General features: G+C 37.1%; 3 protein-coding genes and 1 pseudogene across 4 annotated transcripts; 3 read left to right on the top strand and 1 right to left on the bottom strand.

The window, feature by feature from the left end:
* The first annotated feature begins 6,177 nt into the window (after positions 1–6,177).
* On the top strand, positions 6,178–24,557 carry LOC125101621 (uncharacterized). The gene is made up of 3 exons (XM_047732005.1): positions 6,178–6,337; positions 11,612–12,077; positions 24,485–24,557. Exons 1-3 carry the CDS (start codon positions 6,178–6,180, stop codon positions 24,555–24,557), a joined length of 699 nt encoding a protein of 232 aa, XP_047587961.1.
* Positions 24,558–73,538: 48,981 nt separating this feature from the next.
* On the top strand, positions 73,539–205,227 carry ARHGAP18 (Rho GTPase activating protein 18). Of its 2 annotated transcripts, XM_047732991.1 has the most exons (15): positions 73,540–73,729; positions 145,073–145,266; positions 149,263–149,498; positions 153,180–153,243; positions 158,216–158,394; positions 168,057–168,222; positions 170,386–170,477; positions 174,834–174,911; positions 178,266–178,425; positions 180,541–180,623; positions 185,192–185,398; positions 186,199–186,339; positions 198,118–198,242; positions 202,325–202,386; positions 203,721–205,227. In XM_047732991.1, the coding sequence occupies exons 1-15, from the start codon at positions 73,617–73,619 to the stop codon at positions 203,810–203,812; spliced, it is 1,992 nt and encodes a 663-aa protein (XP_047588947.1). In that variant the 5' UTR covers positions 73,540–73,616; the 3' UTR covers positions 203,813–205,227. The 2 variants fall into 2 exon arrangements, with proteins under 2 accessions (XP_047588948.1, XP_047588947.1); XM_047732992.1 differs by lacking the exon at positions 198,118–198,242 and having other exon boundaries at positions 73,539–73,729.
* Positions 205,228–267,555: 62,328 nt separating this feature from the next.
* On the bottom strand, positions 267,556–940,460 carry LAMA2 (laminin subunit alpha 2). The gene is given in 67 exon segments (XM_047732179.1): positions 267,556–267,920; positions 275,281–275,503; positions 277,376–277,506; positions 279,879–280,032; positions 287,030–287,185; positions 289,142–289,331; positions 289,666–289,778; positions 300,136–300,304; positions 300,495–300,671; positions 305,878–306,026; positions 309,443–309,619; positions 312,252–312,372; positions 315,197–315,208; positions 317,273–317,411; positions 325,359–325,503; positions 326,188–326,350; positions 331,775–331,899; positions 334,886–335,045; positions 336,954–337,087; positions 338,087–338,230; positions 344,770–344,924; positions 348,060–348,065; positions 349,648–349,830; positions 351,763–351,879; positions 361,048–361,150; positions 381,720–381,858; positions 383,150–383,313; positions 384,023–384,139; positions 391,167–391,377; positions 392,883–393,045; positions 405,250–405,361; positions 427,642–427,740; positions 431,599–431,741; positions 456,769–456,962; positions 459,690–459,776; positions 466,458–466,582; positions 480,745–480,800; positions 480,803–480,878; positions 488,452–488,569; positions 492,146–492,167; positions 492,170–492,278; positions 492,359–492,547; positions 492,656–492,835; positions 493,561–493,704; positions 494,932–495,168; positions 514,273–514,409; positions 517,681–517,861; positions 522,977–523,083; positions 528,534–528,745; positions 536,851–536,937; positions 546,737–546,864; positions 551,057–551,170; positions 556,776–556,887; positions 566,125–566,336; positions 567,760–567,861; positions 630,111–630,284; positions 632,650–632,790; positions 645,318–645,478; positions 658,101–658,200; positions 663,293–663,471; positions 669,580–669,697; positions 671,102–671,191; positions 674,086–674,265; positions 718,181–718,423; positions 765,764–765,876; positions 773,177–773,347; positions 940,216–940,460. Coding segments are annotated over 67 exon segments (9,381 nt in total). The 5' UTR covers positions 940,346–940,460; the 3' UTR covers positions 267,556–267,762.
* A 112,507-nt stretch (positions 940,461–1,052,967) lies between these two features.
* On the top strand, positions 1,052,968–1,053,121 carry LOC125103458 (uncharacterized; annotated as a pseudogene).
* The last annotated feature ends 100,312 nt before the right edge of the window (positions 1,053,122–1,153,433 follow it).

Genomic DNA, 1,153,433 nt, shown 5'->3' with positions numbered 1-1,153,433 from the left:
TACCCTTTATACTCTTGATAAACTAGAGGCTTGGAAATTAACTGAGCATAAATCCATACTGAAATAGCATGTAGGGAATTGGTCCTACAGAATGATAAGGAGTTAGAACTCATATACGCATATGGGAAAGAGTGGACTAAAAATTACCCATTCCCATCACAGGTAGGTGACAAGAAAAACTCAACTAAGACTCTAGTTGAAAAAAATGGACAATCCCTTGAAAATTTATAATCATGAACTTGATCACACAAGTTTGAGATGTGAATTACCACCATCTCTGTTGCCTGGTAACTATATACCAATAAATCAACATAAATTTTCATTTTAGACTAGTTATAATCCCGAGATACCTCAAATCAAGTCACAAGGATTACCATCCATAAAGTCCTGGGAAGATAAGCTCACAATCTAAAATTGTAAAACACACATGGACACAATCTACCATGAAAGACATTAGCAGAGAAAAAGATGACTGGACCCTACCCCCAAGAATAGGATTATCGGGTACATAGCATAAATTAGGTATGTTTGAATAATTAAGATATTATAAACTAAACGAACAAGAACATGAGAAAACTATACAAGTCACTATGAAAATTGCCAAGCAAATTTTATAAAGAAAAAAACCAAGTTTGTAGAAAAGAAATAGTCACTGGAATTTAACAATGACCAAATAGATTAAGCATAAGATTTATGAGTATAGAAAGAGATTTGGCAAGTTGGTAGATTCTGCTGAGAAAACTATCCCAAAAGGAACACAATTAAAAAAGAGATGCTGTGAAAGAGTAGTGAATAGACAGAGAGAAGAGAATGAGAATGTTTAACATATGCGTAGCTGGTATTCCATGAGAAGTCACTATAGAGAATATAAGAGAGGCAAGATTTTAAATAATGTATATAAGGAAGTTTTCCAAATTTAACGTACATAGGAATCCACCCTTTGTAAGTCAAACAAGTAATCAGTTAAGGTCAGAAACAAAAAGAAGATGTTAAGCACTGAGGCACCAAAAACCGACTTACAAACAGCATCATTAGGAGCAAAAAGATGGTGGAATAATATATTCAAAATGTTCAGAGAAAAATAACTGAGAAGCTAGATTCAGTCTATTATTCAAATGTAACGTCAAAATGAAGGGCTATTAAGATAAATAAAACCTGAGGGAATTCACTGTTAACAAAAGTTGTTGAATGAATTATTTAAGGAAAGTATTCAGAAGAACAGAAATTGCAGAAGGCAATGAGATGTGAGAAGGAAAAAAACCACTTTTTACATTTTGGTAAACCATTAAAAAACGGGATTGAGTATATAAAACACTAAATACAGTGACCAGTTTGTAGCTGTAAAAACAATGTGATATGAACATTCTGGACAATATTAGCATGTAAGATAGGTGGGATCATTACAGTTAAATTATTCTTTGGATAGAGAAAACAGAGCAATTTTTAAAAAATATTTTGAATATTTTTTTTAATATAAAAAGTGTGAACTCACACAATTTGCTGTCTAGTTCTGAGCTTTGGCAAATGCATAGAGTCATGGAGTCACACAGAACAGTTCCATCTCTCAAAAAATTCCATTGTGCCCCTCTCTTGTGGAGGATCCCTCTCCCTACTGATGACCACTGACAATAACTGATCTGTTCACCATCCCTGTAGGTTTGCATTTCCAGACTGCCGTATAAATGGGATCACACAGATCCCACTCTGTTGAGTCTGGCTTATTTCACTTAACATATGCAGTTGAAATTCATCACATTGTTGCATACTTCACTATGCTTGTCTGTTTTATTCCTGAGTAGTAGTCTTTGTCCATTAATTCCAATATCTCATTGTCTTGGGGTTGGCATCTGATGATTATCTTTTTTTTTTTTTTTTTAATTTTGTTTATTTGTCAGAGAGAGAGAGAGGGAGAGAGAGCTCAGGCAGGGGGAGCAGCAGGCAGAGGGAGAAACAGGCTCCCTGCTGAGCAAGGAGCCTGATGTGGGACTCAATACCAGGATTCTAGGATCATGACCTGAGCCGAAGGCACTTAACCTTCTGAGCTACCCAGGCATCCCTGATGATTATCTTTTATGTATCTTTTCCTTATGTGTCTTTTACATATTATCCTTTACGTATCTTTTCCTGGTACCCTTTATAAATTTGTGTTGGATCATGGGTATTTTGAACATTATGCTGTGAGACTCTGGGTCCTCTTAAAATCCTGTGGACAATGTTGACTGGAATTGGTCAATGTCAGATTGAAAGCTCTATTGCAATCCGTGGGCTGTGGTTCTACTGTCAGTTCAGTTTTCAAATCTAAGTGATGCTATATGGTCTGCCCTATGCACACAACACTCATGGGCCAGCCTGGAAATTGGGTGCTATTTTATATCATCATAGCCCTTGCTGTGCTTCTTTTTATCTGTTTTGCACATAGATCATGTGTGACCTTGGTTTGTATTAAACTAGACACATAATTAGGGAGTCTCATTTTCCAGCTCTGTCATTTCAGGGATTCCCCAATATTCTCAGGCACCTAAGACCCCCCTTTCTGTTTTGTCGCCAGAAAAAAATAGTCCTACTAAGCTTTTATTAAGATCATCATGTTTGTTTTCTTTTTATCCTTTGACCTATAAATGGGATTAAATATATTTTCTATTTTTGATCTGTTTTTGCATTCATTCAATGAACTCCACTTGGTTATATTATTTTACACCATTAATGTTCTCTTAAATTCTATATATTAATATTTTGTGTAGGATTTTGGCATTAACATTTTCTCTCTCTCTCCTCTCTCACCCCCTCTCCATGTACATTGCTATGCACTGAATTGTATGCCCCACCCAACCCTCCCAAGCCCTCACTATGATGATATTTGGAGATGAGACTTTTGGGAAGTAACAGGGTTTAGATTAAGGTCATGAGGGTGGGGCCATCATGATGAGATTAGCGGCCTTAAGGAAGGAACACCAAAAAGCTTACTCTCTCCATCATTGTTCTCCATAGTAAAAGAACACAGCAAGATGGCAGCTATCTGTAAGTCAAGAAGAGGGCTCTTACCAGAGCCTGACTATGCTGGGACCCTGATTTCTGATTTCCGGCTCTAGTTAAATCATCAAATCATCTAGTCTATGGTATCTAATTATGGCAGCCTGAGCTGACTAATACATACATCCTGTTGATTCTATTTCTCTGGAGAACCTTGAATAATGCAGAGGACTTCCTTCTTTCTCTGTATCTGAGACAATTTAAATAACGCTGAAATTCTTTGCACACTAAAAGTTTGAAACATATTATCCATGGGACCATTTTTTGTTTGGAGTTTATCTGATTAATTTCTGAGTTTCTAGTGTGGTTGTTCATCTGTTAGGTCTTCTCTCTTTTCTGGGGTCATTTATTATTGTTTTTTAACCATTCTAGAAAATCATCTATTTCAAGTTTTCACATTTGTTTGCATAGTTCTCTAAACTATCATCATATAATATTTTATGCTGCTTTTTCAATTGTGGTTATTCCTGTCATTACTTTTTCACTCAAACTAACTGTATCAGAGTGAGATTTTAAAACAATTTTACATTGTATCTTTGTTCCTATTAGTTCTTAATATCTTCGGTTTTCCCCTGGATGACAATTTTCAAACATTAGTGAATGATGTTATAGCCCACTCCTCCATATTGGTGTACTTTTTGCTGTTGTTAAATAACTTTTGTCTTTCAAGTTAAATTTTGTACTTCTGCTCCTAGTCTGCTATATTTCTTTAGAAATCTCCAATTTTTAAAAATTTATTTTTTTAATGTGCTTGTTTATTTCCTGGCACATTACTACAATTTATTCTGTAAAGGTGAATGATTTATATTTTTTAGTGGACTATATGTATTAATTTAATGAAACATGGTAATAGGAACTATAAAGGCTGACCTCAATTCTCTAGCCATTTAACATATTCAGAATACCTAATATTACAGAAGTATTCAACATGTTTCTAAAATGAGAAGTATTTAAAACTAAGCAACAATTTTAATATTATCACAATAAAGATTTTTGTGTAGTAGAGACTGCTAAATTTCTTTCTCTCTTCTGCCCTCCCTTTTAAGACAAACCCCAATCATCTAGAGGCTACATTTCCCATCCTGCCTTGAAGAGTTAGGACCATGTGAGTCCCTAGTCAAGGGAATTGAGTGGAAGTATAACATCAACATCATTTCTCTCCAAGGGAATTATAAATTATTATATTATAATATATATAATATATAAATTATTATCCTCTACTTTCTTTTCTGTTTTAGGTGGGCTAGAACCAAGAGACACTGCTCAAGACAATATAAACACAGCATATTTTTGTTCAAATTTTTAAAAAGTTACCGCTCTGGGAAAATGAAGATGCCCTTGCTTTGTCATTGAACTGAATAAAAACACTCACCTTGCAGAGATGATTTACAAAATCATCTTTTTGGATGGACTCATGATAAACAGCTGCTGTGTCTCTCATTTAATCCCTAAGCCAGTGTGATAGCAAAGCATGGTCTAACTTTTGCCACTGATCCATTTTCTACCATGGGGACAAGACCATACTCTAAGGAATGGTCAAACAACAAGAAAGAAGCAACCTGAGTCCTGGAAGGCTTTATGGAACAGAGTCTACCCCATGAACACCAGAAAGAAATTGATTTATATCTTTCCTGAGTCATGGTATTTTTTGGGTTCCATTACTACAATAGCTAAGTCTATACCTTAGTTATATTTTGGTCCCTGTTTTATAGGAGGCATTGATTTACTACTTGATATTGACTAAGTAAATTCATCTCTCAATTCAAGTCCCAGATTCATTGAGTACAGGTACTATTTTCAACATAAGACGAAATTAGTCTTTTAATTAGAACATCACCAAAAATGGATCTTGTTGATGCATACCTAAGCACAATGAACTTCTGTTATATATTTGAATCATTTTATTTTTATTTTTCCATGTTACTAGTGTCTATGTAAGGTGGACATCATGTAGCTTATAAGTATAATTATTTTTCTCATTTTCTCAGTAAGTTTCTGCATAGAATAATCTGCCTATGAAGAGGAGAGGTTTCTTTCTCTCTAATGATTCATGGAGGAGGATTTCCAGTCAGTAAATCCCAACCAAAATTCCTAGGGACTACAAAAATCCCATTTTTAGAAAATGGTGACTTTACAGGTGAGCAATGTGTCAATTGACACTATTGCATTATTCCAAATAATGAAAGTAATGGCATTCCCTCATGGCAATTAAATTTGGGTAGACCCAATGCTTGTCAGACCAAGTGAGTCTTTTAGTGTAGGATGTAATATTTATATATGCAGTATTACATTTTGACAAATGTTTGTTAAACACACAATATGTGCCAGGCACAATGCTACACATAAAATATAAAAATTATCCTTACCTTTGAGACATCCATCAGCTGCCTGTGGAAGAGATAAATGAATAAAGAGATAATCTCAATATAAAGTAGTGATTTTGACAAAAGCACCGTGCCAGTCAGTTATTAATTTATTATCTCTCAGCTCCCAATCCATCCTTCATTGCCTGCTTGTGACACTGGAACATTTGTTTCTTGCTATCTGTTAAGCTTTGTCAGTAGAGGGTGCTGGAGGGACACTGCAGGAGGTAGGGAGGTCCCTTCTTGGGTTGTGGATTTCTGGAAGCATGCGTACCAGGGTTCTTGCTCTCCAGTGTTAGGCTGGCATGCGGAGCATTTAAGGGGAGCTCATGGGTTTCAGCAACATTCCCATAAAAACCTTTGCAGTACGTTCCCAAAGTGTCTCACTAGGCTTTCCAGCAGTAAGTACAGCGGTACTTCCCAGGCAGTTAGCAGGTGAGTTCTGCGTTCATAGGAGCAGGCTCTCCATCATCCAGGGGCAGCTCGCCATCTCCAGGCAACATCTCCTGGATGAGTTCTGCAGTCGCTCCAGCTAGCCTGAGATCAGGAAGTTCAGTGGCACACCCTCACCCTGTGGATTTAGTTGGGTTGTGTGGGTGGTAAGAGAGTTCAACCGTACCTCTGACAGGTGACTTTTCTGGTAAGTCCAGCTGGTATCTGTCTCATTTTGTTCAACAGCAGCGTCTGGACGCAGCCTCCCAGCAAGTGTCAGTATCCCAGTGCGCAATGCTGAGATCCTTATCGTAGGCTTAGCCCATTGGCACTGCTGCAGGAAGCTTCCAGCATGGGAATCCCAGCCCCTACGGTTCATGCCCGTCAGCCTCAGCTCGCTGGTGTGGACCAACTGTGGCCTGGGAAGAGCAGCAAATTCCTCTACCATCCAATGGGCAACAGCTATCCTAAAAAGGCTGGGTCCCAGTCTCGGGGAGGGCCTCCTTCCTTGGGTACCGCCTCAGCCTAGGGGTTGTCAGGGTGGAAAATTTTCCTCTGACCTATGGTCCGTCTAGGTGGACTTAGAATCAAATTGACATGAGACAGATTAAAAGGAGAAAATCACATTTAATGGGTGTACATATGGGGAATCCACACAGACATGAAGTTCCAAAGACAAAGAGGCAACAGGAAGCTTATATGAGCTAAGCGGGGGTGGGTGGTTTGAGGATACAAAAAGGAGAAATCTCATTAGCAGGAGGGTGAAAGGAGGTATTTGGAAAAATAAGTTGTCCTGTTATGCAGATAAGTTTCTTGTTAAAGGGAAGTCTCTGTTAATAGCTCCTGGTGCAAACTCTCCTTTTCTACGTAAATTTAGACAGTTATGGGGAGGCAAGAGAGCTTTTCCTGCATTTGAAGGGTTTTGATTACTTTTAATTCCAAATAATCTTTGTTCCAGAGCAGCCTGCCCTAGTCTCCTACAGGATATTCTTTAAAGGGCTCTTTATTCCATTTTAATAGTTTTCCTTGAAAATCAATAATAATTCTTTATAGTAAGCTCTCTCTTTTCAAATTATTGAGGTTTCTGCCTCCTTACTGAACCCTGACTTATAAGTATTATTATTATTATTATCTTAACCATAAGTAAGTTGGTTGACCCTAAATTAACAATGATACATAGGACACTATTTACATGGAGTGTAATGCTATGCCAAAATACCTATATTTACATGTTTTTCCTCTTTGCTTAATAATAATACTTAATTACCTTAAGTAATCACAGATTTTTCTAATCTTCCCCCCCCTTAGTGAATCACTTTTAATGTATTTTTATCTAGAAAAGGTACCTGAAAGATCCATTCTCATATCACCTAAAAATGAATGCTGAGGAAATAGTACAAAGTGTAACTTGGCAGAGGAATTTATTTTCCCAGTCAAGAACCCAAGCGCATTACAAATTTAACCCAAAAGTTCAGGAATCTACGGGCCTTGGGGATTGAGCTTGTGAAAAATGGGGCATTAGTCAGCAGGTACTCAACTTCCCTGCCTCGTGGCCCTTAAGTTTCAGAGTAGGACTTCTGTGTGGAGACTTGTGGACCTGCAGGGTTTAGTAGCCAGGGGACTGAGACTGTTCATTCTTTTAAAAAGTATTAATCATGGAATAGTATTTAATATCTTCTGGAAGCAAATTCTCATGGACTTTAGGGGAGCACTCTCCCTATTATTTTTTTATTTCATTTGAGAGAGAGCACCAGGGGAGGCAGAGGCAGAAGGAGAAGGAGAAGCAGGCTCCCCGCTGAGCAGGGAGCCTGACACTGAACTGGATCCCAGGACCCCGAGACCATGATCTGATCCAAGGGCAGATGCTTACTGACTGAGCCACCCAAGCACCCCATTCCCTATTACTTTTGTAAGGAGTTATTATTACAGAATTTTGAGGCCACATATTTTAGAATTCAGCTTGAGTAACAGAGTAACAACCTGCTGGGATCCTACTATGTGAAACATATAATGGGACAAAGATAGGCCCAATTCATGCCCTTAAATTTATAATCTAGTGAAGAGACTCATCTATATGACAGATAGAATGTAGGTCAAGATCGAATGAGCGATAAATGAGAAGCATGGCAGCCATGGGAAAGTGCCTTCTACCCTTCCAGACACAGAGAGCATAGCTGACTAAGGCCACAGCTCCTATGCCCTGACAGTCACACAGCTCTTTTGTTGAAGCACCATATCCCACAGGCTTCTCCTAGGCAACCACTGATGGTGGCAATGATATTGAAGCAGCTCATTTCTGGGAGAAGCTGGACCCCTCCAATGGAAGACTTTGGCTTGAGGATTCATCAACAGCCTTGCTGAACTTTCCACAGAACTACACCGCAGCCAGCTTCCTCCCTTCCTTCTCTCTCCTTCATTCAGGGTCAGACTTGATTCTAGTCTGAGGACTCCCAGTCTTGTCCAGCTCTCTTCCCATTTTGTTTTTTCAGGTATTTTCCTTAATAAAGTTGTTGCACATTTAATCTCATCTTGGCTCGGCTTCTTGAAGGACCCACAGTTACACACAGAGTTACACATGCCATGTATGAAAATATAGAAGGTTGAAATATTAATTCTGAAAACCCACTTCAGATAAAGCATCTTTTAATCTGGACCTTGAAGGAAGAGTTGGTTACTGGTAGGAGAAAATGGAGGACGAACACAGGCTGTGCTATGGGACAGCAAATGACATGGTTAGAGCAAGTAGTCCAGTATGGCTAAAATGTAAAATGCCTAGCCGAAAATAATGGGAAACAAATGTACAAATGTGAAAGGGACCAGGAGAACATTCTCCAAATGCTATGCTAAGAAATTTAATTATTTCTTAACATTTTAGTATTTTGAATAAGAAATTTAAAAAAAAAGTTTATCTCAGGCAGGAGGCTTTTGACTATTTAAAGTGCCTTTCAACAGATTTTATTGGCTCACATTCCAAGAGGTGAGGTAAGGAAGACATTTGTGTAGGTGGATCATTTAATGATATTCATCAAGGACCTGGGTATTTCATCTCTGCCTTTTGCTTTGTACAACATTTGTTCCTTTTTTTTGTTTGTTTTTAAGATTTTATTTATGTATTTGACAGAGATCACAAGTAGGCAGAGAGGCAGACAGAGAGAGAGGGGGAAGCAGGCTCCCCGCCAAGCAGAGAGCCCAATGCGGGGCTCGATCCCAGGACCCTGAGATCATGACCTGAGCCGAAGGCAGAGGCTCAACCCACTGAGCCACCCAGGCGCTCCCAGCATTGGTTCTTTACAAGTATGATCTTCTCAAGGTAGAAGAATGGTTCCTAGTAACATTAAGGGCTGCATGCTTACCTGTTTGAAAATGAGACATTAGTGTTTTTCACAATTCTCACTTATGAGAAAAGAAGAACACTTCTGACATCTTTTGCAAACTTTCTTAGCCTCTTTATGGCTTAAAATTGGCCACATACCCATCCCTTATCCAATGAATGGTGAAGGTGTGGGAAATTAGACCAGTTAGACCAGTCAAGGTATTACTGGGCAAATGGACTATTTAATGAATGAATGAATAATCATAATTGGGGATCTACTAGGAGAAACCTGGGAGGACTTACCAAGACACCTAACAAAATTCACTGTAATGATAAAGGAATTTTAGGAAGAGAATTTAGGAAGTATGGAAAAAGAATTGAAGAGTAAGGGACTAAAACAGAGGGGCTGGTTGGGTAGCTTTTGAGAACCAGATTCACTGCAAAATGATGAATAGCAAAAAGAAAAAAAAATGTAGGGCATTAATGAGGGAGATGGTATAAGGAGTCTTTGCTATGAAATAAAATGTGTGTATCCATAGGACCCATGGTAAGGATAGATATGTCTCCATCTCATTAATATTTGGGGTAGAGAAGCAGGAATTAAAGACCAAACTACTCTACCCTAGTTATCTATATTTATCGAGTCTGCACAAATAGGCCTACATCGGCTTTCCCAGCTATGAAGTCTTTGACTTGATTGAAAAAATTATTTTTCCTTCTGGAATCACTTTTGGGAAATGTCCCTAAATTAACTCCACCAATTTTGTAATTGATCAGTACAATTAGAAGGACTCCCTAGGGTGCCTCAACTAATCTGAAAACATGTAAAACCAGTAATTGTGCAAATGTAGACAACTGTATAGATGCGAATAGCCAGCATTGTTTCAGTCCTTAAAGAATTCACTGCTGGGGGCTTCTGGGTGGCTCAGTGGGTTAAGCCTCTACCTTCGGCTCAGGTCATGATCTCAGGGTCCTAGGATCGACTCCTACATCAGGCTCTCTGCTTAGCGGGGAGCCTGCTTCCTCCTCTCTCTCTGCCTACTTGTGATCTCTCTCTGTCAAATAAATAAATAAAATCTTTAAAAAATTCTCCACTGGTGGTGGGTGAGGCATGATTTACCTGAGGACAATCCAGGAAGCCTGGTTATAAAAGTTTGCACTGGAGAGACATAGGAGAGGGGAGCTAGGAAAGGTTCTGGACTCAAGAAGCACTCAGGAGACACGGACTCTTAACTTGAGAAGAAAAGGTGGTCAAAGGATAGAGGAATGGGGAGTAACGAGAGAGGGAATTTTCCTGCCTAAGGGATTGTATCAATGGGCCGAGATAACACCTGGTAAGGATTCCAGAAACACCTGACTCTCAGCTCACCCATGTGTTCTGTATGGATTTTCACAGGCCCAGCTTTCAGCCATGAGTGCCTCTTGGTCTCACCCTCCACAGACTTGGCAGGAATGACTGGCTTAAAGTTTTTCAAAATGAAATAATTCTGTTATCTGCAAACCACGGAGAGTAAATGTCCCTGGTTTCAACAGTAGCAGAGAGAACATGCTCTGGGTTTGGCTCAGCGGCCAAAGAGTTATCTTAGAGGGCTGGAAAGAGAAGAAAAGGGGACACACACACAAAACAATAACATGAAAATGAAAATCATTTTTAAAACTAATTTGCTTATGTGTTGGACACTTACACAACAAACGTTAAGTGTATTCCTATTTTCAAATACTTGCTCTGCCCAAAACACGAAGCTGAGAAGGTTAAGAGTTCATATCAAATTCAAGGATGTCAGCCTGCCTGTGCCATTCACAGATTAACCCACAACTCATCTTCTAGCAAGCATTTATGGAGTACTTGTCATTTACCCACCCTGATAAAGGATTTGTGTTTACAGTCGTGAATAAGCAACGTTCCCTGGTATCTGAAGCTTGCCATCTGAAAGGTTTAAACTTCAAAATGTAAGTTATTATGGTATAAATTAACATTTAAATCTCAAAAATTGCTCACCTTATCAAATGTTTTTCTTAAGGTGGTCATTGTCTTTAGGCAGATTTCATTGTGTACTTATCAACTGATTTATGACACATTGCTTACTCAGACTTTCAAATACAGGCAATTTCATTCCAAACCTTTGAGTGATAGTGATTTTCTAGGTTTAAAATCCTTTCACTGCCTACACTACATACTTGACCCCAGAGACAGCTTAACTGTGCAGAAAGACTAAACAGTACTGATAGCTTTCAAACATCTTTATCAATCTAATCGATAATATTTGCTAATTGCAATGCAATATATCTCTTTTGGGGGGGTGGGGTTGGGAGCAGGTCATCTCCACGTCGACGAAATCACCTCCACTCAATCTCACCCCTGCACGCTTCTGCATTCTCCCCTTCTCAAATCAGGAAGAGAAGTCACCGGTTGAAAGGCCCTCGCCGCTCCGGGGCCAGCCGAGCATGCTCAGTAGCCGGGCGGCTTCCTGAGCTCCCCGCCTGCTGGGGCTTGCCCTGGGCTCCGGGAAGCGCTGGGGCTGTGCTGCAGCTGGTTCTCGTTCCTGGAAAGCTGCTCTCTGCCCAGTAACATGCGGTTTTAGGATCGTCAGCTGCGGCCGCGCAGTCCTGGGCTCTCCGGGGCGGCACTCCGCCTGCTCCGCGCGGGGCTCCTCTCAGCACCCCGGCGTGCACGCTGCAGCCCGGTGCTTCCAGCAGCTGCTGGATGATGGAGCAGAAGCGACGGGCTTGTGGTTAACCGTGAAGGGCGAGCGAGAGCCGCTTGTCTTCGGAGCCAGAGAGGGGAGGTGTGTCCCGGGAGAAAGGACCCTGGCAAGATTCCTGCAGCCGCTCCAACCCTCGCGTCCTTCTTCACTTCTTGTCACTCTGGCATTGCCGGCTCTTGACTTGGGAAAGATGGTCACAGTAGTCACCAAGCTGGTGTACTGCTTTCACTTCAGGTAAGGGGGGTTCCTTTGCATGCTTTTCTCTTTTCAGTGCTTTTGCTAGCTCTGAAATCCGCAGCTGGGGAGGGTTTTGTAACTGTTAGCCTGGTTCTCACATTGCAGGTTTGCTTTTAACGAAGACTGAGAAACAGGACTTTTTTGTGTGATTTAAAAAATCTTTACAGGATGAAGTTGAAATAAGCATCAGTGTTCTTTATTACCTCTGTTATTTTTATCCCTGTCCCCCACTTGCTTGGTAAAATTTGGGTCTCTGTTTACAAAATGAGGTTAAAAGTAAAAAAAAAAATCCTGGCATATTCCAGGCAAAGGTACTTTTTGCCATATAGGCAAGTGGATGTTGTCATTGGCAGCCTTTTTAAAATGAAAATGTACGTGAAATTTCTAAATTTCATTTATAGCCGAGGGAGAATCATATTAAAATTCAACATCAACCTTGCTCAGCATTGAACTTCAGCTGACTGGAAAGGAAACGTTCATACTACAGGTATCAGGTTATTTGTAAAAACAAAATGTTCAGGGTTTTACTCCTGAGAGATCAATAGGAGTCCACAAGTTTAAAGAAAAAAAAAAAATTAGCACCCCGCAAGTCCTTTGGGTGTTGAGCAGGATAGCTTCTCCACAGAGGCATCAGCTAAAGAGTAAAAAACATGTAAATCAACTTCGTGGTTGCAAATTATATTTTTGGTGAAAGCTGGAGTCGACATCTTTAGATGGATCTTCATGTAAAAGAAAAAAGTTTTCAGAACATAAACAGAGCATTCAAATAAATGTAAGACCTTCCCTACCAAAGAAACTGTCTAAAATGTCATGGAATAGTGGCTACAGTTTCCATTACTATTAATTAAACTGGAGGTTTTGAGAGAAAGGGTCACTTATCTCAATTAACCCCAACCTACTAAGCAAAAGGAGGTCCACAAGTATTCCATAACATAGAGTGATGGAAATCAAATGGGGCAGAAAAATGTTTTCTTTCTAATCAGCTATTAAATTTACTTCCTCAATTTAGAGATAAATTTATTAATAACTCACTTAAAAACAGTATGCTGTTTCTCTAAGACAGCAAAGGACCCAAACATAGAGGAAGGAAAAAGATAAGGAAATACTTGATGGAAATATTTGGAAAAAAAAAAAAGAATTTCTGGACAGATTATTGCTTTTAAGGCCTTCTTTATTTGGGGGGGTTGATGTTTAGTCAGTAATTTTTAATTAAGCTTTTACGTTCAAGTATGATTAACATACAGTGTTAGTTTCAGGTGTACAGTATAGTGATTCAACACTTCTATAAAGGGCTCAGTGCTCATCACGATGAGTGCCTTAATTTCCTGCACCTATTTCATCCTCCCCGAAAGCCACCTTCCGTTTTAACAACAGGTGTGTGTGATGCATTCCCTCGTGGGCCCATTTAACTCTGAACAAGTGAACAACCTCTAGTACGAAAGCGTGAGGGAGCAAGGCCGCCCAGACCTACACATTCCTATTTGTAGCTTATTGTGTAGGGACTGGAACCAACTGCCTTGAGTTAACTTTGTTCTACAGAAGGCACCGAGTTCTATAAAGTCACATTACTAGCTTGGGAACTGGGAGAAATCCATCTCTTCTTCCCTTTTCTGGTGTAAACTTCCCGGCTCTATACAGTCCTGACACCCCGAAGTTCTGAACTCACAGCTGACCTGTGGCAAGACAAAAGCTGCCCAGGGACTCTGAGGGTAATAGTCTGGCCTCCCATGTTTGTAGATTCACACTAGCTGAGCACCAATCCAGGTGTCCGTCCGTGGAATTGACGTAAGAAGCGCCCTTTTCAGAAGCTCCAAAAGACCCGGGATTTTACTGAGAGAAAACTGTCATCTGAGGCCCGCCTCTTCTCGTTCTTGGTGTCTTTCTGTGGGATGGTTTCTGAGAGGTGTTTTTGTCCCTTACCTAATTAGCAGTGATCATTCTGGTTCTAGTTAGAAAGTTTGTTCTAATACTAAGGACTACTGTCAGCCATCGCCTGGAACAGTGTCTTAATGACCAGTTGGAAGAAGAAACAGGAAACAAAGTTATTCTACATTTAGATATTAGGTAGGCCATTCGGTTTCTTCTCCTCTCTCCCCTGTGGATTCCAGTGCAAGTCATTATGTTCCCCTTTAGAAGAGTTGAGAATGGTGGTGGGGCCATCCCGCCCTTTTATTATCTGCTACTACCCTGTCCCAGTCTCACTACCCACTGTTCATGGCTCTTCCATATCAGATAGAAAACAGGTGGGCTCTCCCAAACTCCCTCAGTCTGTGAAGGAAGCACTTGAAATGTAATGAATTTCATTTTTCCTCTTAACAATCGAATAGTGCTAGTACTTCAGTCCTAGTAGGTATGTGTTCCAGTCTTTTCCTTCATTAAATAAGAACTTCTATCTGCTTCTCCATTTCTGCCACTGTTTTGGAGACAGGCTCAAGTAGTGTTTAGGATTCGAACGCACTTCAGCTGCAACATGTTGATTCTCAAAACCTAGATCAGGATAAATCCCACATATTTTCAATAGAGGAGCCACATGATCAGAAATGTTTTCATTTTAATAATTTTATGGAACTTTCTCAGCTATCCCTCCTGTCAGATTTTCTGTTGCAGTTTAAAAAGAGCTCATCAACTATCTTTGTAGGCCATGAAAGGGGTCAGTCACTGATTGCTTTTGATTTGATAAATGTGTTTTCCATTATTTAGGACAACTTTTAGCTTGGGTTTCAGCAACTTAAGGAGAAGATAACTGTACCCATACAGAACTAGAATTTCTCAAGTATTAACTGGAATCCAGACAAGAAGCCAGACATCAAATTAGTTCTAGAATTCATATATTTATGTATCAAATCCCAGGGATTCTGGGCCTTTTTCAAGGGCATAGTTAGCTTTTAGGCCTGCCAGCAACTTTAAGATTGTCCCTGCCAGGAACTTAATTTGGGAATACAAAGACATCCTAAGGTGTGAGGATAGGCCTGGTTTTGTTTCTCTGTGACATTGTTTTCTGCTGAGTAGCTCAGCAATGGGAAGATAAGAGTACAAATCCAGTTTTTATCTGAATGTCTGCATTTTTGGGAATATAGGAGGTATCTACATTCCACCCCCTCCTTTATCTTGAAGTTTCTTGCGCTATTGTGTTTGAATGTCTTGGTTAGATCACATATTAAAAAAAAAAAAATTGTAAGCCATTGCAGAGTTAACCTGGCGAATCTCTTAGTTCAGTTCCAAGTAGCCCCCAGGAAAAGCATAGGAAAGAAGAATGATAACTCAACTCTCATTTTCTGCTTCTACTTCCGTATATCACACAGTCTGGCAATGGTGATGTCATGGTGTGCTGAGAAAGAAAATGTGCCATCTTAATCACTTCCTCAAATACAGCATAAAATAAACTTGAAGGCAACGTGCAGGTAAAATCTTGCCAGCTGATAACCCCTACCCCCTTACCAAAGTTCATTGTGCATCTATAGGACGAGCTCTGTGGAGATATTCAGGACAGATGTTTGAACAAGATGAATAAGGTTCCAGTTCTCAAGGGGCTTATGGCAGGAGAGGATGGTGGTTCAAATGGGGAGGGAGACCATAAATAAAATAATACCAGGTCCTTGTAAGTGCTGTGAAGAGCAGAACAAGAAATAGTATGGAATGTGTCTCCCGGGAGGGCACTCAGGGAAGCCCTCTCTGAAGACAGCCTTGGATTTGGGACGAGTATGGAGGTGAAGTCTGAGGACCTGTTCCTGGTTGCTTGGTTTGTTCTAGAGACAGATGTAAAACAGTATGGCTGGGAGGAGAAAGGCATTGGGGAGGGAGAGGTTTAGGGGAAAGGTGTGGTGGTGGATGCGGGGGGGGGGGGGGGGGGGGGTAGGAGTGGATAGGAATTAGGGACAGGTGTGGGGGGAGGAGTAAATTAGGAGATAAAATCAGAGGGAGGGATAGGCCAGGGCCCAGTGGATGGGTCTTGCAGAGAATGAATTTTCTGTGCAGGTGAACCTACTGGAGGACTCTACATTTTAAAGGAGCACTATGGTTGCTAAATGGAGAAGGTACCGTAGGGCCAGAGAGAAAGCTGGAATTTATGTCACAGACAGGAGTGTCATAAGTAGCTTGAACTAAGGAGGCGTGGAGGTGGAAGCCAGCATGAATGACTTTCTTTCCTCTGCAAATTATGTTTTATTTCTGATTACAGAAGTGATGTATTTTTGCCATAGAAAACCTAAAAAATACACAGAAATGTCCCCAAAGGTATGAAACCATAATCCTACCACCCAAGCTTAATCCCTGTAATATATTTGGTAGGTGTCCTATAGAAAACTTAGGAAATACAGGGACCTGCTCCCAAAAGAAATGAATATTCCAAAATCTTACCACTCAATTTGACATGGAATATTTTTGTTATCTATCGCCTGAATCCTTTTCGAAGCCAGTATATTATTTTTAGGAAACTAGTTTATTCTGGGTATTCTGATAAAACAGCTGTAGGTTTAAATAAACTAGAAAATGTCTAGTCTAAGTCTGAATGAAACAATCAGTTTCTATGCCATAGAGTCAGTTCCTTCTTTTTTCATTAAATATTTCACTGTACCCCAGATGCTGGGGCTCTATGATCTGCAGTGAATGCTGTCTTAATAAACCATCCCCTCCCAGGGTGCCAGGGTGGCTCGGTTGTTTAAGTGTCCCACTCCTGGTTTCATCTCAAATGGTGATCTCAGGGTTATGAGATCAAGCCCAGTGTTGGGCTCCAAGCTCAGGGGAGAGTCTGTAGGAGAATCAATCTCTCTCTCTCTCTCCACCCCCCTCACGCCCTACCTCCCCCTCTCCTCTCTTTGCCCCTCCCCCTTGTTCAATAAATAATCTTAAAAAATAAACCATCCCCTCCCTTGTCTCAAATCAATTCCTTGACATCCCTTGGGATTAGGAAAGCCGAATTTGACCCTTTGAACTTCGATGTAAATCGTGCTGTTTACTGTCCTTGCTTTTGAGAAGATGGTACTAGAACTTTCTGGCTGTTTCTGGACTATTTTCACTAACATTAGTCCAGTGATTTTGGGAGGGAGGCCTGGCCTGCCATGGCCTGGGCCAAGAGTAATCTTGCAGCTGAGAGGACCAGGCATTTATTTTCCTAGGTATATGTTGATAGGCCTTCACTTCCCCAAGGTACTTATTGGTAAGGGGGCAATCTGGCAGTCGTCTTCTGTGGCTCCCTAAAAATGTGACCATTTCACCCCTACTCTGGTTTTGACATGCATTACCTTTTACAGGTGCATCACATATTGGTTACTGTTAAAAATATTAGTAGTTCGCATTGTGTTTTCAAGTTTTCAGAGTGGTTTCATGTAAGTTACACTGTTAAACAAACATTTGAGACTACACTTTATCTTTCCCCAAATGTCTGAAGTTCAACAAATCCACAGCAGAATAGGGTCTTATTCCAAGCTTGCTTGCTTCTCCTGCTCTGTCTCCTGACTCAGGTAAGGATCTTACCTGTTCTAAAGTTTCCCAAGTGAGAAAGGGGAGAAATCTTCCTTAGCTCTTTCTTCCCCATCTAATAAGAAAGAATAGCTATGCAAAATCAGAAAAGCCTCTCAATTTTTTTTTTTTCTGCTACCCCTTCCACTGGTCACTGTTTTGTGGTCAACTTCTTTCATTGGGTCCATTAAGCATACTCCAGCAATAACCCCTGATTTGGACCTCTGTGCTACAGCGAGAGTGATTTATTGGGGCTTTTTACTTTCAAGTATTTGATCATAACAGTTTCCGGATTATACGGTATGATGCCGTGTGTTTGGATAATCTCGGAATTTCTCAGACATAAGGTACATCTCAATTTGCCTTCATCTTTTTTTTTTTTTTTAATCTCCTTTTCCTCACTGGTTTACCCTGTGGTCCAGCTATATTGATTTTCTCTTCATTTCCTCAGTGTTTAGTCTTGAGCTTTTTGCCTCTGCGCTTGCCGTTCCCTCTCCCTGGAATATGTTTCTCCTTGTTCTCCAAGTGGCATAATCCTGTTCCTTCCCAGAGGTCCAGACCTGCTACTGTCTGTTTCGTAGCTCCTTCAGGGATTGTCAGTCATCCCTTATATATTCCCAGAGCAATGTGATCCATTTTAAAGCATTTTTTAATGGCCACTCAATAAACGGCAATTTCCTGTTATAGTACAGTATTTATTGTGTGCCTTCCATGTGCCTGATACATTAGTTCTTGGAGACACAAGGATGAATAAAGTATGGACTTGTCCTCTATGAATGTACAGCCTAATGGCAAGATACCTACAAAGAGAGAGGCCATGATGGGAGAAAAGAGGGATGCTGGTTGGGGTCATTATTACTGTTATTAAACAGTTTGGGGGGTCTTTGAACCAGGCTTCTTCAGCCTTGTGCACTCGTTATGCAGTTAGTACACTGAGCCCTGAAACCATGAGCTGAGGTCCATGGATTAATGGGTCAGGTTGTGACTTAATGGAATCAAACCGTCATGATTAGAACAACACTATCATATCAGATGTCTGACTGGCGTTATTTTTACATTCTACTATCCCTCTACTGATATTCCGATCAGATCTCTTTTTCATTCTATGGTAGAGAATATTGCTTTTTAATGGACTTCTTAAAAAATTTTTGGCACTTCTAAATACAAAACAAAGTCAAGACATTTCCCAGGTACTCTCTGCTCCCACACAGGCATAGCCTCTCCCATTAGCTACCATCCCTCACAGAGGAGGACATCTGTTACAATTGTTGAACCTCCATTGACACATCGTCATCACCCAGAGTCCATGGTTTACTTTAGGGTTCACTCTGGGTTTCCTACATTCTGTGGGTTTGGACAAATCTATACTATCTTACACAGTAGTTTCACTGCCCTTAAAGTGCACTGTGCTCTGTTGATTCATCTGCCCCCTGCCCTAATCCCTGGCAACACTCATCTTTTTACTGTCTCCATCGTTTGCCTTTTTCACAATGTCCTATGGTTAGAATCCTACAGTATGTAGTCTTTCCAAAGTGGCTTCATTCAGGTAGTAATATGTATTTGTTTTCCTGTTGCCTTTTCATGACACAATAGCTCATTCTTTGGAACGCTGAATAATATTTCATTGTGTGGCTATCTCACATGGCATTGTTTCCAATTTCTATTTTTTCTTCTGTTGGACTTGGGTTTATGGGGGTAGGGCTTTGATGTTTGGTTCCAGGCACATAGAATGCACCTAATTAGTATTTCTGTGAGAATAAGTTATAAATGAACAAATGAGACACACCACTTTTTCTTTCTAGCCTGTTCTCCTTCACCTGGAAGCAGCTTCCAGATTGGATAAGTTTGTGCTCATGGGAGAATATGCATTCTTGGGTGAGGGAAGGTATATTTCATTCCTCTCCACAGTCCAGTCCCCCAACTAGTCTGCCATTATTTCTTAAACTCAGGGGTCAGCAAACTATAGCCTTTGGGCCAAATCTGACCTGACAGCTGTTTTTGTAAATAAAGTTTTATTGGAACACAGCCACACCCGTCATTTATGCATTGTGAATGGCAGAGCTGAGTGGCTATGATAGAGACCATATGGCCTGCTGGGCTGAAAACCTTTACTCTTTGGGTCTTTACAGCAAAAGTTTGCTGACCTCTGTCCTAACCCAGGGAAGGAGCTGGAGGCTGAGCTCAAGGTGGTCAGAGTGATTGCTTATAGAAACATGTCCAAAGTAGCAGCTGTTAGGTTCTTTTAGGGAGAAATACATTTCTGAGATTTATTTTGATTTGTGTGTTGAATAAAGAAACTAAAAGAAAATCTGCTGAAAGGTCTGGTTGCTTTGTTTTAGGCATTAAAAGACAAATGATATGGCCTCATTTTTTAATTAAACAGCAATTTTCAAACTTGAACATGAATCAGAATCACCTAGAGGGCTTGCTAAGCTGCAGTGTGTGCCCCTCCCCCAGTGAGTTTCTAATTCAGTAGGTCTGGGTGGTGATCCAGAAGGGGCCTTACCGACAAGCTCCCAGATGTTGCTGATGCTGCTGGTCTGGAGGCCAGACTTTGAGAGCCATTGGTTTAGAACAAGAGTCCTGAGACTTAGCTCTCTGTTTCAGAATCATCTAGTAAATTTAAAAATATTTTATTAAAAAAAAAAAAAAAAGCTTGAGTCTCACCCTAGACTTACCAAGTCAGAATCCCCAGCATTGGTCTATATTTTAAAATCTGAATGATTTTGAAGAAAACTTATTTAGTCAACATGCTTTTGAAACTGTCCTATGGGCTTTGCTGATTAAGGTGTATCTAAGAGGTTTTGACTAAAAAGCTTGAAATAACAGTGAGATACAGATTTAATTATATTCTCAGTATTAAAAACTCTAAACTGGAATCTGGTTTTGTGTATCTATGTTACATTTATCAGTGGACTTAAAGTCCAAAAAGTACACTATGTTCAAATTTAGTAGATAATTTTTTCTTTTCCTTAGCAAACTTGATGTGTTAGTTTGTAAATTTTCTTTCACCGAGTAAAATTAACTTTAAATCAGTATTTGATGATTCCCTTTACCTTTTTTCTTGAAAGTGAGTTTTCATTTTGAATAGGGGCATGAACAACTCCTATTCCATGACCTAAGGGTTCACGATAGCAAGTTGAAGTGTACAAGTGCCTGCTGGAAATGGCATGGAAAGTCTCCTTTCCTGACTCTTCCTCTTCCTCCTCTGTGTGCAGGGGGAACACATTCTTTAACATCTGGGTAGGTGTCTTTAAAACAACACAGAGCCCCATTCCTCCATATGTGCTTTTGCTCAGAGAACTTCTTCCCCCTTAGCCACAATTTCAGCATGCTATAAAGCTGTGTTCATTTTAATTTTGTTGATTGCTATTTGTAATGTTCTGAAGCTGAGTATTATGTCAGAATACAAATAAAGCAAAGCAACCATGAAATAGTAAATGTAGAAGAACCGAGTCTTTGGCACTTTGACAGCTAATGTAGTAACCTCGACCGTCGTGAGCCGTACAAAGACCTTTGAAGTACTGTGTTTATGAAGGGACAGGCATTTTTGGTCATGCTTTTGGTCTGCACTTTTTTCTGCCCTCTCTCTGACCTTTAAAAGGATAAGAATAAAACTACCTAGATTTGGGTTTATAGATCCCCAAATCCTTACAACAAAATGGTCGTCAGTGTCTTAAACTACATAATTCTATATTATGAAATCATGATGGTTACTCACGTGAAATGTCAGAATATGAGTTTGACAAATGACTTAACAATGCTAATGTTCTAAAGTATGGAAGAGCTCATTTATTTAGTGCATTTGAATTAAATCAAGTTTCAAACTGGCTGTCTTGAATGAAAATTCTCACTTCTTTTTTTTTTTTTTGTCTTTTGGGTTTTTTTTTGGCATTTCCTTTGAAGATTAGAAAGGATATTGGGAAGATATTGTGAGCTAAGTAGAAATGAAGACTTGTAATTTTTTTCCTTTTCATGAACTCATGAATATCACTTACTTATGCCTCTGTCAGCTCTACAAAGAGGGGCCTTTAGGACCCTAAAGGGCACGTGGGTGACTCAGTCATTAAGCATCTGCCTTCGGCTCAGGTCATGGTCCCAGGGTCCTGGGATTGAGTCCCACATTGGGCTCCCTGTTTGCGGGAAGGCTGCTTCTCTGTCTCCCACTCCCCCTGCTTGTGTTCCCTCTCTTGCTGTGTCTCTCTGTCAAATAAATAAATAAAATCTTAAAAAAAAAAAAAAAGAGGGGCCTTTATTCCTAACTACTAATTTTTATAGCTTCTAGAAAACAGCAGCACCCAGGAAAACCTGAAAGTAATGGAGAATAATAATTCATTATTCTGTGGTTATTTTAAGCTCCTTCATTGGAAGTGTTAGGGCTACTTATTCAACTACAAGAATTTATTGAAATGGAGACTCTTTCATGATGATAAGTGTTTTTCAGTTATCTCATCACTTTTTGTCTGTTTGAATGTCATTTCTCAGGTGGGAATGTTCCAGATTCCTGCCTTACACACAGACAAGGCCAGTGTCCTAGGCAGAGCTCAGAGCTCTCGTTTTGAGAGCAAAATGAGTACTTCCTGTTGTTTTCTGCACTGCTGTTAGGAAGGCCCTTTATGTCCAGGGGTTCCCAACATGAATATGCTTTGTGCACATTCAGATGAGACCTATGCTTGATTTAATGCTCTGCTGTCCCTGTCTTGAAATGCTTACTACTTTCTGAACAAGGGACCCTGCATTTTGTCCTGGACCCCACAGTAGTGAAGTTAGCCCTGCACCCCAGGAACTGTATCTTATTCATCTTTATTTCCCTGCATATTTTTAGCCTGGTGCCTGATGTGTAAATGAGTGAGTGAAAGAGTGAGCGCTCCCCTTGTTCTGAGGGCAAAATGACTTAGTGTTGCTTTTCGAATTGCTCATAGGAGTGCAGTCTAGGTCAGTCAGTGGGTGTCCAAAATGAGTGTTTTTCAGAAACCCTGAGGCTGGTGCTTGAGTGGTAGGGTAGAAGTAGGGGGTAGTGATTAAATTTTGAAAGAGTACAGATTCTCTGGCTTGACCTCAATTTTCCTGAATCAAAATTTTCTATATGAAGATAGACCAGGGATCTGTGATTCAAAAAGCTTCTTAGATACTCTTGTGCCTGTGCATGGAGTATGGTCTTCTCCCATAGAGCTCTGGAAGGTCTGTAGGTCTGTTCTGCTGGGGACATGGGCTTCGGGCTTGTCTGGCTTGTCAGAATAAAAAAGGTCCTGATTCAAGTGACAACAAGTGCAGTTTAGAAGACAACAGGGCATGGCCGGGCTTAAAATTAGTGTAACAGACCCAGGTCCCTGATGATACTTCTGTGATACCAACAAGGTTACCATTTGTCTGATTGCTTATGCCTCCATTGGAAGGGATCTGATGCTTTGTGCAGTTTATGCTTACCAACTCCCAAAGCATGAGGTGAAGATTGGCCTTACAACCATGTTAGAGCACCTGCTGCAGTTACTGCCCTCTCCCCAGGCTTGGCCATATGAGGCCTACTTCCAAGTGGAAGTAACTAGACGGGAAAGGAATATGGAAGGCCTGATGGTAAGCCTGGTGCCTTCATGTGCAGTTTGCATGGGGGCCTTGCCAGAACTACTACAGATTTGCGGAGGCTTGGGGTGGATCAGAGATGTCTACATGTAGCTGTGGGTTGGATGTCAGCTTGTCTGTTGGATGTTGGCTTGTGATTTAGAAAGCAACCATCCCATGTAGGAGGACATCTTACCCAAGTCATGGGTCAGAATGGTGGCTACAATATACATCCCTTCATGAAAGATGGTGCTTCTAAGAGGCAAGTCTCTTCATATGTATAGAATCTTGTAACTCTGGACATGCTGGAGAGTGCAAAGTTAACATTATTCAGTGAAAGCATCTAGTCTACGAAAAACACCTCAGAAGTTTCACAAAGAGAGGTGGAACCGTTCTCAAGTGTCTCTCACCCAGAAGGAAAGTTGTGTTGTTCAAGTGCAGACATCCTCAGAACTCAGGCGCAGGAGGAGTTCTCATAGCTCAACTCCAAACAATCCCTGGCTATCCTTGGCTGGGAAGAGTGTTGAGACGAAGGCATAGTTGTTAACCAAGGCAAGAGGAAATTTCCATGGTGGAGCCATGGAAAGGACAACAACTAATAGCAAGGGATAAAAAAGAATGTGGAGAAACAGAAGGTCATTGTTTAACCACTTGCTTGCTTTCATTCATTACTTAGTAACTGTGTTTTGAGCATCTTTAATGTGTCAGGTGCTCCTGGAGACACTAGGACACGGGAGTGAGAAGACAGGATATTTCCTGATGTCCAGAAACCAGAATTTTGGTGGGAAAGAGACATCCTGTATAAACATGTCAGAGTTATGAGTGCTGTGAAGAGGATGCAAAGAGTATTATGTGAAAGACTGTAGAGCTCACAGTTGATGGTCAGGGATGGGGAGAGTCCCCCTTTCCTTCCTTCTACACCAAATATAATTACTGCAATAACCTGTTAATTTGTCATGGGCTCAGTTCCTTTTTCTTATGAACCACTACTGATTTTACATGCTTGGCCAGGCCACTGAATAGGCTTGGCTGTATGGGACGATTTATGGGGGCTTAGTCTGAGATTAGTGCTGTCTATTACATCAGTACACTAAGAGCAAGTAGCTCCTTTCCAATTAGTGAACATATACCGAGTGTTAAAGAATGTCAGGTTTCAGGGCACCTGGCTGGCCCAGTAGGTAGAGCATGGGACTCTTGAGCTTGGGGCTGTGAGTTCAAGCTGCACATTGGGTGTAGAGCTTACTTAAAAAAAATTTTTTTTAAATAAATGAAAAGAAGAATGTAGGTTTCACTAATTAAGTATTTTTTCTTTCTATTATAAATGTTTGGCTGACTTGAAAATAAAAACAAAATGCCAGCAGGTAATGTTTTCTTCTGCTAATATTCAGGTTGGCTTGTGGCAGATTTCCCCATTGTTTTGTGTTTACCAAAATACAGAGATTGAGGCTGGCCAATGATTAAAGAAGTGACATGTTTACTATTAAATATTTAAATACTATAAAATGAGAGAAGATGTGAAATAAGTCAACAAACCAGTTTCATCATATTTTATATCTTTCAGACCGATTTAATACATTGAGGATTTTAACAAGTCAGATCATGTGGGATAATTGGTGTTTTAAAATTCTGGGCTTATAGAAAATTTGGGTATTATCAAAATGACTAAATACAGAGTTAATATGCCCTATGCATAAGAACAGATATACTTTTTGAATTCTGAATTAGATAATATCAAATTTAAACTTCTGTTGAACCGATATTGATAATTGTTAAATTTTAGAATACCAATTAATTAGACAATACAACAGAAAAATTATGAGTAGATGTATTTTTAAATTTTAAAAATACATTTCTAGATTCATCAGCGAGATGTATTAAGTAAAAATATGTGCTTCAAATTCTGGTGTTTCCAGTATTTTGGACCACTTCATATAATCATTGTCATCCTATGGGAGGGAAACAGGGACTTGGAGAAGTAAAACAGGGGATCAGGGGATTATTTCACTTTGAAGTATTAACGGAAACCGGTTTCAACCATTTCTAAGTAGAAAGGCCGTTTTACATAGTCGTTATAAACATTCCTGGATCAGGATTCTGGCTGGGTTTTTTTCATTTGTTTCATTTGTTTTGTTACACCAGCTCTGTAAACTTGGGTTAAGTTACTAAATTTCTCTAAAGGCTTTAGTTCCTCATCAGTACAGTCTGGAAAATGGTCATGCCCTTCCCCTGGAAGCACTGTCCTGGGGATTGAGTAACACAATAACACAATAGCCATAAGCATTCGGCGTACTTATATTGCATAGAGGAAGAAATTGGGGGAAATTACTATTTTTAAAGATTTGTTTATTTATTTATTCGGGAGAGCGAGACAACGAGAGAGGGAATACTAGCAAGGGGAGTGAGAGAGGGAGAAGCAGGCTTCCCTCCGAGCAGGGAGCCTGACACAGGGCTCAATCCCAGGACCCTGGGATCATGACCTGAGCCTAAGGCAGCAATTAACAACTGGGCCAACCAGGTGCCCTGGGAAATTATTATTATATAAGACACATCCTTCAAAACCAACCAAAAAAAAAAAAAAAAAAAAACCAACCCAGAAATCCTTTTATCAAACAGATTTTTTTTTTTTTTCAAACAGATTTTTCAAGAGGACATATTTAAACAATATTGGAAGCACTTAGAATATAGAAATGTTCCTAGTTATTTCAGATGAAGGAAATCAACCTCTATATTAATCTTTTTTTGAAAATTTAGGTTTAGTTAAATATCAGTTCTACAACAGTGTTATAGCAGTTGTACCAATTAAATGACTTGTTTTAAGTTATAGCTAATTATTAACAAATTATAAAGCACTTGCTATGTGTCAGGTACATATAGCAACACATTTTATCCTCACAAAAAAAACCAATGAGATAGGTAGTATCATCATCCCTATATGACATGTGTTAAAACATTACCACAGAGAAGTCAAGTGGAAAGTCTGAGGTCACTTGGCCAATAGGTGAAGGTGGGGTTTAGACCTACCTGAGCACTAGACCACTAATCTCACACATTACGCTATACGGAGTATATCACCAGAGGCAGTTTGCTAGTAGAAATGATGCTCTAGTTATTCTACAGATCCAAATTTGATTTGCCAGGATGGGAGCTGATCCAACAAAATATTGGCTTCTGAGAAGCCCATTTTGTAGGGATACTCATACAATATTAAAAATGGCTGCCACTGGGGCACCAGGGTGGCTCAGTGGGTTGGGCCTCTGCCTTCGGCTCAGGTCATGATCTCGGGGTTCTGGGATCAAGCCCTGTGTTGGGCTCTCTGCTCCCCAGGGAGCCTGCCCCCCGCCCACCTCCTGCTACCTACTTGTGATATCTCTCTCTCTGTCAAATAAATGAATAAAATATTTAAAAAATGGCTGCCACTTGGGGGCACCTGGGTGGTTCAGTTAATCCTCCAACTCTTGATTTCAGCTCAGGTTATGATCTCAGGGCAGTGAGATTGAACCCTCACCAGGCTCTGTATTTAGCACAGAGTCTGCTTGTCCCTCTTTCTTGGTTCCTCTTTCTCTCTCTCATAAATACAATCTTAAAAAAAATGGCTGCCACTAACTGACTACGTCCATGAATCATAAACTCTACTAGGGATTGCACCCATTTTTCTTTCTCTATAATAGCCCCCTGAGATAGATGTGATGATAGATATAATGATGTATATTTTACAGGTGATGGAACGGAGTCTGAATGAAGTGTATGACCTTCCCCAAATCAGAGTTATTTGTCTCCAAACCCACTGTAATGCCTAAGTTTCTATTCCGAATATTGTGTAATCTCAGTTGTGTGCCATTGAAACTGTTCATGTGATTATGAACAATAAAGTCAGTCAACAGGGTACTATGTCCCTCACTATTCTAGAATAAAATTGAATCCCATATATATCAGCAATTATCTGCATTTCACTTCCATAGAGCAGGCTGAATGCCTCATGCAGAAAACGAAGGCAGGGCTTTGGACTACATGGTCTCTTTCCACACTAAGGCTTTCATTTTCCCAGCAACGATGAAAATTTAGCTGAATATTCCCTTAAACAACACTAGATGGCGCACGAGAACAAAAGAGATAGAAGACATTTATAGGACACATGCAACCCGTATTTCTAATTGCGGTAGAATTCATTTTCTGAAGTGAATCATTGCGGATTTCAGACTACCGAGAACTAACAGAAGGAACACCTGACCTGATATCTTGCCAGTATAAAACTCTGCCTTGTCTCCAATTTGGACTAGAATTTTGATAAATCTAACAGAAAACCAGTTCTCTATTTTTGGCAGAACATTAACCAAACCAATCTGGCATTATTTCGATAAAGTAACTCTGGCTCTACTGTAGCAAAATTAAATTAAACTGAATATCTGAAAAAGTAGGTATAGTCATGAACTACTCCTGGGAACTCTATAAAATGAATTTCTATGCTATTTTGGACATTACAATATATGTTACCAGGAACACAGGTTTGTGACATTATGCAAGGCACAAGAAAATAGCCAGAAAGGGTACGCATTTATTTCTAGAGATCTTTTGTGGGGTCATGAAGCTTCTAGACTTTGACCTCTATTCAGTTCATATTTTTAACTAGTACTAAATTATTAGCCTGAATATTAATATTACCAAATTTATTTTGTTTCTCTTTTGATCATCTATGCTTTCTTTGAGGAGTTGCAGAGCCTCATGAAATAGAATAAAGCACAAGGTAGAAAACAAAGGAAAGAAATTACAAGACAAAGAATGAACTATTCAGGTTAGATGCTCTTACGTGACCCAGGTCAATACCATTTCACCACATTTTCTGGATTTCTCTGAAGAAATGAGAAATAATGGTGGACAGAAATATGAGTTTCAGTCTTGTACCTTCAAATAAAACATTGGGAAGGGGTACACTAGCGTATGTTAATTTTAAAAACAGCTTCCCTAGAGGGGCGCCCAGGTGGCTCAGTCAGTTAAACAACCAACTCTTTATTTCATCTTGGCTCATGATCTCAAGGTCATGGAGTCAAGCCTCATGTTGTTCTCTATGCTCAGCCCATTCTGCTTGACTTTCCCACCACCCCACCCCCAACCTGCTTGCTTACTCTCTTTCTCAAATCTAATAAATTAATTCCAACTAGTCCACAACATGGCATAAGTCTGGCACTCAAATGGCACACTTACCTCAAAGAAGACCACATGGACATTCAAAGCTGGATGTTAAGACTCAGACCCAACTCCTCCAATTCAGTAACCATGTGACCCTGTGCTTGATACTCTATCTCATTAAGCTACAGTTTTCTCATCTGTGAAGTGGGGATAATAACTGAATCCCCCCCCCACAGAACTGTTGGGAGAATTAAATGAGCTAATACAAATGGTAGTAAATGTTAGGCACATGGTAAGTACTCAATAAGGTAATTCTTTTTTTTTTTTTTTTAAAGATTTTATTTGTTTATTTGACAGAGAGAGATCACAAGTAGACAGAGAGGCAGGCAGAGAAAGAGAGAGAGAGAGGGAAGCAGTCTCCCTGCTGAGCGAAGAGCCCGATGCGGGACTCGATCCCAGGACCCTGAGATCATGACCTGAGCTGAAGGCAGTGGCTTAACCCACTGAGCCACCCAGGCACCCCTCAATAAGGTAATTCTTAAACGCTTCAAAATAACTGGACTATCTTTGCCCCAAGCCCTCAGCCCTTACTGGTTTATGCAATTGTGAAGAGCAAAGACACTCATGAGGCATGCCTTTAATTCTACTATTTTTCTTCTCTCCAGGAAAGCATTTTTGTTGTTGTTTTTAAGATTTTATTTATGTGAGAGAGGACAGCGGGGAAGGGGGTAAACAGAGTGAGAGGAAGAGGGAAGGAGTCTCAAGCAGACTCTGCACTGAGCAGAGCTGGATGTGGGGCTCAAGTTCAGACCCTAAGGTCATGACCCTGAGGTATGACCTGAGCCGGAACCTAGAGTTGGTCACTTAACCAATTAAGCCACCTGAGGGCCCCATTAATTGGAATAGTTTTTAGATATGCTTTAAGTGATGCCCTATTTCTCTCTCAGTTATACTCTCGTGTCCTTACCTCCCACCCCACTGGCCTTTTCTTCCCAGAGAACCTTGGGGACTATAGGTCACTTTAAAAAAAAAACAATACCAAATCTACTTCACCAGTTATCATGACCCTGAACAGGTAGCCTAATGCTTGAACCCCGTTGTTATGTTACCAGCCAGATCAAGCAGACTTTTTGATGTTTGGAGGCTGCTTTCTTGGACTCAAACATAATTTATCTCCTCTGACTCCAAAATTATATGCAACTCATCACACGGAGATAATTGACCTCATGGTAATTATCTTCATTTTGAAAAGGTAAGACAAATATCAAACATTTCAGGAAAGAAAAATATGTTTAGGCTCCCAGACCATTCCCACCTCCATGCTGGCCTTTTCTCTAAGAAAGTTATCTGGAAGGTAATTTTTTTAGTAACTCAGGTGAATGGGTAAAAAATTAGTATGAAGTATGTTATTGTGGCACAAGCTCAAGTGAGGCCTCGGAGAAGAGGATGTGGTTTATTGTATGCTGAGTCTGCTTCGTGGCTAGCAAGGTGAAATCCGGCATGCCCCTTAACTTCTGTAATCTTAGAACCTCATCTATAAACATGAAGTGGGGCCCGATGGGTGTTAACATCTGTCCAAGCTCTAACCTTCTAAGATTTTTTTTTTGTAAGCTTCACCTGAAGAGAGTAACCAAATGTAGGGCACGTAATTTTAATCACAGCCCCAAATTATTTCAGGACACTGTTGGTATAATTAATATTCAAAAGTTCTTAGAGATACTTAGATGAAAGCTCAAAAGGAAAGATGATCACGGCTTAGAAAATTCAATGAGTAATTAATTGCAAATGACTAAGGCTCTTCCTCCTGCTTTAAGAGCGCAGGAATAGGAAAAGCAATAAAAGCGACTCACATTCTTCCTGGCATGCCTTGCAGATCCCAAGGAAATTTCTGATGTGATTTAGCATGCTTCGTTTTCCCCTTGTTAATTATTGTGAAATAGAATCTGTTTCATATCAAATAGTACTTCTAACCTCATTTGTAATTCTGAAAAGTCTAATAACATCCTTTGTCAACTATATCAACGAACCACAAATTTCACTGCACCCAGAAGTTGGTCATTCTCCATCTCTCCTTCCTCAGTTCTCTATTTCTTCAAAGTGCCTGTATGATCTCCCTTATGTGAGAATTCTTTAAAAAAAAAAAAAAAATTTTTTTTTTAAGTACTTCAGAGGTGATTGCTGGGGATGGAGAAAATGGGTGAAAGTGGTCAAAAGGTACAAACATCCAAGCATAAGATAAATTAGTCTTCGGATGTGTAGTATAGCACGGTGACTATACGGAACAGTACTGTGTGGTCTACTGGGAAGCTGCTAAGAGAGTAAATCTTGAAGTTCTCATCGCAAGAAAAAATATAACTGTGAGGTGATGGATGTTAACTCAATTTGTGGTAATGATTTCACAATGTATACATCTATCAGATCATTATACTGTGTGCCTTACACTAATATGATACTGTATATTGATTATGTGAGTAAAACTGGGGGGAAGAAAGTAAGAGTAGATGTTTGGTCAGTCCTGTAACAGAGTGGCCTTCCTCCCCCAGCCTCTCTAATGAGGATGCTGGACAATGTTAACAAAAATTCCAAATAAAAGTGTCAAATAAGAAAAACGAAGTTTAAAGTAGGGAAGTATTATTATAGGTTGGGTCATGGGCTTCAACACAGACGCTAGAATTGGAGGGGGTTAGACTGGAAGAGGTTTTAGAAGTTCTTGGTTCATCTTTCTTCCCTTTCCCCTTGTAAGGAAAGTAAGGAGAGAAATTAAGGCACGTCTCTGTGGTCCTCTGACAGGTTAATATTAGAGCCAGGACTAGAATCCAGGACTCCTGGTGCCCAAGTTCAGAATTCCTTCCCTCCCCCACCCTGTTGCCGGTCTTTGCAGTCACTTGATATGGGGAAGAAAAATGGAAAGCAGAGGATTTGCGAACTGTGTAATCCTGCTGTATTAGTTATTTTTGTGTTTGACTTCTACTTTTGACACTGAGACTGAAAGTTCTGGTTTCATGCATTACAGACTGTGTGGCGTCTGAATAATCTCATTATTACTTCCAGGAGAAAAGGTATGTGGAGTTAACCATATTTTCTTCCCAGTGAGAAATAATTGTATTTTTTGTTGGGCTTAGAATACATACTCTTGATGTTAATATTAAATATAGGAGTGACGTTTAATAATATACTTGTGTGGTGTGTGTTTTTGTGTAAGTGAAAGTAAAACCAAATGAATTATTAAGACAGGCTGAGGAGAGCCATGCCTGATCAGCGTCTGTCAAGACTCTTGCATAAGCCAAGCAGCAGCACTGAGAGACACTCCAGTTTCTACCGCCAGAAGCCTCTTAATGAAATGGCTTCCATTACAGTCTGGTGTGAGTGGAAGCACCCTATCAGGAAGGTTTCTTCTCAGTTGTGATCCTTTTAACTCCAAGTGCCTGGATGTGTTTTTGCAGTGGACTAGGAAAATTAATGTCAGTCCAGCATTGCCCAAGAATACTCTATTTTTATTTCTCAGATGCCCTTGGGGGAAATTTAGATTCAAACAGCTCTAGATCACAACCAAGGTGATGGAACTCCAGCCCAGTAAACCTGAACTTGCAGAATCTGTTCGTAAGTAAGATTTTGATTAATTGAGCTATTAGTAAAAACAGAGGATTGGAGGACTCATCTCCCTATCTTGGACCTATTGCACCTGCTCTCATGTAGAATCCAGGGGGTTCCAGATATGTCCAAATTCCTGTTTGACCACTTATATCTGTAACATAGAAACATAAGTTTGATAGTTCCCTGTGAGCCTGAATTCCCCCTGTATATAGGTTAATCTTAGATATAGGATTTGATACACATCATATGTGTAAATGGGAACTGCTAGGTTACCTGCCTAAGAAATAATTAGAGAAGAAAAAATACTGTGAAAAATGTGTGGTTTTGTATTTTTTGTTTGTTTGTTTTTAAGCAGCACTGAAATCTAAGGATTGAGATTTATTGGAAAAGGGAAAATGTTAGAAAAAAGTGTTCAAGAATACATGAATGGTCACTTCCCAAGAACTCCAAAGAGTTGCTAGAACATAACATAGTAAGAGGAGCTGGGTTCTTCTCTCTGGTCCCAGATCTTGCTGAATTATTAGTTTGCATTATAATAAAGTATTGATTTTTTAAAAAAAATTCTTTTATTTGACATAGTGTTACATTAGTTTCAGGTGTACAATATAGTGACTCAACAATTCTATGCATTTCTCCGTGCTCATAAAGATAGGTGCACTCTTATTAGTCCCCTTTATTTCCTCCTTAGCTCTCCCACTTCCCTTCTGACAACCACCAGTTCTCTGTATTTAAAGAAACTGTTTTTGTTGTTGTTGTTGTTGTTTTTTTTGCAGGGGGGGGGTTGTCTCTTTTTTTCCTTTGTTCATCTGTAAATTTCACATATGAGTGAAATCATATGGTATTTGTCTTTCTTTACAAAATTATAGTTTTTCTTTGAGAATTTGTTCCCTATTAGCTTTTTCTTTTAGGTGAACTTTAAAAAAAAATAAGATTTGCTAAGGTGGGGTGCCTGGGTGACTTTGTTGGTTAAACGTCTGCCTTCTGCTTGGGTCATGTTCATAGGGTCCTAGGATCAAAGCCCTGCATTGGGCTCCCAGCTCAGCAGGAAACCTGCTTCTCCCTCTCCGTCTGTCTCCATGCCCCCCATCCCTGCAGTGCTCTCTCATGCGTGTTCTCTCAAATAAATAAAATTTTTAAAAAAATAAGATTTGCCTAGGATTTTTTTCTCTTATGTATGTGGGAATTCATCATTGGAATTTAATGTCCCCTAACCCTTGCAATTAACACCTTCCTATGTGATGTTCCCTATCTATTGGGTTGTCAGAGGCTTACAAATAAACTGTAATATCTAATACAGGTTGCTTGAATGAAACACTGTCTCGAGGTTAAATACTGAAAATCCATCAGAGGGCAAGCCGACTTGGAAATTACAAGTAGGGCTCTGAGAGATCTACACACAAACACATATATATTAGAAAATGTGGAGCTGAGGCCAAGTGTTGCCAACTGAGAATGTAAGAGGTTTAAAACATCACTTGGTTCCTTGAAGAATGAATTTTGGGTGATGGGAAGTGGGTGGTAGAGGTGTGGTCCCTTCTCTCTGCTATAAGAAGAGGTCAGCAAGGACCAAAAGTAATTTTCATGCAATGTGTCGTTATTGATTTTTTTCCCCCTAAAATTAGTCTTATGGTCTCTTCTCTTTTTTTGATAGTAAAAAAACCAAAAAACCAAAAATTCCAAAATGAAAAATAGCCTCTTTTTTCTTGTGATTATGTAAAGCTCTCATAAAATATTTAAAAACATAAATGTTTGGAAGCTAAAATTGTTCCAAGATAACTACTATTAATAGTTTAAGGACCATCCTTTCGTGATTCTTTTTATACATAGTGTTGTTTATTGTGTAACTTTTTTTCTCATAGCCTTTTTTCTCTCCTCTTGCTCCCAAGACTGCTTTCAAAATACTACAAAAACAGGAAATCCCTATTTACAACCCGGTGTGTAATCGTATAGAAACATATGGGTGTTGTGTATTTTGAGGTGTGTTTTATAAAACTAAGAATCTTATGATACTAGAGCTTAGAATCTCTTCTTAATGTAGAATCTAGAATTCTAGATTTCTATCCATTTCCCTCTATTTCTTTTTCTTTTTAATAGCTTTCTCCCTCTCACCTAATACACCAGCATTTTTCTTGGCATGCTGCCTTGGTAAAGGATTCCCAAGGCATTGGGCTTGGTTTTTAATAGAAGCCATTCTTTCTGAACTTCTATTTCACCAGTTTGAATAATATGTAGTTCAATTCCTTAATTAAAATAACAAGTCCAACTAGTCTGAATAGCTTACTAGCTCTTGGTCATATCATATGTAACTCAGATGGTAAAAAGGGAGCTTCACCAACCTAGACAGAAGCCTGCAGGTTTCCAGCATTCTGGTTCTGCCAGTGGGCTGTATGTGGGGTTGGGAGAAGTGTCGTATACATGTTTGGCATGAAATGGTAGAGACTATCCATGCCATTTGGTGATGTCTCCACCATTACTCTGTGATATTCAGAGATTCTTTTAAATCTGTGATTGTATGAAGAAAACAAAAAGCTTTGTTGAGAACTACCAAACTTGCACCCAATTTACTAATTTTGTATGTTTTTTTTTTTAAAGATTTATTTTTTAGCGTAGGGGAGAGGGAGAGGGAAACAAGCAGACTCCCTGCTGAGCAGGGATTCCCAACTACTTGGGGCTCGATCCCAGGACCGTGAGGTCAAGACCTGAACTGAAATCAAAAGTCTGATGCTTAAGCGACTGCGCCAGCCAGGTGCCCTAATTTTGTGTACTTTAAATAATATACAGTGTTCTGATACCAGTTCCTGTTTGCCTTTACTGATATTTTGATGATCAACCTCATTCAGTATGTCAAATATTAGAGTTCTATCGAATCTCCTGCATGGTTCACATTTTGCTAAGAAGGTGTAGTCTTCCCCTTGGTATATGTCACTTCTGGAAATCGGAGTCCTTATCACGATGCCTCCTTGGTTCCTCCTTCTCCCACCTGCCAAAGCAGCGTGGAGCATTACCGCAAAATAAATGCACGCTCATTATTTTATGGGTTATCCTGTCTAGAAGTCACAATGAGAGTGACAGGCTGGGGGCGCCAGCGTCAGGAATCGAGTCAGCTAGAAAATAGGCTGATTGGTATTGGGTGTCTGGCATGTCAGGAGTCAAAGCTCGGGGCAAGTTGACCAAACTGGGAGGGATGGGCCAGGACCACAGTCCAAAACAAACTGTCAACTCCAAGAAATCGACAGAGAGATGAGTCAAAAACTCAAGTTTAGAATGCTATGGAGAGAAGGTCATGGCACCAGACAGAGAAATGAACAGGGAGGAGGAGGAAGATGTATTTGAGGAGTCCATGTGTCAGCATCTCAACACGAGGCTTTAGGAGCAGATCACGTAGCAGCAATAAAATGGCACTTGATCCTGGAGTCATTTGAGCAAAGTTATGTCCCCATGATGAGGGAAAGAGCATGAAAGGTCATGCAGAATTGATAAATACTCCTCTCATTATTTATTTAGATACCTGCAAAGTTTATGTCTCTGGAGAGCCTTAGAGAGGTCAGAGCAAGAAACAGAAATGAGAGGTGGTGATTTCAGATAGTGTCCGTGGAGCTCAGCTGCTCATTAATTGCTCAGTGGAGCAAAGAGGAAGCAGCTGATGGCCACTTGGCTGTCCTTACTTTTTCTAGATGAACTGGTTTCTCCTCATTTATAAACCTGGATTATCAATCTGCAAAAAGTAAGGGAAAAGATAAATCCATTAATACACTGTAGCCTATAGCAGATTGTGGGGGAATGACTACAAAGTACATAAATTCTTGGCCTTGGTTTCAATAAAAAAAGGTGACAGAATATACTAAACTTACTGTTTCCTGCGAAATCATGAAAGTAAATAGATTATCATTTTTCTTTGTCTTTTCACATTTAAGAAAATAGCTACAAAATATGAACAGAAAATTTTAGAATTGTTTGTGTTCTACAAAGTGGTTGTTAATACTGTTTACCTGCAAAGCTTTAACTGTTTCTGGGAAAGCGTCTAGTGGTGTTGGTACATTGTATGGGACGAATTGTATTTCTTCATTGATCACTTTTCATTATAGTTACATGTTACCTTCTTATAGGGGAAACCTGGAAAGTCTTAGTTAAGCCCATTTCAAAAGTCCTTTATTTTTAGGGATAGCAAAAGTAAAAGTACCAGAGTGTGTCTGATCTGTGTGTTTATAAGTCATGTGAATAAGTCATGTGAATAAGGATTAAAGTTTAAATGTAGTGGATTTTTCTGCATATCTTATAAATACTGGAGATTTTGATTAAGATTCTAGAATAAAGAAGCAGCTTGCCTATAAAGTTACCATAGATTATTCTAAAACAAACCAGAAGTGTTGTCCCCTTTGAAGAAAAGTTATGAGAAAATGCCTTGGGGTCCTGTTATTACAAGCATGTCCTGGATCAAAGTCTGCTAGCAACCTCTCTACAGGAATATCCTTTGGAATAGGCTTATGAGCCACATAAAAATCTCTCGCATAGACAGTTCTTCTGGGGTATCAGAATGTGTTTTATCGTAAAGCCAGTGGACTTACTTTATAGTCACTTGTGAGCTGTAAGCTGTCCCTGGCAATTTAAGTGGGACTAATGGGGTTGTCATTTGTAGAAGTGATAACTTTGTTTTCTCTAGTTAATGGGCTCTTTGTGTTTTAATTACATAATAAAAATTTGTATCTTTGCTTATATGACCTTTTCACTTCTGGTTTTGTTTGTTGTTACCCTCAGTTTTGTTTTCAATGTCAGCTCAACACATCTTAAAATTTCTGGTTTCTCCAAAGAAATTGGGTTTTTTGTTTTTGCTTTTTTTTTTTTTTTTTTTAATGTAGTTAATGGTGTTCCTCGCCCAACAATCGGGGGCGGGGGAAATATAAATACTTCGTATTTCCATTTGCTTTTTAAAAATTGTGGCAAATTATATGGAATATAAAATTGATTGCTTTTTTTAAAAACCATTTTTAAGCATATACTTTAGTGCCATTAAAACCATTTGCATTCACACTGGATGAAAAATGGAGGAATCTGGAGCCATTCCGAAGGATACTTTTTGTAGGAATTCTGCCTCCACAAATCAGTTGCTGAAATAAGAATATAGGTACCTTAATCTAACAGTTATTTCATTTTGATTCCCTTCTGTGAAAAGAGCTGGTGTCGTAATCTACTATTCAATTACCATTCGTTGAGCTAATATTTGTGAAGAACCCATCTGCCCATCTCCCTTAACAAAAGACAAAATATAATCTATTGTGGAAAGGTCTGTGATGATGTCAATTATACCAGAAGATGGAAGTCTAAAGGAAGGTTTGGCCCTGGCTCCTTCACTAGGCAGAGAGCTGAGCAGCGTGAAGGATGAAAATGCGTTTACCAGCTAGGATTCTGAAGGAGAATAGCATGTCCCCACTCTGGAAATGGCGTGTTCCAAGGTGTGGCTTTCGTGGGACACCAAGGTGTCTACAGGGAGTGGCAGTGGCCTTGCTGTGGTGGAAGGCTGGGATACCTAGGAGAATGTAGAGGTGGGGGTGGAAAGCTAATGGGGATCATCATGATGAACAGATAATGCTAGTGTTTCCAAGGTGTGGCCTTACTCTGACATTCTTAGTTGTTGAGAGTGGGAAAGAGTGGCTTAGGTAGGCAAATACGTTTGGAAATGTTTAACAAAAAGAAGGTTTTTGTTTCCCATGGTAGGACATCTGAGAGTGTCACTCTACTGTGTAAATTTTCCTAGGGTAAGAAATGACATAGCCTGTTTCCTATTTTTTATTTATTTTTTAAAAATTAATTTTGGGGAGGGGAAGGGAGAGAGAGAATCTTAAGCAGGCTCCACAACCAGAATGGATTCCAAAGCATGGTTTGATCTCAACCCTGAGATCATGACCTGAGCCAAAATCAAGGGTTGGATCCTTAACTGACTGAGCCACCCAGGTGACTCTAGCTTGTTTTCTAAATACACTGACCAGAGAATGCCTAACCTTTTCCCCACTCCTGACTGGGAAATGCTGCTGCTGCATGCCATGGGGACCTATGGAAACACTTTGTTCTTAAGACTGACTCTGTTTTTGCCCCATTGTCTCTATAAGGCTGGGTACGAGCCCTTAACGTACTGAAAATTTCCAAAACCAGTGACAAAAATCAAGGATCCTCAAAGCCAAGAATGTTTCATCCAACTTAGTGTATTTTTTAATGTGATTGAAATTTATTTTGTAAATGTGCATAGATCCTTATTTCCTTTATTTATTGTGAAAAGCTATACATAATATCTGTCTCAGTTGAGTTTCTTGTTTTGTTGTTTGTTTCTTTAATGAGAGATGAATTGATCAGAATGGAAAATTTCAGTGTTAAAGGGATCCTGGAATTTATGGTTAGAAACTCCTTGTTAACTTGCACGTAGCCCACAGTAGAATAAATAATTTATTTAGCCATTATAAAAAGAGAATAATCTCTGTGGTGGGATTATGGGTAAATAATATTCTTTATGCTTATTTGGAATTTCTATATTTTCTGAAATGAGCATTTACTACTTGCATATTAAGAAAATGTACTAATAAAGACATTAAGCTGTAATAAAAATAGGAAACCAACAAGGACTCCTTTCGAAAGGTTGTCATTCAAGTTACATTAGCTGTGTATTTTACTCTGGTCAAAGAAGTTTAAAATCACAATGTATTCATTTGTTCTTTATCACACAGTTTTGTTTATTGCTCTATTGTCAGTGCATGGACTAGTGCCTAGTACATTATCTTACAATACTGCAGATAGTTTTTTTTTTAATATTTTATTTATTTATTTGACAGAGAGAGATCACAAGTAGGCAGAGAGGCAGACAGAGAGAGAGAGAGGAGAAAGCAGGCTCCCTGCCAAGCAGAGAGCCCAATTCGGGACTCGATCCCAGGACCCTGAGATCATGACCGGAGCCGAAGGCAGAGGCTTATTAACCCACTGAGCCACCCAGGCGCCCCAGATAGTTTTTACTTTAACTTTTGAGGTATAATTTACCAATGGCAAATGGAAGCATATTAAGTATGCAGCTTGATGAATGAGTACAGATGTATGCACCTGTGTAACCATCCGCTCAGATTAAGGTAAAGTCAAACCCATCATCCCAAAAGGTGTCCTATGCTCTTTTCAGTCAGATCCTGCCACTACACTCCCACTATTCTGATTTCGATCAGCATGGATTATTTTGTCCATTAATGAACTTGATTTAAAATGAAATGCATACATGCCTTTGTGTCTGGCTATCTTTTTGGGTATCTGGTTTTTTTTCTTAATATGATGCTTTTGAAAGGCACTTAGGTTGTTTCGTATATCAAAAACTAATTTTAAAAATGTTGATTGTATGACAATACCATAGTTTGTCCATTTTTCTATAAATGGGCATTTAGGTGGTTTCCACTTAAAATTTAGATATCCATCTAAATTAGATAATATGCATAAAATCAGGATCTCATCTAGATTTAGGTAATTCAAGAAAGAAATAGGACAATAAAAAGGAAATGTCAGAGGCAGTGTTTTCCCCCTAAAATAAAAAATTTTAGAAGGTAAGGCTCTTTGGCTACAAAGTATACAAACATTTATTGAACACATATTCATACTGCATTAAATACAACGCTGAGTAAAGCTTTATACTAACTTATCATTTAATAATGTAGGTCAGACTAGTACACCGATATCCATAAGGCCAAACATAATATGATAAATGCAATAATAGAAATACATTGCTATACGGATTGAGGAAGGAAAACAGTCCTATTTCTTAAAAAAATATTACATAATTTACTAAAATAGTGAAGTTGGGGAAAAAGATGCTTGAGGGATGGGGAAGATTATGCATTTGTTTTTATTATAAACTGAAGAATGAGAACTAGCAAGAATGAGGAAAAGGGGGAGAAAATACAAGAATGAGAATTGCATAAGCAGGAATTAGTGACCTACAAGTGAGAACACCATTAAAGCACCTTCTGAAACGTCCACCTTTGATGTGACAATCTGAAGCAGAGGTTCTAAGCTTATGGTCCAGAAATATGAACCTCTTAAGAGAATTCAGTGTCCCTGTGAATTGGAGCAGAAAAAATATTGCAAATTTGTTTTCACTAATGTCTCATTGATCTTGAACATTTCCTTTCGGTAAGAGTATAGGCAGTAAAGCACTATAGCATTAACAGAACCTTACCTTTTCACGAATATCACAGATATTTCATATCCCGTAACAGTTGCAGAGATCTTGAAGAACTGCTTGTGCTTGTCATTAGCCTGAGATTTTGGAGGTGATAAAAACCACCATTAGGTCTTATTATTGAAAGCATCAGTAAAGAAAGAGTTGTGTTACAGTATCACAATTTTTTTTAACACTTGAAATTATTGTTGGAGTGTAGTGGACATACAACATATTAGTTTCAGTTGTACAATGTAGTAATTGGACAATTCTATACATTATGTGATGTTCAACACCATAAACTTTGTTACCATAACACATTATTACAATAGCATTAACTTTTTCCCCACGCTGTATTTTCATCTCTGTGACTTATTTTGTAACTGAAAGTTTGTACAAATTAATTTCTTTTGCTTATTTTGTCAGTTCCAACCCCCACTCCCTGCAACCACCTGCTTGTTCTCTCCATTTATGAATCCATTTCTGTTTTTTTAGATTTCACATGTAAGTGAAATCATACGGTATTTGTCTTTCTCTGTCTTGTTTCCCTTAGCACAACACCTTCTAGGTCCATCCATGTTGTTGCAAAGGGCAAGAGCTCTTTCTTTCTTTATGGCTGAATAATATTCCTGTGTGTGTGTGTGTGTGTGTGTGTGTGTGTGTGTGTGTGTGTGTGTACACACACACCATTTATCTCCCAAGGGACACTTAGGTTGCTTCTATAGTCTGGTTATTTTAAATATGCTGCAGTAAACATAGGGAGGCAGATGTCTTTTTGAATTAGTGTTTTTGCTTTCTTTGGGTAAATATTCAGTAGTGGAATTGCTGGTTGGTAGGTATTTCTATTTTCAGTTTTTTGAGGAGGACTCTCCAGACTATTTCAACAGTGGTTGCACCGATTTACATTCCCGCCGATAGTGCACATGGCTTCCCTTTTCTCTACATTCTCGCCAACACTTGTTATTTCCGGTCCTTTTGACACTAGCCATTCTGACCAGTATGAGGTAATATTGTGGTTTTGATTTGCATTTCTCTGATGATGAGTGACATGGAGCATCTTTTTATGTGTCTGTTTGCCATCTGTACATCCTCTTTGGAAAAATATTAGGGTCCTCTGCTCATTCTTCAATTAGAGTATTTGTTTTGGTTTTGCCTTTTTATGTTGAGTTGTATAAGTTCTTTGTATTAATACCAGATTGGATAGGCCACTTGCAAATATCTATTTGCAAATACCTATTTGCAAATATATAACCTCCTATTCAGTAGGTTGTCTTTTCATTTTGTTGACTGTTTCCTTTGCTGTGCAAAAGTCTTTTATTTTGGTAGAGTCCCCATAGTTTATTTTTGCTTTTGTTTCCCTTTTCTGAGGAGACCTATCCATAAAAATTTTGCCAAGACCAGTGTCTAAGAGATTACTGCCTATGTTTTCTTCTTGGAGTTTTATGGTTTCAGGTGTCATATTTAGATCTTTAACCCATTTTGAGGTAATTTTTGTGTATGATGTAAGAAAGTGGTTTGGCTTCATTTTTGGCATGTAGCTGTCCAGGTTTCCCAGCACCATTTGTAAGGGAGACCATCTTTTCCCCATAATATATTCTGCCCCCTTTGTCAGAGATTAATTGTCTGTATAAGCATGGGTTTATTTCTGGGCTATCTACCCTGTTTCATTGATCAGTCTATTTTTGTACTGGTTATACAGTATTTTGGTTGCTATAGCTTTGAAGGATATTTTAATAGCTGAGATTGTGGGGCACCTGGGTGTCTCAGTGGGTTAAAGCGTCTGCCTTCAGCTCAGGTCAGGGTCCTGGGATCGAGCCCCGCGTCGGGCTCTCTGCTTAGTGGGGAGCCTGCTTCCTCCTCTCTCTCTCTCTCTCTCTCTACCTACTTGTGATCTCTGTCTGTCAAATGAATAAATAAAATCTTAAAAAAAAAAAAAAAGCTGAGATTGTGATACCTCCAGCTTTGTTCTTCTTTTTCAAGATTGCTTTGGCTGTTCTGAGTCTTCTGGGGTTCTACCCAAATTCTAGGGTTATTTCTTCTAGTTTTGTGAATACTACTATTGGTATTTTATAGGAATTCTGTAGATTGCTTTAGATATTTTAGATATTTGTTTTGGATATTTCACAATGTTAATTTTTCCAGTTCACGAGCATGGCATGTCTTTCCATTTGTGTTGTCTTCAATTTACTTCATCAGTGTCTTATAGTTTTCAGAGTACAGATCTTTCACCTCCTTGGTTAAATTTATTTCTAGGTATTTTATTCTTTCGGGTGTAACTGTAAATGGGATTGTTCCTTAATTCTCTTTCTGGCAGTTCACTATCTGTGTATAGAAGTACAACAGATTTCTTTAAAATTTTTTTTTTGCTATGCATTTATTTTTAAATTTCTAGTATCATTAGCATACAGAGTTATATTAGTTTCCGATGTACTATAACAGTGATTCTGCAATTCTATACAATACTCTGTGCTCATCACAATAAATGTGCTCTTAATCCCCTTTCCCTATTCCACTTCCTCTCCCATTCACCTACCCTCTGGTCATCACCTGTTTGTTTTCTATATTTATGAGTCTGGGGGGTTTTGGACTCTTTTTTCTTTGTTTTGTTTCTTAAATTCCAAATATGAGTGAAATCATGGTATTTGTCTTTCTCTGACTTATTTCATTTAACATTATATTGTCTAGATCCATCCATGATGTTATCCAGTCATCTATCAAAAGACACTTGGGTTGTTTCCATACTTTGGCTATTATAAATAGGGCTGCAATAAACATAGGGGTACATAGATCTTTTTGAATTAGTGCTTTCATGTTCTTTTGGCAAATGCCCATTAGTAGAATTACTGGATCATATGGTAACTCTATTTTTAATTTACTGAGGTGCCTCCATGCTGTTTTCCACAGTGGCTATACCAATAGCACATGAGTGTTCTTTTTTCTCCACATCCTTGCCAACACTGGTTGTTTATTTGTTTTTGGTCTTAACGATTCGGACAAGGTGTGAGGTGACATCTCACTGTGGTTTTGATTTGCAGTTCCATGATGATTATTGATATTGAGTATATTTTCATGTGTCTGCTGGCCATCTATGTCTTTGGAGAAATGTCTGCTCATGTATTCTCATTTTTACTTGGGTTATTTGTTTTGTTTGGCATTGAGTTGTAGAAGTTTTTTATATATCTTGTTGGAGACTAACCCTGTATCAAATATATCATTTAAATATGTTCTCCCATTCAGTAGATTGTCTTTTTAAAAATTGTTTCCTTTGCTGTTCAGAAGTTTTTTGTATTGTATTTCTATTTGTATAAATTTTAATTTTGTATTTGTATAAATTTTGATATTTGATACAAACTAATTCCCATTAGTTTGTATCATCTTCAGTTTCTTTCTTCAATGTTTTATGATTTTCAGAGTACAGGTCATTCACTACCTTGGTTAAGTTTATTCCTAGGTATTTATTATTTTTGGTGCAATTGTAATGAAAAAAAATTTTTTTATTTCTCTGTTACTTTGTTTTTAGTATATAGGAATGCAACTGATTTCTGTATATTCATGTTGGATCCTGCAACCTTACTAAATTCCTTTATCAGTTCTAGCAGTTTTTTGGCAGAGTCTTTAGTTTTTCCTATATGTGGTACCATGTCATCTATGAATGGTGAAAGTTTAACTTCTTCCTTACCAGTTTGTATGCCTTTTATTTCTTTTTCTTGTCTGACTGCTGTGGCTAGGATGTCTAGTACTGTGTTAAATAAAGATGACACCTTGTTTCTGGTCTTAGTGGTCTAAGACTTTAGATGGTCTCACTTTTTCACCATTGGGTATGATGTGAGTTGTGGATTTTTCATATACAGCCTTTATTATGTTGAGGTATGTTCCCTCTAAGCAATTTGGTTGAGGGTTATTATGAATGGATGTTGTACTTTGTGAAATGCTATTTTTTGCATCTATTGAAATGATCATATGGTGTTTACCTTTTCCCTTATTGATGTGATATATCACACTAATTGATTGGCAAATATTGAACCAAACTTGCATCCCAAGAATAAATTCCACTTCATTGTGGTCAACATTTTTTTTTAATGTATCATTGGACTTGGTTAGCTAATATTTTATTTAGGATTTTTTTTATCTATGTTCATCAGAGATATAGTTTTCTTTTTTGTGGTTTCTTTATCTGGTTTTGGTATCCAGGTAATGCTGGCCTCATAGAATGAATTTGGAAGCTCTCCTTCTGTTTTTTGGAATAGTTTGAGAATAATAAGTATTAACCCTTTAAATACTTGGCAGAATTCACCTGTGGAGCCATCTGGTCTTGGACTTTAGTTTGTTGGAAGTTTTTTGTTTACTAATTCAATTTCATTGCTGGTAATTGTCTGTATAAATTTTTTTCCTGTTTCAGTTTTGGGAGGTTATATGTTTCTGGGGATTTAACCATTTTTGGGGGGTTGTCCAATTTTTTGCTGTATAATTTTTGATAATATTCTCTTTCAATTCTTTGTATTTCTGTAGTGAGAGTTGTTATTTTTCCTCTTTAATTTCTGATATTTGAGTTTCTCTCTCACTTTTTTTTTCTTTTTGATGAGTCTGGATAAAGGATTATCAATTTTGTTAATCTTTTCAAATAACCAGCTCCTGGTTTCACTGATCTGTTTTACTGTTTGGTGTTTTTTGTTTTTTTCTTTTTTAAGTTTCTATTTCCAGTACTTCTGCTCTAATCTTTATTATTTCCTTCTGTCTACTGGCTTTAGGTTTTGCTTATTCTTCTTTTTCTAGCCTCCTTGGGGTATAAAGTTAGGGTTTTTATTTGAGATTTTTTTCCTGCTTCTTGAGGTAGACTTATACTGCGATAAGTCTTAGTACTTATCTTAGTACTGCTTTTGCTGCTTCTCCAAGATTCTAGACCATTGGGTTTTTATTTTCATCTATTTCCATGTATTTTTTTATTTCCTGTTTGATTTCTTAATTGATCCATTCACTGTTTAGTAACATGTTAATTAACCTTTATGTATTTGTGGTCTTTTTATGTTTTTACTTATTGATTTCTAAGTTCATGGTATTGTGGCTGGAAAAGATGCATGAAATGATTTCAATCTTGAATTTAATGAGGCCTGTTTTGTGGCCCAACATAATGTATTCTGGAGAAAGTTCCATGTGTTCTTGAAACGAATATATAATCCAAGCATACGTGAAAAAAGAAGGGATGTTTGGAATACACGTGTTAGATCCATCTGGTCCAATATTATTCAAAGCTACCGTTTCCTTCTTGATTTTCTGTGTGTATGATCTATCCATTGATATAACTGGGGTGTTAGAGTTCCCTACCATCCTTGTATTACTATCGAATACTTCTTTTATGTTTATTATTAACTGCTTTATGTATTTGGGTGTTCCCATGTTGGGTGCATAAATATTTATAGTTATATCTTCTTTATGTTTTCTTTATGAATATGTGTGTTCTACTTTGTCCCTTGTTACAGTCTTTATTTTAAAGTCTTTTTTTAGCTGATACAGGTATTGCTACCCAAGCTTTCTTTTCACTGTCATTTGTATGATAAATGCTTTCTCATGTCTTTATTTTCAATCATCTGCATGTGTTACGTCTGAAGCGAGTCCCTTGTAGGCAGCGTATAGGTAGATCTTGCTTTTTAAAAAAATTTTTTAACTAATATCTACACCCAGCCTGGGCCTCCAACTCATGACTGCGAGATCAAGAGTCACATGCTCTACCAACTGAGCTAGCTAGGCACCCTAAGTCGTGCTTTTTTATCCATTTCATCACTTTATGTTTTTTGATTAGAGTGTTTAGTCCATTTACATTAGAAGTGATTATTGGTAGGTATGTACTTACTGCTGTTTTGTTGTATGGTTGTTTATGTTGTTTGCTGTTCTTTTCTTGCTCTCTTCTTTCATAGTTTGGTGGTTTTCTTGAGTAATACATGTGGATTCTTTTCTCCTTATTTTTTGTGTATCTATTACTGGCTTTTAAATTGTGGTTACTACTAGGTTTATATGTAACATCTTGTGCATATAGCAGTCTATATGAAGTTGATGGTCGCCTAAGTTTGAGCCCATTCTAAAAGAATTAAATTTTTACTCCTCTCCCTCTACCCCACATCTTCAGTAGATGCTGTTACACTTTACGTGTGTGTGTGTGTGTGTGTGTGTGTGTGTGCGTATCTTTTGATTTTTATAGAAAATTTTACTGCTTTTGTGCTTCTTATTTTTCTGCTGCTTTTGGTCTTTCCTTTCCTTCCCCTTTAACATTTCCTATGAGATTCATTTAGTGGTGATGAATTCCTTTAAGTTTTGTTTGTCTGGGAAACACTATCTCTCCTATTCTGAATGATAGCCTTGCTCTATAGAGTATTCTTGGTTGCAGGCTTTTCCTTTCAGCACTTCAGATATATTCTGCCACTTTCCCCTGGCCTGGAAAGTTTCTGGTGAAAAATCTGCTGATAACCTTATGGGATTTCTCTTGTATGTACCTGTTTTTCTTTACTCATTCTGCTTTTAAAATTCTTTATCAGTACTTTTTGTCATTTTAATTGCTATGTATCTTTTTCTTTTAACTTTTTTTTTAAAGATTTTATTTATTTATTTGATAGAGATCACAAGTAGGCAGAAAGGCAGGCAGGGTGGGGCGGGGAGCAGGCTCCCTGCTGAGCCGAGAGCCTGATGCGGGGCTCCATCCCAGGATCCTGGGATCATGACCTAAACTGAGGGCAGAGGCTTTAACACACTGAGCCACCCAGGCACCCTGCTATGTTTCTTTTTTTTTAACATTTCTTTTAACTTAATTTTTTCAGTGTTCCAAGATTCATTGTTTATGCACCACACCCAGTGCTCTATGCAATACATGCCCTCCTTAATGCCCACCACCTATCTCAGTGTGGACCTCTTTGTGTTGTTTGTGTTGGGGGTTCTCTGTGCATCCTATATCTGGCTTTCTGTTTCCTTCCCCAAATTTGGGATGTTTTCAGCTATTATTTCTTTTTTTTTTAATTTTTATTTATTTATTTGACAGGCAGAGAGGCAGGCAGAGAGAGTAGAAGGGAAGCAGGCTCCCTGCTGAGCAGAGAGCCCAGTGCAGGCTCAATCCCAGGACCCTGGGATCATGACCTGAGCCGAAGGCAGAGGCCCTAACCCACTGAGCCACCCAGGTGCCCCTTCAACTATTATTTCTTCAAATATATTTTGTGCCCCCTTTTCTCTCTCTTCTCGTGAGATCTCTATAATGTGACTGTTATTACACTCGATGTTGTTTCTGAGTTCTGTTAATCTATTCTCATTTTGTATTTTTTTTTTCTTTCTCCTGTTTAGCTTGATTGCTTTCCCTCACTCTCTATTCCAGGTCTTGTCTCCATTCTTCTGCTTCCTCTAGTCTGCAATTTATTCTATCTTGTGTATTTTTAATTTCAGTGATTGAGTTCTTCATCCCTGATTGGTTGTTTTTTGTTTTCTATTGCTTTGTTGAAGATCTCACTGAAGTCCTCCACTCTTTTCTCAACTCCATTGAGTATCTTTATGACCATTACTTTGAATTTTCTATTAGGCATATTACTTATCTCCATTTCATTTAGCTCTCCTGCTGTGATTTTGTTCTATTCCTTCATTTGAGGCATACTGTTCTGTCTCCTCATTTTTTCTCTCTGTGTCTGTTTCTATATGTCAGGAAAGTCAGCTACATCACCTACTCTTAAAAGTAATGGCCTTATGAAGAAGAGGTCCTGTAGTGCCTGTGGTGGAATGTCCCCTGTTCATCAGAACCTGGAGCTTCACAGGTATCTCCTGTGTATGTGTGTGTTGTGTGCCCTACTGTTGTGGTGCTCCCACATGTGCCTTCAATCTACTTGTTTGCGATGGCTCTCATTACCTGTTATGGGCAGCGTTTTGTCCCCGTGTTGTAAGTGGGCCAGTCTGGGACACCTTGGGCTGGAGTTGTGTCAGACCAGCTGTTTGCCAGAGATGCAGTAACACTGAACTGCAGGGCACTCTCCCTGTGTTGTTGCCTGAGAAGCTTTTATTGGCGGGCAAACCCTGTAGTCAGAGCAGATGTCTGCCCCAGCCCACTGCTGGGACTGCAGTCTAACTGGTGTATGTGGTTATCTTTCTTTGTTCCTGAGGCAGGAGTCATTTTGGGGTGGTGCTGACGCCAGTCAGGGCTGCATGTACCCTGCCACATTTGCGGCACTGCTTCAGATGGACTCTTGCCAATTCCACAGGAGAATGTGGGTGTGCACTGTGTTAGCAAGGTTTGTGCCAGTCTGCTGTGGGAGGAGGCCAATTGGGAGGAAATGGTTCATATGAGAGCATGGGATGGGGCACATGGCATTAGCAAGTTTTGCACAGGTCTGCTGTCAGAGGGAACTTGGAGCTGATGCTGGTTCGGAGGGGACAGCTCTGCTGAATTGTGTGGGGGTTAGCAAGAGTTAGCATGCTGTTAACAAGGTATATGGGAGTGTTCACACTGTGCTGCTTCCCACAGGTGTCTGTGTATCAATGCTGGGACACAGGGGAGGGAAATGGTACCCACCAGCTCATTTGTTCTTGAAGTCTTCCAAAGATCCCCATCCCTCCAGCACAGACACTGAGATTAGCAGACAAATCTCCCTCCTGTACACCCCAGGCATCTTTCAAACTGTTGCTTCTGTACTATATCTCAGTGGTAGTGTTTGTTGTGCCATCTCTTCAGGGGTAAGGACTCAGTTTCCCGTTGCCCTCTGGATCTCCCATAGCCAAGCTCAATGATTTTTAAAATTCCAGGTGGTGGGGCATCTGGGTGGTAAAATCAGTTAAGCATCTTTCTTCGGCTCAGGTCATGATCTCTGTGTCCTTGGATCAAGCCCCATGTTGGGCTTCTTGCTCAGTGGGGAGTCTGCTTCATTCTCTCTCCCTCTGTCCCTCCCCACCACTTGTTTGTTCTATCAGTGTTTGGGTCATTTTCTGGGTTATTTACACTGATGTGGGTATCATCTAGGTGTATCTGTGGTATGATTCTAAGCCAGGATCCTCCTCTTCCACCATCTTCCCTTGAAGTCCAGATTTCTGTATACTAATTGTGTATCCTGCAAATTCATTGAATTTACTTATTCAAAATTTTTTCATGGAGTCTTTAGGGTTTTCCATATATATTCAGTATATCATCTGAAAGCAGTGACAATTTTACTTCTTCCTTAAAAAAAATTTTTTTTAAAGATTTTACTCAGAGTGTGAGTGGAGGGAGGAACAGAGCAATCAGGCTCTGCACTGAGTGTGATCCTGATGTGGGACTTGCTCCCACAACCCTGAGATCATGACCTGAGCTGAAATCAAGAGTTGGATGCTTAACCAACTGAGGCACCCAGGCATTCTTCCTCCTTATCATTTTGAATGCCTCTCAGGTCTTGTTTGATTGCTGTGAGTGGGAAGTCCAGTACTTAGTCAAATAAAAGTGGTGAGAGTGTACATCCTGTCTTGTTCTTAGAGGAAAAGTTCTCAGTTTTTCACCATTGAGTATGATGTTTGATTTGGGTTTTTCATATATGGCCTTTTATTATGTTGAAGTATATTCCCTCTAAACCTACTTTGTTGAGAGTTGTTTTGTGTTTTTTTTTTTTTTTATCGCAAATGGATGTAGAATTATGTCATGTGTTTTCTGTATCTATTAAGATGTTCATATGGTTCTTATTATTTATTTTGTTAATGTGATGTATCATGTTGATTGATTTGTGTATATTGGCTTGATGATCCTTGCATCCCTGGAATAAATTCTGCTTGATCATAGTGAATCATCCTTTTAATATATTTTTGAATTCCATTTGCTAATTTTTTGTTGAGAATTTTCACTTCTTTTTCATCAGGGATATTGGCCTGTAGTTTTTTGTTTTTTTTTTAAATTATTTTAATTTTTTGTTTTTGTTTGTTTTTTGAAGTGTCTTTATCTGATTTTGGTATCATGGTAATGCTGGCCTTGTAGAATGGATTTAGAAGTTTTCCTCCTTTTTCTATGTTTTGGAATGATTTGAGAAGAATTGGTACTGCTTCTTCTTTAAGGAAGAATGGTAGAATTTACCCGTGAAGCTACTTGGTCCTGTACTTCTATTTGTTGGTAATTTTTTGATTACTGATTCAATTTTATTGCTACTTATCAGTCTGTTTAAATTTTCTATCTCTTCCTGCTTTAGTTTTGGTAGGTTATATGTTTCTAGAAACTTATCCATGTCCTCTAGTTTGCCCATTTTGTTGGCATATAATTTTTTGTAGTAGTATCCTTTAGTCCTTTATTTTTCTGTGGTGTTGGTTATTCTTCTCTTTTCTGGTTTTATTTATTTGAGTGTTCTTTTTTATTGATGAGTCTGGCTAAAGGTTTATGAATTTTGTCTTCATAGAACCAGTTCTTAGTCTCATTGGTCTTTTTTAATTGTTTTTTATTTTCATTTTTGGTTTTTGTTTTGTTTTGTTTTAGTCTGTTTCTTCTCTAATCTTTATTATTTCCTACCTCTACTAACTTTAGGCTTTGTTCCTTTTTTTCCCCTAGTTCTTTAGTTGTAAGGTTGTATTTTTAGTGACTTCTTGCTTCTTAAGATAGAGCTATACTGCTGTAAACTTTCCCCTTAGAACTGGTTTTGGTATGTCCTCCAAATTTATTTTTTTAGCACTTAGTCAACTACATTTTAAAGTAATTTCACTTGTTTTTGTATTTATTTAATGCATTTAAAAACATTGTCCTGAAAAAATGCTCACAGATTTCACTAGAGTCACAATGGGACCCAGGACACAATGTTTGAGAACCTCTGACTCTTGTGGATACTTGGGCCATTTAGGAGCCTGATTCACTCTATCCAAATAACACTCACAGAAGGCTGAAGTAAAGATCAAAATGCCAATCCATTAATTTGCAATAAGAAGTAACTGCCACATAAAATTTATAGAACTGCAATGAGAAATGCACAAATCCAGAACGAAAGGGGGGATTTTAACATTCTTTCTGAATAACTACTAGAATAAGCAGGGAAATTAAAACACACACACACCATAAATGTGTAGAAAATGTGAACAATATGATCATCAAAACTGATTAAAAAGAATATATGGATCCCAACAAATGCAGCATAGACCTTCTTTTCAGTATATGTAAAACATTAAAATTGACTGTATGCTGAATCAAGGACAGTTCCCTAAATTTTCAGAGGATTCAAATCCTACTCAGTATGTTCTCTGATCACAATATAAATAAGCTGGAAATGAATAGCAACAACAACAAATACTAGAAAAAGCTCTTATGTTTGGAAATAAATACACTAAGTAATATTTGGACCTAATCTAAAATTAGATAAGATTTTACAATGATAATAAAAATATAATACTATGTATTGTTTATTTGTGAGATACAGGCAAACTTAAGTCCTATTTAGAAGGAAATGGATAGCTTGATATGTATATGCTAGAATAGAAGAAATGCTGAAAATCAGTGAGCTAGGCATCTAAGGTGAGAAACTAGAAAAAGACTAGAAAATTTAGCCAAAAAATAGAAGAAAAAATAAAGCTAATAATATAAATTTAATGACACAAAAAATAACATACAGTAAAGAACAATTACAGATCCTAAAGTAGATTCTTTGAAGGGACAAATGAGATGTAGTAACTTCTTTGCAATACTAAGATTAAGAAAAGAGCACAAAAGGGATGCCTGGGTGGCTCAGTTGGTTAAGCAGCTGCCTTCAGCTCAGGTCATGATCCCAGTGTCCTGGGATCGAGTCCCACATCGGGCTCCTTGCTTGGCAGGGAGCCTGCTTCTCCCTCTGCCTCTGCCTGTCACTCTGTCTGCCTGTGCTCACTTTCACTCCTCTCTCTCTGACAAATAAATAAATAAAATCTTAAAAAAAAAAAAAAGAGCACAAAAAACAGTATCAAGAAAAAGAAATGACATAACCATAAATTGTAAGGACATTAGATAAAGGGATATCATGAACAACTTAATATAAATGTATTTGAAAATTATTTGAAATAAGTTTCTAAAAATATAACCTAAGAATTTTTTAAGCCAATTCTTAGGTTGAGAGTTCGAACCCTTTGTTAGGTGTATAGCTTACCTAAAAAAACAAAACAAACAAAAACTTCACACAAAGAACACCCTTGGCCCAGATAGCTTCAGTGATGAATTTTACAAAACACTTAAGAAAAAATAAGTATTTTTCAAATTCTTTGAGATAGGAGAAAAAGAGGGAATGGTCAACATTTTGTTTGAGATCACAAGAACCTTGATATCAAACACTGAGAAGGTTATTATAAGAAACTAATACGATAATATGATTATTTGCTTTTCTTTGTGGAATTCCACCTAAGCTCATGTAATAGTTTTCTATTGAGCTGTAGCAGATTACAATAAAGTTGGTGGCTTAAAACAAATGAACTTACAGACTTTAGATTAGAAATCCAATTCTGTTCTCACTGGTCTAAAATTGTGTTAGTAAGGTTGCATTTCTTTTTAGAAGTTCTGGGGAGAATCTTTGCATTTACTAGCTTCTAGAAGACTGCCAGCATGCCTTGGCTCTTGGTCCCCTCTCCCATCTTTAGAGTCAACAATAACAGTTGAATTCGTATCCTATTGCATCATTCTGACCTCCTATTATGCCTTCTTCTTTCACTTTTAAGGACCTTTATGATTCCAGTGGGCCCACCTAGAATTGAGGATATACTCCCTATTTTAAGGTCAGCTGATTAGCAACCTTAATTCTACCCATGGCTTTAATATCCCTTCCCTGTGTAATGTAACATATTCACAGATTCCAAGGACTAGACTTTGGACATCTTTGGGAGGAGGGTATTATTCTGTCTACTACAGCATATTTTCCTATTTTACTTGTGAAACTAGATGCAAAAGTCTTTAACAAAGTGCTAGCACACCAAATTTGGTAATATATGAAAAGGATGATACGTAAAAACAAAGTTGAGCCTAAGAAAAGAAAGACACTGCCTTGGGACTCCTGACTGATTCGGTCTATGGAGTATTAACTATTGTGACTAATTCAAGCCTCATGTTGGATGTAAAGATTACTTAAAAATAAAATCTTAAAAAGAAAAGACACTACCTTGAATAGAGTAAAAATATAGAATAATAGAAATATACATAGAAATATAGAATAAATAGAATAGTAAATTCTATTTAAATAAATAATTAAATTATAAATAAGTAAATAAATAGAAAATACTAAATATAATTTTAGAATTTTATAATAGTTGAATTCCAGGTCTACTTGTGGTTCTACTTTACCATTGTTAGGAAAGAAAATACTGTACTGCTATAGTGTGGATGTATTCAACACTGAGTAAGTTTGAGATTTGTATTTTCATTTACATATTCTCTAATGCTGAGATTCTCCATTTTATTCTTTTTTTTTTTTAAGATTTTATTTATTTATTTGACAGAGAGAGATCACAAGTAGACGGAGAGGCAGGCAGAGAGAGAGAGGGAAGCAGGCTTCTTGACGAGCAGAGAGCCCGATGCGGGACTCGATCCCAGGACCCTGAGATCATGACCTGAGCCGAAGGCAGCGGCTCAACCCACTGAGCCACCCAGGCGCCCTCTCCATTTTATTCTTGAGGTATAGCAGAAACACCCATATATTCTAGACAGTCACTGAGTCATCCCATTCATTCTAGTTCTGCCATTTAGACTAATACAAAATACATTCTCTGTTCAATATATTTTCCAATATTTCAGGTTACAGAATTTGAGCTATAGATTTTAGCAAATCACCCAAACTCCCGTAGATGACAACAGTCATGTTTTGAGGTGATAATTTACCTAAAGTCATATTTCCCAGGTGATGGCCACAGTGGTACAAGAACAACATCCTCTAAAAGAGAGGCTGGGACATTGTCTCTTAAATTGTAGTCACTATAGCAGATTGAACTAGATGTTAGGTTTTAAGTAAGGCAGACCTAGAGAGAGGTTTTACCTTCTCCATTTGTCAGCTTGTGATCTTGGGTGAATGTTTCTAATTCTTGGTTTCCTTGTAAAATAATATCTAGTAGGGTAGTTTTAAGAAATAAATGAGATAATGCATGTAAACTCTTTAGCACAATGCCTGGTCTATAATACACATTCAGTAAAAAAAAAATGTTTGCTATTATTGTTTCTGCATATTTTTTTCCTTTTGAGGACTAGCATCCCTACTTCCTTTTTCTCATACATTTGGGATTTTTATACCATCCCAATCGTCATCTCTAGGTACACATTTTTCTTGAAATGTGGCATTAGTGCTTAAAACAAATACAGTTTATTTAGCTTAGGGACAGAGTATGATATATCTACCTTCAAGCTATTGGCAATGATTATAAAGATTTTTAGGACAATGAAAATGATAACTCACTTGTAAAATTCTCTATGGAATCACCTACATTTACCAGAGTATATTGTTCTTTTCTCCACTTGCATTTTTCTTCCCCCACCCTCCCTCATAGCCTTCATAAAGGCAGGGAGTGGAAGAAGACATGGAGCTTTATAAATATTAATTCCCTGAGAAATTGAATAAAATGAATCAAAGAGGAGGGGTGCCTGGCTGACTTAGTAGAGCATGTGACTCTTGATCTCGGGGTCATGGGTTCAAGCCCCATGTTGAGCATGGAGCCTACTTAAAAAGGAAAAAAAAAAGAAGAAGAAGAAACAAATTCCTTTAGGTCTACTTGTCAGTGACCATTAGCCATGGCTTTGCCTTTCTAATTCTGTACAGGTTATTTTCCGAATTTGTGTATCTTGTTATACACATACTGCTTTCAGTGTCAGCATTTTGGTTGGTGGTAAATACTAGTTATAACTGTATTTTCTAATAAAAGCAGTATTAGATGAATGTGAAAAATGGTTATTAAATAATGTTATTCCTTCCAAAACTTGTAAGTAATATTTCATCCGAGAATAATGATTTTTGTGTACGTGTTATTTCTGGAGTGATGTTTGGAGTAGATTGTAATTCTTGTATTTTCCCAATTGATTCCAGAATGTAAAGCTGCCTTTTAAATTTGCCCCCAAAGTTGGTGATCAGCTGATGATCATTCTAGTTTGATAAACCATGTAATGGGAATTCACATGCTTCCTCAAAGCATAGGGTCTATCTGAGATGTCTAGTTAATCGTTTCTCCCCACAGAATGTTACTTTGGGTCAGGCCCTTTAAAGCTACCAAGATAGAGGAGGAGTTCACAGCCTAGTGGGAAATCACTCATGGCCTCCAAGCAGCCTCACTTGGAATAGGCCCACTCCATAGTCATCACCGTTACCAATTCTGTTCCCAAAACCTGACCTTGAACTACTCTAGTTGATGTGGATGAATCTTCTCCATGCTTGTTGTATCCTTATTCCTGTTTTCAGGAGAACAGGATGGTAGTAGTTGAGAACTGGACCAATGGTTGGAGAGCAAGTTCCATTTCTGACTGCTTACCTGTATGACATCTGATAAGTTGCCTGAATTTTATGTTCCTATTCTTGAAACCAGGACGATCCTACATCTCTTAGAGGCTGTATAGCCTTGTCTTTATAAACTATGGAGCAAAGTGCCTGGGTTTGAACACTGTTGTGTTACTTAAGAGATCTCTGTGATTTTAGGCCAGTTGTCCCCTTGCATCAGTAAAAGGTCAAAGATAGCAGTTATCACATGCTATTATAGGAAGATTAAGTTGGCTAACGTTTGTGAAGTTAGAGCACTGCCTAGAACCAGCACTCAAAACACTCCCATTGTTGTTTTCAAAGATAGTGCCTAGTGCTTCTCAGAAAGGAATGAGATGGTAGATGAAAAAGGGGCTCGAGAAAGCGGCTTGGAGTACAGAAGTTCTCTTTATATTGGTGTTCGGCCAACTGGATCGTGAGTTCCTTGAGGCTGGGAGGTAGGCTGTATGTGTGTCCCACTGGCACCCAGCACAGGTGGTACCAAGGAGATGGATGTGTTGATGACTGTTTCCTAAATGGATGAATGAAAAATACCCAACCCTTCTTTTTCTCAAAAAAAATTGTTTTGGCTGAAGGATTGAATATTTGAAATTATAATTTCCAATTCATTGTTTTTGGGGGCGCCCAGCTGGCTTAGTTGGTAGAGTGTGTGACTCTTGATCTCTGGATTATGAGTTCAAGCTCTACACTGGGGATAGAGATTACTTAAAAATAAAATCTTTTTTAAAAAAGTAAAAATAGAATCCACTATTTTTTCTGATCCCCTGAAGTTGCTTTTATTGATGGCTCTCACAGTATAGTCATTCTCCCTTACTTGGACTAATCATTGTTGGGTCTCCCTGCCAAGTTTACAAAATGTTTATCTGGGTTGTCTCTTCTCAAACTGTGAAACAGCACAAAGGTTTTGTGACTCTAGGCAGTGAGTTGTAGCTCTGTTTCTAAGCATCAACTCATCAGAATTTTCTTTGTCTATAGTATGGGATTCCTTGGAGGCAGCCCTGTAGAGGAGAATCACAGCATAATGGAAAGATCGTGGGTTGATGAAGAAAAGCTGATGTCTGAGCGAGACCTGGCTTTGAATTCATTACCACTCCTTGGTTGTGCAGTCCAGAGTCTGCTGTTTTCTCTAAAAGAGTGGCATTGATACTTAGACCAGCCACATGGTTGGGGGCTGTTTAAATGTAATAATAGATCTCTAGCGTCTCATGCACCGTGAACACTAAATACTAGTTTCCCTTTAGAAAATAACCTGATGTCACCCAGACTTGCTTGGCAGTTGATAGAGAGTTTGTTTATTACACTTGTCCTCAGTTACCAAGCTGGTTTTGTTGTAGAGGGAGGATTTTTGTCTTTTAGCCAGCAGGTGGCAACCAAATTAAAGCTAAAAGTTCACCTCATTATGATAACTGGTAAAAATATTGCCTTTTCATATTAATGCATGATGGAAATGACAGGTAGATGAGAAACCTTTCCCTCTGAAGCGGAGTCATCCCTGGCTAAGGCATTTTTCACACAGAGCCCCACATACAGATTAGTTTCCTTATGGCTGCTTCTGATTCTAATACCATTGCATCCCAGCCGTACATCTTTTTAGAAGTTTGTCAGGGGAATCATCAAGATTTATGCAACGTTGTGTTTAAAATAATGAATCCATTCACTTGATTTGGCAGTTTAAAAAGCAGAGTAAAAAGTGAAGCCATCAGTTGATAAAATAGAGCGCTTATAAAAATACTATCTCATTTTCTTTTCAGTCTGGTTGTATAGGATTTTGTTTGGTTCGCCCTCTATGAATTTGTGTAAAATTTTTAAACAGGTACACGTTTTAACTAAAAAGACTTTCAAAGGCATAAGCAAGACAGAACTTTTGTAAACCTGCCTTCGAGTCTTAGTTGTTTTTTTTTTAATCCATAAAGTGGAATGATATCATGCACTGTTATAAAAAATAAAGTAGGTGAGGGGCGCCTGGGTGGCTCAGTGGGTTAAGCCTCTGCCTTCAGCTCGGGTCGTGATCTCAGGGTTCTGGGATCGAGCCCCGCATCGGGCTCTCTGCTCAGCGGGGAGCCTGATTCCGCCCCCCCCCCTGTCTGCCTCTCTTCCTACTTGTGATCTCTGTCTCTCAAATAAATAAATAAAATCTTAAAAAAAATAAGGTAGGTGAGCTGTGAAGAGCACTTAGTGTGGTGCCTAGCACACAGTAAGCAGACATAATAAATAGTGCTATATAGAGGATTTATATTATCACAGAATCACTAGAGGTGGAAGGGTTCTGGGGGCCTACGTTCTCTAACCCCTTCATCATACCAGATCCCCCGAAGCCACTGTTCTTTTTAACACGGATACCCCCAGATTAATCCTTCGCTCTGGCTGGAGGTGGATGGTAGAGAGCAGGGCTGCCCAGGATTGGCTACCCCTTTTCTAGGAGCTGGGGGCAATGTGGCGGGAATGGCAGGTGCTGTGATAGCTGCATTTACAAGAGACGTCAGGATCAAGTCACAGCCACACGATACATGCTCCTGCTCTGCTTTGAGAAAAGTTAACTTTAAATAGTAAATAGGAAGATGAACCCCTGTTACTAGTGTGGTTTTTTTCCCCCAAAGCAAGTCCCCGCTGTGCCACCTTTCTCTCAACAGCAAGACCATCTAGCCATTGTACTTGATATATGCATCCTGTTCAGCGTCCTGGGATTGTCAGGAGTGGCTAATAGCACCATCACCACCCACGTTCTAGAAAAAAGAGTTAGCGGCACTCGCTTTGCTAAAGCTGCTATTTTGCAGCTCCCTTTAATGATCCACATTTTCTTCCAAAGGCCTTTGCAGGAGTAGGAGGCCACAGAAGCAAACCGTTCCGGCTGCTTGTCACTCTCGCCATCCAGTAGCTCTAGAGGTCGGGGATTTGGGGGACACTGCCTTGAATCAGTTGATAAGGCACCATCGTTTCGGCCTAACCTGCCAGTGTGGGAGTGCCAGCTGACACATGGTCAGGGGAAGTCCTGCACTGACAAACCACAGACCTGAGAGGTTGGGGCCGGAAGGAGAACAGAGGTCCCCATGTGCCATGTAACCCTTCCTTTTCCAAGTCCAAAAACTCATCGGGACATCACTGGGCTGTCCTATCCTGAATACCTGCCATGGTTTCTCCTTCCTCTCTTACCCCAGTACTTTTACCTGGCAAAGATACAACTTTAGCTGTCTCAGTTCTAATTAGAAGTGTTCAAACCCAGCCAAAATACAAGTGGTAGTGGTTCAAAGCTAGGAGCAAGGGGCTTACATCTATTCGGGACTCTGCCATGCACTTAGGTATGGTCTGCAACAGGCTTGTCTCCTCCTTTTCTGACACTTTTCTCATGTCAGGGTCCTCCCTTTGTCAGCTCTTTGTTAAACTGATAGGGCTTGGATTTACCACATTTCCTGGGACTATTCGTACCAAAAATCAGGGGCTCAAGATTATTAAAAGGTAATCCAAAATGGGATGCCTGGGTGGCTCATTCAGTTAAGCATCTGCCTTCGGCTCAGGTCATGATCCTGGGGTCCTAGGATCAAATCTCATGTAAGGCTCCCTGCTCAGCAAGGAGCTTGCTTCTCCCTCTGTCTGCTATTCTCCCTGCTTGTGAGGTCACTCTCTCTCTCTCTGACAAATAAATAAATAAAATCTTAAAAAAAAAATCTAAAATCCAAAGGGATGTTTCAGGTGTAAGAGGAAGCGAGATCTGGGTAGTAGCATACAGGTAGCTTCTCAGAGATGCTCCAGTCTTTTTTTTTTTTTTTTTAAAGATTTTATTTATTTATTTGACAGAGAGAGATCACAAGTAGACAGAGAGGCAGGCAGAGAGAGAGAGAGAGAGAGGGAAGCAGGCTCCCCGCCGAGCAGAGAGCCCGATGCGGGACTCGATCCCCGGACCCTGAGATCATGACCTGAGCCGAAGGCAGCGGCTTAACCCACTGAGCCACCCAGGCGCCCAGAGATGCTCCAGTCTTACCGAATGGTCACTGCTGCTGACCCCTGGAAGCCCGAGGTAAAGGATGCCAGTTGGTTCTAGACCAGATACGTGAGGCAAGAATGCACGACCGTTTTCTGGCCCTGGAATCGTTTCAAGTAGCTAAGTTAATAACATCTCTAATGTCTAGGATTTATAAAGCAAAGGTCTTCTAAAATTAGATACTTGTAATTTATAATTAGGCTTAATTATGGTTGTTGATTAGTGACGCTGGTGGTGGTTTAATGCTGTGCTGTGGGGAATTACGGACTTTGTTCTCTCCCTGCGTTTTTATCACACATCCCAAAGCTCAGGAAGATAAAGACTGGTTGAGACTATTGACAAATTAGTCAATTCTAGTGTGATAGTGATTCTGCTTTCTTTGGGAAAAGGAAGGTAAAAGGATACAGCGAAATGATGATTTTTTTTTTTCCCCTTCCCATTTCACAATGCATAGTTGGCATGGCTTCATGGGTGATATAGGGTTGTATTAACAATGACTGATTCAATACAAGAGCTTATTTTTACCACAGACTTCCAGCATTTATTTTATCAGCCAAGCAACTGTTGTAGCAGGGATCAAAATCTATAGCATGTGGTTAGAATGCCATTCTCAGCCTTCATACTGATGCCTCCAGCCCGTATGTGGGGAAGCCGGACTGCTGAAGCTTTTACTCATGTCCTTGGCCGGGTCAGTGGCTTTAACTGGGGTACTTCAGCATATCCAGTTAGTAAATACTAATGAGTGTCTCTGTCCAAATTTTGAGAGTATCCTATATATATATTTTTAAGATTTTATTTATTTATTTGACAGAGATCACAAGTAGGCAGAGAGGCAGGCAGAGAGAGAGGAGGAAGCAGGCTCCCCGATGAGCAGAGAGCCTGATGCGGGGCTTGATCCCAGGACCCTGAGATCATAACCTGAGCCAAAGGCAGAGGCTTTAATCCACAGAGCCACCCAGGCGCCCCGAGAGTATCATATATTGAGAGTACTTCAAGAACCTATAAGTGTATAGGACATGTGTGTGTGTGTGTGTGTGTGTGTAGGGGAGGGAGTTGTCAGGAAAATAAATAACTTCAGTGTTAAGAGGATGAGTGGCAGACTCAAGGGCTAGACATCCTTTTTGGGAGCATGTTCTAGCTGAAATTACCATATACCACTGCGCTAGTCCTATTTCAGTAATTCAGCCTTTCTACCGACTGTCCAAAAGAGATCTACATTAATACCTCCTAGTACTTCCCTGTGAGAAATGAAGCTTTTACTTTTTAATATGCTAGGCTATGTTTATGTCTTACAGTACACACTTAACTAAAATGTCTGGAAAAACAGCCTCCACTCTGCCTTAGAGTAGGACGGGGTACAGAAAGGAAAGGAAAGTAAGCAAGTAATCAGGGTTTTGCTACAGAGCTGACTCTAATCCAAGGGGGTTTAGTGATTGGAACTATTATCTGTGTCAGTGTAAGTCACCTTTGGAACAATCCTTTGTTATGAACCAGGATTCATTGTTACGAGGTTCCAAGGACTATAGTATAACTTTACATATAGACAAAGTCTGAGAAATATTAATAAATTCACTTTCCATGGAAAGGATAAGATTAGCTCACACTTGTGTGATTAAAATATGGATCCATGGTATTTCTTTTGTCAAGTGAAAATAAATATAAGAGCTGAATGACATCATAGTCTTCCGAGTATTATTATAGCTCTAGTACTGTGCTCAGCTGCTAGTAATTTGTGCTCTCAGTTTCCACTAATGATGCAGCAATGCTCAAACCAACAAAATGCAAATCTGCTTGAGATGAGAACTTCTAACAGCACCCAAATATTCCTTTCGCCAGATGCCGTGAGCAACATGCCTTAGTAAAAAGACTGGATGATTGATTTGAAGTCAGGAGACCTGGGTTCAGATGTGAACCCCACTAGTTCTCTCTCTCATAAAACTGCTTAATCTTTCTGACTCATCTTTCTGTTTTCTCATTTGTCAAAGAGAAGCAAAGAAATGAGGCTATCTGAGATCGTACAAATGAAATAGAGCAGAATAGCATATAATTGGCATTTAATAAATGTTTTTTTTTTTTCCAATTGGTGGATCTAAGAATTGGGGCCCATAGCTTTTCACAAGTTCATTATCTCATTCTTCAGTTTATTACCATCTACATTTATGGTAGCTGACCCTAGTAGGTGCGGCCCATAGTATTTGCTGAACGAATAAACTGATGAGTAGCCAAGGAACACATCCTCATAGAACACTAAACAAATGAACGGACATTATTTATGCCATGAGTGATATTCTGGGGCCAAGCTAGTGACCCTCACATGAATCCAGGAAGTGGAGAATTAAGAGGGAATTTCACAACTCTACTCAACAGGTATTTAGGAAATTTCCTTTTTTACTAATGAATGTAAAGTTTACAGTACCAATCAGTGGGACAGGTAAGTGGCTTTGCTGTTGAAAAATGAATGTTTATTTCTGAAATCTCTCAGGCTACAGTAAGTTCAGTCTTTAGCATAAACCAGAAATCTAAAAGGAAGTGAGCCATGTCCTTGCCAAGTGATCCCAGGGCACATCAGACGGTTTCTAGGACTTCCCTGGGAGGCTCATGTGCACTCCTAGAGAACCCAGAAGCTCTTCCAGTAGGACTGGCTTGCAAAAATGCTGAAGTAGAAGTCAGCCAAAGGATAGTCCCAGAGTCTTTCCAGGAGCCCATCAAACCAACCTGGGAATATAATAGGTACAGGTGGGGACATGTGAAGTCTGGAAGAATCCAGGCCTGGGCAGGTTCCAATGAAACCATGCACCACTGCTGGGACTTCTGTGTCACTCTGGAAGGCCATGAGCCTTTTTAAAGATGAAGAAAGATAAACAATGACCACATACATCCAGAGAGGGATTTTCATACTAAAGATGAGAACTTTGCCTCTGAAGCCAGCTATTTTCAGAGAGATGAGAAGGTAACTGCTTGTGAGTAACTTAGCCTTCGTGCTCCCCATGAAGAGACTGAGGACTTGTTTCATCCCCGAAAGAGCTGGCGTCTCTCGTGCTTTGTGTTCCTGCCCACCTTTGCAATCTTCTACTCCCATACCCTGAGCACTTTCTCGATTGCTATTTTAGGTAACATTGCTATTTTCGGATAACATGTTTAGCAACCTGATTGTTATATTTTGGTAATATGTCTTTGAGGGTTGAGACAGTGTTAAGCACAACTATGTAGTTAAATAAATATATAAATTCATGACTAAATGTATCAGAATCATTTATTAAAAATTTGAAATACCTGATCAATCTTTAAAGAACCAAATTTGTGAACTTTTGGTGAAATTAAAAAAAAATTGGTTCTACTTGATTATTCTATTTCTGTATTTTATTGATTCTAAAATGTGTATTTCATGAACATTTAAACATCTCTGAAATTCGGATGCAACTTAGAGTTAGTGGTGTTTATAATATTTTTAGTAGCATTTGTTTTAACCAGTGCTTTGCAAACTAATGAATGGTGAATCAAAAACAGATAGATTTCTTAGATATGATAAACTATAATATATATATATAAATGTATGTATCTTACCTTCATAATGCATATGTTGCTTTTTACAAGGATAGGATAATGGGGAAAGCATGGCTTTTATATCTGAGGAATTTTATTGTGAATCCCGGTTCTGCCTTTTTTTCCTTTTATTTATTTATTTTTAAACCTGAGCAAAGAGTTTGGCCTGACATTAATCTTTAGGTTGCAGTGTTCTCATTTGTATGATGGGAATAAAGTATTCATATTAAGGTTTTGCACTAAAGGCATTCAATGAAGAAATTTAGTTGAATGCCTTTCCTTTTTTCTCTCTACCTTTTCCATCAGCCTATTTGTACCTCGGGACAGCTCTGTCAGGTAAGAATGTGTAATTTCCATTTTACAGGTTTAGAAATAGAGGTTTAGCAGCATGAGTGAGTTAAGAGAAAGACCTCCCTGGAGCCTTTGATTTTTCCATTATTCCCTTAGCTCTATTAGGCTTCTCACAGGTAACTATTGACGTATGCGAGAGCTTAGCTACTTTTTTGTTAATAAATTTCTGGAGGCAGCACGTGTAACAATTTTACACAATACCTTAATAACAATGTCGCACAACTACATCCTTTTTGGAAAGGAGTTTACCTCTTGCCCTCATCCTGTAAACAAGGATGGGCTTCTATTTAAAGAAGAGGAAAAGGAAGAGGGAAAAGGATATTATATCACCTGGCCTAACATTTTTGGGAGCAGATGTTTTCCTTGTCTCATTGTTCACAGAAAATTGGTTCAAGATGGTATAAACCAAATGTTGAAAAATACTGTGATCCATAAATCAATTCATATTTTTCTTTTGTTTGGCTAGAATGAAATGATGCATTGAAATTAAAGATCAATCCTAAAACCTCAGGGCTTGGTACAAAACCAAAAGCAAGTTATCATTTCTGTCCTGTGATAGACCAACCAGACAGTGGATATTAGACCTCCAGGCCTAATCCAGGCTGGAATCACAGAGGAGCTGTGGAAATTGCTTTTATGCTTTCTCAGTTTTGCCTGAGAATTTTCAATTACAGGGTTTTCTTTTCTTCGCCTCAGCATTTCTCTTTCCTATTTGGCAATCACATTTTTAATTAGGTTGCAAATGGATCAAATAACAAGGAAATAGTCTTATTTCAGGAATAAAATATCAAACTTAAATGAAGAGGAGATGACTGGGTGCCTATTGTTTGAAATTGCAGTTGGGTTTCTGAATGAGCCTGGTCTGCTTCCAGACTGTTCCAGGGCTGGCTGGCTGGCCGGTGTGGGCATTGCACTGATGGATCTTAAAAGCTTGGAGACCCTGTATGGAAAATGGGGGACTGAGAGAGAGAAGCAAATTTAAAGAGTTGAGCCAGTAGAGTCTGGAACTTGACATGTGCTCAATAAATTCACCTTTCTCATCTTTCTTCTTCCTTTCCTTTTCAGTCCTTTATCCTGATTAAAAATATTTATTGTCTGAAACAGTTCTCAAGCTTAAGTATTCTAAGTGGACGCCCAGGGCCACTGTGAAATGAGTAAAGGCTACACTCCACAAGGAGGCAGACACAGGAAGAAACTCTGGGAGCTACTAGTTCTCTTGGGGAGGGCTGGCTAGGGATCCCAAACTTTAAGTACGGAAACAAAGTTTCCATCATTTTTTTCTTGACCCACCTGCTATCTCCAGGTGCTTTATGGCCAAATGTTGCTTTTGGCTTTCCTCTTGTGGGAACACAGGAGAGCCTGTCTTTGAGTTTTGTTTTGTTTTGTTTTGTATTTGTTTTAGATTTCTTTCTCTTTTTTCTTTTTTCTTTTTTTTCTTTTTTCTTTTTTTTTTTTTTTTAAGAGAGAAAGCAGGCACTCATGAGCACAAGTGTGAGGAGGGAAAGGAACAAGCCAATTCCAGGCTGAGTGCAGAGACTTGCACTGGGCTATCCCATGACCCTGAGATCATGACCTGTGCCAAATCAAGAGCCAGAGGCTCAATCCCCAAGCCACCCAGGTGCTCCTAGTTATTTTTAACCATTTGTTAGATCTCTTGATTCACCAGGGTTAGCGATGGCGGGTAAGTTTGGACTCCTCCCTTCTCTGCTCCTGCCTCCACACATCTACCAGGTTCTTGAAGATTCTATTGTCCCATCTTGGGCATTGCCACTGCTGTGTTCCAGTATGGGCTATGAGTGTAGATGAAGAACACACAGGGCTGCCACCACTGTAATTCTATAGGAATATTACAGCACCTCCTCACTGATAGGGTCTGAGCACAGATCTCTGTTCATCTTTTTCCTGCCTTCCATGCTATTTACAGCCACTGGAGTGTTCTTTCTCCTGGTAGAGCTGATTATGTTACTATCTCGCTCAGTAGTCTGATTATCCCTTGCTGTTTGTGGAATAGAGACTACATACTTGCAAGGCGCTAGAAGTCCTTAAACATCTGGCACGGATTTATATTTTTGTAGGTTCCTTCCCCCTCTCCTGTCTACCCTTCCCTGATTTGCATTCCTCCTAGCGCTGGTGCTGTGAACACGCCTTGACTTGGGGAAGCAGTCAGAGGGATTCTGAGCCTTCGCTGCTTTTGTTCTCCCTCCCCTGTGGGACGTCCTGCTTTACCCTGCCAGACTCCAGACCTAACGGGTGGCTATTACTCGATGGCTACTTACTAGCAAGTTCTCTAGTTGTAAAATAATAAATGTTTAATAGTGAAAGCTTGGGGGGAAAAATCACATACATATTACTTGGGTCACGCCCTCTTCCTTGAAATCTTCATAGATCTCAGAATTGTATACCTCCTTTTAGTTGTTCTAGCCGTTACCTTGGCATTTGTGTGTGTGTGTGTATTTACTTTTGCAGTTATTATGTAATGCTTTCTATTACAAATACATACGTATTTGTCCATCCTAACTAAAAATACCCTCCTGGGGCTGGGTTGTGTCTGACTGACCTGAACCTCCCTCAGGTTATCTGTTTGAAGTGAGCCAGTGGCCATGCAGTATGACCCCACATGTGACTTCAGTGGTGAAACCACAGGCTTTTGGAAAACTTTGCTCTTTGAGAGGCAACCTACTAGTGTCCTTTAAAGGGCCCAGCAGGCCGTATATGTGCTCTTGGGACATTCAAGGAATCTCCAGAGGGCTCCTTTTGTGCCTGGAGATCACATCAAGGTGCTAGAATGTTTGCTCTGGATTGAAAATCTTTGCAAGTATTTTTGTTATGTTTGATGGCAACTCTATCAAGCTTCTCTCTATATCCCTCCAATATGTGAGTGCTCAGAGTGCAGGCAATACTGTGAACATAGTCTCTCTTGAAAGAAATCAATTCCTAGAGGGCTCTGCCCTTGTCCCTGTGTTTTCTCTAAGCGACTTAGTCATTGCTTCACCATAGTTTTATTTTGATGATCTTTGCAGGAAAGACAAGCATTCGTTTTCTCAGGGGTAGACACACAGTAAGGGATATGCTGATATAGGTCTCATTTTCATGACCAAAAATGGGGATCTACTGCTTTGATTCCAATCCTTGATCATTTATAGTGTTATAAATTTCCAGAACATCAGAGTGGGATTTAAACTATAAAACTCAGCAAGTTATATTCACCGTCAGAAACATTTTTAAGAACTAATTTCGTTTAAGAGGAAGAGGCAGTGTGATAGACTGTGTGTGTGTGGAAACGCTGAAAAAATAATCTAACATTGTCACACGGAGGCATTTCTCTTCCTGCTTTTCTTCTGTCTCATGCCAATTTGTGATAAAAGCTGTTCCTTGCAAATATTTCTACTCTACACTGTGGTTATTTTGATGTGGAAGAACGATGACTGAAAGAACTTTTATGGTGTTTGTTGTTACTTAACCTTACCTGTAGGAATTTGACATCTGATATTAAACATATAACTTTATTATCGGGAAAAGAAAATAGGTATCTTACGTATTTTTAAAGAAATGTTAAAAAATGAAGCATAGTGGGAAGATAGGTTGATGGAAAAGAATGTATTTTCTACCCTAAGTAGTGAAATTCAAATTTTTTCACTAAAATTGAATGGTAGAGAACTTTATGGGGGTTTTGGGGGGGGGATGGGTAAGGTAGGCATTTTGGAGACATTATTTAGAAGCGATTCAAAAGAGCTAGACATCAGTTCTTACAATAGACACTTTGAGCCAGGGACTGTGTGTTGAGGCGCTCTCTGAACTTGAGCCATTTGGACTGCAAGGAAGTATCCTGGTGCCAGGATTTGTTGTCTTCCTCAAATCTTTGAGTCCTGGCTCTGTTGCCATCTGCCTGACCAGCTTTTGTGTAACCTTCCTTTCCTTAGAGCAGCTGTTTCTACAAAATGATGATCTCCTCCAGTAGTATGTGTACTAAGTGGTGCTCCCCCAGTAATTTGACATGAAAAAGAAGCTTCAGAATGCCAGAAAGGAAACTATTGTCTGTGCCTATCTGAATGTAAATTTCCATCGCATTGCTATTCTATTACATATACTATTCTATTTGGTTAAACAGTTTAGATATACTGTAGCTTATTTTACCTCATTAATTATTCATGTGTTTTTTTCATAAGCCAAAGACAGTCAGTTCCAGGACCGCTGTAACCTTTACAATGTTTAAGAGTTCAGGCTTGATGATTATGTACACCCTGGTTTACCTGACTATTGGCTACATGACCTCACATTCCTTATCTCTAAAGTGGGCATAATTATAAGCCATCTTTTTTTTTTTTTTAAAGATTTTAATTTATTTATTTGACAGCTAGAGATCACAAGGAGGCAGAGAGGCAGGCAGAGAGAGAGAGGAAGGAGGAAGCAGGCTCCCTGCAGAGCAGAGAGCCCAAAGCGGGGCTAGATCCCAGGACCCTGGGATCATGACCTGAGCCGAAGGCAGAGGCTTTAACCTACTGAGCCACCCAGGCACCCCTCCATCTTTGTTTTTTGATACAATTGAATGAGACTATGTATGGCCTGTCTAGTAAAGAATAGGCACTCAAACATTAGCTCTTATTATTTGTTGGTCATAAACTCTTTAACTGTGAGAGTGATCTTCTCTAGATGTTCACCAAGAAGCCTAAATTAGCCTCTGGCAATAGCAGTTACAAATTATCCCAGGCATGGCTAGTATTTTCTCCCAGGAGGAGCAGTTATGAAAATAACTTTGAGAGTAGAGAAAGTTTTAGAGCTGTCCGGAGAGAAGCATAAAGGATTTTTTTTTTTTTTACCCTTTATTGTTCCAGAGGCAGAATTAGTAAAAATGAATGCAATTTCCAAGGAGTAGGTTTAGATTCTGTCTATGCAATGATTTTCAGTAACAGTTCCCCATTACAGAATTGGCTTTCCTCCTTCTTCTTTTTTTTTTTTTTTAAGATTTTATTTATTTGACAGACAGAGATCACAAGTAGGCACTCTCTGCCTACTCTGCAGGCAGAGAGAGAGAGAGAAGGAAGCAGGCTCCCCACTGAGCAGAGAGTCCGATGTGGGGCTCGGTCCCAGGACCCTGAGATCATGACCTGAGCCGAAGGCAGAGGCTTTAACACACTGAGCCACCCAGGCGCCCCCAGAATTGGCTTTCTTGTAAGCTCACAAGAACTATTCATACAAAGGCTTAATAAAACATCAGGCAGGGGAGATTGGAACACTCTCTTAATTAGTCTGTGCTAGCGTGTAAATCTGATTTTTATCACTTACATAAAACTTTAACTTCACAGTTGATTAATTTATCCAAGTTCTTATTATATTATTGTAAATTGAGTTTTACTTGTCCAATTGAAAGGTCAGTTTTTACATGGCCTTGTGTCTGTTTATAGGCTTTCAATAATCTGACAGTGTTTGAGGGTACACATTCTCCTTAGTTAATTCCATTTAAAGCAATAGAAATGACTGAGAAAATTTTGATAATTATGTTGATTCTTTTTAAAAATCTTTTAAAAATTTTTATTTATTTATTTGACAAACAGAGAGAGCACAAGCAGGCAGAGTGGCAGGCAGAGGGAGAGAAAGAAGTAGACTCCCTGCCAAGAAAGGAGACCGATGCAGGACTGATTCCAGGACCCTGGGATCATGACCCTAGCTGAAGGCAGCCGATTAACTGACTGAGCCACCCAGGTGTTCCAAATATGTTGATTCTATTTCAGTTTTAATTCCATACTACTAAAAATGCCCCTAAATCAAAATATGAAAACCAGTTAGTAAACTTTTTCATATTACAATCACTGAATATAATAACTTTTCTTCCCATTATTTTTTAACATAACTGTCAAATTGTCAGAGGCTACGGTACTATCTCTACCCTATTTTTAACAACCTATTTGGTTTGAAAAGTCACAGCTTCCTTCTTCCTCCTTATGCCATCTAGTATGTCCCATTTAAAGAGAATGAATGAAATGAATGTTTAAACTGTCTTGATGTTATTAATTACTTGGTAAGATGTTTCATAACAGGAAAGTGTTTGGCATGCAGTCAATAGCCTGGAATATTAACATCTTCAAGGACATTAGGTTCTCAGTGTTTGTTTAAAGTGATTGCGGAAGGGAGGAAAATAGTATTTTTTTTTTTTTCCATAAAATCTGCTTCTAGCAGGAAGGGTGATGGGGTATACGGGAGGACTCTGGTTAAAACTTGGAAGGGCTTAAGATATGAAATAAGAAAAGCATTTTCAAGGGGACATATTGGTAGTGAGTTTTGCTTCTGTGATGGTCATAAGAAAATCTGAAAATCATGTTTTATCTACTTGAGCCTGTATTTGAGGCCATGTGCACTAGGGCATGGTATGCGTGTGTGTGTTTTTGTGTGTGCGCACACGCGCACAACCCTACCACTGTCTGCATGTGAAGAGCAATATCCTTAGACTAGTAATGACAGGGCTTAGTGGGATAAAAAAAAGAGCCAAGAGGATTTATATGTACCTGGCAGCTAAATTAATAGGATTCAATCTTATGCACGAAACTATGTAAATCAACTTGTGCCATGTTTTCTGCCTCATAAAAATTTAAAAAGCCATGGTTATTAGTAACCCAAGTATTATTCTGAACTTATGAAATAGTTATATGTTAATGTGCATATTGTGATTTGTTTGTAATTAAACCTGTGAAGAGAATGTTATTAGACAAAGACACAACTTAATCATCATTTTGGTTAAAACTGGGCAAAGATTCTATCATGAATTGTTTCTTGAGAAATGGTAATGCTCATGGCTATCAGTGAGTATGTGTGACTGACAGCTTGATGATATAGCAAAGGAAGAAAGAAAAATAGAAAAAATAAAGGAAGAAGATAAAAAGGAGGTCCAGGGAATTAAGGGCAAGGAAGGAATGGGGTGGCAAGAAAAACAGATAAGAAAAGTATTTCTAAAGATAGAATGTACAGCCTACTACCAGTAATTGTAGAAGGTGATGATTTGTCCATTTTTGTATTTGAGGGAAGACAGATTAAAAAAAGAATGGTGACTGTGGGGGTATTAATCATTATTATATATTATATTTCATGTTATATTTTACATACATAAGGACATTAAAAAAACAAAACTCATATGTTCTAATTGACTTACCTTTCACCTCTCTTCCTGCAGTTTTCTTTTTGCCTTAACTCTTCAATATTTCATCATAGGTTCACTCTGTTTAGTATTCCCAATCAACTGTTTAATATTACCATTTTTTCAACTAGGCTCCACACTCAGTGTGAAGACCAACATAGGGCTTGAACTCATGACCCGGAGATCAAGACCTGAGCTGAGATCAAGAGTTGGATGCTTAACTGACTGAGGCACCCAGGTGCCTCAGTATTACCAATTTTGACTAAAATGTTTAGTAATCTTTCTTTTTAAAAAAAATTTTGAGAGAGCGAGAGCAAGTGAGCATCGGGGGAGGGGCAGAGGAAGAGGGTGAGGGAGAGAGAGAGAGAATGCAAAGCGGACTTCCCACTATGTCGGAGCCCTGTGCGTGGTTCAGTCCCACAACCCTGAGACCATGATCTGAGCTTAAACCAAGAGTCAGATGCTCAACCAACTAAGCCACCAAGGAGTTCTAGTAATCTTCTTAAGGACACAAGAAATTCAGTTTTTTATTCAGTCAACATTCATTAAATACCTACTATGGGGCACCTTGGTGGCCCAGTGGGTTAAGCTGCTGCCTTCAACTCAGGTCATGGTCTCAGGGTCCTGGTATTGAGCCCCGCATCAGGCTCTCTGTCCAGCAGGGAGTCTGCTTCCCCTTCTCTCTCTGCCTACTTGTGATCTCTCTCACTGTCAAATAAATGAATAAAATCTTTAAAAAAAAAAAAGGCCTACTATGTGGAAGGATTCTGTTAGGTGTGGAAGAGAAAAAAAATGACAGTGGGAACAGAGGTAATGGTGTCAGACAGATGAGATGGAGATATGTATGTGGATAAGGTAGCAAGAATTTCTGTTCAGTGGTGTGCTCAAAAAGTTTGGAACTGGTTCTGTTAGCCAAGGGGAGCCAGTGAAAGCTCTTAAGCAAGGAGAGACACCATCAGGGCTGTGCTTGGATGTGATAATACAGTTGAGCCTTGAACAACGTGGGGGTGGGTGGCTGTTAGGGGCACTGATCCCACACCCTCATCCTTGCAATCGGAGACTCCCATATAACTTTGACTCCTCTAAAACGTAACTACTACGAGCTTACCGTTGACTTGGATCCTTACCAATAACATAGTTGATTAACTCATACTTTATGTTCTATGCATTATATACTATATTCTTACAATAAAGTAAGCCAGGGAAAATAAAATTAAGAGAATTATGAGGAAAGGGCACCTGCTTGGGTCAGTCAGTTAAGCATCCATCTCTTGGTTTCAGCTCAGGTTATGATCTCAGGGTCATGAAATCAAGCCCCTGCTGGGCTCTGCTTTGGGTGTGGAGCCTGCTTAAGAGTGTTCATTTCCTTCTCCTTCTGCCCCCCACCCGTACTCTTGCTCACTCTCACTCACTTGCTCTCTCTCTTAAAAAAAAAAAAACAAAAAACAAAACAAAACAAAAAAACAAACATAGGGAAGAGCCAACTCTATTTGAATAAAAAAGACTAAAAATATCATAAGAAAGAGAAAATACATTTACTGTATTTATAGAAAAGATTTCACTTATAGGTAGACCTTTGCAGTTCAAATCCATATCATTCAAGGGTCAACTGTAATGTGCAAAATAATTTAGAAGAGAAGGCAAAGAAGTTGCTAAAAGGGCTGTTGTAATATTAGAACTAAGACCTAACTATAAGGGCCCAGAAGGGACTCAGGCAATGAAGACAGAAAAAAGACCGCAGGTAGAGCCTTTGGAGGTGGAAATGCAAAGGTTGTGGAGGGGGAGGGATGCAGATATACTCTGTCTCCCCCCTCCTCCCCCTTTTTAGGAAGACTTCTGTAAGTAAGAGTTCACTGTAGACCGGGAAGTGAGGGTTTAAAAATTTTTTTAAAATACTTTAAGACTGTATAAGTACGAATAAAGTACTTATTTCTCACGATGATTTTAAATAATGAAAAAAGTGTAAACAGAACATTTATGGAATGATGATGTTGAGAACTTGCTTATGAGGAAATCTTAGATACACTGACTAAGAGATCATCAAGATCAACAACAATCCCGTTCAGGCTCCTGGGTATAGAGAGGAGAGTAGCCATATTTTTGAGGGGGAGAAAGAACAGGAACATCCCTTGTATGTTTCATAACTTTTGAGCTTGTTTCCTAATCTACAAGATAAAGAACAGCATGCTGGATAAAAAGAAGGGAATTTAGTCTAGAGTTCTGTTCAAAGATATCCTGTGGCACAGAACAAACGTGTTTTCTTAGCCAAGGGAACTTACTTAACCTGACCCCTCAGCTTTACTTTTCTTAGGTGATAGGGTGTGTGTGTGTGTGTGTGTGTGAGAGAGAGAGAGAGAGAGAGAGAGAATTGAAATGAATTGAACGGATAGGACTCGTGAATCACGTGTCACAGAGTAAGAACGGCTGCTGTTCTCAGCCGTAACATTTAACAGAGTATTGGTAGATGTTTCTTTCTAGCCTTGAAGGGTCTGTTGACAAAAGCAAGGGGTAAAGTTGGCATTGGCTTTTTAGGTGAAAGAAGATGACATTCCAGGATACACAGTCATTCCACGTGGACATTTTAAACCAGACGCAGAGGTAAAGCTTTGCTTGTTACCTGTATTGTACACTTCTGCTCCTGGCTCATTGGATTTTGCTTGGGTTCATTTTGACACTGAACGTGAAGGGGTTAAGAAATGCCCTTACTCATGTTACATGAAGTGGCAGAAATTATCAGATGGAAACAGAAATTGGGAAGAGGGGGCGGATGGCTCTATAGTAACTCATTGTTGTCTGACCAAGAAGGCTTGTACTTGCATCGATGAGCGGAGTCCACAACCCGGGAGTTTCATCGGAATGATTCAGGGCTGGGGGCGAATTTAATACACACACACACACCCGACCCCCCCCCCCCCCCCCCCCCCCCCCCCCCCCCCCCCCGCGCGCCCCAACCACGCCCCCACCCTTCCTCAACTAAAGCCGCCCGGACTGGAATTGCCCCGGGTTGAAACAATACTCTGAGTCACAGCTCCTCTCATTGGACAGCCAGCCAGCCCGCCCTTCGCCGGCGAGGCCCCGCCCCTCCCCTGCCAGTCACCGGCCTCGGGAGGCGGAGCCGGCCAATGCTAATGAGCGGAGCAGCCCGGAGGAACTTCATTCCCCGTCTCCGTGTCAGGATCGCAGAAATTATGCCCCTTCTGTCACCATGAACTGGCTCTCCAGTTCCCAGGGAGTTGTCCTCACTGCCTACCACCCCAGCGGCAAGGACCAGGCCGTGGGGGGGGACCATGGCAAGGGAGGGGAGGAAGCCACCGCAAGGTAAGCCCTGGCGTTGGAAAGCTCCGGTGCAAAACAAAACATCCTACCTGCTCCAGGAAAAAAGTGACAGGGAAGTTGGTGCCGGGAGAACGGAAAGGCATCGCACTTCGAGCCTAACGTCCTGCTGCGGAAGAAGTGTTTGGCCTGGGGGGCGGGTTGTGTACTTTGCGTCTCTCTAGTCCACGCCTCAAGTAGCCCCTATGACTCCTGGTGAAGATGGATGGGAAGGAACTGGGGCTATGGCTGTCAGGCTTGCTGCTTAGCAGGTGCATTTGCAAATGTTGAAAGATCAAATGACTGTGTTTGAAACACTTCTATGACATGGAATTTTCGAATGGGCTCAAGGCATTGGAATTGCTAGTTGGGGAAGTGTGCCAACAAGTAACGAGGCTGTTCATTGTAGAGTCTGTTCTTAGAGTGCGCCCCCCCCCCCCCCCCCCCCCACTTCTCGCTGAAAGCAAACTTCTTAGGCAAAAAGCCCAAGACACTGGCCTGTGGCAGTGTGTTTCACATTCTTTTGTGTATGTATGAGCATGGGGCAGAGCTTTCAAAAAGGAGGGTTTTTCGTTTGTTTGTTTGTTTTAATCGGGAGGTAGTTCGCTGGGGCCAGAGTGAAATGTGGTTAATGTTGACTCACTTTAGACGCAGAAGGGCAGGTGTTCTATAGACCACTGAAGCAAAAAGAGTATCTTTCTCTCTGTGTACTTTGTTCTGATTTTTCAAGGGCTTTTTTTTCTTCTTAATGACCTTCTTCCTAGCTGAACATTTAACCTCCAGACTTAGATATAAATAGTAAATATTGGCTTAGAAGCTTGCAAACAGTGAATGCTTAACCTAGTAATGTAGCATAACCTCAATTAGTTGTCGGTAAGCATATTTCCTCCTTGATGTTAAGTGTGATAATAAAACCTTCTTTGTTCTTATATGACTTATGCTTATGCCTCCAGCTGAAATAATGCCTTCTTTCATTTGTTTAAAAACCCTCAGAAGTGGGGGAGGGGAATAAAAATCAAAGGAATGGCTGTAGTACTCTATTAGATTCTCAGGCTGACCAGAACTTTTCCTCACATAGCTGCCACAGTATGTATTCCATTGACTGAATTCATTTTTGGAGATAAAAGGGAATTGCTACTTGTGCTTTAGATGTGTTCCCATTTTATTTTCTGTCACTTTTAGTGTTTTGTGTGAGATCATTGAGTACTTTCATTTTTTTCTGTGGTTCACCAGTGTATTAGTGATCTTTTAGCAGTAAGCAGCCCGTAACACCAGCCTTGTGTCTTCTCTAACTGGGAGTCCACATCAGAGTCATAATTGCCCGAATAGTACAAACCTAGTTCATTCTGCATTGACTTTACTCTGGAGTGGCCTGGGTATTTGAGCCAAATTTTGGATCTTGGTTTTGAGAGTAGGAAGAAACTTCGGGACATAGAGTCCAAACCTCTCATTTTCCCCTTGAGTCCTCAAGCCCCAGGAATTATTAGGGTGTTGCAAGGCCCATGGTTCTAGGCCTTTGCCAGGGGACTGCATATTCAGTTCTGGAGGCTTTATTCTATATTTGGAGTTTTGTAGTCTGTTGTTGTGGTCTGTAGTTGAGTGGGTTGAGAGGACAAAGACAGGACAGAGTACTCTCAGACTATGCTGAAGCAGAATCTGGAGGTGCTAAGGCAGCGGGGTAGCAGCTGAAGGTGCTGTGAGTGCTCCCCCTGGGGCCACAGCACCAGGTCCGTTCCCACCTTCTTCCCCTGTGGGCTGCCATATTGCTTGTCCATACTGGCCCCAAACCATCACCACTGAATTAGATTTGTGGGGACTTTTTTTTTTTCTTTTTCTTCTTTTTCTTCTTTAGTAGTCTCCATGCCCAGTGTGGAGCTTGAATTCACAACCCTGAAATCAAGAGTCACAAACACTACTGAGCCAGCCAGCCAGCCAGCCAGCCAGTTCTTTATATTGGCTGAAGAAGATGGGAGGCCTGGTTTGAGGGCTGGGAGGAAAGGCAGGAAGGAGGGGGAAGGGACAGTCTTTAATGGAATTTATCATTAGGTATGGAATAATTTAGCTCAGTGTTATTTTGGGCCTGGAAGGGTTGAGATACTACTAGTGGAGGAGGAGGGGGTTGGATGGAGGCAGGGAGCGATTCAAGGATGGGATGGGGTCAGGAGTGACCCCTGAAAAAGGGGAGCCAGGCCCACAGGGGTTTCACTCTGATCAGATTGGTCACCTGGTGCCTTAAGCACTGGGAAGCTGCTCTGAGGGGCAGGGTTGATGGTTGATGCCTATTTTAAAAAGCTCTTCAAATGCAAACCAAACCAAAGCAAACAAAACTCAAAAAGAGGCCAAGTTAGACTCTGTTCTCTCCCACCCATTCAACAGTTGGTGAAGGGGGCTTGGGAGTCTAATTTGGCTTATTGCAAGATTATGTCTTTTCTAAATAACAGGCACTTTGAACTATTTAATCGAATGTTTTGTTCAATAAGATGAACTCATACATGTCACTTGAAAAGTATAAAGGGCTATGTATATGATTTAGGATATTTATAGAATGTGTTTGATTTTTAGCTTTGCCTAATCAAGTCTTTTTTACTTTTATTTTGGTCTTTGGAGAAGTTGGGGTAGTAGGGAATTAGTATTTTTGTAAGTAATCTCTTAGTCTAAAATTCCTTCCATTCCATTCCGTTCCATTATCCCTCTTTATCAGGATACATTCACTGGATGACTGATTAAGGAATTCCTCCTCCTCCTGGTTAGAGTCTCTCAAATATTTACAGAATCCTGTTTTCAGTTTTTTGTTCTACTTCTTCCTTAAAACATTAGGATTTGAAGAAATATGCTACGTTAGTTGTTCTAACTTACACACAGATATTTCCAAAGGAGGCCACTTTTTATGACTAGCTGTATTTATGAGTATTTACTTGTTAATTTTCAAGCAGGTTTCTTACTGTTTGCTTTAGCAAAGCAGTTTTTAAAACTGCATTTTGTCTACTTTTATTATTCTCCTTTGACTTTTAAAAAAATATATTTATTTATTTGACAGGGAGAGAGAGAGATCACAGTAGGCAGAGAAAGAGGGGGAAGCAGGCTCCCTGCTGAGCAGAGAGTCTGATGTGGCGCTTGATCCCAGAACCCTGGGATCATGACCTGAGCCGAAGGCAGAGGCTTAACCCACTGAGCCACCCAGGTGCCCCTCCTTTGACTTTTTTTTTTTTGTTTTAAAGATTTTATTTATTTATTTGACAGAGAGAGTAAGAGCACAAGCCGGGAGAGAGGAGAGGGAGAAGCAGGCTCCCCACCCAGCAGGGAGCCTGACTTGTGCGGTTGGATCCCAGGACCAACCATGGGATCATGACCTGAGCTGAAAACAGCTGCTTAATTGACTGAACCACCCAGGCACACCCTCTTTTGACCTTTTTTTTTTTTTTTTTTAAAGATTTTATTTATTTATTTGACAGAGATCACAAGTAGGTGGGGGGCGGGTGGGCACGGAGAGAGCAGGCTCCCTGCTGAGCAGAGAGCCTGATGTGGGATTTATTCCAGGACCCTGAGATCATGACCTGAGCTGAAGCCTAACCCACTGACCCACTCAGCTCACTGACCTGAGCCTAACCCACTGAGCCACCCAGGCAGCCCTGCCCTGACTTTTTGAGAAAAACTTACTTGCTTTATCTCAGGTTTTCATCAATATTTGATAACTATTAATGTCAGATGATATTTTCTTATTGAAACTCTTAACTCCAGTTGACATTCCAGGTATTTTATGTCTTCTGTGGACAAAGGTATGGCATTCATCATGTAAGGTCTTGTTTTGTTGACTCCATTTGCAGACCATTGGAATTGGGCAGAACCAAGGGGCAGTGTGTCATGGTGAATAGGCTCTGAAACCCCGGGCTGGGGGCCAACCCTCCTGGGTTCATATCCCAGCTCTCTAGCTCATTAGAAGTATGGCCCCAGAGGGGTTCTTTAACTCTCTACCTGTAAACTGAAATTAATAGTACTCGCTTCATTGGAGGACCACGTGGGCTGTTCCCTGTAAACCGCACAGAACAGTGTCTGCTTTATAGCTAGGCGCTACTCTCTTTAACATTAGGTAAAGTAACGATGGAGCTTTGTGGCATATGAAGCATTCTTCCTCATTTCAGGAGCATTTTCACGAGTATCGTTTTGTAATGGGTTCTGAAACATGGGCATGATTTATGTGCTTAACTGAAATTGGCATAACTGAAATTATGTTAATTACATTAACCATAATGTAGAAGTTCAGGCCTCTGATGTTTGAAAGACCTTGGAAATGTCCTTTTGATGTGTAGCAATATTGAGAATTGGAACTAGTGACAGCGGCTTTGAGTGAACCTGCCTTGGGGCATTGATGGGCCCCACAGAGATCTGTAAACACTGACTTTTATGGCAACCTGGAATGTGGGCGGGTCTTCTTTAGGCAGCTGGACTCCTTGCTGTCCCAAACTTCCTTCCTCCTCCTCTAAGAACTACTGCCCAGTGTGCCCAGTGGAAGAGGGTAGCCATCTTCACATGCTTTAATTCTAGACTTTTTCAAATTCTACCCATTTCATGGTTCTATAAAATTATGTCATAACGTAAGTATTTGGTCACTCAGTGTTTCCACATATAATTACTAAGCTCTTACTGTGTGTCAGGCAGTTGTCCAAGAGCTGGGGCTGTAATGGGGGAAAAAAACAGACAAACATCTGTTTGTGATGGTGGAGTGGGGCATAGAGTAAGAAAGTGAAGGCTTTAGCAGCAGGGGAGCCTTGCCAGATATCTGGGGACAAGAGTTGGGGGAAGAGCTTTTAAGGTAGAGCCATGGAGGAGGTATAGAAGCGATGAGCCTGGAGTGAGCCCTAGAGCAAGCCCCCAGAGGAGCAAAGAGCTTTGCTTAGCTGGAATGTTGGGGGTCAGTGGCTCTGAGTAGGAGAAAACTTGGTGGGGCAGGTAGATTTATCTGATGGTTTTGTAGACCACTTGCGGATTTTAATTTTTGCAAAAAGTGAGATGGGGAGCCAGCGATCAGGGAGGCTAGTGATCACCGGAGGGAGAGAGCATGTTTTGGTTTTGAAGAGTGTCTCTGGCTGTTGTGTAGACTGTAGACTATAGAAGTAGGCACATGACTCAGGAGGGTAAGGTGATGGTAGCCTTGACCAAGGTTTCAGTTTGGGTAGTAGGTCTGGTGGGTGGTGAAATATTCTGAAGGTAGAGCTTTTGGGATTTCCTGCTGGTTTTGGTACATGAGCCAATGGGAATAAAAGTTGTAGCAAGGTTTGGCCTTATGCAACTCCATTTTATTTAGATGGGGAAGGCTTCTATAGTGGAAAGAGGATGGGCTGGTAAGACATGAAGCTCAGCTTTGGACTTACAACTTGGAAATTTATTTATTTTTTTCCTCAAAGAAGTGTTAAGGGAAGAACATGGTTGTCTTTCTTGATACATTCCGAGTTTTTATGTGAGTACACGGCACTCAAAAAAATTATGTACTGTATCATAAATGAAGTTTTTCTCCTCTATGTTTGTGAACTATCTGAAATTATGTGTATTTTTTGGTGGAGAAAAAGATGGTCAAGAATTTTGATAGTGCAGTTATGTAGTAAGTGAAATAACATTTCTTATTATTTTTCTCACTTTAGCTTTTAGGGCATTCCAATTGCATTTTTTAAAAAATTATTTATTTGACTGAGAGAGAGTGAGAGAGCACAAGTAGGGGGAGCCGCAGAGGCAGAGGGAGAAGAGTGCTCCCTGCCGAGCAGGGAGCCTGATGGGGGACTCAATCCCAGGACCCTAGGACCATGACCTTAGCTGAAGGCTTAACTGACTGAGCCACCTAGGTGCCCCCAAATGCATTTTCTACCTGACCATATGGATAACTGCTTCTAGATCAATCTAGTCATCCATTTCATGACATTAGAGTACTTTCTGAAAACTTATTTACTGTGTAGTTTAGAAGCCTTATGTGTAATTTTCTCTTGAATTGTTAGAGGACACACCTCATACTCCAAAGGGCTGGTCTCACCTTTATTTAAAGTTATGTGATAGTTTCCTTTTAAAGTTTTTTTTTTTTTTTAAATATTTATTTGTTTGACAGACAGATCACAAGTAGGCAGAGTGGCAGGCAGAGAGAGAGAGAGGAGGAAGCAGGCTCCCTGCTGAGCAGAGAGCCCGATTTGGGGCTCGATCCCAGGACCCTGGGATCATGACCTGAACTAAAGGCAGAGGCTTTAACCCACTGAACCACCCAGGCGCCCCGATAGTTGCCTTTAAATTGCCCTCATTTGTGAAGTTTGTGATTTCTGTGGTCCTGTCCAAAGTGATCTTCGTGGAACTTATATTAGGTTTATGTCTTTCAAATATGAGAATTTAAAAATCTCAAGAACCTCTCCCCTAACCACTTGCAAAACAAAAACCAAGACAAACAAAACCAAACAAAAAACCCAAGCTCTGCCAAAAACCTTTTGTTTTCCATGAGACACTTATTTCACTGTCCACCTGCACCATCTACTCTTGTCTCTCTTTTCTGAGTGGGACTTGTGCTTATTGAAAGTTTTATGTTCTTGGGGCCCCTGGGTGGCTCAGTTGGTTAAGCGACTAACTCTTGATTACAGCTCAGGTCATGATATCAGAGGGTCCTGGCATCCAGCCCCCTACGTCGTGTCAGGCTCTGCACTCAGCGGGGAGTTTGCTTGTCCCTCTCCTGCTCTTCCCTTGCTCTCTCTTTCTCAAATAAAATAAATAAAATCTTTTAAAAAATAAAGACTTACGTTCTTTTTATGTTTTAAGTTCTTGGTATTTGTCTTGCTTTCAGGAGTATTGCCCCAAAACGACCTCACAAAAATTGATGTGATTAATGATGTACTTAATTGCTACCAGATGGCATGCCCATTAGGCTTTAGTTGTTTTAGCAATTGGACCTCCAAAATGAATTTTCTTTTCCTCTTTAAATTCCTTGTCATCTGCACACATGAGTAGCATTCACACATGAGAAAAAAGACCCGCATCTTAGAGGCTGAGCCTGCATTGTCAAAAATGGGGGGCTCTCTGTGCTCTGTGGTCATGGATTCGTGATGTCTTACTTCCTTTTGCTGCCTTCTCTCATGTTTCTCTCCTGCCTTTCTTTCATCCAGATCTGCCCAAGCATCCTGAGAAGCCTTTCTGCTTGTCACCCTAGTGGTGTCCCTGGGAGAAAGCTTGGAACAGCAGAAACTTGAGGCCTCCAGGCTGTGAGGGTGGTGGGGCAGGGGTAGGGTGAGGGGAGATCAACAGCACCTTCTCCATGCTTGGTTTGGGGACATGGGGGCACTAGATTAGGTGTGATGCAATTCTCTCCTGAACTCTCTCCTCTAGATGACTTCTGATCTAGATGCTTCCTTTCAAACAAATACTCTGAGAAGAAGTTGCTGTAAGGTTTTAGTGGGTATTGGTATTTCTTAACTTCTTTGCTCTTTCAATAGGAGATCAAGCATGAATCTCCTTACTTGCGGAGAGTGGGGACGGATAAAGGTGTTGTGAATGAATTAGGGTAGATGGAGCAGAAGGGATGATGTCTGGATAATCTGGAAGACACATTCTTTTGACTGCTCTGTTTGTTGCTGTGAGCCTGCCAAGTTTGTCACACTTTTTGCAAGAAGTAAACAGAAACCATGGAGACCGGTGTGGCCAGTTACTACATCTGGAATCTCTTCCAAACTCAAGTGCACGAAGTATCTGAATTTCTGTGCTGAGAGAGAATGTGAGATGTCATCTCCTTTGCTCATGCTGTTTGGTGGTTGGCAGAGAACCCTTCAGTGTCCTTAGGGAAATGAGGTTTATTACAGGCAGCTGGGTCCTGGGGAGAGGAGGCTTTGCCTGTCTTTTTCTCTCACTGAGGGGTCATGTGGTATGTCTGCTCGCTCTCTCTGGGCATTCTCTTGTTCTGTCTGCTGTCTGTCTGCTGGCTTTATAATCTCATCATTTTAAACTCAAGCTCAGATCTTAATGGATGCCCAGCCTTGTTGCCCTCTATCAACTTGTATCTCATGGCAAACTGATCATCTCTCTATTTCCTAGTTTCAAAGTTTTGAAAGGGGACTCGAATTGCGGGGTTAATTTTCTTGAGCTGCCTCAGGAAGCCTATGATTCTTATGGTTTCACCCCCTGAGGGTCTTTTTAGTGTAGCAGGTTCTGTGGGGAGGGCAGATCCTCAGAAGGGATGCGGCATCTTTACAAAGCTGTTGAGGGCATCCTACCTTTCACTGTCTCCTCCTCTGTGAAATGGGTGTAATAATGTTATGTCTTCTTCACAGGGTTAATTATAAAGATCAACTATGAGGCTTTTGAGAGTTTAAAAAAATAGATGAGGAATATTACTTTAATCCTTCTTAAAACAATATCTTATAATTTCCCTAAACATTTCACTTAATTAGAATTGTCATACTGAACTTTTTGACTTAATTTGCTTTTTACTTCTGCTGTGTACTAAAATGTAAGTTCTTTGAAGTTGGAGACCTTGCCTTTTTTTTTTTTTTTTCTTTCTTTTTTGGTCTCTTTATGCCTAGGCCTTAGCAAAGTGCCTCAGGCAGGTAATAAAAGTTTTAATGAATGAATGAGTGTAAGAGCAAATAAGGTGTAGTGATTATACACACAGACTTTGGAGCTAGATGGTCTGGCTTGGAATCCTGGCTCTGTTATTTAAAAGCTGGGAGACCTTGGACAAGTTGTTAAATGTCACAGGACCTCAGTTTTTTCTTTTCCTTCTGCAAACAGGAGAAAAAAATACTGTTTGGATGTTTGGATGAGTTAATATATGTAATGTACTTAGAAGAGTGCTTGACTAAATGCACAACAATTTTTCTATGATGATGTAGGACAGTCAGATTATCTGTTGGTGAATTAATTTGGAAATTCTCTTAGAAAGCATTTTTGAGATTGATTTGTAAATGACTTGGGGAAAGTATGTTTGCTTTGGTAGACAGTGTAACTTCTTGATTTTAAAAATAATTACGGAAAAAATTAAAAATAATTGTGGAATGAGTTATGAAAATATCTCAGATTATAATTATTTTAATGACTCCTAAGAATACAAAAAATATCTTAAGGGTTTAAAGGTATTGACCCCTTTTTGGGCTCAGGTGACTGTTTTGAGTAGTTTTTTATAGTTTGGGCAGATGTATATTTCTAAATCATTTATTACTCTTAATATGTGAAATCATCTCATATAGAGGAAGGAAGACTTGTTTGCTTATGTTCCTCAAAGAGCAAATTGACTTCACATTATTTGAATACTTACAGGTAAATATATTGATATGTTACTATTAGCTAAAGCAAAGTATTTGAGGAAAGAATACTTTTTACTTTTTTCCCCCTTAACGTTATATGTATGTGCTTTATGAACAACTGATGATTTCATAACAGATGGGGGCACCTGGGTGGCACAGTCGGTTAAGCCTCTGACTCTTGGTGTCCGTTCCAGTCATGATCTCAGAGTCATGAGATCTAGCCCCACATCAGCCTCCACGCTCAGCACGGAGTCTGAGTTTCTCTCTCCATCTCCCTCTGTCCCTCTCCACCATGTGCTTGCTTTCTCTCTCTTTCTCAAACAAATGCCTATATTTTTTAAAGATTTTAATTATTTATTTGACAGAGAGAGACACAGTGAGAGAGAGAGAGAGAACACAAGCAGGGGGAGAAGTAGAAACAGGCTTCCCATTGAGCAGGGATCTTGACGAGGGGCTTGATCCTAGGATCCTGGGATCATAACTGAGCTGAAGGCAGATGCTTAATGACCAAGCCACTGGGCACCCCCAAATAAATAAATAAATCTTTAAAAAAAAAAAAGGAAGTGATGTTTCATGGAGCAGGTCTCTTGAGGGTATGATATCCATGGCACAGATCTGGGGGTGAGGAATGTGTTCCCCCCACCTCAATTCCCCCTGAGTCCTGAGCCCCATCCCCTTTCCCATTTAGCACACAAATTTGAAAGCTGTTCTGCTGGTTCTTCTCTTCATCTGTGTCATACATAATAAATTTACTTTAAATGCCTACTGGGCCTTGGGCCCTAGGCCAGAAACTGTCTTCTTCAGCAGTTCTCCAGTCCCTCCCTGCACCTGCATTTCAAATTGCTAAAAACTTGACAGCTCCTGCTTACCCAAGGCTCACAAGTGCAGATGGTTTTGGTTCCACCTCTAAGAGACTGGGGACTTTTTGGTGGAAGTAGAGATATTAAAGGAGAAATGGGAGGGTGAAGGGGGAGGGGAGAGACGGATACCTGTTAGAAAGGCAGAAGCTGTTTTCCATGGGGAAACGATAGCATAAATGATGTTTAAATTCCACAGGCTGCAAATTCTCCAATTGTGGCATTTCATAGTTTAGTAGATTTCTTTTCACTAGCCACACAACTCAACGGACTATTTATTTGTAGCATTGTTGCCATGGGGAAAATGTGTTCTGAGCTTCCAACAACAGGTTCCCAAATACATTTTTCAAACTCAAAATCTTCAACTAAGTTGGTGGTTATTGTGCAATATTTCCTTTGGTGCCTCTCAGGACCTTTATGAATTGAGAAGGGAGACTTGCCTTTTTAAATTTATTTATTTATTTATTTTCTGCCTGTAGGTGTGTCTTAGTCTAGTACAGTGTGCTTGCAAGGCCCACAGGAGCTTCACACATCCCTGCAAAAAAAAAACTTTCCACATCTCCTATGCATGTGCCTGTCTTCTGTTAGGGATTATGCTCTTGTTTCCATTTGTCATTTATTTTAGAAGAGTTAGGAAGGTGGAAATTGATATATGTTCTTGTGATCCTAGTTGAATCAGGTGAGAAGAAAATATGATTAAGTGGGAAATGGATTAATGTCATGCTGCTATGAAACTGGAATTACGTGGGAGGATATTGGATTCTTATTAACATGTATGTTTTGGTTTGGGTGGTTGGGCTGTAGGGATCTGGTTTATCTCTGCATGCTACTGTCTATCAGATATCATCTGAGGAAAGTCATAGGAATGATACTGATAAGCATAAATTTGAAATCTTACCTAGAAAGATTCAGGTAACTTAGAAAGCTATTAGGATATGTTAATATGTTATATGTTAGTATGTTAACATGTTAAATTTTGAATTATTTTATACATTTTAATAGATATTTTAGCTAAGCTGTGAAGGTCTTTTTTGGGTGTAAATGATAAGCCTGGAATAAAATAAATGTAAGAATTCCTTCTCTGGTGGCTCAGTGGGTTGGGCCTCTGCCTTTGGCTCAGGTCATGATATCAGGGTTCTGGGATCGAGTCCTGCATCGGGCTCTCTGCTCAGCAGGGAGCCTGCTTACCCCTCTCTCTGCCTACTTGTGATCTCTCTCTGTCAAATAAATAAAATCTTAAAAAAAAAAAAAAGAATTCCTGCTTTAGAATCAAATGGATTCTAAAATAATTGTTTTCAGTATCCTATTTAGGAAGTTCTGGTGTGAAGTATAAAACTTTAAAATAATTTGTCGTTGAATAATTGAGATTTGGTTTGAGTAAGAAAAGGTAAATTGGCAACTGAAAGTTGAAAGGAACTTGGGCTATTTATAGGTGGTCTAGAAACATGTAACTCGATCAACTTAGTCTATAATTAATGTTTCTACTAGAGTTACTAAGTGTGTGTCTGTTATTTCTCTCTGATCCAAATAATATGGTCAAGGATGCAATCCACCATCTGATAGAAGTTATTTGGGTCAAGGTAGAAGTAAATTTATATAGTGTTCTATTTTTTTTTAAAACAACCACTGTTAACTGTTACAATTTATTGAAAATGAGTATATATGTATATTTTAATATTTGCAGACTAAAATTCTTTTGACTTATAACAGTTTGAGTCATTCTATGTTATAGTTTAATCACACAGTGTTACCACCTTGGACGTGTTTAGGTGATCATGTAAGTGTGTTAATGCTTTGCTCTGGATTTTTAAGATGAGATTTATATACTTAAGAATTAATGGGGGGAGAGCCCTGGGTGATACAGTTGGTTAAGCATCTGACTCTTGATTTTGGCTCAGGCCATGATCTCAGTGTTGTAGGATCGAGCTCCGCATTGGGAAATGCCCTCAACTCAGAGTCTACTTGCCCCCCTGCCTGCTCTCCCCTGCCTAATAAATAAATACATAAATAAAATCTTAAAAAAAGAAAAAAAGAATAGAGGGTTGGCCGGTTATATAATAATCGAATGAAGAGGATGACTAGCAAGTACAGGCCTCAGAAAAATGTGGGTTTGGGTAGAAAATTTAATTAGAAATAAAAAAAATACTGAGCCCCCCAAAAATCCTGCTGGTAGGTTGGATCTGACTCCGGCACCGCTGGTTTGTGACCTCTCTCCTAAAAATCAAGGTGGTTGTTTCAGTTGTCTGTTGCTCTGTAATATACCACCCCAAAATTTAGTGGCTTAAAATAAATTCAATAGGCATCTGAAGTTTACTAAGCAAGTTGGGCTGAGGGTGGACGTCACCAGAGGTTTCTTCACATACAGATTTGGTACCTGGGCTGGTGGGTAATTTCTTTGTGAGCCTCTCCTCTGCATGACTAGCGTGGGTTTCCTCTCCTGGCAGGAGTAGTAGCGAATCTGACTTCCTACACTCTTGCCGGCTTACCCAGAGTGAGCCTTCCAAGACATGAAGGGGGAACCTGCCGGGCTTCTTAGAGCCTAGTCTCGGAAATCACTCAGTGCCACATGGCCATATGCTATTGGCTGGTTAATCCTAGGCCAGCTGTGGTCCAAGAGCATGGAGGAATAAGCGTTACCTCTTAGTGGGGCCATGGCTTGCATGCAGGAAGGCCATCTTTGAGAGTAAACCACTCCGATAACATCCCAGTCTGTGCCTGGCCCTCCCTGCCTTTTGGTCTTATTGCCTACTACTCTTACACAGAAATCTCTGTCCCCTGGAGCTTGACTTTTTATAATTCTTCACTAGTATATACACATTCTTTGTGTATTTATCCTTCTGCCTTGCCTTGTTAGGTAAGTTTATTTTAGAGAATCTTTTTATATTCATAGACTATGAATGCCTTAAGGGGAAACTTAATTTTTCTTATAGTAAGCACTAGATGGATCCAGTGGTCTGTATGTGATAGGCATTCAACTATATTTGTGAATTGACTGATATTTGATATTTTGGGAGGGTTAGATTTTATTGTGTGGGGGACAATTTATTATAATAGGCTTTTCTTCTTTACACAAGAACAAAAACAAAACTCGATTCTCAAAAACTGATTTTCAAAATAGGATCCAAATTTGAATTTGATTTTAGGCACAAATGAATTTGAATTTGAGAGGAATATAGTGCTGAGAAATGAGCTACTCCTTGTAAAGAATGTGTTTTCTCTCTTCCATATTGCCAGAGTTGCCAAAGGCCCTTGTTTACATCCAATGGTATTTTCTCCAAGGGGCTGTTGGGCTCAGATGTAGTGTTTTGGAGTACATAATATTTTTGAGATCACATCGTATGTACGGAAAACCTCCCAGAGGCGCTATTGAAATTAATTGCTAGTGTTGGAGCCACTTGTTTTTTCTAGTCCCAGTATGTTAGTTACATTTGGCTGTCCAATAACTCCGAACATCTAGACTTAACATAGGATTTCTTTTCCTATTTAGAGACTTTTGCTTTACTAATGTATTACTGTATTACTGTAGGATTTCTTTTCCTATTTAGAGACTTTTGCTTTACTAATGTATTACTAAACTTTCTTGGCCTCTGGCCACACTTTCTTCAAAGCAAGGAGGAAGATAAGTAAGTGGCCAGGACACCTTATGAACTCAGGGTGTGGAGTGTGTTTCTCTTAAGGAAAAAGATTTTTTAAACAGTGCTTTAAGATTAGACAATGTTTCTCTTTCTTTAAAAATACTTCATATCTTCCACTTCGGGCTGCTCCTGTTTTTGTGAGAACCTACTGCATACATTCAAATCAGTCTATGCAACTGATGATAATGCTTTATTTGTCAGGTCACTGAATTCCCAAGATTTTAGGATTGTTTTGGAGAAATACATTTTCACCCACTTTCCCGTCCCTAGATGATGGATTGAAATTGTATCATTTCCATTTTTTCAGGCGAAAGAAAGAGACTAATCCCTTTTCAGCTTACTTTGCAGCTTGAAACTTGAAAGCAGAGTCCGTGTTAGGTGTCCTTAAAATGAAAAGCCCGTTCTAATAGCTTTTACACATTTCAGTAGAGACTAATACTTCGTTAATCTGCGTAAAGCAGATTTCTTCAATAAATAAGCCAAAGTGTTAGCTCTCTGTTTCTGAAATTGTGTACGGAATCTAGACACTAGGTGTTCCATTTAGAAAAGGTTTGTGTAGGGACGCCTGTGTGGCTGAGTCGGTTGGGCATCTGGCTCTTGATTTCAGCTCAGGTCCTGGTCTCAGGGATGTGGGATTGAGCCCTGAGTCAGGCTCCCTGCTCAGTGGGGAGTCAGTTTAGAATTCTCTCTCTCCCACCTCCCCTTCCCCCCACTCATGCATGCACGCTCTCTCTCTCTAAATAAATGAATGAATAAATAAAAACTTAGAAAAAATAAGAAGAGTTTGTGGTGGTAATATTTTGGCGTAAGCCATGTTTGGCTATGGAATGTCTTATAGCATGTAATATCTTAGCATGTATATTGTGAATTCCTAAAACATTTGTAGCAAGAAGCGTAGTCCAAATTTATTTGACCTAGAAGTTCTTTCTCTTTTGGACAACACTTATTACCAATGTTCTAGGGAACACAAATTGTGAAATCTCAAAATATTGCTATCTCTTTATATGTAGAAAAATGTTAAAAATTGTATATTTTGTAGGAGGGGGAAAAAGGAGGGAGAAGAGGAGGAGAAGGAGACTTCTTTAAATCACGCTTCTGCTGGACACAATTCATTTTACCAACACAGTCATACCCTGTAGAATCTCTCCTTGGTGAACATGTTTCCATAGTAAGATGGTTTCTTGTTTCTTTTCTTTTCTTTTTTTTTTTTAAATTTATTTATTTGACAGAGAGAGAGATATCACAAGTAGGCAGAGAGGCAGGCAGAGAAGCAGGCTCCCCGCCGAGCAGAGAGCCCGATGTGGGGCTCGATCCCAGGACACTGGGATCATGACCTGAGCCAAAGGCAGAGGCTTTAACCCACTGAGCCACCCAGACACCCTGGTTTCTTGTTTCTTAATATACAAACTTTACAGAATGCAAGTTTTTTAATACATTTTTTAGTTTATGTGTTGATGGGGAAAATGTGTATGTATGCCTCCAAACCCAATATGTCATTTTAAACACATATGTTGGGGAAATATCTTTGAGTTACATTTGTAGTATGATGTGGCCATCTTGGAAAACATACCCAGTGTCACTGCAGGGGGTAGGTGTCGTGTCACTGCCTAGAAACAGCACTTAACCCTACTAATCATTTGATTTTCGTTGAACAGCATTTTAAGCATTTTCCACGCAACATGGTTTGTTAATTATGTATTGGAGGTTTACTGCATGTTACATTTTAGAAAACCGGTTGCGGGTCTTGGATAGACCCTCATATATTGCTTTTTCCATTCCAAGTAATAGGACCATCTCCATGTTTTCTTGCAGAGCATTGGTTTTCTTCATGTCAGGATTACTACCGGTAAGTTAGAGAGGCTAGCTTAATTCATTGACTCCTCATAACAACCCAAGCAGTAGGTGGGATTAGCCCCAGTTTACAAGTGATACGGTAACTTACTTTGGGTCCTGTAGCTGGTAAGCGGCAGAGCTGGGATTTGGACGTTTGGACGTAGGCAGGCTGGCGCTGGCATCTTCACCACTCGGCCATTCAGAGAGATGACTTGTCTCCAACTTTTGTACACAGAATATGGTTTCTAGAAGCATGGAGAGGGGAAGTTAAATTCTAGTAGAACACTTGATTAGTAGTTTGTGTGCATGTTTATAGCAAAAACTCTTTCCTTTTTGGTGTTGAGATAAGGTTATGCCAATCTGGAGTCAAAGCCATTCACTGACAATAAAATAGGTACTTCGGGAGATCATTGAAACTACTTTCAGGCCCTCAGATACCCTCTGCTGCAATGAAGGAGTAAATAAATAGTTTTACTAAATTCTTCCATTTAGTAAATAATTTTGTGTGGCCTTGAGGTGTCTCTTGGCATTTTGTGGTTAGCTATTCATGTAACTGGGGCAAATTAAATCACAGAGGAAAAGAAAAGCAAATATTTATTGAGTACTCTATGTGCAGAGCCCTTTAAAATGGAATTTGTTTAATCCTCATAAGGTGAGAATTATTATCCTTTTCTTACAAAAGGCAGCTCATGTATGTAGAATAACTAGTCTCAGATCACACAGTTGGTACGCAGACCAGTTCCGAGGTGAAGCCTAGTCATTGTCTTTCTACTGAGAGGCGTAGAGTAAGTGCATTTCTCATTTTTCTCTCTTAAGGCATGTGTGTCTGAATGACTGTGAGGCCTTCATTCTCGGGAAGGATTTCTTCTGTGGCAGACATGATCTGGGTCTTTTAAAGCAGCAGCCTGGGCATGCCAGGGATGTAGTAGGAGCCACAGGGGCTCACGGGGAAAGGAAGGTTCCTGTAGATAGAATAGAGGAGAAAGGCCTTGGTGGGGAAGCCAGTGGGGAGGGGGAAGGGGGGGGGCTCTTTTCTCTCTCTCTCAGCGGGTGTTTATAAATCTGAAACCGTCTTCAGGTGCTCTGAGAATCTCCCAGAGGCAGGATGACACCATAACAAGACATGCCTCTGTTAAAACACCACTACCACCACCACCATGGTCTTTGCCATTAGGTAGTTGTACTTTTTTTTTTTTTTAGATTATTTATTTGTTTATTTATTTGAGAGAGAGCGAGAGAACATGCACAGAGCTAGAGGGAGACGCTGGCTCAACAAGGAACCAGATGTGGGGCTTGATCCCAGGACCCTGAGATCATGACCTGAGTCAAAGGCTGATGCTTAACCGACTGAGCCTCCTAAGTGCTCCTAGGTGGCTGTAGTTTTCTAGAAAAGCAGAATAATCAGTTTTTCCTTTGCCTCAGAAATAGGACAGTGAGACAGCTTAGGAGTCCATGTTGTCTGTCAGTATCCCCAGCCATCTAGATGGTCTTAGGATCATTTCTATTGCATGAGAAATTTCCTCTGAAATCTGAATGAGCATTCTCTCTAGCTGTGAAAGTGTGGAATTTCTCACAGTTGCTAAGAAACAATTCAAGGCATTCAAATACTTCAAGGGGCTACAAGGACATTAAAGCCTTGACCTACCACAGACTCAAAAGTCTCCAAATAAAATGTCCTATTTGGTGTTTCAAAAGCACTTTTGATTCAATTACTGAAGATATTTAAGACGGTGGTGAGTGAGGTTGGCTGGCTGGGGAACATATGCTTATAACTATCTCTTAGCCATGGGTATTTTTCATAGCAAACAGGTTTTCTCAGCTTATAACTATTAACCAAATGATCACTTCCCCACAGCCCTGTCTGGAGCTTCTCCTTTGTAGGCAAAGTAATTTGAAACTTGCCAGAAAGCTGCAGGTTTGGGACTGCCTAATCCTTGGTCCTAAACCTAGACCTGTTTTATAAATAGCTGATTTCCAGGCCAAGGTGTCCCTGCATGACATGTTCCTGTAAATGTCCCGCTGCCACAAATCGCTAATCTTAGCAAAAACAGAATTCTGTGTCCTCTCAAAGTGCTCACACTTTCCTAGGATGCCATCCCCGGGTCGCTTGACCAGGGAGAGTTCTTTGGGGGACGTCTGCCTGCTTTCCTATTTGTCTATGAGCGGTCTGTGCCTTTTTGAGCAACTTGACATCACATTCTCTCTCTGCACCCGGGCAAATGGTTTGCACAGAATGGTCTTACCTAAGTGCCCAGTGTGCAGATCAAGTGTGGGAGGGACAGAGAGGGAAAGAAGATGGGAATTGTGTGCTGCTGAGGAGCCCAAGCATGATGGAGTGCTTTTGAGAAGGAGGCCTCCTGAGGCCAGCTTCACCCCCTCCTAACCTGCCACCCTGGGAGAAGGAGGGAAGGGAGCCTGCATTTTGTAAAGAGTAAACCTTTCAGGATATACAAACAAAATTGACAAAAAAGCCGGGGCAGCCCAGCCCTCCTGTGAGTCTGGTGGGCCCAGTGGTCTCAGTCTAGGGAAGAGAGGTAGGCCTTCAGGGTCTTCAAAGTCAAGAACAACAAAGTAGGCCTAGAGCCTGGAAGAGGATAGCAGTTGTGGAAGTGAAGGACAGTGGCTCTTGTCACCTTATAGGGTGTCAGCTAGTGTCAGCTCCGAGGCTGTGCCTGGGGCCCCCGAGGCACTGGAGGTGGGCTGTAGGACTGGCCAAGGACCCAGGAAGGTGGCTGTAGGCTGACCAGCAGCAGGTGCTCATAGAAGTTACTAGAGCTCTTGGCTACAGGGAGGTATGTATGTGGCCACTTGGCAGCCTTCTGGGCCTGAAAGCAGACTATGGCGGGGCGGGGGGGAGATTACCTGGATGAGCTGTTCGCCAGAGACCATTTGTTTGCTGCTGTTGTATGTGGCGGGTAGTTGACACCCCCTCCATTATGCTTCCTGGGTATGTGGCCAGGGAAGCACACGCTCTGATGTACTTTCTTTTGTTTTTTAATTGATAGCACTGAGATGAAAAATGTCTCTTATTAGATTTTGTCCTGGGAACCCTTGGCCAGTGAGTTTGAAAGGCTGGAGAAAGCCAGTCTTCCAGTTTCCACCAGATAGCCCAATAATCCAAGCATCTTGAAGGAATTATTGAAAGGGTGAATTTCATAGGAAAAGCCAGCTTACTGAGCAAACTGGGAAGTTCACAGAACTCATTGTAGGGTGGAGAGAGATCATCGCAAAGTGATGGCTAAAGCAAGGGGTCTGCTTTGTTCAGGGTCTCCCTGCCCCCATCCCCATCTGCTGGCTCTTTGAGTGGAATCGCCAGGGTTCCTAGGGCCTCAGCTGATAAGGGCTGGGGCCAAAATCTGGGCAGTCCTTTATCAGCCAGCGTAGGGAAAGTGTTGGTATCTTTGTACCGTAGGCGACCATTTCTGGGTCATTCACTGCCTTGCCTCCACCTCACGTTCTCCCTACTTCTTCCCCCACCTTGTTTTTTTCTTAGTGAACTAAAGTCATGATTGAACAGCCTGTTAAATTGTGAGGGTTTTGTGTAGTAATAGACCATGTCTTACATAACTCATCAAAGAACAGCTTGCGTGGCGTCCAATACACAGATGTTGAAAGTGCAAAGTGATTTTTCCACTGTGTTTTTGCGTATCACTGGCATCTTTTTTTCCAGTAACTCAAAAGTAGTTTACATTGAATAAATGATAAGTGAATTTACAGTTTTGGAAATTTTAAGAAAACTTCCAAATGTTGTGAAAGCATATAAGATTGATCTGATCCCTAATTAATCTTCTAAATTGTGACATGTATGAAATCATAGGAGGAAATGTTTTCCTTCTTTTGGAGAGGAGTAGTAAATGCTACAAATCTACCTAGTGCTTAACTGTAGATATGTATCCTCTTTCCCATGCCTCAATATTTTCAAGGTGAATTTATGCTATTTAATATTTTATTTGCGTTACATCTCCGATAACAAGTGAACAAGGATAGTATTAACTTGTTTGAAAATGAGCCTTCTCTACAGATTCTAAAATTGTCCTTGAGAACAATGTAAACAATCAACTGTTTCTTTACGGTCTGATTTGTCGTCATGTTTTATTGTAATTGAAACGTGAATCATTTTCTATTTGGGGAATTTACATATTGTATGTAGGGATAGATTACTTGACACGAAGGTAAAAATATCCCATTTTGGCATCAGCCATGTCAGATATTTAAGACTTTTTTATTTTAAGTATGTATCACCTTTGTAGGACTATATCTGGTAAGCATGTATTTAGTTCAGCAGTGGTTTTATTCATTTTAACAGCATGTGCCACTTTAGAAACTGCACATATGTGAGGATGATATTTGTACCTTATGAATAAGTCATTTGGCTTATTTTCATTTATAATTTCCATGCAAATTATTTTGTATACACATGTACATGTGGATTTACATGCACAGGAAATTGTATTGATTTCATGATGAATAAAATGTTACAAATGGACTGTTTGGGTAAAGCAATCATGTTTTCTGGTTACTAGCATTAGATTCATAATTTAAATTTCTGTTAGTCGGTTGGTTTGCTTATAGTAAACTCTAGGCCCAATGTGGAGCTTGAACTCAGGACCCTGAGATCAAGAGTCCCACTCTCTACCAACTGAGCCAGACAGGTGCCCCAATTTATGTAATCATTTTAAAAACAGACACTAACTAGTCCCCTTTTAAACTTAAATGACAAGTTGACTTAAATAGTCGAACCTCTGCTAGTTCCAGAATTCAGAATGGAAATTTGAAGGCTGGGACACCGGGAGTGAGGGAGGTCTGGCAAGAATTTTTTCCAGGGATTCGGTTTTCTTAAGTCCCCATGAGAAGCAAATGGAAACGTGTGATTTTTCTGAGGGATGACACAGAGGACCAGAAAGATGTCTATATGTATGTGCTTTGTTTGCCTTCACACTTGCAGTGATTTCTGAAACTGTGCCAAAAGAGGGCATCTCTGGCAAAATAATGTGCACCATCCTCTGGCTTGCCTCCAAGTCTTATGGTGATGTTTTTCAAATGCAAAAACATGATCTCCCCATGTCTGCTTCCTGGGGGCCACTCTCCTCTTCATCAGAGAGGAGAATCCTTGAGTTTCAGCTGTCAGATTTCTCCTGTTTCGTTCATTCCCAACCTGCTGAAGAGGCCTTGGAGGCTCGGCTGGGAAGGGGGCAACAGTGGGAAACGTAGCATCAGCCGCTCTGGTTCTGCTTGCTCTGTAAATTCCAGACATAGAAGAACAGCACATATGTTTTTGGATGTTAAGGAAGTGCTGAGAATCTACCTCTTTTTGGTCTTATGACATTGAGATCCTCAAGGAGGTAGAAAGAAAAAAAGATTTTTATATCAGACGGTATTTTTTTTTAAGATTTTATTTATTTATTTGACAGACAGAGATCACAAGTAGGCAGAGAGGCAGGAAGGGAAGGAGGCTCCCTGCTGAGCAGAGAGCCGGATGCAGGGCTCCATCCTAGGACCCTGGGATCATGACTTGAGCCAAAGGCAGAGGCTTGAACCCACTGAGCCACCCAGGCACCCCATATCAGAAAGTATCGAGATGCTGTGCACTTTGCCTTAGTCTCCCAAATCTCCGCAAGATGGGATCCTCATCAGCGGTAGTGGTACGTTTGTTTTCATTACCTAGTGCAGCGGTTGTTAACAAGGGGACATCTTTAAAATACAAGCAAACAAGCAAGCAAATGGTGTTGTCCTAACTCCTTGAAGTTGATCAAATGGGTGCTTTGCGTTCTGTCTTACGCTACATGCACACTTTGCTACTCAGAGCTAACCCCCTGCAGGGAGTTTGCAAATCTCTACTAAGGATGACATGCCCTATCACATATCTGTGCTACAGGGCAGGAAGTCCCGGTCACTGTAGTAGAGGTTATGAAAACCCAGCCTTGTTATGGGTACTTTCAGAGGAAGGACATCTTACATTCAACTAAGAGGATCAGAGCAAGTTTCAAGTTTCAAGTTTCACCTTGTTAGAGTGGTTTAGGTAGGATTTGGTTTCGGGGAAAGAGCATTCTGAGGCGAAGGAAGTTCCTGTAGGGATCGAGGGCAACTAACCTTAAGATGGGACACTTTGGCATAGATTATTTTGAATTAAAAGTAACCCAAACCCTGTAGATGCAGGAAAAGTTTTCTACCTCCCCTTTGGCTGCCTAAATTTACTTTGGAAAGAAGAGCCTGTACCAGGGAGAGAGCAATTATCAGACTCCCCTTTACCTAAGGAACTCATCTCTTTTCACCTTCTTGCTAATGAGCTTTCTCCCTTTGTATCCTCAGGTCCCTACTCCTCTCCTTAGCTCCTATAAGCTTCCTGTTGCCTCGTTGTCTTCAGACTTTCAGGCCTGTGTAGACTCCCTATATACACACCTATTAAATTTGATTTTCTCCTGTTAATCTGTCTCCTGTCAATTTGATTCTAAGTCCAGCTAAAAGGACTGTAGGTTAGAGGAAAGTTTCCGCTTTGGTACTCAGATGGGTGTTGATTGTATGAGGCTTATAATTTGGCTAGAGAACAGGGTGCTGGAAAGAGGTGGAAGGGATGGCTGGAAGGGGAGCTTGAGGCCAATTTGTGGCAAGCCTCAAGGCTCAATCTTGACTGAAGAACTGGGATTTCTTTTGACCAGTGTTAGCTTGTGACCTTCCCACTTTGCAGAATACCCAACTAGCCATGGATCTTTGGATCTACTGAGCTGAGACTGGTATAATGTAATGGCACTGTGGTGAAACGAGGGAGCTCTGGATTGTGTGACAGCATGGTTTCATGTGTTGAATCTTTCACTTCCTACTTATATGACCTTGGGCAAGTTGTGACCTCTGTGCCTCAGTGGTGGTATGAAGAGTAAATTAGGTAAAACAAATAAACTCACTGCAACTAAAGAAACACGTTTGGTCCCTGCTGAACTTCTTCTGCTATCTGAGAGAGCCTTCTCCATCTGTCCTAGCGTGAATGTAGCACTGTGAGCTACGTGACCACACATGAGATGGTCAGCACAGGTAAAGATGGAGGTTAGAAGGAAGGGTGGTTTTTCCAATGAATGTCAGTACCTACCTACAAGTTCATTTCCTATAGTGAAGTTTGCCTTCCCCGCACAAAATGCTTGTCTACCTCCTTCCCGAGCTCAGAAAAGAGAACGAAAGAAACATCCTTAGGCCTGGCCTACTCTGGTGGGCTTTGAGCCTGTGCCTGGGGTGTCCTGAGGAACACTGCCCGATATTTGAGGAAAGAGAGTAGGGCTTGTCAGTGCCCGACAGGCAGGAAGCACTTTCTTAACTCCCTGGGAGTGAGGTTTCAGCCGCAAACTCTGTCAGTAGATGCTCAGACCTTTGCATATCCAGAGTTGGCATTTGTAGTTTCTACCATTCCCAGTAGTAGGGAAGGTGGGGAACTGTGGTAGTTTACAGTTTCTCCAAGACCTGTGAACTAGAGTTGCAAGTCCTGAGGGTGTGATATAGAGAAGCCGATGCCAAACAATTGAGCATAATATGCCCTTAGCACTTGCATCTTGAAGTGATGAAACAGTGTGCTTAGAAAGAATGTTTTTTGGGGGCACCTGGGGTGGCTCGGTCAGTTAAGCACCTGCCTTCAGCTTAGGTCATGATCCCAGGGTCCTGGGATCTGTTTCTTTTGCTTCTTCTGACCCTTCCATGCCCCCCATTCATGTTCCTCTTTCTCAAGTAAATAAATATAATCTTAAAAGTCTTTTTTTTTTTTTTTAAAGGGAGATGATTCAGTGAAAGTTGACAAGGCAACTCCCCTGACTTATGAAAGAAATGGGAATCTAGAGAAAACCAGAAGTTTGTTATAAATACTTAAGGGTTGAAAATCTGAGAATTTGGGAAGTTTTCAGGCCATATTTTGCTGGAATATCCAGGTGGTTGGCTTTCTTGGTATCCCAGAGAAAAGGCTGAGCTTGAAAGAAATTAGTTTTATATGAGGAGCCAAGAGAATTCTGGATACGCCTCTGGCATGTGCCAGCTTACCCAATGGGGGAAACTTTGGCCTGGCATCTTACTGTTAGTGTGCTAGGGTAGAAGCTAAAGTCATTGCCCAGACTGGGGGGTGGGCTTTCTAGGGCTCCCTAATAATAAAAAGTAGAATTCTCAGAAAGCTTGTGTGAATGACCGGGAAAAGACAAACTCCCCAGGAGATGAGCAGCCCAGTCTCTAGAGGGCAAATATAGGTGACACCGTGGTCCAGGAAGATAGCAGTTACCACTGTGTGTGTGTGTGTGTGTGTGTGTGTGTGTGTATGTGTGTGTCTGTGTGTCCGTGCGTGCGTGCGCATGGCTGGGGGTTGGGGGGAGTTGGCTCTCATGGAAGTATGTATTTCAGTTTGTGCTGACACTTCATCCATAAGTGGATGGCCCTGCTGAGAAAAGATTTTTTATCCCAAGAGGTGACTTGAGGAAATAATCAGAGTGTGGGCTCCTAGAGACTGGGTTGCACGACGGGAGATCTAGTTATTAGAGCCTTTTGTGAAATATACATTTATTTAATTTTCCTTTACTATAGACTTTTTTCTTTTACAGTGAGTCAACTTGCTTTTGATTTTAAAAGTCGTTGTCAACACATTGGGTTTTTGAGTAAACAATTTTCCTTGGTGTCCTAGGGGAGGGCTTGAGCAGGGAGGAGCATGATATAGCTGGAGGAAAAAAAAACAAACCCATCCAGGCCTCTTACTCTTGGGATGCCGTTAATTTTGCGGAACTCCAGTATCAGATGTGTTCATCTCTGTATGTAGGTCAGGAGGGAAAATAAGAGGAAGTGGGAAGGAAAAAAGTAACTTTGTATTTTTGGATATAGCAAAACTGTCCAATGATTTCCAACATCATTTGCACAGTCTTTGGTTGCATCTAAGTATACGTTTTGAGAAAGTTAAGGCTTTTTCAGCACCTCACTCTAGGGTGAAAAGATACTGGTTAACTTCTGTACAGTGTCCTGTCATTGCCTAGTACTGTAGTGTGTGCTTCACAATGTCCTGTATATGAATTTTGACTCCTGTATATTTCACAATATCATGAAGGTGGGTATCATCATGGTCTCTGTTTACAGTTGAGGATACTGGGGCATGGAGGTTAGGAGATTTGCTCAAGGCAACACACTAAGAAGGTCGTAGAGTTAGGCTCAGAATGCTGGCACTCTGGTTTCCAGAGCCTGTTGTCTTAATCACTGTTGCATGGCCATAGTCCATGGGCGGGGTTTGGGGGAGGAATAATGACCGTTGTCTGTTTCAGTGACCCTGCATATTGGATTTGCCCAATTTTCTTTGGAAATACCCATTCCACTTCTTTATCACCATGGGGTGCCTTATTTAATACTAGAAAATCTTAAGGGCTGATATCTTAACATAATTCTAGAAGGATTTTTTTTTTTACAGATCTCAGTGAAAAATTCTTTATGAGATTGGTCCTTGGGAGTGTCAGGCTTTAGGTTAAATAACTCACATAGTGGGCAGAAATCTCTTGGCTTTAGTGATTCGTGTGGCTGAAGTATGGTGAATCAGCATACTTCTGATACCTGTGGCATATGTGAGAGTCACCAGATGGCAGACCATTAACGTCTGTGGGTGTATTCGTGCTGTTTTTGAAGTGCTCCCAGTGTGCTAAAAGCTCTATGATACCTAAAGTAGGTGGACAGGTCGTGGGTGTGTGTGTGTGTATCCAAGAAACTTACAAATGAACACACAGCGTTCTAACCTATTTAGTTATGAAGTTCCAAAAATTCTACCAGCAAAATAGCGTTCCCATTAGAGGAAATTTGGAGAAATAAAAGCGCAAAGAAGAAAATGAAAGGTCCTTTATACCACTGCTCCACGGCTAGGCACTACTGAGCTTAACTTTCCCTTGGTATTTTCTTTTTCCCCCTACAGGCACATTCCTAGACATCCATGCTAAAGCAACAGTTTGTGAAAAGCAACAGTTTGTGTCATTAATAGGTTGTTATTTTCCCAGTTAAATTTTAACCAAGGTGTAGAATGCAGACTGTTTTACACATGACTTCTTGCTGGAGAGACCACAGACATGGAGCTATTTATAGTGGTTCTTAGCTATCTTATGCATCATTTCCTCCTCTCTTACTTCCTCTGTGCTACTGGCAGTCCTGTTGCTGGCCTGCATCTTCTCCACTTGTCACATCTGAGTCATCACTGTCATCTCCCTCCGCAGGCCTGCTCAAGGAACCCCTTACTGAGCTTTGTTATGCCCCCACCCCACAAACTTTCTCAGATAGGCACTTTATTTATTAGCTGCTCCCGCCCTAATCTGTACTTCAACCATCTCACTTTGTCAATGCCTGTTTCTTGGCCTCTAGCTCCTGCACTTTCCAATCCACACTCTAAAAAGTCATTTTCTCACTGGTGTTTTCTCAGCCTTGCATTCTGAGCAAAACCCCTCCCACGGTAACACCTCTGTATTACTTCCCAATTCTCCCAGCATCGTTTTTAAGATTCTTGGTGCTGTCCTCCTTCCCCTCATCCACTCCCGGTTTCGCAGAGATAACGCCTTGCTTCTTGCGTTGTGTTGTTAAACGTAAACCAGGCTGGCCCTGGTGAGAACCTGAAGCAGGGAGCGGCTTTGTCATCCCCAGCCTGGTCTTTGTTACTTTTTTGATCCCTTAGAGTCTCTCTCTCCAGTTTGTTATGTGGTGTCTTCCTCGCGCTGTAATGTACACTTCTTCTTATGTATTTCTTTTTAAGATTGATTGATTTATTTGAGGGGGAGGGGCTGAGGGGGAAGGGTGAGAGAGTCTTCCGCAGACTCTGTGCTGAGCGCAGAGCCCCGGGCAGGCTCAATCCCATGACCCTGAGATAACGACCTGGGCTGAAACCAAGAGCTGGACGCTTAACCAACTGCACCACTCAGACGCCCCTATGATTCACACTTCTTACCAAATATGAAAGGCTCTGATATTGGTGGCTTATACTGAAATGAATGCGATCACCTTCTTTTATGTGATCAACTGTCTTTGCTGGCGTGCAGCTAGTGAAAGCGTTTCTGAAAATGCTGTTCTTTGGCAAATAAAAAGTTTGCAACTCTTGTGTTGATTCCCTTCACCCCAAAGTGATTTTTTTCTTTTTCCTGGAGTATGCAAGACTAGAAATAACTACTTTAAACTATAGGAAGAAGGAAAAAAAAGGAAAGGAGATGCAGAGGCAGGAGAGAGAGAAATAGAACAGCCAATGGGAAATAGTAATATTACCGAGTTATGTCCTTTGATAAAAATGTGTTATTATGAGTTTTTCTTTGATAAAATGCTTTATGTGAGCAAGGTCTTCAAGAACACCACATTCTCTTTTGTATTTTATTGTGTAGTCCCTTGTGTTCTCAGCCTCAGGTTTACATTTCTTGTATGTGTCTAGAATGTTAACCATAAAAGCATTGGGCGTGATGTTTTCTCTATCCCCACATCTCCACATCTCGCTAATGTGAGACATGCCCTGTACACGCTGTACAATCAGTCCGCGATTGCTGGTTATGTGACAGTGTTTACGGGCACAGTCATCTTTCTTTGTGTCCCTAAGGTGTCAGCCTAATGTGTTACCCAAATATGAAAGAATCTGACTCTCAAACACCGGCATCAGTGATCCGTATTTCCACTGCTATCCACACATAACGACATGCGGTTGTCCAGATTTCATTTGCACCCCGTGTTGGTGCAAATTGACTCCTCTTGTGCTGCTGTTTGGTTCCTAGACCTCCTCTGTTGCTTTGGGGACTGGGCCAGAAAGGGAAGTAGCCCAAGGCCAAAGGGAAGTAGCCCAAGGCCACATGGAAATGAGACAAGTGTGCATCAGTAGTCCTGTTACCGTATTCTGGCTCAGCAAAGAGAAATTGGACAGGTTGCTTCATATTCCAAAGCTGGGGTTCTCTTGTTGGTGATCTGACATGCCTTCATACTTACACCAACATTGTCCTTGCCTTGCTTCAACCAAAACTGCGGAGGGGAGAGGAGGGACGGAAGGACTTTGGTCCAGAAAATATGATAGGGATTGATGCAGTGTCTGCTTTCATATAATCTCCAGAAGCCCTGCCTTTTAAAAATTCTGTAATTCTGTAATTTCAGTGTGTTCTACGGGCACAATTGTTGCATTTTAAATTTAGTAAGTTACACCGAGTTCTGTAAGAGAATGCAGGTTTTTCACTGCTGTGGAAAGATACTGCATGATGAGATAATGGAGGAGACACAGTACCCATTAGGTAGCTAGCTGCCTGTCACATTGGCTATCTGAGGCAAGCTGATAAATGATCATCTATTATCATATATAGATTATGTAACCCATGAGATTGCTCACCATACTCTTATAGCACAAGAGAGTGAAATTTAAATTTTTTAATGTCTTTAGACTGTCCCATGGTGCTTGCCCTACATGAGGTAACCCTTGAGTAAACTGTGGGTTTTAGTTTATTATTCATTTTGCGTTTGCTTTCTTGTGGCTGTATTTTAAGTCAATGCAACAGTGAAATGTTTTGTTTATTCTTTTTATGAAAGCAAAAAATGTTATTAGTTTAAATAAAGTGGAAATACATTTGTAATGGTGTCCTAGGATATGAGGTGTGTCTTTATTCCTGCTTGAAAGGCTAAGCATTTATGTATGGGTGCAGGTCTGGAGTGGGAAGAAAGGAGATGGGGCTTGTATACACGCTATTATTGATTCATGTGAAATATTTTACATCAAAATGTTTTCTTTTTTCGGGTTCGACCTTATGTATTAACAATCTTAAATACTTCTGAATAAGAATTTTAGCTAAGGATCACTGGCTTAGTGGATTCTAGAATAACAATTTTTCCGTATCTGGGTGACCAGATAAAGAGGCAGGCAGGATTAAATTGCTCTGTGCTATTGTCCTAGTCAAATGGCTTGGTCAGGAAAGCAAAGATTTGGCCTAGCCTCCAAGCAGTGGAATTGCTAAAGTACAAAAGGCATAATACCTCCTCGGTGATTTGACTGAAATCTTTTTTTTTTTTTTTTCTTTTCCTGGAAATCTGGAGGTTTCCTCTCTTCCACTCTTCTTGTCCATATGATTTTGGTCTTAGACTTTTTTTCCTTTTTAAAGTAATCTCTACCCCCCCAGCATGGGACTCAAACTCAACAACCCTGAGATCAAGAGTTTTGTGTTCTACCAACTGAGCCAGCCAGGCACCCCTGACCTTAGACTTAAGTATCTTCAGCCAAGACTTCTGTAGTTATAAAAGAGTGGCTATAACCGAATGTCCCCAGCATGAATGCCCATGTCACTTTTCTTATTCTAGAGACTAGGTAAGTTCTGGCTGCAGAGTTCCACAAGAACTATGCTTCTAAAGATTCCAAAGAACCAGCTCTGTGTTGGGCTGCCTTGCTGAACATTTTTGGGCTCTTTCTCCCCATACTGAATATAGTAAAGAAACAAGCCAGAGTCCTGAAATGGGTAAGTGAAACTTAAAGGAGCTGTTTTGCCAAGATATTTGAGGTTATGACTAAGGCGGCAGAAGAGAGAAAAATGGTAAATATTACTTTTAGTGTGTATGGTCCTTTCCCATCTCATTTAACTAAATTATCCCTATAAATACACGGATGTAGCAGAGGAGCAAACAGCCTTGCATTTCGGGACCTGTATAGAAGCCTGAGAACTCTTCAGATGTGTTTGGAGCAGAGCACACTGTAAATGCTCTGTTTTAGTCAAGCTGGCTTTTCTCCCCTTGTCCTTTTTCTCTCTTTGTCTTTCTATGTGGGTTGTGGCCCTGTGATAAAGATTCCTAAAGATTTAAGGCCCTAATTCTCAGAATCTGCGAATGTTACCTCATTTGGAAAAAGGGTCTTCGGAGATGCAATTCATTTAAGGATTTTGAGATGGAAGGATGCTCTGGGTTATCCAGGCGGGCCCCAAATGCAATCACCATCATCCTTAGAAAAGACAGAAGAGGGCAACTTCACAGACACGCCCAGAAGGCACGTGAAAATGCAGGTCCCAACTGAAGTCATGCATCCTGAGCCAAGAGCCAGGGAATGCTGCTACCAACAGATGCTGGGAGAAGGCAAGGAATGGATCTGGAGGGAGTACAGCTTCATTGTCACCTTGGTGCCAGTGATCCCGAGTTTGAATGCCTCGCTTCCAGAATTATGAAAGAATAGATCTTAAGCCACTAGGTTGTAGTAATTTACAGTCCCATGGAACTAGGACAGTAGGGAGAAGAAAAGTGAAATGGAAAGCAGCTGGGCCAGCAGGACTATACTATTAAATTTAGTTTCCAGAAAGAATCTCCTTTTATTCTGTACGTACTACACTTTTGATGCAAGCCTAGTCTAGTTTATTTTAATTCTGATCATCCTATTAACTTTTCAGAAGCAACATTCTTTTTTTTTTTTTAAGATTTTATTTATTCATTTGACAGAGATCACAAGTAAGTAGAGGCAGGCAGAGAGAGAGGAAGGGAAGCAGGCTCCCTGCTGAGCAGAGAGCCCGATGCGATGCGGGGCTCCATCCCAGGACCCTGAGACCATGACCTGAGCTGAAGGCAGAGGCTTTAACCCACTGAGCCACCCAGGCGCCCCGAAGCAACATTCTTAACTGTGTCATGCATGCTTGTCTGTATTCCCAGCATGACCACATTGGGGATCCTGTTTGGCTTGTTCCTGATGCTATCTACATGGCTGGGTGCATAGTAGGTTCTTAGTAGGCACTTTACAGATGAGCACATGCTTAAGTGTGGCTGTCTCTTAATCAGGGCTCCGGGCTGCTTTTCCAGCATTATTTCTCACTATTCCTTTTTATGTTCTTGCCAAGAAAAAAAATCAAGTTGGTAAGATATAAATAATGAATTATAACTACAGTTTCCCTTATGAATAATAGCTGTCCAGATGACAGATGGCGTGAGAATGGACTGATTCTATAATATTAATTGGAACATTTCGTTACATCTTTAGGAGAAAGAGGCAAATTAGGGCAGATTAAATGTAAAGATTTGTTTAAAAATGTACTTTGAAGTGTGTTTTTTGGATCAGTATAGATAAAATCCAAATGTATTCTGTGCCTCCAGCCTTCTACAGAAGCAGTTGATACTCAGAATAACATCAGTGAGGCACTGTTCCTTCGAAGATGGGATGGTTTTGAACTAAAACTTTTAAAAACATTATAAAACAAGTGCTGAAACAAAAGGAGTTTATAGTAAAATGGTTGTAGGAAGCTCAAATGAACAATTCACTTGGTGAATTCTGGACCGTTCCTGGCCTCTGGAAGTAGTTTTCTGCTTGGGAACTGCTGAATCTTGTACTCAGGAACAATAGCTTCTCTAAGATAATCTAGTGAACACGATGACTGATTCTGTTTCCCCCACTTTTCTGGTGAAATATGTCAGCACTTAGAAATGTTTTAAAGTGGCAAATGAACACACATAAATCTGACATCTGGATTCAGAGGTTTAATTTAAAGAAGTTTAAAATTCCAAAACCCAAGCCATACTCCAGACTAATTAAATTCCAATTCTAGGATAGGTCAGTGGCATCCGGATTGACTGATTGACTGGTTGAATCTCCCAGCACATTTCAACGTGCAGACAAGTTTGGAAACCACTATACTAGACTATGGTCACACCAGCGATAATTATGGTCTACTACGCAATGCATATTAAAGTTTACACGGTGTTTCCCCAGGTTCCTTTTTATAGGTGTTTCGTTTTCCAAACTGCAGTGTATTTGCTACACAAGGACAGGGATTTTTGTCTGTTGTGTTCACTGCTGTATCCCCAGTGCCTAGAAAAGACACTAGTGCAGAGCAGGTGATCAGAAGGTAGGTTGCAGGAGTTTCATCAGTGACTCCTGCCTCTTGCTGGGCATCTGTTGAGTACGTTGGATGTATGTGAGCAACATCTTTACCTGTGCAGTTTCTTTTTTCTTTTTTTTTTTTTTTAAGATTTTATTTATTTATTTGACAGAGATCACAAGTAGACAGAGAGGCAGGCAGAGAGAGAGAGGGAAGCAGGCTCCCTGCCGAGCAGAGAGCCTGATGTGGGACTCGATCCCAGGACCCTGAGATCATGACCTGAGCCGAAGGCAGCAGCTTAACCCACTGAGCTACCCAGGCTCCCCACCTGTGCAGTTTCTTTTCAGCACACATGTGTCACCCTGGATTTAGAAGAAAGATTCATGGAGAACTGCAGCTTTTCAGCCAATGATACATTTAGGTTCAAATACATGCCCAGAGAAGTAAGGTGGAATTTTATTTCGTGCTTTGTGTAAACATTGCTGGAGAGATGGGAAAGGGCCCACCTATATGGATCCCGGGGGTTCAGTGGGGCATAGTTTGATTCTGCCTTCTTCCACCCTTGGGAATCCCCTCCCTCCCCCATGGGGAGCCTAGTGTTCTTGTATACACAGAATACCTTTTCATTTTCTTATCTCCATGGGCTTAATTCTACTTTGTGGAAATGTGAAACATAATTGGTAAACAAAATATGGATAGTACTTCTACACAAGTTTTTGTTTTGTTTTTATTTATTTCAGAGAGAGTGCATGCACAAGTGTGAGTGGGAGGGGAAAGGGCAGAGCACCCGCTGAGCAGAGAGCCCTGGGTGGGGCCTCAATCCCAGGGACCTGCGATCATGATCTGAGCCAAAGACGGCTTGACTGAGCCACTCAGGCGCTCCACGTACAGAAGTTTTATGTTTTATCCTTAAGTTACTGCTATCTTGTATTCCTTTTTCCCTTCTCACATTAAAATTACTCCTAGCTTTGATGGAGTTTTGGATTTTGGGAGCAAAGGTTTTTGCGGGGACAAAGAATCATGGTCCTAGGAAGAAGCAAATCCTTTGAATGGCATTGGGAAGAGACAAGATGGGGAATATGTGTCCAGGGAAGGAACCAGAGAGCCTCTCTCTCTCATTAGTAACAAGATTCTGAACAGTGTTTTCATCATTGCTGTTTTTTTGTCTGTCAACGAATACTCCCCAAGCACTCAACATTTGATTTTAGGCTGGCTCTAGGAGTTTGAAGAATAGCCATGTACGTCTAATCTAACGAAGAGGTAGGCTCTAAGTGCTTTAAAACAGCGCCTTATTTCTCTTAGAGCCAGAATTTTTAAGTTGTTATGCTTAGTGAAAGTAAGAGTTCACCAGAACAGCTAAAACTAGCTACTCATAATTAAAAGTATCACTTTTATGAATAAAAAAAGGTGATGAATATATTGGCTAATGAAAGTAACTATTTAAATTCAACCTTTGGCACTAGGACCTTGACAATCTCTTAATAGAGTTTCAGATCTGGCCTTGTGATTTACTTATTTGGTTCAGAGATATAAAAATTCAATGGTATTATTGCCTCTGAATATTCTATTTTCCGTTTTTAAAAATTTTTAAAGTACGCTCCATGCTCAGTGTGGAGCCCAACACAGGGCCCAAACTCATGACCCTGAGTTCAACACTTGAGCTAAGCTCAAGAGTTGGATGCCCAACTGACTGAGCCACCAGGTACTCCCCCCAACCCCCTCCACTTTTGAATTAAGAAAATGCACAAGTAGTTCTTCATCTGTTTTCAGATAAATCACTGTTTCTTAAAATGATTTTCAAGGATGATGCTTTTACGTTTTAATCCTGGGGACTTCAAATGTCATTTGGCTTAACTCTTTTCCACATGAGCAGACAGAGGTTGGGAGAGCTAAAATGGTGGTCGGAGGGAACCCACAGCCAGCTGGTAATGGAACCAAGAACAGAACCTACAGTCACTGTTGAATGTTTATTTTATTTTTTATTTTATTTTTTAAAGATTTTATTTATTTATTTGACAGAGAGGGAGAGACAGCAAGAGAAGGAACATAAACAGGGGGAGTGGGAGAGGGAGAAGTAGGCCTCCTGCTGAACAGGGAGCCCGATTCGGGGCTCGATCTTAGGACCCTGGGATCATGACATGAGCCGAAGGCAGACGCTTAATGACTGAGCCACCCAGGCACCCCAAGTGATGAGTGTTTAATGGCGGTCAAGGTTACTCACACACAGCTGGTGATGGAAGAAACAGAACCTGGAATCCCTGATGAGTGTTTTTAAGTAAAGTGCCTGCTGCATGCCTTTTATTTATTTATTTATTTATTTATTTTTTAAAGGCATTCTGAAAAGTATTACTGCAACAGGGGCACCTGGGTGGCTCAGTTAAATGTCTGACTTCAGCTCAGGTTATGATCTCAGGGTCCTGGGATTGAGCCCCATGTCAGGCTCCCTGCTCTGCAGGGAGTCTGCTTGTCCCTCTGCCCTTGCTCCTGCTCATTCTCTCTTTCTCTGTCTCAAATAAGTAAATAAAATCTTATTTTAAAAAAAAGGAATATTAATGCAACAGTCTAATATTAAAATTCTACAAAGTATAGTACCTATTTGGAACCCCACAGATGAGTCCATCTTCATAAAAGATCGTAAAGGACTGTGTTTAACATGAGCTCTGACTTGGGAGATGGCAAGGGCATGATAAGCAGGTTCATGGCATGCACACAATTTTTTATTTTTTTATTTTATTTTTTTTGAGTCGCTGGTTGATTTGGGATAGTTTGGTGGTTTCACACACTTGTGAAGATTCAAGGAGTACCTTAAGCTGTATTTAATGGATGACTCCATGCTGTAGTTTCTAGAGGTAGTATTTGACCTGTTGGTCCCGCTGCAGCTCATGGTGCGAGGTGTGTGTGTGTGTGTGTGTGTGTGTGTGTGTGTGTGATTGAACACTTATAGAATGAACAGTACTTACCACTTTCATGTGTAAGCAAACATTGACTACAATTGCCATAGCTGTATTTCCCGTCTGCTACAGAAACACTGACCGACCATGTCAGGTGTGAGGAAGCTTGGCCTCATCTGCTCTCCATTCTCTCCCATGTTTCTCACCATTCAACAACACCCTCTGGAGTGTATCCAGGAGAGAATCAGAGCCTTACGCTTGATATACCACATCAAGTGCCCGACCTCAATGGTACCAACCAGGGTTTTTTGGGTCTATCTGTTTTATACTTGTATCAGAAATGAGAGCTGCCATTAAAAATGGTCTCTGTCAGGACGCTGGGGTGGCTCAGTTGGTTAAACATCTATTACTCTTGATTTTGGCTCAGGTCATGATCTCAGGGTTATGAGATTGATTCCCATGTTGGGCTCCATGCTGGGTGTGGAGTCTCTCTCCTTCCTCCCATCCCTTCCCTCCCCCACTTGCTTGTGCATGTGCTCAAGTGTGTTCTCTCTCTCTCAAAAAAAAAAAAAAAATCTCTGGCCCCCTTATTGGTCAGTCCTTAGATGGGATCTGATTGCTCCTTCAGTGGTAGGGCAAGCACAAGCAGAGTGGAGTGGCATAGGGTGGTGTGGGTAGCTGTTGGTTGAACTTGGAGTGGGAGTTGGACGGGCATTGAGAGCAATTGATTGGCAGTACAAGTAGTCCTCAGGACATAGGGAAGGGGATTGATCATAAAAGAAACAAGAGGTATGGAAAAAACAAGTCTCTGTTTCTCATTCCTTCTGAAATACTTTCTCATATCTCTTGGGTCTGGGAACCAAGGCTGCTTCCTTGATTATAGATCCATTTGTATAAATTAAGGAAAAGAGCAGCAGGTAGCTGTGCTGGGAGAGAAGCTCCTGAGAGAAATGCCAATCTTTTTGGATGTCTGTGGTAAATACTTACATGGAGTTGTCCAGATTACAACACCAGGTAGTGGAGTGCTAAAGCTGTTCCAACATCCATTCTCATTGTAGATGTGGACGTTGAGTTCCAGGGACCCGTAGCCCGTGTCAGACTGAACTAACCTTCATATTGTCACTCAGCCTCTTTAATTCGAGGTTGGAAGGTGAGGGGTTTCACCACCTGCGTGAGCGGAAGATGCATGGCCAGATCCAGGTCTTCTGCAGAGGGTATAACCTTGTTCAGTTCCTTAACCACTTTGTCCCTCTGTTCCTCAACTGGAAAATCAGAAGAGTAAGGTTGTTGTGAGAAGGAAATGCAAAAACACCATGCAAATGCTGAACCGAGTTCAGTTGACGAGTTCAGCGGACAGTGAGAGCTCAGTAAGGGCAAACTACTGGCGTCATTGTGATTGTTATTCCCTCTTGGCTATTTTGCTCTTTTACTAGCAATTTTGTCAACATTTAAAAAATGAAAAGTAGAAGTGACACCTTATGAAAATGAAAGGGATTATATATAGATTCAATTGACCACATTTAATATGCAATGATGTGCTGATATTCTACATAAAAGAGAGTCCTAGTTTAGCTCTCAGGAGAGGCCAACTGTGTGTGTGTTTATTTAAGAAAAATACATTTTCTTCATTTAGGCATGTAACAGAAAAATGTCGATTTCTTTGGTAATTTCCTAGCACCGTAGGGTTTGGAAACTTATATAAATACGATGTTCATATTCGCTACTCCCTTGACTTATAAGGAAAGAAGTAGGTCAGAGAGGTAAGTGACATATTCAAGATTACACTTAATAATAGAGCTAGGCAGGCAGCTTGTGGCCTTACTGCTTTGTGTCAGAGACATGTTTTACAGATTTTCATGAGTATCACCTGCTTAGTTAGCATCTGACACTAGTTTGCTTCCATATCAGATGGCTGTAATGAGAATTCCACTGAACACTTCTCATGCAGATAAAAATAGGTAATTGAAAATTTTTAGACAGTTTATAAAATACTTCAATAAGGTGCTTTTCCTTAATGATGGAGAGATGAAAAGCTTGAAGCAGGGTTGAGAAGAAGCTAAAAACAGATCAGTGACTAAAAACCTCTTTCAAAGAGAGGAGTGAATGTGAATTACTCTGTGGGTCTGGAGATTAAGAAAATGAAATTTGAGCCAGTATCTTTGAAACCTTTTCCTATTTTGTCATTCAGTTGAGTGGCTTCGGGAGACTATCACTTTCTCTTTCCACATTTTGATTGTGTTTAAAATAGAGCATAAAATAACTTTGAAGGATAGAAGTTCTTCAAAGGATCGAAACATCAGATTTTTAAGGCTGACGAAGTGCACTCAGGAGAGTGATATTTACCGGCACATCTGAAATGGGTTGTTCTTCTGGGTTTTGGCTGTGGTTGTCTTCAGATACCATTAAAATGAATCCACAGATGGCACATTAATTTTAAAAAAAAAAACAAATAGTGAAAAGAAGTTTTTGGAAAGAATGGAAGTAATCCAGTCATTTAAGGCATTTATCACCCAAATGACTGAGGGCTGAGAAATTGCAAGGAGACAGCTATCCTGAGCTGTGTGAATCATTGCTGACTAATTAATAGTGGTTAAGGCAAGAAGGCCACGCCACGGAACCTTAAGAAATGATTTCAGATTCAATATTGTGATTTTCTGTACTTCATCCTTCCTATATAGTTATAAAATAGAGGAAAAACAAATGTAAAATAAACCTGGTTGGAAACCAAAATGTTATAAAACTTAAAAAAAAAAAAGCTTTATTTGAGATACTCATTTGGTTGCTCCATTTAAGATCACTTGGCATGGCTAGATTATCCTTGATAGCAAACTGGAGGTGGTTTTGACTTAAAAAACAACAACAACAAAAAAACGAAATGAACGAGGGAAAATAGAAACTGGATATTTGCATGCAATTTCCATGTAGTATGAAAATATGTAACAAATAAAAACATTTCCATTTTAAGTACTGAATGACAGTATGAAGCAAAGTAAAATAAATCTCAAATTTATCCAAAAGCATGTTTGTAACAAAAAAAGTTTTTTATTTTTTTGGGGGGGATGTGGAGGGAAGATGGGGAAAGTGGCATAAATGTTACTCATAGGTGTATTTGAAAGAAAGTGGGCAGGAAGGGACAGAATGGAGCTGCAACCTGTCTGAAAACCACCAGCTCTAGGACAGGAGACTGTTTCCTTACCTCCATGGATCCCAGTTCCTTCATCTGAACAATACAATGATTTGACTAGGTCATCTAAAGAGGGTGTTCATCTCTGCAAATAATCTGTCATTATCAGTAATTGGAGAATTCTGAGATCAATATGGGCTGGAGCTTGAAAGCTTCCTTGAGGATATTAACAGGAACCAGATTCTGAAGGAAATCTAAAACTCCTTTTTCCTCAAGAGGGCATTTCTCTTGGACATAGGGCATGAACAGAGACATCGGCAGGGGGCATCCTTGTAACTTATTGCCTGATTATTGGACAAACAGTAGTCATTGACTCTGTAGGGGGATTAGATCAGGGATTACAGCAGATCTGGGGCAGCCATTGAAATTTTCAAGCCATCAGTAAGAAAACCCTGCTTTGAATAGAGGTATATTGAAGTTGATGAATATGAAGGATCACAGATCTGCTTAGGTGTGGACTTTAACATACTTCCCATTTTTATGAAGTAAGGACTAAGGAAAAAGCCCACGGGGTGAGTGGGGCATTAAAATAAGACTGAAGGTACATCTGCCCAGCTGGGCAGAGGGAGCACCATGGAATGGGTTCTCCTGGGCGCTGAGAGGGAGATAGGGGAGGAGAGGAGCTGACATAATGAGCTGGCTTCCCAGCTCTGGAAGGTCCCAGAGACTGTCAGGAGGTTGGCTCTGCTTCAAGATGGGGAACGCTGAATTAGAAATCTTTGTGATCTGAGTTAGTAAAGCTTAGGCTGTGACCACGTGAACGAGACGTGATGTGCAATGGGGACAAGTCAGCATACAGAATTTGGGGATGGGCTGGGATGTGTGAGGTGTGGGGGCAGAGTGACACAGTTGTTGAAATGCTAAGGCTGATGACTGCAGAGTGTAGGGGTGAAAAATCTGAGCCAGCAGCAGGAGAAGGAGGGGAGGGGAACAAGTGCGGATGCCTTGATTGTGATACTAGTTTCTGAAACCGGCTGTGTCATTATGAGTAACCTGCTGTGAGTGTAATCACTTAGCCTCAGAGGGCCTCTGTGTTCTCCAAGACGAAATGAGGGTGAAGAGAGCTGAACTGTGTCTGTGCTTCTCAGTGGGGGCAGTATTGCCCTCTAAAGGGCATTTGGGAAATTGGTGGAACTGTTTATACCATCTCATTCTTTGTAAGGCACGCTGCCCTTGTGGTAGATATCCTGCGGTTTCAGGACAGTCCTGCCAAACACAGAATTGTCTGGTGGCCTTCATGCCTTTAGAATGACCCAGTTGGCATTCCTGAAGAATGTCCTGTAAAAATGTTTCATTTCTGCTTGTCTTTTTTTTTTTTTTTAAAGATTTTATTTATCCATTTGAGAGAGAGAGGAGAGGAGCAGGGGAGAGGGTCAAGAAGGCTTTGCACCGAGTGCGGATCCCCACGTGGGGCTCAGTCTCACAACCCTGAGATCATGACCTGAGTCAAAATCAAGATTCAGATGCTTAACTGACTGAGCCACCCGGGCCCCCCTCATTTATGCTTATCTTAACTCAGGTGCTTAATTCCATGTGCCACTGATCCTTTTGAACTCTTATTTTCTGTCTTGTTTTTTTTTTAAGGAGAATTTCTTCTGATCTTGTTTCCCCTCACCCCCAATCTAAACCTACTCATTATCAGCAGATCTAAGCAGTTGACTACTTCCTTATGTCTTTTAATATCTGGACATCCACTTACTGAAATACATCATGTTTAAATTTATTTTTCCTTAATATTATGATAAAAGGGCATATGCACATACACATATGTCTTATTAATTTTATGATCAAAATTTCTCTCTCGTACGGTAAAGGCAGAGATGATAAAATATGTATTCTCTTAAGAGCAAGTCTGTTAAATTTGAGAACCACTTAACTAGAGCGGTTTCTAACTTCTGACATCTCTGAAATACTGTGGCTCTGTGAATGTTATGATTTGAAGAGGTAGATTTTCTGTACTGGGAAATCTTGAAAAGTGACAGCATCAGGATTGGAATTGAGTGGAAAGCAGCCACTCCATGTGAATCCAGGAAGTCCTGAAGAGGTTGAGATCTATCTGGAGGGGAAGCACACGATGGGTCCTTGGGGAGAGAGTGTTTCCTGCTGCTGTAGGCAGATGGGGTGAGGGGGGAGGAGTGTGTGTTGGTTTGGCAGCCTACAGCAGAGGAGAGGGGGAGGGGAGAGCATTAAAAAATAGGAGTTACGACTTCACACTCATTTTTTTAGCTTCATCTGGATGATTCTTTTAATATGAAGTACATGGTGTAAGAAGTTTTTCAGATAATTTAGCTACCCTCCAGTGTGTATCCCTTTTTTCTGGAAGTTTATTTTTTTACATTATGACATGGTACCATCACTCATTATCGTGAAGGTCCTCTACTGGAAGGCAGGAAGAAAGTTACCCATGATATGCAATCTTCATTTCTATTTCAGTAGGCCCACTATTGCCACTTCAGTTTGAAAAGGAGAATTTCTCTATCTTCCACTTGTAAACTTGAATAATATATGAAAGAATACATAAAATAGTAAAACTACAAGTGACTATAGATACCTGCCATAAGAAAAAATATAAATGTCAAAATAATGAGACCTCCTTTAAAATACAGTGTGGGATTTCTTGGGTTTATTTCCTTTTCTTTAAAATTTATTTCTTTTTTAAGGATTTTATTTAAGGGAGAGAGAAAGTGAACAGTGGGAGGGGCAGAAGGAGAGGAGGAAAGAAAATCTCAAGCAGACTGCTCTGAGCACAGAGCCCAATGTGGGGCTTGATCCCATAACCCCGAGATCATGACCTGAGCCGAAATCAACAGTTGGACACTTAACTGAGCCCCTCAGGTGGCCCTTTAGTTTATATTTTTAATTTTAATTCCAGTATTGGTAACATACAACGTTATATTATTTTCAAGTATACAATGTAGTGATTCAGGAATTCCATGTATTACTCAGCGCTTATCAAGATAAGTGTACTCTCCATCCCTGTCACGTAGTTTACCCATCCCCCAACCCACCTCCTCTCAGTTTGTTCTGTGTAGTTCAGCGTCTGGGTTTTTGTTTTTGTTTCTTGGTATGTCCCCCCCGCCCCTTGTTCACTTGTTTTTTAAATTCCACATATGAATGACATCATATGGTATTTGTCTTTCTCCGACTGACTTATTTTGCTTAGCATTTATACTGTCTCGAGCTATCCATGTTGTTGCAATGGCAGGATTTTATTTTATTTTTTTAAAAATTTATTTATTTATTTATTTATTTATTTTGGACGCAGAACTTAGTTTTGGTTTTTTTTTTTTTTTATAAACATATATTTTTATCCCCAGGGGTACACGTCTGCGAATCGCCAGGTTTACACACTTCACAGCACTCACCATAGCACATACCCTCCCCAATATCCATAACCCACCCCCCCCTCCCAGCCCCCCTCCCCCCATCAACCCTCAGTTTGTTTTGTGAGATTAAGAGTCACTTATGGTTTGTCTCCCTCCCAATCCCATCTTGTTTCATTTACTCTTCTCCTACCCCCTCAACCCCCCATGTTGCATCTCCTCTCCCTCATATCAGGGAGATCATATGATAGTTGTCTTTCTCCGATTGACTTATTTCGCTAAGCATGATACCCTCTAGTTCCATCCACGTCGTCGCAAATGGCAAGATTTCATTTCTTTTGATGGCTGCATAGTATTCCATTGTGTATATATACCACATCTTCTTTATCCATTCGTCTGTTGATGGACATCTAGGTTCTTTCCATAGTTTGGCTATTGTAGACATTGCTGCTATAAACATTCGGGTGCACGTGCCCCTTCGGATCACTACGTTTGTATCTTTAGGGTAAATACCCAGCAGTGCAATTGCTGGGTCATAGGGTAGTTCTATTTTCAGCATTTTGAGGAACCTCCATGCTGTTTTCCAGAGTGGTTGCACCAGCCTGCATTCCCACCAACAGTGTAGGAGGGTTCCCCTTTCTCCGCATCCTCGCCAGCATCTGTCATTTCCTGACTTGTGAATTTTAGCCATTCTGACTGGTGTGAGGTGATATCTCATGGTGGTTTTGATTTGTATTTCCCTGATGCCGAGTGATATGGAGCACTTTTTCATGTGTCTGCTGGCCATGTGGATGTCTTCTTTGCAGAAATGTCTGTTCATGTCCTCTGCCCATTTCTTGATTGGATTATTTGTTCTTTGGGTGTTGAGTTTGTTCTTTATAGATTTTGGACACTAGCCCTTTATCTGATATGTCATTTGCAAATATCTTCTCCCATTCTGTCAGTTGTCTTTTGGTTTTGTTCAGTGTTTCCTTTGCTGTGCAAAAGCTTTTGATCTTGATAAAATCCCAAAAGTTCATTTTTGCCCTTGCTTCCCTTGCCTTTGGTGATGTTCCTAGGAAGATGTTGCTGCGGCTGAGGTCGAAGAGGTTGCTGCCTGTGTTCTCAAGGATTTTGATGGATCCCTTTCTCACATTGAGATCCTTCATCCATTTTGAGTCTATTTTCGTGTGTGGTGTAAGGAAATGATCCAATTTCATTTTTCTGCATGTGGCTGTCCAATTTTCCCAACACCACTTATTGAAGAGGCTGTCTTTTTTCCATTGGACATTCTTTCCTGCTTTGTCGAAGATGAGTTGACCATAGAGTTGAGGGTCTATTTCTGGGCTCTCTATTCTGTTCCATTGATCTATGTGTCTGTTTTTGTGCCAGTACCATGCTGTCTTGATGATGACAGCTTTGTAATAGAGCTTGAAGTCCGGAATTGTGATGCCACCAACTTTGGCTTTCTTTTTCAATATTGCTTTGGCTATTCGAGGTCTTTTCTGGTTCCATATAAATTTTAGGATTATTTTTTCCATTTCTTTGAAAAAAATGGATGGTACTTTGATAGGAATTGCATTAAATGTGTAGATTGCTTTAGGTAGCATAGACATTTTCACAATATTTATTCTTCCAATCCAGGAGCACGGAACATTTTTCCATTTTTTTTTAATAAAGATTTTTATTTATTTTTATTTGAGAGAGAGACAGTGAGAGAGAGCATGAGCGAGGAGAAGGTCAGAGGGAGAAGCAGACTCCCCATGGAGCTGGGAGCCCGATGTGGGACTCGATCCCAGGACTCCAGGATCATGACCTGAGCCGAAGGCAGTCGTCCAACCAACTGAGCCACCCAGGCGTCCCCATTTTTCCATTTCTTTGTGTCTTCCTCAATTTCTTTCATGAGTACTTTATAGTTTTCTGTGTATAGATTCTTAGTCTCTTTGGTTAGGTTTATTCCTAGGTATCTTATAGTTTTGGGTGCAATTGTAAATGGGACAGACTCCTTAATTTCTATTTCTCCTGTCTTGTTGTTGGTTGTAAAGAAATGCAACTGATTTCTGTGCATTGATTTTATATCCTGACACTTTACTGAATTCTTGTACAAGTTCTAGCAGTTTTGGAGTGGAGTCTTTTGGGTTTTCCACATATAGTATCATATCATCTGCGAAGAGTGATAGTTTGACTTCTTCTTTGCCGATTTGGATGCCTTTAATTTCCTTTTGTTGTCTGATTGCTGAGGCTAGGACTTCTAGTACTATGTTGAATAGTAGTGGTGATAACGGACATCCCTGTCGTGTTCCTGACCTTAGCGGAAAAGCTTTCAGTTTTTCTCCATTGAGAATGATATTTGCTGTGGGTTTTTCATAGATGGCTTTGATAATATTGAGGTATGTGCCGTCTATCCCTACACTTTGAAGAGTTTTGATCAGGAAGGGATGCTGTACTTTGTCAAATGCTTTTTCAGCATCTATGGAGAGTATCATATGGTTCTTGTTCTTTCTTTTATTAATGTGTTGTATCACATTGATTGATTTGCGGATGTTGAACCAGCCTTGCAGCCCTGGAATAAATCCCACTTGGTCCTGGTGAATAATCCTTTTAATGTACTGTTGAATCCTATTGGCTAGTATTTTGGCGAGAATTTTTGCATCTGTGTTCATCAAGGATATTGGTCTGTAGTTCTCTTTTTTGATGGGATCCTTGTCTGGTTTTGGGAGGATTTTATTTTTTATGGCTGAATAAGATTCCCTTGTGTATGTAGACCACAGCTTCTTTATTCATCCATCTCTCACTGGACACTGGGACTGCTTCCATAGTTTGGCTACTGTAGATAACACTGCTATAAACAGAGCAATGCACATATCCTTTGGGATTACTGTTTTCTTATTCTTTGGGAAGATACCCAATAGTGAGATCACTAGATTATAGGGTAGTTCCATTTGTAAATTTTTATTTATTTATTTATTTTAAAAAATATTTTATTTATTTATTTGACAGAGAGAGAGCACAAGGAGGCAGAGAGGCAGGTAGAGAGAGAGGAGGAAGCAGGCTCCCCACTGAGCAGAGAGCCTGATGTGGGACTCGATCCCAGGACCCTGAGATCATGACCTGTGCTGGAAGGCAGAGGCTTTAACCCACTGAGCCACCCAGGTGCCCCTCAATTTGTAAATTTTTGAGGAATCTCCATATAGTGTTTCACAGTGGCTGCACCAATTTGCATTCCCAGCAACAGTGCACAAGTGTTCAGGTTTATAATATAGTGATTCAGCACTTCCTTAGACACCCAGTGCTCATCACAGCAAGTGCCCTTCTTCATCTCCATCACCCATTTCCCCCAGCTCCTCTGCCCCCGACCCTCCTCCTCTCTGGTAAAAACCATCCGTTTGTTCCCTGTAGTTAGGAGTCTGTTTTTTGGGTTGTCTCTTTCTGTTTTGTTTCTTTAATCTCACATACGAGTGAAATCATGGCATTTGTCTTTCTCTGGCTTATTTCATTTAGCATTATAATCTCTAGATCTGTCCATGTTGAAAATGGCAAGATTTCATTATTTTTTTTGGCTAAGTAGTATTCTATTCTTTGCATATATATAAACCACATATTTTTTTTACCCATTCATCTATTGAGGGACCATGGGCTTTTTTTTTTTTTTTTTTTAACTTGGTTTGAAACTAGAGAAAGTTTGAACTTGATACCCTATGCTCGCTGTGATCACAAGTGAAATTCTGAGGGGATATTTTAGACTCAAAATTTTTTAAAGATTTTATTTATTTGAAAGAGATAAAGAGCATGAGCAGGGAAGGGGCAGAGGGAGAGGAGGAAGCAGGCTCCCCACTGAGCAGGTAGCCCCATGGGGGGCTGGATGCCAGGACCCCGAGATCATGACCTGAGCAGAAGGGAGATGCTTAACTGACTGAGCCACCCAGGCACTCCTGGAGTCAAATTTAATAACAACTATTTGAGTCCAGTTTTTTAATGTAGGTGCTTGAGGAGAAAAATTAGATGAAGTTTGAAAGGATAGATAGATTTAAAATCAAGTGAAAATGGAAACAATTGATACAACTTCTGTATGCGATGTGTAATGGGGTTGGGGCTCCAAATTTATGGTGAGATACTGAATACAGTGAGCATGGGTTTTGTAATATTGCTCACTCTAGAAAACTGAGTTAATAGGGGAAAGCACAAATTTAAAAAATGAGTAAATAAATTGCCTCTAACGCCAGCGCCTGAGGATAGTTATGTTAATGTTTTGGTGCATATTATTTTAGTCATATTTTTCTGTTGCTCTTTAAAAAAGTGCCATTAAATGTGAAGCACAGTGGGGGCACCTGGATGGCTCAGGCAGTTAAGCATCTGCCTCTTGGTTTAGGCTCAGGTCATGTTCCAAGGTCCTGGGATGGAGCTCCGCATCCAGCTCTCTGCTCAGTGGGGAGCCGCCTTCTCCCTCTCCTGCTCCCCTGCTTGTGTTCTCTCTCTCCCTGTCAAATAAATAAATTTTAAAAAATGTGAAGCACAGTGGATGGTACCCTAAGTTCACGGAGGGAGAGAAGGGCACTGCCCCTGCTCCCTAAGGACTGAGAGCTGGTACCGCAGCCTCTCTTGTGATGGCTGTATTTCTCTGCACTTGAGGCCCTCAGTGTTGTTTCCTTTTTGAATCATGATCCTGGTTGAATGAGTATCTTTTTTTCCCCCAAAGATTTATTTATTTATTTATTTATTTAATTTATTTCTTTAATAAAGAGAGCAAGCACAACTGGGAGGGGCTGCAGGAGAGAGAGACAGAATCTCAAGCACAGAGCCCAGTGTGGGCTTCATCTCATGACCGTGAGATCATGACCTGAGCTGAAACCTGGAGTCGGATGCTTAACCGACTACACCACCCAGGCGCCCCTTGGGTCTCTACTGTGTAATATTTGGCCCTTTGCATATATTATTTCTGGTCCTCAAAAGCCATGCAAGGTAGATATTAGTGCTTAATTTTACAGGTAAGGGAAGGGATGCTCCAAGAGGTGAGACAGTTTGCCCAAGGCTCTCTGTGCAGCAAGTGATAGGGTTGTCGGATTCAAGGCTGCGCTTGTCCCCATACCACTGGACTGTCTCAGGACAGGACTCCTATCAGAATCTGGGATTATATCATGTATTCGTGGTGGATGTCAGGGAATGTAGGGAGTGTGAGATAGGATGAGGAGCGTGCAGACGAGGCACTTGGGAAAGGAAAGGTGCCTGAGTCAGATGGGCTTGGCAAGTGCTGTTGAACAGAATAAGGTCTTTGAAGGAAGACGTTGGTTGAGTCCAGAGTGGGGAGAGAAGCTGGGGCAGAGCTCGCAGGGTGTCAACTCCCAACTCCTGAATGGCAGACCAAAGGGTCTGGAGACTAGGGTCTGGAGACTGAATAAAAGCCAGATCGCTCCCGTACTGACTGTTCTTAGGGTTTCCAAAGAGCGTTAGAAGAGAATTTGGAGATGACAAAACCTGTTGAAACTGTAAAATGTTTTTCTGTAGTTTAGGGTGAATATTTGGATAAACCGACGGTTTGAGGTTGAATGGTTGAGGCTGCTACATTGATAGTGCCCACCTGCTCTATCCTGCAGCGATGACTTTGTTCAATAACAAAAAGGTTGTTCTCAAATAGATGATGGTGAAAAGCAGTGTGTTGCAATCGTGTCTTGGCCTGAAAAGCACAATTCCCTCTACCTCGAGAAAAGGACTACTTGAATGAGGAAAAATGAATGTAACAACACCAAATAAACTTGTTGTATGATAATTCCAAAAGGATGGTATGTAGTGACTAGGGGACTTCCAATGTCTGTGGTGTCTGCATGTTGCCTCCGTGCTCAAATTCCCAGGGGTGGATGTGAAAGCCAGCAAGAGAAGAGAGATGGGAACTGTTCTTCGCCTCTTTTCTCATTCTCTGTTTGTACTTCTTTTTTAACAGATGTGCATGTCCTTTTTTCCCCTGGAAGAAAGGATACCAATGATACTTCCTCCTCTTGCTTTTCCAGTGTTCCATTGTCTCTCTACCCGCCTCTCCCTTCTTGTTTTTGGCCTCTTCTGCACACACATATTTCAGGATGCCTGGTGACCTTCCTCCTCTTGGAGCCTGGGCAGACATGATTAGTCTCCAGTCCTTGGCCAGCAGCCTGCTGGGAACCACTGGGTTCTTGTCAGTTTCTCTTTGCCCTTCACATATATATTGCCTTCTACTTGGCAGACCCTGACCTGATGATAATAGCCAATACTGTGCAAACCACTCTGGATCTCAAGAGATGTTTCCTGAATGTGTTTGTGACTCACTGGAAGAAGAGACCCCTTTCACGGGAAGACTTCCTCCTTAGGTGTCTGTGGATCTAAATACATATTTCTTTTTCTGTAGACCTGGTTGATGCCTGACTTGGTATTGCAGGTTTTTAGTTATTTTAAATTTATGAGTGCTCTGTACAGAAAGCATTTATTAAAGTCTTAGGGAACATCTGGTTTATAGATCAAATAGGGGCTGTAGTTTAATTTTATTTGCCCCTGAAAACTATAGAGATGTCACAGCTCTGAAGATGTCACCATGATTTTTGAAAACATTAAACAATAGTGCCACAAGATGGGGATGTTATTCTATGAGGGGGAAAAACTGCTTTTCTTTTTTCCTTGGTAAAATTGGGACAGTGTGGGATTCCCCATTTTTCAGAATGGGAGATAGTGTTTTTTTAAAATATGAAACGGGGGCACCTGAGTGGCTCAGTGGGTTAAAGCCTCTGCTTTAGGCTCAGGTCATGGTCTCGGGGTCCTGGGATCGAGCCCTTCATCGGGCTCTCTGCTCAGCAGGGAGCCTGCTTCCTCCTCTCTCTGCCTGCCTCTCTGCCTACTTGTGATCTCTCTCTCTGTCAAATAAATAAAATCTTTAAAAAAAATTAAAAAATAAAATCTGAAACTAAGGAGTAAAAATGATTTTTTAAAAATGATTATTATAATTTTTGAGTGTTTCATTATTTTCTGAAATTTATTGATACTGGTTGATTTCTCCATTCTGTATGGGAGTTTGAATCTGTTTCTCTTTTTTCTTTTTAAAGATTTTATTTATTTGTGGGGGGGCAGGGAGCTCACAAGCACAAGGAAGAGGAGTGGAAGGGAGAGGGAGAAGCAGGCTCCCTGATGAGCAGGGAGCCTTTTGCAGGACGGATCCCAGGACCTGGGATCATGACTTGAATGAAGGCAGAGGCTTAACCCACTGAGCCACCCACGAGTCCCTTGAATCTATGTTTCTTAACAAAAGAATATTTGTATGTAAATTAGGTTTTTGACCCTCAGAATAAAAACTGTGCTTCCTCTCAGACTTAAGGGAGGAAATATTCAGCATGGCAAAGAACAGGAAATAAGACTTCCAACAGAACAGGTACAGGAGGAAAGGATGGTGTTTCCTGTCAACAAGGAGTTATAACCTCTTTTGTGCATTGAGATACACACACACACACACACACACACACACACACACACACACACACACACACACACGAAATGACTAGTGCAGAGCTAGTGTTATTTATAACTGCATGTGCATTTGTTTTTAATCTCTACCCTGTGCACTCCCAAAAGGATTTGTGTCTGTTTGTATATGAGTATTTATAGTCCAGGTGTAAATCAGTTTATAATGAGGTACCTTGTAAGAGAATTAGCTGGGGAAGAGAGGAAGCAGGTAGCGAAGTCGGGTTGGAAGGCTTCCCAGAGCAGCGAGCCTCCAGGGTAGGGGTGCTGGGGGCTTTCTTGGTGAGGGAAGCCGAGTGAACAAACTAGTGGGTGCTCCAAAGGGGTTCAGTGAGAATGTAATAGTGGTGTACTTGAACACCTGCCATTCTTTTGGCTGCTCAACATGGGAGCATCCATTCTGATTTAGGGAACTCCTTTCTGAGCTCTGCCAGGTGGGAGGCAGGGCTCTCCTTTCACTGAAATGTGGGACAGGGTCTAGTGGATCTTGGCAGTGTGAGCTGTGTCACCTACTCATCCACAGTGTCCTTGGACCAGTCTATGGCCTGATTTGGGGGCATGATTCTTGGCTGCAGGATGTTCCAGTAGGTTTTTCATAAAATTGTCTTGGACTTAATCAGAGCTGACGTCGGTAGCTTATAATCAAAAACTCTGTTAGAAATAGATACACATTATTGAGCCCTGTTCTTTAAGCCGAGAAAGTTTCATGTGTTTTGTGGACATAAGCTCATTCAAGTCTCACTCTGACTTTGAAAGGAGGTAATGATGTGGGGCCCCAGTTTACAGTGAAAAAATTGAGATTTAGGGAGGCTAAGTAACTTGAGCAAGGTCATACAGGTAGCAAACAGGGAGCTGGGATGTGATCCAGGCTTTTCTGACAAGGAGACTGTGCACTTAACCTCTGTACTATGCCACCCACCCTTTAAGGAGAGCAGATCTTAAATATTTACTACCTGCATGTATTTGGGAATATACTTTATTATGAAAGGATTTTCCGCAAAACGCAGTTGAACGATTTGGCTCTCTGACTTGGCTGGCAAAAAACAGGCTTTAACAGGCATAGGTTGTCAGTGGTTAAACATGGAATTAGAGGGGAGGCTTTCTCGTCCTTGACCTGCTTTGCTTTCATATGTTTGGTGCTGATACAAAGGACGGCAACAGGTCCTGAAGACTATGCCCCTTTAGAAGGGGAAGAATGGAGAAGAAAGGCGCTTATCACTGCTCTGTTAAGAGTTCTGCTTGTCACATCATTACATTTTAGTAACCCCTGTGTGTTTTATCTGGAACAATCTATCCCCAAATATCTATTATGGCTAATCATCCCCTACCCCAACTCCATTCAAGTCTCTGGTCACATGTCTCATCAGAGAAGTCTTCTCTTCCCATCTCTAACATGCACCCTCCCCTCCCCCACCCTCTTAACCCACTTAATTTATTTGCATAGCATTCCCTCCCCACCATCCCTCGCTGATAGGTTATAAATATTTTTGTTTCTTTTCTATCTCCTTAACACCAGAATGTAAGTTTTGTGAGAGTGGAGACTTGATTTTGTTCACCATGGAATTCCCAGCATTTAGAAGGTACCTAATATGTAGTTGATGCTTAATAAATCACTTTGAGTAGATGAATGAAGGGGAGGAAACCGAGGCTCTCAGAGTTTTAGATAATTTGCCTAAGATCACATGGAAAATGATATAACATATCAAACTCTAGTTTATGTGGCTCCTAAAATCTTTCATGGTGCCCCTTTTATTAATATCCCCCCTTCTGGGAAAAATTCATTTATTTGTACACGATCAGAGTCAGAGACCTCTCACAGGATGTTTTTAGAGGGGTGTGGAAATCTTAAGTAGCCATTCCAACTTTCCGATTTTACAAATGAGGAAATAACCATGATCTGTCGAGGTTAGGTGCATTGATCAAAGCGATACTGTACTGTACTGATGGAGGAAGGACCAAAATCATGATACCCAATCTCCAGTTCATCTCCCCCCTCACCCTGCTGTGGTCCCTTTCTTCTTGATAGAAGGAGCCCCATTTTGATGCAGAATTCGTATATCCGTCACCTGTGATGGCTTTGAAATAATGGGGTCCTGTTATTTCAGTGCCTTAATATTAATGCAGTAAAATGGAGACCTCGAACCAGATAACCACAGGGACCAGCAGAAAGCGTAACATCCTGGTAGCACTAGTGGGAACTCCGTCAAGCTGGAAGCATATCCCTTGATCAAAGGGGCCAGCCTCACAGCACCTGCTGCCTACCCGAGAAACGTGCTGCAAAAGAAAGATGTGGTAAATGAATCTAACAATGTTGGAAACACCTTGCTGACCAAACAAAATACCTCCACCAGCCAGGTCTAGCCTGTGGGCTCCCAGTGTGGAACTGCTGAAGTTTTAGTGTGAACAACTTTTTTTTTCCTTTTCAGACGAGTATGTTTCAGTAAGTGGGAAGATGTTGGAGATTATATGTGAAGTACTATCACTGTAGTTAGTTGGTCTTTAGACCAGCCAGAGGATCAGTGGGTTGGGCTGTCAAAGTTCACAGAGGGAAAATAAGTATCAATAAAAGAGTATTTATTGCCCGTCTTGATTGCCCTGGTGATAAAGTTGAAGAGTAATGTGTTTTCTCTGTCATAATACCATCTGTCCTAATGGAAGGTACTTGGTTATGCTATTTACTTACTGACTGAGAATCAAGAAACCTTCTTAGAGATTTGGCACGGCTATTAACCACCCGTATGCCACTGGATACATCACCCAGTTTTTCTGCTCTGCCATATTCATGTTTGAATCCTTAAGGGCTGGACCTACGAGGCCTAGGAAGCAAAGGATGTGAACTCAATTCTTTGTCTCTTAACAGAGCCTCTGTTGAGGCGGTTGAGTGGCTCAGTCAGTTAAGCATCTGCCTTCCGCTCAGGTCAGGATCCCGGGACCCTGGGATGGAGTCCCGCAACAGGCTCCCTGCTGAGCAAGGAGCCTGCTTTTCCCTCTCCCCTCTGCTTATTCTCTGTCTCAAATAAATAAATAAAATGTTTAAAATATTTAAAAAAAAAGAAATCCCATGTTAGACAGGGAATGGGTCATTTTTATATTGTATAGGTCTGTAAGGACATTGATAATTATAGGGGATTTGCTGCTGTTCCTCCCCTGTGCTGATCCCGAGGCTTGACAGGTTTGAGAATGATTTGACCTAGTGATTGCTAGGGTCATTCCTGCTCCAAATTCCACTATAATTTGAATTGCCCTTTTTGAGGACAGGTTTGAGAGGCTTTTATCATGTAGAGACTTAGAGCCTAAGAGCACGGGTGGGTCCTGGGGCCCTAAGAGGGTTGTAGCCTGGCTTTCTTGGTCAAGTTGACCGATTTCACTAAGCTCCAGTTTCCCCAACCCTGAGATGGGGATGATGATACTAGTGACCACCTCATAGTCTTACTGTTGAGATCATTGCTCCTGGCAAATTATCAAACACTCCTTTTTTATTCTTCTCATGGAGCGACTGTTCAGGACGGGTAGAGAATGTTTAATATTACATTTGAAATATAGCGTGAGAATTATCCCCCCTTTCCCAGCAGATTTGGACCCTTTAAGTGTCTTTGTAGGAGCCGAGATGTGTTGGAATTCAAAGTCAGCAGTTAAAAGTGCTTCTCGTGCCCCTTGGGATTGGAAGAACGCAGATGGATGAAGGCTGGAGGTAGAGACACATGAGTCTTGTATCAGTGTGGGTGTCGGGTGTGGGTGTCCTGACATTAACCAAACCAGCTGCGTTTGGGACCTGTGGCCGGGCGGGTGTGCCCGTGAACCCCTGTGCTGTGAAACCCAAGACTTTCCGTGTGGATTCGGTGTTAGCCGAAGGAGACCCGCTGAGGCCACCGGGCTGCTGGAGAAGACCTTCCTACACGACGAGATGCTGCGGTGGTTTTCTGGTTCTCATGGGAAGGGTATTTGCACTGGAGCAACAAAACATGTCTTCAGATCGATCCTGGGGCCTAATCGAAGGCAAGAGGATGACAGAAGACAAATTGCGCCCACTCCAAAAGGAGAGGTCGGGTTTACAGTGAGTGTTTGTTCCGAGTTGCCCAGGAGCAGGCGTTGTGCCCTCTTGGGCCCTTCAGACGGGGGCTGCTGTTGCTGCTTGGAAGAGCAGCCCGTCTGTGTCTGCTGCACTTTCATCTTCTGCCGTATTTGTATTCATGGGCACTGGCTCCCACATAAAAGCACAGCTTGCTGTTCCTGGCTTTGCTTCTGTGACCTGCAGGAAAACCAAATTAAAAAAATATATATATATTTATTTATATATATATTTCTATATAAAATATAGAAATATATAATTATTATATATTCTATAAAAATATAATAAATTATAAATATATAAAATATATATTATATATAATAAATATATATGTGTGTGTATATATATAAAAGTTAAGGCTTTATATACATGGGATGGTAATTGCGCACAGTGGTTTTTTTTTTTTTAAAGATTTTATTTATTTATTTGACAGATAGAGATCACAAGTAGGCAGAGAGGCAGGCAGAGAGAGAGAGGAGGAGGCAGGATCCCTGCTGAGCAGAGAGCCGATGTGGGGCTCGATCCCAGGACACTGGGCGCACAGTGGTTTTTAATCATTTGGCCATAGCGAGACACTGAGAGGAGCAGGGGCTGGCACGGGTCTTGGGAGGGGCTCTTGGCTGCAAGGCCTTAGCATTCTGGGTGTGTGTCTGTGGCAACACTGGGCAGCGACGTCAGTGTCACCTGGGAAACAAGACACAGAAGAGCGCTGGGTAGACTTGAAATCAGCTCTGCACAGCTGCTGGAGTCTGGACAAAACTTCAGGAAAGTTGTTCGCTGGGTGAGATGGTGAAATGAGGTAGTTCGGACGGGCTGAGGGCGGGGAATGGAATATTCTTCATGCTCTTGTTAGGGAGTGTTTGGAGGACATAAACAAGTCTCACCTTCCTACCAGTTTAAGTAATAGGCAGTCGCAGCCGGAAATCTCTTTAGAGGAGAAGGTTTTGTTCTCAGTCCCCCTCATTATCAGGCTGAGGAGACAGGCATGTGGGGTGGGGAGGGGGGGCGGGGCAGGGCAGGTGTTTGGGGGTGAGATGTTTGCCTGGTGTGGTGGGATCAAGTGAACCCTGCCCGGAATCCCGGCCTTCTGATTCTGTCACTCTCTCCAGTCACCTCTATCCCAGCAAAAGTTGACCCCAAAGTTTCCATTGAATTCTGCCTCCACTCACATCAGATTTGTTTTTCAACAAATTTGTCCAGTATTTTTGAATATTAAGGAATATTAATATGATTTCTTCTTAATCATAAATAGAAGTTCTTCATAGCTTTAATGGGGATTCACCATTGTGGTTCTTTCATTATTTTAAATGGTTTTGTTTCCTTTTTCTCTTCTTCCTCTTCCTCGTGAAGGATCAGTTTTTATTAAATGGACTGAAGAAGAGAGCATCATTGTTTTCCTTTATGTTGATTGTTTTCATTCCAAACATGTGGCCTCCTCCTCAGCACACAGCTTCTGTCCTATTTAAAGTTCTCTGTTTTCTGTGCACTCCCTTTCACCCCCGTGGTTCAACTCAGGTATGTGCTGCTGACTTCTAAAATGATCCTCCCTTCGGTCAGTGGTCAGTCCCTCTTTCATGAGCTCCTGATCTCAATTTTTCATATATTCCAGCAGTTTTTCTCTAACTTGATATGCATGGAAATTGCCTGGCAGTTTTGGTAAAATGCAGATTGGGATTCAGCAGGTCTGGAGTGGGGTCTGAGAGTCTGCCTTCCTGACAAGCTTGCTGCCAGTGCTGCTGGTTCTGGGAACATGCTTTGTACCAAAGGACCAGTGAGTAAGACTGTGAAGGCAAGTAAAACTCCTAGAACATGGGTGTGAGCCATACGTATCCTGAGGTCGCCAAAGCGTCTCTAACATTTCAAATCCAGCACAACCAACTGAACACATGTTCTGCCTGGCCTGCCCTTTGCTCTGTCATCCCTCTCCCAGTGAGTGACAGCTGTCCACTGCATGTCAGAGAACAAACTATATGATCATCTTGATGTCTTCTGTCTCCTTCATCCACTTATGTTAACTTTGAGTCTCCTTGGAAAAAACTTCTCAACTTTGTCCTTTCACTTCTCTTTCTACCCATACCGCTAGAATCCTTTACCATCTCCCAGGGACCCCTGGACTCCAGAGCATTGTAACATCAGGCTGTCCCTGTGTATTTTACTTATTAAACTTTGTTTTCTAAGCATTAATTTGGTAGAGACATTTGCTTGTTTAAAAACCTTCTACCATTGCATTCCACGTGTCTCTAGAGGACAGCACAATTTGTCTCTACAGCACAATTTGGCTGTAGCCTTTTTGCCCCCCAGTGCCTAACACACACCCCCAACTCTTCCAACGAGTTGCAACTCCCTGCATGTCAGTGTGTCTGTCTGCATCGGTCTATTCAGTTTCCCAGCCTCACTGGATAGTCTTCTCTTGCTTTGCTGATGTGGTTACCACTGCCTTGAATGTCTTTCTTGTCATGTTCTACCTAGTAAAGTCCCATTTAGTCTTCAGGATCCAGCTCTCATCACTCTGGCATGAAGCATTTACTAAGTCACTAACCTAGGGCTTAAGACTTTGGCAATCTGTGTTTCCGTAGCAGTTAACACTTGCAATTGTTTCTGGAGATCCCATTGCTCAGGTCTTTGTTGCCTACTAAATTCTAGATCTACTGTGTCTGAGATACTGTGTCTGAACTCTAATATTTTAGCATAGTGTGGAGTAAAGTAGTTTTTCACTAAATATTCTCTGGGTCCATGAAAAAATGAATGTTCTATAGACAAACAGACATTGACTTTTACATGTGGGAAAGAGGGGGAATTACATCATTTGTATATATTGGGCTATACAAAGAGGACCTGCCTGCTGTCTCATTCGTTCTGCAGCCTCGATGTCAAGAAGCTCGCCACCAGCCACCTGTGACTGTTGAGCTCTTGAAATATGGCTAGTTCAAATTGAATGCAAATGGAAGTTACAGGATTTTGAAGACTTGGAATGAAAAAAGAATAAAAGATCTCATTAATAATTTTAATATTGATTACCTGTTGTAGTGATAATATTTAGGGTATATTTTGTTAAATTAAGTATACTATTACACTTGCCTGATTCTTTTTACTTTTTGTTTTTAAAGATTTTGTTTATTTTAGAGAGAGTGAGGGAGAGAGTGAGTAGGCAGGGGGAGGGGCAGAGGGAGAGGGACAAGCAGAGTCCTCTCTGAACACAGAGCCTGTTGTGGGGCTCTGTCCCATGACCCTGAGATCAGGACCTGAGCTGAAATTGAGTCAGATGCCTAACCAACTGAGCCACCCAGGTGCCCCTCTCTTTTCCTTTTTTAATGTGGCCACTAGAAAATTTTAAAATTAATTTTGTGGCTTGCCTTTATTTTAGCTGGGTAGCAATGCTTGTATAAGAATTTGTGACATTTAAAATAATACAAGAAGGTTTCCTACCACCCTCCAACTGTGCTTCCTAAGATTCAGTCAAGTATTTAATGTTTAGGATCAAAATTTCAATCATTATGAGTTATTTAGTTAAAAATAAAATCATGGTTACCTTGCTGGCTCAGCTGGTAGGATATGGGATGCTTGATCTTGGGGGTTGTGAGTTCAAGCCACGTGTTGGGCATAGAGCTTATGTTAAAAAAAAAAAAAACATTTAAATATACTACTACTGAATTCAGTTTTTAAGTTGTAATGTCTTTTAAGAGTGTTCTCTTGATTCTTTACTGAATTGCCAAACTAAATCTCAGGGACTTTACCATATTTCATATGTATATTAGTGTCACCTATCCATGAAAACTCAGTGTTTATTTTTTTACCATTGTCTGTGGAGTAATAAATGGAAAGTGATAAATTTTATTATAAAACTTGCAATCCATGTCCTCACCTCTACTGCCTACATAGTTTCTCACTACTTGTGCTGGATCAAAATCACATATGTTGCATACCATCATTAAAAACTTCTGCCTAATTAATTTTTCAGTGTTTTTAAAGCTTAAGGATTCTATAAAAGTGTTTTTAAGACTTGAGATGCCTAAAGCAGTTGTTTTTCTCATTTTCTGTAGTCATAAAATACTTTTTCTAGTGCATTCTTAAATGGATCTCAAATCAAAGAGAGGCCTCTGTGGCTGATGGGTAAGTGGGGGACCCAGAGAGGCCCTTCCCCACCACCTCATTTTGCCCTGGTTTGGAAAATGAAACACTAAGGCAAAGTGGCAGGTTCAATTAAGGCTTTAAATGTGGAAAATCAGTGTGAACAGATTAGAGTTATCTAATTTTTAAAATTGGAAGAGATGTGAGATATTATTCTTCACGTTGTAGAGTGAGTTATCTGTCATGCTCACACAAAGAACAGCTGAGCTGGAGATAGGCCAACTTCTGTCTGCTGGTAGAATCTTCTTTCCTAAATTGTCCTGTGATAATAACCTAAGAAATATTCTTTCTTGGGACATTAATATGGCCTAGGAGTGATGACAGCTCTTCAGGAGAGAGTGAGAACCTACTGGGCATAAGGTGAAGTACACACACACACACACACACGCACGCACGCACGCACGCACACACCCCGGATCACGGAGCTGTATCCCGAAGTGAGGACTGGCAAATGCTTAGGAAGTAGCCAGTGAATGTGTTTGTCTTCTCTCCTCTCTCCATAGCTTATTGCAAGTCCCTGATTAGGGTTTAAAATGGCGCAATGAATTATGCAAAAGCCGTTTCTGCCGTAGGGGCCGTCTTGCAGCCTAATGCAGTGCAGATGGAAAGATCTTCTTTGAATCATTGTTCTCACGATACTTGGGAGCTTTTTGAGGAATAAGCAGTCAGAAGTGGAAGTGAATGTCCTTCAACAGTAAATGAATTCCTTCTGCAGAGAGGAACTGAAATGTATTTATGATGCAGATGGTTGCCCTGTGTTTGAAGGCTCATCCTTGTCATCTGATAGTCAAGCAGAATGTATCCTGAAATACTTGGGTTTTCAATGGTTCCACTGGAGAAATTACTCCTGCTCAGGCTGGCCCTACATGTATTATTATTTCTCTTCAAAAATGGTTATGAGTATTTAAATGCCAATTCGCTCCAATCATGAAAATATGCAAATTACCTTTCTCTCTCTCTGATCTTTAGTTATTACTAAAGAGACTGAATTAGTTAGCATTCCCTTACTTTTATTAGCATAATATTAATGCAAATGATCAGCAAAGGCTTTTTTAAAAAAAGCAGAACCATGGAACACAATTAATAACAGTGCTCACTTGCCTCGGTGAGGAGAAAACATTTATGATTAGGTTTTTAACTTTGGTATCTGTGCCAAGGACCACCCACATGGGCCTAAAAAGGTTCTTGTTCCGAAAATTAACATCAGTTTGGAGGTTTCATTTGCAGGGCAAAAGCCAAATCCACAAAAGGCCCAACGGGAAATTTTTATGATGAAACCGAGTTATCTGTGGGTAGTTCTTCACCGTTCAGATGCTCTCAAATATGCGTGCGATAGGGTATATTTCTAAGACATGGATGTTTAAACTGTAGGCAGAAAAAGTAAAGGAATGCTATTCGGTGGTATCATCAATGTATATAGTAAGGACTGAAAATTATTCCCAGCAAAGGGGTTAATACAGAGAGGACACTGATTAATCCTTTATTTGCTCAGAGGAAATGGGCTTAAATTAGAGGGAAGTAAATTTGAATCAAATAACAGGAAGACATGGTTGGCTCTGGGGAGAGCTTTATAAAATTAGAATGAGGTATAGCAAGAGATTGCAATCTTCCTGCTTACCTACGCTCACTGTGCTGCAAAGATTTCTTACACTTTCTGGTATCTGGGACTTTGTTTCACCAGAAGTGAGCACCACAAAGCAACCTACTAGCAACACCACTCATAGCACGAGGCCAGTGCTGCCTTGTCTTATTTGGCTATGCGATTTATGTCCACTGTCAGAATGCGTGTCTCTCGAGGATCGGAGGGGAAGTCCTGCGTTTCTTTGGTACCCACATGAATAGTGCCTTGCAGTCAATGGGCAGTTGGTATTTGTTGAGCGAATGTGTGAATCATAATGTTGCGATCGGTTTATTATTAATAAGCAGGAACCCAAGCTCTGGAGTATCATTCCACCAAAACACTGAAGTACGGACTTCGTTCCTGTTGCACTGTTCTTCTTAGTATTACTTTACTACTTGAAATGGAAAATAGACTTCATCCTGTGGATTGGTATCATTATTAAGTTATAGTCACAGTGATTTTTTTTTTAAAGAATTTACTTATTTATTTGATGGAGAGAGAGATCACAGGTAGGCAGAGAGGCAGGCAAAGAGAGAGGGGGAAGCAGGTTTTCTGCTGAGCAGAGAGCCTGATGTGGGGCTCGATCCCAGGACCCTGGGATCATGACCTGAGCCAAAGGCAGAGGCTTAACCCACTGAGCCACCCAGGCGCCCAGTCAAAGGGATTTTTAAAAATAAAACTTAAGTGCAGAATTCTGATATCCGTAATGAAGGAAGATCAATTAATAAATGTAAGCATTGTTGTTCAGGGAAACTTTTTATTCATAAAGCTATTGGATTAAGAAATTAACATTCTTTATTTTTAAGATTTTATTTATTTGAGAGAGAGAACATGAGCAGTAGGGGAGGGGAGAGCAGCAGAGGGAAAGAGAGAAACAGACTCTCCGCTGAGTAGAGAGTTCAATATGGATCTCCATCCCAGGACCCCAGGATCATGACCTGAACCGAAGGCAGACGCTTAACTGACTGAACCACCCCGGGTGCCCCTGAAATTAATGTTCTTGTATTAGGATGGTTGGCATATGCATAGTGCTTCACAAGTGTTTCTTATAAAAACCTATGCATTTTACTTTATAGAACTTGCTTCAGCAAATAACTGAAGGTGTTTATGAAGTGGGAACCTGTTTGTTGTTGTTGTTGTTGTTTTTAATAAAATTTATTTATTTTTAGAGAGAGCGAGAGCGTATGTAGGAGTGGGAGGGGGAGAGGAAGAGAGAATCTCAAGCAGACTCCACACTGAGTGTAGAGCTCAACATAGGGCCCAGTCTCACAACCCTGAGATCATGACCTGAGCCGAAACCAAGAGTCAGGTGTTTAACTGACTGTGCCGCCAAGGCACCTGGAGATGGGAACCTTGAATAGTTGCCCTCAAACACCTGACTGGAAAAAAAAAAAAGTAAAAGAAACAACAGAAAACAGTTCTTAGTCTTGGTTCTTTAATATAAATTATCTGACAACTTAAGTCTTTCTGGAGGCCTAACCTGGCCGATACTAAAGGAAGTTCATCTTTGATGCCATCATTCATCCTGAGTGTTTTGGTGTTCACTGTACAAATACTGCCTTCTGCTCTGGTGGGAACAACACTCCCTTAATCCTTTCATATTCTCCTTCTAGAATCTTACTCAGACTCTGTTCTGGTGTCTAGAGGCTCTATTCTTTGTTCAGTAGCTCATTGGCTAATCTCTTCTACGGTGTTAGCTTCCTGAGACAAGAGTTCTATCTTCTACCACTCTTTTCTGGCAACGGGCATCCTTGGTACAAGACCAGTTGGGATGTGAGGTCCTGGAAGCCTTGGGTAGTGCAGAATGCAGGGTTCACAGAGGTGGTCCAGCAGGTGGCCTTTTGGGAAAAAAAAAAAAAAAGAAATCAGTCAACCTGGATTGTTTCTTTGTAGGAAATATGCAGAAAGGATAACCCAGGGCTAGAGCAATGGGGAAGGTAGAAGAGAGCAAGAGGGATGGCAGTGGAAGACTAGAGGTGGGAGTCCTCGAGCTGAGCATTGATTTAGTATCAGTTTCTACAGAGTGCCAGTAGCCTTGGTTGTGTCCAGGGAGGGAACTCTCAAGGGCATTAACTTCTTGTGGACTTCTTGGCCTGTTTCAAATTCCTGCATGAAATGGCATTTTGGAACCAGATGCCATTTTGCTTTTGGTTAAGTGGGAATTTTGCTGCCCCACACAAGCAATAAGTAAAAAGTAGGCTAGCCTTAGCCTGGTGATGAGCAGGAGACTCAGATTCCTTTCGAGACAGCAATTAAATTAGGCTAGATTCATATACTTGCAGTTTGGAGGATTTAACCCTCTGAGAATTTGATGTGCCTCTGGGTGGCATTTACCGGAGCTCACTGGGTCCATAGCTCTGCTGGAGGATGAGGTAATGTTAAGGAATAGCTTTTGTTATGTTTTCATATTAAATTTTTTTTTTCTTTACCTTCTGCATTTCCTCTGCTCACCCCCTGAAGGTTCCCTTAATTTCTTCTCGTAAAACCCTTACCCATCCCTCATGGTCACATTAGGTCTCACTGCCCCCTGAGCTCTGTTCCTGACCTGCAAACAGAGCTCAGTTGCTTTTACTGAAAATACTTAATGTTTGTTAGTGGGATTTTTATTTTGTTTTGTTTTTCTTCAGATGTTAGGCTGAAAGTGCCCCTCCGCAAGCACTATTTAACAATTTGAATTGCCTTTTAGTTCCCTATGTTCTTATTTCTCATGTATCTTTCAGGTTCCCTGCACTCACATGCCTTGTGTTGGGTCAGCTGAGATTCCAAAACCTACTAGGAAAAAAGGGGTCTTAGATAATCTCATTTAAAGAGGAAAAAATTGCCCCTTAATATTCACATACTCTACTTAGTAACTGATTGCAGAAGACCTGTAGTGAAAACAGTATGGATGGAATGTTTCTAAGCTTGGCTAAATTACTTGATTAGCTGGAAATTATTTCTCTACCCCTCCATCTCCTAAGCAGAGCTGACTTTTAGCACCTGGCTTATAAAAATACTTCCTGGCCTTCAGTACTTATCTGCAGAACATTATGGCATTTGAAGGTCATTCGGAACTCTCCGTAAAATTGCACGTTGTAGCCTACGTGAAGCAGATTTCTTTTCTCTTACCCAAGTATTTGCCATACTCTTGCTGCTGTTTTCAGTTGTTTCATTACTACTCATTAATGTTCTTTTGAAATAATGTATAAATATCCTCTTCCTGTTTATCGTATGTAGCATAAACACAGAGAGATCCTTTCACTTTTAACATTTTCTTCCAGTGTCTGTGGCCTTTCTTCTGCCAGCTAGGGAGGGTTGGTTTTATATTTTTATAGCCTCACTGAAATATGAGATGATTTCTCTATCTTATTTCAATAAATGATCACAAAGAGGGGAGCCTGGTGGCTCAGTTGCTGAAGCGTCTAACTCTTGATTTCTGCTCAGGTCATGATCTCAGGGTCATGACATTGAGTCCTGTGTAGGGCTGTGTACAGGGTGTGGAGTCTACTTAAGGTTCTCTCTCCTCCCCCTCCCTCTGTACGCCACCCCAGCTCATGTGACCTTGTGTTTTTTCTCTCTCTCTCCCTCAAAAATAAATAAATAAAATCAGAAAGAAGCAAGAAGAGTTTAATAATAATGCCCACATTTCTTCCAGAATATGCCCCTGTATTTGTCTTTAGTTATTATCAAAAGGTGCTTTTTTTTTTTTTTAACTCCAGCTATGCCTTGTCCAACAGGTTTTTTTCTTTTTCTAAATCCTACTATGCCTTGTGCCCATGTTTTTATTAGCATAGGAAGTTGATGTTAATATGAATATAAAAGTCTTATGAAAGGCAAGAGGTTTGCCCTTAGGCAGTAAGTAAAACCAATATTATATTCCGTACTATTCCAACATTAAATTAAAACTACTAAAGTTCATAGTTCGGCATTATAGCAACAAGTACTTTGTTAGTACCTGTGTGATGATAGGCACTGTATATCAAGAACAGCCTACTCTATGAAGTGGAGGGAGATATTGGGAAATTGTAGTCTGTCAACTGGCCAACAGTTGAATATCACTCCCAGATCCAAGATTCCGAAGTACATTGTTAAGTTTCATATATGACCGTTGCGCATTGGTGTAAGTTTGTCTGAGTATGTTAATGTATGTTTAAGGCACATTGGTACAGCGTAATGATGAGATTCTAGTCCAATACAAGGCTTGCTAGGGAGCTTTTGAATGACAAGTTCAAGAGTATCAGGGAGGATGAGAGGACTGTTCACCTTTGTCAGTGAATCCTCTTCTTCATTTCACCTCTGGAAATGTGTTGAGAGCTTGAAGGATTCTTCAGAAAGAGAAGAGGAGCACAACTTTGAGGCAGAAAAGGCAAAAACTTTGATTTGTTAAGAGTCATAAAAATAAATGGATAAAAGTCTGACAAAAACTTGGGGATGCTGATAACTACCGTTGAAATCAATGACTGTTGTACGGTAAGAACCAGGTATTAGTAGCGAGGAGGAAGCTGGGCTCCATCTCAGGAACAGACAGCCTTACAGACAGGCTGGTGAGTGGGTTTTCAGGAAACCCACGAGGACTGTGAGGGACAGAGCAGGAGAGAGAGGGAGGGATACCCAGGATGGGCTATGGAGGTGACCTCAAATTATTGGTTTCTACAGAAATGTTTGTTTGGGGAGTAGTGGGGGACATGAGATGGAGGTAAGCTGATAGCAGTGACTGAGAGGAAGTGAGTTTCTGTCTGAGGAAGGAATGGTGAACCACGCGACCTGAGGCGTGTTCAGTACCGGGCTAAAGCCGAGGTCATGACCCAGAAGCTCATGCTGGAGAGTTGTCTGGGCCACAAGCTTAGTGAGGAACTGGAAAATTCCACCCTTACTTGGTGTTGGTATCATTTATAATCTATCTCATGACAAATGTTTGAGTAGCTTGCTTGAACAGACATCTCTGATAAAGTACCTGACATATACTAGGCATTCAACAAATATTTTAAAACTTGTTTGAGAGATCGAGTTGACAGGATAGAAGTAGGGGGTGTGAGCTTAATAAAATGTAAACCAGTGCTTATTTATGATTTGATATCAGGTACAGTTTAATATGAAATCAGCTCTTTATTTCGTAACCTCTGTTCCCTCATAAGGAAGCCTCCTTTCTAACAAAACACTCAAGAACTACAGAGGCATAGAATAATTACTTATTAATTGCCTTTTAGGGTTTCCTAATGAGTAGTTTCTTCACCGTCTACCTTTCATGTTCCTGTCTTGCTCCTCTGTAGTTTTGCACAATTAAATAAAAACCACCTTAGAAATTAAAAGGAGCTGATGGTTTTAGAGGCAGCAGCAGTAACTGAACAATTAATTAATAATTAAACAATTTATAAGCCTCTACTAGGGCAAGCAGTTTGCAGAATTTAGGGATACTCAGGTGAACAAAACAAAACAAAACAGAGATTATTGCCCTAAGGACCCCACGGTGTAGTGGTAGACATGTGAGGAATGAGCATCATAGTGCAGGATGTGGTAAGGGCTGTGGGGCGACTGAAGAAGCAGGGAAATGCTTTCATTCCAACCCTCAGGGAGAAAGGTACCGAGATAGGACATTGAGAAACAACAAGTGGAAAAAAGACCAGAGTGAGAGTAGATTCTTGGGACGAATCTCCAGGTGGCTCTACTGCTAACTAGAACAGGAAAAGGAAAGCGTCCTGGAGTAGAAATGTTGTGGGTAAATGGAAGCCATGCGGGTAGATAACTGAATGAAGTGTAGACATGAAACTCAGTTTGCTGTGCTGTGCGCCATTGTTCCAAGTTCTTGACGTTTTATGTCCCAGCCCCACGGCAAATCTCTCTACCCTTGTCTGGGAAAATGATTTTGACATTTGAGATTCTGCGCCTCCCATTTGGTTACTTGTTGAGCTGTCCCTCTGAGTGAGGAAGAGGACGTGCCTCCTGAAAGACACTTGGGGAACTCAGGAACCCAGGGGATCTCACTTTCACATAGAACCAGATCTGAAAGAGGAAAGGCCTGTGTCTGTAACCACGGCCTGTGAGTTCCTCTTTGTGTACCCTGCCTGTGTCTGTACGGAGAAACCAAAGGGGTTTTTCCTATATGCCTTGGCTGACCCCTGACCTTCCCACAAGCCTTTCGCTCCTGTGTCTTCACTCCTTTCCACCAGACGGGCTGGTGGCAGCCGCCTGTATCCCTGTTCCTTTAGCATGGTTCGCACATGAGTTGGTTTTGCCCTAGTTTTCTGTAAAAGTGATAAAGCCAAGTTCTGAAAACTAGCTCTTCACAGGGTGCCTGAGGGGGCTTCTCTCCTCAGCAATGCTTAGGCAACCTTGTGTCAATAGAGGGTAATCCGTGCCTTTCACTCCTTGTTTTGCTGTGTCTCGGAATGTGGAGGACACTCTGTGGAGACTGAAATGTGCTGTACAGATACCGACTCCTATGTTGAAAGAAAAAGAATGCTGAAAGAAATAATGATGAATTTTAACTCCACCCCCTTCCAAAGGAAAGGGGTAATATATACAAAGGGGAAAAGTAAATTTACTTGAAATCTGAAATTTGACTTCAATAGATTATTAAAACTATAGCAGTTGGGATGGGTAGAAGAGATGTGGGATCCCTTGGGTTCTGAAGGCTGCCTGGGTGTGGGGAAAGGCCATGGGGTAGTGCTTTCTAATCAACTTGTTACTGCCTTTGGGCATCCTCAGTGTTCTTTCTCCCTGGATGTCAGCACCACTTCTAATAAATACTGCTTCAGCTAAACAGTAGTAAGCATTCACTTCCTAGGGTAAAAAATGGCTGCAGCTCTTCATAGTCATTCAAATTCAGTGTATTCTGATGGACACGGCCATTACAAAGTATTAATAGCTTCACCATCTCCTGATGGCAGTGACTTATTTAATGCCACTGGCCCCTTGAAAGAAAAATCCACACAGTAGAAACAGGGTTTTCATTTTCTTTTCTTTGTTTTTTTTTTTTTTTTTTTTTAACCCAGAGATAATATAAATGGAGAAGCACAGTGAGTTAAATATTTTTGAAAAATTTCCAACTTCTTCAAAAACAAAGTGTTTTAAAAACAGGTATACTTGAAGTCACATCCCAGAGTGACACAAAGCATATTCTAGCAAGTGCCTTGGCCAAGATGTCTCTTGGTTTTAAAGAGAGATGGTTTGATTGTTAAATGCTTTTTTCTCTAGATAAGTACACTGGTTGTTTAAAAATGTTAATTATAGACTGTGGCAACATGATCACTTTTGGGTTTTGCTGTATGCTGTACAAAGAGAAAGATTGGAGCGCCTGATGCAAAAAAAAAGTAAATTCTCTGTTCTATTTGGCTATAATAAAATGACTACCGAAGAAGAAGTAAGGACACTAATCTTGGTTCTACTGTCACTTTACTTGGTGACTTTGGGGATAATTTTACCCTGGGGCCTCATTACCTCATCTAGAAAATGATGGGATAGGTTTAAATCCCTAGGGTCCGTTATCATTCTAGAGTTTATGCTTCAATAAATATGGCTTTATCTAAAATATCTTGGTCATTATGGTTAATGGTAATGTAATGGTAAGTTATGGCAGAAGAACTTTTGTTGTTGTTGTTTTGGTGCATTCAGAACAGAACAAGAAATGGAACAAAAATAAACCTTACTCTTCTGTTTTGTGTCTCCCAATGCAGTCACTTCTTTCTGTGCATTGGAAATGAATGTTGGGATAGGGAACATGAAAGAAAGTGTAGTTCTTTTAGAGAGGATCTTGTAAGAAAGTAAAACAAACACAACTGAATCCTAGCATCAAAGGACTTGAAGAAAGCAGACTTTGGGCCATAAAAATGTCTCTAGAAGGGTCAGAACAGGACACAGACGGATGAGTGTAGCAACAGGACTCTTGATGGGGCAGCAGGGGAGGGTGGGGGTAGTGGTGGTACGGAAAGTAGAGGTTGGACCACGTAGTTAAATATGAGTTCAAAGAAACATCCTAGTTTCAAATAAATTTGCCTTGAGATGGTTGAGGAAGATGTATGGATGACAAAGGAGTGTTAAGGTAAATGCACATTTTCAAATGCACTGGCGCAGAGGGAAGCTTAGAGAGAATTTCTGCCCCTTATACATGATAAATAAAAGCAAATGATGAAAGACTTTGGCAAGGCAGGGGTTTTTAAATGATGTTCTATTTTTTGTCATTGAAATATAAATTAAATATGGTTATATCATTGGACTAAGTCCCAGTTTTGATGAAAGACTGTAAAACTAAACTAAAATAAACAAAGAGGTAGGTCAAGAGTCACCAGGAAAGCATGGCTCTTTCTTTCGGTAAGGCTTTCTGGAGCATTGCCCATAGAATTGAAAAGTGCTTTTTGAGATCCATTAGGTGTTGTTTTTGAGAAATCCTAGAACGGTGGTTTTCAAAGTGTGGTCCTGGAACACCTGGGGGTTTCAAGACCCTTTTAGGGGTCTAGGAGATCAGAACTGCTTTCATAATAACACAAAGACTTTATTGGCCTTTTTCAATCTCATTCTCTCGTGAGAACACAGTGGAGTTTCCCAGAGACTACATGATGCGCAGTATCACAAAAGATTGAATGCAGGAGCAGATGTGAGAATCCAGATGTCTTCTATTAAGCCTGACATTAAAGACAGTTTTAAAAAATATAAAACAATGCCACTCATCTCACTTTTTTTTTTTTTTTTTGGTATGGAAAATAGGTTTCTTCCCCCACCTCGCAAAAATTATTTATGTTAAGATGTTGATTATTCTCATTAAATGAATTAGTATTTTGCTTATTCTTTCCAACTTTAATAGCTAATAGTGTACACCTCATTAGACATAACCTATAAAAACAAAAGCTCCTTGGAGGTCCTCAAAAATTTTTAAGTGTATAAAAGAGTCCTGAGACCAGGACTGTTCAAGAATGTCTGTCCTAAAGGTTAAGTAATTTTTCTGAACCTTAGAAGAGGGCAAAGGTGACCTTATTAAACTATGGGAGGGGTGGTTATTTATAGTTAGCGGTTTTACATGTTAACAGTGGTACTAGGTTGCAAGCCCTCTTTATGGTTACCCAGGAGGCATTTCGGGAGGAATTCTCACTCGGTAACTCACGACACACAGCAGTCAAGGCTACTGGTGTTCTTCCCATTCTATGGGTAGGAAAAGTCTGGGTTAGAGAAGTCCCGTGATTTTCCAAAATCATAGAGATAGTTAAGTAGAACCTGAGTCATTGGTACTTAAGATTCCCAGCCCCATAGAACTGCGTGTCATTTCCCTGCATTGGTCCTAGGATTAATCATCAATCAGCTTGTTTTTTTTTCCAGCAGACCACAGTCTAATGGATGGCACTGTCTACCTCCCCGAAAAGAATGAACTGCGTCAGACCAATTTAACAGTCTCTATGACAAAATAAAAAAGAGGCAGGAATAGTAGCGCTATGTTTGAAATTCACTGACCGGGGGAAAAAAATATCACAGAAAAATATACCTCAGGAAAATAGAACAAAACCCCACTTTTTATAAACCCAGTGTAAGAACATGGGAGCAAGAGGAAAAAGAGGGGACATTCGTTCTGCGCAGGCCCGTAAGTGTCAGTTAGCTAATAATGTTAGTACCCAGGAAAAAAAGACATGGCGAAAATACTGTGACTTGTGGGAATGCTCGCAGCACGGGGCACGAGTCTGCAGCCTGCCGGAAGTCACTTATTTCAGATGACGGTGTCTAGTTCTATGGTTAGAGCTGTCAAAGGTGAGAAATGTGAGAGTCTCTGAAGAGTGGCCGTAGGATGATTGGCACGTGGGATTCTGGAGGGCAAGTAAGGAAGACTAACATAGGACAGTTGTTTGCCAGTAAGTCAGGAGAGGGTAATTGGTAGTTGCCTGTGGTACAAACTGCGTGTTTCTTTGATTTCAGCACCACGTGTTGGCTTGGGTCTTTTGGAAATGTAAAAATATTTCTGCTCTGCACTTCATTATGTCTGCAGATGTTACTTTATGATCTTGAACCCAGTTTGGAGAATGAATGTGGTATCAGATAACGTAGTCCTAGAAACAGAAGAAAGGAATGAGTTAACGGGCTTGGAATCAGGACAGTTTTAAGAAGGGCCACACTTTTAGCCATTGCCTGTCTGGAGTTCAAAAGTAGAGTACATTCTAAGAAAAGAAGTGACACAACCAGTTTATTGATGTAAACTGTAATTTTAAAACGTTCAGCTACATTTTTAGAGAAAATGTAACATCTATGGCACGCTAAGGAGGGCAGTCTACCACTGAATGCTTGCCTCCTCTCTCCTCCCCATACTCTAATGTTTAAAAAAGAAAACATTTTCTTCCAACATTTACCAATGATCCAAAAAAGAAAAAAAAAAAAATCCTCCATTCCATGACTCTGTATCATCAGGTTATTATAAAAAACCTTTTCAGCTTTGAATCTTATTAAAGTAAAAATATTGAGTCTATTCATTAGCACTAGGCGATTAGGTTTTTGCTTTCTGCCTGTTTTGAAAGCAGGGCTTGATATAGAAGGTATATTTACGTAACAATGTTGTTGCTCAATGCCCTTGCGTTTTTCTGCACATGCTATCTTAATGGAAATTTACTGGAAAATTCTTGCCAGAATAAACACATTCCTTCAGAAGTGAGAAGCTTAATGTACTTTTAGTTCAACTGCACCTCTTTTCTGTGAGCAGATAAATCAAATTATTTGGCATTGGTCATTACACTTCACACATGCCACAGTATTTATTGTGGTCTCCCACGGAATTAAGGGTTGCAGGGGATAGGAATTAGGTTGACCGCAATCTTATAATGGGAGAGAAGACAAAAACAAGGATGGGGCATCTACATATTTGACACGAAATAAACCAAAAATGAATCTGGTAGACATTCTGTCAATTAATTTAACGATCCTGGTAAAGCAGGATTAAGGAATAGAATGTGTGGATAGGTTGAGCTGCTGATCACAGGAATAAAAATAAAATTTATGTTCTTTTTTTAAAATTTTTTTTTAAGATTTTATTTATTTATTTGACAGACAGAGATCACAAGTAGGCAGAGAGGCAGGCAGAGAGAGAGAGGAGGAAGCAGGCTCACTGCTGAGCAGAGAGCCCAAAGCGGGGCTCGATCCCAGGACCCTGAGATCATGACCTGAGTTGAAGGCAGAGGCTTTAACCCACCGAGCCACTCAGGCACCCCTGAAGTTTTTGTTTTTAAGAGAGAGATAGCTTTCATATTCACATTTTAATTTAAGAGTCTAAATTTAAGAGTCTAATTTATTAAGTCTGATAAATTAAGAGTCTAATTTAAGAGTCACTAAAATGACAATGCTGAAGGGGTGGCCAGTGGGGCAAGGCCAAAGGACCAGGATGGGATACAGGGATGTAAACAGGACGGTTTGGGTAGGGAGGGAGGAAGTGTCCCTTGAATTAAGGGATGGGGGAGGCAAACAATGGACAATGGAGACTGAAGGAAAGAGAAACACACTAATATGTTTAGACTTCCTCCTGCTGGCCCTGCTCCTTACGCCAACCCATCACCACCCCAGACTTGCTACTGGGGAGATAGAGCGATTGTTCACTCATGCAACCTGCATTATTAAAGTCCGTAAGTAAGGCAGAGAGAACCATCTTCAAAGGAACAAAACTGGCCTGTTAGCTTGTTACAGTTCAGTAGTCAGTTATATTGTATTTATTTGTAGCAACAAGCAAGTGTTTTGACTTTTTCTAAGAAACCAGTTGGAATTAAACAGGTAGAAATGACCAAAGTTTAGTGACCCTCTCCGTTATGTAGTATTAAATCCTTCTGTTTTAAATAATTATGGGAAAGGCCAGTTTAAATGTGGAAAATGTTCACATAGTATTAAAGAATGTTGTTTTATGGTATTTTTTATTTTCATATGTGTAGTAGGAAAACCAGTGTAGCAGAGTATTATTTCCTAACATCCTCCTGGGAAATAAAAGAGCAATTTGAAATTAGAATAACAAAACTCTAGATCCCTGATTATTGTCCCCACTCAAATTATATTTTCTTTTTAAAAAATATTTATATATTTGAGAGGGAGAGAACATGAGCAGGGAGGGCAGAGAGAGAGGGAAGAGACTTTCCTGGTGAGCAGGGAGCCCAAAATGGGCCTTAGTCTCAGGACCCTGGGATCATGACCTGAACTGAAGGCAGATGCTTAACTGAGCTACCCAGATGCCTTTCAAATTATATTTAAAAAAAAGGGGGGGGGGTGCCTGTGTGGCTCAGTGGATTAAAGTCTCTGTCTAGGGCTCACTCAGGTTATGATCCCAGGGTCCTGGGATAGAGCCCCACATCAGGCTCTGTGCTCAGCAGGGAGCCTCCTTCCTCGTCTCTCTGCCTGCTTCTCTGCCTACTTGTGATCTCCGTCTGTCAAATAAATAAATAAAATCTTTAAAAAAAAATTGAATACAAAGAGGAAGTGCCATACTCAAAATTTTCTTTTTTTAAATAGGCTCCCCATCTCAATATAAAAAAAGATGAGAATAAAAATTTAGTATTTCTATTGTAAATGGGATTCTGTGTATACACACACACACACACACACACACACACACACATATAAGCTTATTTATTATAAGCATCTTTTAATTCACTTTAGTATTTGGGATATGACTTATAAAAAACATAGTTAACTTCAAGTCATAAAAATACTTTCACTTACGCAATTTATCCTTTTCTTCACAGATAGTATTTGAGATCAGTATTTAAGAGGTAATTCCTCGCTATTTATTCAGAATTGCCTTAAATGTTTTCTCCCGATAACATTTTGCCATATTTTAAAATACATATCAGCAATGGGCACATTTAAAAATAAAGGTTAAGAGTTGCTTTCTATAGTAGGATGTAACAGCAAATGTAATGTGACATTCTCCTATTTATGTTTTGGTTCCAAAAATAAAAAGAAATTCAAATAGTATTTCACTTACTGATTGCAGATATTTGTTCTATAAGGGCTCACTGAGTTTTGTTTGTAGACATAAATGACAACTATGAAATGCTGTATTAAAAAAACTCAACTAATGGCCTCTAATCAAGATTTAACCTGTTGCTTTCTAAGAACAGTTATAGGTTTAAAGAAATCTTAAAATAATTTACATGAAATGGAAAGGAAAAATGGTTTATCACACTGCTTTTTTTTTTTTTTTTGGCCAGTGAAAATTTTTGTTCATTCTGCAAGTATATTATAATTACTAGTATCTCTAGGTAAATAGCTTCAAAATACATATCTCTTTGGTTTTATTAAGGGGAACTTATGGAGTTTCCAAATTGTTCAGTCAGTACTCTGATGTCTTAGAATTTGTACTACTTCCTCATATAGTAAAATGAACCATGTCTCCTTTTGAATTGATAGCCGCAAATATGGTCAGTACACCATGAACCAGGAAATCACCAAAGTTCCCGAAAAACCGCCATTTGACCGATCAAGCTCTCAGGATTCTTTGGATGAACTATCTATGGAGCCCTATTGGATGGAAATAGAAAATATCGAGAAATCAAGTGAGAACAGACAAGCTCAAGAAGTGGTCGTTGTCAAAGAACCTGATGGTAATAACTAAATAAAACTTCTGTTTGTGTGCATGTTTCTGGGAGCTGATACATGGGGATAAAGAGGACGGCAGCCTCAACAAAAATTAAAGAAAGGACAACCAAAATAAGATAATGCTAGTTGTTTCAGCTTGAAAATTACTTGTTTGCAACAGATCTATGGATGCAGCGGCCACGTTTATGTAGCATGAGTAAATAAATTCACTTGGTCTGAGAGATGGCTAGAATCTTGTTGTCTAGACTTACCGTTTCATAGACCCCCTAGGATTTGACTTGGTCTTTGAAGTGATCTAACCTTCATTCTGTGGTATTGTAGCCACAAGGTCGATTGTTCTCTAGTGAGTATAAATGTGACTGGAAAGCTCACTACTTTGCAGTGATGCTGTTTTTCCATTGGTCAGTCAGCTTGAGTTGTCTTGATATACTTTATCTCATTGATTCACAATCTGTCGTCCTCTACCTTGGACATTTTGGCTTTTGGAAGATCAGAACAAGCCTGTTCTGTTTTTATGGGATAACCTTTCAAATGTTTGAAGATGCTTATCGTGTTCCTCACCATGTCCTTCCAGAAGGAAAAGAAGATTTGCCTACCAGTCTCTCTGGTGGTTTTTGGACCTTTCTCAGCCCTGGTCATTTTGTACCCCTGACTGGATATAATGCTGCAGGTTTAGCCACCTAGCCTGTGGGTATAGATTTGGACAGTGTATGCCATTAGCATTTTCAGCCTCCATATTTGCTTTTTTCTTTTGTTTGGTCCATAATTTGTCTCCAGTTTCTTTCTAGCTATATTTCCTACAATCTCTATTACTATATTTGGTATTATAGAAGAAACATATAAAACATTTTTTCCCCTTAAAATTTATACTTTTTTTTCAATCTCGTAAATTCAAGCAGTCTCTAAATTTTTGATGACCAATTCTGGCATCTATTATATTAGCTTTCTTTAAAAAAAAAAAAATTTTTTTTTAAATTTTTATTTTAAGTAGGCTCCATGCTCAGCATGGGGCTTGAACTCATGACCCTGAGATCAAGGGTTGCCTGCTCTACTGACTGAGCCAACTAGGCATCCCATTTTATCTTTCTTTCTCTGCCTTGTGCCACCCATATGTTTGTAAGTATGTTTTTGGGGTGTCAGTTGATCAGCATGCCAAAAAAAAAAAAAGAGAAGTGCCTATTAACCCACTAATACTGATCTCCTTTTCAGCAGAGGACTTCTTATGTAAATGACCTAGCACTGGGCTGTTAAAGAGAATCTACATATATAGATTTTTTTCCCCTTGCTGTGACATTTCTTTGAAAAAAATACTAATAATACTTTAAAAAGAAAAATTGGAGATGTTTCTTAATTTAATGTTTCTTTTTTTTCCCTCAATTTTATTTCATTTTTTCAGTGTTCCAAGATTTATTGTTTATGCAGCACACCCAGTGCTCTGTGCAATCCGTGCCCTCCTTAATACCCACCACCATGGTCACCCATCTCCCCACCTCCCTCCCTTCCAAAACCGTCAGTTTGTTTCTCAGAGTCCACCATCTCTCCTGGTTCATCTCCCCCTCTGATTTTCCCTAATTCACTTTTCCTTTCCTTCTCCTAATGTCCTCCATGTTATTCCTTATGCTCCACAAATAAGTGAAACCATATGATAATTGACTTTCTCTGCTTGATTTATTTCACTCAGCATAATCTCCTTCAGACCCGTGCATGTTGATACAAAAGTTGGGTATTCATCTTTTCTGATGGAGGCGTAATATTCCCTTGTATATATGAACCATATCTTTTCTATCCATTGTCTGTTGAAGGGCATCTTGGCTCTTTCCACAGTTTGGCAATTGTGGCCATTGCTGCTATGAACATTGGGGTACATATGGCCTTTCTTTTCACTGCATCTGTATGTTTGAGGTAAATACCTGGTAGTACAATAGCAGGGTCATAGGGTAGCTCTATTTTGAATTTCTTAAGGAATCTCCACGCTGTTTTCCAAAGTGGCTGCACCAACTTGCATTCCCACCAACAGTGTAAGAGGGTTTCCCCTTTCTCCACATCCTCTCCAACACTTGTTGTTTCTTGTCTTATTAATTTTGGCCATTCTAACTGGTGTAAGGTGGTATGTCTATGTGGTTTTGATTTGAATCTCCCTGGTAGTTAGTGATGATGAACATTTTTTCATGTGTCTGTTAGCCATTTGCATGTCTTCTTTGGAGAAGTGTCTGCTCATGTCTTCTGCCCATTTTTTGATGTGATTATGTGTTTTTTGGGTGTGAGTTTGAGGAGTTCTGTATAGATCTTGGATATCAGCCCTTTGTCTGTAGCGTCATTTGCAAATGTCTTCTCCCATTCCATGGGTTGTCTCTGACACAAAAGCGAAAATGAACTTTTGGGATTTTATCAAGATAATTTAATGTCTCTCAGATTTATAAAATTATAGTCAAATCATTCTTTTGTTTGGGTTATTCTTTATTTTACTCTCAGTCTTTCTAATTTTCCAGTAAAGTTGAGCTTACTTGTGATAATCAGTGCATGGCCCAAATGCTCTGTCTCAGAGTTTTAGGATGGAAGCAGTGTAGCTGTGGTCTGCTGGATAGGGAGAAAATATTCCCCAGAAAATAGCATTCAGGTCTGATACATAACCATGTGTCATTATCTATTTCGTAATTTTCCAAGAATAAAATGAATTTATAGATTGTTGTTCATAATGTGATTATAAAGAAGGCCCGTGCCTTTTGTTTGACTTTCAATGGTTTGAGTTTTACCTCTACTTTTTAATGGGTCAAGTGACTCTATATTTAGATCTTGTTTTCTTTACCTAGCATGTCCATATCTGCTTTTTCTCTCCCCCCGCCCCAGCAGGTTGTTTTCATACACGTATACGGCATTCTGCCTTAATCGTATTCATAATAATGGCTGGCTTTTTATTGTCCATAAACAGCTTTTATTACCCAGCGTGCAGAATGCCTGGCACTACCTTATGTTTCTTAAAACTGAGGATATACTAGACTTCTGCCCTCAAGGAGTTTATACAATGTGGAAGGATACACAGGCTGTAATAGAGCTCCGCAAAGCTCTTCCCATGGAACGTTCTCTTGTTCAAGGTTACACGGCAGCCAGGATAGTTATTCTTTATGTTGCAGATGGGAGAACAGAGTAGGCTTGAGGCTGAGTGACTTGTCCAAAGTCACGTGGCTATCAATGTGGAGAAGTGGTGTGTAGATGAAGGTCTTTGAGGTCTCAGGTCATTGGTGTTTCACTTTACTTAGTGCTTGGAGGGAATCTATTCTTGTTATCTTTCTGTTTTTCTGTAATTTTCGTAGATCTTATACAATATTTGCTTTACTGTTTACTTTCTGCTTTCAGTGTTTTGAATTATTATGTAATTAGCTTCCTATAATAAGCTATATTTTTTGGTTTAAAATAGTGTGCTTTTCTTTTTTAATTTGTAAAAAATGTGAATCTGATGTGCTTACTATGGGCATTAAAAACTTAATTTGAAATTGATTAGTTCCTGATGTCTAGAGGCTCTTTACTTCTTTGCAATAGTCCATGTCAGCTACAGTGAACAGAAAAAACAGGCCTTTCCATCAATTACTGTTGGACTCTAGGGCAGTGCTGAATTTAAGCCAAGAAACAGGGCTTTAATGGATATCTCCAGCATTGACTTCCTTCTGTAACTTGATAGAAGTAAGTTATCTTTTCATTGCTTGCTCATCTCTAGAAAGGGAGCAGTACTCTCTTGCCCTACTTAATCTGCAGGGATGTTATAGAGGTTAATCACATGTGAAGTCATTTAAAACTTTTAATTGAGTATACACGAAATGGATCTAAAATTTGATATCTTTGTGGCTGGAGTTGATGGCTGTTGTCCAAGTTTCAGATAATGATTCTTAGCACTGCATTTCCACTTCAGTAGAAGAATGTCAGCAAGCATGTTTGGAAAGCTTAAAAAATGTGAAAGTTTTCATATCTTGTGATTTTTAAACCCTATTTTCCTCTACTGCCTTTAGAGGGAGAACTGGAAGAAGAGTGGCTTAAGGAGGCTGGTTTGTCCAATCTCTTCGGAGAGTCTGCTGGAGATTCCCAAGAAAGCATGGTGTTTTTGTCAACACTGACCCGGACCCAAGCAGCTGCTGTTCAGAAACGAGTAGAGACAGTCTCCCAGACCTTGAGGAAAAAAAACAAACAGTACCAGATTCCTGACGTCAGAGACATATTTGCTCAACAGAGAGAGTCAAAAGAAAAAGTAGGTGGTTTTTTTTGTTGTTGTTGTTTTTTATGTTAAAGCAAAGGAATAAATGCTTTGAACAGGTTAGACCAATCCAGTTTAATTCAGATAATTAAAAACTTAATGAGCACTCGTATACCAGGCACTAAAGCTCCGTGCTGGCAGGGATCGAGAGAGACCTAGTCCCTGGGTCTCCTAGAAGTTACACTGTTGGGGCAGAAAATTAAACAAGTTAAAATTCAGTGTGATAATACTTGTGTTAGTCGTCCTGACTACTGACTGTTACTTACAGAAAAGTAGGAGGTAAGGGATTCTTCCTTAGTTATTAACTCCTATTTGAATATTTGCCTTTCCTGAGACTTATTTAGGGATGAACTGAAGTATGTGTGCATGTGTATGTGTGTGTGTGGGGGGGGGGTTGGTGAGGGAGCTAACTGCAGTATAATTAGAAAGCAGGAACCCTAAAATGTGAAATAACTTCCCCTTTGTGTCGAGTCCTTAACACAGTGCCAGCATGTAGAAGATTTGAGTAAATATTTGTCAAGATGATTAATTTATAATGGAAGCTGTTGGAATCGGTGGGGAGACTGTGGGGCTGATGGATGAAGAGATAACAGGGCAGGCATGGTGAAAGTGAGAGACCTCAGTTGCTTAGAACAACCCCTTGGTGGGCTGTTTTGTACTCGTCTATGAGGATGCAAGGAGCTTACACAACATGTAAATTAATATCATCTCTTCCTTTATCAGGAAAATCTTGCTTCTAAAAAAAAAAGTTAGCTGAATTAAATGGTATTCTTAGGGTTAAGTTGGATTTACATTCTGGATTATTCTCAGGTGTACTGAATAGTCCTGGCCTGGAAGACCCAGGAGGGTTTTTGAATGAGAACAAACAAAAGGGATCTTGAACGGTGACGATAGCAGCGCTAATTCCTGCCACCACAACTGAACACTTACTGTGCTAACTGCTTTGTTTGCTTACTTCATTTAATCCTTACAGCTGTCCTGCGAGGGAGGTATTACCATCTCCAGTCTACGGCTGAGGCTCATAGATTTTAAGTAACTTGCTCAATGTCCCGTAGATAGAAAACCCAAATCTGTGTGACTTTGAAGTAGGCTCCTTTAACCATTGCGTGTCCTGTTGTATTTGGGTTTCCCTATATGATTCTGATATTAAGTTATCTGAACAGGATATCCTATTTATACTACAAATGAAGGGTACCAAAAATCATATGATTCTTAAAAAAGAAAAATGCCTTGTATTTAAAGTATCTTTCTGCCATGTAGAGGTTTTCTTTCTGTAAACATTTTATTCTTCCGAGAAATCCTTAATGGCTTCAGATTGCTACTCTGTTTGCATGGGCAATTTTGGATCAACTCCAGTCTATTTGATAGGAGTTTTGGGGTCGCTGGATGGCTCGAGGCAGGTCTCTTGCTGCTGTGAGGCAGTTAAACACTTGCATACCACCCAGTGGTTATTTGGGACAGTCACTAGGGTTGAAGGACTGGACTAGGTTTCCAGATGTAGGAAAATGAATGGTAAGGAAATAGAGTATTATGACATTTCCTTCCCAATTAAAGAACCCTCCCTAAGGGAGTTAAGAGGAAGTAAAGAGGGGGAAGGGGAGAGAACTGAGTCTAAGTAAAATGTCTGCTGTGGGATTCCCGCCAGTCTCCAAGAGGATGTTGCTACTCACGGCTAGTAGCAGCAGTTTTCAGCAAATTCTCGGTAATATCTAAGCCACATGGTTTGATTCCTAGGTAATGGGCGGATTGTATCATCTGATGGCACCATTAAGAGAGAAACAGCACAAGTAAATTAAAATCATGTTAATTTGTGTATGCTGCATGCCTTTAATCAGAACACTGCCACCCATTAGAAATATGTCTCCCATTCCTCAAGGAAACGGGCCAAACATCTTCACTTGCAGTTCTTCTGTTCTCAAAGAAGTACATATTTGGCTCTTCCATTTTAAAATGCTTCCTCATGAAGCCCTTGCTGACATGAGGAAATATTATACAGAAATGAATACTGTCGGCACTGGTATCTTCACTTGCTAAGGAAAACAGTTCTGACCACATGCTCCAAAATACGTGTTCGTATGGAAGATTAGCTCTGCTCACTGTGTTCATTGTGAACACAGCCCTGTGGAGGGCTGGCCTTCCGCAGGCTTGTGGGCAGAGAGAGGAGGACGGTATTTGCTCTGTCTTGAGGGGAGCTGAAGTAGCATCACGACCCTCATGCCACTTTTGTGATTGAGTAGTCACTATACACTGTCCTCTATGAGCTGCACCAGTGGGCTCATGCTTTTCTAGACTCTTCATAGGCTGCCGGTGAAGGGGAGAGTCCTTCCTGGTCAACGGCATGACGTGAAATGAAGGCTTTTGTCATCCTTTCAAACGCTTCATTTGACTGGAGATGAAAATCCAGTAGAGTGATTATTTAAAAAATAATTCTTTCAAACTCATCTCTGTGTATGATTGAACTAGACTGCCCTTCCTGATTCCTGAATTCCTTCTGAAGACTTAACTTGGAAGGAGGAAGTATTACCTGGCCTATTCCTGGTGAGGGGAGCCAGCCATGTTCTCCTGTGTCTATAAACCCTTGGAGGTCTACAGTTTTATTTTCAGGTGTCACTGCCCGAACCCCTTCAAAAAAGAGTTTCTTTGACTATCTGAGCTCATATTACCTGCTTGGTAATTTAGTTTTAATTTAGTTCACATTTATTACTGGCTTTTTTTTTTTTAATTTGAAGAATTTTGATTTTATTTCCTACATGTCAACTTGTAATTTTGTTTTATAACAGCATTATCAAAATATAATCCAAATACCATCTAATTCACCCATTTAAAATCTATAGTTCAGCAATTTTTGGTATATTCAGATTTATAACCATCACCTCAGTCAGTTTTAGCACTTTTTCATTATTCCCCAAAGAAACCCTTTAGCAGTCATTCCTGTATTCTCCTCCTCACCCCTAAGCAACCACAAGTCTACTTTGTATCCCTATCTCAGTAGCTTATCCTGGACATTCTGTAGATAAGGAATCCTGTCTTGTGATTGGTTCCTTTTACTTAGTCTAGTGTTTTCAAGGTTCATCCACATTACAGTTTGTATCAGTACTTCAGTTCTTTTTATTGCTGAATAATATTTCATTGTATGGATAGACCACAGTTTCTTTATCTACTCTGTTACTAGATATTACCAGTTTTTTTAAGTTTGTCGTTACCACTCAACTAAATAGTGGTGTGCTTGATGGCAAGGACATTTTTTTTTTAAAGACTTATTTATTAGAGTGTGGGGAGAGGGGTGGAGGGAGAGTGAGAATCCCCAATGAGCACAGAGTCTGACAGCCTGAGGTTGGGCTCGACCCCAGGACCCTGAGATATGATGTGAGCTGAAATCAAGAGTCAGCCAGTTAACCCACTGAGCCACTCAGACACACCAATGGCAAAGACTCTTAGTGTTTTTCATGTTCCTTACAGGGATTAGTATTGTGTCTTTACAAATTGGGGGCAACCTAATATTTGTTGGATGATTGCTTATTGATTATAAATACAGTACTTTTTTTTTTTTTCCTGTGGTGGTTACAATTCTGAGTGTGTTTCTTGTACTCTGAAGGTTGGTAATGGAATTATGTACAATACCATTTCTCTGGTTGTGAGTTGGAGATGACTCACTGGCCCACTTTCTATCTTTAGGTTCCAGAAGGCATCGACTCACAGTCAGTCAGAACAAATGAAAATAAATATCAAGGAAAAGATGGTATGTTGGACCTGTTCTCTTGTATTTTCCTGTTTATTAGCATAACAAGCAGATACAACCTTTTAAAACATTCACCTTCGATTCTAGGAAGCAAATTTTATTAAAATGCTAATAGAGTTCCCAAGTAGATAATTACATAAGGCTGGAAATATAGTGGGCCTTTGATTTTTTTTTAAAATGTTTGTGCATCTCTGTATAAACATCTCTATGCATAATTAGTTTTCCCAACTGTTTACCATGTGCCAGGTACTTTGTGAAGATGTTTATTTTACCTAATATAATTTACTCAAGAACTCCACATAGTAGATACTGTTCTGAACCCATTTTACAGATGAGGATATGGAGGTTTAGAGATATTAAGTGCCCTTCCCAAGGCCATACAGCTACGGAGTGGAGCCAAAGAATTTGGAGTTTCATTCTGAAATCGTTAAGTTCTTAATTCATAAGTGGATTCCTTTTTAGAAAGTTTATAAAAACTTAAAAAATAATTTTGGGAGCAATTCCTTATCATTCTTATCGTACTTTTTCTCTTCTATACCTTTTATTTCTGAAACAAATTAGAAATTCATGCATGGGTGAAAACAAGTATTAAGACTTCATTAGCACTTAATCAAGAAAGAATTTGTAGCTTTCTCCCTTATTTGCAAAAAGAAAAAACTATTCCAAATGAAGCTTAAAAATTTAATCTGTACTGTGTTATTTAAAAACTGTTAACAGAGGAGGTCTGTGATTGCCAGATGCTGGCTCGGGGACTTGTCCTTTTGTTTTGTTTATGATCTTCAGACCTGCCACCTGGAGTGCCCACGCCATTCATAGTGTTGTATTGGGATTAGAGGTAGTAGGGGAGGAGTGTCAGGCAGGTAGTAGGGGAGGACTGGGAAGTGTTTCCTGCCTTCTCCTCACAATCGGGTTAGTCCAAGATTACATGGGATGTCTTGGAGTCTTGTAACATCAATATCTCTATTTTTCCTACCATGCTTTTCTCAGAACTTCTCTCCTGTACCCTTGCCTTTAGAAATAAGTAAATAATTGCGTTTATGTGTATGGACGCAGACATGGCTATGTGTTTCTGTCTTTAAAAGCACTTGCTATTATGTGGAGGTTTCTTTAGTTGTATGTATTATATATATATATACACATGCAAATATATATCTATAATACATATTATAGATATTATATATACGTATATATTACATTTCTATCAGAATGAAATTGCTGGGTGTTTCCCCAGGTCTGTGAGCCAGCAAACCCTGAAGTGGCAAGCCAGCTAGAAGGGTCAGTGCTGGCCTGCTGGAAGCTAGGTAATTGAGAGAGACGCACGACCTTTGTGTGCCAATGGCAGTATGCTTTGGGGAAGGGTGCCTGGCAATTGGTAAATGAATACTGGGGAAAGCATTGTCCTTTTTTGATGTTTCCCTCTTTTGGGCAAGGTGGGGATGTAGGCTCTATACCCCAAAATTCTGGAAGGCAGGTTCATTATAGGAGTACTTTGAAGTGTCGCTTGCAGCCACTGAGGAGAACATGACAAACTTGCTTGATTTACATCTGCTTTAGCCAGAGTGCTATGAGGCAGGCATAGAGTCTCCGATCAGAATCATAAGAGATCTGAGTCACTGAGGTTTTACCACTTCACCTGTTGTAGGCCATAGTCTTTCCATGGTCAGCAAAATAGCCAGGGCCATGTACACAGTGAAAGGTTCAGAACGAAGGACATGGAAACACATTGTCTGGAGTTCAAAAGTGGAGCTCTTTGTATTTGAAATCGGAAGGTGTGGGTGACCTTGTCCATTTTAAATGTTTTCCTACACTTGGGTTTTTATATATGTTCAATGAAAGAGATTGATTCTAAATGAAAAAGTCACAGAAGTCTTAATGTTGAAAGGGTTGTCCCATTTCAAATTAATTAATTGGCTATGTACTATTCTTTTCATTAAATTATAAAACTCTATACAAATGGCCCACCATTTTTATACATACACTTAGAAACATTAATAATGCCCAAATAATTTTTCAAATTTTCATCTTAGTATGTATATTTACTTATTTTCTCTTGATTTCAGTGAAAGAGGGGTAATTCTTTTTAAAAATAAAGGCACTAAAAAAATAAAATAAAAATAAAGGCACTTTGGAATATTTTGAACAGTTGAAAAACTCTAAGGAGTTGTGCAAAATATTTATAACCCAGGGTTATTGTTCACTTCAAAACCAAAGGAGAATAAAGAAATTATACTATTTACACTTTAGGACTTTAAGAATCGAAATGTTTATGTCAGAATTCTCTGTTAACTTTTCTCTATGAGAGTAGATCATTGATTCATAAATATTTTTATTAGTCAATTCACCATCTGTTTCTTGCAGCAGTGCCTACAAACGAAACTATTTTTCCTACTGTCTACCTTTACTTGATCTACCATTTGAACTCAGGCTTTTATACTCCAGGTTTTTTGATTTTTGTTTTAAATTTTTGCCACAGTTGGGAGGAAATTCATATATTGTAAATATATTTTACCTTAATTATAATTTCTCTACTCAGCTTTGAAATTAGCACAGGGCATTTCTTTTTTTTTTTTTTTTTTTTAACAGGGTTACAGGTCTGTGATTCATCAGTCTTCTATGATATCCAGTCCTCATTACAGCACATACCATCCCCAGTGTCCATCACCCAGTTACCCACCCCTCTACCCCTCCCCTCCAGCAACCAACACAGGATATTTTCTATGTGGAGCAGTGGTGATATGGCAGTATTGAGGGAGAAAAAAGAGTAGTTTTAAAATTCTTGTCCATAGGGGCGCCTGGGTGGCTCAGTGGGTTAAGCCGCTGCCTTCGGCTCAGGTCATGATCTCAGGGTCCTGGGATCGAGTCCCGCATCGGGCTCTCTGCTCAGCGGGGAGCCTGCTTCCCTCTCTCTCTCTCTGCCTGCCTCTCCGTCTACTTTTGATCTCTCTCTGTCAAATAAATAAATAAAATCTTTAAAAAAAAAATTCTTGTCCATAAACACACTACTTCTGGAAAGGTAGTTTCTAATTTAAGGAAATGGCTAATCATTTTTTTCCCCCTCTCAGACTGGTTTCCTAGGAAACCGACATACATATTCACAGTAAAACATACAGCAGTGGAAGCTGGTGGAGAAGGAAAACTAAAATTGTGCTTTGACATTTAAGTTAATACTTTAAAAATTAATTATAAAATGGTTTAGTTATTCTAATTAAAAGAAATGTCACAGCCTACTGGAATAGCAACATAAATAATATACAAATGTGCCAAAGATGGCAGCAGTCGGTAACTACCATCAAGGAGCATCACATTTATTCTTATTTTTGGAATTGGCATTGGTTTGTGTTTACTTACTCTTAACTGGGAGATGCTACCAGGCCACTGAAGTAGTCTGCAGGGCCCAGTGCAAACTGAAAATGTGGGACTTCTTGCTCAGATTCCAAGGTGGCAACAGCAGAGTGTTAAACCCAGGAGGGTTGAGGCCTGAGACTGCACAAGTCACATGCCCAGAAGCCTGCCCTGCTTATCAAACAGAATTAATGAGGCTAGAGTAATGTTTATTCCTAATTTTCTATTGGGTGAAACAGAAACATATTTTTAAAATTTAAATGAGTATAAACAGATTTTTCTGAAGGAAGCAGTGTTAATCTCTCTCACACACACACACACACACACACACACACACACACACACATAATGGCATGCCTTTATTGAATTTTTAAATTACCTTCTAGCGCCTTGCTGTGTTAGTGTAGAAGTGTGTAAATGCACTATGTAAGTTTATTTTGTAATTCAGAGCTGCTCAACATGAATTAAAAGTCTTCAATGAGAAAAAAAAAAAAAAGTAATCCTGTCATTCGTTCCAAGGTTTTTCTAATGTGAGTTATGTTTAAACCAAAAACCTATTAACAAATTGTGTCCATTAGAACTATTTTCTCCAAAGCTCTAAAGCTAATGTTTTGGGCAACAAGGATTTCCAGTGTTAATTCTTTCCTAGAAGATTAACAACAGACAAAAAATGTTGAACTTATGGGGCACCTGGGTGGCTCAGTGGGTTAAAGCCTCTGCCTTTGGCTCAGGTCATGGTCCCAGGGTCCTGGGATCGAGCCCCACATCGGGCTCTGTGCTCAGCAGGGAGCCTGCTTCCTCCTCTCTCTCTCTGCCTGCCTCTCTGCCTACTTGTGATCTCTATCTGTCAAATAAATAAATAAAAATCTTTAAAAAAAAAGTTGAACTTATTATATACCCTTGAAATGTTGTTGTAAATATCCAGAATTTATTTGACTAGGTTTATAGTTGTGAGAACCTCAATAGTCTTTGATATAATTGGGTACAAAACCTATTGGTTCCTGTACCAGGTACTTCCAGACCCGACTCCCTCTGTGGCAAGTGTTTGGCGCTAACTCTTATTTTGGAATTCTTCCTCTGATAGGTAAATTACATTCCAGAAAAGAAACACCAGGTGTGGAAGAAGTCTATTCCAGTAATGTATTTCCCTGTGAGAAAATGAAATGGTGTATCACTAGTTCTAAGAGAGAGTAAAACTAACTTCTTTGAACTCCCCTCCCCCCACCTTTTTTTTTTTTTTTTGCTTTTGCTTTTAATCTCCCATTGTAAAATAAAACAACAATTAAGTCTACTAAATTTTTGTGAGGCTTCTCATTCAGAGTTTGAGATCATCTACCGATGTTGGACTTCGATCCAGTCTAAGCACTTTGACCTCACAGACAGATTCCATAATTGAACTATGGCTTCTCGTCTCCACCTTCCCTTCTATACCCTCCATCCACCATTGGTAGGATTTTTGGAGTAAATGTTTGTCTTTAAAATAACCATTAATTATTGACCATAGTAAATAATATTTTCCCCAAAGGTTTTTATGTAGTTGATTTAAAGAAGTAAAGAAGTAAAAAAAGAAATAAAGAAAATATATTAATTGAACCTTTTTGTTTTTGTTTTTTGTTTTTTGTTTTCCCAGACCAGGCATCTAGCCTAGTTGTGGGTGGAAAAGAGCTGATTCCCCTGGTTCCTGAAGAGGCACCTGCCTCTGAAACCAATATCAACCTGGATGTATCGTTTGCAGAGCAAGCCGTCAATCAGAAAGAGAGCTCCAAGGAGAAGGCCCAGAAGAGCAAAGACTGTGATGCTCCGTTATCTGTACGTAGTACACTATTCAGATTTCACTCATCAGCTTTTTATTTTGGAAATTTCAGATCCACAAAGAAGCTGGAAGAAGAGTACAGCAGACACCCCTGCAGGGGTCACGTAGACCCATTTAACAATGAATATTTTACAACCTTTTGCTTTTCTCCTTCTGCATCTGTCTGTTTATATGTTGTTTTATCAGCTACGTACTCACTTTTTTTTTTTTAAGACTGATTGATTTATTAGAGTGTGGGAGGGAAGGCAGAGGGAGAGGGAGGAGAGAGAAACTCAAGCAGATTCCCTGCTGAGCTCAGAGCCGCGGGTGGGGCTCCATTTCCCAGTCCTGAAATCATGACAGCTGAAACCAAAAGTTGGGTGCTCAACCAACTGAGTCACCCAGGCACCACTCACTTTTTTTTTTTTTTTTTTTTTTTTTTTTTTAAGTAAGCCTTATGCCCAATGTGGGGTTTGAACTCATGACCTGCTAGAGTCCCATGGTCTACCCACTGAGCCAGCCAGGCATGCCCTCCCAACTTTTTCTATTATTATTTTTTTTAAGCTTAGTAAAGACATATGAACATTGCTATAATACTTAAGAAATTGAACACCAAAACAATAATTATATTTTACATATGGTCTATTAAAATGTTCCCAATTACCACAATATTGTCGTGGATAGCTTCCATCTTCTCCAACCCCATCTGGAATTCAAATTGGGGTCTGATGTTGCATTTGAGTTCGTATCTTTCTGGTTTCCTTGAATTTAGATCACATCCCCTGCTTTTTCTTTAATATTTTGAAGGGTGGAGATCAAATTTCTGACTTTGTTCCTCATGACTGGATTCAAACTACACATTTTTGGCCAAACTACTGCATAGATAAGGTTGATGGCTGACTGCATCATCAGAAGAGGGTCATGCAGTCACACGGTCCCTTTATTGGTGATGGAAATTTGACCTCTCGGTTAGGGAGATGTTCACCAGATATCCCTGTTACAAAGATAACTTTGCCTCTGTGCAGTTAATACTGATTTGTGATCCGTAGGACTGGGCGGATATTCTAATCGTCAGTAACAACCCATTGCTCACTAGTGTCACTGTACATTTGTGATCCTTGCCTGAAATAGTAATTAAACTCATGTTTGAGAAATGGTGACTAATTTTCTTATTCCTTCTGTTTTGAGTGGTTGGCAATCTTCTGTAATTGTTGATTGCCCTTCCTTTTCTCTTTTTGTTTTTGAATATCACTGTGGACGGAGGGCTACCTTTTTCAGTGTTTTATAAATCATTATTGTTTTTCTTTAAAATTTGTCTAAATTTAACCCGTGGGAGCCCTTCAGGCTGGTTCCGGTATCATTTTAACATGCCTTCATTCTTTTACTTCTTTGCTTTCTTGTATAAGAAACATCTTGTATAAGATGTTCCCAGGCTCACTTTGTACTTTTCTTCTCTCTGACTTGAGGGAATCCACTTCTTCAAGGAGCCCTGGTTTCTTTTAGTAGCAGATAGTATTTAGAAACCAAGCTCTGTGTACTGAGTGTTCTTGTTACTACAAAACATGTCTTACATTTTTAAAAAATACATGTATTTAGGGGTGCTTGGGGTGGCTCAGTTGTTGGGCTTCTGCCTTCGACTCAGGTCATGATCCCAGGGTTCTGGGATGGAGCCCCGCATTGGGCTCCCTGCTCAGTGGGAGTCCACTCTCCCTGCTTGTATTCCTGCTCTCCTTGTATTTCTGTCAAATAAATAAATAAAGTCTTCTAAAAAATTCCATGTATTTATTTTGTAGAAATTCACACCCTGCAAAAACAAAACAAAATTGTGTAATGAACTTTCCAGGACTTTCCCACTTGCCCCAATATTCATTAATCCATGGCTAGTCCTCACCTCTCCGTACCCCCAAACAGTGCTCCATTCTGTGTTATTTTGAAACACATCTCTGAATTATGTATTGTCATCTATAAATACTTCAGTATGTAGTTCTGAAAGAGGGGTTTTTAAAAATATGCCCAGATTCCCCTTACTGTACCTAAAAAATGCTAACAAATCTTAACTTTCAGTATCCAGTCAGTGTTTAAATTTCAAATTGTATCACAAATTTCATTTTTTTTTCAGATTTGTTTGAATCCAGATCCAAATAAGGTTTATGCATTGCAGTTGGTTGATATGTCTTTTGAGACTTTCAATCTCTCCCTCCTTCCCTCTCTCTCTCCATCTGTTACTCTCCCTCTTTGTCCCTCAAAATTTATTTGTTGAAGAAACCTGATTATTGAGTTGTAGAGAATCTTCCCCTATAATTCCTCACGTTCTTCTGTTTCTTTTACATTGTTTGACTATAGATTTATCAGGTTCAGTGTGTTTTCTTTCTTTCTTTTTAATCAGGATTACTTCATATGTGATCATGTATCAAGAGACACAGAATATCTGATCATCTTTCTCTTTTTGTGAAATTAGCAGCCACTGCTAATTAATGCTTGATCCATTCATTTATTAATGTTGACAAGATGATGTTTTCATTTCTTCTTTTATTCATTTATTAACTTGAATACTTCTTTTAAGAAAAAGTTTCTCAAAACTGTGTTTATTTTTCAGTGTTAATTGTTTTGGTTCCTTAGCGTCTTTCGCTAGTGAACAGTTAGTATTGTTGTATTTTAATTTTCTTGCAAAAATAGAATTTAGCTCATAGATGTAGCCCTATTTGATGTGACCCTAGACACAATTTCCCATGTGTATCTGCTACAATTTCTGCTCTAGATCTAGAATCATCTGTCTCTCCAAGAGACCGTGGTCCCATTTAGTAAAAGCATACTTTTGTAACTATGATCAGGAATCTAGGACTGTTCCTTTTCCATTGGTTGGTCATTGCTGAAAGCCTTTCCTGAGGCAAGAAGTACATCTGTATGTTCTTTCTTCCATGCTGAGAATAGTCATTCTCCGGATACCCCAGGTGATATAATTAGAACACATGTAATTACTTGTGTGTTATATCCTCAGTTAATGCCCAGTATTCTCCAAATAACAATACTACCCCTGCTATCAACAGTATCCTTACTAGAAAAACAGCTTAAACTTGTTTTTCTTTTCATCAGTTGTTTGTGTCCTTGAGATATATCCCAAAAGGACTGTAAGAATAAAATTACTGTGCTTGAGCTTGCATAGGATAGTTCTTCTCCATATGGTTAAGCTACCAACTGAATACTGGGTTGGCTTAATGGTTTCATTTTATTTTCAATTTTTAGGTATTGCTTTTTTTTTTTTTTTAAAGATTTTATTTATTTATTTGACAGCGAGAAATCACAAGTAAGCAGAGAGGCAGGCAGAGAGAGAGGAGGAAGCAGGCTCCCTGCTGAGCAGAAAGCCCGATGTGGGGCTCGAACCCAGGACCTGGGATCATGACCTGAGCCGAAGGCAGCGGCTTAACCCACTGAGCCACCCAGGCGCCCCACTTTTTTGAAATTCAATTTTGTTTGTAAACATGTAAAATATTTTTGTGGTTCAGAAGTCAGATTTAAAACCAAGATGTATTAAACGTCTGGCTTCTGTCTTTGAGCACTCACTCTCTGTTCTCTCCCTCCCCTCACAGGTAAATTTACCTTCTAGGTAAACTCCTTTCCATTTGAATCTTATGGTTTATCCTTCCATTCTTAGATAAATGGTAGCCCACTATACATACTTTTCTCAACCTAGAATTTTATTTTTTGACTTAGTATATTCTGGAGATCACTCCATAGTAATATATAGAACTATTTCTCATTCTTTTTTATAGATACGTCATACTCCATTGTGAAGATGCATCAAAATTTATTAAACCATTTCTCTAATGGTAGACATCTAGGTTGTTTCCAAGTTTTACCATATATTATTAGCAATCTATTAATATACCTAATGGGAAAAGTAAAGGAATACATACCATTTGACTTGAAGAGATGACCTACAGTCCCAGACTCTCAGAATAGTGACAGTCTGTATCTCAACAGATGGAAGGGGTTGTAAGGAAAGGACAGGAGAGTCTAATTAAAAAAAAAAAAATGAAGACTTTATTGACTTTTAAGTTGTTAATTCAAAAGTGGAATGAAGTATAAGTTCATATCTATTTCAGAGACTTAAGACTTACTCTCTTATTTCATTCTCTGCTTAACATTTATGCTGACCTCTCTTCTAGACTTTATTCATGTTGTACCCCAAGCTTGAAATGACCTTACCATTTTTACCTCTCTGTTGTTCTCTGTTTACCAAGGAATCTTACCCCATCTTTTGGGGTCTCGTTCAGTATCTAAGTTTATTATTAGGTTTTCCCTGGCTGTGAATTTACATCACATACAATATATATTATAATACTTTAAGCTGTTAGGATGCCATGCTTTCGATAATTATTGTCCATGTATTCTTGTATTTATTTCTGCATATATGCATCTGTTCATCTATACAACCATTTATCCATATGTCTTCTGGAAGGCATGGGCGTGTAAGCTTTTCACAAGTCCTCAGCATGGTTGATGGAATGAATATTTATATTCATCGCTCTGAGGCAGGTGTCTAAGCGGATAAACCTTAAATTCCATTTCTACTCTATGCTCCCCTGCTTCTGTAAATAAGCAGTAAGCTTTATGAAATACATTGTTCTCTGTTGACTTCATTTTTTCATTCATTTCCTTTTTTCTTACAGCATCGGGTAGTTTTTGTTAATTCTTTACGATCTCTCACTGCAGATTCAAATTTCTCTTAAATGTGGAGCTCAGGTTTCATAACCTTTAATGGGCTTCAGTTTGAAACCATAGCCACTACTTACTGTGTTTTTGTACCCACTGTATCTCAGAAAATATGCTCTGTATTTATTTATCAAATGATCCCTATGAGGTAGATATTTCAATTCCTATTTCTCATACAGGGAAATAGGTTAGGCTCTATATGGGATGCTAAGGCTTGGCTTAGGTGACTCAGGTGACTCAGCTTTTGGATCTGGAGTTTTTTCTGGAAGACCATGTTGACTCCACTTAATGTGCCCTGAAGGCATAAATGAATTTAATTTAGGTGTGAGATTAGTGACTCTGTATTGATGCTGCTGACAACTTGCTCAGGATAGCTTGAGATATTATATAAATAAGATTCTGCATTGTTGGGTCCATCATATACAAGAGAAATTTAATAATACTCTTTCATCCTGCTTTGGAGACTGAACATTAAGGGTTTAATGCAGAAATTTTTAAGATCATAGTTTTAAAATAACTGGTTAAGTCTATATCCTAGATGCACACCTATATTTAATTCTTAAGTCTTCATTTAGTATCTTTTGGATTCTTACTGAATTATATTTAATTCAAATAAATTCTTGTTCTATAATGACTTTGGTTTTCTGGTAACACCGTTTCATGGATACTAAAGGCCAAAAACTAGGCATGCGGACCCATGTTGGCAGTTTGCTAGAGAACAGAACACCTCTGGAGGAAGCTGAAGGACAGTGGAAGAGGTGTTGTTTCAGGATTGAATGAAGACACTGAAAATCGATAGCAAATACACAGTTGTACACAATACCAAAATAGATGTTTAGGCTATGGTCCTGAGTTGTCAAGAAAAGATTAAACTATGGCTCTTTGCTCTCCATTTAAAAAAAAAAAAAATGCAAGAAATATAAAAAGGTAAATTCAAAAGTTCATTTGTCTAGAAAAGTATTCATCCTCTGGAAATAACAATGAATGAAATACTGTCAAAAAATCATGTTTTACACGTAGAAAAATCTTAGGTAAGAAATGCATTTTCTAGCAGATCAGAAAAAAAAAAGTCATCTGTGGAAATTGATCAGGTGAGAATAGATTCTCTTGCTTTCCAAGTTGAGGCTAGAAGTGATTTAACATATTAAAGTCAAGTCCATCAGGGTCCATCACTACTGATGAAGTACCTAAGGGGCCCTTTGTATTGTGAGATCCACAAAAGAGGGGTGCAGTCTGAGAGAGCTACCTGATTAATTTATGGTAACACATGGGAACTGATGACCTTATAATTTCTGAAAAATTTTATTCCACTTCGTTCTTGAAGCACATTTTTCAAAAGGCAAAGAACCTTTCTTTTGCTGAAATTGCATTGCCTTCTCTTAGCCAATGAACTGAACCATCTAGTCTATTAACTAAACAAAAATGACAGGAAACTTCATAAATATTTAAAAGCTGCTGCTATGAATTAAACATTGGGATAAAGAACTAACTCCTTTCATTAAAGCACAATGTTAAATAAATAAATAAATAAAGCTCATGACATAGATGGCTAGGGAAATCAAATGTTTGAACTAATAATATTTTACGTTTCTCTAAACATTTACCTTGGCTAATGCTTTAAAGAATTATATTACATGTTTGGCTTATGAGATCAATAGCAACTGATTTTAATGAAACATTTAGAACTTAAAAAAAAAAGTTGGTAAATAAGATTGGTTCAGCCATTTAGAAAACAATGTGATGGGCAGAACTCGGGGGCCAGACCTGAAGAAAATGTGAAAGGTCTTGTGTGATTTTGAACGCGAGGCTCAGTGGGGAACCATCCAGCCAGTGGCTCCATACCTCACTGAGCTTGATTCTGTGCTTTCCTCCCTGTAGGGTGTGTGTCTTTGCTCACTGAGTAGCCTGGGACAAACACCTGCAGTGCACCAGGCCTGTGGTCCAGTAGGGCTACGGAAATGATTAAGACCTGGCTCTTCTCTTTGAGGGGCTCCTGTTCCTCTGTCACTACTGACCAATCCAGATTCCTCCCTGTGTGCTGTGGTGGATAGAGAAAATGGAGCAGAGCTGAATGGTTATTGCTGAATTTAGCATCTAGAATATCTGAATTTGCATCCTTATTTTGTCACTGGCTGTGTGGCCATATTTAGTCTATTAGTAAGTCTCAATTCCCCACTGAGAATGTGCTATAATAATTCTCATCTGTGGGGACTTTTGCAGGATATGACAAAAGACCATTTATCAAATAAGAGTATTATTAACCTTGCTGTTTTTTTCCTTACCTTACAGTAATATTTAGGAGAAGAGGAAAGGCATGAGGTCTTGAAATTATTGAAAAGCTCTGTGAAAGAAAGGTAGTAGTAACACTTAACCCTTTCTGAATGGGTTCTGTTGTTATTCCCATTTTACAGGTAAAGTGGCTGAGGCGGCACAGGGGTGATGTAATTTGCCAAAGGCCACATAGCTCATAAGTGATGGAGACAGGATGGGCCACCTGCGCTCTGGCTCCATGTTCTCAACCCCATGCGCTGCCCCATTAACACACCGGAAATTCACTTAGACTAGATGTTTAATGTTTATTGCTGTTTTATTTCATATTCTCATCAGGAAAAAAACGTATTGCAAAAAGTTAAGAAAGACCTATTTTCTCCTATAGTGAACTCTTTTTGAAGCTATAGCAGATTCTATAGAAGAAGTTTCTGTAAAGAACTATGTAAAGAGGTTCTCTCTTTGAGTGGAGTTTGCTGGAAAAGATTTAGCTGCTCAGTTACCAAAAGTTGTAGGCTTTAGGAAATGCTCTAAAACAATGATATTTAAACAATTTGGTCTCAAAACCCTGTTAGCTTCTTAAAAAGCTTAAAAAGCTTTTGTTTCACCAATCAGGAAGGATGTTGGTATTGAGGGCAGTAACTACCACGGCTTCCAGCACTTTGACAAAACCCTGGATACGCAGCGTTCTGGCCAAGAATCTGATTTCCTGCTGTTGGGGCCTCTGTTGTCTCCCTGGTCTTCCAGCTCTGTGGAAGTGTTTTGTAGCTGAACCAAGAAAGAAAGCATACTCATAGTTCTATAGAAATTAGGATTTCATGAACGATTTTGAGGAGATGAGGAAGACTGCTTTCTGTGATTTTGGAATGTGAAGAATTTCTTTGGATTGAGTTCCATGGAAGTTTGTCACTGGCCTGTGTTCTTGAACTATGGAACATGAAAATGTAGACTAAGGAATTATTTCTCATGATAAGTAAACAACGGAGATAGTGGGAGTAGAGGTTTTGTTTACATCAGTTATACCTATGGGTATTTACCATATTGGAAATTGAAATTGAGAAATTAAAAAATTATTAATTCACTTCAAGTACAGTATTACAGTTAGCATAAATAACATTTTTTAATGAAAAATAGCCCTATTTTCTAAAACAAATTATTAATATGCCATGGTTTTTACATTTCAACATTCCTAGCATCTCACTTTAGTAGAAGTCAGTTGGATTCTCACATCTACGTCTGTATTCAATCTGTTGGAAAAGCACCTATCTTATACCTTTGGAAAACTCCAGTGTGCAATCATGAGAGAATGGGAGTGAAAAAGGCAAATAATGTCTTAGGATTAATTATTAATAGTTTTGACCTCATAGGCTCCTTGAAAGGGTATTATGTAACTTCTTGGTTCCCTGGATCTGACTTTGAGAAAGGCTGCTTGAAGACATATCTTTTGTACTAGATTTTAGACCAGGAAGTGTTAATCATATGGTGAAAAAAATGAGCAAAGTAAAGGGAGTAAAAGGGAACCAGTTAAACATCCTTGACCATTAAATGAGGAAGTCAAGGGTAAACCCAAAAGATATAGCCTTTAAACCCTTTTTTAATCAAACCATTAGAGAATGATCACAATTTTAGTAACCAGTAAATACAGTGGGACTGTAATTTGTATTTAATGTCTTAGCGAATTTCATGTTTTTACTTTGTGGTTTGTTTCTTTATATTTAATGTATTTAATATTAAAAGTGGCTGAATAGGTAGTAGATAATATTGGTGAAAAAAATAAATTGGCAGAAATATTGGCAAATATTGGCAGAAAACAACAAAATACCACTTTACTTGCCTGTGGTAGTAGTATCTCTAAATCTCTTTATTTAGCAGTGAAAGTAAAAATAATAGCAACCCTATAAAGATACTGGGGAAGTGCCAGGCATTAAACCCCACAACAGCCCTCTGAATTAGATGGCCTTCTTCCCCACCTTCTCCCTGTTCCCCACCATCTGTTCTGCCCTCATTCTTCTCCCCTCTGTTTATGCCCGGCTCCTTCTTCCTCACCCCACCCCTTCTGCCATTTTGTAGAAAGAGTAGTTAATCAGTTACCAGATTGTTAGTAACTGGTTGGTAGCGAGATGACTGGTAGGCATTCTGGCTTTAAAGTCCATGCTGTTACTATTCCTTCCATTCTCCCTGCCACCCCAATGCTATACAGACCTTCTGGGTTTTATGATAATGTTATAATATATATGATGTTATAAATAATCAATATTTCATATCATATTATACATATTTGTGACAGTAGCATAGGTAAAGTGTACCTTGCACATTCTAAGTACTCACTCATGGCTACTATTCCTCTTCCTCTTCCTCCTCATGGTTTCTCTTGACTCCTAATCTTCCTTTATTGTCAAAGGTCAGTAAGGAGTTCTTTTTCTCCTTCAGTTTTACTGTCTCTGTTGTGCTCTCAGCCACTGGGATTAGTATGCCTGGTCCACAGCTGGTCCCTTTGTCTGTTGGACTTCATGTACTGACTCCCCTCAGCCTTAAGGATCATCATCATGACAAGATGGCTCCTCATTTGGATTTGCCATGGCTTTCATAGTCACTACTCTGAATACAGCTTCTTTCTATAGTAACGGTTTTGTTTTCTTTCACTAAAAATGGGGTTAGACCCTAGAAACCCTTACTCTATTAATGGTACTTATTTTAGAATTTCAGATGCCCAAAAGACAAAACAGGCATCACCAGGATTGGTGACCTAGCACCCCAGGACATGAAGAAAGTTTGCCGTTTAGCCCTCATTGAGCTGACTGCCCTCTATGATGTTTTGGGTATTGAATTGAAGCAACAAAGAGCTGTGAAAATCAAAACAAAAGGTAATTTTGAAATGAAAAACCATTGGATTTACTTCAAAAGAAGCAAAGATGAACTTGGCTTCTGATCAGTATTCTTGGCAGGGGGGAATACCTACAAAATAAACCAACACTTGAATACTTCTAAAATTCAGAATTTAAAACATTGCCTTCAAAAATTTTGTAACTTGATAAACATGCACTGTTCTCTTAGACTATAAAAAATAAAGAGATAATAAAATATTTAATTACCTTGGAAGGAAATTCTGAATTAAAGATTCCTTTTTCTTTTTTTTTTTTTTTTGGATTGAGGAATCTTAAATGCACTCTCCTTTGAAAACTACATGTAAAAGATACTTTTGGTACATAAACTTCTTTATTTCCAAAATCAGATCTTGAAAAATGACTTTAAGATAGTTGATCCTAGTTCATTGCTTTTGCTTATTTATTTGATGGGAAGTACATAGAGTAGTTAGTAGCCTGTCCCTTTGCTCATTTACATTCTACTTATAACTATTTTTCAAAAACCTTCTTCAGTCTATTAAGAAAATAATGCCATTGTGGCACATAATACCACCAAATTGTACTCCTCATGGATATATGTAGTTTTTCTTTTGTAAGCAACTTGCTATACCCATTACATAAACAGACTTTATTTTTTATAATCTTACAGAAAACAGACACCTCTTATTTTTTATCCAAGGTTTTATTGGTCTAGAAATCCAGATAATTATTAATTTAACAAAGTTTAACTCTTTAGGAATCTCTGGCCTCTTATTTAACTTTTAAGTTCTCTCCTAAAGAGATACCAAGAATGAGGATTACTGAGTTGCTATGGTAACATTAATAAAGACACATATTCACCTGATTTAAGTTATAGAGGCAAAATCTCTGTAGGACTGACGTATACCTTCCCTCAAGGTCCTCTCTCCCATGCTGGGCCCCAGAAGACCTCATTCTCTGCTCAGCTCCTCTTGAGTATTATAGCTTAAGGCATGGGATGGTGAATTTCTGAGTTAAATGGTGCTTCTGATTTTCCACAAGGCCATTATGGATAATGAAAGACTTTAGATGTTTTTTCAGAAGCTTGTCACAAAGCCTTTTCCAAATATAAAATAGAAATATAATTTAAATAGCTGTGACTCAGTGCTTAGGACTTTTAAAATGGCTTAGAGAGGCTTTTTGTGTTTTAGAATTGCTTCCTAGCAGAGAGAGAAGTATTAAGCCATTCTCATTTAGAGTATAACTATTAACAGAATAGATTTTCTTTCAATTTCTTAAATATTTTTATAGCTCCTCTAATATATTCATCTCATAAACTAGACTCTTGACATTTTTGAAGATTACATTTTTTTGGACAATTCTTAAGCTACAAATTATTAGGTTACTGGTATTCTCTTGAATGGCATCTCTATTGAGTGTCAGTTTTCAAGGTCCTCATTCCACAATATAAAGCCCCGTTTCCTATTCACAAATGATTTACATCTCCCCTGATGACGTGTGTTACACTTCTGTGCTAATTGTTCATTCATTGATGGGGGTGGGGTAGGAGGTACTAAGCAGAAGCTATGTTCACACCAGACTGCAGGCATATGATTTTAATTTGGAAAAATTTTAAGTTATTACCTTTCAGTTCTTCTGGAGTTATTCCCAAATATATGAAACTATAAATCATAATTTAAGAACTACCAAGTTGTCTGTAGTTTCTAAAGACAAACTCTTGTAAAACAAGATCATGAGGTTGACTGATTTCTCGAAGAGCAAACATATCTGTTTTGCTGTATTGTAGAATGTTAAATGTCAGTTACGTATAAAAGAGATGAGTAAGTAATATTTGCTTTAGCCAAAACTTTTAATTTGTTACCTTTAGTAAGTTATTTGTATATTTCACATACTCCCATGGTATTATTTCTCTTACATGACAGTATAACTTCTCTCATTATTTTGGTGATTCGTTGCAATCATTTACTTAGCTGTCTTTCCTTGCTAGATTGCTATATAAGACAGGGTCAAGATTTTCCTATGGCGATGTATGCACCTAATGGCTAGACAGTGTCATTCACTTAGTAGGTGCTCAATAAATAGTTATTTGTTTGAATGACAGCATCAGAAATCTGATGCCTTAATATTTTTGCATTAATATTTTATAGATGGATGGAAGTTAAGAAGTTTTATGTTTTGTTGCAGATTCCGGCCTTTTTTGTATTCCGTTGACAGTGTTGTTAGAACAAGATCAGAGGAAAGTACCAGGAACTCGAATACCCTTGATATTTCAAAAAGTAAGTAGGCCTAAATCGGTCAGCACAGAGAGAACATACTTGAACTAATAGAAGTTTTTTCTTTTTTGGCATTCATAATATTATAATATAGTTTTCCAATTGATGTGCTCTTTTATTTTGTACTTTGATTTTCTATTCAGGAAACAAATTTGTTTCAAGGGCTCATAATTTTTATTTTATGGTGGTGTTTTCTGTGTTATTACTATAACTGTGATTACCTGGCATCGTTTTCCTGTCTTATATTAGCTAGCTTTGTATAATTGAGATTTCAGTTCTATAATACACGGGAGCGGGAACTGCTTATAAATTTCTAGGGAATTGAATCCTCATGAATATTTCATGCCTGCGTGTGTTTCCCAAGCTTTCCTATTTACAGTGAGGATGTCCAATTTAATTTACCAATGCCTACTTCCAAAGTAGGCAAAGAAACCATAAAGTAGAATAAGAAAGTGATTGCTAAACTATCAAGTCACTGGTGTCATCAACACTCAGCTATTCATAAGGGGATTATCTACGGCAATATAAAAATTTCAGTCTAATCTCTGAGCCATCCTTGTTCAGAAACACAGATTACACATGACAAAAGCCAGGAATGCGCAGTGAGGAAGGTAGGCAGATCAGTTATGAACTACCCGAGCTATAGATTTTTTTGTAGCAGCCCCAGCACATCACATTGTCTGGAAGCTCTGGGGATAGTAAGAGTGGCAGTGGGAACTTTCCCATCAACCAGCTCAACAAACTCATTCAATACAAAGCCCAAGCTCTTTGGGACTGATTCTTCCACTATTCCAAACCAACGCTCAGCTGTCTTACCTATTAACCTCGGGTCCTGTTATTTCTCATGATCACCACTGCTTCCAAACATGTATCTCATTGTTTCTCCTGATGAACTTCATTCTGCTGAGTTTGTTCTTCTCACCAGCTTCTGCCGGCCACTGCCTATAGAACTTCTGTCTGTATGGATAGTTGTCAGCCGTGCCTGTGATGAGCTGGGAAGTGCTGACAAATGTGGGTCAGATATTCATATTAATTTAAGTAAATTAAGTAAAATGTAAATGTAATTTACTTAAGTAAATTAAGTAAAATGTACACCACCACAGATGACTGTGCAAGGCAAGGATCTCACCAGCATCTTTTCCAAGTGGGTAAAGATTCTCCAAAGAAACAGTAAGGGGAGTGTGTGTGTGTGCGCGTGCGTGCGTGCGCGTGTGCGCACATACACACTCACACATGTTCATAGAAAGAGATTCATTCTAAAGAATTGGCTTATGTGATGTGGGGGCTGGCAAGTCTGAAATAGAGCAGTCCAGAGGCTGGAAACTTGGGCAAGAGTTGATATTGCAGTATTGAGTCCAAAATCTGTAGGTTGGAAACTCCTGTGGGTTTTCTGTGTTGCAGTCTTGAAGCAGAATTGCCACTTTTTTTTGGGAAACCTCAGTCTTTGCTGCTGAGGCCGCCAACCCACTGGATGAAACCCGCCCACATCATGTAGAGTAATTTGCTTTACTCAAAATGTACTGATTTAAATGTTAATTACATCTAAAAAAAAAAAATACCTTCACAGCAATATCTAGACTGGCGTTTGACCAAAAACCAATGATGTGTCATGCTTGACTTTATCAAATTCACCATCACAAAAATTCAGAGATGTCTCCTGGTCAGGCTGAGGGCTGCATGCAGTCCTGTGTCATTTTCTCTTGAAATTGTTTTATTTATGTAGTTATTTTACCTTTCTGGTCTCTTCAATATTCAGGAGACTTGGGCTTCCAACTAGTTTGAAGTTGTTTGGTAACAGCCTTAAAGACTCTAGTTAACACAAAAATAAAAGAGGGTATAAAGAGTTTACTATCAGATAACACTCATCTATATGCATCCCCTCTGAATTATAAGCAAAAAATGATAATGATCTAGCATTGAAAAATACTTTTTCGATGAGCAACTGTCACCTCAGTTAGGTATTTCTTAGTTTTGTACAAAACAAAGAACTGGAAATCGCTCGTTTGCAAAAAGGTTTATCACCAGTTTTTAGAGGATTATACTTTCTCATTTATTAAGAATTATACCCAAAAAAGGGCTTTAACAAAGCTTATCTCAGTTGTGTGAATTGTATCTGTTGTTTTCTTGTTTGTTTTGTTTTTGCTCAGAGGCACATTGTTTAAACCATATTCTTAGAAAACGTCAGGAAAATAAAGTACTTTTAATTTCTATCTATAGAAAATTTCTGACAAATTAGCAAATTCTATTCTTACTGTCAGACTAATCAGCCAAATCAAAGATACTTTGTGTCAAAAACTTCTGACTTCATTTTCAGTTCATAAATTCATATAAGCATATAATCCCTCTTAGGAGATGCTGTGAACATTACTGATACATTATGCAATGTCTCTTGTAAGATAAATTACTAAAAAGGAGCATGATTAAAATATATAGAACAATATAGTTATTTTCCATTTTTAAGTCTTGAAAATAAAAGAGCTACAAAGTATTTCTTACTTATATTTTAATAATGAAATATAATGTGGTAGCCAAAAATATTATTTTTAAAGTGAGAAATATGAAAATCCACATGACAGTCTTTCAGGCATTATATGTACATTTCTCTATTGGATGCTAGTATTCCACATTCGAGAGGAATAAAAAGAACTTCAATATAAAGACTCAGATCTTACTCTCATTCAGTTGTTTAGAAATCTCCATTTATCCTTTGTATTTGATGAAAATGAAAGGCATGTACTATTGTGAAAAACTAATTTGCTCTAGCAGCCAGCAAAGAATTTTATTTTTTGCTAATAGAACATTTTAAACATTTTATAAGATGAAATAAAAATGAAAATTGCTAACATTGAATAAATTTTGCATGGTATTTTTTGTTAAGTTTAGTTTTAAATCCTTTATTGAGTAATGCCCATCTAATCTAAAATAACTTTTGTAAGGTTTTTAGCTGTGGGTTCATTATCTAGTGTACCTTGAAAAATGGAGTCTTGGAAAACATTCCAGTTGAATTTTTAAAAATCATGCACTGCTTTGACTGGTCAGAGATGGTTCTTACTTTATCTAATAATAAATCCTCAGGAGAATTTTGATACTACTCTTCGCTTTACTCTTACCTGACTCCCTAAAGATCTGTGCATTCTTTGGCCTTAATCCGGGGATAGGAGAGATGAGGTCATTAGAGAAAAATTGCCTCTCTTCCAGTGTCTACACGCTACAATATATCTGATTTCAGAACATCTAGACAAAGGTCAAAAGACCTCATTTTATGATACCTTGCTTTGCTCCTAATAGACACTTTTATAAGCATGGAAGAAACAGCTTTATGTAGTTTATAGAGCCTTGGTAAATCATTAAAGGAGGTTTCCCTGAAAAAAAAAATAAATAAAATTTTATATCCTTTGGCACTCTGGAAGATTTTATGTTTTAGGGTGTGCAGAGAGATTATAGTAAGTTTGGGGATGAGTGAAGAGTAGGTCTGTCTTTTATAAAGTAGAAGGCTATGGTGAAAGGGGTTGGGTAGTAGGAAGGAAAACCTATGTGATGCTAGTAATTGCCTTATATTTAGCCTGAGGACAAAGAAATTGATTTCCTTAAAATAGCAGAGTACCCCCTATAAAGCCTGTGTGCATTTCCCAGGGAATACATATTTCAATTGGAAGATCACTCTGCCAAGAAACTAACCACTTTTTTTTTTATCATCTTCCTAGCTTCCGACAGTATGTCATTGTAATTTCTTCATTTGCCCATTTTTGTGGGTTTCTGCATTATTAAAAAAAAAATCTTTGTTATTTTAGTGGAGTTCTAGAGATAGATCTGTGTATATTCATTGGGTATCAGAAATGATTTAGAATCCCTCAACAAAAACTATTTATTGTCTTGGTTTACCACTAAAAGCTGCAAAGCTTAAAAATGAATATTTACAAATAGTTGTTTTTTTCTCCTTCGTACCATAAACAAGTCTTTCAAACAAACTAAAAAATGAGATGTAAATGTGCAAATAATCGAATTTCATAAGATTTATTTGATTGCAGAATGTCTATTTCTGGAAAAGCAGAAGACACGGATGGTCTTAGTTGCAACTTCACTGCTTAAACTTAAGTCTGCTGGAGTACAGCAGCTGTTGTGTGAAATGATTAAACTTCTGTAACAAAGGAGAATAAGACCCCACTTCTTCTCAATTAGAAGTAAAGTTTTGAGACTTTCTGGTTGAAAGGATAGTGCTAGTGCAGTAGCATTCAAAACTTCATGAAAGCCCGCTTACCCATCATTGTAATCATTTATTTCTATGTGAAGCAGATGTTCAATTTGGAATTGTACCTGTTAGGAATCCCCAAGTCAGAATGTTCTTCTGTTTATACACAGCTGATTTCCCGAATTGAAGAGGGAGGTTTGGAAACCGAAGGCCTCTTGAGAATACCTGGAGCTGCTGGTAGAATCAAGGTAATCTCTTGGTTCTACTCATGTCACCCTTTATTGTTCAGTTATGCTTTTGCATTTTAAAAGCTAACTTCTCTTCCCCACCCCCTTCTTCCCCCACTGTTAGTCAAGTAGATACAATATAAAGATAAAACCTCTGAACCTTCAGTTTATATTTAGTTTTTTTGGAGTCTTTGCTGATGGTTGTAAGTTTTCATTTTTCTTCAAAATCACCGTATTAGCTTTAATACTATTATGATGGAGAAGCAAATGATTTTAATCTCTCTGCTGTGCAGAGGTAAAACAGGAACAAAAGTCAACAAGCAAAAGCCAAGAGTAGTTCCATCCTTCTGGTGAAAAGAGAACACGATGAGTCAAAATATTGATAGGGGACTCGTGATAGATTTAGTCAGTGTGATTAATAGCAATTGAATTTTTAAAAAATGTGGACGAGAAACTCCACCAGGTGAGCAGAAGAAGAGGATGTGACTGTCGTCTCCATACACCAGTCTATGGGAACTGAGGAAATGAGACTTTGCCTCAATTCCTTTCCTGATTTTCACAGTTCCTGTCACACCCACTGCAGGGTAGCCCAAGTCTGGCTTGTGAAAGAGGCAAGGCGATGCCCAGACTTCCTGTTCTCTCTCCCGCTGCCGCCTTTTCTGGCAAGCTGGCATTTTGTTACCACTGTCTTGGGATGCTGGTATCTTCCTCCTTTCTCCCTGGCGCCCAGCTCCTGCTCTGGGGAATAAAGCATCCAGTAAATGCATGGCAAAGGTAGAATTACCCTACAGAGGATGCATAATACATAAGCGTCCTGGGGGATTTGCATTTTACAGGGGCCTCACGCGTGGAACTGTAGCTCTATCTGGAGAACGTATCTAGAAGAAGGCTTTGGTTTGCTGCCATTTACAGCCTCCGGAGCCTCTAAATTCAGCTTCTGACCCTCTAAACTCAACTGAGGTGGCGCAAATGATTGCCCTCGTCCAACCTATTGTCTTCTTGAATTTGCAAATCCACTCGAAAATAGGACAGGGCAAAGAGATTTTTTTCTGTTCATTTCCTTAAGACCTATTCTGTATGATATTTTTAGAGCTGGATCAGAGAGAACAGACTGTTGGTGGGTGCACACACTCCGGGCTTGTGACTGTGGCCCTGGGGCTGCCAGGATTGGAATTCCTATTGAGACCTTGCACGGTTTACAGCACCTGCTTATTTTGATGAGTTTCCTCATTGTGGAATGCTAGTTCCCGCCTGCTAGGCTCTCACTGCATGGAGCAACTGCTCACAGAGTTCATTCAGCTTGTGTCCCCTGGGTTCGGTGTCCAGTTCACAGAGGTCCCTGAAAACCTTTTGGGGCCCACGTGAATTTGATAAGCTGTCATTGTCTCACTCCACTTGTTAACATTTAGGGCGATTTTACCAACAGTCAAACATAGGCATTGTGTGGGATTCTGAGGTAAGTCCTGTTGAGAGGCACATTCGAGAACGAATCCCTCAGAAGCTGGTCATGTAACTTCGTAGTACCCACCTGGGCAAGAGTACCCCTTCTGAGTCCACTGGTCACAGCACTGATTAGCAGACTGTAAGGGCCAACGCCTAAGAGTCATAAACACGTTTACTTGAGTACACAGTGGTGAACAGAAAGCATATTTTAGGGGCTCCTGGGTGGCTTAGTGGGTTAAAGCCTCTGCCTTCAGCTCAGGTTATGATCTCAGGGTCCTGGGATCGGGCCCTACATCGGGCTCTCTCTGCTTGGCCAGGAGCCTGCTTCCCTCTCTCTCTGCCTGCCTCTCTGCCTACTTGTGATCTCTGTCTGTCAAATAAATAAATAAAATCTTAAAAAAAAAAAAAAAAAGCATATTTTACACTTTTGACTGGATAGCTGGCAGAAGCTTGAGTTCAACTAAATGTAATTTCTAAGAAGGTCAATTAAGTGGATTCTGTTGGCTCAACTCTTCAACCTGGCCTGTTGTCACATCCCAAATTATGCAGCAGCTGGTCCATTATACATAATTTAAAGATAATTTGCAAAATTTTTGGTTGTCTTTCTCCTCTGCCCCACCAAATTTTTTGTACTCTTTTCTCTCCTTCCCCCTCTCTCCCTTTCCTTTTTTTCCCCTCTCCCCCACCCTTCCTTCCCCCCCTCCCTTGTTCCCTCTCCCTCTCCTGTCTCCTCTTTCTCCCTCTTCCCATTCCTCTTCCTCTTCCCTTCCTCCCCTCTCTCCTTTCTTTCATTCCTCTCTCCCTTCACCTCTCTTTCCCCTACCCCCCTTTATGTATTTCACCAATTACAGAAATAACTGGAGGAGAGGGATGGAGTTGTGTAGGGAAGAGAAAGTGTAATAAATTCATCTCACAAGAAAAACAAAGAACATTCTTTGGGAGAAGAGTTCAACATAAGGAAGTGACAGAAACTTGAAAGGATTTCTCACCTAATAGGGTTTAAGCCACAGTGAAAAGGTCCCTGGAAAATAGTAATTGTGAAACTAAATTAATTACTAATAATTTGTCTGGCAGATCTTATAGAGTCCTTGAGGTAGACAAACTAGGGATTTCTGATTCTGCGTGGACTCACACTGTTCTCTGCAGCTGGTGGCCTGATGGCTGTGCCACTTATGGCTCAGGCACCCAAGACAGGGGTACTGATGTATTTTCAGGCCTCATTTGCTTTAGAATTTGGTTTTCCATTTCCCAGAGGTGACTAATCAAGAGGTAGCCCCCTACTTTAGGCCCAGAGATTGATTATGTATTTTGTTATGTAATATACTTCTAAATAATTTAAAAGAGACTTTTTAAAAGATGATTTTTATTTTTTAAAAGATTTTATTTATTTATTTGATAGACAGAGATCACAAATAGGCAGAGAGGCAAGCAGAAAGGGAGAGGGGGAAGCAGGCTCCCCGCCAAGCAGAGAGCCCAATGCGGGGCTCGATCCCAGGACCCTGGGATCATGACCTGAGCCAAAGGCAGAGGCTTTAACCCACTGAGCCACCCAGGCGCCCTGAAAAGATGATTTTTAAAATCAAAGGAAAACTTACAGCATCTGAAGTAAAGCCCCCACACAGAATGACGATTTTAACTAATTTTTTCCTGATTAAACCTTGACCGCTTAAGGTCTGTTGCAGATGCAGGAAAATGTATGCAGTTTTTGAATTTTGTGGCCTTGGCTATCGTTTGTCACGGAAAAAGTGTACTTGGCCAAGTAGTATTTTTCTGAGTGACAGAGAAGTGTTGGCCTTTAGTACTTTCGGATTCTTTTCTAAAGAGTAGAATCTCTTGGAAAGTGGGAAGTGTATCACACTCTCAGCAGGGAAAAAAAATGCACTTACTGGTAGCTTTTATTTCTTGCCTTTTTTTTTTTCTTCTGCCTTTCAGAATCTTTGCCAAGAACTGGAAGCAAAGTTTTATGAAGGGACTTTTAATTGGGAAAGTGTCAAACAGCATGATGCCGCCAGCCTGTTGAAGCTCTTCATCCGGGAGCTGCCCCAGCCGCTGCTCAGTGTAGAATATCTCAAAGCCTTTCAGGCCGTCCAGAGTAAGTGCAGTCTCTCTTTGAGGCAGCCCATGTGCTGGTGCCATCCCTGTTAATTGTTTTAATGACACTTTGCCTCACAGAAAGTATAACTGGATATATTCGGAGAGACATATTGACTCTCTGTCAACAGCAGCTCAAATGCCATACATTGTTGTCCTTTTCCTCTACAAATATACATCTCTGAGTAAACAGATGACAGGATGTTCTCCTCAGGGACAGATTAATTGCATGGCCATTGAGCCCTGCACTATATTTTCATGTTAAAACCTGGAACTTCGCATTTCTTGTATAATAGAATGAGTCACGTAAGATCTGATACATTTTTCTTGCCAAGTGTTAAATCAACACTTACTGGAGAAGCTGTGGATTAACAGTTAACATAAACGCACAAGGAGATGAGCAGAGTCTGTGATTATTTCCTGAAAAATGAAGTTCTGAAATTGTCATGCAGAAACGTGGAACAAATTATTTGGCTGCCTCGTTGGAGGAAGGTTACAGACTTCTACCTTGCCATTTTGTGGTATTGCGCAAGCTCCAATTTAATGTATCGGATAGTTCTTGATTCTTTTCCAGTGAACACAGAGATCTTATAAGGTTTGCATACTGGTGTAATTATTCCTTTTAGTCCCAGAGGCCATCAAAAAAGGAAAAATGCCATCGCTACATTCTAATGACCATATCTTTAACTTCCCAACTGGGACAACTTGAGAGGGAAAAGGTGCCACTATTGATGATTACGGTGAGCTACAGTGTCCACCAGAACTCTTCTGGGTCATTCCAAATTTTTTTTTATTGAGATATAATTGACCTACAACATTTTGTACAACATAATGGTTCAATATTTTTATGTATTCGAAGTGATCATCACCGTAAGTCTGGTTAACATCCATCACAACATATAGTTACAGAATTTTTTTCTCTTGTGATGAGAATTTTTAAGATCTACTCTCTTAGCAACTTTCAAATATGCAATATATTGTCAACTGTAGTCGCCATGGTGTACCTTATGTCCCCATGACTTCACTATTTTATAACTGGAAATTTGTACCTTTTGACGCCCTTCACCTATTTTGCCCACACCCTTCCCAACCGTAGCTTCCATTAATTTTCCTGTATCTATAAGCTGATTTTTGTTGTTGTTGTTTTTCTACAATCCCACATATAAGTGAAATCATATATTTTTCTTTGTCTTCTTTTACTTAGTATAATGCTCAAGATCCATTCGTGTTGTCGCAAATGGCAAGATTTCTATTTTTATGACTTAGTAATATTCCATTATTTCCAGCATATTCTGAGTAATACTCCATTGTTTATCTTAAAGCATGTAATATTAAGATGATTCTCATGTGTCTTCTCATATCATAACATTTCTTCAGAATTTTTAGGGGAGACATGACTAAAATCATCTTGTGTTTAAAATATTTATAATGGTTAAGTTATGCTCTTTTGCATACATTCTTTGGATATGGATTCAAGGACAAATCCACTCCTTAGGAACAAAGTACCAGAACGATTCCAAATATCCATGAGTATTACTTACATGGGTCGAGGGTTACTAAAAGTGATAACTATCAATGATCATCGTGTACCTCTTTGACTCAGTCATCACTGGTTGGTTTTCTGATTCATTCCATAGACATTTATCTACCACTTACTGTGTTCCAGGCTCCATTTTACTTCTTCCTGTTGGAATCAGTGGACTCTTAGCATGTGATTTATCCACTCACCAGTGAAGAAACAACCTTCACTGTTACAGAGGGACCCTCACACCATACCGTGGAAGGGCTAACTTTCTGTGTCTCTTCATTGGGGAATAATTATCACGCAGAAGTTAAAATTATTTCCAAAGCACTGTTGTGTGTCTGCAAACATAAGGCCGCTCATCATATGATCACAGTTGGAAGTGAGCATTCTGAGAGGAAGCTCTAACGCAGCAGCTGCTTCTCCTGATCTCTCTTAAACACACTCTCAAGAATGCTCGCTGCTCAGTTGTTGTGTCTTAAATTTCACAGGGATGTTTATGCCAAATAACTTTTTTCTTACAAAATGAAAAAAGGAAGTAAAAAAAAATGTTTGGTAAAGAAAAGAGTTCCGATTTATTTAATCTGTCTGCAGATCTTCCAACCAGGAAGCAACAACTACAGGCTTTGAACCTTCTTGTCATCCTCCTGCCTGATGCAAACAGAGACACACTTAAGGTCAGCGGATTCATTTATGTTAAATATCCCTCAGAACTCAGAGGAGTAATTTCTCATTATTTGTGGTAAAACAGGGTGAAGTTTTCATGGAAATGTTCCTAGTTAAGTCTCTAAAGGAAAGACCAACTTTTAAAGATAAAGTGGAAGTTTTTAACTTTTCACTAGTGTATGTACTAGACTAGTCATGTTAATAGTATTATCAGGTGTTTAATTTTTGCTGTAACGCCTCTACTGAAACCAATGAGTGAGGTTCATTTTTTTTTTTTTTTTGGATGGAAATTTGGGTGCTTTTGGTTTCTTCCTTTTATTTTTCTGTGTCTTCCAAATTTAATTTAATGAACATGTAGTTAGTTAGAAATGGATGTTTAAAAAGAAAGTTGTAAGGCTCATCAAATAAAACCTACTGTTGCCTAAAGATGTTACATTTGTAGTGCTAAGCAGTAGAGTTTGAAATAAGTCATAATGATGATTTTTGAAATGTTTGGTTAGCCAAAAGATAGACTGACTCAAACAAATTCTAGTACTTTCTCTAATGGCTTACCCTGAGGTTTTTTTTTTTTTTTTTAAAGATTTTATTTATTTATTTGACAGAGAGATCACAAGTAGACAGAGAGACAGGCAGAGAGGGAGGGAAGCAGGCTCCCTGCCGAGCAGAGAGCCCAATGTGGGGCTCGATCCCAGGACCCTGGGATCATAACCTGAGCTGAAGGCAGAGGCTTCAACCCACTGAGCCACCCAGGCACCCCATTACCCTGAGTTTTTGATTTACATCAGCATTTCAAAGTGATTTGGTCTATATGATTTAATACCATTTATTATAAGCATTGTTGGAGGCTTTTATAATAATCAGTGGATTGTTCCATATTGATTTATTTTCTTAACAGCAAAAGTTTACTGAGTAGTTGTAAAGGTTTAGTTATAAACTTACAAAAGAAAAAGGAAACTTCTAAAATATAATTTAGAAAGAGTAGTTACCTTAAGTTTTATCATTGCCTCAAAAAATTGTTTTTATATAGCCAAAGGCAGAACCCTTGCCCCTCTACCCTCTGTATTTCTTTCTATTTAAAATGAGAACTCATGCCAAGAAATTTCATGTCGAGAAAACAAAGCCAGTTGATAAATCTTGGAAGTTTTTCCTATACCTCATTAAGACTCCTTGAACTGAAACTAGGTGATAGTTCTTTCGTGCCCAAGGAATTGAATGTTAATACTGAACTTTTCTGGATGAAAGAGTATTTATGAGGATTACTGGAGTAAAATCCCTACATTTCTACAGGAGAACTTCCAAAGAGTTATTCCCTTTACTAAGCCAGGGGAAAAAAAGGTCTTTTGCTTCACGGATTGTTACATGCTGAGAAGGCTGTGCATTAGGTGGAGGTGTTTTGAAGAGAGAGGCCAGCACCAGAAAGGGTTACATTTGAACATTGTGTGACCAGAGTTGGCTGTGTAAGGGTAGATTGTGGCTGAAATAGGACAGCGTGGGGACTGATTTCCAGTCTTCTTGTCAACTCTGCCCTGACACAGAGCCCTGAAAGAGAAATTTAATCCATCTTTTTCTTATTCACATAGAGGTACCTGTCTGTGATGGCTCTATGAATGACCGTATAAGGCAGGCATTGAAAGACACATGATTTACTTAAAACGTGTCTGCATTCAAATGAGTTCAAGTATTTGTGAGAGGAAACACCTATTCCAATATGGTTTCTAATGGGGCAAGGCTGGTCTACAACTCAGTTTTGGAATTTGCCTTCAGAGTCCCCGGCACACTCTTTTGAAAATTCTGTTGAAAGAGATACTTTTAAAAATTTTAGAATAGCTTTACTTTTTTTCATATAAGGTTGCTAGGACTATAATTGTATGCATCAAGAGGGAAATACTCTTTTAGAATAAAATATTGGAAAATGCAAAAAAAGTAAATTTAATAATTAAGCTTTATTTAAGAGCTTAATTAGCTAGCCTTGATGGATGTTTCAAACAAGAACTCTAATAATAGAAACATTGAAACAAGAATGCCATATGTACAAGAAAATAAACCACTTACATTTAGTTCAAAGTGAAGGAAAACACTGTCACAAGATAATTTCAGGAAGCTTAATGCAAACTTCTCCAGTTTTTTACCAGCCTAGTGCCACTCTCGCATTTGCTGTTTGGAGGAACGGGATCAGGTGTATAAATTTTGTAGACTGTAACTACGGCACACTGAAGGGTTAGGAGGCACCAGGTCCTACTTTAAGCCTAAAGAGACAGATGTCTAGACAAACTGCTTGGGAGGGATCTTTTTGACCTTGGATTATTGTATATTGGGATACTTTTTACTTGGAGGAACAACGAAGACCAGTATCAGCAGGAGATCTGCGTTAATTATTGGTATTTGTTTATTTATTTATTTATTTATATTTTTAGGAAGATAGCTGTACACATTGTCTTGCTCAGTCCTAGCAGGCTGGAAGATTAGTATTCCTGTTTTATGAGTAGGAAGAATTTAAAGGACAGAGATGTCAGAAGTTTACCCTAAGATCTCACCTAGCTAATAAATGACTGTGTTGGGAATCAAACTGGTTTTCAGGGAATAGGTCCAGTGAGACTTATGTAATAGCAGACTAGTGATACTTTTTTTTTTTTTAAGAGGGAGAGAGAGAATCATAAACTAGGCTCCATGCCCCCTTGTGGAGCCCAATGTGGGGCTCAATCTCATAACCTTGAGCTGAAGTTAGGAGTCGGACACTTAACTGAGCTCCCACGTACCCGGATATTTTTTGAAAAAGGTCAGTTCTTCTATTTCAGGTAAAGAGAAAATATATCTGAAGATGAAGTGCTGTCATTAAGGGCAAGGTTAACATTTTTTAAATTTCATAATCTACATACACAGAAATACATACATTTGAATATTCTGATGGTAATGGTTTAAATAATCTTACTGTATATGTGCACCACAATTAAGGTGGTTTATTACCTAATCTCTATAATTTATGCTTTGTAAAGAAAGAGATACACTGCTCCCTGAATAATTATTCTGGTCTCTGGAACAAAATTAAATTTTTTTCCCCAACCCTCACCAATTAATCTTTTGTCCTCATTTGAGAAGGTATTGTTACTGTATAACCTTATGCTTGGATTACAGTGTAACTTTCTGAGAGCTGTACCAGATATTAGATACATAAATCTTATGGTTAGATATTGAGGTTGTGCCTTTAGTTTGTTTCAAATTTTTGAAGTCTATATAGCAGGTAAACTTGATTTAAAGATCCACCTGTTAACATAGGAATTTCCACCACCACCCCCAAATCTTGGGAGAGATTTTTGTTCCTTTCTTTTTCCACTTCGGTATCTTTTATTTGACCTCTTTCTGATTGGGATTTTAAGCTAAATATGAAAACATGATTCTTTTTGTAGGTTTTTTTTTTTAAGATTTTATTTATTTGACAGAGATCACAAGTAGGCAGAGAGGCAAGCAGAGAGAGAGGGGGAAGCAGACTCCCTCATCAGCAGAGACCCTGATGCGGGACTTGATTCCGGGACCCTGAGATCATGGCCTGAGCTGAAGACAGAGGCTTAACCCACTGAGCCACCCAGGAGCCCCGATTCTTTTTGTAGTTAAGAGTTCAGAAGCAAAAGCCAGAGAGACCTTCTCCACCATTTGCCAGCCCTATGATCTCTGGTACATTACTTAAATTCACTTACACCTTGTTTCCTCATCTGTAAAAGGGAGATAATTATAGCTTCTCTCTCCAGTAAGGATTAAGTGAGATGATGTCTATGATATGCTTAAAACCATGCCTCACCCATAGGGAACATTGAATACTTGTATTGTTGTTGTTACTGGTCTAGACCAAAGTTAATTCAAGGAAGAAGGCAAAGGAAGAACTTAAAGCCCTAAGTCCTGTCAGGAGGATGGTGATCTAAGTTGCCTGTGGCTATTACGGAGGGCAGGCTCAGAGGACCCAGGAGTGTTGGCAATAGAGGTGGGAGGTGGGTGGTATCAAAATGAGCATTAAGCAGCCTGTTCTGGTGAAAAGTTCCCTTTTATTTACACATTCAGTTTTTTAAAAACTCTTCCTTGGTCTCTGTTCACTCCCTTATCCCTCCACATGACAGTCTCCATTCTTTTTAGATTTCTTGTCAGCTAGCTATTGAGTACCTTAAAGCAAATGAAACTGAGGTTAAATGAGCCTTTCTAAGGGGATTTTTTTAACCCCTAAAGATAAAAGTGAAGCACTTCCTGAAGCAAGTGAATATTTGTAGGATATTTGAAACTGCTTTTCAGTGCTCCGTGGCTCCCGGTAGGCCCTATGTTTGACGCTTCTCCACTCCTCTCCCCACTGTCTAGTTCAGATGGGTGTCCTGTCTGCCTCATTCCCCTGTGCCATAGCCCTTCACAGAACAAAACACCACCTCAGGGTGCTAACTGAGAAGCTTTGATGCTGAGGCCCATTGAACATAGCTAGCCGACTGTGGTTATTATGCACAACTTACTTGGTTTTAACTAAGTAAAAAATCCCATACACTACAGTGTTTCAATCTCTTATCTTCATGAAAACACAAATCTAGAAGAGTCATTTCTGTTTCAGGCCCTGCTTGAATTTCTCCAAAGAGTAATAGACAATAGAGAGAAAAATAAGATGACAACCATGAATGTAGCCATGGTCATGGCCCCGAATCTCTTCATGTGTCACACACTGGGTTTGAAGTCCAACGAACAGCGAGAATTTGTCATGGCAGCTGGGACAGCTAATATCATGCACTTATTGATTAAGTGTCAACAAGTTCTGTGGACAGTAAGTATATATTTTTAAGTTCTGTTAATGAGTGATGATATCTAGTTTCTAAAGTCATTTTAGGTTTAGATTTTCTAAAAAAGCAAGCCAATAGAGGTGATTTCAAGTGTCATTAAAAAAAAAAAAAAAAAGTCCATGTACCGGAAATGAATGTAACACTGTAAGTTAGTGACATTGGAATTAAAATAAAATAATGTCCACTTATTAAATCTCAGTTTTTAAAATAACAGTATTATTTCATTGTTTCAATTTGCTAACTCCTAAAATATTTTGTTTTTGCTAACGTAATTTCTGAGGATCAATTTTTCCTAGATTATTGCTAGAACCCCGTTGGCTTTTATTGGTGAGTTTTTCTTTCTCTTTTGAGGTGAGGCTAGCTGGTTTGTAGAAGGGACTGCAGGCTAGCTAAAAGCTGGGTTGTTGCCAGGTGGCTGCTAAAGGGACCAGCCGCCAAGGTGGTGGTCCCTAATGCCAGTCACCTCAGGCAGTCTCTAATCTTGGCATATAAGGAATAGAAGGTGGCCACTACGTCCTTGAACTTTACCAAGCCTCTTTTTAAACCTCACTTACACAATGGGAGGTAAATTACTTCATGTATATGCTCTGTACTCATAGTGAATGAATAATACGATGCATTTTTTTGCATATTTTATGAATAGTGCATGTAAAATAGCCTAGTCTTATGATCTGGACAAAACCTTGACTTCTCTCCACATTTAAAACATAAAGATAATTATTTCCGTAGTTCATAATGGAACCACTTCTCTTTTCTCCCCAAACTTAATTTTATTTCTCCGTAGATTCCCAAGTTTATTGTCAACCAAGTGAGGAAGCAAAACAGTGAAAATCATAGAAAAGACAAAAAAGCCATGAAGAAATTGCTGAAGAAAATGGCTTATGACCGAGAGAAATACGAAAAGCAAGATAAGAATACAAGCGATGTAAGAAAAACTTGAAGATATGTATTTATGCAGATTTCAGTATTGTTTTTACGATCATGTGCACGAGAAAGAGTTTCGTATGTTTCTGTAGTAGGAGGACTTTCTACACACTTATTGGGCCCTTTGCTAACGCTAAGTTAAAGGCCTCAATAAGGGTAACTGTGCTCCTATGAACAATCAGTAGTAACAGTTGCTCAGGTATTGGTGACTCAGCATAAGAGCTGTTAATGGGGAACAAAGGAAAATAACAAGACCAGAGTATCTCAACACACCCCCCCCCACACACACAAAGGACTCTGTGGAGACTCCAGCTACCCACCGAATCTGTAATCTCTACGCAGTAAAGAGTCCCTGTGTGAACCACTGATCTTTTTTCTTCCATTTTCTCATCTGTAAAATGGGGAAAAATAACAAACTCAGATCAGCATATAGGTCAGTGGTTGGTTATGCCTAGCATCTTTCGTGGGTTTCAGTAAGTATGGAAACGGTTCCTTATCGGATCATGTGAAGAATTTGGTGAGATTTATGTTGGAATGAAGAAAATTAAGATGTTTTAAAAAGAAATACCTAAATCCACCATTTACAACCTGCTGTAAGAATATAAGGAATAGGTTTAAAATAATAAAATATGTGTGAAAACACATATATGGAACACATTTATCAAAGCTCTAACTTAAGATCCTGAAATGAAAGGGTTTCTATTGTTCTGTTTATGGTGGAGACAACCCCCTCTAGCCGCACCACCATTGAGGTTATTCGGTTACATGCTGACATCTTGTGGAATAATGTGGAAGTGCAATTATCAGCTTCTGGTTTTTGTTTTTTGTTTTTTGGGTTTTTTTGGCTTTGGCCTACTTAGAAAACTAGTAATTGTAAAAAAAAAAATATATATATATATATATATATATATATATATATATAATTTATAACAAAAATATATACATTCTATAAATAGAATATAAATTTAAATATATCTATATATCTATATCTATAAATACATATTCTATAAATATGGATAGATATGTATCTTATATATATACATATTCTATATTATGGCTCTCACCATTACAAAATAATGTATTTTTGGCATGAATATTTTTGGTTCATTTTAAGTATCTTTAAGAACATAAAGTTTAATAAACGGGAATTGTAAATTGTGTTATATTTTTTTGAGAAAGGGCTTGGTATTGTCATGGGTTAGAAAGGATTTTTGGTGTACCACTTTTGTTTAAGAACACTTTATTTCCTCTAAAACCATTATAAATATGTGTCATCTTGCTTTGTAGCTCTGCTTATTCATATTAACTTAGGTGACTTTATAGCCCTGTCTTTTATAACATGATTCTCTGAGGTACATTATCTATCTGAGGAAACATTTATGCTGCTGTACTTTTAAATAATGAGACCGTAGACAAAATAATTTAAAAGTTGTATTTTGGAGATAAGATGTTGACATGATTTTGTTATTTACAGAGAATTTGTGTTAACTTGGATTTCATTAGTTTGTACTTCGAGTTAATTAGATGAGACTTGGTCTGAGAATTATTTCTGTACTAGTTAGAAGCCACATTGCCATTTTAAGGCCTGGAATTTAAACCTGGATTTACTCATGTATTAAGTATTACTCGGAGTAAATCCTGTAGCCCGGGGTACCCTAGACTACAAAACAGGAAGTGGGCATGAGAGAGGATTCCCTGGGAAGTAGAACTGAGATGTGAAGAACATGTAGGTATTATGTAGGCAGCAAATTGAATAGAGAAGTCTCACTGGCCCGAGGAGGCCTCCTGACAGAATGGTATCCCCTAGGTAATCATGACCCGTGATGGTGGTTCATTGGACCTGTCCTTTTGGTTGAAAAATTTTAGTCACTTGCCAGAATTTTGTTCAAGGTACTGTCATTTTATTAGGGAGAATAACAATGCACAGAAAGCGATTATAGAACAACGATGTTATTGGATGGAACATGGGCCATCTACTGTGTTGATTAGCTGCCCAGTCCCATTCTGTCTTGGTAGTTTGTGTTTCCTTACTCCCACTACCCCCCAAATCCTTTGAATGTGTAGCATGAGAATATGGAGCACAAGACTTCTTGGGATATTTTATTCGTTTGGTAAACAACTATTTAGTGTATGGCTATCATGTGCCAGGCACTGCTCTAGGCACCTGAAAGATGTTATTAAACTAAATAGATGAATATTGCTGTTCTTGTGCAGCTTAAATTCTGTAACTAAGAATTAATGAGTAAATTACCTAGTATGTTAGTATGTGGTAAGTGTTCTAAAATAATAAAGATAGCACAAAGAGGATTGAGAGAAGGAGCCCCTTGCAATATTCAGTTGGGTGGTCTAGGTATCATTTGTATGAAGACATGAAGGAGGGACAGAGAGCTGTGCTAGATGTTTTTCTCAGGAAGCACAGAAGGAGTAGTCTGTCAAAAGCCTTTTGGCAGAAACTTGCTTGGGGTATTTGAGGGCCAGCAAGGAGTGCTCTGTGACCCGAGTGGAGCTGGCAAGGGGGACAGGAGTATGAGATGAAATCACAGGGACCATGGACCAATAAATTACATAGGGATGTAGTGTTTTTAGGGCATCTTTTAGGAATTTGAATTTCTCCTGAGCGAAGTGGGACCATTGCAAGATTTGAGCAAAGGCTTGAAAATCTATGTTTTAAAATGCTCCCTTGGACTACTGGGTTGAAAATAGACTCTAGGAGAGCCAGCATAGATGGGGAGACCATAAAAGAGGAGAGACCAGGATATTCTTAATGTCTTAAACCAAGTGAGACACCAGGATATTAGCAGTGGAGGCAACGTGTTCAGGTTCTGTGTCTTTTGAAGTTAGAGCCATTGGAATTCCTTCAAGTCGAAATGATACGAGTTGTAAGAGAAAGAAGTAAAAAGTGGCTCCAAGGTTTTTGGCTCAAGAAATTGGAAGGACAGAGTTGCTCCTTCAATGGGGAAGATCACGGTTTTCAATTAGGGTGTGTTGAGTGTGAGATTTGTGTTAGAAAAGAAAGTAGGGATGTTTGAGGGTGTTTGGTGGGAAAATGAGGTCATAGGGGCCATTGAGGTTCATGGAGGGGCAGGGACAGAAGGAAGGCCAGAGTGGGTCTCTAGGGGGATGGCAGGCTTTTAGGCTGAGGAAAGTCTTGACCCTAGGAGCTACAGGATTATTTCTGCATTTTTAAGGGTTTTATTTATTTATTTGTCAGAGAGAGAGAGAGAGAGAGCGCGCGCAAGCAAGCACAGAAGCAGGGGGAACAGCAGGCAGGGGGAGAAACAGGCTCCTCCTGAGCAGGGCACCTGATGCAGGACTCAATCCCCGGACCTCGGGTCATGACATGAGCCGAAGGCAGGCGCTTAACCGACTGAGCCATCCAGGCGCCCCATATACGCATTTTAAAATTTAAAAATCGCTGTGCTGTCAGATGAAGGAAAGTTTGGAGCAGTGAAAAATAGGAGGTTACATGGGAGATGCCAGCTAATTTCATTGCTGATGGGAGTGCATAAATTGGTAGGATCCCTCCGGAGAGCAGTTAGCATGTGGCCAAGGCCTGAAAACCGTGCTCCTTGTTGTATTCAAAAATCCCTTCGAAGGGAATAACACGATGTGCAAAGAGTTATGCTTAAGTTCACTGCCATATTCTTTATTCCGGCCAGAATTAGAAATAGTCCCAGAAGGATACGATCAGTTACATATTTTATAGCATGTCTGTGTAGTGAAATATCACAGAAATATAAATGTATATATTGACATTGGAAGATATTCCTAGTATGTTAAAGAAAAGCTACAAATCCATGAATATTGCCATATTCGTAAGGGGTAATAATTGTCATGAGGTCAGGCACAGTGCTAAGCATTTTGCAAACATCGTCTCATTTAATATTTACAGCAGTTTAATTGAAGTATACGGTATTATTGTCTCATTTTTTATAGATGAGGAAAGTGAGGGTCAGCAATCTTAAATAACTTACTGAAGGTTATCTGAATAAGAAGTGGGGGGTTGGAATTTGAAACCGAATCTGGAGGACCTTAAATCTGGTCTCTTTACTCTTATCCTCTATTTCCTTATGGGGGACAGAAAAACTCTGAAAAGGGTATATACCCCAGTCCTGGGCTAGTGTGGAGTAATAGACTGAACATGTATCCTGCCATTACTAACATATGTTTAACAGATAGCTTGAAACAATCCAGGGCCCTGCCAACACCCAGCAATGGCACCGGAAGGCAGTGTTAAATGCGAGCCACGAGGACCCACCAGATGTAGAAACGAATTGGATATGAAAATGTAGAATGGGGAGAAATCTAGAATGACTCGCTGATTTTTACCTTGGGTGATTTTATCCTTGAGAGAAAGCATTAAGGAAAAGGAACAGGCTTTGATGAGAAAGTAAGTTTTGGACATTTGTAATTGACTTGCCTGCGTGAAAGTACTTTGGCTACATGGGCCTGAAGCTCAGAAGGCAGCCAGAGCTGGAGGTGTGCTTTTGGGGCTTAACAGAGAAATTGTCCTTGAAGCCACAGACACCAATATTTTAGTGGTGGGCCATGGGAGAGGAGCTGGTAAAAGAGGCAAGACATAATAGGAAGTCAGAGGAAGTGGAAGATTTTAGCGTCTTTAGAAGCCCAGGGTGGGAGACCGGGGAGGTAAATGAGTTTGATTAGTAGCACCCCATGCCAGAGAGAGGTTGGAGGAAGGTAAACACTGGACAGAGGTCCAGTGAATTTTGCATTTGAAAGGTCACTTCTGACTTTCTCCAAAGCATTGTAAGTAACTATTGATGGAAGAAGCCAGATTGCCAGGCATTGAAGACAAGAGACTGTAGATCATGAAAATTCACGAAGGTAGTATTTTTTAAAGCATTCTGCATGCTGTTATTCCTAACTATATGTAATCAGGATTCATGCTTTTGAGACATGCTTGACTAGATAAAAATTAACAGTTTGAACCAGGTTGAAAGGGATATAATCTACTTAATAAGACAAATGTTTTTAATGACTACAGTGTGTTAATTGCTTGATACACATGTGACTTTCTTGAGTACTAAAGACACATCAATTGCAGCAGGAGGAAACACTTGGTGAAAACAACAAAAAAATAACCATTTTGTGATAGCCTTTGACTTGCAGTTGGGATTGCTATTACACACACAAACATGCAAGCCCATGTACCCATGCATACACACCATATCATCTACCAGAAGTCATGTGGCTTGAGGCTCTGGTTCTAGCTCTGCCATCAGTGAGACATTAATGACAAATCATTTTATCTCTCTGGGCCTTTCTTTCCTCTATAAAATGAGGGGTAAGACCAGATTAATGCTGTCTCATCCAAAGTTTGCTATAGAGTCATCGGTAGAAGTATTTTTTATAAAACATGACTGGGCCACTCCCTGAACCCATTGAGTCAGAATCTCTCAGAGCAGGACCTTATATAAAAACTGTATGTATGATCCCCCACCATTTGGTATGTATGTGTGTATAAACATATATTTAATTGTATCATGGAATTTTTCTCACCTATACATGAAAACAGAGTAGTATATGATCCCCATAAACCCATCACCAATGATCAAACCTGTTTTTCTAATCTCATCCCATTCTGTCTCCCATAACTTGTTTCCTTTTAGTATTTTTAAGGAAATCACAGACATTCCATCATTTCCCCCATAATTACCTCAAACCACATCTCTGCCCAATAAGGGTCTAGGGCAGCTTTGATGAGCATCTGGTTATAAATTGTTGAATCATGCAGGTTTCACGTTCATTGTGGACTTCGATCTGTATGATTTTTCTATTGTCATTCCATCATTCAGGCTCACCTTTCAAAGTAAAGGGAAGTGGTACCTTTTTAAAGGTTCATTTATTTATTTGAGAGAGAGAGAGAGCATGACCAGGAGAGTCAGAGGGAGAGGAAGAGAGAATCCCAAGCAGACTGCACCCAGCACAGAGTAGGACATGGGGCTTGATCTCACCACCATGAGATCAAGATCGTGACCTGAGCCCAAACCAAGAGCTGGGCACTCAACTGATGTACCACCCAGGCACCCTGGGAAGCTGTGCATTTATGAGAAAGAGATTTTACAAAATAAACCGAGTTTCTCACATTTTCCTTCATTTGTGGAGGGAATGTTCCCTCTGTGGTCAACTTCAGTTTTAACCCAGGATGATCTCATGTCACACCCTTAATTTACTGTTGAGGAACTCAATTTTTAGAGAGCTTACATGACTTCCTAAAAGGTCCAAGAGGATCTTATAACATTTTAACATTTAGGGCTTCGGGCATGGAAAAGAAATCTGTTGCTGTTGCTTTCTGCCATTCTTCTCCAGAAGAATCCCAGAGTTGGCAGCCGTGTAATGTTGAGTCTGTGTTGTTTATAGCTAGAGGTGCATGGCTTTGGTCACAACTCTGTCTAGGATTCCATCTCTGGTTTCACTTAACAGCTCTGACCCAGAGCATCATTGTAGGTATTGTTTAAAGCATCTGCTTTAGGTCTGGAAACAGTGTCTGGATCTCCTTGGGGACTCATATGGAAAATCAAATTATAATATCAAGCATAAAATCTTGTTTCTTTTTAAGACATTCTGTGATTTTTTTTTAAATAGTGCAAAAAATACCAGTTAAAAGAGAAAAATATCAACTGAATTTCGTTGTAAATTAAATGCATCTTACTATAAAAGTTATTTCAGGTTCTTCTTTAAAAGTCTTTGAATCTGACTTGGATAAAAGTTTAAGCATTTGAATGATAAAGGGCCAGTTATAATCAGGACTTAGGCAGTTCAAGATAGTGGAGAATGCCTTCGATATTTCCATCTCCAATCAGACTAAGGTGATGAATATGCCATTTTAGTTTAAGATACCTTGCTAAAATGTCCTTGTTTAATTTCCTAAAATATGTGTTATATTCTTTTTCTTAAGAAAGTTGTATTTCCAGTTGGCCCTTTTGATGATAAAAGATTTTTCTGTAGCGTTAAAAATGTCAGCTTTACATTTAACTTAGCTTTTAATGACAAAAAGAAGAAATAATATCACTTTTAAAGGTCTGACCTTGAATTTCTAATCTAGAGTGCAAAAATACAAGCAACGTGGTATTTCATCTACATGTTACAAAGAAATACTAAAATCATTTTCTATTTTACCAAATAATAAGAAATAAAATCTCATTTTAAAAATATACTTTAGTTCAGTATATAAAACATTGGAGGACCCTATGAGATTATTTTTTCCATTATAACAGTTTTTGTATGCATAAGAGATTATTATTTTGCAAGTTGTAAAATCCTTTGTGACTAATTTTGATGGTGTGTTAGTGAAATATTTCTCTTCTCCAGTCTTGCTGTATATCACTTAACTTCAGCTCACCAGCACACCAAAAATAAATACATTTAAAAAATAAGAGTCACAGCTGTTAAGTAAAAAAAAAAAAAAAAAAAAAAAAGGAAGGTTACAAAGATTATACTACTCACAGAGTCCGTTATTACTATAGCTCAAGTTAAGAACAGAGTGGCTTAATGATCAAGCATGTTGTTTCTCTTCAAAGCTTGGCAGCTCAGTGTAATCAGTATACTAATAGCTAGAGTATTTGATACAGCATGATTCTGATACTTAATGGTGGTTGTCATACACCATTTAAATTGGAGCTTTGGCATCATTTCTTGTTTATTGTCTTTAGCAAATATCATTTGGCCACCCTTGTCAAGATTTCTGGAAAATTTTCCAGAAACAACTTCTAAACTCTCCATCTTTAATCATCCTATCTGTCAGTTAGACACAGTTCTCCAACAGTGAAGGGCATGGCAGATTCAAAGTGAGTTACACCCTTCTATGTGTGCACTATTGGGAGAATTTGGATAGGATAGCGTTACCACAGAAATGAACACTCAAGAATCATTCCTGTCTGTAAGCTCACATGAACCCACATACACACATAATCGTACACACACACCTTCCCCACTAGAACTGTCTCCTTAGTCATCAGGGAATGTGGCCAGTCAACCTGGAAAGGCACTCTGCCATTGTTGGCCCAGAGGGAAGGTTTCCACAGGCACTGATACTTCAGTTCTATGGGAAAGGAGTCAAAATAGCAGTATAGTTAATAGTTCTGGAAGGGCTAAAGCTGATCCAGAACTGGCCTAGATTCACCCCCTACTCACTGAGGGGAAGGTGTGAGAAAGTGTAGTTTCACAGCCAGAAGGAACTTGGCCCCCATGCCTGTCCCCATCTGCTGGCAAGAGCCACGACACAGTGATCTCGTGACACATCACACACCCATGAGAACTCTTGAGTGTCCTCAGAAGCTTGTCCCTGAACCTCTTCCTTCCAAACCCTATCAGAGAGACTCTGGATTCCTGGGTCACGTGGACTGCGTGTGGGTATAACCCCCAACACTATGCTGACCTCAGTGTGGTGTTTTAGGGAGAAGCATGGCCGTGCTCCCTCAAGCACGATCTCTGAACTCATGTAGAAGCTGTAGGCCACGGCCACAGTCCTGGAGGCCTTCAGTTCTTCATGGGGGCCTTGTGGGAAAAGTGGTGGCATCCTCAAGCAGGTGACTGGTGACTCCCCGCGGGTGGGAGTACGTGACTGAAGTATTTCTTGTAACACCTTTAATTCCTTCCTTCCTCTCTTTTCTCAGTAGGAGAGGAAATACCATGCGATAGATGGAGGCTACTTGTTTCTTTTAGAAAATGTTCCTAAGGTGGCCTTTTTTGCTGTTTAGGAGATACACATTGGTGTATGTTATTTTATTCTAGAGAAATAACTACCGTGTTAGCATCGCCATCTTAGAGGTATTCTTGAGAAATACATCTAATTGATAAATGTTGCTGGCTGGCTCCGACTGTGACTCAGCTGTGTGGTGTGTAACTAGCATGCAGGTGTCGTGTAGTAGAATCCCATCATAAGCGAGTTTCAGGGGAAGGAGGAAATTCTTTTTGACTCCGTGGATCGTGGCAGGTTCTACGGAGTTTGATATATTTGAGTTGGGCCAGAAGATATCACAGGAGAGGAGTAGAACATACATAAAGATAGGAAAGCCTGGGTGTTTGTAGCAAATTTCAGTTGACCTTTTTAACCCAAACCATGGAACGTAGCGCAGGAACAGTGTGGTGTGGGGGTAGGCAGGGAGCAGAGATAGGTTATCATGTCCCTGAACTCTCTGGCAGTGTATTTTTTCCAGATCAGTTGGGTTTTGTAACTCATTTCTTGGGAACCTTCTAAATGTAAAAACTTAATTATTATCCTCTTACTTCACTTTATTTTTTTTTAAGATTTTTAAAATTTTTATTTATTTGACAGAGAGAAAGACAGAGAAAGAACGCAAGCAGGGGAAGTGGGAGAGGGAGAGGCAGGCTTCCCACTGAGCAGAAAGCCGGATGCAGGGCTCCATCCCAGGATCCTGGCATCATGACCTGAGCTGAAGGCAGATGCTTAATGACTGAACCACCCAGGCGCTCCAACGCTTACTTCACTTTAAATGTCAACCTAGAGTTGCCTGCCTTTTTGATATTTTAGGACTGGAGAAGATGTAATTATGGGAGACAGTTTTGGTCACTTTTTTTTTTTTTTTTTTTTGCCAAAGAAAACGTGTATGTAAGGATACCTGGTTCTATGACTTGAGTAGTTCTCATTCTTAAATGATTGTGAAGTACTTGGGTGTCTGGAAACCCTAGCCTGCCATTCAGGGCCCTCCATAATGTAATAATAGACTAATAGGATCCAAAATACAATAATTGTATCTTAATTGAGTGGACAAGGTGGATTAGGGTTTTATGGACACAGACTTGGTGCTTCAACTGTTGGTATTACAATTCTACTCCAACATTCGTGTTTTCTGCCAGCTTATTGTTTTCTACCTCCTAGGAGGAAACAGACAGGTGAGACCAGGCCAGCAGGTAGAATGAGCACAGTGGGATCTAGGTTAGTGATGGAACCCAAAGCAACAGGGCATGGAGTGTGATCCCCGAGTTAGAAGATACACCATTGATTTAATATTGGCTTGTGAAAGAAAAGAAAAAGGCACACGACCACCTGAAAGTGCCCCATCCATTGTAAGAAACAGCTAATTTTTCAGTGTTAGAAATGAAAATAAATTGTCACAGAATCAAAGAAAAAGGGAAGTTAGATTTGCATCTTAGGGGAGAGGCAGAGGTGAGAGACTAGATTGTTATCAGACCAAGATATATGCCCCCAAAATGGAAAGTCAGCAAAGCAAGCCCAGGGGCCGGGCTGAATGGGAGGGAAACAGGTGTTGAGGGGTCTGGGAATGGGCTGGGATTGGGACGTCCTTCAGGGATAGGGTTGAGCACGTAACCCCCAGGAAGGGAAGTTAAAGGACATTAGGAGCACGGTCCCTCTTCCACCAGGATTGCCAGCGGGCATCCCTGGAAGCAATTGTCGGTCTTTGGCTTGAGGTAATACTCCTGTGGCCCTTCCCTGAGGGCTCAGGTGAGGACAGCAGAGTCTCACACATGGGTGTGAGGCCCTCTGCCATGTCTCCACAGATTTAAGAGGTGCTTGTGCATTTTGGGGAGCAAAGCCATGGTTTTACATGATCCCACGCTTCCTTGTGTGATCTTGGATGAGTATCACTTCTTTGTTACTCTTGCACTACATTCCACAGGTTACTGAGAAGAAAGTGTAACTCTTTCTAGTCTGATTTTTAGACTAGATTTCTAGTCTAATTAGATTCTAATCTAGTCTATTAGATTTCTAGTCTAATTTTATTCTGATTCTAAAGCCATGTTATTCTTATTGAACTTCGAGAGAAATCACCTTAATTCCATTCATGGTATATCCATGCTTTATGTCGGGGTGCGGATAAAAGCAATTCAAGATCATGTACATTACAAAAAAAAATGATATTGTGAGCACAAAAAAATAGTGGGTACTAAAAGACTTCTGTCTTACTTATCTCTCAGGTAAGTAGACCTAGCCCAGTGCTTGGTTCTCAGTCAATACTTGGTAAATTTCAGTTTAATGAAACAGAGTTTTATAGTATTATTCACTTTAGGCAGAATTTGTGCATGCTCTTTGTCCTGAGGTCTGTTCATGACATATAGTTGTAAATAATAAATTACTATATATTGTAGTGGAATGATTAGGAATTAATTAAACCTGGTATTTCAAATGCCCTAGATGATATTTTGATATTGCAGTCCTCAAAGTCTTTCATGGACATCTCACCAAATACCTCAACAGTTCTTAACATCTATAGGCACAAGATTTGGAATTGGTCATCTGAAGTTCAAAGTGTGTGGTCACAGTGTAATCCTCACAGCCAAGCCAGAAGCAGACATGCTACAGATGGATAGAAAAGCATGTTATGTTTTTTTCAAGGACGCTCAGGAACAAAAATTTCTGTGAGACTTGGTCAGTGCATGGGAAGATTTTTTTTTTTTAATGCATACATTGTAGTAGCACACAAAGTAACTTCTTTCTGATTCAATTTCATAAATTGCTACATGAAGAAGCACTCTCTAGTAGATAATACTCAGAAATCAGCACTTAATATGGCAGTAATGGTTATTGCTGTCATTCTTTACATCTTTAAAAATAATTAAGCATTACTGCATAGGCATTATAAAGTTCCCCTATCACCATTAAGAGGATATTTGAGGTTTGATGTAATTTAGCAAATTGCATTATACAGTAGTTAAGGTTTTTATGTAGTGAAGTAAAATGCGTAGCAGTTAAGCACACTTCCCATATAATGCCTTGTACGGACCTACATGTCCCAGCTGCTGCCAGCTTTGTTCCAGTGTCATCATTGCTTTGCAGGCTGACGTTCCTGAGGGAGTGATTCGAGTGCAAGCTCCCCATCTTTCGAAAGTTTCCATGGCAATACAGCTAACAGAAGAACTGAAAGCCAGTGATGTACTTGCCAGGTTTCTCAGCCAAGAAAGGTAGAGGCCTGTTTTGTTTTAATCATTGCATAGTATAACTCACATGCTCACACGCGCGGTCTCCCTTCCTCCTCTAACACACACGTGCACATGCACACGCGCGTGCACACACACACACACAACTAGGGGTGATGGGAGGTGCTTCACCGTTTTGTCTTCCCCACAGAAAAGAAGAACAGACTTAGTAATTAGACAGTTGGAATGAGCTGGGTTCATGTGAGGTAGTTGGTGGGCAAGTTGAGCCTGTTGGGGGCAGGCTGTCCAAGCTTGCCTTCCCTGTGCCTGCAATGGGCTCGGCACACGAGAGCACTCGATATTCTTTCCAGAATGTGTGGACTGGAGGTTAAGTACTCTGTGGGGACTGTTAGGCAAATCACTAAATAAGATACAGTGGGATTAAAACAAACAAACAAAATACAACTTTTTCTGAAATATAATGAATAGAAAGAGATGCTGAAATTGAAAAGCAAGGTCTGAAGAATTGAGAGAGGACAGGCAGTCCCTGGAGCTTTGAGGTCTTCTGGACACAGAGCACACGGTCCCTGTTAGGGACAACCGAGCCTTCTCATCTGTTCTGGTGCTGCTGGGGTAGGAGGAGTCTTCTGGTAGCCTTTGGCATCCCTCTGATGATATTAGAGCATATGCTTTCTTTGACATCTTACAATAGCTTTTCTTAAATTTTAGAGGTTTAACAAGTATATTGGGTTTTCAGTTTTTATCCTTCTAATTCTTATTTTTTAATTTTTTCTTATCATGTTATGTTAGTCTCCATACAGTGCATATTGCATGGAGCACTGAGTGTTATGCTACATCGGAAACTAGTAATTCTTATTTTTTTAAACTGAAGTTATTATTTTAATGATTTCTTCCCTCATTTCTGCTCATTGAAAATTAAACTTTTCAAAAGGGATATCTGGGGCACTGGCCTCTTAGCTTATGAATTCTCCATCTTAGTCTTTGATAGAATGTCATGTCTGCATTGTAACGTTCAAGGGCATCAGTGAAGTTTTCTGCCAAAACCTCTCCAGTGTGAATACAGTACCACGAGTATTTAATATGCCTCTGCTCTGTTTAAGGCCCTCTGCTCGATGTCAGAAGGGGTATAGAGATGTATTTTAAAGTCTCTTCCCTCAGGGTTTATAAATTGGGAGAAGAGATGAGCCTGAGCAGTAACAGATGGTGGGGAAATAGAAGAGAAGCTTATCGGTCGTATCTGTGCTTTCGGTAAGCCTGCACCAACTCCCCTCTCAACAGTACTGCGAAGTAAGCACTAGTACTACTCCTGTTTTACGGAGAAGAAAACCGAGACTTTGCAAGGTCATGCATTTGATAGGTGGTGGTCCTAAATTCCAAATGTGTGGTGGTTTCCATTACCAAAGGCTGCCCTTTGAACACCCTTCTTACAAGCTAGGGTCTAACAACTGTCACAGATCTGGGGCCATTGGAGCAGAGTCTCAGAGGAGATGGAATTTTAGGAAATTAAGCCCTGAAGCAGTTATGTGTCTTTGCTCCCTAAAGGGTGTCTCTGCTTCATGAAATCAATCCACTTCCTCTCTGCTTCCTGCTGTGACCTAGTAGATACCAACTCTTGCCAATATGCTCACCAGGGATGACTGCCCATCTTCTCCCAGATCTTCTTACCTGAAGATCGTCTGGCCAGACTTCAGATGCCTAAGCAGGTCTTTCAGCCTAGATATAGTTAATTTACACAGTATTTACTCTAAGGACCCAAGTGTTCAGTTGAGTCTACATTTGTTGCTGTCCTTGCGGATGATGGAAGAGGTGACTATGGAGTCAACTGTGACTATAATATTTAGGGTATGACATGATTGCTGTAGAAAGCACCGATTTGTGACAATTGTCCTCTGCATATTTAGATTTTCTGCTCAAGGTGCTGTTATTAAGTAAGCATTTGCTGCCCCCTGGAATGGAGTCTGTTTCTATACCTCTTCCCTTTGCCCTATCCTGCTCTACCCAGAGGGACATCTGGTAAACCTCTCTGTCCATTGCTTACCCCCCCCCACCCCCAAACATTCCTCAGCTCCTTTCTCTATGCTTGAGGATGCTGAAGGCAGAGGATCTGGATCCAGTTTTTCTAGATGTCAGCTTTTCCTGTTTCTTTCTTTCTTTCTTTCTTTTTTTTTAAAGATTTTCTTTATTATTTATTTGACAGACAGAGATCACAAGTAGGCAGAGAGGCAGGCAGAGAGAGAGGAAGGGAAGCAGGCTCGCTTCTGAGCAGAGAGCCCGATGCGGGGCTCGATCCCAGGACTCTGGGATCGTGACCTGAGCTGAAGGCAGAGGCTTAACCCACTGAGCCACCCAGGCGCCCCAGCTTTTTCTGGTTCTTTTTAAGCTAGATTTATAATCTCTTTAAGTCTCAAGTTTTTTATTTGTAAGAGTAGACCATAACAGGACTTGCATTATAATCTTGTGATAATGAACCAGGAAAATGACCATGAAGCACATTAGCACTATCTATTTGGGCCATATAAGTGAAGTTCTCCATAAGTGTTTATATATATGTTCTCTTCCACCACGTTCTCCTCTTCCCCCCCCACTTGCATTCCATCAGCCCAGGGGCAGTTGGAAACCCTCCCTCCCCCATCCTTTCCCTCCCCTTTCTCCACCAAAGACAAGAACACATGAATGACATAAAGTGAATATACAATAAATTTCACATTTACTCACCAGTTTTGATAAAGGCTATTGCCATTTCTTTAATTATGGATTTATTCATTAGCATTATGCAAAGCTTGTATTTCCCAGGAAATCCAGTTTTGTGTGTGTGCGTGCGTGCGTGTGTGTGTGTGTGTGTGTTTAAAGTAGAACAAGAGCACAGATACTGGAGAAACCATCTGAGAGCAATATCTAATTCATTCCGACCCCCCACACAAGTCTCCCAAAACATTCAGCTTACTTTTCATAGAAATAATGACTCTTTTTATACTCAAAGTTTATTGCATTATGTGCTATATTACAAATAAAATAATTATTATTTAATTTTAAAAACAAGCATACACCGGTTTGGAATAAAGTGAGCTGTCTCTTGGTTAGCATACAACTCGGCAGGTGGCTTTTAACTATGGGGGCGTATGTAGCCCCAAGTGTCTATCATGTTCCAGACAGCAGAGTAGTTGAGTTGGATAACCCGGATGAGTCATGGGATTGGCGGGTTAGGAGAGCTTCTACTGTGCCATATGTAATGGTTTGAATAAAAGTCAGATCTGCTTTTCCTTTCACAGTTCCAGGGAGCATGTCTTCAGGGCCTTACAGAAGTGGTTCACAAACCCTTCTGTGCATCACAGTCTACCTGGGAGCATTTGAAAAACTGATTCTTTGGCTTGATCTAGACATACAAAATCAGTTTCTAGAGCTCTGGGTCTGAATTTTTAGCAGGTTTCTCAGGTAATTTGTATACAGCATTTTGAAAACCACTGAATTTTACTGATTTTTATTATTTGAACCCAAAGTTCTAGAAGAGTTTATTCTTTGAAGATCGTAACTCTGTAAATGCATCTCTTCCTTGTGAAACCTTCAAAATGACTATTTGCTTCCTACTTTGAGTGTGTGTAACCCCTGTATTTGAATGGCCAGCACAGGAAGGGTTATGAAGCATGTCCTATTCTTTACGTTCATCTTGTATACTGGGGCAGTTGTCAACAAACACATGATAAATACTTATTGAATAAATGCAGTGTGAAAACCGAAGTGGAAATATTTCTTTTTGTAGTTTTAGGAGGCTCTTTCTGGCCCCTATGCAAAGTAGTTGATCAAAATGATAATTTTATTGGCAGCTACAACATTATGTTACTTTTCTTTTTGATTTTACAAATTTAGATGCTGATGTATTATTTTGCCCTCAGATGTATGAGTCCATTTGTTTATTTTAATTTACAGGTGTGACATTTTTATTACCTATTTGGCACACTTAACAGATGGGAAAATACAAACGTTAGATAATTACAATGTGTCTAAGTTATGAATTTCCCATACAAGCCAGAATTCCCCAAGCACATTAAAGTGATTTACTTGCAAGCTGTTTGATGATACAACTAATCAGTTTGTTTTGTCCCTAATAGTGGGATTGCCCAGACTCTTAAGAAAGGAGAAGTTTTTTTGTATGAAATTGGAGGAAATATTGGTAAGCACATTTTGTTTCTCTCTGTGTTACATATGCTGATTTGACATTGCCAATGGTTATTATTTATATCTTTGAAGAGAAAAAAAATCAGAAGTTAAATATAGCATGCTTTAGATTGTTGATGAATTTTGTGGATTTGTTCAGTGGTCTGACTTTTCAGACTCTATTTGAGCTCCTCATACAAATGCCCATCTGTGTTAAACCTCAGCAAGGGCAAATTGCCTTAAAATAGTAGCAGCTTCTAGAATGGTAATGAACTTTTTCAAAACTTCTTTCTTTTTTATATGCTTACATCACATCTTAATAAAGGAAGTAGCTGAGCTTATTTAAGGCTAGGATTACATTTTTATTATGGCTCAGTACTAGATATTTTTAGTGAAAGCAGAAGTTATTTTTGCCACTGTTGATTGCCTTCTAAATAATGCACACTCGCACACACAAAGACCAACACAGATACACACACATACGAATACAAGCACATTGGTAATTTAGGGAATAGAAATAGAATGAATGGATTGATTCTTACCATGCCTTATATTTTAGATGCCCATTTCCAGTTACCAGTCTGTTGTACTCACCTCTATTAAAATTTAAAGTAATATTTTCTCTTTATTTTGGGACTCGAAAATGGTACAGGTGAAACAAATAAATGAAATAGTGTTTAATTTAAAATAATAATTGAAAATATTTTTAAGATTTTAAGTTTTGTGGAGTTGTTTCCTGGGACACAAAAGTGTTAGTAAATACTGAAACTTGAACACGGGCATATGAGGGCTTACTCTTAAAATAAACTGCTGGTGAGTGCTGTGAAGTGTGTAAACCTGGCAATTCACAGACCTGCACCCCTGGGGCTAATAATACATTATATGTTAATAAAAAAATAAATAAACTGCAACTCTGTTAGAAGCCTGGAAATGTCAACTCTGTTAGCAAAGTTTATTTAAATATATATATATATATATATATATATATATATATATATTTGATCTTGCATTTTACTCTTAGATATTGGGAATGAAGTATTGTTTCTTACTTAGACCCCAGACTGTTGCCGCTCTTAATAAAAGTGCATAAGCGTTTAATGAGCCATTGCAGAGCCCTTCACACAAAGTATTTTCAACTTCCTAAATTAATTCGAAACCCATTCCTTTAGAGAAGGCCTACGAAACTGACTTTTGCAGTATTTTGGCCAAGTCTTATAATGTTCTGGGAGATGGGAAAGGATGAGACCTATTTTGAAGTCTAAGATTTCAGAGTTAAGCCATGAGGAGTAAGTTTAATATTGCATCCGAGCCTCTGCACCGTTTCTGCCTCATCCAGTGTCTCTTTGATAGGAGAACGCTGCCTTGACGACGACACTTACATGAAGGACTTGTATCAGCTCAACCCCAATGCCGAGTGGGTCATCAAGTCTAAGCTGTCATAGGAGACTGAAGCTGCAGAGAACCCTGAGGACCTCCGGAGGCTCCTTGCTGGAGCAAGAGAGCAAATAAAAGAAACGGCAGGACTCTTCTATTGTTCACATGTACACAACTTATGAATAGTCACACTCTGAAGCCTTAAAAAGTTACAGATTTGTGCTGCTGCCAGAATTATGTTCATTAATAATACGATGAGCAAACAAAAGATCTCTAGAGTCAGAGGAAAAAAGGTTAATTAGCTTGGCGGCTCTTAGACTCTGTGAGAGGTGCCCGGATGTGACAGTTTGTTTTATGTGAAAATATACTCTCTTCCTCTCACTTTTTTTTTCCCTAAAATCATATATATGGTAATACGTGCTTCCTCTCCGTTTTCTCCTCATGTCTGCCTTTCCCCAACTAGGTTTGCTTTTTAACCGAAAAGATCACAAATACCAGTTATTTGGCAAGTCGTGAAGACAATGCATCTTAAAATAGACTGAATTCAACAGTATTCCTGTCACCATCGAATATTAATATTCCTCCCTTTGAATCATTTGTTCAAACAATAACATCCCACTTCTCCCCGCTGTATCACATGAAGTGATTTGCATTGTTTTCAGTTCATCTGACATATGTGTGCAGAACCGTATCTGCGATTAAGCAAATAAAACTGTCAGAAACCGCCCATTATTACTGAACTCTTAAATACTTATATATTAAGAATAAATAAAATATATCCATGTGGAATAACTGGATTATGGGTAACAAAAGAGTGAAAGCCAAATCACTTCATGTATGCTGTATTCTCCTAAGTGAAATTTATGAAGACTTAGCTGGCTTTACCTATGGTCATATTAGTATAAATATGCATGATAGTATAATCCGGTAATGATTAAGAATGCATTCTACTGAAAGAGGGATTATTTTTTCTTTTTAATTCCTAAAGAAGGCTGCAGGAAGCATTATTTTTTTCTGGGTATGACACAGTCATATGAACAAGTTTTTGTTTGTGTACTTTAGATAATCAGAGTAAATTTATTAAAATGCTGTGGAAAGTACTATTCCCAGGGAGTTTAATGCACAAACCATATTGTGACAAGAGATGAGCCTCTGAACCGTAAATAAGAGAAAAGAAGTGAGAAATGTTCAATATTTTATGGGTTTAGCGTGTAGTAAATAAAAGGTGATGTAAATGAGTGTTGCACACACTGTGTTTATGATACTTTTAGTAGTATTTTAGGGAAAATTACACATTCTCGGAAGCTCTTGATGTCATTCCAGTTAGGAGGGAAAATGCTGTTAATGAGAACAGTCGTAAATTTTTAGCCTGTAATTATAGGAGCAGCCTGTGGATATGATCACTTAAATAACATTGTTGTGATTTGTGCCATTGCTTTTTTATTTAAAAAATTTTTATAATTAAATGCATTTTTCTAAAGTATCTTCTCTTGGAATTATTACTTTTAATCCTCTGTGTTTATGAATGTACTACATTTTTGTTTGTATTTGTGTTTTTGTTAAAAGCCACTTCTTTTATTGTTCCTGTTGCTCCTGTGTAATGTTTAAATTGGGAAGACATGTGCAAGATAAAAAACTGTTTCCCTCCTTAGTTTTTTCCTTAGGCAAACTTATGTTCTTTAGGATTTTTCAAAAACACATTGTCTTCTGTTTTTGATTTTGACAATATATATTAATTTCCTAAAATGTTTTAGTAATAGTTTAAGTTAATGAAAGCAATTAATGATATAAACTTGAAATTGACTGCTTAATACATTGTTGCACAACTTCAAAAAAAGATGAGTGAATATAATGATTTAGATAAATGGCTTTTTAAAGCATATGTCAACTAACTTTTTACCGAACATTTACTATTCCCCCAGTATGTGTGTTGGTGGTGGCAGTGGTGTGGTGGGGGCAGACACGAGGCTTTTGATGATGAAAAGAATGCCAGATCTTGGTAAATAAATACAAAGATGCCATTGCATTTCGAGTCCCTAGACCTCATGACCCATAATCCTTGATCTTGAACAATATTGCTTTTACACAATCAAGAAAGAGGTCTCTCTACACTTCTAAAGAGGAGAAACTTATTAGCGTAGAGCCTCAAATATAAATGGCCTGGAATTAACCCAAATGTTTTTTCTGTAATTTTTTTTTTCTTAATGAACTTTAAATCTTGTGGTGGATTAACTTTTGTTTATATGTGAGGGACCATAAAAGCAACAAATATATTTGTTAAGAGTTTCAGACATCTTAATTCTTAAGAGAGTTACTGTTGAAAAGTTGAAGAGCTCGTTTATGATAGAAGACGTGTTGCCCTGTTAATACCTCAAAGATGTTTCCTCTTTTCTGAAATGGGTTATAATTATTTGCAATCTTTATTCACTGTAGAGTTCAACATAGACTCCCTGCTAGCACTCTTTGGGAAAAGCAATTTATTTTACTGACTTCATGAACTTTTTCATTATTTTCTTTTCCTAATTTTTGTTAAACTGGATTTCATTTTCTCTCTCATACTGATTGCTCATCCTCTTGATCGGTAGGTGGCAGTATTAGTCAGGGATTCCTTTGCGTCTAAACTATGGGAAGTTTAAAAGTGAACCTGAGTTCAGAGGTAAGTGGTTGAGAGACTCATTGCCAGGCATTTAAAGGCAGTTCGGTAAGAACACCACGGATCTCTCACTTTAATCACTGTTTTTGGAAAATTGTAAGTAATAATTAATTTCAGAGTTTCTTTGTTTCATTTATTAGTCTGCTTCTATTCTTAACCTGTGAATGGGGAGGGAGAGAGGTGAGGGGGTTTTTTTGAACCAAAGATGAGACATTTTGATGTCTATCTCAAGCAGAAGGATCAAGACAAGAGGAAAGACAGTGAACCAGGAAAGAAAAAAGGACTGTCTAGGAAGGCATAATGACATCTGTCGTTAGTGTATATGTGGTTGTTTCTTCATTCAACAAGCATTTGCTGGCCATTTACAGATATATGCCAGGTATGTTCTACCCTTGAGATACATCAGTGAACAAAATAATAAGTAAAAATGAATTAATAGGTAGAATTATCTAATATGTTAGAAGGATATAAGCGGAGTAGATCCAGACAAGAGATGAACAGATGAAAACAAACTGGTTTGAGATGCAGAGAGATTCCAAGTGGAGGGAAAGGTTCCCTGTTGGAGTAAACAGTCTCTCATTGAACCTCTAATAAAGTCTTGAAGGAAGTGAGAAAATTGTCATGTGGCGATCTGGGAGAAGAGCATTCCAGACAGAGGGAATAACCAGAACAAAGGCCCCAAAGCAGTCATCTGCTTGGCTTACCGAAGGTTAACAAGGGTACCAGTATGGCTGGAGTGGAGCGAAGCAAGGAAGATTAATGGATGAGATCAGAGAGGTAACACTGGGATAGGATGGATGATGAGATCAAGGCCTTGTACTAGGACAACTATAATTCATTGTTTAAGACATTGTTGAGAATGAAGCCGGGCACCATTGGTAAGCGTAGTAGCTATGGAGTGATAAGAAGTGGTCAGATTCTGGATATAGTTTTAAAGATCGAGTCCGTAGGGTTTCTGGTATGAGAGAAAGAAAATGCATTGTTAATCAAGACAAATCACTTTTTTTACTTGAGCAATTGGAAGTATGGAGCTTCCAACAACAGAAATAGGGAAGATGAAGGCAAATTGGGTATTCTGAGGGAGTCAGGATTCAGGAGTTCCATGGTGGGTGTGTTGAATTTGAGGTGCCAATTGGGCATCCAAGTGGCAATGTTGAATAAGCAGTTATTTGTGCAGATGGTAGGAAAGTGGTCTGGGCTGGGGTCAGTGGCATCTTCATGGACTTTTAACTTTAACCATGAGCCTGCCTGAGATCACCAAGGGAGAGAATGTGGATATAGTAGAGAAAATCACCAAGAGGTGAGCCTTGGAGATGTCCGATGTTAGAGGTTAGGAAGAGGAGAAGGAACCAGCAAAGACACTGAAAAGAAACGACCTTTGAGATGATGAAGAGATTGTGAGGTTCCAGTGACCAAGAGAAGAAAGGCAACCAAACAGAGGAGAGAAATTGTCACGTCAGATCCTACTTACAACTGACCTGAGCAGATGGCTGGGAATTGACGCCCTGGATTTACTATGTGGAGGTCATTGCCAACTTTATGAGCAGTTTCAGTAAAGTGATAGGGTGGAAGACAGATTATAGCCAGGTTGAGAGAGAAGGAGAGAGAAATCCCAAGTGTGAGTATTGGACAAATCTTAAAATTCTGCGATGCAAGGGAGCAAACAAATGAGACATTAGCTAGCAGAGGAAGTAGGAGGTGTACTGAGGGCCTTGAATGCTGGGCTAAATAGTTTTTGGAATTTATGCAATTATATGATACAGTAAGAGGTGACATGGGTACTGGAGCCAGACCACCTGGGTTAGCTAATGTGACCTAAGATAAGTCACTTAGGTCTCATTTTCTACTTTGTATAATGAGAATAATAGGAGTATTTACTTCTTGGCAGCTTACAGAATCAGTTCATAAAAAGGGCCCAGTGGGCTCAGCAGCATATCTGCCTAATGGTATTCAATAAACTTGACTAGTTTTATTAGGAGTATAGCAATCAGTATTATCAGATACAATATAATTTGCTATCTCATTTGGGGATGTTGGCTTCAAAGCCATATTACTTTTCCACCTAGAAATCACTGGCTGTAATACTTTGTCAGGGTATCTGTGATACTGTAAAGGGCAAAGAAATAATTCCATAATAAGTTTTCTCTAGTTCAAGGTGAAAGCAATTTTAAACAGGACTTGTTTCATTTAAAGTAACCTGGTGTGGGAGACAGAATTCTCTCTGCATCTCAGACCAGGAAGTCCAAGAGGAAAACAAACTGGTTTGAGATGCAGAGAGAATCCTGTCCCCTTAGGCCAGGTCCCAGAAGAAAACACATTCTTACCCAGTTTCTTTTCTTACCTGATACCTTGCTTGCCGAAAGGATAATCCTGGGCCTCTGCGGTTGGTGTTAGCTGCTCCTGCTGACAGAGGTCCCACTCCACTGTCTTGCTTTTTCTGGGTTTGTGATTTCTCAAATTTTATTTTTAATAAATCTAGCAATAGTAATTTTCCTTCCATTTCACTTGGCCTGACATCTTAGAATCTGGACTTGGCATCCAGCTTCTTTTTCACTTCTAACCTGAAGCATTACATGGGGTAACTTGTCTCTGATACAAAGGGTATTATATAAAACATTAGAATTCCCCTCCCTCCATGTATCTATTTCTTAAACTCCTTAAGATTTCTGAGAAGGGTTTCATGAGCTATTTTCACACATAGCTGCATACGGTAATGAGAAAAACAGACTGGTTGCCAGAAAAGCCACTTCTCTGGTATTTCCAGCGAAAGCCAGTACTCACTGACTTTGTCAAAAGCGAGCTTTTTATCTTGAGATTTCAAGTCTTGATTTCTCAACCAAAGGAACTCCGATAAGCTTCAGAGAAAGCAGTCTACTCTCCACTGTCTTTACTCTTTTGATGTTCACCCCTTGTTGCATGTGAACATCTCTGTTCTTGTGGCATCTCTGATAGCTTTTACAAAATGGTGACTTTCGTGTAATCTCTACCTTAAGTCCCATTCCTCTTCAGCCAGGGCCAAAGTGAACAAAGAACTTAACCCTGGACTGAAGGGCATAAGGACAGTCGCAGAGAGTGGCCCAGTTCTGAACAGATCAGTTAATGTTTTCTATCCTTCACCTGACAGTAGTCTTTCACAAAAAAGAAGTGATTTAATCATTGCACGTGTCTTTAAAACTCTCATTTCAATATGAGAACTCTTAGGGCATCTTAGCTTTGGTTGCTTGTATCACCCAGTTTATATTAGGCAAGAGAAAATTCTGAGAATAGGAAGAATTAACTATTGAGAGATTATACATCACCCTTTGTCCATGAACCTGGAAACACATTCCAGGACATGCCTCTTTCATCTTCAAGCTTGTCTTCAGGTTAAAAATGGGGAAGGGATTAACATTCTTTATTCTTAAATTATGAGGCGTTATTAGATAATGCCTTAAAATATACTGTGAGTTCCTTAGAAAATGTTATTATAAGGAATATTTCAAAGGTTCAGAAAAAAAAATGGTTCTCCATTGGTTCCCCATTTCCTCCTTTTCTTTCCAAACATATCAGTGCTTGCTATCTGCTACACTGTGGTTTATATTTCAGTGATGTAAAAATCAATCATCTGATGCATGACCACAGAACACCAGATTTAGATTTGTGGATACCATTAATATGGGCTGGTGATAGGGAATGTATTTTCAGCAAATGGACTCCCTGTTCCATGGGGAGTCTGCTGCTGCTTCTTCCTCAGCCTCTCTCCCTGCTTGTACTCTCATGTTCTTTCTCTCTCTCAAATGAATAAAATCTTTAAAAGAAAAAAAAAAAAAGACTCTTGGGAGAAGATGATAGTGTTTTGCATTGTACCCCAGAATGGGAAGTATTGGTTTGGAATGAAGGGATTGGGGCAAGAGAGAAAGGAGTATTATGAGTGTGGTAGGGAGAGACAATGAGGAAATGTTGAACTTGAGATGTATGAAAAGCTTAAAGAGAAATGAGCTTAAAAAGAAGCTTAAAAAGAAATTTCTTTTAAGAAATATTTCTCTGAGAGATATATATTTAAAACATATTTGCTTGGAGGTGATGGTTAAAGCCATTGGAGCAGAACGAATCATCCCCTGAACATGTAGGGCCATGAGAGGGCTAAGAACAACTTTGAAGTATCCTACCACTTCAGGGATGCTAAATAGAAGAGATGACTTAGAAGGGATGGTTCAATCCAGAAGAGGAGAAATTAGAAGTCAGGGAAGACAACAGATTTAACAAGTAGGAGAAATGGTCAGTTATGTCAAATAATTAAGAGAAGTGAACCAGATGAAGACCAATTAGAAACCATTAAAGCTGAAGTTTACACGTGCAGGGCTGGCTGACCTTCTAGAAAGCAAGTTGTTTTGGAATGATGGGAAGACAGAAGCCCATTGCAATAGGCCAAGATGTACATAGGAACCAGAAGCTATGAATTTAGTTGGGACTGTTGGGGAAGGACCCAAACAATAAGGTTTATTGCGGTTTTCTTTTCTTTTTTTTTTTTCTTTCATATTTTGTCTGGGCGGAGTGGAGGGGAGGGCCTTGATCATAAAATAGTTTTCACACATAATTCCTGATACCTGATATTACCCATATTTCTTTCTATAGTTAATTCAAGAACATCTTGCCTCCTATTATCTAAAATAATACTCAAAATAATTGAGTAACTTTTGAAGAAAACTGACCATGATAAATGTGAAAAAATCCCCAAGAATGTTGTTTGTCCTTAAGAGATGCCATTAATATTGTTTTTGTGATTTTTAAATTTAAGGCTCTTTCCTAAATTGGAAGGCAATGATTGTTTTAACGTTACTTCATTTTTTCCATATAGTTGATACGTAATGTTACATTTGTTGCATGTGTACAACATAGGGATTCCACATCCCTACACCTTATGCTATGCTTACCATAGCTGTCGCTGTCGCTAACATCTGTCACCACTGAATGCTGTTATTGTATCACTGACCATATTCTCTATGCTGTACCTTTTATTCCCATGAGTTATTCATTTCAACAGTGGAAGCCTGGGTCTCCCACTCACCCTCCCCCATTGTGTCCCTCTCTCACCTCCACCACGCCCCCCCCGCCCCCGGCAGCCAACAGTTTGTTTTCTGTATCTATAGGTCTGATTCTTTAAAGCAGATGCTTTTAAAATAAGCTTGTTTGGAAGCTGGTGTCCAAGAAGCTAATGATTTGATATACTGAGTTTGTCCCAAGTTAGCAGCTCTTTGAAAATACCCTTGGTTGGAAGAGATCATTCTCTCTCTCACTGCTTTTCTGCATTGCTGCATGTAATAAGAGTCATTGCTCTGCCCACTATAATCTGTAGAGCAAAACCTAGGAAATATGTTAGATAAATTGGAAAACATGATGCTATCTGAAATAAGATGAAGACAAGTGTTAAAAGCTTCATTTCCAAATCTTAATTTTTGAGAAACAGAATGTGTTGAAGTGATATATAACTCTGTTCAAGTTTTTACTCACCCTCTAAAATGATTTTTACAAAGTACTACATATTTTTACATAGGAAGCTAAAATTTTTATCATAAGCTTAAATAACTGTGAAGGAATTCTAATACTTTAACATGTTTCAGGTAAAATTTAGTGCTGTAGTGATTTGATACAGTTATCTGTTTTTAAAAAAAAATACATAAAAGCTCTTCATTAATAGCAAGAAATTCTGCATCATCACTTTTTTCCTATTTCCATTGTACTTCCTCCTTAGAAATTTATCCTAATGCAATATATTCAGTGGCATAGGTTAATTACATTTCTCTGCAGCACAGTAAGTATATATTGAAGTAATAGTTGATCAAATAAAATTATTACAAATCTTGATAGAGTTAATAAATACAAAATTTCAATTTTATTGAAAATGGGGTTCTTAGTGAGAAAAGGTTCTTATTTTTTCTTAACTGTCAATAGGTAGATATAACTTACTCCGAATAAATTTAGCTCAATTCTATTTTTAAATTTTATTTATGTGTATATATATGGCATATATAAATATGTAGGCATTGAGAAAGTTAACATATACATGTAAATCAGAATTTTAAAACTTAGTTATAGCAGTGATAGTTTTTTAAACTCCTTTAAAGTTCATTACATGCTAAAAAATCACTGTAATCTTTACCAAAATTATTTGTGATCTACCAGCTAATTGGTCCTTCTTCATAATTGTTGAAAGCAAACGATTTGGAACAATTTGACTCATATACAGATTTATTAGCTCAGTTGTTACAGTAATTCATTTTGTCAATTTCTGAGAAGTATGCCGGAAAATGATTACTGAGAAAAGAGTATAAAAATATTTGAGGTTCTGAGGGAGGAGTCAAGATGGCGGAGAAGTAGCAGGCTGAGACTACTTCGGGTAGCGGGAGATCAGCTAAATAGCTTATCTAAAGATTGCAAACACCTACAAATCCAACGGGAGATTGAAGAGAAGAAGAACAGCAATTCCAGAAACAGAAAATCAACCACTTTCTGCAAGGTAGGACTGGCGGAGAAGTGAATCCAAAGCGACGGGAAGATAGACCGCGGGGGGAGGGGCCGGCTCCCGGCGAGCGGCGGAGCAACGGAGCAAAATCAGGACTTTTAAAAGTCTGTTCCGCTGAGGGACATCGCTCCAGAGGCTTAACTGGGGTGAAGCCCAGGCGGGGTCAGCGCGGCCTCAGGTCCCGCAGGGTCGCAGAAGGATCGGGGGTGTCTGAGTGTCGCAGAGCTTACCGGTATTAGAACGGGGAAGCCGGCTGCAGAGACAGAGCCGAGGAGTGACTCTCAGCTCGGGGTTGCCTTGAACCGGTCGCAGGCTCGGTCAGCTCGGAGCGCGGCCGGAGGCCAGGGTGACAGGAGTCATTGGGCGCTGTTCTCTGAGGGCGCACTGAGGAGTGGGGCCCCGGGCTCTCAGCTCCTCCGGGACGGAGAACGGGAGGCCGCCATCTTTATTCCCGTCCTCCGGACTCTATGGAAAGCACTCAGGGAACAAAAGCTCCCGAAAGCAAACCCGAGCGCATGACTCAGCGCGGCCCCAGGTAAGGGCGGTGCAACTCCGCCTGGGGCAAAGACGCTTGAGAATCACTACAACAGGCCCCTCCCCCAGAAGATCAACGGGAAACCCAGCCAGGACCAAGTTCACCTACCAAGGAGAGCGGCGGAATTCCAGAGGAGAAGAAAGCAAAGCACGGAACTCATGGCTTTCTCCCCATGATTTTTTAGCCTTGCAGTTAATTTAATTTTTTTTTTCTTTTTCAATTTTTTTTTCTTTTTCTCTTCTTCTGCTAAATTTTTTTTAACTTTTACCGTTTTCTTTTTTTAACGTTTTTTAAATAGTTTATCTAATATATATATTTTTTCCTCTTTTTATATTTTTTCTTTATCGGCTTTCTTTTTTTTAATAGTTTTTTTTTTCTTTCTTTCTGAACCCCTTTTTATCCCCTTTCTCCCCCCCTCACAATTCGGGATCTCTTCTGATTTGGCTAAAGCATATTTTCCTGGGGTTGTTGCCACCCTTTTAGTATTTTACTTGCTCCTTCATAAACTCTTATCTGGACAAAATGACAAGGCGGAAAAATTCACAACAAAAAAAAGAACAAGAGGCAGTACCAAAGGCTAGGGACCTAATCAATACAGACATTGGTAATATGTCAGATATAGAGTTCAGAATGATGATTCTCAAGGTTCTAGCCGGGCTTGAAAAAGGCATGGAAGATATTAAAGCAACCCTCTCGGGAGATATGAAAGCCCTTTCTGGAGAAATAAAAGAACTAAAATCTAACCAAGTTGAAATCAAAAAAGCTATTAATGAGGTGCAATCAAAAATGAAGGCTCTCACTGCTAGGATAAATGAGGCAGAAGAAAGAATTAGCGATATAGAAGACCAAATGACAGAGAATAAAGAAGCTGAGCAAAAGAGGGACAAACAGCTACTGACCATGAGGGGAGAATTCGAGAGATAAGTGACACCATAAGACGAAACAACATTAGAATAATTGGGATTCCAGAAGAAGAGGAAACAGAGAGGGGAGCAGAAGGTATATTGGAGAGAATTATTGGAGAGAATTTCCCCAATATGGCAAAGGGAACAAGCATCAAAATCCAGGAGGTTCAGAGAACCCCCCTCAAAATCAATAAGAATAGGTCCACACCCCGTCACCTAATAGTAAAATTGACAAGTCTTAGTGACAAAGAAAAGATCCTGAAAGCAGCCCGGGAAAAGAAGTCTGTAACGTACAATGGTAAAAATATTAGATTGGCAGCAGACTTATCCACAGAGACCTGGCAGGCCAGAAAGAGCTGGCATGATATATTCAGAGTACTAAATGAGAAAAACATGCAGCCAAGAATACTATATCCAGCTAGGCTATCATTGAAAATAGAAGGAGAGATTAAAAGCTTCCAGGACAAACAAAAACTGAAAGAATTTGCAAATACCAAACCAGCTCTACAGGAAATATTGAAAGGGGTCTCTAAGCAAAGACCCTAAAAGTAGTAGATCAGAAAGAAACAGAGACAATATACAATAACAGTCACCTTACAGGCAATACAATGGCACTAAATTCATATCTCTCAATACTTACCCTGAATGTTAATGGGCTAAATGCCCCAATCAAAAGACACAGGGTATCAGAATGGATAAAAAAACAAAACCCATCTATATGTTGCCTACAAGAAACTCATCTTAAACCCGAAGACACCTACAGGTTTAAAGTGAGGGGGTGGAAAAGAATTTACCATGCTAATGGACATCAGAAGAAAGCAGGAGTGGCAATCCTTATATCAGATCAATTAGATTTTAAGCCAAAGATTATAATAAGAGATGAGGAAGGACACTATATCATACTCAAAGGAACTGTCCAACAAGAAGATCTAACAATTTTAAATATCTATGCCCCTAACGTGGGAGCAGCCAACTATATAAACCAGTTAATAACAAAATCAAAGAAACACATCGACAAGAATACAATAATAGTAGGGGATTTTAACACTCCCCTCACTGAAATGGACAGATCATCCAAGCAAAAGATCAACAAGGAAATCAAGGCCTTAAATGACACACTGGACCAGATGGACATCACAGATATATTCAGAACATTTCATCCCAAAGCAACAGAATACACATTCTTCTCTAGTGCACATGGAACATTCTCCAGAATAGATCACATTCTTGGTCCTAAATCAAGTCTCAACCGGTATCAAAAGATTGGGATCATTCCCTGCATATTTTCAGACCACAATGCTCTAAAGCTAGAACTCAATAACAAGAGGAAATTTCAAAAGAACCCAAATACATGGAGACTAAACAGCATCCTTCTAAAGAATGAATGGGTCAACCAGGAAATTAAAGAATTGAAAAAATTTATGGAAACAAATGATAATGAAAACACAACAGTTCAGAATCTGTGGGACACAACAAAGGCAGTCCTGAGAGGAAAATATATAGCGGGACAAGCCTTTCTCAAGAAACAAGAAAGGTCTCAGGTACACAACCTAACCCTACACCTAAAGGAGCTGGAGAAAGAACAAGAAAGAAACCCTAAACCCAGCAGGAGAAGAGAAATCATAAAGATCAGAGCAGAAATCAATGAAATAGAAACCAAAAAAACAATAGAACAAATCAACGAAACTAGGATCTGGTTCTTTGAAAGAATTAATAAGATTGATAAACCCCTGGCCAGACTTATCAAAAAGAAAAGAGAAAGGACCCAAATAAATAAAATCATGAATGAAAGAGGAGAGATCACAACGAACACCAAAGAAATACAGACAATTATAAGAACATACTATGAGCAACTCTACGCCAACAAATTTGACAATCTGGAAGAAATGGATGCATTCCTAGAGACATATAAACTACCACAACTGAACCAGGAAGAAATAGAAAGCCTGAACAGACCCATCACCAGTAAGGAGATTGAAACAGTCATCAAAAATCTCCAAACAAACAAAAGCCCAGGGCCAGACGGCTTCCCGGGGAATTCTACCAAACATTTAAAGAAGAACTAATTCCTATTCTCCTGAAACTGTTCTAAAAAATAGCAATAGAAGGAAAACTTCCAAACTCATTTTATGAGGCCAGCATCACCTTGATCCCAAAACCAGACAAGGATCCCAACAAAAAAGAGAACTACAGACCAATATCCTTGATGAACACAGATGCAAAAATTCTCGCCAAAATACTAGCCAATAGGATTCAACAGTACATTAAAAGGATTATTCACCACGACCAAGTGGGATTTATTCCAGGGCTGCAAGGCTGGTTCAACATCCGCAAATCAATCAATGTGATACAACACATTAATAAAAGAAAGAACAAGAACCATATGATACTCTCCATAGATGCTGAAAAAGCATTTGACAAAGTACAGCATCCCTTCCTGATCAAAACTCTTCAAAGTGTAGGGATAGACGGCACATACCTCAATATTATCAAAGCCATCTATGAAAAACCCACCGCAAATATCATTCTCAATGGAGAAAAACTGAAAGCTTTTCCGCTAAGGTCAGGAACACGGCAGGGATGTCCGTTATCACCACTGCTATTCAACATAGTACTAGAAGTCCTAGCCTCAGCAATCAGACAACAAAAGGAAATTAAAGGCATCCAAATCGGCAAAGAAGAAGTCAAACTATCACTCTTCGCAGATGATATGATACTCTATGTGGAAAACCCAAAAGACTCCACTCCAAAACTGCTAGAACTTGTACAGGAATTCAGTAAAGTGTCAGGATATAAAATCAATGCACAGAAATCAGTTGCATTTCTCTACACCAACAACAAGACAGAAGAAAGAGAAATTAAGGAGTCCATCCCATTTACAATTGCACCCAAAACTATAAGATACCTAGGAATAAACCTAACCAAAGAGACTAAGAATCTATACTCAGAAAACTATAAAGTACTCATGAAAGAAATTGAGGAAGACACAAAGAAATGGAAAAATGTTCCATGCTCCTGGATTGGAAGAATAAATATTGTGAAAATGTCTATGCTACCTAAAGCAATCTACACATTTAATGCAATTCCTATCAAAGTAACATCCATTTTTTTCAAAGAAATGGAACAAATAATCCTAAAATTTATATGGAACCAGAAAAGACCTCGAATAGCCAAAGCAATATTGAAAAAGAAAGCCAAAGTTGGTGGCATCACAATTCCGGACTTCAAGCTCTATTACAAAGCTGTCATCATCAAGACAGCATGGTACTGGCACAAAAACAGACACATAGATCAATGGAACAGAATAGAGAGCCCAGAAATAGACCCTCAACTCTATGGTCAACTCATCTTCGACAAAGCAGGAAAGAATGTCCAATGGAAAAAAGACAGCCTCTTCAATAAATGGTGTTGGGAAAATTGGACAGCCACATGCAGAAAAATGAAATTGGATCATTTCCTTACACCACACACGAAAATAGACTCAAAATGGATGAAGGATCTCAATGTGTGAAAGGGATCCATCAAAATCCTCGAGGAGAACACAGGCAGCAACCTCTTCGACCTCAGCCGCAGCAACATCTTCCTAGGAACATCACCAAAGGCAAGGGAAGCAAGGGCAAAAATGAACTATTGGGATTTTATCAAGATCAAAAGCTTTTGCACAGCAAAGGAAACAGTTAATAAAACCAAAAGACAAGTGACAGAATGGGAGAAGATATTTGCAAATGACATATCAGATAAAGGGCTAGTGTCCAAAATCTATAAAGAACTTAGCAAACTCAACACCCAAAGAACAAATAATCCAATCAAGAAATGGGCAGAGGACATGAACAGACATTTCTGCAAAGAAGACATCCAGATGGCCAACAGACACATGAAAAAGTGCTCCATATCACTCGGCATCAGGGAAATACAAATCAAAACCACCATGAGATATCACCTCACACCAGTCAGAATGGCTAAAATTCACAAGTCAGGAAATGACAGATGCTGGCGAGGATGCGGAGAAAGGGGAACCCTCCTACACTGTTGGTGGGAATGCAAGCTGGTGCAACCACTCTGGAAAACAGCATGGAGGTTCCTCAAAATGTTGAAAATAGAACTACCCTATGACCCTGCAATTGCACTGCTGGGTATTTACCCTAAAGATACAAACATAGTGATCCGAAGGGGCACGTGCACCCGAATGTTTATAGCAGCAATGTCTACAATAGCCAAACTATGGAAAGAACCTAGATGTCCATCAACAGACGAATGGATAAAGAAGATGTGGTATATATACACAATGGAATACTATGCAGCCATCAAAAGAAATGAAATCTTGCCATTTGCGACGACGTGGATGGAACTAGAGGGTATCATGCTTAGCGAAATAAGTCAATCGGAGAAAGACAACTATCATATGATCTCCCTGATATGAGGGAGAGGAGATGCAACATGGGGGGTTGAGGGGGTAGGAGAAGAGTAAATGAAACAAGATGGGATTGGGAGGGAGACAAACCATAAGTGACTCTTAATCTCACAAAACAAACTGAGGGTTGATGGGGGGAGGGGGTTGGGAGAGGGGGTGGGGTTATGGATATTGGGGAGGGTATGTGCTATGGTGAGTGCTGTGAAGTGTGTAAACCTGGCGATTCGCAGACCTGTACCCCTGGGGATAAAAATATATGTTTATAAAGCTGTAAAAAAAAAAAAAAAGAAAGAAAAAAGAAAGGATGAATACCCAAGTTTTGTAGCAACATGGACGGGACTGAAAGAGATTATGCTGAGTGAAATAAGTCAAGCAGAGAGAGTCAATTATCATATGGTTTCACTTATTTGTGGAGCATAACAAATAGCATGGAGGACAAGGGGAGATGGAGAGGAGAAGGGAGTTGAGGGAAATTGGAAGGGGAGGTGAACCATGAGAGACTATGGACTCTGAAAAACGATCTGAGAATTTTGAAGGGGTGGAGGGGTGGGAGGTTGGGGGCACCAGGTGGTGGGTATTGTAGAGGGCACGGATTGCATGGAGTACTGGGTGTGGTGCAAAAATGAATACTGTTATGCTGAAAAAATAAAAAAATTAAAAATTAAAAAAAAAAAAAAGAATAGATTGTTGAATGAAAGTCATCAGATAGAGATTATCAGAGCGAATATTTTCATTATATAAACTAATAAAACCCTATCCTAATAAAAGATTTGATAAAATAAAAAAAAAATTAAAAAAAAATTTGAGGTTCTTGTATTTATTGTCAAATAGATTTTTAGGAAAGTTGTACTTATTTATATACTTCTATCAATGGCAGTCAAGTGATAATCTCAATGTCTTCTCCCTACCACTATTTTCTTTAACTTTCATTAATTTCATGGTTGAAGAAGTTGTATTTCACGGCTTCAATTTACATTTTGTGGGTAATTTATCTGATTATGTGTCATATATTAGGAATTCACAAAATCAGGAAAGGTAGCTCTGTATAGTCTTTGTTCCTCTATTATAGAAATAGGTATGTGTATCTATAATATTTAACCTATTTACATAGGATACTTAGATTTATCATATTTTTGTATTAAATGAAAATAAATGTGTAGTAAATATTTAATGTAAATATTATAGAAGGGCACCTGATCCATAGTAAGTAATACAAATGTCATTGGCATCAGCGTCATCATTATCACCAGTGGGAAACGTTTTCCTTAGTTTTGGTTTGAATAATTTGATTTTTTTAAAACAAGAAATCTTCCTGTTTTTTTCATATTGTTTATCGAGGTGTTCTTGAGTTCTTTGAACTGTGAGGCCATTATCTAATAAAGATGGCTTCCTTAGAAATGTAGATTGTCCATCCTTGGGAAGATAGTGTTTAGAATAATGATGATCCTCTCCATCTCCTTTAACTCGTTGATTTGAGTGTAGGAATTGCTAAAGAGGATTTCCTTTTTTAGGAATTCCTTTTCAGCTATTTTGCATTCAACTTGAGGTTTCCTGACTATCTGTCATTTTCTATAAAGTTACACAATATTTAAAACTGGGACATCCTATATCAAAAATACATACAAATAGACTCATGGGCATAGGAGCGATTCTCAAATTTTAATCACCAGTGTGGCATGGGCACTGACACAGCAGAATGGATATGGCATTTCACTGCAGACCTGATTTTGCACTGGACTGGTGTATATCACCTGACAATTAGGCCAAATGTGGGTTAAGAAGCACTTGAGTATTTGGAGAGTAGTATATATATTTGAGATGTAAATGTGGTTTCTCAAACTTATAAAAAACAACATGTATTTAAATGTGGGGTATATCTGAATGCAATTTTTATGGAACTGTCCTTCATTTGGTTAGGGAATTGTGGAGGTAATAATAAAGAATAAGGAAAATGAGCTTTTCTAGGTAGAGAAATAAAATGACTAAGATTCCAGAGATATGTGGTTAGTAAATAAAAAAATAGTAAAACAAACAAAAAGCACCAAAAAACCTCTCAGCCTAAGGACAATATACGAATACGATCATTCCAGATTGAGGATCCTTTGGCATCTGACCTCAAACCGTAAGAAGAACTTGCATATCTCTGAATGGGTGCAAAGGTAGCAGATGACCTCCAAGGATGGTAAGTACAAAGACAAAGATTTAGGAGAAACGTTAATTCACATTTAAAAAGTAAAATATATTGCTCTGGGTCTGAACCCACAGTAGAAACTTGGCAGACACTCTGAAGATTATTCCGTGAAGACAAAGACCCAGGGATCTTTTTGTGGCCAAAAAGCAAACTGAGCAAAAGGTAGGCTTATCAAATACAGAAAAAACCCCCAAACCCAGCAGAGACTATACTCCATGGAGCTTTGGTAAACCGACTCTTAGATGAAGTCCAGGTACAGTAAGTGTGACCATTTCTGTGAAAGCACTGTGTAAATTGTACACATTATCTAGTGAACATCAGCTATGTTGATGGCAGTGGGGAAGATGCTATTTTAATGTAAGCAGAGCAAGTCTGTACTTGGGTGTGTAGTGGTAGCATCCCCCGTGGAAGAGATCATGATTCTCCAGCTCGAGAATGTGAAGACCAAGAGGTGAAAACCTTACAAGTCATTATGTTGTATGAGTTGTGGATTGGTGAACGTGCGGCAAGCATTAAGCTAAGTGTTAAAGTAAATAATGCATCCAGGAATGAGACTGTCAGCACGTTAGAACACAGGCTTCTTTTGCTCATCTGGTATCTGCAGTGTTTAATGCAGTAATTGGCAAATGGCAGGTGATCAGTGAATGTTGGGGGCTCATAAACACCTCGAGTTTATGCACATGTAACGTAGGTAGGATACTGAAAAGGCTTCAAAGAAGACAGGGAGGTTTAGCCACAACCAAGGCATAATTAGCTTAAAGGAGCTGGTATCTTTGTCGTGTTTAAAGTTGTCTTCAGGGAAGAGGTCCGTGTCACCCCATTAGGCATTTGGCAGGATTCTGGGTCAGGTGATGGGAGGCATTGTCCTCATGTAGCCATTTTTCTATTTAATTCATTTATTTTTTTTTTAATTTTATTTTTTATAAACATACAATATATTTTTATCCCCAGGGGTACAGGTCTGTGAATTGCCAGGTTTACACACTTCACAGCACTCACCATAGCACATACCCTCCCCAATGTCCATAATCCCACCCCCCTCCCCCCATCAACCCTCAGTTGTTTTGTGAGATTAAGAGTCACTTATGGTTTGTCTCCCTCCCAATTCCATCTTGTTCATTTATTGTTTTTGTACACAGATACAGACAACATACTCAAATGTCAATAACATACAGACTGCTCCTGCAAGAAATAACGATGTGATTAGCATTTGTTGGGTACTTCCTTCATACCAGGCCATGTGTCAGGTGTTTTATATACATTGCTGTTTAATTTTCACAGTACCTCTAAGAGGGTGATATTTTTGTCCCCAGTCTTGTCAGTGAGGAGCTTTCTCCAGCAAGTTCAGTGAAGCAGCTGCATTGGGATTGAAACTGATGACAGAGCATATACCACTCAACGTAGGGCATAATGTTTACAAACCAATCTGGGAGGTAAAACCAGAGTGTTTAAGTCCTATGTCACTTCAGAGGAGAGAGAAGAGACATCCTCATGAGATGGTGCCTGGCAGGCCAAGACTGTCATGCTTAGTACCTTCAAGGGCTTATAGCTCTGGAGATAAGAGATCGTTCACAGGGGCGCCTGGGTGGCTCAGTGGGTTGAGCCGCTGCCTTCGGCTCGGGTCGTGATCTCAGGGTCCTGGGATCGAGCCCCGCATTGGGCTCTCTGCTCAGCGGGGAGCCTGCTTCCTCCTCTCTCTCTACCTGCCTCTCTGCCTGCTTGTGATCTCTCTCTGTCAAATAAATAAATAAAATCTTAAAAAAAAAAAAAGATCGTTCACAGCCAGCGAGCATTCTGTGACTCTATTTATGAGATATTATGTCAGCTGGGACTAATTCAACAATATAGCACTGGCCATCTTTTTAAGGCAGTAATGCTATGATTTCCAAATGCCTGGCTGGGATTTAAAAGACTCAAACTACCCTAATGCCAGGCTTCCATGACACATATGTCAACGTCCACATGTGTTTTCTGGTAAGGAACCAACACATACCAGAGAAGCCCTGCTCTGAACATCCCCAAGCGGACATCATCTTGTAACCTTTACTAAGATCCATGTCCTTTCAGCTTCCCATACTAAAATCTAATTTAAGATCTGGGAGTCTGAGCATGTATTCTGACCAGTTCCCAAATCAAGTTCTTGAGGCCTGTGTCTGATTTCTTTTTCCAACAGGTAGATCTTAGAAAAAGGGCATTCCATTCTGAGGAAATCATGAGGAAGCCCAGAGAAAGGAAGCAGAATGAATAGCAAGTGGTGTGTTGTGGCCGCAGGTAGGGAACAAGAGAGAGAGAGAAGGAAAAGGTAAGTTGGACACACTTTAGGATCCCTATTGAATCTTCAGTTTCCCTTCCCTGAGGCATGTTTGTGGTATGAGACTTACCATGTCTAATTGGACCAAGAGTGGACACTTGATTTGAGATGGACAGTTTTGTTTTGTTTTGTTTTGTTTTTTCTTGGGACTTTAGAATTTAGAGCAAGCATCCTCTTGTTAGTCTCCACACCTAACTGGGATTGTATTTGGGACACTTAGGGTTTCCTTATCCCATCATGGGGACTGAGCAGAGAAAGGGGAGGTTTTTCAAAATCAGGGTGGGTAATGGGGAGGTAAAATCTTTTTGGTATGAGGGTGGCACGTAATGAATCTTGTCTAGTCTGCCAAAGACATCTAATCCTTCTTAGTTCTGAAAATTGCTAAATTCATCTTATGTCAGCCATTCTAAGTGCCTCCTTTAATGTACTTTGCTGAGATGAAACGAAAGTACTTCTTTTCCATAGGATTAAATGCACTCAGCTCAGCCTGAGTTTATGGGGCATCAAAAAGAAAGAATGTCAGGTAAGTGATTCTTCAGTTCCCCTCCATTCCAACGAGGCTTGGTCATGTAGACCTGTTTCTTTTTCCTATCCTTGACTTACACTTACCCTTTGCTTTTGGAGAATTAGATTATCTTTTATTTTGTTTTATTTATTTTTTTGAGGGGGTCTAATCATGTGTGACTTAAAAGCTGTGGCAGTCCAAATCTGTTGGAAAGCTCTGAAACCTGGGCTTTCTGGGTCTTGATAATATCTAATGAGATTATCTGCAGAATTTCATTTGTTGACAATGGCGGTCTTGTTATTTTTAAGTGGTTCTTTTTCATACTCCAACAATGCCCTCAGGAGAAGGCTGCAGACAGCTTCTTCCCATGTTTCATTTAAGGAGGGTGAATGTGCCTATGTTTTCACAGAGAGGGCAGCTGCAGCCCCAAGAGTATGACCAGTGTTCCCTTTTATCCTCCTCCTCGTGTGCTGTCAGATTCCTGGTGACAGGGAGCCAGACACTCTAGGAGATGAGCTGCTCTCAGCACATCAATACTGTCATTCTCCCCTTGGCTCCTGCCTTCATCTACCCTTGCCTGCTTTCAGTCTGCTCTTTGCTAACGCACGTTGACTGCAACACAATTCTTCCATCCTTGCTTGAGTCACAGGCCAGTATGTTCTGTCTTTGATAAAGATGACTTGGTATTGACCCTAACATTCCCTGTGCTGCTTCCTTGATGGCCTCTTATCTGCCTCCCTTACCTTTCAGGGTGCTCTTTGCAATTCCTTGAAAGGTATCAAACTGATAAACATATAAGAAAAAAAAAAAGGACATGGGGCGCCTGGATGGCTCAGTGGGTTAAAGCCTCTGCCTTCAGCTCAGGTCATGATCTCAGGGTCCTGAGATCGAGCCCCGCTTCGCTTTGGGCTCTCTGCTCGGCGGGGAGCCTGCTCCCCCCCACCACCCCGCCTGCCTCTCTGCCTACTTGTGATCTCTGTCTGTCAAATAAATAAAAAAAGAAAAAAAAAGAGCAATAAATAACATGAGTAATAACAGTAGCCCTTTGGGTATTTATTCTAGTTCATTTACCATGTTAGCCCTTGGTAAGCATTTTCTCCTTAAATTCTGAAACCATGGTGAGGTATTTCTATAATTATCTCAATTTTCAGAAAGAGTCACTGAGACTCAAGAGTTCACATGACTTTCTTACTGGTAAACCTAGTAAGTGACAGAGACAGGACCTGAAGCCATGTGTCCTGCCCATATCGATGCTTTCACACACAGTACTGTGATAGCTCACTGCTTGGGGACATGAAGAAAAACACTTCGGAGAGTGATCTACGTTGTTCATTTTCGTAGTATTTGGTCTTCGGCAGCCAAGAGTCCCAGTGGCGATTTTGTTTCTTGTTTCACTGTCACTGAAATCCAGGAGTCAACATTCTCTCTGAGCTCGTAATCATGTGTTATCTCCTTTAGCAAGAGGTATTGGACAGATGTGTCTTCCGGACCTCATAAGATGGTGCAGAGGCTAGCTACTATCTCACCGTGCTTGTGTCAATATTTTATTGTTTTTTAAATATGTTGTGTTAGATATAATCAGTACCTTTCCTTCCTTTGAAGCAGTCTCTTTGTAATTTTGTGATGGGAACAGGCAGCTGAAGTCTGACTCAGTGTTACAACGCCAGGAGCCAGCACGGTCTGCACGGCCAGCTCACTGCTTTAGATGTGTGCTTAGTGGATCACTGCAAGACACAGGAGAGGCTGGTCATAATACTATCTTCATTTTCAGAGAAGAGACTACAGCTTAGAATAATAGCAAACCTCTGTCACCTGTTATTGTACGTTCTCCCAACTGGTCTTTTCGCACGTCCTCACACTCTCACTTTCTTTTTCCACATTATTACAAGAGTGATAGGCTTTAAAATGTAAATCTGATCAGGCCACTTCCTTGTGTAAGTCCCCTGAGGGGTCTCCAGTTTCCCTTGGAACCAGGTCCAGAAACCTGAATGTGGTTTAGGAGAGTTGTTATGTCTCACCCCTGTCTAAGTTCTCAGCCTCGTGTGTTACCTCTTAACTCAAAACTTCTCTAGCCCTCTTCTGCTGGGTTGCCTTCCCATCTCTAGAATATGCCTATTCTTTTTTTTTTTTAAAGATTTTATTTATTTGACAGACAGTAAGAGAGGGAACATAAGCAGGGGGAGTGGCAGAGAGAGAGGAAGAAGCAAGGAGCCAATGGGGCTCGATCCCAGGACCCTGGATCATGACCTGAGTAGAAGGCAGACACTTAATGACTGAGACATGCAGGCATCCTTAGCATATGCCTATTCAAGTAGAAATCATATTGTCTGGCTTTCAAGTTATCTGAAAACAAGCCTGAGCTTCTGTTTGGCTATCCCTTATTGTGCCTGATACATTGGAGATACAGCAGTTTTATCATGTCTCTTCAGCTGTTGGCTGGTAATGCTCTGCTTCACATACCAACCCAGAAAAGCATCTTCCTCATGGGCTAGGTTGAAGTATGACCTGATGTCCAATCCCAATCCTCAGGATTTGTGAATGTTCCTTTATATAGCAAAAAAGACTTTGCAGAAGTGATTAAATTAAGGATCTTGAGATGGGGAGATTATCCTGGATAATCTGGGTTGCCCTAAGGTATCACAAGAGTCTTTATGAGAGGAGGCAAGAGATGGAAGCAAGTGGTAGATGTGACAACAGAAGCAAGATGTTGGAGTGATAAGGAAGGGGCTAGGAGCCAAAGATTATAGGCAACATCAAGAAGCCAGAAAAAAGGCATGGAACCAGCTTCTCCCTAAACCCTCCAGAAGAACACATCTGTGCTGACAACTTGATTTTAGACTTCTGACTAAGAGAATAAATGTGTGTTGTCTTCTGCAGCTAAGTTTATGGTAATTTGTTAGAGTAGCAGTAAGAAACTAACACAGTACACACTCAACTTTCAAGAGTCTTCATAACCAAGAAACAGAAGTCATTCATTCAACAAATACCTATTGAGTACTGGGCACCCTACTTTGGACATTGCCCTTAATGGTCTTTATATTCTAATAGAGGGAGATAGAAAATAAATAATAAATAGCATGTTGGAATTATAAGTGCTTTGTATTTAGAGAGAGGAAAAAAGGAATGGGAGAATTATAATTTTAAATAAGGTGGTCAATATGAGAGTCAGTGAAAAAATGAGTAATGTGAAGGAGTTAGACATACGGACATATGAAAGGGCATTCTCCAGGCAGATAGACAAACCATTATAAAGACCATGAAAAGGGATGTACGGGGCATGTTTGTGGAATGCCAAGAAGCCAGTACGGCTGAGGCAAAGTAGGCCAGAGCAGAGTAGTAGGATAATGAGGTCAGAGACATAAGAGTGGAGCCAATTTTATAAGGTATTTCTTTGGATAAAGAGGGTGGGTCTTGAAGGGTTTTGAGCAAAGGCATAAGATGTACTAAAGGGGCACTTGGGTGGCTAGTTGGTTGGGTGACTGGCTCTTGATTTCACCTTGGGATCTCAGCTCAGGTCTTGATCTCAGTGTTGTGAGTTCAAGTCCCACATTAAGTTCCATACCAGATATGGAGACTACTTTTAAAAAATGCACTGAAGCAGGTTTTTGAAAGAATCACTCTGTTGCTGTTTTGAAAATAAATCCAGAGTTAGGGTGGGGATAGGGATAACAAGGATGAAAGTAGAGACACAAGTGAGAAGGCTGTTGTAACAACCTAGGCAAGAGATATTGTTGGCTCAAATCAAAATGGTACCTGTGGGATTGGTGAGCAGTGGTAAGATTCTGGATATGCTTTAAAAGGTGGGGGCAATAAGGACTTCCTGCTGAATGGATATGGAAGTGCAACTCCAATATGTTTTGTGTAATTGGAGGGGGAATGGAATAGTCTTTAGCAAAGATGGGGAAAACTGAGTAAGTAGGACTGAGGGCAAAGATCGGGACATGTTAAGTTTGAGTCCTGTTAGACATCCAAGTGGGGATCATGAGTGGCAGTTGGATAATAAAGTCCATCAAGAGAGATCTGGACTGGACCTGACAGCATGTGGATGGCATTTAAATGATCAAGCAAATGGAAAGCGTAGAGGGTGGAAGCAGGCTGGGGACATGCAGAGGCTCCCCCATGCAGATTAAAATACAAAAAATGACGGGTGATTGGGAACTCTAGGTTAGAAATGATTGCAACATGTGTAGGAAAATATAATATAGTTTACCTCAGAAAATTAGTTGTCTAGGGGCTCCTGGGTGGCGCAGTCACTTAAGCATCTGACTCTTGGTTTTTGCTCAGGTTGTGATCTCAGGGTCATGAGATCAAACCCCGGGATCTTCACTCAGCATAGAGTCTGCTTCAGATTCCCTCCCTCTCCCTATGCCCCTCTCCCCTCTAAAATAAAATAAATCAATCTTTAAAAAAAAGAAAATTAGTTACCTATTTTTACATAGAGGAAGATGTTAATTTTCTGTAAAAACCCCACATTTTTACATCAAATTTTCTGTTTTTTTTTCTTTAGTTAACTCTAACAAAATGCAATATAAGGAGTCCACTTAAGTGTCAGCATTTGCATTTATTTTTCTTATACTTACGGCAGTAGTGTCATCTTCCAGAGCCCCATAAATCTCCACAGATTATCTTTGAAGATCTCTCTTCCTTAAGAAGTGAAAAATCAGGGGCGCCTGCCTGGGTCAGTCAGTAGAGCATGTGGCTTTTGATCTTGGTTTGAACTCATTGAGTGTAGAGCTTACTTTAAAAAAAAAAAAAAGTGAAAAGTCAGTATGGTGACTAGAAACAAGAATAAATTTGCCATTTGGGAAATGGGTTTCCCAAGTGTATGTGTTGTTGTCTCCTCCCTCATCTGACAGGTTGTTCTACTCTGCTCTTTTGCTGGAATTGATTGATAACATTTATCAGATGTTTGCCCCTTCATATTTCTTGAAATCCTTTCATGTATGATTTCATTAATTCCTCACAATAGTCTGAGGAAACAGATAATGTTATTCTCATTTATAGATAAGGAAATTTAGGCTTAAAGAGGCAAAGTAATTTATTCACGGTCACTAGTAAATTTTGGACTTGACAAAAACTTAGAACCACCAGCTCTTTTCCTACTTCATTAAGATACATGAGAATCTTTAAATTATTAAGTTAAAAAATATATATATCAGTTCATGTTAAGAAAGAAGGTAAAAGACATTTTCTGGGCTTATTAGATGTGGTCTACTATCTGTTAAAAAGCAGTCTAAGATTATATAAAATCTAAAGAAAATTAAGGTATTATAAATTTCTTCTTAGAAATTACACTTTCTTAGTTCTTGTGTGCTTTTCTCTTGCAAAGATGACTTAACCTGTAGAGCATAACTGTTCCTTGATTATTCCAAAGCTGCCTTTAGATTGGTCATAATCAGAAAACATCATATAATGGCCACTGAAGACCAGTTCTGTGCCCTGGCTCCCTAAAGTGGGGCTTGCTAATCATCCTCATTATCCCATTTTGTCTGAAATTTCCTGTCACTCTTCTCTTATGTTTCCTAAAGTCTGTACCATGTGACTGTGAATTAAAAAGCAGTATTTTAGGTATTCTTGGATAGATTTTATGAGTACTGTGAGAAGGAGAAGTAACAGTATTAAAAGTGGGTGATACCACTGTTCTAAACAAGTTGGCATGGGGGTAGGTTTCTAACTTAAATATTTGCTGCCATTGAGAGGTTTGGCTTTATGAAGATGAAGAGTGAGACTGCCTTAGAGTACTGAAAGAAAGGGGAGGCTTTGGGGAGCAAAATGGACAGGCCTGGTGGCTGGGAACTCAATACGTAGAAGACATCAGAGGGAGCTGGGGATCTGGAAATGATGCTTATCAACAAGATACATATGTAATTGGAGAGGAAATATCATACCCCACAGCATCTAGATATATTTAGTTAGATGCTTCCATGTGAATGAAACAAGATATCAGAGTTTGGTGACGGGGTGACTCAGGAGTAACCATTAAAGAGAATAATTTGGTAGAAGTGAGCTAGTTGGTTGGGGGAGCATTTGGAAACTCAGAGTTAACATTGTTATATGATTCCTATTCTAACTCCTACTCCCCAAATAGATAGTTATATACAGAGTATTTATGTTTTCAGAGAATACTATCGCTTTAGCATAATCAATATGCCCAACCTAAATAAAGTAGGATATTCCTGAGAGCAGTAAATGGACACTTTATGACTCTTTGAGTCACCAAGGAGCCTATACCTGTATTATTGTTTTCTTAGGTTTATCTGTGACTGAAAATAATAGAAAACTGATATTTACTTAGATTAAGCTGGAAGGTAGTAAAAGAACATAATACTAGGCAATTAAAAATCCTATTAAAAGTTTATTCTGAAAAAAAGTTTATTCTGTTATAAAGAACAGGAAACCAAAATTCTAAGAAACTTTAAATCTAATATTTGGAAGAACACTGATTTAGGAATTAGAAGACTGCTCATTAGTTCCATGATATTGAGCAAGTCATCGGATCTTATTTTTTTCATCTGTGACATGAGGATAATTGGCCCATGTCAATGAGTCCACCCACTCAACAGACATTTCCTGGGCAACCACCCTGTGCCAGGCCCTGTGCTAGCCTTCGTGGGTACAAAGTGGTCTCTGCCCACAAGGACTTCAGGGCTGACTGAATGATAACGGTTGTTGTAAAAAGTAAACAGGTTTATGAGATGCATATAACAGCACTGCACATGGTAAGGCACTATATGAATATAAGAGAGTATTATTTGTGTCAGTGAACATTCATTAAACACTGAATGTGATAGACTCCGTACAGAACACAGTATTCAACCGTTGTATAAGATCTGTTGTTTTACTCTGCTTCTAATTTTTCTTTCTATTACGTGTTTGTGTTTCTAAGCATAACTTCCTTGAAAACAAAGACATTCTAAGAAGCAATTAGAATTTCACACCCACACCATGCCCTTTTATTTATTAGCTTTCTTTCTTTTTCTATTATTTGAAAATACTGAAGCTGAAGGAGAGAAACTGCCAAGAGGAAGTGCCAGGCAAGTGTTACAGCTGTCACATACAGAATGGCAGAAATTCACAAGCGAAATGCAACTGTGGGTATATTTATGAAGGTGGAACAAACAGGATTTTCTGATGGGTTGAATATGAAGCATGAGAGAAATAAAAGATTTAAGAATGCTTCCAAAGATTATGGCTTGGGAATCTGGGGATGATACATTTGCCATCATTTAACACAGGGAAGCCTTCAGGGAGAGAAAGTAGGGGAATAAAATGGTAGAAATCATGTTTGAGTTTGGAATATGTTATATTCAAGACTTCTGTTATCTTCCAAGTGGAGATGTTAGGCAGTTAAGACATGTGAATCTGAAATTCAGGAGCGAGGTCTGGCCTGAAGGTGTAAATTTGAGTCATCAGCATCTTTATAGCCAGGAGACTGAGTGTGATCACCAAAAGAATTGAGTATGGTTGAAAAGAGATGAGAGCCAAAAATAGACTCAGAACACTTCAGCTTTTAAGAAGTCAAGGAAAAATGAAACAGATGGAAGAAATTCAGGGAGAGGCACCCTAAAGCCATATGAAAAAGTGTAACAACTATGTTACCTTATCAGATGTAACCTATTAAATGTTAACAGGAGAACGGACAGTTTATCATTGAACTTATCAACATGGAGATCGTTGGTGATCTTGACAAGAGATTTAATAGCATGGCAGGGAGAAAAGCTGGGTTGAAGAGGGTTTAAGAGAGATGAAGAGGAGAAGAATTAGAGGAGATATGTGAAAATACTTTCAGAGAGTTTTGCTTGTAAAGAAGATAAGAGACATGGGGTGATAGCTGGAAAGAGAAGTGGGCCAAGAGAAAGTATTTTTTTCTTTTGTTTTTTAAACATGGGAGAAATAACAGAAAGGAAATGACCTAGTAAAGGAGAAATTGATGTTGCAGGTAGGGGGAGAATTGTTGGAGACATATTTTCCACCAATGAACTGAGAAGTTTTGGTCATAAGACCAAGGCAACTTTACTACCTTGGTAGCCTATGTAAGCAAGCCAAAACCTAAACCAGAGTCACTTCCTATAAATGCCTCAGGGTGAATAACAACCACTCACAAGCAGCTAACCAGGCTTTCCCAAATAATGTTGTAGTTTAAACTATAATCAATCAAATAATTTCCTTGCTTTGATTGTGTTCTCTATAAAATCTTTGCCCCGGCTCTCCTCAAGAGTGCTTTTCCACTGCCAGTGTGACACTGCTCAGCTAGAATCAATGTTTGCTCAAAAATTCCTAAAATTTTTAATGTGCTTTGGTTTATCTTCTAACAGAAAGAATGGGATATAGTTCACAAAACGGCTAGATGGGAAGGAATGGGATGTAGTTGGAGAGGGACTGGCTATGGAGAAGTTCATGGATGGAGGAACAAGTGTTCCTTGGGAGTACTAGGAGGGAAGTTAATGGATGTGAGTGCAGATGCCGGCCAGTGGGAAGGTGGTGGTAGTAGGAATCTGGGAAGTTCTTTCCTGGATGGTAGGTTCTTTCCTAGAACCTAGGAAATGTTCTAGTGAAGCAGTGGGAATCCAGATCATCAGTTGAAAGTGAGCAGAGAGAGGAAGAGTTGGAGGTTTAGGCAGTGTGAGTGTGTAGTTGTGAAATAGTTAACAGCAGAGCAGGAGAATGAATGGACGAGAGAAGTGCTGTGGGATCGCAAGGTCCCTAATGAGCCCCTTTCTGGTTGGATGACCCACTGTCCCGGTGTGCCCAGGTCTCAGGGGATTCCTGGGACCTAGACTGTCAGTGCTAAAACTGGGATAGTCCTGAGCAAACCATGATGGTTATTCATGCTAGTGTTTTGTCATGAATTGAGAGACATTGATGGGATTATTTTTCGGCAATCAGGAACAGCTGCATGAGTGCAGGATTAAATTAGGAAGTGAAAGAAGATTGAGATTTCATCATAATTATTGTTTTGCCAAAGAATACAACAAACACTATGAAGCACCAGTGCCACTTGGAGACATATACCCCAAAGAATCGAAAACAGAGTGGTGAAGAGAGATCTGTGCTCCCGTGTTCGCAGTGGCATTGTTGACAAGAGCCAAAAGGTGGAAGCAACCAACATGTCCATGAATAGATAAATGGATGAACAAAATATGGTACATATATGAAAGGGAATATTATTCAGCCTTAAAAACAGAGGAGATTCTGACACGTGACACAACATGGATGAGCCTGAAGGCACTGTGGTAAGACAGCCACAAAAATACCAGCACTCGGGACGCCTGGGTGGCTCAATTGGTTAAGCAGCTGCCTTCAGCTCAGGTCATGATCCCAGCGTCCTGGGATCGAGTCCCGCATCGGGCTCCTTGCTTGGCAGGGAGCCTGCTTGTCCCTCTGCCTCTGCCTGCCACTCTGTCTGCCTGTGCTCGCTCTCGCTTCTCTCTCTATGACAAATAAATAAATAAAAAATCTAAAAAAAAAAAAAAATACCAGCACTCACTGACTCCCTCCCCCTGTATGAGGTGGAATCTGAAAGAGTTAAAAGCCCTAGAATAGTCAGATGTATTGAGCAAAAGAGAATGGTGCTTGCCGGGGACTGGGGAGAGGAGGAAATGGGAAGTTACTCTTTAAGGGGTTGTTTGGACCAGAGGGCCAGCAAGCTGTGGTATGAAGGACAGCAGATTTTTGAGAAAGCAGGGAGAAGGAACAAAGACAGGAACGGGTACTCCTTTGCTCAGGGGCTGTTGTTTTTGTGAGTTGCTGCCCCCGTTCACACAGTTTTTTCCTTCTCCCTTCTGGTAGAAATGGTTTCTGCTGGGAGGATGACAGAATGGCTGCTTCTCAATACTGCTGTCTGGAAGGAGAGGGGATTAGATTTGCCAACTGAACAGCCCTATTCAAAGGGATTTGTAGAAATGAAGTCCTAGATATAGGGAAGTAGATGGTTAATAGGAGGAGGAACCTGTCCCCTTCCATGGAAATATGTATCTGAATGGGTAATTTCCAGATTGTCCTCCTTTGCCTTCCATTACCATTATCCCCTCTGTGAGACTGCTTTAGTCCCTCTGCCAACCCAGGGGCACTCAAGTGTATCTTCTATAAATGGTGCCCTTGGCAATTGTGTCAGGTGGGATGCCTCCCTGTGGGCCCTTGGGCAGGGAGAGAAGTGTGAAGAGCCTGATGTGCCTGAGGTTAATTGAATTGAGGATCAATAAGAATATAACAGACATAAAGATGAAACTTGTATTTCTAAACACTATCAAGGCCAAGCCTCAGTACAGTATCTGTGTAGACTTCAGGAACCAGATCTTGTACCATACTCTTAAATGAATGAATTTCAAATATAAAAACCCAGCTCTACTCTGCACCTTTTGTGGCATGCTTGGAGAACAGAATCTGGTCATGTATTTCTGCTTTTGGACAAAAATCCATTGTTTACTTCGTATTTTATGCTTAGATTTTAATTTTTCAGATGAATTTCTTTTTTAGCTAAGATTAAAGTGACCTGAAATATGAAGTGTACATGCACCCCCCACGTTTATTGCAGCATTACTTACAATAGCCTAGATATGGGAGTAACATAAGTGTATATTGGTGGATGAATGGATAAAGAGATGGTACAGCATATACCATGGAATATTACTCAGCCATAAAAAAGAATGAAATCTTGTTATCTGTGACAACATAAATGGACCTGGAGGGTACTTTGCTAAGTGAAATAAGTGAGACATAGAAAGACAAATACTTTATTATTTCACTTAAATGTGAAAATTAAAAAAAAAAAAAAAAGAAAAAAGAGACAGACTCATAGATACAAGCAACTAACTACCGGTTGCCCAAGTAGAGAGGGGTTGGGAGGCAGACAAAATGGGTAAAGGAGATGAAGAGCTACAAACTTCATAAAATAAATAAGTCATAGGGATGTTATGTACAGCATGGGGAATATAGTCAATAACAATGCAATAACTACGTATGGTGACAGATGGTAATTAGACTTATTGTGGGAATCATTTTGTAATGTATAAAAATATCAAATCACGGTGATGTACACCTGAACCCAAAAAAAACGTTACCTACAACTATAGGAATAATCAGAGCATATTTTTATTTGGGCCAAGAAGATAAAGGCCACTAGAGGTATCAGACCAAAGACATAATCGTAGTATTTTTTTCCCAGAACCTCTAACTGTAATGTCTTACTTATCTCTAGACTATTAGACTAGAGTTTTACTGTGCATTTCTTTTATTTATAGTAATCATGGGAAGTCAATTTGTCACTGCTCTGGTCATACAGTGGAAAATGACATAATGAGCACTGATTTTCTGTGTGCTAGGGCAGAGATGGATTACAGTGTCAAGATCAGGCTACTGTGATTGTGATACTGTCCAATGCAATTCAGAAATTCTTGACTGACCTTCACATTATGAACAGATTTCTGCTGTTTCTCAGCATGATTTCCCAGGACTTTCACTAACTTGGCAATTTGCAATATTGATCAAGTCAGAGTTCTATTCAAGTATCTGCTATAAAATATCAAGTTGTGAATTTTTTAAAGGTCAGTGTACATGTTTTACCTTAGTACATTTCATGTAGAAATTAAAGTGATTCTTCTTACCCACCTTAGATATGTCTAAGATGGCAGAGATGTGGGGAAACTTGGAGTGAGGGAGGTTAGGAGTCTCTAGGAGGCTAGCATTCAATGGGTATAGGCCAGTTATCACCATTTGCTGAGGGCAGCCAATGGAAGCAAGGGTGTTGTTAGGAAGATGGGTACATGGGACAGAAATGCCAGGGGTGAAGCTACTCTTCTTTCTATGATACACTGAGAGCCCCTCTGAGGGACCGTATCAGCCAGTGTCCAACAGGAAACAGAAAACAAATTGAATAGAGAAAATTCAACATAAAGAATTAACAGGACATTTCAGTAATGGGGGATTGGCAAACCCGAGCCAAGAGAATGCTAAGAAATACAAGAATAGCAGATGGTAGCAGTAGCATCACCCCTGGCATTGAGGTGGAGCACCCCAGGGGAATGCCATGTTTCCCAGGGCGGAAATGCAGACATTCCTGGAGAGGGCGCTGTTGTGGCTCAGTGGGTATGTGAAGTTCATTAGACATATTCTCTCTAGAGTGCTGGGAGAAGCCGTCCTCATGGCGGTGGTGCTGTGCCTCAGAACTCTGTAGACTGTAGTGGTCTGGGAAAAGCCATGTCTGCCAACCCTCTTCTGTGAAGTCTATCCAGGGGTATGTGCGGGGAAACTGTTCTTGGAGAGATGCTAAGCAGTGGCTCTCCCCTAGGAAACTGCCTGGGTGGGGCAGGGGGAAGTGCTGAAAATCCAGCCTCAGTGAGACCGACTATCATGGACATGTCTGAGGGATTGTGCCAGTAAAGGGGTCACTTGCTGCTGGCCTACAGGCGTTGCTGAGAAAATCACACACACTGCAGGAGCCCTACAAACTCAATACTGTAAACCAGGCAGAGAAGCTTCTGCCTCATCCAGCATCACTCTCTTGACAAATGCTGGGCCAGCTGGCAATGGAGAGAGATTTGCAGAAATCGTCTCTGTTATTGCAGAGCATGGAAGGACGTGTGGATTTGGAGCTGAGAGGTAATATATTGATAACTCACACTGTGCTCTAGATGTCTCCCTACCAGCTCTCCTTCTCTGAATGAGGGTGACCCTGTGCTCCCTGCTTTCTGGAGAAAATTCTATTTAAACTAAAATGTTTGCTGCAAGGTGCCCTCTTTTGTGCTTAAAGCCAACTATGAGATTCAAAGTCTCTTAATGAAGAAAAAGACTTAGTGCATAGCCTAACATGCCCTGCACATAAAACAATTACAGCTCTGTGCCAGGTGACATTACTTTGGACAAGCCCTCACAACAATACCCAGAGATTGATCTGAGGCTCTGGTAGAGAACAGCAAGAAAGCAATTTAGAAAAGCAATAATAAAATGGATGGTGCCGGCCAAAGTCTATTCACAGGGAATTACCTTAAATATATTTGCCATTTTAGCTTTCTGGAGTGTTTCCTTTGTAATTACACGGGGGCCTCTAAGGGACTCTAGTTTCTTTATCAGCTCCTTCAAATTACATCTGTAGAAGACGAGGCAAATAGTTATTTAGGTCAGCACAGTTTTCGTATTTATTTGTCTTCTGCGTATATTTCTTAACAATACAAAAGAAAAAGGCACTTAGTCTTAACACAGGAAAACTGAAATCTAGTCTTTTTAATAGGACTCTAGTCAATTGAAATATAATTAGAACCTATACTTCATCATCTACTGAGGAAAGAAACCTCTTCTTTGGCAGATGTGGTAGATTGGCTGGTCTGTCATTTTCTGAGCTAAAGATCCCCCCTCCATGTACCCTGCTCTGATACATTCCCATGCCCACAAAACAGTGCAGCTATAGTCGTTACTACCCTGATAAGAAACCTGCAGGTGCAGATGTTTGCCACAGCAGGAGGTTCCATGGCTCAGGCACCATGTTCTCACTGTGTAACACAGCACCCTGGGAGGGATGGCAAGAAGGCCATCAGAACTGAAGCTTCAAGTTCTATTTGATTTGGGCTCCTCTGATCTGCACATAAGGATTGAATTTTTCAGCTTCTTTGCTTTCACTACTCTTAAAGATGATGAAGAACATAATCCAGAATGAAGTCAAAAGAAGTGATTTCCTTTTTGCTTAGAAGAGAATTTAATTCGACTAGCATCTTTCAGACATGAACTAGGAACCATGAGGGAGTTGGTCAGTGTGTAGCAATAGACAAATAGACAATAGACAAATGGTCAATTTTAAGTTATACATAGATTTTATGAAAGAAAAAGGCAATCAAATGAAGAAAACTGGAGGGTATGTGCTATGGTGAGTGCTGTGAAGTGTGTAAACCTGGATATTCACAGACCTGTACCCCTGGGGGTACATTTATTTATTTATTTATAAAATTTATTATTTATTTATAAAAAATAAAATAAAATAAATTGACTTGTAAAATAAATAAATAAATAAGAAATCAAGTATTAAAAAAAATGAAGAAAACTAAAAAAGAAATGATAACCTTATTGCCAGTTAATAATAATGTTGTATTCTTTACAACATTTGGTTTTGTGAGCATTTTTTAAATCTGTAGTGATTTCTTTTCTCATTCTGAATGTTCACTTTATTAAGAGAAAGTATGGAATAAATATCACCAGAAAGCTAACAAACAGATTTTCATTATATGAAAAAGTAAACATGAAATGAAAAGAAAATGAAAGGAAAATTTGGAGTAGGAAGGTTTTGGAGAAATGGACGGGACATCCATAGGAGTAAAGACAACAAAAAGAGAACTCTAGTAGGTTTTATAGCTAATTTTTATTTAGGGCAATTATATAAAGGGAAATATAACTAATTTTAGAGTTTCAGTACAAACACAAGAGACCTTAAAGTTTCGAGAAAACATCATTGAATAAAAAAATGAAGTCTTTAGCACCTGTTAAACCCATCTCTAGGGAGATAATTAATTTAATAGAAACTGGTCTTAGATACCCAACAGAATAACACTAATCCCTCAAGAGCTTCTGAGTGATGAGTAATCTGATACTGTATCCCTTATCACATTTTATTTTTCTAGGAATTAGAGTGTACCAATTTTTTAAGAGCTTACTGCATGCAAGACTTGAAATTATTATTATTATTACTATTACTATTTAACCTAGAATGATAGGATGGGTTCAGGGACTAATAATCAACTGAATTACTTTTAAGATTGCCTGGTACACATATTCCCAGGCTGGTAGTGACCAAAGTCCATTACTGTTGGACAGCTGTACAATAGACCATTGTATTTATGTTTCCCTAGACTCAAGCCTGAAACAGGAAGAATTTTCTGCCTTAGGAACTCTCTCTGAACCTTAACTTTCCATAATTGTTTGCTTTCCCTAGCTACCTCTAATATTTGTTGTTTGCTCAGGTCCTGCTGTGATATCATTACATGTTCCATGAAACTTGATCCCTTAGCAGAGTTGGTTATAGCACACCCTGTAACAGGAGAGGATGCAGAATCAAAAATGCATTGAATCAGCTTCTCCTACTGCATATGCTGCTGCCCCAAAGGGAGGTAGGCTCCCTGGGAGTCTGTAATAATCCAGGCCACTAGGGCACCACTTCATAAATTACTATTTCTTCATGGTAGGCTTTTCTCTTCATTGCAATTTTCTTGGCTACTTGTGGTGACTACTTTTAATATCCAAAAAGAGAGAAAGTGGGGCAATGACAGGGAAATAATAGAAGCAGGATCCAGAGCTTGAAATAATTTTAGGACAGCATTGCTGACTGTAAAACATGGTCTACTGAGTGGAGTAATGTTGGATGTTTTATCCATCCATCCATCTGTTCACCCAGATGGCAGAATGAATATTCTAAAAAAAAAAAAAAAAGCCAAAACTCCATGGATATTATGTAGGGAAAGTTGTAAGATTAAATGTAAAAAGAATACATGAAACCTGGAATTTAGGTATGAAAGATGAATCATAGAAGTACAGTATGGAGGAAGCCTACCTCGAGCACTGTGCACATGTGTAAGAACCCAATGGGTGATTAAAATGTTAACATCAACCAAATAGCTGCTGAAAATCTTTGCAATCATGTAAACAGAATTAGAATGTCTATCTCTGTGCTTTAAGAGTCATGTTTTCCTTGATTATGTTTGCCTTACACCAGGTTACTTGGTACTTTACACCACATTTAAGAGGAGTGTTGAACATTGGAATTCTCAAGCTGAAAGTGGTCAGGGTGCTCTTGGAATGTGATCATAGGAGCTGCTGATGACCATTTCCAGGTACTATTCTGCAATATGAAGACTGAAGTCAACAAATACAGAGATGGGTAAGGCTTGTCCGTATTTGAAGTACCTTCATCAAGAATCCGTACTGTTACCTGTGGGTGCTTAGCATTTCAAATATTATCAAATTATTTACCAGAAGGGTTATTAGTTTAAGCGGTGTTAGAAATGATTTCTTAATTGTTAAAATGAGCCATGTTCAAGACTGATGTGTTTGATTAGGAACATTGTGAAGGTTCAAAGTATAAAACTTCAGATAGCTCAGGAGACTTCTACAATTACTGTAGTCCTTGAGGTCTACAGCCCATCAGTTTAAGTTCCAACAGTTCATGGGATCTAGTCGTCTCATCTGACTATAAGTCTAGGTGGTTTTGCCATGAAAATGTTTTTTCTCTATTAAAGCAAGCTTTTTATGCAAGGTGCTACAAAGCAAAGACCACAAGCATATAACTATTTTTGTACTTCCTAGCTAATAAATGTTTTCCTTCTTTTTTTGTGGGTGGGCTGGTGAGCAGAATTTGGTTCAGGACTTGCTTTCTTGGAGATACACCATCGGTTATTGAGGTTACATACATGTGGTATGTTAGCGGTCATGTGTGGTATCAGCTTCTACCTACCTCCATCTACAGGAAGATAGCAGCATTTACCCCCCAAATCTGCTATTTGCTGAAATGATCAAATTGTGCCGTATCTATTTGCAACAAGGAGAGTGGGTTTCAATACCAGCACAGAGATGGCCTGAGGCTTCAGGCAGCATATGTGGTAGAGTGAGCTCTGAGCTCTGTTCACAAAGGTAAACAGAACTGGCTCATGGGGATGCCTCCATAAGCCAGGGCACATCAGACTCTCATGATGGGCACATAGTCCAAAACTAAAAACACTTAAGGTACTTTACCATCCTGAAGTTGTTAAGTGGCACAGAAGTTGGGAGCATTCCCACTCAAGGAATTATAGATAATAGGGAAACTTGGAATAAATTAAAATATAAATATCTTTAAATGCTTAGAAATACAGAAGAAGAAATTGAATGTATAAGATGACCATAGGATACTGTTTTTTAAAAATTAAGGGAATGGGGTGCCTGGGTGACTTAGTTAAGCATATGACTCATGGTTTTGACTCAGTTCATGATCTTGGGGTCCTGAGAGCAACCCCATGAACTTGGAGTCAGCTTGGGATTCTCTTTCTCTCTCTCCCTGTTCCCCTTTCCCTGCTCTCATGTTCTCTCTTCTCTCTCTCTCTCTCTCAAATAAATAAATAAATAAAATCCTTAAAAGGTAAATAAAAATTAGGAGAAAGTATGAGAACAACAAAATGGAAATTTTAGAAATGAAAAAATTAAAAAAAACTGAAATGAAAAATTGAAGTGAAAAATTGAAATGAAAAAGTGAAGTGATGGGATAAATGGTACCTTAACTCCAACAAAAAGAAAACTGATGAAATGCAAACGAGAAGTGAAGAAATTAGAATATGATGGAAGGAGATAAAGAAATGGGAAATACATAGACTCTAATTTACGAAAATTATCATGAAATAACGGTACTGTAGGCTCTCTCCTTGCGTGGGAGAAATATGTCTCTTCTTAGCTATGTGTTCGCATTGTGACAGGTTTATATAAAATTAGCAAAAGTGGGATTTTAAACTACAATTGGCTAAGACTGTTGTGTCTTTCTGTTCCTCTGCGTCCCTGTCCCGTATTCTGCACATTGGGTAGCACTGGGACGGCTATGTATATCTGTGGGAAAGTTGACTTGGTTTGTGTTTGGTTTGTATTTGGTTTGTGTTTGGTGGGATGTATTTATGTGGTGTACAGTAACTTCTCTGTGTTGCTATGTTACTGTGAGGATCTTAAGGAAGGAACAGCTTCTAGGAATACTTTACTACCACTAGGACAAAATACCAGGCATCGTGTCACAGAAAGGCAAGGCTAGTGGTTGTTTTATGATAGGAAAATGTCCTATAACCCCTGTCACTGAGGCACTAAAACAAGGTTCCCGTTGCTTGTATTCTTATTCAAGCATAATTAACATACCATGTTTTATTAGTTTCAGATGTATATTGTATAATGATGTACTAATTCTATACATTACTCAGGGCTCATCAACCCTGTTCACCTACTTCACCTATTCCCCACCCCCCACCTTCCCCTGAAAACCATTTTTCTGTATTTAAGGTCTGGGTTCTTTTTTGTTTTTTTCTCTTTTTGCTTTGTTAGTTTCTTAAATTCTACATGAGTGAAATCATATGGTATTCATCTTTCTCTGACTTTTAGTTACTGAAGCTTTGTATGTCTGGAATTGTGATACCTCCAGTTTTATGTTTCTTTTTCAAGATTGCTTTGGCTATTCAGGGTATTTTGTGGTTTCATATGAATTTTAGAATTGTTTGTTCAGAGTTCTGTGGAAATGCTGTTGGTATTTTGATAAGGATTGCTTTAACTCTGTAGATTGCTCTGGATAATATAGACATTTAAACAGTATTTTTTTTTCCCAACCCATGAGCATGGAACATCTTTCCATTTCTTTGTTTTATAGTTTTTGGAATACAGGTCTTTCACCTTCTTGGGTTAAGTTTATTCCTAGATATTTTACTATTTTTGGTGCAGTTGTAAGTGGGGTTGTTTTCTTACTTTTTCTTTTGGCTGCTTCATTATTAGTGCGGAAATGCAATGTATATTGATTTTGTATCCTGCAACTTTACTGGATTCTTTTATCAGTTCCAGCTGCTTTTTGTTGGTCTTTAGGATTTTCTTTACTTTTTTTTTTTTTAAGGATTATCTATATGAAGTATCATGTCATCTACATATAGTGAAAGTTTGACATTTTCCTTATAAACTTGGATATCTTTTATTCCTCTTTTCTGTCTGATTATTGTGGCTAGGACTTCCAGTAGTATGTTGAATAGAAGTGGTGAGAATGGACATCCTTCTTCCAGACCTTAGTGGGAAAGTTCTCAGTTTCTCACCACTGAGTATGTTGTTAGGTATGGGTTTTTCATATATGGCCTTTATTATGTTGAGGTATGTTTGCTCTAAACCTACTTTGTTGAGAATTTTTATCATAAATGGAGTTGTACTTTGTCAAATGCTTTTTCTGCATCTGTTGAAATGATCATATGGTTTTTATCTTTTCTCTTGGATGAGATGTACCATGTTAATTGATTTGGGAATATTGAACCACCCTGCATCCTGGTGACAAATCCCTCTTGATTGTGGTGAATGATTTTTTTAAATGTTTTTTGGGTTTTGGCTTGCTAATATTTTGTTGAGGATTTTTATATCTACATTCATCAGAGGTATTGGCCTATAGTTCTCTTTTCTTGTGGTGTCTTTATCTGGTTTTGGTATCAGTGTAATGCTGGCCTCATAGAATGAATTTAGAAGTTTTCCTTCCTTTTTTATTTTTAGAATAGTTTGAGAACAAGAGTATTAACTCTTCTTTAAATGTTTGGTACAATTCACCTGTGAAGCCATCTGATCCTGAGCCTTTGTTTTGTTGGGAGTTTTTTGATTACTGATTCAATTTCTTTGCTTGTAATCAGTCTTTAAATTTCTATTTCTTCCAGCTTCAGTTTTGGTAGGCTCTATGTTTCTAGGAGTTTATCCATTTTTTTCTAGGTTGTCCAATTTGTTGTCATATAATTTTTCATACCTGATTGCTATAAACTTCTCTCTTAGAACTGCCTTTGCTGCATCCAAATATTTTGGACAATTGTATTTTATTTTTCATTTGTCTCCATCTATTTTTTGATTTCCTGTTTGATTTCTTGGTTGATCCATTCATTGTTTGGTAGCATGTTATTTAACCTCCATGTATTGGTGCTATTTCCAGATTTTTGCCTTGTGATTGATTTCTAGTTTCATTATCAGTGTGGTTGGAAAAGGTGTATGCCATAATTTCAGTCTGTTTGAATTTGTTGAGACTTATGTTGTGGCCTAACATGTGATCTATTTTGGAGACTGTTCCATGTGCCCTTGAAAAGAATGTGTATTCTAATATATTGGGATGAAATGTTCTGAATATATTTCTTAGATCCATCTGGTCCAATGTGTCATTCAAAGTCACTGTTTCCTTGTTGATTTTCTAACTAGATGACCTATCCATTGATGTAAATGGATTGTTAACGTCCTCTAGTATTATTGTATTACTGCTGATTTCATCCTTTATGTCTATTAATAGTTGCACTATGTATTTGGGTGTTTATATGTCGGGTGCATAAACATTTATAATTGCTATATTTTCTTGTTGGGTTGTTCCCTTTATGATTGTGTAGTTTACTTCTTTGTCTCTTGTTAACAATCTTTGTTTTAGTATCTATTTTTTTCTGATGTAAATATTGCTAACCCAGCTTTCTTTACATTTCCATTTGCATGATAAATGTCTCTCCATCCCTTCACTTTCAATCTCCAGGCATCTTTAGGTCTGAAATGAATCTTTTCTAGGCAGCATATAAACGAGTTTTGGGGCTTCTGGGTGGCTCAGTCAGTTAAGTGTCTGCCTTTGACTTAGCTCATGATCTGAGGTCCTAGGATTGAGCACTGCGTCTGCGTCGGGCTCCTTGCCCAGCAGGGAGTCTCCTTCTCCTTCTCTCTTTGCCCCTCTCCCAGCTCATGCTCGCTTTCTCTCTCAAATAAATAAACAACATCTTAAAAACAAAACAAAACACATGGATCTTGCTTTTTAGCCAGTCAGTCACCCTATGTCTTTTGATTGAAGAATTTAGCCCATTTACATTCAAATTAATTATTGGTAGGTATATAGTTATTGCCATTTTGTTGTTTGTTTCCTTATCTGTTTCTTTCTTCTCTTGCTCTCTTCCCTTGTGGTTTGATGGCTTTCTTTAGCAATGTGCTTAGATTCCTTTCTATTTATTGCTTGCATCCCTATTAAAGGTTTTTGTTTTGTGGTTAACATTAAGCTTATATGTAACATTCCATGCATATAGCAGTCTATATTAGGATGATGGGTGCTTAAGTTTGAACCAATTCCAAAAGTGCTAAATATTTACTCCTTCCTCCATACTGTATGCAATGATGTCATATTTTATATCCATTTATTTTGTGAATTCCTTGAATATTATAATTGATTTTCCTGCTTTTGTGCTTTAACCACCTTACCAATTTTTTTGTTTTGTTTTGTTTTTTAGAGCACGCGCATTGGTGGGGAGCAGAGGGAGAGGAAGAGAAAGAATCTTAAGCAGGCTCCACACCCAGCAGGGAACCCAACACAGGGCTCAATCTATGACCTTGAGATCACTACCTGAGCCAAAGTCAAGAGTCAGATGGTTAACTGACTGAACCATCCAGATGCCTCTCCATACCAGTTTTATAAGTGATTTATCTACTACTTTTATGATGTTTGTATGTACCTGTGAATTATTTTCCTTTCTTAATTTTTTTTGCTTTTCTTAATTTTTTATGCTCCTGATTATGACCTTTTATTTTCATCCGAAGAGTCCGCTTTAATGTTTCATATAAGCCTGGTTTGGTAGTGATAAATCCAACTTTTCTTTGTCTGGAAAATTCCTTATCTCTCCTGCTATTCTGAATGATAGTCTTGCTGGATATAGCATTGTTGGTTGGAGGTTTTTTCCTTTCAGCACATTGAAAATATCATGCCATTCCCTCCTAGCCTACAATGTTGCTGCTGGAAATCAGCTGATAGCCTAGGGAGTTTCTGTTGTAACTATTTTCTCCTACTGCTTTTAAAATTCTCTCCTTTTCACTACTTTTTGACATTTAAATTACTCTATGTCTTGGTGTGAATCTCCTTGGGTTAATTTTGTTGAACACTCTCTGTGCTTCTTGGATTTGGGTGTTTGCTTTTTTCCCCTCACATTAAGGAAGTTTTCAGCTATTACTTGCTCAAATAAATTTTCTGTCACCTTTTCTCTTTTCTTTCTGGATTCCCTATGATGCAAATGTTATTATGCCTGGTGATGTCTCTGAGTTCCCATAACCTATTCTATTATTCCTTTTTCTTTTTGCAGCTCATCGTAGTGGCTTTCTTTTCTTTTCTTTTTTTAAAAGACTTTATTTATTTATTTGACAGACAGAGATCACAAGTAGGCAGAGAGGCAGACAGAGCCAGGGCAGGGGGAGCAGTCTCCCTGCTGAGCAGAGAGTCTGATGCAGGGGTTGATCCCAGGACCCTGAGATCATGACCTGAGCCGAAGGTAGAGGCTTAACCCACTGAGCCACCCAGGTGCCCCTCTTAGTTCTTTCTATTACTCTGTCTTCCCAGTTAGCTCGTCCATTTTTCTGCTTCCTCTAGTCTACTGTTTATTCCCTTTACTGTATTTTTAATTTCAGTTATTGAATTCTTTATCTCTGATTGGTTCTTTTTAATATTTTCTATCTCTTTGTTGAAGGTTTCACTGAGATCCTCCAATATTTTCTCAAGCCCAGTATCTTTATGACCATTACTTTGAATTATTCTGTATCAGGCATATGGTTTATTTCCACTTCATTTAGCTCTAGTATGATTTTTGTCTTTTTTTTTTTTTTTCTTCAGTTGGGAATAATTCCTCTGTCTCCTTATTTTGTCCAGCTCACTGTGTTTGTTTCTGTGTATTGGGAAAGTCAGCTATGTTTCCTGGTCTTGATAGTAGTGGCCTTATGAAGAAGAGCTCCTGTAGTGCAATGTTCCCTGTTCACTAGACCCTGGAGCTTGAGGGGTATCTCCTGCATGTGTTGCATATGCACTATTGTTGTGGTTGACCTGCACTTGCCTTTAGTCCAGTCAGCTGCAATGGCCCTCTTTGCTTCTTATGGGCAAGGTTTGGTTTTTGTGCTGTTAAGGGGTCAGTCTGGGGCCACCTTCGTTTTTTATTGGGTCAGACCAGATGCCTGCCCTCAGTCTCTTTGTTGGAAATGCAGTTATACTCAACTGCAAGGCACTCTTGCTGTATTGTTCTTTGAGAGGCCTTCATTGGTGGGGAGGGCCCACAGTTAGATCCAATGTCTGTCCTCAGTCTGTCTGTGAATCCAAACTACAGGGATCTTTATTCTTTCCCCTGTGAGGTTTTTGTTGGTGGGTGGGACTGGCAGTCAAATCATATACATGCCCCCAGACCACTGTTAGGGCTAGAGTTGAGCCAGTGTGTGTGGTTATCTTCCTCTTTCCCCGAGGTGAGAGTCACTTTTGGAGTGGTGCTGGCCACTACTGGGGCTGCTTACAGAATGAAACACATCAGACACCACTTTGGAGGTACTCCTGAACAGTGGGTCAGGTTGGATGAGGTAAATCCATAGGAGAGTGTTTGAGCAGGGGATGTGGTGTTAGTAAGCTAGGTGGGAAGTATTCGCTGGTTTCTGTAGGTGTCCTAGTATCTAGGCTAGGGATGGGGAGTTGGGGGTTGGGGGAAGAGACATGTCGACCATCAACTCTGTTGTTCTTGGAAAGGTCTCCTAAAGATCATTGCCCCTCCAGTGCATATTCTGAGATTAATAAATAAACTTTCTGGTTTACCCCAGGCACTTCTCAAACTGGGTTTCTATGCTATATCTCAGTGAGGTTGTTTGTTATGCTACCTCTTTAATGGCAAGGACTCAGTTTCCTATCACCCTCCAGTCTCCCAGAGCCCATCCTGATGATTTTCAAAGTACCCAGATTTAAGCCCCACTGATTGTAAAAACTCACGACTTTAAGGCCCACTGGTTTGCAAAGCCAAAGTTATGGGAACTTGTCTTCCCAGTGCAGGTTCTTATTGTCTTGGGTGCCTGGTATGGTGTCTGTTTCCCTCCCTTCTCCATGTTGTGGCGTTCCTCCTATTTGTGGTTAATCTTACAGGGAGTTTGATTCCTGAGCTTCTGCCTTTCCTATCATTTTCCATGTGGCCTCCTCTCTAGGTTTAAATGTGGAGAGTCTCTTCTGCCATTTTTTGGGTATTTCCTGGGTTAGTTGCATTGTTGTGGAAGTTATCTAGGTATGAGACAAGATGCACTTAGTGTCCTCCTATTCCGGCATCTTCTCAGGCCCCAAACCAAGAAAAAAGGTTTTATACATCTAGAGTCAGAAAGTGTCCTTATAGTTTATATATGAAAGTAACTTCCTAGAGGTTTTCCCCAAATTTGATAGTAATCTTAAACACAGATATTACCAATGATGAGTTGTGGCCCTTAAAGGATACCTTTTTAAAGACAAATTATCAATAATAAGACTCAAACTAAAGAACAAACAGTAGGAACAAAATCTTCTCTTCTAGGTTCTTTGGCCAGTCTAATAATTAAATTGACATAAAAATAGAGTAATGGGAAAAAACCCAAATTTAATTGCATACATACAGGAGCCTATAAAAATACAAGACTCCCCAAAGTGACCAAAGCAGGCAGCTTTCATACTTGTTGGACAAAGAAACAATACATTTACGAAAAATTGACAAAACAATGGGGATTGGGCTTAGGGTAGCAAACTAGTGATGCAACAGTTCTGTTTATACATTTTTCAGCCGTGGATTCCCTCTCTCTGGTGATAAGAATGCCCTTTACCCTGGTGGTATAGGGAGGGTACCCTCACATGGGAGATTTATTTCCTGCTTTTAAGGAAACAAAGGAGAGTCAGAGTATCAGTTCTTACACTGGCTATTTCTTAAATAACTTTAATTCAGAATAATGAACGTACTGAAGTGGCCTATTTTGGGGTGGAATATATTGCTGTCTTTCAAGCCCAAAATATCTATTTCCTCAACTGAAAAAAATATTATATAATTATTGTCATAAAAGAATATGCACCCAAAAATGAAGGAGAAAACAGGTATTATGGAAGTACTCCATCAGTTAATATACAAAGTATATATTTTTAGAGTATGTTTTATTTATAGCATTTATTTCAACATACTTGTTTCAATTTGTAATTTGTGTTTTATCTTTCTCATTCAAAAAATTCATTTCATGTCTAATTTTCTATTCATATTTTGTATTCTTCCTTTATTACTCTTTTAAAGATCTATTTATTTATTTGAGAGAGAAAGTGCAAGGAGGGGAGGGGACAGAAGGAGAGAATCTTAGAGCAGACTCCCTGCTGAGCACAGAGCCAATGTGGGCCTCTAGCCCATCACCCTGAGATCATGGCCTAAGCCAAAACCAAGAGTCAGATGCTTAACTCACTGAGCCACCCAGACATCCCTTATAACCATCCTTTAAAAAACTCCCAGATTTTTTAAGTTGTAGGTTCTCAAAAGCCTGGATATTTACATAGAAGTAGGAAAGACAGGTTGAGCTATGGGAAATAAAATGAAAGATTATAGTTTAATAAGTAAAATTCAAATGGAGAGAATAGAAGAATTTGGAAAAGGCAATAAAGATACGTGTTAGAGAATTTCTCCAAATTGCAAGAAAATTTTCCAATACCTTAACAGTACTTTGAGTTAGGAACAGCACAAGGAAAACCAAAACCTTCACTAAATACACTGTAGTGAAACTACAGATTATTATAAAAAAAAAGAAACAATTTTAAAAACTACCAGAGAAAAAAGAGAAAATTTATAAGGATTCCAATCAGAATAAAAGTAGACTTGGAATCAGTGACAATTGATAAAGGAAGATGGTGAAACTATATCTTCAAAGTGCTGAGGAAAAAATGTTAACCTAGACTTCTAGCATTCAATGTTAAAAGGGAAGCAAACTTAAAAACAAAGAGGTTGACTCTCACTGAATGAGCTACTTAAATAATATTGCTCAACAAGAAAAACCAAAGAAATCATAAAGAAGAGGTAGAATCCAGGAAGAAGTGGTAAGCAAAGAAAAGTTTTTAAACTTAAGTATTTACAAAACAAAACAAAACAAAACAAAACAAACAAACAGCCCAGGTGCCTGGGTGTTTCAGTTGGTTGAGAGTGGGACTCTTGGTTTCACTCAGGTCCTGATCTGCTGGGGCAGGGGATCCAGCCCCAAGTTGGACTTCACATTCAGTGTGGATTCTGCTTGGGATGCCTTCTGCCCCTCCCCCAACTCATATACATGTGTGTTTGCTCTCTCCTCTCTAAAATAAATTAAAATAAATAAATAAATAAAAGATTAAAAAAAACCCAAAACAACAATTTTTTAAAAAAACACCCCAAACCCAATTTTGGTGAGTTTGGAAGCAAAGTAGAACTGACACACTATTTTGTTTTGTTTTGTTTTGTTTTGTTTTTTGAACTAACACACTATTAAAAAAAACCCAAACATATAAGATGGAAAAGATGTGGGTGCTTAGGTGGCTCAGTTGGTTAAGCGTCTCTCAGGTCGTGATCCCAGGGTCCTGGTATCCAGTTGCGCATCTCATCGGGCTCCCTGCTCAGTGGGGAGCCTGTTTCTCCTGCTCCCATTCCTCCTGCTTGTGCATGCTCACTCTCTGTCAAGTAAATAAATATAATCTTTAAAAAAAGAAAAAAAGGATGGAAAAGATAATGATGAGGCATTCTAAGTTCATTCAGATTTTTTTTTTAACAAATTAAATTTAGACTTGAGGCTGAATATCTTTAAGGTTAAATAATTAACTTTAATCAGGATTGTGAGATCAAGCCCTGTATTGGGCTCTGCACTAGGTATGGAACCTGCTTAAGATTCTCTCTTCTTCTCCCTCTGGTCCTCCCAACCCTGTTCACATGGGCATTTTCTCTCTCTCTCTCTTAAAGAAAAAAAAAAAAAGTTTTTTTTAAAAAGAATCTTAAAAAAAAAAAAGAATAAAAATAAGAAGTATAATTGAAGAACTAGGGAAAAGTATTTGTTCAATATAATATAAGTATTTGTTCAATATAATATAAGAAAAGTATTTGTTCAATATAATATAAGAAAAGAAGAGGGAAAGGGTGAAAAAAAACCTCTGGGTCAAGCACAGAAGAGAGGTATTATTATTTGTGAATGAGGCAAATGAGGCTCAAAGAGTTTAAATGATTTACCTAAAATCAAACATCTAAGTGGTGAAAAGCCAACTCTGGTCTTCAGCATTTTAGGTAGGTTACTTTTCTATCTCACCAAGCTGTAATGTTTCCTTCACTTCTAAAAGAAACTCTGAAATATCTCTGACATATGGTTATATTTGAATAATTCCAACTGACCTCACATACTGGAGCTGTACCTCTCTGAGAACCAGTGCCTTTTATGGAGTGGTATAAGCTTGTTCAGTGTGCCAGCATCTTTTATCAGAATTGTGTCAACATACATATGTTGACATAATTTAATGTTCTTATTTCATTTTACTCCTTTGGTGAGTGGGACAAATTTATATGCAAGACACAGGGCTGATACATAATAATCTCTTTGCAGAAAAATAGGAAAAAATTGACTAGAATTCTCTCTTTAATTTGTTTTCAATTCACTGTTCAAACCTGTTCTTCCTCCACCATTCTACGGAAGCAACACTTGTCAAGGTCACCATGTTGTCTACTCAGTTTATCTTTGAAAAACACATCAGCCCTACCTGTATCTTGAAATACTCTCCTATCTTGTCTCTTCTGACATCACATTTTCCTGAGAATCTCGTTTTCTGTTCCTTCTCATTCTCCTTTGTTGATATCAGCTCCTATATGTCCAACCTCTAAATGTGGTGGATTCTTTAAACCTGGTCATAGGAACCCTCTCTCTCTCCTTAGATCTTACTAATCTCCATGGATTCTTGAGTTCTTGCCTCCCAGGTTCATATAATTCACTCAGATCTCTTTCATTGTCAGATTCATGCATCCAACTGTCTACTTAACATATTCATGTGATGTTTCCCATCTCAAATTCAATATGTATGAAAAGGAACAGGAGTTCTTTCCCTCCTCCATTATAGACACTATTAGCCACCTGTGCAACTCTGCTCATCCTATATTTGTTGCTGGCAAAACTCCGATTTTATTTTACTTCACTAGATGATTTTTCAAGTAATTTAAGGTTTTGTGAAAGACTAAGCAGGTACAGAGAGTTCCCATACAGTCCTCCTTTGGCCTTCCACTTACCCACAGTATTTCCCTACAATTAAGATCTTGCATTAGTGTGGTACATTTATAATAATTGGACCAAAAGTGATAAGTTATTATTAATGGAAGTCCATAATTTGCATTAATGTTTGCATTTGTGCAGTACATGGTTGGCTTTAGCCAACGGATAATGTCATGTAACCACCATTATGGTATCAAATGATAGATTTACTGCATAAAAATCCCTAGCATGCCACCTATTCATCTCTCCCTCCCTGACCCCCTGACAACCACTGAGGTTTTTTTTTTTTTAAGTTTTTATTTAAATTCCAGTTAGTTAATATACAGTGTAATATTATTTTCAGGTGAATGATATAGTGATTTGACACTTCCATACAATACCCAGTGCTCATCACAGCGTGTTTTGTCCCTTAATCCCCAGCACCTATTTAACCCATCCCTCCCCACCTCCTCTCTAGTAACCACTAGTTTGTTCTCTATAGTTAAGAGTGTGTTTCTTGGTTTGCCTCTCTCTCTTTTTTCCCTTTGCTCATTTGCTTTGTTTCTTAAATTCCACATATGAGTGAAATCATATGGTGTCTGTCTTTCCCTGACTAACTTATTTCATTTAGCTCCATGTCATTGCAAATGACAAGATTTCATTCTATTTTATTCCAGTGTGTGTGTGTGTGCATGTGTGTATTGCTTTGACAAAGCAAGAAAGTATATCCAGTGGGGAAAAGACAGTCTCTTTGATAAATGGTGTTGGGAAAACTGGACAGCAACATGCAAAAAAAACAAAAACAAAAACAAAAAAAACCTCCACAAAACCGGACCACTTTATTACACCATACACAAAAATAAATTCAAAATGGATTAAAGGCTTAAATGGGAGACCTGAAACCATAAAAATACTAAAATAGAACCCAGGCAGTAATCTTGTTGAAATTGGCCATAGCAATTTTTAGATCGGTCTCCTTTGGCAAGGGAAACAAAAGCAAAAATAAACTATTGAGACTTCATCAAAATAAAAAGTTTCTGTGTAGTGAAGGAAACAATAAAACTAAAAGGCAATCTACAGAATGGGAAAAGATATTTGCAAATGACATATCCGATAAAGAGTTAGTATCCAAAATAAATAAAAAGTTTACAAAACTTAACACTTGAACAAAAAATAACCCAATTTAAAAATGGGCAGAAGACACAAATAGACATTTTTCCAAAGAAGGCATACTGATAGTCAATAAACACGTGAGAAGATGCTCAACATCACTGATCATCAGGGAAATACGAATCAAAACTACTATCACATATCACCACATACCCGACAGAATGGCAGAAATCAACAACACAAGAAGCAACAGGTGTTGAAAGGGTGTGGGGAAAGGGGAAGGCTCTTGCACTGTTGGTGGGAATGCAGACTGGTGCAGCCACTGTGGAAGACAATATGGAGGTTCCTCAAAAACCTAAAAATAGAACCACCGATCTATTTAATGTCTATATAGTTTTACCTTTTCCAGAATGTCACATAGTTAGGATCCCATACTCAGACTGGCTTCTTTCACTAAGAAATGTTAACCGTTTACATTCCTTCCTGTCTTTCCATAGCTTGAGATCCCATTTCCTTCCTTGACAAATAGTATTTCATTATATGACTATGCCACAGTTTTTTGGTTCATCAAAAGATATCTTGATTGCTTGTAATTTTTGACAATTATGGATAAAGCTGGTATAAACATTCTTATGTAGGTTTTGGGTGAACATACATTTGCAACACATTTAGGTAAATTACTAGGTTCTGATTTTATTTTATTATTTGCACCTTCTTCACTTAATTTGGAGACAGGATTCTGTCCTCAGTCTCAGGGAAATATCCTGATCAATACAAAACAATACGGAGATCACTTTCTCCTTGCATACAGCTGGGTTCGGGTAGTCATATTCTGCTGATAACACCTGCGTAGGGACTTCTGTAAGACTCCCAGAAAACTCTTTCTTCACTGCTAGGAAGGAGACAATGTTTGAGATGGCCACTCCCATCTCTATAAATGCTGATGCCTAAAACTGCTACAGATTTTGTGGCTGAAGATAGATCCTATGTAAGGAACAGGAGAGAGCTAAGAGGACCGCAGAGAAGTAAACTTGGAGCTTTAAAGGACAGTACCTGTATCCTGCCCAGCTTACTTCTTGGTTATATCAGATAACACATTTTCATAAGATTTAAAGCAAATTACTGGGTTTTCTTTAGCCAACAGCAATCTAATTGTTACCCTCCCTAGTCTTCCTTATTCTAGGAAATGACATCATGGTTGTCTACATGGTCATTCAAATCAGAAACCTAAAAGCTGTCTTTAGATACTTCCTCCCTTCCTATTCCCTCAGACACCTTCCATGTACCCAGTCTATCTGTAAGACCAACTGCTTCTTCAGAACTTTTTGGAGTTTATCCTCATCTCTGTTTCTATAAACAAACTTTACTTCAAACCACCGTTGTCTTTTTGCCAGAGTTATTGCAACATCCTCTTTCGTCTACTCCAGGGCCCCTCTAATCGTATCTCCAGAGAGCAGCAGCAGAAATAGAATCAGACCCTATGTTTAATGTCCTCAGTGACTTTGCATCATTCCTAAACCAGTATCCAAATTCATAACCATGGCCTATAACACCCTGCTTGATGTGGCTCTGTCACTGTCTGAACTCAGTTCATGCTACCATTCTACTGGCTTGCTATCTTCTCACCATACTGATTTGCTTCCCAGTCCTAGAAGATATCTGACCTACCTCAGGATCTTTGCACTTTCTAGTCCTTCTGCTTGGACTGCCTTCCAACATGATGCTCTGCCTCCTCATACATTTGCATATGCAGTTTACATAATTCTCTCTTCACATTTTTAGATATCAGCATAAGGATCACCTGCTCAAAAGAGCCTTCCCTGAATACCTATTGTTTCCTTTTCAGCACTTATTGCAAGGTTTGTTTGTTTATTTATTTATTTTACTGCCCTACTTACCTCTCTCTCCCATAAGAATGGAAGAGATAAAGGATTCCCTTTGTCTTGTTCCGCATGTCTCCAGCACCTAGCCAATGTATTCCATATGTATTCCATATAAGTGCTAGATGAAAGAGGAATAATAATAAACTTTTCTTTTATTTAGTTCCAGTCTAATTAACATAAAACATATATTAGTTTCAGGCATATAACATAGTGATTCGACAGTTTTTTACATTACTCAGTGCTCATCACTTAAAGTGTACTCTTCACCTATTTTACCCATTCCCCCCCATCTCCCAACTGGTAACCATTAGTTTGTTCTTTATGAGTATGCTTTTTGTCCATTTTGTTGTTGTTTTTCATTTGTTTCTTTTTCTTATTTTTAATAGGCATGTCTATTGATCTTAATCTGGCATTCATTAAGCTTTGATTTTTTTTTTTTTTTGAGGAGAGTGAGCATAGAAAGGCAGAGAAAATGGGAAAAGAGTTAAAAATAAAAAGGAATGAGGTATTTTATGACTTAATAGGCTATGAATATTAGTATCTCACTTTAGAATTTGAAAATTCTCACTTCTGAGATATTGGATTTAGAGAGAATAAATAAAAGTCATTATATAAGTTTTACAACTTTTATTTCATTTGAGAAGGAAAACAATCTAGTTTAGTTCAATAGAGATGACTGTGAATCCGGTGTCTTGTGTGAGTTTATAAAGGGCTTGCAGATAACGAGAAAGAGGTCACTGGGATTACTATTCGCTCTTGAGAAACATTTTTATTTAATGTCTGTGGTTATTGCCATGAAAAAAAGTACCTTTATTAATCTTTCAGAAATGCATTAGGTGAGTCAATTATAGCCCTTCCATTAAGAAAATTAGATTTTTTTCATATTTGCACTATGTGGGCTACAATAAACACAGAAACCAAACATTTTGAGTAGACACTAGGCCTTTAAATTATGGAGCAATTTAGATTGATTTATCAAGCAGATGAGGTTGTTTAGAAGCAGGGGAAGAAAGAAGAAGGATTTAAAAAACTCATTATCATTTAATCAATGACTAAATATTTTTTAGTTGCAGTGATAAAACTTTCATTTCAAAACCAGTACCTAGTTTAGAAATTCATTTATCAGCTGTCCTTCTGGAAAGATTCTAAGAAACATCACATAATTCTTAAAAATCTCTTTGGGAATATCAGAGAAACTCTAGTTTCAACATGACAATTCATTTCTTTTCAATGTAGCTTCTGTTGATAAATATTTTATTAAAATGTGATATAGGTTTCAGGTTTCCCTATTAGTATTACTTTTCTTTCTCCATCCCAAATCCCTCATGGCCAAGTTCAAATCTGTGATATTGTGATTTATAAGAAGAAATATACATTTGGTGTTCCTCTGATTTCTGGTGCGGAACTCCTGAAACTATTGGAATTTCCTAAGTGATAAGTACAGGAAAGGTGTCCTTTATTATGTTAATGAGGTGACTTTTCAAAGCACTTAGGTAACCTAATGAGGGGTTGTTTGCCAAGAGACCAAACCAAACCTTGTGCTTAGAAGATTGGAAGTTTCTGTCCCCCAACCCCACCCATCCCCACCCCTGGACTTCCAGAAAGGTGTGAGGGGCTGGATGGTGAATCAGTCACGGATGACTGATGATTAATCATCCGTGCCTATGTAATGTCATGTTCAGAGAGCTTCCGGGTTGGCAATCACTTGGAGACTGGGGGAGAGTGGCCCACTTAGAGAAGACATAAAACCTCCACAACCTTACCCCATACCTTGTCCCATGTATCTCTTCCATCTGGATATTCTTGAGTCACATCTTCTCATAATAAAAAAGTAATCTAGTAAGCAAAATGTTCCTAAGTTCTCTGAGTGACTCTAGCATGTTAACCAAACCTAAGGAGAGGGTCATTGGAACCTCTGATCTATAGCCAGTTGGTCAGAAGCACAGGTGACATCCTGTACTTACGATTGGCACCTAAAGTTGGAGGGACAGGTTGCTGTCTAAGGACTGAGCCCTTAGCCTGTGGTATCTCCAGGTAGACAAAGTCAAAATTGCATAAAATCATAGGAGAACCAGCTGGTCTCTGAGAATTGTTAGCTGGTGTGGAAAAAATCCTTACACACTGAAATTGGGTGTGGAATCATAGTTGATGATCAGAAATGGGATGAGAGAATCTTAAAATCCTGTCAGGGGCTCAAAGTCTCTCCTGATAGCCCCACAGAGTCCCTTCTTTCCTGAACTTCTGTGTACCCAAAATTTAGCACTGACATTTTCTGGTTTTGTCTTGCTTCTGTACTATATTGGAACAGATTTTGGGGTTTCTGGTGTAATCCTACGCTCCATAATTGCTCCTACCCCTGGGCCACTAAGGAGTGTCGTTACTACACAGATATGTTTGTACTAACCAATCCTTTCCATAGTCATATTGATTTGATCACAAGAGGTCAACACTTTATTCCTGACCAGCCCATCATGCTTTCTTTTTAGGAATTTAACATTTGGATGAGAACAGCTAGTCTTTTTCTGTGGGTTCCTTGAAAATAACTTTGTAATTGGAAGTTGTCTATTTACATGCCGTCCTAACAGGGGATTCCATTTAGAGAGAGAAGACTGGAGCAGCAACATGATGGGAAACAGATGCAGGTGAAAGAGCTGGGGTAGAACCTGATGGTTGTCTGTCCTTGGTACATGTCCTTACGAGGTCAGTCTTTTGTTCTTACGTTCCATGAAAAACCCTGATATTGCGGTAATAAATACCCTTGTTCTGATTTGGCTGGCTTGACAGTCTTAATATACTACAGAAAGCTGGAAAAAATATATGTTTCTCATCTCAATAGTGACTGTATATTCTAGGATTTTAAAATATTTGTGGGAAGAAATTCAGGAATGATAGCTTTACCTCTCCTCTCAAGAGAACAGCACTGGGCTCACAATAACTACTTCTTTTTTTTTTTTTTTTTTTTTTAAGATTTTATTTATTTATTTGACAGACAGAGATCACAAGTAGGTAGAGAGGCAGGCAGAGAGAGAGGAAGGGAAGCAGGCTCCCTGCTGAGCAGAGAGCCCGATGCGGGACTCGATCCCAGGACCCTGAGATCATGACCTGAGCCGAAGGCAGCGGCTTAACCCACTGAGCCACCCAGGCACCCCACAATAACTACTTCTTAAACTTAATCTTCAAATTCCACTTATTAAAAATAATATAAGTGTAAGAAAAATAATAATCTAGGACTTTCCTTTCAGAAAGTATTGAGCCTTATGTGAATGTTTTCAAGTTTAAAATTCATGGTTCCAGACTTCCTGCCTGGGTGACTTGGGGCAAGTCCCTTAATTGTTTAAAGCCTCTGTTTTTTCATCTATAAAATGGGGATGATAACAGTGATGCCAGAAAAGCTGTTGAGAGGATTAACTTGGAGAATGTGTATATAGGGTAGCATATAGTTAGCATGTCTGTCAGTAAGACTTGAATGTTCCAAGTGAGAGAAAAACTCTAATATTGGCTTTAACAATAATAAGAAAAAAATTAACCTAGTGCACGCAACTGAATAGGCCAGAGTTGTGACAGCCTTCAGCTGAAGTTAACTCCCCGAAGACACGATTTCTCTACTCTGTCTTTTGCAATACTAGCTTCATCCTTGGGTTCCATCCTGAGGTCCCTTGGCAGATGTGGACGCTCTCCACTTAGTAGCAAATTGAACGCAACCATCCCAGCTGTCACATCCTTATGCACACTATGCATTAACTTGGAAGAGGGGTATATCTTTTCACACAAGCCTCACAGAAAACTCACTGGTTCTAATTGGATCCCTTAGTATGCCAGTCACTGTAGGTCAGAGGATGTGATTGGATTTCCTGATTGAATTGTTGGCACCCGTTTCTGATGCAGAGGTAGTGGAGGGGATAGGCCCCCAAAGGAAATGTAGGGACTTCTTTTCAGAATCAAGGGGAATAAATCTGGAATACATGTCTTTTACAGCTCCATAAGTTCAATAAATGTACTTTCCTTTTACCTTTGGAAGGACTTTAAAAACCTACACAAAATAGAATATTATTTTCCCCAATATTTTGTTACGTATGAGCTTTTACAGTTGTTGCATAAACTTTCATTAGTTTGTCTCAGTGTGTGAAATGGATGCTAAGAAATAACTTACTCTTTTTAAAAATTTATTTTAAAAAGTTTTTTTTTTCAGATTTTTATTTATTTGATGGAGAGAGAGAGAGAGAGAAAGAGAGAGTACATGCAGGGGGAGCAGCAGAGGGAGAGGGAGAAGCAGATTCCCCGCTAAGCAGGGAGCCTGATGTGGGGCTTGATACCAGGACCCAAGGATCATGATCTGAGCTGAAGACAGATACTTAATTGACTGAGCCACCCAGATGCCCCTAACATTTCTTTTTTATAAAAGTATAGTTAAGACATAATGTTACATTAGTTTCAGGTGCACTACATAGTGAATGGACAATTCTGTGTTACGCTCACCACAACTGTAGAATCATCTGTCATCATCTGTCACCATACAATGTTCTTATAATACCATTGACTATATTCTCTCTGCTGTGCCTTTTATCCCTATGACTTAGTCATTCCATAACTGGAAACCTGCATCTCCCACTCTCTTCCCACCCCTCCACCCCCTGACAACGAGCAGTTTGTTCTCTGTATTTGGATCTGTTTCTGCTCTTTATTTGTTTTTTCATTTTGTATTTTAGGTTCCACATATAAGTGAAATCATATAGTATTTGTCTTTCTCTGACTTATTTCAGTTAACATAATACTCTCTAGGTCCATCCATATTGTCACAGATGGCAAGATCTCATTCTTTTTAATGGCTGAGTAATATCCCATTGTATATATATATATACGCCATAAGTTCTTTATCCATTCTTCTATCAATGGCCGGTTGGGCTGTTACCATATCTTGGTTATTATAAAAAATGTTGCAGTGAACATAGAAGTACATATATCTTTTCTAATTAGTTCTTTCTTTTTCTTTGGGTAAATACCCAGTAGTGGAATTACTGGATCATATGATAGTTCTATTTTTAATTTCTTAAGGAATGTCCATACTAATTTCCAGAGTGGCTGCACAAATTTACATTCCCACCAACAGCGCGCAAGGGTTCCTTTTTCTCCACATTCTCACCAATACTTGTTATTTCTTGTCTTTTTGATTATAGCCATTCTGATGGGTATAATGTGATATCTCACTGTGATTTTAATTTGTATTTCCCTGGTGATTAGTGGTGCTGAGAATCTTTCCATTTGTCTGTTGGCCATCTGTATGGCTTTTTTGGAAGAGTGTCTATTCGGGTCCTCTGACCATTTTTTAATTGGGTTATTTGGGGTTTTATTTGGTGTCAAGTTGTAGAAGTTCTTGATATATCTAGGATAGTAACCCTTTGCTGATATGTCATTTGCAAATATTTTCTCTGATTCAGTAGGTTGCCTTTTTTTTTTTTTTCCTTGGTGGTTTCCTTCACTGTGCAAAAGCTTTTATTTTGGTGTAGTCCCAGTAGTTATTTTCTTTTATTTCCCTTGCCTGAGGAAATATAACTAGAAAAATGTTGCCAAAGAAATTACTGCCTATGTTTTCTTCTAGGAGTTTTATGATCTCAGGACTCACCTTTATTTTTGTGTATTGTGTAAGCTGTCCAGTTTCATTCTTTTGCATGTAGCCATCCAGTTTTCCCAGTACCACTTATTAAGAAATTGTCTTTTCCCCATTGTATATTCTTACCTTCTTTGTCATAGATTAATTGACCATGTAAGAGTGGATTTATTTCTGGGTTTTCTGTTCTATTCCATTGATCTATTTTTGTGTTGGTACCACGCTGTTTTGATTACTACAGCTTTATAGTGTATCTTGAAATCTGAGAACTTCCAGCTTTGTTCTTTCTCAAGATAACTTGGCTATTTGGGCTTTTTTTGTGGTTCCATACAGTAATTTTTAGGACTGTTTGTTCTATTTCTGTGAAAAATGATGTTGATAACTTCATAGAGATTGCTTTAAATCTGTAGGTTGCTTTGGATAGAACAGACATTTTAACAATATTACTTCTTCCAATCCATGGGCATAAGAATAATTTATTCTTAGTTGAAAGGTTGATTTAAACAAATAGTTCTTTGTCTTTTTATTTTATAGGGGTCTACTCTCCATAGTCTTCTAAGGAAAAGGGATTTTGGCAATGTTAAATTTAAAGAGACTCCTTTGATTTTAATATCTGGATCCTGATATCTCTGGTTCCTGTTGCATTTTTGTTCAGTTATTTCTTCAAGAACTTTGTTCTCTCATGACTCTTCTTTATTATTACCGTAACTTTTTAGAGAGAGCTTCTGGACACACTTGAGCACATTGGTACCTAGTAGAGTCAGAACAATCACATTTGTGAAGCTATTTATTATCCTATACTTTTAAATATAATATTCTGGCATGGTTTAGGAATTCAGTGCAATTACATACATTACATTGGTTTAAACCAATATTATTTAGATTATTACATAATTTTTAATAAATTTATTTTAATCTCCCTGAAAAAAATTCTGTATTAATCCCCTTTCTTTTATCCTCACATTATTGTTTCTGATAATACCTACTTCAAGTTTTCAATTATTCAGTAGGTTTACTACCTAATAAAGAGATGCTGGGCACCTTGATGTTGTGACTGTAATGAAATTTATTTGTGCAAAATTTCCTCATCAGATTCTTAACTTATGTCATCTGATAAAAAATTATATATGGTACATCATAATTATCTCTAATACATTAGAAACCAATTTGTAAGAAAAAATAAATTGTTAAATTGTGTCTAGTTAACTATTTACCTACCGGCACAAAATTATTTGCAGTAATAATATTTTTAAACTTTTAAGAAGTGACTGCATGTAGTAGTGGAAAACTTTCTTAAATTGTAATTGAGAAATAAAGAAATGAAAAATGTTAAAATGAACCAATTGATGTTTTATACTACAAAAATATAAAAATTGCAAATATTAGAGCATATGGTTTTGATCCATTTTTGATAACAAAACACTGTTGAAATTTTAATCAAAATATTAATATGAATCCTGCACATTAAGATCCAACAAAAGGAATTTACCAATAAATTTACTTTTACTATATATTTAAAGTGGGCATTGCCTTCAAAATGAGAAAAGTCTCAGTCCTTCTCTTTTTCTCTCCTTCTCTTCTTCCATCTCCATCTGTTTATATAGAAAGGCTGGTTGGATTTATTTGATACCTCTTAGAAGACTCATGACCATCATTTATTTAATTACATAAATCCTGACAGTTTTAACCCTGAAAATACTCTATAGAGATTCCAATGCAAAATACAGCTCAATGAAATACTGTCACCTGAAATTTGTAGCATTGTTTGGTCAGTTTTGATTTGGGGTTCATACTTGATATTATGTGTTTTTCTTGGGGCGCCTGGGTGGCTTAGTGGGTTAAGCCGCTGCCTTCGGCTCAGGTCATGATCCCAGGTCCTGGGTTCAAGCCCCACATCGGGCTTTCTGCTCAGCAGGGAGCCTGCTTCCTCCTCTCTCTCTGCCTGCCTCTCTGCTTACTTGTGATTTCTCTCTGTCAAATAAATAAATAAAATCTTTAAAAAAAAATAAAAAATAAAAGATTATATGCATGTTTTTATGATTAGGTGTTATATACAAGAGTTTGAGTGTCAAAAGTTTGGGCCACACTTCTAGAAAGGAATTTTATTTTATTTTTTTAAGATTTTATTTATTTATTTGACTGAGACAGATCACAAGTAGGTAGAGAGGCAGGCAGAGTGAGAGGGGGGGAAGCAGGCTCGCTGCTGAGCAGAGAGCCTCTATAAAGGAATTTTAAAGTCAATAGTGTATCTGGCCACAAAGAATCTCTTCCTGGCTCCAACATTATTAAATAGGTAAGACTGGATGTGTGTGTGTGTGTGTGTGTGTGTGTGTGTGTGTAAAAATCAGAGGCTGAACTAGCAGGAGAGAGAAATTATCAATAAAAAGTGAAATAAGAAGATGTTAACTGTTTTTTTTTTTTTTAAGATTTTATTTATTTATTTGACAGAGAGAGTGAGAGAGAGCGCCAGACAGCAAAGAGCCAGAGAGCCAGAGGAAATGCAGGGGGAGAAGCAGAGAACCGGAGGTGGGGCTCGATCCCTGGACCCTGGGATCAGAGCCGAAGGCAGATGCTTAACCAACTGAGCCATGTAGGTACCCCTGTAATTCTTTTCTTAAGCTTTTTTTCTCTGTTAATATTATTTAAGTTTCTAAAGTAATTACTTCCCAAGAAATGTAGCAATGAAAACATAGGGTTAGGGAATTGAGAAAATTCACTTATAAGTGAACAAATTGTGTGACTTGATTTTTGGTTTTGATTTAAGCAGGGCATATTCAGCTGGTTCCTCCTCCTCCCCTTCTGCCCTGCTAAAGTTTTCAAAAGGTTAAATATTTATGACTCTCAGGCAAATATAATGTGAACACATGTCAAAGATTTTATTTAACTCAATGAGGGAAGAAATAAGATGATGAACATGTCTGAAGAGCATTTGAGAATTTATACACACACACACACACACGCATAAAGGGATATTAGGATAAGATTACTCAGTTAGAACAAAATTGCTACCTTCAACCAGACAAATTCTTTACATTTCTATGAGACAAAAACCTATAGGATACCTTTATCAGACAGAGTTGTAAAATAGTCCAGTCAATAGAAAGTCAAGCCCAGTAATGCACTGAAAGAACAATACTTTCTTTTTCCTATTTTTAAGTTCTGAGTAATTTTTATGATACCCATACTCTTAATAGTCATAATTTTGGTGTGTCCATAGGCCTCTATCTACACTCAATCCCTTGGTGATCTCATTCAGTCATGTGGCTACAAATAACATCAATATTCTGATGACTCCCATGTTCTATCTATAGCTCAGACCTGTTTTCTGAACTCCAGACTCATTATCCAACTGCCTATGGTACAATGTCCTTAAGATACCTAGTGGATAGTTTAAAATTAATATATCTAAAACTGATCACCTGGTTTTCCTTTCTGTAAAAAGTCCACTTCAATTACAACCCCCTTCTCTGAATAATGGCTACTTTATTCTTTCAGATGATCAGAATTTATCAGTACCTTATTTTCTCATACTTCATAGACAATCCTGCAGGAAACACTAATTCATCTTCAAAATATATCAGAATCTAATTACTTCTCACCACCTCCACTTTTACCACCTTTTATATTATTAGCTATGTCCCTGCAGGGGGTTGAACTCCAGAGAGACAACTTTCCCAAATAAAGCAGGGCTTTGATTTGTCCAAGGGTAAATTAGTAGTTCTCTATAAACTTGAATATACAAACCAGAAAAGCTCTCCAGAGAATCCATTCTGCTGAAAAGTTCAATAAGTGGTGTTATTGAGAAGAACATTATTTCTTTGATTTATAATTACTATGTAGCTATTCCTAATATCCCCAGGCACATATAACAACTTCCTGTTTAAGTATGTTGTGACTTTTATTTTTTTTTTAGTCTCAATTTTTTTTCTTTTCATTTACGCAAGTAAATGATAATGGTCACTGTTCAAAATAATTGGTTTCTCTGATGTACAGGTCATTCTGAAGGAAACAGAATATTCTGATGCTGTATGTATGTATGTATGTATGCAGAAAAGCTCTGTGTTAGTTTGCTGGGACTGCCATAAGGAAGTACCACAAAATGGGGAGCTTCAACAACGGACATTTATTTTCTCATAATTCTGGCTAGATATCTGAGTTCAAGATGTTGGCAGTGTTGGTTTCTTCTAGAGGCCTCTATTCTGGGGTTAAAAGGCCATCTTCTCTCTGTGTTTTCACATTCTTTTCCCTGTGTCTCTTCCCTTCTTATAAGGACATCTGTCATGTTGGAGTAGGGCCCACCCACATAACTTCATTGTACCTTAATGACCCCTTTAAAGCCCCACCTGCAAATATAGTCACATTTTCAGGTACTGTGGGCTAGAACTTCAACAAATGAGTTTGGAGAAGGGGGAACACAGTTCACTGTGTCATAACACTCTCATTTTGACAATGGGCACAAATTTCCTGCTCACTTGGGTATCTGGCACAAATGCACTAACTAACGTGCATTATCGTGATTCCAAAATAAGAGAATTCCAGGCCCAGCCTGAGGCATTCTTTCCCTGCAGGTACCCGTTGGATCTGAAGTATGTACTAATCTTGGTCAAGCAAATGAGTACAGTACGTAAGTTTGTACCTTTCTTATTCAACAGAAGACATTGAAAAACAGAGATAAAGTTGCATCAAGAAGAAGTCATATCTTTCGCAAGTGGTAGTGAAAGACTATCTTCAGCACTTGTGAAAACTATTGCTTTGTTTCCATAATAATTGTAGATACCAGTTCATTCCCAAATATTTCAGCAAATAATTAACATAAAATTGAGATTTTCCATTCTTAAGTAGTCAGTTCCTCTGTTAAGCAGAAAATCTAGGAGAGTTCTATAGTTAGAGATAATAGGCTAAATCAAAGAAGGAGAAAATAGTTATGATTTTTTAAAACCACTAATTGAAGCTTTAAGTGTCTGGCAGTGTTCTAGTGCTTTGGGGCTGAAATCTGCTCAGTTCCTTATTTTCCTTTGTCAGCCGTGTTCACCATGGTAACCTCAATAAAACTCCCCTCCTAAATGTTTTTCTTCTGAAGTGCAAAGCACCTTCTTAAAGAAGAAGGCTGGCAACCCGGTAGGAGTGGGTGTTTGAAAAATAAATGAAAAGTATTCTGCTCTCTTCATGATTGCTGTGGGTGGAAGGAGGTGAGGAAATTATTGAGGGGATAAGATTGTGTGAAAGAAACATTTTGTTTTGGGCTAAGAATCTGATTATTGAGGTAGAAAATTTATTTAAAATATGCTAGAGAAATTTTTCCTGTTCCTAAAATTTCCTTATTTCTCATCTTAGAATTTGGACAAGCTTTGTCAATACAAATTCATGATCCATTTTGGAATAGGGATTTTGTATGGGACACATATAGCCAAAACCTGATTCCATAAATTCTGCTTGGGTCCAGATTAGCTTTCTTAGGACTGCTTTGGCATACTTAACTAATGTGGGACTTTGAGCACACCATTAGCTCTCCGTAGGTTTCCTCCAGTTCCTCCCCATAAAATATGGAGGCAGTAGAAACCTGAGTTCTCAGCCTTACTCACACATTAGAATCAGCTAGAGATGTTTAGAAAATGCCAGTACCAGGGCCTTATCCAGAGATTTAAGGTCTGGGGTGATATCCAGATATGATTCTTTTCTTATGTACCCAAGGCAATTTCAATGTCTAGCAAAGTTAAGAATCACTGTATTTATTGATTTCAAAGGGCACTTCCAACTCCACCATTTTTTTTTTTTTTTTTAAAGAAAGTACAAGTGCATAGGAGTGTGCAAGGGGTAGGGGAAGGGGAAGAGGGAGAGAGAACCCCAGCAGAATCAATGCTGAGTGCAAAGCTTGATACAGAGCCCAATCCCAAGATCCTGAGACCACTACCTGAGCTGAAACCAAGAGTTGGTCACCCAATCAACTGTGCCACCCAGGTGCCCCCTGGACTCTACCATTCTAAGGTATTCATATACAAATTGACTTTAGCAGGGCTTGACTCTCACAGGAGTATTAATTAGGTACCTTTATTTCAAATTTGTTATATTTCTTTCTGTTCAGGCTCCAGGAAAGAAAGGCATTAACTTTTAATTTAGGAATTTAGCATCTTTATTTCTTTTTATCCACTTATTTTCCAGATAAGCCCAAATCTTATCAGAGTTCAGTGCAGAAGTAACACCTTCACTTTCAAAACACCTTGGTTTTCAAAGAGTTTTATTGTTTAAAGATGGCTCAAAAGGCATTAACTTGATTCAATATTATTTTTGTGTGTGAAAAAGTGGCCAAAACAAAGTCAACAATGGTTTCTCAGATGACTTTACAACTTGAGGCATAGTGGATAATTTTCCTCTTTAGAACAGTGGTTCTCATTCCTGATGGCACTTTAGGATTGCCTGGGAAGACTTTAAAAAATCCTCATGCCCAGGCTACATCCTAGATCAAATCAAGCTTCCCAGGTAATTCCAAAATGGAGCCATGGTTGAGAATCACTTGCTCTAGAATGAGACTGTGTAGGCAAACGGTAACAAGCAACTGGTCAATGATGAAATGCTAAGAGTGTGTTGGATACCTCCTCCATTAGAAACAACTTTGCCTCGTAGATAGCACTGTCAGAAACGATTATTATTCTTTTGCTGAAGCAATCATGTGAACTGTTCCTTTAAAGGATTGGCATTGTTAGACTCCAACTATTTCTACTGAAGAGGGCAAACAAAACACTTCCTTCTTAAGCTGATGAATAAAATCTAGAGTGGTCTTCTCACAGACCCTTTTGAAGATGATTTAAATAGTGGATCAAAGAAGAACAAAAAAAGACATTTTTAAGGAAATGAATTTGTCAGGTTAAATTACAACTCAAAAAGACTCAGCGATGTATTGCTATTACATTTTCGGTTTATTGTTTCCTGGTAAGTAAAAATGCATTTCAGCATTATTCCTCTGTGATTATGTATATTGTGATATTCACTGCAAACTGGAAGAGCCCAGAGTGTCAACACTGTAGTATCAAATGTGCTTAATTGTCATTCTGGAACTTGGAATTGGTTCTGGGGTCTCCCCAAAGCCTATAAATCATTATCAAACAAGAAAATCAAGTAATTAAGCTCTCTGGCCTGAATCTGATCTATACTCTCTAAATATATACTCAGCATAAAAAAGTATCCACTCATATGGCTAGTTAAACTCCTGTTAATGAACTTGCCTCAGGGAAATGATTTGCTAATGCCTTCTCAAACATAGGGAGTAAAGGAGCTGATTTCCTCCCAATCAAACATGCCAAATCCACTATTGTTTTCAGTGGCCTGAACAGAAAGCCAAGACTGACGTACATGAAAAAGGATGGTAGATGTATTAATAGGAGTTAGTAAAAACAAACAAAAAAGTTGCCTTCACAAATAACATCTGAGCTCTTCTTGAGATGATTCCAAGTCATGCTGCAAATTCATTAATTTGTCTTTCATTTTTAAAATCACACAAAACAAGTAATTATTTAGAATGAAACAATTCGTTTAATATTTATGGGCTTGAGGAAACTTGAATTTAAATTCAGTCTGGGATCTGAATTAGCACCATCTGAGTACAGAAAGAATTCAATACACATGCACAAATTAGTTTTAATAACAGATATAGGTAAGATACATTTGTTTTACTTGATATACTTGAAGGACCTTTCTTGGAGTTAAACTTATTTGTCTAGTTGACCGGGCATGATACAGGTTGAACACCCCACAGCTCCAGGGCCTTGGCAAAATTGACCTCCAGTGGCTTGCCCATGCCTTTGGTGAGCCTCAGAGATCGGATGCAACCTCGAAACCTAACGTTGGTTGTCAGACCAAACTGGTTGAGGCCATCTGAAAAAAAAGAGAAATGGGCTCAGTTTTAAAATGTAGCTTCTATGTTAAAGGTATTTTTTTTTTAAGATTTTATTTTTTTATTTGACAGAGAGCGACACAGTGAGAGAGGGAACATGAGGAGGGGGAGGGGTAGAGGGAGAAACAGGCTTCCCTCCCAAGCACAGAGCTCTATGTGGGCCTCCATCCCAGGACCCTGGGATCATGACCTGAGCAGAAGGAGACCCTTAAAGACTGAGCCACTCAGGTGCCTCTTTGTTAACGGAATTTTTTAAAAATTTAAAAATTTGGGATGCCTGGGTGGCTCAGTTGGTTGGACGACTGCCTTCGGCTCAGGTCATGATCCTGGAGTTACGGGATCGAGTCTCGCATCGGGCTCCCGGCTCCGCGGGAGTCTGCTTCTCTCTTTGACCTTCTCCTCGCTCATGCTCTCTCTCACTGTCTCTCTCAAATAAATAAATAAAATCTTAAAAAAAAAATAAATAAAAAATAAAAATTTAAAAATTTAAAAAATTTTTAATCTCTAGTGTAAACATATAGTGTTGCATTGTTTCCAGTTGTACAACCTAGTGATTCAAGAATCCCATATATAACTCGGTGCTCATCGAGATAAGTGTATCCTTAATCCTGTTCATCTATTTTGCCCATCCCTCCAACCACCTCCTCTCTGATAACCATCTGTTTGTTCTCTATATTTAAGAATCTGCATTTTTGCTTTTTGACTTATCTTTTTTCCCTTCTTTTGTGCATTTGTTTTGTTTCTTAAATTCTACATATGAGTGGAATTATATGGTCGTCTTTCTCTGGTTGGCTTATTTTGTTTAGCATTATACTATCTAGATTTATCCATGTTGCTGCAAATGGCAGGATTTCGTTCTTTTTTAATGGCTGAGTAATATTCCAGTGTATATGATATATATGTAATATATATATGTAATATGTATATACACACATACATATTACATGTTCTGGACTCCTTTGTTAAATATTAATTGACCATAAAAAGGTGGGTTTATTTCTAGGCTTTCTATTCTGTTCCATTGATCAGTGGGTCTATTTTGGTGTCAGTATCATGTTATTTAGATTACTGTAACTTTGTAATATGACTTGAAATCTGAAATTGTGATACCTCCAGCTTTGTGTTTCTTTTTCAAGATTGCTTTCACTATTTGGAATCTTTTGTGGTTTTATATAAATTCGAGGATTGTATGAGTTCTGTGAAAAATGCAGTTGGCATTTTGATGGGGAAGACTGCTTTGGGTATTATAGAAATTTTAACAATATTTGTGTTTCCAATCTATGAGCATGGCATGTCTTTACATCTGTTCATGTCATTTTCAATTTCTTAATGTTTTGTAGTTTTCAGAAAATAGGTCTTTCACCTCATTGGTTAAATTTATTCCTAGGTATTTGATTTTTTGTGCAACTATAAATGGGGTTGTTTTCTCATTTTCTCTTTTGGCCACTTCATTATTAGTGTACAGAAATGCAATGGATTTCTGTACATTGATTTTGTATTGTAACCTTACTGAATTCCTTATCCATTCTAGTAGTTTTTTGGCGGAGTTTATGGTTTTCTATATATAGGTATCATGTCATCTGCAGATAGTGAAAATTTTACTTCTTCCTTATCAATTTGGATTGCTTTTATCTTACCTGATTGCTATGGCTAGGACTTTGAATAAAAGCGATGAGAGTGGACATTCTTGTCTTGTTTTTTACCTTAGTGAAAAGCTCTCAGTTTTTCACCATTGAGCATGATGTTAGCTGTGGGTTTTTTACATATGGCCTTTATTATGTTGCGGTATATTCCCTCTAAACCTCTTTGTTGAGGATTTTTATCATACATGGATTTTGTACTTTCTCAAATGCTTTTTCTGTACCTATTGAAATGATTCTACGGTTTTTATCCTTTCTCTTGTTGATGTAATGTATTATACCAGTTGACTTGTGGTTATTACATCAAAATTGCATCCCGGGAATAAACTCTACTTGATAGAGGTGATTTTTTAAAAATGTATTTGTTGGATTCAGATGCCTAGTATTTTGCTGAAGATTTTTTCATCTATTTTCATCAACAATACTGGCCTGCAGTTCTCTTTTTTGGTAGAGTCTTATTCTGGTTTTGGTAATCCTGGCCTCATAGCATGAATCTGGAAGTTTTTCTTCCTGTTCTATTTTTTGGAATAGTTCTTTTGTTTTTTGTTTTTTGTTTTTTTGGAATAGTTTGAGGAGAGTAGGCATTAACTCTTTAAATGTTTAAATGTTTGGTAGAATTCACTTGTGAAGCTATCTGGTCCTGGACTTCTGTTTGTTGGGAGTTTTTTGGTTACTCATTCAATTTTACTCCTAGTAATTGGTCTGTTCACATTTTCTATTTCTTCCTGACTCGGTTTTGGGAGGTTATATGTTTCTAGGAATTTATCCATTTCCTCTAGGTTGTCTAATTGTTGGGATACAGTTTTTCATAATATTCTCTTAGAATCCTTGGTATCTCTGTGGTATAAACATCATTTCTGATTTTGAGTCTTCTTTAAAAATCTGATGGTTTATTAATTTTCAAAGAACCAGCTCTTGGTTTCATCTGTTATATATATATTTTTGTTTCTATTTCATTTATTTCTATGATAATCTTTATCACTTCTTCTGAGGTTTTGGGTTTGTTGTTCAAGTTCCTTTAGGTTTAAGGTTATGTTGTTTATTTGAGATTTTTCTTGATTCTTGAGACAGGACTATATTGTTATATACTTCCTTCTTAGGACCACTGTAACCCAAAGATTGTATCTGTATCCCAAAGATTCTGGACCATTGTGTTTTCATTTTCACTTGTCTCCATGTATTTTTTTATTTCTGGTTTAATTTCTTGGTTGATCTATTCATTGTTTAATAGCACGCTATTTAACCTCTATGTATTTGTGATCTTTTCAGACTTTTTCTTGTGGTTGATTTCTAGTTTCAGTGCATTTTGGTCAGAAAAGATGCATGATATGACTGGGATCTTTCTAAATTTGTTGAGACTTGTTTTGTGGCCTAATATGTGATCTATTCTAGAGAATGTTCTATGTGCACTTGAAAAGAATGCGTATCCTACTGTTCTGGGATGGGATGTTCTGATTATATCTGTTAAATCCACCAAGGTCCCCTATGTCATTCAAAGCCACTTTTTCCTTGTTGATTTTCTACTTAGACAACTTGTCCATTGATGTTTTTAAGTGGAATGTTAAAGTCCCCCCACTGTTACTGCTTTATTATTATTTCCTTTATATTTGTTATAAATTTTTAATGTATTTGGGTGTATAAATATTTACCATTGTTATATCTTATTGTTGGATTGTCCCTTTAGTATCATATAGTGTGCCCTTCTTTGTCTCTTGTTACTGTCTTTGTTTTAAAGTCTATTTTGTCTGATATAAGTATTGTGACCCTAGCTTTCTTTTCACATTCATTTGCATGATAAATGTTTCCCCATCCCCTTACTTTTGATCTGCAGGTGTCTCTAGGTCTCAGATGAATTTCTTATAGACAGCATATAAATATTGTTTTTTTATCTTGCTTTTTATCTTTTTTTTTTTAATTCATCCTATCACCCAATGTCTTTTTATTGGAGCATTTAGTCCATTTACATTCAAAGTAATTATTATCTGATAGGTATGTATTTATTGCTATTTTGTTATTTGTTTTGTGGTTGTTTTTGCAGATCTCTGTTCATTTCTTTCCGTTCTCTTTTCTCACCATAAGGTGGCTTTCTTCAGTGATATACTTGGATTCCTTTTTTTTGTTTTGTTTTGCATATCTATTACTGGTATTTTATTTGATTACCATAGGTTTGTACATAACATCTGCATATGGCACTCTATATTAAATTGATAGTCACTTAAATTTAAACCCATTTTTTATTCCTCTCCTCCCTACATTTTAGGCATATGGTGTCATACTTCACATCTTTTTATTTTGTGAGTCCCTTGACTGATTTTTACAGATATATGTATTTTTACTGCTTTGTACTTCCTACTTTTCTTACTCTTATTTATGGTCTTTCCCTTCCACTCAGAGTCCTATTTAACATTTCTTGGAGGCTGATTTTGTGGTCAGGAACTCCTTTAACCTGTGTTTGTCTGGGAAACTCTCTCCTATTCTGAATAATAGCCTTGCTGGATAGAAAATTCTTAGATGCAGATTTTCCTTTTAGCACTTTGAATATATTATTCACTGCCTTCTGGCTTGCAAAGTTCCTGCTAAAAAATCTGATAGCCTTATGGGATTTCCTTTTGTATATAACTATTTTCTTTTCTCATGCTTCTTTTAAATTTCTCTTTTTATCACTATGTGTTTTGATGTGGACCCCTTGGGTTGATTTTGTTGAGGATCTTTGTGCTTCCTGGTCTGAATTTCTGTTTCTTTCCCTAGGTTTCCAGGTTTGGAAAGTTTTCAGCTATTATTTCATCAAATAAGTGTTCTGCCCCCTTTTATCTCTGTTCTTCTTCTGAGATCCTTATAATGCAAATGTCCTTACTCTTGATGGAGTCACTGAGTTCTCTAAGTCTATTCTCATTTTGCATAATTTTTTTTTCTCTCACCTGCTTAGGTTGATTACTTTCCATTACTTGGTCCTCCAGGTTGCTGATATGTTCTTCTGCTTCTGCTAATCTGTTATTTATTACATCTAGGGTACTTTTAATTTCAATTATTGTGTTCTTCATGTCTGATTGGTTCTTTTTTTTTTTTTTGTTAAGGGTCTCATTGATGTTCTCCACTCTTCTCTCAAGTCCAGTGAGCACCTTTATGATCATTACTGTAAATTCTCTATCAGGCATATTATCTATATTTCACTTAGGTCTCTTGCTGTAATTTTGTCCTGTTCTTTCATTTGGGACATTTCCCTCTGTCTCCTTATTTTGTCTAACTCTTTGTATCTCTGTGTTAGGAAAGTTGGCTAAGTGTCTTGCTCTCAAAAGTAGTGGGTGAGTATGCCCTTTTAACAAGGCCAGAGCTGGTCACCTGCCAGAGGGAATGTGCCTCTGTGGCTGTGACCAGGCCAATCTGCGAAATGCAGGTAAGCAGGATGCACAGTTTTAACATGCCACATATGCCCTCTGTGGGAAGTGACTGGCCACTGCTGCTGGCATGGAGGCCCTGCAAAGCATGAGATTGGGAGATGCAGTGTTGGCAATGTTTGTGCTGGTCTTTGGAGGTAGGGAGGTCACAGAGCCAAGACTGAAGCAGGCCAGGCTGGAGTGTTCGGGGCTTGGGTCTGCACTGGTTCCTACTGGTGGCGGTGCGTCTGTGGTGGGAGGCAGGGGAGGGAAACGGCATCTGCTGGCTTCTTTGTTCCTGGAATAGTCTCCTAGCAATCTCTGTCTCTCTGGGACAGTAAATAACTCCCTCCTATATGTCCCAGGTGTTTTTGAAATTGCTGCTTCTTTGCTGTTCTTTTTCCACAGGCTCTTTCTTTATGGGTGGGGACTTCTTACCATTCTTCTGGCTCTCCCAGAGTCAGGTCTACTGATTTTTAACATTCCAGGCTTTACATCCTTCTGGTGGTTGTTAAGAACTGACAAAATTTAGCCTCTCTGATTTTCAAAGCCAGGTATTATAAGGATTTGTCTTCCCTATGCAGTATCCCCAGTGTGATAGTCTACTCTCTCCTCTCTCCCTCTCTTCTGCCAATGGCAAACCCAGCTCCTCACTGGGGTTGTGTCCTTCCTACCCTCTTCAATGTGGCTTCTTCTCCACATTTAGTTGTGGAGTTTTTTCTTCCTGTCTTCAGTTCATTTTCTGGGTTATTTACACTGATGTGTATGTTATCTAGTGTGTCTGTGGGACAAGGTGAGCTTAGTCCTTTCTGCCATCTTCCCTGAAAGTTTTTTAAGGGAATGTTTTTTTTTTTTTTTCTTTAAAGATTTTATTTATTTGACAGAGAGAGATCACAAGTGGGTGGAGAGGCAAGCAGAGAGAGAGAGAGAGGAGGAAGCAGGCTCCCTGCAGAGCAGAGAGCCCGACTCGGGACTCGATCCCAGGACCCTGAGACCATGACCTGAGCCGAAGGCAGAGGCTTAACCACTGAGCCACCCAGGTGCCCAAGGGAATGTTTTAAAGTTAGCTGTTAACTAGACATTTTAGGTAAAGTTAGTGATTTTGTTCTTAGCTTTGCTCATAGTTAAACCTATAGCATTTCTATAGTTATGTGTTCTGAAATCTGGAGACCTGTAGAATTATGTATTTTAAAATAGCAATTTGGTTTGGAATGAATAAATTTATAGCTGTGACATATTATGGGATTTAATGAAAGAATTCAATTGACCAAATACTTTACTGAATTAGGATATAGGCTTTTAATGGTGACTTTATTAGCTTTTTTACATTGTAAAAATACATCCCCAAATGTTAAGTTGGTTGAAAACTCACACAGATTTTGTTTTTGTTGCTAAGAAGACACTCCATTCTTTCAGGAGGCCTTGCAGGTGCTAACTAGGATCCCATTTCATAGACCATGAATGGAGAAATACACTGTCTCCTTCATAATATTTGGGGGTTATCCTGATTGAAGCAGAAGTAGGTTCTTTACAAACTTAGAAGCAATTTTGGAAAAAGGAGTTGTGAACTGGTCCCCATTGCTCCTGTATCTTTTTCTCCACTAACCACTGCTGAATATACATTTTGCTCGTTTTGTTAAGCAGAGGAGCTTTACATAAATGGGAATTTATGTAAAGAGAAACCATTTTTCTCTTGCCAAAATGCTGAAAGACCATTCCAAGAATGTGTTATTGCTGTATTTGTAAAGAGGCAGTTGGGTTATTTCTCATCAAGTTGGGCACTCTTGTTTATGGGCACTTTTGGTAACTCTCTGTGGTTTCGATATTATACTTCATGTGCAGGTTAGGGATTTTGAATGCAGATTTATTGCTTGGGTTTCTTTGTAATATAAACTCTATAATAACCTAAGGGGGAAATTAGCTGGTTTAACCCAATGATTTCCAGAACTTGAGGAAATAAGTTCCATTACATTTTATAATTCCTTTGGTATATTAATTTTCAAAAAACCAGAAAGAACACCAACTCTGGCCTTCATTGCTCTTAAATGCCTCTTATCTTTTATAAGCCAAATTCATTTCCTCTAGCCCCCATCTCCCCATGAATGAAACTTTGGGGGCTATCATGTAAAGTTCAGTCCCATGTGGTTTATATAAGTAATATGCTCATTTTATGCACTGGAAATTTCAGGTAAGGTGTTATTTATGGGAGTAGATTCTAAAGCTAAGAAGTATACTTAAGCACACATTCTTGGACATATTTACAGAAAAGTAAATATTTTAAATCCAGTAACAGCAAAGAAATTCTTGCTGGAGTAGATGAGACTCACCTGGGAAACCACCAACAAACACAGGGTCATTTGTATCAGCTGATGTAGAGGCTTGGTTTGGGCTCTGAGCTTCCACTTGATTCCCATCTACTGTAAGCTCAATGCGGTGTTTGATCTTGTTGGCTGTGACTTTATGCCACTTTCCATCACACAAATGCCCTGGGATCCCAGCATCATAGACAGCAGTGAATCGGCCGGCACCATTGTCCACATGAAACATAAGCTAGAAGGTAGGAAATCAAACAGTCACAGATGGTATCATTAGAAAGGTATCATGATGGTTCACATAGCAAAAACTGTTATGTTTCTAGGAGAGTCATCAGCCGGAAGAGTTAGAAATGAATATATCTGGGGCATTTTAAAACTTAAAAAAAAAAGGTTGACCGAAGTTAAAATACAAATTTAATAACCAGGAGTCACAAAGTATGTTTTTTGCTTCTGGGCATTGTTGGGAGCAATAGGCAAGATGTGTGAGACTCATAATAATTCTGCTTTCAGAAAATGTGACATATAATTTGAGGCTAGCTGACCAAAAAAAAAGGACCTCATATGCACAGGGACAAATCCTACCATAGATCTTTACAGAGTGTGAGAGTTCTTAATGAACCTTACAAAATTTCTTAAAAGATGTTTAGAGTGATTCATTCATTCGATTTACAAATTCATTTTAGAGAATTTTTTTTTTAAATGTAAGCTTTTGATGTTTTAATTGCATATATTCTTTTTTCCTTCATGGATTCCATTTTATATGCAGGATTGAGAATAACATCAATTACTTTCCTGGGCAGGCTTCATGTCACGGTGCCAAAGACTTTGAGCCAGGAGGCCAGTTAAATTCTTAACAATGAAAAATTTAGATTGGAAGTTCATGTCTAAATGAGAAAAATCTGTTTTCAGTAACATGGCACAGTCCCTGAAATTTGAGATGACAGAATTCTTTTGAAGCTGATGAAGCAAAGAAACATATTGAAACATTAAAAACAGTCAGTCTGGCAACACATTTGACAAGGTAAAAGAAAGACACAAGGGCTTTAAAAAGAAGATGACAAACTGCAATAGGTGAAAAGTTTGTAAATTAAATGGTAATGCAAAGATTAAGATTTTACTACATTGGGTAAAGTTTGTAAGAGCAGGACTTGGTAAGAAATACACATGCATTGTATTGGAACTTGTTACCCCAACAAATTGATAATAACAGTGGTTGTAAGCTGGTGATGAAATGAAGCTTACTCTAAGATGTAGTGAACGTGTTTTGAAAATATGCAAAGCTATTAGCCTCCCCCCTCCCCCTTTTTCTTTTTCGCCTCTGATGATGGTTTAAAGACAGGAGGGGGAGAGGAGGCAATGGAAAGCATATTTGAGGTTACCATGTGGTCTTTCTTCTTGGGAGGCCACAACACTGTAGGAGTGGAAATATGACCAGAGATGTAGTATGATTCCTATTTAAGAGCCAGATAGAAAACTTGGGTAACTTCTTGCTTTGTCTGCCTCTTTACCTGCTGCCTGTACAAAGTATATACACAGGTCATTTCGTTGCAGGATGCTGTTCAGAGGCAGCCAGGGACTGGAGATGTGTTTAGAATTAGCTTACCCATTGTAAGCAAATTGACAAAATTATACTAATATAAATTGAGTATAAATCTGTACTTTTTTTGAAATGGTATCAAGATGCTTTTAAATAACCACTGAGAGAGTTGGCCACCTTGACCTCTCAGATGTGCCTACTGGGTTAGTAGAGGCAGAGACTGATTTTAGACAATCCAGGCCCCCTCCTCTTTTTTCCATTGGAATCTATAGTTTTACATACAGGGTATTCATGTACCTTTAACAACACAGTAAGAGCCAGAGATCTAAAACCCTCTGGCCCATTATTCGTTAACACAGTTGGCTTACTGTAGAATTAGCACATCAAGAGTTTACACTTGTCTACAGAATAAGTACGCTGAAAACACACATTAGAGATAATCTAGAAGGATGGAAAGATATAATTTAGTTTCTCCCAACAAAGAACACAGTAGGGCTTCACAAAGAGGTTCTTATATATGAACAACACTGTTGTGAGGAAATCAGAAACAGTTTGAAAACTGACACTCACCTTTTCATCAATCATTTCAATACCCATTCCATCCATTTTCTGACTGCTGATTCCCAGAAGAACTCCAGTGGTTCTAGTTGTGCGGAATTCAAATTCTACAAGAAGGTCCAATCCTACTTTGAATGCACCAACTGTAACATGAAGATTTTTTTTAAAAAATCATGAATTATAGTTTAGGGATTGTTAATTCAAATTTGTACAAAGCCATGGTTTAGATTTCAGTTCAGATGTTAGTCAATTATAATAAGTTTCGGACTCTCTTATGGCCCATACTTCCAACCACTGTATCATATGACACACTTTATAGTTATTGCTTATTTTCTTGGCTGCCTTCACTCCTAGCATGTAAGTTCTGGGAGGGCAATTTTATTTTTGTGCCTACCAAAGTATCTGGCACACAGGGAGGTTTAATACATAGTGTTGAATAAATAAATGGATGAACCCACACTGAGATTAACTCAAAGAATCTCACAGCACTGTATGGTTATGTTGGAAGTCCTACTGTTAGATTAAGTCAAGCATTTCAGTGATTATTCAGTAAGATTTTACCAGGTCACTCTAAGATTACTGTGCCACAGTGATCTGAAAGGGTTCAAACTTTCCCATTTTATTAATAAAGAAAGGAATTACAAGCACAGTTTTGAAGGAATAGAATCTGGGACACAAATAGATGTTTCCAGTTCATCCAGGCAAGATTTTTCTATAATTTCTTATATTTGATACATTATTTAATCTTTTAGAGAATATTTAAGACCTGCCTCTTAGAAACAAAATCATTCATTAAGAGCAGGCTAGACCACATGAACTGCATAGAGTGCTAGGGAAGAACTCATGGGAATTTTCTGCATGTCTTCTATTTATTAGGCAAGAAATAAGTGCTGTGTGTAACCACAATTGTCTCTCGCGAGGGGTAGTGTCGCTTATGTGAAAAACTTGTTGTTCTACTCAGAACCTTGATGGCTTTGCAATGTGCACAGGTGGATTTGGAGCAGATTTCAAGAGAAAAAGAAGCAATTGTTCTGCAAAATAAAACAGAAAGTGCTTGTTTTTATCCCTGAAATGGAGAAGTAAGGAACAACATGAAGCAGTTCAGCTGAAGACAGAGAGAGTGAAGTGGACAGCAAAAGCCACAGTGATCGGGTAGCTGAAAAGTTTTTAAAGGTTTAATTGAAGTTGTATCTTTCCAGTGACATAAACTTTTCTAACTGTCCAAGTCTTATATAAATTGTATTACACTGTCTGTTGAGGGGATGGCAGGAGTTGTTGGAAGTTGGGGAAGTGCCTCATTTTCTGGTCCAGTTTGATCCAGAACCAAAAGAGCCCAGGCAGAATGGCAAGTCAGTATATCAACCGCTGAAACTTGCCATCAAATTTGACTAAGAGAATGCCAGCCATCTGTGAGTTTGCAGAAATCTTGGGGAAGACTGGATTTTCACTGCATGTGCAATATTGGACTCATCATTACCCCCAGTGTTTTAATGTTTAACGTATCCTTTGTTTATCTCTTTTCTGCTTCTGCTATAGGTGAAATGTCGCACTTTTACTCTTTGTTTGAGGGCTCTGCCCCTCCATCTCTGAAAACTTTTGCATGTGAGTATTCATCTCACTATTTTAAAGCCTAACTCAAATGTCAATTCCTGATTTCCCCAACCAAGATTAATTTTTCTTCTAAATATCCACAGAAAATTGCTTGTATGTTTTTTATAGTTTTAAATATTTTTTATTTGACTTCTTCTGATTTCTGAACAGACCAATACTTACCTATTGATAGGATATTTTTGAAGGAAGGAACAATACCTTATTTACTTCCATTTCCCATGATAACTTCTATATATTATGTGTGCATTAATTCATTTCTAAAAATAAATGCATGTATCTATGGTAACCCTAGGACTAAATAGTCTATGTTAATGTCTTTTTTTGTTATTATACAGAATTTATTTTCTTTCCTTTTTTCCAAATTGTGCATTTAATATCAGAGATCCAGACTTGGTCTGGAAATGCTCATTAGAAGGGGCAGATCCTTAAAGTCAGGGGAAAAGGATGAGCTATCATCCCCATCAATGAGACATAGACACTAGTATGTGTGTATTGGGTGTATGAGTGGGTGATTATGACATGAAGCCTCACAAAGAAGTGAAGAGAGGAAGAAAGAAAAATGCTATCTCATTTTCAGAAAGGTAGACAGGGAAAACTGGAAAGTAGATAAATTACATGTGTAAACATATAGACCTTCTTGTAGAATTAAATTTATTTTGATATTGATCTCTAGGGAAGAAGATGAAACGAACTTTCCAAATAGCCTTTTACTTTCTTTTTTCTATTAGTTTGCCTAAGAATAAGATACCTTAATGTTTGACATTTTTATTACTTCTATACATTTTTATTTCTGGTTTAGGTATACTAATTTAAGAAATCCAGGGCTTTTGTTTTCCCCTATAAGCAATAAGTTAATATTGGTACATACTTAATATTCAACAGGAAGAAAATGGGAGTGCCTTACCTGCTTTGGCAAAACCTGTTCCATCAAAATATGTTCCTTTCTGAGCATTAGCAAAACATGTTCCAACATGGAAGCTGGAGGTTGGCTGTTCGAGGTCAGCAGGGGCCTCCACCATCTGAAAATTCCTGATGCAGCCATCAATGCTGTAGGTCACCTAAATATTCAGGTCAGAAAAAAACAAATATCAGGTTTTACCAGAACTTTGCCTTTAGCAATTTGTGGGGATGCTGTGTGCTTGCAATCATTGGCCAGTTGTCTTAAGGTAGCCTCCAAACTACCTGGAGCTGTACTATCACCCCAAGCTCCCCACAAAGGGTGCAGAGAATCCTGTGCTGTGCTTTTCCACTAGGATGTATCTTGCCTGTGTCTATATTGTTCTGATATTCTAAATAGTGTACACTGTGTCTCTAATGGGACCTCTGGTTTGCAGAACTATGTGCTCCATGTGAATATCATAACTTTTAATTAGTCTCTTATGCTGGATCTGGTCCAAGATGGTGTGATGTAGGAAGATCCTGAACTCACTTCCATGGACCCACTAAATCTATAACTGCTTATGAAGCAATTCCTCCCATAGAAGAATCGAAGGCTGACCGCATAGCACAACGAAAGGTAAAGAGAATGGCAAGAGACATAGCAATGAAAGGAACCTCCACCCCCAACGCTATGAATAGCAGTGATGAGGGATAGTGCTGAGGGACTGAGAACAGATTCCTCTACAGAAAAAGAGCAACTAGTACCTAAAAGGTTCAGCTCCAGAAATGGAGCTGGGGAGCTGCTGGAACTCTCTGGGTCAGTGGTCTGGTCTAGTGAGAACCATGATTTATGTTCCCCTCTACCCCCCCTTTTTTTTTAAGATTTTATCTACTTATTTGACAGAATGAGATGCGGAGGGAAAGGGAGAAGCAGGCTTCCCACTGAGCAGGGAGCCTGATGTAGGGCTTGATCCCTGCACCCTGAAGGCGGATGCTTAACAACTGAGCCACCCCGGTGCTCCTGTTCCCCTTCCATGTTGATAGCATGGAGCACAGCAGGAGCCCTTGCTGGCCTATTGCCTCCATAGATTACACCAGCTCCAGCTGTCCCACCAAGATGACCCCAGGGTGGTACACACTGGGACACCACTGGTCAGTGCTTCCTCTAGCTCCAGCCATCACACCAAGATTACGCAGGAACAATGCATACTGAAACACTCCAGGCTGCTATGTACTTGAATATTACATGTGAACCTCATGGTAACCACAAACCCCAAACATATAATAGATACACAAAAATACAAAGAGAAAGCCAGCCATGACACTACAAAGAGTTGTCAATCACAAAGAGTTCAATAGAAGAAAGAAATAGAGAACTACAGCAACAATGAGAAAGCAATTAACAAAATGGCATTAAGTACATATCTAATTATGTTAATATAAATGACCTAAATGCTCCAATCAAAAGACAGAGTGGTAAAATGAGTAAAAAAAGCAAGACCCATCTATCCGTTATATACAAGACACTCACTTCAGACCTAGAGACACTTAGAGACTGAAAGTGAAGAGATGGAAAGAGCTATATGGTGCAAATAGAAGAGAGAAAAAAAAAAAAGCCAGGGCAAGGGTATCTATAATTAGACAAAATAGACTTTAAAACAAAGACTAACAGGAGACAAAGAAGGACATCACACAATGAAAAGGGATCAACCCAGCAAAAGGATGTAACAATTGTAAATATCTATTCACCCAATATCATAGCATCTAAGTACATAAAGCAGATATTAACAGACATAAGAGGAGAATTGACAGCAATACAATAATAGCAGGAGATTTTCATACCCCACTTATATCAACAAATACATCATCCAGGATGAAAATAGGGAAATAGTGTCTTTGAAGGACACACTAGATCAGATGGACATAACAAATATACACAGAACATTCCATCTCAAAACAACAGAATACACACTCTCTTTAAGAGCAAATGAAGGGATGCCTGGGTGGCTCAGTGTGTTAAAGCCTCTGCCTTCGGCTCAGGTCATGATCCCAGGGTCCTGGGATCGAGCCCCACATCCGGCTCTCTGCTCATCAGGGAGCCTGCTTTCTCCTCTCTCTCTCTGCCTGCCTCTCTGCTACTTGTGATCTCTGTCAAATAAATAAATAAAATCTTAAAAACAAAAAAAGCAAATGAAATATTCTCTAGGATAGATCAAAATATGACTGAAGAGACTGACATCATTTGCATCTTTTCTGGTCACATGGTATAAAGCTAGAAAGAAGTCACAAGAAAAAATTGGAAAAAAAATATGTGGACACTAAACAGCTTGCAACTAAACCATCAGGTCACTGAAGGTATTAAAAATGAAAATGAAAATACAATGGACACAGCAAAATCAGTTCTAAGAGGGAGATTTATAGCAATTGATAGGCCTACCTCACGAAAAAAAAAATCTCAAGTAAAAAATCTAACCTTATGTATAAAATAACTAGATAAAGAACAAATAAGAACAAAAGTGAAGAGAAGAAATGAAATGATAAAGATCTGAGCAGGAATAAATGAAAAAGACAAAACAATAGAAAAGATCATGGGGTGCCCGGGTGTCTCAGTCAGTTAAGTGTCTGCCTTCGACTCAGGTCATGATCCCAGGGTCCTGGGATAAAGCCCTACATCAGGCTCCTTACTCAGTAGGGAGTCTACTTCTCCCCCTCACCCTGCCTGCTGCTCCCCCTACTTGTGCTCTCTCTCTCTGTCAAATAAACAAATAAAATCTTGAAAAAAGGGGCTCCTGGGTGGCTCAGTGGGTTAGGGCCTCTGCCTTCAGCTCAGGTCATGATCCCAGGGTCCTGGGATCGAGCCCCGCATCGGGCTCTCTGCTCAGCAGGGAGCCTGCTTCCCCCTCTCTCTCTGCCTGCCTCTCTGCCTACTTGTGATCTCTGTCTGTCAAATAAATTAAAAAAAAAAAATCTTGAAAAAAAAATCAATGAAACCAAGAGCTGGTTCTTTGAAAAGGTAAACAAAACTGATAAACATTTAGCTGGACTCACCAAGAAAAAAAGAGTACCCAAATAAAATCAGAAATGAAAAAGAACAATTGATACCACAGAAATACAAAGGATTATAAGAGACTACTATGAAAAATTATATGCAAGCACATTGGACAATTTAGAGAAATGGGCAAATTCTGAGAAAGATACAATCTTCCAAAACTGAATTAAGAAGAAACAGACAATCTGGAGAGACCAATTGCTAGTAACAAAATTGAATGTGTAATCAAAAACTACCAACAAACAAAGTCTTAGACCAGGTGGCTTTGCAGATGAGTTCTACCAAACATTTAAAGAAGAGTTAATATAATATACAGAAGATTATATAATTAATATATAATTCCCCTCAAACTATTCTAAAAAAGTAGAAGAGGAAGGAAAGTTTTCAAATACATTCTATGAGGCCAGCATTACCATGATACCTAAACTGGACAAAGATGCCACAGAAAAAAGGAGAACTATAGGCCAATTATCTCTGATGAACATAAAAGCAAAAAATCCTCAACAAAACATTAAAGCACATTTCATGGCATATTCAAAATACAATCAAGTAGGACTTATTCTGGGGATGCAAGAATTGTCCAACATTCCAAAACCAACATATACTACCTTTAACACAATGGAGAATAAAAATCATTTAATCCTCTCAAAAGATGCAGAAAAAATATTTGATAAAATTCAACATCTGTTAATAACAACTCTTAACAAGGTGGGTTAGGAGGGAACATACCTCAACATAACATAATAAAGGTCATATATGAAAAACCCAGAACTAAGGTACATAGGGTGAAAAACTGAGAGCTTTTCTCTAAGATCAGGTTCTAGACCAGGATGTCCATTCTTGACACTTCTATTCAACATAGGACTGAGTATCCTAGCCACCACAATCAGACAAGAAATAAAAGGTGTCCAAATTGGTGGAAGAAGTTAAACTGTCATTACTTGCAAATCACATACTATACAAAAAAAAAAACCCCAAAAAACAAAAAACCCTTAAAGACTCAGCCAAAAAAAATTATTAGAAAAAATAAATACAGTAAAATTACAGGATACAAAATTAATACCCAGAGATTGATTGCATTTCTATATACTAATTTAAAAAAGTAGCAGAAAGAGAATTTAGAAAATTCTCTTGCAATAAAAAAAAATAAAATACCTAGGAATAAACTTAACTAATGAGGTAAAAGACCTGTACTCTAAAAACTGTAATGCACTGATAAAAGAAACTAAAGATGACACAAACAAATGGAAAGATATTCCATGTTCATGGATTGAAGAATTAACACTGTTAAATAAATACTGTTAAAGCATCTACAGATTCAAGGCAATCCCTGTCACTTTTCACAAAAGTAGGACAAATAATACTAAAAATTTACTGTATGGGACCACAAAAGATTCCAAATAGCCAGAGCATTCTTAAGAAGGAAGAACAAAGCTGTAGGTACCACTTCTAGATTTCAAGGATACTACAAAATTTTAGTAATCAAAACAGTATGACACTGGCACAAAAGTAGACACGTAGTTCAATGGAAAAGAACAGAGATTCCAGAAATAATCCCACACTTATATGGTCATTTAATCTAAAACAAACAAGAATATACCATGGGGAAAAGACTGCCTCTTAAAAAAGGTTGCTGGGAAAGTTGGACAGCAACATGTAAAAGAATGAAACTGGACCACTTAACACCATACAAAATGAATATACTTCAAATGGATTAAAGACCTCAATGTGAGACCTGAAACCATATAACTCCTAGAAGCAAGCACAGGCAGTAATTTCTCTGACATCAGCCACTGCAGTATCTTTCTAGATATGTCTCCTTAAGCAAAGGAAACAAAAACAAAAATAAACTATTAGGGCTACACCAAAATAAAAAGCTTTTGCACAGCAAAGGGAACCATCAAGAAAATGACAAGGCAACCTATGGAATGGGTGAAGATACTTGTAAATGATATAGCCAATAAGGGGTTTATATCCAAAATGTATCAAGAATTTATGCAACTCAACATGAAGAATAATCCAATTAAAAATGGGCAGAGGATATGGGTAGATAGTCTTCCAAAGAAGACATACAGATGGCAAGCACACACATGAAAAGATGTTGAACATCATTAATCATTAGAGAAATATAAATCGAAACCACAATGAGATATCCTCTCACACTCTCAGAGAGGCTAGAATCAAAAAGACAAGAAATAACAAGTTTCTGCAATGATGTAAAGAAAAGGGAACCCTCTTACACTACTAACAGAAATGTAAGTTGATAGAGCCACTGTGGAGAACAGTATGGAGGTTCCTCAAAAAAAATTAAAAATAGAACTACCATATGATCCAGTAATTCCACTATTGGGTATTTACCCAAAGAAAGCAAAAACACTAATTTAAAAAGATACATGTTCCCCTTATGTTTATTGCAGAATTATTTACAACTGCCAAGACAGGAAAGCAAACTAAGTATCTATTATAGATGAATAAAGAAGATGATATTTAAATATAATGGAATATTACTGAGCCATAAAAAAGAATGAGATCTTTCCATTTGTGACAACATGGATAGAGCTAGAGGGTATTATGTAAAAGAAATAAAGTAGAGAAAACAAATATCATATGATTTCACTTATATGTAAGATCTAAAAAAAAAAAAGAACCCAAAACAAATAAATGAATGAAAAAACAAAAAGCAGAAACAGACTCATAATAACAGAGAACAAATTGATGGTTGCCAGGGGGTGGAGGTTGGAGGATGGGCAAAATGGATGAAGAAGAGTGGAAAGTATAGACTTCCAAGAATGCAATGAAGAAGTCACGGGAATAAAAGGAATAAAAGGCATAGGGAACATAGTCAATGATATCACAATAGCCTTGTATAGTGCCAGATGGTTCTATACTTGTTGTGAGCATAGCATATAATGCATAAATTTGTCAAAATACATGTGTACCTGAAACTAATGTAACATTGTGTGTCAACTATACAATTAAATAAAATTTTAATTAGCCGCATATGTTTCTATTAATAGTTTAGTAACCTTACTAAATATACATTTTGTCATAATCTAATTTCCAATTCCATTTGGGAAGGAGCATTAAGTTCGGCTTAGTGCTTCTTCCTTAGGAAAGTCTAATGAAAGCAATGAACTCTTTTCTAAGAAAAAGCACATGCACTTAGAACTTGTAAGTTTGCATGAAGCATTTAGAGTTTAGGGGCCATAAAAATAATGCAATCATACTGTGCTCCACTCTATTTCATCTGGTTTTAGGGACACATGATAATCACTCTTGCCACTCTCCAGAGACTCTTATTTTGATAGGCCTGGGTAGCATATCCAAAAAGTAAGAAAGGAACATACTCCTGATCACCCACAAGGGGAGCCAAAGGCTGAGAATTACAACTATGATGAACAGAGGTCTTTGATGAAGAACAGTGCTGCATTATCACATGATCTGAGTATAGAAATGTAACACATTTCTTTTCAATATATTCTCCAAAAACACTGATTCCCCTGTATTTCTTAAAATCACGCTCTCCAAAGGAAACCAGGACACACAGTCCGACAAAACATTTTGTGAACACTGGTTGATAATGTGAGAACTTTAAATTTTGAATCCTGTACTGTATTCTAAACACTGCAGTGCAATACTGGACAAATGTAGTTTAAGTAACCGCATCTCTCAATATTTGTGAAATCTCTAGTCCTGAAACAATACCATCAACATTATCTTCCTTGTTTTCTAGTATTCCTATATGCTTAGTACTCTCCCAAACACTTTCAGTGTATTACCTCATTTAATCTTTAGAGTAATCTTGTTTGTTTGGTACTATTATCCTAGTTTACAAAAGAGGGAACTGTGTCAAAGGAAGATTAAATAACTCGCTGCAGACCACACAGCTAGTTAATCATTAAGTAGCTGTTCAAACTTAGGGAGTCTGGCTACAGGGTCCACACTCTTTGGTGATATTACCTCTCCTAGTCAAATGTGTCTAGAAAACCTGTCACTTCTCCGAAAAGATGATTTCCTATTCACCTCTAAGTGGTCAGGGGCTAATATGATCTAATAATTGAACATACATACATGACTCAAGTAGTTATTTAATCCACACACACACAATGAATAAATTAGACCCTTACTGGACCAATTCTTCGGGTAGTGTAATTGATGGGTAGCCCACCAACATACAGCATTCCCACAACATCCAGGATATCCGCTTTCTTGGGGCTGATGGTTCTGTTGGAGGCATCATCCACATAAATAATTCCTTCTTGCTTAATTCGCACGATCTTAATCTACAAAAAGAAGAGGAGTCCTTAAAGCCAATCATGGATAAATTTCAATTACGCAGAGTGTAAATGTAGGAACTTTTTGGATCTTCATCAGGGAAAAAAAAAAAATGAAAGAATTTACTAAGTGCCTAATATGTGTGAAACCCATAAGTGAAATTAAACCAGTTTTTACAGACTATTCCACACTCTGTCTTTTCCATGACTACCATCTCCAAAAGGGTACAAAATCATCCTGGGTGAATTTTAGATTAAAGACTTTTTGAGAGGTTGCCAAGGGAGCCCATGTATCAGGAGGCATGCGTGTTGCCAGCAGCCTTGCCGATCGGGAGCCCTGTCTTGAATTAAGTGGGTTGCAAAAATTTTAAACGTGCATTCGTTTGAGCAAAGCCTGGTCTCCGCCCCCCGCCCCATACAATTTCAGACCTGCTATATCACTCTGCCTAATAGGCACTTCTCCCTCAGAATGGAAGGGACACATCAAGGCTGCACAGCCATTTCCACAGCAGCCTAGATCAGTACAAAGGAAGGGAGGAAGATGGCCAGCTCCCTGATGCTGAAATTTCAGTAGTGGGGTGAATTCTCTTTGGGGGCAGGGCAAAATCGGGGGTGTCAAGACTGGCTTGGGTGTAAAAAAAAAAAAACTTGAATCTGAGTTTAGGGAAAGGAACGTGTGACCCAGTCTAATGCTGGAGTACAACAATGGTTTAAAATGAATCTACATCAGGATTAGAATAATTAAGACCTCATTTTACATTTACCTATTTTGGTTTGGGAAGCAATTGTTAAAAAAACAAATTTTCAAAAATAAATCCCTCCTTTCTTAATCCCACGTGCATTGTGGACCTACAATATGTCAGTTTTTCAAGTGTCATGTTTATTCCAGAGAGGAGAATGAGCCTTAATGAGAGCTCCTTCATGAAGATCTGTATTTGCCACTTATAAGTTCCCAGGCAAACAGGAAGATTCCGTTTCTTATTTCCAAGATAACAAGTTGATTGGCTTTGCATTTTTATTGTATTTTTTCAGGTTCTCTGCCTTTCTATAGGATATGCCAAGGCACAGTATGTTAATATATAAAATCCAACACCTAATAATATCAAACTCTCAAAATTAAACATTTTATTGGTCTGCCAAGGGAAGCTTTACTGAATAGGTGATCACAGGTGCAGAAAGAAATTCTGAGTTTTTGTTTTAATCAGGCAGTATATTATCAATTTGCAGTCATGCCAAAGAGGACAGTAAGCTGGCAGATGAGCCTTCTGTGCCCATAATAGTACAAGTTTCTGGGTGTAAGGCCAATGTTTCAAAAGTTGTTCCAAATGGCTATCGGTGGAAATGCAGCCCTAGAGCCCTTTAAACCTGATCCAGCAGATTTTCAGACTCTTGGTTTTCACAGACCAGTATGGGGTATGATGGGGGAGGGGAACCATTAGGGCCCATTTTTGTTTACCAGCTTTTAAGTTTGTCAAATATTATTTCATAAAAGAGAGGCCATTTTAGCACCTCAAAAGGAAGAAAATGTAATCTCGGAGTAAATATTACTCCTTTACATGGATGACATAGAGCTTTAACATTAACATGCTCCATCGTCTCCCATTTCTCACTGAGAGTAGCAAAAATGTCTTCAACGACCTGGCCGTGGCGGCGGGGGGGGCGGGGGGCGGCGGCGGGGAGGGACAGATGTTTGTGAACCACAGCTGTATAGCAATAATGGCATCTTGTGATACCATGATGAAACCTGTGAGTGATTGAACATAAACCTGCCCAGGTCTGATTACACTTCCCAAGGTTGGGCTGTTGTCTGGGGCACCGGCTTTATCTTTAGCCTCAGCTGCATCAGAGTAGCATCGGAGTCAGGATCGGCCCTGGCAAAATTGTATCTGCACCAGGGGAATGCCAAAGGCTGCCACCCAGCTTCCCCCTCAGGGAACACTGCCGCCTCCCACGGGCTATTATTACCTTGTGCCACTGACCGTCGTTGATTTTGGTGGGGATCATGGTGTTGGTGTCCCCACTTCCCAAGTCATAACTGAAATAGGGCAATCCATTTCTCAGCTGAACGGTAGCAAAATCCGCGTGATTAATCCGAGCCATGTAAAAGAGCAGGCCAGATTCAGCTTCAGTTCGCACTTCAAACTCGATTGTGAGGCTGGGAAATGAAAGCATGCAAAATGAAACAGAGAAACAAAGGCATTCTCATTCCGAGATTAAGTTGCCTCCGTGGGTGAATTTTCATAAAGGCCAGTAAAACGTTCTCTGAGAGGAGGACTTTCCAGGTGATTTCCAAATCCACTTTTCCTGCTGACTTCCAAAACCGAGCTCCTCAGGCTCAGGCCAATAGAATTGGATTCTCTACTGTACTCTGTGAATTAAAAGGCTTACCGCGTTAATGAATATGCATAGTTGATTAAAACTTGAATCAGCGCATATACTCAGTACTTGCGTTTATCAGTTTTTTCCCAATATCTCAGAAGAATACATACCGATTTTTAACTTTGGTGTCATCAAAGGCAATTGCAATGTGGCTGTTTCTCGAAAGCCCAAACTGTTTGCTTCCTATCAAAAGAGCTGGTTCTGATTCTGTTCCACAAGGACCCTGCAAAATTACCCAGGAGAGAAAGAGGAGATTATGGGCTCCGCTTTTTAAAAATTTAATCCTGTTATCTAATTGTTTCTTCTATTTTCGCTTAATGTTCTTGTGTAATCTTACTGAAGCTCCTTAAGAAGAAAACTGGTCTCTTACATATCTCGGTACTTTACTACATAGTAGGCACTTCCTGTGAAATGTTCAGTGAGTGGGAATCCATCTTCTTATACTGCACCCTTGACTTGCCAAATCAATGTGCCCAAAAATATTTATGAATCAGTTCATGTTTTCATTACCCTCTAAGGAAAAAAAAAAAACCAACTGTTGATGTTTATGAAAAAAACTGGAATTTCTTTTTCAGGTTTACTTTGCTTATGAAGAGTTATACTCTTCGAAGATGGGACAGGGAAAATGACAAACTAGCCACCAAATTAGAAGAGTAGAAAAATGTGTTCCTTCTGGCCCTCTCCATTTCTGTCTCCCACTGTATTACTTTTTCTCGAAAATTATCAGTCTACTAGAAGGCTTCCATGAATTTAGACTTTCAAGATGGTGTATCTAAACTTGCAAGTCAGGCCGTTCGGGCCCTGAGCCAGTTGCTAGGCAACCCAGTACATTTTTAATGTAACCCACCATATACCATTTCAACTGTCACTGTTCAAAGATCCACTTCCTGGGGTTCTTAGGAGGGAGAGCTCGGCGCAGGGCTGGCTTACTTGGTTTAATGCTCTGCTGTCACCATCTTGAGTTTCTTAATACTTTTTTGAAAAAGGGGCCTTGTATTTTCATTTTGATCCCAGCCCTGCAAATGACATAGCCAGTCCTGGTTGGCGGGACTGTCTTTGGCCAGTGTAACCCTTAGCTCAGTAGATAATCAAGGCTCCTCAAATGACTGAAGTTGTAATTCCTTCCTCTGTTCTCTGTTTTCACAAAAGCACTTGAAGTACAGGCTGCTTCTGCAGGCTTTGAGAACATGCCGTACACGAGAAAATAAATAACCTGCATACTCTCAAACAACACATCTGTTTTTAAGATCTGCACTTAATAGCTCAGAATGGGCCAGTGCCCCCGAGAGCGCTGACTCAGCAGAGGTTCCCAAACCGCCCAAGGCAGGCTTTTGATGCAGAATGTTCTTCTCAAATAGAAGATGAGATGAATCATCAGTGCACAGGACATTCTTACTTGATGAGGAAAGGCCTTGCTCTCTTTTCTCTGGAGCTTAGTCAAACGGAGCACTCTGCCACAGCAGGTAAAAGGCTTTAAGTGTTTGAAATGCTATAAAATTGGTCTTCATGGAAGTATTCCCTTCTTGCTTCCCCAGGAGATGGTCAGTTATAAAGAGCAGATTGTGGCAGAAATTCACACGGATATGCAAAAACCCAGTGGGTAGAGCAGGAAAATGCTATTTATTCACACGGCTGAATGGCCTCTCTTGGAATCAACATGTGGCCCCTTTCTTATTACACTGCCTGTAAAAAGAGCCCAAATGGAAAGGCTTTGGTAGCTTAATGTCTCAGCTGGCAATGATGTCATTAATAGAATCGGGATCATTTATCAGCCTCTCACCCTATTTCCTGGCACCCACATTAGTGGCCTGCAGTCCTCCTCTGAAATCTCTAAGAGAATCCTCCCTGCTGTGAGTCCCTCAGGGGCAAAATTTGGCTAAAACATTTCTAACCTGTCAGCTCTGAAATCTGGGAAATCGGAAATGTCAGCGGATGCTGAGGAATTAGGGAACCATGATGTGTGGCGGAAAAGAAAGCCACCAGCAGGTTGTTATTGTTAAACGTTGTGGTCACCTGTCTCGTTACTACATATAAATATTAATAGAACTTTTCTAATAGAATTTTTAATGATCCAAGTGGAATTACAGAGATTAGGTATTTTATTGGCAGTAGCTGTAGGTCATGGAGAACTTTGGTCTTTATGTATTTTGGGCACTGAGGGCCCAACGCCATGAGACGCTTGCTTGCTGGTGGGCTGGACAGAGATTTCCAACACGGGTCCTGAGCCGATCAGCAGTTTTCTGTCACATCCTGTCAGATCTTCAAGAAGCTGAAGACCCTACTTACATTATTTTAGGAAAATCTTTGACGAGGAAAGGACAGGGACTTTGTGAGGGTTCTTTAAGAAGCACTACATGACATGGCCACTGGAAATTGAGGAAGAAGACTACCTCCCCGAGGGGCTCCAACCTCATTTTTGTAACAATTAGACCTTGAGCAGCAGGTAGAAGTGGTGGCTAATAAAACAGTGTCCTCAGACCATCCAGTGTTGTGGAAGAGAGTGGTAACAAACAGGTCACTCTACTCAGTAACCTCAAAGTTTAAATCCCATATGCTAAGTTCATTGTATGTTAAGGACACCCAAATTGAGGTTTTCTATCAATTTGCAATAGGATGAATATTATGGATGTTTTTTGAATAAATCATCTATCACCTTCCTTCATAAAATAGGCAGTTGGAAGAGGACTGAGAAATGCTAGGAGAGGGGGATTTTGTATGTATGCATTTTTGGATTTAAACGGGAAGACAATTTCTCAGCCTCTTTTCTGGTCATGTTTTTGGTGGAGGTGTAGCCCTCTCCTCCCACTTGGTTAAAGGCAAAAAGGACTGGATCTTGCCTGTTCTGCCTCACTTTCCCCAGGGTGAATCTGAAACCAGGCCTGACTTGGGACACAGGTTTTTTTGTGTTTTTGCCTGGGACTACTTCCCCCCCTACTCCCTAGTGCCCCTCACAAGGTCCAGCTACTCCTCCTGCTGCTCAAGCATTTTTTTCTCCCCTCTAATATCTTAAAGGGAATTTGTAAGATGGAACAGAAAGTACCCCATGCTTTGCAAACGAATAAGGTGATCTTATTTTTTCAATCTGCTTCCTAGCAAAATCCAAGCTAAGGAAGAGGGATATGAGAAGAAGGTCTTCTTCTTCTTCTCTCTCTCTTTTTTAAAAGATTTTATTTATTTATTTGACAGGCAGAGATCACAAGCAAGCAGAGAGGCAGGCAGAGAGAGGAGGAAGCAGGCTCCCTGCTGAGCAGAGAGCCCCATGCAGGGCTCGATCCCAGGACCCTGAGATCATGACCTGAGCGAAGGCAGAAACTTTAACCCACTAAGCCACCCAGGCGCCCCAAGAAGAGGGGTCTTCTAATGAGGTAATTCCAAGGAAAATTTTTCTTTTTTAAATTTTTAAAAAGATTTTATATATTTATTTAAGAGAGTGCAAGCATGGGGAGGGAGAGGGACAAGCAGACTCTCTGGTAAGCAAGAGTCTGTGGGGGTGCACGCCTCAATCTCACCACCCCAAGATCACCAACTGAGCCAAAAATCAAGAGTCTGAAGCTTAACCAGCTGAGCCAAGCAGGTGCCCTTCCAAGGAAGATTTTAAAAAAGCATGATGGTTGCAAGACAAAGTCCTCCTCCAAGCTAATGTGAGCTTGAGGGAAGGCATCATCTTTATGGAGGTGATACTTTACCTGTATTATTTTGGAAACACTTGTCTTTGAAATGTATTAAAACAACAATAAAAAAACACACACATACACACACAAAAAAACCCAACACAGGCTCATCAATCTCAAGACGTTACAATCTTGCCACCTTGTGGCGACTCTTTGAAGTACTGCTAGTGCATAAGGGGAAAAATGTGATCTGGAGGACAAGGTGTGCTTGCTTGTCCCAGGACAAGTTGTGGGCAGATGGGACTTGCTGGGGGATGAAGGCGGAGTCTGATGGTGGCAGTGCACGTGCTGATCAGAGCAGTGGCATAGTGGGAGAGGGAATTCGCACGTAGGCAAATGGGTAACAGTGAAAACTTTTTCACCTCACGGTTACTCCATCTCAGGTCCGAATAAAGCAGTGGTCATTTCCAACTGCTGTTCGTTGGCTGACATTTGGACATGAGTTACTGGCTTGAGGGTAGCCTGTGACTGGTAGGCAAGCATTCCTTGAGTTCAGATTGGTGAGAACAGGGATTTAAATTGCATTTATCAAAACTGGCATCTTTGTTCTTGAAAGCAACGAGTGATGAATGATCATAAAAACTGCATCATTTTCTTCTTTCACGAGTCAGTAATCCCTCTAACAAATGTGGGCTAAAATCACATCTGAGATGTTGGAGGTTTTTTGGTGATGCTCCTTTTTATGGATGAATACTAAGTGGAAGACACTTTTTACAGCACTGACTTTAATGTTCTGAAATATAAAATCCCTGCTCAAGCTGTTTATTGAGAAAGTGAATTATGTTACCACCCTGCACGCGAGCTCTTTTGGTAAATATTGGCCATTTGCAGTAATATTTACACACGAACACCCGAATAGCGATTTCTTGTGGTAGGGAAAATGGGGGCTTTCCCTTTAAATACGTATCAGTATCCAACTGATTCATCCTTTGGCACGGACTGTGCTTAGCTTTTAAAGTTGTAGTATTAAAGCTGTTAGAGAAATAGCTTTCCTTTGCTCTATTCTTTCCTTCTCTTCCACTTCTTTCCCTCAACTCTCCAGAGCCCTTCACAGCACAGCAACTCTTCATGGCTATTTTTAGTGTTCACATTTCAGATTTCAAGGTTCAAAATTCAACTTTCCAATGAGCTTCAAGTAAAAAAATAGAGCGAGTTCACTATATACAAATCCGCATGGGCCATGCTGGCTCTAAAGATTTGGTCTAAACACCATATACACCTGCAGATGGTGATCGTAGATGTCTACAGTCCTTTCTAACCCCACCCACCATCCTCCCTGAGAAATCCCCACAAATACAATATGTAGGCATATTTAATGCAGCTCTAAATGGGCCAAGGAAGAAGAGAAAAGCATAAAGGAAAGATGGGCTACCACACTATCAAATGAGATAATGTACATACAATGCTGTCTGATGAATGACATTCTGGCATGTATTATGATGGGGCTGACATGGTCCATTTCACAGGGCGGGGCTTTCTCAGGGAACTCTGAAAGGGCGCTGGGGTCTAGCGAATGCCGTGCTCATGGTGTAAGACATTGGCGGGGAGGGATGTGATGGTGTAAAGGAGAAGAAGAAAGGAACTGAGAATAGGGGATGGTTCCTGTCTGCTCTGCTAGAACAAAGAGAGGATAGTTCCTATGTCAGGGATTAACTTGGAAGCTTGAGTTCTTAACTACATTCTTACAGTCTAAATTCTGATTTTAAAAAGGGAAGAATGGGCATTTGGGTGGCTCAGTGGGTTAAAGCCTCTGCCTTCGGCTCAGGTCATGATCCCAGGGTCCTGGGATCGAGCCCCGCATCGGGCTCTCTGCTTCACGGGGAGCCTGCTTCCTCCTCTCTCTCTCTCTGCCTGCCTCTCTGCATACTTGTGATCTCTTCCTGTCAAATAAATAAATAAAATCTTTAAAAAAAAAAAAAAGGAAGAAGATGGTGAGAATGGAAAATGATGTGACACTTGAGCTATAATAGCCATATCCTATTGGAGTCTGAAATGGTTGAAACATGGAATCCTCACTCTCTTTTTTTTCCTGGCATTTGCTTTCCCACTGAAAGTGTGACAGGCTAACTATTCCCACAGAAGAATGATGGGGTGTTATTGTGAGCCATGCAACGTGCTGGGTGCTTTGTATCATTTATTCCCTCGCGATAATCCTTGCAGGTAGATAGCATCCTCCTTATTTTTCAATGGGTCATCTTACATTTAGAGAGGACAGGTAACCTGTCAGAGTCCACTGAGTAAAAGTAGGTGGGCTATGGCAGGGCAGACTGGCAGGCCCAGTTCTCAGATCACTGGAGTAAAGGGTCAGTATGCATCCTTAGTGATCCCCAACTTGGAGGGATTGAGGGGGGCCATTCGCCACATTGCACTTGCCCAGAGGGGAAATCAGCTATCCAATGGAATGCTACAGAGGAATAAAGGTTGAAAGCCTTTCCATTTATCTTTTTTAAAAAGTTATGAAAACAAAATACATGTAAGAATTTTTTTTAGATGATGAGAATCATCTCTAGTCCATACTCCATCTGCTGCTAACATCTGATATATTTCTTGCAAGGGTTTTTTAATGCGTTTTTCTATCTATTGATGTAGATGTGATTATGCATTGTGTATGGTTTTATATCCTGTTTTCTCCATTTCACATAATGTCGCATGTCATCATCATTTTGTATTGTTTCAACGGAAAGATTTTATGTACAAGAGTGTGATGACATATTAAACTTTGTATCTTATAGACCTGTTTTTACACTTCTAGGTACCATTAATCATTTTGTTTGAATGGAGTTTAATGGGACACCCTGCCATGTTTCCAATTTTCAATCTTGAAAGCTAGTGGGGTGAGTTTGTAACCCACACTCCACACTTTTCCTGACTGACATCCACACATACTTGCTCACTCTGTCATTTACATTAATGTCTGATTCCTCAGATCTGCTTCTCCATCGCTCCCTTGCTAGCAATGATGATACCGTATTCATTTTTTCATTTAGGAGGCTCTTAAAAGATTATTTGTTATAAATTGTCCAACCTCTAACTTTTAGTCATCTTTAAAAAGCACACACTTCTCTCCACACAAAGAACTAAAATAAGAGAAAGAAATCAAATGAAAAGATATGTATAGTTCCAGGATCTGAAACTGTAAAAACATAACTCAGTAGGGATGGAAATTCTAAGAAATGTAATTATGACCACATGGCGTAAATAACTATAATGTGCAAGAGAAGGGGAGATAGCTGTTGGAATTTAGATACCTGGGTTTTAGCACCAACTATCAAAAATGTGTGTGATCACAGCCCATGAGGTATGTTCTAGCGCTTTGTTTTCCCATGTGTAAATTAAGAGGCAGAATCTTCAATTCTCTCCTAGCCCTGATGTTCTCTGAGTCTTTGTACATGAGCCCTCAGGACTGTCACTCCATTTCTTTTTTGCTTTTGTCTTGTCTAAGTGCATGCTCTGTTTTGGAGAAGTTAAAACATACACTACTGAGAGAAAAATGGAAATTGGAATTAGAACAGAAGGTTACAGGAAAACTTAAATGAGTTAAAATCTTCAGTCCCAGATGGGAAAGTATCTTTATTTTCAGAAAAAGGGAAAAGATGTGATCTCGAGAAACCATGGAGAGATAGATATGCTTGAGATTCCCTCTAAAACAAAGTTTGTGTGGGCCCTTAGAAAAGAAAGGTGATCACCGGGGATCCGCAGGCTTCTCCACCAATTAACTGGACCAAGGCAAGATGGTCTGGCTTAGACACCTGACTCGAGAGAAGTTCGAGTGGTTCAAAGGCCCCCAAGATTGTGGTTGACTGAATAGGGACCTGATGATGAGCTAATAGCGGGATCCATCAGTTTAAAACATTGAAGTAGGGGCGCCTGGGTGGCTCAGTGGGTTAAGCCTCTGCCTTCAGCTCAGGTCATGATCTCAGGGTCCTGGGATCGAGCCCCACATTGGGCTCTCTGTTTCAGCGGGGAGCTTGCTTCCCCCACTCTCTCTCTGCCTGCCTCTCTGCCTGAGATCTCTGTCTGTCAAATAAATAAATAAAAGCTTTAAAAAAAATAAATAAAACATTGAAGTATTTTCAGGTATAAAATATGAGGATAGACCAATGGAACGAGAGGTACTGCTGTCCCCTGAACTGGGCACTTTGAAGAATATAGTCTATTCTAGGTGCCACAGTTTGAAAGGTATATTTCAAACTTAAGAATATTGATCAGTGCACATATGGGAATTAGAAATCAGGTCACATGAGGGGGTGCCTGGGTGGCTCAGTCAGTTAAGCATCTGCCTTCAGCTCAGGGCATGATCTCAGCATCCTAGGATCCAGCCCCATGTTGGGCTCCCTGCTCAAGGGGGAGTCTACTTCTCCCTCTCCCTCTGCCCCTACCCTCCCATCCATGCTCTGTCTCTCTCTTTCTCAAATAAATAAAATCTTTTAAAAAATAAAATAAAATATTGGGTTCCTGGGTGGCTCAGTTGGTTAAATGTCTGCCTTCAGCTCAGGTCATGATCACAGGGTCCTCTGATTGAGTCCCGCACTGGGGTCCCTGCTCAGCAGAGAGTCTGCTTCTCCTTCTTCCTCTGCCACTCCCCTTGCTGGTGCTCTCTCTCTTGCACTTTCTCTCTCTCTCAAATAAATAAATAAAATCTTTAAAAAAATGTAAAAAAAAAAAGAAATTAGGTCACATGAAGAATGCTGAGATTATTGACTATTTACCCTGGGGGAAAATATTTTGCTATTTTTTTTTCTTTCTTAATTGAAGTATCATTGACATACAATGTCACGTTAGTTTCAGGTGGACAACATAGGGATTTGACAAGTCTTTATGTTATGCCGTGCGCACCGAAAGTGTAAGGACCTTGCTATTTTCAAATCCTGGAGAAATGCTAGAGAAGCCATAAGCTCAAAATATTTCTAGTGACAAGGCACAGACTGCTCTACAGAACAACCAGTTCCATCATGGAAACTAAGGAAGAAAATGAGATGTTCAAGGGTTTTCAAAATCTGTACTCAAGACAGCATGTTCTGCTCACCCATTGGCAAGCATGATACATAGGATGCATGTGCCGTTCAGTAGATAGAGAGATCCACCCCTTGGATATATTGGTGGTGGAAATGTAAATTGATGGAAATGTTGGAAAAAGCAATTCAGATATATGTTTTAAGAACCTTAGGTATGTTCATCATTTAGTCTTATAATTATCCATCCAAGAATCTATTTTAAGAACATAAACAAGGAAAAAGTTTGGTATAGGGAGGCACTTATCAGAATATGGTTTCTAGAAGCACTCTAAATGGCCCATGATGAGGAAAAAATAGAATAAATTGTGAAGACAGAGCAGTGCAGTGATAAGAAGCCAGACTGTATAGTTAGACCTAATGGATGAAAATCCATTAGGATTCCCATCCTGCCATTTACTGGCTGTGTGGGTAGGTGGGTGACTGAGACCAGATAATTCTTATCAACTCAACTAAAGATGGGATGTTGTTATCATTCCGAGAGCCATTATGACAATTACATATAATGTTGAATGCCAATTGTTTAGGTGGTGACTGGCACATAGTAAGCACTTAGAAGCAGTCATTATGATCATCACTATATAGTAATTATGCCATTTATTAAATGTTTTCTATATACTAGGCATTTAACCAACATTATTTTTAAGTCTTCATGTTAACTCTTAGACTCACAAGTTATTAATATTGCACAGATGAGGAAATTGAGGAATAGACTGGCGAAGTAGCTTCCCCAAATTAATACACATGGTAGACTGAAGTGCAGGCATTGCCACCCAGACTGTCTACTCAGGGACCCATGCTCTCATCAATGAAATGATGACCTCCCATACAACGAAATAACCTGTGTGTCTCTTTGTGTGTGTCACACATACACAGACGTCCTTGAGTTAGGAAAACTGAAGGATTCTATAAAAATCTGCTTTTTGCTCTTTTCTGCTCCTTTGCTTCTCTCTTCTCGCTAAGAACTGTGACCCCCAACCACTCTGCATGTGCCTCAGGATGCAAATAGTCTGTGCCCTCCTTGTAAGGGACAAAGAGTTAATCATTTCTTTAGAACAGATAACATTTAAGGAAGGACCAGGTGGGAACGACCAGACAAAGCTATCATTTTTGTATTGCAGATCACCAGCCTAGACACCTTGACTCCAGGGCCCGCTGGCTCCAAGGAGAAACACCTGGGCCTTTGTCTGTGTTCTAACCAGTTCCTGGATGCCTGAGAGGACAGAACATGTACACTGGACCACAATTCTCAGTAAAAACCCTCCAGGCCCGAACAAATGAGACTCCTTTCCTTTTTGAGTCTCCCAGATGCTCCGAATATATCTGCTTTCTCTGTATCTCCGATAAACTCTGCTCTCACTGCCTGCTGGCTCATGTTTGATTTCTGTCCTTCGAGAAGCCAAGGACCCTGTTGGCTGGTCCTGTGAGACCCTCTCTGGGTCTGTGGACATGGCCCGTCAGCATCATAATCAGACACACACATTTGTATGATATCTAATTATGTATTACCAGTTTTAAAAAACAGAATACCAAATGATATACATGCTATGAGATCTACTATTTAAAATGTGAATAAAAGGGACTGAAAATCAATATGGCTGCCTCCGTGCGTGGATATTACACATGGATCTTGTTTTTGATTCCGTAGACGTTTCTGTGCTATGCTAACTTTTCAGCTGAAAACACATGCCATTTTATAGGGAGGGAAATTTAAGCAGAGCAAATATGTAAATAAAAGTAATCCAAGAAAGATGTGAGGAGGACAGTTTTTTGTAGACCAGTTACCCTCCCTCTTATTCTAGAAGTAGAGCATACCAGCTATCCTGAATTATCTTCTCTCTGAAAACAACTAAAAATACAGGTTAAAATTAGAAAGCAATAGGATATAAACACTTACATGTGCCACAATGGGGGTGGGTATAGGGAAGGCGGGGGTGGGAACTGGCTCTGGCTGCGTCACTATTTCAGTGGGAACGGCCCCCTCCTCCTCCTCACCGGGCTTCTGGTGGGCACAACGACCAATGTCTGCATTTTTGAAGGATACAGGCTGTGCAAAGTCCATGGGGCTAGTGGAATAGAATTAAAATTAGGTACTTTTTATTATTTTTTATTGTCTCGCGTCCCTCAGGGCAACGTTTAAAATCTAATGAGAAGTTCTTCATTGTTTCCCCAACTTGCCTTGGTTTTAGATAGAGTGTGGACTGATCCTCATACCAGAAAAAAAAAAAAAAAATAGTAGCTAACAGATGTACTTACACAGAGTTTATAACAAGGTTCCATACACAGCCTTCAAAAGAAGGAATATTCCTGAGTGGGGGAGGCTGAAACTCAGGTGGCGCACCCCCAACGAAGAGCTTTTTAACTTCAATTGCCTGTTCTACTGTCAGGTTTTGCATATGCCTTCTGTCTTCATCGACTTGAACCGTAAAGATGCTGATAAACAATGAAAATAAGCAGAATTAAGCACAAAACTCCGGTATCCTTGGAAAATCAAATCTTTCTTGCTACCCCTCCCCCTTTCCTCCAGGAGCTTTTAAGGGAGCCAACCTTTGAGAATTAGGAATTCTACCCTAAGCTAAAGATACTGTTTCTCAGCATCTAGTCCCTCTGCCTCCTTCGTCAGACCTTCCTGAGAGGTGACTAAGAAGGCAAGGGTAGGCCTGCAATGCCCACCCTTGGTGCTGTTGGTGACAGCGCCCCCACACAGAAGCCTGTAGAGCTGAGATTTCCGTACAGTGTGGTTATGTGGAATCTGATAAGGCTCAGTGGGTTTAGCACAGCAGGGGGGCATATGCTCTTTGGTTCTTTGTTTCTTGGTTTGTGCTAGCAATTATCTCCTTGCTGGGGGACAAACTCTGCGACAGCGAACACTTACAGGGCATTTTATAAAAAACATAGCTGCTAGCTTTTTTATTTTTTTTAAGAGAGAGGGAGAGTATGGCTGGAGCAGACAAACAGGGGTGAGGGGAGGGGCAGAGGGAAAGGGAGAAGCACACTCCCCCACTGAGAGGGGACACTGAGATGGGGCAGATCTCAGGACCCTGAATCAAGACTTGAGCTAAAGGCAAACAATCAACTGAGCCATCCAGGCACCCAGCCCCAGTTGCTAGCTTTTGGAATAGAAGAGGCAGGCAAGAGCATCATGCTAATTGTTCCTTGCAATGGTGTTCCTTAGTGAGTGTTTCATTCATTTCCCTAATTTGCTTATGAGAGATAAGTCACACCCTAGTCATTGAGAATCTCAAGCTACTTATTCACAACAATCCTTGGATCCTGGGGCAAAGAATCAAGGCAGACAAAGAGCTCTGATGATGAAAATGACCAAAGGCATTTTTTCTTTTGTTCTGGAAGAAGGTTCTGCATTCCAGTCCCACGAAAGGAGCATGAGGCTATTAGTAAGTATTAGTCACTAGCCTGAGGATCACGAATGGATTACTAAAAACTTACTACATATCTGGGCAGAAAACCAAAGTACTTAGATGGAAAACTCAGTCCTAAAATGTCATCTCACTTGATTTTAAAAAAACCAAAAACCACATGTGGAACTAGAAATAGTAAACCAGGGCAAAGATGTTCTGAAATGGCCCTGAGCAACTGGTCCACTTTGAGATGGTTCAGATGTAAAAGAATGAAGAAGAAGAAGAAGAAAAAAAAAAGGATGTCATCAGTGCTCAAAATGTCATTGTTCAAGGGGTATAGAGGGAGCAGGTTGGATTTATTTTCAAAGGAAACATGGGGGGAAATGACATATTGGTTTTTTACCAGACTCTGGAAGAGTGTGTTGGCAAAAATCAGAAGGTTCAAACTTTATTGCTAAGAATGTGAGTGGTTTAAGAGACTTTCAGAAAAACACTCACTTCTGGGCATGTGTGACTCACTGAGAAGTAGCCCTGCAACCCCCACACCTTTTTTTTTTTTCTTTTCCTAAAAGCTATTTCTTACTAACATGACATAGCAATGTTTAAGAGTTTTAATGAGGGGTTTGAGCCACTATTAAAGAATGTTCAGGAAGAGCAAATCTCTGCTCTCGATTAGGTTTTAGAGAGCCAGAGGCCCTCATGGTTCTGATGTAGACTCTCGGATCAGGTTCTGCCCCAAGGACCATTACAGTGGTCCTTTCTTACTAGATCACAATGCGGGAGATAGAGAATGAGAATGAGCTTTCGGAAGGAAGAGACTGGAACTAAGTATTAGTGTAAAAGCTTACTAACTGTGTGACCTGGGCCAGTTTTTAAATCTTGCTCAATCTCACTTCATTCATTTATAAAACGAGGATAAAAATACCTACTTTAAGCCATGGGAAACATTAATTAATGAATTGCACAGAAGCTATATTACTTAATAAAGGCATTGCTGGAAGGATTTATAACTAAATCCTGCTTGTATTTTACATTCTAGGAGCATCAAACTAGATTATGCATTTAGTTCTTTTGTAAAGAGAAACATTATTATTGTGTCCATTATGATTCTGGTGTATTTCCTCTTTTTTAAGTATTCATTCTGTAACTCTTTACTGAGGACTTATTATGCAAAAAGCACTATAAGAAACATTACTATTAGTATTACGACAAGTTAGCTATATTTTCTTACAACTTCAACAGTTGATTCTTGGAGTTTCATGATTAAACATCTCATTACTAATATTCGGTTTCTTGTTTGTTTGAAATATGGGTCTAAGCGTTTGTTTTCAAATGACCACCAATTGGGTTATATATGTGCAAGAAGATATTAGGAGAAGTAGGTGCCCAGACATTTGTAATTTACATGAAGAACAAAGTCTGTAATTTTTTTTTAAAAAGAGATTTATTTGAGAGAGAGAGCGTGCACATGAGTCTGTATGAGTGTGCATAAGGGGGAGGAGCAGAGCGAGAGAGAAAGGGAAAGAGAGAATCCCAAGCAGACTTCCCACTGAGCATGGAGTCCAACCGGGGCTCCATCTCATGACCTTGAGATCATGACTTGAGCTGAAATCAAGACTCAGATGCTTAACTGACTGAGCCACCCAGGGGCCCTTGTAATTTTATCTTGATTGAACATATTTCGGATGGTAAAAAATACTTGGGTTGCAGTGTCCAAATCATGATCCCCATTCTGGAAATCCCAGATTATTCCTGAAATATTTGATCTAACTTTGTGGCTTTCAGTCTAATTCTGTACCTGTATGAAGAATGCTCTCACAGAGGAGAATACTTGCCTATGCATCCACTCTAGACTTGTAGGGGTTAATGCTTTTGTCCTGTACTGGCCACTTAGGTGGAGTCAGGGTCAGAAGGGTTAGAGGGCAAAACAGTTATAGAAAGCAGGGATCACTGGATTACCACAGAATTAGACATCAAAGTGAATTAAGTGAGATTTTTTGCAGAGGAAGGGGTAGAAAAGGAGAGATGGTGAGGGAGGGAGGGAGGGTAAAGAGAGGCAGAGGGAGAGAGAATAGGGCAAGAACAATCTTGAAAAGTTTGCCTCTACGTTTGGTAAAAATCCAATCATTTTATAAGGTGATATTCAAATTATTGTCTTATCCAGGACTTTAGGAAAAGAAGCAATAATTGACATTTATAATCTGAATAGTGTTGGGAAAAAGCAAGTATTTCCAAATTAACAAGAGTATCATAATCAATGCGAAATAATACAATCTTTGAGGTCACACAAAAGGGTAAGAGTAGATAGTTGGCGAGCACAGATGGAGGTGTTAAAAGGAAGTGTCTAGTGTTTGACACAGGGAGTGCCATAGAATAGGCATGGAGCATTAAGAAATGTTTCTAGGTGAAGTTCTTAGGGTCGTTAGTGATCTCTGGTTACTCAGTTAATTGAAGCACTTGCTTAAAGGATAGGTGATGATTGTGTTTTAACCTCAGAGTTTTGAACGAGACATTATGGTAGCAAAGGTGTTCTTGCTTTGCCACAGAGTTCAGTGACTACCCACTAATATGTCCAATGCATTATCCTTTAATTAGCATCGAATGGCAAAACTGTTTGTTTATATGGTCAATTAACCGAATGACCAGTTTTCAGGGATGTACTATGCACCGAACTTAATCAAATAAAGGTTGGATTAATGGCCAACAGCTGTGAAGTTGGCATAATAAAATGCCCTTCCTGAAGAGACACCTGTTAAAAGGACACCTTAGCACAACATCGTAATGCAGTGGGAATGGCAGAATACTTTCAAAATAACATTATTCTGGATGACTTCTTTTTGTCAACCATATTTCTCAAATCTGCACTTGTTTATCAAGATTCTCTAAAACTTAAAGATGTTACAAAGTCCTTCTGACAACGAGAAGGATTAACGTTTTGCAAAGAACCTGAAATCTCATCTGGGAGACACATAAAACAATAGTTTAGAGAGGTCTCTAAGATTCAAATGAGAAAATTCAGTCTGCATTCCTCCTCAGAGACCATGACCACAATATCTGGCTATTAGGTTAGGAAAAGTTCTTAGTTTGTCCAAACATCCATTCCTTATTTTTCTTAATCATCGTTTCTAAACATCTCACTTATTAGACATTCTGCAAGAAAGCTTAGTATCAATTCAGCCCACCATCTAATGCTCTCTATAAAAAAAAAATGAGCCAAGGAAAGCTTTATCATTTACTTAGAAGATAAAACCTTCTTATTACTTATCTAAACTGTTCTACACACAAGAGGATAATTAGAAAATATAGGTCTATATAGAATAGCATCTGCTCACTGAACTATTGCTACACATTCTTACTGTTGTTTTTTTAAAAATATCCTCTGAGTCTTGAGGTTTCTCACATTTGATTTCCAGGTCTTTTCTATGTCTTCAGTCTAAATGGCTTGCTCAAGGCTTCGAGGGCTGAAGTCTCTGGGCTTCTGTTTTCTTTTTCTCTAACTGTCCTTCTAAATTAATTACCTGAGTTGCCATACAACATTTCGACGAAAATACAGACGACTTTCCCAATAAAGGAAATATTAAGTGCCCCAGAATTCTGGAGAAATGAGAGATCAGTTTATAATGCGGGTACTGCCAATTTTGTGACTCAGGGCTGGGAAGCAAGTGCTCTCTTGGCCCCTCAGAGAGGCAGCCTCTGTGCACCGGGGAGGAGGTGGGACAGCAGACTGTTCCCATCTTTCTCTGGGGCTCTGTTCCACTCTGCAGGGACCCCAGCACCCCTTGGTCTGGGCGGGGGAGGGTGCAGGGATGAGGCATGCACTTGGAGGCTCTCAGGAGGTCCTGCAGCTGCCTGCCACACTCTGGCTCTGTGACAGGTTTCTAAGCAGCTGCCATAACTGCTTTGGAACCTGAACGAAACAGCAGCTGCAAAGGCGGCCAGTTCCAGCTGAGCTCCTCCGTGGGCCTCACTCTGCGCATACCTTATTTGAGCGGAGAATATTTGAGAGGTGCGGAGGGAGGGATTTTTCTTATCTATAGCTTCAGAAGATGCAGTCGGTTTCTCCAAAGCGAGAGTGGGGAACTGCACAGAGTAAAAACGTGGAGAGAATTCCTAGGGGCCAATTTAAATGAGGCTCTCGGAAGTATGAAATGTCAAGAAGATGACATTACGCTGCTCAACAGCTCTGCAATGCACTGTATGACCACACGCAAAGGTCCAGAGAGTCGTGTGAGCAGGGGAGTGGATGGGGGTCAGGACAAGTTGTCTAGAGCTGTTGTTACCCTTTCGTTCTTTCCATGTGAACAGAATGTTCTCTCCCATCGTGAAACAGACTTGGCTCGGGTTTGATGACAATTTTCCTCATTGTTCGTGTCCCTGTGGAGAGATGCACTTCCAGACGGCCCTTGTTCAGGAATATCGCATAATAGGCCTGCAAGAGCAAGGGGTCATGGAAGGTTAAGGCGAGTCTCAACTGGGACAGCTTTACAGGTTCCCGGACAGAACTGCAGGTTCCTTGGCTCAGAGATCTTACCTGGGACCTTAAGACTCAATATTTTCTTAGAGCTGGAAATAGCTTTTGAGTCATCGACCATTTTTACTTGTTAGAGGATGTGGAAAGCAGATGTGTGATACAGAGGTCTCTGCAAAGCAGATCTGCCAGTCTGCAGGTAACAGCTGTGCTTGCACAGGGTTCTCTAACTCACCAAACCCACTGGAAACAAAGGGTGTCAGTACCTCCTCTCTGCCTTATATTCCCAAGTGGACAGCTCGCTTCCGGACCTCAGATCTGACTCCCCATCTCGTGGCATTCTGAGTGTTTAGACTTCAATTTGTTCTCATTGCTGGTTGAATAGATTGCTATCACCCACGTGTAACCTGTCTCCCACACTTAGAGAGAAGGAAGACAATTTTTCATCCACAAATATGACTGCTTTCCTCTTGCTACTGTTACTATAGCAACCAGGATGGTTTTGAGATCAGATTATGAACCCCAGGGAGCCTGAATGCAGTCCTCATCCCCAAAGCTGAAGCCATGCGTGCTCTCTTTCTTGTGGAGCGGGAGGGCACGTGCTGCACAATGATCTCTCCGTCCTCCCTGGGTCACCTGAGCTGGTGGACCATTTCAGTCAAACATCAGAATGTTATCAATGATTTACTGACTCATCTAGGCAGCTGTGTGTCCAATACAGAAGGTTCAGAGGATCTGGACTAGCGCACCGTCCACCAAAGGGGCAACTAACTGCAAACTACTCACTCCATTAAAATTTTCTGAGCTGGACTGATTGCTTGAGATAATGAACTTCTTTGGCAGAACAGTCACAGATAACCCTATGGCATCAAAACATTAGCTTTGGAAAAGCAAATATGTCAATGTAACCAGCACTGGTTCTACAACAGACAGGAACTATTTAACACTGTTTCCTCTTTTAAATAGCACTGACTCTGAGATTAAAAAAAAAAAAAAAAAAAAGAGTATTATCATTAAAATGTTGAAACATTAACGTATTATTTCCAATTTACTTTGCATTACAGTGCTTAATATTTTCTTTTTAATTGTTTTAATGGGTCTATTTTAAGACCAATCCTGAAAGCTGGTGATTTAAGTCCATTTTCTTAGTGTCCAGGAGGAGAAATTTGGAGACAGTAGGTGGTGCTTAACCATCTGACAATGACCTAGGAAACACATATCCTTTAGTGAAAATCTACTTCAGAATGTTTGATCTGGTCCTTTTATTTATAACTAGCTTATCATTTATAATAGTGAGAAAATAATTTTATTTTTCAGGATTTAAAGACAAGGCATTTAAGAGGAAGTTTAAATATTATGTGTATTCAGTGCTTATTATGTGTATTAAAAAATGAGAGAAAATAACACTTTTTCCTCCCTCTCTATGTTAAAGGACATATTTATTATGACTATTTGATACATTCCTCAAAATATAAGAGACATACATGTAAATCATGAAGCCATGTTCACAACCGTACAATTAAATGAATACCAGTAAAACTACATCCAATTTAAGAAACAACCCATTGCATCTCCTGTGAGTTTCCTCCCAAAACCATCCCCCAACTTCACCATCTCAGTGGTAACCACTAACATGGATTTTATGTTTATCATTCCCTTGCTTTTTAAAAATTGTTTTTGAAAACTCACATATATATCTGTAAACAATATGTTGTTTAGTGTTACTTTTTTAGAAGATTGTAAGTAATCTCTACACCCAAAGTGGGGCTCAAATTTAAAATCCTGGGATTAAGAGTCACGTGCTCTACCGACTGAGCCGGCCAATAGCGCCTGTTTGGTGTTACTTGTATTAGAAGTCTGTAAAAATGGCATCATACAGTGTGTAGTACATTTTTTTTTCCTCATTTCTCTTCAATTTCTAATATCCATCCATGTTGTTATATTGGGTTGTTTGTTTTAAATCAGGAATGAGTATTAATTTTTGCCAAATAGTTTTTTTTTTTTAGCAGCTATTGAGATGTTTATATAGTTTTTAGATTTTCTGATAATGAAATATTCTTTATTCCTGAGATAACCCAAGTTACCCGTGGTTATACATCTTTGAAATTTATTTTACTTAGGCTTTATTTTTGGGGGGAGAAGAATAAGATTTATTATATAATACTTTGGATAACATGGCTTTGAACTGTGTGGACCTACTTATATGTGGATTTTTTTTAGATAAATACAGTATGGCATTGTAAATATATTTCTCTTTTTTATGATGTTAATAACATTTTCTTTTCTCGAGCTTACTTTTAGAGTACAGTGTACAATATAGTATATAATAGATATATATATGTTACTCTAGTGAGTATATTATGGGCAAGGCTTCCAGTCAATAGGAGGCTCTTTGTGGTTAAGTCACTGGGGAATCAAGAGTTATATGTGGATTTTTGACCAAGTGAGGGGGTGTTGGTGTCCCTAATTCCCACATTGTTGAAGGGTCAACCATATTACTGACTACTCAGTTTTAAAGGATAAATGTGATTTTTAAAACACATAAAATCACAAACAACACAGCCTGATTTATAAGGATGCATGCATATTTAAGGACATATTTGTAAAGCATTCCATTCTTTGGTAATGGCAGCCTAGATAATTCCTATGAACTCTTTCACTGAAAAAACAAGATTAAATGGAATAACGCATATACTTAAAAACATAAGATCAAAAGTGCTGGAGGGATATCAAGGCAGTAAAGAGTTATGATGCCTTAGAGATTGCTTTTAACAGAACCAAATGGCTATGGGGTATGAAAATTGAAGTTCACATCTTACTCTGTGGGCTTTCTCTTCAGGTCATGAGTGAACCTGAGCCTAGGCTACTGTCTCTGCTTGTGTGGGTTGGGTTCTATTTGCCTTCTCCTACCCCAAGTCCATTTTCTCTGTGTCCAGAGAGGCTGGAGTGGGTCAGAATTCAATAGACTGCATCACGTTGGCTAGCAAAACTTGGAAATAGATCCTAGAAGGAATTCAAATTAGAATTTAAGGGACCTTAGCAGAATATCTACAGATGCAGTAAGTAATTGGACTCTGAGACAAGAGAAGAGTATTATAATCTGAATATATTTTATGCTTTCTCTCCTTAAACATAAATATGCTAAGCCCATACAAAATATAGGTACAATTACAAGTATCCGCACACCTAGAGCTGACCAATAAGGACAATCCTCGCGGAGAGAACTGCCCTAAAAAAGACCAGAGTGGAAATAAATGATGCAAATCTAAAAATACAAAGGTAATTTATACAACCTAAATGTCTCACAGACTCCATATAAAATAACTGTTCTATATAAGTACTAGGGAAAATGCAACATCAACCAGGTCTGAGGGTACCTGTCCAGTTTGCCTTCGTTTCCTCCGAGGTTGTACTGGCGGCCCTCCGCTTCCCAAGAGAATGATCCCAGACTCATTCTTGGTGCTGAAGGACAGGTTGATTTCTGTCCCTACGTCAATGGGCACAGGGGGCAGCTCTACGAAACCAGGCTTGGGGAAGCTGACTGTGTAAACATTCTGTGGGTAAAAGGGAAAAACAGAAGAAAAGATCAGAAATGAAAATTTAAGTTAATTTCTCTGTCTCCAGGCATTCAGTGTCACCATGAAATACACTGTTTGGGAAAGCATGAAACTCAGTTACATGGAGAGCTTGGGAGCAACTGAAGATACACTTCCAGGTGTAACTGAACTTTCTGAGCAGATTGGATTGAAATAAAAATTCTGGCCTGGGTTTTTTTTTTTTTTTTTTTTTAAGAGTTATTTATTTGAGAGAGCGCAAGCAAGCAGGGGAAGGGCAGAGGGAGAGGGAGAGAATCCTCAAGCAGGCTTCCCACTGAGCACAGAGCCCAATGCAGGGCTCCATCCCAGAACCCTGATACCATGACCTGGACGCTCAACCCACTGAGCCACCCAGGTGTCCCTGATCTCTGCTTTTATTTGAGCACTTTTGATTTAAAATACAAATGATTGTCACTGACAGACAACATTTTCTTTTGGTCTAAATCTATCTTTCTAAATCTCTGTGGAAAACACTCTCCTAATTCCTTGGATACCATCTATCAACTAATTGTTTATGGAGAGAAAGCAAAAATCACCCCATCTTGAATCTGTGTAGAAGCATATAGCTTTTATCATTCATTCATTCATTCATCTGCTCATTACACACACATTCATTCATTTATTTTTCATAACCTTGCCCTCTTACTCTCTCCTCCCCTCCATATTTAAACGGAATCTTGACAGGCACATTCTTTGGTAAATTCTTTCTTTCACTGCATATGTAGTAGATATCTCTCTCAGAAAACAGATCTTCTCATCACATTTAATGGCAGGAGGATATTCCATTGCAGGAATGCGCTAGGGTTTAGTTAGGCAAGCCCATGTTGCTGGGCATTTTGAGGGCTTCAAATGCTCATTTTAAAAGTCCTGGATTTTGCTGGAGTAAAAGCAAGGCATCCTCTCACAGAGGACATTTTCCCCCCACAGTCTTCCAGGCCCAGTTAAGTGACGTAAGTGCTGTAAAATGTATCATCTATTTTCTTTTCCAATTTTCAAATCATAGACTTTTGGATAGTTCAGATAAAACTACTGTGCAGACTTTTCAATATTTATCCACATCATTTCTGCCTCATATTTCAGTTGTAAAATAATTCCTGGTGACTGAAAAGTGCCTTTACAGAATTTTCATTTTTATACATACAGGCTATTCATTTTCTGGACAGTTTTCCATCCTCATGCATATATCTTTTGGACATGGATAAAAGTTAGGCTTCAGAAGATTAAAAGTCTTGGTAAAACTTTCTTAAAGAAGCCGGCGTGAATCCTTAGTTTCAGTTCTGTATTTCCCTATTTCTTATCCCCAAGCTTCTCACGGTGGATCTCTATGGCTGGTTTTATTTTATTTTATTTTATTTTATTTATTTTTTTTTTTTAAAGATTTTATTCATTTATTTGACAGAGAGAGAGAGAGATCACAAGTAGGCAGAGAGGCAGGCTGAGAGAGGGAGAAGCAGGCTCACCGCTGAGCAGAGAGCCCGATGCGGGGCTCGATCCCAGGACCCTGAGATCATGACCTGAGCCGAAGGCAGCGGCTTAACCTGCTGAGCCACCCAGGTGCCCCTCTATGGCTGGTTTTAAATTGAAGATTCTAACTATGAAGACCCTGAATGTTCAGTTTCAGTCTTTACCGCTCATGTCTCAGGAATGGATTCACTTTTTCTTTCTCCTCATTCTCCCTTCATTTCCCTGCATTCTATAGCCATGCCTTACAGTAATTCCAGTTGGAGAAAACACTAAAATAGATAGTTCTGTCATATCAGGGTAATCTAAAATGTATAAACATGATATATTTAACATAAAAAAAAAAACAAACTTTTAGGATGCCCATAAACTTCTTCCTAATATTTCCTGATGACTGTTGGCTCTTGCTTATGGACATTTTAAGAGAGTGGAGCTGGATGTGTGTTTTTCTCTCTTGTGAGTCAGCCCCCAGTGAAGAGTCAAGGCAGAGGAATTAAATGGAACTCAGGAGCTGCTTCAGCAACAAAGAAAAGTTACTGAAGATACCTGACAGCAGGGAACTTTGCAGTCCTGTCAAAGATGTTCTTTGTAGATGGTTCCTAATCTGTACCATTTTCAAAGAAAAGGAGATTTGACTTTCAAACTATAGACAAGATGTTATGCACTAATGTTTATGGTGTAAATGGCTACTTGTTATTTGTGTAACGCGGATGTGGAATGTGGAAAAACTGTGGAAAAAATTTGAGGCCGCTAATAAAGTCACATGTTAGACACAAAGATAAAATCAATCTAAAAGAGATGACAGAAATGAGGAAAAAGGAAAAGTAATATTGGAAATGAAGAGAGAACCAGAAGAGAGATTAAATTAAAAATGCATGCTATGAAGTATTACACATGTGGGAAATTGGTTCACAATATTGGGTCTTTATCACACCATTTCCTACATTTATGCAATTTTGGTAATTTATAGAAGTGCTTCAATCTTTCTTTGTTATTTAAGCATAGGTAGGACTAGGGTTGGTAGGAATTTAAAATATATTAACAAGGGACTGCTCCCTGTAAGAGTCCCCAAACTAAGTAGATGAAATCAGAGACAAAAGTGTTAGGAAGCCATTAAAAACAAACTAACCTCTAGTGAACATCCTTTGGTAACACCAACGTAATCAGGGCTACTGAGTATATTATATGGAGTTCTTGAAATTTCAATATCCTTGAGGCAGCCAGAATATTTCTTCAAATTTACTTCTGGTCTGTTGAAAAGTTACATGAAAAACAAAAGCAACATCATGAGGGAAATGGCAGTACAGTGTTTGTTACTACGGGACAAAAGCCATATACAGCAAACGGCCACACAGCAGACACACGTATCTCGAACCATGCACACGGGCACACACGTACCCAGCAAACTGGGCTTCTGTTATGTACTGGTTAGATTAAGTGCATGTTACCCCCATCCTGCAGAAAGAATCTTTATGTAGTTCTTCCTGCTCTCTTTTAAATAATCTCAGCACAGAATTTGAATTCAAGGTACAGGAATTAACAGATTTCTTAAATGTTTCATATGCGTAATGAAATGTATGTGTGTGTGTGTATATATATATACATATTGGTACCAAGGAGTAGACAATTGTATAGGCAGCATAATAAAACTACATACCAAAAAAGTTTAAAAAAAAAAAAAAACCTTGCTCAAAATTTAGGGGGAAAATCTGGACTCATTTATTTTGAGAAGAACATATTTTTGTCCGTCAGACTTTTTTAAGGGGACAAGGGGCAGCTGCAGATTAAGATAATATTGTATTTCTCTTTAAAGCTTTTAACTAAAACAAAGCCTAGGAAACATCCTTTTGTATTACACCATCCAGAAAAAATACTTCAATGCTGGATTTATAGACTGACCCCAAAGTCCTTATTTTATAGAGGTGCAATAACAAAATGAAGCGACCAAAGGTACAGACATATATTTTTCTCAATAAGCTTGAAAATGGCTTCAATACCCAAATCACATTTGAGTGTTTACTTTTTATTTTTATTTCTTGGGAAAAGACAAACACACTAGTACCCAGTAAGTGCTCAATAAACAGTAGCTAGCATAATGTCAGTGATGATAGTTCTTTGGCTAATTGAGAGTAGTCCTATCCAAGAGAACTTTCTGTGGAGTTGGAAATATTCTCTTTTGCATTCTCCAAATTAGTAGTTACTAGTCACATGTGGTTATTGGCACTTGAAATGAAGCTTATGCCAATGAGAAACTGAACACTGTTATTTAATTGTATTTAACTGAAACTGAACACTGTGGCTGATGGCTACCCTATTGAATAATAGTACAGGCCTATTGGGTTAAAAAACAGTATTTTTTTTTCCTGTTAATAAGCACCTGTAAAACCTGTCCAACCAACATCAAGATAATTATTTGGATAATGATTAATTCTCTCCTCATGGTCCCATGATGCCAGGATTCCCTTTTTTGCCTCGATATAGAACACAGGGCAAGAGGAAAAACAGGTGGGAAAGGAACTCAAACCCTGGCCAGTGTAGCAGGTGATTTATGTCAAGCCAGGTCTCTATTCCGCTTCTTTTTTTTCTCTGTCTCTGGAACTGCTTCATTTTCTTTGATCATTTCCCTTTATTCCCAAGGTCTTCTCCTTCTGCTCAGTCAGTTGGTTGTTATGAAGAACATGCCTAGCTGGAGGGTGAGTGAGGATCTTGCTTAGAATCTTATTCATAAAGTGAAGGGAATGGGTAAATTTCATTCCAAGTTTCATTCTCCTCTAGAGGATGAGCAATTTATCACCATTTTTTCAGAGGTCTTATCAATAAAGTAAGTCACTTCTCAACGTTCTATACTCCACTGTTTCATGGACATACAAGGAACTGTTTCAAAACATGATGATTTAGCGGCTCGATGCCAGCAAAAGCACGGGGGATAAGCAATCACATATGAAGATCAGCCTCCTAATGGTAACCACAGGTCTCTGTTTCCTCTGTTTGCCTACAAAGCAACACAGTGTCACTCCAGAGTTTTATATTCTTTTATATTTATATATACATTTATATTCTTCCACTGAAAGCCAGCCTTTGCCTTGGAGCCATCTCAGCAAACAGCAGGACTGGGCTCATTGCTATGTGGTGATAGAAAAACTTTGATTATTTTTTTGTATATACTTTCATTTCTGAATATTCTATGTTCTGGTATTAGAAGTCTGGCCTTTGCTTGAAAAGTTTCTTCGATAAGTTCAGCTGTATTAGCTCCTTTCCAGAAGGATGACATAGTTAGGCTCTGAAATACCAAAGCACAGGCTCTAGCCAGAGTGTGCCAGCCCTGCACATCTCTGGGGTTTGATCAGCTGCTTACAGAGGCCTGCTGCTCATAGTTTCATGCTAATGCTTAGCTGCAAACGGGAATTACAATGCTCCTGGGAAGCTGAGGAGCCTGTCCACAAATCTCTTCACCATTAAGGCAAACACTTGTTTTAGGCACAATAGTTCCAGAGGTTCCGTTTTATCTGACTTCATAGCTAATTCTAAATAAACACGATAGATAAGCAGCTTTGCCAAGTGATGCAAGGGCCCTGTAAACGTGTGCATATTTGCAGGCTGGTAAAAAGCAGCAAGGCAGTGGTGAGCATTTGGGAGCACAGGCTGGTAGTTCAGCAGAAAGCATGGGGCTACAGAGATCGGGGTCCAGGATTCAACCCATCAGGACACTTTGTTCTGTTCCAAGGAGCTACGCTGTGCCCCTAAACCTGACCAGCTGCCCTTTGCGTGTGTGCTGCTGCGTATCGGCGCCAGGGGGCACTGTGCGCGGGCCACTGAGAAAAGCAGAGCGAATCTGTCCTGGTGGCTGTGGCTGGTGAAACACGTGAAACTGCATCCCAGTTGGTGGTGGGTGAGCGGTAGCATCTTTGTAAGTAAAGGACAGCATGAGGACTCTCAGAATGCATTACTTGTTCATGAAATGTACTAGGAATGAAGCTGCACAGGTGCTGCTCTTCTTCTCCACTGCTTTTATCTAAGAAGCCACATTTACCCAACCCATGCACTGGAGGAAGGCATGCATAATTTAAATTTTACCTTGCTTTCATACTAGGTCAAAGGGGAGAGAAAAACAAAACAAAACAAAACACAATTTAATCATAATTCCATTTTTGTTTAGTAAAACAATACATTTTAATCATAAGTCTTTTAAAAAGTATCTCACAGGGATCTTAAAAGGGAATGTAACAAAACCAACAGAACAGAAGATAGACATATGCCCTTGATCACAGTGAAATGAGAATCCAATGACCATTATCCATACTATTCTCTTGGGAAAATTTTCATTTTGAGAAACACTAATTTTAATTTTCATTTTGAAAAACACTAATTTTAATCTAGTTTATGAATGAGAAAATGCACACGTTGCTATGCTGTAGTATTCATGAGTAGCTGATAAGCATTGCCTCTCAAGGAGCTTGAACGTAATAGATGTAAAAATAATTTCTGTTTACCTCATCTTTTGAACTTCACCATATTAAGATCCTGTCTGTGGGCAAAATAACAGCAAACTATGAATGCGTGGCTCTTTGCTTAATCACAGATATATGTGTAAAGATTCTATTGGAATAATGTGCCATGCCATAGAAATATTATAAAATGCTGAACTGTGCAAGTAAAAACATCTTAGTGACAGACTCATTAGATATGTAGTCTGAAAACTAATACATAAACCCACCTCTATGTTAGTCAACATATACACCTTTATAGATAATTCCTAAATTTCACCTTATGTTAATTAAAACCAAGTCATCACTAGAATACATAAAGCAATACCTTGATAGCCTTATTTTGGCTATATTTAATTCACTTATAGGGAATTTACTTAATGATCTTGCAAAATAGATCTTAGACTTAAGGAACTGTTGGATCCCTCCGATGGGCACAGAATAAATGTTCAACAAACACTTGTTGACTGAATACATAGATTTTTGAGCAATCACTACATTACTATTCAAATATATTTGCTCTGCAATGATTTTTCCGACCAGACACTTTAAGTTTACATTCCTAGTACGTTATAGTGTGGATGAATGTGGAATCAGTTTATCTACCTCATGAAGCTTATTAATGTAAACCCTGGAAAGACTGGTAATTAGTTGCCTGGTCTATGAGTTTAGGGACAGGGAGAAGAGTAAAACTGTTTGTATGGTAGCTGTCATAAAATGAGGTTAAAATTACTCCACTCATTTGGAAAATAGGAGAACTGACTACCATACTTTTCAATTATTATGACATTCCCTCCTCTTGTGGTGTGTCTTTTTAGAGTAGAAACACCAAGATAGGACTTTTATAACCACTAAAAACAAACTAACTAAACTAAACAAAAACTTAAAACATGGTAGTCTGTATTTGCAGCAAACTCTTACAATTTAGTCAAATCAATTCATTCCGTTCTAGTTAAATTCAATTAACATTTATTGAGCATCAAGTGCTTTATAACTTTTATTTCTTATGAGATGTTTTACAACAAGCTGTACATTAATTAAATACCATATGAAATATTTTCTGAGATTTTTTAGTTACTTACATTTATTTTTTGAATTAAACTATGAGTTAATTTTATCTCCCCATCCTGCTATCTATAAAACATATGTGAAATTAAAAAAAAAATGTTGGCATGGGTGCGAGAATACCTAATATAGCCTTAGCATTAGGCATATGGGAAAGCTCCAACATACCATTAGCATGCTAATGCTTAGCAATAAAATAGGTTATACTCACAGTATCCTGGAACACTGACTGATTTTTAGAACACTAAGTAGTGTCAGTGTGCCATTACCTCCAGCAACTGTGCAAGGAGAACGACAATTACAAGATGCACATTCAACTCTAGTTTCCACCTTTAATTACTTTTATAATTCTTTTCATCAGGTGACTATGAGGGAAACAGTGATTTCCATCCGTCTCTTCAACAAAGATATCAAATTAATCCTTGGGTTTCTAAATCCTGGTGTTGTTCTAACATGTAACATGATTTTTTTTTTTAATTAAGCCTTTCTGCAACTAAAGGTTATGTGACATTCCTGTTGTAATTAAATTTCAGAACTCTAGTGAGCAGAGTGTCCATTTAATTAAAACTCAATCCTGAGCTCTAAATATACACTAAATTACCTCAAGTTTCTCAGTGTTGGCAGACCACCAAAATATATTTTGTCATCTGCTTTCAAGTCAAGACCAAAGTTGTTTCCAGAAGATGAAGTTGCTATGTTCTCCTCCTGGTTAGAATCTATATCTACAATTGATATGTTGGCTGTAAAGGAAAGAAAATGCTTACTTGAGAAAGACCAACCACATCTGTATAATCACTGTTACTTCAAGATAAATTTACTTTCATTCTCAAATTGACATGGATGTTTTCAAGCATCTGTACTATATACATCTGTTTAATAGTGGCAGAAACAATGACATTGATAAAATAAATTATTAAACTAGCCACAAAAAGGGCATAAAAATAACAGCCAGGCAAAGGAAAGAAGAGAGGCATTTCCTTGTTTCAACTGTTTTGTTCAGAGCAGAAAGGAACCCCTCATCTCATTGATTTTCTCCCTTCATTTTTAAGAGTCAGGCTAGGCTCTTTCTGAACTATGTGCTTTCTCAGCATAATATTTGCTTAGGCGCAGGCTTTAACTGCTTTATATATTTTGGACCCTTGATGAATATTGAGGCATCAGTTCATTAACATGACAGATTTGGTCTCTAAATCTTTGCCTGGTATTGGATCTGAATTAGCAAGGGTCTGAAAATGGCTATTTGAACCAATGGATTATGAGGGTGTTTCTAAATGTTTATTCTTTGGAACACTAGATTCCTGGGTGTTCCTGGTTCAAATAAATATGACAAATATTGGGTTAGGCAAAATTAAATATGTATTTTAAGACTACCCAGATCTTTCAACATACCAATATTCAGTGTAATGCTCCAACAAGGGGATATAGAGCAAGAAGTATTTCCCAAATTTATTTGACCACGGAGCATTATTTTTCCCCTTAATTAACACGTCATCTTTTAGAATAGTGTTCTTTGAAAGACAAAGAAAAATATCAAACTCTAAAATTCCACTGTAATCTGTAGAAAGTATCTTCAATAAAATCAAACATAATTATCTTCTTAATAAATGACCAAAATAAAATACCAAACCAATGAATACCTCAAATCCTCAAAGTAGAGCTTTGTAAAAACAAACAACAAAAAACGTTGTTAAATAATTGTCCAATTAAAAAATACTAAGCAAGTCAAGATTTAAAAATTTAATTACTTTAATACATATATTAATTTTATATGCACATATGTTTTTGATCAGACCAGTGGCTAAAATTTAAATAAAAAACTATAAAACCATTTTTAAGACTTTTTCAACATATTCCTTTTTATCCAGATCAGCAAAGAAGTTTTCATATGGAGCTGTTGAGTGGAACATGAAAATAGCCTCTTTCTACAGATCTGGTGCATATTTTAATGGTGTCTGTGAAAATGAGATTCTGCTCTCTATCACAGGCAAGCCAGTGACTGGAGGTAGGTCTCCCCCTTATCCCTGAGTGAGTATATGCATTTTTAAAAACCATTCTAAGAAAAACTGATTAAAGAGCAGAAATACCTTGAATTGAAACTCACTGGCCCAAGTGTTAGCTCCAGCAGAGAGACACACAGGATGGCATATTTTTTACTGAGTTAAAGGAAGGACTTTACTCTCTCCTTCGAGAGCGATAGCAACGAAGTGGGTTCTGCTGTGAAATGCTAACAGTTGCTCTTATTTCCTGCCCTATTTCTTCCCCTTACAGAATAGCTGTTCACATAAAATTTCAGAGTTGATGAGCTCAAACATCATTTATGGGTAAGCAGGGAAATAAGAGTTTATTAAATACTAGACAAAGAGTAGGGTCTTAGCAAGTATTTTATAATCAATGCTGAGTTGTCGTAAGTGCATTGTTACTTTGATAATTCCTTTCTTTCTCTCAGCTCAGTGAAAATCAAAGGATCGCTGTGTCCATATTGTGTCCATATTGGTGCACTTGAGGGATACGGCGCACCCCGCGTGGTGGCCGTGGATCTACTAACTGACTCTCCAGGAAGATGCCCAATGTCCCCTGATGGAATGTTTCTGAATTTCCAGGGACAGTGCTTCTATAACGCCCCTGAGAACAACTCATATAAAACAACCAACCTGCGCACTAAAAAGGAGGAAGGGTCGCATGGCTTCAGGCTTATTTGAATTCCTGTCCTACTGTTCTGAGCAATCTAATCTTGCTCAAATCTGCTGGGACCTCCCCACATCCAAACCCAGTGGGTCTTTTGGTTTTTATTTTCATCCTTGTCTATGCAGTATTTGATGTTGTTCACATTTCCTTCCTTCTAGGAAATGTCCTCTTTTGGCTTCCATAATGCCAGCCTCTCTGTCTTCTTGGACCTTTCCAGCCTCATTCTCAATTTCCTTCTCTGTGACTAATGTCCTTGAACACTTCTGAAGTGTTCTGTTCCCTAATGTGTCTTCATTTGGCCACTTTTCAGGTTTCAGCCATCCAGGTAACCTCCAGTTTATATCTACTTACTATATGTTGTCAGTTCAGAAATATATATGCCTGGACCTGCCTTTTGCCTAGAAACCCACATTCAACAGATGAGACAGCATCATCTGTATACCTTCTCAGTACTTCAAACTAAACATATTCTAAGTCAAAATGATTATCTTTCTACTCTTGAATCCATATGATTTATTTGGTGACAATATGACGCCCACCCAGACTCCTACATTAGAGACTCATCCTGCCTGTCCTCTCACCATTCCACATTTAATCAGTCAACAGCCCTAATTTCATCTCCTAACTAACACTGATATCTACCCTATTTTTAAAAGATTTTACCAAACTGTGATTGACATAGTATAAGTTGCTTATGTATAAAGTATATAATTTAATGAATTTTTAGATATGTATACATCCATGAGACCATCACCATAGTCAAAATACTAAACCTATGCATCATCCCAAAACTCTTCTAATGCCTCTTTGTCATCCCTCCTCCCTGTGCCTCCCTACATAACCTCATCCTCTGTAGCCTCTATCTGCTTTCTGTGACTCTTGGTTCATTTATGTTTTCTATATACTTGACATAAATGTATTCCTTTATGTCTGCCTTCTTTGGTTAAGATTTTTTTGCTAGTCATCCATTTTGTGTGCATATTAAGAGCTCATTAACTTTTATTGCTAAATAGTATTTCATTGTGACAACATACAATCTATCTACTAACCTGTTAATTGATGTTTTAGTTACTTCTTTGTTTTTATGAATGTCATGAATAAAGACGCTGTGGACATCCTGGTAAAAATCTTTGTATGGATATATGCTTCATGTGTCTTGGGTGAATGTTTACAAGTGGAATGGCTGGTTCATACATATATTTAACCTATTAAGAAACTGCTAACCTACTTTACAGCATGGCTATACATTTTCCATCCTCATCAGCAGAGTGTAAGAATTCCATTTGCTCCATATCCTTGCCAGCCCTGGGTATGTTCAGTCTTTTTAACTGTTGGCATTCTAGTAACTGTATGGTGGTATCACCTTGTGGATTTATTTTGCATTTCCCTAGTGTCAAAGCCCATTATAACTCTTACTTCAAGCCATCATTCATCTCCTGCTTGGACTATTCTTGAACCTAACTGGTCAATCTGCCTTCAATTTGATCTTCTGAAAATTTAGCTTCCTCATTTCTCCTTTCTATGATTATTTCTTTACAGCCTCCTTTGCAGGATCTACCTTTACTATACCCCTTCAATACTGCTGTCTTTTTTTTTAATTTTATTTTTTATAAACATATAATATATTTTTATCCCCAGGGGTACAGGTCTGTGAATCGCCAGGTTTACACACTTCACAGCACTCACCATAGCACATACCCTCCCCAATGTCCATAATCCCACCCCTCCTCCCCCCATCAACTCTCAGTTTGTTTTGTGAGATTAAGAGTCACTTATGGTTTGTCTCCCTCCCCATCCCATCTTGTTTCATTTACTCTTCTCCTACCCCCTTAACCCCCCATGTTGCATCTCCTCTCCCTCATATTAGGGAGATCATATGATAGTTGTCTTTCTCTGATTGACTTATTTCGCTAAGCATAACACCCTCTAGTTCCATCCACGTCGTCGCAAATGGCAAGATTTCATTTCTTTTGATGGCTGCATAGTATTCCATTGTGTATATATACCACATCTTCTTTATCCATTCGTCTGTTGATGGACATCTGGGTTCTTTCCATAGTTTGGCTATTGTAGACATTGTTGCTATAAACATTCGAGTGCATGTGCCCCTTTGGATCACTACGTTTGTATCTTTAGGGTAAATACCCAGCAGTGCAATTGCTGGGCCATAGGGTAGTTCTATTTTCAACATTTTGAGGAACCTCCATGCTGTTTTCCAGAGTGGTTGCACCAGCTTGCATTCCCACCAACAGTGTAGGAGGGTTCCCCTTTCTCCGCATCCTCGCCAGCATCTGTCATTTCCTGACTTGTTAATTTTAGCCATTCTGACTGGTGTGAGGTGATATCTCATTGTGGTTTTGATTTGTATTTCCCTGATGCCGCAATACTGCTGTTTGCTGCAGGGCTTTGGATCACCTCACTCTAGAAGTGACTGCTTGGCTTTTCTCATCCCTATTCAGCTCGAACTACTAATGGCATGATAACGATTCTGAACTGTCCAACTGTCCAGCTCTGCTAAACCTCAGGCACACACAACTGATCACCTGCCAATTACATAGCTTGCCTACACTGCTAAAGATATTAAGGGTGCTTTACTACAATATGTCCAAAATAGAACTCAGCATCTTTTCCAGAATACGTATTCTATTCTTTTTTATTTTCAATACCATGTGATTACACTAAAATATTTTTGTTATTTAAGGAAAGGAAAGGAATTATTCTTGACATCCCCATTTAAAACATTTGTCCTCCATACTGAGTATATCACAAAGCTCCTTGATTGTAAAATGCTTAATATCTTTCAGTTCTACTCTTTGCTCTCCATTCTCATGGTTTCCTTCTCCTCACTCTTCACTTGGTTTACTATAGACTGCAATAGCCCTTGAAATTGTCATAAATCTACCCTCCAAGGTTTTCTAAGGAAACTTTACTAAAGCACAAATCTGATTTTGTCACATCCTTGATTAAAACTCTTAGTAGTTCCCTATAGGTTTCAGGATAATATTGAAACTTATTAGCTTAGTTCACAAGACCCCTTATGAACTGGCCTCTATAATCTCTAGCCTCGTCCAATAATTCTTTTGCTAACATTCATCCTGTTAGGTTATGGATTTACTTGTAGTAACTATAGAGGCCAGGGTCTGGCTACCCCAAGATGGACCACTCTGACATGAAAATTAGTTTGAGTTAAAAAGCAATCAAAACCATTTCGATGACATGGATGGAGCTAGAGAGGATTATGCTTAAGCTAAATGAGTCTGTCAGAGAAAGACAAATACCGTATGATTTCACTCATATGTGGAATTCAAGAAACAAATGAACATGGCAGGGAGGGGAAAAGACACAAACCAAGAAACAGACTCTTAACTATAGAGAACAATCTGATGGTTACTAGAAAGGAAGTGGTGGGGGGATGGGTTAAATAAGTGATGGGTATTAAGGAGGGCACTTGCCGTGATGAGCCCCGGGGTACTGATGTAAGTGATGAATCAGTAAGTTCTAACCTGAAACTAATAAATATAAATAACTGTATGTTAACTAGCTGGAATTTAAACAAAAACTTGGAATGAAGAAAAAGCCATCAAAACCCAGTATTGGGTATGGAAAGAACCTAGATGTCCATCAACAGATGAATGGATAAAGAAGATGTGGTATATATGCAATGGAATACTATGCAGCCATCAAAAGAAATGAAATCTTGTCATTTGTGACAATGTGGATGAACTAGAGGGTATTATGTTTAGTGAAATAAGTCAATCAGAGAAAGACAATTATCATATGATCTCCCTGATATGAGGAAGTTGAGAGACAATGTGGTGGGGTTTTGGGAGTAGGAAAGGAATAAATGAAACAAGATGGGATCGGGAGACAAACCATAAGAGACTCTTAATCTCACAAAACAAACTGAGGGTTGCCAGGGGGGTGGGGGGTAGGGAGAGGGTGGTTGGGTTATGGACATTGTGGAGGGTATGTGCTGTGGTGAGTGATGTGAAGTGTGTAAACCTGGCGATTCACAGATCTGTACCCCTGGGGCTAATAATATGTTATATGTTAATAAAAAATTTAAAAAATTATAAAACAAGCAAACAAACAAAAAACCCCCAGTATTGGGGAAGAGCCCTTTACGTCCCCAACCAATGCCTAAAAAGAATATAGGTAGAGGACCTGCCCTAGGAAGAGCACTATCACCACAGATAACTACAGAATACTGTGAACAATGGTAGACTGGGAAAAACTTAGCAAGGCCTATTTGACCAAAGCCCCTTTGTCCATTGAATGGCTCAACCAACATTTATTTACCAAACACTTATCCTCTTTTGTTGTTTTTATCTTCCTACAAATTGCATTCTTCCCTTTGAAGTCCCAGACCCCTACCCTCTTCTTAGTTCAGAATGACCTATATACCTCATTTTGTCTGTCTTTTGAATTTCCATGTGTGTGTGTGTGTATTCCCTGCCTGCACAAAATTAAATTTGATTTTGTTCTGTTCATCTATCTCATGTCAATTTGATTCTGAATCAGGCTGGAAGGACCCAGAAAGGGATGGGAAATTCTCGCTCCTCAGCATGAATTAAAGCATTTCCCAAAGTGTATTCAGCAGAATGCTGGTCTTGCAGGAATGGAGACATTTTGGAGAATGTAAAGTTTGGGAAATGTTCGTCAAATGGAGTTAAACATTCTTCTTAACTATTCTACAGAACATCTCCCAAGAAAATGTGCCTGTGTCTCCCTTATGTGGCAACAATGTATAAGGCAGTACTCAGTTTTTATAAGCGCTAACTGGTTTTTGTTAAAATGGCAAGAGTTTCTCCAAGCCTCCATGTTCCAAGGAAGAACAATTGGAAAATGATGGATGATGCTCTCTGAGGCCTCCTGGCTTTCACACAACTTTCAGCCCTTTGAAATGTCCAAAGGTGCTGTCCATCCAGTGAAGCCCTCAACCCTTGCTTGTGCCTCAGGGCCCTTCCTCAGGAAGCTGACTTCTGGGTGTGACTTCAACATCTCTGTCCTGAGATTCCTAGCCTACTGTACTCATTCTGACATAGCCATTTGCTTTCTATCCTCTCACCATTGAGTTATTTACTTATCTATCTCCCCAGTAGATGACACGTTCCTTGAAGGGAATGACTTGTCACAGACCTCACTCAGGTTTGGTGCAATAGTAGGTGGGTATTTACTGGCTAATTGTTAAATGCAGGAAGTGACCGGTGGTGCAATGTTAAACCGAAATTCTCATGAGATGTCACACTGGCCTGGTCAAAACTAATTAGGTTTAATTTTATAAACAGAAGCATCAAATTTCATTTGCAGATATTGGTAATGGCATAGTGTCCAGAATTAGGGGAATTATACTGAAATAACAGTAGCAGCACACTAAGACCTAACAGATTTGGATTTCTGCCTTGGTTGTTAGAGCTGACATACATCCGTTTTGACCACATGTAAGTTAGAGCCTATTTTTCCTTTTCTCTAACACCAGAACAAAATATCTGCTTATATCAGCAAATGAAGTGATGTTTGTGAGTATATTTTAATGTAAACTGTAAAATTGTTACATTATTATTATTCAATTCCTTATTTGCACACATAAAAATGTTTGGCATTTTTAAAAGCAAAGACCTAGTTGCTGTGTTCTACCACCCCTACAAATTAGACAAGTGAGCCACTCTAAAGGCAACATCTTGGTAAAACAAGATGGAAAGCAAAGCACACAACCTTTTCAAACCTAGTACAGGATATAATTTTACAAGTTGTAGGATAGTTTTATGCTTTCAAATTAAGCTCTCAGCTTCTAAAGAAAATGACAGAGAACCATTTGGCTCTTCAGTCATGTGTAACCCAAGTCACCTATAATCTAAGCTAAAGAAATGACTGGATCCATTTTTCACAGAATTCGTGAGTACCTAAAATTACAGACAAGGTCCTCCTCATGATTAGGTACACAGAGTGTTGGATAGCATGATTAAGGTTCACAGTGCATTATTACTATAGAAGAAACTCACCTTGTTTCTGAATTCTTGACAGAGTGAAGGATTTCCACTTCCCATCATTATGGTTTTGCTTGCTGACAACGGAAGCCATTCCTGAGCCCAGATCATAGCTGACTTTTACATGCCCATCAGTGAGCTCTACACTCATGAAATCTTTCTATTAATAGAGTAAAAATATACCAATGATTCAATACACAGAGAAATATGGGTATTCACTTTTTTTGTGTGTGGTTTATAGCAGGGCCTTATGGCTAAGTTATTGAATATGCTGACCTGTAAATGACATCCATTTTGGAAACAAAATTGGTGTTACTACTTTGTGAATGTTTGTGGGTATGACATTATAGTGCAAATGGTCACAACCACATTACTAGGATATATCCTTATACAACAGGAGAATAAAGGAGGTTCCTTTAAAAACATATTAAGTCAACTAAAAGGTACATTCTCTGGAAGAATTTACTAAGAAATATTAACCTGGAAAAAACAATGAGGACATTCAGAACCATCTTGCAACTTAAGTCTTTAGAAGAAGACTAAGGGAGTAGTTTTGCTGTTGCATGATTCCATACTGAAGGAAACTCTACTGGGTGCTTCTCTTACAGGATTATATGGGGAGCTGCACTGAAAATAAATAATAATTAAATTGCATCTGTAATTGAATTTATCAATGAAAATATGTAAGTACTATCTGCATCACCTACTCTTGGCTATCATACAGCATCCTAGAATCCTCTTAATAATAATTGATAATTTAACAATAACTGATAATTGTACTGGAATCCTATGTAAAAGAGGCAAACATTTTTAATCATGGGAGATCAGCTATGCATGTCTTTACCAGGTCTCGTGTGGCAAGGTACATAAGGAGAGCACTTGAAGAAAATGTCCTGAACTTGAACATGACAGTTGAGATGTTGGGGTACCAGCGAATGGGGCGGCTGACCAATGCGTACCCTTCTCCATCAAACTGAATAGTTCCTTCACTATCTTCTACCTGAGGACTGAAGAGAGACATTTCACATGAACCAATGTCTGCTTTATCCATCAATATTAAACACATCAAATTATCTTCTGAGATTTGATTGCGAGCTGTTAGAGGACAGGAACTATCCCAAATAGATCTTCCATCCTTCCATTTCTCTCCATCTCCACTGCCATCATTCTAGACCAAATAGCAATCATCTCTTACCTGGATTTATTTGATGTTCAATAACTAAGTCACTGATGTTTTAAATGCTTTATATTCTACTGAAATACTTGATGGATAGTTATACTGGTATTTAAGTATGCCTTAGTGGTATGAAGTGGTGGGGTTTTGGATGGACTGAGACTGTCTTATTACATTTCACATATACATAACATAATGAGGGGGAGCGTGGGTGCAATGAGTGAAGGTGGTCAAAAGATACAAACTTCGAGTTATAAGGAAAAAAAAAAACCTAAATGGAATAAAGATCCCTACCCCCTGATTACTTGCTGTTCAATAGATTTTTCTGGGACAAATTAGATTAAGACAATAAAGGATGCCTTTATCTGTTTCAGTGGTTATCTGTTGTTCTTTAATAGATTGCAAGCTCTATAAGACCCACTAGAGATAATGGGCCAGGCTCTATGTCAGGCACAAACTCAGCACAAGGGTGGCACATGGTTCATAGTAGATTATGGTTATGTAGAATGAAGTTTTGATATAGTAGATTGCCTCACAGACTATATGTTCAATCAGTGTTGGTTGAATAATTAAGATCTAAGAAAAATCTTGTAAAAATAACATTTAAGAACATTTCTTTTTCTAATGCAGTTACCTATCATCTATCAATCAATCTACCCAATGATGTTATTACAGAATAAGTCTCAGATTGTAGAGAGGTTTTTGTTGTTGTTGTTGTTGTTGTTTTGTGTTGTGTTTTTTTTTTTGTGGAGAGTTTTTAAAACTTTAAAAATCTGCATGTTAGCATATATTTGGATCTCTGAAATTGGAGTGTTATGTTAACTTAAGGGTAGAGAGGAGATATGGAGAAATATTATAACAATGTCTTTGTAAGATAACAAGAGCCTAGAATATCATTTGCACGATATCTTGGCTAAATGAGAAAAATGACAGTGTATGAACATTAACAGGTTCATGAAGAAAAACTGTTCCACATTTTAGACAAGTTGGCTTTCTCTCTGTTCCTGGATCAGAGAGAAATAAAACTGAAGACAAAAAAAGAAGGGAAGAGTCTTATTTTGCATCATGCATGGTCAGATCTTTGTAATTTTAAGTTATATCTAATTTGGAATAAGATCAGATGATGTCAGAATTTTTTTCTAATATAAACTTAAAAAATGCTTTTCAATATTCCTGCAAAGTGCTAACTGAAAGTTTGAGGAACTAAATCAGGCTATTAACTGTATAACTGGTAGTGAGTAAAGTGACTATGATTTGGCCTTTCTTCATTATTATGATAAATTCATTAATTTCTGGGTCACTTCATTAGAGAGAAGAGAATGTTGTGTGGAGTCTACTAAGGAGAAGTTCTCAAATACTAAGGTTTTGCATTATATGCTGTCACACTATCATTGACAGCCCTGAACATGGTTGTGGAAATCACTGTTGAGAGTTTTCTGGATGCTTTGACCCAATGCACTATTACTTATAATTTATTTTAATTTTTATTTTTTTTAAAGATTTTAATTATTTGAGAGAGAGAGAGAGAGAGAGCATGAGAGGGAAGAGGGTCAGAGGGAGAAGTAGATTCCCTGCTGAGCAGGGAGCCTGATAAGGACTTGATCCTGGGACTCCAAGATCATGATCTGAGCCAAAGGAATTGCTTAACCAACTGAGCCACCCAGGCACCCCTGTTACTTATAATTTAAACAAACCAACAAACACAAAATCTCACTACACAATTGTTTTGGTATAAGAATTCTGGGATGTTTATAACCTGATGTCTTTATGTCCTTAATCTGTTAATTCCTTCAACATGAATAAAAGAATAGCCAAGTAGATGGCAGGTACCCTGAGGTCTGATGTGGAATCTCACTGAGACCCTGCTGCAAGCCACCTAATCTTTTGGGTGTCACCTTGAGATAAAAGAGTTAGATCCATGAATGATTTTTATGGCCTATTCCTACTTCAGCCTTTTATAAGATTCTCCTATTCAAGCAAAAGGCAAATTTTCAGGGAAGGGTTTTGTGCTGGGACCAGCTAAATACACAGGTGTTAGATCAGTCTACTTCCCTTAACTCATTGGCCAAACCCAAGTACGTCTGGATTTAACTTGGTGACTTTGAGATATGGAAAAAAAAATTAGTCCTTCCAGGTGTAGTTTATAATATCTCAACTTCTAACATTATATTAGAGTGTTCTTATTCATGTTCGAATACATTTACCAATATACATTTATAATTTTTATAATTAACATTTGCCAAACTTGCCTTTTGTTTCTCTTTTGAAACTTGATGTCTGGTCAAGTTATTAAGGATTAATTATGTTATTTGGAACAGCCACACTCTTCCACATGTAACTTGTTAACTACAGAGCTAGATGTATATTGGGGTTTATGTAGTACATTTCATCATTGTTTCAGTGTTGAACTAAATACATTAAACTGGCAACAATTTTTTTTTATTTTAATTTTAATGTGATTTTTAGAAGTTTAAGAAAAATAAGATATACTTCTTTTTTATTGTCCTGGCAGATAACTCTTTTTAAAGCATAACAACAATTCTGTCCTTTATTCTGATTGCTGAATAAATGCAAATTTCTAAAATGGACAGTCTAAGATCTACATGTTCTTAGTTATGTCTTACAACCTTCTCTTTTACATCCCCCACATATAATCATTTCTGCTCTAAAACTGGGACGATGGGTCTTTATGTTGCAATGTGCTATGTGTTCTCTTGAACACAACCTAACAAACACCAGGAGTTCTATAAAAATTATTCCTACACATATATACCAAGGCTTATGGGAAAACAGTGTTGGTGCTGGTCCCTCAAAACTTATGCAACTTTATAATCAGAGCACTCACAGAAACAATCATAGTCTTGATCAAAATAGCAGCATAATTCAAAAAGATTTGCTATAAAATTTAAATTGAAGATTTTTTCAGTAAATATAGAACTTTACCTTCAAAGGAATAGGTGAAGGTAACTTGATAGCAAGTTGCTTAAGGAAGGGTTGACAGTGCTGAGTGACAGAGGTGGTAAAATGCACAATATCTGGGGGAGAACTGAGCAATGAACTTCTAAGACAGGGTACTTGGCCAAACCAAGGGCAAGTTCATGGGTGAAGAGGCAGTGTGTGCAGGCTTGAGCTTGGTATACTCAGCTGTGTCGGTAGACTTTACATTCAGGTGCCTTTGTTTAGTGGTGCAAAACCTTTACACACTGCAGAGAACTATATAGAAACCAACCTGACTTCCATACCTACTGACATCATTCTCCCCTTCGCCAATCCTGCCCAAGTGAACTCACCCTTGTGAAGCAGAACAGATTTTATTTGTTCCTTCCTAAAATACTCTGGCTTTCCAGCCTTCTTATCTTTGCTCTCACTGGTCCCTAGGACTAGAATGCCCTTCACCTTCTATCTGCTAGTCCCTCCTTTGGAGTCTTACTCCATGGCAACGTCCACCTCAAAAGCTACCTCCTACATGAAGCGGATCTAACCCTATGTGAATAATCATAGTATACTGAGAGTGCCTTTTTTTTTTTTTTAAGATTTTATTTATTTATTTAGTTGACAGAGAGAGACACAGTGAAAGAGAATATAAGCAGGGGGAGTGGGAGAGGGAGAAGCAGGCTTCTCACTGAGCAAGGAGCCCTATGCGGGGCTCAATCCCAGGACCCTGGGATCATGACCTGAGCAGAAGGCAGACGCTTAACTACTAAGCCACCCAGGTGCCCCTGAGAGTGTCTTTTTAAAAGGGATTTTTAATTATCCCTTGTATTTTAACTATTTTAGGGTTTGTTTTTTCCTTTGTGTAAATTACTTGATTGCTAGCTCTGGACTGTATTTATCTCTGATCAGGAAGTTCTAGGTGTGAATCTCTGACACCTGAAAAACATCCTACAAATGTGTGTATGTGTGTGTGTACGCACACATATATGCTATTATAATTATATTAATTCATATAATACTCTAGATACTAAGGTATAAGATCTTTGCAGAATTTATATTTAGCCTGTGATAGTCCTAACACATTATATACACTGCTAAGTGGACATTTAAATCCTTAGATGTTTTGTTCATGATAGGTTTTTGAAAATCCTTTTTATGAATTTACGAAATAAATATTGAGGGAAAAGTTGGCATTAATTTCTGAGTAGGGGAATATTAATGTGAATGAACCTCATTGACCTTGTTGTATTGAAAACATTTTATAGAAAATATTAGATTTTGTTGAAGATTATTCACCAAACCTCTCTAAACTATGAATGGGTTAGGCTTTTAAACTGTCCTCAATGCTGCATTGACAAGTCCATAATGACAGAAATAAAGTGTTGGAAGTTAAACTGGAAGTAAAGTGTTCTCTGCTACCTTGATGAAGAATTTGGGGCCCTGGCAATGTGCATGTGCCCTTTAAATTGGAAATAAAAAATATGACCCATGTAGCATCTAATGATTTGGAGTTGCTATGTCTGTCTATTAAGCATCCAGATATTTAATTTAAATTTTAGAGTTTTAATAGGCTTGGTTGATTAGCTGGGCTCAAGTTTTTTATGCTGAGAAATCCTTCCCTTCTAGCTAATTGTTTTATATCCTCTCTTCAGGTTGGTCTGCTTATTAAGTATTTTAGATTCCTAAACTCTAACCTGTATGTAGTAATTGATGATGTGTGTTAGGGCCCTTTCTCCTGGCCTATCTTGGTCCCTTCTTATCCTTCTCCACTTAAGCAGGATCTTCAAGTCCAGTGGGTTTCCATCTGAAACCCTGCCAAGACCCTATGTGGCATTTGGAAAATTCTGTCAGAGATAAAACTTGCTCTAGGCTTCTATATTTTTTAATAAACATAAATGGAGTGAATCCAGGCTCTGTGACACCTGAAGGTTAATCAGTTCAAGGAAAACTCTCTTTAAGAAAAAAGAAATTACGATGACAGCAGAGCTACAGCCATAAAAAACCTCCTGGTTCTGGACATGGAGGGAAATTGGGATGGAAAGAAAGAGTAGTTTCAACTGATTGAGTAGAAAATACCTTTTCTTGCAGATCTTACAGAAACATTGAAACTACTGCCAGGGCACCTCCCAGGGCCTTGGAAAGTTCCTGTACAAATGGGTGAAAGGATCTGACCTTTTATCAGCTTCATGGTAAATCACCCCCCAGACATAGTCCCATCCTTTCTGCTCCATATGATCTGCACGATAATAGAATATTGCACAACAAAATTAAAGATTTTGTGAGGCACAGGCCAGACCTTAGGGGAGTTCTCATTTCAGCTCACCTGACAGTACATCCTTTGCAGTCACCTTCTTTTTCTCGGAAATTCCACAAGCCTATAGGTTTGCTGTCGAAGTATGTTTCTCCCATACAGCCCGTGAACGTAATCACGCGTATGGCGTCTGCCTTCTACAGAGAGAAATGTAATATTTGTTAGAATTTACAATTTCACAAGGAGTCTTAGAGCATCCAGGAGAGTTATTAGCCGTGAAATCTGGGGTAGTTATTGTCTACTCTTTGTGATATTCTTGGTTTGCGTCTATTCATCTTTTAACTATATTCTATCTTCACAGACCCTGGTTACTTATGTGCTACCCCTGGTAACACCATTTGTAAATAAACATTTCCTAGCTTCTGACTTGAGGTGAGCTGCTTATCCACTCTGAGATTCTATCTTCTTGTCTTGGGGTTGGGATTATTAGTATTAAATTGGGTAATTTATTTATGGAATCACAGCCAGTGCCTAGGCATTTAACTAATGCTAGTCTTCATGTACCATTAAGGAGACATCTCTTCAAAGATCTTGAGAAGGCACACATATTGACCACACAGAGGGAAAAAAGCTTATATGTAGATAACTTAAGGATAGTGCTGTCCCCAATTTTTCATTTCCTCCTATACCCAAGCAGGTTTTTAATGCAGGAGAATGAAGGGAAACAGTGAATTTGTAAGAGAAGGGACCATATTGTGATTGTCTGCTGATAAACACAGCACAGAACCTATTAGGGCTCAATAAATATTTGTTGAATGACAGCTCCAGTGTCACTTTCACAGGGAAAGGTCTTAAGCTTGATATATAACAGTCATGAAGGAGGGGAATGACCTTGTCCACTCTAGAGAAACTTGCTGTAATTTAAACAACTATTTCTTTTGGCACTGACACATTACTGATAAATTCTATATTCTGGTACCCATAACTTTAGAAATGCTTTCCCAAAGGCCACAATTATCTGAGTAATTGAGGGTTAAGAAAATGAATTGACGAGTTGGGTTCTGGAAGAAATGTGGGAAGATGATCCCTTAACAGCTTAACTTTTGTAGTTACAATATCAGGTTAAACTCAACATGTGCATCTTTCTATTGCTGTGTTCGAGGAATCTTCCTGCCTTGTAGGAAGCCACTGATATTTACAAGTCAGAACGGCCCTTGGAATTCTCCGTTATCAGCTGGAGTCTCTTAGTTTTCCAGAGGTTGATTACCCTACTTGTGGATTCTCTTGGCTTTTTGCTTTACCTTCTCGCATCCTAGAAACTAGACTTAGGATCTTTTCCTGCTCTTTTGAATTTTCATCAGCATGTTGATTTAGTTACTTGTTTTCAGCTTCTGATTTCTATTCTGATGCAGCAGGAGCCTTGACACTCTTGGCCAAAATGATTAAGATTTTCTGTAGATTTTAGGCGTCTGTTCTTTTACTCTGAGACTAGCAGAAGAGAGTTTCTTTACATCTGGTGACAACTGAATAATAATAAGAATTATCTGAGATGCAATTTAAGGTGTAACTACCATGTCTTAGGCATTTGTTGTAAATTTTATGCACATAATCTCTCACCACTCACAGTGGCAGTGAAATGTGGTGACTAAGAGCGGAGGCTTTTGTGCCTGTTAACCTGTGTTCAAATCCCAGTTCTGCCACTAACTGCTGTGTGACCTTGGTCAAGTCATTTAACTCTTTTCTGACTCAGATTTCTTAACTGTAAAACAAGGAGGATATTATCTACCTTTTGGAGTGGTAAGTTAATTCATGTAAATTACTTATAATATTACTTGGCATACCATAGGGTTATAATATGTTATAAGGGGTTATTATTGTATCCTTCACAGCAAGGTAGATGTATTTTTTAAAAGATTTTATTTATTTGAGAGAGAAAGAGAGAGAGCGCCTGAGCGCACACTAATGGGGGAGGGGCAGAAGGACAAGCAGATTCTCTGCTGAACACAGAGCCTGCCATGCAGGGGCTCCATCTCAGGACCTGAGATCGTGACATGAGTTGAAACCAAGAGTCAGATGCTCAACCGAGGCACCCCAGGTACCCCTAAAGCAAGGTAGATAGTTTAACTCCCTTTTCTAGTTGAGAAAACTGAAGCCCAAGGGGCTAAGTGACTTGCCTAAGGTCATGTTTTATTATGTGAGAGAACAGGGAATTCAATTTGGATTTGATTTCAAAATTCATGGTTTTCATACTACTCTGTGCTACCCCTATATTTATCTTCCTAGGGAGGAGAGAAAGTTGGCAATATGACTATATATTACCACGTACCATTGTGTATTTATATGCGGTTCTAAGAAATGTGGATGGTTTTAGTGTGTAATTGTAGAATCAATTCCAAGACTTTAGAGTCACATCTCATACACAGAGCAAATAAAACAACCTCACTCTATATGAAGGTTGAGTTCTCATAAATTTGGGGTCACCCTGGCTTTTCACATTTTCTGACTAATCTCATCCCAGGATGATTCTGACAAGCCCAGGATTATCCATCGTATTTGGTTGTGGTCTCGCATCTCACCTACAGGTCCTTTTCCAACACCTAATATCATTTAATCAACATGAGCTCCTTTAAAATGCAGGCACTTAGCAATCTGAAATGCACAAGGACCTGTCATGAAGCAATTATGAATATTAAGTGCATTGCTCTAGAAGAATAAGGAGAAGAGCAACTTGAAAACTTTAAAAATCAGACCATGATTTGAAAGCTTATGACTCCTGTGGTATTTCCCAAGGTATTCATAAATCTTTTAATTAGATGTGAGTCTGAACTTTATAGCACTTCATATCAATAAATCATAAACTGATTCAGAAAACGGGGTATATTTAAAAAACACTTTGCTCTTGAGACAACTAAAACAAGACTATAAAAAAACTGGTGCCACAGATAAGGGCAAAACAACTGTTTAAATAAATACACACAGGCTTAGGCTTAAAAACATTGTGTTTGCAGATTGGATATGGAAAGAAGAAAAAATCCTTACTCAAAAGAAATGTATGTTTTCATAAACAAATTAAGTAAAAAGTTGCAGAGTTTTTGAGAGCTTTATCATGCCTTCCCCCAGAGCAATTATATCAGGAGTTGTAGACAAAGATGAAATAAACAAGCATGGGAAAGAACACACTACCTTCAGTTTCCCAGTCAAGCCACCAACGAACAGCATCGCATTGGCGTCCACATCAAGAATGGTGTACCCCGGAGGAGATGCCGCATAGTAGGTACTGGGCACGATGCTGGCTTTGGGTCCATCCAGGGCTCTCACCGAAATGGTCCCATTCCTCCCAGTTCTTGAGGGGTGCGTGTTGAAATGAAGCAAAAGAAAATGCAGAACATAAAACACATATCACAGTAACTTTAGTAAAGTTATTACAGTAACTTTAGTTTTTAAAGGTAAGAATTGTAGGGACTTGTGGCAGAATATCTAAGAGTTAACTGGGTGTTGAGCGTCCAAAGATCTGGATTCATTTAAGCTGCAAATCAGACCAAGAGCCTGATCTTTGCTGGCTGTTTCCTGGCAGATCTGGCCAGAACCGGTCAGCCACAGGAGAGTCTGATCCTGCACAGTTGAGTCCAGGTGAAATGACACAGCAGCAATGAGCGTATGGAATGGCCCCTGCTTAAACAGAAGGCCTGTTCCCATTGGTTTGCAAAACAATTTACTGTTTACCAGCACATACTCTTTAAACGAGCTGGTACTACTTCCTTGAGCATTTTGTCTAATTTAATTCAGCAAGTGAACCCCAAATGAGCCACCCTTCTGCATGATAAGCTGCATCATTTCTCCTAAAATCCCTTGTTATATCCTGGCTCCAAAGTTGCTGAAGTAGTCTTCCTGGAATTGTGCATCTTTTACTGCTGGCATCCCATCTCAGTGTAGATGGCGTAACATCTCGTCTTCATAGTTGTGTATACAAAATGTATGGAAGAACTGCAGTCTTACATTCAATTAATAGAATTTTGGAAGCTATTATTATTTTATTTCATTTTCTGAAGTGATTGATGTCTGTGAGTTGTGAAATATGAAAAACTGGTCTGTCTTCTGGGACAGGCAGTCATAACAAAACTTGAGTGTCTCTGTCTCTCTCCACTGCCTCATTTAGGTAATCTTTTTGTCTCTGATGGTGCAGTGTGAACTGAAGCACATGGAAACAAGAGAATGAATTTATCAAATAAGGTTCTTCCTCATCTTACCAGAATGTATCTCTTCTGATCAAAGAATCGACCCTTGTGAATATAAACGTTCTTAAAGTCACAAAAGTATTTAATCCCTCCCCTACTCTCAGGCATGGAAGCATGTTGTCTGCTGCTTTCTCTCTCTTTCTCTACACACACACACACACACACACACTCTCTCTCTCTCTCTCTTTCTCTATCTCTCTCTCTCACATTCCTTTACTGAAGATCTTAAAAAGGAACTAAAAATATTGCTTCTCACTGTTTCCTTTTAAGCTTTTATGATGAAAAAATGTAAGTGTATACAAACACAGAGTAAAACTCTCTGTACCATCATCTGTATTCAACAACTGCTCTATCCAGCTCTGGACCCAGCCCTTAACTATACATACTCTCTTAACTGTTAGCTGCTTCGGGGTTCATAGGTGTTGAGAATTAGGTAAAGAAGAGGAGGAAATGAGGGGAAAGGACTGAGGACAGGAATGGGTTCTCTATGGTGTCTACACACTGCTAGAAGTTAATGGAATCAAAGCTTCAGACAGAATGAATCAATATCCTGTAACCATTTTAAGTAGCGTGGATACAACACCTTATATATTTGTGCCAGCATTTAGATATGCACCTGCCTGTAGGCAAGATTGCTGTGTAGACCAGAAGAGGAGCTAAGCACGAGTGGCAGCCCTCACACTCTAGCTTGTGCGTAATAAGGCCAGTCTCAGGGCTCCTTCTTCAGGGGAGATAGCATGTCTGAGAGTATGACAGCACGACTATGACACAACCAGCGGAATAGTCCAAAATGGACAGGACACTCAGATCAATATGTGGGAGGTGTGTAGGTTTCAAGCATACTACAAAGACACCCATTGAAACACATTTGTACATGTATGTATAATATATAAAATCTGTACATATGCATACATAGCGACCTCCTTGAAATGGAAAGAAGAGTTTTCTTATAAATTGGGAAGCTACTTCCAAATTCTGTCATTTAACTGTCTTATAATGTTTATTGAGTTAGTTACCTTGATGCCTCAATACGGTACCAATAAGAGTCATCAATAGTCAAATCTGGATACTCTACACGTCCAACTCCAGATCCAACATCCCAGAAGAAGCTTACTTTGCCTTTACGCATTTCTATAGCCAGAAAGTCAATCTGGTTCAGAGAAACACAAAAACAACAGATATCAGATATCAGACAGCCCAAGGAGGCCAACGGAGTTCTTTTCAAAAGGTGCTATTTATAGATAAGTGAAATAATTAGAAGTTTCACAATAAAAATTCCCAAACAATACAAACTGTTATTAGGTATGATTAAGCCATGTTTTATTATTGCATCTCTAAGGCAACACAAGTGTCCATACTACTGAGGCATATGTGTTAATTTAACCAATTCTACTTTTGAAACAAAAGTCTTTTCTCATTCTGGTTCTTGTGGAAGAGACAAAAGAAAATATTTGGAGGTAGAATTCATTATTGGTTTTACCAAGGACACTGACATTTTTAAGGGGTCAGCTGTGATTTTTTTTTTTTCTTTAGCTCAAGGTGACCTAAAATGTCTCAAATGAATGACAAGTATTGACTTAAGCAATGACTGGTCTGTTGAAATTTAATTCATTTTGGAAGATTCTCATGCATACAGAGTCAAATGTTCAAATAAAAGGAATGAAAACTTTTGGGGGTGAGTATTGGTAGATACAACTTCTGGTTTTTCAGTTTGAGTCATAAATTCAGCATGAGTCAAAAGACTTTTCAGTGGTAGGAAAGAAGTACACAATTTGTAATTTCATTCAACATGAAAGTTCATTGTAATTTTTTAGAGACTTTTTAAAATAAAGCTTTAGTCCTCTTAGTCCTCCTTCTTAAATAGCCAGATCTGAAAACATAATTCTAAATAAATGCTTGACTACTCATAAATGAAAGCAGATGTGCCTAAATACCACAAAGTTTTCTTTTAAATATTCATTTTTCTTCTAACTTAATTTGACACTTCAGAACTTTGTGAGGTAAGATTCAGAGGTTTTCAAATCTGAAAGGCTACATCACACAATTTTGGGACCACGTTATTAGGTTCTACACATTTCCCTCACTATGAAGATTAACCTCTGTGTATTCACATATCTAGGAGACTGAAGAAGCTGAACATCAAACTTACAAATTTGGCACTTCCAAGATAAAAAAGGAGGTTGTCAGCAACAGCTGTCTTTACGTTGACAATGATATTATTGTAGCTTCCTTTCTTGATTTCCGGCTTGTATGTTCGAATGCAGTCACCTCCGGAAGACACAGATACTTTGATCTTCAAGGAAAACAAGGTACAAAGAACCAAGACTAAATCTCTCAGCAAGTTTGAAGTACTTCCCAAACAACCACAAAAACATCATCATCTCTTCTTTGAAGTTATTTTTTTTTATCATCAAATAGAATCATTAAATGCCCATATGCAGACACCATTATACTCATTAAGGAGGGCATGGACGATCAGCTTCCCTCCAGGATTTTGACAATAAGCTGTTCACAGTCCCGTATCTTGTTAGCATGCTACTCTTTTTCGAAGCATGCAACTAACAAATTCTTACCTTCATACCTTCCTCCTTTATGAATGTGGGGACATTTTCCAAAAGGTGATTTTATATGAAGCTAATGATAATGATCTTCATTAAGGTTGTTTGAAGAAATTTTACAATTCAAATTTTGGTGATTCTGGTATCACTTAAAGTAGGACACCACTTTTCTTTCTGTTTTCAAGAGGAAATTACCTACCCTCATGTTCTTGCAGTTGGAAGAGGCCAAATAGATTTTGTTCTAGATGTTCTGACAATACAAAGAATATTAATCATGCCACTTAGGACATACATTTGAGAATAAATTATACCTTTTTATTAAGCTGTCAGGAAATGAAATGGAAATAATTTTCAATGGTTATCCCTACTAATGTATTTAACAGCTCCTTTTTCTTCTGACTAGTATTTTAAAATTACTATAAATTGCTAAGAAAGGAATTCCTATGTGAACAGTAATGAAACTGTTCGTATCGATTCTTACTTACATTTAGGGAGCCTTTCTTCAACCACAAATAACACTAGTTGATTATATGATTTAATTTTCTTTGCTTCAGGTATACAATCACAGGGGCATTTTTCAGGATAGCTTAAACTCCGGAAAAAGGGGCTGCTTTGCTCCATGAGCGTGCTCAAAGGAGGAAGCAGAGACAGGGAAAGATGCAAAACTTTCCTTTGCCACTGATTTATAAGCTCAGCTTCAGGAAGCCTCCTCTTGGTTCTCACTAGCAGTGAATTTTCTAGCACTCTGTGCTACTCAAATAGCTTTTGCACTTGGAAGAAAATCTACTGGTTTTATGGCTCCTCCCATGAAGGGTACCGCAGACTCCAGACAAGACAGCCTGTCTCTATATTATGGTGACACAGGAAGCATCTCCAAAAGTCTCATTAGGGAATGGGTATAGGCAACCCCTGGACTCCTCTCCAAGGGTGGTATAGACTACACGGAAGAGGTGCTGGATGAAAAACGCTTTTTTAAATTTAAATTCAATGAGTTAACATATAGTGTATTATTATTTTCAGAGGCAGAGTTTAGGGAGTCATCAGTTGCATATAACACCTAATGCTCATTACATCATGTGCCCCCCTTAATGCCCGTCACCCAGTAACCCCATCCCCCCAACCCCCTCCCCTCCAGCAACCCTCAGTTTGTTTCCTATGATTAAGAGTCTCTTATGGTTACTCTCCCTCCCTGATTTCATCTTATTTTATTTTTCCCTCCTTTCCCCTATGATCCTCTGTTTTGAAAAACAGGTTAAGTTTTAAAAAGAAAGCTAAGGAGGGGTTTATGGTTCTGATGAATATGTAAATTCATATGTGTTTGAAAGCTTCTGGGAATGCGGCAGATCTGTGGCCTTTCCTGCAGACTCTGCAGATGTCATGCGTTTGTACATTATTGTTTCATCACCTCATCTGCTAACCGAATTGCATCCTCTGCAGAGGAAACACGCACTGGAAAGAAACAGGGGCTCAGCCTAATGGAGTCCGGGATGGTGGCCCGGGGCTAGAATAACCTCAAAGTCTACCATTTAGACTGTTTTCCTTGTCCTTGTCTTCCTCCTAAGGTTGGGACCCAGACTGTAACTCTGGTACCCAGAGTGTTTGTTCTGCATTCTGGGGGAGACAGTCTTCCTGGTAAGTGTGGTTCTCCACCAGGATGTTAGTTCTTTCCTCCACAAACGATGGGATTTTCCTTCCACGTAAGGTGCTGAGAGTCAGTGAATCAAAATGAGTTGAAGGAAATGTGCAACTTGTACTCCGGATGTTCATACTCTAGAGCACATGTGCAGTGAAGGTTGGCAGAATGTGTTACATGGTAGACAAAGGGTTATCCAAGGGCCCAGAGATAAAAGTTGTAGAGCAGAGGTGCCTGGGTGGCTGAGTGGGTTAGGCCTCTGCATTAGGCTCCAGTCATGATCTCGGGGTCCTGGGATCGAGCCCCGCATCGGGCTCTCTGCCCCGCAGGAAGCCTGCTTCCTCTTCTCTCTCTGCCTGCCTCTCTGCCTACTTGTGATCTCTGCCTGTCAAATAAATAAGTAAAATCTTAAAAAAAAAAGTTATAGAGCAAAGCAAGAGAAAGATAATATGGTGGAAGGCAGATAGGGGAAATGCCGCTTTCAGATGTTTTTAATGTTCAGGAAAAGGTATAGGATATGGTGAGTTTTAGGAATTGGCAGCAAGTAAACCAAAACCATCATCAGGAAAGACCTTGACACTGAGCAAATTCAGTATCTGAGGCAGGGTATAACATCACTGACATCATAAGATGATCAAGGAGAAGAAGTCAAGGTCTGCCTGGAATTCATGAGCAGAGCTGAGTAGTACATTGAGCTATAGGAGCTATAGGAAATCATATCCAAATTCCTAGTGGGGCTGGCTTAGTAATCAAAAGGAACTGTGTGTGGGGTCTGTTTTATCTTTGTGCTTTATGGGCTTGGCCATTGAGCTGTATTATGGCTAATTTAATCACAACTAACTTTCACAACTAATTTATTTTTGTTTAAAGAATACAGTGTGGGGCGCCTGGATGGCTCAGTTAGTTAAGCACCTGCCTTTGGCTCAGGCCATGATCCCTGGGTCCTGGGATCAAGCCCCATATCAGGCTCCTTGTTCAGCAGGGAACCTGCTTCACACTCTCCTCTCCACTTGTGCTCTCTCTCACTATCTCTGTTGCTATCTCTCTCTCTCTCGTAAATAAATGAAATCTTAAAAAAGAAAAAGAATATAAAGTAATAATACTCCCTGGTTGCTCTTTAGAGAAGAAATAATGAATGTAGGTGGAATACATGACTCTTTGGTCATAGGATTGGTTTCTGTCCTTGCTCGGGTATACCTGGTAGAAGTGATAGGGACCTACATGATGGTGTGTTGAAAAGGGGATTACCAAAGTGTGGATGACAGAGCACTGAGTACTGAAGCCTAACTGAACTGATGAAACCCTATCTGAGAATTGAAAATCTAAGAGAGTAGCCATTTTAGAACGAAGGGTATTTAATGACAGTAGGAGTTAAAATTAATCTACTTTATGGCATACTTTACATATCTAAAAAATAGGGTTCTCTGAGCAAAATGACATTGTTATGCTCTGAATGCCAGCAATTGATCCAGTAAAGTAGCCTATTGCTCAACACTTACACATTTATTTGAAAAACTCTCTGGATTTTCTGTTTTCTGGCTTGTGGTTTTGAATATACCCTCAGTACTTGAAAAATTCAAGCAGCCCACACTGTTGGTCACCAGTCCATACCTACTAATCTCTCCTTTTAAATACCTTGTGTTTTGATTTCCAATTAGAGACTTCTTAAACAAATTAAAACAGGTCAATCAAAATGCAGTATTTATAAATTTCTCCAGAAGAAGCTGCTAGGACATTTCCCTCTTATGAAAAGGGAGTAACTTCTGAAACACAAACATGTTTTGTTCTATCAATTACTGTTATTTCTAATGTGAGCCCTTTGTAGACTTCTAAACAAAAATCACTAAGCCTTAGTTATCTCTAAGGCATTCCTCATACAACATTACCAATGAATCATTATGAACTCAATTAAACATTATTGAGGATCCCATTATTATATCTATTGAATTTTCACTGCATTTCTCTCAACCCGTAACTAGGTCATTTATTTAAAAAGAGTATCATCTGCTCCATTTCAGAGTCAACAAACTAAAGAAAGCTACTTTCAAAGAAATGTCTTTAATTTCTTGGTCATATTGAATATGTGTCAAGGCCACATCCAGACACTACTGCCAGGCTACAAATACATTTATAAAATCAGGCAAATGTCATCTTAAGCTAGTATAAAACTCACTTGAAAAAAAATTTCCTTGCTTACATATTTCTAACATCTTATAAAAAATAAGACACTTTGTTGTAACTTCCGTTTCAAAAGAATGAAAGTTTCCTTGAAAGGCATGGACAAGGGTTACTTTTTTGTATCAGTTCTTTATATCTGTCTTTCATTTTATGTTTTGAGATAGGTTTTATGTATTTAACATGCCAGAATTTTCTCTTTCTCCCTGGGGGAGGAGAGGGGTAGGAGGGAGCACAGAAAACTGATGAATATATGGCGTATTTTTAGAGTTCTTTACAAGAAGAAATAATAAGAATGACCAGATTTCCCCACATGATGACTAAGAAAATAAGGCTAAGTGTGTGGTTTTCCAGAGAATATTTATTATTATTGTTTTTTCTTTTTTTAAAGATTTTATTTATTTATTTGACAGACAGAGATCACAAGTAGGCAGAGAGTCAGGGAGAGAGAGAGGAGGAAGCTAGGCTCCCTGCTGAGCAGAGAGCCCGATGTAGGCCTCGATCCTAGGACCCTGAGACCATGACCTAAGCCGAAGGCAGCGGCTTTAACCCACTGAGCCACCCAGGTGCCCCACTATTATTGTTTTTTTAAATTAACATTGCAAACGATAGGAGTGATATTACAAGCTCTCCCTTTCTCTTGCTACTTCCACCTGCTACAGGTGGGACTCTTATTGAAGTTGTCTTGTTCCTAGTTTCCTCTCATTTATACCCCAAACAACTTCCAAATTCATATTAAAAAAAACACAGCTCTGAGAAATTAGATTTCTTGTTTGAGAACTTTCAGCTTCTCTCACCAATAAGGTTCATCTCAGGAACCATTCTGGCTAAATGAAATTGCTTACTTTGCCATCCAAGGCCTAACAAGACTTGGCCTCCACCTTTACAGTTCAATGTTCGCTCGACCAGTCATCCTGGAAAACTAGAGCACTGGCTCATGAGATGAGCCCGAAACTTCCTTTTCTCTCTGCCTTGATCATTCTCAGAATGCTCTCCTTCCTTACTCTCCCAATCCAAATCCAGCACTTCCCCACCTACTCAAGGCCTGGCTCAAATTCTTATCTTTGGGAAATCTTCTGGCCCCTATTAGAGGAGTTCTTTTCTTTCAGAACTGTATAGCATTTCCCATCGGTCAGGCAATGTAACACACTATTTGGCATTACCTTGGAGTTATTTATGTACGTGTCTTATTTCTTCTATGGTGTTATAAACTATGTAAGTAGAAGTTGCCTTGAATATAGGAGATGCTTTTTCTACATGGGCTAAATCTTAGCCAAAATCCCAAACCTCAAACTAACATCTACTTCTTTTCACTTTGTGCTTCATATGTACCATAATTGTATGTCATCATACTGCCCACTTGGTTTTCAGATTGTAACTCAATATATATGTGTTTTCAACCCTATCCGCTTCTTTTACTTTGAGCCTATGTACATCATCTTGATGAATTTATCATTTTCTAAATTTCTCCTTAGTCAGGCATGAATTCCTTTTTAAAGTGCACCTTGAACTTATTGTCTTAACCTTGTTTAGAGGTATCAGCTATGTATAAGGAGGAGAAATGATATACTGCTCCTTGGGTCTCATATTCCTGGTCACTACTCAGAAAATTATAAGTTGGTGGATTAAGAAAGGGCATTTTTGGTCATTCTAGTTTCAAAGTTGCTCAGAAAATGGAACTTTTGAGACAGAAAACTTGGATATATAAAAAGATTTGCATTTAAACCTGACAATATAAACTGTTATTTTTTCCCTTCTATTTCTAAAGTCACCATGGGATGAATTTAGATAAAGTTTCACATTGGTACTTAGCAATTCTACCCAGGTTCACCAGGTTGCTATCTTCTAGAAAGTTCTTCTCTCCTATGAGTTTTCTAATTGGGTAGGTAAAGAACCAAATTTTGATACAAGTAAGATATTCGCTATTCTTCCTCAAAAAACCCTCCAAAAACAAAACAAAACAAAAAAACAACAACACAAACAAAAACAAACCTGCAGAAACTATAACCAAAATAATTTGTGTTGTTGTACTCAGACAAAAAATATAGAGAATAATGGTTGTTCATTGCTATCACTCTATATAACCTTGTTTACTCATTGCTGATACAACCCCGCTGGTTGGCCTTTTTTGCTTTTATCAAAAGCATCCATGCCTTTTAAACATACAATAGTAAGATTTCCATTCTTGCTATTTGTGCTACCCTATTCAAACAATGATGACATATACCAAAATTCCCATTTCTAAAACAGTAAGTGGTGATTATTCTTACTATGAGATGTCTTTTGAAATTTATGGGGGAAAAAAAAAACTAACCTTTTTTTCCTCCCCTCCCCATAAAATTGCTTCAGGTTAAAGGAAAATAACCAGCGATCAGTCAACAGGATACACAGGGGGAGGGCATTCTGTCTGGGAATAATATCCCAAATTACAATCAATTACTGATACTGAAAATGAAAAGAGCTTACAGAATTAGCTTGTTTCCGGGCTTGGTTTATCAGTTCCTTTATCTCAGAGATGTTCTTCTTTAGGTTATCCTCAAGTTCTTTGATGGGTTTGAGTTTATCTATCAGACGATCAGCTTCTTGTTCTAGATTTTTCACAGTGGCATCGGCATCTGCAACTGCATTGAAAAAATGAGTGCATACCACACACACACACACACACACACACACACACACACACAGAGACATGAAAATAGTAGTATGCTTCATTAAATAATTAAAAGGCTCTCATCTTATCCACATGATAAAGCAGGGCCATGATGGCAGAAGCGCAGTGTGTGATGGCAAATGGAAAATTTCAGTTGGGACTCAGGCAAGCCAAACGGGAGGTGTTAGAGACGGAGGACCAACACTCTGGCTTTGTGATCAAGGTGAATGTTAGCATTGAAAGTAAAGAATACAATGACCTTAATTCGATGATTAATTCCTAGCTTCAGGTCCAAAGCTTACCTTTATAGAAGTTTAGTCACAGAATCAAGGAAATGAAACTGTTTTAAAATGTCACTTCATCTGTCCAAGCCAGAACCGTATTTAAATCAGGGTTCTCACCCAAAATTGATTTTCTTTCTTTTTCTCACGGTCTGTCTTTGTATGTCTTAAAGAGGGAAGCTATCAAAATGTCTTCTGAAAACATTTCGGTGTTGAACAACCCTTAGACTGAAGGCCTATGTTAAACTTTAATTAAATCTTTCATGCTGTAGTTCATTTTCATTTTGAAGAAGAACTGATTATCCTAATCTCTATATTAGGTTGAACCATATTAAATGGCCATTCTTATGGGTTCAAAAAAAGTTTGAATATCAACAATTTCAAAAGGGGTTTAACCCTAAAATAATTGAAGGTTATCATTGATCCACAGACTTTCAGCATGAGCTTTTCATAGGAGGGCAAATGACACATGGAAACCAATTACTCTATTTCAAGGACGCTGGTCATCTTACCTAAACTACACCGTTTATTATCTGATTGAGCATGTATTGTTCTGATTTCTGTCATTGTGACTCTGATGAAAAAGGGAAACTGCTTAAAGACCAAGGCTGTGCGCTTTGCTCAGCTATGAATGATAAGCACTCTGGCGGCCAGTGATCCACTGAGAACTAATCCTCAGGAATGAATCAAAGGTGCTCAAAAGGAAGGACAGTATTATTTTCAAAGCTTGTTTGCTTGCTTATTATTTACTTATTTATTTGGCACACACACACACAGACACAGGTAGCATAAATGGGAGAGAGAGAGAGAGAGAGAGAGAATCTTAAGCAGGCTCCGTGCCCAGAGCAGAGCCTGAGGCAGGGCTTGATCTCACAGACCTGAGATCATGACCTGAGCCAAAATCAAGAGCCAGTTGCTTAATTGAATGACCCACCCAGGAGCCCCGGAAATTATTATTTTTAAACTAGGCTTTGCATTGAGTATTTTGAACTCATGCTCATAAATATGAAAAATACTGTAAGGGAGTTTAAAAAGGACATAAGTGTATTATTAAATTTAATTAAAAGAGTTGCTAGATCAAAGCCTGATATGCAGGCTCCTGAGGTCAAAGCTCTTGCTACATAACTGGATATTCAGCAGACACAGTTGCCCTTTTGTTCTGTATACTTTTAATAAACCATTTGTCCATTTTTTCCTTCAATTCCCCAATATTACCCTGATATTCTACAAATTATCCTAGAATTAAGAAAAAAATTACTTAGATTTGGATTCATGGGAAAAAGAAAAAGGGTAAAGCAGACTATTTCAGCTTCATCCAAGAATGCATTCTTTCCTTTGAAAGCTCTCAGATTCTTATCAAATGTTTCCAAATGAAATCCAAAGGTTTCCTACCTCCCTCACTCGTTTTTCCCCCCCTTCTATCTTCTGGAAAAGTTGAAGCCTTTTGGAAATTATCTTCTTGGCGGTTTTAAAAATAAAACCTCTGTGATACTGAGTCTGATACTTTCTTAAATAGTGCTTTTTAAAAGTTTGTGACTTTCTTCTATAATTATTTGAGTGTATAGATTTTAAAATCACTTTTGAAGATAGATTATGATAATTCAATGTTTTTCTAGAAAATTATCAATCTCTTTTAGGCTCTAAAATTCCCTAGCATAGAGTTTTGATAAGTACTTTCTTATGTGTTAAGTTTCCCCTTTGTATCTAGTTATAGCTCCTTTAGAACTTTGTCCATTTGTGTTTTATTATTCTCGGGTAAGTCTGCCAAGCATTAAAAATATTTTATCTTTACACTCCTAAGGATTCACCTCTTGTATTTATCAAGTGTATTATCTTCCATCTTCTAATTCATCCATTTTTTTCATCTTATTTTTATTTTGTCTCATTTATAGGGTTGATTACCTAAATTGCTTATTTCAGTGCTGGTTTAGTAATGTAATCACACCCATATTCCACTGAAGACAGCCTTGGTTGTATTTCTCAGGTTTCAATATGTTGGATTTTACTATTATTATTTTCCATTCTGAAGTTTAATTTTTGACTTTGAATTTAAACTATGAGATATTTAAGAGAGAGTATTATTATATCCCAATAATTGCTCATTTGGTAAGATCTAATTTTATTAGTTTTGTTTTGTGCTTCTCCAGGTATAATTCTCTAAAAGTTGAGAATAATTATTCATAAGAGGGAGGGAAGTGAGCATGGGGTGGGGGAGGAAGCGATACAACAACGTATACTTAATCTATTTTAATCCTACTGCAAAGAAGTTTTTTGAACTTCAGTGGCTGAATCTGTGTCCTCAGAAGAATCACAATTCGATTCAGTCTGTAGAAGAATTCTATTTTCCATTTTTCTATTGGTACCATACAGGTATTTCACTGATTTCTATAACATAATTGAAAGCATTTTCTATCAAATACATCCATAAGCGAACTTTTTAAAAAATATTTTATTTATTTATTTGAGAGAGAGGCAGTGAGAGAGAGCATGAACGAGGAGAAGGTCAGAGGGAGAAGCAGACTCCCCATGGAGCTGGGAGCCCGATGCGGGACTCGATCCGGAGACTCCGGGATCATGACCTGAGCCGAAAGCAGTCGTCCAACCAACTGAGCCACCCAGGAGTCCCTATAAGCGAACTTTTTGTAAAAAAAAAAAAAAAAAATGTCTTTTTAAAATATATCTAGTATTAATACTGTGACACTGGAAAGAATAGCTCTAGAAGGTTAAAGCAATACCCAAACATGGTAACATGCAAAGCTGAAGCATTTGCAGTAGGCAGTCAAGCTTAAAGTTACGGAAAAGTATGCCAGTAAACATATACATACTGATTTCTGCAGGTAATTTCATATGGAAGCAAAACAAAAAGAAATGAGAAAATTCATGAGGAAATAGTTTTATGAGTTTTATAAAGCAGTGATTATCAAAAAATGGTACTTTTCACAATAGGTGCTAATTACCAATTTTAAGTCAAACAACTGTGATCAAATTACCTATTTTAAGTCAAACAACTGTGATCAAATAAAAATCCACAAACACATGTCAGTTAGCGGGCTATTGTTCATACTGAAAGAAACTGTACTAAGATGTTCTAATAAGATAGAAAACAGAGCCAGTTTAATTACTATTACAGGTAACTATCTCTAGATGGAGGATAAGATCAAAAAGTTAGAGAAAAATATTATGAAGAGACCACTATCAGTTGAGAATCAATATGAAATTGAATGAAGTAGTGTCTTCAATTGTAAAATAAGAGAATGATATTTATTTTAAAACTTATTTTCACTTGGGGAGGTGTACATATTGTGATCTGGCATGCATTGGAATCATTTATTTGGATGGAATCTTTGAACGACAGACAGCAGCTATTTCTGGGCTTATATAAGAAAAAATGAAAAAAAAAGATTGTATGGCCTTTTTTTCTTTTTTTAAGAAATGACAAAGTATAAATCCTCCCTAGCTCTAAAATGCACGTTATATATGTTTTCATTTTTCCTTGCTCTTTAACGAATCATGCTAGCAGAATTTATTATTTTGTAGCATCGTTAGCTTTTGGTGCTGAAAAATCAGCACCCGAATTACAGAACACCTAATGTCAATAACTGTTTCTGTTATTACATGCTAGCAACATTTGGATACCCAATGGAAATGTTGGTATATAAACAGAGGGCTAGTCTCTTCAGAGTGACATGTACAAAAAAATCAAGCATCTCCTTTGGTGAAATCACATACTAAGATAATGTTGCATCACTGCATAGGACGGAAAAAAGATAAAAATCATAATGCTTATTGACTACAGTTAATAATTTAAATTATCATTATATTAAGTTCTACCATATTTTCTCAGTAAATCCTTATTAACTTGATATAATTGAATGAAATATACAAAAGATGTGAAGAAATATTCTTGATAAACTAGATACTTTAATTTCCTGAAAATATTTAAATAATTTAAATATTTACATTTAAATAATAAAATATTAATATTTTTGAATTTTAGTGCATTTCAGGTTGATAACATTTTAATATCCTGTTTTAACGGACCTGCTGGTAAGTGTGCTCCTTGACCTCTACGTTCCATGGAACTTCACAAACTCAGAGAATGTAATTTCACAAGCACAACTGTATTTTCAATTACAATGAAGGATTAAAAAAAAAGTATTTGGCACCCCTATATCAAAAATCATGCAGACTTTGAGAATTCCTGGACAAAGTATGGATGAAGAAAGCACTAGAGCAGGACCTGGAGACTTGGATTCTAGCTCCGGAGCTGCAGCTACTCCATTCCTGAGCCCAGTCTATGAGGAGAGCAGACAACATCATTGTGGGGTCTCCTCCCCCAGAGTTAGGAGTCTGGGGTCCTTCTATAGTATGAAGAAGCACATGACATAATCAAAGTGAAAAAGGAGATCTTACTGTTCTTCGCAGGATCTTTTAACACAGCATTTGTTTTGGCTACGCTGTCTGCTAGTTGATTGTAGTTTTTCTTCAGGCCATCAAGGTTCCGGTGGAGATCTTTAATCTGTGCCAATACGTCTTTTGCGGTGTCGTTGGCTTGTCTTGCTTTGTCCTTAATGGCTTGCAGTTTAGCAGCTGTGTCTGTTAGCAGGGGAGGGAATGGGGAACAAAGCAAAGGGTCCAGAGTTAGTGGCTTACTCCATGCAGGTCAAAGGGAGGCTGCGGCTGGCCCACTTCGGGGACACAAGCACAGAGGGAAAGGCTGAACTTTGTCTCACTCGATTATAGCAAATGAAGTAATTTTTAGCTAAATTAAATTTTCTCAGGGACCTTTGCTATGAATACCTGATTAGTTCCTAAGATAGCAAAGTGATTATTCTAAATGTTCATTGTATAAGGGCATACTATAATTTGCTGCCACACATATTACAGAGAGAAATTTATCCCCAAGTCATAGTTTCATCAAAAATAGATTTAGGATTTAACCTGCACATTCCAAAAGGTGAATGATGAATGAATGTACTTCAACTTAAAGGTAGAGACTCTGTTGGGTATTTTAGACCATGTGTTTATGTACTTATATTAGTTTTCAGCATTGGAAATTTTCTATTATGTCCTTACTACTGAAGGAGATGACAAGCAATCCTGGACAGTTAGTTTTTTTTTAATATTAAAAAAAAGTAAAAATCATTAATATTTCCAGGGTTATATAAATGTATATTATATATACATTATATTATTATATAAATGTATGTTATTATATTATATAAATGTATATTATATAAATGTATGCATTAGTTTACTTGATCATAATTTGTATAAAAACATATACTGAACATATAGGTGCCTACTAGTATGTGTAGATTAATGGTTAAAGCCACAGGCTCTGAAGTTAAACTGTGGGGTTCAAATCTCATACACGTCACTTTTAACAATGGCCTTCAGCATTCTCTTTCATTTCTTAAATTTCACATACGAGTGAATCACATGGTATTTTTCTTTCTCTGACTAACTTATTTCCCTTAGCATGATACTGTGTCTCAGCTTGTTCCCTGTAAAATGGGAATAACACTATTAATTTTGTAGGATTACTGTAAGGATTACATACACTTAACACACATATTGAGTAAACACTCAATAAACATTAGCAGATTTTGTTATATCATGTTATGAAAATATAAAGGATAGTACTTTCAGGAACTAACACCAAACAATAACTTCAAGTACTTATAATTGGTAAGAAGATATTACAGACATGGTTCAGCTGTTAATGTTTTCAAAGATGAAACATTTAAGGAACTGAACTTTGCCAGGAAAGATGTGCTAATGGTTGCCAGAGGGGAGGGCTGTGGGAGAGGGGCAGAATGGGTGAAGGAGGTGTTGGGAGATACAGGCTTCCAGTTACAGAATGAGTAAATCATAGAAATAAATACACAGCATAAGGAATATAGTCAATGATCCTGTAATAGTGTTGTATCAGGACAGATGGGAGCTACAACTGTGGTAAGTATAGCATAATCTTATAGACTTGTTGAATCACTGTGTTCAACACTTGAAAATAATGTAACATTGTGTGTCAACCATACTCAACAACAACAACAAAAAGAAGTAAAGAATGATGTGGGAAAGGCTCTTCTCTGTCATGTAGGTATTATAATCACCTGTGAGTTTGTAGTAGAACAACATTTTAGAGAATGGTACCTATGCGATTTTATACTTTCCCATTAACATGAGATTACAAATAATATTATTTATAATAATAATAAGAATCTTACTAGAAAGAAGATTTCCTGGGCTGACACATGGAAGAAAAGTATATAAGATGGTTATATTTTCCTTTTTGCAACATCTACCAATGGATGTCTGCTGGGATAACAAAGCATAAGAAAAATCCGAGGAGAGAGAGTATGGCTTAGTTTCTCATTCTCACAAAGAAAAATTCACAAGTAAGAAAACCAATATCTAATTTCCTGACAACAGTCCAAGTGTAATGTCAGAAAAGATGATAAACGTTAGAACATTCTTTAATAGTTCAGGTCAACTGACACAGTTTGCGGTGTCCCAAATGCTTACCATTTGGAATGGCTGACAGCTTCCCCAAAGTGTCATTCAAAGCTCTCAGGAGATCCTCATTTCTAACATCTGCATTTCCTAATCTGGTTATTAAGCCATTCAGATAGTCATCATTTTCTGTGAATGGAAAACAAAAAAGAATGAAAAATTTTAATCATCTCAGAGTTTACACATCTCTGATATGGATACATAATTTCAGGTTATTTTAATATAAGGTTTATAAAATGCAGGAGAATTTGATTTAATTCCTTTAATTTATTAGCATCTATCACTACATACATTTCAGACCATACTATAAAACAGGTGTTTATGAAATGACCATTTCACTCTTCAACAGGTTCAATAGCTATGTTTTCCTCTTGGTGTCTGATTGTATCTGACTTAATTTTATGTTTTTTTATGGAGAAAAAACCTACAAAAGAATCAACCTCTTACTGCATTTGTAATGATGCCCTCTTGACATTATTCCCATTAATGTTACTTATTTTAAACATTTCATCACCAAAGTGGATCACAGGATTAGCTTTTAAGAATCTCAAATAGATATGATTGTTAAGTAGAATCTCCCAACTATGGTAAATATTGCACTAATACATAGTTGAAAATGAATGAAAAAAACTTCAGTGCATTTCTGATAAAATGTTTTTTTTTATTATATATAGAGAACAATATTTTATAAATTGCTCTCAAATAGGCTTTTCAGAGGTTTTATTTTTTCTTGCTACCTTAGCATGATTTCTTTAACGTTAAAAAAAGTCACCTACTAAAGATAATTCAATATTACAAGTATAAATTTTTCAGCTGCATTCCACTAGTTTTTAACATTGCCCAAACAGATATACCTGTGAAACTACCTCAATGTGTATCTTCCAGAATGTTCATGAGATCTTTAATTGGAGGTACAGATATGAGAAAAAAAAGATCCTTAAGATCTTTTTCATGAAAATGAACAAGGGACACAATACATATGGTGATACATAGACAAAAGTTTGTCAGGGTGGGATATGGTGGTGGGCGGGTGGAGAAGAACATACGAGAGAACCCTGATGGTACTTAGAGCAGATAAAAACCAGGAACAGAACCAGCAATGGTTATGCTCATTAAATTGCTTCCTCTGGGCAGATAGTTCTATTCTCTTATTTAAAAGAGTGACTGATTGATTGACTGATCGGTCAATCAATCAATAAACAAACATCTAAAGCAACCTGAACTGGGGCAACTTGTTATTGTCAACACCAAGACTGTTGTTCTCATTACTTTCCTGGTACCCAGCTTGGGCAACAGGAGAGACTAGGTCTCACACAACAGAGCCAGAGTGGTCTTGATTTGCTTGTCCGCATATTCCCCCAGAGGCAGCGCACCTGGCTTCTCAGGGGAACTGAGCAGACCACTGGATGCTGGAGAAGCATCCCTGCTTTTACTGGCCTTCATCCGGAAAGAATAGCAAAGGGAAAGGAAGATGGATGAAGGATTCTTAGCTATCAGTATTCTGGATGTGAAAAAGAGGACTGAACATATTAATTAATGACCCACTTCATTTCATAGAAAGCTTTTATAGGCAGACAGATTAAAGCACTGTTAAACAGTAATAATGTAAGCACATACTACAGTTTAACACATCTGCCTTTAAGCTCCAAGCCAAAGACCTGACATCATTGAAAAACAAAGCATAAAATATCCTAGCAAAGAATGGTTCAAAAACATCAATATGTCCATTTCAGTCACTAAGATGTTATTATTTTCAGTTCTAAGTGCCTCAAAATATATTTTCCAAGTAATTAGATTTTCTCCTCTGTCAATCATGATTCATCTTTCTTTTAATACTTCTGTTATTCTCAGTGTTTGTACTAAAATAAAATCTTTGGATAGGTTATTGAAAGTCTACTTTCAGAGGGAAAGCCAGTCTGATTATGACTGTGATCGCTCTATGAATTCTTGAGAATAAAGGGCTGTTCTTTTGATATTGCCTTGGACGTCTTCATCAATTAAGGAAAGGGAACAGTACAAATTTTATTTCTTAGCTTCTTGATTGGATTTGATTTTTTAAATAATGAAGCATTCAAAATGGTCTGGCAAGCAAGATCTTCGTGTACAGTGAAAAAACCATTAATTTAAAGGGCATCACTTGGTTTATATTATTTTATGCATTCAAATCACACATCCTGGCTGAACAGGCAGGCTAATTATTCAGAAGAAAGATTGATCCGGAGAACATTGTTGCTTCTATCTTTCAAGTTCCAAAGCAGTCATTTTGATCCTCTGCTTTGTGTACTTGGAGGTCAGAATGTGAATATTCTGCCCGCAGTCTGATTTCTAGGTTTCACCTATTAGATTTGGATTCCTTCTTGATGGATCCTCTCCCACACTGCGATGATTTTTTTCTGAAGTAGTTTCTGGAATTTCACAAAGCCAAATCTCAACACTTCATAGCTTTATCAATAGAATTAGGTGAGTAGAAGGCGTGTACAGAAACCTACCGTGGATTTCAAAATGGAAAACTTGGGAAACTATAGCAATGAATAGCTCAAAAAAGCAGCCCTCCAAAGTCGGCTTTAAATGAAAAGAGATATGAGGCCCAGTGTATCTATAGCTGACATGTAAGGGAGACTGCATTTGGCCTAGTTTGAACTGTAACATGACCAAAGAAACAGAATTATTAATAGTTAAAGAACATCCAACCTGATCCTTTAGTTGTAAAATTTGGAGAACAAGAGAAGGATCCGATTGATAATTCATAGAAACATTTTATAGGATTTTCTCTCACTTCTTCAGCTCTCATACCCAGTAGCTGTAGTTAAGACATTCTCTTTAATTTCTCTCTAGGTATCACACCCACCAAACCTTAAAAGCTACACACACATGCTTTTTCCACTTTGGTTCTCCCTTTCCCATCCTGTCCTCACACATTAGAACACAAATGTCAATGGGTTTGGCAGATACAGAGCTCATACAGTGAGAGAAAGAAGCAGAGCAGTAAGGGTCGACTGTGAACATTCCTGGAGGTATCAGTTCCTTTTGTTATCCATGTATCCATGCCCTGACTGTGCAGGATAGATACACTCAAACGGAAACTCACCAGGGTTATACGTCACTGCTACTCAGAGCACATATTTACTCATTTACCATCTTCCTGACACTGTGCTGATTATGAATTACAGTTCAGTTAAATCAGAACTGGTAACTGTGAACCATGTTATGTAATATCTCAAAATAAAGCTGTTGTGTCACTTCTGTCATCATCAATAATGTCTTCTTGTACAAAATTCTTATCCCGTTAAAACTGTGGTGTGGTGCAACGAACTCATCCTAAGACTCAGAGGTGGAAGACGAGCTGGGTTCAAATGCCATTTCTTTCCCTTTTTACATGTATAAAATAAAGATAGTGCCTCCCTTCATATGACTGTGATGAGAAATAAATCTGTGGATGTATGAGAAAGTACTGGATTTATAACAGGCAGTAAATGGTAACAAAATAATTCACACTGGCTTGAGGATTGCGCTGGTGTATTTACCAGTTTTCAATGATGCTGAAACAGGTTTCAACTAAATATAAGAATGCTTTTTAGAGATTTTAATGAAACATTCTCTTTGACTATTGAAACTCATCTAGGGTCACCTGGGTGGCTCAGTTGGTTAAGGGTCTGCTTTCAGCTCAGGTCATGATCTCGGGGTCCTGGGATTGAGCCTTGCGTTGGGCTCCTTGCTCAGTGGGGAGCCTGCTTCTCCCTCTGCCGACTGCTCCCCCTGGTTGTGCTCTCTCTCACTATCTCTGTCTCTCAAATAAATAAATAAATAATATCTTAAAAAAAGAAACTCATCTAGTTAAGTTCTTCAAATACAATTTTTATTTTCTGTTTAGGCACAAAACAAATATCTTGAAAGAGTCTCTCACTGACAAGGGTGAAATTCATAGAAAGGCCTTTAAATGGGTCTGGTTAAATGGAATCTCCTGCCAAATTGCCATTCAGATAATATTTTGCAGTGAACTCCTTGAATACCGTGACATTTGCCTTATTATGAATTAATACTCTGATGGAATCTTTACCACTTCGGATTTGCTTCTTACCAAAAAATGAAGGAATATCCTCTGTTTAGGATTTCTTTGTAAAAGAAGAATTTAATCCACATAACTTCCATTTGTTACAAATATATTCCATGTTTTGTTGTTGAGGCACCTTCTGAACTAGAGAACAGATTAAACTCTGCAGCATTTCTCTGTGTAGTTCTGAAGCAGAAGGTTTGAAATAGGCAAAGGATTGACATGAAGTCACATAAAGTATCTTGATTGTGACCTTCCTGATAATGAGAGATTTCGGCTACACTTGGTTATTCAACCACTTATTCATTTATCAAGTATGTGTTAGGATCATGACTATCACTGTGCCACCTTATGGACTATGGCTGAAGCCCAGTGGTTTTGCCCAGCAGAGGGTAAAAGCATTAGCTTTGGAGCCAGACTAATGTGGGTTAAAGTGCTGGTCCCACTATACAAATGTGGTGCATTCAGATTCTTGGTGTTTCTTCAAAGCAAATGATTTTGTTTTAGACATGCGAGGTGGCCAAACTTATCAAATTATGTAATATGTGTTTGTTTTACACAATTTTCAATTTTATTGTATTACATTATATATTGTCACTTTTGGATAGTTTAAGAACATAAGAGGTACAATTTCCCTCAAGTCACTTTACTACAAATTTTCACCCACCTATGTAGTCCTTTACCTGCTTAATAATTCCAGATTTTTAAATTTCCAAAGAGTCTGTCACCTAAGTCAACCCCACAACCCAGGGCAGGAACCTGGGACCTTGCTGAAGGAAGGAAGCCAGGCAAAAGTGAGAACTGGATTCTGTCCCCAGCCTCTTGTCAATTGACTTGAAGAGACTGCTATGCCCAGTTTTGCCACTTTTTTGTATTTCTAGCCTTATTTCATGACTTTACTCCCAAGCTTCCCTTTCTCCAGTTGCTGTCACAAGTCTGGGATGTGTCTTATCTCTCACTGACTTTTCTGCCCAGACACATGCACTAGAGTGGCCGTGCATGGGAATCTCTGAGACCACTTAGTCGGCAGGTTTAGAGGGAGGCATGTTTCTGAGAAACCTTGTTCTGATCCCAAATGGCCAAATTCAGTCTTGTTCCTCATGGGGACAGTACTTGATAGGCCCTCAGTAACCATCAGCTGCCACTGAATATACTCTTCCTTCCACTAGAGAGATGGTCATAGTGAGAAGTCTGAGGAGAGGAGGGAAAGGGGGCTTCTCTGGTGCAGGATCTCCAAAGACTTAAGATACCAGAATAGAGAGGAATCCTCTCCTCAACAAATGTAACGAGAAACCAAAATGGACAGACATTGAAACCCACTTATGGTTCCACTAGGATAAGCTCTGAAGCCTGACTGTGGGCCTGTACACTCATTGTGCTTTGGTCAGCAAGGTATTCTAAAAGAACTTGAAAAGAACCAGACAAGTACTGTCTGGTCCAATAGTTCCTACCTTTGTATGTTTGCCACTACTTTGTCACTTTCTATTTTAACTCCTAAACCAACTCCAATCTGGTTTTATTGTTTTCATTTTCTTGATTCACACTCCAAAGGAGGTAGTACAGCTCTGTGTGAGGAATCAGCAATATCTGTGGGGAAAGATTCTTTTGTTCTCCAGACTACGGTCAGTTAGGAGATCCAAGCTTGACTTCATCCATTTAGTCCAACATTATTTCTTGTCCATGAAATAGATTTTGTTTGTCTTTCACATGCCTATCTTCATAAAGGCTGATTCTGGCATATGGTAGTAAGTGAAGTCAAAAGGAGTCTATCTTTAATAATGAAAGAAGGCTTCTGGCAAAATTTAACTCTTGCATCACACTTTGTTTTAACATTGCAGTATTCCTGTTTATTTATTTATTTTTTTCTAATCTAAAATAACAACAGAATCTTACCAGGTTAATCAATGCTACTGTATTAACAACATTCATGAAGGCAGAATCTTTCTCATACACTTGCCTGGACTGAATGACTGAGTGTTTAGAATATCACAGTATAGAAAAAAAGCACTGATTAATTTGATAAAAGATAATATGTGGAATAATTTTGGTATCGTTCTTCATGCTGGACTGTCCCTCATGTCATGCAATTCACTGAGTCGATGTCTTTGGGTTTGGAAACGATCTTACTATTTCTTAGAAGTGTCATCCAGTTTATAGAAACATTATCTATTTGTTCCTAAGTGACTGAATGATTTCACTTATTTGGGCGAAGATAGAAATTAGGGCTAAATTGAGAAGTAAATAATATTGAGAAGTTATTCTATATAAAGGTGTAAAACTGTAAAATCTTAGTATTCTCAGGTTTCTAATATAACAACCTCTGTTTCATTCCTTGCCTTGTACACATTCGATGAGAACCCCAACTGGCCGGTTGATTGCCAAGCTCTCTTGTCAATGGCAAAGGAGCATTAATTCACCTGCTGGTATTAATTCATCTTCTAACTCTCTTGATCATCAATTTGTCCTAAGTTCCATATCCTTCAAGGAAATGATTTTTACCTCCATAGACATTCAATCAGTGCAATGTAGACTGGTTTTTTCAAATTTCAACAGCATACAAGGGCAAATTGACTTTTAACAAATGTATATTCAAAAATTAAAAAGCAAAACAAATTGCTCCTGGCAAGTTCAGACTCCCTCAAGGCAAGGACAGTATAAAACTGGCAGGGAGCAGCACTAAGTCATTCATGACTAAAGCTTGAACTCACCGGATTGTACTGAATTGAACCAAATAACAAATTAGAAATATGGAGGGTAGACTGGCCTCACCATTTTTATTCCTTCTAACTCCAGGCACCAGAGAAAGGGAAATGACTAAATCTCTATTTTAATAGCTGCTGTCAAGAGTTTTGCTCTGTAGGGCCTATTTCAGCAGTTCCTGGTGGTAATATATGGCATTTCCCTGATTAACAGCCATTTTATAACTTGTGTAATTGGCCACAAATCAGGAGAATGTCATAATGTAGCAAGAAAACATTCCCATCTCCGTCAGAGCCTTGGCTTGGATTTTTGGAGAAATTATTACTTGAGTAGTTTGTGGGTTTTCATTACTTTAAATAATGTACTACCTGAAGTACAAAAAACGACATTTAAACTAATAAACGTTTCTGTCTTCTAACCCTTTCCATCAGGACTCTCTTCAGATTTCTTTTTTTTCTTGGGGAAAAAAAAAATCTCTGAAAATGGAATTCTTTCTCCATTTTTATAATGCCAGTATTTTGGGGGAAACAGAGGTGAGGGCAGAGCAAGGAGTGAGGTGAGATGACTCAGGCATTCACCTCAGGTATAAAATTTAAAGGGGCACCAAAACAGTAATCAAAAATATTTTAATGCAGTATTTAAAAAAAAAATAAAAATGGGGGACGCCTGGGTGGCTCAGTTGGTTGGACGACTGCCTTCGGCTCAGGTCATGATCCCGGGGTCCCGGGATCGAGTCCCACATCGGGCTCCCAGCTCCATGGGGAGTCTGCTTCTCCTTCTGACCTTCTCCTCGCTCATGCTCTCTCTCACTGTCTCTCTCTCAAATAAATAAATAAAATCTTTAAAAAAAAATAAAAAAAATAAAAAATAAAAAAAATGGGTTCAAAAAAAGATCAATGATGAACAAAATAGTAAACTTTTTAAATAAAACAGGACTAACCCTGTGCTTGTACAACCTAACCTCACTCACCCCACCAATCCTTCCTAGCTCTGGGCAAAGATACTGGATGGGAAGGAGTGGCCCAAAAGTAATGGGATCAACTCCTCAACTTGCCCAGGAGGAAGATAGGTTTTGACTCTACAGTGACTCTTCAGTTTAGAATAAGAGCAAGCTCCTATACAAAGTTGTGTACACAAGGTTTTTTTTTTTTTTTTCCTCCTGTGACACACAGTCCAAAGCATTTTACTATCCAAATACCATCACATGGACAGCAGTAGTAGTTATTTCCCATCAGCCTCTATTAGAGACCACAGATAATTAAAGCATGACAAATATAAATGTTTATAAAACTTAGTTTCTTTCTGAAGTTAGTAAAGACCCATATCATTCCATTCTTCTCAAAAATACGCTTCTTGCCTGATTTGAGCCAGTCCCTGTGAAATTAGACCCTAGAAAAACAGAGCTAAAAAGAAGACCCTGGGCGCCTGGGTGGCTAGTGGGTTAAAGCCTCTGCCTTTGGCTCAGGTCATGATCTCAGGGTCCTGGGATCTAGCGCATCAAGTTCTCTGTTCGGCAGGGAGCCTGCTTCCCTTCCTCTCTCTGCCTGCTTCTCTGCCTCCTTGTGATCTCCGTCTGTCAAATAAATAAATAAAATCTTAAAAAAAAAAAAAAGAAGAAGACCCTGTGTCTGTCCTCCAGAAGATGGAATCTAAGTACAGGCTTGCAGTTGGACAAGTCTGTGAGAAAGGCAGGCAGTGAGAAAGGGCATGTAGTTCAGATGGGGTGTTGAAGTTCCTGGAGAAAATGACATCTGAGCTTAACCCTGAAGGTCTGCTAAAAGGTAATTATATCAAAAAGAATGAAAGATGTAGAGGCATTCCAAAGAGAAGGATTAACACTCTGAAATATGGAGGCTTGGAAGAGTAGTAGTATGTTTTGGAAGGACCATGAATATTTTAGGAAGTTTGGGGAGATGGATGCAAGCCAGAAAATGGTAAGGAGTGAGGCTGCAGAGAGAAACAGGAGATATTTGAATGAAATAATAAATATAATAACACCTAGAGAGCAGCTATAGTGAGTAATACATTTTTAATACAAAACCCGTAATGGATTAGAGTAGATATTTTATGCACTTTGATGATTGAATTAGGAAGAAAATACAAGAAAAATGTATTTAAAAACTGTGAAAACTTTTCAGGAAATGTGACCACTAACAAATTGAAAATTTCATAAGGACGTTTATACTATATATGCCTAATTCATTACTTTGTGACTGTCATTCCTGAAGCCAAAACAAGTGGGGTTTGGTACCTTTAAAAACTTATTATACTTTAATTTTAAAGTCACTGTACTTTAGCTATAAGTGAAATGATGTTATATAAATTAGGTCTAAAAATTATGAAATATTACCCAGTGCAAAATGAGATGTGATGACAAAATGTCATAAAACTGGTAAAATAGTATACTTGCATTAAATCCCGATAATAAAAACCATCATAAAAACCCTAGTGAAACAATTCCAATTTTCCAATCGTGTAATAAAATATCCTACCGAATAGAACTACAATCAGTTGTGAAAATAATAACAAAGTGAGGTCACACTAACCTTTTACGGCATTTGCCAACTTCTTGGCTTCATTAAGGACCCCAAAGCTTTTCTGAAGAGAGCCTTTGGCACCTTCCCTTAGTGAACCTTGAGGACCTGTTGCCTGTGGACAGAAAAAGAAGTGTCACATTATCAAAACCCACAGAATTATGGAGTATATATATCTGGTGGGCAGCTGGTGTAAAGAGCTTGCCTTCAGGAAAGCACAGACATAAATTATCAGCACATACTGGCGACTAAGTCAGGAGACTGTTTATTGGAAAAGAAGAACTAGAACAGAAACATTAGGAATCTCAACGTTTAAGGGGCAGGTAGAGAAAGAGGCACTGGCAAGGTAACTGAGACTCTAGAGGACAAGGAGAAAGCAGGAAAGCTTGATATCATGGAAGCCAAGAGATACAGAAGTGGCTCAAAGCATGATGACTGGCAGTGTTGCAAGGACAGAGTTGGTCAGTATTGAATGCTGGAGAATGATCAAGCAAATTAAGAACTGAACACATCTACTGACTTTATCCCTAAGCACATTTTACTTGAGTTGTGTGATAAGTGGAGGAGCAGTTACTGTCCTCTTCCAATGAGGAAGAACATCGCTCCTTTTGAAAACATGTCTCCAAGTATGATGGCAAATAACAACCTCAGAGCTACAATCATCTCCTAGCAAAGGTGCGTCTGTTGGGGTTTGGATTAAAAAAGGTGACACAAAGATAGAAGAATGATATGGGAAAAGGATCATTTAACTTAATGTCCCGTGATCCATTTTAATAGTGTTTGCTTTCCAGCAATCATCACATAATACATTGATACCAAGAGATAAATCAAATAGGATCTTATGTGTTAAGTTTAAATTGGAAAAATTATTTCAGGAGCAAGAAGAGCTAGAGAATGCTAACCCTACTGTTCAAGTTATAAAGCTGAATTCCGGTTATCCCAGACGTAACACTCCAAATGACACCTGCGAAGCCTCTGTCACATTATTTTTTATCAGTCACATTATTTGAGCATTAAACTAGGAAAAATCATAGAATCTGTGACTGTTGTGGTAAAATTTACTTTCAGGTGTTATACTAACAGCTCTACTGTTCACAGAACAGATTGATTATGTAATATTAAGGTATCTACAAAAGGACATATTGGATACATCTACATAAATAAAAAGGGATATTGTGCATATATAGCTAGCATTTGCAAAAAGAGCTGACAACCCTAGAAAATCACTCTATGGAAAATGGACAGTTTCTTCAACTGAGAACACAGAAATTTTTAGTCCTACAGTTTCCCTTGCAAATTAGATATACTAACAACACAAAGTGTCATTTATCTAAAAAAAAGGGGGGGGAAGAGTATCAGTATAAGTGGCACAAATGCAGTGTACCTTACTAAAAACAAACAAACAAACAAACAAGCAAGCCTTAGTTATCTACTCAAGTTCTATCTGTTCCAAATCTAAACACCATTCTTATTCTCTTGGTTACAGGTTTTCTGGATCAAAACCAATCAGAGGAAAGAAGTTACAAAGAAAGAAGGGCAAAGATCTCTAAATAGGCACATGAAAACAGCAGAAGTGATAGCTGACAATCTTAAAATGAGGAAGGAGAAGCAATCAGGTGAGAAAAAATTGTAAAGCTCAGGAGTCCAGATCAATTTGGATAGGGATAAAGTAGGTTTCAGTAGATGCCAATGTCATTGCAGTAAAATAATTAATGTTGGTATTGATGATCCTGAGTCACCACAGTGATATGGGTCACTCAGAGTACTAGATGAAACTAGGCAAAGATGGGGAAGGAAGGAGGGAAGGAAGGAAGGGAGGGAGGGGAGAGAGGGAAGGGGAGGGGGAGGGAGGTAGGGAGAAGGGAGGGAGGGAGGGAAGAAAGAGAAAAGTGAAGGAAGGGAGGGAGGGAGGAAGAAAGAAAAACAGCTTTTCCCACAGCCTTGAGATGTGAATGTCTTTCTATAAGAATATAAACTGGCAAGCATTTAACAACCACAATTTTTTTTTTTTGTTATTTCTTTCTTTCTTTTTTTAAATTTCTTTTCAGCGTAACAGTATTCATTGTTTTTGCACTACACCCAGTGCTCCATGCAATACGTGCCCTCCCCAATACCCACCACCTGGTTCCCCCAACCTCCCACCTCCCGCCCCTCCAAAACCCTCAGGTTGTTTTTCAGGGTCCATAGTTTCTCATGGTTCACCTCCCTTTCCAATTTCCCTCAGCTCCCTTCTCCTCTCCATCTCCCCATGTCCTCCATGTTATTTGTTATGCTCCACAAATAAGTTAAAGCTAATCTTGGATATGCAAAGTGAGTCATGGGGGTAAAGGAGGGAGAGAAAGTTGATTTGATGCAAGGAAGAAAATAATCAAATGAAGTGAGAGGAAAAGAGGAAAAAGGGTCAGACAACATGGATAGAGGCTAAAGTTTGATGCGGGGAAATTTCGGCACTATGGACAATGGTGGCCAATATTAATTTTTTTATCTGCCTTTTTACACTTTCCAACAGTTTTATTGAGGTATAAGTAAGCTTCACATATTTAAAATTTATAATTTGGTAAGTTTTGACATATAGACACCCATGAAATCATCAAGACAATCAAGGTCAAGGAACTATCCATTTTTTTTTTAATTTCTCCCTTCCACCCTTCCTTGTATCCCTATGCAAACACTGCTCCTCTTTCCATCAATATTAATTTGCATTTTAGAAAATCTTATATAAATGGGCTCATCTAGCTCTCTTTTTTGTCTTTTTTTTTTTTTCACTCAGCGTAATTATTTCAACTTTTGTCCACATTGTGCTTGTATCAATATGTGGTCCTTTTTTAATTAAATGGATATGTCTCAATCTATTCATTCACCTCTTGATGGACATTTGGGTCATCTCCAGCACTGACCATTCGAAACTGAGTTGAAGGTGTACGTATGTATAAATCTTTAGATAAACATATGCCTTCATTTTCTACTGGAGTGGATATCTAGAAGTGGAGTGGCTAGATGATATAGTAGTATGTTTACGTTTTTTAAGAAACTACCAACTTGTTTTCTAAATTATTTGTGCTACTTTAAATTCCCCCCAGCAGTGTAGGAGAATTATGTTTTCCTACATCCTTGCAGTACTTGATGTAGTCAGTCTTTTAAAATTTATACTTGCTAATAGGTGTGTGTAACATTTTGGTTTTAATTTGCAGTTTCCTTGTGACAATCTTGAGCACCTCTTCATGTGCTTATTTTCCATCTGTTTAAATATTTTGCCCAATTTTTATTTAGTTGTTTGTGGTTACTAAATTTTAAAAGGTATTTGTGCATAATTTGGATACAAATCCTTTATCAGACATGTAACTTGCAAATACATTCCCCTAGTTTGTAGCTTATCTTAATAAATGGTTAGATTTGATCTGTAATGATTTTGTCAAGAATTTTCACATCTCTGAGGGATATTGATCTATAATTTTCTTTCATAATGTCTTCAGTTTGTATTAGAGTGATACAGGCCTCACAGAATGATAGAATGAGGTGGAACATATTTTCTTCTCTTCAATTCTCTGAAGAATTTATTACTTCTTTCTTAAATGTTTCATGGAATTCACCAGTGAAATCGACTGGGGCTGAATGTGTGTGTGTGTGTGTGTGTATACAAAGGTTTTTAAGCACAAATTCAATCCCTTAATGGGCATTCAAATTATTTTTTTGTGAGTTTTGGTATTTGGAAATTTTCAAAGGCAGTCCATTTCATTCAAATTGTTGAATTTCTGGCATAAAGTCATTAATAATTTTCTACCTTTTTAAATTCTTTATTGTCTACAGAAATTGTACTGATTTTACCTCTTTTATTCCTGATATTGGATACTGGATATTGACTTTTTTCTGATTAGTCTGATTACCAACTTATTGATCTTCCATTGGACCTTGGCACCTTTATCCTACAACATGAATGACCCCTAACTGAAGTCCATCTCCTGACAGACTTCCTGCTTCTAATTTCCCATCTTTTTGCATTTATGAATGTCCTCTCTTTTGCTCCCAAGCATCTTGTCTTTCCTACTTTTCAGGAAGTCAGTGATTTCTTCTTGGATTTTTTTTTTAAAGATTTTATTTATTATACGACAGGCAGAGATCTCAAGTAGGTGGAGAAGCAGGCAGAGAGAAAGAGGTGGAAGCAGGCTCCCCACGGAGCAGAGAGCCTGATGTGGGGTTTGATCCTGGGACCCTGGGATCATGACCCAAGCCGAAGGCAGAGGCCCCAACCCACTGAGCCACCCAGGTGCCCCTCTTCCTGGATTTTTGGTCAACCATTCCTTGCTCGGGTAAGGAAAGGAAAGGCAAGGATGCAAGAAAATTTTTCTTAAGATTTATTTATTATTTATTTGAGAGAGAGAAAGCCAGAGAGCACAAGTTGTGGGAGGGGCAAAGGGAGAGGGAGAGATTCCTCTAGCAGACTCTTCCACCAAGCGTGGAGTCTGACATGGGACTTGATCCCAGGACCCTTAGATCATGACCCAAGTTGAAATCAAGAGTTGGATGGTCAACAGACTGAGCCACACAGTGCCCCAAGGAGGCAGGAAATTTTGATGCATGGAGAACAGAACAAGTATTTCAGTTGTAAAGGACTGTACAGTTTATGAAGGGCAGTATGAAGAACTAAGCCTATTACATAGGTTAGAGTCAATTTCTGGAAAACTTGAATGTCAGGCTAAAAACACTGGGCAATATAAAATATGGAACCATTGAAAGCTTCTGAGTAAGACTGTATGGATAGTGCTTTAGTCGATGAAGATGAATGGGCCGGTGTGTGGGAGAAAAAGGAGACACTAATTATACTATTATAATAGTATAAGCTAGAAAAAAGAGAGTTGTCATTTCAGGCGAGGACAGTGGAAATGAGAGGTTTGGGTTCAAGGGATGTGGGGGAATAGACAGGTTTTCAGTGTTCCAAGAGGTATCCAAAATATTGAAGTATAGGGCTGATGACATATAACTGTCAGTCATAAACAGTATATCCACAACCCAGGTTTAAAAGACCAGCCTTTCATATGATAACAGAATGAAAACTACTAACACGTTATGGATGAATGGAACGGTTTCAACTCATTGGAATTTGCAGAGTTCCCTTTCCAGCTTTGCTTAGTAAGTCACCGAAGCACATCAACAATATCAGGACAGGTGATGAAGCAGCACTTTCCAAGCTAATTATACTTCATACATATTCATAAGCATCGCATCTGAGTTTCTGAGCTGTGTCTATGGCATATGTGAAATATAAATGAGGTTCTTAGAGTTGCAAGATATGTTGTTTCTTGCTTTTTAGAAACTGTATTTTTATAAATAATAAGTTCTTTCTGTGTATATATGTGTATATACAAATTATATAAAAATGTTTATGAAAATATATCATACACAATAAAATATTATACATAGGCTGCTGCAGGTTTTTATTACTTAATTATTTATAGAAAATATGATATAATTTAAGACATTTTTAGAGAAGGAAAGATACAGAAAAAAATGAAATGATAAAGTCTACAAAGATTTTACAGAGGGCTTGGCATTTAATTAGCTTTTAATACATGTTAGACTCGCCTTTCTACTATTTGCTATATATTCACAGTAACTCTTGTTAAAATATCATGTCACTGATTAATAGATGAAGGAATTGATTGATTTAGCCAACAGAAGTTTTTAGCTGTCTTAAGCACCAAAGTAAGCTCTGATTATCCAAAGATGGAGATAGTCTGCCTTCCCCGCTGAATTGTAGTGAAGAACAGACAAAACAATCCCTTATAAAGAACTACTCAAACTCAACACCCCCAAAACAGATAATCATGTCAAAAAGTGGGCAGAAGACATGAACAGACGCTTCTCCAATGAAGACATACAAATGGTTAACAGATACATGAAAAAATGTTCATCATCATTAGCCATCAGGGAGATTCAAATCAAAACCACATTGAGGGGCGCCTGGGTGGCTCAGTGGGTTAAAGCCTTTGCCTCCGGCTCAGGTCATGATCCCAGGGTCCTGGGATCGAGCCCCTCGTCGGGCTCTCTGCTCAGCGGGGAGCCTGCTTCCTCCTCTCTCTCTCTCTCTCTCTCTGCTTGCCTCTCTGCCTACTTGCGATCTCTGTCAAATAAATAAATAAAATCTTAAAAAAAAAAACACATTGAGATATCACCTTATACTGGTTAGAAGGGCAAAGATTAACAAGTCAGGAAACAACAAATGTTAGAGAGGATGTGGAGAAAGGGGAATCCACTTACATTGTTGGTAGGAAGGCAAGTTGGTGCAGCCATTTTGGAAAACAGTGTGGAGATTCCTCAGAAAATAAAAAATAGGGCTCCCCTATGACCCTGCAACAGCACTACTGGGAGTTTACCCCAAAGACACAGATGTAGTGAAAAGAAGGGGCACATGCACCCCAGTGTTCATAGCAGCAATGTCCACAATTGCCAAACTGTGGAAAGAGCCAAGATGCCCTTCAACAGACGAATGGATAAAGAAGATGTGGTCCATATATACAATCAGAAAGGATGAATACCCAACTTTTGTATCAACATGGACGGGACTGGAAGAGATTATGTTAAGTGAAATAAGTCAAGCAGAGAGAGTCAATTATCATACGGTTTCACTTGTGGAACATAAGGAATAACATGGAGGACATTAGGAGAAGGATAGGAAAAGTGGAGTGGGGGAGATCAGAGAGGAGATGAACTGTGAGAGCCTGTGGACTCTGAGAAACAAACTGAGGGTTTTAGAGGGGAAGGAGGTGGGGGAATGGGTGAGTCTGGTGGTGGGTATTAAGAAGGGCATGTATTGCATGGAGCACTGGGTGTGCTGCATAAACAATGAATCTTGGAACACTGAAAAAATAAAATTAAATTAAAAAAAAAAAAAAAAGAAATTGGTTACTACCATAATGGAGCAAGGAAATATGGCAGTGTTTTGTTGTCAGAGGAAGATCTATTAGGAGAAGAAGATGTGAATATGAGACCTGAAGTTAAGCTTATCAGGATGGTCTACCTGTCTCCCAGTGATTTATCATATAAAAAAGCAAATTTAAAAGCTATTGTTTAGGGGAACCCAGGTGGCTCAGTTGGTCAAATGTCTGCCTTTGGCTCAAGTCTTGATCCCAGGGTCCTGGGATCGAGTCCTGCATCAGGACTTCCTGCTCTGTGGGGAGCCTACCTTTTCTCTCCCTCTCCCTCTGTCTGCTGTTCCCCCTGCTTGTGTGCTCTGTCAAATAAATAAATAAAATCTTAAAAAAAAAAAGAATTACAGAACTTATTGTTTATATTACCTTCTATATTATACTTTTATTACTTTTCTAAATGGTCCTCAAATAACTAGTTTATCAGAGACAGAATTTCTGAATTCATTTGAAAGATTGGGCTCTAAGGACAGATGTAGAATATTTCTTTTTGCTTTTGTTTTTATTTGTTAGATAGGTAATTGAAAATTCATCAGCATGGTTTACGACTTATTCCATTGTTCCCTCTTTATGAAATAATTTATTTTAGAAGATAAGTCCTGCATATCTCTAAAGGAGATACTGTGCAAAGATATTACATAACCTAAATGATTTTAAGTTTAAAAATTTTTTTAATAAAGAAAATGGTTCAGAATGTGCAGGAACACATATAAGGGCTGGTGATTAGATGTAATGTGTTTGTATGAGGTGTTTATCAGAAGAAATTTATATTCAGGTATGTTAGACTGTTGTTAACAATCAGGGAGAAATTTCTTACTCTCATAAAACAAATTCTCAGAAGAAATGGTGGAATCTAATCCTATACACATTGTAAAAGATGTAATTTTTGAGAATACCGAAAAAATGTACATGTGATAATAATTAGATACAATTAAATATTAAGCTACAAAACAGTTATGTAAAGATTATCCATTTGCAAAAAAGCTGTTTGCATAGGAAAAAGTTCGTGCAGATAAATAACATTATAAAAGTGAAAATTTGTGTTTGGTGGGCTTATGCACATTTTATATTTTCTCCTTTTGCTTGTATTTTCCACTTTTCTGTAACAGATAAGAACTGCTTTTGTAACAATTTAAAAATCATTATTTTAAAATAAGGAAATCACTATTCATTGATTTTAAAGCTATTTTAATAGGACTTATATTTTAAAAATACTACAGGATATTAAAATGAAATAGTAAATAAAAAGTGAGGAACAACCAACCAAGGGAGATGGCCTTGGTCAGAAATCTGTGGAAAGGCTGTAGATCCTGACACACTCTGTAGTTCACACACTATGCCCTAAGATGGGAGAGAGATTAGATGAATCTCTGCAGAAGTCTGACAGCCAGTGAGCATACAGAGGAGACTTGGATGAAATAGGAATCCTCAAAATTGCAAGTTTAGAATTTGTGATTAGGAACTTTCAGCTTGATGAGAACACTGAGTAGGACAATCAAGAGAGAATTTAAAAATATATGACTAAGTGAGAATAGATTTTCACCAGTTACAGCCTGACAGTCACTGCCCCAGCACCTGTGGGTATCACTAGCCTACTGCAATGAGGCAGGAAGTGAACAAGCTGATGGGGGCAGAATGAGCAGAAAGTAAAAGAAATCTTGATTTGGAGTCAAGGCAATAGAGAAGCATCTATGGAGTTGGAGAACATTCTCAGAGGACCTAATTTTTTTTTTCCAGTTAATGTCCAAAGTCCAATCCAGCATGGCCATTTTATCTCTTGATAACTGCACTTATAGGTGGAAATCCTAAAAGGTGAGTCTGAGAGCACAACTGTCTTGAATGAAAATAATTCTCACATACATTGCCTTATAGCATCACCCCAAGGAGTTGCCATGTTTTGGACTGATGATACAAACCCTTTGATTTTTAACATTTTATGCCCTGAATTTTTAATATGTCTAAAGCTGGGTCATAAAACAGAAGTTTGTTTTTTTGTTTCTAATCTATTTTTTTTAAATTATCGACTCCAATGAGCATATCATATACAGAGAGAAACACTAAAATCAGGGTGGCTTAATGAACACTAATTTTACATACTGATTCAATATTTTTCTAGGTGACTTTCTCACTGACTTTTTCATATTTGCTATTGTGTGAATCACTCAGTTGTTAGATAAGTTGCTGAGCTGCTGATGGAGAAAAAATGCTCATCAATCTTATTGGCAGATTTAATTGTCATTATCAATTACGGGCTTATGTTATTTTCCCATTAATACTACACGGATATAAAATTTAAATTCCAATTATTGTAGGTATATTTTAAAAATATTTTATTTATTTATTTGACAGAGAGATAGGACCAGAGAGCACAAGTGGGGGGAATGGCAGAGGCAGAGGGAGAAGCAGGCTCCCTGCTGAGCAGGGAACCTGACATGAGGCTCTATCCCAGAACCCTGGGATCATGACCAGAGCCAAAGGAAGACACTTAACCGACTGAGCCACCCAGGCACCCCCAATGATTGTAGGTATTAATAAGAAGTTAAAATGACTATGTGAATGACTTTAAAACAGTGGCTGACACAATAAAATACAAAATCACAAAAAAATGTGATTTAAAGTGTACGACTCGACTAACACCACATTTTATTGAGCCTTTTGAATGCAATATGTACTTTACTAATATTTGCACAGCCCTTTATGGAGGAAATAAAAACTCAAAAATGACCTGGCAAGTATTCTTTTTTTTTATTTGACAGAGATCACAAGTAGGCAGAGGCAGAGAGAGAGAGGAGGAAGCAGGCTCCCTGCCGAGCAGAGAGCCCGATGTGGGGCTCCATCCCAGGACTCTGGGATCATGACCCGAGCCGAAGGCAGAGGCTTTAACCCACTGAGCCACCCAGGCGCCCCCCTGGCAAGTATTCTTTATGTATTTTGGTTCATCCAATTATACAAAGCAAATACTAAATAAGACAGACTGAAGAGAAGATATGACTACATTTCCAAACAAACACTCATTAGAAATGCCTTAATGTTTAATCATACTATTGCAAGATTCATAGTGTTTACCCTTATGATTTATACACCAATAGCAATGATGTCAAGGAATCTTGCTACTATAAGGACTCAAAAACTAATAAATAAGAAGAAATTATTAGGAATAATATTAATAATATTAAAGGACAGAATAATAGTAGGAAAGAAAGGAAAACTTTTAATAAAGGAAAATAAATTATCTAGGTAAAAGTCAGAATTCATTATTTTTACTAGCATGACAAATGAAAACATGTAATGATTATTGCTAGTTTGTGGAGAGGTAAGAATTCTAATTATCTCTGGTTACCCTGTGTATTGTGTTTTGTAATGCTATTTACACATTAAGTACATTAAATATATGGTCACAATTTTTAAAAATTTAAAGAGAAAATGTAAAATGTGGATAAGTAGCTCATGAGTACCTCTTATAAGTACCATAAATAGGTCAATAAGGAGTAAGCAATGATCTTACATATTTGGAAATTAAATATTAAATCAGATGAAAGGACTTGGGCTCTATGGACTATATTTACCATAAGAATCAAGTCAGGGGATGGGTCAGAATAGATCCTACAATGCACTCATTTTGAAGGCAGATCTTCTAATCCCCAATTCTATCTTGCTATCTTTTTCCCCAGCCTGATTGAGAAATTCTAGCACACCAGTAGAACCTAATTCCAACCCATTAAAAAAAAATCCCACATGACATGTACATTCAAACAGATATTCAGACATTACCTCAGACTAAATAGGGAAAGAAAAGTAATTTTATTTTTCCTTTGAAATAGTCTCCTCTCTTCAACTTTCCTACATCTCGTGACCATACCAATTATCTTGTGAATTCTGAAACTCCGACTCACCCTGGCCATTCTAGATTTCTGACATTAGTGTTTGGAGATGGGAGGGTTGACAACCTGCATTTAGTGAGCAACTCCTGTGTATCGGGTGTTAGCTGTATGAAAATCACGGGATCCTGGGTGAGAAATAGTGAAGAGCAAAATACTCAGGAGGCCAGCTGTGGTGCTACACCTTTCTGTCCACTAGGGGGTCTACTAGCAGCTTACATTTTAATTCCGGGAACATTGTTTTCTGGGAAAAGCAAGTAGGAAAAAAACAAAACATCACAGTGAAATAGCGTGGGAGTTCACCGTGCACAGCAGAAGGCAATCAGAGAAACTAGGCAGCTTCCAAAGCCCAGGGATCTTGGGGCTGTGAGGACTGCGTCTGACCCAAAGATTTGCACAGCGGGGCATGGGAACTGGCCTGCTTACTCTTTGCGACACCGTGTGGCCTGGTGTATCTCACCCATTGGGGATGACTTCTTCTGACTCTTCCAACTGCTGCATGGGTGAGGGGAGACCCTCAGTCATATCCCTCCCACGAGGAAGTAAAATAGAGGAAGAGAGCAAAAGACTCCTCAGACATATGAATTACTTCGTTTAAAATCTGACCTTTCACTCAGTTCTAACTCTGAGACGAAAACTACACCATAGGTGAACAACCTTGAATTTAAATAAAATTTTGAAAAAGGAAAAAAAAAAATTAACATCTGAATTCTGAGCAAAGGACACTGCTTTCAGAAAACAGTACCAAGAGATTAGATAAAAGGAATAACTCTGCAGGGGAGATGGTGGGAATTCAAAATATGATGTAAAGAAAAGGAGATAAGAGAAAGTGTGTGACTTCAGCAGAGGAATCTTCACTTTAGCAGGACAGACATGCCTCCCTCACCACATCAGCATGGGTCATTAGACACTTACTCCCTCTGGACCCACTGCAGTCACTGGGCCGTCACCTGACTCAGGAGCGGAGAAGCCAGGAAGGAAGCACATAGAACCTGAAGACAGCCCAGCTCAAAAACCACAGGTTAGGCAGAGGATGAAAGTCAGTCGTGAGAATGAAAACAGATTAATGCCCTAAAGTAATAAATTGCATGATAGCATGATAATGATAATACCAAGAGAGACAGAAGGAGAAGAAATCGTTGGAAGATTAGCAATGATTGTCCTGGGAGTGTGAATTTAGAGGTGAGCAAATAAGTTAGGTGAGGGGACTGATTGTTGCTTGAAATTTCCTGCTTCTCTTTTCAATTTAAAAGGAAATAAAATATGCATGCATCATGCATTTTAAAAAGAAAGGGAGAAACGTAGGACCTCTTGTTGGTGTGAAGGATGAGGGTTGCTCCTTTCATTTCCCGGAACCTTTAAGAACCACTTTCTTTATATTTTTCAGGACAGCTCCTCCTGCAGAACTGATGTTCAATTTCCTCTTTCATTTTAGTTAAGACGCTTAAGTAGACTATAATTTAATTATACTGATAGGAACAGAAATTAATATAGATACCTGTATCCTCATCATCCATATTTGACTAATATTAACTTTTTACTGTATTTGTCAAGATCTTTAAAAATATAGATTTGGACTTGGTTTGGTAATATTTTATCTAAAGTTTCACATCTCTATTTTTGATTGACTTACAGTTTTGCTTTCTGATCCTGTCTCGTACAGCATTCTGCCATCAAGATTATATCAGACTCATAAAGTAAGCCAGGGAATATTTGTTTTTCTGTTCTGTAGAATGTTTTAGATATTGAATCCTTGAAATTTTGGTAGACATTATTATTTTGTTATGGGTGGATTAACAACTGACTCAACTCATTGAATGACTAGACTTCTACTCAGGTTTACTCTTTCTGAGTACATTTAAATTTATTTTCCACTTCATCAAGCACTCAAATTTATTTTTAAAAAGTTGCTCATATATTTGAGTATACCCATATTAAATCTATATTATCTCTCTTATTACGTCCCACTCTTCATTCCTAATCCTGTCCATATGTGTAAGTAATGTGTGAACTCTGCTTACTTAGTCCTGTTCTTCCTTCTTACTCTAAGAATCAGCTTCCTAATAATATATTCCTTAGGCTGTTAAATTCTGCTTTTATTTTTATTCCTTTCTTTATATATTATTTTGAACTTCTTGAGCATAAACTTTAGATAATTGGGTTCAGTTCTCACCCTTTCCTAAGAACTGCATTTCAAATTTCCACTTGCCTTTTTAGTGCCACTGGATGTGATGCGTAGTTTTATTTCCATTTTGTTACAACATATTTTGTACTTGTAATTTCAAGCTATATTTTTCTTTGACCCATGAATTACTTTAAAGTGTGATTTTTATTTAAAACACTTTTGGGGAACAATAAGCATAATTTTTAAAATTTTATTGCACTGCAATCAGAGACTACAATCGAGGTGCCATTGGAGTGTTGGGATTTACTTATACTTGCTTTGTGGTCTAGTTCATGGTTCTCTCTCTCTCTCTCTTTTTTTTTTTTTTTAGTTTCATGAGTCCTTTATCTAATGGGGCATATAGAATTATCTATTTGATACAGAGTTCTATAAGACCATTAATGCAGACTTGTGTAGTATACTTTCCATATCTGCACCCTTACATCTCTTCACTTGACCTACCAATTTTTAAGAGAGAAATGACAAAATCTTCCTTTATTATTATAGATATGTTGATTTCCTCATTCTGACATTTGCCTTTATTCATTCTTAGGCTTTGTGTAGTTACAACTCTGTGGGTTCAATTTTTTTTAAAATCTTCCTGCTAACTTGATCCTTTTATTAAATTGTGATGATGGTATCTCTCATAATTCTTTTAAAAAATATATAAAGCCTATTTTTATTATTTAATATTAGTACACCAGCTTTCTTCTGATTAGTGTTACCTTGGTTTATCTCTTTGCCTCCCTTCTTTTTCAGTCCTCTGTACCCTTAGAGTTAGTGGTATATTTTGTATACACCATATATTGATGGCTGCATTTGTTCAACATTTTAAAACCAATATAAATATTATTGTCATCTAATTAGTAATTTTAATGTTTGTATTTATTATGAAGGCAACTTGAAACAGAGACAGTTAATGCTCATCAAAAATTCTATGTGCCTATTTTTCCCAGTCTCTCTTACAGTTAGATCGAGGTATGTGACTATTCTTGATCAACAGACCAGATATGGTCCAGGCCAAGGCAGGGAAGAGCAGGCATGTCTCTTTTGTCTTTCTCTTTCCCTACCTCAGAGGCTCCACAGTATGGTGTAGCTATGAGATGGAGAAGGGTTTTCTGACACACTGGGTAGGATATGAGACAGAAATTTGGATTGTGGTAAGCAACTGATTTTTCAGGGCTTATTTGTTGAGGCAGCTAGTCATAATTATTCTGTCTGCTGTATTTTGATTAAATTTTATATTTCATGTTTTATATTTACCTTTTTTTTGGCTTCTGTTTTTCTATTTTTTTGGCCTTTTATAGAATTGATAGAAAATTCGGGCGCCTGGGTGGCTCAGTGGGTTAAGCCGCTGCCTTCGGCTCAGGTCATGATCTCAGGGTCCTGGGATCGAGTCCCGCGTCGGGCTCTCTGCTCAGCAGGGAGCCTGCTTCCCTTTCTCTCTCTCTCTGCCTGCCTCTCCATCTACTTGTGATCTCTCTCTGTCAAATAAATAAATAAAATCTTTAAAAAAAAAAAAAAGAATTGATAGAAAATTCCACTCTCCACATTTTTTTTCTCTTCGGTTATTTGGAAAGTATAGCTGTTTGTTATGGTTAAATTTGTGTGTCAGTTTGGCTAGGCTATGTCTACAGGTTTTGGTCAAGCAAGTATCACTTAGATATAATTACCATTTAACTCAGTAGACTTTGAGTAAAGCAGAGTACTTTCCATAATGTAGGTGGACCTCCTCTAATCAGTTGATGGCCTTAGGAGAAAAGACTGAAATCCTCCTAAAAAGAAAGAATTGTGCTTCCAGACTGTCTCTGAACTTGATACATCAATTTTTCCTTGGTTCTCCATCCTGCTGGCTTGTCCTGCAGAACTCAGATTTGACAGCCCCTACAGTGGTGTAAGTCAATTCCTTAAAACAAATTTCAAAAACTCTCTACATACATATATATATACATCCTATTGGTTGTTTCTCTGGAAAACTCTGATTAACATTGTTATTTTTACTCCTCTATGATTATCCTCAATGTTTAATACATATACTTAACAAAGTTTAAATCTAATCAGTTTTTTTTTTTAACTCTCCTCCCCAAATTTCAGAGTTTAAAAACTTCTAACTCTGACCATCTGTCCATTTTCCTATTGTTGCTCTCTTGTTCTTTTGCCTCAATTATTTAAAACAATTACATACATTTAGTAATTATCTTCATTATAATTTTCACTATGCTTAAGTTGTACACATTTACTATTTCTCTGTTCACTTTGTTTCTTTAATCTCCAATTTCCTTGATTTTGTTGACATTCCTTTTGAAGTATATTTTATAGTAGCTCAATGGGAGTCTATATTTGGTAAACCTTCAGTTTTTCTCTGAAGATGCCATTATTTTGTCCTTAGAATTCTGAGTTGAGTGGCATATCATATCATATAATTATATAATATACCATGAGCATATTAGTGCATTTTCTGACTTCCATTGTGACTTCAATGGGAAGTATGCTACTGTAAAGTCTTATTCCTTTGTAGATAATCTGCATTTTCTCTCTAGATTATTTTAAGATTTTGTTTTCTTTTTCTTTTTGGTTTCTGTAAGTTTAACAGTTATCTTTTCATGTGTAGACTTTTTTTTATTTAATGTGATGGTTTTCCTTACTTTGGGGAATCATGTTTTTCACCAATATTTGAAAATTTTCAGTATCTCTTTGACATTACTACTCCCTATTTTCACTCTTTCAATTCCTGGAACTCCTCATAGACTTACATTTTTATAATCTGCATTCCTTGCCTCCTAAAATCCTTTTATATTTTACCATGTTTGCTACATTCTGGACAAGTCAACTCTAACTTACTCTCTTTTCATCTGTTACTAATGTGCTGTTTGGCCCTCCCCTTCAATTTTTAATTTTAATTCCTATATTTTTCATTTTTAGAAATTGTATTTGCTTCTTTTACAAATTTCCATAGTCTTTAGTCCCTCTTCCATTCCTCTTTTCTATTCATTTACATTTTAATAATTTAAATAATTTTAAATTCTCTTACAGATTTTTCAGTAATCTCAGGATCATGTTAAGTACTTTGCCTGCCTACCCTCACTTCTACTTGATTATTTATAGTGTATCAGAACAGAATAGTTTTCTGTATCTTCCTAGATGCCCTAGAGGTTTTAAGAGCCAAGACTAGTACCCCTGCCATTAATTTCTCAACTTGTAAAGTCTTGTACCATATGGATGGTATAAATTTGGACTTCAATCCATAGGCTTGTGACTTTAGCATCTTACAAGACACTTTTTCACAACTGGAAGCATGAAAAGAAACAAGACTTCCAGGAATGTCCCTGGGCTGCAAGATATGAATGCTCATTAATGAAGATAATCGTCCTAGAGTCTCATGCTTTTGTATACTTCAATTAGAGACTTCTCTTAGAGGTTCAAGGTGATGTCTGTGATATCTTCTCTCCCTGCCTGGTCTTTAAAATCCCAGCTCCTAGATACTATGATGCATATTTAGGTTTCAAATTCATTGAGCCACTAAAATGGCAGCTTTAGACTGTGCCATTTTATTTTAACCTCCCTCTGTACTTTTAGATTTTCTTTTGTTTCTTCTTTCTTATAGGAAGTATGCATTAAATTTGGGGAGTTATAATTTATTTAGCATTTCTATGAATTTCTAACATCAGGATGGACCTGAATTAACTCAGGCTGCATGTTGTCAGAAATCTCTGGCTTTCCTATCTAGTGTCCTTGCTTCCTATCAGGGCTTTTCTCCCCACTGATCTGCCACATAAGAGTAAATTCACAAAAATCTAGTTCATTCCTTAGACTCTTGACCCTAAAAGCAATAAAAAAACTTCTTTTGAGGTTTCTATGGATTTCTACTCTTTTCATGTTAAAGGAATAAACACTAAAAAAATCACTTACAACAGCAGTTCCTGTATTTATTAGAATCAAGTCTTTAAACTTACTTAATTCCTAGGTATACTTCCTTCTATAAAATATATATTTTTTAGACTTCTCCCTCATCTCTGTAGTTTATCTAAAGCCTACATCTTGCTTATACAGCACTGTTCTTTACTACCTCACTCTTCTTGTTTCTATGAAAAAAATGTCACTTACAAATTGCTTTCATTTTCTTCTGTATTTCATATTATTTTTTTAGAAATATCTGGAAAATACCACACTGAAGATTTTTAGAATTATGGCTCCCTCAAATGATGAGTAATTGTAGCAAGTAACAGAACTTGAATTTGGAGACTAAAAAGAAAGAACACAGTGTACTGGACTTGAAACCTAGTATAAATTCTTCTATTTCTAATGCTCATTCTGGTGAAGATCAGACTGAACACTGACACTAATTGAGAAGGGGGAACCTGGGCTAGAGGGTATTAGTGAATATTGCTGGTGAGTGTGGGTGTGTGTGTGTGTGAGAGAGAGAGAGAGAGAGAGAAAGAGAGAGAGAGAGAGAAAGAGAGGTGAGAGAGAGAGAGAGAAGCGAGAGAGAGAAAGAGAGTGAGAGATCTTAGAGAACCAGAACTATGGAATTCACTCTATATAACCCTTCTTTTCACTGTTGTTGCTGTTTGTTATTGGAAGGCACCAGATTCAAGTGCACAGTACCTAAGACCTTTCCAGTGGAAAATGCAAAGGACCTCATGTGCCAGAGCCACTGAAGTCTGTTGCCTCTGCTGGTGATTCCATTCATCCAATAGCATATGAAATCTATTTGTCTGCCTACTTCTAAAACCTGATCTGGCTGATAACATAGGTTTTAAGTTCACACATCTAGAAATTTTTAAAAAAAAATTTTAATTTTCTGTGGTTTTAGCATCAGAGGACTCTTTATAGCCCCAAAACAATTAAGATTAGAACAAAATAATCTTAATATTCTCTTTTCTAAAGTGACACATTTCCCTTCTCCTTTCCTTGAACCCACCAATGAGAAGTACTAAATGAAACATTATCTTGGACATTGTGTGTTGGAAAACGGATGCTTTATACTATTTATTCCACCTGACACTAACAGAAAAATAGTATTTGTTTCTTCATAATATCTACATTTCCAAAATATTTCGTTATTTAAATAAATGATGTATGCAAGACACGTACCTGTTACTCTTTATATAGGAATGCTCTACAACAGTCTAATTGTATAAAACCTCCACCTGCTTATTACTTAGCTAAATGACCGACTTTCTCTCACTCATATTTTCCTCTCAAAGACCTTCTTGATTTTGTGTGTGTGTTTATAAATAGGTAAACTTAAGCAGATTTTTTAAAATGGAAGTTGCTTTAAACATGCTGTCAATTATACTTTGAGGTTATTTCTGTCATTCATTTGCTTTTGTCCTTAGGTTATTCTCAATACTTTTTTTTTCTTCTCACATTATTTCACGTCCATTTTCTTCACAATAGTAATTGGCTGTTCTATTGTTTGTCTAACAGGTCTTATCTCTCCTCATGTAAATTCCTGCTTTGTTTCTTTGTTGTTTCTTTCTGATCCACTGAAAACATTTTTCCTTCTTTTTAGGGAGAGACTCAAGTCAGTAAAGGACTCTTCTGTATTTTTATCCTTGAATTCTTTCATACATAAATAATGAACTTAGTCTCATTGTTCTGCGTTTATCCAGCAGTAATACCAGATATTACATATACAGAATGCTAGTCCTAGCTATGTAATTGCTCAACTTAATGACTGGCAAATATATTTATTTAGTAAAACAGAACTATATTATCCTGACATTAAAATTAAAACTTTATTTATTCTGTTCAGAGAGTTTCAACAAACTTTCTGTTCAGTCCAATAAACTTTCTGGGACAAATCAGTCTTTGAGTTTGCAGACAGCCATTTAATCAATAAGTGACTCTCTTTAGGATTTAGTTTGTACTTTTTCAGATATTTAATTATTTTTTATGTGGGATATGGAAAAAAGAGAAGGAATGATGATAACAAGAGTATATATGGCAATGTATTACAGTTCATCCCAGCTCTATGCTTGAGGCTGACTAGACTGTCATGTATAAGCATCAGTGTTAAGGAAAGAGAACACTTTCTGCCTGTATAAAAATGACAGCATTCTACATATAAAATGCCAGTATTATATTTGGGTGAAATTAAACAGCTCTATAACAAAAAATGTTAGAAGCTTATGAAGATGAAGCAGTAACAATAGTGAGGTTTTGACTGGTACAAATGATTATAGATAGACTTGAAAGATATTACTTAGAATAACATTCATTCATTCATTCATTCCCTCATGAGTGCCTACTATCTGCCAGGTACAGTGCTAGATGCTAAAAATGGTCCTACAGTAAAGCAGAGGTCACATAAAAATGATGAACTTGGAGATCTCAGTCTCTCTTTTTTTTTTTTTTTAAAGATTTTATTTATTTATTTGACAGAGAGAGAGAGATCACAAGCAGGCAGAGAGGCAGGCAGAGAGAGGGGAGGAAGCAGGCTCCCCGCAGAGCAGAGAGCCCGATGCGGGGCTCGATCCCAGGACCCTGAGATCATGACCTGAGCCGAAGGCAGCGACTTAACCACTGAGCCACCCAGGCGCCCCGAGATCTCAGTCTTTAAAATAGAAGATGAGAAGATAAAGAATTTAGATTTGAAAAATAAGTTCATTTTGAAAAGATAACCAGGCATAAGGAAGTTTCTGCAATAACTGGATCACACTTTTGAATAAGAAATAAACCCAACATATGGTATTATCACTTATTCCAGAGGAACCAAAACAGTAGTAACTGCTGATGGAATATGACCTTTTCACTATGACCACACAATAAACTTTTTAAGAGTGTGGTAAATATCTTTATTATCCCTGAGATCCAAAACAAACCTTTGTGTCCAATACCAAAGCAGAGAAAACATTGATCTGTTTCTTTAACACTAATTATTTATGTATACTTCATCCACAAAGGTCCAATCTAGTTTTTTTTTTCCCCTCTGAAATTCTGATGCAAAGACCAAAGGAGTTCAGAACATTTAGTTCAGAACATTTTAACTCAGCATGTGCTTCCCATGAAATATTTTTTTAGCCTCAAATAGTATTATGAGGGTGTATCACATAACTTATTTACAAAATGTTGTTCTACATGGAAAGAATGAAGATTTTTCAGTATTAAAGATACTCAGATAAGGTGCTATACTCAGAGCCCCCAAATTCTGAAATATTATTTCCAAATGTATTTTGAAGAATGACAGCAGCCAAATGTTCCTTTGAAGGTACCCAGTTCCAATTGATACAAATGGTATAAACAGTTCAGAAGCATAGCATCTCATGTGTTTTGTAAAATGTATGCTTCCTAGTGGAGCTTCGCATGTAACCAATTTGTGGGAGAGTATAAGCAGTGGTGTTAATTTTCAGGGCACTTTCTTTTAGATGATGTTTGGAACAATAGCAATAAATGTCCCTGTCCAGAGTCTTATGTTGGACTGTTTTTCTTCTGTGAGTTGGTGGCAAAAAACTGTGGGGGCAGCTGCAGTAATTTCAAGACCCTCATGAGTAGTACGACGCAGGGAGAAACTGAGAAAAGAGTTCTAGCACCACAGCACACTGAAAGTTATTTTGGATACGATTTTAAAGGGGCCTCTGAAAAGAATTCAAAGTAAATATTCTAATTTGCTGGGATTTTTCCTGAGCTCATTTAAATTTGAGCAATTTTTTTCCGGACCCTTATTTCAAAAGAATTGACCGGCATTCTTAGTATATAACACTATTCAGTTCTTACCAGTTTTGTAGCTTCGTGTGCAAGACCTTTAGCTTCTTGGGCAATTTTCTCAGCTTCATCAATAGAGTTCTTAATATGGCTGTAGGCATTGAAGGCTGCAGTGGCATTGAAGGAGATGTTTTTAGCCTCATCAAGGATTCTGTTGGGATTGCCCCCAAAAAAGAACATCAGAGCAGTTGGTACTCAAATGAAGAACATTCCACTTATAACCAATATGGCTTCCAAATGATCACAGCCAAGATCACTGATTCCAAGTCATAATGAGGTAGCTACTTATTATATTATAGTTTTCAATTTAAACTCATATTCCTAAATAATTCAGCTATGAAATACGACCAATATATTTTTAAACACCCATAGTGTCCTTCAAAAATTTCTGCAACCACATGTACGAGGCAGCTATGAGCAGGGAGATGAGCCTTTAGGTCATCTGTAAAGCATGCTATATGTTTGAGAGCACCTGTACCGTAGTACTGGAATGAACTTCACACAATCTCTTTAGGGGAGGTGTACTGCCCAGATGAAGACAAATGAATCTCAGAAGGTTAAATAGCTTGTCTCAGATTACATGGCCAACACATCCCTGACTAAGGACCTGGAGCCTGCATCTGTGGACTTTTAGCTTACAAGCTTAATTGGCAAAAGTTTACTATAAAATGAATTGTGCCTAAATTGTGGCCAGGGTCTTCAAACATCAATATTCTCCTTTGTATCAGTGATATCGAGTCCTGGAATAGAACCTTTATACATGTTATATATTAAATAACAGATATGAGGCAATTATTCTTGGGGTTTATAGGACTGATATTTATTATGACAATCCCAAAATTGTAGCGGAAGCATACCAGTTATATCTAGAAGGCGATTTATAGGTCAAATACACTTTGCCACTTGACCCTCCCTCCTCTGACCCATTAAGAGTCCCAGCTATAGTGAGCTGTTACTTCACAGGGGAATATGTAGTGTTTCCCTGGAATTTGAAAGAGAAAAAAAGACTTAAACGCTATTTATGGGACCACATTGTCAAAAGCCACTATTTTAGCGATAGTTTTGATTTCATTAAAAATATAAAACTAGAATTTGAAGCAGAATGGGTGTTTATACATTATTACTTAAAGCACTAATAAAGCAACCGTTGTGCTCTCTTTAATAAAGAACAGAAAATACTTTTTCTTAGTATAGCCTAGGGCTATGTTCCCTCCCTACCCAGCCTTATTTGAATCCACTTTTAACTCAGACTTTTGATGCTGCCTTCAGTGGAGCTTTGCCCAGACCCTTCTAATTAGGCTCTCCCACAGAAAGGCCATGTAGCTCGTATGTTCCTAATTAGAGAAATCAAGATTTGAAAGAAATGCTCTACCATTTCTGCTCGTCACAACTTTTGGACAAGTGTCAAGATACACAGACATTTCCAACAACAAATGACATACCCATCGAGGACAGCAGACGAGTCATTCAACTGAGCCGCATGGCTCTCAGCCCGGGACACCTTCTCAGCCAGGTTCCTGTCCTTTATTTCCTGGGCAAGGTCATCAATTTTATCTTTAAGCTCTTCAGACATGGGTGCCAATTTAGTTTGAATGTCTTCAACATACTGATATATAAGAAGAGAGGGCATTTTAAGTAAGTGAATCCAAGCTTCCTCTCCGTTACTAATTTCTCTAGGAGATATAATTACACACACTTTTTTTTTAATGAAACTTCAATTTTACTAATATAGCAAAAAGAGAATACAGAATAAAAGCTGTTATTTAATGAGAGAGATTTGGAAATACACGGAGCCAATTTACACCAAGAAGAACCTAACTATCTTTTTCTAAGAAAATGCTTCTTCTTAGGTATACATGCATAAATGATAGCCATTAGAATTTTTTAGACCATATGTGTTTCTATTGCCATATAGTACAGTGTCTATCTACTGCATTACACACTGTACTGAAAGTCTGCTTACAGGTTTACATTTCTCTTTTAACCAATGTTATATAAATATTGAAGCAGATTTTAAGAGCTATCCTGGGAACAAGAAATGCCCTTCATCACTATGGAGAAAAAAAATAAAGGTTTCTAGGAGTGTTGTGAGTACTCTCACAGAGGCACTCATGTCTATTGGGAGAACAATGTGGATTTTTAACTGTTGCCAAGAGCTCGCATGGTCACAATGCAATCAAGCAGAAACGATCTGACACCCACAAGAAAAAAAAATAGTATTTGGTTATGTTGCTGAGATTTATCACTGCCTCCCACTTATGAAAGCTTATGCCATTATTATTTTCTTTTAACTTTGGCTTTTATGAAATACTCACATCTATGACTGAGTTGATTTCGCCTGCAAGACGGTTGGCTTCATCAAGTATGTCATTGCCTTCTTTTAAAGTGTTCTCAGTTTGTTGTTGGCCACGTTCAATAGCCTCCTTCTTTTTCTGTAGTACAGTACGAACAAAACATCAAAACGCCCTTTGGACGAAACCCTATCTGGCCCGGTATTCCTTCCTCCGACTTCCTTGAGGGGACTAAACACAGGATTTGCAAACAAGGCATGTTGGGTTGACGATGAGGCTGGATGAGAATGATATCAACTACCTGGCTGGTCCTTCAAGAATTATTTTATTTATATGCCTATCTAGATACTTTCTTCCTCCCAGTGTGAGAAAGTCATCCAAGAGAAGAAAAGTTATGTGATGTTAGTTGAGGAATGAAGAACTATTTCTGAAGCAAGATGGACACCCATTTTAAACTCAAATGTAAGTACCAAATATAAATTCCTGAGCATGTGGTAGCACCCTGAATTACACTGGAACTAGACATTGCATTCCAGAATCAAGGTCCAAATGAGTACTTTGTGAGCATAAACACAAGCAGATTTAGTCTAGGGGAGTTCTGTAAAAATTGGAAGAAGTGAGACTTTTAAGGGAACTTAAGGGAAGTGATTTTCAAAAAAAGAGAAATGAACACATGGAAGAATAAATTTAATGGACTGTTCCATAAAAAGAGAGCAAGCTCTGATTTTTCCTTGATGCTGAGAGCTTGTCTCAAAACTACATGGAACCCATTCCTAGCCTAGAAGGGTAAAATCAACGAGAGAGAAATATTGTTATTTTTCTTTTGGAGCGTACCTTTGCCTCTTCTCTCTTTTTTTTTCCCTTGATACATCTCACTCCTCTCAATCACTTGTGCATTTAACAGCATCCATTTTAAAACGCTGTCATTTTATGTTTTTATATAGATAATAATGTTAGTTTTATATTCACTTATATCTCAAGATGTGCCAGGTCATTTATCAGGTTTTCTCATTAAATTCTACAATAACTCGTCAGTTCCTGTGTTTACCACCTTTTCAAATAATAGGAAACTGAACAAATGATTTGCTCAAGGTCACACTAACTATGCAGTAGAGGTTTGGACCCTGGTCTAGCTAATGATAAAGCCTGGGTCTTGGTGTATCAAAGCACGGTTTCTCCTATTATGGAAATCACTTGTCTTATTTGTGCTGGGACAGCACTGATTTCATATCTTCTTTTCCTGTCTCTTCACCAACCACCTCAATGGGCTACGAGCACACACATCTGGGTCTGACTTGTGACCCTCGTGGTGGCAATTCCCCCCTCCATGAGCTCTCCCCCAGTCCTTTGTCTTGTTTCTTCCTCCACACTCTGTTCCTGGTTACTTCTCTGACCACCTCTCTAAAATAGCAGTCATCCTCATCCCAATTATTTTCTACATGCCACAGCACAGTGATTACAAACTAGATGCCTGCACTAGCCTGCCTGAGACCGCATCCCAGCTCTGCCCATCCACCAGCTATGCAAAACTGGGGTGAGTTATTTAGCTTCATGTAAAATGCTTAGTCTCTCCTTTCTCCAATGTGGCCCATTGACCAGCAGGAGCAGCAACACCTGGAAGGGTATTAGAAAAACACGATCTGTCTTTTCAAGAACTACCAACTCACAATCTACATTTTAACAAGAACTCTAAGTGATCACAGCAAAATCTGAGAAGAACAGGCTTAGAACACTGCCTAGCACACAGTAAGCACAACGCAATTGCTTACTTATAATTATTTTGTTCTTTGTCTTAGCACTTTTATCTGAATTCTATTCTATAGGGTGGCCACAAACTATAGAAACATAGATAACGTTATTTTATTTTTTCTGTGGATTGAGCCATCTTGATTACTTCTTCTGGGAGTTGCTGAAAGCACTGTTACTTGATGAAAATCAGGGACACCAGTTCATCATAAGATGGAGGTACAGGATAGGAACCCGTGGAAATGCACAGCCTGTTGAACTGTACATAACTGAAGAAGCATAACATACTGAATATACCATACTATATCACTGAACATATTACTTAGTATATATAGTAATCCATGCTCCAGACTTTATGTCCATATTATATACTCATTGGTCTAGTGACTCTCTCCCTCACTATAATATAAATGCCATAAAGACAGTCTATATGTATCACTATACCTTCAGGACCTAGAAAAGTTTCCTCCATAAACATTTTTTGAATGAATAAATGAAATTAGAGTCCATTCTGGGACTTACTTGCACTGGTGACACTTGGATCATTCAGCTAGTCCCATCCCTGGCTAATTCAGAGCAAGTCTCACTATGCCGTTCTTATTCATGGACAACACAGGTAGGGGTACTCCTGGTGTTGCTGTTTACAAGTCATATCTTATCTTCCAAGGGTTTAACATTCTTTTCCCTAACTATCAATTTTAGCCCCTAGCTTTTATATGAACTGATTTAAAGTCATGCTATATTCTGACACTTGATAATCTTTTCAACTTCACTTGTTTGTATTCATGAATCAAGCTAATTTAAAATGCTGTTCCAATCGGAGGGGAGAATATTTCCACATATATGTTAGGTGAAGAGCTATACCCATTCTGATTTCAATTAAGTAGTGAATGAGAATCTTCCTAAAAGTTCTATTTGAGTCACTTTAGGGAACCAACTGTTATGCAAAGGTAAAAATGTGTTCTTTATCATCCTAAAGCAGAAATGATAATCCAGAGACCAGGGAGATTTCAGAGGTGGCTAATTTTCAAATTAGACACTAATGGAATCTAGCTCCGAACTATTTGGAGCTCCCAAATATTAATGAAAGTATTGATGCAACTTTTTTTTGTTTGTTTGTTTTGTTTTGTTTTATGGCACTTTATTCACTGGAAAAAAATTCTGTTCTGTCTTTGTGCCAGACACTATTGTTGCCCCAAGGGTACAGTGGGCAGGAAAGAAGTGTTCCTCATGGCTTGCCTGGAGGAGGGAGTAAATGAATGAGTGAATTAATATAGTAATATTTTAAAAATAATTCTGAGTGCCACAAAAGTAAATAAAGAGAGGGAATGGATAGAGATTGATTTAAGATAAGAAATACCTAAGGTAGGAAGCTTGAAGGAACAAAAAGGGAGTCCATGGATAAAGGGAATTCTTCTCCCAAAGAATGCTATAAGCATAAACTATTAAGTTTTTCCACTTAAGATCAAAGTTGATTATATTTCTACTTTTAACTTCTAATCAGATCTTAATTCATTCCAGAGCTCTCTAAATCTAAAACCTTTCTGAGTGTGGTAGAAGGATTAAGAATACACAGAAGTTTATTTCCCTGCCTGTCCAGCAACTAACTACTTTCTCTGAATCCTTCCTTTGGCAACCTTCTGATGATCGATTTGGGGACTGACTCTTGAGCATATGTTACCTCACAAAACTGAATGGCTCATAATTTCAGGGTCCACCAGGTGCACAGTCCCCTCTACCCTCTCTGCATCTCTGGAATTTCCCCTCTAAGCCTGTGCCCCTCTGGAAGGCTCCATTCAAAGTCTTCTATAATCCAAATGCTATTTCCAGAGCCATCTTCTACTACACACTTATGGAGCTGAGCAATGAATTTTATGGCTCTCTTTGACATTTTGTAGGATCACCTTGTGCTTCCAGAGTTCTGCATTTGGGCTCATGTGACTCCAACATTTCTCTTAGTCATTGCTATGACACCATCATTTTTGTGACTCTTTTGCAGATGCTCCTAGCCCATATTAATCACAGTATTATGTACTGTGAAAGGTTCAACTCCCTGAATTGTAAAGTATATGAGGCCAGGAATCATTCCTAGTCAATGTCAAACATCATGGTTACCAACAGCACCTTGCTGTGATAGATATGACAGATACTTAATATTACTACTGCCTACTTTCCTAACCTTATACCACACTATTTCCTAACACAAAACTAATTCTCCAGTTTATATAAACCACTCACACATTTTCCAAAATATAACTAATCTATGACCCCAATATTTCAATTGTTAATGATAGTTTCCAGGATAAGACCCAAATACCTTAACTTGATCTCAGAATGCACTTGGTCTTTCATGACTCAAGTTCTAGACCTTGTCTGTCTTCTCTGGCCCTCTATCCCTGATTTGTTCCCATGCAGTCTTCATTCTAGTCCTATCAATCCACTAGATTTTCCCCCAAATGTCTTATGTTTTCTTTCCCCACCCCCCATGTCTTTACAAATGGTTTTCCATATTCTTGGGATGTTCTCCTTTTATCTACCTTAACTAAGTAATGCTTTTCCTTCAAGACTCAGCACATTCATCATGTCCTCTGTGAAGCTCTCCTTAACCCACAGGTGATTTAGGTTCCCTTCCTTTGCTTACCTCTATGATAATTACTGTAGCGCATAAACAGTGACTTACTTATGTGTACCTCTCACTAAATACAAATCACCTGAAGCCATCAGAGATGGTGACTTATTCTTTATATCACTGGCTCTCAAACTTAAGGCTACATCCAAATTTTTGGAGGGATTTTTAAAACACAAGTTGTTGGGCTCCACTCCCAGTTTCTGAGTTGGTAGGTTTGGGATGGAGCTCAAGAATTTGCATTTTTAACGTTTCTAGCTGATGTTCACCTTACAGTTCTAAGGACCACACCATAAGGACCAGTCTTTGATATAATCAATTTTTATGTTTGGCACATTTCTTGAACTTGTAGGGGCTTAATAAGCCTTTTTAATTAAAAAAATGCTTATTTCCTTAAAATAAAAAAATAACTTTTTTTTAGATTATTTATTTATTTATTTGACAGACAGAAATCAGAAGTAGGCAGAGAGGCAGGCAGAGAGAGAGGAGGAAGCAGTCTCCCCGCTGAGCAGAGAGTCTGATGCGGGGCTCCATCCCAGGACCTTGGGATCATGACCTGAGCTGAAGGCAGAGGCTTTAACCCACTGAGCCACCCAGGTGCCCCAAAATAAAAAAATAACTTTTGATCTGGGCCTTAACTGTAGCACCTTCTTTATGAACATAGGCACAAGGCACTTATCTATTCAAATACACTGTAACCATCATTTGACTGAATAATAAGCTGTATCAGTTACTCTCAAACCAGTATGCACAATGGATTAACCTATGGAGATTTTTAGAATATGAACCCTGGACTACAGCCCAGACTAACCAAAAGACATATTCCATAGGAGCTCAGGGAACCTGCCTTTGAACACACTTTTCATGTGATTCTCAGCTAGCTGGTCTACCAGGTAAGCAACCTAATCAGCCCTTGCAATCTTAAGTAAGCTGTGTCTTACTCATGGTCATTTAGTCAGTTTTTCTATTTACTCCAGTAAGTTTTTAACAAGCCTTTAGTTAAGCATGACACACAAAATGAAAATACAGAAAGGACTGCTTAGAATCCATTGCAACACTGACTACATAAGCTCCAGGCATCTCTAGGGGTGCCCAAGAATGATGGCTCCTGGTTTTAAACATCACTAAAAGGAAGGAGTAGCTGAAAGGACCATTTACTGAGCCACTATAACTCTTCTTGAAATACTTCCCAAATGCTTATTATGCTTTCCACATAGGTAATTTTAATTTCTTAAACTGTTGCCATAAAATGGAGAGGTGCACCTCTGGGTAAGTTACACCACTGGTGTGTCACCGAGCAGGATGAATCATGCCGGTGCTGGGGACATGACAGTAGCCCAGCATCCTGCCTTACAAGATGGTACTTTTTCTTTAATATTTCCAGCATGTCAGTCAACTCCAAATTGGTTAAGATTAGATACTTCAGTCAAGAAAAAAGTGAACCTTCTTAATCTTCCATCACAATGACAAGGATAAATCCCAGAAGAGGGACTAAGAAAAAACACTTAAAAAAATTAACTCATCAGGGTGCCTGGGTGGTGCAGTCAGTTGAGCATCTGCCTTTAGCTCAGGTCATGATCTCAGGGTCCTGGGATAGAGTTCCACATCTGGCTCTCTGATCATCGGGGAGCTTGCTTCTCCCTCTCCCTCTGACCCTCCTCTCAGCAAATACATAAACAAAATCTTTAATCTTTTACTTTTTAATCTAAAGGAAAATGGAAAGAAATGAGGAGATGAAAAGAAATCCAGATTTGCTCTATTCAACTGCCATTCAATAACATTTTTGAGCATAATAAATGCCAGAGAGTATTCATTTATAGTTGAGGGTGAGATGATACACTAGAAGAGATAGAGGTCTGCTGCTGTTTTCAGATCTTTTGGGGTTAAACACTTTGTAAACAGCCAAGGTAGATTTGTTCCTGGAGAGAAATTGTTGCTGTTATTTCAATACCAAATACAGGTTGTACCATCAAATGTGCTGAATTAACTCTCGGGAAAAGTGCTCAATTTGCCACGTCAAGTATTAAGGACAGAAAGAAGGGAGGGAGGAAGGAAGGACGATAAAGAAAGGGATGGAGGGAGGGAGGGAAGAAGAGAAGGAAGAATCTATTTTAGTTCCAGCCTCCTCAGTTTTCTAAAAAAGGCAGAAGCTGCCCATCATTTCTTGAGGAGAGAATTACCTCTTGTCTGTGAGGAAAAAGAGAGAAAAATCACTCAGACTTGATCTGTTCGTGGTAGTCCCTTTTAAAATTTCAATTGCATAGAACACATTACAAAGAAAAAGAGAACCAAAATCTTCCCAAACACTGGACTCTCCATGTGCCAGATTCCATTAGGGAATACTTGGTACTTTTGTGACCGATGGCAGCTAGATGTTTAAACAATGGTGCGTGGGCTACCAAATCATATGAGGTCAGTACTCAGAGATACCTTGGGTGTGCTCTAGCATAATGCACTCTTTGGGTAGCTTGAAGACTGAAGCTTTGAGAATTCAGTTGCCTTGCCCAAGATGTATTTCTAGAAAGTGACAAGTTGTCATTAAGATCAAGGTCCCATTGTATCACACTGTCCTCAGAATCTTTAATATTTTGTTATCTAAATTTTATCTGATTCCATGGAAATGGTCATTGAATTTTCTTGAAAAAAAGATCATTACCTGTTCTGCTCTTTAGAAGTCTCCTTTCAGAGTTGTTCTTGATTTGGGTAAATATGCATCAACTTGACTAATCAGCCATGTTCAGCCCCCAACCCTCTACCCCATCCCTACAGATTCAGGTGAGAATCTCTAAGACTCACCTCCAAAGCAGTCATGTTTTTCTGGTTGGCTGCAGATAAGCGATTAGCCTCTCTGATTTTCTCCATGGCTTCTTTCAACAGGTCCCAAGCATCATCAACTTTGTCTTTGTAGTCTGCCAATATCGTCTGGAGACCCTTCTCCATTTCCTCGTTTTTCCCTTGGGACTCTCCAAATAACTTCTTCACTTTCTTCAGAAGGCCTTCAGCAGCTCTGCAAGCAGCCCAGCCCAATAACAGACAATAAGCCCTTGTCACTGCCTCACGGTTTATTGGTATTAAAACTGTGTTACAAAAAGAGGTTAACATTCAAAGAACAGAAAAATAAGACAGTATTTAAAGCAGACTGACTATACTAAATCAAGATGAAAATGGATACCTGAAAAGTGGTAAGACCATTTATAATTAATATTAAAGCACAAAAATATACACATTTAAAATGTATTAGTAATATAGCATTTTCAATTTGAAAGAGTCACGTTTTTCTCATAATCTGACTGATAAATTTTATGATCCACTTCACATACCCCTGCCCAAAAAAGCCCCCAGTATCACCACAGTGATATATTTTCTCCATTACTTTGAATATAAGGTATGAACATTGATATATTTGTTTAGAAATTGTGAACAGAACTATTCTTGACGTGCTAATACAATATCATGATGTTGATCTATTTTTCTTTTTTCTTTCAGCTGAGTGATCTGGGAGTTTCCTGATTTTAACTTAATCGTTTTCCTAAAGTGATAATATTCTGAGCCTTTAAAAAAAAGACCAAACACTTGGATAACAGTAGTTCTCAAGCTAACCGTCATCACCATCCCCGACGACATACTTGCCAAAACAGATTGCTTGGTCCCATCCCCAAATCTCTGGATTGGGTAGGTCTGGGGTGGAGTTTAATAATTTATATGTCTAGGGGCACCTGGGTGGCTCAGTGGGTTAAGTGTCTGCCTTTGGCTGGGTCATGATCCCAGCATCCCGGGATAGAGCCCCACATCTGGCTCCCTGCTCACAGGAAAGGTTGCTTCTCCTTCTCCCTCTTCCTGCTGCTCCTCCTGCTATACTCTCTCTCTCTCTCAAATAAAGAAATAAAATCTTTATAAAAATAATTTATATGTGTAACAAGTTCTCAAGTGTTGCTGATATTATTCATAATATATGTAATATATCATTTAAGTATTAATATCATCACTTTGAATTTAGGTGACTATAAAAATAAACAGCTATTTTTTTATTGAATGTATGGTCACATAATTCATCTGCATTAGTAAAATCGCAATTATTATTCCCAATCTCAAATTTTCAGCCCTAAATTCAAAGTAGTAGGCATTTATTATTTGATGACTCTTCTATTCAGCATTTCCTAAAATGACAAAATGCACAAAATGGATTGCTAAATTCACAACTTTATTTATCCAGAGATATTTTCATTAAAACAATAACAACAAAAAACTATTGATGGTTTAGAAGTCCCTAACGCAAGTGATTAATAAAGCAAGTCCTAGTTATGGAAGGGAAGCACCAGAAAAGATCATTTATTTAATTGTTTAAATATAGGAAAACATGCTTTTAATCCATTTTAGAGCAAGATAAATAATAACTAAGTGAAAAATAATGAAGTCTCTTCTACTCATAAGTGTGATGAAAATTTTAGAAAACTGTTAGCAATCTGGAAAGCTCACTGTATCAAATGAAAAAATAATAAAGCATCTACTCACACTAACTCATCTTCAGCAATTTCCTTTTGTTTGTCTAGATTTTTCCTTCTCAGTTCTGCCATCATCTGATCAATCTCTTTCTGAAGTGCTTGCAAATTTCTCTCAAAGCCCTTGTCTTGAGTTCCGAAAGTTTCATTTAGTCTTATAGCTTTTTCATTTACAGCTGCAGGGGGTAAGACAAATTTTGTAAATTAGTAAACAAAAGTGCCACACGCAAAAATGGCAGCAAGCATCTGCTCTTCCCCACGATCTCCAAATGAAATGTAGTTTGCCACGGGTGTTCCTGCTGGGAACAGAGAGGTAGTTAATAATGATCCATAACAAACAGGGAAAGGTGACATATTTGTCCAATTATATTTCTTTTGTGGGGCACAGTAATTGAAGCATGGTGTTTCTATCTCACAAGGAAAAACATGCTAATAAAGAAATGGCCCAAACCTTTTTCAAGTAAGAGGTAAACAATGAGACACAAAGCCTACCCCTTGGAAGATGAAAACACAAGGTCTGTGCTACTGCTAAGACACAATCATATTCAGTCAATTTGCAAATACCGAGCACAGAAAAACCTCTCAGGGATGAGGTCTCTGGAAACAAACCTACCCTCGCTCTTCCACACCGTTCTGTTTAAAGGAATGAGGGAGGAAGCACTGGACTTGGGATGAGGGTTATACATTAGGGCTCAAAGCTACCTTCTAGCCATCACATTCATTGTAAGAGTCTGTGTTTGTTGTGCATTGAATAAAGAAAGCTTCAAACTGGGCTCTTCAGAATTTAAGGATTCTTTAGGTGCTTCAGGTATTCTACAAACAATGTCTATTCTGTCAAGTATCTATCTGACAGGTTAGCATTCTGGGCAAGTTTCATTTGAAAAAAGAATTCTATTTCAAATAAAAGTCAGAAAAACTGGTGAGTTGAAACATTTATGCAATTCTACCACTGGTTTTAGGCCAACTTCTCCAGAAGTGTGTTTTATGATGCATTAACTTAACAAGGTGAGGGGAAGTGTTTTCTCAAACTCTCGTGTGCCAATCGTTATCTCTGTAATATCACCCGTGAATGTACTTAGAATAAGGCCCTGCGTTGGCCAAGAGACATTTTCTATTACAACATGCTATATCCTAAGATATCATTCAGGGCATAAGGAATACTGAAAATTCACTTCTACTCTTGGAGAAACTTTTCTGATTAGCACTGGTTGAAGCTGTTCCAAGGGTAGTTATTCCAGGTTCCTTTAACAGGTGCATACTGGCTGAACAGAGCCACCATGAAGGGTGTGACACAGTGGTTCTGAACTGTGGTCCCCAAATAAGCAGCATCAGCCTCACCAGGGAACTTACTAGAAATGGAGATTCTCAGGCCCTACCTCAGACCTATTGACCTAAAAATTCTAGGGGTAAGGGTCTAGCAATCCTTGGTTTAACAAGTCCTCCAGTGGCTTCTCTATACTAGAGTTTGAAAATCATGGTTTAGAAGAAGGAATTGGGTTTCAATCTTGAATTTTACCCTTCCCAAAATGCATGTTTCAAATTCTCTTTTCATGATTAAGGTATTTGGTTAGAAAGTTGCTGCCATCAACCACTTATTCTGACAGCCATAATCCAATCTGCAGAACAATTTAAATAAGCTGTTTTAGAGAAAAAACATGGCCACTCCTAGCCCTCTGGTAGAAATTTTTGCTCAGGTGCCATATTCCTAGAAGTTAGGGAGGCTAGTTTGCTCTTTGTCAACTCCTTAATAGTCCTACTTTGACACACACCAAAGAACCTTCTCAAGATTTCACCACTGCAGTTGCTAAGTTATCACTTAGGCTGCATTGTGTTTCTTAAGGAACAACAGTGATGATGGACTGATTAACTGCAAAGCTCCTTGATCCAGTAGACTTTGTGAGAACTATAGCAGAATGCTAATTATTAAAATGTAAGGTTTATACTTCTTAGATTTCAGGAAAGGTGGTAGAAGTATGTTGATTTTAACTAATTGTATCATATAACTAAACACTGACTTCATTTGCATTCATAAATCCCACTTTTCAAATTGTTAAAGGTATAGGTTTTTTTTAATTAAGCGAATATATAAATGAGCTTTGATTAGAAATATTTTTTGAAATTTGATTCAATATAGGTCCTGGGCCTACATGTTCCTTTTTCTCTTATAAAGTGAGTATATAAAAGAACTTTGATTAGAGATATTTTTTGAAATTTGATTGAATTTAGGTCCTGGGCCTGCATAGTTCTAAGGGGGTAATGTGAGAGATACAGACTCACTTGCGGTCTAGTCTCAAAACTAAACTTCTTCAGAGAAGAAATTGCTGGAAAAAGAATAAGAGAGAGGAAAGGAAAGGAAAAGAATAAGATGGCTGTACCTTTTGAAACATAAGCATCATGTTTTCAAAAATAAAAGTACTATATAAGCAACTAGAAGAAATTATTAAGCCACACAAAAATGATGTTAGCAAAATGATACTGAATTAAAAAAGCATCATTTTAGTAAGAGAGATGTGATTGCTCCCCTACTTTTATATTAATTTGGAAATTCTCTGAATATTTTAAACTGAAGATGAACATGTCAGTCTTTTAGATTCAAAGGTATACACTATCAGCTCAGTACATGTTCATCAGAATTTAAAATAATTATGACATTAATATAGCTCTGAAATTTACTTATTTCTACTTTATTTCAGAGAAAATTTTAAGTAGTTTTTTTTTAATAAAGATTTTTTTATTTATTTGACAGAGAGAGATCACAAGTAGGCAGAGAGAGGCAGAGAGAGAGGAAGGGAAGCAGGCTCCCTGCCTAGCAGAGAGCCCGATGTGGGGCTCGATCCCAGGACCCTGGGATCATGACCTGAGCCGAAGGCAGAGGCTTTAACCCACTGAGCCACCCAGGTGCCCCTAAGTAGTTTTGAAATATCTTTAAAAACAAGATAAAATTAACATAAAAGGAGATGAAGTAAAGATAAAAAATAATGTAAACCCAAAGACATATTAATAGTATCTCAGTAACCAAAGCATAGAAGAGAATTTAAAAGGGATACTTAAGACATATACAGTATCTGTAACAAACAAATACATTAATCCATCAGAAGAAACAAAGTTGTTTTTCATACTGAACCAAAAAAATATCCTCTGATGGATAAATTCATCATGAATGACAAATACTACTATGACCTGAGAAACAGGAAAGGTGTCTAGCATTTATTAAGTCCTAGTATATCTCAATACATATGATAATACTATGAGTTGTTTTTATGCATACATACGTGTGTGTGTGTGTTCACTCATTAATTCTATTAGTTCATGGAACAAAATATAGAGTATTTGTGATCTAATCTGGAGTCATACCAAAGTAGATTTTAAAAATTATAGGGAGGGACGCCTGGGTGGCTCAGTGGGTTAAGCCACTGCCTTCGGCTCAGGTCATGATCCTGGGGTCCTGGAATCGAGTCCCACATCGGGCTCCTTGCTCAGCAGGGAGCCTGCTTCCTCCTCTCTCTCTGCCTGCCTCTCTGCCTGTGTGTACTCTCTCTCTCTGGCAAATAAATAAAATCTTTAAAAAAAATTATAGGGAGATTAGAATGCCTTAGATTAATAGACCTTGATAATCTATGAAGAGATCATTACTTATAATGGAAGATGGAGGGAGTAAGGTATCCCATCTATCTAAAAATAAAACTAGACAAATGCCAGGCGAACACATTCATTTTTCCCACAGCAATTTATTGTCACGAATAAAACCTAAAAGTACTGATACTATCCCCAATTAGTGTAGTTCTAAGAGAAAAAAAATGGTGTGGTTATGTTGTATAACCCACTCATGGCTTTTGGGGAGTTTTCTTTTAAAAAATCTCCTGAACTGCCAAGACTTGTACATATAAACATCTCAGTCAGGGTTTCATTTGCCTCTGGCATATTCAGATTTAAACATTCAGGAAATTTTAACAGTTGGATTAGTTTTGCTAAAGTTCTTTTATAAAGGGCTGTGCATATCATGTGTGTTACCATTTACATCAGTAGCTGCCAGAAGAAGGGAGCAATGTCCACATTTCTCCCTGGTACAGGAGCACAACTATCCCACATGGACCTTTATATAAATTAGGAAAAAGTTTTCCTGTCTGGACAGACACAACCAGGCTGCCTGACAGATGCACAATTTAGAGAAGGGAGACACCTTTGATGATACCTAACCCTTTTCTCTAATGGATGGACTGTGGGTGGTGAGCAAAACCTGGATGAAATCCCATCTCCACCTGCCCCCTCCTGGTGCCTTCGTGCAGTGCACAGACTGGATAGTGGGTACATGGCAGAGTGAACCCATGAGCAGTGCTGATGCTAGAGTCTATGGAAAACATGGCCCAGCATTTATCCTTAAGCATGGATACTTTTTTAAAAATTTTATTTTATAAACATACAATGCATTTTTATCCCCAGGGGTACAGGTCTGTGAATCGCCAGGTTTACACACTTCACAGCACTTACCATAGCACATATCCTCCCCAATGTCCATAACCCCACCGCTCTCTCCTGGCCCCCTCCCCCCAGCAACCCTCAATTTGTTTTGTGAGATTAAGAGTCACTTATGGTTTGTCTGTCTCCCAATCCCATCTTGTTTCATTTATTCTTTTCCTACCCCCCAAACCCACCACGTTGCATCTCCACTTCCTCATATAAGGGAGATCACATGACAGTTGTCTTTCTCCGATTGACTTATTTCGCTAAGCATAATACCCTCTAGTTCTATCCACGTCATCACAATGGCAAGATTTCATTTCTTTTGATGGCTGCATAGTATTCCATTGTGTATATATACCACATCTTCTTCATCCATTCATCTGTTGATGGTCATCTAGACTCTTTCCATAGTCTGCTATTGTGAACATTGCTGCTATAAACATTTGGGTGAATGTGCCCCTTTGGATCACTACATTTGTATCTTTGGGGTAAATACCCAGCAGTGCAATTGCTGGGTCAGAGGGTAGTTCTATTTTCAACTTTTTGAGGAACCTCCATGCTGTTTTCCAGAGTGGTTGCACCAGCTTGCACTCCCACCAACAGTGTAGGAGGGTTCCCCTTTCTCTGCATCCTCGCCAGCCTCTGTCATTTCCTGACTTGTTAATTTTAGCCATTCTGACTGGTGTGAGGTGGTATCTCATTGTGGTTTTGATTTGTATTTCTCTGATGCCGAGTGATGTGGAGCACTTTTTCATGTGTCTGTTGGCCATCTGGATGTCTTCTTTGCAGAAATGTCTGTTCATGTCCTCTGCCTATTTCTTGATTGGATTATTTGTTCTTTGGGTATTGAGTTTGACAGGTTCTTTATAGATTTTGGATACCAGCCCTTTATCTGATATGCCATTTGCAAATATCTTCTCCCATTCTGTCAGTTGTCTTTTGGTTTTGTTAACTGTTTCCTTTGCTGTGCAAAAGCTTTTGATCTTGATGAAATCCCAATAGTTCATTTTTGCCCTTGCTTCCCTTGCCTTTGGTGATGTTCCCAGGAAGAAGTTGCTGTGGCTGAGGTCAAAGAGGTTGCTGCCTGTGTTCTCCTCAAGGATTTTGATGGATTCCTTTCTCACCTTGAGGTCCTTCATCCACTTTGAGTCTATTTTCGTGTGTGGTGTAAGGAAATGGTCCAATTTCATTTTTCTGCATGTGGCTGTCCAATTTTCCCAACACCATTTGTTGAACAGACTGTCTTTTTTCCATTGGATATTCTTTCCTGCTTTGTCGAAGATGAGATGACCATAGAGTTGAGGGTCTATTTCTGGGCTCTCTATTCTGTTCCATTGATCTATGTGTCTGTTTTTGTGCCAGTACCATACTGTCTTGATGATGACAGCTTTGTAATAGAGTTTGAGGTCCGGAATTGTGGTGCCACCAACCTCATCTTTCTTTTTCAATATTTCTTTGGCTATTTGAGGTCTTTTCTGGTTCCATATAAATTTTAGGATTATTTGTTCCATTTCTTTGAAAAAAAATGGATGGGATTTTGATAGGGATTGCATTAAATGTGTAGATTGCTTTGGGCAGCATAGACATTTTCACAATATTTATTCTTCCAATCCAGGAGCATGGAACCTTTTTCCATTTCCTTGTGTCTTCCTCAATTTCTTTCATGAGTGCTTTATAGTTTTCTGAGTATAGATTCTTTGCCTCTTTGGTTAGGTTTACTCCCAGGTATCTTATGGTTTGGGGTGCAACTGTAAAAGGGATTGACTCCTTAATTTCTCTTTCTTCTGTCTTGCTGTTGGTGTAGAGAAATGCAACTGATTTCTGTGCATTGATTTTATATCCTGACACTTTACTGAATTCCTGTACAAGTTCTAGCAGTTTTGGAGTGGAGTCTTTTGGGTTTTCCACATGTAATATCATATCATCTGCAAAAAGTGATAGTTTGACTTCTTCTTTGCCGATTTAGATGCCTTTAATTTCTTTTTGTTGTCTGATTGCTGAGGCTGATTGCTAGGACTTCTAGTACTATGTTGAATAGCAGTGGTGATAAAGGACATCCCTGCCATTTTCCTGAACTTAGCGGAAAAGCTTTCAGTTTTTCTCCATTGAGAATGATATATGTGGTGGGTTTTTCATAGATGGCTTTGATGATATTGAGGTATGTGCCGTCTATCCCTACACTTTGAAGAGTTTTGATCAGGAAGGGATGCTGTACTTTGTCAAATGCTTTTTCAGCATTTATGGAGAGTATCATATGGTTCTTGCTCTTTCTTTTATTAATGTGTTGTATCACATTGATTGATTTGCAGATGTTGAACCAACCTTGTAGCCCTGGAATAAATCCCACTTGGTTGTGGTGAGTAATCCTTTAAATGTATTGTTGAATCCTATTGGCTAGTATTTTGGTGAGAATTTTTGCATCTGTGTTCATCAAGGATATTGGTCTGTAATTCTCTTTTTTGATGGGATTCTTGTCTGGTTTTGGGATCAAGGTGATGCTGGCCTCATAAAATGAGTTTGGAAGTTTTCCTTCCATTTCTATTTTTTGGAACAGTTTCAGGAGAATAAGTATCAATTCTTCTTTAAAAGTTTGGTAGAATTCCCCTAAGAAGCCATCTGGCCCTGGGCTTTTGTTTGTTTGGAGATTTTTGAGGACTGTTTCAATCTCCTTACTGGTTATAGGTCTGTTCAGGTTTTCTATTTCTTCCTGGTTCAGTTGTGGTAGTTTATATGTCTTCAGGAATGCATCCAATTCTTCCAGATTGTCAAATTTGTTGCCATAGAGTTGTTCCTAATATGTTCTTATAATTGTTTGTGTTTCTTTGGTGTTGGTTATGATCTCTCCTCTTTCATTCATGATTTTATTTATTTTCATTCTTTCTCTTTGCTTTTTGGTAAGTCTGGCCAGGGGTTTATCAATCTTATTAATTCTTTCAAAGAACCAGCTCCTAGTTTCACTGATTTGTTCTATTGTTTTTTTGGTTTCTATTTAATTGATTTCTGCTCTGATCTTTATGATTTCTCTCCTCCTGCTGGGGTTAGGCTTTCTTTGTTGTTCTTTCTCTAGCTCCTTTAGGTGTAGGGTTAGGTTGTGTATTTGAGACCTTTCTTGTTTCTTGAGAAAGGCTTGTATCACTATATATTTTCCTCTCAGGACTGCCCTTGCTGTGTCCCACAGATTTTGAACCATTGTGTTTTCATTATCATTTGTTTCCATGAATTTTTTCAATTCTTCTTTAATTTCCTGGTTGACCCATTCATTCTTTAGAAGGATGCTGTTTAGTCTCCACGTATTTGGGTTCTTTCCAAATTTCCTCTTGTGATTGAGTTCTAGCTTCAGAGCATTGTTGTCTGAAAATATGCAGGGAATGATCCCAATCTTTTGATACCGTTTGAGACCTGATTTGTGACCCAGGATGTGATCTATTCTGGAGAATGTTCCATGTGCACTCGAGAAGAATGTGTATTCTGTTGCTTTGGGATGAAATGTTCTGAATGTATCTGTGATGTTCATCTGGCCCAGTGTGTCATTTAAGGCCTTTATTTCCTTGTTGATCTTTTGCTTGGATGATCTGTCCATTTCAGTGAGGGGAGTGTTAAAGTCCCCTACTATTATTGTATTATTGTTGATGTGTTTCTTTGACTTTGTTATTAATTGGTTCATTTAGTTGGCTGCTCCCATGTTAGGGGCATAGATATTTAAGATTGTTAGATCTTCTTGTTGGACAGACCCTTTGATTATGATATAGTGTCCTTCCTAATCTCTTCTTATAGTCTTTGGCTTAAAGTCTAATTGATCTGATATAAGGATTGCCACGCCAGCATTCTTCTGATGTCCATTAGCATGGTAAATTGTTTTCCTCCCCCTCATTTTAAATCTGGAGGTGTCTTCGGATCTAAAATGAGTTTCTTGTAGGCAGCATATTGATGAGTTTTGTTTTTTTATCCATTCTGATACCCTGTGTCTTTTGATTGGGGCATTTAGCCTGTTAACATTCAGGGTAACTATTGAGAGATAGGAGTTTAGTTCCATTGTATTGCCTGTAAGGTGACTGTTACTGTATATTGTCTGTTCCTTTCTGATCTACTACTTTTAGGATCTCTCTTTGCTTAGAAGACCCCTTTCAATATTTCCTGTAGAGCTAGTTTGGTGTTTGCAAATTCTTTCAGTTTTTGTTTGTCCTGGAAGCTTTTAATCTCGCCTTCTATTTTCAATGATAGCCTAGCTGGATATAGTGTTCTTGGCTGCATGTTTTTCCTCGTTTAATGCTCTGAATATATCATGCCAGTTCTTTCTGGATTGCCAGGTCTCTGTGGATAAGTCTGCTGCCAATCTAATATTTTACCATTGTATGTTACAGACTTTTTTTCCTGGGCTGCTTTCAGGATTTTCTCTTTGTCACTAAGACTTGTAAATTTTACTATTAGGTGACGGGGTGTGGACCTATTCTTACTGATTTTGAGGGGGGTTCTCTGCACCTCCTGGATTTTGATGCTTGTTCCCTTTGCCATATTAGGGAAATTCTCTCCAATAATTCTCTCCAATATACCTTCTGCTCCCCGCTCTCTTTCTTCTTCTTCTGGAATCCCAAGTATTCTAATGTTTCGTCTTATGGTGTCACTTATCTCTCGAATTCTCCCCTCGTGTTCCAGTATTTGTTTGTCTCTCTTTTGCTCAGCTTCTTTATTCTCTGCCATTTGGTCTTCTATATCACTAATTCTTTCTTCTGCCTCATTTATCCTAGCAGTAAGAGCCTCCATTTTTTATTGCACCTCATTAATAGCTTTTTTTTATTTCAACTTGGTTAGATTTTAGTTCTTTTATTTCTCCAGAAAGGGCTTTTATCTCTCCAGAGAGGGTTTCTCTAATATCTTCCATGTCTTTTTTGAGCCCATCTAGAACTTTGTGAATCGTCATTCTGAACTCTAGATCTGACATATTACCAGTGTATGTATTGATTAGATCCCTAGCCTTCGGTATTGCCTCTTGTTCTTTTTTTGGTGGTGAGATTTTCCACCTTGTCATTTTGTCCAAATAAGAATATATGAAGGAGCAAATAAAATACTAAAACGGTGGCAAAGTCCCTAGGAAAATGCGCTTTAGCCAAATCAGAAGAGACCCCAAATCATGGGGGGGAGAAAGGGGATAAAAAGAAGTTCAGAAAAAATAAATTAAAAAAAAAAAAAAAGAAAACAAATTAAAAAAAATATATATATACATATATATATATATTTATTAGATTGGTGACTAGAACAGGGTCACCCATTTAATTTTGGGAGTATTTTGGTCTCTTAGAAGAAACTACCTCCCAAAATTTTAAAGAATGAAAAATATATATAAGGGTAAACACAATGAAGGGATGGAATATGCCTATAAAGATGAAAAAAAAATTTTTTTTTAATTTCTAAAAAAAAGTAGTTGATAAAGTAAGTTGGTTGGGAGAATAAAGAAAAAGAAAGTGGAGAGATTTTGCTGAGGCTGGAGACTAGAACAAGCCTGGAGCTAGATTTAGGGCATATTTTGATCTATTAGAAGACGTTGGACCCCAAATTTTTTAGAAGAAAAAACCCCATGTGTATACAAAAAATAAAGTTAGATACAATAAAGGATAAAATATGACTATAATAATGAAGGTTCAAGAAAGATTATTATTTGTTTTAATGAAAGGTATTGTTAAGATAAACCAATTAAAAATGTTAAAAGAGGAAAGGGTAAAAGTTAAAAAAATGTTTAGAAGAAGAAAAATAAATTAAATTAAAAAAAATTAAATTAACTGCAAGACTAAGGAATCATGGGGAGAAAGCCATGAACTCCAAGCTTTGCTTTCTCCTCCTCTGGGATTCTGCTGTTCTCCTTGGTACATGAACTTGGTCTTGGTTGAATTTCTTGTTGATCTTCTGGGGGAGGGGCCTGTTGTAGTGATTCTCAAGTGTCTTTGCCCCAGGCGGAATTGCATGGCTCTTACCAGGGGCCAGGCTAAGTAATCTGCTTGGGTTTGCTTTCTGTAGCTTTTGTTCCCTGAACACTTTCTGTAGATTCTGGAGGACAGGAATGAAAATGGCGGCCTCCCAATCTCCGGCCCAGAGAAGCTGAGAGCTTGGGGCCCCACTCCTCAGTGTGCCCTCAGAGACAAGCGCTCAATCACTCCCGTGTACCTGGCCTCTGGCCGCGCTCTGAGCTCACCCAGCCTGTGACCTGTTCAAGGTAACCCCCAGTTGAGAGCTCACTCCTCGGCTCTGTCTCTGTAGCTGACTTCCTCGTTCTAATACCTGTAAGCTCTGCAACACTCAGACACCCCGATCCTTCTGTGGCCCTGCGGGACCTGGGGCCACGTGGACCCCGCGTGGGCTTCACCCTAGTTTAGCCTCTGGAGCGATGTCCCTCAATGGAGCAGACTTTTAAAAGTCCTGATTTTGTGCTCCGTTGCTCTGCCACTTGCTGGGAGCTGGCCCCTCCCCCCGCAGTCTGTCTTCTGTCGCTTTGGATTCACTTCTCCGCTGGTCCTACCTTTCAGAAAGTGGTCGATTTTCTGTTTCTAGAATTGTTGCTGTTCTTCTCTTCGGTCTCCTGTTGGATTTGTAGATGTTTGTGATGGATTGATAAGCTATCTAGCTGATCTCCTGCTACCTGATGTCATCTCAGCCTGCTACTTCTCTGCCATCTTGACTCCTCCCCCAAGCATGGATATTTGATTGAAATCATTTCAAAATAAGTTTCCAGGATTGGCTATAAGTACTGAGGCTATAAGTATTGAGTGCTTGAGATTGAGGTAGAAGGAAAAGGGAAATTACTTGGGTTTTGACCACTGCCTTCACAGATCCAGGCAGAAACTATTTTACCCGCAATGGGATTTTTTCTGTGAGGGCTGTGTGGAGAACATTTCAAGTCACATTAATGGGAAATAAAACTGGAGAAAGCACAAAAAGCTCCATATAGCAGAGGATAAACCATTATGAGTTAATTAAGAATTTTGTAGTAGGTGTAACTTCTGTTTCAGATCCTGATATGTTTCGCCTCAGATTAAAACTCTGTTGCTTCCTGCAGTGAGGAATCTTTGGGAGTTTCTCTCTCTTCCTGGCTAGTGATTCCTAAGAATTACCTGTCAGGATCTGCCTTGAAGGTTATCTCACATCCTGATTTATTTGGTTATATTTCCAAGCAAAATATCTAAAACATATAACACTATAGAGTAATCAAAATATTTTTAAAAGAAAAAGTCCAAAGCATTTTTCCTACTTTTTAAACCTGCATGTTTGTTTACTGTTTAATAATAGAAACTTATGATTTAGAGATTTTTTTTTTTAATATCTTCTTTAAGAGTTCTTAATCTGGGGCTTAGCCCCCAGATGGCTTCTACTTTGATCCTCCATCATATCGGTAGATGCCAAGCACTAATTCATTTTGGAATTATGGACTAAATGCAGTGAAGCTTCTGGTAATATAGCAAGTCCAGACTCTAAACAACAGATGTGCATTGAAACCAAGTATTTTAAAAGCCATTTTGAGAAACTAAAGTGCTGCTTTAATATACTGAGTAAAATGATAAAATTAGCTTTTTAAAAAATTAATCTTTCCAGTAGTTTTGAATACAAACAACAGTAAAGCACAAGTATATTGATTATCTATTCATAATAGCCATTGCTCAAAAACTAAGGCATTCCCAAGGGACTGCATTCAATTCACCATGACCCTGGCCTCATAATGACTAACTCACTGCCTGTTGTCCCTTATTTAACACCGTAGATTGCAGATGCTCCGCAGATCATGTCCTTGATGATCCCAACCAAAGTATTTTTCAAAAACTGACCCTCAGATTGAGAAATGGCATTTCTTACTAGAGAAATTCCAGTCCTGTGTAATCCCTTTTTTTTATTTTTCTGGTGTGAGACATAATGATTAAATTAAAGGATTCTAATACCTTCTGCATCCTGGGCAAGCTCCTTAATGAATTCTCCTAAGGAGTCTGCTCGCTTGTTGGTCCTCTCAGCATCCTGTCCAGTTTGCTCGCCATCTGCTGTCACTTTGGTAGCCTAATGATCCAAATTCAGGAAAAGCATAATTAATTGAGATGATGAAGCTACAGCGAGATAAGCTCCCACTAGCTACATTTTCCTTCAAATATAACTCTGAGCCAAAGGCAATCGATGAATTATTGATCAGATATACTGGAAATGACACCCCGTGCTCAAGTATACAATTAAACTTTATTACTTCTTCCATTAAATGGAAATCAGAGAGCTGTATTGGGTCTTTTTAGAACCCTTGCTCTATGCAAAGACACAGAAGAAGCGATAAAACACAATTATTTTTGAAGTATCTTTGAGGCAGAGTTGCCAAAAGTCTTTAATGGATTTTTTAGCCTCCACATGTTGCAATTTTGTCCATATTTTATTTACTGAAAAAGTGTGGAACATAGCAATGATCTCTGGAGGAGGCCCAGGCAGTCTGTCTCAATAAGCTTGATCCTATAGATGCAGTCTAGATCAATACATTAATTAAAGAAACAAAGAGGAGAAATGCTTAGCTACTAAGTAGTAAATGCTTATTTTATAACACTCTAAGGATGCCAGGAAAACGTTAAAGAAGAATAAAGGCTAACTCTTTCCATATATCATCACCGGAAAAGACGGCCGTTAATCACAGTACCACACATCATGGTCAACAAAGTGAAATAACTCCACAAATAGCTTCACCTCCCGAAGAATGTACCCACACATTTGCACCTTCCTTCACATTGAAGATGCCACGTAACACAAAGGAATCCATTTAATGTGTTTATAGTTAAGATATGCTATATTTAGTTAAATAAAAGGGGCATATGTAACATTCAGTTTCTTAAAAGATACAAGGTTTAGAGCACCTTGAAGTAGGTGTACAGTTTCTCTCTCGATGTATGTGCATATGCTAATAGGACTTCTTTTTTTTTTTTTTTTTTTACTAAAAAAGATAGGGATAATCTAACTATAGATAATGGATCAAAGAATTACAAACTGCCTTAAAATAATTTGAGAAAGGTCCAAATTGGCAGAGTATTAATTCTCTATAATCCCATACAGAGTGTTTGCCTTCTAGACATGCCCAGAGATTCTAAATTTTTTTCTTACACATAAATGGATTTTAGATAGAAATTAAAATAGAACTAAATGTCTGGCCAACACAGAACATCGTAAGAGATGCTATAGAAATTATACTGCCTTTTGTGATTTCCCAGGGGGCAGTAAGAGGTTTAGATCCTGACTACTTTCAAGTTTTTACATGAAAGGTGGACTATAGAGTCCAACCATCATCAACTAGTTTCTCAACCTGTGAGTGTTACCATCACAAATAAAAAGATGAAAGGGTAAGATCCACGGGAAGTTTTAAAAATCTCTCTTAGCAGTCTGCAGTAAATATCCGAAATTATTTGGAGGGTGCTAACCAATTGGTCAAGTAACTTTTTAAATATGCACTCCACATGCATATACACATACCTACAAATTTTTAAATGTTATTTTAAAATTACTAAAGTCAGCTGCTTAAGATATTGGCCTTCTAAGCTATTATAGATGTTTATCTAGACTGAATTGACTGTACTCTACAAGATCACTCCTATTTTCACATATCACAGACTATACTAAGGGATTTGATCTACATTATGGTCATTTTTATTATCTTAATTATTAACGTATAACCAGCACTGTATTGCCGCACATGGTGTGCATTATAATTTAAACTTAAAATTTATTCCTTGCTTTATCAATATCTTATACTACTAAAAGATCATAACTTACATATTCACATGACAAAGGCTACAAATCTGATGCATAGCCAAAAGCATTTAATTTTTTAAAATAAATGTATATTGAGGCACTGCCTCTTTTAAATTCTGGATGATCATGAACTGGTCATGCCTTTAATTCTTCTTCCTTAATTAATTTATACAACAATATATAAGAGTCATCATTAATAAACTTGGTACTGATTATAGGAACACTCCAATAGTAAGATGTCAAGAATTCTAAATGATCCATGGTAAGAAACAAGTTAGAAGAGTTATCACGAAGACACTATGCAATCAACATCCTCGGCTTCTGTTTACTTTGTAAAAATATGCCAAACTCTTCCTTTCTTAGGCTCGGATCCTGCTGTCTTTACCTGGAATCAACTTCCCCTCTGTCCTTTCAATTGCTGGTTCCTTGTCTTCTGTCATCTTTCAGCTTCAGTGTCCCTTCTATTGTGGTCATTTCTAGGGCACCTAGCCAGGATTCCAGACTTTACACAGAACATTTTCGTCATAGCCCCATGCATTTTAGAATTACTTAGGACTCCCTTATTTATTAGTTACCTCCCTCACTAAAGGGTAATCTGTAGGAGAGCAGGAACTTCATCTGTTCTGCTCATCACTTTATATCCAGCTTCTAGTGTCCTTGTGTGATGCCTGAGAGAAAATATTCAATGAATGTTCAATAAGTGATTAAGCAATTACCTAATGAATCTTGCCAACCTTATTACCATTCTCCCTCTTTTTTAAGATTTTATTTATTTATCTGCCGGAGAAAGAGAGTGAGAGGGTATAAGCAGGGAGAGCAGCAGGCAGAGGAAAAGCAGGCTGAGAAGGAGAGGAGAAGGAGCAGCAGGCAGAGGAGAAGCAGGCTGAGAGGAGAAGCAGAGCAAGAAGCCTGATGTGGGACAAAATCCCAGGATCCTGGGATCCTGACCTGAGCTGAAAGGAGACACTTAACCAACTGAGCCACCTAGGTGTCCCTTATTACCATTCTTATTGCCTGCCTTTCTATGAACACTCCCTGTTTATAATGTTGTTCCTTAACTCCTCTCCAATTAACCAAAATTAATCCAGCCTTCAAGAGTCAGTTCCAACTCAACCTTCTCAGTGAAGCCATCCTTGATTATTCTGGCTTATGATTTATTATATTTTTTCCCTTTTCTTTTCTTTCTTTCCTATTAAAATTTTTCTTTTAATATGCCATGAGAAATTGTGATTATATATCTTTCAAAGAACTTTCCCAGCTGCATCTTCCAATTCTTCCAAAAGACTTCACCAGTCTTTCCAATGCAATAAAAGATTCTGTATTATACTTCTGCCTTCCTTCTCTTTTTGAAAGTAGTATCATCCTAATGACATCAATGGTCATACATCCTTATCTAATGAGGAAAAATATTTACAAACATCAGAAACCCAGTTCCGAAACATTTGCATTAATCCTGAACGGAATTAGCATTTTCTGGCTTTAAAGAAAGGCAGGAGTTTGAACTTGTGACTTGTTGATAAACACATTTCCACTGAGGGAAGGGAAGGAGCGTGAATGCTGCATCTCTCTGTTGGCCCCAAAGTCCTAAATCTCACAAAAGGATACTTCCAAAGCAAACACGCAATGGGGATTTTAAAACTTTCACTGTATCACAACGATGAAGCAAACAGTAATTAAATGCCTACCAATTTTTTCCCTCAAAACAAACTAAAAAACAAAACAAAACAAAAATGTAAACAGGAAGATAGCTCTATTTTTGCAGTTCCTCCAATCATGTTAGAAGGGTCTCAAATTCAATGATCAAAAAAATTTCACATAGCAGTATTTTCATTTTAAGATGTTCCCCTTTTCTCCCACCCCCCCAGGCATTTAACTTGAAAGAATAGGCTTTCTTACATATTAGATTTATACATATTTGAAGCAGCAGGAACTATCAATAATTTGGCATTTCTGTTTATAGTAGCTCCAACAGTTTTTTTTTTTTTTTTTTAATTTCACAAAGCTGTTATCCAGTGTTGCTCCAAAATAGAGATTGTAGATTCTAGGTAGCAAAGATTTTTTTTTTTTTTTTTAAGATTTATTTGAGAGAGAGAGAAAGAGAGAGAGAGAGAGAACATGAGCAGGGGAAGAGAACCTCAAGCAGACTCCCTGCCCATTGGAGAGCCAGATGCAAAGCCTGATCTCACGACCCACAAGATCATGATCTCAGCTGAGACCTAGAGTCTGACACTTATTGAGCAACCCAGGCACCCAACATAACATTCTGAAATCAATGTTTAGTCAAAGAAATGTGAAGCAGGGTGTTACACTAAATTTTTGGATTTGATACACTAAAAAAAAAAATGTGAAACCTAGGAAAAGTTTCCTCACATTTTATAGAAGAAATAGAGACCTGCAAAATCTGACTTTGATTTGTATGAATTTTACACACTGTACAGATCTGTGGCATCTGCTAACTGCAGCAGATGTGTACGTATTTACCCCTGCCTTGTATCCCACCCCCAACCATCTCCTACCTTATACCAGCTATCATGCATAGGAGCCCAAGTCATCGGAGACAACCAGTAAATGCAGTGTGGTGACCTGCTGTGAAACATCAGAGAAAAAAAAAGTCCCTTTCCAGCTTCATCAAAGTTTTGGTGTAGAAGAAAATTGATAGCCAAGTTCTCATTCTTCTCAGAAGCAAACTATGTTCGTAGCACAAGTTCTTCAGGAAATCCTAGTGCCTTTAAACTTTCTGTGGCTTCTTAGTCTGGAGGTGCTCATTGAGTGTAGCTCACAGACTCACTTCCACCTACTGCAACTCGACTACTGTCACCCCCCCATCCGGCTCCCTCAGCTCCTTGACCCACCTACTTCTTAACCTGGTCCATTTAATACCAGAATCAAATGTTCCTGGGTTTGGCTAATTTGCTGCAGGAGTTGAGAATGTTCTTGGCCTCTTGACGCAATGCTAGAGGCAGGGAAGGATTCTGTTGAGTCATTTGTCTCATCTGTTGAAACTGAGGCTGATCCATAGGAATTCAAATGGTCTTCTCCAGAACTTATTGTAGGGTCGCTGCAGCTGCAGCCACTGAAGACTGAGAAGCAAGCCCCCATGCTAGCTGCTGAGGAGGGAATCAACCACAGTCTGACTTTGTCTATCTCCAGAATTCCCATAGAAAGAGGCCCCACTACTCTGTCAGGGTAGTTAGAACAGGCTCTCAGGGCTGCAATCATTTGCTGGCTTTCATGACCCATGGACATGATCTTGGTTACCATTTTCTTACAAGACTGCCCTGTGACACACACACACCTGTTGTGTCTTCAAACAGTTTGGCCAAGAAGACTCTCCTGATGTACCCTCTGTTGATGGTGGGCTTATAGCCATTGGTGCTTCTGCTGGCTTTTCTGCAGGGTTTTCTTGTTTCACTGTCCCAAGAGGTGCAGGTGTGGGAGAAGGAGCTGAAGCAGGGGCATGGGTGGGGCCCCAAGCAACAGCCCACACCAGGGAGGAGCTAACAGTGGTGCGATGGCAGGATGTGATGGCTGGGTTGTAGCTGTTACTGGTGCTGTGACAGCTTTAGGTGTTGCCACCATAAGCACACCTCCAGGTTTCTTCATCAATTTGATATTCTTGTAGACCAGTATCATCATGGAGGACTTTGCCAGAATAAATTAATTTTTGACCTACTATAGGAAAGACATCTTTCTCCCTTTTCAGACTCAACTTTCTCTTTGGTGACTTCATTGTCTCCCTGGGGTCAATGTCAGTCCTGTTGCTGGACGGTCTGAAGGGTAACCTGCTTGGTGCAACCAGGCAGCTCCACACTGGGTCTGCTGGCCACTGGGTAGGACCCTTTCTTAGATTTTTAAAAACAACTATCATTACCACCATTCATGACGATGTTGAGTAATTACTTTGTTTGGTGTTTTGCCATGTCTATCTATCTCTATCCTTGGGGCTGAGGCTAGGTCTCATTTATTTATTTATTTATTTATTCATTCATTCATTCCTCAGAGTGCCAGGCATAGTAGATATTGAGTGATTAGCTGGTATACTGAATTATCTACAAATCCCTTTGAAGTTCTAACATCTGTTGGAGGAAACAAACAAACAAACAAAAAAATCTCTATGCCTTCCCAATACCATGCAAACTGGCCTTCTGCCAGATGCTAGGCTTGCCAGTGAATGTGGATGGCTGGGCAGTTTCTGGGTGTTTTTCAGAGCCTAATGGGAAGCTTGTTTAGGAGGAGAGCCAGGCACGAGACCCTCAGTCCCAACCACACTACATTCTTGTCACTGGCCTCATGGTCATTAAAGACTAACTTGCAGTTACACACCAAAGAGCATGCGGGTGCAGGCAGGGGTGGGGTTGGGATGAGGCAAAACTCTTTAGGGCCAGCACAGTGCTTACTGGGGGAGAAGGTAGCCTTCCCCTGCAGAGATAAGAAGAGCCGCCCCTCTCGGCGGTGCTCCAGAAGCGGAGGAAATGTGAGGTTCCTGGCAAAAAAAAGACATTGACTCATGGTATTAGCTCTCTAAAAGGTGAGTGATAATGTCAGGCTCAACTATACCCTGGATTGATATGTGTGTTCAGAAGGGCTTGTAATATTCTCTTGTGTCTCATTTACTCTTCCTGCCTTTAAAGATACACAGAGGGCATAATCCCTATTATTATACTGACGAAAGAGTAGTTATGGAGAGGGTAAGTGCCTCCTCTGAACTCATACAGCCAGGGAATTGGGGGCAAAACACAAATTTTCTCACAGCTTTATATTTTGTCCATTTCAAGCACTAACTTATATTATGCTAATATCCGGAAAGACTAGGAAAATACATGAAAAAGTTGAGCATTCTGGATGGGAGGAGAGACGCTGCTTAAGCTCAGGTAGTACTTGAAGTGTATCACCTTAAGGCTTTAGTAAATTAACATATTTAAAAATCCATGGCAGAACATCATATACAGACATTTTAAAAAGTCATGTCTTATTACACAGTAATTAAATTGAAGAGTCACCCTTGTCAAAACCACCTATGAGAGACTCCATAAAGGAAGCCTATGACAAATGCAGTATCACCTACGCAGAGTGGTGATAGATAGCGATATCATGGTGAAATTCATGACAATCAGTTTCACCCAGGACAGGCTATTGATAATGTTACAGATGAATGCTAACTACTACATGATAGGTGCTCTCTGTCTGATTCAGTTTGGCTCTTCTTGTATCTTATTAAATTGCCATTCTATCCCTTAGTCATATTTCCTCCTGTTCACTATTATCTTGTCCTTTGAGTATTTGACAAATGTCTTCTCATTTATCCTATGTTGTACAATCTTCTGTTCATTCTCTATCTTTGATTTTCTTATTTTTAAATCCCCTTACCTCAGTTCTACAATCTTTCCAGTGTTTCTTTCTAACTGATGCCTTAGCCAGTACCTTGTGTATCTTTTACCTTGGATTATCTTTTTTTAAATTCAAGTTCACTAAGCTAGGTATTTTTTCCTTCTATTTTTCTTTTTCCTTTTTTTTTTTTGGAGTATTTATATTAGACAGCATGCATTACCATTAGGCATGCATTAATTTACTTCTGAACAATGTAGCTGTTACTTTCTTGCTTTAGCTCAAGCAGTTCTCACTGTGCCTCTTGAAATCTGCACATAATTTTCTTGGTTAGATATTACTAGTGTCTTTCATTTTCTGCTTTCTTTATGTTAAAACTAGAATTTAATGGGGCAAATCTAACTAGTGAATAAACAACATTGCTTAGATGCCATTCGCTTTTGCATTTGCAGACTTATATGGCTTCCTGCTAAAATTAAATTTCAGATCTAATCATTTATATGATATTCTCAAGGGTCATCTTCAAAAACTACCAGTTTTGTATATCTAAGTGTCAGTGAAGTACTCCTCAGGCAAGCTATTAGGCAATACACAAAGAAAGCGATAGGGAGAAGCCAGGTGGCTCTCTGGAATGGTAATAAGTGACTTCTATACAATTTCTCCCTAAATAGTTCAGGTGTCAGTTTTAAGAGTTCCAAACTGAACAAGTATGATGTGCTTGATATTCTCGTTCTCTCTCTTTTAAAATATAATAGCAGAAATAAAAAACATTGCTGACAACTTAAACTTCTTAACACTATAAATAAGGTAAACATACAATATTGTTGGCACTTAAGTCATCTAAAATGTAGTTCATCATTTCCAAAACAATTTGATTTAAATTTGATTTTAAATAGGCAGTAAAAGACAATGAAAATAAAGCTGAACTCTGATATTTTATATAGTTCAGTTTATTACATATTATTCTTACCTTATGGATAAACATTTAGGAGATGTTTATTAAAGGAAATAAAACATCCAACTGAATATAATTATAAATACATGCCTGATTTTAGTGTATTTTTGAGACATTAAAAAAATCAATGCTTATTTTGAGTTTTTCTTTTTGTCATCTAGTTGTTCAAATGCTATTAAATTATTCAAAGTTAATTAATTAAACAAATTACTGAACTACTTTGTGCATGACATCGGTGATACTGTGGTGAGAAAAAAAAATTAAAGGACATACCTCCTGCGCCTTTCAAGCCTATAGTCTGATAGAGTAGAGAAGTATTTGTTGAGTGATCATGAAAATAAATTTATAATTACAAACTGAAGAAAAAGTACAGTAGTATAAGACAGTAGTGTAAGACACCTAAAATGTCTCTCTCATAGGACAGGTTTCCATAAGCTGAGGTTTGAAAGGTGAACTGGAATGAATAGAAGTTAACAAGATACAGGAAAAGGTGATTTACTTCAAAGGTTAAAAAAACATGTGGAAAGGCTGTGGTGGGATGAGGTAACTGAAGGGCAGTATGGCTGGAATGCAGATGGCCAGAAGCACAGGTGGTAGGAGATGCGGCCAGCAAGAGGATTTGAGGCTTTAACCTAAGAGCAATGAAAAGTTGGGAGGATGAGTTTAAGCACTCAGGTGACATCTTCAAATCTGGAATAGCAAAAGTGTATTTTGGCTACATTGTAGAGAACAGAGTGGAAGGAGAACAAGAGTAAAAGCAGAAGTAGTAGCTAGAAAGCCACTGTGGTCACTTCAAAACTAAAGATTATGGAGATGGAATGAGAGTTGGGTAGTGGAGAGGAGATCTGTACAAGAAGAGCAATCCCCTGCGTTTGGTAATAGGTTGAATAAGTGGAAGGCCCATGAGGAAGATAAAGGACCAAGGAAAATTTCTAGATTTCTGGCTTATATGTTAAATGCATCAGGGTCCAGATAACCAGGTTGTAATATGGGGAAAGACGAAGTTGGGCAGTTAAGCAAGAATCAGATCACAATGGAAGAGCATCATATATCATACTAAACAAAATGGAGAGCTGTTGTAGAATCTGAAGGAGAGTGACATGATGAGATCCATGATTTGGAGGATTTACTCTGTCATATGATTAATAATTGGTTGGAGTTGGAGATGGCTTAGAGAGAGAGATCATACAAGGAAACTGAACTGGATTCGGTTGAAAATGAAGGTAGAGTAAAGGGTAACTTATTAATTTTGGGGGTGGAGAATTGGCTACATATTGGAGGACAAATTACTGAGATGCTCTAAACAGGAGAAAGTATGGGTTTTAAGAGGAAGATGATGAGTTTAATTTGAGATGTCCAATCAGCAGCTAGGTTTTTGGGACTGAAGCAGAATAAAGTCTGTCTTAAAAATATGGATTTTGGGGGCACCTGGGTGTCTCAGTGGGTTAAGCCTCTGCTTTCAGCTCAGGTCATGGTTTCAGGGTACTGGGATCGAGCCCTATATTTGGGCTCCCTGCTCAGCAGGGAACCTGCTTCCCCCCCCCCGTCTCTACCTGCCACTCTGCCTACTTGTGATCTCTCTCTGTGTCAAATAAATAAATAAAATATTAAAAAAAGAAAATACAGATTTTTGAATCATCAGCATATACATGGCAATTAAAGCCCAAAGAAAGAATTTACAAGTGAGAAAAGATGTAGATTGATGACTGCACCCCAAGAAAACCAACTCTTAAGGGATGGGCAGAGTAAGAGCCTGAGAATAAAAAGAGAATTAAGAGTAAACTAGAGGAGAATAGGTCAAGAAGGAAGGAAGGGTCAAAAATGACAATTGCTAAAGTGGGTTCAAGTAAATTAAAGTTTTCATTGGATTTAATGACCAACTTGTCATTGGTTATCATCTAGAAATAGCTTTAGTAGCAAGCTTGGAGAGGAAATTTAAATTGCAGTGGAGTGAGAAGTGAATGCAGAACTGTCTCCAAGGCTTTCAAAAACTTTGGCTGTGAAACAGAAGAGAGAACTAAGAACAGTAGCTATGGAGGTATGTGGAGTTGGCATCAAAAAGCATCTCAGTAGTTACCCACAGTTCAAATATGCTGAATTTAATTCCTATGTTCAAAAAACTTACATTTCAAGAGGGAAATCAGATGGCAATAAATCAAAATACACTGAAAGAGATATGTGATTATGTAATATTTTGCCTATGTAATATTTGCACTATAAATTATACAAAATACATGTTAAGTGTTAGTTTGGGGAGGAATATGATTCTCTTTATCACAGTATTAGAGAACTAGATTGCTCTAAGAAAAAAAATGAGCATAAAATATAAAAGCGCTTGTAGGAGAAAGGGCAAGCTCCTACAACAGCTATGTAGGATGAGACTCACCAAATGCTTTAACAAATCTAACAAATGTATTATTCATAAAGCAACTAGTTAACAAACAAAGAAGAAAAGAAAGTGCATCAAAAAGACTGGCTGGTCTCCCTGCATTCTACCATTAGCTGGACCAAGGTTCAGTCTATTCAACTACCAAAACATAATGTTTTAATTATTCAGAAGTTATAAAGCTCTTCAAGGATCAGGACATATTCTAAGCTATTTTAAAAGATGATTTCCCCAATAAAAGAGTGCTTTCACAACTATTCATAACACTTTGTAAAAAAAAGTTTTATGCAGAAGGAGACAACATGGCAGAGGAGTAGCAGACTGAGATGACATCAGGTCCCAGGAGTTCAGTTAGATAGTTATCAAACCATTCTGAACATCTGAAAACTCAACAGGAGATAGAAGAGAAGAAGAGCAGGAATTCTATGAACAGAAAACTGACGACTTTCTGGAAGGTAGAACATGCGGAGAAGTGAATCCAAAATGACGGGAAGATAGACAGTGGGGAGGAGGAGGGGCCGGCTCCTGGCATGCAGTGGAGCAGCGGGGCACAAAATCGGAACTTTTAGAAATCTGCGCCACTGAGGGACATTGCTCCAGAGGCTAAGTGGGGGTGGAACCCTTGTGGGGAGAGCATGGTCTCAGGTCCTACAGGGATGCAGAAGGATTGGGGGTATATGAGTGTGGCAGAACACCCCGGTATTGGAGCAGGGAAGCTGACTACAGAGATGGAGCTCTCAGATTGGGGTTACCTTAAACCAGATCCAAGGCACAGTCAGGCCACTGTTCTTTGAGCAGGGACCCCATAAGTGGCAGATCAGAGATACCCCTTCCTTCCTTCTCTGGGAGGAGTGGTGCAGGAGTGTGTGGCAGCAATCTGCTGGGTTTGGAGACTCCAAACAGGGCTGTGAGCCAGAAATAGAAATTCTCAGTCACAGGCTGAGTGAGCTTGGAGTGCAGCTGGAGACCAGGGAGATAGGAGGGATTGACTGCTTTTCTCTGATGGCACACTGAGAAGTAGGGCCGCAAGCTCTTGGCTCCTCCAGGCTGGAGACTGGGAAGCTGCCATTTTCATTCCTGTTCTCTAGAGGTCTACAGAAAGCATTCAGGGAACAAAAGCTTGCAAGAGTGAACCCGAGCAGATTGCTTTAGCCTGGCCCCTGGCAAGGGTGGTGCATTCTGCCTTGGTCAAAGACATTTGAGACTCATGGCAACAGTCTCCTTCCCCAGAAGATCAGCAAGAACATCCAGCCAAGACCAAGTTCACCGATCAATGAGAACAGAACTCCAGAGCTAAGGGAAAGCAATGCATAGAATTCATGACTTTTTCCCCATGATCCTTTAGTCTTGCAAAGTTAATTTTTAATTTTATTTTTTCTCATTTTATTTTTTTAAAAAGATTTTATTTATTTATTTGACAGAGAGAAAGATCACAAGCAGGCAGAGAGGCAGGCAGAGAGAGAGGGGGAAGCAGGCTCCCCGCTGAGCAGAGAGCCCGATGCGGGGCTCGATCCCAGGACCCTGAGATCATGACCTGAGCTGAAGGCAGAGGCCTAACCCACTGAGCAATCCAGGAGCCCCCTCATTCTATTTTTTTAACTTTTCCTCTTTCCTCTTTTAATTTTTTTAAACTAGTTTAACTTAACAATGACTTAAAAAAATCTTTCTAAATCTTCATTGTTATAGCCATATTTTCCCCTTCATTATATTTAACCTTATTTTTTGTATACATATAGATTTTTTTCTTTAAATTTTTGGTATACAATTTCTTCTAATAGATCAAAATATACCATAAATCTAGCACATGGCTTTTTTCTAGTCTCCAGCCTGCTCACATTCTCTTCTCTCCTGTTTTTTCTTTTTCCAACCAACTTATCCCTTCCTTTAAAAAAAATTTTTTTTAGGGGCGCCTGGGTGGCTCAGTGGGTTAAGCCTCTGCCTTCGGCTCAGGTCATGATCTCAGGGTCCTGGGATCGAGTCCCGCATCAGGCTCTCTGCTCAGCAGGCAGCCTGCTTCCCTTCCTCTCTCTCTGTCTGCCTCTCTGCCTACTTGTGATCTCTGTCTGTCAAATAAATAAATAAAATCTTAAAAAAAATTTTTTTTAAATTTTCATATTTATAGTCATAGTCCATTCCTTCATTATGTTTACCCTTATTTTTGTATATATATATGTTTTTCTTTCTTTAATATTTTGGGAGGTAGTTTCTTCTAAGAGACCAGAACACACCCAAAATCATTAAAAAGTATATATATGCTTTTTAAAAATTTTTAAATTTTTATTTCTTTTTCCCCCTTTCTTCTCTCCCCAGTTTTGGGTCTCTTCTGATTTAGTTAGCATACATTTTTCTGGAGTCTTTGCCAGCCTTTTAGTATTTTATTCTCCCGCGCATATAATCTTATCTGGATAAAATGACAAAGCAGAAAAACTCACCAAAAACAAAAACAAAAACAAAAACAAACAAACAAACAACAACAACAACAAAAAAAAAAACAAGAGGCAGTACTGATGACTAGGGACCTAATCAATATGGACATTGGTAATGTCAGAATTAGAGTTCAAAATGACAATTATCAAGGTGTTAGCTGGGCTCGAAAAAGGCATGGAAGATATTAGGGAAACATTCTGGAGAAATAAAATCCCTTTCTGGAGAAATAAAAGAACTAAAATCTAACCAATTGAAATTTAAAAAGCTATTAATGAGGTGCAATAAAAAATGGAGGCTCTTACTGCTAGGATAAATGAGGCAGAAGAGAGAATTAGTGATATAGAAGACCAAATGACAGAGAATAAAGAAGCTGAGCAAAAGAGAGACAAACGACTACTGGACCATGAGGGAAGAATTCAAGAGGTAAGTGAGACTGTAAGATGAAAAAATATTAGAATAATTGGGATCCCAGACAAAGAAAGAGAGAGAGGGCCGAAGGTATATTGGAGCAAATTATAGCAGAGAATTTCCCTAATACAGTAAAGGGAACACACATCAAAATCCAGGAGGCACAGAGAATTGCCCTCAAAATCAATAAAAATAGGTCCACACCCTGTCATCTAATAGTAAAACTTACAAGTTGTAGTGACAAAGAGAAAATCCTGAAAGCAGCTCAGGACAAGAAGTCTGTAACATACAATGGTAGAAATGTTAGATTGGCAGCAGACTTATCCATAGAGACCTGGCAGGCCAGAAAGAACTGGCAGGATATATTCAAAGCATTAAATGAGAAAAATATGCAGCCAAGAACACATCCAGCTAGGCTGTCACTGAAAATAGAAGGAGAGATAAAGAGCTTCCAGGACAAACAAAAATTAAAGGAATTTGCAAACACCAAACCAGCTCTACAGGAAATATTGAAAGGGGTCCTCTAAGCAAAGAGAGAGCCTAAAAGTAGTAGATCAGAAAGGAACAGAGACAATATACAGTAATAGTCACCTTATGGGATACAATGGCACTAAATTCATATCTCTCAATAGTTACCCTGAATGTTAATGGGCTAAAATGCCCCAGTCAGAAGACACAGGATATCAGAATGGATTAAAAAAAAAAAAAAAAAAAAAAAAACCAAAACCAAAACAAGAACCATTGATATGCTGTCTACAAGAAACTCATTTTAGACCAAATGACACCTCCAGATTTAAAGTGGGGGGTGGAAAACAATTTATCATGCTAACGGACATCAAAAGAAAGCTGGGGTGGCAATCCTTATATCAGATAAATTAGACTTTAAGCCAAAGACTATAATAAGAGATGAGGAAGGACACTATATCATGATTAAAGGGTCTGTCCAACAAAAAGATCTAACAATTTCAAATATCTATGCCCCTAACATGGGAACAGCCAATTATATAAACCAATTAATAACAAAATCAAAGAAACACATCGACAATAATACAGTAATAGTAGGGGACTCTAACCCCCTCATTGAAATGGACATGTCATCCAATCAAAAGAGCAACAAGGAAATAAGGGCTTTAAATGACACACTGGACCAGATGGATATCACAGATATATTCAGAATATTCCATCCCAAAGCAACAGAATACATATTCTTCTCTAGTGCACGTGGAACATTTTCCAGAATAGATCACACCCTGGGTCATAAATCAGGTCTCAACAGGTACCAAAAGATTGGGATCATTCCTTGCATATTTTCAGACCACAATACTCTGAAGCTAGAACTCAATCACAAGAGGAAAGTTGGAAAGAATTCAAATACATGGAGGCTAAAAAGCATCCTACTAAAGAATGAACGAGTCAACCAAGAAATTAAAGAAGAATTGAAAAAATTCATGGAAACAAGTGAAAATGAAAACACAACTGTTCAAAATCTTTGGGACACAGCAAAGACAGTCCTGAGAGGAAAGTATATAGTGATGCAAGCCTTTCTCAAGAAACAAGAAAGGTCTCAAGTACACAACCTAACCCTACACCTAAAGGAGCTGGAGAAAGAACAGTAAAGAAAGCCTAAACCCAGCAGGAGAAGAGAAATCATAAAGATCAGAGCAGAAATCAATGAAATAGAAACCAAAAGAACAGTAGAACAAATTAACTAAACTAGGAGCTGGTTCTTTGAAAGAATGAATAAGATTGATAAACCCCTGGCCAGACTTATCAAAAAGAAAAGAGAATGAACCCAAATAAATAAAATCATAAATGAAAGAGGAGAGATCACAACCAACACCAAAGAAATACAAACAATTATAAGAACACATTAGGAGCAACTGTATGCCAGCAAATTTGACAATCTGGAAGAAATGGATGCATTCCTAGAGGAATGTAAACTACAACAACTGAACCAGGAAGAAATAGAAAACCTGAACAGAGCCATAACCAGTAAGGAGATTGAAGCAGTCATCAAAAATCTCCCAACAAACAAGAGCCCAGGGCCAGATGACTTTCCAGGGGAATTCTACCAAACTTTTAAAGAAGAATTGATACCTATTCTTCTGAAACTGTTCCAAAAAATAGAAATGGAAGGAAAACTTCCAAACTCATTTTTTGAGACCAGCATTACCTTGATCCCCAAATCAGACAAAGACCCCACCAAAAAAGGAGAATTACAGACCAATATCCTTGATGAACATGGATGTGAAAATTCTCACCAAAATTCTAGCCAATAGGATCCAACAGTACATTAAAAGGATTATTCACCATGACCAAGTGAGATTTATTCCTGCAAGGAATGCTTTATTCCTGCAAGGAAGGCTGCAAGGTTGGTTCAACATCTGCAAATCAGTGAATGTGATACAATACATTAGTAAAAGAAAGAACAAGAACCATATGATACTCTCAATAGATGCTGAAAAAGCACTTGACAAAGTATAGCATAATTTCTTGATCAAAACTCTTCAAAGTGTAGGGATAGAGGGTACATACCTCAATATCATCAAAGCCATCTATGAAAAACCCACAGCGAATATTGTTCTCAATGGGGGAAAACTGAAAGCTATTCCCCTAAGGTCAGAACATAGCAGGGATGTCCACTATCATCAGTGCTATTCAAAATGATACTAGATGTCCTAGCCTTGGCAATCAGACAACAAAAAGAAATAAAAGGCATTCGAATCGACAAAGAAGAAGTCAAACTATTACTCTTTGTAGATGATATGATACTTTATGTGGAAAACTCAAAAGACTCTACTTCAAAACTGCTAGAACTTGTACAGGAATTCAGTAAAGTGTCAGGATATAAAATTAATGCAACAGAAATCAGTTGCATTTCTTTACACCAACAACAAGACAGAGGAAAGAGAAATTAAGGAGTCAATCCCATTTACAACTGCACAAAAAAACCACAAGATACCTAGGTATAAACCTAACCAAAGAGGCAAAGAATCTGTACTCAGAAAACTATAAAGTACTCATGAAAGAAATTGAGGAAGACACAAAGAAATGGAAAACGTTCCATACTCATGGATTGGAAGAACAAATATTGTGAAAATGTCTACGCTACCTAAAGCAATCTACACATTTAATAAAATCCCTATCAAAATACCACCATTTTCCCCCCAAAGAAATGGAAAATAAACCCTAAAATTTATGTGGAACTAGAAAAGACCCCAAATAGCCAGAGGAATGTTGAAAAAGAAAGCCAAAGTTGGTGGCATCACAATTCCAGACTTCAAGTCTATTACAAAGCTGTCATCAAGACAGTATGGTACTGGCACAAAAACAGACACATAGATCAATGGAACAGAATAGAGAGCCCAGAAATAGACCCTCAACTGTATGGTCAACTAATCTTTGACAAAGCAGGAAAGAATGTCCAATGGAAAAAAAACAAAAAACAGTGTCTTCAAGAAATGATGTTGGGAAAATTGGACAGCCACATGGAAAAGAATGAAACTGGATCATTTCCTTATACCACACACAAAAATAGACTCCAAATGGATGAAAGACATCAATGTGAAACAGGAATTCATGAAAATCTTTGAGAAGAACACAGGCAGCAACCTCTTCGACCTCAGCCGCAGCAACTTCTTCCTAGACATATTGCCTAAGGCAAGAGGAGCAAGGGCAAAAATGAACTATTGGGATTTCATCAAGATCAAAAGCTTTTGCACAGCAAAGGAAACAGTCAACAAAATCAAAAGACAACTGACAGAATGGGAGAAGGTATTTTCAAACGACATATCAGATAAAGGGCTAGTGTCCAAAATCTATAAAGAACTTAGCAAACTCAACACCCAAAGAACAAATAATCCAATCAAGAAATGGGCTAAGGACATGAACGGACATTTCTGCAAAGACATCCAGATTGCCAACAGACACATGAAAAAGTGCTCAACATCAGTCGGCATCAGAAAAATACAAATTAAAACCACAATGAGATTCCATCTCACACCAGTCAGAATGGCTAAAATTAACAAGTCGGGAAATGACAGATGTTGGAGAAGATGGGAAGAAAGGGGAACCCTCCTACACTGTTGGTGGGAATACAGCCACTCTGGAAAACAGCATGGAGGTTCCTCAAAAAGTTGAAAATAGAGCTATTCTACAACCCAGCAATCGCACTACTGGGTATTTACCCTAAAGATACAAAAGTAGTGATCTGAAGGGACACGTGCACCTGAATGTTTATAGCAGCAATGTCCACAATAGTCAAACTATGGAAAGAACCAAGATGTCCATCAACAGATGAATGGATAAAGAAGCAGTGGTACATATATACAATGGAATACTATGCAGCCATCAAAAGAAATGAAATCTTGCCATTTGCAACGACGTGGATGGAACTAGAGGGTATTATGCTTAGTAAAAAAGTAAATCAGAGAAAGACAATTATCATATGATCTCTCTGATATGAGGAATTTGAGAAGCAAGGTGGGCGGGTTGGGGGGTAGGGAAGGAAAAAAATGAAACAAGATGGGATTGGGAGGGAGAAAAACCATAAGAGACTTTTAATCTCACAAAACAAACTGAGGGTTGCTGGGGGAAGCAGGTAGGGAGAGGGTGGTTGGGTTATGGACATTGGGGAGAGTATGTGATATGGTGAGTGCTGTGAAGTGTGTAAACCTGGAGATTCACAGACCTGTACCCCTGGGGCAAATAATATATGTTAATAAAAAGAACTAATAATAAGAAAAAGACTGGCTGTACCAGTGAAAGAACTCTCCTGCAGAATGGTAGCTGAAATTATCAGGTGAGTATAAGCTCACAGTTTTCAACCTTGGCTGACATCAGAATCATTGGAGGAGCTCTTGAAAATCCCAGTGCACTTACTGCCCCCCTCAGAACAATTACATCACAACCTTTGGAAGTGAGACCTGGCCCCAAGTAATTCCTAAATGGGCTCCTAATTTAAGGCACTGTCTCCTCTAATGTAGCCATGAAAGTCATGGCTACCACATCCAATGCTGGATCATTCATGGCCATGAGATAAAGGTACTGGTGGTCTCAGGATAATACTATTGGATATTTCAGTAATGTAGCCTTCTAGTGATGATTCCATATGTATCAATTCACCTTTTGATTTTCATGCAGCTTGACCACAGGGGAAGAACTGATCATGTTGACTTGAGTATTTAAAGTTTCCATGATAGTTATGTTTCTAATTATAAATGTGATAGAGACAAGTTTAAGTAATAAATGAGGATTTTCATTTCCTCTTCATCCTCACTTCATTGAAGAGATCTTTGCTTTCAGTATTCTTATTTCTAGGCTTTTGTGTTATAAAATCTGAAGGATGCACAAATAAAAATAGTCTTAGAAAAAGGGTAAATTTATAGTAAACAAATCTGGTAAACATTACCTTAGCAGGTAATCAAGATAATAAGACACACTGATTACATGGGTTCTTAATTTGATGTAATAAAAATGAATTGAAAACTTATGTACTCAAATGTTTATAGGAGCTTTACTCATATTGCCAAAACTTGGAAGCAACCAGGGTGTCCTTTAGCAGATGAATGGATAAATAAACTGTGGTACAATCAGACAACAGAAAATATCAGTCAGTACTAAAAAAGAAGTGAGTAATCAAGCCATGAAAAGAAATAGAGGAAACTTAAATGGATATTACCAAGTATAATGATAAAAATGATGCTTTACCCTCTTTAGCCTTTCCCACAAAAACCCATAACTCTATACTTATCACAAAAACATGAGACAAACCCCAATGAGGGGCATCCTACAAAATACATGAGCTGGTCAAATCTACCAAATCGTCAAAAATAAGGAAGTCTAAATCTCAGTCCATAGCCTAAAAGACATGATGACTAAATGTAATGCAGTGTCCTGGAATGAGATTCTGGAATAATACAAAGATGTTAAGTGAAAACTGAAGAAATCTGAATAAAGTACAGTTTTTAGTTAATAATAATGGATCAATACTAGTTCATTAGTTGTGACAGATATACTGTACCACGAAATTAATAGTACGGGAAACTGAGTATGGAGTATAGAGGAAATCTCTATATTACCTTTAAAACTTTTCTGTAAATCTAAAACAATATTAAAATAACAAATTTATTTAAAAAATAGTATTAAAATTAACTGAAATTGGATGCTGGACCTAAATATTAAATACAAAACTATAAAACACCTAGAAGATAACATAGAAGAAAATCTATATGACTTTAAATATGGTGACAACTTTTAGATATAACACCAAAGTTTTTTATACATGAAAGAAACAATTGATAAACTGGACTTCATTAAAATTAAAAACTTCTGCACTGTGAGAGATATGAGAGAGAATGAGAAAGCAAGCCACTGACTGGGGGAAAATATTTGTGAAGGACATATCTGATAAAGGGCTATGATCCAAAATAGACAAAGACCTCTTAAAGCTAAATAAATAAAGCTAAATAATAAGAAATAAGAAATAAGAAAACAAACAATGCAAATAAAAAGGAAATGAGAAAATACTTGTCTTAGTCCATCTGGGCTGCCATAACCAAATATTATACATTAGGTGGCTTATAACAACTAAAGTTTATTTCTCACAGTTCTGGAAACTGAACTTGATCAAGTCCCCCGTGGGTTTGATTTCTGGTGAGAACTCACTTCCTAGTATCATTTTTCACTGTGTCCTCATAAGGTAAGGAGGCAGAAAAGAACCTTTTTTTCCATAGGGGTTCCTTTTGTAAAGGCACTAATTCCATTCATGAGGGTTCCATATTCATGACCCAATCACCTCTCAAAGGCCACACCTCCCATTATCATCACCCTAGCAGTTAGAATTACAACACAGGAATTTTGGAGGGGACATAAACACTCAGTCCATAGCAAGACCTGAACAGACATCTCACCAAAGATGATACACATATGATGGCAAATAAGCATATAAGAAGATGTTCGTTATCATATATTAGAGAACTATAAATTAAAACAAAGAGCTATAACTACACACCTAACAGAATGGCAAAAATTCAAAACAGTGACAACACCAAATGCTAGTGAGGTTGTGGAGCAATTGGAATTCGTATTCATTGCTGGTGGGAGGCAAAATGGCACTGCCACTTTGGAGGACAGTCTGGTGATTTCTTACAAAATGAAACATGCTTTTACTTTATGATTCACTGATTGAGCTCCTTGTTACTTACAAAAATGAATTGAAAACTTATGTACTCAAATGTTTATAGGAGCTTTACTCATGTTGCCAAAACTTGGAAGCAACCAGGGTGTCCTTTAGCAGATGAATGGATAAATAAACTGTGGTACAATCAGACAACAGAAAATATCAGTCAGTACTAAAAAAGAAGTGAGTAATCAAGCCATGAAAAGATATAGAGGAAACTTAAATGGATATTACCAAGTATAAGAAGCCATGAGAAAAGGCTACCTACTGTATGATTCCAACTATGTGGTACTTTGGAAAAGGCAAAACTATAGAGACCATAAAAAGATCACTTTGCCAGGGGTTTGAGAGGAGTGAGATTTGAGTAGGTGGAGCATGGAGCATTTTTAGGGCAGCGAAACTACTCTGTATGATACTATAATGGTGTACACATGTCAGTAAACATTTCTCAAAACCTATAGAATGTACAACACCATGAATGAACCAAAAAGCACACTATGAACTTTGAATGACAAGGACTGTCAGTGTAGCTTTATTGTAATAAGTGTACCACTGTGGGGCGAGGGTGTTAATAATGGGGAAGCTATGTATATGTAGGGTTAGGGCGTATATGGGAACCATCTGTACTTTCCAATCAACTTTCCTTGTAACCTTCAACTTTTCTAATATATGAAGCCTATTTTTAAAAATTTATACAGTATGGGAGATTCTGCTGAGAAGATAAAAAAGATGTAGGCTAAGACATTATAAAGGTCTGATTTTCCTAGTAAAATAGCTCTTGTTTCTAGGTTTAAATAATTAAGCTATAATCAAATCAATGAGAGCAATGCTTGTATCAGTTTTTCCTATTCTTCTATTCCCAGTGTCTGTCATTTTGACAGAGTACCAAGAACATGGTAGCTGCCCAATAAGTATTAATAAAATGAAAAAAATGAACTATATAATATGTAAGGACATTCTAGCGTCAATATTCTTCATCATTTAAAGCTCTTAGATAGGGGCTCCTGGGTGGCTCAGTGGGTTAAAGCCTCTGCCTTCGGCTCGGGTCATGATCCCAGGGTCCTGGGATCGAGCCCCACATCGGGCTCTCTGCTCAGCGGCGAGCCTGCTTCTTCCTCTCTCTATCTCTCTGCCTGCCTCTCTGCCTACTTGTGATCTCTGTCTGTCAAATAAAATAAATAAAATCTTAAAAAAAAAATCTTTAAAGCTCTTAGATAATCAAACTGGATCCCTAAATTACAGGCCAGGTTTCTGCTCATGCATTTTTCTGGCCACAAGATGGCGGACTTTGTGTTGTTTTCTTCATTCTCTAACAGCAAAAAGAAATGACCCTCTTCAGGTTTTTAAAGTTTAAAACACCCAATTCCTTAAAAAGTCCGATAAATGTAACAGGGACTTTACATTCTAACTTTTCAAAGTGTCTTAAATGCTTTGGATTTTCACAATAAAGATTTCCTCTTTTGTTAGGAATACTGATTTCGACTGTATTTCTATACAAATGCAAATATCCCGTGATAAGATCAAAGCGCCTGTAAGTATTTTCATTTGTTTTTCTTTTTCCTTACATAGTCAAAGACAGTGTTGTTGGAATTCAAAACTGATAAAAACTTTTATGTGTGACTGGATAAAATTTTCAAAATACATTGTCACTGATATTTTTAGCCCTTGTCCTTGACACTGCCCAAGACTCACAACTTCTTTTGATGCTACTGAGCTTCAGGATTTTCTTTGAGGCAGAAGTATTAAGTCAAAATACATCTACTTCTCCCCCAAACTGGGAATTAGAAACAACAAGATTTGCACTTCAGAAATTTGATCTAATTTTCCTTAACATACATGATCTATCTGCTGTAAGGAGATTCATGACCCTCCCAACTTACCCTGGTCAGAAGCTCATTCATTTCCGACACGAGCATGTTCAGATTGCCTTCTGCCAATTGAATGAGCCTCTCTGGGGCCCGCTGAGGTGAGAGCAGGTGCTGAAAAAGATTTCATCCCATATACATTTTAGTAAATGGTTTTGCAGTGATCATGGGGTTGCACATTTAACACAACAGTTTTCCTTTATATACAAAGTATTTCACCTTCTTGTCTTCCAAGAAAAGATAAAGAAACCGGTTCAACTAGAAAAGATCTATATCTATATCTATATCTATATCTATATCTATATATCTATCTCCAGTGCTATGCAGAATATCTTGGCAAGCAATGCAAGCTGCAGTCATTTACTGAGAAATTAGTATGTGCCAGGGTCCCCCTCAACACACACACACTTAATTCTTAAAACAGTTCTATGAGGTAAATGTTATTTTGTTTTGTGTCTGAGGAGACCGTGGTTCAAAGAAAGTTAAAACCTGCACAAGATCACATGGCCAGTAAGGGGTAGAGTCAAGATGAACTCTGCCCAATTGTTCAAGGCTCCCATTTCAATGAACAGAGATACAGTTTACAGAAAAGAAAGAGAGGAGGGGGCCTGGCCAGGCACTCACAGAGGGGCCATTTTCCTTGTTGAACATAGTCAATGTCACAGAACAGTAACATTAGACAAGGTCACCCTGTGACAGGGATCTATCAAAGAAAATAAGACCACTCAACAATCTTCTCTAAGCAGACAAAGCCATGGTCTCAAAGGTACCAAAGATCCATTTGCTGTTGAATCTGAGTGACCACTGCCCCTTTGGTCATTACAGCTTAGCTAACCTGTGTTCTTCCCTCCTTCTCCATAAGATTCATTAGAATAATCCATTACCCCTACTTCCTAATAGCACCCAATCCAGCCCAAACCCCTGCTTCTTTACAGCTACCCCAGAACACCCAGCACAAACCCAAATACTCAGAGTCTTTTCTATGACCTTCTTTGGAGACATGCCACATGCCCCATGGCGGGCAGTGTCTGCCTTGTTGGAATAAGCTCAGAACCTCAACTCTGTTCTCAGGATCTCAAGCTGGAACCAGATAGCACCACAGAGAAAGGAAATAAACAAGGAGGTAAAATAACTTGCTTACTATTTTTAAAATATTAAGATAGGATCCCAAGCACCCAGGTATTAAGTAAATTATAAAAGAAGGACACAAACCCAGATTCAAGGAAGACTGGAATGGAAGGAAAATCAAGGTGGTTTTGATCAACACTCAGCCAGCGCTCAGGAGGTAGAAGACTGTATCTCTTGGCTCAGGTGATGGTCACAGATGAAAAACTCTTCCATGAGGGCCTTTCACTACTTCATCTGGTGCTTAGGTAGTATTTTCAAAATTGTTTATGTCCTACTGAAGTATTTGCTTTTCTAGTTCAATTTCCTTTCTTTGTAATCCTCCCATGTATAGCAGTTCCCCCTCATCCATGGAGGGTTGTGTTCCAGGACCCCCAGTAGAGGCCTGAAACTGATCTTATTGAACCCTGATATACTGTTTTTTTCTTATACATATGAGCCTAGGATAAAGTTTAATTCATAAATTAGACCCATAAGAGATTGACAACGATAAAATAGAACAATTATAAAGATATGCTATAATAAAAATCATGTGAATATACTTTCTCCCTCTCTCAAAATATGTTACTGGACTATATGTACCCCTCTTGTGATGATGTGAGATGACGAAATGCTTACAGAGTGAGGCACTGTGGCATACATGAGGCTACTACTGACCTGATGGTAAGTCAGAAGGAGGATCATCTGCTTGTGAGCCATTGCTGACCATGGGTAAATGAAACCATGGGTAAGGGGGGACTAAGGAAAATATCCAGTCAGTATCTTCCTTATTAAAACTCCCGTTACTACAAGGTAAACTCAAGATTCCTCTGTCTAGCTTTCAAGGTTGTCCTTCACATCACCCTACCGCACTCAAGTTTCTAGCCTTATCTTTTACTAGCCTGCCTGCCTTCTCATGTCTGATAGACACGTCCTGTGAATTCACAGTTCTGCTTTGGCTCACACACTCTCTTAGACTCCATGGCAAGAGTACAAGCAGGGCCAGGGAAGCTGGACTGGGCCTTTCCAGGCAAGTTACTTTCTCTCTCTCTGAGCTTGACAAAGGTAGTTTCATTCTCCTGGCCCTAGAGTCATAATACCTTTCCCTACTCAAATCCTGGCTCTGTATTGAGTAGCTGTGTGATCTTGGGTCCCATATGTAACTTTTCTATATTTCGGTTTCCCTACCTGAAAAAAACATGGATGATACAGTACTTCTTTCCTACTTCTTGGAGTTTCTATAAGATTTATGTATGATAATTCATGTGAGGCTTTAGTCAGTTAATTGCTTTGCACAGAGATACTCATCAATGAGTGTTAGTTATTTTTGCTGTCATCATTATTGGCTTCCTCTTCTGGAAAATAGGACTAATAATACTTGCCTTGAAGGCCACGGTTCAGATTACAGAATATACTCCCTAGAAGAGTGTCTTCCAGTGTCTAGTGAATAAACCATCCTTGCCAACATTTCTTTGCCTTTTAAATTGTGTCTATCCTTCCAGTTCCAACACGAGTTACACTCTCATTCATAATGCATCCTATGGTAACTCGGAATATTACCTGTTTCTCCAATCTTTGTACAATACGGTAAGTCAAAAATGTGTAAAACACATGATGATTCTCCTGATTCTTTTTTTTTTAAAGATTTTAAAAGATTTTTTAAAGATTTTATTTATTTATTTGACAGAGAGAGATCACAAGTAGACGGAGAGGCAGGCAGAGAGAGAGAGAGGGAAGCAGGCTCTCCACTGAGCAGAGAGCCTGATGCGGGACTCGATCCCAGGACCCTGAGATCATGACCTGAGCTGAAGGCAGAAGCTTAACCCACTGAGCCACGCAGGCACCCCGATTCTCCTGATTCTTAAATTATTGCTATAACCACATAGACAGAGGGTGACCACAGCATAGGAGCCGTAAAACTCCCAGGGAATCAAGCGCAATACCAAAATTCTCCTGGACTTCTCAAAACTACATAATCATTGACCGATGGTGTATTGGGAGTTACTTTCCATCTTTTTTCATCAGATGAAATCTCAATTTCCTTAACATTTCCTCCTCTCCCACCCATTACCAAAAGTTTTAACAATGTTTTAGAATAGTGTTTTTCAAAGTAGTTCTTGGTGAAGTGTTTTCAAAGGTCTCCTAGCTCTCTAGTACAAAATTTTAATCTTGAGTTTTCATTTTGACAGGAAGCTTAAATGTTAATGTAAGCGTTTCTGGAAGTCAGGCTGGGCCCCCGAGAGATGGATCTGGCCACCTGATCTCAAAACCCACCTCTGCACACATGTCTGGTTGTGTGGTGGATTGAACATGTAAATCATGTGGCCTTGTCAAGTGATGCCAAGGACCTCTTGGGAGGGGCTCTGTAGTTCATACCGTGGAACGGTAGGGGTTACATGTAACCTACACACTGATGAAACAACCTGTGTGGAAGTAGTTAGGGGCGTATTCTTGTCACAAGCAGCAATTTGCTCTCAACAAAAATCATCTGTTATTTTATATTAATGTTTTTAATTTTAATTTTATTGGTTTTTTAGGCTTTTGTGAGGATTAATGTGTTTTGATTTTATAGAGCTATAAGTATAGGGAACTATACCTGATTTTATGTTGGTACATATTTAAATAACATAATAAAGCTGATTTAGGCCAAGCACTCAGGGCACATAAGCCTCTTTCCCTTAATAGCAATCTGTTATAGTATAATACTCAAATTTGAAAAACACTGGTTTAGAAAGTCTCTGAATTTCCCTCCTGGCTGCTTGCCTTGATTTGGGGCAATGGGAAGAACATTTGCAATTCTGGCCACTGCCCCTTGGGAAGCTTTCTGTCATCTTTTCCCGGGCTCTTGACGTTACTGCTCCAACCTACCTTTAGTTCTTGAGTCATATTTTCAAGACCATACAGCATTTTATATGGGGCAGGTAGTGGGCCAGTGAGGTTGATACTCATGGCCATCTGCTCCAGGCGAGCCAAGTCACCAAGAAGAAGGCCCGTGCATTCATCTCCACAAACTGTGAAAGGGAAATAACAAGGAGTATTTATTTCCATTAAGCATCCCTGGCAGATAGTCAAAGATCTCAGCTATGAAATATTTTATGGCCCACGTATAATTCCGTGAGAGATGATGCTACCCATTTTAGATAATTAATACTTTCAAATAGATGACGGTTGAAAAAGAGAGGAAACGACCAACAGACGAGAAGACATGCCTTTGACCAGAAGCTGAGATAGGGACAGGGACATAAACTGAGGAACCAAAGAGGAGAAGCAAATGGATTTTGAGGGAGACAAGCATATTGCAGAAGTACAAAAGGTAAGACACGGGACAGAACATTAGAAATGCTTCATCAATTCCCACATAAGCAATCTAGAGGACATCTGTAACTAGAGAATAAAATATGCTCCTGTGTCTAAAACTGTATTCAAATATACGGTGCTCCCCTGGAGTGCCCTGGAGAGCGTTTATAGCAATTGGATCTTCAAGTGTTTCACGTACCATGGATGCCGCCTATCCCAAATTTGTACAACTTTTCCACTTGCCATCTACTGAAAAGAATTATTTAAAAAAAAAAGTCAAAAGAAAGAATTTTTCTTTTTATAATTTGTGTTTTTTGGCTCATGATATGTATGGATTTATTTACTTACTGACTTACTTGCCAACTTTTCCTCTTTAGCCTTTCAACACGTTATTGCCCATCATTACACGCACTCCCACAAATTCCTGCTTTGCTAATTAACCTCATTCAGTCTTGTGGATAAATAATTGCTAAGAGCCAGGAAAATGTTATTCCTTAGGTAGCCAGAAGTGCTAATGTTCTACGTATAATCTTCTCGATAATTAGGAAAAGTGAGTATTCAAGCTTGGTGTGGTGGAAGGGGACTGTTGGTAGAGTTAGTAGAGAGAAAAAAAATGGATAGTTTTTTTCATTATTAGATTAATTTCATAAACAGTAGAATTTCTAAAATAAAAGTACACGAATTCTTCTGGATTTTAAATATGTACATATTCAGTTTGAAGTTTTTAGTCCTTTTTTTTTTTTTCCTAACTCTTTGCAACAGAGCAATGAGGTGTAGCTTCTCCATGCCAAGGAGCACGAACTACCATATTTATGATATGCATTCATGTATACAGTTATAATTTCTGGCATATATTCAGCAGAAGGAGGTATCAAAACTATGCACATGAGAGGTAAATGCATCACATGGCAAATACCAAGACTTGGAGTAGCTTTGGACCATGCCCCAAATTGGCAAGAATTCAATTAGTCCTCTAATAGCCCTCCCCTGAGCTGCCTAATGGTGAGGAAGCCATTAACTAAAGCTTGCAAACAAAGAGAAGTAGTACAGTGGGTGATTTTTTGATAGGACAGCAGTTAGAAGTGAGTTACAAGATTCCTATGCAGGGGTTCAACTGCCCCAGCAGGGCTTTTAGTAAATCAGCCCTGCACAGGTGTAGAGCGTCACCTGCAGGAGCTTCGCCAGCTGAGTGAACAAAGGCTTTGGAGGCAGGAGCCCAAACGTGGAACTAGAGCTGTATTCTCTTCCTCTTCTGCTAACGGGAATGAAAGGGGATTTGCTCTGCATGGAAACTCAGTAAAGACAGCAGAGCATTGTGCCTTCCTGCTCCTAGTTCAATGCGAGTGCTTGCGAAGATTTAACACACCTGTCTATGTGAAACAATTGCAGGAAATACAACGTGCAACACAATTAGGTGTTGAATTGAGTCTGTCTAAACATCAAGACACAGTCTGGTTCTCAAACGTTAGTGGGTCTTGGAATCATCTGGAGAATTTTCTTAAATTACAGGAGCTAGCTATACCCCCAGTGTTTCTGATTCAAGGGGCAACTGAGTTGGCTGTCTTCTGATTCTCGAGAATGTGCTTTTTTGTCTCAGGTGAACGCTATTACTTCTGTCTATACGGCACAGTTCAGGGGTAACAAGATTGGCAGCGTTTCCATCACCTGGGAGTTTCTTAGATGTGCATGATCTTGGACCCACTCCAGATCTTGTGGCTCAGAATCTGCATTTTACAAAGATTCTCATGTGACCTCACATGTTAATGTTTGAGAAGCACTGTTGCAGGTTGGTTGGTCTCAGTTCTGTCTGTACATTAATATCCTGTGGGGATTTATAAAATATAGATATCCAGGTACTTCCCACCCCCACCTTCAGAGCATCTGATTTCTTGGGTCTGGGGTAAGGCCGAGGCATCAGGATTCTTAAAAGATTACAGATGGTTCTGTCATACAGCTAGGGTTTTGAACCACCATTGCAGATGATAAACTTTAGGGATGCTCAATCCTAAAGATGAAAGGTATCATTTTGCTCATTGTCTCCACTGCCTTGGACACTTCTCCCTGCACCTTCCCCTATGTGGCTCCTGGATGTTCAGGTCAAGGGCTCAAGTGTCACTTCCTCATAGAGGAAGGCCATGATGACTCAGAAATGACTGTCTCCACCAGTCACTACTGCCTTCCCTTTGGTCTTATCTTAACACTCACGTGTGTTGAGCTATCTTATTACTTTATTTATATATTGCTTCTTCCACAACAGAGAAGAGACCTTAAACACCTTTGGTCACAGTGTTTAGGATAGTGTCTTGCACAGAGTAAGCATAATAAAAAAATATGTGCTTACTACTATCTTTGTAAAAGAAGAGCAAAAAATATTTTGGAGTAGAGCAGAGTACTAGAAGGAGAGAAAAGAGAGAAGTAGTAAGGGAAAGGGAGGGAGGGAGAGAAGAATGGTCAAACAGGAAGTGTCTAAATGGGAGGAAGTGATCATGAGAAAGGACCTGGAGAACAACACTGATAGGTGAGGAACAGGAGAACAGAATAAAAACAATGGTAAGAGAAAATTGTCATGTGACTGGAGAGGCAGAGACTGATTAATGTCAAGATATGGCTATTATGATACCTGTAAAAAGTAATTCAGGTTCTTGTTTGTTTGTTTTGAGGTAATTTAGTTTTGAACCAGGAAAGAGTTATTGGAATGGAAGAAGGGAGGGAAGAAAAAAGTTACAAAATGTTATCAAGAAAGAAGCACAGATGGGTTACTGACCAGATAAAGGCAATGCTCAGTTCTGGGGAGGATTAAAAGCAACACCACTTCCTTCCTGTTCTCTCATTAAGAGGTATTGTCCATTTCCCATCCCTTAAATCTGGGTTGGATTTTGACACACTTTGACCCAAGGAGTGTCTCAGAGGAGTACTGTATGACTCTTGAGCCTCAGCTTCAAGGGGTTCAACATTTCTACTTTCACATTCTTGGAACCTTGCTGCCTTATGAATAATCCCAGATGAGTCTTCTTGAGGAAGAGAGGCAGCTGTGAGCAAGAGCTGACCATTCCAGCTGAGGCCCCATCATGTGAGTGGGGCTATCTGAGACTCCCCAGGCATGGTAACAAAAGAACTATCCACTGGAGTCCAGTCCAAACTGTCAACCTACAGAAACGAGGATATATCCAGTTGTTGTTTTAAGCTATTGAATTTTGGAGTGGCAGCAATACATAACTAATGCACTTTCCCAAATTTTGCAAATAAGATTTAGAGTTCAAATTCAGATCAGACTTACCGGTTGCAATTCACAGTCTAAGAACAAGTATTAATAACAAATCTTAATTTTATTAAAAGTTAGGAAGGATACAAAGGTTCCTCCCCACTGAGGCCGAGTTTATCATTGTTATAAAGTTCCATTCAACTTCTAGTGAAGATGGATTTTGGGCAGATGTTCCCAGGATATAAGCAAAAAATATGCTGTTTTTACTTTCAAGATCTTGAGAGATATTTCATAATAGGATGTCTCACCATGCTTTTTAGGGCAGTGTGTTCTTCAGGAATCCTTTGCTAGACCTTTCTCTAAGGTATTTATAATTTATAACCTACCTATTTCCAAAAAGAAATTGAATCAGGTCACTGATAATAGTGTAGCTAGAGGTTCCTCACTGGTGACTCCAGAAATTTCCAGGGAAATGTTTTCTAAGTTTTTACTTCATATAAGAATAAATCAAGAAATGGAATGCAGAACTAGATCTGATTTACTGTAATACACTACAGAGTAAATTGGTGAGCTAGAATGCCAAGAAGCATGATGCATACTGACTTTTCTCTTGTTCATTCTATCCCCTGCCCATCTGTTTTGGTTCCTCATCTTCAGTTGTTGAAATAAAAATGTATTTAATTGCTCTTTCAAGGACTCATACATCCCATTTTATGTCTCTGTGTCCAAAGGTCTATTATTGTCCTATGTCTCATGGTCTCTGAATTTGCTTTTTGATGAACAAAGTAGAAGCTCATTTCCCTAAGTGAAAGGTAAGTTTTATAGTATGCTCCAAGTAATACACTAACATTTGTCCAAGTGGGTCAGAAAGACTTATGGATATGACAGCCATGGGGATTTTTCAAAAGCTTCTATGTAAGTCTAGTTCATGCAGTTAGACAATAAACACATGGGGAAATGTGCCTTTTACATAATGGTTTGCTATTTTACTCTGACACAAAATATTTTACTTATACCACAAGCTACTTTTATTTGTCTTCAAAAAGTCTGGACTTGGGGCACCTGGGTGGATCAGTGGGTTAAAGCTTCTGCCTTCAGCTCAGGTCATGATCTCAGGGTCCTGGGATCGAGCCCCACATTGGGCTCTCCGCTCAGCAGGGAGCCTGCTTCCTCTTCTCTCTCTCTGCCTGCCTCTCTGCCTACTTGTGATCTCTGTCTGTCAAATAAATAAAATCTTAAAAAAAAAAAAGTCAGGACTGTCTGGCAAAAACACAGATGCAAATCAAAACCACATTTAATTTACTATGAGAGGGAAGATTTGAAGAGTGTACAGAGACATAGAATATTCACATTATGTAAACAGTTGTTCTTTGATAAGGGTACAGTAACTGCTCAGTGAAAATTAGTACCTATCTTATAATCAGGACCCCCAAAGAACCTCATCCAACCATTCTATTCAGCAAGAGATAAGGTTATAAAGTGAGATCCTAGCTAATCGGCATGGGAACACAAGCAAATATTTCCAGACTATGATTATATTTTACATGACTAAATGTTTCTGAGGCTTTGCCTATAAAAGTGTCAGGATAAATTTGTGTCTAATATTAACAAATGCAGTACTAAATTCAGATTGTTATAGCAAGGCACATGTAAAGGACAAATCATGCAGCTGATATTACAGATCTTTCTGTTAGCAATTAGTACAAAATACTGCATTTCTACCAGAGTCCCTCATGCATAATAACTACTGGCTTACTGTCACAAAAAAAGTCACACACTACGCCCACACCAAAGAAGCTGATGCTGAAATGAGTGCATTGAATGTTTTTGAAAAGGCCAAACCCATTAACCAATTTTATGTAAAGATACATAAATTGTCTGCTCTAATAAAATAGGGATAAATGAGTAAATATTCATTTCTAACAAAAGACAAAATTTGTGTACTTATATTCATGTTTATTTTAACTCTTTTATATGAAGGCCATTCATAATTCTTAGGATATGGATTTTATATTTCTCTCCTTTCTTTTTCCCCTTCAAGAAGAAACTTTTAGATTGGGATATATTTAGGGCTTATTATTATGTAGAAATATCTTCTAAAATAAAAATTTGGTTTGAAACTGATTTAGAAGGTTTTTTTTTTTTTGCCTATTTTCTCTGAATAAAGGGAAAGGTATTCTGTAGGCTTTAGATGAAGCTGATGAACCTGTTCATGTATTAAGTTGTTTTATATATTATATGTAATTTGTATACTTAATATATCATGTAATATGTAAGTATAATTATATAGAATATATAATATAAATAAAAATTTATAATAAACTAATATATTTATATATTTATATGTTACATAATATAAATTTTTTATTTTAACTTAATTTTTAAATATTTTTGTATAAATTTTATTTAATATATATGTTAAAATGCTGTACATAATTGTGTGTTGTTTATATCTGTATGTATATATAGATATATATAAAACACAAGTTCAATATGCTTAAGTATGGCATAACTGTTCAAAAAACTTTTTCGTAAGCACTATAATATAGTAATACTGGGATAGTAACTTTTATCCATATAATATTCATTACATAGCAGGCAATATGTTCTTTCTTGCCTCCATTATCTCATCTACTGTTCACAGCAATTCTATAAAATGCTATTAATATCCTCATTTAAAAGATGAGTAAAATAGTCAAAATAATTTAATATATGAGTCGATAAATATTGCCATGTGAAAACTTAGGAGAAAATATAAGGTGGTCATAAAAGGGGTTTTCAGTGAGTTGAAGAGCCTAGAATGAGACAGAATTACAGAAAACCATGTCAGCCTAACAAATATTTCATCAGAAACAGATGAGCTGTACAAAATATGTTTTTGGTAAAAAGTGGTCAAATATTAACCATGATGCTAATAATGCCTAGAATTTACTGAGCATCTATTATGTTTAGGTACTTCACATAAATGTATATAGTATTTTTTTTTCCATTTTACAGATGATGAATGAAGTTTAGAAGAGTTGACTAAATGACATCACACAACATGTATGTGGCCAGCCAAGGATTTGAACCTTCTGGAGACACATCATGACAGCATGCTTCCTGGCATCAGAAGATGGCCTGCTTCATGGATACCACAGAAAAGGCAATTACACTATCTTACTTAGACTTCCTTTGACTTGAAGATCTTATGATTCTATTGCTCTTTGAGGTCAATGAATCTTGGATCTCACAGAGTAAAAACTGTAATCAAATGGAGTTTACTCTTGGGCTCAAAGATGGCAGAGGAGTAGGAGACCTAAATTTCATGTGGCCCCTGAAATTCAGCTAGTTATCAAACCATTATGAACATTTCCAAACTCAACAAGAGATCAAAGAAAAGAATAGCAGTAACTCTATGAACAGAAAAACAAACACTTCCTGGAAGGTAGGACAGATGGAGAAATGATCTGAGGCAATATACAGGAAGATAGACCATGGGGGAGGGAGTCTCCATCAGCTGCCTATAGACAAGGGATAGAGCAGGGAAGCACAAAGTTGGAACTTTTAGACGTCTGGTCCGGTGGAGGGACATTGCTCCAATGGTGAAGTGAGGGGTGGAATCCTCACTGGGACATGGTGGTCTCAGGACATTCAAGGTCACAAAAAGAATGATGGTGCGTTGAATATGACAGAACTCCCAGGTATCAGAGTGGGAAAGTCAGTTGCAAAGACTGAGCCAAGGAGTGGGCTCTCAGCTCAGGGTTGCCATAACTGTGACCCATGGTATAGTCAGGCCCCTGTTCTTGGAGCAGGGAGCCAACAAGTGGCAGATCCGGGAGAGTCCCCTTTCTCCCCCGGGAGGAGCAGCACAGGAGCACACTGCAGAAATCTGCTGGGTTCAGAAACTCCAAATGGGGTCGTGGGCCAGAGACAGAAATGCTCAGTCACAGGCCAAAGTGAGCATGAAGTGTGGCTGGAGACCAGGGAGAAGGGACCGACTGACTGCTTTTCTCTGGGGGAACATTGAGGATGGGGCCCTGAACTCTCAGCTCCTCTGGAGCCATAGATCAGGAAGCTGCCATTTTCATTCTTGTCCTCGAAAGCTATACAGAAAGCTTTCAGCAAACAAAAGCTACCAAAGAGCAACTCCTAGCAGGTTACTTAGCCTGGCCCCTGGCAAAAGCAGTGCAATTCTACCTGAGGCAAAGACATTGGAGAATCAGTAACAGACCCCTCCAACGGAAGGTCAGCAGGAACATCCAGCCAAGACCGAATTTACCCATCAATAAGAACAGCAAAACTCCAGTACTAGGGAAGTACAACACATAGAACTCATGGCTTTTTCTCGATGATTCTTTAGTCTTTCAAAATTAATTTTTTAAATTTTCTTTATTTCTCTATTTATTTTTTAGATTTTTCTTCTTTCCTCTCTCAACCAACTTCTTATCAATTCTTTTTTAAAATCATTTTTAATTTTCATTTTTATAGCCATATTCTATCCCTTCATTGTATTTAACCTTATTTTTGTGGTGTGTGTGTGTGTGTGTGTGTGTGTATGTGTGTGTGTGTGTGTGAAATAGGACCTGGTTCTTTGAAAGAATTAATAAGATTGATACACCAACAACAAGACAAAGAAAGAGAGATTAAGGAGTCTATCTCATTTATAAATGCACCCAACACCATAAAATACCTAAGAACAAATCTTACCAAAAAGGCAAAGAATATGTACTCAAAAAAACTATAGAATATTCATGAAAGAAATTGAGGAAGACACAAAGTAACAGAAAAATGTTCCATGCTCATGGATTGGAAGAACAAATATTGTGAAAATGTCTGTGCTACCTAGACCAATCTACACATTTAAATCAAATCTCTAGCAAAATACCATCAACTTTTTTTCACAGAAATGGAACAGATAATCCTAAAATTTGTATGGAACCACAAGAGAGCGCAAATAGCTAGAGGAATGTTGAAAAAGAAAACCAAAGCTGGTGGCATCACAATTCCAGACCTCAAGGTCTATTACAACACTGTAACCATCAAGACAGAATGGTACTGGCACAAAAATAGACACATAGATCAATGGAACAAAATAGAGAACCCAGAAAAGGGCCCTCAAATCTATGGTCAACTAATCTTCAACAAAGTAGGAAAGAATGTCCGATAGAAAAAAGACAGTCTCTTCACCAAATGGTGTTGGGACCATTAGATAGCCACATGCAAAAGAGTGAAACTGGACAATTTCCTTATGCCACACAAAGAAACAGACTCAAAATGGATGAAACACCTAAATGTGAGAAAGGAATCCATCAAAATCTTTGAGGAGAAAACAGGTAGCAACCTCTTTGACTTCAGCCGCAGCAACTTCTTCCTAGATACATCACCAAAGACAAGAGAAGCAAGGGCAAAAATGAACTATTGGGACTTCACCAAGATAAAAACTTTTGCAAAGCAAAGGAAAGACAACATACAGAATGGGAGAAGATATTTGCAAATGACATATCAGATGAAGGGCTAGTATCCAAAATCTATGAAGAACTCATCAAACTCAATATTCAAAGAACAAATAATCCAATCAAGAAATGGGCAGAAGACATGAACAGACATCTCTGCAAAGAAGACATCCAAATGGCCAACAGACACATGAAAAAGTACTCAATATCACTTGGGGTCAGAGAAATACAAATCAAAACCACAATGACATACCACCTCATACCACACACCAGTCAGAATGGTTAAAATGAACAAGTCAGGAAATGACAGGTGTTGGCAAGTATGTGGAGAAGGGGGGACCCTTCTGCAATATTGGTGGGAATGCAAGCTGGTGCATCCACTCTGAAAACAGTATAAAGAGTTCTCAAAAAGTTGAAAATAGAGCTACCCTATGACCCAGCAATTGTACTATTGGGTTTTTACCACAAAGATACAAATGTAGTGATCCAAAGGGGCATGTGCACCCCAATATACATAGCAGCAATGCCCACAATTGCCAAACTATGGAAAGAGCCTAGATGTCCTACAACAGATAAACAGATAAAGAAAATGCAATCAAATATGATGCAGCCACCAAAAAAATGAAATCTTGCCATTTGCAATGTCACGGATGGAACTAGAGGGTATTATGCTAAGCAAAATAAGTCAGTCAGAGAAAGACAATTATCATATGAACTCACTGATATGTAGAATTTGAGAAACAAGGCAAAGGATCATGGGGGAAGAGATGAAAAAATGAAACGGGGAGGGGGATAGGAGGGATGGAGTGGCTGGGTGATAGACATGGGGGAGGGTATGTGCTATGGTGAACACTGTGAATTGTGTAAGACTGATGAATCACAGACCTGTACCCCTGAAACAAATAATGCATTACATGTTAATAAAAAAATAAAATATAAAAAAATGGAGTTTACTCTTAAAATAGAGCGTGACAGAAAACAAAACAGCTCAACTCTTTCTTTCATTATGAGAAATGGCTTTCTCAATATGATATACAAATCACTGGGACTGAGTGCCAATAACTAGGAAAATTACCTAGAATCAGAATGATGGTTGCTGTTCTACAATCTTGTAATCCTGGACCTATGCTAAGAAGGTTGACAAAAAACTCAAAGCATCTTTTACTAACAAAACAGATGCAGATAAAGTGCAAACAGGGTGAGTAGAAGTTGCTTTTATAGATTCTGTGACATCCAGATTTGGTTAACATGCCACAGCTTGGAGTTGCAAAAAAATACTGGCCTTTGGATAGAAAGTAGCATTTGGGGATTAAATGGGGGCAGAAAGAGAATGGCATTTAAGAGGTAAGGATGAAGGGTGATCCCATGTCCCAGAAGCAAAGCCACAGTTCATTAAATAGCACCTGGAGGTCCACTGTTGCTTTATCGTCATCTTTTTTTTTTAAAGATTTTATTTATTTATTTGACAGAGAGAGATCACAAGTAGACGGAGAGGCAGGCAGAGAGAGAGAGAGAGAGAGGGAAGCAGGCTCCCTGCTGAGCAGAGAGCCCGATGCGGGCCTCGATCCCAAGACCCTGAGATCATGACCTGAGCCGAAGGCAGCGGCTTAACCCACTGAGCCACCCAGGCGCCCTATCGTCATCTTTTATTATGGAAAATCTCATTTTCCTTACTGTGATCAGCCCCTTTGCACTATTTTGCTCCTGCTCTCATTTATAGGGAGCAATAATTGCCATTAGCAATCATCTTTGATTTATAAGAGTACAACAGTGTTCTAGTGATAATATACAAGGGTCACTGCATTATTGTGATAAGATACTTGCTGGCTAAAAATAAATAAATAAATTAATTAAAAATTTTAAAAAAATTAAAAAAAAAATACTTGCTGGCAACTAGATACTAAAAACAATAATCTTGGCCATCTCTGCAGATCAGTGTCAAGGTAGGATAAAACTTCAGATATTAGCTTTCACCAAGTGGCTGAAAAGTATGTATTTTACAAAATTAAGTTGCACTATCACATTTAGCTAGGTTGCAGGTAAAAAACATACTTCATAACTGGTTTTGCAACACTGGCAAGCAAAACCTTACCACAAATGTTATATTATAGATAAAGGTGACTATAAGCAATTAAGCTCTTATATTCTTATTATCTCATAGGCAATGAATAAAAATAGGAAGCATCAATTTGATATTTATAAAATGCTATTTCAGGTACTCTTTATGGAATAACATCTTGCCAACAGCCCCTAATTTTAATTTCTGTTCTCTGTAAGAGTAATATATTTTACTATGACACTCATAATCTATTTTAAACATTACATGAGTTGTTTTGTGCTAACTACTGATCTGTAGAAAATAGGACATGAACAAATCCAAGTTTTGTGATTCACCATACAGAAATTTACTGTTAAATAAATAATGTCTTTCTTGCTCATTCTCAAATTTCAGAAAGGGAGGTGATTATTCTCATTTTATAAAATGATATATAAATTGTGAATGAGGGTTGGAAGAGGACATTGAATTTGTATTAACCTAACGTACTAAGGAGAAGTCCATCCTGCTTTGGAAAGTCCAACAAAAATATCTCTTCAGAATTCACCAATATTTGGAAGGGAAGAACACACAGAGAGTTACCCCAAATTATTCCTATTAGAAAAAAATAAAATGATCTAGAAAGAAACCTCAGCACGCAGCTAGTGTGTTTTTCACTTGCATAGAAAGTAAGACTCTACTTGATAATCCCTGATGTATAAAAATCTGTAATAACTCCCATATAACTACCATAATATTTTAAATCTTAGAGGAAAGAGTCTCAACAGTTAGTAGGGGGAAAAGTATGGACCTATTAACATTATATAATTTAAAATTTTTCATCTTTTAGCCTATTTTATCTTTATTCTTTATTGAGGTAACATGGGCTTTAAGCATAAAAAGTAAATGAATAAAGAGCTGAGTTAATTAATATTGAATATACTGGGGAAACCATGTCTGCTTTAGGTGTCTTGCATTGGCAGTCAGTGTAAAAGAAAGTAAGATTTGGAAGGCACACCTAGGTTCAAATCAGAGCTCTATGGAAAAGTCACTGTAAGATATGGAAAAGTGACTTAAATCACTTAATTCAGTTTTGTTATCACACAGTGGCAACAATAGTGTATAGGGATGTTACAATCATTTAAAAGCATATAAAGTGCTTAATATAGTGTCTGATAAATGGTAAGCTCTCAATACAGGTGAACATTTAAGGAATCACTATTATGATGAAACAGGTGTGGTAAAAGGGACTTTGGAGAATGCCTAGAAGCTGAAGACAGATGTATTGGTTAGGCAGGCATTGATTCTGATTGGGGAGGTTGATAATCTTGGTGGGTTGAATTTGGCTCAGCTGTCTAAATATTACCTTTAAGGGCATAGATTATTTGTATAAATTCCTCATGACAGTAATGGAAATTCCATGTATAAAAGGCCATATCCCACAAAAAATCTACCATTTTGGATCTCATTAAATCCTAGCTTGCTCACTGGCAATTGTCCATGGCAGCTATAAGTCTTTTAGGTTCTCTAGGCAAACTCTTCCATAATTTCTGCATTTGCTCTTACTGCACAATCTCTAAAGCACAATTTCATATCCTCTGTTAAATAAATTGTGTAACTAGCTTTACAGGAGGTATATAGATTCTTTCTACCAGTATGCAGCTCTCTTGAGATAATGAAATGATCATGCCTACACCATTTATTGTGTTTTTAAAAAATTTTAAAAAATACACAAATTCACAATGTGGGCCAAATTAAGTCATGTTTTCTAGAGAATTAATCAAAGAGAGAAAAATTAACTATATAATGGATGCTACTAACCAGAGTGCTAAATTATGACATAATAGGACAAATATTTTAATTTTTATAGTCTGCACCATCTTAACAACCAGCACCAATTTATTTCTTTGATTCATCAATGTAACATGTGCTTTAAGCTCAGAAGAGATTTTTTTCAGAAGACATTTCTCTTACTACACATACATATTCTCTTACCCAAACCAGGCTCATCTACCCAAACTACCCTCATCCACACCCACTCACAGGCCTTATACAATTCTACTATAGTCACACGTGTTAAAACAGATTCTGCAGATCAAACAGGCCAGGTGAATCATTCTTCCATATCTTGCTCTTATTTAGCTTCAGGATATAAAAAGATCTTAAAAAGAGATTTGAAGATAAGTCAGTTATGTCCTTGATTAATTATCTCATTTCAAAACTAGAAGTAGAAACTGAGTCCTGGGAAAGGTCAATATAATAGAAGTATGGCATATTTTTCTGAAACAGGAGAAATTTTAAAATATGAGAAAAGGAGAGAAGTCTAAACATATTCTATGCAAGAATTCTAACAGTTAATCTAATAAAGGGTAAAGAGTAAACATTACTAGAAATGGAAATCACTAATGTTTCAGAAGAAAATCTACATAGTATTTATAAAATAAAAATATTTCTTATAAATATCTTAAAAATATAAAAGAAATATTTATAAAGTAATTATAAGCACTTAAGAAAAATGTCTACATATAAAAAATCCCCATAACTTAGCACTTCTTTTGTACAAGAAAAAAAATCCATTGTTTAATCCTACAGAAGAATATTAAAATTTTCTGGATATAGCAACTGAATTGAATATCATGTATAGCAATGGGATGTACATTTCTCTGTGGAACAAGAAGAACGCAAATGAATATTATAAGGCTGGAATAACTCTGTCACTGAACGACTAGCACCTTTGCTACCACCTGGGACTCTGGGAGGCTTAAATTTCACTGATGTGAAGGACAAAAAAAATAAGGTTTCTTATAAAGCTATTTAAACGTATATAAAGCATTAATCACCAACAGAATAAGAACTTAGAGCCACTATTGTTGATGGGAAGAATGACAACTCCCTTTAAAATAAATGATCAGAAAGTAATCCCATTATTTTATCTCTCTCAGTCTTTAATGTGTTATTGTATTTTTTTGGTGATGCACGTGAAACGTGGTGTTTGTATTTCAAGTTTACTTCTAGATAATTAAGAAAATCAATGATTTAAAATTCAAGGACTGTTTATATTAGTGTTTATATTTGGAGCATCTATATATTATCTAGTTAAATACATCAATGTCAATAATATAACTTGAAAATAATAATAAAACTAATTTGATTGTATTAGAAGTACACTCCAATTATCATTAAAATATATAATATTGAAAGAATGTATATGCATATATGCATATAACCATATGCATATGCATAAATGAATATGACAATGTACAATGTGTATCATGTATTACATTTAATCTTTCTCTCCCCTCAACCTTGAAATTTACTTTTACTTTAATGTGATATATTTTTATTAAAGATGATAGAAATACATTGAAAAAATGGTTTAAAACCCATATTAGCATACATACCCAGTTTTCACGTTTTCTGGCACATTTTAAAAGCCAGCCTTAATACATGGAGACTAAACAATATGCTACTAAATAATGAACTGATCAATGAAGAAATCAAAGAGGAAAAAAAAATACATGGAGACACATAAAAATGAAAATAGATGGTACAAAATCCTTGGACTACAGTGAAAGCAGTTCTCAGAGGGAAGTTTATTGCAATACAGGCTTACCTCCAGAAACAAGAAAAATCTCAAATAAACAACAGTTCTTTACACTGAAAAGAACTAAAAGAAGTAGAATAGAGGGAAGATGGTGGAAACGTAGGGGACCTGCATTTATCTGGTCCCTTGAATTCAGGTAGGTATCTATCAAATCATTCTGAACTCCTGTAAATTCAACCTGAGAGCTAAGAAAAGAACTGCTGCAATTCTACAAATAGAAAAGCGACCACTTTTTGCAAGCAGTGTGAAACCCTTCAGGGAACAAAAGCCACATAGAGCAACCCAAAGCAGCTTACACTGAGCTTGGCCCCCTGGTAAGGGGGAGAGAGGTGCAAATCTGCCCAGGCAAAGACACCTGAGAATCAGTGCACCAGGCCTCTCCCCAGAAGACCAGCATGAACATCAGGCAAATATCAAGTTTATGAATCACATGGAACTGAAAAACTTCTGTGCTAGGGAAAAGTAGTATACAGAATTTGAGATTTTTTTCTCATGAGTATTTATTCTCTCAGTTTAAATTTTTTTCTTCTTTTCTTGTTTTTCCTTTCCAACTAGTTTCTTTTTTTCTTTTCAACTAGTTCTTTCCTTCTTTCAACTAGTTTCAACTAGCTTCTTATCAACTTTTTGTTTTTTAAGTATTTTTTTAATCTTAATTTGATACTTATTTATTTATTTATTTAAATTTTATTTATTTATTTGACAGAGATCACAAGCAGGCAGAGAGGCAGGTAGAGAGAGAGAGAGGAGGAAGCAGGACCCTGCTGAGCAGAGAGCCCAATGCGGGGCTCAATCCCAGGACCCTGAGATCATGACCTGAGCCGAAGGCAGAGTCTTAACTCACTGAGCCACCCAGGCACCCCCATTTTGATATTTACATTTTATAGATATATTTTTCATTTTTGGCTTCCTTTTACTATACTCATTTTTGTATATATATAAGTTCTTCTTTCTTTACAGTTTTGGAGTTCAGTGTCTTCTAACAACAACCCAAAATACACCCAGGACCAAGTGTATCACCCTGTTTTTTCCACTTTTGAGATTATATTCTTTCCTCCCCCACCTTCTCCTTTTTCTTTTCTTTTCTTTCTTTTTTTTCCCCTTTTTTTTCTTTTTTGGTTTCTGACCTCTTCAGATTTGTCTAGTGTGTTCATATAGTTTTATTTTGTTCTCTCATTCATCTAGTCTCTGGACAAAATGACTAGAAGGAGAAATCCACAACAAAAGAAAGAACCAGAGGTAATACTGTCTGCCATCAATCTAATCAATATGGATATAAATAAAATGTCAGATCTAGAATTCAGAATAAATGATTATAAAGATACTAGCTGGGCTTAAAAAAAGCACAAAAACACTAGAGAATCTCTTAGTGCAGAAATAAGATCTAATCAGGCCAAAATTTAAAATGCTTTTATGGAAACACAGTCCAAAAATGGATGCTCTACAGCTAGGGTAAATGAGGCAGAAGAGAGAATCAGTGACATAGAAGACAAAATGATGGAAAGGAAGGAAGCTGAGGAAAAGAGAGGAAAACAATTAATGGACCATGAGGAAAGGCTTTGAGAAATCAGTGATACCATAAAGCGAAACAATATTAGAATTATTGGGGTCCCAGAGGAAGAAGAAAGGGAGAGAGGGACAGAATATATATTTGACCAAATCATAACTGAGAATGTCCCTAATCTGGGGAAGGAACAGGTATTCAAGTCCAGAAGGCACAGAGAACCCCCCCCTCAAAATCAATAAAATAGGTCAACACCCTGATATTTAATAGAGAAATTTGCAAATTTCAGAGATAAAGAGAAAATCCTGAAAGCAACTTGAGACAAGAGGTCCTTAAAGTATAAGGGTAGGAACATTAGACTGGTAGCAGACGTATACACAGAGACCTAGCAGGCCAGAAAGGGCTGGCCTGATATATTCAGGGTATTAAATGAGAAAAACATGTAGCCCAGAATACTTTATCCAGAAAGGCTCTCATTCAGAATGGAAGGAGAGATAAAGAGTTTCCAGGACAAACAGAAACTGAAAGAATTTGTGATCACAAAACCAACCCTATAAAAATATTAGAGGAGATCCTGTAAGCAAAGAGAGAGCTCTAAAGTAATACAGACCAGAAAGAAACAGAGACAATATACAGAAACAAGGACTTTACAGGCACTAAATTCCTACCTTTCAATAGTTACTCTGACAGTAAATGGGCTAAATGCTCTAGTCAAAAGACACAAGGTATCAGATTGGATAAAAAAGCAAGACCATCCATAAGCTGTCTACAAGAGACTTATTTTTGACCCAGAGACACCTCCAGATTGAAAATGAGTGTGCAGAGAACTATTTATCATGCTAATGAACATCAAAACAAAGCTGGGGTAGCAACTTTTTTTCAGTCAAATTAGATTTTAAACCAAAGATATAGTAAGGAATGAAGAGGGACACTATATCATACTTAAAAGGTCTACACAACAAGATTTAACAATTATAAAAATTTATGCTCCTAACTTGGGAACCACTAATTATATAAGCCAATTAATAACAAATTTGAAGAAAAACATTGATGATAACAAAATAGTAGGGGACTTTAACAACCCATTCACTACAATAGACAGATCATCTAAGCAGATGATCAACAAGGAAACAAGGGATTTGAATAACACACTTAACCAGATAGACTTCACAGATATATACAGAGCATTCCATCCTAAAGCAACAGAATGCACATTCTTCTTGAGTGCACGTGGAACATTCTCCAAAATATTGGATCATAAATCAGGTCTCAACTGGTACCTAAAGATTGGGATTATTCCCTGAATATTTTCAGACAACAGTGCTTTGAAACTTGAACTAAATCACAAAAGGAAATATGGAAAGAACTCAAATACATGGAGGCTAAAGAGAATCCTACTAAAGAATGAATGGGTCAACCAGGAAATTAAAGAAGAATTTAAAAAACCCATGGAAACAAATGATAATGAAAACACAACTGTTCAAAATCTGTGGGACACAGCAAAGGCAGTCCCAAGAGGAAAATATATACTGATACAAGCCTTTCTCAAGAAACAAGAAAGGTCTCAAATATACAACCTAACCCTACACCTAAAGGAGCTGGAGAAAGAATAGCAAAGAAAGCCTAAACCCAGCAGGAGAAGAGAAATCATAAAGATCAGGGCAGAAATCAATGAACTAGAAACCAAAAGAACATTAGAACAGATCAATGAAACTAGGAGTTGGTTCTTTGAAAGAATTAATAAGATTGATAAACCACTGGCCAGACTTATCAAAAAGAAAAGAGAAAGGACCCAAACAAAATCATGAATGGAAGAGAAGAGATCACAACCAACATGGAAGAAATACAATGTAAATATATGTAAAAATGTAAATATATGTAAGAACATATTATGAGCAAGTACATGCCAACAAATTAGGCAATCTGGAAGAAATGGACACATTCCTAGAGACGTATAAACTATCAAACCTGAACCAGAAAGAGAAAACCTGAACAGATCCATAACCACCAAGGAAACTGAAGCTGTAATAAAAAAAAAAAAATCTCCCAACAAACAAGAGCCCAGGGCCAGAAGGCTTCCCGGGGGAATTCTACCAAATGTTTAAAGAAGAATTAATACCTATTCTTCTGAAACTCTCCAAGAAATCAAAATGGAAGGAAAACGTCCAAGCTCTTTTTATGAGGCCAGCATTACCTTGATCTCAAGACCGACAAAAACCCTCCTAAAAAGGAGAATTACAGATCAATATTCCTGATGAACATGGATGCAAAAATTCTCACCAAAATACTAGCTAACAGGACAGTATCCAAGAATACATTGAAAGGATTATTCACCATGACCAAGTGAGATTTATTCCTGGGATGCAAGTTTGGTTCAACATTCACAAATCAATGAATGTGATACACTAGATTAATAAAAGAAAGGAGAAGAACCATATGATCCTCTTAATAGATGCAGAAAAAGCATTTGACAAAGTATAGTATCCTTTCTTGATTAAAACTCTTCACAGTGTAGGGATAGAGGGTACATATCTCAGTATCATCAAGGCTATGAAAAACCCACAGTGAATATCATTCTCAATGGGGAAAAACAGAGCTTTTCCCCTAAGGTCAGGAACATGGCAGGGATGTCCACTATCAACACTGCTGTTCAACATAGTACTAAAAGTTCTAGCATCAGCAATCAGGCAACAAAAGGAAATGAAAAGCATCTGCATCAGCAAAGAAATCAAACTCTTACTCCTTATAGATGACATGATACTCTACATGGCAGACCCAAAAACTCTACCCCCCAAATGCTAGAACTCATACAGGAATTCAGTAAAGTGTCAGGGTATAAAATCAGTGCACAGAAATCAGTTGCATTTCTATATACCAACAGGGAGACAGAAGAAATAAAAATTAAGGAGTTGATCCCATTTACAATTGCCCAAAAAACCCATAAGATAGCTAGAAATAAATCTAAACAAAGAGGCAAGAGATCTGTAAGCAGAAAACTATAGAGTACTCATGAAGGAAACTAAGGAAGACACAAAGAAATGGAAAAACATTCCATGCTCATGGATTGGAAGTCCAAATACTTTCAAGATGTCTATGCTACTTAGAGCAATCTACAAATCTAGAGGAAAACACAGGCAGCAACCTCTTTGTCCTCTGCCACAGCAACTTTTTTGCTAGACATGTCTTCAAAGACAAGGTAAACAAAAGCAAAAATGAATATTGGGACTTCATCAAGATAAAAAGCTGCACAGGGACACACAGGTGGTTCAGCTGGTTAAGCGTCTGCCTTTGGCTCCGGTCATGATCCCAGGGACCTGGGATTATGCCCCACATCACACATTCCACTCAGTGGGGAACGTACTTCTTCTCCCTCTCTTGCTCTCCCCCTGTTTGTGCTTGGTCTCTCTGTCAAAATAAATAAATAAACTCTTCAAAAAAAAAAAAAAGAAAGAAAAAAGAAAACTTCTGCATAGCAAAAGAAATTCAACAAAACTGAAAGGCAACCTACAGAATGGGAGAAAATATTTCACAAATGACATATCAAATAAAGGGCTAGTATCCAAGATCTACGAAGAACTTATCAAACTCAACACCCAAAAAACAAATAATCCAGTCAAGAAATGGCTAAAAGACATGAACATACATTTCTCCAAAGAAGACATCCAGATGGCCAACACATGAAAAAATGCCTCACATTGCTTGTAATGAGATGTGAGATACAATGAGATATCACCTCACACCAGTTAGAATGGCTAAAATGAACAAGTGAGGAAATAACAAATTTTGGAAAGGTTGCAGAGAAAGGGGAACCCTCTTACACTGTTGGTGGGAATACAAGATGGTACAACCACTTCGAAAAACAGTATGGATTTCCTCAAGAAATTAAAAGTAGAGCTACCCTACGATCCAGCAATTGCACCACTAGGTATTTACTCCAAAGATACAAATGTAGTGATCTGAAGGGACACCTACACCCCAATGTTCACAGCAGCAATGTCCACAATAGAAAAGTTTGGAAACAGTTGAGATGTCCACCAACAGATAAATGGATAAAGAAGTGTTTTATATATATACATCAGAAAGGACAAATGCTTACAATTTGCATCCATGTGGATGGAAGTGGAGGGTATTACACTGAGTGAAATAAGTCAATCAGAGAAAGACAATCATCATATGGTTCTACTCATATGTGGAATATAAGAAACAGCACAGAAGATCATAAGAGAAAGGAGGGAAAAATGAAAGGGAAGTCCTCAGAAAAGGAGAAAAACCTGAGAGACTTTTAACTATAGAAAATAAACTGAGTGTTGCTGGAGGGGGAGGTGGGTTGGGGGATGGGGTAATTGAGTGATGGGCATGAAGGAGGGCACATGATGTGATGAGCACAGGGTGTTATATGCAACTGATGAATTATTGAACTTTATATCTGACTAATGATGTACTATATGTTGGCTAATTGAATTTAAGTAAAGAGAAAAAAAATGTAGCTAGAGTAATAAAACAAACAAATGTTACAAAAGATTAAAAAAAAACTATAAAAAGAAGAAAGAACAAAGCCCAAAGGTAGTAGAAGAAAGAAAATAATAATTATTAGAACAGAAAAAAGACAAAGAAAAACCAACAGAAATAATCAATGAAATCAAGAACTAGTTCTTTGAAAAGATGAACAAAATTGATAAACTTTTAGCCAGAATGATCAAGGAAAAAAAAAAGAACCCAAATAAACAAAAGCAGAAATGAATGAGGAGAAATAACAACAGACTCTGGAGAAATACAAGGAATTATAAGAGAATATTATGAAAAAGTGTATGTCAACAAATTGGATAACCTAGAAGAAACTGATAAATTCCTAGAAACATATAACCTTCCCAAACTAAATCAGGAAGAAATAGAAAATCTGATTAACTGATTACCAGTAATGAAATTGAATCTGTAAATCAAAAAACCTCCCAAAAAACAAACGTCTAAGGCCAGATGGCTTCACAGATGAATTCTTCCAAACACTTAAAGAAGAGTTAATGCTTACTCACCTCAAAGTATTAAAAAAAAAATAGAAGTGAAAAGAAAACTTCCAGATTTATTCTATGAGGCCAAGATTACCCTGATACCAAAACCAAAGATACTACAAAGAAAAGGATAAAAGGCCAATATCTCTGATGAACATAGATGTAAAAATTCTCAATAAAATATTAGCAAACCAAGTTCAATAATAAATTAAAAATATCATTCACCAGAAGCAAGCAGTTTATTCCAAGTATACAAGTGTGGTTTAAAATTCCAAAATGAATCAGTATACTACATCACATTATAAGATAAAGGGAAAAAACCAGGATCATTCTGATAGATGCAGGAAAAGTGTTTGACAAATACAATATTCGTTCATAATAAAAAATCTCAATAAAGTTTATTTAGAGAGAATATGCCTCAACATAATAAAAGTCATACATGAAGAACCCACAGGTTCTCATTCTCAATGGTGAAAAACTGAGAACTTTTTCCCTAATATCAGGAACAGACAAGGATGTCCATGCTCACCACTTTCATTCAGCATAGTACGGGAAGTCCTAGCCATGGCAATCAGACAAGAAGAAAACAAAAGGTAGTCATTGGTAAGAAGGGACTAAAACTGTCAACTATTTGCAGATGGCATGATGCTATATACATAAAAAACCCTAAAGACTCCACCAAAAAACTTCTACAAGTGATAAATAAACTCAGTAAAATTGCAGGGTACAAAATTAATATATAGAAATACGTTGCATTTCTATGCACTAATAATGAAGTGGAAGAAAGAGAAATAAGAAGACCACCTCATTCACAACTGCACAAATAATAATAAAATACTTGGAATTAAACTTAAGGAGGTAAAAGGCCTGTACTCTTAAAATCTATAAAACATTGATGAGAGAAAATTTTTTTTTTAAATTTTATTTTTTATAAACATATATTTTTATCCCCAGGGGTACAGGTCTGCGAATCGCCAGGTGATGAGAGAAATTTAAGGTGACACAAAGAAACATCCCATGCCTATGGATGGGAAGAATTAATACTGTTAAAATGTCTGTACAACCCAAAACAATCTACGGATTGGATGCAATTCCTATCAAAATACCAATAGCATTTTTCACAGAAATAGAACAAATGATACTAAAATTTTCATAGAACCACAAAAGACTATCCTATTAAAATACCAATAGCATTGGGGCGCCTGGGTGGCTCAGTGGGTTAAAGCCTCTGCCTTCGGCCCAGGTCATGATCCCAGGGTCCTGGGATCGAGCCCCACATCAGGCTCTCTGCTCAGCAGGGAGCCTGCTTCCTCCTCTCTCTCTCTCTGCCTGCCTCTCTGCCTGCTTGTGATCTCTATCTATCAAATAAATAAATAAAATCTTTAAAAAAAAATACCAATAGCATTTTTCACAGAAATAGAACAAATGATACTAAAATTTTCATAGAACCACAAAAGACTCCAAATAGCCCAAGCAATCTTGAGAAGGAAGAACAAAGAGGTATCACAATCCCAGATTTCTAGATATATCACAAAGCTGTATAACCAAAACAGTATTGTCTAGCACAAAAATAGACACATTGATCAATGCAACAGAATAAAGAATCCCAAAGAAAACCCCAGGCTTATATGGTGAATTAATCAACAACAAAGGAGGCAAGACTATACAGTGGGGAAAAGACAGTATCTTCAACAAATGATGTTGGTAAAAATGGACAGCTACATGGAAGAGAATAAAACTGGACCACCTTCTTAGACCATAAAAAAAATAACCGAAAAATGGATTAAAGACCTATATGTGAGACCTCAAATCATAAAAATCCTTGAGGAAAACACAGGCAGTACTTCTTTGACATTGGCCTTAGGAATATTTTATTATCTATGTCTTCTCAGGCAAGGGAAACAAAAGCAAAAATAAACTGTTGGGATTACACCAGAATAAAAAGCTTTTGCAAGGCAAAGGAAACCACCAACAAAACTAAGACAGCCTACTGAACGGGATAAGATATTTGAAAGTGATATACCTGATAAGGAGTTAACATCCAAAATATACAAAAAACTTCTACAATTCAACATCAAAAAACCCAAATAATTTAATTAAAAATGGACAGAGGACCTGGATAGACATTTTCCCAATGAAGACCTGCAGATGGCCAAAAGACACATGAGAAGATGCGCAACATCACTGGTCATTAGGGAAATGAAAATCAAAACCATGATGCAATATCTATCACCTTTCACCTGTAAGAATGGCTAGAATCGAAAAAACAAGAAATAAGTGTTGGCAAGGATGTGGAGAAAAAGTAATTGTTCATTGTTGGTGAGAATGTAAATTGGTGTAACTGCTGTGGAAACAGTATGGAGTTTCCTCAAAAAATTAGAAGTAGAGATACCATACAATCCAGCAATTCCACTACTAGGTATTTAACCAAAGAAAATATAAATACTAATTCAAAAAGGTATATGCACCACTATGTTTATTGCATTATTTACAATGGCCAAGTTATGGAAGCAACTCAAATGTCCATTGTTAGATGAATGTGTAAAGAAGGTGTATATATATATACAGTGGAATACTACTCAGCCATAAAGAAGAATGAAATCTTGCCATGTACAACAACATGGATGGACCTGGAAAGTATTGCGTGATATATGTCAGACAAATAATCATATGACTTCACTTGTAAGTGGAACCTAAAAAACAAAACAAAAAAATGAAAAACTAGACACTTAAATACAGAGAATAAGCTAATAATTGCCAGAAAGGAGGTGGTGGGGGTTGTGTGAAATGTGAAATAGGTTAAGAGGTACAAATTTCTAGTTATAAAATAAATAATTCATGGGTATGAAAAGTATAGCATCGGGAATATAGTCATTTGGTGACAGATGGTGACTACTCTTATGGTGACCATTGAGAAATGTGCAGAATTGTTGAATCACTATGTTGTACACCTGAAACTAACATAACTTTGTATGTTAATTATACTTCAAATCCATCCATACACACATCCATGCTGGCCAGCCTTAGCTTTTGAGGTAACTCTTATAAAATTGGAACACAAACAAAAATTCTAATTAAAATGCTATTAAGATTAACACACACATAAGATGTGAAAACTAGAAATATTGGCATGCATAAATACACTAAAATAGGTAAATATTAAAATCAAAGCTAATCAAATATTTTATATTTCTATTTTTTTAAAAAGAATTAAGACCACTAATGTAAATTCCCTCAAGACAAAAAAGAATGTAACAGTCCCTCCTAAATTTATAAATAACCCAATTTTAGATTAGAATTTATATAATCTAATTATATTTAACTACTGATAGTCAATGTACTTTCTATATGGCCTATGGGATTACTAAAGCCAGCAGCAGCAGTTTCAAAAAAAAAAAAAGCAAACTGTTTTCTGTTTATTGCACCTGTGAGTAAAAATACTTGAGTTCACTGTCACTGCTTTCAGGATCTGCAGTTCAAGAGAAAGTTATGAAGCAGTATGCCTGTGGATTTCCCTACAAGCTAGGAAAGAAAAGTCAGTTGTAATTCAAGGCCTAAAGTGCCTGTCCAGCGGATTACAAATTCAGGAGGATTCTGAAAAATTGAATGGACCCAGGTCTTTAATCTGTCACAGAGCCTATGCCAACCCTGCGTAAAACTGCAAACTCTGAGCTGGAGAAAATAAAATAAAATATGCCTCTAGAAGCTTGGTCGTAGGTCTTCTGTGCATGGACTAAAGCATGCTGAGGATTTTTTCAGCTGTTCTGGACTCCACAGGACAGAGACAAAAACAACAGGCAAACAGCATAAGGTAGATAGATGGTGTCAGGAAGAATGACGAGTAGCATTAGCTATTGCAGAAAAAGAAAAAATAAAAAAGAGTCAGTAGTTCTCATTGGAAACAAGACTGAAGTTGGAAAAGGGCCCCCAGAACGAATGGCGTAGTTAGTGTACGTACACACACACTCCATGCCCTCGCGTGCATGCCAATGCTTGCAGCCGTCACACTTCGGCCCTGTGGCTCCGGGGCGGCATGTGCAGAGCCCTGTGATGGGGTCACAGGGGACAGGCAGCGAGCCGTGGGGGTCACACTCACATTCTTGGCAGGAACCTCCAGGGCTGCTGGGGCTACCAGTATAGCCAGGGGCACATCTGGATTTAAACAGTGAAAAAGCAGGAGATTAATAATATGTCACGTCTCTCAATTGTTGTGTTTGTGTTGTGTTGGATGGAACCAAAGTGATACCAAGAGTCAATAGATCAGGAGCCAGTACACTTTTCCTGTAAAGAATTAGCCAGTACCGATTTTACACTTTTCCAGATCAAGATGCAAAATCAAAACCATTCGGTGAGGAATAAATACATTTCTAAGCATTTTTTTGGCTGATGGAATTCAAGACATAACAACAACAACAACAACAATATTTGAGTACAAATTACTTTGTAATTGTAATGTATTAACGTAAAATCAATCTACTAACAAGAAGGAAGTTCTTACTAAGGTGTCAAATTTAGTGCTTCCTATCGTCACACTGATTGTAAACGTTTGCCTGTAACAACCATTGTTAGCTTATAGTGCCATACAGAATCAGGCAATGGGCCAAATTCTGTGGGTCACTTTGCCTACCACTACTCTGGATCATAAACGTTGTTTTGAAGTCTTCTTTTTTAAAAAAATTATAAATAAATAAAATTATATATTGACACCTGGGCTTTCCTACACTCATGCATTTTATTTTTTTTTTTAATTTTTATTTATTTTTATTTATTTGTCAGAGAGAGAGGGAGAGAGAGCGAGTACAGGCAGACAGAATGGCAGGCAGAGGCAGAGGGAGAAGCAGGCTCCCCGCCAAGCAAGGAGCCCGATGTGGGACTCAATCCCAGGACGCTGGGATCATGACCTGAGCCGAAGGCAGCTGCTTAACCAACTGAGCCACCCAGGCGTCCCCACTCATGCATTTTAAAGATCAAAATGACCAAATAGGGCGCCTGGGTGGCTCAGTGGGTTAAGCCGCTGCCTTCGGCTCAGGTCATGATCTCAGGGTCCTGGGATCGAGTCCCGCATCGGGCTCTCTGCTCAGCAGGGAGCCTGCTTCCCTTCCCCTCTCTCTGCCTGCCTCTCTGTCTACTTGTGATCTCTCTCTCTGTCAAATAAATAAATAAAATCTTTAAAAAAAAAATGACCAAATAATTCAACCCACTAATTTTGAACAAAAAGAAACTAAGTGGCAATAAACTATCAGATTTTCTATTTAACTTTACTGGTCTTTCTGTCATATCATCCTCAAGGTGGAGATTCCATCTTGAAGTGGGTTAATGTTATGAAAATAAATTATGTAACATTAATTTGAGATATTAGAAAGAAAATCCAACTGGATGAACCCAATATGAAATCAATTCATTGACTCTTCCACTCATTCACACACCCATTCACCTAAGTATATACCACTGTGGGTTATGTTACTGGAAACCTGGTAATAACAAGATCCTAGCAGGACCATATGCTCTGGGTTGCCCAGAATGGTCCCACATTACCTGTTGTCCTAATTTAATTATTAAAACACTTCCTATCTCTCCTTAGAGTATCCTGGTTTGGACAATAAGTTATATATATGGTCAGCTAACTATAATTAACACCCACAGTATTTGTTCCAGAGACAAGCATGGGAGGAAGTTGAGAGACAGTAGGAGGCTAAAGCCAAAAATTACAAACATTAGGCAGATAATCCCAAACTATCTTCAGTGGAAATTTGCACAGATAATTGTGAAAATTAATATATCTTGTGCTGGTTAGAAAAGGCAATGCAAAAAAAAAAAAAAAAAAAAAAGCTATCCTTAACTAAGCTTTTACACATTTGTGGTTTTAATTGTTATTTTATTTTCAGTGTAAGATTATAAATGCTCGACCATTTAAATAAGTCTACTTAAATTATTTCTTAACATTTGCAGGTGAAAGAATTCTATTCTAAGCAGACTGAGATTGATTAAATGCTCAAAGAGTTAATTACAAAAGAAACAAAGATAAAACATGGGGAGGGGTTTCCTACATTACAGAGACCCTCAAAACATGTAAGCAATTTTAGACCTGAGCTGATGAGCTTAGGCAGGTCATAAGGTGATTCAAAGGATTTAAGAAGCTCTCAGAAGTGGAACAAATTCATTTGGAAAGTTACAATAAAAATTTAACCAAGACCTTTGGTTTAATTAGCTGAATAAAAGCAATTTTTCAGGGAAATATAATTTGATCATTTATATGTTGGAGGTGATGAAAGTAAAGCTGTAACAACATTTGAGAACTGTGAAAATAATTCAAAGCATTCATATTTGATAATATATGCCCTGTTCATCTATAAGCTATATGAACTGTCAACTCCTATTGATTAAACATTAATGGATATGAAAAAATACATTTTCTATAATCACTTTGGCTTAAGACAGTAATTGTCATTTCACTGCACCCTTCTAGTCTTTTCTATATACCTGTATTCATAGATAGTGGGAACGTAGATATTTACATGCTTACATAGATAAATGTAGTATACTACTGAACATTTTTTTCATAAATTACTTCAGATAACAGCCTTGGTGTCCAGGGATGCTTTTAGTCATCATCCTTCTGGTATTTACAAGGGCATGAAATGAATATTAGCCTAAGCATGAATACCAAAGCACATTTTTATATATATACATACATGTGTATATATATATGGTGGAAATAAACGACTATCTTCGGAGAAAGTTTCTACAGATATAAAAATAAAAAATAAGTGTGGAAAGCATATGAACTATTAGAGAAAATGAAAATAAATTATGAAAATAATGACTACATTTCTACTGTGATCCTTTATTAAACGATCTCTAGGATTCATGACCGCATACCGTTCACAGTACTGGCCTTCGTATCCCCGTGGGCAAGCGGAGCAACGGTAATCATCGAGGCCTTGCATGACACAAGAAGGGCTAAAACTGAGTTGGAAAGAAAAAAAAAAAACATTGTAAAAAATCTTTTAATTTTTTTTTTAAAAGATTTTATTTATTTATTTGACAGAGAGAGATCACAAGCAGGCAGAGAGGCAGGCAGAGAGAGAGGAGGAAGCAGGCTCCCCGCTGAGCAGAGAGCCCGATGCGGGACTCGATCCCAGGACCCTGAGATCATGACCTGAGCCGAAGGCAGCGGCTTAACCCACTGAGCCACCCAGGCGCCCGTAAAAAATCTTTTAACCTATTTATTTTATATATTTAATTTTGTCCATTATCCAGATGATTGGAACTTATTTGAGGGTAGTTATAAATGGCATATTTATAATTATGTATACATTCTAGTCAAGGGTAGGGTATCACAACAAAATATTACCAATAATAGTTGACAAATAAATATGGTCATTTTTTAATGAATTTGCAATGCCTCACACTACGTAAACATTTTGAAATTTTAATTATATGACAACCATAAAAATATTAAACATCCAGCAAGTGTCCTGTTTCTCATGAATTGAAAGAAAAATAGGAGTAGCATTCACACACATTTGTCTGATAGCAGAATAAGTATTTCTGACTATTTTTCAATTAAAAAAACTGGTCCTAGGAGCTAGATAATTTTTTTCTGAAAACTCAGCCCAAATTGCCACTAGCCCTTCAACACATGAATTGTGAATAAATATTTCACATAAAGTAAGAGTGCTTTTTCTAATTTACATATGGATTTAAAACTAAATTTATTTTAAACACAAAGGAATGTGATTTCATGTGAGGAATGATGGGAAAGCTCTCTACAAGAAAATGAATAAAAATTTCTGACAATTTTATGATCTTTTCTACTAAGTAGGTCTTAAATAACTTGCCCTGTTCTTACTCTGGCACGGGTAGACCACAGCCAGCCAGGCTTTGCCAGGTTTTCTGATCATCTTTCTCTACAAACGAAACAATTAGCAAGACTTGAAAACTAACCTGTACTAACATGTAATTTTAGGTTGTTGCAAACTTCTTTCAAATATAAGTACAGGATTCCCACTAGATAAAACTGCATGATCCATCAGAAACTTGGAAGGAAAAAAAAGAATATATCTGTTGCAAGATGGTAACACTGCGAACACTCTTTTTCTTTGTGTTGGTCTGCTAAAGAAGTTGATGTTGACAAAGATATGTTGTGTATAGACCAGGACCACAACTTCTATCAGTCAGGGGCCACGATGACCTTATTTTAATTGTCTTCTAGTGCACGGAATCAATAGTACATGAATGAGTAATAAACTCTAACCTTTGTGAAATATGTGAACAAATTGATCTACTACTCACAAATTCATTATCCAACAAATTTATTTTTTGCCTTCACAAAATAGATCCACAAATACATAATTGACACATTCTGGCAAGCTTTTAGCTCTCTCAGTTAAAGCTTGATGCTGAGAGAATCTGTACACACACATACATACGTGTGCATACACACACTCATATATCACATTTTGAACTCACATATATATATGTATGTACATATATATATATAGGCACTTGGAAACAAGTTTTAGACATTTCAAGTGAAACTCTAGAGAGCCAACCTAATTAAATTATAATCCTTTATAGTAATATATCTGTCTCAATTACTATGCAAGAATGTTATAATTCTCCTTGAAGAGTAGATATAAACTTTTCTGAATTACGACATTTTGGTATATTGAATCCTTTCCTAAATCACATGTAAGGACTTATGAAGGAGGGTGTAGGGATCACAAGTTACTTTAAGTTAGAGTTGATTCTTTGGCTCACAACTCCCTCATCTACTCTCCATTCCCATATTATCTGCAGGGCCACTCAGAAATCCTGTGCTTTTCTGTTGGCAGCCATCTTAGACATTTCCTTATGTCTGCTAACTCCAAATTTGCCTCAAGAGAGTTTCTAAGATTTGGAGTCTGCTAGTCTGTGTTGTTCCTGTGGATACTATACAGATGAAATGGCTTCCTGGATCCCACCCTCTTCTTGTTTTTATCCCAGTTCACTGGTTGTTCTTTTTCAGTCTTTGCTGAATATACATCATGCCCTTGACCTCTTTATGTGCCCTACACTTCAGTCTTCAGATTTCTCCTAACCTGTCCTGCCCTCTCTCCCTCAATGATCTCATTCAGGCTTAAAACTTTTGCATCTACCCTAACAGATCTAAAACTTAGTTTCCCCCCTCTAAAACAATCCCACTGACCTTTCCATAATTTTCCCTGTCTCAGCCATGATCATTCTGTACTTCCATTTCTTTGGCCATAAGACACAGCTGTCTCCTTCCTCTCACATTCCACATCCACTCTACCTGAAACTGCTGCTCCTGTTGCCATCGCTAACATCATTGCATATCCCTGTTCCAAGCCACCCCTTGCTATTGGAAGACTGTTAGCAGTTAGGACATTTCATTAGCCACTGGAGATTCCTTGAAACATATCTTGGACATGCTTCTCCCAACACCATTCCTTCTGCACCAGCTGCCCTGGATCCACGTTGTCTGCCAAGCATGGGCCAGTCTCCAGGACAGTGTACTCACGCACTTTTCTCTCTGGTGGACTACTCTTTGTACAGGCAGTCATGTGGCTCTCCCCATTACTCCCTTCATCTCTGCATAAACCTTTGTTTATGAAGCTCTTCACGAGGCCCCTGGCTAACAGGGCACCCCAGCCACTCTCAGTTCACTGAGGCTGCTTTATTTTCCATGGAGGCACTTGCACTGCTTGATATCACGTTATGTACCTACTGTGTTTTGCTCAACTTTATCGGAGTGTAACTGGCAAATAAAATTATAACTAAAGTGTGCATGGGATGATTTGATATACATAGATGTACAAATTAATTAATGCATCTATCACTCCTGCATACCTACCTTTTTTGGGGGGTGAGAACACAGGTTCTATTTGCTTAGCAAGTTTCAAAATAATGTAAGTTTCAATATAATAAATATTATCAACTACCATATTATATATTAGATCTTTAGAACTCATTCATCTTGGGGTGCTTGGGTGGCTCAGTGGGTTAAGCCTCTGCCTTCGGCTCAGGTCATGGTCTCAGGGTCCTGGGATCGAGCCCCACATCTGGCTCTCTGCTCAGCAGGGAGCCTGCTTCCCCCCCTCTTGCTGCCTGCCTCTCTGCCTACTTGTGATCTCTCTGTCAAATAAATAAATAAATTCTCAAAAAAAAAAAATCCTCATTCATCTTGTAACTGAAGATTTGTATCCTTTTACCAGCCTTTCCCAATTTCCCCTCTCCCCACACCCTGGTAACCACCATCCACAGTCAGTTTCTATGAGACCATATTTAAAAAAAAATTCCCAATGTAAATGAAACCACACAGTTTCTTGTCTTTCTCTGTCTGGCAAAAGATGGCTGGCGTGTTTGGGAAAGAACAGGGTACTCCGACGTGACATCACTGTAGAAGGGAAGAGAGGACACCGAAGGGGAAAGGTGGTCAGGCTGTAGAGGGCTTACAGTTTCTTCTACTCTGTTGAAAAGTATCTAACTTTTCCTTGAGTAAGTGGCAGAAAACCCTGAGCCACACTGCACTGTCATGGTAGTTGACAGTTTGTCATGGTAAGAAATATTGAAAAACGAATGTGTGGAAGGGAGTTAGTAATCACTAGCCATGACTTACTCCTTACTTTTCATTGGCTGCACAGATCCAAGCCACTGAAGAGGGGTATCTCAGCTTCCTCCAATAGTCAGAATTTATTTTTGTATCTTGGGAAGAAGGGCCTCTCTTCTTTGCCCTGGCTTGTTTCTTTGCTTTTTATTTTAACTCTTCCCTTCTTAGCACGCACAGGTCTTTGCTTTGTTAATTAATGTGCCAAGCTTTAGGAGGTCATATGAGTGGTCATGAAATCACTCTAGTGGGTTTGGAATAAAATTTCTTCTAATAATGTGGGAGAATGAAATTGAATAAAAGTTATAGAATATATACATATTTATAAACATATTTTATATTATATACACAGAAGTTTTGCATGTACCAACTTAGGATATTAAAAAATGATTTCTTACAATGGTTGCAGTTAAGAAAGTTTGAAAACCATTGAACTAGCCACTTGGATTTGGTATTTTGATTCTTAGAGGGTCCTTTCCATAAAAATGTACTTAAATTATACAGATCACAGAAAACAAAAATGAAAACACACCTTTCTATTAATCCTGCTAACCAATCAAGGTAGCACTCTTTCTTTTTCCTTCTTGAAAACTCTGAAAGCTATAAACTGCCATCCTTGTAACATAATGTCTGTTTTCCTGGATTGACTGTCAAAACTCTTCCATGACCCTCACAGGTCATGGCTCCCCGGTGTACTCAGACTTCTCTGAGAGCAGCTGCTTTTCTCCCTGGGGGTATCCTTAGCCACGTGGTCTCCATTCCCTTGCCTCCCTGACAGTTCCCATCGTGGCTCATCTTTCTTTTCTGGTTTCTCTAGTGTAGGGAATTCTGTCTTTCCTTCTTTCCACACGCTCCCCTTGGGAGACATAACCCCGGGAAATCTTATTCAATTTTAATTCATTTATTAACATATCTCTTCCTTCATCTGCCCTTCCAATTCTATTTCCATTTTCTGCAGCTATTTGCATATTTCCATTTGGACAGATCTTTCATATCAATTTTAACCTATTTGGAACATAAATTGTCTATCCTCTGGAGCAGCTCTTTCCTGGTTTCCCTATTTCGGTTAATCGCACTACCATTTTCGAGTCAACCTGGCTAACAACCTTTGGCTTCAACTCCTGCCTGGCCTGAACTCCTCATGTCTAATTAGTTAGCACTCCTGGAGAGCTGCATTCAACAGTGCTCTCACACCTGTCCCCTCTTCTCCCTTCTTGTTACTACCGCCTACCTTTATGTTCTCATTATCTTTTGCCTAAGTTTGTGCAATAGCTTATATTAATCGCACTCTTTGCTTTTTTTCTTTGCCTGTTTTAATTCATTTTACACAGCTCTCCCCTAATAGTCTTCCTAAAGTGTGGCTCTGGCCACATTAACCTTTTTGTTTGTTTGTTCTAACTAAAAACTTGCAGTGTTTCCTCATTACAGAGAAAATTAAATAGCAATTTCTTAGATGGGTATTCAAGGATTTCTATAACATGGCCTCCATTCTCCTGTTCATTTGATCCGCTCATTTTCATCTATTTGAACTCCATATTCCAAACTCTTACTTATTAGTTCTTAAACGTGAAGAACTGTGTTTTCTATTTTCTAAGCTTTTGTTCATGTAATTTCCTGCTATCTCCACTAGTAAAAACCTTTTAATCTACTGTTTACGATCTATTATAAATGCTACTACTTTTTTCAATATGTTCCTAAAGATTCCAACATTAGGTGTGGTATTTGTATCTTTGAAGTCCCTTTACATTTAGGTTGACTTCTCTTAAGACACATTTTATTGTGAGCCTTTTCAACAGATGTTATGCTTCATTGTTATCAAAGAAATTATCAGTTAATTACTGAATCTTTCTAATCCAATGACTCATTTTAATAACAATATAATAAATAACATTCTCTTGTTTAAATCTAGTCATCAGAGGGAGTTTAGGGAAAGGAAAATAGAAATAATGTTATTTTTCATACACCTACCACTTGGTGCTTGCATGAACAAAAAGAACATGTATTTTATCCCCATCTATATCCCACTTGCCTAAAAATTCACATTTGACAAAAATACCTTTGATTCTCATAAGCAGAAAAAAAAAGAGGAGCTTTCAGAAAAAAGGGAGACAATTTACATGAAAATGTTTTCAGAATGTATATAAAGCCAATGATGAAGGAAAAAAAAAAAACTGAGTCAGCAGGGGGGAATCATCTATCTCAATTGCTTTGTGGCTCTCATATACTCAAGAAAAGGAGTCCAGGATTCTAATTCTGAACAAACTGCCCTACATTCTTTTCAAAAGTAAATTCTTAGAGGAAAAAACTGCCCTACCAGGTAGAGATTGAAGTCTATAAATCACTTATACTTTCAAGTATAGACAGACTTCGCAACAAGGCTTTTCTTCAATAGATAAACCAGTGCAGAATGTGCAGACAGCACTGAAATAAGATATTCTGGTTTTTGTTTCCCCTTATGGCTATGTTTCCATGGTACCAAGCTCAGACCATCTTAACAGAATGGGACTGTGATTCTGGGAAATATGGATTTATTTTGGAATGTAAAAATAAGTCACCCTCCTGTAGCTACTTTTTTCAATTATTTTCTTAATAATTCTTTACAAATTGTGAATTAAACACACAAAGCAAGTGGAAGGAGTCACAGAAGTCACATAGTATGCACCTGAACAATCCTTCATAGTTGAGTTTGTGTCAGAACCATATGCAAATACAAGATACTTATAAAAGTGTGTAAAATTAAACATGTGTACATATGTATCACTTATTGCATAAACATAAATTATGTCAATATTAGTATTTACATTTTAATTAATATTATTTACTTGGGACAGTAGATATTTCCATTATTTTCTAATGGAAAAATAAACCACAGAGCATTATGTGCTCACTTTTGTCATGTTTTTAAATTGTTTAAAAAAAATGTCTATCTTAAACAGAGATTTCGTCTATATGGAAAAAATTAGTTAAATCCTAGAAGCCCGTGTGCTACACAGATGGTACTACTGATTGGGAAATTTGGTAATATTTCTTAATCTTACTTGTTGCTGGAAGAAATTAGAGGGCAAGCACATTGCTGACAGTCATTTGGCAATCCCCTGACAATTCCATAATATCCAAGAGCACATCGTTCACAGAAGTCACCAGCAGTGTGATGTTGACAATTCTGTAAAGGAAAAGAGAGAAGTTTGTTTTTATTTACTGAGAGTTACAATGTAATTTGCCATACAGCTCTTCAGCTATAAGTATGTGTTCTCCTGTGAACACATACATATCATTGAAGGAGTTCTTGATATATATATATACTTTAGAGAGAGAGGGAGAAGGTGTGTGGGGCACAGGCCCTGATTCAGGCCTTGATCTCACAACCCTGAGATCATGACCCTGGGATCATAACCTGAGCTGAAATCAAGAGTCAGACACTTAATCAACTGAGCCACTCAGGAGCCTCTTGGTATACATATTTTTTTTAAATTTTTTATAAACATATATTTTTATCCCCAGGGGTACAGGTCTGTGAATCACCAGGTTTACACACTTCACAGCACTCACCTTAGCACATACCCTCCCCAATGTCCATAACCCCATCCCCCTCTCCCAACCCCCCTCCCTCCAGCAACCCTCAGTTTGTTTTGTGAGATTAAGAGTCACTTATGGTTTGTCTCCCTCCCACTCCCATCTTGTTTCATTTATTCTTCTCCTACTCCCTTAACCACCCATGTTGCATCTCCTCTCCCTCATATCAGGGAGATCATATGATAGTTGTCTTTCTCCAATTGACTTATTTCACTAAGCATGATACCCTCTAGTTCTATCCATGTCGTCGCAAATGGCAAGATTTCATTTCTTTTGATGGCTGCATAGTATTCCATTGTTTATATATTGGTATACATATTTTTTAAAAAGTTCTTTCATAAGAGAAACCAATACCAGGCTGTTGCAGCTATACTGACAATAAGAATTTCCTTTCTTTTTTTTCCTGTATCAATCTCTGTGTAAATTTTTTCTCTTACTGTAATCTGGGGAACATACTTCACACATTCTTTTAAAGATTTTACTTATTTATTTGAGACAGAATAAGAAAGAGAAACAGGACCGAGGAGAGGGTGAGAGGGAGAAGCAGACTCCCTGCTGAGCAGGGAGCCTGATGTGGAACTTGATCCTGGGACTCCAGGATTATGACCTTAGCCAAAGGCAGTCGCTTAACCAATGGAGGTACCCAGGTGTCCCTACTTCACACATTTCTATAATTTATTATGTCATCTGGCCATTTATATTTCTTCTAGAATGGTGCTAGATAAGTACTAAAAGTCCTGGGACCTTGGTGAATGCCTGTCAATGGACTTTCTGAAACCAAACCAAGCACATATGTTTTAAGAGGCAACAAGAGGCAAAACAAAACAAAACAGAACAAAGGTCACCCAAGTTACTATACTAATGTTACCACTACTGATGTTATCCATCTAATCCTTGCCAGATGTTGATAACTCTTTATAAATGGAGTGGACCCAATCTGAAACCAGGCATCCCAGGTCAAAATTTTCTTTTTCATGTTCGCATAGTAAGGCACTTGGGCTATGTGCTTTAAGACAGTTCCATAAGGAAATGAGAATAGTTTCAGAATACTGTGTAGTTTTGTAATTAAAGTTCTCATAAAGCAAAATTATACTTAACACATTGCAATAATTCATGCAATGAGGACTTAGGGAGAGCTATATGTCAGGCACTGAGAGGAATCAACAAGAGAAAAAGGTAAAATGACATCCAACTCTATACTAATTTACTTCTACTTTGGAAAAATTATTTTAAAAAATGCCAAATAAGAAACAAGGCAGCAGGAATGCAATACGGACTGTTATGTAGAGGAAATGTGATACTTGACTTGGGGAGTTGAGAAAATGGAGGAAAAAGGAGGAATATGGATTGCAATTTTGCTTGATTTTTATAACACAGGGTTTAGAGTGGTTTATAAGGATGACTTCTTATAAAGAATCTCAGAAGAAAAGTTGAGAAGCAAAAAAGTCAGTAATAAAATAGCTATCAATGTTATGGAACTGATCTGAGCAACTCAGCTGGAGCTACAGAGACACCTGTGGGCTCCATGTTGAACTTTGCCCACATCCCCTATGCTGGGCTTTTGGCTTCATTCAAAAGAGAAGCACATATTTACTTTTCATGTGTGTTCTAATGGCCAGACAAAGTTTGGTATTGTATGTGTGGCCATCATAACACACAGTAACTGAAGTCAGTTCCTCCACACTGGAATTATAAATTTTTTTAGGACTTCTCTTGACTCTTTTTTTCAGAGTTTCTGCTCTTGCATAGGGTGAAATCATGACATTACCATGACGAATTTTAGGCCATTGTTTTGGTTTTTTACATTTTGGGGGCTATATTTGAAAATGCATTACAACACTTACAGATGTCTTTTATTATAATGTAAAATGAATCCAGTTTCTTATATAATAGGATATTTACCTCCAATACGCTCAATCTCCACCTCTCAGCTGATGACAGTTCCCTATTTTCAGAGAAGAGGAAGCACTCATTAGAGTGTTCCCTCAGATTCCTGTGAAAGACTTGCCATCTGTTTTGCAGTACTTTCCATCCTTTTAACATTTATTTCTGTCCATAGGAAGTGGTGTTTGTCCTTTGCCTGAAGCTACTCTCTTCCTAAACTGGATTCCTTGCCTTTCTGCCTCCCCCTTTTCACCAGCATCTGCATTTTTCCCTTCTTTGCTCATTTTTCCTATTTGCATTTGAGGTTGGCCCAGACTTCTCTAGCTCAAAAATATCTCTGGGGCCTCAGATCTCTGGAAATTTCCATCCTATCTTTGATAAGCATTTTAAAAGCATTGTTTACATTCCCGATTTCTATTTCCTTATCTCCCTTCAGCACTCCCCACTTTAAAAAAGTCTTCTCATGTTACTCTGACTCCAGCTCACTGATAAGGTCTTTGTTGATAAATCCAAATTTACTGATAATAGTAAGTCCTTATGATACATGAATTTTCTGCAGCAGCTAATATTTCTGGCTACTCTTTGAATTTTCTCTTCCTATGGTTTCTTTAATGGTATGGTCTGCTGATTTTTCTTCTAACTCTTCGGCTACAGTTTCTTACGCTCCTTCATGGACTCTTTCTTCCCTTTCTGTGTAGTAAGATTGGGTTCTTGATTCTACTTTGGCTCTCACTTCTTTTTTTTCTTTTCTCCCCTTTTCCCTACACAATCTACATTGGTGATCTCACCCATTACTATGACTTTGGTTATCACCTATTTGGCAAAATCTCTAAATTTTATATATTCAGGCCAGATGTCTCTAATGTGTTCTAGACTTACATTTCCAAATGCTTCCTGGATAGATCTTACTGCATAACAAAAGCACTTTGAATTTGAAATATCAAAGATTAAGCTCATCTCTCTTTAAACCTGCTAATACTTCTGAATTGTCCGTTTCATCTGGGGTCACTAACACCCGCTCAATTGCCCAGGCCAGCTATCGAGAGGCCTCTCTCATCTCAGAGAGCCTATTTGATCAGTGTGTTCCATGATTCTATTACTCTCTGTTTTTTTACTTCCTTGTCCCTACTATTTTTTATCGGGCTAGTCTCATTTTTACCTGGCTTAGTGGAACAGAATTTAGCTAAAGATCCTGCTTCTAATTTTATTTTTTTTAATGCAATGATTTCCCCACACTGCAATCAGAATGATCATCTTATAGAACTTATCAAACCATGCCTTTCTCTTGCTGGAAAGTCTGCATTAGTTCTCCATTGCCCTCAGGATGAATTATACACTTTCCAGCATGGCAAGAAATACCTTTATCATCTGTTTGCTTACCCCTCCAGCCTTAGCTTTAGCCATTGCCACCTTCGTATGCTGTGTGAAAGCCACAGAGGACCATCTGAAATTCTCATATTATGTCATGCTCTCTCTTTCCTCTGGGACTTCTTATATGCAAATCCCTCCACTTACCTGGTTAGCAGCTACTCATGTCAGCTCTCATTTTAAATGTTGTTTTCTCTGATAAACTTTCCCTGATGTCCCAAGTCTGGGCTCAATGCTCCTTCTAGCTCAACACAGTGACTGAATCATGGTAGTCATTTGATGACTATTCTGCATAGCTGAATGTACAATATAGGAAGTATAGATTAAACTAGTCAGTCTCCTTAAGACGAAAAAGGCCAAGTCTCAGTCTAATAACTTTATAGAAATATGATTAATAGAACAAGATAATTTGTCGTATTCTCAATTAGGATTTGTTGTATAAGTACCATGATCTTCTTTTATTCGGCCATCCAAAAGAACCAGTATTTTAGCAATAAAATAGCCATTCCATATTTAAGAACAGCATGGCAAGAGATAATGGTTCTGAGATAAATTACCCATAAATTCCAGTCTAAATCATTCAGCAAGGTGTCAAATTGTGAGTTAGCTGGAGAGTGTTTTAAGAACATATGTTATAGTTAAGTGAACAACCATGTCCCCAAAGAATAGGTAGGATCTTGTACAATTATCAGCATTTTGCATTTAAAGATTTTATTTATTTGTCAGAGAGAGAGAGAGAGTATGCACAAACAGGCAGAGGCAGAGAGAGAAGCAGGCTCCCTACTAAGTTAGGAGCCCAATGTGGGACTCGATCCCAGGACGCTGGGATCATGACCTGAGCAGAAGGCAGCAGCTTAACTGGCTCAGCCACCCAGATGTCCCAGCATTTTGCATTTAAAAATAAACACACTGCATAATGAATTATTTTACATAACCTAACATAACATTAATAATTGACTCAAAACACTTAATGATAATGTTGATCATTACCAGAAATACAGAGATACAAAAATAGGGTTTGCTGCTCCTACACCTGCAACTCTATATAATTTCTTCACAGAACGAGTAAATATTTTAGCCTTCTCTGGACAGTCAATCTTTTATAGAGTTGCTGACATACTAAACTTGGTTAACAAAATCAAATGTTCTGTTTTAGGTCCACAAACACAACACATAAATCATGATGCTATTTTTGAAACTTTTTGACAGAGACCTTCATATGACTTTCCTGTCTACTTTGAAACACAATATTCATCTTGTATAGAAATTAATCTCTAGGGGGGAGGGGGTTGGGAGAGGGGAGTGGGGTTATGGACATTGGGGAGGGTATGTGCTATGGTGAGTGCTGTGAAGTGTGTAAACCTGGCGATTCACAGACCTGTATCCCTGGGGATAAAAATATATGTTTATAAAAAATAAAAATAAAAAAAAATTTAAAAAAAGAAATTAATCTCAAGGAAAATATCCTGTATTTTAGATATCTGATAAGAAGTTTAATTATATTCTCAAGAGTGGTAGTATACTTTCTAGTACCTTTTCAATAATAGATTAGAATATATGACATTGGTGGGGGTTTTGCACATGGGAAGACTGGTGGTATATATTCCTCTACTAAATCAAAATAATATAACATTAATTTTATATAGTACCTTAGGTCTGAGGTGAGAAGTTGCTTAACTTAGCCCTCTTTCCTTAAAGGGATGCCTACCCACTTTTTCTTCAATATATTATTGAATAAATGGATACTTATAAGGCAGCCCTTTTCATCTTGTACAATTATAAGCTATGAAGTTTTTCCTCATGTTGAATGAAAACACATCTCATTCTTACTTTCAGTCAATGATCCAAGTTCTGCCCTGTGAAACTACGAAGATTAAGTCTAATTCCCATTTCTCAAGGAAAGTCCTCAAATGCCTACAAAATACAATTACTTCCTAAACCTCTTCAAGTTAAACATTTAATAATCTTGATCACTCAGAATTTCTCTTAAAATAGATATTAAAGTCTCTACCTGTGATTTGCAAATACAGTGACTGTGCTCCCTTCCCTGATCTGGATCTTGCATACATGACTCTCCAGTCAAGTAAAAACTCCTGTTTCACAGGAATTGCTACTACACATCATTTCCTCTGCTCTTTCCCTAAACACTAGAATATAAGCTCCTAGAGGGCAAGTCCTCTGCATTCTTCATCTCAGTATCTTTTCGTCAGCTATTGCAATACCTGCACGTCGGAAATATTTATTAAGTGCCACAAGAATGAATGAACAAGAAGAATGAAATGAGCCTACTTAAGTTCAGAATCTTTTATATTAATTGTTAATTGTGGTTCATATGTCTACCTGTCAGGCTCTTTCAGCTTCTTGACCACCATCTAATACATTAGGTAACACTTCCAGCTTTCTTTGATATATCTCATCCAAATCACTGATCACGATTTTGAACAGGACTGGCTGAAACACAAAGCCTATGTCTCATCATTGGAGATGTGAACCTACAACCCAGCACACATTCTTCAGTGCAGAGAACCTTCTACAGTCATCAAATTTGTTAACAAATTACTATCTGGCCCATCTCTTCAAACTTGTTTGTGAAAATATCAAGAAACATTCTGTCAAATGCCTATTTAAACAAACCAGAGTTTGGATCATAGATCTGATGTTTACTGGCTTATGATTTGAGCAAATTATTTAATTTCTGTCAGCATTAGTTTATCAACTGTAAAAGAGGGAACAATTCTATCTACCACATAAGTTTCCTATAAGAATAAATGAGAAAAAAAATCTATCTACAGGGATCAGCTTTGGGCCTGGCACATATGTAAATAGGGTTGAACATTTGGGGGCTATTATTATTTTTGCTGAATTTGAGATATGATATATCACACTTTCTGATGAATTTGATATCATAATGGGATTCAGGAAGGATCTCAGATATTTTATAGACAGTAACCGTAGCAATAAGTCCATATGTTTATTTTGAGTGAACCTATACTGATTTCTAATGAGCACTTATTTTTTTCTACACTTGACAGATATTAGTTAAATAAGCAATCCTTAAGTTTTACTGGAGATCATAATCAGTGCTTGCAAAAAAAAAAAAAAACAATGCTTGCTACATTCTACTTTCCTTATAAACCTGGAGTGGCATTTCATCCTATGGTAAAATTCATATTTCCATGATTTTTGCAAATATTTTTCATGCTGCAGATTTTATCAGTACTCTAGGATAGAATTCACCTAGGCCTTCAAAATCAAATCATTTAATCAGATAACAGTGTATTTATTCTCTTTCACACTCTCTAGATAGCATTTTATAGTGGATTTGAAACCTGATTCTAATACATTTTAGCTAAGGCTCTGTAGGTTACTTAAATTTTCTAAGCATTAATTTTCAGAGTTGTAATACAATGCTAACAATCCCTATTTTAGTCAGATTTTTAGATAAATTCAGTAAGGTAGGGTTTATAAAGTACCTTAAAAACAGTAGATTTTAGTTATGAGTCTGTTTACCAAATATAGGGCTAACTACTTAATCACAGATGCTGGTGGTTTCAGACAACAGAGTTGATCAATAAGGATTTTTTTTTCCTTTTCATTTTAAAAAAAGAAATGATAGAATGAAAATAATATTTTCACAAATTATTTGGTCTGCAAAAAGTTATCTGAGCTTGAGGAGAATTCAATATTCCCCTTAAAAATTTTGCAAAAATAATACTAACCATGGGGGTACAGTGTTTATATATACAGAGTTATAGATATAGATATAGACAGATACAGATGTGTGTGTTATATTAACTTGGAAACACTATCTTTCTATCTACCTATCTGTATATCTATCCATCTATCTATCTATCTATCTATCTATCTATCATCTATCTACCTACCTTCCTACTACCTGAGATTATCTACTGGGTGTATGTGTGTATCCTAAATGGCATTTGTTTCCTCACCTCCACTTCCCCCTGGCTTGGGGTTCAATACCACATAGGTTTTGCTCTTCCACTTTCCTTAAAAGTTTCCTTAAGGAAAATTTTCCTTAAGGGACAATAGTACTGGGCTATTAGTAGTAACATGTTTATGTGTAGGATATATTAATGCCTAGAGTGAAGCAACAGTTCTCTGATAAGTATCATTAGGAATTATGAAGAGAATAGTTACTAAGTGATGTGGATTTTATTTAAAAGTTGAAATACTCAGACTGTAAAGTTTTCTATAGTGTTATTCTTCTCTACTCCATACTTTTGAAGAAAGATATGAGAAAAAAAGTGAGGAATTCTAGCATAGCACTGATAGTGATTTTTACATGTTTTGATTATCACCCAATTGATCCTTGGACTATAAATGGTAGAATACAGGTAGGATCATTACTATCTTCATCATCATCGTCATCACTATCACTTCTCTGGAGCTTGCCATGCACTAAGTAGTGTTCCGTACCCTTTATACAATATTTCATCGAATCCTTACAAAAACTCTGAGTAGCTACAATTATTATCGTCATTTTATAAATGAAGAAACTAAGACCCCACTGATGTGACATAACTGACTGGGCTCCCACAGCCCATAAAAGATGAAGTGAGGATTATAAAAAGCAGTCTGACCACAGAGTCATGCTTATGATCACTCTACCCAAAGTTGAGGGCATTGCTCTGTGTAATGGTGTTCATATTAAACTGGGATCCATACTACACAGAGCAAAGAAATCACTATGCTTCAGGTTCCCTCAGTTATAGCATCAGAGTAATAATAGCTATTTCCTATATGCCTCCTGGGGCTATTACAAAGATGAACAAAGTTGCCTGAATTCAAAAGTTATGTGCTCCCTGAAGGAAATATAAGAATTCAGAGCATAGCAATTTATACTAGCTGTGCATGTCTGATGTGCACATGTATTTATTTTTTACTTCATCTGGGGATATCTCAAAAAAATAAATCTGTAGCACAAAAATAGCTATAATAACCAATTGTTCTAAAGAGGACAGTATAAACAATTTTTATCCTAAAAAATGAAGTTAAACTGTATCCTTTATGAATGTTTTAAAATTAATCATATGGGGGTGCCTGGGTGGCTCAGTCAGCTAAGGGTCCAACTCTTGATTTTGGTTCCAGTCACGATCTCAGGGTGTTGAGATCAAGTGCTGTGTCAGGCTTTACACTCAGCATGGAGTCTATTTGATATTCTTTCTTTCCCTCTCCCTCACTCACGCTTTCTCTTTTCTCTTCAAAATAAATAAATCTAAAACAACAACAAAATCATATGAATTAAACATAACCTGTTAAAAAATACCAGTGAAGATTACATAAGAAGGAAGAACAATGCATTTAATTCTCACTTAAGATATATAAATTAATCCCCTCTCTTGAAATTATTTATTGAATTTTACAAGCCAACAGATTAGAGAGAGAATACTACACTGAGCATATAATGATCGTTTCAAGAATTCAAGGATAGTTAATATTATTCAGTTATTCATCTCGTCAGTAATATCATTCATCATTCTGTTTAAGGTAAAAAGAAATATATGTTCATATCTAAAATGAATATCTTTAAGGCGTCTTTACCTTTATTCCACTCCTCACAAGCCATAATCAGTTTAATATCCTATCTTGACTGAAAGGGAGTATCCTTAAGAAGCCAGGAATAAAAAGAAGTTTTCTAAACATGATAAAGAATGATTATCTTCAGCTAACCACTAGCATCATACTTTATGACAAAAGACTTGAGGCATTCATATTAAAATTAGGAATAAAATAGGAAACTAATTACCCTCCTATTTAACATTTTTAGAAGACTTAAGACAAAAACATAAACTATTATATCAGGTACACCTTCTGGCAAGGAAAATCACAATTATAACTATCTGTAAATAATATTATTATAAATATAAAAATAACTGAAAGAATCAACTGAGAAATTTCTAGAACTAAAAAAGTGGTTGGATATCAAAACTTGATTCTGTTAATGTTTATCAGTAATGACAAGTTAGTAAATATATTGAAACAGAAAAAAATGTTAACGTTCACCATTGAAGTAAAAATGTAGATATATAGAAATAAGTTTAATATAAGAAATGTGTAATTTATATAGGTAATAATAAAACAGTATACTGTGAGACACAAAATGTTTTGAATAGAGTAGAATATTATACTCGGAGGTTGAGGGAGAATAACTGATTAGTGTAAAAACAGCAATTCTTTACATATAGGTTTAATGCCATTCCAATAAAAATTCCAGTAACATTTTTGGTGAAGAGATTGAAACTGTGAATCAGAATGTTGTCTGGAAGGATACATAATACATCTAGTGAAGAAATTAGAAAAAGAAGAAAGGGCCTCAGTTTGCCAGATTTTTTAAAAAGATTTTATTTATTTGAGAGAGAGAGTATGAGTAGGGGGAGGGGGTGGAGGAGAGGCAAAGGGAGAAGCAGATTCCTATTGAGCAGGGAGCCCCATGTGGGGCCTGATTCCAGGACCTGGGGATCATGACCTGAGCCAAAGGCGGATGCTTAACAGACTGAGCCAAGCACCCCTACTTTGCCAGATATTATAATTTAGTATAAATGAAGTGATCAGAACACTATAATAAGAACTAGAAGGTAAATAGTTCAGAATAGATGATCCTTTAAGCATATCTTAATATGGATAAAACAAATTTGTATAAATTCAGATACCATGATGTATTAAGGAGAAAAGGAAATGTTAATACATGGAAGTTTCTTTAAAGTAATAGGTAATGGGAATTAAGGAGGGTACATGATGTAATGAGCACTGGGTGTTATATGCTACTGATGAATTACTGAACTCTACATCTGAAACTAATGATACACTTATGTTAACAAATTGCATTTAAATAAAATAAGTAAAAATAAATAAAATTTTAAAAAGTAATATATATCTGAAGAAAGATACTGCCTCATACCAGGATAAATTCTAGAGAGATTAAATACTTGGACTAAAATTTAATCACAGAAACAATGGTAAATACCATGGTTTCTCAGTGTAGGTACTGAAAGGCATGTGCTTGGGTAAGATAACCTTGCGAATGAGTATAAGTTAGAGAAGCAAACTGTTTCAAGGATTAAATCTTAGGACCCCCGGAATGTAGATCTCAGGTACGGAGGAAAATATAGCAATGAAGACAGAAGGAGTAGTCACCTGATTTAGAAATCTCTGGAAGAGTATATCCAGGGAAGTCAAGTGAACAAAAAGTTTTAAGAAGAATGGATGATTTAGGGGTGCCTGGGTGGCTCAGTGGGTTAAAGCCTCTGCCTTCAGCTCGGGTTGTGATCTCAGGGTCCTGGGATCCAGCCCCACATTGGGCTCTCTGCTCAGCAGGGAGCCTGCTCCCCCCTCTCTTTCTGCCTGCCTCTCTGCCTACTTGTGGTCTCTGTCTGTCAAATAAATAAATAAAATCTTAAAAAAAAAAAAGAATGGATGATTTAGAATAGCAAATGCTGCTGATTGATCAAGAAAGATGAAGGACTGATATCTGAATATTAGTTAACTGGTTAGTATAGTGGTAGGGGTTAAAAGCCTGATTTTAGTAATTCAAGAGAGAATGGAGGAGAGAAACTATAGAAGGAGTATAAATAACTCCTCACTGTGTATAAGGAGAGGAATGAAGTGGTAGAAGACAACAGGGAAAGTGAAGTCAACAGAGTGTGTTTTTATTCTTGTTATTTTTATTTTATGTTTTTAAAGATCCATCCATTTATGGGGTGCTTGGGTGACTCAATTGATTAAATGTCCAACTCTATTTTGGCTCAAGTATTGATCTCAGGTCCCGGGATCAAGCCCTGAGTGGGGTTCCGTGCTCACTCTGGAATCTGCTTAAGATTCTCTCTTGCTCTCCCTCTGCCCCTCCCCTTGCACATGCTCTATCTCTAAAATAAGGAATTAAATCTTAAAAAAATTCATCCACTTATTTTAGAGATAGAGAGAGCATGTGCACATACATGCACATGGTGGGAGAGGCAGACGGAGAGAATCTTTCAGCAGATTCTCCACTGAGCATGGAGCCAGACACATGGCTCGATCCCATGACCCATGAGATTTTAACCTGAGCAAAATCCAAGAGTCTGTTGCTCAACCAACTGTGCCACCCAGGTGCCTCTATTTTGTTTTTTGTTTGTTTGTTTGTTTCCACATTTTTATTATTTCTTTTAAGATAGCAGAAGAAACAAAAAGTGATGATGCAAGAGAGAAGAGGAAATAGGGATGGGCAGAATGATGTCCTTGAGCGGGAGAAAGGGCTGGGATCCAGAGCATAAGCACAGATGTGGTCTTTTCTAGAAACAAGAAAAGTTCATCCAAAATGATGAAGAGTCAGAGTAACTGCACACAGATGCAGAATGGTGGGTGCATGTGGTAATGGGGGATTCTATTAGTTCTCTTCCAACTACTTCTAATCTTTCAACGAGATGAAAGCATGACCATCTATTGAGAGTAAGGCTGGAAAAGGGTTGGGGGAGGGGTTTGAGGGCTTGAAGGAGAAGGTATGAAATAATCATCCAGAAATGTGGGAGAGGGAATGGACTGAAGTAAAGTGATATGATTGGAGAGCAGCACAAAGGATCAATTTGAAGTGGGCAATAATCAATTTATGGTGAGACTAGACAGCATAGTACCTGTTTTCAGCAGCCACATTCAGCTTAGAAGGCACAGGTATGGAGCGGAGATTTAATGAGTGTTAGAACTAACTGAGTGAAAACAAGTAAAGGAGTTGCAAGAGAAATGAACATTATAAGGAAGTGATACTAAAGAGGGGTCATGAATATTAAGCTGGTTGAGAAAGGGATGACCTGAGGGAGCCAAGGAGCAATGAAAAATGAAAAGCCGTGAGCACCAATGGTGAAACCAAAAACGTTGGAACTGATGTATCAAGAAGAAGTGAACTGGAGAGAAAAGAGATGATGGCTGAAGAATAAGACAGCTGACCTGGGACTGTGGAGGCATTGCACTTTCTTGTAATGTTAAGTTCAGGAACAGCACCATGGAGTGAGGACAGGAAGCCGGGTTAAGGGTATGGAAGAGTTAATGTCATGAATACTAAAATCACGAAGGATTATGATAAGAATAGTGCTAGAGAGAATGGCAGTCATACAGAGGAAAAATCTTCAAGGAATGAATGAGGTGGATGCCCTGAGGGTTAGTAGAGAACAGGGATGAGCAGGTGTGGTGGGCAAATAGATAGCGGCATGCGATTCAAAGCCGCATGTTGTTATGGGGGAGAAAGGAAGATGATAGGAAAATGGTGGTGAGGAGTAAGGACTCCTGCTTGCTTTCAGACTCCTTGTTGTTTGTTTCCACATTTTTATTATTTTAAATGAAGAGTTTGTAGTAAATGAAGAGTGTGAGGCAAGAGCTACCACTTGGAAGGCTCTAGGGGGAGCAGTATGTCGGGGACAGCAAAATGAAGAGAACACTAAAGGAAAAGAAAGAATATGTGGTGGAATTTGCTGAGTTTCCACTTTGAGTTCCAGAAGCCTCACTGGAGGAGTTTCAGGAGATGAGCAGAGGTGGGAAATGGGTTTAGCAAATCTGGTGTCCAGACCTGTGTGAGGATTAGAGTCTGGGGAGCTCTATCTGGTGAAACGGCAAACCTAAATTTCTTGAGAGTCCTGATTGTTTCAAGGTAGGTTAGCAGTGTTAGAAGGCAGGCTATTAGCATGAACATAACAACAACAACAAAAACAAGAGTAGCTGGAATTCTATGGGAAGTGGTTAAATTATGGGATATCTAATCAAAGACTAAACATTTCAAAGAACAACCAGCAACCTAACACGTTCATAATAGGTACATTTAAAAAGTGGAACATAAAACAGCACCTATCGTATTATATAAATCTATTTATAAACACATGCATAAAATTCATAGAACTCTAATACCTAAAATATGAAATGTTTATGTTGAATTTTGGATGACTTTTATCTTTTCATTTTTTTTTATCATTTCCAAATTTTTAGTAAGTTTGTTTTTGCATGTAATCAGAAAAAAAACCCTCATATGATTTTTAAATAAATCGTAGTGTCCTTAGGTGTTCTCCTAAACTGCTATTAATATTTTATTTCTTGACACGAGCAGTGGCTTTTCCAATGATCAATTTTTAATTACTTTAAAAAATGTATAATATAGTTAATGTCTTTTTTCCCACTTTTTTTTTTTAAGATTTTATTTATTTATTTGACAGACAGAGATCACAAGTAGGCAGAGAGGCAGGCAGAGAGAGAGGAAGGGAAGCAGGTTCCCCGTTGAGCAGAGAGCCCAGTGCGGGGCTCGATCCCAGACTGGGATCATGACCTGAGCCGAAGGCAGAGGCTTTAACCCACTGAGCCACTCAGGCGCCCCTCCCATGTTTTATTTCTCACACACACACACACACACACACACACACACAAGTTCCCTGTCAACTTAGATCATTCGCCTCTGCACATGGTCTCTGAGCATGTGTAAGATATATGAGCACATGGACCTTATTCAAGAAAGACACAGGTAAATACCTGGCATTTGGAGGTTTCAGGGTCACACAGGGTGCTGTGTCCATTACACTGACAGGAACGCAGGTGCCCAGGGTTGGTCTAGGAGTGTGGCTACCTTGCTCAGACCGCAGTCGATAAAATCCTGGCATGCATGTCTAAAGAAAAGGAAAGCAATTAGGATAGTCTAATTACGAATCTTGGTTTAGCAATACTTGGGTTCCTTGGTGGTGAAAAAGGACTCCTTTCCCTCTACCTGAATTAAAGGCAACATCACTTCTAAACACAAGGACCAGTTTTGATTCCTAATGTGTATTTCTGTGTGGTTTTTAACGTATAGACCTCAGACCTTGGCAAAGGAGGACTGTCATTTACATATACACTCAATCTGAAAAGCTTCAAAGAGTCTTTTTTCTTGAGAAAGAGGTTTGTTTTTTAATAAAATTGTCATTTAGACTAAAGAGAGAATTCCAATGTCCTTGACAACCTAAAATCTGCTTCTGCTCTGCTTGATGGATAACTAGCTAATGTCCAATGAGACTCAGAGAAGTATTAAATAAAAAGTGTCATGGTTGCATTTTTTATATTGATATAATTTAAAGATGATAAAAGCAAGAAACTTAAAATTCTCATGTCTTGGGAATATTAGGCCACCAATAAAATTTATCTTTCCCTGATCTATTTTTTTCATTTTGCAATAAAAATCCAAGAGCAAACAGAAAACTGCTAACAAAGCTGACATATGCAGAATCAAGACTTCAATCTTCATTCGGGTTCATTATGCAAATGTATAAAAAAAACTCTCTGGCTTTCAGGAAGGAAGCCTGTAGCCCCTGAAGAGGTAATGAGAGTGGTCTTGGGTTCCAAGCTCAGTCCTCTTGGTATGCAAAGTTACTGCATTTATTAGACATTATTTGATTTATGAGTGAGAAGTAAGACTTAGTTCCTCAGATCCTAATGAAGTTTATAAAGGGTCTGTTTTAACATCTTGGCTATGTAGGATTTTGTTTTTTTAATAGCATATCTTATTCCCATTGATGAAAGAATGATTGCTGAATACGCAGGAAAAAACCATATGCACTAAGAACTCCCTAATGCCTCTGTTTTCTTTTGGTTGTGGCCTAGGTCCTCCAGAGTTGTATTTGCAAAAAGGCTCCTTGGAAAAAGAAAAAGATTAATAGTCAGTCTTCCCTTGCTTATTTTGATTTAGATACTGCAAAAGTACCTCAATTTAGCATTCAAGTGAGTCTCTCTGCTTTTATCACAGCCTACAAGAAATTTTAATGAGATTAAATAATATCCCAGCTTTGAGCAAGCTGATAAAGAAAGTCAGGGAGAGTATTCAAAATATTTTGTGTCTCATTTGTCTTATGGTGGACTTCAACATATATTTTAATATTTATTCATATTATTTAAAATCAAGGTTCATATCGCTCTATTGTTACCAAATAAGATCTAGAAATTATGGCTGAGGAATTAATTTAAGAAACTGAAGAAACCATTCAAAGTATATTTAGAGATATTTCACAGTACGAGTTGCTCCAGTTCTTTGATATGCTGATTATAGAATAAAACCGGATTTTCTTTACCTGGATTTCATCCTTGGATACCTATATAATTATTGTTATCTTACTGGTGTATTTGCTTTGGTGTGTATGTGTGTCTATGTGTCTGTGTCTGTGTATGTAAACGTGAAAATCACACAAAGAGTTTTTGTAGCTCCATTTCATACCTCAAACAGAAGTTTAAAACAAGTCTCAGAGGAAGAATAAAGTTCAGAAATAGGAATTTTCATTGAGGAATTACATATAATTCAGTGTTATAAACTGAAATCTGAAGGTCAGTGGGCAGGTGAAGTTTACTCTAACACACACCCAATTACCCTTATTATCATGACTCTTCCCAGGAAAGAGAGCAGGACGAAGCAGAAAAGCACCTGTGATAGGAGTCGGAGCCTGAGCTCCCAGTAGAGCTCTGCACTGAACCTTCGAGACCTGTCTCTGTGGTTCCCAACCCTGGTGCACATAAAATCATCTGAGGAGTTTTAAAAGCCACCTGGCTCCACCTCCAGAAATTTTTTTTTTTTTAACTTTTAAATTTTTTCAAAAATTTCAAAAGATTTTATTTATTTATTTGAGAGAGGGAGAGTGGGGAGGGGCAGAGGGAGAAAGAGAATCTCAAGCAGACTCCCCATCCAGGGAGGAGCCTCCCGTGGGTCTTGATCCCATGACCCGGAGATCACCACCTGAGCAGAAGCCAGGAGTTGGATGCTCAACTGACTGAGTCACCCAGGTACAACCACCTCCAGAAATTCTCACTAAACTGGTAGAGAGTAGGTCAGGGTTTGTTTCAAAACTCCTAAATGGGTGTGATAAGCAGTCAGAATGGAGAATCACTGGCATGTGCCTCACTCTGCTGGTAATGTGAGCCTTTTAAAGGGCTGTGACACAGACTGTGACACAAATGAATATGGAAGCCTTGATTTTACAAGTTAACTTTTTTCTAAGGGATACAGGCAAGTTGCATGGCATCATTGAGAATGTGGTTTCCCCTCCCGAAAAATGAGCAGGAGTATTAACTCCGATGATTTGCGAATCTTTTAGTTCTAACACTGTAGATTAAATTTCTAAGTTGGCAAAGCAAGAGAGAATGCAAGAGTTAGAACCTTAAAACCCTCTTTAAAGGAACTGGATGTATTTATTCCATCTTAATCCCCTCCTTTCTTGGATCTGTTTTGTATTTATTCTTTCCCCTTTTTGGTATTTTTGAGTCTTTCAATATCAAATGTTCTCAGTGAACTGAGGCAACATTTATGAGAATGATCATGCTTGAGTCATAATAAAAAGAGGAAAGATAATAGCATTTTTTCAAGTTTTGTCTACAATCCTTTCTGAAACAAATAGAGAGTTTTAAAAAAGCAAATAAACACTGTTCCTTTTTTCCTAACTCAAACTTTTACAAAGTTCTCTTTCCTTGTGCTAGAGTTATTCATAGTGCAATTGTCTTCTGCTGTCCTTCTATCTTTATTTTCATAATATGGTATCTCATCAAAATGTTCAAATCTCATTTGCATAAAAATGTGAGAGGATGGAGACAGAATAGAGAACCCACAGCTCCAGGTGCAGAATTACACAACATCTCCCACCTCTCTCCTCAGACTTTAACAAGAACAATACTTGTGCCTGTTGCCTGTGGAAACCCTATCTTATATCTTCATGTGGGTTTTATAATCAGGCAATCCTCAGTTTCATTCTTTTTCATCGCTTACTAATATGATTTTACACAGGTGTTGAATATTGCGGGTTTCAGTTTCCTCAACTGGGATATGAAGATGTCATACAACATTAGAGTTAAGGACGTAAGTGCATCTAGGTTTTTTGAAACAGACTTAATCGTGCTCAAATTGCAGTTTTGCTGTTTTCTAGTTGTGTGGTTGTGGGCAGTTTCTGTAACTTGCTTCCATTTCCTCATCCATAACATGGGGATCATAATAGGTACTCAGTGCTTGGTGTTGTGCAGGATACAGTAAGCATTCAGTCAACGGTAAGTTGGTTTTTTCTTTTATAAGCTTGTTGAGAGGATTCAAGAAGGTAATGTATGTTTAGAGCTTTACATACAATAAGTCAACAGAGATGCCTCTATTCCAGATAATTTTTTAAATATAGTCATTGAAGACAGACTAAAAATAAAAACAGCAGTAATTGTTTTACATTGCATTGGGTAACAGAATATCCATGTCTGCCTACTTATCCATACCATGTGCCTTAATATTTTCATGCACATGAAAGCAATCTTTGGGTCTTCCATGTATAATAAAACTGGTAAAGGGTATCCCAAGCAAAATGTGCATATGGGGGGCGCCTGGGTGGCTCAGTGGGTTAGGCCGCTGCCTTCGGCTCGGGTCATGATCTCGGGATCCTGGGATCGAGTCCCATGTCGGGCTCTCTGCTCGGCAGGGAGCCTGCTTCCCTCTCTCTCTCTGCCTGCCTCTCTGTCTACTTGTGGTCTCTCTCTGTCAAAAAAATAAAAATAAAATCTTAAAAAAAAAATGTGCATATGGAAGAAAAAATGTCTATTTTCACTATTTTGTCTTTTGAGTTTTATGACTTGATAATAGGTGTACATTTTGGGGAGATGTAAAAAATTATTTTTTAGTAGCCAAAAGTTACAGCTTCTCAGTGGTGAGCCAGTAGACAGCAGCCATTCAACAGTGAGCCAGAAGCCCTGTTACAACATGAGGGTGAGGAGAGAGAGGCTGAACTGCAAACATATGATCTAGAGATCATCTGCAAGTATTTGATCAACATGATCTAATTGTAGAGAACCACATACTCACTGCTGACTATTTCCAGTTCTACATACAACCAAACCTGAGTTTAGGTCAGTTTAAATCAGTTGGACAATCATGTGAACTCGGACAATGGTGAGAACCGGCTACAATCTCAGTGGCTCAACAACAAATGTGGTATTACCAACAAGTGTGGTAAGGAAACTGAGTCTTTATTTGACTTCTAAAGGTAATCTGATCTTTTCTTTAAATTATAGGTTGTAATAAACGCGTATTTCTAGAACTAACATTCTCAATGAACAGGGCACCGAAGCATCATGAGATGACAGGTAATAGGCAAAGGGTAAGTGTCTTCAAATTGGCTATTATTGGCCATAACTAACACTTAATTCTACTTATTTGCAACCACATTTTGGGTGAAAACAGGAAATGAAGAGCTTGTAAATACAAATGTCTCTAGAATACCATACATTTGGCAAAAATATTGTAAAGGAATTGCTTTGTGTATTCAAGACTCAAAGCATATGTTACTGGAATGGGAGGTATTATTTCAGAACTGTCCTTAGCTGTTGCTTCGATGATTAGATTTTATGCTTGGGTAATTACACTTTAGAATCAAGATGAATTATAAATAAGATGTATAATGGATTAGAGGTAATGGGATGTGGAGAACACCTCAGGCACCTTATTATGAGAGATAGGCCTTTATCCCCATAATCTCAACACTAGGATATTACTGTAATTATTGTCTGTAAATAGGAGCTTAAGTGAAATTCACAGGACATAGGTGAAGCCACCAATGCAGATGCTGGTTTGTATGTGTTCCTAGTTTTCTTAATCTTCTTCATTTATCAGTTTCTTTATTTGTGCTAATATGTATTTTCACATAATGATGGAAAATTACTAAGATTAATGGAAAAGCATGTTTTAGAATATGCTACTGAAAAAGCTTACCAATCACAGCAAAAAGAGTTTTTAACATTTAAAATCTGGAATGGAAGGTAGACTGCATTAAAATACTTTGCTACTCTACTCATATTTTATTTGTAAGTGAACAGTATTCTTTTTAAATACATGCAGAAAAAAATACAGCTGTGGTATAGCTTTCTCTTCAAGAGGGCTAAAGGTCAATCTTGACTACTTACTCAATACCTTTCATAGCTAAATAATATAGCAGAACCAGAGAATTTTAGAACTTCAAACCCAACCTGTTATTTTATAGATTGGATAACTATAGAGCAACAAAGGCCTATAACAATTAAAGAATTGACTAAGGTCAAACAGTAAACCAACAGTATAGCCATATGCTTCTTGGGGAAATATTCCACTTGTGTAGAAAAATCTCAAGTTCTTTCTGTCTTCTTCCTTTAAGTCTTTCATGCTCATTGGAAAGGCAGCCACATTCACTGTGTGTTCACTGAACATTGTTCACATCTACACTGTGTGTGCATATGTTTATTTAGGTTTGTTATGCATCTAACTGTGATATGTATGTGTACAAGTGCCTAAATGTATAGGTAGGAGTTATGATTTCAAAATGAGGTAGATTATTTCATTATTTATTACATCAAAATAGACACAGTCATATGAATATTGCCTTTTGGAGCAGCCACAAAGTTATAAAATTATTCCAAGTATGTTTCACAGATATTTGCAGTTGTTCTTATGAAATTGTTCTCTGAGCAACATGGAATTTATAGAACGGTAATGAAGTTGAATAGCATTTCAGTTTAAATAGGGCTTTCACACACATATTTGTTTTAATTATTATTTTTTATTATGTTATGTTAGTCACCATACAGCACATCATTAGTTTTTTTTTTTTTTTTTTAAGATTTTATTTATTTGTCAGAGAGAGAGAGAGAGCACAGGCAGGCAGAGTGGCAGCAGAGGCAGAGGGAGAAGCAGGCTCCCTGCCGAGCAAAGAGCCTGATGTGGGACTCAATCCCAGGACACTGGGATCATGACCTGAGCCGAAGGCAGCACCTTAATCAACTGAGCCACCCAGGCGTCCCACATCATTAGTTTTTGATGTAGTGTTTCAGGATTCATTGTTTATGTACAACACCCAGTGCTCCATGCAATACATATTCTCATTTAAATCAATCCTCATGATGATTCTACAGGTAAAAATCCTAAGGGCCAGTAACAAACCCTGAACGCCCTGTCCCAGCCATGGAGCTAGGGAGGATTCACTGAAACCAAACTCCTTTTCTTTTCATTGTAGCATGCTACATCTCAAGAAAATTATATTATTTTTAAGTTACTTTAGTTTTGAGCTGGTGCCATCACCTGCCTTATGAGCCATACTCAATAAAATCTTCAAATCCTGTTTACAAAAGATGCATACTGTTTTCTATAAAGAAATCAGTGCATGGATATATAACTAATTATTCCATAATAATACTATTAACATCAACCAGCATTGACTACTACCGTAATAGTGCTCTAGGGCCATAGCTCATTCTGTCTTCATATGATTCATCAGCTGCTGGTAGGAGAGGTATTAAGCATATCTAACCAGCTATGTCATGGGCCTCAATCAATGTACCTACCAGGAAGGCATCTCCACTGCAGGGCTGGAGAAGATCCTGGTTGCCCTTCCTTTGCTTTTGGTTGTTGTGCTTTGGGGAGGACTACAGGTCTGCAGGAGACAGGGGAGTGTGGTGGCAGTAAGGAACTTGGGGGTTTACCAGCTGAAGCCTAAAGAGGTTTAGTAAATCATGCAAGGTCTCAGTCCTGGTAGATAGTGAAGTCAAGATTCCAACTCAGGCCAGTTTCCCATCTATTCTTCTTTCCCCTATATTATACTCTTCCTATTAATACTTAATATTTGCAAAACTCAATAGACTTCCAGAGGATAAAGATCTAGAAAATATGCCAGTTCTAAAGATAATCAAGGGAAACTCTCAGAGAGCAAAAGCAATTCAAAAAAAATATAACGACTGGATGATAGTGGCATTGTGGGAACAGTAAATGTCCTTCTGAGAAGCTTATGTTGAAGGAAACAGTCTGCTGTTCAGTGCCTGTGTTTTGTCATGTTCCATATAAAAACAATCTTTCAAAACCCAATATAATCCTATCTCATAATCACTGCAGCTTAAATGTCTTTAGCCATTCAGAAGAGGTGCTGAGAAAATGGCTCAGATATAATAAAGGTGCCTTATGAAAACATTCTTATTTCTTGACTGCTCTGTATTTTTACAAATCTTTTAATTTTCATCAAATATTACCCTTCAGATGTGATTCCTACTTCTAGGTCACAATAACACCATCCTCATCTCATGGTGTTTCATGCTGTGAGTGGAAGTTAAAAAAAAAAATAGATTAAGGATATGCAATGAACAAGGAAAACTGATTGCACCCAGAATAGTTCTGGAAGTCATTTCTGTTTGGCTGGTTAGGTGAGTTGAGCTTATGCAGGTTAGCGGTAGTCAGCTTACCTCACAAGACAAACCAGAATAGCCTGGGGGACAATCACATCTTTCTATCAAGTGAGCTGGAGGCGTCAACGCTGTCATGCCTCCTTGTTCGGCTACCTCCATTGAGATCTCAGAAATCCTGCAAACAGTGAGTATACTGAGATTATCACACCAGTAAATTAAGCTCATGTAGTAAACACCCAATCCTACAAAAAGAGTCTTCTCAGGGTTTTTTCAATAACCTCAAGCCTGTCTTATGGTTTTCAAGCTGCCTAAATCCAGGGAGTCATGCGCAACATCATAACCCTGCATCTTGGCTTCCTCAAAGGCTGGGATTACACATTAGCAAAATATTCACATAAATCATAAGGAGTTTAGTAAATTAGATGTCTGATGTCCTGTGGAGAAGTTATTATAAGGATCTTTTCCCCCACATTTTAAAATGTGAGTGGCTTCAGGTAGACATGGGCAATTAATTAGACATTTATATTCCTTCAAACAGACAAACCAAGGTCATTCCCCATTAGAATATCTCCTGTGGTCACTAGTGAAATTGCTTTTAATTTACAACTAGCCCGATTTCTTCCTCTTGAGTCTGGCTGTCCTTTCAAGAACTTTAGAAAACCATAAAGAAAACAACGATTGAAGATAATCCAGTAATATTGATCTTACTGGATAAAGGATAAGGAAACTTTCAGATTAGTGACTTTGTTAATTTTATTAAATAAATCCTTCAACTAACTTAACTCACCCTTCCTATTGGTAGGAAGGTCCTTATAGTTGAAAAAAATATATTCCTAGTGAAAATGTTGATACCTTTCACATTCACTTGAAATGAAGCTTTAAAAAATATATATGGTCCATAAACTCAGACTATTTCATGACTGACTAACTGGTAACATGAAATGTTCTGCAAATAAACTTTTAAATGAGAAAATGAATAGTTTTTCTTCACCAAAAGTCACCTCCAATAGCTTGAGGAGCTTGAATCATAAACTTTATAACAAGCATAGGTAGGTTTTATTGACACTGAATTATGAATGCACACCCTGACTTCGAAGATTGTAATCTGCACTCTGAAGATCAGCCAGCCTTTATGAAACACATGTTCAATTAAAATTCAGATTTCACTCTCCCCTCCTTCTAGTTAACAAAGCCGTTTGATCTATAAACAAACCACGCCCCTCCCGTAAGGAAGACTCTACCTTCATGTCCCCCTGGATTCTCTGTGGGAGTGAGAAGGTCACTTGAGGTTTGTTCCTGAGTCCTCTGTGTCAGCATCGTGTGGTATTTCATAACATGAGGAGTTGCTAACATCATCTTCCCTTCTCTCCCCACGCACGCACACAACAGGCTAGTGAGTATTTAAAAAACTGAGTAAAACTTGAATTGTGTGTCAACAACAGATATTTCTGCAATGCACCTGGTTTTTCTCAGGGGATAAAAGAGCAATTGTTTTGTTTGAATCAGGGATTTGGGCTAACTCAGGCTTCTATTTAAGTGAATACTGAAATGCAAAGTTGTTACATCCTTGAAATGAATGTAAGAGAAGACAAAAGTGAAGAAAAAAAGGCAATGTCAGCATTGACATTATGTAAGTCTCAAACTACATGTAAAACTCTCAAACGCTCTGCTTCTGAGACTATTTTATTTGGAACTGAACAAAGATGCAGGGTTATGTTCTATCTTAGAGGGAAGATTCAAATATATTTTTCACTATATATTGACTATATATATTTGGCTATATATATATTTATATATATATGCACATATATGACTATATATTAACTATATATAAATATATTTCACTATATTTTACTATATATTGTCACAATTCTACTGTATTAGAAAATTAAGTGCTGATCCATTGCTTTCTTTATTCTTATTGTTGATAGACAATGGCTTTAATTTTTATTAAGCTTTGAACAAGTGATGTATTTATTGATTGATCCTTAAGCTTCACAAAATGATCTCTTAAACCAAAGAATTTTATTTAGGGAGGTCTGTGAATAATATAAGAAAAAGGACTTAGGGGTTGGGCGGGGGAAGACCATAATAAAGGTGGTCTTTCCCCCATAAAATGGAATCGGTATGAGGGAAGCAAAGAAAGTAAAATGAAAAATGCATGACAATATATTTTCTATCGGTTCCACTAACAAAATGTTCCATGTGCTACCAAATTCACTGCAGAATGGAGGAATCTGCAAAATAATTATTTATTTCCACCCTCACAAATTTATCTGCTGTCTTCCATGACATACAAACATGCCTTGGCTTCTGCCACCTGATTTACATTTGATATTTTCATATAATTAATGATATTGCTGACAGTATATTTTTGATGCATGCCTTTATTTTTTAATTATTTCAAATAAAATAATCTTAGAAGTGAGAAATATGAAAAAAGCATGAAAGAGATACAAATTTGAAAGTGAATTTTGATTTTTGATTTATTCTTTTAACCCAAAGTCCTACCTATGGTACAATCAGAAGAATGATATGGATCTTCTGCAACAAAGAACAAAAATCTATGTTTAGTATAGTCTAAACATCCAAAATATGGGATTTATATATTCACTGGTTGCCAATAAGGGACTTCACAATTACTTTGTTTTATTTTGTTCTAAACTGATCAACAAATTTATTACATAATACTGTTTTCAAGCAGGAAATGATAGAGAAACTGACATGCCAGAGAAAGAGAGACCATGTGTCTGAACTCAACTTTCTGCTTCTAATAAAGGAAATTTAGCCACATGTGAGCAATTCTCTCATTTTAACTCACTGGCTAAATTTCCCTTCCACTCTAGAAAATGATCATGTGTGCTCATGTTGAAATCTGACTTCTCCATTATCTAGTTTTTCTTTATCCTATTCTTTTTAATGTATATCTTGCTATAAACCCCTTTCCCTCAGGGTTTGTGAACATGTTTACTCCTTATTATCTCATTCCTCCCTTTTATATTTTGTTCATGGAAAATAATAGTCTACACCCATACTCTTAGTGTCACTGTATCTCATTCATAGCTCAAAACTTTAAGATTTGCTCCAGTATTCTACAAAAATTGGTATGACGAACGGCACCATTGTAATCCTAAGTGTCAGTCTCAAAAGCCTCATTTTAATTGGCCTCTTTGGGTTAGACAAAACTATAGTCCCTTGTAATATTCTTATCCTTTGGCTTCCGTGACATCACATGTATTATTACTATTCTTCTGTTCTTCTTTATTTGGTGTGACTCCCAATCTTTTCACATAATGATGCACAGTGAAAGGGACAATATTGTAGGGCACACTGGGATGAACCTTGAGAATGCTCACAGTTGGAAAAGACGAGATCAACTTGACCCTGCCTGGCTCCCCTGAAGGTTGAAGGGAGTTACTTTCTCAGCAATCTTATAATCTATTTATAGCACAACAGTTATCTATCTCTACTCTGCAGGGCTTTTTCTTCTGAATTTCTGACTGGCACCTAAAACTCACCAGGTCAAAGTTAATTTTGATGTTTCCACCCCCTTAAACTTGCTTCTCATCCTATTTTATGTTGGTGGGACTCGGTAGTTTCTTCTGCCAGGTGACCTGGAAGCCATCCTTGACTGGTCTTCTATCATCACACTCCCAAACCAAACACTTGTAAATCTTTCCATCAGGTGTCTTACTGATCTTACCTATAGACTTTAAAATAAGAATTGAACTTTGATTCTATTACAGTTTACCTGCTTTGTCTCATGATATTCCATAGGTTGCCTTGATAAGAATATAATGAATATCATATATAATATCCAAGAAGTCTTCACGGGTCACCGTTCTACTGATTCGAGGATCATCACCATAATATTTCCATTCTTTCTGTTAATAGGAAAAGAAACCACTTTAATGAAACTAAATGCAAAACCACTGGCATCCTTGCACCAAACTAATGAGCTTACCTCTGTCATTTCAATTTCATGCCGTGTCAGTTGGCCAATTAGAGGAGCAGCCATATGCCTGACGATAATTCTAGCATGCGTCGGGGTACCACCTCGAATGATAACTTGAGGATTATAGGTAGAAAAACCTGTCTCTTCCCGAGCCTCAAAATAGATTGCATACTTGAGTTTGCCGCCATAGGCCATCAACTACCAAAATGAAATGAGGAGTGAGATGTCAGATAAAGCCCCAAATGGCGTGATTCCAAAAACATACCTTACTTTGTTCTCCTATGACTTCAAAGTTCTCGTCCTTACCTTCTTTCCTTCAAACTGTTCTGGAAGTTTCCAATAATAAGGTTCCAAACGGAGTTCCTGTCTCACCAGGTCCATGTGTGCCACAATCTCTGGGTGTTGAAAAACGATGCCTTTGGTAGTGGTGTGCTGCAGGGCCTCGTCCACCAGGGGCAGAATGGTCTGCTCAGGCTTCAGAGTCACCTACATGGGCATCCAAACACAGCAGGGGGCTAAGCTCCAATCCTTTGCACCCCTTGAAAACTAAGTTAGGGACCGTGTGTCTCTCTGTAGCCCCATTCTTGATCTGAGGAGGTGTTCTGATGAGGAACAAAACTTGGACCCCATGAACCACCAGGGCAAGGGATGAGTCTTTCTGCCTTGTTTGCACAATAAGAACTACAACATCTGTGAAAATTGGTCTTTTACACTAATAAAAGATAGAACTTAAAAGTGGGAAGTGTTAGAGAAAAACAAAAGTAGGAATGAACACGCTGCCCCCTAAAAGGCTGCGATTCTCTAAGGCAGGTTCGAGGGAACGTGCAACAAGTTCTGGTTTTCGTGACTGCCTTATCACCTGCCCGCATTCATGCTCGGGGACCCTCACTCTCCGGGATGCAGCTTCCGCCCATCCCCAGACTATAATGCCTCAGTTGCAACATCTGCTTTTCTCCCTGGGCATCTACTTCCTTATCAACAATAAGTGAGTTATTTTTAGGACTTAAAAAAAAAAAAGACATTTATGCCAACTGTCTAATGTCACAGGCCCCCGTTCTAAATGCGCACATGGGAAAGGCTTACTAAATGTGCACATGGGAAAGGCTTACGTAGATGTTTTCCTATTGCATCCTATCCCTCAGTGCCTGGCTGAAAGATACAAGCAGGAACTGACATTGTACCATTACATGGCTCAGCGGTTCCTTACTCACCCACGTGCGGATCAGTCCTTTTGCTTCTGAGCACTGAGTAGTAACCCCGAAGCAATAGCAGTTGCTGCAGCCAAGTGGGTTCTTGGCATCAAGTCCAAATCTGCCCGGCCGGCACCTATCACAGTGGACGCCTTCTACATTCACCTGAAGGGAGAGCAGAGTTCCTCAGGATCCATAATGAGATTATGAGAAAAATAAGCTTGAGAATGAGTAATGCTTCTTAATTAACCAAAAAGAAACACTGAGTAGGAGACTCACATCTCAAATGGCACATGTAGTTAATTTCATTGTTAGGATTTCAGAAGTCTAAAAAGGGCTTTGTTTATACATAGATACATTGCAGAGGCTACTGTGTATTGGTTTTAAGATCTAAACAACACATTTCCTAATATCCTCTGTGAACAACAGGAAAGAGTCAGGAGAATTTCAAAAGCAAAATAGAAACATTGATTCCCAGTGGTGTGATACAAAGTTGTAAAAAACAGGCAGGGTGTTAAAATATAGGCTTATAGAACAATCATTCTACAGTGTATATATGCACACCAAATGCATATTAAATACGATTTATAATTATAATATGTAATAATACAACATTGGACTTTGTATTTTGTCTGGAGGCTTCAATGGCAAATGCTGCCATTTTCCTAAATTTGGAAGACTATTTTAATAATCACTTTCTGGATTTCATTTTCCTATGTCCTCCGTCCCTCTAGCTTAGACTTTTTTCATGAAAGGATACCTCTGACACAGTATTCACTCCATTTATCCTGGGACTGATTTTTAGAAATATCTAAGGGGAAAAAATTCCTCTTATCCTTTTTAATTGGCTGTTTTTCTACATCATTTAACAATATTAATGAGCTGAATTTTGCACGTAGTCGCTGTTTGTTATGTCAGTGTTTATATGTGATGAAATTTTACTGAACTTCCACAGCAGTAAATATATTTTTCAGTGTACAGTGATTATGGATTAATTCGAAGAGAAATGGTTTTTTAGAAGCCCTATTATCTAGCTGTGATTTTTCTCTGATGATGCTTAAGAGAACATTCATTTTTTTCCTTCCCAAATTATTCCTGTTTAAGCAAAGCAAATATGTAAAGAAAAATTCCACTTTATCATTAAAAATATATCATCTCTATCGACTGGAAATGAAGTTGGATTTGGATTGAAAATAAATTCTTAGAGAGTGGTGCTTATCTGTACGCAAATGAACATATATGAATAAAAACTGTGTCTGGCAATGAATTTTTGTTTATCTATTTCTTTAATGTAGTGAAGTGTGAGTCATGACCACTAAGTGAAGTCAAAAGTGGGCAATAGAAAGAGAACCCAGGGAAGGTTTTTCCTTTAGTGTATTTCGACAACCACACCTTACAGGTGCACTGCCCAGTCTGATCAATACAGGAGCACTTTTTAGTCTCTGAGTCACAGGTCCTGTCATCAGTCCCAGGCAGGAAGCACTCGCAGGGACTGCAGTGAGGGTAATTCCAGTGACCTCGGTTGCACTCTGTACATCTGGCACCAGAGAACTTGGGGTGACAGCTGCATTGGCCTGTGTTTATATTACACTGGAAATCCAAGGATCCTACTGTGCTGCAGTTACAAGCCTATGGAGGAGATAAAAACAGCAACCATTAACACGACTTCATGGGAAATAGCTTAAAATTTTAATTTGAATGTTTCTATGCTTCCATTAAACACATATTCATCATGTGTCTATTACATGCTTTGTACCATGCTAGTTTAGTCACTTGGGAAACACCAACGAACATAACATTAAAACTGCTTCCTGCATTTACTAAAATAGATGAGGGTCCATAAACCATAATCCTATTGAATAAGAGAGAGAATGTGTGTTTTTTTTTTCCTGTCTTTGTGGCAAGGAGGAGGTAGATAGGGTTTTCCTCACCACTTTTGTTTCGAAGACTGAACTTTAGACCAGTCATTTTATCTTATGATCTCATTTTTACAGAATTTAAGCTGTAAAGAGACTTTTCTCAGAGTCTAACAGAGAGAGACAAGTGAGTAAATACATATACAGCAAAATGAAATAAGAATTATATAATAGGAGAAGTGCAGAAGTCTCCGAGAACATACCAAGAGCGCCAAACTAGATGTGGGGAAGGCAAGAGAACTCACAAAAGTGACATCTAGCTAGAATGTTGGTTTCTGGCATTTTGTTTTGCAGACAAGCCTGATTTGAGGTGCTTAGCTGGTAACTTATTTTTTTCTTCCTAGGCCTGCATAGAATTATTCCCTTTATTTACATAATTCAAAATTTTGCTAGAATTTTTAAGTTTGAGTCTTTTTTACTAATATATTGGAATCTGATGAGTTCTTTCAGTTTGAGAACAACAGTATTTTTTCATTTAATTTTATTTTTTGTTTTTGCTTCTGTGCTCATTTCCCATTTGCTTCTTCAGGATCACCTACAATTCTGAAACTACACTGCTTTGGTCTGTCTGCCCAGTCCGTGATATCCTCATGTTCTTTGCAGCCGTTTTCCTACTTGCCTCTCAGACCTGTTGACCATTTTATAGTGCCCATTTTCCACAGTGAAAATTCCATTGTATGTATTTGCCACCAATGCATTTTTAATTACACTACTGCATTTTTAGCTGAATTTCAATAATTTATTTCACCTCATTCAGTTTCAATTTGTGCTCCTCTGTGTGTCTTTTCGTCCTATATTCTTTAAGTCTTTCTGCTCTTGATTTATAGAGCTCATCTCTCATTACGATTTTTTTTTGCTTATAAAACTTTTTTTTTTTCAGCATAACAGTATTCTTTGTTTTTGCACCACACCCAGTGCTCCATGCAGTCCGTGCCCTCTCTAATACCCACCACCTGGCTCCCCCAACCTCCCACCCCCGCCCCTTCAAACCCCTCAGATTGTTTTTCAGAGTCCATAGCCTCTCATGGTTCACCTCCCCTTCCAATTTCCCCCAACTCCCTTCTCATTACGATTTAATGAAAATGCCAAGCACATTTTAAAATGCTATTTAGGATCTTGGAATAAATAATTTTCAGAGATCAGCAGTAGCAATGATCAATCTACTGTCTCTGAGCTCTAAATTCCCTCCTTCCTTGTCCTGCTTGATGATACTCTCCTTGCCCCTGTAGACATTTCTCTGTGATTAGGTAGCCAAAATGTTAAGCTTAGTCAACAGTGGGTCCTGGAGAGAACTAATAAGGCCATCGTGGTCTTCTATTGTAGTTTCTGGTTCGTCGTTACCATTGTCATTATTATTATTTTACTTTTTAGTATGAGAGCCAAGTAGTCCAAATAGAATCTCAGCTGGCCAGTCTCTCCCCGCTGGCAACTTTCTGAGTAGCTTTGGTCTGCACACGTGCTCTGACCATGACAAGCAGCTCCAGGATGTTCACATCCTACAGCAATGGTGGACAGCATCTATAGACCAACTCTTGCCCACAAACTCTGTTCACCCTCACTCAGCCTAAAAATAGTAGCTACTCTTTTATACCTGTTACTTCAGGTCTCCCTACATCCTTCCTTTATGCTTTTTGAGTAACTAAGCACCTTTAACCAGTTAACAATTCTTTATATTCTACTTTCCCTTTTTATTTATTTTTTTAAAATGTTTATTTATTTGACAGAAAGAGAGGTCACCAGTAGGCAGAGAGGCAGGCAGAGAGAGAGGGGAAAGCAGACTCCCCACTGAGCAGAGAGCCCGTTGCGGGACTCAATCCCAGGACCCTGAGTTCATGACCTGAGCTGAAGGCAGAGGCTTAATCTACTGAGCCACCCAGGTGCCCCAGTACTTTCCCTTTTTAAATAACTGTTATGGTTTCTGTCTTCCAAGGAAGTCCTGACTTGTATCCACGTGGGTACCATCTCTCTTTGTGTCTGAGTTTTCCACCATGCAGTGTTTGTTTGTCATGAATGACTGGATTCTTTTTGGTAGTTATATTATCCTTCTCAGATCTATATCTATATAGCTCTATAGCAGACTTACATGCATTACAACTTGCCAGATTCCCAGATCCAAGTCTGGCTGGATATCCCTTTGCCTTTCTCACACTTTCATTGCTCAGCTTAATCCCTATATCCACTATTACCGGGGATATTCCTGCTTCTGCTTTTGCCAACAGTAGTCTACTTATGAGACGACTCTTTCTAGGATGTGATGTACAATCACCAGTTTCCATCTATCCTCTCTTTCCTGTCCAAATGTTTGCTGAAATACCTTCCCAGATTCTGATATTAAAATAATGACTAGGCCTTATTATTTTTGGTATCTTTATGATTAAGTATTTTTCTGTCTTCACTGCTATCCATTTAAAAAAAATGCTACTCTAAGTTATTTTAACCCCAAAAATCCAAAATGTGATTATTTATTAAATTATAAACATGGACATAGTTTCCTAAGCATAGAATAACCCACTGCTGTCACCACAAGTAACTCATCCTTATAGGAACATCAGATGTAGAATGAGATTTCAAAATAAGAATAATTAGGGGTGCCTGTGTGGCTCAGTCAGTTAAGCATTGACTTTTGATTTTGGTTCAGGTCATGATCTCGGAGGTTATGGGATGGAGCCCTGTGTCAGGCTTCATGCTCAGTGTAGAGTCTGCTTGTCCCTCTCCCTACCCATGCTCTCTCACTCTCTCTCTCTAAAATAAATAAATAAATAAATAAAATCTTTAAAAAATAATTAATTCTTTCACCTAAATGACTTTTCCTTGACTCACTTAAAGAAAATGGGCCACAATCAGAAACAGAAAAGTATGATATATTATGGAAATTATAGTCATGCAATACATTTTAAAATGTCTCATGAGACATTCTTATCCTTTAACTAAAATATGAAGTATCTGCTACCCAATTTATTATATAACACCAAAGCACTAATTCTTAAAGACTAGATGACAGTCCAAGCAGACATTGGGGCCTTTCCAAATCAGGAAGTTTATTCAGGAAGTTATAGTGGAGAATAAAAGGGACCATTAACCATATGTTTAGATAGCACTATAGCCAACATCAAACTTAAATCATAATTAGATGTAATGTTTGTTTAGCAATAGAGGATTTATGCACTATTCCCCTGCTAGTGAAAGATGGCAGGCTTTGTATTCTATTTCAGTGAAAGCTCAAATGATGTGTATGCTCACACTTCAACACAGAGGAATTACCCATGACACAAAGAAAAAGAAGCTATAAATCTCAAATCACTGTTCATGTAGATTATAATCACCCAAATTTTTCAGTAGTAGAATACATGCTCATAAATATTTGTGAGGATTCTATGAATTTTTTTGTAATTGTTAATAATGATGAAGTGTGTAGCTATTCAGAAATTCAGGTTTTTAACAGTGGTTCAAGGTAATCAAAATTTTCAATCAACTTCAAACAACATAATGTTTATTCAGTAAAAATAATGGTATCAAATACAGAACTACTTTTTTAAAGGAAACTTGGTCTATATTCCATTTTGATTTATATCCTGATTAGACATCAGCTTTGAGATGCCTGGGTGGCTCAGTGCGTTAAAGCCTCTGCCTTCGGCTCAGGTCATGATCTCAGGGTCCTGGGATCGAGCCCCACATTGGGCTCTCTGCTCAGCGAGGAGCCTGCTTCCCACCCCCCTCTCTCTGCCTGCCTCTCTGCATACTTGTGATCTTTCTCTGTCAAATAAATAAAAAAAAATCTTTAAATAAAATCTTTAAAGATGGCGGAGAAGTAGCAGGCTGAGACTACTTCGGGTAGCGGGAGATCAGCTAAATAGCTTATCTAAAGATTGCAAACACCTACAAATCCAATGGGAGATTGAAGAGAAGAAGAACAGCAATTCCAGAAACAGAAAATCAACCACTTTCTGCAAGGTAGGACTGGCGGAGAAGTGAATCCAAAGCGACGGGAAGATAGACCGCGGGGGGAGGGGCCGACTCCCGGCGAGCGGCGGAGCAACGGAGCAAAATCAGGACTTTTAAAAGTCTGTTCTGCTGAGGGACATAGCTCCAGAGGCTTAACTGGGGTGAAGCCCAGGCGGGGTAAGCGCGGCCTCAGGTCCCGCAGGGTCGCAGAAGGATCGGGGGTGTCTGAGTGTCGCAGAGCTTACCGGTATTAGAACGGGGAAGCCGGCTGCAGAGACAGAGCCGAGGAGTGACTCTCAGCTCAGGGTTGCCTTGAACCGGTCGCAGGCTCGGTCAGCTCGGAGCGCGGCCGGAGGCCAGGGTGACGAGAGTCATTTGGCGCTGTTCTCTGAGGGCGCACTGAGGAGTGGGGCCCCGGGCTCTCGGCTCCTCCGGGCCGGAGACCGGGAGGCCGCCATCTTTATTCCCGCCCTCCGGACTCTACGGAAAGCGCTCAGGGAACAAAAGCTCCCAAAAGCGAACCCGAGCGGATGACTCGGCGCGGCCCAGGGTAAGGGCGGTGCAACTCCGCCTGGGGCAAAGACGCTTGAGAATCACTACAACGGGCCCCTCCCCCAGAAGATCAACGGGAAACCCAGCCAGGACCAAGTTCACCTACCAAGGAGAACGGCGGAATTCCAGAGGAGAAGAAAGCAAAGCACGGAACTCATGGCTTTCTCCCCATGATTTTTTAGCCTTGCAGTTAATTTAATTTTTTTTTTCTTTTTCAATTTTTTTTTCTTTTTCTCTTCTTCTGCTAAATTTTTTTTAACTTTTACCATTTTCTTTTTTTTAACGTTTTTTAAATAGTTTATCTAATATATATATATTTTTTCCTCTTTTTATATTTATTTCTTTATCGGCTTTCTTTTTTTTAATAGTTTTTTTTTTTCTTTCTTTCTGAGCCCCTTTTTATCCCCTTTTTCCCCCCTCACAATTCAGGATCTCTTCTGATTTGGCTAAAGCATATTTTCCTGGGGTTGTTGCCACCCTTTTAGTATTTTACTTGCTCCTTCATAAACTCTTATCTGGACAAAATGACAAGGCGGAAAAATTCACAACAAAAAAAAGAACAAGAGGCAGTACCAAAGGCTAGGGACCTAATCAATACAGACATTGGTAATATGTCAGATATAGAGTTCAGAATGATGATTCTCAAGGTTCTAGCCGGGCTTGAAAAAGGCATGGAAGATATTAAAGCAACCCTCTCGGGAGATATAAAAGCCCTTTCTGGAGAAATAAAAGAACTAAAATCTAACCAAGTTGAAATCAAAAAAGCTATTAATGAGGTGCAATCAAAAATGGAGGCTCTCACTGCTAGGATAAATGAGGCAGAAGAAAGAATTAGCGATATAGAAGACCAAATGACAGAGAATAAAGAAGCTGAGCAAAAGAGGGACAAACAGCTACTGGACCACGAGGGGAGAATTCGAGAGATAAGTGACACCATAAGACGAAACAACATTAGAATAATTGGGATTCCAGAAGAAGAGGAAACAGAGAGGGGAGCAGAAGGTATATTGGAGAGAATTATTGGAGAGAATTTCCCCAATATGGCAAAGGGAACAAGCATCAAAATCCAGGAGGTTCAGAGAACCCCCCTCAAAATCAATAAGAATAGGTCTACACCCCATCACCTAATAGTAAAATTGACAAGTCTTAGTGACAAAGAAAAGATCCTGAAAGCAGCCCGGGAAAAGAAGTCTGTAACGTACAATGGTAAAAATATTAGATTGGCAGCAGACTTATCCACAGAGACCTGGCAGGCCAGAAAGAGCTGGCATGATATATTCAGAGTACTAAATGAGAAAAACATGCAGCCAAGAATACTATATCCAGCTAGGCTATCATTGAAAATAGACGGAGAGATTAAAAGCTTCCAGGACAAACAAAAACTGAAAGAATTTGCAAATACCAAACCAGCTCTACAGGAAATATTGAAAGGGGTCCTCTAAGCAAAGAGAGACCCTCAAAGTAGTAGATCAGAAAGAAACAGAGACAATATACAATAACAGTCACCTTACAGGCAATACAATGGCACTAAATTCATATCTCTCAATACTTACCCTGAATGTTAATGGGCTAAATGCCCCAATCAAAAGACACAGGGTATCAGAATGGATAAAAAAACAAAAACCATCTATATGTTGCCTACAAGAAACTCATCTTACACCCGAAGACACCTCCAGGTTTAAAGTGAGGGGGTGGAAAAGAATTTACCATGCTAATGGACATCAGAAGAAAGCAGGAGTGGCAATCCTTATATCAGATCAATTAGATTTTAAGCCAAAGATTATAATAAGAGATGAGGAAGGACACTATATCATACTCAAAGGAACTGTCCAACAAGAAGATCTAACAATTTTAAATATCTATGCCCCTAACGTGGGAGCAGCCAACTATATAAACCAATTAATAACAAAATCAAAGAAACACATCGACAAGAATACAATCATAGTAGGGGATTTTAACACTCCCCTCACTGAAATGGACAGATCATCCAAGCAAAAGATCAACAAGGAAATCAAGGCCTTAAATGACACACTGGACCAGATGGACATCACAGATATATTCAGAACATTTCATCCCAAAGCAACAGAATACACATTCTTCTCTAGTGCACATGGAACGTTCTCCAGAATAGATCACATTCTTGGTCCTAAATCAAGTCTCAACCGGTATCAAAAGATTGGGATCATTCCCTGCATATTTTCAGACCACAATGCTCTAAAGCTAGAACTCAATAACAAGAGGAAATTTGGAAAGAACCCAAATACATGGAGACTAAACAGCATCCTTCTAAAGAATGAATGGGTCAACCAGGAAATCAAAGAAGAATTGAAAAAAATTATGGAAACAAATGATAATGAAAACACAACAGTTCAGAATCTGTGGGACACAACAAAGGCAGTCCTGAGAGGAAAATATATAGCGGTACAAGCCTTTCTCAAGAAACAAGAAAGGTCTCAGGTACACAACCTAACCCTACACCTAAAGGAGCTGGAGAAAGAACAAGAAAGAAACCCTAAACCCAGCAGGAGAAGAGAAATCATAAAGATCAGAGCAGAAATCAATGAAATAGAAACCAAAAAAACAATAGAACAAATCAACGAAACTAGGAGCTGGTTCTTTGAAAGAATTAATAAGATTGATAAACCCTTGGCCAGACTTATCAAAAAGAAAAGAGAAAGGACCCAAATAAATAAAATCATGAATGAAAGAGGAGAGATCACAACGAACACCAAAGAAATACAGACAATTATAAGAACATACTATGAGCAACTCTACGCCAACAAATTTGACAATCTGGAAGAAATGGATGCATTCCTAGAGACATATAAACTACCACAACTGAACCAGGAAGAAATAGAAAGCCTGAACAGACCCATAACCAGTAAGGAGATTGAAACAGTCATCAAAAATCTCCAAACAAACAAAAGCCCAGGGCCAGACGGCTTCCCGGGGGAATTCTACCAAACATTTAAAGAAGAACTAATTCCTATTCTCCTGAAACTGTTCCAAAAAATAGCAATAGAAGGAAAACTTCCAAACTCATTTTATGAGGCCAGCATCACCTTGATCCCAAAACCAGACAAGGATCCCAACAAAAAAGAGAACTACAGACCAATATCCTTGATGAACACAGATGCAAAAATTCTCACCAAAATGCTAGCCAATAGGATTCAACAGTACATTAAAAGGATTATTCACCACGACCAAGTGGGATTTATTCCAGGGCTGCAAGGCTGGTTCAACATCCGCAAATCAATCAATGTGATACAACACATTAATAAAAGAAAGAACAAGAACCATATGATCCTCTCCATAGATGCTGAAAAAGCATTTGACAAAGTACAGCATCCCTTCCTGATCAAAACTCTTCAAAGTGTAGGGATAGACGGCACATACCTCAATATTATCAAAGCCATCTATGAAAAACCCACCGCAAATATCATTCTCAATGGAGAAAAACTGAAAGCTTTTCCGCTAAGGTCAGGAACACGGCAGGGATGTCCGTTATCACCACTGCTATTCAACATAGTACTAGAAGTCCTAGCGTCAGCAATCAGACAACAAAAGGAAATTAAAGGCATCCAAATCGGCAAAGAAGAAGTCAAACTATCACTCTTCGCAGATGATATGATACTCTATGTGGAAAACCCAAAAGACTCCACTCCAAAACTGCTAGAACTTGTACAGGAATTCAGTAAAGTGTCAGGATATAAAATCAATGCACAGAAATCAGTTGCATTTCTCTACACCAACAACAAGACAGAAGAAAGAGAAATTAAGGAGTCCATCCCATTTACAATTGCACCCAAAACTATAAGATACCTAGGAATAAACCTAACCAAAGAGACTAAGAATCTATACTCAGAAAACTATAAAGTACTCATGAAAGAAATTGAGGAAGACACAAAGAAATGGAAAAATGTTCCATGCTCCTGGATTGGAAGAATAAATATTGTGAAAATGTCTATGCTACCTAAAGCAATCTACACATTTAATGCAATTCCTATCAAAATACCATCCATTTTTTTCAAAGAAATGGAACAAATAATCCTAAAATTTATATGGAACCAGAAAAGACCTCGAATAGCCAAAGGAATATTGAAAAAGAAAGCCAAAGTTGGTGGCATCACAATTCCGGACTTCAAGCTCTATTACAAAGCTGTCATCATCAAGACAGCATGGTACTGGCACAAAAACAGACACATAGATCAATGGAACAGAATAGAGAGCCCAGAAATGGACCCTCAACTCTATGGTCAACTCATCTTCGACAAAGCAGGAAAGAATGTCCAATGGAACAAAGACAGCCTCTTCAATAAATGGTGTTGGGAAAATTGGACAGCCACATGCAGAAAAATGAAATTGGATCATTTCCTTACACCACACACGAAAATAGACTCAAAATGGATGAAGGATCTCAATGTGAGAAAGGAATCCATCAAAATCCTTGAGGAGAACACAGGCAGCAACCTCTTCGACGTCAGCCGCAGCAACATCTTCCTAGGAACATCACCAAAGGCAAGGGAAGCAAGGGCAAAAATGAACTTTTGGGATTTTATCAAGATCAAAAGCTTTTGCACAGCAAAGGAAACAGTGAACAAAACCAAAAGACAACTGACAGAATGGGAGAAGATATTTGCAAATGACATATCAGATAAAGGACTAGTGTCCAAAATCTATAAAGAACTTAGCAAACTCAACACCCAAAGAACAAATAATCCAATCAAGAAATGGGCAGAGGACATGAACAGACATTTCTGCAAAGAAGACATCCAGATGGCCAACAGACACATGAAAAAGTGCTCCATATCACTCGGCATCAGGGAAATACAAATCAAAACCACCATGAGATATCACCTCACACCAGTCAGAATGGCTAAAATTAACAAGTCAGGAAATGACAGATGCTGGCGAGGATGCGGAGAAAGGGGAACCCTCCTACACTGTTGGTGGGAATGCAAGCTGGTGCAACCACTCTGGAAAACAGCATGGAGGTTCCTCAAAATGTTGAAAATAGAACTACCCTATGACCCAGCAATTGCACTGCTGGGTATTTACCCTAAAGATACAAACATAGTGATCCGAAGGGGCACGTGCACCCGAATGTTTATAGCAGCAATGTCTACAATAGCCAAACTATGGAAAGAACCTAGATGTCCATCTACAGACGAATGGATAAAGAAGATGTGGTATATATACACAATGGAATACTATGCAGCCATCAAAAGAAATGAAATCTTGCCATTTGCGACGACGTGGATGGAACTAGAGGGTATCATGCTTAGCGAAATAAGTCAATCGGAGAAAGACAACTATCATATGATCTCCCTGATATGAGGGAGAGGAGATGCAACATGGGGGGTCGAGGGGGTAGGAGAAGAGTAAATGAAACAAGATGGGATTGGGAGGGAGACAAACCATAAGTGACTCTTAATCTCACAAAACAAACTGAGGGTTGATGGGGGGAGGGGGTTGGGAGAGGGGGTGGGGTTATGGATATCGGGGAGGGTATGTGCTATGGTGAGTGTTGTGAAGTGTGTAAACCTGGCGATTCGCAGACCTGTACCCCTGGGGATAAAAATATATGTTTATAAAGCTGTAAAAAAAAAAAAGAAAAAAGAAAGAAAGGATGAATCCCCAAGTTTTGTAGCAACATGGACGGGACTGGAAGAGATTATGCTGAGTGAAATAAGTCAAGCAGAGAGAGTCAATTATCATATGGTTTCACTTATTTGTGGAGCATAACAAATAGCATGGAGGACAAGGGGAGATGGAGAGGAGAAGGGAGTTGAGGGAAATTGGAAGGGGAGGTGAACCATGAGAGACTATGGACTCTGAAAAACAATCTGAGAATTTTGAAGGGGTGGGGGGTGGGAGGTTGGGGGCACCAGGTGGTGGGTATTGTAGAGGGCACGGATTGCATGGAGCACTGGGTGTGGTGCAAAAATAATGAATACTGTTATGCTGAAAAAAAAATAAAAAAATTTAAGAAGTAAAAAAAAAAAAATAAAATAAAAAAAAGGCATCAGCTTTAATTTCAGGAGATTATTAGAGTTTGGCCACATCACAGGATTTTGTGGATAGAATGGAACCCTCTTAAGTTTCTTTAGGGTTTATTCATGAGTCCAAGGGATAGGGTAGATGCTTGGATTCAAAGTTGAACATGAAAAAGTCAGTCATAGAAACTGAGAGCACTGTTCATACTCACAAAAAGCTTTGGAACTCTTGAGAAGTTTTTGTTTTGTATTTACAAAAACATACTTGAAACTTAACAGTGCCATTGGCACTAAAAAAATGTGTCCTGTATAGTTTTTATTTAATCATATGACTAAATGAAATTATATCTCTGAACCTCCTTGAACAATCATCAATATTCTTATTTTCCTCTAGATTATGTATTCTGGACCAGTGCATTCAAATGCTTTATCATATATGTAAAGATGATTAGAGTCTGCATGTGTGCTAAGTCAGCAGGAAAAAAAAAAAAAAAAAAAAAAAAGATTTACAGCTGTATAGGGCACTACCATGGAGTCAAACAGGCCAAATTTGGTCATCATGTTCTAATATTTCTCAGCCCAATGCGACTGATTAGAATGACTCTCACTAACATCAAAATGACCTTATTTAGTGCTCTTAATGGACAGTCAACCCTAATCTTATTTGACCTCTGTCTTGTTTTATTTTTTAAAATTTTATTTTTTCTGTGTTCCAAGATTCATTGTTTATGCATCACACCCAGTGCTCCATGCAATACATGCCTGTCTTGCATTTAATATGAAAAAATATTCCTTCTTTTTAAACAGTCTTTTAGTTTTTAAGGCACTTACATGGTTTATCTTCTCTTTTTAAGCTGTCAAACTACAAAACCAAAAGCTAAAAAATGAAAACTAAGAAACAACTATTTTCAGACAGTGGATGCCAGGAAGCACAGGACTGTGATTTCTGAGAGAAGGAAAGCAAATGAAGCAGGGCAGAAAAAATTTTCTAGGCTGTAACCCAGAGTTTGGAGAAGCTAAGATAGAATTGATGGGGCCAATAGAATATGTGTCTAAAAATGAGAAAGTCATACACAGAGAGTATTCCAAAAATCTGCAGAAGGTCCTTTAAATCTTTGGCTGAGTACCGATCTGTGTATCATGGGATAAAAGTCTATGTGGATGAGGGGGAAAAACAATTGGAAAGCCATAAGCTGAAAAAATTCCTAGAACTCACAGAAAGCTTGAAATAATTCCTATTCCCAGCAGCCAGAGTAGAAAGACATAGTAATGCACAGGATAGTGCTCTCGAAGCACTTAGCCCCTTAGTAGTGGAACTAAATGACCCTTGGATTAAAGCCTGCTCTAGACCCTCTCTAAAACAAAACGAAACTCAACTAAACCAAAAACTTAAAAGCAAAGCTTAAAAAGATCCAAGTATCAGTGAGTAATTAACCTGTTTGCCAAGGTAAAGTTTAATATTCTTTAAAGGAATACAGTGAAAACCAATATGCAACAATGAAAAATGTACACCTGGCATCTAAGTCAAAATTATCAGGCATGGAGAGAAGCAAAAAATATGATTGATAATCAGGAGAAAAATCAATCATTAGGAATAGTATTAAAATAAAAAACTTGTGGAATTAGCAGACAATCATTATAAAAGCTAATATTTATAAATATGATTAAATATTCTAGAGAATAAATGGAAACACATTTCCATTAAGGAGAGAAATGAAAGATATAAAAATATCCAACTAGAAATTTTACAGATAAAAAATGGGAAATGAAAAAATATATAACCAACTATATTAAAAACAGATTAGACACCACAGGAAAAAATATTAGTAGACTTGGACACTTAACAATAGAAACTATCAAAAATGAAGAATACAGAAAAAGTAATAATGAAAAAAATAAACACAATCTCAGTTAGCTATGGAAAAATATAAAGTGGACCAACATACACATAATGAGTTCCAGAAGGAGACATGGAGGAAAAGAACAGCAAAGTATTTGGAGATGTAATGGCTGGAAATTTTCCAAATTTAGTAAAAACTGTGATCCCACAGATCCAACAGGTGCAACTCACCACATGAGAAATAAATAAGAAAACCACAAAAAGACAGCATAATCAAATTGCTGAAAACCAGGATTTAGGATTTTAAACCTAGAAAAAATATCTTTGAAAACTGAAGGAAAAATACTGTTTGTTTTTTTTTTAAGATTTTATTTATTTATTTGACAGAGAGAGAGATCACAAGTAGACAGAGAGGCAGGCAGAGAGAGAAAGGGAGAAGCAGGCTCCCTGCCGAGCAGAGAGCCCTATGCGGGGCTCGATCCCAGGACCCTGAGATCATGACCTGAGCCGAAGGCAGAGGCTTAACCCACTGAGCCACCCAGGTGCCCCAAAAATACTGTTTTTGAACATACAAAATTGAAATAATCATTGTCAGTAGACCTGAAATACTGGAAGTAATAATAGCAATAATTAGGATGTAGCTAACGGAAGAAAAAAACATGATATGAAATAGTAATTTGTCTGTAACAAAGGAATGAAGAGCATGGGAATTGGTATGTGTGGAAAAACAGAAAAGCAGCATTTTTGCCTCTTAAAAAGATAACTGACTATTTAAACCAAAATCCTAAGATTATAGTGTAGGATATATATAATATATAGGAGTAAAATGTATGACAAAGGACAAGAAAGGGAGTAACAAAGGATAAAAAAGGGAAATTAGAGGTCTACTCATAAAGTTTTAAGATGCTAAATATAAAGTGTATATTAGTATTTTAGGATACATTATGAAAAGTTAAGATGTACATCCCTAGAAAAAGACAAAAAACATAAAATAAGTATAGTTAATAAGTCAAATGTGAAGATTAAAAAAAAGAATGCAAGAGCAGATAAGGCAAAACAAGCAGTGAAATGTAGACTTAACCCAATGATATTGATATTTACATTAAATGGAAAGGTGTTAAATAATCCAATTAAGATCGGAGCAACAACAAAGATTTAAATATATTCTATATAAAAGAAACATTAAAATATTGGAAAAGAGATGGAATTAATGAAAGTTTGGAAAAATGTAAACCAGACAAATACCAATCAAAAGAAAGATGGGTGTTAAGGAGGACACATGTTGTGATGAGCACTGAGTGTTATACACAACTAACGAATTGTTGAACACTACATCAAAAACTAATGATGTTTTGTGAGGGTTGATGGGGGGAGGGGGTTGGGAGAGGGGGGTGGGGTTATGGATATTGGGGAGGGTATGTGCTAAGGTGAGTGCTGTGAAGTGTGTAAACCTGGCGATTCGCAGACCTGTACCCCTGGGGATAAAAATATATGCTTATAAAGCTGTAAAAAAAAAAAAGAAAAAGAAAAAGAAAGGATGAATACCCAAGTTTTGTAGCAACATGGATGGGACTGGAAGAGATTATGCTGAGTGAAATAAGTCAAGCAGAGAGAGTCAATTATCATATGGTTTCACTTATTTGTGGAGCATAACAAATAGCATGGAGGACAAGGGGAGATGGAGAGGAGAAGGGAGTTGAGGGAAATTGGAAGGGGAGGTGAACCATGAGAGACTATGGACTCTGAAAAACGATCTGAGAATTTTGAAGGGGTGGGGGGTGGGAGGTTGGGGGCACCAGGTGGTGGGTATTGTAGAGGGCACGGATTGCATGGAGCACTGGGTGTGGTGCAAAAATAATGAATACTGTTATGCTGAAAAAATAAAAATTAAAGAAAAAAAACTAATGATGTATTAGCTGGTGGCTAACTGAAAATCATAAAAAAAGTTTCTAAAAAAAAACAAAACAAAGATGGAACTATGGCTATATGATTATCAGAAAAAAATTTTCTTCAGAAGAAACATTACTTGGGATAAAGAGGGACATTTTATATTCATAAAGGCAACAAGTTTTCAAAAAGATACAATAATCCTAAATGAGTATCCACCTAGTAATATTATCACTCCAAAATACATGAATCAAAACCTGAGTGGACTCAAGAAAAAAAGAGACAAATCATAAGCATTAAAACTCTCAGTTATTGATAGAATATGTACACATAAAAATTATTAAGGATAATTGACTTTTATAGATTTCATCCAATGATACCAGTATACACATTGTTTGCTAGTACATTAACCAAAGTGGACACTATTGTAAGACATAAAACAAATCTCTAGAAATTCAAAAGAACTGAAATAATACAAAATATGTTATATGTATTATAATACAGATATAACAGAAAGACATAGCATACTTCTAATCAATGAATCACGAATAAATAATAAAATAAGTAAGGAGATTTTAACAATGAAAATTTAAACGACATATCAAAATGTGTGGGATGCAACTAAATTAGTGCCTGGGAGGACATTTATAACATGAAATGCTTGTATTAGTAAAGAGAGAAGGGGGGGGAATCCGAAAGGGAGATGAACCATGAAAGACTGTGGACTCTGAGAAACAAACAGAGTTTTAGAGGGGAGGGGGTGGGGAATGGGTGAGGCTGGTGATGGGTCTTAAGGAGGGCACATATTGCCTGGAGCACTGTGTGTTATATGTAAACAATGAATCTTGGAACACTACATCAAAAACTGATGATGCACTGTATGGTGACTAACATAAACCAATAAAAAAAGGAAGAGAGATCTCAAATCAACAATCTAAGCTTTCATCTTAAGAAACCTGGAACACAAGAGAAAATTAAACTCAAAGTAAACAAAAGAAAGAATTTTTATTTTGTGTAGTTAACAAATTTATTGATTAAGGTTGCTCATATTATTTTCATATTATTCTTTTAATGTATGCAGGATCCTTATGATGTCCCTTCTTTTATTCCTGATTTTGATTATTTCTTTCCTCCCTTTTAACTTTCTTGATCAATCTTCTTAGAGTATTACCAATTTAATGAATAATTTCAAAGAACCATTTTTTTGCCTCATTGTCTTTTTTCTCAAGTATTTTTGTTTTCATTGTTTTTCACTAATTATGCAAACTCCTTCATAAACTATGAGAAGGTTTCCCAATCGATTTCATGAGGCCAGCTGTACCCCAATAACAAAATTATACATTAAACTACCAAAAAAGCCCCAAACTATGAAACAATATTCCTTATGAACAGAGATCAGAGATCATTTACAAAATGCTAGCAAACATAATCTAAAAAAATTTAAAGTAGATAATCCCTCATGATCAAGCAGGATTTATCTGAGGATTGTAAAGTTGGGTCAACATTTGAAAAGCAATTAATGTGATTTACCATCTTAACAGCTGAAAAAGAAAAAAATCATATGATCATCTCAATAGATGTAGAAAATTCACATTGTTAAAATTGGACATATATTCTTTTTTTTTTAAAGATTTATTTATTTATTTATTTGATAGAAAGAGATCACAAGTAGGCAGAGAGGCAGGCAAAGAGAGAGAGAGAGAGAGAGAGAGAAGCAGGCTCCCTGCTGAGCAGAGAGCCAGATGCGGGACTCGATCCCAGGACCCTGAGATCATGACCTGAGCTGAAGGCAGCAGCTTAACCCACTGAGTCACCCAGGTGCCCTGGACATATATTCTTGATAAAATTAATTAATAGCTAGGAATAGGAGGAATATACTTAAACTGATAAAAAGCTTCTGTAAATAAAATACAGCTAACAACATACCAACATTCTGAATTGTAAAAGACTGAATGCCTTCTAATTCATGTAAGGAATAAGGCAAGGTTATTTGCTCCCACCTGTGCAAGTCAACATTTTACTGCAATAGGTCAAGAAAGTGAAACAACATTTATACAGGTTGGAAGGGAAGAAGTAAAACTCAATTTGCAGATAGTATGATTGTCTACATAGAAAGTCCTAATGAATCTACCAAAAATAACTAGAATAAGTGTAGCAATGTTGCAGTATAAAAAGTTAAACATAAAAATAATTGCATTTTTAATGAAACAAATAACATTTTGTAAAAAAATATGAAGCACAATGATAAATTTAACAGAACATGTACAAAACTTACACACCAAAACCTATAAAACATTGCTAAGAAAAAAATTATAGGCAACTAAATTAAAAATTACATCATATTCATACATTGTAAGATGCAATATTCTTTAATGTTCATTTTTCCCAATTTGACCTGTAGATTCAGTGTAATCCCAATCAAATCCTAGAAGGCTTTTAATAAAGAAACTGATAAGCTACTTTAAAATTTATATGGAAATGCAACAGATCCAATGTACTCAAAAGATATTGGAAATGAAAAACAATTGGAGAGTTTATGCCACTTCATTTCACACTGTGCTAGAAAGCTGCAGTGATCTAGACAGTACTGTGTTAGTCCAAGGACAGACATAGGTCAACAAAACAGAATAGAGTTCAGAAATGTCTGAAGGACATATACAGTCATTTTATTTTTATTGTATTAATTCAATGGGGAAGAATAGTCTTTAAAAAATGATATTAGAAAAATTGGATATCCATTAAAAAATGAACTATAACCATTACCTCAAACCATACAGAAAAATTAACACTTAAAATGAAATGTGGACCTAAATGTAAAAGCCAAAACTCTAAAACTTGAAGAAAAGTATCTTTAGATCTTGACTTAAGCAAATATGTACTTCTTAGAAAATAAAAAGCATGCCATGAAAGGAAAAGACAATAAAAACTAGTCTTCATAAAAATTAGATGAAGATACTATAGCGGGAATAAAATGCAAGCTATATAGTGGGAGAAAACAGTTACAGACCATATATATGTTAAAAGACTTGTATCTAGGATACATAAAAGACACTTACAACATATTACTGAGAAAACTAATAACCCAATATAGAAAAGATTTGTATAGATACTTCCCCCAAGAAGATATATAAATGGAAAATAAATAAAATTATTCCCAATATCATTGGACATTAAAGCAATGCAAAGATGTAAATAAACACCCCAATGAAGTGTTGGGAGGGATATGGAGTATTCTTGTGATGAGAAATGAAATCGTACATCTACACCTATACTTTTGACTTATACACCTGTGTTCATAGCAAACTTACTTGTAATAACCTCACACTGGAAATGACCCAAATGCCCCTTAAATGGTAAATACATAAGCCATAGCATCTCAGCTAATGTAATTAAAATTAAAAATACCAATTAAAAATAATAAGCTACTGATAATATGCAACCGTGTGGATAAATCACAAAGGCATTATACAAAGTAAAGGAAGCCAGACCAAAATAATACTCCCCCCGAGCAAACAAGACAAAACCCGAACAACAACATGGAATATGGCTCAATTTCTATTTATTTGTAGAAGTAACAGAACTACAGTGATAGAAGGAGAAGCAGTAGTTTCCTGGTGCTGATTGAGGGGTAAGGGGAAGTGGACTATAAGGGGACACAAGGCATGGTTCTACAACTGTAATCACTGATCAAAACTTACCACTTTAAATAAGTGAATTGTATTTAATTAGTATTTCATAAAACACTGACAAAAATCCTGAACTCATCAACTTTCCTACCTAAACTTGAGTCTCCTATAATCCTTCAAGCAGTAAATAATATCGTCTAATTTCCTGAAAAGCAAATCCCAGGACCAAATCCTTAAAAACGTCTCTTTCTTAGCTTGCAGATCTATGAGTTTATCAAGTCAGCCCAGCAATAACATAGCCCACTCCAACTTCATGGAGACTCACTGACTGGGTCCACACTTCGATCATCTCTCACCGATATAACTGCAACAGCCCTTATGTACGTAACATAACATTATGGAATCTGGTCATGCCACGTTCTATGGTATGCCCATGGGAAAAATGAGGAGTCTTTCAAGCTCAAGGCTGTTAATAGGACTCCACAAAATCCTCTCAAATGCTTCTTAAAAACTGAAACCTACTTAACACGTATTGCATGGAGCACCGAATGTGGTGCATAAACAATGAATTTTTGGAACACTGGAAAAAATAAAATTTAAAAAAATTAAAACCTAGTCCTGACTGGGGGGACAATTACTATAGATTTTTGGCAAATTCCACTAATTAGTTCCTAATTTCCTTGTACTTTGCAGATAGTTCACTGGCTTAGGTATGAAGTTGTTGCTATTTCTGGTTTTATTATAATTTTTCCTCTTTTTTGGTAAGAATCATGAATGAAGATTCATACATGTGTACTTACTTCATCATATCTCCCACAGGTAAAATGTAAGATAGTGATTGCAATCACTCTTTGCTGATAGTTCTATATTGTTTTAAAATATAATATTGGCTTTGAAATGCCTGCCTATAAAGCTTTAACAAAATAAATTTCTTAAAACATGATTGGATAAAATAAAGCAATCAATTAACTCACCTTACAACCAGTGGTGATGCTGTGGCCCCAGGTATTAGGTGCACATCTAGAACATTTCTCTCCAATGGTATTGGGAGGGCAAATACACTGACCAGTCTTTGGGTCACAGTTATTTCCCAGATGGGAACAGGCACAAGCTTCACAGATGGAAAGAATAGTAAAATAGTAAAAATCTGATAGAAAGTACTGAGTTTATATGGGAATTTGTGTTGTTTTATTTTCCGTATCATGGGTAAGGATCCTCATTTATCTTGTATATCACAGTATTTTCCACAGAACAGTTGATCAATAAAATTATATGGTATTGTTTTTAATAATTTCAAAAAGTAACATATTCTTGGTTTTTCAACTAAGTTTAAAGAAAGAAAGAAATGGAATATCAGATCCTATGCTAACTGTATCTAGATACTATAAAGTTTAAATTTTTGTTTCTATAGTTATTCTAAGTTCAAAACTAATTTTTCTATGCTGTATAGATTAATATTTCCTTCCTGCTGATGACCCCATTTTGCAATAAAAACCAGTAAGCGCAACAGCCTCTGAAACTCAGTGGATCAGCTATATAGTTATAATTGCCATACATCAGGATATTGTAAAAATTTAAAACAGATGAGTTATGTAAGTGTGTGTGTGTGCTTGTGTGTGTATATGAATATATTTTTGAGTTTTATTTACCACCAGCTCATTCTTTTCAATAGATTTTTCATTTTCTTAGCTCTGTTATATGAAGAGTACAAATTTTCAAAGAATGCAAAACTAAGATTTGAAAAAAAATTGTTTCAGAGGTGCTTCAAAGTCACCTAAGATGAGCATCGTATGCTACTTATTAGCTACAGTTGACTCAGTAAGTATGTTTTAGTGCAGTGTTTCAAACTGAAGTGAAAGGGAGAAATACCATAGATACTCGGTTTAAGACAGAAGAAACGAATGTTTTAAAAACCTTTGCATTGATTATATGATGATTAAATCTTTAAATGAAATACATTTAGAATATTTGAGTAAGTTCAATTTTTAAGGGATCACAATTATCATTGTTCACAGCATTCTATACCAGCTGTGAAAAATGTTTAGTATAATACTGGACATAAACACCAAATAAAGGTTAGCTGTTGTTTTTGTTATTATTATTGTTGTTGATAATTTCATGCCAAAGGACTTAGTTTGTATATACCATTTATCAAGAAGAAAAATAGTTCACATTATGTTCAAATTAGATGTGCTAAAAAAAGTCTTGGGACGGTTCTATTCATTACCAGCAAATAGAAATTCTCTAAGCAGTTCCTCAGTGGAATCATAAAACTGAGTAGGGAAAAGATTTGAATGATTAGCTAGTTTTTCCCTGCCCAAACAGAATGTTTGCTACAATTCAGAATACTATTAAATACTGATAATAATCATAATAGTGATAAACACTTACATGATGCCTACATGCCAGGCAGTACTCTCAATATTTTAAAGCCATTAACTCAACTAATTCTAAAAAAAAAACATGAGCTAGATATCATTGTTTTCTTGATTAAATAGATGAATTTTGTAGAGAGACAGCAGGACCCAGTCACTCAGCTGAGGTCACATAACTAGTTACCCAGGGAGCCACTAAACTGATCCAAGCTATTTGGTGGAAGTCATATCCTCAAACAGAATGCTATCCTGTCTGTTTGGGGCTGTTTTCTATCTTATTTCTCTGGACTTGAATACTACTAAGTTTGCATTTTTAATGTTATCCCCATTTCATGATTTTGGATAATGTTCTCTGTCTTACAATTTCTGGTAGTGAATGTATTTGAATGCACAGTATCATTACATTAAATCACATTAACTGAACACATTAGTAAGAGTTGGATTTAAAGAACAGTAAATTTTAGCGGCGCCTGGTTGGCTCAGTTGGTTGGGCGTCCAACTCTTGGATTCAGCTAGGGTTGCGGTCTCAGAGCCCTGGGATTGAGCCCTGCCTCAGGCTCTGCGCTCAGCTCAGATGCTGCTTGAGATTCTCCCCTCCCCCCATTTTCTTTCCCCTCTGCTCCTCCTCCTGCTCAGGCTCTCTCTCTCTCTCTCTCTCAAATAAATAAATAAATAAATAAATAAATAAATAAATAAATAAATAAAATCAATCTTTAAAAAAGAACAATATGTTTTAAAATACAGCATTTTAATTTTTAGTATATATAGATATTGACTAGAGAGCATATATAGATTCTTAGAAGATCTATAGTTATACTTTCAGAATAACATAATGGCTTATCTTTATGATACAAAGTATATATTGAAAGTGGTTGAGAATATCCAAAAGGTATGGTCTTAAAAACAATTCAAAAGGGGTGCCTGGGTGGCTCAGTGGGCTAAGCCTCTGCCTTCAGCTTAGATCATGGTCTCAAGGTCCTGGGATGGAGCCCCACATCAGGCTCTCTGCTCTGTGGGGAGCCTGCTTCCCCCTCTCTCTTTGCCTGTCTCTCTGCCTGCTTGCGATCTCTCACTCTTTCTCTCTCTCTGTCAAATAAATAAATAAAATCTAAAAAAATAAAAATAAAATGTAAAACAATGTGAGATATTACTCCTGCCACTTCTTACATAAATTTGCTACAATTCAATAATGTTTTAAAATCTTACCATGAACTTATCACGGTACTGAGAGGAGTACCATCAGTGTTGAATCAGTGAGTTTAGTAAGCAAAGGTGATACTCATCTAGTGAATGTTGGAATAAGGGTCAATTCCAAATTAGTGGCATATAAATCAAGGCTAATGTTCAATCTTCACTTTCATCCGTAGTATGCTAATTCCTATTTTCTTAATTCATGATTTGTGGGAAGAACATGAGAACACTTCTTGTGGGAAATCATGGTTAGAAATCTTCCTGCATATCCCCAAGAACTAGCAAATACCTAGCACTAATCTGTTTCTTTCTTGGACCATCATAGATTTCAAGACACATGAAAGTAGATGAAAATGTATTTTTTGTACCTGAAAATGGTATTCTCTTCTCTGATCCTTGTACCAGTTTTGCAATAGGGAAAGGGAACATTGAACTGCATTAACTTGAGAGTGAAGTTTAAACTAAGAGAACACTGGCAAAAGAAAAACTGAACATTTGACTTTCAGGCTATAGCAGCCGTTGAGTGAGTGACTGGCAGTCACAGACAGGGAGGCATACAGCAAAATTGAGACCTGCTGATGGATTTTTTGAGTACTTGCAAGCTGTTATTTATAGGGCAATGTTTCACACTGCAATATACTTTCAGTTTATTTAAAATAAATATACATTACTTATTAGTTTAAATATTTTGGATCATGTATTTGTTGTCAAGGTGCCTTTGCTTTCAACTCGGGAATGCAGAAGAACGAATTGCTACAGTTGCCAAAATGCCAAAACCAGAGAATGAATGCAGAGGGCTTAGTTTTATTTACAGACCTGTGCAGCCTCCTTCTTGGAAGTTGAAATAGCCACGGGCACAGCGGTCACATTTCTTTCCTGTCACTCCAGGTTGGCACCAACACTGACCGCTTTCTTCACAGTCAAATGATTTCGACCCAAAAGAATTGCAATTGCAGGGAACACACCCCCTCCCTGATTGTAGGCCAAAGGTTTCAGGCTGGCATAGAAAAGGAAAGAGAAAAATTAAACTTAAATTAATTAACTCATTATCAAACAAGATGCACAACACAGAGAGGTAAGGTAGGAAAGAGGAACCTATGGGTTGTTGAGGTTCCTCACTGATGTTAGGACAATGAGGTTGTAATTTGACTAATGGATCCTTTTCTACAAAATCCAAAAAGAAAAGTATGATTATTTTAAAATTTTATCGGAGTTTACAGCAGAATTAGGGTACCATCCTTTCTGTCTGCTATGTTTTCACCAGTCTTTCCTATACTTTCCAAGATTTTAACAGCAATGTGGGGAACTAATTTAGGGGGTGTTACTTATATTTTAATTGAAACATTTACTTGTTTCATTCCTAATAATCTGAATTGATTAATTTGAGACCTTATGAACTCCTTCTGCTTGTTAAAAATGTTTTCCATATTATTGACCAGAAGCCTACAGTTAAAATTAATGTTTTTCCTCTAATATTTGATCTAATTTTTGTCATCTCTCTATAAATATTTCTAATTATCATTCTAGGGCTTACATTATAGATATAACTTAGAGATTTATGCCTATGCTGACAAAATAATTGGTTTACGAACATCTAGTTTCTGGGGTTTCATTTTAACAACTAAAATTGATTTGAGAGGGCACACATCAAAGCACCAGATTAGGTAGATGAAAGAAAACTTTTATTCTCTGTTGAGTTATTCTTAGGCATATCTCTTATCTATGCATAACAAATAACTTTCTATGATCGGTTTTCATTACCAGCTCTGGCTTGAAGTACATGTTATCTGACCTACAGTGATGATGTTAGAAAGTGTGGATGGATTAAAAATTACCTCTACTAGAAAAATGAAAAGTGCATATCCTACTTAAAGTACAACAGGGTTGTATTTTAAAATATGAAGTGTGTCACATTATTATGATATTTTAATCTGGGAAATTAGTCTTGGTAATTACTTCTTTGTAAAAAATAATTCCTATTTGGGATTATTAGACTTAACAGTTACTTCCTGGTAAGAATAAATCTTGCTATTTAATGGGAGCCACCCAAAGAGAAACAAATAAGGCTCATTATATATTCTTGCCATTATTGTTAACAGTATGAAAAACAGTTCTAGAAAACAAAATCACACTGAAAATTACTCTCTTAAAATGAGTATAGCTAAGAAAAGTTTTGGTTTTTAAGTATAAAATGGGTTGATGGAGTTTAATAATCATTTAATCTTTGTATTTACTGCTGGCTTTATTTTTATTTCCAGTTCAAATTCAGATGTCATCATATGATTAAAGAAGAAACTGTGTTTGTGGAATCGCTATATTGTACACCTGAAACTAATGTAACACTGTATGTTAACTCTACTGATACTGAAACAAAATTTAAGAAACAAATAAAGAAGAAAGTATCAGTTCTAACAAATGGCTTAACATACAATTTTGAAATTAAATTTCATTATATAAAGAAAGATTAAGATATATATGATTTTTATTTATAAAAAGCAATTAGCTGTAGAAGTCTAGATACCTGACCTAGAGAAATAATCAGAAATTGAGAAAATGGGTTAAAGTATGAGCATACCCATTACAGTATTATTTATGAGAGTAACTTCTCAGTGTTAGAAAGTTGAATGAATTAAATTTATAGCATTCATGCTATAAAATAATATGCCAACATTAAAATCTGTTTTGAAACAGTTTTAATGATAGGAATATGCTTAGGACATAGCATTATGCAAAATTTCAAAAAGCAGAATACAAAATTATATACACACTATTATTCCAATTATTCCAATTATATACCTCTAACAACACACATACCATTCAGACACACACAACTAGAAATGTATGTACATAGAAAAAAAGACTAGAACATACTACATTAAAATTGTTTTTTAAAATTCAAATCACAAATATATTTGCATTTCTTATGCAAAGTATTTGCATATATTTCCTAAATTTTCTTAACTTAGATATCTGAATTGTAGAGAAAATACGTTAAGTTCATCTTTATTTCTTAAATTTTTTTTCACGTGGCATATCTATGTATCTTTAATGGATATATCTATACAGTATTAAATAAACTTCCAAATCATAGTTATTAAGAAAATTTCAAAGTTCATTATGTAAAAAATATGTAAGAAAAAATATCTCTACCATACTTTTCAAATATTTAAATAATGTAACTTTAAAGAGCTAAGTTATACCATAAAAACAAATTTAATCAACAAAATTTTAATGAATTTAATGTACAAAAATTTAATTCAGAGACTAGGGAAAATTTTTGTAGTAAACAAATTAAAAAAGTAGACATTCCTAATCAGTAATCGAGATTAATGAGGTAGAATGAACATGAGAAACAGTCCCTATCCAGTGTCAATGAGAAGTTTGATGATCTCCCAGAAATTATTTTCACTTGGGGTAATAATGACAATGAGCTCTTACGTATTGTGCTTGCTGGGTGCCAAGCATTGTTCTGAAGCCCTTTGCAAACATGAATTCATTTAATCCTCCAGACAATCCTGGGAGGTAGTTATTTCCATCACCTTTCAACAGAGTGAGGAAACTGAGGCCCAGAAAGGTCAAGTAATTTAATCAGCAGTGGGAATGTGGTGGGCTGACATCCTCCAGTTTTTCTCTTATGGATCCACTGGAGAGCTCACCCCAGGTCATGCTTCTCCAAGTCAAAGACTGATGACAATAAATTACTAGAGCCTTCCTGCCCAATCCAGGATGCCTCTCTAATGGCTAAAGGGTGCTCGGGAACTCCCCTTTGTCCTGGCAAGCATTTGGCATTTTGGAAGAATTTAAAGAATGAGGCTTCTCCAACCCAACCTTCCTTCCTTTTCTCCTTCCACTTCCATCTGGCCTGCACCACAGGAGAAGTCTCCCTGCTCGTCATGCTCTCTCCTCCTTCATCTTTTATAGGCATTTCCTCCCCAAATCTCTTCACATGTTGAAGGATCCAACTGACACAAACCCTACACAATGGGTCCCACTACAGATGAAGCAGGTGAATTACAGAAAGAGTGAAGAAACAGTCTTACAGCTAGGATGTGGCAAGACTGGGATTGGACCTGAGGCAGTCTGGTATCAGAACTAGTGTTCTTAAAATATCAACAAAGAACCTAGAAATAATGCTTTTTTCTTTTCTTTTCTTTCCTACTCCTTTGCTTTTTACTTTACTCTCACCTTCTTCTATCCATTAGCTGCTGCTCCCCTCCCCCCGCAGGCTATGATTCTTCTCTGGTAAGTCTTGTGTCCTGTAACTCTGCAGCAGGGTCCTGGACCTAGTTTTCCTCCTTCTTCCTTCTTTCCCTCCCCTTCCTCCCTTTCTCTCTTCCTTTCAGTATTTGCTTTCTTTTGCCTTTTAAGATGGGGGCAGTGGGGTGCTAAACTTCTGTAGTAGAAAACATGCTTCCTTACTTTATGTATGTGGTATATTTGCAGGATGTGAAAATGTGTGACTTGTGGTAACTATGGGCAAAATTATGATGTGGAAAAGTCCCAAAGCCATCAATTATGATGAAATGTTAGCAGAATGTCAGACCAATGGGCTACATTTTCTTGGGAAAATCACTTTCTCTGCTAGATATCCCTTCATTTGTTCATTCATAGAAGTCAATTTGCTTCAAATGATGCCTGCAATTCCTCCCACTTCTAAGATCATAGGCTTCTACAAATAAGCTTTCGTTTCTCCAGATCCATGGTTAGTTGAGACTTTTATGAAACTTGAATATACTTTTAAAAATACACTGATAGTGGCGCCTGGGTGGCTCAGTGGGTTAAATCCTCTGCCTTCCGCTCAGGTCATGATCCCAGGGTCCTGGGATCGAGCCCCACATTGGGCTCGGCAGGGAGCCTGCTTCCCTCTCTCTCTCTCTGCCTGCCTCTCTGCCTACTTGTGATCTCTCTGTCAAATAAATAAATATTATGTCAATAAATAAATAAAATATTTTTAAAAATGCACCGATATAGCTCCTTCCAAAGGCAAGGCTGGAAGCAGGAATTGCCTAGTGTTTACATTTACAGCTGGCACACTGAGCAGCCATGATTGGGGAGCAAGGCCATCAGGGAAGATCCGCTGCAGCACACGGAACACGACATGCGGAGGCATGAGCCATGCACTGCCTCGGGGATTACCGGAGCGGGGGCCCGATAGGCTCCCCGAGGGCACCCGCTGGAGCTGCTGACAGCCCACCTCTGAGGAGGCCCCAGCACCCGCTGCGCTCTCTGTGACCGCTCCTCCTGCCGCTGTGCCTGCATGCTGAGGTGGCACTGTCGCCCTACGAAGCCAGATTTACACGCACATCTTCCTGTCCCATCACACCACGGCGTCACAGAGCCAACGGGATTGCAGTCACACAGCACACAGAATTGCTTCTCTGGCTCCCACCACATACCGGGCTTTAAAAGCCAACAGAAAATAGAAAGAAACAAAGGAACAAAAGAGCATTTGATATTATTCAAGAGATCGACGCAGATGATATTCTCAAAATGACTACAGAGAGGCCGCTTTGCCATCTGAGAAATGCTTGTTCTGTTGAACAGTCTTTATCACCAAAATACATATTTATAAGAAAGAGGTAGTGTGGCTCCGTCGCCCTCATGGAGGGATTGAAGGTGCTTGCCATCCGGAAGGCAGGGTGATATGCTTAAGAACAGAGAGCAACATATTTGGACTCTTTTATTTCCTTTTAGAAAAAACAATGTCTCTAAAAATATGTGGATTAGCTTCTCTACTGGAAACTTTAGTTAAGTAGAATTTGCTAAAAACAAAGGGTGTGATGCATTTCATTCTGCCAGCATAAGAGCAAAGAGTGTTTTACTCACCATAGACTGGGATTAAAATGATGTGCTATTTGTTTCAAAAACATCTGAATTGCACAAATATTCCACAAATTCACTGCCAAGGAAAGATACATTGAAGGTCAAAAGCTAAAGTTCAGCAATTTTTTTTTTCCTATTTTGGAAAAAACATTTAAATGATCACAGTGCTGGTACATATAGAATTGGATGATCCTGAACTCCTCTTTCCATATATTTACTATGCACATCGTTGAAGGCTCTAGAACATTTTCCAGGAGGAAGTGATTCTTCATCAGCTCCTGCTCCTTACCTTACACTCATCACACCGCCGTCCCTGCACGTTAGGTTTGCACTCACACTGTCCTGTCCTGGCATCACAACGCTCAGAGAAGGAGCTGTTGACATTACAGCGGCAAGCTGCAAAAAACAAGAGTGATCTGTGGTTGGGAAAACACTTCCTGGAGTATTAATAAGCTTACTAAATAATAATAACCCCCAGATGGTAATGCTGGAATTGAGTTTTAGTGATGATACATGTAAAGCTATATCATAGTGCCTGGCATATAATATGTTGTTAAAACATTACTGTAATCATTATTATCCTAATTTTGAGAGTGAATTATAAATGTTATATAATCTGTATTATTTTATATATATTGTGTGTGTATATACACACACATATCTGGACAAAAACACACACCTTTAAGATTAGAAAAGTATGTAAGACAGAGGAACTAAGCAGACCTTTTTTCCAAAGAGGACATCAACATGGCCAGCAGACACAGGAAAAGAGGTCCAACATCACTAACCGCCAAAGAAATGCAAATCAACACCACAATGAGATATCACCTGATACCTATTAGAATGTCTGTTATCAAGAAGACAAGAAACAGAGGCTGGCAAGAATGTGGTGAAAAGGGTACTCTTACACACTGTTGGTCGAATGTAAACTGGCCCAACCACTTCGGAAAACAAAGCTTTAAAAAGCTTTAAAAAATTAAAGCTAGAACTACCATACAATCCAGCAATCCTACTACAGGATGTACACTTAAAGGAAATGAAAACAGAATTTCAAAGAGATATATACACTCTCATGTTTACTGCAGCATTATTTACAATAGTCAAGATCTGGAAATAATGTCCATCAAGGATGAAAGGATTAAAAAAAAGAAAAAGGTATGGTGTATATAAATGGAGCATTATTCAGTCTCGACAAAGAAGAATATCCTGCCATTTTCAACAACATGGATGGACCTTGACCACATTCTGCTAAGTGAAACAAGTCAGACAAAGAAAGCCAGCTACTGCATGATACCACCTATACGTGAAATCTGAAAAAAAATCAAACCCATAAAGAACAGGTAGTAAAATGGTGGTTTACCAGGGGATGGATGGTGGGGCATAAAACTGCTGTTGTTTAAGGGTTCACACTTGCAAGTAGTAAATAATAAGTAGTAAATAAGCTATAGTGCTCTAATACACAGTATAAGCAATATAGACAATATTGTGTATATTGTATATATTGTGTAATAGAATAAATATTGCTGCAGTGGCAATCATATTGTAATATATAGGTATATCAAAGTTACATGTGTATACCTTAGATTTACACAATGTTATATGTCAAATATATCCAGTTAAAAAGTGTATAAGATGAAAACACTGTGTTAAGTCTATTAGGAAAATACCATTATAATTTTTAAAGTCACTTTGTTTTGCAATTTATATACTATTTTCAATACATTTGGTTTAAGTACTCTTGTCATTTCTGTGTTATGAAGCTGATGCTATTCTGAGATATATAATAAATCAGTCTAAAAATTAAATGGCGTTTTCACAAACAAAACATAATTAATGGCTCACTCTGTACTATATTAGAATATTCATAGATGGTTTTGGTAAATTTTATACAATGCCCTTGTGTCTCTGCATACTTTGATTTTGAGCACAACTTATAAATACATTATAAGTAGCTACTCCATTGGCCTATGCTATTTTCCTGTTCATCTGACTCAAGGTTCTGCTTAGTTTTACTGCTTTCCTAAAAATGGCTGGATTTTTCTCTCAGCAATTTGGCCTTCAGGGTCTGCTAACTTGATACAAGTTTGGTGGCCATTGAGGGCCTGGCCTTAGCAGCAGCTGTGATTTTCCCTAGGGAATAATAGCTAAAGCATACTCCATAGCAGGCGTGTGAGAAAAAGCTAACACAATATTTTCTGTAAATACCTATTTCTCTTGATAGTAGAACTGTTGTATATACTTTTAATTTCTTTTTTAAATTAATTTTTATTATTTTTTTTAAATGAGAGTAGTTGACATGCAGTGTTACATTAGTTTCAGGTAAACACCATAGTAGTTCAACAAGTTTATACATTATATTATGTTCACTACAAGTGTAGCTGCCATCTTTCCCCATACTTCCTTATTAAAATATAATTTTAATTTCTTTATGTGAATCTCATATATACTATAGTTCAATTTTTAAGATTCCACATAATCTAGAAGTTATTTTTTTCTTAGAATGAAGAATATGGGATTAAATTTACCATAAATTAACATCATCTTAAAAATAACAAAAGCAGTTATAGGATACAAAATCAATGTACAGAAATCTGTTGCATTTCTGTATACCAGCAATGAAATGGCAGAAAGAGAAATCAAGGAATCAATCCTATTGACAACTGTACCCAAAATCAGAAGATACCTAGGAATAAATCTAACCAAAGAGGTAAAAGATCTGTACTCTGAAACTATCAAGATGACACAAAGAATGGAAAAACATTCCATGCTCATGGAATGAGAGAACAAATATTGCTAAATATAGCAATAAATATAGCAAAAAAATGAATTGCTAAATATATTAAAAAATAGATACACTGCCTAAAAAATCTATACATTTAATGCAGTCCCAATCAAAATGCCACCAGCATCACTCACAGAGCTAGAACAAACAATCCTTACATTTCTATGGAACACAAAAGACCCCAAAGAGCCAAAGCCATCTTAAAAAAAAGCAAAGCAAAGCTGGAAGCATCACAATTCTGGACTCCAAGTTGTATTATAAAGCTGTAATAATCATCAAGATGGTATGGTACTGGCACAAAAATAGACACATTAATCTGTGGAACAGAATAGGAAACCCAGAAATGGACCCACAACTATATGGTCTACTCATCTTCAACAAAACAGGAAAAAATATCCAAGGGAAAAAAGCCAGTCTCTTCAACAAATGGTGTTGGGGAAACTAGACAGAAACATGCAGAAGAATGAAATGGGGCCACTTTCTCACACCATACACAAAAATAAGTTCCAAATGGATGAAAGACCTAAACTGAGACATGAAACCATCAAAATCTTAGAGGACAACAGGGACAGGAATCTCTTTGATGTTGGCCATAGCAACTTCTCACTAGATACATCTCCAGAGGCAAGGGAAACAAAAGAACTATAGGGACCTCATCAAGATATAAATAGCTTCTGCACAGTGAAGGAAACAATTGACTAAACAGAAAGGCAACCTATGAAATAGGAGAAGATATTTGCAAATGATATATCTGATAAAGGGTTAGATCTAAAGTCTATAAAGAACTTATCAAAATCAATACCCCCCAAAATAAATAACCCAGTTAAGAAATGGGCAGAAGACACGAATAGTCATTTTTCCAAAGAAGACATCCAGATAGCTAACAGACACATGAAAAGATTCTTAATACACTCAGCATCAGATAAATACAAATCAAAACTACAATGATATATCACCTCACACCAGTCAGAATGGTTAAAATCAACAACACAGGAAACAACAAATGTTGGCGAGGATGCGGAAAAAGGGGAACCGTCTTACACTGTTGGTGGGAATGCAAGCTGGTAAAGACACTCTGGAAAACAGTATGGAGGTTTCTCAAAAAGTTAAAAATAGAAGCATTGGCATTTTTAAGTGAAATATATGACCCAAACTATAACATATAAATTTAAAAAGAAAAAATGCATTTCTTTGTAGTGGTATACTTTCCATGAACAAACCTAAAGAAAACTAAAATAATCATTTGTCATGAATTTTCTCTTCTTGAGGGTTTACTACCTATGCACAGATGAGCTATCAAATATATGAAAAGTTATAAAAATGGATAATATATTTATTATATTTCTTATGCTGAAGAACATTAAAAACCCTAATCATTTCTATACGTACCTCACGGCAAGTGGTATAAATATTGGTGATAGTTTAAGAATGTTTTTATACCATATTCTCCTACATGTTCTTATTCCACAGATCCCCAATTTACCACAATAAAATGAGTGGAAAGATTTCCTCAACTTTATTGAGGGAACTACTGGAAGATAGAAAAAGAGCCCTAAAATGAGCCAACCACAGATACAACTACCACGAGCACTACTGCCAAAGGAGCTACCATGTGTGAGCCTCCCAGGCTCCGGCAGGGCACTGGGTACTCCCTGTGGCTAGATCCTTTAATCCCCGCACAAAATCATGACCTTTTATGTAAATGAGGAAGCTGAATCTCCATGAGGCCAACTGTCTTGTCCAGGGTCATGTAGCTAGAAACTGTAGATCTTAGATGATGTCTTTGAATGGGAGAACTTCTTAAGCTTCCTATGATTTTACACAAGTAAACCTACAATGTTTAAAGGCACTTCTGTGCCTGTTGGAAATTTTGCTTTAAAAAAAATTCCAATTTATAGTCACAAATGCTTATTCTAGAGAGCGATTTATGGATTTTGTTTATCGCTTTTTAATAAAAGGTGAAAGATTTACTCGATCTGAAGAGAGACCAGAGTATGAGAGTGATTTGTTTTTAATTTAACAAACTGTCATTTTTAAAGTACAAAAATCTGACACTCATCTTCCAAACCTATGAGAAGAAAGGCACATTTGTTATTGAAATGGGGTCTCCTACCTGGTCTTTGGTGCTTAGAGCAGGGACAATAGCAAGACACTACAGTGGTTTCTATAATTTTGCAACTCCTGGGTCCCAACTGAATGACTGGAAGAACCCCTTCTTATATAATGAAGTGGGCAGAAGTGAACTGTGGATAACCTGACCTACCTACAGATTATGGCAGCAGGTGAAGTCGAGGATGGCATAAAATGCTCAGGTGCAGACACGGACTCACCTTCCACTGGATTCTGCACAGAAAGCTTTCCTTTGCATATTATGTTACTGCTAATATGAAGCATTAGTAAATTATATGCAGTGTCAAATAAGACAGCTAAGGAGGAGGAGGTGACAGGAGAAATGTACTGATTAACATGGTGAGGCCCTACAATAGCCAATTTTGTGAAAGGAAATGCAGAAATAGCATTCTGTGAATAGTCCTAAGGTGAAGGCCAATCATTCAACAATTACAAATGCCACTGCGTAGAAACATGGGCAGAATTTTACACCTATTATGAAATGCAAGAATGTAAAATTCACATGTGAAAGCATAACAGATGAACACCTACAAACAGGTACCAAAGCAATAACAGGGACGGATAAATTCATTTTAAGAAAATGATTATCACCGAGATACACAATAAAGATAAATGGGGCTTACCTAATTTCTAAAATCTTCTCTCCTATTGGGGGCATAAGTTTGTTTTACTAATCTTCCTTGCACACATATACAAAAATGTGTGCATCATTTAAAAAACAACAACCCTTTGACAGTGAAGCGATTTTCAAAGGATGGACTCTACTCGTACAAAGAAATATTTTAGGAGGTGCAGACTCTGTGTACAGGCTCTGTTTCTATGATACATGTATCCACCTCATTTCCTTCTCTCCAATCCCCAATCAAGAACTCATCAGCTGCTTTGAGGTGCAATGCATCAATTCTGTCAGGGGCGTCAGTAGTTCAGGACTTACGCTGACAGTTCTTTGCATCAACGGCGTCTCCAAAATACCCATCAGCACAGAGCTCACAGAAGCGGCCTGTTGTACCTGGCTTACATATCAGACAGGAACCAGACAAGCTGTCACAGCTGCCAGGGATGGAGAAGTCAAGGTTGTCATTGCATTGGCATGGCTGACATGATCCTCCAGGTACAGAAGGTTCTCCAAAATAGCCTTCTGCACACCTACGGGGAAAAATTTCATCAGTGAGTATCTGGGAGGAACTCACAAAACCCACTGGGGGCAATGTTTGTATATTTTTCACACTACCCTCTCCCAGGATGATAAGCTTTCCTTTTAAGTGTTCCTTCTCTCAAATGCAAGGTGATTAAAAAATGTTTTTCTATAACTGTAGTGTAGATACAAGATGAAATCCTGCCAGCCCCACCAGTAATTAGATTTCAGCCAGGAAAAAAAAAAAAAAAAATCTTGTCACTGGCACCGAAGACGAGACCAAAGCATAATAAGAAATCTGCTGTTGGCACTCCGGAGGAATCCAGGTCCATGTTGGAGAGCCTTTGTAGTGCAACACATCATATGTATCTACTCCAATTGGTTGTTTTCTGTACAAATATGTAAGGTTCACATTTTTTGTTGTTGTTGTAACAAAAGCTTGTTATGAGGAAACAGACTTGCAAAGAAATTCAGCAGCGAGAACTCAGAATTTATTAAATAGAAAATTGTGACTCAAAAGAGTCTCATTATTATTCAGATGGGGGCTGTGGGTATGTCTGTGTTAATAAGAGGTTTGTATATATTTGCATTTCCATAAAGAGGCAGATTTTCACTGAAGAGCCTTCCCAAGAAGCAGGTATGCCAGCATCTTGGGGGTAACAACCTGTAAGGTGACGCTTAATTGTGCCCACAACTCGTATTAACAAACTCTAGGTCTCTCTCTCTCCCCCTCTCTCTTTTTTTTTTAAGGACTAAGTACTGTTTTACATATTATTGGAAAAAAATTTGTTTATTTATGAGGCATAGCAGAGATGATGTTTAAAATTGTAGTATTAAATTTCCCTTTATCCATATGTTGTTTCAAAATGCTACTTAATGTCACAGATGCACAGATACAGGGTTTCAGGAGGTATCTATTTATATTCCGCTCTGTCTTCTCTTTCAGTTACATTTGTTCACGCTTCATATTAAACCACACTTGCCAAAGGAGAAGCAAAACAGGGCCTTTCTAGTCTTACAGTCAGGCTGGCTCTGTCATCTGTGCCATCTTAGCAAAATAAAAAGTCCTTTGCAGCAAAGATCAAAATTGAAGGGGAACAAAAACAATGTGGGAGAATATCATTTCAATAGTACACTACTCTTATGCTCATCGACTTGCAGATATATAAGCCACTGTATAGAGGAATGCTCTCTACCATTCAAAATAGAAATTATTTAAATCCATTACATCATGTGAGGGTATTTTAATAACATTACAACTATGGGCCAAAGTCATTAATGACTCTGAGTTTTCTAGAACACTTATAAGTGCCATAATAATCGTTTTTTTTTTAGAGGATTAACCTTTTACCATAATTTTTTAAAATGAGATTACTAGTTTTAATTATATTCACAAAATACTGTATAAATTGCAAAAGTCATAGTATAAATATTGTTTGGAAGAATACATCACCCACAAATATAATTGCTTATTAATTATCTACTGTAAAATATGAACTAACATTTTAGTGTATATAATTTCCCCACAATCTCTTCAGAAATGGTATTCCATAAAGATAATAGGAAGACACTTTTGAATTTTAATCCAATTCTCCTTGCCTTACTTCATATGCAGAGCTTATGATCACATCCACATATACTCTCATCTCATTTTGTTTACCATTAACAGACAGACTTTGCTCCACTAGAATAACGATATACAATGATCATTATCGCAGCCAACGAAAACCCATTATTTTCAGCTCACTTTCCTCAAAATGACTTACTGCCCTCAGGAGAGATGGCATTATATAATAAGATCTGGGAATTTTTCTCAACATGGATACCAATTAGTAAGCCCCCAATTCTTCCACAATAAAAAGGAACCCTTTGTTCATGAGAAAATAATAACAATCAAGTAGACTAATGGAAGAAGCATCTTTTCCCTTTTGTTGTAGAACATGTAAGAAAGCATACTGAATATACATGAGAGATAATTCATCTGCTGCTCTATAAAAAGTGTGCATTCAGGTTCTATTACTGGTATGTATATGCATGTGTGTTTCCATACATAGCATAGTAGTTTTAGAGACATAAAAATTTGTCAGTAGAAATTAAAAAGTAATTCTAGGGTCAGTGAATATAATACTGCTAATCATATAACTTTTGTTAATAAGTGTTTTATAGTCTGATCAAGTTGGAGTCACTTAATTAAAATTAGTGTGAATGACAGCCCTTTAAACCTTGCCAGCCTCTCAGTTTTTCACTCTACAAAAACTAATTGTAATTTGAAATCTCAGGGTCTCTCACTTTCATACGTAAGGGAGAATGAGGATGCTTCTTATTAGAGTTTATTGGATTCCTTGCTATAGATGGACAGCCTGACAATACAAAGTCACTGTTTCTTCCCACATATGCTAACTTTTTTCATACCAAACTGCAATATTTTAGAAAGAGGACCTTTAATGTAGATGAGATTCTAGATGCCTCATGCCATTATGTAATATGGTTCTTTCTGTTGATGACTCAGGAACAATATTAGAGAGAGAGAGATGACAGAGGGAGAGGGAAGATAGCAAAAGTGAAGAGAAATGGCAATGAGAAGTGCAGAGCAACACTGGCAAGATTTCTTTTCCTCCACTGCATCATTTTTTTCAGTAACTTTTGGCTAAAATACGTGGCCTACAGTCTCAGTATCTATGGACTAAACACAGTACTTCGATATCTATGAGCATACTAGAAAAGCTCTCACTCTTTTCCTCTCCTGCCCTTCTTCAAATACCTACAGAACATTTCATCATGCTAATATAAATAAGGCACAATCTTGATGCTGCATTCCATGGAGAAGAAAGATGTACTTAAAAATGTAGCAGGGAGCTACTGCAGATATGCCAATGTCCTCATGGAAGCACAGAAAAGGGCAACCAATTCAGATTAGGATTCATCAAGGACCCTTTCAGGATGATAGGGTGAACTGGAAAACTTGAGCAGGGTGAGTCTCACATGGAGAGCTGGAAGGGCTGCAGAGGGAACAGTATTGGTGAAGGCACAGAGGAGGGTGGCTGGAGTTGCTATGCAATAGGTATGTATTCTTACTACTTCCCCTGTGATTGAATCAGTTAAAGACTGGGTGGGTTTGCCTGCTTATGTGGTCCCTTTCTGCAAATTAGGAGAAGAAAAGGGTCCTCTTTGAGCATATGCAGAAAACCAAAGAGAGAGTGGACATACTGAGCAGCCGGAACGCAAGCTCCTAAACTCCTCCTCGGCTGAGTACTTTTGTGCATTCTACAACCTGTACAACCACATAGGAGCAGAATTTGAAACCTTACTTGGAGTCACAATGTTGCTAATGGTATTACTGAGTTAAGTGTGACTGTCTTGCTTTTTCTATTTCTGTGACTATACACTCCACATCTGAGACTCAAGGGCTCAAGGAGACTCAGGCCTGAGTAGAAATTCTCAGCAGTATCGTGGTAATACAGCAATTAGACTCAATTCAAAGTCAGGAATTTATGAAGCAGAGAATATCTAAATAGGATTTTGGAACTGAAACTTAAAAAGCAATAAGAAATTTTTCTGACCTAGAATATGAATCATACGGATAAAACTATAGGTGAATTTCCCAAATTACGAGCAATTAGGTTCCAATACCTTCTGCACTCAGTGGCCATTGTGAAATGAGTCTTAACTTTGACCTCTCTCTCCTTACATGAGGAGCTGTTAAAAATTTGCCAGCTATGGAGGGGACAGAGCTTTGGGGTTCCTTTACCTCATTAAGTTTCACATGGTCCAATATATCCTACTGGGTCAACATGCCACATTCTTTTTCCTTAAGATTTATTTATTTATTTTGTTGGGGGGCTGGTGGAAGGAGGTGGGAGAGAGAATCTCATACTCCCCACTGAACTCAGAGCCCATCCATATGGGGCTTGATCCCACAACCCTGAGATCATGACCTGAGCTGAGACCAAGAGTCAGATGCTCAACTGATTGTGCCACTCAAGCGCCCTGCCACAGTCTTTTTAAGTGTCTCTCCATTAAGTATGATATATTGCTGAGTATGATATATAGGATATATACTTTCAGAATAAGGTTCTGGAAGTAGCTTAGTGACCAGTAGAGTAAATGTGGCCAGCATTTAGCTCACTTTTTCTCCATGTTCTTTTAAATTTTTCCTGATGCTCCAACACTCATCCCTTTTCACCCTTCAAGGTATTTTCTTTGTTTTTCTATCTTTTCTCCTCCTTGACAGTGACAGATGCCCAGAATCTTAGAAAAGTGCCATGATGAATACCTCATTCCCTCATTCTCTCTCTGTTTCTCTTTTATTTAAAATATTCCCCAGAGGAAAGCAGCAATATCTGAAAGTATGGGTGCTTTGGCCCCAAGCAAAAGTTTCTGAAAAGTGTAACTAGTGCTCTACATGTTATAGACTATCAGTCAGTATCTTAAATGAATTTAAAAAAAAAAAAGCAGAATCAGACACTATAAGCACAGAGAACACAATGATGGTTGCCCTCAGGAGTGGGGGCTGGAGGTTGAAAGGGAGAGGAAAATACAGGCTTCCAGTTATGGAATGAAAGACACAGCATAGGGAATACAGTCAATGGTACTGTGATAGCATTGTATGGTGACGGATGGGAGCTTCACTTGTGGTGAGCATGGGATAACCTTTAGAGTTGTTGAATCATTATGTTGTACACCTGAAACTAATGTAACATTCTGAGTCAACTAAAAAAAAAATTAGTTAATATTTTGTCATATCTTGTTTTGCCGTCCTCTTTTTCATGATTGTTTCTATTCCCTCATTTCTAGCAGCAAGACCATCTTGTGCTACATGACTGAGTGAAAAGATCTGACAAGGATGAAAGCAGAAAGTCCAGGAATCTTTTTGACTTTGGGATTCAGAAGTCACAATTTCTATGAATTTGGCCCCTCTTGTTGCAATTCATCCCCAACAGAAAATGGGATGAAGTTAGAAAAGGCAGATGGAGAAGAGATGAGTAGAGTGTTGGTGGTCCCAGGGGAGTGAAGGCAGCAGAATGAGTCCCACACCCCTAATAGTGGTATGGAAGTAGTGCAGAGTTATTCAACCTGAAGGGAAAGGCAGTTGGGAGGACCAGAAAAAGGAAGAGGTTGGCAGAAACATCCTTGGATGTTTGGACCACCATCTGTACATTGCCCCCCGAAAATACACAGACACACACACAGAGCCACATACTCACACAATCTCACAGCCACACATACACTTAACAGAGCCACACACATAGTCACACAGAGCCACACACATAGTCACACAGACACACACACAGACACAGATACTCACTGAGATACACCACACACTCAGCCAAACATACTCATAGTTGTACACACACTCACAGCAACACACAGACACACTCATAGCCACAGACACACACATACATACAGAGCCACACACACTCACAGCCACATATGCACTCACAGACACACAAACAGTACCATACACATACTCACTCACTCATTCAAGCATTTAGGTTTCTTGGTTCTAACTAAGCTTGTTAGAATTTGGTTCAAGCCTGAGAGATGGGGAGGAAAGAAAAAAAAAAAATTTTAAATTGAGATATAACTGACATATAACATTGAGTGAATTTAAAGTATACCTGACTGAAATTATGTTTCTAAGCTCTCACCGCTCCCACATATAGAGATTTGGTCTCAAAATAGAAATTAAATTGAGATAAAGAATATAAAGTTATAATTCCTGTCTACCACCTGAGTTGAGTCTGAGATGCATATATATATATATATACACACATATATACATATACATATATACATATACATATACATACATATACATATATATATATGGTCACACAAGATTAGAAAATGCTGAGTTATAGCATAATGTGTAGAGTGGTCCAATCACTACGTTGTATACCTGAATCTAATGTAACACTGGGTGTCAGCTCCACTTCAAGAAAAGAAAAGAAAATGCTGAGTTAAAGAAATTAAACAGATGTCTTCCATCCAGGACATGTCAGAACTTTTAACATGCTAATAGATATTTCATATACTTAATGCGATCACAGAACTCTGTTTCAAAAACATCTACAGTTTGGGAAACACTGCTCTACTTTTCCAATGCTGATTTTATGTAGATGATGTGCACAAACTGATTACACCAATCACTTGCAGAATAGTTTTGATTACAAGATTTTCAATGCAACCAGGCTCCTCTTCTTCCTCTGAGCTGTACTTGCCTCGCCTTCCACCTCACCCTGCACATCCTCAAAAATGTCTCCCCTAATATTTTGAATTCCTCTAATCATGGACTTCTGAGCTCATATAAATACACAGAAATGATAAACCCTAAATATTCCTGGAAAACCCTATTCCAAATTCTGGCTAGAAAAAAAACAATATTCCATCTTCCATATAGTAATAATTTAAGATGATTTTTGACTGAAAACTTGAACTGGAGAGAAGATATGCCATTTAGAGGCAGCATATGTCCATTTCCATTTTTTTTTTAAGCTGCTTAATAAAGATTTTAAGCAGAAAATCATGCTCACTGTCAGGTATTTCTTTCCTCAGCAACTTTGATTATTCAGATTAGAATTGTCTCCAGAATACCTTCCACCGTTCTCGTTCACTTTAGCGATGTGAGCTGCTTGAAGGTAAGGACAGTACAAGGCATCTGTTTGTATCCTACTTCAAGCCCCATGCCTGGCACATGATAGTTGCTAAACTGATGTTTTGTTAAATAAAATGCAGAATGTTCAGCTGTACCTGGTTCAAAAAGGATTGTCTACCATGTACAGAAAATACAGAGCACGAAGCATAAATACATCAGAGACTATGCTCACCTAGATAAGTGGGATTTAATGGCATTGTGTGACAGAGCAGCTATCATTTTCCAGTTGCTAAAAAAAAAAAAAAAAGAAAAAAAGAAAAAGACTGCCCGTAGTGAGCCAGGGGGCTAGGCATTTGATGTAAGTCTGTCTTCGGCAATGATGTGTCCTACGATTATAGTAAGTAATATACAAGTAATATACACGTACCCTCCAGGTTTTTTTTTTTCTTTTCTTATTAATACAAAGACCTCCAGTTCCTCAGTTGCATATATATCCTCCCTGTTTCAGTTCTATTCTTCCTTTACTCATTTACAGGTGTTGCCATGCTCACAAACAGCCCTTGTTGCTGCTGGGAACCGTCCCTGGCACCTCGTCCACAGATGGCTAGCTATTGGCTAAACTCTATTCTCTCTTCTGGTGATTGGGTCCTGCTTCATTAACTTTTTGCACCCTGGCTGAACTGGGGTGACAAGAGGACACGAAAGGAGAGGCAGCAATAGCCCTCTGTGGTGTCTGCCTTGGTGATAATCAGTAAAAGCAGGTCAGGTCACTTCCTCTGCTTCCAGCATCCCCCAGTAATGGCAGCAAAAGGGATGAATCCCAGGGCTAAAACTGGAGAGATGTTGGTGTACTTGTCAATGATACCATGGGAGAATTTTGTGCCATTTTTATACTGGGACTGAAATACAGAAGAACGTTTCCTTCAAAAATAGTTCAGGGAAAAGAAACACACACACAAATTACATACAATAATATTCCTGGTTCCACTGCAAAACAACCTAGTAAAATCAACAGGAATTAAAATACAGGCTTAGAATTAATTAGAAGAGGCCAGACATCATGATAATAAATCACGTTTTCTTTCTATTTTCAAATACATTTAAGGTAAATTATGGACCGCTTGCTGAACTATGAACTACACATTTAAGCCACATTTTAAGAACAAAAAACTAATTATGAAAAATAAATGGTGCCAACATGGACAGTGAGATAAATCTTAAAGTGCATGACTTTCCACTTGAGCAGTACTTTCTAGAAAGATTGTAGGTTAATGCTTAACCTTTAAGATTAAAACATTCATCAAACACTCTCTGAGTGAATGGAGATTTATAGAGCAATTTCTAGAGAATAAATAAACTATAAAAATAAAATGCATGTGTTTGACAAATACAGTGAGAAACTTTATTTCACCTCGCCGAGTGTGGCGGCATTTCTGAAATGGTGCGAAGGATGATAATGCCTGTGGTTTTATACCTCCCAAGGTAGAAATCCTCGTGAAAGACGGTGCAGTCCATGCTTACCTCTCACAGCGTGGTCCTGAGTACCCGACAGGGCAAGCATCACAGATCACTCCGAGACTTCGGTCTAAATGGCACGTTGGGCTAAAGCTGTGTTGATATTTTTGAGGAACAACAGAGACAAGGAAGAAGCATATACACAAAGTCATTAGCAGCATATTTTCATCTCTGTGTCTCCAGGTCTGCTGTGACAAAGGGTACACAGGCTGGTCATTCTTGTCTCACAGATGGAGATGAGGGCCTGGCCAACCGAGGATGAAATGACATTGCTATTTCTGCAGACAGGAATATAGCCCAGTGGAGAGCAGGAGCCTCGTGGCATGTTATTAACTGACTTTTGACTGTTCTGGGTCTGTGATCATCAGGAACAAGTGGCACTATAGAGTTGCTTTGTACGGATTGCCCAGGCCTGGCAAGACACGGCATCATACAATTTCTTTCTAGCCAAAATCCTTCTGAATTTGAAGCAGCTCTGAAAAATCTGTTAGAGATTTTGAAAAACTCAGTATGCGATCTTGGAAGTAGTGGTGGTAGTGGTGGTTGTGATGGGGCTCCTACTTTCAGTCCTGGTACTGTGTGTGTGGAGGTGTGTGTGGGTGTGTGGGTACGTGTGCAAGCATGCGTGCATATGCATAAGAGGCTGCCCATGTGGACCCACGGGGATGCTATTTAGGCAAGTGAAATCCTTCAAAAAGTTTTCAGAAGAGACAAAGTATGCAGATTCTGCTTAAAAATACAATCAACTAAGCCATCCCCCAAAACCTTGCCATCACACATCTTCTGGTGTTCCGAAGTTGATCACTCTCTTTGTAAGTATTTCCAGTTTGGGTCTGAAGTAATGGATCTGAAGACCAAATTAGGATCCAGCAGAGTGATTACAGAATTACATGCCAGCCTTCAAAAACATGTGCGAGCCTAGACATATTTCTTTGCCTTGTGAGAAGCACCCTTCACACATGAACTCCTACCCCAAGACTGACATGCTTGCTCTCTGAAAGGCCATCAACCCTTCTGAATTCTGTGAGTTCTGCTGCTCTACCATTTTAATATAAAATGCCCCCCATTAATCTCTCTCCCATTATGTTTTCCCTAAATAGACTTACTTTTCTGTTTTATATATGACAGGACAATTCGATAGAGGCTTGCTTGATGCTAAATGAATGTTAATGAGAGAACAACAAATTAAACGCTACAAATCCTGATCTTGTTCTGCTCCTGACACTCGAATCCCTTTGGAATACTTCCTTGACTTTTGTGCAGGTCAGATCACAGGTACCATTTCTGAATATTACTCCTCTGGCTTAATTCAGAGCAGTCCTGCAAAGATTTAATAATAATTTTTTTTTTGATAGTAGCAAGCTATTAGAACCAAGGACTTCTATCATTTAAAACATTTCAACTTAGGGGCGCCTGGGTGGCTCAGTGGGTTAAGCCACTGCCTTCGGCTCAGGTCATGATCTCAGGGTCCTGGGATCGAGTCCCACATCGGGCTCTCTGCTCAGCAGGGAGCCTGCTTCCCTCTCTCTCTCTCTCTGCCTGCCTCTCCGTCTACTTGTAATCTCTCTCTGTCAAATAAATTAAAAAAAAAAAAAAACATTTCAACTTAGTGGAAAAGTCAAAATGAATCTGTTGAGGTAATGCTGGGGGGAAGCCTGGGTTGGGCTACCTTGAATTACAAATATCACCCGGATAAAAGAATGCCATGTTAAGGGGTTGGGGAGGCTGCCACGAGCAGCAGAACCAAGTCAACCAGACTGTGCTCAGGGAAAGGAGGGCCATCTTTTGGAGAGCAGCCTGGTACCTGCCCCCAAAAGGACCTCCCCAGGAGTGATTTTCTTGGCAGGTGAATGACTGGATAGGAGAAAACAAGGCCCATGTCAAAATGGAAATAGATTTTTTTTTTCCCTCTTCACCTCGTGATTTGCTATTGTTTCCAGGCATAAAAGAGGAGACTGGATTTTGACAAATCTCTGGAATACATGTATGTCTTATTTTAAAATTGGCATTCTATAACTGTCTCATTGTCTAGGGACAAAATGACTCTAACTAAAAGCCCCGGGTCTCTCACTCATATGGGACTCCAGTGATTGAAAGAAAACCATACAAATTATTTTTTAAAATCCTAAATCAGTTTACCATAAGTCATGTCAAAAGTGCTTGACAGAGTTTCTGACACTTTAAAACTATAAAATAGATTTCAAATTCTTAAATATACTCATGTGTCAGTTAAAACCAACAGAAGTAAAGTAAAATGCACTTACTGACAAAAATCAGTAATTTCTCAGGAAAAAAATAAGGAATAACAATATACTGGATTTGACTAGCTCTCTACATTTTCAGAGGACTTTCACAAATAATTTTATCACATTTGCACAAAAATCTTATAAGCAGGTTGGGGCGGGCATCATTTGTCTTGCCCAAGGTCACAGCTAATTTCAGGAGCCTTTAGTGTGGAATCTAGGACTTCTCATTTCTAATTTGACATTCTCCTTTCCCTGTAACCAGCCAGCATTCATTCTACTGGTAAGAATTAAATAAGTTTAAACTTTTGGTAATACATCACTTGACATGATGCATCTAAATAAAACATCCTCATAAATTATGTATTTGTGATTCAATATTATTTAAACAACATAAACTGAAGGTCTACTCCCTTGCCGCTATAATTACAGTTACTACTATAGGGAAGAGGGCATTCAACAACAAAAATAAAAAGAGAATGGGAATTAAACATGTACAACAGAAAATGTCTGCAGAATTTATTTTGGCAAATGTAGCAAGCAACTTGACACTGATTTTGGCCAAAATATGAAGCTAACTATTCTGTGACAGAAAGAGGGAACTGTAAGATCATTGTTGACTTCCAATGATTCCAAGATTATGTCACTTAACTCTAGTTGGCTAGCTCTCCATCAGAAGAGAGACTGTGTTTTGCTTCCTGAATTATCCACTTCATGCCACAGAAGACACATGGGATCTAAGAACAGCAGGCATTTTCCACAAATAGGAGGAAGATGAGAAGCTACTGGTCGACTACCTATTAAGGATCTGCACATGGAAATAGTTCTTTTTAATGGCTGAACATAGATTCTTAGATTTATAATGATCCATTTATAAGTATGTAATCTGTGTATGTTTATGTGTGTGTGTGTGTGTGTATATATATATATATATATATGAATATATATGCAAATACAGGTGTTTGTGCTAACACATGTGGATATATACATAAAAATACAACTGGCCTTGTTCCAAAAAGAATTTAATTCTACCTGTCAAAATATGTACATTAAGATAAAATGGTATTTTAAGGCTCAAGAGAAAAAACACTTAAAAATTAGATAAAATTGGGGTGCCTGGGTGGCTCAGTGGGTTAAGCCGCTGCCTTCGGCTCAGGTCATGATCCCAGGTCCTGGGTTCAAGCCCCACATCGGGCTTTATGCTCAGCGGGGAGCCTGCTTCCTCCTCTCTCTCTGCCTGCCTCTCTGCCTACTTGTGATTTCTCTCTGTCAAATAAATAAATAAAATCTTTAAAAAAAAATAAAAAAAAATTAGATAAAATCAAGGGTATATTTAAAGCACAAAATGCATACATATTATAAGGTATTTTCTTTTGGAAGTGGCAGTCAGCATATGGCTTTGAGCTTTCTCACAGCTAATACAAGAGGGAAGTGCACCGCCTCTTGGGACTGTGATATGATATGAAATAACCACCCCTTTCGCCACCAGCATGGAATTTCCAGCACTAGAAAATCAGGGTCATAAAATCAGGGCGTGTTCCACGTTTGTGTATACAATAGGGGAGCAGGACTCCTGCTAACCAACTGCAACCTGGAACATTAGGGTCAGGGAAAGAGAACCCAGAAGGAAGAAGATGCTGTGTGTCTGAGAGGGAAGGTGCAGGAAGGGCAGCGAGAATGACCAGTCATAGCTGCCCAAGGAGCAGAGGACAGAGAGGGAAGGGAGAAAAACGAAGGGAAAACTCCTTTACTTGGTGACTGTGGTTTGGACCCCATGAAATTCTGAAGTGTCTCTGTAAGGTTTTCTTCTTTCAGGTCAATGATCTCTGTCTTTATTCTCAGGAGAACCGTTGAGCAAACACATGTATTTCTTTAATTACCTTTAATTTAATAATTTTATTCTGTATTCATATATCATAATCAGATGATATGAAATCTGATTTAATGTCCACCCCTGAATTTTGTCATTAGAACTATATTATTTTCTATGTCTTTGGATGCTCTTTGTCCTCTGAACTTGAGTTTCTCATTTGGCAAAACGAAAGAATATGATCAACCTAGTAAAGCCTTTCACACTGATCAAGTATGAAAGCAAGCACGTCACAAAGTGCCACAATAAACTGTAGCTGCCATTTAATAACACTTTAGATTGTTTTTGGCAAAATATGTTGATTTGTTTCCATTTTAAGGTATTTCATTACTTGTTAATTAAACCTGCATTATCTCATCATGCCTAATCCCTTACATTTGTGTTAGCATAACTGTTGCCAAACCCTGGGATCGTTTCCTATGATGAATATTTGCAGTGTGTCTAACATGAAGTTGTGTTAATTTTCTTTTCTTTTGTTTTCTTGCTTCTCTTCAATGTCTCTGTAATTGTTTTTATTTCTATAGCCCCCTTGGAAGAAGCACGGAGAGGTGAATCAGAATATATGGGTTCTAATATTGGTTCTGCCACAAAATGCTTGATCATGATCAAGGCATTTAATTTCTCTGGAGTTTAGCTCTCCCTTCTCGTACGATGGACTGGTAAAATACATCATAATTACTCATGGTGACATAAAACAATGTGTACAAAAGTGCTCTGAAACATCTAACATACCCAACGATTTCTAAAGAATGTTGCTGAATATTTTCTTAAATTTACCTTCTGTCTTGGAACAGTCTTATTTCTCTACTAAGAGTACTAATTACATGGGGCACCTGGGTGGCTCAGTAGTTAAGCGTCTGCCTTCTGCTCAGGTCAGGATCCCAGGACCCTGGGATCTAGCCGTCCCTGGGGCTCCCTGCACAGTGGGGGGAAGGGAGCGGGGGGGGGGGCTGCTTGTCCTTCTCCCACTCCCCCTGCTTTGTTCCCTCTCTTGCTGTGCCTCTCTCTGTTAAATAAATAAATAAACATCTTTTTTTAAAAAGTACTAATTACAACAGCTGTAATTCGAAGTCAGTTGTAGGAGTGTTCCATTCTCTTAAAAATTGAAATTCTAGCATTCCTGATGCACACAAAGAAGTGGTATTCAAAACGGTATTAGTAAATGGCCACTATTGAGGGCCTACCCTCTGTCCAGTCTTGTGGAAAGAATATCTTGAATTTTATTATACAAATGATTTCAGTGATATTATCTACTCAAACACATTCTAAGTGTCAAGGGCGGACATCCACGTGTCTCTTTCATATTATATTTAATTTATAAGTTATGCGATACTGGAAATTAATGAGTATAAAACATTTGAAATATTTGCATATTTATTTGCTTCTCTAGAGATAAATTTCACTACCTAGTTACAATCTATAACTAAAATATATACATCACCTAGATGAGAGGCCTAAGCAAACAGTGGACACTGTGAATAGTTGATGCAGTTGATATATATGTATAATTTAAATATTATATGCTTGTCTGTATTCATATATCATAATAATTATACCAATTTATCTTTATCTCCCTACATATTTGATTTATTTAGCAATATTATCTAAGAAATTTGGAGCCAAAATGCTTGTGATCTATAAGATTTATGATCAGGGATTAAATAGATAAATCACCAAAGCAAAAATATCACTAAGCCTTATATTTCTAGATGAAGGTTGCAGCAATCTTTAGCTGATTTTTTTTTTAATAACCTGTGGAAATTTGAATCCCATCTTCTGGATTACTTGTGAATATTCAATTTATTCCTCAAGAGTTTTCAACTCAGATTATAATAGTAATGACTTTTTGAAAAAAATTTTTTTTAATGGAGAGTTTCCCTGTCTCATTATTTAGTGATTTCAAAATAAAGCTTTTCAGGTCATTAGATTACGGAAGATTTTTCTAATCACAATTGCACAGCTAAACAATCTTATTGTTTCATGTTGTTTTAAATTTAAAAGTCTTTATAACTTTAAACCCAAAACTAGCATTTTTAAACTAAGTGGATTATCACTGTCTCCTCTTTCTACCTGAAAAAAAAAAAGCTATATTTAAAGCTGGAATTTAAAATTGGTTGCTACTCTATTTTCCATTCTAAAGATAAAATTATTATTTAATAATTATTTAATAGAAGTGAGACATCTCAAAAATTGCAGGATCTTTAAATACTTGGTGTCACAGATGTTATGGAGTTGTCTATTTTTTTTAAATCAAGATCTACATAATTATACAAAATTGGAATATATATACTTGAGGAAATACCATTCTTGGAACTAGGACCCAATCCCTTTGTTGCTGCTGGATGGTGATGTGGACTTCCTCTTTCCTTTCAGGAACACAATTAGAACCCATTATTAAAATTAAAGTAGAAGCACAGCAAACAGAGAAGGATGGGCCATGAATGCCTACAATTACCCAAGCAAAGTTCTCTAATGGTCCCTCTGCATTTATAGTAATGTTGGTCAGACTTGAGGATAAGTCCATTAGATCTACATATCCTATCAATTACATAATTCTCCAAATGTATTACTCTAGGATTGACACTGTACAATCAATGGCAGCTCTGCTGGATTGATAGCTCAGCTGGTGACTGTGACATTTTGCCTGAGAAGGAAGGAGTGCAAAAGAAGTGAGAGGCCAGATGCAGTCCTTCTGTTTTCCTCAGTGAAAGTGAGTGTTGAACACTGAGTTTTGAGTATACTGGATGGTTCTGGAGAATTCTCTCAGCCACAGTGAATGAGCAGGTTCTCCATTCTGTGGCCTAACCCTTCTCAAGTACACCAGCAAGCAAGAGTTGTGCTATATTATGGCCAACACTGGACTGACTAACCATAGATTATGAAGAAATTCAATTTGTTCTCCTTATTTGTTATTTTCCAGTATATTTCCTATTAGCTTCTTTTTCTGACACCTTTTGTTGCCAAAGGATCTTCAGTTTTGTGTCCATCCAGGCTCATGCCCTAAACTCTGGAAATATTTTGATCACTAACATATATTGACCCAATTTTCCATTTAATTTCTTTTATTGGTATCACTTAAAATTCAGTGTGCTCTTCAAGGAAGTTCTCAATGTAGACTGCAGAGGACTGGAAAACACATTGACTTGAAACTTAAAATTCCAACTCTGATACTTTAATATTAGGACTCTGAGAAAATTAATAATAATCAGTCCTTGGATTGGACTCATCATGTCCAATCATTGTTTCAAGTGCTTGGTGAATTTTAATTTACATAATTCTCACAACAACCCTATAAGAAGGTCCTATTATCACAACTAATGTTGAAAGAACTGAGATGCAAAGAGTTTAAGTAGCTTTTTTGGAGTCACACAGCCAGAAAGTATAGAACTCAAAATTTGTATCAAGGAATTCTAGCTCCAAAATTGGTTCCATAATGCTATTTTTCCACTTGGAGAATTTTTCTTAATCTGTTCAATGGGGGTAATATTCACCTTATTGGACTGTATGCTGCTATATCTAGAATATAGCAGCCTGTTTTATTTTATTTTTAAGGATTTTATTCATTTATTTGAGAGAGACAGAGACAGAGAGAGCAAACATGAGCAGAGGGAAGGATAGAGGGAGAAAGAAGCAGACTCCCCGCTGAGCAAGGAGCCCCATATGGCGCTCAATCCCAGGACCCTGAGATCATGACCTGAGTGGAAGATGGATGCTTAATCAACTGAGCCACCCAGGCATCTCTAGTAGTCTGTTTTATAAAATATTATTATTATATTATTATTATTTATATTATTAATATTTTCTTTTATTCAATGTTAGTTCTTTTTTTCCTTCTGAAGGAGCAGATTTGTTGGAGAGGACGATAAGGATTTCAAATGGGATGAAAACTAGGAACCATAATTTCCATGAGGACTTTTAAACTTAGGGACAGAATAATTCTGTCTTTAGCTTAGGGTACTCATTGACTATAAAAAAAGACCATTTTCACTGGCAGTGTCTTGGGTAAGACCTCATTCAGAATATAACTAACTTGATAACCCCTTTACATTAAAAGACTGTAGCTGATAGATTTAATTTTAAAAATCACTAAAAATTTAAGTTCTTCAAGCATTATCACAAAATTTAGAAATAGCTGGAAAGTGCCTAATATAATATAGACATTATTAAGCACTAAGTTTACCTATTTTTTAAAGATATTAAAAATTTATTTATTAGAGAGAGAGAGAGAGAAAGAAGAGTATGTGCATGCAAGAGAGCATGACTAGGGGGAGGCTCAGGGTGGGAGGGCGAAGCAGACTCCTGCTGAGCAGAAAGCCTGAGGGGATCATGACCTGAGCCGAAGGGGGAGGAAGCACTAAGTTCATCCTTAAGAAGAGTCTCCAAAAAGATCCCTTTCTCCTAAAATTATCATTATTTACAATTTTTTTTACTAGTTCAGAAAGGCTGGTTTTTGTTCAACATATTATGCCCCATTAAAATAATAACATTTATGAGGCAGGGTTTTACTTAGGTAGTGGTTTAAGGGTGGTCACTCCGAGGGAATGTGAATTAGAGCAGCTGGAAGAGAGTATTCCCCTAAGAGGTAAGGGGAAGAGGCAGACAAAATATACACTCTTAAAAGTCTTCTCCAAGATTCCAAAATTATTGTTCTAGGTGAATAGTTAGAAATTTTTTTAAAAATAAAGAATAAAAACTAGATGACTGGAACAATTGTACGAAGTTTCATTAACATTTTAAAGGTTTAGTTTATGCAAAATAAGGTACCTATATCACCCATATTTTGATATTCATATAATTCAAATATAGTCATTACCACTATAATTATCTTAGTGAGATAAACTGATATATATATGTCATACATATATATCATATCTGTATGACAGCATATGATAATGTGATAAATAATGTGATAAACCATGTGATAACAAAGGAATAGGATAGGTGTTGAAAGGTTAGCGGAGTAGGATGGGTGTTGAAAGGTTACCTAGATTGATCTCTTTTACTTTTTCTAGAAGTTTATGACTTGCCTGTAATTCATAAATAAATAGTGTGAGACTGGGACCCAGATGAGCAGTAAATGTATTAGTGATTTTTAAAAATTACTCATTTATTTATGTATTTGCCTTAAAGATTTTATTTATTTATTTGACACAGAGAGAGCACAAACAGGGGGAGCAGCATGTAGAGGGAGAGGGAGAAGCAGGCTCTCCACAGAGCAGGGAGCCAATGCAGGGCTCAGTACCAGGACCCTGGGATCACGACCTGAGCGGAAGGCAGATGCTTAACCAATTGAGCCAACCAAGAGCCCCCAAAATTACTTAAGTAAACTCTACACCCATTGTGGGGCTCAAACTCATAACCCCAAGATCAAGAGTCACATTCTTCTACCACTGAGTCAGCCAGCTACCCAGTACTAGTGGTCTTTTTATTACTGTGTGAAGATATGTGTATGTGTGTGTATGTGTGTACATGTAGGCATGTACATACGTTTGTATAAAATAGGTCTGTCCTTTATAGTTGTTTTAGAAATTCTATCTGAGTTCTGTCGCTTAGATATTAAATCACCAGAACCAGAACTAAAATATTAAAAATTCTGCAGAATAACTAGCAGTAACTTTAAATATTTTATATTTAGAAAAACTCATATTACCTTCCAGAGAAATTCATGCATATATTTATTATTTATTTATGTGTGACGAGAGAAAGAAACATTCTATATCAAAAATGCACTTGCAGAACTGGATGCCCAAATCATTAGAGAGGTAAGCTGGTTACTCACTTATTGGATGGAATATTGAGTGGACAGGCACAGGGCTGACAGTCTTCGGAGGTTCCTTTACTAGGATCACCATAGTAACCAGGGAGACATTTATTGCAGTATGGGCCACCTGTGTGATTCTTACAGTTCTGAGGAAGAAATGCACATCAAAGATTATTATTTCGGTCTCAAGCATCAACATATTACCAAAAATAGATCTACAGAGTTATTAGTCTATTCCCTGTTAGGAAGAATAATTTTCCACATTAAATAGTCAATTTTGCAGCTGGGAAATAGCATTGAAAATTAATCTAATATGTAGCTTATAAACTGCACGTCAGTTTCAGCATATGCATACTTAACAAAAAACAACTTAAGTTCCTCATAATTTTTTTTCATTATACAAATCTTATTTCCTTTTTCTGTTAGTTTTTAATTTTTTTCATAGGAAATACATGTAATTGTGCATATGTGTGTAAAAGTGCATAGTTAGAGAGTCCTAATAATATATATTATATTTGTAGCTGATTCTAGGTAAAAGTCAATTGTTCAGTTTAAAACTGTAGATTTAATGAGAATAGTGGCTACTCGTACAAATCCTCTGGGACAATGATCCTCAGGGATTAATTTGGACCTCAGTGGGCTCTGATGATTTAGACAATACACTAACATATTACATCTGTGAGGGGTCTGCTTGGCTCCTAATTAAACAATGAGAATACTGAAAGATTTTTAAACACATCAATATGTAATGAAACCACAAGGCGCATGATTTCTCCAAAACTTTTTCTTTTTTTTAAGTGAAATGGCATTTTTCTACAAAGTAGTAATTTTGGGTCCAATGTCCTTTCGAAAAAAAATCAAATTACAATAATTTATATCTAGATTTCTTCATATTAGTTAAAGTATACTTATTAACTCAGGCTGTGTTCACAAAAGGCTGGTATAAGGGTGAACAATCCAGTTAACCCAACACTGGAATTGTCTATAAAGCTTTCAATAGCACAATTTGATAAATTTTTATGTTTTGGCACCATGTAAACCTAACTTGTTTCCCTCCAGTGGTACAATAAAATGTATCTAATTGCTTTTAAAAATTGTCCAATATGGATTTATTATGACTGAAATACATTTTTATTTTTATAACCATATAAAATTAAAATATTTTTCTCATGCTAAAAAGAGTTCATCAGAGCTTAGGGGTACAAAATCTTTATCTTTATGTTCATTAATTAAATATGCAAAAGAAATACTGAAAATGTAAATTCCCTTTAAGGATAAAGCAAATTATTTATCAATCTGAATGACCACTGGAAAGACCAGCCTATTTAATGAAAGGTCTGAAATATTATTACATCAGTGTATTTTTTAAAGAAGTTCACTTTAATTACATTTAATTAATGGATAATAAAAACACACAAATAAACACATGGTTTTAAATGGAGCTTGTTAAATTCCTTGGGGAGAGGGACAACTTCTTTATTGAGTAGAAGATATTAAATCAAAATCCAATCATTTAGCGCTCTGAATCTCTCACATTCTGTAAAATGAGGGAGTTAAATCCTATGATTTATGAAGTTTTCAAGCTCTGAAATCCCATGACAATTTCATCAACTACAAGTGAATAGATATTTCTTTAGTATCTGGTGATACTTGAAAATAGGTTTTTCTTTAAGGTACTTTAATTTCTCTCTCAAATACATATAGCAAGCCTTTTTTCAAAGAGAGCAGAGGCTAACTTCTAAATAGCACGTATTCAGATGGAGTGTACAGAACATGGACTAATGTGAAGAAAGGCTTTCTCCTCTTTGACTTCATCTTTGTATTAATTCCTTTCAGTCTTCAAGCTTAACTAAGGTTGGCTATTACTAAAAAAAAAAATGTGTATTTTTTGCAATATTCTTTGCATATTGTCATGATCAAATTATAACTTTCGAAGACTTAGGGGTTTTAAAAAACAAGATCATGAAACTGATTGTCTTAACCATGTTTCAAGGGGTATTTCTGAAATTCCGCTGAAAATCTTGCATAACGCAGACAGCCTCCTTTTCTTTAACTACTGATCTAAAAGAAAAAGAACATCTACAAGTTGCTTATATTTACTGATGTCCTATTTCTTCTAGAGGACATCATAAAATTAGTCTTCACACTTGAGTGTTTTTGCAAGTGAGCCTATGAAACAGCATTAGACAACAGTATAGTGGAAATCGGAACTGAAAAAAGATGAGAAGTATTCTCTGATGGGCTGGATATTTTCACAGGTGTCCTGATATAAAATGCTTTCCAAATGTCCATTCACAGCACTTATGACAATAACAATGAGAAGGGGCAAGTATACAATCTTCCCATGTGGCTTTGAAAGTTTCCTGGGTCACTTCAAATGTACTTTGAGTTAAAATGACCTTTTGATATAGGTCCACACTATAATAGAGGTCTAGATCTTGATCTGATATCAAAAGAAGAATTTCAGTTCATTTCTAATTATATTTCAGACCAAGCCAACTGAAAAGCAGTTTATCTGTAAATTTCATTAATTCTCTGTTTAATGCTAGGGGAAAAATACATAATAAAAAAGGAGATAAAATGCATGTTAAGTAAACATTAAAAATGTCTTTAATGTGCAACAAGTATTTTTTCCTGCGGATCATATTAGAAACAATATGCTCAAAATGGAGTATTAGCACTTACTTCATTATCAACATAATTTCAGATAAAAGGCATTTGAAATTCTCCAGAAGTATCTTCTTACATGATCACATATTAACCAGCCATAATGGAAAACCGAGAAAACACCAGATTCTACTTCTATTGCAAGATCTCTATTGTTTCCCTAGGATTCCTTCTGTTATTTGAAGGTGGCCTCCTATTTTTTTTCTCCATGAAATGGAGTCAATAAACAAGGTTTCAACAAAAGATCTCAGATAATTGTTGCTCCCTCCTTTATTCCTCCCCAAATTATGCTGAATGAAACTATTTTATTCTAAAAAAAGGGCTTCCATTCTCAGAAATATCACATAACCAAATGGACCAACAGCATGATCTGATTTACTCTTCATCAACTCAACATGAAATAGGACTATTGGAAACATTATAAATAAGTCTGGTATTGTGATCTGTTTATCTTTTTAGATTTAAATAAAGCAAATCCAAATCAGCTTTGGGCTGAATAGTACCTAAAGCATGTTAGCAAAGCATTTAAAGGTAACTCAACATTTTTCCCAAGGTACATTTTAAAAGACGTGTGGTATAATTAAAATGAAAATTGCTTAGTCTCTCTATTTTTCTAGTAGGAAAATCTACTAATCCACAAATTAAGGCTACCATGCTTTCTACTGCAATGCAATTAAACAAAATCTTGTAGAGAGAAAACAGAAAGAGCATCAATAAACCTAAATGCTAAATTGCATCGAAACAAAAGCCCTGAATTTTCATTTGGGGTTTTTCCCAGAAGCTTTTAAGTGGACGAGAAAGGGGGTAAAACTGGGCAAGAGGAAGAGAATATATTAAGAAATAGAGATAACAGAGTCTGCCTTAAATTCTACAGGGAAATGAGAATATTATATCCTCCTAAATTGGCACTGTTTCAAATTGTGTTTCTACAAGACTGATGAAATGAGAAGTGTCACTTCAAGCTTCATGCCATGTCAGACATTATGAAACGAACATGCCCTTGAGTTTGCCAGAATGGTCTATGTAACGTACATTCTCCAATCTAGAGGTTTCTTAGCAGGATGGGAAGTGCTGGCCTTTGCAGAGATTTTCTTCTGCGGAAAAGTTTAGACTTAATTGTAGCAAGGACAAGCGGCTCTGGTGACTATGTACCACATATATTTATTATTTCTTAATCTATATATGATACTTTGTCTTTACTTAATTGTTGAAATTTTAAAATAAAAAAACACACAGCATACCCTCATTTTTTTTCACTGTGGAAAAAACTGAATTATGTCTATTATAAAGATTATATTTTATATTTTGATATGGGGATACCAATCATTTCCTGTTACAGAAATAGAAACTATCTTTGATCGATTTATGGAAGGGATTGAAGCCATATATCTTCATGGTAGATAGGTATCCCAGTCCGTTATATTTTATTTTAATATATCTAATTCTAATTCAATTCTTAGACTATTATGGATAAACATTTCCTAATACTCTTTAGTCCGGGAGACCACATATGAAAGAGCATCGTCAGCTGTCAACTCAGTTCAATATAAAGACCCCTGTTGAGTCACTTCTTAACTCAAGAGTTTGTCCACAGGTAACAGTTGAATTGCGGGGCCTACTAAGCTGATTTTAGCCTTGCCAGTCAGCATACTCAGAGGAGAAAGCACTTACCAGGCATTCCCCGGTGATGTCATCACAGGATTCGGCATGACCGAAGCACTGACATGGTTCACAGATGCCACCAAAAATAGTTCCATTCACTCGTCTGTGCTGAGGCCAACAAGACTGGAAGAAGGGTAAGGTTCCAAGTCTTAGGGATTTTTTTCTTTAATTTTTCTTTTTGTCCTTTTTAGATTATATATATATATATATATATATATATATATGTATCACACTCAGCAAACATGTTCACCAAAGTGTTGCAATTACTGAAACATTGTTACAGAGCTAGATCTGACATTTGGGACTTTTTACTGACCTTAGTGTTACTGGCAGGTATGAGATTAGAGGAAGCATTAACTTGGTATCTTTTCTGAAATAGTAAAATAAAGAAGAGATATAAAGAATTGAAGTGTGACAGTCTCAAAGTAAAAAGCACAGTTAGGAAAATAGGAGAAAAATTACTGAAAAAAGGCAGCAGACAGGAAAGGACTTTCAGAGAACCTCAGCCGAAGAGAGCACCTAATGTCATCCCAATCAATGTTGATTTTCCTGGAATGTGTTCCTTTACCCACATAGAACTGCCCTGAACTTGGTCACCTGGCAATCATTTGGAAAAAAGGTAGTGCCCCCCGCCCGACATTTGATCACATACACAGCTGACTTCTACACATGAAGAATTCACCTCTTTCCTTCTCAATTCCCCACATCCTAGTACGTTTTCTCCAAATGACATTAAATAATTCAGGATTTATTTACCACATATTCCCTTGATATTTTATTGCATTATTCTACCAGAACTCTAGTTATACTCATCATTCCCTTTTTAAAGTGTGGAATACTGTATCATACAAAAATGGAATTCTGATTCAAAGAAATATTTGGGTCTTAGAACTTGGTATCAGTGCCAACTCTAGGTCCACCATCAACCTTGATGAAGTTTCCCTTCCATGGGGGTTGATATGAACTGTACAGGATGCAAAATGGGGGGGGAGGGCAAACACAACTACCCTCTAGAAGCTTGTGGTCTCCCTCAAGTTAGAACTGCATTTTGTGGGTTATTTATTATATTACGGGATGGTTAACCATAACGTAATATATCATGAACAGACCCCCCCCTTTTTTTTCCAGTTGAAAATGGAAACGAGAAAAACCACTAAAGTAATAAAGTATAGAAAATTGTGTTGTGTACTGTTGGAAATGTTCTTTCTGCCTCAGGGTATGAAGACTCTTAAATTTGAACATCAATAACAAACACATAAAAAAAGGGTCTGCTGATACTTCACATCTGAAAGGGAAGCAAAAATGACTTTCCTCTCAATTTGGTCAGTACAAAAAAGGTATCGATTTTCTATCCCTTTCTTATAATTTCTCCTCATTAAAGTTTTTGTCACCCTAGCTTCGTTGTAGGAGAAATATCCTTCTGTAATATGTATTTCTAAAAACTGGTGAAGCAGCAGACCCAGAAAGGGTAGAAATTAAGGGTGTTGATAACAGGGAGATAACTGATTAACTGTTTTAGGACAAATATTCATTGAATTGTCATTCGTAAGCTTTCTGTATACTCTGCAAATGTACTACTCATATCACATCCTCATTGAGTCCAAAAGCATCAGCAATATCTCCATTTGTATCTCCATTTGCCATATTCCCCTCTAGAACAATGGGGTGGGACATGTGAGATTCTTACTCCTCTCAAAGGAGTATTACTATACTTGTAATCTGCATTCCATTATCTGTTGCCTTTCCAGTATTCTCTCTCTCTGGGCTGCATCAATAGCAGCTTTCTTTTCTACCAGATCACTACTATCAGCTCAAAAATATGATCCAGTATCCCCATTAAAAATTAACTAACTAGAGTGACAAAATTACTTCCCTAATGTAATGAAATTATTTCCTTAATATCCCATAACTTCCAGTTACCTACCTGTTTTTCTTTTTAGTATAAGTAATAAAAAAGCATTTTCTTCCTTACTTCACTCTCATGCTTCATTCCATTCTGCTCTGTCTTGTGCTGTCGCCACTCAGTTAAAACACTTTGGCTATATTACCACATCCCTGGTAGCCAAAGCCAGTGGACAATTCTATGATTGCCTGACCTCTCATCAACACACGGCTTAGCTGATTCCTCTTGTCTTCAAATGCCCTCTTCTCTCAATTTCCACGATATCACAGTTCCACTTCCGCCGTAGCTCTTTGCTTGCTCCTCCACTTTAACCCAACTTCTCATTGTCAGGAGTTCTGAGGAGCTTTTCTCTTGATCACTTTCTCTTTCTCATCACACTGTCTCCTAGGTAATTTTATTCAGTCCCATGGTTGATGATCCCTTCCAAATATGTATCTCTAGACCAGAAAAGTATTTCAAATTCAAGACCTGCATATTCTAACTGTACATTCACATCTATACTTTACACTTTCAAACCCTGTATTTCTAAGATGGACTTTTGATTCTGTCCTCTCCCCACAGCTATTCTTCCTAGTCTTCCCCAGCTCAGTAAATGACATCATATCCAATTGTTCAAGCTGGTAATTTATGACTCATTCTTAAACTCCTTAGTTCTTTAAACTCTCCCCTGGTATGTAAACTATCAATAAATTCTACTGATTCTACCACCAAAATATATACAGAGTAAACCCATATCCTTCTGAATCCTCTGCCATTAGCCTACAACAAACCACAACAGCATAGTCTACCATAATAGCATGCTCTACCACAGTAGCATATGAACTATTCTTCCTCTCATTCTTGCCTTCCTATATTGTGTTCTTCAGACTGGATCCATAAAAACTTCTTCATATAATAAAACACAGATCATGCGACTACCCACCTTAAAATATTCTCATCAATTTCTATTGCGCTTAGAATAAAATCCTAAATTGTTAAAATGCATGCAAAGCTCTGAATGGTCTGGTTCTTCCAATCATGTCTCATGCCACTCTCTCCCTTTCTTACTAAGCTTTAGGCATCCTTGCCATCTTTCAGGTCCTTGTGGACTCCAAAAAGCTCCTTTCCACTTCCTCCTCATACACTTCCAGCTTCTTCTACGAAGCTGACTTTCTCATTCTTCAACACTCAGATTACATATTTCCACTTCAGAGAGCCTCTCCTGACAAGTTTTCATAAAGTAGCCCTTCTCATCTACTCCTCCAACACCCTTCCTTAGTAGTTGTATCAAGATACCTTGTGAATTTTCTTCATGGCATTTATTACATTTATTTAAATTTGTTCTCTGGTATATTATCTAGCCTAGCACTAAAAGGTAATGTCCTTGAGGGCAGGGACCATATCTGTATTATTCATCACCTTATCATTCATATCAAGTGTCTTAATTTTATCAAAATATATGATTATCAGTATCAGTTAAAAAATATATTAACACTTCCATGATGTAGTTAATATTATTCCCATCATATAGAAAAGAAAGCTAAGATTTGAATTAAAGTACTTCTTTTTCAGTACCCCACTTTGCTTTATTTGCTCACCTGTCTCACCTGTGAAATGAAATGAATTATGATGGTACCAGGAAAGTCAGAAAATATTTGAAAGATTAAACTGTGGAGTGATTTATAAGAAGTTGGGTAGAAATGAGAAAACAAGATTTTGAGTCAACATTGTGGCCCCAAATAAAGTAAAAGAGAATGATATTATAACGAGAGGTGTGACCTGTGTTTTGGCAACCAAGAATTATGACATTCTAGTCTTCGTAGTTTACTCAGCTCTTAAGTGGTTTGTGGATATTGGTGATAGCAAAGCTAGTGTGACTGGCCTTATGAACTCAATAAAAAGCAAATAAAATCAGGAAAGGTTAGGAATGAATAATAGCAAGTCTAAAAATTGGACCTTTTGATGAGGAAAGGAAGGAATTGTTAGTGGAAAAAATGAAAAAGAGAGAAATCCTGGAGTTCCAGAATTCATTTTCTCCTGATTCAACTAAATTCCTTTGTGGACTTCCAAACACCTTTATTTATCAAACAATTACTGTGTAAGAATCACAGGAAGCTTTCATTTTCCCTCCTCTGTTTCTTTGACTCTTTCATGCTTCTCTCTTTCTACCTAATTGTTACCATTAATTTAGCATCCAATTTGAGGTTTTAGCACGCAGGGATACTTTCAGGGACACTGCGCTGTACTGGAACTGCTCACCTCTTTGAATGATTATTGCACTTAATGTTCTGTACCACTTACCGGCCCTTTAATTATATAGTGCTGAGATCCAATTTTTCATAGGTGTTTGCTCTGGCTCTCTAAATAGAGAGTTAGTTCTCTAAGGACAGGGATTATGATGTAACCTTCTAGATAATCCCCTCAGCATCTAGTACAGAATTTACTAAAGATTCACAATAAATACCTTTGAAGAGAGGAACGAATAAGCAAAAAACATAGCCAACTGAACAATTCTAATATTCAGTTTTATATCAATGGATGTTTGGAACTCATAAAGATGAAGAAGAGTACACAGAATAATGAATCTAGGGATAAGTATTAAAGGAAGAATAGAATCAAGGTATTTATTATTCCAATTGAAATAGGAACTTAAAGGTTCAAAGGGAGCTTTCTGGCTTGAATAAAAACTGGTAGGCTCTTAATAAAAGAATATGTTTCATCAAATACAGCATGTATTTTAAATGTAAAATCAAATTTAGGTTGACAGAACAAATTTATTTCCGTAGTTATTTTTCTCTTCTTTAGATGAATTTTGTAAAATCAAGTATGTCAATGAATTTCATTTAGTTTTATTTCTAGATAGGTGAATCCGAGCCTCGTTAAAGAAAACACATTTGTCATGAATATGACTCTAAATCCTGTGTATCCTCTAAAAGCATGCATTATTTTAGAGCACAAAAGAATTGACAAAGCAATGCCTAGAGTATTTCTATAAATGGTTTAATGGGATAGTGTGTTGAAGTGGAACATCTTGGTACACTCAAATGATTCCTTAAAGGCACCATTTTTAAAGAATTTAAGCTTCTATTTATCTGCAAGCCATGTCCTCTATCAGAAAAATTTTTTGACCAGGTTTCAAGTAAAGCCAATTTCAAACTACCAAAAAAAAAATACATATAAGTACAGGAAAATGATTACCTTAAAATGACACACTGTGGTATTAAATAAGAAATGTTAATCTTATTACAAAACTAGAATATTGGGGCAGCAACAAATATCTCAAATTTTAGGTGTTAAGCAAATCAAAGCCATGTAGGAAAATTTCCAGATCAAGGTATTTCTTCCATATATTATATTCTTGGCATTTTAAAGATTGCATCTTTCAGTTGCTTTCAGTTTGGTGTTCTTAGAAATAAAGTAGAGCAGGAGTGTTTTACACAAGATTAAAAACCAGAGGCAAGGGGAAAAAACAGTGCGAATTCCTGGTAAGTATGGAGATAGGAAGGGAAATTATTTTGAAATATTAAATATGATTCTGCTATCATTCATCTTATTTCATCAACCAATTAAATAGGAAATAAACACTCAGGAAAAGATCAGATTTTCAGTTGTCATAAGGTAAAAATATCCAAAACAGAAACATCATTTCAAGATGACATTATGTGAGTAGTACTTGATTTGAAAGCCATGATTTTTGGCAGACACTCAAGTTTCTTCTTTAAGGAAAACACTATCATTTATTTGTGCAATCACTGATGGAAGAGCTAAACTACTTATAAAACAGTGTATTGAAAGCAATGTGGGAGGAACTTGGAATGCGTTGAGGATTTACTCATGCAAACTTACTTCGCAAGAGGAGCCCGTGTATCCAGGCGGACACTGACAAACTTCCACAGCTGTGGCGAGGCTTCCGTCAGTAGGATAGGGCACTGCGGATTCAAGGCCCACCGAGCCTAACCTACAGTGGGAAGGAAAAGAGATGGTATGTAGCTTGAGGACTCCTAGCGAAATAAGAATGTAAACATAGGTAAATTGTTTGCGCTGAGAAAGACGGCCCACAAATATCCATAACTTATTCATTCCTTAAGTCTGTCCAGCGCAAAGTGCTTGCCAGCACTCCCACTCTCAAATGCTGAAAAGGTACGAGAATATTCCTGCTCACATCTTGGGTTCTGGATGTGTTTTGATTTCCTTTTTAGGGAGAGATAGTTTAAAATACCACAGCTGAAGGTGTTTTTAAAACAGAAAACATTCACATGACGGTTCGACTCACTTTAATATTTAAACTAGAAAAATCAAAAGAAGACAATATTAATTATCCAGCTCGAGCTTTTAAACTGGAAGGAAAGGGGTGCTTGGGTGGCTCAGTTGGTTAAGCTTCTGCCTTTGGCTCAGGTCATGATCCCGGGGTCCGGGAATGGAGTCTCACATCAGGCTCCCTGCTCAGCGGGAAGCCTGCTTCTCCCTCTGTCTGCTTCTCCCCCTGCTTGTGTTTCCTCTCTGGCTGTCTTTCTGTCAAATAAATAAAATTTTAAAAATAAATAAACAAATAAATTGGAAGGTAAGATGGAAGAAAAAAAGGAAGCTATTTTGACTTTTTTCTCAGAAACAATTCTGCACACTGATAGTTAAAGGTAAAAGTTTCTTTAAAAAAAAATTATGTTATATTAGTCACCATACAGTCAGTACATCATTAGTTTTTGATGTAGTGTTCCAAGATTCTCATTTGCATACAACTGGAGCACTGGGTGTTATATGCAAAGTGAAACTTTCACATGCTATTTTTCTTAAATTTGTTTTTGGCCTCAATTAAAGGCATTGTTCTCTGTATCTGTGGGTTTCATTTCATCAGCACTTCTGTATAATCCAGTGATTTTAGCAGAGTGATTTGGAGTCACTCATTATTTTAGGGAAAAGCTGGTTTGGCCAAATTGAAAAATGTCATTAGATTTGCTTTTTATTTATATATGTGGCATTTATATACATTATGTGTATATGTACTTCCCATATATATTTCCTTCCAAAAATATGAAAACTTAATATGAACTAACAATTTAAATAAATATTATTGTTGTCTTATTGGCTTTTTTCAATTTCTTTTTCATAAAAGAAATTTTAAAAGCTTCATTACTAACAACACAGACTCAGGAGTCAGACAGACCAAGACTCATATCCTGTCTCTGACATTTACCAGTCCTGTAGCCTAGAAAAAAATATTAATTTCTCTAGGTCTCAGTATTCTCCTCTATGTAATGAAGATTATATAAGAGTTCATACATCATAAGCTTGATTTAAAAATTAAATGAAATATAATGAATATATAATGAATGAATATAAGGTTCTTGATTTAACATATAACACATAGTAGGTAATTATTAAATAGTAGGCATTTTATTAACATTATTCTCATTGACTGTTGAGAGAGTATAGAAAATATCTACAGGAGTACTACAAGAAATACTACTTGAATCTCCAAATCTAGCTTTTTGCCATTTTAATATATTAAAACAAATTTTAAGTAAACTCCAAGGGTACAAAATTAATTGATGGCTATTGACTAGTGATAAGTATTATTTCTTAAAATGGTTGATAACCTCCCCAACACAACATTATGTGCCTTCCTTTAACCGTAAGAAAGATGTAACCAACTCTTGCATTTTCAGTTGCTTTCCAAAAGAGTGGTGGTAGATTTTTATTAATCAGGGATTCATGTTTATCAAGGAACTTCAGAGATTTGGAAATCTATGCTGTAATCAATCCAGACAACAAAGCTAATAGGCTCATTTAATGAATCTTTAAAAGTAACAACCTTTAACCAAATTGTAAACTTTTCAGCTAGTAAATTTCTAAAAATATTACTGTTTTGGGGCACCTGGCTGACTCAGTCAATAGAGCATGAGATTCTTAATCTCAGGGTTGTGACTTCAAGCCCCACGTTGGGCATGGAGTCTACTTAAAATTAAAAAAAAAAATACATTAAAGTATTTATTGTGTTTACTCTCGCTTTATTAATACCAGACACTTGATAGTACCTTGGAATGTATCTGACCTCAGACATAACCAAGAAGTTGAAAAGAAAAATCAAGGCAATTGGATGGGATCTTCTTGGGTGCTGAGTACTAACTGGCATCTTCTAAAGGTAAGAGACTTATCTTTAGCCACAGATTAATTCATTGAACACTACTTCTTCAATGCTTTCTTCTTTGGGGGTACAGTCTGGACAACCTAGTAGAAGGTCCTAAAATGTTAAGTGTTAAAAATCACTCTCTTACAATACTCAGATTATGTAGAGATTTTTAGGAAAATCCCTAAATGGTCATTTTCTAACCACCACCAAGTAAACTTGTACAAGAAGTATCACTGGCAATTCTTCTTTGTTTTTTTCCACTCGGGTGAAATTCATATAACATAAAATTAACCATTTTAACATGTTCATTTAGTACATTCATAATGTTGTATACCTATAACCTTCATTTGGTTCCAAGCATTTTCACCAGCCCATGGTAAAACCCTATACCTATTAAACAGTCACTTTCTATTCTGGCCTTTCTCCCAGCCCCTGGCAAACCACAAGTCTGCTTTCTGTCTCCATGGATTTAACATGGATAATTCTGGATATTTCATATAATTGGAGTCATACAATGCATGACCTTTTGTGTCTGGCTTCTCTCTGTTAGTATGTTTTCAAAGTTCATCCTTGTTGTAGCATGTATCAGGGTATCATTCCTTTTTATGGATGAGTAATATTCTACTGTATAAATACCACTCAACATAGGGTTTGAATTACTAAGGAGAGTACTTGCTTGTGTCAACATGAGCTTATGAGCTACTTCTCATAAAGACCCTGTTGTGTCATCTGTATACCTCACCAGATCATCTCAATACATGCTCAATACATTTTTGTTGGATGGATGAATGGATAGATGGATAGTGGATAGATGGATATAAGACTACATACACAAACATCATGCATGAATAGATGAATGGGTAGGTTAATGAATAGGTGAATGGAATGTAGTTGTATTATAAATACTAACTAACATACTCCCAAATAAATGATAGACTAAAGCCTAATATCAACCTTCCAGATAAATAAAGTCAGAGAAGTAAAAGACAAATTACTCGTTTGATCTGGCAAAAATAAATAAATGAATAGAAAAATGTTAGCGTTAGAACTTGAGGTCAGAGGTCAGAACACAACAGAACAAATTGTGACATCTTATTGTCTGCAATTAATGGACTGTCACAAGATTCACTTAGATTTCTGATCACTTTAATTTCAGAATTAGACGATTTCAGGATTGCTATACTAGTTTACTATCACATAAAGTACTGCCATAATTTACTAAACAGTAGACTGGTCAATTGTATATACAGTCCTAGGATTTTCAATAAAAAATTGAGTATTGGAATGTTTTAAAATAGAAAAGTGACTAATGGATTACTTTAAGGGAGAATTTAAAATATAACAAAACAAAAACAAAAATATTTCCAATGAATTGCCAAACTTCATTTCTTTTGAACAACAGATGTTCCTCTCCTTAATCTATGTAACCATTTTGAGCTATAAGAAATTTCAACATTCAAACATCTTTCCCAGCAATATCCCACATTAGCATTCACTGAGCAGACCCAATGTTCATCAGGTTCTGCTGTTGGTAAATGGGATTTTAATGTGTTTAACAGTTTTAAGTGTTACTCATAAAGAAGGCTGCAGGTTTTTTTCCCCTTCAATATGGACATGTTCTTTTCTTGATACCAGGCTGCATTCATTTAAATACATAATGCTGATAGGAATAAGGTACTAAATTTTAGAAGTGCATGGACTATCACAGATTTGTTAACTAAGTCACATGCTTTGGTTGGCTCTTTCCCTTTATTCTTATGACTTGGAAATATGGATAAGATGATGAAGAGAAAAGACACAATTACATAAGCTTGTACTGAAAATATTAGAATCATATCAGAAACATTATCCTGTTACTGACCTAAAGATTGTTCTCAGTATTTTTGTTTCACTATATTTCCACCAGAGTTAGATAGGTTAAGCTTAACTAAAATAATACTAACAGTAATATATAAAATAAATTATTCTTTGAAGCAATAAGAAACTATGATAATAAAACTCTTCTAAATAATTTTTTCCTATCCTTTTTTTTCTATTGAAGGTATCCATTTAATTCTACTTAAATAAATGTAACTTTGGGCGAGCCACCAGAGGAAGATTTTATTGCTGGTTCAGGTGCTTTACTCTATTTCATTTCTGTCAAAACCTAAGATGATGACTCAGAACTTCCCATAGTCTCTACCTTGTGGAAGTTCCATCAAGCACCACTCAGGGGGAACTGATAAATATTACTCCACTCTTAAAAAGGCAAAGAATCATTTAGTGGCCCAGGCAATGTCTGAGTGGGCCATCTGAATAAGACCTAGACATTCCTACCATCATTCTTAGCTCCCCATCAAGTAAGGGAAATAACTGACAGAATTGGATCACACTGAAGCCATTCATAGACATTATATTAAATGATAATATGATAATTCATCTCTTCCTTCTTAGCTCTACAAGTATATACTGCACACATTTCTAATGTAATATTTATTATACTACCGTAAATGCACATGTCTGCCTTCCATTCTGGAGTATGCCTTTTTTAAATTCAGTGATCATTTATCCACCATCATATCCTCTTTGCTTAGCTTAGAACAACCACATCATAATAATTACTGCTTACTGAGTGTCTGCCATAACGGGGCTTGACAGACATCTCATTTAACTATGAGTGAATGCAGTGTGGTAATTGTGTTATTGTCTGCATTTACAAATGAAGAATCTGAGACTCAGAGAAGGGTTGTGTCCAAGATAATACAGTTAGCCAACAGTGCAGCACCAAATCAAACCCAAGCATGACTACAAAACCAATGATCATCTTGTGACCCTACATTGTCTCCCAACATATTGCTAAATAGTGCGTCAGGTGTTTTTGGTACATGATTTTCTCACCTAGCCTTCAATCTTAAAAGTTAGACATTGCTTCTGCTATTATACAGAGGAGGAGACTGAGACTTATATATAAAAGGCACTGAGTAAATGCTGGCAGACTGAATGAATCTAATATTTACAGAATTGATTTGGCTGGTAGTCCAAGACAATAGCAAGGAAACACAGGTGGGTTTAAACCCCTTACCAAAAGCCCAACACCTAGTGAGTTGCATAATTTTATAAAAAATTTTAATGGCTTTATCAGTATAATTTCTTCAAAAAATGATACCTGTATCATTAATTTCAAAAGGTAGATGTGTTCTATGCATCCCTATCAACACTATTACTATAATCATCAAGAGGCTCCTTTATTTACAAGGGTTTTTCTAGATGATTTATTACATAAATTCTGTGTAATGTTTTTGGTACAACCACCCAACACACATTTACTCTAAAAAGTCATATGAAGATATCTTGCCTTGAAACAATTCTGAATTCACTTTCAAACAATAAAAACACATGAAGTGTGTCATGATAAAGTTATGATGGGGGTTCAATTATGCTCTGGTAACAACTCCATATTCTTAGTGACTTAACAGAAAACAAAAAATTTACTAGTGCAAAATCCTCCACAGTTCTGAGTGAATGATGGTTAAGGGCGGCTGACCTCTATATGCTGTCAATACTTCAGGTTATTTTATCTTCTGGTAGGTGCATAAGCTCCAGAGAGTCTCATACTAGCAATTCAATGCTTTTCATGTGTGTGTTTCAGGGGTGGGGGGAGGAAGGCAGCAGGGGGGACTCACTCCCACTCACGTACCATTGGCCAAACCAAGTCATATGACCATATCTATCCTCAGAGGTTAGGGAAATGTAATACTACGAAAGGAGTTGTTTGGATCTGGGTATTTACCCAAGGAAAACAAAAACACTAATTTAAAAAGATGTATATATCCTATGTTTATTACAGCATTATTTACTACAGTCAATATATGCAAACAACCTACGTGTCTAACAACAAATGGATGGATAAAGAAGATGTGGCAATATATACACAATGGAATAGTACTCAGCCACAACAAATAATGTGATCTTACCATTTGTTACAGCATAGAAAGCCCAAGGGGGTATTATGCTAAGTGAAAAAAGTCAGACGGAGTAAGATAAATATCATATAATTTCACTTATATGTGGAATCTGCAACACAGAGCAAAGGGACAAATAAACAAATGACAACAACAAAGATGGAAACTGGCTCATAAATACAGAGCACCAATAGGTGATTGCCAGAGTGGAGGGAAGTAGGGGATAGGCAAAGTAAGTGAAGGGAACCGAGGTACAAACTTCTGGTTATAACATAAATAGGTCATGGGGATGAAAAGTATAGCATCGGGAATATGGTCAATATGATTGCAATCAGGTTGTATGGTGAGAGATGATAACTACACTTAACGTGAACATTTTGTAATGTATATCATTGCTGAATCACTATGTCATACAACTGAAACTAATGATAATATATGTCAACTATACTTCAATGAAGATTTTAAAAGTAAGTAAGTAAATAATAAAATAAAATAAAAAGGGAGGGAATTGGAAATTTTGATGAATTGAACTAATGTCTGCTATAAAGTAAAAGAAAAAAAAACACACAACAACACAGAGCTAACACCTGAGATATTTAAGAAAAGCTGAACAGATTCCTTGGCTTGAGTTAAATATCAAGGGTGCTACTAAAGCTAACGTTTAGACAATTTAGAGGAGAAAGATGTATGATTTGGTTAGGTTAATTTCTATTTCTAACAGAAGGATGAAATTTTTCTGTTTTTATCCTCATCTTACCAATGAGGGCAAGGAGAAAGAAATCAATTAATTTTATTGTATGAGCCTCTCAGCATTCTGGAAAAGGATGACAGTAAAAATTGTCCCCATTTTGGAGCTATCACTATGTGCTTTATTCTCCATGTCTCCAAAGTCTTAATGGTACTTGGAGAAAATGGTACTGCTTTGCAGTGACTAAGGTCAGATAGAAATGCTTCCAATTTGTGCGCCTATTCGCCATTAGCAAAATGCTTTTGCAGCCCTCTAATTCTATTCTCCTGGTGACCTTTGGAAGTTGGCAAGGCAATTGTCCTCCTCTGTATTTCACAGACGAGGTGATTGAAATTCAAAGAGGTCAAAGCTACACTTATGTTTACAACTATTAAATAGCTGAATTGAAAACACAAGTCAAAATCCTGACCCACAGGCTAGTTCTCCTTCAACTATTCATCTGCATCTAACCACACAGCTGGAGGAAGGGAAGTCCCCTGTGCTGAGAACTACCAGAGAAATAAATCTTCCTTAAATACCACAAAAATACCAAGTTTTGTGGAGATGGCTTCAATTTACCTGTGCTTACATACAAACTGGATGCCAGGTCTGAAGCCTACTGTGCAAGACAAGTTGAAATCAATTCAAGTGATGTTTCACAAATATGACTCAATCCACTTGGAGATCAGAGATAAACAAAATATAACAAGTTCATGGAGTGGGGATTTAGGCTGACTGTTTACCTGAAATGGGTAGGCATTTCAAATCTGACCTTGGGTTTTCCTTCTAGAAGGACAGTGCTTTAGGTAACGTAGGCTGCAGAAAGCAACCACCCACTTGGATTAACTCCAGTGTTGTTCCCATACCCTTGCTCCGTGAACATGCCACTCATACATGGGAACACTTTGCAAGGCTTCAAATGAAGGTGATGATTTTGATCGGTAAACACGGAAATTACCTGATATAAATCAGGAGGAAATGCCTTTGGATAACTAGTCTGAGAAGCAAGGCTGACAAAAATAAATAAGCCCCCTAGCTGCTTTTTGTCAATTTGGTTGTCATTCACATTGAAAGCCAGAGGACTCATCCCTCTGTACTGTTTAAACATCATGACAATCTCTATTTACTAAATGGGAGAAAACATAATTAATTCCTAAGTGCTGCTTCACATCTTCATGGCATTTTAACCCAGCTTCCAGCAGAATTGCCTATGCAAAAGAGGTACACTGTTTGACAATAGTTCTGTTTATGAATCTGCAGTCTTCTCCTTTGGGAGATGTTAATGATGATTACACTTAGTTGAAATGGTACAAGTGAAAGACAAACTAGGCAGCAGCACGAGCAAATGATGGGAGTGGGGGAGCATCAGTATTAAAAGCAAAAAACAAAAAACAGACCCTCCCGTAGGTAAACCAGTATTGGAGACATTCCTTTGATTCTGATTACGTCATGTTGTCGTTTCGGGTCATGTTTCATCATCTAACTCAATCTCATTTGGGGGGAAGTTGGCATGCTATCTTGTGTGTATTCTGGAAAAAAGCTCATTCAGACATAGTTGAAGTTCACAGTTCATTGGACAAATACATCACTGTTTTTAAAATGAAAAGCATAGCAGCCTACAGTCAGTCGGATATGAGCATGTTTGGTTCCAGTCAGACGTTCTCTCTTTAAAGAAAAGAATGGAAAACAACCAATTCCAGTTAATGAGCACTTTCCATAATTACCACATATAATTTTCACAACGACCCTGAAAGGTAGACACTGTAATCTCCACTTTACACTTGAAGGAACCAAGTTTCCGCAAGGACCAATCACTTGCCAAAGGTCACACATAAAATAAGCAATTGAGCTCACTGAATTCCTAGTTAGGTTGGCTCCAAAGCTCATACTCGTTCCTTTACATCACACAGCCATCCCAGCCTTTTATAAAGAGACTTGTGATTATTTAGAGGAAAGTGTTTAAATTTCTTATTACAAAATATATACTATTAAGCTAGATACATGTTAATCAATGCATGGAAGAAAATACTTTACAAACTACTTTCTGAATATGACTACCCTGGAGTTATACATCTTTAGTTTCCCACAATCTGAGTCATCATAATGGAGATTTTAATTTCCAGTATAGAATTTCTCAGAAGGCGGATTATTTTTCACAACACTCTCTGGCCAAACTGTGAAGGAATTGTCAATACTAGAAAAGACACATTCTAAAAACACATTCCTTCTGAGTATTTCAATTTTAAAGTTTTACTAGAAATACTTCTCAGAAAACTAGTGCTCGACTCTTATCTACTATCTGAAGGAAACCTACAGATCTTCAAAGTCACTCTTCTACCGCAGGCCTGTTTGGTCCAAAGGAATTGTGCCAACACTGGGAAATGTAGTTCTTGAGTTTACCTGAAGATGGCATCCATCCCAAGGCTGTACGTGATTTGTATGAGGACTCTCTTCAAATTTGCAAGCACAGTCATCAACTCTCTTCTACTGACTGGGAAATTTGTGCCATGAATGGTAAACAATTCTTCTTTAAGTGACAATATATGAGTATGTTCTTCATACGGTTGCAGATACACCTCATCTTGGGCTGTGCTGATTCTCAAGTCATTTCCCTAAAGGGAAAAAGAAAGTACAAAAGGGCAAAAGTGTGAAAGGTTTAAAGGGTAAAGAGTATGCATATTTGGATTTGCCACTTAGTGAATTATCCTCAGTAGATTTTTAATTCCAGCTTGGCTTTCCTTTCATTCAGTATATTTCTGGCATACTTGAAAGTAAGAGAAGGCAAATTAACTGTTAGCCTTAACCAGATGAAGGACTAAATATAAGATTTGTTATGCATGACCTTGCTTCCACCATTAACTGAAAGATTCTTGGCAATTCATACATAAACGTGTGATTACCAATACCTTGATTTTATGCAAGTGCACAGTAACTGCATATTTCAAATATATTATTTTATGGTGACTGTGGGTTGTATAGAAAAATAGGGAAGAAAACTTACCACAGTGTAGTGTCATAAGCTTTCATTTGAAAGAACTTTTCTCTATGGGAAAACAAAAACAAACCTGAAAAACTCTGGACTCTAGTGTTCCCAAGAAGATAATGCATCCTTACAGGGAATGTATGGACTGACCTATGACATTTAGGTTATCCTTCTTCTCTGAGTTCATTTATACTAATAATATAGAACTTCACAACATTTTACATTTAGAGAATCCCTTTTATCTTGAAGGAATTCCTAGACACACTTCTAGTTTCATAGACACACACACATGCATACATATATGTGTAGTAATATGTATCACCCAGATCTCTTCACCTAATATTGGAAATATGTATGTTAGGGGAAGAATTCTGTCACTGATTTACATGCATGAAATGTTCAAGGCAAAGAACAACAAGGCATGGTACTAAATCAACATCAATCCATTTGGAATCACAAATGTGCATGCAAGTGTGTGCCTTTGAGACTGTGTAAGTGTTGGAGGAAGAGTATGAGAAAAGGGGCAGAGAGCCTCTAAGATATCTTTAGGCCTTCAGCATTTTGAAATTGTTGATGGCCCCCAAATCCTGAAAGCATTTCTCCTATGTCTTTCTTATCTAAATTAAGTTTTGAAGTCAAGATTTAACTATACCTAAATAAACAAGTTTCTTTCTCCATGTGCCTCTGCCTAATATAAACAAGAAGTAGACCATAAAACCTATTTGGAAGCAAGGAAAGATGGAAAAAATTGAACTATGTAAATCAGCATTTGCCTAAACACTTCATCATACTTATAATCTTGGGAATATGGTCAGTATGTTTTTATTTTAAATTCTAAGTCTGGTTTGAGGGTCTACTTTATCATTGGAACCTAATGAATATGCTCAGTCTTTTAGATATATCTCAGGGTGAAACATAACATGGGCATAAAAAAATTTCCCAAGATAAAATATTCCCTAAGTCACATGTAAATTAATGTCAAAACCAATCAGGTAAGGAATAACTTAAGAGTGTGAAACAGTTGAACATAAATGATCTGCTCCATACTCTACCTCTAAGATAACCACAATCTGGAGTACACGTTCTATATCTTCTTCTTGTTCTTCAAAGTCATATGATATGGTAAATGTCAATTGTCCTCCAGCTGCTGTAAGCTACAACAGAGGAGATACGTAATCATTACAAGATAGGAGATGGGCTATTAACTCATATTTTACTTATTATTTTAAAATCATTTTATTGTTCTAGAGGGTAGGATTTGGAAGAAACAGAAATTACAAGAGTGCAGAGTGAGAATGATAGACATTTCTTTAGCAGTAACCTTTATACGAACCTTACCCATCAACAGCAAGCCTGACATAAATATAAATTCATGTATTGTTTTTCCCAGTATTGCAGGCTTGCTGAAATAGGTTAAGCTCCATGAAACCAAACACAGCCCCTCCTGTCATTTTCCTCATCTATAACTTAAGCTTTACAATTCCCAAGCAGAGAAGGATCTTTGTCAAAATTGGGAGATTTCTACCCATCCCTGAGGGTCACTCACTTTCTGTTGGTATGAACACTTTCAACAAAGACATCACTTCATTTGACAGTGACTTTCCATAGACTATAAGCTAAACTTGGAAATGTTGTGGGTCAGAGCAAAATAAAAGAGTAGCAGCAAATTTTATATTATGATTCAATTCAATCAAAACTCCCAAAGAAGGTACACTTTTCCCTGTGCAATCAAATATACTTTGTTGGAATGAATGTTATTATCCCTTTTCATTAGACAAACTTCTTTTCTTCCACTATGCATGCCAAGTCCCATATAATGGGTGCTTGAGATTTACATCTTTGACATTGACAGTAACCTTGCAGAAAGGGAAAAAAAAAAAAAGAAGGAGAGCAAGATCATTTATAGGACAGGAATCAACACTGGAGCTTGAGTGACAGATTCGATGCAAATACTGCAGTCCTTTTTAAAAAATTCCACTCCAGCATTGTAAATAAAGACATTCATAAAACAAAGCTGATGATTTGTATTCTGCTGTTTCCTCCACGCTGACACACAGAGCCCCAGCTCCACAGCCGTTGGCTCTCCACGGCCTCTTCCTGCGGACCCTGACCACAAAGCAATTCCCGGCGATGCACGGGATGGAGGAGGAGGAACCTGGATTCCTCTCAGAGTTGTTCCGTGGGGAATGGCTTAATAAACATAACTTGCCATGGCTGATTAAACAGGGTTTCCAAATTGCAGCTCTGCAATGTCTTCTAAGAGCTCATTACATGGAGCTCTAGTAGGAACTGGTATTCAGAAAACTTTTATTCCCCTGTTCCACTGAGAAATAGCACTCCTCTAATGTCTTTTCATATATAAAATAATAAATACCTGCCTGGACTATAGCACTTGGCAGTCTTGTGAGTAATGAAGGGTGAATCTATGTAAAAGGTTTTTGGTTCTATTAAGATAAGCATCCTAAATATTACCTTGCATACTTGTTCAAAATCAGCCAGACCATTTTCTCAAGGAGAAGAGTCTAGACAGGCAGCAGGAAAGAATGCTTTATAGATTTCAAAGGCTGAACTATTTAGAATTTTCTTCATTTACAAAAATATTTTGTAGGACCTAGGGTTGGAGTTTGGAAAAAACACCAGGATGTAGATTTATAATGTTGCAAAAACTTTTGAGCTTCCAAATATATTTTGATCATTTAAAATTTGGACAACATTTATTTATTTATTTATTTATTTGGGGGAATGTGTTTCCCTAAAAGGAAAAAAGATCAATTTTAATTCATAATTTCTTAATTTAAAATTACACAAATGTGGGGAACTCAGAATGAAAGGTAATGCCTATTCTGCTTGTAAGCGCCGAAGCGAGTGTAATTTGAATATCCAAGCTTTTTTTTTTTTAAAGATTTATTTATTTATTTGAGAGAAAGCACAAAAGCATGCATGCACATGCACAAGGGAGGGATAGATGGAGAGGAAGAGAGAGAATCTCAGGGGATTCTGCATTGAGCTTAGTGGACTGGGGACTTGATCCCATGACCCTGAGATCATGACCTGAGCCAAAATCAAGAGTCAGACATAAAACCAACTGAGATATCCAGGAGCCCCAGAATATCCAAGCTTTTAAGACTTTAGATGAAATAGAAAAATGTTTGATTTGTTACAACATTTCATTTGTTTATGTTGTTTCTATACCTACTCATAATAATTATAAAGTTAAATAACATAAAATAATGGGGGAGGAATGAGGATGGAAATGGGAAAAAGAAACAAATACAGAAAAAGGGCCCTTCAGCAGGTCAATCATAATATAAAACAAGAACTAAGGAGTAGAATTAATTCAACCTGTTCTTCTGAGGGCTTATGATAATAATAGTAATAAAAATGAAAACTTGACTTTTCACTCACATTTCATAAAGCAAATTTTCCCCAACTCTTCCATGTATCTTTGATACCTATACTTCGGTACTGTTAGAACCAGTTTTGAATCATCTAAAAATCTGCATGAGTGAATCCATTTTCCTTCCACCTAAGTTATGTGGAAGCAGACCATTTTAAAAAGATGTATGATGATGTAATAAGCTTTGATTTTTTCTCCGAGTCACAAATATCAATTTCCATAGTATTAGAATCATTGTCTTTTTCATTCACCTTAAAGCTATATATCTATGGCCATTTCTTTTTCTTTTGTTTAAGATATTTATTTATTTATTTGAGAGAGAATGAAAGCACCAGCAGGAGGGAGGATTGATCAGTGGGCGAGGGATAAGCAGACTCACCGCTGAGCAGGGAGCCCAATGCAGAGACTCAGTTCCAGGACCCTGGGATCATGTCCTGAGCCAAACGTAGATGCTTAACCAACTGAGCCACCCTGGCATATGGCCATTTCTATATGGCAGCTTAGTCAACTCCTTATTTAAGTTGTTTTCAAAAAGGATTGCTTAAGATGCCATCCCACAGTTTAGAAGTTGTCTTTCCCAACAAGTACACACCATTATATGAAAGTCTTTGTAATGAGTCAACTATAAGACAGCATCTTCTTTTCTGAGATTTTGGGAAAAACCTGTGAGACTATTCAGAGTATAAACTGTCCTTTCCTATAGCTTTGGATGAAGAAGTGTCTGCCTCTTCTCCATCTATCCACCACTCCACATTACAAATGTCACCTTCACTTGGCTCTTCCATGTCCTTGCTTTCTCACTTTCCTATAATCCCTTTGTTATCCCAATCTTCAATCTCTCCATCAAATCCAATGTACACAGAGCTGCCAATCATCAACCAACTTTATTGTCCCTCCTAAGTATTATCTATGATCTATGGTTATTTATTATTTTCACTCTCAAACTCAGATATAGGATATTGCATTCATTTTCTTTATTCTTACCCTTCCAACCTTTCTTATTTTTCCTACTGCATCCTTTCACCCCTAGTACTCCATTAAAAGAGTTTCTTGAAAGGTCATTATCAGCTCTATCTAGCAACCACTAATGGACCTTTGGTTCAGTTTTAGTATTTATTTGTATGTGGCATGTAATGGCTCTTAAAATTCTCAACTCCTTTGTCTTCTATTGCACCAAACTTCTGTGATACCCATTCCTCTGACTTGGTTATATCACTGTCTCATTTGTAGATACATTTTTCTTTCTAATTCTATACTCCATGTATGGATGTCTCCAAGACTCTTACTCTTTTGGTTACTGTTTCTTATTGACTATTTTTTCCTCTGGTGGATTTTTAAGATTTTATTTATTTATTTGAGAGAGAGAGAGAAAGAGGCAGAAGAGAGCACAAGCAGGCAGGGAACAACAGGCAGATGGAGAAGTGGACTGGGAGCCCGACCTGGGACTCTATCCCAAGACCCAGAGATCATGACCTGAGCGGAAGGCAGACGCTTAACCAGCTGAGCCACCCAGGCGCTCCCTCCATTGGATTTAACTATGTTTATACCTGGTTCCTCAATCTGTATCTTCTATCCTGTGCTGTGCTGTGTGTCTGTGTTAGTTTACTCAGGCTCCCATAATAAAACACCGACTGGGTCCTTAAACAACAGAAATCTGAGATCAAGGTGTCAGCAGAAGTGGTTTCGTCTGTAGTCTCTCCTCTTGGCTTGTAGATGGCCATCCTTACCCTGTGTCCTCAGGGTTCTTATTTGTGTTCATCTGTGTTCTAATTCCTTCTTTTTAAAAGGACACCAGTCATACTGAATTGTACCCACCCTAACTACCTAATTTCAATTTATTTTTATTTAATTTTTTTTAAAGATTTTTATTTTATTTATTTGACAGACAGAGATCACAAGTAGGCAGAGAGGCAGGCAGAGAGAGAGAGGAGGAGGAAGCAGGCTCTCCGCTGAGCAGAAAGCCCGATGCAGGGATCGATCCCACGACCCTGGGATCATGACCTGAGCTGAAGGCAGAGGCTTTAACCCACTGAGCTACCAGGCGCCCCACCTCATTTCAATTTAATTCCCTCTTTAAAAATCCTTTCTCCAAATAGTCACATCCTAAGATTCTGAGGGTTAGGACATCCACATATGAATTCAGGGGCAGTTATACAGTTCAGCCTATAGCAGTTTTATACTGAGTGATTTTTTAATAATGTCTCAAACACTCAACATACCCAGTTAATCTTATTATCTGGATCTTTCCAGAAAACAAACTTGATTATTTTCCCAACTTCCATGATTGGGTCAGGTCAATTGTTTTTTTTTCTCTATTTCAAATTAGAAACCATAGGTACAACATAATATTGTTTTCTCTGTGTTATTTGTATCAAATTAGTCTCAATCTTATTCTAGGGAAATATTTCTTGTCTAACTTTCTATTTTCACTACTACATCACAGTTAGTAATGAAAGTAGTCACCAAGTGTTTGAATTCAATTCTCTGACCTCACTCATTACTTCTGTTATTGCCTCCCCTAATGAAGGACCTCTAGTGGTCCTGGGACCACTTCATTCAAGTTTCTACATTTCGTTCAAGTTTCTACAGAGTTTTAATACTCTCTAGGATCTATCTAGCCCCTTTTCACAAGCTTTGCACAGAGGTGGCCCACTGCACTGCAGTAAACTCACAAAGGCACTGTGGGATACTGTCAATATTTAAAGGAAACATAAGCAATACTATGTATCTGTTGGATACCACATAAACAACTAGCTTGAGGTACTTCACAGTTTTAACATGGGAAAACTTTATATTCCTTTCAGTGATATTCTCAAAACGTCAAGCTCTGTTTTTGCACTTTCAGCCATTCTGTATCTTTGTCAAGGGAAGTCTTCAGTGGATGCTGTGATAAAAACCAAATATTGCACAAAAATCAATGCGAAACAGGAATTAAAGGTGGCAAACTCGTTCTAGGTTTAAGAAGTTGTGTATTACCCAGTGGGCACACAAATCCCCTTTAGTAAGTCATCCTATTTATTTATGGGGGAAAAATTATTATATTGCTTGAACTTGTGTGCATTATCTTTTTAGGTGGTTGTTCAGTTGTTAAAATGCAAATATTTGTTAAGTTTTTTGGCCCTCGCTACTGTGGCATATTCAATTGGTCTAGGAGACACTGCAAAACAACAACAACAATAACAAAACAAAGATAGTAAGAGTACCGTACCACAAATTGAAGTTTTGGGACTTCCGACTTAGCCCCTGTTTGTATCTACCCATTCTCCTACTTTGATTTGCTTCAACTCATTTTCCTGCTGAAATTCTCACTCCAACAGCTCTCTGACTATTCAAATGCTGCTTTTCTTGGGGCACCTGGGTGGCTCAGTGGGTTAAGCTTCTGCCTTCAGCTCAGGTCATGATACCAGTGTCCTGGGATCAAGCCCCACATCGGGCTCTCTGCTCCGCAGGGAGCCTGCTTCCCTCTCTCACTCTCTGCCTGCCTCTCTGCCTACTTGTGATCTCTGACTGTCAAATAAATAAATAAAATCTTAAAAAGAAAATGCTGCTTTTCTTTCTCTGGTTGGCTTGTGTCCCACTGGTCAGAAGACTGAGGAGGAAAAAAGGGTTTCTTGGTGGTATTCTCAAAGACTCAGGGGCAACCACAGCAAATAAGAGAGCTAAAAGACTCTAGAACAGAGACAGCTCTGCATCAACTGTATCATCCATTAATGCTGGAGAATGCATTCTAACTACACGTCCCACGACATTGGTAAGTTACATGCACCATGTATAACTTCAATTTTCCACAATTTTAGACTCTGTAAACTCAACTTATAAATTTTATCTTTGAGAATTTCAAATTCATCCATTTTGGGGACAACACTAGAGCACTGCTTGTATTGCCAATAGAACATTTCATTTTCTCTCGCTACTGAGGAACAAAACTGCCACTCTTCTATTGGCCAGAGAAATACAGTTTTCCACAGACAAAAGTAAGTGTAATTCCAGCTTACATTTAGAAATTCTTCCGTTTACTGGATAGATTATATCTATCAGAGATGAAAGTTGTGTTCCTTTTCAATACAAAGAGAAAGTGAATTTAATGAGAATAGTTCACTTCATGAAGGTCTCCAAAGACCTAGTATTGTGTTTTTTTGTTCTGGGGGGTTTTTTGCTTTGTTTTTGTTTTTGTTTTTTTGCCTTTCTTTATATCCATTAAGCAAAATTCTCTTCAAGAAGATTCAGTTATCAAATTGAGAGGCACTGCAAGGAAAAGGAGTCATTCACTCCCAGCGATGGTTAATTCTAAGCCCTTCACTCTCCTGATCCTCAAATTCACCCCATTAAGAAAAGAGCAACATAAGTAGCTGTTTCCTACGAGTACCTGTTTTAATTCTACCTTCAGGGGAAAGAAACAGCTTGTTTGCAAGTAACATTACAGTTACTATGCGATATATAACCTAATGTCACACATAATAATGTAGTGTGCATGCAGCACATTGCATTAAAGATTTAATGAGGCAGGAAAGTTCTCCCTCATGAGTGGAAAAAGCTAAAGGTAATTCATAAAGCAAAGCTTTATATCAGTATTTAGTATTAGGCTACCTGTGTTGTAGCCTCCCCTACCCCCAATCTCAAGAAATATGAATTGAAGGGTGAAGGGTGGATGATCTATGGTGGACACTATATATGGGGGGAAATTCTTTCTTAAAATAGGATTGGATTATTGGGTTGTCTGCTATTAGAACATCATCTCTCTTATTCCATTAAATGGGGTGTAAAATCTAATATTTACTTTTGCTAACCAGAGCAAATATTTCAGGAGGGATATACAAAAATCGGAGAGGAAAAGTCTGTAATATGGAGCAGGATAAATGAAACGTATATGTTAATTTCAATTTAGCATCACAAACATGGCGAGTGGTTCATCTTTCTAGATTTTGAAGCTCCATAGCCTTAAACTTTGAAAATGTGTCCCTCCCTCCAAAGTGTTTATTGATGCATCTGTTCATGGAGTTCTCCTTTAACATCGAAACAGAACTTCATGTTTTGTTATGTTTTTCTGTACATTTATAACATTGAGATAAGAGCATGTTTCTCTTCTTTCAAGTTTGATAATTAGAAAAGAACGTGTATAAGGGGATGCTGAATTAGAGAATGGGCAGAATTTACATAGGAGGTCCTAAAGTCACATCACCTTAATGCATACGAATTTTGGAGGGTCAAAGGAGTACGAATTTTGAGGGGTCAAAGGAGTACGAATTTTGAGGGTCAAATAGAAACAATGCATTCTGGAAACATTGGCTTGGAGGGCAAGAGACCAAGTTAGGTAGTCTAGGAGATACAAAGAGGAAAATCATGAGGCTTTTCCTGCCTGCCTGCCTTTATTCCTCCCTTCCTTCATTTCTTCCTATCTGCCTGGTTTTCCTGCCTCCTTCTTTCCTTTTATCAATCTCCTCCTTTTTTTACTCCCCTTCTTCTCCTCCCCACTCTCTTCCTTCTCTTCCCTGCCCTCACCAGCTACAACGCATCCTCCTTCTGATTATTTTTTCACCTTTAGATATGGCCACATCCAACTCAATAATTGTGCATTCCTTTGTATTTTGTTATCAGCTAAATTTCTTCAGTATCCAAAATAGGGATGAAAATTATCAATGTGACTGTGCCAAGAACAGTTTTATGACAGGCACCCATCAGAGATATTCTCTCAGTGTGACACCAGCTGACCAATCAGTGTCCCTGGAGCCCAGTCTCCTAACTGCTTAATGGAGAAATCAGTATGAACTTCTTATATGAATTTGTATAATATAAAATAACGCCAACCTCTCTTCAGCATAAGCTTCATGTCTTCCATATAACAAAGTAAGGCCCAATTTTACGGTCTCTATACTCAATTATGATTCAAAGCAAATGGAACTGTAAGGGTTTGATTGGGTAAGAATGTTTCTGGCTATAACTGAAAGCCAGACTGTTAGTGGAACTTATATAACAAGAGGGCCAGAATTAAACAGATCAAGTTTTTAAATATAACAAACAGACTATTCCCTCCTCCACCCCACCCCCCAACTTCACATATTTCTACAAACACTTAAATCCATTTGGGGACACTTAAAAATATAAACACCCCATAAAAAGATTTGCTAACCATCATATAGAAGATGATGGAGTACGGTATCCCGTAAACAAATTAAGATTTAGTATTTCCTCTAGGTTTTCTGACTGAGAGAACTACTTGTTACTTTGTGACATGCACTGGTAAGTGTTGAGTTGAAATAACACCATCTCAACAGATGTAAGTAAATGGTAGCAGCCAAATTCTCCAAACTATTTTTTGTTATCAGGCCCAGACTCAAAAACAGGATCTTTGCAACAGCTGCTTGTCTTCTGTTTACTTACTTAAGTTTGGATGGAATGTTCCATTAGTACTCTTGCTATGGGTTGGATTAACTTATGTGTAAATATTCAGTACAAAAAATACATGTAATCCATAATTATGCATTGATCTAATCAAATAAACTGTAAATTATGGTTTTATATATGTAAGTTTCTTACTGACTAGGAACTTAATATTTTTTTTAAGTTCTCTGCCAAGAAAACAGAAAACTGCATGCTTATGACATACAACATGAATGCTGGTTAAAATAACAACATACATTTTAATCCAAGTTTCATTAAGTTAAAGAAAAACAGGCTTACTATTTTCACATAAATGATAAATGAACATACATATTTTATACACTTATGCACACAAATTCTGGTAAAAAAAACTTGTAAGAACACTGTAAAAAGGAGATCAATAATGCTATTTTCAATTTCAATTCAAAGTTTAGCTAACTCTTAGTGCTTAAGCATTTTGTCCTGTAAGAATATTATTAACTTTGCATAGTATATGGCTATTGTATAGCCTTTCCTTTCTAATTGCAAAAGCAGAAATAAACAGAATTCTGTTATAAACAGAATTTTTATCTTTCCATAGGCAATGCTCAATATTTATACTTTCAGGAACATTAAATATGGCTGGAAGGGCTATATCCTTAAATGAGCTCAATTAATTCCAGGTTATGTTAGTTCAACAGAGGTTATTTTGAAATAACGGTCAATTTCCCACAAAGACAGATGCCAGAATGCTAGTCCTGGAATGCAATTTTTGATTCAAAATTGATCTACCACTCTTCCTTACCTCTTTTCCCTTATTCATGAACTCGGCAGGTTATTCTTTATTACAGCAGTAGAATTTGGTTATGAATTTGGGAAGAAAAGATTCCCAAAGATGCAATGGAAACTATGTCACACCCCAGAGGAGAACCAATAGCCTAATAAAATATATTCAAGTGTCATCTTCCAGAATGAACAGATAAAGATTTGCATTAGTTATCTAACATGTCTATTAATGGGGAAATCAGATATAAATCACACAAAAGATCAAGTTCATTCCTGAAGATTTTTCAGACCTGGTTTTGGATTCTGGTTCTGCCTTTAAATGTTGTATGGCCCTTGGGAATTTATGGTTTCAGAGACTCCACTAATTTTCCCTAAAATGAGCTGAATTATACCTACCTGTGAAGTTTGATCTTAGGGTGAAATGAGGAAATATACAGAAAGTTCTCACTTGGTACCTAGCACATAGTATATAGTCAATAAATATTGTAAATCATACTCTTTTAATAAGGACAATTTTCAAAATTAAAATACGTACACACTTCACACTAAAAACATAATCATAATGATATGTATTTCATGATTCTAAATGCACTTTGCAATCCTAGGGTTTCTAGAAGAGATCACACTGTTGGCAGGATTCGGACCTTATTCATGTTTTAATGTTTCCCTATGGTACTTTGCATAAGCATCTTACAGACAGTAGATATTGCATAAATATCATCTGAATTTTAATCAAATTCAACACCATATATCATTTCAATGTATTATAGATGGAGAAGGCATAAAAAACCAGGACAAATTTGTACTACCCTCATGAGATAACTTGTTGGTTGTTATTTGAATAGGCCTTTATTGGTTTCTCTATTCTTATTTTTGTCAGTCCTAAAAACAGACCAAAGGAAATATGGCTATTTGAGTTTTCTGGTGATTTGAGCCTACTGCAGGAACTTACCATACTGCTGACTGGCAAACTCAAAGTGCGTTTATTTTAAAATAAGGCCCTTTAGCATTTGGGAAGTTTGATCTGAAGTTGGAAGGAAAAGTCAATATTTAAGTCATTTAGACATTTATACACATACAGCAACTATATGTCATTACTTTTCACCAGATTCTATATGCTAGGAAAATAGTGTAAATTCCAGCACTCGCTAATACATATTTTATAAGTTACAAATACATTTTCAATTATGTTCTGATATATTGGCAAACAATGTACTCTCTGTATTAAAAAGACACCTAGCATTACAGATTCCAGGAAGCAATGAGCCAAATGCTCATAACTAGTCAGAGCACAATCTTGACACCACCGTTTAAGGGAGTAGTTGACAAATTAGAGGTCACCCAAAGACGTGTGACCAGGATGCTGATGGCTCAAGAAGCAGAACAAGAGGTTTAGAAAGGAAATGGAGATCTTTAACCTTAAAAATAGAAGACATAGAGAAATCATGATTGTTTTCTTCGAATGTCTAGGGTCTATTATGTATAATAAAAAGAAAACTTGCTCTGTTTGTCACATAAAATTGAAATCCATACAAGGAAGTCGGGGGGGGGGGATATTTTTTGATCCTGCATAAAAATTAACTTCTAATATCTAGAACTGTTGAAAATGGAATGAGCTTTGTAGGGTGTCCATATCTTTATAGATATATGAATAGAGGTCCAACTGCCTGGGTGTTGGAGAAAGAATGCCAGTATCTGCTAAGAGTTTGGATTAGATTTGATATCACCAGCAATTTGCAATTCCACCATGTTAAATTTTACAGCTAATTTACTAATAGTTGGTTAATTAAGTATCAGGGTAACTCTTTTCAATTTCTATTGTAGAGTACCAAGATAGTAATTAGCTTTATATATCTCTGTTCCTTGCTCTGTGGTTTTAGAAATAAAATACTTAGGTGACAGGGCAACATATATCATTAAGAGAATAGTACTTGCATAGACATATCAGGGATTCAGAATGGCATAGTGCGAAAGAGTACAGGTTCTAGAGCTAGTCTTGCGGAAGAAGGGAGTAGTCAGATCTGCCACTTATTAGCTTTGTGTAACTAGGTAGAGCAAATTATTTAATCTTTCTTTGTATCAAGTCTGCATTGGGAAAATGGAGAGCATGCGATAGTAAATGACTCATAGGGTTGTTGTGAGAACTCAAATGAACAATCTAGAATAGTGTTTGATACTTTATCAATGTTTAGTAAAGGTTAGCTGCTACCATTGTTTTGTTACTGTTGCCATTTTGAAAAACAATCTCCAAAATTTTTTAACTATTCAGAGCAAGTTTCTCTGACTACCACCATATCATTGGGACACATCAATATGATCTGGATGTTTTAAGCTTGAAGATAAAAACATTTGCCACTTTTTTTAAGCAAGATATAGATAACATAAAAATATTGTATGTTTCAAAATTTAAGGGGACTGAACCATACAAAAATCCAGTTAATATTTATATTGAACTTTAGAATTGAAATAGCATTTTGCATCATTTTATTGAATTGCCAAAAATCTTATAGTGTAGGTTTATGATTATTGTTATTACATTGTAGACATGAGGAAATTGAGGCCTTAAGAGTTTAAGTTTTACAGTTACACGGTTACTTTGGTGATACTGAGATGTATTCTTGATTTATGCTTACTTTTTAAAATACTCCCCCCTCAAGACATCTCTCAAACACACACACACACACTCCACACATTCTCACTCACTCTCAGTGTGCAAGGTGTCTATAACGCAAAGACCATGTGCTTCAGAATAAGATTAACTATTAGAGACTAAGACTGACCTATTAGAGAGTCTTGGTCCATATATTTACTGTGTGACTTTGAGCAAATTAATTTAATTCTGGATTCACTCTGTGCTATATCAAAAAGAGAATGAAAATACCACCTTCGAGGATTTTTATAAGGAATTCACTAGAGGAACCATATAAACCCTATTCTCCATGTTCTATACCCAGCATGCAGAATTTCACGAAACATTATTTCATTTTTCCTCCTAATTACTGTGAGAACTCACTAAATACAAAATAGGTTTGCTAATCTGAATCGAAGTATTTGTGTAGAAAAGAAAAATACTCTGGTTGCTGAAACATGAAAATATACTATCTTCGTTAATAATAAGAAAACAAGGTAAACTTTTCTAAAACACTATTTTTTCCCCATTAGACTAGTAAAGATCTCAAAGTCTGACAGTGTACTCTATTAGTGAGGGGATTAGGGAAACAAGTACTTTCATGCCTTTGTGGTTGTAGGTACAAAATCTATGGGGTCGATTTGGTAATGTCTATTTAAATTACAAATGCATGTACACTCTGACATAACAATTTTAGCTCTGAAAATTTATCCAACAGCTCTACTTGCACATATGGGATATAGCTAGGCACATGATTATTCACTGCAACAATGTTTGTAGAAAAATATTGAAAATAGACCAATGTCCATTAATAGTGATTGCTAACAGACATATTAATAAGGGTAATGATGGAGATGCCACTCTGCAAAGTGGTTTTATATACATTAACTCTTTTAATCCCCCAAACAATACGCACACAGCCTTACATAACAGGTATATTACTTTTATCACATTCACCTTAAAGTTGAGAAAAACTGAAGCATTGATGGATTCCCTAACTTGCTTAAGGTTGTAAAGCTGACAGGTGGTGAAGCCAGGATTTGAACCTCAAAGCCTAGCACGAGAGTCAATGTTTAGCTTCTACCAAAACAGCTGAACAAACTTGGGTGCATCCAGTCAACAAAAAACAAATAACCAACCAATCAAATAAACTTATACCACACAAACATACATACACACACAAAGAAAATCTTTATTCATTAATATGGAATTATCTTGATTATATTAAGCAAAACAACTATAATGTGCTTTTATAATATGTATGTCATGTAACCATTTGTGTAAAGTGAGGGAAAATTATATATATATATGTATGTGGATGTGTGTGTATAAATATTCATATATATATTCTATTAAAACAGAAATGTAGAAATAGAGAAAATAAGAGTTAACCCAAAATACATGATAGTTACTCTTTTGATATTATTTATTCTTAAATTAATTTTATCAGATGGAATGACTAATAGAATCAGCATTGCTATCTGGAATATCTAAAAGAAGTCAAATATTTGTGATTTAAGCACCTGAAAAATATTAGAAAGTGTGTTTCATAAAGAATGCCTTAAAATATTTTTATTGGGGTTTCTGAAAGAGGAATACTGAGAAAACACAGAGAAAAGGGGATCAGACCTGAGTGTTAGCCAGCCTTGTACAAACCAGATGTGTAATTTTTAAAGTATTTGTTCCTTAAGAATGAAGTCAAATCCAAAGTATAAACTATGGAAGTAAAGAGAGCTGACATGATGTCTCAGTTCATGGGAATCTCATGGAAGTATGACTTTGAGCAAATATTTGTCTCCGTGAGCTCTACTCTACGTCTACTCATCTCTACTGTGCAAATTCCAACACTTTCCCTACTTATTTTACTGTGTTAAGACTTATACAATGTACTATTTATGAACACATTCTAGAGACTATATATATTCACACTTTTATTATTTGATACCTTTAGTTCTAAAATCCCCTGACCTAAATGACGACAGAAATCTCGTGCCTATCAGATCATACCATTTCAACTAGACGTTTATGACTTCTTGCTTCAGTAGGGAAACCCTCTAATATGCATAAATTATTGCACTCAAGTAAATATATTACATGGTATTTTAGATTTTTCTTCCATTCATTCTTTTTTTGTTTCTAGTAGATAAATCATTAGAATAAATTGTCCTCACCAAATTCTGTAAGTTCCATGGGGCATTTCTAAAGGCAGGTCAGACGATGGCCTCCCTGACTAAAAACTATAAAACAAACAAAAAAAGCTCCCCGCCCAAAAAAAGACAGAAAGAAAAGAAAACTATACTATTAAGTCAAGGAAAAACAATGGCCAAAATTTCAAAATGAAGCTGAGCATTTTTCATAAGCTATATGAGAAAGTTTGTAATTTTTCTACTAAGATCCCCAATTCCCATAAACTGTAGGTACAAAGAGAATACAGACAGTGTTCTTTACTATTTTCTAAGAAAACAGAGTTCCTGCCATATAAAGGAGACAGACCCTCAGGACACTCCAAAGTTCCTGCTAAGAGTTCAAAGAGGGCCATAAAAGCAGTCCTATCAATCACAACATGAAACACTTTCTCATACTCTCATGGGGGTGTCATATTTATGCAGCTTTGGACACTTATTTTCTTCATGTATTTTATATCACTCAACAACTGTATGTTTCTTGATGGGGGGGCAACATCCATGCATTCTGTGAACTTTAACATATTGCATTGAATTTTGTAGTGTGTATTTCATTTTATATACTATTTCCAAAAGGCTTTTAAATTTCTGTTGTTTCTTTTTCTTCTCAATCATAACTGAACATCCCTCCCACACAGACCAGCTGTTTCTCCATTTAAAAGAAGGCAAGTAATTTAACATCATAAATACCAAACTGCATCTCAAGGTCAGAGTCAAAAGCTTTTATGTCTCATTAATTTTCAAGCTCTTCATCAGTTTTTCTCATTGAGCTACCATTTATATCTTGGTATGTGGAAATGCATAAAACTTGTGTTATCAGTTAAAATGGAAGGTTCTCTCCAGCTATTAAACTAATATAAAATATTTTCAATTAAACGGGCAGTAGTTCGTACACTTTGTAAATGGCAACAGCAAAACTTCAAAAGCTTTTGGGTCCATTTACCAGGAACTCCTCCCCCTCCCATTCCCATCCCCCAAACCGCCAACTGAGGTGGATGAAAATCATCTCCTTGAGTCAATCCATGCTCTGGCTGCTGAGACACAAAAATATTGACCTTTATCTCCTAAATCATATCATTTAGGTCACTCATGTAATGCTTAGAAGTGGTACATTTTAAAATATTAGCTATTTCTTAGAAATTCACTAAAAGCGCATAATAAAAAACCTACATGCATCACCATCTGATTTTCAGGAGTCATTTATTCAATAACAAATAAGCAGTAGTTCAATAATATAAACAACCTTACATCACTTTAGAATTTAAGCAGTATTTCTGAAAGTAATCATATATTCAGAAATTAACTGGAAATCTTACTAACTTCATTTATCACCTATCAAAAGGCTTAATTTTTTTTAATCCCCAAAGCACTTATTTTGCCATTAAGAAAACATGGCTAGAGATTATATACGATCTGTCCAAGGCCAAATTGCAAATAATGGCAGAGATTCTGGGTGTTGGCTTTCACTTCTATGACTCCATGGGTTTTTAGATACTATTGCTTAGAACAACGTTTTCTGTTCTATTTTATTTTGTTATAATGGTTTTAAAGCAAGGTCCTAAATTATTTGACAGTCATCCTATTGAGTGTCATTGGGGTCTTTATCTCCTCTCTTGAATCTAGATAGGTTTCTGACCACTTTAATCTGAGTTATTGTGTGCAACTTCTGAGGTAAGGTCATTAAAGACCATTGAGCTTTTGCCTTGTTATCTGGGAACATTTTCTATTGGAGCCCCACACTGCCAATTACCCTGAGGCCACCATGCTTGGAGGAAACCCAAACTGCATGTACTGTTCATGCATGGGATGTCTGGTTGTCTGTCTCAGGTGACTCAACCTTTGAGTTATTGTATTCCAGGCATTTGATGTGTACATGAAGAAGCTGGAGGCTTCTTCAACTCCCCCACAACCATTCAAGTTGACTCTGCTGGGCCCCAAGATATTACTGAGAAAAGAGTACCTATCCTTGCAATGCCCTGTCCAAATTTCTTACTGTAACACGCACTATAAAGTTTGAGGTGGTCTGTCACTCAGCAAAAAATAACTGCAACACTCGTAGAAGATCTTAATTCTCTCAAATATGGGTTAAGCACCACTGGCTACTTTAATAAGTTCAGCCACCTCCAGTCAAAAGCTATGTGCTTCTACAGCTTTGCTTTTCTTAAATTATCTTTCTTTGGAGCTATAATTGTGTCATCTTTTTATACATTATTTTTATAAGCACGGAATAGAATGGCTTTGCACGAATGCTTTTCTGAGTCAAATTTCTTCTTTAAATTCATTCATTCACTAAACATTTACTCAATATATAATCCATGTTTTTTAAACTGACATATTTCAAAGATCTAGAGATGAACAAATATGAATAAAATAATTATTCTCAGGTGGGAGATGAGGGGAGAGAGAGAATTGTTACTTAATTTCTCTTTATTTTCCTCTTCCTACACTTCTCACTTTATAATGAAAGCATTTGGGACTTTTTTAATTTATTTTTTTAAGATTCTATTTATTTATTTGTCAGAGAGAGCATGGGAGCACAAGCAGGGAGAGCAACAGAGGGAGAGGGAAAAGCAAGCTCCAGTGAGCAAGGAGCCTGATGCAGGGCTAGATCCTAGGACCCCAGGATTATGACCTGAGCCAAAGGCAGACACTTAACTGACTGAGCCACCTAGGCATCTCAGCATTTAGACTTTGGATTAACCCCTGAAAAAGAGCTTTTGCTTCACCTCAGAGTTTTGGCTTTCTGATACTTTGTTGCCAGAATAATAGTTGTCTAAGTTTAATTTTTTGTGGCCAGAATAGTTTTATAACATGTTCTCAAGTTTTTAAGTGGTCTAATTTATTTTTTTTTTAAATTTATACTTGACCACGCTGTGGTCACATAATAAAAATTAAATATTTTCTGGTTTGAGAATGTTTGAAAAATGTGTGTGTGCCTGAGTGTGTGTATCTGGTCTCTCCCTCATGAGACTAATTTTTAAAATATTCCTTTGGCATAGGCCCTATTTATAAATATAAGATTAAGAGAGTACTATTATTTGTTTTTTAATCTTAGTACAATTTATTTGCTAAGTGTTTACCTCCTCTTTCCTCACATTTCAGAGACTGAGTAATGCATCAAAGTCTATTGCTACTACAACTGTTTACTTGCAGAGCAATAAAAAGTATCCAGTAATATGAATATTCAAATGCAAGAAGAAATTCATGATATGTTATCATAATCTTCAATTATAACGAAGAACTGCTGGGGGAAACCTAATGGTTTGAATAGTTTCATAGCTATAAGATGAAAATAGGAGCACTTTTAATTAGCAACCTATTCTAAGAAAATATACTAGTAAGAAAAAATTGCCTCCCTGTTTAATTGTTTTTTACTTACTTAAAAATAAGAATCAAATAATTTTTAAAAGAATAATTAAAAAAAAGAATAAAATAATTAAACAACCTAAAACAGCCAAGGAATTTCACTATTTCCAAAAAAGTGGTGAAATCTGACAATATATTTTAAATATATTAAAAAGTTTAAAAATGAGAAGGAATATCCAAGCAAAGTATTCTTTATGCAAGATATGTTGGATATAAATTTTTAACAAATTAATGTCATAGTAGACATTTTTAGAGTTACATTATATTTAGCTAATGAGAATTGAAGAAATATTAAAGTGTATCATAATCATCAGGCAAGCACATTCATCATTTTATTAACGTTTCCTAATGTCTTATTTTTAGACACCTGACATTCAAGAAAATGTGATCATTTTTCTTGACCAAATAAAATTCTGTTATAATTTTATTATTACTAGGTAATTTAATAAGCATAGTTTTACATATGGCTCCGTGTTAGGCTTGGCCCTTTTAAAAGCAAATACAAATCCAAGGATATAGTGAAGAGAATTATGTATTTCTCTCTTGGTAGAATTTACAAAATCTCTATTTTTTAAAAATAAAAATAGAAATTTAGGGAAGTGTGGTAGTTTTGTCAATATGTGAAAAAGGTGAGGAGAAGCAAAGTTTGTTCTTTTGGAGAGGTGCTCACATACACAGCAAGTGAGGGGAGAAAGAGCACAGAGGATCTTTGAGTCATCTTGTTAAAGCTCATTGGTTTCTCATCACAGCTTGATAAATCAAAGCAAAACAACCCCAAACGGGACACCTGGGTGGCTCAGTTGGTTAAGTGGCTGCCTTCGGCTCAGGTCATGATCCCAGCGTCCTGGAATCGAGTCCCACATCGGGCTCCTTGCTTGGCAGGGAGCCTGCTTATCCCTCTGCCTCTGCCTGCCACTCTGTCTGCCTGTGCTTGCTCTCACTTCTCTCTCTATGACAAATAAACAAATAAAAATCTAAAACAAAACAAAAAAAAAAAAACCCCAAACTATGGATACTCTAGTAGCACAACAGTTAGAAAGAACCCATGTTTTTTGTCCACAAACTCAACACACTGAAACACATAATGATTCTTTTATTCTAATTCAGTTAGTTCTAAGCTTCCTAGTCCCTGGAATTTTCTTGCTTGTCATTCACGTCAGTGTGAACATTCAAAAGTGAATGTGAAACATTTTCAGACGAGTCAGTAAGTTCTTGTAAAGGTTGAAATTATGAAATTGTCTTTTTAACATTTCAGAGACATGTTTAAGACTTTACTTCCAGTTCTTTTAAGTCACACATTTATGTCTAAAATAAACTAGAATAAGACTAACTTAATTTACTGCATTTTGTTCATTCAAATACATAGGCCACAATCTGTAGTGGGCTACAAATGAGCCTGAGATTAATTCAGTTGAGTTGACTGGCAATTTTTTCCCATACATATAGTTTCATAAAGACACAGAATCAATGATGAGTTTTATGCTTCCTAGTATATGACCTAAGTGGTTTAATGCCTGAATATTTAAAATACATTCTATGTAATTGAGTTTCCTAAATAGCGTGAAAGTACATAAGCAATTAACAATGACATATGAATTTTAACTTGTTCACATCAATATAGCTTAACTATAAAAATGCAGTTTTTTTTAAGATTTTATTTATTTATTTGAGAGAGAGAGAGAATGAGAGAGAGAGCATGAGAGGAGAGAGGTTAGCGGGAGAAGCAGACTCCCTGCTGAGCAGGGAGCCTGATGTGGGACTCGATCCTGGGACTCCAGGATCATGACCTGAGCCGAAGGCAGTTGCTTTACCAACTGAGCCACCCAGGCACCCCTAAAAATGCAGTTTTGATTTCCCAACTACTCATAAATGTACTCTCTTAAGTAAACAGTCTGTTGCTTTAATGAAGTCTACTGATCCAATTTAAACTATATTCATGTCAGTGGAGTTCTTACTACAAAATATAGCCCCAATACAGATAGCCCCTGAGTTATGATGGTTTGTCTTTTGACAGTTTGTGACTTTGCAATGGTACAAAAGGGATATGCATGCATTCAGTAGAAACCGCATTTTATATTTTGAATTTTGATCTTTTTTCTGGGCTAGCGATATGTGGTACAATACTCTCTCATGATGTTGGGTAGCAACAGGGAGTCACAGGCCCCAATAAGCCACACGATTGCAATTAAACAATCAATACAACTATTCCATACTCACACAGCCATTCTGTTTTTCCCTTTCATTTTTATTCAACAAATTACATGAAATATTTAATACTTTATTATAAAATAGGCTTTGTGTTCCATGATTTTGTCCAACTGTAGGTTAATGTAAGAGTTCTAAACATGTTTAAGGTAGGTCTTAAGCTAAGCTAATAGACTAAGCTATGATGTTCCACAGGTTAGGAGTCTTAAATGCATTTTTGACTGAATGATATTTTCAACTTAAAATAGGTTTATCAGGACATAACCCTATCCTAGGTTGAGCAAGATCTGTGTAACATGTGCATAGAGAAGAAATACCACTACACATTCTTCTTTCAAGTTACCTCCCGTTTTTTGGTTTTATTTTCAACACCCTGACTCTGTGATGTAAGTGAAAAACTCATATAGGTCAGTAAGACCAGGTGGGCTCTGAGGGTCTTCTCCATGATAACAAAAGCTAGACTGGTAGAATTATTATGATGGATGATTCACTTTTTGGGTTTCCATTTGTATGTGCAGAATGATGTATACATCATTTAAAATGGCTTAATATTTGGACATTAATTACTTGAGGCTATTCTAATGATAGTCTTTAACACAATGCACATATTCCCAGGCTTCACAAATCCATGGACAGAAATGAAGACTCCCTGACACTGATGTCCAGTAAGAATAGCCCCTTTACATCTCAAAAGTAAATCCAGTTTAGTCCCTCATCAATAAATCTTTCCGTTATGTTGCTGTCAGGAGCCAGAGTGGGCACCCAGCTTCACACAAAGCTGCCTTTGGCCTTTAGTCAGATGGGGGAGAGTGGGCTTACCTTCACCCTGTGTCACAATCTTTCTCACAACATCTTTAACAAAAATATCACCCTCACTTCCAGTCCTCTGCCTTTATCCCTGTTAAAGTGAGGCTTCACAGCAGATTCTCAAGGCCCTAAAAGGAGGGGATAGGAGAAAAGGGACACATCCCATGACATCTTTTCTATTTTTTTTTTTTTTTCATCTCATTGTCTCCTCCTGGTCCTGTCAAAAGAAACTCCCACTTTCCTCTATCCAAAGATACAAGCATCCGTCTATACTGTAATTGTTTCTTATTGCTTTCATACTAAGCTGAGCAGCTGGAAGCAACATAAAGTTATCTCACAGTTCTATGGGTGAGAATTTCAACACGGGTCTCACTAAGGTATAATGGTTAAAATCCTGGTGTCAGCAGGGCTACATTTGTTTCTGGATGCTCTAGGGGAGATCCATTTTCTTGCTCATTCAGATTGTTGGCAGATTCAGTTCTTGTAGTTGTAGAACTGATGTTTCCATTACTTTACTGGGCATTGGCCAATGCCCATTCCTAGCTTCTAGAGCTCATTCACATTTCTTGGCTCATGGGCTCCTCCATCTTCAAAGACAACGATGATGGACAAAGTCCCTTTCAGGCTTTGAATCTGTTCTTCCTCTTCTTCCACTGTCACATCACTCTGACTCCCTTTTCTGCCTTCCTCTTCTACTTTTAAGGCCTTAAGTGATTAGATTGGGCCCATCTGGACAATCCAGGATAACTTTTGGGTCCTCAAAGTTAATCACATTTGTGAAGTTGTTTTTGTTATGTAAAGTCACATATTTATAGGTTCTGAGGATGAGGACATGGACATGTTTAAATGGATCATTATCCAGCCAACCAATATGTCAATAAAAAGAAATTCCAAAGGAGTCCCTACCTACCGGCTCTACAAACAGACCCAGATTTGCAATTTGCAATCAGTTGCAGTGACAATAATTTTGAATAATAAAAATAAAATATTTTAGGGAGGAGAAGTACGGAGAAGGAAAAAGAAACTTGCATATATAGATTTGCATACTTGCATATACAGATTATGGTTCCAGGTCTGCACAGTTTTTAGGGAGCAATAGAAGCTACCAGATTAAATCATAACACCCAGAAAAGGAAAGCTTGCATTGAAAACTTTGGCAGGTTTCTAACAAAAGGACTGTAGCCCTAGCAGAAACAGCTATAATAAGAGCATATACTTGGTCTATGTATCCAATGTCATTTTCCTGAATTTCAAGCAGGAAGAAGCTGCGATCTCCCTAGAATATAAATCATGTCAAAAGTAAGAGTTAAACTCCAAAATAAATTAAGTAAAACTTAAAGTGATTTTCCCAAGCCTAGCACAGATAGACACAAATTAAGACCATATTGTACACATACTCTGTGATCATAATATTCTGCCAAACAAGAAAATGTCTTCTTTAAATAGACAGCTATATTTCTCAGGTTACTGAGCTGAAAGGAAAGAACATTGTATGATACACTTTCAATCACAGGAACTTAGTGACCATTATTCCTTCTATATCATTTTTGTGCTATGTATTTGGAACTTTGTATATATTGTACTGATACAGAAATGGTAACTATATATAGGTAGATGATATCTATTCCTTTGTAAGTAAATGTCATTAATATTTAATGCATGGCACTTCAGATGTTGATAATTTTCTTTAAGCAACTGAATTGTTTTATGTTTAAGATGCACTAAACAGCATTTGGGATGGCATATTTTCTGTTGGCTTGCTTTTCATTTTAAAAGAAAGTCTAACCTCTCAATTTTAATCATCAGAGTAAAAGGGAAGATTTGAAGAAAGTGCATGAGCAGTTTCAGGAACTACAGGACAAAGGGATAAAGTGTGTTTATGCCTGGAAAAAAAAGGATGTGCTCTACAGTGTTACATTAGTAGCTAGAAACTACTCGATGTCAACATATACAGATGAAAAGTGAACAGCCATACTATAATACTGCAAAACATTGCTCCATTCTCCCGATACTAAGCACATTTTAATACTGTTTGCTATATAATAGGAATAATGATAATACATAATTCAGAGCACTGTGTGAAGATCCAATCAGATAGCTCAGGAAAAACAATCAGCATGGTGCCAGGTATGTATATGAATACTTAATACATTCCAGATATACATGTTAATACTTGATATATTTCAATTACTATTATTATTTTACCATTTATTTATTTTAAATTTATTTTAATTCCAGTATAGATAACATAGTGTTCTATTAACTTCAGGTATAAAATATAGTGATTCAACAATTCTATACATTACTCAGCGCTCATCATGATAAATGCATACTTAACCCCTTAAGCCTTTTCCACCCATTTCCCCACCTGCCTCCCCTCTGGTAACCATTAGTTTGTTCTCTATAGCTAGAGTCTACCTTTTTATTTGTCTCTTTTTTTGGTTTCTTTTGTTTCTTAAATTCCACATATGAGTGAAATCATGTATTTGTTTTTATCTGACTGACATATTTCACTTAGTGTTATACTTCCTAGCTCTATCTATGTTGTTACAAATTGCAAGATTTCATTCTTTCTTTATGGCTGAGTAATATTCCATTGCATATATACTATATCTTCTTTATCCACTCATCTGTTGATGGACACTTGATTTGCTTCCATATACTGGCTATTATAAAATGCTTCTATAAACATAGGGGTGTGTATATTATTTTAAATTAGTGTTTTATATTATTTGGGTAAATAAATACCCACTTGTGGAATTATTGGATCACATGATACTTCTATTTATAATTTTTTGAGGAATCTTCCAACTGTTTTCCACATTGGCTGTACCAGTTTGCATTCTCACCAACAGTGCACAGGGTTCCTTTTTCTCCAGAGCCTTGTCAACACTTGTTTCTTGTGTTTTTGATTTTAGCCATTCTGACAGGGGTGAGGGCATATCTCATTATAGTTTTCACTTGCATTTCCCTGGTGATCAATGATATTGAGCAGCTTTTCATGTGTTTGTTGGCCATATGTATGTCTTTTTGGTGAAATATCTGTTCATGTCTTCTGCCCATTTTTAAATTGGATTATTTAGGGTTATTTTTGTTTTTGTTTTTTTGTTTTTGTTTTTTTTTTGCTTTTTTTTTCTTTGCTATTGAGTTGGATAAGCTCTTTATATATTTTGGATACTAATCCTTTATTAGATGTGTCATTTGCAAATATCTTTTGCATTGAGTAGGCTGACTTTTAGTTTTGATTGTTTCCTTTTTTGCACAGAAGCCCTTTTATTTTGATGTAGTACCAATAAATGTATTTTTACTTTTGTTTCCCTAGCCTGAGGAGATAGATCTAGAAAAATTTTGCTATGGCCAATGTTAGAGAAATGACTACTCTTCTACAGTTTTTATGGTCCCAGGTCTCACACTGAGGTCTTTAATCCATTTTTATCTTATTTGTGTGAATGGTATAAGAAAGTGGTCCAGTTTCATTCTTTTCAATGTAGATGTCCAGTATTCCCAATACCATCTTGAAGAGAGTGTCTTTTTTCCATTGAATACCTTTGCCTCCTTTGTCAAAGATTAGTTGACTATATAAGCATAGGTTTATATCTGGGTTTTCTATTCTGCTCCATTGATATGTCTATTTTTGTCAGTACCATCACTGTTTCGATTAGTACAATTTATAGTGTGTTTTGAAATCTGGGATTGGGATACCTCCAGTTTTATTCTTTTTCAAGCCCACTTTGGCTATTCAGGGTCTTCTGTGGTTCCATACAAATTTTAAGATTATTTGTTCTATTTCTATGGAAAATGCTGTTGGTATTTTGATAGGGGTTACATCAAATCTGTAGATTTGTTTTGGGTAGTATGGACACTTTAACAGTATTTGTTCCTTCAATCCATAAGTATGGAATGTTTCTCCATTTGTTTGTGTCATCTTCAACTTCCTTCATTAGTGTTTTATAGTTTTTGGAGTATAGGGCTTTCATCACATTGGTTAAGTTTATTGATAGATATTTTATTATTTTAGTGCAATTGTAAATGGGACTGTTTTCTTAATTTCTCTTTCTGCCACTTCATTATACTATATAGGAATGCAACAGATTTCTGCTTATTGATTTTTCATCCTATGACCTAACTGAATTCATTTATCGGTTCTGGTAGTTTTTGGTGGAGTCTTTAGGGGTTTTTTATATATGGTATCATATCTGCAAATAGTAAAATTTTGCTTCTTCCTTACCAATTTGGATCCCTTTTATTTCTTTTACGTGTCTGATTGTTGTGGCTAGGACTTCCAGAAGTACGTCAAATAGAAGTGGACATCCCTGTCTTGTTTTTAACCTCAGGGGAACAGCTCTTAGTTTTTCACCATTGAGTATGATGTTAGCTGTGGGTTTCATGCATTGCCTTCATAATGTTTATATATGCTCCCTCCAAACCTATTTTGTTCAGAGTTTTCATTATGAATGGATATTGTACTTTGTCAAATGTTTTTTTGCATCTACTGAAATGATGGCATGGTTTTTACGCTCTTACTGATGTGATGTATCATGTCGATTAATTTGTGAATATTTAACCACCCTTGCATCCCAGGGATAAATCTTACTTGATCATGGTGAATGATTTTTTAAATGTTGGATTCGGTTTGCTAATATTTTCTTGAGGATTTTTGCATCTATGTTCATTAGATATATTGGCCTGTAGTTCTCTTTTTTTATAGTCTTTATCTGGTTTGGGTATCGGGGTAATAATGACTTCATAGAATGAAATAGGAAGGTTTCCTTCCTCTTCTATTCTTTGGAATGGTTTGACTAGAATAGGTATTAACTTTTCTTTAAATGTTTCATAGTAATAACCTCTGAAGCCAGAGGTCTTAAACTTTGTTAGGAGTTTTTTATTATTACTGATTCATTTCATTATTGGTCAGTTATTACTGTTATTAACATATCTAAGAGATAAGACAACTATTTAAATGACTGGTAAAAATTCTTGTGTGTCTAATAAAGTATAATTTCAAAACACTAACCTGTGTTTTACTTGTTGGAGTATTTTGTACTGAATATAGCAAATAATTAGATGACTAGTTTGGTTTTGTGTTCATATAAACATTTTAAAATTATATAACTATCCTTCATTTTTGGAGCATATAGAAAAAAGTCTATTTCAAAGAAGGAGAAAGTGCAATGGGGTTAAAAAACTGTTAGGAATTACATACTGTTCTTTTAATTTTGGTCAAGTGCTACTGATACTTAGGGTCTGGGGCCAAACTATATTAAATCTTTTCTTTCTTTCTTTCTTTCTTTCTTTCTTTCTTTCTTTCTTTCTTTCTTTCTTTCTTTCTTTCTTTCAAGATTCATCTATTTGGGGTGCCTGGGTGGCTCAGTCAATTAAGCATCTGCCTTCAGCTCACATCATGATCCTGGAGTCCTGGGATAAAGTACCACATTGGACTCCCTGCTCAGTGAGGAGTCTACTTCTTCCTCTATCCCTCACCCTACTTGTGCTCTCATTTTCTCTCTCTCTCTCTCTTGCTTGCTCTCTCTCAAAACCTTAGTTTAAAAAATCACCTATTTACTTGAGAGAAAGAGAGCATGCATGTGCAGAAGAGTGGAGGGAGGGGCAGAAGGAGAGGGAGAAAAAGAATCTCAAACAGATTCCTGGTGAGCACTGAGCTAGACACATGACTCCATCCCATGACCATGAGATTATGACATGAGCCAAAATCCAGAGCTGGATGCTCAACTGACTAAACTACCCAGGTGCCCCAGATGCTAGATACTTCCTAATACTTTGTATAGTCCCATAAAACAAATATCTAAAATATTAATAGCATTAAAAGAAAAGAAAAAAGAGAAATTGTTATAGCCCGAGGCTTTTCCATCACTATATCGAAGTCCATTGTCAGTAATTTTAATCTCTCTTTTGTATGTAGCCTCGACTCCTTTGCCCCTCTCTAGGTTCACCATACTCTCTTGCCTAATCCACACTAGAGTTAAATCTGTTTCTCTACCTTCTCTGCACCTGCAACTGTTGAGTTGGACACATCTGAAGAAATACTGCATGGTCCATTTTCTCTCCTATGATCCTGGACGCTACTTCATACTTTCTTTTTTCTTCTCCAAACTCCAAACTCTCCTTCCATAGCCTCACGCCCAACTCTCTTCTGTTTGTTTGTTTGTTTATTTGACAAATACAGATCACAAGTAGGCAGAGAGGCAGGCAGAGAGAAAGAAAGAGGAGGAAGCAGGCTCCCTGCTGAGCAGAGAGCCTGATGTGGGGCTCGATCCCAGGACCCTGGGATCATGACCTGAGCTGAAGGCAGAGGCTTTAACCCACTGAGCCACCCAGGCGTGCCTATTTTTTTTTTTTTAAGAATGTAAATGCCAACAAAAAACTTTAGTGCTTTCCAGCACCACTTCAGTTCACATACAAGCATGTGTGTCCTTATTTTCTTCCTAGAAACAGGGGTCTATGCTTGTTGTCTTCAGATCTTCCTCCTTGTTCTCTCACAAAGCTACAACAACCAAATTATTATCCCCATCACTCTACTGAAAATACACTTTTCAAGCTCACCAGTTACATTCATTGCTAGAACCCATGGTCAGTTCTCATTCCTTATTTTATTTGAGTGACTATAGTATTTGATAAAGTTGAGCCCTATGATTAATTGGATTTCAACATACCATTCTTCTGGTGTTCCTTCTACCTTTCTGACTACTCCTTTTTCATCTCCATCCTGGTTTGTCCTCACTTCTCTAACCCCTAAGTGTTGGAAGGCTGCAAGGCTCAATCCTCAGGTCTGTCTTATCTTCCCTTACTCATTTTCTTGGTTATCACATCTAGTCTCCTAGCTTAAATGACATCTGTTCTCATAATTTCTTTTTAATCTTCAGTTCAGATCTCTCCCAGTAGCTACTGAATTTCAGACTTGTAGGCATTATCATCTTAACATATCACCTTGTATGTTTAAAAGGCATTTTAAACAATAAACTAGCAAGACTGAGCTTTTGATCTTCATCAAAATTTGCTCTTCTCAGCCTTCTCTAAGTAAGTGGCAACTCTATTCTTTTAGTTGTTTAGGTCCATAATTTTGAAGCCACCCTTAGCTCTTCTGTCTCTCTCTCTCTCTCATTTTTTAATATTCCACAGCCCAACTGTCAAAATGTCTTTTGGCTTTAGCTATAAATACATCCACAGTCAAATCACCCTTCATTACCTTCACTGATACCACTTTAGCCTAAGCAATCTATCTGCTTAACCCAATGATTGCAAAGCCCCTGGTCTCCCTATTTCTGAACCTGCCCCCTTCTTGTCTGTTACAATGTAATAATCATGTTCATCCTGCTAAAACACAAGTCAGATAAACAAACTTTTGTGCTCAAAGTACCCCAGTGGCTTCCCATTTCACTGTGAGAAAAATATGAGAAAAATTACAATGGCCTAAAGTTCTATAATATCTTCCTCCTCCCCATCTCCTTCTACTCTCGCCCTCACTCATCCCATACTGAATGTTTTTTGACATACTAATCATCCTCATTTCTTAGCACATTTGTAGTTGCTTTCCTCTTGCCATAAGACATTCTTGCCTAAGCTATCCATATACTTTGCTCCTATATCATCTTCAGTTCTTTGAATAAATATTTTACCTAAAGTTATAGCACCATCCACCTGCGTCACTCTTTCTATTCCCTCCCATGCTCTATTTTTCTCCTTTACATTTATAATCATCCTATTATACTTTATGCACTTTCCTAATCAACTTATTTTCTCTTCTAACTAGAATGTAAGCTCCAGGAGGGCAGAATTTTTGTCTGTCATATTCAGTGCTCACAGACTGGAATGTTCCTGACAAATAGTAGACATCAATGAATACATACATCAGTCATCAAATGGTAGTTTGCAACAGTACTTTCCTTAAATGTCTATTTTGAGCACTTAAGACTATATAATGGTAAAATTAAGAGCAATAAGAGAATCCCAGATGACCACCAGGAGAATAAGAGCCATAGTTGGAATAATGTTAATTATGTGTGAAACATAAACTTCATCTATTTCACAGATTTTTCTCATGGCTGGATTTACTACACTGCTCAGTTATTTAGAGCAGGGGTTACCAGGCTTTTGGTTTTACAATTTTATCAATAAATTTTTGTATAATGAGAGTGTACATTTATAGTACATGTTGTATCTATACACTATGTATTTATATATTACATAATATGCTATAACAATATTTTTTAAAAAACAAAGATAAAAACTTAAAGTATGAGAAATAAATGAAACACTATTTTAAACTACTTAATTTTTATATAAAACTCCTCTTTACTCAGCAATGTAATACTCTTTTTTAGAAAGAGCAACATAATTAAAAATGTCCTTCTATTTTTGAAAATGTTGGCTTTTCCATTTAGAGATATTACTAAGTACTGAAGTTTTAAGTTCTGTTTCTAAGTTCCATTTAACACTTAGCATTAATCAGACTTTAAAAACAGTTTAGAAAATTCCATTCTCTAGTTCCAAAGTGCAGAGAAGAGTATTCATAGATGATAAATAAACATGAATTTGAGCCACAAAATGATAGAAACTTTCTGAACAATTGTTTTCAAGTTTGTTTCTGTAAAATAAAAGCTGATTTTGCAAGGCAATTTCCCACTTATTGACCAACTTTTTGTCAGGTTTGATGTTGTTTGTCCTTACTTGCTCTTCATTTTGTGAGGCAGAACAGCTCTTACACAGAGTCATGATAAGCATGAGTATATTCTTGGTTTTCACTTTTATGTTCATGTAGTTTTTCTTTTAAGGGATACATATTAAATTGTCTTCACTGTAGTTTTTTTTTTTTTTTTTTTTTTTAAGCGATACATATTAAACCCATGATTGGGGTGCCTGGGTGGCCCAGTCGATTAAGCATCTGACTCTTGATTTTGGCTCAGGATCATGATCTCAGGGTTGTGAGATCAAGCCCCACATCAGACTCTGCACTGAGCATGGGGCCTGCTTAAGATTCTCTCTCTCTTCCCCTTGCCCTCTCCCAAAACCAAAATAAAAAACAAACAAAAAACATGCATTCATTTGTTGAGTCTTCATTAGTTAAAAAAAAAATAGGAAACATAACTTATAAACCAGCTTAGCGGAGCAAAATTATAGTAAAATATGTCATAATATTTCAGTTAATGAGCAAGTGATGTTACTACTACAAATCCTCTCACCTTGTAAATGCTAATTTTTCCTTCAGAACATCTTCAGAATGGTACCTCACCAAGGGAATGTGTTAGCAACAATCTATACATTGAATATTTAAAATGTTTTTACACTTTCCTGTTTTTTAGTTTAAATAAAATATGTATATTGAAATTCTAATGTTCCTACTATAAACACTTATTTGGATTACATACTTCCTGGGCTCTTGAAGACTCCTAAATTAGATTATTTCTTTAGCCACATATTTTGACATGAATGATTTAAGGCATTATTAGAGTGTCTTAACCTAAACTCATTAAAACTAGCAAATTACCAGAAATTCTTGAAGGAATAATTGGCAAATTGCTATGCTACAGAGGTACTTTTTTCACTTCTATTAAGTTATAAATTTTTGGCTTTACATATAAATATTTAACAATAAATAACTACTGTTTAATAAAATGATTAGAGTTTTATACATATATCTAAATTTAAACATCTACAAATTAAAATTTACACAAAATATAGATAATGAACACTAAGATGTTTTGGAAGTAAAAGTTCTTCTTTTTTCTAACTTAAATGCTTTCTGTATTTGAATCGCCATAATTCTCTCACTTATTTTACCTATGACGAGATGATAATTTTATAATGGCCAGGATATCGTTATTATAATCAATTTTCAGAAAGTACAGAATTATAATAGATATTTAATAAATGTACTGAAAAATGAGAAAATCATTATTTTAACTTGGAGCCTATCACTATTTTATATTGTGGAGGTAGTTCACATCTAATCACATTACTTCCCCTAGAATTTTAACAACTTAATATGCTATATCCAATTTTCAAAAAAGGCTTTATAATTTGCACCAGTATGTTGTATATATAATGAACATTTTAAACTCAGATTTATAAAATTCAATGGAATACAGTAAATATGGATGAGTAGCTATTACGTCAAAGGCAGGATTAAGAGGGAGGGTTACCACTAGACAAATAAGACACTGTCCCTCTTACCAAGAAGATTAAAGTTGAGGGGAGGAAAAACACTGCACAAATGAATCTTTTTCATGATAAAATAAGACATTTCAAATGAATGTCATTATTACATTACGTATAAGAGTATGGTTGTATTTTGATATATTGATTTAATTGCTATGCCATCTGTGGTAATAACAAGCCTATTCTTAATGTCATCTGCAATAATGATTTTGCAGATATTATCCATCTTAATCTAGTTTACACTTTATGTTTCAAGGCTTTAAGCCTTGATTCATAACTCATAGTTTCTACACATATATTAGAACGTGTCATGACCCCTTTGCAATAAAAATTTGGTGTTAGCAATTGAAAACAACAACTATGATTTCTGGTAATGTGAACCAAGAGCTTTGGCTTTGGGATAATGTTGGCTGGCCTATAAGTGACAGTTATTTCCACCTTTGTACACTTCTAAGAAGCAAATTATGAAAGATACTTCTTGCCTGTACTAGGTTTATATGTAGTCTTCTGGAACACAAACTGCTGGCTACTGGCCTGAGTTTATTTTTCTCAAGGGACTTTGAGAAATATTTTGTGAAAATTCACAGGATCCACTTGTATCTGAGCTTCAGAACCATCTCTTCAGTTACAGAGGCTGAATTACCCCGAGCTCATAAATAGGAAGCTGGTACTTGTTCATGAATGACAGTCTAGAAGAGATCACATCCTGTAGTTTCTCAGAAACTGATATTTAAATTTGTTTTCCTTTTTCTCTATGAGAAATACTCAAAAGGAATCCAACCAGATCTGTTCACAATCTGGTTTCAAAGGAGGAAACATCTTATGTTTTAATAGGAATAGAGTATTTTAAAAGGAGAAAGGTTTGAATTTACTCACAACTTGGTAACAGATGATCTCCATGGCAAACACCATTTATAGGAGAAAGATTCATGGGTAAAACAACGCAGAGTTTCCCATTTTACTGTGGTGTCTTACTACAGGTAGTTTATTGACATTCATTTCTCTAACTTAAAGGAAGGCTGAATTTAACACCAAGAAGAGTAGGTAATTGCCCCCCAAAAACCCTCCTAAGATTGACCAAATGATTTAGCATTCACATAATTGACATAATTACAAACCTAATAAACTGGATATAGAAACCAGATGTTGGGATTTGTATATAAAAAAAGTAACTTAAGGATATAAGATTCTAAAAATACATATTTTGTATCCAAATCACACTCTTTGTATTACCTGTATTTTTTTTTAAAGATTTTATTTATTTAACAGAGAACTCACAAGTAGGCAGAGGCAGGCAGAGAGAGGAGAGGGAAGCAGGCTTCCTGCTGAGCAGAGAGCCCGATGTGGGGCTCGATTCCAGAACCCTGAGATCATGCCCTGAGCTGAAGGCAGAGGCTTAACCCACTGAGCCATCCAGGCACTCCTGTATTACCTGAATTTTAAGAACACTTATTTTCTTGCTTCAAAAAATCTAATTTCGGGGAGGAGTCAAGCTGGCAGAGAAGTAGCAGGCTGAGACTACTTCAGGTAGCAGTAGATCAGCTAGATAGCTTATCTAAAGATTGCAAACACCTACAAATCCAACGGGAGATCGAAGAGAAGAACAGTAATTCTAGAAACAGAAAATCAACCACTTTCTGAAAGGTAGGACTGGCGGAGAAGTGAATCCAAAGTGACGGGAAGATAGACCGCGGGGGGAGGGGCTGGCTCCCAGCAAGCAGTGGAGCAACGGAGCACAAAATCAGGACTTTTAGAAGTCTGTTCCACTGAGGGACATCGTTCCAGAGGCTAAACTGGGGTGAAGCCCACGCGGGGTCAGCGTGGCCTCAGGTCCCACAGGGTCACAGAAGGATCGGGGGTGTCTGAGTGTCGCAGAGCTCGCAGGTATTAGAACAGGGAAGCCGGCTACAGAGACAGAGCCAAGGAGTGAGCTCACAGCTCGGGGTTACCTTGAACCGGTCGCAGCATCGGTGAGCTCGGAGCGCGGCCAGAGGCCAGGCAGATGAGAGTAATTGGGCACTATTCTCTGAGGGTGCACTGAGGAGTGGGGCCCCAAGCTCTCGGCTCCTCTGGGCCAGAGACTGGGAGGCCGCCATCGTCATTCCCGTCCTCCGGAACTCTACGGAAAGCACTCAGGGAACAAAAGCTCCCGAAAGCAACCCGAGCGGATTACTCAGCCCGGCCCCTGGTAAGGGCAGTGCAATTACGCCTGGGGCAAAGACACTTGAGAATCACTACAACAGGCCCGTCCCCCAGAAGATCAACAAGAATTCCAGCCAGGACCAAGTTCACCTACCAAGGAGTGCAGTTTCAATACCAAGGAGAGCGGCGGAATTCCAGAGGAGGAGAAAGCAAAGCACGGAACTCATGGCTTTCTCCCCATGATTCTTTAGCCTTGCAGTTAATTTAATTTTTTTTTCTTTTTCAATTTTTTTCCCTCTCTTCTTCTGCTAACTTTTTTTAACATTCACCCTTTCCTTTTTTAACGTTTTTAACTAGTTTATCTAATATATATATATATATATATATATATATATATATATATTCTTTTCTTTTTTATATTTTTTCTTTATTCGTTTTCTTTCTTTTTTCTTTCTGAACCTCTTTTTTTTTTAAAGATTTTAATTATTTATTTGACAGACAGAGATCACAAGCAGGCAGAGAAGCAGGCAGAGAGGAAGCAGGCTCCCTGATGAGCAGAGAGCCCGATGTGGGGCTCAATCCCAGGACCCTGAGATCATGACCTGAGTCAAAGGCAGAGGCTTTAACCCACTGAGCCACCCAGGCACACCTCTGAACCTCTTTTTTTTTTTTTTAAAGATTTTATTTATTTATTTGAGAGAGAGAGAGAGAGAGAATGAGAGAGAGAGCATGAGAGGAGAGAGGTTGGCGGGTGAAGCAGACTCCCTGCTGAGCAGGGAGCCCGATGTGGGACTCGATCCTGGGATTCCAGGATCATGACCTGAGCCGAAGGCAGGTGCTTAACCAACTGAGCCACCCAGGCAGCCCCTGAACCTCTTTTTATCCCCTTTCTCGCCCCTCATGATTTGGGATATCTTCTGATTTGGTTAAAGCATATTTTCCTGGGGTCTTTGCCAACCTTTTAGTATTTTACTTGCTCCTCCATATACTCTTATCTGGACAAAATGACAAGGCAGAAAAAATCACCACAAAAAAAAGAACAAGAGGCAGTACCAAAGGCTAGGGACCTAATCAATACAGACATTGGTAATATGTCAGATCTAGAGTTCAGAATGACGATCCTCAAGGTTCTAGCCAGGCTCAAAAAAGGCATGGAAGATATTAGAGAAACCCTCTCGGGAGATATAAAAGCCCTTTCTGGAGAAATAAAAGAACTAAAATCTAACCAAGTTGAAATAAAAAAAGCTATTAATGAGGTGCAATCAAAAATGGAGGCTCTCACTGCTAGGATAAATGAGGCAGAAGAAAGAATTAGCGATATAGAAGACCAAATGACAGAGAATAAAGACGCTGAGCAAAAGAGGGACAAACAGCTACTGGACCATGAGGGTTGAATTAGAGAGATAAGTGACACCATAAGACGAAACAACATTAGAATAATTGGGATTCCAGAAGAAGAAGAAAGAGAGAGGGGAGTAGAAGGTATATTGGAGAGAATTACTGGAGAGAATTTCCCCAATATGGAAAAGGGAACAAGCATCAAAATCCAGGAGGCACAGAGAACCCCTCTCAAAATCAATAAGAATAGGTCCACACCCCATCACCTAATAGTAAAATTTACAAGTCTTAGTGACAAAGAGAAAATCCTGAAAGCAGCCCAGGAAAAAAAGTCTGTAACATACAATGGTAAAATATTAGATTGGCAGCAGACTTATCCACAGAGACCTGGCAACCCAGAAAGAACTGGCATGATATATTCAGAGCATTAAACGAGGAAAAACATGCAGCCAAGAACACTATATCCAGCTAGGCTATCATTGAAAATAGAAGGAGAGATTAAAAGCTTCCAGGACAAATAAAAACTGAAAGAATTTGCAAACACCAACCAACAGGAAATACTGAAAGGGGTTCTCTAAGAAAAGAGAGAGCCTAAAAGTAGTAGATCAGAAAGGAACAGAGACAATATACAGTAACAGTCACCTTACAGGCAATACAATGGCAATAAATTCATATCTCTCAATAGTTACCCTGAATGTTAATGGGCTAAATGCCCCAATCAAAAGACACAGGGCATCAGAATGGATAAAAAAACAAAACCCATCTATATGTTGCTACAAATAACTCATTTTAAACCCGAAGACACCTCCAGATTTAAAATGAGGGGGTGGAAAACAATTTACCATGCTAATGGACATCAGAAGAAAGCGGGAGCGGCAATCCTTATATCAGATCAATTAGATTTTAAGCCAAAGACTATAATAAGAGATGAGGAAGAACACTCTATCATACTCAAAGGATCTGTCCAACAAGAAGATCTAACAATTTTAAATATCTATGCCCCTAACGTGGGAGCAGCCAACTATATAAACCAATTAATAACAAAATCAAAGAAACACATCAACAATAATACAATAATAGGAGGGGACTTTAACACTCCACTCACTGAAATGGACAGATCATCCAAGCAAAAGATCAACAAGGAAATCAAGGCCTTAAATGACACACTGGACCAGATGGACATCACAGATACATTCAGAACATTTCATCCCAAAGCAACAGAATACACATTCTTCTCTAGTGCACATGGAACATTCTCCAGAATAGATCACATCCTGGGTCCTAAATCAGGTCTCAACCGGTATCAAAAGATTGGAATCATTCCGTGCATATTTTCAGACCACAATGCTCTGAAGGTAGAACTCAATCACAAGAGGAAATTTGGAAAGAACCCAAATATATGGAGACTAAACAGCATCCTTCTAAAGAATGAATGGGTCAACCAGGAAATTAAAGAAGAATTGAAAAAATTCATGGAGACAAATGATAATGAAAACACAATGGTTCAAAATCTGTGGGACACAACAAAGGCAGTCCTGAGAAGAAAATATATAGCGGTACAAGCCTTTCTCAAGAAACAAGAATGGTCTCAGGTACACAACCTAAACCTGCACCTAAAGGAGCTGGAGAAAGAACAACAAAGAAAGCCTAAACCCAGCAGGAGAAGAGAAATCATAAAGATCAGAGCAGAAATCAATGAAATAGAAGCCAAAAAAAATAATAGAACAAATCAACAAAACTAGGAGCTGGTTCTTTGAAAGAATTAATAAGATCGATAAACCCCTGGCCAGACTTATCAAAAAGAAAAGAGAAAGGACCCAAATAAATAAAGTCATGAATGAAAGAGGAGAGATCACAACGAACACCAAAGAAATACAGACAATTATAAGAACATACTAGGAGCAACTCTACACCAACTAATTTGACAATCTGGAAGAAATGGATGCATTCCTAGAGACATATAAACTACCACAACTGAACCAGGATGAAATAGAAAACCTGAACAGACCCATAACCAGTAAGAAGATTAAAACAGTCATCAAAAATCTCCAAACAAAAGCCCAGGGACAGACGGCTTCCTGGGGGAATTCTACCAAACATTTAAAGAAGAACTAATTCCTATTCTCCTGAAACTGTTCCAAAAAATAGAAATGGAAGGAAAACTTCCAAACTCATTTTATGTGGCTAGAATCACCTTGATCCCAAAACCAGACAAGGATCCCATCAAAAAAGAGAACTACAGACCAATATCCTTGATGAACACAGATGCGAAAATTCTCACCAAAATACTAGCCAATAGGATTCAACAGTACATTAAAAGGATTATTCACCACGACCAAGTGGGATTTATTCCAGGGCTGCAAGGTTGGTTCAACATTTGCAAATCAATCAATGTGATACAACACATTAATAAAAGAAAGAACAAGAACCATATGATACTCTCCATAGATGCTGAAAAAGCATTTGACAAAGTACAGCATCCCTTCCTGATCAAAACTCTTCAAAGTGTAGGGATAGAGGGCACATATCTCAATATCATCAAGGCCATCTATGAAAAACCTACCACAAATATCATTCTCTATGGAGAAAAACTGAAAGCTTTTCCACTAAGGTCAGGAACACAGCAGGGATGTCCTTTATCACCACTGTTATTCAACATAGTACTAGAAGTCCTAGCCTCAGCAATCAGACAACAAAAGGAAATTAAAGGCATCCAAATCGGCAAAGAAGAAGTCAAACTATCACTCTTCGCAGATGATATGATACTCTATGTGGAAAACCCAAAAGACTCCACTCCAAAACTGCTAGAACTTGTACAGGAATTCAGTAAAGTGTCAGGATATAAAATCAATGCACAGACATCAGCTGCTTTTCTCTACACCAATGACAAGACAGAAGAAAGAGAAATTAAGGAGTCAATCCCATTTACAATTGCACCCAAAACTATAAGATACCTAGGAATAAACCTAACCAAAGAGGCTAAGAATCTATACTCAGAAAACTATAGGGGCGCCTGGGTGGCTCAGTGGGTTAAGCCGCTGCCTTCGGCTCGGGTCATGATCTCAGGGTCCTGGGATCGAGCCCCGCATCGGGCTCTCTGCTCAGCAGGGAGCCTGCTTCCTCCTCTCTCTCTGCCTGCCTCTCTGCCTGCTTGTGATCTCTCTCTGTCAAATAAATAAATAAAATCTTAAAAAAAAAAAGAAAACTATAAAGTACTCATGAAAGAAATTGAGGAAGACACAAAGAAATGGAAAAATGTTCCGTGCTTCTGGATTGGAAGAACAAATATTGTGAAAATGTCTATGCTACCTAAAGCAATCTACACATTAATGCAATTCCTATCAAAGTACCATCCATTTTTTTCAAAGAAATGGAACAAATAATCCTAAAATTTATATGGAACCAGAGAAGACCTCAAATAGCCAAAGGAATATTGAAAAAGAAAGCCAAAGTTGGTGGCATCACTATTCTGGACTTCAAGCTCTATTACAAAGCTGTCATCATCAAGACAGCATGGTACTGGCACAAAAACAGACACATAGATCAATGGAACAGAATAGAGAGCCCAGAAATAGACCCTCAACTCTATGGTCAACTAGTCTTCGACAAAGCAGGAAAGAATGTCCAATTGAAAAAAGACAGCCTCTTCAATAAATGGTGCTGGGAAAATTGGACAGCCACATGCAGAAAAAAGAAATTGGACCATTTCCTTACACCACACACAAAAATAGACTCAAAATGTATGAAGGACCTCAATGTGAGAAAGGAATCCATCAAAATCCTCGAGGAGAACACAGGCAGCAACCTCTTCGACCTCAGCCACAGCAACATCTTCCTAGGAATATCGCCAAAGGCAAGGGAAGCAAGGGCAAAAATGAACTATTGGGATTTCATCAAGATCAAAAGCTTTTGCACAGCAAAGGAAACAGTGAACAAAACCAAAAGACAACTGACAGAATGGGAGAAGATATTTGCAAACAACATATCAGATAAAGGGCTAGTGTCCAAAATCTATAAAGAACTTAGCAAACTCAACACCCAAAGAACAAATAATCCAATCAAGAAATGGGCAGAAGACATGAACAGACTTTTCTGCAAAGAAGACATCCAGATGGCCAACAGACACATGAAAAAGTGCTCCATATCACTCGGCATCAGGGAAATACAAATCAAAACCACAATGAGATACCACCTCACACCAGTCAGAATGGCTAAAATTAACAAGTCAGGAAATGACAGATGCTGGCGAGGATGTGGAGAAAGGGGAACCCTCCTACACTGTTGGTGGGAATGCAAGCTGGTGCAACCACTCTGGAAAACAGCATGGAGGTTTCTCAAAATGTTGAAAATAGAACTACCCTATGAACCAGCTATTGCACTACTGGGTATTTACCATAAAGATACAAATGTAGTGATCTGAAGGGGCATGTGCACCCGAATGTTTATAGCAGCAATGTCTACAATAGCCAAACTATGGAAAGAACCTAGATGTCCATCAAGAGATGAATGGATAAAGAAGATGTGGTATATATACACAGTGGAATGCTATGCAGCCATCAAAAGAAATGAAATCTTGCCATTTGCGATGATGTGGATGGAACTAGGGGGTATCATGCTTAGCGAAATAAGTCAATCAGAGAAAGACAACTATCATATGATCTCCCTGATATGAGGAAGTGGAGATGCAACATGAGGGGTTAAGGGGGTAGGAGAAGAATAAATGAAACAAGATGGGATTGGGAGGGAGACAAACCATAAGTGACTCTTAATCTCACAAAACAAACTGAGGGTTGCTGGGTAGATGGGGGTTGGGAGAAGGGGGGTGGGGTTATGGACGTTGGGGAGGGTATGTGCTATGGTGAGTGCTGTGAAGTGTGTAAACCTGGAATTCACAGACCTTTACCCCTGGGGATAAAAATATATGTTTATAAAAATTAATTAATTAGTTTAAAAAAATCTAATTTCAAAATTAAGGACTTAGTTCATGTTTAGGTGTTATTTGTTTCTGATAATAACGTCTTCCAAGTATTCTCAATAACTTTATTTTCTAATTGTTCAACCAAAATCATGCCTTGTAAATAAAATGTTAAGATTGCACTTTAATATTAGTAGTCTTTTATTACTTATTAAGTTACTATTCACTGTATTGAGAAAATAATTTCCATCGAGAATAAAAGTGGATCTCCTATATCCTTCCATGTTTCAAGCCTGACTAGAATTTATCATGTTAAATACCTTTCGTTGTAATGTAGATTGTTACATAACCCCCCAGATTGTCTTTTGTATATCAACCATTAATTAATACTTATTTGTAACACAGCATTATTCATTACATATTCTAGAAAAGTAAAAATCTACTTACCAAAAGTAGCTCAAGGCTATTCAGATAACCATGGGTCTCCATCCTCATTCCAAGGAACATCATTTTAATTATAGGGATTACTTAATATTTATATAATGTATCAGAATATGCTCTAGGCAATCTTAATGTATGAAAGGCATGTTTTGCCCTCTAGGATAATCTTCTATCCTCAAACTGACACGAAAACAAAGGAGAATGGTTTTCATAAAATATCAACAATAAAGTTGCCATCTCTAAAATGATGCTTATTCCATACAATCTAACTGCAGATTACAGTAGTTTTCTAACTAGAGACTGTTTCCTAGTTGTTTTGTGCTTATTTATAATTTGTTACACAGAAATTGCTTTATGACTCATGATTTCTGTCGTACATTGAGTTCATGTTCGTCCTGCACAGCAGGGTATAGTCCACCATTATTGCCCTTGCTTATACTGATCAGGAGGCTGCAATTTGTTGGTAGTCAATGGTTCTATTTCTTTCATAGGTACTTTTGAAAACATAAAGGGGTGGGTAAATAAAGTGACAGAACCTCTTCCTCCAGATTTAGTCAACTGGAATTCACTGTATAATTTTGGATACTGAGTCAAGTTATTTGTCTTCCTGGAAATATCAAGTGAAGAAAAGGGGTAAAGAATTGTCCAGCTCCTGTTACATACCAGATGTTTTATATTATTAAATGAAATCATCATGATAATTCTATGAACTAGCATTTAAAATCTTCATTATATAGCTAAAGTGGCCAAAAAAAAAAATAAGGTGAAACAATTTCTTTCAATCTTATAGCTAGTAAATGCTATGTTCTAAAATGTTAGGTTCTAAACATTTTGCTTAGCATAATACTCTCTAGCTCCATCCATGTCATTGCAAATGACAAGATTTCATTCTTTTTTTTTAAGATTTTATTTATTTATATAAGAGAGAATGTATGTGTAGAGTGAGAGCGAGAAGGATCAGGGTTAGAGAGAGAGGGAGAAGGAGATTTACCACTGAGCAGTGAGCCCGATATTGGGTTTGATCCTGGGACTCTAGGACCTGAGCCAAAGGCAAACACTTAACCAACTGAGCCACCCAGTCACCCCAAGATTTCATTCTTTTTTATGGCTCAATAATATTCTACTGGATCTATATATCACATCTTCTTTATCCATTCATCAGTTAATAGACACTTGGGCTGTTTCCATAATGTGGCTATTGGGACTTCATCAATATGAAAAGCTCTGCACAGTGAAAGAAACAATCAATAAAACTAAAAGGTAACCTATGGAATAGCAGCACATATTTGCAAATGACAGCCAAGAAAGGGTTAGTATCCAAAATATAAAAAGAACATATAAAACTCAATACTCCAAAAATGAAGAATACAATTAAAAAATGGGTGGAAGACGTGAATAGACATTTTCCAAAGGAGACATACAGATGGCCAACAGACACATGAGAAGTTATCAACATCACTGATCATCAGAAAAATACAAATCAAAACCACAATGAGATATCACCTCATACCTGTCAGAATGGCTAAAATCAACAACACAAGAAAAACAGGTGTTGGCAAGGATATGGAGAAAGGGGAACCCTCTTGCTCTGTTGGTGGGAATGCAAAATGGTACAGCCACTGTGGAAAATAGTACTGAGGTTCCTCAAAAGTTTAACAAACAAACAAACTACTCAACTACCCAGCAATTGCGCTACTAGGTATTTACCCCCAAATTACAAAAATACTAACTCAAAGGGATACATGAACTCCAATGTTTATAGCAGCATTATCTACAATGACACCATCACATTTGCTATTACACCATATAGCCTTCAGAAATATATTTTGTCTGGGCTGAAGATATACCCCTCAGCATCCTAGCATCCCCAGAAACACATTCATGTGCCATAGAATGGATAAACATTATCTCTAGTTTCTTCTTTTAGAGTTTAAAAACAAGCAAACAAAAACTTCTAGATATAGGAGAATGTCTAAGTGTGAAGTTTGATAGTAGGTTACATTTATAGCTAACACACTACATAAAACCCTGTATGAATTCACTAGGAATTAAAAACTCTGACTTGAATAGTTTCTTGGGACCTTATTCATTCTTTTAGATGATAAGCCTTGCAAGGGCTTTGTAGGCAGCATGTTACCCATAACCTTGAGATGCAGAGGTTTTGTTTCTCACAACAAAGTGGAGAATTTTCAAGATAGTTGCTGCAGCTAGAGCAACATATTTAATTTCTAAGTCATTTGATCCCATCTGTCTAAAGAAGAAAATGGTACAAAAGTCAATTGTTTTCCTATACACTAGCAATGAAAATGTATTTGAAATTCAAAGCACAGTATCATTTACATTCGCCCCCCCCCCAAAAAAAAATTCAAAATGCTTAGGGACAAATGTAACAAAATATGTACAAGATTTTGAGGAAAACCACAACACTCTGATGAAAGAAATCAATGAAGAACTAATTAAGAATATATCCCATGTTCATGCACAGAAATATTCAATGTTGTTAAGATGTCCATTCTCAACTTGGCGAATTGATTCAATGCAATCCCAAATCAAAATCCTAGCAAGTTATTTTGTACATATCAACATATTAATATTAAAGTTATATGGAGAGTCAAAGACCCAGAATAGACCAAGACAATACTGAAGGAGAATAAAGATGAAGGGCTGCCATTATCAATCTTTAAGACTTTTTATAAAGCTACAGTAATCTAGACAGTATAGTGTCAACCAAATAATAGACAAATAGATCAGTGGAAGAGAACAGAGGGCTAAGGAACAGACCCACACAAATACAGTCATTTGATTTTTAATGAAGAAGCAAAGGTAAGGGCACCTTGGTGGCTCAGTTTTTAAGTGTCTGCCTTCAGCTCAGGTCATGATCCCAGGGTGCTGGGAGCACGCCCCACATCAGGCACCCTGCTCGGTGGGATGCCTGCTTCTCCCTCTCCCACTCTCCCTGCTTGTGTTCCTGTTCTTGCTATCTCTCTGTGTCAAATAAATAAAATAAAATCTTAAAAAAGAAAAAAAGAAGCAAAGGTAGTTCAATGGAGAAATCTTTTCAACAAATGGTGCTGGACCAACTGGACATACATATGCAAAAGAAAAAAAAAAGAAGAAGAATCTAGATATTTAGATATAGACCTTACACCCTTCACAAAAATTAACTAAAAATAAATGATAGATCTCAAAATAAATCATGTGAAATTCAAAGTCATAAAAACCTAGAAGATAGTATGGGAGAAATGAGGTGACTTCAGGTTTGGTGATAACTTTTTAGATATAATACCAAAGGTGTGACCTGTGAAAGTAAATTTGTTTAAGTTAGACTTTGTTAAAATTCCTCAAAATAATGTTCTCTGAAAAAGACACTATCAAGAGAAAGACAAGATGAGCCACAGTTTGGGAGAAAATATTTGCAAAAAACATAACTGACAGAGAATTTGTAATCAAAATGCACAGAGAACTCTTAAATCCCTACAATAAGAACATTAACAATCTAGTTTTAAAAATATGGACACTTTACCCAAGATTGTATACAGATGGCAAATAAGTATATGAAAAGATGCTCGATGTCATACATCATTAGGGAATCACAAATTAAAACAAGGCAATACCACTACACCCCTCTTTGAATGGTTAAAGTCCAAAACACTGACAACACCAAATCCTGGTAGAGATGTGGGGCATTAGGAACTCTCATTTATTTTTAGTGAGAATGCAAAATGGTCCTGCCACATTAGAAGGGCACTTGGGCCATTTCTTACATAGTTAAACATTCTCATTCCAAATGACTCAAAGGAGTTGGAAACTTAGGTCCTCACTAAAATTTATGTTCACATAAAAACCTGCATGCAAGTATTTATAACAGCTTTATGCATTGTCATCCAAACTTGGAAAGCTATCAAGATGTTCTTTAGTAGGTGAATAGATAAATAAACCACTACCATCCAGAAAATAGAATATTATTCAACACTAAAAAGAAAGGAGCTAACCAAGCCATGAAAAGACATGGAGGAACCTTAGATGCATATTACCAAGTAGAACAAACCAATCTGAAAAGGCTACGTACCACGTGACTCCAACTACATGACATTCTAGGAAAGGCAAAACTATGGAGATAGTAAAGAAGAAAGTAGATTCTCTTATATTTGTCATTTCTTATTAAAATTTTAGATTATGAAAGGAACAAGTCTACTGGGAAATATGCCAAAGCAAAGTCATGTCTGCTCAGGGGATGCAGAGAGCTAGAAAGACAGCCAGACGTAGGGCACCCTAATACACATTTGGCATGCTTTAAAATGCGTGCATTTCTCTTGCAGAGAACATTTTGGAATCCAGCATACTAAACTGTACTAAGTCAAACATTTAAATTAAATGCCGCAGCTAACCAAATATTATTATATGTGTTTATTTTATTATCTTGAAAGGCAGCTGCTTCCCCAGTGAAAGCAAATTAAACTTGGTTAACAAACTTCTTTAATTTGAAGGCATGAACTCTAAATTGTTGTCTGAAAACAAGAGTCATGATTTTAATGTACCTTGACTGTGAAGTACATAGCCTACTCTTTTCTCTGCCTTGCAAAGAAAAAATGGAAAGAGATCTGCAGTGGAAATCAGGGGGTCATAAACTTAATGTCAGTCTGGTCTCTGGAGAAGCTCTATGTCTTTGTCTAAGTGACTTAATCTCTCAGGATCTCAGTTTCCATATTCCATTCCAGGTATTCTCAATGTGCAAAACAGTTAAAGGCACTCTGGTTTGAGAAGAAAAGGGGTTCTTTATCTTTTCTCTCATATCTCCTGCCCTAGCACTAGAAGGACCACACAGAACACAGTGTGAAAACCACTTCACAGAATATTGCCTAAATTCTTTCCAGTTCTGAAATTCTTTGTTTCCATGTAAATATTCAAAACATCTTAACTTCCTCCCAATTCACAAAGAACAAGACTATTACCCAAACAATATTGCTTAGGCTCATAAAATTTGAGAGCTGGAAAAGAATTTGGCAGACTATTTGGGCCCTTCGCCTGGTGCTGAATGGACATGACCTTACATGATCCAGATTTTGTTTTAATCTCAGACAGGCAATTCTGAAAAAAATTCAACCAAGTATTTTCTCTAAGGTTTCTTTCTTCCTTCCTTCCTTCCCTCCTTCCTTCCTTTCTTCCTTCCCTTCTTTCTTTCCTTCTCTCTCTCTCTCTTTAATTTGGGCCATTTCTACCTCTTTTTCCTCTAGTTTGTCTTATGGAAACAAAAATAATTACCATCCGCTCAGAGCATGCGTTTATTCACCCAACCGGGAATTTTTTTTTTTTTTTTTTAGATTTTATTTATTTATTTGACAGAGAGAGATCACAAGTAGACAGAGAGGCAGGCAGAGAGAGAGGAGGAAGCAGGCTCCCTGCCGAGCAGAGAGCCCGATGTGGGGCTCGATCCCAGGATCCTGGGATCATGACCTGAGCCGAAGGCAGAGGCCCTAACCCACTGAGCCACCCAGGCGCCCCCCAACTGGGAATTTTTAAGCACCTATGCTATCCAGAGCATTCTGCTAGGTTCTACAGGGACAAAAGGGAACAGAATATTTTTTAAATTTTTTATCCTTTTTAAAAATTATTATTTTTTATTGTGTTATGTTAGTCTCCATACAGTACATCATTAGTTTCTGATGTAGTATTCCAAGATTCATGTGTTTATGTATAACACCCAGTGCTCCATGCAATATGTGCCCTCCTAATACCCACTACCGGGTTCGCACATCCCCCCATGCCCCTTCCCTCTAAAACCCTCAGTTTGTTCCTCAGAGTCCACAGTCTCTCATGGTTCGTCTCCCCCTCCAATACCCACCCTCTTCATTTTTCCCTTCCTTCTCCTAATGTCCTCCATGCTATTCCTTATGCTCCACAAATAAGTGAAACCATATGATAATTGACTTTCTCTGCTTGATTTATTTCACTCAGCATAATCTCCTCCAGTCCTATCCATGTTGTTGCAAAAGTTGGGTATTCATCCTTTCTGATGGCTAAGTAATATTCCATTGTATATATGGACCACATCTTCTTTATCCATTCACCTACTGAAGGGCATCTTGGCTCTTTCTTCAGTTTGGCTATTGTGGACATTGCTGCTATGAATATTGGGGTGCTTGTGGCCCTCCTTTTCACTACATCTGTATTTTTGGGATAAATACCCAGTAGTGCAATTGCTGGGTCACAGGGTAGCTCTATTTTTAATTTTTTGAGGAGCCCCCACACTGTTTTCCAAAGTGGCTGAAAAAAATGTTCATCATCATTAGCCATAAGGGAACAGGATCTAGTTGCCCCCAGGAAGCCATGGTTTAGGGAGGACTATTTCTCATGTCGGGTGGTCAGAAGTCTCAGGGGAAGAACTCAGAAAAGGCCTGATTCAGCCAGTAGTAGTAGAAGGGGTACTGAGAGAAGTTTCTTACAGAAGTTGATGCTTGGGCTGCATTTTGAAGGATGAATAGAAGTTAGTTACTTGGAAAAACAGTAGAAGCGAATTTCAGACAAAAATAAAAAATAAAAACAGTGAAATAGGAAAGTACAAGAGAGCATGGGATACGTATGGGCATTTTATTAGCCGGACCCCAGGTTTCCTCCTGAGCTACAAGTCCGGACTGGTCTTAGAGCTTTCACTTTATCCTTAAGGCAATGGGATTTTTAAACAGGAAACTGAGGCAATCAAATTGGAGTTTCATAAAGATCTACCTCGATCAGGCATGTGAGTTAAGTATTAGATTGGGGAAGCTTGAGGTAGAATGAAATTTCTATGGCTTTTTCTTTAATCTAGGTAGGAAATGATGTGGGCCGAGCAGCGACTGCTCAGTGTCTTGAATCATTTTAGTAGCTTTGCTCTGACACGTCTCAGATTTTCTAGGTCTGGGCTTATGTATCATCAGTGCATCTGGATATGGACAATAGCTCAGCTGAGAAACATTTGTTTCTTTTCAATTAATGTCATGTAGTCACCTTATTATACTTTATAGAGTTACTATGTCATTGTTAGGAGTCAGCTGATTGCATGATTCTCCTTGGTGTTAGAATCATAAACTTAAATCTACCGGAGACCTTCTACTTCATCTGGTCTGGTTTTGTACCATGTTTCTCCAAATCCTAGGTTTTTTCAGGGGAAACTGCAGATGAGGTCAATAGAGACAGAGTTCCTAGCCCTGTCACTCCCTATAACCAGAACAAATTCTGCCAGCAACACCATTGCCATCAAAACCATTCCCTATCCTACAACACCCAGCACTGTCCTGTCACCCACCTAAACCATTGTTCTTGTTTTTGCATGTTCTGATTAAGACTGTGTTTGAAAAACAGTTTCTGCTGCTAAGGTCCTATAACCTTTGCTCCCCTGAATTCACCAGTGAAGAATGGAGGCCCAGTGAAGGGAAGGGTCTTGCCTGTGGTTATACTGTCTACTAGGCTAGCTGAGCTCTCATGGCAAAGCTGTTAACTCATATTCAGGGAGAGCTGGAACTCTTCTAGAATCTTAAAGTGTCCCCAACCCCCATGTTATATTCTGGTCCTGTCCAGTGTCCTTATTTCAAATATTAATGGCAGTACAGCTTAGATTTCCTATTAAAGAAGAAAATGGCTTCTAAGATTCACTTTTTCCTACATGAGTATGTATAGTTGTGTGTATTATAGGTGTGTTTCTGTTTGTAATGAGATTGATAAATAGATTCAGATTTACATATTTTGTGGTGACAAAAGAAGGGGTTATTTTAAGGTTTCCTTGTATAGGTTAAACTACTGAGCAAAAAAGTCAACCTCTGAATTCAGACTAAGGCATGCCACATGATTCTTTTTTGTTGTTTTGTTTTAAGTGTTGGGAATGTTAAGTTCAGGAACCCTCTAGAGATGCTTAGCACATCATTAGTAGTTTCTCAAAGGAGTCATAAAAGAGTGGCCCTCAAAATTTTATGCGTCAAGAGTCACTTGAGGAGGTTATTAAAGCATAGATTTCCACCCATCTCCCCCAGGTCTTCTGACTGAGTGAATCTGGAATGGGAGGGTCAATAATCCGTTTGCTATAAAGACCCCAGGTGACGTGATGTAGAGGGGCACCAGACTTGAGAGACTACTGTGGCCGTAACTAGACCTCAGACAAGGCTAGCTTATTGGTGAGTCTGAACTTTCAAACCTGATATATCTGCTTTAAGTGAAAAGACGGCACTACATGTCAGGCACATGGAATCAAAGCTGTTCCTGCTACATCTTACGGGATCTACCTGACTTGGGTTTCTCCACAGGACAGCTTGCACCTGCCTTGGCCTCAACGTCTTTCACCCAGCACAGAGTCACATGTTTGGCACAACCGAAGACGGTTTCTCGTTTCAAACACTCATTCCACCCGTCATCCTCCAAATATCTGCTAGAGAGTGACATACAGTAAATTTGCTCCCATGTTTCCTGTGTACAGTTTCGAAAGAGTTTGGGATCAAGAACAGAATCATGATTGGATATTAACATAATCAAATTCTATCTCTCTCCTTGTTTTGAAAGTAAAAGCAAAATAAAGCATTTTGACTTTTATACGAAATCATCACATCTTCATTTAAAACTATTTGATATAAGAAGAACAATGCCCTGCTGATTTCTTTTCCTGTGATGATGAGTAAAAATAAGCTTAAAGCAGCAAATGGCCCCAGGGACCTTCAATGGCCTATAAAGCTTTTTGCTTGTCAGCTATTTCCAGTGCTATTTCATCATAAAGGACTTACTTCCCAAACACCGAGGCTGATGATCACTTCATACCCAGCCCCAGATGAAAACTGGAGAAAAGGCATTTACTCAAGGAAGACTACCTCTTGATAAATTTGGACTAAAAGAGAGAGATCCTAATAGACAGTTACTTTCTAAATTAAAATACACTAAAGATTAAATATATATGAACAGATTCTTTCTACCCTTTCCCTTTCCTGCTCTTTCTTTTTTTCTTTCATGTCTCCTTTCTTCTTTTTCCTTCCTTCTTTCCTTCCTTCCTATGTGTGTACAGCCTTTCTAAAATTTCAATGGAATACTGTCTGACTTCAAATTAGGTCCTTCTGGAATTAAGGATAATCACTAATACCGAGTGCTTATCATTTATCACAAGGCACTGTCTTGAACAACTCTGTGAAGTGGGTATTACTATTTCTACTTTATACAATGAGAAACAAATGGCACAGAAGAAAACAAGTCAACCACATTATACTCACACAGGTCCTTTTTCTGAGAACGAAAGCCAACACATTATGCTTATGGGAATAAGCATAATTCCCAACCCCTATTTTAAACCATTCTCCCAAACAAGCTCCAAGAAAACCTGGTTCACAGTCTGTGATCCACCCAAGCTGGCTCGCTCATAGACTAATTGAATGCTCTTCAACACTTACTGCAGGACTCTTGTCTCAGTCTCACTTATTTTTTTTTTTTTAAAGATTTTATTTATTTGTCAGAGAGAGAGGAGAGCGAGCGAGCACAGGCAGACAGAATGGCAGGCAGAGGGAGAAGCAGGCTCCCCGCCAAACAAGGAGCCCGATGTGGGACTCGATCCCAGGACGCTGGGATCATGACCTGAGCCGAAGGCAGCTGCTTAACCAACTGAGCCACCCAGGCGTCCCAGTCTCACTCATTTTTGACAAAGCCAAGGCTATGGCATCATAAACTCTGCCCAGTTGCCTTCTGTGAAAAAATCACGTTGAAAATACCCAACCTTTCCCTTAAAACCAGTGACTATCCTCCTCAGATCTTTACCCTCTAAGACACTACTAACACTCTGTCAAGGTGGCTGGTGTTCCCCTTACTGTAGTACCTTCATAAACTTAGTTTTGCTTGGTCAACTGATGTGTTTTGGGAAGCTGGCAGCTCACATCTGTCTAATACTTACGAGGACTGGAATATCGTATTTCATTATAGATGCAATAACACTTTCTCCGCTAATTCTTTTCAAACCAAAATATCACTACAGCAGAAAAAGAAAATTGATATCAAGCTTCAATAACTGCTTAAAGAACTTTTGGCATTTCTTTAAAATAAAAAATGAGAAATTAAACTATTTATACTTGGCATGATTCCTAAACCAACAATTTTTACAAAAGTTGTCTACAAATAAAGAAGTCTGAGTGATTCCCCCAGCCCACATGAAATATAAGCTGTGGAATTTAATACGATTAAATTAATTAAAGATACATACTCCTAAATTTAAAAAAAATATATGCTTGTGTGTATATTACAAGCATCTTCAATGAAAGAAAATATTTTTATTCCGAAATTTTACTCCATCAGGAGACCAACAAGAATAAGGAATTCAAACACTGAAAACAGCAACAAAAACTCGGGGGGGGGGGGGGGGGGAGCAAAACCTGTTATCTCAAAATGATGATGTAGCCAGGAAGTAGTTCTTCTTCTTAATAAGGGAAACGTCATTGGTAAATATTTCAGGTGTGAACACTCAACATACAAGAGTTCCCATTTCTTTGGAAATAGCTGTAAATATATTCATCTGAGTAAAACAATCATCTGTGTCTAGTCATGCATGCTCTCTGCTCCTGTGGTTGTCACTGCTGTCGATCTCAAGTTGAAAGGTAATGGCCTCATGATTCAAGGAAACTGCTGAAGTGTGTACTCAGGCTTCAGTTGGAGAGATGGGTTCATTTATCATCATAATAAGCTATTACCATCGAGAGGTCACAACTCATTGAAGAGACAGTCAGTCTAATTGGCTCAATTCCATTAGCTTTTGACGTGCCTCAAGGAGATAAGCACTCTTTTGCAGGTAATTTTCAATCACCCAACAAACTACTTGTTTAATAATTCATCACATTTCAGATTGGGGTCTTATCACATAGCTCCTTTTTCCATGTGGCAAATGTCGGATTTCAACTAAATGGAACCAGAGACCTGGGTAATAGAAGAGCTTCCAACAAAGTAAAGTAAGACAGCACTTGCTTGACTCAACTCCTACTGGTGGAGTGATGAGAAAACCTCAGGAATAAAAATGTGAACTTTATGCTTTTATGGTAGGCATTGCTGACAATAACAGAATTTCCTGAAAGTATCTGGAAAGATAAGCGTGCTATTCCAACCCTTGTGATTAATTAAGCTTGTCAACCAATTTTTAGCTTGTAAGATTGGGACACTTAATACTTATTTAAATGATCACATTAAAGCAGTAATTTTTACAACAAAGTCTAGAATAGAGAAGCAATAGTTTATAACAGATCAAATTAAAAATAAAGGCTGTTCTACTTAAAATACCTTATTTTACATCTTTGATAATCTGTTCACAGAGGGCATAGACACTCTCTAGAGGAAAACTCCCCTCAATTCAAATGCTAGTTGTGACTCTAAACAGCTAACCTTATAATTGTAAATATATATTCTTGTTCTCCACTAGTTTTTGCACAAAAGGTGAGCATATATATACTATTCTTCTTCTAGGCTTAATTACTTAACAATATATTTTGGATCATTCCATCTTAGCCTATTTAGAATTTCTTTCCTTATTTAAAATTTTATAGCATTTGGTTACATGTATATACCCAAACTCATTTAATTTGTCTCTAAATGAAAGACATTTTTATGGGCACCAAAAACATTTATGAATGAATGACTTTGCATTTCTTATGTTTATATGCACGTATCGGATAAATTTCCAGAAGGGAAATATGCAAGCACATGTACATTTGTAACTCTGGCGAAGATTTCTAAGTTGGTTTTCTTGGATTGCATCTATGTATATCCTCACTACCAATATATAAGGATCTTTCCCCCCTTTTGTTTTAAAGATTTACTTATTTATTTGAGAGAGAGAGGGAGCATGAGCAGGAGGTGCAGAGGGAGAAAGAGAGAGAGAATCTCAAGCAGCCTCTGAGCTGCGAGCAAAACCTGAGTTGGGGCTCAATCCCAGGACCCTGAAACCATGACCTGAGCTGAAACCAAGAGTCAGACACTTAATCAACTGAGCCACCCAAGCGCCCCAAGATCTTTGTCTTTTTAAAGTCTCAGTAATTCTGTGCTATTCATTTTTTTTTTCTCTTTCCTAAAATAGATGATAAATGATTTCCTGGTGTAGTTATCATACTGAGTCAGGTTAAACACTGTTTCATATCTTTCCAGTTTCATGGAGTAATAATTGGCAAACATCACTCTATTAAGTCATATAGCATATATTCCCTTTTCTATAAACTGCATCTGTTGCCCATTTTTCTGTTGGACTATTGGCCTTTCTCATCAATTTTAATAACCTTTTTAGATATTAGAATAGCCTTCTGTCTCTGCAAATTATAAGAAGGAAATGTGGAATTTTAAAAAAAGAATTGGTATCTTATCAGTTGTATACTTTTGCTAGCTCTGCCGTATGAACGTAGGACACATGGAGTGTCCTAAATAACGGAAATTCATTATTTCACGGTTCTGGAGGATTTCAGTCCTAAGTCAAGGTGTTGGCAGGGTTGGTTCCTCCTAGGGCTGAGGGAGAAGCCTCTGTTTTAGGTTTCCCTCTCTGGATTGTATCTGGCTGTCTTCATGCTCCCATGGACAGTCTCCCTGTACGAGGGTCTGTCTCTAAATTTTCCCTTTTTATAAGGACACCAATATTATTGAATTGGGATCTATCTTAATGATCACCTTAATGATATTATAGCTGCCAGGCTGTTGATTGTGTTTATCATGCTTATGAAATTTACTTCTCTAATCAGTTACTGATGGGCAGAAATTGCAAATTCCTTTACATACTAGGCCTTCAGTGAAGCAGGAATAGTGAGGTACTTATCACGTCATTTGCTTGGAATGACAAGAAGTGATGATTTTTAGCTTTATTTTGGTAATTTGAGATAAAGTAAAAAACATTCTGTAGGCTTCTCAAAAATCTAGTTAACTGATCAAATTTCTTCACATCTGCAAACCCACTGCTTAATTCGTATAATCTATTTATTTGCTAAAATTAACTCTCTGTGATTGTTCATTTTTATCTTGAATGGTATCTTTCCCTTACCACCACTAGATGCTCCGTCAGACAGTAGGAAACAGGGGATAGAGTGTTCTTCAACAAACATCTTTAATTGATACAGACTACCTCTGATATAAATTCCTACAGTGCACAATTATAGAAAGTCCTGAGGAAATTGGCATTTATTGAACAGCTTTTGAGTGCTAAGGGCATTTTAGAGGGCTTTGCACAATTCTAAGGCTGGAACTCTCATTTTGCAGATAATGAAGGACTCAACTAAATTATGCAATGTGTCCAGATCATAAGACTAATAAGGTAAATATCTGGAATTTGAATCAGATCTGTGAAAGGCATAAGGACCAAAACACTAAAAATAACTGACCGTGACTTTTCCTTACTTAATTAATCCCCTTCAATCAATTCTCATGAAAAGGCAGAAAGAAAATAATGTAGGAGTTTGCTAGCCAATGATCAAGGAGTCAGCAGGATGGTCTCTTCCAAGGGCTGTGATGGAAGAACCTGTTCCAGGTTTCTGTCCTTGGTTTCTAGATGGCCATCCTTTCTGTGTCTTTATGACATCTTCTTAACACATACCTGTCTCCCATCCTTCCCTACCAACTTGAGCTACTGTATCAAAACCAACAATTCGTCAGTTCCCTGTGCTTTTCCACTGAGCTCCACATAGAATACCCATAAAGTGTTATTAATAAATATGGAGGGAAAAATGTAGTTTTACATTAAGATTTGATTGAAACTCTTTCAAATTGGTGTTGATTTTGCTTTCTTTGGTTTTGAGATGAGAAATGGAGGTTGAGGAAGGGAGAACATTTACATTCTTATTATAGCACAGTCTTTTCATAATTTCAATGAAAATTATATATAAAGGGTACTTGAAATTCTATTTTAAGTCTGTGTGTCTTGTTATTATTCAGTAACCACTGTGTTAAGCCCGGGGCTAAAGAGATGACTAGCCTGAGGTCCTGTGTTAGGCAGCAATCAGTGGAGAAAACATTATTTTATACTGTTTGGATACTCTTAATTTCATATTGTAGGAACAAATTTCCCTCTGGCATCATATTCCTTTCACCAGAACTTTCTACATTTCTTCTAACTATGGATAGTTGGTGAAAAAAAGTAGTTAAGCCTTTATTTCTCTGAAAAACTCTTTGTTTGCCTCCCTTTTTGAGAATATTTTGGCCTACTAAAGAATTCTGGATTGACTTTTTTGTATGTTATTGTTTCTTTTCCCTATGATACTTTAAAATATCTGTATACTATATTCTACTTCACATCCTGGCTGACAAGAGTCTTCTATTTTTCTCATCTTTGTTCTTCTATACATGTTGTACCTATTTTCCTCTGACTGCTTTTAAGATTTTCTCTTTGTCTTCCTCTTTTTTTTTCCATTTAATTCAATTCATATATGCTTTGGCATGATTTCTTATCATTTTAAGGTCTGTTTTCATTGACTGATTTCTTCCTGGTTATGGTTCAGCTGCCCTGGCTTGTTCACATGCTTGGTAATTTTTTATTTGATGCCAGACATGCTGAATTTTACATTGTTGGGTGTTGGATTTTGTTGTAATTAAGTAATATTGGACTTTTTCTGGCATGCAGTTAATTTACTTGGGACAAGTTGATTTCTTTTAAACTTTGCTTTCGAGATTTGTTAGGGTGAATTTAGAGCAGTCTGTAATCTCCGGGCTAATTTAACCCTTCTACTAAGACAACAGTCTCTGAGCACGTTATCTGACGTCCTTCCCATTATGAAGATGGTCCATTTTAGGTGGTGGGAAAATGAACTATTACCACCTCTGTGTTAGCTCCAGGAATTGTTTCTGCTTGTTACTTATTGGTATTTCTTTCACCAGCCTTCAGGGATATTCTCCCATCCATCTCAATACTTAGCCAGGCTGGAGGTCTTGCCTTATAGCTTTACAGATCGATCTCTCCACGTCTCTCTCTGGATATCTGTTGGTTTGTTTGACTCTCTCCCTCTCTCTCCCCATATCCCTTTTCTCCAATATCCTGTTCCACGATTTCTAACCTCCTTAACCTCCAATCTCCACCTTTCAAATCCTGATAATTGGGTTTTCCCTCCATACACTTGGAACTGCACCCATGCAATAATCTGGGACAGTTGTAAGCTTTACTTCATTTGTTTCTCTTTTCTCAGAGACCGCAGACCCCATACAATTTGTTGTTTAGTGTCTAAAAATTGCTGTTTCACACTTTTTCTTAAGTTTTCTTGTTTAAGGCAGGTGGGTAAATTGAGATTCTAGTATTCAGTTACTGTCAGAAGCAAAAAATCCAATGTATTATTTTTGATAAGCATTTTTAGAATGATTTTTGAAATTACAGTCTTTGCTTCAATCAGAATTTATTTTTATGTATAATGTAGGGATGCAAAGATTTTTTTTCTTCTGTCTTTAGATAACCATACATGAATAGCACTTATTACATGCCCTATTGTATCATTATCACCTGCAAAGTCTGTTTTGTCAAAAATCAAGTATCCATGGGATAATTCTGGGCTTTTATCTCAGTTCCCTTTTCTTCCTTCCTTCCTTCCTTCCTTCCTTCCTTCCTTCCTTCCTTTCTTTCTTTCTTTTAAGATTTATTTATTTATTTGGGCAGGGGCTGGGCAAAAGCAAAGGGGAGGAAAAGTGTAGGAAGAAGGCAAGAGAGAGAGCCAGAGCCCCACACAGGGCTTGATCCTACAACCCTGAGGTCATGACCTGATACTTAACTGACTGAGTCATTTAGGCTCCCTTCTCAGTTCCATTTTATCTATTTTGCATTTTTTATCTTTTTTCACACGAATTGCCTTTTGTCTTATTCTATCTTTTTAAAATAAGTCCTAAGTCTTATCAGAAAAGTTTTGACTAAAAATCCATCTCCAGTTTTTGTTTTAGAATTTTCTAGGATTATTCTTCTCCCTTTGCTTTTCCATATAAATTTAATCATTGGTACTTCTAATATTTTTTGCTATTATAAAGGACTAATTATAAAAATATTTTGAACTGTTTTTTGCTGATGTAAAGAAATACAATGGACTTTCATAAATTAATTTTGTATACAGTTCCCCTTTTGATTCATTTATTAAATATTTTATCTTTTATATTTTATCTTTTGAGTTCACAAAACAGATAATCCTATCATCTACGAATGATGGTTTTATTTCTTCCCTTCTCATCTCCATATATCTTTTATTTCCTATCTTGCTGCCACCTTCTAGGTCTTCCAGTACAATGTTAAATAAAAGTGATCGTAGTGAAAATTGTTTCATGTTTGTGATCTTAAAGAAGTCTTACAGCATTTTATATGAAATATTTGCTATTCCTTTTTGTGTAGATACTCTTCATCAGCTAAAGAAGTGCCTTTCCAATCTTTGCAATTTTTAAATTTTCTTTATTTTTATTTATTTTTTAGATTTTTTTTAAAGATTTTATTTATTTGACAGAGATCACAAGTAGGCAGAGAGAGAGAGGAGGAAGCAGGCTCCCCACAGAGCAGAGATCCCAATGTGGGGCTCTATCCCAGGACCCTGGGATCATGACCTGAGACAAAGGCAGAGGCTTTAAGCTACTGAGCCACCCAGGCACCCCTGCAATTTTTTAAAAAACCTCATGAATCATTTAATTTTGTCTATTTCTTTTTCTGCATCTACTGAGATCAATCATTTTATTTTTCTCTCTCTTTAATCAGTCAATATGGCCAATTACTTAAACTGATTTTCTGATATTTAACCAACCTGAACTCTTATGACAAAAGCCATGTGGTCAATTTTGTTTTGCCATTTTTATACATTACAAATTCAGACTGGTTATGCTTTGTTTTGGATCTATTTGCATGAGTGACTTTGGATAGGGATTTCTTTTTCATACCTCTCTTGAAGGTTTGATATCAAGCATAAAATTGCTCAAGGAGTAATCCCCATGATTCTGTTCTCTAGAAAACTTGTATAAGACTGATTCTTTTTTTTTTAGGTTTGAATAGTGATTGAAATTACCCATAAACAAAATAGACCTGGTGGTCGCCTATTGGGAAGATTTCCTTGACTATTAATTCACTTGTTTTAATATTGATATGATTTCCAGGATTTTCCCCTTGAACCAGTTTTATTAATTTTTATTTTTCTAGAAATTTGTTTATTTTTATAAGTAACTAAATTTATTGTGTGTAAAGTTTTCATGATTTTCTTTATTTTTTTATTTTCTGAAGTAATTTTAGTTATGCCCATATTTACATTTCTAAAATCATTTATGTATATCTTTACCCACTTTTTTCCCCTATAAATTGTGCTAGAGCTTTGTAATTCTTCTAAAAACAACTTTTTGGGTTGGTGGCCAAACCACAAACTATTGATCTCTATTGATATCTGTTTTCTATTTTATTAATTTGCATTTATATAAACTCATATCTTTATTGTTTCATTCCTTATGCTTCCCTTTGGATAAGCTGCTTAAGCATTTCTATTCCAAAGCCAAACACTTTACAAGTACTCATAAACATAACGGAGTGAAAAAAAAAAAAAAAACTAGTAGAAAAGGGCTTAACACATCTGGATTCCACTCTTGAGTGTCATACTACTTGGGATATCTAGGCTTATCAGCTGATAACCTTGGTCATGTATCTTAAGATAGATAAAAACATAAATGCACAAGTTGAATATTTTAGTTGACATGTTTTGTGCAGAATCTGTATAACCATTACCTCTCTTGACCTGGACTACTTTTGTTGGGAACCATATCCCAAAGTTAACTGAGCCTGATACTACTGTTAAGTAAACTCCTTGCTATTAAACTGAACGCTCCCCTATCTGGTACATATTCAGTTGCTCAGTTGTAAACACTGATCTTTGTCCCCACTGCACTTTGTTATAAGGTGCTGCAAACAAAATGATCCATATGAATATTAAAATGCTCTTTTATGCCAAAATTTGAATTCTAAAATTAGTGCTTTATCCATTTAATCAGGAAAAATATCAAGCTACTGTTATGATAAGGTTAGGTAAGTTTGTGAGAACTTGAGTCCTTGTAGGTGGCATAATTTTGCATAGCAGACTTTACCATAGTTACGGGCAACAAGTAAGTTCTTGCCCTTTTTTTTTTTTTAATAAATATATTTCTTCATGTACCCCTAACACTTCATTTGGTTAGTTCTAGGCAGCAAATCTTCTTGACACTTCTCCATTGCCAAATCATTCTTAATGAGATCTGATTTATGAAATAAAAATTCAATCATAGTTGATTTGTCCTATTTACCTTTTTGGCCATGCCATTCTCCACCTACACAGTATCTTCTCAATTAATCCATTTAATCCAAGGCTTGAATTGGAGGACGTTAAGGATGGGAGATCGGGTTTGACCTTTACTTTTGAATAATTGTAAGTCTCAAATACACATTCTGCTGTTGAGAGGAGAGGGGATCATGCTTATCAGTTTCTAATTTTTTTCATCATGCTTGAAGTCATTTCTCAACCCTGACATAAATCCTAAGTCAAGAGTCATTTCTGAACAAACTAATCAAAACTACTTCCGTTGTTGTTGTTAAGCACGGAGCATCAATCACAAAGTATTTCTTGAGCTCCTTTTATGTGCCAAGAACCACCCTGTCCTGTGAATCTCAAACATCAATCTCCTTCAAATCCACAGCTTCAATTTGAGATCTGAGCGACAGAACTGAAAGTCAAGCAAGCACCACAGAGAAGTACCAGAGATTACTTTTGGAAGCCAGATGCTATTTTGTCAGCAGACTCATAATGTGCATCTTAAGCTAGGCTTTAGGTACTCTTGGCAACGACATGAAACCATTTACAAGCTTCCCTAAGCTAGAAACAGAAAAAGACAACGTAATGTTGTAGAAAATAAGCATTGTTCTGTAAAGAACAAATCACATAAGATTAATTTAATAATGCTCCGAGACAGGACTGTAAACCTTAATGGTAATGTGGGAACAGTAGACAGGCCAAGCCAGATTCTCAGGGAACTTTACAGATGTGGAGAGAATTGTTTTTGGAAGCTGCACTAACTATTTCAGACCACTAGGGTAACCTTAAGTAAACGACTATTTCGATGTTCCAATAGCACTTAGTTTACTAAAGCAGTAAATTATTCCAACTCTGAAATACCCAAACTGTTTCTGAATAGTTGCTGTAGCCTGTAGCACATCAGCAGGATGCCGTCCTCTAGTTCCTTCCATTCCTGCCTAGTCCCAAGCTTAAACCGATGCCCTGCAACCAAGCATTAACCCTTGCCCAGCATTTTGAAAATGAAATGCTGCCTAGTTCACAACCCTGTGGGTGCCTGACTAAATCCTCTTCGACTCTCTTGAGTGAGGGGTGAGGGGGAATTAATACTGGATTGTGCCAATTGTGCTAAATAATGACCCACATGTGAGGGAAAAAAACCAACATTTTCAAGATTGCTGTTGAGGAATTGATTCATAACTGAGATAGTGGAAATATTTAGATGGGCAGTATAAAAGTGTGCTATGTTCTTCCAGGCCTCATGTACTATCCCTCCACACACTGACATTCAGTTATGCGTGCCTCATGATTCCAGAAAGAGTCTGCAGCCAATAAAAATGTTTCTTAGGATAAGAAATCTTCCTTCGCTAAATTGGCGAGTGTGCTTGAGTTTTATCACAATTGGGCTGGACCTCTATGTGAGCAAAGTATATCCCATGTGGGAGCAGTTCCATTATTTGGAGTCAGGTTTCTAAAAAAAAGGAAGGATGCCATGTGGCAACTTCATTATACTAGAATATAGCAGCACATCTCCCTTCTGTTTTAAGTAGCCTTATAACCAAGTGATTTGGAAAATGTTTGAAAATTGGTTATACAAATATTTAGCAAAGCTAATAGCATCCCATAAATATTTTTTGACTTAGGAATTAACACTAAAAGAGCGGAGGAGGGATGATATACCCACAGCCTCCTGGTCATGGATGTAAATGAAATTCAGTATCAAAGCAGATGCACCAGTTTCTTGATATACTATTTCTGTCAGATTCTGGCAATGGCTCTGATTTGAACAGCAATTACTGGTAAAGAATTTAGCCTCAACTGTTTAGGAAAGTGGCTTTATTGAAATTATAAACAAGGTCCTACAATTTTCCATTTCCTTAGCAAGATATTAAATCAACCACACTAAGCATGTCATCATGACTATAATTTACGTGATGTGACATGGCAGTTAAGATGCACTGAGGTAATTTGTGAGAGCTTGCAGTATTATTGTAGTATCAAAAATTTATATGGTTCAGTTATTAAGGCAAATTGTTCCATTCATACTGAGATATCTGACAGTAAACCACCAAGGGCTTCCACATTACATTAAAAAATGTCTTCCATATTCAAACAATTTGCACACCCTGTTACCATTATTTTGTTCACTGAGTGGAAGTCGAAGCACAGGCAAATACAGTTTTTTGATGTGGAAATGATCTGTGGGGGAATATGAAGTGCTTCATTGTGGGTGGTTCTAAGAAATAGTTCAGCCAGGATAAAGGAAGTTATCTTTGGGCACCAACAACTAGGAACAGGATGTCCAAATTCTTTGCTCTGGTGCTATTTAGTATCCGATTTGCTTGCTCTCCTTATGTCAGTTTGATTTTCAGCCAACAGAAAGAAAAAGCATATGACCGAATAAAAAATATGGAAAAAGCCATAAAGAATGTTCTATTATAAGCTGTTCTTAAATAAATTTCACCATTGTAATAAAAATAAGACCTTTGAAACACTTCCAATTTTGACCCAAGACTCTTCTCTGAACTCCTCAGAACAGGGGCAAAAAATTTAACAGTTGGTATATTTATCTTTTTTTTTTTCTAGCAATTTTGAGCTGTTTTATGCTATTTTATTCTTGTTAGGAATACAGGAGTTTCAAAAAGAGAACAGGATAGAATGACTTCTTGTTGTAAAAGGCCTTATAAATACAAGTTTAATCGGATTTTTATTACAGCTGTAGAATTTTATGCCATATATGCTGTCTCTTTTAAAGTACATATTCATTGAAAAACATGTTTTATTCATTAACACATTTTTCATAATAGCATTTAGAAGTCTGCTAAAAATAAGAAGCTGGCCACTAATTAAATTCTTTTTTTTTAATCAGCTAAAACCACCAGTTCCCATTCACTGAATATGTGAACTACTAAGTTTTTCTTTCTCGATACTCATACTCTGTGCAAGAGAACCACTAACAATAAATATATTTTGCTTGTTTTGTCAATGAAGATTTCATCAAAAACATCACTGTATTCTTATAGGTGAAAACTCAGAGGCTTACATAGCATCAAGTTGCTAAGGGATTTTTCTGTCACTGTTACAATTTCTGGTGTGATTAGGTAATTTAACTATCAGCTGATAAGGTACTAACTTTTGCAGAACAAGCAGACCATTTAGAATTACTATACCAAATATGGTTTCTGACAAACTCTTAGGCAAAATAAAATAATATGATAAAAGTGAAGGCCTCTATCTAGGTAGAGTTCATCCACAAAAGAAAAAAAAAACATAAAAACAAAAACCACCTGCATTTCTGAGGCTGCTGCATTTGTGTATCAGTGTATATTTTTATGTATGTTTCAGTGGGCTTTAAAAACAAAGATGCTTTCAATCTGGCACTTCTTCTTCTTTTTTTTTTTTTTTTAAAGATTTTATTTATTTATTTGACAGAGAGAGATCACAAGCAGGCAGAGAGGCAGGCAGAGAGAGAGGAGGAAGCAGGCTCCCTGCCGAGCAGAGAGCCCGATGCGGGGCTCGATCCCAGGACCCTGAGATCATGACCTGAGCCGAAGGCAGTGGCTTAACCCACTGAGCCACCCAGGCGCCCCTCAATCTGGCACTTCTTTTAGCGTAGTTTTCTTTTTGAGCTCCAGAAAATATGTTGTTTGCATAAGCATCATGGCAAGTATTAAGTTAGTTATCGAATAAATTTCATTTCCAATTAGCATTCATACAAGGTAGAAAAATTAGCTGTCTTGAATATCAGCTTTGAAATAAAATAGAAACAGAGGAGGAAAACTTCAGTAAGTATTCTACCACGGACAACTCTAGAAAAAACAGCTCTTTCAAGTAAACACAACACAGTTCCTTCCAATATTCATCATTTGTTTCACAAAAGTATCTTCAAGGTTTTGCAAAAATATCCTAGAGTCTTCATCAGTATATTCAGTCATTCAAAAAGCATAAAAATGACTTAGATACTACCTCCCCCCGCCGTCCCCTCAAAGAAGTTAGCACAGAACACCAACTGTGTAAAGTTGTATATTAAGGATGCTATAGACCATTCACTTTTGGTATACATACTTACCCCAGCGGGCCTGGGGGAAACATGCAACTTAAACTGATTTAGTTGCTTCTGGCTGCCTGATGCACCACGAATTTGTTGCGACCTTTATTTAAAAAAATACTTAAGGGACACCTGGGTGGCTCAGTTGGTTAAGCTGCTGCCTTCGGCTCAGGTCATGATCCCAGAGTCCTGGGATCAAGTTCCGCATCCAGCTCCTTGCTTGACGAGGAGCCTGCTTCTCTTATTGCCTCTGCCTGCCACTCTGCCTGCTTGTGTGTACTCTGTCTCTCATTGACAAATAAATGAATAAATAAAATCTTAAAAAAAAATTAAAAAATACTTATAAAACCCATTCTCTGTATTGATTGGCTAAAGCAAAGCAGCAAGAAGCGGGCACTGCAAGGACTTACTTTGTTTCCCAGGTATGGAGCTGGTGCACTCCAGTAGTGACCCTGCGGCAAGGCACGGTGGGCTTCCTTACTGCGGATGCTGATCTGCTGAGGCGGGTGTAAGTCATCCTGCTGGGGAGCCACTTGAACGTGGCCAGAGATGTCTGTCAGGTACCAGCCACGCATGTCTTGTATCTTCAAGAAAACACACGGTCATCTTACTTAAGAAAAACAAAACCAAAAACTACCTCCACTTTTTTCTCTTTCCTATTCTGTAGAGCGTCCAATCTTTGGAAATTAAAACAACAACACAACAACAACAAGAACAAAAAACCTATTAAAGTTTACAAAAATAGGAGAGCTGTGGAAAATGTGAAACTAATCATATGTACTCATCATAGAGTCTCATTGTGTTCTTGTTGATTCTAGGACTTTGGATAGTAATATGTAACCACCGGTTTTTATTGATCCGATGCTTTTTAAGAAGTTATGACTCCAAATACTTCTTTCTTAAAAACAGAAATTTGTTCAAAGTTACACAGGGATTATACTGTTATATAAATTATCAGATAGCTGGGCTCTAAACTGCATATTTTTCATTCCACTAATAATTTCCTATTGCTTATGATAAAATAATTACAAAAGGTTTTACATATGTATTTGTAAAATATAGGAAGAAAAGAGATAAAATATGCAAGTGCCTGAAAGGTAGCTTTGCATTGTTTTTCCACCCCTTTCATTTAATTAAATTTCAGTTTTGAGGCTTAAAGACATTTGAATCCACTAGCCTGTTGCTATGGCCACAGCTCACAATACTATACCTAGTCTTTCCCGTGGGGTTTGAAGTGCTGTAGGAATTCATAGCCTAGATCCTTGGCCCAGAAAAGGAAGGAGCCTTAAAGGAAAAATTAGGAAACTCATGATGATTTGCTCTTCCATCTTTACATTCCGGCCGAGGGAGGTCATACAGCTACAATTCTGATTTAGACTGCCCTATCTAGTTGGGACAAAACATACGGGGTGCCTGGGTGGCTCAGTGGGTTAAGCCTCTGCCTTCAGCTCAAGACATGATCTCAGGGTCCTAGGATGGAGCCCCGCATCGGGCTCTCTGCTCATCAGGGAGCCTGCTTCCCTTCCTCTCTCTCTGCCTGCCTCTCTGCCTTCTGTGATCTCTCTCTCTCTCTCTCTCTCTGTCAAATAAATAAATAAAATCTTTTAAAAAAAATAAATAAAGATACGGAGGTTTGTGGCTACCAGGGGCCCACTTAGATGTGTGTGAGTGGCTTGGTGTTGTAGGTGATGGGGAGCAGAATAGTGATGATGAGAATATTGGATGACATATTTAAAATTTTTTTTTTTCAGGTAGAGGTCATTTGATTCTCCATCTCTCAAAGTTTGGAACAGCTGGGACTAGACTTTAAGAAATGTGTTACTTCCTTCTCTTCTCTTTCCAACATCATCCTTCAGGGATTCTAAGCACAGTGAAATTCAGAGGAAGGTCTTTCCAGAAGGCTTACTGAAACACAAATATCATTTGGACCTAACTGCTAAGAAACAAGGCTAAATGTCAGTTCTGCTCTTCTGCTGGCCATGAAACTTTGATGTTAATGGAACAGTCTAGAGCGTGGGGTGAAACTTTACAAACAGGAGGGGAAATGGGCTAGATGCCTAATTGCTGTTGGTTCTATGCAATCTGCTCTGAAAGCAAATACATTTGATAGTGTACAGATTCCTATTTAGACATGAGAGGACAATCAGAAATCACTCATGGTATTTTAGACTTGACATAAAAGCAATATAGGCAGAAGAAATACTGTAGCTATGTTAAGTATTCCTTATCTGATTAAAGTTGAAGGGGTATTTGGAAGGTAGTTTACTGCAAATGTGATCTTTGTAAAGCACAACCCTGGTCCTATCACTCCCCTGATAAAATATCCCAGTGGTTCTCCAAGTATAAGAACCTAACTTAGCATTCGCAACCCCGGCTGGTAGAGTTTCTCATTCTCCTGTAGGCTTCTCTTTCTCCAGCTTGCATCTGGCTACTCTGTAGTCTTAAGAGCTGCCATTCAGGCTGTTTGAAATTCCCTGAGGGTCCCATTTTCCTCTCGCACTTCCTCTATCAGGACACAAACCACAGTCTGTGCAGAGTTGAAAAGGCAATGGGGAGCAATCCTTCTTAATTTGTATACCAAAAACATTGGTGAATGGAATACATAATTCTGCAAAACATATCTGATGCTTTCTCAATTGAATCCTATGCCCTTGGGGTTATAATCATATTAATCCCATTACTGCTTCACATAGTAATCATGGACACGAAAAGACGAGTATTTACTATTTCTAAGAGGTTCCAGGTTCCACATGGCTACAAACAAAACCTTTAAGTCTTTGATCAAAGATACACAAATAGCATTTGAAAGAAAATTCAATCCCTTCTTCATGATAATGGTAAGTAGAAACTTATTACCAGAAAATCATTTTTTTTAAAAATTTCTTACAGAAGAACAATAGCAAGGAGGTTCCATGGAGCAGCATACAGAATGAAAAGGCTATTGCTTACATGGCCGTAGGTCCAGTAGGAGCTCTGACATCTGTCTGAAACCCCGGAACAGAAACACTCATCACAGCCTTTATGATTATCCTCTTGCAAATTGAAGAAGCCGGCTTTACAGCGACTGCAGTCCCCACCTTCAACATTCTCCTACAAATAGAAATAGAGATACCCTTCAAGATAAAGAACTGTCTCTATTTAGTTCTGTGAAAGGAAATTATAAACTGGATATTCTTCGTTTTACCCTTCAACCATATTTAAAAGATAGGGATTTTTTTTTTAATCTGCTCAAAATCTCCTTGTTAAGCTATCTCCTTTCTAGCCACACTGACATGAAAGGATATTGGATACTGATCTACTGTCGTAAAAGCTACAATTTGATTTTCATGTATATCAAGAGTGTGGTGTTAACGCCATGATAAATACAGCAGTGAGTTTCACTGACCAAAATGGGCACAGGCTGCTTCACAACCTCTGTTGTTGAACCACTTCCTCTTAGAACACATGATATATAATAAAATAAGAGAATTAAACTAATGGATGTGGAACAGCACGTTGATATTATACAGAGGACAAAATACTTTACATATTACATATTAAAAAAACATAACACTTGGGGCAACCATGAGAACCTGACAGGGAGAGAAACTGGAGTAAATGGCCATAGATTTCCTTGATGCAAACCAAGCAGGAAAAGAGGAAAGTTTTTCTTGGTTAATTTTCACAGTGTTTCTTTAATACATTGGTGTAGCCAGTTAATCATATAGTAATAATATGGGAAATATAAATCTTGTGCAGTGACTGCTCTCCAGATTGGTATCATTAATCCTAGTTCCAACATACTGAAAAATCATTTGTTTATGGATGGGCCTATACTGTGGACCCGGGCCAGGGAAAGCTGATTATCCAATGAAAAACTGGGAAGGCTGCAGTCTCTCAATTTAACGAACAGTTAATCTTAACTTGTAACTTCTAAATGATGGCTCCTTGCTTTGTAGAAACGGATTCTCAGTATTCCCTACACCTGGAATTGTTCCACATTTTTTCTCTTCCTCAATTTCCTTCATCACTTTAATTCTGAAACTTTCCTTCTCCTTAGAGAACTTCTCTCTCAGCTGTGCTCCATAGTCCTTTGTACATTGCTCTATTATAACCACCAAAACCCCCACACAGCTGTATCTTCTGAGCTTGTTCTCTCTAGTTATATACCAGCTATATACCATAATATATCACAACAACAAAAAAACAACCACCAGCACCACCACATAGCTGTATCTTCTGAGCTTGTTCTCTCTAGGTATATCCTAGTTATACCCCATTATCTATTCAGAGGTAGAAACCTTGTCTTACTTACTGTTACACTACCAGAAAATGCTGAGGTTCCTGTTACAACACCGAGCACTAGCTAAACAAAATTTTACTAAGTTTAAATAAATTTCTTGGTGGTTGTGTTTTTCATCCACAGCAAAGAGCTATGCATATAGTACATGTTTAATATAATTATTTTTTTAGTAAACCAAGATTGGGCAGAAGATAGGGTTGATAAGATCTGAGAACATAGGAGAAAAAATAGGAGAGAGAACAAGAGTGTGAAAAAATAGAAAAATTTGTGAGAATAAATAAATAAAGAGGTTCTGCTTGTATCTGAGAGAATAATTTATTTGAAATTAACTTTTTGACTCTTAATTTCTATGACCCACTTAAGAGACCACAGTCAGTTCTTATTGCTGGGAATCTAAACAAAGGGTTGTCTCCTGGTCCATTTCACATGTCAATTTTTAGCAACTTTATAAAGACACAAATCGAATTATTGCCACAGACATTTTTGCTAATTTTTATTTCTAAGATAGATTTCAGATATTTTCAGATGATAAATGTCAGCAAAACTAATCAAACTAATTTCAGACCTATGGTGACAAATAATTCCCCAAAGCTCTGAAGTTGGGAGTCCTCAGAAGAGTATACAGGCAGGAAAGATGAAACATCTCTATAATTGTAATTTAGCTTATCCCACTGAGGACACACTATAGCTGTTCTGTAGACTGTGCTCTTCTGCACTTGGTCTAATCTACTTTTCATTTACTCTAATTTGGAACCTGTAATACTACTTTTCTGAGATTTGGACTGAATTCAACAATTTGAAATTTTTAGATATTACATTTTCCTTATCTCTGTTTTTGCCTGGTAATATAACCTTGAAAAAATAGGATTAAATAATTTCAATATTCAATTAATTAATAACCTGAAGCAACACAATAGAGTAGGAATTCTAGGGACTCTAAAGATGGACAGGTCAAGGCCTCTGTCTTTATTTTATTATTATTTTTTAAGATTTTATTTATTTATTTGACAGACAGAGATCACAAGTAAGCAGAGAGGCAGGCAGAGAGAGAGAGGAGGAAGCAGGCTCCCTGCGGAGCAGAGAGCCCGATGTGGGGCTCGATCCCAGGACCCTGGGATCATGACCTGAGCCGAAGACAGAGGCTTTAACCCATTGAGCCACCCAGGCGCCCCAAGGTCTCTGTCTTTAAAAGTCAACATCTAAAAAAAAAAAAAAGTCAACATCTAGAGCCAGGAAAAATGATACATTTACAATCCATTATAATGCTAGGTGGAACAGGATTGGGCCTCTGAGAAATCAATTATATTATAGGAACACAGAGGAGGAAGGACTAATTGTGCTACAAAGGCTTAAGGAGGCTTTGTGACAGGAGTGGCATCGTTTGCCATTTTGTAATTTTGAAGAATGGTTTAAAAATTCACCTGTTGGGGGCACCTGGGTGGCTCAGTGGGTTAAAGCCTCTGCCTTCGGCTCAGGTCATGATCCCAGGGTCCTGGGATCGAGCTCCGCATCGGGCTCTCTGCTAAGCAGGGAACCTGCTTCCCCCTCTCTCTCTGCCTGCCTCTCTGCCTACTTGTGATCTCTGTCAAATAAATAAATAAAATCTTAAAAAAAAAAATTCACCTGTTGGAGGAGATAAAATGAGAGACCCATCATTAGCAAAGAGATTGGAAACAAGAAATAATTCAAAGGGTAGATGATTCATTATTTATTTTTTCAAAACAGATACACTGAATAGTTCCTGTGTGCTAGGGTCTGCACTTGGTTCTTGGCTTCCAGTGTCTTTGCCCTCACATAATGAATTTTCAAGGCTACTCTGAGATATTGTTCTTTTCTCTCAGGAATTGTTAAATCATTACAGGTCATTCCGCAGGAGGTAAATCAAAAGAACTATACTCGATGCACCAAAGTTGGCAGGAAGAGGTAAAATGTCTAAGAAAGACAAGACACTGGTACTCTTTCATCACCATATGGTGCAATAAAGTGTTAATTCAATAAGCCTGGAGTGCTCAAACCCTGCATATTCTAAACTGAAAAGACCATTGAGTGACCAGCTCCTGGGAGATAACCTATAAGCCCTTGGAATATTCTGCTTGATAAAAGTGTCTTTGTATACCTGGGGTCAGGGGTCACATCAGACAGTTTATGCTAATAATCCCATTTATGGTAAATGTCTAGTTTTGTTTCCCCATGACATTGCACCACATTTATCAGCTTACATTACCATTTATGGTGAATGCATAGTTTTGTCTACCTGGGGCCCTGAGTCACAATGTATCAGTTTGATCTCTGGGGGAACAGGAGACTGGGTCAGTCATATGAGAGCTTCATACCTCAACGACTGACCTCATACCTCAAGACTTGGGTGAGTTTCCTTGGTTGGAATACCTCGTAAGTATTGTCATACATTGTTTCTGGGAGAAATAAATATTTTCCGTATGATTCCGTTGGGAGAGGATGACTGGAAGTCTGCATTTGGTTTCTTCTAGACTCTTTCCTATGCACCTCTGTCTTTGCTGATTTTAATCTATAGTTTTTTTGCTGTAATAAACCATTAGGGTGAGTACAAAAACTTTTCAGAATTCTGCGAGTCCTTCTGGTGAATCACTGATAATGACTGTGGTCTTGGGGGCCCCCTACACACCATAGTAAAGATAATAGGATGTTTATACCTAGAAAAACAAGCTACCCAAAGTGATAGTTTTGCTTTGTTGTGACAAATCTTCAAACCAAAACATTTTAGAACTCTTTATAGGTCTTCAAGCTAATCCTATTCTACACCACCATGCTTACTTCAACCCTCCTCACAAGTAACGATCAACTTCCGTAAGATCCGCATAGACCTTACACATGACTGCATAGGATGTCAGCTTCATGTCACAGCTTTAAGTTGCAGACTCCTACTTATTTAGATCTGAGTCTGCACCACATTTTTTTCTTGAGTGGGTGGTAGCTGGGCTCATTGGATTGAAAAGTGCTTGGTTCTGATTGTTCTCAGGTTCTACAATAGACAAATACTAAGCCAAAACTAAATAGTAAATATGCTGGATATAGTACCAACTTATGTATCTGTCCTTGTGGCTTAATTAAAAGGGCTTTTGAAAGCTGACAGGAACATGAATTGAGGATAAAATCTTTTTAGATCACTAGAGTTCTGCTTTCTGGTCATGCCTCAACTTGCAGAGAATAAATTAGTTATTGCCTGTTCTACTTCCTTCCTCCTTTTCCAATCTTCCTTGAGAGTATATCTAAGTAATTTCTAACTTAAGGATTGTGTTTCCAAAGTTTTCTTTTGAATGATATTAGCTTCAAAACAGGGAAAACATCACAGTTTGATATTTAATGTATTTTTAGAGTGGCACAATTCAAACACAGAGGCATAGTGTTCCAGGACTTCTACTGAAACTTCTAGGGAGACAAGTTCCCCACCTTCTAGTAACTTGATCACATAGAAAATCTTGACCGCTTTCTTCTCAATTCTTTTTATGGGTTCTAAGGTACATAACTACTTTTTCAAAACTTCTTTGTGGTTCATCAACAATGCCATACATGAAGTGGCTATGATTATATTCCTGATTCATTTTTGGAAGATCTTTCTGATTTGAATTTTTGATTCTCAGATTGAGAGTGAATCTTCTGCTTTATGGGTAAGTTCCTTGAGCAGTTTAATTTATATGCTGTCAGTATCAAATTATTAATAAAAACCTATGTTATTTTTTACTATTCCCTTACTTGCTATTTTTACTCACTCATTCATCAAATCTGATGAAGATAGTCTGATGATAAACAGTGCCTCTTCCCTTTAGACCAGTGCCTCCCAGCCTGATTTTTATTTTCAAGCCCTTAAGGAGCCTATTTCATTACCTATTTTATTTTCATACCATCCTCACCATGAAATCTTTGTTCCACAGATATAATCTGTGTACAGGTGCACTGTGTCCATATGCTCGCCATATACATAAAATGAAAATGCTATGTTCACCCCTCTTAGAGCCAATTTTCATCCCCTTCTGGAGACATGCGTGCTTACGACACATATTCTATTGCACATATTTAGCTGAGTACATAAGTAGGTATGTTGTGGTCTACCCTACAAAATATTTATGATAACTGGCCTTTCTCCTTTGGCAGTTTTTTCTCTAAAAACAAAGCTTAATTAGAAAAACCTTACTAGGTTCTTTTTTCTTAGAGTCAGACACTGTTGGGTTGACACCAATTTTCTTTTTGCTAGAGTTCCCTCGGCAAAGGCTCTCTCTAGAGAAATAGAGTCACGATTGGTTCCCTGTAGCCATTCTCAGGAAGTCGCCTTCTTATAAATTAGGTACAACTTCAGTGGTACATGTTTAACCGTGATTGTTAGTCAACTGGGAATTCTACTGACAAAGTTACCCGGAGTATCTCCAGTGACATTTAAGTTATTTTTTGTGATAATTGCTCCAGAAATGCTGTAGTCATGCCTGTTTTTTGCGGGGTGTGTGTAGTCAATTACAGATTTTCCTTTGTTATGGCCTTCATTCTAACGCATCCAAGTATTAAAAGAAGTTAACACAAGAAGGATAATTAACTAATTAGCAGTATTTGTTGAGCGCTTACTCTTTAAATACACTGTTCCGTGGCTAAATAATAAGTAGTTGGTGGTTAGAAGCAAGAAGAAAATAGAAGAAAATTAGTTCTCACTTCACACAAGTTTATTTAGCCTTTAATATTAAAAATTGAATAACACAGTATTTCTCAACTGTCGCTGCTGCAGGAGACAAACTCTGGAATGCACTTCTCATGCTAGGAAATTTACATCTGTAATTTAGATTCAGGATCAAACATATAAATTGAACACCTTTTGTAGAAATGCCTAACAAGTTAATGAGGTGATCACTGCTATATATAAATGGGAAAGGGAAACACAAAACCAATAAAAATCTTAGCACACACCATGCAAATCCCATTAGAGGAAAAGAGTAGAAACTTACTTCTACTCATAAAAAGAAATACAAATAAACAGAAAAAGTAATTAGTATTTATGATGATCCCTTATACTTTCAAAAGCCTTCGATGTTATAATTACACCTATTGAGAGTTAGGCAAGAAAGATTTAATATCATCATTTTATAGATTAAGAAATAGGTATCAACCAATCTTAGTAACTTTCAAATCTCTGCAACTGTTTCATTTTCTTTCTTCCTTCTTTTTTTATGTATGAGTCACTGTCAGCTTCTTATTGATTGATGGAAAAAATAACAGAAGTGAGGCTGACATTAAATAGATTGCAAGTTGTGAAAAGATAATAAAGGAAAAGACAAAGATGTTACAAGTGATTACTGCAGGAGAATGATTTCTATCAGGGGAACCAGGATCCCAGCTTTGCTAAGAAAGTGAAGATGAACCTTGAAAACTGCCTAGCATGCAAAGGGCCAGGGCCAGTGGTAAGGTTTTCCCACCCTTCTAAATAGACTCTGAAATTCCAGAAAGAGCTTGGTGCCCCCAAGGAATGTAATTCAGGCTAGAAGACAGGGACTGAAGCTCCAGAACATTCTGGGAAGATAACCCAAGGTCAGATCACATAAGCTTGTTGGCCAGTAAGGACTTAATGGAAAGTGCGGTAGAAAACCCAAAGCAAAGCATGTGAAAATACACACTTTGATTTCTAATCTTTTACTTCACTATTTATCTTTCTGTTATAAGACTTTGATAAAATAAAAGCACATGTTACAACCTAGATCAAGGTCAGTTTATATTATGTATCAGAGTCTGTAATCCAACGGCCTTTGAATGGATAACATGACACCAAACTTCAAAAGAGCCAATTTCTAGCATGTGGTACTTAAAATAAATACCAAGTGTCCGACCAGCATTTACATTCAACTGACTTATATATCTGGGAATGCTTCCCTCTTGTAACTCACAAGAAGATAGAGGAATTTCAAAAATGTTAATAATGTATATTCATGTCTTGAGCTAACATTGTTTTCATATTTTGAAATATAAGGAGGATGATGTTCACTAATATCATTGAGTAAACAAGATATAACAGATATAACAGAATATCTATAAAATTGATAGCAGTTGATACATATTAATTTCATTGACCTCTTTTCAAATCAGGAAATCTTTTTTTCCTTTGATTAAAGAAATTTTAAATTAGGAATTATTTCAAAGCACCAGAAAAGTACACATGACATTTATCCACTACCCATAACCTAGAGGTTGAAAAATATTAACACTTCTCATGTGTGTTTCAGATATATTTTAAAGGAATATTTAGGCACATTTGAATTTTACTTCATGTCTATCCTAATCCCTTCCCCTTTTCTCTAGAGTTCACTAGTCTCTGAAATTCTACATATCAGTGTATTTAAAAATTTTTAATTTATGTAAGTGTGTGTCCACACAATATGAAACTGTTTGGTCTTTTTTTTTTTTTAAAGATTTCATTTATTTATTTGACAGACAGAGATCACAAGTAGGCAGAGAGGCAGGCAGAAAGAGAGAGGGGGAAGCAAGCTCCCTGCGGAGCAGAGAGCCTGATGTGGGACTCGATCCCAGGACTCTGGGATCATAACCTGAGCTGAAGGCAGAGGCTTTAACCCACTGAGCCACCCAGGCGCCTGAAACTGTTTTATGTCTTACAGTGTCACACAAATGACAGCACAGTGACATTGGTTTTCCTCACCTCACCTGAAGTTTCTGAGATTTATCAATGCTTAGGCATGAGGACCTATTTCACTCACTGGAACAGCTCTTCTATCATATTTCATGAGTGTATTGCACTTCATTTTTCTTACTGATATATGGATATTTCGATTTTTTTCTAATTTTTGAAACAATTAGGTATATGGTGGACATCTTTTGCTTCTTTCTGCACAGTGTACAAGTTTCTTTAGCATGAATGTCTAGATGTGGAGTTGCTGAGTCACAGACTTCATTATCTTAGTGATACCAGATACCCTACTGTACTCCTAAGGTCGTAGTACTAATTTACCCAAATGACAGCAGCACTTCTCTTGGTTTTCACCAGGATTTGGTATGATTTGCTATCTCCCCATTTAAAGTTTTATCCTATATTCTTCAATAATCTTCTTGAAAAGTATCTCCACTTAAAAATACTTATTTCTAAGTATCATATAGTTTTTGTTCCTATTCGGAATATTTTCATTCTATTTTCTAATTGGTTATCACTGACATATAGAAATGCTAATGTTTTTTATAGACAGATTCTTGCATTCTTTGAGCCACTGGAATGCTCTTCTGGTTTCAATATTCTCCTTGCTAAAGAATGTACATCATCAAGCAGTGTTTTCAATACAGTTGGACTGACAATGGCAAACACACATCATGATATTTGTCTCTTGCACATATATGATATGATATATGCAATAAAAACATATCTAACACATATAAGACTTTTTCTCTCAATCTTGACTTGTGGGCAAGTTGCCTACTGGGAGCTTAGGTGGTAGATTTCTTTTTTATCTTCTTCAAATGGAAAATATTGAATTTTCTTTAATTCTTGACAATTCTTCTTTTCATCATTTTTGGATATTCTTTCTCATCTATTTCATCTAGTCTCTTCTTTGGCAACTCCTGCTACTTTTGTTAAATTTTATCCTTCTATGAGACACGCCACTTAGCATCTCATGTTTTCATGTGTTTACTTCCTATGTCAATATATAGGTGATATCTTCAAGTCTGCATTTCTAAAACTCTATTAAGCAGTTTCTAATCTTCTGCTCAGCCCATTCACTGAATTTTAAATTTCAACCATAAACAGTTTTTATTTCTAGAAGTAAATGATATTGACTTCTTTTCCAAAACTGCTTATTTATTTTAATATAGGGCCCTATTTTATACTGTTTCTCTCATTCTTTTTTATTCCTTTATCTTCACATCATGTTTTGTGATTATACATTTTCATGTATTTTATGATTAATATGATAAAAGTATATACTTTGCTGTTATATAAATTCTTGCAAACTATCTCATTCTTCTAGTTCTTGGTATACAAACATTCTGACTTCTGTGGCTCCTGATTTCATTTTGTAGTTATTTTTGTATCGTGAAGTGTACTGCTTTATGGCAAGCTCATCATCAGTTGAGGCGGCACCTTCTTTCCTGTGGGAATACCACTTGCCTGACATGTTGAAGAATTCTAACATAAAGGGAAAATAAAACTGACCCCATTCCCATGTGGTACACAGGTTTGGGTGTTTGCTTCCTCACTGCACACTAATTTTTCCCCACCTAGAGCCCCAAAGGAGAAAGAAAGTTACCGTTGCCACTGCCAGCTTGCAGGCGGAATATTCTAGTGCCTGTTTCACTGTCAGGGGATAATTTTAGAGTCTAAGCGTAAGTGAACTCAATTTTCATTTCCCTCCTTGAGTCCAAACCTCAATGTCAAGTCCTAGAGAGGCCATTACAACTTCCAACCTTATTTCCATTTGTAGATTAGGACCAGCCTCCTACTTCCCCACCCCATGACCTTTGTTGTTCAGCTCTGCTTGGGCTTATGCTTGTTAACTTATGTTTCTCTTTTGGGTCTGACATACAGAAATTTCCCTCTCTTTCCTGAATCAACATAATTACAAATTTACTTACTCTGTTTCATCCAGCATACTTGTACTGGAAGTGAAAGAAGTGGTGTCTCTTTTTCTCAGTATATCTTGATAGAATGTTACCCATTTAAAATTTACAATAGAAGTATATATAGGCCCAAGACTTCATAACCAAGTGCTTTCTTAAAGTATCTACATACTTCAGTAAGGACAAAGTTTCTTCCTAATGAAAGTTATTTAAAAAAATTACATGTTATAATGCAACCAAATAAACGTGTACGTGTTTACTGGTTAATATGCATTTTGGAAATGAGCAGTTATATTGATACCATTTTATTTGAATTTAAGTCTCCAGTATCTTAGCTTCTCAATGAAGTATTACTTGTTAAATACCATTTTGATTGATCCATATTTTTTCAAATAACCAGCAGACACACCTATGTCTCATCATGTTTTCGTAAAAAAGAATGGCCTTCCACATTTCTCTCTACATTGATAAATGTCTGTTCAGTATTTAAATTGCATGCATATTTTATTGGAATACTGTGTATTTATTACTCTTTTAAATAAGAGATTATATGTACTTAATTATAGTGCATTACATGCATGCATATTATGATATAATTCACTTGCTGTATGCATATAATTAGTGATTTTTAAAACTATGTGGATGTCTATTGAAATCTGTTTTCTGCAAGTTTTTATCCTAAAAGAAAAGGCAACTCTTTTAATTATGCTACTTATTTATTCTTTTATGATTTCTTAATTGCTGTTTATTGTCTTTTAACTGTCTGTGTAGAGCTTCAGATGTGTTTGTAAGAGGGATGGTTCTTCTTTTTTGTTTTTTTTATATATTTTTATTTATTTATTTATTTGACAGAGAGAGACATGGTGAGAGAACACAAGTAGAGGGAGTGGGAGGGAGCGAAGCAGGCTCCCCGCTGAGCAGGAAGCCTGATGTGGGACTCAATCCCAAGGTCCTGGGATCATGACCCGAGCCTAAGGCAGCCATTTAACCACTAAGCCACCCAGGCACCCCAAAAGGGATGCTTCTTCACTGGGACTGTAATTGCTCCGTACAAGACAGAGGCAGACAGAGAGCTGGCAGAGGGCAGGCAGTGGCTCAAAGAGCTCTCCCTCTGAGTCCTCCTAGTGGCTATAGCTCTCTTATTCTAGTCTTTCTCTCTATATTTACCAAAGAAAGGAAAAAATGAGGCCTGCATCTCTCCCTCACTTGTTACTCTTTCCTTGCAAATACTAGACATCTCCAGTGTATGAACAGTAGGTATATAAAAACATTCCTTTTCTTTTTTCCCATTTGATGTCCTGTATTCTAGAGACTGGGGAGATTTCCCTTCCATTCTAAGCTCAGCTTTGCCTGTCCTTTATTTGAACAAGTGATAAAACTCAGAGATTTCCATGGAGTTTTGTAAGAGAAATAAAATGCACACAAGCAACATTTTGGTAAATATCAGAGAAGATGAACTAAGCCTGTAGGACTGTCCAAAAAGACACAGAGAGTGAAGAGCAGAGGTCTCCTTAAACAAGTGATCATACACAGAAGGCAACACAGTCTTGGTCTGTGCTATAGCAATTTGTTATTTCAAATAATATTGGAATAAAATGTCCTATATCTAGGAAATTTACTATGTTCTAGTATATGACAGCTTTTACTATAGATTATGGACTTTCTGCCAGTTTACAGAGACAGGAGTTGTGTAGTTTCAGTAGGGAGAAAAAACACCTAAACGACCGATGATACAGCATACACTTATTATGTAACTATTATAATATTTAGCTTGTTATGTCAGACATTCTTGTCCCAATCAATATACACTTCACATTAATACTAATATTTACTTCCTGTGTTAGACTTTAATGTTTGTATGCACATACACATATAACAAATGGAAGTATATAATTTCATGTGATTTACAGCTTCCTAGATAAGACTAATGATTTAATAAAGGTTCTTAAAAAGGTTCCAACCATGATTGAGAGCAAAGGAAAAAAAAAAGTAACATTCATTTTTATATCAGTATGGCATTCTAACTTTTTCAGTGTATTCTGTCAACTAATGTAGATAAAACAGCTTAACCCCAGTGTTTTGGAACTGATTAGCACAGCTAAATGAAATCAGTTCTGTCATTTTAGACTTATGCATGCCTCTGTTTCCTCTATGCATACAAGCTGTGGTTGTAATGCCTCCCTCAGTGTTAACATGATGAGCTATTAGCTGAGTATGTACAACAAATAAAGTCATATTACTGAAAGTACTCTTAGGAGGAAAAATTGAGACTTTAATCAATTCCACTAGGGTTTCTTACATTTTTGGTAATAAAACAGAAGAATCTGAATGTAGTAATTTCAGACAATCTGGGTCTAAACTTCAAAAGATTATCTAAAATGCCAGAATATAACTCTTGGCAGAATTATTTTCGAGGTAGATGCAAAGCTATGGAAGGTTTGAGTGTATCGTTGCCATTTGTAATGCTATTTTTCAATTCACAGACTAGCTGGGTAATGAGGGAAAGGGGTTTTTGCTATGAAGTGACACCTCTTCCTAGGGTGACCAGTTCTTCTTGAGCTGGTAGAATTAGACAAATGGTGGATGTTTGGACATCCTGATTGTAAAGACACTTAAGAGGAGGGCCAATGGTAGGATAGATAGGGCATATTTATAGGAGAAGTTGTTACAATTCACCTAACGTCAGACAGAACAGAACAGAAAAGAAAAGGAAAAGGACCTTCTGTCTTGACAGCAGACTTTACTGGCATACACAACACACCTTGCAGTGACAGTGTCCAAAACAAGGGTCTTCATTTGTGCTCCCTGCACCACTGCAGTTACATGGCTTGCATTCTGGGTAGCCAGTGTAGCCTCGGGCACAGTGGTCACAGCTCACGCCTCTGAAGCCAGGTTTGCAATGACAAGACCCAGGTGCCAAACCTATGGGAAGACGAACCACATATTAACAACCGAAACACACACAAATTCCTAAAGTTTTCATGATAGTAACACTTATAATTCTTTTTTGACACAAAAACTAATAAAGAAAAGTTAAACCCAAAGGATATAAGGCTTAATTAGAAGTTGGCTATAAGTCTCTAACATAGCATCTCTTACATATCTTTATAAATATAAAGAATGAAAAAAGAAAGATAACATCTTGAAGCTCCTACCAAAATTGAGGCCACAGAAAAACTGTCACAATGATCAAGGACTCATTTTCATAGTTGATTAATGATACTCAAAGAATAAGCAGTGGCCTATGATACATGTTGCTTCATAGCTTAGATTACCATGAGATGGAAAAAGTGCCTGGTGGGTAAAAATATACTGCTTAAGCCCAAAATTAAACAACAATCATCTAAATATGACATCATTGGGTACAAGAACAACAAAATTTGTGGGAATAGATATTTTGAGAACAAGATATGGAGAAAAATGAAAGCAGTTTAAATTTACTTTTTATTTTTAAATCACCAAAAAACAATTTCTATTCTTCTCTTTGATTAAAAAAATGGAAAATGCAGATGAATAAGTACAAGTTATTGACTTTCAAAATCTGGAAGAGTGTAAGAGCAAAACAGCAAAATATAGCCCACACAAGAAAGGAAAGGAGGAAAGAAAGAAGCATTACAAGGGGAAACACACAGCAGGATGGGAAGAAGACTGTCAAACCCACATGCTAATCATATGTCATATGTTTGTGGTCTTACTGCTTTTGTTAAAACTATGTGTGGAGAACATTTAGAAGTCTACTTCACTGAAGGACATTTCTCCAGTGGGTAAGTGGGGGTGGAACCCTCGTGGGGACAGTGTGCTCTCAGGATCCATGGGGTCACAGAAAGACACAAAAAGTGTCTGAGTGCGGCAGAGCTCCCAGGTATAGGAGCAGGGAAGCCGACTACAGAGACAGAGCCAAGGAGTGAGCTCTCAGCTTGGGGTTACCTTAAGCTGTGATCCAAGTCACAATCAGACCACTGCTCTTTGAGCAGGGACCCCACAAGTGGCAGATACGGAGAGACCTCCTCCTTTCTTATGCATGAGGAGAGGCAAGGGAGCGCATGGCAAGAATCTGCTGGGATTGAAGACACCAAACAGGGCCGTGTGCCAGAAATAAAAATGTTCAGTCACAGGACGAGTGAGCTCGGAGCACGGCAAGAGACCACGGAGATGGGAGGGACTGACTGGTTTTCTCTGAGGGTGTACTGAGGCGTGGGGCCACAAGCTCTTGGCTCCTACGGGCCAGAGATTGGGAGGCCACCATTCTCATTCCCATTATCCAAAGCAGTGCAGAGAGCATTCAGAGGACAAAAGATCACGAGAGCAAACTCGAGCAGATTGCTTTAGCCTGGCCCCTGGCAAGGTGGTGCAATACCACTTCGGGCAAAGACATTTGAGAATCGCAGCAACAGGCCCCTCCCCCAGAAGATAAGCAAGAACATCCAGCCAAGACCAAGTGCACTAATCTACAAGAACAGTGGAACTCCACAGCTAGGGGAAAGCAACATATAGAATTCATGGCTTTTTCCCCATGATACTTTAGTCTTGGAAAGTTAAATTTTTAATTTTATTTTTTTCTTATTCTATTTTTTTTTTTACTTTTCCTCTTTCCTCTTTCAACGTTTTTTAACTAGTTTATCTTATCAATAACTTTTTTAAAAAAATCTTTCAAAATCTTTAAAAATCCCACAAAATCTTCATTGTTATAGCCATATCTTATCCCTTCATTATATTTAAACTTATTTTTGGTATACATATAGATTTTTTTCTCTTTAAAATTTTAGGATACAATTTCTTCTAATAGATCAAAATATACCCTAAATCTAGCACATGGCTTTGTTCTAGTCTCCAGCCTGATCACAGTCTCTCATTTTTTTTTTTCTTTTTCCAACCAACTTCTCTTATCAATTCCTTTTATAGAATTTTAAAAAAATTGTCATCTTTATAGTCATATTCCATCCCTTCATCATGTTTACCCTTAATTTGTGTATATATACATTTTTCTTTCCTTAAAATTTTGGAAGGTAGTTTCTTCTAAAAGAACAAAATACACCCAAAATCAAGTGGGTGGCTCTGATCTATTCACCAGTCTAATATACATATACATATATATATATATATATATATATATATATATATATATATAATGTATATATATAATTTTTATTTCATTTTCCCCCTTTCTTCTCCCCCCAGTTTTGGGTCTCTTTTGATTTGGCTAGTGTATATTTTTGGGGGTTCTTTGATACCCTTTCAGTATTTTATTCTATCACGCATATATTATTATCTGGATAAAATGACAAGGTGGAAAAACTCACCACAAAAAAAAAAAAGAACAATACTGATGGCTAGGGAACTAATCAATACAGACATTGGTAATATGTCAGAACTAGAGTTTAGAATGATGATTATCAAGGTGCTAGCTGGGCTCGAAGAAGGTATGGAAGATATTAGAGTACTCCCTTCTGGAGAAATAAAATCCTTTCTGGTGGGGAAAAAAGAACTAAAATCTAACCAAGTTGAAATAAAAAAAGCTATTAATGAGGTGCAATACAAAATGGAGGGTCTTACTGCTAAGAAAAATGAGGCAGAAAAGAGAATTAGTGATATAGAAGACCAAATGACAGAAAATGAAGAAGCTGAGCAAGGGAGAAAAACAACTACTGGACCATAAGAGGAGAGAATTCAAGAGATAAGTAATACCATAAGATGAAATAATATTAGAATAATTGGGATCCCAGAAGAAGAAAGAGAGAGAGGGGCAGAGGTATATTGGAGCAAATTATAGCAGAGAATTTCCCTAATACAGTAAAAGGAACACGCATCAAAATCCAGGAGGCACAGAGAATTGCCCTCAAAATCAATAAAAATAGGTCCACACCCTGTCATCTAATAGTAAAACTTACAAGTCAGTGAAAAAGAGAAAATCCTGAAAGCAGCTTGGGACAAGAAGTCTGTAACATACAATGGTAGAAATGTTATATTGGCAGCAGATTTATCCAAAGAGACCTGGCAGGCCAGAAAGAACTGGCATGATATATTCATAGCATTAAATGAGAAAATATGCAGCCAAGAACACATCCAGCCAGGCTGTCATTGAAAATAGAGAGATAAAAAGCTTCCAGGACAAACAAAAATTAAAAGAATTTGCAAACACCAAATGAGCCCTACAGGAAATACTGAAAGGGATCCTCTAAACAAAGAGAGTGCCTAAAAGTAGTAGACCAGAAATGAACAGAGATAATACACAGTAACAGTCAGTCACCTTACAGGCAATACAATGGCACTAAGTTCATATCTTTCAATAGTTACCGTGAATGTAAATGGGCTAAATGTCCCAATCAAAAGACACAGGGCATCAGAATGGATAAAAAAAATAAGACCCATCAATATGCTGTCTACAAGAAACTCATTTTATTTATTTATTTTTAAAGATTTTATTTATTTATTTGACAGAGAGAGATCACAAGTAGGCAGAGAGGCAGGCAGAGAGAGAGGGGGAAGCAGGCTCCCCACTGAGAGCCCGATGTGGGGCTTGATCCCAGGACCCTGGCATCATGACCTGAGCTGAAGGCAGAGGCTTTAACCCACTGAGTCACCCAGGCACCCCGAAACTCATTTTAGACCCAAAGACACCTCCAGATTTAAAGTAAGGGGGTGGAAAGCAATTTACCATGCTAATGGACATCAAAAGAAAGTGGGGGTGGCAATCCTTATTATCAGATAAGTTAGATTTTAAGACAAAGACTATGATAAGAGATGAGGAAGGACACTATATCATACTTAAAGGGTCCATCCAACAAGAAGATCTAACAATTTTAAGTATCTAAGTCCCTAACATGTGAGCAGCCAATGATATAAACCAATTAATAACAAAAACAAAGAAACATAATAACAATAATACAATAATAGCAGGGGACGCTAACCTGTTCACTGAAATGGAAAGATCATCCAAGCAAAAGATCAGTAAGGAAATAAAGGCTTTAAATGACACACTGAACCAGATGGATATCACAGATACATTCAGAACATTCCATCCCAAAGCAACAGAATACACATTCTTCTCTAGTGCACATGGAACATTCTCCAGAATATATCACACACTGGGTCACAAATCAGGTCTCAACTGGTACCAAAAGACTGGGATCATTCCCTGAATATTTTCAGACCCCAATGCTCTGAAGCTAGAACTCAAACACAAAGGAAAGTTAGAAAGAACTCAAATACATGGAGGCTAAAGAGCATCCTACTAAAGAATGAATGGGTCAACAAGAAAATTAAAGAAGAATTGAAAAAATTCATGGAAACAAATGAAAAGCAAAACACAACTATTCAAAATCTTTGGGACACAGCAAAGTGGAGGAAAGTATCTTGTGATGCAAGCCTTTCTCAAAAAACAAGAAAAGTCTCAAGTATATAACCTAACCCTACACCTAAAGGAGCTGGAGAAAGAACAGCAAAGAAAGCCTAAACCCAGCAGGAAAAGGGAAATCATAAAGATCAGGGCAGAAATCAATGAACTAGAAACCAAAAGAACAGTAGAACAAATCAACGAAACTAGGAGGTGGTTCTTTGAAAGAATTAATAAGATTGATAAACCCCTGACCAGACTTATCAAAAAGGAAAAGAGAAAGGACCAAAATAAAATCATGAATGAAAGAGGAGAGATCACAACCAACACCAAAGAAATACAAACAATTATAAGAACATATTATAAGCAACTCTAGGCCAGCAAATTTGACAATCTGGAAGAAATGGATGCATTCCTAGAGACATATAAACACCAAAACTGAACCAGGAAAAAATAGAAAACCTGAACAGAGTCATAACCAGTAAGGAGATTGAAACAGTCATCAAAAATCTCCCAAAAAGAGTCCAGGGCCAGACAGCTTCCTGGAGGAATTTGACCAAACATTTAAAGAAGAATTAATACCTATTCTCCTGAAACTGTTCCAAAAAATAGAAATGGAAGGAAAACTTCCAAACTCATTTTACGAGGCCAGCATTACCTTGATCCCAAAACCATACAAAGACCACGCCAAAAAGGAGATTTACAGACCAATATCCTTAACGAACAGGGATGCAAAAATTCTCACCAAAATCCTAGCCAAGAGGTTCCAACAGTACATTAAAAGGATTATTCACCACGGCCAAATGGATTTATTCCTGGGTTGCAAAGTTAGTTCAACACCCGCAAATCAATGAATGTGATACAATACATTAATAAAAGAAAGAACAAGAACTATATGATACTCTCAATAGATGCTGAAAAAGCATTTGACAAAGTACAGCATCCTTTCCTGATCAAAACTCTTCGAAGTGTAGGGATAGAGGGTACATACCTCCATATCATCAAAGCCATCTATGAAAAACCCACAGCGAGTATCATTCTAAATGGGGAAAAACTGAGAGGTTTTCCCCTAAGGTCAGGAACATGGCAGGGATGTCCACTATCACCAGTGCTATTCAACATCATACTAGAAGTCCTAGCCTCAGCAATCAGACAACAAAAAGAAATAAAAGGCATTCAAATCAGCAAAGAAGAAGTCAAACTATCACTCTTTGCAGATGATATGATACTTTATGTGGAAAACCCAAAAGACTCCACTCCAAAACTGCTAGAACTTGTATAGGAATTCAGTAAAGTGTCAGGATATAAAATCAATGCACAGAAATCAGTTGCATTTCTATACACCAACAGCAAGACAGAAGAAAGAGAAATTAAGGAGTTGATACCATTTACAATTGCACCCCAAAGCATGAGATACCTAGGGATAAACCTAACCAAAGAGGCAAAGAATCTCTATGCAGAAAACTGTAAAGTACTCATGAAAGAAATTGAGGAAGACATGAAGAAATGGAAAAAAATTCCATGCTCCTGGATTGGAAGAACAAATACTGTGAAAATGTCTATGCTACCTAAAGCAATCTACACATTTACTATAATCCCTATCAAAATCCCATCCATTTTTTTCAAAGAAATGGGACAAATAATCCTAAAATTTATATGAAACCATAAAAGACCCAAATAGCCAGAGGAATGTTGAAAAAGAAAGCCAAAGTTGGTGGCATCACAATTCTAGACTTTAAGCTCTGTTACAAAGCCGTCATCATCAAGATAGCATGGTACTGGAACAAAAACAGACACATAGATTAGTGGAACAGAATAGAGTGCCCAGAAATAGACCCTCAACTCTATGGTCAACTAATCTTCGACAAAGCAGGAAAGAATGTCCAATGGAAAAAAGACAGTCTCTTCAACAAATGGTGTTGGGAAAATTGGACAGCCACATGAAAAAGAATGAAACTGGACCATTTTCTTACACCACACACAAAAATTGACTCAAAATGGATGAAAGACCTCAATCTGAGATAGGAATCCATCAAAATCTTTGAGGAGAATACAGGCAGCAACCTCTTCTACCTCAGCTGCAGCAACTTCTTCCTAGACACATCGCCAAAGGCAAGAGAAGCAAGGTCAAAAATGAACTACTGGGACTTCATCAAGATCAAAAGCTTTTGCAAAGCAAAGGAAACAGTCAACAAAAGCAAAAGATAACTGACAGAATAGAAGAAGATATTAGCAAATGACATATCAGATAAAGGGTGAGTATTCAAAATCTAGAAAGAACTTATCAAACTCAACACCCAAAGAACAAATAATCCAATCAAGAAATGGGCAAAGGACATGAACAGACGTTTCTGCAAAGAAGACATCCAGAGGGTTAACAGACATATGAAAAAGTGCTCCACATCACTCGGCATCAGAAAAATACAAATCAAAACCACAATGAGATTCCACTTCACACCAATCAGAATGGCTAAAATTTTAACAAGTCAGGAAATGACAGATGTTGGAGAGGATGGGGAGAAAGAGGAACCCTTCTACGCTGTTGGTGGGGATGCAAGTTGGTGCAGCCACTCTCGAAAACAGCATGGAATTTCCTCAAAATTTGAAGATAGAGATACCCTACAACACAGCCTTTGCACTACTGGGTATTTACCCTAAAGATACAAATGTAGTGCTCTGAAGGGCACATGCACCCAATTGTTCATAGCAGCAATGTCCACAACTATGGAAACTATGGAAAGAACCTTGATGTCAAACTATGGAAAGAACCTAGATGTCCATCAACAGATGAATGGATAAAGAAGATGTGGTATATATATACAATGGAATACTATGCAGCCATCAAATGAAATGAAATCTTGTCATTTGCAATGACATGGATGGAAGTAGAGGGTATTATGCTGAGCGAAATAAGTCAATCAGAGAAAAACAATTATCATATGATCTCTCTGACATGAGGAATTTGAGAAGCAGGGCGGGGTTGATGGGGAGTAGGGAAGGAAAAAAATGAAATAAGATAGGATCAGGAGGGAGACAAACCATAAGAGACTCTTAATCTCACAAAGTAAACTGAGGGTTGCTGGGGGTGGAGGGATAGGGAGAGGGTAGTTAGGTTATGGACATTGGGAATGGTGTGTAATATGGTGAGGGCTGTGAAATGTGTAAGCCTGATGATTCACAGACCTATATCCCTGGGGCAAATAATACATTATATGTTAATAAAAATAATTTAAATAAAAAACAAAAAAACTATGTGTGTATAATGTTTAGAAGAGATATGCAAAACGGTAAGAAAGTTTTAAAAGAAAGGACTGTAAATCTACATTAGGAGAGCATATAGAGTTGTAATATTAGTAATGAGCAAAGTAGAATCCAATGAAAACAGATTCACTAAGGGGCTCCTGGGTGGCTCAGTAGGTTAACTGTCTTCCTTTGACTGGGGTCATGATCCCAGGGACATGGTATTGAGCCCCAGGGCAGGATCCCTGCTAAGTGGGGTGTCTGCTTCTTCTTCTCCCTCTGCCCCTCTCCCCTTCAACCCTGTGCTAGTGCTCTTTCTCTCAAATAAATAAAATCTTAAAAAAAATAGATTCATTTGGACAAGCCCTCATTTTACAATGATGACAATAAAATAAAAAACATGACTTAAGATATTATATTCACACTCCATAAGAACACTAATTTTAAGTACAAAAATATATAGATAGACAACAAAAGATTTGAGGGCTCAAAGAGAAAGTGGCCAAAAATCAGTGGCTGAGAATGATATTAACCTACTCCTTTCTAATATTTATAGATGAATTAGAAAAAAAAGACATAGAAAAACATGAATCATCTACTATTGTTGAATTACACATTATACTGTATATATATACTTATTGTAGTTCATTCATCTACAACAATGCTCAATTTCTCAAAGCAGAAGTAATCTATGTCTACTTTTCTTAACATAAATTACTATTTCTGTATTTGTAATAAAAGTCATTATAAATTAGGATTGAGGTAATATGAAATATCAATATCAACCATGATAATAAAGTCTTATACAAAATTCTACCACTCTAAAAATGAATATTTCCCCTTTTAACTCTTGAGTGAAAGAGAAATAAAGACTTCAATTGTGATTAAATAGTTTTCTAAGTATATATATATATATAACAGCAGTGAGAAAAGAACTTAATGTTTATGAGATATAGAAAAAAACAGTAACCAAAGGTTAAATACATTAAAAAATGTGAATAAATTAAAATTTAATTCATGTAATTATAAGAAAAAAAGAGAAAAAACAAATGAATACCACAGGAAAGAAGGAAGATTTGAAAAATAAACAAAGAAAATAAGGTAAAAGAGAACTTAAAAATAATCATAGATATGAAAAGAGGACAAATGGTCAAAGATTATCATAAAATATTTTAGTAGCAGTTAGTTTTTACAGTGTTTCCAAAGTTTGAAACTGTAACAGAGTATCTAAAACATGAAGGGCTATGTAATTTAGTTTATGAAGCTAGTAAAACTTAGTATCAAAATCTAACTAAGGTAGCCCTAAATAAACCTAATAACAGCTTATAATGAAATGACATTCACTTTATTCAAGGTATTATGCTTAGCACTATATACGATACATTGGTTAATTTAGTTAATACTCAAAACCTCAAAATGAGATAAGTACTATAATGTTTCCCATTTTACAGATCAGAAAACTAAGGCACAGAGAAATTAATTTGTTTGCCAAGATAGCACAGCTAGCAGATGTTATAGACAAAACCAATTTACATATGAATTCAGATGAACAAATCCTAAATAAAATAAATACCAAACTGAATCCTAAAGTACATTAAGAGGATTTTCCATAAGGACCAAGAAGGTTTTATTCTGTTAAATATTGTTTCATATTAATAATATATTTTAACATATTATATTCATAATTCAAATGAAAAAGAAATCTAGTAATTTCAATAAAGGCTGAAAAGCATTCCAAGAAATTAACATTTACTTCTCATGTTAAAATCCCCATTAAGACTGAGTGTAGATGTATTCCATATAATGACCATGTCTACCTTAACATTTGTAAAAATCCTATATGTTGTAATAATGTAATATTGTGAACTAGATGCCCAAACATCCCCTCTTGTTCAGAACATTTGACAACACAGGATAAAGTTACAGACAGAAAGAGAGATAGACAGACAGACAGAATGGCTGTACTGATTGAAAATAAGGAAACTCCTTGAAAATCAGAAACTACAAAATTTAAAAGAGAGAGAGAGAGAGAGGAGATTCTAAAGAAATAAACTATCTCTTAACCAGTATCCTTTCCTGGAGCTGACTGACAGATTAACTGAGCACGGCTTTATGGACCAAAAGAAAAGTTGTAGGTACTACTCAAGTTAGAAGATCGTTATCAGAGATTATACAAACTCAAGGATCCTGAAAGGAAAAACTAGAACCTTTACACAAACATGCACAAGTATGTGCATGTGTGTGTACTCACAAACACACACACAAAATCATCAAACACACAAGAAAATAGGGCCCCAATGAATAAATTAGCAGAAAAATCAGCCCCCAGGGTTAGGCTTATCTAGGTAACAGAGAACACTGCTAAAAGATACAGAATATAAAATAAATATACTTAATATGTTTAATGAAAAAAATTATATTAAATATAGATTGATTTAAAAGAGACTACTGGAAAAACAAAATATAGCTAGAAACTTTCTTTATAAAATACACCAAATAAATTCCATACTGATTAAGGAACTAAGTATAAAAAAGTGAAATAATAAGAATTAAGAAAATGAATACATTTGTCTGATCTTGGGATAGATGAGAGTTTTAGAATTCTAAAGGCATATCAAAAATTCAATTAAAATATTAAAACATAATAATCTTGGCATAATGTCTTATAGCTAAAGTTCTTTAAGTTATAATAGGTGATTATATAAAACATTTTAAAGTTTCATTTATAAAATAATATTAACAATAGTGAGACACAAAATCTGGAATGTTTATAACAAATTTAACATACAGTTGTTTTTCATATTTAAAGCACTCTTACAAATCTTTGGGGGGAAAATCACCTTATACTAAAGTAATCAGTTTTTTAGTAATCAAGTTAATGTCATAAAATACCGTTTCCCACTATCTGATTACTCATACTAAGAAGTCCAAAGCATTTCACTGTAACTTAGACAGACTCTTTCCTAAGAAATCATCAAGATAAACATGAAGATAAAAATGTATCATGGGAAATGTGTCTAATTTGGTAACCCAGGTATATTGAGTAATATATATCTAATTATAAATTTTGATTCTTACATTTCAATTTTAAAATTAGAAGAATTAGGTCTCAAATTAAATATAACTATGATTTTTTAAAAGATAAAGATGCAATTGGCAGACATTGTCAAGTGAGTTGGAAGACCAGTGGAGAGTATAGGGACTTACACATGGTAGGACCTCAAAAGAGGAGTCTAAATTTAGTGGATCATAAAATCATAACTTAAACTTTTTATTTAACATGATAAATATACCATACTTAAGAAAAATGACTAAATAGTGGAGAAAAGGAATGAATGAATGAATGAATGAATGAATGAAACAATTCTTTTTAAGATGGAGAGTCAGTGGGCAATACTTAATGGTGATTAAAGTACTAAGAATATTATTTAGATATTGTCTGGAAGATGTGTTTTTCCAGAACTTAATAGAAGAAATGGCTCAATGTGGTTAAATTTGAAAATGAGATTGGGGGATGAACAAATTGAAGAGGATACTATTGCTATTTATTTTATTCTCTTCCCTATTATTAAAATTTGTTTTTACTATGTATGGTTTTTAAAATAATTGAAAAATATTTATACACAAATAACCTCACTAAAACATTGGTTACAATAAACAAAATTAGAAACAATCTCAATGGCTATATAAAGTTGAGTGGGTAAATAAATTATGGTATGTCCACATAATGATGTTAAATGGTGCTAAAACCAGATTTCAGAAAAACACTCAATAGTTTGGGGAAAAACTCACTTGAAGTTAGCATAAACATGTTAATAAGAGTATTTATAATGAATTACCACTGCATTGTATGCTTATTTTTCTACCTTTCAATATTTTATCAGTTTTTCAAAAATAATATACTTCTTTACAAAGTAAAAAAAGTAAAAAAAATAAGTACAGAAAAAAGTTAAAAGACATTACTGAAAATAACATGATTTAGTTGTTACTACAAAAAGATAAGGAGCTATAAAATGAAAAACGACCTCAATAATTCACCATTTGAGATTTAAAATAATCAGGGTTTTAATCTTTTAAGATTTAAGACTGTAGGGCTTAGGTTGATAATCTTATCATTTTATAAAGAAAGCAGGTAAGCTACACCATGCCAAAGAAATATTGCCAGTGTTTTAACTTGAAAGCCATTGGAGGAAAAACGCTATATTGTAACCATGATTTATTTTAGTTTTTCCCAAGAGAAGAATCCACTCTTAGCGATATAAAAAAACTGTTTCAGATATGTCCTAATGTTCTACTTAACTTTGGCAAGCAACTCTTCTGGACATAGCTCCTTGACATTTTTTATCAAGGAGTTATTTTGGCATTTGATTCTTCAATGTTTGGACTTCATCATGAGTTCAATCCTCAAAGAAAGTATTTGGCTTAAATTTCTATCAGCTTCTTTCCCTTCATTAACTTATGACAACTACCTATTTTTAGTCCTTTATGTACACATTTTGCTTTCTGTACTACATCTCAGTGTATGAAGTCTGTTCTCTCCTCCCCCTGCAACACACACATCCCTCAGTGAATGCTGTCTTTTCACACTAGAAACCACAGAAACTACAATAAGCAATTCAATAAAGAACAAGACACTAAAAAATTACATACATCACAGATTTCTGATTAACCAGAAGATAGACAGGCATAGCTATATAAATATGTATATATGAATATACACACATATGCTTATAATGCAAAATAAATTATTCAACTCTTTTTGCTTTTAAAGCATAATTAATTAGTTGTAATTAATTTACAGGAAAATAATTATTGAGATGAATAAAAAACTGCTTCCTGGAGGGAACATTGATAGATACGAGAATAAAATTATTAAGTAAAATTTATTATAAAATATTACCCTAAAAATAATCATATCTGGCTTTTTATTGTCCTTTTATCAGAACAACAGTTCTTTGTTCTTGCTCTTACCTCGTCGAGCGTGTTTTTCATCCTTCACACAGACTTCATTTAAGGAACCAATTGGATCACAATGGCATGGCTGGCATGGTCTTGGATAATTTGGAGACACCTAACAAGAATATTAAAGGGCTCTTAGTCAAATGTAATAAAAACATAAGTATTTTTTAATTTAGCAAACTTTTAAGGACAAAATAAATTTAATAATATATAATAATAAATTATATGGAGAAAACAGTATAGGAATTATCTTCAATATATATTTGCAATTTCTAAAATCCTTTCTTCTAAATAGAGCCACAAACCTAAAATAGGTAGTAAAATACACTTGTATTTATTTGCTACCTATAATGAGGAATTATCAAGATTCGGCCATATGAGTTCCATGATTTTTCATTCTTTGCTGAAGTTTAAAGAAAACTGCAGATAGAGTACTTTAATCCTTAGACATTTCAGGATGCAACCTTTTTGTATAATCATGGTATCATTATAATAAACAAAAAAAAAATACTTGATAGTCTCTAATATATATATTCCTTAATAAAATCCTTCTGATTGTTTTTTCTCTATGTTTTTCTTTTCTTAAACCATAGTTCAAAATTAGTAATTTCCCCAAATTTACTTTTTAGGAAGTTTGTTCATGTTGATTATGATGTGACTGACTAAATAGAAATTTATATTTGGTGCTGAAAAAAAAGATAATATTAAGTAGGCAAATTAACCATTTGGCTTTCTAGAGAGGGAGCATCAGCCAAGGGCACACAATGTAGCGTCTCCACAATTAGGAAAATGTGAGCTCGCATCTCAGTGTGGGTGCTGACTACATGGCCTCATTTAATTTCTCTACTTCCTTGTGATATGAGGATATCAGTAAAAACTATAGTAACATTCTTAAGCTAAGATTAAAAGGAAGAACAAATAAAGGTTCTGATAAGATTCCTCAGATTTATTACTCAATATAACTAATTTTAATGTTAAAATATTTTAATTAAACAAATCTAGACTGTGAAAATATGCTGTAATTACAACACTTGGTTTCTAGATGCAATAGGATAAGAAGAAAAAAAAAAAAGCATTTGCCTAGGGTATACCTAAATACTGTGCACATGCTCTCTCTCTGTCTCTCTCTACATACAAATAAATCTATTCACATAAATATATACACTTTCCCCATAAAACGTAGCCAGACATATGTGTATATCTATGCTTAATTTAGAAATGGAAACTTGTTTACTAATATAAATCAAAGTGTTATAACTAGGGTTATTTACATTTCTGATAGAATATCAATCAACTAAATTCACAGATCAGTTTTAAAATCAACATTTTAAAGATACATTTATTCATTCCCCATTATGAAGTAAGAACTGCACAAAGCACAGATAGGTAATGCCTGGTGTCTGCTTTAAACAAGCGTACAGGAATAACAAGCTTGGAAGACACGATTAAGTAGAATATGCCAAGTGATAAAACAGACATACAAACAGAGCATTAGGGCACAATAACACAACACAATGAAGTCAACAATGTTTCAAATAAGTGACATTTAGACTGAAGCTTGAAGTATGAGTAACAGTTTCAGAGTAGGGATGGCAGAAGGACTCTCCCACTAGAAAAAAATAAAACAAAACACTAAGACATGAAAACAAAAAATGAAAAAAAAAAAACCCTATGTGGCTTAAAGAAAAAAAATTCTTTTAAATGAGATCTTGGCTGTAATAAATATGATTTATGATTCCAATGATAAGCTTGGGTAAATCAAAGTCCCCTAATTCATTATCTCTCTTTGTGGTAATTGGGGAAACTTGCCAGATTGCTGACCAGGAAACTTTCTAACATGAGATCCTATAAATATATCAACTTTGCACATGATTTTTAAATTTATTAAAATAATTTTATTAAATATTTATTAAAATAACAATTAAAATAATTTAGATTACTCAAAATAAACAATGCATTATGTATATTTGATTTAACTATTAAGTATATGGATTTAGTAAGTAAATCTTAAATCAAATTTCAGAACAATAACTTTAAAAATATTATAGAGATGTTATTTATCTGAAAACCTCAATGCAAAAAATTTTTCTTTTTTTATCTTTAAAAATGAAATGGACTTTTGAGGCTCTTGGGAGGCACAGTCTGTTCAATGTCCAACCTTTGATTTCAGGTCAGGTCATGATCTCATCAGTCTTGTGTTGGCTCCATGCTCAGTGGGGAGTCTGCTTCTCTCACATTCCCTCTGCTCCTCCTGCTCAGGAGCTCTATCTTTCTCTCAAATAAATAAATAAAACTTAAAAAATAAATGAAGTGGACTTCTACCCAAATATTTGGCACTTGAGTGATTTGAATTTTTAACATATAGTGTAGCTTAATTATTTTTATAAGTATTAAAACACCATAATCTAGGCTCCAATTCACTTAATTTCTTGTAATAAAAATATGAAGTCTCCAGGTTTGATCATGGCAGTGTCTTGTATGGTCTAATTTACTCTCAGATAACAATTAGTAATTCTGGATAAAATATGAAAGTAAAATATTTAAGGGCCTGGAATATTAATCAAAAGCAGGCAGAACCTAGACAAATTTGAGTTTGAAAAAAAAAAATAAACTAGTTGAGATCTATGTTCAGAGATGGGGAGCACCAGAATCTGCATATCAACACCCTTCAAATGCTTAACTGATCCCTTAATCTTACATCTGTTCAGTAGACTCCAAAGAATCCAGCGAAAAGTAACAGCTGGAAAGCTCAATGATGAAGTAGAGTTTTCCAGTCTGTATACCATAAAGTAAACAGAGATTGGAGTTGTCTACCAAGTTAGCCAAGATTAGACAACCACCTTGAGTTTACTGTTAATCTGTCCTAACACAGTGTAAAGCAAGCCTCTAAATAATCTAGCTTAAAGCCACTAGGACAAATAAAGGAACTTAGGTATGGGATATAACATCAATATTTGAAAATCTTGATATAGTAACATTAAACAATTTTAAAATTATTTTTTATAATAAATACACTGAGAACTAACAAAAGACATGCAAGATCTCTATACTAAAAACACTCTATGAATATTTAAAGGACATATAAATAATAGGAGAGACATACTATGTTCATTGATTACAAGACTCAATATTAGTGTTAGTTCTCTCCATACTTGAATTTAGGTTCTATACAAGAGTCTCAACTAATATTTCCGTCATTGATTTGTACAGGAATATAAAGAGAAATTGTGACCTAAAACAATCTTCAAAAGGAAGACTAAAGTTAGTGTATTTATGTTTCTGAATTCAAGACTTACTCAAGGTAAACCAGTCAAGATACCATGCTATTAATACAAGGATGGACAAACAAATCAATGGGACAGATCTAGGGTTCCAGAAACTGACCCACATGATCAAACCACATGATTTGCAACAAATGCCTCAAAACTATTTATTTATTTCTCAAGATTTTACTTGAGAGAGCAAGCGAGCACAGGTGCCCTGCCTCAAAGCAATTTAAAGGAGAAAAAGAATATAAAATATTTTAAAATAAACAAATAAATAAAAATAAAATCTTAAATAAATAAATGACTAAGTAAATAAAATCTTTAAAAAAAAAAAAAAAAGGCGGGGGGATGCCTGGGTGGCTCAGTGGGTTAAATGTCTGCCTTCAACTCAGATCATGATCCCAGGACCCTGGAATAGAGTCCTGCAGTGGTCTCTTAGCCCAATGAAAGCCTGCTTCTTCCCCTGCTTGTTCTGTCTCAGAAAGAAAGAAAGAAGAAAAAAAGAGAGAAAGAAAGAAATGGAGAGAGAGAGAGGAGAGAGAGAGAGGGAAGGAAGGAAGGAAGGAGGAAAAGAAAGAGCGAGAAAGGAAGAAAGAGGAAAACGAAGAACTTAAAAAATGGTTCTGGAACAACATTAACCATGTAGATCTCAATCACTGTTTCGTACCACATCCAAAGATCTACTTGAGATGGGACATAGATCTGAAAGCTAAAATTATAATGTTTCTGGAATTAAAAAAAATACTTTGGCCTGAAGGGAAAGTTCATAAGACAAGATATAGGAATAGACAATAAGCACTTAATAGGAAATTACATGCAAAATGGGATCAGCTGTAAGATTATAATAGAAGATCTGTGGTAGCACCAAGCATTAATGGGAATGAATTAATGATTGCCAAATACCCACTTGCCACACATGCAATACCCACTAGAATTGCTAATAAAAAAGACAGTCCAATACCAAATATTAGAAATTATATGGAAGAACTGGAACTCACACATTTTTGGTGAATAGGTAAAATACTTTTACTAATTTGGCAAAATGTTGGCAGTTTCTTATAAAGTCATATAAGGATATATTAATATCCTATAAAACAAGTATTCTATCCCTAGATACTTAGGCAAGCAAGGTAAATAAAACTTGACCATAAAAAACACGCTTACATAAAATATGTCTTTCTGTGGTCCTGTTTTATTTAATATAAGCAGTGTTTTATCGGAGCTAGCCAGAAACTGAAAATGACACAAATACCTACCAACAGAATAGATTAAAAATTGCAGTACGTTCACGCAAATGAATAATATATTCAGTACTATTTTTTAAAAAAAAAAGAACTACAGGGACGCCTGGGTGGCTCAGTTGGTTAAGCAGCTGCCTTCGGCTCAGGTCATGATCCCAGCATCCTGGGATTGAGTCCCACATTGGGCTCCTTGCTCATCAGGGAGCCTGCTTCTCCCTCTGCCTCTGCTTGCCATTCTGTCTGCCTGTGCTTGCTCTCTCTCCCTCTCTCTCTCTGACAAATAAATAAATAAAATCTTTAAAAAAAAAAAAAAAAAGAACTACAGATGGATCCACTATGGATAACTCTTTAAATGTTATACTGAGTGAAAGAAGGAAAACAAAATTGTATTCATTTTATGATTTCATTTTCATGAAATTCACTAAGAGGCAAAACTAATTTAACGTTCTAAAAATCAGTTTGCCAAGGGGTGAGGATTGACAGGAATGGGGCACAACAGAACTTTCTAGAGAGATGGAAATGTTTTATACCACATCCTCAAAGATTTATCCAGTTTCCATTCTGAAACATTCCTAGTCACCTCTCAGATTTGCAGTCAAACTGTTTAGAGAAGCTTTCAAAATTATTTTTCTGTATAATACATTTCTGTATGAAAAGGCCAAAAATAACACTTTGTGAAAGAAAAAGTATACTTTACCCCTTTGGGTCTGAAGAAACCATCAATGCATGTCTCACAGTTTATACCAGCAGTGTTTTGAGTGCAGTTAATACACACACCCCCTCCAATGTACTTTCCATGTATATTTAAACTCAGATTTCTTCTCGCAACATTTTCATCATAGTAGCATTCTTCAGCTTTCCCATGACAATTGCATGCTGCATTAGGAAAAAATAAATTCATAAACATTAATTTCAGGTTTCAGATTTACTTAAAAATCATTTTCTGTTATATAATATTTTTTATATTCTATGAGAAATTATGTTGCATTAGTGTATATATATATATATATACATTACAAAAGTATCCAGAAGGTATTTGGGTTTATTGAATGTATTAATAAATTCATACTTTTTAATAGAACTTGAAATAATTAAAACCTATAAATTAAGCGGAATCAGATGAAATTACCAATATTTGACTGATTTTATCTTATAAAACTGAAATTCCTCATGGTTCAACCCGTAATTTCCTATTACAACAAATAAGAAATTATTGAACTATGTCACTGAATGACTAAAATCCAGGTAATCTGCAATGGGTAATTATTATATGTGAATCTCAGTGTTAGATCCGATGGGTAAAAAAGGACACTTATGACACATTTGCTTTTTTGCACTTCTGATAATAACTAAAACTTGGGATTTTTTTTTATATTCTACATTCTGTTTTAAGTGTTTTATATCTATTGCCATAGATTTTCATTCTCAAAATAGCTTTATCAGTTAGGGGCTCATATTAACCTCTTTTCATCTACCAGGGACGGAGACAGAAGTGAAGTAATTATAGAAAGTAACCAAATCAGTCTTGCCAACCTCACTCTGAATTCAGGCTCCTGAGTCTACAGGGCTAACACTGACAAATTCCTTCAAGTTCTATCTGATAAGAGAGATGAACTCTATCATAAGTGCCAAGGAACCAGGGCAAAATGAGAGCCGGTTTGCTTAGTGCCTGAGATCAGACTGTGTTGCACCAGTCGTGACTATCCAGTACTTAGTCATGTGATGTAGGGAACTTCTTAATTTCACTAAGGCTCCGTTTCCGGAAACATGGAGGGGTCAATAGTAATTACCAGATTGGAATATTTAAAAGCATTAAGTGAGAAAATGCCTGTAGAATCATTAGCATAATGCCTTGTAAATAAGTTCTTAATTGATTTTTCCAACACCCTTCCCCCTTGATCCTCCTTGTTTTCCAATCCCCTTCTCTTCTTCCTCCTTCTGTGTTTCATGTCTTATTATAGGTGTTCAGAGATGTGAAAAAATTATTCCCCCAGAAAAAATTGGGTAAGGCTTTAAAATAAATGGGTAAAATTTATTTTAGGATGGGTACTAGGGAAAAAGATATGCAGAATCTCCTTCCACAGATGTTGAGTTTCTCAGGTGTTCTTACATGACTTCCACATATGTGTGGAGGGGTGCATATGTGTATACAGATTTATGTGTGGGGCACAGAGCTTAGTCTCCCCCACCCCACAAAGGGAAACATTTGTAAACTGTTCTGAACTATTCCCAAATTTTACTAACAGTAAAAAGTATAGCTCTTTCTCTATTAGCATGTTTCCTCTATGGCTACACAGGGTACTTCTTGAATGGGGTGTTTAATACCCTATTAATGAGTAATTATATTATTTCCAGATTTCTCTTTTATAAGTAACACTGAGTAGGTAATAGGAGCCGAAGGAGGTCGGGGAGGATTGGGGGTTCTAATGTCACACTGATTCCCATTTACCAGATGAGTGACTCTGAGAAGAAAATTTAAATACTGGTGTCTTTTTTTTTTTTTTTTTTAGATTTATTTATTTATTTGACAGAGAAAGAGAGAGAGCACAAGCAGGGGGAGTGGCAGGCAAAGGGAGTGGGAGAAGTATGCTCTCCCCTGAGTAGAGAGCCCAACGTGCAGAGTGCCCAACATGTGGCTCAATCCCAGACTCTGGGATCATGACCTGAGCCAAAGGCAGACACTTAACCCACTGAGCCACCCAGGTGCCCCACTTGGTGACATGTTTATGCTTCCCTTTTTTGGATGTTGTGAGAGTGCAAAACACCCAGTGGAATGGCTGGGACACAGGAAATAGTCCCGCTGGTATACAACCACATCTCTAGGCTAAATTCCTACAAGTGTAATTTCAAGTCGAATTTCAACTTCAATTAACTTGAAAAATTTCCCTCCAAAAATGTGATGTCAGATTACTTTCCCTCCAACAGATATGATAAAAATTCAACCACAGCCTCACCAACACTATATATTATCAACCCTCTTTATTTGTTCCTGGACATAGTAAGCATTCAGGTATTTGTTAAGTGAATGAATGATAAGTTTTGCCAAATTGAAAAGAGTATTTTCATTATTTTAATTGGTACTTCTTTTATTATGAGTATGAGAATCTCTTTAGATAGTTTTAAGTCTTTTCTTTTCCCGTTTGAAGCTTTGCTCATTTTTTTTTAAGATTTTATTTATTTATTTATTTGACAAAGAGAGAGAGAGAGAGATCACAAGTACACAGAGAGGCAGGCAGAGAGAGAGGGGGAAGCAGACTCCCGGCTGAGGAGAGAGCCCGATGCAGGGCTCGATCCCAGGACCCTGAGATCATGACCCGAGCCCAAGGCAGAGGCTTTAACCCACTGAGCTACCCAGGCACCCCTAAATCTTTGCTCATTTTTAACTGGTTTATTGAATTCTCTCTCTCTTTTTTTAAATTCTTTCTTATTGCTATAGAAGACATCTTAATATAGTAAGAATACTATCTCCTTGTCTTGTTTGTAGCAAATACTTTCCCTGGTCTATTGACTTTGGTTTAGAATATAGGATTCTTGCTATACTGATGGAAAGTTTTCAAACTTTAGTCTAGGGAACCTATAGTCATAAATATAAATCTCTAGGTATTATAAATGGTTTTATACCTTTAGGACAATAACAAGAATTCTTACAAATCCTGTTGTAAAAATATATTGCAAGAAACAGACAAGATTTCTGCTTCCAGTGTAAGTAAAGGGAAATATAGAGGAATGCAAAATGATTCACACATTATTTAGATTTAGTATTTATAACCATGAGCTAAGTAGGTAAAACACGGATGCTTGGGGAGCCCTGCTTTTCACATTCCATGCCAGGGCCCTCTGCCTACAGCTCCCCTGGCTCTTTTAAAGGCACTGCACCTGCAAAGTTCCCTATGTATAGCCTCAGAGGACATGGATGGTTCCCAGTCACAAGGAGCAATTATTCACTCTGCCATCAGCAGTTTGCTATTTCATAGAATAATTAAGACACCTGATAGAAATGGTCTTTAGTATAGGCTTAGCAAGGGAAGAAATATTCTTTGCTTTTTAGAGATATATCCTGCCTTAAGTAAGCCAGATTGATGAAAATCCAAATTAAACTCAAATGAATTAGTAGGTAATTATTCATTTCATGGAAGGATTTGTTTTTTTACAGAAGGGGTTTTCTACATCTTAAGGTGATTGGAACACAATTCAACTTGGAAAAGAAAATTTTCATATAAGCTTTTAGGAATGCATACATTGCCAAAAGCATGATATTTATGCAAGGTTCTATGGTTTGGGTTCTTGTGTCTAATTGTGGACAAAAAAGAAAAACTTTTTTTTTTTTAATTTGGAAATACCACCTCCCATCTGTTCCATGAGAAAAGATGATTGTTTCATAATTCCACTATTTAAAAAATATATATATAGTAATTAGTGGTGATGTGCTTTTGTATTGCTTTACCCATCCCTGTTCCTCACAAATTTAAGCTAAACTTTTGTTTTCTTGTGTAAACACACATACACAAGTGGAGTGTATTAAAGGATTTTGCAGATCACTTTACAAAATTAGAACTGTGTGGGAGAATGTCAGGGGCAACAGGAAGAACCCTTGCCCTCAAATGCTACTCCCACTTGTGATTGTTGATATTCCAGCAGAAGGAGAGACATATAATTCAATTGAAAGAAGTCTGAGAACATGAGTGGCATTGAACTTAAGTTCACTCTTAGGAATGAATGTCTGCTTTCACTGGGAGCAGCTGCGGAGAACCTGAGGGATGGTCAGGAATGGGGTAGGGGATATGCAAAGAAAACAAAAGCTGGGACTCTGGATGCCCCTTTTACCACAGTGGGGGGGGGTGGCCCATTTCTACAGATATAACTCAGTAACCATGGGTGATTTCTAACAAAACATCTTCACAACCAGGCAGACACAAATCAAAAGGCAAAAAAAAAAAAAAAAAAAAAAAAGGGAGCACCTGGGTGGCTCAGTTGGTTAAGTGCCATCTCTTGGTTTTGGCTCAGGTCATGATCTCAAGGTTGTGAGATGGAGCCCTGAATCAGGCTCAGTGCCCAGCACGAAGTCTCCTTGCAATTCTCTCCCTCCCTCTGCCCCTCCCCCTCTCTAAAATAAGTAAGTAAATCTTTGCTATAAAAGGTCAAAAAAGGTGAGTACAGAAAATGGAGGGACTCAAGACATTGATAGTATATTAGTATATGCAGAATCTTAAAAATTCAAAAGAAAATATTTTATGGTTGGGGGATTTTATGATGAACGTTTGCTATAATTCAATAGTTTTAAGAACCTACCATATCTGACACATGATACATGATAAAATTCTTTATAATAAATATACAAAGTTGGTATTAGGTTAAAATGTCTACCAAGCCTGTTTGGGGGGGTGATATATACTTATGAAATAAAAAAAAAATGTAGCTAGGACTCAATAAAATATTAATATTTGAATTCAACTGAATTGGGCATCATGGTTATTTTGGATTTATAGCTCAGCACAAATCTTTGTTTTTAGGTCTCATCTTGGCCTGAGCAGATCTCCAGAACGCAGGTGTCTCTAGCATCACTATCACCACATTGGGCCAGTTGACAATTTTAGGCTACAAAGTCATCTGCTATACTTCTTGAGTATTTCCGTTCTGAAAAAACTGGACATAGGCAATTGTCTTCAAAAGTGCTAACATTCAAGTATGAATAACTGTTTGTTGACATGTGTTTTCACAGCCAGTTGTTTTACTATTTTTCATCACTGGCTTTTTTTCTTGGTTGTCACCATCCCATAATCGCTACAGCCTAGTTTATGCTAATGATTATCATTGGTGTCATTTCTAATATTAGTATCTTATATTATTATTAATGAGAAACCATACATTTAAAATATTGTTACTATTAAAATAAATATTTTTCTATAAATTTGATTTTTTTTGCCTTCTCTGTTACCTTTTACTCTCATATTCTTCCCAGCTAATGGGAAGACTTTAATAAGTATAATTTATAAGAATACTTTAATAAGTATAACTAATGAATCAGAATGTATTTGTTTTGTCTTTTAGGTAACGATATAGCTCTAGTTGGAAAGGTGTAATCTCTCCCCTCTGTTTCTTCCTCCATTAGATGATTGATATGCTAGAGCTGTTTACTAGGGAACGAGCTACAAAGGGAGAAGGCAGAAGAATCTGGAGCTTTACTGGTTTCAGAACCATTTTACAAACATACAAATATATTAGAAAATTAGTCTCTATATAGTGTAGGTTTTGTTGTTTATTTGCATTTCTAGTGGAGTGTGTGTATGTGTGTACATAGTTGACCCTTAAACAATATGGGTTTTTGAGCTGTGTGGATCTACGTATACATAGACTTTTCTCAATAAATATATTGGAAAAATTTGGGGGGATTTTTGACCATTTAAAAAACTTACAAATGATCCATGTAGCCTAGGAATACAAAAATATGAAAAAGCTAGGTATTATGGTAAGAACACAGTATATTATACATTATATTATATATAAAATACATGTTAATTGACCTTATTGGTAAAGCTATTGAGCAACAGCAGACTATTAGTAACTATTAAGTTTCTGGAGAATCAGAAGTTATACCTAGATTTCTGACTGTGTATGGGGGGTTGTCATCCCTAACCTCCACATTATTCGAGGTCAACTGTGTGTGTGTGTTCATATAATGCTATAAGCTTAAGATTTACTCTGATGACAGTAAGTATACTTTTGTAAAAAGTATGCTTTTATTATGCTTTTATCTATTTCTCATAATTCCCACACAGTGGTAAAGTCTAGGTATTTAGTAATATTTATCAAATTAAACAAAACAAAACTGAGTAAAACCGTAGGGTAAAAGAGCCTACCAGCTATTGCCTTGGATAAAGTACATAAACTGGAAACATGCACTTACCTAACATCACCACATGTTTATATTACCTGTGTCCCAGAAAAGGAAGAACAACAGACGTTGTTGAATTCTAGGGATCATACCTTCACATTCTGTTTTAGTCAGAAAAGTCCCAGCTCGCCAAGGTTTCTGATGGAATCCTGGACAGCACTGATCACAGCTATCTCCACATGTATTATGCTCACACTCACAGCGGGATTTCTAGTCAAAAATTGGGTGAAAAGCATAATTTTAGTATTTTTGGAACCATTAAAAAAGGGCTTTCCCTAGAAGGTAGAAGGAAGAGAAGAGAGAACTTTTCTGAGCACAGGTGCCAAAATGTGAAACTCCTGTCCGTCTGGAAAGGAAGAAATACCAGCCTAAGGAGTGGATATATTCGGTCAACACCAGCCTGAGGAGGTCCAGACTAGTTCTGGAGTCACTGGACTCAGGTCTGGAAGACAGCACAGGCCCAACTGAGGACTGTCTTGAAGACTGAACCCCTTCTCTGATTCCTGAGATCTATAGCGTTTCTGGTTTGGATGTGTCCACTTTAAGGCTAAGTACTGTTAGCATTCAAGGGTGTGGGAAGAAGAGAATAGATTCCTAGGCACTAAAGGCCACAGATCTAATAGAAATCTAATGTCCCAGGGCTGAATCTCCTGCCTGTGTGTGCTCCGAGTAGAGTCTAGTGCATCGTGTGGAACGGGGCCTGCAAGGCTGCCTTGTGGGCTCTCACAGCTTGAGGAACACATGAGAGACAACACCCACAGCTTGCAGAAAGCTGCACCATAACCTGCCCCAAAGAATAGGCTAGGGCATTTGAACCTCCCCTAGGAAGTAAAGTTATGATGCATTAGCCAGAAAGCCAGCTTTGAGAGAAATACCATTTGTATCCTGCTTTTAAAGGAAAAAAAAATCCGTACATAAGTAACTATGCTTACTGATCTTACTACTGAATATGTTTCTTCCCTATAATATACAATAGATGATTTTGTATTTTACCAGTTTATGACTGAGAAAAACAGATATCCATTCATCTTCTTTTTAGGTGGTGCTTATTTAATACGAGGGCATTAATGAAAAATTCAAGCCGAAAGCATTCTAGCATTTTCCGACCCTGTGGTTTCATCACTCTCTTGAAGATGCTCTTCAATTCTGCGCCCTGTCGCCCAGGCCCTACTGCAGCCTCCTGTTCCACGGCTGTTCCTATTTACTTCCATGCACAGTTTTCATTTGTTTGCATTAGTTTCTTTGATGAAAATTTTTTAAAAGAAATGGTCAGGTTGACTGATGGCAGACATTCTCTAAAGTTAAATTATACAGCAGGCTGTCCTTGCTAGAGAGGTTTCAAAATAGACCAGTTTGGGAGGCTTTGGGGGGAAAAAAAAAACCACACACAACAACAAAAAAATCCCAACTAATCCGTTTTCTGATATTGTGGTGGCTGACTTCAAAGTCTATCATCCTAACTGCTGGCTCTATTTCACCCTGGCATGGCTTCCTGTTACACCGTCTAAGTGAGGATCTGACACCCATTCACAGCATCCCTGTCAGCAAAGCGGCTCACGAAGCATTTGACAGTTGAGCGTTTCATCTTGCTAAGTATCCTATAAATATACATACATTTGTCACCGGATCAAGCGGACAAGCCCTGGCATGACCATAGCAGATGCACATCCCTCCGACCGAAATATCCTTCACAGAGTAGTAATACTGCAAAAAGCAATCCACAGAGAAATCCTGTTAAGATGACTGCAAGGTGTAAGTAACAAAAGGGAACATTCGCTTAAAAACATTACTTTCTGCTTTCATCCTTAGTTTGAAGCAGGAGGGAACAACGGAACAATGGAGGGCTCACAAAAGATATCAAGTTAACTCCTCGCCCTGTGATCAGAGCCCAGAGAAAGACCGCCTCTGATTTACATGTAGGGGGGCATTTGAGAAATTTCCTTCCCACAGACATACGAAGTCTGTGCTGGAGTATTTATTATTGAGAGCAAGTTTTTATGGTGGGGTGGGGGTTGGTCAGGGCAATTACTCTTCATAAAAGTTGTTTTATGTACTTTTGTGAAAGAAAACTGCCTTTATTGCCATGATAGGAAGCTCAGTGTTCATTAATCATATGCGGACTGTCTTACGCGATGGATTTGAAGAAACTCAACATATTTAGAGGAAATCATGCTCAAAACAAAACATTTCTTAACTATATTAAGAGGAAATAAAATGTAATGAGCTGCAGGATTGATTTAACATAACATAAGGAGTAAACTACATGGGAGGGACACTTGCTATTTTTTTCATTATTATGTTAAAATTAGCCCATGTGATTACTTTCCTATTTGAAATTAACATAAGGTTATGTTTTTAATTATTTTAATCTACCCACCTATCTTCAAAGATAATTTATAATGATAGTACTGGACTATATACGAATTTTAATTAATATACATATAACATTTTGTAATCATGAGAGTACATTATCTTATAGAATCCAAATAACCATTTCAGTGATAAATAGTTCTGTTATTCCAATCATTCACATTACAAAACCCAGCAAGAATAAGTAGGTGAATACAACTCTGAGTTCCCTAGCTACAAATTTCCTTTTTCCATTTACTTCTTTTTTTCCTATTTATTTTTGTTGTTTATGTAGAGTATCTTTTATAATTTTTTTTGTCACTTTTGTTTCTTGATATACTTAGACCTGGAAGTTGAAATAAAACTTGCCAGAAGTTTAGGTAATGTAAAAGTCTGCTTTTCACTAAATTCATCTCTTAATAATATAGATACGAATAGGGATATTTGGTCAGAAAGCTGATATAGTATTTTTGTAGATGCTTTTAAAACTGGGAAATTTTCTTTAAATATAAATGCCTAATGCTTCACTTTTGAGTCATGAAGAGCTGAAATTCAATATCCTATTTTATATATTTAAATTTATATGTAGTGTTTACTGAACTTGAGTACTTTCAAAAAGCTTATTTATATGTTGCATTTTACTGCACTATTTTAAAGGCTCATATACAATGAAGTTATAAATAATAGATGTGCATCCCAACCCCCACTCTGCCTTCCGCAAAAGATGATAAAAGGAACATATTTATTTACATTGATTTTTTTTCCTCCATTAGATATACTGTCGGAAAAGATTAAATTTCACTTCAAAATTACTGTCTTCCTGAATGCATATTTTTAAGTCATGTCAAAATGATAATTAAAGGTGATTTTTTAAACATGTAAAGAATCTAAACATTGCAGTAAAATAATATTTCTGCATAAGATTATTTACAATATGCTGAAATGTAGTGCAAGGTAAAATTATTTCAGGTTTGGAAAATGCAGGGCACTAAAACATCCAACGTGTGTTGTATGGGGATAACCAAACTTTAAAAGTTATTTTTGGGATGATGGAGTGGTTAGGTGTGGGTAAGTTAAGTAATGAGAAGAAAATATACATAAGGGGTATTCATGAACTGTGAAAAGTGGTGCCCTTCGATATTCAGTCTGCTTGTTCAGCTATTTGTAACTGGTGGAATAGTCAGACCTTTTAGAACTAAGTGCATCATTCTAGAATTAAGTGCTTTGTCTCACAAACTCCATTTCTCTCTATAATCTGATTTCAGCTTTCACCTCTAGTCATAAAGTAGGTATTCTCTTAGCATGGATTTGCTTTATGGATTTATAGCTGAATTATAACAATGTCTTAGTTGTACAGCAGCTTCTCAGGAATGGGACATAAACTAGGGATGTGGTGAGCACTAGGTAGGAAAAAAGACAATTATTACTTTAGTAACCTGGACTGATCACCTTTGTCATAATCCACAAATTCTAGGTTAACCCCAGAAAACAGCATTCTCTTAGCTCCTGTTTTCAAAGATCTATTAAAAGGGATGCTATCACCTTTCTTCCCCCTGATATCCTATTTATAAAAGACAATAAAATAGGGTACACAATCAGTTTCCCCCCACAGTAGCACTTTTTAAAATTATGGGTTGCAATTCATTAATGAAACATAAAGTTAAATTATTTGATTGGGCAAAATGGTTCACAGAACAGCAATACTTACGTCACCTAAAACTTGCTAGAATTACTGTTTTTCAATTCTGCCCTAGACCTACCAAGTCAGAATGTTCATTTCCACAATATCACCAGCTAATTCTATTCACATTAAAGTGTAAGACATACTGAGATAGGTATGTGCATATGTGTGTACTGAGTTATGATAGAAAATACATTTCTTAGTGTGGACTGTGGTCAAAAATGTTTCAAAGTCATAGCACCTCCCATAGTAACCCCCCAGTGCCAACTGTGATAGGAGTTCAGATCCCCTCAAGTGACATCAAAACTCAGTCATCAAAAATATGATGAACTAGGTACTGTCAATGCTCATTTTACAAATGAGGAAATTAAAGTTTAGAAGTGTTAAAAAGTTTGATAAATGCTCCCTATCTAAAAAGGGGCAGAGGTTGGCTTTGAACAAAGGGAGGTTATGTTGAATAGGTGTCTGGTAACAGCCACTCCTACGAATCACTGAAAGGGACGTTTAAATGTTACTTAACAATTACCAATATCACTTACAGGCCACAATAGGATTCATCATAACTTACTCTTCGGGTGACAATTGGGTCAATTTCTCTTGGGTCTTTGTGGGCAAACATCATCAAATCAGCATTCAAGGTCCGGATCCTCTGAAATCGCAGGCGAATGTAGCGAGCAGAGGTAAATTCTAACAGTTCAGGAGAGGGGTCATCAGCACTTGGTCTCCCATTGATCAAAGAGATGTGAATCTACACAATACGGGAAACAATTTAACAATTAAAGTTACCAAAAATGAAATATCTGGCTTTTTCTGATTTGTCTTGGGAAAATAAAATTAAGCTTCATGCCTCCCAATTAGGCAGATGCTGGTTGATATTTACTCACTGGAATGTAGTGAAGTAATTGAGGAAGTTTATGGACTTTTTAATAGATGTATAAGCAAGTCATTTGTTTATATTTTAGGCATTCTCTATATACTGCAATTCCCTATATTTTTTTGTTCTAAGGCATTGCCTCTACTTGATTTTGCTAGGATTTCCATAAAATCTTAGGTTAATCTTACTTTTTCTGAAAAATGTTATGCCCTAAAATTATTTAAGAATCTGGTATCTAGTGGGAAACCAGAAAACTTGGTTTTTGAATAAGTTACAAAATTTCAGATAATACAGGAAATCAAAGTACTTCTAAGGTTGAAAGTATCTAATTACACAGCCTTAAACATATAGAGCAAAAATTGACACATAGAAGAAAACTAGACAAATCCACAATCACAGTGAGAGATTTCAAAAGGTTGTTTTTTTGTTATTTGGTTTTCAGAAATTGATAGATTAAGAAGACAAAAAATTACCAAAGATTCAACATATTCTATGAAAAAATATACTCTATGAAAGTTCATTGAAACCTGAATTGAAAGGTAAATTTTTCAGGAGGATAATTTAGCACAATTAACACAGAAGAAATAAAAACTAATCATGTAAAAAATGGAGAAATTAGCAAAGAACTACCCTCTAGAGGCGCACAAAGCCCATATTCTCTCACAGTTATCTCATGAGAACAGAGAATTTCTGAGGAGGGAAAGTTGATAAAACCAAAAGTACTTCTATTATAGATAAAGAAATTATTTTCCTAATACCTGAAGAGTTCCTATAAATCAACAACAACAAAAAAGACCAGCGACTAACACAGAAACACAGAAAATATAAAGTGACTACTCAATAGTGGCTGTTAAGCTTTCAATAGGATAGTGAACCTCACTCGTAATAATAGGACTGCTCATTTAAGATTTTTTAAAGATTTTATTTGAGAGAGAGCAAGCAAGCATGAGTTGGGAGGTGGGCAGAGGAAGAGGGAGAAGCAGACTCCTCACTGAGCAGGAAGCCTGATTCAGGGCTCAATCCCAGGACTCTGGGTTCGTGACCTGAGTCAAAGGCAGATGCTTAACAACCAAGCCACCAGGAGCTCCACAACTGCTCATTTAAAATACAGTAATAAACTTTTTTCATTTTTTAATGCTGTCAAAACCTCAAAATACTTGTAATAGTCCCTTATGGCAAGACTTAGGAGATCAGGCATTCTCAGACACTCACAGGTATGAGTGGCACAAACCATAAGGAAGTGAACTCAGCAAAGCTATCAACATTACAAATGCCTAGAATTTTGACCTAGAAATTCTACTTCTGGGAAATATCCTACATATATTATATATATTCTGATGGGATTTTTTGGTAATAGCAAAAGACTAGAAACAATCTAATATCTGTCAATAATGCATGACTGATTAAATAAGTTATACATCTATATAATGAATTATGTGCATGATAAAAAGGAATGAGGAAACTCTTGATACACTCAAAGGAAGAAGTATAGTATTTTTACTTTTTCCCTCCTTGGTAAATGAAGTACTCCCTATGTGATAAATCAAAATGGTTCAAAAAAAACTTGAAACTGGCAGGTTTTAGGCAGAAAACATATACATGGAGAGAGAGAGAGAGAGAGAGAGAGAGATACCACACGCACACACACAGCCAAACACACACACTTACAGGAGGCTAAAGAGACAGGAATACAAGAGAAGAATGTGTGCTAAGCTGAGGGCTGTCCCAGAACATGACAGTCTGTACCTACACTGAACAACTGTGACTTGAGGTCACCCAATGGAATGCTCATCTACTTTTTCAAGACGATAAATCATGTGTGTTAATTATGCTTTTTGACAGGAGAGGCAATGATATGTGTTTCCATTCCTAACATCCTGCATTTAAATAATCCCTGAGAGATTTTACAAACTGACTGCCAATAAACTACCGAATCACTAGAAAAATAAATATAGCAAACTCTGAGATGAGAAACTAATTCTGATGCCACAAAGAATAAATTCAAAATGGTTCAGGATAAAAATATGAAATGTCCCAGCTAACTGAGTCTACCTTGGATATTTAGTAGAGAATAACTTCACTTAACACATTTGAGAATGATAGAAAGCAAAGTATTCTAAAACACTGAATCTCACTGTACCGAATACCCTCCCTCTAATGTAGGAAATTCTAGAAGACTTAAGTAGGCCTTGCATATTCCACAGTTCTGGTATCTAGCAGGTGAGCCAGAAATATGTTTAAAATTAAGTTGTCTCTATGACTTAAGAATGTATCAATTAAATGCAAAGATAGAACAAATAGATGGATGAAGCAATTAAAATGAGTTCCCTTTAGAGATTCTGGCATCCAGGAATTCGCCCATGTCCTTGAATTCATGCTTACTTTTGTATCTTATCAAACTCTCCCTTCATTGCTTCTGAAAGTGCTATTTGAAAGAAAGGAAAACATCACCACATGTCAGGATTCGTTTTTCTGAAAATTATTAAGGTTTATTTGGTGTAGATGCTGTGGGAGCCATATCTGTACTGCACATGGAATCAGTAAGTTCCTCACTTAAACATACAGGAACTTTAAAAATTATGCACGTTGGGGTGCCTGGGTGGCTCAGTGGGTTAAAGCCTCTGCCTTCGGCTCAGGTCATGATCCCAGGGTCCTGGGATTGAGCCCCGCATCGGGTTCTCTGCTCATCGGAGAGCCTGCTTCCCTTCCTCTCTCTCTGCCTACTTGTGATCCCTGTCTGTCAAATAAATAAATAAAATCTTTTAAAAAAAATATGCATGTGTTCTCATTTAGGTTCATAAACCCTACGATAGTGACATAAAGGATTCGGCAAAAGAACACTTCTCCTCACAGCTTTGGTATTTTCATCAATTTCTTCTGCCAAGAGATCTTGTGAGTAGAGTTAGTCCCAAGCTGTTTCTGGAATATAAAACCAGCTGTTTGGCCATGTTGTGTGCAGCTTTCTTCCGTCATTTTTCCCACTCTCCTTCAAAATAAATCCTAATATTAGATAGGTTATGTCCACTGGCACTTTGCTGTGTAATTCCAAGTCCACTGGACAGCTTCACATACTTCCTGATCTCCTGGGGGAGGGTAACAACTGGAGGGTGCCTGTCTTCAAAAAGATGAAAAGTGTCTGTCCTTAAGACCACCGCTGCCTTGCTGAGAGGCCGTGGGAAGTCTGTGGTGGTGTGGTGTCTTCTGAAATGATTTCCATTACAGACATGTTAGAGAGTATATGTTCATGCTGTCAAAGGAATTCATTTCAGCTGAAAATATCAGCCTGATTAACAGCCGGCTTTTTAGATTTTAAAATTACACTCTTCTTTGAAATTAGTTTTCAGAGATAAATAAAAAGAAAGTAAAAACTCATGAGAAATATCTTTTTTTATAACCAAATGTCTAAATCAATATTATACTCTACTCATCTAAATGATTCTGTTTTTATTAGTTGTAAGCATACTATTTAAATCACATCTCCTTTGCAGATGGATCAGATCTCTGTGCCTCTATAGTGCTTTTATTTTCATGATTAGAATACAACTTAAAAATAGTTTTCACAGCAAATAATCAATTTTCTAGTATGGATAATTGTCCCTTCTTATTATGTTTCTCTATTTATATTACTGCATCTGCTTTAGATTTAGATCTGCCCTTCAACAGACGTATGGATACACAATGGAATATTACTCAGCCATCAGAAAGGATGAATACCCAATTTTTGCATCAACTTGGATGGGACTAGATGAGATTATGCTGAGTGAGATAAGTCAAACAGAGAAAGTCAAATATCATATGGTTTCACTTATTTGTGGAGCATAAGGAATAGCATGGAAGACATTAGAAGAGGGGAAACATGAAGGGGGAATCAGAGTGGGAGACGAACCACGAGAGACTATAGACTCCAGGAAATAAATAGTTTTAGAAGAGAAGGGGGTAGGGGGAATGGGTGAGCCTGGTGACGAGTATTAAGGAGGGCACAGATTGCTTGGAGCACTTGTGTTATATGTAAAAATTGAATCACGGAACACTACATCAAAAACTAGTGGTATACAGTATGGTGACTAACATTACACAATAAAAAATAAATAAATTAAATTAATTAAATTTAAAAAAAGCAAAGTATCTTGCTGCAGAATTCTCAATCATCCTATATAATTGTTCAAAAAACTAATAAAAGAAAAAACCTCCAGAATTTAAAAAAAAGTGTGTGTATATATATATATATAATTATGTATATATTATATATATATATAATGTTTCAGAGACGGAGAGTAAGATTTTAGTAACTTGGAAAAGGGAGCCTAATCACTTTTATCTTATCCAGTGAGGAAAAAAAAAGCATATATTTGGAGAAAGGGGGTGAACTTTAGGAAAAGGAAATAGTGCAATAATTCGTCGCTGTGCTTCCAGTGCAGAGCAAAGGCTCTGGTTCTGGTTCTGGGTGGTCAACAGAAACCCCCAAGTGATCGATTTTCAGTCCTCACCATACTTGATCTGTTTGTAGCATTTAAAACAATGTGTTACTCCCATGACTTCCAGGACACCGTGCTGTCCTGATCTTGCTATCCCTCCGGCTACCTTTTTCACTCTCCCTCACTGCTTACTACCTCCCTCCTTTCCTCTCTGACTTTCTAATATTGGAGCTTCACAGTATCGAATTTTTGGCCTTTTTTTCTTGTCCTACCCACACTTACTCACTTAGTGATCCCATCAAAGCTCACCAATGTAAATACCATCTATAACAGTCCTGCTTGACTGCTTTTGTTTTCTGTCTTTGGGCAACCAATTTGTCTAAATCCTCTTGGCTTTACCCTCAAAATATATCCAGCATCCAAACCCTTCTTACCACCTTCCCTAAAACCATATTGGAATAAACATTCATCACCTTCCCCCATCCCTGCCACCCCAGGCACCACGATAACTTCCCAGCAGTTTTCCCTGCCACCATTCTTATTTCTGTACAGTGTATTTGCAACCATTGCAGCTGAGGTTTTTTTTTTTTTTTTTAAAGTCTTTAGTAAATGTTTCCATTGACTTATTCCCTGTATTGTCTAAAAACAAAAATCACAAGTTTAATATTAATGATGTAAAATACTGTGCACCAGAGCCAGCTCGCACTATGCTGCAAAGTTGGTCTGTATTCTCTTCACTGCTGTTTGCCAGATGATCTCTAGCAATTTCGGCAGTTTCCTCTTCAACAGATCACATGCTAGAAGCAAAAGCTGGCCAGCAACTAACTGCAAATACTGTGAACCACCGCAAAAGAGGTCGATTCCCAACTCGAGCCCCATGCCATAATCACATTCATCATTAGCAGATTGCGCAAAAGTCATCATTTCCTGAACGGGAGCAAAAGCCTTCAGTGACGCCTCTTCACTTGGTGCCCCAACAACTGTCTTGCAGATTCTTGAGGTCAGCATCCATTTCAGGGAGCTTTCTGAAAACGCCTCTGAAAATATAATTCTGCTCCCATCATTCTTTTCCTTAAAACTTTCTGATGCCTTTCTATTTCATGACCAATAAAAGCCAAAATTTTTGCAATGAACTACGAGGTCCTAAATTACCTCGATGCCATTTCCACCCTGAAACACTGCCAAAGAAAACATTAACTTCAAGAGCTCTTTTCCTACTGTTTCTCTATTCACATTGCTCTGGCCAGACTGCCATCTTGGCTAGAACATTCCAGACAGGATTTTCTCTCAAGGGGTTCACTTGCCTGGAATGTTCTCTTCCACAATACTGCAACGCTCAGTTTCTCATCTCTTTCCAAACTTGCTTCAATGAGGTCTTCTTGGGGGGTCTTTCAGTGACTATCTAATTACAGTGCAAACTTCTTCCTGGTGTGTACTATTCCTCCTACCTGCTTCAATGTTCTCTTTAGTACTTTTCTTCTAACACACCATGATTATGCTTTGCCTATTTATCATAATGATTATTTCTCTCTACTCTTTGGATCATAAATCCCAAGAATTCAGGAATCTTGTTAATTGATATAATCCCCAGCATATAGGAGAGTATCTAGCAAAAACTAAGTGGTAAGTAAAAATTTCTGAATTCATGAAATTACATAAATCCTAAATATTTAGCAAATTCAACTAGCTTTCTACCTAAAAAGCAATTTCATAAAACAGATTTTTCTCACACCAGATGAATAAATCTTTGAGTACACTATTTCCACAAAATGAAATTAAAGTCAGTAATCCTTTGTATCATGTTCTGCCCAAGCATTTTGAGCTAAGTTGATTTAGAGAAAATTAGGAAATTAACTGCTTTGATCCATGATTTCCTTATACCTAAGTCTACTACATTTTTTTAATATTAAACATTAGTTAACTCTATTCTCTATTACACCAAAATTTCATTTTGACAGATTATTCTCAGCTGAGGAAAATATGTAAGTGCTTTTTCCAACTCATAAGACAACGTATTTAAACTTAAGATCTACTCAACTCAATGTTGTCAGCTGGAGCAAGGTCGCCCTTATCCACTGGTTTGTGCAAATTGTATTTGGCTATCTCAGTGTCCAACTTATAAAGCTGATGTACTATTATTTACAAAGAGTACACGAAAAACAATAAACTATATTAAAATCATAAATTCCTTGAACTCCACAGACATGCAGTAACAATCAATAAGAATTCAAAGTTACACAGTTCCTTGTTTCTAGTAGAAACTTTTTTTTATTAAACTGTATAATCATCTTTACAAATTGTTTGGTTTTATTATACAGTACTGAATAGATACTAAAAATACACTTCCTTATCTTTAAGTTTTTACTTAAACTCTAGTTAGTTGACATATGATAAAATTGATTCCAGGTATAGAATTTAATGATTCATCACTTACATATAACCTTCCTTACCTTATCAAAAAGTTTCACTGCAATTTTTTAAAGCCTTTTCAAATCAATGCATTATTTTTAAAGTCTTAAAAATATGAAAATATATGAATATATGAAAATTAAAGCCTAGGTAATAAAAATACTTTAGATAATTATGAGGCATAATATGTCATTTATAATACAATTTAATAAAATATTCAAACATTTCAGACTAGAGACTTTCCTATCAAGAATCTTTAGAGACTTAATGAGGAAATGGGGCATTATGGAAGCAATGTTTTTCCAGTCCATTTTTTTCTAGTTCTATCAGACACAGTTTATTGAAGTCCTCTTTCCAGTTTCCTTTACCCCATATTTTGTTATTTGCTCCAACTAAGAGCTGGCACTTTTATGATTATTTTTATTAATTCAAACATTGCTCATTTGTGCATCCAGAAAATGAAGTACTTTGAAGGCTTATAACATATGCTTACAAAGCTTTATCTCTGGTCCGTCTCTTCATACGTCAATATTTCTCATTCATTCACTTAGTCATTTATTTGAAAATACTTATTGGCTACTTACTAAATACCAAATCACTGAGTCATTTTCACTTCGCCTTCTGTGCCATGCCCTATCTCATCTCTGGACTCCTTTTTCAAGCTCCTTTTCTGTCTCCTCATTGCTCCCTGTTTACACAGATAGAACTTTACACACCTTTCAGGTCTCAAATGAAGACTTTCCAGCAACACCTCCATGTCCTGTCTAGGAGCCGCTCCTGTGGGTTCTCTGAGCTCCCGGGACTCTCCCCTATTATCGCTGCCTTTTTATTTGTTTGTGTCTGCTACTATACTGTAAGTAAAATGAGAATGGGAACTCTGTCTTATTTCCAATGTAGTCTCGGTCTTGAACATAGTGAGTAGTACACAGTAGATTCTCAATAATTACTTACTGAATGAATAAATCAGTAACAGAGCCCAAATATTAGAGACTATGATAGAACTTGAAATGAGTTAACTCCTCAAAAAGTCACAAACTGTGTGTTGTGTATGTCATTTAAATATTGATTTTGTATGTGTTTTACCTATATTTTAAGATCCATTTATTGTATATACATCAAGAATTCTAGTGTGAATTTTGCTTACCATAACTGAATAAATCTCACTAGAGCTGCAATAGTCCAAATACCTAAAAAGACATATGAGTGTCTCTGTAGCCCTAATATTTGGATAAGTCAAAGGACAATTATTTAAGATACTAGTAGAGCCATTGTTGAAGAGAAAAATAATAGGATATACTTGTATAAAGGTGTGCATCCCTTCAGGTATCTTAATATTTTTACTTAAAAGAACTGCAAAGACTTTTTCCATGCATAGTACAATGCAGTGAGTTAGTTTGGAAGGTCCTTAATAAGTAGCCCATACCATTAGAAGTTTCACGTTTTACAAACCTAAGCAAAACAACAACTCTCCATGGTTGATGACCACTGAGCTACTTGAAAAGTAATATTCTAATATATAAAATGTCAAGGACTGTGTGTGACTTTAACTTCCTTAACTAACCTATTTCAATATAGGGAAATGTCAACTTAATGAACCATTTAACAAATATGACTGTATCATTGACTATTCTACCCTTGACTTAATCTTAACTGGTCTTTCACTCTCCTGTAAGACAGTATTTTGCTTTTGACACCTACTTGCTTCTAAATGCCCCTAAAACGTAGACTCTTTTTGTTTCTTTTCTTTTTTTTTTTTTCCTTCTCCTTCTTAGAATTACATTTCTTGCATTTGTCATTTCTGGATAAAAGCTTTCATAATTCCATGACATTTAAACAGATTCTTCACTATTAAAACAATAGTCATGAATAAGTTATAGCATAATAATAAAATCAGTTCTCTCCAAAGAGTATTTGGTCTGTTTTTATCTTTTTCTCTCCTTGTGAAACTAGTTAAAATATTTTACTCCAAAGGTTTGCATAGCTTCTCTACTGGTTTCTCCCTCTCATCTATCTCTCTCTCTCACATTGTATCAGTTACTTATCCTTTCTACCCCTAGCACATCTTATGTGGTAGCACCATCTGACTCCTACAGACATAGAAGGGTAAAGTTTCTTAGAAAAATAAAAAACTGAAGCAAAGTCGCTGCTTTAGGAGTTTCAATTTTCTCCAAGTCTCAAAACTGGTGTGGTCCTTTTTTAAAAAAAAGTTTCTGGTGGTCTTTTTGCTTTGTACAACTCAAAGCAATCCAGCAAAACATTTATCTCTAATCCACTTTCTCAAAATGAGCTTAAGTTACCTTCATCTGAAACATGCTCAGATGGGTGAACTATAATCCATCATAACTGAATGAAAGATCCTGATACCATTCCCACTGGTCATGATGTATAAAAGGAATAATGACAACTAAGTCACCAAAATTTTCAGAGAGAAAACTATTACTAAATATAAATATAACTCTCCCCACCCTTTTTTGTTTGCTCTGAAAGAACCTTGACATGCAGGTGCTCATTGTACATCTATTTTAAAAATTTATAATTCTTTTCAAATAATAATTTTTAAAACTACTCCAAGTTAAAAATTTTTTATTACTTGTGTTTTTCTTTTTCTAGTTAAAATAGTTAATATTTGCAAGGATAAAAGAAGAACTGTCAAAATAGGTTTTCTCAATCTCTTTTGAAAGCTTTTCATTTAAATTTTATCAAAGGCACATACCATTACTAAATCTTTGTGCTGTCAAACAGAGACTATATAGGGACACACACATCATCTGAAATTCATAGCCAGGAAAGAATCTAAGAGGAGTCACTTCAGAGCAGGCCATGAGGGAAAGTCACCAGAAGGGAAGTTCTCTAACTTGCCTCTAACATTTGCTTTGCTCCAAATTTTGTTTGGGGTGTGGCTCAACCCGAGAGAGACTAAGAGAATAGTTTCATTAGTCATCTGTTCCAAGTTCATAGCTATTTCAGAAATGTCTTTGCAATATATAGTACCTTGCACACAAAAGTAATAGTTATTACTGTGTCTTACTGAATATAGACACTCTTGCCTGTGATCTGTGTATACCAACTTATAGAGTAGTAAGTCACTTAAAGCTTGCAACAGCTATTTTTGAAGTTGATGTTATTATCTCTTTAAGAAGAGAAAACAGATATGACCCTTCTAATGAGGAGGGCTAAGTTCATATAGCTAGGGTTTGTTCCAGTTCTAGTCTAACACTGTTGGTGGAACTCCTCAGTTCAAACATGGCACAGAGTAGGGGCTGCGTGAGCACTTGTTGAAGAAATAACAGCCAGTCATTGAACCACTATTTGCAGACTCCTAGCAACAAGAAGCTCACCACTGCAGACAGAACTTTTCCATGCACCTCCCTCCATTCTCTTATTTTCTTTTTCTTCCATTCTGGTCCTATCTGTGACTGACACAAGGATTCTAATTCTATTTTCTCTTTTTTGTCCTCCTGGTCTTCTGGAATTATCTCTACTGTTTGATTTCCCCAGCTCTTGGCTTTTCTTTATAAATTTGGATCAAATTTATCCTAGTAGTTTTATCCACTCTGGACTTTCTGAGGTAGACTGTGTACTGTGCTCCAGGGCCCCACTCAGGACCCAGCACCACCAGATCGGACCCACTACCAGATTGGAGGCCCCACCTTCTGAATTAGCTTAAAGACAAAGGGTCACTAAGCTAAGACCAGTCTTAGACCTCGTTAACACCCCCTGGCGTTGATCCATAGCAAGAGAGATCCTCCTGGTAAACAGATGCAAAGCTCAAAACCAGAACCAGAACATGTCTGAGAGCTAGTCTAAAGCATCAATTATCCAGAAAAGAACTAACAATCCCCAAGGTCTTACTAACATCATAATAAATGAAATTGGTTTGACAGGTTTAGTATTTAAGTATTTGAGTAAGTAAAAACCATTCTCTGGTGTGCAAAATAATTAGTTTATAGTTTATAGTAAAATCTACTAAGTAGGAAAGACTAAAGCCTCAGATTATAGGAAGAAAGGGAAAATAACATGTTACTAACAAAAACAAATATTTGTGAAACTAACATGCTTTTATTTACTGTGGCGAGCTCTCAGAGAAAGTCCCAGACAGAAAAAAAAAAAAAAAGAAGAAAAAAAAAAAAGCAACTGAGAGTACGGTGACCCACATTGGTAGGACAGAACAATCAGTACACTTGAAAGACATAGAATAAGAGCACAAAGGAAAACTTAAGCAACATTTTCCTGTTTTGTACTCAGACCTCGTGTGGGAACACTTGTTTAAAATTAAAATAAAATCTTGGACCGGGAAGTCTAAATACTGCGCCAGATCCTGTGTCATTAGATTGGAACAAAACCTAGATGCATGCTTGACAAAGAAAATAAGTCTCTCTCCTCCATTCTTATTCTCTGACTCAAGGGTTTCTCAGAGGGCAATTGTGTGTGTGTGTGTGTGTGTGTGTGTGTGTGTGTGTGTGTGTGTGTGTGTGTGTTGCAAGTACATAAATGAAAAGGTGTATAAATACATTATTTCGATTTTTTTCTCCCATAAAAAAGCAGCATTCTGGGGTGGCCATTGATGACCTCAATTAAATTATCGTTCTGAAAGGTGCTACCTCAAACAACAAGATAGAAACAACTTTAGATTATGGAGTCACACTAATACTTAAGAGAAGAGTCTGAATATAAATACAAGGTTCTCAGGATTGAGCATGTCCCCTAGGCTACCTGTATTTCTAACATCCCTCACACATATGTCTGCAAACTGGACTCCCTGTGGTGGCTGCCCACGTGCCTTCACCCTCGGACACTTGCCTATCCCCTCCCTACTCACCAATTTAGGGCAGGCTCATTCTCTAACTGCTCCCTTCTTTGCCACCTTCCTTTCTCATCTTCCTTTTGCTTTCATGTTATTAATTTTTTGTTGTCTTCTTCCCTATGATACCTTTACTTCTCTGTTCCTCTCCCTCCCTCCCTCTCCCTCTTTCACTCCTTCTCTGTCTCGCTCTTAAACTCTTGTCCTCTTCATTTCATTTTACCTTTAGAGTGAAATTGTATATCCATGGATGGTCAAGTTTCTAGGCTTTCAAGTGAAATCATGTGTTCTATAATCTAATCATGCCCTCTAGCTTAGCTTTGTAAGAGGAAACTACAGGTTTCCCCTCTCCAATCTTAAGATTTTTCATTGCACAAAGAGTAAAATAGTAAACAAAAAAATTAAGATTTTTTTTTTTACAGAACAAAATTTCTTCTTTCCATAACTGGGGGATTTTTATTTCAGTGGGTTTATAAATCTGAGTACCAATGAGTCTGTGTATAAGATGGTAAGGATATCTATACATGTATGCTTTCCTAATTTTGGCTAAGCTTGTGCCTGATGCTTGGTACACTCAATTGTGTGTGTGTATATGTGTGTCTCTGTGTGTTTTCAGATAGATAATTACAGTTTAAGACTTTAATGTTGGGGACAGATGACCTGGATTCAAATTCTGGCTCTGTTAATGACTACTTTTATGAATCTAGGCACTGTCATCTCTGTTTCTCAGTTTCTTATGTAAAAGGCAAACACTAACTTCACATGCTGTTTGGTGAATTAAAAGAGATAATCCATAGAACCTGAAGAGAAAATGCCTAGCACATAGGAAAAACCATTAAGTGCCAGTTGTTGTTACTCTTGAGAAAGTAAAAATAATACAGATGGTTGTGTGTATCTCTGCTAAGCAGGATGTGTTGCACCCTTTGCAGAAATTACCTATTACCCACCTGGACAGTCTCAGACAATGTAAGCAGTGGTGGCGAGGTTCCCTCCTACAATGGAAAGATGATTCTGGAAATGCTAAGAAGGATACCCATCCGTAGGAGATTAGGCATCAAGAAGAGTAGGACGTGTGCCTGAATTTTGCTTTCTTACTTATAACCAATTTCACACCAGGGACAAAGACAAAGAAAGATTAGAGGGCTGCCAGGTCACATCCCCTCCAGCTCTGGGCTGGGCTGTGGCTCTGGGGATGGCCTGTATTTCCATCTGCTGACACAATGGCCACTGACGACACAGTAGGTGACCAGGTACCAACACAAGGGTTCAGTTAGAGAAGGCTGCGGAACCCCTGACACGGGGGCAGTTGTTTGTGAGAAGACAAAGATGAAGAAAAAGATGTGATGTGGGAAGGGACACTCTGGAAATCTGACATCATACTGAAGATCTCCTGGGAGTCACCGGGCTCGCAGCACACACCGCGACGTGCACAGAACATTAAAAAATATCAAGGTTTTCAAAAAGGGCTTCATCCAGGAGGCTCAGTTGAATGCTTTCCGGAGCAACAGCCCCACAAACACAATCTGTGTCCACAGGCTCCTGAGTTCAGCTTCCTCCCATTAGTCTGTACAGAGTTGGATCGTAATCACTTATTTACTGGGTTTATAGGATACTGGCTCTAGACACCCCCGACATCTGTACAGCACCAACGGATCTCCAGTCCCTTCAAAGAAACAGAGTGCACCAAGGGACCTCTCCTCCCACACAACCAGGTGATGAAGTTTTCTGTAGATTTACTGAGTACACAGTGTTCTTGTTCCTTTGCTGGACTCACACTAATAACTGACCACAGGAAGCTGCAGGGACCTGGCCTCAAAGAAGCTCAGATACAGCTCGTGATGCTGGTTAGCTGGCAGGGGGTGGAGACATGCTGAAAGCCAGGTTCTCATTTTCTGCAGGAATTCATGCAGACTCATGGAATATTAGAAACATTAAAGCTGGAGAAAAATGAATAAACAGCTGATACGAGGTCATTGATCATTATTGTAAGTTATTTGTCTAAAGTGGAGTTTGGTTCACAACATTCCCTTTTTTCTTTCCTCTTGACAAACACAGTGTGAATGAAAGGTAAAGGGAATCAAACATTTAATCAATCATCCAGGGGCCAGGGCTGAATTGCTTTCTGTTATACATTTGCTGCCAAGTTCACTGAATCAGGTTTGTTTTCAATTATTTGTAATACGGTTTCCCAGAAGAATTTATAATAGGCTGTTTAGGCACTGCTCCCTTTGCTATTAATGACAAAAATACAACTGTTTCTCCTTAGCAAAAAAAAAAAAAAAATAAATAAAAAGGAGTTAAATTGGGAAAATTGTTATAAATCTTGCTGCTGGGCTTAAGAGTATTTGGGTTTGTTTTCATTCTAAGCTGGCTCCAATGAGTAATGGCAAGAAGATGGTTTCATTTCTTCTTCCCTCTTGCTATGTTTATTTCCACAATAAGAAGCTAACAATCTCTTTTGGAGATAGTTTATAATAATGACATCTATACAATGTTAACAATAAGTGTATGTCATGACTGTCCATGTTGCCTTTTGTGGTTGTAACACTGTGAATGAGGTTCCTTGGAAAAGAAGGTAGAATGTAACTCCAGTGAATACTTATGGGTCAGAACACAAAGGTTTCAATCTCTCCACTCTCACTCATCTCAGACTTTCCTGCCCTTCATCTTTTCCCTAGGCCTCCCATATCCTACCACTTTCAGCATCTGGGCCATTTCTCAGTACCTTTAAGTCTGATAAGTTGTGAATTAAAGTCATAGACACATTAATAGGAGATGCCATTCCTTATTAAAGGTCTGGGTATGGCAGTATCATGAGAAACACAGTTAGAAGATCTGAATTCCTATTTATATGCATCCACAAGGGGCTGATTACTTCGTGGAAAGAGGATGTTTAGACTTTTCTATTTCCAATCATCTCACTCTGTAGCACGGGGCCAGCGACCACAATGGCCATGTGCCAAAGCCCACCTGTATTTACAGTGTACTAGATTATACCCCTAGAAAGCTGGTTTTGAAAAATCTTGACCTATGACTAGTGTTAGTATGGAATCGATTTCTTTGTAAGTTCTTCTGAAAATCTGATCAATATTCTGTCCCTTCTCTAACTTCATTTCTGATAATTCACCTTCTTTTCTATTTTTCACCTTTTCTTCTTTAGTATAATTATACATGATTTAATGTATCTCATGACCTTCTATCCTCCAGGAATGTGTTTTGACTTAAAATAATCCTTCTTCTTACTGCTACATCTATATCCCTATTTCTTTAAAATTCTTTTACTGAGTCTGTAAAGTATTTTTTAAATAAAAATTTAACTTATTCTCAATTCTAATTCACCAGGTGTTGTATACACCTGATTTTCTTCTCTCCCATTTATTAATTCCTATTTCCTTCTAGTGGTATATTTAACAAACAACATGATACTGACAAAGCAAAAGGAAAAAATTCTCTTAAGACATAAACATCATATCAAGTTACACAATTTATAGAGAAATACATATATGCCACCAAAAATCTTGTTTCTTTTTCAAGGAAAAATGCAAATACATATGTCGGTCAACAAATTAGCGAACAATTCAAAAATAAGCATCCCAGAATTTATAACTCCAACTGAGTATTGTTCTTTCTCAAAATGATTATTCTGTGGTACACACTACTTATAGCAATATTACTTTATCTCTAGCCATTTTAATACTCCTCATATTTTTCATTATTCCTGAGAATTGCCTTAAGTGGTAAGAGGAAGACTATTTCAAAAACAAAGATCACTGAGGGAAAGGAAAATAGGTCACAGAAATTAAAAGAATAAAAATAGAAAATGCAAGCTGGAAATTGAATAAGGTACAGCTACAGAGCCTGCCCACGTACTTCCTCTACCACCCAGAATTCCAGGACTCCTATCAGCTGCAATATACCTTAAGATTAACCACAGGGAAGTACTGGGAAATATTAAAGATTTGGGAAAGGAACTGGGGACCAGAGATAGTATACTTAAGAAATCCCTTCACTCATAAAATCAAATCCTTGCAGCCCACTGAAGACAAATAATCATCCACTATGGACAGAATTTTACTATGTCAGTGTCACTTATGAGAAAAGATTTAGAGTTAAAATGCAAACAAACCTGGGGAAAATATGCAAATATTTGAAACCTAAGTCTAATTAATAATTTTGCCTGCTGTTGTTTTCAGTCATTAATAGAATTAAAATACAACTGGTGAAATCAATTTCAACACTATCATTTCAGTGCAAAATCTCAAATTTATAAAGTAATACACTCTATCTTTACACACCACTGAATGGATTATGTTAATAAATTGTGTTTCTTTTTAACTTGAGAAGCAGAACAATTATGGGTCACCTAAAATGCCCTTCCAGCTTGCAGAATAGGTTGTGTTTGTATTTCAATGAACATCTGTTTGACAAATTGAAATGCTAATTATGATTTATCATTTCCATGACATCAAACATCCACATAATAATAAACATTGATGATTGACCTTTTTTTTTTTGTTTGTTTCACCCAGATGTTTGGCAACCCATAAGATACAACCTTAGTTTTATAAAAATAAAGTATTTCTGGAGTTCTGGCATGTATAGTAGGAGGCAAGGGATATGAATGAAGCGGTGGGTACTTCATTTTCTTTTCAATATGTAAAATTCAATTGGCAAGGCTTTTATAATATCATAAATGAAGTTATATGTCCATTAAGACCCATAAAACAGTATACACTCCTTTGTTTGCTTTTGCTTGATATATACCAGAGCTTGGCCTTCTCTACACCCTGCCTGGAAAACCCTGGTCAAGTTCTTGACAGGTCTGAAGCCCCTTCTTCTATAATTGTTTATGATTATTTTTTCTTTCTCTTAGGAAGCAAATGGAATTAGAAAATAGTCAGTTGCCTATTACATAAATCACATCAAGTTCTAAGTGTACATTTCCTGGAAGATTATTTCCACATCCGGCAACAAAGAGAATCTGTAACACTTGCAATGTTCTCACAAGAAACCTCTATCCAAAACTGTGTGTTTGCTCTTTGATGTGACTAGTTTTACTTCATCCGTCTGACCTCTCCAGGGTCAAGTGCTCCCAGACTCAGTCCTAGGAGTGTTTCCCTTCTTGTACTTCCTGGGTGATCTCATGCAGTCTCATGGCTCTAAATTCCCAAATTCATATCTTTAAGCAGTATTTCTCATCTGAGCTCTAGCATACTATTTATGGTCTCTTCAACCTCACTATAATGTCTAACAGACATTTTCAGCTTAATCTCATTTAAGCATAACTCTTTTTCCTCCCCTTCAAAACTTGCTACACCCACAGTCTTCCCCAATTCACTGCATGGCAACTTAATCCTTCCAGCTGCTGAGACAAAAAATGGCCAACTCATCCTTTACTCATTTGCTCACATGGCATGGAAAATCCATCAGCAAATCCTTCTGGCAGATGCAGTTGGTCAGGAAATCCTATTGGCTGTACTTTTAAAATAGATCTTCTCTACAGACACCTCTCACCTTTGCTAAGTGCTAGAAAGCCTTCTTAACCATGATCCTGCTTCCACCCTCCCCGCCTACCCTCAAACATCAGCCCAAGGCAGCTGGGAGAGGGAGGGAAGGCAGGCAATGGGAAATGACTGTTGATGGATATGGGGGTTTTTTGGGAAGGTCCAAAAAGTTCTAAAATTAGATCATGATGATGGATGCACAATTCCATGAATATACTAAATGCTACTGAACCATATACTTTAGATTTCTGAATTTTGTGGTATATGAAGTATGTCTTAATAAAGCTATTTTTAAAGATTTTATTTGAGAGAGAGAGAGTGTTCAAGAGAGAGTAAAAGTGAGGGTGGGGGGAGGGCAGAGGAAGAGAGAGAAGCAGACTCCCCCTGAGCAGGGAACCCTATGCAGGGTTCGATCCCAGGACCCAAGGATCATGACCTAAGCTGAAGCCAGACACTTAATCAACTGAGCCACCCAGGTGCCCCAAAGCTATTTAAAAAAAAAAGAAAAAAAGACTAGGAAGGGTCAGAAATATTACCTGATTTTCAAAATAACAAATCAGCCTGACATAATTTTATGGCTACTGGCAAAACATATGACACTCTTATAACAGGGTCAAATGACTGTATTCCTCACATCACAGATTAGTATATTTGGTGTGGGAGGTTCAGAGACTCCATCCTGCAGAGACATAAATCAAGGATCCAGGATCCGTGGATATGTGCACCCCAGGGGGTTGTGTATAGATGAGGAACCTCTGATGTAAAGAAATCTTTTACTTTCCGCAGAAAGCACACTTGCCCCCCACCCCCACCCCAGGGGAGGTACCATCTGTATCTTCCAAGACTGTATGCAAACCCGAGCTTTGATTCACAGGGAGACACTAACTTCACTTGCTAAGGCTATTGCTTGATAAATAGCCTTGAAACGATAGTCCAGAACAAAGATGATCAGTGCCTCTGGTTTCAAAATTCATAACCGCTGGCCGAGCTTTGTCATCTGACAATCAGGTTTGCCATCTGACAATTCAGGCCTAAGCTTTTGGATCTTGACCAGGAACCAAAATGTAACTATTATTTCAAGAAACATCACATGAATTAGATGGCTTTAAGCTACAATATTTTTAAAATATGGCACTTATATGCTGATTTTATCGTTCAGGTTTATCTCATTTAATTGTAAGTATCAAGAACATATTACTGTTCTTCATGTTTGCAGATGAAGGAAGAGGCTCAGAGAGGTTAGTGAACTTGCCCATGAGCAAACAGGTGGAAAGCGACAGAGCCCAGAATTCAAGACCCACAGTAAATGCATGTGGTGGGGCTATGTGGGTAAGCTGGACTATGTCAACCCGGAGGGGAATGAATGCTGCCACAGACACCCACTCAGCACAACCAGCAAACGCGGAGAGCATTCAATCTTCATAAAAATACAAGTTACAAGTTGCTCACATAAGCACCATTTGGAAAAAATCTGGTGGTAAACTTTATATATAATCCTATTTCCCAATGTTCTGTCTAGTGCTGTAAAGCCTCCCACAGATTTCCAAAGGCGTGAAGCAAAGAATAGTAGGAAGGCATTCTGGGTTCTATTTCCCTGAATTTTCACTTTGGGCCGCAAGAATTAATAAGGCTGTGTTTAGGATAATGAGCACATTTACACACTGAAGCTCCCCAGAAAGAAATCCAGAAACGCAGAAGTCTACATTGGTGCCATTTCAGGCAGGAGCATTTGACAAATGGAATAAATTCTGATATAAGATTTTTTAAAAAATCCTATTTTGAATGTTGGTTGCACAAATGTGATTAGAAAAAAAAAGATTCCCTTCAATATTCTATTAATCATTTAAAAATTATCAGTTGATAGGATGAAAGATCTAAATAGAGTGAAGCCTAAAGTTTCTGTAGGATATTTACCTACATATCCAGGTAGAGCTTAATTGGTTTAGGGTAACTTGTAAGTTTTGCTAATTTTAAGTTTTAGTTTTAAAACAACATTTAGTGATCTTTTTTCACAAAATTTTAAGGGCTAACTGTTATTGCAATAAACATCCTCATAATGAGTAATAATCACAAATTTGTTTTTTTCATGTTGCTTTAAGCAGTGAAGCAACAAATAAGATACCTTTCCTTTATGTCCACTGAAGCGATTACCTCAGGAAAGATTTGAGATTTTAGGCAACTCATAAATCTTTAATAGCTCAATGCCTCAGAAAATTGACTCTGGTTAGTTTTAATTATAACTTCAAAATATATTATTTACAATTTGCTGCTGCCTTATAATTTCTTTGATCCACAGCCTTTTCCAAAGTTTGCAGAGGCTCCAATACAATTTTCTTAAAATCCATTTATAATGGTATTAGAGATTCTAATCTCATCTCAAGAGTCACTAACAAGATGGTTTTATTTTTTCTGAAGTATATATTTTCCAGCTTTGAGGTTACTTGTTAGCACTTCCCTCCAGAGATTCCAGCTTTTAACTCCAGGTATCATGGGGTTCTGCTAGTTCTCATGTGCAAACTTCAGGGAAATCTTTGGAGCAACAAGCACGTCACTGAAAACCCAATGATATCACTAGGTATCACTGAAAGAGAAAGTTGTTAACCCATAGGAGTGACTCATGCTAAATTAAACCAACAAATTAAGTAAAAATTGCATTGTAAACAACAGCATCAAGGGGGTTTGTAATAAAAATTGAAAGCGTATTTGCAAAAGATTCTGAGGTCTTGAAAAAAGTAGTAAGTATTTTTCTTACTAGATTGGTAAATCTCCCGATTTAACAGCCTACTAGACAAACTTCCCCAAAAGGGAACAAGCAGAGTGAAGAGGGTGATTCATGTGTTTTTATAAGTGCTCTGCCAGTAATTATTTCTGAAAACACATCCCAGGCCCACCATCATGGTGAGGGACAATGGGGAAGGCGGTCTTTGTCTTGCACTCAGTGGGGGCCTCTAGTATTCCCACCCACAATTGCCACACCAGACTTTTGTGCAATTTTGCTTCAGATATTGTTAATCATTTCAGTATTCAAAAAGTCTCCTAGAAAAGTCCCCCTGAAGGAGCACACTGATTCATGTGGTTTTAAAAAAAAATCCTTGCAATTTAGAAACAAATTTTTTTAAAGGCAATAAGGAAGTGGCATGAGAAGACATTAGGCACCTTTGTATTCTAGAGTGCTCACTTCTACTTTCCCTGTATAATAGTTTGCCTGTGTTCTAAGTCACAGCAAATGCAATAGCAAAAGACTCCGGAGGATAATAATTTCCTTGAAGATTTCCCAACCCAACTGGAACAGATAGACTGAAAAGCTTTAGAAGGATCACTTGACAGAGGATAAATAAGCCTTTAAACAAAATAGCTCTGAAGACAGAAGTGAAGTCACCTGTAAAGAAGGTTCTGACTTCTAAGCACAAATAGATCACATCTAAAGTCAAATGCTTTGTAACATACTAATTATTAACTTTTAGTAAACATTGTAAAACAATTTCACTTTTTAGATTTTTTAATCTAGAATCCCATACATTTTTATTTACACAGTAATTGTACATTTTTACTCACTTTAATTCTCCTAAAATCCTGCAAGTTCAAAAATGCATTAGTCCAATTGTGTCAATTTTTATGCATGGCAATATTCCGTGGAGCAAAGCTTACTTGTTTTATTTCGTTTGCATCTGACGTTTCCTTTTTTTTTTTCTTTTGAATAATAACCTATTAACATTTTACAAATGGTTACACTGTGGATCCTCACTGTGTTCAGAAATCCTCAAACATTTAAAAAGAATTCCATTTTCAATCTAACCTTACTGTATCAACGATGACTCTTATACAGAGACTCTTGAGGATAGAGAGGTAGACAGAATGTGATTTTGGATATTTATTTAATTTCTTTTGTTTTTTTTTTTTTTTTTTCCTTGAATGCACCAAAATATATATCTGAGAGACTGAGGCTTGGAACATCTTGAAATTTGCTCTGACAACTTTAAAAAAATGTTCTCAACATATTTGTTTTTCTTATGAATGTGACAGTTTCTGGTTATAAATAAAACTTGTTTATGACATTAGTGTATAGATACTGGAAATTATATTTTAAATGTGTATATGTCCTTTAACCTAAGATTCATCTTACCAGACTTAGTTGCAGAAATATTCATGGGAGAACATAAACATGTTTATACAAGACGTCCATTATAGAATTGTCTATAATCATGAAAAGCTAGAAATAGCTTAAGAGGCCAAGAGTGAGGATATGATTAGATAAATTCTAGGACACCCACATTTCAGTGAAGTACCACATGACAATTAAAATAAAAACAATGTAAATCTACCAATACCGAAGTGGGGAAAAATACCGCAACATCATAAACACGATGTATAGGATAATTCTATTTGTGAGAAAAATCAGACTACATAATACACTTCTTACACTTTCTCATACGTGCATTAAAAATAATATCTAGAGGAAAAGATACACACCAAACTATTAGTTGTTGTCAGCAGTGGAAAGAACAGAGGGAGAAAAAGGACTCTGTCTTCCATCTTGGCCTCCTGATCATGGTGCAATTCTCCTCATATAATTACTTTATATAATTTTATACCATTTCTTTCTTAAGTGTTATTCAAAAATATTAAAACAAAACTTTAAGTGTTTATGAGACTTTTTGTTCCCTTAAGGAATTTCAGACTGGGTCGCTCACTCTTACGCATTGCCCATTAGGAGCAAAGACCCATCAGCATTACTACCGGTCCTGGCTTCACTTCCATTCTTGAGGGAAATTGTTAAAAACAGTAAGGTACTCCTCATGGCTTTCAAAAGTTTCTCCTTAGCTTTTTATTCTTAGAGAGATTTTGACCCTATCTACTCTTGAATATATTCCAGTCTATTAAAGTTTCCTCAAACACTGAATGAGAGTAGTTAAGAACAGATTTATAACAGACAAAATTCCAACTTGAAATGCCATGAAATTGGCCTATAGATAAGTTGTCTTTTTAATTGAACTAAAATAACTCGGTACAGCTTGTACATTAATTGGATGCATGTCTTTCACCCACGGCAAGTATGTGTGAACACTGGGCATCTGTAGACTGCTTTAGAATCCACCAGGGTATGCACTTACAGTATTTTATTTGGCATCACAACAAAGCTGGTGGTGGGGGACAGAGAGAGCAAGAATTTTAAACCAAGTTACAGGTTAAAAAAACTGAGTCTCTAAGAAGGTACATTCAAAGTAGAACCTAGGAAGTCGAAGAGAATATGAGAGGTAGAGTGGGGAATTAAACCCTGATATCATCCATTTGTCTATTCCAATGCACTCTCCCATAGACCACAACCACTTCCATAAAATGAGTTCTATTTTCCCGTCTGATACATGCGAAAGGTTAATCCATTCATTCACCTACTTCAAAGGATTTATTACTGTCTTCACTTTAGCTTGCTGATCACAGTACAATTTCCTCACAATCGGATACTTGGCAGGAAGTCACACTGATGTTTTTTAATGGTTAAAGCAAGCAGATTTTAGTTACTGCTCCTGTTATCATTGTTCATGTCCTTCTGTATTCCATGAAACTATGTAAAGTATCCATTCTGCAGAGTCCACAAGCTGATATAAATTCATAGGCAAGTTGAGGGTAAGTTCATGCCTGTGGCTGAGCGTTCAGGCTGTGCTTTTAAAATTTTGGCCTTGCCATTTATTACTATATAATCTTGAGCAAAGTAATACTGCTCATCGGTTTCCTCATTCATAAAACAGGAACACTGATAATGTATCCTACATATATTTATTGTGAAAGTTTGATGGGCTAAGAGAATCAAAGCACTTAGAATGGTATCAGGCGTGTGGCAAGTGACCAGTAAATGTTAGCTATTGTTACTAAAATGAATGTTGGGTAAAATATTGGTTCTAACCACAGGTCTCCCAACAATGCACTTCTGCATGGTGGTAAGCTAGCTCTTCATTTGGTTAGAAATACATTCTCTATGGTAATCACCTGGAAGACTACACAGCAACAAGGAATACTGATGCTTAAGTCCCCGTAAGTAATTCAGTCCTGTGGATTTGCCTTTGCATTGACATTTGAGAGGGACATCAAGATGGACAAACTACCCATCCATCCTCCAGGCTCCTTCCTGAGTTATATTATCATAAAATTATGGAATTAAATCATATTATCTTACTTGCTAAGAGACTCACAGATCATCATTGAGTGAAAATTTTAAGTTTATATCCTTAGTTTTCTTATGTGGTAAAATAAAAAAGTGATATTATTCTCTGTGCTAGTTTTATCCTTGAAAATCTTGTACTTTTTGCTATCTGAAGTCTTTACATACGGATTTCATTAAAATTTTCCCTGAGAATTCTCTGCCAAGAAAATGTCTGTTCTGCAAATTTGGATGCTCTCTTTTGTTAGACAAGGAAACTACATAATTTAACATTTTCCTTTTTTTGTCCTAATTGTCTAAAAATTCCAAATTAAATTAAGAGTTAAACTACAGTAACTTAATCCAGATGAGCAGTAAATATGCATTTCTCTTTAATTTGTTGTTCAGCTAAATTTTCATTTTTGTCAGTTTTTAGTGTTTTCTTATGTATGCCACCTTGATAATTTTCCTGGGAATAAGTGGAGGCAAAAGGGGATATTTCTTAAATAAATAACAGTAATAAATTCATTTATTTTAACATTTCTTCATTTCTTCATTCATTCATTCATTCATTCATTCACATAGTATTATCTAGTACTATTGAGTACCAACCCTGCTAAATATTGGGGAAAGAGGAAAGAATGAGACGATCTACAAACCCTCAATTTCTTTAAGAACACAGGAAAGTATATACTTTAGAAAATTGTTGGGTTTTCAGATTCAATATGTGAAATCCATGTTATTAAAATCATTTCTCTGAAACTGTTAACTCATGTTGCCTTGAAAAATGCCTAATCTGTGAATGTAAAATGAAGTTAATTTTTAAACAAAAATATCAAAAGTTGTAAAATCAACTAAATGAAAAACACTTTGCATTAATTGCATCAGTTCTACACATATCCCAACAACACGCAAGAGATTCTGGAACTGTTCAGAGCTGTATTCAGAACCTTCAGTGTATTCCTCTAACTAAATATTACAAATTTTATTTTTGAAGGTGAATAACTGGGGGGTGGGGAATAAAACCAAGTCATTTAGCCTCTTCCAAGAAGAGTTTCACAAACATTTGGAACATTTCACTTACGGCAATGAACTCTTTTATTCCCGCCACAACAAGAGCTGAAACTTATAGGTACTATTTTAAATGTTTGTGAATTCCGAAGGCTTGAACAGTCAAGTTTCTTCACACACACACTTCACAGTCTTTGCTAGAGAAGCTCACAAAGGAAGTTTTCTCTGGCTTCCACTACAATGTCTTTAGCCAGCTTGAGTCCTTCGTCTCCTTCCACTCAAAGAGTAAGTTTTTTAAAAGACAAGATTCAGCTGCAGCTCTGAAAAACCTTATACAAATCACCAAACTGCCAGTCACATAATAAAAGCCTTAGAAAGTCAGAAAAAGAAGTTGCATTCTGTACATAATACATTAAAATAAATGATAGTAACAGTTGCCATTTATTAAGTCCCCACCTTGAGCCAGATATTTGATGTAAATTGTTTCATTTAGTATGACCTGTGTTGGAAGCATGTATTTATACTTCTCCATTTTGAGATCAAGAAACTGAATTTCAAAGATTTTCCCCAAGGTTACACAGCCATTGACTAACAGACCAATGGTTCCAAAGCAGGCCTGACTTCCAAGGTCCATGCACTCAACACCACCACCTGTTACCATTCAAAATTCTTCCTTCCATGCAGATCTCCACCACTTCTGCCATGGGAAAAGCTGGTAGGAAAGAAAACAGACTGGCAGGACTTTGTATTAAACATGCTTTGTGTTTCCTCAGGAATTTTAGAGGCTGTTACACTCACTTAACCATGTCTCTTTGAAATGAATAAACAGCAGCTGGGGAAAATACATTTCTTACAGAAGTATTCTATATGCATCAGACAAATAAAAAAAAATGTCAATTCCAGATGTTAACATAAAATTATCCAGATGCTACCAAATGATCCTCTAGGACACCAGAGGCAAAAGAAAATCAAACCGGAGATTAATTTCAAAAGAGAAATCAAAGTGGAGACACCAACTTGGTTTTGTGTGTTGTTATAGGACAGTGGTTCTCTCACTGTTTTTTGCAAAGTGCTCTCTTAAATGATGGACTGGGGATACAAAATTGTTTCTTGATTTGAGTAATGAATGCACAGAATTTGAGATAAAATTTTGTTCCCCCCTGTAGCATTTTGCTTATGCGTTATTTTTGAATTAAAACAGTATGTAAAAAAATAAAAAATAAAAAAATAAAACAGTATGTATCTCTTAGGTATCCCAAGAGATGAGAGGGACTAAATAAAAATTATTATGGTACATATACATTTTGTCCATTCATGTTCTTACATGAATATTCATATTTGAATACAAAATAACTGACTGCCTTTTTGTCCTTGATTTTCCTGGGAGTTCGGTGTCACCCCAGCACATGCATGAATGACACATGAAAACACCTACGAAACTCTAAGTGTTACCTTCCTGACACGAATTTGAAAGCTAGTTGGCTGATTCATCGGGATAGTCATACTAGGTAATTCAAGTCCCACTTTCTACTCCCAGGCAAGAATGATCTGATTTGGCTGTTGGCATGGAAGACTTTACACATATGTTTATGGGATGGAAGCTGAGGAGTAGAGAAATGCAAAAAGAAGTCAGTCACTGTCCCCTCCCTCAAGGGACTCAATAGCTAGCTTTTAGCAATGCCTAGTAAACAGCATCCTTCAGCCACATGATAATCTATGAAAAGGCAGTAGGAAAAATTCTGTGTCAAATGACTGCATATAGGATATAGAAATACTTTTTGAAAGCAAATACAGACAACCTCCTTTAGCTAATCTTCATTCTTGTTATCTGATTCTAAAACTATACAAGCAAATGGTATTTGTATTCCTATCTCTAGAAACATCCTTTTGTAGTTTTCCTTTAGGGAATTATATGAGCTATAATCATGTCACTGGGAAGCAACAAGAATGTCACTGAGTCTTCCGTCGTTGCTTGTTCTTTAACCTTGCAGTCTTCCAATGGGATGACTTGTTTACTTCTCTTTCTGCAGCTGGGAGTTCTGGACGGAGTCATAGTGATGTGATTTTTCAAAATAACCCCAAATCCTTGTTCCACAACAGAATATCAAAGTATTGTTTAGTTTGGCACAGATTTTACTGATTGCTCTTGACCTAATTGCTTTGTATCTTTTCAACCTTGATTAGCATTTACCTTATGCTTTACAGTTCCCTCTCCCATATATATATATATATATATATATATATATATATATATATATATATACACACACACACATATATGTATGTGTATGTGTGTGTGTGTGTGTGTGTATCCTTTTTGTCATTATTTGATCTGTTTCCAATTTTGAAACCTCAAGGGCCTGAAGATACTATTTCTTTTATTATTGTAAAAGAAATTTTAGTATCATCAGAGGCACTGACATTAGCTCCTCTCCATAGTCTACCTTTGTTTCTTCTTTTAATAAAAATTTCATTGGGTTGAAAAATTATCTGTGCTATTTTTAGAAATGAAAGTTAGGCACCAACTGTGCAATTTTTCCAGAGTTAGGGATAAAATTCTCAGAACCATCTCTCCTCTCAGTCCTAATATAGGGTCTTTTTTTTTTTTAAGATTTTATTTATTTAGTTGACAGAGAGATCACAAGCAGGCAGAGAGGCAGACAGAGAGAGAGAGGAGGAAGCAGGCTTCCTGCTGAGCAAAGAGCCTGATGCGGGGCTCGATCCCAGGACTCTGAGATCATGACCTGAGCCGAAGGCAGCGGCTTAACCCACTGAGCCACCCAGGTGCCCCCTAATATAGGGTTTTAACCAGGGCAGGGCTGAGGGTGACTGCAATCTGGGGCTCCCCTCCCTGGGGTGCTTAGAAGATACTAGTGAGCCTTGACAAATTTCAGCTGCATGGCTCTGTGGGTAAGAAGATGGGTCTACACACATTATGTTGTCCGGGACACCATTTGCCCTCATTTTGCTACTGTCCTAATGATTTGGCTTCCAGAGAACATCATTTGCAATCCACTGTCCAACTTGAGATACTCTTCCTGTGGTCACAGAGAGGTGCTTTTATCCGTTGCTTGCCTATTTTTAACATCATCCACATAAGTAGTTCAGCCTTGTTAGCAAGCATCAGATACTAAATGGAATGGACTAGTTGAGACTAGGTCCCAGCACCCAAACAACATAATGTAAGTGCTGACAAAATGGGTTACTTTGCTCTTGGCTTTTCTCTCTATAGTTCTACCCCTTCTTTCTTTGCCATCAGTTCTCTAATGCTTTCATCTAGTCATTGTCTCAAGAAAAATGTGTATGCTTTTTTTTAGCATGGAACCCATATTCTACCAGGTAGCCCACTCCATCTGTTATGGTAATATAGAGACAAATATTATCCTGTGCTTGTCCTGGGGAATTCTTACAGAGCTACCTCTCAATAGAAAGACTGACCAAAACACTAGGAAAAAATAAAGGACTACACATTGCAACTCTAGTAACACGTTCCTCACGCTACAAAGTGAATCTCCCATGACATGAGACTTGTCAGAGGAGAGTATTACAAAACAAGATACGTCTTACAAACTATAGCAAAGACAAAAAGAAACCAAAAAACCGAAATGCTTTTATTCCTTGTGCTGATAAACACCCTTATTTATTTCTTAATTTTAACAAGCACTTAGTCATAAATATCATACAGGGAAGGAATTCTGTTATCCTAAAAGCTGTTGCTGTGAAATGTTTCTGCAAGGCAGGTGTTTGTCTTTTCCTAAGTGTAGTTTAAAACTGAATTTTCTCAGGGCACCTGGGTGGCTCAGTTGGTTAAGCAGTGGACTTAACACAGGTCATGATCTGTGGAGCCTGCTTAAGATTCTCTCTCTCTCTGCCCTCTCCTTTCGCCCCTCCACCCCAAAATAAATAAAATGAAATCGAATTTTCTCATTCTGAAACTGTTTTATAGCTCTGTACAGATAGCCTCTCTACTCAACTTATTCAGATATGCAGTAACTAAATAACTAAAAAAATCATGTGAATCAAGCAACTGTTTTGAACACAATGGGTATCCCATCACTTGTTTTCACATTTCCTGTGTGGCAACCCTCACGTTCCCCAACCAGGTCCCTGCCATTTTCTTACTCTCTCAATATCTCTCTGTTCCTGTCTCTTCCTTCCTCCCTCCTTTAAATCCATCCCCAGTAACCAAGGCTTTTCTGTCCTAGACATGCCTTTACAACCTTGTCCAAGACTTTAAGATGTTTTCCCTGATTTATTAATCTATCTTATCCCTCCCAATATAATGTCCTTTGTCCCCTGCACCTGAGATAGAGTTTATTACACAGGTGGTGCTCAGTGTTTGTTAAGGGGGAAAAAAAAAAAAAGCAAGCTAAATCCAGAGCACTACTGATTGGTTACATAAACTCATAACATTTCTTTGTAATACCAAGTCATTTGGTGGTTGAACTGAAACTGTATTCCAGCTATATTTTTGATATCCTATCTTTTTAGTAATGCATTTACACAGGAGTGATTAATGTGTGAGCCGCTGTATCACAGCTAATTCAACACCAGAGTTTATCTTATTATAAGATAAATGGAATGAGCATAACAAATCATAAGAAGGAAGAACACAATGTTTTTCATCCACTGATAGAAAGAACAAATCTAAAGATAAGAAATAGCAAAATTAAATCATTACTACAATTTTTCTCTTCAAAAAAACAATAAAAGATCTTCCACCCTTAACATAATTTTCAAAAATTTTCACCAATAGTCTTGCAATAAGGTAATTCATCCTGAACAAAATAGTGAATAACTTCTATAAACTGGATGTCAAGTTTAAAAATATTTGGGGGGCACCTGGGTGGCTCAGTTGGTTAAGCGACTGCCTTCAGCTCAAGTCATGATCCTGGAGTCCTGGGATCGAGTCCCACATCAGACTCCCTGCTCAGCAGGGAGTCTGCTTCTCCCACTGACCTCTCTCCTCTCATGCTCTCTCTCTCTCTCTCTCAAATAAATAAATAAAAAAATCATTTAAAAATATTTGGAATGTGGTTTCACTCATATGTGGAATATAAGAAATAGTGCAGAGGACCATAGGGGAAGGGACGGAAAACTGAATGAGAAGAAATCAGGGAGGAAGACAAACCATGAGAGAACCTTGATTCTTGGAAATAAGCTGAGGGTTGCTGGAGGAGACGGGAGAGAGGGGATGGGGTAACTGGGTGATGGGCATTAAGGAGGGCACATGATATGATGAGCACTGGGTGTATATGCAACTGATGAATCATTGAACACTACATCTGAAACTAATGGTGTACTATGTGTTGGCTAATTGAATTTAAATTAAAAAAATATTTGAAATGGCTCTAAGAAAGTGGCAGCTAGCACTTCCAATACAACTACTATCTACCCATGTGATTATTCAGCACACATAAGGGTAATGGAATGTACAGATGTAAAAACACAGATGTGTGCATACATGCTGTACACTCTAGGAGCCAAAACAACTCAGTTCCCAAACTTCTTACTTGTAACTAATAAACCTTCAACTTCCACATAGTTATCCATGGCTCCTAAGTAATGCCTGATTATTCATATGAAAATGCTATTTGCTATTCTCCCCTCCACCAAAATTTAAGAAACAAACATAGGGTGACCCATTTTTAGCTTATTATTCACCATATCACTAACAAAGTAAGGAAAAACCTTCACAAAACAACTAGTATAAATTTTATACTTATAAACTTTAATTTCGCTGAAGAGACTCAATTTCCCTTTAATGCTTTTGCTACAATAATGTGTACAGGTGAGGTTATGCTGAGGACAATTTAAACTTCTGCAAATATTTCTATTCATGCTTTGGCACATATTAGTTTAAGCCATATGAAACTGCATATTTATTGTCTAAAAATAGTCAAATATTGGCAATTCCATATGGTTCAACCTAATAGTAGGTTTGGTTTTAGAAGGCACTTATCTGTTGAATAAGAAAATAAATAATTCTTACTGAATGAATCTGAAGAGCAAATTTACACAAGGGGAATATAATTTTCTAACTTGTAGTCTTGCCAAGGTTGCCATTCTCCTTTACAAAATGAGTATCATAGGACTTTTGCTACCCATGATTAGAATTTAAATTGCATGTCTTATGTGAGTCCCAGGTAGCAAAATTCAGCAAAGTTATTCATTTATATATTTTCAATGAAAATACATATTTGGCTGCAGTCAGTCTGCCATGATACAAAACAGTACACATCCTCAGGCTAGAATGCTTTGTAGATTTTCCTCCTGTTTTTATTTCATAGCAGGGGACCTGATAAAGCAGCTCCTGGTATCTTTTTAGGTTTGCTTGTAAAGTGCAATCATAACCATTCCACTCCTGGGTTACTTGTCTCAAGGACTTTTGATGATGGCTCTAGTGTAGAAATAGTTTCCCTAGGGATCAGGAGCTTATTCTATTAGCTTCAAGATCCTTTGTTGGATTTTCGAGTATACTTCTGCAATAAAGATAATAGTAGATTATCTTTCCCATGTGAGAGTGATTTTCTGATATACCCTTAGGTTCTTCTCAGTAAAGATGGTGGATGGCACTTAATTATCTACAGTGTCACACAGCCCTTGTGACCAATGGCAAATACATATTTAGAAGATGGCTTATTGGACCCCAGGGTTCAGTTTAGGAAATGAAGTGATTATGAGATTTGCCATCAGAAGACTTGAACTGGACCTGGACCAGAGATTAATGTTGAACATTCACCACTATGCCACCATAAACAAGTTATTTAACCTCCATATGCAAAATGAGAATAAAAAAATACTTGGCTTCAAGCGTCCTCAAGGCTTTGGTGAAGGTGAGATGGCAGAGTGTATGACACATGCTTTGTAATCAATGAAGTACCATATACAAAATTATTACAGTCAACGTTGCTTATAACAATAACAATAGTTAACCCACTAATCCTTTTCCTCTCCATGGAGGTTACATTTTAACTGAAAAGCTTAGCCCCTATGACATCATCAAATCGGGCATGACCTGCTATTCCATCACAGAATGTTTGTTCAGGACTTCACTCCTGGTTTTAAAGGACACAGATGAATTTCAGTGCTCTTAAGTGCTTCTTATAAAGTCCAGCACATTTAATAGTTGTTTTTCCCTCTTTTGGTACACAATAAATATTATTCCTACTTCATAATTTTATAATCTCAATATGCTTTAGAACTGAGACCCAAATAACTGACATTTATAATTCTCAGCTCAGAGAACTTTAACATAGGTGTTTCCTATGACAAGTTGCAATTAATATAACAAGTGGAACTTGGTTCACCCAGCTTTTCTGAAATTCTTCTATAATGTGCTACCATAATTAAATACTCAGGTACTTATATCTCCATAGTATTTATATGGAAGAAAATAACTAGTGACTGTATAAGCTACAAGTGCTGTATAATATTAAATCTTATTCCGTCCTTTGCGAATTTCCTTACATGATAATGATTTTAGCACTGACCAAAATTGGAGTGTATGAAAATACTGTTTTTCATGCAAAAAATATGACTTGTCTAAAAAATAAAATTTAAAATTTACTGTGGTCAAAACTAACAAAGTTTTTTTTTTAAGATTTTATTTATTTATTTGTCAGAGAGATAGAGAGAGCACAGGCAGGCAGAGTGGCAGACAGAGGCAGAGGGAGAAGCAGGCTCCCTGCCGAGCAAGGAGCCTGATGTGGGAATCTATCCCAGGATGCTGGGATCATGCCCTGAGCCGATGGCAGCCGCTTAACGACTGAGCCACACAGGTGTCCCAAAACAAACAAAGTTTTGAAATGTCCAAAAGACTAAGAGGTTAGTTAGTTTAGGGTTTTTTTCTAACAATGAGATACATAATGTCAATTAAGTCCAGATAGGATTTTACCTAACAGATAATAAAAGTAATAGTTTTAAAGAATTATCATGAATCAAAATAAAAGAAGAACACAAATTTTTGAAAGTTTTGATGAACCAAAAAAATAATTCACCTGGTCTTTTCCTTAATATTTTTAATACAATTACCTGTATGATGGGGAATTGCTGTATCTCTGCCAAATGTAATATTTGAAATAATTGTCTATACTTTGGTGAAATGAATTGCTTCGAAGTTATTTAAAACCCTGTTTTCTATTACCTCTTTTATAATGTGGATGAAATTGGTAACTATTTTCAAAAAATATAATTTTATTATTAATGTTAATAGTCAATTTTAAAGGCCTCAGTAAAGAATTACTGTATTAGGATTTTTGAGAATTTTATTTTTAAAAAGTAACTGTTATTATGATGGATCTCAAGTCTGTCTAGTATAGCACTGTGTATTTTCTGATGGAAATGGAAAAATAAGTAAAAGTTTCTTATATTCAGAGGGCTTTTGATGGGGCATTAAAGCATGAGATTGAAAACAAACACCTGTATGATGCTTTAAATACTCTGTTGTTTATGAGAGTAATGCACTGTTACCAGCTATTTGTGTCCCACCCAAATTCATATGTTAAAACCCTAACCCTAATGTGACAGCATTTGGAGGTAGGGCCTTTGGAGGATAGTTAGGTCATCAGGGGTGAAGCTCTCATAATGTAGGAATTGTGCCTTTCTTTATAAGAAGAGACACTAACAAGCTTCTTTCTCTGCCTTCTCTAGCATGTGAGGAAATTGGAGGTGAGTTCTCAGCAGGACCCAAACATCCTGGCACCTTGATCTTGAACTTCTTATCCCCAGAACTGAGAAATGTTTGCTGTTTAAGTCACCTGGTCTATGGTGTTTTTGTTATAGCAGCCTGAACTAAGACACCCACGTACAATCAATGAATTATGTCCCTAAGATACTCTGGTGATAAATCTTACCTTACCTATTTGTCACTGACCTATTTGATATGGGGTAGGCTCTGGGACACTCACAGTCTAGAACACTCAGTCTATAACACACCTGGAAGCAAGTTATATGGAATAGCAATGCCATCATGTATAGAAATTATAATTAATATTTTTTTCTAAAACTGTCTTAATATAGTTTCTATTATGTCTCCTAAAATGTGATTCTTATTAAAATCAAACCAGATATGTTTTGAGGATTCTTCTCTTAGTAAAACCTGTACCATCTTCCTTATGTGTTTAAAATATTCGTTCACTATTTAGCCATTTCATACAGTAAAGTTTTAGAGTAACTTGTCTTAAGATCCTGGAGAATTTTCACAGTCATGTGTATAAATTTGTAGTATTATCTTGAGAAGTTCTATTGGTCAGTGGATCTTCTGCATTGCTACTTGTTTTTTGAGGTTAAGCTTTGAAGGGAAACTCTAAGTCCTAGAGGAACTCCTTTCAGACAGCTAAAAGGGCTACTAACGATCTAAACTGGGGGATAAAAGATACAAGGCCCCTCTTAGTGTGGTTACCCTTATTGTGGTCTGTATAATCACATTTTCTGTGGGCCATGTGAACACAATATACCAAAACAACTAAATGCAGACATGCAGAATAGTATTTAAATAATAAAAGTACAAAATAAGCTCAAAATAAAATGATCAAAAATAATATAAAATACTTTATAGTTACAGGAATGCCTGGGTGGCTCAGCTGGTTAAGTATCTGCCTTTGGCTCAGGTCATCATCCCGAACAGAGAAGAAAATTTTTGTTCTTGTGCCTTTCTGGTTCTCAGAGGATACACTGGATTCAAATCATAGCTCCAAAAATTACTAGCTTGGAAGCCTAGGAGAATTATTTGACTTCTCTATACCACATTTCCCTGAACTATAAAATGAGATAAGTATTAGCACATATGAGTTTCTACTTATAAACCCTTGGAGTAGTGCCTGCCATAAAACAAGTGTGCGATCAATGTTAGCTATTTTTATCATAAGCTCCCAGCCCCTGACTAACCCATGTCAGCACTTGACACCTCCATCTATTCTTCTGTCTCCTTCAACTCCAGCAAGCTCATGGATATTGCACTGCTTATTCTTTCATTCCTGTTTAGTTACCCACCCCCCCACCCGCAGTGCTGATCATACAAAACAGCAGAGCAGGGCTCTGCTACTTCCATGCACCCTAGTCTTAGTCCAGACTAAGCCAGCTCAGGCACATCACAACCAGGGATGAGCTTAAACCAGTATTAATGGTTGAACTAGCGAACTTGGACTCATATTCTGCAGACAAAGGAGGCAGTACCATAAAGGACCTACTTTGATTTTTATTATATCAGGTGAACTAGCTGGGACACACCGGATACTCATCTGTCTGAGCGCCATGTTTAATCAATGGCAAAGCTATATCTGAAAGCCAAATCTAGTGAATACCCTAAAAGACAGCAAGCTATACTTCAGCGCCTGCTACTACAACCCTGTGCTACCTTACCTAGCTTAACAGAAGCATAAATTTCTTCTGTTTATTCATTTTAACACATCTTGGTATATTTTCTTCCATAACACTGATATAACCAGCCCTGAAGTATTGGTGTTACCTCCTCAAGCTTCCATTCTTGCTTGCTTTCTCTGGCCTTCATGATTTTTCAGTAATACTGTATTAACTTGACAAGGATTTACTAATACTTTCTAAGCACAACACTGCTAGGGGAGACTATAAACTGATCAACAGGAAGAACACAGTCGTCTCAATTTAATCTTTACTCCAAAGGTCTGTTTTTTAAATGAATTATGAACTCTATGTGTGTATAATTCCAAAATATTTCAAGTACTCTGTGTATTCTAACTAGAGTTGAAACTTGCTGTTTTGGAAGATGACAGGTGAACCTCACTGTAATAAGGTACTTTCTCATGTTGTTCAAGATACTAACTGGCACTATGTTGGTCAATACAAGAATTATTTTTAGAGAAAGGGAGTCTGAAACCCTAAATAAGTACTTCCCTAGATTTCTACATAACAAATTAGTGGTATCTAGATGCTTTTCCAAAAAGAAACAACTCCAAGGATAATTGTGAAAGGCTTGTTCCTCATTTTCACAAAAACTGAGTCAGACAATCATGCTATAGTCTCAACAATACTACATCAAAGAAAGATCTCAGAAACAGTTTTAAATACGTGGTTGGGTTCATTGCTTCATCCTCCAATATTTGCAGTTCTAAGAACCACCATAATGTCAGGTGATGAAAAGAGGAACAAATATTCTGTCTGTGTATATAAAATTCTGTCACATAGGAAATCAGAATTGTATCAAAGCTCTACATATAGTTTACAGGGGGAAAAAAGTATCTTTAAGAATTAATGATGGTTTCTCAGGGATTTTTATGTAAGCCTGCCATGTTTCAAAAGCAGAATCAAAGTTAATCTAAGTTCCATTTGAGTTGCAGTCCAGAAGACTGGTAAGGAGAGGAAATCATATGTAAATAACTTTTCCTCTGTATGAGGAAATTGAAGCAAAAATTACTATGGTAACCATGCATATTTAGTTAGCAGTCTACTGACAACCCCAAGAAATTAAAAGGAATAATCCCAGCTAGAGAAAGGGGAGAATCTCATAGAAAAGAAAATCATTTATGACGATTTTAATCCTAGGTCTCCTAAAGTAGTGCCCCATCCATACATCCCCATCCTTGTCAATAGTAGTTATGTGATTCTCCTCTTTCAGCGACTTCTTCAGCCATCCACAACCTAGTTACAGCTCAAATTTTATTTACCCACCTCGAACCCACCCAGAGACTCAGTCAGGCAAAGCCAATCATGTTTCCGGACAGAAAAACACAAGTCTCTTTAGTTAGAAGTATTGCAGCTAGAATGACTGATACTATTTCCATAAATAGCTGATGATCAGTTCTTCTCCAAGGTTTGGGAAGGCTGGAAATAGCTGTACAATAAGTGAGGAGGCAGAACACTAAAATCACCAGGACTACTTGTTTAAAAAATACCTACAGCTTCTTAAACCCTTCCCAAATCTACTGAATTATAAAGCCTGAACCAAGAAATAGCTCTTGCAAATGCCCCCTGTGATGATGTCCAAGTAAAGCCAAGTTCAGGGGGACCAGTGCTGCAAGCACGGTCTTTAGCTGTGTCTCTAAGTGGCGGTTCTTATTAGCAGGTCTCAAAAGCAACTTGGGAGAGATGTTTCCAGCAAAGGCAACACTTAAGTTAATAGCTCTTGATGGAATTGACTCCCTCTTGCACTCCTGGAGAGGTATACCTATGTAGATGTTCCCACCAAAGTTTTTCTCTTTGGCCTCAAAGTAATGTAGTAATGGAGGGCCCCTGGAGTCTGTTGCTTCATACACTACAACTCCTATTAGGAAGCTCAGGATCATTCTCAAAATAAGGCAAGGCATTGCCTGCTAAGCCCTCTCTTGGCATTACTGATAAACAATTTTTCTAAAATAAAAATCCTTAAAGGCTTTTGCTTAAAGCTTTCTGTTTACAGTTTGGGTAACAATATACTGGGTCAAATTATTATACCTCCATTGTCCTCTATTGTCTCTCTTTTGGCAGGCCCTGAGACTTGATCATCTCATAGCTCAGAGTGAACGCTTCTCCCTCTGGGTGCAAGCCCAGGATGCTAGACAGCAGGACTAATCTCCTTTTTGGAAATAGTTGAATCTAGTTGTCTAGGGGATGGAATATATGCCCTAAAGTATCCTTCTGGTGAATCCACGTGATCAACACTTGTTGATCTCTTTCAGGAAATGTGAGGTAGAGGGCAGAGAAGGGACCAAGCCAGAGAGTGGAGGGAAAAGAGTGGGGGTTGCTGGAAAAACAAATCAAGAAGAAATAAGCAGAGATGATGTTGCTAAAATTCAAGAGATCAGAAGGAAAAGTCAAATAGTTTCTAATAATGACATGGACAAAGGGCAGTATTAAAGTGTAGATACAGAAGAAGCTGAAGTTGAGGGCTATGATACTCAAAGATATTATTAAAGGATTTTAATAGACCAATGAGGAATTTACCTAAGGTAATATTCAGGTCTCAAATGATGGACTTTTCATCTGTAGTATAATATTCTAAAATTTTCTAAACATTTTGACACATCTCCAAAATTCTCCAGACAAGTAACAATGTAATAAACCTTAGACTCCACAGATTTGATATTTGTTATAGGAAACTATTTTCTATAAATATTCTATACCTATAACATAAACATTATTACTTAATTAGTGTGATAAAATTGAGATATGTTTATTTTATAATGCCTTGTTTCATGGGTGGGTCTTAAAAATACTTTGTTCTTACTTCTCTTATTCTCTGACTTAAATTTATATTTAAAGGGTACCATGAAGGGCTGGAAGCAAATGATCACCAATGCTTAGTCAAAAAAATGTATTTCCAGTCATAGCGAATATTTAGACACTAATAAAAATCTACCTAAAAGCACAATAAGACTGGGGCACCTGGGTGGCTCAGTTTAAGTGTCTTGTTCTTGATTTTGGCTCAGGTCATGATTTCAAGGGACCTGAGACTGAGCCCTGCATCAGGCTCCTCACTGGGCATGGAGCCTGCTTAAGATGCTCTCTCTCCCTTTGCCCCTCCCCACCTTTCTCTTTCAAAAAGACAAAACAACAACAACAAAAAAAAATCCCAGCCAAGACTCATAAGCCAATAAAAAGGAAATAGACAAAAGATGTACAAATACAAAGAGGCATGATACAGTGAAAAAGCTGTTTCACCTCTGTGATATTCTTCCCCAGAAGCCCAGTTTAATCATGAGAAAACATGAGAGAATGCAAAATGAATAATACGTCAGAAAACACTTGACCAGTCTTCTTAAAAGTAATAGGGATGGGACTGGGAGGGAGACAAACCGTAAAAGACTCTTAATCTCACAAAACAAACTGAGGGTTGCTAGGCGGGTAGGGGAGTAGGGAGAGGGTGGTTAGGTTATGGACACTGGGGAGGGTATGTGCAATGGTGAGTGTTGTGAAATGTGTAAGCCTGATGATTCACAGACCTGTACCCCTGGGGCAAATAATACATTACATGCTAATAAAAATAATTTTTAAAAAGTGATAGGGAAAAATAAAGGAAGATTAGGAAATTTTCATATATCAGGGGAGAACAAGAAGATACAATGACTAAATTCGGTTGGATATCCCAAATTGGATCCCAGAAAACAAAAAAGACACTAATGATAACATGAATGAAATCATGTATCAGTGTATCAAGGTAATGTATCAATATTAATTTCTTGGTTTTGACAGATGCATGGTAGCTTTGTAAGGCATGAACTTTTGTGGAGCAGGGTAAAGTAGACATGGGGATTCTCTACACTCCTCTTATATTTATGTAAATCTAAAATGATTCCAAAATATTTGTTTAAAAAATGCATATGAGACTATGTTTCTTTTTATGGTAGAATCTGTAATTAGGGTTAATAAATCCAATGATAACAGCTAGACCAAGTGAAGAAAAATGTCAAAACATTTACTTAAAGTCATTAGGGAGTTATCAAGAGGGTACAAAATCACCTTCTCAATATCAAGAAGTAAGACGTCTAAAGAGGTAATTGGCATATTGTGACAGCTTCTGTCTGGTGGGCATTTCCTTGTCTAGAAGCCATGGCTGAGAGAGCAAGCAGCATTTTGTCGGCCTTAGTGTACTAGAAAGATAGGACTTGTATGGGTGGGACTTTGGTAAATCCCACATACTTTGGTTTAGACTCCAAAACAGGAAGCCTTAAGTAAACTGGAATTAAAGCAGCTGTTACAGGGTTACAGCACAGCTTTGAATCATCTATGTCCTAGGAATTTTACTCACTAAAACTGTATTTTTTTACTTTTTTTTTTAAGATTTTACTTATTCATTTTACAGACAGAGATCACAAATAGGCAGAGAGGCAGGCAGAGAGAGACGGAGAAGCAGGCTCCCCGCTGAGCAGAGAGCCCGACGCGGGGCTCGATCCCAGGACCCTGGGACCATGACCCGAGCCGAAGGAAGAGGCTTTAACCCACTGAGCCACCCAGGCGCCCCTTTTTTACATTTTTTATTTAAATTCAATTTAATTAACTTATAGTGTATGATTAGTTTCAGAAGTAGAATTTAGTGATTCATTAGCTGCATATAACACCCAGTGCTCATTATATCAAGTCCATCCTTAATATCCATCATCCACTTAGTCCATCCCCACCCACCTCCCCTCCAGCAACCCTCAGTGTGTTCCCCAGAATTAAAAGTCTCTTATGGTTTGTCTCCTTCCCTGATTCTGACTTATTTTTCCTTCCCTTCCCCTATGTTCATCTGTTTTATTTCTTAAATTCCACACATGAGTAAAATCATCTGATATTTATTAAGGTCATCTGTACTGCCATTGCCTGGCAGAAGCATCAGAAAATCCTCACAATATCTTAGGCCTCAAATTATTTCTACATACACATTTTAAAATGTAACTTCTGTTATGCAAAAATAATCAGAAACTTGAGGATGTAAGAATCATAAAAAAAAAAAAATCAGATCAGATAACATACATTCACAGAGGCCAGATATTAGAATTATCAATTAAAAACTCTTAAATAATTGTCACTTTATGTTCAATGAGATAAAGACACAATACTAAAAATGTAAATATAGTCTTGTTAAATATACATATAAATATATAATATTTCAATATAAAACTAGATGCTAAACTATTTGAAAATGAAACAAAGATAAATTCTATGGGGTGCTTGGGTGGCTCAGTTGTTAAACCTCTGCCTTTGGCTCACGTCATGATCCCAGGGTCCTGGGATTGAGCCCCGCATACCCCGCACCAGGTCCCCCTGCTCAGCAGGAAGCCTGCTTCTTGCTCTCTCACTCCCCCTGCTTGTATTTTCTCTTTTGCTGCCTCTCTTTCTGTCAAATAAATAAATAAATAAAAATCTAAAAAATAAAACAAAACAAACAAACAAAAAACAAAGATAAATCCTGGAACTGATAAATGTAATAAATGAAATTAAGAATCTTATTAATAGTTTTAATACCAAATTTTACGTGGCTAAAGAGAGAATTAGTGAACTGGAAATAAGCCAGAGAAAATATCTAAAATGAAGAACAAAGGCCAAAAGGATGAGTGCATACAAAAGACAGTGTAAGATATACCGTGAGAAGTTCCAAATTACTAACTGTATTTATAGAGGGGACAGAATGGAAAGGAAAAGTATTTGGAGAGTTAGTGGTTGAATTATATCCTGAGCTAATGAAAGATGTAACTTTGCAAATATACCAACCAAATAAATCTTAATGCAGTTATAAAAAGGTATCTATATCAGTGCTGCTCAAAACTTTGTGCAATGATGGAAATGTTCTATTCTGCATAATTCAGTGTGGTAGCTGCTAGTCACATCAGGCTATTGAGCACCTGACATGTGGTTGTGCAACTGAGGACCTGAGTTTTCATTCTATTTGAGTTAATGAAATCTAAATTAAATAACTCCAGATGGCTAGTGACTATTGTATTGGGGAGTGCATATCTGGAGCATCATAATAAAACTATTGAAAAACAAAGATAAAAATCTTTAAAGAAATCAAAGAAAACAGAAAATAGATAATTATGCAATAGCTAACTTTTCTAATATTAACAATGGGAACCAGAAAATGACCAAATATGCTAAAAGAGAAAAAGCTGCAACCCTACAATTCTATATCTAATAAAAATATCAATCAACATTGGAGGTAAACTCTGTTATATGCCTAGTTTAACCCATACTCCATTCTGAAAAGAAATTTGCATACTGGCCTTGAAATTGTGAGATACCAAAAGTTATTTCTGGATTACCTATATTCTCAGAAGTGATCTTCCCCTGGCTCACCTGGGAGAGTTTGTCACTCTCTGTAAACATTTCTGTTGTAGGATTTATAAGTGTGTGTGTATATATATATATATATACACACACACACACATACACACACACACACACACACACATATATTTTGCATTTACTGGTTTGTATGTTTGTTTTTCTTACTTGAGAATGACTTCACTTCTCTGGGAAGTTTTGAACATAAGCACTAATAATTATATTTCAGGTTCAGGTGGTATCTAAAAAGCATCATTTTGCAAGGAAAAGTTAATAATAGTAAGATTTATTTCACAGTCACTGGTCTGGGAAATATTGGAGGCCAACATCCAAAAATTTTAGAATATTTCCCCATGTCATATTGTAGATGATATCCAAAACCATATTACTTTAAAACACAAAGATGTCCTAGGACAATTTATATATTAAACTAATTCATGTATTAAAGAAATCCAGTCTCAGAAAGATTAAGTGACCAGCCCAAGATCCCACAAAAACTAGATGTAAGACCAGAACCTAGTTTTCTAATCTCATATGCATTCTTCTATATTGTGAATTAGTCCAAATCAGAATTAGGACTCTTTCTACTTGTCCTGGATCCAGCATCTCTATCTCCTCTAAACTCGTGAATTTATCAATTACCAACTTAAAAAAAAAAAGAAAAAGAAAAAAGAAATCAACTTCCAGTCTTACTAGAGTATGTAAGAAACATCAGTCTGGAAGGTCAGGGGGCCTAGATACCTGGATTCTTATCTCAGTTTTTTTTTTATCAGTGAGCTGGAAGAATATATCTCACCTATCTTCCCTGGATCCATTTATTCCAAAAAATAACATATTTCACAGAGTAAGCTATATATATTGAGGCTGGTATTTTAGAAGAGGTCTCAATTTAATTCTTACTCTTAAACACTACCACTGCATTTTAAATATTTTGAATTACTTTCTTTTCCTAATATCCACTTTCTTATGAGAAAGAAATAGACTTAAATGTCATGGAGAAATCTGAGTAACCTGTTCCCAATAGCCACCATTGCCAAGTGGTTTCTAGTGATTGTCTAGGAGTGAAAACAATATAGCCAGCTAAGCAAACAAACAATGTATTTGTTCCATGTTGCAGACTGACATGGTCTAAAGGATGGAGAACCACCATCAATGTAGGGAGAGCATGCTTTGGGGATATGCATGTAAACTTGTAGATTATATATCCATGTAGGCAAATTTTATATTGTTTAACCAATTTTTGAATTGGATCATTTTTTCAAGGTAAAAAAATAGCTTTATAAATATTAGATAATTATTAGTTCTGGTAAGCACTAGATCCAGGGGAAAAATAATAAAAATTCAACTCAAATATATCATCTCTGCACTTCCTCCCTACTCCCATATACTCAGGCCAATCTGGCCAGGAACCGGATGCCTCTGGGCACAAAGCAGGTTGAACAGCTGTTTGACTCACTGCATTTGACTCCTTGTCATTTGGCAGATTGAAATTTCTGCTGAGAGCACCATTTGGAATTTTTCTTTCCTGAAACTGATATTTTTGAACATGGAATTTGAAATACAGTGAGGCACTAGTATACATTCATAGAATAATAGTGCCAAAAGGGAGTGTGATCAATTTATGTCCAAAACCTAACTTTCCTGGAAAGTGTTGAAAAAGATAACCCTCGACTGGCTGACGTGGGCCTAATAGAATATGAATATGGGGTGCTCGCTTCGGCAGCACATATACTAGAATATGAATATGGGTTTACCGGAAGTGTGAATATAAAAAATGATACTACCTTCCGGTGTACAGGTGAGGAGCAACAACCAGATTTGAGCATAAACTGAGATGTATATAAGCATGTAGGACAAAAGTAGCCAGAGTACACCTATTGGAGGGAGACAAATTAGGGAAATACTAGGGAATCCAAGAGAATCACTAAGTCAAGGTTTGGGTATTTGAGAGGAGTACTGACTCCTACTACCATGAACAATAATGGTTATTCTTCTTATTATTTAATTATAAAAATGGTTAATGGTTACAGAATGTTTAGTACAGGTCTGTCAACACTATTGTATTGCTTCAAATGTAATAATTCATTTAATTTTCTTAATGATCATATGAAATAAGAGCTGTTATTATTTTTCCCAATTTATAGGAGATGAAACTGAGGCACAGGGGATCACAGTCACTGGCTCGAGATCACACAGATGGTAACACGTGAAGTCATGGTTTGAATGAATGTAAAATCTTAACTGAAGGGTCCGAGACACTACAGAGAAGCTGAACACTTTTGAATTAAGCATGTAAGAAGTCTGACCACAAACAAACAAACAACAGCCCAACTCTAGCCTTATGTGATGAGAACCAAAAAACATGCAAAACCCAACAGAATTCCCTTTCATTTAGGCCCTTTATATCAACTATATTTCTCCCTAAATTTCACCCCTTTTGTCCCCATCTTGAGACCAGAGTACACACAGATCTAAGGCTTCTGTGAAAGTCTCGTCTTTATCCAATTATTAGTAATCTCACTGTCAAAAAAAGTCTCTTTATGTGAAATTAATCATTGACTTTCTCACTTAAACCCATTTCCACTTTTCTGATCTTTATTGGGTTTGGGAGACACATACTGGATGAAGGTAGTTAAAATTCCAATCACCATGGGTTTTTCCTTTTTATTTAATAACTCATTTAAGCATACTTCTGCTAAATCCTATTTTTAAATCTCCCTGACATTAATTACTAATATATTCACATCTTTCTGACAGGCCTACTTAAATGTACTTATGGTGAGTTTTCTCCTCTTACCTCTCCGTTTTCCAAGGGGTGTATCTTGGAATAAAAGGAAGTACAGATGACCTCATCGTCTTTGGCATAAGATGGTGGTCCAGTGCGGGGATAAATATTGTAGAGAGTTAGACACTCAGTGTCTGTCACAGCATGATATTGCCAGGGCTTGTATTCAACATTATCAAGCGAGCGTTCCAAAATCCAGTTTCCAGGCCGAGGGGAGTTCGCTGCTTTCACAATCACATATGCAATCTGGAACACCTGGGGGAAAGTGATGACAACAACAGGCAACTCTGAATTCCATAGGATTCTCACCATTTTTTAGCAAATAAAAGGCTTAATGCTACAGTAGATTTTATTTCATAACCCTATTATGTTCCCTGAAATGATTTTACTGTTACATGTTCATGTTTAATACCTTTTGCTGAAACGAGATGTTTCATCTTGACAGCCATGGCTTTAAAGGAAATGGGTTAAGATTAGATTTTAGGTCTCTAACAAATCATTGATATCATTTCATCTGATTTTTAAAATTCCATTATAATCATGATCACCTAAAGCATTCATTACACACCAATTTATTCACCTTACTGTGTTAGAAAGTATAAAGTATGAGTTAGAAATTCCATGTGCAGATAAGTGTTTGAGAGTTTAGAAAATATATTCACTTATATCACCTAATCCTCAGAAAAGTACCATGTAGGTAGAATTAAGTGCTCTTATGAAGAAAATAAAAAACAAAAAACAAAAAACACAGAGCTTTAGAGGCACAGTCCTGTATTCAAATTGTGGTCTTAACATTTATGTGACCTTGAACAGATGATCTTACTTTTCCAACATTAGCTTCCTTTTCTACAAATTAAGTAATAAGTACAGTACTAAGTGAGATAATATATGCAAAGTACCTGGCAAAGGACTTGTAAATACTCAACAAATGCCAACTATTCTACAACCCCCAAACGGAAAATAATGGAGAAGAAATTTTTTTTTTTTAAAGATTTTATTTATTTATTTGAGAGAGAGACAGTGAGAGAGAGCATGAGCTAGGAGAAGGTCAGAGAGAGAAGCAGACTCCCCGTGGAGCTGGGAGCCCCATGCGGGACTCGATCCCGGGACTCCAGGATCATGACCTGAGCCGAAGGCAGTCGTCCAACCAATTGAGCCACCCAGGCGTCCCTGGAGAAGAAATTTTAAGATCTGCAGACAACAGATTGAAACTGGAACATATTAAGTGAAGGGTGATTACACTTTCTGTACAAGAAGTAAATATGTATTTTAAAAAAAGGAAAATAAAGAGAAAGACATGAAGTTACTATGTATCAACAGAGTGAAAATTGAGTGGAATGTTCAAAATCCCTTGTTTTGAAATCTACATAAAATATAAAGGCATAAAAAGTAAACATTCTAGATGCTTTGTGATAGTGCATAACCAATGTAGTCTGAAGGAATAATGCACAAACATTATCTAGTGACATTTATATGCAATGTCCTGGGTAGAAAGATAGATATAAACCAGTTTAAATTATAGTCCTACCATCCATGGGTTGATAATATATTGTAATGAAGAGACACATAAAAAGTACACTAATAATAAAGCAACATGATATGTTTTTGTTTATTAAATACTATGAAATATGGGGTGCCTAAAAACATTAAGCTATACATAATTAAAATCACTGGAATGGTTGAGTGGGAGGATGGACCCACTAAAATTTGACTAAAGGACCCACTGGACAACAGAGGGAATTGTGAAAGGAATGTTCTAGAAATAAACTTCAACTGCTTCATAGTTTTGACATGAGACCTTCATGAATGCATGTAGTCCATGATCAACGCCATGGTCCATGGTCAACTCCAAGGGACCAAACTTAAAAATATGAAAAACCTGATAGAGAAGGGGCAACACAAATAACTCTGATGCTGGGCTTTTGTGGTCTTTACAAGAACACGGGCACAGGTGCACTGTGAGGGGAAGCATGAACCATCAAATGATTGAAAATAGGGCTGCTATTGGCCTTTTAAGCACAGTTGTGGAAAAACTATTTATTAAAATTCTGAAGTAAAACTTCTGTACTTGTTGGTAAATCACTGCTGCCCAAGCCTCCCAAATGCCTCCTCTCCTCTGAGCCCATCTTGTGAACCTCAGTATAGTGAGGAACCACCAAGACATCTGCTCAGATTAGCCGGGCTTTGATGGTTCTGTTTTATTGCCCATCAGTCCAGGTGGAAAATATTATGAATTTATATTTACAAAGGGACACAGGTAAGTGTAAGTGCAAAAAGACACACATATCTATGTACATGTGTATGTGCTTTGATATTTTGGGGAAGAATATGCAGGTGCATGTTAAAGCTATTACCACCTCTGAGGTTTGAGAATAAGGACTCCAGGAGGAGGAGAGATTTGACTTTCCATCCAATATCTAGCTATATTAATGTATGAAAATATATCTCTTAGTTTTTGATATAGTTATTTTTAAAGATTTTATTTATTTATTTGACAGAGAGAGAGAGCACAAGTAGGCAGAGAGGCAGGCAGAGAGACAGGGGGAAGCAGGCTCCCTGCTTAGCAGAGAGCCCGATGCAGGGCTCGATCCCAGGACCGTGAGATCATGACCTGAGCCAAAGGCAGAGGCTTAACCCACTAAGCCACCCAGGTGCTCCAATAAAGTTACTTTTAAAATAAAGAACAATTAAAACCAAATTCTCTACCAGAGAAAGAACAAGAGTAGGAGTAAGATGGAACATAGTCTATTCATCCTTATCCGAAATATTTGTTGTTTCTGCATTTTTGGTTTTATTCATAAAAAATTATTTCTCTTAGATACTCCATATTCAACAACTGAAGTATGTGGAATTTTTTATATATAAATTCAGTGAGGAATATACCAATTGGGTTAATCTGATATAACATGGAGATAGTTCTTTCTACCGTAGACATAAAGCCCTGATCTCAATTTCTGGTAATCCTAAAGTATTTGTGGCAAGGTTTGTAAATTGATTAAGAATAAAAAGTACAACTTAATTGTGAGCTCCTAAAGAGCAGATATTATAGCTTTATATCTTTGAAGATGTTACAATCCTTACTATAACTCTTTTGAAACAGTGGGCGTTCAATATTAATTACATTTTGTTGCATAACCAGTCTCTGCAACACATTACCATGCTACTTCTGTTAGCGTAACACATTTTTTCCTGTTATATCTTGATTCCCAGTCAACACCAGCATCTTTTCTCACTGGCAGGAACCAAGACATTGGGTGTTCATCATATTGTATGTCTCTATGAGCTGAGAAAATTATTTAAGCTCATTTACCCTTTGTTTCACAGTGTTTATTTTCCAACATCAAAACCATGGAAGACAAAATAAGATGATGAAAACAAAACACTGCATGGTTTTTGGAAAAGAATCTATATAAATATTTTAAATTAGCGAGTTTCCATCCAGAAAAAAAATAATGCACAAAGGTATTTTTAATAGAACACAAAAAGAGAAGTAACAAGGCATATTTAGGGATCATAGGTACACAATATAAAAATAAATACACACTGAGGTAACTGATAAAGAACTTTGTCCAGAAAACAGTTTAGCAAGCAAATATAGGAAGAGGCCAAATTTTCTTTGAGCTACAATGTGGATTTATGACTTCAGAACTGCAGAACTTCCATGCTCTGGAATAATAGATGAAATCCATGAAACAAAGTTATACTAGAAACCCCACAGATTCTCTCCATAATTCAATATTATAGCCAGCATTAAGTGACATGGAAAATTGGGCACTGCCTTAAAGAATATTAGAGAAGAGCTCCATTTCAAAACAATATCCCTCTTTCATTTATTTTCTATGGACTCTTTCACATTTCATGCAAAATTGATTAAATTAGTTGGCATGTAGTATTTTGAATAAACTTTTTGAAATGTGGTAGACAGCATTATTGAAAACACAATGAATAGAAGTATTCTTTGAAGGCATAAGAGAATGCTGAATAAAATTTTAACAGTGATGTTCTAAGTACAACAAAATTTTAATGACCCTCATAGAATAATTCTCTCATGTACCTAAGTCACTTGTATTATGTCTTGTGTTTTCATATAAAGATTCATCAAAAATCAGTAATTATAAAATCTTTTTTTCCAGATGAACAAAACCCTAATCTGTGCTGTACAACAAGGAAAGCAAATGCCTCATTATAAGAAGTACAAAAATGCTATGACAGCCAGGCTTCGATGAACCTTAGATTGCAACACACAATACCCCAGCATTTTTTGTTATTGTTGTTGTTAGTGGGCATTTTTTACAAACTTCATGCCTTAAAAAAATTCAAATAACTTTTGAAATAATATCAAATGTTTGACATTTTACTAACAGAGATAACTGCTTTTTATTTCATATCCCATTCATATGTCACCTAGCAAAATATCATGTAATTACTTTACCAATGCAGCATTAAATTAGATGTTCCTTTTATCATGCACAGAGTATTAAGAACTTGATCTCATAGAGCAGAATTGGAGGACAAAATCTTTCTGAAGAATCCTTCAGTCCCAAACTAACAAGTAATATATGACCACCATATGTAGCAATGCTTTTTACAATCACGGCTGAGATAAGATGACATTGGAATAGCACTGGGGTAAAAGAGAAAAACTCACAGACTGAAGTGAGCAACCTAGTAACTCTGGCTATCTCAGAATATCTGAGTATATCTGAGAATATTTGAGAATATCTGAATATCTCAGCTCACCTATAACCCACATGGATAAGTCTGACATGTACAACTAATCTCTAACATAGGAATTGTTAGGTCTGGATTTTTATTTTGAATATTCTTTGCAATGACTCTCCGGAATTCACTGTATCCCAGCTGCTTTGTGTTCAGAAGAATCACAGATCTAGGAAAATGCTACCAAAGAGTACTACATTTCGTGAATTTTATTGAGACTTTTGAATGTCACTGGTATGCAGGTAAGAGAGCTAGGTCAAAGCATGGCTCCTTAATAATGTAACAAGGCCATAGAATTTCAGTTTTCTAGAGGCCTGATCCCCACGAAAGCTATAAAAATATTAATATAGGTCCCTCTCCATGGAGGATGACACTTCACCCTTCTAGTAGGACTTGACCTAAATTACTCTCTTCCATTTTTTCTTTCCTAATCTCTCAAGAAGACAACATGTGGTTATCTTATATCAGCTCACTGTTGCTCCCTGTCTCCCTCCCACATTGTTGTCTGTGTACTTCCTATAGCAGTTGTTCACTTAACAAAACTGCTTAATTTTGAGGAAGTTTTGCCATATTCTAGCATCTGCTCTTGCCAATGTTATGGATTTTAGCATTTCTAAATGCAGTGATGTCAACTTTAATATACTATAAAAACTCGTCTGTATTCTTAGTTCTACTAATGAGTTTGTCAAGTTCTCTCATTTATCTATACAGGTATACTGGCTTTCAGGAAGCATTGAGAGCTACACAATTTCAGAACCAGAAAGGTCCTAAGAATCAGGTGTTTCCAGGCTTAGTATCTGTTAGAATAATCTGGGAAGCTTTATAGATAGGAACACATGTCTCTGTGTTTGAGTTGATAAATGCAGTTCATATGATTATCTGCTCTTTGACCTGAGACCTCAAAAGAGGTCTGATGTAGCCCTGGAGAAGACCACCCACAGAGGCTGGTATGAAGAGAAGGGGTAAAAAAGTGGGGCTGAATCCAGGGAATTCATCAAAAGTTTGAGTACAATATAGGATTCACTCAAAAAACCCACTGTCATCATACCATGGGTAACCAAGCCCTTACTCTCCAGCAAAAATTTCTAGGCAATCACAGAGAAGTAGCTTATTATAATATTAAAAATGCTCTGAAGAGATTATTCTATGGAATTTGATAATATTATTACTAGACCTTGCTTAAATCAAATTCCAAAAAGCAAAGGTTTTAAGTGTTGCTCCAAACTTAAAGAAAAAAATTTAACCTAGAAATACCAGTAATTATTACTTTCTGGGAAAGTTTATGTCTCTTATAAATTTGCACAAACTTCACTAAACCTAGAGTAATGTGATGAAGTCCAGAAGGATACCCCCATTGCCTGCTTATACTTTCTTTCAGACAAATTCATTTACAGTAGTTTTACGTACTAAAATGATTTGTAATTGCACTCAGTGGTCCTATAGAGCCTATTTATTCCACTCACCCTCCCACCCAGTGTATACTACAATTGCTGAGTGTCAAACTAATGAATTATAGGTAAGCGAATGTGTGATTTCAACTTGGGGTAAGTGCTTCCTGCATCATGACAGAAACAGAAAGCCTGGGTACTCAACTGAAACAGGTTTTTTAATATACTAACATTAAACTCGCATTTATACATTTGAAAATGAATTACACTACCACTCTAAATTTCTAAGAAACAATAATCTAACTAAATGACTAACAGTAATCCTTTGAAGATAAAATGTTCAATTGTATGTTGAAATTGTTTTTAAAGGGGTTTTAATCAATGCTTAACCATTCATGGGCAACTACTTGAGGGACTTCTCTTCCTCTTTCTCCAAAAAGGAAAACCTCAACTTTTAGCTCTGGAAAATAACTTTTTAAAAGTAATAAATTACTTTTTAGCTCTTACTGAATTTATATATAAATATTAAGAATAATTAAGAAATTTCTTTTTTTTTCCATTAAAAATATTTTTTCTTTTCTCCCTAGAACTGGACCAGTTGATTTAAAGTTTACTTGGAAGAATTAATAAGTAAGAAAAGCAACATGGAGAAAACTGCAGTTATATAGGATACTGCTATTTACTAGGAAAGGATGGCAAAACAAATGGAAAGACATTCTATGTTCATGGATTAGAAGAACAAATATTGTTAAAATGTCCATACTATCCAAGGCAATCCACAGATTTAACGCAATCCCTACTTAAACATCAATAGCATTTTCCACAGAATGAAATGAATAATCCTAAAATTTTCATGGAACCACAAATGACCCAGAGCCAAAGTAATCTTGAGAAAGAACAGAACTGCAGGTATCATAATCCCAGATTTTAAGACATACTACAAAGCTATAGTAATTGAACCAGTATGTTAACAGCACAAAAATAGACATATAGGTCAATAAATTAGAACAGAGAGCCCAAAATAAACCCACACACATATGGTCAATTAAACTAGGACACAGGAAGCAAAAATATACAAAGGGGAAAAAGTCTCTTCAACACATGGTGCTAGGAAAACTGGACAACCACATGCAAAAGAATGAAACTGGACCACTTTCTTGTATCACACACAAAATAAACAAACAAAAACTAGATTAAAGACCTAAATCTGAGACCTGAGACCATAAAACTGGTAGAAGAAAACATAGGTAGTGATTTGTGATATCAGCTGCAGAAATATTTTTCTAGATAAGTCTCCCCAAGCAAGGAAAAGAAAAGCAAAATTAAACAGTTGTGATTTCACCAAAAAAAACAAACAAAGCAACAACAACAACAAAACCCCAACCTTTGGTCAGCAAAGAAACTATGAACAAAATTAAAAAGCAACCTACTGAATAGAAGATATTTGTAAATGATACATCCAATAAGTGGTTAATATCTGAAATATATAAAGAATTTCTACAATTTAACACTAACAACAATAATAATGATACAATTTAAAATGGGCTGAAGACCTGATTAGACATTTTTCCAGACATACAGATGGCCAACAGACACTTGAAAAGATGCTCAACATCACTAATAATCAGGGAAATGTAAGTCAAAACCACAATGAAGTATCTCCTCACACCTATCAACGTGGCTAAAATCAAACACATGGGAAATAATAAATGGGGAGAATGTAGAGAAAAACTAACCCTCATGCACTGGTGGTGAAAATGCAAATTAATATAGTCACTGTGGAAAACAGTATGGAAATTCCTAAAAAATTAAATATAGAATTACCATATGATCCAGTAATACCACTACTGAGGATTTACCCAAAGAAAATGAAAACACGAATTCAAAAAGATCATTTGAAAATGAAAATACCATGTTTAATGCAGTGTTATTTACAATAGCCAAGATATAAAAGTACTCAAGTATCTGTCCATTGATGAATGGATAAAGAAGCTCTCTCTCTCTCTCACACACACACATACACACACACTGGAGTTATTATTCAGTCACAAAAAAGGAATGAGATCTTGCTATTTCCAAGAACATGGATGGAACTAGAGAGGATAATGTTAATCAAAATAAGTCAGCCAAAGAAAAAGGAATGCCATGTGATTTCACTCATACGTGGAAGTTAAGAAACAAAACAGACAAAGAAAACGAGACAAACAAAAGAAACAGACTCTTATATACAGAGATCAAGCTGGTGGTTGCTAGAGGAGAGATAAGAGGGGGATGAGTAAAACAGAGAAAGGTAATCAAAAGTATACTTATCTTGATGAGCACTGAGTAATGTGAAGAATTGCTGAATCACTATATTGTACACCTGGAGCTAACGCAACACTGGATGTTCATTGTATTTCAGTTTGAAAAAGAAGAAAAAAATTGCAAGGAAATAAAAACTAATGAGGTTATAGATTAAGAGAGCCCCTAGAGATGTACTGAATGCAGTATGTGACTTCACGCACACCCTGATTCGACCAAACAGCTGTTAAAACAAACTTGGAAGTAACTGTGATGAATCTGAATATTGAAGGGATATTTGTCAGTATTAAAGTAGTAGTAATAGTGCTAAATTTTAGAGGTGACAATGGTTTTATTTACAGAAGAGTTGCATCCTTTAGAGGCACATATTAAAACACTTATAGAGAGAGTGATATATATGGAATTTGCTTCTAAAGAATCTGGAGGGCAGGATAGGATAAGGATAAGTGTAGAATTGCCACAAGAAAGGCTATGGGTTAATTCTTACAGGTGGGTATCAGGTACACCTGGGTCTATGATATTCTTTCTTCTATAACATTTTGGGGGTATGTTGGGAAATTTTAATAATCGGAATTTAAAATGTTATTATTGCATCTTATTTCTTTTAGATTTTTTTTTTAATTTGATAGAGAGATCACAAGTAGGCAGAGAGGCAGGCAGAGAGAGGGGGGGAAGCAGGCTCCCTGCTGAGCAGAGAGCCTGATGTGGGGCTTGATCCCAGGACCCTGAGATCACGACCTGAGCCGAAGGCAGAGGCTTAACCCACTGAGCCACCCAGGTGCCCCTATTGTATCTTATTTTAATAAACAAATAATTATCTTCTACACAGTAGTTTTTAGCACTACTGGTAATTTAGTGCTTGTTCTTACTGAGCAAATCTTTAATACGCTTTATTATCTTGATAAATGTGAACTCTGCTTTATACTGTGACTACACTGCATCCTAAGCTCAATAAATATATCTTAATAATCCTTTCAAATTAATTATCAACTCTAAAGGGCATTGGATGCCTAGAAGGAATCAAAATTTTAGTTCAGTCTTAAGAAAACTAGTAACATGAGTGAATGGAATCCAAATTGGAATGAATAAGGTCCTCCCCCAGCTTATTAATGCCTTTACTACTTCATGCTTCATTAAGTTGCTATCATTTTTAACAATGTTAGCTGCAGGTAAAACTCAGACAAGCATTTTCTTTCTCTTTAGCACTGCCCTTCACATCTCTTCTCTCCTCACATATTTTTCTCTTATCTGAAACAATCTATGGTTTCAAAGATTGACCTGCCTCCTGTGAACAAGCCATTGGCACAGCATGGCTTTCACACCAGCTACTGGTAAAAGAGCAGGTAGGCTGGGTCCCCCATCGAACATGACAGTCCTTCCAATGAAGCCATCACAGAGCACAATATTGGTGTGAATCACAAACAATAAGAAATGTCACAGTTTAAAGCTTGCCTTCTAAAAATTATTCACCCTTGAGAAATACCCAGCATTGCCTTTGTTTTTGTGCTTCTATAGTTAGCAGGGTGAGAAGATTCTACACATTCTCCAATTTATGACATTGCAGACATGAATGAATCACTCTAGTTCAAAGCATTTGGGGAATAATAGCAAAGATTTGTAGTGATGAGAAGAGTTAGAAATATAACGTTAACAGTGTAGAATAACAAATCAAAGACAGAATAAAACTTTCTGATCTTGGTTCATGAATTCTTTCAACAGATCAGAGTCACTTAACACTTATTCAATTTTAGCTATTACAAATGAAATAGAAAGAACTATTCCCATGTTGATATACTGTCCCACTTTCTTGTTTTTCTTTAGGGACTTTCTTAAGTGTAGTCTGTACCCTCTGTTGTTTATAACTTTATTATCCCTTCTCTAGTTAACACCTGGCAGCCCACCTACTTTAACCATTTTCAGAAGAGTTACTGGAAACCTGGTTGAAAAATTCATATTTTTTTTTCTTTATCTTCATCTTCTTTGAAGTCTCTACAGTTTTTGACTGCTGTTCTCCCCCTTTTGGGAACTCTCTTTATCTCTGGGAGGAAAAAAAGGTATTGACACTATTTATAATTTAGGGATCAAAAAAAAAAAAATGTGTCCTAGTACAGCTCTTCACCTAAAATGGAAAGTAAACAATAGGAGAGGGAGTGAAGACAGAAAGTGTTTTCAGAAGATAGCATGTCCTGTCCTGAATTTCTCTCCAAACTCTGTATGGGTCCACCTGCTGTGGTTCTTTTTAATTCAAGTTTCCTTAACAAAAGAATGACCCAATGTTCTACTTCTTAAAAATCTTTTCCTTGGGGAAAGTTACATTTTATTTAAAGCCTAGCATTTGCGAGGCACTTCGGCATGCAGAACTTTGTTTCTGTGACCAAGAACCCTACAAGATAGGAACAGATTAGAAAATTAAAATGAGAGGGTGTATAAATGTCTGGGTGGATCAGTCAGTTAAGCATCCACCTTTGGCTCAGGTCATGATCCTGGAGTCCCAGGATGGAGCCCCATATTGGGCTCCCTGCTCAGCAGGGAGTCTGCTTCTTCCTCTCCCTCTCCTCCCCACTTGTGTTTTCTCTTTGAGCTCACTCTCTCTCTCTCTCTCTCAAATAAATAAAGTCTTTAAAAAATGAGAGAGGGTATGTATGGTAGTGAGAATAATGACCATATCTTAATTTCCGGATTAATTTCTAATGTGGAAAGAAAATACCTGCAAATACGATGTAGTTAAAGACCTTGAGATGGCAATATAATCTGGATAATCTGAGTGGGCCATATGTAATCACAAGGGTCCTTAAAAATAGAAGAAGAAACCAAAAGAGGTCAGAGTAATCGAACACGAGAAGGACTCAACCCATTTCTGCCTCTGCTGATGGAGGAAATGACTATGAGTCAAGGAATGTAGGTGGCCCGTAGAAGCTGGAAAAATCAAGGAAATGATTTCTTCTCTGGAGCCTCCAGAAATCAAGCAACCCTCCCACACCTAGATTTTAACCTAGCAAGGATTATTTAAGACTTCTAACCTATTAAATTATAAAATTAATATAGTTGTGTTGTTTTAAGCCACTGTATCTGTGGTAATCTGTATGGCAGCTATGGGAAACCAAGTCACCAAGTAACTTGTTCTACTTCACATGACTAGTAAATTATAAAGCAAGTTTATAAATCCAGTTTTTCTGATTTGCTTTCTGCATACTTTCTCTGTCTAAGAATATTTCAAGTAACTTATTTAATACAGATATTTCCCACAGCTCAACTTTTAATCTAGCCACATTCTCAAGTCCCATTTCAAAATATTTCAAAATAACAACTTACTATTTCTTATAACAATTTAATCTTGCTTTGTAAAGAAGCAATCTTGCCCTTGTTTTAAAACTAAGTTATAAGTTGCTAATAGTAGAAACTACAGAACAATTTATAAATGTCTTTTAATGCCCTACATGTAATAGATTCTCAGTTTTGAATCAATTGAACAGGCAATCAAAAATAGCATGCCAGGGGCACCTGGTGGCTCAGTGGGTTAAAGCCTCTGTCTTCAGCTCAGGTCATAATCCCAGGGTCCTGGGATCAAGCCCCACATCGGGCTCTCTGCTCCTCGGGGAGCCTGCTTCCTCCTCTCTTTCTCTGCCTGCCTCTCTACCTACTTGTGACCTCTGTCTGTCAAGTAAATAAATAAAAATCTTAAAAAAAAATAGCATGCCAATTCTGAAATAATTCCAGGGGCCTCTGCAGTTATTTCTGCAAGGACCTACGGGGTGAACCTACCTAACCATTTTATGACATTAGTATGTACAGATGACACACCCCTCATCACTGACAGAGAGGTGTGACAATATTAACAAGCAAACAATCTGAAACAGATGTAGTGAAAAGAAGGGCCACCTGTACCCCAAAGTTTATAGCAGCAATGGCCATAGTTGCCAAACTGTGGGAAGAACTAAGATGTGCTTCAATGGACGAATGGATAAAGGAGATATAGTCCATATATACTATGGAATATTATGCCTCCATCAGAAAGGATGAATACCCAACTTTTGTATCAACATGGACAGGACTGGAAGAGAGTATGCTGAGTGAAATAATTTAAGCAGAGAGAGTCAATTATCATATGGTTTCACTTATTTGTGGAGCATAAGAAATAACATGGAGGGCATTGGGAGATGGAGAGCAGAGGTGAGTTGGGGGAAATCAGAGGGGGAGAAAAACTATGAGAGACCATGGACTCCGAGAAACAAATGGAGGTTTTGGGGGTGAGAGGGGTTGGGGGTTGGGTGAGCCTGGTGGTGGGTATTAAGGAGGGCACGTATTGCATGGAGCACTGGGTGTGGTGCATAAGCAATGAATTTTGGAACAATTTTGGAACAAAAATAAAATAAAATAAAACTAGAAAAAAAAAAGAGAGAGAGAAAACAATCTGAAATATGCCTGAATCACATATTCTCCCTCTGAAATGAGAATTTGCAAAAGAGAACATTTTGCCAAAGTTTGTCAAGCTGGCCTTTACCCCAAATTTTAAAGAGGTGACCTCACTTGCCAGTGAAGTGTGAAGAGTGTAAATGAAATGAAAAATGAGAAATCTGCGGAGCCTGATGTCATTCTGGCTGTGATTTAAAACTAAGGGTAGGAGATGACACTCATATAACAATGTAGACATTTTCTAAAGACTGAGTGCCAAAAAGTTATGATAAATATGTCTGAAAGGCTACCATTTTAAGAGGACATATAATAAAATTCTTATAACAACCATACTGCAAATTCTTCATTTTTTCTATTCTGCCTAGATTTATGCTGATTCTTTTTGAGTGAGATATGCACCCAAATCATGGTATAACTTTGCTGATGTCAACTCAAAAATGATTTATGGAGTGCTGAGAGCTGGATTTCTGAAGCTCCAAGAAGATCCACAACACACACACAGAGTGCATAGAGGATTTTATTGTCTTCTCTACGCTGCCCTCACAAATAAATGTTTTGCCCTGGAGTCAAAGTTTGACTGCTTATGGACTTTCCAAAGCTCTCCATGTAGGACTAATTAATTTGTTACACCAAAATAAAAAGCTCTTTTAAAAAGAAAACAAACCCCTTACCACTGGAAAAATCAAAACTAATCAAAATAGGGCTCACAGTACAAAAAGGAAAAGGAATGATTAAAAAGTGACATAGGATAATTTTTTAACATTGAAATCCTTCCAACTAGGCAGGATACAAACATCACAAAAAGTCATGGTCACAGTTGTCCAAAAAAAAAGAGCAAATAATTTCAGATACTTTATAGAACTAATGTCCTCCTATGAGAAGCCTATTAGCTCTTAACATGATTAATTTATATAGGATCCTTCACTAGAAAAAACCCACACACATTTCCATTTGAAGTACAACAAAGTGTTATCATTCTATTCTGATTTTGAAATCACTGTCCAATAGAATATTTAATCACAATATCTAGAAATAAATCACAAAGAATGATATATCTGTGGGAAACAGACAGTATTTCACCAACGTGGAATCAAGTTCTATCTCGTGTGATACCCAAGGCATACGAGATAACCCATATGGCTTCTTGAACAGTTTGACTGACTATCATTACTCAACATCAATTGGTAAAGCTCCAAGGTCATCAGTGGTAAAATCTGACACTATAAATTGAATCCATCTACACAGCAGAGAATGATGACAACAGAACATCTATACAATTCCACCGTAAGCAAATATGGAGGAATAACTGTAAATAGAGACACTATAAACAACAGTTTACTGAAGTGTTTCATTACGAACCCAAGATTCTGTTAAGCCCAAACACGCTGTGGATTGTTGCGAAGTAACTGTAGCTGTTAGCAAAGCACTAAAAGAGGTATGAAGAATGAGGCCTCCTTCCTTAATCGCAGGGAGTATAAGAATGGTCTTGCAATTAGGTGGCCATAAACAGCAGGTAGTAAATACAGTCACTTTTTGGAAGCAGACTTTATACACATTTTGTGTGGAGGAAACTCTTCTCTCATCGTCTGCCCCCGTCAGCACAATATACTATCAAGTATCATTACCAATAGAAGTGAAGAATAGTCCTATCACTACTGAAATTCTTGAATCTAATTTTTTGTGTGTCTAGGTCACTTTAAAATTATATCACAATCAAAAGAAGGTCATAATTTAAATTGTAGATATTCTTGACATGAACAACAGTCTAGACATGCATCAAATGTTTAAGGTATACAACATACTGGAAAAAATTCAGATTAATTTTTGCAGACTAAACATAAATGCAATTATTTAAATAGGCATAGAATACATTTAAATGTCTACATTCTCAGTAATCTCTTTAGAAAGGTTTAGAGAGAATATTCAAATGGGGGTGGGGAGGGGTTCCTTGATTAAGGATGGGAAGGACAATTATACCTGTAGTCAAATTTGCTTCGACTAGCATTACTCTCACCTTTTCCCCTAAGATTCCTATTATAGATTCTAAAATTCTGTACATCCATACATATTTTAAAGGCCCACAAAGTGTTACATTAATTAGTTCATTGATTCATGTATTCTACATATCTTATTGAGTAACACACTACTTATTCTGCCAGCCTTTAAACTAAGTGTTAAAATACAGAGGTTAATATAACAACATAGCTTTCTCCTGGGGATTATATTCTGAAAAGCAGGCAATACACCCGTGATGTGCTGAAGCCAGCCTGCACTGGCTTTCAAAAGTCAGTAGTTGGTGAGGATGTGGAGAAAAGGAAACAGTTGTGTACTACTGGCGGGAGTGTAAATTGGTTCAGCTACAATGAAAAATAGTGTGGAGGTTCCTCAGAAAATTAAATTAGATCTACCATATGACCCAGCAATTCCATTTCTGAGAATATACTCAGAAGAACTGAAAATAAGATATTCAAGAAATATCTGCACTCCCATGTTTACTGTAGGCTTATCCACAATAGGCAAGATATAGAAACAACCTAAGTGCCCGTCAATGGATGAATGCATATGTATATACATATACACACTGTATGTTTTTCAGCCATGAGAAATAAGGATGTCATGTCATTTGCAACAACATGGATGAACCTTGAGCAGATTATGTTGAAAAAAGTCATACAGAGAAAAATAGCACAAGTTATGATATCACTTATAAAGAATCTAAAAAGGCCAAACTCTTAAAAACAGAGAATAAAATGATGGTTACCAGGGAATGGGGGTGGGGTGGATAGGACAGATGTCTTAAGGTACAAACCTGCAATGAGTAGTAAATAAACCCGAGAGATCTAATGAACAGTATGGCAAATTCAGACAATAATATTGCATTATAATTATCAAACTTGTTAAGAAACTAGAATTGAATTATTCCAGCCACTAAAAATGAATGATAATTACATAATGTGATAGAGGTGCTAATTATCACTTAAGTGGCAATCATATTACAAGATATAAATGTGTCAGCCTAACATGTTGTATACCTTAAATTTTCACAATGTTATATATCAAATACATTTCAATTTAAAAAAATCTGATTGTATGGATTTCTTCCCAATTCCTTGTTCAATATGACATCATATTGGAAACTTGAAATCAGTCCTGATTGGAGTTTTTATATCATGGAAATTGGCTATCACTACAAATCATGGCTGTTTATCTTTACGTTCTGGAGAGCCAGTTGTTAAACACTTGCCAGGACCCCACTATACCAGACAAGTAAGAGAATAAATAATACAATTTTAGGTAGAGGTTTCTACAATAGATGGTTAGTGAGAAGGTACAATGAGAAGGTAACCTTTGCAGAAACCTTGGTGACATGAGAGATGGAACTATGTCAAGATCTTGGAAAGGGCACTGAAGGCAGAAGAAATGGCAAGTATAGAGAGCCTGGCATAAGGATGAATTTGGTTCATCTCAAGGACAATAGGGTGAGAATGAAACAGGATCAACAGATTGTGACTAGCTACAGTGTTGGGGAAGTACAAAAGGGCCAGGTCCTGCAAGCTCTGCAGGGTGTGGCACAGAGTATGGACATTAGTCTAGGTATGTCAGGAAGCTAGGGAAGGATTTTGAGCAGAGGGATGAAAAAATCCAATGTACATTTTTCAAAGATTATTATGGCTTCTGTTTGGTAGTTAGGCTATGAGAGGAGATGTGAAAACGAAGAGACTATTCAGGGGGCTGTTCTAGTCTTAGTAAAAGATGATGGTGGCTTAGAATAGTATGGGAGAGGTGCAGATAATAAATGGTCAGGTTCAAGATATATTTTGTAGGTCAGGTTTGCTGAACTTGAATAAGAGGAATGAAGGGAAAATAATCCAAAATAATTCCCAGAGCTCTTATTTTTATTTATTTATTTATTTCAATAACTGGATTAAGAGTGGTGGTCACTGGGAAAGTGCAATGTTAAGGGCTGAGAAATCATCAAGACTGCTGTTCTGAGGTATACAATATGGGATGCCTCATTAGATGTTCATGTGGAGTTACTTGTTGAAAGACAGACTCAATATAGCAACAAATGGGCTCTGGCAACTTGTAAAAATTTCATAACCTTTCCATGCCTCATTTGTTTTTTTTGTTTTGCCACCTGAACAACGGAAATAATATACAACCCATCACAAAGTTGTGAGGATTACAAAACATAGCATCCGTGAAGTGCTAGAGTAATGTCCAGCTCATGTTAAGCGCTTATTAAATATTAGTTATTAAAATCAGTAGCAATACTTTCATCTATTTCCTAGCTGATACACAAGATATAAGTTGTTTGTTTTCATATAATCTTGAAAGGGAAAGAACACTGCCTATCAAGCAGCAAGAGGATCTATTTTGAAACTTTTAACTGAAAGAGACAGACAGAAAAAAAAATAGATTAGACAATAAGTATCTTCTAATTGAGGGTAAAGTCTTTACTCCCATCTATGCTTATAATTCACCAGCCAATAGCGTATTTGATTTTGAATTTTGGGGATTGGTTTGGTTTTATTATTGTAATGAATAGAATGAAGAAAAGGGATAGAAAAATGCAATAATAGAATACATCTTTAAATTTATTTAATTACTGATTTATACCTTGTTTTGAAAGGGCACATTACTTGCTCCTATGATACATGCAAGTACTATAAAGTTGATGGTATTTCCTGAGATCCTGCTAGGTGTTCTGTCTCCCTTATATTACCTTTGCTTTTAGAGAGTCCACAACCCCAAGGAGGTCTGGAAGCAGGAACATAATCTATGAGACCAGATGTCTGAGATCTAATTTTTTAAATAACTAAATTTCAAAGACCACATAATTACATGAGGAAGATGTTCATAATATAATATCCAGTTAACAAAACACAGTTGAAAAGGACATACAACTTTATCTACAGTATGTCACCAATTTAAAATGCATGTGTAGTATCCAGAATATATAAAGAACTTATAAAATTCAATACCCCCCAAAACCCAAATAATTGAATTACAAAATGGGCAGAAGAAATGAATAGATATTTTCCAATGAAGACATACAGATGGCCAACTGACACATGAAAATATATTCAACATCACTCATCATCGTGGAAAAGCAAATCAAAACTCACACCTATCAGAATGGCTAAAATCAATAACACAAGAAACACTAAGTGTTGGTGAGGATGTGGAGGAATGGGAATGCTCCTGTACTGTTGGTGGGAATGCAAACTGATGCCACCACTCTAGAAAACAGTATGGAGGTTCTTCAAAAAGTTAAAAATAGAACTACCTTACAACCCAGCAATTGTACTACTAGATATTTAACCAAAGGAAAAAAAAATACTAATTCAAAGAGATACATGTACCTCAATGTTTATAGCAGCATTACCAACAATAGCCAAACTATAGAAAGAGCTCAAATGTCCATTGACTGATGAATGGATAAAGGAGATGTGGCATATATATAAACTAGAATATTACTCAGCTACCAAAAAAAAAAAAAAAAAAAGAAGAAGTCTTGCCATCTGCAACAACATGGATGGAGCTAGAGAGGATAATGCTAAGCAAAATAAGTCAGTCATAGAAGGACAAATACCATATGATTTCACTCATATGTAGAATTTAAGAAACAAAACAAATGAGCAAAGAAGAAAAACAAAAGAGAGAGAGGTAAACCAAGAAACAGACTATTAACTATAGAGGACAAACTGATGGTTGCCAGAATGGGTGGGGGGTGGTGGGGAGATGGGAGAAATAGGTGATGGGGATTAAGGAGTGCACTAGTGATGAGCACTGGGTGTTATATGGGAAGTGTTGAATCACTGTGTTGTATCTGAAACTAATATTACATTGTATGTTAACTGGAATATAAATAAAAATTTTTAAAAAATGCATATCTATTTGTATGTGTGCTTAGGTGTTGGTATGGTGGGGGGAGAGAAATGAAAGGAAATAAACCCAAATATTAATGATGTTAACAAACCTTTATAAGACACTAAAGCATAATATCAATCAAAAAATTAGTTCATGAGAATAGAATCCATAAATATAGCTATACTTGCTATGAAATCTAGGTAAAAATCCCAAGATGTGTATGAAAAAAAAATATGAAAGTTCAATAGAAAAGCCAAATATTTTAAGAATTAAATTTAAAAATACTCATTTTAAACCATACTGGAAATGGTAAAATGTGATGATTTTAAGAGATAAAGAAAAAGATGTTTGATGAATTACACTTTTATAGCAGAATGTCATTCACAAATTATTTTGGAACTGGATTTTTAAATGAAAATCAAGGGAATTAAAGCTAGCCAATATGGTCAGTATTCTGACAGGTTCAAAGATTATTCTTAGGAAACTGACAATATAGCTAAATTTAGGACTTTACATAAGAATCTTATTTTTACAATTTATAATATCATCTGCTATAACTTGCATTCTTAAAAAAGAATCCCTATATTATGTAATCAATAGATACAAGTGGTTTTTTTAAATTAGTTTTAATGGTAGAACTTAGTGACTCATCAGTTGCATATAATAGCCAGTGCTCATTTCATCAAGTGCTCTCCTTAATGCTCATCACCCAGTTAACCCCTCCTCCCACCCACTTCCCCTCCAGCAACCCTCAGTTTGTTTCCTAGAGTTCCATATCTCTTATGGCAAGAGAGACAAAAGCAAAAGTGAACTATTGGGACTTCGTCAAGATAAAAAGCTTTTGCATAGCAAGAGGCAACCTGATGGAATGGGAGAAGATATTTGCAAACGTCTTATCAGATAAAAGGCTGATATCCAAAATCTATAAAAATCTATAAAAACTTCTGAAACTCAGCACCCAGGTTACAAGTGTTTTTTGTTGAAACTGAATCTTTTACAAGACAGGCTCCTACTGGAAAAGTAAAGACATTCCATCCTAATTTTATTAAATATTTATAAAATTTAGATTACTGAAAAGTTAAGTGGAGGAGGTTGGATTAGCCACTTACGCTATTCCTGAGTAAGGAATAATTTACATAATGCTATTATAGAGGAAGTAAATAATCTAATTAAGAAAGTAGTATTATAGGAACACAAAGAAAAAACCTCAGAAATAGGCAGATTCAAAAAAAAAAAAGAAGAAGAAGAAAGAAAAAAAGAAAGGCAAACTCAGCAAAGCTGTCCATCAATTCAACAGCTATTTATTCGGCACCTATTGTATGCCAGTCTACACACAGATGTTCAAAAAGTAATGAAAATGTGTAAAGGAATTACCAAGAACTCATAAATTTCTACACTTAAATAGTATAATATGAAATGATGTCTTTTAATCCAATCTTGCAGTACAAATTTCATTTCAAGCACAAAATGTTATTTTGTCAAGTTTCTATGTTTTTAAGAACATTCTGATTGATATGAGACTTTGAAAAACCCCAGATATTTGACATACAGAGTAAACAGTTAGTAATAATTCATTTTTTCCAACAAGTTGTTTTAGCACCTTAACTTTCATTTTTTACCTTTGAGAACAATATAAAAAACGTGTTATTTCTTGTGTTTAAAATGTTACGTTTATTTTTTTTAATTTTTATTTTTTTAAAGATTTTATTTATTTATTTGACAGACAGAGATCACAAGTAGGCAGAGAGGCGGTAGAGAGAGAGAGGAGGAAGCAGGCTCCCCGCTGAGAAGAGAGCCCGATGCGGGGCTCAATCCCAGGACCCTGGGATCATGACCTGAGCCGAAGGCAGAGGCTTTAACCCACTGAGCCACTCAGGTGCCCCTAAAATGTTACATTTATTTTCTATGTCTTCAGAAATGTTTCTTTTTGTAAAATTTAGAGTATGGAATTCTATTTAATGTCTTTCTGTAATAAGTACTTTAAAAGTTATATGGAAAATTAGACAGCTATGTATAAAAGAAAGAAACTCGACCATTCTCTTACACCACACACAAAGATAAACTCAAAATGGATGAAAGACCTCAATGTGAGACAGGAATCCATCAAAATCCTAGAGGAAAACATAGGCAGTAACCTCTTCGACGTCAGCCACAGCAACTTCTTTCAAGACACATCTCCAAAGTCAAAGGAAACAAAAGTGAAAATGGACTTCTGGGACTTCATCAAGATAAAAAGCTTCTGCACAGCAAAGGAAATAGTCAACAAAACAAAGAGGCAACCCACAGAATGGGAGAAGATATTCGCAAATGACACTACAGACAAAGGGCTGCTTTTCAAGATCTGCAAGGAACTCCTCAAACTCAACACCCAAAAAGCAGATAATCATGTCAAAAAATGGGCAGAAGACATGAAGAGACACTTCTTCAAAGAAGACATATAAATGGCTAACAGACACATGAAAAAATGTTCATTATCACTAGCTATCACGAAGATTCAAATCACATCCAGATACCACCTTACGCCAGTTAGAATGACCAAAATTGGGGCGCCTGGGTGGCTCAGTGGATTAAGCCGGTGCCTTCGGCTCAGGTCATGATCTCAGGGTCCTGGGATCGAGCCCTGCATCGGGCTCTCTGCTCAGCAGGGAGCCTGCTTCCTCCTCTCTCTCTGCCTGCCTCTCTGCCTGCTTGTGATCTCTCTCTGTCAAATAAATAAATAAAATCTTAAAAAAAAAAAGAATGGCCAAAATTAATAAGACAAGAAACAACAAGTGTTGGAGAGGATGTGGAGAAAGAGGAACCCTCTTACACTGTTGGTGGGAATGCAAGTTGGTGCAGCCACTTTGGAAAACAGCGTGGAGATTCCTTAAGAAATTAAAAATAGAGCTACCCTATGACTCTGCTATTGTACTACTGGGTATTTACCTCAAACATACAGATGCAGTGAAAAGAAAGGCCATATGTACCCCAATGTTCATAGCAGCAATGGCCACAATCGCCAAACTGTGGAAAGAGCCAAGATGCCCTTCAACAGACAATGGATAGAGAAGATATGGTTCATATATACAAGGGAATATTATGCCTCCATCAGAAAAGATGAACACCCAACTTTTGTATCAACATGGACGGGTCTGGAGGAGATTATGCTGAGTGAAATAAGTCAAGCAGGGAAAGTCAATTATCATATGGTTTCATTTACTTATGTAGCATAAGGAATAACATGGAGGACATTAGCAGAAGGAAAGGAAAAGCGAATTGGGGGAAATAGGAGGGGGGAGAAAAAGCATGAGAGACTGTGGACTCTGAGAAACAAACTGAGGGTTTTAGAGGGGAGGAGAATGGGGGGTTGGGTGACCCTGATGGTGGGTATTAAGGAGGGTACGTTTGCATGGAGCACTGGGTGTGGTGCATAAACAGTGAATACTGGAAAACTGAAAAAATAAAATGAAATTAAAAAAAATAAAAGCAAAAAGAAGTTATATTGATATGGACACACTGAGGCAGACTTTTACTGTAATTACCAAAGAAAAGTTTAAAAGCCCTTCCTTAGGAAAGTCTATGAATCATACTAAAAGTATAGAAATAAGAATCTAAACTTCTGGAAATTACTTTGACCAAGTTGGATCAATGATGATTTTTCTCAAGGCTTCTAGAAGAATGTTTACTCTATTGTAATTTTAATTGCCCAAAGAATTTTCTTATCAAAGACCCACAAATTCTATATGATTCATTAAAAGCACTTAAGATGACCAATAAATAGCATTTAATAATGTGATAACTCCTTCCAAATCATTTGAAAAGATCAAAAACACAGACATTTAAATAGTCAATTCAATATTTCAAGTTATATCTCCACATATATATCAGAGGTTAGTAGTACTTTGGGTAATTGCTTAAAATTAATTTGAAGGTGGCATTTTTAAAGTTAACACTCTTTATATTAATGTGTTTTTGTTTTTAGTGAGATTATCACAATTATTGGCATGTACACATGCCATTATATATGCCAATGTATACTATATACAGACAAGCCCTGATGCTTTTAATTACTGCAAGGTCAGGTAAGGAGTTTGTTAAGTTGCATGAATGTCTATTTGGAGTATAGACAGCAGACTCTGAAATCAGGAAGAACTGAATTTGGACTTTGGCTCTATTACTTAGCAGATTAAGTTGCTAAATCTCCTTGACACAAAATGTTCTCATCTGTAACAGCATCTTTATCACAGAGTTAAAAAAAAAAAAAAAAAGATGATTCATGTAAATCATTTTGCCCAGTGCTCAGGACAAAACTTTTTGATTGTCAAAAAGTGCCAGTAATTAATCCCTAGAGACAAAAGTACCTGTGTTGTATTTCTAGACACAATTGTTCTATATATTTACATGATTTATATTATAAAAACCATAATCTATACCAATAATAAGTAAAACTGTGTATTTCCTGACTCTTCAAGTTATCACTGGCCTTTTGTTGATGAGTCATTTTAGCAAGCTGAGCAAAATTATTCAGGATTTAATTTCCTTTAATGTAATTCTTGTACCTGTCATGTTTCTAGATTCTCAAATTTTACATGGGCACTCATTACTGCTATTCTTTCTGACAGCATATGGTCTAAGTTATTATAAAAGAAAATCTGAACCATTGCCACTCACACCCATTAGGATGTCATCTATCAAAAAAAAAAAAAAAGAGGGGGGATGGAAAATAACAAGTCTTTGCAAGGGGACATAAAAATTGGAATTTTTATGCACTGCTGGTGGGAATGTAAAATGGTGAGCTACTATGGAAAACTACAGTAGTTCCTCAAAAAAATTACAAATGGAATTTGGGTATGATTTAGCAATTCCAATTCTGGGTTTATACCTCAAAAGTCATAAAATTAGAGACTCAAATAGATTTTCATACACCTATGTTCATAGCAGCATTACTTGCAATACCCCAAATGTGGAAGCAACCCAAGTGTCCATGGACAGATGAATTGATAAGAAAATGTGGTATATAAAACAAGGAAATATTATTCAGCCCTAAAAAGGAAGGGGATTCTGACACTTGCTACAAGATGAATGTACCTTGAGGATGTTATGCTATATGAAAGAGCCAGTCACAAAAAGACAAATATTTTTTAAAAAGACAAATATTGTATGATACCAATTATAGGACATATGTAGTCAAATTCATAGAGACTGAAATTAGGATGGTGGTTGCCAGGGGCTGGGAGGAGGGGCAAATGGGAAGCTATTATTTAATAGGTCAGAATTTCAATTATATAAGATGAAAAAAGTCCTGGAGCTGGATGGTGGTGATGAACTATAAACATAAAAATGGTCAAAATGATAAATTTCATGTTATGTGGATTTTACTGAAATTTAAGAAAAATGAGCCATAGCCTCTGAGAGGCTAACTGTAAAGGAAAATATGATCCAAAGTGTTAAATACTACCTGAGCTTAAGGGGGAAAAAAAAAGATAATCTTTAATGAAACATAACTCAGAAACATAGAGTCTCTTCTTTTTTTTTTTTTAAAGATTTTATTTATTTATCAGACAGATCACAAGTAGGCAGAGAGGCAGGCAGAGAGAAAGGAAGGGAAGCAGGCTCCCCGCTGAGCAGAGAGCCCGATGTGGGGCTCGATCCCAGGACCCTGGGATCATGACCTGAGCCGAAGGCAGCGGCTTTAACCCACTGAGCCACCCAGGCGCCCCTAGAGTCTCTTCTTAAAGAAAGTGAAAAATATTATGTTGATTGCCAGAGAATACAATGATGTAAATGAAAACAACAGCTTTCAGAAAGGGAACTTTTCTAACATATCAAAACACAATGTAAAAAATGGTAACTTCAGGGATGAATTAGGAAGCCCCAGGAGGTTCTCTTAAAAGAAAGATATATAGGGGCGCCTGGGTGGCTCAGTGGGTTAAGCCGCTGCCTTCGGCTCAGGTCATGATCTCAGGGTCCTGGGATCGAGTCCCGCATCGGGCTCTCTGCTCAGCAAGAAGCCTGCTTCCCTCTCTCTCTCTCTGCCTGCCTCTCTGTCTACTTGTGATCTCTCTCTGACAAATAAATAAATAAAATCTTTAAAAAAAAAAAAAGAAAGATATATAGGGTACTATGTATTACAGAGGGTATTCTATATTCCATAATCCAATAGAATAACACACTGCTGTAGTCTGTTTGTGTCCATACCTTTCTACCAAATTCATACACTGAAATCCTAATTCCCATGGTGATAGCATTATGAATTGGAGAGTTTGGATGTGATTAGTTCATGAAATTAGAGCCCATATGATTATAACTGGTGCCCTAGAAAAGAGACCCCGCAGAGCTCCCTAGTCCCTTCTACCACATGAGGCTACAATGAGAAGTCTCACACTTCCAAGCCACCAGAACTGTGAGAAATAAATTTCTGTTGTTTATAAGCTACCCAGTCTGTGACCTTTTGTTATAGCAGCCCAAATGGACTAAGACACACACCTACTCAATATCTTCTCCTCTATTTCTGGTACATCCCCATATTTAGCTAGTTACATTAATAAAACGGTGGCAGGGCTACTTGAAGTCCCCTAATGGCAGGTGGAGCCATGCTAATCATGACAGCAGGATGTCATATAATTTATGAAAAAAATTGTGTGAAGCCTCAATTATACATACTATAAAAAAATAAAGTAAATGGTAATCTTAGGTTAGAACTTATTTTATGGCTAGTTTTAATTACCTTGAGTGTATTCTAAAATCAGTGGAAAATCTTTTTTTTTTTAAAGATTTTTTATTTTTTTTATTTGACAGAGAGAAATCACAAGTAGACAAAGAGGCAGGCAGAGAGGCGGGGGGGGCGGGAAGCAGGCTCCCTGCTGAGCAAAGAGCCCGATGCGGGGCTCAATCCCTGGACCCTGAGATCATGAGCTGAAGGCAGAGGCTTAACCCACTGAGCCACCCAGGCGCCCCATCTTTTTACTTCCTTACTCCATTTCTTGATTTTCCTATTTCATTTTATAAAGATTGCCAGTTTCAGAACCATTAATTAAATAAATTATTCTCAACATTGATGAATGAAAAAGCTTAGCATGCGAGATGAATTAATGGAGGATAGGTGGCAGTGAGGAGGAGGAGGATGAAACAAAACTGCAAATAGTATTTAAATAGTATTGCAGAGAAAATCACATATTCCAGCCCACTACTATAAGATTTTCGGACAGAAAAAGTGAACTCTATGAAGGCAGACAGCTAAATTAAGTATTTACTCTGTATTTTGAACATTATTCATTTTTGCTTCCCAAACTGACTTATTAAATTAATATAATCATAATAACCCAATGCAGAGAGGCAACTGCTCATTAGTGTTTTGGACTGATTTCCTTGACTGTAGTACATTATAAGGCCGATTTTTCTTCAGTTGAGTTTATTGTTTCAGCTAATTTGAGATTAATCTACCATAACCTACTGACAGCACACTTGGCTGAAAAGCCACATTAAAATACTTGTAAAAACAAGCAAAACTGAGGTATTTTGACAGGGAATATATTACATATACATATACATATAAATTATATATTTAGACACAATCTGGCTAATAAGTAAAGGATGCTACAATTTTTTTCTGTACAGTTTTATTAGCTGTTACCTTAATTCAAAAATTACAGTATCAATATGTGCTTATTTAAATAAATAAACTGAACAATAAAAGGTGTTGCTGTGGTGGGAGTTTCCAAAATAAATCTGTGTTTGGAGTCATTCACCTTTTATTAAGGATCTCCTAAAAGACTGTCATTCATTGAAATTTAATGTTTGCTTGTTTGTTTTCTATATTCTGATATTTCCAATTTCTAAGTTCCTTAACTCATCCCTCTCAGTGGTACACCACTACAGCTGATCACTCCCTCATTCTCAATAGATTTTATCTGGGCTCCTCCGACTTTTCCTTCCTCTCCCCTCTATTCCAGTCACCTCTATATCTGAAGTGCCCAAGATTCAATTTTAGCACATCCTTCTAACTCTACACTTTCTTTCTAGGTGATCTTAAACAAGGCCTTAGTGTTGTGTTAAACTTCTTTGCCAGGGATATCCAAATTCATAGCATTACTTCTGGTCTCTCGACTAAACTCCAGACTTATAAATCCAATTTTCTTTTAATGTTTCCACTTTGAGGGATAAGGTACATTTCAAACAAAGCATGTTTAAGAGCCCTTATTTACTACATAGCATCCCCATCTTGCTCCTCCTTCTGTCCATACAATCTTAGTAGAATATATTTCTTGAGGCCAAAGTCCTAGGAGTCAACATCTCTGCCCTGCTCTCTCTATGCCATCAACTCTGGCCATATCAACCTCTGCTGTAAATCTCAACCTATGACTTCTGTCCATCTCTCCTTACACCACAAGAGTCCAAGTCTCCTTTGTCTCTCGGCTAGAGCACCTCAGTGCTTTCCTATCTGCCACATCACTTCCCACTTGCTTCACGCAATCATCCTCCATTTACCAGGCAGAATAATATTTCTATCAAGATAAATGAAATCCTATTATTCCTGACTTAAATCTCATTCTAGGTCTCCTATTATACTCAGAATTCAATCTAATTCATTATCAGGACTGACTGCTCCCTATAGGAACTAACTACATCTAGATACCTTGGGGACATCATCTCACAACTTTTGCTCTTGTTCACTGTGTTCCAGCCACACAGGCCTTCTTTCCATTCCTCATCACACCAAGTTTACTCCTGCCTGATATACACCTTAGCTTTTTCCATGACTGGCACTTTTTATTATTCAATTCTCAGCTCAAAAATCACTTTCTGAAAAATGCATAGATAGAACACACAAAGTAGCTACTTTTATCACTTTCTATTATATTATCCTGTTCTTCTTGTTCCATAACACTTTCACTATTGTAATTATATACCTAATTTTCCATGTCTCTTCTCTCACCCCAGGAAACCACCATAACCCCCCACCCCCAAATTAGAATATAAAATCCTGAAAAAAAAGGTTTTCTGTTTCCTTCATGGCCGGACGTCCTGGCTAAAAACAGTGAGTGTCAAGGTGCAATCATTCAATTAACATTTTTCAAATGCATCATAAAATTATTTTATTTATATATTTTTCAGGATAGATTCCATAAAGGACATGGTGCTATTTGTTTGGGAATGTACCTACTTTGTTTAGGACTGCTTTAGTTGACAAACTCATACATCCCAGGTTTTCCAAGATGATCCCAATCTTAAATATTCTTTCTTACTTTTTTCATAATCCATCAAAGTATCCCAATTAAAAAAATGGGAATATGGCACTTTGAGCCCAAATATTTGTAGTAACATTAAACACAAATAAATTAAATATCCAATTTAAAGACAATGGTTGTCTAACTGGTTAAATAAACAATTCAACTACATCATGCTCACAAAAGATACTCCTTAAATATAAAGATATCAAGAGGGATGGAAATAACTATATTACGCTAATAGTAACAGAATAGAAGCCTACTGAAGTTATAAAAATCAACCTTAAGGATAGAATTATTGCTAGCAATAATATGGGAAATGATCAATTCAGCTCCAATCCTAAGTTTGTGTGTTCCTAACAAAACAGTCTCAATATATATTATCAAAGATGTACATAACTCACTGACATATTTATAACACCACAGCCAACAACTACAGAATCCACATTCTAACATATCCTCAGTAGTGCAAAACTACTGACGACATATGCTAGATGAAAACAAGGCTCAAAAAACTGAGTCTCAAAGAATTGAAAATACAATGACCATGGGAAAATTAAGAGAGAAAAAATAGACACAAAAACAAAAAACTGAGAAAAACATTCAAGAGTTGGGCAATGAAGCACTTTACTTCTAAATAACACATAAGTCACAGAGGAAATGACAATGGAAATTGAAAGTATTTTTAAATCCATAATAATGAAAAATGCAACATAATGAATCTTAAATTATACAATTAAAATCATGTGCATGGGCAAATATGCACCCTTAAATAAAAATATTTGGAAAAAGAAAGTCTAAAATATTGATAATTTAGAAACTTAAGAAGATAGAAAAAAGTTATCTAAAATAAAACAAATTAGAAGAAAAAAGATACATTAAAGCAGAATTCAGTGTTATATTCAATGCAATAAACAAAAATTGACTCCTCGAAAAGACTAATAAAATTATAAAAACCTATTAAAGCTGTCAAGGACAAAAAAGTTTGCAAAACAATGTCCCGAATTAAGAAAAAGGGCATCACTACAGATCATTTATACATCGAAAAGATAGTAACAATATATCATGCACAACTTCATGGCAATACATTTGAAAATACAGGGAAAATGGATGAATTTATGAAAAGCTCTACTCAACAGAGAAAATAAGAAAACTCTGAAGAGGCTTTTGATGTATTAAAGCTATTGATCTTCAACTAACACCCTATGCAGAGAGAAAACTCCTGGGGTCAAAGGGCATCACTGTTGAATAGAAGTTATAACACTCATCATCTTTACCCGGAGAGGGGAAAGACGAACTTGCAGAAGGCATGAGGGTAGTTTCTGGGTTGCTGGTTATATTTACCTAAGCAGTACTTAGGTAGATTCACCAAGCTTTTCACTTAGGATTTGTCAGCTCCTTCGTGTACATACTTCACTTTGATAAACTTGTTAGACATATACATATACATGGAAAATAAATGTTTTTAAAAAGACACTGTCAGACTAGATAAAATGTCAAAACTCATCTACATGGTATTTATAAGAAAACCGTATCTAAATTGGAAGGAGGCAGCAAAGTTGGAATGAATCAAAAGATCTTTATTTTTTTAATAAACAGATTTTTTAAAATCCCATGAATAACAAATTGAAGTTGATAGAAGTAAAATAATACCAGACAGATAAAGATTTTAAGTAAAGAACATACTAGTAATGAAGAAGATGACTTCTTAATGATTAAATATTGAAGTAACCAAGAGGATATAATCAAACAACAAAATAGTACAGAAGTGTCATAAAAGAGTTTCAATGTCCAAGTGACACTTTTTAGGACTTCTCTACCTAAATATTAATTTTCATAAATTATTGTATTTAAATATAATAATTTTCTTAAGTTATATGCCAAGTGAAACTTTAAATGTTTCAGTAATTAAATTGCTTTTGGGCTTAAACTAGCTTTCATTTTACTTTCTGACATCACTCCCATTATAACTCAAGCCCATTTGTTCTTTGCTTAACATTACTTCTTAATTTTTAAGGATTTATTTATGTATTTATTTATTTGACAGAGAGACAGAGAGACAGTGCACACAAGCAGGGGGAGTGGCAGAGGGAGAGGGAGAAGCAGGTTTCCTGCTGAGCAGAGAGCCCAAAGTGGGGCTCCATCCCAGGACCCTGAGATCATGACCTGAGCTGAAGGCAGATGCTTAACTGACTGAGCCACCCAGGCGCCCCTCGCATTACTTTCAGCAGACATCCAGGATCTAATATCTACTGAGTATCAAGTAATATAATGTGTGCTAGACTATTTGCCTATATTACATCACTTTATCCTTTTAACACTCTTCTTCAGCAAGAAGTGGTACTATTAGCTCCATTCTACATGGACTAAATTGAGGAGCAAAAATATGGGGCAATTTACCAAAGGCAAATGAACTGATAAGTGGTATGTCAGGAAATGGAGCTTGAGCACAATTACATCTACTCCTTTCTCCTTAGCCCCATCTCATCCTTCTTGCCATTTTTGTATTTTAGAGACTTGGGGTCATATTGAGAACATGTATTATCTATAAATTAAAACATACATGCTATCATATAATTTAAATATGTAGCCAACCTCTAAAAAAATACAATATATGTGTATGTAATATGTAAACATATATAGGCATAATGATATATATAATTTTTAACATATTATATATTTATATATAAAGTATATGTACGTAAAGCACATCAAATAGAGTTTATATATACATAAAGTAAAGCCATATATATATATATATAGCCTATATATATATATAACTTAGACTCTGAGAATAAAATGAGAGAATACACAGTATAGACCAACATGATGAAATGCAGTTGTATTTTATGTGTGGAAACCATCAGAAAGCTGTGAAAAAGTGCCCACATTCAGTCTATTTTAGGCAGTGCTGTTTAGACTTTCCATAACAGAATTAGTATGATTTTAAAATTTTAACATATCTTTTCCCACAGATTTTTAACGTATATTTTCTTTATGTATTGTTATTTATGTTCTTAAATAAACAAGTCTCTTATTCCCTAGTTTCAAGAACCATTTTCCAGGGCAGTCAGCTTGAGACTACTTGAAATAAGATTTGTATCTCCAAAAAGTTCCCATTACCATGATGTTGCTAGAATTTATCTGGTCAGCATTTTATATCAAAATACATATATCCTATGTCTATACTCTTACTTACATAGCATCACGGTAGATTTTCCCCCTTCTTACATCCACTTTTTCTTTTTCACTAAGAAATAACAAAATATCAATTTAAATAATTACAGCCCTAGACTTTTCTGTTACAATAGAAGAGTTAAATTGATTAAAACCCGCTTTTCCTACATAAAGCTATAAACATGGTAAAGTCATACAGGATGACAAATATGACTGAAGTTTAGAATATGGGAAAAGGATTAGTGAGAAAATTTACTTGGTGTTATTCAGTATGAGACTTAAAGGAAAATTCACAGATTAAAAAATATATAGCATATTTTATCATAATATCACAATGGGATTACCTCACCTTTTGTTTAATTTTTAGCTTTAATAAGTTTCTTACCACATAGATTGTTTTGCACTGTTCAGTTAATCCTTTATTCATTTAGCATAAATTTATTGAGTGCCTCATATGCTAGGCACTATTCTAAGTGCTTAGAACATGGCAATTAAAAAAAAATACAACAAATATATCCACTCCCATGAAAATTGTATTTAGGAAGGTGAGGTAAACAACATTAAACATCAATAGTAACATATACATAGTAAGTTAGGCTGCAATATATTTTATGGAGGAGAAAAATACATCAAGGAAGTGGGCTAGGAAGTGGAGAGGCGTTTGCAATTTTAAATAGTATTATCAGAGAGGTTCTCACTAAGAAGGTGGCACCTGAATAATAACCGAAAGAATGTGAGGAAAAAGGTTAAATGTAAATTGGAGAAAATTATTCCAGACAGAGGTACCGTAAGTGCAAAGGCCCTGAGGCAGGAACAATTAGTACAAAGAAACCCTTAAGACCTGATAGAACACCAGCAGGGCAACTGAAGAGAGGAGATGAGTCCAGAGATGAAATGGGGTAAAGTAAAGATCCTGTAAATCCTCATGAGTCATTATGCTTTTCTCACTAGGCGGGATGGAAAGACATTAGAGGCTTTAGTGGAAGAAGTAATAAAACCTGATTTTGCACTAATAAGATCAATGTGACTATAGTGTTGAATGTAGACTAAAGCAAAAACAATTATAACTAATGTTCTATACAATATAGACACTAAAGATGGTTGTCACCTTCATTAATGATTAAAAGGTCAGCATAAATTTATTTAGAGGAAGAATACATTTTCTAATTAACCATAGAGCCTACTTGTGACATTGAATCAATGATCTTAAAAAGGAAAAAAAAAACCGAAGTAGGTAAAGAACAGTGATTTTAATTATATTCTGTTATTCTAAACAAGATGTATCCAAGTAGGACATCTTGAATGCATAGATTACAATCTCTTCTACAGTTAGTTTTGTATTCATCAATTTAGCACTGACCCAAACACTACTAAGAAAAACTTCAGTGATTTGAAGAACAGCCATGGGCAATTCTTTCATCAAATCTCCTGAGTTCCTGCTAAATGCCAACCTCCACGAGGAAATAACCAGAAACCTCTGACTTCAAGGACTCAAAATGGAGTGGGAGTATACAGTGGGAAATAAACATCTGATGACCACTCCACGGGCTAATGCCTTTGTAGAGATCTGTCTCCAGGAGGAAACACATCAAATAGACTGTGTTGAACAGAAGCAATTTCAACACTATTTAACACTATTTAAATTTTGTATGTTTTTTTAAGATATTGTATGTGTACATTTCCTTTGCTTATTTAGATAATGAGATATTAACTGTACATCATTTACACCTTTCAACCTCCTGAATAATGAACTATGAACTATATCTATCACACTTTTTCTCTCTTGCATGCTTTAATAGGCAGAGCTAATGCTCTCTAAGCTACAGAACAACAGATTCTTTTAACAGGAATGAGAAAGAAGAGTGTCAGGAAAGAATAACAATCTTCCTTTGAGGTTGAAAATCTGACAATCTTTATTATGTCTCTTTTTTGAAAGATTTATTTTTATTTTACTTGAGGGAGAGAGAGAGAGAAATAGCATGAGCAGGGGAGGAGCAGAATCCTTGAGCAAACTCCCTGTTAAGCAGGGAGCCTAATACACGGCTCAATCCCAGGACCCTGAGATCACAACTCTTGAGTCAAAATCAAGAGTTGGCTGCTTAACTGTCTGAGCCACCCAGGGTCCCCATCCTTCTTATGTTTAAACAACAAATACTGAATATATGAAAAAATGGAAAGTATTGAAATACTTCAATATATATTACTTCAATATATAATACTTCAATACTTCAATATATTGCATGCTTTACTATTACAAAAGTTTTATTGTATTGTATATATTTTATTATATTGTATATATTGTATATATTGAAATACTTCAATATATTTCATGCTTTATTATTACAAAAGCATTTCATTAACAGTTTAGAGAATATGTTTCTATGCTACTCAAATGGATTCTAAAAGAACGGTATTTGCATAGAAATGCTAATTCAACCTCCTTCCAAGCCTCATTTAACATTGTTAATGTAACTCACTAAATATGTCTCTATAAAATAAATGAGTAAAATATTTAGGTCAAGATCTCTGTAGCTGTAAAACAATCTTTCTTGATAAATGCATTTTTAGTTTTGAGGGATAGACCAGGAAGAGAAGTGAATTGTTTTTTAAAGTGAAGGAGGTTCCTACACATGGGCATAACTAATTTCATGACATACCTGGATTATCCAGGAATGAAAATGACCTCAATTTATGTTAACAAAGTCTATCATAAAGGTGCCCCTCTGTATCTGATCCCACTTGCCACTTTCTTTCTAATAATCAGCTTTCTTCCTAAATAAATCAAAGGGAGAGAAAATGACCAGTTTTTTTTAAGTCATTGAGATCAGATATAACAGTAAAAATCTGGTTGAAAAGGAGCTAAAAGTGGATATTTTGGTTAACCTATTAAACTTCAAGTCCTCATTATTGTCTTCTAAATTATTGTATATTTTTCTTTGCCATCATATGGATTTTTGCATACAAATTGGTGCAGTTAAGTTTCTCTTCAAGTTTATGCTGATACCAGGACCTCACAATTTACAAAACTGCTCTTTTGCTGTTAGCATCACTTCAAATTTCTTGTCATGATATTGTAATATTTATTATGCTAATCTAGGAATTGGGGCACAGCATGATTAAATCATTTGCTCAAGATAGGCTGTGAGTAAATAACAGAATTGGGAAAAGTTAATAATCCCTCAGTAATAAAAATCTGAAAACAACCTATGTATAAAATAAATAGGCATTATCTTCTCAATAAATTATTATTTTTCTTTTTTAGTGCTCATCTAGAATGTTAAAATGTAAAAGGAATTTCCCAGTGTAATCTATAAAGATTTGATCAAGAAAATTCAATGGTGGCTGTTTATTTTTAAAATAGTAATTTTATTAAGAAGTGTTTTTGGTCAGCTTAAGACAGCATAGTAGTAGGGGGACCCAGGGCTTGCCTCATCCTCCAAACCCAGCCAAATCAGTATCAAATCATTTTGAACAGCTAGGAAACTGACCTGAAGATTACGAACAGAGTCTGTACAACTAGAGGGAGAGAATGTGTCAGATGCGAGGTTCAGGGATGTAAATTGGGGAAGAGAAAAGCTGCGGTGCTGTGAGGGTAAGGAGGGAGCCATTTCCTTGGAGAGAAGTCAGGGATAGAGGGAGAAAGTGGGAGACAGAGCAGTACATAGGGTTCCTGCAAGACACCATGGTGTGGGGATCCCCCAGGTCACACTGGGAAAGAATTTTTCCCTTTCTGGAGTACATTTGGAAGACGGTATTTTGCCTCTCCAAGGACAAAAAACCTGCCCGGTGGCACTGAGTGACTGTTCTACAGTGGGGGACAGAGGCACACGCAAAGGGCAGATAACCTAGTTGCTGCGTTTTGCTATGCGTCACCATAGATCAGGCACCTGGGTAACCACATGACTGCTTTTCTGGGACAGAACAGTGCCTGGTACATTGTTGGGGGAGGGGAGTGTGTCTACACCTTGCTAGGTCCTTTCAGATTTATTGTTTGGAATCCTAGGCATCATTCGCAAAGAAAACACAAGAGAACCGTGGCACTGGGTGAGCCAATAACGTGGGCACGGACAATTTGATGGCAGGGAGCTGACAAAAGCCTCGGCAGGGGAAGGAAGACTGTTTGCTTTTCTATGAGGGCCTCCTGAGCACTGGTCATTGCAAGTTCCCCTCCCTGGCCACAAGTTCCCCTCCCCGGCAATGAGAGGGCAGGGTGATGCCATCTTCCACCATCACCGCCACCCCTCAGGGCTGCATAGCTGGAATTCAGAGAAAACATAACACCTCCAGGGGAGGCTAGAGTCACTTATACCAAACCCCATCCCCCTATGCCCGGCAAGGGCATATTTACCAGGGCAGTTCTGACTATGAGGCACTTCAGCAGGCCTCATCCCCAGAAGACCAACACAGGTACCGCTGAATGTACCAAGTCTACTGATGCTCCAAAGCATCAGCTTTAGTTTTGGTGGAACTACGACCAGCTTGCTTGCGTGTTTGCTTTCTCTTGGTATTTTGTATTTTATCCTTTTTAATTATTTTTTTCTCCCTTGGAGTCAGGCTTATAGTTTCTTGCTTATATGTTGGTTTGTTTCTTTTTCTCATTTTTTGGGTCATGCTTCTTTTTTTGTTTGTTTGTTTTATTTTTTCCTCCTTTCTTTGTTTTCCTTTGGAATCAGACTTAAAGTTTTTTGCTTGTCCATTTGTTCACTCTTTTTGTCCCTTTTCCTTTTCTCAGATCAGGCTGCAGCTGCTGCTTCTTCTTCTTCTTCTTTCTTTCTTTCTTTCTTTCTTTTTTTTTAAACCCAGCTTATAACAAAGAAATCAAAGCACACCTAGTTAAAGGTCTAAACACTCCCCACTGCAAGGAAGGAGGAATTCTGCAGAGGACTGACTGTGAGAAAGAGCAGCCAAAACACAGCAGCAGAGTGCACACAGCATACACCAGACATATTTCCTGAAGTGCCAGGTCCTGGACAGTGTAGGACCCCTTCTTAAAATAGTATTACTATAGGAGCAGGAAACACAACAAACTTTCACAGTACACAAAAGCCAGAAAGCTAGACATAATGACAAGATGGAGGAATTCTCACAGGTGGGGTTTTCTCAAAGAGATATAAGCAATATATCTGAACAAGAATTTAGAATTAAAGCCATAAGAATACTAGCTGGGCTTGAAAGAAGCATAGAAAACCCAGAGAAACCTGGCTGTAGTGATAAAAGACCTAAAAACTAGTCAGCCTGAAATAAAAAATACTATAAGTGAGATGCAAAATCAATTGGATGTAATTACAATGAGGATGGAAGGAGCAGAGGAACAAATAGGTGATATAAGAGATAAGATTATGGAAAATAATAAAGCTTAAAAGAAGAAGGAAAGGAAACTATTAGATCATACAGACTTAGGGAACTCAGCAATTCCACAAATGCAATAATATCTGTATTGTAAGAGTTCCAGAAGAAAAGTGGGGAAAAAGAAGCCGGAGGTCTATTTGTACAAATTATAGCTGAGAACATCCCTAATCTGGGGAAGGAAACAGGCACTCAAGTCTAAGAGGCATAGAGAACTCCCCTCAAACATCAGCATAAATAGGCCAACACCAAGATATATCATAGTGAAACTTGCAAAATACAAAGATGAAGGGATAATTCTGTAAGCAGGTAGGGACAAAACCTATAAAAGTACAAACATATGGTTACCAGCAGACTTGTCCAAGGAGAATGGCAGGGCAAGAATGTGTTATGATATATTCAATGTGCTAAATGGGAAAAATATGCAGCCAAGAATACTTTATCCAGCAAGGCTATCATGCAGAAGGGAAGGAGAGATAGTTTCTAAGACAAGAAAAACTAAAGGAGTTTGAGAACACTTAACCAGCCTCTGCAAGAAATATTAGAGGAGACTCTGAGTAGGAAAGAGAGGCCCAAAACAACAAAGACTAAAAAGAAACAGAGACAATCTACAGGAACAGCAGCTTCACAGGTAATACAGTAGCACTAAATTAATACCTATCAATAATTACTCTGAATGTAAATGAACTAAATGTTCCAATTAAAAGACATAGGGTATCAGAATGCATTAAACACACAAGACCCATTGATATGCTACTTACAAGAGATACATTTTAGACCCCAAAACATGTCCAATTCAAAGTGAGGGGGTGGAGAACCATCTATCATGTTCATGGACATTAAAAAAAAAATCTGGAGTAGCCATACTTATATCAGACAAACTGGATTTTAAATCAAAGACTATAATAAGAGATGAAGAAGGGTACTATATCATAATAAAAGGGTCTATCTAACAAGAAGATCTAGCAATTGTAAATATTTATGAGAACTTGAGAGCAACAAAATATATAAATCAATTCATAACAAACTTAAAGAAACCCATTAATAAACCCATTGATAATATAATAATAGTAGGGGACTTTAACACCCCATTCACAGCAATGGAAAATCATCTAAGCAAAAGATCAAAAAGGAAACAATGGTTTTGAATGACACACTACACTAGATAGACTTAACAGATGTAGTCAGAGCATTTTATCCTAAAGCAGCAAAATACATGCTCTTTTTGAGTACAAATGGAACATTCTCCAGAAAAATCACACACTGTCTCACAAATCAGGTCTCAACTGGTACAAAAAGACTATGATCATACCATGCATATTTTCAGACCACAATGCTATGAAACTTGAAATCAACTACAAGAAAAAATTAGGAAAGACCAGATACATGGAGGTTAAAGAACATCCTGCTAAAGAATGAATGGGTCAACCAAGAAAGTAAAGAAATTTAAAAAAATATATGGAAGCAAATGAAAATGAAAACAGTACAGTCCAATATCTTTGAGATGCAAGAAAGTGTTGATAGGAGGGACATATATAGCAATACGAGCCTTCCTCAAGAAGCAAGAAAAGTCTCAAATACACAACCTAAGCTTATACCTAAAGGAGCTGGAAAAAGAACAGTAAATAAAGCCCAAAACGAGAAGAAGAAGGGAAATAATTAAGACTAGAACAGAAATAAAAGATACAGAAATTTAAAAAAACAAACAAACAAAAAAACAGTAGAACAGATCAACAAAACTACGAGTTGGTTCTTTGAAAGAATTAACAAAATTAGTAAATCCCTGCCAGACTTATCAAAAAGAAAAGAGAAAGGGCCCAAATAAAATCATGAATGAAAGAGGAGAGATCACAACAAGCACCACAGAAATACAAACAATTATAGGAGAGTATTATGAACAATTATGTTCCAACAAACAGGGCAATCTAGAAGAAATGGATAAATTACTAGAAACATATAAACAACTAAAACTAAAACAGGATGAAATAGAAAATCTGAACAGACCCATAAGCAGCAAAGAATTTAAATCGATAATCAAAAATCTCCCAACCAACAAGAGTCCAGGACTGGCTGGTTTCTCAGGGAAATTCTAACAACATCTAAAGAAGAATTAGAAGAATTAATACCTATTCTTCTGAAACTGTTGCAAAAGATGGAAATGGAAGTAAAAGTCTCAAGCCCATTCTATGAGCCTAGCATTACCCTGATTCCAAAACTAAAGACCCCACTAAAAAGGAGAATTACAGGGGCGCCTGGGTGGCTCAGTGGGTTAAGCCTCTGCCTTCAGCTCAGGTCATGACCCCAGTGTCCTGGTATGGAGCCCTGCATCAGGCTCTCTCCTCAGCAGGGAGCCTGCTTCCTCCTCTTTCTCTGCCTGCCTCTCTGCCTATTTGTGATCTCTGTCTGTCAAATAAATAAATAAAATTTAAAAATCTTTAAAAAAAAGGGAGAATTACAGATCATTATCCCTGATAAATACCAATGCAAAATTTCTCAAGATACTAGTTAATCAATTTCAACAATATATTAAAAGTATTATTCACCATGATCAAGTGGGTTATTCCTTGAGGAGTTGTTCAATCTATGCAAAACAATCACTGTAATATAACGCATTAATAAAAGAAAGGATAAGAACCATATGATCCTCTCAGTAGATACAGAAAAAATATTTGACAGAATGCAGCATATTTTCTTCATAAAAACTCTCAAAAAAAAAAAGTAGGAAAAAGGAACATACCTCACCATCACAAAGAATATATACAAAAGACTTACAACAAATATCACCCTCAATGGGGAAAAAACTGAGAGCTTTTCCCCTAAAGTCAATGTGACAGGGATGTCTGCTTTCACCACTATTGTTCAACATAGTGCTGGAAGTCCTAGCCTCATCATTCAGATAGCAAAAAGAAATAAAATGCATCCAAACCAGCAAGGAAGAAGTCAAACTTTCACTTTTTGCAGACAACATGATACTCTGTGTAGAAAACCTGAGAGTCTCCATCAAAACTGTAACTGATATATTAATTCAGCAAAGTTGCAGGATATAAATTAATGTACAGAAATCTGTTGCGTTTCTATATACCAATAATGAAGCAGCAGAAACAGAAATGAAGCAATTGATCCCACTTATAATTGCACCAAAACCATAAGATACCTAGGAATAAACCTAATCAAAGAGGTAAAGATTTATATTCTGAAAACTATAGAACACTTATGAAAGAAATTGAAGAGGACACAAAGAAACGGAAAAGCATTCCATGCTCATGAATTGGAAGAACAAATATTGTTAAAATGTCTCTATTACCCAAAGCAATTTACACATTCAATGCAATCCCAATCAAAATAACACCAGCATTTTTCACAGAACTAGAACCAACAATCCTTAAATTTGTGTGGAACCACAAAAGACCCCAAATAGCCAAAGCAATCTTGAAAAAGAAAAGCAAAGTGAGAGATACTGCAATCCCGGTCTTGAAGCTGTATTACAAAGCTGAAATCATCAAGACAGTATGGTACTGGCACAAACCAGACACATAGATAAGTGGAACAGAATAAAGAACCCAGAAATGGATCCTCGACTCTATGGTCAACTAATCTTCCAAAAAGGAGGAAAGACTATCCAGTTGAAAAAAAGATAGTCTCTTCAACGAATGGTTTTGAGAAAACTGAACAGCCACATGCAGAAGAATGAAACTGGACCACTTTCTTATACTATACTCAAGAACAAATTTGAAATGGATGAAAGACCTAAATGCAAGACAGGAAACCATCAAAATCCTGGAAGAGAACATAGGCAGCAACCTCTGTGACCTCAGCTGCAGCAACTTCGCACTAGATACATCTCCGGAGGCATGGAAATAAAAGCAAAAATGAACTATTAGGACTTCATCGAGATAAAAAGCTTCTGCACAGCAGAGGAAACAATCAATAGAACTAAAAGACAGCCTATGGAATGGGAGAAGTTATTTGAAGATGATGTATCAGATAAGGGCTGGTATCCAGAATCTGTAAAGAACTCATCAAAATCAACTTCCCAAAAATAATCCAGTGAAGAAATGGGCAGAAGACACAAACAGACATTTCTGCAAGGAGGACCTACAAATGACTAAGAGACACATGAAAAAATGCTCACCATCACTCATCATTAGGGAAATACAAATCAAAACCACAATGAGATACCACCTCAACTGATAGTTAGTTGGCTAAAATCAAAAACTCAGAAAACAACAGTTGTTGGCAAGGATGTGGAGAAAGGGGAAGCCTCTTGAACTGTTGGTGGGAATGCAAAGTGGTTCAGCCACTCAAAAAAACAGTATGGAGTTTTTTCAGAAGGTTAAAAAATAGAGCTACCTTATGCCCTAGCAATTGTACTACTGGGAATATATCCAAACGATATAAAAATGCTGACTTGAAGAGGTACATGCCCCCAGTGTTTATAAAGTCACTATCAACAATAGCCAAATTATGGAAAAAGCCCAAATGTCCACATACTGTTGAATGGATAAAACATATGTGTTATAAATACATGGTAGAATACTACTGGGCCGTCAAAAAGAATGAAATCTTCCCATTTGCAACAACATGATTGGGACTGGAGTGTATTATGCTAAGGGAAATAAGTCACTCAGAGAAATACAAATATACGATTTCACTCATATGTGGAATTTAAGAGACAAAACAGATGAGCATGAGGAAAAGAAGGTAAAATAAAATGAGATAAAAGCAGAGAGGGAGGCAAACCATAAGAGAAGTTTAACTATAGAGAACAAAGTGAGGGCTGTTGGAGGAGAGGAAAATAGGGGGTATGCACTAAATGGATGATGGGCATTAAGGAGGGCACTTGTAAGTGATGAATCACTTAATTTTCCTCTGAAACCAGTACTGTACTATATGTTAACCAACTTGAATTTAAATGAATGAGTGAATATATGAATGAATATTAAAAATAAAATAAAATAAAATGATTTCACAGAGGAGCCAAGCATATATCAACAATAACAAAACTGGTACTGGCTGAAATCATACAGCTCAAAATGAAAAGGAGAACTAAGGAGTGGCCAACTCTCTTGCTGAATCAACAACAAACAAACATTTAGTGATATTTACCTATTCATTATAAAACTGCTATCCTTGACTCCCGGTACAGTAATAGCTCATTTTATGCTGAATAACCTATTAATCTTTCATGCTATAGGTGGAAAAGACAGAAGTTATGCCATTTTAGAGGCATATTAAAATATACAAGAAAATGAAAACTCTAGTCTCCTGTTTTACAACAAAATAGTTGTTGGTTGCACTCTCTCACAGAAGTCAAGATATCATAGTGTGGTATTTCTAGAATCCAAACAATGTATAGATTCCTTAACATTATATACCAAAAGTTCTCCTGACCTCCCTAAGCTAGTCTTTAGATTCCAGTTCAGGAAAATCTGGTATAGTTCGGGGTCTTGATTCAGACACCCTAGGCTGAACTCTCAGCCCCACCTGAAATAGGCTTTGTAAAAAGGCCAAGTCACTTGACTTTTCTAAGCCTAAGTGTACTTTAACTATTAAATAAGGATCATAATTCCAGCTGCCCTTTTAAGATTTTCATGAGAAGTAAATAAATAATAAGGATGTCCACATTTTCTGTATTGTCAATGCACTGAAATATGCCTGCCTGCAAATTTGTCCTTAGCTAAGTAAGTTCTAGGAACACATTCCAGTTTGTTACTCCAAAGCCTAAGAGAAAATAAGAGGTTTAAAGCTCTTCCTCCTTGAGGAATTCCATTATAAAAATATCACAAAACCTTAATGTTTTACATCATCAAAACACTGACTAAATTAAAATTGTGAGTCAAGTAAAAAAAAAAAATTATTGAGTTTTGCAAATTGGGCTGCCTTTCTCTTGAACATACAGTAGGTTGATTTGCAGGAAGTAAGCAGGGGCCAAAGTAAATGAGGACATTGGGCAGCGGTGCCACCCTGAGATACAGGAGATGTACCACTTACACTAGGTGTATTCTAGACTTTGGAGTTAGATAGTACTGTCTTATAAATAGAAACCTACAACTTGCTATGAAGACTGAACTATAAAAGATGTCTTGGATTATTCACTCATCTTAAGGCTATTAAACTAAACAGGAAGAAGAGTGAGTAGGAAAAAAAATCCACATAACTCTTTAGATACCATTTGAGAATGCATGAGTGGGGAATGCAAAGCAAACCTAGGAAAATATAAATGGCTTCCGTGTAAAATGGGCTTTCAGGTAGACTCTGATCTGTTGAATTAATAATGATAGGTTTGAAACACTGAAAGAAGAATGAATACCTATTCTTCCAAAACTATTTCAGAAAACAGAGATGAAAGGAAAACTTCCAAACTCACTCTATGAGGTCAGCATTAATTACCTTAGTTCCGAAACCAAAGACTCCACTAAAAAGGAAAATTATAGACCAGAATCCCTAATGAACATAGATTCTCACCAAGATATTAGTTAATAAGAATAAACAGCACATTAAAAAGATTATTCACCATGACCAAGTAGGATTTATTCCTGGGCTGCAAGGGTGGTACAACATCTGCAAATCGATCAATGTAATATGCTACATCAATAAAAGAAACGACAAGAACCATATGATACTCTCAATAGATATAGAAAAGTATTTGACAGAATACAGCATCCTTTCTTGATAAAAACTCTCTGCCATGTAGGGATAGAGGAACATACCTCAATAGCATAAAAGCCATACACAAAAAAATCCACAGCAAATATCGTCCTCAATGAGGAAAAACTGAGAACTTTTCTCCTAAGGTCATGAATACAACAGGGATGTCCACTCTCAGCACTGTTGTTCAATATAGTACTAGAAGTCCTGGCTCAACAATTAGACAACAAAAAGAAATTAAAGTCATCCAAACCAGCAAGGAGGAAGTCAAAACTTTCATTCTTTGCAGACGACATGACACTCTATGTAGAAAACCTGAAAGTTTCCACCAACATATTGTTAGAACTCATTCATTGAATTCAGCAAAGTGGCAGGATATAATATCAATGCATGGAAGTGAGTTGCATTTCTATACATAGCGACATAGGGAATAGAAAGAGACATAAGGGAATCGATTCCATTTATAACTGCACCAAAAATAAGATACCTAGGAATAAACCTAATCAAAGAGGTAAAAAAGATCTATACTCTGAAAACTATAGAATACATACAAAAGAAATTGAGGAAGATACAAAGAAATGGAAAAGCATTCCATGCTCATGAATTGGAAGAACAAATATTGTTAAAATGTCTAAACTACCCAAAGCAATCCACACATTCAATGCAATCCCTATCAAAATACCATCAACGTTTTTCACAGAGCTGGAACAAACAATCCCAAAATTTGTGGGGAACCAGAATAGACCCCAAATAGCCAAAGCAATGTTGAAAAAGAAAACCAAAGCTAGAGGAATCACCATTCCAGACTTTAAGTTATATCACAACTTTTGCATCAACTTGGATGGGACTGGAGGAGATTATGTTAAGTGAAATAATTCAAACAGAGACAGTCAATTATCATATGGTTTCACTTATTTGTGAAACCTAAGAAATAGCATGGAGGACATCAGAAAAAGGGGAAAATGAAGGGGGAGAAATCAGAGTGGGAGATGAAACATGAAAGACTATGGGCTCTGGGAAACTGAGTTTTAGAAGGGAGAGGTTGCGGGAATGGGTGAGCCCAGTGATGGGTATTAAGGAGGGTGCAGATTGCATGGAGCACTGGGTGTTATAAGCAAACAATGAATCATGGAATACTACAACAAAAACTAATAATGTATTGTATGGTGACTAACATAACACAATAAAAATATTTAAAAAAAATAAATAAATAGGATAAGATAGTCAATGGTGGGGGGATAAAAAAAAAAGCTGTAATCATCACGACAGTATAGGACTGACACGAAAATAGACACATAGCTCAATGGAACAGAAAAGAGAACCCAGAAATGGACCCTCAACTTTATGGTCAACTCATCTTCAACAAAGCAAGAAAGAATATCCAATTGGAAAAAGTCACTTCAACAAATGGTGCTGGAAAAATTGGACAGTCACATGGAGAAGAATGAAACTGGACCATTTCCTTATACCATACACTAAAATAGAATTAAAATGGATGAAAGACCTAATTTTGAGACAGGAAACCATCAAAATTCTAGAGGAGAGCACAGGCAGTAACCTCTGTGACCTTGGTAGAAGCAACTTCTTGCTAGACACATCTCCAAAGGCAAGAGAAACAAGAGCAAAAATTAACTATTAGGACTTCAGCAAGATAAAAAGCCTCTGCACAGCAAAGGAAATAGTCAACAAAACTGAAAGGCAACCTATGGACTGGGAGAAGACATTTCCAAATGTCTTACCAGATAAAGGGCTAGTGTCCAAAATCTATAATGAACTTAGCAAACTCAACACTCAAAACAATAACAACAAAATCCAGCCAAGAAATGGGCAGAAGACATTAACAGACAGTTCTCCAAAGACATACAAATGGACAACAGACACATGAAAACACAGTTGACATTACTCACCATCAGGGAAACATGAATCAAAACCACAAGGAGATATTACCTCACACCTGTCAGAATGGCTAAAATTAACAAGCTAGGAAACAAAAGATATTGGCAAGGATGTGGAGAAAGGGGAACCCTCTTGATGGGAATGCAAACTGGTATAGCCACTCTAGAAAACAGTATGGAGATTCCTCAAAATGTTAAAATTAGAGCTACCCTATGACCCAGCAATTGTACTATTGGGTATATATCTAAAGGATACAAACATAATGATTTGAAGGGGTATGTGCACCCCAATATTATAGCAGCATTATCCACAATAACCAAAATATGGAAAGAGTCCGGATGTCCATCAACAGATGAGTGGAGATACACACACACACACACACATACACACACATACAGGAATATTACTCAACCATCAAAAAGAATGAAATCTTGCCATTTGCCATGATATGGGCTGAACTAGAGGGTATTATGCTAAGTGAAATAAGTCAGAGAAAGACAAATACCATATGATTTCAATCACTTGGAATTTAAGAAGTAGAACAGACGAATATAGGAGAAGAGAAGGAAAAATAAGGTAAGATGAAAACAGAGAAGGAGGCAAATCATGAGACTCTTAATTATAGGAAACAAATGGAGGGTTGCTAGAGGGGAGGTGGGGGGATGGAGCAACTGCATGATGGGCAGTAAGGAGGGCACTTGAAGTAATGAGTACTGTGTGTTGTATACAACTTATTTATCACTAAATTCTATGTCTGAAACTAATATTACAGGCTATGTTAATTAAATTGAATTTAAATAAGAAATTTTAAAAACGAAAATGCTAAAAAATTATATATATGTGGATAGAAATGATTTAACAAAAGCTTCTAATTGGACCACCCAGTTTTAAATTAGAAGAAAAAAATGCTGTTAAGTTTAATAAATATATACTACTGTGGTTGAGATCAAAGAGTAATATAAGTGATTTGAGAAAATTATAATAGCTGACTCTTGCTCCATGTGCATTTAAAGAGTAAGTCGAGAGTTAACTAGAGAAATTGACCATCACTATTTATTAATTCCCTATCCCAGAACATGACACAAGGCAAACGGCAGCAGACTTACTTCTGATTGGGAAGACTGAATTTCAATAACCACATGAACAAGGAGAAGCATGGTGACTGATAAAGGGCCAAGCTGTCTTTATCAGAAGAGGGATGAAGTGCGTTTTGAGGGTAGGATCCTGAGGGTATTCACGCACAACTCTTCATTTACCTAACGCATGACTGATCAGTGGTGTAGTTTGCCCTGTTATTCCCTGATAGTACTCAGACTTCCTGAGAAATGCCATTAACTCAAGGCTGACATTAACTGTTAGAATGAGTAGACATGAATCCATGCCAGCTGGCAATTTAGCTGCAGCCCTGAGCTCTGCTGTCACCTTGGTAAGGTCCTGAGTTGTCCTAGATGGGTGAGAGGAAGGTCTCCGGTGAGACTCACCGGCCAGCAATTTGTAGTTCCTGAGTTTGTCTACCCTGGCAAAAAATGGACTCAAACTCTGGCAGGGAGAGCAAGGCGGGGGGGGGGATTATACTCCTGTTGATGACAAATAGCATCCATATGTGAAGTGATTGGTGCCTATCTGGTCCCCTGGAAATGTGACTAAGCCCATTGGCTGGTGCCTCCCTTCACTATGACCACCAGTGGAATCTCAACATCTACAACCTATACAAAGTATCTATCACTAATTATCTTGGCCATTCCGCCTTCACTAACCCTACAATGTTTTGCTGCTCTGACTCCACTGGGTAGGGAGAAGTGACTGAGAGCCTTTCCTACACTGATTCCAGGGAAGAAGAAACAGGCTAAGATACAGAAGTCATCCGAGTTAAATGCCCCCAGTCTCAGCCCTCAATCAATTAAATTAGCTTTTGTGTTTGGAATAACAGCAAAGTATGGGAACATTTTACCTGATTCCATCCAATTTTCAAGCCTAAATAATTTGGGGTGATGGTAATTCTTGATTAGTAAGTTTGGCCTGACCTGAATATTGTGAATGGAAAGAAGAAAGAAATTAAGTGTAGAAGGCACCGAGGCCTCTGCCACACAAACTCTAATAACTTCAACATCAATTTTGTACAACTACAAGGCTTGTTACCTCGTTTAGTGGCCCAAGTTTAATTTAAGAATCAACTGTCACAGCTTGTTCAACTCTCAGTAATGAGAGGCAATTTACTCAAGAGCCCTGTTATCCAAGAACCTTTCAGTGCACACACCATGAGCAGAGCAGGAGCGCTGTGTTATTTTAAAAGTTAAAAATGGCACCAATATATTTTCTTTATGTAAAATTTTGTTGATCTATATTTTCATCATTCACTCTCATTAGTCAAAACAGAATCAGCTCCTAATTCAGTTCTAAACTCTTCATGGGAACTCATTTTCCTTGTGCTTTAGAAATAAATGTCAACTATTTCTAAATAACAATATCCTAAAGGAAGAGGCCCCTTTGTGCCTCATATTAATAACAGAGGGCAATAAGAAAAGTATCCTTTCACCCAAGAGCCACTAACTAAACAAATAGTAAATCCAAGATACAACTTTAAAAGTGGAAAATTATTTAAAAACAATTAAAAAAGGGCACTATACCTGCTGTAAATCCAGTGTAATTGTCACATAATGGTATTCGATTCCATTCTTAATACTGGGACTCTGCCACCAAGTGTTCTTTCCATCAATAGCATTTGTAATCGGGTGTCTCTCTTTTGAATCAGCAGCAATATGTGAAAGGACAAAAAAAAATCATATAATGAATTTATAGCTATTTCTTTAAAGAAAAAAAATAAAAACTAAGTTGAAAGCATCATCGTGTGAATATCAAACATAAAAATAATATAAAAAGAGAGCAATTCACATCTTCAACAGATTTCATTAATGCCAACTTTTCCACAGCACTCTATAAGGTAGCATGAAATGCCTTAATAGTTAAGCTGTAAGAGAAGAAGTGCTCAACACTCTGGTCATCAATTCAAATAGGGAACTTTAAAGATTACTACAGAAATTAAGTGTGAAGAAATAATATTGAGATCTAATGGATGTGTCAGTCATTCAAAGAAGCAAAGCTCTACTGTCTGAGGCAGCTCTAGTAAGCCATCCACTTTGTGAACAAAACAAAAAATCCTAAATTGTGGTTGAAAGGTACTTGAAGATTTATCCTTCTGACACATTCATTATTACCAAGACTTGGGCACTCTGGGGTTATATGGGTTTAATATAAAACGCTGTCACATCCATCCTATGAGACTTTTTGCAGTCAGCCCTTTACTGGCCAACTTCTAACTATTTAAAAATATAATGAAAGATGGGGTGCCTGGTGGTTCAGTGTGTTGAACATCCAACTCTTGCTTTTGGCTCAGGTCATGATCTCAGGGCTGTGAGATCAAGCCCCACATGGGGCTCCATGTTCAGCCAGGAGCCTGCTTGAGTTCTTCTCTCGCCTTCTCCCTTGGCTCCTCCCCCTGCTCACTTTGTATGCTGTCTCTCTCATAAATAAGTAAATCTTTAAATATATATTTATATAAAATGAAAGATACCCCAAACCTCCCATCTAGCATTTGCCCATCCCCATCATCACTAACTCAATGGAGAACAGAGAGAATAGCACACGAAACTCTGTCCTACCAACAGAATGTGGATCTTCCCTCACCTTTACTCCAGGTAGATGAGAACAGAACTCAGTGTGCAAATTAAAAGGAAGACTGGAGATAGATGACAGGAGGGCGGACAATCATGCCACCCCACCCCACCCCACTTCTGCAGTCTTTTCTTGACATCCCGTTCCTTCTTACACTCCTCAAACCTCACATTTCCTCCAACTTAGCGCCATGCTTCTCACAACAGCAGCCATTACCCCTAAAGTGCCAAAGCCCTCATTCTGTTTTGGTTCGTAGTCATGGGTTCTTGTCTGAAATCTGTTCTCATTTTCCAAGTAACACAAAAATTCCATTTCAGGTTTTTGGGTTTTTTGTTCTTCTCTTCTAAATAGGCCCAGCTCATTCACAGGTGAGGATGGCAGGATTGGAAGTGGATGGAGATGTTCTTATTTCTATCCCAAGGGCTGCACTAAACTACTTAACTTCCTTAATTCTCACTTGAAAGCCAATATATTTAACCACAGAAATGTACACAAACTGGAGGCTAGCTTCCCTGCTACACTTCTGTATATTACGGATTACGTATGCCTTGGGGTGTCAGTCTTGAGAACTTTTTAACACTACTTCTCTGGGGAGATGTTTCAAATAAATGGCCTAAGAGTAACCTTCTAGATTAGAACACAATCTTTCTTGTAAATGGAAGGAATATTTCAAATAATGAGCAAACCATATCACTACAAGCAATAGTCATGGACCCTCCCTTTGCCTACATGATGTAGGAATGTATACATGTACTCTGATGATAATGGTGATGAAAAAAGCATGAGATCTGGAACATGGAGAGTTGGAGGATGAGGAGCTAGATGTTACTCCTGGCTCCACCATTTGGTATTTAACCATGGCAACTCATTTAGATTGTGTGTGCAATTTCTGAAATAGGGATAACAAAACTCCACTCCAAAGCAGTGATTCCCTGATTAATTTTCAGGAAAAAATTGAAAAAATGTAGATGAGAGATTTGTGGAATTGATGAGAGTCCCAGCTCTTCAATGATGCAAGTCACAGTAACCTGCAGTCTACTTCACTCTCATTTAATATACTATCACTATTATTTCATCAAATAATGAACTGAAACCAACAAAAGCTTTAAAGAAATATAATTTCTAAATGAAGAACAGTCCTTTAAAATGTGTTCATCGTTGTCATTAAAAATTCAGAATCTCGGGGTGCCTGGGTGGCTCAGTGGGTTAAGCCGCTGCCTTCGGCTCAGGTCGTGATCTCAGAGTCCTGAGATCGAGCCCCGCATCGGGCTCTCTGCTCAGCAGGGAGCCTGCTTCCTCCTCTCTCTCTGCCTGCCTCTCTGCCTGCTTGTGATCTGTCAAATAAATAAATAAATAAAATCTTTAAAAAAAAAAAAAATTCAGAATCTCTCACTTTCTCATTTTTCCATGGACCAGTAAACATACCTTGGATGAGAACTCTAAACTAACATGGTTACCAGAGGAACATTACAGTTATTAATATTCTAACCATTATGCATATACATAAAATAAATTATACATCTGTTCAAAATGTACACTGTTCTGAATCTTAATTAGAGCTGAAATGCATTTAATAAAAAATTTGAAAAGAACAACAAAACCAAGCAAAATGAAGTCCTCAATGCAACAGGAATTTCGTAATAAATGAAATCATCTTCAAAAGAAAAATTTTTATTCAAAACTGCATATTCACTAAATCTGCCACTTTTAGAGCAAATACTTTGACTATATTAGTTTTATTACAATAGCCTGTTATGACTTGTTTAATTAAAAACATAGAGGCTTATGTCCTTGAGTTACTTATCGGAATATGAGAGCACAGGACAAGACAAAAATATTCTATTTTTATTGATAAATTATTTAGTTCAGCTAAGCAACTGGATGGATTTTGTTTTGTATCAAGTCTTCTCATATTCGCAGTCCACTGAGATGGGGCATCCTATCTCATTATTGAAAAATAAAACTGCTGAATGTATTTAATAATTGGCACTTGTTCTGTTGAAGCTAAGAAAGGTGTCAGGTCTTTATAATGACAGCAAATACCATAAGCAAAACCAAATATCAGATAAATGCCCTTGTGGTATCAGTGGTGCTGAAATTGGCACATTAGAAGTCAGAACCATGACTGAAATATTTCTGACATTGCTTCTGAAGAAAAATAAACATCACAGCAAACATTCCCCAAACATCCTCAGGAATCTTCTTTATAGACTGTGGGTTTAATATGTGATCAAAAAACACACACACAAAACCCATTTCCAAATCAAATTTGTGGCTCTTAGGTAATTCTGAGAGAAGCTATATAATTGGAAATTTTGATATCTGCCACCTCAGGTCAAATTGATATGAGAATTAGTCACAAAAATGAAGACTGGGAGATGAATCAACAATTAACCATAATCCCCATTATAAAAGTTTAATCATAATTAATTTGCAAATACAGATTAATTGCTGGCATACTTCCCTTATTTAGAATGAGATAGAAACTTATAACATCCTCAACAGGGATAGCTACACAAGTCAATCTAAGGGCTAATTGCATCAGAAAATTGGCAAAGGAATCATTGATGAGGTAAATCTTTCAAACTGCTAGTTTTTAATTGGGAAGCACAATCTATTAACAGGAAGTTCAAGTTTCCTTTTCTCTTTATGGCAATTGAGTACTGGCCTGCCAGATTTGTCCTAGCTGTTCAATGAATTTGTAAAACTTTATCATCTGTTGCTCCAACTTCTCCTAAAATATATTCATGTAGTTTATTGCTAGTTGCTCAATCTTACAGGGTATTGTTCTTTCTAAATTTCTAGTTTCAAAACAGGACTTTGAAATGTAATGAAGTTTGTACCTTAAAATTAATCACACAAAGTAAATCCAGACTATAAGTTTAAAGAACACTTCAGGTAAATAAAAATGAGGAAACAGAAAGACTACCTCCTTTATAGCTTCCTTAGTTACTAAAATATTCCGTTCACCTTTGTGTCAATATAAAGCTATGGGATAGGCTTGCCTAAATGCAGATGTCTTCCAACTGAGACACAAGACTGAAGGGGGAAGTGACAGAGTCGCTCTTGGACTCAGTTTGGCAAATGCATCTCATCCATTTTTCCAGCCAAGAGTCTCCAATTATTTTCCACCCCAGTCTCTGCATCTGCTTTCTATTCTGTCTCGTAACTGTACATAGTTTCTTGTCTTTCTTCTTTCCTGGAATACCTTTCCCTCTAATCTCAGGCAATTAGGCTTTTTAATGCCCAACTAAGTCTCACCACCTTCTTGGAAACTTCTCTTGATACTTCAGTTCCCACTAATGTTTTCCTTCTCGGAAATCCTACATCACTTATAATATGTAACCACTACGTATATAAGACCTGAGTTTATATTTGTTTAATTGCTTTTTATATCCAAACCTTATCTATTCTAACATTTGACTTATAGGCAGGAACTATAAAGATGTATATTTATATTTATTTACATACATACATATATACACATATATACACGTATACACACACACAATTTTAGATACTTTAACTCGCCCTCTCTACCCAGCCCAACCTAAACACACATTCGCACACTCCCAATCACCTGCCTACCACTTCCACCCCATCCCGACCATTTCCATGCCTACAGGATTTCTCACATTCCTCATGAAATCATCAAGGCTACCAGTCTAAACCAATGGCAGTTTCACCGTTATCAGGCTTCATTTTCTTCCCTAATGAACCTAAATCTCATAATCCTTCAATTCACTTATCTTCTGGCCTTTGCTTCCATTTTCTTGCCACCTTATCCTTCCATTCCACTTTCTCTGTAAAACTCCATGAGGCTCAGTTCAAATATTTGATTCCTCCATTTTACCCCATATGGAATTCTTAGGTTATGCTCATCATGGCTCAGCAATTCTCCTATTCCCTGAAAGCAGTTAATAAAAATTTTACTTCTTTCCTTGACAGAAGACCCAGATACATATCTTAATGAGAAAATCAAGAGCATTAAATAAGAATTCCTGCCTAAATACTTCCTTCTATTTGCTTCTACTCATCCTCCCTCTTTCTGATTTGATCAGTTAAAAGGTATGTGTCTCCTAATTTAAAGCTTTCCACCTGTTTAGTGACTCATCTGTTTTTACCTCTAGAGAACTACTGCCCCCACCTTTATCCTCAACTTTATCCTCAACTTTCCTGGCCTTTCCTTTTGGCACTGAAGTTTGCTCAAATGCTTCCTGACTCTGAAAACCTTCAATATACTACATGTTCCTCTGTCAAAGTCCTCCATTCTTTTTCACATCAAGGATATTTGAGGGAATATTCCTATAATCCTTTCTTTCCTCTTTACCACTCATTTATCAACTCTGTGGTGTGACTTGCCACCATCAATCCACTGACTGCTTTAACAAGGTTCCCATATTGTCAAAATCAAGAAAAATCTATATTGCACTTTTCTTACTCAATTTCTTGGAAGCAGTTAACACTGAGGATTACTCATTCTTCCTGATAATTCTTTCCTTCCTCACATGCATGGTGCCTGAATCTTCTGACTTCCTTCCTTGGATTCTGTTTCTCTTTATTGACTTTCTAGATTCCACTTAACCTACCTCCCTTCGCTTTTGATGTTTCCACAGGGCTTTGACCTGGGTCCTTTATCCTTATTGTTCTATACAGAAATAAGCAGACAGGTAAGATGTGTTCCATCACTCCCCACTCCTATGCCCATATCATCATAATCTACATCATAGAAATAACCAGAGCTGTTAAAAGGCAAGGAAGTTTTCTGATGGTCACCATCTTTTTCTTAATCTTTTTGTTTTAATATTCTGATACACAGGACCACCAACTTTAATCACAAAGGCCCCAATTCTCCAAATAAAATATTTTTAGCATCTCTAAATTATACAATAGAGAGGTGACTATGCATTCTTCCCTTAACCCATTCTGATAAAGAATGCACAATACCTTCCAACTTTGTTTTGAGATTAAAAAAATGTAGGGGCGCCTGGGTGGCTCAGTGGGTTAAGCCGCTGCCTTCGGCTCAGGTCATGATCTCGGGGTCCTGGGATCGAGTCCTGCATCGGGCTCTCTGCTCAGCAGGGAGCCTGCTTCCCTCTCTCTCTCTCTCTCTGCCTGCCTCTCTGTCTACTTGTGATCTCTCTCTGTCAAATAAATAAATAAAAATCTTTAAAATAAAAAAAAATGTAGATTGTGAGAGAAAGCTTCCTTCGTTTATTAAGTTTTGCAACTTAAAAAGAGAAGGAAACTAAGCAAATTTTAAAACACCATACTTGTGAAGTTTTATCCCCATTATAACTCACCTCACTGACATCACGTATTTACATTCCTAACCTTCCCAATATATATATTTGATAATTTCTCAATGTGTATCTCCAAATCAATCTCTATCTCTAGAATTCTTGCACACCATCCTTCCCTTCTCTATATAAGCTCTTTACCTGTTAAATCAAATTACTCGTAATTAACTGAATGTATCCTGCTGTTCCATACCTCCAAGACTTGCACATGCTTTTTCTTTTATACTTTTCATCTTACTCCTATTTTTTCAGTACATGGGTCACTTTCTCCCAGGAATAGTTAGATAACCTCTCTTGTGTTCCCTTAACACTCACTTTACTTTTCTGCTTCTCTATTTCCCCTCTAAGTCTGTTAAGTCAAAGGCTATGTATGATTTACCATGATGCTTCAATACAATGCATTGCTAGTAGCAGGTGTTCAAATGCTTGCCGAATAAATACATAAATGAATCTGAGATATTTGTGTAGTTCACAGAAGCCAGCAAGAGGGCTTTGTATCACACCTGTCCTAAAACACTCCTCTTGTGGTATTTAAGTACCTCCATAATCTGGTTCCAACTTCTGGACAAAACCCTTCTTTTAGTTAGCTTTCATTTGCACCAGGACTGAATTTCTGACACTTCTGTCTCTCCTTCAGGCCCCTATACCGATTCTTTACTTTGTACTTTTTGCCCATGTCTTCATTAATTGAAGGGAAGGACCACACCTTATTCCTGCTGGATCTTCACTGGAGTACCTAGCACATAAGTGACCCATGAATGACTAAAGCTTGCATTAATAACACATCCACATACTATTCTGGAGGCAGTAAACTTAATGACTGACACAGGTCTTCAGCTAGAAAACATTCCTCAAGCAATGCACCTGGTACATACAAAGAACTCTGACAATGGTACATATAAAGAACTCTGACAATGTCAGAGAAGGAGTATAAAGCATTTCCCAATGGAAGAAAAATTCTAGGAATTTGGGAGACCACAAACCCTTGACTTTAATGCTACTTCAACTCAAAATCTCTCAATTACAGAGCCTAGCCAGTGTCATGCAAATACATACTAAAATACATACGGTTTGGATTGCTGCTATTTTGATTGCAGATTCGACACTGGGGGTTCCTCACGGGCTGCCCAGGGACATGCTCTACCAATTTGCAATACATTTCAGGTCCTTTTTCTCCACATGTTGCATTTGTGGTGATAAGTGCATTAGAAGCAAGATTCAGGACAGCAGGGAATAAACCTGGAAAAGGACAAATGAAAGATTTGTGGGCCAGAATCAACATGGTTATGATTTTGCTGCATTTTAAGATGAAGCTAAGATAGGATATTTTTCAGAATATTAATTAAAAATTAAATAATCAGTATTCAAAAATTGAATATTTGACTTAATTAAGTACTCTATACAAATAGCATGTGTTCTCAAATGAACATTTCTTTTTGGGTCTTAAATATAAAGTCTAAACCTATCTTAATTTTTAACCTCTAATACTTAATTAGGAAGAAAGTCCCATCTCTAACACACACTTAAAAAAAAAAAAAACCTTGTTCATGTTATCAGCAAAAGATCCTTCTTCCATCTCAGCTATTTTATATCTAGTAGTAAACTATAATCATATATAAAGATTTTGTACAAGTTGCATTTATGTTTTTGTAGTCATTTTTATGCTCCAATTATTATTTAGCATTAAGTGGTTGTTATAATTTCTTTATATCTAAACTAGAGAAATGAGCAAATGATGAAAAGATTTTGGAAAACCATTCTTTACTGTCTTCTGTGCTATAAGGCCATATTATATGGCAATATATTATCAGAAACAATAAGTATAGTAGTCTATGATCATACTACCACTTATTTCTTAGATACAATAGAAGTTTAAACCTGCTCAGATAAAATCACAGAGACTCACTTGGTGTAGAGTTGAGAAGTCCCTCATTCCATATGAACTCGGGTCTTTACTTTCTACAACTCGATGTCAATTTTGCTTCATACGTGACTAGTATTTGTATTTTATGGATCTCTTTTCAATGACAATATATTAAAGACATTTATCAGAAGCCTCTCTAACTGAAAAACTTGTCTTGGAGAAAGTACATTTGAGATTAAAGATAATTTGACTCAATTTGTATGAGGAACATGCTAACCATCTAGGGGGTCTCTGCTCTACACACATGCCAAGTAGGTCTACATTAATTTAACCCCTGATAGAGAGTTCTTTATTGACTAAATCTCGTGTCCTCATGTGTTACTGAGATCCCTAGGGTTTTGAGTTCATAAGTGTTTTCTTCCCTATCTTCAAACCTCAGCACATCCTAGGTACAGAGTAAATACCTAATATATTTGTAAAATGAATGGATTATAAATACTGGCCACCTAAATATTCTTTGCTTCATCTGTATCCTCATCCATCATCACCATAGGTATTATTGAATGTTTATAAAGTTTCAGGAAATACTCTGCAGGCACTGTTCTAGCACTCTATCTTCCTGTACTAATTTGCACAAAAGATACCCTTATGAGTTACATGCTATAAATACCCTTATTTTATTGAGATGTTCAGTAACTTACCCAGGATTGCAGCTAGCAAATAGCAGAGCTGTGATCTGACCCCAAGAAATCTTGCTCCAGAGTCTATCCTCTTAATCACTATACTGCATGTTCTCTACTATATCATATGAAACTACATATAGTGTTAACTTGTGGTCCTGGTTGATCTTAGAACTGCACTGAAAGAAATAACAGCACATCAAATATAAAAGATTTTTAAATAATTTTGATCTCTTTTGTAATCACTTTCAAAGCTTCAAAGAGGTAAGTGAATGCAAGACCACAATTATCATCTCAGTCACTCTCAGGGTATCCCCAAAAGTTGTCTCCAAACAATCTCTCTCTTCCCTCCTTCACACACTTTACCAGTCTCTAAAATCCGTCTGATTCTGCTGCTCCAATCTTTCCATGCCCCGCTCTCCCAGCCCTCCTGACTTGTGCTTTCCTCCTGCTAATAGTTACTTGGGGTTTCCAATTTTTCCATGTTTGCCAGATGTTCAAAACTTTTTTTTAAGAAATTTTTTTTATTATGTTCGATTAGCCAACATATAGTATATCATCAGCTTTTGATGTAGTATTCAATGATTCATTAATTGCATATAACACCCAGTGCTCATCAGATCGTGTGTCCTGCTTAACGGCCATCAGCCCTTATCCCGACCCCCCATACCCCTCCCTTCTACAACCCTCAGTTTGTTTCTCAGAGTCCAGAGTCTCTAATGGTATGTCTCTCTCTGTGATTTCTTCCCATTCAATTTTCCCTCCCTTCTCCTATGGTCCTCTGCATTATTCCTTATATTTCACATGTTAGTGAAACCATATAATAATTGTCTTTCTCTGCTTGACTTATTTCACGTAGCATAATCTCCTCCAGTTCCATCCATGTCAGTGCAAATGGTAGGCATTCAACCTTTCTGATGGCTGAGTAATACTCCATTATATATATAAACCACATCATCTTTACCCATTCATCTGTTGAAAGACATCTTGGCTCCTTCCACAGTTTGGATATTGTGGACAGTGCTGCTATGAACATTGGGGTGCATGTGCACCTTCTTTTCACTACATCTGTGTCTTTGGGATAAGTACCCACTAATGAAATTGCTGGGTCATAGGGTAGCTCTATTATAAATGTCTTGAAGAACCTCCATACTGTTTTCCAAAGCAGCTGTAACAGCTTGCATTCCCACCAACAGTGTAAGAGTGTCCCCCTTTCTCCACATCCTTGCCAACATTTGTTGTTCCTTGTCTTATTAGTGTTGGCCATTCTAATTGGTATAAGGTAATATCTCATTGTGGTTTTGATTTGCACTTCCCTGATGGCAAGTGATGTGGAGCATTTTTTAATGTGTCTCTTAGTCATTTGTATGTCTTTTTTGGAGAAGTGTCTGTTCATGTCTTCTGCCCATTTCTTGACTGCATTATTTGCTTTTGGGTGTGAGTTTGAGAAGTTCTTTACAGATCTTGGATACTAGCCCTTTATCTGTTATGTCATTTGCAAATATCTTCCCCCATTCTGTAAGTTGTTTTTCAGTTTTTTGACTGTTTCTTTTGCTGTGCTAAGGTCTCAATAGTTCATTTTTACTTTTGTTTCTCTTGACTTTAGAGACAGAACTTACTTTTTTACTTAACCGCCATCACTATCGTATTCATTCTTCCTGATAAGTTTATTTCTCCAACCCCCTCATTTTTCTCATCTGTATGCTCTGACCCCACTCAATGAGACATTCTACCAATGTGACATGAATACAGCTAATATGATCAGATGATCACAGGTCAGAAAAATATTAGCCATTCATAAAGATACTGTTACATATTTCATGAGGAAATGTAGAGTGTTTTCTAAATGGTAAAGTACTGTAAATACAAATGTTATTTATTATCTTTATTTTTTAGTTTTACTTATATAGCAGGCTTATTGGAAACTACCTCAATTTTGTGAGGTTCACCACATTACAAATTTTAAAATAATTTGATCATTCCCAAAGCATTATTTTATTCTCTAGATTGGAAAGAGATACACAATTAAATAAAGTTTGTCTTTCTCTTCTGTCATTCATCACCATTTTGCATTTAACTGTACAATTATTATTTTACCAAATATGCACTGAGCATGATATACTAGATACCATAAAAGATTTGAGAATGAAAACACTATTAAGATAGGCTTATTGCAAGAAGAGATGTGAGCTGAATCTCAAAGGGGAAATAGTAGTTTATCTGGTAGAAAAAAGGAAGAAGAGAAGAGCGAACACAGCAGGCAGAGGGAACAGCATAGGAATATGGACTTGTTTCTGAAAGCTTATGTGAATTTTGAGCGACTAATGGAGTCATTGACTTTATAGTTTTTTTTTAAGATTTTATTTTATTTATTTGACAGACAGAGATCACAAGTAGGCAGAGAGGCAGGCAGAGGTGGGGTGGGGGGTGGGGAGCAGGCTCCCCGCTGAGCAGAGAGCCCAATGCGGGGCTCGATCCCAGGACCCTGAGATCATGACCTGAGCCGAAGGCAGAGGCTTAACCCACTGAACCACTCAGGCACCCCTATAGTTGTTTTAACCAGTTAGATTAGGTGATTGTTTAGAGACAGATACAGCTTCATGTGTATAGATATACAGATAGGGCTGCAGATCTAGACACATATAGATTACACAGAGTATACATAATGGTTCACATATACATCAAAACAATCCACTGCCTATTTGTCACTGTTAGTAATTTGTTTTAGTGGGTTTCTTTTTCCAGGCTTTTAGTGTACAGTGTAGAACAAAATAGGTAAATAGAAGGAAGACATATGTCAGGCATCCTGTTTTCAGGTCAAAACTCAACCTCTGGTCTTGCTGGCCTGCAGAATAAATTTAGGTAGTTCAACCCCTTCTATAAGTCCTCCAAAGCCAGTTTACTTATACAAAAGGCATCTCAGGCAGTGGCCATCCAACTCTAATGCCCCAGGACACTGTCAGTTTTGTTCTGTGATTTTTGTCTCCTTCCTTCCTCAACTCTGTCTAGTTCCAGCTTTGACCCTGACCTTTAGTCTGTTTCTCCGTTTCACAGGTATGTGTAAGACTCCCCATGCCCTGCTTTGGTGCAGTCTGTGTGGGGCCTGATTTGAGCTGGCTCGACCTGCACATTCTCAGGTCTGGCCAGAAAGGAAAGATGGTGAATGAAAATTTTCTACTGTATATTGTGATTGTGATGTCTGAAAATATAGAATCGGATTACGTCCCAATTACCACACAGAATTAAATGAATAAAATGTGAGCAAAATGACATGGGTATAAAAGAATCACAGGTAGAGAAGTAACACTGATTCAAGCTATTTCATATTCATTAAGTGATAGGACTTAATTGCTCAGTCACCCCATTGTGTAAATCTTATCAGTCTCATTTTACAAATGAAGAAAGTGCAGTTCAGAGAAGATAAACAATTCACACAAAAATAAGAATTAGTAAGACTGATAACTAAGATCTGAACTCAGCCCTTTAACATAGAAGACTTATTCTTCTCAGGGCATGAAGAAGAGCCAAAACCTGGTCCTCAGCTTATCAGCTTACATATTTAATAGAAGAAACAACTTGTCCCATTGCCACCCCTTTGTTGCTTCATAGACTCTTCTACTCATAAACAAAGATATTAATAAAATTTACATTTATTATCTTTCAGTTCTTTCCATTGACTTGTTTGTTAAGCTTATTGATCATATACTGAAAATTAAGCTTTTCAATTTAATTGCCCTGCTTTGTGGCCAAGAACAGTTGCCTTTTGGAATTGTATCAGCTATATTGCTGTTTATTTTTTTTTTAAATCAGTAATTTATATCGGTCAGGGAAGGTATCCAATTAGTTGCTAACAACCAATTTGAAGAGTCAGTCAATAGCTGAGTTTTTATTGAATCTTCATCAGGTTGTATTATAGATTGCAGCCCATTTTCATTACATGTTAAATCTACTAAGCAGTACCTATTCATTCCCTTTCAAAAGCAGCAGAGCAATATTTATTGCTATATTCAATGTGGGTTGCTTGGTTAAGATTATGTAAACACTGTGAGTGTAAATGAACTACAAATAGATAGTGAGCCTTTATAGAGTATTGACTTGGAGCTTCTTAATTCAATCTGAGGTCATGTAATGTTAATGACATAAAAGCCAGTCATCATTACCCATACGATTATGACTGACATTTTCTTTCTGAATAATATCTAAACTAAGTAAATTTAGTTGGATTTGTGGCATAACAAAAAAAGTCTGAACAAAAACAAATAACATTTAGGGGCACCTGGGTGGCTCAGTCATAAAGCCTCTGCCTTCAGCTCAGGTCATGATCCCAGGGTTCTGGGATGGAGCTCTGCACCAGCCTTCCTGCTCAGCAGGAAGCCTGCTTCTCCCTCTCCGACTCCCACAACTTGTGTTCCCTCTCTCACTCTCTGTCAAATAAATAAACAAATCTTTGAAAAAAAGAAAAAAGAAAAAGAAATAACATTTATTCTCCCTGTATTATATATTTTATTAGAGATTAGAAGATGATCACTATACAGAAAATAATATATATTCTGTTATATAATGTAGACATTTAATAAATAATCTAGAAAAAGCTAAATTATAGCATGTGAAAAAAAGAAATTTTTTACAATATGGCAAATATTTAGAAAGCTCACCAAATTTTCACTTGGATGTTTTTATACTATATTTGCTAGTCTAAATATTGTGGTGTGTTCATACACATATGCATAATTGTACTGATTTGTAACCTCAAAATCCCACATCCTGGTTTCAGAGGGCAGAAGCACTTTTAAAACCTACATATAGAGGTTCTATTTTTAATAATTGTGGAGTGGCTCCCAGGGCATCAAACCCTTCACAGATTATAGCTATGAATTCTGAAAAAATTATATATATATACATATATATATATATTTTAAAGATTTTATTTATTTATTTGACAGACAGAGATCACAAGTAGGCAGAGAGGCAGGCAGAGAGAGGGGGGGAAGCAGGCTCCCTGCTGAGCAGAGAGCCCGATGTGGGGCTCGATCCCAGGACTCCAGGATCATGACCTGAGCCGAAGGCAGAGGCTTTAACCCACTGAGCCACCCAGGCGCCCCCAAAATATATTTTTTAAAAAACCCCAAATACCTGAAAACAATGGAGAACCACCCAAAACAGGTAAGGTGGGAGGGACGTATGCTTAGAAAAAGGAAGATATTGAATGTGTTTCAGACTGCACCAGGCACAGTGGTGAAAACTCAACTAGAATTCCACAGTTCCTCTCATCTATCTTTTTCTAAACAATCTTGAAAAACCACAGAGCAGAACTAAGAACAACAATAGCTGCAATAAACTGAGAAAAAAAATACTGGAAAAGAGAAAACCATATAAAGTAACCAAAAACATGTATATAATCTCTTCCCAAATCCTTCACTAATACCAGAACTGAATTTAGCTCAGCCTGTACTCCAAGTTGGGCTAAAAGAACAAAACACAGATCTACATTAGCTGCATTCCACAGGGGAGACTACAATTTAGTGTTTGAATCCACACAAGTTAGCTAACTGATATAACACAAAAATAAAAAATGGAGACTATTCTTCAGAAAAACCTAACAGAATCTTTGAGTTTTTACAATTTATCATTCACAAATGTCCAGACTGTATTTTTAAAAAAATATTATACATACAAAGAAACAATAAACCACTACCCATATTTAAAGAAAAGCAATGAATAAAGAACAACACTGATATCAACCCAATGTTGGAGTTAGCATACAAATATTTTTTAAGTTCCTTAAACCTATGATCAAAGGCACACAAAAAAATCGTTATAATGAAAAGACAAATAGGAAATCCCAGTAGAGGAATACAAACTAATATATATATATATATACATATATGTATATATATATATATATGTATATATACACACACACACACATACATATATATTTTTCTCCTAGAACTGAAAAATGTAGTATCTAGAATATTAAAAAAAAAATCATAGCATGAGATTAATAGTAAATGGGAGATGAGAGAAAAAATAGTGTAAACAAACTTGAATATAGAGTGACTTTTTTCCTAAGTCTGTAAGTACATTTTAATGTTTAAAGAAAAGATTATAATATTGCACGGGGCAGTGAGGGTTACAATGTATGTTAATGTAATACAGATGACAATTATAATAAAGTTATGGTGGATGGAGAGATCATGGTAAGTAGACCTATATATTTCCAAGGTTCTTATGCTTTATAGTAAGTGGCAGATTATTAAAAAGACTGACAACTTCAAAGGTTTGAAAGTTTGTGGAGCAACTGGACCACCACCTCATTGCTATTGAGAGTGTAGATTAGTACAACTACATTAGAAAAGAAAAATTTTTCGTTTTTGTTTTTGTTTTTTTAATAAATTTAAACCGAGACCTACCTCTTGACCCCACATTCCACACAGGTAAAATCCTAAGAGAAATAACAGTACATGTCCATGAAAAAGACATATGCAAAATGTTCATGGAAGTTCTTTATAATAACCAAGTCTGGAAACAGCTCAGGTTTTTATCAATGGGAGAACTGATACAAAATCTGTGGTTTATTCACACAATGGGATACTATTCAGCATTAAAGTAGAGCAAACTACTGATACATAAAACAATACAATGACTCTCAAAAGCATTATGCCAAATAAAAGAAGCTTTACCAAAAAAGAGTGCATATTCTATTATTCATTTATTTGGCTTTTTAGAACAGACAAATCTAATCTAATGGGAAAATAAAATAGAGAAACCTGGTTGTTTGAGGGGTAGTGACTGGTGGAAAGAGGCATAAGACCATTTCTGGGGTGATGGTAATATATTATACAAGTGTGCACATCTGTTAAAGCTTATTGAAGGTTATTCTCAATCAGTGCATGCTACAATTGGCAAGGACTTATGCATTTCACTGTTTAAGTTTCAGCTTAAAAAAGAAAGTAAACCAATACTGAATTCCAGTTAATGATATTCATGATGAAGAGTTGAGGCACGACGTTTGCAAGGAATAAAATTTAAGATGGACAGTTATGTACAGATGGATAATATAATAGTATTATTATATATATTATATATATATAGTAGTATAGTATAATAAAGCAAATATAGCGAGATACTAATTTTAGAATCTAGATGCTGAGTACGTGACTGTTTACTATATGATTCCTTCAACTTCTCTGTATGTGAGGAAATTTTAATAAAACTTGGCAAAAAATCTATAGAAGTATTACATGTGCCTATATATGTGTATATGTAAATATCTATATAAAACCATCTATACATATGCACATATATGTAGATGTAAATACATATATATGATTTATATCATTTTTTGCCTTTTATAAATTGTCAATACCAGTAACAATAACATTTAAAACTGACATCTCTTAAATCAAATGTGGCAACGTTTTCTGGATACCACAGAGGAAAGCTATCTTTTCAATCCCTGTCAGAATCAGTGGAAGCAAGCAAGAGCAAAGCATAGTATCAGCCAAACAGCGGAAAGCCTCTCCAAGACCCCAGCAGGCCAGCAGGCAGCAAGTGATTGTTTTCCTTGTACAGATTTCCAATCCTTCCAGCTTTTAGTTCATAAAAATGAAGAACTTTGACTTCGAATCAGATTTAATACATAGTGTTGTCTTTTGAAGAACTAACTACAAGTGAGCTGGAGAAGAATGCCTTCAACGTGCTCGTAAGCGATCTGTTGTGTGGCGTGGTTCAGACTGGTTTCTGTGGCTGTCAGTGACATTTCTCTGGCTGTTATCTGGTAGCAAAAAGAATTCAGTTCAAAGAAGCCTCGTAAGAATTTAAAGCTTATGAATGAAGAAAATAATTCCCAGAACCTAAATGTCACTGCTAATTTTCAGACCCAGTTACTGTAATCCCAAATGAATTGGAATTAATGAGACCCACCGGCCTCACACCTTTCCCTGCTCTAAAGGAAAATTCCTTCCACCTCCTACACCATTCCTCAGTTTGGTGCTGTCCAGTTGTCCTTTTCCCGTCCATATGCATGCTCGCAGGCCAACTTCCATCTTGGTTTTATAAATCCTGACACTTATTCCCAAATTTCTCTGTTTTAAGAAAACACTTATTCAGCCTTCTTATTGTAATTGAAGCCTTGATTTCCTCGGACAGTGACACTCTGTAGCTCTCCTGGTGGATCCCAAGAACCACTGGGAGAGGAAAAGTATCATCTTCCTGGCTTCTAACTGCTACTTATGAATCAGTTCCTCTGGTCACTTGTATCTTCTTTTTTTAAAAAGTTCAAATCGGGGCGCCTGGGTGGCTCAGTCAGTTAAGCGTCTGTCTTTGGTTCAGATCATGATCCCAGGATGCTGGGATCAAGACCCACATCCCCGCTCAGCGGAAAGCCTGCTTCTGTCTCTCCCTCTGCCTGCCACTCCCCCTGCTGTGCTCTCATCCTCCCTCTGTCAAAAAAATGAATAAATGAATAAAATCTTTAAAAAAAAATTTCAGGGGTGCCTGGGTGGCTCAGACATTAAGCGTCTGCCTTCAGCTCAGGTCACCATCCCAGGGTCCTGGGATTGAGACCCGCATTGGGCTCCCTGCTCAGCAGGAAGCCTGCTTCTCCCTCTGACACTCCCCTTGCTTGTGTTCCCTCTCTCACTCTCTGTCAAATTAATAAATAAAATCTTAAAAAAAAAATTCAAATCATCCACCCATTCCACATGCTAATCTCCATTACTGGCTGACTCCATGAAGCCCAATCACAAAAATATTACTAACTGATTTAGTTATCTTTATCCCCCAGTTTTCTGCCATTCTCACTCAAAAGGTGAACATAAGCCAGCTTTAATGTTATTTCACAGAAACCAGAAAATGTTAAAGGGTACTTTGAGAACAAATATGTCTTACTTCTCACCATGCTAAGATTTCTGCTTCCAATTTACTTTTTTACTTTTTTTTTTGTCTCCAGTTTAACATTCTCTCTCCTCATCTGTCTGTCTATACTTTTATATAAGAATTGCCTATCTGATCTTACCTCTACTACAGTAGAGGTCCACTAACTAGTCTTTCTGTATAACTCCACTTCTGTTCATCTTCCATGGTGTCATGAAAATTATCTTCCTAAAAATTAAGTCTGATCACATCACTTTTTTTTTTTCAAGACCTCTATGTTGCCTAGAGTAGAGGAGCCTCTCCTTAGTCCTCCAGACATTTATAGTCGGCCCCTACCTACCTCTCTAAACTTATTTGTACATGTCAAGTGTACTGACACTTTACTGTTTACAACTATATCAGGTGCTTTGAAAATTCTTTGCCATGCATGATGTCATCCATTATCTCGCCCCTTCTACAAATCTTTTTCTGTACGAGGGTCACCCACTCATCTTTCATGACCCAGCTCAAATATCCCTGCTCTGTGGACGTGTTTCCTGACTTTGCCACAGAGAATTTGTTTCCTTCTTGGTGTCTACATAGTACTTAGTTGCTATTTTATTATAACCCTCATCATACTGAAACTTTAATATCCTTTACAAAATGGATTTCTACTCTATAACATCATTGTGTAGAGAGAACACCGTACTGTAAGAACACTCAAATTTAAATTTATAGAATAAAAAGAAACAGATACGGTTGTGTAATCTTTCTAGAAAGAAATCTGGCAAACCAAAGCCATTAAACTGATCAGCTCCTTGATTTGGTAGAAATGTTAAGACTCTGTTTGGGCATTCTAGCTCAGTGAAATAATGCAAAGAACCTAAGTGATTTGAAAATACCGAGTATCTATCATTTCTTGCCTGTCCAACATCCAGCCTCTATTTCCATTCCTAGGTAACTGCCACTGTATTTAGTATAGAGGGTATGCAGTACCCTCCTGATAAGGAAGTGGAAGTAGAGGAGATCTTTCTTCTTCCCTTCCTTTAGCAGCTGGGGCACGTGCTGGGGCATGTGCACATGACTTCAGCCTGGGGCTTTACATATCGAGCCCTTGAAGAACAGGGTTGGGGAATAAGAAAAATAAGGTTAACAGTGACCGAGTTAAAAGTACCAGTGGTGGTGGAGAAGGAAGGCGTTAAGGACAATGTCTGTAAAAAGACCCTGACTAGATCATTTAGGCAGTGAAACCTGGAAATGACCTTGATAAACACCATCTCTCAAGCCTTGTGTTGAGAACATTCCAACAATTCTGCAAGTTATGTGATAAATACATTTCAGCCTAAGTTAAACAGTGTTGGTGATTTCTGCTGCCTCTGGTCAAGAAGCCACATGGATACAAAGACCCTACATTATGTTTATACATTCTCCTACACCCACAAATGTACATAAATACACACACACGTAAGTGTGCATATATACAAAGATCAAGAGGGTAATTTTATCGTAACTAACTAAATAGATACATAGGCAGTCGCTTCACTTAAACATCTTTAGGACAAAATGTGAAGGAACAATAGTAGTGACAACCATCACAATTATTTACACAAAGACCCAATGCTTATACAATGATCATAATCTGAAGTGGTCACTTTAAAAATTCTGCTTCACAGTGGAAGGTTTTTTCTTGTTTCTTTGTTTGTTTTTTCTTCTTCGTGTGCTCCTTGTACTGTGTAAAGTTTGGTAAACCATCACTTTAAAATGATGATAACCTAACTCATGTTTTTAAAGGCAATCTTTCTAATACAGTCTGGCAAAAATAATTTCTAAATTATATTTCTTTTTTTCATCAGCCTAAATATTAAACTAAATGAATATTGTGCAGTAGTTGTCTTCATTGTCTGTGCCTTGCATATTATAGTTTGTTATTACTACTCAGAGATATTGATATATATGTTTATATTTTGGCATTCGTAATATATGTATTTTAATTTCTCAAATAATGCCTCTTGTTAACATCTATAGTCCAGCTTGCAAAGACCCTCACTAACATAATTAATAACAGATGGTACGTAGAAATTTGCTATGGAAAAGTCATCCAGTCAATGACTTCTCTTTAATATAATATAGTCAATTTCTTAGTAACTTTAAAAAATCATCACATATTGTTTACAACAATACATTACATGTCTCTCTCTCCTTCCCCTTTTAATCATCTTAATCTTGGTACATTGTATTTCTCCCACTTGTTCATGCCAAGCCCCTATCACTTCTCAAAGAGTAAGAGGAAACTGAACGTCTCTAACTTTCCATTTAAGTCTTTCAGGTCTGTAGAGCTTTGTTAAAAATATTCATGCAAGCACAGAACTGTTTGCAAGTGGTTCAGTATTTGAAAGACAAAAGAGAACCTGCCAATTTAAAATGTTCTAAGAGGCATCAAGGAAGAAAAGGAGATACTTGTCTTGAAATTCTGAGCTACGTGGGTGTGTGGGAACACACTGGTATAAAACAAAAATGGGATAAAACAAAGTGTTGCCTAAGAGAATGATTTCCAGCTGTGCACTGCAGGAAGTAACTCAATGCTCTTGATACATGGTGCAGATGAAGAGTTTTAGAGAACTAGAAAATCAGTCCAATTTGAACTAATAGCCATCCAGACACAACAATGTTTGTAAGCTAGAAAAAAAAAATAATAATGCTAAATCCAGTGGCTCCGGGCAGGGCGGCGGGGGGAGAAAGAAAGAAAAAGAAAAGAAGAAACAAGGAGAGCATGTATTCTAGTCCAGACTCACATTTATAGGCCTTTCAAATTTGTCTTGTACTGTTGCTTAGTTCTGCCCTTTCAAGCTTCCAAAATAAAAGAATATTTTTGGAGACTTCTGAGTTGGTTTGGTCTCCTTTCTTCTTTTTAAATAAGAAAAGAGTACATGATCCTATGTGGAATGAATTTTAAAAATTGTGTACTCCCTTCCGTCTAAAGAGATTAAGATGAAAATGTAAGTATTTTCATTATCATTGGAAATAAAATAAACCAAATGTAACCATATGTACTCCAATGGCTCTTAAGCCTGTTTTGCTTGTAGAGTAACAATATCACTCTACGTAGCAAATATTCTTACTAGAATAAGGACTATGAGGGCCATTATGAACTTGGCCCTGACAAGCACTTTAAGATTTTATTAAATTCCTCACAAGGGTATCATTTATCTTATAAAAATAGGATCATATCATTAATTTGCCATAACCTAAAGTTCATGCATACACAAGATAATAAGTGCCATTGTAACCCAGATCTCTGGTAAGAACACTAACAGATACACCAGGAAGGGACATAACAATGTGTCTCCATGACAATGACCTCAAGTAAAGCATTTGTACCCAAACTTCTTCAAACTCCTCCAAATAGTTTTTTTCAAAACCAACTCTACCTATCCCATGCCTGGTAAATTAAAATTGAGCACACTACTTCTGATCAATAAAGTCTTTTTAAAATACAGAACAACAACAACAACAAAATCACATTTAGCAAATCATCATTCTCAGGCTAGATTGAAAAGATTCTTTATCTCACTTTTAATTCACTTGCCCAAAATACAGGTTCCTATACTCCCATTTCCATCCGTATTGAGTATCCAGTGGACTGCTCTGATCACAAAATTTCTAGTCCTTTCACTTTGCATGGAAGTCTTCTCCACTATCCATGTAAAATTAGAATCTACAAACTACTTTGTTTTGTTTTTTAGTGTTCTACTTGGAGAACAATCCTGACTCATCCTAAAGGTTTTCAAAATCCTATAATGAAAAATAATTATTATAGCTAGGATACTTATTTAGAATGTTCTACCATAAGGATACCCAAAATATTCCTTGAGGGGGTGGCAGTTGGGGAGAAATAGACTGCTTCCAACTTCTTCCAACCCTACTTCATCAATATCAGCAGAACATATGTTCAGTATCTGCTCTCCTCTGCCTGGCTTACAGAACCAAACCTATAAACTAGATGTCTCTTTGGCAGGTCTGCCTGCAAACTCAAAATGAGAAGCAAAAAGGCAAAAAATGGAAATGCAAAAACACTTTTAAGTCACTGAAAATTAAATGGAGAGCCTTAAATTGGCAATTACACGTTAATAGAGGTGTTTGTACCATTGAAAACAAATTGAAGACTTTGTGTCTATCTGCGGTTAACCATTCAAAATGTAAAAATAAAAATATGATAAATCTCTAAGCTAATTGCTATGCAAGGGGCATAAGCTTGCATTTGCATCCCTCAAACAAAAATATCAGAAGGGGCTCATGTAAGCTTTGATGCATACAATGGCAGCAGGAAAGACACTGTTCCTCATGGACCCTGCTCTTTAAGGACTGCTAGACAATTTCTTATCTCCAATGATGAAACAGATATTTTGTTGTTTTTTTTTTAAAGATTTTATTTATTTATTTGACAGAGAGAGAGAGAGATCACAAGTAGGCAGAGAGGCAGGCAGAGAAAGAGAGGGAAGCAGGCTCCCTGCTGAGCAGAGAGCCAGATGCGGGACTTCATCCCAGGACCCTGAGACTATGACCTGAGCTGAAAGCAGAGGCTTTAACCCACTGAGCCACCCAGGTGCCCTGAAACAGATTAAAAACACTCTTCTACGTTGTGTTCCCCCTGGCTTAAAAGACTTAGAAAAAAAAAAAAAAAAAAAGGAAAGAAAAGTTAACATTCATTTGCTTTGTTCTTTTTATTTGTTTTTATTAATATGTATAAGAGTTCCTCAGGGCTTGATCCTGTATCCTTTTCTCATTTTGTTCTCCTCCCCAAATAATCTCATCTGCTTGGAAGCCATTTACATACTATCTGCAGAGTCAACAACTCCCAAGTTCTATCTCCAGGCCAGATATCATTTTGGAGCTCCGGGCGGGCCTTCTTATCCAAATGCTGGGTTGATACCTTCCTTGGACATCTCACAAACATCTCAAACTTTACCCAAAGCAGAGCTCATGATTTCTTATGCTCCAGCACTACCAGGATCCCCACAGTCTGCCTCCTCCTCCCCCACCTGGCCCTGCCCCCAACTGGCTACTGCTAAAAATTCTCTCTAGCTGAGCACATTCTACTTTACCTACCTGGTGCCTCATACAGAAAGCTAGGAACCACTGTTGCCGCCACACCACCACCAAATACTACTGGAACTCCAAAATTAATTTCCGATATATCTGCTCTCTAGTGCCACTACCAACACTTGGGGCCATGTTACAGCATTTTTAACATCTGGACTTCAGCAAGAACCTCTCAAGTGGACTCCTTATTACCCTCTGCCTTTTTTTGACCCTTTTTTAACAAACTGGATTTTCTAAAGGCGCAAATGTGATTAAGCCACTGCTCTTAAAAATATTTTAATGGATTATAATTTAGGTTTAAAAATCAAAATTATCCTGGTTTACAATCTCCTCTTACTACATTCAAGGGAAACTGTCTTTAGTCAGTTTCTAGACAAGGTTCTGCTTTTTCCTCCCTCAGGACTTAGCCTAGATATCCCTCCTCCTTAACTTTCCTCTACTCTTCATACCTCCTGTCTTTCGTGAGTCTTTCCTCCTAATAGCTTACTTCCTCTGAGATCTTTGCTAACCCTTTCCAAATCCCCATTAAAATCCCTGATTATGCCTTACTTTTCCTCTCTAGCACTGATCATATTTTGTAATGTTATGTAATGATTATTTATCCAAGGTCTATCTCTCTTCCTGGAACAGAAGCTCCTTGACAGAAGAAGCTACGTTTGTTCTGTTTACTTTGTTTATCATCATATTCTCAGAATCCAGCAAGGGCCAGACACATAAAGGTGCTCCAAAATACTGCCCAAGGAAAAATCCACCTTAGAATTTAAGGCATACAGGGCGTGCCTCTTCTGAAGAAGTGAAAAACTTCATTTTGTCAAAACATAAAAAGAATAAATCATGAAAAAAGCAAAACAAACAACATACCAAAGGGGAGAAAAACCCACAAAAACAAAGCAAAACAAAACAAAACACCCACACAGATTTAGTTCTTTCATCATTTTGGTGATTTGACAACACAGAGATAACAGTTAGCATCAAGGGCTAAAACCAATATTCCTTTAAAGTTTATTTTGTTAATTGTTTTCCTAAACTCAAATCCCTACCTCTGGGTAGTTTCTCAGCTTCTGTTTTAGAAAATAAACAAAACCGTCTTTTGTGTTTTGTTATAAGTCACCTTGAATTCTCACTGGGATTAGGTTGGTTCAGTGGTAAGTTTTTGGTTTAGGAGTTACATTGATTGATTGATGTATTTCCCAAAACCCTATCTCCACCCACCCATCCGCCCCCCAATACTTTCCTATTAAAACAACAATAACAAAAGCAAAACAAAACAAAATTTTGGAGGATAATAAAGTACTGTTCTAATAAATACAATGTTAATGTTACACCTACCGCTGGACTGCCCCTGTAAGTTTCATACTGCATTATCACTTTCAAATTGTGCAGGTCTCAGCCTGCTTTGCAGGGTGAAGAATTAGAATGAGAGTTGCATAAAAAAAATACTCCACAGCTGACTCAAGCATCTAATTCTGTTTTATGCTTTAAAAGCAAATTCTATGCAGCTTCAGTATATCTATGGAAATACTTGTTTTATAGACAAATTTTTTTTGAAGTGAGGTTTGACAGTGTTTATAGCAAAACACTTTGTTCTCTAGCAGCTGTTTGAACACACACATAAATATGCAGGAAAACTCACAAATATTCTGTTTGCTCTTGTAAATACTTGAAGTGAAAAATCAGCATTTTACAGTCATTTAGCATAGTGTTGCTAATAATACTTTTTATTTACCAAGCACATATAAACTCTCAGATATAAGGAGGTTTTTGTCAAAATTTTTTTTTACTATTTTATCAACATTCAATGACCACTAAATGCTAAGTTCCTTGAAGACAAAGACTATAACTTATTAATCTTTTTTATTCTAAGAGACAACTAGAATTATTGACATCAAATGGGTGCTCAGTTTATATTCCTAAAATTAATGAGTCTCACTAGTGAATGAGATTCTGTGAATTGATTTAGTCATACCAATTCTAACTTCTTTCTTAGAAATTCTGCATGGAGTTAGTATATTTGTTCTAGAACATCTGATCTAAAACAAAAACAAAAACCATGCACCTTTGTCACGGGGCATGTACCATTACCATTTGTTTGAGCCATGCAATTCACTGATCATAATATATGTGTAGCACTGTCCATTACAAAATATTTTCACTTATCTCCTTAATCTCAAGAAACTCTAAGATATAGGCAATATTAGCTCAATTTTATAAATAAAATAATGGAAGATCAGTAATGATAATTAATTCCCTAGGTAAGGAAGATATGTTTTTCAAACTCAATTCCAGTTCTTTAACTGTATGTAACACATATTCATTGAATGCCTCCAACTGCATAAGGCACTCAGCTAGGCAGTAATTATACAAGAATAAAAAACACAGGCATGACCCCTCTCTTCACAGAGCTTCAAACCACTGCAAGAGAATTATCTGATAGAATTTCTGCACAAGGTTTATTAGAAACATTTCCACATTGGATATGATAAATCAAAAACCAGAAGTAGGGGGTGACAGCAGGCAACAAGAAGAAAATTTCAGAGATATTCAATGGCAGTCTGGTGGGAAGTCAAGTCCAGAGATGAAGCTAAGAGAACGGTGGAAGTGAGTCCAGAGAAATCAGATTAAGCTAATCTTTACTTTGCATACCTAGATAAGGACTTGGAATCTGGGTTTGGAGATGATGAAATTAAAGATAAGGGTATTAGAGAAAGGATCTGATTCTGAGTCAACAGTTTGCAGAAAGAAAAATTCATATTCTAGCCTAGAGTCAGAGGTCGTCTTCAGCAGGCAAGCACTTCTGAGTCAATGGGTAGAGAAAAGAAGACTCTACAATGGGTTGGTCTAAGAAAAAAGTGACCATGCCATTCCTAAATGTCAACTTGAGATTTTCAAAAATTCAAAAATTTCTGAAAAACTGCTTTCTATCACTCACTAAAGATTTCAAAAAAATTTCCCTTGATTTTTGGGGGTCTTTCCCCCACCCCCAGTTTTTCTCACAACTCGTCTATTTGGGAGCATGTCTCTTTTTTCCAATTATTAACAGGCAGTAAGGAAACAGATCCTCATCATCAAGTTTACGTTCTGTAATAAGTTTAGTCACCTTTAAAGTTTCTAATTTTCATTAGAGTTCCCCCCAGAACAAACACCATTGCCACTATTTCCAGATCTTTAAAAAGTGTTTCGTCTTCACTGGAATCAGTGAGTTGGGGACACAAATAGAGAAGAGAGGTATTACTATGACTCTTTATAACTTGCCATGGTTACTAGTTGTCTACATCAAAACTTACTCAGTTCCCAATCCTGACGGGCAGTCAAATTGACAGAAGGAAACTGATGGGCTCTGGGATATAGATTATTGAAGTTGAAGGAGAATATCCCTACAAGCATCTGGGGTAGACTGGTCTTTGGAGTATCAAACTTATTATAAGCATAATATCCAAAATGAGACATTCTTGTTAAAAAGATACTACAGAAGGTGGCTGTGTAACCGTTCTCTAATTAAATATGCCTAATCAGTTTCCTTTTTCAAGAGGATCATTCTACTAAAATTCCATCCACTTCTGAGTTTTTATATGCCACCACACATGATACACTCTTATTTATACTCTAGTATTTTAATTGCATGGTAGTTAGCACTCTTCATTGCTGATGCATAATGAGCTCTCAGATCACTACAATATCACAAGCTATTTTTTTCTCCACACTTGCACACAGTGTAATTTTTTCGTCATCTCATTTTAGTGTCATGAGATTTTTGCTTTCAAAGTAAATTGCTCTTCAGTTTTATTGATGAAACTTCTGATTGGTATCTGCTCATTTCTCTAAGTTATTGTTCTCTCCTTTAATCTAATAATATTTTATCCATTTTTTACTACTGATAAATGTAACAACATACTGTATCATCTAAAATCATATCTAGATAATATATCCTAGATTATTTTGGAAGGGAAATATATATTTGGTGGATTCAGTCATGTCAAGACAACCAAAGGTTGGTCATTTTTCATTATTAACACTGAATTTCGAGATTGTCACCAGATTGGGTGATGGCTAGAAGTTACTGGGAAGAGTAGAATATTTCAAAAGGTAATTCATTTATTGAAAATATGACAATAATAATAAAGAGTTGATAATACAAGGCGCTTCAACTAAGACACACATAGAAAATTAAATTTAAGGACCATATTTTTTCCCTCAGGCTCCAAAATTTATTCAAAATTCAAAAAGGTCAACTTATTGAATGAAATGTTTTCAGTATATAGATTTATTCACTCACAAAACTGTAAACATTAACTAGTCCCTAACATGTTGAAACAAGAAATTTAAACAACATTTTCAGAATGCTATATATTTTCTTGGCGACGGCAAACATGCCCAGCAAAGTGTTACTCTTTAGTGATATATATTTTGTCTACCCTGTCAGTAATGAAGCAGGCTTGTAAATCATGCTTATGAAACTGATAGATGGATTTAGAGCCTTAGGATTTCTAGACACTCATAATAATATTTGTTTACTGTCTTTCTCTAAACTAAATTGAAAACTTGTTTAATAATATATCTGCTTAATATAATGATGGACTCAAGAAAGTGTTCAAGAAATGTTTGATAAATAGATCAATTAATGCATGAATACAACATAAAAGTCTGGTTTTCAGTATGAATCAGAAAAAATTACACTGCAAAGAGCAATAGAAATAGTATGTCATTTAAAATGTGAGTAATACATGGTATTTTGTATGTGAATGTGTGCGTACCTATTGTTTTAGAGGGAGCGGAGATAAATCCTTCTCTTTCAACTTCTAATTATTAGGTTTAATCCTTGTTTTTCAAAACTGCTTTAAATTCACATTATCTTCGATCTGTATTGATGCAGTTTAAAGGCCCATTTTTAATCAAGGTAGAAAAGATCATTATTTGTTAGATTCCTGTGCATTATGGTCAGATGAAGGTCTAAAGATACTGTAGACCTTAATCTACACTGAGCTGGCGACAATCTCAAAATTCAAGTCCACTTTGTTTACGTTCTTGGCCCTCTCTGGATCCCCTGATGCCTCTCACTTGACTCTTCAGTTAAATTCAAATGTTTCATCTAGGTATTCCAAGTATCCCATAATTTGACTCTAACCCCCTTCCCTATCTAAATCTATTCTAAATTTGTCGCATTATTCTCAGTTAAAATTCCATGTTCTAGTCAAAGATTTCATTATCTTAATCTGAAAACACTACCTCTCTAAGATTGATTAGTACTAAGGATGAGGACCATAGTTAACACTGCTACATGGCGTAGGTGAAAGCTGTTAACAGAGTAAATCCTAAGAGTTCTCATCATAAGTAAAAAGCCATATTTTTTCTTTTTTTTTTTTTTGCATCTACTAAACATATTGTGGTAATCAATTCACAATATGTAGAAGTCAAATCATTATCCCATACACCAGAAACATAGGGTACTGTATATCAATTAATCTCAGTAAAACTGGGGGAAAAACCACTATTTCACTACCCACCTTACCCAGGTTATGTTAATTGCCTTATCTGATTTATTATCCATAGTTCTCAATTTACTATTACCTTCAAAATCAGTTAAAAATCCATCCTCTTGATTAAAAACAATGTCCCCATCCTTCCCTACTCCTTATCAATTAATTTATATCATAAAATCATTTCAAAGATTTTTTAAATTTTATTTGGTTTATGTAGATATACTCACGACATTAGAACAAAATATTACATACTAGTTTTGAAAATTCAGAATGCCTAGCATGTGGTGTTCAAAGGTACACAGTCAGTGCTCAAAAGTTCTCATCAAACTCTTTGATTCACCTGCACTATATAAACATACATATCACACATACATCTGTGTGTGTATGTACAACTCCACGTATTAAAACCTATCAGCTATTGGCAAAAATTTCTACAAACTATTATATATGGATTCTAACATATTAATTTATCATTCATTCAGCAAATATTTATAGAGTTCTTGGTATGTACAAGATTAGGCCAGCCTTAGGCTAATAATCACTCTGGAGTTACTCATTTCTGTAACTCTGTTGGTGTCTACCTAGAGCCTTGTACAAAATTAAAATAAACTCTATTGATAAGAACTAGGGTATCTGTTTCCAAAGTGCTTATTTGTTTTTGCATAGCTGTAACACATTCTCTTTCAATACAGGAGTTATTACTAAGCAAAAGATATATACCACTTTTTTATTCCTAATATTGAATACTAGTTTTCTGTTCTTTTATAATCAAGACTACCTGGAATTTTCCACTTTGAAAAATGTTCAATTTTAGCTATGGCTGAATAGAGAAAGTAAGGCCTAAGCAGATGGCTGTCAAAACACCAATGACTACATACTATGGCTGAGAACTTGAACATGAAAATATGCAACGTGGTACAGAGTAGACTTCTTCCATGTAAATGCCAAGGGACATCTGGCTTGAAAACTTTGAAAATCAATTTGATGCTATTCTATATTTGCTCTGTCTTCCACGAATATTAAATTATATCAGCATCTGCTAGAATCCATGACAGGAAAGGCTGTGTCCCCAGAACCACTTCAAACCCTAGTGTTTCACTTTCCAACATCAGAAAACATCTGGAAGCTAAAAACTGGCTTAAAGTGTTGTCTACATGAATGCAGCTCTTTGGGAAATAGAATCCTTATGTCTGAAAGAGTTAATGCATCCCCACTCACAATAAATTCTCCTTTCTCTAATAAAGTACACATATACTAATTGCTTATAAACAGCTCTACTCTTGGAGTTGGTTTCTAAATGTATGTCTGTTACATTCATCCTTGCTGTTAGGCTCAATTTAGTGCACATCTATGCAAGTGTCTTAATGCAAAATATCACTATACTACTTGCAACCTGACAATGTCTTTGGGTTAATTAAAATGTTATGTAACTTAGCAAGGAAATCAAAATTTAACCAATTTAGTCGATATAATATGAATGTATTTAATTATTTTAAGTACTTTTTCTATCTGCTCAAAGCCCCTATTTCATTTTGCATCATAGAAAGATCATTGATATCATGATCTCATTTTCACATAACCTATCATTCTATTCTGTATCATATCAAATATGAAATCCTGAACCCATATACAGTGAGAGTAAGTGAAGGATATTTTATCAATGAGGTAAATATTCATATTAAAGCACAAATTCTAGTAAGTGTAACACACACAAAGAAGTACACAGGTATTAATAAAATTTTGTGTGTGTGTGTGTGTGTGTGTGTGTGTGTGTGTGTGTGTGCAGGTGTATGCACAGCAAATACCTTTCTATGACTGGATCTGCACCGCCTGTTAAGTGTAGCAAGACTGGAAAATGATTCTGAACTGAAAAAGAGCAAGTACTTTGTTCCACTAAAAGGAAATCACTGTAAAGTTTCTTGTGGCTCTATAATGTAGTCAGAATGTTTCAAATGTAATTTCCTTAAATGAGCAAAGGCTGCCACAGGTATATTGTACTTGCGTCCACCCTGCCCACAGAGCACACATCACTGGTGTTCAGCGGCTATGAAATTTCCCATTTCCCATTTAAAATGCATGAATTTGCACATCATACCAAAAAGAGGCAAAAATAGTTTCCTTGATTTAAATTTTTTCAATTTAATTTCAATTCTGATATGGTTAGTCTCTTTTCTCCATGGACTCTCCTTGTTAGGGATGATTTCTCCTTGACCTACTAACGAAGCTATTGATGAAAAGAGTAATTGTAGCTCTATTATAGCAAAATTCAGTCTCTCCAGCTTTATGAAAGAACAATAATGTTTTCAGATCACTCTTTTGTAAAAAGAACTTAATAAAAACAGAATTCATATTTTAAGCTTCTATTTGTCATATAGTAGTAAGTCTGAATACACATTTTTAAATGTAAAGACAATGTGCATGGATATGTATACTTTTCCTAGAAATTAATAATAAATTAATAATAATACAGATAAATAAGCAATCCAGGAGTGAGGAAAAAAATGGCTTTTTTGTAAGTGGAAGGGAAAGGTCTATTTTATGTAAAAATAGCAGAGGTGCACATTTCGTTGATTTTTCACATTCTGTAACACCTCAGTTCTCCCTTTTCCTAATGATTCAAACTAGACTCTTCAACAGATTCACTCATATACAAACCCTCATTATGTGTAATGAGAACTGCTGTCATTGCAATACTTATTTCTATACATTTTGAATCCCGAAACTATTGAGCACTAAATTACTTTTTAAATTTTCACAAGTCAGAAGAAAGTATTCCGCATGGCCCTGGACTTTATTTTGATGGACTTCAAGCATACTTCTGCCCAATAAAAAATGGAAAGAAGTTTGGCTATCTCATTTCTATCAACACCTAACATGAATTTATTTAGATAAATCTATAACTATACACTAATTTATTGAATCTATGCCTTAGGCATACTATATTTCCTCTAGAAACTAGCAATTTATCATGCTTCCTAAATGTTTTTACACATCATTTAACTTATTTATCTCATGTACTCAGTATATAATACAGTTCTTTAGTAGATCCAACACTGAGGTTGAATTTAAATTCTATATTAAATTTCTGAATTACCCTGTTTTTAATACAGATCAACTTTGCAAATGCAAGGAAGAGACGGAGAACTTCTCCCAGGCTGTTGCTAAAGTAGCTGCTAAAAAACCTTTCCAAACTGAAAGTGTAGGTCTCATTTGGTCATTATCATCTGGCTTTGGGACAGCTAGACTATATTTATTCATGTACCTAGTCACAAAAAGAAAATTATTAAGCATTTATAACAGTACTATGATATGAAGTGAATGACAAGGACAAAAATAATAGTGATATAGAATTTTTACATAATGAGCTAATAATGAAGTACATGACTTACAAGCAAATAAGCAAAATCAAATACATAATGCAATCTAATATAAATACAACAATATAATAAATATTAAAAGGCAGGGAGATTAAAGGAATGACTGAGTGAGTAAAACTAGGGAAAAAGAGCAAACCTGAGTGCTAGTCTAGCAATGCAAGCAAGACATAACCATGATTAAAGAGTACTCTAATAGGCACAGAGAAAAAAGGAACAATTTAAGAAATATAAGAAGGTAAGGTCAATGAGATTTAGAACTCATTATATGTGGTGGTAAAAGAGAAGGAAGACTCAAGGGTGGTCTCCAGGTTTCTTTACTGGCACTCAGGTATGTAATGCAGAAAGTGCAACAGGTCAGGTTGAAGGTCTAGACATGAGAATCTCCCAAGTACACTTGGAACGGATGCCAAGGGGATGTTTGCAGATGCACAGAGAAAGCGTGTGGAACTGAAAAGCAGCTAAAGTTTGGAATTCAGAAGAACTTCAGTATGGAAGAATTACACAGGGGAACTTATAAAGATTACCCAGAAGGATTGACCTAAGAGGACAGAAGAGAATTCAAAGTAAATGTCATCTCAGAAGTCAATGGGAAAGAGTCCTCCAAAAAAGGAGTGCTCAGACATGACAAATGCCACAAAGAATTCAAGGAAGATAAGAAAAAATCTTCACTGGATTCAGAAATTAAGGGTGAACTTAATGAGAAGATCATTATAGAGAGGTGGAAACTGAAGGCAGATTGTCACCAGTTGAGGAGAGAATGGATATGAGGCAGCAAGTGTGGACATGGATGCAAAGGAGGGCAACATATAAATTTTTGTTTTTTAATCTTTAAAAAGGGAAAGAATTAAGCAAAGTGAAATTCTGAAAGGGAAGAGCTGATAAGGTGTAAGTTAAAAGTATAACTACGAGAGAAGAAAGAAACTGGATGGAGAGGACTCCAGTTATAGGGAATATTCAAATTCAAAGTGCCAATCTGATATCGGCATTGGATCCAGCGTTCCCACATATCTAAACTAGATGCACTAAATAATTTTAGGGCCCACATTACCTTTAAGTGCAACAGAGTTTTAAAGTTAGTGATTATATTTATTTTGTTATTATTTTACCTCCAGCAAAGACGTCTTCATTGAATAGAAAGTGGGGTTGATGCTTTCCTATTATCAAAACTGTTTTATTATTCAAAGGAAAAGTCTACAGCTCTGAGTTATGTTAAGAAAAGCTTCTGAGGTATGATGATTTTATTTGGACTCTCCCTCTTATCTATCTATTGATTTTGCCCACATTTATCAAAAGCTAAGAACATGCTGACAATGTATGTCAAAGTACTATTTTTGCTTGACTGGCTAAGTGATTAAAGTTCAATTTCCAAGGCACCAAGAAAATTTTACAACTGAGAATGAATTTATAACATGCATATCATTGAACACTTAATTTTAGAGTAAATGAGGGTTTAGTGTGGTGATGAATACACGATGAGAGCTTGTCAATGGACAGAATTTCTTCTGAGTTTCATGAATAAGCAAAAATGTGCAACAGTATAGCATTCCTTTTAAGTAAAACAAAACAGAATCTCAGCCTTAAAAACCTCAAAAATGTATGATGCTATCTTATGGCCTCCTGAAAACTTACTTTATTTTCTTTTGTCAGCCTTGCAAAATTTTATTTATACACTAAAAATCGAGAAGAAAATAGCCAGAGCAAACCATCCAGACAACAAAACAACATCAGAACTACTTAGGCCCTCCCATCGAGTCATTTCTTACAGAAGAGATTTCTACTAGCATGGTTAATTTTTACTGTTGTTTCCTTTCTAAAACTGTTTAAAACACTGAGGAACTCTCCAATGGATGAAATTTTCTAGAACCTTGAAGTTCATAAAGCTACCTGGCATGCCTTATGGCCTATTTTTGGTCCATGGCCTACTTATAACCATATTCTTGAGGAAAGTTTTTCTTTTGGAAACAGAGGTAAGTAGCATCCCAAATTAGTCCTCATCTCTTTGTAAAACCTGCAGTCCCCAGAGAAATGACATATATTTAAGTGGAGGAACACAACAAGCTTTTCTTTCTTCCCTTTGGCTATTTACTGGTCTCTTGTTTCCTTATCCACAAGTTCTTATCAGGGCAGGACACACTTCCAGTTACAAAAAAGTCACTTACAGTTTCCTCCTGGGATAGTAACACTTGTTCTTGCCTGAGCTATTCAAAGAGATGCTCAGGGCATTCTTCCTCTTACCTTTTCTCTTCAAAGCTGCTGCTAATTCTTCTGGGTACAGAACTAACTACACTATATATACATAAATGTGTATTTGTACCAAAAGGAGGAAAAAAAAAATAACTGCTTCTCAGCACTTAAACATTTTTATTTCCAGAATTTCGTGTACGTGCTGTACAATTTTAAGAAATAAGCTATGTTACATAAAGTATATATCCAATTCTACCAGCCTATAATCTACTTGAAATCAATGACAACGTGGTTTTAGCATCTGAATAATTGCCTTTCCCAAATTATTTTAACTTTGGTGCAAAGAAAAGTCAGCATAGAAGAGTAGTCAATTCAAAGATGAAATATTTTGGAATAAATACAACGTGCTCAATAATTCAACATTTTGCTCGGTGTGTGAGATGCTGCCATATAACAACCAGGTCTCTACATAATCAAATGGACTATAATTTTAAAACTGGGATTTTTCCCAAATCCTGGGATTTAAGCCTACTATCCATTGAAATACACATCCAAAAAGGCAAAATTCCAGAGAGTTACCAAGGGAATTAAAACTGTGAAGTTTTCTTCAATGGATCACTTATGTGAAATAAAAGTTATTCATAGAATGTTATTCTATTAAAAGACAAAATTTCAGAAAAAGAATGAAAAATTTTCTACATAGGTGAATACTTCTTCCATTTGTGGTCAGGAACACCTGTAGCCCCAAATTCTTTTTTTTTTTTTTTTTATAAGACAAGAAGCTAAGTTATTTAATGGATATTAATCATAAACACTAAAAAGATAACAGCAAACAGCATTGTCAGTGGGTCAACAGGAAACTTTTTTTTTTTACTTTCAATTTCTTTTTTTTTTAATTTTTTATTTTTTCAGCATAACAGTATTCATTATTTTTGCACCACACCCAGTGCTCCATGCAATCTGTGCCCTCTACAATACCCACCACCTGGTGCCCCCAACCTCCCACCCCCCACCCCTTCAAAATTCTCAGATCGTTTTTCAGAGTCCATAGTCTCTCATGGTTCACCTCCCCTTCCAATTTCCCTCAACTCCCTTCTCCTCTCCATCTCCCCTTGTCCTCCATGCTATTTGTTATCCTCCACAAATAAGTGAAACCATATGATAATTGACTCTCTCTGCTTGACTTATTTCACTCAGCATAATCTCTTCCAGTCCCGTCCATGTTGCTACAAAACTTGGGTATTCATCCTTTCTTTTTTCTTTTCTTTTTTTTTTTTTTTTTACAGCTTTATAAAAATATATTTTTATCCCCAGGGGTACAGGTCTGCGAATCGCCAGGTTTACACACTTCACAGCACTCACCATAGCACATACCCTCCCCAATATCCATAACCCCACCCCCCCTCTCCCAAACCCCCTCCCCCCATCAACCCTCAGTTTGTTTTGTGAGATTAAGAGTCACTTATGGTTTCTCTCCCTCCCAATCCCATCTTGTTTCATTTATTCTTCTCCTACCCCCTTAACCCCCTATGTTGCATCTCCTCTCCCTCATATTAGGGAGATCATATGATAGTTGTCTTTCTCCGATTGACTTATTTCGCTAAGCATGATACCCTCTAGTTCCATCCACGTCGTCGCAAATGGCAAGATTTCATTTCTTTTGGTGGCTGCATAGTATTCCATTGTGTATATATACCACATCTTCTTTATCCATTCGTCTGTAGATGGACATCTAGGTTCTTTCCATAGTTTGGCTATTGTAGACATTGCTGCTATAAACATTCGGGTGCACGTGCCCCTTCGGATCACTACGTTTGTATCTTTAGGGTAAATACCCAGCAGTGCAATTGCAGGGTCATAGGGTAGTTCTATTTTCAACATTTTGAGGAACCTCCATGCTGTTTTCCAGAGTGGTTGCACCAGCTTGCATTCCCACCAACAGTGTAGGAGGGTTCCCCTTTCTCTGCATCCTCGCCAGCATCTGTCATTTCCTGACTTGTTAATTTTAGCCATTCTGACTGGTGTGAGGTGATATCTCATGGTGGTTTTGATTTGTATTTCCCTGATGCCGAGTGATATGGAGCACTTTTTCATGTGTCTGTTGGCCATCTGGATGTCTTCTTTGCAGAAATGTCTGTTCATGTCCTCTGCCCATTTCTTGATTGGATTCTTTGTTCTTTGGGTGTTGAGTTTGCTAAGTTCTTTATAGATTTTGGACACTAGCCCTTTATCTGATATGTCATTTGCAACTATCATCTCCCATTCTGCCAGTTGTCTTTTGGTTTTGTTCACTGTTTCCTTTGCTGTGCAAAAGCTTTTTGTTGGTGTAGAGAAATGCAACTGATGTCTGTGCATTGATTTTATATCCTGACACTTTACTGAATTCCTGTACAAGTTCTAGCAGTTTTGGAGTGGAGTCTTTTGGGTTTTCCACATACAGTATCATATCATCTGCAAAGAGTGTTAGTTTGACTTCTTCTTTGCCGATTTGGATGCCTTTAATTTCCTTTTTTTGTCTGATTGCTGAGGCTAGGACTTCTAGTACTATGTTGAATAGCAGTGGTGATAACGGACATCCCTGCCTTGTTCCTGACCTTAGCGGAAAAGCTTTCAGTTTTTCTCCGTTGAGAATGATATTTGCGGTGGGTTTTTCATAGATGGCTTTGATAATATTGAGGTATGTGCCCTCTATCCCTACACTTTGAAGAGTTTTGATCAGGAAGGGATGCTGTACTTTGTCAAATGCTTTTTCAGCATCTATGGAGAGTATCATATGATTCTTGTTCTTTCTTTTATTAATGTGTTGTATCACATTGATTGATTTGCGAATGTTGAACCAACCTTGCAGCCCTGGAGTAAATCCCACTTGGTCATGGTGAATAATCCTTTTAATGTACTGTTGAATCCTATTGGCTAGTATTTTGGCGAGAATTTTTGCATCTGTGTTCATCAAGGATATTGGTCTGTAGTTCTCTTTTTTGTTGGGATCCTTGTCTGGTTTTGGGATCAAGGTGATGCTGGCCTCATAAAATGAGTTTGGAAGTTTTCCTTCCATTTTTATTTTTTGGAACAGTTTCAGGAGAATAGGAATTAGTTCTTCTTTAAATGTTTGATAGAATTCCCCCGGGGAAGCCATCTGGCCCTGGGCTTTTGTTTGTTTGGAGATTTTTGATGACTGTTTCAATCTCCTTACTGGTTATGGGTCTGTTCAGGCTTTCCATTTCTTCCTGGTTCAGTTGTGGTAGTTTATATGTCTCTAGGAATGCATCCATTTCTTCCAGATTGTCAAATTTGTTGGCATAGAGTGCTCATAGTATGTTCTTAGAATTGTCTGTATTTCTTTGGTGTTCGTTGTGATCTCTCCTCTTTCATTCATGATTTTATTTATTTGGGTCCTTTCTCTTTTCTTTTTGATAAGTCTGGCCAGGGGTTTATCCATCTTATTAATTCTTTCAAAGAACCAGCTCCTAGTTTCGTTGATTTGTTCTATTGTTTTTTTGGTTTCTATTTCATTGATTTCTGCTCTAATCTTTATGATTTCTCTTCTCCTGCTGGGTTTAGGGTTTCTTTCTTGTTCTTTCTCCAGCTCCTTTAGGTGTAGGGTTAGGTTGTGTACCTGAGACCTTTCTTGTTTCTTGAGAAAGGCTTGTACCACTATATATTTTCCTATCAGGACTGCCTTTGTTGTGTCCCACAGATTCTGAACCGTTGTGTTTTCATTATCATTTGTTTCCATAAATTTTTTCAATTCTTAATTTCCTGGTTGACCCATTCATTCTTTAGAAGGATGCTGCTTAGTCTCCATGTATTTGGGTTCTTTCCAAATTTCCTCTTGTGATTGAGTTCTAGCTTTAGAGCATTGTGGTCTGAAAATATGCAGGGAATGATCCCAATCTTTTGATACCGGTTGAGACCTGATTTAGGACCAAGAATGTGATCTATTCCGGAGAATGTTCCATGTGCACTAGAGAAGAATGTGTATTCTGTTGCTTTGGGATGAAATGTTCTGAATATATCTGTGATGTCCATCTGGTCCAGTGTGTCATTTAAGGCCTTGATTTCCTTGTTGATCTTTTGCTTGGATGATCTGTCCATTTCAGTGAGGGGAGTGTTAAAATCCCCTACTATTATTGTATTCTTGTTGATGTGTTTCTTTGATTTTGTTATTAATTGGTTTATATAGTTGGCTGCTCCCACGTTAGGGGCATAGATGTTTAAAATTGTTAGATCTTCTTGTTGGACAGTTCCTTTGAGTATGATATAGTGTCCTTCCTCATCTCTTATTATAGTCTTTGGCTTAAAATCTAATTGATCTGATATAAGGATTGCCACTCCTGCTTTCTTCTGATGTCCATTAGCATGGTAAATTCTTTTCCACCCCCTCACTTTAAACCTGGAGGTGTCTTTGGGTTTAAGATGAGTTTCTTGTAGGCAACATATAGATGGGTTTTGTTTTTTTATCCATTCTGATACCCTGTGTCTTTTGATTGGGGCATTTAGCCCATTAACATTCAGGGTAAGTATTGAGAGATATGAATTTAGTGCCATTGTATTGCCTGTAAGGTGACTGTTATTGTATATTGTCTCTGTTTCTTTCTGATCTACTACTTTTAGGGTCTCTCTTTGCTTAGAGGACCCCTTTCAATATTTCCTGTAGAGCTGGTTTGGTATTTGCAAATTCTTTCAGTTTTTGTTTGTCCTGGAAGCTTTTAATCTCTCCTTCTATTTTCAATGATAGCCTAGCTGGATATAGTATTCTTGGCTGCATGTTTTTCTCATTTAGTACTCTGAATATATCATGCCAGCTCTTTCTGGCCTGCCAGGTCTCTGTGGATAAGTCTGCTGCCAATCTAATATTTTTACCATTGTACGTCACAGACTTCTTTTCCCGGGCTGCTTTCAGGATCTTTTCTTTGTCACTAAGACTTGTAAATTTTACTATTAGGTGACAGGGTGTGGACCTATTCTTATTGATTTTGAGGGGGGTTCTCTGAACCTCCTGGATTTTGATGCTTGTTCCCTTTGCCATATTGGGGAAATTCTCTCCAATAATTCTCTCCAATATACCTTCTGCTCCCCTCTCTGTTTCCTCTTCTTCTGGAATCCCAATTATTCTAATGTTGTTTCGTCTTATGGTGTCACTTATCTCTCGAATTCTCCCCTCGTGGTCCGGTAGCTGTTTGTCCCTCTTTTGCTCAGCTTCTTTATTCTCTGTCATTTGGTCTTCTATATCGCTAATTCTTTCTTCTGCCTCATTTATCCTAGCAGTGAGAGCCTCCATTTTTGATTGCACCTCATTAATAGCTTTTTTGATTTCAACTTGGTTAGATTTTAGTTCTTTTATTTCTCCAGAAAGGGCTTTTATATCTCCCGAGAGGGTTGCTTTAATATCTTCCATGCCTTTTTCAAGCCCGGCTAGAACCTTGAGAATCGTCATTCTGAACTCTAGATCTGACATATTACCAATGTCTGTATTGATTAGGTCCCTAGCCTTTGGTACTGCCTCTTGTTCTTTTTTTTGTTGTGAATTTTTTCGCCTTGTCATTTTGTCCAGATAAGAGTTTATGAAGGAGCAAGTAAAATACTAAAAGGGTGGCAACAACCCCAGGAAAATATGCTTTAGCCAAATCAGAAGAGATCCCAAATTGTGAGGGGGAAGAAAGGTGTAGCCCCAAATTCTTGTAGCCATCTATGCCCCATGGAAAGGTATGGAGGTTACTTCTCTCAAGAAACCCCATGATACCAGAGGGTTAAAAAAAAAAAAATCTACACATTCTTGCTTTTGACACTGCCCTAGCAAAAACAGCTGGCTCCCTAACTAATCGACCTGTTGTCCTTCCTCACACCCCTCTCAGTCATCTCAGTCAGCTCCTCAATCATCTCAATCAGCTCCTTAATCACATCATTTTAGATCCACAGTGAAATATTAATAGAGAATAAAGATATGCAGGGCACCTGGGTGACTCAGTTGGGTGAGCATCTGCCTTCTGCTCAGGTCATGATCCCAGGGTCCTGGGATAGAGCCCTGAGTCATGCTCCTTGCTGAGCCTGCTACTCCCTTTCCTTCTATGCCTTGCTTTCTCCTCTCCCTCAAATAAATAAATAAATAAATCTTTAAAAAAGAGAGAGAGAATAAATATATGCAGTTTTTTTTCATAGTGAAATGTATCTCATAGAAAAGAAGAACCAAGATTAAAGAGGAGAAAAATTTGAAAGACAAAAGATAATAGAAATGACTGATGATAGCATTTTTTCTTAAAGGAAGAAATCTCCAATTACTATTCTTGAAGAAATTAAAGAGAAGAAGAATAGAGTAATATAAAAATGGAATCTTACAAATATTTCTGAAATAAAGTTTTAATACAACTTTTGGAAGATAGAGTTGAGACATTGCTTATAAAAGAGAAACAAAAGAAAAATAGGGTAAAATTAGAATGGGGAAAGATGACATAGACCAACAATACAAGAAAGCCAAATTTGATAAATACAAGCTTCAAAAAAATAGAATGGAGGTAGAATTTATATTAAAACACACACACAGAAAAATTATCCAAACTTGAAGGACTAAGTATATAAACTAAAAGTGACTATCATTTTACACAATTATTCAAACTTAAAAAAACTCAGAAAATTTATTGCCCATTCAACATTTCTTCAGAAACTACTTGAGGATGTGCTCCAGCCAAATGTAACAAAATAAACCAAAAAAGAGGAAGGTGTGAATTAAATGTAGGAAAACACTACAGTAAAGCCTAGGGAACAATTACCCCAAATTCAACAAAACACAGAGGATTGGGCAGAGACAGATTAAAAAAAAAAAAAAGTGGGGATATTTAGAATAATATACTGAAATATGTTTGGGGGATACAATATAATAGTACAAGAAGTACAAGAAGACTTAGAAAGTCAGGAAACAAATGAAAAATATGCTATCAAGACAGGACATAGATAGTTCTCAAGACAGGAATAGTAGGTATTTTAACATTGAATATTACATCAAAAGACATAAAAACTGATGATGGAACACCTGGTTGAGTCAGTTAAGCATCATACTCTTGGTTTCAGCTCAGGTCATAATCTCTGAGCATGGAGCCTGCTTGGGAGTCATTCTCTCTCTCCCCCTCTGCCCTTTCCCTTGCTCACACTCCATTTTTCTCAAATTAATAAGTAAATAGAATATTTAAAAAAATAAAAATAAAATTGTGATATAACTATACTAGGATAGTCAAGGAAGATCAGATGTAAGAAAACTAAATTGTAATTTAGAAAAACAGAATGTTAACTGATGGTACCTAAAATTAACAAATTGAGAAATATGAATCAAAGCCTATCATTAGAGTATCAGAAGATAGAATTAAAAAATATTAACATTAGACACCTAAAAGGAACATGACTAGGAGGGAATTAGGAATGGGTGGATAAAAATGTTTTGTTCTACTTCAAGCTGTTAATATTATTTAACTTTCCTGTTTAATTTTAATTTAAAATTAATTTCCTGACATTTTCAACCCCCTGAGAGTTATGCTATATGCTTCCTAAAGCAATGTAAAAGATGATCATTACTAGGTTAAATAATGGTTTCATCCATTCTAAGGCAGAAAAAAAAATCTTGTTTAAATTATCTCTTTTTAGAAACATAGGTAGCAAATGTATTATCAATAATGGGATCATGTGCCTGGCACATGGCACATATGCCTAGTAAGTGGCAGCTCTTGGTATCACCTTTATCATCCTCCCTGATGATGCATCCCAAGGGATTATAAAAAATAGTTTTTAAAAAGTAATATATCATGCATTTGAACATTAACATTTTGCTAGAATTTATATTACCAAGTTCAGTTGTCAGGTGCCAGGCACATTTATACTAGTCTTCTACCTTTAATAATGCACTTTTTGAGTGGTAGATAGGTAATCTACAGACTTACATACTTACTCACTTGCTACAATCAATACTACCCTTATGTCCAAAATTTTCTAACTGGGAGGCCATATTAGAAACATTGATCATATAGAAACCATAGTGTGTCACATATAGGAAGGGCAAAATAAAATAGTTTAACTTAAAGTTGAAATGTTGAACTAATGAAAACCAAGAAAAATTCAATTGACTTGAGTTATAGAATCCTTAAAATAATGTTAAATTATGTTAAATTTGCTTAGGGTTAATATACTTGAAGACTGTTCAGGAAAAGAAAATAAATTTCCATTTTAATTCCTAAAGAGACTAAAATGTAACTAAGTTCTGTTTTGTAATCCATTAAAGAAATCTAAATGGAGTGTAGTTTATTTTAACAGATACATAAATTCTCCATATGACTTGTCTATAATTGGTTTATTTATCTCCAGTGAAGAGAAAATGGACTCTTTTTTTATTGCCTGAGATTTTCCTCCTTTTAAAAATATTTTAAAATTAGTACATTTAAATATCAACATAGTATATATGTTATGTATCTAATAGGTAAGTTATGTATATTAAATATGGCATGTGTTTTGTATGTATAATATACAGAGGAAAATGCACACATTTATCTTCATATAATTTCATTTATGACAAATAAAAATATTATTGTACCATATAGTGTATTATCATAATATTACCATGTACTATCATAAATAAAAGCCTTTATAACCATTACCCAGGTCAAGAGAAGGTACTTCCCATATCCAAGAATACACCCTCTCAACTCCTATCTCCACCCTCCCCAAAGATAACTATTATCCTAACTTCTAACATGATAAATTGTAACTTTGAGTCATATACAGAATCATGCAGTATGTACTCTTTTATGTCAAATTTCTTTTGCTCAATAATACATTTGAGGATTTACTCATTCTGTCAGGTATAGTAGCTGTTTGTTCTTTTTTACTGCTTTATGGTATTCCTTATATGACTATACCACAGAATACTTTACCATACTATGATGTCATTGGTATGTTCCATGCTTTAGATTTAACTGTGCTGCTATGAGCATTCTTGGATGTGTATTTGATACAGAGAATACATTTCTCTTGAGTATATGCCTTCAGGCTGAACAGCATGAAAAGAGTATGCATATATTCACTTTAGTAGCTAATGCCAAAGAGTTTTCCAAAGTGGTTTGTATTATACACCTGTCTTTAAAATGTTTTTCTGTATAATCTGAATCATGGAGACTTTTCTTGGCTCCCTTTGGCATTCAGATAATAGCTCTTAGCCTAATATGCATAATAATTTAAAGTTGTATTTAGTTTTACTGTTATCATTGTCACAGAGGATACTTCAAACTATTCTTCAGTGAGACGGAAGTTCTGTGGCATTCAGCATTCAAGCTACAAAGGGCAAAAGAAAATTTTTCTGTCAAATACTGTATGCCATGCAGATGACAGGATCTGGTTCTTCTAAACAAACTGAGAGAAAACCTCCTGCCGACTGAAGCGTAGACAAGACTGGTGGTTTTTCTCCATTGGATGCAGGGTCATACATTGCACATCACACTCCCCATTGTCTCCAACCCCAATTTCCACTCTAGTCAAAAGCTAGACTACAAAATACAAGTGATGATTTTTCAATGCACACGATTGCAAAAAATAAGCAGGCCCAGGATGCATAAACAACCTTGCAAGGTAAAAGGCTGTATTTTTATGCACCAGTTCTAATTCCTTGTGCAGACTACATAAAAAAAAGTGATTTTTTTAGGAGCAATAAGGAATACTATGTTTATTAAAAGTGATACCGTCCTTCGGCAACATACTAAAATTTTTTTTTAAAAGAACATTTCAAATTCCAGAGTGTTAGGGCATTAAATTTCTTAATCAAATTAGAGTTAGCAAGAATATGTTGAATAAAAATAATGATCAAAGATGAGATATTTCATATTACATATCTAAAGTGTTCAATGTTTTTCATAGTGAAACTCTTATGAATATCATTACATTGAGCAATATATTTTTAAAAAATACATTCACAATCTACAACAAAGATAAACTATAGGGAGAAGCAAATACTGATTTAGGTGGTATTTATTTCTTTTTCTTGGGGTACATAAGTAAGGTCCTTTTTCTAGCTCTCTTATGCTCCCATTTGTCACCAGTGATTCTTAGACTGGACTTTGATGATCTCAGGGCAAAGACACTGATAATTCTGATCAGCCTAAACTTACCTATATGTTTTTGAGGGAGAACTCTAGAGATTTAATATGATCAAAATAACTTAACATTTGTGTTCTTGATTTGTACTTTCAGATATTGTCATGTACACTTTCAACCTCTATATTGGTATGTATGTACCCTTACTTAATATGTTTACATTTTTATGGATAAATGATCTATATATATATATATATCATATATATATGATAAATGATCTATATATTCAGTATACTTGTTCTCGGTTATTTTAAAAAGTTACTTTGGAATAAATTGTATGTAATTTCTTATTTGAATAGAGTCCTGAGTTATATTTCAAAGAATTATGGTTTCATAATTCTCCCCAACAGAAAATAATACCTGATATATTTGCACTTGGATAGAGTCTAATGACAATATTGAATGCTTATCATCTCATAAGCCTTACATCCTTAGTTTTACATAGTAAGATTTTCATATTCCTTCTTTTAAAGGTAGGAGGTTAAATAATTTTTCCATGGCCAACTAGTTAGTTAAGTGTGCACAGGACTAAGGGCACTTTTTTCTGCTTTGTACTCCAAAAATATAACTTCAGAGAATCTCAGTATCCCTGATAGGGATATTCCTGATGGGATGTCTCATTGGCAGGTAGCACTTATATACGGACTCTTCTGATGTAACTGAAATCCAGATGATGGAATGATGAAAAACTCAAGGTCACAATGATTACATGCAGTTTCTGCTACTCAAGAAGTTGACACAGCAAATATTGGTGTATGCATGAATAATGAACCACAAATGGCAGAACCTAGAACTAGACCTGCCCACTGACATGGTAAAAGTGCAGAGGGGATAAATAGAGCTCCAGCTTCCACTAGGTTGTCCAGGCCAGGGTACAAAGCACACAGTAGCCAAATGTAAGATAACTGGAAAAGGCACAGATGAGGTATCCATATTTTCTTGTTCTTCAAATGCACAAGATACTCCTCTCCCCTACCTTATTTCCATGGTTGGCCTTGCCTCATACTCTTTTAGGCACTTAGAAACAAAGAGACAGAAACCCTCTCATGTTCACAACACTAATCTACCAATCTACCAGCATCTGTCCCAGACACTAGTTTCCCTCCAGTTGCTAGAGATGAAACCATGGTCTTCCTATCAAAGACCAAGTTCTCTCCATGTGATCTGTAAAATCTGTATCACAAATTCTCCCACCTTCTCAAGGATTTTGCCCTATTTAGATGCCTAGAAGATATCTCAAATTCAATATAGCTGAAGCAGAATTCTTTATTCTCTGGCCTTTACTCCCTAAAAATCTTACTCTCCTCCCAATCTATTCTCTCATATTCAATGATATCACCAGCTACATAACTGCTCAAGACCAAAATCTAGGATCTATCCTTAATTCTCCTTTCCTAACCATATTAACCATCTCCCTTTTTTCTCATCACCACCATTCAATTCACCAGTAAGTATGATGACTCCACCTGCTAAAATATCCCATAACATGTCTGTTATTTCTCATTTCCTTGAAACCTACCCTATGTAAACCATCATCACACCTGGATTCCTACAGTTTGTTCTCCCTACCTCAAAATTTGTACCTGAATAAATAAATTACCCATATGGCAGCCAAAGAAATTTTTCAAAAATATAAGTCAAAAGTGTGCCACATTTCTACTTAAACCCTACTTAGAAGAAGATCCAAATGTCTCTCCTGATTTCCTAAACCCTACATGCTCAGGGCCCTATCCACATTTCTGACAATTTGTTGTCTACAATAGGGACATTCTATTCCACTAACTCATATCTTCTATGCTCCAGCTATACCAGCATTCTTCTGACTCCTGCAATAGGCAGTTCTGGGTTCTTCCACTGAATCTTCCCTGACTACCTTAAGAGCTACCTAGTTATTTGCTACTACATTTTGCTATTTATTAAAATCTTATTTAATAAATTGCCAATCACAGAGAAAAGTTGAAAGACCAGAGACATTTGGCCATATTTGCTTTAACTTTAAAAGTGAATTTTATACCATAGCCTGATGGCTATAAATAATACTTCAAGAAGAAATGGGAATTTTCTGCTCTTTAAAGAATGAGTGTGCTCTTTTTACCTTAAAGGGGAAAGGAGAATTACAGAACTTTCCTATTTAAGGGAAACATTTAATATTTTATCACACAAAAATAGCATGTGTATCACTGATTCTAAATAAATTCTCCAAAATCTGTATTCCATAGGCAAAAATATAATTAGTAGGGCCAAGCACAGCAGGTTTGAAAATAACTTTTTCACCATCACTTATTTCATTTAATAAGCTTAAATACATAACTTTGTCAATGGAATATTTACTTTTTCTTTATGAACAATCATCTTGGTGAATGAAAAAAAAAACAACCAATGAACCAAACAAGCATTACAGTATATTCTTGTTCTTCAGGGGGCAAACATTATTTCCACCGTATCTTTCTGCTAGTACAAAAATCCATTATCTCTAATGAAAGTGTAGTAACTTAGAGACATATAAAAATGGTAACTGACCATTTCCAGTAGATAGTTAAGAAATAGGAAGTATTCCCAAAACAAATGAAGTCTCCTTATTATGTAAATAAATGTGTATTATATCCATTGAAGAATCCTTTTTTTCATAAATAATCATACCAATATTACTGATTTTAACTCCAAATTAAAACAGTTTTGAAGAATCAAATTAAGGGTGATGATTGTACAGGAGTTTAGGATTATGTGTAGACAGAGGTAAACATTCTAAATAAACCAACAGTGTGCAGTCTGATCATCATCAAATCAGAGCAATAATATCGAATGAGCTAAAGAGATAAATAAATTTTTTATCTATCTGTATTTAAGAATGCAAGAAAGTGCAAAATATAGCTCCACAAATTTTAAGTGTTCTTGCTGAAAAATAATAAAAACATATTCCCTAAGGGCTGTGGAAAGCTGAGTTTTGAACCACAGTATTATCTTTGCTCTGCAGAAAGACAAGGTACAGTACATAATTGCATGAAATGACTAAAATTAATCTTGAGAATTTACAAGCAGGTTCTGGGTAAGAAGGAACAAAAGAATAAAGAAAATAAGCAATAGTAGGGGAATCTATTGTCTTATTTGTCTCTTTTCAATAAATTTTCTGTATCCAATTACGTTAAACCTAGTCTTTCTTGGGGAAAAAAAAAAACAACTTTTTATTTTAATTTTATTTTTTATAAACATATTTTTATCCCCAGGGGTACAGGTCTGCGAATCGCCAGGTTTACACACTTCACAGCACTCACCATAGCACATACCCTCCCCAATATCCATAACCCCACCCCCCCTCTCCCAAACCCCCTCCCCCCATCAACCCTCAGTTTGTTTTGTGAGATTAAGAGTCACTTATGGTTTCTCTCCCTCCCAATCCCATCTTGTTTCATTTATTCTTCTCCTACCCCCTTAACCCCCTATGTTGCATCTCCTCTCCCTCATATTAGGGAGATCATATGATAGTTGTCTTTCTCCGATTGACTTATTTCGCTAAGCATGATACCCTCTAGTTCCATCCACGTCGTCGCAAATGGCAAGATTTCATTTCTTTTGGTGGCTGCATAGTATTCCATTGTGTATATACCACATCTTCTTTATCCATTCGTCTGTAGATGGACATCTAGGTTCTTTCCATAGTTTGGCTATTGTAGACATTGCTGCTATAAACATTCGGGTGCACGTGCCCCTTCGGATCACTACGTTTGTATCTTTAGGGTAAATACCCAGCAGTGCAATTGCAGGGTCATAGGGTAGTTCTATTTTCAACATTTTGAGGAACCTCCATGCTGTTTTCCAGAGTGGTTGCACCAGCTTGCATTCCCACCAACAGTGTAGGAGGGTTCCCCTTTCTCTGCATCCTCGCCAGCATCTGTCATTTCCTGACTTGTTAATTTTAGCCATTCTGACTGGTGTGAGGTGATATCTCATGGTGGTTTTGATTTGTATTTCCCTGATGCCGAGTGATATGGAGCACTTTTTCATGTGTCTGTTGGCCATCTGGATGTCTTCTTTGCAGAAATGTCTGTTCATGTCCTCTGCCCATTTCTTGATTGGATTCTTTGTTCTTTGGGTGTTGAGTTTGCTAAGTTCTTTATAGATTTTGGACACTAGCCCTTTATCTGATATGTCATTTGCAACTATCATCTCCCATTCTGCCAGTTGTCTTTTGGTTTTGTTCACTGTTTCCTTTGCTGTGCAAAAGCTTTTTGTTGGTGTAGAGAAATGCAACTGATGTCTGTGCATTGATTTTATATCCTGACACTTTACTGAATTCCTGTACAAGTTCTAGCAGTTTTGGAGTGGAGTCTTTTGGGTTTTCCACATACAGTATCATATCATCTGCAAAGAGTGTTAGTTTGACTTCTTCTTTGCCGATTTGGATGCCTTTAATTTCCTTTTTTTGTCTGATTGCTGAGGCTAGGACTTCTAGTACTATGTTGAATAGCAGTGGTGATAACGGACATCCCTGCCTTGTTCCTGACCTTAGCGGAAAAGCTTTCAGTTTTTCTCCGTTGAGAATGATATTTGCGGTGGGTTTTTCATAGATGGCTTTGATAATATTGAGGTATGTGCCCTCTATCCCTACACTTTGAAGAGTTTTGATCAGGAAGGGATGCTGTACTTTGTCAAATGCTTTTTCAGCATCTATGGAGAGTATCATATGATTCTTGTTCTTTCTTTTATTAATGTGTTGTATCACATTGATTGATTTGCGAATGTTGAACCAACCTTGCAGCCCTGGAGTAAATCCCACTTGGTCATGGTGAATAATCCTTTTAATGTACTGTTGAATCCTATTGGCTAGTATTTTGGCGAGAATTTTTGCATCTGTGTTCATCAAGGATATTGGTCTGTAGTTCTCTTTTTTGTTGGGATCCTTGTCTGGTTTTGGGATCAAGGTGATGCTGGCCTCATAAAATGAGTTTGGAAGTTTTCCTTCCATTTTTATTTTTTGGAACAGTTTCAGGAGAATAGGAATTAGTTCTTCTTTAAATGTTTGATAGAATTCCCCCGGGGAAGCCATCTGGCCCTGGGCTTTTGTTTGTTTGGAGATTTTTGATGACTGTTTCAATCTCCTTACTGGTTATGGGTCTGTTCAGGCTTTCCATTTCTTCCTGGTTCAGTTGTGGTAGTTTATATGTCTCTAGGAATGCATCCATTTCTTCCAGATTGTCAAATTTGTTGGCATAGAGTGCTCATAGTATGTTCTTAGAATTGTCTGTATTTCTTTGGTGTTCGTTGTGATCTCTCCTCTTTCATTCATGATTTTATTTATTTGGGTCCTTTCTCTTTTCTTTTTGATAAGTCTGGCCAGGGGTTTATCCATCTTATTAATTCTTTCAAAGAACCAGCTCCTAGTTTCGTTGATTTGTTCTATTGTTTTTTTGGTTTCTATTTCATTGATTTCTGCTCTAATCTTTATGATTTCTCTTCTCCTGCTGGGTTTAGGGTTTCTTTCTTGTTCTTTCTCCAGCTCCTTTAGGTGTAGGGTTAGGTTGTGTACCTGAGACCTTTCTTGTTTCTTGAGAAAGGCTTGTACCACTATATATTTTCCTATCAGGACTGCCTTTGTTGTGTCCCACAGATTCTGAACCGTTGTGTTTTCATTATCATTTGTTTCCATAAATTTTTTCAATTCTTAATTTCCTGGTTGACCCATTCATTCTTTAGAAGGATGCTGCTTAGTCTCCATGTATTTGGGTTCTTTCCAAATTTCCTCTTGTGATTGAGTTCTAGCTTTAGAGCATTGTGGTCTGAAAATATGCAGGGAATGATCCCAATCTTTTGATACCGGTTGAGACCTGATTTAGGACCAAGAATGTGATCTATTCCGGAGAATGTTCCATGTGCACTAGAGAAGAATGTGTATTCTGTTGCTTTGGGATGAAATGTTCTGAATATATCTGTGATGTCCATCTGGTCCAGTGTGTCATTTAAGGCCTTGATTTCCTTGTTGATCTTTTGCTTGGATGATCTGTCCATTTCAGTGAGGGGAGTGTTAAAATCCCCTACTATTATTGTATTCTTGTTGATGTGTTTCTTTGATTTTGTTATTAATTGGTTTATATAGTTGGCTGCTCCCACGTTAGGGGCATAGATGTTTAAAATTGTTAGATCTTCTTGTTGGACAGTTCCTTTGAGTATGATATAGTGTCCTTCCTCATCTCTTATTATAGTCTTTGGCTTAAAATCTAATTGATCTGATATAAGGATTGCCACTCCTGCTTTCTTCTGATGTCCATTAGCATGGTAAATTCTTTTCCACCCCCTCACTTTAAACCTGGAGGTGTCTTTGGGTTTAAGATGAGTTTCTTGTAGGCAACATATAGATGGGTTTTGTTTTTTTATCCATTCTGATACCCTGTGTCTTTTGATTGGGGCATTTAGCCCATTAACATTCAGGGTAAGTATTGAGAGATATGAATTTAGTGCCATTGTATTGCCTGTAAGGTGACTGTTATTGTATATTGTCTCTGTTTCTTTCTGATCTACTACTTTTAGGGTCTCTCTTTGCTTAGAGGACCCCTTTCAATATTTCCTGTAGAGCTGGTTTGGTATTTGCAAATTCTTTCAGTTTTTGTTTGTCCTGGAAGCTTTTAATCTCTCCTTCTATTTTCAATGATAGCCTAGCTGGATATAGTATTCTTGGCTGCATGTTTTTCTCATTTAGTACTCTGAATATATCATGCCAGCTCTTTCTGGCCTGCCAGGTCTCTGTGGATAAGTCTGCTGCCAATCTAATATTTTTACCATTGTACGTCACAGACTTCTTTTCCCGGGCTGCTTTCAGGATCTTTTCTTTGTCACTAAGACTTGTAAATTTTACTATTAGGTGACAGGGTGTGGACCTATTCTTATTGATTTTGAGGGGGGTTCTCTGAACCTCCTGGATTTTGATGCTTGTTCCCTTTGCCATATTGGGGAAATTCTCTCCAATAATTCTCTCCAATATACCTTCTGCTCCCCTCTCTGTTTCCTCTTCTTCTGGAATCCCAATTATTCTAATGTTGTTTCGTCTTATGGTGTCACTTATCTCTCGAATTCTCCCCTCGTGGTCCGGTAGCTGTTTGTCCCTCTTTTGCTCAGCTTCTTTATTCTCTGTCATTTGGTCTTCTATATCGCTAATTCTTTCTTCTGCCTCATTTATCCTAGCAGTGAGAGCCTCCATTTTTGATTGCACCTCATTAATAGCTTTTTTGATTTCAACTTGGTTAGATTTTAGTTCTTTTATTTCTCCAGAAAGGGCTTTTATATCTCCCGAGAGGGTTGCTTTAATATCTTCCATGCCTTTTTCAAGCCCGGCTAGAACCTTGAGAATCGTCATTCTGAACTCTAGATCTGACATATTACCAATGTCTGTATTGATTAGGTCCCTAGCCTTTGGTACTGCTTCTTGTTCTTTTTTTTGTTGTGAATTTGTCCGCCTTGTCATTTTGTCCAGATAAGAGTATATGAAGGAGCAATTAAAATACTAAAAGGGTGGCAACAACCCCAGGAAAATATGCTTTAGCCAAATCAGAAGAGATCCCAAATCGTGAGGGGGGAGAAAGGGGATAAAAAGGGGTTCAGAAAGAAAAAAAAAAAAAGAAAGAAACTATTAAAAAAAGAAAGCTGATAAAAAATATAAAAAGGAAATATATATATATATATATATATATATATATGATAAACTATTTAAAAAACGTTAAAAAAGAAAACGGTAAAAGTTAAAAATATTTAGCAGAAGAAGAGAAAAAAAATTGAAAAAGAAAAAGAAAAAAAAATAATTAACTGCAAGGCTAAAGAATCATGGGGAGAAAGCCATGAGTTCCATGCTTTGCTTTCTTCTCCTCTGGAATTCCGCCGCTCTCCTTGGTATAGAAACTGCACTCCTTGGTAGGTGAACTTGGTCCTGGCTGGGTTTCTCGTTGATCTTCTGGGGGAGGGGCCTGTTGTAGTGATTCTCAAGCGTCTTTGCCCCAGGCGGAGTTGCACCGCCCTTACCCGGGGCCGGGCTGAGTAATCTGCTCCGGTTTGCTGGGTTTGCTTTCGGGAGCTTCTGTTCCCTGAGTGCTTTCTGTTTGAGTTCTGAAAGATGGGAATGAAGATGGCGGCCTCCCGGTCTCCAGCCCGGAGTAGCCGAGAACCCGGGGCCCCACTCCTCAGTGCACCCTCAGAGAACAGCACCCAATTACTCCCGTCATCCTGGCCTCCGGCCACGCTCTGAGCTGACCGAGCCTGTGACCGGTTCAAGGTAACCCCGAGCTTAGAGCTCACTCGGCTCTGTCTCTGTAGCCGGCTTCCCCGTTCTAATACCGGTAAGCTCTGTGACACTCAGACACCCCCGATCCTTCTGTGACCCTGTGGGACCTGAGGCCGCGCTGACCCCCCTGGGCTTCACCCCAGTTAAGCCTCTGGAGCGATGTCCCTCAGCGGAACAGACTTTTAAAAGTCCTGATTTTGTGCTCCGTTGCTCCGCTGCTCACCGGGAGCCGGCCCCTCCCCCCACGGTCTATCTTCCTGTGGCTTTGGATTCACTTCTCTGCCAGTCCTACCTTTCAGATAGTGGTTGATTTTCTGTTTCTAGAATTGCTGTTCTTCTTCTCTTCAATCTCCCGTTGGATTTGTAGGTGTTTGTAATCTTTAGATAAGCTATTTAGCTGATCTCCCGCTACCTGAAGTAGTCTTAGCCTGCTACTTCTCCGCCATCTTGACTCCTCCCCCCCCCCCCTTTTTTTTTTAAGAGAAAGAGCACACACAAGTTGGGGAAAGGGCAGAGGGAGAGAGAGAATCTCAAGGAGACTCCCCACTGAGCTTGGAGCTGGAATCCTGGCTTCATCTCACCACCCTGAGATCACTCACAACCAGAGCCAAAATCAAGAGTTAGATGCTTAACTGACTGAGTCACCCTGGCGCCCCAAACCTACTCTGGTTTTTACAATTTTTGTATGTTACAAGTTAAAATTTATGGGAAAAAAAAAAAAAACGAATGGTAAAAGAGCCTTAGCACACTTAGAATTCTGTCTACTCATCTTTCTCCCTTTACCACTTAAATTACTAGGCATGTGTAACAAATAATCCCAAAACACATTTTTTTCAGATTTTATTTATTTGTTGGAGAGAGAGAGAGAGCACAAGCATGGGAAGTAGCAGGTAGAGAGAGAGCAGGCTCCCTGCTGAGCAAGTCCCTATGTGAGACTCAATTCCAGGACCCTGGGATCATGACCTGAGTGGAAGGCAGATACTTAACTGACTGAGCCAACCAGGCATCCCTATCAAAAATATTTTTAAAAAGGAACCAGATTTGCGGCTCCTGGATGGCTCAGTCATTTAAGAGACAGCTCAGGTGGTAATCTCAGGGTCAGAATGGAGTCTCATCTTTGGCCTGGGCATGGTTGTGGGCTGACAGGGGGTAGGTTTTCTAACACAGCAGAGAACCTGCTTCTCTCCTTTTTGCCTTCCCCCTGCTCATGCTCTTTATCTCTTTCAAATAAATTAATCTTAAAAAAAATTGTTGAAAAACATTCCTACTGACCCTAAAAGTCCTGGAGTAAGCAGCTATAGGAGAAACAGGTGATCTTAGAGTAGGAGATACTAAGAATAATCTCCGTGAATGTCTTTTTTTTGCTCAGTCTTGACATCAAGCACAGTAGGGTTACTATGCGTGGAAAGACTCAATGATGGACAAGCCACAGGTGCACAGAATGCAACTCCTCCCCATGAGATGGAGCCTAAAGTAACTCTATGAATATTTGAAAAGACACAAAAGACAAGTCACAGTAATTTCATGTGGAAAGGGGATGGTGGTATCCTCAAGTTTCCCAAATTAAAGGTTTCTCCTCATGAAGAGTGTGTGTAGCATTTCTTATTCCCTTTACCAAAAGATCAGGGACTTGATGTTGCAAACCAAGTGCCTACCAAGTTTCCACCAAAATGAAGTATGTCGTTAATTTCAGTTACTCTTCTGAAAACAGACCAATATGCCTTAATAGCTGAAGGCTCTGTTAGTGAAAGATAAAAAGAAAGAGTAGGAGGGAGGTAAAAAGAATAGCAAGGAGGTTTGCAAAGTAAAAATGAGCAAGGTGGGCTATTCTCCAGTTAGATAAAGAAGATCAAGAATAAACCTACTTTTCTCATAAATAAAACCTGAATATCAAAAATAAACATTTGAATATATAGATATGGATGTACGTGTATGTATAGGTAAAGATATAGGAAATAAGTATACTAAATAAAAAGTCATATAATGCTTGCTTGAACTCTAGATCATTTACCTCCTCAAAAGAACCCCAAAACATCTTCTGAGTTTTTTGAGGTTTTACTTCAGGGAAAACACATATTTAGACAACCAGGAATGATGGATTGCACAAACTATGATTACCATGAAAATAATAAAGTAAAAAACTACATTTCCCCTCCTCCCTCTTCACCCATGAATATTTCTAGTTTGCCTTAATGTGAAATACCGTAATATGCTAGGAAGAGAGGAATCAATTCCACATTATGACCTCAGAGTCACTTTTCCCTATTCATTGAAAGACACATTGAATTTAAATAGATGATGAAAGTTTTTAAATCTCTTCTCTCTTGAGAAGAGAATTTTCTAGATTAGTGAAAATTGATTCCTCAAATCCACGATGTATGTGAACATTTGCTATATGAAATTCTAATTACCAAAGCTGTATCCTCCGTTTTACCTGAAGCAAAGAGAAAGAAATAAAGAAAAAAATAAAGAAATATCCTAACCCTTCCCATCTTTTCAACCCTGTTTGGCAGGGAGGCTTTCGATGTTGCTGTATTTCTGGAAGAAAACTGTCCTGGCTTCACTGCATGTGTGATCACGATCCAGATTTAGAAATTATAAGTTGGTACCAAGATATATGCGGGTTCATTCTGGTTCACCACTTAGAATTAACATCTTCAGCTATAAAAAAGACTTTTAAGTCTTTTAAACAAACCCCTTCAGTAACTAGTTTAAACCTGATTTATTATTGTTGCCACACTGTTTCTGACAAGGAAATAATCTCCAACAGCTGCTGGCCAACAGGTGCTGCTGAATGACTTTGAAACACGGAGCCATAAACTAGAAACAATTTCATCTCCATGGGCAAGCAGAACAACTGCAACATTTTTAATCTTACCTTTAATATCCTTCAAAAACAGAAGTAGGAAATGGGACCCCACCATATAATCAAGAAAGCACACACCCTGTCATAATTGTTCTCCAGAGCCATGCATTTTAAGAGTTACATATAAAGCTTATAGGGAAGGTCATCTTCTGAAATCCGAACACAGCTGGTAGGCAGTCAGAATTGCATTGTGTATAGAAAGACTCACTCTGAGCCTAGATATCATATTCAAGGGTTTAAATTTTAAGAAGTCCTCATTTACAATCTATGAACATGTATCAAGGCAATTTAAATTACTTTTCTCCTCTTGCCCTGAATCGACATTCATATCTTTTCCTTCTAACTGCTTCTATCTTTTTGAAAATGGACATTTGAGAAGCCACAAAAGGTCAAATATTTAATTAATGACTTCACACTTTTTCAAAAAAATTATTTCATTTTTCTGAACTTGTTCAAATATCTATTTTCAACCCAGATTTTTGAATTAAGCACATTTTGACTTCTTAAAATAGCTATTTTAATTAGAAGAGAATGTGTGATATTTGTCAAAAGTCTGAGGTTTTTGGAAAACTCAACACAATAGTCAGTTTTTAAAGAGTCTGAGCCTTAATTTCAAAGTGGTTAGAAGAACAAAAAGAGAAATTATTACTGAGACTGTGGTCTGGGTGGGAAGATAGTCAATTTATTTCTAGGTGGCTCAAGCATTTTATAAACATTTTTTATATTAAGTCTTTCTTGAGGTAGACATCCTGTCTAAAGACCCTCAAGGGAGATCAGTTTCCCATCACCATCAGAGGAGGGCCCAATGGCTTGATTTTTTTTTTAATTGTAGTTGATAAACATACTGGTATGTTCAATATGAATGAAGATACTCTCTTATAGGAAAGTATCTGTTTTATAGTGAAAGTGCTAAAATCAGCCTTTTTTTTTTTTTTTTTAAATCTAGGTCTTTGGTTTTGTATGCTCAAAGGAAAATCACAGACCACACTGTAATAAGCACACTACATCCTGGGTACAATATGTGTTTGTGGTCCCTAAAATGTTTTCCAGAAGATTTAGTTGATTCTGTGTGAATCATTTGGAAAACTCTTACAAATGATTCTATCCAAAAAGTAATTCCCCATCCTGCCAAAGTTCCTGGCAATACATAGATCCTGACTATACCACCATTTCAGGAATATGTAAAGACATAGGAAAAAAATGAAAGGATTATACATTCTTCAACGTACATTTTGCCAGCATCTCTTTGCTTGTAGAAAATAGGGGTGGTTTTTTTGCATCCAGGTTTAATAAAGAATAAAAACTTAGTAAAACAAGTGCTTTGATAGCTATTTAAAGTACTAATTAAGGATGTATCTTTGGATTCTTGTAGACGTGGGATCAAATACCAGCACACCTCTCAGTCTCTCATTGGTATAATAGGACTAATGATATTTCAACTCTTCCAGGGTTATGATTAAATTGGATAATGTATGTAAATTACCCAAAAGTGATAGAACTCTTGTCTCCTATGTGGCTTTGTACTCCTCATTTTCAGTACTGGAAGAAAATGAACACCTCTTGCCTTTCACTAACTTTAATTTTTCTCTTTTTCTTTCTTTCTTTCTTTTTTTTTTTCTAAGTTCAGCAGGCTCATATTACCTTATATCCCGAAGGCGTAATCTTAAGATCAAAAAGACGGACAGCAACACTTACATCATTGGAAGCACGCAGGGCTTCTGCAAGCTTTGACACAAAGATTAATACCAGGGTATGATGCAGCATCAGTGTCCCATGGTGCAGTTAATGACACCATGTGCAAAAGCAAAATAAGCATGTTGTCATCATCTCCTGCGATTGCAGTCCTGAACTATCCTGTGTTGTGAATGTTTGTTCTTTTCTTTCACACCGTGCAGATACTAAAATGGTGAAGGAAGTTTCTTGAGGATGTATTTCATTAGGTTTAAAACTGCCCATAAAATGACAATCGGTGTCAGCATCACTGCTGGGAAGCCAATAAAGCCCACATACCATAGCAGGTTGCAGGAAACACCAGCAGCATCTCCATCGGTGATGAGGCAACTGCACCCCAAAGACAAACTAATCAACACAGACCATTTTACTGACAATACATTTGTGTTCTCGTATTTCAAAAAGGCATCTGAGGTATGCCTGATGTGTTGTGGCTCTTAGGGGAAAAAAATGGCAGCCTAAAATGGAGAAATCAGGCTTTTGACATTTCTAACTTATTTCTTCATGAGAAGAGCACTGGCCACAGAGGTTCCTTTCACTAAACCTCCATTAAGGAATAAAATGCTAGACCAGCTACTTGTGATTATTTACATGTATATGGCAGTGGTTTGGTTTAATCCCATTTGAGGCCACACATCTTCATCAAAAAGCATAGATCATACATGTCATTTGGGGAGGAAAAAAAAAGTTTCATTTGTCTTTTAAATAGGTTTCAATGCCTCAGAGGAATTACTTTTTGAAAGCCATTTAACATGGGTGCATTGATATCATCTAGAATCCCCAATTCACTTAATATGTATTACCTACTAGGTACACGGCATGCAATCTATTTGCCAAACACTATGTGGTACTCAGGGAACACAGGCGACAGACGTAGTCCCTATTTCCCAGAGCTCACTCCACAGTGTAGGAAACAGCAACAGTAGTACCAAGAGAGGCGTAGGGTCCCTCATACTCTGCTTTTCCCCAGTAATCTCTCTGAACTCCCCTATAATAATATAAATGAACTTCCCTATAATTTGTAAATATAAATGGTTATTTATATTCTCATAAATATAATCTAAGTAAAACACTGATCTGCCAATATAGATCTTAGAGACAAGTTTCCTTGGCCTCCTTCCACTAGACTGCTTCCTCTCAGCCCATCTACATGCTACTCAGGCCCGTGATGGGAAACACACACTTGAAGTCTTCAGTGGCAATATTCATGTAGTACATGATAGAAAGGCAAAGACTCAGTAGCTCAAAGTGGTGACTGTTGAGGGATTCAAATTTCAGGGAAAATTTTAGGAAATTCTTAAAAGGTGAGGACATATTATGCATGCAAATACTGGGAAGTTTAAGAGCAGAGAGGCAGAAGACAAAACATATGGCAAGTTCACTGCACAATAACTCTAAGGAGCTCATTCAGCCTGCCAGGAGGACAGTGTGTCAGTGGGAGGAGTGTCAAGGATTACACTGGCCTGATGAGCAAACACCAGATTGTAAAGGGGATGCAGGCCTTATGGAACACTTCAACATACATTTTAGATTGGAGTTCAGGGGATTGCTACAGGGGAATGAACTAAGAGTGATAAGAGAAGGGGAGGAGCAAGGGCAGATGACTAATGTAAGAAGTTGTTCAAAAATCATAGGAAGAAATATTTAGATTCTGAATGAAGGTACTGGTTGTAGGACTGGAAAGAAGCAGATGGGTTTTAGAACGATGTCAGATGCAATACATCCAGGATGTAGTGGCTGATTTGGAAGGTGATTAAAGGAGGGCTGCATGGAATGGCTTATGGTGTGGATAGCTAAGTGAATAGGGTTCATCAGAGATTAGGAATACAGAGGAGAGATGAGAGATCTCATAGTCTAGTGCCCAATCTCGAAGATCCTGACAAAACAAAATAAAGTTAAGATTATCACTCATTTCTTCCTTAAAATATCTATTGACACAAATGTAAAAAGATACTACAGTCTAACAAAAAGCAATTCAAAATAGCACTCTAAAATTGTACAGAAGCATAATGCAGCAAACAATACCATTTCCTGTCTGTGATAACAAAGACAAATGACATGTCTCTGGTTCTCATAGAAGAATTGAAGAATTTTAAAGATTTTACAAGTTGGTTCTTATCTAGTCTGTGATGTTTGCTGCCAATGTTGTTTGTTTGTTTGTTTGTTTAAAGAAAGAGTGCGTAAGGGGGAGGGGTAGAGAGGAAGAGGGAGAATCTTAAGCAAGCTTCTTCCCCAGACAGGACCCTGAGCTCCTGCCAGCCCTGACCCAAAAAAAAAAAAAAAGCCAGGCACTTAACCAACTGAGGCACCCAGGTGCCCCACAATGTTATTTAATTATAGATTTATAGATTTATTTATTACTAACATAACCTCTATGGTGAATGTCTACCAGTAGAGCTTGCTATAAGAGACATTGATGGATGCTTTTCAATCTTAGAGTTCTTAATTTTTTATTACCAAAACCTAGGGATAATTACATCATACTTAATATATACTTTCCTTAAAATTACAATAAATGTCAAACTGATTTCTGAACAAAAGTATAAAAATAGGGAATACCTGAAAATATTATCTTCCCAAACAAGAAATAATAAAAGAGTTAATAGGTAGTGAAATAAACATACAAAAAGGCAGAGAAACAAAAATTTTGTGTGTGTGTGTGTGTGTGTGTGTGTGTGTGTATTTTTTAATTATATTCTTGGGGCGCCTGGGTGGCTCAGTGGGTTAAGCCGCTGCCTTCGGCTCAGGTCATGATCTCAGGGTCCTGGGATCGAGTCCCACATCGGGCTCTCTGCTCAGCAGGAAGCCTGCTTCCCTCTCTCTCTCTCTCTCTGCCTGCCTCTCCGTCTACTTGTGATCTCTCTCTCTAATAAAAAAAAAAAAAAAAAATCTTTAAAAAAAAAAAATTATATTCTTACTCTGAGTTTATACTTCTTTGGCTCAATCTATAAGACCTCTAGAGCAAATTAAAAACATTTCCAAAATAATAATATTGTAATTTAGCATAGGAGCTAGAATTTGATTAAAACTAGATAATTACTATTAAATTACTAAAAATATTTGAAAGTAGTAAGAGGAAAAAAATTTACCAATATCCATCAGTTTGGTAAAATATTAGTATTAAAATTCGACAAGATAAGCAAGGGTTTTTTTCTTAATATCATCTTAGTAAACAAAGCACAATAGATAATGTTAATAAACTTGTTTTCAAAATTTTAGGGATTAGATATTAGAGTAATCTAATAATTACCCATCCTTCCTCTTGTGAAATGTGTGAGAGTTATATGGAAAGAAAGAAAGAAAGGAAGAAAGAAAGAAAGAAAGAAGAAGGAAGGAGAGTGAGCAAGAGAAAGAAAGAAAGGAAAGGAAGGAAGGAAGGAAGAGGGAAAGAGAGGAGAGGGACTAGGAAAGGGAAGAAAGGATGGAGAGAAAAAGAGAGAGAACTTAAAATCACTACCTTAACAAATCTAACCTCAGGCTCCAGCATAATCACTGAGAATAAACTCTGGGAAAGAAATACCATTTTTACATAAAAAGAACAGCAAAATCACAACATATAGAAGTTTTTATTCAAAACAAAATAAAGTAAAATTTTCCCTCCTGTATATTTTTTTTTCCTTTCCAAAACAAATGTCTGAAAACTCAGAGGATGTTTTACAAACATTTTGATTGTTTGTGGGGAATTTGATAATTCTATGAGGTTTTACTTGAAAATTTAGATCCCATAAATTGAAACTGATGAATTGGTGTCTATAAGCACTAACTATAAATATATCTTGAAATACATTTAGTGGGAAATGTGTTAAATGCCAATTAACAGAATGTTATGAAGTGTCAACAAGATATTAATTAATAGTATTTAAAACTTGGCAATAATTAGAAAGTATTCAAAATATGAGCATTATACTGTAATAGCATGTAACAGAGAGAAATAAGGCCACAAAAGAGGAAAATTACATTGTTCCCAATTTGCAAATTAAAATGAAAGCAAGAAAAACAAGAAACTGAGATTATGATTTAGTCCATTTACTTAAGCCAATTTATATTTACTGAGAAGACAATGTTAGTCCCAGACTAATGCACAGTCCACAAAACAAACATGATCCCTGCTCTCACAGAGCTACATTCTTGCTAAATTACCCAGAAACACATGTGCTTGTGAGTCAGTGACTACTGAGACATGCTTTTATTTGAAAGGAAATGGCCACTATCATCACACCTCTGATTTGGAAACTGAATTTTCTAAAACTCTTCAAGACTTTGAAATAGGTTGGATGTGGACCTTGTGGGTTTTTGGCTGTGGGGCTTTATGCTACTACCAAATAAGTTCCCACCCTCCAAAAAGCTCAGCTAATTTGAAGCTTCTATCATCAGGCTATACCATCTGCTATATCCCCCATCACATTCATAAAACCACTTTCCAGTCAGGGATTATAGTCATGGTCGCAGGTTCACCATCTTCTTTCCTACCTCTCCTTGGATAACCACAAAATCTACACCTGTGACATACCCCAGAGTTCAGGTCTTCGACTTCCTCATTGACTTCTTTTACACCTGTCCATCTCAGACATGCACTCTCATTGCTCCCCCCTAGCCTGGGACCCACATCACCTGTCTTTCGGTTCACTCACTGTTGCACCATGTGATAGGTCTGGGTTTTTGGTGTCATCCATCATCTCCAGCCTGCTGTGATTCCATCCTCCCCGGCTTAATGATTCCATGATCCATCACTGAAATATCTGCATTACAAACCCCCGCCAGTCCTTTCTCTAAGAAAGCTGCATCATTCATAAAAACACATTGGAAAATGTGAACTTCTTATCACAGGTATGAACTGGTGAATAGCAAACTCATGTCTACAGTTCCAAACTTGAGTCCCATTATATTATGCCTCTCCCTTACTTTACCTTAGCCACACTAGCCAATTCTGGAACTCACCACCTTCTTACCAGTGTGCTGAGCCACCTGCTCATCATTCTGCCTGATGAACTTATTTCCCCCACTCTTGACATGCCCACCTCTTTCTCATCCTTCTAATTTCAGGGGGACTGTGACCTCCACAAACAGCTTTCTCCGACCATTTCATCTAAAATAACCTGACACAACTCCTTCTATTGCATTGACCTGTTTATTTCCTTCAGAGCACTTACCATATATATAATCACATTATTTAATTATTGATTGATAGCCTACTGCATTAGATTTACAAGCTACATAAAGATAAAGGACTTATCTGTTTTGTTCACTTTCATATTATTAGCAAAGAATGAATTCGTATACAGATTAATAGAAAGAATAAACGGAAAGTAAGAGAAGAGTATGATTTGGCTATATACCTATCAAAAATCTAAAACCAATAAAGAAAAAAGTGTAATATTTAGCCATCCATAAACAAAAAACAAGCGGTATATACTAAGTGTACTAATTATGATTTATTTTGATAGATATTAAACCAAATAAATGATTTTTATGTAAAAACTGGTCATAACTGACATAAAAATTGGCTAATTAAGAAGAGAATAATCATGGGCGCCTGGGTGGCTCAGTGGGTTAAGCCGCTGCCTTCGGCTCAGGTCATGATCTCAGGGTCCTGGGATCGAGTCCCGCATCGGGCTCTCTGCTCAGCAGGGAGCCTGCTTCCCTCTCTCTCTCTCTCTCTGCCTGCCTCTCTGTCTACTTGTGATCTCTCTCTCTGTCAAATAAATAAATAAAATCTAAAAAAAAAAGAAGAGAATAATCAATAAAATAGGATGATAGCACATAATTAGGAAAATAGTATCTGAATTCAATTTTTAAGAAAAGTAAGTTCAAAGTTGCATGAAAAACAGAGATAGGGCCCAAAAACTCAGCTAAAGGAGACTCAGATTTAAATTATTAAATAACAAAAAATGCTAAACCATATTATTTATAGTGAATTCTGAGATTCACAGATCTTTAAGTAATTGAATATGTCACTGAAGATTCACAAATCTAAGGAATCATGGGATTTCTCTACTAAATATCTAGTTCTTATCAACACCTCTCAACTTCATCCTACAGAAATCTTAAGTATATATAGTATTATGCTAAGTGTAATAAAAGTATTATAGTATATATAGTATTATGCTAAGTATAACAAAATTATGCTTAATAATATGTAATTTGACATATAAATCAATGAAAAGTTATTTTTGTGGGTAGACCACAAAATAACTTCTATTGACTATATGTAATTTGATGTGATAAACTTTTACAGGCCTTTCATCCTCTCTGCTCAGAAAACTATACCCATTAAGATACTTTTTAGTTATCTCTAAATTTCTACAGAGTAGATATTAGATATTACATTAGATTCTTATAATAAATGCAAATTAAACAAATAATCTTGATAAAATATACAAAACTTACATTCAGTTTTATCTCCAGTTTCAAAGATAAAACTATATACGTTCAATCAAATGGGAATAATACAAACAAACAAAAACATTTGATTAAATATTGATCCCCACTACTGTAAGGAACTCAAAGTGTATCAGACACTAAATGTATCAGATTCCATCTAGCGTTCCTTTAGCATGGAGAATGTAAACTCTGTCCTACTGTCCAGGAGTGGTTCCATAATCCTGGTGTGATAAACCAAAAATATCTTCTTTCACAAATTTGGACCATTTAGCTAGTTGCAAACCAAGTTAATAAATGATAAATACTCCCAAATCCTTGGAGTCCTCCTTGAAATAAAAGTCCCTAGTATTCCTGGCTCTTCTTACCTGCCCTTCCCACAAAATTACAGATGTGTAATCATCCCACAGAGATTCCTAATCCTCCTTTTGATTTAGACCATCAATTTTCAGCAGTTTCAGCCATCACAATCCATTATGCATTATTCCTTAAACTCTTTTGTTACAGATATGTAATTCTGTGGTTTGTGGCATTGATATAACATTAACTCTTAAAATGCAGGTCTCAAAACCACTCCAATTTTCAAGTAAAATTGTCCCACCCACTTGAAATTATACCACCAGTTTCTTAAGATCATACAGTATTTTTTAAAAAGCCCAAGTTGATTACTCTTTAAATATCCACAGTTTGGACCTTTAATAATTCACTGGATTTAAGTTGCCTATGCAATTTTCTTCTGCATCTGTTAATTATTGTAATTAAATGAAAAGAATCAGTTAGAACTAAGAGACTATTCCTTTCTTTCATAGATTTCTTGTTTTGGAAACATTGCTTCTCTCTCTCTCTCTTTCACACACACACACACACACACACACACTGTAAGCTTGTATTAAAAGAAAAATTCTTCATCCTACATCAAAAAAGGCTACATATTTTCTTCCATGTAGCCACAATAGTCAACTAGAACAATGCATATATTAAGGTTATGTTAATTTTCAAAACAGGGAGAGCCAGGATTCAGATAGAGTGTCTTTCATGCATTTACTGAGGAGCCTACACAAAAGACAGAATGGAAATGTAGAACGAGCCTGTAATGACGTGTATAATACATTCCCAATATAATATGTATAAAATCTAACATATACAAGTAAATTTGAGTATAAATTCCCCATCCCCTTTTGAGTTGCCTAGCAACACAAAGGCACCAGGAACCACTGTCAAGACAATGTTATTGAAATTTGTGAGAAATAACTGTTCACTCTTGTTAAGTCAGAACCTATCTACATTACATCTAAATTCTTGATGGATATTTTTCCAATTTCTGCTGGTCAGTGACATTTCCACATGGAAAAAGAGGGGCTTTTTCTATTTTCTCTTCAGCATTCTGGTCAGAATGTTTGTAGCATGATCAATGTATGTGCATAGAAATGTGATTGTTGTGATTTAAAATTAATAATCTGTGGCACTCACTGCTGGGGTTAAGTGATTTCATCCACAGAAAGATTTCATGATGTGTCTCAGGGATGGTTCTCACTGACAAGTAGAGAAATTAAATAGGGCCCATGATATATTTGGCAGATGATGCTCAAAATATTTTTCTTAAAAAACTCAGCTCTCTTAAATGAAATTTCCATTCTTCTTTTGGATATCCCTGTTCATAACTGAGAACTGGACTCAGTTTCAGTTATGATTCGTTTTTCTTTTTATACTAGTATATTCAATGAGATGACGTAAGTGAAGTATCTACAATAAAACTATCAGTAAGAAGTGAAAACAGAAAGGACAAAGCCATGTGGGAAAACTGAAATGTCATCACACAAAATAAATACATAGTTGTGTCTTCCTACTCTGACCTAGCTAATCAGGAATTCAACTCTTCATTCTCTCCACTAAACAGTTAAGGTAATGGGATACTACAGAACACAGACATTTTATCTAAATTTAAATTCAAAAACATGCTGTATGGTTGTAGTGTATATACTTCTCTTTAAATGCCAATTCCTGAGTTCCATACCCACATACCCAGAACTGAAAATAAATAAATAAATAAATAAAGATTTTTATAAAAAATGATAAGTATGTCAATACCTTGCCAGGTGCAAACAATTTTTTTTATTTTTTTATTTTTTTTTTTTTGACAGAGAGAGAGATCACAAGTAGACAGAGAGGCAGGCAGAGAGAAGGGAAAGGCAGGCAGAGAGAAGGGAGAAGCAGGCCCCCTGCTGAGCAGAGAGCCCCATGCGGGGCTCGATCCCAGGAACCTGAGATCATGACCCGAGCTGAAGGCAGAGGCTTAACCCACTGAGCCAGCCAGGTGCCCCTGCAAACGATTTTTAATACACAATATTGCAATGTTGGTACTGGGTAGTCAGCTGGGCTAATTTACTGGATGCTGACTGACTGAAGTCAGAGCACAGATTTCTGTCCCTACAAATTTCAAACTGCCTTACACACCTTTGCGATTTCTCACAAGTTTCTGAAACCGAAAGAGGTGTAACTGTAAATCCCAAATCTATAAATGCCAAGATTCCATCACTATATTATAATTTTTAACAGTTGATCCTATCAATTATCTTAGACTATGTGCTATAATGTTAAAAGAGCTAAGAAATGCACAAATAAATGTGCTCTGTCCATAAAAACAGTAGCAAATCTATGCTCTGATTTAAAATAATGTGGACATAAAAGAAAATTACTAGACTATGAATGTATTTCCCAGGGTAATACTCAACGGAGCCTAATTCCAGGATTTTGAGTTCATTGGAAATTAAACACATGTATAGACCTCATGAGCCCAGAGGAAATACTTATGAAAATTAAAATTTGAATGGTCACTTTTCCCAAATAGCTCATCATTTAATTAGATATGTAACTCCAATATCATTTTACTTTGTTCTATAATAGATTTCACTGCCAACCATAAGTTTCACCTAAAGAATTTTTTTAAAGAAGTAGCAACTATTATAGACTTTCATATCCTAACAAAACAGGATGAGTTGTTTTTTTTTTTTAAATCATGTTTTTTACTTCACTGTTTAATACAAGAAGCAGATTGCTTTATCTTCTTCCATTTATTGTGGGGAATTCTAAACGGAGTTTTTATGTGCTGTTACAAACATGACTGTATTTTATTTTGAAAAAATCTGTAAGGCAAATATGAAAATGTTTTTGCTTCTATAACAGACTGTAGCAGTTTCATCCATTTACATTTTGGGGAGCACAAGTTTTACCAAAAAAAAAAAAAAATAGCAATAGTGTTTCATATTTCGGAACTGCAGAACAATTTTGAGATCAACAGTAGAAGGAAAAGGGACTGTGTTAGTTGATGCAAATTTCTATTTGTAAGCCAGTCATCACTGTCAGGGGGAAAAAAAAAATAAAAGGAAACAAATCTAGGAGAATAAAATAAGCTTCCCAGCAGGATGCTCTTCTCAGGAAAAAAAAATAAAATCCCAAGAAGGTGACTTTTCTTCCCTTTCATGGGACAGATTGTTCAATACCCCAAATCCTAAGAATTAACTCTTTGAATCAAAATTCAACCTAAATGATCATCTCAATGTTTATACTTGTTTAAATTGATTGGATCACACTCTTCTGTGCAACACTAAGGAAATAAAATGGAATTGTCCCCTTTATAATGGTTAAAAAATAAATAAATAATACCTACATTCTCAGCTATGGGTAGTTTTTGTAAATTTTAAATGCAGGGATGCATGCTGGTTGAAAAATCCTCTTCATTATATAAACAATATATAATATTGTGACTTATGGCATATTGACAAGTTATCACTTGCAGTCCAAAAATATTTTTAGCTCACTTTTTTTAGGTAATAAACATTCACACGATTAAAGTATTTCAGCTTAAAGCTTTTCCACGAACAACAAGCTCTCTGATTCAGCCAAGAGACATGAGTTGAAGGGGCCTACTTGAAAACAAAACAAAAAAATACAAACTAGTCCTTTCCTATGTGCTTGGCTTAAGGCAAACTGATAAATATTTCATCGCTGCACCAGAAAGAAGTCCACTTCTTCCAAGACGCAAAACTCTATGGGGTGCTATTACCTCTAGCTGGTGGACCCAGAGCTTCCATTTCCAAGATCTACTGTAACAGGAAGTTGAAGCACAAAACAACTGGTTAGGAGCGCTGGCGTGCAGCCAGGCTCTAAATGCATATTCATATTTGAAGATGTATGTTTTCTTTGTTAGACACATTTATGAGATGTTTCCTAAGCATCTCATTTGTTGTTGTTTTATTCCTAGGAGTTAGAATAAAATGGTCCCCCGTTAAACCATCAATAATTAAAATAATTGCTTCCTTCGGGGAGCCAATAAGAAATACCGAAGAGGATAATATTTTTTTTCTAAAACAGCACCAGGCCAAGGACCTGAAAAACAGAAACAGCTCACCACATACTGTATGTGGTAGAAGCCCGGTAAATAGAACACTGAGACAAAGTTATGTGAGATATCCTGGCTGCTGCTAGAGCTTTGTGTTTGGTTTTAACAGGCGCCATAATAAAGAGAGAACGTGTTTAAATAATAAAGATTTACAACTATTCTTAGTTCTAGTCATCAAATTATCTAGAAAATTGGCTTTTGTAAATCAACAAAGCCTGATGTGAACTCAAACACGGTATGTTACAGTTTACAAGCACTTACTATGTGCCAGGCCCTTGGTATCTATTCTCTGCAATCCTCAGGACGGCTTTGCAAGGCACAGATTTAATAGAGCACTTGAGGCATGAGAAGAAAATGTCTTGCTTTCTAGCAGCCCGGCTGAAAAATATACATCAAGTATTTCCGTGCAAATTCAAAGGCCTGTGCTTACATAGCCCAGGCAAGCTATTTGAATCCTATTTTATAAACTGATGTTTTATATACTGAGCATAAATGGCATCATGCCTGACTGCACTTAAGAAAAAACAAAACAAATGAAAACAAAAGCTCACATGATGCTCCCCTGCACTTCTCCATCCTCATACTTTATCTTGGTTTTTATAATTTTTATAATGTAAGAACAAATGTTTCACATGTGTGTGCTTTACTACCATTCAGTTGTTAGAACTTTGGAGGCTGGAGCCCTATTTTCAGTCATTTGTTTACATTTTTTAAATTGGAGAATCAATAAGCATGTTCAACTACATATTACAGAATTAGAGAAACCAGATGCAAACAGAATCCAAACTTCTGGAGAATCATGATTTTTAAGCAACCAGAATCCAGATACTACCACCATCGCCATTCTCTAGACATGTTTTCATGAAGACAAATAGTTCTTTGCTGTTCTAGAAACTCAATATATATTACTTCATAAAATAAATTTATCCTTTTTCCTCATTTAATTGCTAGGAAAGGATAACTTCATTTTTATTCAGTACCCTATTAATTTAAATTGAATCTAATAGACTTGTTTAAATGAACAATTTTAGCCTGAAGAAATTTCTAAGTTTCTAATTTCTAAGAAATTTCTAAGACATCAAATGTCTCAGTCTCAATTTGTTTGGCACATCTCAGATGAAATTCAATCTCCATCAACATAGAAAATAAATGTGAAGAACCAAATTTCTCTATCCTATGATTTCCAAAAGGAAAAAAAAAAAGCTCTTAATTCAGTCTAAATTCTAAGAACATATGAGAACCCCAACTACTGACTATTTCATTGTCCAGGTAATGCTTATGTAGGACTAGGCTCCCTACTACCTGAGCCTGTCTCATGTCCATGGTAGCATTTATGGACACATTAGTCCAATGCCTTAGTCTCATACTGGCTTGTCAGGTTTTTCTTTTTTTTTCTTTTTTTTTTTTTTTAAAGATTTTTATTTATTTATTTGACAGAGATCAGAAGTAGGCAGAGAGGCAGGCAGAGAGAGAGAGGGAAGCAGGCTCCCCGCTGAGCAGAGAGCCCCATGTGGGGCTCGATCCCAGGACCCTGAGATCATGACCTGAGCCAAAGGCAGAGGCTTTAACCCACTGAGCCACCCAGGTGCCCCAGGTTTTTCTTAAGAAATAAAATTTCCTTAGTAAAACATTTACCCAAATAAATATTTTACCTGTGTTTTATTTTTTTACTGAAAATAAATTTTATAGAGAAAATTAAATGTTATTTACCCAAGATCACATCTCCACAGCCTCTGTGTTCCTTTTGGCATTGCTAAGCCTGTTTTATTAACATCAAGTGGACATTTTGATCTTCTCCGTTAAGTTTGCATGGTTATGTCCAGTCTTAAAAGTCCCTCACTTGTGCTTCTGTGGTGACCTCTAAATAGACTAAGATCTCAGGGGCTGATGATCGGATCAAATGCTCAACAATACCTGCATAAATAAAAAAAAATCACAGAATAAAATAAAGCCAAGCAATGACTTAGGTAGATAGACCCTTCAGCCAAGGTTCCTGACTTTTCCGTTAAGAAACAAACGTAGGGGGCACCTGGGTGGCTCAGTAGGGTAAGGGGCTAACTCTTAATTTTGGCTCAGGTCACGACCTCAGGATCATAAGACCGAGCCCCATGCTGGGCTCTGCACTGGGCGTGGAGCCTATTAAAGGTTCTCTCTCTCCCTCTCCCTCCACCCCTACCTGTCCCCCCCTTAAAAAAAATGCAGTGATAAAATTTGCATACATAGTTTCCAGTTGTAGTCAGTGCCATTTTTCTCTGAAACAAGAGAGTGAAGTAATATGGAAGTACATGTTTAGGTGAGTCCTCAACTGAGGTGAGTACTCTGGTTAAGCTACCTTTCTTGACTTCTTTCACAATGGTAAGAGACCAAGTAAGGGTCATTGATCAGTCAAAAAAATTACGTGATCAGTTAGTGCCAGGCACAGAGCTAAGCCTTGGAACATGTGGATTGTTAAAATGGAGGGAATCGGAGACCAGTGTTGAGAGCAGCCTGTTCTTTTTCTTCTCTATAACCCCACACTGAGCCCCACGAGGGACTGGAGCTCTAAGGGGATGTTTACTACAACTGCAGGTTGGATCAATTCCTAGCTACAATAAAGAAGTCAGCAGACCACACAGCAGGAGGATGGTGTTTTCAATGGTCTTTCTTTAATTTAGGAAAGAAGATGCTCCCACTAAACACTTTGAACTACTATAATATTAAATCACTTTGTTACTTGCCTAAAAAGAGAGCCTCTTTTACCCACCAGTACAGTGACATCTGAGAATGAAAGTTGGTGCTATTGCAATTATATCAAAGTATCAAGTATCAACTGGCACAGTCCCAGGCAAATGAGGACATATAGCCACACTACCTATTAGGCACTGAACTGGTCTCTATTTATGGCATTGAATATTTTCTTCCCTCAAACCCAAATATACAAAACACACACACACACACACACAGCTCCAATTTCAAATACTGACTGAACCATAACAGCTATATGATCTTGGGCAGGTACTCAGTCTTTCTTACCCCAGTGTACTTATCAGATAAAAAGGGGATAATAAGAACCCTTATATTACAGTTTTGTGATAATTATAACTATATAATTATTAATGCAGGAAAAGTGCTTGGCATGTAGTTCTGAACACATTACATATCAACTATTATAATTAATGTTTGCACATGGATTTGTGGTCTTGGAGGTGATGCCAGAGGTCATCATGGTATCTAGGTGGTAGCAATCCAAACATCATTGGCCAATAAGAAATATCCCCTTATCTGTTCTCACCAAGGGACTTTTAGAAATTTCCCCAAACATTCAATAGATAATACTGATAATTCTGTAAATGTTTTTAAAAAGTTAAAAATAAAAAACTAATTTCCTTTGACTTTAAGAAAAAAGAAAAATTTCCAAGTATTTTAAATTTTATTTATTTATTTGAGAGAGAGAGAGACAGAGTGAGAGAGCATGAGAGGGGAGGTCAGAGGGAGAAGCAGACTCCCCATGGAGCTGGGAGCCTGATGTGGGACTCGATCCCAGGACTCCGGGACCATGAGCTGAGCTGAAGGCAGTCGCCCAACCAACTGAGCCACCCAGGCACCCCCCACCCAAGTATATTAAAAATCTCTATTGCTTTACATTTTTAAAACTACATGCTGAGTAACTACATGTTAAGGTCTTCTGTCACATATTCTATTAATGTCATCTGATTCAGTCTTCATCACAGATCTATAGGGCAAATAAAAAACTTGGCTAAGTTGTCTAAGGTCAAATAAGTAGTCACTGACAGGCCAGGAACTGAACCTGGGTCTTTCATTGTGACCTAGGACTCTTCCCATCATACTGATTTTCCGCTTTTCCTCTTCCCAACTAGCTACTAGATGTAACCTCAAAGAAGCTTTGGAATATAAAGTTTGGGCACATGATCTGCTGGAGAATCTATGGGGCGGGGAGAGGAACATACACTCTCATACACTGGTCTTACAACTAGAGAATACTCTTCCTCATAGAAGGAATTTGACAATATTCAGCTAATTTACATCCATGTTTACCCCTTTTCTGACTTATCACACTTCAAGAAATCTCTCCTAAAGATACACTGACAAGTACATAGAAAATATATAAAACATAAAAAATATAAATACTATATAAATATATAATATATAATATATTAATATGTAATAAAATATATAATACAGTATATAAAATATATTTAAATATTTTAAATATATAATAAATATATAAATATAAAATATATGTATACATATATAAAATATTTAAAATTATTATTAGATGACTTACAGCAGCAGAAGACTGGAAAAAAAACTTTAAGTGGATTGTTTGAATAAACTATTTTTATATATTCCTAAAAACTGAAAAAGATAATGCAAATATTTTTTTTTTAAAAGGCAACACATCAGGGAGAAAAAACAGAATGCATGGACAGAAAGGGAATCTAATCTTCTCTGAATATACTCTACTCTGTGGATTTAACTTTGGAACTATGTTTTATATCATTATACAATGCAGAAAATCTAAAAATTTCTTAAAGCAAAAATCATATGAAACAAAGTTGTAATTAGAGTCTGTGATTTAACCACAGAATGACTTTTTCAAGTGAATTTTTTTTAAAGTTAATTTGACTGTACATGGTGGTACCTGTCTGGCTCAGTCAGAAGAGCATGGGACTCTTGATCTCAGAGTCATGAGTTCAAGTCCCATGTTGGGTAAGGAGACTACTTAAAAAAACAATAAAAATAAATGAAAAATTTTAAATTTAAAAAATAAATTTAAAATAAAAGTAATTTCTGGAGTGCCTGGGTTTCTCAGCCAGTTAGCATCTGATTCTTGATTTGGGCTTAGATCATGATCTCAGGGTTGTGAATCAAGCCCTGAGCCAAATTTGGTGCTGGGCATGGAGCCTGCTTAAGATTCTTTCTCTCCCTTTCCCTCTTCCCACTGTCCCCCCTCCTGCCCTGCTCCACCCCCCATTCCAGGCTCACATGCTCTCTCTAAAAAAAAAAGAAAGAAAGAAAAGAAAAGGAAAAAAGTAAGAGAAAAAGTAATTTGACTATATATGGCTAGAAGGATGTCTCAGAAATGCAAAATAGTAACTAGAATATTTTTAAAAATCATTTCAGAACTACATTATATAGGGTAAAATTGGTATTATTCTGAAACTGTATATATGGAGAGAGCGCATGAAAGCAAATAAGTTATTAGGAATAAAAAGTTTCAGTGGATGAGAAAAGAGATATAAATATAAAATTTAAAGAAATTAACTCTAAGTCCTATAATTGTAAATGTATATATCAGCAGAAGTTCATTATGGATTTTCTCTATTAAAAAATATACATTTCTCATATGATCCCTCGAAAGACCTAGAAATTACTGACACATTAACAGTCAACAGCTCTACAGGTCCAGATGGAGTCTCTTAAGTATCATTTCCCACTAAAGGAATCAGAATTCCTCAAAGAAATGACTATTTCTAAGACTAGAGCAAGAAATAGGCAAGACAATCCAGCAACATCTTAATATACCAGAAAGTTTAGAGAATATCAAAGAACACTGATTTGAAAAGATTAGGAAACCACACTGAAGACACTCCTACCACAAAAAGACAAAAAGATGGGACAATTTGAGCACTGAAAAGAAGAGTAACTGTAATTCACTGAAACATGTATGCTAAAAATCCATGAGTTCTTTAACATACAAAAAGCAATTGGTCACCAATTAAAGAATACTAGTGAACCAACTCATCATTTCTAAAACCTGTGTAATAAAGAGAAAGTGTCAAGTATTTGACCTGTTTCCCTACGTGAACTCTATGTGAGGGTAAAAAAAAATAGTTATATAAGAATTTCCTATTCTTCATATAAGAATTTCAGCTACTATATTAAATAGGCATGTTTATCTAGTTTATCTAGTAAAGATAATAGATCTTTACTATGTGATGATATGAAATAATTATTCATTTTTTAGTGTACAACAGTATTGGAATTATGTTTTTATAAAAAAAATCCTTGTCTTTTAGAAAGGCATACTTACATATTAGCAGATTGAAGATTACATGATATAATATCCAAGACTGCTTCAAAGAATCCAGTGGGGTTACAGATGAGAAAAAGTTAGGTGATGAGTGGTAATAATTGAAATGAGTAATGTATACTGGAGGGATTCTTCATATTATACTATTTAAAATATTTCCAAATAACATTTTATTTTAAACATTAGAAGCTTAATATCAGATCCTTAAGTGGGTTCTGAAGTTTTGTTTTGTTTTGGTTTGCCATTTTGCTGAGATTTCTAGATCTTAAAGGAGTAAAAAATTCTTATGAAAGTCAATCCCCTCCAAAAAACAAAAGAATCATACAATGTTTTTTTCTCTATTTTTGCCTCACTTTCCAACAAAATGTCTATTCCTGTCCTGACATCAAAGGACCAGAATTTTGCCATAAGTACTGACTACTTGAAAATTGCATAGTGGTTTGAAGTGTTCAGGCTGGTAACAGCACCGTAAACCTTGACTAATCCGTATTTTAAAACAGCGCCCTTCAAAAGAGCCTGGGAAGCTATCAGTTTCTCCCCAATCTGCACAAGCAAACCATCTGACCCACTTTTCTTCACAGAGACCCATTCCACATTCAGGACCATGCACATCATGGACATAAATCGAAAAAGAATGAGACAGGCTAAGAACAAGAGTTTTTTTTTAAGCTATGCTTATAAGATACTATATTAAGATTTATATCAAAGGACTAAAAAATAATATAGCCTTTGAATGCATAATAAAAAACACATATTTCAGATCTACCAACTAATTAATTTGTAGGTCTACACAGAAGAGTAAGAAAGTGATAGTAGTAAACTTTGAAATATTCATGAACCTTTATTTTCTGTCCTAATTCAATGTAGTCAAGTGATTCGCAAGGTATAGATAGGCAACTTACGTTGTTTTGTAATAAAAACACACCCACAGGTACACCCCCAGGGAAACTGAGGATGGAGTAAAATTTAATTAAATTGTACCTGTTGCCATCAAAAGTGACTATCAAAATTAAATTAGAGAAGTTCAGAAGGAAACCAGTAAGACTAGTGAAAAAGATCTCCCTTTCCCATTGCAAAAAAAATACATTTAAATTCTCATCTCTACAAAGAAACTTTGTTTCTTCCATAGAAAAATTGCCTTTTACTATGAGAAACTTGTTCTTTGGATCCTACAGAATTTGTAAGACACAGCTTTTTTTTTTTTCCTTTAAAAGTGTCCAGGGCGCCTGGGTGGCTCAGTGGGTTAAGCCGCTGCCTTCGGCTCAGGTCATGATCTCAGGGTCCTGGGATCGAGGCCCGCATCGGGCTCTCTGCTCGGCAGGGAGCCTGCTTCCTCCTCTCTCTCTGCCTGCCCCTCTGCCTGCTTGTGATCTCTCTCTGTCAAATAAATAAATAAAATCTTTAAAAAAAAAAAAAAGTGTCCAGAAAGTGATGACATTTTGAAAGAAAAAAAAAAATGGAGAAATTTAGAGAAAGGGAGAGTAGCAGAGGGAGTTCAAAGCTGGATGCTTTCATGATCTTCATGTATAAATACATATAAGTGCATCCCTATGGGGAGAGGTAAGTTGTGAAACATCTGCCATGAAAAAGGAGGCATTCGTCAAATCGGTGATACACAGTGATGACACCATGGCGAGAACGTGACTGCCTGATGAACAGGAAGAGATCCCCTCAAATAAATCATGAGAATTTGCTAGTAGCTCTGAATTGCAACAGCATCACAGCAGGAAACACAACAAAAAGATGTGATGGCTGAATCCCACCTGGGGCACGGGGGATAAGGATGACTGAAAGATGGGAAGGGAAAGGGTAGAGTTGGCAAGAATAACCACACTCCACAAAACACAGGTAGTCATGTCGAGATGTCCATTATATTTATTCACTGCTTGCTTTTTACGTGCTAGCACTGAGTATACGAGCACAGGACAATGTTTAATAGGGGTCTGATTACCTTACTTTTCAGTTTAGTGAAGGAAAAATAACTAATATCAGTGGTATACCTTAAATACATATAATTAATATTTATACCATGTGCATGAAATACCAACCTTTATACTTGATCTAACCCAAATCCCTAAAATTCGATTTGCCAAATAAATGACAAGCACAGCCACATCTCCACTCCTTCTGCTCATTTCAGACCATCACCATTTCTTATCTGGTCAAATGCAGTGTTTTTCTCAGTTGTTTTCCCGCTCCAGTTCTCATCCCTACTGCCCTGACCTCTAAAGCATCCTTCACAAGCTCATTCTTTCAAACACAGCTCTGAAGCTATTATTGCTCCCCTAGTTAAAACCCATTAACAAATTCCCATCATTGGAGAATAAACTCCAAGCTTCTTCACATCATCTTCCCTCTTTGTCTTCTCCTTCTGCCACTCTTTCACAGTAAAGTGGGCACTGACTAAGCTGCTTGCCTATGGATCTTGTAACAGTCCCACTTCAAGCCTATGGAATTTCACCCTTTCGTTCTCTGGAGAAAAACATTAATATCATGTTCAGCCAGAGACATCTGAGAAAAAGCTTGATCACATTATTAATCAAATGGCAAATGAAGGTAACAATGATATCCCATTTTCACTCTTAAAATGGATAGAAATTAAATTTTAACATTCTAACTCTTGGTATATTCACACAATATTATGTCTGTGAAATCTATACATGTCAAGGAAATACCAAAGTACAATTGCAAGTAGCAGCTTATAAAAGGTATAAGAATTTTAATTGGAAAAATATGCACTACATACAATATTGGCTATAGATACATAATATGTATGTAAAAGTATTTTTAATGGAAAAGAAAAAGACAAGAAACCCATGATGTTATTTGCTTGTAAGAAGGGCAGAAGAGGATTAGGATTTAGGATAGAAATAGGGATTAGTTGTATTTTATTTCTTCAGTAAGAAAAAAATGGCATGGCAAAAGTTATTTCAGGAGATGGGAAAGTGGGTATTTATCATTTCTTTTTTCTGCATTTAAATTTTTTTCTCTGTATAAAAAAATGAATAAACAAAGAAGACACAGTTGGTATTCTCAAGGAGCAATGCAGTGAAGAAATAAAACAGCAATTTTGATAATATATGACAAATGCCATGTTGGAAGACTAGACTATGCCGAGAGCAGAGAGGTCAACTGCCTAATTGACCAGGAACTACAGAATGGCTCCTGAAAGGAGTAACTAGCAATTAAGAGATGAGGAGAAGTTGATGAACTGAGAGCTGGGGGTTGTGTTTCTGTGTTGAAGATAGTAGAACAGTATTTACAAAGGAGAGCCAACAAGAGAGAATGTGGTATTCAGGAGGAAACGGAGTCATTTTTAATGTCTCATGTTCAGATGGTGTGTAGACAAGCAACAGGAAATGAGGCAAGAAGGCAGGCAAGGGTGAGATCACGAGAGGACTGAGATCCAACTCGCAGGGGTTTGAACTGTATCCTGACTGATGGGGGGCCATTTCAGATTTCAATTAGAGGAATATTACCAGCTGTAGATTATAGAAAGAACATCCCAGGGAGATGGAATAGCTTGACTTTACAATAGGCTTACAATAGCCTGAATTAATGAAGAAACAGTAGGGCAGAGGGAAGGGAATCAGGAGGTATTTAGGGACTGAAAACTACAGGACTAACTACATGTGACAGTGAGGGACAAAAAGAATGAGAAGATGGCTCCAGGTTTCTGACTTAGCCATCTGGATGATGATGATGCCCTTCACCTGGTCAGGAAATATGGAAAAGGGTAGTATGCAGCTTGGTTTGGACCAAGTGGTAATCACAACTATAATTGGAAAGATAAGTACTAAGACCTTTTGAATACTATCTTGCACCAATTTAAATTTAAATTAAAATCCTACATTTTCCAATGATTGGTTTCCCAGAGTTATGTTCATTTTATTAGTATTGGTTCAAAGACAGCTTAAGATATACACATTAAAATCAAATCTATTGTTGTTGTAAGTAGTTCTCAAGATGCAAGAAAAATTAAAACACCTACCCCAGTATTCTAAAACAGACACACAGTTCTGTGAGTATCTGCAGGGTACGAGAATAACAATCATGATATTTCAGCTGGTAGAAATAGTTTTATATAAAAGTTTCATTATCTCTCTGGCACCATGGAAAAATAAGCTTATTTATTTATAGATGTGAAATTCCTTTAACTGATATGTGGACAGCTCGGTAAACAAAACTTTCCTCACTGTAACCTAATATGACCCATTATTCCATGAGAAATGTCCCTCTAAAAAAAAACTTAAAAAATTTAAAAGAAAAAAAGACAAAGCAAAACAAAACCCAGGACTTTCTTTGCCACAAAGAAAATTAAATCCTAAAGAGAACCTCTTTCAATCAGTATTAATGTCTAGAACCTGGCAAGTTTAATATCAGCAACCTATTCATTACATGTGGGGTATTATTATTTCAAGTGGCATATAGTACAAAAAGTCAAGGTGTTTACAGGACAACTAGCAAAATATTTTAAAATACATGCCAAATGTTAGTGTATATGATACCAATCCAGAAAAGCAAAATAATCATTTTTCTCCTACACTGTTCTAATACTTGATATCAGAAATGATTGTTGACATCAAGTCATTAAATGTTTCTCCTAATAGCAAACAGTCTTTCATTGTTTTGTACCATAACAGAAGTGACAGCCTACATTTATTAGGTCCAGACATGACACTAAGAATGCAATCTGTCTCATCTTTAACATTCTTCCTTTCATTTCATCATCAAATCAGTTATATGCATACTTTTTTGCAAACAATGACTGAGCTACTCTATCTCATATGGACTCAACATACCTTTTGTTTTCTAGTGAGTTCCACATTCAGGTTAAAACTGCCACAGTTGCAAAGGGGCTCTTCTATATATAAATATTTAGGCCTTTCAACTACCTCTGTCCAGATTATCTGTGTGTTAGTAAAAGTGGAGCCCTCCAAACATCCCATCTGTTCTCCTGCAGCACTCAGATACCTTGCATTAGCTAAGGCCAGGTGATAGAGTCTGGCCAGTGACTGTCACACATTAGATAGAAGTGGTATAGGCCATATTAGCCAAAGCAGAGGAAAAAATGCATGGGACTCTCTAGGTGTCCCTGCCTCAGGCAAAGTGACAAGTAACTTTCCATATCGTGGAGCAGCCATTCATTTCAGTCCTCATCTGGCTATGTGGAGCACAGCCCCTTTGCCTACCTCCCTAATAATCAAAATTGGACAAGTAGTATGAGAGACATAAACTCCCTGTTGTATTAAGCCATGAAGATGTGGATGGTTATTTATTACAGCAGAATAATTTAGCATGAACCAATAGAGTAAACCTCCAAGGTCAAATATGCAGCATGAGAAAAGTCTCTCCTATTACAATAGGAAATAGGTGACCATTTAAAAAATTTGTCTTAGCTCCTTCTAAACTGTATCTGTTTTTTATTTTTTATTTTTTGATTTTATTTATTTATTTGACAGACAGAGATCACAAGTAGGCAGAGAGGCAGGCAGAGAGAGAGGAGGAAGCAGGCTCCCCGCCGAGCAGAGAACCCGATGCGGGGCTCGATCCCAGAACCCTGGGATCATGACCTGAGCCGAAGGCAGAGGCCCTAACCCACTGAGCCACCCAGGCGCCCCTGTATCTGTTTTTTAAAAATACATTTGGGGAACGCCTGGGTGGCTCAGTCAGTTGAGCGTCTCCTTCAGCTCAGGTCATGATCCCAGGGTTCTGGGATCAAGCCCTGAGTTAGCTCCCTGCTCAGCAGGGAGTCTGCTTCTCCCCACTGCTCATGCGCTCGCTCTCTCTCTCTCTCATTTGCTCTCGCTGTCCCTCAAATAAATAAAATCTTAAAAAAGAAAGAGAGAGAGAGAGAGAGATTTGGGGATATTATTTTCAATTGTGATTTTCTATCTCCTTGAAGGGTAATATTACACAGAACTCACATTCCTGATGAGTTTGACAACAAGAAGGCCACTTTGTCTTGCAAACTCTATTATCTAAGAACTAGATCGATAGACCGCTTCATCCACTTAAATATTTTTTGAGCCCCTCATTGGGCCAGGCACTATTTCAGACACAAGATAGAGGAAAATGAGGAAAAAAACATCATAGTCCCTGCTCTTATGCAGCCCACCCCATTAAGTTGACAAAACAATCATCAATGAAATAATGCAAATATAAGAATGTCTGTGACAGTCAAAGTTGCCAAATATTCCCGATTTTCTGCTTTCTGGCACAGGGATGGTAAGGCTGAATATCCTGGCCCAGGCTGGTTGAATGGAGGCCTTTGACTAATTCTGATCATTGCATTGTGAGAAAAAAAAGAACATATGTTGCTTTAGACCAAGCACTTAATTGCTCCAGAGCTATCCATTTCCTTCTATCATGCCCCCCAACACTGAATTGATGACTGCTCCATCAGTGACTATGATTAGTAGAGCCCCCCACTGACTACAGTGAACATGTACTGTGAGTGGGGGAAATAAAATGCTGGTTGTTTACAGACACTGAGCTTTGAGGTTTGTTTGTTAATGCAGCATGACCTAGCCCATCCTGAGTAATAAATACCTTCTTCAAATTGTGTCCAGCAGTCTAATTCCAAAATTTTTAAATACCTTATATGACTTGGATAAAAATTGTAGAAAACTGGTCAGTTCAGCATTAAAAAAAACTTTTAGGAAATTACTCAAATAAGTTAGTACCGTGATTATGAGTTGGAGCCAAATCCACTTTTTAAAAGTCTCTTTAGCTTTTCCAGATTTCATCCGAACACTTTCATGACAGTATATCATTCTCTACAGCATGAGCACTAAACTCAATCTTTTTCAAGTACAGAGCCTGTTGTCTACAGAGACCACAGGTGCTGTGTATCAGACAAGCTGGAGCAGAGCCTTGTAATACAGTTTGTTCTTGCAAGAGGTGAGTTAATGCATGCTTTGAACAAGTTCACCTCCCAAGTGATCCTTGCTTTTCAAGAAACCTTTTTAACATTTTCTTAGCACTCATCCCCTCCAGTAATCCAGTTTCTGGCATTTCATTTTGTCTTTTATGCTCTTTCTCTTGGCAGATGAACCAGCCTGCTGCTTTCTTCTTATGACATGACTTCAAAGGAAAATCAAAGGAGTCCAATTTTTTTTCTTAACCCAGTTTTCAATGTATGAAGTACATTGATGCTTGCTGACTAGGCACTGTTAAAGTCCCCAAAATATCCTTGCACCAGTTCAAATGGAAAAACTTGGAAATAAGGCAGTAACTTCAGGATTTATCTAATCAGGGAGTATGCAAGGTACTGCCCATACTTGTTTTTTTAATAAAACTTTATTGAAACACAGCCACACCCATTCACACACCTGTTGTCTATGACTGCTTCTTCCTTCCCACAGCTAACTCCAAGAGCTGCAAAAATAGGTTTACTCTCTGGCCCTTTTCAAAATAACTTGGTCAAACCCTGACTTAAGTAGTCAATACTACATAATTTGTATAATGCTCCAAATCCTTAGTACAATCCTTAAAGCCTTGCCTGATTTGACATCTGCCACAATTCCAAATCTCTTTTCCTCACCTTTGTGTCCCAGTCACAATGACATTTTCAGATCTTTAAGGGCTCCATGCCCACTCTGAGTACATGAGAAAAAGACTATGGTTATGTGATCTCTCTCTCTTTCAGAACATATTCCCCAACCCTCTCTGCCCACCCGACTCTGCCTGCCCAGCTCCTACTCATTCTTGCAAGAGTCACTTTCTCAGAGAATATCTTCTGACTGCTATTTGTCGCAGGGTCCCAATTCCTTAGAGACACATTATCAAGAACCCTGTTCCTTGCCTTACCTCATATTAAATTATCCTGATGTTAGTTTGACTGATTAGTTCCTCCCCTCCCCCGTCAGACTGAGCAGTACCCTTAAAGAAAGGACAAGTTTGTTTTTTGTTCAGTATCTGTGATTAAGGCACAGGATAGGTGGTCAGAAAAAAAAAAAAAAAAAGAAAAACTGCTGAAAAAATAATTGGATACTTGACATACACAGACTTAATATGTGAAGTTTCAAATATTTACAATCCAACTCCAATAATTCATTACAAACATTCATTGGTAATTCTCCTCAGGCCCTGCTTTGAATCTCAAAATTGGTTAACGTGAGTCAGTTAACTAGTCAGTGAATCTGGTGGACACTTAAGATACTTATTTTACTGCCAGCTTGCCACTTCATACTCATCCCCTCTTACAGAGTAACTCAGGAAATAATTATTTAATAGTGTATTTTTGAAATAGAAGTTCCCTTTAAAGGAACATCAACTGAAACTGCTAGGAATATTTAACCAGAATATATACATTTGGATTTATTTAAAAGTAAAACGTTGATTTTGCAGTAGTTCCAATATAGCCAGGGAATGAATCAACCATATTATCTGACAAAAGGAAAAATTTTAAAAAATCTTGAAATTGTTTCAATACAGTTCCTCTGCTATAAAACTATTGAAACAGTGGTAAAATTAGACAGAGGTTGAAAATAAATTAATTTTGTGAAATGAGGACACATTCAGAAAATACTTGTCTCAACAGAAACCTAATTCAAATGAAATGTAAAGTTTATATAATCATTCCTCTAAAGCAAGAGAAGCTGAGAGCAGTATTGAAGCTAATGAGCCAGGATTTACCATATATAAAATTTGGTTCATACAGTTTAAAAATATGACTTTCAAAAAAAAAATTAAGAGGCTGAAAGTTGACCAGGTGAAGTTCTTTCTAAATAAGGATTATCATAAAGAAAAAGGTTGTAAGACAGAAAGATATTCATCACAGATATTGCCAAAATAGAATGCATCTGTGAATATATCCAAAGACCAGAAAATAGCCAATTATGGATTATGTCTTCAATTTGGTAACTCTATCATCTGGTAACCCTAATTTGGAAAACAAGAATAATGATCTGTGGCCGTATATTCTATTGGCTCACAAAGGTACTGTATGGATCAGTTTAATAAGTGTTATATTTGAAGAATATCTTGCAACACAAATCCATGAAGTTAAGATTTTCAGAATTTCTTGGGATTCATATGTACCAAGATGATATTTACAGATTTGAAGTTCCCAAGACACAATCCTCATGAACGTCAATATTATTCACATGATTCACTCTTCATTAGTAAGATACCAATGTAAAATAGCTTGAAACATGGGGAAAATGTATCTCTCAAACAGAAAAATCAAAATGTTCAGTATATCCTTACGCAAAGCATCTCTTCCTCTCCTGTTGATGTCTTTCACAGTGTTCCTACTATACCTTCTTTTCATCCTACAAACTTGTCCTGGGCAGTATCACTCATTCCCTTGGGTTCCAATGACTACTTCTTTGTGAAAATTTCCCAAATCATAATCACCACTTAGAGTTCTCCCTGGAGCTTTGACTCTAAATATTCAGCTGCTGCTTAGACACTTGAATCTATCAGGAACCAGAAATGAAAAGAAAAACATATTCAAGTGGAAACTCTGTTTTTTTTCCCTCAAAATCTGTATTTCTTTTAGCCAACTTAAAAATTAGAATATCATGCTTATCCTTTTCTTTTTTTTTTTATTAATTTTATTTTTTATAAACATATATTTTTATCCCCAGGGGTACAGGTCTGTGAATCACCAGGTTTAAACACTTCACAGCACTCAACATAGCACATACCCTCCCCAGTGTCCATAATCCCACCCCCCTCCCAACCCCCCTCCCCCCATCAACCCTCAGTTTGTTTTGTGAGATTAAGAGTCACTTATGGTTTGTCTCCCTCCCAATTCCATCTTGTTTCATTTACTCTTCTCCTACCCCCTTAACCCCCCATGTTGCATCTCCTCTCCCTCATATCAGGGAGATCATATGATAGTTGTCTTTCTCCGATCGACTTATTTCGCTAAGCATGATACCCTCTAGTTCCATCCACGTTGTCGCAAATGGCAAGATTTCATTTCTTTTGATGGCTGCATAGTATTCCATTGTGTATATATACCACATCTTCTTTATCCATTCGTCTGTTGATGGACATCTAGGTCAAAGGGGCACGTGCACCCGAATGTTTATAGCAGCAATGTCTACAATAGCCAAACTATGGAAAGAACCTAGATATCCTTTTCTCCCTTATAGTTTATATCTTCCTTATATTTTCCTTATATTTTACATTCCTTATATTATACATCCTTATATTTTACTAAAAAAGTCCATCAGTCCATTCATGCTCATCCATCTTCACTGCCACCTTCCTAGTTCAGGTCATTATCATAAATCCCTTCAATTACCTCAATAGCTTTTTAATGAATTTTCTTGTCCTGATCCATTTGATTCATTTTCCTCATTGTCTCCAGAGGGAGAATCCTTAGTAAGGCTTGCGAAGTGTTTCATGATCAGATTCTTGCTTATGATTCAACTTTCCCTCATTCTCTTTACTCCTGATTCCTGATTTTTCCTTCTCTTCCATCATTGTCTCCACATTTAAATCCCAAACATTCCAAACTTCTTTTAGTCCCTGGAATAGTTTGTACACTTTCTCACCTAGAACTTCCCTATAAACTGAAACACTAAGTTATTTGCCTAAAACATTCTCCCCCATCCACCCATTCCTAACCATGCTACAAATTCTAATTCGATCTAATTGTCCTTAGGCAATATTCGTTATAAGAGTTTGCTGGATTTCTCATGGGAATTTGAGGTTGAAGGAGGGAGAAAAATCTCAGATTTTTCTGTGACTTTCTCTGGGAAGTCTTCCCTAACTCTTCAAAGTATCTGTTGTTTTTCTGTCATATGCTCCTCTATCTTATTTAATTTATTGTTGAACTTAGCTCACCATATTTTATTTTTAAATTGTTTTTAGTAGATTGTAAGTATCATAATGCAGATATAATTCTTATTTGATTAATTTTTATATTCAAAGTTAATAACAAAATATTTAGTCCATAGGAGTGACTTGATAAACATTGCATGGATGGATGGAAGAATGGATGGATTGGTCAGTGAATCTATAGTCTCACTTCCACTGGATTTTCTAATTGACTTATTCTCTAAATATTTCTCTCAAAATCAATGACAGTCTAAAGCAGTACTTTTCAAACTTTTTCCAGCTATCAATAATACTGACAAAAAAAATGTCAATTAGTACCTCCAGGAAATATTAACTTTTGGGGCTTTATCTGTAAACTACATGTGAACTTTCAGTTCCATCTCACTGTATGTTTGAATATATTTTAATACAAATCTGTTTTTCTTACCACATGTTTCATCAAAAACTTTAAGTAGAATTTATATTCCACAAGACAGTGTCACATTTATCTGGCAGTTTTGACTGTCTCCTGGCATGCTGATATACACCCCAATAGTTATGGATACTGGGGTTTAAGATACTATCTACATACAGAATTGACTTTTTCACAAGTTATAAAAACATGTCTTTTGAAAGAAATTGGATGTTAGTAACTAATAACAAATATGGTATGATTTCAAGCAACAATTTTAGTAGAATGCAGGAGCAGCTTTTGTCCTATTGTGATCTCTTTGACCATCAAGTCTATGTTTTATAAAGCAACTAGAAGGCCAGCTGGTTGACTGGGCATAAATGGAATACCCTGGATTACAGGACAGGCCAGATGATGTACTGTGTACAGCATGTCGGTGTCTGACCACTTACTTTGATTGGGTTACTACTATGTGATATATTTAGACCTTTTAAATGGTGCATGTGCAAAGCTTTAAAAGCAACGAAGGAGGGGGGCACCTTGGTGGCTCAGTCATTAAACGTCTGCCTTCAGCTCAGGTCATGGTCCTGGGGTCCTGGGCTTGAGCCCCAGATTGGGCTCCTGGTCAGGGGGAAGCCTGCTTCTCCCTCTCCCACTGCCCCTGCTTGCATTCCCTCTCTTGCTCTCTCTTATTAATAAACAATTAAAAATAAATAAATAATATCTTTTAAAAAAAAGGTGTTGAAGGAGGAAAATGCATTTACTTGAAATATGAGTCTGCATTTGTGCTAGAAGGCAATTCTCAAGACTCCTGTGGAAGGGGCCATCAACTATATGGTCCCACAGAATTGCCACCACAAAGCAAGGACTCCATCTAGTCCCATGACTGGTGACCATTTGTAGTGGTTATTTTTGGAGACAGGTAAAACAATAGGGTTAATACTCTACATGAACTGTCCCTTGTCTGAACAAAGTCCTCCAGTAGATTGAAAAAATCTGTTTATCTTCTTCATCTACCCACCCATATTTTCTCCCTCCTTCAACCTCAAATTCCCATGAGAAATCCAGCAAACTCTTATAACGAACATTGCCTAAGGACAATTAGACCAAACATCAAGTCACAGAGGTAGAGAAGTTTATAGTTATAAGAAGTAATTTTTTTAAGATTGTATTTCTTTTTAGAGAGAGCAAGAGAAAGCGAGAGAGAGAGATTGAGAGACCAGGGGAAGGAGCAGAGGGGGAGGGAGAAGGAGGGGGAGAGAATCTCAAGCCTGACTCCAGGCTGAACAGAGCTAGACCCAGGGCTCGATCTCACAACCCTGAGAACATGACCTGAGCCAAAATCAAGAGTTGGACCCTTAAGCAACTGAGCCACCCAGGGACCCCTCCAGGAAGTATTTAAAAGTCATACCCTAAATACTGTTATACTTACAATATTTTAATCATCAGTGGAGTTTTTAAAGGCCTTTTGAAGAAAATCATGTAAAGAAAAAGGCAGAAAATAGTATGTTTCTAATCAAGCCTCTATTTTAAAAATAGCTTCCTGTTCTTTTTGATTTAAGGATAGGCAGAGGAAAAATTATACAGAATGTCAAACTCTGTTATCAGTGTCCTTTTTTGAATGTGGCTATGTCTTTGAGAGGTAGGAGTACTGAACAGTAAAGGAATCATGAATCCTGCTCTCAAATGAGCTCTAATGTCCTGAATTCATTAGCACCTGAGCCAAACTATTAAGAGGTCTGGAGCATCTTATGATGACTTTGATTTAGGGTTACCACACATAAAAATGACTTCAGCTATTAGTGCAGTAATTATTGAATTACCAGCTTCAGAAACTATTTTTTTTCCATTGTAATGTAGTAATTTTTAGTAACTGCTTTAATATTAAAAAACAAACTGATTAATTTGTAATTTGTCATTTTTCTATATATTTTCAACACTTGCAGTTGAAATTTCACATCTCAAGAATAAAAGGATATGAAATTTAACATCTCAAGAATAAAAGGATATGAAAACTAAATTGAAATACCAATAACCTTACTAAAACAATACCAATACTTTTCAGGGAATATTGAAAAGCCATTATAAGAGGCACAGACAGAGATCATTTGGGATTAGAGCTATTCTCAAGGTATTACCAAAATCATTTCATTATTAATATATTTCCCTTTGTAATGGGATTTTATGGATGCTCTAACATATCTATAAAACTTCATTTCCAGTATCATTTTTTTTTTCTAATTCAGCATAAAGATTTACTTTCCGATGATGTTTCAGGGCAAGTGCTCTGGGACATAAAATTTAAAAACAGACTCACTCTCAAATCCTACAAACACAAGTGTGCCCAAGGCATATCACATGTCTCACCCCTGTCCCATTTTTGTCAATACCCCCCCAAAAGAATCAATGATAGCCTCAAATACTCTGTATTGAAAAAATAAAAGTTTTACTTATTTAAACTACAAAACACCATTCATTGAACACTTACTATACACCAGGCATTGTGTTGAATGGTTGCCAAGGATCAAAGCCCTTAATACAACAATTATGAAGCCTACATAATTTTAAAATACACATTTTGCACATGCAATCTGAGATTGGTTCAGGAACTCACACAGCCATTTATACAGCAAGGGCAAAGCTAGGGTCTGAGACCCGATCTGCCTGACTCGAAACCTAGTGTTCTTAATCAATCTACTGTCCTATCAGCAGAGAAAGGAATGATAGGGATCTTTTACAAAGTGATGTTTTTTAAAACCATGTCATTGTTTTCAAAACATGAAGGAGCAACAGCTAATGCTTAATAAGGTATTACCAACTACAAGTCATGACAACTCTGCATGAATGGATATTCCCCAGCAAGCTAGCTTCATCTCTCATACCTAACAATTATGTCCTCAGTGTAGGAAATTCTGCTGGTGCCAAGCCCAGGCCCCTTTCCCAAGGGTTGACTGCTATTGGCTTCTGGTGGCAACCTTCCATTCTTGAGAACTGCCTCTATGGGTGAAATACATGTTGCCCAAGGACACGTAACAAATTATACCACTCATTCTATCCCCACACCTCTGGTGGTAGAGAGTGACCGATTGACCTGACACCCCATTCCTTACAGAGGAAACCCTTGTGTGGTGCAGATCTCTCTCCAGACCACACCATGTGTTAGGCTGAGGCTCATTCTCTCCTGACAGACACCTTTGTCCAGTTTCTTCTTCCACACTTTGCTGCTTCTTTGCTGTCACAAGTTTCTCCGGAGAGCACCCCCTCAGGAAATTACTGACACTAAAATCTCTCCTACAGGCTCTGCTTCTAGACACTCTGCCTGGAAGACCTGCCTGTCTTCTCTCTACTCTATCTCTATTTATTACCCACACATCCTCCAAGTGCCACTTCTTCTAGAATGCTCTCTGTCATCTCGCAATCTCGCAATGATTTTCATCCTCCTCTGTATTGTCACATCACTTATTTGCCTAAGTTCTCTATATTAGTATTAAATTATACATTTTTTTCCTGCGACAACATTCATTTCTTATCTCTGTCCATAATAAGACTACATACTTTCTTGAGGGCAAGTATCCTACTGCATTTATAACCTATGACAACACCAAGCACATTAAAAATATTAATATTATCTGCTAAAATAATGTATTCAACTTTACATTATCAATTCAACTATTATGTTAAATTATAAATGTTGATAACAATATGCTTGAAATATTTCCTCTCTGTAAGAAAATAAACATTTTTCCTCCAGTCTTCACTTTGCCTTTTCAACACCAGGCATTGGAGGGCAAAAGAGATGAGCTCTTCCTGACTGTCAAAGCCATGGTCACACATACCCTCTGAAGTTAATTAAAAGGGAAAGAGGGTATCACATGCCAGGATCAGAAGGAGTAGGTTGGGCCCCTATTCTTATCTTCTCACACAGCCACCAATAAAACCAGCCCTACTGCAAATGAATCTTACTTCAAGAGACATGCCAACAAAGGTTAGTGCTTCTCTTTAGAGACACATAGCTATCAATGTTCATGGCTGTAGGCTACAGTCATTCCAAATTAGAATTTAATTCATTTCACCAGAAGACAGGCAGTGTAGACAAACCAACGGGGAAGGATCAACTTGGAGATGATAATTCTAGCACTAATCACAAAACATGTTTTAAGTAAAAGCATCCTGACAAGAGAAACAAATTAGCAGAATAAGGCAGAACATGATTTCCAACAACTGTATATTCTATTCTATAATGCAAGCTTGTATGTTGCCATTCAGGAATCCATTTTAGAGAAAAAAAACTGTTAGGGGAATTTTTAAAAATATATTATGTGTTCTTAAACTGTTTTTATATCACTTGAAACTTTGAACCTTATCCAATGTCAGTTATAAAGACCCAAATAAGTCATCTTTTTAACTGTGCCCACAAGGGGTTAGGAAAATCAAAGGCAGCTGAAAGACTCTTACAGACTTTTAACATTGGTAAGTCAAGTAATACAGAAGAGAACTATTAAAAGTGACAGAATATTTGAAGGACCTTCACACACTTTAATTTCTACCTTGACGTCTTGAACTCAGATTCCATTTTATCCCAGCAGAAATTTTAAAAAATACTATGGAGCATAATAAAAGTAACCATAAGTGTGCATTTTTTAAAAAACTGATTATTAGGGATGCCTGGGTGGCTCAGCGGTTGAACAACTGCCTTCAGCCCAGGTCATGATCCCAAGGTCCTCGGATTGAGCCCCACATTGGGCTCCCTGCTCACCGGGAAGCCTGCTTCTCCCTCTCCCACTCCCCCACTTGTGTTCCCTGTCGCTGTCTCTCTGTCAAACAAGTAAATATTTTAAAAAAAGAATTATTAAAACAAAAAGTCTTGTGGCTAAAATATGACATGGGGTTTAGAAGATTATTTCAATTTTAATATAAAATTTGAAAATTTGTAATCATAATAATGCTGGTGATTTGCAATTTATAACTTAGACATTTTAAAGAAAATAATGTATTTCTTCCTCTAAAAGCCAAAATCGTTAATTTACTCAATTTATTTAGTCCTGAAAAAAAAATTATTTCCACCACTACCTACCCATATTCTGTTTTCTCATAGATGTTTATTATCTCCTTTGAGACCTCAAAATAACTACCAGCTATCATGGCATTTGGTGTTGATCTTCATCTGGCATTAGATCTGAACCCATCTTCATGGGAATCAGTTATTTCCAAAGTATATGATATCTTCCATGTGTAGAGTATTTTTAATTTTCTTTATTTTATATAAGGAAAGTATATATAGCAACAGTTTTATGGCTTCTGCATATAGAATATTAATTTGCTTTAAAATAAAGAAAATATTAATCCAAGTCTAAAACTATATAAAAAGCTGTAATATAACAGTTGGAATACATTATCAAGGAACTGGGAATTCATGAGAATTGCCTTTAGAAATTGAACTGTCAGTGGTAACCTAAGATTTCAAAATTTCTACTGAGCTGTATAAATGTGATTATCACCAAGTGGTATTGTCATCATATGGAGACTAAAGAAGCTAAAAAAAAAAAAAAATGGTTTCCCCTCTGTCATCTGCCCTATAGTTATACTAATCCTATTCAATGGACCAAAGTGTAACCAGAATTAACAGTAATTGTTCTCAAATTGTATCTGCTCAGGAGTCTTGGCCCATAATGAATAGGAGCAACTGAGGAAGAAGGCCTTGTACTCTCTTTCAGGGTTTGGGAATTATAGAAATCAAATTTGGCCAAGTCTTCTGTGGAGTCTTTTACTGGAATAACTGCCGGCTTCTAGTTCTTCACAATCCGTTTTTTCCAAATAGAGAGCAACAAAGTATTGAAAAAGAATTAGATTCAAAATCATCTAGTGGTTTTCCCTGCACTCAGAATAAAATTCAAACAAAGCCCCACAGTTTACAAGATCCGACACACTATGGCCCTTGCATGTCTTCTGATTTTATCTCACACCACCCTTACCCTGACTCATATTAGTCTTCATGGCTTTGTTTCTGTTCCTCCAACTGTAGAAGTTATCCTCACATGAGACTTTCATTCACATCTTAGGACTTCTGAATTTTTCATCGATTTTCTGAGGACTTCTGAATTTTTCATCCACTTGGAATTCCCTGCATCTCAGATCTCTCGTAGCTGGACAGTCCCCCGGCTGGACTTCAGGTAATATATTATCTCTTTCAGCAAGGCCTTCCCTGACCACTGAAGTGATGCCCAACACCATGAACTAACAAGATACCTGTTTCATTTTCTTCCCATTCATTATCACTATATGAAATTACTTTATTGATTTGTTTCCTTTTCATTGTCTTTCCCCCTCCCCCAGTACCTATCCCTACTAAAATGAAAGAATCACAAAAACAGATGTCTACTCCATTTTTTATCTACACTGGTTAGAACAGTGGCTGGAACATAAAAGCATTTCAAAATACTTGTTAAATGTATGAGTGAATGGAAGAATGACATGAACATGCTTTCGACCCTAATATATTTACTAAGCCCTAGTTACCCAGAACAGACAATCCCATTCAGGACATCTGTGTTGCTACAACTTCACTTTAGTCTTTATAAAGACCAGTCAGCGTGGCAGCTATTCCCACACTGGAGGAAAAGCCTTTCCTTAATAGTTGTCTTATATTGAGATCTTTCTGTTTGATTGAGTAAACACATTTCAGCTTTAGAATGAAACTAGAATGAATGATATCTATTTTTTAAATTTTATTTATTTCTTAGACAGACAGAGATCACAAGTAGGCAGAGAGGCAGGCAGAGAGAGAGTGGAGGAAGCAGGCTCCCCGCTGAGTAGAGAGCCCGATGTTGGGCTCCATCTCAGGACCCTGGGATCATGACCTGAGCCAAAGGCAGAGGCTTTAACCCACTGAGCCACCCAGGCACCCCAAATGAATGGTATCTTTAATGCAAATCCTTGAAGAGCAAAACTGGTCCTCACAGTTTAGGACTGATTTTGCACAAGGTATGGGATGTTGTCCTTAAGCAATGATGAACCTGGGACTAGGAATGTTTTATCTTTAGAGATTGAGTAATTTAGAAATAACTAAAGTGCGAAGCTCAGACTAGTATGTCTGAGCCACTGAGCAGTAAAATCTGTGCTTTCCTAGGGAGAGAATGGGGTCTTCTCACTGGGAACCCAGGCAAACCTCATGCTCTTGATTGACAGGGATTCCCCTACAATCTTGAGCAGGGAGAATTTTAAAATGTCTGGCAAATATACTCCTCAATTACAGGTCAGTACACATTCTGGTGGTCTCCTCAGTATGGTCTCGGACAGGAATAAGTAGCATGAAAAGTGGTCAGGAGTGTGTCTCTGAACGTGACCTACAGCAAGTTAGCTCTCCTGCAAAGCACCTGAGATCAACCTAACAGGGTCCACACAGATAGCTTACTCAACGAATATTTAATGAAACAATTGATACTGACTGTTCTTTATGTTTTTCGTTTGTACCTTTAAGACAAATTGTTTCCTTTTTCTTTAAAAATCGACTTAGTTAATATTCTCTTTTCATCAGTGTTTGATTTTTTAAGTCTTTGGGAATAGTAGAGAACTTGACTGTATGTGTTAATTAGCAGTCAGAAAAACCCCATTGGGCGGAGACGGTAACTAATCTTCCCTGAGGCTGCTTTGTGTCTCAGCACAAGACCTAGGCCTGAAAGCTTGTAGCAGCAAAAATAGATTGAGAATTAATTTCCTGGGTACATTTTGAGATGGTATTCATAACCACCTTGTTACTTCTCTAACAATCTATGTAAAGCCTGAACACTTTCCTCACCTACACTTGAGTTAGTCATTCAAATTTGGACCTTAACTAGGAATGTAATGAAAAATATTTTTGCCCTTGAAAGGTGTTTTATGCAATACATCTACAATGAAATTTAATTAATCGATTCTAGATTGAAAACAAAAGGGCAGTTTTCCTGTATATAGTACTTTCATTATCACAAGTACCTTATATGCTGAGCTGATCTTTTCTCCTTTTAAAGAATACAGAATTAACCATTTGATAAAGAAAAGCTCGTTTCTCAGCACACTGACCTACTTTTCCCTTAATTTACCTCATTTTAAAATGTGAATGAATGCCTTTTTATGAACATTTAGCATGGATATAACAATTGAATCATTAATCAAAATAATAAGGAATTTTCAATCTATTCAGCTAAATGGACTTTATATATAATTCTTTTCTTAAAAAGAGCTGGCATATTCAACTCTGGTCATGATCCGGGGATCCTGGGATTAAGCCCCACGTCAGGCTCTCTGCTCAGCGGGGAGCCTGCTTCCTTCTCTCTCTCTGCCTGCCTCTCCTCCTACTTGTAATCTCTGCCTGTCAAATAAATAAATAAAATCTTAAAAAAAAAAAAAAAGTGCTGGCATATTCCTAAGAACTTGCTAAGGAAAATCCCTTGAGTTCAAATTATTTTTCTTTGTTTCCAACCTTTGTCCTGATGTATTGTTTTAGCTTATTTTTTTTTTTAAGTTGAAGGGTCTCTTTGTTAACCAAGAATAACAGAGGAGACTTCCAGAAGTTCATAGAAGGTAAAAATTGTAGACAAAATGTGCATTTTCCAAAAATCATTTAACTCAGATTCAGTTGCACTTAAACGAACATCTAACTCTGAACTTCTACTAACACAGAATATTAAGACAGTCACATTTTTAAATCTGTGGCCAATTACTTAGACCACTGCTTAGCCAAAAAGTACATCAAAACATTTGAATTTCAGATACCAGGTAGTACCCAATGTGAAGTCTACTAATTGAAAAGCCTTTTTTTTTTTTTTTTTTAAATCTAGGTCTGATCTCTACTATTTAATATCAGAAACTTACTGAAAAATAAATTTTCTATTATAAGTTTACCTGTGGATCTCAATGTTCCTTACTGAAAATTAATACTACTAAGAAGTGTTTTAGATTAGTCAGATTGTCTTAAGCATTAAAAAAAAAAAAGATTGGTTTACCTATCTAATCTTCTAATTAGCTACCTATATTTCAACAGAAAAGAGGAATTATGGGACTAGAAGTATAGGATTTCTTACATTATTTTAATTTGTTAACTACCCTTGAAGGGAAAACCAGAATAAAGAATGTCTTTAGATGGTTTCACATATTGCTATCTAAGGGTAGAATAAGAGTGGGAAACATTTTAATGATTCATTTTTAAACATTTTAAAATAAATGTAACTCACCAGGAGATATTTTTAAACTGTTTAAATACATTCTTTCTTTTTTTTTAAGATTTTATTTATTTGACAGACAGAGATCACAAGTAGGCAGAGAGGCAGGCAGAGAGAGAGGAGGAAGCAGGCTCCCTGCAGAGCAGAGAGCCCAATGTGGGGCTCGATCCCAGGACCCTGAGATCACTACCTGAGCCGAAGGCAGAGGCTTTAAACCACTGAGCCACCCAGGTGCCCCGAAACTGTTTAAATACATTCTTAAAATGTTATCATTAGGGGCACCTGGGTGGCTCAGTGGGTTAAGCCTCTGGGTTCGGCTCAGGTCATGATCTCAGGGTCCTGGGATCGAGCCCCACATTGGGCTCTCTGCTCAGCAGGGAGTCTGCTTCCCCCTCTCTCTCTGCCTGCCTCTCTGCCTACTTGTGATCTCTCTCTCTGTCAAATAAATAAATAAAATCTTTAAAACAATGTTATCATTAATGTAATACCATTGATAACTGCTTATTTACAGACACTCAAACTCTGAAATCCATACACTCTAGATTACCTCTCATTTCCTTAGCCCCTTAGAGCATAGCCCATCTGAGCTGAAAGAAGAATAAAGTGAAGGTATTCAAATATACAAGAAATAAGATGGGAGTATAATAAAAATTGACATATCTCAATTTTCTTTCACATCATTACCTATTTTGAATAATTAAGATTTTATTTTTTTTTTAAGATTTTTATTTATTTGACAGAGAAATCACAAGTAGGCAGAAATAGGCAGAGAGGCAGGCAGATAGAGAGGGAGAAGCAGGCTCTCTGCTCAGCAGAGAGCCTGATGTGGGGCTTGACCCCAGGACCCTGGGATCATGACCTGAGCCAAATGCAGAGGCTTAACCCACTAAGCCACCCAGGCACCTCTATTTTGAATAATTAAATAAACAGAATAGTTCGGTGGATGACCATGTTACCAAATCTGATTCATATCCTCAGACCAATTTTCTTCTAAATACAACATAATATAACAGAGTTTGTGTTTTCCAAAATGCATATTAGCACTTAAAGTGTTTTATCAAATGTGCACAAGAGAATAAAATGATAGCAGCACAGCCATCATTACCCCCAAGTGTCTAACAGCAAAATACTTCACTCAGAGCAGAGACCACTGTCCTCCTTTTGCCTAGTTTCCTAATAAACGGTCAGCTCAGGACTGCTAAAAAATGTAACCTCTTCCTTCAGATTGTTATTTACAGAAATATATATATTTGGAGTAAGATTAATATATCTCTGAAAGTATATTTTTTTCATGATTTAAAGGAACTTAACGACACACCATTCACTGTACTTGCTTGTGCTACTGCTGAACTTCCATTTTATGATCCTCAGATATAAATTGTTCATGAGGGGACTCCTCTTCGAGACTCTTGAAATAAGAATGTATCCTGTACATTTATGTTACAGGTTTATCATGATAGATTGCTCTTGCCACAGAACTAGAAACTACCAAGCCAGTTTATAAAATCTGCTAATAAAAACAGTACTCACACTGAAGTAGACTCCTTCATTGGGCAATCCGAGCCTACCCCACGTATATTCAATTTCCCAAATAAAACCAGAAATATCTTGCTACATGGGAAGTGTAGGAGCAAACATTTCTGATTTTTCTTTTTCATTTTTTTTTCAAGATTTTTATTTATTTATTTGACAGAGTGAGAGAGCACAAGTAGACAGAGCAGCAGAGGGAGTGGGAGAAGCAGGCTTCCCACCGAGCAGGGAGACCGTTGCAAGACTCCATCCCAGGACCCCGGGATCATGACCTGAGTCGAAGGCAGACGCTTAACGAACTGAGCCTCCCAGGCACCCCTGATTTTTATTTTTCTGATTAAACCTAAATGATGAAGACTTTGAAGAAGTAGCATATTCTTTGATTTTGGGGATATGTCTGTGAAACCCTTAAGGTTATATAATTGAAGGAGACAGAAGTTTTAGCCTATCATGTGTTGTCTGAATGCCAATATTCATCTACTTAGCTTCAAACCTATTTTTTCATATTTGCTTCGGTGTGCTGACACTTGAAAGTAGAGATTCAAAACATGGCAGAAATTCTCTCTACGATGAATGAAAGTGGAGCAGAATAGGAGGACAATTGAGCACGCTGGAGTCCCCTGTCCTAAAAAATTATGCCAACATCCACTAGGGGAGAGGTGAATTATATTTGACAACATATCCCCAGGCACTGTGTAATGAACCTTCAAACTTCAATTAGAACCTCTCCGAAAGAAAAGCAAACACAATTTCACTAAAATGCTGCCTTCATAAGAAAAACGAGTCAGTTGGAAAATACAGCAAGTTCAACATCATTGGCTACTCTTCAAGCATTCCCTTCCCATGTCAGGTATCCTATAACCTGTAGATTCTTTTAGTAATAATGGAGATCACTCCCGTTTTAAAAATACAGGGCTCGACTCTCTTGATTCCCTTTCGATCAACAATTCCAGATGCGAGTCTCTAATGACTGCTCTTTCCCACTACTTACTCCGCAAAAAGATTATTTTTTTAAGTGCACTGAATGACACTGCTTATTAAAGGTAATCAGCATATTCAAACCTCAAAAGGAAAAACACAACCTTGTGGAATGCCATGCGAGAAGCATATCAAACATCTGCGTGTTGGTTTAAATTAATCTAGGAGAATGTGGAAGGTACATCCCCCAAGTGGGTTACTTTCTTCATGGATGGTAATTCAGACTATTCAGATGATCAATTTCCCAGTGCTTCACACAGATAGCACTTCAATAAATGTTTTGTAGCGAAAATGCTATGGCTTGCCTGTTTCTAAACTCTCTCTTTGCCAGGGTTCATTAGTGATTTGCAGAACTGGGGCCCTGGGAAAAGGATACTCAAAAGGGCCACGATGATGAGACTAGTTAGTTTATAAGCTGGGATAACAGTGCTGCCTCTGCTGATAGTTTAAACAGATGAGTGAAATGTTTGGTTGTTTTGAGGTTTTGCTGAGGTTCTTTTGATGAAAGTTTTCCTTTGATGTAACAGTTTAAGATTTTATAACAGTAAACAAAGCACTCAGTGGAAAATACTCTGTGAATTTTACACAACCCAGGGTCTAAAGATAACCAGATGTGAAGGATCTCAGTCATGTGAGACATGGATTTCAGTTACAGTTCAGTTACATCTGAAGTGGTTAAGTACCTTACTAGGTAAGAAATAAAATTGTTTTTAAAATATCCACATTACCTCTGTGTTTTCTACACACCTTTATACAGTAGTAACAATACGATCATGTGACATTACTTGTATGTTTGTCAATAACGTGTACCAACATTTTCACTCATAGAGTGTGAGCCAGTTGAAAGCAGCAACTGTATCTTAGTATCAAGAAGGGGAGAAAGGCAACAACACAGAAAGAGGGGGAGAATAGGAGGAGAGGGTTTTCAAAATTATCTAGTCCTGCACTTGTCTGTGATCATACTCTTGAGACTAAAAACTCCAGTTAGTGAAAGAACTGTACCAGAACAAGACCATCTATGTCTCAGGTCAGTAGTCTTCTCCCCAATGCAACCATGCACTTTTCTTTTTTTTTCCAAAAATAATGATTTAGTGACAACTAAGATATATAAGTAATTAACATAATCTCTCATTATCAGTTTATTTTATTGAGAAGCATGAGAAATGTAGGTATTTGTGTGTTGCCCTTTCATCAATAGGAGAGGAAGCTGACAAGCTTTTTCTTTGCCATTTCAGAAGAGTCTACTTTCAACAAGGGGATAGAGCCATTGACCTTGAAATAATTTTTATTTGCATTTTACCTCTGTCATCAGTTAAATAAATACATAATGTTTTAGAAATTACTGTGGGTTTGATTTGGATTCAGAGACCTCCTTAGGACCCAGAGGTCATTATCACACAAATTTGAACACTTGGACTAAATCACTCAAGACTCTTTGCCTTTATAAACACATGCTAACGACAAATTTTACTTGCTTAGTAAATTAAAAAACACGATTCAACTTGCAACGAAACTCTTCATGTACTTAGACCAACTTTCACTGTCTTTATCTCTATGGAGCTGAAGAATAACTCATAAGCTTCCTCCTCAAAATCCTCACAATAGCCCTGCCACTGAAAAATCCGTGAAGTCACCATATACTTCTCTGTAGTAGTGTAACACACATAGAATTAAACAGTTTAACACTATTTGTATGTAATTTGATTGAAAACATAGGGCTCAGATTCACAGCCTTTCAAAAGTAATGGGATGGAAGTAATATATCCTTTTGTGCTTCCCATTAAAGCACGAAAACTTGGAACTTTGATGACAGATGGTCACATACACACCCTTAAATCCTACTTGCTTACGAAACATTTTAAAGTAAGAGTAAAGTAATAAAAAATATGTTGCCACTGGATAACTAGACAGAAGATGAAAACAGAAAAGAAATGTCGACTAATTCATAGAGGATGGAAAGATGGTAGATGGAGTGAGTGGTACTGGCCCAGAGTAGAGAAAGCTGGGGCAAGGATGTATTTGTAAGGGGGAGGAGGAAATCAGAGCAAAAAGAATAGTTTGAGCTTCTGAGCTCCAGAAAGTCTCTGAAATTTGAGGCATCAAATAATTTATAAAGCATGAGTAAGAACCAAAGCTGCAAAATCCGTCTTTAACAATGAGATAGGTCTTCAGATGCCCTCACCAACCTCCTAAAATCTAGCTGCTACACCATTGCTGACCTGGCAGGAGACCAGGAATTTATTCTTCAGAGAAACTGAGCCAGAAAGTCTTCACTCTCTATGCAGTAAAAGATAGGGGTGAAAGTAGGGTTCCATATTGAAAACAAAAAAGCATACACCTACACGCTGAATAATGTGATTATGGTCATTCTAACTCTTAACCCTTACACTATTTCCAAATAGGAATGCTAGCAGGTAAGAAACTAGAAAATGCATATCCATAGATTAGTCTACAGATACACTACTTGGAAGTCTCCCATTTAAATGACAACTTGATCATATTTGAGTGAATTAACAAGATTTTTCTGACACCCACAGATCTAACAATTTTAGCATCTCAGATAAATGTAATTGGACAGCCAAGTTTCCCCAGACGTTTTACATCTACCATGAAAGATAGAAAACAAATCAGAAAAGAGTAATGGAGCTCAGAGGAAACAAAGGCAAAGGCAGGATAAAAACTTTAACAACTCTTCTATACCACCAGAGAACTAGGACATTAGGTGGCATGAATGAAAGAAGAAGGGGGTAATATCACAATGCTTAAAAGGGTATTCAAGGCACAGACAAGTTACCAAAAATAAAGTTAGACTAACAAAAATATTGTAAGACAAATGTGAGGAAATCTCCTAGGTAGAAAAAATAGAATAAAAAGAAAAAAATCAAAATATTAGAAAAAAGATAAAAATTTAGAGAATCAGTCTGACATCCAAATAAGACCCATAGATTGATACTACATTGTTAAATAATTAGTAATGAAACTTAAAATCCATGAATAAAAGGTATGAGTTTCCAGAGTCATAAAATTTACAGCACAAGGCATTATCATCATCAAATTGCAGAAGACTGTAGATCAGAATGAGATTCTAAGAGCTTATAGAGGAAAAAAAATGTGATCACAAAGGTAGGAAGGGAAAAACTGGCATGCCATCTCAATTTCAACACGGGAAATCAGAAAACCATTCAACAATTTTTTTTTTTTTTAATTCCTACCATGTACCATATACTTTTCCAGATGTTTAGGGATACATCTGGTTGCCTTATATATGTCCTCCCCCCTTTTTTTAAATGTAAGATACAAATCTATACCCTTTTAGAGTCTACATTTTGTCAGGGAATGAGGAGCAGCAGGGAGAGTATAGACAGACACAACAAAAAGGTGTATCCAATATCTTCATTAGTAAAATATTTGATTTGGAGATGATAAGAAGAGAAGAAATACTGGAACTTATTTAGGGAGATCAAGAATACCAGGAGGCAGGAGCAGAGGTAAAATTAATTAAAGCAATAAAGGGAGGGGGTGTGGGTGGCTCAGTCAGTTAAGCTTCTGGACACTTGATTTCTGCTCAGGTCATGATCTCAGGGTTGTGGGACTAAGCCCTGCATCAGGCTCCACAATCAGAGTCTGCTTGTCCCTCTCCCTCTGCTCCTCCCCCTGCTCTCTAATAAATAAATAATTTTAAAATATAATATAATATAATATAAATAAAGGTATAAAGGAGGATCATTGAAAATGGTACATTTTTGCAGTTTTTAAGGAAGGAAAGGATGTTAGTAATGCAGCTATAATGAGGAGAAGCACACAAGGTAGAGAACCAGTCAGTGAAAAAGATCTGAAGTGGAAATCTGAATGTTCAAGTGTACGAAAAATGGCAGGGTGGCTGAAGTGAGTTGGGAGCCTCAAAGCAATACCTTCAAAATTCTGAGAAGAAATGCTTTCTAATCAAGTCTAGAGCCAGATAATATTTAAAAGGGGGAGCATTAAGACACCTTCAGACATGTGAGTTACTTTTCATTCACTTTTTCTAGGAACACTACAGAGGGTGTTATCCACAAAAATGTGGAAGTGAAGAGTTCCAGGATGATTATTAAAAAAAAAAAAAAAAAGATTAAAAAATCAACTAATATAGTCCCAAGTGTGATTTAGTGTATTGAGAGGGGTTTTACAATTCTGTCAAAGATCATGGTTTAGAATCAGAGAAACATATATAGCAAACTAAGAATTTTTTTTAAAAAGGCAATTATTCCTGTTAGGGGAAAAAATGTACAAGAAAGAAAACATAGGCATAGGGCACCACAGAGATCAGCTATGAGTAATAGTCATACAGCTTTAATGACAACATTAAACACTTTAAAATATAAATACATGTTGACAGATACAGGAAGAAGTGTGCATATGGGCTAGATGAGAGCTCAATCTTCATATCCCATAATAAGAAAGGAAATAGTGTATCTAAAATTTTAAAATTAAGATATGGCTGTTATATGATTTAAAAATCTGGAGATAAATGCTAGAAGGACGAGCTAAGATAGATCAGTTACTCCTCTTAGAGTGAAGGAGGGATAGAGGAATTACAACTTTTTGTCATAAGCTTTTCAGTATTATTTAATGTTTTGGTATTCCTTAGATACAATTAAATGAATGAAAATAGATATAGCCTCTTACACTTAGAGTGATCAAAGCAAAAATATATCTAGTTGTTGAATTACTATGTTGTACACCTGAAATTAATGAAACGTGTCAACCATGCTATGTTCAAATTAAAAAAAAAATGTAAAAAAACAAGCAAAGATGAATGAATGAATACAGTACAACATCCTAGAACTTGCTGGGGCCACAGGCAAGTGATGATAAAACTTAAAGCACATCCATATTTCCAGGTTATAAAATCTATTATAAGGATAATGACGGGGGTGGGGGGGTGAAGGTGCAGAATAAACACAATTACCATAACAATTATTTAAAATAATTTGTGACCACATATTACAAATTAAAACTGGTTTCCTCTGCAGGAAGGAGGAAGGATGTGATTGTGAGGAACACAATGAGCTTCAACTGTACACATAATATTTTACTTCATAATAATATAATAAGCCCCATGGGCACCGAGGAACCTATTATTCTTCTGTTTTCAAAATAAATGTATAAAAATACATTAACATAAAAATGATAGTTATAAGAATTTTGCTTTAAGAAACCTAGAGACTTTAATAATACCATCTAGAAGTCATGCAAAAATGTGTTAGAGATCAGGAAGATTGGCTGCTGAAAAATGAAAATCAAAACACATGAACAACTGTAATTACTTGGAAACACTGCTTTGACATTTAGCATTGATATTTTTTAATAATAAGTAAGCATTTGTAATAAACTGAATTCCTTATAAACATACTTAAGTAACTTAACCAAGGTGAAACTATCCCAAGCCTGATCTGGCTGAAACCTACTGACAATTGTGTAACAGAAAAACTGGAAGTTTTGGAAGGGGATCTGTTCATAAATTAAGTACTCCAAAGATTTTTTTAAAAATTCACCTGGTAATTTTATTAAGAACACTTGATAATCTTGGAATAAAAGTCACATTCAGATAATAAAAGAATATAGATGAGAGATTGAAAGCCATAAAGAAATACATACTTAAAATGGTAGGTAAGGAGTGATTACAAATAAGTAAAAATGTATATTTGCAAATAAAAAGATAACACATGCCAAATACTAGCAGACGTTGTTCTTGACTAGTGAGATTACTTATTTCTGCCTTTATGAAATTTCCAAATTTCAGTATGGGTCTGTAATATTTTGCAATGAGAAAAAAGGAATGCTTGGTAATTTTTAAAATTTAATTTTTAATTTTAATTTAATTTAAAAAGCAATAAAATGGATTAGGGATAGAAAACAGGGAAGGGATAAAAAGAGCCAAGTCAAAACAAAGTGAATTATCCCCTGCATGGGCTAAGAAAATTTTTAAGTGAAACCTCAAATTTGCAGATGACACATATCTTCTTGATGGTCAAACACACAGAAGGAAATACATTTCAGGAAAAACTCTCAATAGCATATGCAGGAAATTGGCATGAAGTAGTACAATCTAGGAAAAATACTATACTTAATGGAAATTGAGCTATGAGCTCTCAGGAACCTTGTTGATACTGTGTAAACAAATCCATAAGACAACAGATCTAAGTCACCTGAGACAGCCAATAAGATTATTAAAACACTGGGCAACACTGAGGAGAGTATTAAAAACAAGAGAAAAGGTATTATTCTACACTTCTTACCAAAAAAAAAGTGCCTTTCATATATTCATAAGTAACCATAACTTTGAGAAGACACTGACTTTACTGGGAGGTCTGGATAAAGGGAATGATTATAGTGGAGCAGCTGCCACAGAATAAATTTTTTAAAAGATAAATATTTCAACCAGGAAAAAAAAAAACCTATAACGGAAATATACATTTGAAATCAATTGAATGACATAAAGACAGAAGACACAGTGTATCAAATGCTAGCAGAGGACTTGAAATAACCCCTTAAAGCATGGTGCAGTAAATTTAAGACAAAAGGGAATTCCAAGTATAAACCTATAGGATTTAATGGTTTATCAATGGACACAGAATGAAGAATTTTATTCAAGAACTGTACTCGAGTCCAAATCCCTTTTATATTCAACCAGCAATTAGCCTTGTGCCTTGCATCTAATAACTATTCGTAAAAAACAAACACTCAACAATTTCAGTGAATGTTTGGAAAAAAGTTTCCAATTTAATAAGACCGACACCATGCAGGCAAATCATTTCTCTCCCTGGCCAGTCTTTTGGTGCCACAATCAAAAACAGAAGAGCGGCCTGAGGAATTGTGTCCCCACCTAGATATTCTACTCAGACCACAGATAGAATGAAAGTGCAACCTTTAACTTGTGGAACGGTTATACCGCTCTGATATTTCTTTCTTTTTTTTTTTTCTAAGATTTTATTTATTTATTTGACAGACAGAAATCACGTAGGCAGAGAGGCAGGCAGAGAGAGAGGAGGAAGCAGGCTCCCCACTGAGCAGAGAGCCCGATGTGGGGCTCGATCCCAGGACCCTGGAATCACGACCTGAGCCAAAGGCAGAGGCTTTAACCCACTGAGCCACCCAGGGGCCCCACGCTCCGATATTTCTATTCATTGTGTCTTACAGAGCATTTACTTTGCATTTCTCTTCCCTCGACACATGCTCAGTCACACATAAAGTCCATCCCTGCCATCATTCCATGTCAGTGTTCCTTTAAAAAAAAAAAAAAAAATCTTCTTCATGGCCTTCTGAAACATTACTTGGGGTCTGAACATGAATTTGAACAGGACAGACTAGAAATAAAAGATGATAATATTATAACATATTGTGTTATCTTTACAGGCAGAGAATAAAAATCCATAAAACAGTAGTTACCAAGATGAAAAAATTTACTAGGCACTCATGTTTTTCAATCTTATGCTGTGTACAATATCATGTAACTTTAATTTTTGTTTATTCTATATTAACTGTGGTTTGTTTTCCTTCACTAATCACATTATTCATCAATCTATCCTCTCTGATTAACATAGACTAGTACATAAAAGGTATATAAAAATAACCAGCATGGCCATTCTTGGGTTAACAGTAAGCATCAAAAAGTTACTACCAATCTACAGAGTATCTATGGGAACCTGCATTAACTCAGCGCTTCTCAAACTCCCTCCCCCCCTCCCCCGCAAATATCTCTAAAGGTAGAAAAGAATAAATTGAATATACCCTGGGGTCTGGTGGTATAGCATCCATTTATGAGCCACAACTCTGAAATTCCTTTGAGGAGTCAGACTGGATCTTTTACAAATTCAAATGAATTTTATTCTACTGCATAATATATTTATTTAATTATAAACATAGTGTTTAAAATTGCCCCCGAGTAAAATTGAGAAGCCATGTACTCATGGCTCTATATATACCATGGTATATAGCACTGTGCATTTTTGACAGTTTTTGCTCCCCACATTCCAAATTGTGTGAATTTTTTTATAAGGGTGGCAGTGAAATTTATGATAATATATGATATATTGAATCATATGCATTCGGGTGTTTTGATCAGCTGAGACATTATTTTTACTTTTTGCCTAAAAAATTTTACCGAAACTTTTACACACTAGAATCTATTTAGATCTACTGATTAAGCACTCTGCTTACATCCTATTCTCATTGCGTTGCTCTCATCCAAGAAACAGAGGCATTTTAAATGCTTCTGTAACACTAAAGCTTAAAATTCTTTAGTCTATGATAGGCAGCTTTATTTTTATTCCTCAAATTTGACAAAATTGCCAGAGAGAAATAAATCTTTTTATTTTAATAAAAACCGTATTTAGAAGCCCAAACGGAATCCAAAAGCCCATAATTGAAGTAGTAAAAGTAGTATAAGGATGAAACGATTAAATTTTATTATCTATTAATTTTATTCTATTGAAAAAATATTCCTAATTTTGAGTGCTTCCACATAGTTTCACTTTTTGATTTTGAATTTTAACGAAACTAGGACTGTCCTCTCTATATAATTTTCTATAACTCACTTGCCACAGCCATATAGACTAGTTAGTGGTGAAGGACCCAGATTCTAAAGCCTTTTTATGTGCCCAAATCCTGGCTCTGCCACTTATCAGCTGTGTGGGCTCAGTGTGTTACTTCACCTTTATCTCTGCTTACTTGTGTAAATTAAGGATAACAATAGCAGTCAGTGAGAAAATTAATTAATTATATGTAAAGAGTTCATAATATTTCCGGGGAGAGAGTAAATATTATGTAAGACTTCACTTTTATTAACCCTCAGTTCTTACATAAAACACTACAAACAAGATTTATCACTACCTTAAATAGAATGATTCCAATAATTACTGCATTGAACTTTTTCTCTTTCAAGACAGTTCGTATTACTGTGGGGGAAAAGATGTGTGTGAAGGTTTTCAATAATAATTTTATTATTTAGTATTTCCTTGTGAAGTGATTCTTATGCTTAGTAATTTCCTTGCTCCCACCTGTGTCTTATAGGTTTATCCAGCTCATAAATCATAATCTTCCTCTCCTGACACACTGAAGAATGCATGTTAACAGGGCTGAAATTTAAATTCATGTGGAGAGTACTTAGAATGATAAAGAAAATTAAGTTGGAATGCGCACAGACTCATCTCATGCAATCCAATATTTGGTGGTAGAATAGTTCTCTGCCTTAAGCCAAAGCATTGTTTTAAAATATCTTAAATAGATCCCCTTCTACAATTTTGTTAGCTTTTTCATTCAAATGGGTTCTATCTGGCTGTGTACTTTTTCACAACAGAGATTTGCTGTAGTATAGATTTATCCCATATGACAGGTCAGCTCTGGGAGTAAAAACTAAATCAAAGAATTGGTAATGTAAATGTCAACAAACCCCGCCTTCATAAAAACAACTGCTGTGTACTTAAGAAATATTAAATAAAATCAACTATGATGACGGTTGGCAATCTCCTGCTGATGCAGATATTCCTTTAACGAGCTATAAAAACCAGATTCTTCTTCCACTAAGGCACAAAGAATTTCCAGAGCTTGCAATTTCTTCCTGAAATAATATAGTATAAAAACAAATCCTAATTTAAATATTCATGTCTTCATTTTATTTAATAGTATGCTACGGTGACTGTAGATATTATACTTTAATGTCTGTGATGTTTCTTCCTGTTTCATAACAGCTAAAATAAGAGCCACCTTTGAGAGTCATATTATAAGGCATTGTTATGAGGCTCACATTTTCTGTCTTTGAGAGATGTGTTCTCCTACTAATACTGACAACACACTGACACTCAGAACAAGTACCTTCTCCAATGCACACGCCACATTTTTTTTAAATTAGGAAATAATCCACTGGCCAAGGAGACAGACATCAAATTCAGACGTACCTTCAAACAGTAGTGATCTAACATCCCTACAGAACTGAAGCAGAAGAGATGAAACATGGTATTTAGCATAACAATAACACAAAAACCTGCAGGATTTAATTTGGTCCCTGAACTTCCTGAAGATCAGGGAAAAAAATCAGCTGAGACTCAACATTTAAAGGATACTGCCAATAAATACACCTAAGATAATGCAAATGTATTTCACAGAGTTGTCATTTTGACTAGAAACATCTAAGAAATGAGCTCCTTTTAAAAGTGCCCTCAGAAAAGAAACAAGGCTCATCTCCTTTAAATAGCACACCCAAAAGTGCTCCTTTATTAGTTTGGAAGATAGAAAAAGAAACATTCAACAAAATGATCATAGTACATTAAAAAGCTAACATATGCTTTCCCTCTTCTTGCCTCACTCTCCCTCTCTCTCTCTCTCTCTCTCTCACACACACACACACACACACACTCCCACACACCACACATACACACACATACACTGACACACATAAAACATACACATTTGTGTGCACACACACTCCTATGTACAGACTACACAATACAGCCACAGGTTTGTTGTGGTTTTTTTACAAGGATCCTTTCTGGAGAATAGGATGCATTACCACATAGGCTGTCAATTATGCTAGAATCCAGGAGACATTAAATAATAAAAGATATCCTAATATTTTATAGAAACTGTTTTTCTCCCTCGAGATTACATGTATTAATGAAATCCACTCTATGTAAAAGCTAATTTCTTTGTGGGAAGAAAATGTTATAGGACCTTTTTTTTTATTGCTTTTACTTAAAAATGATGGCAATATCTTTTCACACAAAATTAAAGAAACAAACTAGGAAGCAGTTTCAATTGAAAGGTACTTCAAGCAGAAGGATGATCATTTGGAAGGAGCACAGCTTCCAATCCTAGCTGTCACTTATTAGCTATGGAACCCACATCAAGCAGTTTTACCTATGTGATATTCAGGGAAATGTGACCTAAGCTGCCCAAGGTTTGTTGTCCCTGATGGACAGGGCTGGACACATAACCCATGCAGGGTCTTCAGTGATTAATGGCTACCTTAGAGGTAGGAGACCTTTCTTCTGAGATTTAAAGTCCTAAGGACTATCTAACCCTGAAAGGGCCTGCTTAGGTGCCTTGTGGAGAGATCCTTAATAGATCACAATTTATGACAAGGGAGGCAAGAATATACAGGAGGGAAAGGACAGTCTCTTCGAGAAATAGTGCTGGGAAAACTGGACAGCCACATGCAAAAGAACGAAACTGTACCACTTTCTTACATTACAAACAAAAATAAACTCAAAATGAGTTAAAGACCTAATCTACGACCTGAAATCATAAAACTGCTTAAAGAAAACATAGGCTGTGATTGTTTAGACATTTGCCTTAGCAACATTTTTTGAATATGTCTTCTGAGGCAAGGGAAATAAAAGCAAAAACAAAGTCAATCTACTGAATGGAAGAAGATATTTGCAAATGAAATATCCAATAAGGGGTTAATATCTTTTATAACTTTTATAACAAACACCAAAAAAACAAATTAGTTGAAAGGAAAAACAAACAAACAAGACAAATAATTCCATTAAAAAATAGGCAGAACCCTTGAATAGACATTTTTCCAAAGAAGACATAGAGATGGAAAATAGAGACATGAGAAGATGCTCAACATTACTAATCATCAGGGATATACAAGTCAAAATCACAGTGAGATACCCCTTTACACCCATCAAAATGGCTAGAATCAAAAAGATTCTAATAATAACAATGTGTATTAATACATATAGTATACATATAATAACAAATAACAAATACATATAATAATAACAAATAAAAACAAACACATAATAACAAATAGTGTGGATATGGAGAAAAAGGAACCCTTGTACACTGTTGGTAGAAATGCAAATTGTGATAGCCACTGCAGAAAACAGTATGAAGGTTACCCTAAAAATTAAAAATAGAAATACTATATGATCCAGTAATTTAACTATTGAGTATTTACCCAAAAGAAAAACAAAACAAAGCAAAACAAAAACAGGCACCTGGGTGGCTCAGTTGGTTAAGCATCTGCCTTTACCTCAGGTCATGATCCTAGAGTCCTGGTATCAAGCCCTGCATCGGGGTCCCTGCTCAGCAGAGAGCCTGCTTCTCCCTCTGCTTCTCCCTCACCCCTCTCGTGCTCTCTCTCTCAAATAAATAAAATCTTTAAAAAATACATTCAAAAAGATGTATGCACCCCTATATTTATTGCAGCATTATTTAAAATGGCCAAGATAGGGAAGCAACCAAAGTGTCCATTGATAGATGGATAAAGATGTGGTGTATACATATAACAATGGAATACTACTTAGCCATAAAAAATGAGATCTTGCCATTTTTGACACATGGATGGGCCCAGAGGTTACCATGCTGAGTTATATCAGAGAAAGACAAACACCATATGATTTCGATTATATGTGGAATCTAAAAAACAAAACAAAGCAAAAACAGAAACACGATCATAACTATGAGGAACAAATTGGTAGTTGCCAGAGGGGTAGATGTTGGGGTGAGTGAAATAAGGTGATGGGGATTATAAGGTACAAACTTCTAGTTATAAAATAAACAAGTCATGGGGAGTACATGGCATAGGGAATATACTCAAGAATATAATAACACTGGTGACAGAATTGCATGGAGGGTAGAATTGCTGTATCACTAGGTTGTATACCTGCAGCTAGTGTAACGCTGTAGGTCAACTGTACTTCAATAAAAAAATAAGGTAAACAAAGAGGAGAGAGGGCGGAGTCCTGATGAACTGATTGCAGCCCCTGGTCAACAAGTGGCTAAATCAGACCTCCTCTACACTCTCTGGGCAGAAGGTGAACAGAGGCTAAATTTGCATTTCTGCCATGTGCAACTGAAGACCAATATAAGAAAAACTACCTATCCTTTTAAATTCTAGGCATAAAGTATCTAGGATAGTACATAGAAGGTATTCAACAATGTTAATAATTATTATTACTATTAATATAAAAGAGTGATCCTCTTTCTTTTACAGAAGGTCTGAATTACAATTTTGTTAAATTCAACAACAGTTACTGGTATTGAAGCCTATTATCTCAGTAAACTAAGATCGTCAAGAGCTGAAATGATCTCTTCTCATATTTGACCGTCTAATACAGTGCCTTATGTATGGTAGACGCTCAAAAGATATTTGTTGTTGGCAATGTATGGAATTACTTTGTATTATTGTTAGCTAATATCCAGGTTACCATAAACACTAGACCACTCAGGTGAATTTTCAAGAGCTGTTAAAATATAATGCACTATAAGGAAGAATTTTCCATATAAAGAAAGTCTTTCATATTCCAATTCAGAAAATAATAATTGTTAGGAATTGAAGTGGGTTTTTTTTTAAATAGTTGTGAGGCTTGATACTGCTTATAAAACATGGAAACTTAAAAAATAAATTAAAGAATAAAGGATTTTTAAAACAGGAAAGTCAAAATGGACAGTCTCTCCATAGCATGTGGAGGTAAATTCAATATCAACAGCTTTGGGGACAATGGGGAAAGTTTTCTGTAAAGGAGACCTAACTTTGATGACAGAGATTGAAAATACTAGCAGAATTTATCCTACAATCAATGCCTAGGGGCTTGCATCTCTCCCTCGGATCACAATAGATCACTTTGTAACTCAGACTCAAGCTATACTTCAATGGATGTGCTTGATATGTAGATAACTTCGTAACTCCTTTATTACGCATTATAAATGAAGACTTTTCATTTTAGACGTCATGCTGGAAGGAGATTTCTTTCAGAGGATATTGCCCCTAACACTGAGCGAGGATTTTGATTTGGAAATGGCACCATATTTCCTGTAGTATCTTCCTTTTAATAACAGTTACCATTCATTGAGGACTTTTCTCGACCCAGTGCTACTAGTCACCTGTTATCACATCTAATCCCCTTGACAATCTTGTGAGGAAAGAATCCCTTTTCACAGATTTAAAAAAATAGAGAGTTGAAGGCACTTGCACAAGGTCAAGAGCTAGTAGATGGGAAAAAAACTACAGTTCAAATTCATACTTGTCTGATTCCACAGTCAATGCTTTTTACTGGCTCTGTGGAAATGGCCATCAGTAAAACCTCACACAGACCAAAAATAATAATAATAATAATAATAGAGTCGCATTATGGTTGAGACCATCTGCTGAACTTCAAATATTATGCTATTAGAGCCCTCTTTTTCTTCTCTATCATAAATACCGAAAAGTCTGACAAAATTTCAATAGCCGAAGTTTACGTTATTTTCCATGTCCTTGGTGCTATACCATGTGAGTGTTTCAAGTAAACTAAATCATAATATCTAATATTTACTCAGTGCTTACTTGGTGTCAGGGACTCTGCTGAGCACCTCACATGCATATATCTACATATCTATATGTCAGTGAGTGTAGGTATATATGGAAAATAATAATATGTATGTATACATACATGTATATGTGTATGTAATCTTCACGATACTTTTTTTTTTTTTTTTTTTTTTTTTAAAGATTTTATTTATTTATTTGACAGAGAGAAATCACAAGTAAGCAGAGAGGCAGGCAGAGAGAGAGGAGGAAGCAGGCTCCCCGCTGAGCAGAGAGCCCGACGTGGGGCTCGATCCCAGGACCCCGGGATCATGACCTGAGCCGAAGGCAGCGGCTTAACCCACTGAGCCACCCAGGCGCCCCCTTTACGATATTCTTAAAAGGAAGGCTCTGCTACCCCAATTTAGTCAAGGCTCAGAGAGATTATGTAACTTGCCTGAGGTCACAAAACTAATAAGTGAGAGAAGGGTATTCATCCCCAGGAAACATGGCCCTGTAACACACCTAAATCAGTTTCTAACAATGGCGCTTCACATGTCACTGACTGGAAAACTAAGAAATTTCCACCAAAAGTTAAGTAAACAAAATGTCCATAAGACTTATGGTACTTCTAGTATTAGTAGAGTGTAGATGGAGAAACACTGTAAATAAAGGCCACCCAGGGCCTCCTCTGAGGCACTGCTCTTCCTCGCTCCTCACCCATCTTCCTATTATGTGTTCTCCTTTCCTGGCTCCTTTGCCAGGAGTTGCTTCAAAACTGATGACCCTTTCCCAGAGCACTCACTTCTCTTGACCCATCAATGCCCTTTCTCCCACCTGCCAAGCCTGTGCCAATCCCAGAGCTTTCCCCTGGCTGCAGTCCAGCATACCATTTTCTCTGTGCACCCCATATTCACTAGAGGAATAAGCTCGTATCGTGTCATACTTCATTTTATTCATTTCTCCATCTGTCTAAAAAATGTTTCTTGAGTTCAGCAATCATTGTTTTGGAACATTAAGCATCATATACAGTACCTAATATATTTTAAGCACATAAAAAATATTTTTTTGTGATATTTTGAATTCCCTAAATTCTCCATGTAGCATTCACGTATATTCATTTAGGATCAAAATATTTCAGAAATCATCAGAAATAAAATGATAAAGGCTCACATTTTTGTTGGCTGTCTAAAACCCTCAAACACACCAAATGAATTTTTAATTTTCCCCAAATTGGTTCATCTTTAACACTAGGTGGTAAATGTTAGGCTGTCACATAAAATATATGCCCTTAAGTTTAAAGATGTGATTATTTTCGTGAAAACTGAGCATTTCACCTGCATCTATAAAACTTTTAAAACTTTAAAGTAAGACATAAGCATTTAAAATGAAAGCAAAAATAATTACCCTATTTTAAAGTACTGAATGTATCAGGTTGGATTTTTTTTTTTAAGTAAATGTATCTAAATATACATACATTCAGTAGCCAAAAAAAAAAGTTCTTTACAAGCTCATCAAATATTTCTCTTCCTTCCTGTCTTCCCTGTCTCTTTATCCCTCCTTCCTCTGTTTCCACCTTTCTTCAATTTTTTTTTTTTCTGATTTTGATACTTGTGTTCTTTGTCCCTGTGAGTTATCTAGCATTCTTCTGACCTCCCACAGGGTTAATTCATCAAGCAATTTGAAACGCTCTTCCTTCTACTTCACTTTAATTGAGAGAGCAACAGGTTTGCCCTAAGACAATGAACAAGAGGAGACAAGAGGGGGAGAAAAAGACCCTTCGGCCTCATCTAGTTCTGAGTTCCAGTTCTCCCACTGGGAACTGTGTGACCTTGAGAAATTAAGTAACCTTCTCTTCATATTTTTAATGATATTAAAATAAGACAGCCCTCACTGGGGTTATCGTGAGAACCAAATAAGATTAATTATTACTTCTTAAAAACATTAAAATATTCCCACTATATTTATCCCAGATCTGGAATGTGCCCTGGGAAATAGAATCCTGGGAAATACCAAATTTCTAATTTCCATAATTTTGTAATTTCACACTAATGTTCAGATTTGGGATGACTGAAACACATGCACACTGTATGTATGGCAAGGGGCAGTGGTGTGTCGAGAATGAGTAGACAGACTGGGTCAGATGAAGGAATAAAACAAATAAGTCTGTGTTTTAGAAAGATAACCCAGAAGTATACATTGGAAAGTGACAAAGGCATTTTACAGGACCAGTATAATCTCTGCATATGAAAAGAGAAATTGGTAATCCTATAGAGTTCCCAAGACCAGTTCATGGTAGCCCAACCTCAGAGTGACCATCCTATACAAACACAAGTCTGATCACCATGGTGACATTAAACCCCTTTCCTGTTATGTACTTTGTTTAGATTTTCCCAGCCTTCACCTCGCCAAGACTGTTCCTGTCCTATCCTTCTCTAGTTTAGCTAATGACCCGGCTTCCTAATCCAAAGCAAGAATTTAAACCACATGCATGGACCCCTTAAACCTCCCACCCTCTCATCTCTGTGTTTTTATGGCTACATCAACTCTCATGTCCTCTCCTATACAGTTGCAAAAGAGGTCTTCTCTCTTCTTCTCAAAGTAAACCTGTCACCTGTTCAAATCTGAGTCATTCCTCCTTCCGGGAAAATCTTCCTGTGCGATTTATTTTCTCCTTTGCACTTCACCCTCTCCTGGCAATTTCTTCTTTCTGCCCAAATTACGATGATATTTAAGCCTAACTTCTCATCGTTTTTCCTGTCAGCATCTCCCCCCACCTCCCACAATTTCTCTCTCTGTTCCTTCACAATCAAGTTGAACCAAATACATATATATGTGTACGTATTATACATATGTGTGTGTGTAAGATTTGTACATACTACATATATATGTGTAATTGATATACATACACGCATGTAGCGGCTCAGAGAGTTAAAGCATCTGACTCTTGGTTTTAGCTCTGGTCGTGATCTCCGAGTTGTGAGACTGTGGAGTCTGCTTGAGACTTTCTCTCCCTCTGCTCTTCACCCATCTCACCACCCCCTCCTCCTGGGCTCTCAAGCATGCACACACTCCCTCTCTCAATACATTTTTAAAAATATGTAAGAACCATGGTCTCATTTTCTCACTTCAAATTCACTCATCTTTTTTTGGAAAAAAATGTTTATTTTTATTTTAAAAGTAATACATGCTTATTATATAGGGAAATATTATCTTTTTAATTACCCACAATCTCATTAGGGATAAAACTCATTCACCTCATGAGTAACTTACTTCCAAATTTTTTTTAAATATATTTTTCTCAAGATGCTTAACTCTTTTTTTTTTTAAGATTTTATTTATTTATTTGACAGGCTGAGATGACAAGTAGGCAGAGAGGCAAGCAGAGAGAGAGGAAGGGAAGCAGGCTCCCTGCTGAGCAGAGAGCCCGATCCCAGGACCCTGAGATCATGACCTGAGCCGAAGGCAGAGGCTTTAATCCACTGAGCCACCCAGGTGCCCCCCAACTTTTTTATATGTCATATATATGAGTACAAAATATAAAATTGGGATTGTATATTGGATATACAAGTTTAAAATACTGTTCTTCACTCAGCATCTCATGGAAAGCACTATGTTATCAGATTCCACTATTTAATGCTTTTCTTACAGATAGAGACATAAAGAAAGAGCAATTAATTTTAATGAAAGAGTTAAATTGAGCTTCCATTGGAAGCTCAGAAAATCCAAATGAAGTGTAAGGGAAAAAAAATATGCAAACCCGTAGCTAAAATACTTTGCCACACTATTTCTTTATGTTTCTTTCCCTCACACTATACTAAAACATTGTATAGATTTGGAATCTTATTCATCTTATATTCCCATATCTAGCATTCTATTTGGCACAGGACAATACCTAATCAAAGTTGGTGAACATTAATAAACAAAGCCTATGGGCCTGCAATGAGAAAAGCTACGTATGATATAACAGTTTATTTTCCACCTAGATGCCAAACAATTTAATAAGCCACAGAAGGTACAGATCATTAAATTTCTATTTAATGGTTATAATTAGGGAGAAAATATAAATCATCATTCTATTTTCCTTTTTTATCTACAGTTAAAAAGTATGTCTCCCAATCTTCTTAAATACTTTACTTTTGGAATCCAAAGAGGCATACCTACCAAATGTTAACAGAATTATCAACACGAAAATCTCAACTTTCAGAAAGCTACAATATGAGAATTAAAATTAAAAGTGGGCAATGTCCAAACTGGATGCTGATTTGGAGGAAAAGTAAAAACAAGCAAAAAAAAAAACCAAAAAAAAAAACAAAACAAAAAAACCTATGATCAGTCAAACTTGTCGGCTCTGTTATCATCTGATCCTCTTTTTAACCAGTAATTACAGGCTATATAAACTGGAGTTGCATGTATTTTGAGAGAAAATATCTAGTGTTCGAGTAATGTGTTTTTGGTTGGTGATAATATTTTGTAATCTCAATATATTTGGTTTCTACTGTTGCATAACAAATTGCCACAAACTCAGTTACTTAAAAGAAAATGCATTTATTATTACACAGTTTCTGCAGGCTCGGAGTTGGCATGGATTGGTCTTCTGCTCAGGGGCTCAGAGACTGCAAACTGGGCACTGGCCCAGCTATGCTTTCTTGCTGGTTATCACCCAAGGGCTGCTCTCAGCTCCTGGAGGCCCCCAAAGTTCCTTGGCATGGCACCCTCTCACAACATGGCTATTTGCTTCTTCAAGGCTAGTATGAGGATTCTTCTGACCTCTAGATGCTTTTTTGTTTGTTTGTTTTTTATTTGTTTGACAGGCAGAGATCACAAGTAGGTGGAGAGGCAGGCAGAGAGAGAGGAGGAAGCAGGCTCCCTGCCGAGCAGAGAGCCTGATGTGGGGCTCAATTCCAGGACCCTGAGATCATGACCTGAGCCGAAGGCAGAGGCTTTAACCCACTGAGCCACCCAGGCGCCCCTAGATGCTCTTTTTGAGCTCACCTGATTAGGCCAGGTCCACTCAAAATAATCTCCCTTTGAATTCAAAGTAATCTAATTAGGCACCTGAATTATATCTGAAATTTCCCTTCTACTTTGTCATAAAACGTAACCTAATCAAGGGATTGACATCCCATCATATTCAAAGGTCCCACTCATAGTCAAGGGGAAGTGATTACAGTTGACCCTTGAACAACCATGGGTTTAACTGGGTGGGTCAACTTACAAGCTTCCTTTTTTAAGAATCGATAGCAAAGGTCATAAGGCATTTACTAACAACTCCCACCCCAGTCTTCATGGACCAAATCAAAGGCTACTAGGTCAGAGATCATGCCTGCTGCTCTGAGTGCTGGGGAGGCCCCACCAAAGATGTCAGCAGCCTCTGGAGGCCCAGGGCTCCCAGTCACCTGATGTCCCAATAGGATGGTCAGGTCAAGCTGGGGGCAGGGACAGGAAGCTGGGCTGAAGTGTTAAAAGGTGCCCAGAGGAACAGCACTGTTCAGGGAGCCCCATGTGCCCATCCTTACCCCTGCCAGTCCCCCACCACTCCTCTGTGCACCAGGCTCCATGGCTCTGCAAGGACAGCCGTGGCCTTGGGTCCCTCCCAGGCCAGACCTGGACCCCTCCCTATGCTGGTGTCCTAGTCCCACGGTTTCTTCAGGGACAATACACTCACAGGTAGCCAAAACTAGATGGCCACAGGCCAGTTGTTCACCTCCATGTAGATGGAGGCAGCTACCCTGCACCTCCAGCAGGCCATCCCCACTCGAGGGCTGCCCAGAAGCCACCGCTGCTGAGCCCCAGCCACCTAGGATACAGAACATGGCTATCCCAGGGCCAGCCCCCCACCCCCCCACCAATGCTGCTGTTCTCCCAGCTGCAGCATCCCCTGCACTGACCAGTGGACCTACACGCTACTTTTCTCAATAAATATACATACAGTACTGTAAATGTATTTTCTCTTCCTTATGATTATCTTAATGGTTTGTTTTTTCTAGCTTACTTTATAATATATATTACATGTAACATACAAAGTATGTATTAACTATTTATGTTATCAGTAAGGCTTCTGGTCAACAGTAGGTTATTAGTAGTTAAATTTTTGAGGAATCAAAGGTTTTTTGTAGATTTTTGACTAGGACTAGGGTCAGGGGAGGCCTCTCTAACACCCCTCCCACCCCTTTGCTGCTCTGTTAACTGTATATAGGACTGTATCCCTGGTTTTGGAATCCTTGGGGGCCATCTTAAAACTCAATAACCTAAATTGTCCCACAAGTGATTGTATATAAACAAAGCTCTCAGTAATCCAGATTAGTCACTTTAAAAACAACCACAATTAAAAATTACCGACTCCATGCGCACCTGGGTGGCTTAGTCAATTAAGTGCCCTCTCGGTTTCAGCTCAGGTTATGATCTCAGAATCCTGAGATCTCATCATCAGATCAAGGCCCACTTCTCTCTCTTCATTCAGCAGAGTTTGCTTGATATTCTCTCCCTTTTTCTGTCCTTCCCCTTCTGCCCCTCTCTCCACATTCTCTCTCTAAAATAAATTAAATTCTTTAATAAAAAAATTACCAACCCCAAATATTTAATTTACGTGTCGCTATTGAAATTGACACTTAATTTGAACTTCATTTTGTGCAAAATGAGTAGAGATTTAAGCTCAAGCTATTGTAACAACTGCTTTTAGTTAAATGCCTATCCCCAGTTATTAGTACCTGGATGTCATGACAGCCAGAAGGAGAATGAAATAAGAACAGCAGCTGTTCCCCAGTCGCAGATGCAGGAGTGACATGGATCAGATGGATTAGTAGGCAAGCTGGTTGGTCAGGCTAATAACAGTGATGCTGATTAAAAAGTCCAGGAATGAGAAGCTTGCTATAACAAATATATCTTACTGACATAAATTTTTCATAGGACTAGGTATTCAAAATTCTAACAGATGGTCACTAGAGGAAAAGGCACAATTAAATCTTCTAAAATGCATTTTTAGTCAAGTCTTTTAGGTAAGTGAGACACATTTATGAATATACTTCATACTGATATTCTCTTAGGTATTTCAAGACCAAGGATGCATCTTTGTTCAGCCTGCTCTGATACATGACAAATACTGGCCATCCAGCCGTCCCTCAATGACATGAAATGACAGGATGTTATGCCCCTCACTGCCACGTCTACTCTTTTCTCAAAAGGTAACCTGCTTTCCCATATCTCTCTGAAGTATGGCATGGGAAGTTTATGTCTTCCATATTTAACTTAGCAAACAGAAGATAAATGAGGGCTATCACCTTTCTTACTTTAGATCAGTGGTTTGCAAACTTTGGGTGTGCATTGATTCTGGTAAAAATGCACATTTCTTTACTCAAATCCAGATTGTGATTAATTCCTTTAATCTGGGTAGAGCCCCTTGAATGTGCATTGTTCAACACCCTTGATGATTTGGAGTCAGGTGAACCACACACCACTGTTTGAGAAACCATCATCAAAAATATATATAATCGTCAAAGATTTAAAATATAAAAATCATCAAAGATTCCATCAGCTCTTTTGTGATCCTACCACAGATAGACACCTAATGAATTTCCTGTTCACTGAGCCCCCAAGGATTATAAATACTGGTTCCTATGCAGTATGAAATGATCAATTTCTGGGGAACAAATTACAAGAGTTTTGACATATCACTACTAAATTGCATCATAATAGACGTACCACTCTAACCTTCGAAAAGCTTTCAAGATCTTCATTTCATCATACAAATATGTACCGAATGAGTTTGCCATCATAAGTATATAAGTGGTCTCCCCAAATCTTTGTGAACATCAATGGCTCTTTTTTCACCAGATGCCCCCATCTGACCATCCGAGATTTTCTTCGCAACTGTGCAATAGGTACTCTGACAAGGTAGACTCGTTTCTCCTTCTCTTCTTCATCTATGTATATAGTTGCACTCCTAGTATGCTTCAACATTATTCATAAGTAGAATTTGGTGGTTCCTTTTTAATATGATTTCCAATATTGTGTTTGTTTGTTTTCTTTTTTTTTTTTTTAAAGATTTTATTTATTTATTTGACAGAGAGAAATCACAAGTAAGCAGAGAGGCAGGCAGAGAGAGAGGAGGAAGCAGGCTCCCTGCTGAGCAGAAAGCCCGATGTGGGGCTCGAACCCAGGACCTGGGATCATGACCTGAGCCGAAGGCAGCGGCTTAACCCACTGAGCCACCCAGGCGCCCCCTGTTTGTTTGTTTTCTGATACACTAGTGACTAGAAAAAACTTTTGAAACTCTCATCTCCTGGCCATTTGGAAAAATGTATTCTATGTAAGCCCTCAAAGAAAATCAGAGTTATTTACAAGAAGCAGACGTTGCCCAAGACACATTCTCTGATCACACAGTAATAAAACCTAGGTGCCTTAAAAAGTACACAGCTTATGTTTTTAAAGAAAAATATATATATATATTAGAGTATGTAGAAATGCAATGCAATGAGAGTCTTGTAGAGCAAAGCTGAGGAAAGCTTCCACAGAAGGCACTCTCCCACATCAACAACAGCCTAGCCAGCACATTGTCCAAAGGTCTCCAGAACATTCCCTCAACTCCATGCCTTGCCACCCGAGTGAGTTCCCCTTTAGTAAGTACTTGGGCTTAACTACAACCAAGGCAGTGATAAAAAGAATCTTTAAAAAACTGTAAGAGAACCATAGAATTAGTGATGTATAATTGCTCAATATGCCCTGTAATATACAGGTAAAAAAATATAAGTAATATTTGAAATGTCATCTAAAGTAACACTCAATATTAACAATCCCATTAAAACATGTCTCTACAGAATTCTACTGAAACTGTATCGTTTATTCCACAAAAGCATCAACTACAGAAATCTGGCATTCCCAATATACACAACTGGAAAACAAAAGTTTTAATCTTCATGACAACTGTGTTCAGACACACACACACAAATTTAGAATCAATTTAAATGAGTCAATTCATAATTTTAAAAACTAAATTAAAAGAACAATAATTTATTCAATGTTTTTCACTGCTGTCCATCTTTTTTTTACTTTCCCTTTTAAACTGAAGAAAAGGATTTCTGTAGTTCAATGAAATTTCAATAAAGCAGCAACTTAAATGACAACAGTATAGATACTTCTAAATGCTACTGGAGACATACAGTTATTTTAAAAGCACCTGAGTGAAAACCTTTGTTGATCAAGATTTTTTCAAGTTTTTCTTAAAATAATTCAATAAAAATAGAAGGGGAAAAAATAATAGATGTAATGGGTGAATAAACACAAAAGTTATGGCTATGAACAAAGCTTAATGTCCAAAACAGATCTTGAATAAATAAAGATGAGAAAGCAGAAGTCAAGAGAAGATCACACTATTTGTGCTTCAGTTGTTTGGTTTGCTTTTAAACATGTATCTTGGAATTGTTTTCTGAGCTTGTTTTAATGAGATTGTGTTTTGCTGTTCTTGTGTGGTAGAACACTTTCAGCATAGCTAAATTTTCAGTTTTCTCTAGAGATGCTCTTTTCAAGCTAAGATAAACAGAGACCAACATTGGCCCCCTTCTTCTACCTCTGAACTTCTCGGTGACAGAGGAATATGTGGACAAGGTGATGACCCCTGGTAGCATGGTGTATTTGAAAAATACAGGAGATGATAGCAGGTCAGGCACACAGAATAAAACTACCACCTACACAAACATATAAGAATATGTTCATATTTAATGGTGTGTCTTGTTAATGAAACTCATTATTACGTTTCTCACTTACGTATTTACCACCTCTTTTTTTTTTCTTTTTTTCTGTTCTAAACTCATCTATTTGCTCAGCACGTCATTTTTTGGTTTCTGAATCTTAAAAACTGTATTTTAAAAATCTCTTTTAAAAAAAATTAGAGGGGCACCTGGGTGGCTCAGTCATTAAGCAACTGCCTTTGGCTCAGGTCATGATCCCCGGGTCTTGGGATCGAGCCCCACATCGGGCTCCCTGTTCAGCAGGAAGCCTGCTTCACCCTCTCCCACTCCCCCTGCTTGTGTTCCTTTCTCAATGTGTCTCTTTCTGTCAAATAAATAAATAAAATCTTCAAAAAAAAATAAAAATAATAAAAATAAATAAAACATTACAGAACCAAAGAATTAGTGAAATACAAAGTCAAATTTACAGTCAAGAGAACCAAGCTAAATAAGAATGCACAGAATGTTCACAAAAAAGCATGGCTACTTTTTCATTTCATTTCATTTTGTTCATTCATTCATTCATTCAACAAATCTACTACCTATCTTAGGTGCATCTTTCAAAAGCTTTCAGATTAATCTTCCTAACACAAATTTTGATTATGTATTTTGCTTTTCAAGAGCTCACAATAAATCTCTCCCACCTCATTACCTCAACTTCCCTAGCACCTCATATTATATGGTTGGGAACTAGTAGACTTTAAGTCAGTGTTTGTTCAAAGTTTGAGATAAATTCATTTAATCTAAATTGTTCTTCCTTATTCTGAAAGCTTTCTATTCCCTTTCTCCACTCCAGCAAGGCTTATTTTCCACCATTGCCCAAAAAAAACAAGGCAATTTATCTTAAAAGCCCCATGCTTGTTCGATGACATTGCTCCTGACTTCTTTATAGAATATGTGGTCCAGTACTCCTATAAATATTACACATATCTCATTAATATTTATACTATAAATACATACATATATTTATATGTATATAGTAACATATATATATGATCATGTTCTGCATATCTAACATATTTTTTTTTATTCTATAGCTGCCAAGTCATATCTCAGGATAAGGATACACTCCTAGTTGTAGCCAGGAAGGTAACCAAAATATTTACCACAAAAATGTGATAAATCCTTTATTCATTCATAAATACATTATCTGTTTATTCCCTTGCTCAATATCCATTCATTCCAACAAATGCTTCTTAGGTGTCTTCCAGTGCCAAAACAGTCTGCTAAGGATTAGAGAGTGTGATGGTAAGGAAAAGAGAAATATGCTTGCCCTCTTAAAGCTTACAGCAGAGAAAAAAGAAACACTAATCAACCCACTCAAAAAGTCAACAGCTATAATACATGATGAGTGCTAAAAATGGAAGGGCATAGGAAACAACAGTACCCTAACAAGGGAATGTGATCTAGTGAGGGGGTAGGTGGCAATCTAATGAGATTTCTCTAAGGACGCGGTATTTCAACTGAAGTTTGAAAAAATGAGTAGGGTAGGTGGGGGTAATCTTCCAAAGAATAGGAAGCCTCAGAGATAAGGGCTTTTTAAAGCAGTGGAGAGAATGGAACATATTCAAGAAATCAAAGGAATCCAGTAAACAGGTGATATGTTGTCACCTGTCAATTTCAGGTGACAACATATCACCTGAAAAATAGTGGCACAACCTATCACATGCCAGAATGATGAAGACTTTTTTTTGGTCTTAATTATAAAAACAATAGTAGACCATTATAAACTTTAAAATAGGGGAGTGACAACCATCTCTGGCTGCTGTGAGGAGAACAGATGAGAATGGGCAAAAATGGGGACGAGAAGTCCTAGAAGGCCATGATGGGTCTTGCTCAGGGCAGAACCAGGACAGGCAACACAATCTGCATAGGAGAAACACTTGTTTCTCAGAGGAGGTGGTGCTTGAGCTAATTAGCTTGTGAGAAGTAGGCGTTGGTCAATAAGATAATGGAGAGATAGATGCCTGTTCAGGTCTCTACTCAATCTGCTTGATCATTCCTTTTTATTGACCCTCCTGTTCCTCTCTGCTTTTGATTATGTCCCTGCATTCTGGACTCACTTCCCTGTAACTACAATATCCATTTGCTTTCTCATCCATGGGTGGGCTTCCTGAATACTGAAATCTTTCTTTCGGCCTCCCTCTAAAATCTTTATGCATTTAATCTTTTGTTTATCCATATGCTTAAGTTTGTACTGGGTATTAAATATTCTGTTAATTACCAAAAAAAAAAAAAATGAATCATGAACAGTTGCAAACCTTACAAAACTCAAAGTCAGTTGAAGAAGAGGATGTTGTAAATAGATTCATGCTTTCATTCAAGACATCTTTATTAAGTAGCTGCTGTGTACTAAGCATAAGGATACAGCAGTGAAACAAAAAAATGGTTGATCTCTTGGTGCTTACCTCTAGTGAGGAAGATAAATCATAACACATTAAGATAAGGACAGGATAAGATACAGACAGGAACAAAAAAGAAAATTGTTAATATCAAGAGGATAGAAGTGTACCCATTTTTGTTGAGTGTCGACAAAGGAGAGTTTGCCAGGCCAAATTGCAGAGGAAAGCCTTTTATAGACTAGGTGATGAGCATGCAAAGGATCTGAATGGAGTAGACACATTAAAAGTTGCACACCTTTAGTTTTTTGAAGAATAACTCTGAACTTAGTATAGAGTGCAGGATTCTCAAAATAAAAAGGTTAAGCAGCAAGAAGACAAGTTAAAAGTCTGTAGTGAAAAGTACAAGTGGAAATAGTGATATTTGGAATCTGAAGAGGTAACAAGCAGTACAGATGGAAAGAAAAGAAGAGCGGGTTCATTCTGAGGTTTCTGGAGCAGGTAGCAGGGGTCATTCACTGAGAATAAGACTACCAGACATGGAATGGTTTCAGAGTCCAGATCACAGAATTCTCTTCTTTTTGCTTCTGGCTCCTCTTCTGCTTATCCTGAAATGTTGGCACTCCCAGTACCTTCCTTGCTTCTTTATGATACATACAAAACTCAAACAGTAATTTTTACAAACAAACAGAAACAAAAACCAAATAGGGTAGGAAGAGGACTACCAAAAAGAACATACTCTGAGGAGTTGAGTTGGAAACTTTAATGTCCACTGCCTTGATCTTTCCTTATTTTGATGGAATCCAAGCATTTATACATGTTAGGGGAGGGAGAAGTGGTTGTGAACCATTCAGCTTATGAGCTAGATATAAAAACCCAACATCTGCATACCATCTCCTCCATGTGCTAACTGCTGACAGCTTCTATAACCTAAGTGTTCCTTTATTTGAAACCTGGGACAACAAAACTTTCTTCATAAGATTGTAGTGAAGATTAAATAAAATAGGCCATGTAAACTGACCCTCGCACTGTAAGGACCTCATAAAACATTACTTAAAAATAATTATAGGAGCGCCTAGGCGGCTCAGTCAGTTGTGTCCAGCTTGATTTGGGCTCAAGTCATCATCTTAGGGTCATGGGTGAAGCTCTGCATGAGGCATGGAGACTTGCTTAAGCTCCTCTCTTCTCCCTCTGCGCCCCCTTCCCCGAGAAAGAAAGTAATTGCTTTCTTTCTACAATTCCTGTAATTTCATTTGATCCTACAATTCTTTCTTCCTATAATTTCATCTGATCTTCACAAAAACTCTACAGGAGAGGTACTCATATGATTTTTATTATAACCATCATCTTCATATTTACAGGTCAAGGAACTGAGGCACAGAGTTTTCATGACTTGCTTAGAATCATATAGCGTGCAAATGCCAAAGCTATAATTAGAAAATAGGCAGCCTGGCTCTGAAGTCAGAAATCTTAATTCTAGCGGATCCTGGCTTTCCCACAAGGATCCAGGAGATCCTTGTCGGATTCCACAAGCTGTCACCAAGTACTCACACCCTGGTTCCAGCCTCACTTAAGGGCTACTTTCCTCTATCATCCATGTCCTACACTGCTTCCTCCTTTTTCTCAATTGTTTTCACTCATTGTCTCTACAGTGAAATTTAGAATTTAATAATTTATTCTTACATTCTTCTGTAATGGATATAAGTGTTGTCTTGAGTGCAAGCCCTTAAGGGAGGGATTATATCCCAGTCTTGGTATTCTCTTCAGTTAACAGCTCAACGCCTGAGTACCAGTAAGCTCTCAGTAAATACTTGTGGAGTGATTGATTCTCAGGCTTCAAGGCATCACTACTGGAAGGAACAACAACTAGAGAGATTTGCATAAGGCTTAGTCACTCCTATTGAAGATTTCACATTAGCAAGAAATGCAGAGAGCATTTTTTGCAGAGAGCATCAGTGAAGGACACAGAGCTCCACTTGTGAAAATATCACTCAAGGGGACCACACAAAAGAGGCCAAGCTTTTATAATACGTTATGAGGAATGACCTAATCTTGTTCTTTTTGCTATTACTGTGAAGATTACTCTTATAGTAAAAGATAAGTATAATTTTGTAAAATAAAAATGCTTAGGTTTTTTTTTCTCTTTATTATTACAGTTAGAACAATTTATTTTTTTAAGGTTTATTTATTTTAGGGAGAGTGAGTGTATGAGGGAGAGAAAGAACAAAGCAGTAGGGAGTGTTGGTGGGGGGAGGGAGAGGGAAAGACACTCAAATAAACTCTGAGATCATGACCTGAGCAAAAACCAAGGGTCGGACACTTAATTGACTGTGCCACCCAGGCGCCTCCAGTTAGGACAATTTAAAAGAATAGTCATTGACTTGTGTCCTTATATTACAATAAAAAAAAATCATTGGTGCATTTAAAGCAGCTTAGGAAAAAATATAGTAATTGCTATTTTTTTTAAATAAAGTAATATATCTAAAATGAAAAGAATAAGAGTAGATTTTACAATAACAGTCCAAGTGCACTATTTGGAAAATAACAGTTTGAAAATAACAGTTCATTAAAGTAATTTTTATTTGTTTAAAATGCTTAAAAACTAGAGTCACAAAGACAGGCTTGAAAGTCAAAATAAGTCACATACAAGAGTAAAAGTCAAAATGGATTTTAGAAAAAATAATTTTTAAGAAAATCATTTGAAAGGAAATGAGTACTATGACATTTACATTTTTTAACTTAAGAATTATTAATTGGTGTTATTTGTCTCCTTATTGTTGCCAATACCCACATGGTTTCTAAAGAGCAGAGTGGCAGTTTTAAAATCAAATGTCATCTTAATTTCATTCATTTATTCAACTTTAAGGTATTCATGAGGGCTTGTGCGATTGAATTTGAAACAATATGGAAGTCAAAGAAGACCATTTTTTTCCTGAAAAGAACTGGAAACCTACGCAGAATAAGGAACTTCAGAGAGAATGCTTAATTGTTAAGTGTAGACAAATGTTAACTTATATATCCTGGCAGGGAGATATGATTAAGGATATCCAAAGGACAGTTGAAAATTAGGAGCTGAAGTTCACAGAAGAGTTCCAATATAGGAATAAGGATTTTAGAGTTACTGATGGAGATGTCTAAATCTATGGGCTTAGATAAGACTATAAATTATGCATCATTAGACTGATTTTACCACATTCTTGAGCCCACAGGAGAGAATGTTGACCTTATTTTACTGGCTTCATATTTCTGGAAGAAAACAAACTACTGATGATAAAAATAATGCAGAAAAGAATTAGCAAAGTTGTTCAGAAAGAAGGAGCACTACTATTTCAATTATTAAAATTGGTGATAGTGGGGCACCTGGGTGGCTCAGTGGGTTAAGCCTCTGCTTTCGGCTCAGGTCATGATCCCAGCATCCTGGGATCCAGCCCCGCATCCATCTGGCTCTCTGCTCAGCAGGGAGCCTGCTTTCCTCTCTCTCTCTCTCTATCTCTGCCTGCCTCTCTGCCTACTTGTGATCTCTCTGTCAAATAAATAAATAAAATCTTTAAAAAAAAAACTGGTCATAGTTACGAATTTTCAATCCTTCAGGAAGGAGTCTTTTGTTAATACAATCTTTCAGCTTGTGTACCTTTTTCCTAGAAGGTCAACAGATAAATAAAAATGAAGACTACTAATCTCCACTAGGATAACAAGCACATACTTAAAAATGATCCTTTGCATGGCATTGTAACAGTTCTATGTTTTTTTTTTTAAGAGCTTTTTTCCCCTTTGCATTAACATGTACAGACATGAACATTTAGTAAAGAAGTAATGAGGTGAATCTATTATGAAGGATTTCAAGCAAATCTCCTGGAGAAAGATTTCAGCTCAAAGAAGCAGTTCACTTGTCTATGCGAGTAAATATGAAGGGATCCATTACTCAGTCAACACACATTCAATTATTGCCCTAATGAAGTCAAACATATGAAATGAAACACACTGGAGAAGATTTTTAAAATTGTTATTACGATCTGTGAGTGAATATTGAAATCAATTTAGTAGGTTATATCTGGTACTAAAAATAAAGAATACAGAGTAGAAATATTGGAATGCATTGAATGTAATAAGTCTAAGTATCGCTTGAAGATATTTTATGACATTTTCAGTGCGTGTGTGTATATGTTAGAGAGAGAAAAAGAACTGGTCACAATTTAAATGCATTTCTTACAAAAAATAAATAAATTTAAAGGCCACTGCTTGTGAGGAGTCGAGGAGAGAGGAGGGATGCTGGTATGTTGACCAATGAGGAAACACTCCCAGTACCCACAGAATATTCTCAGTCCCTTACAATCCACCAGATCTTTGTGTTCTACTGCTTTCAACTTCACTATGTTAGGCTTGGTTGATGATTTTTTACCCAAAACTATACCTTAGAGAATGAATGTATTCAAACTGGATGTCAACCTTAATCAGATTCTGCATATACATATTTAATTCCCCATTTCATCTTTGTTAGCAGAGCTAAAGTGTACTGGGATTTGTTTCACAGTCTTACCAATAATACAACATTATATCTGTTGAATATTAAAATACCTTATCAACTCTGAACTTTACTATGATACTAAATATCTCTCATTGGCAAAGTGGTCTTTATAGACTTCAAAAAAAAAAAAAGGAGGGACAGAGAAGAAAGTTCAGACTTCCTGAATTTATCTGAGAAAGGTAACTGATTTTTAAAAGGAGCATAAATACTCAAAAGTATGGCCTATAATATCTTGCATTAATCAAGACACAATGTTCGTATCAAATAATGGTTAGACATGAACATCTCACTGTTATTCTGGATTTCCCTATGTTGAAAAAAGAAACAAGATAAAAGCTGTCAAAGCTTGTCAAATCAAACTTGGGAGCCTATTAAAGCATTTGAGTTTTGAAACTTCTCTTTCCAATTCTACATCTTGGGTTTACTCCATATGCTCAGAACAAATCATATTACTATTAAGTATAACAGAAATATTTGAGTAACCTCTGGGGATATAAATTTAGGGTATGATATGTTCTGATCCTTGAAACTGTAAACCGCTCCTATCTATAGATCAGACACCTAAAAGAGAGCTAATATTTGTACTCTAATCCTAGTACCACCACCACCAGAAAGCTTTTTTAAAGAAACTCAGAACAGATTCAAACCTAAAACAGCTGAAGTGTTGTTAAAATCCAATTTTATCTTTGAAGTCCAACACTCCATCGCTTCCCCAGATAGACAGATTAGATAGATAAATAGAGAGATGCATAACCTTCAGTATAAGAGAGAATCATAGGAGAAGCAATACTGAAATGGTAGAAATAATAGGTAGAAATCCTAGATCTGTTGGGCCATGAAAAATTCCACCACAATGGCTCAGTAGTGAAGGACTGATACAGAGTCTTGGTCCAAAAGAATTAAGACCATAAAGAGAGTAGAGAAGAGAATGAGAGGCTTCTTCATTTTGGGCCTGGGGAAGCTTTTCTGTCCCATCTCTCAGAATAGGACTTAAACATTGTTGGAACAAAGATGCACAAAACAGGACTGTGTGTGAAAAACAAAACTAATTAATATATATATATATATATATATATATATATATACTGCCATATGAGAATATATATTGTTATAAATATATTTTTAAAAGACCTTATAACTGAAGAATAAAGACAGTGATCTTCTTTGGGTAGAACACAAAGGTAAGAATGTTATGTTTGAATTCTTTTAATTGTAAAATACACATAACATAAAATTTACTATCCTAGCCATTTTGATACTTTTTAAGAAAGAAAGAGCAGGCGCACATGCAAGGTGGTAGTGGGGTGAGGGGACAATGAGGAGATGAGGGGGAGAGCAAAAATCTTAAGCAGGCTCAAGGCCCCGTGAAGAGCTCAATCTCATGACCCTGAGATCATGACCTGAGCCAAAGCCAAGAGTTGGATGCTTAACTGATTGAGCCACCCAGGTGCCGCACTATCCTGACTATTTTGAAATGCACAGTAGCATCAAGTACATTCATATTGTTATGCAACCATCACCACTATCTATCTCCTGAACTCTTTTTATCTTCAAAAGCTGAAATTCTGTACCCATCAAACAGTAACTGCCTATTCCTCCTACTCCCCTCCCCGGGTAGCCCATTTTATTTTCTAGCACTACATTTAACTACTTTAGGTACGTCATACAAGTGGAATTATACAGTATTTGTCTTTGTAACTGGCTTATTTTATTCACCAAAAGTTTAAGGTCGATGCACGGTATAGCATGTGTCAGAATGTCTTTCCTTTTTAAGATTAAATAATATTCCATTGTATGTATATGCCACATTTTGTTTATCCTCTCATCCATCCTTAGATACTGGGGTTGATATTTTTAAAATTAAAATATATTCATATATTGCTTTTGCAAGCACATATAAATATTTTAAGAATACAGGACTTAAAGCATATGTATTCTGTGAAAGGCTTTTTGATGCTATTTCTGGCTAAATGATTTTCTTCTCTAAAAAAGGATGTAATCCTGTAAAGAGCAATTGTAATCAGATTGGTGTGAAAGGGTGGCTGGCTTGTATTAGAGCTAGATAAACATCCACGTGCAGGGAAATAACCCATCTTTATGAGCTCCACCTATAAGTCTAGGGGGAAATTAAGGGGCACCCTAGCCACCTGTGCATTCAGCTCTTACACATACCTAATGGAGGGATATTGATTTTTATGTAAGAAATTAAGAAGAATGTTAGGTAAAGCTTTAGTTTGTTATATAAGGGAATTTTTTCCTCCTGGGGTATATTTTCTTGAATTTTGATAACTGATAATTCAGTTGATAGACAAAATAATACAATTAAAATGTCAGGATGTTTCTTTTATTCTAAAAACGTCAGTGGATGCCTCCCCTTCCTGCTTTCTGTTCTCCTTCTTTTCTACGTTTTCTTCATTTTTTTTTTCTTCTCATTTCCTCCTCTACATCATCCTTCTCCTTAAGCAGTTCAAACATATTAGAATGGAACATTAACGAATGTTTGCATAAGAAATGGTTTGGGCAGAGGGCACCTGGATGGCTCAGTCAGTTAAGCATCTATCTGCCTTCAGCCTGTGTCATGATCTCAGGATCCTGGGATGGAGCCCTGGACTGGCTCCCTGCTCAGTGAGGAGTCTGCTTCCCCTCAGCCCCTCCCCCACCTAGGCCCTCCCTCCTCCCTTGCAAATAAAATATCTTTAAAAAAAGGAAAAAAGAAATGGTTTTGGATGGAGAATTTTATTGCTGTTGTCAGTAATTCTGGTCTGGACAAACAACACTGTGGACGTGAAGGACTTGTGTAATAGCTATATATATATGAAAAGAAATTTTTAATAGACTATTACTAGGGAGAAAGAGAAACCAAAATAAGGGAGGAGCTAGAATCTTTGAAAAGATTATGTAGTTGTAACAGATTGTGAAGAAAACTTTCTTTTGCCATTACAGTTATGCAGAGATAGGGGTTCCTGGGTGGCTCAGTCAGTTAAGTGTCAGCCTTCAGCTCAGGTCATGATCCCAGGGTGCTGGGATTAAGTCTCGCATGGAGCTATTTGCTCAGTGGAGAGCTTGCTTCTCCCTCTATAGCTCCGCCTGCTCCTGCTCTGTCAAATAAATAAGTAAAATATTTTTTTTTTTAAAAAGCAAATACTTGGGGGCGCCTGGGTGCTCAGTGGGTTAGGCCTCTGCCTTCGGCTCAGGTCATGATCCCGGGGTCCTGGGATCGGGCCCCACATCGGGCTCTCTGCTCAGCAGGGAGCCTGCTTCCCTTCCTCTCTCTCTGCCTGCCTCTCTGCCTACTTGTGATCTCTCTCTGTCAAATAAATAAATAAAAATCTTAAAAAAAAAAAAAAAAGCAAATACTTGGCGAGAGTTCATACCAAACATCCCTCGGGTCCTCTATACTTCTCAGCCCCCTCACTTTGGAGAGGCCTCTGACTATTTGGTGATAATAAAATGTAGATGAGACTCCCTAGCTGAAGCACTGAAGAACTGGAGGGCCCATTCCACCCTCCTATTAGCCTCTGAGGCTGCAACTGTCGAAAGCCACCTGCTGAGTTAGAGACCTCACAAGAGGAAAACAGGAACCCTGAATCTCCAGATGGACCAGTACTGGGCATCGCGTGCTTGAGGACTACACTTCTGTAATATACATGTCTACTGAGATTTGAGGGGTCATGCATTCCTACAGCATGGCCTGCCACTGATCAGACCACGAGAAGACACCTGTAATCGTGTTATTGAAAGAATCAGCAGTGAGACTGAGAGCAGTAAGAAAGCACAGCACAGCATTTAAACCCTAAATAATCATTTCTGTAATCATCCTACCATTTCGAGCTCCAATCTCTCCATATCAAATACGTTGAATATACTTATTTTTCTTTTTAAAGTAACTATATAGTTTCCTAGAGCTACCTAAATTACCATAAACTGGGTGGTTTAAAACAACAGAAATTTACTCTCATAGTTCCGGAGGCTTCGAAGTCCAAAATCGAGGTCTCAGAGAAGAGTTGATCTCTTCTAGAAGAGTAAAGGAGAATCTATGCCGTACCTCTCTCTTCTCAACCAGTGGTAGCTGGCAGTCCTTGGCCCTTTTTGGCTTGAAGAGGCATCATTGCAATCTCTACCTCCATCTTCACACAACTTCCTCCCTGTATCTCTCTCCCTTCTCTTCTTAGAAAGTCACCAGTCATACTAGATTAGGGCCTACCCTAACCCAGTCTACTCTCACCTTAACTACATTTGCAGAGACCCAACTTCCAAATAAGGTCACATTCATAGGTACTGGAGATTAGAACTTCACATATCTTTTGGAGGACACAATGCAATCCATGACAAGGGCTTGCAAACAGTAGCTTACAACAATAGCTTATAAACAGCCTCCCACTTTCATATTCTGGAAGTGAGTGTTATAAATTGGATTTAGGGGCACCTGGGTGGCTCAGTGGGTTAAAGCCTCTGCCTTCGGCTCGGGTCATGATCCCAGGGTCCTGGGATGGAGCCTCATATCGGGCTCTCTGCTCAGTGGGAAGCCTGCCTCCTCCCCTCTCTCTCTCTCTCTCTCTCTCTCTCTCTGCCTGCTTGTGATCTTTGTCTGTCAAATAAATAAATAAAATCTTTAAAAAAAAAAACTGGATTTAGACATCCCTACTTTTAGTCACCATTTCAGAAACTGTTTTGTTTTTGTTTAACATAACTATCACCAACTTTTAAAAGAGGAAATTATCTTAGTCCAGTACTTCCTCAAATGCAAACATAATTACCTTTTGTGCTTACTGAAAATTATGTGACTATATAAGATGTTCTAATAAGTTTGCACATTGTAGGAAAAATATACTGGGTTCCAGGAAGCTTTTGAAGTGCTCCTGCTAAGATAAGTGGGAACAGCCCTGCAAAGCCAGAATCAGATGATCAGAAATGGAATGTAGGTGTCCACCCAAACTGTTGGTTCAAAGCCTCTCAGGTTTTTTTCCATTTGTTCTTTTCTGGATACTCAAGACTTGGTCCTTTTTGGGTCTTCCTTTCTCTTCCCCTTGTTATAGTGCTTCCTACCTGCTCACCATCTGTCTATTCACATAAAAAGTCAAGAGTAGATGTCAAAGTACAGTCACCCTAAAATTACTTTTGTCTCATAAACTCATTCAACACATACATGTATAGTTTCAACAACACTATGAAACAATAAATACTTATTAAGCCCTGGGAATACAATTGTGAATAAACTGAGAGTCCTGGCTTGCCAGAACTAATAGTCTGAAAGGAAGCACAAAAGTTATATAAAACACAGTTAAGTAGGAAGAGGATTTGATTGGGGAGGTACAGAGCAAATATGAGTATAGAAAAACAGGGAAATGCAAGCTGGTCTAGAGATGAGGAAGTGCTTCTTGCAGGAAGCATATAAATGCAATTGTGTGACAAACTGACATGAATTAGGGGGTTAACAGAAGAACGCTGTAGACAGCAATACCATCATGGGCCCAAGTTGAGACTGAGAGACAGTAGGACATGCTCCATAAATCAAAGGAGTTCAGGATGGCTACAACTTAGATTATGATTTTAAAAAGTGGTGAGAGATGAGGCTGGAAAGAAATGCAGATGCCAGATCATGAGGTACCTTATAAGTAAGGTGATCATATAATTCATCAACCGAAACAGACCACTTTGGAGAATAAAAAAGGGGTCCTTTAATAATTAGGCAGGGGCAGCAGGTGTAAGCCGGAGCTGTCAGAGACTAACTGGGAAGTATAGCTACAAGACTTACAGATCACATTAATGGAGCTGGAGTTTTATACTAAGGTCAATCAGATGCCATGACAGCATTTTATACAGAGGAGTGGCTCAGTGCTATTATAATTTATAAAGCTTACTCTAGCTGAAGTATAATAAACAAATGGGAGAGGGTGAAATGGGAAGCCAGAAGATCCATTAAAAGACAACTGTGATCACTTCTAGCTGTGAGGTGATGGCCTGGATCATTGTAATGATTGTGAGCCTATAAGGCAATTGATGATGCAACATTAGGTTGAACCATATGAAATTGCTGTTATTCACCATTTTTAACACACAGAAGTATCAGTTTCATAAGGTTCATCTAACAGATTTGCAGGAAATATGACTGAATGGATTTCTTTGGTAAGTGTGAGGTAGACAGTGAACAACTTAAAACATTAATGTGTGTTCTGTATTTCTTCCGTGACCAACACTGGTTGAATCTTAGACTGTATGACGGTGTCCTTTTATTGTGGGAAGACCGAGATTAGGGTCAGGGGAGAAAGAAAGCAACAAATATAGTGTGGGAGGCCATGGTAAGGCTTCAGACAAGAACCAAACCAGGCCCTGACTTGTGCCTCCTTTAAAGGCTGAATAGCTGAACAAAAGGCTTAGGTTGATAAAGTCGAGTAGCACTGAGAAAGGGTCTGTGCTATGTGTTTTGTGCTCGCCTACGTGACTTCCCACACATTTGCTAGTCAGATAGAAACGATTTGGTCGGGGTCAGAAATTCTTAGCTGGTCCTTGCTGTCCTTGCAGGGGCTATAGACTACACCACTGTAAGACTGTGCTGTGCTTACATAAACTATGTCTTGAGTGGCCTTGAAGTCAGTACATCTGGCGCTAGAGGGTCTGCTATTGGTGCTTGGGAAATAGATAATGGGAAAGCTTGAAGGATTTTCTGTGCATGTTACAAACTCTTTAGTAATCAGCTAAAAATAGATACTTTCTTATGATTGTTTCTGTTAGCTATATAATGCCTCGCTGCCTTGAATAAATTTGGCACTATTAGACATCCTCTTTGGTGCTCCTCCTGCCCCCATCTCTTTGTCTCTTAATTTCTTTTCAGCATCCTCTTACCCTCTCGACCCCGGTCGATTTGTGGTGCCAGCCGCGACAATATAGACCCCAAATCTACAGTTTCTGAATCTTAGAAGTCAGAATTCAGGTGAGCATCAGCGGTGTATTTAAGAGCCGATGGAACATGTTTTCCACTGAATGAGTTCCTCCATCTGCCAGCACCATCCTTAGACTAGTCCAGCTTTGGCCCACAGAGGACAAAAGAACTGTTAGAGGTGAGAAGAGGAAAGTCAGACATACAGGAGTCCCCTGCAGAGGTTGTGGTTTAGAAATGCATACCCTCATGTCAGATTACCTGGGTCTGCCAGTTAGTAAGTACAACCTTGGGTGAGTCATTTGATATTATGGCTCTAGTTCCTCATCTACAAAATGAGGACAATATTATCTATATCATCATATTGTTCTGAGAATTATGTAAAATAATATATTTCTAATATTTATCATAGGACATGGCAAATATCAGTTACTATGTAATTGTTGGGTGACAGCAGTAGTAGTAGTAATATGAGCATTATTAGTACCAGGATGGACTGACATCAGTTGTACATTGAAATTTAAAACACAGAATACCCAGGGGCACCTGAGTGGCTCAGTTGGTTAAGCATCCAACTCCTGGTATCAGTCAGCTCAGGTCATGATCTCAGGGTCCTGGGAATAAGCCCCACACCATGCTCCCCAGTCAGCAAGGAGCTCGTTTGTCTTCCTCTCCTTCTGTCCCTCCCACTGTTCATACACATTCTCAAATAAATAAAGACATAAATAAATAAATAAATAAATAAATAAATAAATAAAATCAATCTTGAAATTAAAAAACAAAAATAAAACATGGAACATTCAAAACTGCTACCTATAGATAACAGAAGAGTTTATTGCATATGACTAATGTACAAATAGGCACAAGCAGAGAACCTGAGTAACAACCCCAAGAGCTCCATGATTCCCAAAAGGGGATGAAGGAAACTCCCAACAGTCTTGTGAGCCCATTATTGAAGAAAAAAGAGTGCAAATCCATGCATCTGCTGAAGATCACCAGAATGCAGTGCAAAGGGACCAGCAAAGGAGAAAATCATTGGCCAGATGGACTATATGGTTGAAGCTAACACTGAAGTTAACTGTGGGAGAACTGAATCTGTACTAGGAGAGAATCCTGATCTCTACTAGTTGAAGCAATTGCAATCTACTGTCTGTGTTGACACAATTCAATCAGAATCCAAAATGCTCAACTCCTGTCCTGATACCATGATGTTGCACGTTTCCCCCTACATTTAGATTCCATATCAGGAGAAAGATCAGGAGGCTGAACCTTGAAATGACTCAATTTTTTTTTTAAAGATTTTATTTATTTATTTCACAGAGAGAGATCACAAGTAGGCAGAGAGGCAGGCAGAGAGAGAGAGAGAGAGAGGAGGAAGCAGGTTCTCCACTGAGCAGAGAGCCCGATGCGGGACTCGATCCCAGGACCCTGAGATCATGACCTGAGCCGAAGGCGGCGGCTTAACCCACTGAGCCACCCAGCCCCGAAATGACTCAATTTTAAATGGAAAAAAAGTGTCACCCAAATTACTAAATTTAACTGAAATTACCTGAAAACTCCTAGTCGTTTACCATAAGCAAACAAGAGGCTCAGGGTCACAAATCGAGTTCTATACTAGAAATACAAAATTTGCATTTTCTTTTTCCCTCAATACTGAATTTTACACCTGTTACAAGGGAATGTTGGGTGTGATAAGAATGAAAGAAATAAAGATAAGGATGACTACTAGGTTTGTGAGTGGCCAATGGGTTGGGTGACAGTTCTTTTCTAGATTGGGCTTATTGGAGCAGAGCTAGAAAAGGAGACGATAAATGTGCAAATTCTGACTTCCAACATTCTCTCTTTTATTAACTCCAATATATATTTTATGATGAAATATATTAAATTTTCAGTTAAACACAACTATTACTGGAATGGATATATATGTGTGTGCATGTGTGTTTATATATACATTCCTTCTAGCAACTTTACTTAGATCTCAAAACCTATGTTTCCAATATTTCTAGAATCAAATACAGAACTCCTACTTCCCTAAACTGAATTATAACTTTAGAAAATTAACAGTAATGATAGGTTTTTTGGGAAACATCATCGAGTTGGGGAAAATAATTACTTTTGCTCACTCTCACTCACAAGAAAATAACTAAACTAACTCTGGGTTGACTCATACCACTTTGTAACAATGAGGTTAAAGGGAAGGGAATAAGGAGGACAGATAAGGGATACTGAGATTTAAAAAACAACAACAACCAGGAAGTTATAGGAATAGGGAGTAAAATAAAGAGATAGATGTGTGCAAATGACATAATATTCAACATGGTACACATTCTGTAAAAGGGTTTTGGTGCAATCAAAATTCTATGAAGAAGAACTAATGTTGGGGCGCCTGGGTGGCTCAGTGGGTTAAGCCGCTGCCTTCGGCTCAGGTCATGATCTCAGAGTCCTGGGATCGAGCCCCGCATCGGGCTCTCTGCTGGGCGGGGAGCCTGCTTCTTCCTCTCTCTCTGCCTGCCTCTCTGCCTGCTTGTGATCTCTCTCTGTCAAATAAATAAATAAAATCTTTAAAAAAAAATAAAAAGAACTAATGTTGATGTCAAGCTCTTCTCATTTTCCTTACATCCAGAAACAAATATAAAAATATACAAATCCTAAAGAAAGTGAAGTGAGTCTCTTTCTCCACAAAGGTTAATAGGCCATATATAAAGCAAATAAAATTCAATTTAGCTTTCATAGCATGGAAAAGGAGTATAGAAGAAACTAAAATAAAAAAATAAAATTACTTTTTTTTTTAAAGATTTTATTTATTTATTTGGCAGAGAGAGATCACAAGTAGACAGAGAGGCAGGCAGAGAGAGAGAGAGAGAGAGGGAAGCAGGCTCCCTGCCGAGCAGAGAGCCCGATGCGGGCCTCGATCCCAGAACCCTGAGATCATGACCTGAGCCGAAGGCAGCGGCTTAACCCACTGAGCCACTCAGGTGCCCCAATAAAATTACTTTTAAATTGAGAACATAAGAGAGAGGAGTCAAGATGGCAGAGAAGTAGCAGGCTGAAACTACTTCGGGTAGCAGGAGATCAGCTAAATAGCTTATCTAAAGATTACAAACACGTACAAATCCAACGGGAGATTGAAGAGAAGAAGAACAGCAATTCTAGAAACAGAAAATCAACCACTATCTGAAAGGTAGGACTGGCAGAGAAGTGAATCCAAAGTGACGGGAAGATAGACCGCGGGGGGAGGGGCCGGCTCCTGGCGAGCGGCAGAGCAACGGAGCAAAATCAGGACTTTAAAAGTCTGTTCCGCTGAGGGACATCGCTCCAGAGGCTTAACTGGGGTGAAGCCCAGGCGGGGTCAGCGCGGCCTCAGGTCCCGCAGGGTCACAGAAGGATCGGGGGTGTCTGAGTGTCGCAGACCTTACCGGTATTGGAGCGGGGAAGCCGGCTACAGAGACAGAGCCGAGGAGTGACTCTCAGCTCGGGGTTGCCTTGAACCGGTCGCAGGCTCGGTCAGCTCGGAGCGCGGCCGGAGGCCAGGGTGACGGGAGTCATTGGGCGCTGTTCACTGAGGGCGCACTGAGGAGTGGGGCCCCGGGCTCTCGGCTCCTCCGGGCTGGAGACCGGGAGGCCGCCATCTTCATTCCCGTGCTCTGGAACTCTACGGAAAGCGCTCAGGGAACAAAAGCTCCGGAAAGCAAACCCGAGCGGATTACTCAGCGCAGCCCCGGGTAAGGGCGGTGCAACTCCGCCTGGGGCAAAGACGCTTGAGAATCACTACAACAGGCCCCTCCCCCAGAAGATCAACGGGAAACCCAGCCAGGACCAAGATCACGTACCGAGGAGTGCAGTTTCAATACCAAGGAGAGCGGGGGAATTCCAGAGGAGAAGAAAGCAAAGCACTGAACTCATGGCTTTCTCCCCATGATTTTTTAGCCTTGCAGTTAATTTAATTTTTTTTTCTTTTTCAATTTTTTTTTCTTTTTCTCTTCTTCTGCTAAATTTTTTTAACTTTTACCATTTTCTTTTTTAGCGTTTTTTAAATAGTTTATCTAATATATATATTTTTTTCCCTCTTTTTATAGTTTTTCTTTATCAGCTTTCTTTTTTTTTTTTAAAGATTTTTTATTTTATTTATTTGACAGAGAGAGATCACAAGTAGGCAGAGAGGCAGGCAGAGAGAGAGGGGGAAGGAGACTCCCTGCTGAGCAGAGAGCCCGATGCGGGGCTCGATCCCAGGACCCTGAGATCATGACCTGAGCCGAAGGCAGCGGCTTAACCCACTGAGGCACCCAGGCGCCCCATCGGCTTTCTTTTTTTAAATAGTTTCTTTCTTTTTTTTTTTTCTTTCTTTTTGAACCCCTTTTTATCCCCTTTCTCCCCCCTCACAATTTGGGATCTCTTCTGATTTGGCTAAAGCATATTTTCCTGGGGTTGTTGCCACCCTTTTAGTATTTTACTTGCTCCTTCATAAACTCTTATCTGGACAAAATGACAAGGCGGAAAAATTCACAACAAAAAAAAAGAACAAGAGGCAGTACCAAAGGCTAGGGACCTAATCAATACAGACATTGGTAATATGTCAGATCTAGAGTTCAGAATGACGATTCTCAAGGTTCTAGCCGGGCTTGAAAAAGGCATGGAAGATATTAAAGCAACCCTCTCGGGAGATATAAAAGCCCTTTCTGGAGAAATAAAAGAACTAAAATCTAACCAAGTTGAAATCAAAAAAGCTATTAATGAGGTGCAATCAAAAATGGAGGCTCTCACTGCTAGGATAAATGAGGCAGAAGAAAGAATTAGCGATATAGAAGACCAAATGACAGAGAATAAAGAAGCTGAGCAAAAGAGGGACAAACAGCTACTGGATCACGAGGGGAGAATTCGAGAGATAAGCGACACCATAAGACGAAACAACATTAGAATAATTGGGATTCCAGAAGAAGAGGAAACAGAGAGGGGAGCAGAAGGTATATTGGAGAAAATTATTGGAGAGAATTTCCCCAATATGGCAAAGGGAACAAGCATCAAAATTCAAGAGGTTCAGAGAACCCCCCTCAAAATCAATAAGAATAGGTCCACACCCCGTCACCTAATAGTAAAATTCACAAGTCTTAGTGACAAAGAAAAGATCCTGAAAGCAGCCCGGGAAAAGAAGTCTGTGACCTACAATGGTAAAAATATTAGATTGGCAGCAGACTTATCCACAGAGACCTGGCAGGCCAGAAAGAGCTGGCATGATATATTCAGAGTACTAAATGAGAAAAACATGCAGCCAAGAATACTATATCCAGCTAGGCTATCATTGAAAAAAGAAGGAGAGATTAAAAGCTTCCAGGACAAACAAAAACTGAAAGAATTTGCAAATACCAAACCAGCTCTACAGGAAATATTGAAAGGGGTCCTCTAAGCAAAGAGAGACCCTAAAAGTAGTAGATCAGAAAGAAACAGAGACAATATACAATAACAGTCACCTTACAGGCAATACAATGGCACTAAATTCATATGTCTCAATACTTACCCTGAATGTTAATGGGCTAAATGCCCCAATCAAAAGACACAGGGTATCAGAATGGATAAAAAAACAAAACCCATCTATATGTTGCCTACAAGAAACTCAACTTAAACCCGAAGACACCTCCAGGTTTAAAGTGAGGGGGTGGAAAAGAATTTACCATGCTAATGGACATCAGAAGAAAGCAGGAGTGGCAATCCTTATATCAGATCAATTAGATTTTAAGCCAAAGACTATAATAAGAGATGAGGAAGGACACTCTATCATACTCAAAGGAACTGTCCAACAAGAAGATCTAACAATTTTAAATATCTATGCCCCTAACGTGGGAGCAGCCAACTATATAAACCAATTAATAACAAAATCAAAGAAACACATCGACAAGAATACAATAATAGTAGGGGATTTTAACACTCCCCTCACTGAAATGGACAGATCATCCAAGCAAAAGATCAACAAGGAAATCAAGGCCTTAAATGACACACTGGACCAGATGGACATCACAGATATATTCAGAACATTTCATCCCAAAGCAACAGAATACACATTCTTCTCTAGTGCACATGGAACATTCTCCAGAATAGATCACATTCTTGGTCCTAAATCAAGTCTCAACCGGTATCAAAAGATTGGGATCATTCCCTGCATATTTTCAGACCACAATGCTCTAAAGCTAGAACTCAATCACAAGAGGAAATTTGGAAAGAACCCAAATACATGGAGACTAAACAGCACCCTTCTAAAGAATGAATGGGTCAACCAGGAAATTAAAGAAGAACTGAAAAAATTTATGGAAACAAATGATAATGAAAACACAACGGTTCAGAATTTGTGGGACACAACAAAGGCAGTCCTGAGAGGAAAATATATAGCGGTACAAGCCTTTCTCAAGAAACAAGAAAGATCTCAGGTACACAACCTAACCCTACACCTAAAGGAGCTGGAGAAAGAACAAGAAAGAAACCCTAAACCCAGCAGGAGAAGAGAAATCATAAAGATCAGAGCAGAAATCAATGAAATAGAAACCAAAAAAACAATAGAACAAATCAACGAAACTAGGAGCTGGTTCTTTGAAAGAATTAATAAGATGGATAAACCCCTGGCCAGACTTATCAAAAAGAAAAGAGAAAGGACCCAAATAAATAAAATCATGAATGAAAGAGGAGAGATCACAACGAACACCAAAGAAATACAGACAATTCTAAGAACATACTATGAGCAACTCTACGCCAACAAATTTGACAATCTGGAAGAAATGGATGCATTCCTAGAGACATATAAACTACCACAACTGAACCAGGAAGAAATAGAAAGCCTGAACAGACCCATAACCAGTAAGGAGATTGAAACAGTCATCAAAAATCTCCAAACAAACAAAAGCCCAGGGCCAGACGGCTTCCCGGGGGAATTCTACCAAACATTTAAAGAAGAACTAATTCCTATTCTCCTGAAACTGTTCCAAAAAATAGAAATAGAAGGAAAACTTCCAAACTCATTTTATGAGGCCAGCATCACCTTGATCCCAAAACCAGACAAGGATCCCAACAAAAAAGAGAACTACAGACCAATATCCTTGATGAACACAGATGCAAAAATTCTCGCCAAAATACTAGCCAATAGGATTCAACAGTACATTAAAAGGATTATTCACCACGACCAAGTGGGATTTATTCCAGGGCTGCAAGGTTGGTTCAACATTCACAAATCAATCAATGTGATACAACACATTAATAAAAGAAAGAACAAGAACCATATGATACTCTCCATAGATGCTGAAAAAGCATTTGACAAAGTACAGCATCCCTTCCTGATCAAAACTCTTCAAAGTGTAGGGATAGAGGGCACATACCTCAATATTATCAAAGCCATCTATGAAAAACCCACCGCAAATATCATTCTCAACGGAGAAAAACTGAAAGCTTTTCCGCTAAGGTCAGGAACACGGCAGGGATGTCCGTTATCACCACTGCTATTCAACATAGTACTAGAAGTCCTAGCCTCAGCAATCAGACAACAAAAGGAAATTAAAGGCATCCAAATCGGCAAAGAAGAAGTCAAACTATCACTCTTTGCAGATGATATGATACTCTATGTGGAAAACCCAAAAGACTCCACTCCAAAACTGCTAGAACTTGTACAGGAATTCAGTAAAGTGTCAGGATATAAAATCAATGCACAGAAATCAGTTGCATTTCTCTACACCAACAACAAGACAGAAGAAAGAGAAATTAAGGAGTCCATCCCATTTACAATTGCACCCAAAACTATAAGATACCTAGGAATAAACCTAACCAAAGAGACTAAGAATCTATACTCAGAAAACTATAAAGTACTCATGAAAGAAATTGAGGAAGACACAAAGAAATGGAAAAATGTTCCACGCTCCTGGATTGGAAGAATAAATATTGTGAAAATGTCTATGCTACCTAAAGCAATCTACACATTTAATGCAATTCCTATCAAAGTAACATCCATTTTTTTCAAAGAAATGGAACAAATAATCCTAAAATTTATATGGAACCAGAAAAGACCTCGAATAGCCAAAGGAATATTGAAAAAGAAAGCCAAAGTTGGTGGCATCACAATTCCGGACTTCAAGCTCTATTACAAAGCTGTCATCATCAAGACAGCATGGTACTGGCACAAAAACAGACACATAGATCAATGGAACAGAATAGAGAGCCCAGAAATGGACCCTCAACTCTATGGTCAACTCATCTTCGACAAAGCAGGAAAGAATGTCCAATGGAAAAAAGACAGCCTCTTCAATAAATGGTGTTGGGAAAATTGGACAGCCACATGCAGAAAAATGAAATTGGATCATTTCCTTACACCACACACGAAAATAGACTCAAAATGGATGAAGGATCTCAATGTGAGAAAGGAATCCATCAAAATCCTCGAGGAGAACACAGGCAGCAACCTCTTCGACCTCAGCCGCAGCAACATCTTCCTAGGAACATCACCAAAGGCAAGGGAAGCAAGGGCAAAAATGAACTTTTGGAATTTTATCAAGATCAAAAGCTTTTGCACAGCAAAGGAAACAGTGAACAAAACCAAAAGACAACTGACAGAATGGGAGAAGATATTTGCAAATGACATATCAGATCAAGGGCTAGTGTCCAAAATCTATAAAGAACTTAGCAAACTCAACACCCAAAGAACAAATAACCCAATCAAGAAATGGGCAGAGGACATGACAGACATTTCTGCAAAGAAGACATCCAGATGGCCAACAGACACATGAAAAAGTGCTCCATATCACTCGGCATCAGGGAAATACAAATCAAAACCACCATGAGATATCACCTCACACCAGTCTGAAGGCTAAAATGACAGATGCTGGCGAGGATGTGGAGAAAGGGGAACCCTCCTACACTGTTGGTGGGAATGCAAGCTGGTGCAACCACTCTGGAAAACAGCATGGAGGTTCCTCAAAATGTTGAAAATAGAACTACCCTATGACCCTGCAATTGCACTGCTGGGTATTTACCCTAAAGATACAAACGTAGTGATCCGAAGGGGCACGTGCACCCGAATGTTTATAGCAGCAATGTCTACAATAGCCAAACTATGGAAAGAACCTAGATGTCCATCTACAGACAAATGGATAAAGAAGATGTGGTATATATACACAATGGAATACTATGCAGCCATCAAAAGAAATGAAATCTTGCCATTTGCGACGACGTGGATGGAACTAGAGGGTATCATGCTTAGCGAAATAAGGCAATCGGAGAAAGACAACTATCATATGATCTCCCTGATATGAGGGAGAGGAGATGCAACATGGGGGGTTGAGGGGGTAGGAGAAGAGTAAATGAAACAAGATGGGATTGGGAGGGAGACAAACCATAAGTGACTCTTAATCCCACAAAACAAACTGAGGGTTGATGGGGGGAGGGGGTTGGGAGAGGGGGTGGGGTTATGGATATTGGGGAGGGTATGTGCTATGGTGAGTGCTGTGAAGTGTGTAAACCTGGCGATTCACAGACCTGTACCCCTGGGGATAAAAATATATGTTTATAAAGCTGTAAAAAAAAAAAAAAAAGAAAGAAAGGATGAATACCCAAGTTTTGTAGCAACATGGACGGGACTGGAAGAGATTATGCTGAGTGAAATAAGTCAAGCAGAGAGAGTCAATTATCATATGGTTTCACTTATTTGTGGAGCATAACAAATAGCATGGAGGACAAGGGGAGATGGAGAGGAGAAGGGAGTTGAGGGAAATTGGAAGGGGAGGTGAACCATGAGAGACTATGGACTCTGAAAAACGATCTGAGAATTTTGAAGAGGTGGGGGGTGGGAGGTTGGGGGCACCAGGTGGTGGGTATTGTAGAGGGCACAGATTGCATGGAGCACTGGGTGTGGTGCAAAAATAATGAATACTGTTATGCTGAAAAAATAAAAAAATTTAAAAAAAAATTGAGAACATAAAACAAAATCTTAAATACCTAATAAAAGTAAAGTAAAATAAATTTCCTTCCATATAATTGTTATTCTTCAAATCATTTGATTCATTTCTGGTGTGGAATGATGGAAATTTTTCTCTGTTTTTGTTTATATTAAGTTCTAATTATACAAGTAAGTAATAAGCATATACTATTCTATTACCAGATTTTTTTTTTTTTTAATAGGAGACTTCAGGGATGCCTGGGTGGCTCAGTTGGTTAAATAGGAGACTTCACTTCGTGTTCTGTTTCTGGAAAGAAAAGGGTAAGGAGAAATAATGAGACACCATGGAATAGAGGAAAGAAATCCAAAGCAAGCAAAATGAAAGAAAGAACAAGAATTAGGTGGGTTGAAGTAGAGAAGAGATAATAGTAAACATAAGGACAATTGAGTTAGAGGAGTGGTCAACACTCCTCACCTATCTTAAATCTAAGGTTTAAAAATTTCTACTTCCCAATACTCCACCCCATCAGATCTAATCTTACCATCTTCACTGTGACTTAACTGAAATAATTTGTATTAAAATAGAGAAACTATCCAGTTTAAGGACCAATGGGTTTCCATTTTTACCTGACCGTTGGGATGCAAAAGAAGTTGAAAGGAAAAGCTATGCCTAACCCTAGAGCCACTGTGGACAGGACACAGCAGCTTGGCAGAGTAGTGTGATACCTCTTAGACTAAATGTCCAAACAACTGGAAAACCCCCCTGCCCTATAAAGAAAGGATCATGGGGTTGTATGCAACAAGATTCCAACTTAAATGCAATCTTTGGATAAAAAAGAAATCACAAAGTGAACAAAACTTGAAATACCAGGTTTTTTACTCAAGCATGATCCGAACGGTGAGATTTTTCAGATTTCAGTACTCAATTGCCATTCCCAATTATAAGGGCATTTCATATTCCATTTTACAAGCAGTCATATAACTAATGAAGTATTCATGTATCAGAAACTGTGATTCAAATACAATTTTTTTCAGTTGCTAAAATTGGTATTTACACTTAGTGTTCTCTCTGATTATTACATTTATTCTCAAGTGCCTAGAAACTAAATGAATGAGAATATGAATCAACAGAATTAAATTCTTTTCAAAATTTACCAAGGACTTTGAATATTTGGCCTCCATTCCCATACTCCTACTAGCCAAAGATGCTTTTTGGTTACCTGGCTATTTGCACTGACCAGCTAGGAACATAAAACCCCTACTGAAAATATTCATTTGAAGTAGGACTATAGCCACCAGGAGAGCTGGATAGTGACAAGCCAACAGCAAAGAATAGCATAGCAATTAGAAAATAAGTAACAGCAGCCAAAGGCAAATAATCAACCATCAGGTACATACTCAATTTTGATGAAAATTATATTTAGACATTTGAAAACAACAGTGACTTATTATTTTATGCCTTTTATTTCAGAAATAAAGAGCAAGGAAGTTATCTCTCATCATACCTATTTGATGGACTATGGCCTAATAATTGAGCTTTATTCTCCCACAAAGAATAATTATAGTTTTCACTACAAATATCCAAATAAAGACTTGGGTTTTATTATTGTGTGCTTAGAGGTTCATTTTTTTTTTTAAACTACAAATAACTGGAAGACTATCCGCTTGCATAAACATTATTCCAAATTGTAATACAACTCTTGTCAGACAATGTATTTCACACTGTTTAAGTAATACTCCCTTCGAGTAGAGTTATATAAGACACTGCCAAGTTTACCTGCAGAGAAACACTTCAATAGTTCTCACACAGCATGAAGGCATTTATCATTATTCAAATATAGAAGAAAAGAAAAGGTTCCGATGTTTCTGACATTATAACTGGCTTGTGGTAAACTGCTGTTAAACAGTGTTCAGTGGGCTGTACTTACTCTACACAATTGGAGGAGATCGCTCATGCTGTTCCACAAAATACTAAGAGAATCACAAATTCTCTGGGTAGAATTTTTCCTTAGCTCTTACCCTCTACTCCCATAAGCTCTTCAAAGTCAACCACAGACTAATCTAAAAAGCAAATGAGCAATTAAAAGAGGGGAAATATGTATATGTAAGTATATATGTATGTATATAAGTATGTATGTATGTGTTTTTGTAGGTTTTTTAAGAAAACCAGTATTTTTTTTCCCATTATTCTGTCTTCTTCATGTGAGTCTGAGTAAAATGTTTACAAAATGTTTTGACAAAAGCAAATAGATGTTGATTTTCATCACTTGCCCAAATACTGAATATATATCAATGGCATTCTGGCAAAGTTTCACGTGAAGCAAAGCATTTCAAATTAATCTAACTATTCTCCCGTTTAAGCCTTATCTCTACTATGGAGTAGGGTCTAGCAACAAACTGCTACCCTATTCATAAATGGGTCAAACTAATGGTTTCAAGTGTTCTCACTATGACTCAAAAATCAGTAATTTACACAAGGTGTAAAAACATTTGGGGGGGGGAAATATTTTTGTTGTTTATGGTAAAAAAAATTGCTTTTCATTTGAAAAGTATCACATGAGTTTCCAATTGAATTTAGAACTTTGTAAAATCCTATACAATATGAATATCCTACCAAATTTAAGAATGCATTTTGGACATTATAAATGAAAACATATTTAGATTCAATAGTAATGAAGTAAAAAATGACTAACCCATGTTCAATCCTATTTGTTGTAGAGAATTTGCTATATTTATCTTAACTCTTGAGTAAAAGAATTAACTTAAGATTCCTCGAAATGGAGGTGTTCAGGAATGCTGGCTTTGTTGTCTACCTAGATAGTATATCTTTAAAATCAAGACAGTAAAATAAATTAGAAATGAAGCAAATTCTTCTTTTGAGATGCACACAGCTATTTCAAAACTAGGCATCCTCAGGGCACCTGGGTGGCTCAGTAGGTTAAAGCTTCTGCCTTCGGCTCAGGTCATGATCTCAGTGTCCTGGGATCAAGCCCAACATCAGGCTCCCTGCTCAGTGGGGACCCTGCTTCTCCCTCTCTCTGCCTGCATCTCTGTCTACTTGTGATCTCTCTCTCTGTCAAATAAACAAATAAAGTCTTAAAAAAACAAAAACAAAAACAAAAACAAAACCCTAGGCATCCTTGAGACTGGGCTGGGAGGGACCGGGGCCCAAAGCTATACTGAACTGAAGCAAATATTACATACATATATTAGAGGATTACACAGTTAAATTATACAGGTCCCTTCTCTTTTTTTTTTTTTAAGATTTTTATTTATTTATTTGACAGACAGAAATCACAAGCAGGCAGAGAGACAGGCAGAGAGAAGGGAAGCAGGTTCCCTGCTGAGCAGAGGGCCAGATGTGGGGCTTGATCCCAGGACCCTGAGACCATGACCTGAGCTGAAGGCAGAGGCTTAACCCACTGAGCCACCCAGGTGCCTCTACAGGTCACCTCTTAAGTAGTATTTCTTTTTTTGCTCACTTCACGTTTTATTTGCAATTTTAACTTCCAATTTTCTAAGAAACGTGTATATATTTTCTAAAATGTAAAATCAAATGCACCTGAATACTATTTATGCACCATTTATCTCCCTGTTTACACTAGGAGGCCAATGAGCACAAGCCACTGATTTGAAATGTCAAATTAATATAGCATCTCCAAACTTTGTGGCTATTAGGAGTCATGACAGTTAAACAACTCAATCAAACCTTGAGCCATACAGGGCTAATTTTTTTAAATACAAATAAACCACCTTTCTGTTTTTCCACAACTATTCAATTAGAAATTATTTTGGCTAACAATCTTGGGGGGGAGGAAGGATGAGAAAGTTAGCTTTCCTCTTCTCTTCTAATTTTCTTCTTTTCCATTTCCCCACAATCCTTTTTTTTTATTTCTCTAAATTTGGGGCTAGGTTTGCCATATATTTGTACTCCAGCAGAAGAGGACAGCTGCATTTAATGGCATCCATACTTACTCTCAGAAGATATTTAAGACTTTATCTGTGATATTAAAAACATAGATAGTCTGCATAACAGATAAATTTTCTCTTTTCTTGCATACAAACCTCAATTATAAACTCACTTAATTTAGATTAATAATGTGCTGAGATAATTCCATTACATAAAAATGTTTATGACTTGCATGTTTTGACTATATTTTATTGCTAGTAAGTACCTCTAATCTGCTCTGAGAGCTTAACTCTGATTGCTTTAATACTGCAGTTACAAAATATAGTGTAGACAATGCCCACAAATCAGATTCCAAAGGGAGTAGTAGCTTTAGTCACTATTTTTCTATGTTACAAGTATACAATTTTAAAAGGAATTTTGTATTAGAATATCTCAAGTTAATAAGTAAAACCAAATTATTAATATCATTTAAATAACAAGTAAAGAGATAGCTCAAGTTTATACAGATTTACATCTAATAGAAAAAGTCTTGGGGCGCCTGGGTGGCTCAGTGGGTTAAGCCGCTGCCTTCGGCTCAGGTCATGATCTCAGGGTCCTGGGATCGAGTCCCGCATCGGGCTCTCTGCTCAGCAGGGAGCCTGCTTCCCTCTCTCTCTCTCTCTGCCTGCCTCTCTGTCTACTTGTGATCTCTCTCTGTCAAATAAATAAATAAAATCTTTAAAAAAAAAAAAAAAGTCTTGGGATTTCTAGGGAGTAAAACTAACCTTTTTTACACACACATACACACACGCACACAAATATGTCTTAATTAGAGAAAACATACACCAGTGAAATAAATCATTTTGATAAATAGTTAAATCAGTGATAGGGTAGCTTGTTTTCTGGCCGAAGTAATCAAATTAGAAAAGTTACTGAAAATATGAAATTTGGAAGTTAAAAAAGTGCCCAGCTACTGGGGTTCCTGGTGACTGAGTCAATTAAGCATCCAATTTCAGCCCAGGTCATCATCTCAGGGTTGTGAAATCAAGCCCCACAATGGGCTCTGCACTCAGTGGGGAGTCTGCTTGAGATTCTCTCTGCCTCTTCATTTGGCTCCCTCTGCCCCTCCCCCCATTCACACACAAAAACTCTCTCTCTTAAGTAAATATATATATATATGTATGTATATATATATATATATATCCTTTAAATAAAAAAATAAAAAATGAGGGTCTCCGGCTACTGAGAAATGCTAACATAGTCATGACCTTTTTCATAGCTTACAAACTTCATCAAAACCGATGATTATTCTCTGCATTTCCTTTCAGTAACTCCCTAGACAACTCCAATTTAGTGTTCATAATCTCTCGGAAGGATAGATTTTCAAAATTTTGAGTTTCCCTTTTATCATCAGAAACTAACCTCTTTGTTCACTAATAGTAAGCCTAAACTTAATCTCTGTTCTCTCAGTTCATCAACCCTGTTATAACTTTTCCTGCTTCGCTAATCAGCCATTCCCATGGCCCATGCCTTCCTCTCTTGAATTGTTCTTTTCCATATCTGCCCAGACAAATTATTCTCTCCTCTCAACAAAGTGAGTTTAGAGGAAACATGCCTGAACGTAATAAAGGCCACATATGACAAACCCAGCTACCATCTTACTTAATGGTGAAAAGCTGAAAGTTTTTCCTCTATGATAAGAAACAAGATCAGAAACAAGTGGTTTAAGGGCACCTGGGTGGCTCAGTGGGTTAAAGCCTCTGCCTTCAGCTCATGTCATGGTCTCAAGGTCCTGGGATTGAGCCCCACATCGCATCAGGCTCTCTGCTCAGCAGGGAGCCTGCTTCCTCCTCTCTCTCTGCCTGCCTCTCTGACTACTTATAAGCTCTATCAAATAAATAAATAAAATCTCAAAAAAAAAAGAAAGAGAAAAGTGGTTTATTCTTGCCACTTTCATTCAACATAGTACTCAAAGTCCCAGTTACAGCAACCAGACAAGAAAAAGAAATAGAAGACATCCAAAGTGTTTTAAAAAAAAAGTAAAACTAACACTATTTGCAGATGACATAACATATGTAGAATGTTATATATAGAGAGAAACCTATATATAGAAAACCCTAGCAACTCCACCAAAAAACTATTAGAAGGAATCAATTTGATAAAGTTTCAGGATACAAAATTAATTTGAAGAAATCTGTTGTATTTCTATACATTAAAAATGAAGTAACAAAAATAAATTTAAAAAAGAATCTCATTTATAATTTCATCAAAAAGAATAAAATAAATTTAGCCAAAGTAAAAGACCTATGCACTGAAAACTTCAAGAAATTGATGAAAGAAATTGAAGATCACACAAATGGAAACATACACAAATGCTCATGGATTAGATGATTTAATATCATTAGAATGTCCATAATACCCAAAGCAATCTTCAGAGTCAAGAAATCTCTATTAAAATAACAACAGGACTTTTCACAGAAATAGAAAATATAATCCAAAAATTTATATAAACCACGAAGACCCCAAATAGCCAAAGCAATCTTGAGAAAGAATCTCAGAGAAAGAAAGCATCTTGAGAAAGCTGAAGGTAATACAATCCAAGATTTTAAGTATACAACAAAGCTAAGTTACCAAAATGGTATGGTACTGGATCCAAACAGACACACATATCAATAGAACACAATAGAGAGCTCAGAACTAAATTCATGCTTATATGGCCAATTAATCTATGACAAAGGAGACAGGGATATACAATGAGGAAAAGACAGTCTCTTCAATAAATAGTGCTTGGAAAATTGGACAACTATATGCAATAGAATGGAACTGGACCACTTTCTCACACCATACACAAAAATAAACTTAAATGGATTAAAAATTAAACCACAAATATCCTAAAAGAAAACTAATCACTTGGACATTGGTCTTACCAACAGTTTTTTTTTTCTAGCTAAGTCTTTTCAGGCAAGGGAAACAAAAGCAAAATAATCTATTGGGACTCCATCAACATGAAAAGCTTTTACACAAAACCATCAACAATATCAAAAGGCAACTGACTAAATGGAAGAAGATATTTGCAAATTATATATTCCATATGGAGTTAATATCCAAAATACATAACTTACATGATTCAACACCAAAATAAATAAATAAATAAATAAATCTATGAAAAGAATCTGAATATGCATTTTTCCAAAGAATACACAGCAATGGCCCACTGACACATGAAAAGATGCTCAGTGTCACTAATCATCAGGGAAATGCAAATCAAAACCACAATGAGATACTGCCTCACACTAGTCAAAAAAGCTAGTATCAAAGAGACAAAAAATAAAAAGTGTTGGTATGAATGTGGAGAAAAGGGAACCCTGGTGTACTGTTGGTGGGAATGTAAACTGGAGTAGCCACTGCAGATAATAGTACTGTAGTTCTTCAAAAAATTAAAAAAAAAAAAAAAAAAAAACAACCACAGTTCAGTAATTTCACTGATGGGTATTTGCCCAGAAAAAGCAACCTAAGTGTCCATTAATAGATGAATGATAAAGAAAATATACACATGGGATATATACAATGAAATATCACTCAGCCATAAACTAGAATACAATCTCGACAATGTAGGTGGACCTAGAGGGTATTCTACTTAGTGAAGTAAGTCAAAGACAAAAACCATATGATTTCAGCTACTTGTGGAGTGTAAAAAACAAATAAATGAGTAAATAAGCAAACAAAAAGACAGAAACAGACTCATAAATACAGAGAACAAATTGGTGGTTGCCAGAGGGAGGAGAAAGCAAGATAGGCAACATAGGTGAAGGGGGTTAAGAGGCACAAACTTACAGGCATAAAATAACTAAGTAATGGAGAGTAAAATACAGCATAGAGAATACAGTTAGCAATGTTGTAATAACTATATATGATGACAGATGGTAACTACACTTTTTGTGGTGAGCTCTGCATAATTTAGAGAATTGTTAAATCACTACTTTGTACACCTGAAACTAACATATTGTATGTCAATTATATTTTAATAAAAAATAAAACAACATGATTAAAAAATATTCTGCTCCTCTGTTAGGCTCAGCCAAATTTACCACTTCTGTGAGATTGTCTCACCATCTATATACTGCCTTTATTAATCTCCCTGTATACAAACATTTACTTTTCTACTTACACAATTCTTACAGGGAAAAAAAAATTGTGTCTTGCTCATCTCTGTATGTACAGTATAGAAAACCTTTTCTTACTCATAGGACATGTTCAACACATTCTTTTCTAATGAATAAATTGGGATTTTCCTTTTCACATTATTATTATTGCTTTACCCATGACCATAATACTGTAAAATAATTAACAAGTAACTAATCCTGCTTTAAAAGCTGAACGAAGTGTATCTGTTGTCTCCTATGTCTATGTAGAATTTTTATAGAAATCTTAAATCTGGGGGCAAGTGGGTGGCTCAGTTAGTTAATCTTCTGCCTTCAGCTCAGGTCATGATCCTAGAGTCCTGTGATTGAGCCCTGAATCAGGCTTCCTGCTGAGCAGGGAGCCTGCTTCTCCCTCTTCCTCTGCTGCTTCCTCTTCCTCTGCTGCTCCCCCTACTTGTGCACTCTTGCTCTGTCAAATAAATAAACAAAATCATAAAAAAAAAAAAAAGAAAAAATCTTAAATCTGCCATAAACCCTCTTAAAGAATAAAATCTTCCCATATAGAAAAGCTCTTCAATCCTTATATTTTGTAGTTCTCTAAAAGAGAAAGGAGTAGAAAGAAAAATGATCAATTATGGTATCATTCCTCAACCCAAGTTAGCTTGCCCAATATTTACACTTGGTTTGTTCTCATTAGATCAAAATCATGACTTTGTTTTGAGAAAGTAAAGTGATACAACCTCTTTGGAAAAATATTTTCCCATTCCTTATAAAATTAAATGTATATTTACCATGCAACTCAGGAATTCTGCTCCTAGATAAAATGAGAAATAAAAACATATGTTCATAGAAAGAAATGTACATAACTTGCATATAGCAAATTCATGCATAATATCTAAAAACTGATAACTGTTTGAATGTCATCAACATCTAAATTAAAAATTGAGATCCACTCATACATTGGAAACTCTTGGCAATTAAAAAGAACAAAAATTTGTACAAAAACATGGATGATTTTTTCAGACATTAGGCTGAGAGAAAAAAAGCAGACACAAAAAAGTACACAGTTGATGATTCATACAGAGGAATTTCTAGAACAGATTAAACTAATCAGATAAGGGGTTGTGGGGGTAGGATGAGATTGCAAAGAGCAAGTGTGGCCTTTCTGAGAAAGCAGAGATGTTCTATTTCTTGATCAGAATGGTAGTCACATGGGCATATATATTTGACACACTTATCGATCCCTATACTTCCATGGGAATTCTACTGTATGTAAGTTATGTCTCGAAACAGTTGTTTAAAAAAAAGACATGATAACTTTATGTCATTATGTAAATACCTTACGATCAGACAGGCCTGATTTCCTCAACTATAGACTAATACCTGCAATAATACCAGTCTTCAGGGATCTCAGGAATTGTGGAAACAAAGCGAAAAAAATGCCTGACATAAAATTAGTACTACTTCGATGAAAAAATCGATGAAAAAAAATCAGAAAAATGATTAAAGCTTATGAAAGCTAAATAGATATAAGAGGTTTAAACTCAAATACAAACCATATATCCCAAAGAAATCTCATTACATGCATCTACAGAACTGTGCATAACCTAGATAACGATCAAAATACATATTTTGAAACACAACAGTGCTTTCACTGAAAGGCATCAATGAGGCCAGGGTTTTAAATAATAGTTACCATGAAGGTAGATCTTGGAAATAGAGTTGCTTTATCTGGCTTAGTAGTTTATACTAGAGGAAATTATGACCCAGAATACAAGTCATATAGCATAGAAGATTTTCAAAATTATCTAGTTGCTGGAACTTTATATTGCCATTCAGAAGCGTACTGGTCGACTAATTTCCAACAAAAATTATAAAATTCTTTATTATTTCATTTGGCTCCTTAATTCCTTCATCAATTAAAATTTGCATATAAGTGAAAGAAAAACATACATCTTGAGAAAGAGACATTATTCTGTTTAACTCCCACACATATACAAGAAGGCTAATCTTAAACAGCTGTCTTTTAACTAAATTAACAATGCTTATTATATTCTGGCTTCCAGATGCAGAACAACATGTTTCATGTTAAAATGCCTAGTTTCTGACCCAGCAATAATGCCGAAGAACTCAGCAGGAAATTTGGCCTCCAGATACTCTTATCTTGGGAGATAGATACAAAAGAAAACAATTCTCTGAATTACTTTATTGTGGAATTAAAAATGCTCATTAAGACTGTTGTCAAGGGCATTTCTATTCCAAGTCTGTTACTGTAAGTTACAAACAGGATGCCCCCAACCAAGCTGAAAAACTAAAACTGTGGGTGGCATAATGATGAAATACAAAGCTGTTTCTTGAGGTCATTACTAACTCTGTGACCCTCTTCTCCCAGAACAGAAAAGAGCAGGAAGAGGAGAAAGGGGAAGGAGTGGTAAGGTTCAAGTGCAGACCTACTGGGGGATCTGGACCTGGATAAATTTAAAATGTTCCTCTTACAAAGTAGACAAGAGTGGATGTGGCCCAGGCATTACTCATTCCTGGGTCTCAGACCCTTGACATGCTTCTAGAACTAAAGTTTCTGACTCCTCTAGGGCAATTTTTCCCCTCTGGGTCTGGTCCTTTAAGGGCCCCTCTGAGCCAAAAAAGGGGTTACCTGCAACTGGATGCCTACTTCTGAGATCTAGGGAGAGATGAGGCGATCCCAGTGTGTGCCCTCCTAGAACTGAAGTCCCTTGTCTTTGTTACCTCCTTCAGCACAGACCCCCTCCTTCCCCAGCCTCCACAGCAGCCCCCCTTCATCATATGTCCCAAACAAGTTTCCAGATAAAAAAGCTTATTCCCACTAGGTTTTTGCCCCTGAGCTTGAGACAAAAGAAATATTTTCATTTCACTATTTAAAAGAGAAAGTCATTCTAAGCACTGCATATAACGCTTAATTTTCTACAAGGGCTTTCATAATAAAGTATAAAATAAAAGGAAGTTGCAAGAGAAAGCTACAGCTTAAGATCCACAAAGGCTTCATAAAGACTTATTGCTAAAGAGAATAGAGAAAACTCACACAAGCATATTTATAATCTCTTAAGTTTTATCTCATTTTTATCCAATAGTTGCAAACACACTAAAAAATATTTTCAAATGATTTTAGAAGGGAAAAAAAAAAACCTACCATGAAATCAAGCGAATGAGTTTCACAGAAGTCTTCTATACAACAACTATGTAAATCAATAGTACTCTCTTTGAAATAGAATTGAAGGAGTACATAATACATTTTAATGCAGAGTATAAAAAGACACTAAGATCTGTAATTCTACTAAATGTCAACGATACTGTAACCCACTTATTGTGGAGTCAGATATAATGAAATTCCATTTATAGTGAAGAAGAATGGAAGTTTAAAATTACGTCAATGGAATATAATGCACAAAATACAATTCCAGTAATAGTGAATGACTTATTAGAAAGAAATCTTGGTGAAATGATGATTTCACTGTAAGTCTCCCATAGCCCTCAAAGCAATATTCAAAGTAACATTAGATTTTAACATCAATATTTTACTAAGCAAATTATCATAAATTCAATTTATAATTCCCTAATATATGAAACCATACACAAAGCCACTATGAAAGACAGAAAATATGTGTGTGTTAATATAAAACAATACAATATGCATGTCCTAATTTGTGTCTGGTCATATTTATAAATGGACTATAAAAATGAATTATACACATCAATTAAGTAGAGGAAGGAGTAAGTAATATCTTAAGTACATAGATAAAATAAATTCAGGTTTTCCTCTGGAGAACATGAGAAAACATCATTTCTGGACTAAATAATAAAAAAAACAGGTCATAGATGATTTATAGATTCTATTTTCAAAAATCATACCCTACCATCCATAAATATAATGCTATAATTTTCATATTAGCTTTCTCCCTTTAAAAAAATTTGCTACATTCCATATTAGAACAAAAATGTATATAGAATTGAAATGCAAATCTGGGATTTAGAAAATGTGGGATTCTCTTTTTTTTATTTATCAGTCATCCATTTTAAGTATTGATTCCCCTTCCCTCCAACCATGGGAGTATACTCATTTATACAACATGATACTCAAAAGCCTTGTGTAGAGACATAGAAGTGATGATAAAACACCCTAGATGCCAAGTGCTACACAAATGTAAAGCGTATGATAGTGGCATGGTGGAAAGGAGGCTGCAATTAAGACCATCAGGTAGGATATGATTTTCTCCATGGAAATCATGATGACTATATTATGTAGTTACTTAAATAAAGACATTTGCTTTACAAAATCTGCTCTATCTGAAAGTTGTATTAGCTGAGCTCTGATCACAAAAATTGTTTAATATTAATTCCTAGGTTAGGTGGAATATTTAATTTGAAAGAAACTTGTTAACATGACAATAATTCTATAGTTGACTACAGAGCTTCTTTATTGATTGATTCCTATTATCTTTTCAACCATTTTACCATCTCTTTATCCATGAGGAACACATACCAAGAGAATAAAAATTAAAGAGTATGCCACATTCCTAGGATTTTTTTTTTTAAAGATTTTATTTATTTATTTAACAGAGAGAGATCACAAGCAAGCAGAGAGGCAGGTAGAGAGAGAGTAGGAAGCAGGCTCCCTGCTGAACAGAGAGCCCGATGCGGGGCTTGATCCCAGGACCCTGAGATCATGACCTGAGCCGAAGGCAGCGGCTTAACCCACTGAGCCACCCAGGCGCCCCACATTCCTAGGATTTTTAAGTAAATTCTCAATTGAAAATGTTGCTGTGAAAAAAAAAAAAAAAAAGAAAAAGAAAATGTTGCTGTGGCCTAGTGAGTTCACACAGAATTCAATCCCAAGGTGCTGCAATAGGTGTTAAAAAAGAAGAAAACATACGATTTAAACACAAATTCCACCTGTCCCATACTATCAGCACATAAACACATAAGAAAAATGAGAAATCAAGTAAATGATATAACTTTTTATACTATACATAATGATCTGGGAGGTTATAATAACAGAAATGATCAGACATAGTGAATTCACCGGTGAGGACCTAGAAGAAATGAACTGTTAACTCTATTTTAAAAGTAGAAAAAGAAGAGATAGGGCACTCAAACCTAGGATGTGCTAAGGAAAAAGGAAGTTTTCTTGATAGCTCAAAAAGCTTAGTAAAGGCACAGTGGGAGATAATTATCTTTCTCACAAAAGATGGACTAATCTAGAAAAAGTAGAGATAATTCTTTCCAAGCAATGAGCCTGGAAAATACAGAGGAGTTGTAAAAGAAACAGGTGGGAAGCCTTGAATATTAGTTTTTATGATATATTTAAAATGATAGGAGGTAAACTTCTGGAAGCATCACTTACATTTAACCATTTAATTGGAACACTATGTTTTAGCATTCCATGATCTTACACCTTTCTTCCATGTCTTAGTAAATTCTATCTTGAGTAGAAATTTTAACTGCCTACTTTTGATAGCATCATATCTTAACTATCTCCATTTTTTCCCAATACCTATCAGTATGTGTTCCCTCCTGAAAGTTAGCTCTTCTGTTATTCCATCGATTCTTTTTTATTTTACTTTTTTCAGTGTTCCAAGATTCATTGTTTATGCACCATACCCAGTATTCCAATACCCACCACTAGGCTCACCCATGCCCCCACTCTCCTCCCTTCTAAAATCCTCAGTTTGTTTCTCAGAATTCACAGTCTCTCACGCTTCCTCTCCCCTAATTCCCCCAATTCACTTTTCCTTTCCTTCTCCCAATGTCCTCCATGCTATTCCTTATGCTCCACAAGTAAGTGAAACCATATGATAATTGACTTTCTCTGCTGGACTTATTTCACTCAGCATAATCTCCTCCAGTCCATCCATGCTGATACAAAAGATGAGTATTCATCCTTTCTGTCCATCATTGATTCTTACTGTGATCACTCTACATGTCAGTCTCTGTCCTATACAATAAGGATAAGGTAATAAGAAGCAAAATCAGCTCCACCTGGCCTTAGAGTTCCATTCCTAAAATAAGAATACGGGCTGACAATTTTCTTGGATTACAAATCTCTTTTATTAATTCTAAGTATGTCACCATTTTGACTTTTAATAACTCCAAAAAAGAAATCACATTTAAGGGCACAGCACATACATTATTTGACATATTGTGGAGGCCTAGTGAATAATTTTTCAAAAGCTTTTTTCCCCCCCTAAAATATAAAGGACTGCAGTGTTAGCTAAAAGGAGAGAGAGAAAAATGGAAACATGTTAATCAAGCCTCCCTGTGTGAGTGTTCTCTATCCTATCCCTAGAACTTACATCATTTTTAGGAAACAATTTTTTTTATTTTATTAAGGTATTATTTTAATTCTAATATGGTTAACATACAGTGTTATATTAGTTTCAGGTGTGCTATATAGTGTTTTAACAATTCCATACATTGCCCAGTGCTCATCACAAGTACACTCCTTATGATATATTTAATATGTAATACCCATCACCTATTTCACCTATCCCCCTCCCACCTCCCTTCTGGTAACCACCAGTTTATTCTCTATACCTAAGAGTGCTTCTTGGTTTGCCTCTTTTTCTTTCTCATACATGTACATAGGGTACATGTACCCTTTACATTAGTGGGGTTTTTTTGGTAGTAAATACCCAGCAATGCAATTACTAGAGCATAGGGTAGTTCTATTTTTAACTTTCTGAGGGACCTCCATACTGTTTTTGCTTAGTGGCTGTACCAGTTTGCATTCCTACCATAGCACAAGAGGGTTCCTTTTTCTCCTCATCCTCTCCAATGCTTTTTGTTTCTTGTGTTTTTTATTTTAGCCATTCTGGTAGGTATGAGGGGATATCTCATCATAGTTTTGATTTGCATTTCCCTGATAAGTGATGTTGAACACCTTCTCATGTGTCTGCTGACCATCTGTATCTCTTCTTTGGAGAAATGTCTGTTCATGTCATCTGCCCATTCTCAAACAGGATTATTTGGTTTGGGGACATTGAGTTCTGTAAGTTCTTTATATATTTTGAATACTAACCCTTTATTGGATAAGTCATTTGAAAATATCTCCTCTCATTCAGTAGGTTGCCTTTTAGTTTCCTTGATTGTTTCCTTCACTGCACAGAAGCTTTTTATTTTGATGGACTCCCAATAGTTGTTTTTTTTTTTTTTTTTGCCTTCATTTTCCTTGCCTCAGGACTCAAATCTAGAAAAATGTTACTATAGTCGATCTTGAAGAAATTACTGTCTGTGTTCTCTTCTAGGATTTTTATGGTTTCAGGTCTCACATTTATTTTTTTTATTTTTTTTTAAGATTTTATTTATTTATTTGACAGAGAGAGATCACAAGTAGACAGAGAGGCAGGCAGAGAGAGAGAGGGAAGCAGGCTCCCTGCTGAGCAGAGAGCCCGACGCGGGACTTGATCCCAGGACCCTGAGATCATGACCTGAGCCGAAGGCAGCGGCTTAACCCACTGAGCCACCCAGGCGCCCCCAGGTCTCACATTTAGATCTTTAATCCACTCTAAGCTTATTTCTGTGTAGGGTATTAAGAAAGTCATCCAATTTCATTCTTTTGTATATAGCTGACCAGTTTTTCCAAATACCATTTGTTGAAGTAGAACTTATATCTTAATCTTATCCATTATAAGTCTTGTCCAAAAGGTTCTCACATCAGAAAACTTCTAAGCTAGAAATATTCATTCTTCAACCAAAGCTCAAAAATTGCTCAGCTCTTCCTGGAATACCCTTAGGGGAACAAGTATATCTTAAAAGCAAGATAAAGTATTCTAAAATACTTCTAAGATATTATATTTGTCACTTAAGTGTCATTGGCAACAATACCCTGTATCTGTGCCACTGTGTTTCAGTATTTATGGAAAATTATAACTTATAAAAATACTAAGATATAAAAGCATTAAGAAAAATAGTACCTGTGAAATTTTTAAAAAGGTACCCTTTGGGTCTAACCAAAGAGTGGCTTCTTCATTCATTTTACAATTATTTAATTAAATGCCCACCATATGCCAGACTGGAGACTAGGGATAAAGCAATACTTAAAATTAAAGACAAATAGTCCTATCAGTGTGTAACTTAATGTTATTAATTTCTAATTATTAAAGAGCTTAAAATCATAAAAGAGAAACTAACTAGTTAAATGCCCTCCTAGCTTTCTGCAATAGCAATAGTTCGTGAAGTTTGTCTGAATATGAGTGGTCTTTCAACTTAGTACATAAATGAAAATCATAAACAGGCTAAGTTCATTATATACTTGAACCAAATTTAACTTAATTCATGGACTTATATTTGGAATAACCCAAACATAGTCATGGGTTAAAAAAAAAATCATGGATCTCCTAGGATATGGAAAATGATCTCAAAGGGCAATGTTTTGTCCAAAATTATAGCTAAAGCTTTCAAACCCTAAATGGATAATGAACTGTAGGACAGCATCACTTTCTCAGCTTATCTTAGGTAGCATAGAGCCAGGAACCCTTGAATAAAATTAGTTTTTGAAACCTGACAAAAAATATCTTGTACAAGAATGAAAATGCATTTTGAATTTTTTTAAGATTTTATTTATTTATTTGAGAAAGACAGTGCATGCAAGAGAGAGAAATTATGAGCATGAGGAGAGCCAGAGGGAGAAGCAGGCTCCCAGCTGAGCAGGGAGCCCAGTGCAGCCTCCATTCCAGGACGCCGGATCATAACCTGAGCTGAAGGCAGATCCTTAACTGACTGAGCCACCCAGGTGCTCCGGTGAATTTTTAAATGTATTATTGTCTGCATATAAAGTATATTTATGTGCAAAATCAATAAAGATAGGATATGCATTTTAAAATATTTCCCTTCCATATGAATTAACTTTTTCTGTTACTGGGAGGTATATAACAAAAAAAAAAAAAAAAAAGGAAAGGAGGAAAATGTGTCATGATTCTCAATACAGAAGAACTAAATACAGTTAAGAGCCACTAGGAAGAGGAAAAAGAATCAAAGGAAGGGGGTGAAGCAGAACTTCACGAATCATCAGTGTCTTCGGCCAAACCTATAATTTACTCTAATAATGAACAGTATTATTAATAATGTTATTTGTATTGTACATTTTAATTAACTCATAACATCTCCATGAGATATATTTGAACGTTATACATATTTTTTTGGATGGAGAATTGAACTTCAGAATAGTTAGAAGACTTATCTGCTCTTTAAGGTGACATCTTTCTGAAGAGCTGGATGCAAAACTTGTATCCTAGAGTTCTAGTTGGAAATCCAGTGATTTTTCTAATGTGCCAGATTGAAAAACCGGATGGTTGTATTACATGTTAAGCATGACTGAAACTTTTTGAAGAGCCAAATGGCCTATAAGAAATGTTTTTGTCTGAAGCTTTTTCAAAATCTGACATTAACAAGTCTAAAAAAGCAGGTCTCCCTAGAGATCTGTTGCAGTTATGCGATTTCCTGAGGTCGTTTTTGGTTTTGGCTTTGGTTTCTTAGAATTTCACCATTAGATTTAATGCGCAGGAAGACACATTAAAAATTTTCCCAATCTAGATTGGTATTAAATAATATGTTCCAAGACTATTTTTTTTTACCTTAGTGAACAGAAAGAGTCCAAATAAAGAGGGTCTATTTTGAGAGATTTTCTATAACTCAATTACAGTTTCCATTGAAGACCATCCCAACATTAACTTTCATTGTGTGTCAAAGATACTGAATCATCCTCTCTACTCAGGCAGATGTCAGTGACGACACTATTTCATCTGCTGAAAATAATAACTAATCTTTATAGAGCACTTACTATGGACCATACAATTTTCTTACCTATTACATATTAAAACCCTTCTCTAAAAAATAGTTTATCAAACCCTAATAAATGCATGTCCAAAAATGAGAGATTCCTAGGAAAAAAATGTTAATTATATCATATTTAAAATATAAATAGCCACAAAGTATTGCTAAAATTTCTATCCTGTTACATGTCTAAATCACTTCTCACATTGAGCTACCAACATAACTATTAGCTAAATATAGGACCTTGTGTTTCTTCCTATCTCTGTTTCTGATTTGTTGTGTGACCTTGGTAGAATTCTTCTATCTCTCTTCAATGACATAGCTTGCTATCTATAGTCTTTTAGGGTCTACTCAAAAAAGCTTCTAGAATGTTTTACTCCTCTTAACCAAAAGTGCTGTCATATGTACTGCAAATATCATTTTTGAGCTTTATGATCAAGCAATAAAGAAAAAGAAGACCTAATATTTACTGGTTAGCTGCCAACTATTTTTACATGTATTATCTAATTTAATTCTACCTTAATTGGAAATTTAAACTCCATCGACTTGGGTTTTTGATCTCAATAAAAGAGGAGTAACATGACTATGAATCCCATTCTTGCCATCTCCCAAAGATACTTTTTCTACTATTCAAAGTTCTCTCCAAAGCAGAGGAATGCATATGACAATTAAAGTTATAAAGAGGTATATCTTGATAGGTAGTGTCTTTTCTTTTTTTTTTTTTTTAAGATTTTATTCATTTGAGAGACAGAGATCACAAGTAGGCAGAGAGGCAGGCAGAGAGAAGAGGAAGCAGGCCCCCCGCTGAGCAGAGAGCCCTATGTGGGGCTCGATCCCAGGACCCTGAGATCATGACCTGAGCTGAAGGCAGAGGCTTAACCCACTGAGCCACCCAGGTGCCCCTTAATAGGTAGTTTCTGCATGCTAAGCTATAAAGTTCAGACTGGCAAAACACTACAACAGAAATTCCAATTAAAACTGAATTCATACATTTGTGTCTTCCAGTATATAAGCAAATACCTTCACATACAGCCTCAGCTGAGTTTGGTATACCACAGAGTTGGAGGAAAAGTGCTGCTTTAAGACAGAATTTCTTGACACCAAGACAGTTTTTAAACTTAATTCAGTTTTCTTGAAGCATTTTGGAAACTCACGTTTTTGAGGCCCTAATAGATGCTCCATGTTTTATATTCATTGTTTTATATACTCCTCACACCAAACCAATGAGATAAAGTAGCTCCCTGAACTGACAATTGTTCTACTTCATGTTCTGTTTCATACTCTCAGCCTTATTCGGTAATTGAAAAAGGCATAGCAGGCAATAAGCCAGAAAATTGAGGTAGCTATATAGGCTTTAGAAAAAATATATTCAATGTGGCAAACTCTACTAACCTTATTTCCCCTTTAGAATAGAACTTTATATGTTGCAAGCAACTTAAAATGTAGTACACCTTAGAGTTTCAATGGTACAGCTACTGGACTAAAAAAATATAATGATCCCATTGATAATTTATTCTGTAGTTCATAATCTTTTATCAAAGACAACTAGACTTCTCTGCAAATTTAATTCTTAGATTCCTTTATTCTAGTTTTTTTATGAAACTGAAAATCTGATTTAAGAAAACATAACAAATGGCTAAATATCTTTGTATATTAAATATACTAATATAAATATACTAAATACATTAACTAGGTACTGTGAGTTCTAAACTGTAAATGGTACATACATATACACTCATTGTTGCCATACATACACGTACATTGTAGGAAGTTTGCAAAATTTTCTAACAGAGAAGTTCAATTTCAGACTGAACTCTTTAGATCTTTTTACAGAAATGCCAGTGCTCTACTTTCTTTCAAAAGGAATTTTGATATTAATTCTTCTCTGAGTCAGGTATATATGTTTGGTTCATGTTCATTTCATTCACTGAAATATAAATACACACACACACAGACCTTTTTTTTTTTTTAAAGATTTTATTTATTTTATTTGACAGATAGAGATCCCAAGTAGGCAGAGAGGCAGGCAGAGAGAAAGGAAGGGAAGCAGGCTCCCTGCCGAGCAGAGAGCCCGATTCGGGGCTCGATCCCAGGACCCTGAGATCATGACCTGAACCGAAGGCAGAGGCTTTAACCCACTGACCCACCGAGGCGCCCCCACATAGACCTTTTTTAAAGCATTTATTTTATAATAAATATCATTATGTTTCTAGCCCGCTGACATTATGTATATAAGGTGACTTCAGGAAAGCCATAATCAGTTAATACTTTCTTGTAGTCCAGTGTCCAATAATCCAAATTCTAAGAATTTAAAGACTAAAATTTGACAAATATTTTTATATTTATGCAAAATTTTAAGCATTGTGGGTGCGTTTCTGCATAGTTTTGTGTGCATCTAAATGAAAAAGACCATTAAAGACAACACTCTGCTTGTTTTTTCACAATACTCAGTGACTCTGTTTTCTAATTAGACTAACTGAACTCAGAAATGGAGATATGGGGCGCCTGGGTGGCTCAGTGGGTTAAGCCGCTGCCTTCGGCTCAGGTCATGATCTCAGGGTCCTGGGATCGAGTCCCACATCGGGCTCTCTGCTCAGCAAGAAGCCTGCTTCCCTCTCTCTCTCTGCCTGCCTCTCCGTCTACTTGTGATCTCTCTCTGTCAAATAAAAATATTTAAAAAAAAAAAGAAATGGAGATATGATTATTTCAAGGTGTTTTATAAAAGATAAGGAAGTAGCTAAAAGTCTAAAAGAGATGACAATGTAGGATCCAAAAAATTGGGAGCAGAAACATAACTAGTTTCTTGTTTTTTAAATATATTCAAGTAATCTCTGCACCCAACCTGGGCCTCAAGCCCACAACCCGAGATCAAGCATTGTACACTTCCAACTAAGTGAGCCAGGCATCCCATCCCAATTTCTAATTCGAAAGCTTGCACCAGACTTTGTGTTTTTCCTTGACAAGTTGCAAGGCATCTATTTTCCTTCTATAAAATGAAGATAATTATATTAACCTACTAGACAACTCTACTACGTAAATACATGTATTAATGCCCACGAGCTAGATACTATTGAACAATCTAAAGCATCTGGTGCTCAAGCTGCTGTTGTATAAAAGAGCCTTGCAGAGAAGCACAGCTTGTTGGTCAACTAAGAGGACCTTACATGGAAAGCCTTTGTTAACATTACGCAAAGTGCCTTTCCTAAGTGCCAGGCACTAAATAGTTCCTCAGGTCTCAGTCATTCTTTATTTGCGTAGATTAACTTGTCATTTGAACTAGATTATGACTGTCACAGAAAGCCAGTGGTATGAATAATAACCTCTAACACACTATATGATCTTTTTCTAAAAGTCACATGTCTGAATAAAAACCAAATAGCATCAGATTTCCATGTTAAAATCCACATTCAAAATGACTAGAAAAAACACTGTTTTATTACCCATATTATAGATCTTTGACAAGCAAATGTCTAGCTTTAACTCACCATGTAAATTTAGGTTATGCCTCAAAGCTATAATGAGATTGTGATTATCTGGCTTTTGGTAAGATTTAAGTGAAGTTTTGTGTTCCATATCTTCTTAAAAGTTGTATTTGTTAGAATTATCTCTTTGAAAACCGCATTTTATTCACAAGCAGGATATTAAAAGAGGAAGGGAGGAAGAGAGGGAAGAAAAGAGAGAGAGAAGCTATGCAATTTTCTCCACCTAACTCTTGTTCTAACTAAAAGAATGTAGTCAGGCCAAAATTGTAATACTTTACTCCAAAGGTTACTGCAAGACTTATAGCAATCCTTAAATAAGTTATAAAAATTGAAACAGAACATAGAATAAGTTTCTGATTGTAAAAATAGGTAACATTTCAAAGTTCATTTTATAAAAGAAGTCATTAGATCAGTACATCATTGGGTCATACCCCAATGTTTATAGCAGCAATGGCCACAGTCGCCAAACTGTGGAAAGAACCAAGATGCCCTTCAACGGACGAATGGATAAGGAAGATGTGGTCCATATACGCTATGGATATACATCAGAAAGGATGAATACCCAACTTTTGTATCAACATGGACAGGACTGGAAGAGATTATGCTGAGTGAAATAAGTCAAGCAGAGAGAGTCAATTATCATATGGTTTCACTTATTTGTGGAGCATAACAAATAACATGGAGGACATAGGAAGATGGAGAGAAGAAGGGAGTTGAGGGAAATTGGAAGGGGAGATGAACCATGACAGACTATGGACTCTGAAAAACAACCTGTGGCTTTTGAAGGGGCAGGGGGTGGGAGGTTGGGTAAGCCAGGTGGTGGGTATTAGGGAGGGCACGGATTGCACGGAGCACTGGGTGTGGTGCAAAAACAATGAATAATGTTACGCTGAAAAGAAATAAAAAATTAAAAATAAAAACTTAAAAAAAGGGAAAAAAAACAATGAATTCTGTTACACTGAAAGGAAATTTAAAAAAAATAGTATCTAAACTTTAGCTCTGATACTGAAAAGAATAAAAGAGAACTCCAAGATATACATATTTTTGTTTTTAACATCCACATTAGTTAAAATTACTCTAAGAAATCTATGACCTAGGGACACCTGGGAGGCTTAGTCATTTAAGTGTCTGCCTTTGGCTCAGGTCATGATCCCAGGGTTCTGGGATTAAGTCCCACAGTGGGCCTCAGTGAGAGCCTGCTTCTCCCTCTCCCTCTGTCCCAACCCCCGCTCATGCTCTCTTTCTCTCTCAAATAAATAAAAATCTTAAAAAAAAAAAAAGAAAGGAAAGAAAGAAATGGCATATTTCTAAGAACACTGGGCAAATGAAGGAATATGTAGAAGTTCCCTATACTTCAGTTGTTTTAAGGTACTAAAATTAGTTGTTTTTTTTGGTTTGGTTTTTAATATGTGTGAGAGAGAGAGAGAGAAAACACATGTGCATGAGGTGGGGGAAGAGGGACAGACAGAACTGTTGGGGTCGATTCCACGTTAAACATGTTAACTCCCTAGGGCCTGCCTGGACCTACTTAGCCATAGTGACTCTGTGTTGCCTACGTAGACATTTTGTTGTTTAATAAATGCCTCAACAGTTATTGATATCAGTTCCAGGTAACTGTTACTAAAACACACACCTAAAACAAGGCCATTTTGTTTATACCGGTTCCAGGTAACTATTACTAAAACACATAACTAAAACAAGGCCATTTTGTTGTTTAATAAACACCTCAACAGTTACTAAACCATTACTAAAACACACAGGTAGGAGACATCCAATCAGCCAAAGCCACATATGTAGATGCCTGCGATTGTGCCCTATAAAAACTAGCCTGTAAGACCAAGGGGTGTCGCTCTCTTCAGAGGCGGCCCTGGCCGGTCAGTCTGACTTCTAATGTTTGGCATAGAAAAAAGCTTTACATAACTTTCACTTTGTCTCAGCCTCATTTCCCTGGCCGGTCCGTCTAACTTCTAATGCTTGGCATAGAATAAGGCTTTGTGTAGCTTTGTCTCAGTCTCGTTCCTTTGATAACGGACCCAACAGAACCTCAAGCAGACTCTGCAGGGCTTGATGGGGGGGAATTGAGGGGCTCAATCTCACAACCCCAAGATCATGCCCACAGCCAAAACCAAGAGTCAGACACTTAACTGACTAGGCCATGCAGGCACCTGATACTGAAATTCTTTTAATCATAACAGGATGGAGATGTCAAAAGGAAAAAAAGAAAAAAGAAAAATTTACAAAACACTTCTGTGTTTCCCAGTGATAGACTGCTGAGGTATAATACTCTCGAATGGAGTCACTAAGCTATACTCTAAGAATGAGATGTATGGGGGAGGAAATGGATCTCAATTGATACTACATTTGGATTATTGGTCTAGTGCAGTGGATTAAAGCCTCTCTGGGAAAAGAAATATTAGCTATTATTTCATTCATTCATTTAACTCTGCTCAAAACTCTCCAATTCCATCCATCTCCCTCAGACTAAAAGGCAAATTCTTTACAATGATCCAGCTCCCCAGTGTTTCCCTGACCCTTTGCATTGGGCTCACCTGTAGACCTTTATAAACCTGCTCCCTGCACTAAGGGCGCTAGCTCTTTCACCTGGTGTCTGTATGAATCACTCCCACTTCACCTTCAAGGGTTTGCTCAGATGTGACCTTCTCAAGGAGGTCAACCCTTATCACTCTATTTAAAATAGCAACCAATCTCTCTCTATTCCTAGACCCCCAACCCTTCTTACCCTGGTATATGTGTTTGTGCATCACTCACTACATTCTAAAAATATAGGTATTCATATATTACTTATTCACTCTATATTCATCATATTTCTGTCTCCATCTCCACCCCAACTAGAATATAAACTCCAGAAAAGCAGGGATCTTTTTTCTGTTTTACTTACTGAACACAGTCATTCATTAACCATATTCCATTATACATAGTCCCATGCCCACCAACTTCCTGCACAAATTCTGGCTTTGAACTCCATCTTAGCAATTGGTACAGTGAAGAACTCATCCTCTTTCTGTCTGACTTGTATAGTATACAAGGAGCCCAGCATGAGTCTTAAGAACCATGTGACACTCTGATTTTGTCTTTCTCTAACCTTTACTTTGTTTTCTCAATCCCCACAACTGGACTTCTGCCTAAGTTCCTACCTACTTACCCAATTCAAATTCGTGCTCCTAAACCCCAATGTTGTACATTGGAAGCCTAAACAATTTGTCTGATCAGTGACAACACTTTCTTCCTGACCTTCTTCCTAATCTCCAGCTGCTAAAAAAGAACCTACTGCAACCTGTACAGGTGACCTGGAGTTATTATTTACTGTTGTTATTATTATTATTATTATTATTACCCTGCTTGGAAACTTCCAGCCATACTACACCCACACAGTAGAATCCTACTAAATAGTTATGCTGACTGAAATCAAGCATGCATTTGCACTGTCTAATTCAGATAGCTAGCCACCCCACTCATCTTGCTCTGCATGGGTTAGGTCAAGATTAACTGTTCCTATTCTGCCAATTTTTCTTTGCAGAATTGCAAAGAATTCAGGCCCCATAATTCTAAAGCAGATTATGAAAGATGTGAAATCTCAAAGTTTCAGTGATTTTTTTTTTATCATTTAAAAAGGAGTTTTTGGATTAAGAGGAGGAACAATCTGGTCTCCAAGTCCAAGTTGAAAAGTCTATCACAACAGTCTTTGTCAATTAATAATCAGAATTTATTAAATGTATGAACAGAAAAATAGGGACAATGATCTGCTTTAAATAAATGGGGACTAAGAAAATACAAATATGTGAAATCTACCAAAAAGTAAACTTTTTTGAGACATCACTATTGTAATATAATTGAATGGTATAAAAACTCTAAATCCTACTACTTCAGAAATTCTTCTTCCAATTTAACTAAGTCTCTGCCATAAATATATAGACTCGTGCTTTTTTTACAGAGTCATAGTTGGTATATCCCAAAAAGCTATAAACTCTTTGGTTATTATTGGTAAAACTGTGGTTACTAAAGTATAGGAGATAGTTATCCCATATTTCAGAATGAATTAGGAACAAATTGGCAAAGCATGTGCAGTTTTTTTCATAAGCCCTAGCAATTCTTTTTTTTTTTTTAAAGATTTTATTTATTTATTTGACAGAGAGAAATCACAAGTAAGCAGAGAGGCAGGCAGAGAGAGAGGAGGAAGCAGGCTCCCTGCTGAGCAGAAAGCCCGATGTGGGGCTCAAACCCAGGACCTGGGATCATGACCTGAGCGGAAGGCAGCGGCTTAAACCACTGAGCCACCCAGGCGCCCCAGCCCTAGCAATTCTTGATGGAGATTTGGTTCATTACTTTGCATGAAAGCCTAGGATAGAAAACTTTTAGGAATAAGACCAATCAGCAATTTGGATACACTGATATGTGAGATAAAATATATAATATAAAATTTATATCTTTTAAAAACTTCTACCACATCTATAATTGTTAATGTTGAGTATGTTCTTATTCTCAACCCTACATTTTTTCCATTATGAACCATTTTTACTAAACTATTAGGCCAGTCTGTAGTGACCAAGCCAACCTATGTACAAAACTTACATATGTAGCAAAAGTGATAAAAAAAATTAATTCCAGGTTTATGGTTATAAGTCTCAAGTAATTCATGAAGTATTCTCATATTTTATAGCACAGGAGGTTTCAGAACCAGGCAATTGATGTGATGTAAAAATTCCATATGAAAATTTTAAGTGTTCTTGCCAAAAATGAGTGAGGATCATCTCAAACATGTTTTTATTTTAAATCCCAGAAGGCATCTAAAAACACATTCATATATGTTTCATATTTTCTTGACATCTTTAAGAATTCAGAAGTTCAAATGCAAGTATGCACTTCAAAAACAATAGACTGCAATACTAGAATTTGGGGCTTAAGGAAGTACTGGAGACTTACTTGATGAGTTTTAACTGTGTCTCTTGTAAAGGCATTTCATCCTAACTCATCCCTGACCAGTTGCACCTCTGATCACACATGAACATTTCTAGAAGTTAGGTGCTCCAACACGACCCAGTAATTTCTGAACAGCTCAGAACGGGGAGGCACAAGAAGAAAGAGCAGGTTTCTTCTCATTTTATTTAATTCAAACCTTCCCCTTTGTCATATGCTTCTGTGGATCTGAGTTCAGGATTTAGAAAGAACATTTTATCCTCTCTTCCACAAAACAGCCATCCCCAAATTTCAGGATATCCCTTATGATTTCCTAAGTCTGTCTTTCTCCAAATGAATAGTTTTCAGTTGAGATAGTCCTCCTCTGGAAATCTTTCCAGACTCTTAACTACTCTCTTCTTCCTCCTCTGAATTGACCTATGTTTGTCAATGAAGCACTCCAATGTGTTCTAGAACAACAGCTCTGTTTCTATGAGTCTTTTTATGAGTTCATTTTTCTGTCACCATGTCACAGTATATGCTCAATTGAACTTGCTGTAATTCAGACTGCCCTTTCTCCTCCTGTTTTTGTACTCATCCCTGTATTTATAATGGAAACAAAACATTTTCAGAAGTGGGTAAATTAAGTTATTTAATGCCTGCATACAAATTAACAAAACCAGTTCTGCATAGGTTCTGTTCGTGGTCCAGGCTATATAGACCTCCAAAAATTCCTGAATCTGTTATTAACCAGTTAGCCATGTGAGTCAATTTTGGACCACCAGCAGTTCTGATAAGCTTGGATTTTATGTTTTCCATCAAGAGAACACCAGGACAAATGAACATAAGGAAACCTCCATCATACTCCCAGAGATAGCTTTCCGAATTGACCTTAAACCACTAGGCGATATTCTTCGGAAACCACTTCCAATCAGCTGCAATTTACCTACCATTAGATTCCCACTTCCACAAATTATTCATAAGAATATCAGGAAAAGATTTTATCTACTGCCTTGCTGAAACACAGAACCACTTTGACTACATCATTTTATTCTGTCAATCATACCTAATTAAAAAATTTCCTTAGAATATCATTTTTACTGTATCAATGCTATTCACACAACTCATTGAGCTAGAGAAGCTACGCAAGATTTTAAAGAAAAAATTAAAAACAAAAAAAATCTGGTTAAATTTCTAACTCAATTACAACATTTAAGAATGACTGCTTCTTGTCGATATATTTTTTTTTAATTTTATTTATTTATTTGACAGACAGAGATCACAAGTAGGCAGAGAGGCAGCAGAGAGAGGGGAAGGGAAGCAGGCTCCCCGCCAAGCAGAGAGCCCAATGCGGGGCTCGATGTGGGGCTCGATCCCAGGACCCCGGGACCCCGGGACCATGATCTGAGCTGAAGGCAGAGGCTTTAACCCACTGAGCCACCCAGGCGCCCCTGTCGATATTCTTAATAAAATGGCACCATACTATAAGGGAAAAAAGAACTCATTCTAAACAATCAATGCTTGGCCAAGAGGGTCAACGTTAGTATAATCAAAAAGAGAAAAGTTGGTGATAGCCAAAAACTTGGTCAGTCATACTCATACACAGTGATTTTCACTGAGAGTGTGCTTTAACAGAACCACGTTAAAAAGAAAACATGGCCCCCACAATAAATGAAAGAAATCTTGGTACCATAAAAAAGGGAACTTTAGCATATAAACAACACTAGAGGTGTCTTTAGCTGTTAAAAATTAAGTTATCAGCTGCATGAATTTAAGTCACAAATACTCCAGGCCTCCAGTTTAAAATTTGTCCAATAATAATAATAGTTGAAGGTGAAATAAGCTAATGTATTAAATGTATTAAATGTATTTTAATGTATTAAAATTAAGGCATTTTTAAATTAGGAAACAGTATATAAATTTAAGGTATTATAAAACATATCTTATATGTACTTTTAATATTATCAATTTTCAACCATTTATCCCTGAGCCAATCTTGAAATATATCATAAATGATCTATAATAATAGATTAATAGGTTCTAGGATGCAGAAGATAGCAGTCTACAGTAGATTCTATGTTGTAACTATTTTGCTCAGAATTCCTTATTGTATATATCATTCAAGTGATCTCTGAACAGAACAGCAGTATAAACTTCCCCTTCTGCATTGACCTTAGCTAGTGCCTGGACCATAGAAATCAGAGTTAATTTTATCTCATATAAAACAGAGAGAGAGAGACTGAGAGAGATGAGAGGAGGGAAAGAGAAAAGAGATGAGGAGAGGAAGAAGAGAGAATGAGAGGGGTGGGCAGCACGCTAGGAAATTTCTCAGTGACCCACTTGATCCGTCTTCTGCATGCTTTGAGCTTCTGCCCCACTCCAAGTGAACAGAAGGCTTGATCCTGGCTTCTCTTTACTCCCAGATGCTTAACGGTACTAAAGTAATACGTATTGTTAAAAGATATCATGTAACTAAGCAAAGCTAATATTTTAAAGCAGAATTTTTAAAAAATCAGCAGCCAGAGATATTCTCAAATTCACTCTCATAAATTCTATTAATTAAGCCACACTGACCCCATTTTACCTCACAGAGAAGGAAAAGCAAAAATAGAAGCAAAAACTTATATAGTGAACTTACGGTCATTTTTAATCTAGGAATTTTAATTATGGAGTTATTATTGTAGCAAGAAGATTGTACTCCTTTTAAGATAAAATAGTACTGCTAGAAATGTTAGATTATAAAACTATCAGAATGGTTAGACATAACTTTATTCCAGTTTACTAAAAAGAGGGATACATGTATTTCAAAACTTTGACAGATTCAGTCTCATCAAAACTTTCAAAAGCTGCTAACCTCCGGACTCTGTACTCTTAGGGTAAATATTTTGATATTTGAAACCAAACCTTAAATATTTTTTACTTTAATACATGTTTTCCGACTCATAAAAATGTTTGCTAAAATGATGTATTATAAATTATGTTTTAAAACTCTGTACAAGTGCTTCTTTCAAAATTCATGATCATAAAATAACTCTTCAAAGACTCCCAAGAGCATCAGAAATTATATGCATATAAACACTACAGCACTCTGAAGACAGTAATTTGAGTTACATTACATAAAACCATTTTCCAAAGTCCCCTGAAGTGTGTATCTGGTCACTGTGGTCTTAATTAAAGTAAACATGACATAGAAGTCTTGTCTGTATTTAAGTCAGGGGAGAAATTTCACTATTAAAAAAAAAAGGATACCTGAGATAGGATGAGTCAGAAAAAGATAAGGCTGGAGGTCCCATTGGCATGAAAGAAAAAAACCCACTTAATTAACTACTTTTTTTTTTATTTTATTTATTTGTTTGACAGAGATCACAAGCAGGCAGAGAGGCAGGGAAGCAGGCTCCCCGCTGAGCAGAGAGCCCGTTGATGCGGGGCTCCATCTCAGGACCCTGGGATCATGACCTGTGCTGAAGGCAGAGGCTTTAACCCACTGAGCCACCCAGGCGCCCCCTTAGTTAACTACTTTACAAACTCTGTTCAAATAGTTAGAAGCAAAGTCCTTAAAAAAAAAAAAAAAAAAAAAAGTCTCAGCTGCCTTCCATAAAGTTCCAAGATGAGCCACAGCTTGGGAAACATTTCTCTGCAGGGATGGAATCTGATTTGGAAAAAAACTTTTGATTTTTCAACCGGTTAAAAGTTTGCCTCTTTGGAAGATTTCGGAAATCAATTGGCAGTATGTAAAAGCGATAGCAAGTTCTCTCAGAACGAATGAACAATGAAAAGGGCTTCATGTTCTTTGCGGGGAGGTAAGCAATCCCCCCAACACACCCATCACGATGTACTCAGGGAGTTTAAAGTGTACTCGCATCCTGCTCAGCGCCTCTAGCCCCAGTTACCCGAGAGCAGAGTCAGAAATCGGTCCCTGTCCCGGGACTGTTGGAAGAAGGGATCAGAGAGGGGCCCCGAGCCCCGCATAGGATGGAATCTTAGAGCCCTTTCCTCGACTGTACCTCTTTGCTGATGTGCCTGGGACTGCCGCTGGCGCTGCTGCTGCTGCTGCTGCTGCGGGCGCTGCGCCTGGCCGCCCCCGAGGCCCCCGCTGAGCAGCAGGACCAGGAAGACCCCGGCCGCTCCTGGCATTGCGGTGGCCCTGAGCGGATCCACGTCTCGGGAGCCGGAGGAGCCGCTGCTGCCCAGTCCCCCGGCCCGGACTTGTGAGCTGAATGAGCAGCAGCTGCAGGCTAAGAGGAGGAGACAGCCCCCCCTGGCTTTGGCTCTGCAGCCGCGGGAGGGTGGGGGCAGAAAGAAGACACTCCCCTTCCCTCCCCTTTCCCAGGCCCTCGTCCCGCAGTCGTCGAGGCGCAGGCCCTTAAAGGGTCCTTGGTGAAACAGACCTTTCCTATGGCCGTCCTTCCCTCTGAGAAGGGATCATTCCTTAGCTTGATCTGTTAGCTGAACTTCTTTTTTAAATTAAAGGAGGTAACTGATAGGAAAGCACTTTGTGATCCGTAAAATCTCTACACATGGAAAGCATTATTTGTGGGAAGTCCGCACAGCTGGGAACTTGACCGAAGCCAAGTGGATGTACCTCCTGAGAAGGCCTCCCAAAGCTGTGTGCGGGCACTGTGTACCCAGGTGACCCAGCGCTAGACACAGCCCCGTCCCAAAGGCCCTGCGGTGCCTGCGAAGTTACCCAGGGGGGTTAAGGCCGTTCCGGGCCTCCGCAAGTCAGGCCAGGGCACTGACCTACTGTTTGATAGACTGAGGGCAGGACAACCAAGGTGGAACAAAATTTTAAAGTCTCCATTGCTCCACTGCAATGCTTATGACCAACGTAAAAGTTAAAAGTAAGGTTTTCAGTTCAGTCAGGGGAACTTTGTTAAAATAGAATAAAGGCCTTAGCCAGCGTTTCTTCTCAGGCTCCAAACTGCTTCTCTTTACCTCAGAATTTTTCTGCCACCCCAGCTTCCAATGACAGCTCCTTGCTAGCTTTTTTATTGTTTTGTTTTGTTTTATTTTATTTTGTTTTGTTTTTTGGTTTTTTGGGTTTTTTTGTTTTTGTTTTTGTTTTTGTTTTTTTTGTTTTTTTTTATGGTTTGAGGTTCCCATTGTGCCTGAAAACTCCTTACTGGGTCTTTATGGGATTTGCAGGCTGTCTGCTGGCTTACTCAGTGATTGGGAGTACTAATGACACCAGTGTACTATGAGGTCCCAGAGTTAGTTGTCCCATACTGGGTGGGACAATGCTACTAACCAGGGACTTCTGAATGGGCCACTGGGCATTCATGTAGGTGAAAAATTATATTTGAAGCCTAATTTAAGTCTATGCTGCACATAAAATGTTTTGCAGTTTTTGTTTTCCGGGATGCAACTACTATGTAAGTGGAGGAAATCATATACTTTGAGTTTCTGAACTTTAGCAGGAGGTGTTTACCATCTCAGAAAAATCACATCATTGATAATACGTCTGTTCATGGTAGTGTCCCCCGGACAGTATCAATACACATCTGTCGCATTGATGGTGACTCTAGGAATAGGTTCAGGCTCTATTTCGCCTCCTAAGTATAGGCAAACTACTAAATGTAAGTTTTATCCAAACATTTATGTATTGAGATGTACATTGTTTTATATAGATTACTTTTTTCCTCTTTTATTTTATACTTAAGCCATTATATTGAGTTTTTAAATACTATATTGAAAGTAAGTGATATTATCTATGAATTTCCTTTCAGTAAAATAAAGGAGGTATTGTTCCTACCAGGACTGAATGAGAACATCTGGTCAAATGACACCCAAGGAAATGGATAGCTCTCAATATTATCCATCTTCTTTAGTTGTTAATATTAGTTCTAAGAAACTCTATAATAGTTTTTTGTTGTTGTTGTTTTATTTTGGGGGGGTTTTGGGTTTTTTGGTTTTTGGTGGGATTTTTTGGGTGGAAATTGCAAAATGGAGTCTGGCTCAAGTCTTGAGAATAAGACTATGATCTCTGCTATCAATTCTGCTTGTGATTCAACATAGCGAAAAAAATGTAAAATTATTTAATCAAAATTAAGATACAGAACCAGTATTATCAGAGCAATTTTTCTTCAACATAATTGAGGTACAATTTACACAAAATAAATGTACCCATTTGATATGTTTAAAATATGTAAACTCCCAGGCCTCCTGGGTGGCTCAGTCAGTTAAGTGTCAGACTCTTAGTTTAGGTGTAGGTCATGATCTCTGGATGGTGAGATTGAGCCTGATGTTTGGCTCTGTACTCAGTGGAGTTTGCTTGAGATTCTCTCCCACCCTCTCCCTCTGGCTTTTCCCCTCCCCACCCACACTCTCTCTTCCTCTCTCTCAAATAAATAAAATCTTTTAAAAACATTTTAAAAAATGTAAACTCGCATTTGACAATGGCCCCAATGAAGTCTGTCACTTGCCCAATGTTTCTGCCCTTTTGAAATAATTTCTCCAGCCTCCCACCCAGACAGGTAGCCACTACTCTGATTTCTGCCACTATAGATTATTTTAGCTATTCACAAATTTCATATAAATGGAATATAACCACCATCCACCTGCTGTCACTCTTTCTATTCCCTCCCATGCTCTATTTTTCTCCTTAACATTTATAATCATCTTATTATACTTTATGCACTTTCCTATCAATCAGTATTTTGGAGGGATGGCGATGCTGTTGCTGTATGTCAGTAGTACGTTCCTTTTCATTGCCAAATATTGTCTGTTACATGGATTATCACAAGTTGTTCATACATCACCTGAGCTGCATTTGAATTGTTCCTTTTTTGAACTATGAAGAATAAAGCTGCCAGGAATATTTGAATACAGTGTTTGAAAGGACATATGTTTGTATTTCTTAATTCCTAAGAGTGATATTACTGGGCTACTTGGTGGGTATGTGAGAAACTATGAAACTGTTTATAGTATGGTTCTGTCAGTTTAAACTCCCCCAGTAAGATTTGAGAGTTCCAGATGTTCTGCATGTATACCAACCACTGATGCTATTTATTTATTTATTTTTTAAAGATTTTATTTGTTTATTTGACACAGAGAGAGAGAGATCACAAGTAGGCAGAGAGGCAGGCAGAGAGAGGCGGGGGGGTGGGGAAGCAGGCTCCCTGCTGAGCAGAGAGCCCGATGCGGGGCTCAATCCCAGGACCCTGGGATCATGACGGAGCTGAAGGCAGAGGCTTAACCCACTGAGCCACCCAGGCGCCCCCACTGATGCTATTTAATTTTATCTTCTCTAAGTTGCACTGTGGTACCTTACTGGCACTACCATTTGCATTTCTCTGATGAGGCTGAAAATGTTTTGATGGCCTTATTGGGCATTTATATTACTTTTTATGAAATGTCTGCTCAGATCTTTTGCTCATTTGTTATATTATTGTTAAGTTGTAAGATTTTAATATATATTCTGGAGAAAAATTCTTTGTCTAATACACTTTATATAGTGCCTATTGTTCTCAGGCTGTGGGTTGACTTTTCAATTTCTTGACTCATGCTGGAGGAGGTCATCAAGAGGACATGACTTCCAGCTGACCTGTGGGATGGATTCAGGAAACCAGAGGCTCCCCCTCTGTTCTTGGAATATGCATTCTGCCTACCCTCCCAAAACTACAGCTGCCTCAAGGACACAGCCTTGAGATAGCAGTATTGTTGAGAACATCTGGACAGTAGTATTGTTGAGAACATGAGAACATATGCCTGAACCTAGGAATGCCTGACCTCTATACAGACTCAAGATTCTGACAACTGGCTATGGAGATCTGCTTAAGGCCTCTTAAGACAAGCCTCATGGAAGTTCCCTTGCTCATTAAACTTACTACCAGTCTTGGAGTACTCTGCCTTTCTTCTGTCTCTCCTTGACCCCTATCCATGGGCACTGGTTTGCAAACCAAGAACTGCTTTCAAAGAAGAGAACTGTTTCATTCTGATTAAGTCCAATTTATGAAGATTTTTTTTTCATTTATGCTTAATACTTTTTGTGTCCTATTTCAGAAATCTTTGCCTGTACCAAAATGGTGAACACCATCCTCTCTATTCTTTCCTTGAGATTTTATAATTGTAGCTACTACATTTGGATTTATGATTTATTTCAGTAAATTTTGGTGTTTGCTATGAAGTAAAGTACTTTAGGTAAGGACTCTTTTTTTCCATGCAGATACCCATTCATTTCAGCACCACCTGTGGAGAAAGACATTATTACCCCATCTGATTACCTTGTCCCTTTTTCAGAAGTTGATCATATGTGGGTCTATTTCTGGACTCTAGATAATATATTTATTTATGCCAATATCACAGTCTTTATTATTGTAGCTTTATAGTAGCTTCAAAGCTAGGTAGTGTAAACCCTACAATTTTGTTTTGCAAAACAAAACTCTTTTGACTGTTCTAAGTCCTTTACATTTCCATATACATTTTTCAGTCAGCTCATCAATTTCTACCCACAAAAAATAATGTAGGAGGGACTTTTCATGGAATCTACAGATTAATTTTGGGGGGACTGATATTTTAGCAAAAGTGAGTCTTCCAATCCATTAATACAGCCTGTCTTCATTTATTTACATCTTTATTCTAAGCACTGCTCTGTAGTGTTCAATGTGTGTGTCAAAATTTGCCTTAAAATTTACCTCTTAAGTGTTTTGTGTTTTGCTATTATAAACTGTATTTTTCAATTTAATGTTTCATGCTAATAGTAGTACAAGTGATTTGGGTAATATACATTGGATTCTGCAAAATTGTTAAAGTCACTTCAAGTAGCCTATAGGTAGATTCTTCAGTATATCTCATGTATAGGGTCATGTTATCTACAAAGGCAGTGTTACTTCTTCCATTTCAATCTGTGTGCTTTTACATTTTTTTCTTGCCATATTGCACTTGCTATGACTCGCAGTAAAAAGTTGAATAGCAGATATTGGGGAGGGTTTGTGCTATGGTGAGTGCTGTGAATTATGTAAGACTGATGAATCACAGACCTGTAGCTCTGAAGCAAATAATATGTTATATGTTAATTTTTTAAAAAAGACTAAAAAAAAATTGTTGAATAGCAGTGGTAAAAGTAGACATTTTTGCCTAGTTTCTGATCAGGGGGGAAATTAGTAATTCACTGACTATTATGATGATGTCTATGATGATGATGACTATTATGATGAGGTTTTCAATACATGCTTATTATAAAGTTTCAGGAAGTTCCATTCTTTTGCTGAGAGTTTTCATAACAAATGCATATTAAATTTGGGCAATGCTTTTTTGTATATATATTTAAATAAATAATTTATTTCTTTATTTGGATGATATGGTGAATTATGTGACTTATTTTTTACTGTTAATCAATCTCCCAGTCCTGGCATAAAACATGATTTGTCATGATATAGTATCCCTCTTATATGTTTCTAGTTTACATTTACTAATATTTAGTTATCATATTTATATCTGATTTTGATATCAAAGTAATGCTGGCCTTATATAATTAGTTGGAATATGGTCCTTCTGAAAGAGTTTGTCTAGAATTTGTATAATTTTTTCCATAAATATTTGACAGAACTCACTGGTGAAATCATCTGGGCCCATAGTTCTCTTTTGGGGGAAATTTTTTTATTACAAAGTCAATGTTTTAAGTTGATATAGAATGATTCTGATTTTCTATCTTATATCAGTTTGATGACTTGTAATTTTTAAGGAATTCATTTTATCTAAGTTGTCAAATTTGTTGGCATAAAGTTATTCATAATATTTCTTTATTATCCTTTTAATGTCTTTATGATTGGCACTGATGTCCTCTTTTTCCTGATATTGTAATTTGTGTCTCCTCTATTTTTTTTATATCAGGTTTTTTTAATAGATGTCTGTCATTTTTATTTATTCTTCTATTTTTTCTTCTATTCATTCTATTCTATTCTTCTATTCATTATTCTTTTCTTTCTATATTTATTTCCTTCTATTATTTGTCTGGTTTTTGTTTATATTGATTGATCCTTGTGTCTTTAAAATTCTCTTCCTTCTACTTATTTTAGGTTTACTTCATTCTTTGTTTTAACTTTTAATACTGGAAGTTTAACTCATTGATTAGAGACCTATCTTCTTATATAATTTAGGTAACTATTATTGTATCCCACAATTTGGAATTTTAAAAAATTAATGCAAAATCTTTTCTTTTTTTGCGTGGCCTCTTATTTGACCTATGTGTTATTTTGAAGTGTGTTGTTGCTATGGTCTCAATGGTTGTGTCTCCCCACGATTCATGTTGAAATCCTAATGCCCAAAGTGATATGAGAAGGTGGGGCCTTTGGGAGGCAATTAGTTCATGAGGATGGAGTCTTATAAATGGGATTAGTGCTCTCATAAGATATTCTAAAGTGCTCCCTTTCCTTCTTCTGCTATGTAAGGACACAGAAAAATAGGACCCGTATGAACCAGGAAGTGGGTTCTCATCAGATGTAAAATGTGCCAGCACCTTGATTTTGCATTTCTGTCTCCAAATCTTGAGAAATAAATTTGTCTTCTTTATAACCTTCCAGTCTATGGTATTTTGTTATAGCAGTCAGAATGGATTAAGACAGTTGTTAATCTCCAAATTTCTTAGGTCTTACTAGGTTATCTTATTGTTATTCATTTCTAATTTAGTTTTCCTATGGGCAGAGAAGATATTCAGTATGATTTCAATATTTTTAAATGCATTGCAACTTGCTTTTTATTCTAGCATGTGATCTATCTTAATGAAAGTTCCATATTCAATTGAAAATGACTATATCTTGCTATTCTTAGATGGAATAGTCCATAAAGGTCAATTAACTAAAATTATTTGATAGCATTGTTCTTTATACTTATTCTTTTTTTTTCTTTTTAAAGATTTTATTTATTTATTTGTCAGAGACAGATGGAGAAAGAGCAAGTGAGCACAGGCAGACAGAGTGGCAGGTAGAGGCAGAGGGAGAAGCAGGCTCCCTGCCGAGCAAGGAGCCCAATGTCGGACTCGATCCCAGGATGCTGGGATCATGACCTGAGCCGAAGGCAGCCGCCTAATCAACTGAGCCACCCAGGCGTCCCTATACTTATTCGTTAGCTGTTTATTTGTCTTATCAATTACTAAGAGATAAATGTTGAAATCTCCAGCTATAATTTTTGATATTTCTATTTTACCTTTCAGGTCCTATATTAGTTATCTATTGTTTCATAACAAATCACCCCCACATTTAGAAGCTTAAAATACTAAACACTTAGTATTTTAAAGTTACTATGAATCAGGAAATCAGAATAATTTATTTGGATGGTTCTCTTCACTTCGGTGGGTCTCTTTTGAGGTTGCCAGCAAGACATTAGTCAGGACTATAGTTACCAACAGGCTATAATGGGCTGGACTAAATTTTTAAAATGGTTGTCAGCAAGATGCTTCAGCTCTTTGCCACATATGTTTTACCATAGGGCTGCTTATGATATGGCAGTTGGCTTACCCTAAAGCATGTTGTCTGAGAGAGACAGAAAAGGAGCAATCTATATTACCATTTATGACCTAGTAGCATAAGTCACATACCATCTCTTCTGATAAATGTTATTCATTAGAAGCAGGTTAATAAATACAGATCCTACTCAAGAGATGGACAATTAGCCTCCACCTTTTAAAGGATTAAGCATCAAAAATGTGTGGGTATATTTTAAAAAACCACCTCTTTTAGAGTACCTAAACCCAATTCCAGTGTAAGCAGGGGTTCCCCCATGTACAACATCAAGCAAAAAAATCAACTCAATTCAACTCAATTCTGATACTATATGGTGAAAGCATGAGATTCCACAGGTTAAGGGTTCAGTCCTACAAGACTTCCTCCCAACCCTACAACCACCCTACAGATACCAGATGCAAACTCCAAGCTGTCACCTGTGCTTCTGACCTACTAGCCACAGATTGGAGATTCCAATGACTACCTTTTTAGATTAACTTGCTAAAGCAGGTCACAGAACTCAAGGAAGTCAAGGAAACACATTTACCAGTTCATTAAAGGATATTTTAAAGGATGTAAATCAAAAGCCTGATAGATACATAGAACAAGTTCCCAAACAAAAGAACTTCTGTCCTCATGGAACATGGAGCCTGGCTTGATGATGGTATATGGCATGTGTGATGTGAGTATTATGGTTCCCCAACCATGGAAGGTCTTCAGAAAGGGACCAAAATGCTGCCCTCATGGCTTTTCATAGAGACTTCCTCGCATAGTCACAAACAGCTAAATCATTGGTTATTGACTGATTCAACCTCAAGCTACTTTCCCCTCCCCAGAGGTTGGGGGGCAGGGAAGTTGGGACTAAAAGTCCCAACCATTAATCACATGGTTGATCCTCCTGGCAACCAGTCCTCATCCTTGGGTGGGCTCTAAAGGTCACCTTTATTAATAACAAGGCACATTTATTGTCATATTTTATGATAAGACCTTATTGTCTTATCATAAGAACTGCCAAGGATTTTAGAAGTTGTGATCCAGGAACCATGGACAAGACCAAATATATGTGAGAAATATATATGTGGTCATCTAGTGACCACATATATATTTCTCATAAGTCACAATATCATACCACAGTTCTGTAAGATTTTGCTTCGGGTAATATAAAGTTCTGCTATCAGTATGAATACATTAGTACTGTTAATGTCTTCTTCAAAAGCTTATCTTTTATCACTATTAAATATCTCTTTATTAATGTTTTTCTGCTAAAGTCAATTTCCTATTATTCATATGTTCATTCTATATTTCTGATAATGAAGGTTCTGTTGGCATATTTTTTCCATTCTTTATTTTTCTTTTTTTTTTAAGATTTTATGTACTTATTTGACACAGAAAGAGAGAGATCACAAGTAGGCAGAGAGGCAGGCAGAGAGAGAGGCAGAAGCAGGCTCCCTGTTGAGCAGAGAGCCCGATGTGGGCTCGATCCCAGGACCCTGAGATCATGACCTAGGCCGAAGGCAGAAGCTTAACCCACTGAGCCACTCAGGTGCCCCTATTCTTTATTTTTCAATATGAGTCTTTATATATAAAGGATATCTCTCATAGCTAACATATAACTGAGTCTTGCTTTTTCATCTAGACTGATAACTTTTGTCATCTTTTTGGAATGTTTTGAAATATACTGTTCAATGCAGTAATTACTAGCCACATATGGCTGTTTAAATTTAAGTTTAAATAAATTAAAATCAAATAAAATTAAAAACAGGTCTTCAGTCACTATAGCCACAGTTCACGCGTTCAAAAACCATTGTGGACAACATAACCATATGTAGATGGGACATTTTTCCTGTACTGAAAGCTCTATCATAGAGTTCTGGTTTAGCCACTTTATACTTAATAGAATTATTGATATAATTGGGTCAAATATAGTTATTTTTATATGTTTTCTCTTTGTTCCACCTATTCTTTACTCTTTTTTCTTTTTTTCTGCTTATTTTTGAATAATTACTTTTTAGCATTATGTTTTTATCTGCACTATTGTAAATATATATTTCATGTAATATGTATACATATACGTACTATATACATATACAATATTGTAAATAACATTATTATAAATCATAACATACATTGTTATAATATGCACATACCTGTATTATAGGTATATGCATATAATATATGATTCTAACTTATCATACCTTCACATTATATTACTTCATATATAATGTAAGAATGTTAAAATAGTACGTTCATTTTTCTCTGTCTGCCCTTTTACTATTATTGTTTATATATCATTGTTCTATATGTTATAATCCCCACAGTAGTTCTTATTTTTTATAATAATAAATTATCTTTTGGTGAGAAATTCATCTTAACTTTTGTTTGCTGAAAAAGTTTTACTTAGCCTTTATTCTTCATATAGAAATGTAGCTTGAGAAGTTGTTTTCCTCTGTAACATTTTAAAGGTGTTTCATTGTCTTCTGTACTATATAATTCCTAACAAGAAGTCTGCAGTTTTTCTTATCTTTCTCCATTTCTGTTCTGGCTGAATTTAAGATTACTGTGTAGTGCTTACCATAACAAAATTGCAGAAGAGACCCTGATCTAAAAATCACTAAATGGTGGTGGCTGAAATCATTCCACAACATACCTGATGGTTCACTGTAACATCAGATTTTCACACCCAAATAGGTGAACCACGTTTCCTGATTGCAACCAAAGCATGTGGAATTTCAAGGCCGTATGTTACAGGTTTCTATTTTGGAAGTTTTCAACTGTCCTGCTTCTGTATGGTATGTAAATTTATTCTTTTAAAAATAGAATCATCTTTGTTTGATCATGACTTCTTATTAAATGCTTTAAAAGCCCCCCACAAAGATTATTGGGTAATCCTTCATTTGCATAAATTTTATTATGTTCCTTCATATAAGTTCTTTGATATTTATCTTGCTTAAAGGTTGTTGAGCTTCTTGGAACTGTGAACTTAAAGTTTTCTTAAAATTGGGGAAAATTTAAGTAATTTCTTCAACAATCTTATGTCTCTTCTCTACTTCTCAGATCAGTTCTCATTCTATTTTTTTTATACATTATTTTTTCTCTCTTTGCTTCAATTTGTTTATTTTATATTACTGTATTTGTGTGTCTTGTCGATTTGGGCTGCTATAACAAGTTACTATAGACTGGGTGACTTATAAACAACAGAAATTTATTTTTCACAGTTCTGGTATCTACTAAGATCAAGCTTCTGGCAGCCTCAGTGTCAGGTGAAAGTCAACTCCTGCCTCATAGGTTCCATGACAGACAGGCAAAAACACTCTTTGGGGTCTCTTTTACAAGGTCCATAATCTCATTACTGAGGATTCTACTCTTATGAGCTAATCACCTCCCAAAGGTGCCACCTCCAAATATTACATTAGGGATCAGGTTATATCATACGAATTTTGGGGGGATATAAACATTCAGCCTATAACACTATCTGTATTTACCTTTTCTTCTGTGGCATCTAATCTATTTTCAAACCCATCCAGTACATTTTCTATGTTTTATATTAATTTTTTTCAATCTAGAAATTCTATTAGTTTTAATTTTATGGTTTCCTTTTCTCGTCTTCTTGTGTTCAACTTTAACTCTTTGAAAATATTTACAATGGATGTATTGAAGTTCTTATCCGCTTATTCAGATGTCTCTATCATTTAAATTTCTGTTGTTTTTTTTTTTCTGATTATGGGTCATATTTTTCTGCTTGTGTGTCTAATAATGATTGGTCAATTGTTAAAGTGGTGACGTGTTATAAATTTTATGCTGCTGAGCATCTGATCTTTGTTATTGTCTATTGAAAAATGTTTTGTGTTTTGTGAATTAATCACTTCTAGACCTTTTGGCTAAGATCAAGTGTTTTGTGGACTAGCATGATCTTTTCCATGTTAGTCTTAAAGCTTTGTTAGGGTATCACTGAAGTAGACTTTACTCTAGGTTTGCTTTAGCTCTTCTAGTAAGGCATGACTCCTCTAGGGTCTGTACTCAATAATATCTCTTCACTATGGCTCATTGGAAATGACATGTCTCCCAGTGCTGAATGTTCTTTCATAATTCTGTGCAGTGTTTTTAACTTTTGCATGACAAGTATGCTATTTAGTAAAAAATACAGGGGGAGTTCCCACATAGATTCCTGGAGCTTTATCTCTCAAAATTACCCTCCTCTAGTACTCTGCTTCACAAATTTAAGTTGCCTTCCCAAATTCTGATCTCTATCTCTACAGTTCAATAAAACTTCTGGGCTTTGTTTAGGTTTTCTCTCCCTGTACTGTAGTCTGAGGACAGTTTCCAGAGAGAAAGCTGGGTCAGTCAATCACTGGAACTATCTAATGTTTTCTCCTTTTTCAGAGTATACAGATATGTACTATTATCTAATATCTTAAAACAACATTTTTATATATCTCCAGCACTCTAGTTGTTTATATAAATTTAGTACCAATTAGTCCCTCATGGCTGTCAACAAAAGTCTCAAAGATATAATTTCAAATGATAAAAAAAAGACTAGATACCTATATAATGATGATTTACCCCAATAATTTAAGAAATGGAATGAGCTAGAACAATATTGAAGATCATAGCCTGAGACTATTCTATTACTCTTCATATTAATTATTTAGACATTAAAATATGTCACAGTTTTTAATTTTATTTCAAATTATACTTTTTTTTAAAAGATTTTATTTATTTATTTGACAGACAGAGATCACAAGTAGGCAGAGCAGCAGGCAGAGAGAGAGGGGGGTAATAGGCTCCCCACCAAGCAGAGAGCCCGACTCAGGGCTTGATCTCAGTATCTGAGATCTCAGATCTGAGATCATGACCTGAGATGAAGGCAGAGGCTTTAACCCACTGAGCCACCCAGGCACCCCTCAAATTATACTTTAATTGCTCCCTACAAGCTGTACTTTAAGAAAATATGGAAGACCAAAAACAAGGAAAAAAATAATGTGGTTAACCCAATTAATCTTTTTTTATTAAACTATAAAATTATGTCAGATTATTTAATTTATTATTGACTTTATAAATAATGGGTAAGTCTAGTACTATTTATGAACAAACTAGGTACTTATTTACAAAAAATGTATTCTTTAAGTAATTAATCACAAAATACTAGATTGCAATAAGTGTGGGAACATTTTATACAAGAAAGCAGCATTAAAGGTCAGAAAATTAGAGTTGATCAGCAAGGAAGGAAATTTCTTACCCTACAAAGGAAAAGGTATATTGATTATATATTCTTAAAAACTGACTTAAGAAGAAAATATATAAGTGAAAACAGCATAGATGAGTTAAGAACAAAGTATAATTCAAGATGACATTATTAAAACTTATTCTAAAAAGAGGAATGCCTGAGTGGTGCAGTCAGTTAAGCATCTAACTATTGGTTTTGGCTCAGGTGGTGATATCAAGGTTGTGGGAGATCCAGTCTCGAGTCAGACTTCATGCTCAGTACAGAGTCTGCTGGAGATTTCTCTCCCTCTCTCTCTGCCCCTCCAGCTCATGCTATCTCTCTCTGTCAAATAAATACATTTTTAAAAAATTCTAAAAAGAGAAAAAACTTAGAAATATTATTTTGTGGTTCACCTTACTAGGAATTAATTCATATCATTAAACTTCATAGCTTGTGGGTTTTTTGTTTGTTTTGTTTTTTTTATTTCAGAGGAAAAGAGGGACAGAGACCAGGGGGAGGGACAGAGTAAGAGGGAGAGAATCTCAAGCAGACATCCTGCTGAGTGCTGACACAGGGCTTGATCTCACTATCCTGAGATCATGACTTGAGCCAAAACCAAGAGTTGGATTTTAACCAACTGAGTCACCTAAGCACTTTCATAGTTCTAAAACTATGAAGTTTTAATATTTCATAGTTTTATGAACTTCATAGTTTTATATTTCATAGTTTTAAAAAACTCTCAATATATTATAGGGCCAAAATAATGTAGAAAGCTATTAAAAATGAACTACATGGCCAATATATCATTATAATGCCAATTATGAATGATTTTTAAATTATTTCCATTTAAAGAGGAAAATATATTAAAATGTAAGTTCCTGGATAACTGCCACACACAAACATGTGATCTGTAGAAGGGAGAAGAGCATGAGAGAAACTAAACCCACAGGATATGGGCTTTCTATAACTCTACCTGGAAAGGGATATTGTTCAACTGTTAAGATTCTAAAATATAGAAAAAGAATAACAAAGTTAAAAAAATAGAAAAAAATAAACATGGAAATTGAAAAAATAGAATTTAATATATGGGAAATACTAAGTCAAAAACATCTATGAAGAAAAGATAGCTATAATCTATACAAGTTTGTTTTTTTAATTAAAACTATACAAAGAATGAATTTTTGAGACACTGAAAAAATAAAACAAAATTTAAAAAATAAAAAAAAATAGAGGAAAAAAAAGAATCAGATTTTTACAATGCAGAATGAGGGGTGCCTGGGTGGCTCAGTGGGTTAAATCCTCGCCTTTGGTTCAGGTCATGATCCCAGGGTCCTGGGATCGAGCCCCGCATCAGACTCTCTGCTCAGCAGGGAGTCTGCTTCCTCTTCTCTCTCTCTGCCTGCGTCTCTGCCTACTTGTGACTTCTCTCTCTGTATCAAATAAATAAAATCTTTAAAAAAAATTGTCTCTTTAAAAAAAATGCAGAATATAAGACCAAATATGAATTTTATAATTTTGACCTAATATTGGACATTCAGTTCTACTCAAAACCTCATTTAAAATAGATTAAGATAATTCTATTGCTGTTTATAGGCTGAGAAAATTAATGTCTATCTTGTTCTTAAGACACTGAAAATTTTGAAAAATTTTAGGCCAGAAAGCAACATGATCAGATCTCTGTTTTTGATTTTAAAAAATCCTATCAATGTGGATGGTTGGTAAGATAAATAAGGAAAATGGAAGGAAATGAACCTTATAACAAAAGGGAATCATGTCATTCATTCATTCTTATAATAAATTATTATATTATGCCTGCTGTAACCTGGAAACTAGATACTCTGTCTACCACAGAGTACAAGAAGGTAAGTTCTTGGCTGTCATGGCACTTAGATTCTAGTAGAGAAACAAACAATAATTAAGAAAAAAGCTTCAAATGAGTCATTACACATTGTTACAGCACTTATGAAGAAAACAAACAAAGTGATATAATGGTAATTGTTAAGTGAAGTTTTCTTTAAATAGGGTGTCAGGAAACCCTCTCTGAGGAGGTGACACTTAAGCTGAGATGTGACAGAACACAGTAATCCAGTGAATGCAGTGTCAGTAGGGAAGAGAGAAAATGTTCTGGAGACATTTGAGAGAGTAAATTAGCAAAACTTGCTTACCAACCGGATATCAGGATTTAAGGATTATTCTTAAGTTTCAGGTCGGAGCAACTGGCCGTCTGGCTGTAATAACTGAGATAGGAAATACAGGAAGGCTGCCAGGTGCCAGTCAGATATGGTGAGGTAACTGCCCTTGGAAATACCCAGTTGGTTATTTTTAGTTCTTCTGAAGGCACGTCAGCCATCTCATATAGACACCACACAGACAAGGGAATAAATTTCTCCATACAATTGAGGAATGGGGATGAATGGAATAATAAGACATAACTAGCCTAGGGGCACCTGGGTGGCTCAGTGGGTTAAAGCCTCTGCCTTTGTTTGGCTCAGGTCATGATCCCAGGGTCCTGGGATAGAGCCCTGAATCAGGCTCTCTGCGAAGCTGGAAGCCTGCTTCTCCCTCTCCCTCTGCCTGCCTCTCTGCCTACTTGTGATCTCTGTCAAATAAATAAATAAAATCTTAAAAAAAAAAAAGACATAACTAGCCTAGAAGCAAGTGTAAGCGTACAAAATAATTTAGTGAATGCTCATTTGCACCATAAATTAATGAGACGAAAAAAAAGGAATACCCAGCCATAAAGACCTAGACAATTGATAAGCACTTGGAAAAAGTAAAATTTAGTTATATCTTCACTAAATGCTGTACATAAAATCCCAAATAAATTTAATGATTAATTGTAAAAAATGACAAATGAAGACAAAGCAAGGAAGATACATATAAAAATACTGTGGAAATAAACATAGTTGTGGTATATACCCAAAACAACCAATTAGAAAATGTTAATCTACTCAAACTAGTTCTGAAAAATTTTATCTAGAAATAAATGTAAGGAGAAATGTGTACAACTGATATGTGAAACAATATTTTCAAAAGTCAGAATAACCTAAAAAGGAGACCAAAATAATAAAGGGTTTTAACATGCTCTTGATGGGTGAGAATTCTACCACTGAACCACCAAGGCCCCTAGAATACCCTTGGAGAAGATTATTCAACATTATAATGCAGCACTCCAAATTCATTTATAAATGTAATGCAATTCTGTAAGGAATGTTTATCTTTTTTTTTTTTTTTTCTCCCTCCCTCCCTTTTTTGACTTGTCCTTTTGGGATCCCAGCCATTATTTGATTCCTAGTAGGAGGAGCCTAGTTGCCCAAAAGAAGACAACAAGCTTTCTGGAAACTGATAAGGACAAGACTTCTAAGCACTGACCCCAGGTGCTTCAACCACATCAGGCCTTTAACCTGCAACTAATAATATAAAGAAGCAAAGACAAGTACAAATTCATTGCCGTGGTGATGATGGTTACATTTAGTCAATAGCATTAATGTCACCATTCATTCTTTCATTCATTCAACTGATACTGACCGAAGGCCTTACTGTGTGCTCAATGTGCTTTAGTGTTGGAGATGATGCTGTCCATAAAACAGACAGTGATGTTTGTTTCTCTATAGCCTTAAGACTATTTCTCTGGGGAAGGAAAGAAGATAAAAATATTAATGATAATAATAAAGCTTTTATTCTGGGGAAGGAGAAAAGATGAAAATAATAACCATGATGATTAAGTAAATCACTAGTTAGGTAGTAATAAATGCAGCAGTCGGGGAGATGTGGGGCTAGGGCTGTGAATGAGGGGTTGGGGTCGACCTCAGTGCAAACGTGACATTCGAAACGAGACTTGTCTTAGTCTTGTGTCTCTAGAAAACAGACTGTGAAGGAAACATGTTTTGCTAGTATTTTATTGGGAAGTACAATCACAGGGAAGAAGGAGCACCGGGAAAATGGAGTAAAACAGAGGATGAGATAGAACAAACTAAGGCAGAGTGTTACTGATCTGGACATGACTTTCTGGCACCCTGATTGCTCAGTTATACAAGATGTTTCCAGAGACATCACATGAACCTATTCTGCCTCCAACACAAGAGAGAAGGGAGAATTCATTTACTCTCTTCCATCCCCCTTTTGTCAAATTTCATTATGTAGGAATCAGCCCCTCACACTTCTGAGTTGCACATGTGGGTGGCTAGTAAAACGGATAGCTAGTGCCCATTATCTTGAAGGTCAGTGCAATACGGAACCTCAAAACAGGAGGTAAGAGAGAGGTTGTACCCATACGGTGGAGAGGCATGAGGAGTAGCAGGCATGGTGGGGACATCAACCTAAAGGAAGCAGTTGCCACACCAACAGCTTGGCTCCACGCGCATGGGCCAGGGCAAGCCACTACTATCTGTAGAACACAGAGTATGTGTGTAATCTGAGGGTGGTGTAAAAACTGCAGCCAGTGCACTCTTGAAGATGGCAAGGGACTGAAGAAGAGGTGGGCAAAGTGGAGAGAGACAAGTTGAGAATGATAGAGCCAGAGCACTGTAGTCATTTTAAAGACATTGGTTTTACTTGGAGTAAAAAGAGCAGCTATTGCTATATTACATTTTTAAAAGATGACTCTGGTTGCTGTGCTGAAAATAGACTGTCAAGAGCATGTGTTGGCATGAGGTGATCAATTGGCAGTCCACTGCAGAAATAAATCCAGAGCTTGTAATGGTGCTTGAACCAGAGGAGTAGAGGAGGAGGAAAGAAGGAAAAGATTCTGGACATAGTTTAAAGGTAGAGTCCACAGGGTTTCCTTGCTCCACACTTTTTGCAAAGTCAAATTTCCAGGGGATGAAGAAGCTGTTAAAACTGTTAAAAATAAAATCAGAAAGACATTAGAAGGAACTACAGTCAGAGATAAGGAAGCCTTCTTAACATCCCCAAATTCAAAAGCCATAAGCACTATCAACATTAAATGAATAAAATTAACAGATAAGCAACAGAAAAGTAGAAAATACATGTTAATGTAGATGAGACCAAAGTTTAGTATCTAGAACATAGAAAGTAGGGATGCCTGGGTGGCTCAGTGGGTTAAGCTTCTGCCTTCGGCTCAGGTCATGGTCTCAGGGTCCTGGGATCCAGCCGTGAGTTGGGCTCTCTGCTCAGCGGGGAGCCTTCTTCCCGCCCCCTCTCTGCCTGATCTCTGTCTGTCAAATAAATAAATAAAAATATTTTTTAAAAAATAAAGATTGTTTTAAAAAAATAGAATATAGAAGGTATTTCTAAGTGACAAAGAGAAAGTTGAACAACTTAACGGGGAAAAAAAAGGTAAAAAATATGCTGGGGATATTAGCTAGGGGAAATGCAAATAGCAATACCCACACAAAAAGACACACAACCTTGTCAGTTAGTGGGGGACACAAATTAAAACAGCAATGGAATGCCAATTTTCATCCATCAGGTTGGCAGAAAAGAAGTTGAAACATTCAAGTGTTGGACAAAGCATGATTGAGGGAGTTCATATACCATCCACAAAAGTATATCATTGGTCAATACACTGAGAAGTACAATAAAATATATTAAAGTGTAAAATAGCTGTCTTCTCAGCCCAGCAAATCCACTTGCAACTTGTTTGAGAGAAATTTTCTCATATCACTAGAAAAAAGGCTATGTATGATTTTCACTGTGCTATTGAAAAATTAGAAGTTTCCTTAATTTCCACCAACAGAGGACTAGATAAAGCTGTGAAATATACACACCAGGTAAAAGAATAGAATATAGCCATAGGTCCTAACATGGGAAGATATCTAATACATAACAAAAAAGGAAGTTGACTGAAAATGCCTGAGGAAATAATATTTGCATGATAAAAGGGTATGATGGTTATCTATGTAGACATTTTCTGAGTCCCCACAATTGTGAGGTTAGGCAGAGAAAAATATAGTCATTATTAGGTAACTGTGACATTAAAATAGTTCATTTTATTTATTTTTTTTAAGGTTTTTATTTATTCATTTGAGAGAGAGAGATGATAAGAAGGCAGAGGCAGGCAGAGAGAGAGGGGAAAGCAGGCTCCCCGCTGAGCAGAGAGCCCGACTCGGGACTTGATCCCAGAACTCTGAGATCATGACCTGAGCTGAAGCCAGAGGCTCAACCCACTGAGCCACCCAGGTGCCCCCAAATAGTCCATTTTAATAGCTGAATTTTAAAATTAGTTCCTGGGCTCAAGTGAAATATCTACCCCTACATGTCAAACTAAATTATTTGTCAGTCATTCTCTTACTGATTATCAGATATGACTTCAAATAATACAATAAAAATGCAATGTAAATCAACTGCAGTATGAAAATGAAAATCATGCAAAATTTGTAACACTGCATGAAGTCCGTTAAAGTGATTTGGGGAACAACACAAGTCACAGACCAGACTACTCAAAATTAGCAATTTAAAGAAGAGAAGATAAGGAAGCACAGTAATAAAATGAAGACTTTAAACAAAATGGTTTTAAGATTGAAATGTTTAGCAAACAGAGCTTGGATGCATTAGCAAAAGTGTTCTGCTTTAGAATTCTGCATCGAATTCTGCATAGAATTTAAATGTCGAATGTGAAATAATTGATTTCATATCATTCTTTTATACAACTTTTGTCAGAAAAACTTCTAGGAAAACACTATCGATTCATTCCTTAGTAGGCCCAAAATAAGAGCAGTTAAAAATGATACTTTTTTTTAGATAAAATAAAGAGAGATATTCCATTTTTAAAATTTAGTCTTATTTTCAAGATACAATGCCAATAAAAGCTTTTCCCATGTATCTACAATGACATATTGACCTTTTAGTAAGGAATTTACATTAAGTGACATCTCGTGTAAATTATACTAAATCCATAGACAAAAGTGTTCAAATGTCTTAGTGCAGTTTTAAGCTTTGATAACTTTTGAGGTATAGATCCTACAAATCGACCCTCCCCCAAATTTTAAAGTATTTATTTACATTTCCAGTATATGCATTTAACTTTCTGAATCATAAATTTTTAATTTTGTTCTAGTCTTTCTCATTGAAGATGGGAAACATTTGCTGAAAAGAATTTAAAACGTATTATTTAAATTCTCAAAATAAATGTAAAGAAATTCAAGGGGCACCTGGGTGGCTTGATCGGTTAAGTGTCAACTCTTGATTTTGGATTGGGTCATGATCACAGAGTCCTGAGATCAAGCCCCACATGAGGCTCTGAGTCTGCTTGTCTTTCTCTCATCCTCTGCCCCATCCCCCACTCATATGTGCACACACTCTCTCTCTCAAATAAATAGATAAATCAATCAATCAAGAAATAAAATATTTTTTTAAAATTCAAATAATTGAAGTTTTAAATTATGTGTTTTTTAAGTTTGTAATACTTCTGATGTTTCTAAATCTTAAAACTACTTACCTGTGTGTGCATGTGTAGGCATATACCCTTCCTAGAACTATAAAAGATAAAATAAAAGACTTCTGTTTTTTTAAAGATTTTATTTTTACATAATCTCCACACCCAATGTGGGACTTGAACTCACAACCCAAGATGGAGAGTCACATGCTCTACCAGCTGAGCCAGCCAGATGCCCCCCAATAAAAGACTTCTAATAGATGTTTAGAAAAAGAAAAAGCAAGTCCTCAGAATCTATTGAAAGAGACATACAGATCATGTTTCTTGAAGACTCAAACTTAAAATATATCAATTCTTCTCAAAATTAATGCTAGTTAAAATTCAAGATTTATGAAATCTGATACTTGTTAAAGAAAAAATTATTCTGATAATGTTAAAGATGGAAATTAAGAATTTATTCAAGGCGTTCCTTGTAGGCTCAGTAGGCTAAGCACCTGACTCTTGGTTTCCACTTGGGAAACCGAGATCAAGCTGTGTCAGGCGAAGCGCTCAGTGCAGACTCTGCTTAAGATTTTCTCTCCCGCTCCTTCTGCCCTTCCCCCACATGCATGCATGCACATGCTCTCTCTCTCTGTCTCTCTCTCTAAATTAAATAAATCTTTTTATAAAAGGCTTTATTTGTTTTTGCAGCAGCTGAGATATTTTGGCCTCAACTCTGAATACCACAAGGACATGTGGATTTATAGCTGCAAGGTGGACAATGGATAGGAAATTACTAAGAAGAGACATCAAGAATAGGGAGATTCTGGCTAAACAGACTTAACAGGATTCTTGCTGAAGGCCAGGGTGATCAGATACTGAGGTTTGAGCATTGGAGGAAAGGAATTTGATCAAATATCCTGGAGGATTAAATATTAGGCATAGGAGGTCTCTCTATGCTGACGTAGCAGGAGACTTGCTAAAACCCAACTCTGCAGAGATGGTAATGGATGCCCAAAGTCAAGGCTTAGTCCTGACCAAAGTTTGGTCAAGAAAAGTGTCTTTGTCACTCCAAGATTCTTTTAGGGAAAAAAAGCTTACAAGTCTCCAAAACAAAAATTTGATTAAAAAAAAAAATTTCCAAGACTGGGCTCTGGCATAGCAGCACAGCTCTCATCTAGCCCCCACCAGCTTCATCACAATCAAACTAGACAGAGGGCACTAAGATCTGATAGAAGAAATCATTACAGTCTTAATGCAAAAGGGAATGCCATCTTATGATTCTGATGTTCCTTTGGGTCTCTGGAGCCGTATTATATTAACCTCATTCTTGGAGCTGGTTGGAACTAAGGACTGGTGTGGCCATGGTGTGGGACAGCCTGAATGCAGTGAAGTTGGGTGAATAATCTAGCAGATTCTAAGCCAGGTTCCATTTTGGAGGACTTCTGTATTCAAGTTGACACAGACATCATTCGTGGTAGTGATTCAGTAAAAAGTCCTGAAGAAGAAATCAGCCAATGATTTGACTCTTAAGAATTGGTTGACTACATGTCTGTCCTTAAGACTGGAGGCATAAATAAGAGGTAGACAAAGCATCTGTCTCCTTGGACACCACTTGACATGTCCCTGGATACAGCTCTTCATTCCACTAATCTGAAAGCAATAGGATCAATGATCCTTTTCTAAAGCAAATTTATGAAAAAAAAGAAAAGAAAAGAAAAACTTTTGGCTCAGTCAGTAGAGCATGTGACTCTTAGTATCAGAGTTGTAAGTTCAAGCTCCACTTGGGGTGTAGAGATTACTTAAAAAAGTAAAATCTGGGGCACCTGGGTGGCTCAGTGGGTTAAGCCTCTGCCCTCGGCTCAGGTCATGATCTCAGGGTCCTGGGATGGAGCCCCGCATCAGGTTCTCTGCTCAGCAGGGAGCCTGCTTCCCCTTCTCTCTCTCTGCCTGTCTCTCTGCCTACTTGTGATCTCTCTCTCTCTCTCTCTGTCAAATAAATAAATAAGATCTTTAAAATAAAATAAAAAGAAAATAAAATCTTAAAAAAAAAACTTTTGGAAACTGGAAAAAGAAGAAAGAGAAGGGGAAGGGAGAGGAGAAAAATGACTACCACCATCACCAGTAACAGGGACGATTAAACACTGCAGCAATGGGGAAATAGATCAATTTAATAATGTATACTTAGATTTATAAATATTCATGAATTAGTGGAGAAAGGATGGCACTGTGACCACTATCAGTTGAGGGGAAAAATTGAAATTAGGTTGCTACTGCATACCTTACATAAAAGTAAGTACCATATGGATTAAAATTTTAACAACACAAAAGCACTTGAAAAGTATAAATAAAAGTATGAGAGAATATGTTAATAATATGGGAGTTTGAAAGTTCTTCCTAAACAAGTTAGAAGGTTTAGAACCACAAGAGAGAAATTAGAATTGATCACAGAAAAATGTGAAACTTTCATGTAGAAAGAAACCACATATAAAGTTAAATTATAAACAAAGGACAGAGAATTTTTTTCAAAATGTTTAATGGGTACATGGTTTATATACATTGTTTTTAAAAAGTTTCTATGAACCACTACTGAGAAAGCAAATAACCCAGTATAAAAATAGGCAAAGAATATCAACAAATAAATCACAAGAACAAAGATTCAAATTTTTTAAATTTGATGAAAAACGTATTCAATAGTTATCTAGAAATCTAAATGAAAGCAATAATGAAATCTGGTTCAATTTGGATGGGTAAAGTAAGTTGATCAAAAAAATTTAAAGCTCAATCATACCTAGTGTTTGTGAAAATACAAAAAAAAAAAAGAAAAGAAAAACTGACATCCTTATACTATGTGATAGTAAATTATTATCATCCTTTGGGGAACAATTTGTCAGAATCCTCGCAAAGCATGTATTGCCTTTGACCCAATTATTCCACTTGCAGAAGCATATGGTTCATAAACACAGTCTGTTTTACCTCAGCCCATGTTTCTCAAATATGAATTACTCATACTTGATTCATAAATAAGGGGATGAATGCAAATATCAAACAGAAGTTGTGTAGGTTTATACGTTATTTTTTTCCAGGCAAAGGAAGCTGGGAAAGCATGAGTAGAAATAAAAACTTTGAGGAGAAAAATAAAAAGTCCATAGCTGGGCTAATACAGTAGTACCAGGACTCCGATTCAGCTCTTTTTTTTAGAAAATCAAAACTCATTGCCTGCACCCAGGCTTTTCCTATGATGGCTCACTCACTCACTCACTATAATAGGCTCACTCGTCCTATTTCACTCACCCGATGGCAGTTTTTCCTGCCACCTATGCTCACCTTTGTGGCACTCACCCAGCTCATAGCACCACTTCGTCTATAAAGGTAATGCTCCTGCATCCATTTAGTGATTTATTTTTACATTTTTGATATCCATTGTGCCAACCTGCAGGCACACAGAGCTCTCTTGGCAGGGAAGTCCACACAATCTCCCCAAGTACCAACTTGTTTTTGTTGGCGCTCTGGTTTCAAAGGCACATAGGTATTAAGTGGTCTGTCACAACCCTATCTTATGCCCTAGTATCTTAACTGCTCTATCTCGAAGAATATGAGGTTTTTCAGGAGTTCATAGATAGTATTAGAGAAGAAAGCCTAAACTCGCACAAGTTAACAACAAGATAATGGGTATGAGGTTGACTGTTGCAGGAGTATTCACAATGGTACATAATCAGAAACCTCAAGTCTATCTATTGGGAAATGGTTGGATAAAATGTTAGGATCCTATAGAATCCTAAGCCACTATCAAAAAGAGATAGAGTCATAGGCATGGGAATTTCACCATGATTTCTTAAGTTTAAAAAGTTACTAAGCAATATATATTTTTAAAATTAAAGTGAGGAAAATAAATTTAAATCTTGTACCAAACAAGATTGTACCAAACTGTCCCCAATCATTACATATAAGGATGCAAAATTAACAATGGAGAACTTTCGTGTTTTAGTAAATATGTTTCTATACAATTTAAGGCTTTTTGAAACAGTATGCAAATAGTCATCAATAATTTTTGTAGTGATTTTTACCTAATGTACTTTAAAATTCAAACACCAAAAACCAATAAGATAATTTTCAGCTCTTAGGATAAATGAGGATAAAAGGTTTGGGGGAGATAAAAAAGATGAATAGCCTTTATCAGTAAATTGCAAATGTTTATTTCAAAAATCATAAATAAAACTATAAATGTGGACTTGAAGGATATATGCAATCAATATAACTGATGTAAGCCAAAATCTTCATTAACCTGGGAGCACACCAAAAAATACATGCAGTTTTCTGAAATTGTAGATGCACAGCCTCACCTCCAGAAATCCCACTTCAGTCAGGAGAGGAGGAACATGAAAGTTGGACAGAATAACCAGGTGTTGAAGAGCAGTTCATCTGTAGCAGGGACCAAAGTACAGGGACGGTTAAAAGTGGGATAGATGGTTAGAGTGTGAAGAAGAACAATGCTTTCCTTGCCTGAGTTCAGAATCAATTAAAAGACAAGGAAGTCAGGCAGAGGAGAAACAGAAAATCGGTGTACATGATAACATTATTGGAGAACATTGCTCAACCACGTATCCATGAGAACTTAACACCAGACCCTAGAGTTAGACATTTATCCTACTTACAGTCAACCCTTGGGAATTACAAGCACCCCACCCCTACAGAACCCACCCAAATAAGATTTATTTATGAGGTGCAGGCAAATCCCAAGAATAGGAAACCCTCTGCTTCACAAGCCCAATTCCTATTCCTACTCCCCAGTTTACCAACCAGATCATTCACTCCCTCCTCCCATGGAGGAGAGAGTGAAGACTGAGAGGGCAGAAGTGTTAATCCATGTCTCTCACGTAGGAACAAGAAGGCAAGCAAAAGTGGGACCCACCTCTTCTTACCAAGAGTCTGAGGGAAAGTGGATATTTAAATGCATAATTAAGGAGAGTCACAGAAGTAATGGAAAGATTTCAAAGAATAATCATTCACATTTATAAATATATCCATATATATGTACAATTTATATATAAATTTTTATAAAGCATACCTTGAAATCATTTCTACCATTTTAAAGAAAATGTGTTCTTTTCAGTTTTTTTAATATAACTTCTGCATCAGATAAACTTAAATCCCTTATATAAAACGTAAAATACATCTTTAAACTCGACTTACAGCTTTGAGAATATAGAATGTTCCCTGAAACAGTGATCCTCTGAAGAAGAAAAAGAGTCGAAATTTACATCTTAAGTATCAAATAATATCCCTTAGAATCCAAATTTCCCACCAACCCATTTTACTTTATATCCTATCATAATTTAATAGAGATCAAAATTTTTCCATGATCTACATGCAGGCAAAAATTATAAAAGACAATATATAAAGAACAACAAACTACTTACAGATTCATTATAACTAGTGGACTACTATAGAAAGTTTCAACTGAAAGAATATATGTCAAAAGAGGTGATGAGAAACAAAATTAATTGATAGACTCTCTTAATTTAAATTAGTAAGCAAAAGGCCTTTACAAATTCAAGCACCCTGTTCTTATCAGGACACATATCCTCAAAATACCTTAACCAGAGTAATTTAGGAATGGCTAGAGATTATACTTAGGATAAACAATCAATTTTAGCTTTTTTTACTTATTTGATCCTTTTTCCCTCTTCCCATATTAGAGTAAGGACCAACTTATCACTAAAATTCTTCTCCCCTTGCACATTTCAGGTACAAACCTGCAGGGATTTAAGAAGGCTTCTTCCGGTTATATTTGTGATAAGTACTGCAAAAATATTCATCTACCCTGCCGGGGGGGTGGGGTGGTGGGATTACACTTCCTCACTGTGTTGAACCCTGGCTTGCCATGTGACTTACTTTGGCCAGTGAAATACGAAATAGGATATCTCACTCCACTTGCTTCACCATACTTTACCCCACTATGTCATGAGGACTAGCAATGTTCTAGAGAAGCTGATACCATCAACCTGGGTCTTAGAGTGGGATGATGGTGGACGTGAGGCATATGAACATTTGCTGTTTAAGACCTTGAGAGTTTAAAGTTGTTATTGACTGTGTTAGAGCATACCTATCCCTACAAATACCAAGAATCATCAAGAGAAAGGAAAGGAAATGTCTTTGATCTACTTTCCTCTTCTGTATTAAAAGTAAGTAAAAGTCACTCTTTCAAAAACTTCATCCTTAAGTGCTTGAATTGACTGATTAAAACAGAAAAATGATCATCTGCTCTAGTAATATGTAGACTTTATCCCTTACCATCTTTATTTCTGTATAAACTGTAGCTACTTGCTAAATATGGAAACTTTATTTTAGTCCTGCCTTTAGTCTTAAAAACCCATCATCTGACATCCGATCTGGATCTATGTGAATGGCCATTTATTAAAAGACAAAATAATATCAACTTTTCTCCCATGAGGAGAAAAAATAATGCACTGTTTTTTAGTTCCTGACTCAAATAATCTTCTGTTTATTTTTAGTGTGAATAAGCATACTTTAAATTAATAAGATAGTGAATGCTGATGGTGCTTTTAGAAAACTACGTAATTTTCATATGAAAAATACTAATCTTAACACTTTCCTAGGTAAAGTAGGTTATGGCTCACCAAAAAAGAGCTTGATGCTTTCAATTAAAATAACACTGTTCGAAAGAGTCTCACCACCTTTATTTGACTTGCACTTCTGTTGCTGGAGACAAGCTGCCAAATGTGTCTAGGATTGATTAATAAGGAGAATAATTGCCTCCTACTAATTTTAATCTTTTGTACAGCTTTGTCTCTCATGGGATAAACATGGGAACTATATGGCTTTATCATCAAATCTGAATCTAACCATCCCCTTGCCAGCAGCCAATGAGCTGCAAACATAAATTAAAGTAGATTGAGGATTATATTGCTTGGCTGTTTGAAAATTTATATTACTGCAAAGCATGCAAGCAAAGAGTAGCAGATGGGCAATACTGAGCAAAATTTTCTTCCTGGATATTGCCCATCTGTTTTCCTTTTCGCAATTCTACTTCAAACTATTCTAGACATACTAATTTTTCCTCCTTCCTTTTTTTTGGCGGTTTCATAAATTAGTTACATGAATTTTCTATGGTCAAGCAATTAATATACAGTTGATAATTTCAATATAAGCAATAATAATAATTACTAATTTATATTATGTGCTTATTAGATTCCAGTCACTCTCCCAAAGCTCTGTGCAACAAAAGATAACGTTTTTCTTGTTTGTTTTAACATGGGCAAAGACGATCTCTTATTTACAGTGTCTTATTTATAGCCTTAAGCCAAGAATTTTGAAATTTGAGCAAACCAGCCCTTTTTAAGGAGTCCTTGAATTTAGAAAAAAAAGAATTTCTCATACTCATTGAACTTCCTTTCATACTCAACTATAACATCCATTGGTCTCTTACAGCCTTACTTTGAATCGTTAGTCTATAGTAGATGACCCCAGGGGATAATTTAATTAGTGGCTCAGGTACAACATGCCATTGGCTATCAACGTTCTATCCTTTAATATTTATTAGAACTCTTCTGCCTTTAGGCCAGTTCACAAGTCCCAGATTTCTTAACGTGCCTGTGCTCATGTACTCCTCCCTGCCCAGGCCATTCTCCCTTAGGCTTACTGATTGCAACCGTTTCTGGTCCTAATTTTATATTAGTCAGGGATCTTCACTGAAAGCAACAAAGAATGACACTGGCTGATTCAAGAGAAAAGAATGTTTCAGAAGGTATTCCAGACAGAGGCCATACACCAAGGGCAGCAGCCAGATCATCCCCTCTGAGCTGGCCACTCCTCATGCTGCTCTTGCCACTGCTGGGCATTCAAAGCCACCGGAAGGACCATTAACAATTCTGAATGTCACTGTCAGGACTCTCCTCGCTATCACTGCTGCATCTGTAAGGTGGTTATTGCTGCTATAGTTATCTCTGCCTTCCACCAAACACATTCACTTCCTTGTATATTTCTTTGCATCATTATCCCATAATTCAAAGTATAGGTACATGCATTTGGTTTCCAAGCCTACGTACGTGGAAAGGAGGCTGGACATGCGAGCATCATAAATACCTGCCAATCAGCTTCTACAGAGAAAATCAACTCCATCTTCCCCAGGGTTTTTAGGTAGGGAATTCCCTGTATATAGGACAATGGTATAATGGATAGCTGTATAATGTACAATGAATAGCTTAAACAAACAAACAAACAAACAGAAAGGCAAACATTCAGTATGAATTCAATATAAACAAACAATTCTTCTCAATGCCAGGCAGTGTTTCATGAGCTTTCTATCTTTTTATTTTTTACTTTTTTTAAAGATTTTACTTATTTGACAGAGAGAGAGCGAGAGCAGGAACACACGAAGTGGGGGGGTGGGAGAGGGAGAAGCAGGCTTCCCGATGAGCAGGGAGCCTGATGTGGGGCTCAATCCCAGCACCCTGGGATCATGACCTGAGCTGAAGGCAGACGCTTAATGACTGAGCCACCCACATGCCCCTGAGCTTTCTATCTTTTAATTCATTAAATTCTTACATTATTTTCCCCATTTTTTGAAGAGGAAACTAAAATACAGTGAGGTTAAATAGATTCTCTGAGGTCACAGCTAATAACTGACAGAAAAAAATTATATTTCAATGTATTTCAGGTCTGTCAGATGCCAAATCCACCTTCTTACCCATTACGGGCATTGTTTATAATTGCATAATTAACTTTCTCTTAAGGTCCAAAGTGTATAGTAATTTTCACATACAATATTGCTTATCTTTTGGAGAAAAGTGATAAAGTGCTAAGGAAATGTCATATGAAAGAAGAATGTAACATTATGATTGAATTTTAAACCTGACTCATTAGATTAAGACTTTTGCCATAGGCTTAAAATTTCTTAGGATTCTGAAACTGGGTCAGAAGACTCTAGTTATAAAATTACACTTTACTTTAGAATATACTGTAAAGCTCAGAGCAGAAATCAGCAGACATTATTTTTCCTGCTTTGGGACAACGACTCAATATCCTGCTTTCTGGATCACAAAGATAATAAAGAAAGTGATATTGCCAGAGGTACTTTTTTCTTCATTGGACAACAAAATAGTAAAGTAATGGATTCTGACACTGAAAGTGACTGTACATTATAAAAGGATGTTACGTTCAAGGCTTAAATCATTAATTTAACAACATTTTTATGTTGTTTTTGAGTATTTTCATATTTTAGGTTAATGGTATCATTCATATACATTTTGAGGTAGCTTGGCCAAAAAATGAGAACGAAAAGACCAATATAAGGTAATAGAGTTGCATTAGTTCCCAGATGCCATGGTCTCACTCTGTTTGCTATGTATGGGATATGTACATAATGGGTGCCCTGTAATCATCAGTAGATTGAAGAAATGCCAATGCTTTGACTCATCAGTGATTACCCAACTACTAATCTTCCCATTGGTTTTGAAGCCTTCTTCATTCTATTCAAACATACGTTTTCATGTTTCTTGATTTCATCAGTTGATTTCATCTTCTACCTTACTGAAAAGAGCAAGAGTATCTCACATGAACTTTAAACACTCATCTCCATTTCAATTTTTCCTGTCATTGTACTTCTTCCTCCCCTCCTCATCTTTCTCCTCTCTCTCTCCCTGCCCCACCTCTCATTTTGTTCCCTGCTTTTCTCCCTTTCTTTTACTTTCTCTCTCTCACTTCCTTTCCCTCTTCCTAATTAATTCCTTTCTCCCTTTCTTTTTCTTCAGAAAAGACAAGCAAGGAAATCAGAAACAGAAAAAAGAAAAAAAACAGAACAGTGATCAATTAGAAGGCAAAGCCATGAGTTTGAGTTTTAGGGACAAGATTTCAGTCCCTGAAGGGAAGTTTAAGACGGAGGCAGGATCAAATACTCCATAAGCCCAGAGGATAAGAAGAGTGATTAAGGGACTTTGATGACACAAAGGATAATTCCGGTTCATTTTGGTAGTGAAAAATTTATTGAAGGTCAATGAGAGGCCAAGTCCAGCCCAAGATAAATGCACAAATACAAAGATAAATGTGATATGACCCTTTGCTAGAACATCTCACTGTCCAGGGGAAGTGGCAAAACAGATAAAAACTAAAAAACCTTTTAGAATAAAATACTCTAAAGAACAGAAAGAGCATGTATAAAGTGCTATGGAAAGTACATGAAGGAGTGTATTACTGTGAGCTCCTCTAAGAATAGATCCTGAGCCAAGAGTTGGAATGAAAACGGTGTTTTTGCAGAAAGGAACACAGCCATCAGAGGGTACATTATTAAGCTATCTATGAAAGAAACTCCAGGAAAAACATACCTCAAGATTATTCCAGCAAAATACATCCCCACATTACATAGCATTGTATGACACTTAGTAATTAGAGGCTGCACCCAATGAATGTTAATTCCCAGGTATTTCTATACCTCATCTCTTCCTCCCAGTTCTTATTTTGTGAGGTAGACTGACTAGCAGGATGACCAAATAAGTCCAACAGCCCAAAAGCTGCCATTAGGCCCAAAAATGACCATTGGAAATCAGGCACTGTACATGGAAAGAAATGGCAGAACCAAGGGGATATAGACAAAACACAAATCATGTCCATTGCAAAAAGCAAGGGTCAGAAAAAGCTACAAGCAGAGGCGAATTTGAGTGTGACCTTGAAATACAAATGGGGTTTTTGGACCAATAAGTAATGCAAGATCAAAAAAAGAAAAAAAATGTAAGATCATTCTTGAAAGAGAAAATATGCGGTTGGAACATATTGTATACATCTATAAAATAGCATACATTTCAGAACAGATAGAGTATGTTCACAGGCACAGAGACAAGCCTGGAAAGGTAACCTGGAATCGTGAAAATTCCTGTATGCCATGGGGCAGATATACTCAGCCGGTTAAAGAAGAGTCATCAAAGGGTGCAGATCAAAACCATGTTTTATGATCATCAGCATTATAGAACGCTGTCTTCTAAGTGCCTCCTGTAAATTTTCTTTCCTATTCCTTGCAACTAGGAACTACTGTCCCCATTTTATAGACTAGGAAACCGAGGAACAGAGTAGTTAAGCAACTTGCCCAAGGTCAGGCTGAAAAGGAAGAGCTAGAATTTTAATGCAGGTAGTCTGACAGCTGGGTTGTGACTCTTTGCCATTGCACATATTAACTCCAATGTTTCTGGGAGTGTTTTGAATGACAAATTAAAAATGGAAACTCAACAGCAATGGAAACCCAGAAGAGACAATACCAAATGACTGGATAAAATATAATGGAATTCCCAGAGTAGGAAAAGAAGAATTGAGATAATCAGATGAGATTGGCTTTTGAGGTAAAAAAAAAAAAAGCATAGAATTTGAGAACAATTACATGAAGAATATGAAGTAGAGGACAGAGTTAAGGACAATAACAAACTTTCTTAATTGGAATTCTTAATGGTATTACCAAAGTAGAGAATTTCATAGAACATGTTTCTACCCATAAAAATAATGAATTCATTTAATTAATCCATGCACCCTACCAACAGAAGCAAGCCAAAATCCCAGTTTTCAGGAATAAAGAAGTGGGAGCTGGATTAGTGCTCATGGTGATGATTCTGAGCCTCGATCTACTGAATAAGTGATCCTTCCTCTTTCTTCCCTTGTGTTTAAACCAGTTTTGGAATAAAGCTGGTGGAGGCAATGATTGTGAAAGAAGAAAAATTGTAGAGCCTGCCGAACCAATCCAACTCTGACAGCTAATTCCATGCTCTAAAATAATATTATTAAAGCTGCATAGGTTTTTTTTTTTTAGCAATTTCATAGGAAATATGATCCATTTTACTTCAATGTCTGTTGTTCCGTATAAGGTTCTTAGTTGAATACCTGAAACTATTATTTCTACTATAAACAGAACAAGAACTATATGAAAAGCTATAGTATAACTTGCATACTTGAAATTTACTTTATAAATTTTTTTTTACTTAAAATCATTAAAAAATATTTCAGAATTAGGGCAATGATAGAGAAGTCATTCATGCCATCCATCAAAGACATTACATGTTTTCCTCACAAGTATTTCTGAAATCTACTGACTTTAAGCAATCTAAAGAATTACACTCTAAAGATTTCCAAATGTAATGCTCGCCTCCCATAACATAAAAGGGACCTCTGAGTCTTTCTTAATTGATTTAATTCTCCATGTCTCCGGTGATCAAACTAACCTCAAACTTAAAGTAAGAAACTTACTATTATTTACATGACTGAAGTCAGAAGTAACTAAAATGAAAACAATGTGGGGAAATAGCTCTCGAAATACATAGCATAAGTGGACTATACCATTCTTTGCCTTGAGACTCACGAATCATCCTTGTTTTGTTCTTTTTGTTTATTTACTTTTTTAAGATCATAGAGCTCAGAACTGGGCTTTTGTCTGCATCTCTTCCAATATGAAATAATCTTACTAATGGCAATACTTCAAATACCTCTGTCAATGAAAAATGCTCAGCACCCCCACCCAGTGCCCCACCATCTGTTATCTCATAGATGCTAACAAATGACTTTCTGGTCTTAGTTCAACATTTCCCTGAAGTTTGCTATCTACCAAGGTACTCTATAGTGGCCCCTCACATAGGGGCTGCTCTCTGTACCCTCCATGAAAATATTATTTCAGAATAAGGACAACTTCTCTTGTGGCTTTCAAAGCTATAAACCCACTAGAGAACAAAATGACACTGAGGTTTCTTCAGTTATCACTATGTATGTGTCATGCTGTGTTGCTCAGCTAAAATAAACATGTGAAATATCTCTCTCTCTGTCTCTGTCACATTTTAAACCAGAGTATTTAATCAACATGGCTGGAGCTTCCTTTGGTTCATGGAGTCCTTTTTAGAAAGAGTCCATGGGTCTGTCTCTGCGTGGTGTCAAGTTCCCACCCTAACCAAGTACAAACCACATCTAAGTCTTGTGTCCTTTGTGCAAATAAATTCCTGAAAGGCCTGAATAAGCAGTGACTCCATTAACATGCAGTATACAGTATCTCAACTCTCAAATTGTGTGTTGAGCCTGCCCTTCTCGAGGGTTTTAAGAAATATTAGAACTATAATCTTTCTGGGGAATTTAAGCATAGTTTGGCCTGAAGATATGTACACTATGGAGGTGCCCTTCCTGGAAATCTTTTCCAGGCTAAAAAATGTTTCCTTATCCCTAATCCTTCTAATTCCTCCAAGACAGTCATATACCCATGTTTATTTGCTCTGTGTAGTTGGGACATGTGGGTAAAAATGCATAAAAAATACTGAAGAATTTTGGCTCTAAAACCTTAAAAGGTTTGGTTCAGGCTCTTATTTCATTTATTTGAACTGTAAACAAAATTGCCTTTTGCAGTCCCTAAAGAATTTAAAGTAACTGTCAACTTTTAACACAAGCCATCCTGAGCTTGTGCTGTAATACTGACTTAATGTTCTCAAGCTCATTCTACTTGGAGTTTTGCCTCAGCTCATCCAGGGTGATTTGCTAAAACCAAAAAGACAGAAGAGAATGTTAACCCTTTGCCTCCTTAGACTCAGTTGTCAGTTCTGGAAGTCTATTTGAAAGAAGAAGGTGGGACTATTTGCTGACATCAGAGAAGTAGGGGGAGAGATAAAACCATGTACGACCTCGATATACATTATACTTTGGCATACTTAAATCATTCAGTATTCAACCAGATCAAGAAATGCACTATCATCCATGCTTCCAGAAGAAAAGTTGTCTGAACTGAGCATGATGGAACCACATGACAAGTGTCTTCCAGATGTCATGAAGAGCTAAGATATATCTTCAAAACAAGTGTTCAGTTCTCATCCTTGATAATGCCCTCATTTGGGATACATTACCCAATACACACAACCACAGTCATTTAAGACAGATCTCCAGATCCATAAACTTCAATTTTACATAGAAAAGAAGGTAAAACCTCTTGGATTAGAGGTTCTATGTGAGAAAAAAATGTCAAGCAATTACAGGAATATCCGTGGGTATTTTCCTTAGATGTGGTTTTATTTCTAGACATAATTTAAGGTGTATAGCTGTATATACAAGAGCCTCAAGATTAGTTTCTGTGATTTTTGTGATTCTTTTTCTGATTTTGATAAAAGTGACTGTAGTGGATTTGTTAGTCATCTAGTTGGTACCTATTACCTTCTTTCTCTTCCCTAAATTCATTAATTTCAATTTGGAATGGTAGATATACCATTCCACCATGCGGCTCATGTGTTCTGGGGAAAGTTAAATTTGAGGAAGTAGCAGTTTGTTGACCTAAGCCAGTAGGTATATTTCCATTCTCCTGCATAATGACTGGTTCAAATGGATGCGACCTTAGCCAACCCAGCCAGAAATTAAATTCTAAAAAGTAAATTTTAGGACTTTGGTTTAAATCCTTGAGAAAAAAACACTTCTATTTCTGCAGGATGTGTGGTTTCAAAGACTGGAATTGCTGCTGCTATTTTATCAATATAAGAAAAGCTCAAATGAACTGCCAATGGAAAGGAAAAAGCAAAAAAATGGGCCCTTAAGCCACTTTCACTGGAATTTTTTTGTGTGACATATAGCACAAAGAATAAAAAATGCAGTATAATGTGGTACACAAACCAAGTCATATTACCTACTGATACGGATTTCTGGTCTCTAGAAATATCTTTCGCTAGAGATTCTGCTTTTAAAATACGGCATTAAAATGGCTTTAGTCCTTTGCTATTTTTATGTGATAAAAAATAAAATATCAATTACCCTAATAATTTATCTTCATTTTTTAGATATTTTTATAAACAGAAATAATAATAATGTCTTTTAAATTCATTTTATTGATGTTGAAAGGCCATCTGATTTTTGCTCTATCTTGGAGATTATATGTACATATACCACGTGCTTCATGAATGATGGAAAGACTAAGTGGAGATGTTAATATGTTAGAATATCTTAGAATTTTATTAGGGGCAACTCCTCTAACCTTTATGGGTTTTTTTTCTCCAAAAATTCACTCAAATTATTATTATAATGTTTTGATATAGAGATGGACTATGCAATATTAAAACTTTATCAAAAGTCATCAACACAAAAAAGTCACCAATAATAACTTTAAAGATCAATAATTGCAAAGGAGAAATAATAAGTTTTTAAAATATTTAGTTTACTATTATTCTTAGGAATATCATGCACTGAATTGTGTAACCATGTCACATTCTAAAGTATGAGAATGTTGTATATTGTACTGAGATGATAATATTAAGTTCTATAAACATTAAGTTTATATAACATAAGTTTGAAACATAAAAAACTAAATATTATTTATTTTATTATTTATTATTTATTTATATTATTTGCTAGATATTTTTAATATCTATAATATATGCTACATGTATTAGTAGTAATTTAAATTTTTTAATTATTGACTAATCAGTAATCCATTTTCATGTATTCTTCATAATAATTCTTGGAGGTAAATATCATTATTACTCCTCATTTTCTAGATTAAGAAACTAAGGTTTATAGACATTCAATAACGTGGTCAAGGTAAACAGCGAGCAGACAAGTAAGCTCAAATCCATGAAATCTAACTTCAAGCCTTTAGGATTAATCATTGTATGACTTTTCCCTGAATATCAGACCTTTTCCAATTTAAAATTAAACAATATAAAAAAAAATTTAATTACTACAAATGTAAGAGACAGATGATAAACAGTTAATTAACAAATAGCATTAAATCCAGCAATTAAGCAAGCTAATTATTTCCAGTAGTGATGGATATTTTGTGCCACTGATAACTAAAGAAATAATGAGTTTCAGGTTTTGTAAGTTCAGATAGATTTAATTTAGAAATATTTGTCTGAGGAAATAAAGTTTTAGAAACTATTTAAAAGATCAATTTTCTTGTCAATCGTATGTTGCATTTCAGAAAGCCAAGAAACTATGCAGAGATGGGAATAAATTGATCAGATGATAGATTTTTTATTTATAATTATTCCAATTATTTTAATAAATGATATAAAATATCTTATAAAACTTTATAGTTTTTGCTGTTTTAGGCATATTCATACTTCATAATTTCCTATCATTCTTCCAGGACTCATTCACCTTATCACTTCATATATTTATGCTCACATAAAATACTTTAAAAATACTATCTAGTTATACTGAATCCAAGTACCACTCAGCTACTTTAACAGTTTCAAAAACTGTACAACTCTTTCCAAAGATAGAAAGACTTTGTCACCAAAAGACTTTGTCATTTGGGAATACTGCCAAGATCTTGCTGTCAAAGCCTTCTCAAAGAAACAGATTCCAGTAGGGCATATCCACTGTATGGATTGGAAAAAGTACCTCACATCAACCATGGAATTACCATGATGCTGAGCAGAGGGTCAAAAAGAAAAAAAGAAAAAAAAGTCACCATTAAATAAACTGGTCAGTTGGTTCAAATTGATTTTTGATAAAATATGTATTTGCAACAGCTCCCCACCCTGTGATCTCTCTCTCTGCCTGGGCCTCCAATTTTGGTTGATTACTTAGTTCATGATATTTCTGGCTCTGCAATTTTTTCATGTCACTTAGTCTTCTCTGTGATTTGATATCAGAGGCAAAATATAAACTTCATTTCATAACAGTGTTTAACATATAAGTATTCTTGTCTGTAAATAACATACCCGAACAACTGTTCTAGCAACAATCTCAGTTCCAATGCAATCTCTATGCTGGTGATTTGCTATTTTCCCCTGGGCCACCCCCACCACCACCACCACATCTATTCTCCTCTTTCTCTCCTAATCCCAGTGGATTACATTATTGAAGTTCCCTTTTCATCTGGTTTACTGTCAGATTTGAACAAAGGAAGACACCCTCAAGAGAATAGTGAAAAAGAAAGAGAAACTGAGATTTTTTTTTTTTCCCCTCACTGTTTCCTTATTTTGGGTTGTTTCTGAGAGTAACTTTCCCTCCCACCAACCCACCCACTATCTACAGCTCCCACTGTGTGTCACTTGCAAAACGATTCTATTTCTCACGGGTCTCCCATACCAGGAGTTCTTTCCTTTGACCCTTTGGATTTATACATAGATAATGGCTAGGCTCTGAGAATCCCAAGATACCTTGTTTATTTCCTCAACACTGCCCACACCAGCATAACTAGTTCTTTCATAAAAGAACCTTCCTTTGAGTCACCTAATCAATCCATGAAATGTTACCTGACAGGACCATACAGTTACCAAACTGTTCTCCACATTATTGCTATGGATATCTTGATTTCCTTCCGCTGTTGGACCTTCACTTCCCAATCACCTCCAGAACCACTAGTTCCATTCTAGCAAAGATTTTTCTTTCTTACACAATGCTGTATTGTAAGCTCTCAGACAGTACCCTAAACACAAAGCAAGTATCCAGTAAATGTCTATTGAATGAATGGATGGAAATTGCTGCTAAAAATCAGGAGTAAAATGTTCACAGCTATGATTAAAATTGTCCCTGTTTTGCCACTTGCATCAAGAAGGTCTGAATTACATCACAGAACTCTACCTCTGAAACTAATAATATGCTATATGTTAATTAATTGAATTTAAATAGTTTTTAATATTTAGGATTCTTTGTATAAAATTTTTAAAAAGAAAAGAAAATCTGAATTATATTTAGTTCTTTAGAATTTGCATTAGTTTGTGTTTGAGTTATATGGTAGTTCAACCTCATTATAAATTAAATGGACTAGGGGTACCTGGGTGGCACAGCTGGTTAAGCAACTGGCTTTTGATTTAAGCTCAGATCATGATCTCAGGGTCATGAGATTGAGCCCCACTGGCTCCCTGCAGAGTCTGCTTAGGATTCTTTCTCCCTCTCCTCCTGCCCCTCCCCTCTGGGCTCACTCATTCTCTCCCTCTCTCAAATAAATAAATCTTTAAAAAATAATAAAAAAATAAATGGACTTTTTTCATTCTTCTAGGAAACTCAACCAAATACTATTTCTAAAGGGCTACGCATTACAATTTGCAAATAGATATGTTTACACATAGACATTTGGAAATAACCTTCAAAACTGAAAGCAAGTAAGCTTCCTCCCTTTGCTCCTATAAGAGTCCTGGAAATGTTATAGCCTCTTAATATATGCTTACAGAAAGACTGATAATGAGAAAAAGAATGATGATGTTTTAGGTATAAGTCAGGGGACAGTTTTAAAGTTGTATCCTCAAAGGTATGTTTTCTCTTATCTGTGGATATCTGTATGGGATGAAAAGTGTTCACCCAAAATTCTTATGTTGAAATCCCAAATCCCAGTACCTCAGAATGTAACCTATATTTGTAGGTAGAGCCTTTAAAAGATAATTAAGGGGACACCTGTGTGGCTGAGTTGGTTAAGCATCCAACTCTTGATCTGGGCTTAGGTCATGATCTCAGGGTTATGAGATTGATCCCTGCATCAGGTTCCATGTTCAGCCCAAAGGATTCTCTCTCTCCCTCTGCCCTTCCCCCCCATGCTTTCTGTCTCTGTCAATCTAAAATAAATAAACAAGTCTTTAAAAAAATAAAAAGTAATATAAAAGGATAATTAAGGTTAAATGTGGTCAGATGGATGGGACTTAATCCATATGACTGCATTTGGAGACAGGACTTTCAAAGAGGTGATTTAGTTAAAATAAGGCTGATAGTGTGAGGTTTTAATCCAATATGACTGGTGTCCTTATAAGAGAAAGACCCAAGAATGCTCAGACACTAGAAAAGGCCATGTGAGGACACAGTGGGAAGATGGCCATCTACTAGCCAAGAAGAATAACCTAACCAGAAACCAACCCTACCAGCACTTCTATTTCCAACCTCCAGAACTGTTAGAAACATTTTTGTTTAAGCTACCCAATGAATGGTATTTTATTATGACAGCCCTAGAAAACTAATATAATATCTCAATCTGTTTATAAATATAAGATCTTCAGACCTACTTGCTTTTTATATTTAGTGACATAGCTTTATGCTTAATCCACTACATTTCAAGTCTAATTGTTTAATTTTATACACAAAATACTGATTCATTTCCCATGGGGAAAAAAATGAGTGATGTAAAATTTATGTAGACATGTGAAATTACAGTAGAAGCTGAAAACTGTCAATTATTTTGTGATACAAAGTTAACTTAGACACTCATTTAGAATAATTCCCTCCAGTGAAGAAAATGTAGCTTCTGTAAGCCCAGAAATAAACCCATATTTATATGGCCAATTAATCTATAATAAAGAAGGCAATTAATCTATAATAAAGAATATATAATAGGGAAAAGACAATGTCTTCAATAAATGGTTCAGGGAAAACTGGACAGCTACATGCAAAAGAATGAAACTGAACCTATTTCTTATACCATACACAAAAATAAACTGAAAATGGATTTAAGACCTAAAGGCAAAACCTGAAATCATGAAACTCCTAAAAGAAAACACAGGAAATAATCCTTTGAACATCAATCTTGGCAGTATTTTGGGGGATATGTCTCCCCAAGCAAGGGAAACAAAGCAAAAATAAACAACTGGGACTACACCAAACTAGAAATCTTTTGCACAACAAAGGAAACCATCAATAAGACAAAAAGGCAACCAGATGAACAGGAGAAGATATTTGCAAATGATATATCTGATAAGCCATGGATATCATGACTGTCATGACATCTTAAGTACATAAAGAACTCATATAGGTCCACACCAAAAAAGCTCAAATAATCTGATTTTAAAAATGGGCAGAGGTCCTGAATAGACATTTTCCCAAAGAGATATACAGGCAACCAAGAGACACATGAAAATGTGCTCAATATCACTAATCCTCAGGGAAATGCAAAGCAAAACCACAGTGGGATGGCTAGTATCAAGAAGACAAGAAATGTTGGCCAGGACATGAAGGAAAAGCAACACTCAGGCACTGTTGGTGGAAATGTAAAGTAATGCAGCTACTCTGGAAAATATAGGTCTTCCTCAAAACCTTCGAAAAATGAGGTTCCTCAAAAAACTGAAAATAGACATACCATATGATCCAGTAATTCTCTGGGTAATTACCTGAAAAAAATGAAAATACTTATTCAAATAGACATATGCACCCATATATTTAATGCAACATTGCTTACAATAGCCAAAATATGAAAGCTGTCTAAGTGTCCGTCGATAGATGAATGAATAAAGAAGATGGGACATATACACACAATAGAAAGTTACTCAGCTGCTAAAAAAGAATATCTAGGGGATACTGTGCTAAGGAAAATAAATCAGACAGAGAAAGACAAATACCATATGATCGCATTAATATGTAGAATCTAAAAAATTAAAAAAGAACAAACAACAAAGAAACTCATAAATAGGGAGAACAAACTAGTAGTTGGCAAAGGGGAAGTGGAGAGGAATATAGGGAAAATAGGCAAAGGGGATTAAGAGGTACAAACTTTGGCACCTGGGTGGCTCAGTGGGTTAAGCCACTGCCTTTGGCTCAGGTCAAGATCTTAGGGTCCTGGGATCAAGTCCCGCATCGGACTCTCTGCTCAGCAGGGAGCCTGCTTCCCCCACTCTCTCTCTGCCTGCCTCTCTGCCTACTTGTGATCTCTGTCAAATAAATAAATAAAATCTTTAAAAAAAAAGAGGTACAAACTTCCAGTTATAAAATAAATAAGTCACAGGGATAGAAAGTACAGCACAAGGAATATAGTTAATAATATAATAGATTTGTACAGAGCACCTGGGTGGCTCAGGTGGTCAAGCCACTGCCTTAGGCTCAGGTCATGATCCTGGAGTCCCGGATCAAGTTCTGCATCGGACTCCCAGGTCCGTGTGGAGTCTGCTTCTCCCTCTGACCTTCTTCCTTCTCATGCTCTCTCTCACTCTCAAATAAATAAATAAAATTTTGAAAAAAAAAAGTTTTTACAGTGGCAGACAGTAACTATGCTTATCGTGATGAACATTTCATAATGTATGTAATTGTCAAATCACTATGTTGTACACCAGAAACTAATCTAATATTTATGTCAATTATACTTTAATGAAATATTTTAAACAAAAGAAAATGTAGTTTCTCTACTTTTTTATCCCCAGATTTTGGTACACCGTAGATACTCAAATTTGTATTGAGGCATTGAATTAATGATTGAATAAATTCATGTATCTCATGGTAGTAGTTTTAAAATGTGGTTCTTGGGGGTGCCAGGGTGGCTCAGTTGTTCAAGTGTCTGCATTTGGCTCAGGTCATGATCCCAGGATCCTGGGAGCAAGTCCCACATTGGGCTCCTTGCTCAGCAAGGGAGTCTGCTTCTCCTTCTCTCTCTACTCTTCCTCCTGCTTTTGCTCTCTCACTCTGTCAAATAAATAAATAAATAAATAAAATCTTTAAAAATAAATAAATAAATAATAAAATAAATGTGATTCTTGGACCATCAGCATCCACTAAGATTTCTACGAATTTCTTAGCAAGACATATTTCTGAATCCAACTCCAGATTTATTGAATCAGAAACTCTGGAGCCCTGACAATCTGAATTTTAAATTCAGGTAATTCTGATGTAGGCTAAAATACAAGAACCACTATTTTACATGACTATACAGCTTAGTGCTTCAATGTGAAATAACTGACTTTGACAAAGTGCATGGGGAGAAAGAGTTCCTTAGTTCAAAACAAACTGCATTATTTCCTCTAAATATTATTGTAATAACAATTTATATTTTTAAAATGGAAAGTGTTTCACTAATTATTGGATTCTAAATTTTGTAATATTGTAGATAGGAACTCAGATAGGAACTCAATAGCTTATCAACATTAACATTGAAATATACTAGTAAATTATAACTTTAAAAACCTAATTTTTAAGTACAATTTAAAATATTTAGGGTGATCCATCAAGAAATATATCAGGTAATGTGATGCACTTGTACAGTATACCATTACTAGCATTTGTTAAAAATTAGCCATAATCTTATTTCATCTAATATTATTCACCTAATAATGACATGAAAAGAAAGACTTAAACACAATGTGAATCCCTAATGTTTGTCACTTAAAATTTGATGAATTATCCTCAACAACTTAAGAACTTCCACAAACTTCAAATAAAATAGTAAAAAGGAATTATCTCTAATAGACAATACTTTTTCACTGTCCTTTATTTTCTTCAACTCCAAGTGTCAGAGACGAGGATCTGCAACTGAGTTAGAACTGTCAAAGAAATACATCAGAGTCCACTTCAAAACACTTCTAAGAATTCTCTCACATAGGTAAACAGCCTTCCTGAAATCAAGTTTTAATTACAATTTTTCAGTATGTGAATGTTTTTATTTCATAATATGGGTAAGTACCCTTTTCAAAAAGTAGTAGAAAAAAGAACTTAGAACAAATGAATGGGGAGAAGGAACAGAAGGAGAGGGAGAAGCAGACTTCTTGCTGAGCAGGGAGCCTGACACGGGGCTTGATCCCTAGATTCCCGATCACAACCTGAGCCGAAGGCAGCTGCTTAACTGACTGAGCCACCCAGGCACCCCTCACACTAGGGTTCTTAACTGGGTGTCCCAGATCCATAGAATTAAAAAAGTCTATGAATATGGGCTGGGGAAAAAAAAAGATAGACATCTTTATATTTCTTTTTTTTTAAGATTTTATTTATTTATTTGACAGAGAGATCACAAGCAGGCAGAGAGGCAGGCAGAGAGAGAGGAGGAAGCAGGCTCCCCACAGAGCAGAGAGCCCGATGCGGGGCTCGATCCCAGGACTCTGAGATCATGACCTGAGCCGAAGGCAGCGGCTTAACCCACTGAGCCACCCAGGCGCCCCAATCTTTATATTTCTTAATGCCTCTAACAGAAACTTAGCTTTTCCTTCCTGTTGAATATAAGCAACAAACCACAAAAGTATTAACACGACTATATAGATTTTTATTTCTGTTGTCATAAATAGATGAAAACTAATATGTTATCTTGGATTTGCTTTAAAATGTACCAGGATAAAAAGTGAGGGAAGGGATTGATGAAATAAGAGTAGCTGAATATTGGCAGTTGTTAAAGCTGGGTACATGGGGTTCTATTATGTCATCCTTAATAATTTTATTAATTTCAGAATTTCTCTAAAAAATAGATGTTTAAGGGTGAAAAATCGCCAGAAGCCTTTAAGATGGGAGAAATGTAACCTAACTGAGCAATGAAGCTGCTGGAGGGGTGTATTGGGCACCTTTACCACACCTCACAGACACTTAACCCACCCTTTTACTGCAGTCCTATCTGTAGCTACCAGCTGTGCAGTGGTGTAAATGAGAGCATCCTGACTCAATTACTTCACATCTCTCTCTCTCTTCCTATCAAGGGGATGATTTTCTGTGATCCCACTGCTGGATTGCCTGCAGGAATACATTCAGCATTTCTGTTACATAGGCAAACCTGGCAGGACAAGGGAGTTAACACTCAAGGCCAACCTTTGACTGATGAGAGATGGGGCTAAAGAAAATTACTCCCTTTTCCCCTTCCTCCAGGAGACAATTCTGCAGGGTTTGAACAGATTCCTCAACAGGTCTTTAATGGAACTCAGCCCTAGTAGCTCATAGCAACTACCCTTGGATTATCTGTTTCATGCTATCTGCTGCTCCACTGATAGAATGACTTAGCAAAATATGCTGGCTGGACATAAACCCTTGTCTCAAGCTCTGCTTCTTTGGGAATTAATCAAGAGAGTAAAAGGAAAATTAGATTATAAACTACAGCAATTTTTCAAGCATTTAACAAGCTACTTAAAATACTATGCTTGTTGGGTACTCTGGAAAGCAGACTCTGAGACGAAAAGTTTTATTGAACAGTAATGCCTATAAAAGATAAGAGTTGAAGGAAGTGGAAAGTCACAGAGAAAAACTTGAAATCACAATGAGAGGAAAAGGGAGCAAAAAGAAGTATTAGGCAGGGAAAACTTCTAACAGTAATTCAGATCTGACAAAATCTTAGCCAGTCAACAGAGAGCTATGTGCAAAGATGTTCCTTAGTGGAGTACTAGGCAGATATGCCAGGACCAGTCATGCTCAGTAATGACTCTGAGCTGGCTAAGAATACCATGCAGTTGGACCAAAGGCTGAAAGAGACTGAAGATACAGCCAGCTATATAGATTATCAGCTCAGTGCTAACTGCAGTTGAACAAGTTCTCTCTCTCTCTTTTTTAAGATTTACTTATTTGAGAAAATGTGTCTGCATGTGCAAGAGGGAGGTGGAAAGGGAGAGAGAAAGAACCTCAAGCAGACTCTGTGCTGAGCGCCAAACTGGGTGTAGGCTCAATCTCCCAACCCTGAGGTCCTGACCTCAGCCTAGACCAAGAGCCGGTTGCTTAATTAACTGAGCCACCCAGGGGCCCCTGAAAAAGTTCTCTCTGGAAGAAAGATTCAAACAGCCCACCTCCATGACTGCCAAAGGTACATTTTGGAAAAGAATTTTTTTTTAATTCATATATTTGATTACCCTCTTCTTTATAACCTCAGTGAAAAAGTCTCTTAGGATAAATTGAAATGCAGTAATTACTGAAAAATACAATTACACATTGTTGGTCACCCATGCTGAAATCAATAAAGAAAATCTCTGCCAACTCTGTGAACAGAGCTATCTGTGGCAGTGTTTGGAGATGAGGATAAGAGTGAATACTAGTGATAAAAATAAGTTTGAATTAATATCCTAAGCGTAGATATGGTGGACATGCTTTTACAGTACTATAGGAGCTTCTCAATGGTAGTGAAAGCAGTCACTCCAGCCAGATTATATGGACTCTCAAAGAATGGGTAAATGAAAATGTGAGTACATAAACCAGCTGAGTGACATCCTGTAACAGTGCTGAGGCTTAGAGACAGTTACCTGTTATTCTCACTAGAGAATCAGATTGTCCTCAAGGTTGTTGTGTCCCACTTCCTGTGGACAGACTAAGACAGGTGGAGGAAGTAACAATATGTTATTAGCACCAACGTGTTTCTCACAGACTGTGGTCCTCATTTCCAAAAGCTTTTTTTCTGGCTTTTTTAAAAAAAATATCCACAAATTAGAGCCAATCAGAGGTAATATGATTGTAATCCTTAAAAACAGGATCAGTCTATAACTAATTGAAGAATTAACTGTTAACAGTTACAAAGCATGCATAGGTGTGCCACATAAAAAGTATCCATCTAAGCATCACTTCATCACATGTGCCATGGTAAAAAAACAAAAAGCCAACAATCAAAACCAGTAGCATGGGGACACCTACGTGGCTCAGTTGGTTAAGATTTCAGCTCAGGTCATGATCTTAGGGTCATGAAATGAAGCCCCATGTCAGGTTCCATGCTCAGCAGGGAGTCTGCTTGGGATTCTCTCTCTCCCTCTCCCTCTGTCCCTCACTCCTGGCTCATGATCTCTCTATCTCTCTCTCTCTCTCGATAAAATCCTTTTTTTAAAGATTTTATTTATTTATTTGTCAGAGAGAGAGAAAGAGAGGGAGCACAAGTGGGGGGGGTGGCAGGCAGAGGGAGAAACAGGCTCCCCGCTGATCAGGGAGCACAATGTGGGGCTCAATCCCAGGACCCTGGGATCATGACCTGAAGTGAAGGCAGATGCTTAAATGACTGAGCCACCCAGGCATCCCTCTAAATAAAATCTTAAAAATAAAGAAAGAAAGAAAAGAAAAGTAGCATACAAGTCTGTATATGTTATATGGAATCTTTTTCCTTTTAAAGTTATGCCTCTCCTTATCACATCTAGTCAACTTTATTTTTTTTTTAAAGATTTTATTTATTTATTTATTTGACAGACAGAGATCATAAGCAGGCAGAGAGGCAGGCAGAGAGAGAGGAGGAAGCAGGCTCCCTGCTGAGCAGAGAGCCCGATGCGGGGCTCGATCCCAGGACCCTGAGATCATGACCTGAGCCGAAGGCAGCGGCTTAACCCACTGAGCCACCCAGGCGCCCCTCTAGTCAACTTTAAATAGCATTTTAAAAGCATATGACTGCATACTTGGTCACTCACCAAGCATTTCCAAGTAGTCTTCCTAGTATTATCAATTTTCAACTCTTAAATTTTAGGACAAAAACCAGTTGAAGGGGATTGAGGTGTTAAAGCTGAGGCAGTAGATCCCAGGAACCCAGCAAAGCTCAAGGGAAGGTCTTTATTTGCTCAGAGCTCTCCATGGCTTTTGAGAGACTATCTTGTTGTTGTTCTTGTTATTGCTGTTATTGTTATTTTGTTTTGTTTTTGAGAAAGTGTATAATAAAGAAGAGGGCCTTTAGGCAATTTCTCTGGGGAATAACAATCACATATATTCTTAAAGAAAAATGAGTGTCTTCCCCTTCCCTCTCACAACTCAGAAAAAATCTTTTGTTATGCTCATTAGAAGTAAAAACAGAACTCTGTCTGCAGAACAAATACAGAAAATACACCATCTTGCCTTTCTAATATTCTAAGTTACTCATAGAAAAATACTACCGTAATTCAGTTAATTACATTGTCAATTGTGTACATGATTCTCCTTTGCTGTTTAGAATAACTTAGAAAATTTCTATATTCAGAAAGCTGGGTAATAAGGACATTGAGAGGGATTACAATTCTATAGCAACAGTCCAGTTGATGATATAGAATTTTTGTGCAATATTGATATCATTAATAAGTTTTCCAGTGTTCTTGCTTATTTTTTTCTACATTTATTCAGCATAAAAGGAAAAGTTCAACTAAGCACTATTCCATTCTTTATTTATATAACAGCAAAGATCCTTAGATATCTGATAACCAATTGACTAAGACACTGGAGATAAGTCTATACTTAGTTATTTTATTTATATATAACAGAGCAAAATATAATCAGCTATTTATGGTTACTGCTTCATCAATTCTGAAAATAAATTTGTAAAGTCATATGTGCATGGTGTAACTCTTCCATTTTTGTTGTGCTCAGTAATATACCCAGAACATTCCAGTGATTAAGGGCTTGCCGTATCACATTACTAGTGATGAGCAATATCTCTTATTCAGTGATAAGCAACAAATTCTTTCCATGTTTACCTCATGTCATTTTCTAATCATAAAGATTCCATAGATGCAGAATGAACAAATCCTTGATGGCAGAAGGAAAACAGTAGAATGATAAAAGGAAGGTCATAAAGATGACTGATAAGAAAATGAAGTGGAAGGTGCACCATCTGGCATTGAATAATCAGTTTACTACTCCCTGTTCAGAAAGGTCCAAGTACTAGTATGGTCCAGAGACTCAAGAATTCTCCACACATATGTGGCCTTTAAGTCAGCAACCACAAGCTCTTAGTAAATATCTATCATCTGCTTGGCTTTGAATTTAGTACTATATGGGATACAAATATACACAAAAGTCTTATGGTCAAGGCATTTATAATCTATCCATGACACCATAGCTGACGCACTAGAACCATGCATCAAAACCTAATGAGTGGCACTAATCTAATGGTAAAAGTAGTTTGACAGACTCAGTAGGGTTGAAGTGATTTTAAGGACTAGGTAGAGCATGTGGTGGGCCATAAGTGTTGGCCATGATTTTGTGAGATGAAAGAAAAAACAACTACAAGCATAGGAAATAAACACACAGAGTTAGGTTGACATTAGATATCTTGCTAGAGATAATCCTCAGATTTTTAATACAATTCATAAATGTGGCTTATTGAACAGAATGTGGATAAACATTTTAGGATACAGGAAGGAGAGCAATAAATGTTTTCTACAAAGGAAAAGAAAAAGACAAACACTAAATGAGAGGCTCACTGATATAAAGCAGTGAGAGAAAAATGGATACTCAATATAGAGTAGAAGAATTAAAGGCCATATATGCATGACTTGTGTGTTTGAGCACTGTGCTAAATGTCTTATTTAAAATCCAATTGCCTTGGACATCGGATATCCATGATGGTATCTCAAGGTATTGTCTAAATATTCCAGTCAACAAAGACCAGGCTATACCTTTGGACGTGATTCTTTTTTTTTTTTTAAATTTTATTTTATTTATTTATTTGACAGAGAGAGATCATAAGTAGGCAGAGAGGCAGGCAGAGAGAGAGGGAAGCAGGCTCCCTGTTGAGCAGAGAGCCTGATGCGGGGCTTGATCCCAGGACCCTGGGATCATGACCTGAGCTGAAGGCAGAGGATGAACCCACCGAGCCACCCAGGTGCCCCTGGACGTGATTCTTATTAAAGACTGGGTGATAATGGGAGAGAATTCTTGAACAGTAAATGACTAACTATACCGTGATATTGAGTAGCCCGAATCTTAAGAGCTATTTACTCTGGCCTGCCTCCCCATGTCCAGAGGCAATCTAGACTTCACCCCTAAAACGCTCCTGACATATCCAAGTCTCAGAAATTTCTCTATCCTGATTGAGGTACCCATTCAAAGATTTTTATATTTTTAGAAAGGTTGAAAATCATTTCCTTCAGGAAGCAAATTTCAGGCAAGTGATTTTCTTCCATTATCTCAGTAAATTTCCATGTCAAATATTCATATTTCTGATCCATCTAAGGCAATGACTCCTGCCCATCTCTCTAGGCTCTTGAGCTTTTAGAGAATTCATCTCTTTGGACAAGTTTGGCAGCCACTACTGGCTATTGACCAGACAATCAAGCTGCTTTATCCTTCTGTGCTTTGGGCATATTGGTATGCTGTTTCTCTACCTTTTCTTTTTTTTTTTTTCTTTAAGATTTTTTTTTTTAATTTATTTGACAGAGAGAGATCACAAGTAGGCAGAGAGGCAGACAGAGAGAGAGGGGGAAGCAGGCTCCCTGAGCAGGGAGCCTGATGCGGGGCTTGATCCCAGAACCCTGAGATCATGACCTGAGCTGAAGGCAGAGGCTTAACCCACTGAGCCACCCAAGTGCCCCTGCCTTTTCTAAAGAATCAGTTTACGCATCACCTCCACAGTGAAATTTAGCTTAACACTGCAGAGCAGACAATTTCTTTTCATTCTTTTAAAAAAGTTTTAGTGTTATTCCGTGCCAGTCACTATTTTAGGAACTGGAAATACAGTGTTGAACAAAACAGGTAAGGTCTCTCTCTGTCCTCCAAACTGAGCATCCAGTCTGAGAATGTGAGACATAAGAGCTCTTTCATCAATATTTCATGTATGTACCATGCACACATCTCCAAAAGTACATTGTTGTTTATTTTTTATTTCTATATCTCTTTTTCACTGTACTATAAGCAGCTTAAGAGCAAAGACTGGCTGCCACCTGAGAATCTCCAGAATCTCTAGTGCCTAACAAAGAGCCGGAACTTACTTCTGTTATTCAACACGCAAGGACAGGGCTGTCATTAGTTAATGATGGTGGAATCATGTTTAACAAATTGACTTTTCACATATCAGAAGGCTTTTTAACATTATTATTGTTGTCATTTATGATAACATCTTTTAGGAAAACAGCTCAACTGATAAATAAGTTTGATTGATAAACAATTGATCCCCTAAACCCAACACTGAAGGGTTTTTTACTTTTCTTCTAAAAATACTTCCCTCTAAAATTCCCTCTAAAAATACTTCATCCCTCTAAAAATACTTCATCAATTGTATAAATATCATAAATCTTTTCCCAAATGATTTCTTAATTTATATTTATTAGCTTCAATTCTGCCCTTGCTCTCAAGTATTTTTCTTTGTAAATATTCGTATAGAGGTTTTGTGGGAGAGGGTGTTGGTGGTGGTTTTTTACTCATTTCTATTGTTTTGCTTACTTTCTAACACAGTCTGTGATTCACCTCTGAAAACTGGGTAATGACCTAAAGAGAACAAAGAACATCAGTAATCCTATGATGTGTTCATTCTTTCTTTATTTTTTTTTTCCACTCTAACTCAACAGTTTCTGCTCACCTCTCCTCTAAGATTTGGATCTGTAGGCTTTGTAAACTTCTATATCTTAGTTTATATACCCTAACTTCTGAAAGAAAAAAAAGTGACTTTATTCTATTGTATCTCCACCAATCTGAAAGAAAAAAAAGTGACTTTATTCTATTGTATCTCCACCAATTTTCCATAAGCTGTCACTTTCAGCTGCAGAGTTAAAAATGTTCTGTGGGAATAATGGCAGCTTCTTCTGCATATCCCCTTTTCTCTCACACAGGTGGGGGCCAAAAGCACTGTGCAAAAAATGGAGAAAGATTTTAAGACATTATTTTTCTGGGACAACATGACTGATGTCACTTCGTATTCTTTCTAGTCAACTTACAACTTTATATTGCAATCTATGTTTACTATTTCTTTATATTCTAATATACTGATATGACATAGATCCTTAACTAAAAATAAGTACTTCTGTCTACCACTCCTTTGCAACTTCTAGAAATCTCAATAATGAGCCTGTATCTTCTTTTCAAATATCACCCCTTTGTTGTTGAGACATTTCACTGTAACTTCTAGCTTCCTGGAATTGTTCCTAGTGCATTTAATCCAAACTACCAAACATTTACTATTAGAGCCATCTTGTCTCAGTCAAAATGCAATCAAAATGTAGCTGTTCTAAAAAAAAAAAAAAAATTTAGCTGTCCTGGATCAAATTCTATAATTGTTAGACTAGTAATTGTCTATTTCAACTAATAATTTGCATTCAGGATTCCATTTGTAACTTTCACTGGTAAACCTTTGGCAAATCAATCTCACTTATCAATACCATATGGTTATCTTCATCACACACTCATTTCAATTTTATTTTTACTTTAAAGCAACTTCAATTCATTTGTTTACCTTGAATATCAATATGGTATTTTTTTACATGACAGAAATGTAATTTTCTGTCTTCTTCTTGGCCTAGCTGCTGTGATCTACCACTCCACTAGCTGAACAGGGCTGTGCTTCTTCTTCCTCCATGAGCAACACTTAGAAACTGTCTTAACCTTTTATTTTAAAATAGTAAAGAGATGTCAATCCTCTCAACAACCATATTAAGGAATTATGGGGATAGCAACTGTCTCATACTTTAAATAGGAAGATCCTGGGTTACAGATAAAAGTGTGCACTCTTCATACAAATAAGTTAGTGGTTGGTCTGGGAAACGAGCCCAAGGAATTCGCGCATCCCACGTTAGCATATCAGTCAATAGACTACTTTTTATTTTCACTTAAAATAAAATCATAGTACTAGAAGAGCCTCATTTCAGTTATGTTCTAGACAGAATTCTATCAAAACTATGCTGAAGGAAAGGTTAATTTCATAAATGCTTATAGAGGAATTCTTTGTAATATGACTCGGTCATTTTTTTTTTAAATGTTAGAGTCATCAAGCTGTAATTGTGTGTCTCAAATTAGAATTTAGACTAACCGGGAAAAATGCCATGGACTTCTGGTAGGGAACAATTACCAGTGCCATTGTGATATTTATAAAAGCTTTCTTTGACCATGCTATCCAGGTCCAAAGCTATCTTGTTCCTAAGTTGTCATTTATTTATTAGTTCATTCAATAATTTTCACTCAACAGATATTATGTGTTTGTTTCCAATAAAAAACTTAGACATTATTCTTCTCACACAGCTTACAATCTTTCAGAGAAGACAGAAGCAATTATTTACAGCATGTTAACTATTATGTTAGAAAATGTACTGAGCTTAATAGGAAGATTTGGTCAGGGCAACTCTACAAGATTTCAGAACTTTTCTAAAGGAAGCAATACCTAAAAGTGGCACTTGGAGGGGGGAAAAAAAAGAGAGGAGAGAGAGATAAGCCAGTCAAATAGGAGGTATGGTGGTTGAAGAATATTGCAGTACAACACATACAGTGCCATGGATAAAAGACAGCATAGTACATGACATGATCTGTAACAAGTTCATCATGGGTGGAGTGCAAGAATGGAAAGTGACAGAGATGGGGCCAAAAAAAGATCCAAGGCCATCTGTTTTGGAAAACAAAAGAGAGCAGAGATCAACAAACTTTCTGTAAAGAGCCAGGAAATAAATACTTTAGGCTTTGGGGGCATGTACTCTCTTACCTTAAGCAAGTCTTATTGCAAAGCTAAAGCAACCTGAGACAATATATAAATGAATATAATTCATTGCATATACAGATCAACTTGTAGAGAATTGACATCCAAAAAATAATCTTCTGACCCATGAACACAAGGGTATCTCTTCATGTTTTTCATTCTCTCATTTCACTCAGCAGGGTTTTCTAGTCTTTCTCTTTTTTGGTCTTGCCCTTTTTTTGTCAGATTAATCCCTAACTATTTCATATTTTAGAAACCATTATAAATACTATTATTTTATTTAATATTCTTATTTTGTATTGTGTGTATGTAGAAACATAATTAATTTTTAGATACAGATCTTTTATCCTGCCACATTGCTAAACTCACTTATTAGTTATAGTAATTTGATTATGGTTCCATAAAACATTCTACCAAGATAATTATACTTTATACAAATAAAATTACTTTCCTTTAAATCTGAATTTCTTTTATTTATTTATTTATTTATTTATTTATTTATTTATTTGCTTACCATATTGGACTGGCTAAAACCTGCAGTGTAATGTTGATTAGTAGTGGTGGTATTGAATATCCTTACCATTTTTTTCATCTTAGGAGGACAGCATTTAATCTTTCACCATCAAGTATGAGGTTCACTGAGGGTTTTTTATAAAAGACTTTCATCAACTTAAGGATTTTCCCTCCTGTGCATTAATTTGATGTGTGGCTATGATGCCAGGATTTTGGTCAAACACCAGCCTAGAAGTTATTATGAAGATATTTTTTAGATGTGATTCACATTTAAATCAGCAGACATCAGTAGTTACCCGAGTAGAGAGATCACCCTCTTTAATGTGTGTGTGGGGGCGGGGACCATCTAATCAATTAAAGGCCTTAAAAGATGCAAGTCCTCCAGAGAAAAAGGAATTCTGCCCCCAGACTCCCTTCAGACTCAAGACTGCAATATCATCTCTCCCCTAGGTTTTCAGCCTACCAGACTGCTCTGCAGATTTCGAACTTGCCACCCCCTACAATTGCATGAGTTAATTTTTCCAAAATAAATGTCTTCTTTTCTCTCCCTTCCCCTTCCCTCTCTCCCTCATCTTCATTTCCCTCCCCTTCCCCAGAAAGATAGATGATAGATAGATAATAGATAGATAGATAGATAGACAATCTTATTGGTTATGTTTTTCTGGAGAATAATAATATACCTTCTATTCCTAGTTTGCTAAATGTTTCTAACAGGAATAGATTTTACCAAAAGTTTTATCAAACATTTTTCTGCATGTATTGAGATGATTATATGGTTTTTCTACTTATTTGTTCATGTACTGAATCATATCTTCGATTTTCAAATGTTAAATCAGATTTGTATCACTGGAACAAATTGCAGTTGGGCATAATATTTATCATTTGTATGTATTACATTTCATTGGCTAAAATTTTGTCAAAAAATTTTACATCTGTGTTCAGAAAGGGCATTATTCTACAATTTTCTTTCCTTGTAGTGCATTTGACTGCTTTTGGTGTCAGACAAAATACTGGCCTCAAAGAATAAATTGGAAAATATTCCTTCCTCTTCAATATTCTGGAAGAGTTTATATAACCATACTAAATTTATTCATTGGTTCTAGTAGGCTTTGTTTTTTGTTTTTTGTTTTCTTATGTAAAATGCATAGGATTTTTGAAGTATTCATGTCATCTTCCAATAAAAGTTTTATTTCTCCCTTTCTAATCTTACTGCTTTTCTTTTCTTCTGGCTTTATTTTAGTAGCCAGGACTTTAATTTCAATGGTGAAAAGAAAAGTGGTGACAGTAATAAGACTCTCCCCAATTTTAGATAGATTTTTCAGTCTTTTACCATTACATATGACGTTAATTGTAGGATTTTCATATATGTCCTCATCAGGTTAGGGATATCTTTCTGTATTCCTAGTTTTGGGGGAGTTTTTGTTTGTTTGTTTGTTTAAATCATGAATCAGTGTTTAATCTCCTCACATAATTTTTATGTATCCCAGGTGATCCTATTTCTTTCTTACTTTTCTTCTGTTAATGTGTTGAAATTACAATGATTGATTTCAAAGTTGCTTTCCAACCTTTACAACCTTACATTATGGAATGAACTGTACTTGGTCAGCATTCATTACCTTTGTTATATGTTGCTGCATATGATTTCCTCATTGCTAGTACTGCCATAACAAATGACACAAAATGAGTGGCTTAAACAACAGAAATGGATTGTCTCAGAGTTCTGGAAACTAGAATTTAGCAACATTTAAATGGCAAATTCTGTTTCTGGAGCAAGAGACAGCTGTTGAAATCTCTTCTCATTTCCTAGATCTCCCAGCTTCTGCTTGCCTCTTGGTTCTTTGGAGCCTTGCTTATCATATGCATATTTTAGGAAATATCTAAAGAATTGAAGATGATATGTACGTAGAACTGTCCATGCAGAATTTGGGGGTGGGCATCCTTTCTCTGAGCTTCTCCCTTTATAAGAATTTTCCCTTCACTATCTGTCTACTCCTGTCTTTTTCAACCTCTGTCTTTTCAGTCCATAAGATTACATTTGTATTGAATTCTATTACTTGGTATATCCCAGGAAACTGGGAAGCATCCTCTGTGGGGAAAACCAAAAAATAAAGAGTATCATTTTGTTTACTTCCTTTCTTTTAAAAACTCTGTCTTATAGAGTTTCTGATGTTTTTAATTTCTTTTACTATCTTTAAAAAGTTTTTTTAAAAATCCAGTTATAATAGCTGTCAACAGGAGAATTGCTTTAATAAAATTTAATGTTACTGGAATGGGAACTCTAACCAATGTTCTTTAAGTTAAAAAAGTTTTTTAATGCAACCTCCCTTAATTCCTATGTATTAATTTATTATTTATTAAAATAAATGTAATACATTTAATTTTGTTTAAAGTTTGCTTTTATGAAATTCATAATTTTATAACATAAATCAAAATGAGTTTTAAAATAACATTCAATACTAGTAATGAGGCTAAAATATACGCCTGATGTTTTAATGTGATTCCATTATTTCAACATAATAACATAATTTAACAAATATTAACATAATGCTTTAACACAAATCCTTTATTCTTAACATTATTTAAAACATAATTAGGGAAACAGAGGAATATAGGGAACGACAAGTAAAAATAAAATAAAATAAAGACAGACAGGGAAGCAAACCTTAAGACTCTTAACCATAGGAAACAAACTAAGCATTGCCGGAGGGGAGGTGGGTGAGGGGATGGGTAATTGGGTGATGGGCATTAAGGAGGGCATGTGATGTGCTGAGCACTCGATGTTATATGCAACTAATGAATTACTAAATTCTACCTCTGAAACTAATAATACAGTATATGCTAACTAAATTGAATTTAAATAATTTTTTTTTAATCATAATTACGGGCACATGGGTGGTTCAGTCAGTTAACTGTCAGACTCATGATTTCAGCTAATCATGATCTCAGGGTTGTGTGATCAAGCCCTGCATCAGGCTCTACACACAACATGGAGTCTCTTGAGATTCTCTCTGCTTTTCACCCTACCCATCCCCCTGCTCACACACAGTCTCTAAATAAACAAATAAATAAAGTCTTTTAAAAACAACCCCCTCTTGGGGTGCCTGAGTGGCTCAGTGGGTTAAAAACAACCCCCCCCCCAAAATTCAAAATAGTATATGTGAGAAACTACTCACCCTGCCCAAGTTTTCATTGTCATTGGCATCCCTTGTTTCTCTTCCCTATTTTGTGCGGAAAATACAGGAACATCTTTTCATTAACCATAACTTGATGTAACTAAAAGTGGTCCAAAAATCACGCTAAATGCAGAAACATTAAAGACCAGAAAACAAACCAGAGAGAAGGTGGAGGTAAAACGGCATTGTTGAACTGCTATTGAGCTAAATTCTAGCTCCCTCAAAAGAAAGACTTAATTAGTAACTATTCATCCTCTTTTTCTTCTCTCAATTTTCTTTCTTTCCTTAAAGTTCTCTCTGACTATAGTAAGTAGGAGATAACGGACCACTAAAAAGAAAAATGACTAAAGAAATAAGTTTCTCTTTAATATATAAGACAAATAAATCTATAGATAATTATACTATTACTTTTTTCACCATTTACTTTTACTCTAGTGGGGGAAGCACAAAATTAAAGAATGCTGTTTTGACTTGCATAATACTAAGGTTTAGCATCGCATTCCCATAGAAATTTTTTTTTCAATTTCTTATACCTACTTTTTTGGGTTTTTTTGTTTGTTTGTTTGTTTGTTTTGTTTTGTTTTGTTTTAATTCCAGTGAGTTAACATATAGTGTAGCACTGGTTTCAGGAGTAGAATTTAGTGGTTCATCACTTGCATGTAACACCCAGTGCTCATCCAACAATTGCCCTATTTTGTACCCATCACCCATCTAGCCCATTCCCCACCTGCCATCCCTCCAGCAACCCTCAGTCTGTTCTCTTACCTATAGAGTCTCTTGGGGGCACCTGTGTGGCTCAGTCTGTTAAGCATCTGCCTTCTGTTCAAGTCATGATCTCAAGGTCCTGGGATTAAGCCCCTTATCAGGCTCTGTGCTCAGCAGGGATTCTGCTTCTCCCTCCCACTCTCCCTCTGGGCTCTCTCTCTGTCTCTCAAATAAATAAATAAAATCTTTAAAAAAAAAAACTGTAGAGTCTCTTGTGATTGGCCTCCCTCTCTATTTTTATCTTATTTTATTTTTCCTTCCCTTCCCTTATGTTCATCTGTTTTGTTTCTTAAGTTCCACACTGATATGTGTCATTCTCTGACTTATTCCGTTAGCATAATACACTACACTTCCATTCAAGTTGTAGCAAATGGCAATATTTTCATTCTTTTTCATAGCTGAGTAATATCCATTATGTACACATATGAAATATGTATATACGTGTGCCCCTTCAAGTCACTAAGTTTGTATCTTTTGTATAAATACCTAGTTCTGCAATTGCTGGGTTGTAGGGTAGTTTCATTTTTAGCTTTTTGAGGAACCTCCATGCTGTTTTCCATAGTGGCTATACCAATTTGTATTCTCACCAATTGTATAAAAGGGTTCTCCTTTCTCTGCATCCTTGCCAACATCTGTTCTTTGCCGAGCTATTAATTTTAGCCATTCTGACCAGTGTGAGTTGGTTTCTCATTGTGGTTTTGATTTGTATTTTCCTGACAATGAGTGATGTTTAGCACTTTTTCATGTGTCTTTTGGCCATTTGTATGTCTTCTTTGGAGAAATGTCTTCATATCTTCAGCGCATTTCTTAACTGGATTATTAGTCTTTTGGGTATGGATTTTGATGAGTTCTTTATAGATTTAGGATAATAACCTTCTATCTGATATGTCATTTGCAATTATCTTCTCCCATTCCATAGGTTAGTTTTTAGTTTTATTGACTGTTTCCTTTGTTGACCATTCCCATTCCATAGGTTGGTTTTTAGTTTTACTGACTGTTTCCTTTGTTGACTGTTTCTATCTTGATGAAGTCTGAATAGTTCATTTTTGCTTTGTTTACCTGGCCACCAGAGCTGTGTCTAGTGAGAAGCTGCTATAGCGGAGGTCAAAGATGTTGGTTCCTGTTTTCTCCTCTAGGGTCTTGTTGGTTTCCCATCTTACATTTTGATGGCTACCTATCTTTCATCTATTTTGAATTTATTTTTGTATATGGTGTAGGAAGTGGTCCAGTTTCATTCTTCTGCATGTGGCTGTCCAGTTTTCCCAAAACCATTTATTGAAGAGACTGTCATTTTTCCATTGGATATTCTTTCCTGTTTTGTCAAAGATTAGCTGGCCATCTAACTATAGGTCCATTACTAGGTTCTCTATTCTCTTCCATTTATCTGCCTGTTTTTATGTCAGTACCATACTATCTGGATGACTACTGCTTTGTAATACAGCTTGAAGTCTGGGAATGTGATACCTCCCACTTTACTTTTCTGTTTGAACTTTACTTTGGTTCTTCAGGGTCTTATCTTTTCTAAAATTCCATACAAACTTTAGAACTGTTTGTTCTAGCTCTGTGTAAAATGCTGTTGTTATTTTGATTGGGATTGCTTTGAATGTGTAGATTGCTTTTGGAAGTATAAACATTTTAACAATATTTGTTCTTCTAATCCATGAGCATAGACTACTTTTCCATTTTTTTGTGTCTTCTTCAATTTCTTTCATAGTGTTCTATAGTTTTTAGAGCACAGATCTTTTACCTCTTTGGTTAGATTTATTCCTAGGTATCTTATGGTTTTAGGTGTAATTGCAAATGGAATCGATTCCTTGATTTCTCTTTGTATGGGTTCATTACTGGTGTGTAGAAATGCAATAGGTTTCTCTATGTCAATTTTATATCCTGCTACTTTGCTGAATTCAGGAATTAGTTCTAGCAATTTTTTGGTGGAGTCTCTCAGATTTTCTACAGAGTATCATCTATATCACCTGCAAAGAGTGAAAATTGAACTTCTGTCTTGCTGATTGGGATGCCTTTTATTTCTTTTTGTTGTCTGAGTGCTGAGGCTAGGACTTACAGTTCTCTGTTGAACAACAGTGTGAGAGTGGACATCTGTTGTATTCTTGACATTAAGGGAAAAGCTCTCAGTTTTTCCTCATTGAGGATGATGTTAGCTGTGGATCTTCTATATATGGCCTTTATGATATTGAGGTATCTTCCTTCTATCCCTATTTTCTTGAGGGTTTTTTCAAGAAAGGACACTATATTTTGTGAAATGATTTTTCTGCGTCTATTGAGGGGATCATATGGATTATAACCTTTCTTTCATTAATGGGATGTATCATATTGATTGGTTCACAGATATTGAACCACACCTGAAGCCCAGGAATAAATCCCACTTTATCATGGTGAATAATCCTTTTAATGTACTTCTGGTTTTGATTAGGTATATCTCATTGAGAATTTGTGCACCCATGTTCATCAGGGATATTGGTCTGTAATTCTTTTTGGTGGGGTTTTTATCTGGTTTTGGGATCAAGGTAATGGTGACCTCATAGAATGAGTTTGAAAGTTTTCCTCACATATCTATTTTTTGGAACAGCTTCGGAAGAATACCTATTCTTTAAATGTTAGGTAGAATTCCCCAGGGAAGCCTTCCAGCCCTAGACTCTTGTTTGTTGGGAGATTTTTTAATTACAAATTCATTTGCTTTATTATGGGTATGTTCAGATTTCCTATGTCTTCCTGTTTCAGTTTTAGCAGATTACTTTCCTAGAAATTTATCCATTTCTTTTTGATTGCCTAATTTGTTGGCATAAAATTGCTCATAATCTCCCATAATTGTTTCTTTTCCTGCAGTGTTGGTTGTGATCTCTCCTCTTTCATTCATGATTTTATTTATTCAGATCCTTTCTCTTCTCTTTTTGATAAGTCCTGCTAGTGGTTTATCAATTTTGTTAATTCTTTCAAAGAACAATCTCCGAGTTTTGTTGTTCTACTGGTTTTATTTTTATTTCTATATCACTTATTTCTGCTCTAATCTTAATTGTTTCCCTCCTTCTACTGGTTTTCAGATTTATCTTCTGTTCTTTTTCCAGCTCCTTTAGTTGTAAAGTTCTTTTTGAGACTTTTCTTGCTTTGCTCTTATCACTGCCTTTGCTTCATCCCAAAGGTTTTGGACTGTTCTGTTTTCATTTCCATTTGCTTCCACATTTTTAAAAATTTCTTCTCTAATTTCCCTGTTAACCCATTAATTCTTTAGTAGGATATTCTTTAACTTCCTGTATTTGTGGTCTCTCCAAATTTTTTCTTGTGGCTGACTTCAAGTTTCATGGTGTTGTGGTCTGAAAATATGCATGGTATCATCTCAATGTTTTTGTACTGGTTGAAGCCTGATTTGTGACTCAGTATGTGATTTATTCTGGAGAATGTTCTATGTGCACTCAAAAATTATATGCAGTCTATTACCTTAGAATAAAATGCTCTGAATATATCTGTTAAGTCCATCTGATCCAGTGAGTCATTTAAAGCCTTTGTTTCCTTGTTGGTCTTCTGCTTACATGATCTGTCCATAGCTATAAGTGAGGTGTTATAGTCCCTTACTATTACTATATCATTACCAATGAGTTTCTTTAAGTTTGCTGTTAATTTATATATTTGGTTGCTCCCAAGTTGGGGGCATAAATATTGATAATTTTTAAGTCTTTTTGTTAATTACACCCCTTTATTATGCTAAAGTGCCCTTCTTCATCTCTTATTGCAGTCTTTATTTTAAAAACAAGTTTATCTGATATAAGCATGTCCATCTTTCTTTAGATGTCCATTAGCATGATAGATAGTTCTCCACCCCCTCACTTTCAATCTGGAGGTGACTTTGGGTTTAAATGAGTCTCTCGTAAGCAGAATATCAATGGGTCTTTTTTTTTTAATCCATTCTGATATCCTAATTTTTTTATTAGAACATTTAGTCTATTTACATTCAGTGTAATTATTAATAGATATTAATTTAGTGCATTGTATGACCTATAAAGTCACTGTTCCTATAGATTGTCTCTGTTCCTTTCTAGTCTTTGTTGCTTTGGGCCTCTCTTTCCTGCTTAAAGAGTCCCCTCTAATATTTCTTGCAGAACTGGTTAAGTGTTCACAAACTCCTTTAGTTTCTCTTGTCTTGAAAACTCTTTATCTCTTCTTCTCTTTTGCATGACAGCCTTGTTGGATCAAGTATTCTTGGCTGCATATTTTCCCCATTTAGTACAAAGAATATATGATGCCACATTCTTTTGGCCTGCCACTTTTCTGGACAAGTCTGCTGGTAACTTTATGTTTGTACCCTTATAGGTTAAGGAACTTGTGTCCCTACCTGCCTTCAGAATTGTCTCTCTTTCTTTGTATTTTGCAAGTTTCACTATGTTATGTTTTGGTGTTGACCTGTTTTTGTTTATTTTTGAGGGGAGTTCTCTGTGCCTCTTAGACTTGAATGTTTGTGTCCTTCTCCACACATTCTTAGCTATAATTTATGTAACTAGACCTTCTGTTCCTTTTTCCTTCTCTTCATCTTCTGGAACTCCTATGATACAGATATTATTGTGCTTTGTGGAACTGCTGAGTTCCATAAGTCTATATTCATGATCCAATAGTTTTCTTTCCTTCTTCTTTTAAGCTTCATTATTTTCCATAATCTTATCTCTTATATCACCTATTTGTTCTTCTGCTCCTTCTATCCTCATTGTGATTATATCCAGTCGATTTTGCATCTCACTCACAGCATTTTTTATTTCAGGTGACTAGTTTTTATGTCTTTTCTTTCTGCAGCCAGGGTTTCTCTGGATTCTTCTATGTTTCTTTCAAGCCCACCTAGTATTCTTATGACTATTATCTTCAATTCTTATTCAGATATATTGTTTATATTTGTTTTGAGCAAATTCCTGGCTGTGATTTCTTCTTCATCTTTTCTGAGGGAGAACTCCTCTATCTTATCATCATGCTTAGGTTTCTGTCTTTTGTGTGCTATGAAAGCGTGTTATGTTTCCAGCTCCTATAGTAATACTATATTGAGAAGGAGTTAGACAGTATCCAGAGCCTGGCACTTCAGGAAGTGTTTCTAGAGTATGCTGTGTGCACTCTGCTACTGTGTTTTGGCTGCTCTTTCTCACACATTTGTCCTCTGCAGAGTTCTTCCTTGCTAACAGTGAGGAGTGTTTGGACCTTTAACTAGGTTTGTTTTGATTTTTTTGTTAAAAAAAGCCTAAAGAATAACAACAAGAAAGTCCTGATCCAAGAAAAAAGGCACAAGAAAGCAAACAGACAAATGACAAACAAAAAAGTATATGCTTGACTCCAAGGAAAAAAGAAAGAGGGGGGGGAAAAAACCTGATCAAAAAAAAAGAGAGAGAGAGAAAAGTAAACAAATAAACAAGCCAACAAATGAACAAAAATCTATAAGTCTGATGTCAAAAATAAATAAATAAATAAATAAATTTAAAATGTTTCAAAAAATAAATAAAAATTAAAAACAAAAACAAGCCTGGTCCCATTTCCTCTAGAATGAAGCTGATATTTTGAAGCACTCTATGATCAGTAGTCTTGATGCATGTGGAAGGCCTGCATTGTTCTTTCCAGGGAAAGGCCCGCTGTACTGCCTCACAGTCAAGCCTGCCTTAATAAAGATGCATCTGTCTATCACAGAGGTGGGGAGTTTGGTGTTAAGTGATTCTGACCTCTACTGGATATCTGTGTTTCTCTCCAAAGTACTACCATGCTGGAGGGGAACTTGTGACCCCCACTCTTCAGGAGGCCCTCACAGAAAAGTGAACAATCTCCTCCTCTGTTTCCTAGGCTTTCTTGGAGGAGAGCCTCACAGCACTGCACCTGGAATATTTCTGTCCTGGAAAAAAAGTAGCATGCCTTCATGAGTGCCCAGAGTCTATGGTGAAGCACAGCAAAAAACTGTGACCAAGTTATCTGCCCTCTTATTGTGCTTCTATCCCCTGCTGTTGAACAACCACTCAATGGCACCTGGAGAATCTTCTGTCCTTAGAGAGGCAATATATTCTCTTCCAAACGTACTCCAGGAATAGGAACATTCTCTCCCTGTGTGACCCAGGGGACCCCCACACTAGGGCATCATTCTGGAACCCTATGCACTGCCACACCACTCTCTCCCAATTTCTCCCTCTCTCCCTGACTTCTCTGTGTGAAAAGTGCTCTCTCTCCTCCATAGCACTACAGCTTTTCTCTCTCCCATGTCACATCTCCAAACCTTGCATCTGCCATGTTTTCTCCCGATTGTGCAGATTCTTTTCTTAATCCTCAGATCAATTTCCTAGTTGTTCAATATGATTTGAGGTTGATCTAGCTGTGTTCAAGGGATGAGGCAAGCCCAGGGTCCCCCTACTACTCTGCCATCTTAAGTTCTCCCATTCTATTCCCATAGAAATTAAAAAGAGGCCAGTTTTTTGCCACTTTGTGCTGAACACAGGAGATGGAAAAATGACTAGATGTAATCCCTGACCTCAAAAATATATGATTATTCACTAACTCACTCTCCTTCCTCAAATTTCTCATGCTTATCCTCTACCTTCTCATTGCCAAGTCTCTAATATATACCTTATAATACCTCTAATACATAGTGACCTCCTGTGAGGTACAGCATGATAGTGGACAGAACATAAATTTTGATGTCAGAGAGACCTGAAGTCAAATCTTAACTTTAACATTTGTGAAATATATGTTATTGAAGCAATTATTTCAATCCCAGGGTTTAATTTTTTCATTTGTAATATATGAACATTAGCAAATCCATTAAAGTGTTTTTGCAGGGAGTAGATGAAATAACGTTTGTGAAAACCTCCTTCAGAATTATCAAAGCTCAATAAGACTTCATTTTTTAACCTTCCATCTACATTTGGAAAATGTATGTAAGCATATTTTACAAACTGTAAATTAATCTACAATTTTCACCTTATTTTGAATCTATCAACCATACTGCAGATAGATTAATCTTGATTTTGCGTATGTCTTAAAAGCCTTAATCAGCTTTCACTTTCATTCCTCAGATGGTTCTTCTGCCTAACTTTCAAGGTTACCAAAAGTTTTTTGCATCATCACTTTCCAGTCATTTCCAATTACTTACAGAACTCTGCAATAATCTGTTGGTCCTTTCTGTGCAAGGAGATCAGCTAGATAGACAAACATGAAGATACTCCCACTTCTAACCCTTTGAATTCACTTCCAGGACTTCTGGCCTCCAAAACTGTATCATGCAGTCTATGATACATTGTTACAGTAAATAATACAGGTAGTTTTGAATCTTTGTTAATGTTCCCATAAAAATAGATGGACACTCAGAGCAGCAAAATAAAAAACTATGGAAAACCTCTACATCAGTAATGGGTAAAAAGTTTACCTCATGAACCTAAAATGTTAATGGGTAAAAATGTATACCTCAAGAACAAAACCCAAATAGTCCTGCTGCTTAAATATGCAGGAGGAAGCAAATGAAAAGCATAGGGACTTTTGTGAGGCATGTGAATTAGAGAACCCTCAAATCACCAAGCTCTGGAAGGTTTGGAAAGAAAATATAGGAACAGCAACTGATTTGGAAAGGGATTTGACAGGGTCCAGTTTGTGAGTACAATGTAGGAAAACATAGTAAGGTCACATGGTATTGGAGTAGTCTGAGTCCTTTGAACTCTATTTAAAAACAAACAAACCAAAAAATACAATCAAAGCTTCTTCTAAAACCTTCTGAGGGACAGAATCCAAATTTATCAGAACATGGGAAAGAAGTGGGAGGGACAGAGAAAAAAAATTATCATTTAATGTTGGAGAGGAGGAAAAAAACATAATATCTCAGAGAGTATCAATACGTATTTTTTAACACTTCACTAAACTAACAGAAGAGGGAGGTCTAGAACCATAAAGCTAGGAAATATAATATTATCCTTCTTCTTTCCTAATAATGCAAGAAAAGTAATCTCAAGCATGAGCAATGAAAATAATTGTAGTCAAATCACAGATGAAATTATTGTAATAAAACTGGGATTAAAGTTAAATTTATGTCCCCACAGACAATGAAGGTGCACTAGAAAAACATTTCTAAAAACACTTACTTAAATTAGTCCAATGAAATTAAGAAATTATTATAAGCTATGAATTAATAGCTTAATAATTACACACAGTTACAGATGTGATTACTGGACAAAAATATTGTTTGAAAGATTGCTGACAAAACTTAGAATTATAAATAAAAGAAAAAATCACTTTGGAAATAAAGACTAAACTAGAAGGGATGTGCCCACCAACAAGAATGATGACTTAAAGAGAAGATAGAGAAGAACTGAAGTTTAAAAATCAAAATAAAATGGAGACAAAAATAGATTCAAAATAAAATGATAGGTATCACTGGAAGATAGTCAAGATCCAACATATGGGGCGCCTGGGTGGCTCAGTGGGTTAAAGCCTCTGCCTTCGGCTCAGGTCATGATCCCAGGGTCCTGGGATCAAGCCCCGTATCGGGCTCTCTGCTTGGCGGGGAGCCTGCTTCCTCCTCTCTCTCTGCTTGCCTCTCTGCCTACTTGTGATTTCTCTCTGTCAAATAAATAAATAAAATCTTTAAAAAAAAAAAAAGATCCAACATATGAAAATTAAGAGCATGAAACAGAACAAATATTAAAAACACAATTCAAAACATTTTCCTGGTAAAAGAGAAGTTGAAAATATACTGTTGGGCACACTGTATATGTGGATAAATGATCCAGAACAAGAAATACCCAGATCCATTTAGACAAACTATTGAATTTTAAGAAAGGGGGGGGGGTGGGTGGGGGAGAGAAGAGTTAAGCATCTAGACAAAAACATCAAAATATTTAAAGGGAAAGCAAATTAGACTGCTGTTAGACTTTTGACACCCAGAATTTTATGTCAGAAGACAACAAAGAAACATATTTGAGAAAAAGAAAGAAATAAAAGAAAGTATAACCCAATGAGTTTTATATTCAGGCAAACTACCAAAAATACATAGAAACATACTGCACATATAAGCAAAAAAGCATCCAACTATTAGGAATATTTAGAACCCAGAGAATATTGCTTACAAAAGTACTTCTGAAAGAATCCCTTAAAGTAACGCTTCAGGGCCACAACAGTGTCATGTACTCCGTTAATCCTTGCTGTAACACACATGCCTGCCAAATGCCTCCTTTCCAGCATTTTATTTTTTTTTAAAGGCGGCTATTCAGGTACTCAGAGTCAAGATGGCGGAGGAGTAACAGACTGAGATGACATCAGGTCACAGGAGTTCAGCTAGATAGTTATCAAACCATTCCAAACACCTACAAACCCAACAGGAAATCAAAAAGAAGAAAAGCAGCAATTCTAGGAACAGAAAATTGACCACTTTGTGAAAGGTAAGACCTGCGGAGAAGTGAATCCAAAACAACGGGAAGATAGACCACAGGGGAGGGGCTGGCTCCCGGCAAGCAGTGGAGCAACGGAGCACAAAATGAACTTTTATAAAAGTCTGCTCCACTGAGGGATATCACTCCAGAGGCTAAGAGGGGGTGGAGTCTTCATGGGGATAGTGTGGTCTCAGGTCCCACAGGGTTACAGAAGGATTGTGGGTGTCTGAGTGTAGCAGAGCTCATAGGTATCAGAGCAGGGAAGCCAGCTACAGAGACTGAGCCAAGGAGTGAGCTCTCAGCTCATGGTTACCTTAAACTGTGATCCATGGCACAGTTAGGCCACTGCTCTTTGAGCAGGGATCCCACAAGTGGCAGATCTAGGGAGACCCACCTTCATCTGCCAGAAGAGCAGAGCAGCAGGAGTTTGGAGACTCCAAACGGGGCTGTGTGCCAGAGACAGAAATGCTTGGTCACAGGCTGGGTGAACTTGGAGTGTGGCCAGAGACCAGGGAGATGGGAGTGATTGAGGGCTTCTCTCCGAGGGTGCAATGAGGAGTGGAGCCCTAAGCTCTCGGCTCCTCCAGGCTGAAGATTGGGAGGCCACCATTTTCATTCCCATCCTCCAGAGCTCTACAGAAAGCGTTGAGGGAACAAAAGCTCCTGAGAGCAAACCCGAGCAGATTATGTAGCCTGGCCCTTGGCAAGGGTGGCACAATTCTGTCTCAGGCAAAGATATTTGAGAATCACTACAATAGGCCCCTCCCCCAAAAGATCAGCAAGAACATCCAGCCAAGACCAAGCTTACTGATCAAGGAGAATAGCAGAATTCCAGAGGAGGGGAAAGCAAAGCAGGGAATTCATGGCTTTCTCCCCATGATTCTTTAGTCTTGCAAAGTTAATTAAATTTAAATTTTTTTTTCTAATTCTAACTTTTAAAATTTTTCCTCTTTCCTCTTTTAATGTTTTTAACTAATTTGTCTTAACAATGCCTTTCTTTTTTTTTTTTTCTTTTCTTGACATATAATGTATTATTAGCCCTAGGAGTACAGGTCTGTGAATCGCTGGGTTCACACACTTCACAGCACTCACCATAGCACATACCCTCCCCAATGGCCATAACCCAAACAATACCTTTCTAAAAAATCTTTTTAAACGATCATTATTATAGTCATATTTTATCCTTCATTGTATCTAACTTTATTTTTGCATACATATAGGGTTTTTTCTTCTAAAAAATTTTGGGATACAATTTCTTCTAATAGATCAAAATAAACCCTAAATCTAGCACAGGGCTTTGTTTTAGTCTCGGACCTGAGCAAATTCTCTCTACTTTTTTTCTTTCTTTTCCCAACAAATTATCTTATCAATTCCTTTTTTAGAATTTTTTTTTAATTTTCATCTTTACAGTCATATTCCAGCCCTTCATCATCAAATACCCTTATTTTTGTATATATATAAGTTTTTCTTTCTTTAAAATTTTGGGAGATAGTTTCTTCTAAGAGACCAAAATACACCCAAAATCAAGTGGGTGGCTCTGATCTATTCACCAGTCTAATATATATATATATATATATATATATATACACACATTTTTTTTTTTACTTTTTTTTAAATTTCTTTTTACCCCCTTTCTTCTCCCCACAATTTGGGGTCTCTTCTGATTTGGTTAGCGTACATTTTCCTGGGGTCTTTGCCACCCTTTTAGTATTTTATTTTCTTATTCATATATTGTTATCTGGATAAAATGACAAGGCAGAAAAATTCACCACAAAAAAAGAACAAGAGGCAGTACCAAAGGCTAGTGACCTAATCAATGTGGGCATTGGTAATATGTCAGATCTAAGTTCAGAATGACGATTCTCAAGGCACTAGCTGGCCTCAAAAAAGGCATGGAAGATATTAGAGAAACCCTGTCTGGAGAAATAAGAGAACTAAAATCTAACCAAGCTGAAATCAAAAAAACTATTAATGAGGTGCAATAAAAAATGGAGGCTCTTACTGCTAGGATAAAGGAAGCAGAAGAGAGAATTAGTGATATAGAAGACCAAATGATGGAGAATAAAGAAGCTGAGTAAAAGAGAGACAAACAACTACTTGACCATGAGGGGAGAATTTGAGAGATAAGTGATACCATAAGATGAAACAATATTAGAATAATTGGATTCCAAAAGAAGAAGAAAGATAGAGGGGGGCAGAAGGTATATTGGAGAGAATTATTATACAGAATTTCCCTAATATGGCAAAGGGAACAAGCATGAATCCAGGAGGCACAGAGAACCCTCCTCAAAATCAATAAAAATAGGTCCACACCCTATCATCTAATAATAAAACTTACAAGCCTTAGTGACAAAGAAAAAATCCTGAAAGCATCCCGGGACAAGAAGTCTATAACATACAATGGTAAAAATATTAGATTGGCAGTAGACTTATCCGCAGAGACCTGGCAGGCCAGAAAGAACTGGCATGATATATTCAGAGCACTAAACGAGAAAAACATGCAGCCAAGAATACTATATCCAGCTAGGCTATCATTGAAAATAGAAGGAGAGATAAAAAGCTTCCCAGACAAAAACTAAAAGACTTTGTAAACACCAAACCAGCCCTATAGGAAATATTGAAAGAGGTCCTCTAAGCAAAGAGAAGGCCTAATAGTAGTAGACTAGAAAGGAATAGAGACAATATAAAGTAACAGTCACCTTACAGGTAATAAAACACCACTACATTCATATCTTTCAATACTTACCCTGAATGTAAATGGGCTAAATGCCCCAGTAAAAAGACACAGGGTATCAGAATGGATTAAAAACCCATCAATACGCTGTCTACTAGAAACTCATTTTAGGCCCAAAGACACCTCCAGTTCTAAAGTAAGGGGGTAGAAAACAATTTACCATGCTAATGGACATCAAAAGAAAGCTGGGGTGGAAATCCTTATATCAGATCAATTAGATTTTAGGCCAAAGACTACATAAGAGATGAGGAAGGATATTATATCATACTCAAAGGGTCTGTCCAACAAGATCTACAATTTTAAATATCTATGCCCCTAACATGGGAGCAGCCAACTATATAAGCCAATTAATAACAAAATCAAAGAAACACATTGACAATAATACAATAATAGTAGGGGACTTTAAGAGCCCCCTCACTGAAATGGACAGATCATCCAAGCAAAAGATCAACAAGGAAATAAAGGCCTTAAATGACACACTAGACTAGATGGACATCACAGATATATTCAAAACATTCCATCTCAAAGCAACAGAATACACATTCTTCTCTTCTCTAGTACACATGGAGCAGTCTCCAGAATAGATTACATCCTGGGTCACAAATCAGGTCTCAACTGGTACCAAAAGATTGGGATCATTCCCTGCATATTTTCAGACAACAGTGCTCTAAAGCTAGAACTCAATCATAACAGGAAATTTGGAAAAAACCCAAATACATGGAGGCTAAAGAGAATCCTACTAAAGAATGAATGGGTCAACCAGGAAATTAAAGAAGAATTTTAAAAACCCATGGAAACAAATGATAATGAAAACACAACTGTTCAAAATCTGTGGGACACAGCAAAGGCAGTCCCAAGAGGAAAATACATACTGATACAAGCCTTTCTCAAGAAACAAGAAAGGTCTCAAATATACAACCTAACCCTACACCTAAAGGAGCTGGAGAAAGAACAGCAAAGAAAGCCTAAACCCAGCAGAAGAGAAATCATAAAGATCAGGGCAGAAATCAATGAACTAGAAACCAAAAGAACAGTAGAACAATGAAACTAGGAGCTGGTTCTTTGAAAGAATAAGATTGATAAACCCCTGGCCAGAGTTATCAAAAAGAAAAAGGACCCAAATGAATAAAATCATGAATAAAGAGGAGAGATCACAACCAACACCAAAGAAATACAAACAATTATAAGAACATATTATGAGCAACTATATGCCAGCAAATTTGACAATCCGGAAGAAATGGATGCAAATAGAGACATATAAACTACCACAACTGAACAGGAAGAAATAGAAAACCTGAACAGACACATAACCAGCAAGGAGATTGAAGCAGTCATCAAAAATCTCCAAACAAACAAGAGCCCAGGGTCAGATGGCTTCCCAGGGGAATTCTAACAAACATTTAAAGAAGAATCAATACCTATTCTCCTGAAACTGTCCCAAAAAAATAGAAATGGAAGGAAAACTTCCAAACTCATTTTATGAGGCCAGCATTACCTTGATCCCAAAACCAAAAACCCCATCAAAAAAGAGAATTACAGACCAATATCCTTGATGAACACAGATGCAACAATTCTCACCAAAATAACTAGCCAATAGGATCCAACAGTACATTAAAAGGATTATTCACCATGACCAGCGGGATTTATTCCAGGGCTGCAAGGTGGTTCAACATCCGCAAATCAATCAACGTGATATATTGATAAAAAAAAGAACAAGAACCATATGATACTCTCAATAGATGCTGAAAAAGCATTTGACAAAGTACAGCATCCTTTCTTGATCAAAACTCTTCAATGTGTAGGGATAGAGGGTACATACCTCAAAATATCATTCTCAATGGGGAAAAACTGAGAGCTTTTCCACTAAGGCAAGGAACATGGCAGGGATGTCCATTATCACCACTGCTGTTCAACATCATACTAGAAGTCCTAGCCTTGGCAATCAGACAACAAAAAGAAATAAAAGGCATCTGTATAGGCAAAAAGGAAGTCAAACTATCACTCTTTGCAGATGATAAGATACTTTATGTGGAAAACCCAAAAGACTCCACTCCAAAACTGCTAGAACTTTTACAGGAATTCAGTAAAGTGTCAGGATATATAATCAATGCACAGAAATCACTTGCATTTCTATACACCAACAGCAAGACAGAAGAAAGAGAAATTAAGGAGTCAATCGCATCTAAAATTGCACCAAAACCATAAGTTACCTAGGAATAAACCTGACCAAAGAGACAAAGAATCTATACTCAGAAAACTATAAAGTACTCATGAAAGAAATTGAGAAAGACACAAAGAAATGTAAAATTGTTCCACGCTCATGGATTGAAAGAACAAATATTGTGAAAATGTCTATGCTACCTAAGGCAATCTACACATTTAATGTAATCCCTATCAAAATACCATCCATTTTTTTTTTCAAAGAAATGGAACAAATAATCCTAAAATTTATATGGAACCAGAAAAGACCTTGAATAGCCAGAGGAATGTTGAAAAAGAAAGCCAAAGTTGGTGACATCACAATTCCAGACTTCAAGCTCTATTACAAAGCTGTTATCTTCAAGGCAGTATGGTACTGGCACAAAAACAGACATATAGATCAATGGAACAGAATAGAAAGCCCATAAAAAGACCCTCAACTCTATGGTTAACTAATCTTTGACAAAGCAGGAAAGAATGTCCAATGGAAAAACGACAGTCTCTTCAACAAATGGTGTTGGGAAAATTGGACACCACATGCAGAAAAATGAAACTGGACCATTTCCTTATACCACACACAAAAATAGACTCCAAATGGATGAAATACCTCAATGTGAGAAAGGAATCCATCAAAATCCTTGAGGAGAACACAGGCAGCAGCCTCTTTAACCTCAGCCGCAGCAACTTCTTCCTACAAATATTGCCAAAGGCAAGGGAAGCAAGGGCAAAAATGAACTATTGGGACTTCATCAAGATCGAAAGCTTTTGCACAGCAAAGGAAACAGTCAACAAAACCAAAAGATAACTGACAAAACGGGAGAAGATATCTGCAAACGACATATCAGATAAAGGGCATGTATCCAAAATCTATAAAGAGTTTATCACACTCAGGGGTGCCTGGGTGGCTCAGCGGGTTAAGCCGCTGCCTTCAGCTCAGGTCATGATCTCAGGGTCCTGGGATCGAGCCCCGCATTGGGCTCTCTGCTCGGCGGAGAGCCTGCTTCCTCCTCTCTCTCTGCCTGCCTCTCTGCCTGCTTGTGATCTCTCTCTGTCAAATAAATAAATAAATAAATCTTTAAAAAAAAAATAAAAAAAGAGTTTATCACACTCAACACCCGAAGAACAAATAATCCAATCAAGAAATGGGCAGAGGACATGAACAGACAGTTTTACAAAGAAGACATCCAGATGTCCAACAGACACATGAAAAAGTGCTCCACATTATTCGGCATCAGGGAAATACAAATCAAAACCGCAATGAGATTTCACCTCACACCAGTCAGAATGGCTAAAATTAACAAGTCAGGAAACAACAGATGCTGGCTAGGATGTGGAGAAAGGGGAACCCTCCTACACTGTTGGTGGGAAGTGCAAGCTGGTGCAGCCACTCTGGAAAACAGCATGGAATTTCCTCAAAAAGTTGAAAATAGAGCTACCCTATGACCCAGCAATCCCACTACTGGGCATTTACCTTAAAGATACACATGTAGTAATCCAAAGGGGCACATGCATCCAAATGTTTATAGCAGCAATGTCTACAATAGCCAAACTATGGAAAGAACCTAGATGTCCATCAACAGATGAATGGATAAAGAAGAAGTGGTATATATACAATGGAATACTATGCAGCCATCAAAAGAAATGAAATCTTGCCATTTGCAATGACATGGATGGAACTAGAGGGTATTATGCTGAGTGAAATAAGTCAATCAAGGAAAAACAATTATCAAATGATTTCCCTGAAAAGAGGAAATTTGAGAGGCAAAGTAGAGAGTTTGAGGGGGAGGGAAGGAAAAAAATGAAACAAGATGGGATCAGGAGGGAGACAAACCATAAGAGACTCTTAATCTCACAATAGAAACTGAGGGTTGCCAGCTGGGAGGGCGGTAGGGAGAGGGTGGTTGGGTTATGGACATTGGGGAGGGTATGTGCTATGGTGAGTGCTATGAAGTACGTAAGTCTGACATTTCAGAGACCTGTACCCCTGGGGCTAGTAATAACATTATAATATATATATAATATATAATATATAATATATATATTATATATATTATATAATATATATATATAATATATAATATAACATATAATAACATTATATGTTAATAAAAATAAAGTTTAAAAAAAGAAGATTAAAAAAGAAGTAATTTTCAGGCAACCTAAAAAAATCAGAAGTCATTAGCGTGATGTTTAGAAGATGCCTTGTATACATTTACCTTTAACTAAAGGAGATAAGATCATTCTATATCACAAATAATCTTTAAAGCATAACCAAATTCAGTGAAAATACTTTTCTTAGATTTTAATTCAAACTAATCACAAAGATATTTTTAGATAATTGATGAAATTTGAGCTAGGTATTAGATCATAATAAAAATTATAATTATGCAGGATGTGATAATGGCACTATGGTTATGTAAGAAAATGTCTCCCCCTTTTTTGAGATGCATATTGACATTTAGGAGTTGAAATGACATGACTTTGGGATTTACTTTAAAACACTTTAGTAAAAACAATCAGAGAATAGTCAAGTAAGTCAAAATGTTGATGGCTGTTCTAGTTAGATGGCTGGATAATTTTTCATAACAAAAATTATAGAAGGGGAAAAATGGCACTCAAATGTATTCCTATCACATCCTAGGAGACTGTAAATGTTATACCTTCCTTGGAAAAAAGGGTTCTGCAGATATAATTAAGTTGAGGACCTTGGGATGAGATCATCTTGGATTATCTGAACATTACCTAAATCCAATGACAAAATTTTTATAGGAGAAACACGAAGGAGAACAGACAGAAGAGTTTTAGGTATTTGGCCATGGAGGCCAACACTGGTGCTATGTAACTAAGGAATGCCAATTGCAACCAAAAGCTGGAAAAAGCAAGGAATGAGATCTTTCTTGGAGCCTCTAGAGGAAGTATAGCCTTTCTCAGTTTGGATGTTGGGCCTCTACAACTGTGTAAGAATAAATTTCTGTTGTTTTAAGTTGCTAAATTTGTGATAGCATGTTACAGTAACCCTAGGAAACAAATAAACTAAATTCTTTAATATTCATATTAAAATACCAATGGGCAATGATTTAAAAATAAATGAAATAATGAAAACTAAGATTATAGAATTGAAGATAATCATATTAATTGCATTGATAAAAGTAAGTGGGCTTGCTTTTCTTTTTCAAATTATTCAAATTTGTTAACAAAACAAAATCCAACATAATGCTACATTCTGAAGTCATTATTTACAAAAGTGTTTCAGAAAAGTTAAAGAAAAAGATGGGGAAGACAAAGCTACAACAGGAAAATGAAAATAATAAGGCAGATGATCTTAACAATGTAGAATTCAAAACAAAAACACTAATGGAGACAAAGTAAAATATTTAATAAAGTTTACAATTCACAATGAAGATGTACAAATTATTAATATTTATGAAAAAAGTAATACAACAGAAACTTTCAAGAAGTAGCATCCACAGATTTAAGGAGAAATAGAAATAAACTACCAGTAAGAAATCTTAACATACCTCTATCAATTCGAGAAAAATAAGGTAGAAAAAAATAAATAAGAATGTAGAACGTTATAGACCACAAAGAAACTTCAACAAATTCCAAAAAGTAGAAATAATACAATCACCACTCTTTGATCATAATTCAAAAAACAAAACCAAAATTTTTGAAAATAATAATAGTAAAGACAGGATATAAAAGAATAAAAATATATGAAATATAATTAAGACAGTTATCATAGGCCAATTAATGGTATTATGTACTTAAATCAATAAAAACTACCATTAAAAATAATTGAATTTTTTAAATCCAGCTAAAAAAAGTTAGAGAAAGAACCATAACATAAATCAAAAGTGAGAAAGGTGTTAATAAAAATAATTAAAGAAAAAAAAAAAAACAATGAAACATGAAAGTAGAGCTAACACACTCAAAGCCCAGACTTTTGAAATTACTAACAAAATCCATTAGCTGAAACAACCAAAGAAAGAAAAGTAGAAAAAAGGACATAGGAAGCAGGAAATATCATGAAAAGTAGGAATGCCAAAAATAGAGTACTTGGCATAATTCTATGCAAATGTTATTTGCTCTAGATGAAAAGGATAATTTTATCCCAAAAGTGAAACTTGACAAAATTGACCCCAGTAGAAATAGAAAGATTAAACATACCATTTGTCAAAAATAAAAAGAAAAAATGGTTACAGTTCAACTGGGACTGATTAAAGAACAAACAAATAAAAAAAAACAAACAAACAGGGAACTCTACTAATCCTTTAAAATAAGATTATTGCAACATAGCTACTCCAGAGGAAAGATAAAGAAAGAAAACTTCTAAATTACATTTTGAAAGAAGTATAACATTGATTCCCAAACCAAGCAATGATTACAAACAAACAAACAAAAATACTACAACTCAAACTCACCTACAAATACTGAAGAAAAAGCACCTAAAATATTAGCAAAAAAATTGAAAAAATTTATATGATATATTAAAAAATAATACAGCATAAGCAAATGAGGTTTATTTCACTTTATATAATCCCCATATCTTCTGAACTAAGGAGAAAAATGAAGGTCATTTCCATACATTAAGAAACAATATATTACAAGTTTGATACATTCTTTAAAAAAAAAAACTAGAATTAATTGGTACCTCCTTAACTTAATAAAATATATCTACCTCAGTCTAAAGTCTATATCTTAGCTAATGGAAAAATATTAAATATTAGAAATGTACCTGTAAATTTAAAAGACAAAATTTTCCAGTATATCCATTACTATTTAAAATTTTGTTGGAAATTTTAACCAAATAAACTAAATACAAGGAAGCAATTAAAGCCAAACTACTTGGAAAGAATGAAGTAAATTCTATTTACAAACCAAATAATTATTTTTCTGGATAACACAAAAAAATAATGGAGAAACTACTATAAATGTTTAGACAGTTTGCTAACATAGGTTATAAAATCAATATCAAGATTTTAGACTTCATATATACAAATAAACCTGGCTAAAACCCCATCTATGATAGCAAACATGCATATATAGATTAACAAATTATATACATAGATGTATTAATATACTTATGCATGTGCATATACCTATAAATTAAGAAGTAAACTTACCAAGAAATATACAAAACCTACACACTGAAATCACCAAAAACACAAAAGTATATGTGGACAAAAAGACTAAGTGCCATCAGCACTCCCTAAGTTAATTTGTAAATTTAATGTAAACTCTATACAAATATCATCAAGAATATTTGTTCTTGAGCTAGGTAACATTATTATAAAGTTCATTTGGAGGAATAAATAAATAAGAATAGACATGAAATCCCTGAAAAAGGATTAATGTCTAGAAGCCCTCCCACATATCAATATATATTATACAGTTTCTATTATTAAGGTCTTAATGTGCAAATAGGCAAACATATCAATGGCACAGAATTATTTTTGTTTTTTTTTAAAGATTTTGTTTATTTATTTGACAGACAGAGATCACAAGTAAACAGAGAGGCAGGTAGAGACAGAGAGAAGGGGAAGCAGGCTCCCTGCTGAGCAGAGAGACCCTGGGATCATGACCTGAGCTGAAGGCAGAGGCTTTAACCCAGTGAGCCACCCAGACACCCCAAAGGCACAGAATTTTAACACACATACACACATGTTTGCATGGTTGTAAATTTTTGAAAAATAATTACACAGCAAGACTTTTTAATAATTGGCATTGGGAGATCTGGATAGGGAAAATAACATTGTATCCATTCTTCATACCATACATGGTGGCAAATTCCAAATGGATCAATTCCCAGCAGCAATTAATTAATGAAACCATAGGTGAATTGTAATGTGACCTAGGTGTGAGGGAAACTTTCCTGCTATGATTTAGACACTGAAAGCTACAAGGATGAAAAGTCTTCATTTTTATTACATAAAACATGCATGACTGAAAAAAAAAAAAAATGACAAAGTGAGAAAAAAAGCTCAAACATCTATCAAAGAAAACAGTTAACATCACAAATATACAAAGTGCTTCTAAAATTGTGAAGGAAAAAGTCCACAAATTCTACAATAATTTCCTGGAATTAAGAGTTCCAGTAAAAGAACTGCAAATAGCACCTAACCATATGAAAAAAATATTCAGTCACACTTGTGATTAAAAAAAAATGCAAACTAAAATCACACTGAGATATTTTTCACCTATCATATTAGCAAAAATCCCAAATTTAGTACTTACTTCTGGGGAAGCTATAAGTAAACAGGTGTTCTCAAATATTGCTGTGGGAAAGGAAATTAATACAATCATTATTGAGGGAAATTTGAAACTAGCTAGCAAGTCATATACTTACCACTCAGCCCGCAATTTGGTTGCTAGGAATCAATACCAAATATAAATGAAAAGACACAAATTAGTTTACCAGGAGTTAGGAACCTGCAATGCTATAGGAAATATAGATGGTAATGATTTCCTCAGTCATTCTTCAGCGAGATCTATGACTATTTTCTTAAGTCTAAAGTCTCTGTACACTAAGAATAACCAGATATTGTGAGGCTATGAGACACCGAATCTGCATTGACATTGATCTCTAAAGATACAAAGAATCACTATGGCTTCTTTTAGAGGCAGGGGCAAATGACTTGGGTGCAGATGAGGTAATAAATGGCATTCTGGCTAAAATCTAGTTTATAGTGGTTTCACTAGACACACAGACCCACATGATCCCTGAATATATAATTGGGATAGGTATTCTTAGCAGATGGAGTAATCCTTGCATTGGTTCCTTGGTCTTTAGGTTAAGAGCTATCATAGTGGGGATTACCAAAAGGAAGACTTGGGATCTGTGTTCTCTACCCTTATCACCTCCGAGATAACATAGAAAATCAAAGAAAATATTGCATCCTGGAGATGGAGTGATGTAGAAGATGGTAGATGATAGAGTAGTGGTCCCTATCATATTATATCCATTTATATCACTAATTGGCTCCTACAAAAAACACGTATCCTGGAGAATGACTATACATTGCTTCTAACTCAACCAAGTAGTAGCCCATTTGTCATGTTATTTTTACTCCAGCACATTAATAAGCCCTCAAGTACATGATATGTAGTAGATTGAGAGAATGTGTGAGTGACTCTATGTGTGTGTATTTTTTTATTCCAATCAGGAAAAAGAAACAGAAAAGGTTTGCAGTCATATGGAATATCCAACAACAAAAAAAACCAATCACAGTTTGCCTTAAATTTAAGTTTACTTCCTAGCTCCATATTATTATTCAGTCCAAGGAGACCTGAATCATATGGGCATGCCCCAGAATATCACACTGATCCATTATATCAGTGATATCATGTGATCAGGCAGGATAAGCAAAAGGTGGTTGGCACACTGCAAACCTTGGCAAGACACATGAGCTCCAGATGAAAGGAAGAAAACATCTATGAAGATTTAGGTATCTGCCATATCAGCAAAATTTTAGGAGATCCAGTGGTCAGGGGAATGGCAGGACACTTTCTCCAGATTAAATGACAAATTATCGCATCTTGCATCCTGAAGTACAAAGTAGGAAAAACAGTGCTGCTTCAACTTTTTAAGTTTCTGAAGGCAGCACATTCCTCACATAGGAATACTGATCTGGTCTGTATCCTGAATAACATAAATCCTGCTATCTTTGACTAGAGCTGGAGCACAAAATGGATATGAAACAGGTTCAGACTATGATATAATAAACCTGCTGCTTAGGCTATACAGGTTAGTAGATCTTATAACAAAATTGAAGTCTCAGTGATAGAAAAAATTAGTGAGAAATTCATAGCAAGCCCCAGTAGCTGAATCACACTACACGCGGCTGGGGTAATGGAACAAGGTAGTGCCATTTGCGTGAAGAATTGTGTACTTTTTGAAAAATAGCTTGTGGTGAACTATCACCAGGTAATCTGAAACACTTGACAATATAAAACCAAGTGACCATATATATAGAACTGCCTCTCATAAACTGTGTTTGATTCGGTCCACTAAGCCATGAAGTAGGCAGGCTCAGCAGCAATCCATATTAAGATGAAAATGGTACATCTGGGATCAAGCTTAAATAATACTAATGCACTTTAATTAATAAGACACATATGCAGACATCCCGGAATCCCAAATCTCCACCATGCTTACACTATTCTCACAGCAATGGCCATAAGGGAGAAGAGAAGTCAAAAACAAACTGAAGAAGTAGGAAAAAGCCTAAACTTGATTTATAAATGGGTTAGATTGCTTTATCATTATATTTACACATGATATGATGCAATATTGGGATTTCCTTGAAAATAATCAGCAGTGGATAGCACATAGTGATGAAGATTTGTCATGGACTGACTATTGTTAAAACTGGATGACAGGGGGACCTGGCTGGCTCAGTCAGTTGAGCCTCTGATTCTTGGTTTTGTCTGGGGTTGTGCTCTCAGGGTCATGGAATTGAGACTGGTGTCGGGCTTTGCACTCAGTGGAGAGTCTGCTCAAGATTCTTTCTCTGCAGGAGCACCTGGGTGCCTCAGTGGGTTAAAGCCTCTGCCTTCTGCTCAGGTCATGATCCCAGGGTCCTGGGCTCAAGCCTCGCATCGGGCTCTCTGCTCAGCAGGGAGACTTCTTCCATCTCTCTCTGCCTGCCTCTCTGTCTACTTGTGATCTCTGTCTGTCAAATAAATAAATAAATAAAATCCTAAGGGAAAAAAAAGACTCTTTCTCTGCAGTTCCTTCTGCCCCTCCTCCTATGCTCTCTCTTTTTCCCTCTCTCTCTAAATAAATAAATCTTTTTTAAAAAACTGCATGATAGGGGCGCCTGGGTGGCTCAGTGGGTTAAGCCGCTGCCTTCGGCTCAGGTCATGATCCCAGGGTCCTGGGCTCAAGCCTTGCATCGGGCTTTCTGCTCAGCAGGGAGCCTGCTTCCTCCTCTCTCTCTGCCTGCCTCTCTGCCTACTTGTGATTTCTCTCTGTCAAATAAATAAATAAAATCTTTAAAAAAAAAACAACTGCATGATAATGATAAAAGCTCCTAACAAAGTGGGTTTAGAGGGAACATATCTCAACATAATAAAGGTCATATATGAAAAACCTACAGCTAACATCATAGTGGTGAAAAACTGAGAGCTTTCCCTTTAGGATCAGGAATAATACAAGGATGGTCACTCTAAACACTTTGATTCAAACAAAGTACTTGAGTCTTAACCACAGCAATCAAACAAGAAAAAGAAATAAAAAGCATCCATATTGGAAAGAAAGAAGTTAAACTGTAACTATTTGCAGATGACATGATACTATAAATAGAAAACTCTAAAGGCTCCACTGATGATAGATGATGATGATGATAGATAGATAGATATAGATAGATAGATAATAGATTTATAGATAGATAGATAGATAGATAGATACAAAGTAAAAAATGAATTCAGTAAACTTGCAGAATAAAAAACTAATGCACAGAAATTGGAAGTGTTCCCATACACTAAAAATGAAATAGCAGAAAGAGAAATTTTTTTTCTTTTCAGTGTAACAGTATTCATTATTTTTGCACCACACCCAGTGCTCCATGCAATACGTGCCCTCCTTAATACCCACACCTGGCTCCCCCAACCTCTCACCCCCCGCCCCTTCAAAACCCTCAGGTTGTTTTTCAGAAAGAGAAATTAAGAAAATAATTGCACTTAAAATTCTACCAAAAAGAATGAAATAGCTAGGAATAAACTTAACCAGGAAAGTGAAAGATGTGTACTCTGAAAACTATAAAACATTGATGAAATAAATTGAAGATGACACAAAAAGTGAGAAGATAGCTCATGCTCTTGGATTGGAAGAATTAATATTGTTGAAATGTCCATACTACCCAAAGAATCTACAGATTCAATAAAATCCCTGTCAAAATACCAACATCATTTTTCATAAAACTGGGACAAATAATCCTATAATTTGTATGGAACCACCAAAAACCCTAAATATCCAAAGCACTCAAGAAAGAACAAAACTGGAGGTATCACAATGCCAGATTTTAAGATATACTTCAAAATTATAGCAATCAGAACAGTATGGTACTGGCACAAAAATAGACACATAGAACAATGAAACAGAACAGAGAGCCTAGAAATAAATCACCATTTAAACTGTCAATTAACCCATAGTAAAGGATTCAAGAATAAAACAATGGGGAAAAGACAGTCTCTTCAATAAATGGTGCTAGGAAAACTGAACAGCTACATGCAAAAGAATGAAACTGGATCCTTTTTCTTACACTGTACATAAAACTAAAGTCAAATTAGATTAAAGACCTAAATGTGAGACCTGAAAACATAAAACTTCTAAAAGAAGACACAGGCAGTAATGTTTTTGACATCAGCCATGGTAATATTTTTCTAGATATATCTTTTAAGGCAAGGAAAACAAAAGCAAAAACAAACTATTAGCTAAAAAGCTTTTGCACAGTGAAGAAAATCACCAACAAAACAAAAAGGGCGGGGCGCCTGGGTGGCTCAGTGGGTTAAGCCGCTGCCTTCGGCTCGGGTCATGATCTCGGGGTCCTGGGATCGAGTCCCGCATCGGGCTCTCTCTGCTCAGCAGGGAGCCTGCTTCCCTCTCTCTCTCTCTCTGCCTGCCTCTCTGTCTACTTGTGATCTCTCTCTGTCAAATAAATAAATTAAATCTTAAAAAAAAAAAAAAAAAAAAAAAAAAAAAAAAAAAAGGGCAACCTACTGAATGAGAGAAGATATTTGTAAGCTATATAGCAAATAAGGGGTTAATATTCAAAATACATAAAGAATTTATACAACTCAACACCAAAAAAAAAAAAAAAAACCCTCCAAATGATATAATTAAAAATGGGCAGAGGACCTGAATAGACATTTTTCCAAAGAACTTACAGAGATGGCCAATAGACACATGAAAACATACCATTGCTAATCATCAGAGAAATGCAAATCAAAACCAGAGAGAAATCACCTTACACCTGTCAGAATCACTTGAATCAAAAATACAAGAAACAATAAGGGTTGGTGAGAACATGGAGGAAAAGGAAGCCTGGTTGCACTGTTGATGGAAATGCAAACTGGTATAGCCATTATGGAAAATAGTATAGGGGGGTGCCTCAAAAATTAAAAACAGAAATACCATATGATCCAACAATTCCACTACTGAATATTTACCCAAAGAAAACAAAAACACTATTTCAAAAAGATATATGCACCCTTATGTTTATTCCAGCATTATTAACAATAGTCAAGATATGGAAGCAGTCCAACTATCCATTGATAGATGAATGGATAAAGAAGATGCAACACACACACACACACACACACTGGAATATTACTCAGCCATAAAAACGATAAGATCTTGCCATTTGCAACAATATGGATGGGTCCAAAAGGTATTATGCTAAGTGAGATAACTCAGAAAAATACCATGATTTCACTTTTATATGAAATCTAAAAAAGCAAAACAAATGAATAAACAAACAAAAAGCAGAATCAGACCTATGAGGCTTCCAGTTATGGAATGAATAAGTCATGGGAATAAAAGGTACAGCATAGGGAATATAATCAATGGTATTTTAATAACATTTGAATGGTGACAGCTGGTAGCTATGCTTGTGGTGAGCATAGCATAAGGTATAGCGTTGTTGAATCATTACGTTGTAGACCTGAAACTAATGTAGCATTATATGTCAATTACAGTTGCAGCTAACTAAAAAAAAGAAAAATTGTGTGATGAATACATGGGAATTTATTATGTCATTCTGTCAATTTTTATATGTTTGATATCTTTCATAAGAAACCAATAATTTTCAAATGTGAATTAAAGGTGATGACAGATGTGACAGAAAATAAAGAAGTCCTCAGTAAAATCTCACAATATTAAATCTTCAATATAAAATATTTCTTGAAATGATATTCCATATTTCCAATTATTAAGCCAATTAGTCTACTAAGAAATTTACAGTGATGAATAGCAGTAAACTGGAATGTTGCATTCAAAGGATTATTTTGTATGCAAGGGTCATTTTGTGCCTATCATGTTCACAAGGCGCCTACAGCTGAATTAAACCATAAAAATGAATAATGTCTTTATGTTCAAAATCAAAAGTCTACAATATATTTATTGTCCTGATACCACAAAATGTTCAGTTTGCAATCCAGTTTCTTTTGCATTTAAGTAGAATAAATCTCTTAATTATGCAGTCACATAAGTAGAATCACAGCATGTTAAAGTTCAAGGAAAATTGAAAGATCATTTACTCTAATTCTTGTATTTTACAAATGTGCAAACTAGATCTTTTGAAGTTCCCAAAGTTTCATTGAGCGAGCTGAGACAAAAACCGAAAACTGCCTCCCAACTTAGAGTTTCTTCTACTACCCAACCTAAAAACATGATATGAGACAGTGTCCCCTTCAAAGAGATTCATTCTGATTGTTGCTAATGCAAAATCTCGAATGAATACTGAAGAAAGATTTGACCCTTCACACTCCTTTCTAATAACTCCATCCCCACCACTTCCTAATAGACAGTGAATGCCTTAAAGAAGCCTTTGTATCTGCTATTGTTAATAACCTTGATTACCTGAGATCAGAGTGCCTGACATGTAATAGGCAGCTAATAATGCTCTCTGGAAATTAAGGGATGTGATGTGGTAGACCTATACGTTAAAAATTGCAAACTGTATTTAAAGCAAAATGATTGCCACTTTTTGTCAAGGAGATGACAAAGGTGATATGATATGTTGCTGGTATATAGACATAAATAGATATGGGGCACTATTGTTCATTTATTATTTGCTTTTTATTTGTGTAACAAAACAAAACTCACTTCTAGTAGTCCAGGTTGGTATATACAGTATGTAAAGTGTCTCTTGATTTATGTAAGGTTCATAAAATCTCAACATGCAATTTTATTTACTCTAACTAATGAAGAAAAATTGGTAAAATTCTAATATAATATATGAAACTTTTACAGTTCATAATCAGAATACATGCTAAGATCTTATCACTATTTCTCCCAAGTAATTAAAACTTTTTTAGAAAGAATATAACTATTTTTTCAACTGCCAAAGAAATAAAAAATCCCTGACTAACTTCATTTTAATGTCTGAAAAAATTTATGAAACAGTTTTAAAAACAATAATAAACTATAATAAATAAATCCTTATTTATTGGTACTTTCTTTGTGAAGAGAATTCATTTTTTGCTCCTCTGCACAGTATCTCTAACAATGTAGGAAAGTTCTTTGAGTATGAACAGCTTTATGTGAATCAGTAGAAACATTTTACTGTTCTGGATAAATGAGTTATAGCAAATTAAATAACTGATTCTTGTGTTTATGAGGGCTTCTTAGTGCACCCTTGTGGTAAAGTAATAAGTTACAAATACAATCTTAAAAATTTCAGAGCACAAAGTCAGCCCTAAAAGAAATGACTCTGAGTCATCTGTTTGGTATTTTCAGGAAGAACTAGCCATTGTCCTACCTGGTCGTGGAAAAAAGTTTAGTGGGGTTTTATTTTGTAAAAAGGGGTTATAAAATAAATGATTTGAATGAGAAGATTTAGGACAAAAAGATAATCTCATTTTTTTTCAGGCCATTGAAAGTAATGTTGAATAATATCAACACTGAACAGATACTAGTTGATGTATTTATTCCAAATCGCTTGTTTAAACTTCTGTGCTCTAAGATATGAGAAAATGATATTCAGACAATGCTTCCTAAGTTTCCCAACTTGTCAAATCTAGTCACAACTCTTACCTTACTTTTTGAGCTGAACAAAAGAAATATTGTCCCATACAGAAATGGATGTTGTGTTCACATTAACTGATATACAAGTGAGACACAACAGAGTACTTAGCTTTTTTTTAAATTAGGAAAAGGGATATATCTTTTAAATAAGACAACAAAGAAAAACATTTGTAGATTGAATTTAATCTTTGGACAGCAAATTTGAAATTCCCAACAAAATTAACTTTTTAAAAAAGTTAGTACTTTTAAACATGCATATATACTACTTTTATTATATTTCTATACACATGTACATCATAATAAATAGAATTTGTCTGGGATATGTAAGTTTATATAATAACAAAATTCAGTCTAAAAATGTTGTATTTTTCTATAACTTCTAGAAAACTTACACTTAACTCAGATAATTTTGTACCAAAGAGAATCTCTTCCAAAGGTAAACCAGATTTATATGCAGAATGTTTATATCATTAATGTTTGTAATAGCAAAAGTTTAAAGACAGTCAAAAATATATTGACAAGTAAGTAAATGACTAAATTCTTATATATTTATAAAATATAATAATGTCAAATAATGAATAAATAAACATATACAACAACACTAATGAAAGTAAGCAATCTAAATTTAGATGAGAAAAGTAAGTACAAAAAGTTAAAATACTGCATAATATATTTTTATAAGCTAAAAATGTAAAACAATTAAATGTAAAAAAAAAAAGGAAAACAGGGGCACCTGGGTGGCTCAATGGGTTAAGCCTCTGCCTTTGGCTCAAGTCACGGTCTCAGGATCCTGGGGTCGAGCCCCACATCAGGCTCTCTGCTCGGCAGGGAACCTGCTTCCCCTTCCATCTCTGCCTGCCTCACTGCCTACTTATGATCTCTCTCTCTGTCAAATAAATAAATAAAATCTTTAAAAAAATGTAAAACAAAACAATCTGCTTGATAAAACTACTTAGCTATAACTAAGACATATTTTTAAAAGCAAGATAATATCCATGTATGAGCCAAGATAATAGTAATAATTAGAAGGTGATGACAGGTAGTGTGCAGAAATGTCAAGAACCAAATCATTATATGTTCTAGTTTGGGTACTAGGTTAACTGATATCTGTTGTATCATTGCTTGCAAACAAAAACAAACTAATAAATAAGGTTTGCAAGAGTCATTGATGAGAGTAAGTGATGAAGATAAATATTAACCCAATTCTGTATTCCCAGGATACAAACAAAGAAACAGTAGGATATAAAGGAAGCCACATTTTAATTTATATATCAGTTCTGCAAAGTAAAAATATATATATATATGTATATATATATATATATATATATATATATATATAAAATAGTTACCTAACATTGCTAGACATTGTAGATGTTCTAAAATTTTATAGTTCACCTCTGAACCAATAAGTGGCCTTTTATTTTATTTTTTTTTTAATTTCTTTTCAGCGTAACAGTATTCGTTGTTTTTGCACCACACCCAGTGCTCCATGCAATCCGTGCCCTCTCTAATACCCACCACCTGGTTCCCCCAACCTCCCTGCGCCCCGCCCCTTCAAAACCCTCAGATTGTTTTTCAGAGTCCATAGTCTCTCGTGGTTCACCTCCCCCTCCAATTTTCCTCAACTCCCTTCTCCTCTCCATCTCCCCTTGTCCTCCATGCTATTTGTTATGCTCCACAAATAAATGAAACCATATGATAATTGACTCTCTCTGCTTGACTTATTTCACTCAGCATAATCTCTTCCAGTCCCATCCATGTTGCTACAAAAATTCATCCTTTCTGATGGAGGCATAATACTCCATAGTGTATATGGACCACATCTTCCTTATCCATTCGTCCGTTGAAGGACATCTTGGTTCTTTCCACAGTTTGGCGACCATGGCCATTGCTGCTATAAACATTGGGGTACAGATGGACCTTCTTTTCACTACATCTGTATCTTTGGGGTAAATACCCAGTAGTGCAATTGCAAGGTCATATGGAAGCTCTATTTTTAATTTCTTGAGGAATCTCCACACTGTTGTCCTTTTAGTTATTTATTCATACACACGTACAGAAAGGGAGAAACTAATGTGCATTGTTGATGCATATGTGTACCCAAATCAAGCATTGTGCTTTGCACTACCTGTACTTAATATTTTATGACAAATGAATATATGATTCAAATATTAACCAAGTCTATATTCAAGAAGTTCTCAAAAATTAAAAGCAGGGAAAATTATTTTTCCAAAAACATCATTGTACATATACTTTAAAGTAATTCAAATTAAAAATATACCTTTTAGTTATGTTCCAAAAAACAGTTCTATATGTCAATAATTAACATTGTAGTTTTTTATGAGAATGTTCTTTTGAGGAACTTTATCTAAAGTATAGAAAAAAAGATTTTGTTTTTTATTTTTATCCTCTAACCATTTTTTTTTTATTTTAAATGCCTTCTTTTCTTTCTAGTTAAATAATTTCTGCTTGGTGGCTTGTAATAGGACTAGGAATTCTGCCCACCACCAGTCAAGACAAATAGCCTTTGCCTCATTAGAGAATCTGGTGTGTTATGAGAAAAAGCCAAGGCAAGAGGAACCTGGAACATGAGATAGGCCACGGATATTGGAAAGGATTTTAAGAAGATGCCAGCTGGCCTGGGGAAGGAGTAGAAGGGCCTTTCCTGGAATAAAATTGAATGAGCACGCCAACCTTGAATGGGGTAAAATCTGGCACTAAACAGAGAGCACTGGAGAAAGGCCAAAAAACTCAGTAGGAGTGATGAGAAAAGGGAGCAGGTGGATAAACTCCATTGCAAACTTGAGCTGTTGAAACAGCCATATTCCTAACTATTCAGCAGAAATAGAAAGATGATGAGAATATAAGCATTAGTAATATAATTTTATTTAGAATTCATTTGATTTTCTTTAAAGTCATAAATACCCCAGATCAATTTCTATTTTCACCTCCATCCTCCCCACACAAACCCTAAATAACAATATGCTAAAGGAAGTTTGTATTGTGGGCCTGTTATGTGCTAGGTACTGAGTTAAACCTAGGGACAATATATTTTAAATGAGAAAGGATGAGTAGGAGACAGCTAGGAGAAAAGTGCAAGGATGTAGTGACTATCTAAAGACACAAGACTATCCACACCTTTGAAGAGCTCCACAATGAGCATGATGGGAGTATAAGGTCTGAAAGGAAGTACTAGAAAATGTTGGATTAGATGGCTTAAGGCCAGATTTTATTTATTTATTTATTTTTTAAGATTTTTATTTATTTTTTTTACTTATTGACAGACAGAGATCACAAGCAGGCAGAGAGGCAGGCAGAGAGATGAGGAAGCAGGATCTATGCTGAGCAGAGAGCCCAACGTGAGGCTCAATCCCAGGACTCTGGGATCACTACCTGTGTTGAAGGCAGAGGCTTTAACCCACTGAGCCACCCAGGCACCCCTTAAGGCCAGATTTTAAAAGAAGCCCTGTAAACTTTACTAAGCTTTTATTAGATTTTATTCTTCATGTTAAATGCTTTGAGAAGCCATGAAGTTTTTCAGTATTTGACCAACTGTGTATTTTAAAAGAATTACTCTTATTGTAGCAAAAATAAGTTACTAGAATGGAAGAAGGAAGAGAAGTCAAGAAATTTAAATGTCCAGAATAAAATAGAACTAAAGTAGAAATGGTGGGATTTTCACATCTGGCCCAAAAGGAGCCAAATAGCTCCCAAATAGCACTGAATTTACCCTCCTACTTGAAACAACTAAAAAAGGCAAATAAAATTTATAAAACAATATTTTCAATATGTCAGATGAAGGATGGTCATCCCTGCAAGATGGGACACAAATGAGGTGAGTTCTACTACTGCCCCAGCTTACTAACTTGAAAGGATGTCCAGGCTTTTGTGCAAGCAGGGGTTACAGAGAAAGAGAATGGCAGACTCCCTAGATAGAGAAAACTGTAGTGGAAATCCAGAAAGACCAAGGTGACAAGAATCAAAGGAAAGAGCACCAGTGAGAAGATAGCTTCTCAGAGAATGAACCCGTGGAACTATTGAGGGTTTGCCTCCAGGATACAGACAAGCACTCACTGGTGCATGGATGTGAGGAGACTACCCATGGCTGAGGGAAAAAAAAAAACAAAAAAAAACAAAAAACACCTGAACTAGATAGAGCAGTCCCTGGTGCTTACCCAGGACCAGAAATACTGACAGCTCCCACCAGCCAGAGTGGGAAACCTCATAGTTCAAGGCACATTGTGTAGAGTACTCAGAAGGGTCTTAATTTAGTAATGGAGTAAGATTAGTACTAGATTAAATGGTGCTCTTGTCCTGAAAAACAAATTGTAAAAACAAGACCAGTATGAATTAAATTCTTTTCAAGTAACTTAACTTCACTGAGAATAAAGGCCAAGAATATTTCTAGAAATGCAAAAGTATATAGCACCCAACAAAGTAAGATTTATATTTCCTGTCATTTGATCAAAAAAAAATCAACAAGCATCCAAAGAAGCAGGAAATTATGTTTGGAGAAAAAGCAATCAATTGTAACTGACCCAGAACTGAAACAGATGTTAGAATTAGCAGACAGAACATGAAAACACATTCATCATTATAATTGTTTTTTATATATTCAAAAGCTAGAAAGATTGAGCATATTAAGTAGAGACATAGAAATATATATATATATATATATATATATATATATATATATATGTATGTATGTATTTAAGATTAGGTAGTGTGATTCTTCTAGCTTCATTCTTTTTCAAAACTGCTTGAGCTATTCTAGTTCCTTTGCCTTTGCATATTTATTTTAAGATCTATTTGTCTATGTTTACAAGAAAAAAATATTGCTGAAAATTTGATAGGAATTGTATTTAACCAGTTTGTGCAGAATTGACATCTTCATTATGTTGAGCTTTCCAATCCATGAACATAGTTTCCCTCTCCATTTCTTTAGATCTTCTTTATTTCTTTCATCATGGTTTTGTAATTTTTAACATATAGATACATTAATGAGTTTTGATGTGTTGAACTAGTTTTGCTAGTTCTAATTGGAATTGGAATAAAATCTACTTGGTCATTTTGTATAAATTTTTCAATATATTGCTGGATTCAGTTCACTAATATTTTGTTAAAGATTTTTGTGTCTATGTTCATGAGAAATTAGCTTGCTTTTTCCTGCAATCTTCATCTGGTTTTGGTGATAGGGTTATGTTAGTCCCCCAAAAGTGTTGGGAAGTATTGCTTCCTTTTCCCTTTTCTAGAAGAGATTGTATAGATCTGATATTATTTCTTCTTAATATAGAAATGGTAGAATTGTCCTGTGAAACCACCTTGAAATTGTTTTCCAGAGCTTTCAAATTACAGATCAATTCACATTATCTATTTCATCTTCAGTGAGTTTTTGTGGTTTATGGTAGTTGATGTGATTGGTCTAGTTAATTATATTTTGCTAATACCAGTATTCTGATTTGGATAATATATTGTGTAAGATGTCACCATTGACAGAAGCTGGATGATGCATACATGGACCTTCTCTGTACTATTTTTGCAACTTCTGCTGAGTCTAAAATTTTTTTAAGATTTTAAAAAATTTTTAAGTGATCTCTACATCCATGTGGGGCTCAAACAAACAACCCTGAGATCAAGAGTAGTATGTTCCACCCACTGAGCCTTTCAGGAAACCCCCAAGTCTATAATTTTTTTCCAAAATAAAAAGTTGAATAAAAAGAAGTGCAGGGACTCCTCGATGGCTCAGTGGGTTAAGCATCTGACTCTGGCTCAGGTCCTGATCCCCCAGTCATGTGACCAAGCCCTCCATCGGTCTCTGTACTCAGAGTGGGTTCTGTTTCAGATTCTCTCTCTCTCTCTCATTCTCTCTCTCTCACATAAATAAATAAATAAATAAAATAAAATCAATCTTTAGAAAAAAGAAGTACATACATTTTTAATAGTAATTATTAATAATTTGTTAAATTGTGCAAAATTCAACAATTTAGTTCTAGGAAAGAATTTTTATCATGTGATTTTTAGAATGTTGTTTAATTCTTTGATTTCAGGCCTTTCTGGTTTGAATTAACCAAAAATAAAAATAACAAAATAACTCTGTCTTTTCTATCCTCAAATTAATTTAATAGAAAATAATCCTCACTACTGCTGTTTGTACTTACTTCTTGTAGGTAGTATACCATATAATTGTGTGTGTTAAGCTCTCTCAGATTGGAAGGGATCTTTTAGGATATACTGATATTATCTCAGTTGATAGGGATTTATTTTAATTATAACCAGTATTCCCAAGCCTTAGCAGACTGTGATTTTTAAAAATGGAGAGATATTTAATTGTGAGTCATCATCCTCTCTCCTCTCTGCCTAAGCATGAAATAAGCTCCCCTCAACTTGTTCTCCAAGTTTTTTAATTTTTTTCTGGAAGTACTCAAAGCATGTTTCAATTATACTTAGAAACCAGTCTGTCAGCTGCAGTCATCATGTCACATTTATACTCCTCTTCGACTCTCCTTTAGGCTCACAAAAGTCCTTCCTCCCTGACTGTGGAAGCCCTTGAAAAAGAATCACTGCTTCTAGTCATGAAAACTCCAATGCCCCAGGCTGTAGGCCTCTAAAGGACTAGAAGGATGTTGTGTTCCATGCATATGTAGAAATAACTTTTTCACTAACTTTGGGCTATACTTTGTCTGTGGGCAAAGACTGTGCTCTGCAGGGCCCCTGAACTCATTGCACCTACACAAACAATTCCATCAAATTTGGTCACAATATCTTTCCCTGAATAACACACAGTTCTTTTAAAGGGATAGAGGAAATCATATCTCTTTATAATGCTTTTTGCCATGTTTAATTCCCTGTTAAAGGATAATGAGCTCAAAATTAATAGAATCATTTTCTCTCTTCTTTCTCTCAAAAAACTCCTACCCATAACTAAAATTCTACCTTCTTTCTCTAATAGGAAACAAGGGTACTTTCCATATGTGAATACTGATATTTGTGAAAGGTAGAACTGAGAAAGTGCTAGCAGCATTTTTTGCACCTTCTTGACTAGTCTAAATTTTTCTGTTCTAGAAGGATATAAGGGAAGAAAGGAAAATATGAACAGCCACAAGCCAGACCTCACAGACACTATCAGTACAGTATCAGTTCTAGCAGAAAATCAGATGCACCTGATGCTATTGTTCTACCAACTAGGACTTAACCATTATGGTGAGTTAGCAATAAACTATCTCTCCATCCCACATTAATGAGATTAAAAGTTGCCTCCTAGTATGTCTGATATTCAAATTCCCTAAAAGCAAGTGTGGAATTATTTACTTAATCACCATTATTCGTGTTTGGTAGAACTCATTAGGTAACTGATCATCCCTTCTTGGGTCAGACACTTACCCATGATGCCGTCAGCCATGAAAAACCATGCCTAGGAGTACTCACATATGCAAATTCTCAACACAATAGATTCTTCTTCTGAAGTTGAGATCGTGGTGAGATATATATATACATATATATACATGTATATATGTATATATACACTTATATACATATATATATATACATATATATATACATACATACATACATACATATATATGATTTTATTTATTCACTTGAAAGAGAGAGAGCAAGAACAAAGGGGAGGGCAGAAGGAAGCAGACTCCCCTCTGAGCCAGGAGCCCAATTTGGGGTGTGATCCCAGGACCTGGAGATCTGACCTGAACCATAGGCAGTTGCTTAACCACCTGAGCCACCCAGGCACACCCAGATAGTCATGCTCAACTTCTCCATTATCTTAAATAAATACAAGAAGACTGTTACTTCCAGCCACTGCTGGCACAAGCATCAGAATCAGACAGAACAAGTTTTCTAACCTGTGTGTGCCTCTTATCCACAGATAAAGATCTGATACCTACATCTTGCTAAGTAAATATTTGTTGATTGATTGAAGTGATTAAGCAGCCTCAGTTTATCTTTAAAATAAAAATAAATATTAGTAGTACTGCTGTTATAGACTGAATGTTTTTGCTCCCCCCCTAAAATTCACATGCTGAAATCCTAAAACTTTAATCTGATGATATTACAAGATGGGGCCTTTGGAGAGAGTAGTTAGGCCCTTGTAAGAAGAGACACAGAAGTTTGCATCTTCACTCTCTGCTCTCTACTGCATGAAGATATAAGCAGACAGCAATCTATAAACCATGAAATGGGCTCTAACAAGACATGGAATCTGCTAGCACCATGATCTTGGATTTTCTAATATCCATAACATGAGAAATAAATGTTTACTGTTTAAACCACTCTAGTATTTTGTTATAGCAACCCACACTGACCAAGACAACATTTAACACATAACCAACATTTGGGAATTAGTCAGTGAATGATAAGTACATTATTAGCCACAAGCTACTAGTGGGTACTATGTGAAAAAAGGATATCAAAGTCAAATTAAAATCACAGATCTTTTTAGAGCACTTATGTCAAGTATTATTCAAAAAACCTGATATATATTAATTCATTCAATCCTCATAAGAAACCTATGAGGCAGTTATTATTATTAACTCCATCTTGTACATGATGGAACTGAGAAACAGAAAGATTAAATAACTGGTCTAAACTCTCCAAGAAGCAAATGCAGTCAGGATCTGATCTTGAGTCATCTGATTGCAGACCTTGAGTTCTTAACCAATGCACTAAACTACCTTTCAAATAAACTTGGGAACTACATTGCCAAGCAGATTTCTTCAATAGGAAATATGAGAGAGATTATTTTGTTTAAGTGCATTAAATCTACAACCTAAGATATAGTTTATGTTTATTATATGGCATTATTTAAGCCATAAAACCCTTCATACTTCCATGAATCATCCCATAGGTTATTATAGGGGTTTGCTTTGGAAAATGCTGCTCAAGTTATGAAAATTCATTCATTCCATAAAAAATTAGTCTCATTATTCCATTGTAGTCAGTTCCCATTTATTAAATCCCTGCAGTTTGAAAGTCTGGAAATTTAATGCATGGACCAGCACTGTGCCTTTACCATATCTTTCACATGAAGAATATATATATATTATTTCACATAGAAACCAGTAAGAGACAAAATTCTAGAAAACTATCATGAGAATCTTGTTTGTTTATTCATGTATTTGTTTGTTTCAGAGACATCAGAAAAGATTCTGTGGTTTGCTACAAAGAGGATCCAGTATCACTAGAAGTGGAATGAGTTCTAACATCATCAAAAAGGATATATGGATCAGTCACGATAGCATGTGGTGATGGTAATGCTGAGGTTTGAGAGGGAGAAGGAAAGAGTCACTTCCTTCAGAGTGACACATTTAAATATGAGAGTAAATTAAACATTCTCCAAAAAATAAATAGCACAAGTACAAGACCAGCAGTAACTGCCTAATTCTAGGTGTTTTATTCTGCCAATGCTTACGAATTCATGAAAACAATACAAAGCTACTGATGATGATGATTTGAATAGATATACAATATTTAAATTTGATCTTTGGTTCATTTAATCCTCAATTGTAATTTTTCATATAGAATTTAGTCAGTTTATTACAGCTACCTTTAAGGTATGCACTGAAGAACCAGGGGACACAGTAGTTATTATGTTCTCAAATGTTCTGGAAAGGAACTCCTGAGTCCCACTTTCACTGGGGAGGGAACTTGACATTTTATGAAGGCAAAGAAAGGCATCAATAATTAGGGTGGGCAAGATAAAGGAAAACGGGCCATGTGGGTAACATGCAGTGGGAATCAATAATATTGGTTGGAACTCATGAGTCTTACAAAGGCACAGTTTCAGCACAGAAACTTTGCATCTGACTCTCTTTAGTCTCCCATTCGTGATCTCTTTTGCTCCCCTCAGGAACTGTTTTCTTTTAAGCTCTTAACTAGGTAGAGTTTTGCTTTCTCAGGTTAAAGTGAAGCCCAAGAGAAAGGAGCAAATTCAGAGGGACAACCTATGTTCTGTTTTCTCACTGATTTATACAATGGCAACCTTCATGACAATCTTTTTCTGTTGTTAGAGTTGCTAGGTTGTTTGTTTGATATAAAATATATAAATACAATAAAGCATTATTTTTAAGCTAGAAAATATTGATATTAGGCTTATATAATTTATAATATTAGCAGAGCTATTAGTAATGTTATAAAATATATAGATCACATATCTATCATTAAGAGTATATGTGCTCACCATAAAACATATCATTCGTTTTTGATACAGTGACTAACATAACACAATAAAAAAAGCAAAAAAAAGAGTATCTGTGCTATATATTTATATTATCACCTATAACATAGTATAAAAATATGATCATTATGGACATGTGACTTCACTGAGATTAGAGGTCTTATATAATTTATATCCTTAACACATAACAATGTTTTATACTGTAGTTGCTAAGCTTGATAAATGTTTGTATATTGAATAAATTAATGAATGATCAAAGTTAAACAAATCCTTCTGCAGTCAAATGAGCAATTTCTCTTTTTTCCAAATATATCTCCTACATTTACATAAGGTTTTTAATATTTATATTTCTTTCTACAAATAATTTCAACTATACTTTACTATGTGAATTTTTCATATCTCTATTAATATTACATTCAATTTCAAAAGTTTATACTTTTATTGTGTTTTATTTACTTAGTTCAGTTCAATATCATCTATGTTACTCAATCTTCAAAAATATACTTTATTGCTATAAAAATAAATCAAGCCATGTTCTCAGTTCTTTATATAAATTATGTATTTTAAACCCTTAGATTATATTTAAAATGCATAAGTTAAAACTATTAATATTACCTTGAATTTATACAAGTTTTCTTACTAATAGCTGAGATATACAGCTCATTCATTCATCTACAACATAGCATAGAGAAAATAGAACTTTTAATAAGGAATGATTTATTCAGACTGATCTTTTTTTGTTCTTCATCAAATCTAAACATTACTAAATAATTAAATTCATAATAACACATAGTTCATCAAAGTAGGGTCAAAGTATGTTTTTAAATGAAAGAAAAAAAAACCTTTGTGCATTAATACATATTAAAAATAAATATAGAGCACCTGGGTGGGTCAGTGGGTTAAGCCTCTGTCTTCAGCTAAGGTCATGATCTCAGGGTCCTGGGATTGAGTCCCGCATTGGTCTCTGCTTGGTGGGGAGCCTGCTTCCCCCTCTCTCTCCGCCTGCCTCTCTGCCTACTTGTGATCTCTCTCTGTGTGTCAAATAAATAAAATCTTTTATGTACATATATATATATATGTGTATATATATATATGTATGTATATATATATATAAATCTTATATTCCTATATTTTCCTCACAACATATCAGACACAATCAATCACAAGAAAAGAAAGATAATTAGAGAGTATTACACTACAAGACAAAACACCTCTTCCCTAAAACAGACAAAAGACCTAATCAAGTGTCCCACAAAAGAATACATATTAATGACCAATAAATACAGGGAAAAAGGCTCAATGTGATTAATAATTAGCTAAATGAAAATTAAAACCATAATAAGTTACTATTATACTGAAGACTGGATGTTTATATCCCTCAAAATTTATATGCTAAAACTTAATCTCTAATAAGATGATATTTGGAAGTGGGGACTTTGAGAGCTAATTGGGTCATGATGATGAAGCCCTCAACAATGGGATTAGTGCCCTTATAAAAGTGCCCTTTTCTTATAAAAGACCCAGATTTCTCTTACTCTCATCCTGTCATGTGAAGGTACAATAAGAACATAGTCATCTATAAACCAGGAATCAGGTCCTGACCAGACACTAAATCTGCTAGCACTTCGATCTTGGACTTGCTATCCTCTAGAATTATAAGAAATAACATGTTTGTTGTTCAATCTAAACTATGGTATTTTTCTTCTAGCAGCCTGAACTAAGACATACTACTTGCCCATTATTATGACTAAAACAAGATTGACAATACCAAGTGTTGTAAGGATGGGGAGCCCCTGAAACTCTGATATACCACTGGTAGGAATGTAAAGTGATTTAACCACTTTGAGAATTTCTTTTTTATAAGTTGTGCACATACCATACAACTTATTGATTCCATCCATTGTTATTTACCCAATTGGGATGAAAACATATGTTCACATAAAGGATTGTGTTTGAAGATTCTTAATAGCTTCATTCAAAATAGCTATAAACTGAAGGACACAAGAAGCCCATTGGTAGATAAATGGATAAACAAATTTTAGTATATCCACGTATATGGATATGGAATATGACTCAACAACAACTAAAATAATGAACTTCTGATAGATACTAAAAGATATATAGCCCATCAATTTTATACTAAGCAAAAGATCCAAAGAATAGATTGTATATGACTCTATGAAAGTCAAATCTTTTTATAGTTACAAAAAGCATCAGATGTTGACTGTGGCCAGGGGTGAAAGGAATTTGTGTACAAAAAGAAAGAACTGTTAAGAAAAACAAAAATCCAAAACTTGGAAATAAGCAATTGGATGATTGCATGTCCTTTCAATGTCACAGAGTGTTATGTAGCAGGTTTATCTAACTAGGATTATCTAACCCCTAGGGACATGTAGGTTTGATTATAGTATTTTACAACTCTGTAAGTGTACCAGTTGGTGAGGAGAAAACTCATAATGATGCAGATGATTCTGTTTCTATAGCAATGCAGATTAATTTTGTCCTATAGAAATGCAAATGATTTTATACCATAGAAAACTTTATATACCGGGTAGGGCATTAAAATTTTTTTATGTCATTTAGAAATCTTAATCTAGCATTTTTTCTTTCTATAGCTATAAATAATTCTATCTACCCTACAATTTTTTTAATCAGCTTTAGCATACTGTTGGTTGCATCAATAATGAGTTAAATGCATCTTTGATAGACATCATTTTTTAAAAATATCTTTCTCCAGAGATTCCTGTGGGTCAAAATATTCATATTACCACCTCATCCCTACTGCCCATTGCTGTAAAAGTACATACGTTATTTTTGATCCTATTTAAGCTTTGACACTTAGCTTCTGTCACTCTGGATCCCATCATCCCTAATAAAATCAGGGAACCAACTCACTGACAGCATCTTCTGTGGTCATGACTAGACTACAGAAGACAGTCACCACAGGGCTTTCAAGGACACTGGTGTTCAATACCTTAGTTAAGCAAAAATCCTTTGGTCTCTTTAGAATATATAATGGATAGGCAATATACTGTCATGCACGATAAATATTCCAACACTCCTATTTGCTTAGACTTTTAGATTCCTTCCTTTACATTATACTAGGGAAGTTCTGGATATCAACTCTCAGTCAAAGTTTCCATCACCAGCAGAACAAATTATTAAAGCTATTACCTGCTGCTCAAGTTAACATATAAAATCTAGAATATCTAGTAAGTTATCCACTTCAAAAAATTGGTCCAATCTAGTGTTACATTTTGTCCTCCTTCATTTAATACTATAATGAATTCCCAAATCTATCCCTTAGGTATCTACAATATGTATATAAAAAACTTGCTTTTTTTTGTAAATGAGCTATTTCCTCCCTGTTCTTTCTACCTACCACTCTGAAGCCTGCTAATAAATGACCATAGTTATGGGTTCTGGGGCAATAAATAGTTGAGTATTTGAGGTGGATACTGTGGTCTTGTCGTTATTAGGATAATGATGACCAATGGTGCCCTGTCCTGATTCCCAAAAACTCATGTATATGTTGCTTTAAATGGAAAAAGATTTTTCAGATATAATTAAGTTAAGGATATTGACAAGATAGTTCTCAGTTATTCCAGTGAGTTCAACGTAATCACAAAGTTCTTTAAAAGTGGAAGAGAGTGGAAGAAGAAGAGGTCAGTGTGCTGGAATGTGAGAAGGATTTGACCCCATGGCTTGTTTTAAAGATGGAGGAAATAGACCATGAACAAAGAAAGGTAGGAAGCCTCTAGAAGCTGGGCAAAGCAAAGAAATAGATTCCCTCCTAGAACCTACTGAAAACTTTTATTTTAACTTAGCAAGACCCAGATTGAACTTCCAACCTAGAAAAATGTAAGACAATACTTTTATATTGTCTTAAGCCACTAAACTTATAGTTGTTTGTTATGACAGCAACAGAAAATCAATAGAGGGTGAAGAAATTCATATTCCATTTGAGCAACTGACATAGATGAGAATATTATAAGGGACTGAAGAAAGAAGAGGCCGGTCTTCTTGGAACAAGGAAAAAGGAGCTCTTCATTGGCAAGGGAGTATCTGAAACACTCCATCAACCAAGTCCCAGATCCTATTCCTTCCTTATTAACATCCAAATCATATCAGGTTACTTAGAAAGTCTGTATGTTTAGTTACCTTATAATTCTGTAAACGGCTCAATTCAATTTTGCATCTGATTCCAGCAAAATTGTTCCAGAAATAACCACCCATAAGAATTCATTCTTTCAGGACAACTATAGAAAAGCTTTCAAACATCAAGTAAGATATAGAAGTAGCTTAAGCAATATAGGTTAAAGAAAACTTTTTCTTTTCAATGTTAATAATTTGAAGTACTAAATGTCATATAAGTGCTAAATGTCAAAATAAGTTAAAAAAAAAAAAAGGAAAAGTTGATAGCAAGGGGAATAATCAACCAAATGGAGAACCTGCAAAAGTGGGAAAAGGAGAGATAGAGGTAGGGAATTTAGAGCACAGGTGGGAAGATTAACAACTGAGATGAAGGAAGAAAGAAAATATGAGTATAACAAGATTAATTTGTTGGCATGGTGGCAGGACACTGAAAGGATACTTTCTTGAACTTCTATTTTTCTCTCTAAAGAAAACAATGACAACAACTCCTGAGAATAAGAGAAGAAAGAGAAAGACTAGAAGGAGAAAATATGCAATACTGTCATGGAAAACAGAAGAAAGAAATGGTAAGAATCAATATTATTTAGGAAATGGTTGGGGTCTATTGTGATTAAATAATATGAATTTATGGCTATATAATTATCTCTAACAGTGCTCAGTTGCCCATATACAGGTGCAATGAGGAAGCCAATTGGATTAACATTAATTTGGTACATCAGGTCTTGGTCATCTGACTTCCAAACACTTTTATTTACTATTTGGGAGAAAATTCTCATCTTGTGTAGTTGATAGGATGTCCTGCCTCACCTCCCATTACAAAAGATAAAGATAAAAGAACTTCGTATTTACCACTCTTAAAATCAGAATATAAACATTTGAACCAGGGTCACTCTGATGTGGGAAACAAAGGCAGAAAGGAATTTAAATAAAATTAAATTTTCTTATAACCTGCAGCCTATTGACAAATACTTGAAATAGACAGAATATAACGTTTCTCCAGGAAGCTCCCAACTGTCTTATTGTTAATCCCTTACTAGAAGGAAAAACAACCTTAACGTGAAGATAATGAGCCTGCAGTATCCTGAGCATATGAAAAGTCCTTTTGGACACCTCCCTTTGTCCTCACCTCCCCCAACCCCCATGTATATAATCAACCATTCCTCACAACCCTAGTGCAACAGCTCTTTCTGCCCATGGGTCCTGTCCCTGTGCCTTAATAAAATCACCTTTTTGCTCCAAAAATGTCTCAAGAATTCTTTCTTGGCCATTAGCTCTGGACCCCAGCTCTAATACTACTCAAAACTATGTCAATTCTAACATACTCTTCCATCTGGGACTTTGAATCTTGAGTAAGTGATGCAAAGGCTTAAATCCAGGTTAGAAATTGTGTATGGCAGCAACACACCTCTGATAATCCACCAGTATCAATATTGGGGTACTATAGCAGCACTATTCAGAGGCAGCCACATCAGTGTGGCTGGCAGTTTCAAAGTCAACATTGTAGGGGAGGAAAGTTATCTTCAACCATCTTAAGGTCTGGCTGGGTCCGAGATTTACACTAACAAAGACAGATTAATAGGAGGAAAGCATTCAAATTTTACTAAATTTTTACATTACTAAATTTGTACATGTACATGATGATGTAGGAAACAAAGACAGAAGAAAAATGATAATATTTCCTTACTACTTATATCCCTTTGACAAGTCCTTGAAATAGGCACAGAGGCATTCCTTTAGGAACTCAGCTGCCTCAATGTTAATATTTTGCTAAGGGCAAAAGGCAATTTTAGCCCAACCTCCAGGATCCTTTATCTCTAACTAGCTCCCTCAAGGTCCTGGAAACTTTGCTTCCAAAATTCCTTAGAGACTTAACGCTATCTTAATCCCCTCCCAACTTAAACGTTTATAATGCGCCATTCCTCCTGACCCCAGTGCAACTCCTTCTTATCAAGGGCCCTGTCTCCATGCTTTTATAAAATCACTTTTTTGCACCAAAGACATCTCAAGAATTCTTTCTCGGACATTGGCTTTGAATCCTAACATCCTACATCACATGGGAGCCTTCCTACATCAGGTGGGATCCTTCACAAGAGAATGAAGACCTGAAAAGATTAACAAAGCAGGAAGCTTTTATACCTTTTAAACAAAGAAACAATAAATTTGTGATGAATTCACAGGACAAAAGAGATTGGCCTAAGAATAGTAAATGGTGAAGAAGTAACTAGGAAGATAAGACTTAGTTTAACAAGGTTTGTTATACAGATGTCTTGCCAGCCTAAATTCTCTCTGGTGATAAAATGTCGCTCTTCTGCTACAGGGAGGGTACCTTTCACATGTAAAATTTATCTCCTGTCTTCAGGAAAGAAAGGCAATAGGTGGAAGGTTCAGAAAGACCTCCCTGCTTCTCAGACTTCTTCAGTTTAAAGTATATGTTTGCCATCTTGCATATTTTGGGATAGCATGTCCTGAACCCCATCAGCATCCTAATCAGATGTCCCTGTAACCTGCCCTTGCTTGAGAGCTCATTTTAGAGTCTCCACCAGTGCCCACCCATTTTCTGTCCGCCTATCTTCCCACCAATTTGTAAGCTATTCAGTATCCTTTCAAAAAAATTATTTTCTGCTGTAGTGATCCAGAAATTTCTGTTTCTTATAACCAGGATTCCTGAGGCATATGGTTGGTTCACCCAGCAAATAGGGTGGAAGAAGAATTTGATATGAGATAAAAGTATTCGAAAGACCATGAATAATCACCAAGATATCTGCACTAAGAATGCACTTGAAGGCTGGAGCAGGCAGTGAAGGAAAATTAAAAGGTCCAAATGGGGGAGATCCCAGGGAAGGCAAAGAAAAGGTATGCTGGAGGGGCTCAATGAGAAGAGACTGTGGACAGAAACTGGAATTTGGGACTGAATATTAAGAGATGGGTAAGTCCTGGGAGGTATAAATGTCTAGGATATTTGAGGGAAATGAAGAAAAGTAGAGATGAGAACATTAAAAAACAGAGGTTATACTACTGCAAAAATCACCCATGTTTGCTGCAAATCACCAAGGACTACGGCATAAAGCTAAAAACTGTCATCCATTCAATGAATGGGAAGGAAACACTGGAAAGCCTGATCACAAAAGCAATGAGGAATATGGCTAGGAGTCATGGTAAAGGTTTCAAAAGCAGTGGGGCATTCCACATGGTGCAAAGAAATAATGGTTTGTAGCTGAAAGAGAACAGTACTGCTTTTTGGTAACAATGTGAACTGAGTAAGTGATAAATTCTCAGTGAAAAATTAGATATTTCACAAATGAGTTTAAAATAACATTAAAAAAATTTTTTTTTGGAGACATTCCTGCTTTTAGGAAGCTGGAAATTCTTGATTTGTGGCTTTTTTTCTTAAATAAGTGGTAGATTTGTTTTCAAATATCTGATAGCATAACACCATTCTTCCAGAAAAATAAGAGATTGCTATAGGAGCCCCTCATGTAGGATATTAACATAGTACACAAAATATTGTATCAAAACTGGAAATGTTTGAATTTTGGTACACTATTGTATTTTTTAAATTACTACATCCATTTGAAACTCATCTTTACCCCTAGCAAAAAAAAAAAAAAAGTCCCAGATTTTATGAAATGCAGACATACAAATCAAAAAGCATATATCCAGATGAGAAAAAGTCCATTTTACAAATTTGAAGAATAATTTTACATATTATTTTTAATTTTCTGTTAAGTATCTTTTTCTAGTCATGCTATTTTTCTAATAATTATTTTTCTGTCAGTCTGATTATCATCAGTATATCTAGTATTCCTAGATTTTTCCTTTCTACTTTGAGGACTGAATGAACAACAAATACTCTCCTGCTAATTAAAAAGTAAAAATTAAATTGATTTAATTTCCAGCATTTAATCATTTAGTATTGACATAAAATCCTACTACAGAAGGTGGGGAACCTCCCCAATTTCTTTCATATTAGCAAATAGATAATGAAGTAATGAATTCTGTGGTAAGATTGACATTCCTCTTTTTTTTTTTTAAGGTCACTTCCAGCCCCTAAAGCCACTTAAGTAGTCATTGTTTCTACCTGTCAAGCAAGATAGTTGTTAGCCTCTGTGAATATTTCCCTAATGGCTCTACCAATCATTTTTATCTTGGCTGCCAACCTGAGGTTTCATTAGCAAGGGTGAAAAATGCTCAGGAATTAACATAAAGAGGTATTCAACCAATTCAGTCTTTTGGAAGCATTTTTACTTACATCCAGCAGGAACTGTTAATCTACTAGGAAAGGTTCTAGAAATCATTACTTACCTAATAATATTTTTACCTCTCAATAAAATGACTATGTCTATTCTTTGGGAATCTTGAGCTAAAATCATGAAGTTGTCTTAGTTCTTCTTCCTCTTGGATTTCATACCCAAGACATCAACAGAGCCTGTTGGTTCTATCTTGGAAATATACTGAAAATCTGACTCTTCTACAGATTTTGTATTGGTCCAAGTACCGTCATTTTTTGCCTGTATTATTTTGACAGCCTCCTAATATGTCTGCCTGATTCTATGCTAATTTCACTACAGTCTATTCTTTATACCACATACATTACATTTTTTTAAACATAAAGCAGATTATGTTCTTCCTCAATGCAAAACCTTACAGTATATGGCCAATGAATAAGAATAAAACCCAAAAACATTATTAAGGTCAACAAAGCCCACAAATGACCTGGCTCTTCACATCTCAGACTTCATCTCTTCATAGTCTACACTCACACTGTTCTAGCCACACTCCTACTTTCTAAACCATCATTCAGACAAAGCAAGCTCCTCTCTTGGCCTGAAATACTCTTCCTTCAAATATCACCCTGGTTTACTCCTTCACTTAATCTATATTTCTGCTGAAGTGCTCCTTCATCAGGGAGGCTTTCTCTGACTAATTAAAATAGTATCCTTGTGAATTTCTCTGTCCCCTTACTCACTTTATTTTTCATAGCATGTATCACCAAACACACACATATATATACATCCACATGTATGTAGACATGCATATATATGTTTATAGAAATATATATGTGATATATGTGTGCATGTGTGTGTGTACCTAAAATCTTTACCAACTACAGTATAAAATTCTAAGCTTCAACTAGACTATAAGTTTCATGAGAACAAAGATTTTGTCTTATTGACTGCTCTGTGCCCATGACCTAGGATATCTGGCACATAATAAGCACTCAGTGATTTTTTATTTTAATAAATGAATGAGTCTCTACTAAAAGAATATAATCTGATAAGCATTTACATACATACAAATTTAGGGGATAAAAATGAAGTTAAGGACATAACAAAAAAGAGTATCATTCAAAGCTCAGACATTAAACTGAAGGACATGAGAGAATTCACATGGTGAGTATATGAATGAAAGGAAGATTCATTTTGATCCAACTCAATTGCTTGTGAATTGAAGCTCCTAGAGATTCATCCAAGAAGCAGGTACCTGGAACAGGCACTGACAGATTGCAGCTGCATAAGGATGCCTCTTGTCACCTACTTGTGCCTAGAACCAGAAAAATAATGTAATCCTCGCTGTCTGCTGTCCCCTAAAATTATCCTTCTAGTTATAGTACTGTCTGAATTTATGAAATTAGTGAAACCATAGTATGGAAATGCAAACCAGACTGGTTGGATGAGTTAATCAAAATTAGTCATTAGGGCAAGAGCTCTGACATTTTTCATCTTTGATTAAACATTCTAACAATATGTTCAAAACCCAAAATGATAAAAGAAGATAAAATCTGCTTAAAGACTGTTAAAACTGTATTGACACCTCCGGGTTTTTCAGGAAGGAACAAACTCAGAATAACTCGGCAATTCATATTTGAGTATTTCTCTGCCAGAGACCTTCTGTTTTATAAGAGTTAAGGTAAATCAGGTTTGTTTGTTTTTTTAAAGGAGGTCAAAGAATCCATAGGTATTTGTGAACTGAAGTGATAAATCATTACTGACACTAAGATAATTTTAAGCAGTGTGCATTAAAACATGATACATTAGTAAGTGCTCTACATTTGAGAATGAGAGACATGGGTTCCAATTCTAACTTCTTGCCTAATTTTCTAGATATTGTCAGACAACTCAATTGCTTCATTAAAAAAATTACATTAGAAACAAGATCCCTTTTTTTTAAAGATTTTATTTTTTATTTGACAGAGATCACAAGTAGGCAGAGAGGCAAGCAGAGAGAGGAGGAAGCAGGCTCCCTATGGAGCAGAGCCCAGCGTGGGGATTGATCCCAGGACCCTAGGATCATGACCTGAACCAAAGGCAGAGGCTTTAACCCACTGAGCCACCCAGGTGCCCCAAAAACAAAATCCTTAAGGGAGGAAAATGATATCAGAATTTTTTAGAGAACTCAATCAAACTAGCCATGCCTCTCTGTAGTCTCTCAGTCCTTCACTAAGTTGATGAACTTGCCCCCAACAAAGTAGAGATAGATGAAACATACCTCAACATCATAAAGGCCATATATGAAAGACTCACAATTAATGTCATCCTTTTTGGGGAAATACTGAGAGCTTTTCCCCTATGGTCAGGAATAAGACAAATATGTCCACTCTTACCATTACTATTTAACATAGTATTGGAAGTCATAGCCTTAGAAATCAGACAACAAAAAGAAATAAAATTTATCCAAATTGGCCAGGAAGAACTCAGACTTTCACTATTTGCAGACATGATACTTTATGTAGAAAACCTGAAAGAATCCACCAAAAAATTGCTAGAACTAATTCATGAATTCAGCAAAGTCACAGGTTATAAAATCAATATGCAAAATCTGCTGCATTTCTATACACCAAGTGCAAAGCCACAGAAAAAGAAATGAAACAATTGATCCCATTTGCAATTGACCAAAAACAATAAGATACTTAGGAATAAATCTAGCTAAAGAAGTAAAGACCTATACTCTGTAAACTATAGAACATTTATGAAAGAAATTGAAGAGGACACACACAAAAAAATGGAAAGGCATTCCATGTTCATGGATTAGAAGAAAAAACACTGTTAAAATGTTGATACTACCCAAAGCAATCTACACATTTAATTTAATCCCCATCAAAATAGCACAGCATTTTTCACAGATCTAGAACAAACTATCCTAAAATTTGTTTGGATCCACAAAAGAACCAAATAGCCAAAGCAATCCTGAAAAAGAAAAACAGGGTGCATAGGTGGCTGAGTTGGTAAAACATCTGCCTTCAGCTCATGTCATCATCCCAGGGTCCTGGGATCAAGTCCCACATTGGGCTCCTTGCTCAGCCAGGACCCTGCTTCTCCATCTACATCTGCCTCCTTCTCCCTCTCTCTGACTCTCCCCCTACTTGCACACACAAGCATACACACTCTCTCTTTCAAATAAATAAATAAAATCTTTAAAAAAGAAAAACAAGGGGCACCTGAGTGGCTCAGTGGGTTAAAGCCTTTGCCTTCGGCTCAGGTCATGATCTCAGGGTCCTGGGATTGAGCCCCACATTGGGCTCTCTGCTCAGCAGGGAGCCTGCTTCCTCCTCTCTCTCTCTCTGCCTGCCTCTCTGCCTACTTGTGATCTCTCTCTGTGTGTCAAATAAATAAATAAAAACTTAAAACAAAGAAAAAGAAAAAGAAAAAAAAACAAAACCAGAGGCATCACAATTCCAGATTTCAAGCTATATTACAAAGCTATAGTCATCAAGACAGTATAGCACTGGCACAAAAACAGACATATAGATCAAAGGAATAGAATAAAGCATCCAGAAATGGACCCTCAACTCTATGGTCAACTAATTTTGACAAAGCAAAAAAGAATATCCAATGGGAAAAAAAGACAGTCTCTTTAACGAATGGTGCTGGGAACACTAGACAGCAACATGCAGAAGAATGAAACTGGACCACTTTCTTACACCATACACAAAAATAGACTCAAAATGGATGAAAGACCTAAATGTGACAGAAAACCATAAAAATCCTAGAGGACAACACAGGCAGCAACCTCTTTGACCTTGGCTGCAGCAACTTCCTAATAGATCCATCACCACAGGCAAGGGAAACAAAAGCAAAAATGAACTATTGGGACTTCATCAAGATATAAAAATTTCTGCACAGCAAAGGAAACAATCAATAAAACTAAAAGGCAGTTTAGGGAATGGGAAAAGATAGTTGCAAATGGCATATCTGATAAAGGGTTAGTATCCAGAATTTATAAAGAACTTATCAAACTCACCCCCCAAAAAAAAACAAATAACTCAGTTAAGAAATATGCAGAAGACATGAATAGACACTTTCCAAAAAAGACATTTAAATGTCTAACATGAGAAGATGCTCAATATCACTCATCATCAGGAAAATATAAATCAAACCCCAATGAGATATGATCTCATACCTGTCAGGGTAGCTAAAATGAATGACATAAGAATCAACAGGTGTTGGTGAGGATGCAGAGAAAGGGGGACAATTCTGCACTGTTGGTGCAAATGCAAACTGGTGCTGTCACTCTGCAGAACAGTATGGAGTTTCCTCAAAATGTTAAAAATAGAACTACTCTATGATCCAGCAATTGTACTACTAGTTATTTACCCAGAGGATACAAAAATACTGATTTGAAGGGGTACATGCATCTCAATGTTTATAGCAGCATAACCAACAATAGCCGATCTATGGAGAAAGCCCAAATGTCCAAATGTCCATCAACTGGTGAACAGTGAAAGAAGATGTGGGGTGTGTGTGTGTGTGTGTGTACACAATGGAATGTTACTCAGCCATCAAAAAGGTATGAAATCTTGCCATTTGCAAAAATGTGGATGGAGCTGGAGTATATTATGCTAAGTGAAATAAGTCAATCAGAGAAAGACAAATACATATGATCTCCTTACTCATAAGTGGAATTTAAGAAAGAAAACAGATGAACATATAGGAAGAGAGAAAAGAAAACATGGAGAGAGGGATACAAGCTATAAGAGACAATGATCGAGAATAAACAGAGGGTTGACAGAGGGAGGTGAGTGGAGAATGGGCTAGACGGGTGATGAGTATTAAGGAGAGCAGTTGTTATCATGAGCACTGAGTGTTGTATGTTAATGATGAACCACTGAATTCTACTCCAGAAAAAAAAAAAAAAAAGAAAAGAAAAAAGAAAATTGGCAGTTTCTAATAAACTCAAATATATGCCCTAAAAAAAAAAAAATTTAAAAAGATGCTGAACTTGCAGCCACTGGGGACCTTTCACCATTTCCATCAACTATGTTGAGTAGGGGAGACATGGTTGAGAATCACAGGAAAAATAATCCTTTTTAACTCTAACATTGGATTTGTTGTAAAGAAGTGAATCACAGATGAGGCTTTATAATGTACAAAATCATCAAGAAGATATCCATGCCAGAGTGATGACTATTAATGTTCTTCTGAAAAGTGTCCACAGCTATCTTTGCTGGTTAATAGACTCCAAATACAAGTACTTCCTTATATTCAATATAACAATTGTTTTTGCTATAATTTGGAATCTCTATTAGTCCATAAAAATAAAGTGTGTTCTTAAAACACTCATAAAAATTCTTCTTATTTTACCTGAAAACATTCCATAATTTCTTTTTTTATCCTCTCTTGTAATAATAATACTTTCTGAGAGAATTAACCTAAATCTAAATTGCTAAATGAAAGGGTTCACTTTAGGTCCAAATGCAAAAATTCATCTAGTTAGATGAATGTTAGACAGCAGTTTATTTCTTCTTGATTCTAATTGTATCGTATCTTATGTTTTGATTTTCTGCTTAATTTAATAATGAGGAAATTTTGCTATTCAATAAGTATATATGATCTGGAGAGAAAAAAACACTGGTCATGTGAGTAATTGTGTGGGTTTAGTTACTGGCTTCAATTGAGTTTTTATAATAAATTTTCACTTGATTTTTAGAACCTAGACTGCAAGGGATCATTTGAAATTTTAAAGAATTCCAAGAAAATTCTTTAAAATATTTTTAAATAACAACACTTCCCCTCAAAAAAGTTTTTAATTTTATTAGGACCAGGTAGCCAATAATCACAAAGTCTATATGTTACTGAGCCCAACAAGGAGGAAGTGCTCCTCCTAACATAGGTGTCATTAACAGCCATGTTACTAGGCTGTTTTGAAGACAACAAACTTCTCCTTTGCTTTTTAAAAATACCTGTCTCGGTTTGAAATTTCCATTAATAGAATCACATATTTTGGATTATGATACTGACTCTAAAACACCACAATTATCTTGGGCACATGTTTTATGAGAGTTGAACATTCCAAAATTAACTCCCTATTATTCACTTACAACACAGCTTAGTTTTGTCAATTTGCTAATTGTCATCTTGAGAAACAGGAAGAAGAATACAGAGGAAACCATCCTCATAAGAGAAGTGGGATTCAAGGAGAGATCTTCGTTACAGTCCAAGGAAGCTATACTTAGAAGTGTTCAACAAAGGGACTCTGGATATCTAGTTGTAAATTGAATAGAACTGCCAAGTAAAAGAGGGACACCTAGTTAAATGTGAGCAAATATTGCAATTTGAGACATAGTTATATTAAAACATTATTCTTTGTTACCTGAAATTCAAATTTAACTGTATGTTTATTATATACTATTATTTAGTAAATCTGGCAACCATGGTATAAAAACAACATGACTTTGGGGTAAGTGGTTTGAGAAAAGGACCACTGTCCATTGTCTTCTTGCCTTGTGATTTATTCTTATGGGGAAAAAAGCTTCAGTATTTTTACCTGGCTGACAGAAATGTTTTTGCTTTTTCTTTGTGGAAATTATCCACATTATTACACTCTCCATATATCAGTTCCTCCATTGAGTGAGAAGTGAGTGCAATGTATGGTGTCAGGCATGCATACTGATCTAAAGAATGTAGGAAAAATCTCTTCCTTCATTGAACTTTTATTCTTGTAGTGCAGGTAGGACAAGCATGCAAACTAGCAATAATACAGAATGATACAGGACAGAACATGTTAAGTGTTATAAAAGGAGAACTAAAAGTACTGGTGGGTTTCAGAGGAGGAGGAAAATTAGTATTTCCATATTGTGTGGGTTAAAGGTTAAAAACTACTGAAAGCCTAAGAAGTGACTTAAGTTTTCCATCAGTATAGCACACTCAATACTGTCCAACCACAGAGCACTTGGATAACATATAGAAAACAAGCATCTATAAGCAGAGTTTAGCTGGCAAGGGTAAGGCAATTCCCAATGGTTGCTAAGAGAGTGAGTGAGAGAAGAAAGAAAGGAAAAGAGAAAACACTGACAACCTGTATGATATGCTAAGACCTAATGATGAGTCTTCATGAACTATTTAATGATTTCAGTGAGTGAAAGTATTGGATTTTAAGGCACAGATGAAAATAAGAGACAAGATTATGGTCATAACCAGATGCTGGACCATTGCAGGACTGAATGGTGAAAACGTTTAGTGGGAAAAAAAACACTGGTCTATCAACAAACAGATAATAAAAATAATTCTGTATCTGAGCAAACAGGAAGCACAATATAAGATATTTGAAAGAATTTCTGCTTCTGAGTAGGATGTAGAAGGATGTCAAACAATATATACTTTTCATGGTAGCAACAAGAAAAGGTGAAAGATAATAAACCTGTACCTAATATTTCATGAGACTATCAAAGGTTGATAGATTCATGGAAGATGTGAGAAGCAGAATCCCAGGAAGAAATGAACTATACATACATAGAGAAGTAGCAAGCCAAGACAGCTTCTATGTCTGAAGGCACATGACTTGTCTGGGTACAAATAGGCAGTAAGTGGGTCTGTCATAGATGGAAAGATTGCAGAAATGAGGAGAAACCAGCTTAGCTTTTAAGAACAGTTTATGCTGGCAGAGAGGACTGAAATCTGGAAGCACCCAAGATGCAAAAAATAAGTTCATGTGCTAGACAATTTGTCCCACAACTCCTTGAATTTTATTGAAAAGTAATAGTGAAAGAAGAGTGTGAAACAGAATTCATGCAGTCTTATGCATTTTGGGGTGCAGGGTTTCCAAAGCCTTACTGGAACATGAACATTAAAAGCAAAGAAAATTGTAGAACAGTATCTTTCTGAATATGGGTACAAAAATCCTTAACAAAATATTAGCAAACCTAATCCAGGAATATACACAAAGATAATATGTCCTGACTAACTGGGGTTTAATACAAGAATGCAAAGTTGGTTTAATATTTGAACATTTATCCATGTAATTCCACATTAACAAATTAAGCCATATAATCATAGATGCAGGAAATCATATAGATGTAGAAAAAACAACTGACAAAATTTAATGCCCATTCATAATAAAAATCCACAGCAACTATAAATAAAAGACAACTTCAACCTGATAAAGGATACATACAATAAACCATAGCTGCTTTTGTAAAATATCAAATGCTTTCACTTAATATGTGAAATCAGTCAAAGATGCCCACTTTCAACACTTCTACCCAAAATTTTACTGGGAGTCTTAGGAGATATAATAAGGCAAGAAAAAAGATTTTAAATAAAGATATGAAAATGAGGTAAAATTATGTTTATTCACAGATTACATCACTATATACAAAAATTTAAATTAAGGAAACAAACTACTATAATGATTAAGTGAATTTAACAAGGTCACAGAATACAAAGTCAATATAAAAAATCAGTTCCATTTTTCTATATTAGCAACAAGCAATTGTGAAAAGAAACTTTCAAAAATACATTTATGCACTGGGTGTTGTATATAAGTGATGAATCACTAAATTCTACTCCTGAAACAGATATTACACTGTATGTTAAACAAGTAGAATTTAAATAAAACTTAAGGGCGCCTGGGTAGCTCGGTGGGTTAAGCCTCTGCCTTCAGCTCAGGTCATGATCTCAGGGTCCTGAGATCTCCTCTGCTCAGCGGAGAGCCTGCTTCCCCATCTGTCTCTGCCTGCCTCTCTGCCTACTTGTGATTTCTCTGTGTGTCGAATAAATAAATAAAATCTTTAAAAAATAAATAAATAAATAAAACTTAAAAGAAAAGGAAGGAAGGAAGGAAGAAAATATATTTATATAGGCATTAAAGAACATAAATACTTGGGAAGACATTCAAGATAAAATAAGCCAGTCCTACATTCTGAAAAGTAATCTTAGATAAATTAAGGAAAACAAACAGAAAGATAGTCTATGTTCATGGAGGAGATTGATTTTGTGACAGGCCACTACAAGGCATTTCTCATTTGTCTCCCTGGTTCTGGTGATAAATGAGATTCCATTTCTGTCTCCCTGCTTTCTCCTCATTTTCTTAGTAAAGCTGTGAGCTTTGGAACTACTCAGCTATAGTCTAGGTATAAAAAAATATCTAGGGGCGCCTGGGTGGCTCAGTGGGTTAAGCCTCTGCCTTCAGCTCAGGTCATGATCCCAGGGTCCTGGGATCGAGCCCCGCATCGGGCTCTCCGCGGAGCCTGCCTCCCCCTCTCTCTCTCTGCCTGCCTCTCTGCCTACTTGTGATCTCTCTCTGTCAAATAAGTAAATAAAATTTAAAAAAAAATATATCTAAGACAGAGTCATTGCCCTCAAGTAATGTGTAATTTTTACAAATGACCAATTTTTTTTAATTCCGGTAATGAAATGTACACATTGTTTTCCAGTGTTAGCCTTGAGGACAAAACAAATACCACGCACACACACACACACACACACACACACACACACACAGGGAAGAACTTATTGTTACTGGTCTTGGCAGTGATTTTTTAACATGACGCCAAAAGCACAAATAAAAGCAAAAATCAACAATGGGACTCATCAAACTCAAAAGCTTTTGCATAGCAAAATTAACAAACACATACCTTGCTGTCCGCATCTCTTCCATCTAGCTGTTCATGAGTTATATCCTTTTATAATAAACCAATTACTTAGTTTTTTTAAAATTAACAAAATGAAAAGACAACCTACAGAATGTGAGAAAAGTTTTGCAAACCACTTATCATATAAAGAGTTAACATCCAGATACTTACCTGGCAGGGGAGGTATTATGATCACGAAGGTGGTTTTCCCAGGGAGAGGCTTATCCAGATGTGCTGACCCCTGTGATTTCCCCAAATGTGGGAAACTCAACTGCATAATTTGTGGTAGTGGGGGACTACATGCGCGCTTTCCCCTGGTGTATGTTGTTTAAAGAAAAGAGTTTGTTTAATATGTTGAATGAAGACACTTTTTGTTTTTCCTGGGGGGAAAAAAAGAGTTAACATCCAAATCATATTTAAAAACTCATACAACATAAAAACCAAAAAATCTGATTAAAAGTTAGGCAGAAGAACTAAGTTGACATTTCTTTTGTGAATCACTGCTTATTAAGTATTAATACAGCAAGTTTTAGAGATTTATTTATTTTTTTATTTATTTGACAGACAGAGATCACAAGTAGGCAGAGAGGCAGGCAGAGAGAGAGGAGGAAGCAGACTCTCTGCTGAGCAGAGAGCCAGACACGGGGCCCCAGGACCCTGGGATCACGACCAGAGCCTAAGGCAGAGGCCCAACCCACCGAGCCACCCTGGCGCCCCTAATACAAGTTTTAAACTTTTCTGTATATTTCTTGAAAATTATAGTATGGTCTTGGGCATTTTTTATTTTATTTAAATTCAATAATTCAATAATTCAATATTGAACTGAATAATTCAAATTCAATGATTAACATACAGTGTATTATTAGTTTCAGAAGTAAAGTTTAGTGATTCATCAGTTGCATATAATACCAAGTGCTCATTATATCTAGTGCCTCCTTAATGCCCATCACCCTGTTACCCCATCCCCCTACACATCTTCCCTGCAGCAACCCTCAGTTTGTTTCCTACAGCTAAGAGTCTCTTGTGGTTTTTACTCTCTCTGATTTCATATTGTTTATTTTTCCCTCACTTCCCCTATGATCCTCTATTTTGTTTATTAAACTCCACATGAATGAAATTATATGATTAAATAAACATTTTTCCAAAGAGGTCATCAAAATGGCCATCAGGCACATGAAAAGATGTTCAACTTCAATGATCAACAAGGAAATGCAAATCAAAATTATAATGAGATATCACCTCACACCTGTTAAATGGCTATCATCAAAAAGACAAGAGACAACAAATATTGGCAAGGATGTGGTAAAAAAGGCAATTCTTATACATTGTTGGTGGGAATGTTAAGTGGTCTAACAGCTATCAAAAACAATATGGTATTTACTCAAAAAATTAAAAATAGATCTATCATATGATCCAGCAATGCACTTATGGGTATAAACCCAAAAGATTTCAACAAGGAATATGCACTCCCAGTTATATTGCATTATTCACAAGAGTCAAATATGAAAACAACCCAAACACCTATCAACAGATGAATAGATTAAAAATATGTTATATATAATATATTTATATATATATATATATAAATATATTCAACCATAAGGAAGAATGATATCTTGTTATTTGTGACAACATGATGGACCTTGAGCACATTATACTAAGTAAGATAAGTCAGACAGAGAAAACAAATACTATATACTATCACTTATATGTATGTAAATCCAAGATTGATAGGGCTTAAGGGTACAAACTTGCAATGAATAATATATGAACAATAAAAATCTAATGCACAGCACAATGAATATAGACAATATTGCACTACAATTATGTAATTTGATAGATATTGCTATAACAGTCATTACAGTATATAAGTATATCAATATAATAGGCTATACACTTAAATTTATATAATGTTATATGTCAAATTTGTTCAATAAATAAATATACAGATAAATACATAAATGCATACCTCACAGGTAGGTCTTCATCCACTGTGTCTTTTCAGAAAACTCCATTGTGAACTCCAAATTAAAATCCTGTGTCAAACAAAAGAAAAATCAACAGGTTGATTGCAGTCTTAATGATTATTATAAAGTTTAAATCAATTCATTCACTACCAAGTATAAAAAAATGCAAGTGCTATATTCAATAATAAATCAAGGACAAAATGAACCACAATAAAAATTTAATATGTATTTGATCAGATCTAATTAGCATTTAATATGATGTTTAAAACTTTTTAATGGTGTCTTTATTATGTCATACCGGAAGGTGCCTTTTGAACAAGAACTCAATTCAAGTGAATGAACTCGTGCTTTATAGACACAATTTTTCAGCACTAATTTAATAAGGATATTGAAAATGGATAGCTGGTGAGAGGTTTTTATTAAAGCTAAATGGTTTGAGCAAATTAATAGGAGGCATAAGCTCAGTATATAAGATTGAGCAGTTTCTAAACAGCCATCTCATTTGATTCTGAGCTGCAAATAAATATATCATGGATGAAGGTAATTGTTTTAAATGTTTCTATTTGTAAATTAAAATCTAAAAAGTAGTTCTTCTGTATTAAATGGTTAGTATGAATAATCAAGAGTTGATATTTAATTTAGATTTAATGCTGCAAGACACATTTCTGAGTGCTATATTGTTATTGCATTTCAGAAAATATGTTCTCCAATTAATTGGGCTTGATACTGCAGCATATATCTAATATATGCAAATAGCCTGTAAGTTTGAATTTACATTGTCAAAATAGTCATCTCTCTCCTCTGGAGGTATGGGCTTGGGTCACAGATGAGAGGACCATAATTATCATTTGTTTCTTTTAGTGTTAAAGTATGAATGATTTTGAGAAATTAAGCATTTCTGCACAATCTCCTTAATTATGCACATTTTTATTTGTTGTATACCATCCCATATTTAAGAGGAGTGAGTTTTGAAAGGCTAATTTAAATCTTAAAAGTTTGTATAACAAGGATTCTTTTGCTTTGCAGGCAGAATTCAAGGAGGATTCACACAAGATCCACATATAAAACACTCTCACCAGTACCTTTTCTTTATTTCTGGTATCTCTACCTCATTAAATTAAATAAATTGTAGATAGGTTTAAAGACCAAAATATTTCTTTCAGGTAAAATGTATGTATTTTCTGACAGATATGTAATTGATTAAATTATTGTATTCAACATATGGTTAACATTTTAGTGATAGATACTCCTAGACAAGTGATTTAACTGAATTTTCTCATAATGGCACAAAATATATAGCATTTCCATCCCCATGGTATGGATACCTCATCAAGTTTATTTAATTATGAAAGTGGTATAAAGTTACACTAATAGGAGGTCAGCTTTGTTTATAAATTCATAATCCCTCTGTTAGTTATGCATTCAAAAGCCTTCTGTGATAGAACTGGTTAAATATCCAACGAAAATGTATGATCTGTCTTTACTAATGTAGGAGTCACTATGGGAAGTCTATTGTCTATCCAAAGAGTCTATTGTCTATCCAAAGTCCTCAATTCCAATTCTTTGCCACCTTTAGGCAGTACCAGCAATGTAATGTGAGTCAAAGTGATGTCTCCTCAGGCTGAGAAACAGCTCTGCTTTATGTGCACTCTTTTTTCCTATTTGCCAACTAAATGCAGAGGACTTTGAAGTTCTAAAGGATGTTAGAAACATAAAATGAAAGGAGCCTGAGGTCATGAATCACTTGATACAAGATGAATTATCAATTGAAAGTGCTTGTATTGGATATTACTTAAGCAAAAAAACTTTCAGTTACATAAATCCAACAAAATTTTGTTTTGCATATGTTTTGTTTATTAATTGTATTTAGTGTCTGCTATTATCTTAACATAGATATTAGTAATTTGAAGTGGGATGCTTCCATTAAAAAATACCTTGTATGTAGGGTATAGGGGCCAAAAGGTAGGCTGCCCCAACATGGGTCACTTCAGCATCAACTCTATTTTTGACTTAAAAGCAATCAAAATCCAGCAGGTGCAGGAAAGACTCTTCAACTCTCCCCCTCCTCCACAACTGCATGCTTGTACCAGGGAAAGAGCTATTAACAGATTGCTCTTTACCTAAGAAATTAACCTGCATAATGATAAGGCAACCTTTGTTTTCCAAACATCTGCTCTCATCTTACTGTTAAAGGTCCTTCTCCCCTTTGTATTCCCAGATTCCTACCATCTCCTTAGCTTATATAAGCATCAATGGGCTTCACTGTCTTTGGAATTTCCATGCCTAAGTGGATTCCCCATATGTACACTACTAATTTTTATTTTCTCCTGTTAATCTGTCACATGTTAATTTGATTCTTAGTCTATCTAGAAGGTCCTTTGAGAAGACAGGAATTCATCCTCCCCCAAAGTGGCATTCATTGGCTTAGTGATCAGGCAATAGTAAGGAAACTGATATTAGAAGTGAAAAAGATAGAGGACTGTATCAACCAATGGTAAAATACTTGGTAAAACCATCAGTATTAATTTGTTGGAAGTCATCTAGCTTGTAGCTCCGGAGAAAAAGATTAGAAAAGTCAGAATGTTAACCATATAAGTTGATTATTACCCCCTCTTATATTTTTTATTATTGTATATTTTAATTCTTCACATTTTCTAAGCATCATTAATCATTACTTTTATTTTGTATGAACAGTGTATGTTGGAACTTACCCACTTATTTTTATCTCCTGAATTTCCATATTTCTATCTGGAATTCTTTTACTTCCAAATATTTCTGTTCAGATAGGCTGGTAGGACCTTTTCATTCTTTGCTGATTTAAAAATGTTATTAATTTGTCTACCTTGAGGATTATTTTGCTTGATATAAAATTCATGTAGGCATTTTCCCTCCTACCTGGCATTTTTAAGATACCATTCTATTGATTTCTGACTTCCCACATTTCCACTGAGCAATTAGCTGTAAGTCTTTGAACATGAAGTATCTTTTTTATTTTTGCTGCTTTTGAGATTCCTTCTTTGTCTTCAGTTCTCATGGTTTTGCTGTGATATGCCTGGCCGTGTTTTCTTTGTATCTATTCTGCTAGAGATTTTCAGTAGACTCTTTTCTTTTTCTTCAGTAGACTCTTTGAGTCTTTTCCTTAAGTTTTTCATCAGTTTTAGAAAACTCATTAACTAGTCGAATATTGCCTCTGCCACATATTTTCTTTCCTGCTAAAACTCTAGACTGTATCCACATGTACTATAGATCTCTGTTGTTCTTTCTCTTTCAAGGATTCAAATCAGATTATTTTCATTAAATCCTATCTTAATTTTAGTCCAAAATACCATTTTTCTCAGTTTCTAATTCTACGGTAATATTCTCTAACTTTTCATCTTGTCACACATATTTTCCTCTAGTTTATTGAACATATTATTTGTAGTTATCTTAGTGTTCCTATCTGCTAACTTTAAAACCGGATCAACTATGAATATCCTTCTATTGACTACTTTTTTCTCTTATGATCATATGATCCTATCTTATAACATGCCTAGTGTTAGTGAAGTAGCACAAACTGCGTTAAAAAAAAAAAATGTAGTGGCTTCAGATAACACTGAGTTCCTCCAAAAGTGTTTTTTCTCTTCTCTTTGTTTACCAAGTAGCATTGGGTGGGGTAGTTATCATCATAATCTAATCAGAGGCTGAACTAAGTAGGGTCTAGATTACATTTTGTCCAGACTCCTCTGATTTTTACTCACTCCTACGGTGAGGCCCTCAGGGTCTCCATCTAAGATCTAGGTTTGCTAGTGCTCCATCTCATGGTAGATCTTGAATATTATTATTGTGTAAGAGACGTAAGAGTAGGCCAGGTCGTGTAGGTATTTATGAACCATTATAAGAACTTCAGCTTCTTATCCAATCAAAGAAGTGAACCAATAGGGAGGTTTCCAGCAAAGAAATGATATGAAAGTTATGTTTTAAATGCATCATTTGGTTGTTGCAATGGAAATAAAATGTAAAAAAGCAAGACGGGAAGTAGCAAGTCCATTAAGAGGTCTACACCTCATGTGGAGTCCAGTTGCAATCTAATCTCAAACAGAGAAGTGATTATATACTTTGAAATTACTGCAAACAGTTTCCTGGTAACTGGATGTGGGATAAAGGAGAGAGGAATTGGGGATAAATCCAAATTTAGAGGCAAGAGAAATTAAAAGGATTAAGTGCTATCAATTAAGACATATATGACTTTAATGGAGTTTGGGTAGAGAAAGGTGAGGGAAGACCAGATTGGGAGTTCAGTTGGAAATTCATTAATTGTAGGCAGACAGATATACAGGCAGATATTCAGGGGAAAGATCTGGCAAGAGAGAGAAATTTGTGAGTGGTGTCTGACAACAAAATTGATCTAAATAAAACATTAAGACTATCTTCTAAGTGCATGGAACCAAACTGAGAATATTTACTGCAAGATCTTTTTTTTTCTTTCTGTCATCATTTTAAGGCTATGTTGTCCATAAAGAGTTAATTGCCTAAATTCCAATAAAGAGAATATTGGTTTTGCTAGAAGAAGCAAGTTTATCAGTACTCAAACTGAAGAAATTTTGAAATCCTCAACACGTATTTTTTTAACTGTCTTTAAGACTCAGGCTGTCAAACTCAAGCTGAAGTAAAAGATGTTTGATATGGTCAGATTTCTATCTAGGATGACTGGATTTTATCACTATGGGGCATCCACTCTCATTTTTATATTCACTTTAATCATTTCCATTTCTGTTTTTCCATTATCACATCACTTCTTACAACCTCAAAAAATTTTCAATATGTCTTTATGTTAGTAGAAGGCAATAAGCTGCTTACAACATAATTTTCAATTGTTTGGAAAGAAAATAAGCTGCTAAAATAGATATTTGTGTAAAAAAATGAAAAAGAAAACACTAGATACCTTCTCATAAATGTGAGTCAAAGATCTAGAGAGCAGCTATATGTGAAGTTGAATGATTTTGACAACAATGTTAAATAGGTTGGTGATACTTGATTTGTTTTTCAATATCTGACCAGAACTGGCACTTAGAGAAAAGGGAAAAATGTAAGATCATCTGCAGAACCTTCAAAATGTCAGCCTCCTCATTTCGAATAAGTTGGTGATAAAAGAGAAGAAATAAAGTTATTATTTGTTTAGGAAGGTCCATTTAAAAAAAATAAAAAATATGTGTGATATGTACATATATCACACATTTTTATACATATATATCAACTTTTTAAACTCTGATGTTTATTTTGAAAATAAATTTTAAGTTATATTTTAAAATGAATTACAGTATTTCTATAATTAGTAGATATGTTTATGCTTAGGGTGCTGAGAAATTATATATCATGGGAGAGCCAAGTTCATCTTAAAAACTAATCCATGTGCAGTCTGTGAAATACATCTCTAATCATTTATCATTCCCACTTACAAAATGACATTTCTGTCTGTGAGCATAAGCCACATAAACTTCCAAATCTTTTTCATGTTAAGGAAGAGTAATAAATTGTGTCTAGAAATACTACTAAGCATTAACAGAACCTTTTCAAGATATGATTTCCATCCTATGCAAAGAAAGAGAATACTTTTTTAAATTGGAGTATAATCAGCATACAATATCTTTATTAGTTTTAGGTGTACATCATAGGGATTTGGTATTTTTATACATTACAAAATGTTTCCTATCTTAGTCCAGCTACCAAATGTCATCATATGAAGTTATTACAATATTATTGACTATATTCCCTATGCTGTACATTATATCCCCGTGACTTGGTTATTTTATAACATTTTTATAAAAAGTTGCAGGATACAAAATTAACATACAGAAAACAAAACAGAATACTTCTAAAAAAATAATGATAAAAATTTTGAGGGTTCTGCCTTCAAAATATATTCAGAATTCCACCATGTAAAAACCTAGGGTTTGGATCACCATCATTTCTCATCTTTTATTTCTCACAGCCTCCCAACTGTTCTTTCCACTTCATTCTTTGGCCACATACACTTTATTCTCAGCACAGCAACCAGAGTGATCCTTTTGAAATGTTGAGATCATAGGACTCTACTGCTCTGAACTTCTCTCTAATACTTCCTTCGGTCATTCAGCTCTGCCTCCTGGTTCCCTTGCTACCCTCCATCATCCCAGGTAGATTTGTACTCAGAAACTCTAGCAGTTTCCTCTCCACACCATACCAACCCCCCACCTCTTTCAGAGTTTTGCTCAAACACCACCTTCCAAATGGGACTTACCCTCAATCTAGTGTTCCCCAAACTACCAACTCTTCTTACTCTCCTTTGCTTCCTTCTCCATACTGCTTATCATCTAACACACTATTGTTTATTTACTTCTAACGTTTGTTTTTTAATGTTTATATCTTTCCAGCTAGAAGGTGAACTTTGAGAGGCCAGGAATCTTGACTGTTTTATTCACTGGGATATCCTAAATGCTTAAACTCATGCCTGCCTCTTAGTGTTTAGTAAACACGGAAAGAATGAATAAAAAGTTTAGCTCCAACTGGAAAACACTGTCAAAACTATTTTCTGAAAGCCAGGAAAATTAAAACTGGCCGAAATCATTCTCCAAACCCACCAAAAAAATCAAGCAACCTCCCCCAACATGTTATATCTGTTTCTTTTGGATCTAAACTCACTCCACCACTTAATTCCCATCCATAAACTGACTCTGCTGTGCCTAAAACTGTTCCATAAGAAAACACAATAGCAACAAAAGGAAAAACTGCAATTCAGCTGAGTTTGTTTTGGTAAAAAGAAAAATAAGAAAAGGTAAAGTTGAAAAATAGTGTTCTATTTACTGACAGAGGGAGAGTATTCTAATGGATACATTACATTATACATGTTTAGTGTTTGTGTTTATCTCAAAAGAGCCCCAGTCCTCTTGTTTCTTCATAAGGCAAAATAGACCAAATATAATTTTTTCTAAATTTCTTTATATCTTATTTCTGAAGTACTATGAAGTATTATGACATAATATGCTATAAAAGAAAAAGTACTGAATAGATTTAAAAAACAAGTCATTGAAAATAAAAGTTTTGGAAAGTTGGTTTGTAGCCCTGACAAAAATAGTAATAAGTAAATATATTCCTTATTTTTAAAATATGGCTCGGTTGGTTGAATATCCAACTCTTGTTTTCCCCCAGGGCATGATCTCAGGGTTGTGAGATCAAGCCCAACCTTGGGCTACATTCTAAGTGTGGAGCCTGCTTAAGATTCTGTCTCTCAGGGTGCCTGGATGGCTCAGTGGGTTAAAGCCTCTGCCTTCAGCTCAGGTCATGGTCTCGGGGTCCTGGGATCGAGCCCCGCGTCTGGCTGTCTGCTCGGCGGAGAGCCTGCTTCCTCCTCTCTCTCTGCCTGCCTCTCTGCCTACTTGTGATCTCTGTCTGTCAAATAGATAAATGGAATGTTGAAAAAAAAAAAAAGATTCTGTCTCTCCCTTTCCCTCTGGCCCATCCCCCCACTCGTGCATGCACAAACTCTCTGAAAAAAAAAAAATATATATGTATATATATATATGTATATTGCTTTTTGATAAAATAATATTAATATATCAAAAGATGGTAAAAGCAGCATTTATATTTCATAGAAGAAAATATTTTCAGTGTACCAGTCAGAAAAAAATAATGACAGCATGCTTAATTATATTCCCATGCTCAAAAATCATAATGTAATAAATACATGAGAAAGATTCAGTCCACTTGACTGACTCAAAAGAGTAAATTATTCTCACTATTCCTACTACAAAAATACCAACTAATGTCCATGACATCTTGAATCTTGAATGCTGTCAACTGTTCTTTAAGTCCCCTTATACTTCTGTTCAAAGACCTCATGCTGGAGAAAAACATTAACCAACATACCTACCTATATTGCTCAAAATGCTAAAAAAAAAAAAAAAAAAAGGTCATGGTGGATGGAGAAGGCAAATGAAAAGACTGATCACATCTTCAGCTAGATCATCTTTTTCAACTTCAGAGAGTTAAAATGGAGAAGAGTCATTTGAATCCATTGAATGTGGGAAGGGCCATTGCAATAACTTTTAATTTCAACATCAGGATCTCAGGCAGGGAAAGGACTGTAGGCATGTTGTGAATGTGTGAAGGTATTCAGGCAGAGAACATCCCTCATCTTATTGTCATAAGAGAGGCAATAGTTATTTACTAAACTATATATTTATTTACTTACTAATCAATCTCTTCAGGCTGACAGGGATTCTCATCTGTTTTATTCACTCTTGTATCACCAGGACAAAGTACAGAGCTCAGTACCCCTAAGTACAGAAAGGGTTCAGAACACACCACCTCAAAACATGCCACTGTGGCATATTGATTTTTGTGAGTTAAAGCACTTGAGAAACAGCACATAAAGGAAGGGCTCGCTAACCTCCCACTTTCTATAAAAGCAGGTCATAAAATCTCCCATGAAAAAGATGCCCTCTTTGTGATGGGAAGAGAAAAACATTCTTGTCGCCAGAGACTAGGAGTTGGACGAAAAAAATGATCTACATAGGGACGCCTGGGTAGCTCAGTTGGTTAAGTGCCTGACTCTTAATTTCTGCCCAGGTCATCATCTCAGGGTTATGGGATCAAGCCCTGTGTCTGGCTTCCTGTCCAGTGGGGAGTCTGTTTGAGATTTTCCCCTTCTCCCTCCATCCCTCCCCCTGCTCACTCTCTCTCTCTCTAATAAATAAAAAAAATCTTCAAAAAAAAATAAATAAAAGGCCTACTTAAGAACCTACTAGAAAACACTTTTCTTCCATTAATTTCCCCCACGAGTTTCCTGGGTCATATTGCTGTCCTACCTGCCCTTAGCTCAAGCCCCATTGTAATGTCATGTTTCCCAAATTACTTTTCTTATTTAAAAAGGTGTATAAGACTTGGGCCTAACAGCTTGTTTAAGCTTTCGTTTTTCTTTTGTTTTTTTTTTGTTTTGTTTTTTGTTTTTTTTTAAAGATTTTATTTATTTATTTGACAGAGAGAGATCACAAGTAGACAGAGAGGCAGGCAGAGAGAGAGAGAGAGAGAGAGGGAAGCAGGCTCCCCGCCGAGCAGAGAGCCCGATGCGGGGCTTGATCCCAGGACCCTGAGATCATGACCTGAGCCGAAGGCAGCGGCTTAACCCACTGAGCCACCCAGGCGCCCCTCGTTTTTCTTTTGAAAACTCCTATGTTCATGTAAAAGTATTACATAAAATGTGTGTGCTCTTTTACTGTTAATCTATGTCAGTTTAATTCTTAGGTCTAGGCTCAGAATGTAAAAGGGTATAAAAGTTTTTCTCCCCTGTAGTAATCAGCAAATTTCTTTAAGTGCATGTACTCTCAACAGTAGCTTGCTGTATGCTTACCAAGATTCACTTGGATTTCCTAAGTTGTTTATGCCAGTTGTACTTGTTACTACAATTATGTAATTAAAATTTATGCAAATCGATGAAATATGACTGATGAAGTGTTTGCCATGTAAAGTAAGTTAAATACTTTGAAAGGTTTCATAATTGTGAGTCACTAACATAAATTTTGTGCTGTATGAAGTATAGACAAGAAAACTGTAAAAAGTTGACAAACTTGAAAAAAAATCTAGAAGGCATTTGTACTCAATTTTTTTGCAAGTACATGAGCTTTCATTCTAAGTGTAAGGAACCAAAAATGGAAATCACAGAGCACGTTAAAGGCATATTTATATAAGAAAGGAAAAGTAAAACTTCTCTCAGCAGACCCATGAAAAGTAAAAGTCTTGGATCTCCATCAACAGATTACCAGATGAATACAAATTCACTTGTTTAATTTATTTTATTTTATATTTTGAAGATTTGTTTATTTGAGAGAGAGAAAGTGTGAGCAGGAGAGACAGAGGGAGAGGGAAAGAAGATCTTAAGCAGACTCCAAGCTAAGTGCAGAGCTCAAGGTAGGGCTCAATTTCATGACCCTGAGATCATGACCTGAACCAAAATCAAAACACTTAACTGACTATGCCACCCAGGCTCCCCACTTGTTTTAATTTAAAGTAAAATGTTAAAATATGTATCTATTTTTTTTCTCATATCCACTTTAAACTAAACAAGTATTTCAATTAACATTCACCTACCAGTCCTGAATTGAATAGGGTGATATCATTACATAAGGTAGAGAACATGTAACCTAATACTTAACTTGGAAAGTTATTTTTTCTTAAATTATTTTATGTTGCTGATGAAGGTAACCAAATTTTGCTAATCATGATGAATCTTTATATAAAAATATTTTAATTTTAATTCATGCTTTAACTGGGACAAACTATTAATATCTTCCTTCCTTTGATGAAAACATTGTTTATGTAAATAACTGTTCCAGACAAGGAAGTTTCCAAGGAAACATGCTTTGAATTCTTCAACAGAATATGCAAATAAAAGCCTCTTTTCTGTAAAATTGCCTGAGTGAAGGACAAAACCTAAAACAATAAGCCAATTCAAAGAGATAAAAAGAAACAACAATTGACGAAGTTATTCCAGGGATTTTTTTTCCAAAAGTCATGAAAATTATTCTCTTTGCCTTACAGATTTTAGTGGCCAGTGTCAATACTTGCCTATTGCAGACTGGGGAAAGATTAAAAGTAAGTTGGGTTTAAATGCTTTTGAATTTGCTTGGTGGCATCTTTGCCTTTGAAGGATGTCCATTCAGCTAGCTGATTATTGAGATAACGTTGCCTTGTAGCGCAGTTAGTGACAGTATCTAGCCTTCTTTCTATGGCAGAAATCAATGTGACTTCCCTGCCAAAAGAAACAGAAAAAGCAGAGAACAACACAAAACAAAACAGAGGAAACTGGAAAGTTCCTGCCAGTTGTGGCATTATAAAAGTTAGTTATGTCTACAGAACACATTCACAAAGATTTATCATTTTATTCATTAAACAACTGTCCTTATCACTATACAAGATAAGAAGGAGAAAAAGGAGAAAGAGAAATAATAATCCTATAAGATACCACTGCCTCTGAACCCTATAAGCCAAGCATTCAATCATACCATCCGCCCTCTATTCTTTTAATTTCTCAAGTTAATTGAACAGGTTTAGTCTTCTATCCCCTAAACACACCGTGAAATTATACCTTTGCTGACAAAAAGTAAACCAACTCATAGAATCCATTTTGGAAGAGAACTTTAAAAACTTGCCTATGCCTGCTCCAAACTGCAACATTGGTTGCAAAGACCACACTGTGAATTTAGCTTTTTTTGCTTTTTAGGAGCTTTTCAGTGCTTTGAAAGAAAAATAAGAAAGACCAAAATGAAGAGCCCTTTCAAAGAATTTCAAAGAAAACCAGAGCTAGACAGTAGGTTTTATTCAGGACTATTGCAATATAGAGAAAAAACCCTCAGTATAGAACTGGGCTCAGTTCTAAATACAACAAAGAGAAGTAAATAGCAGGAATAACAAACAGCAGGAAGGGGGATCCTCTGGATGGAAAATTACTAAGAGGAAACATGAAGGTTACATAAGGGAGGATTCTAACTGAACTGACCTAACAGATTTTTTGTTGAAGTCAGGCCAGGGTGATCAGACTTCCTCTGAGGGATGGTGAGGCTAAAAAACCTAATCAGATATCAAGGGTAGAGGGGTTTTGGCTAAATGAACTTAGGATAATTCTTGCTAAAATTGGACAATGCAAAGAACACAAAAGTCTAAGTGAAGGCCCATTTGGGAAAAGGATTCAGAGGAGCGTGACTAAAGTTTGATCAAAGAGAGACTCTTCATCAGGCCCTAGGGGCTGGTAATGGGAAATTTTACTAAATGTCACCGCTAGGATCCTATACATTTTGCAAAAATAAGAGGATTTCTTTTAAGGAGTAGGTAAATAGTTCAGTGTATGACTAGACATGTGTATAAAGGACAAGCTAAAACATTCAAAGAGATAGTCAAAATGTGCTGCCAATATCTGCTATGAGATCAAATAGGAATGGATGAACATAGACATGTAGGCAAGATAGTTGATATCTGAGTTTGAATTATCCCAGAAGCAAACCCAGGCAGAAGGGTTAGAATATAAGTAATTTGTTTGGGAAGTGATTCAAATCAACACTTACAGAGGAGTAGAGAGGGGAAAAAAAGACAACAAAAGATTCAATACAAGTAAATTACCACTATGGGCAAACAAAATCCTACTAAGAAACCAAATCTTACTAATAAACTAGGGGAGAGGGTATAGAACATGCTTCAGAGTCATCCCAAACGAGAAGCAAGGAACCTGTCAAAGCTCCCTATCACCTCATCCAGTGTTTTTGAGAACTGCATCTGGAGACATTGACACTCAAGCACTTTTGGTATGTGCTGAAATTGGGGCCAAGCAAGCTACTACAACACATAAAATGCCTGCAAGGGGAGAGTCATGTGCATTTGCAAAAAGCAAACTTCTGCATTTAGAGTAAATTCCAAGAGCATATGGATGAGCCAATGTTAGAATAACAGAGATGTGATCTAGTCACACTTAACAAGAACACATCCCATAAATCAAGGGCCCTGTTGTCAGGCAGCTAAAACAGAAAGTCCTTAAAATAAGATCTATATTTTGGTGATTAATAGAAAAATTTTTTAAATGCTACATTTCAGAGAACATGCAGAACATAGCAAAAAGCACAAGAGAAGAACAGAACATGGCACAAAGTGAAGTGCAAAGGACTGGTTGGGGCGGGGGGCAGTGGGTAGAATAGCAGCTTTAACACTATACGAAAGACTGTTAAGAGGGTGGTAGTGGCTCATAATTCAATAGCCAGATGTGTAACAAATTTAAAAGAAGCTTGGAAGACCTGTAGCCACTTTCAAAAATGATCAAAATCCCAAGAAGACAGAATATGGGTCAGGACAGAAAAGAATGATGAAAAAATGAATATTAAGTTGAATAAACAAATACCCAGGTCAAAAAAGTACAAAGGGTACACCTTTCATAAACTTCTCTCATGCATGGCAATGACAAAGCATAGAGATCCAAAATGAGATTGCCACTGTCAAATTCAAAATAAATATTCCCATTGACCACAAATAGAATATAAATGTGAAACAGTGTGAGAAGCTGAGGTTTTAGAACTAGAAAATAAGCAAAATAAATACAACCTTGTTCCAGGAAGCTGAACCAAACTAATCACTGGCTTTTTGTGAATAGATCTGATATTGTCAATATCATCATCGGCCATGAACTACTAATTGTCATTATCTGACCTGCTTCTGAAATAGAGGATCAGAGAACCAGCTAGAAGTAAATGAAAACATGCTTGGCAGGGTGGTGTGACTAAGTGGGAAAAAGAGAAGAGAGGAAGTAAGGGAGGGAGGGGGAAAAGAGAGATGGGAAGAGACAGTGAAAATTCCAAAACACATAAAGAAATATAACATTAAAAGACAGCCAAGGACATCAGCGATTAGAATATAAATTCATTCCAATTAATTTCAGTCTCTTTTTAAAAATTGGGACAAGAGTTTTAAAATAAATATGTTGAATATTTGCAACAGAAAAAGGAGACCTAGTTCCCTTTAAACTTAACAAATTGCAAAACTTAGAAATCCTTAAGAAATACATTGTGAATATAAAAAGAATATTTAAACATACAAAAATGAAAAAATAATGTCATTAAAATAAAATGCAATATGTGTGATTAAAATAGAAATGGAAACAACTATGGAGTGATTAGGAAAATAAACATAAAGGAAGGAACTCATCAAGAACACAATTCCGAAAAGGAGGGATAAAAATGACAAAGCAGTGAAGAATATAGAAGAGACTGAAAGGCTTAAACCACTTGTCCAATTGGGGAAACTGACAGACACATAATATTTGAAGAGATAAGTACTTCAGAATTCTCCAGAATGGAAAAAAAACATGAGCCTTCAGACCAAAAGTACACTCTGATTTGTTGATAACTTCCATACATAGACTGAATGTACTGACACAGCAGAAAGTCAGGGATAAGGTAACACTCTTGAAAACTACCAGAGCAAAAAGGACAAATTACTTACAAATGACAGTCAGAGAGAAGACATACTTCTCATCTGCAACAATGCATTTCAAAATTCTGTGGAATAATTATAGCTGAGGACAGAAAGAAGAAGAAAAAGTAGAAAACTGTCAACTTAATCAAACTGTTACTCAAAAGCGAGGGTGAAATTAAGGTGTTTCCAGACATACAGTATCTAAGTTCATTTATCTACTCTAGCCATATTCTGAAAGAAATTCAAACCATGTATATTATCAAAAGAAAAGTGAACAAGGAGGTAAGGTAGAGAAAATAGAAAAAAAATGGTCAGCATTGAAACGATAAAATACTGTATCAGTTTCAATTAACTACACTTGGAAAATAATAATTTTGTGTTTTAAGGTGGGGAATTAAAATTCTTTGCTAAATTAACAAGATAAGGAAGTTTCAGAGATTGTTCAATGAGCAAATCATGCTAAGATCTTTATTATTTTGTGGTGGGAAAAGAGAAATACTAAATACTAAAAGAATTAGTAAAAATACTAAAAAGGAAATAGATTTGAATAAAAAATTGTACTTATTTAATTTAGGATTAAACAAAAAATTAACTTCTAAATCCATACAAGAAAATTTAAACAAATATATATATATATATTTGAACACATAGATGTTGATCTGTATTCTAGGCTACAAAGCAACACAGAAAGTTTGAAAATAAAGGGGTAAAAAAGCTATATCACAAATAGTAACAGATACAAAGATGTTGAAGCAATATTGTTATTGATATCAGTGAAACTAGAACTGTAAGGAAAAAACATTAATAGGAATAAAGAAGGTTGTCATACAATCATAAAAGAATCTTACAAGAAAAAAAATCATGAAATTATATGCATGCAACTATATAGGCCTAAAATATAAAATGCAAAATCTGCTTTAATTATAAACAGAAATCTTAAAACCCACAAACATCATACTTTTTTAATGATACCCTATCAGAAATAGAACAAGCATAAAACACAAAAGAAAGTCTATAAAAATTTTTGATATAATTACTAAGACTATTTATTAAATATATGGAAATAGGCACCCAACTAATTTTCCTCAAATTAATTTTTTTCTTCTCCCTTTAAAATAGTCATCACTTTTGGGGCATCTAGGTGGCTTAGTAGGTGAAGCATCTGCCTTTGAATTGGGTCGTGATCCCAGGGGATCTGTGGGGAACTTGCTTCTCCCTCTGCCTTTCTCTCTCTCTCTGTTTCTCAGGAATAAATAAATTAAATATTTTTTTAAAATAACTATCACTTCTTATCTGAACACAAGAAATAACCATTTTTGCTATAATAACTCAATAATAAGTAGAAAAACTGAAGAAACCAGTAACAAAGAACTTTATTTTATAAGAAGAAAAAAAAATATAACACACACACACACACACACACACACATTTACCTACTCATTTTCCACCCAACAAGGTGACTTCTAGTAAAAATTCAAGGAACAAAACATTTCTAAGATAGAATACCCTCCAACTACTTTAAGAGTATAGTCCTGATACTAAGACCCATCTAAGACAGTTAGGAAAAAGGAAAATTAAATACCAATATTATTCACAAGCATATTTGCAAAAAAATCTTTTTCAAAAATTCTAATATCAGCAAGTCATAGTAGGCAGTATCTTAAACACATACACACATGTATCCAGTTTGACTTTACCATAAGGATAATTAAATATTAATGTAAGATAACCTTGTCTCAAATCAAAGGAGTAAACACAAATGACAATCTCAATAGAAAAATACATTTGACCAAATTCAACATTGGTTTTAATTTTTTAATTTTTATTTTTTTAAGATTTCATTTATTTATTTGAGAGAAAGAGAAAGAGATAGCAAGAGAGCACAAGCATAGAGAGGGGTAATAGGAGAAGGAGAAGCAGACTCCCCACTGAGCAGGAAGTCCAACATAGGGCTCAACCCCAGGACCCCAGGATCATGACCTGAGTCAAAGGCAGGTCCTTAACCCACTGAGCTACCCAGGTATCCCAACACTGATGGTTTTTAAAAACACACACAGAAAAAAATAGAATAGGAAGAGAATTACTACATACAGGAAAAAGAAGACTTAAAAAAATTCTTAGGAAACATAATAAAATACTGACTTTGAAATCAGAAGGAACACAAAGAAGCCTGTTATTACTATTCTATTGAACATCATACTGGTGGCTTCAACCATTTCAATAAGACAAAAAAAGAAGAAAATCGGAGTCACAAGAGTATGAATGGGAAGATAAAACTAGCTATATGTTTAGAAAATATGGTTGTTTAATCAGAAAATCAGAAGGAATCTAGGGTCATATTGTTAGAAATAATAAAAGGCATTATAAAAAAGTAGCATCAGTAATCATCTACTATAAAATATAATAAAAAATTATTACTTATATTATATATGTTATTTCAGTAGCACTAAAAAATAATCCATATTTTAAATGCAATTCCAAACAAAATCCTGATCATGGAACTTAATTTTTCTACTTCTAAATTTCATACGGAAAACCAAAGCTTTTACCAATAAAAATAAAGTTGTTGTTGTTTTTTTTTTTAAGATTTTATTTATTTATTTGACAGAGATCGCAAGCAGTCAGAAAGGCAGGCAGAGAGAGAGGAGGAAGCAGGCTCCCCGCTGAGCAGAGAGCCCGATGTGGGGCTCGATCCCAGAACCCTGGGATCATGACCCGAGCCGAAGGCCGAGGCTTTAACCCACTGAGCCACCCAGGCGCCCCTAAAAATAAAGTTTTGAAGAAGAAAAACAACATGGGGATATTGTACTACCATTGTTTTTATTTAAAAATCATAATAATTTTGTCAGTATTATCTCAAGGCAGGCATAAACAAATAGAGAAAAAAAAGCCTAGAAATATATATTCACATATATATCTTATATATGGAAAAGATATGTAATAGATGTAATGCACATCAGTGGAGAATAATAAAATATCCAATACTGAGTTTGTCCAAGTGATTGTAAGGATACCGGGGAAGCGTCATTCTGTGTTTGTTAGATCAAATGAATTAATGTGATGTATCTTTACTATTCATTTTTTTCTCCTTAAACTATCAATTCCTGGAGGAATCAGTTTTTAAATCTTCTAATAAGACATTTGTTCATTTACTATTTTAATGTTTTTGTTTTATAGTGCAGGAAGATCTTCCTTTGCCCTGGTCCTTCTAGCCAGACTTAGAATCAAATTGACATGAGACAGATTAACAAGAGAAAATCAAATTTAATAAGCGTACATATAGGGAATCCACACAGCCATGAAATTCCAAAGACAATGAGGCTACAGGAAGCTTATATGAGCTAAAGCTGGAGGGTGGGGGAGTTGAGGACACAAAGGAAAGAGGAGAAAGCTGACTAGCAGGAAGGTGAAAGAAAATATGAAATGTTTGGAAAAACAAGGTGCTTTCTTCCTGGTACAGACTCTCCTTTCCAATGTAAATTGAGGCAGTTATGGGAGAGGTAAAGAACGTTTCCTGAATCTCTTTGGTTTTTATTACTTTTAAGTCAAAATAATCTTTATTCCAAAGTGGCATCTTTGAGGGTATCTCATCCACACCCCTTCAATAACATTTTGTACCTTTTTCATATCTAATGCTTTTTGCTTTAAAAGCCTATCTTTTCTGAAAATAACATAGCTTTCTTTGGTTTCATTTGGGGGGGTGCTATCATTTTCTCATTTTTTTTAATTGTGTGTCTTTATAGTATTAAGTTATCTCATATAAGCAGCAGATATTTTAATTTTTACTCTCACTCTGTATTTTTTGTGTTAACTAGAAATTTGGTCCAATCATTTATATTTATTGTGATTATAACTGTGTTGGATTGACTTGCATGACCTCCTTAAGTATTTTTATGGTCCTATTTACTTTTTCTGTTTCTTTTTTCCTCATGAATTTCTAGGCTTCTTTAGCTTCATAGAACCTCATTACATTCTCCTGTTAGTTTGGAAGATACATGATTAGAGTTTAACAAGTTTAGATTTGTTGTGATTACTTCTATGTTTGGATTAATTTATACCAACTTTCTATGTGCTGCTATTGACCTGAATTTTTTAAATTTAAATTCAATTAATTAACATACAGTGTATTATTAAGAGGTAGAGATCAGTGATTCATCAGTCTTATATAACACCCAATGTTCATTATATCCCATGCCCTCCTTAATGTCCATCAATTCCAGCTACTCTCAGTTTGTTTCCTATGATTAAGAGTCTCTTATGGTTTTTCTCCTTTTCTGATTTTGTCTTATTTTATTTTTCCCTCCCTTCCACTATTATCCCCTGTTTTGTTTTTTAAGTTCCACATACAATTGAGATCACATAATTTTCTTTCTCTGATTGACTTATTTCACTCAGCAAAATACCCTCTAGTTCCATGCATGTCATTACAAATAGCAAGATTTCATTTTTGATGGCTGAATAATATTCCAGTATGTCTGTACATATAGATAGATAGCTATAGATATAGATATAGATACAAATATAGATATAGAAATAGATATAGATCTCGCACTTATTCTTTATTCATTCATCTGTTGATGGACATCTGGGCTCTTTCCATAGTTTGGCTATTGTGGATATTGCTATAAACATTGAGGTGCAGGTGTCCCTTTGGATCACATCTGTATCTTTGGGGTAAATACCGAGTACCGCCATTGCTGGGTCATAGGGTAGATCTATTTCCAACTTTTGAGGAACCTCCATACTATTTTCCAGAGTAGCTGTACCAGCTTGCATTCTCACCAACAGTATGAGAGTGACCTGAATTTTTTTTCCTGTTTTCTTTTCTTGCTTTCACTAGTTTCTCATATTCTTTGAGATTAGAGTTTGGTTTCCTCCATCATATTTTTCCTTCTTCTCTATCTATATACAATTTTCCAGTTACCCTTACTATTTTAAGATGCATATTTAACAAAGTCTGAAGTATTGAATCTGATGGTGAAGTCTGTTGTTTCATCTGGGTCTCTCCTCTGGTCTCTTACTTCTGTGTGTGTGTGTGTGTGTGTGTGTGTGTGTGTGTGTGTGCGTGCGTGTCAGAGAGAGAGAGAGAGATATAGAGTTTTTTTTTTTAACTTTGCACTCATATTTCTGTAAACTTGATATGAGAAAATTCTTTGAGGACCTGCTTGAAGTTTTTTTTTTCTCTAGAGAGAAGTTGTATTTGTGTTTGGAAATTGCCTAGAGGCACTACCAACCCTAAACAATTTAAAACTACATTCTCCATTTAAATGTTTTAGACCAACATGATATGAATTTGCACCTTAAATCTGTTTGAGGGTTGGTTTTTGGATACAAATTCTCATATTATTTTTTTCCTTCTTCCCAGAGCAAAGGTTGAGATAGGAAATAGGAAAATGCCCTCACTGTTCCCTTCAGCCATGCAGGTTCCTTTCTCTTTACCCTAGATCCTTACACAAGGGTTTCAGCCATGTGCAAATGTCTCCAAGAAGAATGTGAATCCTGCATGGGTTCTAACCTTTATATCCCATTGTCTATAATCCATTTATCCTTCCAAGCGTAGGCTTTAGATCTTTTGGTGTAGAACTTTCGGCTCTTCCTTACCCCCAGGTGTTTTTGGCTTCATTTTTTATTTGTCCTTTTTAAATTCCTTTCCTTTGGGCCAGCTAAGCAATACATCTCAAGATATTTAAATACTCCAAAAAGTATTGTAATTATTTTGTTTGGGAGGTTCATTTAGGGTATCTCACCCATCGTATTTTTAGAAATAGTACCAACATGTAATTTGATTGAGATCAATTAGTTAATATTTCTTATTTTCTTAAGTTCCCAGTAAAAGCTTGCTTTATATTTTGCAAATCAAAATCTGAAGTTAGACCAGTGAGATTTCTAGAGATAATTACATGAGTTCCAGTTGGCAGAATAAATGTGCATTAAAAAAATCAGTAAGCTAATGTTTATACATGGTTTCAGAATATGGACTGACTGCTTGAATAAGTCCAGTAACGCTGAAGTTGACAAGCCAGCACTCTATTTCTCTGTGTTTTTGATTTGCAAAAGTTGCTAAATCAGAAATCATGAAAGACAAAAGTCCTGAATTCATTGTAGAACTGATTTAAATTGAGCTTGCTACTTTTTTTTGACACTTCAAATATTTATTTTTTAAATTCTGACCTTATAAACATAATAATAGCAAAGGACCTTTTGATGATTATTTCTTGTTGATATATAATTCATAGCCTGAAAAGTTGTTCATTCTAATTCCCATGACAAACTACTCAAAATTAGTAACTTATTTCATTGAAATTAGGTGTTTCTACCTGTGGTTTAATAGACTTGTAATTATATAGAGGTATGTGTTTTATACTTCAGTAAATGTATTTAACTTTGTACATTAGTGCTACTGTAACAAGTCTGGCTTGCCCAATCCATAGTTCTCACTGACAGGGAAGAATTGCAAAAAATAACTACAAAAATCATCCTTTACACTAAGATTGTAAAACTCAATTCACTCATCTAAAACCAAAACCAAAACAAAACAGAACCCAGCTGAATGCCTTTAAAGATCCTTTTTATTTTCTGCTAATTTCTGTTTAGTGAGATGTCATTAAAAATACATAGGATTCTTACCATTTATTTTTTAAAAAATATTATAATACTGAAAAAATATAAAATTATTAACAGTTAAAACTCAGCTTTCCTCTGAATTTCCTAATCATATGTGTGGATTTGAGAAAGCTCTACTGTGAACATGAAGTTATTTATCTCTGCCTTTTGTATTTGCTCATCTCATCTCTTCCTTTTGTATTTCCTCATCTGTCCCCCAATGTTACTCACTCTGTGAATCTGAGAATATAGAGCCAATCAGAAGTGCTTTCTACGTTGTTTACTCAGTTGATGAATTTGAGCAAAGTTTAATACATCAAGAATCAAGCTCATTAAAGAACAAAAATCAACAGATCTTAGAATCTTTTGTCAAGAAGATGCTACTTTCCTTCAGCTACTGATTAAAATGAAGTCAAATGTAGAGCCAAACAGAATTTAATAGCCTTGCATCCATATGGATTTTGGTAACAGATTTATCTGATGGAGAAAGAAATGGTGGACACATTGTTCATCAGTCTCTACCCAACCAGTTGGAGGTACACTAAGAATATAACTCTGAAACTCCCTGCACACATGACCAGGGCTAAACACTAAAAGCAGTGGAAGAGACAATACTCTAAAGACAATACTCTAAAAGACATGCTTTTAGAATATCATATAGCATACAGGATATCATGTCTATTATATTATATTATTTTATATTATATATATTATATATATTATATTATATTATATTATATTATATTATATTATATTATATTATTGTTTCTTGGTAGGTAATAATTACAAAGCATTAACTATGATCCAGGCCTTTTCCATGAATCAATTCCATTTTCTTCTCAAAGAACCAACAGGACACATAGTGGCATTAGTTCCATTTTACAGAGAAGAATACTTCCCCAGCCTACACGTGCCACTCTTTTTAGTTAAAAAACAAAAGACTAGGGGCGCCTGGGTGGCTCAGTGGGTTAAGCCTCTGCCTTCGGCTCAGGTCATGATCTCAGGGTCCGGGATCGAGCCCCGCATTGGGCTTTCTGCCTGGCAGGGACCCTGCTTCTGCCTCTTTCTCTCTCTCTCTGCCTGCCTCTCTGCCTACTTGTGATCTCTCTCTCTCTGTCAGATAAATAAAAAATAAATCTTAAAAAAAAAAGACTAAAATACATTTTGTAAAATATATGACATGTATCATTTCATTCTTTCTGATTAAATAGTGAGATAATCTCAAAAACACATATGAGGCTCTAAAGTCACTGACTCTTAAATTACACCAGCAAAAAAGTATTATGAGGACAACTGCATGAAAAGAAGCACGTGAATTGTACATACATCGATACTTCCCGAGATTAAATATTTCCTAACCATAAAGGTAATATATGTCTATTTTTAAAATTTGGAAACACATAAAAGTATAAAGAAGAAATTATCAATCATTTAAAAATCCCATCTATCCAGGGAAACCATTGTTAACATTTTGGTACATATACAGTATCCTCTCAATTACATGAATATACACATGCTTTTTACATTTCTTACAAAATTGGTTATGTATTATTTTGTAACCTGACTTTTTTGCCTAATAAAAATATTTTAATATTTTACCTTGACAATAAGTATTCTTTATGGTGATTGTTAAGGCTACCCAGTATCCAGTCACATGGTAAAGATATTAATATAGTTCAGCAATCCCTTAGTATTGGATTTTAGACAGTTTCTGCTATTTGTAATGATCATTTTTGTGCTTAAATCTGTGGGGACACCAAGTACTTCTTCTTAGCATGAATTCCTGGAAGTGGAGGTTTTAGGTAAACAGATATGGTTTTTGGCCTTTGTTTGATATGTGGATCTTTTACACTGGCCTCCCTGTTGCAAATACAAATGTGTCTAATATAGTGTGATAATACAAGTTTTACTTGTATTATCTTGTGATAATAATTTACTTGTGATAATAGGGAGTTTTACTCTCCTAATTATTCTTCCTATAACAGCTGGGCTAGAGGAGTGTAGGGAGCTATAGCCAGTTCTGTGGTACCCTGGTAGTTGTCCTCCAGTCTTCCAGTCCTCCCTCTCTTTCCCACAGCCCCTCAGCTGCCCACACACTGCCCATTCCTGGATCTCTGAATACTGGTGCTTTTTTCATTTAGCCAACAAGGAAAGTTCTCCCTTTCTAGAGGCTTGCTCTTCCACATTGGGTGCCTGATAACATCGTTCTCTCCTTCCATATCACTGGGCTTTTTCTCAGATAACAGGCAGGAATGGGGATGGACAGACTGATGGCTTAGTGGATGGTCAAGCATGCCCCACGCATGGACTCCATGCCTAGACTCCTACCTAAGTTCCTGCTTTCAGTGCCTTGGAACTCAGCAAGTTTGCCTGACCAGACAATGACAACCGCTAGGGGGCACTATTGCCTAAAGCCACAAGCTAGCTTGACTGTCTTAAGGAACCCTGCCTAAGGACTGCTCCCTAGAAAAAGTGATGTCAACAGGACATCCATGTACTAGAGTGTCTATCTCTCCACACCTTTGCCAACATTGCTATTTCTTCTTTTCCTTTTTCAAATCGATCTAAAAGACAACAATGATATTTCATGTTGTTTAAATTGAATTTCTAGTATTACTAATAAGGTTGTACATTTCTAAAACTGATGATACAAACAAAATGCACCCTTTAGAAACATGGTCATATCACATAGGAGTATACAAGGAAAGGACAGGCTGTCATAATTGCACCTCCAGAGGAAACCATTTTTATGTATATGCTGCCAGAATTTCTCCCATGCAAATATGTATATACATTGATAAATAATCTTTTATGCCTAAACATACAGACTCCAACCTACCCTGTTATTTTTAATAGCTACAGGAAACTTTTACATAATGAATATCATAACTTATACAGCCAGTTCTATATTGATGAACTTTTAGCTTGTTTCTAACTTTTCACACGACTAACAGTACCACAATCAATAGCATCTTACGTAAAACTTGGTGCACTCGAGCAAACTTCCCTATAAGATAAATTTCTAGAAGTATAGTTATTGAGTCAAAGGATTTGCATAAGAAGCGTGATAGAATGAAATTCTGGGAGGTCCGACATTTTTATCTATCACATTCATTGTTTTAACCACAATGCCTCAACCAGTACTTGGGACTCAATAAGAATTTTTGAATGAATCAGGTTTTGAGTAGAACTTAAAAGTGAAACATTTATACAAGAAAACCCATTAGTTATAGAGGAGATGCTTGAATATAAGAGAAGGATGGGAGAAAGAAGGAGAGGGTATTTGAAGAGCCTCATGAACTTCTCATAAAATCTAGCAAGCCATAAACAGAACAAAAACCTCTGGTCACAAAACATGCACACACCCTGGGAATAGAAAGACCTTGATTGGAAGTATATTCAATACACAATAATGTGAATATATTTAATGCCACTGAATTTTACACTTAAAAATGGTTAGAATGACAAATTTTACATTATGCATATTGTACGACAATAAAAATAAGTAGATTGTTCCATTTATAGGATAGTAACACTGGGCAAGCATTTCAAGCACGTGGAGGTTTAGTTCTTTTTCAGCATATTAGCACAAGCCATAACTTGATTAATAGGATGTTAACCAAACTGTCTTAATCTCAATTTTTTGCCAAGGCCCGGAGACCACCTATCAAAGTCAGGTGCAAGACTACCTCTCCAAAAGGAGATTTGCAGAAAGTGCTGAGAGGAATTCGTTTGTTTTTTTTTTTTTTTGGGGGGGGGGGTCTTTCCTCACCCATACTGAGTGTATAAAAGAGTTGGAGAAACTTAGTGGTGAATTTTTGGAGAGTTGGTTTGCTGTACTTCTCCTCAACCCAAGGGAAAGGGAATAGGGGATTCTTTTGCCTTTACGTCAAAAACAGAGGATGCCTTTAAAGAAACCATTTAGAGAGTTTTGCCTGTTTAAATATAAAGGTGAGCAATAAACTCTCCCTCACAAGGAAACTACAGGTGTGGGACCCTCAGCAATGTGAAGTGAAAGGTAGGGAGTCTATGAGGAACCCCGAAAAGTGCCTTCTAGGGAAAAGGTAGTTTGAAACCACATCAGGTCCCAGGGAACTCACTGTCAGCTCATGGAAACATTAGCCATATCAAATTTTTTCCTGTTCAGTTATTCTCTTTGCTCCACCTGCTAGTGCCAAGGCCACACAAGGCAGAGAGGAGGAGTTAGAGGAAAGAGGAAAGAAACGGGGTGGGTTTGCTGGAGAGAGTACAGCCAAAATACAGTGGGCATGTGACTGGTCTTGATGGCCTCATCAGTCCTGAAGAGAATTTCTAAACTAAAAAATACTGAGTGTGAGGGGAAATTTTGTGGCAAATATGGTAAATTGGCCGATTTCGTGGGTAGATGAGTGCAAAAGAACAGAAGCAGCACTTGTGGATACAGTGACAGAGGTGCCTCAGTAGGTATCAGATTGCAAAGCCATGCTTCCTCAGCCCCCACAGCGAGTTTCACTCAACTCTGAAAATGAAGTGAGGAAAATTTCGTTACTTATATCAAACTCAATTTGGCAAAAGATTATTTTAACCTTTCAAGTACAATAGAGACTGACATCTAGAAATTAACAGAATAGCTACCTTGGTCCAGGAATGGGTCGGGCCTCACCACTTCCCTTCCATTTCCGAAAACTTAATTTGGGTTTGCTTTCTCTCCTTGTCTCTTTCCCAATTACCCAGAGCCTGCTGCATTTGCATGCTCACACACACCCCAGCCCCAAACCACCTTTTAGTGTTCAGCAATACTTTAGTTTCATGTTGCAAAGCATGGCAAAGAGTCCTTTAAAAATGGGGAGTTCATTTCTTCATACCCATTGTTTTGAGTTTCTCATACGTCTGACATTATGAAACACGTCAGGAATGTCGAAAGAATAAGACATTGTCTCAGCTTCAGTGAGTTAGATTAAGTGCAGGAATAGGAAACTAAAGACATAATTATGAGGTAATGAGAAAATTACAGTAAATATATATATACACACATTACTATAGGACCCCAGAGGAAGGAGACATTTGTTCTTCCTCTGGATTTGGGAAAGCCTACCCAGAAGGATAAAATTAGCTAAAGAAGCAATGAAATGTCATTAAATCTTCATTTAACCACTCCCTTCTTCCTGTTCAACACACTGGACCATCGCTGCAAACAAGCAACAGAATCTGCACCTGGTTATTGCTATGGAAGCTATCCCTCTTGTCAACACCCGAACCAGACAGACTCGTTCTTCTAAGTTGGTGTGGAAAAAGCCTAGGGTGTGGTGTGATCTCCATTGTCCTCAGATAGCTAGCTGCCCTATTCATCCCACTACTAGGTCCGGGATCCCCTAGATGGAATTATTCCTTTGAAATGGCCTCACTATCTTCAGAGGGTTACAGGTAATCTTATATGTGCCACCTAATGGGTCGCTAGGTGCTCTTTGTGTATTTCTATATGTGTGACTGATAACACAGTCCTGTGGTCAGCGGGCAAATTTGGCACAGTCTAAAGCTTAAGAGATATTTTCTGCAGCCAGTCAGCCCAAGTTCAGAGCTGACCTCCAGCCCTCTTACACCGCTGAGCTTCTGCTTCTCGACCTATAACATAAAGATGTGAAGACTTCATGCCTAGCACATAATACACATTTAATAATGGAACATATTATCTTTATTAGCTAGACACCTGAAACGAAAGATCAGTGGGAGTCAGTTCACAACCAGGAAGAAACATAAGGGAGAAGCAGGCAGAGATAAGAGTTATAAAGGAAAGAAAAAAGAATTTAAGGTTGTTAAACAAAATTCCAGGAAGAAGAAGTACTCTCTCCGATGCTAAGCAATCTTTTTTAGAGTCACGTTATATGTGAAATATTCCAACTGAGAAGAAATAGGTACTGAGAGATACAAGCTTCCTAATAAAACTGTAGACCTATCCTCAAAATTGAATCTATGAACTCCTGATTGCAAATCTACACAATCTTAGCATTATTGTAGATGGAAGTACTCCCTCAGTCAGACACACAGACTTAAGAAAGCGTGACCAAGCAACATGATACAATTCAGTGTATACTTTTCTCTACAATTTCATTCTTACATAATTTTTAGAAACCTACAGTTAGGATATGCATAATCATTAATTACCTAACTCCTCCCATTTTTTCATTTTGTTTTATAAAGATATTTGTACTGTTTTATTAAGCAAAATTATTGTCATAAGTAAAGTATCAAATTTAGAACTCATTTTTAAATTTAATGATTTCAAGTGATACCTTAAATACTATGCCTAAAATGTTTATTGTCTATAGGGTCCTACTTCAAATCAACTGAGTTAATTCTTATGCTCAAAAAAGTATTTGTTACTGGAAAAAACTCAATAGCATTCTCTCATTCATAAAACTCTGTTACAAATCTGGGCTCCATGACAAAGGAAGAACAAAAAGCAAAATTACTAACATTAGAGCCAAAAGAGTTTCTCTTTTCTTTACAAAATTGCTTACTTTCCTCTGAGATTAATGGGCAGTCAGTGGGTTCTAGGCAATGACTAACACCTTAAAATAAGGAAGGGTGACCCCTAGTGTTGGCCTTTAGAAACCAAATTCATGTAAAACCAGAAAGCTCCAAAGATGTGGGGAAGAATTCAATAGCACAAGTTAAAAGGCAAAAACAAATCAAAATACCTAATTCACTTACCTTAACTGTCCGTAGACACATAAAATCACTATCATTGAAGATATTACTAAAATCCTTTAGGAAAATCTTTCAAACAACCTATCACCTCCTGCACTCCCTTTCACTCATGGCAAGTATACGAATCAGAAAAGAAAAATTACGAGGGAAAGGCACAAGCTTCACTTGAATGAGCAAAGAAAGAACCGGCCAAGGAAAAAGTAAAACATTCACCTAAACATTAAGCCCAGTTGCACTGAAGATGACAAATTACACCGAAGCCACAGCATTAGGCCCACGTGAAGTATTGAGGAAGGAAATCTTGAGAGAATCATTTACTTCTGCACTAGTGTTTGCATAGAAAAATTCACCTTCCACAAACTCAAGGTCACCAGTCCTGCAGAAAAAGGGCAATAGTTTGACTTAAACACCTGTCACTTGTGACAAAATGAAGTGAAATGAGGGGTCAAAGGTGACTTACTGCCTCATGTGAACTCATTGTCACTCAACCAGAGGAAGATTTGGTGAAAAGAGGACATGCTGGGACAGGGAAATCTTATAAGTGAGGAGGAATTGTTCCTGGAGAAAAAAATATAGCATGTAAGAAAGCCATGAAGTTCTTTGCTGAGAAGTTTTATTGCCGTTATTTACGAAGGCTCTTGACTGGAGCTGGCTTGGCACCAGCACAGAGTAAGCAGAAATTAGACATGAAATGGTCTCCTTTTGAGTTTCAGGTGCCACATGACAGAAGATTGCCTCGGCAAAGTTTGTGATGAGGCGAGCTCTGCCACTTCCCTTCACTCCTATGGGCTTAACAAGGAAAAAATAAAAGAATGAGGGGAAAAACAAGGAATAAGAAGGAAACCAAATATGGTAATGAAGTGGCCAATATAATATGGGCCATAGAACTTAAAAGGACAAGAGAACTGCAGCTATCACCAGTGACTGCTGGTACCTCAGCCATCAGCCATCCAACACATTTGAACTAATTCTTAAGACACGGATTCCTTCTTTTGCTTTGTTCTAATGATTCCATGAAAGATAGCCTTCTGCTCAGCAAGACATTCACAGCCAGCATCTTAAGCCTTCTGAGTGCCAGTTCTACCAGCAAACTATTTCTGTTAGTCATTTAAAACCCTCTAGCTTTATCAAAGTCCCTCAATTTTGTTCAAAGCAAATTTTCCTTTTGATTTTCACTTACATCTTCTGACTTTACCCTGTACGTGCCCCCTCACCTTTATCCAAAAAGATATCCCTTTTTTGTTTCACATAAATGGTTCCCCAGTAAACATCTGTTATCTAGCTCGTAACTATAAATTATTTAGATCACACATGCTAAATTATTTAAAATAATGCTTTGAAAGAATTGTATTTGTATTAACAAAAACAAGACTACTCTCTGAGATGACTTAGTACTAAAAGATTTATTTTATTTCTTTTATCTCTGGGATTTTAAACATTTGGAAGAAAGTAAAATGCCCTTTTTTCATCTGTGTTTTCAATATTTTTATAAAAGGAATTCATTCAAACAGGTTGTCGCAAGTTTCAGCTGTCATTATGCCCCCGCAATCAGGGACTTTCAATTACAAGCAATGTATCTGTCATAAAATTTTTCATTTATTTAGCAAGAAGGTAATCTTTAATAGGTGCATACATAATTTCATTTTGTATGACTGATTTACCTGCCTACTGAAGCTCATTCTAGCAGAGCATTAGCACTCTCTGGGAACTTCCATTTCTTTTAAATCTGCATCAATCCCTTCCAGTGACTAATTTCCTAAGACACTGAAATGGCCTCTTTGAAATGCAGCTTTCAGAAGTGCACAGAATCCCAGGAAGGAGCTTAAACATACATTTTGCTTTCTTTGCATATAACTCCTACACATAAGCATTGGGGGCCCCTAAGGCGATCTTTCCTTGCCAATTAATAATACAAAATAATACCCTACTTACGCACACACATATACTCCCAAACACAAATGCACATGAAACGAAAGTAGTAAATACTCTGCTTTGGGAAGGTGGTGTGAAAGGAAGTGATGGTATTAACAGAATACATCTTGGGGATGGTGAGTCAATTTTATTAAAGATTTTGTGGAATAAATGCTTCATTTTATTTTATATTTGAAGCCATAATTTCATATTAAAATAAACATATATTATGAGGTGGAACTCAACAATGCTTAAATTATAAACCATGGAGCTTCAAATAAATTTAGTATTTGCTGGGGTGTTTTAGGCTATTTTCCTAAGTCCTTTGGTTTATACAGATCTTACTTTTTTATTTGGAATATCTCTATGGAAAGATTTGCAGTTAAATTCTTTGTTCAAATTTAGACCTCCTGGGAGAGATAACATGTAAAGCTGTTAAAAGAAAAGTGTTTATCATATTCCATGTGAAAACTAAGGACAGCTGCCTGTATTGGAAAAAAAAGAAAACAAATGAAAGATAGATCAATGATAGATGGGAGAGCAATTTGACAGAAGGTGAGGTCCGTATCTAAGGGCTATGTCAGGAAGCAGGAATAGCTATGGGGAAAAATTGGGGAAGAATGGAGAGGGCAGTGCTTCTGGATGGAAACAGAGCATTTTATTTTACCATATGACTAGAAGGTAAAGCAACAAAAGGAAAGACTGTAATGTGGGAAAATCTCAAGGGTAAATGGCTGACATCACAGTTTTACATAAGTGTGACTTTCTTTTAAAAATATAATTGAAACAAGAATTTTTTCTTATATGAGTATAGTTGACACACAATGTTACATTAATTTCAGGTGTACAGTATAGCGATTTGACAAGTTTATACATTATGCTATGTTCACCACAAGTATAGCTACCATCTGTCACCGTACAATGCTATCATTGACTGTATTCTTTATGTTGTGCCTTTTATTTCTCTGACTTTTTATTCCATAACTGGAAGCCTGTATCTCCCACTCCTCTTCATCCATTTTATCTATTCCCCCCCAACCACTCTCCCTTCTGGCAGCCATATTTGTTCTCTGGATTATCTCTGATTTTGCTTTTTGCTTGTTTATTCATTTGGGTTTTTTTAGATTCCACATATGAGGGAAATCATATGCTATATGTCTTTCTCTGTCTGACTTATTTCACTTGGCATAACACCCTCTAGGTCCATCCATGTTGTCACAAATGACACAATCTCATCCTTTGTTATGACAGCATAATACGTATTATGTATGTGTCTCTCACATCTTCCTCATCCATTTGTCTACTGATGGGATTAATATCCAATATATAGAAAAGAACTTCTACAACTCAACACCAAAAGAACAAACAATCTGATTAAAAAATGAACAGAGGACCTGAATAGATATTTTTCCAAAGAAGACATACAGATGACCAACAGACACATGAAAAGATGATCAGTACCACTGGGCGCCTGGGTGGCTCAGTGTGTTAAGCCTCTGCCTTCGGCTCCGGTCATGATCTCAGGATCCTGGGATCAAGTCCCACATTGGGCTCTCTGCTCAGCAGGGAGCCTGTTCCTCCTCCTCTCTGTCTCTGCCTGCCTCTCTGCCTACTTGTGATCTCTCTCTGTCAAATAAATAAATAAAATCTTAAAAAAAAAAAAAGATGATCAGTACCACTAATGATCAGGGAAAAGCAAATCAAAACCATAATGAGATGTCACCTCATACCAGTCAGAATGGCTAGTATCAAAAAAGACAAGAAATAACAAGTATTGGCAAGGATATGGAAAAAAAAGGAACACTCAGATACTGTTGGTGGGAATGTTAGTTGGTATAGCCATTGTGGGAAATAGTTACGGGGGTTCCTCAAAAAATTGAAAAACAATTACTATATGATCAAGTAATTACCCAAAGAAACAAGACTTTTAACACTAAAACTCCGAGTATATTCTGTTCTTAGTTCTACATAGTGAAACCATTTCAGCAATAATATAGATAAATATGTATTTTGTCATAAAACTAGAAAGAAAAATATGTTGCTTTGATTTAGCCAAAGTTCCCAAACCATCTGGATTAAGGCGAGGAGAACAGTTTTAATTGACCAGGTAACATGAAATGAGACCAATATGAAGTCTTATACTTAGGTCTAAATATTTGACTGCAGAAGGTATAGTATGGTTTACATGCAGTGAGAGTGAATCAGTTTCTAACACAGATCTGTCTCTAATTACTACATGGAAAGAGGCCGTGAGAAGCTAATTTTTCTGACTTTGACTTATCCCCATTGATCTATATCTCTCTGACTGTAATTCCAAGCTAAGTAACATGTTTATTCAATAGCCACTGTCAACCTATCTATGATTTTTCCCAAGACCTGACTTATTTCAATTATCAAAAATTGTGTTCTTGTTGTTAAAAAAAGAACAAAAAACAGAACTAATGTTACAGAACTGTATGCAATAGGTAGTAGAGCGTTCTCAATGTCTCATGAGTTAACATTCGGATGTGTATCTTTTGAGATATTTTCCTCTGTATATCCAAATACATCTAAATATATAAATATGGATTTTTAGTGAAATGAGATGACATTAAACATAGTTTTCATTTGCTTTCTTCCCTTACTAAGATCCTTACCAATCAGTTAACATCTACCTCACTGCTAGATCAAAGACTGTGCACATTATTCACCTACATATATGTAATGCCATATTACCCTCCTCAAAATACTGTAGCAAATAGCACTTCCGCCAAGAGGGTCCAAATATGCTCATTTCTTTGTATGCATTGATAAATTTAATTCAGATAAAATTTGAAATCATGATTACACTGAAATTGTATTTGAATTACACTCCATTTTAGGATTAACTTAAGGAAAATTGAGCTTTCCTATCCAGGAATGTCCTATATGTTGCTATTTCTCACATCAGCAGTTCTCAATATAAGTATTTGGCTTTCTGTTTTTCTTAGTCCCATGAGAGCACCAGTTTCTCTAACATGTCAGTACGGTTGTATTCCTAGAGTAAACTTTGATTTTTAAATCATATTTTATAAGTGGGATTTGTTGTGTTTGTATGCATGTGTAAATGAGTTATTTGTGTGATGGGTTTTGCTATCAGTATCATGCTGGTATCAATATAGCAATTTCCACTATGTCCTGTTTTATTTTTTTAAGATTTATTTTTTTAATTTTTAAGTAATCCCACCCACCCAGTATGGGTCTGAACTCACAACCCCAAGATCAAGAGTCACATGCTCCACCAACTGAACCCCCACCCCTACCTTGTCCTGTTTTTGGAGCCAGTTTTTAAAAACATAAACATCTTATACAAGTTAAAAGAACTTGTTTATCAAATTAATCAAATCCCAGTATCTTTTTAGGTAGGACTTTGTTCTATAATTGTTGATCTGTTCAGGCTTCCTACTTCCTACAGGTAGAAGTTAGCAAAGTATATTTTCTTAAAGACAAATCCAATTCAGTTTTCCACAATTACTTTTTCAAATACTTGTTTAAAATATTCTAACATTCCCTTCTATAACCTTAATTAGAGCCCATTTTTTCATAATATTAACCACTGATATTTCAGATTCTTCCTGTATGTCAGGCACTGGATTCCTTCAACAGCTTTTGAGATAGGTATTGTATTTTTTCTCACCTTTCAGCGAAGAAACTGAGGAATCAATAAATATTGACTTGTCCAATATACAGAAAGCAAGTAGCCTATTGAGGGTTCAAGCTCAATGTTTATAGGTCCTTAACCTGGACAGTATAAAAATCTGGCACCTGTTAAGGCTCTTTTCATTGCAGATGTAACTTACTTTGTGAAAGGAAGAGGCTTTCCCTAGGCCTCTGTAGCATAGGTTCCAGGGTTAGGTCTTCTCTCTAAAAGAGAGGTCATCAAACTTTGGCTTACATATCTCCATAAGAACTTTTTTATAAGATACAGTTGATATATAACATTAGTTTCAGGTGTACAACATCATGATGTGATATTTGTAAAGAATTTTTAAATTGAAAATTAAGATTTTACATTGTAAATCAAGTAATTGCAAAAAGATAATTGTAGGTATATACTATAAATATGGAACTTGAAAAATGAAATTGTTCTATCACTTTAAAAGGTATCCAGGAAATCTAAATACCATCGTGATATGACACCTGCCACAAACCATTTTTTTAAAGCTATTATAAGTAAAACATTTTACATTATTCCTTTTTTTTCCCTTTTGTTATTTCACTTAATCCCATAAAACTTTATACCAAGGTGATATATATTTTTATGCTTAAGCATCTTTTATTAGCTTTTAATATTTTTTACAAGAAAACTATGCTTATAAGTTTAATGTTTAATTTTCTTTGACTCTGGGTTTCTTTTTTTTTTATTCTTTTAAAGATTTTATTTATTTATTTGACAGAGATCACAAGTAGGCAGAGAGTCAGGCAGAGAGAGAGAGAGGGAGGAGGAAGCAGGCTCCCTCTGAGCAGAGAGCCCAATGCGGGGTCTCAATGCTAGGACCCTGAGATCATGACCTGAGCTGAAGGCAGAGGCTTTAACCCACTGAGCCATCCAGGGCCCCCATGACTCTGGGTTTCTAAGTGTTAAACGATTTTTTTAATCATTACCATATAATTACTAGTTGCTCTCAATTGATTTAAACAATAAATTTACAAGTTTTGGCAATTGTCAATCATAAAATGTAAACTTTAATTAAAATTGCATTTCTTAGTGAAAGGGATGAGACTAAAGGTTTTCTGGGTTTTTTTTCCATTTTTATTAATTCATAAATTCAGTGATGAGTGTTATTATTAGTCAAATGAGATAGGGCTCAACTTTCATATTATCCCTATTTTCATTTTCATAGATATAAGTGCTGAGAAAGCTTATTCACATACATTCATAACTGGTCTAAGAAGGAGTTTTGGTACAGTGAAGTTATCTAGTTCTTTGAACTCACTATTGGTTATATGACAAAAAATGACTTACTGATAATATCTTTAAAAATTATTTTTAATGGGGGTGCCTGGGTGGCTCAGTGGGTTAAAGCCTCTGCCTTCGGCTCAGGTCATGATCCCAGAGTCCTGGGATCGAGCCCCGCATCGGGTTCTCTGCTCGGCAGGGAGCCTGCCTCATCCTCTCTCTGTGCCTGCCTCTCTGCCTACTTGTGATTTCTGTCTGTCAAATAAATAAATAAAATCTTTTTAAAAAATTATTTTTAATGATTTTTCAATGGAAATTCTATTAGATTTTCCTTAAATTTTGTTTAGTTCAATGAAAAAGTAATTCCCTGATTTGCAAGAGCATTTGTTATCCAATTATTAGGTATTTACTTTCTCAAAACCAGCATTAGTATTTCTAAAGTTCTTTGCTTGGCACTTTGGTGGTTTTTACACATTGGTGCAGTTCATCACTGAATGAGGTATATGTCTTTTTTTTTTTTTTGTAAAAGAAAAAGGCTATCATGAAAATAAAAATGGGGAAAGTGTAATGCTCAGTCTCTCTCAAAATTTTGTTTTTTTTTCAAGATTTTATTTTTAAGTTTTTTAAAGTAAACTCTATGCCCAACATGGGACTCAAATTCATGATCCCAAGATCAAGAGTTATGTTCCACAGACTGAGCCAAGTGTCCCACACCTCTCATAATTTTAAGTGCTAAATTTCCAGGAGGGGAGAAAAAAACATAAATGGCCCAGCTCGGGGGAGTTCTCTAGTCCTTGCTCAATGAAAGGCAGCACAAGCCATGGATGAGGCCACCAAGAATCGATCACTGTATGGTAGAGGCCAATCCTAGAAAAGGTGGAATTGTAAGGTGGGCAAGCCTCACAAAAGTTACCTATAACAGGAGTTAATGTGTCTTCTTCTTCAAGCTTTCCAATTTTCTCCTTCTCACTTGTCCTTTCTGGAAACCAGTTTTTAGTCTTCTTTTGTTTATATTTAATTTCTGCTTATTTCTTTCTCCATCCTTTCCACCTAAATTATGTTATCCTACTTTCTTTCTTTTTTTTTAAAGATTTTATTCATCTATTTGACAGACAGAGATCACAGGTAGGCAGAGAGGCAGCCAGATAGAGAGGAAGGGAAGCAGGCTCCCTGTTATCCTACTTTCTTAATCTGACTCTTGCTTAGCTAAATGTTCAGTTCACTTTCAACATTTTAAATAGATGCTTTTATTATTATGAATTACTCCCCAAGTTCCACTTTGCCTGTGTCTTTTAGGTTTCAATACATAGTAATGTCATTAATGTCTTCTGGAATTTCAGTTGATTTGCAATATCAAAACCCATTTAAGAAAGTATTTTTACATCTTCCTTTCAGCTGAAACCAATAAATATCTTCCCTGCTTCTTCTGTACTTGTCTGTTGTCAAATCTCAACAGACTATCCATAACAGTCATTTTAAAATGTGAATAGTTCATAGCATGGTCTGCTCGAAATCCTACAAAAGATTTTCAATAAGTTGAGAATAAATTCTAAACTCTTTACCATGGCTTAGGTCACTCTCCTTGATTTAGCCATATACCTCCCTGGCAGCCCCACTCCCATAACCTCATCTGCACTCTCCTCAGCAGACCACACTGGTCACCCTGCTTCTCCTAGAGCACAGCAAGCTTGCTGGCACATGAAGGACTCACAATTGTGGTTTGTTTTACCTGGGATATTCCTTCCCCAGATCTTCACCCAACATGCTCAATTGCTTCATTCACGTTTCTGTTAGAACATGACCCCTTTAGGGACAGCTTTAACATTCCCTTTGTTATTTGTACTCAAAAGAGGGGTGGAAAAGAGATGAGGGGAGTCCATATATAATATTATTTATACATAAAATGTCTCTGGGAGCTGAGAAATGGGTAGTCACTGAGGAACAGAGGCTTCATATACCATGTGTCTAAATCATCTAGTTCAGACTATTTTAAAAGACTGCATAATGCTATTAAAAAGGGGGGAAGATTAATAGAGGAGTAAAAACATTTGTTGGCTCATAGAGTTTGGGTAGATTTATGTAAAGTGATGGGAGAGAAGAAGGCATTCCCAGAGACTTAAATGGCATGCATAGAAGCATAGAAGGTAAGAGAAAAATACAGAACATGCTACTGAATATTTTATGCAAATTTTTAGCTTCAGGGCCTAGTTTACTAGAGACAAAAAATATACCTGTCTCAGTAGGGCAGTGGAAGCTTGTTAAGGAATAATGGAAAATAATATTGCCTAGGAAGAGCAGAAACAGATGGAGGATTTTAAAATTCAGGGGAGAAGTTTAGCTTTGTTCTGCTAGGAAAAAAACAAGCCATTGAAGGTTCTTGAACAAGGGAATGGTATGGCCAAATGAGTGTTTAAGGAGGATTTTTCTACATCCTGGTAATGAATGGATGAATAGAGTTAAAGGCTGGAGGCAAGGCAGCCAAGTGGGCGGTACTTAACAGTTATTCTCAAAGGAGACCAGGGCCTGATGAGGACAGTGCCTTTGTGTTCCAGGGGAAAATAATAAAGATAAGAGGTTTTTTCTTAATCAACAGAATTTGGAAAGTATCTGTACTTGAGAAATGGAGAACTGATATCACAGTTAATTTGATCAACAATCAAAGGCTTTTTATGTATAAATCGCTCTATTATTCATGTTTGTTTATGTAACTGATGTTTGTTCATCTAATGAACAAAATGTGAAGATATACAAAACCTGATTCCTCTGTTCAAGTGTTCATTTTAGTCATTGTTTATATTTTACCAATAATCTTAGCTTATGAATATCCTTACAGAAAAATTTATCATCCCACAAATATTTATTTACATCATAACCCATCCCACTTTGTAGCACAGGTAATAAAAGTACTATGAGTTTAGCTATCATGACCAGGTCATAGTACTATAAAGCCAAAGGGTACTAAACTGGTAACTAGATTTTCAAATCCCACATTTGGCATATTTTCATAATATTATGCTGTAGGAGATGAGTTAGCCAGTAACTTTTGGAGCAATTATGATGTTCCAGCTATGCGCAATATCTCATTTAATAATTTTAAACATCACATAAATGAGGCATTATTATTATTGACATTGTTCACCACCATGGAACAATGAAGCTTCAGAAAGTTAAGTGACTTGCAACAAAGTAATCCGGCTTGTAAGTAGCACCATGAGGATTGGAGCAGGCCTGGCTGACCCAAGATCTTGAGCTCTGACAGCCACATTATTCAGCAATATCAGGACGGGGGCAAATAAGTGCCACAGAAAAGAGTTATGAGCTGTTCCTGGGAATGTTAGGATAGCATGAAGGAATAAATGTTTGAATGAGCTTTTAAAGGATGAGTTGATAGGTAGAGGAGAAGGCCACTGTGATCATGTGGGGCAATGAGAAATGCATCTTTAGTCTTCATCCCTGGTTCCTGGCACAGAGCTCCTAAAACCCTTGGAATTTCCTGAATGCTAGTGTGAGAGCGGTATCTTGTGATTTATAATAAGCCCCTTTCAATGATATCTGTGTTCATGTGAAGAAAAGCTCTTGATGACTCTTAGTGGGCCCCTAACTAGCTTCAGAATGGTGACTGGTTGCCAGAGGAACCAACCATATGATTAGAGGGTTGGAAACTACCCTCAGCCCCACTCCCTGACCTCCCTCTCCAGAAGGATGAGGGACTAGAGGATGATTCAAGCACCAATGGCCAATGATTTAATCAATAATACCTATGCAATGGAGTCCTCATAAAAACTCTAAATGGAATGGTTTGGAGCGCTTCTACGTTGGTGAATGGATACACATGCCAAGAGGGTGGGGCATCCCAAACTCCTTGGGGACCCTACCCTGTGTGCTTCTTTATCTGGCCATTCATTTGTATCCTTTAAAATATCCTTCATATCCCAGGAATATAGAGTATTATATACTGGAATATCACCTCTTCCTCCTTGATAGCACCTTCTTCTTTGGTGTTGGAGTATGGGAGTGACAGTGGAGGAGGAAGAGTAAACATCTTCTTACCTAACAACCAGCAGCTGTGTTATCTGTTGTTTTTCCTGCCAGGGTTGTGTGTGTGAGTGTGTGTGTGTGTGTGTGTGTGTGTACATATATTCATATATCCTTCATAATAAACTGGTAATAATAAGTAAAGTGTTTCCCTGAGTTCTGTGAGCTATTATAACAACCTGAGAAGGGACTTATAAGAACCTTTGATCTGTAGTCATGTTGAACAAAAATGTGAGTAACCTGAGAACCCTTTACATATGATTGTCATCTGTAGTGGAGGGACAATCTTGTGGGACTGGGCCCTTAATCTGTGGGATCTGCATTAACTCCAGGTACTTAGTGTTTTAATTGAATTAGATTGTATGACACTCAGTTGAGTCCACAGAGAATGGGAGAACTGTTTGGTGCAGAAAACCCACAGATGTAATGTCAGGAGTCCTGTGGGTAGAAACGAATCATACTTGGGATGAAGAGATGATGATCCAGATTAATCCCATTGGAAGCCCCAACTATTTGAAAAGGAACATAAATCCAGATTTTGAACTAAATGACTTGGCTAGTAGTTAAATTATTAACTCCAACAGGGATGTGGGGGAGGGAGGACACTGGATAGGAAAAAGATTATAATTTTAATCCTGAATATGTTACTGCTTTGTATTGAATGCCTAATATATAGCTAGTGCCATATATAGCTAGTTAAGTTTTGGAATGTGGCCAGGTAGTTTGAAGCTGAAAAATATAAATCTTGTAGTCTGTAAAATGAGTGTAAGATCTACCACACAGATTTGTACTGGAGATTAAATATAATTATCTAAGCAAAAACCCTTTGAAAAGAGGAAACAATTGTTACTTTAAGATTATTTTACACAGAAGGGAGAGTTGCATTCCTGGAGGATATGAGATCCCTGACATGTAGTATTTAATATCGAGAAAAGAGGAGTGCATAAGAATATTTGAAAAAGACAGCATTTAGAAGATAGGAAGAGAAGAGGAATTTGAGTATTGCAGAGCTTTCCTAGAAATTGAGAAAGAGGGGCACCTAGATGGCTCAGTGGGTTAAAGCCTCTGCCTTTGGCTCAGGTCATGATCCCAGGGTCCTGGGATCGAGTCCCACATTGGGCTCTCTGCTTGGCAGGGAGCCTGCTTCCTCCTCTCTCTCTGTCTGCCTGCCTCTCTGCCTACTTGTGATCTCTGCCTGTCAAATAAATAAATAAATAAATCTTTAAAAAAAATCTTAAAAAAAAGAAATTGAGAAAGAGCAATTTTCAGGGGTGAAATGCATTAAAGAATTAAGTAGATTGAGAATGAATGTCAGTTAGAGCTGACAATGAGTAGGTCTCCCAGTAGAATGGGAAGAAGAGAAAACAATTAAATGAATTTAAGATCACATAGAGAGAGATGAAAGCAACATTGAAGATGTTTTGCAATAAAAGGAAAGAAGGAAAGAAGATAGTAGCAAGAGAGGGAGGCGAGAATAAATGCGTATATTAAGCAGGGTGTGAGATTCTAGACTAGAAAAGAATATCTATAAGAATAATACCCCTTCTGAAACATAAAGAGCTAGGTCAAGGACAAAGAGCCAGGTTGGTTTTATAATAGAATCATCTCTTTCTCTAAAACTGAAGCAAATCACAAACTGACAAGCTGAAAAAGTGCCCTGAATCTCTGAATGTTTTCAGATTAAGTAGGAAGAATAATCATTTGTGAGGAATAGGATGAAGCCTGAGGAAAGGGGGAATATGGAATTAGAAAGATAAGGAGAAAGATAAAACCTCCATGGCAGCTACTCTTGGGAATATTTAGCTAGCGACCCAGTAAGAGACACATTTAAAAGGAAGAGCTATGGACTCAGTTAAAATTAGCATGAAATTGTGGTGAGCCCGATCTGAGCAATTCCTGGTTCTGTCCACATGGAGTTGTGTGGCTAGGGATCAGAATCAGATTACAGAGGCAGAGTAGAACCCTGGTAAAGCAGAGAATCAAAAGTGTTCACCCATTTTTTTTTTCTTGCAACTAATACATTGAAGTCAAGGTCCAGATTTCTACACCTCAGCTTCATTATGAGATAGATAAACCAGTTTCAGGATCATTCTTGGACCAAGTCCCATCCTTTTAATATCATTGCAGTGGGAAAATGATTTCCAAGATCTCTAAGCAATAATCTCATCAGTGAGATTTTAAAAATCTCATTCATAAATCAATAACTCCCAGTGAAGGTGATCTTTGAAGACTATGTTTAATAACCACTTGGAGAAATTAATTATGATAACTTTATATTTGCAGTCCCATAGCTGGAACCTTGAGAAAGGTATTATAGGGGGCACCTGGGTGGCTGAGTTGGTTAAGCCTCTGCCTTGTCTCAGGTCATGAACCCAGGGTCCTGGGATTGAGTCCTGCATCAGGTTCCCTGCTCAGCGGGGAGACTGCCTTTCCCTCTCCCTCTTCCCCTCCTCCCTGCTCATGCTCTCTCTCTCTCTCAAATAAATAAATCTTTTAAAAAAAAAAAGTATTATAGGGAGGTCTACATGTGGCTATATTTCAAGTTAAAATAAGTCAATAAAGGGATTTCTAGTATAAAATTTTAAGGAAAGAATATGGCCACAGAGATTCTGAACTATTTACTGCAGCTTTGTTTCCAAACTATGTAGAATTTATATAAAGTGTTAAGCAAAGAGAAAGATAATAAATTTAAATTTATATTTCAAATTTTCTTAGAATAAAAACTTATCTAATACACACACACAAACACACACACATCTTGAGCCAGTAAAACTAAATGGAAGATCACTGACATTCCAAAATACTTTCCAGAGTGGAAATATCTTATTTGTAGCAAAAAGTAATTTTGGTAGAATAAAAAAAGAAAAGAAACAAAGAATTGAGAAGGGAAAGAAAAATTTAAAAAGGAAAACAAAGGAAAAACCAAATATTAAAAATTACAATCTAAAAACCTTAACACTTGCAAATACAAGTGTTGGCTATGACATTGCTCTCATTTCTAATTTTTTTTCTCAATTTTAGTTTGTTTGGGAGTAGTTTGCAAGTAGTCTCACATTTTCCTATGTTTCCTATGTTTCCTATGTTCCCATTAGAGTCAGAAGAAAAAATGCTTTGAGTATAACAAACTATCCTTCAAAGATAGACTTTGGGTATTTACTACCTGCTAGTAAAAACTGGTGAATTTATACAGCACAAATATTAAGCATGAAATTCTTTAAATCAGGCATAGTTCTAAAGTTTGAAGCCTTGTAAAACATCAGCTAAGAATATTATCTTATTCAATTGTCATACTTATTTTATTTTACATACAAATAGAGATATATTTCCTAAAGTAAAACAAAACAAAACAAAACAATACAAAAAAACCCTATAACAGAAGAAACAAACCATGACATTGGATTTTAAAAAGTCGCAGAATGTAACAGAAGCTTTCTGTACCAATTATTATGAGTCCAATATTTCTTTTTAATCTCAGCAAAATCAAATATTCTAATTTAATAGCTTCCAGATAACTAGCTTATTAGCAAATGATATAAAAGTAAAAAGCTCCAGGCATACCCACAAGCCTTCTCAAATAATACTTTACTTTTAGAAGGCTATTAACTCTGACCCAGATGTAGTTTTCCATCCAAATAAATGAATCACCTCCTACCATTGTCGACTTTTAAAAAAATAAGAATAAATTAAATCTGCACCCAGAAATGACAATGAAGCTTGTTTTTATTATAACAAGCGTACTCCTTGATTATGAAGTCTGATAGCCTTTAAGCAGTTGATATATGTTTTTAATCACATCAGCATTAATTTTAAATAGGAAATTTCTTTGTTTTATTTTATTTTTACATCTTTTCATGCACATAAGTTTTAGGGGATTGGCTGTTGGTAATTTAATAACTTTAAACTTGTGGTTAAATAGCCATGATTTACGAAGACCACAAAATGCAGGCACACACTTGCAAAAGCCACAGCTAAAGGAAAGCATATTTGTAAATACAAAGCTCTTGCCCTTAAGGTTCTCTGTCGCTTACTCCTTCTTTTCTTCTTACTTCCTTTTTGCTTTTTTTCCTCTGTATGGACAGTTTGCATCTCTCCTGGCCTAACACATGCTCTTCTCCACCTTCACATCACTAGATTGTGACTTATCTTGTCATAGAGCTTGGTTGTTAAACAGCAAAATTCCACTTGCATGTCTATTGGCTAAAATAAAGGGTGGGAAAGAGAAAGAGAAGCTCAGAAGATGCTGCTGCTGGCACCTGGTGTAAAAAGCTCTTACTCAAACGAGGCGCCAGTGTTATCCCTATGTCCAGCTCTTGGATCATGACTTACAGTCAGCATGTTCTTGTTTGTTGCACTTGTCAGTATTTAGAATGTCATCTGTCTCTGAGCAAGAGTTACTCATGAATTGATTTTATCTTCAAATTATACCATACAACATACCCTGCTTTATTTCAAAGACCACTTCAAATAGAGATTATACTTAATTAATTTATTTATTTTTTGTTTAGAGAGGAAGAGAGTACGTGCATATGAGTGGGATGGGGGGAGGGGCAGAGGGAGACACAGAGAGAGAGAAAATCCTAAGCACACTCTCTGTTGCAAGCAGTGTCCCACATGGGTCTCTATCCCACAACCCTAAGACCATGACCTAAGCAAAAATCAAGACTCAGAGGCTTAATTGACTGAGCCACCCATGCACCCCTGAGATTATACTTTAAATGCTGATTCCCTGTGTATATCCAAATTTTCAGATTTATGACCAAGTCCAGTCTGTTCAGTTTTTTCATCTATTTCATTTTTGTTTTTGTGGTTAAAAACTTGTTATCTGATCAAAATATATTAAGGTCCTAAAAGAAATTCATACAGTCCAGTGAGTTTGCAAGTTGAAATAACTTTCAATTATACCTTTCATAATCTACCTTTCATAATCTTCCTTTCATAAAAGGGAAGTCAGGTATCTGTTGAGCTACACATTCTTTTTGTCCAGTTACTTAAGACGAATTTCATACTACATCCCTCACCCAAGGAAAGACATCCAAAGGAAAGGATCATTAGTACCTCTCACCCATCTTTCAAATACCAGGGAACCTGGGTCTCATCAGGAGCACTCTGTTGTCTTGTCCATTTCCTTCAGGTACACATGCAGGAATACTTCATACCTGGACATAGTTGTGGCAGCTGGTTTCCTCTCCAAGCTTTAGTTGTTCTTAATTGCCCTTCCATGTAAGTTAGGCTTATACTATCTGGGCCACATAGGCCAGATCAGCCACATCAATGGGGCAACCGTGAATTTTACTCTTTCCCTTACTTGTTCAATTGAAGATAAGGAAGTGGGGAGTGGAGGTGATTGTTTTTGTTGAAATATAAAAATACTTATGTTCTTTTAAATTTAACTTATGGCCTAAAAGTAATAATATATACAAGGAAAGGATTCTGAAAAAAATTTGAAAGAAGACTGCTCAAGTGCTAAAATTTTTTATTCCTCTTAAAAAAACTTAAATGCATTAGAAAAATATGTGATTCTATGAAAATTTACTTTTTCTCTCATATTATATCTTTCTAAGACCCACAACAGATAATTTATTTTTCTGAATTTAATTTCCAATCAATATATTCTTTATTTTATAAGCTGTGCTCTGGGTAACATATTAAAATCCACAAAGTTTGGTAGTCAAACAGACTCCAGAATAATTGAAAGAAAAATCAAATTAGTTTTTCTATGTCATGTTGACCAAAAATTATATATGTTTTGCTAATAATAGAACTTATTATAGATACACACACACACACACACACACACTTAAGGTATTCATTTTAATAAACTGCTGAAAGCAAAATTGATAATATATAAAGAATTTTTAAAATAATAAAAATACTAATAAGTGCTTAAACAGGCAAAGGCCCTGAATAGATACTTTTCCTAGAAAATATACAAATGGCCAAAAAGCATTAAGAAGTTGTTCAACATCATCAGGGCAATACACATCAAAGTCACAATAAGATACCCTTTACCCACACTAGGATGACCACAACCAAAAAGACAGACAATAACAAGTGTTGGCAAGGTAGCATAGAAATCAGAACATCCATACACCTCTGGTAGGAATATAAATGGCACAACCTCTTTGGAAAACAGTCTGGCAAATCCTCAAATGATTATTCATAGAGTTACCATATAATCTAGCAATTCCACTCTTAAGTAAAAATGTATACCAACTTAAAAACTGTACAGGAATGCTCATAGCAGCATTATTCATAATAGCCAAAGGATGGAAACAACCTAACTGCCCTTCAACTGATGAACAATAATATGGTAAACCCATATAAGAAAATCTTATTGGGTATAAAAAGGCATTAAACCTTTTCTCTGCCAACATAGTGTGTGAAATTGACTGTTCTTTGCCATGTCTTCTCAAAAGACTTTCAGGGTAAAATGATTTCTGGCAAAGAAACAAAAGCAAAATCACCCCATTCCTCAGTGGATTTAGATGAAAAGCTATAGTAAAATCAGTCACAACTCTAGAAAGAGGCATTGGATAAGAACCAAGCTGGGTCTATAAGGGATCACACATGAAATGGCATACATATATACTGATGCTTCATGAACGTCAAGTGCTTATATCCTATCACTCTATAAATATCACTACTACCTGAACAACTGATATGTTTTATTGGGAAAATGATTTTTCTATGTTACTATGTTTTTGCACCAGTAGGTTGGTTCATTAATAAATATGTGAGAACTTCGTTTGGAAAAAATTTGAAAATAATTTTTTTAAAAAGCAATAAAGTACTGATACATACGACAATGTGGATGACCTTGAAAACATTATGCTAAAAGAAACCAATTACAAATTGGTTGATTGTGATTATCTATATATTTTTTTAAGATTTTATTTATTTATTTAACAGAGAGAGATCACAAGCAGTCAGAGAGGCCGGCAGAGATACAGGAGGAAGCAGGCTCCCTGCCGAGCAGAGAGCCCGATGCGGGGCTCGATCCCAGGACCCTGAGATCATGACCAGAGCCGAAGGCAGAGGCTTAACCCACTGAGCCACTCAGGCGCCCCTGATTGTGATTATCTGATTGTGATTTTGAAATGTCCAGAATAGGCAAATCCATAAAGACAGAAGGTAAATTAGTAGTTGCCTAAAACTGGGGCCGTAGGACAGTAGCTGAGAGGAAGTAGGAAGTCACTGAAAAGGAGAATGGGATTTCCTTCTGGGGTGATGAAAATGTTCTAAAATTGATTGCAGCAATGGTTACGTATTCTGAATATGTAGAAAACGTTGCATTTTACACCATAAGTGGGTGAATTTTATGTCAATAAAGCTACTACAAAAAAAAAAAAAAGAAAGTTAATCACTGCTGAAAATAACACATCACTTTTAGTAGTCCCCAAAAGGGACCTGGCATGTTAAGTCACACCAAATAAATAACACTGTCATTCCAGCACTATTATCACCAATGTGGTGAACAAACCTTCTGCTTCCAAAAGAAAACCAAAAGCTGACCTCTAAAACAACTAAAAACAGTCTTGAGGTTATTTTCTTGCTCCCCTAAATAAATATGAATTTTGGAAAAAGCTTTAACTGGGTTACCTTTCTTCCAATGAAATCCAACAGGCAATTTAGACTTTAACCCAGAGAGTATTTGCAGTAGCAGAAATCCAGAAATGATGGTAATATAGCTGTCCTCCATTTGTAAGTGTGCCTTCAAACCAGTGTTATCCAGCTCAGATGCAGCATTTTAGGGTACAGACTAAGACCAGAAACAGGCACTTATTTAGTAAACATATATTTAATAATGTAAATTTTTTAAATTAATTGCTATAAAGTTCCCTTAGCCTGTTTTCTGAGTTTCTTGCCTGCATGAGGAAGCATTCTGTTTAGTTTATGACTATTAAAAAGAGTTTTTTATTTGAAGTATTTAATATATGGTTTGCTTTTCTTATTACATAGAGTAATGCTATTTGAGTTTCCTTCATCCACGAAAAATCAGTTTTACAATTTATGATAAAGTGAAGCAAAATTAAGCAAAACCAGAAAGAATTTGTTTATTCTTAAGAAATACTAAGTAAAGATATCAAAGTTATAACTTACTTTATACTGTATACAATTTATTATGATAGGCATCAACTCATAAAGGACTCCATTAAACACATATTGTTTTACCTTAAAACTGTGAGTTAATTTAAGTGATTAAAACAACCTAAAAGAAAAATTAAAATTTTCATCATGAGTATTGTGAACCCTTTTCAAATTACATTGAATTCACCCATCAACATAAAACTTGGACATGATATCTGTCCTCTAGTAACCTACAATTTACTTATCAATAATATTTCATGTGAGTCAGACTTTGAAACAGCTTAAGAAGTATTTGGCCAAAAAAAAAAAAAATCCAGTTCCTTATAATTTTGATATAAGCAACTAAAACTCATTTTAAGTCATATTTTTGAGATGTGTAATAGCAGAGATCTGAAGCACAATGTGATAATTGAAAGAGTATTAAAATCAAATTATTGTACAAAGTTACAAGTATCTATAGAAATCTTAGTACTTGTTAAAAAGGAACTATAGGTTTTAGATGTCTGTGAATTTATTTAAATAACAATCTTTCTCCTTAAGAAATAACATAGCCTTTTTATTTTTATGCATTATGTACAATAAAAGAAAGAAGCACTGTGTAGTGATGTGGTTGAAAGGTTATTATTACTCCAATGATAGAAACAAAAGTATATTATCACTTGGATGATGTCAATGAAAGGGTATCATTACTTTTTCTGAGGAGAACATTCTGGTAAGTAAACACACAAGTGCAGTATTTATTACATTTTATTCTACGTGTGTCTCCAAGGAAATCAGAAAGAAATGCAATTAGTTTGTGATATTGGGGGGAAAAAATCTTTGGTTTCATTTGTTCAACAAAAAGATCTCTGAATCAATTATACTTTCATCAAATTTCCCTTCACATTATAACATTCTATTTTGCCAACCACCCTTTACTTTTCACACATATCTCAAGGTTAGCTTGCTACAGAGAAAGAAAATAGAAATCCCAATTCTGAAAAAAGTACTTAAAACTTTCAATGTTAACTCCATCCATGGTTATATATATCAAGCAGACTCCTGTATATCACATCCTTATGTCTCCAAAAATAAGCACGTTTTCCTAAGAAATGTCATTGTAATATCCAAATAAATTAATCTTCCCCAAATGTTAGATTAGTATAAACTAAAATTAAGTAAATTTGCTATGTAAATTACTAACTTCTTGGAAACTACTGCTCATTGTGCTCTGCATTTATCCAAGTGAACTGTCAGGCCTAGAGACATTTAAATACCACTAATGATGCTATAGATACAACAGATCACACCTGAAGAAATATAGCTTAAAAGTGAAGAATCATTTTTTAAATATGAAAGTTAGCAGCTGAATCTTAACACATGTGCACATTAATGTTTTTCTCACCAAACTTTTTCTCTCCAAATCTAAGAAGTACCAACCAAAGAATAATAATAATTATAATAATAATTAGATAGGAAATTACAACTCCAAAGAATATGCATGTCTCACCTCTGTCGTCAGTGTGGTATCTAGACTAAAATATGAAGTCTCTCCATAGACTAAATTTCATCATGAACATCAAGGAAGATCCAGCTGGGCATGCTGGCTAATTGACATTTTCCAGTTGCCTATTGTTGCTCCCATTAAGTTGAGAAATGTCTATGTAAATAATGGTCAGAAAAAACACATACTTCAATTTGCAGTCTTACAGATGCTATTCAATTAGCATATTGATGGATAGATCAATTCAGAATAATCACTTTTTATTTTTTTAATTCCTTTTTTGGAGATTTCTTCTTTTGAGCTTCTCCCCTCACCCATAACTGATAATTTAAATCTTTTTCCTTCTTCACAGAAATCTGTCCTTGATATTTTGATGTCTTTATCTTTTACAGAGTGTCATTCTATTTGTTTTCAATTCTCTAGGATAAAGATCATGACTGTTGCCTGTCCTTATTTTAGAATAAGTCTATCCTCAGGTTTCTTCATAAGCTTTGAAAATGGACCATCATTCACTGCAATTATAGCAAGAATGAACTCCCAACTTTCCCAACCACTTCTTTATCTACTTATCAAATGTGTGTGCATAACAGGTGCTACAAATTTTTTAAGGATTTTATTTATTTATTTATTTGAGACAGAGACAGAGAGAGAGAGCATGAGCAAGGGGAGAGGCAGAGGGAGAAGGAGAAGCAGACTCCCTGCTGAGCCAGGAGCCTGATGTGGGGCTCAATCCCAGGACGCTGGGATCATGCCCTGAGCCAAAGGCAGACACTCAACCAACTGAGCCACGTAGGCGCCCCAATAGGTGCAAAATTCTTTAGGATTATAGGGCACTTACACAGTCAGCACTGCACATGCCTTAGCTCATTTAATCCTTCCAACTACTCTATGAGGTATATACTACTACAATTCTTATTTTACATATAAGTAAACTGAGATATAGAGATGAAGTAAACATAACCTACTCACAGAATTGCTCTAAGGCAGAACTGGGATTTAAAACTAAGTTCTCAACCAAATGTTTCTAAAACTACCATATTGCTACCATTTATCAGTCTTCCAAGCCCTCATGAAGCTAAAAAATCATACCTGTAGAATAAATATGGACTTGAAAGTAAATTATGATCTCTTTTATTATTTAGGGTTGTAAAGCACCAAGGGAAGAAATTAATGTCTATTGAAAGTGATTTAAATTAGCATTGGACCAAAAGGCCTAACATAAACAATTCTGGAGTAAAATTAAAATGCAAATAAACAGCACTATTCTGGCTTCCCTTTGGCTATGATCATACATGCTTAAAATACACAATATCTATGCACTACTAAGTATTGAAGATTGTGGTGTGGGCACTAAATTAAATTTTCTCTCTCTTCAAGTGCTAAACAATTCAGAAATAGAAGAAGGTATCAAAGAGATGGATATCAAAATACCAGCATTACTGTTCACAATGCTAGATCGGAGGATTCATTTTAAACATATAACTCCATGGGCTTTCTGATACTCCCACCTAAGTACAGGTTTTGAGACGCCCCTCCAAAGGAAAATTTAAATCTATGGGAATAGACAATCCTACCCAGACAGCTGGACGCAGGATACTTCAAACACTTAGTGTGTTGCAAAGATAGAGTCCACATGGGTGAGTGACTTTTAACACCCAGCAATATGGAGCAATGGTATTCCACACTTGCCACTCGTCATCAGATCATTCTTATTGCCAAAGGAAAGATAGAGTAAGAAGTGGAGAGAGTTACTCAAGATAATACATATTTTTTTTTATGTCCTTGAAATTTTTGCAATGCATATCAGGTACAAAATGGCAAATTCAAGTACATTTTCAGACCATATTCTTTTTTTTTTTTTCTTTTGAAGATTTTATTTATTTATTTGACAGAGAGAGAGAGAGATCACAAGTAGGCAGAGAGGGAGACAGAGAGAGAGGAAGGGAAGCAGGCTCCCTGCCTAGCAGAGAGCCGGATGTGGGGCTCGATCCCAGGACCCTGGGATGATGACCTGAGCCGAAGGCAGAGGCTTTAAACCACTGAGCTACCCAGGTGCCCCCAGACCATATTCTTTTATAAAAATGTGATATATATTACATAATACACATACTTATATAAAATACATCCTGTGTCTGTGTATGTGTGTATATATATACACATACTTCAAGAAATGTTTTAGAAAAAACTATTTTTGAAGATTATACAAATAAATCTTTATTTAAGTGATTGCAACATAATGACATCTAAATGGTAGAAAACAGTTGACTTGCCTGACTTCTATCTAGACATATGTGTTAGAAAGACTCATGCATTTTAAGTAGTGTGTGCCACAGCAGCATATAATATAATAGTATCAGGATAACCAATTTTTTAAATAATTCTCTCTTATATGTATATGTTTTAATTATTTTGTTGTTAACAAAAAGAGTATTTTTTGTTGTTGTTGAGCACCAGGTGGCATAATGAAGAACAGTAAGTAGTACTTAAAAGATTTTCATTCTATATGAAGACTTTGGCAGCATTTAAAACCCACATTTTTGTACATTTTGTAAAACCTACGTTTAGGGGCACCTGGGTGGCTCAGTGGGTTAAGCCTCTGCCTTCGGCTCAGGTCATGATCTCAGGGTTCTGGGATCGAGCCCTGCATTGGGCTCTCTGCTCAGCGGGGAGCCTGCTTCCCTCTCTCTGCCTGCCTCTCTGCCTACTTATGATCTCTCTCTGTCAAATAAATAAATTCTTAAAAAAAAAAACACCTACGTTTAAAACATTTCAGCTCACATAACCTAATAAGGACGTGCTTCTACTATCACAACGGAAAAAACTAATAATTTCAATGTCATCTCATTTGGTTGTTACCCAGATTTCCCCAATTACACTCAAAAAATATTTCATAGTTTTTTTTAAACTCCAGTATCCATTTAAAAAGTCATATATTGCAAGAAAGATTCTTATGTCTCTGAAATCACTTTTATTTTTTATTTTTTAATAATTTTTAAATTTTTTTCTTATTAACATATAATGTATTATTAGCCCTAGGGGTACAGATCTGTGAATCGCCAGGTTTACACATTTCACAGCACTCACCATAGCAAGTACCTTCCCCAGTGTTCATAACCCCAGCCCCCTCTCCCCACCCCCCTCCCCCTGACAACCTTTGGTTTCTTTTGTGAGATTAAGAGTCTCTTATGGTTTATCTCCCCCCATCCCAGATCCAGTCTTGTTTCATTTACTCTTTTCCTACCCTCCAAACCTCCCACGTTGCATATCAACTTCCTCATATCAGGGAGATCATATGATAATTGTCTTTCTCTGATTGACTTATTTCGCTAAGCATAATATCCTCTAGTTCCATCCATGTCGTCACAAATGGCAAGATCTGAAATCACTTTTAATCCAGAGATTCTTCCTACTCTTTTAGAGAGCAATTTTTCTTTTCTCTTGACTTTGACTTTCTTACAAAGTCCAGACAGTTGGCTTTGAGAATGTCCCAAATTATGGATTTATCTGATTATTTCAAAATGATGTCATTTAACTTGTTTCTCTAATTCCAATACTTGTAAACTACAAGTTAAGTATATGCTTTATTCAGAAGAAACATTTTTGTCAAGACTACTATATTGGTAATGATTTATATACTTTACATTGCATAGCAGAAGAAATCGAAACTGTCAAGTGGTCCTATAATTAGCAAATGCTAAGACTGCCTACTTGGATGGAATAGTGACAGCCAGATCTTTCTATAATAAAGGTACATTCCCCTTCACAATTAGTTAGAAACCTATGGAGTGATACTTTATCACTGAGAAACTGTCGTCCTCACCAACAATCTATGAGCCACAGGTTTTAGCTTCCCTTGATCTTTCTGCTTAAATCAGATATGATATTGGTGCTTTTTAAATCTACCTTTTTTCCCATACATTAGTTTCTCTCTCTGTGTCTTTTCTTTCTTTTTTGGAATATATCTATTATCTCATGGAAATTTTTTATTCAAATATTTTATAAGCATTTATGATTATTGCTATTTGTTCTCTATTTTTAATGTTCAATTTTTTTCAAATTAGATCAGTGGGAGAGACTTCAATGTGATTCCTGTCTTTTAATATGAGCTCATTAGTTTCTGAACAACTTCTCACTTTATTGTACCATACAATAATCAGGACTTGATTGTATTTTCCTGGTCACAATCTATAATCAGACATTTCTCCAAGGGCCTTTTGTTCCTTCCAGAAGTCAGTAGTTTTCAGAAACCAAGGTCTACACTCTAAGCATCTCCTAGTGGGATGTCACTACTTCCATGGACTACTTTATTATTAAAGGAGAAATGCACAAATAAAGGAACTTACTACCCACCTCAAAATATTAGAAAAGGATTTTAAAATGTATTATGAGAGAATACAAGTATTTTAAGGAACTACATGAGTGTAGAGATGAAGATTTTCTTAAGCAAGACCAAGAGCTATAAAATTTAAAAATTCTTACAGCCAGGAATACCAAAAGCAAAACCAATAGTCAGACAATATGACTGGAAGAGGTATTTGTAATTCAAATGGTAAAAAATAATATGTGTAATATCCAAACACACTTATTCTGAAAAGAATAAGGCAAACAACCAGTGGAAATATGCATGAAGATTTAAATGGAAGTTAAAAGATGAGCAAATCCAGACAAGCAGCAGACATGAAAAATTCCCAAATTTCATAGCCATCATAGAAATTCAAATGTCCAGGCACATTTTACTTTTCTGACTGGGAAACATTTTTAAATGGACATCTTCCTGACTCATGTGAATAAGGGATAAAGGATGCTCAACCACCTAGTAGAAAAGTGAATTATCATATCCTTTTCAGAAATCAATCCAGCAATATCTATCAAAATAAAAATTATCTACTGTCTTTGAGACAAATTTTGAACTCCAAGTTATAGAAAGAGCTCCAAGTTATAGAAAGAAAGGCACAACTTCTCAGAATATACATATATGGATATGAATATGTGTTGTGGCTTCACTGGCTATTGTGGAGGAAAAAAATAAACCTATTGTGGAGAAAAAAATAAATTGAAAAAACTCATCAACAGAGGAAGGCATGCCAAAGAACGGTATACAGTCATTAAAAATAATGAATTAGGGGCGCCTGGGTGGCTCAGTGGGTTAAGCCGCTGCCTTTGGCTCAGGTCATGATCCCAGGTCCTGGGTTCGAGCCCCACATGGGGCTTTCTGCTCAGCAGGGAGCCTGCTTCCTCCTCTCTCTCTGCCTGCCTCTCTGCTTACTTGTGATTTCTCTCTGTCAAATAAATAAATAAAATCTTTAAAAATAATGAATTAGGACCAGGAGAAGAGTTTCTGTAAGGTAATGTTGAGTGAAATAATTGAGATGCTAAAATGGATGTAGATCCAGATTCTTTTTTTTTTTTTAAGATTTTTTTATTTATTTGACAGAGCACAAGCAGGCAGAGAGGCAGGCAGAGAGAGAGAGAGGAGGAGGCAGGCTCCCTGCTGAGCAGAGAGCCCGACGTGAGGCTCTATCCCAGGACCCCGGGACCATGACCTGAGCCGAAGGCAGAGGCTTTAACCACTGAGCCACCCAGGTGCCCCGTAGATCCAGATTCTAATTTAACAAAACCAAAAAGGCCAAATAATCCCTCCATATATTTATAGATAGACATATTATATATGTCTATAGATATACATATTAACGTAACAGGACTTTAAAGGCACCCTTAAGAAAAGAAAAAGACAAGCCACAGGCTGCCTATGCTTTCTTCTAGGAGTCTCACATTGGAGCTTTAATCCACTTTGAGTTTATTTTTGTGTATGGTATAAGAAAGATGTCCAATTTTATTATTTGGCATATAGGTACCCCATTTTCCCAACACCCTTTGTTGAAGAGACAGTCTTTTTCTCATTGTGCATTCTTGCCTCTTTTGCCACAGACTGACCGTAAACAGGTGGGTTTATTTCTGGACTTTATTCTGTTCTTTTAATGTGTCTGTGTGTATTTTTGTTCCATTACCATGCCGTTCTGATTACTGCAGCTTTGTAGTATATCTGGACATCTGAAATTGCAATACCTTCAACTTTGTTCCTCTTTTTAAAGTTTGCTTTGGGTACTCAAGGTCTTTTGTGTTTTCATACAAATTTTAGGATTCTTTGTTCTAGTTTTGTGAAAAATGTTGGTATTTTGATGGGAATTGCATTAAATCTGTAGATTGCTTTGGTTAATACGAACATTTTAACAATGTTGGCACTTTTGGTCCATTAGCACAGAATTTCTTTCCATTTGGGGGTCATCTTAAATTTCTTTCACGAGTATTTTACAGTTTGGGGACTAAAGGTCATTCACCTCCTTGGTTAAGTTTATTCCTAAACATTTTCTTCTTTTAGATGCAATTTTAAATGGGATTGCTTTCTTAGTTTCTCTTTCTGCTATTTCATTATTGGCATATATAAACACAACAGATTTATTAATATTAATTTTGTATCCTACAACTCTACTGAATTGATTTACAGTTCTAGTAATTTTTTGGTGGAATCTTTAGAGTTTTCTATTTGTAGTATCATGACATCTGCAAATAGTAAAAGTTTTACTTCTTCCTTACCAATTTGGATGCCTTTTATTTCTTTTTCTGGTCTGACTGCTGTGGTGAGGGCATCCCATATAATACTGAATAAAATGGTGAGAGTGAACATCCTTATCTTTTTCTTGATTTTGAAAATTTTTGGTTTTTCACCACTGAGTATGATGTTAGTTGAGTTTCACATATATGGCCTTTATCATATTGAGGTATGTTCCCTCTAAACCTACCTTGCTGAGAGTTGTTACCATGAATGGACGTTGTACTTTGTCAAATGCTTTTTCTGCATCAACTGAGATAATCATATCATTTTTATCATTTCTCTTGTTAATGTGATGTATCACACTAACTGATTTGCAAATATTGTATTACCTTGCATCCACAGAATAAATCCCACTTGATCATGATGAATGATTTTTTTTAATGTATTGTTGGATTCTATTTGCTAATATTTTGTTAGGGATATCTGCGTCTGTGTTCATCAGAGATGTTGGCCTGTAGTTACTATTTTCTGTACTGTTTTTTTATCTGGTTTTGGTATCAGGATAATGCTGGAATTGTCTAAAGAATTTGGAAGCTCAGGGAGCCTGGGTTAAAGCCTCTGCCTTCGGCTTGGGTCGTGATCCCAGGGTCCTGGGATCGAGCCCCACATCGGGCTCTCTGCTCAGCGGAGAGCCTGCTTTCCTTCCTCTCTCTGCCTGCCTCTCTGCCTACTTGTGATCTCTGTCTGTCAAATAAATAAATAAAAAATCTTTAATTAAAAAAAAAGAATTTGGAAGCTCTCCTTCCCCTTCTATCTTTTTTTAATAGTTTGAGAAGAATAGGTATTAACTCTTCCTCAGTAGAATTCACTTGCGAAGTCCCCTAGTCCTGGACTTTTATTTATTGGGAGTTTTTTTTCATTAATGATTCAATGTAACTGCTAGTAATCAATCTGTTCAAATTTTCTATTTCTTCTTACTTCGGTTTTGGCAAGTTATATGTTTCTAAGAATTTATCTATTTCTTTTAGTTTGTCCAATTTGTTGGCATATAGTTTTTCATAATCTCTTTAATCCTTTGTATTTTTGTCGTGTCAGTTGTCATTTCTCCTCCTACATTTCTTTTTTCTTTTTTCTAATATTTTATTTATTTGAGGGGTGCCTGTGTGGCTCAGTCAGTTGAACATCTGCCTTTGGCTCAGATCATGACCCCAGAGTCCTGTGATCGAGACCCACATCATGTTCCCTCTACAGGGAACATGCTCAGCAGGAAGCCTGCTTCCTCCTCTACCTCTGCCTGCTGCTCCCCCTGCTTATGCTCCCTCTCTGTCTGTCAAATGAATAAATAAAATCTTTTAAAATTTTTTTTTAAAAATTTTAAAATTTTTAAAAAAGATTTTATTTATTTGAGAGAGAGAGGGAGAGAGTACAAACAAGGGGAAGGGGCAGAGGGAGAGGCAGACTCTCCTGTGAGCAGGGAGCCCAATGTGGGGCTCAATCCCAGGACCCTGAGATCATAACCTGAGCCAAAGGCAGATGTTTAACTGACTGAGTCACCCAGGCTCCCCCTCTTCCTCCTACATTTCTGATTTCTTTGAGTCCTCTATTTTTTGATGGGTCTAACTAAAGGTTTATCCATTTTATTTATCTCAGCAAAAAACTAGTTCCTGATTTCATTGATCTGTTCTACTATTCTTTTAGTCTCTATCCCATTTCTTCCTGTTGTTTGAGAATTTTCTTGCTTCTTACATTACTATAATCTTCCCTCTTAGAGCAGAATTTGTGGTATCCCAAAGATTTTACACCATTGGGTTTTCATTTTCATTTTTTCTCCATATATTTTATTTCTTCTTTGATTTCTTAGTTGACTCATTCATTGTTTAGCAGCATGCTACTTAGCTTCCATGTGTTCATGTTCTATCCAGGTTTTTCCTTGTGATGATTTCTAGTTTCATTCTATTGTGGTCAGAGAAGACATATGATATGATTTCTGTGTTTTTGAATTTATTGAGATTTGTTTTGTGACCTAACATGTGATCTATTCTGGAGAATGTTTCAGGTGCACTTGAAAAGAATGTGTATTCTACTGTTTTTTGATGGAAAGTTCTGAATATATCTGTTAGCTCAGTCTAGTCCAATGTGTCACTTAAAACCACTGTTTCAGGGAACCTAGGTGGCTCGGTTGGTTGGGCATCCAACTCTTGGTTTTGGCTCAGGTCGTGATCTGGGGATCATGAGATTGGGCCCCACATTGGGCTACACACTCAGCCCAGAGTCCGCTTGTCCCCTTCTCTCCACTCCTCCCCCCACTTGCACTCTCTATCTCTCTCATTCTCTCTCAAATAAATGAATAAATGAAATCTTTGAGAATAAAAAATTAAAGCCACCGTTTCCTGTCGATTTTCTTTCTGGATGATTCATCCATTGTTGTAAGTGTGCTGTTAAGGTCCCCTACTGTCATTGTATTACTGTCAATTTTTCCCTTTATGTCTGTTAAGATTTGATTTGTGTATTTAGATGATCCCATGTTGGATGCATATTTACACTTATCATATCCTCCTGTTGGATTATTCCCTTTATCATTATGTAGTGCTTTTTGTCTCTTGCTATAGGCTTTGTTATAATGTCTCTTTTGTTCAGTATAAATATTGCTACCACAAATTTCCTTTTGCTTTCATTTGCATGCATTTTCCCACCCTTTCTCTTTCAATCTGCATGTGTCTTTAGGCCTGAAATGAATAGAGAGAACACAGATGCATCTAGCTTTTTTATCCATTTAGTCAGCCTATGTCCTTTGATTGGAATATTTAAACCATTTACATTCAAAGTAATTATTGACAGACATGTACTTATTAATGTTTTGTTACTTGTTTTATGGTTTTTACAGTTCTCCATCCCTTTCTTCTCTTGCTCTCTTCACTTATGGTTTGCTTTCTTCAATGATATACTTGGATTCTTTTCTCTCTTTTTTTTCTTTTTTGCATATCTATTACTAGTTTTTCATTTGTCAGTTACCATTAGGCTTGGATATAATAGCTTATGCATCTGGCAGTCTATATTAAATTGATAGCTGCTTATGTTTGGTCCCATTCTAAAAGCACTAAAATTTTTCTCCACCCATCCAAATTCTCTGCATATATCATACTTCACATTCATTGTGAATTCCTTGACTTATATTTATGAATATAATTGGCTTCACTGCTTTTGTGCTTTAACCTCTGTACTGGTTTTATAAGTGATTTATCTAGTACTTTTATTATGTTTGTATTTGCCTGTGAATTCTTTTCCTTTCCTAGTTTTCTTAAGCCTGAAAATTTCTTTCCACTCAAAGAATTCCCTTTAATGTTTCTATAAGACTGTTTTAATGGTTTTAAATTTTGTTTGTCTGGGAAACTCTATCTCTCCTTCCATTTTGAATGATAGCCTTGCTGGGTAGAGTATTTGTGGTTGTAGGCTTTTTCCTTTCACCACTTTGAATATATCATGCCACTTTGTTCTGGCCAAGAAAGTTTCTGCTGAAAAATCAGCTGATAACCCTGTAGGATTTCCCCTACATGTAACTATTTTCTCTTGCTGCTTTTAAAATTCTCTATCACTACCTTTTGCCATTTTGATTATTATTTGTCTTAGCGTAGACCACCTTAGGATGATTTTGTTGGGGACTCTCTCTGCCTCCTGGATCTAGATGTCTGTTTCTGTCCCCAGATTAGGGAAGTTTTCAGCTACAATTTCTTCAAATAAAATTTCTGTCCCTTTTTCTTTCTCTTCTCCTTCTGGAATCCCTATAATGCAAATGTTATTACTCTTGTTGATGTTGCTGAGTTCCCTTAACCTATTCTCATTTTTTTATTATTCTTTTCTGGTTTTTTATTGTTTGTTTGTTTTTGTCATTCAGCTTGGTTGCTTTCCAATACTCATCTTCTAGCTTGCTGACCAGTTCTCTGCCTCCTCCAGTCTACTACTGATTCCTTTTAATGCATTTTTAATTTCAGTTATTGAGTTCTTCATCTCAATTTGTTCCTTTTTATATTTTCTGTCTCTTTGTTGAAGGTCTCACTGGGATTCTCCATTCTTTTCTCAGGCACAGTGAATGTCTTTATGACTGCCACTTCAAATTCTTTCATTTGAGACATGTTTCTCTGTGTCCTCATTTTGTCTAACCCTCTGTGATTGTTCCTGTGTATTAGGAATACAGTTACATCTTCTGATCTTGAAAGTAGTAGGTAGCCTTTTGAAGAAGAGGTCCTGTGGTGTCCTTTGGTGTAATGTCCCCTGTTCACCAGAACCAAGTGCTTAAGGGGTATCTCTTATGCTGGTTGTGTGTGCCCTACTGTTATGGCTGAGCCTTGTTTGCCTTCAGTCCATGGAACAGCAATTGGCCCACTTTGCCTATTTGCAGGGTTTGGTCCCTGTGCTGTTAAGGGACCAGTTTGGGGCCACCAAGGGATTTTAGTTGGATGGTGTCAGCAATTAGATCAAATGCCTGCCTTCAGCCCATTTGCCAGGGCTATGGTCATACTGCACCACAAAGCACTCACTCTCTGTAGTCCCCTGAAAGGCTTTTGTTGGTGGGTGGGGCCAAGAGTCATGCCAGATGCCTGCCAGGGCTGTAGACACACTGATTGGCTGGGGACTCTCTGTACTGGGAGTTATAATGTTCAGCTGCTGTAACTGTGAGTGTACCAGTGTGTGTGGTTATCTTCCCCTCTCCCCAGGGCAAGAGTCACTTTGGAGTAGCACAGTCCCTACCAGGACTGCTTGCAAGATGAAAGGCTTTGGAGGGTCTCCTACCCAGCATTATCAAGTTAGGTGGAGATTGTTTGCAATGTTTCCTTCAGGTTCAACTATCTAGGTGGGAGTGGGGTAGGTAGGAGAGAGAAAAAGGCCCCTGTTAGCTCTTTCATTCTTGGAGAATCTCCTAAAGATTCTAGCTCCTCCACCATGCATTCTAAGATTAGCAAGTAAGTTTCCTTCAAGTATACCCCAGATACTTTTCAAACCACTGCCTCTATGCTGTGTCTTGGTGGTGGCTTTTTTGTTTGTTTTGTTTTGTTTCTTTTTATTACAGTCTCTTTAGGGCAAGGACTCCATTTCCTATCACCCTCTGGCTCTCTCAGAGCTAATCCCACTGATTTTTTAAGTACCTGGTGTTAAGCCAGTTATAAAATTTTTTATATATTATATATACTTTATATTTATCCATATTAATTTTAATATTTACTATTTCATATATATTAATATTTTTTATCTTAAGCTGCATGGGTTTCAAAGCCAAATTTTATGGGAACTCATCTTCCCAGTGTAGGTCCCCCATGTCTAGAGTACCTGGTATGGGGTCTGCTCCTCTCCCTTCTCCATGCCTATGGGTCCCTCCCATTTGTGGTTAGTCTTTCCTGCAGTTTGGTTCCTGATCACATTTCCATCCCTCCTATCTTTTTATATGTGTCCTCCTCTCCTATATTAATGGTGGCAAGTCTCCTCTGCCAATCTTCTCATTGTTTTTTGAGTTCCATGCACTGATGTAGCTATTGTATGTAGGCATGTCCATGGGATAAGATGACCTTAGGATCCTCCTACTCTACCATCCTTCTAGAAGTTAACAACAAATTATTTTAAAGATGAGCAAAAGATATGTATGGATACTCATAAAAAAGATATGCAAACATCCAATAAGCACATGAGAAAAGTTCAATATATATAGCCTTTAGGAAAATATGTATTAAAATATAATGCAGGGGCACCTGGGTGGCTCAGTCAGTTAAGTATCAAACTTTGGCTCAGGTCATGATCTCACGGTCTTGGGACTGAGCCCCACCTCCTCAGGCCTCCTGCTCAATGGAGAATCTGCTTCTCCCTCTCTCTCTCCAGCTGCCCCTCACCCAATTCATTCTCTCTCTCTCTCAACTAAATAAATAAAATATTTTAAAATAGATAAATAAAATAAAATACAATGTGAGGGGCACCTGGGTAGCCCAGTTGGTTAAGCAACTGACTCTTAATTTGGGCTCAGGTCATAATCTCAGGATTTTGAGACCAAGTCCTACATCAGGCTTGTTCTAGACCTGGAGCCTGCTTAAGATTCTCTCTTCCTCTCCCTTTGCCCCCCCCAACTAAATAAAATGGATAAAATAAAATGTGATACCACTGCACATCCACTAGAGTATTTAAAACAACTGACGATATCAAGAATTGGTAAGCATATGGAGATACAGTGCTGGTAGAGACATACAATGGTATAATACTTTGAAAAAATGGTAGTTTGGTAGTTTCTCAAAAAGGTGAACACATACTTACTGTATAACCCAGAAATTCCAATCCTGGGTGTCTACCCAAGAAAAAAGAAAACATACATTTACAAAAATACTTGTGTGTAAAGAAGCATTATTTGTAAACACTTATTTAGAATAATTCATAATGGGCAAAAAAATAACAATCCAAATACCTATCAACTGGTCAATGGATAAGGAAAATATAGTATATTCATTATTCAGCAGTTAAAGGAACAAAATATTAATACAAGAAGCAATATGGATGAACTTCAAAAACACTGAAGAAACTAGAAACAAAAGAGTACACAGTGCATTTTTAAATTAAAATTTAAATAAATTTCTAGAATAGGCAAAATTATAAAGAGAACAAGATCAGTGTTTGGGGCTAGGGTAGGAGCAGGAGGTAACTACAAAGGGATACAAGAGAATTTTTTTTTTTTAGTGAAATGTTATAAAGGCAGATTGTGGTGATGGTTGCATAATGATATAAATTTACTAAGCTTTATTGAATTATATACTTTATTTATTTTTTAAAGATTTTATTTATTTATTTGAGAAAGAGAGGAGGAGCACACAGAGGGAGAGGGAGGGAGAAGCAAACTCCCTGCTGAGCAGAGAACCTAATGAGGGACTCAATCCCAGGACCCTGAGATCATGACCTGAGCCAAAGGCAGATGTTTAACCAACTGAGCCACCCAGGTGTCCAAATTATACACTTTAAATGGTGAATTTTGTGGTATGTAAATTATACTCCAATGAAGCTATTAACATATGTGGGGGTACATACATCACTGGGAAAGGGAGATGGTGTTTGGTGGTGCTGGTGAAGAGGGGAAGAAGGGTTGAGACAGTAACTGAAAAAGAACTTGGAGATGATCAAATGCCTATCTTCAAAAATAAATTATAATTCCAATTCCTCAAATTCAGTTGAGTGTCGAACAATACAGGTGTAAACTGCACAGGTCTGCTTACTACAAAATTTTTGCAATAAATACAGTACTATATGTTGGGTTTACGGCTTCGGGAATGCAGGAGGAATAATAGAAATAACCGTGGGGGCTGCCATCTGCCAGCCCCCTCTCCCCCTTCCATAACTCTTGACTCTCCCGCCAAAAGGATGTATGCCCAGGTCACGTCTCCATAGGTAACCTGATACCTATGCAGGAAACAGGAGTATCAGGAGCCCCCATCCCATACCCTCTGATCACCAAATACCTTACCATATATGGATGTGAGCCCATGTCCTGCCTTGGCCCAATAAAAGACCCCTGCTGACTCCCTCCCCGTGCAACTTCCCTGACTCCTCTCTGGAGTCCCGGAACCTCGCCCAAGGGTGCCGACCTCCTCCTGGCGTGACTTTCCTGGCTCCCCTTCTCCTGAGCCCCAAACTTCGCCAAACAGTGCCTTTAATAAATCTGGCCTTACGCCTACCTTGCCTGGTGGTGTGTTTACCTCGCCTGCAAAACTTTACAGTATAAATGTATTTTCTCTTATGATTTTTTAGTAACATTTTCTTTTCTCTAGCTTACCTTATTGTAAGAATACAGTATATAATAATTATGTTATTGATAAGGCTTCTAGTCAACAGTAAGCTATTAATAAAGACTTCAGGGAATCAAGTTATATGTGGATTCTTGAGTGAGTCCCTAACATAGCATTGTTCAATGGTCAATTATATTTATTTGAGTATATCAGATATGATACACAATAAAAATGCTATTGCTTTCAACTTTCAAGAAAAAAGTATGTGACTAAGAGACATTTTAATCAGAAATATATCATTCAGACTAAAAATGTTAATAATCTTTAAAATTCTGTAACTAAAATAGACACTGGCCTGATAGTAACTCTGTTATATAACCATAACTATAATCCCTCAGGACACAGCATTAACTAAAAGGAAATACCTCCCTCTTTAACGGGAAAAAAAAAAAAGAGAGAGAGAGAGATGCTCCAAGGTTGGTCCTCAGAGAGTATCCCTTGATGAACAAGAATCACTGTATCACACCAACCATACTCACTTTGTTCTGAGACTCATACTGGTCTCTGGTTTTCTTACAGCTTACTTCTACTACCACCATGCTAATCAAGGAGGATTCTTCCTTTTATCAAGTTGGATAAATAAACTGTTCTTTGGTTCCCCATAGCATAGTTGAGACACAGTTGGAAAGAAGATTATTAATAGCTGCTTGAAGGCAAAGACCATATTCTTATTCATGTGTGTATCTCTAGAATTGATGACAGTGATTTGTAAGTGTATTGTCCAGTAAGTGTAAATTAACTCAGCTGAACAAAAAAGAAAATACAAGGAGTACCTTTGGTTCAGCTAAATACATCTCCCCCCACCCCTAGAGAGTAAAGACTTACTTCATCCTAGTGGGACCCTAAGACAATGATATTTTCCTAAGTCTCTTTGTAGTCCCTCTCCATGTAGTCCATGCAAACTACCATAGGTTCTTCTTGATGTAGAGATACTTTTTTAAAAAAAATTTTTTTAGATTCTATCTATTTATTTGTCAGAGAGAGAGCACAGATAGGGGGAGCAGCAGGTAGAGGGTAGAAGTAGGCTCCTCACTCAGCAAGGAGCCCGTTGCAGGACTTGATCCCAGGACACTGGGTTCATGACCTGAGTTGAAGGCAAACACTTAACTGAGTGAGCCACCCAGACATCCTTGGAGAGACACTTTGAAGATCAAAAGAGGGAAACAGAGTCCCTGATACAGTCTATTCAGGGTCTGCCTTTGAAGTTGCAGTTTCTTGCAAAAAGAATCACTTTTTCTCCAGTTAATTCACACTAGGAATCTGTTTCACCATTAATTGAGTCTCTACTTACCTAAAGCATTATTGTGAGAACCCAGTGTCCTAAACTCATCTCAATAAAATTCTAACGTCAATATTCATATGAGATAGATACAATTGGTAGCTTATAAATATGGCATTCAGAGGAGTTTGTTTCTTTGCATCATGTTTTAAATTTTCATTACCACCTTTCCCTACTTATCCTACATCAGCATTCTGCACTACCTATCCAACAAGCAAACTATGCGAACATGCTCACTTGTTCATTCTTGCCTTCTCTATCCATGTTAACACTGAGTCCTTATCTTGATTTTTTAAAGTACTATCTTTATTTCCCGAGAATTAAAAAAGGAAAGGGAAACTAGAGGAATAAAATATTAATTACTTGGTATTGCTTTCCTTGCCTCAGTAACTCCTTCTCTCCTTTGCAATACATCCACTAGAATAAAGCAAAGCTTTTTGGAGCTCACATCACTTTTCAAAACCTTAATTTTTTTCTAAAACCAAATATAGCAAAAGTAGAATTACATAGACAATATCAAAATGGTTCTGTGGAACAGCCAAGCCCCTGAGCTGTGCCACATTAAAAGTAAGCCAACAAATAAAGAGGTAAATTCTTCAATAGCTTCTCATGGGTCATGATACAAAATTTAAACTTTGCTGGACTCCTTGCTATGCAGACCTTAGGCAGCTGCTACCACGTGAACATTTTCTAAGTTATGTGTTCCAGACATTACAATGAGTCCTAGATGGGTAATTTGAGGAGGACTTAATAAAGGACTTTTTAATAAGTAGACAGGCTCATAAAGAGGGATAGTATAGAATCATAAGGCTTATACAAGGTGTGGAGCATTGCCAGCCCTAGGTCTGAAAGGGTAAAGAGAGGGAATAGTTACAAGAACCCAGATAGGGTGGCTATGTGATAAAGGCCATGTGATAGGAGTTAAGGATGTAGAAAATCTGTGGTGACCTGATTTCTTGGAAGAGGAAGTCGAGGAAGACACATCCTAACTGCTCTTCCCTCTCACTCTCCTCTCCTGTGGTTGCAAATGTCCCAGTTGAGCCAAACACAGGGGCTCTCAAGCATGAAATCCACAAAGGTAAGCATCCTGGGCATCGAAGAGTATAGAGGAGTGGAGAGTGAATCTGGAAGGGTCAACTGGTGAAAGTGGGCCAGCACGTCATAGGTTGCTAACAGTTGTTATAGAAAAAGAGAGAAAAGGTGCAATAACAAAATAACTGCTGGTTGAGATAAAGCCAAACAGATATATAGAGACTGAGACACAGAGAGATATATACCCCTTTTATGTAGTCCCAAGGTATGCAGAAGGATGTAGTACAGTCTTTTCAGAACTTCATTCTTAATGGAACTCTTTCAAAAACACACTTAGAATTGGTGTTTCATAGAAATCACCAGGCAAAGATTCACTGAACATGCAATGGCTGGTTTACCATTTTTAAATACCATATGGATAAATACCATATGGATAAATACCATATTTATCCAGCTACTCCATAAACTCCAGAGCAGGAATTCTGTCTTGCATCTCTTTGTCCACATTGCCTGAGATAAAAATATTTACTGAATGAGTAAGTGAAAGAATAAATTAATTAAAATTATTCATTTTCATTTTCAATGCTATCTAGCTCTATTTCTCTACTCCCAATACATATCCTATACTTTTTCCATCTGGTAGCTTTGTAGTTCTCTATCATGAACAGAATTTCTCAAGTTTGGCCCTCAATATTTCTCAATATTGACACTAAGGTCATATAATTCTTTGTCACAGAGGGCTGTCCTGTGCATTGTAGGATATTCAGCAGCATTCCATTACATACCAGTAGCATTTTCCCCGCTGTGACGAACAAAAATGTCTCCAAATATTGCTAAATATCCCAGGGGAATGGGGTGGAGGGGGAGAGGAGGAGCCAGGTTCCTTGTTAAGAACCACTGTTATTACTCCTCTTATTAAATATAAAGGCATTTCTAAGATATTACCTTTACAGAAATTTTGTGTTTCCTGAAACCATATATGAAGTCTTCCCTTTTCACAGCCATTATAATACTTAATTTTAACCTATCACTTTCCACCTTAAATTTAATTACTTGAATTCTTTCAGTAGATGAAAACGCCATGAGAATGAAACATTCTATATTTCCCAATGTACCTGGTGACATAGCTTTTGTAGGCTATAGCATATGTTCAATAAATATTTTTAAATGAATTAATAATGTTTTTTCATATGCAGAATTGCCATCATATAGTTACTTTGTCTTTGCATTAAGTGAAGGGCTTTAGAAAAAGATAAATCTTAGAAGTTCTGACATGACAGATATGTTTTTGTAATAGGGAACTGGGAATAATACTTGCTCACTTGCTGATACGACAGGCTTATGAATATGAGAAAAACAAAATTCATAAAAGCAAGTTACATATGATTTCACAGTCTAACATCAAGATCCAAAACAAGATTTCGCATCCTTTTCTTAAGTGTTATTTTTTAAGTTCCTAATTAACATAAGGATCCAAATGAAGCACTAAAAAATAAATTGAGGAGACCAAATGCATGACTTTGGTTGGATAATACTCACCATAAAAATTTACCTTTAATACTGAAGCCTATAAAATTGTTTTCATCTTCAAAGTACTTTAAAACATTAATTATTGCAAGACTCCTGTGCAATTAATTATAAAGTATTATTATCACTCTCTTTATTGATGGGAAAATGAAACAAAACTGAGAACAGTCTCCAACTTGTTTAGATCAGCTATAGTGTTAGAGATCTAATTTCTTCCAGTGAATCTTTTTTTCCCCACTCTAAAACCTGATTTAGGAATCATTTTTACAAAATATATTTCATGAAATTTGGTAACAGAAACCTCAAATAATATTATCAGAGATATAAATAATAAACTCTCCTCTTTCCACTAAATAATAAATCTAACTTCAATCTTCAGTATCCCTGTTCATGAACTATAAAACTTTAAAAAGCGGTAAGTAATTTCTAGAAATTAAATTTCCATTCCTTCAGCATCATTATTAGCAAGTGGATGAACATTTTCTTCAAGAAAATACATAATCTTTTAAAATTCTAGTTCAAAAAGAGATGAAGTTCAAAACACAGTTTGATGATATTCTAGGATTTATAAACATAGCACTTCCTTTAGTGAATAAAATGACATGAAATTTACTGTGTTCTGTCATATCTTATAATATATTCAGAAGTGAACCACTGGAAAAGTTTTATATATTTCTGTCAATTTTGTGTTTGTAAATTTGCTATTTCTGATGCATTATAGGTTCTATTCACAGATTTAGGAAAACGAATTGTTTGTCCCCTTAATTCCATACAGAGTGTGGATGTGTCTTTGTACTTGCTCTACTGACTCATAATACAGATATTCAAAATGGTATCTGCAGCCACACACTCAACACAAATGGATCTACATTTCCTTGGGATTGTCAACGACTTCTGTGCCTCTTTTCCAAAGTGGTCACTTAAGTAGAAACATCTCACTAGGCACACAGTTTCTATAACCTAAGTTGCCCTCTTTTGAGTAGTTTTTACTTCTACATAACAGATCAACCTGTAACAGTTTCATTCTTAAGAAAATATGAACTAATTCATCAGCTTTAAGATTGTATGCATCAGGGGATGCCTGGCTAGCTCAGTTGGTAGAGCATATGACCCTTGATTTTGGAGTTGTGAGTTTAAGCCCCATGTTGGGTGTAGAGTTTACTTTAAAAAAAAAACACACATTAAAAAATCATATCCTTCAGTTGCATAATAGTTTAGTGTTAGAATGTGCTTCTTCAGAAAGGAAGGAAGCAAACAGAGGATGGTGAGAGGGACACTGAGTCAGTGCTTAACATTTCAAATAAAGGTTGTCCACTCAGTATAAAGGAAAGTGAGGGAGAGGAAGAGACATTATGGGGAAGGACTAGGAGTTTCTACAGTATCAGGGAGGAGGATTGCATTAGGAGCAATCATTGTCCATGATGTTATTTTTTCACTAGTGGGATGTTTCATGACTATGACCTATCACGGAAGTCTTGAACTTTGTCAAGAGAGAGATAAAGTTAACTCCCACAAAAAGAGCCACTTCAAAAGCCTGCCTTGAAACAGCCTCTTACTTACTATTTATACATTTTTAGGCATCTACATGCTTGCCACCACTATGACGTTAATCAGGATGTGTAGGCGAGTGAAATCAAGAGTGGAATGAGAAAATATTCCTGAGATGATATAGAAAGAGCAAACGCTAACATTTCCCCTAAGTTCACACTGAACATGCCAGTATAAAAATACCCATAGTCAGAAATACTTTGTTTGCTCCTTTGTTTTCGTACAGAAATCATCTGAGTCTCCAGGGATTTGAATAAAAATTTGGCAAAGTGTGAGTTAAGAAGTGTACTTTAAGTTAAAGCTTAGATTAGGATACTGTTGTCTGTTAAAGTATGAATACTTTTTTTTATTATGTTATGTTAGTCACCATACGGTGCAACATTAGTTTTTGATGTAGTGTTCCATGATTCATTGTTTGCATATAACACTCCATGAAATCCATGCCCTCCTTAATATCCATCACTTGGCCCCCCCATATCCCCACCCCCTTCCCTTCTAAAACCCTCTCTTTGTTTCCTGGAGTCCATAGTCTCTCATGGTTCATCTCCCACTTCAATTTCTCCCCCTTCATTTTTCCCTTCCTTCTCGTAATGTCCTCCATGCTATTCATTATGTTCCACAAATAAGTGAAACCACATAATTGACTTTCTCTGTTTGACTTATTTCACTCAGCATAATCTCCTCCAGTCCCATGCATGTTGGTGCAAAAGTTGGATATTCATCCTTTCTGATAGCTGAGTAATATTCCATATAGACCACATATTCTTTATCCATTTGTCTATTGAAGGGCATCTTGGCTCTTTCCACAGTTTGGCTATTATAAAAAGCTTCTACACAGCAAAGGAAACAGTCAGCAAAACAAAGAGGCAACCCAAAGAATGGGAGAAGATATTTGCAAATGATACTACAGACAAAGGGCTGATATCCAAGATCTATAAAGAACTTCTCAAACTCAATACCCAAAAAACAAGTCAAAAAATGGGCAGAAGACATGAACAGACACTTTTCCAAAGACATACAAATGGCTAACAGACACGTGAAAAGGTGTTCATCATCATTAGCCATCAGGGAAACTCATATCAAAAGCAAACTGAGATACCATCTGATGCCAGTTAGAATGGCAAAAATTGACAAGGTAAGAAATGACAAATGTTGGAGAAGTTGTGGAGAAAGGGGAACCCTCTTACACTGTTGGTGGGAATGCAAGTTGGTGCAGCCACTTTGGAAAAGAGTATGAAGGTTCCTCAAAAAATTAAAAATAGAACTACCCTATAATCTAGTTGTAGTGAAAAGAAGGACCATATGCACCATGATGTTCATAGCAGCAATGTCCACAATAGCCAAACCGTGGAAAGAGCCAAGATGCCCTTCAAATATGTTATTTTAGAGAAAGGAAGGGGAAGAGGGAAGCTGGAAGGACAGAGAGACATAAGAAATAAGGACAGAAGGAAAAACGATAGAGACTCTATAAGAGGTACCCATTGACCAATTTTTTGTCTTGTTTTTACATTTTTAAAATTTTAATTGAAGTATAGCTGACATAAAATATTAATATTAGTTTAAGGTATAAACATAGTAATTCAATAATGATATACATTACAAAATGCTCACCACAATAAATATAGTTACCATCTATGTCACCGTATAGTTATTACAATATTATTGCTTACATTGCCTGTGCTGTACTTTATATCCCCATGTCTTATTTATTTTAAAACTGGAAGTTTGTACCTTTACCTCTTTCTATTAACTATTTTTACATGTGTCCTATCATTTCAGTTCCACAGCATGCTTGTAACAGATGTATTTATATACTAATTTTTTTAAATAAAAAATGCTTAAAGCTGTTAGATAAACTGCCCAAGATTACTCAATTGATATGAACGATTTTAAACCAGATCTAGTGTGAAGATTTAGATCTTGAATCTAGAAAAACAACATTTTTGTACTTTGCAATCCTAATATGTTACTACTCATTTAGACTAATGAACACTTTAAGATCTCATATCTTAGTGATAGTATCAGAACCAAAGAAATAGTAAAGGATAAATGTGGGGTAGGTGGAAGGAACCATTCAAGTAAAAAGGGCAAGAAGGAAATTCTTGAACTAAGTTGTGTCCTCTTTAAAAGTTTTTAAAAATAAAAATAAAAAAAAACAGATCAAAAGTTTGTAAAGGAACCTTGCAACCAGCACATTTATAAAATGCAGCTTCATGGAAACCAAATACATTGAAATAAAACAAAACAACCAATTTATGACCAACTCGTGAGTTAATAATAATTAACCAAAATTCTTGGTTAGCATAACAATCAGGATACAATATAGATTTATTAATTCGTTAGAATATGACATGATACTATCATTTCAGAAGACTAATAAAAATGTGCTGAGACAGATAAAGAAGAGAGAGAATCATAGCACTGACTTGTTTCTAGATAGCTCTGCCAAAATTCAGTGCAATGTCACTAATCTTACCATGCATTTATTACCCATAAGAGAGTTTTCAGTTTATTCAAAGCCACTCATTTCTCAGCCAAAATGACAGTGACAATTCAAATTAATTTCTCAAATATTTCTTGAGGTACTTCTAATGGTTAATTAAATTCCAGGAAGTACATATACAATCTACTGTTTTTTAGCTATTCTCAAAGTTTGTAATTCTACATGAACTACCAATTTCAACATGATTTATCCTTTATAAGACTATGTTATTTACCAACTATTGATTCCATTGCCCTCTAAATTTTTTTTTTAATAAACATATATTTTTATGCCCAGGGGTACAGGTCTGTGAATCGCCAGGTTTACACACTTCACAGCACTCACCATAGCACATATCCTCCCCAATGTCCATAACCCCACCCCCCTCCCCCCAGCAACCCTCAGTTTGTTCTGTGAGATTAAGAGTCACTTATGGTTTGTCTCCCTCCCAATCCCATCTTGTTTCATTTAATCTTCTCATACCCCCTTAACCCCCCATGTTGCATCTCCTCTCCCTCATATCAGGGAGGTCATATGATAGTTGTCTTTCTCCAATTGACTTATTTCGCTAAGCATGATACCCTCTAGTTCCATCCACGTCGTCGCAAATGGCAAGATTTCATTTCTATTGATGGCTGCATAGTATTCCATTGTGTATATATACCACATCTTTATCCATTCATCTGTTGATGGACATCTAGGTTCTTTCCATAGTTTGGCTATTGTAGACATTGCTGCTATAAACATTCAGGTGCACGTGCCACTTCGGATCACTATGTTTGTATCTTTAGGGTAAATACCCAGTAGTACAATTGCTGGGTCGTAGGGTAGCTCTATTTTCAACTTTTTGAGGAACTTCCATGCTGTTTTCCAAAGTGGTTGCACCAGCTTGCATTCCCACCAACAGTGTAGAGGGCTCCCCTTTCTCCACATCCTCTCCAGCATCTGTCATTTCCTGACTTGTTAATTTTAGCCATTCTGACTGGTATGAGGTGGTATCTCATTGTGGTTTTCATTTGTATTTTCCTGATGCCGAGTGAAGTAAAGCACATTTTTCATATGTCTGTTGGACATCTGGATGTCTTCTTAGCAGAAATGTCTGTTCATGTCTTCTGCCCATTTCTTGATTGGATTCTTTGTTCTTTGGGTGTTGAGTTTGCTAAGTTCTTTATAGATTTTGGACACTAGCCCTTTATCTGATATGTCATTTGCAAATATCTTCTCCCATTCCGTCAGTTGTCTTTTGGTTTTGTTAACTGTTTCCTTTGCTGTGCAAAAGCTTTTGATCTTGATAAAATCCCAATAGTTCATTTTTGCCCTTGCTTCCCTTGCCTTTGGCGATGTTCCTAGGAAGATGTTGCTGCAGCTGAGGTCGAAGAGGTTGCTGCCTGTGTTCTCCTCAAGGATTTTGAAGGATTCCTTTCTCACATTGAGGTCCTTCATCCATTTTGAGTCTATTTTCGTGTGTGGTGTAAGGAAATGATCCAATTTCATTTTTCTGCATGTGGCTGTCCAATTTTCCCAACACCATTGGTTGAAGAGACTGTCTTTTTTCCATTGGACATTCTTTCCTGCTTTGTCAAAGATTAGTTGACCATAGAGTTAAGGGTCTATTTCTGGGCTCTCTATTCTGTTCCACTGATCTATGTGTCTGTTTTTGTGCCAGTACCATGCTATCTTGATGATGACAGCTTTTTAATAGAGCTTGAAGTCCAGAATTGTGATGCCACCAACTTTAGCTTTCTTTTTCAATATTCCTTTGGCTATTCGAGGTCTTTTCTGGTTCCATATAAATTTTAGGATTATTTGTTCCATTTCTTTGAGAAAAATGGATGGTACTTTGATAGGAACTGCATTAAATGTGTAGATTGCTTTAGGTAGCATAGACATTTTCACAATATTTATTCTTCCAATCCAGGAGCATGGAACATTTTTCCATTTCTTTGTGTCTTCCTCAATTTCTTTCATGAGTACTTTATAGTTTTCTGTGTATAGATTCTTAGCCTCTTTGGTTAGGTTTATTCCTAGGTATCTTATGGTTTTGGGTGCAATTGTAAATGGGATGGACTCCTTAATTTCTCTTTCTTCTGTCTTGTTGTTGGTGTAGAGAAATGCAACTGATGTCTGTGCATTGATTTTATATCCTGACACTTTACTGAATTCCTGTACAAGTTCTAGCAGTTTTGGAGTGGAGTCTTTTGGGTTTTCCACATTGAGTATCATATCATCTGCAAAGAGTGATAGTTTGACTTCTTCTTTGCCAATTTGGATGCCTTTAAATTCCTTTTGTTGTCTGATTGCTGAGGCTAGGACTTCTAGTACTATGTTGAATAGCAGTGGTGATAAGGGACATCTCTGCCGTGTTCCTGACCTTAGCGGAAAAGCTTTCAGTTTTTCTCCATTGAGAATGATATTTGCGGTGGGTTTTTCATAGATGGCTTTGATAATATTGAGGTATGTGCCGTCTATCCCTACACTTTGAAGAGTTTTGATCAGGAAGGGATGCTGTACTTTGTCAAATGCTTTTTCAGCATCTATGGAGAGTATCATATGATTCTTGTTCTTTCTTTTATTAATGTGTTGTATCACATTGATTGATTTGCGGATGTTGAACCAACCTTGCAGCCCTGGAATAAATCCCACTTGGTCGTGGTGAATAATCCTTTTAATGTACTATTGAAACCTATTGGCTAGTATTTTGGCGAGAATTTTTGCATCTGTGTTCATCAAGGATATTGGTCTGTAGTTCTCTTTTTTGATGGGATCCTTGTCTGGTTTTGGGATCAAGGTGATGCTGGCCTCATAAAATGAGTTTGGAAGTTTTCCTTCCATTTCTATTTTTTGGAACAGTTTCAGGAGAATAGTAATTAGTTCTTCTTTAAATGTTTGGTAGAATTCCCCCGGGAAGCCATCTGGCCCTGGGCTTTTGTTTGTTTAGAGATTTTTGATGACTGTTTCAATCTCCTTACTATTCAGGTTTTTTTATTTCTTCCTGGTTCAGTTGTGGTAGTTTATATGTCTCTAGGAATGCCTCCATTTCTTCCAGATTGTCAAATTTGTTGGCGTAGAGTTGCTCACAGTATGTTCTTATAATTGTTTATATTTCTTTGGTGTTAGTTGTGATCTCTCCTCTTTCATTCATGATTTTATTTATTTGGGTCCTTTCTCTTTTCCTTTTGATAAGTCTGGCCAGGGGTTTATCAATCTTATTAATTCTTTCAAAGAACCAGCTTCTAGTTTCGTTGAATTGTTCTATTCTTTTTTTGGTTTCTATTTCATTGATTTCTGCTCTGATCTTTATGATTTCTCTTCTCCTCCTGGGTTTAGGCTTTCTTTCTTGTCCTTTCTCCAGCTCCTTTAGGTGTAGGGTTAGGTTGTGTACCTGAGACCTTTCTTGTTTCTTGAGAAAGGCTTGTACCGCTATATATTTTCCTCTCAGGACTGCCTTTGTTGTGTCCCACAGATTCTGAACCGTTGTGTTTTCATTATCATTTGTTTCCATGAATTTTTTCAATTCTTCTTTAATTTCCTGGTTGACCCATTCATTCTTTAGAAGGATGCTGTTTAGTCTCCATGTATTTGGGTTCTTTCCAAATTTCCTCCTGTGATTGAGTTCTAGCTTCAGAGCATTGTGATCTGAAAATATGTAGGGAATGATCCCAATCTTTTGATACTGGTTGAGACTTGATTTAGGACCGAGAATGTGATCTATTCTGGAGAATGTTCCATGTGCACTAGAGAAGAATGTGTATTCTGTTGCTTTGGGATGAAATGTTCTGAATATATCTGTGATGTCCATCTGGTCTAGTGTGTCATTTAAGGCCTTGATTTCCTTGTTGATCTTTTGCTTGGATGATCTGTCCATTTCAGTGAGTGGAGTGTTAAAGTCCCCTACTATTATTGTATTATTGTTGATGTGTTTCTTTGATTGTGTTATTAATTGGTTTATATAGTTGGCTGCTCCCATGTTAGGGACATAGATTTAAAATTGTTAGATCTTCTTGTTGGACAGATCCTTTGAGTATGATAGAGTGTCCTTCCTCATCTCTTATTATAGTCTTTGGCTTAAAATCTAATTGATCTGCTATAAGGATTGCCACTCCTGCTTTCTTCTGATGTCCATTAGCATGGTAAATTCTTTTCCACACCCTCACTTTAAATCTGGAGGTGTCTTCAGGTTTAAAGTGAGTTTCTTGTAGGCAACATATAGATGGGTTTTGTTTTTTTATCCATTCTGATGCCCTGTGTCTTTTGATTGGGGCATTTAGCCCATTAACATTCAGGGTAACTATTGAGATATACGAATTTAGTGCCATTGTATTGCCTGTAAGGTGACTGTTACTGTATATTGTCTCTGTTCCTTTCTGATCTACTACTTTTAGAGTCTCTCTTTGCTTAGAGGACCCCTTTCAGTATTTCCTGTAGAGCTGGTTTGGTGTTTGCAAATTCTTTCAGTTTTTGTTTGTCCTGGAAGCTTTTAATCTCTCCTTCTATTTTCAATGATAGCCTAGCTGGATATAGTATTCTTGGCTGCATGTTTTTCTCGTTTAGTGCTCTGAATATATCATGCCAGCTCTTTCTGGCCTGCCAGGTCTCTGTGGATAAGTCTGCTGCCAATCTAATATTTTTACCATTGTATGTTACAGACTTCTTTCCTCAGGCTGCTTTCAGGATTTTCTCTTTGTCACTAAGACTTGTAAATTTTACTATTAGGTGATGGGGTGTGGACCTATTCTTACTGATTTTGAGGGGGGTTCTCTGCACCTCCTGAATTTTGATGCTTGTTCCCTTTGCCATATTGGGGAAATTCTCTCCAATAATTCTCTCCAATATACCTTCTGCTCCCCTCTCTCTTTCTTCTTCTTCTGGAATCCCAATTATTCTAATGTTGTTTCATCTTATGGTGTCACTTATCTCTCTAATTCTGCCCTTGTGGTCCAATAGCTGCTTGTCCCTCTTTTGCTCAGCTTCTTTATTCTCTGTCATTTGGTCTTCTATATCACTAATTCTTTCTTCTGCCTCATTTATCCTAGCAATCAGAGCCTCCATTTTTGAGTGCACCTCATTAATAGCTTTTTTGATTTCAACTTGGTTAGACTTTAGTTCTTTTATTTCTCCAGAAAGGACTTATATATCTACTGAGAGGGTTTCTCTAATATCTTCCATGCCTTTTTCGAGCCCAGCTAGAACCTTGAGAATCGTCATTCTGAACTCCAGATCTGACATATTACCAATGTCTGTATTGATTAGGTCCCTAGCCTTCGGCACTGCCTCTTGTTCTTTTTTTTGTGGTGAATTTTTCCGCCTTGTCATTTTGTCCAGATAAGAGTATATGAAGGAGCAAGTAAAATACTAAAAGGATGGCAACAACCCCAAGAAAATATGCTTTAACCAAATCAGAGGAGATCCCAAATCATGAGGGGGGAGAAAGGGGATAAAAAGAGGTTCAGAAAGAAAAAAAAAAAGAAAAAGAAAAAGAAAGAGTTTAAAAAAAACGAATAAAGAAAAATATAAAAAAGAAAAAATATATATATATATTAGATAAACTAGTTAAAAATGTTAAAAAAAGAAAAGGGTAAAAGTTAAAAAAAATTTGGCAGAAGAAGAGAAAAAAAATTGAAAAAGAAAAAAAAATTAAATTAGCTGCAAGGCTAAAGAATCATGGGGAGAAAGCCATGAGATCTGTGCTTTGCTTTCTCCTCCTCTGGAATTCCACTGCTCTCCTTGGTATTGAAACTGAACTCCTTGGTAGGTGAACTTGTTCCTGGCTGGATTTCTTGTTGATCTTCTGGGGGAGGGGCCTGTTGTAGTGATTCTCATGTGTTTTGCCCCAGGAGGAATTGCACCACCCTTACCCGGGGCCGGGCTGAGTAATCCACTGTGGTTTGCTTTCAGGAGCTTTTGTTCCCTGAATGCTTTCCGTAGAGTTCTGGAGGATGGGAATGAATATGGCAGCCTCCCAGTCGCTGGCCGGGAAGAGCCGAGAGCCCCGGGCCCCACTCCTCAGTGCACCCTCAGAGAATAGCGCCCAATTACTCCCGTCATCCTGTCCTCCGGCCGCGCTCCGAGCTGACTGAGCCTGTGACCGGTTCAAGGTAACCCCAAGCTGAGAGCTCACTCCTCAGCTCTGTCTCTGTGGCCGGCTTCCCCGTTCTAATACCTGTAAGCTCTGCGACACTCAGACACCCCTGATCCTTCTGTGACCCTGCGGGACCTGAGGCCACACTGACCCCGCTTGGCCTTCACTCCGGTTAAGCCTCTGGAGCGATGTCCCTCAGTGGAACAGACTTTTAAAAGTCCTGATTTTGTGCTCCGTTGCTCCGCCACTTGCCGGGAGCCGGCCCCTCCCCCCGCGGTCTATCTTCCCATCACTTTGGATTCACTTCTCCGCCAGTCCTACCTGTCAGAAAGTGGTTGATTTTCTGTTTCTAGAATTGCTGTTCTTCTTCTCTTCGATCTCCCATTGGATTTGTAGGTGTTTGCAATCTTTAGATAAGCTATCTAGCTGATCTCCTGCTACCTGAAGTAGTCTCAGCCTGCTACTTCTCCGCCATCTTGACTCCTCCCTCCGCCCTCTAAATTTTTGAAAATGTTCTAGCCTATAGGAAGAACAGGCTTACCAAAATCGATTAAGTTTTTTTATGATCACTTACTCTTTTTATTTCACCTTTCATAGAATCTCTATATTTCATATAGACATAAAAATCTAAAAATAGAACTTAGAAAAAGTCTTAGGTGATGATTTTCTGAAGATATCAGTTCCTTAAATACCTAGAAAGTCAGAGAGGTTGTTGCTCTTATAGAAAGAAAGTTAACAGGATGCTCTTGATTTTTTTAAAATTTTCTTGATAAAATAGAATATAATTTTGAGTAGAATGAGAATGACAAAAAACAGAGATTATTATTTTCTATGTTTTGTGTGTGTGTGTGTGTGTGTGTGTGTGTGTGCTTTTGCTATCATGGAATTTTTATGCTTATCTGGAAAAATCAGAAATATGAAGTATCATATCTAGTTTCATTGTGCCATTTTTTTGTTGTTGTTTTAAATGTTGATATTCCTTGATGTACTATTTAGGATTTGGACCAGCTGCATGAGACAGAAAACAAAAATTATTAGTGGCTTGAATAAAATAATAGTATAATTTTCTTTCCTGTAAGAGGATTCTGAAAGAAGGCAGAGTTTTCAAAGACCAAGACTTCTTTCAGTATCCCCACATGTGCTTCCCATCCCAAAGATCAGCTCATAATTCAAAAAAGAAAAAAGATGAAGAGCATAATTCCTTTTTTAAAGGAGACCTTGCAGAAATCTCACAGAACATTTCCACTTATATATCAATGGAAAGAAATTAGACACATGGTCATACCTAATTATAAGGAAACATAGAAAATAGTCATTTACCTGGGCAGTAAATCAGTTTTGTTACAAAAGAGGAACAAATGGACAATTAAGAGGCAATTAAAAGTCTATGCTGCAGACTTTCATTTTTGTCTTTGTCTTTCATTTTTAAAAGAATTCTTTAAATCCTTCTATTTTTTTTTTTTTTAATTAGGATCCTCACCCAGTGTGGGGCTCAAACTCATGATCCTGATCTCAAGTTGCATGCTCTACCAACTGAGTCAGCCAGGCACTCTTTACATTCCTTTTTAATCACTTGCTATGTTGATCTTTCTTTGGATAATGGCTTTCATTATCTAACATCAAACTAATCAACTCTATATCAATGTCACTGTCTTCCAAAACTATTTATCATTCTGTCCTCTCTCCTAAGTTGCTAGTTTCCAAATGCTTATTGTCATTTTATTAGATATTCTAGAGTGTGACAGAGGCAATGCTATGGATTTACCAAGCCTATTCTCTCTTTTGGAGGTCCCACAAGAAGACCACACTTCTTAGGCCACCTTTACTATACAGTTGAAGCCACTCTATTAAATTCAGACCTAAAACACTGACAGAAGTGACATATTCTTTAAAAATCTCATTTGATAGTTCATTCTTTCTCATTCTTTTGAGTCAGGAAATGATAAACTCCAAGATGGCAGAGCTACATAATTAAAGGAACCTACATCCCTAAGTATTGCTTAAAGGTGCAGTCCAGGAAAGATCTCTACCCAAATCCCCATCAGACCTCATGTTAAAAGTCTGAGATTTGCAGGATGCTTGACTGGCTCAGAGAGTTGAACATGCAACTCTCAATCTTAGGGTCCAAGCCCTACACTGAGCATGGAGCCTACTTTAAAAAAAGAAGAAAAAGAAGTATGAGATTTATAAGATTACTTGTTCCAGGAATAAGCATTAATTACATTCATCAATGCAAATAGGTATCAATAATTTTGAGAATCACTATATTCTCTAGAGCATCAAATATAATTCATACTAGATTAGTTTGGTAAAGAGAACAAATCGTGTTTGGAATTACAACTTTTCTTCATATGAACCAGATTTTTTAACATCCAATGTCAATCAAATTATGAAAGATAGAATAATTATATATAATAGTGTAAAGAGAAATCAAAATCAGGACAAAATTCTCAGCACTCTTCCAGAAAGTCTAATGACTTTGCCTAGCATTCCTTCATTGCATTGTATATCTACTGTTTCTACTCCTGGATCATAGCATCCTTGTGAACAGAGCTATAGTCTAATCTGGTCACAGCACAAACACAGAATTTCTTGCTTTGTATGAAGTGGGTGCTCAATGATAATGATAATAATGCTGATGAAGATGATAATGATAATATTGGTAACACTGGGGTAAAATTATGTACATTGGTGTCATTTTATCAAGATTAGGAAATATGTAATGAAATCATATGTACTTTTAAATGAGGAGCTTAGAGTTGAAATTAAGTTATTTCCTCTTCATTTATTTTATCCCATTTCCAATTTCCAGTGTAGAATTTATAGTGCTAACTGCAGTTTTCATTCTTTCTTCCCCCTCCCTGCTTTATTTTGGGGGGTGGCTGCCTTACCTCTGATCAATTCCTCTGATCACTTTCACTAAAACCTTCATTTGGGGCTTTCCTCTAGATTTTTATTTGTAAAATGAATCAACACATATAAAATCTTACTTAGCACCATCATCTTTTCATAAAAATAAAGTCCCTTCTCCAGAAATCCAAATGTCAACACTTGATAGTTCACTTTTTTCCAGCTGACATCTAAATAATTAGTCTTTTAATGTCTCCATGCCCTGAAAAGAAGTCACAAGGATTCCCTACTCAAATAAAGAATTAGGATAAATAAGCAATACTGCTAAGATAAGGTTCTATGCACACTTTTTAGGCACTTAAAGGTGATTACAATACAGATAAGTGTTTTCAGATGGGAAATACAAGGACAGTCTTTTTAATGCTATGCAATGTGTGCAGAAATAATAGTGATATTTGTCTAGTCATTTGGGCAGAGATTACATTAAAGTCTTACAGAAGATGAGACAAAGGGGAATGAGGAGAAATTTTATACAAACATAATAAGACTCCTTTGAAAAATAGTTTTAGAAAAGTTAGAAGGCTTTTACTGTTAACTAAGACAAGACGGACAAAGGAGAGGAAAGAAAAACAAAAAAAAGGTATTCAGGAGAGAAGGAAAAGTATGGACAAAGGATTTTTGTTTTGTTTTGTTTTTTTAAGTAGTGCAGAAAAAAGACCAAAACAAAAAAAAAAAAAAAGAGAGAGAGATATTACAAAGAGCACAAAATAACACAGACCTATCCTGTTCTACTTTCTTCCAATTATCCCTGAAAAGAGAAAATGGTCATGAACACAGAAAAGAGATGGGGTTATCCCAGGAGTGAAACCGCTGGGAAGCAAGCACGGGAAGTGTAGGGACAGTATCAACTACGGAGGAGATTGTTGGAAGTACAAAAGAGAAAATACCCCACCCTATTTGGTGACAGACCACACCCCACAAAAGATTTAGAAAAAAAATTCTTCACAGTTCCATAGAAATACAGCCAGCTGATACAGAATTTAAAAGGCCCAAACGCCCTCTGTGTGTGTGTGTGTGTGTGTCCATACCTGTGTGCCCTTCCACTAGCCACCCCGAGACTCCAGCCCTAGTGTCCACCTTACAAAGAGCACTGGGCATAAAATTCCCTGTCACTAAGTGCCTGAGGAAATGCTCATAAATTTCAAGTGCTGTTCCAGAGAGGGGGACAAAAAGCTTTCCTTATGCCCAATGATGCTTTATAGTTGGGAACTACACAGCACTGATGTTAAGTTTATGTAACTGATTTTCATAACAATCCTTTTTCTTAGGAAGTATCTTTATACTGTCCGAGATCTTGACTTGGAAAAGGACAGAAATGGAACAGTAGGGAAGAAAAGGGTTAATCAGAAAACAAATTAACTGAGTCAAATCTCCCTCAGTGATGAATGGAATGATAGATGTCAGTGCTAAATTGCCCTCATATATGTGGAATCAGGGTATTGCTTTTCAGGAGATGTTACTGGTGATACAAATATATTAAAGAACCAAATTAGATGTTCATAATACAATCATTTTGACCTGCTGGGAATGATGTGTAGGTCTGAAATAAAAATCACAATTGGCAATTCTATTTTTAAAAAACTATCAATTCTGGGCCGCCTGGGTGGCTCCATGGGTTAAGCCACTGCCTTTGGCTCAGGTCATGATCTCAGGATCCTTGGATCGAGCCCCGCATCAGCCTCTCTGCTCAGTGGGGAGCCTGCTTCCCCCTCTCTCTCTGCCTACTTGTGATCTCTCTATCAAATAAATAAATAAAATCTTTTAAAAAAAACCTATCAATTCTATATCATATGTTCCTTAAAAACCTAGGATGTCAGAGCTTGCTTATCTGACACAAAAGAATATAACAGAGAGCTATATGAGTTTTTTTTCCTCCCTGAAATAGATCATAATTTCGAGTGGCTTGCGAATGACAGAAAACCATAAGTTACCTCTTCTATTGATTTGTTATGCTTTTGTTAGTAGGTACTTGTGATGACTACCTAGAAGGTGTCAAAAATATGCAATATCAAGTCTGGTTAGAGTGGGCCATGGACTTAGGTTAAAGGAAGCACAAGATCTGTAGAATTTAATCTTTAAAAAATTTATCTTTAGAAGAACAATGTGGGAATAATATAAATCAGGAAACTATGAAGAAAAACATAATGGAATATATATCAGTGTAGAGTACTCTTTTTAAAAAAAGGAAGAAGGAGGGGCGCCTGGGTGGCTCAGTGGGTTAAGCCTCTGCCTTCGGCTCAGGTCATGATCTCAGGGTCCTGGGATCGAGCCCCGCATCTGGCTCTCTGCTCAGCAGGGAGCCCGCTTCCTCCTCTCTCTGCCTGCCTCTCTGCCTGCTTGTGATCTCTCTGTCAAATAAATAAATAAAATCTTTAAAAAAAAAAAAAAAAAAGGAAGAAGGAGCAAAACCTAAACCTATAAGGACTCCAGACACAGGTCTTTCACAATTTAGCTCACAGAGACATCATAATCATCCACTGGAGACAGGACATTGCTGGTCAAAAAGCCAGAGGGAACTGAGGAAGAGAGTTGAGAAGGAAGAATTTCTCCCTGAGGAAACAGATCAGAACTTAAAAGAAGGATATCTTCACTGCCTTATGCCTCTATAAAGGGAATTGAATAAGGACTTTCACTTTTAGCCCTACTTTGTATCTCTTCCCTACTGATTTTTTCTCCTGAAACCACTACAATCTATTTCTATATCTAGTATTCTACTGACTCTGTTCTCAAAAATCAGCTAGGCACTGTAAAATGTTTTCGTGAAATACTTGCAACAACAAAAAATTACATCTATCAACACTGAATAATTAATTTTTTATGACAATCTTGTTCAGCAAAAAAAAAAAAAAATGTTCTTGGCCTTAGTTAGAACTTTTAACCATTATTCTATAACAGAATACAACTTCAGTCTCTATAATGTTCTCAATTTTTCAAGGCTGCTTCAGTTATATTCATATGCTCTGTGAGACAAGATAAATATAACTTCTCCTGCTTTTGAAGAAGTTGAAGAAAATAAAGCACCAAAGGGTTACATGGCTAAATCTTGGAACACATCTTATGGTTCCCAGCTCTTTAAACAATATAAGAGTTAAATTCTCTGCCCTGTATATAATCCAACCTGTACCCAGCAGTACATTTCAACCACAATACTTAAACTAGTTCATAATTAAATGTTAGTGAGATGTTTTAATTAATCTCTTGCCGTACAAAAATAATCTCCATATGTCTCTTTATATCTTCACTCTCCACAAAGCATGGTCCCTGGCATGATAGATACTTGGTGCATGAATGGGTAGATGATTTTCTTTTCATCAAGTGGTATCTAATCTTTGTCCTTTCATCTAATTATACTTCAACTGTATCGCCTGCAATTCCTTGATACACTTAGATGTGGCTGCATGTACACATCTATTTCTTTCTACTAGTCTGTATATTCTTAATACTGCAGCCATCAAGAACCTAGTACAAGCCTCTTTCCTGTGGTGGTATCCAATAAATTGTTGAAGAAGTGAAGTTTTTCTCCACGTAATCTAGGAAGCTGTTAGAACAATTTTTAAAGTGCTATGATCACTTGTTAGGCCAATCACACAGTAAACATTTGATGAATTTCAGGACATCAAATCCTACACTTACAACATTTTACAAGTGCGTGAATAATTTTCTCTTAATCTAGACCCATGATACATATTATAGGAGCCATGACTTCTGTTAATCCACAGGAGTTCATAATCTTCCTTCTAGAAGGATCCTTCTTAAGCCAGTATCACAGAGCCAGTAAAGGAAAAAGTGAACAGACTGGACATTTGAACTCTGACATCTCTTGCCAATATTGCCAGTAATTGCTCTCAAAGGGTATTGAATTCCCTAAAATAGGTGGAGATGTGTGTATGTGTGTGTGTGTGTGCATGAGAGAGAGAGAGAGTTCTACCTCTTGTTTTCACATGGACATCAAGTCCTTATGCTTAAATATGAAAAATGCTAATAAATACAAAAGCTTGACCTAACATTCTATACAAGTATAAGTTGCACTTGGTGGAACTAGAAAACTGAACATTTCTAAAAGATTTCCTCCACACCTCATACCTTAAAGGGAGGAGTGACATTTTCAGTTCTTGCTTCTCAATCGGGAATAAGTTCTCCTAATTTAAGAAGGGAAAACAGCAGTAATTCAGAGACATTTTAAAGGTCAGTAATATATGACATAGAATTGAAGTCTGTAAAGAAAATCACTACTTTGAAAGGATAAAACTTTCAACCAATCCTCAAATACACTAATTAAAATGATATCTTCCTAAAGAAAAAATGCTAAGTCAGATACTTCACAAAATAAGGCCTAGTTTCACTGAAATTCAATTTCATATGACCAAGAGGTTCTTAAATGTCCTTCAAACTCCTACACAAACGTATCACTAGTGATGTAAAAAGAGACATCTTATTGATCATATGATTCAAATCTGAATTTCCTTACACCCAGGCTGTATTCATTAAGGGTTAAACTTTGTCTTATGTATATGTCTGTTTTAAGGGTCAGTTGCGGGGGGGGGTGTCATCCAGTTCCTTTAACTTCCCTACAGACTGCATTTATTTTATACCTGAAAAATAGCTGTCTTCCCCGTCCATCGCTAGTTCTTGATCACCTGCTTTTTTATCTGTTTTCACTCTTAGTAGTCATAAAAATAACAAAAATGCCTGAGTAGTAAATTGTTAAAGACTTAGCTTAAAACCTGCCTGTAAATTTTCGATTTTTTAAATTTCTTATTTATCACCTCCAGCTTCAGTCTGATAATTAAAACTGGTTTTACTGCAGACATAAAAATTATTATAAATATGTCTAACATGAAAACTAATCCCCCCCATCCAATTTGCTTTAGCTCCTAAAGAAGTACGAAGTGTACCCACGAGCCTAAACAAGAGGCTCAAGTTCAACCTCTGAGAACACAAGACAGGATTTCTTAGTTCAGGCTGCTATAACAAACTACCATAAGCTTATAAACAACAGAAATCTATTTCTTACAATTCTGAACACTGGAAGTCCAGGAAGAGGGTGCCAAAATGGCTGCGTTCTGGTAAGAGCCCTCTCCTAGGTTACAGACTTATTGCTGTATCCTCACAAGGAAAGCAGACAGGGAAGTGGCCTCTCTTTTGACTGTTTTAAGGGTACTAATCTCACTTTTAAGGGCTCTACCTTCATGACCTCTTCTAGTTCTAATTACCTCCCAAGTCCCCAATCCCTAATACAACACCTTGAAGGGTAGGGGTTCAACATATGAAATTTGGGGAGATACAACATTCAGTCGTAACATGAAATAATTGCCATATTAGGTAGGACATTGAAAGGGATCAGAATATACCATTCCAAAATAGGTTACTTGGCATAAGGATTATTTTGAGCTAAAGGTAATTGAGAAGCAGCAGGTTTGGGAAGAACATTCTGTCCTCCCTTTCTGCCTAAAGGCGGAGCATAAATTTCCTTTTGTAAATGTGTCAAAAATTCCTATTTATAGATATGCTCCCCTTTCCAGGAAGAGGAAAACAACCCTTATCTGCATATGAAACCATACTCAAACAATCCTTATCTACTATACATTTCCTGGTCAACTTCCCACAATTTACTGCCCCTGGTAGCCCCAAATCCCTTTACCTTTGTCTAATCACTTCTCTGCAGTTTATTACTCCCTGTTAAAATGGTATAGATGGCCCAAACCTAACTGCCTTTTTATGTTTTCACTATTCTCCTGTGGGGCTGCATATACCGAAGACATTAATGTCAAGAAAGATATGCCTTTCCTCCTGTTAATCTGTTTTTTTTTGTCATTTTAATTCACAGGCCCTTCAAACTCTGATCCTAAAAGGGTAGAGGAAGTTTTTCCACCTCAGCAATGCTTTTGGCTGCAAGAAAAAAAAAAGCCACTAAAACAACTGACTTATTAGTAAAGACATTTGTTATGTTATATGTGAGTTCACAGCTGTGGCAGGGCAACGGTTAGTTGGTTAATTCAAGAATCCATTATACCACAAAGACCTTGGGTTCTTTCTATCTGTCTCATACTGCCATCATTAGAATGTAGACATATGTCCTTGGGCTTGTCCTTTTAGGATAGCAAGAGGTCTGTAGTAGCTTCAAACATTACATCCTCTCACAACAATATACAAAAAGACAGAGTAAAGATGGGACATATTCTCTTCCTTATATCCTTAAATAAGAAGGGCTAAAACTGTCCCAGAAGCTGTCCAACTGATTTCCTTTTGCATCTCACTTGCCAAAATTCTGTCACATGCCCCTGCCAGAATGAATCACTTGGCAGGGGTATGGAATTACCATAATTGGCTTGGACTAATCAAGCTTCACCCCTAGAGCTGGGGAGGAAGCCAAATTCTCCTGATGCTCAACCTCCCTGGACAGAGCATGAACAAAACCAGTGCATGCAGAGCATGGAGACCACCAACCAACACTGTCTGTCACGGTTTCTAATACTACCTTTTTTGTTCTGCTCATGCATTCTTTTCTCTCTTACTTTCATTATATACTTAAGTACTAACTTATTTTTCACAGCCCCAAGTTTGTAGCACCAGCTTAAAGAGTTCCCACTAGACCACTTTGTGGCATGTCTTATAAATAGGCTAACATTCAGTTCACAAAAGCAGCACTTACAAGCACATTAAGAAATGCAATTGTCCATTAACCTTCCTAATCTTTGAAGATCAGCAACATAATTCACTCAAGATACCCAGGGGGCAGGAACTAGCCACAACATCACTCAGTAGATTCTATTACTTTAGCTCTTCAGACTCAAAGATTATAATGTTTGTGGTATCTTATAAACTCCTCAAGAGCGGAACTCTCATCTCCGACAGTGATATGTTATGGACAGTTAATAAATATTTATTGGATAAATTAATAAATTAGTGTTATTCTTTCTGTAATTCTCTTTTATATTCTGACTAGGTGAAGACTGCCTTTTGGAAGCTCATTAAATGTCCTTTATCTGTTTATGGTCTGACTCTCCATTAACCCAGAGAATCTGGATTCATTCTATACCATTCTACACCACTGGCTCTATATTAGACTACACATTCCTATTTCACAATACTTCATAGATTTGTGTTATTGCTTGACATATCATGTTTGGAGATTTTAATGCTAGCATTATTTCTCCGAATATCACAGGGTTTGAAGGACTCTGCTTCAGGATGCTCTCTAACATGTGCTGGTATGAAAGGCCTTTCATGAGCTAGCTTTTGCCACACTCTAGGATTGTGTCATGACTGTTGACAATTCTGCCAACATTCTGGCATTTAGTTTGCAATTTCCTTAGCGTTCTCTACTTTACACCTCTTTGATTTATCTTCATTTCTTCTACCTGCCCTTTTCTACCTGATCTACCTTTGGGACTCATCTTGAGATTCTGAAGTGTTTAATATGAATATTCTTATGTTACTTTATTCTTTAGTTCAAATGGAATATTAATGGCAAATAATACATCCCTTTCAAACTCCAATGAACAAATTTCTTGCCTATTGTTTTAGCACAAAAGTTTGAAATTGCTCCACTATTTTATAACAGTTTTCCCTTTCACAGCTAATATTTTGTGCCACCATAACTGCTCCATTCACTAAGGATTTCCTATCATTCCCTATAATGGAAACACCTCACAAGCAGTAACCTTGTTCTATCCACTGATGTATTTCAAGTTCCTAGAACAGTGCCTGGCTCGTAAGACAGGCACTCTGCCATTTTGTTGTTGTTGTTGGGATGAAGGAATGTATTTATAGCTTCTATATCCATGCACATCTAGTTGAAAAGTCCTTGCAGGGTTTTTTTTTTTTTTTTCTTTATCATTTTCTCTTATCCTTGTTTCTTCTTTTTCTTCCTCATATTAAATCTTTTATGCACTTATATATGCTATGTTAAAAAAAAAAAAACCAACTTCATCTCTTTTCACTTTCCAATCTGTTTTATACACCACAATTTCTACTTTCAAAAATATTTAAAGTTCCCATTCTACCAATATGTCTTATTGGAAGCCAAAGCCTTCTATAATTTGGCCCAATTAATTCAGCTCTAATGCAACTTGGCTATCTACTCATCATTTCTGAACAAATTTATTTTACACTCTCCTGCCTTATATCATCCATTCATACTCTTGACCTCTCATAGAATGAATGCTCCCTTTTCTTCTGTATACGTCCCTACCCATGGGCATCTTACACTACATTTAGGTCCCACATTTATCTTACTTCCTCTAGAAGGCCATCCCTGATTATTCCAACAGCTCTCCAAACAATGGGAGTAATCACGATTTTAAAGCTGAGGAAAAACTAAAGGAAGGTAAGACTTCTTTTTACAGAGAACAATGCATATCCACATCTGCCCAATATCTGAGAGTCAAAAATGCCTCTAGTTTTCTGTGCCATTCACAAACTAGCTTATATCTTCATGGTATCTCTTCAACTAGATTATATATCCTTAGAGGGCAATGTTGTGAACAAGTGGACGTTTCCATATAAGCCCCACAATGTCTTGATTAGAGCTTAACATTTAAAAAAATCAAAAATCTGCAGCTTATTGAAGTCCTTCTTAAAAAAATTTTCAGTAAGATTATTAACAACTAAGCTTCTACATTTTTCTACTCATGCTACCTACTGCAAATATACATGTGTTCACAAATATACTTTTAAGAGTCTCCAAATGATATTTAATTCCATTTCAATTTGGGAAATTCCAAAAACAAGAATATAATTTTTATAACACTTTGATTACATAGGAAAGAAAAAAAAAATGAAGCAATCCCCTGGAGAATTCTGTGCCTTAAGTTGTTCCATATCTTCACTTAGCCTTACTCTTTCTTCTCCAGAATCAGCCATATGTGTGTGTGTGTGTGTGTGTGTGTGTGTGCTCACGTCCTCAGTATGAAAACAAATGGATATATCTCTGAAGTCAAAATTGTAGTCAAATGCTTATGTGCCAAAGTACAAAAATGTGATGAGGGCTAGAGAAGGAAATCAGAAAGAGAGAAAAGATCTCCAGGAAGGAGAAAAATAATTTTGTCTTTAAAAGTTTCATAGTAACATGTAAAGAAAATATGTTCTTAAATCCCTAATGGATTTATTTTATGTTATGAAATACTCCTCTCTAAAAGAAACTAAAATCCTTTTTCTATTATAACTTGTTTCTACAATCTTGTCTTTGCTATTAAAAATATGAAATATTGTAGCTTTTTAATATACAGCATCCAATTTGTAGAGAATTTGTAGAATCAAAGATAAAGCAAATTTCAAAGGAATAGGTAACCATATTAGGTTTCTTCTGCAAGACTATACTTGTTTCACTCAGATTCTCCAGAGGAAATAAACACATTTAAAATATACAAAGAACCATTCATCATTTTGTTGAAAGTATAAATAATCCACTAGGGGGAAATGTGGGGAGAAAAACCCAAGAGCAATATGTGACTCCGGAATACAAAATTAGTTTGGACAAATTATTTGAAAACATACTGTAAAAAATAATCCTTTGCTCTCCATAGACTGAACAAAATGACATAGAGAAAAATTCACATTTTTGTCATCCAATAGAACTCTCCCCCTAGAATAACAGAATGTATGAACTAACCTTTCAACAGGACAATTAATCATTTCTTAATCTGCATCATTCTCTAACTTCAGCAAAATGTATTCACATTTTTAGGACTCTCCAAATGGATATATCATGGACTCAAAGATAGAATGAGACTTTCAAATGTCAAAAAGTGAGTTCCAGGTGCTACCCACAAAAGCCATACAAATCACAAGGGTCAACTATTCATTAATGAATCAAACATGTCTATCAGCCACTGAAACAGCTTTAAAATCCTTTTAGCTGTTGTGTTTGGCCTGTTTGTCTAATCTATGGACCCATGTGGACTGTGTGGTATGATATTTTTATCAGAAGTCAAATAGTTTCTATGCCTGAAGATTAGTAAGTCTCCTGGAATGAGAAGTTCTGTCCAAATTTTGCTAACTCAAGAGTGGATTGCGGGTCACAACAATTCTTGTGCCTCCAAATAAGAATTTGAAATCTTAGATTCTTTTAACACTTACATGCCTGAGCTTACAAATTATCCAGGCTAATTTGGAATGCTTGGGCAAGAACTGGATTGGTCTCATAAAACTAGAGGAAATAAATTCTAGATCCACTCCTTCCCCTACCTACTGCAAACCACACTTCTAATCCAAACCCCAATAACAGAGCATTTGCTTTTGTTTATAATGGTAGTACTTACCATTTCTGTTATGAACTATTTATGCATATAGTCTTTAATTTTAAAATATACTTAACAACCATTTACTATCAGCCAGGCATTATTCTAAGCACTTTACAAATATTATTTCAATGGATCCTTATTCTAATTCTATGAGGTGTGTACCATTATTTTTTTCACATTAAAGATAAGAATACTGGGACACAAAGAAGTGGAAGAATTTGCCCAAAGTCACATAATTTATAAGCAGTAAAGCTGCAGTTTGAATCCAGGTAGTCTGACTTCAAAGTCCATCACAACCAATCAATTGATTTTTTTTTTAATTTACTTATTTATTTTAGAGAAAGAGAGCACAAGCAGAGGGGCAGAGGGAAAGAGAGAATCTCAAACAGACTTCACCCTGAGCATGGAGCCCCACACATGGCTTCATCTCACAATACTGAGATCATGACCTGAACAGAAACCAAAAGTAGGACACTTAACTGACTGTACCACCCAGAAACCCCTAGTCAGTCAATTTAAATTAATGCTGTTGACAAGTGCCCACCCTGTTCAGTCAACTCCACCATGATCCAGCTAATGCTCACTGATGAAGATGAAAGGATTTTGTTTCTTACAATGAATTTGTTTTCTTTAAAGACCCAAGTCACTAATTGTGCCCTCCTTCTTTTGACCATCCATGCTCTTTTTCTGCACCGTGCACTTTCTCTCTTAAGCATCTGCTAAAAGGCCACATAAAAGTGTGATTTGTTTGTAATTTCCTTACCCGAGTCATGGTCTAATTGATCCTCCCTCTGCTAGCTGGAACTTTACTTCTTGCCGGCTAGACCTACAGAGCAGGTCTATTTTGGACTTGATCCTAAATAGCCAATTTTGCCCTGATTTAGTCACTGCCCACTTATGATACTCCCCCTCCAAATGTATGGCTCTTCCCTTCCTCAAATATTGTTCAAAACTAGTCTTATTTTAAGATTTTATTTATTTATTTGACAGACAGAGATCACAACTAGGCAGAGAGGCAGGCAGAGAGAGTGGGGAGAAGCAGGCTCCCCGCTAAGCAGAGAGCCCAATGCCGGGCTCAATTCCAGGACCCTGGGATCATGACCTGAGCCGAAGTCAAAGGCTTTAACCCACTGAGCCACCCAGGAGCCCCTGTTCAAAACTAATCTTAACAGTACTTTTAATCTAAGAAATACTTGCATTTGTTTACATGGCAATATATTTGTCATTACATTAATACATTTTATACTCAGAAAGCTCTCAGTAAATATGTGTGAGTGGAAAAGAAGAAAAGAGAAAATGACAGATGACAGGCAGAGGGCAAGAGAGGAAAAAAGACATAGAAAGACTTACCCATTTAAGGTATTATCCAACAGGATAATCTTACAACGAATGTCTACTGCTCTTAAATTTTTACCTGAATTTTGACCCTCCAAGTGACAATTATAACAATTAACGCTTTAATTGTATCTATGGCCTCAAGACAAAATAATGTAAACTAGGATAATACATGCACCACCACTACCATCCATGAACACTTTTATCTAATAACTTTGAATTCCATTTTAAAGCCCAATCTTTTAAGTAATGATTTATTTTTTTATCATTTCTAGAAATGTTACTCCAGGGGGAAAATGAGACCCAAAAAGATAAATGTTAGCAATTAAACTAGAATCTTCTATCTTACACTAGATGGTGCATTTATAAAGCCACATAGAAAAATATGAATCATCTTTATGACAATTGTTACAAGAATCATTAGTACTGGTCTCACATTAAGTAAGGAAATAAATTGCTTTGCTAAAAATTTAATCCAGCTAGTCCTTTTACATATTTGCTAAAGTGAACAACATTTTACATGCTAGAAGTGCAGCTAAGGATCCTAAACTTCTTGCAGCAAACAATTAATATGCCTTACTATTATGAAACATCTATGTGTTGACAGTATAATTAGACTGGATAGAGTGTAGAGGCTTGTTTCATTGTCTTGATTGATTTGACCTGTCAAATCAAGTCAAAACCATCAAATAATACTTGACATGGACAAACAATCATACACATGTGAATCCTATTTCATAACCCATTATAGTAGGGATTTTGAGCAGTGTAAATAAAAGAAGACTAAAAAAATAAAGATGGGGCACCTGGGTGGCTCAATGGGTTGAGCCTCTTCCTTCAGCTCGGGTCATGAACCCAGGGTCCTGGGATCAAGCCCCACATTGGGCTCTCCACTCTACAGGGAGCCTGCTTCCCCCTCTCTTCCTCTCTACCTGCCTTGTGATCTCTGTCAAATAAATAAATAAAATCTTAAAAAAAAATGAAATACCTTGTATATAACAATAATACTAATTATAACAGGAGTCCCTATGTTCCAAACCCTATGACATCTTGTCTTTTCAGTTTCAGTTATAGAAGAAGTAAATTATCTTTTGATATTTTCCTTATTCACATATTTTTTCTTTTTCTACAGCCAGCTGCTTGTGGGATATTTATCAAATAATTTACATTATGTCTGCTTTTGAAGAACAGTAAAGTAAAAGAGACAAAACACAAACCAATTGGTTTTGCCCTTGGCCATGGACAAAGCACTGATAACAGAAACACATATTTACTTTAAAAAATAGGTTTTTAGGTTATAACGGAGTTAATTCATCAACCTGATGGACCTCTCTAGCAACACGTAAAACAATAATTTGGATGTATGAAAACGTTCCAAAAACTTGCAAAAAAAAATTTTAATATACAATATACAAAGTTCATCATAGAATGATAAACTTTTAAAAATTAGGAGTGCACAGTAATCTTTAATCTTCATACATCTTATAATGTAGCAGTAAAACCAGTGTTAGTATAGGTCAGTTTCAGAGAGAAATAGCAACTTTCTTCCTAGAAAAACACATGGTTTTGTTTCTTGCTTAAAAAAAGGAAAAATCTCATATCACTACCATTTCTGTATAATTGGCTCTTCTACCAGTCTGCTCCTGTTTAGTAGAATCTCCACACCATCATTTTATAATCTATTTACAAAAATCTATCAATTTATGTCAGTCCTCTGCTTTTAAGATATTGGCTAGCTCTCCATGCCTACAGAATAATTCGTTACCATGGCAAAAATATCCTTAATTTGATCTTAGATGAATTCTACACCCTTTATTCTACTTCTTCACTATCTTGTTCCAAATTATTCAATTCCATGGGCTTCAAATTCCCAGCCTTCTCTTTTTTTTTTTTAAGATTTTATTTATTTATCTGACAGAGAGAGATCACAAGTAGGCAGAGAGGCAGGCAGAGAGAGAGGAGGAAGCAGGCTCCCTGCTGAGCAGAGAGCCCGATGCGGGGCTCGATCCCAGGACCCTGAGATCATGACCTGAGCCGAAGGCAGCGGCTTAACCCACTGAGCCACCCAGGCGCCCCTTCCCAGCCTTCTCTTAACTCACTCTATTATTTCATACTATTTTTTTTTCTGTTGGAATGTTCTTCGTTGCCTGGTAAACTCTTATGCATCCCACAAGGCCTAGTATAAATGTTACTTCCTCTGTGAAATTATTATCTACCATTCAAGAAGAATTAGTAGCTTCCTCCTGTTCTCAAAACAGTATTTATTCATAATTATTATGCCATGCAAGTTGGGTCATGGATATTTGTTTACAGAAGAGGTCTGTGGTATACTGACAATAGCTACCCATGCAGAGTCAATCTCAGTTAGTTCACAGGATTTCCACACCAGCTGATGTAGGTGAAGTATGCGGCCCATTATGTTTCATTAAATGGATAAATGATTTAAAAATTTTTCACCTCCCTCTATTTTTGAGGTGATAACTTAAGGAGATACTTCAAATATTAAAAATAATGGAAAAGAGAATGCACAAGAGTGGTTATATGAGGTTTGGTTTATTTACATGTTCAACGTTAATCTCTATGAAGTAGGGATTCTATATCCCATATGTTGACTATAATGTCACAGAAATTAAAAGTAAAACACGTCATCTCTAATGACTTTAAAATAGTTCATTTTTTCAGTGCTAATCATAAGTCTTTCATGGGCAACCCCAAGTCTTTTTTAAAAATACTTTTGTTCAGATTTTACATTTTTAATTTTCTATCTCATCTTTTTCAAGGCCTATGATTTTGAATAAAAGGCAGTTAAAGCTATAAAGCTAATAAAATATGTTCATAGCTGGAGGAATACTAGTTATTTCAGGGAGAAACCTGCACAGGTGGCATGTTAAAATGAGTAATAAAAGGAATATAAAAAGAGGGATAAAACAGAGGATATGAAAACCAACCCCTACCTTCCCCTCCACTGATGATGAATAAATCACTAAACCTAAAATAAGCCTAAGATAAGAAAATCTAAAAAAAAAAAAAGTCCCTGAAATAAGTGGATTGAGGGGTTACATGCAGACATTACTACTAATTTAAATATTCAGTATCTTTGGTTTCACAGATCCAGATTGTAATATAATCTTTATGCAAATTCTTCGAATGTATATTTCGTGAAAATTTGCGGAAGTTTCTACTATAGAGAAAGGGAGTTGAGGGTGCAAATCTAACTTGCCTATGCAGGACAAATACTGTATTTTTCCTATAAATTATATTTGGATTGAGGCCACATTATTAAACCAACATCACTTGAAATAAATACCAAAAAGAAGATTTTGTGTTTTGCAATAATTTTACACTGACTGAAAAGCTGTAGAGATTGGATCATAAGCACTGAGACCTTGGTAGAGCAGATGGATTCATTATCAAAGCACACGAGCTAGACCAGCAGAACCCAAGAATCTTCCTACCCGCGGCTGTTTATAGGTCCTTGTTAGTAGGTAGATTTTCTGTATGATTCCCAATAAAATGTCCTCACAGACTGCATTGTAAACAGGGACAAAGTAGATGTATACTTACATGTGTATATTCTCTGTATACAACATTTCAGATTTATGCCTTGGAAAAAAACCTGTATTATAATTCCAGATGGCTGCTTAATTTTATCATGAAATTTATTTCAAAATCTTCAAACATTTTACCACTGATAAACTATATTGGCAAAGATATATGTGATTGATTAAAATTGATGTTTATAGCAGGTGGCCAAATTACACAAATCTGCTTTGCTGTGAAGCTGTATTAAAAACACCACTACTAAAACTAATCTGCCATTTTAAGGAAACCATTCAAGCCAATCCAGTAGCAGTTGTTTTTTAAAAATTTGACCATGCCCTACCAATATGCTAATACCCATCTGGGACACAATCCATTAAAATAATCCAAAGATGCCAAATGCAATGATAACCAGATTCTTTCATTTGTTCCCCCCAAAACGGCTGAAAACACTCTGAAAGCTTTCTTTTCCTTACCCATTTTTAGTTCTGTATTATGTTGGGAACTTGTGAGCAAAATGTCATGCTGATCTCAGAAACTTCCAAGTCCTCTTAATACTAGTGTCTGTTATATACTTGCATAATACTGGTGAATGTTTCCCCATATGCTATTTGTCACTCTAGTTTTCAGAACCCAACACTATTTACAAAGACTGCATCTAGGAGGTAACTCAATTATGTAGATGATAATGGTCAGAAAATAATTGACTCACATTGCCCATCTCATGTTTAGTAACAGTGTTGATGGATACGGGACCAGAGATCAAGATACCTCATCTATATCTGGCGAGTAATAGGCTGACATCAGCTTTGTATGAGCACAACCAAGTGGATTATTTTGTTAAAGCTCATTACTAAAAATGAAATCTTAATAAAACAAACCAAACAAAATAAAGCAAATCAGTTTATATTTTAAAAGTCATGAATCTAACTTTAAGGAAATACTTAAAAAACTTGAATTTCTGTCAGAGACTCTAATGAGCTAATATATTTTTTTAAGTTTTCTAAATTTCATCACATGGAATTTTTTAAAAACCTAATTAATAGTATGTATATGTGTGTATGACATTAACATGTTAGTGTATATATCTGTTAGTGTATGCACATATGTTACTGTATATATATGTTAGTGTGTGTGTGTATATGTACATATATATGGCATTTTGTTTTTATCATTCTAGCAGCACTTGATATTGTCACAACTCTTGCTGGTGTAATTTAAAGGCTTTTAATGTCACGGGAAAAAAAGGTGCTATTAGGTCTGAGAAAGATGGATTGGTTATAGTTCATAGGATACTGAACCACCAAATTTATATCCAAGTACAAGATGTTTTGAAGTTTCTTTATCATTTATTTGACTAACTCCCCCCAAAGCCTGTGGGCAAACATCACATAAATTTAAATATGTACAGTGTTGGGAAGGATTTTCTCTTTATTTATTTTTTTTTTAAAGATTTTATTTATTTATTTGACAGAGAGAAATCACAAGTAGGCAGAGAGGCAGGCAGAGAGAGAGGAGGAAGTAGGCTCTCTGCTGAGCAGAAAGCCCGATGTGGGGCTTGAACCCAGGACCTGGGATCATGACCTGAGCCGAAGGCAGCGGCTTAACCCACTGAGCCACCCAGGCGCCCCGGGATTTTCTCTTTAAACCTAAAAAGTTGTGTCAGTTTCCATCCATCTTACTAGTAACTTTGCTTGGTCTGTCAAAAGAACTCTAACATTTCTGGTCACAAAGAGGGAAACATACCATCTCCTTGGTAACTACAGAATGAAGACTCAAATCCTCCATTAAGTATGAAGGCTCTTTTTCATTCATTCATTCAACATTTATTGAGTGTAATTATGTCTGTCACTATGAAAGACTACAATGTGCCAAGTTTTGTGACTCCAATTTTTTTACACTTGGTTCACAAACACATACACACACAGAGCATTCAGATGGACTGACCTGTCCACTCCATCTTCAAATACACTCTATTCATTCCCATTAGTGTTTTCCACATGTTATTTCAGACAACAGACGCTGAACCAAAGCACAGACTCAGAGTCCTCACCTTCAAGAAGACTACAAGCTTCTAAGGTTGGAGACTGTCTTTGTTAAACTCTTAAAATCACCCTCTCAATAGTTCTCATTATTTCTCAACAATTACTCATTGCAGGAAGAAATATGTATAATATACAGGATTATAAAAAATTAATATAATGTGTTGCATGTATATCTTTAAATGAGTTCTACATAATAAACCATAGCACTACTCCATAAAAATGTTTTGAGGGTTTTTATACAGTATAATATCCCTTTTAAATCTAATTAAAATAACTGCTCTGCAAATTGCTAAATCCATAGATTCTCACTGTCAGTGTTACTGAGATTATTGTTCAATGAAAAGAATAAAATATTTCAGGCACATCGTCTTAATTCTGAATTTGCTTAATGCTATGAGTAACTGTGTAATCCAGTGTCTAATTTTAAACCAAATCATGTTTCTGTGCTTCTAAAAGTCAAATTGCTCCAATATCCCAGTGTGATGAGTAACACCTATTAGTTTGTGGAGAGTAAACTTGCATTTATACTAGTTCTACTAAACATTCAGTATTCTCATCGGCAAATGATCAAGAGATCAGTTTAGCTGGATACAGAATATCACACTTTGAAACTCAAGACAGTCAGTAGGATGTTGGGATGACCATTACTCTTCCCCGAAGGAAGTCACCTTTTCACGTCACTTAGCCCAGCCTTACAGGGCACACACTAGCCAGCACTCATGGACTATTTTTCAACCTGTTAGCTTGTGTCCAATTGTGGTGCATCAAAGGAAAGTAGAGTGAGCCAAGAGATTTGTACTCCTTAAAGTAGAAACCAGGAGAGATTAAGTAGATTGTAGGAATGAAGCTAAAGATGAAAACTGAAACTCTTCAAATGGCACTTTTGTTTCTTTTCCTTTTTCTTTTATTTAAAGAATAAACCATGATAGTTATGAGGGAAGAAAAAAGGACAAGGATGTCTCTTTCTTAGCCCTTTCCCCCAGTGACTATTACAGGTGCTTACTTAATGCAGAGAGCCCCTGTGGCAACCTTAGTCAATGTTATATAGCTCTTTATGACAAAGCCTCTTACATCAGTCAACTGCAAGACTTAAAACTTGGTATCAGATATGCCCCAGAGGAAATGTGGAGTAGGTATCACTAGTTCCTATGTGGGTTGGAGGAAAATAGGTACTGTTGTAAAAAAATATTCACACAGTTTTAGGTTTAAACCATCAGTGGAACTCTCCTCACATTTCAGTAGGACATTTTGTCTTTCTAAATCTCTACCAAACACTAATTTACAGTTAGAAGTCATGATGATAGAGAAGTGGGTAAACAGTGAGTGAATAGAGGGTTTGGGGGTGCTACATTTGGGTGTTCGTTACACTGGCATATTCACTCTGTGAGAATTCATCAAGTTCTCCACTTATAATTTGTGCAACTTCTAATTTACATGACATATATGTGTGTATTTTCTAAAAATAATAAGATAAAATCTGCTGCTAAGTTAAAAACCCAACACTTTCTCTACCATCACATGACTCAGAGCCTTCTTAACTTGTCATTTTATCTGTCAGTGCAGAAATGGCCATCAGTCTTGAGAAGAAAAAAAAATGATTCAACAATGTGAAAATTAATAAGGAAAATAAGGCTCTTTTTTCTATCCTAGTACTACAAATGAAATGTATCTTCTAATATAATTAATATGTAATGGTACAAATCTATTTTTCTTTAAGCCACTAGAATAGAATTATAATATTCCAAGAGTATCTAACACTCTTCCCCAAGGAAAAAACTCAGCAACAGATATTTTAAACCTTTTCAGTGGGAGCCGTATAATTCCCTCATCCATGTCCTTGAAAGTTAGCAAGTATGAACGATTAGTGCCCGTGATCCCCTGTTACACTAACCTTGCTGGATGGGAAGATTCCAGTTATAAGGCAACAATTTCAACAGTAGAATTCAGCTGAGCACACTGGAGAATAGAAGTGTTGTGTTATTTACATCTCCTTGCAGCCTCCTGTGCTCTACTGAAGGGTGTTGATGGTGATCTCTTTTTTTAATTTTATTTTATTTATTTATTTGACAAGAGAGAGAGATCACAAGTAGGCAGAGAGGCAGGCAGAGAGGCAGGCAGAGAGAGAGGGGAAAGCAGGGTCCCTGCTGGGCAGAGAGCCGGATGTGGGGCTTGGAAAAAAGACTTTGAGATCATGACCTGAGCTGAAGACAGAGGCTTAACCCACTGAGCCACCAGGTGCCCCTGATGGTGATCTCTTTTAAAATATCAGATTTCATTGCTATTTATTACAGGAAAAAAAGAATTCTAGTTGAAGATAAATCTACCTTGTTTGCTAACAAGAGAGGCAAGTATTTATTATTATACTATCAGCATAAAAGAAATAACCCATGGCAGCTATCTGTAGTGTGTGCCTGGCTGGCTGACCACTTATGCTGCCTTCACTGTCTTCTCTTCAGATGGTGAAGCAATACAGATAGAAAGTGGATTCTGTGTAGAGTTCTCAGCATGTGAAATATAGAAGCACCTAAGGTGCTTTATGAGTGTGGAAACAAAACACATTTTATTACCTAGTACTATTCTAGTTATGAGA

Source organism: Lutra lutra, chromosome 6, assembly GCF_902655055.1.
Source record: "Lutra lutra chromosome 6, mLutLut1.2, whole genome shotgun sequence".
In the NCBI taxonomy this organism is placed as follows: domain Eukaryota; kingdom Metazoa; phylum Chordata; class Mammalia; order Carnivora; family Mustelidae; genus Lutra; species Lutra lutra.
The sequence above is the reverse complement of the archived record's forward strand: the minus strand, read 5'-3'. Positions and strand labels throughout refer to the sequence as shown.

Coding starts and splice junctions, on each gene's coding strand:
- LOC125101621 (XM_047732005.1), top strand. CDS start 6,178: ATGGGAATCCCAGCCCCTACGGTTCATGCCCGTCAGCCTCAGCTCGCT. Junction 6,338..11,611: donor GGGAGGGCCTCCTTCCTTGG/GTACCGCCTCAG, acceptor CGGCTTCCTGAG/CTCCCCGCCTGCTGGGGCTT. Junction 12,078..24,484: donor GTGTACTGCTTTCACTTCAG/GTAAGGGGGGTT, acceptor GCTAATATTCAG/GTTGGCTTGTGGCAGATTTC.
- ARHGAP18 (XM_047732991.1), top strand. CDS start 73,617: ATGAACTGGCTCTCCAGTTCCCAGGGAGTTGTCCTCACTGCCTACCAC. Junction 170,478..174,833: donor TACCCTTGATATTTCAAAAA/GTAAGTAGGCCT, acceptor GTTTATACACAG/CTGATTTCCCGAATTGAAGA. Junction 178,426..180,540: donor AGCCTTTCAGGCCGTCCAGA/GTAAGTGCAGTC, acceptor ATCTGTCTGCAG/ATCTTCCAACCAGGAAGCAA.